Below are 1,089,346 nucleotides of genomic sequence, written 5' to 3' on the forward strand. Positions count from 1 at the left end.
TCCCAGGCTCTACTGGATGGCGATAAAGGAAGAAGACAACAATAAATACAGTGGCTACAGTTTTCTTGAGCAAGTGCCAAATGCTTGAAACCTTACCACTCAGCCTTTGTGGGTTTTCTCTTTCTGTCATCCCTTAAGTCCCAGAAGGCAGGAATTTGTCATCATGGGAGACAGTGGGGCACAGTGATGAAGGTCTCAGTCTCTGGCATCAGAGCCTGAGTTTCATATCCCAGCTCTGCTGTGGTACATGAGGCAAGTTGCTTAACCTCTCTGTGCCTCAGTTTCTTCTTTTTTCCTTTATTTCTTCTTCTTTTTTTTGCCACCTTCGAAAGTTTCTTATAATGTAAAATTTTACTTCTCAGGTTACTATACTGAAGAGTTGCTTCAGGAGAGAAAGAATTTCACCAGAGGCCGGGCGTGGTGGCTCACGTCTGTAATCCCAGCACTTTGGGAGGCCAAGGAGGGCGGATGACCTGAGGTCAGGAGTTCAAGACCAGCCTGGCCAACATGGTGAAACCCTGTCTGTACAAAAGTACAAAAATTAGCCGGGCATGATGGCAGGTGTCTGTAATCCCAGCTACTTACTTAGGAGGCTGAGGCGGGAGAATTGCTTGAACTCAGGAGGCGGAGGTTGCAGTGACCCGAGACTGCACCATTGCACTCCAGCCTGGGCGACAGAGTAAGACTCTGTGTCAAAAAAAAAAAAAAAAAAAAAAAAAAAAAAAAAATTCACTAGGAACAGATAGGAATTTCACAATATTCAATTGATACTGGTTTCTTTCTTTTTTCTCTTTTCCTTCCTTCCTTCCTTCCCTTCCTCCTTCCTCCCTCCCCCTCTCCCTTCCTTCTTCCCTCCTCCCTGTCTCTCTCTCTTCCTCTCTGTCTCCATTTCTTTCTTGTTTTTGAGGTAGGTTCCCGCTCTGTCACCCCAGCTGGACCGCAGTGGTACAAACACAGCTCACTGTAGCTCAAACTCTTGGGCTCAAGCCGTCCTCACACCTCAGCCTCCTGATTAGCTGGGGCCAAAGGCATGTGCCACCACACCTGGCTAATTTTTTTTATTTTGTAGAGACAGGGTCTTGCTCTGTTGCCCAGGCTGCTCTCTAACTCCTGGGCTCCAGTGTCCCTTCCATCTTAGCCTCCAGGGTAGCTGGAATTACAGGCATAACACCTATATTTAATGAAGGTTTCATGCAGTCAAATAAACTAGTGTCTGTGTTCTGAGGGGAGGAGAGTGCCTTCAGGGCTAACTGTAGAAGCTTTGTTCTCTCCTTCAGTCTCTCTGTCTAATGAAGTGAAAATGGAAATGTGTAAAGTTTTACGCAAGGTAACGGTAGCAGGAAAAACCAAGGTGAATATAAGTATGAGAAGAATCCTGACCTCTTAGCGTCAGTGTAAGAATTGAATGAATTAGCGCCCAGAAAGTTCACAGCCCTTGCTTGGGAGGCGGAAGTGGGAGGATCGCTTGAACCTAGGAGTTCAAAACCAGCCTGGGCAATATAGCAAGACCCTGTCTCTAAAACAAAACAAACAAACAAAAAAAAAATTTAAAATTAGCCAGGCATGGTGGTATGTGCCTGTAGTCCCAGCTACTCAGGAGGCTAAGGTGGGAGGATGGCTTGAGCCCAGAAGTTTGAAGCTGTAATGAGCTATGATTGTACCACTGTACCCCAGCCTGGGTAACAGAGTAAGACCTCGTCTCAAGAAAAAGAAAGGCCCAGGCGTGGTGGCTCACGCCTGTCATCCCACCCCAGCCTGGGTAACAGAGTAAGACCCTGTCTCAAGAAAAGGAAAGGCCCAGGCGTGGTGGCTCAAGCCTGTCATCCCAGCACTTTGGGAGGCTGAGGCAGGTGGATCACTTGAGGTCAGGAGTTAGAGACCAGCCTAAGCAACATGGTGAAACCCCATCTCTACTGAAAATACAAAAATTAGCCAGGCATGGTGGTGCATGCCTATAATCCCAGCTACTCAGGAGGCTGAGGCACGAGCGTTGCCTGAGCCCAGGAGGCAGAGGCTGCACTGAGCTGAGATCATGCCACTCTCACTCCAGCCTGGGGTGACAGAGTAAGACAGAGTAAGACTCTGTCTCAAAAAAAAAAGAAAAAAAAAAAAGGAAAAGAAAGAGCTGAGCCCTCAATCAATGTCAGCTATTAACATCCCCATTTTACAGGTTGGCAAACTGAGGCTCAGCAAGTCTGTCCTGTCTCCTCAATTTGGTCACTGGATGCTCAGAGTGGGAAGTCACCTCCTACCGCTGCCTAAGGCTCCAGGAGAGAGTCTCCCAACCAGGCTTCTGCAGTTCCCGCTGGAGAAGGTAGGGTGGGCTGTCAGCAGAGAAAGTGGAGAGTGCAGGGACCAGAGCACTACTGCAGTTCCTCAGTACCCCTCGTGCCCCTCCCAGCCCCTACCTGGGCTCATTAACAGGAGGCCCTTGTTCAGGGGAGTGATGGATGGCGTGGGAGGCCGAGGGCGGGGTGTGTTTACCCACCGGCGGCTGCAGACAGGAGCCCAGGCCAGGGCCGGGCCAGTAGGGGAGGGAGGCTCCCAGGTAGGGAGGAGCCCAGCCCCAATACTGCTGCACGGAAAGGGGCCAGCTGGGCCCCTTCTGGAAACAGAGGCCAAGGGTCAGGGAGGCCATTCTGCTGGGGAAATTGGTGCCGAGAGTTGAACAAGTGAACAGGTGCCAGCAGAGCAGAGCCCCAGGCAGAGGGCACAGCAGGGGCAAAGGCCCAGAGGTGGGTATGTGCTTGATGTGTTGGAGGTTCCGCGAGGCGTCAGGAGTGGCTGCAGCAAGCGGGGAGGGGAAATGGAGGAAATCTTCCGGCTGTGAGCCATGTTTAGGCTCCATGGGCGTGTCCATTCCCACATCTTTCTGCACGCCAGGCCCTTACCTGGGCTGTGACCGCTCCCTGGTGCCCTGTCTGCTTTCACATGGCTCATTCCTCACCCCGGCTGGCTTAGAGGCTCCCGCTGGCCTTCACAGGCCCTTGGTGTGCTCCATCAGAGCTGTGACCATGCTGTATGGGCACTGCCAGGTTACACGGGTCATGGGGCTGCCTCCTCCATCAGACTGAGCTCCACCATCTTGTTCCCCTCTGTGTTCCCTGCATATACACATGATGGAATACTCCAATAATGGATGGACAGATGGATGTATAAGTGGATGGATGGATGAGTGGATGGATGGATGGATAAGTGGATGGATGGATGGATGGATAAATGAGTGGATGGATGGATGGATAAGTGGATGGATGGATGGATGGATGGATAAATGAATGGATGTATGGAGGATGGATGGATAAGTGGATGGATGGATGGATGGATGGATGGATAAGTGCATGGATGGATGGATGGGTAAGTGGATGGATGGATGGGTAAGTGGATGGATGAATGGATGGACAAGTGGATGGATGGATGGATGGATGGATGGATGGATAAATGGATGGATGGATGAATGGATAAGTGGATGGATGGATGGATGGATGGATAGGCAAATGGATAAATAAGTGAATGGATTGATTAATGGATGGATGGATGATGTATAAGTGGATGGATAGATGGATGGATAAGTGGATGGCTGGATAGACAGATGGATAGGTGGATGGGTGCAAAGATAATGAATTGATGAATAGATGGATGAATGATGTATAAGTGAATGGATGGATAGGTAGATGGATGGGTGAATGGATGGATGGATAAGTGAATGGATGGATAAATGAATGGATAAGGAGATATATTGTATGGATGAATGAATAAGTGAATAAATAATGGATAAATGGATACATTTATACATGTGGATGGATAATGTATAAATGGATGGATAAACAGATGAATGGATGCATAAGTGGATGTATAAATGAATGAATGAATGGGTGGATGGATAGATAAGTGGGTATATAGATGAATAAGTGGATGGATGGATGAGTAAGTGGATAAATGGATGGATGGATAGGTGGATAGGCAGCTGAATGGATGGATGATGTAGAAGTGGATGGATGGATGGATGGATGGATGGATGGACAGATAAGTAGATGGATGGATAGATAAGTGGATGGATGGATAAGTGGATGAATGGGTGGATGGATAGATGGATGGATGGATGATGGAGTAAAGAAAAGCTACAAGACCACAAAACAAGGATCCACAGGACTAAGAAATGACAGAATCACATCACTGGTTAATGGAGCAACTGAACTGTGGAGTCCTAGGGCCACGGGACCACAGAGTTAGAGATCCACGCAGTCCAGTCAACAGAAGCACAGAACCGAAGGGTAGTTGGAAGCTATAGGACCCCAGTGGGGGCAGAGACAAGCCATTGGGGCATCCCACATCCACGGTGCCACCAGGATAGAGTCTCAGAGTTGACCCCAACAGAACCACCCTCTGGCCACACCCTCACCTCTCAGCTCTCCAAGGAGCCTCCCAGGGGCCACTGAAGCCACAGGGTGCTTTTTCCCCCAATCTGTGGAGCAGCCTTGGGGGACAGGACCATGCCATCGCCAATGCCTGCAGCCAGTCAGCCTCCAAACACTCAGTGAGTCCCGGCACCAGGGCCAAGTGAGGCTGTCCAAGTACCAGGAAACACTGCCAGCCTCTGGCCAGGCTCCTCTGGACGCCGAGTGCTCTGCAGCCAGGGGCAAAGGAATCAACGGGTAACGTTTACATCCATGTCCCTTCCAAAGCCAGCAGCAACATAGCATGGAGGGGAGGCCGTGCCCCAGCTGCGTCCCCTCCGGGCCACGGTGCACTGACTAGCTGCCCGCTCCATCGCCAGGAGTCACAGCTCAGCTCGAATTTCTCGACACATCCACGTATTAATGAGCTCTCCCAAGACAGCACCCGTTTGCCCAGCAGAACTTGCACCTGATGCCCAGAACAACCAGCCCATTTGAGATGGGGGAAACTGAGGCCCTTGTCTCAGAGGTGAGCCCAGGAACACAGCAGGCTGGAGCTGAGTCTCAATCCCAAGCCTGCAGGATGCTAAACCTGAACTTATCATCACCCAGTTGGGCTGCCTCTCAGGCCCCAGCCCCTTGTCCTGGGACCCCCCCACTTCCCCACCAGGTGTTTGCTTCCAAATGTGGTGCATTGCAGAATGCCAAGAGCACGGGCTGCAGCAGTTTCTTCCCTTCCATGGGCTCAGAATATCTAGCTCACAGGGCTGTGGTGGAGAAAAACTGTGGTCATAGCACAGAAAGGGGACCTGATTGCTGGCCTGATAGGAGCCTTGCCCACACCGTTTCCCCCTCCCTTCTTCTTCTTCTTCTTTTTCTTCTTCTTCTTCTTCTTCTTTTTTTTTTTTTTTTTGAGATGGAGTCTCTCTCTGTTGCCCAAGCTGGAGTGCAGTGGCATGATCTCAGCTCACTGCAACCTCTGCCTCTGGGTTCAAGAGATTCTCCTGCCTCAGCCTCCCAAGTAGCTGGGACTACAGGCATGAGCCACCGTGGCTGGCTAATTTGTGTATTTTTAGTAGAGACATGGTTTTGCCATGTTGGCCAGGCTGGTCTCGAACTCCTGATCTCAGGTAATCCGCCCACCTCAGCCTTCCAAAGTGGTGGGATTACAGGCCTGAGCCACCGCCACTAGCCTTTTTTTTTTTTTTTCCGCTAGGTTTCGCTTGTGTGATTACCTCATTCCATCTTACATATGAAAAAGTAGAAGGCAAGAGAGTGAGGTTCTAATCCTCCCGATACCCACCCTGGCAGCTTCAGGGAGGGTTTCTCGCATCTGCAGTGTAGTAAAAACATGGCATTGCTGGGCACCGTGGCTCACACCTGTAATCCCAGCACTTTGGGAGGCTGAAGCGGGAGGATCTCCTGAGCCCAGCAGTTCCAGACTGGCCTGGGCAACATATTGAGACCTCATCTCTACAAACAAGCAACAACAACAAAAAGGCTGGAGTGCGGTGGCACAATCTCAGCTCACTGCAACCTCCACCTCCCCGCTCAAGTGATTCACTTGCCTCAGCCTCCCTTGTAGCTGGGATTACAGGTTCTTGCCACCACAGCAGGCTAATTTCTGTATTTTTAGTAGAGACGGGGTTTCACCATGTTGCCCAGGCCGGTCTTGAATTTCAGACCTCAGGTGATCCGCCTGCCTCGGCCTCCCAAAGCGCTCGGATTCCAGGCGTGAGCCACTGCCCGGTCTGCCTGCCCTTTCTGAATAGCAAGGATGGACCCCTGAAGTGCCAGGCTGAAATTCCGCCAGCTCACTGAGTGGGGAAACACCCTCTCCCTGACGAACTCAGCAAAGATCTCAAGGCTAACTCTCATAGGCTCAGCCCTGAACCAATCACTGCAGTCGGTGGGTGGAGGGCTTTGATTGGCTGGGCCAGGAGCCTGAGTCCCCTCTGGAGGTTGGAGGGGCAGGGGCCAAAGGAGGATGGTGTCAGTAACTCGTGGTGCAGGCAAACTTGATGGAAACTGAATCCCCACCCAGACTCTTGCCTTAGTGGGTCTCTGGCACCACGGGCTACTCTGAGTGGCTTTTTCTGGGGGTAGGGGGAGGGACGGAATCTCGCTCTGTCCTCCAGGCTGGAGTGCGGTGGCGCAATCTCGGCTCGTTGCAACCTCGGCCTCACGGGTTCAAGCATTCTCCTGCCTCAGCCTCCCAAGTAGCTGGGATTACAGGCGCCCACTACAACACCCTAATTTTTGTATTTTTAGTAGAGATGGGGTTTCACCATGTTGGCCAGGCTGGTCTCAAACTCCTTACTTCAGATGATCCGCCCTCCTCGGCCTCCCAAAATGTTGGGATTACAGGTGTGAGCCACCGTGCCTGGCCTGAGTAGCTTTAACGGGGTGACCCTGGCCATGTGCCAAGCCCCATCCCCTGTCTCTACCTCCGGCTGCTGTATTTGAGGCCCCTTCTTACTGCCCTCTGCTTGCAGGAAGGTGGGTTCTTCCTTACTCTGCTGGCCTCCCGACCTCCCCTGGGTACCAAGCCACCTTAAGCATCACAAGGAAACAGGCATTACCTGGAAGAGTCCCCACCACCAGTTTCTTTCCAAATTGCTGCTGGTGGGCCAAGGTGCGGAGGCTCATGCCTGTAATCCCATCACTTTGGGAGGCCAAGGTGGGTGTATCACCTGAGGTCAGGAGTTCGAGACCAGCCTGGCCAACTTGGTGAAACCCCGTCTCTACTAAAACTACAAAAATTAGCGGGGCGTGGTGGTGCCTGCCTATAATCCCAGCTACTCAGGGGGCTGAGGTGGGAGGATCACCTGAGCCTGGGGAGGCAGAGGTTGCAGTGAGCTATGATCGTGCCACTGTACTCCAGCCTGGGTGGCAGAGTGAGATCCTGTCACAAAAACAACAGCAACAACAACAACAAAAATTAAGGAAGGGAATTCCAGGCAGAGAGGTGAGCTTGTGCAAAGGCCCTGGGGTAGGAAGTAATTTTCTTGTTGGAGGAGGTGAGGAGGCCGATGTGACTGGAGCAGAGTGAGGGAGGAGGGGGGAGATGGGTTAGAGAGATGGGCCAAGGTGGGATCACATGGGGGCCTTGCAAGCTGCAGCAAGGAGGTGGGTTTTATTCTGAGAGCAATAGGGAGCCATGGAGAGTGTGTGAGCAGGGGAGGAACATGATTTATGATTTTAAGCCATCTCTTGTGGCTGCAATGGGGAAGAGGCCAGGCAATGTCAAGGCAAGAGCTGGTGGGGCCAGGGCCAGGGCACGGCCACAGGGTGGGGAGGAGAGGTTAGATTTGTTTGTTTTGAAGCCTGAGAGGACTAGAGCTACTGATGAGCTTGGGAAGGAAGGGAGGGAGGAGTCTCAGACGCGCCCAGATCTTGAACCCATCACAAGGTGGTTGGTAGGGTTGTTGCCCGACACAGGAAGACTTAGCAGAAAACCATGAACCCCACCTTGGCCATGTTGTTGCTGAGGTGTCTGGTCTGGGCTGGCCAGGCTCCAGATGGAACCGTGGACCTTGTGGGCAAAGAGTGGCCTGTGACTTCCAGGCCTGGGCTGTGTGCGTTGCAGGGAGATGGGCAGGGGTCTCTGGCTGCGTCCTTGATCCCCATCCTTTGTGCAAACAGGTGGGGTGGGGCAGGGGGAACCCATGTTTTCCCCATCCCGGGTCCTTTTGTTCCAGTTGGAAGCCACGACCAATTCGAAAAGTCCAGATGTGGAGTTGGACGCAACCCTTGGACCGTGCGGTCTGGGGAGGCCAGTGGCCCGTCATCCAACAGGTCAGGCCTCCATGTGGCCTCGCTGGCTGTGGCCCGGCTGGGGCTGGGGGGCAGAACGGCTTTGATTTCGAGTCTCTGGCTGAATCTGCAAAGGTTAAAAAAATAATCACCAGCACCAAGGCGTTGCCCCTTCAAGACGTCAATCCCAACACCAGGCGGAAAAAACAGGCCCTGGGGCCCCTGCCAGCCCACAGGCCTGAGACCTGCAGAGGGGCCTGATCAGAAGGCCAAAAAGCTGGGTCCCCACATCTCTCCGGGCACAAGGGGAGACTCGGCTTCCCGTCTGGAACACAGGGCATTGCTGTAGAAGCGCATCCACGTTCAAGGTCAAGTGCAGCATCTACCTGCCTGCCAAGCCCTGGCCCAGGCAGTGGGGACCCATGAGGCGAGTCAAGGTTGGCCCCGGTCTGTAGGGCTCCCAGGCCAGAGATGGGGTTTCCCCATGCTGGTCATGCTGGTCTTGAACTCCTGACCTCAAGTGATCCACCCACCTTTGCCTCCCAAGTGCTGGGATTATGGGTGTGAGCCATTGCGCCCAGCCCCTTCCTTCATATTTACATAAAATACCCTTCTGTGACCCAGGACTTGGCTTAAATGTCAACACCTCAGGAGACCTTTCCCAACCCATGGGCAAAAATACCTACACCCAGGTATTTCTTTCAGACACTTCTCACTCTTGGAAATGATCTTCTCGGCTACATTTTCATGAGGTTGGGAACGTGGTTTATCCGCAGTTTGTGCCATTGTACCTGGCATATACTAGGTGAGATTGTCTCCTTGGGGACAAAGGAGGATGCTGGCTATCACAACAAAGTTTCACAAACATATACCCTCTGAGACCCCCAGACCTCCCCCAGCAGTGCCCCAGGATTTACAACCAGAACTTTATTTATTTATTTATTTATGAGCTGGAGTCTCGCTCTGTCGCCCAGGCTGAAGTGCAGTGGTGCAATCCCGGCTCACTGCAGCCTCGACCCCCTGGGCTTGGGTGATCTTTCCACCTCAGCCTCTCAAGTAGCTGGGACCATAGGCACATATCACCCTGTCCAGCTAATTTTTATATTTTGTAGAGACAAGGTCTTGCTGTGTTGCCCAGGCTGGTCTCAAACTCCTGGGCTCAAGTGATCCAACCACCTTGGCCTCTCTAAGTGCTAGGATTACAGGTGTGAGGTACCACACCTGGCCTACAACCCAGAAATTTGCCCTCAATAAATGGCAGAGTGAGGCTGGTCACAGTGGCACACATCTGTAATCCCAGCATTTTGGGAGGCCATGGTGGGAGGATCACTTAAGACCAGAAGTTCAAGACCAGCCTGGGCAACATGGTGAAACCCCCATCTCTACTAAAATACAAAAGAAATTAGCCAGGTGTGGCGGTGTGTGCCTGTAGTACCAGCTACTCGGGAGACTGAGGCAGGAGAATTTCTTGAACCTGGGAGGCAAAGATTGCAGTGAGCTGAGATTGCACCACTGCACTCCAGCCTGGGCGACAGAGCAAGACTCCTTCTCTAAAAAAAAAAAAAAAAAAAAAAAAAAAAAAAAAATAGGGCCGGGCGCGATGGCTCACGCCTGTAATCCCAGCACTTTGGGAGGCCAAGGTGGGCAGATCACAAGGTCAGGAGATCAAGACCCTCCTGGCTAACATGGTGAAACCCCGTCTCTACTAAAAATACAAAAAAATTAGCCGGGCGTGGTGGCAGGTGCCTGTAGTCCCAGCTACTTAGGAGGCTGAGGCAGGAGAATGGCGTGAACCTGGGAGGCGGAGCTTGCAATAAGCAGAGATTGTGCCACTGCACTCCAGCCTGGGCGACAGAGCAAGACTCCATTTCAAAATAAATACATAAATACATAAATAAATAATAGGCAGGCACAGTGACTCATGCCTATAATCCCAGCACTTTGGGAGTGCCGTGGTAGGAGGATCACTTGAGACCAGGAGTTCAAGGCCAGCCTGGATAACATTATGAGACCTCACCTCTTTTTTTTTTTTTTTTTTTTGAGACAAAGTCTCCCTCTGTTGCCCAGGCTGGAATGCAATGGCGTGGTCTTGGCTCATTGCAACCTCTGCCGCCTGGGTTCAATCGATTCTCCTGCCTCAGCCTCCTGAGTAGCTGGGATTACAGGTGCGCACCATGACGCCCAGGTAACTTTTGTATTTTTAGTAGAGACGGGGTTTCACCATGTTAGTCAGGCTGGTCTCGAACTCCTGACTTCATGATCTGCCTGCCTTGGCCTCCCAAAGTGCTGGGATTACAGGCGTGAGCCACAGCACCCGGCCGAGACCTCATCTCTTAAAAAAAAATTAGGCCAGGCATGGTAGCTCATGCTTGTAATCCCAGCACTTTGGGAGGCTGAGGTGGGGCTAAGGTCAGGAGTTCGTGACCAGCCTGGCCAATATGGTGAAACCCCGTTTCGGCTGGGCGCGGTGGCTCATGCCTGTAATCCCAGCACTTGGGAAGACAAAGGTGGGTGGATCACGAGGTCAGGAGATCGAGACCATCCTGCCCAACATGATGAAACCCCGTCTCTACTAAAAATGCAAAAATTAGCTGGGTGTGGTGGCACGTTCCTGTAATCCCAGCTAATCAGGAGGATGAGGCATGAGAATTGCTTGAACCCAGCAAGCGGAGGTTGCAGTGAGCCGAGATCGCGCCACTGCACTCCAGCCTGGTGACAGAGCGAGACTCTGTCTAAAAAAAAAAAGAAAAAAAGAAAAGAAACCCCGTTTCTACTAAGAATACAAAAATTAGCTGGATATGGTAGCAGGCACCTGTAATCCCAGCTACTTGGAAGGCTGAGGTAGGAGAATTGCTTGAACTCAGGAGGCGGAGGTTGCAGTGAGCTGAGATTGCACCATTGCACTACAGCCTGGGTGACAGAGCGAGACTCCGTCTCAAAAATAAATAAATAAAATTAAAAAACAATAATAAATAAAATAAATAAATGGCAGAGTGGTTTGAGTCATGCTGGAGGCGCACAGGCAGCTATGGAGGGTCAGCAGGAGGGACTGCTATGCTGCGACTGAAGGAGAGATGAGAATTGGCCTGGTAAGAGGCCACAGAGGGTGCTCGGGTGGGGGGACCAGCGTGTGTAAAGGCTTGGAGGCGACAGAGAACGATGGAGTGTTTCTGGAACTGTGTGTAGAGGGGCCCAACTCACACAGAGTGAGGGGAGAAAGGGCCATACTGCTGGAAGGGCCCACAAGCCCTGGGACGATGGGACTTGGACTCCATCCCAGGGCAATGGGGAGCCATGGGAGGTATGTGAGCAGAAGGCACATCAGACCTGTACCCCCTCGTCCTGTGCCAGGTACCGAGAGGCTCCCTCCCAGACCTGGGAACCCCATGGGCTCAACATGCATGGTAGACACATCTCAAAGCAGTTTTATGTGAATTCCTGAGGAGAGCTGTCTCCAACAGGCCAGGCCACCCGCTATCCTCACCACCACGGGGCTGGGGAGGTCTGTCGTCCACAGGAGCCTCCCAGACCCAGATAATGCGCTGACAGCTGCCTGGCCCTGCCTGGGCCTCGAGGCCTCCCCCCAGCATGGCTGGGTTCCCCCGAGGCCCGGGTCTGACTACCCCTTCCCGGCCTGACTACCCCTTCCTGGCCCTCGGTGGATGCTGAAGACATTTCTTCTTATTCCGCTGGAATTTTCCTCGTGGACCATGCCAGCGCCTCCAGAAACACATGAAAGGAAAATGTTTCCAGTCTGAGCAGGGCTGTTTTATTGCTCTCCGGGCTGGGAGTCTGACCACAGAGTGGAAAGGGCTCGTCATACCACTGTTCCTCCTGCTGAAGCGGCTCGGACCCGGCCCGCCCTGCCATGCCCTCCTTGGAGGCCCGGGTTCTGCAGGGTTTTTTTTTTTTTCCTTTTTTTTGAGAGAGGGTCTTGCGCTGTCACCCAGGCTGAACAGGCTGGGGTGCAGTGGTGCGATCTCGGCTCACTGCAGCCTCCACCTCCTAGGCTCAAGCGACCCTCCTGCCTCAGCCTCCTGAGTAGCAGGGACTACAGTCTCTTGCCACCATGCCTGGCTAACTTTCCAAAACTTTTTGTAGAGATGGGATCTCCCTATGTTGCCCAGTTTGGTCTTGGACTCCTGGGCTCATGTGATCCTCCTGCCTCGGCCTCCCAAAGTGCTAGGATGACAGGCATGAGGCATTGCTCCTGGCCTCTGCAGGGTTTTTCCAGCTAAGGAAAGTTTCCCCTGCCCTTGTCCCCCTGACCAGGGAGCAACTCCCTCAAAAAATAGAGGTTGGGGGCCGGGCACACTGGCTCATGCCTGTAATCCCAGCACTTTGGGAGGCTGAGGTGAATGGATCACCTAAGGTCAGGAGTTCGAGACCAGGCTGGCCAACATGATGAAACCCCGTCTCTACTAAAAATACAAAAATTAGCCTGGTATGCTGGCACATGCCTATAATCCCAGCTACTCAGGAGGCTGAGGCACAAGAATCTCTTGAACCTGGGAGGCGGAGGTTACAGCGAGCTGAGATCTCACCACTGCACTCCAGCCTGGGTGACAGAGTAAGACTCTGTCTCAAAAAAGAAAAGAAAGAAAATAGAAAAGAAAAGAGGAAAGGAAAAAGAAAAATAGAGGTTGGGAGCTCAACCTTGGAGCTGATGCGTTTTTCCATCGTTTATTCATTCAACAGTCTACTTTTTTCCCAGAGTGTGCCCATTTCTGCATCGGGTGCTGGGGCGCAAATGGGAACAAGGAGGATCTGTCACTATTCTTTGGGAGCTCGTGGAAAGGTGGAAGGGGGGGCTTCATGTGACCCCATTCCCAGAGCTGAACATGGAGGCTTGGGGGGAAGCTGCTTGCCTGAGATGGTGCAAGGGAATAAGTGACAGGGTCAGAACGCAACACACAGAGTGGCTCCAAAACCGGTTTTCTGGTGTGGTGGCCCGTGCCTGTAATCCCAGCCACTCAGGAGGCTGAGGCAGGAGAACTGCTTGACCCCTGGAAGCTGCACTCTAGCCTGGGCAACAGAGTGAGACTCAGTCTCAAAAAATATATAAAATAAAATAAAATAAAGTGCACAATTCCCTGGCATTCAGTGCACACACCATGTTGTGCAATCACTACCTCGATCTACTTCCAGACTATTTCGTCACCCCGTAAAGACGCTCCGTTCCCATCAGCGGTCACTCCCCCTTCCTCTCCCCAGGCCCTGGCAACCACAAATCTGCTTTCTGTCTCTGTGGATTTGCCAGTTCTGGCCATTTCCTACAAATGGAATCACACACTATGTGACATTTCGTGTCTGGCATCTTTCACTTGGCATGTGTTTTTGGGGTTCGTCCATGCTGTAGCAGGGAGCAGTGCATCCTTCCTCTTTTGTTTTGTTTTTGTTTTGTACTTCATTCCTTTTTGTGGCTGAATCATATTCCATTGCATAGATGGACCACATTTTGTTTATCCATTCGTCTGTTGAGGGACATTTGGATCATTTCTACTTTTTGGTTATTTAATTTCCTTTTATTTATTTATTTTATTTTTGAGACAGAGTCTCACTCTGTCGCCCAGGCTGGAGTGCAGTGGCGTGATCTCGGCTCATTGCAACCTCCGCCTCCTGGGTTTCAGAGATTCTTCTGCCTCAGCCTCCTGAGTAGCTGAGACTACAAGTGCGTGCCACCACACCCCAGTAATTTTTGTATTGTTTTGTGTTTTTTTTTTTCCTTTTTGAGATGGAGTCTCACTCTGTCACCCAGGCTGGAGTACAGTGGCACAGTCTCGGCTCACTGCAACCTCCGCCTCCCAGGTTCCAGCGATTATCCTGCCTCAGCCTCCCAAGTAGCTGGGACTACAGGTGCATGCCACCACGCCCGGTTAATTTTTGTATTTTTTAGTAGAGATGGGATTTCACCATATTGGCCAGGCTGGTCTCAATCTCCTGACCTCATGATCCATCTGCCTCAGCCTCCCAAAGTGCTGGGATTACAGGCATGAGCCACCACGTCCGGCCCTAATTTTTGTATTTTTAATAGAGACAGGGCTTCACCATGTTGGCCAGGCTGGTCTCGAACTCCTGACCTCAAGTGATCTGCCAACCTTGGTCTTCCCAAGTGCTGGGATTACAGGCGTGAGCCACCGAGTCCAGCCTTTTTTTAGGGGACAGCAGGGTAACTCTCCGTCACCCAGACTGGAGTGCAGTGGCGTGATCATGGCTCATGGCAGCTTCAACATCCTGAGCTCAAATGATCCTCCTGCCTCGGCCCCCAAAATAGTTGGGACTACAGGTTCATGCCACTATGCCTGGCTTATTTTTTCTTTTTCTTTTTATTATTTATTTATTTTTTGAGATGGAGTTTCGCTCTGTCACCTAGGCTGGAGTGCAATGGTGCGATCTCAGCTCACCAAAATCTCCGCCTCCCGGGTTCAAGTGATTCTCCTGCCTCAGCCTCCCGAGGAGCGGGGATTACAGGCATGTGCCACCATGCCCGGCTAATTTTGTATTTTCAGTAGAGACGGGGTTTCTCCACGTTGGTCAGGCTGGTCTCAAACTCCCAACCTCAGGCGATCTGCCCGCCTCAGCCTCCCAAAGTGTTGGGATTACAGGCGTGAGCCATCACGCCTACTTCCTTTCTCACAATTTTAAACAGTGCTGTTATTGGCCTGGCACCGTGGCTCATGCCTATAATCCCAGCACTTTGGGAGGCCAAGATGGGTGGATCTCTTTGAGCTCAGGAGTTTGAGACCAGCCTGGGCAACACGGTGAAACTCTGTTTCTATAAAACATAACAAACAAACAAACAAACAAACAAAATTAGTCCGGCTTGGTGGCTCATGCCTGTAGTCCCAGCTACTCAGGAGGCTGAGTAGCTCTGTCGCCCAGGCTGGAGTGAAATGGTGTGATCTCAGCTCACCGCAACCTCTGCCTCCCAGATTCAAGCGATTCTCCTGCCTCAGCCTCCTGAGTAGCTGGGATTACAGGGGCCCACCACTACGCCCAGCTAATTTTTTGTATTTTTAGTAGAGACAGCATTTCACCATGTTGGCCAGGGTGACCTTGAACTTCTGACCTCAGGTGATCTGCCAGCCTCAGCCTCCCAAAATACTGGGATTACAAACATGAGCCACTGTGCCTGGCCTAGACCTCATATTTTTAAAAGCAGCTAGTCAGGGTTTTTTAGAGAAATAGAAGCAATTGGATAGGCATGTATTGATAGAAAAAGATTTATTGTGAGGGATTGGCTCACACACTTATGGAGGCTGAGAAGTCCTACTATCTGCTGGCTGCAAACTGTGGACCCAGGAAGCCAGTGATGTCTTTTTTTTTGTTTTTTTGTTTTTGTTTTTCTTTCTTTCTTTTTGAGATGGAGTCTCACTCTGGCCCAGGCTGGAGTACAATGACGCAATCTCAGCTCACTGCAACCTCCACCTCCCAGGTTCAAGTGATTCTCCTGCCTCAGCCTCCTGAGTAGCTGAGATTACAGGTGCGCACCAACCATGCTCCGTTAATTTTTGTATTTTTTAGTAGAGATGGGGTTTCACCATATTGGCCAGGCAGGTCTCGAACTCCTGACCTCATGATGCACCTGCCTCGGCCTCCCAAAGTGCTGGGATTACAGGCGTGAGCCACTGTGCCTGGCCTCGTTGTTTTTCTTGAGATAGAGTCTCACTCTGTCACACTGGCTGGCGTGTAGTAGCACAATCTTGGCTCACCGCAACTTTCACCTCTCGAGTTCAAGCGATTGTCCTGCCTCAGCCTCCCGAGTAGCTGAGATTACAGGCACGCACCACCACATCCCACTAATTTTTGCATTTTTTTGTAGAGATGGGTTTTCGCCATGTTGCCTAGGCAGGTCTTGACCGCCTGGGCTCAAGCGATCCTCCTGCTTCGAACTTGCAAAGAGTTGGGATTACAGGTGAGAGCCAGAACATCTCTCGTTTGATCTTGTCACCTTCTAACACATGACACCAGTTTCTTATTCCTGATGGCTTTGTTATTGTTCTTCTCTCTACTAGAGTCGGCTACATGAGGCCACATGGTCGTCTGTGAATTGGGGACAGTGACACCCACCTCGATGTGTATATAGGGTGGGGGTCCACAGGGCCCACAGGGAAGTGTATTTGGTTTCCCACCATCACACCTTCCAAAACAGCCTCGGTAGCCGGATGTGGTGGCTCATGCCTGTAATCCCAGCACTTTGGGAGACTGAGGCAGGATGATTATTTGAGGCCAGAAGTTTGAGACCAGCCTGAACAACATAACAAGACCCCTGACTCTACAAAAAATTAAAAAATTAGCCAGGTGTGGTGGCCCATGCTTGTAGTCCCATCTACTGAAGAGGCTGAGGTGGAAGGATCACTTTAGCTTGGGAAGTCAAGGCTGCAGTGAGCTATGATCGCGCCACTGCACTTCAGCCTGAGTGACAGAGCGAAACCCCGTCTCAAACAAGCAAACCAACAATAATAAAACAGCCACAGTGAACTTCCATCCAAAATATATCCCAGGCTGGGCGCGGTGGCTCATGCCTGTAATCCCAGCACTTTGGGAGGCCAAGGTGGGCGGATCACTTGGGGCCAGGAGTTTGAGACCAGTCTGGTCAACATGGTAAAACCTCTTCTCTACTAAAAATACAAAAAATTAGCTGGGTGTAGTGGTGCACGCCTGTAATCCAAGCTACTAGAGAGGCTGGGGCAGAAGAATCGCTTGAACCCCGGAGGTGGAGGTTGCAGTGAGCTGAGACCGTGCCACTGCACTCCAGCCTGGGAGACAGAGCACAACTCTGTCTCAAAACAAAAATAAAAACAAAAACAAAAAACAAAATATATCCCAGCCTGAAGCCTGGCTCGGGAATTCCAAGGGGTCTGCAGGGGCTACCTTCCTCTCCAGACACTGTCAGCAACCTTTACCACCCTCAATAGCAGCCTTGAGTCTCTGCAGCAACCAAAGCTTTGAGGCCAAGCCAAAACCCACCTCCCTGACACGCTAGCACATCCCCAAAAAAGCAACCTGTGATCGTAGAATCAAGGTGGCTGCCGGCTTGCCCCCGCCACCTGAGGTTTACACAGACCCACCATCCCCTTCAAAGACACTGTTCAAAGCAAGGAGAGCTCTAACACAGACACACACACACCTATTTTTCTTTTCACTACCAGCATGCCCGGGTGTGCCTGAGGCTTGGCTGTGTATCCAGATCCCACAAGGGGCTCCTTTGAAACAGGAATGGGGCCACAGAGGAGGGGCCCACAGGAACCCGCAAGCACCCACTGTTCCTAGGGAGGAGTGCTGTACATGGAGGGTCCCGGGTCCACCCGAACTGGCCACACTTCTGCAAGGGCAGCCACCGCGAGGGCCACGTCTGTGGAAGCTGGGAGCTCAACAAAAAGGGTTTCTTTTTTTTCCTTTTTTTGAGATGGAGTCTCACTCTGTCACCCAGGCTGGAGTGTAGTGGCGTGATCTCGGCTCACTGCAACCTCCGTCTCCCTGGTTCGAGCGATTCTCCTGCCTCAGCCTCCCGAGTAGCTGGGATTCCAGGCACCCACCACCACGCCTGGCTAATTTTTGTATTTTTTAGTAGAGACGGGATTTCACCATGTTGCCCAGACTGGTTTCGAACTCCTGACCTTCAAGTGATCTGCCCGCCTCAGCCTCCCAAAGTGCTGGGATTATAGGCATGAAACACCGTGCCCTGCCAACAAAGTGGATTTTAAAGAGACCCAAGTCTGGGCTGGGAGAAGCCACTGCAATATCCTAAATATCCTTTTCCCAAAGCCGTGGAATTTCTCTGCAGCGGCCAGGGCCAACGCTTACCCTCGAGGGACCTCTCTTGGTATGAAGGAAAAATTCCATTTTCCTGGACCTGGGGAAGCTGATGTGGAACTCGAGGAGGGGCCAGCCTACGTTGAGAGCAGACACAGGGCACAGGGTAGGTTATAAATTTAGGACTCCAGGCTCAGGGGCGTGACCAGGCTGATTTAGGTCTTCAAGCAGGACAGTGCTAGGGATGGCCTCATTCAATATTTTTTTCTTTTCTTTTTTTTTCTGAGATGGAGTCTTGCTCTGTTGCCCAGGCTGGAGTGCAGTGGTGTGATCTCGGCTCACTGCAACCTCTACCACCCGGGTTCAAGCGATTATCCTACGTCAGCCTCCCGAGTAGCTGGGACTACAGGTGAGCGCCACTAGGTCTGGCTAATTTTTTGTATTTTTAGTAGAGACGGGGTTTTGCTGGGTTGGCCAGGCTGGTCTTGAACTGAACTCAAGTGATCCGCCCACCTGGGCCTCCCAAAATGCTAGGATTACAGGCATGAGCCACGGTGCCCAGCCTCATTCATTTTTTTTTTTTTGAGATGGGATCTTGCTATATTGCCCAGGCTGGTCTAGAATTCCTAGGCTGAAGGGATCCTTTTGCCTCAGCTTCCTGAGAACCTGGGACTACAAGTGCATGCCACCATGCCTGGCAAGGTTGGCCTCATTCTGTCTGGAACCCGGCCTAGACTGGGCGAGAGAGACACTTGTGATAAAGACCCATGGAGACTTCAATTTGTCTGAAACTTTTAAAAAGTTTCAATAATGAGCCGGGTGCAGTGGCTTATGCCTGTAATCCCAGCACTTTGGGAGGCCAAGGCAGGAGGATCACTTGAACCCAGGAGTTTGAGACAAGCCTGGGCAACATGGTGAGACCCTGTCTCTATAAAAAAGTAAAAAAAATTGGCCAAGCACGGTGGCTCACACCTGTAATCCCATCACTTTGGGAGGCCGAGACGGGCTGGATACCTGAGGTCGGGAGTTCAAGACTAGCCTGACCAACATGGAGAAACCCCATCTCTACTAAAAATACAAAATTAGCCGGGCGTGGTGGCGCATGCCTGTAACCCTAGCTACTTGGGAGGCTGAGGCAGGAGAATCGCTTGAACTCAGGAGGAGGAGGTTGCAGTGAGCCAAGATCTCACCATTGCACTCTAGCCTGGACTAGAGTGAAACTCTGTCTCAAAAAAAAAAAAAGTGAAAAATGTAGCCAGGCATGGTGGCCCGTGTCTGTAGTCCCACCTGCTTGAAAGGCTGAGGCAGGAAGATTGCTTGAACCCAAGAGATCAAGGCTGCAATGAGCCATCACGGTGCCACCAGCCTGCACTCCAGCCTGGGCAACAGAGCAAGATCCTGTCTCAAAAAATATATATTCAATAATGAATCGTCACAATTTAGACAAAGAAAAGAACGCAAGCATTCATAAATAGCTCCTGCTCAGTGGCGGCTGGTCAGATACCAGGTGCCACCATATGCCCCTCATGTATCACTCTCTGGGGTGTTGGGGGTGTCACTAGATTCCATTTCTCAGGTGAAACACAGAGAGACCAAGACATTGGAGAGAGGTCACACAGCAAGCAGATGGCTGGGCAGACATGTGAATTCAGACGTGATGTAGTTGACCCAGACTCACTATCTCCATCCCCTGTGGTTTGAACACAGTGATGTGTCATATGTCTGCCAGCACTTTCATCTTGAACTTCCCGGGCTCAAGAACTATAAGCAACACATTTCAGTTTTTCTTTTTTCTTTTTCTTTTTATCTTTTGAGATGGAGTCCTGCTCTGTTGCCCAGACTGGAGTGCAATGGTGCGATCTCAGCTCACTGCAACCTCGGCCTCCCGAGTTCAAGTGATTCGCCTGCCTCAGCCTCCTGTGTAGCTGGGAATCACAGGCACTCACCACCATGCCTGGTTAATTTTCATATTTTTAGTAGAGACGGGGATTTGCCATGTTGGCCAGACTGGTTTCAAACTCCTGACCTCAGGTGATCCGTCTGCCTTGGCTTTCCAAAGTGCTGGGATTACAGGCGTGAGGCCACTATGCCTGGCCCAGTTTTTATTTTTATTTTTGAGACAGGGTCTCGCTCTGTCGCCCAGGCTGCAGTGCAGTGGTGTGATCTCAGCTCACTGCATCCTCGACCTTCTAGGCTCAAGCAATTCTCCCACCTCAGCCTCCTGAGTAGTGGGGACTACAGGCCCACATCACCATGCCCAGCTAATATGTCAAAATTTTTTGTAGAGACAGGGTCTCACTATGTTGCCCAGGCTGTTTTCAAACTCCTGGGCTCAAGCGATCCTCCTGCCTTGGCCTCCCAAAGTGCTGAGATTACAGACGTGAGCCACTACACCTGGCCCCTGCCAAATATTTTTAATCCCCACTTGGTTGCGTCTGAAGGTGCAGGGCCGACTGATAGAGAAGATCACTGTATTGTTTGTTAGGTTTTTAAAAATAGCTAGAAAAAAAAATCTGCACCATAAGACAGGTTGAGAAAAAATAACTAGTAGCCAAGTAAACAAAAGTGGTCATGGGCCCTCCAGTGATGACTAGACCAAGCACTGTTTTTATTCTCAGCCTCTCCATATGACATACTAGAAAATCCCTCTGGAGAGGGGATTACATGCAGATGCCAGCCGGATGCGGTGGCTCATGCCTGTAATCCCAGTACTTTGGGAGGCCGAGGCGGGCAGATCACTTGAGGTCAGGAGTTCCAGACCAGCCTGGCCAACATGGAGAAACCCCTTCTCTACAGAAAATACAAAAAATTGGCCAGGTGTGGTGGTGGGCACCTGTAATCCCAGCTACTTGGGCTGAGGCCCAAGAATTGCTTGAGCCTGTGAGGCGGAGGTTGCAGTGAGCCGAGATCGCGCCATTGCACTCCAGCCTGGGCTACAGAGTGAGACTTTGTCTTTAAAAATATATATATAAAAAATAAAAATAAATAAATGCAAATGACTGGGCCCACCTAGGACTCTCTTAAACTGAGTGCCTGGGTGGAGGTGGAGGGTGATCCTCGGAGACTGTGCCCCTCGAATCCGAGATGTCTGCATCCAGGGGAAGTCTTGGTGCCTTTGAAAGTCCTTTTGTCCCCACTGGGACAAATTATCCCTTTTTTGTTGTTTTTTGAGACATGGTCTCGCTCTGTCACCCAGGCTGGAGTGCAGTGGCTCGATCTCGGCTTACTGCAAACTCCGCCTCCCGGGTTCAAGTGATTCTCCTGCTTCAGCCTCCCAAGTAGCTGGATTACAGGCATGGGCCACAACACCTGGCTAATTTTTGGATTTTCAGTGGAGACGGGATTTCACCATGTTGGCCAGGCTGGTCTCGAACTCCTGTGCTCAAGCGGTCCTCCCTTCTCGGCCTCCCAAAGTGTTGGGATTATAGGCGTGAGCCACTGCGCCCAGCTGACAATTTCTTTTGGGTGATTTTTTAGAGTCTCCAGTTGAATCCCACTTCCCAAGCCCCATGCCAGATTCAAAGACAGCTCACGTCTCTGTCCAAGCCTCAATCTCCCCCTCTGGAAAATGGGTTGATACCACCTGCTCTCAGAATTGCTGGGCACTGCTTGTTAACTGATGGTGTCCTGTTTTTTGTGTCACACTAAGGTTTCGCAACCTCAGCATGTTGACGTTTGGGGCAGGATAGTTCAATTTTTGTGGGGGACTGTCCCGTGCATCATAGATGTTTAGGAGCATCCCTGGCCCCTACCCACTAGACGACAGTAAAGAGTTGCTGGATTCAGCAAATATAAATACAGAAAACCCCGTTAAACGTAAACTGCAGATAAACAAATACTGCTTCTGCCTAAGTATGTCTCAAATGTTGCATGGCACATACTTATACTAAAAAGACATTTGAGCCAGGCGCGTTGGCTCACGCCTGTAATCCCACAACTTTGGGAGGCCAAGGCGGGCGGATCACGAAGTCAGGAGTTCAAAACCAGCCTAACATGGTGAAACCCCTCTCTACTAAAAAATAAAAATTAGCCAGGCGTGGTGGCAGGTGCCTGTAATCCCAGCTACTCAGGAGCCTGAGGCAGGAGAATCGCTTGAACCCGGGAGGTGGAGGTTGCAGTGAGCTGAGATCGTGCCACTGCACTCCAGCCTGGGTGACAGAACGAGACTCCGTCTCAAAATAACAAACAAACAAACACAACTCACAGAATAGGAGGGAACATTTGCAAATCATGTACCTGCTAAGAGATTTGTATCCAGAATAGAAAAATAACTTTTTTTTTTTTTTTTTTTTGAGATGGAGTCTCGTTCTGTTGCCCAGGCTGGAGTGCAGTGGCGTGATCTCGGCTCACTGCAAGCTCCGCCTCCCGGGTTCAGGCCATTCTCCTGCCTCAGCCTCCCGAGTAGCTGGGACTACAGGCGCCTCCACCACGCCCGGCTAATTTTTTGTATTTTTACTAGAGATGGGGTTTCACCGTGTTAGCCAGGATGGTCTCGATCTCCTGATCTCGTGATCCACCCGCCTCGGCCTCCCAAAGTGCTGGGATTACAGACGTGAGCCACCGCGCCCGGCCGAAAAAAACTCTTATAAATCAACAATAAAAAGATAAATAACAGAATGTATTTGTTTAGTTATTTATTTTTCAGAGACAGGATCTCACTGTGTGGCCCAGACTTGAGTGCAATGGCCCCATTCTAGCTCCTAGCTCACTGCAGCCTTGAATTCCCGGGCTCAAGCGATCCTCCCACCTCAGCCTTCCAAGTATCTAGGACTACAGGTGTGTGCCACCATGCCTGACTAAGTTTTTGCTTTTATTTTTGGTAGGGAGACATCTTGCTGTGTTTCCCAGGCTGATTTCAATCTCCTGGCCTCAAGCAATCCTCCCACCTTTGCCTCTCAAAGCACTAGACGGTGTATTTTCTTACAAGGGCAGTGATCCCATCATGCGGTACTCCCCTCATGACCTCATCTAACCGTGATCACCTCCTAGAGGCCCCATCTTCTTTTTCTTTTTTTTTAGGATGGAGTCTTGCTCTGTCACCCAGGCTGGAGTGCAGTGGTGTGATCTCGGCTCACTGCAAGCTCTGCCTCCCGGGTTCATGCCATTCTCCTGCCTCAGCCTCCCGAGTACCTGGGACTACAGGCGCCCGCCACCATGCCCAGCTAATTTTTTTGTATTTTTAGTAGAGATGGGGTTTCACCGTGTTAGCCAGGATTGTCCCGATCTCCTGACCTTGTAATCTGCCCGCCTCAGCCTCCCAAAGTGCTGGGATTACAGGTGTGAGCCACCGCGCCCGGCTGAGGCCCTATCTTCTAATACCATAACAATGGGGGTTTAAAATTTCACAAGATGCATTTTTTTTTTTTGAGATGGAATCTCGCTCTATTGCCCAGGCTGGAGTGCAGTGGTGCAGTCTTGGCTCACTGTAGCCTCTGCCTCCCAGGTTCAAGCAATTCTCCTGCCTGAGCCTCCCGAGTAGCTGGGATTATAGGCATGTGCCACCATACCTGGCTAATTTTTGTATTTGTAGTAGCAATGCGGTTTCACCATGTTGGCCAGGCTGGTCTCGAACTCCCAACCTCAGGTGATCTGCCCGCCTCCTAAGCCTCCTAAAGTGCTGGGATTACAGGTGTGAACCACCGTGCCCAGCCACCATATGCATTTTATGGAGACAAGAACATTCTGTCCTTAACAGGCACCAAGATCATTCAGCAGGGGATAGAAGGGCATCTTCAGCCCGTGGTGCTAGAATGACTTTGCATCCACAGGCAAAGGAATGAAGTTGGATCCCTACCTCCTACCATGCTCAAAAAATGAGCTCAAAATGGATCAAAGCCCTAAAGGCAATAGCTAAAACCATAAAACTTTTTTCTGTTGCCCAGGCTAGAGTGCAGTGGCGCCATCTTGGCTCGCTGCAACCTCCACCTCTTGGGTTCAAGCAATCCTCCTGCCTCAGCCTCCTGAGTAGCTGGGATTACAGGCGTGCACCACCACACCTGGGTAATTTATGGTTTTCTTTTTTTTTTTTTCTTTTTTTTTGAGACGGAGTCTCGCTCTGTTGCCCAGGCTGGAGCACGGTGGCATGATCTCCGCTCACTGCAAGCTCCGCCCCCCTAGGTTCATGCCATTCTCCTGCCTCAGCCTCCCGGGTAGCTGGGACTACAGGTGCCCGCCACCACGCCCGGCTAATTTTTTGTATTTTTAGTACAGATGGGGTTTCACCGTGTTTGCCAGGATGGTCTCGATCTCCTGACCTAGTGATCCACCCGCCTCGGCCTCCCAAAGTGCTGGGATTACAGGGGTGAGCCACCGCGCCTGGCCTAATTTATGTATTTTTGGTAGAGATGGGGTTTTGCCATATTGGCCAGGCTGGTCTCAAACTCCTGACCTCAGGCGATTCGCCCACCTTGGCCTCCCAAAGTGATGGGATTACAGGCATGAAACACAGCGCCTGGTCTTTTTTAAAAAAATGTTTTGAGGCAGGGTCTGGCTCTGTTGCCCAGGCTGGAGTGCAGTGGCATGATCTCAGCTCCCTGCAACCTCCCCCTCCCGGATTCAAGTGATCATCCCACCTCAGTCTCCCAGGTAGCTGAGACTACAGGTGCACGCCACCATGTCCGGCTGATTTTTATATTTTTAGTAGAGACAGGGTTTTGCCATGTTGCCCAGGCTGGTCTCAAACTCCTGGGCTCAAGCGACCCTTCCAAGGTGGCCTCCCAAAGTGTTGGGATTACAGGCATGAGCCACCGTGCCTGGCCCTTGTGATGGCTAATTTTCTGTATCAACTTGACTAAACTAAGGGATGCCCAGATACCTGGTTACACATGATTTCTGGGTGTGTTTGTGAGGTTGTTTCAGGAAGAGGTTAGCATTTGCACTGGTGGGCTGAGCAGGTGGGCCTCCCCAGTGCAGATGAGCATCATCCCACCCTGTGAGGGCCTGAATAGAACAGAAAGGCCCAGGGAAGTTGGATTGACTCATCTTCTGCCCACCCCCCTAAGCTGGGGCTTTGATCTCTTCCTGCCCGTGGTGCTCCTGGTTCTCACTGGAATCAGCCTTGTCTCTCAGGGTTTCCAGTGATACCATAGGACTTTCCTGGGTCTCCAGCTTGCAAATGGCAAGCAGATCACGAGACTTCTCCATGACTGAAAGAGTCAGTTCCTTATAAGAAATCTATTTCTGGCCAGGCGTGGTGTCTCATGCCTGTAATCCCAGCACTTTGGGAGGCCGAGGCAGGCGGATCACCTGAGATAAGGTGTTTGAAACCAGCCTGGCCAACATGGTGAAACCCCGTCTCTACTAAAAATACAAAAATTAGCTGGGCGTGGTTGTGCACACCTGTAATCCGAGCTACTCGGGAGGCTGAGGCGGGAGAATCGCTTGAACCTGGGAGGCAGAGGTTGCCATGAGCCAAGATTGCACCACTGCACTCCAGGCTGGGTGACAGAGCAAGATTCTGTCTCAAAAAGAAAAGAAATCTCTTTCTAGGCTGGGTAGGTAGCTCACGCCTGTAAACCCAGCACTTTTAGAGGCTGAGACAGGAGGATCGCTTGAGGCCAGGAGTTCAAGACCAGCCTGGGCAACATAAGGAGATCCCCGTCTCTATATATATAAAAACAATTTTTTTTAAAGAAAAAAAGTTTAAAAACAAGAAATCTCTTTCTAGTCTTTCCATATATCCTATTGTTTCTGTTTCTCTGCAGAATCCTAATGCAGTCTCTATATGCTCAAAGAGTACAAAGATGTTGATAGGTCTTTAAAAAATTTTTCTTTAATTTATTTTTTATTTTTTGAGACAGGGTCTCACTCTGTCACCCAGGGTGCAGTGCAGTGGCACAATCAAGGCTCACTGCAGCCTCAACCTCCTGGGCTCAAGCAGTCCTCCCCCCTGAGCCTCCTGAGTAGCTGGGACTACAGGCACGTGCCACTGCGCCTGGCTAAGTTTTACATTTTTTGCAGCAACGGGCCCTCAATATGTTGCCCAGGTTGGTGTTGAACTCCTAGGCTCAAGTGATCCTCCTGCCTCAGCCTCCCAAAGTGCTAAGGTTACAGATGTGAGCCACCGAGCCCAGCCCAAGGGTCAACTTTAATTACGTGTCTGGCTATTTCTTCATAAACAAAATGAACAACCATGTGTGCTGCTTAAGTGTCTGCCGGCTGGGGGGATTTCCCTTCACCACTGCCCTTCAAGGATGTCCCACAAAGGGGCTGCAGTGCTGTGGCTGTCCACTTCCAGGTGAAGCGGGAGTGTCACCCAGAATCATCGGTAAACCAGGCCAAGCATTTTCTTTTTTTTTTTTTTTGGTTCATGCTATTCTCCTGCTTCAGCCTCTGGAGTAGCTGGGACTATAGGCACCCGCCATCACGCCTGGCTAATTTTTTGTATTTTTAGTAGAGACGGGGTTTCACCATGTTAGCCAGGATGGTCTCGATCTCCAGGATGGTCTCGATCTTCTGACCTCGTGATCTGCCCGCCTGGGCCTCCCAAAGTGCTGGGATTACAAGTGTGAGCCACCGCGCCCGGCTTTTTTTTTTTTAGATGAAGTCTTGCTCTGTCGCCCAGGCTGGAGCGCAGTGGTGCGATCTTGGCTCACTGCAACCTCCGCCTCCCAAGTTCGAGAGATTCTCCTGCCTCACCCTCCTGAGTAGCTGGGATTACCATGCTACCATGTACCACCATTCCCAGCTAATTTTTGTACTTTCAGTAGAGATGGAGTTTCTCAGTGCTGGCCAGGCTGGTCTCAAACTCTTGACCTCAAATGATCCGCCCACCTTGGCCTCCCAAAGTGCTGAGATTACAGGCGTGAGCCACTGCGCCCAGGCAATAATTTTTTAAAAAATTTGTAGCTGGGCATAGTGGCTCACGCCAAGGTGTGAGGATTGCTTGAGGCCAGGAGTTCTAGACCAGCCTAGGCAACATAATGAGACACGAGGCCAGGCGCGGTGGCTCACGCCTATAATCCCAGCACTTTGGGAGGCTGAGGCGGGTGGATCATGAGGTCAGGAGATCAAGACCATCCTGGCTAATATGGTGAAACCCCATTTCTACTAAAAATACAAAAAATTAGCCAGGCGTGGTGGCGGTGCCTGTAGTCGCAGCTACTCAGGAGGCTGAGGCAGCAGAATGGCCTGAATCCGGGAGGCGGAGCTTGCAGTGAACCAAGATCACGCCACTGCACTCCAGCCTGGGCAATAGAGTGAGACTCCGCCTCAAAAAAAAAAAAAAAAAAAAACAACCATAATGAGACACCAACTCTACAAAAATAAATAAATAAATAAAAATTAAAAAAATTAGCCAGGTATGTAACAAGCATCTGTAGTCCTAGGATGCTGAGGTGGGAGGATGGCTTGAGCCCAGGAGTTGGAGGCTGCAGTGAGCTATGAGCACACCACTGCACTCTAGCCTGGGCAACACAGCAAGACCCTGTCTCAAAAAAAACAAAAAAATTGGTAGAATAAATCAGCAAAACCATCTATTCCTGGGATTTTCTTTGCTGGATTCTTTAATTACTAACTTTACTTGTTGTAGGTCTATGTAGCTTTTGTATTTTTTTTTCTGAGATGGGGTCTTGCTCTGTAGCCCAGGCTGGAGTGCAGTAGTGTGATCTCAGGTCACTGCAACCTCCACCTCCCAGGCATACTCAAGCGATCCTCCTGCCTCAGCCTACTGTGAAGCTGAGACTACAGGTATGCGCCACCACACCCAGCTATTTTGTGTATTTTTTTGTAGAGATGGGGGTCTCACTATGTTGCCCAGGCTTGTCTCTAACTCCTGAGCTAAAAGCAATCTGCCCGCTTCGGCCTCCCAAAGTGCTGGGATTACAGGCATGAGCCACCGCACCCAGCAGTTTTGTATTTATTCTTGAGTCAGTTTTAGTAGTTTTTGTGTTTCTAGAAAATTTTCCATTTCATTTAGCTTATTCAGTATGTGGTCACCCAATTGCTCATACTTTTTATTTTATTTTATTTATTTATTTATTTTTATTTTTTTGAGATGGAGTCTCGCTCTGTCGCCAGGCTGGAGTGCAGTGGCACAATCTCGGCTCCCTGCAACCTCCGTTTCCCGGGTTCAAGCGATTCTCCTGGCTTGGCCTCCCAAGTAGCTGGGAGTACAGGCACACACCACCAGGCCCAGCTATTTTTTTTGTATTTTTAGTAGAGACGGGGTTTCACCATGTTGGCCAGGATAGTCTGGATCACTTGACCTCGTGATCCGCCTGCCTCGGCCTCCCAAAGTGCTGGGATTCCAGGCGTGAGCCACTGCGCCAGGCCTCAACTGCTTATACTTATACTCTTTTCTGTTTCTGTAAAGCCAGTAGTATTGTCTTCCCTTTCATTCCTGATTTTAGTAATCTGAGTCTCTTTCCTGTTTTCCTTGGTCAATCTAGCTAAAGTTTCATCAATTTTCTTTTTTTCTTTTTTTTTGAGATGGAGTTTTTGCTCTTGGTGACCAGGCTGGAGTGCAGTGGCGCAATCTCCACTCACTGCAACCTCCACCTCCCAGGTTCAAGCAATTCTGCCTTAGCCTCCCAAGTAACTGGGATTACAGGCATGCAGCACCATGCCTGGCTAATTTTTTGTATTTTTAGTAGAGACAGGGTTTCTCCATGTTGGTCAGGCTGGTCTCAAAATCCCGACCTCAGGGGATTCGCCCTCCTCAGCCTCCCAAAGAGCTAGGATTACAGGCGTGAGCCACCGCGCCTGGCCGTCAATTTTCTTTTCTTTTTTCTTTTTTCTTTTTTTTTGAGATGGAGTCTTACTCTGTCACTCAGGCTGGAGTGCCGTGGCACGATATTGGCTCACCGTAACCTCCATCTCCCGGGTTCAAGTGATTCTCCTGCCTCAGCCTCCCGAGTAGCTGGGATTACAGGTGCCTGCCACCACACCCAGCTAATTTTTGTATATTTAGTAGAGACGGGGTTTCACCATTTGGGCCAGGCTGGTCTTGAACTACTGACCTTGTGATCCACCCGCCTTGGCCTCCCAAAGTGCTGAGATTACAGGCGTGAGCCACCGCGCCCGGCCAATTTTCTTAGTCTTTTCAGATAATGAACTTTTAGTTTTATTCATTTTCTCTATTGCTTTTCTTTTTCTTTTTCTGTTTTTTTTGTTTGTTTGTTTGTTTGAGAGAGGGTCTCACTTCATCGCACAGGCTGAAGTGCAGTCATAGGTCACTGCAGCCTGGACCTCCCAGGCTCAAGGAATCCTCCTGTCTTGGCCTCCTGAGTGTCTGGAACCACAGGCGCCCACCACCACACCTGAATGATTTATTTTTAGTAGAGACGAGGTCTTGCTATGTTGCCCAGGTTGGTCTTGAACTGAGGTCAAGTGATTCTCCCACTTCAGCCTCCCAAAGTGCCAGTGTCAGGCATCAGCCACTGTGCCCAGCCATGCATTTTATTCCCTTTCTTATTTTTCTCTGTTCTAATCTTCAGTATTTCCTTCCCTCTTTGGGTTTATTTGCTCGTCTTCTAGTTTCTTAATGTAGGAAGCTTAAGTTATTGATTTGAGATCCTCTGTGTTTTGTTTGCTTTTTTTTTAGACGGAGTCCCATTCTGTTGCCCAGGCTGGAATGCAGTGGTGAGATCTCAGCTCACTGAAACCTCTGCCTCCTGGGTTCAAGTGATTCTCCTGCCTCAGCCTCCCTAGAAGATGGGATTACAGGTGTGCGCCACTACACCCAGCTAATTTTTGTATTTTCAGTAGAGATGGGGTTTCACCATGTTGGCCAGGCTGGTCTCGAACTCCTGACCTCAAGTGATCTGCCCGCCTCGGCCTCCCAAATTGCTGGGATTACAGGCATGAGCCACTGTGCCCAGCTGAGAGCCTCTGTTTTGATGTAGACATTTATAGCTATGAATTTCCCTCTGAGCACTGCTTTTGCTCCATCCCATAGTTTCGGTATTTTATATTTGAATTGTTATTCATTTTAAAGTACTTTCTAATTTCCCTTTTAATTTTTTCTTTAACTCCATAATTTAGAAACATATTTTTAATCAGTATGAATCACAAATTCATATTTGTTAATTTTCTAAATCTCCTTCTGTTATTAAATTCTATTTTCATGCCACTGTGGTAAGAAAATATATTTTGTATGATTTCAGTCTTCTTAAATGTATTGATACTTGTGACCTGATATTTGCTGTATTCAAGAAAATGTTCCATGTGCCTTTGGAAGGAACATGTATTCTGTCATTGTTGGGCAGAGAATTCTATAAATGTCTGTTAGGTCTAGTTGGATAATTGTTTTGATGAAATTTTCTGTTTCCTTGATGATCTTCTGTCTAGTTATTTTATCCATTTTTAAAAGTGGGGTGGCTGGGCACGGTGGCTCATACCTGTAATCCTAGCACTTTGGGAGGCCAAGGCGGGTAGATCACTTGAAGTCAGGAGATTAAGACCAGCCTGGCCAACACGGTGAAACCCCATCTCTACTAAACATACAAAAAAATTAGCCGGGCATGGTGTGTGTGCCTGTAATCCCAGCTTACTCTGGAGGCTAAGGTAGGAGAATTGCTTGAACCTGGGAGGTGGAGGTTGAAGTGAGTTGAGATCACACCACTGTACTCCAGCCTGGGCAACAGAGTGAGACTGTCTCAAAAATAAATAAATAAATAATAAAAATAAAAGTGGGGTATAGGCCAGGCACAGTGGCTCATGCCTGTAATCCCAGCACTTTGGGAGGCTGAGGTGGACAGATCACTTGAGCCCAGAAGGTCGAGACCAGCCTGGGCAACATAGCAAGACCCTTTCTCTACAAAAAATAAAAAAAAATTAACCAGGCGTGGTGGCACACACCTGTAGTCTCAGCTACTCTGGAGGCTGAGGCAGGGAGATCACTTGAGCCTGGGAGGTCGAGGTTGCAGTAGGCAGAGATTGCAACATTGTGCTCCAGCACCCACAATAGAGTGAGACCCTGTCTGTACAAAAAAAAAAAACAACACTTTTTTTTTGAGACAGGGTCTCACTCTATTGCCCAGGCTAGTCTCAAACTCCTTTACTCAAACACTCCTCCTCCTACCTTGGCCTCCCAAGCTGCTGGGATTATAGGCGTGATCCACAGTGACCAGCCTTGATTTCTTTTTAAATCCATTCTGACACACTCTGCATTTTAGGTAGAGTTTAATCCATTTACATTTAATGTAATTGCTGATGAGCACTTATTTCTGCCATTTTCTGATGTTTCTTTTTCTTTTTTTTGAGACGGAGTCTCACTCTGTCACCCAGGCTGGAGTGCAGTGGCGTGATCTCGGCTCACTGCAACCTCTGCCTCCCGGGTTCAAGTGATTCTCGTGCCTCAGCCTCCCGAGTAGCCAGGATTACGGGTGTGTGCTACCATGCCTGGCTAATTTTTGTATTTTTCATAGAGATGGGGTTTCACCACGTTGGCTAGGTTAGTCTCAAACTCCTGACCTCAAGGGATCCACCTGCCCACCTGCCTCAGCCTCTCAAAGTGCTGGGATTACAGGTGTGAGGCACCGCACCTGGCCTCCTATTTTTCTATACATCTTATGTCTTTTTTGTTCAATTCCTCCACTACTGACTTCTTTTTTGTTAAATAGATGTGGTTTTTTTTTTTTTTTGGTCTTTTTCTTTAAATAGATGTATTCTAATGTACCATCCCAATGTCACTTTGCAATTGTGAGTGTATACAGGAAATAAGAAGAGATCTTTAGAAATGGAGTAGGTGGGTCAAAGTGGGAGAGGGGCAATTAAAACTCTGAAAGGTGGGCTGGGTGTGGTGGCTCACGCCTGTAATCCCAGCACTTTGGGAGGCTGAGGAGGGAGGATCGCTTGAGCTTAGGAGACTGAGACCAGCCTGAGCAACATAGTAAGACACTGTCTCTACAAATAAACAATTTAAAAGATAGCTGTGTGTGGTGGTGTGTGCCTGTAGTCCCTGCTACTCATGAGGCTGAGGTGGGAGGATCCCTTGAGCCCAGAAGGTTGAGACTGCAGTGAGCTGGGTCACACCACTGCACCCCAGTCTGGGTGACAGAGCAAGACCTTGTCTAAAAATAAATTTTAAAAACTCTGATAGGTGTTACTAAATTGATCTGAAATTTGTCTACAAATTCCACTGGATGTGTTCCAAAGAGAGCTTTGCATGATATTAAAATTATCTGTTGGTCTGTCAGTATTCCCCCTTAAACTGTGCCTTCTTGGAGAGGGAGACCTACTTTTATTCATTGTTTATATTCCTACAGTTTAGTGCATGCTAGGAGCCCCCCTGAAATGTTATTTTTATTTTCTGTAGAGATGGGGGTTTTGCTGTTTCCTAGGCTGGTCTTGTACTCCTGACCTCAAGTAATCGTCCCACCTCAATCTTCCAAAGAGCTGTGATTATAGGTATGAGCCACTATGTCTTGTCCCTGAAAAAGAGTGAAGAAGGCTGTGGCTCACACCTGTAATCCTAGCACTTTGGGAGGCAGAGGCAGGTGGATCACCCGAGGTCAGGAGTTCGAGACCAGCCTGGCCAACATGGTGAAACCCCATTTCTCCTAAAAATACAAAAAAATTAGCCGGGCATGGTGGCAGGTGCCTGTAATCCCAGCTACTTGGGAGGCTGAGACAGGAAAATTGCTTGAACCCAGGAGGTGGAGGTTGCAGTGAGCCAAGATTGTGCCATTGTACTCCAGCCTGGGCGACTGAGTGTAACTCCGTCTCAGGGAAAAAAAAAAAAATGTGAAGAAGGAGAACAGAACCTCTGTCCCTGTGATGATAAACAGGCAAATTGGAAATAAGGAACCACGGCAAACTGGGAACTTTTAGTTCAGCTGTGCAAGCTAGGAGCTCTTTCAGCTGACTTATTTAAAGAGCAGCAGAATCTTGGGACAGAAAGGGAAATGAGGGTGTTTTCCAAGATACTTTACCAGAGAGGAAGCGAACGCCTGGGGTTAGGAAATTAAGGCCCATAAACCAGTAGCTTACCTTGGATTTAAAGTGTCAGAAAACTTTTTATTGAGCACCTACTGTATGAGGCATCATTCTCTCCGTGGGGAAGATCATAATGAACAAGGCCAACACCCTGTCCTTATGGAACTATGCATTAAGAGAGTGACTGGTAGCTCATTTATTCCTCTCATATATATATATATATATATATACACACAGAGAGAGAGAGATAGAGTGTATATATATATACACACACACACTCCCTATCTATATATAATAGAGTGACTAGTAGCTCATTTATTCTTATATATACAGTGTGTATATATATGTATATACACGCACTGTCTATCTCTGTCTCTATATATAATAGAGTGACTAGTAGCTCACTTATTCTTATATATACAGTGTGTATATATATGTATATACGCGCACTCTCTCTATATATATAATAAAGTGACTAGTAGCTCATTTATTCCTCTCATATATACAGTGAGATATATAATATACATCATATATATATATACATATATATATATGTATATATATATATATATATATATATATATATATATATATATATACACTTTTTTTTTGAGACGGAGTCTCGCTCTGTCACCCAGGCTGGAGTGCAGTGGTGCAATGTTGGCTCACTGCAGCCTCCGCCTCCTGGGTTCAAGCAGTTCTCCTGCCTCAGCCTCCCAAGTAGCTAGGATTACAGGCACGCACCATACCCGGCTAATTTTTGTATTTTTAGTAGAGACGGGGTTTCACCACGTTGGCCAGGCTGGTCTCGAACTCCTGACCTTGGGTGATCCACCTGCCTCTGCCTCCCAAAGTGCTGGGATTACAGGTGTGAGCCACAGCCTTCTTCACTCTTTTTCAGGGACAAGACATAGTGGCTCATACCTATAATCACAGCTCTTTGGAAGATTGAGGTGGGACGATTACTTGAGGTCAGGAGTACAAGACCAGCCTAGGAAACAGCAAAACCCCCATCTCTACAAAAAATAAAAAATAAAAATAACATTTCGGGGGGGGCTCCTAGCATGCACTAAACTGTAGGAATATAAACAATGAATAAAAGTAGGTCTCCCTCTCCAAGAAGGCACAGTTTAAGGGGGAATACTGACAGACCAACAGATAATTTTAATATCATGCAAAGCTCTCTTTGGAACACATCCAGTGGAATTTGTAGACAAATTTCAGATCAATTTAGTAACACCTATCAGAGTTTTTAAAATTTATTTTTATACAAGGTCTTGCTCTTTTGGCCTCCGAAAGTGCTGGGATTACAGGCGTGACACACCGCACCGGGCTCCATATATATCAGCAGCAACCATATATCACATGAGAGTATGAGAGGAATAAATGAGCTACTAGTCACTCTATTTATATTAACATAAATAAATATATATTAATATACACACACACACATAGGATCTCTGTCACCCAGGCTGGAGTGCAGTGGCACAATCATAGCTCACCGCAGCCTCAAACTCCTGAGCTCAAGTGATTCTCTTGCCTCTACCTCCTAAAGTGCTGGGATTTCAGGAAAGAGCCACCTTGCCCAGGCTTCCTATGCCACCTTAATGGCAACAGAAACCCTAGGCTCAGAGAGGTTAAGTCACTTGTATAATTTCACACAGCTGGTAAGTGGTCAGGTCTAGAGTCCACCACAGACCATGTGCTTCCAGTTGTTTTGCTGTATACGTCCACTAAATAATAATCATAGCAAAAATAGTAATGGTATAATAACAGTGGCAGAGGCATCAGGAACAGCAGCAACCATCATTTCCAAGTGCCAGGCCCAGTACGTAAGACTATCCCCATTCATTTATTTTTACTTATTTTTGAGACAGGGTCTCGCTCTGTCACCCAGGCTGGAGTGCAGTGGTGCAATCTCGGCTTACTGCAGCCTCAACTTCCCAGGGTCAAGCGATCCTCCCACCTCAGCCTCCCTAGTAGCTGGGACTACAGGTGCGAACCACCACGCTTAGCTAATTTTTTTTTTTTTTTTTGAGACAGAGTCTCACTCTGTTGCCCAGGCTGGTGTGCAGTGGCACAATCTTGGCTCACTGCAACCTCCGCCTCCTGGGTTCAAGCGATTCTCCTGCCTCAGCCTCCTGAGTAGCTGGGACTACAGGCTCGTGCCACCACGCCTGGCTAATTTTTTGTATTTTTAGTGGAGACGGGGTTTCACCATGTTAGCCAGGATGGTCTCGATCTCCTGACGTCATGATCCACCCGCCTCGGCCTCCCAAAGTGCTGGGATTACAGGCGTGAGCCACCGCGCTCGGCCTAATTTTTATATTTTTTGTAGAGATGGAGTCTCACTCTGTCTCCCAGGCTGGTCTCGAACTCCTGAGTTCAAGCAGTTCTCCCGCCTCAGCCTCTGAGTGTTGGGATTACAGGTGTGACCACCGCGCCGAGCCCCACTCCCTTTTTAAACCAATGCACAGGGAGCATCTACTATGTGCGAGGCACCCTCCATTTTACAGATGGGGAAACTGAGTTCCAAGCAGCTTTTGCCAGGAGTGGGAGCGCACCGTCCCTGCCCAGTCTCTCCAGTTGGGCGTTCCGAGACCACCTATGTAGGGTATTCGGCTAGCGCTCAATTAAACCGAAACACCGTCGCAGCGACCACAGGTGCAGACCACCAAGTCCACACCGCCAGCCGCCCGGGCGTCCCCAATTAGCAGTTGGGGCGGGACCAAGTCCTCGAGCTGCCGCCGCAGCGGCGGTTGAAAGCCCCACCCCCTGCGCGTGCGCGGTGCGCGTCCCGTCTTCCTGCTGGGCACCAGGCGCCCGCGAAGAGCGCGCGCGCTTCCGCCGGCGTCGGGCTCGCGCACGCGCACGGCGACGGCGGCGGTGGCGGCAGTTCCTGCTCTAGGCTGCGAGCGGCTGGCGGCTTCGAGGGGAGCTGAGGCGCGGAGGGGCTCGGCGGCAGCGGCGGCGGCTCGGCACTGTTACCTCTCGGTCCGGCTGGCGCCGGGGCGCGCGGTTTGGTCCTTTCCGGGCGCGCGGGGGCGACAGCGGCAGCGACCCGAGGCCTGCGGCCTAGGCCTCAGCGCGGCGGCGGGCTCGAGTGCAGCGCGGAACCGGCCCGAGGGCCCTACCCGGAGGCACCATGAGCGTGGAGGCGTACGGGCCCAGCTCGCAGACTCTCACTTTCCTGGACACGGAGGAGGCCGAGCTGCTTGGCGCCGACACACAGGGCTCCGAGTTCGAGTTCACCGACTTTACTCTTCCTAGCCAGACGCAGACGCCCCCCGGCGGCCCCGGCGGCCCGGGCGGTGGCGGCGCGGGAGGCCCGGGCGGCGCGGGCGCGGGCGCTGCGGCGGGACAGCTCGACGCGCAGGTGAGCGGCACATGGCGGTGCCGGAAGCCCGGGCCCGGCCTCGGCGCCTGAGACCTGCCCCGAACTCGCCTCGGGCCCGGCCTGTGTTTGGCCGGAGTCCCCCATCGCGGCCGGGCCTGGGGCGATCTGCCCCGGGTCCCCTACTCTGGCTCGGCCTGAGCTTACCTGCCCCAGGTCCTGCAATCTGCCCGGGCCTGGCCTGATCTGCCCCGGGTCCCCCGCTCCGGCCGCGACCTGGCTGAGTTCCTTCGGCCCCCAACTCCTGGGCCGGGCAGACTTGCCTCGAGTCCTCCACTTCGTTCGGGACCGAGCTAACCTGACCCTGTTCCTTTACGCCAGCTGGGTTTGCTCCCCCTCCTGGGCCCGGGCTGACCTGCCTTGTGTCCCACAATCAGTCTGGCCTGGAGTAACCTGCCCCCTGACTTATCTGAGTTCTTCCATTCCATCCGGGCTAGGGTGACCTGCCCTGGTCCCTCTTTCGCAGGTCTCGGTATTCTGCCTCGAGTTCTCCTACGACCTGGGCCGGGTCTTGCTCAGGCCGGAGCTTGAGTGACTTCCCTCAGTCCCTTTCCGGGAGTATCCAGGGTGACCTGCCCTAATCCTGTCTCTGGCCTGGTCCGGGGGTCCTGCCCGGTCTCCCCATTGGTGGGTCTGGCCGCCTGTCCCACCTCCCATCTGTGGTCGCAGCCATCTGGGCACCCCACCTTTCACAGTCACGGAGCGTAGGTTCGACTTTCCCCATGCATAGGGGCGCTGGCCAGCGGAAGGTTGAGGCAGAGAAGAATTTTTGCCTCCCATGGAGGAGCACATATTGGCTGGCTATTAAGATCATTCAGGAAGCAGGTTGTATTTTGTTTTTTCTTGCATCGCCTGTTGCTGAAACCGACCTGTTACATAACTTCACAACTCTTGCCTTGGAAAAGTTGGGTTTGAGTTTTGTTCTTCCAATAAGACAGCAATAATGGCTTTACATAAACGAGTCTGCCACGTTGGAAACTTATTTTTAATGATGTGGATGTTTAGAGAAGGTTACTTAGGTATTTTAAATGGGGGCTTGGGTTGGGAGAAGTATCGGGCATGCATTTCCTGGTCCTGGGCGCTGCTTGCCTGGGGTGGGAGAGGGGCTGGGGGGGTGGCGCGTGTTGCACCGGGGTCCTGGGGAATGTCCTCATCACCCTCTGGATTTCAGGTTGCTTTCACCTTAGGCTTGCTTTGTGCCTGACCTCTCGCTCAGGTTTGTTTTCCTGAATGCTCCGACAGGAAGAAGCTCCGAGGCTTACCTTGGCACAGGTGTCCCTTGGCATATGCTGGTGTTTCAGAACTGGGGGAACCACTCCTTGCTCATCCAGAGTGAGCTCAGACCCTGTCCTTGCATGGGGGGCTTACGTGGTAGTCGATTGAGTCACTCTCGTGGGTAGACCACCCACTTGGGCTTTCTTTTAGCCCCTAATGGAAGCAAAAAACATTTGACTCATTCTAACCCCATATTCCTTAAAATAGAAGGTGGGGTGTGAGGAGAACAGGTGTGCACGTATGGGTGTTTTTTTCAGTTTTGTTTACATTTTGCGAAGGGAGGGAGGGAGAGAGGAGAGTTCTCCTGAAGAAGGGAGTCTGAGCTGCGGAGGCCCCACCTCCTTGTAGTTTTCATGCCCTGTAGACCTTTCTGCTTCCGCAGCTGTGAAATGGGGGTGGCAGTTAGATTTTTATTCCTTTTAAACATAAAGGAAACCTAGATCCATGTGTGAGTCGACTGTATACGCTGTCTGTAATCTGACGTCCAGCCTGTCGGGGAGACTCGGTAAAGATCTCTGTGGAGCAGTGAGCCATGAGCGTGACAGCGCGGATCGGGGGGTTGGCTGGGTGTGAAAGGTAATCATTTTCTTGTGAATCCTTTTAACTGTAGCGAGCATAAAACAGCAAACCTGGGGCAGCCTTTAGTTCTGCTTTTGTTTCTGGCATTCCGTTTGGGATTAATTGTGGGGCATGTCCTTCTCTTTCAGTTGAAACAATTGATTTTTTTTCCTGCACCTGAACACACTGGGCTGTACAAAAGGAGAGCATTAAAACGCTCCCCTGGAGGTAAACATTGCAGTTGAGCTCACTAGAATTCTGACGACATCAGAGGGTTTGTCCTGTGCTACTTGTAATTGACCCAGATGCCCCACCCACCTGTTACCTGTAATTTGGATTTGTTTGTGGGGAATGGGAGTGGTACCCCTTTGCATCACAAGGGGAAGAACGGAATTTGGGGGCAAGGAAGTCTATGAATATCATTCAAGGGAAAGCGGAAGAAAGTTATCTCTTGTGTGAATTGAAGGCAGTGTCTGCTAAGATATTTGGGAAGACTTTCCCTGTTTGTCCTCAGGAGTTGGCCGTGTAACCAGCTGTTAAGTTGGGGGCTCCTGGAAACTCTCATTCTGCTTTTTTAATTTTTATTTTACTGGGGAAGTGGCTATCAGCTGTCAAGTGCCCTGCAGTCACTTTTGCTTAGCGGCTTTATTGAAATAGAATTCACTTGCCACAACATACAATTTACCCATATAAAGTGTACAGTTCGGCGGCTTTTATTTAGTATATTCAGAGTTGTGCAGCCATTACCACAGTAAACTTTAGAACATTTTTGTCACCCCAGAGATAAACCCTGCACCCCTTAGCCCATCCGTCCTACCTCCACAGCCCCTGGCAACCACTCACCTGCTTTCTGTCTCAAGATGTGCCTGTTCTGGGCATTTCACATCAACGGAATCATATCATATATGGTGTTTTGTGTCTGGCTCCTTTCACTCTGCGTGATGTGTGAGAAGTAGCTACAAGGTGAGCTTCGTAGCTGTTCCCTGGCCGAGCATTCAGGAAAATGAACCTGATCGAGGTTCATCCACGCTGTGGTATGTGTCATCATTTCATTCCTTTTTTTTTTTTGAGACAGAGTCTCGCTCTGTTGCCCAGGCTGGGGTGCAGTGGCGTGATCTTGGCTCACTGCAACCTGTGCCTCCCAGGTTCAAGCGATTCTCCTGCCTCAGCCTCCCCAGTAGCTGGGATTACAGGTGCACACCACCATGCCCCGGCTAATTTTTGTATTTTTAGTAGAGACGGGGTTTCACCATGTTGGCCAGATGGTCTTGATTTCCTGACCATGTGGTCCACTTGCCTCGGCCTCCCAAAGTGCTGGGATTACAAGCATGAGCCACCGCACCTGGCCAGCATTTCATTCCTTTTTAAGGCTGAGTAATATTCCATGGGTGGAATGGTCCAGATGGATGGACCATGTTTTGTTTATCTCGTCATCTGTTGATGGACATTTGGGTTGTTTCCACCTCTTGGCTTTTGTGAATAGCACTGCTGTGGCCATGAGTGTACAGGTTTCTGCGTGGATGTGTTTATAGACCTGCTGGGCCGCGTAGTAACCTTGGGTTTAATGGTTTCAGTAACTGCAAGACTGTTTTCCAGTGTGTAGCCACTTTCCATACCAACCCTACCTGAACTGGTTTTGCGCAGTTGGTTTTCCCTTAATGTGTGTTGAAAGACAGTGTGTCCCCACCGGGATGGGAAAGTGGCAGCAGGGGTGACTCCCTGCACTCAGAGCTGGTTCAGATAACACTCCTTTTCTTGTTTATGAAATGAAACTGATATTTATCAAAGCCCTTGAGATCCTGGGATGAAAAGCGCTGACACAGTATTGCCAAGTGTCCTTAAGATACAGGGACAGTTTTCGAGCATCTGACCTTTTCCTGGGCCCTTCTCTGCTGCCACTTCTCCTGCTCCCAGGACAGTGAAGGTAATTTCAGAAGTCCTTTGCATAATAGCTGGTGTTACAAGCCTTTTGGTCTGCCTGGTTGGAATATTTCCTCTTGACTGTAGCTTCTGCCCTGGATCCTCCAAACGGGAACTAGAGTGAAACTCTTAAGAGTTGGAAATACTGCTCAGTATTAAGAAGGAACAAACTATTGATACCTGCAACAACATGGATGTGTCTCATAATAATTACTTTTTTGTATGTGTCATTCATCATATGATTTAATTCATAAAAAAATTCTAGAAATTGCCAGCTAGCCTGCAGCAATAGAAAGCAGACCAGTGGTGGCTGGACAGAAAGGTGGGAAAGGGGAGGCAGGTGACAAAGGGCACAGGAAACTTGGGGGTAATGGACGTTTTTATTATCGTGATTGTAGTGATAGTTTTATGGGTGTTTAAGTACATTGATGTATGTCAGTTTCTAAAATGGCACACTAAACATTTGCAGCTTATGGTATGTCAGTTATGCCTCAATGAAACTGGAAAGAAAAGTCAGGGAGATACCACTATCCACCCATTTTTTTTTTTTTTTTTTTTTGGAGACGGAGTCTCGCTCTGTTGCCTAGGCTGGAGTGCAGTGGCACAATCTTGGCTCACTGCAACCTCCACCTCCTGGGTTCAAGCGATTCTCCTGCCCTAGCCTCTCGAGTAGCTGGGACTACAGGTGTGTGCTACCATGCCCGGCTAATTTTTTGTATTTTTATAGAGGCAGGGTTTCACCATGTTAGTCAGGATGGTCTTGATCTCCTGACCTCGTGTTCCGCCCTCCTCTACCTCCTAAAGTGCTGGGATTACAGCCGTGAGCCACTGCGCCCAGCCTGCCATACTTTTTTTAAAAGGCTGAAAGTGCTACTTGGGTTTTTTGTTTTTGTTTTAAGGCAAAGTCTCATTCTGTCACCCAGGCTGTAGTGCAGTGGCGTTATCATGGGTCACTGCAGCCTCGACCTCCTGGGCTCAAGCGATCCTTCCACCTCAGCCTCCCAAGTAGCTGGGACTACAGGTGTGTGCCACCACGTCTGGCTGATTTTTCTTTTTTTGTAGAGATGGGGTTTTGCCATGTTACCCAGGCTGGTCTTGAACTCCTGGGCTCAAGAGATCCTCTCACCTCAGGCCTCCCAAGTGTTGGAATTACAGAGTGAGCCATTGAGCCTGGCAAAAGTGCTGCCTGGAACTCTCATGCCATACACCTACCTGTGACCTAGCAGAGATGAAGGTGTGTGTACGCAGGGCTGCGCCAAATGCTGACAGCATCTCTTCATGAGAACCCCAAACCGGAAGCAGCCCCAGTGGCCATCAGCAGATGAATGGGTAAACAAAGCAGTGTGTACATCCAGTGGGAAAAATGTGTGCCTATTGGTTTGAGTTGCTTTTCTTAGCTCACCTGAAAGTATGAGGTCTGTGGGTAGGTACAGACCTTTTAGGCAGCAACACGCATGTTTTTGTGCAGGTGCTCTGGGTGACCTTGTAGATAGATGCTGCTTGGTACTGGTCCCACTTTGTTCCTTCATCCTCAGGTCAGGTCTGCACTGCCTGTTCCGTCTCCACTCCTGGTAGCCTGTGGGAGTCACAGCTGAATAGTCATCTCGTACTGGGATTTTACTCTGAGTGCATGAGTTGTTTCCCTAGGAAAAACATGCTGTCTTTCTGGATCGTAAGGGACAACTAGCTAAAGCTCCTAGCCGACCTGTCGTCCAGCCCTCACTCTCCTCCTGCCAGACTTCTCTGTATTGCCTCCACTTCTCTGAGTGTGTAAACCTGGGCTCACTTTTCCTTTTGAAGTGGTAAAATACTCAGGATAGAAAGTTGCTACTTTGTCTTCAAAGCCATTGTCCTGACCTATCCTTGACTGTCCAGGTGAACACACCATCTTCTGCTGAGCCCTGAGATTATGACCAAGGCGGGGTGAGTTCCATACAGTCTTGGGTTCCGAAAAGTGGTGAGTTTAAAATCTGCACATGTAGCTGGGCACGATGGCCCATGCCTGTAATCCCAGTACTTTGGGAGGCTGAGGCAGGCAGATCATTTGAGCTCAGGAGTTTGAGACCAGCCTGGGCAAAATGTCCATGATCGCACCACTGCACTCCAGCCTGGGTGACAGAGTGAGACCTTGTCTTAATAAAAAGAAGAAAATCCAGGCCGGGCTTGGTGGCTCACGCCTGTAATCTCAGCACTTTGAGAGGCAGAGGCAGGTGAATCACCGGAGGTCAGGAGTTCCAGACCAGCTTGACCAACATGGAGAAATCCTGTCTCTACTAAAAATACAAAATTAGCTGGGTATAGTGGCACATGCCTGTAATCCCAGTTACTTGGGAGGCTGAGGCAGGAGAATCGCTTGAACCCGGGAGGTGGAGGTTGCGGTGAGCTGAGATTGTGCCATTGCACTCCAGCCTGGGCAACAAGAGCAAAACTCCATCTTAAAAAAAAAAAATGCTCATGACTTCATTTTGGCTTTTTGAATCCTCTGGTAGCCCAGGTGTGGTTTTAGGGTGCCAGAACATTGGAGATAAGATGCCGTTTACCTGGAGGAGTGTTGGCAAGTGTTTGGTCAGCACTTACCCCTTAGTAGACTTACTGAGTGTGTTTTCAAATTGTTAGGAGTTTCCCAGTGATTATGTGAAAGTGACCTGAGCTGACACTTTACAGTTAGTGGTGAATACACGAAACAATTTCTATTTTTATCACAATTAATTACCCGGATTCAGGATGACGGGGTGGGGGATTATGACTAATACTATACCAGGACTAACTAAAAAAAGAGTTCCCTCTCAGCCTAGCTACCACCACCACAAAAGCTTACCACCATCAGCTACCACCACATTTCTCTCATTGCTTGATTGAAGTCTGATGACCTACCAGGGAACCCCCTTCTTTTCTTTTTAGACGGAGTCTCGCACTGTCGCCCAGGCTGGAGTGCAGTGGCGCGATCTTGGCTCACTACAACCTCTGCCTCCCGGGTTTAAGTGATTTTCCTGCCTCAGCCTCCCGAGTAGCTGGGATTACAGGTGCGCACCACCATGCCCAACTAATTTTTTTGTATTTTTAGTAGAGACGGGGTTTCACCATGTTGGCCAGGCTGGTCTGGAGCTCCTGACCTCAGGTGATCTGCCCACCTTGGCCTTCCAAGGTGCTGAGATTACAGGCATGAGCCACCACACCTGGCCCCTTTAAGTATAGAACTTAGTGCTGTTTTAGTAAATTTACGGAATTGGGCAGCCACCACAGCAGTGCCTTGCTGTCTCTGATTTCTCTTTCGCTCCTTTCCGCTCCCTCCCCACCACCCCTTGTCAGACCCTGTGCTCATGCCCAAGGTCACCCGTTAGGGAGGTGTGTCCACCGCCTCAGACTGAGCCCTGCCCTGGGGAGGTCAGAAACATGGCCAAGCCCTGGCCCCATGCTCCCCCGCCTTTAAGCCCCGTGTCTGTTAACTTTTGCACCCTCTGCGAGCTGCTGGGCAACCTCTTCAGCCTGGCCCTGGACTTCAGCCATCCCCTGCTGTTTTCTTACTTCCTGGCCTTGCTGTGCTTGTGGGACTGAGGGCAGTGAGGCCAGCAGAGGGAGAGTGAAGCCTTTGACCCCCGCGGTTGCACTGTTAGAAGACAGCACATGCCGCCTGGCCAGGGTGCTGTGAGGGCCCCAGGAGTAGGAGTGGGCTCCCCTGCTAAGGGAAAGCCTGTGGGAATGGCGCCTCTGGAGTTGTTCAGAAGCTGTACCTGCCAGGCAGAGGGGTGGGCACAGCACTTTGCCTAGAAGGAGGGAGGGTGGATGTGGGGCCAGTGGGGCCAGGGCAGGGGCTGGGCTGTGTCCTGGAGCCTTTAGGAGCTGCTGGGGTGCCTTGACCAAGGCTGGGAGGAGGGCTCTGAGATGGCAGTGGCGGGGGTTAGGGGAGGGGCTGTGGTGTTGGAGGTTGGGCATTGTGGCCCAGGTTGGACCCCGAATGGATGGAGGGGCCACAGGGCAGTGGAGACGGAGGACACCGGGATCAGGGCTGTGTGTGTACATGTGTGTATGCATGAGTAAGTGTGTAAGTGTGTGTGCCTGTGGGAACTGCCAGGGTACCGGCTGCCCCCTCCCAGTCCTCACAGGGAGCCACAGACTTAAAAAGCAGCTCCAGCTCCTGCCTGTGGTCTCATCAGGGTCCATAATTCCCCAGGCTGAGCCGGGGCTCTCTCCGCTGGGGAGGCACCGTCCTGAGGGCCTTGTGAGAGGGAGAGGCCTCCCCAGAGCGGCTGCAAGGAAGCTAAAGGGCACATGCTGGGCAGCAGCTCACAACTGAGGGGCAGTTTGTGCTTGTCATGGTGGTGAGAGTGCTTTCATGGTGGTCGGGATAGTCTAGCTTGGCAGAGAAGGGCCGTGACACCCAGCTGTGCTCTGTGGCATTCAGGGCCGAGGGGCCTGGCTGGAGGGGCTGGTGGGAGGAGTGGGTCCGGGCCCTGGCACCAGTGCTGTTCGGGGCTCCGGAGGGTTCATGGCCTTGAGCTCTCCTTGCTGGAGCACATACCTATGAGAGCAAAGTTCTGCTTTCTCTGATACATGGAGGGCTGCTGGGTCCTGGAGTCTGGTGGCTGGCAGCAGGTCCTTGTGCCTTTTTCTGTGTTGGTCGAATAGCAGCTTAAGAGCCGGGTAACCCAGCCGGGCTTCTCAGGTCCCGTGGGCCTTTGCCAGGATGGTGTCTAGATGTGTAAAGGTGGCTCGTTGGGCTCTAGAGAGCCCTTGTGACAGTGAGCATGGCATCTTCCTGAAGCATCAGCTCCTTGCAGAGCGAGTGCAGGCTCCTGGCGGCCCTGGGAGAGGGGGTTGCAGATCCCAGGCAGAGGTGTTTGGTCAGAGCTGCGCTGCCTGCACCGTCCTCACCTCTTTTTCAGTACGGGGATCCATGCGCATAGCTTGCAGCCCTGCTGCATCCTCCGTGTAGAAACGTCTACGATGAATTCTCTAACATACAAGAGCTGGTGAGCCCTGTGCCTCCGTCTCCCTGATGAGACAGTTGTGAAGGTTTTCTTCTCCCTGTTTTCTTTTTTTTTCTTCACTGGTGTGTGTTTTTAAAGCAAGTCTTTTGTGTCCTTTCACCTTTGTGTCTGAGGTGGAGCCCTGTGAATTGGCGATACTCAGCCATTTTGACCTGCAGTATGTAGTATGCATTTCTAGAAGCAGAAAAGGGCGCCTGTCCTGAATAGCTGCAGCGCCGTTATCACACAAGCAGCGTCAACAATGGCTTTTCACGATTGTCCGATATGTAGGGACAGTTGGCCTCTCTCCACAGCAGATTCTTTACTGGGATCCTGGAGGTCCGCTGTTGAGATGATGGCTGTCTCTGGGCCCTGCGTTCCGAGCGGCCTCTCCCGCTGCTTTTCATCTCGCCAAGCTGCAGTCTGGCCTGGGTTGTTGTCCTGTGAGGTGTGCACCTTCTGGACTGAACCCCTCATTGTCACACTTCAGCTTCTTGCTGAAGGTGTGGAGTGGATTTCATCTCAGGCTGTGGGCTCCAGGGAGAGTGGCTGATCCCCGGGCTGGGAAGGCAGGGGCGGCCTGAGGTGAGCTGGGGATGCCTTGCACACTCGGCCCGTTGAAATGAACCTCACGCGGACTCTAGCACACCTGGCTGGAACAAGGGTCTGCCGGTCCACACAGGTGCCATTGGTGAGAGGGGAGGCGAGAGGCCCTTTCTCTTTGGGAAGAACGAATGTGAGCCTAGGCAACATATTGAAAAATTAAAAAACTTTCTAGGCATTGTGCACACCTGTAGTCTCAGCTACTTGGGACGCTGAGGCAAGAGGATCTCTTTTAAGTTCAGGAGTTTGAGGATGCAGTGAGCTATGATTCTACCACTGCACTCCAGCCTGGGTGGCAGAGCAAGACCCTGTCTCAAAAAAATAAAGGAATGGAGAGCCTGGGGACCGCTGTGTCGGGTGGTGGGACTATGTGAAAGATGGTCAACTCCTAGCAGTTTCACGTGGTTCAAACTAATAGATTAAAGGTGGCTAAAGAGACATCACAAATCACGTGCAGTCATTAACTGGGACTTGGATTCTTAAAAACCTGTAAAAGACGTTATGAAGACATTGGGGTGATGGGTGAATGTGTATTAACCAACAGTGTGGCAGGCTGGGTGCGCTCATGAGCCAGCTGTTTTGTGGGGATGTGGAGAAAGCCCTCCCCTGGGGCCGGCCACTCTGAAATGGGTCAGGAAGAGATAAGTGTGTGAGAGCAAGGGGAGTCGGAGTGCAGGGGGATGTGATGGAGAGTGTCCAGCTGGAGGGGTGTGGGGGTCGGATTTCTGTAGCTTTGGAATTTTTCAAAATAAGAGGAAATATCAGGGCAGAATCCTTCCAGTTTGGGGGCCAGACCTCCTGGCAACCCTCTGCCTTGAGAGGGCTCAGAGACCCTGCAGCTTCTTGGCAGTCATCACTCTGAGGGTGTGGTGAACTTCCTATTCCCTCCCCTTTTTTTCCTTTACAATTTTTTTAATTAAAAAAAATTTGGGGGGGTGCTGGGTGCAGTGGCTCACACCTGTAATCCCAGCATTTTGGGAGGCCAAGGTGGGTGGATCACCTGAGGTTGGGAGTTCGAGACCAGCCAGACCAACATGGAGAAACCCTGTCTCTACTAAAAATAGGCGTGGTGGCGCATGCCTGTAATCCCAGCTACTTGGGAGGCTGAGGCAGGAGAATCGCTTGAACCCGGGAGGCAGAGGTTGCGGTGAGCCGAGATCGCGCCATTGCACTCCAGCGTAGGCAACGAGAGTGAAACTCCGTCTCAAAAAAAAAAAAAATTTAAATAGAGATGGGGCCTCACTATCTTGCCCAGGCTATTCTCAAACCCTGGGCTCAAGATCCTCCTGCCTTGGCCTCCCAGAGTGCTGGGATTACAGGTATGAGCCATCACGCCTGGCCTCCTGCCCTCTCTTTTATTTAAGCCTTGGAATTAGAGAATCAGGAATGAGCTGCTTTGCCTTTTGAGCTTGGCCTTTAGCCAACAATGTTGAGGGCCTCCTGGGGTGCAGGCTCCATCTAGGTGCTGGGCTCATGGCAGGGAGCAGGACAGACAATGCCCCACGGGGGCCTTGAGGTGGGGTCAGAGGATGCCTGCCTGAGAGGCACCCTGTGGACCTCACCCTGAGGCTGAGGGAACAGCAGGTGCAAGGCCTGGGTGCTGGCAAATGCAGACAGTGGTGCAAATGTTGGAGTAGATGTCTGCGGCCTGAGAGTTTATGATGGCACATTTGGGGGGATTTTTGAGTTTTTGAATTTCTGTGGTTTTCGTCTGTGGGAATGAAGTGACTTTCTTTGTTTTTTTTTTTTTTTTTTGAGACAGAGTCTTGCTCTGTGACTCAGGCTGGAGTGCAGTGGTGTGATCTCGGCTCACTGCAACCTCCGCCTCCTGGGTTCAAGCGATTCTCCTGCACGGGGATTACAGGTGCGCATCACCATGCCCAGCTAATCTTTTGTATTTTTAGTAGAGATGGGGTTTTGCCATGTTGGCCAGGCTTGTGTGTGTGTGTGTGTGTGTGTGTGTGTGTGTGTTGTTGTTAAGAGAGACAGGGTCTTGGTCTGTTGCTCAGGCTAAAGTTCAGTGGTACCATCATAGCTCACAGCGGCCTTGACCTGCTGGGGTCAAGCAATCCTCCGGCCTCAACCTCCTGATTAGCTGGGACTACAAGTGTGCGCCACCACACCTGGCTCGTTTGTGTATTTTTTTGTGGAGACAGGATCTTGGCTGTGTTGCCCAGGCTGGTCTTGAGAACTCCCGGGCTCAAGCGATCCTCCCAAAGTGTTGGGATGACAGGTGTGAGCCACCATTCCTAGCCTTGAAGTGACCTACTGTTGTGCTGCCCTGATGCACGGTCTGAGTTCTGGAGCATGTCTCTGGGCAGAAAGCCCCTGTACAGCTCTTAGATGGACTTCCAGGATGTGGTTTTAGTCGTAGCTAGGTTCACATCCAGAACTAAAGGAGTTAGAGACTCCAGCTCTGGGGCCTCGTGTATGACTAGGAAGTGGGAATTCTAGGATACGTCTTTAAATACTGTGTCCAGAGCAGAGGTGATGGGAGGAGCTGCTTTTTTTGGGGGCCGGGGGGGGGTTTGGGTTTTTCTTTTTTCTTTTTTTTTTTGAGATGGAGTTTTGCTCTTGTTGCCCAAGGTGGAGCGTGCAGTGGCACGGTCTCAGCTCACTGCAACCTGCGCCTCCTGGGTTCAAGCAATTCTCCTGTCTCAGCCTCCCAAGTAGCTGAGATTACAGGCACGTGCCACCACGTCCAGCTAATTTTTTTTTTTTTTGCCTTTTTAGTAAAAACGAGGTTTCACCATGTTGGCCAGGCTGGTCTCGAACTCCTGACCTCAGGTGATCCGCCCTGCCGAGGAGCTGCTTCTTGGTGAATGCCTGGGATGGGTACAGGGAGGCCTTGCCCCTCCAGAGCCTCCCTGGTGAGGGGATAAGTTGACAGCCTCAAAGGACTTTATTGGAGTGGCAGCTCTGTGCCAGCTGAAGATGATGACCCTCTTGTCCTTCACCCATCATGTCCCCTGGCGTGGGCTGTGGAACTTCTCTGTGCCAGGCACTGTCCCCTACTGCTGTTTTACCTCATTTCATGATAGTTCCTAGGGTCAAATATATTTTTGAAATTAATGTTTTATCTTGAAACTTTTCAGAGAGTGAAGGGAGAAGTTAACCCAGAAGTCAGCTTGTGTTGTGACCAGATCACTGCAGGGCAGCATTGGGCCCAGTGTGCATCTGTGCGTGCAGGTAGCACGTGCCCATGCACCCCAGCCAGGCGGGCTGGAGGGGCCTCTGTGGGGTGCTGCTCCCCATGAGCACCTGTCCCTAGGCTCGCACAGGTGCTGCATCACACAGCAAGGGCATTAGGCCGAGGGGCTGTCTGGGGTGCTGGGACTGGCAGTGGGAGATTTGGTGCCGTCCCTAGGGGAGCTCCCATCACTCCTCCCTGGCCCTTAATTTTGTGCCACCTTGTGTTCTGCCATGACACAGTGCTCCCGCTGCCTGACCCCGTGGTGGGGTTAGGTGGCCTATGGGGGCCATGCCAGGGACTGTTGGCCATGTCATTTGAGGTGCTGGTACTTGGGAGTGGCATGAGGAGCCCCAGTGGCTGTGTGGTCTCCTTGCAAGTGTCCTGTGCAGTTGTGGCCTGATGACTTAGAGCCATGCGCTGTCTGCCTTTGCTGAACATAGAAGAGGCGCCTTCAGTGAGGGTGTGGCCTCGGTTGCCAAGGGTATCTCAGTGTTCAGTTTCTACTTCATCCTCAGGAGAGGGCTGCCTTGAAGGGATGGGGAGGGTGAGGTGGCAGTGGATGTGGCCAGTGACATTTCCACATCTGCATGGGTGGCAGCTTCGTAGTGTTTGATGAGCCTTACACTGTGGTGGGTCTGGCATCATGAAGCTGTCCTCAGGGCACACTGCTGTCAGTCTGTAAAAGTCACCCTGCTCCTTGTGGTCCTCAGTCATGGGAAAGAAGCATCTTCCTAAGCATCCTGGTTGTGGGCATGGACATGGCTCTGTGGCTAGGCGGGGGTTAGACCAGCTGTGTGGGGGACCGGGGGGTGTAGAAGGCCACCAGTGGCCCTTTTTTGGCCAGGTAGGTTTGCTAGAGAAGAGTGAAATCCAGTCAGAACAAGGGAAACTGTCTCAAAGCAGAGATGAGGCCAGGGTGTCACACCAGAGTCATCGAGGCTGGTTCTTCTGCACTGAGTCCTGGAAGCTGCAGCCTCACTCAGGTGACACTGCGTTCTGCTGCAGGTTGGGCCCGAAGGCATCCTGCAGAACGGGGCTGTGGACGACAGTGTAGCCAAGACCAGCCAGTTGTTGGCTGAGTTGAACTTCGAGGAAGATGAAGAAGACACCTATTACACGAAGGACCTCCCCATACACGCCTGCAGGTGAGCTGAGCTCAGCTGGGCCTGGGCATGTGCTGGACAGGTGGGTGCCTCTGGCATGGGCCTGGGACACTCACCTCCCAGGTACAGGGTGGCGCCCTTGTGCTGTGACTCTGGGTGGCGGTGTCCTCGGGAGTAAGGAAATTGCTCAGGCCATGTGCACAGCCAAGGCCTGTTACCGGTCAGGAGGTGGGCTCAGCAACCTCCGACACCCTGAATTCACCAGCTGGTGGGAAAAGTTTTCCTTCCTTTGGCCTCCTCAGACCCTGGGGGCATTGCCTGGTACCTGCGCACTCACTCATAGAAAGAATTTGTCATGGCATTGGGTGAGCATCTGGGGTGGGAGGGTGAGTGGAGCAGCTGAGATACCCTCACAAAGCAGTTGCTGCAGGGTTCTGGGGCATCCCTGCCTCCCGCTGCCTTGGCCGTGCCTGGAGAATTGGATGTGAAGACAGTAGTTAGTGGATAGACCTGCATGTTGACAAATTTAGAATTCTCATCTCGAGTGGGATCGTCCCTTGTTGAGGCTTATTTCTGTATTTTTGTGACACACAAGTGAGGAAATGTAGATTAGAAGAGGGGAGAAGGTTTTGGCCAGGCACGGTGGCTCACTCCTGTAATCCCAGCACTTTGGGAGGCCGAGGTGGGCAGATCACGAGGTCAGGAGATCGAGACCATCCTGGCTAACACGGTGAAACCCTGTCTCCACTAAAAATACAAAAAATTAGCCAAGCATGGTGGCGGGCGCCTGTAGTCCCAGCTAGCTACTTGGGAGGCTGAGGCAGGAGAATGACATGAACCCGGGAGGCGGAGGTTGTAGTGAGCCGAGATCGCACCACTGCACTCCAGCCTGAGCGACAGTCACGGCAGGTTTGGGCCTGAGCCCTGCCTCTGTCTGTGGGCACCCACTTGGGGCCCTCCCTGCAGCTCCTTGCCCGCGTGCTGCCCAGCGCTCCGGGACTGAGGCTGCTCTTCGCTAGGCTTGGTGGGCAGGCACTCTTTCCTGCATCTCAGCTCTTCACTCATTCTCATTTACAGATGTTTTCGTGTATGTAATTGTGTTCTCTTAACACACAGAGATGGCCATAAGTCCTGGTGCAGCTCTGGGGAGCTAGTATTTTTGGGTTTGGTATGTGGATTTTCAGAAAACCACAGCCAGTGGTGGGGTGAGGCTCTCCCGAGGCTCCTCGCTTGGGCTTCGGGGCCTGAGCTTCAGGGCGCTGCTGCTGCAGGGTCTGTGCCCAGCTCCCTGGGAGCACAGTGCCCTCTGCTGGAGCCCAGAGTTCACCATGACCACTGGGTCTGAGGCTGGATTCCTGAATTTCAGGCCAAAGAACGGGGACTAGAATGGCCCTGGAGGAGTGAGGCCTCCTTCCAGCAGGACTCTCCTTGGAGGTGGCTTTGCTCCTTATCCCCTCGGAGCTTCTGCCACATACCCCTTCCCTGCATTCTTGGATTTGAGAAGCCCTGGTTAACTGGTTTGATTTGGTTACTGGGATTGTTGGGGTTGAGTATGTGTTTAATGAAGAACTTAAAAATGTTGTCAGAGGAAAGAATTTCACATCTTGCCAAATGAAAACCAGAGAGCAAGCTTCCAGCTGTAACTGTCGCTGTTTTGATTTTTTAGTTACTGTGGAATACACGATCCTGCCTGCGTGGTTTACTGTAATACCAGCAAGAAGTGGTTCTGCAACGGACGTGGAAATACTTCTGGCAGGTAGATAATCAGACCATGCATGTGTGTTTAATCAGTGCTGTGCTCAGATTTGTGTGTAAATTATGGAAATGTTGAAGCAAAGCGTAATATAAAATCACGCTAACAAACCTGGGTTTTTTCCTCCTCTGTGACTGGTTTAACTTGAAACAGATGGTGGTGTGTGAATGCCTTAATGTATTTACCCTTGATTTATTCTCTGTGGCTCTTTTTATTATGCAAGTAGGGTTGGCTTAATTCTCCTTCCCAGTTTTTATTTCGATTTTTCTGCAAGATGAGCTCTTGGCACACCCGCTGATCTTCATTAACGGGAGGATGTTCCCAAGGCAGTAACGGGCATCCAGGGGCGCTGGTTCCTGAGCAAGCTTGCTCTGGCCTGAGCTCATCGGAGCTGTCCGGAGGCTAATTCAGGCCAGATCCTGAATCATCGGCTTCAATTAAGTTCACTTGACCGTCGGCGCTGGGCTTGCCTTCCTGATGTTGATCAGCTGCAGCTGGACTGTGTCGCTTGTTCTGTGTTTGGGACAGGACAGTGTTCTCCCAGTGCCCAAATTCCAAGGGGGGAGTTCGATGGTCTTGCCCGAGTGGTGGGACTCTCGTCCTGGTGGGTCCCGTGCTAGCGGCTCCCCTTCCCCTCCAGGTTGCTGTGTACAGGTCACTCCACTGCTGGAGAGGATGGAGCAGAGCCTGGGAGGCAGAGCTCCGAGGTGCTAGCAAGGAAGTGTGGGGTCTTTTTCTGAGGTTCACGTTCTGGAGAAAGAAAATGACCAAAGCCCGGAGGCAGGCTTACTTGTGCTGACACAAGCCCCTCCTGTGCCTTTGACAGCTGTGGGTCTCGGAGGGTTACAGATGGAGCAGTCAGATCTCGTGGCATCTCTGAGTTAGTAACTTGAAATATGGTGTTATGAGCAAGGCCAGAAAGGGGCTGCTGTTTTTAAAAGATTTTAAAGAAGGGTATCTTCTGGATAACCAAAAGACATTCTTGTCCCATTTTCAGAATCTTCTGGGTAATTTAAGTGTTGCTATGTTTGCATTTAGTTCCTCTTGTTCAGGAAAAGCAACTAAATAAAACTTCTCTTAGCTGGCAACCCCAGCTTCCGGTCAGCATAGCCAAGAACAGGGAAGTGAGCAAAAGGGCCTCTGAGAAACAACAGGCTTGAGCCAAGCACCACTGAGCATTCTGTGCGAGGCCCAGGGGAAGGTGAGGAAGCAGCCGCTGGCCCTTAGGGATCTTGGCTGTGACAGGGTGAGGATGCATGAGAAGACACGGAGACAGCTGATTCTGCCCACGTGGCCGGCAGGGCTCCAGAGTGGAGTCGGGCTTTGGAGATGCTCAGAGTGGCCATGGCTGGTTAGAGAATCCTGGGCCTCGTGGCAGGGAGAAGGGTTAGAAGATTAGCTGAGCTGAAGCTTTTGGCAAGAATGGTTTTCCAGAGGGGAAGAGAGAGGGCGCGGTGAGGAAGGCTGGGAGGCCCTGCAGGCGTGTTCAGAGCTGCTGGAGACACCGGAAGAGCCCAAAGGCAGAGCAGCTGGGCATCCTTGTTAGATACGGCAGATAGGTGCTGGAGGGTGGCTGGCTTGGCACAGGGCAGGGTTCAGCCCAGACCGCGGTTTAGGTGAGCAGTGTCCTGGCCACGTCGCAGCAAGGAAGGAGCCGAGCCAGCCAGGGCTTCACACACAGCCCTGGGCTTCTGTAGAACCGCCCCCGCCTCTGCTCAACCTTTTTGCTGCTTTTTGCGGGGGTTTCCAGTCGCCTGCTTATCAGATTTCCCGGCCTGCAGCAAAGCAGGAGGGACTGTTGCTCCTGGAAGTAGGCACAGGGCCTCTGAGGAGTGATTTCAGAAGAAGCCACAGAAGATGGTGGCGGGGGTTGACCTTGGAAAGAAGGGGCTGGGGCCTTGTGGGAAATGTCTCTGACCCCACAGCAGCCCTGGGCCAACAATGGGTTAAATTAGGCCTGATAAGTTGGATTTAAGAAAGCAGGATTTTTAAAAAAGGCAGGAACTATGTGAACCGTGTTAAGGAAGTTTTCCTTAAAGTGGTTCAAGTTGGGATTGATTTTTGTGCTCAGTGGGGAGCTAGTTTGGGGGAGGGCTGGCCCCCAGAGATGCCAGATGGATGAGGTGTGACTGCCTCTGCTAATGGACCGTGAACGGTACCGGAACTTTTAACAGGGGCCCGAAAATTGGAAGTGGTGAAAAGCCAAATTTTGGGTGTTAACCGTTTATCATTTCCTGGTTTCAGCCACATTGTAAATCACCTTGTGAGGGCAAAATGCAAAGAGGTGACCCTGCACAAGGACGGGCCCCTGGGGGAGACAGTCCTGGAGTGCTACAACTGCGGCTGTCGCAACGTCTTCCTCCTCGGCTTCATCCCGGCCAAAGCTGACTCAGTGGTGGTGCTGCTGTGCAGGTGAGTGGTCCCCAGATGTCTCCTGGGGGTGACCTTTAAGCTCCAGCCGTCTCCTCACAAGCCTTGGCCCAGCCCAGCCCAGCCGTGGCTCTAACTCCAGGGAGTTGTCCTCCAAAGATGGTTTTTGCTGAAGGGTGAGGCATGAGAGCGTTTAGGCGCTGAGGCTTGTTAAGGAGTCGGCAGTGCCGTGTAACTCTTTTGGGGCGTTCTGGCTAAGTCATAAAAACAATTCTGTAAAAACAAAGTCTGTTCTGAGTTTTAAGAGTTCAGAGCTCAAGTGCACAGGGAGATGCGATTTATTACTAACAGTTTGAAGGTAATGTGATCACATAATAAAATGCAGGGCATGCCCCTTTGGGTGAAAGGTCAGCATGGGAGGGGGCCCTCCCTGCTCCGGGGCTTCAGGGACGGGAGCTGGTCCTCACGGCCCCCTCCCGCTCTGCAGGCAGCCCTGTGCCAGCCAGAGCAGCCTCAAGGACATCAACTGGGACAGCTCGCAGTGGCAGCCGCTGATCCAGGACCGCTGCTTCCTGTCCTGGCTGGTCAAGATCCCCTCCGAGCAGGAGCAGCTGCGGGCACGCCAGATCACGGCACAGCAGATCAACAAGCTGGAGGAGCTGTGGAAGGTGGGGCTGCCCAGCGGGCCGACCCGTGCCTTCGTGTGGTTTCTGGTTGCGGGGAGGGGAGTGTCTTCAGAGACGGCTTGACCCAGTGAGACCGCTGGAGATTCTCTGAAAGGAATTCAGGCAGACCTCTGCCACCTCTACGTGGAATGACCTCAGGGCACCTTGGTCACCTTCCATCCAGGCAGCCTTACCTGACCGAGAAGATCCTGGCCTTGGGGAAAGGAAAGCTCTGGCTGCTGGAATTTTTCTTGTCTTGCCGGGGTGAGGATGGGTGGTGGGAGGGGAAGAATGGGGCTGGCTGTGGGCAGACTTGTCCTGCAGAGCCTGAACCTGCCCAGACAGGTGGGCTGCGAGAATGTCCTGGGGAAATAGGTTGGTGTCGAGGTCGGCACAGTCAGCTGAGACAGAGGGGAGAGGAGAGGGTGCCGGGTCAAGTAGTGGGTGCCTGGCCCTCCTTCCACAGACAGCCCTCACTTTTCCCCACGGAAGCCTTTCTGTGCTTCCAGCTGTTTAGGATTTTGTGATAAAGTAGTTCTAATAACTAGGCTAGAAGTTTTCATTTGCCTCCCATTCAGTCAGAAATCTCACATAGGAAATGAAGTGCAAGTTAAAATATTTTTTTAAGCATTGTTCAGCCGGGTACCTTTCCACTTGGATTTTCCGGTTGCCAGATGATTTCATGATTCCCGTTTATATCTGAACAGCCCAGAAAATGTCCTGTCCCCACCAGCATGGCACTCACTGAGGGAGCTGGCCCCCAGGGGAAGAGCTGCGGGCCCATGTTGGTCTGGCTCAGGGTTAGCAGACGTGGGAGACAGGCCTCCCGGGCTGTGGACACAGCGAGAGAAACCGGTGGTCTTTGTGGCAGCCTGCGAGGCGGGTTAGCTGCTCTCGTTCACAAGCTGGGCATACTTGGAGGAAGCAGCTGGCTCTGAAGGTGCCCTCTGCTGTGGACAGTGTGTCAGGCTGGTGCCTGGGGCTTTGTAGGCAGGTTCACCCAAGTACCGGAACCCCGCTGGGGTGCGGAGCAGCAGCTGAGGCCCAGGCATGGGCCAGGCCGGTGTGCAGCTCCCTGTGTGGCATGGAGTTCCCGTTCCCAGGGTTCTCCTTGCAGGTGGGGCTGCGCCAGAACCCCTCCATGCCACCCACCGTGGCCCATTCTGAGAAGCGGCATGTGTGCTCCATCCCTCTGGTGCCTCTGCGCCCTCGTTCATTTGCATGTAGGGAAAAACAGGACGAGTGTGGCGCGGTGTTGTTGTCTTCTAGGAAAACCCTTCTGCCACGCTGGAGGACCTGGAGAAGCCGGGGGTGGACGAGGAGCCGCAGCATGTCCTCCTGCGGTACGAGGACGCCTACCAGTACCAGAACATATTCGGGCCCCTGGTCAAGCTGGAGGCCGACTACGACAAGAAGCTGAAGGAGTCCCAGGTGATGTGTGCGAGAGGGCTTGGCCTGGGGTGGGCTCTGGCTCTCACAGCTCTCTCCTCAGGCTTCCAGAGGGAGGTTTTCTCTCCAGGCTGTGGGAGCTGATGTGGGCTGCAGCCGCGACACCTGAGAGTTGGAACTTGCGGATCCGGGCCTGGCAGCCCGGTGGTCTGAGCCCCCGCCCTCAGATCTGACATCAGCCTCAGTGTTTTCTGTTTAAATCCAACACATCTTTCCCAGTGGGGTCCACAGCTTTGCCCACAGTTGCGAGAGTTAGACTCGGGCGTGATCCCTGTGAAGACCACATTTAGGCAACGGGAGCCCTGGAGCGCTGACCTCCCCTCCCTCCCTCCCCTCCTCTTTCTGTCCCTCCCTCCCCTCCTCTTTCTGTCCCTCCCTCCCCTCCTCTCTCTCTTCCTCCCTCCCACAGCAGCTGCTCCCTGGCCACGGAGGCCTCTGGTGTGCGGTGAAGCCTCCAGACGGGATTGGCCTGTGTGTGTTCCGGGGACTCCTAATGGCTTCTCTTTCAGATGTGCCCTTGGTGGCATTTGGGGCTGCAGGTGCCACTCACGGCGCCTGCTCTCACGGCAGAGGCTTGCTGTAGGGCCCGCCTCATGGGGCCTCGGGCATGTGGAGGCCAGGCCCGGGCCTGTGCTGGAGGCTAACCGGGGCTCTTGTTTTTCATGTGCTCAGACTCAAGATAACATCACTGTCAGGTGGGACCTGGGCCTTAACAAGAAGAGAATCGCCTACTTCACTTTGCCCAAGACTGACTCTGGTAATGAGGATTTAGTCATAATTTGGTTAAGAGGTGATTTTAAGTTTTAAAATATTTGTGACCATAAGTAGCATAAATTCCTAGTTCCACCCTTGTAAAGTGCCCCTTAATTTGAACTCTCCCTGGTGGAAGCGACGGCGTGGGTTAAAATGGCCACCTCTCTCACTTTTTTACCTCAAGACATGCGGCTCATGCAGGGGGATGAGATATGCCTGCGGTACAAAGGGGACCTTGCGCCCCTGTGGAAAGGGATCGGCCACGTCATCAAGGTCCCTGATAGTATCCTTCATGTGAAGAGGGTGTGGCCGGCTGGTGGGAGAGGAAAGTGGGGGCATCAGGTGGAGGCCACTGTGGATTTGATGCTCACTGCTGGGCCAGCATCTCATGCTCTGTGGTGGGTGCTGGTTGGCATCGCCCTCCACTGCTCTTAGGAGAATCACAGGGCCTTCACCTTCAGGGGACAGCTGGTTGTATGGTTGCTTCCCCTCTGCCCGAATGGTGATGTTGGTGATGCCACTTGTGTGGCGCGTCCCTGGGCTGACTCTGGAAGTTAATGTATGCCGCTTGTGTGGCACGTCCCTGGACTGACTCTGGAGGTTAATGTGGCTGCAGGAGCGCCTTACCTGGACGCTGACTCTGCACACGGAGGTTCCAGAAGCCAGTGGTCACATGCAGACCCTCTGAGCACACACTTGCTCCCAGGCCATGTTTGGGAATGTGCAGTGACCTCATGGTGATGCAGCCTGCCGGCCAGAGTGGGGCAGCTGTAAGGCACAGGTGCAGTCAGAGGCTTGGGTGGGGAGGAGTCCTGGGAGAAGACACCGCGGGTCAGACTCAGGCTGCCTCTTGGTGACTGGCCAATGCTGCTGGGGCCTGACCATTCAGCGGTGGCCTCCACAGGGGTAGGGAGAGTTGTCTCCCACACCCACCCTGGGCCTGACAAGCTCATCCTGAACACGTGAGACCGGTTTTGGGGCTCGGGGTCGAGGGAAGGGTGTTGCCTACCGGCCACAGCCTCCTGGAGGGCAGTTTGCTTGTGTATGTGGAGCCTTTTGCTTGGCCGTACTGGGAGGGGTGTTGTTTCTGTGGAACTGTGAGAAGAGCTGCTGTGGCCAAAGCTGGGTTCTGCGAGCTCTGCCTGCCCCTGCTGGCCACATGTGCAGGAGCTCCCGGTGAGGTCCTGGGGCCCAGGATGTGGCTGCTCCCTGCTGGTGAGCGCTGCTGGCTTCGCTGCCGCCCTCTGCGTCTCTGAAAGGGGCCTAGATGGGTGGCTGGGAGTGGCAAGGAGGAACTCCAGGCTGGCTGGGGGTGGGACACCGGCTCATGGTGAGGTAGAGTCTTTCTTCAAGGATGCTGTCCTTCTGGTCTCTGGTCTGGTGTTGGCTGCACGTTTTTAGCGTTTGGTGCAGAGCCAGCGGTGTCTTAAGTAACTAAATTTTAAAAACGCTGTTTAAAGAGCGTGTACCAAGGGTGGCCCAGAAAGGTCAGCCCGGCTTTTGACAAGGATGCAAACTTAACTCAGCACACAGATTATGGCGATGAGATCGCCATTGAGCTGCGGAGCAGCGTGGGTGCACCTGTGGAGGTGACTCACAACTTCCAGGTGGATTTTGTGTGGAAGTCGACCTCCTTTGACAGGTACGTCTTCTCCCATCACTGCCCCCTGTTCCCTGGTTGCCACCTGTGGCATCTTTATGAGCCCTCCCCGTCACTGTGGAGTGGGGTTCCCCACCCAGCTCTGCAAACTCAGGATGTCGGAGAGGCGGCCACAGCTGTGCGTGTCGCCAACCCCAAACCCTCCTCACAGGATGCAGAGCGCATTGAAAACGTTTGCCGTGGATGAGACCTCGGTGTCTGGCTACATCTACCACAAGCTGTTGGGCCACGAGGTGGAGGACGTAATCATCAAGTGCCAGCTGCCCAAGCGCTTCACGGCGCAGGGCCTCCCCGACCTCAACCACTCCCAGGTGCGCGCCGTCCTCAGCGCGCGGGGCCTCGCCCATGGGCCGGGACGCAAGCGGAGGCTGCCCCTAACGGCCGCTTGTATTGAAGGTTTATGCCGTGAAGACTGTGCTGCAAAGACCACTGAGCCTGATCCAGGGCCCGCCAGGCACGGGGAAGACGGTGACGTCGGCCACCATCGTCTACCACCTGGCCCGGCAAGGCAACGGGTAGGGCTGACACGGCCCTTGCGGGCAAGACCCGGGAGGGCTTTAGGGTGGCCAGATGGAAGGCCTGGTGCTGGGAGCCTTGGGCTCTGTCACACCGAAGAGAGCACGTGGCGGGTAGTGTCGCCATGGTGCCTACCGCTCTCTATGTGACATTATTCGTGTCAGCTCCAACCTTAGGATTGCATTTTAGTAACCAGGTCTGCTACTGGTTTAGAAAACTGGGGGCAGGGGGGGCATGGCTGCAGCAGCGTGAGTTCCGTGTGCGGCACTTTATAGTGTGGCGGGATGGTGCAAGTTCCAGCCTTGGCATTGCTTGCGGTGGGTAGAGCTGTGAAGCCTGGGCTGTCTGGATCTGAGCTCCTTCGGCATCGTGTCATTACTGCCTGTTAAAAATGTCAGGAGTTTAAGGCCAGCCTGAACAGGGTGAGACGTCTCTACAAAAAAAAAATTCAGAAATTAGCTGGGGGTAGTGGCGTGCACCTGTGGTCCCAGCTACTCAGGAGGCTGAGGTGGGAGGATTGCTTGAGCCCAGGATGTTGAGGCTGCAATTAGCTGAGATCACACCACTGCACTCCAGCCTGGGCAACAGAGCAAGACCCTGTCTCAAAAAACAGAGTCTTGGCTTACTACGTTCACCGAGCTTCCTCTGGGTAAGCACTGAGCTGCCCCAATGGTGTTGCAGGCCGGTGCTGGTGTGTGCTCCGAGCAACATCGCCGTGGACCAGCTAACGGAGAAGATCCACCAGACGGGGCTAAAGGTCGTGCGCCTCTGCGCCAAGAGCCGTGAGGCCATCGACTCCCCGGTGTCTTTTCTGGCCCTGCACAACCAGATCAGGAACATGGACAGGTGTGTGTCGAGTCCATCCCTCCCAGTTGGTCCCTGAGCTTCTGCGGGTGACATGTACAGAACTCAGGCACCCTGCTGACCTGCATGTGCTTCCAGCATGCCTGAGCTGCAGAAGCTGCAGCAGCTGAAAGACGAGACTGGGGAGCTGTCGTCTGCCGACGAGAAGCGGTACCGGGCCTTGAAGCGCACCGCAGAGAGAGAGCTGCTGATGGTGAGTGCCCCTCCTGCCTGCAAAAGGGCCTGTGGGCTGGCGGCCTGATGGTTTTTGTTTGGGCCAAAGCACCTATTTGAATTGTTGCTTTGCTTCTGGAAAGAGAACTTAGATGCTCTCTACTTGGCCTCTCTGCGCTCAGTTGTACAGTAAATTAGGGACATCTCGCTGCCTGGAACACGGTCTTCTAGGGAGTCTCCACTCCCTGCCAGCCTCCACTGGGATCCGGCAGTGGATCTAGAACACTCCTGCTCTTTCATAACCAACCAGCCTGAACTGGAATCAGCCTGAGTGCAGGTTCCAGCAGCTCAGCACTGCCCCTTGGAGGCTGTCGTGAGGCGCAGAGCTCTTGGTGTGGAGAGGTTGCCTTCTGTGAAACATGACCGTTTAAGGATCTTAAAAGTTTGTAATCACCACAGCCTGGACCATGTATCTTGTCTGGGAGGGACAGCTTGTTTTTTATAGTGTCAGGGAGGGTGAGAAACAGGAGAGCTTCTGTGTTCTGTCCCACCTGCCCTCCGGGGTCTGGTGGCGTTTACAGTGCAGGTGCCCTGATGCCTCTGCACCCTTCCCCAGAACGCAGATGTCATCTGCTGCACATGTGTGGGCGCCGGTGACCCGAGGCTGGCCAAGATGCAGTTCCGCTCCATTTTAATCGACGAAAGCACCCAGGCCACCGAGCCGGAGTGCATGGTTCCCGTGGTCCTCGGGGCCAAGCAGGTGGGCTGCCTCCCCTGCCCTCCTGTGTGAAAACTCGTGTGTGTGATTCTTGGTGTTTGTCTTTTAAAACACCTTGTATTGACGTAGGATGCCCAGCAGAGTGTGCGCACACTGGGGGCTCCCTGAGGGGTTTATAGAGGGTGGGTTCTGCCAGCTGCACGTCCAGTGTGCGTGGTGAGCAATGCCCCTGTGGCCAGGTGGTGTCCTGTGCATCCTGGGGCCCCTACTTCCTTGCTAGTGTGTGTTGAGGCTGATTCACACCTGAGCTTCTTGACTTGTGGGGGCCCCTGTTCCTACAGCTGATCCTTGTAGGCGACCACTGCCAGCTGGGCCCAGTGGTGATGTGCAAGAAGGCGGCCAAGGCCGGGCTGTCACAGTCGCTCTTCGAGCGCCTGGTGGTGCTGGGCATCCGGCCCATCCGCCTGCAGGTCCAGTACCGGATGCACCCTGCACTCAGCGCCTTCCCATCCAACATCTTCTACGAGGGCTCCCTCCAGAATGGTGTCACTGCAGGTAACGGGGCTCTGCCCAGGGCAGGGGCTTCTACAGAGAAGCGGCATCAAGGGAATGTGGACTGGGGAGAAGGAACTGGCCCATCAGCTTCCCCTGAGCGGCTTCACATAGCCACTGCTTGAGGTCAGGGCACTTTGTGCCCAAGGTCTTGATGGTATGGTCTTGGATCAAGTGGTGTCTCTGGGGCATGTGGGGAGCCTGTGTCCTCTGTAAAACTCAGTCATTGCCTGAGAATTCATCCAAGCCTCATGTGGCAGCATGCACAGCAGCCAGGACAGGCTGTTAGGGGAGCTGAGCCCGGGCCTTAACGTGGGCTGTGCATTCAGTGCTTCATGAAGAACAGCTGTTCTCAGGGCCTGGGCCCCTGGGGCCCGCAAGACCGTGTCCGGCTTCCCTGGATAACACAGAGGCCTCACCTGCCCTTTTTCACTCTGCTGACGCTCACACTGCTGGTGACCCCCTGGTGCTTCTGCAAGAGTCAGCCCAGAGCAGCCAGACTGTGCCCGGATCACAGTAAGAAACGCCCTGGATGAGGAAGTGAACAGTACATCTTACTAAGCCTCGAGTGTTTCACTGTGACCAGATAAAATTTCTCGTGACACCTTTGGGTATGCCGGCGCTTGAAGGAAGTCCTTGTGGACACACCCTGGGTATTCACCCCAAGGTGTTGGGCAGACTTTTTCCAAAAATGATCGAACCTGTCGCTTCATGGAGAACTAGTGGCAACATCTGTTACAGTAGTAAAATTCAAGTGAAAACCAGAATTTTGGAAAACTTAACGTCGCTTGCCATGAGCTTGGTGTCTTCCCAACACCTAGAGACTTTTCTGGTGAGGTCTGTGGGGGTGACAGATGGAATGTTTCCACCATTGCCAGTGAAATGTGTCAGCCTTTGGAAGACCTACTTGACTCGGTGGGAGATCCTTCCTGAATGACCAGCAGAGTGTCACGAAGTCACATGGGGATGGAGTGGCAAAGAGTTGTCACAGGCCTGCAGAAACCCACCTTTGTCCAGCTTGATGTGGCCTCAGGGCTGGAGACTCCCAGCCATGCAGAAAGGCTGTAAAAACAAACCCATCTCCCTTTCCAGCCTCAGGCATCCATGAGGCCTGGCTTCCCCACAGCGTCCCCAGAGCCCAGGAGGGTGGACTGAGCAGAGGTGGACCCCAGGGCCCAGCTGCCTCCGATTCAGCCAGATAGTAAGGAGATTTGCAGAAATGGGAGACAGGACCACTCTTCTTACTTAGCTTATTTTTGGAGAAATAACTAACACGTAATGGGTTATTTTTAAATGAATTAATATATTTTTTAAATTTCCAAGTTTAGAGAATACAGTTATCCAATAAACAAAAGCTGTTTGGACTCCCTAACTTTTGAGAGTGTAAAGGGTCCTGAAAGCTGCCGACACAGCGCCTCATGAACTCCAAACCTGTGAGGTTGGTATTGTCAGGCCTAGTTACAGGAGAAAGTGAGGCTCAGAGCCCACCCCCCGGGTTGGGCCACACCACTCTTTGCCTAGCGGTAGGTCTTGGGAGTTGATGCCACTATTGACATCGCAGGGACACCGCTGTTCCCAGCGCATGGCAAGGCTGAAAACACAAGGCCACAGAGACCTAGCTTGTGCTCTGGGGTGTCTGAGCACTGGCTGGGAAAGGCGTGGCTCGGCGCAGGCTCAGACCCCTCATGGTCCCCAGGGCATCGGCCCAGAGGGCAGACGCTGGTGCACACTGCTCTCTAATTGATGCACAGCACGTAGTTCACACCCAGGAAGTACATTTTAGGAAATTCTCTATTGAAGTGTAAACATGTGGCCACATTACAAGTGTCTGGCTCAATGAGTGGTTACTAAGTGAGCATATTTGGATAGCCAGCACCTGAACCCAGAACCACCTGACCAGCTGTGAGAAGCCGCCTCATCCCTGCAGGTGGCCACTGTCCAGGGGTGCGCATCCACAGCAGCCCCTGGGCTGAGGGACTTCTGAGCTCATCCGGCGGCCCCTGTGCTCGCTGTAACAGCAGTGATCCACTTGGCCTCATTTTCAGCTCGACGTGGGATCATATGATGTGTCCTGGCGTGTCTGGCTTCCTCTGTCCATGTCAGGCTGGTGCTGTGCAAAAACACCGGTTTTCTCCACTGATGGAAGCTCCCAGTAGAGTGAGGAGGGCACCTGTGAATTGAGAAACTGGTTTTACAGTTTTAAGGAAACGCAACAGGGCCCAGAAAAGCCAAGATGAGCATGAAGAGCCCGAAGAAAGTGGCTGCTCACATGGCAGGACGCCCCGGCCCCCAAGCTGCAGTGTTGGGCCCCGGCCCAGGAGGGAGCCCAGAGGCAGAGCCACCGGTCAACAGGCCCTCAGCAGGAATGGACAAGGCTGCAGGGCAGGGGGACACTGTTGGCTCAACAGTGTCACACACAAGTCAGTTGTAGGGGCTGTGGCGCCTTTAAGGCAAGCTTCTGGAAGGAAGCAGGAGAATATCCTGTATCCTGGGGTTGGCAGAGATCCAGGCTGCAAGAAAGCCCTGGCTGAGACCCTGTTCCCTGTTCAGGGGCTGAGCCAGCTCTGTGCTGGCCATGGTGCTCTCGGTGGCCTCTCCTCAGCCTTGCCCAATCCTGGGCATCTCTGGCCAGGGGACCGGCTCAGGTGACCTCACCAGGGCCTCACAGATCGAAGTCTCCTGCCCCAGGACCTGCAGCACTGTAGCGTAGCAACTACATTGCCCTGTGTCTGAACTCATTTGAGGCGGGCTAGGGCTTTTGAAGTGTTACTTCTTTCCCTCCCCTCACAGCGGATCGTGTGAAGAAGGGATTTGACTTCCAGTGGCCCCAACCCGATAAACCGATGTTCTTCTACGTGACCCAGGGCCAAGAGGAGATTGCCAGCTCGGGCACCTCCTACCTGAACAGGTGAGCAGGGACAGGCCCACCGGCGTCTGCAGGTCTTGGGGACAGCTTGAGAGGTTGTTGACCCATTCTACTTATTTTTAACATGGGACTGAAACTTTTTTTGCCTTCATTTCCTGTTTAGCCTGTTTAGACTCTAAACCGTGTTGTTTCTGCCTCCTTTTCCATTGTACTTGTTTTTTATTGGGCAGATACTTGCTAATCCCACATGGCAGCCGTTTCTGCCCCTCGAGACTCCCCTGGTGAAGGCTGGGGAAGCTCAGCTGTGCAAACGCCAGTGATGGCAGCTGCCTTCCCGCAGGGTGTTGTGTCTGCACCCCTCACGGCCTCCAGCCTCAGGGCTCGGGATCCCACAGGTGGAGCCCAGCACTGACAGCCTGGGTTTCTTAGGACCGAGGCTGCGAACGTGGAGAAGATCACCACGAAGTTGCTGAAGGCAGGCGCCAAGCCGGACCAGATTGGCATCATCACGCCCTACGAGGGCCAGCGCTCCTACCTGGTGCAGTACATGCAGTTCAGCGGCTCCCTGCACACCAAGCTCTACCAGGTGCGCTGCGCCCTCGGGCACACTTGGTCTCCTGGGCCATGCAAGGGTATTGACCCTTGACCTTTAAGTTACCCCCCAAGAGGGGCCCGTCCTGGCTGGAGCTCAGAATGGCCCAGGAAGCACCAGCTGGCCCACCCTCTGGGGAGGGCACAGACAGCACATCCCCACAGACCCTGCGAAATTCCACATGATCAGGACAGAGACTTTGAGAAATACATCACAGGGATCAGAAACATGGGCTGAGATTGGCACATCAAGGTGTTTTCTCGGGATGGTTGAAACAAGTCCAAGGTGGAACGGCAGTGGTCTGTGCCTGCCACACACTGGATGTTGTGCTGTGGAGACCGTGGTGTTCACACCTTTATTGACACCCGGATGAAACACCCACTGCGGGTGTGTGGGGAGGAGGCACAGCTCTGCCTCCATGAGGAAATGAGCCCAAGTGCTGAGTCTGAGTGGCCACATGGCAGTGGTTTCTGTTCTGTTTTTGAGCACGGCTCAGGTTCTCTGGGATGAGCACGTGTGCTCTTAGTGCTGAGAAACAAATCTCCGTGGCTAAAAGAGAACAGGCTAGGTGTCATGGCCCACACCTGGAGTCCCAGCACTTTGGGAGGCTGAGGCAGGGAAGTCGCTTGAGGCTAGGAGTTCCAGACCAACCTGGGCAACGTAGGGAGACCCTGCCTCCACCAAAAAAAAATAATAACTGGGTATGGTGGCATGTGTCTATGGTCCCAGCTACTCAGGAGACTGAGGTGGGATCAGCTGAGCCTGGGAGGTCAAGGCTGCAGCGAGCTGAGATTGTACCACTGTACTCTAGCCTGGGTGACAGAGCAAGATCCTGTCTCTAAAAAAAGAAAACAAAACGAAATGGCAGCAGAGCCAGGACAGCCCCTAGGTGCGGTGAGCAGGCGCCAGGCCCCAAGCTCCCGGGTGGGATTTGAGGGTGGGTCTTGGTGTGTTTCCTGCATTTTGGGGGGACTGGGAAGGCAGCCTGCTGGCTGATAGTGACCACAAAGCTCCCTTCCAGGAGGTGGAGATCGCCAGTGTGGACGCCTTTCAGGGACGCGAGAAGGACTTCATCATCCTGTCCTGTGTGCGGGCCAACGAGCACCAAGGCATTGGCTTTTTAAATGACCCCAGGCGTCTGAACGTGGCCCTGACCAGAGCAAGGTAGGGAGGCTGCCTGCTGCATGCTGCCCAGCCGCTCATCGGTCCTCACTTCCCAGGGAATTTGGGGCTAGGGTTGGGGGTTGCCAGGGCCAGAGGTCAGAGGACTCTGAGCAGCAGTTGAGAAACGATGTCTCACTGGAGAGATCTTTGTTTCCGTGTCCTGGGGGTTTGCTGTGGCCCCTGTGCCTCAGCCCAGCAGGACGTATTTTTCCAGGCCCTTCTGGTCTGATTCAAAATAAATCTTGTGTGTGTCTGTCAAGTTGTTTAATCTGAGAGGCTGTAAGTTTTGGTCCTGTCCACTATTTTTGGTTCTAAAATACAACTTTTGTGAACTGATGATAGCAGAAGGGACCCCGAGAACAAGGTGTCCATTCTGTCATCCCACATAAAACTAGACATCAGGCCAGGCATGGTGTCTCACACATGTAATCCCAGCACTTTGGGAGGCCGAGGCAGGTGGATCACCTGAGGTCAGGTGTTCTCGACCAGCCTAACATGGTGAAACCTCCTCTCTACTAAATACAAAAAAATGAGCCGGGCGTGGTGGCACATGCCTGTAATCTGAGCTACTTGGGAGGCTGAAACAGGAGAATCGCTTGTACCTGGGAGGAGGAGGTTGTGGTGAGCCGAGATTGCGCCATTACACTCCAGCCACTGGGCAACAAGAGCAAAACTCTGTCTCCAAAGGAAAAAAAAAAACACTAGACAGCAAGGACCCATTCACCAGCTGGAAGTTGGGGGGACCTGGCCTGTGGCTCCACCCAGCACAGGGAGAGAGCCTGGTGCTCCTTCCGGCTCATATGCGCGGTGGTTCTCCTCTAGGTCACCATGGCTTTGTCATTGGTTACTCCCTCTTTCTAAGGCGCCCTCTTGTTTGGTGGGCAGTATTGGGTGGGTCCCCCCACAGCTTCGTGAGGTGGGCTAGAGGAGCTGGGCATCGGGTCAGTGCCCCGGCCTGCTGGGGGCCCTGTGGGGCCGCGTGTGCCCCGGTGCCTGGAAGGCCGACTCTCTTGACAGCAGGTCTTCTCTCCAAACGTATCCACCCAGCCAGGTGTCTGCCATGGGGCTGCTTAGAGTCGGCCACAAAATCAACCCGTGTGCAGGGTCAGTGGCTTGGCATTGGGCTTTGGGGCCTGTCCCTGTGGCTGGCAGCCTGCCTGCTGCCCGGTCCACGCCTCTGTTGCCTTGGATTTGGGTTCTGAGTGAATGCAGCCTTGCCTCTTGGACCGTCCTGTGAGACGGGCAGCTCTCCACCTGCGTCCTCAGCACTGCGCCCTTGTTGCAGGTATGGCGTCATCATTGTGGGCAACCCGAAGGCACTATCAAAGCAGCCGCTCTGGAACCACCTGCTGAACTACTATAAGGAGCAGAAGGTGCTGGTGGAGGGGCCGCTCAACAACCTGCGTGAGAGCCTCATGCAGTTCAGCAAGCCACGGAAGCTGGTCAACACTATCAACCCGGTGAGCGCCTGCACAGGACAGCAGGGCAGCACGGAGAAACCCGGGCCCAAAACACTGCTGGGAACGTGCCAGCTTGGCCCGTGTGCCCGTGAGCTGAGGGAGGGCTCTCCTAGGGGAGGGTGGGCTCTCCTAGGGGAGGGTGGGCCAGCCCACTTCTTGTCTCCCGAGCCGTGTGTGGCATTTTTGGCTTGGGGCCGCTAAGTCCTGGGTGGCCTCTGGGAATTGGGCTCAGGGCTGCTGTGCTGCATGCAGCAGCCTGGGACCTTGGACACGGGCAGTTGGAAGCTTTGCAAGCCCGGGGTGATCTGGTAGTGAGGGGGTGTGAAGCTTCCTGAGCTGAGGCCCAAGGGTCAGCATCAGAGCCCAGGTCTGCCGAGGAGGGCAGGCGAGACCCAGAGGCCATGAGACAGCAGCTCCCTCCTGTCTCCAGGGAGAGCCCCTGGCACAGTGTCAACACCTCACAGCTGCATACCTGCCACCTCCCAGGCCACCGGGCCCGTGGGAAGTTGTTCCTTCTGTTGAGATGACAAATTCCTCACCTATCTAAACCTTCGCAGGGAGCCCGCTTCATGACCACAGCCATGTATGATGCCCGGGAGGCCATCATCCCAGGCTCCGTCTATGATCGGAGCAGCCAGGGTGAGTCGCTCAGCAGGGGACCTGGCCGACCCCTTGTCCTCACACCGGGATGCTGGCCGTTCCCATGGCTGCAGCTTTAGGTGCCCCCATCTTTCCTTCCCCTCAAGGGCGGTGCCTGGCTCCCTTGGCCTCCCCGCCCCTAGGGCATCTCTAGCCCCGGAACACTCCTGGGGTGTTTGTCTTTAACCAGAGTTTATTCATTTGTGTTTCCTGGTGATCAAGCTAGTTAGCTTTTTCTTGCCTTTTGGTAGGGCAGGGACTGCATGTAGTACAAATAGAACATTTTCATAAAAAGGATTTTTTTTTTCCTTTGGTAAATGCAGGGTGATTTTCATTTATTTTCTTTTTTTTGTTTAGAGACAGGGTCTCCCTATGTTGTCCAGGCTGGTCTCAAACTCCTGCCTCAAGCAGTCCTTCTGCTCAGCCTCCCAAAGTGCTGGGATTACAGGCGTGAGTCACTGCACCTGGCCAATTTGCAGGTGTTTTTTTTTTTTTTTTTTTTTTTGGAGACCGAGTCTCGCTCTGTTGCCCAAGCTGGAGTACAGTGGTGTGATCTTGGCTCACTGCAACCTCCCCCTCTGGGTTCAAGCGATTCTCCTGCCTTGGCCTCCCGAGTAGCTGGGATTACAAGCACCCACCACCATGCCCGGCTAGTTTTTGTGTTTTTAGTAGAAACGAGGTTTCGCCATGTTGGCCTGGCTGGTCTCAAACTCCTGATCTCAGGTGGTCCACCTCGGCTTCCCAGAGTGCTGGGATTATAGGCTTGAGCCAACACGCCCGGCCCCAATTTTCAGTTTTTAAGATCTGTGTAGGCCAATGATTCCCAGCAGACTCTCCTCGGGGAAGGTGCCTGCCCAAGCACCCAGCCCCAGGCAGGCTGCTGTAGTTAACATGGAGTCCTGCGAATCCGCATCTTCAGCCTGGGCAGAGCCAGGACAGATGTGCAGCTCCGGCTGACTGGCTGGTGGGGTGGGTGGGGTATCGCTGGGGTTTGACCGAGGCAGGTGACACCTGCCGTGTTCCACTGTGATTTGCAGGCCGGCCTTCCAGCATGTACTTCCAGACCCATGACCAGATTGGCATGATCAGTGCCGGCCCTAGCCACGTGGCTGCCATGAACATTCCCATCCCCTTCAACCTGGTCATGCCACCCATGCCACCGCCTGGCTATTTTGGACAAGCCAACGGGCCTGCTGCAGGTGAGCATCTGTGGCTGCGGCTGGGTGTGGCCCTCCTGAGAGCTCTTGAGGGTGTGCTTGTCTGCGAGGCCCTGGCCTCCTTCGGATCACCCTGGACTGCTGTCTTTCAGGGCGAGGCACCCCGAAAGGCAAGACTGGTCGTGGGGGACGCCAGAAGAACCGCTTTGGGCTTCCTGGACCCAGCCAGACTAACCTCCCCAACAGCCAAGCCAGCCAGGATGTGGCGTCACAGCCCTTCTCTCAGGGCGCCCTGACGCAGGGCTACATCTCCATGAGCCAGCCTTCCCAGATGAGCCAGCCCGGCCTCTCCCAGCCGGAGCTGTCCCAGGTGAGCCCGCCCCTGGGACGGGACTTACCTGAGTGAGGGTGGGGCTATGCACCTGAAACATTCCCTCTGAAGAGCCCCAGAGAGCTGGCCTGGCCCATGTCCACTGTCTGAATTACCTGTCCCTGGGCTGGGGTCATCAGAGTGGGTCTCCTGGGTCTTAGTTTGGGGACGGGTTTTCCATTCTTTTCTCTGGGGCTGCTGAGGGCTGGGTGGATGTGAGCACCCTTGGCCTGTGGCTTGCTTACCTCCTGACCTTGTCTTTCAGGACAGTTACCTTGGTGACGAGTTTAAATCACAAATCGACGTGGCGCTCTCACAGGACTCCACGTACCAGGGAGAGCGGGCTTACCAGCATGGCGGGGTGACGGGGCTGTCCCAGTATTAAAAGGCAAGCCCCCCTGGAGCAGGCCTGGCCCCACCCCAGCCTCAAGGAGAAGGATGGGAGGGGGCTCTCCCCAGGGAGCTGCACTGGAGGGGTGGTATCTGGAAATGTGTGCTGTGCCTGGTGGGGGTCATAGGCCCTCAGGGCCAGCTTGGCCTGTGCCCTTCACTGCTAGTCAGGGTGGCTCCTCACCCCACCCTACCCCATCCTGTCTGCTCCGGGGACCACCGCGGGACCTCAGTTTCCTCATCAGAGTCGGGGAGGGCAGCTCGGGCTCTCCCTCACTGTCCTGTGTGCTGGGTACCTGTGGGGCTCAGGTCGCAGCCTCTCACCGCCTCCTGCCCTTCTCCCTCCTGACAGGTGGCGGCGGAAGAGCTAAGCAACGTGGCTTAGTCCATCAGCATCTTATTCTGGGTAATAAAAAATAAAAATAAACGGATACCTGTTTTCCACTGCTAAAACTGAAGCACCACTGTGTGAGCAACAGGAAGGGAGAGCGCACGAGGGAGAGGAGCCGAGGCCGAGCGCCCCCTGCTGGCCCGCGGCGGCGAGGAGCAGAGGGAGCGGAGGAGGGGCCGGCCCGCGGGAGCCGCGGCCACCAGGAGGCCCCGCTCCGTCCCATCGGGGCTGCGGCCAGGGCGGAGGGAGGAAGACCCTCATCTCAGAGTAGCCCTTTCCTCTGTTCTTTTATTTCTTTTTCTCTTTGATTGAAAGGGGACTACGTCTTAGCAGGAAAAAAAACTTCGCATTTCTGTGCCCGAGCAGGCTCCTTGCAAAGACAGCAGCGTGCGGGGCAGAGCCCCGGGAGGGCGCGTCTGTCCACGCCTACCGGACGCGCCGAGGTCGCGCTGCCTGTGTTCTCCGAGGGCCTTCATTTAAAGAAAATAAGGGTGTTTTGGGTTTTTCTCTTTGTTTTTTTCAAGATTCTTTTAAAGGAGTACTGAAGAATACTTTCCTAAGTTTGTCTGTAAAATCTTAGCGGTGGACCTGGGAGATTTGAGAAGCTTCCAGAAACAGTTTAAACAAGCCAGCGCTACTGGAGAAGAGGAGCAACACCTGTGCCGCGGCCGGAGGAGTTTTGTTGTTGGTTTTAGCTTCCAGTGGCTTCTTTCTGCGGGGCATCAGGCTGCTGGGGTAGCCGCCCGCCGAGCCTGGAAGCTGCTCGTTCTCCGCTGGACTCAGAAGCCAAGCTGCTTCCCGCCTAGACTCGGCGCAGGGCCCCGCACCGGTGAGGAAGGTGCTTTTGGCCCCATTGCGAGGGGCCTTGGCCAGGACTGGCCCTGTGGCCAGGAGGCGAGAAGGTGGCTGTTCCCGGATTGACGGCTTTTTCCCGGGGGCCTTTGGAAGATTTGGTGGAAGGACAAGAGGGCCTGTCCCTGTCCCCGTCCCCAGGAGGTACCGACAGTCCCTGTGCTGGTTAGACACGGAGCGCTGCACACCGAAAGCCCAAATTGGGAGCTCTGCCTGCCGGCAACTTTGCTGATGGGGTGATTGCTGCTTCTGGGGGGTAAGGAAACAAGTTACAGAAATTACCGCGTTCTGTGTGAAGGGACTGAGGGTGTGGTGTCATTGGCAGAGGGTCATTTTAGGAGAGCTGCCCCAGCCCCTCGAACGCCTGGCTTGGGGTGTCATTCTGCCTGGCGGCCAGGCCTCCAGCTTCCCCTGCCCCGGGCCTGGGGCTGTCACTGGCCCTGATCCGAACACCTCCAGATTCCGGCTTCTACATGGGACAGACGGGGACGCACAGGCCACCTTCCTTCTGGCAGGGACTCTTATTTATTCCCATTGCTCTAGGGCTTTCGGTTTCCCCTTCTTCCGGTAGGCCGCGTAGAGGCATGCACCGGGTAGGTTTCCGCGGTGACCCCGCGGCGGCCTGAGGGACGCTCCCTGCCCCATCCCGGCTGTTGGGCTGGGCCGCTTTGCCTCTGCTTCGCCCTGTGCTGTGTTCTCCAGCTTTGTAGCAGCAGCCTTGACAAACCCAGGCGCACTGTACCAAGGCAATGTAACTTTTGATTTTCGGTCAATTTAAGTTCTTTTGTCACCAAATATTAATAAACAGTTTTGACTTCACACCAAGGTTGGATAAACTGCAGGGGGTGGAGGGTGCTGGGGTTTTGCCTTGGCTGAGTGACGGGTTGGGGTGTGAAGGAGGCCAGAGGGAGACAGGCAAAGCCCAGAAGGGACAGGTCTGCCTTGCAGGACTGAAGGGCGACCCCTGCCCCTGGGCCCTTCCCGTAGGCAGCACCTGGGCCTGTCCGGGCGGCTCCCCGGAGTGGCGCGTTAGGCCTCTGGCAGGTGGCCTGGAGGTGGAAAGGCCTATCCGATCACCAAGACTGAGGGGCGCCCTCCCCACCACCCAGGCAAGGAGTCCAAGGAGACCAGCGGAGCAGACCACGCGGCATTTATTGTTGGGCCCGCGTCCCTGCCCGCCCCGGGTTAGCGGCAGCCGCACTCGTCCACCACCATGTCCTCATACTGCCGCAGCACCACGTTGTCGCTGTTGTCAAAGAAGAGCACGGAGATGGGCGACAGGCGCGCGGGCACGCAGCAGGGCAGGTCGGCGGCTCCCGGGGCGGCCGCGTGCATGAGCGCGCGCAGCACAGCGTGGTTGAGCGCCGGCGGCCCCCCGGACCCCGACAGCGCGACGGGCAGCGCGCACTGACCCTGGCAGTAGTTGGCCAGGAAGCCGCGCGGCGCGATGACCCAGCGGTGCCAGCCCACCTCGCGGAAGCTCACGTACAGCCGCCGCGCGCGACAAGCGCCCCCGGGGCCGCCGCCCAACACGGGTTCGGCGTCGCGCCGCGGCCGGGCCAGGGGGTGGCACAGGCGCGGGTCGAGGGTCACCAGCAGCAGCGAGGCCTCGGCCAGGCGCGCGCAGGCGGCAGGGGCCCGGGGGCGTAGCGCCAGCGCCAGGCGGAGGCTGCGCGGCCATGAGGCGTTGCGAGCCCAAGCGGCGCCCAGCAGCTCCGCGCGCACTGGCGGCCCCAGGGCGGGCACCAACTGGCGGAGCAGCACCGGCCCGGGGTCCGCGCCCGCGCCCTGGCCCGCTTGCGCCACGCTCAGCTCCCAGCCGCCCTCCGGGGCTGCCGCCGCCGCCGCCGCGAAACGCAGCTCCAGGCGGGCCCGGCTCGGGCGCTCAGCGGGTTCCACAGCCGACAGGTCGAAGACGACTGTCCACTCAGGGCAATGCCCCGCGGCCGAGGCAGGCTCCGAGGCCCGGGTGGGCGCACCTGGGGAGGTAGGAACAGGAACTCGGCTCGCGCTGCGTCCCCGGCCTGCCCATGGGGTCTCGGTTAGGGACAGGGAGGAAGGTGAACGCTGGGGCTCGGGGCGCACCGTCTGTGGGAAGGGTGTGAAGCGGCGGGGTGGGCTGATGGAGTGGGGGCAGGGCATGAGTTCCAAGGAAGGCGCCCTGCGGGGTGCGGCGGGGGGGGTGGGCTGCCCTCGGCGGGGGGCATAGGAGGAGGGGTGGCCGAAGTGGGAGACATGAGCCAGAACCTGGGCCCCTGGGGAAGCCATGCTAGGGTGTGGGGATGGCATCTGCAGGAAGGCATTAGTGTCAAGAGGTGGGGGTGGGCATGGGGTGGGGACAGGGCTTCAGCATCAAGCAGAAGGACTGGTCTTGGGAACCCCCTGACATGTGTCCCCGGCGTGCAGCAGATGACGAGGAAAGGGTGAGGTGCGGTGGCCGAAGTTGCTAGTAGCCTGGACAGGGCGGGTGGGGACCCTCGGAGCTGCTCGGGCATCCCCGGGCCACTCTCGAGGCTCGCCCTGCGAGGTCTGGCCTCCAGGACCAGTGTCCCCAGCGAAAGCCCCACTCACCGCGGTCCGGGATGTGGCGCACGATGTTTCCGGCGACCCCCAGCTCCTCCACGTGGCACGGTTGCAGGGTGACCCCTGGGGACGTCCGCCGCGAGCCAGACCTGGTCTCCTGGGGGTCCCGGCGTCGAAACAGGCGCCACATGACCGGGGGAACCGGCCGGAGCCTGGGGGCACCCTGGGGCTCATCGCGCAGTCCTAGAGCCTGGAGCAGGGCGGCGGCTGGGCCTGGGGGCACGGGGGCGCGGGTCAGGGGCAGCGAGGGCAGCAGCAGGGCCAGGAGGAGGAGGAGGTGGTGGCCGCAGGGACCTTGCTGCGGCGGTGGCATCTTCCTCCCAGGCGATGACCAGAGAGTGCGCAGGGTCCGCGGCGGCCCGGGACCAGTGGGCTGAGGGCGGGGCCGGTGTCCCCGGAGGGGCAGGGGTCCTGGGGGGCGTGGCCGGGAACTGGAGGCAGGATGAGGGGGCGGGGTCCCAGGGGAGGTGGCGGCGGCCCTAGAGGAGCAGAGTTGGAGGGGGTGGAGGGGCGGCCAAGGACGGGGAGCGTGGCCGGGGTATTCGGGGTGGGGCCGGGTCCACGGGGGCGGGGCCGAGGGGTTCAGAAGCGCTTGTCCTTCACCAGGCCGTTCCTCAGTGGCTTCCTGGGGGTCAGAACCGGCGCAGGTTAGCCTGGGAGCCCCACGCGGCCGCCTGGCCCTCTTTCCCGCTTCTTCTCTGGCCGTTTCACACCCCCTGGCTCCTTTTACCCGGCCAGGCCCGGGCCTCGCCTTGTGGCTTCCTCCTCGCCTTCACCCTGCCCCTCCTTGCCTTCACCCTGCCCCTCCTTCAACCTGCCCCGTAGGCACGTATGTCCCCCCTGGCACCCTGGCACTTCCTCCTTGCTTCCCCCTCTCCAATTAAACCTTCCTCTTCCCCTCCTCCCTGCCTCTCCAGGCCGCTGGAGGGCAAAACCCACGTACCGGCCTGGGCCTGACAACTCCACCGCCTCCACAGTGGGACCCTGCACATCCTCCTCTCCTCTGCCACCCACCCCACGAAGGCTAGTCCTTGACTCCAGTGGCCCTGGCTGGCATCTGCTGTCTCCACCTACTTCCCTTCCATGTTCTTTTATTTTCCTTTTTTTTTTTTGGTCTTACTCTGTGGTCCAGGCTAGAGCTGTGGCACAACCTCCAAGGCTCAATGGATCCTCCCACCTCAGCCTCCAGAGTAGCTGGGATTACAGGGGCACGCCACCACTCCCAGCAATTTTTTTTTTTTTTTTTTTTTGAGACAGAATCTTGCTCTGTTGCCTAGTCTGGAGTGTGGTGGCACAATCTCAGCTCACTGGAACCTCTGCCTCCTGAGTTCAAGCGATTCTCCTGCCTCAGCCTCCTGAGTAGTGTGGTGGCACCTGCCACCACACCCAGCTAATTTTTGTATTTTTAGTAGAGACAGGGTTTCACCATATCACCCAAGCTGGTCTTGAACTCCTGACCTCAGGTGATCCGCCCACCTTGGCCTCCCAAAGTGCTGGGATTACAGGCGTGAGCCACCGTGCCTGGCCCCAGCTAACTTTTTTTATTGTTTGTTGAGATGAGGTCGCTATGTTGTAGAGGTGAGGTTGCTATGTTGTCCAGGCTGGTCTCAAACTCCTGGGCTCAAGCAGTCAGCCCTCCTCCGCCTCCCAAAGGGCTTCTGTCACTTTAATTCGCTCTTCTCTTAGGCTGAAGCTCAGCTTCTCTGCATGCATTTCACAGCCAACTGGCTGTCCCCATCCAAGGACTGTTGGTCTTTATCTGAGAGGAGATAAGCCTTGCTTGGACCTCCCATCTGTCACTTGTCTTCTGATTTTGCCTGTGATCCTTGAGACCGTGAGTGGCGTTTCTTCATCCACCCTTGTGGCTTCTCGATTCTTCCCATAAACAAACCTCCGTGACACACTGTCCCCTTTTGGCTCTGGGATGACTCCAGGGATTCCATTTCTGCATCGACACCTTTGGTATAAGGTGGGGGTTTGCCCTAAGGCTTATGGGAAACAAAGACACACCCTCACTGTGTTTTCCAGAGGGTCCCCGTGCTTTCCATTCCTGCCCTCCAGGATGGTCTTTAGTATTTGCTAAAGGTTTTAAGGTCTTAGGTTAGTTTCTCCACTCAGTTCCCACAGAGAGTATAGATTCCTCTAATGGTAAAGTTTAGCATCCTCGGTGATGGGTGCCCCCGCCCTGGGGCTTTTTATCAGAGCTTTCCTGCTGATTCTTGTTTGTTTTTTCTGCAAAAGCTTCAAAGTGTTCTCTACCCACTCAGAAACAGCTGTCAGTATTTGCCTTTTGAGGTGTGGGTGGCGGTGTACCCACCTTGGGGGAGATAGCTTTTCTCTGTTATCTTTTTTTCTTGTTTTGTTTTTTTTTGAGATGGAGTCTCGCTCTGTCGCCCAGGCTGGAGTGCAGTGGCGCAATCTTGGCTCACTGCAACCTCTGCCTCCCAGGTTCACGGGATTCTCCTGCCTCAGCCTCCCCAGTAGCTGGGACTACAGGCATGCAACACCATGCCCGGGGTAATTTTTTTTTTTTTTTTTGAGACGAAGTCTCGCTCTTGTCCCCCAGGCGGGAATGCGGTGGCACGATCTTGGCTCACTGCAACCTCTGCATCCTGGGTTCAAGTGATTCTCCTGCCTCAGCCCCCCAAGTAGCTGGGATTACAGGCGCCTGCCACCACGCCCAGATAATTTTTGTATTTTTAGTAGAGATGCGGTTTTACCATGTTGGCCAGGCTGGTCTAGAACTCCTGACCTCAGGTGATCCACCCGCCTCAGCCTCCAAAGTGCTGGGATTACAGGCGTGAGCGCCGCGCCTGGCTAATTTTTATATTTTTAGTAGAGATGGGATTTCACCACGTTGGCCAGGTTGGTCTCGAACTCCTGACCTCAGGTGATCCATCCGCCTCAGCCTCTCAAAGTGCTGGGATTTATGGGCGTGAGCCACCATGCCGGGCCGAGATGGCCTTACTCTGATGGACACCTTTTGGCTTCTATCCACCACTGTGGTGAAAAGAGCCAGAGCGAGTGTGCAGAGAGAGAAGGATGATGCAGGCACTTTCTAGATGTTTCTTCATAGATGAGGAGGAGAGGGAGACAGAGGAGACAAGACCCCCTGGGCTCTTGCAAGGGTTTTGCCCCAAATTGCTGTCAACACCGATAGACTAGTGTTGACACTAGTCTATCACTAGAGAGGGAGTCTGGGGTGAAATTGGGGGCTGATTTGAGATATTTTAGAAGATGCTGGAAATGTCAAACACGGGAGATGGAGAATGGCACTCAGGGGAGCTGCGTGGCTAGGAGAGAAATGTAGGAGTCGGTGTGGATTAAGTGTGGGTAGAGAAAGGGCCCCAGAAGAGAAGGAGGCCAGCCAGGAGGCCAGAGAGACAGAGCAGGAGTGCAGAGTAAATAAAGGGCTTCAAGGGCCAGGCGCAGTGGCTCACGCCTGTAATCCCAGCACTTTGGGAGGCTGAGTCAGGTGGATCACCTGACCCTAGGAGTTTGAGATCAGCCTGGGCAACACAGTGAGACCCCATCTCTACAAAAATTTTAAAAATTAGCCGGGGCCAAGCATGGTGGCTGATACCTGTAATCCTAGCACTTTGGGAGGCCAAGATGGGTGGATCACCTGAGGTCAGGTGTTCAAGACCAGCCTGGGCCAACATTGTGAAACCTCATCTCTACTAAAAAAAATACAACTATTAGCCAGGTGTGGTGTACACGCCTGTAATCCCAGCTACTCGGGAGGCTGAGGCAGGAGAATCGCTTGAACCTGGAAGGCGGAGGTTGCAGTGAGCCGAGATCTCACCACTGTACTCCAGCCTGGGTGACAGAGCGAGACTCTGTCTCGAAAAAAAAAAAAAAAGAAGAAGAAGGGGAGGGGACTCTCTGGGGTTAGCACCAAGAGAGCCACATGGGAGCTGGACAGGAGTGGTCTTCGGGATGGGGGGAGGAAGATGGGGCACAGCTGGGTTTGAGGAGGACCCAGGAGGATCTAGGAATTCTGCTACAAGGGAGGGAAAACAGGCTGATGAGGCCAGTGGTGGAGAAGAGCAGAGAGCACGTTCTCTCCTGGGTTGAAATGTCCTTGAATAGGCAAGCTGGGTGAACATCCCTAGCCTCAGAGAGAGGGACTGTTGTCCACTGTAGCAGCAGCTGGACATCCTCACCCGGCCACTTCTGCTTTCTTGGGGACATGTTGGCCAGATTATCAGTGCAGGAGATGATGATGATGGGGACAGCTGGTGCCCAGGAACCCTCAGGAGAGAAGATGCTCCTACATGGGCCAGATGTAGGTGCTGAAGTTCACAGTTTTCTATTTTTATTTTTTGAGACAGGGTCTTGCTCTGTTACCGCAGCTGGGGTGCAGTGGTGCAGTCATGGCTCACTGCAGCCTTGACCTCCTGGGCTCAAGCCATCCTCCAGCCTCGGCCTCCCAAAGTGCTGGGATTACAGGTGTGAGTCACCGTGCCCAGCCCAGTTCTTTAGAACTGCTGCAGGGGCAGTGGCAGGTGCAGCAGAGGTGAAAATGGGATTTACGGAGCATTGAGTGCAGGTCACCAGATCCAGAGAGAGGTGAGAGTGTCTCAACGGATGGCCGGTCCCGGCAGCCCCTGAGAGGGCAATGGGGACTTTGGACAGAGGGGCTGAGTCATGACAAGGACATGGGAGTGACCACAAGGAAGCTACGGGCGTCAGTGTAGGAGAGAAGGGTACTGGCTACCCACATCACCAGGGGTCCCCTGAGGGCCATGAGGAGGACAGGGAATTCAGGGGAAGGGGTACAGATGAGGGGACCCTGGAGGTGAGGCTGCTCAAGAAGCAGCAATGGGGTGAGATGGGGTGAGGAAGAGATCAAGCCAATTAATTGCTCTCTGATTTGCTTCACGCCTCCTGAGTTACCTAAAAGTGGTTCTCGGTCTTGGTTTTCTGAAGGGTTCCAATCCTGATTGAATTTTCGGAACCAGGCAAAGTGGCTCATGCCTGTAATGCCAGCACTTTGGGAGGCTGAGGTGGGAGGATTGCTTGAGGCCATGAGTTTGAGACCAAACTGGGTAATATAGTGAGATCTCGTCTCTACAAAAACACTTTAAAATTAGCTGGATATGATGGTGGGTGCCTGTGGTTCCAGCTACTTGGGAGGCTGAGGCGGCAGGATCACTTAAGCCCAGGAGGTTGAGGCTGCAGTGGACTATGATTGAGCCAGTGCGCTCCAGCGTGGGCGACAGAGTGGGACCGTCTCTAAAAAAAAAAAAAAAGAAAGAAAGAAACAGGCTGGGCGCGGTGGCTCACGCCTATAATCCCAACAATTTGGGAGGCTGAGGCAGGAGGAACACTTGAGGTCAGGAGTTCAAGACCAGCCTGGCCAACATGGTGAAACCCCATTTGTAAAAATACAAAAATTAGCTGGGTCTGGTGACACACGCCTGTAGTCCCAGCTACTCAGGAGGCTGAGGCAGGAGAATTACTTGAACCTGGGAGGCGGAGGTTGCAGTGAGCTGAGATCACACCACTGCACTCCAGCCTGGGCGACAGAGCGAGACACTGTCTCAAAAAAAAAAAAAAAAGAAGCTTTTGGATTCAACTGTTAAAACGGTAATCCACCTGGAATCCTCTCTCTGCTGTGGAGAGCTTTCTTTTATTAAACTTTTGCTCCAACCTCGGCCTTTGTGGCCACGTTCCTTAATTTTCTTGGTCATGAGACCACAAGCTCAGACAACACCTTAGACAACAAGACCAGTGACCCTGACCTGCTTCACCATGATAAGTGTCCTTATGAGAGAGAAGAGAGACAGAAAAGAAGAAGAGAAAGCCCTGGGAAGACGGAGACTGAGACTGGAGCAATGCAGCCATAAAACAAGAAATGCCTGGAGCCACCAGAAGCCCAAGAGGCAAGGAGGGGATCCTCGCTTAGAGTTCCCAGAGGGAGCACCGCCCAGCTGACCTTGATTTTGAACATCTGTCATCCAGAAATATTAGAGAATAAGTTCCTGTGGTTTTAAGTCACAAGCTTGTGTTCCTTTTGTTATAGAGTTCCTGGGAAAGTAACATTCAATGCCTTTTTTTCACTGCAACCTCTGCCTCCCGAGTTCAAGCGATTCTCCTGCCTCAGCCTCCTGAGTAGCTGGGATTGCAGGCGTGCGCCATCATGCCTGGATAATTTTTCGTATTTTTAGTAGAGATGGGGTTTCACCATGTTAGCCAGGCTGGTTTCCAACTCCTGACTTCAAGTGATCCACCTGCCTTGGCCTCCCAAAGTGCTGGGATTACAGGCGTGAGCCACCGCGCCTGGTCTTCAATGCCATTTTTGATGGTCTCTCATACCTGTTTTTAAAATAAACTTTTTTGTTTGTTTTGGTTTGTCTTTTTTCTTTGTTTTGAGACAGGGTCTTGCTCTGTTGCTCTGGAGTATAGTGGTGTGATCACGGCTCACTGCAGCTCCCTGGCTTAAGTGATCCTCCCACCTCAGCCTCCTGAGTAGCTGGGACTATAGGTGTGTGCCACAACACATGGCTGTTTTTTGTTTTGTTTTGTTTTGATTGGGTTGTGTGTGTGTGTGTGTGTGTGTGTGTGTGTAGGAACTGCATATCCCTATATTGCCCAGGCTGGTCTTGAACACCTGGCCTCAAGCCATCCTCCTGCCTTGGCCTCCCAAAGTGCTGGGATTACAGACGTGAGCCACCACGCCTGGCCAAACTTTTTTATTTTAGATTAATTTTAGATTTACAGAGATGCTACAAAGGGAGTAGAGGGAGCTCCTGTCACCTCCATCCAGCTCCCCTGACATTACAGCTTACATTTCCATGGCACATGGGTTGCAGCTAAAGAAACCGACATTGGTGCTTTGCTATTAACTAAACTCTCCACATGATTTGAATTCACCAGCTTCTTGGTGAAGGTCCCTTTCCTGGTCCAGGAGCCCATGCTGCAGGTGGCATCTGTCTCCTTGGTCTCCTCTGACCCTGGATTGTTCCTCGGTCTTTCCCTGATTCCCATGATCTTGACAGTTTCTGGGCATCCTGACGGGCTCTTTTGGAAGACGTCTCTCAGCCTGACTGCCTTCGTCCCATCCTGTTTTATACCCAACTGCACTAACTCCGGCTGTCCTTGGAGAATCGAATTCTGCTGGTGGTGCCTATGGGATCAATCATCACAGGGTGTTCCCTGATACTCTCTGGCACTTCTGTACAGGGTGCATGCTTTGCTGTCCTAGAGGACATGCCAGCTCTTACCCTGTGTTCTGATGAGACATCCTCAGCGGGGACAGAGCCAGACACTGGTGGGGCTGGGAGGTCTGGCTTCCTCTTGTTCTGGGTTCTGCACCTCCGAGGATGTCCCCACCATGAGCTCACTGTTCTACAGCAAGAGGACCTTCCTGGTGTCTAGATGTGGCCAAACTGGTGCCCCCTTTAGCCATCGCCACCTTTGGAAGACTCCTTGGAGAGACCTAGCTGATCTCTGGAGAATTCCCGACTCAGGCCGGCTGCAGTGGCTCATGCCTGTAATCCCAGCAGCTTTGGGAGGCTAAGGCATGTGGACCACTTGAGCCCAGGTGTTTGAGACCAGCCTGAGCAACATGAGGAAACCCCAGCTCTACAAAAAATACAAAAGTTAGCACAGCATGGTGGTGCATGCCTGTGGGCCCAGCTACTTGGGAGGCTGAGGCAGGAGGATCACTTCCTGGGCCTGGGAGGCGGCGGTTGCAGCGAGCCGAGATCGTGCCACTGCACACTCCAGCCTGGACGACAGAGTGAGACCCTGTCTCAAAAAAAAAAAAAAAAAAGAATTCTTGACTCATGCTCAAAGGACAGCGCAATCTAACACCCTCAAAAGGAGGCTCCTAACGCCGCATCTGCCAGAACCCATGTGACCCTCTGCCCCAATCCCATCTCAGTCAATACCAGCTCGAGCCAAAAGTCTTGAGTCGTCTTTGATTCTTTTATTTCTGTTTCATCTACACCCAAGGCGAATCTGATGGGTTCTCCCTTCCAAACAGGGTGGGGGGTCTGACGCTCCTCTGCCTGGCTACAGCCCCGGATGTGTTAAATGTCTGCATCTCGCACCTCCCGTTCCAAAAAACGTCACGGAGCTCTGAGCCACTGCTTCCCTGAAACCATCGTTCCCACGTCACCGATGGCCCCCACCGGCCAAATCAGAGGGCCTGGCTGGTCGGCACCTTCCAGGGCCTTCCACAACCTCCTGCCCCGGCTCCTGCTCAAACACTCCTCACGTTGCCTATGAGACACTGCACACCCGACTCTGCTTGTTACCCAGTTTGGCCTCCGTTCATCCCTGGCCCAGACACCCCCTGCCTGCCCCAGGCCTGGGGCTTCGGACACCATCTGGCTGTCACCCAGGGCTGGTGAGGCTCGTGGGCTATCTCCTTCCCCAGGACTCCCACCTGGGCTGGACTGAGTCTGAGCTCCCAGCCCCAGCTCCTGTTTGGCCGGGCAGTGGGCTCCCCTGTCAAACTCAGAGGCCAGGATGTCTCGGCCCAGATGGAGCCTGGGTTCTCTCTGTGGCCCTTGGCGTTCCTTCCTCCCCAGCCCCACTGCCACCAGCTCCAGTGGCGACATGGGTCAGAGGTCGTCATCCAGGCTGGCCAGCAACTACTCCTCACCACCCACAGGGCCCTGGCTCGCCACTCCCGCCACACCAGCCACTAGGCCTGGCCCTCAGTGTCCCTACCGCTGAGACCCTGCCTGTCGCCCTGCCTGCCCCTCCCCAGCCTCTCCCTCCCCTTCCTCACTGTCCTGTCCTTCAGGGTACTGGCCACATCGTCCACGCCTTTATTGCAGTCTCTGTTTTGGAGTAGGCTTGGGGGGCAGCATCCGCGTCGGCCTCATCTGCTGCTGGGTCTTGGGGGCCTGCCCACGAACACGCTTGGACGGGTGACACTAAAGGAGGGAACGCGGGGTGCGGGCCCCTCCACACTCACTCGGCTTTGCTGGGCTTCAGGCTCTGGGCCTCGGCTGTGTCATACTCCCGCAGGTCCTTCAGCTCGTGCACCTGGCCTGTCAACACCTTGGCTGCAAACGCCACGATGTACTGCGAGAGGGGAGGGGAGGTGCCAGTGAGAAGAAAGCCCCCACGCCACTGCCCTGCTGACAGCCATGTGCTCCTGTCCCGGGCCCTCCACACGGGCTGTCTGCCACCTAACGTGCCCCTCCCCGGGACTGCCTGAGGAGGGGACAGGGATTGGGACGAGGACGGGACCGCCACTGTGGAGGAGAGCCGGGGCCGACTCACCAGGAACCAGTAGAGGTTCATAAGGGTGAGCAGCAGCAGGAGCGCATTGAAGAAGAAGTAGAAGGGGATGTCAGGCACCGTGCGCAGACTGCAGTGACTGGTGGCATACAGGACCTTGAGCGGGAACCAGTAGAGGCGGAACCAGAACCTGCGGTGGGAGGAGTCAGGAGGCCGTGGGTGGAGGGGGACGGTGCCCTACCCAGTCCCTGTCCTATCCCGTCCTAGACCCACCCTTGCCCCCTTATCCCATCCTTGCCCACCTCTGCCCACCTGTTTCTACTACTGCTCTGTCCTTCCCCTCCCCTGCCATGCCCCGCCCACCTCGCCAAGGCCCCACATCCTTCCCCGCCTGGCCCCCCACTTCCCTGCCAGGCCTCACCCACCTCGCCAAGGCCCCACCTCCTCCCCTTCCCAGTCCCTCCCCTTCTCTGCTAGGCCCCACCTACCTCACCAAACCCCACCTCCTTCCCTGCCCAGTCCCTCCCCTTTCCTGCCAGGCCCCACCCACCTCACCAAGGCCCCACCTCCTTCCCTGCCCAGTCCCTCCCCTTCTCTGCCAGGCCCCGCCCACCTCACCAAGCCCCCACCTCCTTCCCTGCACAGCGCCTCCCTTTCTCTGCCAGGTCTTCCCCACCACACCAAAGCCCTACCTCTTTCTCTGCCTAGCCCTACCCCAACCCTGCTTGGCCCCACCCCTGGCTTGCTCTGTATTAGTCTAGCTCTTCCCCTTCCATGCCTGGCCCAACCTATCTCACCAGGCCCCTCCCCTTCCTGGATCCACCCACCTCACCTGGCTTATCCTTTTCTGCCCAGCCCCACTCCTAGCTCAGTTGGCCCCACCCTTGTCCTACTCCTTTCCTGTATAGCCCCGCCCCTTCAGTCCCACCCAAATCATGAGGCCCCTCCCCTGTCATGCCACACACCCACCTCACCGGGCCCCGCCTCCTTCCCTGCCTGGTCCCGCCCCTTTTCTGGACACACCCACCTCACCAGGCCACACCTCCCTCCCTGCCCAGCACTCCCTACCACTCACCAGCTGAAGCCGAAGCTGAGGCAGCCCAAGTCTGCTGCCAAGGCATGCAGCCGATGGTAGGAGCCGCCGCGGGACTTGAAGTAAATGTTGAGCTTGGTGAACTCAAGCTGCACGTCACTGATATCGTGCAGGAAGAGCACAAGGATGCCCACATTGTGGTACCTGGGGGAGCAGCAGGCAGAGAGGAGAGGGCAGCTCACATTGGGGGACCTCCACTCTGCACTAAGGCCCCCAGCAGAGTCCCTGGGCTACACCTCAGGCTCCCCGTGGGCCTCTTCAAAGCCACCCTTCCTGCCTCGCCTGCCCTGCCCATCTCCACTTCCCAGGATGCCCTTTCCTCACTGTCCCCCACTTAGCCGTGCACCCCCAACCAGACCCTCATCTTCCCTGCCTCAGTGTCCCCATGTGGCCCAGGGAGCTCCCTGGAAGTTTATTTTTCTTTTGAGACAGGGTCTTGCTCTGTGGCCCAGGCTGGGGTGCAGTGGTGTGATCGGGCCCACTGCAGCCTCAAACTCCTAGGCTCAAGTGATCCTCCCACCTCAGCCCCCGGAGAAGCTGGGACTACAGGAAAGCAACACCACACACGGCTAATTTTTTTAATTTTTAGTAGAGACTGGGTCTTGCTATGTTGCCCAGAATGGCCTCAAACTCCTGGGCTCAAGCGATCTTCTCACCTTGGCCTCCCAAAGTGCTGGGATTACAGGCGCGAGCCACTGTGCCCGGTCTTGGAAGTTCCTTGCTGGCCCCTCCTCATCTTGGTGACCTCTGACCCTCTATGACCCCCGACTCTCACAGGCCTGGGGTACTCTGTGTCCAGATCCTCCATGAGCTTGTCCCTCACTTTGGACACCACCACCATGATGAGACTTCCAGGTCTGTACGTGCAGCCTGGCCATCGCTGCAGGAAAGGCCTCTGCCGCAGCCCATCAGGATCCTTTTTTTTTTTAATTTTTTTTTTTTTTTGAGACAGAGTCTTGCTCTTGTTGCCCAGGCTGGAGCGCAATGGCACGATCTCAGCTCACCGCAACCTCCACCTCCCGGGTTCAAGCAATTCTCCTGCCTCAGCCTTCCCAAGTAGCTGGCATTACAGGTATGTGCCACCACGCCCAGTTAATTTTGTATTTTTAGTAGAGACGGGGTTTCACCATGTTGGTCCCGCTGATCTCGAATTCCCAACCTCATGTGACCCACCCGCCTTGGCCTCCCGAAGTGCTGGGATTACAGGTGTGAGCCACCGTGCCCGGCCCCATTAGGATCTTAATAAGCCCGAAGGCCATCCCCTGTCCTTCCACAGAGTCTCCATCTGACAGATGAGCTGCCCGAGGGTCCTGGATTCACCCTGGACGTGGGGAAGTGTCTCTCACCAAGTCCCTGTTCCTTGCTCTGTCTCCTGACAGCTCCTGGGCTCCTGCCACAGGTCCTTTGCACGTGCTGTCCCCATGACCCAGCATGCCAGTGCCTGGCATTCAGCACCTCCCTTCACTCCTTTCAGTCTCTGCTCATCTGCTCATCTGTCACCCCCAGACCAACTAACACCTAACACCTGCAGCCACAATTTTTTTTTGGAGACACAGCCTCACTCTGTTGCCCAGGCTGGAATGCCTCGGCTCACAGCCACCTCTGCCTCCCGGGTTCAAGCGATTCTCCCACCTCAGCCTCTTGAGTAGCTTGGACTACAGGCACTCATCACCATGCCCAGCTAATTTTTTTATTTTTAGCAGACACAGGGTTTCACCATGTTGGCCAGGCTGTTCTCAAACTCCTGACCTCAGGTGATCCACCCACCTCGGCCTCCCAAAGTGCTGGGATTACAGGCATGAGCCACTGCACCTGGCCTTTTCTCCATAATTCTTATCACCTTCAAATGAACTGTTCCTTCCTTCCTTTTTGGTTCTATCATCTGATTCTGCCCTCTAGAGAGCCTTGAATTATAGAACTTTCTAGAACTATGGGAATGTTCTAAACCTGTACTGTCCAACATGGGAGCCACCAGCCACTTGTGGCCACTGAGCCCTTGAACTGTGGCTTGTGTGGCTGAGGAATGGAATAGGGGCTTTTTAAAATTATTTTTTAAACTAACCAGACGTGGTGGCTCACACCTGTAATCCCAGCACTTTGGGAGGCCGAGGCAGGTGGATCACTTGAGGTCAGGAGTTCGAGTCCAGCCTGGCCAACATGGTGAAACCCCATCTCTACTAAAAATATAATAATTAGCCGGTGTGATGTCATACCCCTGTAATCCCAGCTACTTGGGAGGCTGAGGCGAGGCGGGAGGATTGCTTGAACCTGGGAGCCGGAGGTTGCAGTAAGCCAATGTCATGGCACTGCACTCCAGCCTGGGCGACAGAGCGAGACTCTGTCTCAAAAAAATAAGTAAGTAAATAAATAAGATAAAGTAATTTTAAAAATGTATTTATGTACGTGTTTGTTTATTTTTGAGACGGAGTCTCGCTCTGTCGCCCAGGCTGGAGTGCAGTGGCATGATCTCGGCTCACTGCAACCTCCGCCTCCCGGGTTCATGCCATTCTCCTGTCTCAGCCTCCTGAGTAGCTGGGACTACAGGCGCCCACCACCACGCCCAGCTAATTTTTGTATTTTTAGTAGAGACACGGTTTCACTGTGTTAGCCAGGATGGTCTCGATCTCCTGACCTCATGATCCGCTCGCCTCGGCCTCGCAAAGTGGTGGGATTACAGGCGTGAGCCACCGCACTCAGCCTAAAAATTTATTTATTAGAGACAGGGTCTCCCTACGTTGCCTAGGTTGAACTCAAACTTCTGGGTTCAAGCAATCCTCCTGACTCAGCCTTCTAAGTAGCTGGGGGACTACAGGCATGAGCTACTGCTCCTGGAGTTTTATTTAAGTCTAATTAAAGTTGAAAGGGCCACCTCTTTGTTGCTCTATATTTGTGGGGCGTGGCTACCCTATTATCGCAGCTAGAGCAGCTAGTCCCGTAGGAATAGTATATGAGCAGTGTATTTCATTTTAAAGTTTCTATTGGCCACATTTAACAAGAAAGAGAAAAGAACAGGTAATATTAATTTTAATAATGCATTCTAATTAATTCAGTATATCCAAAATATTGTCATTTCAATATGGAGTCGAGATAACAAGGCCAGGCGTGGTGGCGCACACCTGTAATCCCCACACTTCGGGGAGCTGAGGTGGGAGGATCACTTGAGCCCAGGAGGTCCAGGCTGCAGTGAGCAATGGTCACGCCACTGCACTCCAGCCTGGGTGACAGAGTGAGACCTTGTCTCAAAAAAAAAAGAGAGAGAGAAATAAAAGGGTGGATAAGATATTTTCACTCGTTTGTATGTGAAGGCTTTGAAGCCGGGTGGGTTTTATGCACACAGCATGGTGAGGTTTGGACAGACTCCATCTGAAAGGCTCACTGACGGCTGTGGTTGGCTCTAGAACATCAGGGTGTGTCAGCTGCGTTCACAGCCATGCCCCCATTGCTTGGGCGTGGCAGGTGCTCAGGAACTCCTGGGTGTGTGACCTGGCTGGTCAAGGGCAGCGTCTGAAGAGCTGGGTGGGTGAGTGGGGTGGGGTGGCTATGGCTCTCTGGGCCTGTTTCACCCCATCCCAGCGGAATCTCCCTCAGGAATCTCCGGGCCCACATCCCCTCCTCAGCCTTCCTGCCTCTGGTCTGTCCCCTCGTCGGACCCCTGAGCACTCTGACCTTGGAACCCTGAGCACTCCGACCTGATGTGATCCCCTCCACGGCCTCCTCTGTGCCCCGCCGCAACATCAGCCTCCGCACTCTGTGTGGGCTGTGCCTCGGCCCCCTGCCACCCGATCCTGTCCTTACCGGAAGGCGTAGGAGGAGACGATGAGGATGAGAGTGACCACGTGGTGGAGCAGCATGACCACCGAGTCCTTGCGCCAGGTGTCCATGTATAGCGTAGCGTAGATGGAGTGGCCATAGAAGCTTCCCTGGAGCAGGTAGGCGGCTGCAATGTCCCGTGGCACTGCCATGCCCGGCGTCCAGTCTGGGGAGAGCCAAATCTCACAGTCAGGGCCCTGCGAAGCCTCTAGACGATCGCCTCCATGACCCGGTGACACCCTCCAAGCCACACGTGTCCTCCCAGTACCCAGGTAACCATGCGTGTCTGACTGCTGGCTTTCCATTCCCAATTCTATTTTTTTTTTTTTTTCTTTGAGACGGAGTCTCCCTCTGTCGCCCAGGCTGGAGTGCAGTGGCATGATCTCAGCTCCACATCCTGGGTTCAAACGATTCTCCTGCTTCAGCCTCCTGAGTAGCTAGGACTACAGGTGCATGCCACCAAGCCCGGCTAATTTTTTGTATTTTTAGTAGAGACGGGGTTTCACTGTGTTACCCAGGATGGTCTCGATCTCCTGACCTCATGATTCACCTGCCTCGGCCTCCCAAAGTTCTGGGATTACAGGCGTGAGCCACCCCGCCCAGCCGTCTTTTTTTTTTTTTTTTTTTTTTTGAGACAGAGTCTCGTTCTGTCACCAGACTGGAGTGCAGCGGCACGATCTCAGCTCACTGCAACCTCCACCTCCCAGGTTCAAGCAATTCTCCTGCCTCAGCCTCCAGAGTAGCTGGGATTACAGGCGCTGGACACCATGCCCGGCTAATTTTTTTGTATTTTTAGTAGAGATGGGCTTTTGCCATGTTGGACAGACTGGACTTGAACTCCTGATCTCAGGTGATCCACCTGCCTCGGCCTCCCAAAGTGCTGGGATTACAGGCGTGAGCCACCGTGCCCGGCCAGCAGGGATTTTTATTTTAGGAAGAGTTTTGGGTTTCTAGGAAAATTGAGCAGATAGGACAGAAAGTTCCTTTCTTTCTTCTGCCCCAACATACCCACAGATTTCCATTTCCCTGGCTTTAAGTGGTATATTTGCTACAAATGCTGAACTAATATAGACACATTATTATCATTATATACATTTAAAATGTTTTATATATAGTTTTAGAGTTGGCTTGTTCTGTGGCCCATGCTGGAGTGCAGTGGTGTGATCATAGTTCACTGCAGCCTCGACCTCCTGGGCTCAAGTGATCCTCCCACCTCAGCCTCCTGAGTAGCTGGGACCACAGGCACCCATAACCATGCCTAGATAATTTATTTCTTTTTTAATTTTTGTGTTGCCATGTTGCCCAGGGTGATCTCGAACTCCTGGGCTCAAGCAATCCTCCTGCCTTGGCCTCCCAAAGTGCTGGGGTTACAGGGATGAGCCACCTCACCCAGCCCAGCGCCCCTTCTCGTTTTTTTTTTTTTTTTTTTTTTTTTTGAGATGGAGTCTTGCTCTGTAGCCCAGGCTGGAGTGCAGTGGCGGGATCTCGGCTCACTGCAACCTCCATATCCGGGGTTCAAGTGATTCTCCTGCCTCAGCATGCCAAGTAGCTGGGATTACAGGCACCCACCACCATGCCTGGCTAATTTTTTTTTTTTTCAGTAGAGACAGGGTGTCATCATGTTGGCCAGGCTGGTCTTGAACTCCTGACCTTGTGATCCGCCCGCCTCGGCCTCCCAAAGTGCTGGGATTACGGGCGTGAGCCGCTGCGCCCGGCCTCTTCCTGTCTTTAACAGAGCCCTGCCTTGCGGGTGTCCTGGGCCCACTCCCTGCAAATCCCTGGCCCTGACAGATGCGGCTGCCCACGGAGTCTTGCCATGCCCGGGCACACCATGCCACCAAGCGCAGGGTCTCCCGCCAAGCGGGTCCTGCCTCACCTTCCCCTCCTCCTGCCTCCTGGTGCACCTGACCACCACGCTCAGGTGATGGGTGACACACCAGCCCACCCCACCACGTCCACCTCCTCCTCTCCTCAGCCACATCCCCAGAGGCTGCCAGACACCAAATTCAAGGGCTATGCTCTGGACGGGCACGGTGGCTCATGCCTGTAATCCCAGCATTTTGAGAGGCCGAGGCAGGAGAGTTGCTTGAGTCCAGGAGTTCGAGACCAGCCTGGACAACATGGTGAGACGCTGTCTCTGCAAAAAAATATATAAAAATTAGCTGGGGCCGGGCGCAGTGGCTCACGCCTGTAATCCCAGCACTTTGGGAGGCCGAGGCGGGCGGATCACAAGGTCAGGAGATCAAGACCATCCTGGTTAACACAGTGAAACCCCGTCTCTACTAAAAATACAAAAAATTAGCCGGGTGTGGTGGTGGGCGCCTGTGGTCCCAGCTACTCGGGAGGCTGAGGTGGGAGGATCACTTGAGTCCTGAAGGGAGGCAGAGGTGGTGGCAGGAACTAAGATGTTGCCACTGCACTCCAGCCTGGGAGACACAGCCAGACCCTGTCTCAAAACAAAACAAACAAACAAACAAACAACAAAAAAAGGCGGGAAGCCATGCTGTGCTCTGCCCACACCAACCTGGAACTCTCTGGGTTGCTCCCTGTTCTCTGGCCACTCCCTTTCTGCAGACCCCCAAGACAGACCCTCCAGCCTCCATCTGCGGCTTCCTGGCCCCTGCCTTGGTGACCTGCCCTGCAGCCCAGCTGCCTCCAGATGCCCCATGAACCGCCTCTGCGACAACTTTCATCTCGGCCTGGCCCCTTCTGCAGCCGAGTTACACTAGGACCCCCATCCAGGGTCCCCTCTTTGGCCCATGCCACCCCCACCCCAGTCCAGGCACTGTTGTCTCCTGCCCACATCTCTCCAGCGATCCCTGGCCCCCATGACTGTTTGTCCACTCTCCTCACTCAGCCCTGAAGGCCATGTACACACAAACGGTCACCATGACCCAGCAAGTCCACTAGGGTGTGTGCCTGACAATGGAAAACGGGGACTCAAAGAGATACTCATGTGTCCCTGTCTACAGCAGCACACAACCAAAAGGCAGACACAACCCGAATGTGCATCAGTGGATGGATGAAGAATAGATAGGTTACCTCCACACAGTGGAATACTATGCAGCCATGAAAAAGAATGAAGCACGGATCCATGCTACAATGTGGGTGAACCCCAAAAACATGATGCTGAGTAAGAGAAGCCAAACACAAAAGGTCACACAGTGTGAGACTCCAGTGATCTGAAATGCCCAGAACAGGCAAATCTACAGAGATAGGAAGTAGATTGGTGGCTGCCAGGGGCTGGGGGAGAGGACTGGTGAGTGACTGCTAATGGGACGGGGTTTCCTTTTGTGGGGGATGATAATGTTCCAGACCTAGACAGAGGGGGTGGTTGAACAACACTGTGAATGGACTAAAAGCTGATGAACTGTTCGCTTTAAAATGGTTAATTTTTGGCCAGGAGGTGGAGGCAGGTGGATCACCTGAGGTCAGGAGTTGGAGACCAGCCTGGCCAACATGGCGAAACCCTGTCTGTACTAAAAATACAAAAATTAGCTGGGCATGGTGGCGCATGCCTGTAATCCCACCTACTCGAAGGCTGAGGCAGGAGCATCACTTAAACCCGGGAGGCGGAGGTTGTGGTGAGCCGAGATCACACCACTGCACTCCAGCCTGGGCAGCAAGAGTGAAACTCCATCTCAAAAAAAAAAAAAAAAAATTGTGTTAAGATTTATATGGCAAAAACTTACCATCTAAGCCATTTGTTAAGTACACATTATTGTGCAACCATCACCAGCAGCCATCTCCAGAACATTCTCCTTCTTCCCCAATGGAACAGTCCTCTGTCCCCATTAAACAGTCTCTCCCCATTCCCCTCCCCCAGCCCTGGCACCCCCCATCCCACTTTCTGTCTCTATGAGTGGGATGACTGTAGGAACCTCATATAAGTGGAATCACATAGTATTTGTCTTTTTGTGATTGGCTAAAATGCCTAATTTCAAGCTACATACATTTTACCTCAATAAGAAATGGAGGCCAACTGAGGTGGCTCACGCCTGTAATCCCACCACTTTGGGAGGCCAAGGTGGGTGGATCACTTGAGGTCAGAAGTTCAAGACCAGCCTGGCCAACATGGTGAAACCCCAGCTCTACTAAAATACTAAAATTAGCCAGACATGGTGATACACACCTGTAGTCCCAGCTATTCGGGAGGCTGAGGCAGGAGAATCGCTTGAACCTGGGAGGCAGAGGTTGCAGTGAGCTGAGATGGTGCCACCGCACTCCAGCCTGGGTGACAGAGCGAGACTCCATCTCAAAAAAAAAATTAGCTGGGTGTGGTGGCTCGTGCCTGTAATCCCAGCCACTCATGAGGCTGAGGCAGGAGAATCCCTTGAACCCAGGAGGCAAAGGTTCCAGTGAGCTGAGATCACACCACCACACTCCAGCCTGGGCGACAGAGTGAGACCCTGTCTCTTAAAAAAAAAAAAAAAAAAAAAAAAAAACAGGCTAGGTGCGGTGGCTCATGCCTGTAATCCCAGCACTTTGGGAGGCCAAGGGAGGCAGATCACCTGAAGTCGGGAGTTCAAGACCAGCCTGACCAACATGGTGAAACCCTGTCTCTACTAAAAATACAAAATTAGCCGGGTGTGGTAGTACATGCCTGTGATCCCAGCTACTCCGGAGGCTGAGGCAGGAGAATTGCTTGAACCCAGGAGGCAGAGGCTGTGGTGAGCCAAGATCGTGGCATTGTACTCCAGCCTGGGCAACAAGAGCGAAACTCTGTCTCAAAAAAACAAACAACAAACAAACAAAAAACCCTCCCCTATTCCAGAATTTCTTTCTTTCTTTTTTTTTTTTTTTTTTTTGAGACAGAGTCTTGCTCTGTCGCCTAGGCTGGAGTGCAGTAGCATGATCTCGACTCACTGCAACCTCTACCTCCCAGGTTCAAGCGATTCTCTTGCCTCAGCCTGCCGAGTAACTGGGATTACAGGCATGCATCCCCACGCCTGGCTAATTTTTGTATTTTTAGTAGAGACAGGGTTTCACCATGTTGGCCAGGCTGGTCTGGAACTCCCGGCCTCAAGTGATCCGCCCACCTCAGCCTCCCAAAATGCTAGGATTACAGGTGTGAGCCACTGCACCCGGCCCACTTCAGCCCTCTTCCAGAATTTCAATGAAAATTGTCTGAAACTCTGAAATGCCCTGATCCTCTCCATCCTGACTCTCCAGAAACATGTGAGCCCGAGCTTTTGCCCAGGGCCACCCTGCTGGATCTGTTGCCCACCTTTCCAACAGAGGCCCCCCAACCGTCCTGTAGCTCCTTCCCCACAGGATAGGGGGGAAGTCCTGGCTTAGTTCAGAGGTCTCAAATCTCCTCTCCCTCGTTTTTTGAGAAAGGGCCTCACTCTGTCAACCTGGCTGGAATGTAGTGGTGCAATCTTGGCTCACTGCAGCCTCGACCTCCCGGGCTCAAGCCTCAGCCTCAGCCTCCTGCCCCAGCCTCCCCAGGAGCTGGGACCACAGGCACGCGCCACCATATCCAGCTAATTTTATTTTTTTATTTTTTGTAGAGATGGCGTCTCACTATATTCCCAAGGTTGGTCTCGAACTCCTGGGCTCAAGTGATCCTCCCACCTTGGCCTCCCAAAGTACTGGGATTCCAGGAGTGAGTCACCGCACCTGGCCTGTCCCACCTCTTCATACTCATATCCCACCTGCTGTTGGGACACTCAATGCCACCCCTGCCTTGTCTCCATCCCTGAATCCAGAATCTTGGTCTCCCTGACCAGCCCCCATCTCACAAGACCCTAGCATCATCCTCACCCTCTTCCTTTCACACCACCTCTAGGGTGGCAGCAAATACTATCAGCTCTGCCTTCTAAACATTTCTAAAATTGGCCACTTTGCTCCCATCCCCTCCCCTCAGCTCAATCCTGGTGGGAGTCCCTTCAGGCTCCAGCTCCTGCTGTCAGCCCCCTCCTGGACCCCTGGGGTAGATGCCCAACCCAGGGTGACATCCCTCCTCTGCTCCCAGCCCACAGATAAGTAACAAATCCTGACCGTGGCCTCCGAGGCCTGGATGGCATGGCCCCCACTTGCCTGGACAGCAGTCCCTGCCTCTCCTGCCTGCTCCAGGCACCTCCAGGCCCTCACTCAGTCCCCTTAAGTGGGGCCACCCCTGTCCCTGCTAAAAACTGCCCCTCCCCACCTCCCCAACACAGCACACTGCCTCTTCTCTCCACACAAGTTTTCTCATCCACACTTATTGCTGTTGATAGACTGCGTACTGCACCGTCTGTTGCCCCTGCCACACGGCCAGCTTCATGAGGGCACAGGGCTTTCTCTGACCCGTTACTAGCTGTGTCTCAGCTGTGGCATACAGTAGTCGCTCAATAAATAGACATGGAAATAATCAGCTAACTTGTGAGTGTCATTTACAAAAAGCAACTAAGGCTGGACGAGGTGGCTCATGCCTGTAATCCCACCACTTTGGGAGGCTGAGGTGGGAGGACTGCTTGAGGCCAGGAGTTCAAGACCAGCCTGGCCAACATAGTGAGACCCCATCTCTACCAAAAAACACAAAAAAATTCGCTGGGGGTGGTGGCACACACCTGTGGTCCCAGCTACTCAGAAGGCTGAGGTGGGATGATTGCTTGAGCCCAGGAGGTCCAGGCTGCAGTGAGCTGTGATCGTGCCACTGTACTCCAGCCTGAGCAACAGAGTAAGACCGCGTCTGGGGAAAAAAAAAAAAAAAAAAAAGCAGCTAAAGGCAAGTCCATGCCCAAAATGTTAAGAGAGGCTGGGCGTGGTGGCTCATGCCTGTAATCCTGACACTTTGGGAGGCTGAGGCGGGCGGATCACCTGAGGTCAGGAGTTTGAGACCAGCCTGGCCAACATGGTGAAACCTCGTCTCTACTAAAAATACAAAAATTAGCCGAGGGTGGTGGCGCGTGCCTATAATTCCAGCTACTTAGGAGGCTGAGGCAGGAGAATCGCTTGAACCTGGGAGGTGGAGATTGCAGTGAGCCGAGATCGTGCCATTGCACTCCAGACTGGGTGACAGAGTGAGACTGTCTCAAAAAAAAAAAAAAAAGTTATGAGAGTTCGATCATGGGTCATCCGTCTAGAAGGAAAACTGAGCAACAGCTAACACCTCCCCTCTAGGGGATCAAGGTGTGTTACATGGGAAAACTGGCCCCATGGGTGGCACATCCACTGTACACTCTGGGCTCCGTGCCACCAGGAGCCCTCTAGGCTGTTCCCATCACATGGCAGGAAACAGCTATCATGTGTGTCCCTGGCCCACAGCCCTGGTGGTCCTCGCAGGGCAGAGAAGCCGCAGCCCCCACTGCCCCATCGCAGATGGGGTTTCCTACATCAGCCTGCCCAGTGGCGATGCCGGCCCTGCCCTGCATTCTCTGCCAGGACAGGTCACACAGAGCGCGCTGCAGTCACCTCCCTGCCCAGCCCACCCGGAGCTCAGGCCACATCCACTCCAATCAATTGGACACAGCCACTTCTTATCATCTTCCCCTCCACACCCCCAACCCCCAGGCAGGGTCTCGCTCTGTTGCCCAGGCTGGAGTGCAGTGGCATGACCTCAGCTCACTGCAACCTCCACCTACCGGGTTCAAGCAATTCTCCCACCTCAGCCTCCCAAGTAGCTGGTACTACAGACGTGCCCCACCATACCAGGCTAATTTTTTGTAGAGATGGAGGTCTTACCATGTTGCCCCAGCTGCTCTTGAACTCCTGTGCTCAAGTAATCCTCCCACCTCCGCCTCCCAAAGTGTTAGGATTACAGGTGTGAGCCAGTGAGCCACCACGCCCAGCCCACTTCTCATTCTCATCTTTTTTTTTTTTTTTGGAAATGAAGTCTTGCTCTGTCACCCAGGCTGGAGTGCAGTGGCACCATCTCGGCTCACTGCAACCTCCGCCTCCCGGGTTCAAGTGATTCTCCTGACTCAGCCTCCCAAGTAGCTGAGATTACAGGCACGCGCCACCATGCCTGGCTAATTTATTTTTGTATTTTTAGTACAGACAGGGTTTCACCATGTTGGCCGTGCTAGTCTTGAACTCCTGACCTCAAGTGATCCACCTGCCTCAGCCTCCCAAAGTGCTGGGATAACAGGCGTGAGCCATCGCACCAGGCTTCATCATGTTTATCTCCTCACCAAGATGGTGCAAGCCGAGGGGACCCTCCCACCTCCATAGGGCAGCCAGAGGAAGCATTTTGTCATCCACAAAACCCAATCCTCTCCATGCTGTGCTTAAAAACATCACATTCAGGCTAGGTGCAGTGGCTCACACCTGTAATCCCAGCACTTTGGGAGGCTGAGGCGGGCAGATCATGAGATCAGGAGATTGAGACCATCCTGGCTAACACGGTGAAACCCCGTCTCTACTAAAAATACAAAAAATTAGCCGGGCGTGGTGGCGGGCGCCTGTGGTCCCAGCTACTCAGGAGGCTGAGGCAGGAGAATGGCGTGAACCCAGGAGGCGGAGCTCACAGTGAGCCGAGATCGCGCCACTGCACTCTAGCCTGGGCGACAGAGCGAGACTCCATCTCAAAAAAAGAAAAACAACCACATCCAGAACAGAACTCAAGCTGCTGCCTCAGCTCTCTGCAGCCACCCTCCTCCTGTCCCCATGAAACGTGAGTGCCTCCGGGCCTTTGCACGTGCTGTTACCGACACCTGGAATGCCTGCCTGGACCCACACAGGGGTCCTTCCAGGATGTCTTCCCTGAGCTCCAACACGGCCAGATACCCCCTTTCCTGTCCCCAGGGATCACCTTTGTCTTGGGGCTGGCTTAACTTCTGAGACACCCATAGGAGCTCTGATTCTGATAAGCATCCCCTTACACTGTTCTTTTTTTCTTTTCTTTTTTAATACAGAGTCTCGCTCTGTTGCCCAGGCTGGAGTGCAGTGGCGCGAACTCGGCTCACTGCAACCTCTGCCTCCCAGGTTCAAGCGATTCTCCTGCCTCAGCCTCCCGAGTAGCTGGGATTACAGGCGCCCACCACACCCGGCTAATTTTTTGTATTTTTAGTAGAGACGGGGTTTCACCATGTTAGCCAGGATGGTCTCGATCTCCTAACCTCGTGATCCACTCACCTTGGCCTCCCAAAGTGCTGGGATTACAGGCGTGAGCCACTGCGCCTGGCCCTCTTTTTCTTTTTTGATACAAGACAGGGTCTCACTCTGTCGTCCAGGCTGGAGTGCAGTGGCGTGCTCATAGCTCCCCTTGGCCTCCAACTCCTGGGCTCCAGTGATCCTCCTGCTTCTGCCTCATGAGTAGCTGGGACCACAAGCCTGGCGTCTTTGTGTTTTAAGCAGAGCCCTCCCGGCCATCCCCTCAGGGCCCCTACCGTAGAAGACAGATGGTGGGTCATGGAAGAAGGGGTAGTCGGTGCCAAACAGCAGGTAGGCACTGTAGCTCCAGCTGCCCAGGTAGAAGAGAAACTTCCAAGCGCTCTCGGGCATCTTGGCGGCATCTCTGGGCTGGAGGCAGCACCGCTTCGCCAGGGGCTATGGGGGAGAAGACAGGCGGGCAGCCATTGGTGCTGGGGGCCAGAGACTGCTCCTTTGGGGTGGGGAAACTGAGGCCCAGGGACTCCCCAGGCCGGGCAGCACTGGGAAGGCCTGTCCCCCATGCCCACAGCCACCTGGAGCATAAACAGAGCCCACAGGCGCCTGCCAAGGCTAAACTTAGTGCCCAGCTGTCCGGCCGCCGCGGTGCTGGGAGGGGAGTGAGGGGGGAGGCCCCGAGGGGAGCAGGAGGGCTCTGGGGGCCAGAAGGGGGACACTTGGGCTTACGATGAGGGAGACGGATGGATGCGTCAGCCCAAGGGAGTTGGGCTGGTGGGGGTGACCCTTGAAGGGAACATGGAGGGGGTTATATGGGGGCATCTTGGGAAACACAGAGAGCCCCATGGGACCGACACAGAGGGGAGAGGAAGAACTTGTGAGGAAGCCGCCCCCTCAGTGGGAGATTCTGGAGAGGCTAGAGGGCTGGGAGAGACTAGGGGGAAGGTGTGGCGGGGACATGGGAACCTGGGGGCGATGAAAGGGGAGGAGGGGCTGGAGGCAGAAAAAGGGGACAGGAGGCGGAAAAGGTGTCACAGGCGAGGTGAGACCCTGAGGGGACATTGGGAGTGCAGAGGAAGCTGCTGGCTCCAAGGCAGGGGTTGGGGAGTGCGGTGGGTGGGTGGGTGGCGGGGCGCGGCTCCAGAGCTGCCCGGCCAAGCCCCACCCCTGGACAAGTCCCACCCCCTTCCCAGAGGCTGAGGGGGCCGGAGCCCAGAGCACCCAGCAGTTGTCATGGAGACAGCTGGAGCCGGCTCCGGTAACCCCTGGCAACCAGGCTGCTGCCAAGAAGATCAGCTTTGGAACACCCGGCAGCCCCTCCACCCATTTCTGAGGAAGGGCGAGCCTCGAAATGGGGCGAGCACCCCACCCAAGGGGCTGGGGAGGGCCCCCGGGGCTCGGCCCTGGTAGTCTACCAGCCGCCACATCCTCCTGTCCCGCAGGGGTGGGGGACGGCTTGCCCTCCTGGGTCTCGGGCTTCCCAGCTGGAAACTGGGAAGAAGGCAGGGGCAACAAGCAGGATAAAGACCACTGCGGACCCAGGGAGGGGCCCTGGACAGCCCTGTCTCCCCCTCCCACAGTAGGGGTGTGGCTGGGGTCTCTCCCTCATGTGGGTGATATGGGGACGGGAGTGGGGAGAGTGGCAGTCAGACAACATCCCATCATCGACCTCACAAGGGCCAGCCTCTTCCCGGCCAGCAGAGAAAGGCCCCTTTGTTGGCGCTGGGCACATTGTCCCTGCACCCTCCAGCCAGACGGGCGGGGTGACACCAGCTGGTCCACGGGGGTGTCCAGGCCAAGCTAAAGGCCCAAACACCTTCCAACCAGCTCCTGCCACAGCGACCCCTCCCCAGGGAAGTGAGTGGGGTCAGGCGCCAATGTCACCATCATGGTCACTCTCTCGCAGGGGCGATGGTCTCCGCAGAAACTGGGGAATTCTGCTGTCGCCTCTTGGAGGCAGCACAGTCCAACCCTGAAGCCCCGGGCCATGTCACCTCCAAGGGAGCGACCACTGGCGTGGCCAGAGCACCCAGGCCCTTGCCATCCCTGGTCGGAGGGTGGCGCTGACCCCAGATAGGCACAAGGCAGCGACCGGGCAGCTCCTGCCTCTTCCCGATTACAGCGGGCAAGCCGGCCCCGCCGCCGCACGGACCCAGCAGAAAACGGGCAGCGGACCTCGCTCCGGGCCGGGGCGCAGCCCGCATGGCAGGGAGGCGCATGGCGCAGGCCGCGGTGCGCCGAGCCCTCCCGTTCCCGGTCCTGGGCTTCTCAGTGTCTGGCTCGGCCCTGCCGGAAAGAGCGCGCGGTGGCCGGAGCCATCCACCGCGCGGGGCCCCCTGGTCCCAAACTGACCGGAAAGGGCCGTGCCTCGGTCCCCCACGTCTCAAACATCCCACCTGTCTCGGGCCCCCCATGTCCCAGACTCACCCCAGCCCGGCCACACCCCCGCATCTACCCGGTTCCCCCACGCAGCACTGTCTGAAGGGGGCGCGCGGCGGCCCGAGAGACCTTATCCTGGGGCTCCAACGTCCTGGGCCTCTCCAGCCCGAGGCCCCCACCCACGTTCCGGCGACCCCTTCATCCGCAGCAGCCAGCGCTGGAAGAAAGGAACGCGCCGGCGGCCCCAGGTCCCCGGTCCCGGCTTCCCCCAGTCCGGGGTCCCCTCGTCCCGGCCCCCGGCCACACTGACCCGAAAGAGGCGCGCAGTGGCCGCGGAGCGCAGGGCGGTCCAGCCCAGCGCGCCGAGCGCCAGCAGCAGCAGCTCGGGCGGCGCCAGGTGCGCGTGCTCAGCCAGGCCGCGACGCGCCAGCCCCCAGCCGCAGTCCGTGCAGCCCCGCGCCGCCGCCAGCGCGCTGCCCCAGCCGCGCTGCACTAGCTGCGCGTAGCTCGGCATGGGCTCGGGCCCCGTCGGCCCCGCCGCGGGCCCCGCCGCCGCCATACCGCCCGCTCGCCCGCCGTGCCCGTCGCCTGCGCCCGCCCGCGGTAGCCGACGGAGCCGCGCGCCCCGCGTCACGCGCCGCAGCTGGGCCGGGGGCGCGCGGGCGGGAGAGCGGAGGGCGGAGGGGCGGGACCGGCGCAAGCTCCGCCCCGCTGGGGGCGCGGCTGGGGGGCGGCCAGCGGGGACGCGGGGCGCCCTGGAGGCGGGCCCGCGCCCCTGCCCGTTTCCCAGCAGAGAAACCCAGGCGCGGGGGCCGGAGCTGGGGGCCCGTTGGACCTGGACCCCGAGAGACCCCGCGCACCGCCGTGTCGCGCCCCCATGCCTGCCCCGCGCGCCCCCCGCTCCCCCACCCCACCGCGCCGTGCCCGTGACGGGGGGCACGGGGGACACTAGCAGGCAGTCCCCTCGACTGGCGACCCCCGCTTCTCCCGGCCCTCCAGCACGCCACGCCGCTCCCGCTCCATCGCCCCGGCCCGCTCCGACCTCACCGTTCTTGGAGCCCTCGCTCCTTCTCAAGGACCCGAGGCCTGGCACGCCTTGGCACAGTCTTGGGACCATCCCGTGGCCCTCCCGCATTCAGGAGGCGTAGGCTCAATGAAACATTCTCATTCTTCAAAAGGACACGGCCCACGCCAGGGCGTTGGGAGGCGCACCTAGTGGAGACGCAGCTCTCTGCCCTACACCAGGAGCTTGGCAATGGGGTTCCAGCTTGGACGCGGGTACCCTGGGCACTTCCCAGGCATCTTCTTCTGCAGGTCTGCACAGCGGGCTACTGGGACAAAGGTGTGATGGGGGCTGCTGAGATTAGGGGGTTCTCTGAGGGTCACTTGCTGCTGTGACCCTGGGGAACCCGGGGGGGGGGCTCCCCAACATCAGGTTAATACATGAGTTGCAGAGAGGCTGCAGGAGTGGGTGCCAACGTGGGAGGGACTCCCAATCTGGATCGACTGTGACATCATTGGGACCACCATAAGTGACTTTCCAATGCACTGTTCATTGACAAGGCCCTGTGCCCAAAGCCACTGAAGGCCATCGAGGAAGACACTGGTCACCTCTGTTAGGACCGCCATCTCCCCAGGCACTGCTGCACCCCCCCTCCATCCTAGCCCGCAGGATGTCCCCACACCTGGCCTTCAAGGTGCAGGATGCAGGGATGAGTCCTGCAGCAGCCGCGCTGGCTCCCGAACACCTGCACCTGAACTTCAGGGGCACAGGTGAACACACCTTCCCCTTGCCCCACACCGAGTCCCCCACAACACATCCAGGTGGCCCTGCATCTGGCCACTTCTCTGCATCTGCACAGCCTTGCCCCCCGCTCCCCGCCACCACCACCACTACCACCACTACCCTCTTCCGTCTGGTATCCTGGCTTCCTCCTCACCCCACAGAGGTGAGAAGGTGGCTGCGACGCTGTTGGCCTGTTCCTCGTCTGCTTGCAGCCCTCTATGGCTCCTGTTCCACTCAGGGAAAGCCCAAGTCCTCACTGGCTGCCCTCACAGCGCCCTGTTTCCCTCCGCCTGTGGGCTTTTCTGCTGTTCTTCCAACATGCCAAGCTCTGTCCTGCCTCAGGGCCTTTGCACTAGCTGTTCCCCCCTCCTGAAATGCTGTTCCCCTAGGTACCTGCATGGCTCTTCTGCCACCTGCTCAGGCTGCCCCCGACTCTGAAGTCACACGCCCCTCATGTCTTCATGTCTGCTTGGCACTTGTCACCATCTGCCCCTACATACATACAGCTCATTTTTTTTTTTGAGTTGGAGTCTTGCTCCGTTGCCCAGACTGGAGTGCAGTGGCGCAATCTCAGCTGACCGCAACCTCCGCCTCCCAGGTTCAAGGGATTCTCCTGCCTCAGTCTCCCGAGTAGCTGGGATTACAGGCGCCTGCTATCACACCCAGCTAATCTTTGTATTTTCTGTAGAGACAGGGTTTTGCCATATTGGCCGGGCTGGTCTCGAACTCCTGACCTCAAGTGATCTGCCTGTCTTGGCCTCCCAAAGTGCTGGGATTACAGGCATGAGCCACCGTGCCTGGCCCCACTCTTTATTCTTGAACGTGGACTCCATGTGGACTAGGGGCCTAGTGTAGGGGTGGGGCACGAGGCTTGGCCTGGCCAATAGTTCAGGTCCAGCCGGAGGCCAGAGATGTGACTAACGCCACAACCTGCCTGGCAGGCAGAGGGGGACGAGGGGGATATGCTCTCAAAGGTCCAGCCAGGCCTGTGGGGCAGCCGTGGACAGTCCCAGCCACCTCCCTCCACCCTCTCGGCCAGCACTATCTGGTCACCATGGCGCCCATCGGTCACGGGAGAGGCGCCACCCACCCACCCACTAGCCCCAGCTCAGCCTCGAATTTCTTTTTGGCGGGTCCAGCCAGGAGGCTGCCAACGGGTGGGTGCAGGGCAGGAATGGAAGGCGGCTCTACTGGCAGCTGGGGACCAGGCACCCAAGGCTGGGCGGAGGTCAGTCTTGAGGCCAGTGTCCCCCCACCCACCCCAAGGTCTCCTCCCTCCAGAAAGCTCGGCCTGGACCCCTCCTAATGTCCCTGTCCAGGGAGTCCTCTTTTGCCACTTCCCTCCCCTACCAGGCTGGGGGTGGGGGTCGCTTGCTGTCCTGCCCTGGCAACCAGAGACGGGGTCTGGTTTCAAATGAATAGGCCTGGGTGTGGCTTGGGGAAACCCAGTCTTATCTTTTCCCTGGGAGATAAGCCCAGGCCAGGCTCAGAGGTCAAAGGGCATGCATCCCCATCCAGCGCCCCTTGACCTCACAGCCCTGTGCCACCGAGGGACCTCTGCACCGGTCATGCCCACTGCCAGGGTGCCTGTCCCCCTAGAACCTAGCCTGGCAGCTCCTTTTTGTTGTTCGGGTGGGCACAGCTCAATGGTGACATCTGGGAGGCTCCGGCCAGCCCTGCTGCCACCCACCCACCTCCCTCCCTAAATGGTGCGGCCGCCTCTCATCGCGGCTGGGTGCTTGGCCCCAGGACCCTGCCACAGCAGGACTCTGCCTTGGAGGAGGGTTTGCGGGGCGGCAGGAGCAGCACCTGGGGTTAACGCTGACCCTGCAGGGCCCCTCCGGCTTTGCTGAGCTGAGGCCTGAGTTTTTCCTGCCCTGGCCCCCACTTCCTCCAGGCCACTAGGGGTTCTCATTTTGAATCTTGGTGCCCCTCATGATAGCGGCATGACTTCTCTGTGCCTCAGTTTCCCCCGATGCCAACCAGGGCTGCTCAGTGGCCTCTAGGGGCCAGGGTGAAGCATGGGGACAGGGCTGTGCTGCCTCTGGCCTGCAGGAGCAGGTTGTGGCTGTGTGAGGGGCGGGGTGGGGGTCTGCACACCTGCTGCTCGTCACAGACCCTGGTCTCCAGGAACAGCCCTGGATGCCAGTGCCCCAGGACTCTCCCTGAGCGTCAGCTCCCACACGCCCCCAGCAAAGTGACCAGAGCACATCATCAGGTGGAACACCCTGGAGTTGAGATATTTATTAACAGATGGGGGTGCTGGGGGTGGGCTCCTGCCCCCAGAGGGGATGCAGGTGGATGCCGGGTGGGGAGGGCTGCAGGGCTGGCTCCTGGCCTCTGTCCTGGCTTCATGGTCCTGACAGCTCTGGGCCAGCCTCAGGCGCTGGGAGCGTACTGTAGCACCAGCCTGTCAAAGTCGTTCTCCTTTAGCAAGACACATGGCAACACAGGGTGGGGGCAGGGTGTGGGGAGACAGGTGGAGGGAGAGAGAGAGGGCGCATGTGAGCCCAGGCTGAGCTCCAGGCGCCCCCTGGCCTGGTTCTCGGGGACAGGCCATCCCCACCACTCACCTTGGCCTGGTACTCCTTGATGAAGGGATGGGACCTGTGGGCATCCTTCAGCTGGGACAGGTATCGGTTTGTCACCTGCAGGGGAGGCAGGGAGGCAGGTGAGCCGAACACGGGGACCCCACGGTGGCTCTGACCTGCTGGACAGGGGTGGATTGGGGTGAGAGCCACAGTACCCCAGGGGGCTCCTCACCCTGCCTTGGGACTGGGCTGATCTCGGAGAACCTTCAGGGTGGGGGTGGAGGGATGGGCCTGCCCCCTGGAGAGGCGCTGGCATGGAGCTGGCCTCCGTACATGGTGGGGGATGTATTGTGGTGTTCAGGGGAGCAGGTCGGGCAGGGCCCCAGGTGAGGATGGGTTGGGGGGCACAGGGTTTGTGAGGGAGGTGGGCTGCGGTAGGCATACTGTATACAGAGTTTTCCCAGGGGCCTAGGGATTAGGGCCTGGACCCCAGGCTGGGGTCCCAGGGTCTGGACATTAGGGTTGGCCTGGAGCCCTGGGGGCCGCTTACCTCAGGGGGCTTGCCCAGGTGCTGGGACAGGACGATGAGGTTGACCAGCGTCTCTGGGTAGCCACTATCCTGGAGACACAGGCAGACACGGGGAGGCAGGGTCAGCCACTCCAGCCCCCATGCCTGCCCGTCACCCCCACCTCAGGCAGCACCACACAAGGTCACCTCCTCAGAGGTGGGGTGGGACTGACACCGCCCACCGCTCTGCAAGGTGGAGATCTCAGATGATACGGTGCCAAGGGGCCAGCCGCCTCGCTGAGCCTCAGTTTCCCCATCTGTAGTCCAGCCTGGGGTACGACCCCTTGTTTACAGAGACTTGGGAAGGTTGTATTTGTCCCACACATCTCAAAGCCATGGGGCCCAGACCCAGATGGCCTCAACTCCTGCTGTACAACGAACCCCGAGGCCATGGGCAGACCTGCCACCCCTGCACCAGCTCCCAAGGAGCCTTGAAGGAGACCTCGGCAGGGGACCTTGCCTGACTCACTCACTCTAGGCTCCCAGCACACAGGACCCTAGGAAACATCTAGGCCAGGAGACCCAGCCAGAGCCCTGGTGTCTGCTTGGAGCACAGACACACCAACGAGGATGCGCCCAGAGCCCGACCTGCCCACGGCGGCCCATGGCAGGGCACCTTTTTGCAGACCGGACTTTTCTGAGCCTCAGTCTCCACCATGAAGGGGGACACCAGCTTGCGCTCACAGGAGCAGCCATGAGGTGGCTCCAAAGGGAAGTGGGGGGACCTGAGTGCCTCCCAAAACCCAGCAAGAATGCAGGGTGACCACAGCCACGGGGAGGCCACCAGGGCCAAGGGGCACGGCCAGCCAGCCCCAGGTGGTGTTTCAAGAGACAAGGACAGAAGGGAGTCATCTAACTGGTGAGTCACGGAACGTGTCACCTGAGAGGTGTAACAAAAGCCCCCAGAGGATGCGGCCATGAACACAACATGCATCCAAGTGTTCTCAGGTGGCAGGGAGGGGCAGGGTGGTGGAGGAGGGCGCCAGTCTTGCCCCTGGGGCAGCGAGGGACACACAGCCTGTCTGAGATTGCACATCAGGCTGGGAGTTCCTGACTAGCCCTGACTGCTCAGAGCTAAAGATGGACCCTGCTCAGGAGGAGCAGTACCCGGCCTGTGATGGGGCCAGCCTGATACCCCTTGGCCAGCCCCGCTCTGCAAACAACTTTCTGATGATAACTCAGCCCCTGGAAAGTCAGACAGGGAGGAGGGCTTCACCAGTGTTTGTCACTAGATTAAAACTGTTTCTCAGCTGGGCGCACTGGCGCATGTCTATCATCCCAGCACTTTAGAAGGCCAAGGAGGGTGAGAATTGTTTGAGCCCAGGAGTTCAAGACTAACCTGGACAACACAGTGAGACCCCATTTCTAACAAAAAATACAAAAATTAGCCACGCATGGTGGCATACCGTTTCAAAAAACAAACAAAAAACCCCCCAAAATTCGTTTCTCCAAAATGGAAAAAGCTTTGATGTCCTTTCTGATTATAAAAATAATAATCCAGGCTGGGCACAGTGGCTCACGCCTGTAATCCAGTACTTTGGGAGTCCAAGGTGGGCAGCATCATGAGGTCAGGAGATTGAGACCATCCTGGCTAACACAGCAAAACCCCATCTCTACTAAAAATACAAAAAATTAGCTGGGCATGGTGGTGGGCGCCTGTAGTCCCAGCTACTCGGGAGGCTGAGGCAGGAGAATGGCATGAACCCAGGAGGCAGAGCTTGCAGTGAGCCGAGATCACACCACTGCACTCCAGCCTGGGCGACAGAGCAAGACTCCATCTCAAAAAAAAAAAAAAAAAAAATCCACCAAGCATGGTGGCTCACACCTATAATCCTAATGCTTTGGGAGGCTGAGGTGGGACGATCACTTGAGGCCAGGAGTTCGAGACCAACCTGGGCAACACAGCAAGAACAACCCCGTCTTTACAAAATATATATATATTTTTAATTTAACATAACATAAACTCTTCATAAAGACTGCAGATGGCCAGGCGTGGTGGCTCACGCCTATAATCCCAGCACTTTGGGAGGCTGAGGCGGGTGGATCACCTGAGGTCAGGAGTTTGAGACCAGCCTGACCAACATGGCAAAACCCCGTCTCTACTAAAAATACAAAAATTAGCCAGGCGTGGTGGCAGCCGCCTGTAATCCCAGCTACTTGGGAGGCTGAGGCAAAAGAATCACTTGAACCCAGGAGGCGGAGGTTGCATTGAGCTGAGATCACACCACTGCACTGCAGCCTGGGTGACAGAGTGAGACTCCATCTCAAAAAAAAAAAAAAAGAAGAAAGGAAAGGAAGGAAAGGAAGGAAAGGAAGGAAAGGAAAGGAAGGAAAGGAAGGAAAGGAAGGAAAGGAAGGAAGGAAGGAAGGGAAAGAAGGAAGGAAGGAAGGAAGGAAGGAAGGAAGGAAGGAAGGAAGGAAGGAAGGAAGAAAAGACTGCAGACATCAGGCAGGAGATGACTGCAGCCACCCTGGGCAGGCAGCGCTCTCTCAACGAAGAGCTCCTGTCCACAGCACACTCTCCCCTACATAAGTACGGGGAGTGTCTCTCCAATACTGAGTATGTACTCAGGTGAGGGGTCCCACTTGCAGGTCCCGGGCCAGGCAGCTGAGGTGACAACAAGGACGGCTCAGACCACTGAGGCCCAGGCTGCCCAGATGCCCCATTTCTGTGAGGCCGGAATCTGGATTTCTTTGCAGGTGAGATCCCTGCTTTGTGGATCTCGCTGCTGACTGGGCCTTAGAAGCCCTGTGGGGCCACACGCACACCCAGGGGGTCTCTGCTACACTTGTTTCTGTCCGCCCTGACCCCACCCTCTGGCCGCCTGGCCTTCCCTCCGTCCCCACTCTGGGACAGGCTTGTGCCTACCTTGTCTAGCGCCTCCTGCAGCAGGCCCTCAGCGGCCTCCCAGCGGCCCTGGGCCATGTGGCAGGCCGCCTGCCCATTGAGCAGCAGCAGGGTGGGCGAGCACTTGTCAGCCATCTCCTGGAAGATGTAGTAGGCATCCTGCAGCTTCTCACCACCCTGCAGGGAGGGTCCCGCATCATTGCCTGTGCCCCTGCTGCCCGGCCCTTCCCCCGCCAGCCCCCTCCCCTAGCGGGGGGGACTCCAGCACTGCACAGAGACGAATCTGGTGTGCCCGGTTCAAGGCACAGCCACTCCGCCATGGGGACTACCCGTAACTTGTACTCTGCTGATGGGGCCTAAAGACTCGTGGCCGCCTCCTGCCCCACCTCCCACCCAGCTCCCGGAGTGCTGAGTACACAGAGGTGGAATCTGGGGCTTCCAAGGCCTCAGTGCACAGGTGGCTGGCTCAGGGTCTGAGTGGGGACCACTGGGTCACTGAGCACGTCAGAGGAGGAGGAGTCAGCTCTGTGACCAGCAGCCCTGACCTGTCCACTTGCTCAGAACAGCAGAACACTTGCAGGGGGAGCCTGAGGCCAAGGCAGGCAGTGAAAACAGCCCAAACTACCCGATAGGTCTGCCGGGGCCTGTCCTACCATACTAGACGGTCACTGGAAGTCTGTCTGGGTGAGGCTTCAGCCCCGTGGCGGGCAGGGACGGGGAGCACATTTTTTTTTCTTTCTCAGAGTTTCACTCTTGTTGCTCAGGCAGGAGTGCACTGGCGCGATCTTGGCTCACCGCAACCTCCACCTCCCGGGTTCAAGCGATTCTCCTGCCTCAGCCTCCTGAGTAGCTGGGTTTACAGGTGCATGGCACCAAGCCCAGCTAATTTTGTATTTTTGGTAAAGATGGGGTTTCTCCATGTTGGTCAGGCTGGTCTAGAACTCCCAACCTCACATGATCCACCCGCCTCGGCCTCCCGAAGTGCTGGGATTACAGGCGTGAGCCACTGCGACCAGCCAGGAAGCACATTTTAATAGGCCCACACAAAAGAGTGGCTCAGAAGGGGGCCAAGTCCCAGAAACCAGGAGAGGGGCTGTTGCCGGGCGGAGGTGCCCAGGCCTGGGAGCTGAGGACATCTCCACCGCTGCTATGGGAACACTGAACTCCGTCCCTGGCTGGCGACCAGGACCCTGGAGAGCAAAGCTGAGTCGCAGAAAACCCCAGGAAGCCCTGAGGGGAGGAGGGCCTGCCAGGCCAACCCAGACCCTCGAGTACCCCTGTGCCTCAGGCTCAGGAACCCGTCCCCGCCCCCACCATCTCTTCGCTCTGGCTCTGGCCAAGTCGCTTGGCTGTGAGAAGCCCGGAATGGAGTCAAGGCTGAGTTATGCCAGGCTGGCAGGGGCCACGGCCTGATCCTGGAGCCCCACTGGAGTGGCCAGCAGCCTACGCACAGGTGGGGGTGCCCACAGACCCTGCTCAGCCAGGTGCCCGCAATGCCCACCCACCTCATGGCCTAGGGCTCACCGTGGCCAGGCTGACCCAGGCAGTGGCGAGCTGGGTGAGGGTGGCATCCTCGTCCAGGTCCTGCATTCTCTTCAGCTCCTTCCTGGGGCGGGGACAGATGACAGAGGGGCTGAGTGGCCGAGGGCCCTGGCCTGGCCATCCCTGCCTTGTCCCCACTTGGGGCCCACCGGAGCCTGGGGATGGCCCCTGCTTTGTGCTCCACTGCATGCTCATACCCCACGACTAAGTGCCCGAGCCACCCTGCCCGTCTGACCACGTGCAGGCCCTGGGAAGGTGGGACTGGGGCCAGCTATGGCCCCCCAGGGTGGCCACCACAAGGTAGAGCTCAGGAGAGACTCACTCCATGGAGGATGGAACGCAGGGAAGGGCAACGGAACTACAGTGTGAACAACTCTGAGGCAAGGGCTTTGGAAACGGCAGCAGGGGAGTCCTGGACCCCCAGCCATGGCCTCCGACCTGGTGATGCCACGTGCAGGCCCCGCCAGCCCCACGGCACAGTTACAAGCTGGTCAAGTAACATGTTGCTCCAGGCACAACCTCCACTCTCCCTCCATGAAGCCCACCCTCACCCTGTGGGAGAGGCCTGCCACCCACTGCATAGAGAGAAACTGAGGCACAGAGAGCCATGGCCCTCCTCCCTGGCAACATACTGCAGGGAAGGGCTGAACGACAGCAAGCCACCCCCATGGAAAGGAAAGACAACAAGAGTAATGACAGCACCACAGACGCTCTGGGCTGTGACGCTCTGGGCTGTGACGCTCTGGGCTGTGGCTCAGTGCGGGTGGAGAGGGGCAGGAGGGCTCACCGGGCGAGGTCCAGGCGGTCCAGCTTCAGCAGGATCTGCACTGTCATGGCTGTGCTGCAGGACAGGGCGAGGGGGCGGTCAGCGGGTCGCCACAGACACATTGCATGGCCGCTCCACACCCAGGGCTCACTGTGTGTGTCTGGGATGTTCCTAAGTCCTGTGCTTAGGACCACCAGCCCCGCCCAGCAGAGGAGGACACCCTCACTCCCACATTTCACCGCTCAGCTTCCTCAGGCCCAGGAGCTCTGGGGGAGGTACCCAGGATGGGGTTTCAGGCCCCGGCCCACTCACCGCCCATCTGGAGAAGCAGCCTCCATGGGCTGTGCTTCCAGATGGAGGGCCCTGCCCGGACTCGACACCCTGGAGGCATCAACACTCAGGAACAAGGCCCTAGAGGAGGGCCACGCACCCGCCCCTGCACCTGCACCTGCAGCAGAGCCCTGGGGCCACCCACTCTCTGCAGGCCCCCTCGTCCCCTCATCCCTCTCAGCCCCAGGTGGCTGTGACCACGAATTACTCGTGAGGCCTCTTGTTCTTGTTTTCCTGCCAACAGGAGCCAGCACCTGGACCAGCACCGAGTCGGCCGGCTCGCCGACAGTGTGACATCCCTATTTATTTTCTTTTTTGTGTGTGAGTCAGGGTCTGGCTCTGCCACCCAGGCTGGAGTGCAGTGGCACCATCACGGCTCACTGCAGCCTCCACCTCCCAGACTCAAGGGATACTCCTGCTTCCGCCTCCCAAGTAGCTGGAAACATAGGTGCATGTCACCATGCCTGGCTCGCCCTGCAATTCTAAGCCCTCTGTGGATGGAGGTGGGATGGGAGCAGATCCACAGCGACCATGAAATGCCCAGCTTGCAACTCACAGTGGAAGGCAGGCACTGCAGGGACAGCTCACGGGGAAGAACTGACACACTTTCTGTGACCAGTGCCCTGGACATGGCCCGGAGTCACATCCTAGGGTGGAGGGGGGCACCAACCTTGCAGGGCTTCAGCACCCCAACCCCAGAGGGCCCTGGAGGAGGGCCGGTATGGGGGGCCCGGGGAGGCCTGAGAGACTGGGCCCAGGGCCGAGACACAGAAGGCTTCGTGGGGGGTGGGGACACAGAAACCGAGCAGAGACAAAGCCGCTTTCTGCTCTGCCCTTGGGAACAGAGGGTTGCAGCCTGGGCACCGTGTCCTTGGATCTGCAGCCTGGTGCGCAGATGGGAGTGCCTCCCACACTGGGCAGGGGAGCTGGAGCCTGGACAGCAGGCCAGGGCCTCATTTCAGCACCACCTTTCTCTGCTCCCATGACGACAGCCAGCGAGGCCGTGCGCAGCCTGGAGATGTGGCAGGGGGCACTTGCCTCCCTGGGCTGGCCCCAGAGCAGGGAGGCCACTCACCACTCCAGGCTGTCCCCCTGGTGCAGCGCACGCAGGGCGGCATCCGGGTTCTGGTCGTGGAGATAGATGGAGGCGGCCATGAGCAGGAAGGTGGTGTTGGTCACGTCCACGCTCCTGCTCATCTCTCGGTCCAGCTCGGCCACGATGCTGTCCCTGCAAGACAGAGATGCTCACGACCCACAGCTGGGGTGGCCTCTGTGGGACCTCAGAGGGTCCCCTTCCTTGGAAGCAGACAGGTCCAGAGAGGGTGAGCCAGGCCCTGGGGGTGCAGAGCAGCAGCAGGCCGAGCATCGAGCTGTCCCGACATGTCCTCCCTCCGTTCCTATGAAGCACCTCTCATGCTGGGCCAGGCAAGGACCCGAGGCCGGGAGATGTGGGGTGGGGCGCTCCAAGGGGACATGAGGAGGCACCGTCAGTCTCACACCAACCTCACCCGCCTTCCTGAGGAGGCTGGTGGGCCCAGCTGGGACTCCTGACCATAACCCATCAACCCTGTGGGCTTCAAGGCCACGTCTTCTAGCAGGAGGTCGGCCTGGGTGCCGAGGGGCCGTGCAGAAGGATGGGAGCCCTGGGGCACCCCCACTGCCAGGGCAGCTGCCCTCAGTCCCTGAGAGCCCAGGGTGCTGGCTGCACCCTGAAGATGGCCAGTGTGCTGCGGGCCAGGGCCAGGCTTGAGCCCAGGCAAGGCTGAGGACCGGCTCAGCTCCGAGGGCACAGGTCACCCATGCCTCCATGTCCCTAACTGGACCCAGACCCTCCATTCCCCATGGCTATTGAGCAGCTAAAAAGAGAAGGCAGGTGAGGGGGCCACCCTAGACCAAAGCTGGTGTTCTTCTGGGTTCAAACGTGGCTCTGTGACCCCGTAAGCATCCACGCGCATCTGGGGGCTGTCTGCCCAGGGCCCGTGTCTGAGGTGTCACTGAGGGCATGGCATGTCTGATACCAACCAGGCTCCACTGAGGGCTCGCCACAGTGCCAGGTCCAACAGACAAGTGACTTCAGGTCTGAGTCTGTTTCCCCGTGCTGAGGGACCATGTTACAGGGATCATGCAGGGGAGGAGCAAGGAGCTCCCAAGACCATCTTACAAAGCTTCCTGAGGCTCCAGCACACAAGGGTGTATAAACACTGCCAGTTGTCGTAGCGTTGGTACTGTAATGTTGTCATCCTAAGGTGTTACAATTACCAATGGGGCCGGGTACTGTGGCTCACACCTGTAACCCCAGCGCTTTGGGAGGCCAAGGCAGGATCGCTTAAGCCCAGGAGTTCAAGACCACCCTGGGCAACATAGTAGGACCCCTTTTTCTACAAAAAAGTAAGAAAGTCAGCTGGGCCTGGTGGCGCCTGTAGTCCCAACTACTTGGGAGGCTGAGGCAGGAGGATGGCTTCAGCCCGGGAGGTTGAAGCTGCGGTGAGCTGTGGTCACACCTCTGCACTCCAGCCTGGGTGACAGAGGGAGACCATCTCAAAAACAAGCAACAGCAACAAAATCAATTACTGGGCGGATCGCTTGAGCCCAGGAGTTTGAGACCAGCCTGGGCAACATGGCAAAACCCCATCTCTCTTTTTTTTTTTTTGAGACGGAGTCTCGCACTTTCGCCCAGGCTGGAGTGCAGTGGTGCGATCTTGGCTCACTGCAAGCTCCGCCTCCCGGGTTCATGCCATTCTCCCGCCTCAGCCTCCCGAGTAGCTGGGACTACAGGCACCCGCCACCATGCCCGGCTAATTTTTTTTGTATTTTTAGTAGAGATGGGGTTTCACGTGTTAGCCAGGATGGTCTCCATCTCCTGACCTCGTGATCCGCCCGCCTCGGCCTCCCAAAGTGCTGGGATTACAGGTGTGAGCCACTGCGCCCGGCCAGGCAAAACCCCATCTCTAAAAAATATACAAATTAGCCAGGCATGGTGATGCGTGCCTGTAGTCCCAGCTATTCGGGAGGCTGAGGTGGGATGATCACTTGAGCCTGGGAGATCAAGGCTGCAGTAAGCCAAGATTGTGCCACTGTATGCCAGGCTGAACGACAGAGCAAGACCGTATCTCAAGAAAACAAAATCAAAACCAAAACCAATTACTAATGGATGCTCCTTGTCCCCGGGGCGTCCTGCCAATGAGGTCGCGGCTGTGCAGCCAGATGAACGGACCACAAGCCCCTGCCTGGACCGCCTGCTCTCCGGGGCTGCTTTTCTGTGATGCTCACAGCAGCTGCTGCTCCTGGGGGACCCAGGGTTCCCTGCCTTCACTCCAGCTGGTGAAGTAAGTGCAGGGTGGGAGAAACAGTGGCCCTGGGAGGTCACCTGTCTCAATGTCCTGGAGCTGCTGTGGCAAAGCACCACAGCCCGGGCAGTTAAGGACAACAGGGATTCGTTCCTCACAGCTCTGGAGGCCGTAAGTCTGAAGTCAAGGTGGCGGCAGGGCTGGCTCCAGCTGGAGGCTGGAGGGCAAGGCCGTCCCAGGCCTCTCTCCCAGCTCTGGTGGCTGCTGGCCACTCGTGGTGCTCCTTGGCTAGCAGACATGTCACTCCAGTCTGTTGTCACATGGGCTTAACTCTGTGGGCCTCTTTCCTTTTTTTTTTTTTTTTTTTAAGACAGTCTCCCGCTGTCACCCAGGCTGGAGTGCACTAGTGCGATCTTGGCTCACTGCAACCTCTGCCTGCCAGGTTCAAGCGATTCTCCTGCCTCAGCCTCCCAAGTAGCTGGAATCACAGACATCACATCCTGTTAATTCTGTATTTTTAATAGAAATGGGGTTTCACCACGTTGGCCAGGCTGGTCTTGAAAACTCCTGACCTCAGGTGATCTGCCCACCTCGTCCTCCCAAAGTGCTGGGATTACAAGTATGAGCCACTGCACCCAGCCCTCCTTTTATCTCTTAAAAGGACACAAGTCCTTGGCTTTGGGGCCCACCCTAAATCCAGCATGTCTTCATCTCCTTATCTCTTAATCTGATCGGCAAAGACCCTTTTTCCAAATGATATCATATTCACAAGCATGTGGGATAGGATATGGACGTACCTTTTGGGGGACACCATTCACCCCACCATGCTGCCTCTGCACAGGAGTCAGCTCCCAGGAACCCCAGGTTTCTTTGAGTGAAGGGAGGCGGTAGTTGGGACACTGCCTCCGTGGGCCAAGGAAGAGCAGGATCACAGCAGTCTCCCCATGCCAGACCCTCACTCCGACCCCACAGCAGGAGGGGGCAAGGTTCCTGGGTCCCCACAGCCCAGCCCCCTCTCCCCTTGGCTGCCGCCCATGGGCGTTTGACCAACGCTGGCCTGTGGCTCAGGGGCAGGACAGGCGTGGCCTCACCCACCCTCCCACTGGGCTCCAGGGGAGATACTGGCAGGTTGCAGTCCCCAACTAGCTGGGACTAGAAAACTGATAGGATTTGGGAGGCTGAGGTGGGCAGACCGCCTGAGCTCAGGAGTTCGAGACCACCCTGGGCAACACGGTGAAACCCAGTCTCTGCTAAAATACAAAAATTAGCTGGACGTGGTGGCACGCAGCTATAGTCGTAGCTACTCAGGAGGCTGAGGCACAAGAATCACTTGAACCCAGGAGGCAGAGGTTGCAGTGAGCCGAGATCTCACCACTGCAACTCCAGCCTGGTGACAGAGTGAGACTCCATCTCTAAATAAATAAATAAGAAAACTGATGGGAGGGCCCTGCCCCCGCTGCGCCCTGGGCTGTCTTGGGGCTCTGGGTGTTGCAGAGGGCTGCTCGGTAATTGATATTTTCAGTTCTAGGTTCAGAGAGTGCCTTGTGGTCCATGAGGGCGTGTGCACACACAGCACTGTCTCTGACCCTCCCCTTTGAAGCAGGATCCATCACCAGCCCCCCACTGCTGTGCAGGTGAGGGAAACTGAGGCACAAAGCAGCAGGGGAGCAGAGGGGAGAGGCGCCTAATCTGAGGGATGCTGTGCGCTGCACGCCATGCCCCCACCCACCCAGGTTCATAACCAACAGGCCTTGAAGATGGCCCCGCGCCTCAGGCCAACCCATTCTCTGGGGCCTCACCTCCGACTCTCGTGGGCGAGGTAGTCAGCAAACATGCGCACGGCCTGGAGCTCAGGGGCCGAGGAGGGCTTGATCTCATCCAGGACCACACCGAACTTCCTCTGCAGTAGGGACGAGGCGTCAGCTGCACCCGTCCACCCCAGAGGATTTCCATGTCTTCAGCTTGGCAGGGAGAGCCCCAGACAGGAAGTCCCTGCCCCACCAGGGACCCCTCAGCCCAGCATGGGCCACCTCCACTGCAGTACACTGTGGAGGGTGGCATGGCGTCACCTGTCGTGAGCAGCCAGGTGTGCCCTCATCTGCAGGGCCACACTGCCCATGCCTTGAGCTAGGGACCCTGGTAGGTTACTGTCTATCCCCTGGCAGCTGTCCACCTCTGGTGGTGAGGTGAAGGGCGTGTCACCTGGGGGCAGGGCAGCAGCAGTTATGGGGGTTGTGACATGCGCTTCTATAAAGCAGGACATGCCCCCAGCCAGCCCTGCCCACCTACTGGCCCTCTGAGGATGCCCAGACTGATACCACTGTCACATCTGCAGCTGGGGGCCCGTCCCTCATTGTGTTCCCTCCTAGATGGTTCCTTCCCCATTTTTTTTTTTTTCGAGACGGAGTCTCGCTCTGTCGCCCAGGCTGGAGTGCAGTGGCGTGATCTCGGCTCACTGCAAGCTCCACCTCCCAGGTTCACACCATTCTCCTGCCTCAGCCTCCCGAGTAGCTGAGACTACAGGCGCCCGCCACCACGCCCGGCTAATTTTTTTGTATTTTTAGTAGAGACGGGGTTTCACTGTGTTAGCCAGGATGGTCTCAATCTCCTGACCTTGTGATCCACCCACCTTGGCCTCCCAAAATGCTGGGATTACAGGTGTGAGCCACCACGCCCGGCCTTTTTTTTTTTTTTTTGAGATGGAGTTTCGCTCTTGGTGCCCAGGCTGGAGTGTAATGCTGTGACCTCAGCTCACCGAAACCTCTGCCTCCCAGGTTCAAGTAATTCTCCTGCCTCAGCCTCCCAAGTAGCTGGGATTACAGGCATGCACCACCACACCTGGCTAATTCTGTATTTTTAGTAGAGACAGGGTTTCTCCATGTTGAGGCTGGTCTCGAACTCCTGACCTCAGGTGATCTGCCCGCCTTGGCCTCCCAAAGTGCTGGGATTACAGGCGTGAACCACCGGGCCCAGCCCCCATTCTTATTTTTTTAGAGACAAGGTCTTGCTATGTTGTCCAGGCTGGAGTGCAATGGCGTGATCACGGCTCACTGTAATCTTGACCTCCTGGGCTCAACTGATCCTCCTGCCACAGCCTCCCAATTAGCTGGGACTCCAGGCACATGCCACCATGACTGTCTTATTTTTTAATTTTTTTTTGTAGAGACGGGGGTCTCACTATGTTGCCCAGGCTGGTCTTGAACTCCTGGCTTCAAGTGATCCTCCCACCTCAGCCTCCCAAAGATTACAGGTGTGAGCCACTGTGCCTGGCTCCTACCAATTATTTTAGGAAAAAAAAAAAAATCGGCTGGGCGCGTTGGCTCACGCCTGTAATCTCAGCACTTTGGGAGGCTGAGGCAGGTGGATCATGAAGTCAGGAGTTCAAGACCACCCTGGCTAATGTGGTGAAACCACGTGTTTATTAAAAATATAAAAATTAGCCAGGCGTGGTGGCGCACGCCTGTAGTCCCAGCTACTTGGGAGGCTGAGACAGGAGAATCACTTGAACCCAGGAGACGGAGGTTGCAGTGAGCTGAGATCGAGTACGACAGAGTGAGACTCCGTCTCAAAAAAAAAAAAAAAAAAATCAAGAAGCTGTGACCCAGGCCCCCTGGCCTGGCAGTCTCAGGCCTCCGTGACACAGCCACCTTCACATGCTGGCTGCGCTGGCTGTTCACAGTCACTGAACACTGCAGGCCTGGGTCCCTGCTTTGTTTACTGTCCCCGCCACCCACTCTGTGGTGCCTTCCTGTCCCCAGCCCCACCCTCTACTCTGTTCATCACTCTTGCCCCCGGCCAAGGCCCGCACTCACCTGCGCCAGGTACGCTCTATACAGGAAGACGTCCCTCTCCACGTCTCTCTCTGGGCTTGATAGCTGTGGGAACCAATGTGAGTCAGGACGCACAGTGGGAGGCCCAGCGCAGCCCACACAGGGTGAGCATGACAGACAGGCCCCTGTACACTGGGGACAGGTGGCTTCTCCGGCAGGGTTGGAGGTCTGAGTCCCAGCCCTGATCCTCCGTAGCCCGAGTGGCCTCTGCTGGGGGTACCCTACACGGGGGGTGCCTGATCTCATCCCGCGCTGACACCACCCCAGGAAGGAGGCTTGCTCCCAAGTTCAGTGTCTGCCCCAGTCACACTTAAGAAGCCAGGGTGGCACCCGCACCTCTAACCTCTGGACATGGGGCCACTGTGGCTTGATTCTGTTCTGCTTTTGTCTCAAGACATTTTGAGCTCAGTTTGGCTGCCCCAGTGTGGTGACATCTGTGCCCAGCCCTGGCCAGGGGAGACCCTGGGAATGGCTCTGTACTTGGGCCACACCCCCACAGCCCAGCCATTGCACAGAACTGAGGAGCAAGAGGGAGGTAACCTGTGGCAACATCCATTTTGGGATGATAATGAAGCTGCCCCTGAGCCCAGGCCAGGGAGGGAGGCTGGGACCGCTCTCCAGAACACAGCTTTGCATGCTGCCCCCGGAGGCTGGCTGACTTCCCAGGGTGCCCATGGCAGGTGGGCACAGTGCAGCTCAGCCCATGGCCTGAGGGTGCTCGCCCAGGCCCCTGGGGGCTTCGAGAGGAAAGTACAGTTGGGAAGGGGCCCAGCCACCTTGGCATCGCCACTCCAACAACCTCTAAACAGAGGGGACTGAGAAGGCTGTCAGCAAGAGGGCCTGCCAGCTGTCAAGGCACAGGGTCAAAGGACCCAGTGCCCAAACCAGGGGGAGTCACTCTGCCCTGTCCTCTGAAGCCGAGAACCACAGATTCCAAGCCACATCTCTTCCTTCTCCCCAGCCTGAGGGAGGAGCGTGGATGTCAAACGTGTCCTCATCCCAGGCCGCCGCAGACCTGGCCCCAGCCTGACTCAGGCTGCCATTGCCAAGAGGACCCAGCAGCTTCTGCTCAGGCCCTGGTAGCCAGAGTGGGTATCTGGCTATGATTTGGAACAAGATGCCATCTAAATAAATAACTCCTAGAAGAATGTCAAAGGCATGCGGAGGGTGGTGGCTGCAGAAATCGAGCCCCACCTGCAAATGGGATGGACAGGTGAAATATGTACCTTTTCAAGTATGCAAAGAAACATATTATAGGCCGGGCATGGTAGCTCATGCCTGTAATCCCAGCACTTTGGGAGGCCGAAGTGGGTGGATCATTAGAGGTCAGGAGTTCCAGACCAGCCTGGCCAACATGGTGAAACCCCGCCTCTACTTAAAAATACAAAAATTAGCCAGGTGTGGTGGCGGGCGCCTATAATCCCAGCTACTCAGGAGGCTGAGGCAAGAGAATCACTTGAACCCGGGAGATAGAGGCTGTAGTAAGCCGAGATCACGCCATTGCACTCCAGCCTAGGTGACAGAGCAAGACTCCATCTCAATAAAAAATAAATAAGTAACTCTCAATCAACCTTCTGAGGTGGACTTCAGTTAGGTGACTAGCCCAGGGCCACATGCCACCCTCAGTTAAAAAAGACAGGCCAGGTGTGGTGGCTCACACCTGTAAACCCAGTGCTTTGGGAGGCCAAAGCAGGAGCACTGCTTGAGCCCAGGAGTTTGAGACCAGCATAGGCAACATAGCAAAAAGCATAGTCTTTTTTTTTTTTTTTTTTTTGATGGAGTCTTGCTCTGTCACCCAGGTTGGAGTGCAGTGGCGTGTATCTCGGCTCACTACAACCTCTGCCGCCTGGGTTCAAGAGATTTTTCTGCCTCAGTCTCCCGAGTAGCCGCGACTATATGTATTTTTAGTAGAGATGGGGTTTCACCATATTGGCCAGGCTGGTCTTGAACTCCTGACCTTGTGAACCAGCCGCCTCGGCCTCCCAAAGTGCTGGGATTACAGGCATGAGCCACCGTGCCCGGTCTGAGACCCTGTGTCCATAAAAAAATTATAAATATTAGCCAGGTGTGGTAGCATGCACCTGTAGTCCCAGCGACTCAGGAGGTTCATGAAGGAGGATCGCTTGAGCCTGGGAGGTCGAGGCTACAGTGGACTATGATCATGCCACTGCACTGCACTCTGGCCTGGGTGACAGAGTGAGACCCTGTCTATCTTTAGGGAAAAAAAAGAGACAAAAGCTGGCTGTTGGGCTTTCAAAGTGAGGACACAGTGGGGCGCCATCGGGGGCACCAGGGTGGCCTCAGCCGCCCCTGTGTGAAATGCAGGTGCCCAGGAGACTGTGCGTGCGGAAGTGCTCAGAGGCTGCAGAGTGCACTGGAGAGACAAGAGTGCCGGGAAGCATAACAACAACAAATGTGCAGACCGTGACCCTGACGTGAGGCTCTGGAACCGTTGTGGTTTTCCTCGACTTCCAGGGACGATCCTACCATCAGGACGCATGTGTGTCCCCGGGGTGGGAGAGCATTGCTCTTCAACCCCAAGGGCTCACTACGATCACCTGGGAGCCCAGGAACCACCAAAGCCAGGAGGCCACATCCACCAAGGTCACCTGGCCCTAGGATGGCCCCAGCACTGGCCCCAGGTGGCTTAAGATGTGGCCATGGTTGAGGAATCAGGGTACTGTTTGGGAAGGCGGGTGACAGGATGGGGGCCCTGTAGCCAGAAACCTTGGGGGTAGTAACTCCTCCCTTCTGTCCCTGTAGCCAGTGATCTGACCGCACTGGGCCGTCAGCAACTCAAGGCCTATGAGCTGCTTCAACCCCAACAGCTGGGCGGTGCCTGCCATCTTGTGGGCAAACTGGCAAATGTCAGAAACCCAGAAACGTCATGATGGTAGCCTAGTGCTGGGGGCAGCAAAGGGCAAAGACTGCCAGGTGCTCTCCCTGGGGCCACCTCAGGTGGGGCTGAGGTTGCTCAGGCCACTGTCATGAACTACCACAGACCAGATGGCTTAAAAAATGTATTCCTCAAAAATTAGCCAGGTGTGGTGGCGCACGCCTGTAATCCCACCTACTCGGGAGGCTGAGGCAGGAGAATCGCTTGAACCCAGGAGGCAGAGGTTGTGGTGAGCTGAGATCATGCCACTACACTCCAGCCTGGGCAACAGAGCAAGACTCCATCTCAAAAACAAAAAAACAAAAATTAGCTGGGCGTGGTGGCAGGCACCTGTAATCCCAGCTACTCTGAAGGCTGAGGCAGGAGAATGGTGTGAACCCAGGAGGCGGAGGATGCAGTGAGCTGAGATTGTGCCACTGCACTCCAGCCTGGGTGACAGAGTTAGACTCTGTCTCAAAAAAAAAAAGTATTCCTGGCCAGGCGTGGTGGCTCACACCTGTAATCCCAGCACTGTGGGAGGCTGAGGCGGGCAGATCACTTGAGGTCAAGAGTTCGAGATCAGCCTGACCAACATGATAAAACCCTGTCTCTACTAAAAATACAAAAATTAGGCCAGGAACGGTAACTCATGCCTATAATCCCAGCACTTTGGGAGGCTGAGGCAGGCGGATCATGAGGTCAGGAGTTACAGACGAGCCTGGCCAACACAGTGAAACCCCATCACTAGGAAAAATACAAAAATTAGCTGGGTGTGGTGGCACACGCCTGTAGTCCCAGCTACTAGGGAGGCTGAGGCAGGAGAACTGCTTGAACCCGGGAGGCAGAGGTTGTGGTGAGCTGAGATCGTGCCACTGCACTCCAGCCTGGGCAACAGGGCAAGACTCCATCTCAAAAACAAAAAAACAAAAAAAAAATTAGCTGGGTGTGGTGGTGGGCACCTGTAATCCTAGCCACTTGGGAGGCTGAGGCAGGACAATCGCTTGAACCCAGGAGGAGGAGGATGCCACTGCACTCCAGCCTGGGTGACACAGAGTGAGATCCTGTCTCAAAAAAAAAAAAAAAAAAAAAAAAAGTATTCCTTCACAGTCACAGTCCTGGAGGCCAGAAGTCCCAAATCAAGGTGTCAGCAGGGCCACACTCCTTCCAAAGGCTCTAGGGGAGGATACTTCCCTGCCTCTCCCAGCTTTTGGTGACTGTTACATTCCTCAGTTTGTAGCCACATTACTCCCATCTCTGCTTCCATCATCTCTGTGTCTCAAATCTCCCTCTGCCTTTTTTTTTTTCTTTTTCCAGTGGCGGGTTCTGGTGAAGACAAGAAAGCCTACTAGAAACATTCTTTTTTTCTTTTTTTTTTTTTTTTTTTGAGATAGGGTCTCACTTTTGACATAGTAAGAGCACCAACATCTCAGACAAACACTGCCACTTTAAGTTCCAGCCCCCTTTCTAGCCTCATGAATTTTAAGGAAATTTCTTTTTTCTTTTTTTTTAATAGAGAAGTCTCGCTCTTGTTCCCCAGGCTTGAATGCAATGGCTGGATCTTGGCTCACTGCAACCTCCACCTCCTGGGTTCAAACGATTCTCCTGCCTCTGCCTCCCAAGTAGCTGGGATTAAGGTGCCTGCCACCATGCCCGGCTAATTTTTGTATTTTTTAGTAGAGACGGGGTTTCACCAAGTTGGTCAGGCTGGTCTCGAACTCCTGACCTCAGGTGATCCGCCCGCCTCCCAAAGTGCTGGAATTACAGGTGTGAACCACCGCGCCCGGCCAGGAAATCACTTCTAACTACAAGCAGCCAGAAAGAGGAGACAGTAAAACACAGAAAGACAGCTCGGACAGAGAGAGAGTGGGAAGAAAATTTCTTGGGTAACTGCCAAACTTCACCTTCATACAACGGGCCCCAGTAAAACAGTGGGCCTTAATAAGCACATTCCTTTCCCTTCAGGTGCACTAAAATAGGCAAGCTAAAAGCAGAGTAGGGGGGTATGCCTGCAGCTGCAGAAAGATGTATGGGAGGCTGGGCACGGTGGCTCACACCTGTAATCCCAACACTTTGGTAGGCCAAGGCGGGCAGATCACAAGGTCAAGAGATGGAGACCATCCTGGCCAACATGGTGAAACCCCGTCTCTACTAAAAATACAAAAATTAGCCGGGCCATGGTGGCGCGCGCCTGTAATCCCAGCTACTCGAGAGGCTGAGAAAGGAGAATTGCTTGAACCTGGGGGCGGAGGTTGCAGTGAGCCGAGATCACGCCACTGCACTCCAGCCTGGCAACAGCGCGAGTCTCCATCTCAAAAAAAAAAAAAAAAGAAAAGAAAAGAAAAGAAAAAAGAAAGATGTATGGGAACAGACACACAACTCTCCCTCCCAGATAAGCACAACGAAGAGACACAGAAGCAGTTCAAGCCTCTGATAAACTCTCCGACCCTGAATCCTTAAAAACTCTTAGTCTGTAAAAGAGTGTTACTCTGACCCAACTCCGCCAGAAGGCGCCTCTCAGGTTTGTTTTCTCTAAAATAAACCTGTCTTGACTGGCAAGCCACCTTTCGTGTTTCTTTCCTCTTTAATTCTTACAACTTTGTCACCCAGGCTGGAGTGCAGTGGCGCGATCTCGGTTCACTGCAACCTCGGCCTCCGGGTTGAAGCGATTCTCCTGTCTCAGCCTCCCGGTAGCTGAGATTACAAGTGCCCGCCACCACGCCCGGCTAATTTTTGGTAGACTCATGGTTTCTCCACGTTGCCCAAGCTGGTCTCGAACTCCTGGGCGCATGCGATCTGCCCGCCTCGGCCTCCCAAAGCGCCAGAATTACAGGCGTTTGAGCCACTGCGCTGGGAAACTGTGTTTATCATTCTGAGTCCAGCGGAATACAGTGCCCGTCCAAAAAAGTGCTCAATGAAGAATGAATGAATGAATGGGTAAGCTCTGGGAGAAATAACCAGGCTGGTTGGGCAGGGAAACGTCCTTCTCTGAACTTTAGGGTTCTCATCCGTAAAATGAGGATAAGCAACAGTCTCCATCTCACGGGAACTGAAGGTATGGCTGAACAAAATAGGCTTATTGTCACTACAGTGGCATAAACACCTCCCTTACTCAAAACACTTTCAAGGGCGCAGAGAGAACGCTGTACGAGTGAGCAGTACCGTAAACTGTTACTGCTCTGGGTTCTGTCACGGGACAGTGACTACTCCTCACTGAACTGTGGAAGAGGTGGCCCAAAAAACGCGAGAAGAAAAGAGAAAGTTTTTAGACGCAGAACGCGGCTCGCGGCCACCAGAAAGCGTCCTCCGCCTCCGCCCCCAGCGTCCCCGCGCCCCTGCGCGGCCGCACCTTCACCCGCTGCGCCTCGTTTATGCACTGCTGGTAGCTGCCGATGTAGAAGGCGTTCTTTACGTCGAACAGCTCGTCTACCTCCCCGGAGCCGCCGGAGGCCGGGCCGGGGGCCGGAGGCGCCATTTCGCTGTCTTCTCACCAGCTCCTCTTCCTGAAAGACACGTCAGCCGGAAGCAAGACACGGGCACGCTAGGAAATGTAGTTTACTTTTTCCGAGCGGCGGCGAAGTAAGCCAATGGGAAGCTCCACAATAATATGCAAGGGGGCGGAAGGCGTAAGTGCGTCACGGAGAGCATCTCGGGAATTGTAGTGTGTTTCTGCAAGCCAATGGGATCCGGGGAAACATGATAAGGATGCGGTCGAGGCTGGGAATAGGCTGAGGGAGCTGGAGAGGGTGGGACCACGCAGGAGGCAGATCCAATAAACAGGAAGATTTTTCTCGTGACGTCGTCGGCGCGCGCCGGAAGCGCGGATCACACGGGCCCCTACAAGGGGCCCCTACAAGCGGCCACAAGGATGGCAGGCTTCGCGGAGCTCGGGCTGTCATCGTGGCTCGTGGAACAATGTCGGCAGCTGGGTTTGAAGCAGCCCACGCCCGTGCAGCTCGGCTGCATCCCCGCCATCCTGGAGGGTGAGTATGGCCCAGGGCCTTCCCCAAGAGGCCTCTCCGCTCCTCTCGACTCCTTTCCCTTCTCGCAACCTTTGCTTATTCCGGTCCCACGAGGCGAGGGGCAACCTCGGGCGTTACAGGAGATCCGGGGTTCCGGAGGACGACTGGACAGTGTTGGCATTTAGGTTGCATGACTGACTCGCTTTGTGTTCGTACGCAAGTGATGTAATCTCTGAAATTTTCATAGTCTCAGCACAGGGAGGGTTTGATGGATGACTAGTCCGATAGTATCGCAAAATCCTGCAGACCTGGTACTGCTATCTTTATTTTACAAATAGAAGTTGAGGCTGTCAAAATTGCTGGTAGATCCAGGACTCCTTGGTCCTGTGATTGCTCCTCTAGGAGAAGGTCTTCTCTCTGCTCCTCTAGCCCAACCCAGTTTCGCCATTAAAGAGAGGCCCACAGGAAGCCTAAGATGTGATAAGTCAGGGATTAAATAAACAAATGAAGGGGTCAACAGGGAGCACAAGATGCATATGAGGGAAGGGAATTCTGGATTCCCCAAATTCACGTGCTCCTGGACGGAGTTAGAACGAGGTGGTAGGAAGCTGTGGGCATCTCGGGTCAAATGGATATGGGTTCCAGTCCAGCCTGCCACTCACTGGCAGTGTGTCCTGGGCAAGGTCTCTGAAACCCAGCTGTCCACACATGGAGGGTGTTGATGCTGCTTTGTCCCCAACCCAGGTCGAGACTGCTTGGGCTGTGCTAAGACAGGCAGTGGGAAGACAGCAGCGTTTGTCCTTCCCATCTTGCAGAAGCTGTCTGAGGATCCCTATGGCATCTTCTGCCTCGTCCTGACACCCACCAGGTAAGCCCCCAGCAGGCCTCCTGGGTATGGGTTAACCAGCTGTGCTCTCTTGGGCAAGCACCTTTCCCTCTCTGAGCGCCCTTTTCCCACGTGTGAGATGAGCATGAAAATCTTGCTACCCGCTTCTTAGGGGTCCTGCAGAATTAAACAAGATGGCCCCGGTGCAGTGGCTCACACCTGTAATCCCAGCACTTTGGGAGCTCCAGGTGAGCGGATCACTTGAGGCCAGGAGTTTGAGACCAGCCTGACCAACATGGAGAAACCCCGTCTCTACTAAAAATACAAAAAATTAGCTGGGCATGGTAGCGCATGCCGTAATCCCAGCTACTCGGGAGGCCGAGGCAGGAGAATCGCTTGAACCCAGGAGGCGGAGGTTGCGGTGAGCCAAGATCGTGCCATTGCACTCCAGCCTGGGCAACAAGAGCAAAACTCTGTCTCAAAAAAAAAAAAAAGAAAGAAAGAAAGAGGCAGGCAGCAGAAAGGGTACTGGGACCTGGGCATATTGGAGCCAGTTTGAGAAAGGCCTTGAATGCCAGGCGGAGGGTTAGAATTGATTCTGGGGGTGTGTGAGCAGGAAAGGTCATGAGCCAGGGAGAGGCCAGGACAGAGTTGGTTGGGGGCAGAAAGGAGGCTGATGCTTGAGACCCTCTGGCTGGGGCAACTGGCTGGTGGTGAGGCCATTGCTGAAAGGCGAACTGGGGGAAGGCACAGGTTTGGGATAGGAAGAGATGCTGAGGTCAGCTTGGGTCGGGCTGGTGAAGGAGGGATGTTCCAGGCTGAGCCTGGCGAGGGGGCAGGGGCCACAATGGCCTCCAAGGCTCAGCATCAGAGCCTTTGTGAACAGGACTGGGCAAGTCAGGAGCCTGGGGGCTCAGGGAGGAACCCTGGGGATGGAGAGGGGAATGGGGGGCAGGTCCAGAACCACTACCTGACCCAGCCTGGCCCCTTCACACCCACAGGGAGCTGGCCTACCAGATCGCAGAGCAGTTCCGGGTCCTGGGGAAGCCTCTAGGGCTGAAAGACTGCATCATCGTCGGTGGCATGGGTACGGGAGCTGGGAGGCGGGGGAAGCCCCAGCATGGGACCCTAGCAGCTTTGGACCACCTGCCCAGCCCTGCCTCTCATGCTCTGTCCCCCAGACATGGTGGCCCAGGCGCTGGAGCTCTCTCGGAAACCACACGTGGTCATCGCCACGCCGGGGCGCCTGGCAGATCACCTGCGCAGCTCCAACACTTTTAGTATAAAGAAGATCCGCTTCCTGGTGAGTTCGCCCCGCCCCTGCAGACCTCAGGAGCTGGGCTCGGAGCCTCCAGGCCCAATGTCAGAGCCTGGGGCACCATCTCATCCATTTAGGAAACGTATGTCCGTTAGACTGTCCAGTAAAACGCTAGGAACAGTGACAAGGACCGTTCAAGGACCAACAAGAGGGGGCCCAGTCCTAGCAATGTTATTCGGGGGTAGGGCCTTGCTGAGACTTGGGTGAGGGGCAGGCCTCCCTTGGAAGGAGGGTACTCCAGGGCCTAGGGTCCATGTCCATGCCTCTCAAAGAGGCCTGCTTCAGGGGTGGCCAAGACCCGGGGCCATGGACGGCACCCTCACCCCTGCCCCCATTGGCACGGCAGGTGATGGATGAGGCAGACCGGCTGCTGGAACAGGGCTGCACTGACTTCACCGTGGACCTGGAGGCCATCCTGGCGGCTGTGCCGGCCCGCAGGCAGACACTGCTGTTCAGCGCCACGCTGACCGACACACTCCGGGAGCTGCAGGGTCTGGCCACCAACCAGCCCTTCTTCTGGGAAGCACAGGCCCCGTGAGTCCACAGCCCAGACAGCGTGGGGAGGGCAGCCCCATCCTACAGACAGGGACACTGAGGCGTGGCGGTCTATCTGTCCATCCCCAGGGTGAGCACCGTGGAGCAGCTGGACCAGCGCTACCTGCTGGTGCCTGAGAAGGTCAAGGACGCCTACCTGGTCCACCTGATCCAGCGCTTCCAGGATGAGCACGAGGACTGGTCCATTATCATCTTCACCAACACGTGCAAGTGAGCGGGGCCCGCCTCTCCCCTCCCACCGCCCTTCAAAGGAGGAGGTGGCCCGACGTCTTTGGTCTGGGACACACAGCCAGTCTCAGCACTCCCCAGCCTCTGCTCAGCCTGGAGGTCATGGGGGCTTCCCTCAAGGAGCCAAGGTCCCTCAATCTGAAGGTGCAGCCGGCCTTTGGGGTTCCTCAGCCCAGCCGTTGATGGAAGGGCCAGGAAACCCCTGCAAGCAGCTGTTTGAGCAGCCCATTTGCTGTGTTCTGGGGGTGTCACTGAGCTTTCCTGGGCCTTTAGTCCCATCTCAGAGGAAGTTGTGACAACTAACAGGCCTGGTGTGCGTCTGCACAGACAGAGACCCCTGGGGAGGGCAGTTCATATCTTCATTGAATTGTTTGGGAAGGTCATTGAGAAGCTGGAGGCTCTTCCAGCATGAGCCAGGATAGAAGGGCAGAAATCAAGGCGCTTTAAATGCGTTACCTCCCAGAAGAGAAAAGTTGGGACTGGGTGCAGTGACTCACACCTGTAATCCCAGCACTTTGGGAGGCCGAGGTAGGCGGATCACCTGAGGTCAGGAGTTCGAGACCAGCCTGCCCAACGTGGTGAAACTTCATCTCGACTAAAAATACAAAAATTAGCCAGGCATGGTGGCGAGCACCTGTAGTCCCAGCTACTGGGGAAGGTGAGGCGGGAGAATCACTTGAACCCGGTAGGTGGAGGTTACAGTGAGCCGAGATCACGCCACTGCACTCCATCCTGGGGGACAAAGTGAGACTGTCTCAGGGAAAAAGAGAGAAAAGTTTGGCTGCAGGGTGGCTGTCAGGCGTGGCAGGATCCAGCAGCTTATGTGATGGTCCCCATCCTTTCTCCCTGTGCCCCTCTTTCTCCTCTGTTTTCCTCTGCTGGCTCCTTCTTGGCCTTCTTGGTAACAGTGACCACCCCTAGCAAGTCAGTTTCCAGCCTTCCAGCCCTGCAGTCCCAGGGCCAACTCTTGTCAGTTCCAGCTCCAGGGAGGGATCAGCAGAGAGGACATCAGGCAGGCAAGCCGTCTGTCAACCCTCATCCTGCCTCTTTTTTTTTTTTTTTTTTTTGAGAGTCTCACGCTGTCCCCCAGGCTGGAGTGCAATGGCGCAATCTCGGCTCACTGCAACCTCTGTCTCCTGGGTTCAAACAATTCTCCTGCCTCAGCCTCCTGAGTAGCTGAGGCTACAGTCATACACCATCATGCCCGGCTAATTTTTGTGTTTTTAGTACAGATGGGGTTTTGCCATGTTGGGCAGGCTGGTCTTGAACTCCTGGCCTCAAGTGATCCACCCGCCTCAGTCTCCCAAAGTGCTGGGATTACAGGCATGAGCCACCGTGCCTGGCCTGCTGCCTCTCCTTTCTAAGCTGCATGAGGCCACTGTGCTAGGTGTCTCAGGGGCGGGTGGGGGCAGGAACACCTTCCCAGAACCTGAGAGCTGGAGGGGTTGACAGGCACATCCTTCCCGCCAGGACCTGCCAGATTCTGTGCATGATGCTGCGCAAATTCAGCTTCCCCACCGTGGCTCTGCACTCCATGATGAAGCAGGTGAGGCCACCCTGGGGCCCGCCAGCCTCACCCTGGGATACCTTCCCCGCCTCAGACATTGGCCCCGATCCTTCCTTCTGCCGGGCGCCTTCTTCCTGCCACCTGGTCTCTTCTGGTCCCAGAATATCGCAGCTCAAGAGGCCCTCCCTGACCGCATCTCTTTTAGCCGTCATTCATTTGTCCCGGTCTGACTTCTCATGGCCACCTTCCTCAATGGACGGCTGGGGACTGTCCCGGCCTCCACCCTGTCCCGAGGCCTCACACAGAAAACCCTGCCTTCATGCATTCCCAATTTTCTTCCCAACCCTGTGCAGAAAGAACGCTTTGCCGCCCTAGCCAAGTTCAAGTCCAGCATCTACCGGATCCTGATCGCAACAGACGTGGCCTCCCGGTGAGCAGCCCCCAGTCTCCTGCCAAGGGCACTCCCTCTTTTACTACAAGGCCCCACAGATGAGAAGGCTGGCCTCAGGCATGTCAGGCAGCCCTAGCATCCCTGCTGAGTGACCCTGGGTGAGTCCTTGCCTCGGTTTCCCCACATGGACAGTGGAGCTGACCAGCCACCTCTGCCTCCAGGGGCCTGGACATCCCTACGGTACAGGTGGTCATCAACCACAACACCCCCGGGCTCCCCAAGATCTACATCCACCGAGTCGGCCGGACGGCCCGTGCAGGTGAGCAGTGGAGGGGGAGGCCGAGCCTTGGGCCTCTGTCCCTCCAGCCTGCCCAGCAAATTCAGGTGGTAGGACGTGGGTAGGGTGCAGCCCACAGATGAGAGCTACTCAGGGCCATGTTTGCAAGTTGGGGAGTTGTCCTTTCTAAAGCAAAGGTGAATCCCAGCTACTCGGGAGGCTGAGGCAAGAAGATCACTTGAACCCGGGAGGTTGCGGCAAGCTGAGAATGCACTATTGCACCCCAGCCTGGGCAAAAAGAGCAAAACTCTGTCTCCAAAAAAATAAAATAAAATAGGCCAGGTGCGGTGGCTCACGCCTGTAATCTTAGCACTTTGGGAGGCCGAGGTGGGTGGATCACGAGGTCAGGAGTTCGAGACCAGCCTGGCCAACATAGTGAAACACTGTCTTACTAAAAATACAAAAAAATTAGCCAGGCGTGGTGGAGGGTGCCTGTAATCCCAGCTACTCGGGAGGCTGAGGCAGGAGAATTGCTTGAACCCGGGAAGCGGAGGTTGCAATGAGTGGAGATCGCACAATTGCACTCCAGCCTGAGCAACAGTGTAAGACTCTGTCTCAAAAAATAATAATAAACTAAAATAAGTAAATAAAATAAAATTGTAAAATAAAGCAAATGCAAGTCAGGTGCTGCCTTCACCCAAGCCAGGTGATGAACTGAGCAGTGTGGGGCTGCCCCCTGGGAGGGTGCACACACAGCTCCGGCCCCCACTACTTGCTGCTGCCTCGTCAGGGAGGGGCATGGTGTCCATGAGATGCTGTCAGTTCTGAAGCCAGGAAAGATGTGGTTGCTGGGGTCGGACTGGGCCTGGACCTTCTATCCTGACCCTGTGGTGCTGGGCAGGTCACTTCCACTCCCTAGACCTCACATGGTGGATAATGAGAATGGTGACGTCCTCGTGGGGCTGCCATGAGGGTCACGGACCTTGTCCACCATCAGTGCAGTTTCGGCCCTAGTCAACGTCACAGAAAACAGCAAGCAGAGATCTTGGGCTGAGGCCCGTCAGGGCTAATGGCTGGCATTACTTAGACTGGGTTCCCTGGCAGCCAAGCCAAAAAGGGAAATCGGGCAGTAACTAACTGCTGTGTAAGGCCAGACTGGCAGACCTGCCTCTCCCCAGCGACCCGTCCTCCACACAGTGGTCCTGCTTGGGGTCAAGCCCAGACACTCTGGGCTGATCCCTCCCAAGCCCAAGCCCTTGTTCAGCATCTCCAGGACCCCTGAGCTGTGTAGCTGTCAGGATCTACCTTTATTCGCCCCATGTCCTGACGCCCAGCACATAGCAGATAACCGGCACATCCCCACAGGGCGGCAGGGTCAGGCCATCACGCTGGTGACACAGTACGACATCCACCTGGTGCACGCCATCGAGGAGCAGATCAGTGAGTGGGGTTGGGGTGGGTGGTAGAGAAGGAGGGGTGGGGTGGGCAGAGGTGGGCACCTCGGGGTGAGACCCATTTTCCCGTCAGACACCAGCCGGCCTGCTCCCGTGAGCAGATTTAGGCTGGGGCTTCCTTCCCTAGGCACCCCCAAAAGAAGTTCTTTTGCCCATTTATTGAAACAAACTCCCCATAGTTGTCGCCAGCAGCTGAAAGCCACATCAGTCAGGAGGGGACTTGGGTTTCTTAGACTGAGATGTATGGAAGGTCCCTGAGATGTCAGAGGCCCCATTGACAGGGCCTGGCCTGCTAAAAACCCCTGGGAATGGTTTCATATGCAGCCAAGACAGAGACACTTCCTAAGGTATCTCTGATCACTGCATAGACTGTCCTGAAATTTAGAAACATCTGGACTTGGCCAGGCACAGTGGCTCACACTTGTAATCCTAGCACTTTGAGAGGCCGAGGTGGGCGGATCACTTGAGCCCAGGAGTTCAAGACCAACCTGGGCAACATGGTGAAACCCCGTCTCTACTAAAAATACAAAAATTAGCCAGGTGTGGTGGCGCACGCCTGTAATTGCAGCTACTTGGGAGGGTGAGGCATGAGAATTACTTGAACCCGGGAGGCAAAGGTTGCAGTGAGCCAAGGTCGCGCCATTACGCTCCAGCCTGGGTGACAGTGAGACTCTGTCTCAAAAAAAAAAAAAAAAAAAAAAAGAGAAACATCTGGACTTTAAGGCCGGGCACGGTGGCTCACACCTGTAATCCCAGCACTTTGGGAGGCCAAGGTGGGTGGATCACTTGAGCCCAGGAGTTTGAGATCAGCCTGGGCAATGTGGAGAAACCCTGCCTCTCCAAAAAATATAGAAACTAGCAGCACACGCCCGTAGTTCCAACTACTCAAGAGGCTGAGGTTGGAAGATTGCTTGAGCGGAGGCTACAGTGACCTGATTGAGCCACCACGCTCCAGCATGGGCGACAGAGTAAGACCCTGTCTTCAAAAAAAAAGAAAGAAATATCTGGACTTTAAAGGACACTGTTTGCAAGAAATTAATATTCATGGTTAAACTCATAATGCTGCTAACACCGAAAAAAAATGGCGGGGGGAGGCTGAGGCATGAGAATTACTTGAACCCGGGAGGCGGATGTTGCAGTGAGCCGAGATAGTGCCACTGCACTCCAGCTTGGGTGACCGTGAGACTCTGAAAGACAGCGGTCCATACCTTCCTTACCTCAGAAATCCCTGATCTTGCTCAGCTGACCCTTACCTGATATGGCCCCAGATGGCCTTGCATACCCCACAGCATGGGGAACTCACTACTTGGCTGAACTCCCTCTCCATGTCACGTCTCCTCCCCACCCCCACCCCCGGCTTTGCTGTCCCCACAGAGAAGAAGCTGGAGGAGTTCTCCGTGGAAGAGGCCGAGGTGCTACAGATCCTCACACAGGTCAACGTGGTGCGAAGAGAGTGTGAGATCGTGAGTGTCAGAGGCGGGCAGGAACTAAAGTGCTCTCCAGGGCCGGGGGTGCTCCCTTCCAGGTGGGGCCCCCGTGACCAGCATCTCCTTACCCCACTTCCCTCCACCAGAAACTGGAGGCGGCCCACTTTGACGAAAAGAAGGAGATCAACAAACGGAAGCAGCTGATCCTGGAGGGGAAGGTGAGGGCCGAGCCCGCAGGTAGGGGGTGGGTGGCCAGGTTCCCTGGCGGGGGCCGCCAGCTCAGCCATCCCCTGGTCCTCCCTGTGCCAGGACCCTGACCTGGAGGCCAAGCGCAAGGCTGAGCTGGCCAAGATCAAGCAGAAGAACCGGCGCTTCAAGGAGAAGGTGGAGGAGACGCTGAAGCGACAGAAGGCTGGCAGGGCTGGCCACAAGGGGCGTCCACCCAGGACACCGTCTGGGTCCCACTCAGGCCCAGTCCCCTCCCAGGGCCTGGTCTGAGCCCCACACGGCCATCTGCCCAGTCCTTGACTCGTCCATGGAGCTGAGGGTCGGAGGAACCTTCCTTGGGGGCAGCAGCCCTTCCCGGGGGCCTACCCAGTGCCCCACAGCAGAACCCGTGGGCGCTCGTGTTGTGCGGGCCCTGCTCCTCTGCCCCGAAACCACTGGCTGGTCCCTTCCCTGAGCCCTGGCCAAGATTCAGGCTGCAGGGGAAGAAAGAACATGACCGGGAGGTTGTGACCCCAACCCAAGGTCACCCCCCAGGGGTGCCGCATACAGGAGGTGCTTAATAAACGGGTCTTTTGACTTCCTCAGTCTGACTTTCGAAGAGCAGGGGGACAGGAGAGGTGGGGTGCAGCCGCTGTTGTTTCTCAGGTGTCTGCCCAGAACACCATGTCCATTTCCACCAGGCAGGCCCAAAGTTTTGCAGACACCAGCTGCTCGAATGGCCATGGGATTTTGGGCCCTGAAGCCCCTTCTCTGGGCTTCCAGTTTCCTCATCTGGAGAATGGGCATAGCAACTGCCCTGCTCTCCAGAGGCAGCTGTGAGGCTTTGGTGAGGTCAGTCCTGTGCCGAATGGGTGCAGCTATAAGCTTCCCTGGCCACCCACCTGGCCACATCTGGGGTTTGTGGCCAGAGTGAAGGGGCCATGAAAGTCCAAATTTGGCCAGACAATGTGGGCTAAGCCCAAGGGGACAGGCAGAGAGACACCAGAGCCAGCTTCCTGGCTGTGTGGCCTGGACCCCCCTCGGACTCCAAGCCTCACCCCTCATCTGCAAGCGGCTTATAACTGCTACATGGATTCAGGGGCACCCAAAAAGACGCAGGGAAAGGCGCCGGCGACATGTTAAGTGCCCAGATACCCACATACCACACACACACAGCCACGCTTAGAAATGTAATCGGGGGATCTAGAAATTCTACACAATGAGAAGCTCAAAAACAGCCCCAAAGCTGCCAACAACCAGAGCCGACTGGGGCCCACCCCAGCCCAGCCCGGCCCGGCCCACCCAGGGCTAAGTTGGGACCCCCCAGTCCCTTTCCAGGACGAATGGGCCCAACTATGCCGCCTGCAGCCTGGCCCGCATCCCAGGCCGGAATCGTTCATAGAAAACCAGCCCCGGCTCAGGGCGCAGCCTCAGCCAGGCGGGCCAGGCCCTCACGCAGCTCACTCAGCTCAAACAGGCTGACGTCCAGCAGCTGCGCTGCCCGGCCCACCTCAGCCCGCGCCCGCTCCCGCTCTGCCCGTGCCTCCTCCAGGCTGCGCTCCATCGCCCGCAGCTGGTGCTCCAACTCCGCATTGCGGGTCTCCAGGTCCTGCCAGGAAAGGGTGGGCAGGGTTGGGGGCCCCAACAAATCACCAGTCCTGCCCGAGGCATCCAGAGTCTGACCACCTTCATGTCCCTCTTCTGCCCAGAGCCATCCTAGGGCGCCCAACACACCAGGAATAAAATGCACACCCCACAGGGGCCTAGCTTCTGCCCTCATTTCTTTTGTTTGTTTGTTTGTTTTTGAGAAGGAGTTTCGCTCTTGTCGCCCAGGCTGGAGTGCAATGGCGTGATCTCGGCTCACTACAACCTCCGCCTCCCAGGTTCAAGCAATTCTCCTGCCTCAGCCTCCCAAGTAGCTGGGATTACAGGCATACACCACCACGCCCAGTGATGGCTTACACCTGTAATCCCAGAACTTTGGGAGGCGGAGGCAGGTGGATCCCCTGAGGTCAGGAGTTCAAGACCAGCTTGGCCAACATGGTAAAACTCCATCTCTACTAAAAATACAAAAATTAGCTGGGCATGGTGGTGCACACCTGTAGTCCCAGCTACTCTGGAGGCTGAGGCAGGAGAATCGCTTGAGCTCAGAAGGCGGAGCTTGCAGTGAGCCGAGATCGCGCCACTGCACTCCAGCCTGGGTGACAGAGTGAGACTCCATCTCAAAAAAAAAAAAAAAAGGCTGGGCGCAGTGGTTTACGCCTATAATCCCAGCACTTTGGGAGGCCGAGGCGAGTGGATCATAAGGTCAAGAGATCGAGACTATCCTGGCTAACATGGTGAAACCCCGTCTCTACCAAAAAATACAAAAAATTAGCCGGGCATGGTGGCGAGCACCTGTAGTTCCAGCTACTCGGGAGGCTGAGGCAGGAGAATGGAGTGAACCTGGGAGGCGGAGCTTGCGCCACTGCACTCCAGCCTGGGCAACAGAGTGAGACTCCGTCTCAAAAAAAAAAAAAAGTACCCCCTGAACATTTCTCAGATAAAGCCTTTAGCAAAAGCCAAGCCAAGGCCAGTCGTGGTGACTCAAGCCTATAATCCCAGCACTTTGGGAGGCTGAGGGCAGATTGCTCACGGTCAGGAGTTCGAGACCAGTCTGGCCAACATGAGGAAACCCCATCTCTACTAAAAACACAAAAAATGCCCGGGCACGGTGGCGCATGTCTGTAATCCCAGCACTTTGGGAGGCCGAGGCGGGCAAATCATGAGATCAGGAGTTGAGACCAGCCTGGCCAACATGGTGAAACCCTGTCTCTACTAAAAATACAAAAAATTAGCTGGGTGTAGTGGCGGGCGCCTGTAATCCCAGCTACTCAGGAGGCTGAGGCAGGAGAATTGCTTCAACCCGGGAGGTGGAGGTTGCAGTGAGCTGAGATCGTGCCATTGCACTCCAGCCTGGGCAACAGAGCGAGACTCCATCTCAAAGAATTAAAAAAAAATAAAGCCAAGCCAAGCCAGACCTAGTTCCAATGCAGGCTCTGTGATCTCAGGCTGAGAACAGGAGGAATTGACGGGGTCTGGCATGGGAATACAGCAGGAACTCAAGCATTGCTTGTTGAACCCATAGATGGATATGAAACTGTACCAACAGCCACTGTTCACGCGGCACCTGCTGGGCATCAGGCCTTCCACAGGACTGGGCCTCCCAATACTTTATCATCTTAGGTAGATATTGTCCTGAGTGTCTGTTGAGGTGACTGTCACCCACCGTCACCCCACCTCCTTGTGCCCACACACACCTGCACCTTCTGCTGAGTCTCCTCACGCTCGGCAGCCTCCAGGGCCTCGCGGGGCCCCCCAGTCTGACTCTTCAGGGTCTGAATCTCCTAGAGGAGAAGAGTTCCCAGGGTCTGTTGCGGGGGTCCTGGCTTTCCCACAGGAGGTGAGGGAAGGCGAGGCCCAGGAACCACACTTGGCACTCACCTGGTCCTTGGTTTGCACCAGAGCTTCCAGCTGTTCCAGCGACTGGCCCTGGCCCAGCCCCTCCTTCTCACCGGTGGGGGTCACCTCTGAAGCTGCCTGAGCCTCCAGCTCAGCCACCTGTAGGGCAGGAATAGCAGCCCCTGACGCCCCCGCCTGCACTCTCCCTTGCTCGCCCAACCTCTAGGGAATCTGCCTCCTGTCTGGCCACGCCCAGGACCGAGCACCCATCTCCCTTGGTTGGTGCCACCACCCCCCTCTGCACAGCTTGGACTTTAGTGTCTGATCACCCTCTGAGGCTGGCATTGTCTCAAACCCATTTTACAGAGCAAGAAACTGAGGCTGGGTCAGTGACCTGCTGAGGTCACACAGCTAGTCCATGAACCCAGGGCAGATGGGAACTGCCGAGGCGCGGTCTCCACAGTTGCCCGGGCCAGGTGGGGGTCTCTCGGAGGGAGGGGTGCCCTCACCCGCTGCCGCAGCCGCTCGGCCTCTGCACGCTGAGCCTCCAGCTGCTGCCTCCACTGGGCTGCGGCGGCGTTGGCCTCTCGCAGGGCGCCTGCCAGCTTGTTGTTGCTGTCCTGCAGTGCGAAAAACTCGGCCTCCCACTGTACCTCGCCCACGGAGCTGCAGAGACACGAGGGTCGGCAGTGGGTGACACGGGGCTGGGGGGCGGAGTCGGGCGATGCTGGGCTAGGGGGCGGGGCCAGGGGTGGGATAGCTCTGGGCTTAGGTCAGGGCGAAGGCTGGCGAGGGTGCGGAGTCGTGCGCGAAGTTGGACTAGGGGGCGGGGCAGGGGTGGAGTGGCACTGGGCTGGGGGCGGAGTCAGCGGCAATGCTCGGTTAGGGGGCGGGGCCAGGGTGGGTGGCGCTGGGCTGAGGCGGAGTCACGGGCGATGCTGGGCTAGGGGGCGGGGCCAGAGGAGGGGTGGCTTTGGGCTAGGGCACGGAGTCAGGGCCACGCAGGGCTGGGGATGTGGCGACACTGATTGCTGAGCTTGGGGATGGGGCAGTCCCGCAGAAGCGGGGTCTTGTCGAGGACCGAGTCAAAGAAGGGGGCACGTGGAGTCCGCCCAGTGACACTGTGGGAATGTTGAGGGAGGGATGGGAGGTTGGGGAGAGTCAGCCGATGGGGGCGTGGTCAGGGTGGTTATCCTAAGACCAGAGAGGCATCGACGGGGCGAGGTTAGCAGCGAGAAGAGACAGGGATGGGGTCAAAACAGAGGGGCGTGGCCAACGCAGGGTAGGGGCGGGGTCGGCTCTGGATGGGGCAGCATTCAGATCCTCATCCCCTTCCCCAGGTCTTGAGTCCACAGTTAGATCCCGCCGTCCTGGCACTCCCTTGGCTTCCAAGAACCGCCTCCTCGTCCCCCACCCCTACCCCCGCCCCTGCCACGCCCCCAAGTCCCGCCCCTCACCCCTCAGACAACATCTTCTTTAGCCGCTCGCGCTCTGTGGGGCCGGGGGCATCAGCGCTCTGGCTGCGGAACAGTTTTTCCTCGCCGGGGCCGTTGGCACTGACGAGAGGGCTCGGGGGCACCTAGGCACGGGGAAAAGAATAGGTCACGACCCCACATCAGCTGGGATCAAGGCTGATGTGACTGGGGTCGTCACATCGGGGGTGCAATTGACCTATGCACCCTAAGCAGGTCCTTCACAGCACAGGATCCAAGTGTGTCCCTCCCCACCTCACCCACCCTCCATGGCTCCCTGTGGCCCCTAAGCTGGGAGTTCCATGCCCACGCCCTCGACCTTGCCTTCCTGGGCTTTCACCACCCCCAGGAGCAAGTCTGATGCAGGTTAGTCTAAACCAAGATACTTAGAACCTGTAAGGTAGGGGAGGGGTACAATCGGACACCTCCCTGCTGTTCCCTTCCCTGAGGCCGAACTTCAACATCACGTTTAGGATTTCAGCAGGAAGCCCTGCCCAGGCCGAATTCGTGTTTCGTGAGCAACCCCACTGCCTGGACCACTGGCTCTGAGGGTAGACAAGCTGGCGGGTGCCCTGCGAGAGGCCAGCGCCACCGCAGCCCAGTGCAGGCAGCAGCTGGAGGCTCATGCTTTTTTTCATCTCTCCAACCCCTGTGCACAGCCCTCGGCCTGGTACACAGCAGGTGCTCAATAAATAATGCTGAATAAATTAATGTGGGAAAACACGCAGGGACAGTTCGTTGTTCTGCCTCACACTTAGCCATTTCTTTCTTTCTTTTTTTTTTTGAGACAGAGTCACACTCTGTCACCCAGGCTGGAGTGCAGTGGCACGATCTCGGCTCACTGCAACCTCCATCTCCTGGGTTCAAGCGATTCTCCTGCCTCAGCCTCCCGAGTAGCTGGGACTACAGGCGCATGCCACCACGCCTGGCTAATTTTTGTATTTTTTAGCAGAGGTGGAGTATCACCATGTTGGCCAGGCTGGTCTCGAACTCTTGGCCTCAAGTCATCCTCCCTCCTCAGCCTCCCAAATTGCTGGGATTACAGGCGTGAGCCACCGCACCCGGCCACACTTAGCCATTTCAATTTCTAGTCTTCCATCCTGCCATCTGAGCTGGTTTTGCTACTGGGACCTACTGGGTGTACCCCACCGGCCCCAGGCAAGGTCCAGACCCTCTATGACACACTCCACACCACTCCTCTGTGGTCCCTGCTGTGGGTCTAACCTTAGGTCATCTGGAAGCATTGGGTCTTGACGACCAGCAGAGTGCCCCGGTCTCCCAATATCAAGGTCCCCCAATATCAGTTGAGCGCCTGGCTGACTCACAGGTGCCCAGGCAGGCATAGGGGAGTAGGGAGTGCTGACCTGGTGGGAGGCGAGCCCCAGGGCTGGACTGGTGAGCTCCCCGCCATCCTGAGATTTCTCCCTGGCCAGCCTGGCTGCTTCCTTCACTTCCTGGAACTTCTCGGCAAACTAAGGGAGTGGGGAGGAAAAGACAGTAAAACCCCAGCCCATCCTCCCAAACAGGTCACCATCACTCAGTGACAGCCCCGCCACTTTCGAACCGTACCCATCCCCTTATCACACACCTTGGAAGAAGGAGAGAAACTTTGAAAAATGATGTACCATGGTGGGTGGGCAGGTGGCATCAGATCACAGAGGTGGCATTTAAATACATTGGGCCACATTGAGAAAGGGAAAGGAATTCCCATGTCCTCTTTTTAGGAAAGGGTCTCACTTTGTCACCCAGGCTGCAGTACAGTGGCATGATCTCGGCTCACTGCAGCCTTGACCTCCCTGGCTCAAGTGACCCTTCCACCTTACCCCTCCACCAAGGAGCTGGGACTACAGGTGTGTGCCATCATGCCCGGCTAATTTTTTCTAGAGACGGGGTCTAGCCATGTTCCCCAGAATGGCCCTTTTCCTGTTTTTTGTTTTTTTTTTTTTTGAGATGGAGTCTTGCTCTGTTGCCCAGGCTGGAGTGCAGTGACATGATCTTGGCTCACGGCAGCCTCTGCTTCAGCCTCATGAGTAGCTGGGATTACAGGCATGCACCAGCATGCCTGGCTAATTTTCATATTTTTAGTAGAGATGTGGTTTTACCATGTTGGCCAGGCTGATCTTAAATTCCCGGCTTGAAGTGATCCGCCTGCCTCAGCCTCCCAAAGTGGTGGGATTACAGGCACAGCACCCAGCCTTTTTTTTTTTTTTTTTTGGGGGGGGACAGAATCTCGCTTTGTCACCCTGGCTGGAGTGCAGTGGCACCATCTCAGCTCACTGCAACCTCTGCCTCCCAGGTTCAAGCGAGTCTTCTGCCTCAACCTCCCGAGTAGCTAGGACTACAGGCCCGTGCCACCACGCCCAGCTAATTTTTGTATTTAGTACAGATGGGGTTTCACCATATTGGCCATGCTGGTCTCGAACTCCTGACCCCGTGATCCACCCACCTCGGCCTCCCAAAGTGTGAGAATGACAGGTATGAGCCAACATGTGGGGTCCCTTTTAATCTTTATCAGGGCTATTTCAACAAAGAGAGCCTCAGGTGGGTGCTAATCTGTCTTTAACACCTGTTATTATTCCTTTATAACAAAGAGATTAGGTCTCAGGCTCTGAGAGACATCAGAAGTCAATGAGAAAGTAATCATCTCATTCTTGTTTTTGTTGTATTAAATGTTTACATGTTTACATTTACCACCTATTTATGACAAAGCAATACCAGTTTTCCAGTTAGGATAGGATATGTTTCCCCCCACCACCCCGGTTTTAAAATAAATTTCCTTAGTTTAAAAATAATTTTTTAGGCCGGGTGCGGTGGCTCACACCTGTAATCCCAGCACTTTGGGAGACCAAGGCGGGCGGATCATTTGAGGTCAGGAGTTCGAAACCAGCCTGGCCAACATGGTGAAACCCCATCTCTACTAAAAACACAAAAATTAGCCAGGCATGGTGGTGGGCGCCTGTAATCCTAGTACTTGGGAGGCTGAGGCAGGAGAATTGCTTGAGCCCAGGAGGTGGAGGTTGCAGTGAGCTGAGATTGTGCCATTGCACTCCAGCCTGGGTGACAGAGCAAAACTCTGTCTCAAAATAAATAGATAAGGCCATGTGTGGTGGCTCACGCTTGTAATCCCAGCACTTTGGGAGGCCGAGGCAGGTGGATCATGAGGTCAGGAGTTCAAGAGCAGGCTGACCAACATGGTGAAACCCCATGTCTACTAAAAATACAAAATCAGCCAGGCATGGTGGCACATGACTGTAATCCCAGCTACTTGGGAGGCTGAGGAAGGAGAATTGCTTGAACCGGGGAGGCGGAAGTTGCGGTGAGCCGAGATCGCACCATTGCACTCCAGCCTGGGGGACAAGAGTGAAACTCTGTCTCAAAAAAATAAATAAATAAATAAATAAATAAATGATTTTTTAGGCTGGGTGCAGTGGCTCACACCTGTAATCCCATCACTTTGGGAGCCTGAGGCAGGCGGATTACCTGAAGTCAGGAGTTTGAGACCAGCCTGGCCAACATAGTGAAACCCTGTCTCTGCTAAGAATACAAAAATTAAAAAAACAAAAATTTTGTAAAAATACAAAAATTAGCCAGGTGTGGTGTGTCTGTAATCCCAACTACTTGGGAAGCTGAGGCAGGAGAATTGCTTGAACCTGGAGAGAAGAGGTTGCAGTGAGCCGAGATCGGGCCACTGCACTCCAGCCTGGCAACAGAGCTAGACTCTGTCTCCAAAAAAAAAAAAAAGACCTAAATTAGAAAGGTAAATTGTTGGGGCCGGGCGCGGTGGCTCACACCTGTAATCCCAGCACTTTGGGAGGCCAAGGTGGGTGGATCACGAGGTCAGGAGATCGAGACCATCCTGGCTAACACGGTGAAACCCCCGTCTCTATTAAAAATACAAAAAAAATTAGCAGGGCGTGGTGGCAGGCGCCTGTAGTCCCAGCTACTAGGGAGGCTGAGGCAGAAGAATCAGAAGAATGGTGTGAACCTGGGAGGCAGAGCTTGCAGTGAGCCAAGATCGCGCCACTGCACTCCAGCCTGTGCGACAGAGCGAGACTCCGTCTCAAAAAAAAAAAAAAAAGTAAATTGTCTGGGTGCAGTGGCTCAAGCCTGTAATCCCAGCACTTTAGGAGGCCAAAGTGAGAGGCTCGCTTGAGGCCAGGAGTCAAGAACAGCCTGGACAACATAGTGAGATCCTATCTCTAAAAAAAATAAGATTAAAGATATTAGCTAGGCATGGTGGCATACGCCTATAGTCTCAGCTAGTCAGGAGGCTGAGGTGGGAGGATCCCTTGTGCCCAGGAGTTTGAGGCTGCAGTGAGCCATGATTGCACTGCTTCACTCCAGCCTGGACAGCAGAGCAAGATCTTGTTAAAAAAAAAAAAAAAAAGAAGGGAGGGAGGGAGGGAAAAAAAAAGAAGAAAGGTAAATTCTAAACCTTCTAGAAGAAAACAAAGAAAGCCTGGTGTGGTAGCTCATGCCTGTAATCCCAGCACTTTGGGAGGCCGAGGCAGGTGGATCATCTGAGGTCAGGAGTTCAAGACCACCCTGGCCAACAAAATCCCATCTCCACTAAAAATACAAAAATTAGCTGGGCGAGGTGGTGGGCACCTGTAATCCCAGCTACTCCAGAGGCTGAGGCAGGAGAATCGCTTGAACCCGGGAGGTGGAGGTTGCAGTGAGCCGAGATCGTGCCACTGCACTCCAGCCTGGGGGACAGAGCAAGGCATTATCTCCAAAAAAAAAAAAAAAAAAAGAAGAAGATCTTCGTGAAAGCACTCATCATCAACAAAACCACGGATAAAGATAATAATGGAAGTATAGAGACGGCACAGGGTGCAGGGAGGTGAGGATGAAGGTATTGCTGGGGCATGTGGGAAAGTGCCCAGCCCAGCCCAGCCACCCATTTGATGTCCCAAAGAGGAGCAGGGTGTGTCCAAAATTAGAGCTACAGGCAGTAGAACTAGGACTCAAGAGCAGGTACAGTGGCTCATGCCTGTAATTGCAGCACTTTGGGAGGCCGAGGCAGGCAGATCATTTCAGGTCAGGAGTTCGAGACCAGCCTGGCCAACATGGTGAAACCCTGTCTCTAATAAAATACAAAAAATTAGCTGGGCGTGGTGGCGGACTCCTGTAGTCCCAGCTACTCAGGAGGCTGAGGCAGGAGAATCGCTTGAACCCGGGAGGCGGAGGTTGCGTGAGCCAAGATCACTGCAGCCTATCTCAAAAAAAAAACAGAAAAATGAACTAGGAATCAAACCGGGGAAGCTTAAAGGGGCTTCAGTCTCAACTCATCCTACAATCCCATCCTGCAGATGGGAAGATAGGGGACCTGCCCAAGATCCCAGAGTGAGCCCAGGAGAAGACTTGGGCCCAGTCTCATCGGTTCCCTCCACTCTCCCCCTCACCCGGCCCACCTGTGTCAGATGCTGTTCAGAGGCAAAGCCCAGGCCGTAGACTGTGTTGGCGCGACTGTCGGCCCACTGCCCGAACTTCTGGGAAGTTTTGGTGAAGGTCATGTTGGGAGTGACAGTGCTGTTGATGATGGCCTAGGGTCGGGGAACAAAGTTCAAGGTAGATGGGACAGATACTAACAAACATGAAACCCCCCAGGTATTACCTTGTATTAGGGTCTTGAAGGTCTTTACTCTGAACCCTTTCAGGAGATAGAGACTAGGGCCTGGGAAGGCTTAGGGTTTCCTGTCCCTTGGGCACACAGCAAGCCAGCCACCAGACCCAAGGTTGTCACCAGGACTCCTGGTGCCTCTGCCCCACCCAGACCCCACCCTGACCTTGGCGCCTCCGATGCTGATGATGCGGTACACATTGCGGGTGGCATCGTAGAAATAGGAGACAGTGAGTGCGTGCTTGCCCGCTGGGATCCAGTTTCGCTTGGTGGCTGGGTCAATTTGGAACACGTGCGCCCGTGTGCTGAAGATTGGCTGCTCCCTGCGTGGGGAGAGGGTGTTTGGTGGGGGCCAGGCACCCCCACTTAGAAAGCTCAGGGCCAGGCTGGGGGAGGTGGGAGCTCACCTGGCTGTGGACATTGGTCAGGCTGGGATGGGCAGGCTCTAGGGGGCAGCCAGAGAGGTGGCAGGAGCACTGGTTTGGCCCCTAGGGAGAGAGGAGGGACTATGAGTGTCCCTCAGGCCAGGCTGAGGGAGGCCAAGCAGGTTCCATCTCAGGACCCATCACCAGGTGTGCCCGTCATGGAACTTTCAATCAAAAAGGCAGGAGAGGCCCAAAGTACACCTGGTGCTTTGGGAGGCTGAGTCAGGAGGATCCTTTGAGCCCAGGAGTTCGAGACCATCCTGAGCAACATGGCGAGACCCCATCTCTACCAAAAATTTAAACAATTAGCTGGGTGTGGTGGCATGTGCCTGCCGTCCCAGCTACTGGGGAGGCTGAGGTGGGAGGATCACTTGAGCCCAGGAGGTCAAGGCTGCAGTGCAGTGAGCTATGGTCAGGCCACTGCACTCCAGCCTGGACAAGAGAGTGAGACCCTGTCTCAAAAAAGAAAGAAATTATAAAAAGAAACAAAAAGGTAAGATAATTATTATAGATAACTCAGAGCAAGCAGACCCCATCTTTCTTTGTCTAGGGGAAGCCCCCACAACACCCTGTACAGGAGATGGCCCTCTGAGAGGAGCCTGGTGGCCGCTGACATCCAGATGTAAATTTCTCATTGTCCTGGTTATTGCACCCCCGTGAAGTCCCCTCCATCCCAGGCTGAGCTGTGGAGGCCAAATCTCTGCTGAGTTCTTTCCACCACATTCACCCATGACTGGCCAGAGCGGGGCTCTCCACCAAAAAATGGGGCGTTGAGAGGTGTGTAGTACCAGGAGACCAGTTCCCCACTACACCCTGCAGAGGGACCCCACCCCCAGCAGCTCCCACCCTAGGGCAGAAGCACACCTTGAAGTCCAGAGTCCAAATCCCCAGGGAGCCCCCAGCCAAGTTAAAAAGACAAGATGTAGACAAACAGCCAATCCCAATGCCCACCATGAGGGCAGAGCAGAATCCACACTGGGAGACCAGGGCTCCCCAACCTCCCCATTGGGCCATTCAGCAACCCCGAATCTGCAGGGGACCAAGGAGGAGTTTGGAGGAGGGGGAAGACAGGTGGGGGAGGGGAGGCCCTGGCCCAGCGGCCTCTGTGGTCAAAGGGGGGATGCCCCCCCTATCCTGTCCTGGGCAGCTGCTGTCCTGGTCACAGGGTCTGAAACCGGAGCCCCTGAGTGGGGGTGGGGCGGCAGCTCTGGCCTGGACTGGGGGCGGGTCCTGCGCCGGGTGGGAGTTGGGGAACACAGGGGTCCCCGGAACCCAGGCCCTTCCGGTCCGGCAGCTCCTGCTGCGACTTGCAGCGTTTGGGGAAAGTTACTCACCAACTAGTCATGCGCCTCGGATGCCGCCGGCCACGGGGCTCCCGGAGGGGGGTCCGACACCGCCCGGTGCCCGGGATCCCCAATCTGGCCGGTGGATGAGGCCCCATCCCATGCACCCGAGTGCGGGGGACGGGGGGGTTAATATTAATTCAGGATCCCATCCCCACCCGAGGCAGGACACCCAGTGCACGCCCCAACTCCGGGACGCGGGCTCTGACCCTGGAACTTCCGAGATTCCCGCGACGCCCCCTGTCTCTGGGTCCAGAACTTCGGGGGACACCTCTTCTGCCTCCTCCAACCCCAGGTCGGTAACTCCGGGGACTCCCTTCGTGACTCCTCCTCTAACTGGGTCCGGGACCCCGGTCCTCCGCGTTGTCCTAGACTCCTAAACTTCGAGGACCCCCTGCCACCCCTCCAGTCCCTGGGTCCGGGACGTCCGGACCCCTCCCACCCCAGTACCCCACCCCAGGTCCGCAGCTTTGGGGACCTCTTCGCAGCCTCCTCCAACGCCGGGTCCAGAACTTTGGGAACCTCCCACGCAGTCCCCTCTCAGACCCTGAATCCAGAACTTCGGGACCCCCGCGCTCCCTCCAGCCCTGGAACTTGGGGACCCCTCGCGCCGCTCCCAGTCCCGGGTCCGAAACTTCTGGGGAACCCCCACGCCCTCCCCTTGGCCCTGGGACTTCGAGGCCCCCGCGCTCCCAGCGCAGGCTCGGCAGGCCGGGCTCACCCTGCCAGGTCGGCGCCCCGCGAGTGTCCAGGCGCGAGTCGGGTGCGGCCCCCGCGGCGCTGACTCCGCGCTGCCGGGCGCCCCGCTCGCTCCCTGGCTCCCGGGCCCGCGCCCTCCGCGCCGCCCTCCACGCCGCCCGTGCCTTTGTCTGCGCCGCCGCCGCCCGCGCCGCCTCCGGTCCCATCGCGGCCGGTCCCGACGCGGCCGCCGCCCGCCCCGCCTCCCCGGGCCGCCAAGGCCGCCCCGCTGCGCCCCCTGCCGGCTTTTTGCACTGGGAGAGGGTATGGGGGAGGGGATAAGGGGGAGGGGCGGGGGCCGGGACTGGGGAAGGGACGGAGGATTGAGGGAGGGGGTTAGGGGCGGTGGAGGGGGAGTGGGGGGGGGGGTTGCGTGGGGTCGGGTTGGGAGCAGAGGGTGGGGACAGAGAGACAGACGGAGAGGGACATCTGGGATGAGAAAGAGACCCAGAAACAGAGACACGGGGGAGACAGGCGGAGAGATAGGAAGCAGATGGAGAGAGTTGCACGGACAGCGATGTGACCTCACCCTCCTGTCACCTTCTCAGGAGACAGCTGCCTCTGTCCCCACTACCTGAGGTCATAACTTTGGGCCTGTGAGGGAGGTCAGGTCCCTCCCGGGCTGACATGGGTGGCCCAGTGAGGTTGGGGAGGGGGCAGTGGGTCTCAGGGTCTGCATACAGTAAGTGCTCAATGGGTGTTGCCAGGAAACGGAAGAGATCAACTTCGGGAGGGAACGGGAAGCAAGACAAAGAGAGAGAAGCCTCTGTTCCCCTGCCCGTCCCATCCCTAAGCAGGGACGTCTGTCCACCTCTGTCCCTCCCAAGACGATGGTAAAAATGCCCACAATGGTTGGATTAAGGTTATCTTTGCTGTTGTTTGAGGGTTCCAAAATCCAAAGGCTGAGGAAATGTCTCCAACGCATGGTTGCATCCCCTCAGCCTCCACTGGCCTGCGTTTGTCACCTCTGGTCACAGGGAGCACCCCCTTCCCACACTTGCCAGGAGAGCATCCTTCCGGAGTTGAACTAGGATCCACCTCCCCAGCCCCAAGCCCATGTGTCCCACTTGTCAATCCTGGTGCCGCCCCCTCTCTGGCACCGTCTCCAAAATCACACGGTGCGGCGCCGTTGGTTCGTTTGTGGACAGAGGTCCTGCAGCTCCCTGGAACCAAGGCCTGTGGCGCCCTAAAGCTCTGATCTTACATTTGAGTTTTTCTTTTCTTTTCTTTTCTTTTTTTTGAGACAAAGTCTCACTCTGTTGCCCAGGCTGGAGTGCAGTGGCACAATCTCGGCTTACTGCAGCCTCTGCCTCCCAGATTCAAGCAATTCTCCTGCCTCAGCCTCCCGAGTAGTTGGGACTACAGGTGCATGCCACCACACCTGGCTGATTTTTGTATTTTTAGTAGAGATGGGGTTTCACCATGTTGGCCAGTCTGGTCTCGAACTCCTGACCTCAAGTGATCTGCCCCCCTCGGCTTCCCAAAGTCCTGGGATTACAGACGTGAGCCACCACACCTGGCCGACACTTGAGTGTTTTGACAACTTCAGAGAGGCTTTTGCTTTTCATCTCCAAGACCTCTGCTCCTGTCTCCTTTCCCTGTTCCTTTATTTCTGTTTCCTTCTAAGAAGAATAGTATATCTGAGCTGGCGGTTACATTACATTCAAATTACCTTTAGGTGAATTCCAGGTCAGGTTGTTTTTGGAGATTGACTCCTGCGCCAAGATCTGAGTCTTCCCCCATCCAGGCCTTTGCCCAAACTGTTCCTTCCACCTGGAATGCCCTCGCTGCAGGCATCTCTTCTGCCTTGTCCTTCCAGGCTCAGCGCCACCACCCTGTCTCCTCCTCCAGGAAGCCTCTCTGACTACCCTGGCCTTGGAAGGGATCTTGCCCTCCCCTGTCCCAATCCCTGTGACTCTTTTTTTTTTCTTTTTTAAAGTTTATTTTTAGAGACGAGGTCTCACTATGTTGCCCAGGCTGGTCTCAAACTCCTAAGCTCAAGTGATCCTCCCACCTCGGCCTCCCAAAGTGCTGGGATGACAGGTGTGAGCCCAGACCCTTTCTGTGACTCTTATGTTACCTGTTTATTACATGACCAGGTCTGGGTGCTCCTCTAGGGCTGGCCCATCCATCCTGAAGCCCCAGTCTGACCCAGCACAAGAGCGACTGTTCATCCCACAGGGGAAACTGAGGCACAGACTCGGTTTCCCTGGCTGCTTCTAACTTCACGAGGCATCTGCACAAGGGAAGGATTTGGCTCTGTTCTCAGGCCGGAAGCCACGAAATGCTTGAACATTGTGGGGAGCAAAGAAAATACCGTCTGTTCTGTGCAAAAAATGACTTTTCCTTATTACCAACAAAATAATGGAAAAAATAAAAAAGTATCTGGGAAAGGTGCTGGCATGGCCAAGGCTTCTGGAAGCTGCTTAGAGTTTGCCAAGTGCACAAGTGGGGCCCTGTGGCTATTTTACAGGGGCGGCTGGGCGAGGGGCCCAGGCAGACTTTGCCCTTTGTGTGGGCAGAAAGCAACAGTGAAAGAGACAGTGAAGGGTTGAGTTGCTTTCCTGAACACCCTCTCCGGTCTCTGGGAGGGGCTGGGACAGGGCTGGCCTTGAGCAGCCCCAACCTGAAGCTGGACTAGCCAAGTCTACACTGAGGCACTGGCTTCCTCAGTGTGGGCCTCAGTTTTCTCACCTGGAAAATGGGCCGATGCTTGCAGGGCTTCTAGTAGAGGGAGAAACATGAAGGATTTAGTCAATATCAGCAGCTGTCCTCTGGGGTGCCTGCCATTAGGTTCGTGGGCAAAGGCCCTGCCACTCTTTGCTGCAGCTGGGAAAACAGAGTCTGTGTCTCAGTTTCCCTGCTGGGATGAATAGTCACTCTTATGCTGGGTCAGACTGAGGCTTCAGGATGGATGGGCCAGCCCTAGAGGAGCACCTAGACCTGGTCATATAATAAACAGGTAACATAAGAGTCACAGAAAGGGGCTGGGCTCATGCCTGTCATCCCAGCACTTTGAGAGGCCGAGGCTGGAGGATCGCTTGAGCTCAGGAGTTCGAGACCAGCCTGGGCAACATAGTGAGACCTCGTCTCTAACGAGGGCTGCCCTGAGCTGCTGCCCCCACCCCAGTCTGGGCCCTCTTCTTCCTAGGTCTGGAGGCCTCTCTTCTAAAGAACTGGGCTGGGTGCAGTGGCTCATGCCTGTAATCCTAGCACTTTGAGAGGCTGAGGCAGGCAGATCACCTGAGGTCAGGAGTTTGGGACCAGCCTGGTCAAAACATGGTGAAACCCCGTCTCTACTGAAAATACAAAAATTAGCCGGACGTGATGGTGCACACCTGTAATCCCAGCTACTCGGGAGGCTGAGGCAGGAGAATTGCTTGAACTCAGGAGGCAGAGGTTGCAGTGAACTGAGATCAGGTGACTGTACTCCAGCCTGGGTGACAGAAGGAGACTCTGTCTCAAAAACAAAAACAAAAAAGGGTGGGGGGGAGGGAGGAAGGAAGGAAGGAACAGACTTGAGATGTCCTTGCAGGGCAGGCAGAGGCCACCCCAAGGTGTCTGACTAGGAAAGCAACTTTCCTTTGGGGCTGAAAAATGGTGTGGGAGAATGAGCTTCCCACCTTAAAGGGGAAACCAAGCGGGAGCCTGAACAGCTCATTCAGCACTAAGAAAACTGCATTTGCAGAATGGCTTTTATGGCTCAGGCTCTGGTCTCTGCCTAGTTAGATCTGACCTAGCCTTTGGAGTGAGGCTAAACAGTCTCTCCTCTCCAGAGACTTTCTGTGCCACCAGAGCAGGGACAGTCCACCTGCTCTTCCCGAAAGCTGGGTGCCCACCTCCCAGTGAAGGTCTTGGTGACTACTTCAGGTCTGTTTATTGTTTATGGCATGATTTGGTTACTGTTCACCTCTTACATGGATTTGTCCCTGCACCTAGAACAAGCCTGACCTGTGACAGCTTTCTTTTTTTTTGGAGATGGAGTCTCACTCTGTCGCCAGGCTGGAGTGCAGTGGCACAATCTCGGCTCACTGCAACCTTCAATTCCTGGGTTCAAGCTATTCTTCTGCCTCAGCCTCCCGAGTAGCTGGGATTACAGGCACTCGCCACCACACCCAGCTAATTTTTGTATTTTTTTTTTTAGTAGAGACAGGATTTCACCATGTTGGCCAGGATGGTCTCAATCTCCTGACTTCGTGATCCGCCCGCCTTGGCCTCCCAAAGTGCTGGGATTACAGACGTGAGCCACCGCCCTTGGCCCCTGTGACAGCTTTCTATGAGCACTTTCAGGAGTAGGAGATCCCCAGGTTCCAGCTTTCGACTTGGCTTTCGGAATCACGTGAGCCAGGGAGTGAATCCCAGCCCTGCTGCTTACCAGCAGTGCCACCCTGAAGAAGTCACTTTCCCTTCTTTGTGCCTCAGGTTCCCCATCCATAAAATGGGCATACGAATGGTGTTCACTTCTGAGGTTTACTGTAGGGATCCAATGAGTTCTTTCTTTTTCTTTTCTTTTTTTCTTTTGAGACAGAATCTTGCTCTGTCACCCAGGCTGGAGTGCAGTGGCGCAATCTCGGCTTGCTGCAATCTCTGCCTTCCAGGTTCAAGCAATTCTTCTGCCTCGGCCTCCCTAGTAGCTGGGATTACAGGCGCACGCCACCACAGCCGGCTAAATTTTTGTGTTTTTAGTAGAGACAGGGGTTTCACCATGTTGGCCAGGCTGGTCTCCAACTCCTGGACTCAAGTGATCCACCCGCCTTGGCCTCCCAAACTATTGGGATTACAGATGTGAGCCACCACGCCCACCCTTTTTCTTTCTTTTCTTTTCTTTTCTTTTTTTTTTTTTTTTGAGACAGGGCCTCACTCTGTTGCCCAGGCTGTAGTGCAGTGGCTCAATCATGGCTCACTGCAGCCTCAACTTTCTGGGTTCAAGCAATCCTTCCACCTCAGACTCCTGAGTGGCTGAGACTACAGGTGCACACCACTACGCCTGGCTAATTTTTGTATTTTTTGTAGAGATGGGGTGTCACTATGTTGCCCAGGCTGGTCTCCAACTCCTGGACTCAAGAGATCTGCCTGCCTCAGCCTCTCAAAGGGCTGGGATAACAGATGTAAGCCACTGCATCTGGCCTCCAATGAGTTGTTATGTGAAGAGAACGTGATTGTAGGTGCTTAATAAATGCTTGCTGTTATAAACATCATATTTATTTTTGGTATGTGGTTTTGATCCTGAACCAACCTCTTACTCTTTTCTTTTTCAGAAGTTAGAGGACTCCAACCAGGCCTGAACTCTCAAGGACAGAAATGGGTCCAACCTGGCATGACATCCTCTAAATCTTTAGCTCCTGGCCTCTCAGGTGCCCCCTCCAGCTACCTCCCTCTTCCTTCTCTTCATTCCCCAAGCCATAGCTGGTTGGGCCAACCTCCAGACATTAGCCTCTTTGCAAACTCCTATTCATCCCTCAAAGCCTCACCTTCAATGCTCTCCTCCCCAAGAAGCTCTCTCCTCTACCTCTAGACCTTTTCCAGCCCTCTTCCCTCTTTCTGGCCCAGCCCTGACTCCTGGGAGTGTCTGTGTGCAGCTTTGACTCCCCCAGCCTGAGTGTCTCTCAAGGGCTGAGACCAGGGCCCATGTTTCCCTAGAGTTTGTCATCTTCCAGCATAGTGTGGACGCATGGGGGTCAGGCAAAGGGGGAGTTTGATGACTCAGTACTATTGGTGATTTTGCATCACTTGAAGGAGACCCTGCCTTAAATTCAGAACTTGACTTCTGCCCACGGCTAAAGTTAATTCATTCAACAACCCCCCATGAAGCAATGGAGCCAGGCTCCCTCAGGCCCAGGCAAGAAAGGGTCGTGGAGTTGGGGTCGCCAGCACTGGTTTATGGATTTGAGGACCTAGGACCAGAGTGAGTTGGGGATGGGAGGAGGCAGTGCTTGAGGCCCCTCTGAGCAGCAAACCTGGACCCGAGGTTCAGTTCCCGCAGACCTAATTACCCTAATTTGCCACATGCACTAATTACCTCCTGGGTGCCAGGTGGCTGGGCGGGGCTGCCCCAATTTCCGGAGGTAGGTCGGGGCCCGATTATTTTTGGCTGTGGCGTCCTTGAAGCCTCCGCCATCAGCAGCGCTTGAAGGGCAGAAAGTGGGGCGGAGAAATTGAGGCCACATCAGGGGAGGCACTGCGGGAATTGGGGGTCGGCTGGCCTTGGAGCTCCCTGAACAGGGGGCCTTGGGCCCAAGGCCTGAGAGTCTTTGGCACCTAGCCAGAGGTGGCAAGATCTGGAGGGGCATGGCCAGGCACGATGGCTCACACCTGTAATCCCAGCACTTTGGGAGGCTGAGGCAGGTGGATCACGAGGTCAGGAGTTCAACACCAGCCTGGCCAATGTGGTGAAACCCTGTCTCTATTAAAAATATAAAAAATTAGCCGGGCGTGGTGGTGCATTCCTGTAGTCCCAGCTACTCAGGAGGCTGAGGCAAGAGAATCGCTTGAACTTGGGAGGCAGAGGTTGCAGTGAGCCGAGATCGCGCCACTGTACTCTAGCCTGGGCGGGAGAGCGAGACTCTTGTCTCAAAAAAAAAAAAAAAAAAAAATCTGGAGGGGTTGAGAATCAGCCAGCTCCATGGTGGATTGGTTTGAAGTCTTTTTGTTTTGTTTTGAGACAGAGTCTCGCTGTCATCCAGGCCAGAGTGCAGTGGCACAATCTCGGCTCACTGCAATCTCCCCCTCTCAGGTTCAAGCAATTCTGCTGCCTCAGCCTCCCGAGTAGCTGGGACTACAGGTGCGTGCCGCCACACCCAACTAATTTTTTCATTTTTAGTAGAGATGGAGTTTCACCATGTTGGCCAGGCTGGTCTTGAACACCTAACTTCAAGTGATCCGCCTGCCTGGGCCTCCCAAATTGCTGGGATTACAGGCGTGAGACACCACGCCCGGCCCAGGTCTGTTTTTGATGTGATACCATGGCCGGGAAAGGGGCTGCCAGGGGGTGGGAGTGGGGGTAGTCAGATGGGCCTGGTTTCATATCCCAAGTCCCACCAGCTTGCTGTGTGTTCCTGGGCATATAACCTTTCATGAACTCTTTGCACCTTTCCTGAGGGATGAAACAGGTGTAATTTAAAAAGGGTGCTTTAGGCACTGGGGGTCGGAGCATGGGCAAAGGCCCTGAGGTGGGGCCAGGCAGGACATGTTGCTGGTACATTAGACAGGTGTCTAGAGTGGAGTAAGTGGGAGAAAAGCTTATGGGACTGCTGAGACCTAGGGGGTCACAGGAACTGAGCAGAGCCTTGTGGGTCTTGGTGAGTTGTGTGGGTTTCATTCTGAAGGCACTGGGGAGCCATGGGGAGTTTGGAGCCAGAGAGAGAGGGAGTGGTCACATTGACACTGCAGGCCCTGGGCAGGGTTTCAGCTCTTAGGAAAGAACGAGGTGTCTGTCCATGTGCAGAATGGTCGCAGACCCTACCATTCTCTGAGCCTCAGTTTCCCCACCCTGAGCAGAGTCCTGAGACTAGGGCAGCCCCAGAACACAGTGAGCCCTCTGCCGGGGAAGCCCCACTCTACCCTGGAGCTCCCAAATGCTGGCTGTGCAGCCTACACGGCCTCCTCCCCGCCTGTCCCCCCATCCCACGCTCCTTCTGTGGCCTTGGGGGAGCAGCTGTGGGAACAGAGAGCAGAAGCCCGTGGGGAAGGCAGCTCAGAGGGCCTCTGGGGGCCGTGTTCCTGCTTGGTGACAGCCCACGTGGGGCTGCCGCGCGCCGAATGTTCTCACAGCAGCCAGGTGACTCACATGCTACAGCCTCTTCCCTGGGTCTGCCAGAGGGAGAGTATTCCTAGTCCCCAGGCACAGGCCGGGGTCTCTGGTTTGGCCACCTGTGCCCTGGCTATGCCCTCTAGGATCCCCCCCACCAACACACACCAAGGGACCCCTCTAACTGGCGATGCTGCCCACCTCCTTGCTCCAGCATCTTCCGTGGCTCTCCTGGACACCTCAGAGAGAGGCTCAAGCTCCTCATTGCCCATTGGTCAAGCTGCTCAGCCCCACTTCAGAGCACTTGTACTGGGTCCCACGTATGGCCTGAAATGCCAGCTCTAAGGCCATCTCCTCCAGGAAGCCTTCCAGCCCTCCCCACAACTCTGACAATCCTGACCCCCAGGACGAGGATGCGTCTGTGTCTGGCCCTGCCTCCCTCCCAGACTGGGGGCTAACTGGAGTCCAGGCCCAGGACCCAGGCCTCTCAGGGGCTCCACTGTTATCCAGTATAGGAGTGCACAGCAGGGGCTCTGGGGGAGGAAGGCAAGGTCCAAGTCTGGACCCCATGGGCCTGACATGTAACCAAATTATTTATGTATTTATTTATTTTTATTTATTTATTTTTTTTGAGACAGAGTCTCACTCTGCCACCCAGGCTGGAGTGCAGTGGCGCGATCTCGGCTCACTGCAACCTCCATCTGACAGGTTCAAGCAATTCTCGTGCCTCCGCCTCCTGAGTAGCTGGGACTACAGGCACGTGCCACCACACCCGGCTAAATTTTTTTTGTATTTTTAGTAGAGACGGGGTTTCACTGTGTTAGCCACAATGGTCTCGATTTCCTGACCTCGTGATCCGCCCGCCTCGGCCTTCCAAAGTGCTGAGATTACAGGCATGAGCCACCACGCCCGGCATTAATTTTTATTTTTTGAGAGACAAGGTCTAACTCTGCCGCCCAGGCTGGAGTGCAGTGGTGCGATCTCAGCTCACTGCAGCCTCAGCCTCTTGGGCTCAAGCGATTCTCCTGCCTCAGCCTCCCGAGTCACTGGGATTAGAGGTGTGAGCCACCAAGCCTGGCTAATTTTTTAATATTTTGTAGAGATGGGGTCTTCCTATGTTGTCCAAGCTGCTCTCTAACTCCTGGGCTCAAGCAATCCTCCTGCCTTAGCCTCCCACAGTGCGGAGATTACAGGCATAAGCCACTGCACCTAGCTAACCCATTTCATAGAAGAGAAAACTGAGGCTCAGGGAGCTTGTCAGTTCCCCAAAGTAAAAGTCAGCAGAAGGCTGGAGGTGGTAGCTCATGCCTGTAATCCCAGCTCTTTGGGAGGCGGAGGCAGGCTGCTCACCTGAGGTCAGGAGTTCAAGACCAGCCTGGCCAACATGGTGAAACCCCATCTCTACAAAAATACAAAAAAATGGGCCGGCCATGGTGGCTCATACCTGTAATCCCAGCACTTTGGGAGGCCGAGGTGGGCAGATCACAAGGTCAGGAGATAAAGACCATCCTGGCTAACACGGTGAAACCCCGTCTCTACTAAAAATACAAAAAATTAGCCAGGCATGGTGACAGGCGCCTGTAGCCCCAGCTACTGGGGAGGCTGAGGCAGGAGAATGATGTGAACCCGAGAGGTGGAGCTTGCAGTGAGCCGAGATCGTGCCACTGCACTCCAGCCTGGGTGACAGAGCAAGACTCCGTCTCAAAAAAAAAAAAAAAAAAGAAAAAGAAAAAAATAACCAGGCATGGTAGCTCATGCCTATACTCCCAGCACTTTGGGAGGCCGAGGTGGGTGAATCACCTGAGATCAGGAGTTCAAGACCAGCCTGACCAACATGGTGAAACCCTGTCTATACTAAAAATACAAAAATTAGCTCAGTGTGGTGGCACACGCCTGTAGTCCCAGCTACTCGGGAGGCTGCGGCAGGATAATCACTTGAACCCTTGAACCCGGGAGGCAGAGGTTGCAGTGAGCCAAGATCACGCCATTGCACTCCAGCTTGGGTGACCGAGTGAGACTTCATCTTAAAAAAAAAAAAAAAAAGGCCGGGCATGGCGGCTCACGCCTGTAATCTCAGCACTTTGGGAAGCCGAGGCGGGTGGATCACGAGGTCAGGAGATCGAGGCCATCCTGACTAACACGATGAAACCCCGTTTCTACTAAAAATACAAAAAATTAGCCGAGCGTGGTGGCAGGCGCCTGTAGTCCCAGCTACTTGGGAAGCTGAGGCAGGAGAATGGCGTGAACCTGGGAGGTGGAGCTTGCAGTGAGCCGAGATCACGCCACTGCACTCCAGCCTGGGCAACAGAGCGAGACTCTGTCTCAAAAAAAAAAAAAAAAAAGTCACCAGGAGGCTGGAGGTGGTGGCTCATTCCTGTAATCCCAGCACTTTGGGAGGCCAAACCAGGCAGATCACTTGAGGTCAGGAATTCGAGACCGGCCTGGCCAACATGGCAAAAACCTGCCTCTAGTAAAAACACAAAAAGTAACCCGGGCATGGTGGTGTGCACCTGTAACCCCAGCTACTCAGGAGGCTGAGGTGGGAGAATTGCTTGAACCCAGGAGTCAGAGGTTGCAGTGAGCCCAGATCACACCACTCCACTCCAGCCTGGACGACAGAGTGAGACTTTGTCTCAAAACAACAACAACAAAAAGTCAGCAGAGAGGAAAGGCTGGTCCTGGAACCCCAGTCTGAGAGGCCAAGTCTGCTCCTTGCAACCTCTGGAGCTTTGCTTACCCAGGGAGCAGGTTGGGGGGTTTGCTCATCCACCTGCAGGTGGATTTGGTGCAGCCTGGGCTCAAACTCAAGGGGTCCAACAGCCCTTCCTCCCTGAGCCTCTGTTTCCTCCTCTGTAAAGCAAGGATTATTCATCATTAACTCATGTTTATTAAGCACTTAAGGCATCCAGGTCTGTTAGGACACCCTGCCCTCAGGGACCTCATGTCTGGTAGACAAGGGAACGAGGAAATGACTTCTGACAGGATTTTGCAAAAGAAAGAAAACCAGGCAAAGCACCAGGTCAAGACTGCAGTGGTTGCTGAAGGCTACTTTGTGGAGGTGGTGATTCAGGGCAATAGCACGCCCAAAGGCCCTGAGGCAGGGATGTGTTCAGCCCCTTGGGACAGCATTGAGGAGGCGGCTGTGACTGAAGCAAAGTGAGTTGGGCAGAGTGGGGAGGGCACCATGTAGGCAGGGAGGGCTACAGGCTGGGCATCAGGGACCTGTGGGTCCCCAGGAAGGAATGCAGACTTTATACTTAGAGCACTGGGGAGCCACATAAGGCTTTTGAGCAGGAGAGGGCATGATCTGCTTTTTTTTTTTTTTTTTTTAGACAAGGTCTCACGCTTTCACCCAGGCTGAAGTGCAGTGGCGTGATCATGGCTCACTGCAGCTTCGACCTCCTGGTCTCAGATGATCCTCCCACCTCAGCCTCCCAGGTAGCTGGGACTACAGGTGTGCGCCACTATACCCAGTTGTGATCTTCTTTTGTGTTTAAATATTTGCAGCCGGGTGCGATGGCTCATGTCTGTAATCCCAGCACTTTGGGAGGCCGAGGCAGGAGGATCACTTGAGTCCAGGAGTTCGAGACCAGCCTGGCCAACGTGGTGAAACCCTATCTCTACTAAAAATACAAAAATTAGCCAGGTGTGATGGTGCATGCCTGTGGTCCCAGCTATTCGGGAGGCTGAGGCAGGAAAATCGCTTGAACCTGGGAGGTGGAGGTTGCAGTGAGCCGAGATGGCAGCATTGCACAACAGTCTGGGAAATAGCAAGACTGTCTCAAAAAAAAAAAAAAAAAAAAAGATTTGCAGCCAGGCACAGTGGCTCACACCTGTAATCCCAGGGCCTGAGGGAGGAAACTTGTCTTCATAAACCCTTTCCCATCTTCCTCTGTCTCTCACGAGGTCCTGGATGCTGGCCTCCGGGTCTTATCGCTGAAATCTCAGGCCTCCAACAGCAGGGAAACATCTGCTTTCCGGAGTTCAAGGATCTTCCAGCCCGGACGGAGGTCACAGGGAAGGAGGATCGCTGAAACAAAGAGAAAGGGTCACACGTTGGGCGCTGACTGCATCAACAGGGGAGACACTGGCCAGGTGCGGTGGCTCACTCCTCTAATCCCAGCACTTTGGGAGGCCGAGGTGGGTGGATCATTTGAGGTCAGGAGTTTGAGACAAGCCTGGACAACATGGTGAAACCCTATCTCTACTAAAAATACAAAAAAAAAAAATTAGCCGGGCATTGTGGCACACACCTGTAATCCCAGCTACTCAGGAGGCTGAGTCAAGAGAATCGCTTGAACCTGGGAGGCGGAGGTTTCAGTGAGCCAAGATCACGCCACTGCACTCCAGCCTGGGTGACAGAGTGAGACTCCACCTCAGAAAAATAAAAACACACAAACAAAAATTAGCCGGGCGTGGTGGCACACATCTGTAGTCCTAACTACTGGGGAGGCTGAAACAGGACAACTGCTTGAGCCCAGGAGGTCAAGGCTGCAGTGAGCTCAAATTGCACCGCTGCACTCTAGCGTGGGGGACAGAGCGAGACCTGTCTTGAAAAACAACAAAGAAAAAAAAAAAGAAAAACAACAAAGAAACAAATCCCAAAGTCAATGGGGACCAGAGTCTGGGGAAGGGTGTCAGTACACCCACATCTTGGGGTCCCCCCTAACACCTTGGGGTCCCTCAGGCTTTGGCATCTATCCTGGGACCCAGGAGGGATATAGCTGCTGGTGGCTGGGCCAAGCCCTTGGTGGTAACCCCACTGTTCTGGGGGGTACCATCCAGGGAGGTCATGACCAGTAGCTGAGGGGTTCCTGCAGGGCCCTTCCAGGTGGTAGGTGCTCAGGAGTTGGCTGTTAACAGGTCAGGAGAGTGAGAAACAGAAAGAAACATAGACATACAGACTTGGAGAGCAGTTGCTTGGGGGCTGGCCTCTCGCTTCTAGATGAGACCCTCTCCTGGGGGGCCACTCAGAGTCCATCTGGGACACCACAGCCATGCCCACATGCAAAACAGACATTGTGTAACTGGCCAGTGACCTCCAACTCACATCTGCCAGAGCCCTCCACCTTCTAGCAGTCACAGGGCCCAGGGTGGGTGTTGAGCAGCATCTGGACCTGGCTCGAAGGCAGCTGTCTGGAGTCCTGTGGGAGGAGGGGCTGGCCCTTGAAAAGGCACCTGGGGAGACCAGGTTGGATACAGGGATGCAAGGCACAGGCGCACTAGGGCCACTACCAGTGTGACAGTCTACACTGGGCTCTTCGAAGGGTAGGCGGGGTGCTTAGAGAGTGTTGGGGCTCAAGCTACACCTTTCCACTTCCTCACATGTTCATGCACCCACTCAATGCCTATCCATCCATCCACCCACCCATCCACCCACCCATCCACTCATTCGCCCATCCATCCATCCATCCATCCATCCATCCATCCATCCACCCACCCATCTGCCTGTCCGTCCATCCATCCATCCATCCATCCATCCACCCACCCACCCAGCCATCCATCCATCCATACACCTATCCATCTTCCCATCCATCCAACCATCTATCCGTCCACCCATTCTTCCATTCATCCATCCATCCATCCATCCACCCACCCATCCATCCATCCATACACCTATTCATCTGCCCATCCATCCACTCATCCACCCACCCATCCATCCATCCATACACCCATCCATCTTCCCATCCATCCAACCATCCATCCATCCACCCATTTACCCATCCATCCACATATCCACCTACCCATCCATCCATTCACCTATCCATCTTCCCATCCATCCAACCATCCATCCACCCACCCATCCACCCATCCACCCATCCATCCATCCACCCACCCATCCATCCATCCATACACCTATCCATCTGCCCATCCATCCACCCATCCACCCACCCATCCAGCCATCCATACACCCATCCACCTTCCCAACCATCCATCCATCCATCCACCCATCCACCCATCCATCCATCCACCCATCCACCCATCCATCCATCCACCCGCCCATCCATCCATGCATACACCCATCCATCTCCCCAACCATCCAACCATCCAATCATCTATCCATCCACCCATTCATCCATCCATCCATCCATCCATCCATCCATCCATTCATCCATCCATCCACCCACCCATCCATCCATCCATACACCTATCCATCTGCCCATCCATCCACCCATCCACCCACCCATCCATCCATCCATCCACCCATCCACCCATCCATCCATCTATCCATCCATCCATTCACCCAGCCATCTTCCCATCCATCCAACTATCCATTCATCCATTTACTATTCATTTATCTATCTATACACCCATCCATCCAACCATCCAACCGTGTGTACACTCATCTTCCCATATATTCATCCATTCATCGATCCATTATTTATCCATCCATCTGCCCATCCATCTGCCCAGTCACCCATCCAGTCATTTATCTTCCATCCCCCATCCATCCCCATCCATCCCACCATTCACCAATCCCCCATTCCTATCCCATCCATCCATGCTTCCATCCATCCACCCTCATATGCAGGCATCATCCATGATCCACCCAACTCTACTTCCACTTCTCATACTTCTACTCATTCTTCAAGCCCCAACTCCATGTGCCTTCCTCCTTGCAGCCCTTGGTGTGGCCCAGACCCTCCCTGTCCCTTCCTCTCACCCAGGCCCAACCCATGGAGCGAAGAGTGAATGCACCTGGCTCAGCTTTCAGACTGGAGGCTGCTCGAGAGCAAGGCCTGAGGCCGAGGTTTCTTGGGGGCCCAGCAGCACCAGTGTGAGGGGGCGCCGAGGAGAAGACCAGCAATTTCTGCCTGTGGGCCATTGAGGCATCAGGCCTCCAGGTCAGGGGGGATACCACCCCACCCACCAATAATAAAGCCCCTGTGATTTAAGCCCAATAAAAAGGCCCGGGGAAGGAATTCAGGCTTGGCCTGAGGCCACTCTGGGGTCAGCAAGAGCTCCAGCGACAGATATATCTGGGTTTGTGCTCCACTTTGTCACATGTGCACTGTGTGACACTGAAGAGGTCAGTTTACCTCTCTGAGCCTCAGTTTTCCCATTTGGAAATCAATCTGTCTCATGTTAATTGCACATTTACAAGGAGTTGAGGCCCACATCAGGCCCCATCAGCTGGGATGTATCAGCTCCACTCCAGGGGAGGGGCCAGGAGGAGCTGGGGTGAGGAGAACAGGAAGGGAGGTTGAGAAGGTGGATGGGGCCAGGCGCAGTGGCTTATGCCTATAATCCCAACACTTTTGGAGGCTGAGGCAGAAGGATCATTTGGGGCCAGGAGCTTGAGACCAGCCTGCCAACATAGCGAGACCCCATATCTACAAAATATAAAAAGATTAGCTGGGCATGATAGTGTACACCAGTGGTCCCAGCTACTCGGGAGGTTGAAGTGGGAGGATGGCTTGAGCCTAGGAGGTCGTGGCTGCAGTGAGCCGTGATGGCGCCTCTGTATTCCAGTCTGGATGACAGAGTGAAACCCTATCTCAAAAAAAAAAAAAAAAAAAAAAAAAGGTGGATGGCACTGGTGGGGGGATGGGAGGGGTGTGGGACATAGGTGTATGTTTCCTAATGGATTCAGAGTTCCATATTTTCTTTTTCTTTTCTTCCTTTTTTTTTTTTTTTGAGATGAAGTCTCACTCTGTCACCCAGGCTGGAATGCAATGGGATGACCTCGGCTCATTGCAACCTCCGCCTCTCAGGTTCAAGCAATTCTCCTGCCTCAGCCTCCCGAGTAGCTGGGATTACAGGCACGCGCCATCACGCCCAACTAATTTTTTTTTTTTTTTTTGAGACAGGGTCTTGCTCTGTCGCAGAGCTGGAGTGCAGTGGCATGATCTTGGCTCACTGCAACCTCTGCTTCCTGGGTTCAAGCGTTTCTCCTACCTCAGCCTCCCCAGTAGCTGGGATTACAGGCACTCACTACTATGCCCAGCTATTTTTTTTTTTTTATGTATTTTTAGTAGAGACGGGGTTTCACCATGTTGGTCAGGCTGGTCTTGAACTCCTGACCTCATTTTCTGCCCACCTCGGCCTTCCAAAGTGCTGGGATTACAGGCGTGAGCCACCACACCCAGCCAATTTTTGTATTTTTTAGTAGAGACGGGGTTTCACTATGTTGGCGAGGCTGGTCTCGAACTCCTGACCTCAAATGATCTGTCCGCCTCAGTCTTCTAAAGTGCTGGGATTACAGGCATGAGCCACCGTGCCGGCCTCTTTTCTGATTCTCCAAATAATGTATGCTCATTGTAAAAACAGTTTTAGAAAGCACAGACACGTGTAACGTAAATAATCTAAATAGGTCCCTTGTCATAGCGTTTAATTTCCTTTCTGAATTTTTAATACCTATTTACTTTATGCCTGGTGCTTATTGGTAAATTTTAAAATGCTGGCACAGGAAACAAACTAAGTAAACAAATTCAGATGCCATCCTTGCCCTTGGCCCTAGCTGACACGGACCAGGTGCTCTGTAAATATCTGTTGAGTGAACAAAATTTTAAAAATAAAATCAATGCCCAGAAATAACTGTTACTAACACGATGGTCTATTTCCATCTAGATTTTTTTTCTTTCTTTCTTTTTTTTCTTAGCCCAAATGGAATTACACTATACACATGATTTGTCAGTCAAGGCCAAATTCCAGTGTACATTCTTGAGTTCAGAGACTTCAGCATCACTCACCTTGAAGCTTTTCTATGGTTTGTTAAACAGATCTCCTATGGTTGGACATCTAGGTCACTCTCTGGGGACAGCCTAACAAATAGAATAACACATTTTCTTTTTTTTTTTTTTTTTTCTGAGACAGTCTCACTCTGTCGCCCAGGATGGAGTACAGTGGCGCAATCTCGGCTCACTGCAACCTCCACTTCCTGGGTTCAAGTGATTCTCCTGCCTCAGCCTCCCAAGTAGCTGGGACTACAGGCACCCACCACCACGGCCGGCTAAGTTTTGTGTTTTTAGTAGAGATGGGGTTTTACCATGTTGGCCAGGCTGGTCTCAAATTCCTGACCTCAAGTGATCACCGGCCTCGGCCTCCCAAAGTGTTGAGTTTACAGGCATGAGCCACCGAGCCCAGCCAAACACACGTTTTCAAGTTTTCTCCTTCTCCTTTTCCTTTTTTTTTTTTTTTTTGAGACAGGGGTCTCAGTATGTTGCCCGTCTGGAGTGCAGTGGCTATTCACAGGTGTGATCCCACTACTGATCAGCACAAGAATTTTACCTACTCAGTTTCCAACCTGGGCCGGTTCACCTCTCCTTAGGCAACCTGGTGGTGGTCTCCCGCTCCCTGGGAGGTCACCATATTGACACCAAACTTACTGTAGTCACCCAATTGGCATAGTGCACTACAGCCCAGAACTCCCGGATTCAAGTGATTCTTCCACCTCAGTCTCCTGAGTAGCTGGGACTACAGGCATTCATCCCTGAACCCAGCTTTTCAGCATTTTTGATGAATACTTAAGACCACATCACCTTCCATACAGGGGACCTTACTTGGCTCCCAGCAGTGATGGGTGAGTGTGTCCATTTCTCTGAATGTCTGACATTTGCAAATGAATGTTAGAGATATTTGCTTTGCAAGATGTAGATTAAAATCAGAAGCCATAAACCAGGCATGGCGCCTCGTGCCTATAATCCCAGCACTTTGGGAGGCCCAGGATGGAGGATCGCTTGAGTCCAGGAGTTCGAGACCAGCCTGGGCAACACAGCAAGATCCTGTCTCTACCAAAAAAAAGTTTTTGTTTTTGTTTTTGTTTTTTTGAGACAGAGTCTCACTCTGTCATCTAGGCTGGAGTGCAATGGCACAATCTTGGTTTACTGCAACCTCCGTCTCCCAGGTTCAAGCGATTCTCTCGCCTCTGCCTTATGAGTAGCTGGGACTACAGGCACGCACGACCATGTCCGACTAATTTTTGTATTTTTAGTAGAGACGGGGTTTCACCATGTTGGCCAGGCTGGTCTTGAACTCCCGACCTCAGGTGATTTCGCCCACCTCCTTGGCCTCCCAAAGTGCTGGGATTGATTACACACGTTTCCAAACAGTGGATCCCACAAGAAAAGAAGGTGTCATCGTAGGTGACAGAATGGAGGTCCCTGTCTGAGGGAGGGACCGCTGAGCCTCAAGTGAGTAGGCTACAAGGCTGGCAGGGAGGTCACCCCATCCTATGGCCTAAGATTGTCCCCAAACATAAAGCTTGAACCCTGAGGCCCCTTGATTGGTTTCCTTGGTCCTTGGCCAGCATTTAAACTCTCCTTTTTTTAAATTTCTTGAGACAGTTTCTCACTCCGTCACCCAGGCTAGAGTGCAGGGCACAATCTCGGCTCACTGCAACCTCTGCCTGTTGGGTTCAAGTGATTCTCCTGTCTCAGCCCCCATGAGTAGCTGGGGCTACAGACATGCGCCACCATGCCCTGCTAATTTTTGTATTTTTAGTAGTAACAGGGTTTCACCATGTTGATCAGGCTGGTCTTGAACTCCTGACCTCAAGTGATCCACCTGCCTCGGCCTCTCAAAGGTGCTGGGATTACAAGGGTGAGCCACCGTGCCCAGCCTACACTCTCTTGACAAAGGTTTTTATAAATCCCAATTTGGCTGGGTGCCGTGGCTCATGCTTGTAATCCCAGTACTTTGGGAGGCTGGGGCCAGGGGATCACTTGAGCCCAGGAGATTGAGACCAGTCTGGGGCAACATGGCAAAACCCATCTCTACAAAAAATAAAATAAAATTAGCCAGGCATGGTGGTGCATGCCTGTGGTCCAAGCTTCTTAGGAGGCTGATGTGGGAGGATCGCTTGAGCCCAGGAATTAGAGGCTGCAGTGAGCCATGATTGTGCCACTGTACTCCAGCCTGGGTGACACAGTGAGACCCTGTCTCGGAAAATAAATAAATAAAAGACTGTCTGGGCCAGGTGCCGAGGCTCACGCCTGTAATCCCAGCACTTTGGGAGGCTGAGGCGGGCAGATTGCTTGAGCCTGGTAGTTTGAGACCAGACTGGCCATCATAGTGAAATCCCATCTCTACTAAAAATAAAAAAATTAGTTGGGTGTGGTGGCGCACACCGATAGTCCCAGCTACTTGGGAGACTAAGGTGGGAGAATCACTTGAGCCTGGGATCAAGGCTGCAGTGAGCCGTGATCAACCTCTGCACTCCAGCCTGTGTGACAGAGTGAGGCTCTGTTTCAAAACACCACCAATGACAAGAAAACCCATGACCGTCCGGGCGCGGTGGCTCGTGCCTGTAATCCCAGCACTTTGTGAGGCCGAGGTGGATGGATCCTGAGATCAGGGGTTTGAGACCAGCCTGGCCAACATGGTGAAACCCCATCACCACTAAAGATACAAAAAATTAGTCGGGCGTGGTGGCACGTACCTGAAATCCCAGCTACGTAGGAGGCTGAGGTAGGAGAATCGCTTGAACCCGGGAGGTGGAGGTTGCAGTGAGCCGAGATCGTGCCATTGCACTCTAGTCTGGGCAACAGAGCAAGACTCCGTCTCAAAAAAAAAAAAAAAAAGAAAATCCATGAGCACTCAGACCTGCAGCCAGTGAAGGCAAGGTAGAGATGGGACCCCACCCTTCAGCCTGTGTCTTACATTTTTAGGGGGCTAATTTAATTTAGAATGTCCAGCAGGGAAGTGTGTCTAGCTGTCCAGTGAGGGGAGCCTCAAGCTATCTTCCCACCTCAGCCTCCCAAACCACTGGGATTACAGGCATGAGTCACTGTACCTGGCCTGAAGGTCCCTTTTACAGATAAGAAAACTGAGGTTCAGGGCCGGCTTCTGCCCCTGCCCAACCTGCTGGCTTCTTCCTCAGCCAGCCCTCTCCAACTACTGCCTATTTCTTTTTTTCTTTCTTTCTCTTTTTTTGAGACGGAGTCTCGCTCTGTCAACAAGGCTGGAGTGCAATGGCATGATCTCGGCTTACTGCAACCTCTGCCTCCCAGGTTCAAGTGATTCTCCTGCCTCAGCCTCCTGAGTAGCTGGGATTACAGGCATGCACCACCATGCCCGCATAATTTTTTTTTTTTTTTTTTTTTGAGACGGAGTCTCGCTCTGTCTCCCAAGCTGGAGTGCAGTGGCGCGATCTCGGCTCACTGCAAGCTCCGCCTCCCGGGTTCACGCCATTCTCCTGCCTCAGCCTCCCGAGTAGCTGGGGCTACAGGCGCCCGCCACCACACCGGGCTAATTTTGTTTTTGTATTTTTAGTAGAGACGGGGTTTCACCGTGTTAGCCAGGATGGTCTTGATCTCCTGACCTCGTGATCCGCCCGCCTTGGCCTCCCAAAGTGCTGGGATTACAGGCGTGAGCCACAGCGCCCGGCTCTTTTTTTTTTTTTTTTTGAGACAGAGTCTCACTGTTGCCCAGGCTGGAGTGCAGTTGCGCCATCTCGGCTCACTGCAACCTCCGCCTCCTGAGTTCAAGCGATTCTCCTGCCTTGGCCTCCCTAGTAGGTGGGATTACAGGCGTGCACAACCATGCCCTGTTAATGTTTGTATTTTTAGTAGAGACGGGATTTCACCATGTTGGCCAGGCTGGTCTCGAACTCCTGACCTCAGGTGATCCACCCGCCTCAGCCTCCCAAAGTGTTGGAATTACAAGTGTGAGCCATCATGGCCAGCCACTACTGCCTATTTCTGCATCTCCTGTTCCAGACAAACGGAAGAAACAAGGCCATTTATTGAGCGCCGGTGATATGCTGAGCGCTCAACCTGCATCCTCAAAGATCGTCGATCCAACAGCCTGCTAGGAGTGGATCAATCGAGTCACAGAGGGGGCTCGACCCCCACTCACTGTAGAGAGGGGAAAGCTGAGGTTCAGAGGTGAAACGATACTCCCGGGGTCACACGGCAAGGACATGTAGGGGCAGGTTTTGGGACGAGGCTATTCCTGCATCCACGGTATAGAAAGAAGGCGGGGCGCAAAGGTCAGCCGGTGCTAGGGACCAGACAGCGGCCCATAGGGAGGAGTGGACTTGGGTCCAGGATGCGCCTGATGGGGCGGGGCTATCTTTATTGGGTGGGCAGTGCAGGACCAGGCTGCCCCATCAGGTGGAAGCGGGGCGAAGTGCACCTGTGCAGAGGGTTTGGGGGCGTGGCTAGAGGCTGAGATGCGCCGGGTGGGCTGGGGCTGGGGCTGGGGCTGGGCGGAGCGGGCGGCTCAGCACTGCAGCGGAAGAGCTTTCTTGCTACACGCAGTTGAGGCTAAGCTACCAGCAGGATGAAAGGATCCTGCTGTGGGTGATCGTGCACAAATAAGGCTGCGAGGTCACGTCGTCCATGCACTGAGAGAAACGAGAGGACCCCCGGCCTCAGCTCCTAGTCCAGCAAATGGAGGCACCATCCTTGACTCCTGTCTGTGCCTGTCTGCGCCTCAGCAAGCCTCAGTCTCCATATCTGTCGAATGGGCATGCCATCCCCGAGATGGAAGGGACCTTTTGTGCACCAGAGCTGGTCCCTTCCTTGTGCCCCCACAGCCTCAGAATAAAGCCAAACACCTCACCTGTCCACCCTCAACTCCCTCCACCATCCCCCTTATTCACTGTACTCCAGCCACAGGCTTCCCAGTTGGTCTTTGCACAGGGCAACAACATTACCGCCCCAGAGCCTTTGCATATGCTATCTGAGCCGCCTACTCTCAGTTCTTCCCTATGACTAACTGCTCCTTTAGGAGTCGACTAAATGCTACCATCCTGGCCAAAATAGCCTCCCCTCTCTGCAGTTTCAAATCCATGGAGGGAGTGGATTTTGGGCTAACTGGATACTACTACAAAAAATATACATATATATGCCCGGTGCAGTGGCTCACGCCTGTAATCCCAGCACTTTGGGAGGCCGAAGCAGGCGAATCACCTGAGGTCAGGAGTTCGAGACCCATCTGGCCAACATGGCAAAACCCCATCTCTACTAAAAATACAAATAAATTAGCCGGCTATGGTGGCACACGCCTGTAATCCCAGCTACTTGGGAGGCTGAGGCAGGGGAATCGCTTGAACCGGCGAGGCGGAGGTTGCAATGAGCCAAGATCGCGCCACTGCACTCTCTGGGGGATAGAGCGAGACTCTGTCTCCAAAAAAATAAAATAATAATTCCAAATGGACCTGAGATGTGAATATGCACCCTGCGAACACTAGAAGAGGCTATGTGCAGCCAGGTGTAGTGGCGCATGCCTGTAATCCTAGCATTTTGGGAGACTGAGGCAGGTGGATCACCTGAGGTCAGGAGTTCGAGACCAGCCTGGCCAACATGGTGAAACACTGTCTCTACTAAAAATACAAAAACTTAGCCGGTCATGATGGCAGGTGCCTGTAATCCCAGCTACTCCAGAGGCTGACCCAGAAGAATTGCTTGAACCCGGGAGGCAGAGGTTGCAGTGAGCCGAGGTCGTGCCACTGTACCCCAGCCTGGGCAACAAGAGCAAAACTCCGTCTCAAAAAAGAATAATAATAATAAGAGGGTATGTGTGCATTTCTGTAAGGTCTGGGAAGGGAAAGAGCTTTCATAATGATCAATCAGAGCCCAGGAGCAACAATGGGAAGGACGTGTGTATTCATACATGTATGTGTGTGTGTAAGAGTAAAATAGGCCGGGTGCGGTGGCTCATGCCTGTAATCCCAGCACTTTGGGAGGCCGAGGCAGGCAGATCACTTGAGGTCAGGAGTTCGAGACCAGCCTGGCCAACATGGTAAACCCTGTGTCTACTAAAAATACAAAAATTAGCCAGGCATGATGGTGCGTGCCTGTAATCCCAGGCACTCAGGAGGCTGAGGCATGAGAATCACTTGAACCCAGGAGGCGGAGGTTTCAGTGAGCCGAGATCACGCCATTGCACTCCAGCCTGGGGGTCACAGCGAGACTCTGTCTAAAATACAAAAAACAAAAAAAGAGTAAAATAAAACCTTTGGCCAGGCACAGTGGCTCATGCCTGAAATCCCAAAGCCTTTGAAGGCTGAGGCAAGAGGATCACTTGAGGCCAGGAGTTCGAGATGAACCTGGGCAATATAGCAAGACTCTGTCTCTACAAAAAATAAAAAATTAACTAGGCACATTGGTACGTGCCTGTAGTCCCAGCTATGCGTGAAGCTGAGGTAGGAGGATCACTTGAGCCCAGGAGTTTGAGGTTACAGTGAGCTGTGATTGTGCCACTGCAACTGCACTCCAGCCTGGGAGACAGAGTGAGAACCTGTCTCAAAATAATAATAATAGGCCAGGCCTGGTGGCTCACGACTGTAATCCCAGAACTTTGGGAGGTTGAGGTGGGCGGATCATGAGGTCAGGAGTTCAACACCAGCCTGGCAAACATGGTGAAACCCAGTCTCTACTGAAAATACAAAAATTAGCCAGGCGTGGTGGCGGGTGCCTGTAACCCCATCTACTGGGGAGGCTGAGGCAGGAGAATCGTTTGAACCCGGGAGGCAGAGGTTGCAGTGAGATGACATCACGCCATTGCACTTCAGCCTGGGCGATAAGAGCGAGACTCCGTCTCAAAAAACAAAAAACAACACCAAAACAACAAACAACAACAACAACAACAACAAAATAATAATAATAATAATAATGCATTGAACAATGATCATGAGTTTTAAAAAATGAAAAAAACCAAAACAAAACAATGAGCTGGGGCCAGGTGCTGTGGCTCATACCTATAATCCCAGCACTTTGGGAGGTTGTGGTCGTGATACAGGAGATAGAAATTATTTTGGCAGACAGTGAGGGTAAAAGAGTCCTGGGAATTTCTCTTTTAACAAAAAGCAGCCCCCCAAATCATTTCTTTCTTTTTTTAATTTTTATTTTTTGAGACGGAGTTTCGTTCTTGTCACCCAGGCTGTAGTGCAGTGGCACGATCTTGGCTCACTGCAACCTCTGCCTCCCTGGTTCAAGCAATTCTGTCTCAGCCTCCCGAGTAGCTGGGATTACAGGCGTGTGCCACCATGCCCGGCTAATTTTTGTATTTTTAGTAGAGACGGGGTTTCACCATGTTGGCCAGGCTGGTCTCAAACTACTGACTTCAGGCGATCCACCCACCTCGGCCTCCCAAAGTGCTGGGATTACAGGCGTGAGACACTGTGCCCGGCCTTCTTTTACGAGATGGAGTCTCACTCTGTCGCCCAGGCTGGAGTGGAGTGGTGCAATCTCGGCTCACTGATACCTCTGCCTCCCAGGTTCACGCTACTCTCCTGCCTCAGCCTCCCAAGTAGCTAGGATTACAGGCATGTGCCACCATGCCCAGCTAATTTTGGTATTTTTAGTAGAGATGGGGTTTCACTATGTTGGCCAGGCTGGTCTTCAACTCCTGACCTTGTGATTCACCCACCTCGGCCTCCCAAAGTTTTGGGATTACAGGCGTGAGCCACCGTGCCCAGCCGCAACTCATTTCTTTTTTCTTTTCTTTTTTTCTTTTTTTTTTGAGACAGAGTTTAGCTCTTTTTGCCCAGGCTGGATTGCAACGGCGCGAGCTTGGCTCACCGCAACCTCCGCCTCCCGGCTTCAAGCGATTCTCCTGCCTCAGCCTCCCGAGCAGCTGGGATTACAGGTGCCTGCCACCACACCCGGCTAATTTTTTGTATTTTTAGCAGAGACAGAGTTTCACCATGTTGGCCAGGATGGTCTCGATCTCTTGACCTCGTGATCTGCCCACCTTGGCCTCCCAAAGTGCTGGGATTACAGGAGTGAGCCACAGCGCCCGGCCAACTCATTTCTTTTCTAACAAAAAACAGCCTGAAAAATCGAGCTGCAGACATGGATAAGCAAGTGGGAAGCTTCCAGGGGTGAATACCAGCAGCTGTGTCAATGGAAAAGGGCCACCTGAGGGCCTGGCATGTTCAACATGGGGGCTCCAGCTTCCCTTTTTTTTGGTCACTACGTGTACAGTAAAGAAACAGGTTTTAGTTTGGCTGGGCACGGTGGCTCATGCCTGAAATCCCAGCACTTTGGGAGGCTGAGGCAGGTGGATCACCTGAGGTCAGGAGTTCGAGACCAGCCTGGCCAACATGGCGAAACCCCGTCTCTACTAAAAATACAAAAATTAGCCAGGCATGGTGGTGGGCGCCTATAATCTCAGCTACTCAGGAAGCTGAGGCAGGAGAATCGCGGGAACCCAGGAGGTAGAGGTTGCAGTAAGCCAAGATCGAGCCACTGCACTCCAACCTGGGCGACAAAAAAAAATGAACAGGCAACATGGCGCCAGCCAGCTAGAGAACTCATCTGCATAATAAAAGATTAAGAAGCCAGGCGCAGTGGTTCATGCCTGTAATCACAGCACTTTGGGAGGATGAGGCAGCAGATCATGAGGTCAGAGTTTGAGACCAGCCTGGCCAAGAGACCAGCCTGGCCAACATAGTGAAACCCCATCTCTACTAAAAAAATTAGCCGGGCATGGTTGCAGGCACCTGTAATCCCAGCTACTCAGGAGGTTGAGGCAGGAGAATTGCTTGAACCAGGGAGGCAGAGGTTGCAGTGAGCTGAGATCGCACCATTGCACTCCACCTGGGAGACTCAAAAAAAAAAAAAAAAAAAGAAAGAAAAGAAAGAAAAAAAAGATTAGGATGGGAAGGCCAGCTTTTCACACCCTATGCAAATTACACACATAGCCTTAACCAGGTTTTTACACCCTATGCAAATGAAACACCTGGTCCAACCAATCTTTTGTGCCCTATGGAAATCAGACACCACCTCCTTAAGCTCATCCATAAAACTCACTGCTTTTTACTGAGGAAGTGGAAACCCGTTCAAGATCCCTCTCTCTGCAGCAGAGAGAGCGCTTCTCTTTCTTTCACCGATTAAACTTCCACTCTGAACCTCACTCTTTGTATGTCTGAGTCCTAGTTTTCCGGGCCTGTGAGACAACAAATCTTGGGTATTTACCCCAGACAACAACACTACTCCAGTGGGAGGGAACACTTGAAGCCAGGAGTTTGAGGCCGGCCTGGGCAACTTATTGAGACACCATTTCTATAAAACAAACAAACAATAAGCAGGGGCTAGGCATGGTGGCTCACGCCTGTAATCCCAGCACTTTGGGAGGCTGTGGCGGGCAGATCACCTGAGGTCAGGAGTTCGAGATCAGCCTGGCCAATATGGTGAAACCCTGTCTCTACTAAAAACACAAAAATTAGCCAGGCATGGTGTCAGGTGCCTGTAGTCCCAGCTACTTGGGAGGCTGAGGCAGGAGAATCACTTGAACCCAGGAGGTGGAGGTTGCAGTAAACTGAGATCGCACCACTGCACTCCAGCCTGGGTGACAGGGCGAGACTCCAACTCAAAAAAAAAAAAAAAAAAAAAAAGCTGGGCACGGTGGCTCATGTCTGTAATCCCAGCACTTTGAGAGGCTGAGGTGGGTGGATCACCTGAGGTCAGGAGTTTGAGACCAGCCTGGCCAACATGGTGAAACTCCGTTTCTACTAAAAATACAAAAATTAGCCGGGAGTGGTGGCACACGCCTGTAATCCCAGCTACTAGGGAGGGTGAGACAGGAGAATCACTTGAAAGGAGAATCACTTGAACCTGGGAGGCAAAGGTTGCAGTGAGCCAAGATTGTTCCACTGCACTCCAGTCAGCCTGGGTGACAGAGAGAGACTCTGTCTCAAAAAACAAACAAACAAAACAGTCAGCAGGAACAGGCTCCAGGGAGAGACGTTCTGCTGCCTGGGTTGGGAGGGCTATGAGAAGTTGGCAGAAGGAGGAGCCTAGGGAGGTTCCTAGATTTTTCTGAGTGCTTGAGGACTCTCTCTCTGATTTGGGGAGGCTTAGGGAGCACTGGGCAGCTCTGAGAGTGGCCTGGGAGCCTGGCTGTGCCCCCTGCAATCCTGATGCTTTGGGGTAAGCAGGTGTTTGCCCCACCAGGCCGGAGGGCAGAGCAGTTCCTCTGGAACATCTCCCAATGCACAAAGGTTCTGGATATGGGTATGACTGTGAACTTCCCCTCGGCAAATACCTCCCCGACGGAAATGCACACGCAGCCTTCTCTCTTGGAATAAGGCAGGAAAATAAAAAAATAAAAATAAAAAATAAATGTATAAGAAGGTGAAGTCACAACGGGCAGTAGACAGTTGGGGATATTGCACCATCCCTGCAGGAAGGAAGCACCTTGGAGCTGACCCAGGCCGCCTCACTCTGCTTCCTTTTGAAACGCTCGTGACTTTTCAAATACTGCATTTTGCTGACAGGGCAAAGCATGCTCAGCTGGCCATGACGACAGGCTCTCTGGAGACTTGGAGAATGTTCCAGGTTGACTCAGAGGAATGCAGGTTGGAATCCCTGCTTCATCTCTGGTTACCTCTGTGAGCTTGGGCAAGGATGGGCTTTTTATTTTTATTTTTATTTTATTTTATTTATTATTATTATTTTTTAAGACAGAGTCTTGCTCTGTCACCAGGCAGGAGTGCAGTGGCAGGATCTCGGGTCTTCGCACCCTCCACCTCCTGAGTTCAAGTGATTCTCCAGCCTCAGCCTCCTGGGTAGCTGGGATTAAAGGCACCTACCACTACACCTGGCTAATTTTTGTATTTTTAGTAGAGATGGGGTTTCACCGTGTTGATCAGGCTGGTCTCGAACTCCTGACCTTGTGATCCGCCTGCCGTGGCCTCCCAAAGTGTGAGCCACTGTGCCCAGTCCCAGGCTTTTTAATAAACTCTTCTGGAGTAACTGGGTATCTGTGTGGCACAAAATAAACCTTGATCCCTACCTCACACCCTACACACAAAAATTCACCTTTGGGGAAAGCCCTTTCTCACTCTGAGTCTCTTCTGGGCCATGGTTTCCAACTCATAGAGCTGCTGTGGTACTGGGTCCCAGCAGCCCTGCCTGAACACTTCGCAAAAAGTAACTATCATTGGAGGTGTGGGGGTTCATGCCTAGAATTCCAGTGCTATGGGAGGATGAGGCAGGAGGATCACTTGAGGCCAGGAGTTCTAGACCAGCCTGGGCAACATATGCAGACCTCATCTGTCATATATATATATATATATATATTTTTTTTTTTTTTTTTTTTGAGACAGAGTTTTGTTCGTTCCCCCAGGCTGGAGTGCAGTGGTGCAATCTCAGCTCACTGCAACCTCTGCCTCCCAGGTTCAAGCAATTCTCCTGCCTCAGCCTCCCAAGTAGCTGGTGTGTACCACCATGCTTGACTATTTTTTTGTATTTTTGGTAGAGACGGGGTTTTACCATGTTGGCCAGGCTAGTCTCTAACTCCTGACCTCAAGTGATCCACCCACCTTGGCCTCCCAAAGTGCTGGGGTTACAGGTGTGAACCACAGCGCCTGGCCCCCACCTCTTCATATTGTCACATGGGTCTTAGGCTTCCACATATGAATTCCAGGAGGACACATACATTTGGGCCATAGGAGAGACAACACATCAGACTCTCAGGAAGGACTGAAGGGGTGGGAGTGGGATTCTGTATTCGATGGGACTCTGCAAATTTGAATTGTTCACATAGTATACAGTGATTCCCTTTTATCGGAGGTTTCACTTTCTTTCTTTCTTTCTTTTTTTTTTTGAGATGGAGGCTTGCTCTGTCTCCCAGGCTGGAGTGCAGTGCTACGATCTCGGCTCACTGCAACCTCCACCTCCCAGGTTCAAGTGATTCTCCTGCCTCAGCCTCTGGAGTAGCTGGGATTACAGGCACGCACCACCACACCCAGCTAATTTTTGTATTTTTAGTACAGATGCAGTCTCGCCATACTGGTCAGGCTGGTCTTGAACTCATGACCTCAGGTGATCCACCTGCCTGGGCCTCCCAAAGTGCTGGGATTACAGGCGTGAGCCACCGCACCCGGCCTGAGGTTTCATTTTCTGTGGTGTTGGCTACCTTCCATCAACCTCAATCCAAACATATTAAGTGGAAAATTCCAGAAATAATTCGTAAGTTTTCAGTTGCCTGCCGTTATGAGTAGTGTGATGAAATCAGTCCCCACCCCGCCCCCTCCCACCCTGGATATGAATCATCCCTTTGTTAAGGGTGCCCACGCCATAGACACTACCAGCCGGCTAGTCACTTAGTAATCTTCTGGGTGATCAGATCAACCGTGTCAGTATTACAGTGCTTATGTTCCAGAAATCCAAATTTTATTAATTTTCTATTTTATTATGTTATTGTTGTTAATCTTTTACTGTGTCTCACTGATAAATTAAACTTTATCATAGGTATGTATGTATGCATAGGAAAAAAACAGTGCATACACGTTTGGTATTTTCTGAAGTTTCAGGAATTTACTGGCAATCTTGGAACATATTCCCCACAGGCAAGGGGGAACTATTGTATTATTTTGGTATTCAAAATAAAAGAGGCTGGGCATGGTGGCTCATGCCTGTAATCCCAGCACTTCGGGAGGCCAAGGCAGGAGCAATCGATCCCTTGAGCCCAGGAGTTCGAGACCAGCCTGGGTAACATAGTGACAGCCCGCCTTTACAAAAACTTTGAAAAGTAGCCGGGTGTGGTAGCTCGTGCCTGTAGTATCAGCTACTCTGGAGGCTGAGGTAGAATTGTCTTGGGCCCAGGAGGCTGCAGTGAGTTATGATCACGCCACTGCACTCCAGCCTGGGGGACAGCATGAGAGCCTGTCTCAAAAAATTAAAACAAAATAGCACACAGAAAAAAGTTTTTGAAATTAGCCTCAATAACTTGACAGTTTCATCCATGTCAGGGATCAAGCCTGAACTCTGGATGAATCACATATCTATTTTTTTTTCTTTTTTTGGGGGAGACAGAGTGAGACTGTCTCCCAGGCTGGAGTGCAGTGGCACGATCTCGGCTTGCTGCAACTTGTCTCTTGGCTTCACGCAATTCTCATGCCTCAGCCTCCCAAGTAGCTGGGATTACAGGCATGCGCCACCACGCCTGGCTAATTTTTGTATTTTTAGTAGAAACGGGGTTTCACCATGTCAGCCAAGGCTGGTCTTGAGCTCCTGACCTCAGATGATCTGCCTGCCTTAGCCTCCCAAAGTGCTGGGATTACAGGCGTGAGCCACCGCCCCGGCCTTGAACTTTAATTTGTCTCCTGTTCTGACCTGCCTCAGGTGGAGCTCTGCTGGGTGGGTGGGGCTGATAGCCTTTCCCGTCCTACATGAGTTGTAGATATGTGTGTGTGTGTGTATATATATGTGTGTGTTTATGTGAGTGTGTATGTGTGTGAGAGAGATGAATTCTTTTTTTCTTTTTACTTTTTTCTGTTTTTTTTTTCTAGGCGGAGTTTTGCTCTGTTGCCCAGTCTCAAGTGCAATGGAGCGATCTTGGATCATTGCAACCTCTGCCTCCCGGATTCAAGTGATTCTCCCACCTCAGCCTCCTGAGTAGCTGGGATTACAGGTGCCTGCCACCATGCCTGGTTAATTTTTGTATTTTTAGTAGAGATGGGGTTTCACCATATTGGCCAGGCTGGTCTCGAACTGCTGACCTCAGGTGACCCGCCCTCCTCGGCTTCCCAAAGTGCTGGGATTACAGGTGTGAGCCACTGTGCCTGGCCAAGAGATGTATGTTGTATTTTTTTTTAAGCAGAGGAAAGAAGTATAAACATTAAATTTAAAAACAAAACTTTTGGCCAAGCATGGTGGCTCAGTCCTGTAATCCCAGCACTTTGGGAGGCTGAGGCAGGTGGGTTACCTGAAGTCAGGAGTTCAAGACCAGCCTGCCAACGTGGAGAAACCCTGTCTTTACTAAAAATACAAAAATTAGCTGGGCATGATGGCGCATGCCTGTAATTCTAGGCACATGGGAAGCTGAGGCGGGAGAATCACTTGAACCCGGGAAGTGGAGGTTGCAGCGAGCCAAGGTTGCGCCACTGCACTCCAGCCTGGGTGACAAAAGGAGACTCTTGTCTCCAAAAAAAAAATTTTTTTTAAATTGTTTATTTTTTAGAGACAGGGGTCTTACTATGTTGTCCATGCTGTTAAACTCTCGGGCTCAAGCGATACTCTCCCCTTAGCCTCCCGAGTACCTGAGATTACGGGGCGTTTGCCACCACACCGGGCTAATTTTTTATACTTTTAATAGAGACAGGATTTCACCATGTTGGCCAGAGTGGTCTTGAACTCCTGACCTCAAGTGATCCACCTGCCTCGGCCTCCTAAAGTGCTGGAATTACAGGTGTGAGCCACCATGCCTGGCCGTTTATTATTATTTATTATTATTTTTTTGAGACGTAGTTTCACTCTTGTCACCCAGGCTGGAGTGCAATGGCGCGATCTTGGCTCACTACAACCTTTGCCTCACAAGTTCAAGCAATTCTCCTTCCTCAGCCTCCCATGTACCTAGGATTACAGGCACACGCCACCACGCCTGGCTAATTTTTTTTCACGCCATGTTGACGGGGTTTCACCATGTTGGCCAGGCTGGTTTCAAACTCCTGACCTCGAGTGATCTGCCTGTGTTGGCCTCCCAAAGTGCTGGGATTACAGGCGTGAGCCACGGTGCCCGGCCGAGAGGTATAATTTCTGTTTATTTTTTCTCTCTGCTTATCTTGTTGGCTGTTTCTTCTCCAATACAGTCACATTTCTTGGATAAGAACAAAAATATAATAAGACCGTTTTGAAAATGCAGGCAAAGAAATGCTGGAAAGCGGTCATGAACATGCCAACGGAGATTATCTCTGCGAGCTGAGCGATTAAGGGAGGGGTTGCAGGGTTTTTATTTGTTTTCTTTTCTGCTTCTTTGTTTCTCCATCAGGAAATTGACCAACATTTTTTTAATTAGGGGAAATGACAGTTACCCCGTGTGCACTTTTTGGCAGGACCTGGCCTTCAGCGTGGGTCTTGGGGCCCCCTGGCCAGTCTGAGCTCCTGTGGGGCAGTTTTTCTGGTCATCTGCAGAGGCCCCGGGTGCAGGCAGGGGAGCCCCAGCTCCTACGCGCTGCATTTCCTCAGAGGCTCCAGCACCACGAATTTTTTTTTTTTTTTTTTTTTTTAGACAGGAAATTTCTCTGTCACCCAGGCTGGAGTGCAATGACACAATCATAGCTCACTACAGCCTCGACTCCCAGGGCTCAAGTGATCCTCAGCTACCTCAGCCTCCTGAGTAGCTGGGGCCACAAGCATGTACCAACACCCATGGCTAAATTTTGTATTTTGTGTAGAGACAGGGGTCTCACCATGTTGCCCAGGCTGGTCTTGGACTCCTGGGCTCAAGTGATCCGCCCACTTTGGCCTCCCAAATTGCTGGGGTTACAGGTGTTAGCCACCACACCCAACCGAGGGCTTCATTCTCTCTGACGCTCTGTGAATAGAGTTTAGACTGTCCTCCCACCAGCACTGGGGTGAGGTAATGCAGGAAAGGGCTGGTCCCACTGGCCCAGAAGCAGATAAGAGCACCCTCCATCTACAGCCAAAAGTTAAAATCCAAAATCCAGAACCTTCCTGAGCCACCCTTTCTGTCTTTGGTGCTGGCACGGCACTGGCATGCAGTGGGTGCCATATTATTGCTCTCCAGCGGCATGGCAGGTCTTACCACTGTGGCATCAGGACCCCGGGTTTCTCTAGCTCGGGTGATGTGGATCACTTGAGAGGCCGAGGATCGCTTGAGCCCAGAAGGCTGAGCCTGCAGTGAGCCCTGATGGCACCATTACACTCTAGCCTGGGCAACAAATTGAGAATCTGTCGCAAAATAAAAGAAAAAAAGAGAGAGAGAGAGAGAGAGTTTCTCTTATTTGCAGTCTTGAGTAAGGCGTCCTGCAGGAATTTTTGTTTGTTTGTTTCTGTTTTGAGATGGAGTTTCGCTCTTGTTGCCCAGGCTGGAGTGCAATGGCGTGATCTCGGCTCACCGCAACCTCTGCCTCCCAGGTTCAAGTGATTCTCCTGCCTCAGCCTCCCTAGTAGCTGGGATTACAGGCATGTGCTACCATGCTCGGCTAATTTTGTATTTTTAGTAGAGATGGGGTTTCTCTGTGTTGGTCAGGTTGGTCTCGAACTCCTGACCTCAGGTGATCCGCCCGCCTCAGCCTCCCAAAGTGCTGGGATTACAGGCATGAGCCACCACACCCGGCCATTTATTTTATTTTATTTTATTTTATTTTTTTGAGATGGAGTTTCACTCCTGCTGCCCAGGCTGGAGTGCAATGGCGTGATCTCGGCTCACTACAACCTCTGCCTCCCGGGTTCAAGCGATTCTCCTGCCTCAGCCTCCTCACTAGCTGGGATTACAGGCGCCTGCCACCATGCCAGGCTAATTTTTTTTTTTTTTTTGAGATGGAGTCTTGCTCTGTTGCCCAGGCTGTAGTGCAGTGGCACGATCTCAGCTCACTGCAAGCTCCACCTCCCAGGTTCAGGCCATTCTCCTGCCTCAGCCTCCCAAGTAGCTGGGACTACAGGCGCCCACCAGCGCCTGTATTTTTAGTAGAGACGGGGTTTCACCGTGTTAGCCAGGATTGTCTCGATCTCCTGACCTCGTGATCTGCCTGCCTTGGCCTCCCAAAGTGCTGGGATTACAGGTGTGAGCCACCATGTCCGGCCTAATTTTTGTATTTTTAGTAGAGATGGGGTTTTACCATGTTGGCCAGGCTGGTTTTGAACTCCTGACCTCAGGTGATCCACTTGTCTTGGCCTCCCAGCCTGCTGGGATTACAGGCGTGAGCCACTGCGCCCAGCCAATTTTTGTATTTTTAGTAGAGATGGGGGTTTCACCATGTTGGCCAGGTTGGTCTCAAACTCCTGACCACAAGTGATCCGCCCACTTCAGCCTTCTAAAGTGCTTGGATTATAGGTGTGAGCCACCACACCTGACCTGGAGAATATATCTTTTTCTTTTTTTTTTTTTTTTAGATAGAGTCTTGCTCTGTCACCCAGGCTGGAGTGCTATGGCACAATCTTGGCTCACTGCAACCTCTGACTCCCTGGTTCAAGTGATTCTCCTGCCTCAGCCTCCCGAGTACCTGGGATTACAGGCATGTGCCACCACAGCACAGCTAATTTTTGTATTTTTAGTAGAGACAGGGTTTCACCATGTTGGCCAGGATGGTCTCGATCTGCTCACCTCGTGATCCGCCCACCTCGGCCTCCCAAAGTGCTGGGATTACAGGCGTGAGCCACCGCGCCTGGCCGAATATTTCTCATACCAGGAAAAGTTGGAAGCAGCCCACAGATCTAGCCTGAGAGGCCTGGTTAAATTAGTGTCTGGCCGGGTGTGGTAGCTCATGCCTGTAATCCCAGCACTTTGGGAGGCCAAGGTGGGAGGATTGCTTGAGCCTAGGAGTTTGAGACCAGCCTGGGTGACATAGGGAGCCCCCATCTCTACAAAGAATAAAAATTCAAAAATTAGCCAGGCATGTGGCATGAACCCATGTTCATGCCTATGGTCACAGCTACTTGGAAAGCTGAGGTAGGAGGATTGGTTGGGCCCAGGAGGTTGAGGTTGCAATGAGCCATGATTGCACCACTGCACTCCAGCCTGGGTGACAGAGCAAAGCCTTGTCTGAAAAAAAAAAAAAAAAAAAAAAAAAGATTTGTGTCTGCATGACACACCATGATGTGGACAGGGAAGGGATGGAAAGGACACCATGCATGCAGATAGGAGACCACATACACTGCAGCAACTCCACTTCTGTGAATGTATCCGACAGAAATGGGACCTTCATTCCGCTGGGTGCGGTGGCTCACACCTGTAATCCCAGCATTTTGGGAGGCCGAGGCGGGCAGATCACTTGAGGTCAGGAGTTTGAGAATAGCCTGGCCAACATGGCGAAACCCCATCTCTACTAAAAATACAAAAAATTATCCGGGCGTGGTGGCACATGCCTGTAATCCCAGATACTCGGGAGGCTGAGGCAGGAGAACTGCTTGAACTTCGGAGGTGGAGGTTGCAATGAGCCAAGATTGCGCCACTGCACTCCAGCCTGGGCAACAGAGGAAGACTCCGTCAAAAAAAAAAAATGCCCTGTTGCAGTGGCTCACACTTGTAATTCCAGCACTTTGGGAGGTCAAGGCAGGCAGATCACCTGAGGTCGGGAGTTCGAGACCAGCCTGACCAATGTGAAGAAACCCCATCTCTACTAAAAATACAAAAATTAGCCAGGCGTGGTGGTGCATGCCTGTAGTCCGAGCTACTTGGGAGGCTGAGGCAGGAGAATCGCTTGAACCCGGGAGGTGGAGGTTGTGGTGAGCCGAGATCGTGCCACTGCACTCCAGCCTGGTGACACAGCAAGACTCCATCTCAAGAAAAAAAAAAAAAAAAAAAAAAGAACATTCTCAAGAGGAAATAAATTATCCGTGACAGGGCTCAATGGTTCTCCTTCATTCATGTGAGGTTTTTAATGCTTTTTCATATGCCTTGGGGGAGAGTTGTCAAATCTTAACAAATCAGAGAAGAATTATAACTCGTAGAAGAATGTCAAAGGCATTTGGAGGGTGGAAGCTGCAGAAATTGAGCCCCATCTGCAAATGGGATGGACAGATGAAAGATGTACATTCTCAAGTCTGCGTAGGAACGTATATTAAGCCGAGCATGGTGGCTCACGCATGTAATCCCAGCACTTTGGGAGGCCAAGGCGGGTGGATCACCTGAGGTCAGAAGTTTGAGACCAGCCTGGCCAAAATGGCGAAACCCGTCTCTACTAAATACACAAAAATCAGCCGGGCATGGTGGCACGTGCCTGTGGTCCCAGCTACTCAGAACGTTGAGGCAGGAGAATCGCTTGAACCTGGGAGGCAGTGGTTGCAGTGAGCCGAGATCGCGCCCTTGCACTCCAGTCTGGGTGACAGAGTGAGACTCCGTCTAAAAAAAAAAAAAAAAAATTGATCCATTCCATCTTGCATTTTTTTAATAAAGTTTTTTTTTAATTAAAAAACATTTTTTTTTTGGTGGAGATTGGTGTCTTACTATGTTGCCCAGGCTGATCTTGAACTCCTGGACTCAAGTAATCCTCCCACCTCAGCCTCCCAAAGTGCTGGGATTACAGGCTGAGCCACTGCACCCGGCCTTGCAGATGTGGTTAACACCTCCAATCAACTGACCTGAAGTAAAGGAATTTATCCTCCATGACCTTGATGTTTCTTTTTTTTTTTTTTGAAACCAAGTTTCGCTCTTTTTGCCCAGGCTGGAGTGCAATGGCGTGATCTCGGCTAACTGCAACCTCCACCTCCCGGGTTCAAGACATTCTCCTGCCTCAGCCTCCTGAGTAGCTGGGATTACAGGCATGCACCACCATGCCTGGATAATTTTTGCATTTTTAGTAGAGACGGGGTTTCTCCACGTTGGTCAGGCTGGTCTGAAACTCCTGACCTCAGGTGATCCTCCTGCCTCGGCCTCCCAAAGTGTTGGGGTTACAGGCGTGAGCCACTGCACCCAGCCGATGCTTCTTATCTAATCAGTTGAAGTCCTTCAGAGAGCAAAAACAGCTTCTAGAGGGAAAAAGGAATTCGTAAGCTTGCAACAAATAAAGCCTCCCTGTTTCCAACCTGCTAGAGTGCCCTATGAATTTTGGGTTTATCAGCCCCCACGATTGCATGACCCAATTCCTTAAAATACATCTTTTTTTTTTTTGAGAGAGATAGGATCTCTGCCACCCAGGCTGAAGTGCGGTGGTGGGATCATGGCTCACTGCAGCCTCGACCTCCTGGGCTCAAACGATCCACCCACCTCAGCCTCTGGAGTGGCTGGGATCACAGGCACACACCACCATGCCCAAACTTTTTAAAAACTTTTTTGTAAACATGGGATCTTAAACTCCTGGGCTCAAGCAATCTTTCCATGTCAGCCTCCCAAAGTGCTAGGATTCCAGGCGTAAACCACCACGCCCAGACAAAATAAATCTTAAAAAATTTTTTTTTTTTTTAGAGAAAATCTCTTTCTATATATGTAATATGTATATTTCCTGTTGGTTCTGTTTCTCTTGTGAGCCATTACTGATACAGGCACCCAGAGGCCCGGTGATGGGAAGGAGGCGGGGTTACTTTCCAATACATACTCAGGGAATTTCTTTTTTTTCTTTTTTTGAGATGGAGTTTCGCTCTGTCGCCCAAGCTGGAGTGCAGTGTATGGTCTTGGCTCACTGCAAGCTCTGTCTCCTGGGCTCAAGCGATTCTCCTGCCTCAGCCTCTGGAGTAGCTGGGATTACAGGTGCCCGCCACCATGCCTGGCTAATTTTCGTATTTTTAGTGGAGACAGGGTTTTACCATATTGGCGAAGCTGGTCTTGAACTCCTGGTCTCAAGTGATCTGCCTGCCTCAGCCTCCCAAAGTGCTGGGATTACAGGCGTGAGTTACCGCGCCCGGCCACTCAGGGAATTTCTGAGATAGTGACAGCTTCCGGTGGCAGGACCTCAGCTGATTGCCTTGGCCTTTGTCCGCTGAACCCAGGCCAGCTTCCTAGCCTCGGGCGCCACCCAAGACACCTGCAGACCAAGGACACACATTAGAGGCCTTGGGTTTCACGGTCCTGGGCAGGGCCAGGCCTGAGGTGCTGACCAAGCCTGCTACCCTCAACCAAAATAAACCTAGGGCAGGATGCTGCTTGATCAGCCATCCATAGAACACCACAGCCCGAGCCGGGTCACAGATCTGCTTTGGCTGGCCTGCGGACAGGGAGGTCCTCAGCCGCAAAAGGCCTGAGAGGTGGACACATTGGATTTGAAGACCAAAAATGGCCCCCTTCTGGTTGGGTGCAGTGGCTCACACCTGTAATCCCAGCACTTTGGGAGGCTGAAGTGGGCGGATCACTTGAGGTTGGGAATTTGAGACCAGCCTGGCCAACATGGTGAAACCTCGTTCTCTACTAAAAATACAAAAATTAGCCGGGCTTGGTGGCATGTGCCTTGTAGTCCCAGTTACTCGGAAGGCTGAGGCAGAAGAGTCACTTGAGGCTGCAGTTGCAGTGAGCCGAGATCGCACCACTGCACTTCAGTCTGGGTGACAGAGCAAGACTTTGTCTCAAAAAAAAAAAAAAAAAAGGCCCCCTTCGGAGATGTGGGAGTTGGGGGTGGGGGCAGATTTCAAAGCCTGGGGGATTCGATCTGTCATCTGTGCAACCCAGCTGACTATGTGGCTAAAGTTTAACAAGTTTCACAATAACCATTAGACATTGACTGACACTGCCAGGGAAGTGCTCCAGAGATGGGGAAACCCACGTCCACACAAACACCTGTCCACGCGTGTCCACAGCAGCTCTAGTCATGGTTGGCAGAAAGTGGAAACCTCCCCATGCCCATCAGCTGGTGCATGGATAACAGAGTGTGTTCCATCCACACAGGGGGATATGATACAGCCATGGAAAAGAAGGAAGCACTGATCCATGCTACAGCGTGAATGAACCCCCAAAACACGATGCTGAGTGAGAGAAGCCAGACACAAAAGGCCACACAGTGTGAGATTCCATTGATCTGAAATGCCCAGAACAGGCAAATCCATAGACAGGAAGCAGATTGGTGGTTGCCAGGGACTGGTGGAGGGGAATGGGGAGTGACTGCTGATGGAGACAGGTTTCTTTTTGAGGTGATAACAATGAGCCTGGGTGGCTGGGAGTGGTGGCTCACGCCTGTAATCCCTGCACTTTGGGAGGCTGAAGGGGACAGATCACTTGAAGTCAGGAGTTCAAGACCAGCCTAGGCAACATGGCGAAACCCCATCTCTGCTAAAAATGCAAAAATTATCTGGGCTTGGTGGCATGCGCGCATAGTCCCAGCTACTCGGGAGGCTGAGGCAGGAGGATCACTTGAACCCGGGAGGTGGAGGTTGCAGTGAGCCGAGATGGCACCACTGCACTCCAGCCTGGGCAAAAGAGTAAGACCCTGTCTCAAAAACAAACAAACAAACAATTTATTATCATTATTATAATTTAAGATGGCATCTCAAGCGACAGAATGGGCCTTCGTCTCAAAAAAAAAAGAGCCTGAGCAACATAACAAGACCCCGTCTCTGCAAAAATATAAATAAAATTAGCCAGGCGTGCTGGATACACCTGCGGTCCTAGCTATTCAGGAGGCTGAGGTGGGATCGTTTGAGCCCAGGAGGTCGAGGCTGCAATGAACTATCATTGCACCAATGCATTCCAGCCTGAGCGATAGAGTGAGATCCCACCTAAACCGCATTTATTGAGTATCCACTGTGTGCCAGGCACTGAGCTGGGTGCTAGAACAGAGCCCAGAGTGGGAGAAACAGCTATAAACAGACGATCATAGTGCCAGGGGAATGCTTCTTTTTTTTCTTTTTCTTTTTTTTTTTTTCTGTTTTTTTTGAGATGGAGTCTTGCTCTGTCACCCAGGCTGGAGTGCAGTGGCATGACCTCGGCTCCCCGCAACCTCCACCTCTCAAGTTCAAGTGATTCTCCTGCCTCAGCATCCTGAGTAGCTGGGATGACAGGCGCGCGCCACCACGCCTGGCAAATTTTTTTTTTTTTTTTTTTTTGAGACGGAGTCTCACTGTATCGCCCAGGCCGGAGTGCAGTGGTGTGATCTTGGCTCACTGCAAGCTCTGCCTCCCAGGTTCATGCCATTCTCCTGCCTCAACCTCCTGCGTAGCTGGGACTACAGGCACCTGCCACCATGCCCGGCTAATTTTTTGTATTTTTAGTAGAGATGGGGTTTCACCATGTTAGCCAGGATGGTCTTGATCTCCTGACCTCGTGATCTGCCCACCTCGGCCTCCCAAAGTGCTGGGATTACAGAAGTGAGACACCGCGCCTGGCCATTTCTGTATTTTTAGTAGAGACAGGGTTTCACCATGTTGGTCAGGCTGGTCTCAAACTCCTGACCTCGTGATCCGCCCACCTTGGCCTCCCAAAGTGCTGGTATTACAGGCGTGAGCCACCGTGCCCAGCCTGGATGTTTCTCTTATAGCACAGAGAGGGGAGAGATGTAGCATTTTATGAACCTTTGAAGAATGGAGGAGGGGGTGTGGGTGTTGGGTTTTGGGGGATGAATATGAGTTTGCCAAGTTGAAGGTGGGGGCTGACCATGAACTGAACTTTATGGAATCTAACCAACACAACAAAATAAATCTAATTTTCAAAATGAAAATGAAAATGAGCATATTCTCCTTTGTTGGCGTGAACTGCAGGAATGTTTATATGTGGACACTTCACAGGCCAGCCTGCACCAGGCCTGGCTCATGCCGGCCAGTTCCTTCCTGAAGCTATTCATGTCTGCTGCAAAGATGGGATTAAAAACAGCATGTTGGCCTCTTCATTCATTAGGAGAGTGGAGAAATGGGAAAATTTGGGCTGCCCAAACTCCTCATGATCTATGAGGATAAACAGAAAGTTCAACGCCAGCCCTGACTGAGGACCCCCCACAAGGACTTATCTTCTATGTTTTTCTTTTCTTTTTTTGAGATGGAGTCTAGGTCTGTTGCTCAGACTGGAGTGCAGTGGCATGATCTCAGCTCACTGCAACCTCCACCTCCTGGGTTCAAGTGATTCTCCTGCCTCAGCCTCCTGAGTAGCTGGGATTACAGGCTTGTGCCACCACTCCTGGATAATTTTTGTATTTTAGAGATAGGGTTTCGCCACGTTGGCCAGGCTGGTCTCGAACTCCTGACCTCAAGCAATCCGCCCGCCTCGGCCTCTCAAAGTGCTAGGATTACGGGCGTGACCCACCACGCCCAGCCTCCTTGCTCTCTGAATCTGGATCTCACTTTCTGTAAATCCAATGTGACCTTTGGCTGTTTACTGAGTACAAGACGCTCCTGATGACCCATTTTACAGATGAGGAAATTGGGGCTCAGAGAAGGCGAGAGAGCAGAGACTGGGATTCAGTGAGGAGGGTCCCAGGGGGCCTGATGATGATGATGATTATTATTATTATGGAGACTTGCTCTTTTTGCCCAGGCTAGAGCGCAGGGGCGTGATGTCGGCTCACTGCAACCTCTGCCTCCAGGGTTCAAGTGATTCTCCTGCTTCAGCCTCCTGAGTAGCTGGGATTACAGGTGTGTGCCAGCATGCCCAGTTAATTTTTGGGTAAAGACAGTGTTTCACCATGTTGGCCAGGCTGGTCTTAAACTCCTGACCTCAAATGATCCACCTGCCTCGGCCTCCCAAAGTGCTGGGATTACAGGCATGAGCCACCCGCACCCAGCCAGGCCTGAATTTTTTTAAAGACAGGGTCTTCCTATGTTGTCCAGGCTGAAGTGCAGTGGCACAATCATGGCTCGCTGCAGCTTTGAGCTCCTGGGCTTTAGTGATCCTCTCACCTCAGCTTCTCAAGTAGCTGGAACTACAAGGAATGGGCTACCACACCTGGCTAGATTTTTAAATTTTTTATAGAGACTGGGTCTCCCTATGTTGCCCAGGCTGTTCTCCAACTCCTGGGCTGAAGTGATCCTCCCACTTTGGCCTCCCAAAATGCTGGGATTACAGGTGTGAGCCACTGCACCTGATTGATGGTGAGTTTGAAGTGGAAGGTGTTTGAAGGGGTGAAAGTGTCCATCAGAAAGCAGCTGGCCAGGCGTGGTGGCTCATGCCTGTAATCTCAATCCCAGCACTTTGAGAGGCTGAGGTGGGCGGATCACCTGAGGTCGGGAGTTCAAGACCAGACTGATCAACATGGAGAAACCCCATCTCTACTAAAAACACAAAATTAGCTGGGCATGGTGGCGCATGTCTGTAATCCCAGCTACTCAGGAGGCTGAGGCAGGAGAATCGCTTGAACCCGGGATGCGGAGGTTGTGGTGAGCCGAGATCACGCCATGGCACTCCAGCCTGGGCAACAAGAGCAAAACTCTGTCTCAAAAGAAAAGAAAGCAGCTGAGACCAATATAGCTAAGGAGTGAAGAGCTGGGTTCCGATTCTGATTCTGCCCACTTGCAGGGGCTCTTCCTAGTCCTTCTGTGAACAGCATCTTGTTGTGCTTGGGGTCTTTCCCCCTTCTTAGCCAATGAAGCCCTAGCTATCAGTGTATTGTAGCCCTCTGGCCACTGTGATTGGTTCAGAGACAGGCATATGCCCCGGGCTGGGGCAATAATAGACAATCTTGGTGTCTGTGCCACCCCTATCAGACAACAGAGCTCTTGTGATGTTGCTTAAATGGGTAAGGCTAGGCTCCGAGTTGCTGGCCACCATCTTGCCTGCCTGTAAACAAAGGACAGCAAAGCCAAGAAATAGAGAGAGAGGCTGGTGGTTTTGGTTGAGTGCCTTGATCCAGCTGATCCTGAAGGTGTCCTTTCCAATTCCATCCACCAATTAATTCCCTTTTTGGCTTTATGCAGCCCAAAGAGTTCCCATGTATTCAGCCCTTAGTGCTGCAGAGACAGCACTATAAACATGTCAGTTACTTCATTCATTAGGAGAGCAGAGAAATTGGAAAATTGAGGCTGCCCTCATTGCTGTCTATGAGGATAAACAGAAAGTCAAAGACCAGGCAGGCTGTAGTGGCTCCTGCCTGTAATCTTAGCACTTTAGGAGGCTGAAATAAGCGGATCACTCAAGCCCAACAGTTTGTGACCAGCCTGGGCAACATAGTGGACCCTGTCTCTACAAAAAGAAAAAAAAAAAAAAAATTAGCCAGGCATGGTGGTGCATGCCTGTAGTCCCAGCTACTTGGGAGGCTGAAATGGGAGGATCACCTGAGCTCAGGGAGGTTGAGGCTGCAGTGCCACCGCACTCCAGCCTGGGTGACAGAATGAGACTCTGTCTCAAAAAAAAAAAAACAAAAAAAAAAAACAGCTAAAGACCAGCCCTAAGAACTGAACTTTCTGGAAATGGCTTGGACGTCCCACCTGCCTGCCCCAGAGAGTTGTTAACCAACGTCTCTGGGCCTCAGTTTCCTCGTCTGTAAAGGGAGCTGTGGTTGCCTAAGGTGAAAGGAGCACAGGTGCCAAGCGTTCTTTGCCATGCCTGGCGCTATAAGATATCCAGTGCTATCTAGGGATGCCCCCCGGGTGCCCACCCTGGACTCCTGCTTACTTGGACTTGGATAAAAGAAGGTTTTCTGGCCAGGTGCAGTGGTTCATGCCTGTAATCCCAACACTTTGGGAGGCAGAGGCGGATGGATCATCTGAGGTCAGGAGTTCAAGACCAGCCTGAGCAACATGGTGAAACCCCATCTCTACTAAAAATACAAAAATTAGCCAGGTATGGTGGTGCCTGCCTGTAGTCCTAGCTACTTGGGAGGCTGAGGCAAAATAATTGCTTGAAACTGGGAGGTGGGGGTTACAGGGGGTTGCAGTGAGCCCAGATTGAGCTGCTGTACTCCACCAGCCTGGGCAACAGAGTGAGACTCTGTCTCAAAAAAAAAAAAAAAAAAAAAAAAAAAAAAAAAAGAAGAAGAAGAAGAAGAAGGTTTTCTGCGTTCTGAGGGACTTAGTTGCTCCCAGACATCTCTGCCTCTTGCAACAACCTGCCAAGAACGTGGAGAGCCAGAAAGGAGAGGGTGAACATCTCTGGACTGAAACAGGGAAACTGTCAAAGGCTCTAGAGTAGGCAGGTGGGACGTCCAAGCCAGAAAGGACAGGTTTGCTCTGGGTTCCTTGCAAGTGACCTCCATGGGGTTCGGGGCTGAGACGGAGCCTACAACGTTGTCTAAGGCCACATTTCAGACAACTGCCAGAGAATGGTTGTTTTACCAAATAGCTGGCCAGCACACGGGGTCTATGTCTCTGTGTCTTTTGGCTAGGTTATTCACACCCCACCCTCGTCAGCTGTCAGGGTTACCCTGGGGAATGTCAATTCCAGGCACTTCTGGTTCCAGTGGGCATTCAGGCAAAGGGTGCTCCAGCAGCCCAGGGTAGCCCTGATACCCTGCACAGGTGCCTGCCATTAAATGGGGCTGGAACCGAGGGGTATAGATGGAACAGTTCAGAATTGCTTTCATTCCTGCCCTGCCCTTCCAGACTGCTCTTTTAAAAGGTGTAAATCAGGCCAGGCATGGTGATACATGCCTGTAGTCCCAGCTACTCAGGAGGCTAAGGCTGGAGGATCATTTCAGCCCAGGAGGTCAAGGCTGCAGAGAGCTATGATCATGCCACTGTACTCCAGCCTGGGCTACAGAGTGAGATGCCGTCTTAAAAATAATAATGATAATGATGATAAATTTTTTGTTTGTTTTTGAGACAGAGTCTTACTCTGTCACTCAGGCTGGAGTGCAGTGACGCCATCCCGGCTCGCTGCAACCTCCACTTTCCGGGTTCAAGTGATCTTCTCGCCTCAGCCTCCCGAGTAGCTGGAACTATGTGTGTGTACCACCATGCCTGGCTAATTTTTGTATTTTTAGTACAAACGGAATTTTGCCGTCTTGCCCAGGCTGGTCTCAAACTCCTGACCTCAAGCGATCCGTCTGCCTTGGCCTCCCAAAGTGCTGGGATTACAAGCATGAGCCACCGCACCATGACAAAAGCCCCTCTCTACTAAAAAATACAAAAATTAGCTGGGCATGGTGGCGCGTGCCCATAGTCCCGGCTACTCAGGAGGCTGAGGTGGGAGGATTGCGTGAATCTTGGAGGTGGAGGTTGCAGTAAGCCGAGATGGCACCACTACACTCCAGCCTGGGCGACAGAGTAAGACCCTGTCTCAAAACGAAAACCAACAAATAAAAATGTGTGGTGAATGAATGAATGAATGAATGAGTGAACAGACAAGATGTAAAAAGCCGATCAGAGCCTCTGCCAAGGAGATGTCAGAGGGTTTTTCACAGCAGCCTTTGAACAATGGCCCTGGGAGGAAGCCAGGCTTATTTCCCCATTTGACACAGGAAGAAACTGTCTTGGTTCAAATCTGATCCTTTTTTCTCCTAAGACCACAGCTGCCTCCGAAACAAAGGCCGACAATTGCTGCCAGCAAGTGCTTTGCTGTTTTTACTTCCTCTAAACATTCTTCAGTGGATTTTCCTTTCAAACTGGTTGTAAGGAGGCACATGGCTGGGTGTTGGTGGGGGGTGGCACCCCTGCCCGGACCCCACACGCTTCCCTACCACGTGGCCGGTTTGGAGTAGACCCATCTTTGTGCTGAAACACAGCCCAACATTGCCATATACGGGGGGCTTGTCTACATTTTACAAGATTTTTACAAAAATGATGCTACACTTTGCAAATGGATTTATTTTTTTTGAGACAAGGTCATACTCTGTCACCCAGGCTGGAGTGCAGTGGTACAATCACAGCTCACTGCAGCCTTGACCTCCCGGGCTCAAGTGATCCTTCCTCCTCAGCCTCCCAAGTAGGTGGGACTACAGGCATGTGCCACCATGCCCGGCTAGGGTTTCTTTTTTTTTTAATAGAGATGGGGTCTTGTTACGTTGCCCAGGCTGGCCTTGAATTCCTGGCCTCAAGCAGTGCTCTTTCCTCTCCCTCCTAAAGTGCTGGGATTGCAGGTGTGAGCCACCACGCCCAGCTTGGAACATCTTTATTTTAAGATGAGCATGCTGGGGCCTCAGGGAGTGAAGTGAATTTTCCAAAGTCACTCGTTGTGACCAGGACACTGGAGTCAAGGCCCTTTCATCATGTCATGGGGTCTAGGTAAGGACTCAGGAAACTTCATTTATTTATTTATAGATAGAGTTTTGCTTTTGTAGCCCAGGCTGGAGTACAGTGGTGCGATCTCGGCTCACTGCAACCCCCGCCTCCTGGATTCACGCGATTCTCCTGCTTCGGCCTCCGGAATAGCTGGGATTACAGGCATGCACCACCACACCCAGCTAATTTTTGCATTTTTAGTAGAGACGAGGTTTCACCATGTTGGCCAGGCTGGTCTCGAACTCCTGACCTCAGGTGATCTGCCTGCCTCGGCCTCCCAAAGTGCTGGGATTACAGGCGTGAGCCACCACGCCTGGCCTTTGTTTTAAGGAGGAGGAGTCAGCCAATGGGATGCCTCAAGGACTGGGTCCACTGACACAGAACAATGGAAACAGATCAGCGATGTCTGAGTTCACAGCATGCGGGTGCTGCTCCTAAGAACCCTTCTGTAGATGCTACTGTTCTCCCCATTTGCAAATGAGGAAGCTGACACTCAGAGATGTGGATCACCCGCCCCAGGTTACACAGCACAGAGAGGACATGTTAGGACTGAGGATTCAAATTCTTAAGGTTTGCTTTCCTCCTGGCAAAAGCAAGTCATGAAGGCGTGGAAGCTGAAATCTCGAGGCTAACGCTCCCCTTTTCACACCTGGCCACAAGCTGCAAGAACTGGGAGTTGGTGCTCCCATGAGTCCAACCTGAGGATTCGCTGGAGAAAAATTCAGCCAAGAAAAGCTCAGCTCGTGAGGTCCCCCTCCTGGGCTGTGAAGGAAGCGGATAGTGCCAGTCATTACAGAGCCGCAATTCCTGAGTGTTAAAGTTCTCAGGGCCATGAGTATGGACTTCGTGGGAAATAGAAGCACCGTGTAGACCTATGCATGTGTGTATGTCTGTGTGCATACGTGTGCATGTCTCTGTGTATGTATGTGCATGTGTGCACGCATTCGCACATGGCGTTGCACAGGGTGTGTCCATGTGTACGCAAGTGTGTGTATATAGGGAGCTTCTAAATCAGATGAAACCAACTGGAAATCCGGATACTGATGTTTAGAATTCAAGCTCTGGAGTCAGACTGCCCCAGGCCTCAGTTTTTCCATTGGGAAATGGGCTGATCCTCCCCGGATGAGAGCACTGGAGTCCAGAGAGGCCAATGACGATCAGATTTATCTCAGTATATGGTCTGTGCTGTGGGCCTTGAGGCTGAAATTTTGTGAGCTCCTTTAATTCTCTTTTTTGTGTGTGTTGGGGGTTGGCGGCAGGGTCTTGCTCTGTCGTCCAGGCTGGGCTGCAGTGGTGCATTCATAGCTCACTGCAGCCTCCAGCTCCCTGGCTCAAGCAATCCTTCAACCTCAGCCTCCCGAGGAGCTGGGACTACAGGTGGGACTATCATGCCCTGCTAACAAAAACGTTTCTTTTTGTAGAGGTGGAGCCTCCCTATGTTGCCTAGGCTGCAGCCCCAGCATTCATTAATCATCCCCGGCTCCTACCTCTGCCCAGCCCTTAATCCCCCGAACATATGATGGGGATTAATCCCCCAAACCCTTGGGGGGGATTAATCCCCCAAACATATGGGGATGGGGGGACTTGTGACAACTTACCACTCTTTCCCTGGATAGCTCCTCTATGGAATGTGGTAGAGTTTGGGGGCCACCCAACCCTCAGGCTGGCCAGGGAGGGGTGGGCAAGGGGAGCTGAGAAGGGCTTGGGGATCCTCACGAGGGAAAACTGAGGCCCAAGCGGGTGGGATGTGAAAGGATCAGTCGGTAACAAGACCAGTCCCTCTGAACCCTCTAAGAGAGGTCCTGGGTAACCGTATGTATTTAACCCTGCAAGCTGTTGGCTACATTTCACTGGAGAAAATGCAGGCGTGGAGGGTCCCACCGCTTGACCACCTCGGGGAGGACTGACTGTGAGCAGAGGGTCAGTAATAGCGTCCCTGTTGCTGGCACATCTCTGGCCCTCAAAACACCACCCTCCACCATGGGTGGGCATTGGGGTAGTATGTGGACACAGGGGAGATAGAGGCCTGGCTGGGCCCCTCAGGGAACACGGTGACCCCAAACCACCACAGGCTCCTGCACTGTTGAGGTGGGGCTGGTGACAGGGTGGGGGTGACAGGGACAGAGTTGAGGGACCTGGAGGAGGTAGAGAGAGTCAGCAGTCAGGTCCATATCCCAAGAGGTCAGGGTTTGGGGGGTGAAGCTGGCATTGGAGCCCAGCCTAAGGGCCAGTGCCTGCCAGAGACACCTGCAGGAACCACAGCCCCCACTGTCCCGGAGAGGCAGGGAAACTAGGGAATTGGGACATCAGCAGGGTCACCCCAAAGTTAGATGGCACATGAACTGTGTGGAGGGAGGCAGCAAGGTGAGGAGACCCTCAGGAGGACCCTTTGTTCTCATATGCTATTTCCTGGACTTTGTCCACAAAGAAGCCCATTCTAGGATGTAGGGCCCAAACCCAAATGGCTAGGCGTGGAGAACCTGTTAGCTAAATGACAAGCCATCATACATACATGTGTATATGTAAGTTTATTTCAGGTTTGTATTTTTAGATATAGGGTTGCCCAGGCTGGAGTACTGTGATGCAATCTCAATTCACCACAGCCTCCAATCCTGGGCTCAAGTGATCCTCCCACCTCAGCCTCTCCAGTAGCTGGGATTACAAGCACAGGCTGCCACACATGGCTTCAGAATTTTTTTTTTTTTTTTTTGAGACCAAGGGTCGCTCTTGTTGCCCAGGCTGGAGTGCAGTGGCGCGATCTCGGCTAAACGCAACCTCTGCCTCCAGGGTTCAAGCGATTCTCCTGCCTCAGCCTCCCGAGTAGCTGGGATGACAGGCATGCGCCACCATGCCTGGCTAACTTTTGTATTTTTAGTATAGATGAGGTTTCTCCATGTTGGTCAGGCTGGTCTTGAACTCCCAACCTCAGGTGATCTGCCCACCTCCACCTCCCAAAGTGCTGGGATTACAGGCGTGAGCCACCGCGCCCAGCCTCAGAAATTTTTTAAGTGAAAAAAAGCAGGGAGCAGAATAGAACTTGAAGTATAATTTGCATTTTAAAGGTTCCATCTAAAACACGATTGTGCCTACGATTGTTTACATGTGGAATATCCTCTGAAGCCAACCCAATACCTGCTCTTTTCCCACGGGCCATGGAGACTGCTGAGACAGCCTGTGGGGAGAGGAAGGCAGTCTCCGAGTGGCACCCTTGGAGTGTCCTGTCATTTGTTTTGACTTATGGGAGGAGAAAGCCTCTGTGCTCCATTCCGCATACATCTGGGTTTGGTTTTTCATCTTTTACAAGGAAAACGTCCTCGCGTGCTGCTTGAACATGCATGCGCGCACATCTGTACGTGGGCATGCATGCACAGCAAAGGCCTGGACTGAAGCCACACCTTGCTTTTGCTACTGGGGCTTCTTGGCAGCGCCTTCTGCCTGTCTTGCCCCAAGGAAGCTCCAGGGAGGAGAAAGGCCATGACAGGGATCTTGTGGTTCCACTTAGTCCTAAATTATTAGGTTGGTGGAAAAGTAATTGAAGGTTTTGCCATTACTTTTGCACCAACCTAGTACAAGGCAGCAGGGGAGATTTTACCTTCCAAATGAGATCCTTCCCAGTCTGTAGAGGGGAAACTGAGGCCTGAGATCAAGTGACCTGCCTGGGTCAACGCCAGGACAGGCATCCTGGGCTGGACACCACTCCTCCTGTCCTCCTAAGACACCCTGACCGGCCTTAGGGTGATATTAAGAGGAACTAGGGGAAGAAGGGTTCCACTACTGAAGAGAAATTCCTGGTGGTTCCTCACCCCCTGCAGGTGAGCCCCACATTTTCCCTGCAGGCTCCGGCCTTTCTCAGGGAGTGCCACTGAAGCTAGCGGTTAGACATCGCTAAGATGAAGGCAGGGTGAGGGTCTTGGCTGGCAATAGCTTCCCCCGGGACACGGTAGAAGTGAGGCTGGGGGTCCTGCCTCAGCTTCCTAAGGGCTCTGTCTCAAGGCTCCCGCTAAGCTGCCCACAGGGACCTTTCTACATGAGCATCACCTGCCCTGGGCACAGTGCCTTCCCCCTCCCTGCAGTCTGGCTCCTCCCCTCCTCACCCTGGTCAGGCAGAGGCCCCTGCAGGCCCCCTGGGTGCTGCCTTGGTCTCTGCTGTGCCCTCTGCACGCCCCTCCTCACCTGGAGGGCCAAGGGGCTGTTGACAGAGGAACCATGGGCAGGCTGGCAGCACCCAGGGACAGCAGGGAGTGTGAAGATGACAGAGAGGCAGCTCTGCAGTCAGAGGGTGGCCCAGGCAGGCTCTGGTTTTACTCTGGCAGCTGGAACCCCAGCCCTGGGATGATGGGGCAAAGCCCTGTGGGGACAGGTGAGTCGTAGGCAGCAGGGGCACAGCTCCCACTGCCCTGACACCCCTCAAAGGCAGCTTCTGTACTTGGCGGTACCGATTACCCTCCCCAGCCTCCCCAGAAGGGAATTGCCCTCCCTCTGGTGGGTGCTTGGTCCCTTCCTGCTCTCTGGCATCTTCCAAGCTTTCCTGGTGACAGTGACACAAGGTCCCTCAGGTGGGGCAAGCCAGTGAGGAGGGGCCCGAGGGAGGAGCACCACGCCGGCGGAGGGCACGTCCTGGGAGGCAGCCATCATCTGGTTCTACACTGCACTCCCATCTGCGTGCGCTGGTGTCTGATCTGATTTTAAAAACACAGCCATGGAGACCCCAGCACACTGCATTTCCTCTACATTTATTGCAACGGCTAAATGATTAACAACATTCACAACTTCTTAGATCTTAAAAAACAGAAACAAAAGAAAACTTCCATTTTGTAACATCACAAATGTCTTCTAGGCTTTATCAAGGACCAAAAACACTACAATTCTCTAAGTGATTTCCAGTGATGGAAACAAGCCAGAGACAGTAAAGCACCCAGAGTGGCGAGAGAGCACTTCCAGATGCCTGTTGTCCTCTCGGGGGTGACCCTGGAACTAGAACGACAGAAAAGACACTGTGACTTTGACACGGCTGTGCCACCACACATCACGCGCGACACGAGGATCCTGCAGAGCGGCCTCTGCAGAGAGCAAGGACAGCCTCGGTTAAGAGGGAGGGGCTGGGGGCACGGAGGGCCAGTGGCATCTCCTCTATCCCGGCTGGCCGGCAGCTGGCAGCACGCACCATGCTCTGCTGGCTCCCGACACCTTCACTGCCCCAGCGCTGAATCCACAGGAGAGGTGTCCTCTGAGAGTGTAGGGGGCTTTCTAGGTTCAAGGAGATGTGCCCTTTGACCCCTGCCAAGGACTCACAGAACCATCTCAGCTCAAACTTGGAGGAGCGGCAGGAGGTGGGGGGCGGTCAGTGGCCACACGCCACAGATTCCTAAAGCATTTAACTTTTTAATAAAATGAAGTGGAGAAAGTCAAGAATGAACATGCTAGGACAAAGCACATGGAATGGTCAGGGCGATGCTGGAGAGAGTGCGCTTGATCCACGCTGCAGGTGTGTGCGCCTCGCTCGGGTCAATGGGCTGAGCCCCGCTTGGAGCTCCATCCATTCACCTGACCCATGGCCAACATGGAAGCTGTCGGAGGGGTCAGGAAAGGAGAAGGAGAAAGGAGAAGATGAACCCCCCGCACCTGTGACTCCCCAAAACCAGCTCCACTCCAGGCCCCCACAGGCTGGTTCGTTCGAGGGTTGGGTTATAAACCCAAACTCCATCCTCCATGCTGGCACCTCTACTGCCATAAAGATCTGCCAGTTGCCAAAGCTACAGAAGCCACTGGAAGCAAGCAGAGCCCCTGGGGGTGGTGGCACTGCAAGGTGACAGGGACCAGGCAGACAAGGAGCTGGGACCACAGCCTAGGAAGTCTGTGGCTTAAAGAAAGCCAGGATTTCCTTTTTTTTTTTTGAGACAGAGTCTCGCTCTGTTGCCAGGCTGGAGTGCGGTGGCACAATCTCGGCTCACTGCAACCTCCGCCTCCCGGGTTCAAGTGATTCTCCTGCCTCAGCCTCCTGAGTAGCTGGGACTACAAGCGCCCGCCACCACGCCCAGCTAATTTTTTGCATTTTTAGTAGAGACAGGGTTTCACCATGTTGGCCAGGATGGTCTCGATCTCTTGACCTCGTGATCCACCTGCCTCGGCCTCCCAAAGTGCTGGAATTATAGGCGTGAGTCACCGTGCCGGCCTTTTTTTTTTTTTTTTTTGGAGATGGAGTCTTGCTCTGTCGCCCAGGCTGGAGTGGAGTGGCATGATCTCAGCTCACTGCAACCTCTGCCTCCCCGGTTCAAGTGATTCTCCTGCCTCAGCCTCCTGAGTAGCTGGGATTACAGGTGCCCGCTACCACGCCTGGCTAATTTTTTTGTATTTTTAGTAGAGACGGGGTTACACCATGTTGGCCAGGCTGGTCTCAAACTCCTGACCTCAGGTGATCCATCCGCCTCAACCTCCTAAAGTGCTGGGATTACAGGCTTGAGCCACTGTGCCTGGCCCAAAGCCAGGATTTCTTTACAGCCAATACAAGTGGCATTTCCCGCTCAGTTCTGTGGCTGATGCCCTAGCCACTGCTGTGTCCCCTAATCCTGGGGTGTCAGAGGGATCCTAAGTTTTCCAGATTTTTGCCCATACTTAAAACTTCAACGATCCTGCTTCACAAGGAAGGATGAGTGGAGAATTGAGTGGAGTTACACGCAGCAGAGTGCTGGGGAATCTGGAGAGCGGGGGCGATCACATGCCTGGAAATAGAGCAGCTGCAGAGCCCACCCCAGGAGGAGCCTGCCTCTCCTTACAAAGGCTGTAATAAGACAGCACTTGACGATGCCATACGTGCGAAAAGTGCAGAGTCTCAGAGGGTTTACAACCCCCATCCCTTTGTAACTGTAGTTTGCTTACACTGTGGATTCTAAAGAGACATGTAAATCTGGGGCCGATTTCATCTGTTTAATGATTACTCCCCACCCGATAGAGCTATTCTATACTGTTGCTAAAATTTCATTAAGTCTCTCAAGATGCATTGATGAGATGAGACACCATGAATAACACATTCATCAACTCAAGTATGGCAACTGTTCAGAGAGCTTCAGAGCTTTGGTACCCGAGTGCAGACTTGGTAATTACCGGGAATTTGTCTCCCCCGTATAAATTCTGGCGAACAACGAGAAAACACCATCTGTGATCGTTTCCACATCACGTTTGCTAACAGAGCACTTCTGGAGAGCAATGGCCAGTCCAACTGGAAAATCAGCCAGAGGAGCTGGTTCCTCAGCACTCACAGGCTGAGGTGCCTTTCGGGGGCAGCGCCACCTTCTGAAGGGGAACCAAGACAGATTTGGAGGGGACTTGCTGCTAAAAGCATGTGAACAGAGAGGAGAGGCAAAAGCACATTGAAAATGGTGCATGTTTTTTTCTTTGAGAGAAAGAAAAGCCAGCGAAACCTCCGCCCCAGAGACTGCAGAGACGTTTGTTTTCATGTACACACCAAACCGTACTTGGGCACTGGCTCCAGGCCGATCCAGGGCAGGGATGATGTTTTAAGGGCAATTGCTGCTTCAAGGCTTATCTTTCACATCAGTGGTTTTGATCTATTCAGGAAGAGAACGATTTTGTTCAAAACTGAGGTGGAAATTAGGTGAGGGGGCAACTAAAAAAAAAAAAGAATAGAAAGATGAGGATATTTACAGGCCCAAGGCCCTGCAGAAGGAAAAGGATTTGAAGACCCTCACAAAGGGACACAGCCAACTGCCATCCTCTGTGGCAGTGGCTGTCACAGTCGCCCTTCCACTTGCATGATGGCAAGGCCCTCTGGACTAGGAACAGTCCGTTTGCTGGTCATGTTATGTGGTAGGTGGCTGTCATCTGTGAGAGAAAACTTGAGCAAGAGAAGAGACAGGCGTGGCCTATTTCCACACGCACATCCACGGAGGCTGGCCTGGAGGCCTTGAGGGGCTCACAGCCGGGGCACCAGGCAGGCCATGCGCATCTGCCCTTGGCCAGTGTGAGGTTTGCTCCTTCAGCAAACCTGGAAGGTAAGAATGGGGCATATCCACATCCATAGACCCTTTTGTTTCCCTCACAGAATTTTGTGATTTTTTTTGTGTGTGGCATTTTTGGGGGAGCAGGGAACATCAACTTTGTTGGGGGAAATTTCTCTGCATACCAGCACGCCAGCGAGGGCAGACGGCCTTACACACTGGCCTGTGAACATACCTATTTGTTGGCCCGCTTGTGTCTGTACATCTGCATCATCCTCTGTCGGAACACATCGAATGTGTCTTCTTTGTGCTCCTGCCCGTCAGCACCCAACCCTTCCCCTTCCGAGGGGGTTCCCCTAGGGAGTGAAAAAGAGAGTCAGTTGTGCACCTGAGCCCAGGGCCTGGCATGCCAGGAACTGGGCATGGGCACAAACAGTCCATGAGATGCAGGTGTTTGGGACACACACTGAGACATCAAAGAAAGGGAAAATCAAGACGCGACTCACAGTAGAAACAAGGAGTACTCACCCTCGAAGAGCTGGCTTTTGAGGGGGTGCCCAGAGGGCCCTGGTTACCTCGGAATGCCTTACCCAGCAGGAACTAAGCTCAGTATTAAATGAAATGCCTGCTGGAGGTTATGATCGGGGTTTAATAAACTTTGGGCCTGTGTTCGGGACCCTGGCTGGCCCGGCTATGGGTTCCCGGGAATGGGAAAGCAGTTCCAGACGGAAACTACACAGAAATACCACTTAGCTTTTATGATGGTCACAAATGTGGCCAAAATGACCAGGGCCAACAAGCTGGTTAAAAAATCTACACCAGGACAGAAAGGAGCCCTGTAAACACCTGCACATGTAAATGATCAGCTTCTCATCTGAAGATGCCTTCTGTTTAAAAAACAAAAATCAACTGCCAGCTGTAAGCCATCTTGGCTGTGAAGGAGCCAAGCGGCAGGCTGCAGGTGGAAGGACTGAGGCCCCACCCACTCCCACCCCAGGCTGCCTGCTGCGTACACGCTGACCGGCTCCCTGATGCCCTTTCCGAGGGAGCCCAGGCCATGGCCCTCCTTCCAGCCCATCTTCTGCAGCATCTGGAAGCCCAGGTTCTTATCGGTCAGCTTCTGCTGGGCGAAGTCCAAGTCCTTGGGTTTCTGAGGAGAGAGGAGAGTCCAGGCATGTGGGCCACAGGGAGATGCCTGGATCAAGGGTCTGTCCTAGGCTATGCCTGGAGCCCCTCACCCCCAAATGCCCTCCTGACTCCCCAGATGCTCAGGCTCAAGCTCCAGTCACTTCCCCAGTTCTCTGCAACATCCCTGGGTGGGATGGAACTTCTAAGTCAGAGGTCACTGGCCTGAGGTCAGTCGTGCCTCTCAGCTACCACTATAACCCTGGTGCCAAGACTGTGAGGAAAACTGGGTAAGGGAATGGCCAGTCCCGGGGTCAAGGAGTCAGTAGGAAGGCCCTCAGCGGAACCCTGGATAAAGAAGGGTGGCCCTGTGATGACCACAGGGCGCAGCCCAGGGAAGAGTGGGGGGCACCAGGGCACAGGCCTGCAGGCAGGATGGGGGCCAGACAGTGGGTGAGAACTGGCTGGCAGCACCCTCCCTGAACCACCCCAACATACCCCTCCCCGAGTGCTTCATTCACTCCCTGGCTGCATTGTCTGTCTGTCCTCAGGACTGAGTTCTACTTGGACATTGGGGTCTGTGTCTAGCACAGAGCAGACCTCACTGAGAGCTAGTACAGCTGTTGATTGCTCCTGTGGGTGGTGGGGAAGTGCAGCAATCTCTGGGCCACTAGATGGAGATCTGGAGACAGACAGGGCCCTGGGGCCTCTGGAGGAGGAGCCTGCAGGGCTGTAGCAGAAGGAATTTCTATTCACTCATGAATATTCATGACACACTGCTGTGTGACAGAGCCCAGCTGGGCAGTCCAAGACCTTGCCATGTATTCCTTGGCTCTTCACGAGTCAACTTGTGTGGGTGGGCTGGGCGTGGTGGCTCATGCCTGTAATCTCAGCAGTTTGGGAGGCCGAGGTGGGTGGATCACTGGAGGTCAGGAGTTCCAGACCAGCCTGGCCAACGTGGCAAAACCCCGTCTCTACTAAAATACAAAAATTAGCCAGGCATGGTGGCAGGCACCTGTAATCCCAGCTACTTGTGAGGCGGAGGCATGAGAATCGCCTGAACCTGGGAGGCAGAGGTTGCAGTGAGCGGAGACCGTGCCACTGCATTCCAGCCTGGGCAACACAATGAGACTGTCTAAAAAAAGAAACAAAATACAAAACTTGTGTGTGTTTTTTTTAAATATAGAGTCTTGCTATGTTGCCCAGGCTGGTCTCGGATTCCCGGCTTTAAGTGATCCTCCCACCTCAGTCTCCCCATTAACTGGAACTATAGGTATGTGCCACTGCACCCAGCTTTTGATGTTTTTTTTTTTTTAAGACGGAGTCTTGCTCTGTTGCCCAGGCTGGAGTGCAGTGATGCAATCTCAACTCATTGTAACCTCCGCCTCCTGGGTTCAAGCGATTCTCCTGCTTCAGCCTCCCGAGTAGCTGAGATTACAGGCGTGTGCCACCACGCCCACCTATTTTTGTATTTTTAGTAGAGACGGGGTTTCGCCATGTTAACCATGCTGGTCTTGATCAAACTCCTGACCTCAGCTGATCTGCCCGCCTCAGCCTCACAAAGTGCTGGGATTACAGGCATGAGCCACTGCGCCTGGCTGATGTATTTATTTAAGGCATTTACTGAACGACCTGGGGAGGCTGTGAGGGTTCATGTGCTCTTGAGAGGGAGGGAGGAAGGTGCTGAGGAGGATCACGGGGGCTGGTGCTGGGGGTCTGAGCAGGGGACAGGTGGGAGTGGCTGGGAGAGGGTTAGATGACCCTGGGCATGGGAAGCAGGGTGAGAAGGGCATGCTGAGTGCTGTGAGCTCAGGTCTTTGGGCAGTCAGCCCTCATCAGCTTAGCAACCTGCCCCATGATGTCATGCAGGCCTCACGAGGTATAATTCAACCAAAAGACAAATCCCCCCCTTGCCATCTGCATTGAGGTGCCCAGGAATCAGCTTCCCTAACGTTAGGGGTGCATGTGGGAGGCACTCCAGAGACAAAGGAGCTTGGAGACAAGGCACAAAAGGCTGAGCCTGGGGGAGCCAGGGGCTGGGAGAGGAAAGGGAGAAGGGAGAGAGCAGGGCCTCAGGTCAGGAGGGAGGGAGGGAGGAGAGAGCAAGTGCTCCCATAAGGAAGGCCTGGGCCTCTGGAGCTCCTGGGGCCTCAGTGTTCTCACCCTAGAAAGGGACAAAACAACCTGGAGAGGTGCTGAGAACTCAACATGCAGCAAGATGTAGGGGGTCAGAAACGGATACCCTAAGGCTGGGCGCGGTGGCTCACGCCTGTAGTCCCAGCACTTTGGGAGGCCAAGGTGCGTGGATCACGATGTCAGGAGTTTGAGACCAGCCTGACCAACATGGTGAATCCCCATCTCTACTAAAAATACAAAAATTAGCCAGGTGTGGTGGCACGCCCCTGTAATCCCAGCTACTCTGGAGGCTGAGGCAGGAGAATCCCTTGAACCTGGGAGGCAGAGGTTGCAGTGAGTTGAGATCATGCCATTGCACTCCAGCCTTGGCGACAAAGGGAGACTCCGTCTCAAAAAAAAAAAAAAAAAAAAAGAAAGAAAGAAAGAAAGCGATACCCCGAATTATAGCACTTTGACAGGTGGGACTAAAGTAGCAGCCTCAAGGTCCCTCCCAAAGCACAGGAGGAAGCTGTTTTCTTCAAGTTCCCTATCTACCTAGAAACTGGACTTGCCAAAGAAGAACACAAGGGCCTTGGATCCCTTCCCTGAAATGTCATTAACCAGAGTTGAAAACTCCTATCACACAAGAAGAGATGGAACATTAAACACCACACCTAGAGCCCAGACCACTGGCTGTTCTCTAGTCCCATTCAATTCTCAATGAGGATCATTCACAAGATGATGCCTGCCTCCATTCATCTCTCCTAAAATCATCTGCTTCCCCTCTAAAGTTACCTACAGCCTCCCATCTGCCCTCTCCCCTACAAAGAGGTATTTCAGCTTCAACCACCTGGCCCTTCTTTGAGTTTTCATAATGTTTTATATGGCTCCTGTGCTTATGCACGTGAATAAATATGTATAACTTTTTTGTTTCAAGACAGGATCTTGCTCTGTCACCCAGGCTGGAGTGCAGTGGCTCCATCATGGCTCACTGCAGTCTTGAACTCCCGGGCTCAAGTGATCCCCCTGCCTTGGCCTTCCAAAGTCCCGGGATTACAGGTGTAAGCCACCGCACACCTTTTTTTATCCTGTTAATCTTCTTATTGTCAGTTCATTTCAACAGGCTTAGACTTGGACCTTCAAAGGCGGAGGGAAATTCCCTTTGTTCTCTTCAGAGGCATCTCCGAGGGTATTATATAAAGTAGCTGTGTGTGTGTATGCATGTGTGTGTGCGTGTGTGTATGCATGTGTGTGTGCATATGCGTGCACATGTGTGTATCTTGTGTGTGTGCGTGAGTTACTGGATGCAGGCGGCCCCTCCATAATGGCATGAGGTGGTCTTGGTGAGGCGGTGTGGGCAGAAGTGTCTCTGCAGGGCAGTTAAGGAGGGGAGGTATGAAGGGAGGAGCTATGCTATGGGCTGGGACAGGAAGAGGGGCACAAACAGTGAAGAGACACCCCTGCAAACCAGGGGACACCAGACAGGACCTGCTACACTGGGGGGCCCCTTGCCATGAGAAAGTGGCCTGGAGAAAAGAGGTGACAGAACCCACCGGCTGAGATGAGAAACGGGGCATCCGTCAGGCCCTTCTGGGAGCTGTGCACGACCTGGGCCCTGGGATGACGGGTAGGGAAGGAAGGGGAAAGGCTGGTCATGGCAGGGCACAGGGGTCCCCAGAGGGCAGGTCTGTACTCTTTTCCCTTTCAGGAAGGCTGCTTGGAGGTGCAGTGGGAGGAAGAGGGTTTGGCTCAGCCTGGAAGTTTCTTCGTGAATGTTCAAATCTGTGTTTAACAATCATGATGGTGGTTTCCTGGACAGCTGGAGGAAAGCCAAGCCCTGTGGGCGAGGTGGAGGTTTGCAGAGGAAAGCTGCAGCCACCACGGCCTCCCTTCCACCCACAGTCACTGGCAGACAGGAGGACAGGTGCAGAGCCCCAAGGAGACAGCAGCATGTGCAGGACACCCACCAGGAACCGCGTTCAGTTTAATCCTCACTGTACCTCCTACCTGCTGGGTAAGTGTGGCCATCCCATTTTACAGACAAATCCGTGGCTCAGGGGTTACACGCCAAGGTTACAAAACTACTCGGTGGCAGGGCTGAGCTAGAGTACAGCTGTGCCTGACACCAAGGTCCTGCTGTGCCCTCATCTGGCCGTGCCCTTATCCAGGCCACACCAAGGGGCACCAGATGCCAGCTCAGCCTAAAACCTGGCACATCAGTAAGGACTATGAGCTCTGGACTCGGGAAGGTCCCTCCTTCCTGCCATAATTGGGGTCAGACTGACCTAGGTCACTCGGAAGGGGTTGGAAGCAACATGGCACTGCCTGACACCAGCAGAGCGATCTCGCCTGGCTCCCCGCCCTCCTCCCTGACCATGAAGGACTGGTGAAGTCTCTCCACATGTGTCCCAGGTGACCCTGCTTGCCCCCAGCACTGTGTCCCCCAGGCCATCTGGAGTGTACCTGCCCCCTTTCCATAACCTGGCTCCAGGTCAGTGAATGGCAGTTCTGTCCCTCTTCTGCCCAAGCTGACAACCCTGGGGTCATCTGGACTCCTGGCTTTTGCACACCCAGCCCACAAGCAGGTGTCACCCACTCCATCTTCTCCCCTTCTCATTGCTCCTCATGCCCTGGTCCAACTGTCTTAAGTTTGAGCCTCCTCCTGGTTCCCGCCCACAGGCTGCTCTCCACCCTAGTGGCCACATCCACCACAGGTCCCAGAGGTACCCTCCCTTCCCTGAGAAAGGGCCACAGCGTTAACATCTGTTGAGGTCCTGTGTGACCACCCCCCGGATTCCTCTGCTGCCACAAAGGCCTCTTGCTGCCCCAGCCTCTCTACCGAGGCTGTGCCCTTCTCAGATCTCTACACTGTTTCTCCTCAGCTCCTCCAGGCTTGTGCCAACGTCATCTGCAAGAGAGACCTCCCTTGGCTTTCCCAATTCAGCGGCATCCCCTCGACCCCACCTTATTCTCCCTCTCTTTGACCTGCTTCTCTTTGCCCACAGCATCCCCAGGACTGCCTCATCCATTTCTCTTTCACTGTTGGCCCTGCTTGCTGCTGCCTCCAGGTGGACAGTCGGGACCTGGCACGTAGGAGGTGCTGACCGCACACACCACGCTCTGCTTACTAGCAGATTAGTGAACTCTCTTCACCACCCTTCCAGTCTACTAAGCTTGTAAGTTTTTATGTTTTATTTTTTAAGGAGACCAGGAGGAGACATAGGTCTCACTATGTTGCCCAGGCTGGCCTCAAACTCCTGGGCTCAAGTGATCCCCCTGTCTTGGCCTCCCAAAGCACTGGGATTACAGGCGTGAATCAGTGCACCTGGATAACTTGAACTTTTTTTTTTTTTTTGAGACAGGCTCTCAGTCTGTCGCCCAAGCTGGGGTGCAGTGGTGCAATCAGCTCACTGCAGCCACGACCTCTCAGGCCCAAATGATCCTTCCACCTCAGCCTCCAGAGTAGCTGGGACTACAGGCATGCACCACCATGCCCAACTAATTTTTGTATTTTTTGCAGAGACAGGGTTTTGCCTATTGCCCAGGCTGGTCTTAAACTCTTGGACTCAAGCGATCTGCCCACTTTGGCCTCCTAAACTGCTGGGATCACAAGTGTAAGACACCCAATCGGCCTTAGCTTGAACTTCTTTTTTTTTTTTTTTTGAGACGGAGTCTCACTCTGTCGCCCAGGCTGGAGTGCAGTGGCGCGATCTCGGCTCACTGCAAGCTCTGCCTCCCAGATTCATGCCATTCTCCTGCCTCAGCCTCCTGAGTGGCTGGGACTACAGGCGCCTGCCACCATGCCCGGCTAATTTTTTGTATTTTTAGTAGAGACGGGGTTTCATCGTGTTAGCCAGGATGGTCTCGATCTCCTGACCTTGTGATCCACCCGCCCTCTGCCTCCCAAAGTGCTGGGATTACAGGCGTGAGCCACCACACCTGGCCTAGCTTGAACTTCTTAAGGGCCAAGACATTATCTCGTTTATCTCTCAAATCCCACTGCATCCATTACAGGGATCTCAACTATCCATTACACAGATGAATCACTAGTCTATGCTTTGGACAAAGGCAAAACAGTTTTCAAAAGCCCTCCCAAGAGAAAAGTCTCTGTTGTGTTTTACACATTAATACCTCAGTTTGAAATGTTAGCACAGCTTAATCACAAGCTGCAGCATCCTTTGGAACTCCAACAAATTCTAACCAACTATACTTTGAGTGAGGACTACCAATGATTACGCTCACCTTCTTTTTGGACATGGGACGACCCCGAGGCCTGTCATAGGCAATTCGAACTGGTTCATGGACTAGAAGACAAAAGAAAGAGACACATACACATACATGTGCTTTTCCTAAATTACTTAGAGACTGAAGATCTTGCAGTCTATTTTGGCTAACAGTTCTCTGATGACAGAAGGTGTCTTAGGCTCTGCATGGCAGCTGCTGAGCCCCAGCTCCTCTCAAGAATGAACATGTATGACCCCTGGAGTGAGCAGAGACGGGACACGCTCAGGGTAGGCAGCTTGGGCCATAATGAAGGGTTCACTGAGCGGTGCCTTGCTTTTGGAAAGTCTATTCAAACCTAAGAGTCCCCACATTTATAACAAAAGATCCAATACATGGATTATTTTCCATGACTACAGAAATATATTTTGCTTCAACAAAATATTTGTGATACTGTGCCCTCCTAGTTTATCTGCAGCTAATTCACTGGGAAATAATTAAAGTCTGGCCAGGCGCAGTGGCTCATGCCTGTAATCCCATCACTTTGGGAGGCCGAGATGGGCGGATCACCCGAGGTTAGGAGTTCGAGACCAGCCTGGCCAGCATGGCGAAACCCCGTCTCTACTAAAAGTACAAAAACTAGCCAGGCGTGGTGGCGGGAGCCTGCAATCCCAGCTATTCAGGAGGCTGAGGCAGGAGAATAACTTGAACCCGGGAGGCAGAGGTTGTAGTGAGCCGAGATTGTGCCACTGCACTCCAGCCTGGGCGACAAGAACAAGAGTCCATCTCAAAAAAAAAAAAAGAATTAAAGTCTGCCTAAAACTTTCTAGTGAAAAACAACCATGCTTCTCATATAGAGAACCACATCATATCATTTTATTCTATTTTTTATGAAAGGGAGATTAGCAAGTCTGTTTTTTTTTTTTTTTTTTTTTTTTTGAGACACAGTTTCGCTCTTGTTGCCCAGGCTGGAGTGCAGTGGTGTGATCTCAGCTCACTGCAACCTTCACCTCCCAGGTTCAAGCGATTCTCCAGCCTCAGCCTCCCGAGTAGCTGGGATTTCAGGAATGCGTCACCACGCCTCGCTAATTCTGTATTTTTAGTAGAGATGGGATATCTCCATGTTGGTCAGGCTGGTCTCAAACTCCCGACCAAAGGCGATCCTCCCGCCTTGGCCTCCCAGAGTGCTGGGATTACAGGTGTGAGCCAGCACACCCGGCGCAGGTCTGGTTTTTATCTCATCAACTACCCAAAGAACTGAGAGCTTCTAATGCAGAAATAAAAAACTCCACCTCCCCCCAAGAAGAGCATACATAACAAGCACTCTGATACACTACCTGCCATCCGTGACAAGTTTAATTATTTACTTCATTTTTTTTACATTAATTTTTTTTTCTTGTAAAGATTAGGTCTGGCCATCTTGCCCAGGCTGGTCTCAAGCTCCCGGGCTCAAGCGATCCTCTTGCCTCAGTCCCGCTAAGCTGGGATTACAGGCACGAGCCACTGCGCCTGGCCCCATGAGAAGTTTTGAAGGATGGTAAAGGTTATAGTAGAATGGTTAGCATTTCACTGCAACACCAAATTTTTCAAACACAAAACATGAGGACTATTCCAAAGCAGGAAAAACCATAAGGCCACTGTCACATGTAAATGTGACTGTCTGAATGATGTAGAACACACAGGTGACTGTTTAACACAGTCCCACAATGGGGCACCATTCACTACAACTTCACACATAGGTTTTGCAGCAGAAGTCCCATGTGAAAGCACGGTCCAGGCCTGACTGTGGGGAGACAGCTTGGAGGGCATTGGGGGCACAGGAGTCATCTGGGCCACGGCGTGCCCATCAAAAGGCCACATGCGATGCAATTCTATGTACTGACAGACTAGGAAAGATAGAATACCTGGGGCTTGGAAAACAGTCAGTGGTTGCTGAATCGGGCAGGGGACTGCAATGGGACAAGAGACCCGTTCTGGGAACAGGCTTCAGCTCTGCTGTACTGGTGGGTTCTCGCCTCTGCACAGTCAACAAAATTCAAATGGTCCACTTGAAAAGGGTGCGTTTCACTGCTGGTAAATTATACCTCAAGAACCCGGAACCTCCCCACAGGAGAGCAGGAGATGGCCTCTCATGGCCGAGGCAGGTCCCACTGACCACTGCCTGGGACCACCCCTGCTCTGTTCCCATCTCACTGTCATGACATGAAGCAGCTTATCAGCACCCTGGGCCTTCCAGGGGCTCAGAAGGGCCCCCAGCTGACAAAGTCACAGGCAGGAAAACAGCTGAGATGACCCAGGCCCATCCCCTCCACAGTTGGGGATGCCCCGACCTGAATCCAGGCAATCAGGGAAATGTCCAGCAGCAAGTAGAGTGCCAGAAGCCACAGGGTAGCAAGGAAACATGTCCTTAGAGCAATGCCTTCAGACCACTGGGAAACATGAGTGTCGGCTCACATTTTGGAGTGGTGCACAAAACTCTTTTGGATTAAAATGTCTCCACCTGTCTCTTCTAACTCTCACAGCCCACCAACCAAGAACTGTGCTAGAGGCAACTGTGCCGACAGGCGGGCACTCACCTTTTGGCTCCTGGATGAGACACACTCTCTTGGGAGCTGGAATCATGCCAACCTTCAATGACTTGCTGCTGATCCTCTTCCGAGGGAAGCAGGTACCTGAGGAGGCCTGTGACAAGGCAGGTGCTCCAGCCAGGTCGTCCTCGGCAGCCTCGCCGGGAAGGCCGTCGGCAGGGGTGCTGCCCTCAGACTTGCCCGCCCCTCCAGGAGCGGGGGCCTCCTCTCCCCCATCCTCATCGTCCTCGTCCTCCTCCTCAGGCATCACCTCTGGGCTCTCCAGCTCAGCCTCCCGCGGAGGGGGCTCGTCTTCAAACTCTGCTTCCCCTTCCATGAGGTCCACGGGGCTCTCCTGAGAACCCGTGGTGTCACCACCACCAGTGTGAAGGTTGTGCGGAGATGACGTGAAACAAATTGATGGACATAGTTCAAACACTTTCTTTCGATAGAATTTGAAAGCAGAACTATTTTGGTCATGTAGAAACCTGGGGCACAGAGGAAATACATTGGGTAACCAGATGGAATCTCTCAACATTTTTATTTGCTGAAACTGCTGGGATTGATCCAAGGAAGGTGGAGGTGGGACAAGGGAAAGAATAACCTGACCAGTCTCTACGCGGCTATGGCTTGATGGTGCAGCCTCTCAATGATAGAAAATTTGAGGAGTACTAGTAACTTAATAAGGAGCTAGAATTCAAGAAGCCTAACTGCTTTCCAGGGGACAGAGGCGGACGAACAAGGTATGCAGGGCTTGGGAAAATGCTGGAATAGAGATCTGGCTTGAGACCCATCTCACCCTTTCTGGTTACATCACTGGCCTCTCTGGGCCTCCATGTGCCCATTTTGACTCTGGTTCCTCCCAGGTATGAGAAGCATGGAGCGATGCCAGGAGGAGCTGCACAGTTACTGCTGGAACATGTGCACCATGGAACCGTAAGGTGCCCCCCGAGGAGGCTCCTCACCCCTAGCACTTCCCGCTCTGGGGCCTGCAGTCCACCTACATGGGCGTGGAGATGAGGCCTCTCTGTGCCTCAGGGGTCTGGTGGCCACCTCGACTTGTAACCACAGCTATGAAGCTGTGGCTGGTATGAGAAACTTGAAACACTCCCGAAAGCACCAAAGTCCACTTGGACCAAAGGAAAAATGGCCCTCGTAAGGCAACTCAACCTCATAAATGTGCCAAGTCCCCCCAGTTAGCATATTAATATATCCCAATAAAATCCCATTCTGAATCAGGGCAAGATGGTTCTAAAGTTCATAAAGAAAAATAATATGTAAGAGTATCTGGGAAAACTCTGAACAAGACTCATAAGGGGTTCCAGCCCCACCAAGCACTATAAAATGCCCCAAAGCCTCTAGAGTTAAACAGCATAGTAGTCCATAAGGCAGACCAAAGGAACAGAATAGAAAGACCAGAAACCCAGCATTTGATTAAGGTAACCTCTCAAACTACTACAAAAAAGGGGTGGGTCTTTCAAAGAATGGTATTGGAAAAGCTGGACGGCTTTATAATTATTATTACACATTTTTAGAGATGGGGTCTCACTCTGTCGTCCAGGCTAGAGTGCAGTGGTGTGATCACAGCTCACTGCAGCCTCAAACTCCTGGGCTCAAGAAATCTTCCTACATCAGCCACCCAAGTAGTTAGGACCACAGGCAAATGCCACTATACCAGGCTAACAAACACACACACACACACACACACACACACACACACACACACACACACACCACACACACACACCACACACACATACAACTAAATATCAGCAGAAACAAATGAATCTGGGCCGGGCATGGTGGCTCATGCCTCCCAGCACATTTTGGGAGGCTGAGGCAGGCAGATCACCTGAGGTCAGGAATCCAAGACTAGCCTGGCCAACATGGTGAAACCCCGTCTCTACTAAAAATACAAAAATTAGCTGGGTGACACCTGTAATCCCAGCTACTTGGGAATCTGAGGCAGGAGAATCGCTTGAACCCGAGAGGCGGAGGTTGCAGTGAGCTGAGATCACACCACTGCACTCCAGCTTGGGCGACAGAGTGAAATTCCGTCTCAAAAATAAATAAATAAATAAAACGGATTGTATGACAACTTTATAACATAACCACACCCACAAAATGAATTAACTCAATAAGCTTGAGCACATTAGAATTAAATTTTTTCTAAAGGCAAAAGAAACACAAAGTCATCTTGGCCCATTTACAAGCATGGCTGGATAGCGTCCAACACCTTGCCCAGTATTGTGGTCAGGATCCAGGGCTCTCCTTCCAGGGAAGGACAGGACAGAGTACTCTGAAGGACACTGCTCAGAAAAGGCTGTCACAGATGGGGAGGAATCACCCAAAACCCAACAAGTACTACAGCCCAAGTACCCAGGCTAATGCAAAATTCTCCTTTAAACTGTACTTTTCATTGAAAAAAAAGAAAGTGAAAAAGAAAAAAGGACTCATGGGATGCCCCCAGCTGCCCTGCACTGAGCTGTCCTCCTTATCCAACCCTGCCAGAGGAAATCCCACATACACAGTGGACAGGTCCGACCCCGAGGTCTACAGGGCCCAGCAGCTCCCCAAGGCCACTACTGCCTGTAAAAGGCAAAACCTGACTGTAAGCCTGGTCAGGCTTCCCGTCTGTAGGTGGTCAGTGCCCCACAAGGCAGGTGGTACCTTAGTGCAGGACCCAGTCATAAGCCAAGGCTGCGGAGGGGAGTAGGGCTTGGCTTGTGCAATCAGGTCCCAAGCAAGTTGAAAGAGTATGTTCTGTCACCACTGAATCCCATAAATGCTCTGAGAAATGCACGTTTTCAACTGTAATTTTAACTGGATGAAGGCATGACTGTCCAACAAGCTAGGACCAGCACGAGGAGTTGAGAGCCCCCTCAGTAGGGTTCTGGCTCAGTAATGGGAAGATGGGTGCCTCCTACCGGCAGCCTTTCTCTGGAGGGGACATCTCATGTCACCCCGGGGAAAAACCCCAGGGGCAGTGCTGGCTCCTCACCCAGGTTTTCTTGCCTATGGGCTGTGTGCTTTTGAGCTGAGCTCCACCTATCCAAGGAATGGAGAGGGCAAAGGTACCTGCTCCCAGCATGAGCACGCCACCTTATCCCTGTGTAGAAGTGCCTGCTGTCAGACCTGGGCAAGGGCTGACTATCACTACTATCATGCAGTGAGCAGCAAATCCTCACCTCTCTCCCCTCCCCTGGCCAACTCCTATTTAGCCTTTGGATGCAGATTAAATGTCCCTCTGGGGAGGTTTTTCCTGATGCCCGAGATGAAGGCAGGTCCCCTAGAACAGATTTTTTTTTTTTGAGATGGAGTTTCACTCTTGTTGCCCAGGCTGGAGTGCAATGGCGCGATCTCGGCTCACTGCAACCTCCGCCTCCCAGGTTCAAGCAATTCTCCTGCCTCAGCCTCCCCCGAGTAGCTGGGATTACAGGCACCTGCCACTACACCCGGCTAATTTTTTTTATTTTTAGTATAGAGACGGGGTTTCACTATGTTGGCAAGGCTGGTCTCAAATGCCTGACCTCATGATCCACCCGCCTCAGCCTCCCAAAGTGCGGGGATTACAAGCATGAGCCATTGCACCTAGCCTTTTTTTTTTTTTTTTTTTTTGGAGATGAAGTCTCGCTCTGTTGCCCAGGCTGGAATGCAGTGGCTCAATCTCAGCTCACTGAAACCTCCGCCTCCCGGGTTTAAGCGATTCTCATGCCTCAGCCTCCCAAGCAGCTGGGATTACAGGTGCTTGCCACCATGCCCGGCTAATTTTTGTATTTTTGTAGAGATGGGGTTTTAGCATGGTGGCCAGGCTGGTCTCGAACTCCTGAACTCGGGTGATTAGAACAGATCTTTCTCCCTTAGGCCCCTGGCTCAGCTGAAGTGAAGTCATGACTTACTCCTGGTATAACCCCCATAGTAGGAATGCATTGGCCAGGCTGTGGGCTGGCTCAGGACATGCTTGTGGCGTGAACACACTCAAATCTAAAGGGTGTAATGGCCAGTTGCAGTGGAGCACACCTGTGGTCCCAGCTACTCTGGAGGCTGAAACAGGAGGATCACTTGAGCCCAGGAATTCAAATCCAGCCTAAGCAACATCCTTAGACTTTGTCTCTCTGAGAAAGAAAAAGGTGTGATGAGACCCGGGGGGGTACGTACCACAGGTCAGGGTTATCGGTGCTGTTTTCTATGCTGAATTGTTCGATCTCTGGTCCCACCTGAGCAACAAATCTAGCCAGTTTCTCTGCAGTCTCCATTGTCTTCATGTCAACTACAAAACATAAAGCACCTGTCAGGCATGACTCCTGAGCTGCTGCTCCCCGTGTAAACACTGCAGGGTTGTGGAGGCTGATTATAAAGATGGCCTGCATGTCCCCTCCCTGTAGCCTTGCCCTTCGTCACATGTGGACCCTTTGTCACCAAGAAGTGAACTCTGTGTATCCCCACCTTGAATCAGGGCTGGTCCTGGGACTCACATCAGCTATAGAATGTGGTGGAAAAGCCCATTGCCAGTTCCAAGCCTGGGCCTTGGAGGACTTGAGTACTTCCACTGTCTCTCCTGAAGCCCCAACCCCAATTGCCAGGTGAACAAACATGGGCTGGCTGCTGGGGGGATGACAGGCATGTGGCCCAGCCACACCATCATCTCAGCTGACAGCCTGGACACCTGCCACTGACCGCAGACATGTGTGGGCTAGCTCAGCAGATGACCCAGCCACTGGCAAATTCACAATACCGGACGCCTCCTGGTTGGTTTGTTTGGTTTTTTTTTGAGATGGAGTCTTGCTCTGTCGCCCAGGCTGGAGTGCAGTGGTGAGATCTTGGCTCAATGCAACCTCCGCCTCCCGGGTTCAAGCGATTCTCCTAGCTCAGCCTCCCGAGTAGCTGGGACTACAGGCATGTGCCACCACGCCCAGCTAATTTTTTGTATTTTTAGTAGAGATCGGGTTTCACCATGTTGCCCAGGCTGGTTGCGAACTCCTGAGCTCAGGCAATCCACCCGCCTTGGCCTCCCAAAGTGCTGGGATTACAAGTGTGAGCCACCACGCCCAGCTGATGCCTCCTGTTTTAAGCCACAGTTTGGAACGGCTCACGACACAGCAACACCTAAATAATGCAGCAGTTGTGGACACTTTTTTGCTCTCTCCTTCCCACTTAGTGCTTAGGAAGCACTGGCCAGAGAGCAGGCCTGTGGTACAGAGAGAAAGAAACAGCTAAGGTGACAGAAGAAACAGAAGGGGTGAAGTTAGTCGATTCGGAGGAAGCAGTGCAGGTCAGCGAACCCCAAGAACAGGAACTGTGGAGACCCTGGGGATGAGGAGGCGCAATGAGAACAAGGCAGTCCCGAAGACTATCAAGGGAGGCCAGGATATAGCAGGACATGGGATCCCAAGTTCAGGCAATGCACCGCCCACGGCCCCAGCAGCAGGACCCTGTCGGGGAGCACGAAGGCATGGGGCAGCACCTCATACCAGCTCCGCTCTCAGAAGAGGAGGAGGGAGCTGCAGGACTCGCATGCAGCTCTCTCAAGAAAGCAAGAGAGAAAGCGCCAACATGTACACTTGTCCTGGCCAGGTCCCTAGAGCTTTTATCCACTGCCTTGCCTAGATTGCAGGCCCCCCCAATTCTAAAGAGACCCTGGAGATGGGAGAGTAGGGACTGGGGCCCAGAGGAGGGGGACAGGAGTGAGCACCCACTGTCAGCAGATGGGCAGGGAGAAGAGGTCTGAGGTGCTTCAGAGATGTCCACTCCTGCTGGCTTGGGGGATGGGCCTGAGGCTTCTAAGCTGGGGTCCTGAGGAGAAGGTCCAACTGGGTCTGGCGGGCAGTCCTTGGCAGCATCATTTCTGTCTGGCAGGGATGGTTTTGCCTGTGAGAGGCCTGGAGCCTGCCGGCCGTGGTGTTTCAGCCTGGTGCCTGAGGATAGGAGGGTCTGGGTCCCGGTGGTCGCTCTCCTCGCCTTCCAGCCCCGGAGCCCTTGAGCACGGAGGAGCCCCCGCCGCTGCCACGGAAGGAGTTTCTTCTTGAGGTTGCGGACAGCCCGGGAGTACAGCATGGCCCTCACTGCACAGTCTGCTGAGGTCGGCTTCTGGTCGGCTCCTCGCAAGTTCTCGCTCATCCGCTGCATTTCTGCCAACTTCAGCTTGTAATATTTATACTCCAGACTATTTTCATCAGACAAAAACCTAGATAACAAAACAAGCATAACGGGACATTTATGAAAACACCACCAGGTCCCAAATTGTTCCTTCAAACACAAACCCTTTCTAAGTGGCCAACTCCTCACTGTCCTCTCCTGTCTCAGAGGCTCTGCCTGGCTCTACTGAGGACCCAGAGCTAGGCCCAAGACAGCTGCCCTGCTAAGAGTGACCACAGGGCAATCGGGAGTTTGAACTGAGTTCCTCCTTGATTTCCATCAGCAGCAGCCGTGAGGGAGCTCCCAGCTCTTGATGGCCTGGAAACACAAACCAGTCACCTTGGAGCCATAGCACCCTGGCAGGCAGAATTGACACCTTTTAAATGGCCCAGCCAGGATGAGTGCTCGGTGAGCTTTTGACTGCATCAAGGAAAGTGTGATGTGAACCACAAGAGAACATTAACCAAGGAGCCTGCGGCCCAGGTGTGAAATCTTATGACCCAGTCATCATGATGAGAACAGTAAAGAGAAGGTTGAGCTACATGTACTAACAGAAAAATATTCAGCTGGGCGTGGTGGCTCACACCTGTAATCCCAGCACTTTGAGAGGCTGAGGCGGGAGGATTGCTTGAGCCCAGGAGTTCAAGACCAGCCTGGGCAACAAAACAAGATCCCATTTCCACAAAATAAAAAAATTAGCCAGGGTGGTGGTGCATGCCTATAGTCCCAGCTACTCTGGAGGCTAAGGTGGGAGGATCACTTGAGCCCAGGAAGTCGAGAGGCTGTGGTGAGCTGTGATTGCACCACTGCACTCCAGTCTGGGCAACAGAGCAAGACCCTATCTTTAAAAAAAAAAAAAACCTTCTCCTTCTAGTGTCTTTACTTTTTTCATCATTTTCCTTCTAGCTTCATGAGTTGATTACAGCTCACCGCAGCCTCGACCTTCTGGGTTCAGGTGATCCTCCCACCTCAGCCTCCCCAGTAGCTGGGACTACAGGCGCGCACCACCACGCCTGGCTAATTTTTGTGTTTTTGGTTGAGAGGACATTTCACCATGTTGCCTAGGCTGATCTCAAACTCTTGGGCTCAAGGTAGCCATACGCCTCAGCCTCTCAAAGTGCTGGGATTACAGGTGTGAGCCACTGCACCTGGCCCACTATTTCTAATAAAGTCACCTGAAGTCACTCTTTCTCTTAAGTATTTTTATGACTGCATCTGGTATATAATGTTCTTCTTGCCACTTCCTTCTAAATTGCTTCTAATTTCAGCTATGATTACCCTTCACTCAAAAGTTATTCAGAAACATGTTTTATTTTGGTTGTTGCTGGTTTCTAGTTTGCTGTATTGGCATAATGTGGCCCACGTGAATTTCCTGGGTGTGCTGTGATTTTCTCTGTGATTTCATACATAACGAACTTTTAAGATGGGCGTGGTGGCTCACGCCTGTAATCCCAGCACTTTGGGAGGCGGAAGCAGGTGGGTCGCTTGAGCCCAGGAGTTCAAGACCAGTCTGGGCAACATGGCGAAACCCCATCTCTTTAAAAATAAATAAATAAATAACCACCCCACAACAAACATAACAGACTTTTGTGAATATTTGATTTCAGTTTGTGTTAAAGAAGAATATTGCTTAGTAAGTATGGCAGTATTTCAGGTGGCTTTCAGATTGTTTGATATTAAGTAGCGACATATCAGTTATTAGATGAGGTTCCAGATTACCAGTGACAAGCCAACTAGAAGTAAGGTGGCTGTGTGTTGCACAGCATTGGCAGCACTGTGTGATGTGGCATGTCCCTGGCAGGCAGCTCCATACACAAGCTCCTGCTGACACTGTTAGCCAGTTGAGGTCTGTCTGGACCTGACAAAACGACTGAGTACCGGCTCCACTGCTGCCCTGGCACTCTGTTGGGCTAACGGTGGCATCCTGCAAGATCATGCCCTAATAAGCAATAGCGCTCAATTAAGAGAATGCTGACCAACATGGGCACTCTGGTTCTCAAGTCAAACACAGCCCCAGCAAGGCAACTCCTCATCAAGGGCAGAGCGCAGAATCAGGGCCAGGTGACCTGACTGCCCCAGTCACTCATGGCTCTGATGGCTTTCCTTGTTCCTGGATGGTTCTGATGCCAAGTGCAGTCCGAGGATGTCAGTCCCAAATGCATCTCCCAAGTTCCAGTGGAACATAACATCAAGAACAGAGAACACTCAACAAGCCAGTCTGCTGGCTTCAAATCTCAGCATAGCCACTTATTAGCTGGGAACCTTTCTGTGCCTCAGTTTCTCCATCTGTAAGACAGGGAAGATGATAAGCAGTAGCTACTTCATCATACAGCTGTGAGGCCTGCGTTATAAGCTTTTCACTAGGAGGCAAGTGCTATGAAAACTGCCTAGTAGTCATTAACCGCTCAACAAATATTAGCAGATTGTCTCTGTTTATGCTCATTTCCTGTGTTATAAAATCTTCCACAACCTTATTTGGATTACGTCGTCTACGCATTTCAGAGAAACATTAATGTCTCCTACCATGGTTTTGGATTCATCCAATTCCTCTTATCATGGTTTTGGACTTAAATGATTTTTTTTTTTTTGAGACGGAGTCTCGCTCTGTCACCCAGGCTGGAGTGCAGTGGCGCAATCTCGGATCACTGCAACCTCTGCCTCCTGGATTCAAGTGATTCTCCAGCCTCATCCTCCCGAGTAGCTGGGATTATAGGCACCCGCCACCACACCCAGCTAATTTTCGAATTTTTTTTAGCAGAGATGGGGTTTCACCATGTTGGCCAGGCTGGTCTTGAACTCCTGATCTCAGGTGATCTGCTCACCTTGGCCTCCCAAAGTGCTGGGATTACAGGCATGAGCCACCGCACCCAGCTCTGGACTTAAATGATTTCTAAAGGTTGTTTATTTACATGGCTCAAAGCTATGTAGTGCAGGCACCAAGATTCACAATCTATATGTTCGTGATGACTTTCCCTTTTATCAGGAACTTCTTTTGCTCCTTTTAGTGCTGTTCTCCTTAAAGTCTTTTTTGCCTAAACAATTCTCTACATCCTTTCTTTTTGGTAGCGTTCACCTGCTATGCAATTTCCCATCTCTGTGTTTTCCAATTCCTGTGTTTTTGCTTCTTTCTCTCTATAGTAGTACGGAAGTTATAGACCTCACTTCTGTTCCTTTAATGGCTAATCGACACACATACCTAAACTTTTATTTTGTATCAATATCCAGAATTACCCTTTAGCTCTATCCTCATGTCAAACAAGACAAAGGCCTGCACACCTACCTCCCTCCTTCCCCTTGTGCCTCACATATTTAGATCATCTGGGATTTTAGTTTCTTTTATTTCACCCCAAACATCAATTATTTAGATTTTATGTTAACTTTGGGGTGCTTGGACAATCCTGCTGAGGCTAGACCACAGGGATTCTTAGCCACTTGTTTTCCTGAGTGTGTGAACACGTAGGACCTGGTGGGCTCTCCCTGGAGAGCATGGTCAGGGCTGGCCCACTCCCAGGGGACAATTTAGAAGATGAGAGAAAACAAAGTATGACATATTCCTTCAGCTTTATATCCTGCACTGTTGTTATCATTTTCTAGGCTTGATGCTTTGCACTCTCTCATAGAAAAGGACGGAAGCCTGCCCCTTGGTGTTCCAAACAAGGAAGTAAAGCCATAGTGGATGTGTCTGTCTATACTTCTGATTGATTCATTGATTGATTTGAGACGGTGTTTTGCTCTTGTCGCCCAGGCTGGAGTGCAGTGGTGCGATCTCAGCTCACTGCAACCTCTGCCTCCTGGGTTCAAGTGATTCTCCTGCCTCAGCCTCCTGAGTAGCTGGGAGTATAGGCAGCCACCACCATGCCCAGCTAATTTTTTATTTTTAGTAGAGATGGGGTTTCATCATGTTGGCCAGGCTGGTCTCAAATTCCTGACCTCATGCGGCCCACTCGCCTCGGCTTCCCAAAGTGGTGGGATTACAGGTGTGAGTAACCGCACCTGGCTCTTCTGACATCTTTAGTGCACGACACGAGGCAGGTCACCTCGGCAAAGAGGCAATGGCCAGTTCTGTCCACAAGGCTCCAGTGGGAACAAATCATGCTTGTGGGGTGTGAGGGTGGAAGGTCTCAAATCTCTGCTGGCCCTCAGAGGGTGGAGATAAGAAGCCCTTCTTATATCTGCCTCCTAGAGGTCTGACTTTTTCACTTGCTAACTAATAAAAAGAATTTATTAAGGCTGGACATGATGGCTCATGCCTGTAACCCCAGTGATCTGGGGGATCGCTTGAGCCCAGGAGTTAGACACCAGCCTGGGCAACAGAGCAAAAACCCATTTCTTAAAAAAAGAAAAAAAAAAAAAAGCTGATAGCTGAATGCGGTGGTGTACTCCTGTAGTCTCAGCTACTTGGGAGGCTGAGGCAGGGGGATTTTGTGAGCCCAGGTTGAGGCTGCAGTGAACTATGATCATGCCACTGTGCTCTAGCCTGGGCAACAGAATGAAAACTCATCTCTTTAAACAAAAAAAAAAAAGAACTTATTAATCCACATATATCTTCAGAGAATGTCAATGGTCATGCATAAAACTGTTCAGTCAAGAAAAAGCAACATAGGCTTATTAAGAGATACAGAGGTAAGCCAGGTGCGGTGGCTCATGCCTGTAATTCCAGCGCTTTGGGAGGCCAAGGCAGGAGGATCATGAGGTCAGGAGATTGAGACCATCCTGGCTAACATGGTGAAATCCCGTCTCTACTAAAAATACAAAAAAATTAGCCGGGTGTGGTGGCAGGTGCCTGTAGTCCCAGCTACTAGGGAGGCTGAGGCAGGAGAATGGTGTGAACCCGGGAGGCAGAGCTTGCAGCGAGCCAAGATCCCGCCACTGCACTCCAGCCTGGGGGACAGAGCGAGACTCTGTCTCAAAAAATAAATAAATAAATAAATAAATAAATAAATAATAAAAAGAGATACAGAGGTAGCCGTGAGAAGTAGTTTGAAGAACTAAGTGACTGCCTTCAAGGAGTGGAACATGGAAACAGGTCACAGCAGAAACATTTGGCTTTTCATTATGCGTTCAATTGACTGTTTTGTTAAATACAACATACAAGGAGCATTTTGACTTAAGAATTCAAACATGCACACCAGAAACCTAAGTTTAGCAGTTTCTTTACTTATTGCTGTGCTTTTGTATCACACTCTTTCCTCTTACAGTCTCTTGGTAATTCCTTCTCTTTTTTTTGAGACAGAGTCATGCTCCGTTGTACCCAGGCTGGAGTGCAGTGGTGCGATCTTGGCTCACTGCAACCTCTGCCTCCCGGGTTCAAGTGATTCTTGTGCCTCGGTCTCCCAAGTAGCTGGGATTACAGGCGCCTGTCACCATGCCCAGCTAATTTTTTGTATTTTTATTAGAGACACGGTTTCACTATGTTGGCCAGGCTGGTCTCGAACTCCCAACCTCAAGTCATCTGTCCCCCTCGGTCTCCCAAAGTGTTGGGATTACAGGCGTGAGCCACTGCACCCAGCCAGGTAATTCCTTGTGAAGGAGTTTTTGGATGATAAAGTCTCTGGGACCAACTCCTAAATCTTTCCTTCTTCAGGATCTATTCTATCAGCCAACCGCTGAGATTTTTATTTCAATCTATTTTTCATTTCCAAGATCCTTAATAGAATCGTTTTCATAGCAACCAGTGTCTGTTTCATGGATACAATATACTCTTATTACCTGAGACTATTCATTGCACATACATATTTATAGACTACACCTCCTCTTTCTCATAGTGACTCTGTCTTCTAGGGTGTCAGGAGTTGGTTGAGTTTGGTGATGCTCTTTCATGATACTGGTTTACCTCAAATATCAGTTCTTAGTTTGATGCTTATTTCTGGGACTACAGGCACCCGCCACCAGGCCCGGCTAATTTTTTTTTGTATTTTTAGTAGAGACAGGGTTTCACCGTGTTCGCCAGGATGGTCTCGATCTCCTGATCTCGTGATCCACCCACCTTATAGGTGTGAGCCACCATGCCCGGCCGCTTATTTCTGATTTTGTACCCTGCCCTGCCCCCTATCCAAACATACCCCTGACTCTGGCTTCCGTCTGCTGCCCCTGGTTATCAGTGGTCATGAGACCACTGGGCCATGTGCAGGGGTCATGGGGCAGAGGCACCAGCCCCCAGGCCTCTCAGGGCCTCCTATTCCTCCAGCCTAATCACCTTATCAACCACCTGTAAAGTGCCCCTGGGCCTTCTAAGTCTGGATGCCTTCTTACCAAGAGGGTCGGTATCTGCTTGCATCTGTCAATCTGACAATCCTTCAACATGCACACTGGTTCAGACCACAGACCCTGGATTTGAATCTCAACTCTGCCTCTTACTAGTTGTGGATCCTCAAGGCAAGAGGGCTCTTGGAGCCTCAAAGTTTCTTGTCTGTAAAATAAGCATAGCAAGAGACCTGCCTCCCAACGTTGTTTATGAGGATTCAACCAGCTAGTGCTTAAATCAGTAATGTGCTTAGAACAGTACCAACTGCACAGAAGGCACAAGTGTTTATTAAATAAAAAGTATTCAATAAATGATGCTGGGACAATTAGGTTATTTGGGAATTTTTAACTTTTAAGTTACATGCCTACCTCATTCAATACATGAAAATAATCCAAACTCAAGAATTTTGTAAAAATAAAACCACAATAAGCTCCAACCTTCCCCTTGGTAAATCATGGTGGGTAGGACCAAAGACATGGAAATGTATGCCTTTCAAGCATCTTTAGTAATTACAACAGCAAGCATAGCAAGTCCAGTATGGGTACAATCTGACTACCAAAAAGGGCACACTCAGGAGGTCAAGGCTGCAGTGGGCTGTGATAGCACCCCTGCATTGCAGCCTGGGCAACAGAGTGAGATCCTGTCACTAACAAAAAACAGAAAACAAAAGAGGGCACAGCACACCTACAGAGTAGCAGTGAGAAAGTCAATTAGTACAGATAACCTATGGAGAGTAATCTAATGATAAACATCAATGGTCTCCATCAGGGGCAGCTCTGCCTGCCATGGGACACCAGGCAGTGTCTGGATGTATTCTGGGTTGTTACTAGTGAGACAGAAGGTCCTACTAACATCAAACGGATAGAGGCCACAGATGCTGCTAAACAGCCTGCAATGTCCAGGACAGCTCCAACCCTAATACAGAATGATCCAGCCTCAGTGCTGCAGCTGAGGCTGGGCGCGGTGGCTCACGCCTGTAATCCCAGCACTTTGGGAGGCCAAGGCAGGCGGATCGCATGATTTCAGGAGTTCAAGACCACCCTGGGCAACATGGTAAAACCCCGTCTCTACTAAAATACAAAAAATTAGCTGGGTGTGGTGGCGGGCACCTGTAATCCCAGTTACTTGGGAGGCTGAGGCACAAGAATTGCTTGAACCTGGGAAACAGAGGTTGTAGTGAGCCGAGATCACACCACTATACTCCAGCCTGGCGACAGAGCAAGATTCCGTTAACAAATAATAATAATAAAAATAAAAAGTGCTGCAGCTGAGAAACTGACATAAATCAAAAGCCTCTAACATGAGCTTTAACCCAGCAGTTTCACGCCCAGATATCATAATAAACTGCCAGAAAGGTAGGCAGAAATACAATCAAAGCACTGATCATCACTTTTTTTTTTTTTTTTTAAGAGAAATGGTGTCTCAGCCCAGCACAGTGGCTTACGCCTGTAATCCCAGCACTTTGGGAGGCCAAGGCAGGTGGGTCACCTGAGGTCAGGAGTTCGAGACCAACCTGGCCAACATGGTGAAACCCCATCTCTACTAAAAATACACAGATTTGAGACCTTCCACCCTCACACCCCACAAGCATTATTTGTTGCCACTGGAGCCCTGTGGACAGAACTGGCCATTGCCTCTTTGCTGAGGTGACCTGCCTCATGTCGTGCACCTGTAATCCCAGCTACTTGGGAGGCTGAGGCACGAGAATCGCTTGAACTCAGGAGACGGAGGTTGCAGTAAGCCAAGATTGCGCCACTGTACTCCAGCCTGGGTGACAGAGCAAGACTCTTTCTCTGGCTTGTTCTTTACTTTCTCTAATAAGAAAGTACTATATTTAGGACGCAAACTGTAATTTTAATAAGTTGTTCGGCCGGGCGCGGTGGCTCACGCCTGTAATCCCAGCACTTTGGGAGGCTGAGGCAGGTGGATCATGAGGTCAGGAGATCGAGACCATCCTGGCTAACACTATGAAACCCCATCTCTACTAAAAACACAAAAAATTAGCCAGGCGTGGTGGTGGGCTCCTGTAGTCCCAGCTACTCGGGAGGCTGAGGCAGGACAAAGGCATGAACCCGGGAGGCGGAGGTTGCGGTGAGCCGAGATAGCGCCACTGCACTCCAGCCTGGGCGACAGAGCAAGGCTCCGTCTCAAAAAAAAAAAAAAAAAAAAAAGTTGTTCTATTTACATAAAGAGGCAATTAAGCAAAAGACAGTTTAACAAATATTAGCAATAAATTGCAAACAACTGCAATGATGTATTACTAATCTTACTACCCTTACTCTGTATTCTCTGCATGCACATCTCACTGCATCCTTAAAACAGCCCAGCAGGGACTTGGAGCTGTAGTCACAGGTGAGAGAAGGCCACCCACCCAGCTGGCCTACCACTGGTCTGCAGCAGAGCTGGGGCTTGCTGAACCCACATAAATCTGAGCCACCCTCATGCTCTTCTCACTGGAGAACACCACTTGCTCAAGTATCTCACCCTCTGCTCTCAATACCATCAGAGTGACCCAAATTTTGCCATATACTCCATGAGAGGGATTCACAGCGTGGACATTTAAAGACCTACCAGTAAGCAGGGTCCTCTTTGAGAAGAGTTCTCTCTTTGGGAGACAGGCTGCCTTCGATGACACGTTTCACAAGCTGGTCGATGGTGCCCACTACCCTGTGATCTGCTCGCTGGGGGACAGCTGGAACACACAGAACAGCTTCTCTGAGAAATATGCTGAATGTGGGCTCTGAGAAGACGAGGATAGTTGAGTAGTTGGGGGCTTAGTGCTGAACCCAAGCAGGCATCAACAACCGAAATCCTCATTCACAAGACACCAGCATTGAAAAGAGGAAAACAACCAATATGGAAAATCTCCTCCTAAAAAATGTAACAGTATAACCACTAGGAGAGAAACAGTCACAGCTTTCAATGACTGGACAGAGCAATTTATGTATATGCTCTAGAAAAAGAAAGATATATAGCAATTTGATATCATTTTTCACATATTACTTAATAATTTGAGTGTTCATAACATTAAAGTGGAAAATATAAATATCTAGTATAAAATATACAAAAATGTATCTAGGTTATGGTTCTCAATATAAAGGTGGGAATAAAAAATATAAATATGGATACATAGAAAGAAGACTATAAGGAAATATGTTAGGAAATATGTTAACAGAGGTTATAGGGGGTAGAATTATCAGGAATTTCATTTTCCTTATGCTTTAAGAACTTAAAAAAAAAACTTGTGTTTTGTAATCAGAAAATATATGTATCAATTCACAAAAAATTTTCTCCAATTAAAAAAAAAAAAGAAAAAAAAAAAAGGTCAGCCGGGCACGGTGGCTCACACCTGTAATCCTAGCACTTTGGGAGGCTGAGCGGGGTGGATTGCCTGAGCTCAGGAGTTCAAGACCACACTGGGCAACATGGTGAAACTCCGTCTCTGCTAAAATACAAAAAAAAAAAAAAAAAAAAAAATTAGCCAGGCATGGTGGGATAGAGCGAGACTCCATCACAAAAAAAAATAAATAAATAAATAAATAAAAAGGTCAGTGATCCCAAATTACATGTTCACAGAAAATATCTGCTGAATGTATAAGAAACAAATTTTGGCCAGGCACAGTGGCTCACGCCTGTAATCCCAGCACTTTGGAAGGCCAAGGCAGGCGGATCACGAGGTCAGGAGATCGAGACCAGCCTGGCTAACACGATGAAACTCCATTTCTACTAAAAAAATACAAAAAAATTAGCTGGGCATGGTGGCGGGCGCCTGTAGTCCCAGCTACTTGGGAGGCTGAGGCAGGAGAATAGCGTGAACCCGGGAGGTGGAGCTTGCAGTGAGCCGAGATTGCGCCACTGCACTCCAGCCTGAGCGTCAGAGTGAGACCCTGTCTCAAAAAAAAAAAAAGGCAAATTTTTTTTTTTGAGATGGGGTCTCACTCTGTTGCCCAGGCTGGAGTGCAGTGGTCCCATGACAGCTCACTGCAGCCTCGAACTCCTAGGCTCAAGCAATTCTCAGGCCTCAGCCTCCCAAGTAGCTGGGATTACAGACATGCGCCACCACGTACAGCTTTATTTTTTTGTACAGACGAGGCTTCACCACATTGCTCAGGCTGGTCTCCAATTCTTGGGCTCAAGAGATCCACCCTCCTTTACCTCCCAAAGTGCTGGGATTATAGGCATGAGACACCATGCCCTGCCCAAAATATTTTTTAAAGTGTGAATGTCCTCCAATATGACTTTAAATTTACAATGCTGCCAGCAACACAGAACATGTTTCTTCGAATGGTAAGATTGTTTAGTTTCCTAACAATTGTCTAGTTTTAAAAGTACAGAATGATGGCCGGGCACAATGGCTCATTCCTGTAATCCCAGCACTTTGGGAGGCCGAGGCGGGTGGATCACCTGAGGTCAGGAGTTCGAGACCAGCCTGACCAACATGGAGAAACCCCGTCTCTACTAAAAATATAAAATTAGCCAGGTGTGGTGGCACATGACTGTAATCCCAGCTACTAGGGAGGCTGAGGCAGGAGAATCGCTTGAACCTGGGAGGCTGAGATAGCGGTGAGCCGAGATCATGCCATTGCACTCCAGCCTGGGCAACAAGAGCAAAATTCCATCTCAAAAAAAAAAAAAAAAAAAAAGCAAAGAATGGTCTATTTGTTCAGCCACTCAACTCAATTAAAATCACTGCTGAACTAGCGAGGTTTTCCAGTTTGTTCTGTAAATGATTGCATAGTCCTGTGCCCGTCTGTGTCCATGTTGCAGCTTTCAGCTTATTTTAAACACTAGTGTGAGCTCCTCACACATGATGAGTCAATCCTTCAACTGCCACGTTATTCCAAGTATGTCCCCTATGAAACTGCTTTTTTTTTCATGGCTCTCTTTTTACAGAGCTACTAGTTTTACATGATTTTACAAAAGATGTTGAGGTTTACAGTCAGCAATGAAATTTAGGGACCCCTGCAAATTTGGTCATCTTTAGCTAGGATGACCACGAACAAGGGTCAGAAAGTGGGTCACAGCTTTGGCCCAGCAATCCTACTCCTGAGAATGTACCCTTTCAAGGAGAATTAAAAACAATAAAACTAACAGTAATAACCAAAGCATTCAACCAAAGATGTCATTCCAGCATTTTTTTTTTTTTTCTAGATGGACTTTTGCTCATCACCCAGGCTGGAGTGGAGTGGTGCGCTCTAGGCTCACTGCAACCTCCACTTCCCAAGTTCAAGCATCTCTCCTGCCTCAGCTTCCCAAGTAGCTGGGATTATAGGCATGTGCCACCATGCCAGGCTAATTTTTGATTTTTAGTAGAGACAGGTTTCGTCATGTTGGCCAGGCTGGTCTCGAACTCCTGACCTCAGGTGATCCACCTGCTTCAGCTTCCCAAAGTGTTGGGATTATAGCTGCGAACGACTGCACCCAGCCCATTCCAGCACTTCTTTTTTTCTTTTTTTTCTTTTTTTGGAGACAGAGTCTCGCTCTGTCGCCAGGCTGGAGAGCAGTGGCAAGATCTCGGCTCACTGCAACCTCTGCCTCCTGGGTTCAAGCGATTATCCTGCCTCAGCCTTCCGAGTAGCTGGGACTACAGGCACATGCCACCACGCCCGACTAATTTTTTGTATTTTTAGTAGAGACGGGGTTTCACCGTGTTAGCCAGGATGGTTTCGATCTCCTGACCTCATGATCCACCCGCCTCGGCCTCCCAAAGTGCTGGGATTACAGGCATGAGCCACTGCGCCTGGCCCATTATAGCATTTCTAACAGGAACATAAGCAGCGGTGGGGCAGCCTCATGAGATGTGGGCCCTGCTGCCACCTATCCCGCTATCCAGACAGGGAACTGAGGCTTGCAGATGCTAACTACATGTGAACCCAGGTCTGTCTGGCTTCAGAAACCTCTAGTAAAAGGCAGCATGAGTCCAGCATCAAGGGAAAGGTGAGGTAATTTACATTAGGTCAATATCAGGATGTAGCAAAGGCTGTGGAAACAAAGAGGGCTTTCTGGCAATCATGTAGAAGAGCAGGCGGTAGCATTTTCAGTCCAGCATGCCTGCAGCTGCAGGAAAACAGGGGGAACATCAAAGACTGTGGGAGGGTAAGTGGGTGGGTTATAACCACTTTAGGTTATCGGTGACTTTTCTTCCTTCATACAGTATGCCATCACTTTGTGAGGGATTGGGGAGTAGGGTCCCTTAAGCCCTGAGCCTACTTCTGGAAGGATCCCTCTCTGGGAGTAGGTGTGGCCACCTGTATGTGGTGGGACCTATCTAGTGTCTAGTGCTGTTGGGGCTTCCTGAGGGTGGTGAAAGAGCAAAGAAAGTCAGGAACAAATGAGACTTCGCCACTGGACTGGGGGCAATGGAAGGTGAAAACCACATCGTGGGAAAAGTGCTTTCTCCCTATCACAAGAGTTAAGACAGCATGATTACCATGTGTGCTCGTGACCTCTGGGATGTCTGGGCTGTGAGAGTCCATTCTGGGAGCTTAGGAGGAAGGAAGAGGGAAACCAAACAGCTCATCACTTCTATTTCTCCTCCTTGGCCTTTTCCTCTCCCCAGAAAGCCAATGATAACTGCTAATTAGCAGGTGTACTTAAGTGATTCACCAACTTTAGCCAGTCTACAAAAGTGAGTAGGGCGAAAAGGTGTATCCACTATGTGGAATGACCTGGCTGTTCCCTACACATCCCTCAATACAGCTCAAGCACGACCTCTCCAACTTTCCAGGCTAGACTGGAGCCTCTCCTGTGTCGCTTTAATTCTAGCACAGGGGTGACTGTTTTTTTGTTTTGGTTTATTGAGAGACAGGGTGATTCTAGCCCAGGCTGGAGTGCGGTGGCTATTCACAGATGCAATCATAGGTCACTGCAGCCTTGAACTCCTGGCCTCAAGCAATCCTCCCTCCTCAGCCTCCCAAGTAGCTGGGATTTCAGACATATGCTACCACCCCTGGCTCACAAGTGACTGGTCTTTGTGATTTTCTTCCCTCAGGAGCCTGGGGATTCCTCAGAGACAGTGCTCTGTGTCTTTTCTCCCTTCTAGTAATACCTTGTGGGGACATGTTGGAACAAGGGTTCCAGGCCAGGTGCAGTGACTCACACCTATAATCCCAGCACTTTGGGAGGCTGAGGCAGGTAGATCACTTGAGCTCAGGAGTTCGAGACCAGTCTGGGCAACATGATTCTCTACAAAAAAATACAAAAAAAGTTAGCCAGGCATGGTGGTACATGCCTATAGTCCCAGCTACTCAGGAGGCTGAGGCGGAAGGATCACTTGAGCCTAGGAGGTCGGGGCTGCAGTGAGCCATGGTCATGCCACTGCACTCCAGCCTGGGTGACAGAGCACGACCCTGTCTCAAAAAAACAAAAACAAGGAAAGAAAGTCAACCCTTCTTTTTTTCAAAGGTTAAAAAGAAAAAAAAAGGAACAAGCGTTCTTAACCTTGGCTGCAGAAAGGTACGAATCCCCCGGATGATATAGGTAAAATTGTGCGTGAATAGATGAGCATTTTTTCTGGCAATGGCCACAGCTTTCTACCAAATTCCCAGAGAGGTATTTGACCTAAAAATGTCTAAAAATTTTTATTTTTCTGAGACAGAGTCTTGCTCTGTCACCCAGGTTGGAGTGCAGTGGGGTGATCTCAGCTCACTGAAACCTCCGCCTCCCAGGTCCAAGTGGATTCTCCTAACTCAGCCTCCCGAGTAGCTGGGATTTCAGGTGCGTGCCACCACACCCGGCTAGTTTTTGTATTTTTAGTAGAGATGGGGTTTCACCATGTTGGCCAGGCTGGTCTCAAACTCTTGGTCTTAAGTGATCTGCCGCCTCAGCCTCCCAAAGTGCTGGGATTACAGGCATGTGCCACCACACCCGGCTGTCTAAAGACTTCTATGGTAAACAGCAGATTCCTAATACACATTCACAGAATGAATGGCAGACATATATTGGCCAATGTGCGTTTTCTACTAAAATCCTGATATGTTTCCAATTGGCTAAAGAACTTCTGTGTAAAAAAATCTCGAATAAAAGACATTACCAAAGAAACACGAAAAACAACAAATAGAAACTTTGGCTGATTTCCTTACCATCACTCAGACTACTTGGAGCCTTGGCCTGAATTTCAGGTTTCGTAGGAGGAATCATTTTCTCCTCCTCTCGCATCGGCTCTGGTTCGGCTTTCTTAACCTGGAGGGGACATCCGCTGCTGACTAGCCAGGCCTTCAGGTGGTCTATGTACTCTCGCCCAAACAAAGTGGAGTCTTCGAAGTTTGGAAACGCAGCAGGTGAGGGAGCTATATCTTGCAGGCCGACAGCTTCTAAGATTTTCTCCTGCCGGAAAGAAGAGGCCAAGGAAAATGTCTGTCCCAAAAGGGCCAAAGACTTCCGGCAGAGAGAGTTGGTGGTTTCTAGGGCAAGAGCCAAGTCCAGGGGGTTACTGAGGGTCTTCATCTTGACACTTAGCTCGTAGGCATTGCAGGCCATAAGCAAAGGTGTGACACTCTTCAGAAGCCGGTCTTGAAGTCTCATTATGTACTTGTCAAAAGGCTTTATGATTTCAAAAAAGCAATTTTTGGTCTTCACAGCACCTTTGTCTAAAAGCATGTTTAAAAACTCATTATCAACTCTGGGTGTTTTCAAAGCAGAGTGCTTTAAAAATTTGATAGTAAAAAAGCAAAAATCTCTGTGCTCTGGTTTTAAGGAACATTTGAATGAGGCAAGCATTTTAGCACAGGTTTCTGTTTCAAGTTCAAAGAGAGTCTGGAAAAGTTGGGAAAATTTAATATCATCTTTTATGGTGTGGAATCCTGCCCATTTGATTATTTCTATCCCAAATCTTGAAAAAACATCAGACTTATCTATGATGTCAAAGCTCATCTTTCTTCTGGGGAGCCGAAGATTCTTCAGATCCAGCCCCAGAGGGATCTTCTGAATGGGGAACTGGATATCTTCTGTCCCTGGGTTTGTCCCCAGGGTCACATCAGGACTTGGAGTGTTTTTCTGGATTTGGTTAGTGCCCTGAGTTTTGGGAGTAATACGATTCACGGTGGGTATTTTTTTTGTGCTCACATTTCTCAATGTGACAAGTTTCCCAACACCCCCCTTAGCTGTGAGCAGGCCCTGAGTCTCCCCCTTTCCTAGGAGGGAACCTTCCTGGTCAACGATGTTTAGAGCTCGACCTCTGGCCTGGACTTGACTGCCGCCCCTAAGCACAGAGTCAGCCTCCCCAGGATGGTCCACGTCATAATCCCGACTCTCCTTCTCCAAACACTCTTTCTCAATCAGCCTGGAAGATCCAAAGTCCCCCAAAACTGCAGAGGGACCAAAACTATACTCCTGTGACCAAGAGGACTCTTGAGAAACTGGATGGCCAAAGTCTTGTTCCCAAGAACCACGGAGCGCAAATTTCCAGTCCTGAGAACGGAAATGCCCCAATTTCCGGTGGCCAATGACCTGGTCCCGAGAATCAGAGTGAGAAAATTCCAGATCCCGGCCACATTCTTTGCGAAAGTAGCTGTCATCACTGATGGAAGGGTTGCTTGATCTGAAGGAAGGCCCTGGAAATACGTCACTTCTCAGGCCTTCTCTTCCGGCATCTCTAGAGTGAGCTACAGATCCACTGAGGGAGTATCTGCCATCGCTGTGGACGTCATCATACATCTCTGCTCTGGATCTTGGGACTGCCCTTAAGAGATCTGAAATAAACCATCCAAAAAAAAAAAAGAAGAAGCCAAAAGATACTTTAGACCAGAGAATGCAAACAGTGCAAACAAACAGTCCACGGATCACCAGGCAGCAAAACTGCTTTATACACCTCAGTGCTTTTTGCCAATCTGTATTTGCTGCCAACATTTAAAATGCGTGTGGTGTCACTTAAAAATCTGGATCGACTACTTACTAAAACAGAAGACCTATAAGCACCAAGCCTGAGTTTGCCCTGATGACGTCAACCCAGGCTGGGCAGTAGCAGCCTGACGGGCAAGACACAGACTCTCTAAGTTGGCACCAACAGCCCTCGCTCATTCAGATCCCCCTACTCTCTAGCCATCTGGGTTGACAATCCCTCTTTTAGTCTGAGGAAAGGGTGTTTGGTCCCCAAATAACCTGGATATTTTTACTGCAACTGGAGCACTTCTGTGTTTCTACTTCTATCTCAGAACAGACAGGTTTTATTGAGGCTACCTGCCTTCACTGCCTCTTAGAAGGAAGTCTCAGCCCACAGTGCCACCGTGAGGCTAGAGGAACCATAGCTAACACCACACCCACCACAGCTGACCCAAAGCTGGCTGAACCCATCCCTCGGAAAGGTCGGCCAGGCCAATCAACCCTCTCTCTGGAGCTGAAAAACCACAGACCGAGGCAGGCAGGAGGGAAGGCAGAAGCTTAACAAGATACATCAAGAGAGGCCATGATGGAAACTGAACAGTGCCCAATTCTGTCCTTCTCCATGTAGAAAAGGGGAAATGGGCCAGGCACAGTGGCTCAAACCTATAATCCCTGCACTTTGGGAGGCCGAGGTGGGAGGATCACTTGAGCCCAGGAGTTTGAGACCAGCCTGGGCAACATAGCGAGACCCTATCTCTGTCAAAAATAAAAAAGGGCGGAGGGGAAGATGTACTTGCATTTGCTTAATCACACATGGAGAAACTGTAAGAAGCGAGGAAGAGAAGTGAACTACGGGCATATGAGAACAGTGGGCCTCAGGGAGAGTTTTCATGGAATGCCTTTCTTTCTAGCTTTTCAATCAGAATCGATGACCTAGTTAAAAAAAAAATCAAATGAACAGGGAAGGAGAGGTGCCAGGAGGTAGCAATAGGTTAAGAGGCCACAGGAAGCCAAAGTCGTATATAAATCCTAGTTCACTTGTTCAACAAGTACAAACTGGGCACCTACTGTGCGCAAGCACTGTACTAGGCACTGAAGTTACAGCAAGAAAATGAGAACTCTTCCAAACTTGTCAGTTGAGAGAGCCAGACAATAAACAAAAATATATCAGATGCAAGTTAAGTACCAAGAAGACAAATCAAGCACGTGGGAACCTGAGGAGGCAATGACATTTTGAGACAGGCTAGTCAAGGAGGGTAGCTCTGACACTTTTTTTTTTCTTTTTTTTTTTGAGACAGAGTCTCGCTCTGTTGCCCAGGCTGGAGTGCCGGAGTGCAAGGGTGCGATCTTGGCTCACCGCAACCTCCACCTCCCAGGTTCAAGCGATTCTCCTGCCTCCGCCTCCTGAGTAGCTGGGAATACAGGCACCCGCCACCATGCCCGGCTAACTTTTGTATTTTTAGTAGAGACAGGGTTTCACCACATTGGCCAGGCTGGTCTGGAACTCCTGACCTTGTGATCCGCCCACCTCGGCCTCCCAAAGTGCTGGGATTACAGGCGTGAGCCACCGTGTCACGCTGCATAGCTCTGACACTTTATCTAGCAGCAGTGGCCTGGCATGAGGAGCCAGACCGTACAGTTACAAAGGGAAGCCTTCCAGGCAGAGGGGGAATGAGGACAAGACCCTGAGGTGGGACCAGTAGGGGGCCAATGTAGACAGAAGGGAACACAGGGAATGAAAGGCCAAGTGGTAGGAAGGCAGCTCCCAAACTCTGCTACTGGAGCCCCAGGGACCACCTCCCCAGACATTCTTACTTAATTAAATAAGGGGATGACCTGGGCATCAGGGTTTTTAAAAGGCCCCCAGGTGACGCTAACGTGCTACAAAGTTAGGGAACCACTAATATAAGAGACACAAATGGAGAAGGAGTACCAGATCCAAGTCGGGCCCTCAGTGGTACTCTGGAATTTACTCTGGGAGAGACAGAAGGCTAGTGAAGAGTTCTAAGCAGAGGGATGATCTCACTGGCTGCTGCACAGGGAACAGATTAAAGGAGATGAGCACAGACGTGGATGTTCCTGCAAGAAATCCACTGTGATAACCCAGGTATTGATGATTGGTATTGATGGCATGATTAGGGAGGGAACATTAGTGACAGAGAGTGATGGCTGGATTCTACTCAAGAGAATTTTCTCATACCCTTTATGAGGAGATGAAAAGTTCAGAGTGGAGCAGAGAAACAGAGAAAGGCTAAACGATAGACTGCTTTGCAACACAGAAATGTTCCAGAATCACCTAGCATACTGCTAGGTTTCTAGTCCTCTCCCACCCACGGCCCCCTAATCTGTCTTTTTTTTTTGAGACGGAGTCTCGTTCTGTCACCCACGCTGGAGCGCAGTGGTGCGATCTCGGCTCACTGCAACCTCCACCTCCTGGGTTCAAGCTATTCTTCTGTCTCAGCCTCCTGGGTAGCTGGGATTATAGGGGCCTGCCACATTTTTGTATTTTTAGTAGACACGGGGTTTCACCATGTTGGCCAGACTGGTCTCAAACTCCTGACCTCAGGTGATCTGCCCACCTTGGCCTCCCAAAGTGCTGAGATTACATGTGTAAGCCACTGCACCTGGCCGTCTTTTTTTGAGACAGGGTCTCACTCTTTGGCCCAGGCTGGAGTATAATGGCACAAACACAGCTTACTGCAGCCTCGACTTCCTGGGCACAAGCGAACTTCCTGCCTCAGCCTCCCAAGTAGCCAGGGCCATAGGCGCATGCCACCATGCCCAGATAAATTTTTTTTTTTTTGAGACGGAGTCTTGCTCTGTCACCCAGGCTGGAGTGCAGTGGCACAACCTTGGCTCGCTGCAACCTCCGCCTCCTGGGTTCACGCCATTCTCCTGCCTCAGCCTCCTGAGTAGCTGGGACTACAGGCGCCCGCCACCACGCCCGGCTAATATTTTTAGTAGAGACAGGGTTTCACCGTGTTAGCCAGGATGGTCTCGATCTCCTGACCTTGTGATCCGCCCGCCTCGGCCTCCCAAAGTGCTAGGATTACAGGCTTGAGCCACTGCGCCCGGCCATTTTTTTTCTTTTTTTTTTTTTGAGATGGAGTCTCGCTCTGTCGCCCAGGCTGGAGTGCAGTAGCGCAATCTTGGCTCACTGCAGGCTCCACCTCCCGGGTTCACGGCATTATCCCGCCTCAGCCTCCCAAGTAGCTGGGACCACAGGCACCCACAACCACACCTGGCTAATTTTTTTTTTTTTTTGATTTTTAGTAAAGACGGGGTTTCACCATTCACAGGATGGTCTCGATCTCCTGACCTTGTGATCCTCCCAGCACTCTGGGAGGCCGAGGCGGGCAGATCACAAGGTCAGGAGTTCAAAACCAGCCTGACCAACATAGTGAAACCCCATCTTTACTAAAATAAATACAAAAAAATTAGCCGGGCATGGTGGCAGGCACCTGTAATCTCAGCTACTCGGGAGGCTGAGGCAGGAGAATCGCTTGAATCCAGGAGGCACAGGCCGCAGTGAGCCAAAATCACGTCACTGCACTCCAGCCTGGGCGACAGTACAAGACTCTGTCTCAAATAAAAAAAAAAAAGAACTAGTAGAGCTTAAACCTGGGCAGCGGTGACAGGGATGGAGCCAGGAAATGGATCCAAGAACCTGTCTTGGGGCTGGGAGCAGTGGCTCACGCCTGTAATCGCAACATGCTGAAGGCAGAGGTGGGAGGATCACTTGAGCCCAGGAGTTGCAGACCAGCCTGAAAACATAGCAAGACTCCATATCTATTAAAAAAAACAAAAAACAAAAAAAACAAAAACATAAAAAACACCAAAAAACAAAACTGGGCTGGGCTCGGTGGCTCATGCCTGTAATCCCAGCATCTTGGGAGGCCAAGGCAAGTGGATCACCTGAGGTCGGGAGTTCGAGACCAGCCTGGCCAACATGGTAAAACCTCATCTCTACTACAAATAGAAAAATTAGCTGGGCGTGGTGGTGCATGCCCGTAATCCCAGCTACTCAGGAGGCTGAGGCAGGAGAATCGCTTGAACCCAGGAGGCGGAGGTTGCAGTGAGCCAAGAGGCGGAGGTTGCAGTGAGCCAAGATCCCTCCATTGCCCTCCAGCCTGGGAGACAAGAGTGAAACTCCGTCTCAAAACAAACAAACAAACAAACAAACAATAAACAAAACTGTCTTGAGGTGGGTCGGGGAGGATATCCAGTGAGAAGCTCCAGATAACTACATAATGATGACTGACAGATCAAAACATTATCCCCTGACCAAGTGCAGTGGCTCATGCCTATAATCCCAGCACTCTGGGAGGCAGAGATGGAAGGATGGCTTGAGCCTAGGAGTTCAAGGGTGCAGTGAGCTAAAACTGCGCCACTGCACTTCAGCCTGGGGGAGAGAGTAAGACCCTATCACAAAAAAGAAACCAAACCAAAATAAAAACCTTTACCTCCTCCTAAATAAGGAAACTAAGGATCAGAGGACTGGTATTATTTGCCCAAGGTATTGTAATCTTCCTGCCTTGGCCCTAAGATACACCCCTACCAAAACAACAACTACAACAACAACACTTTATTTTACCTTGAGCTTTAAACTGAAGAGTTTCGCTTACAGCCTCACCACTGGCATCCATGTGATATCGTTTGGCTTTTTCTTGTAATACAGCATCAAAAGTCTCCTGTGTAATTCGTCTGGCTGCCATGTTATTTTGCCCTATGGTGAGAGAGAAAAAAATACACTAAGAGCAACAACTTGGAGCTGGGCGCGGTGGCTCATACCTGTAATCCTGGCACTTTGGGAGGTCGAGGTGGGCGGATCACCTGAGCTCAGGAGTTCGAGACCAGCCTAGGCAACATGATGAAACTAAAATACAAAAAATTCAGGCTGGGTGTGGTGGCTCACACCTGTAATCCCAGGACTTTGGGAGGCTGAGGTGAGCGGATCATTTAAAGTCAGGAGTTGGAGACCAGCCTGGCCAACATGGCAAAACCCTGTCTCTACTAAAAATACAAAAATTAGCCGGGCATGGTGGTGCCTGCCTTTAATCCCAGCTACTTGGGAGGCTGTGGCAAGAGAATTGCTTGAACCCAGGAGGCGGAGGTTGCAGTGGGCCGAGATCATGCCACTGCACTCCAGCATGGGTAACAGAGTGAGACTCCGTCTCAAAAAAAAAAAAAAAAAAATTTCACCAGGCATGGTGGCACGTGCCTGTAATCCCAAATACTCAGGAGGCTGAGGCATGGGAATTGCTTGAACCAGGGAGACAGAGGTTGCAGTGAGCCGAGATCATGCCACTGCCCTCCAGACTGGGGGACAGAGCGAGACTGTCTCAAAGAAAAAAAAAATGCGTGCTCACAGAACCTGCTCTATTTCACTTAATCCTCGAAGTAAGGAGGCAGTAATCCATAATCCTCGCATGGTACTTCAGAGGCAAGCTGGACCCTTTTTATTTATCTTTTTTTTTTTTTTTTTTAAGTAGAGACAGGGTTTTGCTAGGTTGGCCAGGCTGGTCTCGAACTCCTGACCTCAAGCAATCTGCCCACCTTGTCTGGACTCTTTTAAGGGGGTCTCTGCCCTCACGAAGTTCACAGGTGTGTGCTGGCTGAAAAGGAGCAAGACAAACCTTCTCTGGGCCCATCTCCTTGGAATCCATTAAAAGCAGCTCTGTGAAAGCAGTTCTATCTGCTGGAGGAAGGTGTCAACCAACACACATAACTGAGCATAACAGAGTAGGAAGGGTGGGACCACAACCCTCGCAAATCGTGGTTAGGAAAGAAGAGATCAATCTTTTTTTTTTTTTTCTTCCTTTTTTTGAGACTCTCCCTGTTGCCCAGGCTGGAGTGCAGTGGCATGATCTCGGCTAACTGCAACCTCCGCCTCCTGGACTCAAGCAATTCTCCTGCCTCAGCCTCCTGAGTAGCTGGGATTACAGGAGTCCGCCACCGCATCCGACTAATTTTTATATTTTAGGTAGAGATGGAGTTTCACCATGTTGGCCAGGCTGGTCTTGAATTCCTGACCTCAAGTGATTCGCCCGCTTCGGCCTCCCAAAGTGCTGGGATTCCAGGCCGTGAGCCACTGCGCCTGGCCCAGGATCACTCTTTTCCCATTCACAGACTCAGCAGGGCACAGAGGCTCTGAGAACTTCCTTCCCTTCTAAAAGAAGCCTCTTGACAGTGAGTGGCGGGACCCCCAACCAATGACAATGAACTAGTGACAGTTCATTCTGCGCTGGGTCCTTGCGCGATCTCCCAACCACCCACTGAAGAGGCGGGTCCTGTTATGAATGACATTAGGGTGAGGAGGCAAAGGGAGACAGACTCAACGACCCATTCAAGACCAGACAGCCCAGATTTGAACCTGGCAAAAAGGGTATTCGTGCATCCAAAGCCCCGAAGAATGAGTAAAAAGATTAAGCAACATTTTGGGGTCCAGGGGCTGCATCCTTAACCATCAAGATATCCCGCTTCGCAAAACCTCCAACTTCAAGAGACAACCCGTAGGGTCCATTTCCCATCACGATCACCGCCTCCCCCACCCGCCTCCCCCAGTCCCATCCTTCAGCCCTTTTCCCGGGGCGCCCCCTTGTTCTCTGCTGGCAAAGGGCAGGGTTCCCGGGTCAGGTGACCCAGGTTCAAATCACACGATTCTAAGCTTTCTGTGCTTCCGTTTCCCCACCTATGGAATGGGCAGCCAGTAAAGGGGCTGGTGTGGGGGCTGAACCGGTTCTAAAGAGGGCAAGGGCCCGATGCAGCGCTGGGCGCCGTTATCTCCTCCCGAGCGGGGGCCGCTCCGAGTTCGGGAGGAATGAATGAACGACTGAACCAATGAGCCTTTGTGGACGCGGCCCGCCGTCTCCCGGCCTCTGCGGGCGAGGAAATGGGGGCGCCGGGCCCGGGAGGCCGCAGCCGGCCACCCAGGCCAACCCGGCGGGGACGCGGCCGCCGCCGCAGCCAGAGGGCCGAGCCTGCGACGCCATCACGGAGCCCGGGGCGGGCCCCCAAGGCCGAGCCCGAGCTTCCCACCCCGGGAGCCACCCACCGACGACGCCAGGGCCCGGGCCTCACCCCGAGACCACCGCGCGCGGAGCCACCCCCGCCGCCGCCTCAGGCTCCTCACCCGCCGCCGCCGCCGCGCGAGGCGGGGACATGCAAATGAACCAACGGTCTCCGCAGCGCCGCGCCGCGCAGGCGCAAGCCGCCGCCGAGTCCTGGTGCGCAGGCGCGGGCCGCCGCGGCCCGGCTCTCTTGCGCAAGCGCGCTGTCCGCTTCTTCTGGGCGGACGCTCTGGAGGCAAAACATTTCCCTGCTGGGGGCGGCGACCACCGTGAGCGTCCCGGAAGGGGCGGCAAAGACGCCTCCGTCGCGCACGAGGTGGCCTCGTTGGCTTTACCTTGGTTCGCGGTCGTCCTTGGTTATCGTGAGCGTCCGCGAGTCTCTGGGAGGCCAAGCCTAGGGGCGCCACAGCGCCTGCGCGCGTACGGCGGCCGGAAGGGGCTAGAGGCGGCTCCCTGGGTGACAACCGCGCGCCCCACCTTTCCCCACGTGGCCGCGAAGACCGGGTGAGACGCTGCGGCTGCCGAGGCCTGTCCCGCGCGGAGTGGGGAGTGGGGGTGCCGCAGGGTCGGGCTGGCGCGACCCTCGGGTACGTGGTTTGGGGGGAAAAAAAAAATGAAAGAATTTTACAGAAGCCGCCTGGGGACAAAATCCTCGGCTTCCCTGGCATTCGCTTTATTTTCATTCATTTTATTTATTCATTCAGCACCTGTGCACTGAGTGCCTGCTGCGTGTCGGGCCCCGTCCTAGGCAGTGGGGACAAGGAGGCTACAGGGTACAAATAAATGAGTGAACGATGTTGCTCTAGATACAGGTAATGGTGTGCAAATAATAACAGAGTGATGGGACGGGAAAGCAGGGCTGCTCTTTATCTAGAAGTGGTTTTGAAGGCTGTCTCTTGAGTGCTGGGAAGGATGAGAAAGGCGGGGAAGAGGAACTTGGAAGGCTTAGATAGAGAAGGTGCGGATAAGGAGGCTGGGTTTTGTTCTGAGAGGGTTGGGAAGCCACTACCGGGCTTTGAGCACGTGAGTGAGGTGGAGTCTAGGCTCTGGGAGTGGCAGGTGACGCCGCCCTTAGGGGAGGCTGGTGTTTGAACCAGAGTGGGTGTGGCTGGTAGAGGGACATGTGGATGGAGTCTTTTAGAGTCCCCAGCATGTCATGGCACACGTTTAATTTTCTTTTGAGACGGAGTCTTTCTCTGTCGCCCAGGCTAGAGTGTAGTGGCATGATCTTGACTCACTGCAACCTCCACCTCCCGGGTTCAAGGGCTTCCCCTGCCTCAGCCTCCCGAGTAGCTGGGACTACAGGTGCGCAACACCGCACCTGGCTAAATTTTGTATTTTTTTTTTTTTTGAAACGGAGTCAAAAGGAGTTCAAGCGATCTCCTGCCTCAGCCTCCTGAGTAGCTGGGATTACCGGTGTGCACTATCTTGCCTGGCCTTTTTTTTTTTTTTTGAGACGGAGTCTCGTTCTGTCACCCAGGCTGGAGTGCAGTGGCGCAATCTCAGCTCACTGCAAGCTCCGTCTCCTGGGTTCAGGCCATTCTCCTGCCTCAGCCTCCCGAGTAGCTGGAAATACAGGCACCCGCCACCACGCCCGGCTAGTTTTTTTGTATTTTTTTAGTAGAGACGGGGTTTCACCGTGTTAGCCAGGATGGTCTTGATCTCCTGACCTCATGATCCGCCCGCTTCGGCCTCCCAAAGTGCTGGGATTACAGGCGTGAGCCACCGTGCCCGGCCCTGGCTAATTTTTTGTATTTTCAGTAGAGACAGGATTTTGCTATGTTGGCCAGGCTGTTCTCAAACTCCTGACCTCAAGTGATCTACCCGCCTCAGACTCCCAAAGCGCTGGGATTATAGGCCTGAGCCACCGCACCTGGACAGCACAGTTTTCTTGATGAGCAGATTCCTGGCTGAGAGAAGGAAACTGGCTGCCAGTTAGGGGCCTTACTCATCTTCTGTTTTACCCTCAGCATGCCCTGATGGATAATAGGGACTGGTAATGCTGCTTCCCCCTTTTAGCCTAGGCTGTTCTCCAGGTAATTCTTACTTGGCCATCTCCAGGCACCATCTTATGTGTTCCAAATCTGTACTTTCCTCCTCCAACTCAGCCCTGTACCAGATCTAGGGGACCTTGGAGGACTCAGGTCAGGGGTGGTCACAGAGCCAGACCTTCCCAACTCAGTCAGCTCAGGGGTGGGTGGAAGGGAGGGGTTGTGGGTTGGGGAGTGAAGCCAGAGAGTGTGGGCTCTCTGAGTGGCCAGGAAAGGCAGCCACCTGGAAGGGCTGGCAGAAGCTCCACAGAGGACTGAGAATCCGAAGTATTTGAGACAGGTGTCAATCAGTTAGAAAGCTTATTTTGCCAAGGTTAAGGACATGTCTGTGACACAGCCTCAGGAGGTCCTGACAACATGTACCCAAGGTGGTTGGGGCACAGCTTGCTTTTATACATTTTAGGGAGACGTGAGATATAAATGAATATGTGTAAGATGGTCACAGGTAGAGACAAATGATTGCTTTCTTTTGAGTCTTTGGTCAGCCTTTCACAGAATACACGATTTATATGGGGTACAGGGCAGGTAGAGGAATAGTCATTTATGCCTCAGTCCGACTCATGAATCTGAGGTTTTGTTTCTTGTTTTTTGTTTTATTTTTTGAGATAGAGTCTCGCTCTGTCGCCCAGGCTGGAGTGCAATGGCGCAATCTTGGCTCACTGCAACCTCCACCTCCCGGGTTCAAGCAATTCTCTTGCCTCAGCCTCCTGAGTAGCTAGGATTACAGGCGCCCACTACCACGCCCAGTTAATTTTTATATTTTTAGTAGAGACGGGGTTTCGCCATGTTGGTCAGGCTGGTCTCGAATTCCTGACCTCAGGTGATCCACCGGTGTCAGCCTCCCAAAATGCTGGGATTACAGGCATGAGCCACGGAGCCAGGCCAAATCTGCATTTTTACATAAACGTTAGGGCAGAGAGAGCAACTGGATATGCATTTGTCTCAGGTGATGACTTTCTGTCCTGCACTTGTGAAGATCACCTGTCAATTTACATTGCCAGGGTGACATTCAACAAAATTGTTTTCAGGTAAAGATCTTGAGGGCCACAAGGAATTTCCTGGCCTGGCCGGGGTGGTGGGAGTGGAGTCCCCTACTCCTTACTCCCTACTGAGAAACTCTTTATATTACTCTTCCTTCACCTTTAACCTTGGAAATCCATAGCAGCCCTTAAAGAGCTCCCTTTTCTTCTGGGGCAGAAAGGAGAGGGGCCTATCTGCAAAAGAGTGAGATGGGACTCCTGCATAAACTTGCTGAATTGCCTCTTAAGCAACAAAGGAAAGGAACAAATAGCTAATTTATTGAGCCTGTCCATATCCTGTTCTGAGGAAGGTATAGGAGTTGGCTGAATTTTTCACTACTGCCCTATGAAGTAGATTCGTGTTTATCTCTGTTTGACACATGAGGGAATTGAAGAAAAGTGTATCTGGCTGGGCGTGGTGGCTCATGCCTGTAATCCCAGCATGATGGGAGGCCGAGGCAGGTGGGTCACCTGAGGTCAGGAGTTCGAGACTAGCCTGGCCAACATGGTGAAACCCTGTCTCTACTAAAAATACGAAAATTAGCTGGGCGTGGTGGCGTGGGCCTGTAGTCTCAGCTACTTGGAGGCTGAGGCACAAGAATCGCTTGAACCCAGGAGGCAGAGGTTGTGGTGAGCCAAGATCGTGCCACTGCATTCCAACCTGGGCGACAGAGCGAGACTCTGTCTCAAAAAAAAAAGAAAAGGGCATTGAAGTGGAGGGCATGGGAACTGGGTTCTGCAGGCTGGCTGCGAGCCAGTCCTTCTCCCGTCAGGCAGTGTGCAGTCCATGGTGGGCATCTGCAGGAACACAGATGGAATGTGTATATCCCATGCCACTGCCTGAAAAGAGAAGCATGGGCCAGAGTGACCTGTTTCTTTTTCCTTTTTTTTTTTTTTTGAGACAAGGTCTTACTTTGTCACCCAGGCTGGAGTTCAGGGATATGATCTCAGCTCACTGCAGCCTTGACCTCCCTGGGCTCCCACCTCAGCCTCCCAAATAGCTGTAACTACAGGTGCATGCTCCCACACCTGGCTAATTTTGGTATTTTTTATAGAGATGGAGTTTCGCCACGTGTCCAGGCTGGTCTCAAACTCCTGGCCTCATGTGATCCTTCCGCCTCGGCCTCCCAAAGTGCAGGCCACCATGCCTGGCCTGAAGTGGAAACTTGATAATTCCAGAACGGAAACTTGATATTACTGCAATAAGCAAGGTGGATATATTGAAACAATTAAAATTTAAAAAGTTGTTAACCTCTGTTAGGCTCTGGACCTAAGGCCTGTTCCTCCTTTTGTTCCAAAGGGACGGTGGCAAATGTTAGGTTCACTCGTACCCTGTCAAGACCTTCTGGTTAAGATCATCTACAGCAGGGGTCCCCAATTCCTGGGTCACAGACCCATACTGGTCCAGTGGTCCCTGGCCTGTTAGGACCTGGGCTGCACAGCAGGAGGCAAGCGTAGGGTGAGCGAGTGAAGCTTCATCTGTATTTACAGCAACTCCCCATCACTTGCATTATGCCTGAGCTCTACCTCCTGTCAGATCAGCAGCATTAAATTATAGGAGCACGAACCCTACTGTGAACTGCACATGCAAGCGATTTAGGTTGGGCACTCCTTATGAAAATCTAATGCCTGATGATCTGTCACTATCTCCCATCACCCCCAGATGGGACTGTCTAGTTGCCAGACAACAAGCTCAGGGCTCCCACTGATCCTACATTACAGTGAATAGTATAATTATTATATTACAATGTAACAATAATAGAAATAAAGTGCACAATAAATGTAATGAGCTTGAACAATCCTGAAACCATCCCCACCCTAGCCCCACCATATCCATGGAAAAATTGTCTTCCACGAAACTGGTCCCTTAGGCTAAAAAGGTTGGGACTGCTGAGCTACAGGTTTGAAACAGAATTGCAAAGGGATTTGGTGTTTTTACCAAGAGTTTTATCTTACTTAACTCTATGTCTTGTTCCCACCTGTCAGAGTGGAAGGTACTGCCCAAGGTTAGTGGGTCATCTAAGTGTTGATACCTACCCCTGGTTTCCAGGGTATGCCTATACTGGGTTTTACTTGTTTGTTTATTTATTTATTTTTTGAGACGAAGTCTTGCTCTTGTTGCCCAGGCTGGAGTGCGATGGCGTGATCTTGTCTCACTGCAACCTCCACCTCCCTGGTTCAAGCCATTCTCCTGCCTCAGCCTCCCGAGTAGCTGGGATTACAGGCGCCCCACTAATTTTTGTATATTTAGTAGAGACGGGGTTTCGCCATGTTGGTCTTGAACTCCTGACCTCAGGTGATCTGCCTGCCTTGGCCTCCCAAAGTGCTGGTATTACAGGCATGAGCCACCATGCCTGGCCTTACTTGCTTATTTTTATTTTATAAGGTGGGTTTGTGTGTATACACACACACACACACACACACACACACATTTTTTTTAAGAGATATGGTCTCACTGTGTTGCCGCAGGCTGGTCTCAAACTCCTGTGCTTGAGTGATCCCCCCGCCTTAGCCTCCCAAGTTGCTGAGATTACAGGCACAAGTCATTGCTCAGTTCTTTTTGTTTTTAAACAGATTAGCACTTTAAGAAATTGAGCTATAATTTACATACCATAATATTCACTCATTTGATTTAGTAATTTTTTTTTTTCTTCTGGAGACATGGTCTCCCTCTGTCATCCAGACCGGAGTGCAGTGGCCCAGTCACAGCTCACTGCAGCCTTGAACTCCTGGGCTCAAATGATCCTCCTGCTTCAGCCTCCCGAGTAACTTCAACCACACGCAAATGCCACCACACCTGACTATATTTTTAAATTTTTTTGTAGAGACGGGGCCTTACTATGTTGTCCTTGCTGGTCTCAAACTCCAGACTTGAAACAGTCCTCCCACCTTGGCCTCCTAAAGCACTGGGATCACAGGTGTGAGCCACCATGCCTGGCCTGATGTAGTGATTTTACGTTTTCACAGAGTTGTACAACCATCATCACTATAATTCAAGAACGTTTTCATCACCCAGAAGGAAACCCTATACCCATTAGAAGTTACTCCCCATTCCCTCTCCTCCAGTCCCTGGCAACACCCAGTCTGCTTTTTGTGTCTGTGGATTTGCCTGTTCTGGATATTTCATGTCATTGGAATCGTGCAATATGAGGCTTTTCGTGTCTGGCTTCTTTGACGAGACATCATGTTTTTGAGGTCTATCTCCATTGTAGCATGCTTCAGCACCTCATTCCTTTCTCTGGCTGAGTAATATACCACCATGCGCACAGACCATTTTATCCATTCATCTGTTGGTAGACTCCGTCTCCTTTTCTTTGTTCTTGTGATTTATTTGTTGAAAACTCTGGGTGTTTGTCCTCTAGTTGACATTCTCTTCCCTAGTAGGGATTTTGCAGATCACATCCCCATGGTGTTGGTTAAGGTGTCAGAGCTGTGCTGTGCAATACCATAGTCACTCGTCACACATGGCTATTTACATTAACAAATTAAAATGAAATAAAATTACACACTCAGTTCCTCAGCCACACTGCCACACTTCAGCTGTGTGATAGCCACAGAGGCCAATGGCTTCTGTACTAGGCAGTGCAGATAGAGAACGTTTCATCATAGCAGGAAGTGCCCTGAATGCATGATCAGATTCGGGTTTGAGATTTTGGCACGATGACTTCACAGGTGCATTTTGTTCTTGTTCAGGAGGTAGGTGTTGCTGGTTTCTCTTGATGATGTGAGATCAAGCAGTAGACTGAGTTCCTGTCTACCCCTTGTTGGGCTCCCATCAGTTTTACACCTGATGGTTTTGGATCCTGTGGGATCATTATCTGTTTCTCTCCTGTCACAGCTGATCAGCTGGAATCGGAAGCAGAACTTTTCCTCATCCTCTTTTTATAACCTGGGACTCATTTGTACAAGGGAGGCAGGTTAAGTGCTAGGTTTTTTTTAAAAAAATTGTTACTAATTATTGTAGAGACAGTGTCTCGCTACGTTGGCCAGGCTGGTCTTGAACTCCTGGATTCAAGTGATCCTCCCATCTCAGCCTCCTGAGTAGTAGCTGGGAGTACAAGAGCATGCCACCACTCCCTGCCAAGAGCTGGATTCTTGGCCAGTTTTCAGAAGCCTGAGCTGTATTTGTTTTAGTATTATGAAAGCACAGAGTTTGACTTTTTTTTTTTTTTGCAACATCGTCTGACTGTCAGCCAGGCTGGAGTGCAATGGCATGATCTCGGCTCACTGCAACCTCCGCCTCTGTGCTCAAGTGGTTCTCCTACCTCGGTCTCCCTGATTGCTGGGATTACAGACGTGAGCCACCACACCTGGCCCAGATTTTGATTTTGATATGTACTGGATTTTTTTTTAATGCTCACTTGTCTCATCTGTAGCTACCAGGCATCCCTTAGGGTTTGGAAGCTTCCTTGCTTCCTGGTCTCACAAGACCCCAGCGTTACCTGCCCCATGACCTGCTGGGACTTGGAATCAGCCATTCCTCCAGAAGCCCTGGCTCCTTGTTTTTAAAGATTTTATGTAGAGACAGGGCCTCCCCATGTTGTCCAGGCTAGTGTTGAACTCCTGGCCTCAAGCCATCTTCCTGCCTCAGCCTCCCAAAGTGCTGGGATTACAGGAGTGAGCCACCTAGCCCTGGCCCCAGCTCCTTTTCGTGGGAAATGGTAGAAACCATACATGGTGTTAGAGGTATTCAGTGCTCCTGTGCTGTCATTTCTCCTAGGCATTTTTAGTTGCTATGACTAGAAAATTAGATCTTTGTTTACCTAAGAGAAAACACATGATGGGTTTATATGGATATTCCCATTTCATATATAGGAGTTCTGAGATTTTTTTTCTCAACTTTATCGAGGTATAGGATGTACTTTTTTTTGAGACGGAATCTTGCTCTGTTGCCCAGGCTGGTGTGCAGTGGTGCAATCTCGGCTCACTGCAACCTCTGCCTCCTGGGTTCAAATGATTCTCCTGCCTCAGCCTCCCGAGTGGCTGGGATCACAGGTGCCCGCCACCATGCCCGGTTAATTTTTGTATTTTTAGCAGAGATGGGATTTCACCATGCTGGCCAGGCTGGTCTTAAACTCCTGACCTCAGGTCATCCACCTGCCTCGGCCTCCCAAAGTGTTGGGATTACAGGCATGCGCCACTGCACCCAGCGAATTGTATTTAATATAGTGTATATCTTATACTATATATGGTACATAAATGATACAAATATATTGCATATGTTTACATTATACAACTTGACGATTTTATATGCATGCAGATTGTGAAATACTCACCTCAATCAACAGTTACCTTTTTCTTTTTTGTGGTGAGAACACTTAGAATCTACCCTCTTAGCAAATTTCAAGTATACCATACAATATTGTTAATTATAGGGAGTTCCGAGTTTTTAGTTGATAGTACGATGTTAGAATCTTTTTTTTTTCTTTTTGAGTCAGGGGCTTGCTCTGTTGCCCAGGTTGGAGTGCAGTGGCGCAATCTTGGCCTCCCAGGCTCAAGCGATCCTGCTACCTCAGCCTCCTGAGTAGTTGGGACTACAGGCATGTGCCACCACACTCAGCTAATTTTTATTTTTATTTTGGTAGAGACAGACTTTTGCCATGTTGTCCAGGCTGGTCTTGAACTCCTGGGCTCAAGCAATCCTCCTGCCTCAGCTTCCCAAAGTGTTGGGATTATAGGCATTGACCCACTGCGCCCAGCCAGAATCTTTTTTCTTTTATTCTGATTCCTAATAAGATAATCATTATTATTTGCTACATCCGTAATAGTTTCAGAATAACATTACTAGTATCATTATATTAAAGAACCACCTTTCTTAGATAAAATGTAGTAAACTCTGTGTTCTCTCCTACACTTTGTTTTTTTTTCCCAAGACAGGGTCTCACTCTGTGGCCCAGGCTGGAGTGTAGTAGTGTGATCATGGCTCACTGCAGCCTTGACCTCCCAGGCTCAAGTGATCCTCCCACCTCGGCCTCTCAGAGTGCCGGGATTACAGGCTAAGCCATCACACCCGGCCTCTTCTGTATTTGCAGAAGTTCTAGGGAAGTAGGGATATCACCCTTTCCTGTGATAACAGGTGGGAAGAATTTCTCCAGGGTGGTTGTAGGGCTCTGGTCGCTGGTAGATGCTTCCTAAGTGGCGTTTTCAAGGTGGCCAGGCCCTGCCATTGCCTGCTCACCCTTGAGGTAGCTCTCTCTTTGCCCTAACCTCTCAGCTCAGGAGCATCTATCGGCTGCACGCCAACATCAACACAGGCGAAGATGGTCTCCAAGCGCATTGCCCAGGAGACCTTTGATGCAGCTGTGCGCGAGAACATCGAGGAGTTTGCGATGGGGCCAGAGGAGGCAGTGAAAGAGGCCGTGGAGCAGTTTGAATCGCAAGGTAGGGTGGTGTGACTGTCACCTACCATCCTTGGCTCTTAGATGCAAGAGCAGTGGGAGAGCCCTGCTGCCCCGCCCCACTGGGGGTGCCACATGCCTGGCATAGAAACCAGGTGCCATTGGGCCCTGTCCCCTCCAGCTTCTGCCCGAGGCAGGCTGGTTATCCTGCTCCCACCTCTCACCTGCTTCCACCTCGCCCAGATATTTGTGGGCTGGATCCTTCTCATGAGTCTCATTTGATCACTTCCTTGAAGAGACTTTCCCTGACCCTGGCCTGGGAAACAGGGCCCCTGCCTCCCTGCCCTACTCTACCCTACCTCGAGCTTACAGAGGCAGAAGCAGCCTGTGGAAACAGGTGGCATGTTCAGACCAGGTGCAGATGAGTGTGGTTATGAGGGGCTGTTTGCAATGGTGTGGGTGGGGTTAGGAGACCACCCCTAGCACAACTAGCTCCGGCAGAGACCCTGACTGCAGGGAGCAGGAGTCCTGGGCAGGGGCCACATGATGGGTGCTGGGCCCTGGGGCAGAGGCAGGGGGCTGGGAATGAACACCCCACACTCCCCTCCTCCTGCCCCCATCTCAAGTTCACTTCCCCATTGAACAAACCCAGGGTACAGCCTGAGAGGTCAGAGGTCAGCCTCCTAGGCACAGAGTGGGGTATAGAACACTAGACAGGGGCCAGTGGGACAAGCAAAAGCGTCCAGCACTGTAGGGGCTCCCTGTGGGGGTGCCAGCAGGGGCAAGAATGCAGCCAGAGCCAGGAGGGATGGGAGCCCCAAGGGAGAAGGCTGTGGGGTCCCTCCCTCCCCCACCAAGCCCACCAGGCAGCATGTGGCACCTCACTGCACAGACGTGGCCTGTGATGACAGCCTTGTGTGACAACGGCCTCACTACCACTCTGCTCCCTTTGGCCCACGGACCAGTGGCAGAAACACCCAATACCCTCTACACCCCCGTGATGATGTGGCATGGGCGGGAATAGGGAGGTGGGAGGCTTCTGGAGTGGGGTGGTCCCAGCAGAAGGGTCCTGAGGTGTGATTCCAGCAGGCCCACGGGGATGACAGCTGTCACTTTCTTTCTGACCCCTGTGTGCTTGCTTCCCCCACCCCCAACAGGGGTTGATCTGAGCAACATTGTAAAGACGGCACCTAAAGTCTCTGCAGACGGATCCCAGGAGCCCACACATGACATCCTGCAGGTAGGAGTGGGCATCCCACACAGCAGGTCCTGCGTCACCTCTGTCTGGGGGCACCTCTTCCCTGTTTCCTGGATGGCAGAATACAGGCTCTGAAGGTCATGCCCTCCCCAGCATGCATGGGCAAGCTTGAGTTTGCAGCCAGGTCTCCCTGAGTCCATGTCCGAGGGCGGCATGCCTTCCAATGCAGGGGATCCCAGGCTCCTGTGGTGGCATGTATGCTGAAATCAGGTAGATGGCTTGGTTGTCCCTGCTGCTGGGATCCCAGAGTCAGGGACACCATAGAGGTGCCCCTCTGGCTTCCCAGAGACAGATGGTCAGGACTCATAGGACGAGAGAGTGGGCTCACAGTAAGGCTGTCACTTACTGAGCACTGACTGTTTACCAGCACTTTCCAGCCAGTCCGTTAGCACTGAAGCTCACCAGTGAAGTAGGTGGTGTCATTCCTGTCTTAGTGATGGGGAAACAGGCCAGGAGCTGGCACTTAACCTCTCCAGAGACCGAAAGAAGGAAGGTAAAAGAACTTCAATGCTTTCCGTAAGGTCGCCCATCAAACTTTGTAATACAGCAGAAGGCTCCGGTGTTTGAGAACCGACTGTGGGCCTGGTTCTGTGCAGGTACTTTTTTCCTGTCTTCTTGGTCACTGTCCAAACAACACCTGCAAGGCTGGGATTTCCCCATTGTAGAGATGGGGACATTGAGATCCAAAGAGAAGAGAAGTCATTGACATGGGAGCAGGAGGTGCAGTGATAGGAGAGGAAGTTGGAAGAGACGGCTCTGGGTGTAAACCCGGCTTGCCTAAGGCATGACACTTACTTCTCCCTACCTCGGGGTCCTGCCCTCTCCTGCCTTGAGGAGGTCTTGTGAAAATTGCCTCGTTGTTGTTAGTTTGCTTTTTGCCTTTCTTGCCTAATAAGGATGAATTTATTTTATTATATATATATTTATTTATCTATTGAGACAGAGTCTCACTCTGTTGCCCAGGCTGGTGTGCACTGGCGTGATCTCAGCTCACTGCAACTTCCACCTCCCAGATTCAAGTGATTCTCCTGCCTCAGCCTCCCGAGTAACTGGGATTACAGACACACGCCACCACACCTGACTAATTTTTTTGTGTTTGTAGTAGAGACGAAGTTTCACTATGTTGGCCAGGCTGGTCTCGAACTCCTGACCTCAGGTTATCTGCCCGCGTTGGCCTCCCAAAGTGCCGGGATTACAGGCATGGGCCACAGTGCCCAGCCTGGATGAATTTATTTTAAAATGAGTTTGTCTTCTGGCTATCTTTGCATTGGGTGATTCATCTTTTTCCTACTGATTTGTAGATGAAGTTTATATAGGAAGGATCTCAATAACAATATCGTCTATATTGTCTAGCAGTTACTGCTTAAGTACTTCTTAAGTGCTCAGCATTATGCTAAATTCTTTTTTTTTTTGAGACAAGAGTCTCACTCTGTTGCCCAGGCTGGAGTACACTGGCGCAGTCTTGGCTCACTGCAACCTCTGCCTCTTGGGTTCAAGCAATTCTCCTGCCTCAGCCTCACAAGTAGCTGGGATTACAGGTGCACACCACCATGCCCAGCTAATTTTTTTTTTTTTTTGAGACAGAGTCTCGCTCTGTCACCCAGGCTGGAGTGCAGTGGCGTGATCTTGGCTCACTGCAAGCTCTGCCTCCTGGGCTCACGCCATTCTCCTGCCTCAGCCTCCCGAGTAGCTGGGACTACAGGCGCCCGCCACCATGCCTGGCTAATTTTTTGTATTTTTAGTAGAGACGAGGTTTCACCATGTTAGCCAGGATGGTCTCCATCTCCTGACCTCGTGATCCGTCTGCCTCGGACTCTCAAAGTGCTGGGATTACAGGCGTGAGCCACTATGCCCGGCCTATTATGCTAAATTCTTAAAATATGTTCTCTTAATCTGTGCTCAGCCCATCTTGCTGGTGAGGTATCTGAGGCTTCCCAAGGATCAGTGACCACGCCCCTGCACCCCGAAAGGTCAGCTGGTGAGAGGCAGAGCTGGTACCCGGATCCAGGAAGCAAAGCACTGAAAGGCCGTTCTACCAGCAGTACAGGAAACTCCGTGTTTGTTTATAACATTCGCTCCTTTTTTTTTCTTAACTGTTCTTTTATTTATTCATTTATTTATTGAGACAGAGTCTCGCTCTGTCGCCCAGGCTGGAGTGCAGTGGCGTGATCTTGGCTCACTGCAAGCTCCACCTCCCAGGTTCATGCCATTCTCCTGCCTCAGCCTCTGGAGTAGCTGAGACTACAGGCGCCTGCCATGACGCCCGGCTAATTTTTTGTATTTTTTAGTAGAGATGGGGTTTCACTGTGTTAGCCAGGATGATCTCGATCTCCTGACCTTGTGATCCGCCTGCCTCGGCCTCCCAAAGTGCTGGGATTACAGGTGTGAGCCACCACGCCCAGCCTATTTATTTATTTTTTGAGATGGAGTCTCACTCTGTTGGCCAGGCTGGAGTGTAGTGGCCCTTCCTCAGCTCACTGCAGCTTCCTTCTCCCAGGTTCATGCAATTTTCCTGCCTCAGCCTCCCGAGTAGCTGGGATTACAGGCGTGCACCACCACGCCCAGCGGATTTTTGTATTTTTAGTAGAGATGGGATTTCACCACATTGGACAGGCTGGTCTTGAACTCCTGACCTCAAGTGATCTGCCTGCCTCGGCCTCCCAAAGTGTTGGGGTTATAGGCATGAGCCACTATGCCCAGCCTATTTTTTGTTTTGTAGAGATGGGATCTTGCTATATTGCCCAGGATGATCTTGAACACCTGCCCTCAAGTGACCCTCCCACTTTGCCCTGCCAACATGCCAGGATTACAGGTGTGAGCCAACATGCTCACCTGTTTTTTTTTTTTTTTCTTTTTCTATTTCTTTTTTTTTTTTTTTTGACACAAACTCTCACTCTGTCACCCATGCTAGAGTGCAATGGCAGGATCTCGGCTCATTGCAACCTCCACCTCCCAGGTTCAAGTGATGCTCCTGTCTCAGCCTCCTGAGTAGCTGGGATTACAGGTACCTGCCACCATGCCTGGCTAATTTTAAATTTTATTTTTCATTAAGGAAGAGTGGAAATACATTCTTAGCATAAAGGATTCAAGCAATACTCAAGCATTTATAGTAAAATCTGAAAGTCCCTGCCTTGTCCCTCCCACCAGACACTGGGGTTTGCATCTCAGCGGTCAGTTCGCAACTGAACCAACCCCCTTCTCAAATGCCCTGCAGCATAATTGACCTTTGTGCATCTTGGCTTAGATGTGTAAAAAATGCTTATCTGTTGAGGGAGAAAAAAATTCAACATTGTGATGGTCGTTGAAATTAATCTGTTTGTGTCATAAGATTTGTTGCAAACAGGCTTGTAGAAACAGAAGGAAAATAATGTCTGGAGACTGTCCAGGGAAAAACTGAGCCAGCCAGGCCACATTTATATGTGGGAAGTTGTAGAATGAAAGGCATTAGTCACAGAGACTGAATGACTCCAGGAGTCAATGGGTAAAGCCCCCCTCCATGAGCAAGGTGGTGAGCGCCACAGAAAATTGTCATAGGTAGAACACAGCTGGCTCTGCCACCTGCATTTTAGCAACCATCTGTCAATGAAAATACTCTATAAAATATTTCAAGAGATTTATTCGGAACCAAATATGAGTGACCAAAGGCCCATGACACAGCCTCGGGAGCTCCTGAGAACATGTGTCCAAGGTGGTCGGGCTACAGCTTGGTTTTATACGTTTTAGGGAGACATGAGATATCAATCAATACATGTGAGACGTACATTGGTGTGGTCTGGAAAAGTAGGGCAGCTGAAAGCCGGGGCTTCCAGGTCATAGACACATTTAAAGATTTTTCTGGCCAGGTGCTGTGGCTCACGTCTGTAATTTCAGCATTTTGGGAGGCTGAGGTGGTCGGATTGCATCGAGCTGAGGAGTTTGGGACCAGCCTGGCCAACATGGCAAAACCCATCTCTACAAAAAATACAAAAATTAGGCCACGTGTGGTGGCTCACACCTGTAATCCCAGCACTTTGGGAGCCCAGGCAGGTGGATCACCTGAGGTCAGGTGTTCGAGACCAGCCTGGCCAACATGATGAAACCCCGTCTCTACTAAAAATACAAAAATTAACCGGGCATGGTGGCAGGTGCCTGTAACTCCAGCTACTCAGGAGGCTGAGGTAGGAGAATTGCTTGAACCCGGGAGGCAGAGGTTGCAGTGAGCCAAGATTGCACCATTGCACTCCAGCCTTGGTAACAAGAGCGAAATTGCATCTCAAAAAAACAAAAAACAAAAAACAAAAATTAGCTGGGCATGGTAGTGGGTGCTTATAATCCCAGCTACTTGGGAGGCTAAGGCGGGAGAATCACTTGAATCCAGGAGGCGGAGGTTGCAGTAAGCCGAGATCATGCCACTGTACTCCAGCCTGGGCAACAGAATGAGACTCAGAAAAAAAAAAAAAAGATTTTCTGATTGAAAGAGTTATCTAAAGACCTAGAATCAATAGAAAGGAATATTTTGCTTAAGACGGGTTGTGGAGATCAAGGGTTTATCAAGGAAGCCTCCAGGTAGCAGGCTTCAGAGAAAATAGATTGTAAATATTTCTTATCAGACTTAAAAAGGTGCCAGACTCTTAGTTAATTCTCTCCTGAATCAGGGAAAAGACCTGGAAAGGGAATCTCTGTAGAATGTAGCTTTTCCCCACAAGAGATAGCTTTGCAGGGCCATTTCAAAATATGTCAGAGAAATATATTTTAGGGTAAAATACTTTGATTTCTTTCCATACTGTATTAGTTAGGCTGGAACTTGGTGTCTTATTGCTACAAAAAAGTCTTACGATGATCAGTTATGTCTGACTTCCAAAGGCAGGAAGATAAAATGAGACATATTTGACCGCCACTTCCCATCATGACCTGAAGTAGTTTTTCAGGTTACCTTTGGAATACCTTTGGCCAAGAGGAGGGGTCCTTAGTATGGATGAGGACTTAGATTTTTTTTTTTTTTTTTTTTTGAGACAGGGTCTCCCCAGCTAGAGTGCAGTGGTGTGATCTTAGCTCACTGAAACCTCTGCTTCCCGGGCTCAAGCAATTCTTCAGCCTCAGCCTCCCATGTAGCTGACTACATGGTGTGAGCCACCAACATCTGGCTAATTTTTGTATTTTTTTTAGAGACAGGGTTTTACCACGTTGCCCAGGCTGGTCTTGAACTCCTGAGCTCAAAGCGATACACCTGCCTTGGCCTCCCAAAGTGAAGAGATTACAGGCATGAGCCACCATGCCCGGCCAAGAATTTTATTTTTAGTTTACACATCCTTGCTAACTTAGTAATTCCTTGTGAAATCTTGGTAGTTCTAACTCCAATACTGTGCATCCTCAAAGGCATTTCTGTCAGGAGCTTTTCAAGTTTCTTACAGGGTTTCTGCTGAAGTGCTACACCGCTGTTTGTTATGTAAAATGTGCATAAAAACATTTACCATTGTAACCATTTTTAAATGTAGAGTTCAGTGTCATTAAGTACATTCATAATGTTGTGCAACCATCATGACTATCCATGACTTGCGATACTGAAACAAACTCCATGTTCCTCTTCCCCTCAGCCTCTAGCAACCATCATTCTACCTTCTGTTGCTGCAAATTTGACTACTCCAGGACCTCATATAAATGGAATCACAGGCTGGCCACCCTGGCTTATGCCTGTAATCCCAGCATTTTGGGAGGCTGAGGTGGGCAGATCACTTTGAGGTCAGGAGTTAGAGACCAGCCTGGCCAACATGGTGAAACCCTGTCTCCACTAAAAATACAAAAATTATCCGGGCGTGGTGGCACATGCCTGTAGTCCCAGCTGCTCAGGAGGCTGAAGCGGGAGGATTGTTTGAACCCAGGAGGTGGAGGTTGCAGTGAGCTGAGATGGTACCACTCCACTCCAGCCTGGGTGACAGAGGAAGACTCCATCTAAAAAAAAAAATTTTTTTTAAATAAATGGAATCACAGTATTTGTCTTTTGGTGACTGTCTTATTTCACTTAGCGTAATGTCCTCAAGGTATATCCATAGCATACTATGTGCCTGAATTTCTTTGTTGTCATTGTAGTGTTTTTTTGTTTGTTTGTTTTTCTTTTTGGAGACAGAGTCTCTCTCTGTCGCCCAGGCTGGAGTGCAATGGCACGAGCTCAGCTCCCTGCAACCTCCAACCTCTTGGCTCTGATGAATCATGCTGCTATGAACATGGGTGTACAGGTATCTCTTTGAGACTGTGCTTTCAGTTCTCTTGAGTGTATCCCCAGAAGTGGAACTGATGGGTCACACAGTAATTCTGTTTGATTTTCTTTTTTGAGATGAATGCTCCGTATGTTGCCCAGGCGAGTCTTGAACTCCTGGGATCAAGTGATCCTCCTGCCTTGGCCTCCCAAAATGCTGGGATTACAGGCATGAGCCACCACGCCTGGCTTCTCTGTAGGTTTGAATTGCATTTTTCCTAATGATTAGTGACATTGAGCATCTTTTCATGTATTAGTGGCCATTTGTATGTATTCTTTGTAGTAATGTCTATTCTAGTCATGCACACTGGTGTTAACTTAATTTTTGTTGTTTTTTGTTTTTCAGTTCTAATCTCATTTTAGCAAAAACTTACCTTTTTAAATATCCTGTTGCATTGTAACATATACTTAGGTCCACAAATCTGAGCTCAGTGAGGATTATCCCATAGGCTTCTTTGTTTTTCGTGTCAGTCAATGCCAAATCAAAGCCCTTTGGGCTGGTGGTTTCTGTAGAACCACCCTGATTCAGTCTGAGGGCAAATAATCTCCTACACTTCAGGCTCACAGATTCATCTTTGGCTCATGCTAAGACATGTCCCGAGGTCATGTAGTTGAATGGCAGCTAAACTTATCTGAGTTGTTTAAAGTATTTTCTCCCCAGTGGCTTAGAGTTGAATTTGGATAAATCTGCTCTCTGTACAGTGTAACCACATTTGGCAGGTGCTCAATAAATGTTTGTGGAGTGAATGAGAGAGATGAAAGGAGACATCAGGATGGGTATGTCTGGTGAATGTGGCTTTCTCCTTCCTTGGAGAGCTGACCATTGACAGGTGTGCCAGTTTGTTACAGCTGTGTGACAAACAACCCAAACAACAGGCATCTTATTGTTTCTTGTGATTCTGCCTGGTTGGGCTCAACTGGATGGTTCTTCTGCTGGTATCGCTTGGGGCCTCTTGATGGCAGGTAGGGCTGGAATGTTTAATATGTCTGCATTTATGTGTGCAGCCCTTCGGCAGGGACACTGAGTTGTCTGGATCTCTCTCTCTCTCTCTGTGTGTGTGTGTGTGTGTGTGTGTGTGTGTGTGTGTGTGTCAGTCTTCCACGCTATGGCCTCTGAAGCTCAAAGCTCCTAGAATCACAGGTCTGGAAGTTGCCAGAGCTGTAACTTGCCCCACATCACTTCCACTGCAGGCCCAGATCCCAGGGGAGGGAACCTTGCAGGGGTCCAGACACTGTTGCTGTGGCCATGGGTTCCTCTTGCCTGAGCTGATGCTGAGGTTTCTCCCATGTCTCCCAGATGCTCAGTGACCTCCAGGAGTCTGTGGCCAGCTCTCGCCCCCAGGAGGTGTCAGCATACCTCACCCGCTTCTGCGACCAGTGCAAACAGGACAAGGCCTGCCGCTTCCTCGCGGCCCAGAAGGGGGCCTACCCCATCATCTTCACTGCCTGGAAGCTGGCCACTGCAGGTGACCAGGGCCTTCTGCTCCAGTCCCTCAATGCCCTGTCGGTGCTGACTGATGGACAGCCAGACCTCCTGGATGCCCAGGGCCTGCAGCTCCTAGTGGCCACGCTGACCCAGAATGCTGATGAGGCTGACCTGACCTGCTCTGGGATCCGCTGTGTGCGTCACGCTTGCCTGAAACATGAACAGAATCGGCAAGACCTGGTGAAAGCTGGCGTGCTGCCTCTGCTGACTGGTGCCATCACCCATCATGGCCACCACACTGACGTGGTCAGGGAAGCCTGCTGGGCCCTGCGTGTCATGACCTTCGATGACGACATCCGTGTGCCCTTTGGCCATGCCCACAACCATGCCAAGATGATTGTGCAGGAGAACAAAGGCTTGAAGGTGCTCATCGAAGCCACCAAAGGTAAGAGCTGGGGGCCGACACGAGCCAGCGAACAAAGTGGGCGGGTCAGATGTGACCAGAGTGAGGGTCAGGGCTCAGGACTGCTTTAGGCACGGCAGGCTCAAGGCTCCACTCGCCCCTCGGCTTAGACCTGCCTGCATGGCAGCCCTCGTGAAGAGTCTCCCCATGTTTTCTAGTGGCTCCAGGAGAATTCCAGGCCAGCACTCAGGGGCCAGGAGCAGGCCACAATCCCATCTCTGGAGCTGTCTGGGGAAGGGGCTTGCTGTGTCCAACTCCAGGGGCTGAGAGTGGGGAAGGGGGACCTCCCCAGAGGGAAATAAGAGGACTCGGGGGGGCTGGCTGGCATGCACCATGGCAGTCTCAGCTGGATGTGTACACGCTTGATCATATTCAGCCACAAATCCTTAGGCATATTCATGTGTCTGGCTCCAGGGTGACCATGGTGAGCCAGCCCTGGGAGGTCACAGTGCTGACCGTCAGACCCTAAAGCTTCTGTCTTAACCCCTACCCCCATCCCATCCACTGAACCCACCAGAAAAGTCCTGATTGACACACAGAAGGTGTTAGGAGGATGAGTTCCCCTTTCTTGCCTGCCCCGTCACTCTGGTTCTGTGGCCAGGCCTGTGTGGGGGTTCTGGCTCTGTCTGCTGAGGAGATGGGCCCACCTCAGTCTCCCTTCCACACCTCCAGCAAGGCTGAAAATGAGTCCCGACCTTCTGCAAAGTCAGGCTGCTTTTCCAGGAGGTAGCTCACATCTTTCCTGTTTTATTTATAGGAGCTCCAATCAGTTAGGTTTCTGCCAGAGACAGGATATGTATATATGAAGAGACTTTTTGGTAAGGAATGGGATCATGCAATTATGGCAAGTCTGTACTCCATAGGGCAGGCTGGAAACCCCCAGGCAGTCCCCTTTTCGGGGAAACACCTCAGTTTCCTTCTAAGGACTTCAGCTGATGGAATGAGTCCCATTCACATTGTTCAAGGTCATCTCCTCTACTTAAAGGCAACTGGGCTGGGCATGGTGGCTCATGCCTGTAATGTCAGCACTTTGGGAGGCTGAGGTAGAAGGATTGTTTGGGCCCAGGAGTTCAAGACCAGCCTGGGCAACATGATGAAACCCTGTTTCTACTAAAAATACAAAAATTGCTGGGCGTGGTGGTGGGCACCTGTAATCCCAGTTACTTGAGAGGCTGAGGCACAAGGATCTCTTGAGCCTAGGAAGGAGAAATTGTGGTGAGCCAAGATCACGCCACTGCACTCCAGCCTTGGTGACAAAGCGAGACTCTGTCTCAAAAAAATTAATAATAATAATAATAATAATAGATAGCTGATTGTGGATGGTAACCATGTGGACAGAATACCTCCACGGCAACACCTAGATTGGCATTGGGTGGAACTGCAGAGGGCTACAGGTGGTCACAGGAACTGACCGTCGCAGCCCTGTGTAGGTGCAGGATCTTCGCCCTCTTGGCGTGAGTGCCGGCACCTGCTTCCTGGTGCAGCGCCTCTGGGCTCCATCTGCGGCTCCTGTGTTCAGTTTTGGCCACGTCAGCCCAGTCCGTATGTGTCCCTCTATGGTTCTGGAGTTTCCTGTTGCACTTAGAGAAGCCATTCCTACCCCATGATCATAAAAATAGTCTTCAGATGTCTTTTTTTTTTTTTGCACTATTATAGTTTTCTTTTTTTAGGTGAGACCATGAGTTGGTATGGAATTTATTTGGGGCATGATGGAAGGAAGCGGGTTGGGGGGCACATTCTTAAGTCTTCCCAGCAGCCAGCAGGGGGCACTGCAGGCCCAGGTAGCCCCTGGTGTTCCCTGGGGCCTTCCTGGTGCCCGTGGCCACTCCAATAGGCAGAAGGGCTGGACTCTTCCAGTGGAGCAGGATCTCCACCAAAACAGAGGGCCCTGCGGCTGGTTCTTCCCGCCCCCACCACCGTCTCCCTTTCTCCCTGCAGCGTTCCTGGATAACCCTGGCATCCTGAGCGAGCTCTGTGGAACCCTGTCCCGCCTGGCCATTCGCAACGAGTTCTGCCAGGAGGTCGTCGACCTCGGGGGCCTGAGCATTCTGGTGTCCCTGCTAGCCGACTGCAATGACCACCAGATGAGGGACCAGAGCGGCGTTCAGGTATGAAGTCCCCCTGGCCCATTGCGTGCTGTCCTTCTGGGTCCCAGTCAACCGGACGAGCTATAGTCAGAACAAGCCAGCCCTGCCTGCCAGTGTCGGAACCAAAGTGCAGTTTTTCTTTTCACGGACCCAAGGGCAGGAACCAAAGGTCGGGGGGGAAACAAACCCACCTGCTCTCCCTTATTGTCCTTTTGCACCAGGAAAAGGATGGTAGGAAGCATAGGGTTGGGGTGTGTCGGCCAAGGCTGGGATACTTGGGTTAGTTCCCGCACCTCTGCCTCAGTTTCCCTAGCTACAGAATAGAGCAGTGTCCCTACTCATTACTCCGTTTAGCAGCCGATTATTGAGCCCTTCTCCATGTGCCCATCCACAGCAGGGAGCCAATCAACAGGTGCCTCCCTATCCAGCTGCAGCTGCAGGAAAGCCCCCAGGGGTGCCACGGTCCTGCGCCCCCAAGCCCAGCTGTTGACGTCAGCCAGCCTCTTTCTGTGCAAGTGGCCAGGAGCTGAATGGGAACCAACTTCAGCAAATGAAGGGATACATTTTGCCCTGTACTCCTGGGCAGTTGGGGGCAGGGTCCTCAGGTTCTCCATCGGGGGATCAGCAGTCCCAGTAGCACCTCATCCACTGTCCTCAGTGCAGGGCAGTTAGCGCCTACCCTGGGTCTGTGGCCGTGGACAGGGGGACCCTGTGCTCTGAAGGCCGGCCTGAGTCACATGCCCCCGCTGCCCCTGTCGGGGTAGGGGATCAAGTCACCTGGATGGTACCGTTTGGACACAGGCAGCCTGAGCCACAGGCATCTGCCACCCCTTCTCGTTAGTCACACCCTGCAGTCACACCATACCTGTTGGTCAAACAGCAAAACAGCCCCACATTCTCCCTCAGAGCCCTCTCCCACAACCAGCGGCCTGGCTGGAGGTGAGCGGGCCTTTCCCTTGTGCAGGAGCTCGTGAAGCAAGTGCTGAGCACCCTGCGAGCCATCGCAGGCAACGACGACGTGAAAGATGCTATTGTCCGTGCTGGTGGGACGGAGTCCATCGTGGCTGCTATGACCCAGCATCTGACCAGCCCCCAGGTACCCACCTCGGGGGGCACACACAGTAGCAGGGTGGTGGCTGGAGTCCCAGTTCAGTTTCTGTATCTGCATGAAGCTCTATTCCCCTGCAGGGCCAGGGCAGGGCTGGTGAGGGTCGTGGGCATTGGCTCTCAAATGCTGACCTGCGTATGCATGACTTTGGGTGTCCTGGAGTTACCACCAGCACCCTGCAAAGATCTGACCAGGCCTATTGCCCTTGTCACCCCTAAGAGCTGAGCTGATATTTTTGTCACCCTGCCATTATTACACAGGAGTTGCCAGAGACCCACGGAGGGGAGGCCGCAGGGTGTTCACCAGGGGTTGGTGGCCATGGCAGGATGTTGTGGGGGGTCTATCTGCTGCATCTCAGCCTTTCTGTGACTGGCCCCTGCAGGTGTGTGAGCAGAGCTGCGCGGCCCTGTGCTTCCTGGCCCTGCGTAAGCCCGACAACAGCCGCATCATCGTGGAGGGTGGCGGGGCTGTGGCAGCACTGCAGGCCATGAAGGCACACCCGCAGAAGGCCGGCGTGCAGGTGGGCAGGGCAGGGGATGGGGGCAGGCAGGCTGGTGTGGGATGTGCAGGTAGGTGCAGAGAGGGCATGGGAGCAGGTGCGGTGTGCGGGTGGGTGATGGGGCAAAGGCTCAGTCCCTATCCCTATCCCTGTCCCTGTCCCTCCCACAGCCGAGCCCCATAGGGCCAACTTCTTTCTCATCTTGCAAAATGTGCTGAATTCTGCCTTCATTTGCCTCCTTCTCTGCCTTTGTTTTTTCTGCATTTACTCTCCTTTTTTGGGGAGGGGGTAGTTTGGAGGGGCTTTCTGGTGAAACCCTGGAAAGAAAGCTATAACACGTAATCTCCTTCTGTGGGTTTTTTTTTTTTTTTTTTGAGACAGTCTCACTCTGTCGCCCAGGCTGGAGTGCAGTGGCGCCATCTCAGCTCACTGCAACCTCTGCCTCCTGGGTTCAAGCGATTCTCCTGTCTCAGTCTCCCGAGTAGCTGGGATCACAGGCATGGGCCACCACGCCCAGCTAATTTTTGTATTTTTAGTAGAGACAAGGTTTTGCCATGTTAGCCAGGCTGGTCTCGAACTCCTGACTTCAGGTGATCCACCCACCTCCACCTCCCAAAGTGCTGGGATTACAGGTGTGAGCCACCGCACCCTTAATCTCCTTTTTTAAAAGTCCCTATAGAGAGATCTGGGGAGAAAGAAGTTGGGGAAGCGTGGATGGGGATCTGCCTGGGGTTTCAGAAAGGTTTCTGCCCCCTCCTTGGGCTGCTGGTCTGAGTTCTGAGTGTGGGACACCCTGTCCACACCTCCCTGGCTGAACCCAGACTCCTCCGTGCAGCCCCCGGGGCCCTCCTCGCCTCCTCACTCCCAGCATAGGATTCTTGGACACACCAGGCTGGGACCCACAGGGGGCCTTTGCTCTCGCTGGCTCTTACTCTGGGACACTGACCCTTACCTGGTCTGACCCCTTGTCCACTTCTGGCCACCCTGGCCAGCAGTTCCCCACTCTGCATGCGCTTCCCACCTGCTGTCCTGCTGGTGGTGGGAGCCACCCTGGGAAGCTTCCAGGCAGTGCCCCGCGCCCACCCACAGCAGGTGCACAGGGCACAAATGTCCACTGAATGGGTAGGGATGTAATTGACAGGTGCCTGTGCACAACCACTGTCTTCCCGTGGCCTCACTGCCCCCTTGCCCTAGGGCCCCTTCCTTGGCTCTGTGCCAGCCTCGGGGGACCTCAGGCTCACCAACTCTGAGGCTGAGAGTTCCAAAGCCATAGGATAGATCCTGGAGCTTCCCTGAGCCTGTTTCCTTGCCTGGGAGTTAGCCATGCCTTGTGGGGCTGCCAAGAGGGTAAAGTAGAGAGATGGGTCTAGCTTGATACAGTATAGGCAGCTGCTGGATGTCAGCTGTGGTTATGATCACCTCCATCTTGTTATGATGAAGACCCTGAGGTCAGAGTGGACCCCACCCCAAAGCCCCATCTGGCAGCTCACAGCTGCTCTCTCCTACAGAAACAGGCTTGCATGCTGATCCGAAACCTGGTGGCCCACGGCCAGGCCTTCTCGAAGCCCATCCTGGACCTGGGGGCTGAGGCACTCATCATGCAGGCCCGATCTGCCCACCGTGACTGTGAGGACGTGGCCAAGGCCGCCCTGCGGGACCTGGGTTGTCATGTCGAGCTCCGAGAGCTGTGGACAGGCCAGAGGGGCAACCTGGCGCCATGACCCCAGGCCCAGTCTGGGCCGTGACTCTGGGTGAGTCGTGTGACTCAGGAATGGGGGTAGATCCATGTCCTCCACTGTCCCCCATTAGTTCTGTCCCCTTCACAATGAGAAGTGTTTTCTGGCAGGCCCTAGGTAAAGGGTCGGGGGAGGGGGGAGCCTTGTAGGGAGGCCTCTACACAGAAGAAAGCAGCCCCCATGTCCCAGCCACTTCTGGGTCCCAGCCAGCAGCACGGATGTTACTGTCCTGCTCCTTCCCCCAGCCCCACGCCCTACCAGAGGGGGCAAAGGGCACGTCCCATCACTCACTGCCCTGTCTGAAATGTGGCAGCCACTGTGGGCCAGGCTCAGGGCAGGGCAGGCGATTCCAGTGGGGTTGGGCCCCCTGGCGCCTGCTGCTTACTGCAGTTTCATGCAGGCCTCTGCTCCTTGTCTTTCTTACCTGTAAAATGGGTCTCAGATGCTCCGCCCTGCTTGGCCCCAGCTTGTCTGTCTCTGGGTCCTGGGCCAGCCAGGATACCTGATAATAAAAGATCATTGGGTGAACAGCGGAGGGGTCTCTTCCATAGCTTGGCTGAGCATGGGGGGCCACAGTCAGTGGCCTCAGAGTGTGGGGGAGAGACAGACATTTTGGTGGGGGGGGCCATGGAGTCACTGAGGATAGCAAAGGGGTTTTGGGAACAGCCAGGGATCTAGGATCTGCTGTCACCCTCAGACAGGCAGGCGCTGAGGCCATGGTCAGGATCACTGTTTCTGACGTGTACCACCTGCAGGGCCGGAGGGCTCCACGTTCATCCCCTACTCAGCTCTGCGGCCTTGAGCAAGTGAAAGAACCTCTCCGAGCCTCAATATGCTCCTCCTAAAGTGAGGAGTGGGGCAGTGATAGATCGCCCTCTGAGAGGTGTTGGACCAGGCTGAGCACATGGAGGGTGTCCAGTTGTCTTAGGCTGGGTGTCCTAGGTACCCAACCTCTTGTCTCTGAGCCTCGATTTCCCCATCTATAAGATAGACATCGGCGGGCACGGTGGCTCATGCCTGTAATCCCAGCACTTTGGGAGGCTGAGGTGGGTGGGTCACTTGAGGTCAGGAGTTCGAGACCAGCCTTGCCAATATGGTGAAACCCCGTCTCTACTAAAAAAATACAAAAATCAGCCCAGTGTGGTGACGTATGCCTGTAATACCAGTTACCTGGGAGGCTGAGACAGGAGAAGTGCTTGAACCCGGGCAGCAGAGGTTGCAGGGAGCTGAGATCACGCCACTGCACTCCAGCCTGGGCAACAGAGCAAGACTCTGTCTCAAAAAAAAAAAAAAAAGACATCATTGTTGTTGCCCTCAGTGACCACCCCACCCCAAGCATTCTGGGGGTGCCCAGACAGCTGTGGCCCTGCAGACCCCAGCTCTTCTGCTCTGAAGTCACACTCAGAGGTCACACCGTGGTCACTAGGTGGCTTGTGCATCTCTTGTGGCCTCACGGGGGTCCGGGCAGCCTCATGACCACTGGTGTGTGCCCTAGCCTTCCTGCCCACACCTTGGAGGCCTCTCCCCTCTTGGACCCTCGCCCCTGCTTGTCATGTGCCTCCCCGAGCCCCAGGATGGCCTGGGCTCAGTCCTTGACCTCAGGGACACTCCTTTCCCAGCAGGCCCCCAGCTTCCGTGGAATCCAGCCGATGCAAACAGCTGAGGAGCGTCACCCTGGCTGCACCTCTCCGTGGTGTCCCCGTCTCCCCTGCCCCCAGCAGGAAAGGGTGCTCTCAGCTCAGCAGGGCTGGCCCAAACCTCTGACCCAGTCACCCCGCCCTATCCCTCCTCCCTGGAGACTCCCAGGATGTGGGAGAAAGATCTCGAATCTGCCCCAGACTGCCCTGACTTAACTTCTGGGCCAGTGTGACCTTGGGCAGTTCTCAAGCATTTCTTCATCTGTCATGTGGCGGGGTAGGTGCTCCTGAGCTATTTCGAGGACGGCCTGCAGTGCTGGCCCTGTCATTCCTGCTCCAGCCTTGCTCTCAGTCTGCCCATGGCTCCCCTTTGCCTTCTACATAAAACCAAACCTGTCTGTGGTCCCAGCAACTTGGGCTAAGGCGGGAAGATCACTTGAGCCCAGGAGTCAAGGCTGCAGTGAGTTAGGATGGCACCACTGCACTCCAGCCTGGGTGACGGATCAAGAGCTTGTCTCAAAAACAAACAAACAAACAAAAAAATGCACTTCATGCCCTGCAGACCCAGTATGGCCCAGGCCTTGCCCATTTCCCAGTCTTTCCACTGTACTCACTCCCTATTCCCCCACCCCAGGGCCTTTGCACAAGCCCCCATGTGACAAGCCATGCCCTCTGCCTAGAAGTGCCCTTCCCTTGGCCTTCCCCGTGGCCGGCTCCTCCTAGCACATGAGGTTTCAGCTCACGTTGCCTTCTCCAGGAGAGACCCCCATCTCATCACCTCATGTGCTCTGGCTCTGACACTGGGCCCCATCTGAGGTCACCTCATTTGTGAACTCTCCTGTTTGTCTTGCCCCCACCATCGGCTGGCTCCCTGCAGGGAGGCCCCTGTCCCCACTTGCTGTGCCTTCAGCTTCCCGTCAGTGTTTTTGAGTGTTCACCTGAATAAACTGACAAGCACTCGAGGTCCCTGCCAGGTGGCCCCAGCGTCCTCCCCTGGGCCTGGGCCAAGCTGCAGGCTTCTTCAGGAAGGGGTGGTTCTGCCTTATCTGTCCCTCCCACCTTAGCCCAAGGAAGTGGGTGTCTTCAGTAGATGCAGCTAGCATGTTTGGACAGCCTCAGGTTGGGTGGGGGCCCCTCACCAAAGATCTCACATTTCCCTGGGGTTATGGCCTGGCTTTCCATCCCCCCTCGGCCACTTCAGGCATATCACCTCCCGTCTGTGAGCCTCGGCCTTCTCATCTGAACTCAGGCTAGATCTGGCACACTGGAGGGCCACAGCCCCTAGAAAGGCGCGCTTCAGGGGATGTCCAGAACATAACTCCCCCCAGCCCCCATCCCCGTCGCCTTCCCTTTTCTGTCACCCAGGCTGGAGTGCAGTGGCGCCATCTCGGCTCACTGCAAGCTCTGCCTCCCAGGTTCACACCATTCTCCTGCCTCAGCCTCCTGAGTAGCTGGGATTACAGGCGCCTGCCACCACCCCCGGCTAATTTTTTTGTATTTTTAGTAGAGATGGGGTTTCACCTTGTTAGCCAGGATGGTCTTGATCTCCTGACCTCGTGATCCGCCCGCCTCGGCCTCCCAAAGTGCTAGGATTACAGGCGTGAGCCACCGCACCCGGCCCTGGCCTTCTCTTAAGTAGCTTTTGCTGTCCTCCTTGATGACATCGAGACCTGGGCTGAGGTGGAGCCTGCTGCAAGGATGGTGCGAGTGTGTTCAGGCCACGCCTCTGCTACTGTAGGCTCTTGGTGAAGTGGCCTGACTTATCTGAGCCTTGGGAGGTGAATGAGGCCACTCTGACCCCAGCCAGGCTTGGTTGTTGTCACTGCTGTGTTCAGGATGTCTCCCTCCAGCCAGGGATGGGCTTGGGCTCCTGGGAAAGGAACACAGATTTTTTCTGTTGTGAACATACATCTCCCAGAGGCTGGACTAAACCTCATTTTCCAGATAGGAAATAGACTCATGGGCATTTGAGGGGCTGCGGTGGGATGAGACCACAGCTTGGCCTGCCTCCAGGCCCCTCATCTTTTTCCAAAGCTGTTAACCTGACCTTGGGCAAAAGGCCTTTGGGCCTCAGGTGATTAGGCCTGGACGCTGTGCCAGGGCCTGGCTCACAGATGATTCCTGGGATCCCCAAGAGGTAGAGGAGACTGGAGGGCGAAGAGGCAGTGTCCTGTCCAGGGCTGGCCAGCCAAAGCAGAAGAGCCGAGATCCTGGGCACCCTAGCTGGGCTTACATGAGTGCCCATGGTGGGGGTGTCCATTGCTATTGCCAAGGTGCTTTGCCTGCCATTGCTGGAAGGCGGTAGGGAGGTTGGCTGGCGCCAGCCTGCTAAAGAACGAGCAGAAGCTAGAGAGGCAGCCCCAGGCTGGGCCAGAGCCTGACCTTTGCCTTAGTTGGCTCTGTCCCTGGAGGCACTGTGGGACCTTCCAGGAGCTTTGTTACCTCCCCCTCCCAGGGCCTGGCAGGTGGGCACTGGGAGTGGGCGCTCCTCGGCGTAGATATCTCCCTCTTGGTGTGGCAAGCCACGCCCATAGTTGGTCTGTGTCCATGAAGCGCTATTTACAGAGAGGGAAACAGGCCCAGAGAAGAACAATATATCATCACCAGCCTTCCATGAGTGCTTACTGTGGACGAAGCCATTGTAAGTGTTTTGCTTCCATTTCATCAATGCTCACATCAGCCCTAGGAGACAGCCGGGAAACTGAAGTGGGGAGCTTGTGTTATTTGCTGAAGGTCCTGTGGCTGTTACTGGCCATTACTTACGTTAAAAAGAGCAGGGATTCAAACTCAGCCCTGGGTCCTTCCACCAAGGAATATTCTCCACCATAGGCTCAGTTTTCTTATCTGCTAAGTGGGCACTGTCACGTCCACCTGGAAGTGAGGTGGGGAGATGGTATTGGAGAAAGCCCAGTGGGGACCTGGCACCCAATTGATGTTCAACTGACCTCAGCTTCCCCCTCTTCTCTGGAGGGCAGAATGGAGGCCAGATCCTGGAAGTTGCCAGGAAGCAAACCACAGGTGGGAGGTATGGGAGAGGAGGTCCAGGTAGGCATATCGTGAGAATATCAGGAGTTTGATGATGGCCTTGGGCTAGTGATTTCCCGTCACATCCTCCCCATTTGAAACTTGTGGATCACACACTTAGCAGGGGCTTGTGCAGCCCTGAAATGTGAGCCCTTTCTAAGGTTGGTTTCAGCCTTGCTCCCTCCCAGGATTCCCTGGTTCTGAACTTGATCTCCACCAACCCTGGCCAGCACCTAGAGGAAATAAGAGCTGGTATCTGGAAACATTTGTAGCCCTCTCCATCCTGAAGATGAAGGGTGAGTCATAGAACAGAGTGGCTTCGGGGGAGGTGCCGATGACACAGCCATGCCTGGGATGGCAGGTGTCTCCCTAAACTGCCGGCATTTTTCTGCACTTCACAGAGGAGCTGAGGCTCACAGGCCGCACATGACCTGCTCAGGGTCAAATGCTTTCACCAGATAATTAAAATGAGAGCTGAGTTGTAAATTTTCCCAGGGAAGCAACCCCAGAGAGGAAAGATCAAGGCATAGGAATCATTTTCCCCCCTCTTTTCCAAATGAAACAGCTGAGGCTCACAAGGGCTTTTGCCCAAGGTTGTGTGGTGGGCCAGTGATTGGACAAGGATTCAAACCCAGGTCTCTGAGGCCCCCAGTGGCTCTTCTCTGACACACTCTTTCCAAAAAGCAGGCTGCTCTAGATTCATTCTCTGGTTTAGCAACCAGAGAATGCTGTGTAACCTTGGGCAAGGAGCTTGACCTCTCTGTGCTCTGGTTTCTGTAAAAGGAGCCAGTGGTCTCTCTGACCTCATGGGATTGTGGTTAAGATTCAGTTAATTCAAAAAAAGACTTGGCAGGGAGAAGGCCCAACAGGGATGTCACTGGATACCGTGGCGGGGAAAGCTGGGACGCAGAGAGGTCAGACACTCAGAAAACCACGCAGCGCGTTTCAGTAGGATTCCGCCCCTTATTTCCATGTCTTCACACCACCTCGAGATGGAGAGGGCAGTTCAGAGTGACCTCCAGCGAATCTGCCCTCTCCGTGTCGTCTGCAGGGGATTAGTGGGGAGTAAGGGGATAGAGAATTATCCAGGAGTCCTTCAGCCTTGATGGTCCAAGTTCACATCCGCTTCTGTGCTAGGTGGCCAGAGGGCGGGCTCTACACGAGAGCCTCAGGGGACCCTGCGCCAGGCGTCCGAGGCCACGTCGGGTTGCCGCGCTCCGGGTCGGACTGCACCTTGAACGCTCCAGCCCTCCCCTGGGGGCGTACCGCCCACGGCCGCTGCGACTGGCCGCGGGGCCTGCCAGTCTTCGGCTTTGCGGCCAATCCCGGTCTCCCCCCAAGCTACGCCCTCCGTTCCTCTCGCCTCTGCCCCACCGGTAGCGCCAGTTTCTTCGTAGCCCCGCCCCTGGCCCCCAGCGATTGGCCGACAGTTCTGCCTGTTTTCTGCCAAGATTCCAATCCTCGCCTGCCTCCAGGCCCTCGCCTCCCAGCGCCTAGCACCCTGAGGGACCACTCAGGCACCCCAGGCCTCTCCCAATAGCCCCACCTCTGCCAATCAGCGATTGGCTTTAGGGGCTGCCCATCTGCTTCATACTCGCCAATCACTGTCGCTTCCAGCGCTGACTGGCCAGGGAGCAGCCAATCGGGGCGTGGCGTGGACCCCTCCCGTGGCGCGCTCTGGGGGTGCGCGAGGCGGGGCCGTGGCGGCTGGAGGTAGCGGCGGCGGCGACGCGTCCGGGCCGGTGAGGGGGCGCGGGGGGCGCCGGGGGGGCCCAAGCGTCAGCGGCCCGCGCCTGTCGGGCTGAACTGAGGTGAGGCACGGGTCCTGTCATGGATCCCGGGGCGAGGGGCGGATGAGGCGGGGCATGACAGTAGCGTCGCGAGGGCAGGAAGAGGTTAAAGACCCCCCCCAACCCCACACTCCACGTCTACTGCCCCCTGGGGGCTACTGCATCCAGGTTTGAGCCCGTCACCCGCAGTCCACGCACGCCTGACACCACGTCCCTTTTCGTTGACATCCCCCATACACTTTAGACTGTCCTTGCTGACATCTCCCACACCCCTGGGGCCTTGTCCCCGGCGCCCCGCACAGCTGGGTCTGACATCCCCCTCACACACCTGACACCGCGCCCCCACTCACGAACACCCGCCCCCACTCACGAACACCCCCCACATCACCTGAGTCTGTCCTTGTCGATGACACCCCCACACCCACACCTGAGCCTGTGACTCCTAACTCATGGCCTCGCAACTCACACCTGGACCTAGTCCCGTCCCCCACTGCCTTTCCTCATATCCAGGTATCTGCTCGCTACTCTCGTGCCCACTCCCCCAGCAACCTGTGTCTCTCTTCTCAGGGACCTTCCCCCTGGCACCTGCCCTCTGCCCTGGCAGCCCCACACCTCTGTCTCCCCCTTTTCTCTCTCCCACCTTGGGCTTTCTTCCACGTGCACCTGTGTTCGCACACCCTCTGTAATAATCCCCCCGAATCCCCCAGGTCCTCCAATAGTCCCCCAAGCCTTGGTATCTCAGGATCGCTGCACCCTCCCCTCCCCAAACAAAAGCTTACCCCAGTGTTCATTTCTAACAGTGCTTGACAGTCTATAAAGTGATTTCCGGACCTTAGAATAATCCCATCTGTCAGACCAAACCGGAATCATCTCCATTTTACCAGCCACAGACCTAAACCACTTGAATGCTAGAGGCAGAGCCTATTCTACCCTGGGCATCGCTGACCCTCTGCTGTGGACCCACCGCGTTTGGGCCCATCTGTTATGTTTATCTCAGAGGGATTGGCAGGAGTCGTGACTTTGACTGGGTCCGGAAAGGCTTAGCTGGAAGGGACGGCCCCTCTGCCAAGCGTGTGTCTCGGAGTCCTGGGGCAGGCTGGCGGTGGAGACGCTGCCGGAGGAGGGGGGCTCATCATCTTGGGTGCCTCCTGCAGGATGCCGGAGAGGGGGTTGCCGGGGCCGGGGCTCCCAGCTCTTGCAGACCCGGGACCCCTCTCCGACACTCCCTGGGCCCTTGAAGCCGATAAAGAGTAAGGAAACACTCTTTAGAGTGAGGCAAACTAATGTTTCAGCTGTTTAAAGCTAACCTGCAAAACGAGCCTGGGTGGTGCTAGGAATGATTCTTCTGGAATTTTTTAGTTCCCTTGAGTCTGATTTGCAAGCATGCAGCATAGAAGGAGGACAGTGGCTTTGTTGTTGAAAAGCAATAACGTGCCATTTCCTGTAAGGCTCCTGGAGCGTTTCTTACCCCCTCCCACCGCTCCCTGCAAAGACGGTACCAGAATGTTTCAGAGGGTCATGTCACCTTCAGCTTCTCCTGTGGAAACTGAAGCCATTTGGGTTTTCTGTCCAACTTCAATAGGAGTCATTTAAAACATATATGGGCATGTATGTATATATGTATGTATATGTGTGTGTGTTGTACACATATGTACATGTACCTATAATATTCATATGTTTATATACATATTTTATATATACATATTTCGTGTGTGTTATATATGTACATGTGTATAAACTTTGGCAAGATCATTGAGTATATAGTTTTTGGGTTTTTTTTGAGACGGAGTCTTGCTCTGTTGCCCAGGCTGGAGTGCAGTGGTGTGATCTCGGCTCACGGCAACCTCTGCCTCCTGGGTTCATGCAGTTCTCCTACCTCAGCCTCCTGAGTAGCTGGGATTACAGGCATGTGCCACCACACCCAGCTAATTTTTGTATTTTTAATAGAAACGGGGTTTCACCATGTTGGCTAGGCTGGTCTCGCACTCCTGACCCCAAGTGATCTGCTCGCCTCAGCCTCCCAAGATGCTGGGATTACAGGCGTGAGCCACCACACCCGGCCTATTATATAGTTAAAAAGAAAAAATCAAACAGTACAAAAGGTCACATAGTAGAAATCAGTCAGGTCTTCCCCAGCCTGTACCCCGTTCCTCCTCAGATGCACCTGCTGTTGATAATTTCTTATGTTTTCTTCCAGAGGTAGTCTATGACTGGGGTGGCAGAAAGGGGTCGGGGGAGGTATATATCCCCCACCCCTTTTAAACCACTGGTAAATTTGCATTGAGCAGACATATGCATTCTAAGGCCAGTCCCTTACTGATGGCTGTTTAAGCTGCAGCCCATATTTTTTTTTTCTTTCTTTTTTTTTTTTTGAGTTGGATTCTTGCTCTGTCGCCCAGGCTGGAGTGCAGTGGCGCGATCTCGGCTCACTGCAAGCTCCGCCTCCCAAGTTCAAGCCATTCTCCTGCCTCAGCCTCCTGAGTAGCTGGGACTACAGGCACCCACCACTACACCCGGCTAATTTTTTCATATTTTTTTAGTAGAGACGGGGTTTCACTGTGTTAGCCAGGATGGTCTCGATCTCCTGACCTTGTGATCAGCCTGCCTCGGTCTCCCAAAGTGCTGGGATTACAGGCGTGAGCCACTGCGCCCAGCCACTGCAGCCCATATTTAGCTTTTACAAACAGAGCTGCAATGGATAGATGCATGCATCAGCATGTACTAAATACACATTGAACGTATTTGGGCTCCAGCCGTGCTCAGACACTTCAGACCCCCCTGTCTTGCTGGCCATGCCTGTAGTCCACAGTTACTCAGGAGGCTGAGGTGGGAGGATTGCTTGAACCAAGGAGTTCAAGGCTGCAGTGAGCTATAATCATGCCACTGCACTCCTCTCCAGCCTGGACGACAGAGCTAGACCCTGTCTCAAAAAAAAAAAAAAAAAAGGGCCAAGTAAAAGGGCATATTCCTCCTCCTCCTCTCAACTGTGAAGTTGGAAAGCCTGATTCCTCTCCTGTGGCCAGCTCAGTTATCTTACTATCAAGTTTTGTGGTCTGTCCCATCTGATAGGTAAAAAACAGCACAAGAGATCCTTTTGAACATCACTTCCATGCTTCCTACCCCTGTCTTAGGTGTTCTGGCTTGTGGGGTAGGGATTAAACATTAGACTTGTTTCTCTGCCAGTCAGACTAAAGTTCAAGAAATATTTGGGGCTGGATGCAGTGGTTCACACCACCCAACACTTTGGGTGGATGAGGCAGGTGTATTGCTTGAGCCCAGGAGTTTCAGACCAGCTCGGGCAACATGGTGAAACCCTATCTCTATAAAAAAAATTTTAAAATTAGCCGGGCGTGGTGGCGTGCGTAAATAGTCTCAGCTAGTTGGGAGGCTAAGGTGGAGAACTGCTTGAGCCCAGGAGTTCAATGCTGCAGTGAGCTATGATTGCACCATTGCACTCCAGCCTGGGCAACAGAGCAAGACCCTGTTTTTCTGTTAAAAAAAATTTTTTTTGAGTTCCTGCTCTGTGAAGCTTGTCCCTATAGCAGGGAGCAGTGGTGGTGCTGAGATTTTGGCTCAAGGTACCTCAACAAGAACAGTTGCTAGAAGAACCATTTAGCTGTTGCTGATTTTTTTTTTTTTCACTTGGGTCTAGGAAAAGAAAGATGAGGGCATCATGAGAGATTGAGACGAGTCAGATGTTAAATCTGTCTGGGAAGCTGTTTCGAGACTCTCTCCAATTGTCCAATTTCTCACCACTGGTGCCAGATGGAGGGTGTCGTCATACTGAAGTCAGGCCTCTGCCCACGTGTCATACAGTTTTTTTTGTCTGTCTCTTCTATTTTGGCAGTTAGACATTAAGAGGGGATTATTGAGATAATCAGAATCATTCGCTCGTTTGGGTTTTGCAAGACAGAGCTTTTAAAAGTGCATTTGCATTTTTTATTTTAAACATGAAATACTTCTTCATAAAAAGTATATTGGCCGGGCACAGTGGCTCACACCTGTAATCCCAGCACTTTGGGAGGCCGAGGCGGGCAGATCATGAGGTCAGGAGTTCAAGACCAGCATGACCAACATGGTGAAACCCTGTCTCTACCAAAGAATACAAAAATTAGCCAGGCGTAGTGGCATGCGCCTGTAATCCTAGCTACTCAGGAAGCTGAGGCAGGAGAATTGCTTGAACCCGGGAGTTGGAGGTTGCAGTGAGCTGAGATCACACCATCGCACTCCAGCCTGGGCGACAGAGCGAGACTCTGTCTCAAAAAAAAAAAAAAAAAGTATATCATGTCGGGCCAGGCATGGTGGCTCACGCCTTTCATCCTAGCACTTTGGGAGGCCGAGGCAGGTGGATCACTTGATGTCAGGAGTTCAAGACCAGCCTAGCCAACATGGTGAAACCCCGTCTCTACTAAAAATACAAAAATTAGCCGGGCATGTTGGTGGGCGCCTGTATTCCCAGCTACTCTGGAGGCTGAGGCAGGGAGAATTGCTTAAACCCGGGAGGCGGAGGTTGCAGCGAGCCAAGATCGTGCCACTGCACTCCAGCCTGGGCAACAGGGCAAGACTCTGTCTCAAGAAAAAAATAAAAACAAAAATAGCCGGGTGTGGTGGTGCATGCCCATAGTCCCAGCTACTCGGGAGACTGAGGCAGGAGAATCGTTTGAACCCTGGAGGCGGAGGTTGCAGTGAGCTGAGATGGCACCACTGCACTCCAGCCTGGGTGACAGAGCGACACTCAGTCTCAAATAAATAAATAAATAAATAAATAAATAAATAAATAAATTAGCTGGCCTTGTTGGCATGTACCCATAGTCCTAGCTACTCAGGAGGCTGAGGTGGGAGGATCACTTGAGCTCAGGGGGTTGAGGCTGCAGTGAGCCATGGTTTGTGCCACTGCACTCCAGCCTGGGTGACAGTGAGGTTCTGTCTCTTTAAAAAAAAAAAAAAAGTATATAACATGTATGTGAAAAGAAAGAAGATTTAACCAATAATAAAATTAGCACCCAACTCAGGAAGTAGAACGATGTCCCCTGGAGGCCCCACCCTGTTCACAGAGCTATTTTTAAAATATGCTTGTCAACATTTGTTTTCTTCACTGAGCACCTTTTGCTACTACCATCTTGGGCAGAATGCTTGGATTCCAGGGGCTCAACAAAGTTCTCTGCTGGCCAGATTTTCTGCTGAGCTCTCTGCCAGCCCAGCAGCCTGTGAGGTTCTGGCAGGCAAATGGCTGAGGACAAGCCACCAGCTGAGGGGCAGGCCAACACTTGGAGGCTTGGCCTCAGATCCCTGCATATTCGTTTCCCGTGGCTGCCATAATAAATTACCACAAACTGGGGGGCTTCAGACAACAGAAATGTATCCTGTCGTAGTTGTGGAGGCCTAAAGTCCAAAATGAAGGTGTCAACAGGACTGGTTCCTTCTGGAGGCTCTGAGGGAGTCCTTCCCAGGCCTTTCTCCGGGCAAACTTTGAAGTTCTTGGCTCGTGGCTACATCACTCCAGTCTCTGCCTTTGTATTAATGTGGCTTTCTCCCTGTTGTGTGTGTCTTTGTGTCCTCTATTTTTTCTTTCTTTTTAGAGATGGGGTCTCACTATGTTGTTCACGCTGGAGTGCAGTGATATGATCATAGTTCACTGCAACCTCTAACTCTTTGGCTTAAGTGATTCTCCCGCTTCAGCCTGCTGAGTAGCTGGGACTATAGGCGCAGGCCACCACTCCTGGATCTCCTCTTCTTTTTTTTTTTTTTTGAGACAAGCTCTTGCTCTGTTGCCCAGGCTGGACTGCAGTGGTGCGATCTTCGCTCACTGCAACCTCTGCCTCCCAGGTTCAAGCGATTCTCCTGCCTCAGCCTCCCGAGTAGTTGGGATTATAGGCATGCACCACCACATCCAGCTAATTTTATTTTTTATTTTTTTGAGACAGAGTCTTGCTCTATCGCCCAGGCTGGAGTGCAGTGGCATGATCTCGGCTCACTGCAAGCTCCACCTCCCAGGTTCACACCATTCTCCTGCCTCAGCTTCCAGAGTAGCTGGGACTACAGGTGCCCGCCACCACGCCCGGCTAATTTTCTGTATTTTTTTAGTAGAGACAGGGTTTCACTGTGTTAGCCAGGATGGTCTCGATCTCCTGACCTTGTGATCCGCCTGCCTCGGCCTCCCAAAGTGCTGGGATTACAGGTGTGAGCCACCCTGCCTGGCCATTTTTTTTTTTTTTTTTTTTAGACAGAGTTTTGCCCTTGTTGCCCAGGCTGGAGTACAATGGTGTGATCTCGGCTCACCGCAACCTCCACCTCCCAGGTTCAAGCCATTCTCCTGCCTCAGCCTCCCAAGTAGCTAGGATTACAGGTGCGCACCACCGCATCCAGCTAATTTTTGTATTTTCAGTAGAGACACGGTTTTGCCACGTTGGCCAGGCTGGTCTTGAACTGACCTCAAGTGATCTGCCCAACTCGGCCTCCCAAAGTGCTGGGATTACAGATGTGAACCACTCCCGGCCGATCCCCTCTTCTTATAAGGACACTAGTCCTTGGGTTTAGGGCTCACCCTAAATCTCAAGGTGAACTCATCTTAAGATCCTTAACTGATTGCATCTGCAAAGACCCTATTTCCAAAGAAGGCCATGTTCTGAGGTTCCAGGTGGACATGAATTTGGGGGATGTCATTCAACCCTTATACTTGCTGAGCTAGTTATTTCCAACAGGACATTATTAAGGGAAATGCTTGTTCAGGTACCTCTGTTACTTCAGGAAGAATAGGCCAATGGGGTCGGACACATTCCTCAGCCCCTCCAGATGGCTCATGTTGGCAGCTTTGCTTACTCACCTGTCTCCCTCGGAAGGTGGAGGCATCCAGATGCTCTAAGCCACCAAGGACCTGACTAGTGAATGCATACCGTCTTTTTTTTTTTTTTTTTTTAATACAGGGTCTCACTTTCTCACTTTGTTGCTGAGGCTGGAGTGGGAGTGTGGTGGCAAGATCACAGCTCACTGCCACCTCGAATTCCTGGGCTCAAGTGATCCTCCTGCCTCAGCCTCCCAAGTAGCTGGGACTATAGGCATGCACCACCAAGCCCGGCTAACTTTTAAATTTTTTGTAGAGACAGGGTTTCTCCATCCTTCCCAGACTGGTCTCAAACCCCTGGGTTCAAGCCATCCTCCCGCCTCATCCTCCCAAAGTGCTGGAATTAGAGGTGTAAGCCGCCACGCCCAGCTCCAAGTGTGTACATCTTAATTTTGCTTTCTGGGCTGTGAGCTTGGTCCTGTGATTATCTCCTGTTGATACCTGGTCTCAGAAGGATGGGGAGCATGGACACACATCAGACCACCACCAAGTGATTGGAGTTCCATATTGGTCAGTCTTGAGGAGAAGCTGGGGTGCTACGGTCTGATCTTCAGGGGGCCAGGGAGATTTTCAGGAAACTCTGGGAGATCTGAAGCTAATGAGGAATTAACTACATGGCAGAGCCAAGGGCTAGCAGAAAGCAAAATTAGGGCTGGTGCGGTGGCTCACACCTGTAATCCCAGCACTTTGGGAGGCCGAGGTGGGCGGAGCACCTGAGGTCAGGAGTTTGAGACCAGCCTGGCCAACATGGTGAAACCTATCTCTGCTAAAAATATAAAAATTAGCCAGCCATGGTGGCAGGCACCTGTAATCTCAGCTACTCAGGAGACTGAAGCAGGAGAATCACTTGAACCTGGGAGGCAGAGGTTGCACTGAGCCAAGATTGCACCACTGCACTCCAGCCTAGGCAACAAAGCGAGAATCCGTCTCAAAAAAAAAAACAACTAAAAAAATAAAAATAAAGGGATGTTCTTTGATGAGCAGCGGGACAAATCATCTAAGTTTTGTTTCACATTGTAGGGAGATTAACCTGTGGGGGGATGCTCAGACTGGCATGGGGCGACCCAGGATGAATGAGGGTCTTCAGGTGGTGAGATTAGGCAAGTGGGATCTTGCTGTGTTGCCCAGGCTGATCTCCAATTCCTGGGCTCGAGCTGTCCTCCCACCCCAGCCTCCCAAAGTATTGGAATTACAGGCGTGAGCCACTGTGCCTGGCGAATGTGTACATTTCAATCATGGATCATGGGGAAGCCATGTGTCAGTGTCTCAAAAGCATACTCAATAGGCCGGGGCCGTGTTAAATGGGATTTGCCCCAGCCCTGTCTGATTCCTTATTAGGGAGAACGATACTTACCAATACTTGTCACCCACTCGAGTGGCACTATCCTGTGAAGATGGTGACAGATGAGGAAATCAAGGAATGGGGAGGTTTATTTTTTACTTTAAATTTTTTGTTTGTTTTTTCAGAGTCTCACTGTGTTACCCAGGCTGGAGTGCAGTGGCCTGATCTTGGCTCACTGCAGTCTCTGCCTCCTGGGCTCAAGTGATTCTCATGCCTCAGCCTCCTGAGTAGCTAGGATTACAGGCGCCTGCCACCACGCCTGGCTAATTTTTGTATTTAGCCAGGCGTGGAGACAGGGTTTCGCCATGTTGGCCAGGCTGGTCTCAAACTCCTGACCTCAAGTGATCTGCCCGCCTCGGCCTCCCAAAATGCTGGGATTACAGGCATGAGCCACCTCACTCAGCCAAAAAATTTTTTTTAGAGACAGGGTCTTGTTCTGTTGCCCAGGCTAGAGTGCAGTGGTGTAATCACAGCACATGCAGCCTCGACCTCCTGGGTTCAAGTGATCTTCCCACCTCAACCTCCTGAGTAGCTGAGACTATAAGTGTGCGCCACCATACCTGGCTAATTTATTTTGTAGAGACAGGGCCTCACTCTGTCACCCAGGCTGGAGTGCAGTGGTGGGATCATAGCTCACTGAAGCCTTGAACTCCTGGCCTCAAGTGATCCTCCTGCCTCGGCCTCCCAAAGTGCTGGGATTACAGGTGTGACCCACTGTATGTGGCCTATGTGGAGGTTTAGTGACACATCCAAGGTGTCACATGCTAGACCCCATCATCCCACAACACAGTGTGTGGTGGCAGGGAGCCTGTGCATGCTGCTGTGTGGCTATGAGGAAGAGAATGATTGAAGTGGTGCATTCTTGCTGCTGTGGGAGGGATGGCTGAAGAGCAGGAGGACAGGACAGCAACAGGCAAAAGCACCTGTCTGCAGCTGTTATGTTTCTGCTTCCTTGCTGGGCATGGACACTGAGTGTGACATGGACCCTTGCCTTCCAGGGACCCCTGCCTTCCAGGGACCCCCAGCCTGGTTGCAGGGAAGCAAGTGGAGAGTGGCCCCTCAAGTGCAGCAGAGAACCACAGACTGCTCAGTGCAGGGCAGAGCAGTTAACTTTGGGGGCAGTGAGGCCAGGACATTTAGGAGCTTTGAAGGATGCAGAGAAGTTTGCCAGGATCGGAGACTGCGGCCAAAGCAAAACTTGGCATGTCCAGGGAATTAATTCACTTGTCCAGCAAATAGTTGTTGAAGGCCAATCAAATGCGGATTGCTGTGCCAGGTTCCGTGTGGTAAGAACATGGGGCTTTTTTTTTTTTTTGAGTTGAAGTCTTTCACCATCACCCAGGCTGGAGTGCAGTGGCATGATCTTGGCTCACTGCAACCTCCGTCTCCTAGGTTCAAGCAATTCTCCTGCCCCAGCCTCCCGAATAGCTGGGATTACAGGTATGTACCACCATGCTGGCTAATTTTTGTATTTTTAGTAGAGACGGGGTTTAACCATGTTGGCCAGGATAGTCTTGAACTCCCGACCTTAAATGATCCATCTGCCTTGGCCTCCCAAACTGCTGGGATTAAAGGCGTGAGCCACTGTGCCCAGCTAATTTTTGTATTTTTGTAGAGACAGGGTTTTACCATGTTGCCCAGGCTGGTCTTGAACTCGTGGCCTCAAGTGATCTGCCCACCTTGGCCTCCCAAAGTGCTGGGATTACAGGCATGAGCCACCACGCCCAACCAAACATAGGGCTTTTGAGGCGAGGACAGTTACTGAAGTAGACCCTCTTAGTGGAGGAATGTGAGTACCATTCAGTACCTTGGATTGTTTTAGATAACATCTAACGGCCTTTGGTGACAGGTGTGGGCAGCACTGTCTGCAAGGACAGAGGACAGCAATTGATCATAGAATTTCCTGGATCTTTCAGGGTGTTTAACCCATAGAGACCGCAACAAGGGTTGCCTTAACCAAAGATTGTCTGAAAGGCACACAGGAGCAAATGCAGCAGGAAGAAACTCCCCATTTGTGAGGCAGCCTGCGGGGTTGGGGTTAACGGGCAGCAGCCATTATGTAAGATGTGCCCGGATCCCTTAGGCAGAGTTAATGCTTATTAACTAGAAAAGAAAACAGCCTTTATCGGCTGGCAGATAGGATGTTAATTGGCTTCCGTTTACTGAGAGATTACAGGATCCATTTCACGGCTGCTTATAATAAACTCCATCCACAGAGAAACTGTCCCCACCCCCACCCAACATTTGTACAAACATTTCCTGAGTCCCAAGGGGTGGAGCTGGCAGTTGTATGGTGGTCCCCACAAGGTAACAGCATAAACGGTGGGCCTGTCTTATGTCTGGTCGGGAAGCTATGAGACAGGCTCAAGGGAATCAGGCACATGTGCATATGAGTCTGTGTGTGTGTGACAGTGTGTGTGAGAGAGTGTGTGTGTGCGTGCGTGTATGTGTGTGTGTGTGAGTGTATGTGTGAGCGAGTGTGAGTGTGTGTGTATGTGTGAGTGTGTATGTATTAGGATAGCCTGTGTACATGGGGCTTATAGGATGCTTGGGTTTGAAATTGCCTGATTCAGAACAAGAAGCAGCCTTGTGGCTGGGCGCAGTGGTTCACACCTGTAATCCCAACACTTTGGGAGGCAGAGGCAGGTCGACTGCTTGAGGCCAGGAGTTTGAGACCAGCCTGGGCAGCGTAGCAAGACCCCGTCTCTACTAAAAATAATTTTAAAATTAGCTGGGCATGATAGTGTACACCCATAGTCCTAGCTACTCAGAGGCTAAGGTGGAAAGATCACCTGAGCCCAAAAGATGGAGGCTGCAGTGAGCTATGATTTTACCACTGCATTCCAGCCTGGGTGACAGAGTGAGACCCTGTCTCAAAAAAAAAAGAAGTAGCTTGTCCTGCCCTCTCCCAAGCAACTGTCAACTTGCTTGGAACCAGTGTTCCCATTGCTCTGGAGGTTCTATGCTGAGGCTGGTGTGATCATGAGTTATCGAAGATCCCATGCTCCAGGTTCACGTTTCCTGAATAATGCTGCTTAGTAAGTCATTTCCTATGTCATCCTCCCATACCCCGCCGAGCTTTGTTTTTTGTTTGATGAATGGAAAGACTGCATGAACAGAAGCAGCATGGGAAAAGATACACGTATGTTATTTGGGGCTGGCCCCCCTCTGCCTGGCCGCTGGTAGTCACCCTTGTGGGGACACCTGAATCCCAGTTCAGAAAGCACTGGCATCCTAGGTACTCGCGAAAGGTACCTAGAGTGAACGTGGCAAGGCTGGGCCTCGGAGCCACAGGACACTGTCATCTGTGGTTGTAAATACTATGTGGGGCTGGGGGAGTACGAGGTACCTACCCCAGCACAGCATACGAGTCAGGACTCTGGCAGGTGCAAGTGACAGAAACCCATCCTATGCTGACTGAACTGGAAAGGGTGCTTCCTGGGCTCCATGACAGCAAAGTCCGTGTGCTTTTGGCACCACTGGCTGCCAGATCCCCCTAGCCTGCAGGTATCCTCCTTCACCTCCTGGCCTTGCTCTGCCCTCTAACTCTGTGTCAACTCTGCCCTGCAGTCTCACACCCTACTGGCTTCCCCTCCCCTGAAGAAAGAGGACTTCTCCGGCCCGATGGTTCCCTCAAAAGTCCCAGATCTTGGTCTTTGGGGGCAGCACCCTGAACCTAGGGGAGTGTGAAGTCTCATTACCTGACCATGGCCACCTGGGTCACCCTGGAGTCAAGGGGAGGATCAGCCCCACTTTCTTCTCCACAGTGACAGGGAGCAGAGCGAGTGGTTTCCCAGAATGCTGTCCTCAGAAGGGATGGCCACTGTGCGTGTGGACCAACTGTAGAGCTTCAGTGCCTCCTCCAGGCTTTCATCACTGCTAAGATCATCAACAGGTATTCTCGGCCAGGTGTAGTGGCTCATGCCTGTAATCCCAGCATTTTGGGAGGCTGAGGCGGGTGGATACCTTGAGGTCAGGAGTTTGAGACCAGCCTGCCCAACATGGTGAAACCCTATCTCTACTAAAAAAAAAAAATACAAAAATTGGCCAGACCTGGTGGTGTGTGTCTGTAATCCCAGCTACTGGGGAGGCTGAGGCACAAGAATCACTTGAACCTGGGAGGTGGAGGTTGCAGTGAGCCGAGATCATGCCACTGCACTCCAGCCTGGGCAGCACAGTGAGACTCCATCTTAAAAAAACAAAACAAAACAGGTGTTCTCCACAGGTTGGAGGAAAGTGGGAAAGAGCAAGCTGAACACGTCCACTCCCAAAGGCCATCCATTCAAGTCCCCTGGGAATTACAAATGGCTTGCCTGCCCCACTCCCAGGTTTGGCATCCATTGGCCTGGGAGGGGGTGTGGCAGAGGTGTTTTGTTTGCACTGTTTAAACATTTTAAATTGAGATATAGCTTACATAGAATAAAGCACATAAATCCTAAGTGTATATATAGCTCAGTGAATTTTTATGTATATATGCATCCTTGGAACCAGATCAAGACAGTTTTCAAGCCCCCAGCTGGCTCCTTCCTGCCCCCTCCCTGATATACCCCCTAGAGGTAACCAGTATTCTAATCTTTATCACCATAAATGTGTTTTGTACTTACGTTTCTTAAAAATTGTGGTGGGCTGTGTGCAATGGCTCATGTTTGTAATTCCAGCACTTTGGGAGGCAGAGGCTGGAGGACAGCTTGAGCCCAGGAGTTCAAGACCAGCCTGGGCAACATAGTAAGACCCCATCTCTACAAAAAATTTAAAATTTAGCTGCGCATGGTGGCCCACACCTGTAGCCCCAGCTACTCAGGAGGCTGAGGTAGGAGGATCATTTGAGCCGGGGAGTCGGAGGCCGCAGTGAGCCATCATAGTGCCACTGCACTGCAGCCTGGGTGGCAGAGCGAGAGACCCTGTGTCAAAAATAAATAAATAAAAAGTGTGGTAAAATACACAGTACTTAAAAGTGCCATTTTTAAGTGTTCAGTTCAGTGGCATTAAGTACATTCACACTGTTGTGCAACCATCACCACCATCCGTCTCCACAACTCTTCCGTCTTGCAAAACTGAAACTGTTCCCACTAAACAGTAATTCTCTGTTCCCCTGCTCCCAGCCCCTGGCACCTGCCATTCTACTTTCTGTCTCTATGAATGTGATGACTCTAGGGACCTCATATAAGTGGATTCGTATGGTATTTGTCCTTTTGTGACTGGCTCATTTCACTCAGCATGACATCCCCAGGGTCCATCCGTGTGGCAGCAGTTATCGACATTTGGATGTGTATAAAACATTTTGTTTACTGAGCTTGACTGTTATGCAGACAGAATCATTCAGTATGCAGCTGGGCACAGTGGCTCACACGTGTAATCCCAGCGCTTTGGGAGGCCAAGATGGGCAGATCACCTGAGGCCAGGAGTTCGAAACCAGCCTGGCCAACATGGCGAAACCCCATCTTTCCTAAATACAAAAAATTAGCTGGGTGTGGTGGTGCACACCTGTAATCCCAGCTACTCGGGAGGCTGAGGCACAAGAATCACTTGAATCCGGGAGGTGGAAGTTGCAGTGAGCTGAGATCGTGCCATTGCACTCCAGCCTGGGCGACAGAGTGAGACTCCAACTCAAAAAAAAAGAATCGTTCAGTATGCAACCTTTTGTGCCTGGCTTCTGCCTCTTCACTGGTGTGTCTGTGAGATCCATCCGTGTTGTTGTCGCGTGTAGCAGCAGTTTGGTGTGTTACATAGTGTCCCATCGTGGGACATACCACACACGTGTTCCCATTCTCCTATGGGTGGTCTTTGGGGTTGTGTCCATAGAGTGTGCTCATCATTGCCATGATATGCTGCTGGGCAGGTCTTCAAAGCTCCCAGGGCTGTATATGGGGAGGCTGGAGGGAGAGGCCTCTATGGCAGGTGTGGCTTGTAGGAATCTTGGCTGCACTGGGCAGAAGCAGAGGTCTGGAGGTGGGAGACCCAGCCGGCATTGGGCGGTGGGGGTACTTTGTGTCTCCCTACAAGCACAGCCTGCAATGGCCCACTTGCATTCAGCATGAAGGTGCGTATGCCTGACACAGCCTCAGCCTGTTTGTTTCCCTGGTCAGCCTGAGCTCACTCCAGCCTTGGGTTCTTCCTTCTTGCTGTTCTCCCTCCCTGGTGTACTCCTTCCCTTCCAGATCCCAGGACAGACCCCTTTCCCCCACCCCATGTCCCTCCTCCCACATAGACTCTGTGCATATGGTCATCCTTGTGTGGGTCATTTGCAGTACCGATAGAGCCCGTGAAGGTGTGCCTCCGCAGAGCATGTACGCAGCGAGCATGTACGCAGCAAGCATGCAGCAAGCACACAGAGGGAGTGACATACGAATGTCCAGCAGCTAATCTAATTCCAAGTAACCTAGTAGGGAGGGAAGGATCCGTAAGAAAAGGGAGACCCAAGGTCATGAACACTGCCTGAGTCAGCCCAGGGTGTACCCAGGCTCCCACCACCCTGTTATCCTGCCAGAGCAGAGAAGGGCCTCCCAGGGCTGGTGGGAACCTGGGCAGGTTTTTGTATGTGTGTCAAAATGCACATAACTTGAAAGTTACCATTGTGAGCTTTTTTTTTTTGAGATGTAGTCTTGCTCTTGTCCCCCAGGCTGGAGTGCAGTGGCGCGCTCTTGGCTCATTGTGAGCGTTTTAAAGTGAACAATTCAGTGGTATATAGTACAGTCACAGTGTTGTGCAACCACTGCCTTCATCTGATTTCAGAACTTTTATTTTTTTATTTATTTTTATTTTTTAGACAATTTTTTATTTTTTTATTTTTAATTTTTATTTTTTATCTTGCTGTGTCACCCAGGCTGGAGTGCAATGGCGCAATCTCGGCTCACTGCAACCTCCACCTCCCTGGTTCAAGCGATTCTCCTGCCTCAACCTCCTGAGTAGCTGGGATTACAGGTGCATGCCATCATATCCAGCTAATTTTTGTATTTTTAGTAGAGACAGGGTCTCACCATGTTGGCCAGGGTGGTCTTGAACTCATGACTTCAAGTTATCTGACTGACTCAGCCTCCTGAAGTGCTGGAATTATAGGTGTGAGCCACCACACCTGGCCAATTTCAGAACATTTTCATCACCCCCAAAAGGAAATCCCATCCCCATGAGCAGTCACTCCCCATTCCACAGCCCCCAGCCCCTAGCAACCACCAATCTGGTTCCTGTCTCTATGGATTTACCTGTTCTGGGCATTTCATATCAATGGAACCTCACACTATGTGGCCTTTTGTGTCTGGCTTCTCTACTCAGTATCGTGTTTTTGAGGTTCATCTATGTTGTAGCATGGATCAGTGCTTCATTCCTTTTCATGGCTGAGTAGTAGTCTGTCATGCGAACATTTTGTATATCCATTCATCTGTTGATGAGCAGTTGGGTTACTTCCACTTTTTGGCTGTTGTGAATCTTACTGCTAGGAGCATTCATGTACAAGTTTCATTGTTGTTGCTATTGTTTCTATTGTGTTGGGGTCTCACTATGTTGCCCAGGCTGGTCTTGAACTCCTAGCCTCAAGCATCCTCCTGCTTTAGCCTCCCAAAGTGCTGGGATTATGGGTGTGAGCCACCATGACCAACCCCATGCACAAGTTTTGTGTGGACCCTTTGGTTCTGTGCCTGGAAGTGGAATTGCTGGGCCACAATAGTATCTCCCTGTGTAACTTGTGAAGGAACCTCCAGGCTGATTTCCACAATGGCTGCCCCATCTAACATTCCCAGCATACAAGGACACCAGTTTCTCCACTTGCTCGCCTGGCAGGTTTTAGTCAGATGCTTGGCAGGATGGGTGGGAGTCAGGAGGAGAACGGGTGTTCCGCATGTGTAGGCTTGTCAGCCAGCACTGGGGTGGGATGGTGAGACCAACTCTCAGATGAGGAGGCCGAGGTCCTGGGAGCTGGTACACTTGCCTGAGGGTGCTCATCTGGTGAAGAGCAGAGTGGGCTTGAATCTGTGACCCTGCCTTCAAGTTCACAATGGGAAATGCTTCCTCAGCAGGTGACTGAGGGTGAAGGGTCACTGCTTGTGCCCCAGCAGTGACATTTTAGGGATAAGGACAGCCCCACCCCCTACCCATTGGATCCATGAGTAAGGAGACAGAAAAGGAAGGAGGCAAGGGGAGGGGCTCTCACCCAGAAGTACAGCGTCCTCTTCCTTCATTTGGACCAGGCTCAGGGCTCAGGGTTCTGCTGATGAAATAGGTCCCTCCCAAGCCAGGCACAGTGGCTCACACCTGTAATCCCAACACTTTGGGAGGTTCAGGTGGGAGGATCACTTGAGGCCAGGAGTTCGAGACTAGCCTGGGCAACATAGCAAGACCTCATCTCTACAAAAAAATTAAGAAATTAAGGCTGGGCATGGTGGTGGTGCATGCCTGTAATCCCAGCACTTTGGGAGGCCAAGGTGGGCAGATTGCATGAGCTTAGTTTGAGACCAGCCTGGGCAACATGGTGAAACCCCGTCTCTACGAAAAACACAAAAATTAGCTGGGCTTGGTGGTACCTATCTGTGGTCCCAGCTACTTGGGAAGCTAAGGCAGGAGGGTCTCTTGAGCCCAGGAGATCAAAGCTGCAGTGACCTGAGATTGCGCTACTGCACTCCAGCCTGGGCAACAGAGAGAGACCCTATAAAATTTAAAAAAAAAAAAAAAAAAGAGGGAGGGAGAGAGGGAAATTAACCAGGCATGGTGGTACACATGTATAGTCCCAGCTATTCAGGAAACTGAGGCAGGAGTTTGGGGAATCCCTTGAGCCCAGGAGTTTGAAGTTACAATGAGCTGATTGTGCCACTACACTCCTACCTGGGTGACAGAGTGAGACCCTGAAAAAATAAAAAAAAGAAGAAAGAAAGAATAAAGAAAAGAAAGGAGGGAGGAAGGGAGGGAAAGAGAGGAAGGGAAGAAGGAGAAATACCCTCCCCACAGACTTGTCATTGGGGCACATTTCTGCAGGATGTCCCAAGTGGCCCCAGGGTGACTTTCCAGCACTGGACCCATAAGGAACCACAGGGACCACCACTATGACCAGCCTGGCAGGGGGTGATGATGAGAGGAAGTGACACCCCAACAACAGAACCTGGAAAGAAGTGTTTCCAGTGCCAGTTGGCCCGTCTGTTTTTAAATAAACAGAAGCATGTTTCATGTTTTGTCCTCATAGCGTCCCTGGCAGTGTCATGGGACACTCAGGTGGTACCACTAGTTCTGACAACCTCTTCTCGCTTGGGAAGCCGAGGTGGGGGCTGATGGGCGTAGGTAGACTACCTGTCCCTTATAGTGACAAAGAGGAGAATGCCACTGAGGGTGGGGGTCATGGGAACTGGGGCTTCCTCCCCGAACCCATCCAAGCCTCCCTGTCCCAGGAAACGACCTCACCACCTCCAGGTCTCAGGCAGAACCTGGACAGGCTCCTGAGGCGCCCGCCACCTCCCTCCACTGCAGCCTACCGTCCAGGCCCTACGCTGTCACCCGAGTGGTCCCGTGGTGTCCTCTGGCTTCCTTGCCTCACTGTCCTCTTCGCTCCTTTAGCCGAGTGACCTCTGTCCCTGGAGACCCATTCCTTCTCTCACTAGCCCCATGGGCTTTGCATTTTGTGGCTGGAATGTGGCTCTGCCATGCCTTGGACACTGCCCCTCAGGGAGGCCGACCTGATCACCTGGTCACTGGTCGCAAGTCTGGGTACACGTTGTCATGGGAGTGATTGGCCTCCTGGGACCACTCCCACTAGGGCTGGCAGCTCTAGTGTCTGGTTATTTGACGTCAGCCTGACGTCCACCTCCCGTCACTCCCCTGGCCACTGGCCCAGTTGGTCCTCTTCCCTTGTGACAGCCTGTGTCCACTTCCTTTTGCCGCCATAACCACCACAAATGTGGAGGCGTAAAGCAACACATTTGTCATCTTTAGGTTCTGGTCATCAGGAGTCTAAAATGGGAGTGCAGGGCTGGGTTTCTTCTGGAGGCTCAGGAAGAGAATCTGTGTCTTTGCCTTTCCCAGCTTCTATCCCCCAGGGCCTCTCCCTCCACCTCTAAAGCCAGCAGCGGAGGGCACTCACATCTCCAGTTCTCCTGCGTCTATCTTTGTTCGTTCTGGTCCTTTTCCTTTTCCTTTCCTTTCCTGACAGAGTCTTGCTCCATCACCCAGGCTGGAGTGCAGTGGCACAACCTCCACCTCCTGGGTTCAGGCAATTCTTGTGCCTCAGCCACCCAAGTAGCTGGGGCTACAGGAATGTGCCACCACACCCGACTAATTTTTGTATTTTTTGAAAGAGACAGGGTTTTGCCATGTCGACCAGGCTGGTCTCGATGCCTGACCTCAATTGATCCACCTGCCTTGGCCTCCCAAAGGGCTGGAATTACAAGCATGAGCCACTGATCTTGGCCTTTTTTTTTTGTTTTTGAGACAAGGTCTTGCTGTGTCACCCAGGCTGGGGTTCAGTGGTGTGATCACACCTCGTTGCAGCCTCCAACTCCTGGGCTCAAGCCATCCTCCCATCTTGGCCTCCTACAGGTATGTGCCACCAAGCCCAACTAATTTTTTTTTTGTTGTTGTTGTTGAGATGGAGTCTCCCTCTGTCACCCAGGCTAGAGTGTAGTGGGGCGATCTCAGCTCACTGCAACCTCTGCCTCCTGGGTTCAAGTGATTCTCCTGCCTCAGCCTCCCTGAGTAGCTGGGACTACAGGTGCGTGCCACCACACCCAGCTAATTTTTTTTGTATTTTTAGGAGAGGTGAGGTTTCACCATGTTGGCCAGGATGGTCATGAACTCTTGACCTCAGGTGATCCACCTGCCTCAGCCTCCCAAAGTGCTGGTATTACAGGTGTGAGCCACCCAGCTAATTTTTAAAATTTTTGTACAAAATGAGATTTCACTATGTTACCCAGGCTGCTCTCACCTGGCCCTCAAGTGATCTTCCCACCTCCCAAAGTGCTGAGATTACAAGGCGTGAGCCACTGCACCTGGCCTCTCCTGCATCCCCACATCGGGACCCTGGTGATTACATTGGGGCCATCCAGATAATCCAGGACAGTCTCCCCCATCTCAAGACCCTTAACTTCATCACATCTAAAAATTCCCTTTTGTCATGTAAGATCACATATTCATGGTGTCTAGGGTTTAGGATGCAGACATCTTTGAGTGCCATTATTGAGTCTAACGCAGCCCATTATGGTGGTCCTTAAGGTTCCCCTTTCCAGGGAAGTCACCCCAAATGTCAGGACAAGAGGGTTTCAGGATCTCCAGCCTCGGCTCTCTGGCCTCCTGCCCCTGCCCTGCCCAGCAGCGTCATTCAGCCTCTTCTGGGGCTCCTCTTACCTCAAGGGCGAAGGCCTGAATTGGCAAACCCTCAGCACTCACTGCACAGGCACCAGGCCAGGCCAGCACAGTGAACGAGTGTCGTGGAGGGAAGTCACAGGAGCAGTGAGGATGCAGAGCAGAGGTACAGCCTGGGCAAGGGGCAGAGAGCCCCAGAAAAAGTGAAAGGGTACCTCACTCCTGCATACCCCACTGCCCCAGCATGCACCTCCTGGCCCCTGCACACACCATCTGACACCCAACTGCCTCTAAATGCATCTCCAGGGCCCTGCACACACCTGCCCACACCCCACCACCCCAGCATGCCCCTGCAGGCACCTCCTGGGCCCTGCACACACCTGCCCGCACCCCACCACCCCAGCGTGCCCCTGCAGGCACCTTCAGGGCGCTGCACACACCTGCCCACACCCCACCACCCCAGCATGCCCCTGCAGGCACCTCCAGGGCCCTGCACACACCTGACTGCACCCCACCACCCCAGTGTGCCCCTGCAGGCACCTCCAGGGCCCTGCACACACCTGCCCATACCCCACCACCGCAACATGCCTGGACCCTGTACATACCTGCCTGCATCCCACCACCACAGTGTGCCCCGGCAGGCACCTTTGGGGTGTTGCACACACCATCTCCCACCCAGCGTCCACCACAGGCCCCACCTCCCCTCTACATCTGCATAGTCAGGTTTGGGGCCCACAGATGCTCTGACATAGGTATATCCAGTTCAGCTTCTCCAGCCACCTGAGTCTTTGGGGCAACCTCTTCATCGTAGTGAAATCTCCACCCACCTTCCCTCCCCAAACCCGCTTCTTTGTCTATGGCGGTGGATGTATAGCATCACATCCCCAGAGGGTAATGGAGCATTTGGGTTTAATGGACAGTGCAAAGTGAATATCCACAAGGCCACACAGATAGGAATCAATGACTGAAAAAATAAATGGGGGAGGAGAGACAGCCGTCCCTGTGGAATAATTCCAAGTCCTATCCATCGATGCTCCCCTTTCCGGGAGGTGGAGCTTAACCCATCCCCATCCCATCAGACTGGGCTGCTTCCAAAGAGTAGAGTAGGGAATGGGGAATACCCACTTGACAGAGGCCCCTGGCTGAACCCACCTTACCCAAGAGGTCCAGGTGCAGGTCACCTGGGGGAAGTTGCCCTCCTATGCCCCTGGAACTGGCTGTTCCTTTAGGTTAAGCAAAGTCTTGAGTAAGGGCACATGGGCAGGGCAAGGTGGTTCACACCCATAATCCCAGCTACTGGGGAGGTGAGGTAAGGCAGGAGGATCACTTGAGCCCAGGAGTTCCAGATCAGCCTGGGCAACATAGCGAGACCCCATCTCAAAAAAAAAAAAAAAAAGGTGGGGGTACATGGTCCTCTAGAGTGCTTGATGAAATGATGTTGAGACTCACCTCAGTGGCTGTGGGCTGCCTAGGGGCCAGGCTCCATGGAGAAGGACCCGGTTGTGGCTTTCGGATCCTGCACTGGGGCCTGAGTTCCCTCTGTCCTTGGACTTGGCCAAACTTCCCTGAGTTTCATCTGCAGAGTAGGGAAACAGCACCTCACCATGAGGGGTAAAGAGGAACTACGGTGCCCCCAGTCATTAGCGGCAGTGATTGTCACCATTGTCTTCAGCCCAGCTAGGCCCCACCAGCCAGTGGCTGTGGCCTCAGGCAAGCACTCAGACTGCCTCAGCTTCCCCAGCTGTGAAGCTGAACTGAGACTCCTCAGTTAAGGCTGGGAGGATTCCAGAGCACAGGGGCAAAGGGATCTCTGAACAATAGCCACATTTTTTCTTTTTTTTTTTTTTGGAGAAGGAGTCTCGTTCTGTCACCCACGCTGGAGTGCAGTGCCGCGATCTCAGCCCACTGCAACCTCTGCTTCCGAGGTTCAAGCTCTTCTCCTGCCTCAGCCTCCCGAGTAGCTGGGATTACAGGTGCTCACCACATGCCCAGCTAATTTTTGTATTTTTAGTAGAAATGGGCTTTCGCCATTTTGCTCAGGCTGGTCTTGAACTTCAGGTGAGGCCGGCCTTGGCCTCCCAAAGTGTTAGGATTACAGGTGTGAGCCACCACACCCGGCCAATAGCCACTATTGTGTTGTATGGGTGCCTGTGTCTTCACCCCATTCTCACCCCCACATGCAGAGGCAGAAACAGGCCCTGGAGGAAGGAAGGCCTTTGCCTGAGCATGGCCCCAGACACCCTGAGGGGAGGGGAGAGGGGAGAGAGGAGAGGAGGCAAGAGGAGAGGAGGGGAGAGGGGAGGGGAGGGGGCCAGCCAGGGTCAGGGTGCACTCTGCTGAGAAGGGCAATGGGTTCCCTGAAAACCAGGGCTGCCAGCGCCCTTCCCTGCCCCTCAACACTGAGCCCCTGGGTGTAGCCACGCTGGCTTAGAGTCACCCTCCACAGTACGCCTTGGGACCATGTGCCGTGGAGGACCTGGACCAAGAGGAGTCAGATCACCCGGCCAGTCCTTCTATAGCCACAGACACCCAACGTGTGTTTCCTGGACTTGGCATGCCCCAGAAGCTGCTGGTTTTCTCCAGGCTTTCTTTGTTTTAGCACTTTATGAGAGAGAGTCTCGCTCTGTCACACAGGCTGGAGTGCAGTGGCATGATCACTGCAACCTCTGCCTCCCAGGTTCAAGCGTTTCTCCTGCCTCAGCCTCCTGAGTAGCTAGGACTACAGGTGAGCACCACCATACCTGGCTAACTTTTGTATTTTTAGTAGAGACAGGGTTTCACCATGTTGCCCAGGCTGGTCTCGAACTCCTGACCTCAGGTGATCCACCTGCCTCGGCATCCCAAAGTGCTGGGATTACAGGCATGAGCCACTGCACCCAGTCCAGAGAAATTATTAAGTTTCCTGTGGGGAGATGCTCAGAGGCCACGCAAACACCCTATTTCTCATCCTGTTTTCACCCACTCATTGTAGCATCTGCCCATGGTTTTGTTTTATTTAAGGCTAGTCCATTTTTTTTGAAATAACATTTTAAAATTGTTTATATTTAACGTATACAACATGTTGTGTGGTTTTGGGGGGTTTTGCTTTTTTTGTTTTGTTTCGTTTTGAGACATAGTCTTGCTCTCTCACCCAGGCTGGAGTGCAGTGGTGCGATCTCAGCTCACTGTAACCTCAACTTCTTGGTTTCAGATGATCCTCCTGCCTCAGCCTCCTGAGTAGCTGGGACTACAGGTACATGCCACCACACCTGGCTAATTTTTGTATTTTTTGTAGAGATGGGGCTTTTCCATGTTGCCCAGGTTGGACAATGTGATGTTCTGATATATTTACTTTGATATACATATATAGTGAAGTGATTACTGCAGTCAAACAAACTACAAACTAATATAAAAATCATCCCATATAGTTACCATGTGTGTGGGGGGGTGCGCTGGGTGGGGAGGGTGAGGTTACCAGTAATTGATACAATGTTATTAACTATAGTCCTCATGCTGTCCATTAGATCTCTAGCATACTTGCCTTCCGTAACTGTAACTCTGTTCCATTTGACCTACAATCTTCCCATTTCCCCCTGCTCCTGGTAACTGCCATTTTACTCTATTTCTATGTATTTGATTTTTTTTTTCTAATTCCACATATAAATGAGATCATGCAGCATCTGTCTTTCTGTGCCTGGTTTATTCGGTTATTCATGTATCTTCTAAGTTCATCTGAATTGTCACAGATGTCAGGATCTCTTTTTGGTGTGTGTTTGTGACAGAGTCTCGCTCTGTCGCCCAGGCTGGAGTGCAGTGGCACGATCTCAGCTCACAGCAACCTCCACCTCCCAGGTTCAAGCGATTCTCCTGCCTCGGCCTCCCGAGTAGCTGGGATTATAGATGCACACCACCACACCCAGCTGATTTTTGTATTTTTAGTAGAGACGGGGTTTCACCATGTTGGCCAGGCTGGTCTTGAACTCCTGACCTCAAATGATCCACCCACTTCGGCCTCCCAAAGTGCTGGGATTACAGGTGTGAGCCACCGTGCCCAGCTGTCCCCATGGTTCTTGATGGCAACAATTAATACTAGCCTTTGCCTAATGGTGTTTTCTATTTCCATCATTCCATCTGCATTTATTAATTGAAATTCAACTGTAAGGAAGTGCTGTCTCTTCTCCCCCATTTATTGAGCTACTTGGAAAAACAAAGACCATCCAAATGAGAGCAGCACAGGCTGCTTATTCAGAGTTTGCAAGGGAGTCAGCCGAAGCTCCAGGGCAGGCAGGGGAGAGGGAGAGCTGTGGAGTGGAAAAGGGCAGGCTCAAGTGAGCCCACAGGAGGCTGTTGGCCTGGGGAAGCTGGGGGCAGCCAGCTAACAGCAGGTGTCCTGTGGGGTTGCTTAGGGAAGCACAATTGGCTTTCTCTGGTTGGTCCTAAGTTGGAAGGGGGGCCAGTGTTAGAGAAGCTGCAATCACTGACCAGGTCCTGAGCATTGCTGCAGAGGTTGGTGGTTGGTTTCCGGAGCTGGTTGCTGCACAGGTTTTGGGCCACAGTTTTGTTGCCATGTATGGATTGGCCATTGTCCTGCACCTCTTCTGCCTCTTACCAGGAGTTTCTAAGGAACGGTTCCAGACCCCACCCCAGCCCTGCATATAAATCTGATCTTCAATTTTTTTTTTTTTTTTTTTTTGAGACAAAGTCTCACTCTGTCACCCAGGCTGGAGCGTAGTGGTGTGATCACGGCTCACTGCAAGCTCCGCCTTCCGGGTTCACACCATTCTCCTGCCTCAGCCTCCTGAGTAGCTGGGACTACAGGTGCCCGCCACCACGCCTGGCTAATTTTTTTGTATTTTTAGTAGAGACGGGGTTTCAACGTGTTAGCCAGGATGGACTCGATCTCCTGACCTCGTGATCTGCCTGCGTCGGCCTCCCAAAGTGCTGGGATTACAGGTGTGAGCCACCGCGCCTGGCCCGAGACGGAGTTTCACTCTGGTCACCCAGGCTGAAGTGCAATGGCGCAATCTCAGCTCACCGCAACCTCCGCCTCCTGGGTTCAAGCAATTCTCCTGCCTCAGCCTCCTCAGTAGCTGGGATTATAGGCATGTGCTACCACACCCGACTAATTTTTTTTTTTTTTGTATTTTTTAGTAGAGACAGGGTTTCACCATGTTAGCCAAGATGGTCTTGATCTCCTGACCTTGTGATCCCCCCGCTTTGGCCTCTCAAAGTGCTTGGATTACAGGCATGAGCCACTGCGCCCGGCCTTTTTTTTTTCGTTTTCTTTTGTTTTTTGAGACAGCGTCTCTTTCTGACACCCAGGATGGAGTGCAGCGGCACGATCTTGGCTCACTGTAACCTCTGCCTCCTGGGTTCAAGCGATTCTTCTGCCTCGGCCTCTCAAGTAGCTGGGACTACAGGCATGCACCACCACACCTGGCTAATTTTTGTATTTTTAGTAGAAACAGTGGTTTGCCATGTTGCCCAAGCTGCTCTTGAACTCCTGGCCTCAAGCGATCTGCCCTCCTTGGCCCAAAGTGCTGGGATTACAGGCGTGAGCCACTGCGCCTGGCCAGTGATCCTCAACTTTGATTCAAATGGGCACCTGTTCTTTCTGTACTTCCTGAAACAAAGCGTGGTGGCACCCTTTAGAGAGAGCTCAACTTACACTCTGAATTTGACAAATGTGCAGTTGAACTTTAAAACAGATTCCAGGGCTGGGCGCGGGGCCTCACGCCTATAATCCCAGTACTTTGGGAGGCTGAGGCGGGCAGATCATGAGGTCAGGAGTTCAAGACCAACCTGACCAACATGGTGAAACCCCATCTCTAGTAAAAGTACAAAAAAGTTAGCCAGGCATGGTGGTGCGTGCCTGTAATCCCAGCTACTCAGGAGGCTGAGGCAGGAGAATTGCTTGAACCCGGGAGGTGGAGGTTGCAGTGAGCTGAGATCGCAGCAGTGCACTCCAGCCTGGGTGACAGAGCAAGACTCCATCTCAAAAAAAATAATAATAATAATAATAATAAATTATATATATAAAAATCAGATTCCAGGCAGCCAGGTGTGGTAGCTCACACCTGTAATCCCAGCACTTTGGGAGGCCAAGGAGGGTGGATCACCTGAGGTCAGGAGATTGAGACCAGCCTGCCCAACATGGTGAAACCCCGTCTCTACAGAAAAATGCAAAAATTAGCTGCGCATGGCAGCACACGCCTGTAATCCCAGCTACTTATGAGGCCAAGGCAGGAGAATCACTTGAACCTGGGAGGCAGAGGTTACAGTGAGCCGAGATCACACCATTGCACTCCAGCCTGGGTGACAGAGCGAGACTCCGTCTCAAAAAACAAAAACAAAAAACACCTCTAAACTCTAACAAATGAGCTGAGAAGAGTAAGGCATTTCAGCAGGAATGTCTGTTCCACTGGGGGTCCCTGGAGGGAGAGCAGGAGTCTGCCTTCTGAGCTTTCCTTGGGCCCTTTCCAAAGATTGTTTTCTTAGGCAAAAATTTTGACAAGTGGCCAATCTAGTGTCCTGTCCCACCTTGGCCTGCAGATCCTATTTTATAGAAATCATCTTTGAACTTGTGAGTGAGTTACATTTTGAGAAGGCCAAGTTTGGGTTTTGAAGCAAAACCAGCGTGTCTGTCCCCCAACCCCCCAAATGATGTCTAGGAGCTCCCGTGTCAGTTTCACCCCTTCTTGAAAGTCACAGCCAGGTGTCTGCTTGCTCATTAAGGGGCAGAGGTGCCACCCCAAGTGGCCGCCCCATGCAGAAGAGGAAAATATCTTTTTCTCACTCATCTTAGGTTCATGGCTGAGGCCCCTGTAACAAAAGACAGATTAACAAGATAAAAGCAGACAAATTTATTTAAAACAAGTTTTACGTGTCTTGGGAGCCCTTTATAAGGAAACAAAGACCTCCCCCCAAAACAGGTAAACCTGCATATGTTTATGTTAGGTTTGATGAAGATTAGAGTCATGGGCAAATCTGATTAGAGGACAAAAGGATCTGATCTGGCTGGGCACCGTGGCACACACCTGTAATCCCAGCATTTTGGGAGGCTGAGGCGGGAGGATCACTTGAGTTCAAGACCAGCCTGGGTGAGACCCCGTCTCAAAACAACAACAACAACAACAACAACAACAAAAAGCTTCTGATTTAATGATAATAACCTTGGGGGAACTTAGCAAGGCCTGTTTGTTCAGGTTCTTCTTGGCATCTTTGCATCTTCTGTTCCCCTCCTCCAGGTACAGGGGAGGCACCTCCCACCTGAGGGTCTCATGACCTGCTTCTGGGGAGAAGGGAAAAGAAACAGTGCTTCCTGCTTCTGTGTTCTCAAAGGCCAAGGTCATATTTTAGGCTATTATGTCCCGAACCCCATCCCTTGTTCTCACTGTGGTCCCCGGGGTCCGGGATGTCACATGGCTTTTCCCTTTGCCTTCCTGAGCTGCAGCAAACACGGCTCACTCCTGAACACAGGGAGCATCTTTCTGCTGTGACAAAAGACAAAAGCGTGACTCTTGGGCCCGTTTCTGCTGAAATCCTCAGGGACCTCCTCCCCCAGTTCTGCGGTCTGTCCTACCCAGTTCTAGAATTCACTTCATGGGTGTCTTTTCTAATTTAAATTCATGTAAAGGTAGTTTGGGCTGGGCGCGGTGGCTCACGCCTGTAATCCCAGCACTTTAGGAGGCCAACGAGGGCAGATCACCTGAGGTAAGGAGTTTGAGACCAGCCTGGCCAACATGGTGAAACCCTGTCTCTACTAAAAATACAAAAACTTAGCCGGGCATGGTGGTGCGCGCCTATAATCCCAGCTAATCGGGAGGTTGAGGCAGGAGAATCGCTTGAACCCGAGAGGTGGAGGTTGCAGTGAGCCAAGATTGCACCACTGCACTCCAGCCTGGGCAACAAGCATGAAACTCTGTCTCAAAAGTAAAATAAAATAAATAAAAATAAATAAAGGGTAGTTTGTATCACTAATTAAAAATAAATTCAATATTTCTGCAAAATAGGAGGTGATGGGGAAAAAACAAATTAAGTACAGTGGAAACAGAAGAATGTTATGGCCGGGTGCGGTGGCTCCCACCTGGAATCCCAGCGCTTTGGGAGGCTGAGGCAGGAGGACCACTTGAGCCCAGGAGTTCAAGACCAGCCTGGGCAACATAAGGAGACCCTGTCTCTACAGAAAATTAAAAACTTAGCCAGGTCTGGTGGCATGAGCCTATAATCCCAGCTATTCAGGAGGCTGAGGTGGGAGGATCACTTGAGACCAGGAGGTCGAGGCTATAGTGAGCTATGATTATGCCACTGCACCCAAGCCTGGGCAACAGAGCAAGACCCTGACTATAAAACAGCAGCAACAACAAAAAGAATGTCATGAAAACCTGTGTCTCTGATGGTTGCAGGCATTGGTGCCCTGGGGCCCTCTTCCTCTTGAGACAGGGAGGGTGGCGGGTGCTGGTGGTGCTGGGACTCCCTCCTTGGCCTCACCAAGGGATGAGGCAGCTGGAACAGAAGCAGGCCGCTCTTGTGCTGTGGGATCATGCACTGGCTGTGGTGGCCCACCGTGCTCCAGGCCTCATCCTCAACCCTCCCCACTGTGTCTGTGTCTCCTACTCTGTCTCTTACAAGGACACCAGTCATTGCACTTAGGGCCCACCCTAACCCTCATCTAGAGATCTTGCCTTAATCACATCTGCACAGACCCTTTTTCCTAAAAGCGTCACATTCACAGGTTCTGGGGGCAGGGTGTATCTTTCAGGGGCCATCGTTCCACCCCCTCCAGTTACGTCCCCCAGCCCCAGCTGCCCTCAGTGCTCTGTCACCTGCAGGGCCTAGCACACTTGTGTAGTTCCAGCCAGGTTGTGCAGTGACTTTGTCTATGTCTGTGGGTGCCACTCGAGGCTGAGCCCTGGCCCTGGGCAGGTGATCCAGTGAAGGATGGTACCATGGGCACTGCAGGCAGCCCTGTCTGGTGGCTCTTCTTGTTCACAGAGGCTGGGCAGGTGCAGCCAAGGGAGGGTCTGAGGCCACAATGCCCTTCTGGGGAGACTGTTCCTCACAGGACTGTGACCTCCTGAGGAGCTCAGAGCAAGAGCCCACAGGAGGGTGGGAGGGACCCCCTTCGGCCAGGACCCAGGCCTCGGGCACCTCACCCACTGTTGGGGTATAGCAAATGGCTGAATCCTTTCTGGGGAAGGTGACTTTGCAGAACATGTCCAGGCCACCTGACCCAGCACCTCGATTCTAGGAATCAAGGAGTAGAGAGGCTGCGCCGTTCTCACCCAAGCGCCCAAGTGCAAGGACAGCCCCCAGGGTCTGTAGCGGCAGGGGTGGTGCTGGGCAGTAGTCAGACATGGCTGATTGTTGTGGGGGGCGGAGTGAAACAGACGCAGTGCATCCCATGGGCTGATGATGAAAGATGCCGACCCCCAGCAACCGGCTGGGAAAGGTCTTTAGGACCTGGTTTCTGTCTGTTTGCAAGCAGTTTAGTTTATTTTTATTTTTTGAGACCCAGTCTTGCTCTGTCACCTGCGCTGGAGTGTACTGCTGAAATCACGGCTCATTGAAGCCTCAACCTCTTTGGCTCAGGTGACCTTCTCACCTCAGCCTCTCGAGTACCTGGGACCACAGGTGCATGCCATCATATCCAACTAATTTTTTTCTCTAGAGACGGGGTCTCACTATGTTGCCCAGGCTTGTCTCAAACTCCTGGGCTCAAGCGATCCTCCTACCTCAGCCTCTCAAAGTGCTGGGATTCCAGGTGCGTGCCACCACGCCCAGCTGAGAGCAGTTTTAGATTTACAGAAAAATTGCAAAGGCTGTACCAAGTTCCCCGACACCGCACACATCTAGCGTCCCTTACGCATAACCTCTCACAGTGCTGTGCTGCATTTGCCTCACTAATGAACAAGTGCTGAGATGGTATTAATATTAATGGAGCTCCACACTTTATTCACGTTCTTCCATTTTTCCTGAATGTCCTTTCTCTGTCCAAGGATCCCACCTGATCTTTAGTCCTCACATCTCCTTAGACTCCTCTGGGCTGAGACGGTTTCTCAGGCTCTTTGTTTTTGGTGACCGTTACAGTTTTGGGGAGCAGTGGTCAGGGCTGCTGGAGAATGCCCCTCCGGTGGGATGTGTCTGGTGTTTTTTCCTTTCTTTCGAGACAGAGTCTCGCTGTGTCACCCAGGCTGGAATGCAGTGGCGTGATCTCGGCTCACTGCACCCTCCACCTCCTGGGTTCAAGTGATTCTTCTGACTCAGCCTCCTGAGTAGCTGAGATTACAGGTGCCTGCCACCATGCCTGGCCAATTTTTGTATTTTTAGTAGAGACAGGATTTTGCCAGGTTGGCCAGGCTGGTCTTAAACTCCTGAGCTCGTGATCTGCCCGCCTCAGCCTCCCAAAGTGCTGGGATTACAGGCGTGAGCCACTGCGCCCAGCCTGATGTTTTTCTCACGGTCAGATGGGGTGATGGATCTGGGGGAGGAAGACCCTAGTCGTCACACTCCATCAGAGGCACATGCGTCCACCTGACTTATCCCAGCCAGCGTTGTCCTGGATCACCTAGCCCAGCTGGGATCCATCAGGTTTCTGTGCTGCAGTCACTGACAGCCCCCTTTCCAGACTGCACTCTTTGGAAAGAAGCCGCTAAGCGCAGCCACACCTGAGGGCAGGAGGCATGGCCCCTCTTGGAGGTCCGAGCTGCTGTGCTATTTGGGAATCCTTTGCCTGGGAGATTTGTCTCTTCCCTACCATGTACTTACTTACTCTGTCATTTCTTTATATTATATGGACTCATGGTTATTTTATAGTTCAGGCTTTCATCCATGATGCTTTATGTTTTTTTCCATTTCTACTCAAACTGTTCCAGCTTTGGCCATCAAGGGTTCTTTCGGTGGGTGCCCATGACCCCCTCGCCACACCCATCTGCTTTGGTTTCTGTTTCTGAACATGCCCTCCATGACTGGCACCTCCACGTACGTGCTCTAGGCTCTTCCTTTCTCTCTGGCCCCATCTTTGAAGCAGGTGTTTCTCCCAGAGCCAGTGCCCATGGGTCCATGTTCACTAGGAGAGTCAGCAGTGGAGGCTGGTGTAGCAGAATCCCAAGTGCACTTTGTACAGCGTCACTCACCGGCACTGATGCCTGCTCTGGGGCCTCTGCACCCTTTGCTTCACTTTGCAGTAATGCGTTTTCATTTACTGGATGATTTTAAAGCGTGGGAACTAACCAGGCACGGTGGCCATGCCTGGAATCCCAGCATTTTGGGAGGCTGAGGCCAGAGGATCGCTTGAGCCCAGGAGTTCCAGACCAGCCTGGGCAACATAGTGAGTCACTGTCTCTACAAAATATAAAATGAAAAATAAAAATTAGCCAACCCAGTCGGACGCGGTGGCTCATGCTTGTAATCCCAGCACTTTGGGAGGCCACGTTAGGAGGATCACACGAGGCCAGGAATTCAAAACCAGCCTGGCCAACATGGCAAAACCCTAGCTCTACTAAAAATAAAAAAATAAAAAATAGCTGGGTTTGGTAGTAAACGTCTGTAATCCCAGGTACTTGAGAGGCTGAGGCACAAGAATTACTTGAACCTGGAAGGCGGAGGCTGCAGTGAACCGAGATCATGCCACTGCATTCCAGCCTGGGCTACAGAGGGAGATTCTGTCAAAGCAAAAACAAAAACAAAAAAAAACACCCTTAGCTGACCAAGTGGGAGGATCACTTGGGCTCAGGAATTTGAGGCTGCAGTGAGCTATGATTGTTCTACTGCACTTGAGCCTGGGTGGGGGAAAAAAAAAAGGCCAGGTGCGGTGGCTCATGCCTGTAATCCCAGCACTTTGGGAGGCTAAGGCAGGCAGATCACCTGAGGTCAGGAGTTCGAGACTAGCCTGGCCAACATGGTGAAACCCCATCTCTACTAAAAATAAAAAATTAGCTGGGTGTGGTAGCAGGCGCCTGTAGTCCCAGCTACTTGGGAGGCTGAAGCACAAGAATTGCTTAAACCTAGGAGGTGGAGGTTGCAGTGAGCCAAGATCGTGCCACTGCACTCCAGCCTGGGTGACAGAGTGAGACTCCGTCTCAAAAAAATAAATAAATAAAAAATAAAGTATTTTGGTGGACAGAGACCCTCGGGTCCGAGCTGACACAAGCCCACTGGACGTTTGGCCTGACAGTGGTATTGGCACCGAGCACCTCGGTGCCCACTGGATGTTTGGCCTGACAGTGGTGTTGGCACTGAGCACCTCGGCCACGCTGGCCCCACAACCCGCTGGTAGCTGTGTGACCTTGGCTGGCTGCTTAACTTCTCTGAGCCTGTTTGCTCCCTGGGCACCAGATTTGGAAAAAGAACAGACTGTTTGTGAGGATTACATTCCAGTACCAACAAGAAAGGCTTTTGTAAATGATTAAGCAGTACACACAGGACCGTGGCTGCGGAATGCAGTTGAGGGCATCCCTCCCCACGCAGGGAGCCAGAAACTGGGATAGGAAAAGGCTGGTGGAACACCCACCATCTCTCAGGATCTCGCCGTATCTTACCACCTCCCCTTACCCCCCCAGGACCGAGTCTCCTGCCATTCCGAGCAGGCCTGGTATGGGTAATGGTGTGAAGGAAGGCCCGGTGCGATTGCATGAGGATGCTGAGGCTGTCCTGTCCTCGTCCGTCTCATCAAAGGCAAGTACCCCGGCCTCCTGGGATGGGTGTTCTCCTGGGGCCCCAGCCTCCCCACCCCCCCTCCCAGGCTCCCTGCCTCCTCCTCCCAGCCTCTGCACCCCCTCCAAACAGGCTCAGGGATTCCTCTGCTGTGCTCCATGCAGCCCATCACAAATCACCCTGTACCTAGGATGTGCATGTTGGTACCCCTTCCTACCTGGGCTGAGGGTGGAGTGGTGGAGCCTCTCTGCTCCCACGGCCCCAAATACTCCATCATGGGATGGAGGACGCCAGCCACCCTCTATTCCACCAAAAGCCCCACTTGTGATGTGAATCCAACCAGCCCAGCCACCTGGTAAGAGGCCAAAACCTAACCCAGTTCCAGCGTGGGGTGGGAAGCCTGAGGTATCAGACATGTCTTGGAGCCCCCTTTTCTCCCTCAGATTTTGGAACACTAAGGAATTAGCCAAGGCCAGGCATGGTGGCTCATGCCTATAATCCCAGCACTTTGGGATGCTGAGGTGGGAGGATCATATGAGACCAGGAGTTTGAGACCAGCCTGGGCAACATGGTGAAACCCCGTCTCTACTAAAAATATAAAAATTAGCCAGGCGTGGTGGTGCACACCTGTAATCCCAGCTACTTGGGAGGCTGAGGCAGTTGAATCGCTTGAACCTGGAAGGCAGAGGTTGCAGTGAGCCAAGATTGTGCCACTGCACCCCAGCCTGAGCGACAGGGTGAAACCCTGTCTCAAAAACAAAAAAAAAGAGCCAAATGCAGAGAGCCAAAGGGGGTGGGCATGCTTGGTCTTTACTCTGCATTTCCAAGTTCACCTCTTAAGTCCACAATTCCACTGAAGAAAAGATATTCTCTCAAAGCAATTGGGTCAGCCCTGTTGTTCACCATAGAAACCAGAACCCCCACTGGCCCCTAAGTCCTCTCAGCTGAACCTGAAACACAGACCGACCCAGCCCCACGCAGAAATCATCGCACTCCCAGGGCCTGACTCAGGCCGACCGCACAGGCAGTTTTCAAAGTCCATGGGGTCAAAGGCTGAGGTGGCGTCATCTTCCAGGCCTCCCGACCTTTCCCCGGATTCCAGGTGACATCTCAGAGCAGCAGGCGGGCGGGAGGACTCATTCACCGGGGTCACCACCAGGTGACTGAGGCACAGGGCAGGCACGTGCCTTGAAGTTTAGTGAAGGTCCCAACAGAGCTGGAAGAACACCTGGATATGGCTGTTGCTCTGCATGCCGGAGAGGAGGGGGTCTGCAACGTGGATCCCACCACGTGGACAAGCTTGAGGCAGCGGTGGCTGCTGAACCACACGCAGAAATGCGCCAGTGCTGGTCACTTGCCGGGCATCACACACACATGCCCATTCTCCTCTGTACTGGCAGGCCCCAACAACATTGCTCTTGGTCCGCCTGGCCAGCCCCAAGGTGGGAGGGACTCACTCTGCAATGTCTCTTTTCTTTGGTTAAGAAGCTGAGCCTTGGCTGGGATGGTGGCTCACACCTGTAATCCCTGCACTCTGGGAGGCCCAGGTGGGAGGATTGCTTGAGGTCAGGAGTTCGAGACCAGCCTGGCCAACATGGTGAAACCCCATCTCTACTAAAAATACAAAAATCGGCCAGGCGTGGTGGCACGCACCTGTAATCCCAGCTCCGCATGAGGTTGAAGTGGGAGAATCGCTTGAACTCAGGAGGTGGAGGTGGCAGTGAGCTGAGATCACGCCACTGCACTCCAGCCTAGGCGACAGAGTGAGACCCTGTCTCAGAAAAAAAAAAAAAATACTGAGCTTCTTCCCACTGTGTTTATGGCCAACATGCATCCCATCTGGGATTGCCCACTTTCTCTTGTCAGCTGCCTGGCCGACAAATCCTTCTTTCGTAGGATCTCCCCACGTGATGGATCTTGAAACTTCAACCCCTCAGTGATGCCTGCTCCCAGCTCTTTGGATAATAAGGTGTTTGTGTTCATTAGAGAGGAGCTGGAAGTATCAGCCAGAGGCAGCAGCCTCCACTGAGCATGTGAACTGGCCCCAACACACGTCCTCCAGGTGCCACTGGTGGCTACCTGGAGAGGTGCAGTTTATGGACGTGTGTTCCTGATACTAAGATTTGGCATTGGCCAGGCATGGTGACTCACACCAGAGATCCCAGCACTTTAGCAGGCCAAGACGGGAGGATTGCTTGAACCCAGGAGTTTGAGAACAGCCTGGGTAACATAGCAAGACCTTGTCTTTGCAAAAAAATAAAATTAGCTGGGTGTGGTGGCACACATCTGTGGTCTCAGCTACTGAGGAGGCTGAGGTGGGAGGATCACCTGAGCCCAAGAGGTCATGGCTGCAGTGAGCTATGATCATGCACTTGCACTCCAGCCTGGTGGCAGAGTGGGATCCTATCTCAGAAAAACAACACAGAGTTGGCTTTGTAACGTTAAGAGCCTTGGCTGGGCCCGCTGGCTCTCGCCTGTAATCCCAACACTTTGGGATGCCGAGACAGGCGGATCACCTGAGCCTCAGGGGTTCGAGACCAGCCTGGGCAACGTGGAGAAACCCCATCTCTGCTAAAAATACAAAAATTAGCCAGGCAGGGTGGCGCGCAGCTGTAATCCCAGGTACTGGGAAGGCTGAGGCAGGACAAACAACCACTTGAACCCAGGAGGCAGAGGTTGCAGTGAGCCAAAATTGCGCCACCGCACTCCAGCCTGGTGGACAGAGCAAGACTGTCTCAAAAAACAAACAAAACGACAAACTGATAGGAGGTAACCACCGAATGGAGGAGGTGGAAGAACTCTGTCTCCAGCAGGGTGCAGGGAGGCACTCTCCATGGAATATTCCATTTGCACACAGAGGCCCATTCCAGAGGGGAGCAGCTGGTCCGACTGATTCAGAGAAGAAACTGGCCTGAAGCTGGTAAGGCCTTGGACTGCTGCTGGGACCACCAACAAGCGCCCGCAATTCTCAAAGCTCATGGAACCAGACGTCTGCAACCTGGCTGCATGTCCCAGAAAAGGCAGAGGTCCCCAAAGACAGCTTCCGAGAAGCTAGGAGAAGATCAAACTCCATGGCGAAGTTTGGCCTCAGAAACAAAATCGCTGTGCAATCTGTCCCTTTGAGGAAGGGAGGGCTGGGCTGGTGGAGGGGACCCTGGGAGCACTGAGGAAAAGGAGGCTGTGTTCTGTGGAACCAGACTGGGGGTGCAAGGCTGCTGGGTAGCCCAGGACATGTGGGAGAGGGTCTGAGAGCTGGCACCTTGCTGTTGTAAAGATAGGACTGGGAGACCAAAGAGGGCACCCTCTGCCTGAGCTCAGTCGGGCAGAGCTGGGATTCAGGCCAAGTGTGTGGACAGACTCAGGCCCAGCCCTTTACCCCGAGCCACACACTGAGCTGAGCAAACTCCAGAGGTGGGGGCAACCATGCTCAGTCTGACTCCGGTTGCCTGTTACACCTGAGTAGTGCGCCACATCCCTTCCCCATCTCCAGCCTCCACCATATCTATCCTGGGTTTCTGCAGGAGCCGCTTCTACCCTGGTCACATTTTTATTTTTATTTTTTATTTTTTCAGACACTCTGTCACCCTGTCTGGAGAATAGTGGTGCAATCACGGCTCACTGCAACCTTGGTATCCTGGGTTCAAGCGATTCTTCTGCCTCAGTTTTCTGAGTAACTAGGATTACAGGCACCCACCACCATGCCCGGCTAATTTTCGTATTTTTAGTAGAGATGGGGTTTCACCATGTTGGGCACGCTGGTCTCGAACTCCTGACCTCACGTGATCTGCCCGCCTCGGCCTCCCAAAGTGCTGAGATTATAGGCATGAGACACAGTGCCCAGCCCCACTCTGGTCATATTAAAAATAGCCCATTTCGGCCGGGCGCGGTGTCTCATGCTTGTAATCCCAGCACTTCAGAAGGCCGAGGCAGGCAGATCACTTGAGGCCAGGAATTCGAGACCAGCCTGGCCAACATGGCGAAACCTCATTTCTACTAAAAATACAAAAATTAGCCAGGCGTGGTGGTGCTTGCCTGTAATTCCAGCTACTCAGGAGGCTGAGGGAGGAGAATCGCTTGAACCCGAGAGGCAAAGTTTGCAGTGAGCTGAGATCACACCACTGTGTTCCAGCCTGGGCGACAGAGCAAGACTGTGCCTCAGAAAAAAAATAAAAATAACCCATTTATTTGGGCAAAGATCAGCCTCCTTGCCAGGCTTTGTAGGATCTAGCACCCACCTCTCTTTGCCATCTCCTTTCTCTTCTCTGGGCCCCCTCCCTTTCCCTGTGCCAGCAAATCTGCCCTCCTTGTGGTCCCCCAGGGTCCCCTGCTCCTTTTCACCCTAGCCTCTGAGTATTCATTCCTCCCCACCTAATACTATGACACACACCCCAAAGTGACCTGCACCTCATCCTTCAAGCTCAGCCTCTCACCTACCAACCCAGAGTTCTTACAGAACCCTGGGCCACCTCCTCGCGGCACCTTCCCAATGGGTGGCTGTATTTGCTTTCATCTGATGCTTCTGTTGGCATCTGGCTCTCTGTGTGGACCAGTGGCACCACGGGGACAGGAAGGGTCTTGTACACACCCCCACCCTGCACTGTGGGGCTCCAGGCCCTTCAGGATGCCCTTGCCTGGTGGGACTTCGCAGATTCCTGGGAGTCACTGAACAACCTGCCCTTCCACGTTACATTCAGACAGCAAAGCATTGCAGGCTGAGGCAGAAGAATGCTCTCCCCTGCTTCTCAATGAGTCCCATGGCCGAGTCCACTGGGGAAATGGAATCAGAGCACCTCCCATCCAGAACTTTCCAGAATGCTCTCTGCCACTTCTCAGTGAGAGTCCCGTGGCCGAGTCAGCAGGGGAAATGGAAACTCCAACCTGATGGGCAGGTGGTGCCTGTGGGATCCCACAGGGCTCGGACACACTGCTGTGCGGCGTGACCTTCCAGGGAAGGAGGGAGGGCTGTGGGGGAGCAGGGGACTTGGGCAGCTCCAGAGGACTGCAGAAAGCGATGGCTCTCAGGCTGGCATGGGAGCAGTCAACGCAGGTTGGCAGCCATCATCAGTGTCACTGTCACCCCCTCAACTGGGCTGGATGAAGAGTCATAGATGCCTACCTCTGGAGTCCTGATCGGAAGTTGTGGGAAGGGACACGCTGACACAGAGTCAGGGTCTGCTTGCCTGATACCCACTGCCAACCCCCTGACCCCAACGGTCCCTGGTGCCTGTTTTCAGTCCCTGTGTACCTACAATGCCACAGTGCCGTAGTCAGGTGCACACAGGCTGTGGAGGGAACTGAAGTTTGCACGTGGGCCAGTCCTATTGTGAGCCTGTCTCTGAGAATGTGAAACCTGCACACCTCACCTCCAAAGTGGATGGTACCTGTCATCTTGGGAGGTTTTCACTGTGTCCCCAGTAGGCTCTGTGGCCTGTGGACCCACCACAGATCACCCAGAACCAAGCAAGGCCAACATACTCAGGGTGGGGTACATCCCTCGGCCCCGGCCCAGAGGGTGTAAGGAAGGCACTTCTGGGGCAAGGTCCTCTGCGGAGCCGCCCCCCTGCCCTCTGACCTCTGATCACATGTTCTGTTGCAGCGTGACCACAGGCAAGTGCTCAGCTCCCTGCTGTCTGGGGCCCTGGCTGGTGCCCTTGCCAAAACAGCGGTAGCTCCCCTGGACCGAACCAAAATCATCTTCCAAGGTAAGTGTTGGCCATCCCCAGGTGCTAGAGAAGCTGCCAGGCGGTCACCTCCTCCTTCATGGCCCCCAAACCACGCTTCAAATTGGCTTTTATTTTTAGATTTATTTTAGAAATAAGGTTTTTTGTTGTTTTTTTTTTTTGAGACGGAGTCTCGCTCTGTCACCCAGGCTGGAGTGCGGTGGTGCAATCTTGGCTCACCGCAAGCTCTGCCTCCCGGGTTCACGCCATTCTCCTGCCTCAGCCTCCCGAGTAGCTGGTACTACAGGCATGCGCCACCATGCCCGGCCAATTTTTTTGTATTTTTAGTAGAGACAGGGTTTCACTATGTTAGACAGGATGGTCTTGATCTCCTGACCTCGTAATCCGCCCGCCTCGGCCTCCCAAAGTGCTGGGATTACAGACTTGAGCCACCGCCCCCGGCCAGAAATGAGGTTTTTCTCTGTTGCCCAGGCTGGCTTCAAAGTCCTGGGCTCAAGTGATCCTCCTGCCTAAGCCTCCCAAGTAGCTGGGACTATGGGTGTGCTCCACTGCACTCAATTGGGTTTTTTTAATGCCTCTTTAAAATCCACTCAGAGGCCCTGGCGCAGTGGCTCTTGCCTGTAATCCCAGCATTTTGGGAGGCCAAGGCAGGCAGATCACTTGAGGTCAGGAGTTTGAGAGCAGCCTAGCCAACATGGTGAAACCCCGCCTCTACTAAAAATACAAAAATTAGCTGGACATGGTGGCGGGCACCTGCAATCCCAGCTACTCTGGAGGCTGAGTCAGGAGAATCGCTTGAACCTGGGAGGCGGAGGTTGCAGTCAGCCAAGGTCGCGCCATCGCACTCCAGCCTGGGTGACAGAGAGACTCTGTCTCAAAAATAAATAAATAAATAAATAAATAAATAAATAAATAATAAAATCCACTTCGAATCTGTACGAGTTTCCTGGGGCTGCTGTCAGAAAGCACCACAAACCAGGTGGCCTCAAACAACAGGAATTTCTTCTTTCACAGTCCTAGGGCCAGAAGTCTGAAGTGAAGGTGTGGGCAGGGCTGCGTTCCCTCCAGAGGCTCTAGGGGAGGATCCTTCCTTGCTTCTTCCGGCTTCTGGGGGCTCCTGGTTCTCCTTGGCTTGTGGCCGCATGGCTCCAATTTCTGCCTCTGTCATCACGTGGCCTTCTCCCCTGTGTGTCTGTTTTCTCTCTCTCTCTTTTATTTATTTATTTTTGTTTGTTTGTTTGTTTTTGAGATAGAGCCTAGCTCTGTCACCCAGGCTGGAGTTCAGTGGTGTGATCTTGGCTCAGTGCAACCTCCATCTCCCCAGTTCAAGCAATTTTCCTGCCTTAGCCTCCCGAGTAGCTGGGACAACAGGCACGCACCACCACGCCTGGCTAATTTTTTTGTATTTTTAGTAGAGACAGGTTTCGACACGTTGGCCCCGCTGGTCTTGAATTCCTAGCCTCAAGTGATCCACCCGCCTTGGCCTCCCAAAGTGCTGGGATTATGGGCATGAGTCACCGCGCCCGGCCTGTTTTCTCTTCTTATAAGGACACCAATTCGCATTTAGGGCCCACCCTAACCCAGTATGACCTTACCTTAACTCTATTACATCTGCAAAGGCCCTGCTTTCAGATAAGGTCACCTTCTTGGAGACTAGGGGTTAGAACTCAGACATAGCTTTTCAGAGGACAGAAATTAAACCCTCAACAGAAACCCTCGCCCTCCCTCGCTAGGGTTAGTCACAGGGTCCTCTGAAGAGGTGGCCTTTGCCCCCTTCAAACAGTTACCAGTTCCTGCCTAGGGCCCAGAAGCAAGATGGTTACGGCCCGGGCCCTCTGCCCCTCAGCTGTTTGGGAAGAATCTGCAGGCTTGAGCCAGGCCCTTCCCACCACCTTGAGCCGATCCCCTACCCTCTCTGTGTCCCAGTTTCCTCCTCCGTAAAGTGGAGGCATGGATATCCGCTTCCTCCTTGGCTGGCATGGGCATCCAGTGAGCTGGCAGGCCTTCGAAAGGGACAGCCTTATTTATTTATTTATTTATTTATTTATTTATTTATTTAGAGACAGAGTCTCTCTCTGTCCCCCTGGCTGGAGTGCAGTGGTGCGATCTCGGCTCACCACAACCTCCACCTCCTGGATTTAAGCGATACTCCTGCCTTACCCTCCCGAGTAGCTGGGATTGCAGGAGTCTGCCACCATGCCTGGCTAATTTTTTTGTACTTTTTTTTAGTAGAGTCAGCGTTTCACCATGTTGGCCAGGCTGGTCTCGAACTCCTGACCTCAGGTGATCCACCCGCCTCAGCCTCCCAGAGTGCTGGGATTACAGGTTTGAGCCACTGCACCTGGCCAGGGCAGGCCCCTTTAAGTGCGCATGAGCAGGTGCAGGGTGTTGTGTTCTGCAGGGAACTGGGGTTCAACCCTTGAGGCAGCAGGCATGCATGCATGTTGCACACACAAGTGGTGGGTGGTGAGGGGTGAGGGAGGCGGGCTGCCAGACCACGTCAGAGGCTCCTGGTGACCGTTTGTGGCCTGTTTTTCTGGGTCTCTCCCAAGAGTGCTTATGGCCCACCATGGCTCGGGTCCCCCATGCCCAAGGGCAGCACAGAGCCAGAAAGGGAACCTGGCAGCCACAGGGGGTGGGAGAGGCAGGATAGCGGTGCCTGTGCTGGGACCCTGGGAGGGGCATGTCCGGGAGAGAGGGCAGACCCCACATGTAGACCCCTGCAGGCCTTGTTCTGAGAGAGCCAGGGCTTCTCAGCTGAGACCCAAGTGCCTGGAGGCTGGGACACCTTCCCTGCAGGGGTTTGGGTGAATGGTAGTCTAGTCCAGGGGCAGGGTGCTGAGTGTCAACCCATCTCAGACACGTTCTCCTCTCAATGGAGACCCTCACTATTCTGGGGCTTGGGTGTCAGCTCAGCTCCCATTCCTGGGACAAGATTGGGGGGAAAAGGAGGGTGACTCTGCTAGTGGGTGCCAGGGGTGGGGCCACGCAGATGGGAGGTTCTGTCCTTTGCATCTCAGTGGCTTTTGTGCTTTTGTTTTTTCCAGTGTCTTCAAAAAGATTTTCTGCCAAGGTGAGCCACTATGTCACCGCCCCGGCCTGGGGACAGTCACCACTACCCTGATGGGCTGGCAGGAGTTAGGCAGGTGGTCTGAGGAGAGTCTCAGGGGTGGGGACAGGACTACCTGTCTTCCCATTCCCAGCTCTGCCTGGACACAGCCCAGCCTGGGAACTGACGGGACATCCCGAGTGTCCTTCCGGCAGTGGGGTGGGGAGACTCAACAGCTCTAAAACAACCTTTTCATGTTTGATTTATTGTTAAACAGAGAGCAGGTGCTACTTTCTTAATAAAGGAAAAGATAAACTGTAAAAGCTGGGATGCCAAACACCAACAGACATGCCCTTGGGCAGGGCTCCGAGCTGCTTTGCAGCCTGGTTCGCTTTGCAGTCCCCAAGAGAACTTGGTGGGGTGGGAGGCCCAGAAAACATAGGGAGGAAGGACGGGGCTGGGGTTGATAATGTCAGTCTGGACAAATCGGGGTGGGGCCCTCACATGGGGGTGGGGTTATGTGCTGTGCATGGAGATGGGGTCACCCCGGCCCCGCCTCCGCACTTTGGGCGCTCTGCTGGTCACAGAGGCCCGCAGGGAGGGCAGGCAGAGGCAGAGGGATGTTGACCTTCCCGCTTATCTCCAGGAGGCCTTCCGGGTCCTCTACTACACCTACCTCAACGAGGGATTTCTCAGCTTGTGGCGCGGGAACTCGGCCACCATGGTGCGCGTGGTGCCCTACGCCGCCATCCAGTTCAGCGCACACGAGGAGTACAAGCGCATCCTGGGCAGCTACTATGGCTTCCGTGGAGAGTGAGGCCCCGCCCCGCCCTGCCACAGAATCGCCCCGCCCACGCCCGCCCCTCTCTCTTTCTTCTGCACGCCCCGCTCCCTCCTCTTCGTGCCTTGCCCCTAGCCCTGCCTTCCCTCTTCCCACAACGAAACACTGGGAGACTCCTCACCCAGGCCCTCCTGAGGGACCCCCTGACTCTGTCACATGCCCTATTCTGTCTTCAGAGCTCCTCTCCTTTGCCCGTTTGTCTCCAGACGTTTCTCCACCCCCACGCATAAATCCCAGAGGGGCAGGTTACTATGCCCCCAGGGCCGTAGGGAAAATACGCATCATTAATTTATGCCAGCAGGGGGGAAGGGAAGGCAGCCATGTAAACCTCAAAATGAGGCCCACTCCAGAGACCCCATCAGCTTGGCCAGGAGGAAGCCAAACCCGCCTCGTGTTCCTCGGTCCCCACCCCTGTCCCCGCCCCAGCAGAGACGTGCGGGTGCTCCAGGCTGGGCCTCTGTGCATCTGCAACCCCCTCACTGCCGTCTCGCCTTCTCCTCCTGCCCTGTTCAGAGCCCTGCCCCCTTGGCCTCGCCTCTTCGCCGGCGCACTGGCTGGAACGACAGCCGCTTCACTGACCTACCCCCTGGACCTGGTCAGAGCGCGGATGGCCGTAACCCCGAAGGAAATGTGAGTCCTTACATCGGTGATGCGCATCAGCCCCGGGGGCTCTGTGTCTCGGGGGCTCCCAGGTCGGAATCCCTCTCTCTATCGGGCCCCAGGGGTTTGCATCTGGGCCTCCGTGTCCACAGGGCAGGCCTGATGTGTCATTCTGCAGCTGTTCCAGAAAGGCAGCAATTTGTTCTCTTAGCCTGGGGGTCACTTTCTGCTTAGATCAAACCAAGGGTCTTCATTTTGAACTGGGCACAGATGCAGTAAAAATATGTAAGAATACGGCCGGGCACGGTGGCTCACGCCTGTAATCCCAACACTTTGGGAGGCCGAGGTGGGCGGATCACTTGAGGTCAGGAGTTTGAGACCAGCTTGGGCAACATGGTGAAACCCCGTATTTACTAAAAATACAAAAATTAGCCGGGCGTGGTGACACGCACCTGTACTCCCAGCTACCTGGGAGGCTGAGGCAGGAGAATTGCTTGAACCCGGGAGGCGGAGGTTGCAGCGAGCCGAGATCGAGCCACTGCACTCCAGTGTGGGCAATAGAGCCAGACTCTGTCTCTCAAAAAAAAAAAAAAAAAAAAAAAAAAAGTCTGAGACTAGAATGCTTAATTCAAGGAAGATACCATGATCATGAAAAATGTGTAAGAATAGACCGGGCTTGGGCCCAGGTGCGGTGGCCCATGCCTGTAATCCCAGCACTTTGGGAGGCCAAGGCAGGAGGATCGCTTGAGCCCAGGAGTTTGAGACCAGCCTGGGCAACATAGCAAGACCCCATCTCTACAAAAACTGAAATATTAGCCTGATGTGATGGCATACGCCTGTGATCCCAGCTGCTCCAGAAGCTGAGGGAGGAGGATTGCTTGAGTCTCGCAGCTTGAGGCTGCAGTGAGCCATGATCACGTCACTGCACTCCAGCCGGTCCACAGAGTGAGACCCTGTCTCCAAAAAAAAAAAAACAAAAAAAGTGTAAGAATAGAGGCCGAGCATGGTGGCTCACGCCTGTAATTCCAGCACTTTGAGAGGCTGGGGTGGGTGGATCACCTGAGGTCAGGAGTTCAAGACCAGCCTGGTCAACATGGCAAACTCTATTTCTACTAAAAATAAAAAATTAGCCAGGTCTGCTGGCATGTATCTGTAATCCCAGCTACTTGGGAGGCTGAAGCAGGAGAATCACTTGTACCCAGGAGGCAGAGGTTGCAGTGAGCCAAGACTGTGACACTACACTCCAGCCTGGGCAACAGAGGGAGACTGTCTCAAAACAAAAACAAAGAAACAAAAAAAAAGACAAGGGCTGAGCACTTGCTTCCCGTGGCGAAGGTGGAGTCTGGGCTTACGCATGCATTTCCCCTCTAATAACAAAGCTTGAGTGATGGGGTTATATGTCTTGAAGAAGAAGGAAAACATCAACATCCAGACACACCCAGGCCCAGCCGGCTTCGGGAGGAGCCGAGAGCCTCTGTGGCTCCTCCCTGTGCCTGGGAGGCCTGAGTCCCACCTGCTGGGCTGCTCTGTCCTGGCAGGTACAGCAACATCTTTCATGTCTTCATCCGCATCTCGAGAGAAGAGGGGCTGAAGACTCTCTACCATGGATTTATGCCCACCGTGCTGGGGGTCATTCCCTACGCTGGCCTGAGCTTCTTCACCTATGAGACGCTCAAGAGCTTGCACAGAGGTAAGGAGAGCTGGGAGCATGAGGAGGGGACGTTCAGGAAGCATTCCCTGGGGACAGCAGCTCCACCTGGGTCACATAGACCTGGAGACCAGGCGGAGTGGGGTACGACCCCTGGGTGGGGCAGGCTGTAGACCCACATCCAAATCGGGAGAAAACACACTGTGTGCAGCCGCCACTGAGGAACCTGGACTCACTGCCTTAAATGCCTAAGTGAGAGGAACTCTGGCTGGTGCCACGGCTCGTGCCTGTAATCCCAGTGCTTTGGGAGGCCGAGGTGGGCGGATCACTTGAGGTCAGGAGTTGCAGACCAGCCTGGGCAACATGGCGAAACCCCGTCTCTACCAAAGATACAAAAAAATTAGGCATGGTGGCACACACCTGTGGTCCCAGCTACTAGAGAGGCTGCGGTGGGAGGATCACCCAAGCCTGGGAGGTCAAGGCCGCAGTGAGCTGTGATCTCACTGCTGCACACCAGCCTGGGTGTCAAAGTGAGACCCTGTCTCAAGAAAAAAAAAAAAAGTGACTCTGGGAAGCCCAGTGTGTCACCTAGAGCATTGATACCTCACCTCTTCACGAGCACACACGCAAAGCATATGGGTAAAACCCAGATGGAAAGGAAGTACTCTTGCTTGTTTTGGTAGTTGGGAGAAAATCAAAAAGTACAAAGAATGATATAATACTCATACCTGCCACTGCATGTGAACAGGCATTCACATTTTGCTACATTTGCTCCCAGATATTTTGTTTTTTTTCTTTTTTGTAGAGATGGGGTCTCCCTCTGTTGCCCAAGTTGGTCTCAAACTCCTGGGCTCAAGCGATCCTCCTGCCTTGGCCTCCCAAAGTGCTGGGATTAAAGGTGTGAGCCGCTGCACTCAGCCCACTCCCAGACATTTTTTGTCAAAGAAATAAAATGTTAGGGGTAACGCTGAGGGCCCAAGTCTCTCTCCTGAGGCCTCTTATTAGAAGTGAGGGTTGCACCCCTCAAGACTGCTTTGAAAATACTTCTGTATGTATTTATCTGTGGCATGAACAAAACCATGTCACCTTTCACAGGTATAAAAAATGCTCCAAGTGGAGTCAGCTCACCCGGGAGTGCAGCTCCCAGCTCAGCTGGTTTGGGGTGCATCCACCAGCATCTGTGCTCTGTTCCGCCTTTTTAGTGGCTGCACAGTGGGCCTTACCTTCTTGGGGTGCCCTTTGGCTGTTGCCAGGTTTTCTGTGATCAGCCGACATCCAGGAGCTCGTCTCCTTGTGTGACTGTAAAACCCCATTTTCGGTGTTTCTCTCTGGAGTGCTTTCCAGCCCCTTGACCCCACGTTCTCACCCCACGTGATGCCATCAGACCCCTTGTTTTTGCCCACCTGGTGAGCAGATCACAGTGTCTCCTGTCTGGCTGTTTTTTTGAGACGGAGTCTCACTCTGCCGCCCAGGCTGGAGTGCAGTGGAACGATCTCAGCTCACTGCAACCTCCACTTCCTGGGTTCAAGCCATTCTCCTGCCTCAGCCTCCCTAGTAGCTGGGATTACAGGCGCCCACCACCACACCTGGCTAATTTTTGTGTGTTTTTGGTAGAGACAGGGTTTCTCCATGTTGGCCAGGCTGGTCTCCAATTCCTGGGCTCAAGTGATCCGCCTGCCTTGGCCTCCCAAAGTGCTGAGATTACAGGCGTGAGTCACTGCACCCAGCCTTGGCTGTTTTAAATTCCTAGTTCTAAATTTACTATTACAAATGTTTAAAGTACCCCTACTGACCTGTTGCTGCTCCTTCCTCCTCCACACCCACACACCCCGTTTAGACCCGCAAGACAGAGCAGGGTGAAGTTCATGGTCACTTATGTCCACTCTGTGCAACAGCTCGCAGGGGCTCCCCAGGGAGGGCGCAGGTCGGGGACCAGGCACGGGAGCACCTAGAATGTTCCTTTACTAGACGTGGAGTAGAGCTGATTAGATGTGAGCAGTGGCTCTAGGAGTTGGTTCTATGATTCTCTGTGTTTCTGCCTTTTAAGAAATTTTATTTCTCGGCCGGGCTCGGTGGCTCATGTCTGTAATCCCAGCACTTTGGGAGGCCGAGGCAGGCAGATCGCCTGAGGTCAGGAGTTTGAGACCAGCCTGACCAACATGGAGAAACCCTGTCTCTACTAAAAATACAACATTAGCCAGGCGTGGTGGTGCATGCCTGTATTCCCAGCTACTTTGGAGGCTGAGACAGAATTGCTTGAACCCGGGAGGCGGAGGGTGCAGTGAGCCGAGATTGGGCCATTGCCCTCCAGCCTGGGCAACAAGAGTGAAATTACATCTCCAAAAAAAAAATTTTTTTTATTTCTCGAGTTTGAGTGAAAGGAGCGACCCGGAGGTGAGGCAGTGGGGCGTGTGGGTGCGCATGAGTGCGAACACACGTGGGGGTGCAAGTGCATGTGTGTATGTGCACGCAGGTTGCTCCTAGGGGTGCAAAGGCGCGCGCACGGGTGCGGGGTGCGCGCCCCCTCGCGGCGCCTTCACGGCCCTCCCGCCCCTCGCCCTGCAGAGTACAGCGGCCGCCGGCAGCCCTACCCCTTCGAGCGCATGATCTTCGGCGCCTGCGCTGGCCTCATCGGGCAGTCGGCCTCGTACCCGCTGGATGTGGTGCGGCGGCGCATGCAGACGGCCGGCGTCACGGGCTACCCGCGCGCCTCCATCGCCCGCACGCTGCGCACCATCGTGCGGGAGGAGGGCGCCGTGCGCGGCCTCTACAAAGGCTTGAGCATGAACTGGGTCAAGGGTCCCATCGCCGTGGGCATCAGCTTCACCACCTTCGACCTCATGCAGATCCTGCTGCGGCACCTGCAGAGCTAGGGGACCCTGAGCTGCTCTCAGGACGGTGGACCGGTGACCCCTTTGTATTCTGGGCCCATGGAACGGTGGGGGGGTGCGCTTGATTCTACTTCAGGAGGCACATGGGGCGCTTTATGGAACGAGCAGGTGGGCCTGAGGGGCCTGGGCTCAGAGTCCACGTCCAAACGCAAAGCTGGCAGCCCTGGAAGTGCAGTGTTGGGGCGATGGTGTGGGGGGTCCCGCAGCTCCCCTCTTCCTTCCTCTGCAGACGCTGGCGCTGTCTGCCGGAGGTGTTGCCCAAAAGGCCCTAGTGGGGCGTGGTCAGCTCCACCTCCTGATCCTGTGTGTCCTCCGACATGCTGCTGATTCTAGTGACCCCTGTCCCCACCAGGCTCAGAGCCAGACCGCGCCTGGACCTTCTTGTTCTGACTCCACGTGCCTGCCCGGCCTCCAGGGTGCGGGGGCGCCTTTCTTGCAGGCGGACCCTGCCCAGGATGGGGCCAGCCTCGTGCTCAGCTTTGGCCACAAATGCAGCCCCTGGCCCACCCCACCCTGCCGGCCCTGCCTTCTCCAGTATTTCCCACATGGCCACGACTCCTCAGTCACTAGAGCCTCCTGCTGGGAACAGTGTCCCCCAGAGCCTCATGTCTATCCTAGACCCTGCAAGCAGCTGGGTCCCCAAGAGTGCATCTCCCCCTAGAGTTGCCTGCCCATGCCCACCTGCTTTGTAACCTTCCCAGGAGATTCATGCTTGCTCTGCACAGCAGGGCTCGAGGCCCAGGCCATGACACGGAACTGCCTCAGGTTTGGGTCAGACCTGCATCCTGGGGCATCTGCTGAAATGTGAGCACACAAACCACCTCCTTTGGCCCAGAAGCCCCCCAGGCCTAGCATCTCAGTGCCCCAACCCTCTGCCCAGCTGTGGTATCCAGCAGGTCCTTGGGTCCCCACTTGAGCAGGCACTTGGCTGGGATATGGAGCAATTTAAAGCCCACAGGGGTTGTTCAGTTTCTATGAAATGGAGCATGGGGTGCCTGCTAGCCTCAATCCCCCGAAGTGGGAGCCTCATGATAGAGTATAGCTTGGGGGTGGGAGGTGAGGAAAATCTGAGGTACCCAGGGGAACCCCCAGCTAACTGGTCTCTCAGAGGAGTCCCCCAGGGCCCGCCAGCTATCACAGGGACTCAGAAACACCCATTTCCTAATGACATGGTGAGTTTCTTGATTTCTTTTTTTTGTTTGTTTTGTTTTGGTTTTCAACTTGGCTGACCCCGGGTCTATGATCTATTCACATCGAACCCCTGACTGGTCTGCCTGGTGCCAGGGTGAGCGTGACCGTGAGTGTTGCTTTCGACAGCTGGCTCAGCACACGCTGTGTGAAGGGATCTGAGCTTGTTCATCTCCAGTCGTGACTTCATTTCCCTTCCTTCTGTCCTCCTCCTGTTCTTGCCTTGGACCTGCAGGTGTGCAGACCGCTCTCTCTGCCTTCCTTGCATGTGGCCACCAGCCATCCCTGATCTTGTCCCCAGAGGCCCAGGCAGCCTGTGATGGCTGTGAGGGGCTGTCCCACTGTGTGGGTATCCCTTACCCAGCACTTAAACTTGGCAGGAGAGGCAGGGCAACCCTCACAGGGAGATGGGAGGGCACCCAACTCCCACAAGCATGCAACAGCAGTAGGAATTGGGGGTCTGCCCCAGGTGGGTGAGACCAAATGAGTGGATTTGGGGCCACAGGCTAGGCAGGAGAGACAAGGGGTAGGTGGGAGGGTCCCCCAGTCCCTGCTGACCCCAGTGTGTCTCCCCGGAGATGGCTCCTAGCTGAGTGGGACCCGGCAGGAGTTGGGGACAGTGCTGTCCCCCACCCCTGCACACAGCCAGGCCCTCAGGCTCTGCGGTCACTCGCCTCCCTGCTGGTCACTGGTCTTGGTCTGGAGTTATATTTTGATGCCATGAAGACACTGTTTATATCTAATGTTTATATATTTTAAAGATTTGTGCCAAGAGAGTATATTTAATAAAAACTTAAATGACTTCTTCTCCTGCTCCTGGCTCTTCTTTGGCTCTGACCGCCCCCCCATCTTCCCCCATGAACCCCCAAACAGGGTTGAAGTGCTTTTGACACATTTGTGATAAAAGTTCTGAATAAAAGTCTTGAATAAAGAAGTTTTTAAATGCAATTGTTGTTTGAATTAATACATACCACAATTTTCCAGAAAACACCAGCTGTCCACAAGGGTTTACAGTGAAAAGTAGGTGAACAGTTCCCTCTGCAGGGGGCCTCCTGTGACCATTTTCTCTTGTCTCCTCCCACAGAGATTCTGTGCATACACTCATCCCTTTCAGGATATATGTGGCCACCCACAAAGGCAGGAGGGGCCGTCTCTGTGCAGCCAGCACAGCCCAAAGTCTCATGGGCTTGAACATGGCCTTCCTTCCCAAGAGCCCTGCACTCTGGGGCTGGCTGAGGCTTCAGGCCTGAACGTCAGTCACCATCTGCAGGGGCAGCCACCAGAGGGTCTCCAGTGGCAATCCTGGCTCACTTCACCTGCAGCCCATTGGCCAGAGCAACTTGGAGGACCCACCCACTGCCAGGCCAGAAGTGGGAGCCTCTGCGTGCCCAGAGAGGAGGGGCGGCTGGGCCAGCACAGGCCTGGTGCTCTTGTTGGGGTGGGAGTAGGAATAAGTTCCACTGCGCTGACCCCCCACTGCTCTCCAATCTGCTCACGTGCAACAGGATTTCTTTTGAGTTGGTCTCCGTTGTGCACATTGTTCAGCAGCTGTGCGGTTTTCTCCTAGAGGATCCCCAGGATGACATTTACCAGGGTGGGTGTGGTGGCTCATGCCTGTAATCCCAGCACTTTGGAGACTGAGGCAGGTGGCTTGCTTGAGCCCAGGAGTTTGAGACCAGCCTAGGCAACACAGTAAGACCCCCCATCTCTACAAAAAAATAGAAAAATTAGGCCGGATGCAGTGGCTCACGCCTTTAATCCCATCACTTTGGGAGGCCAGGGCAGGTGGATCACTTGAGGTCAGGAGTTCAAGACCAGCCTGGCCAACATGCTGAAACCCCCATCTCTATTAAAAGTACAAAAATCCTAGCTACTCAGGAGGCTGAGGCAGGAGAATTGCTTGAACCTGGGAGGCGGAGGTTGCAGTGAGCCGCTGCACTCCAGCCTGAGTGACTGAGAAGTCTCCGTCTCAAAAAAAAATTTTTTTTTAATTAGCCAGTCTTGGAGGTGCGTGCCTGTAGTCCCAGCCACTCAGAAATTCACGCCTCCCTTATGTTACCAAACCAGGCTCGTTCTGCCCAGCAGTATGCCAACAGAGATGACAGGTTTTGCAGCAAAGAGTTTATTCACGAGGCAGCCGAGTGAGGAGACAGGAGAACAGATCTCAAATCCGCCTCCCTGAAGATGGGATTTTAGGAATATTTAAGGGATAGAGGAGCAAGGTGGTCAGAGACGTGGGGAAAAGTGGGGCAGTCGGGGAACCGTGCGTGCGTAGTCAAGCTTCATGGCTTTTCCATAGGATGTGTGTTCACAAAATGACATTGTTATCATGATCTGAGGGTGGAGTGTTTGGCCCTCTAACGTCAAAGGTCACCACCTAAATATACACAGGCCAAGGTGAAGGTTCGGCTCTCAGCCCATTTGGATTGGACAAGAACTGATCCTGTTCCTGAAGAACAACTTGAGCAACCATTACCATGGTGGCCCATACATAGAGATATTATCTATAAGGAAACTAGTGGGAGTTTTTTTGTTTGGGTTTTTTTGTTTTGTTTTGTTTCTTTGTTTTTGAGACGGAGTGTTGCTCTTTTTGCCCAGGCTGGAGTGCAATGGCATGATCTCGGCTTACTGCAACCTCCACCTCCCGGGTTCAAGCGATTCTCCTGCCTCAGCCTCCTAAGTAGCTGGGACTACAAGCGCCCGCCACCACACCCGGCTAATTTTTTGTATTTTTAGCAGAGACGGGGTTTAACCATGTTGGCCAGGCTGGTCTCAAACTCCTGACCTCAGGTGATTCACTCGCCTTAGCCTCCCAAAGTGCTGGGATTACAGGCTTGAGCCACCGTGCCCAGCCTATTTTTCTGTCTTTCTTTTCTTTTTTTTTTTTTTTTTTTTGAGACAGGGTCTCACTCTATTGCCCAGGCTGGAGTGCAGTGACACTACCATGGCTCACTGCAGCCTCCAACTCCTGGGCTCAAGCCATCCTCCCACCTCAGCCCCCCTAGGAGCTGGGACTACAGGTACATGCCACCACGCCTGGCTACTTTTTGTATTTTTTGTAGAGATGGGGTCTCACCATATTTCTCAGGCTGGTCTCTAACTCCTGGCTCAAGTGATCTGCCTGTCTTGGCCTCCCAAAGTGCTGGGATGACAGGCGTGAGCCACCACACCTGGCCTGGGAGTTTAGCTATACATTGTTTAGCTGAGTGACTTTTAACACTATGGGGTTTATAATCAACTAAAAACAAGTGAGGTAAGTTAAGATTGGTAGGTCTAATCAGGTGAGCCCTCAGTTCCCCTTATGGATGGGCAATTGTTAGGTATTGCCATGACAATGTGATAGCAATTTGGTGGGGGCTGCTGAACTCATCTGCACCCCGCCTCTGACATCCAGCCCAGATTTCTGATCTAAGTTCCACGTTTCACACCAGCCCCTGAACCTTGGTCAACCCCTCCCCTCTCCCACCCACCACTGTGGCATCTCCTAACAGTATAGAGGTGAGCCCGTGGACCTGTCTAGACTAGTGACAGTGAAGAAGATGTTTGCTAGCTGCGTCCAAGAAGAGCTTCAGGAGTCCTTTTTTTTTTGAGACGGAGTCTTGCTCTGTTGCCCAGGCTGGAGTGCAGTGGCGCGATCTCGGCTCACTGCAAGCTCCACCTCCAGGTTCAAGTGATTCTCCTGCCTCAGCCTCACAAGTAGCTGGGATTACAGATGCCCGCCACCACGCCCAGCTAATTTTTATATTTTTAGTAGAGACGGGGTTTCACCATGTTGGCCAGGCTGGTCTTGAACTCCCGACCTCAGATGATCTGAACGCTTCGGCCTCCCAAAGTGCTGGGATTACAGATGTGAGCCACCACACCTGGCCACCAAATGCTTTTTGCTATAAACAATTCCGCGCAGCCTAGGAGTGTCCTGAAGAAACACAACATGGTACCCCAGGTGCAACCGGCGGCTGATGACTGAAGGTAGGTGTGTAAGTAGCTTAACCCATGCCCGGACGTGGGATCATCCTGAGATAATTGCTCTACCCTGCCCCGCTAAGGCCCACAGCAGGACTGAGCCTGGTTGCCCACAGTGTCACCTGCTCATTGGTGCCCCCTGCAGGGCATCTTCCCTCCTCGTCTCAGCTCTCACCCGCCATGGGGGCTGCCTGGGGACACCTCCCAGGTAAACCACTAGCTCTGAGTCCTTTTGGGGTCATCTTTGGGGGAAACCTATCCAAAAAGGAATAGGAATGCCAGGTATTCCTGCAAATAGATCATATAGATTTATACCACATACTCACCCATATTTGATCTTCCATAATCTGACAAGTAAAAAATGGTATCTCAGCCGGGTGCGGTGGCTCATGCCTTTAATCTCAGCACTTTGGGAGGCCGAGGCAGCTGGATCACTTGAGCTCACGAGTTCAAGACCAGCCTGTGCAGCATGGTGAAACCTTGTCTCTACAAAAAATACCGGGCATGGTGGCACGTGCCTGTAATCCCCACTACTCAGGAGGCTGAGGTGGGAGGATGGCTTGAGTCTGGGAGGTGGAGGTTGCAGTGAGTCGAGATGGCACCACTGCATCCCAGCATGGGTGATAGAACCAGACCCTGTCGCAAAACAACAACAACAACAACAAAAACCAGTTAATTTATGGCCAGGCATGGTGGCTCACACCTGTAATCCCAGTTCTTTGGAAAGCTGAGGCAGGAGGATCACTTGAGACCTGGAGTTTGTCTCTATAAATAATTTTTTTTTTTGGTGGGACAGGGTTCTCATTCTGTCACCCAGGCTAGGGTACAGTGGCACAATCACATCTCACCGCAGCCTCAACCTCCCAGGGTCAAGTGATTCTCCCACCTCAGCCTCCCGAGTAGCTGCGACTACAGGCGTGGGCCACTATGCCTGGCTAATTTTTTATATTTTGTAGAGACGGGGTCTTGCTATGTCACCCGAGCTGATGAACTCCTGGGCTCAAGAGATCTGCCCACCTCCACTTCTCAAACTGCTGGGATTACAGGCGTGAGCCACTGCACCCAGCCCTCTACAAATAATTTTAAAAACTATTTTACTATTTTAAAAGTTGAAGGTTATATTTTGTTTTATCTATGAGTTTTATTTCCCCTTTTTATTTTGTTTCGGCTTGTCTGGAAATGGTATATTCCGTTTCTTCACCCATAGGGCTTCACAACATCAGCACTGCTGACATTTGGCGCTGATAATCCTCTGGGGTGAGGCCATCCTGGGCACCACACGGTGTTGAGCAGCATCTCTGGCCTCCATTCTTCAGACACCAAGAGCAACACCTCCACCCCTTGTGGTGACAACTAAAAGATGTCTCCAGACATCAACATGTGTTCCTTTGGAGCAGAACCACCCCGTCCTGTGAGAGGCACGGATATGGTGGTTACAATGGATACATCAACAAGAATTTAAATGTTTGGCCGGGCGCGGTGGGCGCGGTGGCTCAGGCCTGTAATCCCAGCACGTTGGGAGGCCGAGGCAGGTGAATCACTTGAAGCCAGGAGTTCCAGACCAGCCTGGCCAACATGGTGAAACCCATCTCTATTAAAAATACACACACACTGCCGGGTGCGGTGGCTCACGCCTGTAATCCCAGCACGTTGGGAGGCCAAGGAGGGCGGATCACGAGGTCAGGAGATCGAGACCATCCTGGCTAACACGGTGAAACCCCGTCTCTACTAAAAATACAAAAAATTAGCCGGGCGTAGTGGCGGGCGCCTGTAGTCCCAGCTACTCGGGAGGCTGAGGCAGGAGAATGGCGTGCACCCGGGAGGCGGAGCTTACAGTGAGCCGAGATCGCGCCACTGCACTTCAGCCTGGGCGACAGAGCGAGACTCCATCTCAAAAAAAAAAAAAAAAAAAAAACTACACACACACACAAAAATTAAAATATTTATCTTCCCTCTGAGCCACACACAAAGACCTCAACCACCCCCTTCTATCTTTCCTATTTTTATTTATTTATTTATTTTGAGACAGAGTCTCGCTCTGTCACCCACGCTGGAGTGCAATGGCGCGATCTTGGCTCACTGCAACCTCTGCCTCTGGGGTTCAAGCGATTCTCCTGCCTCAGCCTCCTGAGTGGCTGGGATTACAGGCACCTGCCACCGCACCTGGCTGATTTTTGTATTTTTAGTAGGGATGGGGTTTCACCATGTTGGCCAGGGTGGTCTCAAACTCTTGACCTCGTGATCCACCGCCTCGGCCTCCCAAAGTGCTGGGATTACAGATGTGAGCCACCATACCCAGCCTGATGAAAATTTTAAAAAAGAAAATTCTTAAACCGTTCTAAGTCAGGGAACTGTCTGTATACATCTTACTTATACAAAAAGGTTACATATGCACCTTACATTGTTTTTGTTTTTGTTTTGAGATGGAGTCTCACTCTGTCACCCAGACTGGAGTGCAATGGCATGATCTTGGCTCACTGCAACCTCTGCCTCCCGGGTTCAAGCGATTCTCCTGTCTCAGCCTCCCGAGAGGCTGGGATTACAAGTGTGCACCACCACGCTTGGCTAATTTTTTTTGTATTTTAGTAGAGACAGGGTTTCACCATGTTGGCCAGGCTGGTCTTGAACTGCTGACCTCAGGTGATTGGCCTGCCTCGGTCTCCCAAAGTGTTGGGTTACAGGCATGAGCCACGGCACCCAGCCTGCACCTTACATTGTAACACACGTGTGGACACACCCTGGAGTCACAGCTACAGGACAATTTCAGAGTCCATGACGGCCCCACATCCCTTCCCTGGGTCACCAAGGCCTCAATATGCCCCTCCCCCCTCCCTGTGTGTGATATCTATACAAGTCACCTGCATACCTGTAGCAGACGCTGGCATCACTGTGGGCTCCCCGCCCTCCCATTCCTCAAACTGGTTTTCCTCTAAGGTTTCCCTGCCCATCTAACCTTCTCCTGGCACTCCCTCATGGTGCATTTCTCTCACCTGCCCGTCCGTCCCAGGCCACCTGCCCTCTCAGCTGGGACTCCAACTTCCCCTGATTTCTGGTCTCTTCCATCCTGCTTTTGGACTTTTCCTGGGACACTTGCATTTCTTCTTTTTCTTTTTTTTTTTTTTTGAGACAGAGTTTCACTCTGTCACCCAGGCTGGAGTGTGATGCGATCTCGGCTCACTGCAGCCTCCACCTCTCAGGTTCAAGCGACTCTTCTGGCTCATCCTTCTCAGTAGCTGGAACTACATGCATGCGCCACCATGCCTAATTTTTGTTATTTTAGTAAAGACTGGGTTTCACCATGCGTTGACCAGGCTGGTCTCAAACTGCTGGCCTCAAGTGATCTGCCCGCCTTGGCTTCCCAAAGTGCTGGGATTTGGGATTACGGGCGTGAGCCGCCGAGCCTGGCCTCCTTCTTGCTCTCCTTTCTCCTCCCAGACCTTTGCTCCCCTCTCAGTCCTGCTCCTCTCTCCCTCCCGCGCAGCCCCCACCCTGCACCCGGGCAGGTGCCACAGGGACGTGCAAGACAGCTACCACCCTGCACAAGCCCGAGTCCCAAACCACTCAGACCCTGTTTGTAAAAATCGGCATGCTCCTTTATTTGTTCAGAAGAGCAGCCAGCATCACCCTTGCCACTCAAACCTGGCACATACGCTTCGGAGACAATGGCCTCGGGACCCTCATGCTGCTGGGCCCAGGAGAGACAGTTCTGAGGCAGAAACTCGGCGTCCAAGGGGGGCCGCGGGTCAGGCACTGTGGTGAAGGGAACGCCGGGGAGTCCGGCCCCACCTTGCAGCTGGGGACACGGGGGCGCAAACAGAGGGGGCAGGCTAGTGTCCCGCTGCCCCAGGAACAGACCTCAGGGCCCCAGGAGGGTCTGCAGGCAGCTAGGAGCCTGCCAAGTGCTGGTGGAAGTAGAGGCCGAAAAGGCTGGCGAGCAGCTGGCAGGCAGCCGTCCACCAGATGAGGTAGGCCAGGACGCCACGGAGGAAGAGGGGAGTAAGCAGGCCACCCAGAGCCCCGGCAATCCGCGCTGCAGTCTGCTGGACTTCGTCCTCCCCAGAGCCGATGGGGGCAGCGCTGGCTGAGGATGGGTCGGGGGATAGTAGAGGAGCTGGGCCCAGGCCCCAGGAATAGCCTCCTAGGAGAAGAGGATGAAGCGAGGTATGAGTGGAAAAATGGGGGAGGGGGCGAGGGACAGGGCTGGCACGGGGGGCCAGGCCCATTCCTCCAGACACTCCCACCCCTGTCTCAGACTCCATCTCCAGCCCAGTCTCCACCCCCTCAGGCGCTGCCCCCTGTCCAAGGCAAACCCTACCCCAGGCCCCACCTCCTGCTCAGATCCTGCCTCAATACATGCCCTGCCCCCTCCCCAGGCCCCGCCTCCTGCCAAGACGCAACCCCTCCCCAGGCTCCACCTCCTAAGGCAAACGCCATCCCAAACTCCACCTCCTGCTCAGACCCTGCCTCACCACAGTCCCCGCCCCCTACCCAGGCCCCGCCTCCTGCTCAGATTGCACCCATCCCCAGGCTCCACTTCCTGTCCAAGGCAAGCCCCACTCCAGGCTCCGCTTCCTGCTCAGACCCTGCCTTACCACAGTCTCCGCCCCCTGCCTAGGCCCCGCCTCTCCCCCCCCACCGCGGTCCCCGCCAGAGTCCACCTCCACTCTGTTTTATCTTCCAACTCCGCCCCTCCTCCACCCCCACACCGCGGCATCTCACCCAGCGTCTTGAGCAGAAGTGTGCAGTTGAGGGTGAGGATGAGCGGCGTCAGGTACTGCAAGCTCACCACGGTCACATAGCAGTAGACTCGGACCACCTGTGGGCAGGTAGCAGGGGTGGCTGCAGCAGGAGGCCTTCTGGTTTGGGACGACTCCACGCCCAAAGGACCAGGAACCCCACCCTGAGCCCCAGGTTCCCTCTGGCCTAGGTCATCGGGGCGTCCATACCCTCTGCTGGATTTCACGGGCTTCGATGCGGCCAGCCTCCCTTCGCAGCTGCTCCACCCGGGCCTTGGCCAGGCACAGGTAGGCCTGCAGGTGGGGCCGGGTCACCGCCAGCCGCAGCAGGCACAGCACCACCAGCAACCAGAGGCGCCCAGAGTCGAAGGCAGAATCGGACAGCCTGTGCGGAGAGGGCCGGGGGCAAGGGACTAAGAAGGTCGCCCCCGACCCCCCAGGATCTTCCCCAGGCTCCTCCCTGAATCTCAGAGGCTAGGGCACCCAGGGGAGCCCCAGCTACCTCCTAGCCCCACCCAATACGCACAGGGAGAAACGCGTCTCCCCAAACGGCGGCTGGTGCAGGAAGTCCCGTGCAATGGGCTTTGTCCAGAGCCACAGGATGAACAGGGGAGACAGGAAGCTGGTGTGCAGGAGGAACCTGGGGGGTGAGGGCAGGAGGGAGTGAGGCCTGGGTACCCCCTCTCCTCGAGTCTCTCCCTTAAGCTCCCTAGTCCCCCCACCCACCAAGCGACCCACTTAACTGCAGCATGGGTCTGTCCTCCGACATGGTCAGTGCGTCCCGGTGGGTCTGGGCCAGCCGCAGGCCTGGGAAGGTGAGGAAGGCACCCAGCACAGAGCCCACCACTGCCAGTCCCACGCGGATAGCCAGCTTGGCCACAGGAAGCCTAGGAGAACACCAGGTCACGAGCCTGCCTGGGGGACCCTGGGAGGGTCCCAGCCTGCCCTTGCCTCCCTCCCCCATTCCCAGGACTCACGCCCAGTCCCAGCCCTGCTTCTTCAGAAGTGGCTCTAAGTTCTGGGTCATGCTGGCCAGACCTGGGGACGATAAGAAGAGGACCGAGTAGAGTGAATTCCTAGGGTCTCTAAGGCCACTCTGTTCCCTAACCCCCCATCCCTCAGGCATCCGTTTGCTTCCCAAGTAGGAATGAACAAGGGTCTGCCAGGCCCTGAGCCAGGCACAAGGACAATTTTGTGCTCTAGTTACACAGTACTTTTTACAAGAAACAAGATTGGAGTGGTGGTTCACGCCTGTAATCCCAGCACTTTGGGAGGCTGAGGCAGGCGGATCATCTGAGATCAGGAGTTTCAGACCAGCCTGGCCAATGCAGTGAAACCCCCGTCTCTACTAAAAATACAAAAATTAGCCAGGTGTGGTGGCAGGTGCCTGTAATCCCAGCTACTTGAGAGGCTGAGGCAGGAGAATCGCTTGAACATGGGGAGCGGAGGTTGCAGTGAGCTGAGACCGCACCATTGCACTCCAGCCTTGGGGACAAGAGTGAAACTCAGTCTCAAAGAAAACGAAACAGAATGCACCAGGCAGACACTCCTGATTGGGCTGGGAACATTCAGGGGTATCTGTTGAGCCTGAGCTCCCTAGGTTATAGAAGGAATCTAGAGGGGGATGAAGGACTCCTGCAGGAGAAAACCAAAGTCCTCCTGGAGGAAGGAATCCTCAATTCAGGACCCAAGATTTTTCAAAAATTAAGAGCAGGGCTGGGTGCAGTGGCTTGCACCTGTAAGTCTCAGCACTTTGGGAGGCCAAGGCGGGTGGATCGTTTGAGCTCACAAGTTTGAGACCAGCCTGGGCAACATGGCAAAACCCCCATCTCTACAAAAAATACAAAACCAGGGGTGGTGGTGCACGCCTATAGTCCCAGCTACTGTGAAGGCTGAGGTGGGAAGGATGGGTTGAGCCCAGGATGTGGAAGTTGCAGTGAGCTGAGATCATGCCACTGCACTCCAGCACAGAGCAAGACCTTGTCAAAAAAAAAAAAAAAAAGGAGCAAATTCATATGAGCTCACAGGCAAAATCACCAAATGCATAAGGAAACAAATCACCATAAAGGAGAGTTAACAGAAAAACAACAGTCAAGTTTAGGCCTCAAAGACTTCAGAAATTGGTGCTGTCAATTATGTGTCAAATGACTAAGGAAATGAAAGCTGTAATCACAGAACAAGTGACATGAGAATTCCTTCAGATGACTGGGTAGAGTTGCAAAGGAACCAAATTAAACTCTTCCAAAGGAAAACTGTAAGTATTGAAATAATAGGTTGTTAAACAGCACATTAGGAACAGCCAAAGGAGGAAGTGATGAACTGGAAGACAGATCTGAAGAAATCACTCAGATTCCAACTCAGAAAAACAAGTAGGTGAGAAATATGAAGAGAGGCTAAGAGATAAGGAAGACAGAACAGAGAGCCCAACGCAAATCAAATCAGAGCCCCAGAGGGAGGGAAGAGAAGGAATGAAGAATAAAAGGAATTACTGGAAGAGAATGGTTGAGAAGTTTGCAGAATGAAAGACAGACACAAAGTATATCAAACCATGTAAATAAAAAGAAATCCATACCTAGACATAATGGAGTGAAACTGCAGAACACCAAAAACAAAAAAATTACAAAGCAGCCAGGGAGTTAAGACAGATCACCTACAAAGGAACAACAATTAGGCTGACAGCCAATGTCAACTGCAACAACAGAAAAGGAACAAATAGAAAGCAAAAAAGTAAGATGGTAGAAACAAAGTCAAATATGTCAGTAATCACAATAAATGTAAGTAGACTAAACTTTAAAGTTAAATGACAAAGACTGTCAGACTACATTGAAAATATCCAGCTACATGTTTTTTAAAGGATGACATACCTTGACATAAAGTCACTGGAAGACTGAAAGTAAAGGGATGTTAAAAAGATACAGCAAATACTAATCAAAAGAAAGCAAGCTAGAAAGGCTATACTACTACCAGCCAAACTAGACTAAGAAGTAGTATTAGAATAGGCCAGGCGCGGTGGCTCACACCTGTAATCTCAGCACTTTGGGAGGCCAAGACGGGCAGATCACAAAGTCAGGAGTTCGAGACGAGCCTGGCCAACATGGTGAAACCCTGGCTCTACTAAAAATCCAAAAAATAGCTGGGCATGGTGGCGGGTAATACCAGCTACTTGGGAGGCTGAGGCAGGAGAATCGCTTGAACCCAGGAGGTGGAGGTTGCAGTGAGCCGAGATTGCGCCACTGCACTCCAGCCTGGCCAACGAGAGCAAAACTCTGTCTCAAAAAAAAAAAAAGTAGTATTAGAAGACAGAAGGGTTCCATACATCATGATAAAATGGCTGATTCACCAGGAAAATGTAACAGTTCTAAATCTGTGAATAGAACTAATCTGTGAATTGTGAATAGGCTGCAAAATATATAAAGAAAACACTGACAGAATTGATAGGGAAATTGAGAGCTCTCTTGTCCCAGAGGGAGATTAACTTCTGCTGACTGATAAGTCACAGACAAAAGGTTAGGCAAGATGGAGATTTGAATTTATTAAACTCATAGAGCCAGGGAATATGTCCTTCAATTAGAACATGTGAAAAAAGGCAAAACAACAAAAACAGAATATGTCCTTCAAGAAAACAAGGAATAGTCACAAAATGTGATCACATTCCAGGCCATAGGGCAAATCTTACCAAATTTTAAAGAAATTATTTCAAATAGACCATCTGTGCAATTGAGCTAGAAATAAATATGTATTTTTTAAAGATCTATGTTTGAAAAATTTAAAAATATTTAATAATCCATAGGTCAAAGCATAGCAAGACCCCATCTCTACAGAAATCAGAAGGGAAATGTTAAAACACCCCAAACAGAATAATAAAAAATATCAGTCAAAACTTGGGTAAACTGCCAGGTGTGATGGCTCACACCTGTAATCCCAGCACTTTGAGAGGCCGAGGTGGGTGGATCACCTGAGGTTAGGAGTTTGAGACCAGCCTGGCCAACATGGTAAAACCCCGTCTCTACTAAAAATACAAAAATTAGCCAGGCGTGGTGGCGTGCACCTGTAATCCCAGCTACTCAGGAGGCTGAGGCAGAAGAATTGCTTGAACCCAGGAGGCAGAGGTTGTAGTGAGCTGAGATTGCACAGTTGCACTCCAGCCTGGGTGACAAGAGCAAAACTCCATCTCAAAACAAAAACAAAAACAAAAAAAAACTTAGGTGAACAAAAGTGAGACCTGGTAAAATATATATAGCATTAAATGCTATATATGCTATAAAATTAGAAAAGATTGAAAATTTATGAGCCAAGTAGCTAACTGAGAAATTGGAAACAAGAAAAGGAGGTACGCCAGTACTGTTCTCAAATCCAGAGGTCCTAGCCACACCAAAGGGGAAGGATCAGACAGAACAAAAGAAAACCAAAAAGAATCTGCAATTCAATAAAAATATAATTGTTTAGCAAGGTTAGTCCGTGGAGACACTCAAATTTGACCCCTATATGATAACACAAAAATTAATGTCACTGTCCATCAGCAACAGTGAGTAGTTTAGGAGCTTATATGAAATGTAAAAGTTGAAATATTTTATTTATTGATTTTTAAGATGGAGTCTTGCTCTTGTCGCCCAGGCTAGAGTGCAATGGCGTGATTTCGGCTCACTGCAACCTCTGCCTCCGGGGTTCAAGTGATTCTCCTGCCTCAGCCTCCCGAGTAGCTGGGATTACAGGTGCATGCCACCTTGCCCAGCTTTTTTTTTTTTTTTTTTTTTAGACGGAGTCTCGCTCTGTTGCCCAGGCTGGAGTGCAGTGGCGCGATCTTGGCTCACTGCAAGCTCCACCTCCCGGGTTCACGCCATTCTCCTGCCTCAGCCTCCCCAGTAGCTGGGACTACAGGCGCCTGCCACCACGCCTGGCTAATTTTTTGTATTTTTAGTAGAGACGGGGTTTCACGGTGTTAGCCAGGATGGTCTCGATCTGCCGACCTCGTGATGTGCCCATCTCGGCCTCCCAAAGTGCTGGGATTACAGGCATGAGCCACCACCCCTGGCCAGTCATTCTATATTTTCTTCTAAAATATTTCAGCCAGGCGTGGTGGCAAGCGCCTGTAATCCCAGCACTTTGGGAGGCTGAGGCAGGTGGATTGCCTGAGGTCTGGAGTTCAAGACCAGCCTGGTCAACGTGGTGAAACCCCATCTCTAGTAAAAAATACAAAAAGTAGGCCGGGCACGGTGGCTCGCGCCTGTAATCCCAGCACTTTGGGAGGCTGAGGCGGGTGGATTGCCTGAGGTCTGGAGTTCAAGACCAGCCTGGTCAGCATAGTGAAACCCCATCTCTAGTAAAAAATACTAGAGATCGCCCACTGCACTCCAGCCTGGGGGAAAGAGCGAGACTCTGTCTCAAAAAAAAAAAAAAAGACAATGTAGAATGACTTTCTGATTTTAGGGAAGGATATTTTTCAAGACAAATATCAACTAAAATAATCAACTTCCATTCATCAAGACACTAGAGGTGACACTTACAACTACATTTGACGACTCAGCAAAGAAAGTGTGATGCATGTATGCAGACGGAAAATAATGCAAATAGTGGTCAAATGAAAACAAAAGAAGTATTGGCAATGAAGTGGATAAATTTGGAACACTTGTGCACTGCTGCTGGGAATATAAAATATAAAATGGGCTGAGCACAGTGGTGCACACCTGTAATCCCAGCACTTTGGAAGGCCGAGGCTGGCGATTGCTTGAGTTCAAGAGTTCAAGACTAGCCTGGGCAACATGGCAAAATCTGTCTCTATTAAAAACACAAAAATTATCTGGGTGTAGCCAGATGTGGTGGCTCACACCTGTAATCTCAGCACTTTGGGAGGCCAAGATGGGCAGGATCACCTGAGGTCAGGAGTTAAAGACCAGCCTGGCCAACATGGCAAAACCCCATCTCTACTAAAAATGCAAAAATTAGCCAGGTGTGGTGGCGCACACCTGTAATCCCAGCTACTTGGGAGGCTGAGGCAAGAGAATCACTTGAGCCTGGAAGGTGGAGGTTGCAGTGAGCCAAGATCATGCCACTGTACTCTAGCCTGGGTGACAGAGGGAGACTGTCTCAAAAAATAAAAATAAAAATAAAAAAATAAATTAGCTGGGTGTGGTGGTGGGAGCCTGTAGTCCCAGCTACTTGGGAGCCTGAGGCATGAGAATCACTTGAATCCGGGAGGCAAAGGTTGCAGTGAGTGGAGATCACGCCACCACTGCACTCCAGCCAGGGCAACAGAATGAGACTCTGTCTCAAAAATAAAATAAAATGGTTCAGCTGCTGTATAAAACAGTATGGCAGTCCCTCAAAAAATTAAAAGTAGAATTATCATATAATCCAGCAGTTCCACTTCTGGATATATACTCTCCAAAACTGAAAATGGGGTCTCAAAGAGATACCTGTACACTCAGGTTCACAGCGGTATTAGTCAAAAAGCCAAAAGTTGGGAACAACCCAAGCATTCATCTGTGGATGAATAAACAAAATGTGTTCCACCCAGACAATGAAATAGTGTTCAGTCTTTTTTTTTTTTTTTTTTTTTGAGATGGAGTCTTGCTCTTTCACCCAGGCCGGAGTGCAGTGGCACTATCTAAGCTCACTGCAAGCGCCGCCTCCTGGGTTCACACCATTCTCCTCCCTCAGCCTCCCGAGTAGCTGGGACTACAGGTACCCGCCACCACACCCGGCTAATTTTTTGTATTTTTTTTAGTAGAGACGGAGTTTCACCATGTTAGCCAGGATGGTCTCGATCTCCTGACCTCGTGATCCGCCCGCCTTGGCCTCCCAAAATGCTGGGATTACAGGCGTGAGCCACCGTGCCTGGCAGTGTTCAGTCTTAAAAATGGAATTCTGGCTGGGCCCAGTGGCTCACGCCTGTCATCCCAGCACGTTGGGAGGCGGAGGTGAGAGGACTGCTCGAGGCCAGGAGTTTGAGACCAGCCTGAGAAGCATAGCAAGACCCCATCTCTACAGAAAAAAAAAAAAAAATTAAAAATTAGCCAGGTGTGGTGGCATGTGCCTGTGGTCCCAGCTACTTGGAAGGCTGAGGTGGGAGGATCACTTGAGCCCTGGAGATCAAGGCTGCAGTGAGTTGTGATTGCACCACTGCACTCCAGCCTCGGTGACAGAGTGAGATCCTGTCTCAAAAAAAGAAAAAAAAATTCTAACACCTGCTACAACATGGATATGCCTTGAGGACATTGTGCTAACTGAAATGAGCACGTCACAAAAGGACAAATACTGTATGATGCCACTTATATGAGGAACCCAGAGTGGTCACATTCACAGAGACAGGACGTAAAATGGTGGGTGTCAGGGGCTGCAAGAAGGAGGAACAGGGAGTTAGTGTTTGATGGGCTGGAGTTTCAGTTTTGCAAGAGCAAAGAGTTGTGGAGATGGACGGTGGTGATGGTTGCACGACATCTAAATAGACTTTTTTTTTTTTTTTTTTTTTGAGATGGACTCTTGCTCTGTCGCCCAGGCTGGAGTGCAGTGGCGCGATCTCAGCTCACTGCAAGCTCCGCCTACCAGGTTCACGCCATTCTCCTGCCTCAGCCTCCCAAGTAGCTGGGACTATAGGCGTGTGCCATTAGCCTAGCTAATTTTTTGTATTTTTAGTAGAGACAGGGTTTCACCATGTTAGCCAGGATGGTCTTGATCTCCTGACCTTGTGATCCGCCTGCCTTGGCCTCCCAAAGTGCTGGGATTACACATGTGAGCCACCACACCTGGCCTACATTTTTTTTTTTTTTTTTTTTTTGAGACGGAGTTTCACTCTTGTTGCTCAGGCTGGAGCACAATGGCTCGATCTTGGCTCACCACAACCTCCGCTTCCTGGGTTCAAGCAATTCTCCTGCCTCAGCCATCCAAGTAGCTGGGATTACAGGCATGTGTCACCACGCCCGACTAATTTTGTATTTTTAGTAGAGACAGGGTTTCTCCATGTTGATCAGGCTGGTCTTGAACTCCCGACCTCAGGTGATCTGCTTGCCTGAGCCTCCCAAAGTGCTGGGATTACAGGCATGAGCCACCATGCTCGGCCATCTAAATATACTTAATGCCACTGAGCTGCACATTTAAAAATGGTTAAGATGGTGAATTTTATGTTTTGTCTATTTTACCACAATGAAAAAAAATTCAAAGAGAAAAAAGATTCAAAGATGGGCAACAATGTGAACAGGTATTTCACAAAAATTTCACAGAAGAGACATGAATCATGAATAAACAGGAAAAGGTGCTCAACTTCCCTGGTAATCAGAGACATGCATGTTAAGGCCACAGAGGGCATCATTCCATGTGACGAGGGCTAGGTTGGCAAAAATCAAGCCCTATCCATGGATCTTGATTCATTTAAACCTTACTGCCGCCCCCTTGGGAGATTGGTGCAGTCACTACCCCACCTACTTATTATTTGAGGGGTAGGTTTGCAGGTACTCATATGATTATTTTGCTTTATAATTGACATACACATCTTCTTTGTATATATCAAACATATATAATTTTAAAAACTGAAAGGCAGGGAGAATTGGAGAAGGTAAAACTCAAGCAGTCAGCAGGGTCATGTGGGCCATGGTGAGGGCTATGGTCTTTCTCCTAAGACCGGGGGAGTGTGGTGCCGGGCAGAGAAGTGATGAGGTCCAAATTATATGTTAAAAGGATCATTTAAGAGGCCAGGCACGGTGGCTCACACCTGTAATAACAACAATTTGGGAGGCTGAGGCGGGCAGACTGCTTGAGCTCAGGAGTGTGAGACCAGCCTGGGCAACATAGTGAGACCCTGTTTCAATAAAAATAAATAAATAAATAATTTTTTAAAAAAATGAAAAAAGAGGCCACACACAGTGGCTCATACCTGTAATCCCAGCACTTGGGGAGGCTGAGGTGGGTGGATCACCTGAGGTCAGGAGTTTGAGACCAGCCTGGCCAACATGGTGAAACCCCATCTTTACTAAAAATACAAAAATTAGCCAGGCGTGGTGGTGCACACCCATAATCCCAGCTTGGGAGGCTGAGGCAGGAGAATCACTTGAATGCAGGAGGCAGAGGTTGCAGTGAGCCAAGATCATGCCACTGAACTCCTGCCTGGGTGACAAAAGTGAAACTCCATCTCAAAAAAAAAAGAAAAAAAAAGAGCTATAGCCATGAGTGTCCATCAGAGACAGTGAGAGAGGCAATGTCCTGTCTTCCCCAAAGCCCAACAAGGTTCAGGAGCTGAGATGGTCACTAATGGGGACTGCCTTCACCCCAGGAGCCCACTCCTTTGCCTACTCGTGCTGGACACGGAGCCAGTTAAACCATCTTGGTCAGATTACATGAGGGAGTGACAGCTGCGGTGGCCCCACGTTGGGGGCTGCACTTACCAGGCTCCAGGCCCAGCTCGAGGGTCTCCTCCCGCACCACTTGCACCAGCATGGCCAGCAGCAGGAAGAGGAAGGCAAAGGTGAGGCAGACAGAGCGCTCACCCCCCTCCTCGGCGCTGAAGTACAGCCGTGTCACTGTCAGGAACATCTTGCTGGAGGCTGGAGCTAAGGAGGCCTCAGGTGCCACTGCCCCACTCTGCCCATTTCACCACACTCCGTCTGGGACCCCAGAACTCCAGGGAACAAGCACTGCTGCACAAATAGGCCTTGGGGATGACCTAGAGGAGTTCGGTTTTGGGGTGCTGGATCTCAGATCAGGATGTGGGCTGGGGGTTCCCGTTGAGTGGGAGATGGCCTCATCAGGCCACCGTGTCTGTACAGCCTCCCGCCCTGGGTGACCCTGCCTCTTTCACCCACCTCACCTACTTCACATCCCTTGGAAAAGCAATCAGATATAGAAGGGCTTCATCTCCAATCTGCTGTCAAAATGCAGCATGGGGGCCAGACACAGTGGCTCATGCCTGTAATCCCAGCACTTTGGGAGGCCAAGGCAGGAGGATCACTTGAGCCCAGGAGTTCAAGAGCAGCCTGGGTAACATAGTGAGACCCCCATCTCTACAAAAAATAATTTTGTGGTAGCCCCTGTGGTCCCAGCTACTGGGGAGCCTGAGGTGGGAGGATCGCTTGAGCCCAGGAGTTTGAAGCTGCAGTGAGCCCTGATTGCACCACTGCACTCCAGCCTGCACGACAGAGGGATATCTTGTCTCAAACAACAACAACAGGCCAGGCGCAGTGGCTCATGCCTGTAATCCCAGCACTTTGGGAGGCTGAGACAGGTAGATCACCTGAGGTCAGGAGTTTGAGACCAGCCCTGACCAACATGGTGAAACCCAGTCTCTACTAAAAATACAAAAATTAGTCAGGCATGGTGGCGCATGCCTGTAATCCCAGCTACTTGGGAGGCTGAGGCAGGAGAATCACTTGAACCCGGGAGACAGAGGTTGTAGTGAGCCTAAATCATGCCACTGCACTCCAGCCTGGGCAACAAGAGTAAAACTCCATCTCAAAAAACAAAACAAAACAAAAAACAAAAAAGCATGGGAATCTGGGGAACCAGTGGATTTTAAGACAGGTTTCCCACTCCAAAAGTCACAGGAGTAGCATTCTTTCTGTGCTTCCTCAGACTTGGGTCCCCAAAGTCATGTATTTGCTCTCTTTGGGAGGCCAAGGCAGGAGAATCACTTGAAGCCAATCAGGACCAGCCTAGGCAACAAAGCAAGATCCTGTCTCAACAACAACAACAAATATATATACATGTACATACATACACACACACACATATATATATATATACACACACACACACACACACACACAATTTTTTGGGGGGATGTAGTTTCGCTCTTGTCACCCAGGCTGGAGTGCAATAGCATGATCTTGGCTCACTGCAACCTCCACCTCCCGGGTTCAAGCAATTCTCCTGCCTCAGGCTCCTGAGTAGCTGGGATTACAGGTATGCACCACCACCCCCGGCTAATTTTTGTACTTTTAGTAGAGAAGGGGTTTCTCAATGTTGGTCAGGCTGGTCTTGAACTCCTGACCTCAGATGATCCACCTGCCTCGGCCTCCCAAAGTGCTGGGATTACAGGCATGAGCCACCGCGCCTGGCTAATTTTTGTATTTTTAGTAGAGACGGGGTTTCACCATGTTGGCCAGGCTGGTCTTGAACTCCAGACCTCAGGTGATCCGCCTGCCTCAGCTTCCCAAAGTGCTGGGATTACAAGCATGAGCCACCATGCCTGGAGTATATATTTTTTAAAATTTTGCCAAGGGACCATATCTTTCTTGGCCCTGATTGTGGACTGGCCTGGTGATTTCCTTAAACAAGGAGAATGTGGTAGAAAGAATAGGGATGGGGTGGGTGACTTTGGGCAAGGCATTCCCTCCTGCCTCCTGGCATTTCTACTGCCACCAAAGGGCATGACCATGTGGAGTGGAGATGAACCGACCTGCTGAGCCCAGCCCAGTCTGTCCACCCACAGAGCTGGAGCACATAAAATGTCTGCTTCATGTCACTAAGCTTGGGGAAGTTTGTGGCACAGCAGGTGAAAACTGCCACACCAGTTTAGGGGAGCCAGGGAAGCTCAGGTCCTGCTCCCACCCGCCCCACTGGCAGGGAGCAGAGAGGAAGGATACATGGAGAAGGTCACCGTGAGCAGGCACCAGAACACAGCAATGTTAGTCTCCTTGGCTGGTCCCAGCATGTAGTAGTAGGCCTCTGTGAAGAGGTACACGCCGCCCGAGTACACAGCAAAGTCCACAAACCACTGGTACTCCAGGAAGAAGCGCAGGACTGTGGGGGGCACTCTGCTCAGCCCTGGGGCCCAGCTCGCTCCCCTCCTAATAGAACATTCTTCCTTCAAATCCTCCCCACCCCCATGAGGGTGTGGAGACCTTCAGGGCTGAGGGAGTAGAGTTTAGGGATGGGACTGGGCTATTACCCAGGGCATCCACGGTCGTGAGGGGGCAGGTCTCCAGCTGGAACGGGGCATCTCGGGGCACAGACAGTGGCTTCTCCTCACTAAGGCCATTGGCCCACCTGGGAGGATGGTGACAAGCAAGAGGGACGGTGAGCACGCATTCCACTGAGGCCAGCCACCCTCAGAGCTCAGAGCAGCTGGCCTGGAGACCATCTCTTTCCACAACCTTGGCTCCTCTGCACACTGGGATATGGGGATCCCCCCACCCACCCACAGGACTGGCTAGAGCAAACTGCCAGGAAACAGATGCTAACTTGACAGTGACCATCTCCTTGGACTAGGGTCTCCCGGTTCACCTGTGCCCAGATCAGCGCCTGGAAGTATGGGTGGGCCGGTCCTGTGTCCCTGAGCCCAGAGCCCCCTGAGCAGGGGTGAGGCCGTTCCTGGGGAGGAGCCACCCTCCCAAGGCTGGGGCTGGGGCCCAGGTCACTCACCGCTCTTTCCTGCCTCTGGGCCTCGGCTTCCCCGCCAGGGCCCGAAGCTCCTCCTCAGACGGGTGCTTGTATCGGAACAAACTGAGAGCAAGGACGGGCAGTCAGGGAAGCTCAGGCGTGGGGTTGGGAGGTTGAGGCAGTGAACCCCAAATCCAGGGATTCTAGTTAGAGGGTAGCCTAGGCCAGGGGAACACTGGGAGGTAGGTGAGGGTACAGCATGGGGAAATTCTGGGGAAATCGTGAGACCAACAGATCTAGGCTGAGTGGGCTCCGGGGGCTTGGATACCCCTGAATCTGCTGGCTAACTCTCCTGGGGAAGCCAGTGTGTGCAACTTTTCTTTTCTTTTTCATTTTCTTTTTGAGACAGAGTCTCCCTCTGTCACCCAGACTGGAGTGCAGTGGCATGATCTTGGCTCACTGCAACCTCCACTTCCCCGGTTCAAGTGATTCTCCTGCCTCAGCCTCCCGAGGAGCTGGGACTACAGGCATGCGCCACCATGCCCAGCTAATTTTTGTATTTTTACCAGAGACAGGGTTTCACTATGTTGGCCAGGCTGGTCTCAAACTCCTGACCTCAAGTGATCCACCCGCCCCGGCCTCCCAAAGGGCTGGGATTACAGGTGTGAGCCACCTCGCCCGGCCTTTGTTTTTTGTTTTTGAGAGAAGGCCTTGGTCTGTCGCCCAGGCTGGAGTACAGTGGCACCATCTCAGCTCACTGCAGATTTGACTTTCTGGGCTCAAACGATCCTCCTGCCTCAGACTCCTGATTAGCTGGGATCACAGGCGTGAGCCACCATACCTGGCTAATTTTTAAAATATTTTGTAGAGACAGGGTCTTGCCATGTTGCCCAGGCTGGTCAAGTGATCCTCCCACCTTGGCTTCCCCCAGTGTTGGGATTATGGGCCTGAGCTATCATCTCTGACGTGTTTTTTTTTTTTGCCTTTGTTTTTGTCACATACATTTTTCTCAGGAGAGAATTCAGTTGCCACCAGATTCTCAGAAAGCATCACAGACCCACGCAAGGACAAAAACCAGAGCAGGCGAGCTCTAGCAGATGCAGGGGTGGAAGGAAGGCTGGGTTACAGGGAGGCAGGAAGAGTGAGGGACGTGGGGAGTGTGGTGATGGTTCCACACATGTGTACACCTGTCAAAACTAGTCCAACTGTGTACTTCAAATATATACAGTTTGTGTCAGGCATGGGAACTCACGCCTGTAATCCCAGCACTTTGGGAGGCCAAAGTGGTAGGATCGCTTGAGCCTAGGAGTTTGAGACCAGCCTGGGCAACTTAGCAAGACCCCATCTCTATTAAAAATTTAAAAATTGTCTGGGCATGGTGGCGCACACCTGTAGTCCCAGCTACTCAGGAGATTGAGGCAGGAGGGTCACTTGAGCCCAGGAGGTTGAGGTTGCAGTGAGCTATGATCAGGTCACTGCACTCCAGACTGGGTAACAGAGTGAGACCCTGTCTCTAAAAAGAAAAAGAAAAAACAAATATATGCAGTTTGTTGTACTTCAATTACACCTCAACAACGTTTTTCCCCCCACCACCCACCAACCAAAATCAAGGCTTTGCAATTTGTGAGGCGGGGCGTGGGGAGCCAGAAGGGGGCGTGACTCCGCGGGCCCCTCCCACCGCCGGGGCGGGGCTCACCTGCCGTTACAGAGCAGCCAGCGCGCGAAGGAGCAGTGTGGCGCCAGCCTGTGCATGAGGGTGGCAGTGAGCAGGGTCACCACCAGCTGTACTCCGAGGACCGCCTGGGGGGAGGGGACATGACTGGCAGCACCTGCCAGAGGGTCACAAGTTCCCTCCCTCCCTAGGAACCCAGGCTATTTATAGAGAAGTCAGGCTGGATGGGGGAAGGGCGAGCCTCTTAGGCTCTAGCGGCTTCTTAGGGGAGAGTCCTGGGGTGAGTCTGGACTCACCTAGCATGGCCCTGCCCTCCCACGTCAGAGATCAACACCCACCCTCACCACCTAGCGGGAGTGTAGGGCAGTGGAGACCATGGGATTTGCCTCCCGCCTCCGCTATGGATTCAGGTATAATATTAATTTCCCGGAGTCTCAGTTTTCTCATCTGGAAATGGGTGCTTCCTATGTAGTCTCCTGTATTCCTCACCACCACCTTCCAGCCCCTAACCACGAGCCCGCCACACTCAGTGAAAGCGGCTCCCACCGCCTTCTGCACCCCACACTGTCACCTAGGGAGCCACTGCGTCTCGGTTGAGCTTCTAGCTTTCTCCTTCACCTGGTAGCTCCTTCCCCTAAGTGTCTCCCACCTTAAGTGATCCCTGATGGTTCCATCACCCTCCTCCCTCTTCTTCCCTTTGTAATTAACCTCCTTGAAAGGGCGTCTATGCTCCTGGCCACCTCCTGTTTTGGTGTGAAGACCTACATGTCTGAGTGGGGTGAGCTTATTTATTTTTATTTATTTATTTATTTTTTTGGCAAGGGAGTGGTGGGGAGAACAGGGTCTTGCTCTGTCACCCAGGCTGGAGTGCAGTGGCATGCTGGGGTGCTCACTGCAGCCTCAACCTCCCAGGCTCAAGTGATTCTCCCACATCAGCCTCCCTAGTAGCTGGGATTACAGGCACTCGCCACCATACCCAACTAATTTTTGTCTATTTTGTAGAGACAGGGTTTCTCCATGTTGCCAGGCTGGTCTTGAACTCCTAGGCTCAAGCAATCCTCCTGCCTTGGCCTCCCAAACGGTTGGGATTACAGGCGTGAGCCACTGTGTCCGGCCTATTTTTATTTTTATTTTTAGAGATGGGGTCTTGCTATGTTGTCCAGGCTGGTCTCAAACTCCTGGGCTCAAGTGATCCTCCCACCTCAACCTACCGAGTAGTTAGGACTACAGTCATGTGCCAACACACCCAGCTAAGGCTTTTTTTTTTTTTAATTAGGAATTTTCTCACCCAGTTCTTAATTCAGAACACATTTTCATATACTTATTTTTAAACGTTTTAGAAGAATCAGTCTGTGGTGAAGCTGGGTTTTCCTGCTTGAATGCAGTAAATACCCATTTGCTGCCAGTAATTACATAATTATGTAAAATTATGTGCTCAGGAGAGCTGTCTACTAGTGTTCTGGAATTATCATCAAAATGAAATAAAGTTTATTTAATAGTAAAATTAATTATGAAAATAATCCTTTAATCAGGCATAAATAAGCTAAATTTAGTCGGAAAAACCCTAATGTGATGGGTACCGGGCCTAGCACGGTAATTCAAAATGACTGCTGAGGCCAGGTGCGGTGGCTCGTGCCTGTAATCCCAGCATGTTGGGAGGCTGAGGCGGGCTGATCACTTGAGGTCAGGAGTTTGAGACGAGCCTGGCCAACATGATGAAACCTTGTCTCTACTAAAAATACAAAAATTAGCCAGACATGGTGGTGGGCGCCTGTAATCCCAGCTACTTGGGAGGCTGAGGCAGCAGAATTGCTTGAACCTGGGAGGCAGAGGTTGCAGTGAGCCGAGATTGTGCCACTGCACTCCAGCCTGGGCAACAGAGTGGGACTCTGTCTCAAAACAAAATAATAATAATAATAAAATAAAAATACATAAAATAACAGACTAATAGGACATTTTCTCTGTACCTGTGACTTGTAAACTGAGACCAGAAATCTTTTTTCAGTAATGAGGTTGGTGGCGGCATCTTTCTCATCTCTAAGTCCTCATTGCTCGCCCTCCCCGGGACCCTAGTGCAGACTGGCTGGCTGGCACTTAGGGACCATGAGTGCCAGCCCATGGGCCCCTGCAAGCCAGTGGGTCAGGGCTGTTGAAGCCCCACCCTTCCCCTAGGACCCTGCCCTCCCACCCCCCAGTCTGTTTTTCTCCTCTCTCTCCGACCTCTCTCCTGTGACCTGCCAGGGTTTTAACCACCCAATCAGCCAGCCCATCAAAACCTCAGCACGGTGACACCTCCAGCCCAGACCTCTCTGCTGAGCTCAACCAGTAGCCTCCTCCAGGCTCTCCTGGGAGACCCTAGCACTCACCCATCATCCCATACCCTTCCAGGTGGTTCAGGCCCTTCCCAGTCTCACAGTCAGCCCCCAACTTGGTTCTGCACCCTGCAGGCATAGCTAGAGACCATCCCTCCACCTCCCCACAGCTCAGCTCTCTCCTCAGCCCTCCCTGCACCCAACCACTGGAGTCTCAGAGGTCTTCCTGGACCTTTGGGCTCTTCATCAATGACCCCACCACCCCCCAAAACCCCCCAAGGGAAAAGGTGGTGGAGGGGTGCATCTCTCCACCTAAGGCTCCCAGAGGTCTGTCCAGGGATGTTCTGATGGCCCTGCCCTCCACCCAGCCTCCTGTCTCAGGGTCAGGGCTCTGCAGACATCTGCAAGAATTTTCTGGAGTCTTCCATCAGCTCCTTCTTTTCCCTTCACTGGATTTACGATTCTCGAACTCAAGAACCCTGATAAAATCAATGCAGCCTCCCTCCTCATTCCCGGGAGCCTGTGCCTTCATCTCCTACGGCGTCCTGCACCTCCGCCTGGGACGACGCCCCACTTTCAATAATTCCGGCCATCAGTGCCCTTCCTTCAGGGCCATCTCCAGCGCCCCTCCTCGGGGATGGTCCCAGGCAGAGACCCTCCAGTTCCACGTCCCTCTCTCTGCCCAGGCCGGTCCCGTCAGGGTTGTGGGAGTCCCCCATCTCCCTGCACCAGCCTGACCCCCAGGGGCTGGGCTAAGTTTTAAGAACACACTCAATAGGTTGGACCCAGAGCCGCGTGAGACCTGAAGGTTCCAACTTTCCTGTCTCCCACTCTGAGAACCTTGCCCGCCCTGAGGCCAACCAGACCTCCTGAGTCCACCTCCCACGGCCTCCCCTGCCCGTTCCACACACCCCGATATAGCAGGGACCCCCGATGGATCCTGTCGGCGCGGCCCCCACGCTCCTGCAGGACCCCCGTCCCCAGAGTGGACCCCCAACAGGACCCCACACCGCCTTAACCAGGTTCCAAATGTGCTGGGGTCCCCAGTCCCCTCTGTGGGACCACGACCCCTCAAAAGGATCCCAGACCCCTAAAAGGTCTCGAGGGCAGAATCCCCAGAACGCTTAGGGGCTTCTAGTCCCCCTGGGTACAACTCCCGCCGACTCCCTCGGAGGTCCTGTAGCGAGAGCAGGGCTCCCAGAGAGGGACACACGGCCTTCAGCGTGCCCCCGAATCCCTCAGAGCCTCCAATCCCCAAGAAGAAACCCCAATCCATTCCCTCAGTGTCTCCCTGGACCCCTTCGGCTGGACCTCGGCCCTGCAGAACCCCCCACTTCGCGGGACGCTCGCTCACCATGACGCGTGCGAGAACGCGGTGCACTCACCCACCGGCCTAGGGCTCCGGGCACTCTGCGGAAACTCGACCAATTAGAGCCCGACTCTGGTCTGACGAGCATCCCGTCCGACCAATCAGTGTGTCTTGAGCCGGCAAATCACCAGGGACGAGGAGGCCGCTCGCGTTGCATGCCGGAAATTGTAGTTCAGATACGCTGGTTCGGATCGATCAAAGTGAAGATTGTGTCTGGGAGGCCTGCGTGGCCGACCTCTCTTAAGGCTTAGTTTTCTCTTTCCTACACTTATCTCAAAGGTTTGCAGCGAAAGCATTTATTCCCACCTAAGGGACATTTCTGAGAGTAGAATTCCCTCCCCCCATCAAGAACATTCAATGGCTCCCACTTAGTAGACGAAGTACTTAGTACTCCTAAGTACTAAGTAGGCTAAGTACTCAGACTGAATTCAGACCCTTCTGCCTGACTTAAATCTGCTGCTAGCACTATTGTGCACCCTATAGTACAACTTGCACCCACCATGCTGTCTCATACCTCCAGGCCTTTGTAAATATCCTACATCTTGCAATGCCTTCAAGAATGCCTCAATCTTAAAATAAAAACAAAACAAAAGCAAAAAAGAATGCCTCAATCTTTTTCACCTGGCAAGTGCCTTATTCATCTCTATCAGCTAGGACTCTGGCTGTGCTCCACAAAATATCAACTAACATGGGTTCAAGCAAAAAAGGAAAATTTTTGGCTCATGTGACAGAAAATACTAGCCATAGTGTCAGCTTCAGGCGTGGCTGGATCAAGGACCAAATGTCAGCTTCAGGGATCTGATGTTCTTTATTTCACCGCTAGGAGGAAAGGGCTTCTGGTGTTTGTGCCCCGGTTTTGCCATTTGTCTTTCTGTGGATGAGTGTGTCTGCCTGAGTGTAGACATATATTGGGTATGACTGAGTGTCTGAGCATCTTTATGGGGGTGGGTTCCTGTGTGTGGGGCCTGAGTAATTACCTTTTCGTTTTTACATTTTATTATGTATTTGTGTATTAATTTTTTTTTTTCTTGAGACGGAGTTTCGCTCTTGTTGCCCAGGCTGGAGTGAAATGGTGTGATCTTGGCTCACCGCAACTTCCGCCTCTTGGGTTCAAGTGAGTCTCCTGCCTCAGCCTCCCGAGTAGCTGGGATTACAGGCATGCACCACCACGACTGGCTAATTTTGCATTTTTAGTAGAGATGAGGTTTCTCCATGTTGATCAGGTTGGTCTTGAACTCCCGACTTGAGGTGATCCGCCCACGTCGGCCTCCCAGAGTGCTGAGATTACAGGCGTGAGCCACCGGGCCTGGTTTATATTTTATTTTTTTAACTTTCGGCTGGCAAGTGCTGAATCCTAAGCGCACTATCGCACGCCACCTCGTGGTGGAGGGCAAAAGCGCAGTCTCCCTGGGATGGAGAAGTCAAACCAGTCTCACTTGTGGCCCTGGGGGCTCCCAGCCTTAGAAAGCGGCCCATAGTTTTATGGACCTCACACTGGGTGCTTAGCCTGTGGGCACTAACATCAGGGACTGGCCTGACTTCTTGTCCACCGTGAGGGTGAGATCCAAAGGCTGGGAAGGCTCTTTCTCTCTGGCCATGCCTCAGTTTCCCCCAGGGTACCCGCTACCTTGACCCTTTTCCTCTTGCTCAGTCCCTGGCCCTGGTCTGGATGTGCGGGGTTGGGGTGCCAGTGAGTAGGTAGGTCTTCAGCCCATGTGGAAGGAAGGCCAGGATCATTGTCGGGGAGGTCCTCAGAACAGAAGGGTGGGTAACTGGCTGAAGAGTTTGCATCATCTGTGCATGTAGCAGTGGCGCTGCTGGAGGTGGCAGGAGCTGCATGCTCAGCTGGACCTCCACAGCCATTGATCACTGCCATGAGGACCGTGGCTCACCCCTCCTGAGTGGGGAAGGGACAGAAGGGACCAGGTGGGAAGTGTTGAAGACTTGAGTCCAGCCAGGCATGGTGGCTTGGCGTATGCCTGTAGTCCCAGCTACTTGGGAGGCTTAGGCTGGAGGATCGCTTGAACCCAGAATTTTGAGACCAGCCTGGGCAGCACAGCAAAACACCCATCTCTAAAAAAAAATTAAATTAAAAAAAAAGTTAAATTAGCCCAACGTGGTGGCTCAAGCCTGTAAGTCCCAGCTACTCAGGAGCCTGAGGTGGGAAGATTGCTTGAGCCCAGGAATTTGAGGCTGCAGTGAGTCGTGATCATGCCACAGCACTCCAGCCCTGGCAACATGACGAGGAAAAAAAAAGAGGCTGGGTGCAGTGGCTCATGCCTGTCATCCGAGAACTTTGGGAGGCCAAGGTGGGAAGATCACTTAAACCCAGGAGTTCCAGACCAACCTGGGCAACATGGGGAAACCCAGACTATACAAAAAATACAAAAATTAGCTGGGCAGGCTGGGCACAGTGGCTCACGCCTGTAATCCCAGCACTTTGGGAGGCTAAGGGGGGCGGATCACAAGGTCAAGAGATCAAGACCATCCTGACCAATATGGTGAAACCCTATTGGGTTTCTACTAAAAATACAAAAATTAGCTAGGCGTTGTGGCTCACGCCTGTAGTCCCAGTAGTAGTCCCAGCTACTGGGGAGTCTGAGGCAGGAGAATCACTTGAACCCAGGAGGCAGAGGTTGCAGTAAGCTGAGATCTTGCCACTGCACTCCAGCCTAGCTGGGCAAGGTGGTGTGCACCTGTAGTCTCAGTTACTTGGGAGGCTGAGGCAGGATTGCTTGCACCCATGAGATCAAGGCTGCAGAGAGCTATGATTGCACCACCGCAGTACAGCCTGGGCAATAGGGCAAGACACTGCCTCAAAAATAAAAAAATAGGCCAGGCGCAGTGGCTCATGCCTGTAATCCCAACATTTTGGGAGGCTGAGGTGGGAGGATCACTTGAGGTCAGGAGTTTGAAACCAGCCTGGCCAACATGGTGAAACCCCATCTCTACTGAAAATACAAAAATTAGCCGGGTGTGGTGGCAGTCGCCTGTAATCCGAGCTATTTGGGAAGGACGAGAATCGTTTGAACCCGGGAGGCAGAAGCTGCAGTGAGCCGAGATCCCGCCACTGCACTCCAGCCTGGGCAACAGAGTGAGACTTTGTCTCAGAACAAAAAAACAAAAAAAAAAACCCAATAATAATAAAAACAAAATTAGGCCAGGAGCGGTGGCTCACACCTGTAATCCCAGCACTTTGGGAGACCGAGGTGGGTGGATTACCTGAGGTCAGGAGTTTGAGACCAGCCTTGCCAACATAGTGAAACCCCGTCTCCACTAAAGATACAAAAAATTAGCTGAGCATGGTGGCACATGCCTGTAGTCCCAGCTACTCAGGAGGCTGAGGCAGGAGAATCGCTTGAACCTGGGAGGCAGAGGCTGCAGTGAGCCGAGATCGTGCCATTGCACTCCAGCCTGCATGACAGAGCGAGACTCTCTCTCAAAACAAAAAACAAAAACAAAACAAAATAATAAAAATAAGTAAGTAGAAAAGAAAAAGAAAAAAGACCTGAGTCTGGGTTGGGTGAGCGAAATCTCTAGCCGCACTTGGACACTCTGCAGAGGCTTCAAGTTCACCCCATCCAAGTCTCATTCCCTACAAGCTTCCACAGCACAGAGGATGAAATGGGAGCTTCCAGTCACCCACGGCACGCTCTTCCCTTCACCTCCACCTCCGAGCCGTTCTGGAGTCCTGGTGGGTTTGCCTCCACGCACACACAGAGAGTGATCATTCCAGGGGGCACTGCCTCCCCTCAGCTCCCAATGCCCCCTGCCACGGGAGCCTGGGGAGGGGCTTTTACACACTTTGATCATGCCATATCCCTATCCTGGAAACTGGGGCCCCAAAGCCCCCACCTCACTGGGGATGAGGGTGGCGAAGATGACGTAGGACAAACCTTAGCTGGGGTCTGGGGTGCAGATGGCATCCTATACTCCGCCGTATAAACAAGTGCCCCCTCCGGGTTCTGTCACTTATATACTTTGTCCAGTCTCCCTATCCCTTAAAAGGCGTCCCGCCCATCATCTTGTCTAGGACTGTGTGCGCTAAGGGTGAAATGCAAGGTGCTCAGTTTTACTGAAGAAATCTCTCCCTGGGGCGCTGAGTGACAGAAAGGATTTTGAAATTGTCAGTCAACGTACCCCGCCCATTCTGGCTGAGCTGTGCCAACCAGCTCAGCTTTGGATCTTGGCAGAGTGATTGGAAAGCAGGTGAGTTTGTTTGTTTGTTTGGTTTTTGAGATAGAGTCTTGCTCTGTTGCCCAGGCTGGAGTGCAGTGGCGCGATTTCGGCTCACTGCAACCTCCACTTCCCGGGTTCAAGTGATTCTCCTGCCTCAGCCTCCTGAGTATCTGGGACTACAGGCACACACTACCATGCCCGGCTAATTTTCGTATTTTTAATAGAGACGAGGTTTCACCACATTGGTCAGGCTGGTCTCGAACTCCTGACCTCAAGTGATCCACCTGCCTCAGCCTCCCAAAGTGCTGGGATTACAGGTGTGAGCCACCATGCCCGGCCTGTTTTTGTTTTTGTTTTTTTACTCTTTGAGACGGGGTCTTTTGCTCTGTTGCCCAGGCTGGAGTGCAGTGGCTCAATCATGGCTCACTGCAGCCTTGACTTCCCGGGCTCAGGTGATTCTCCCACCTCAGCCTCCTGAGAAGCTGGGACTAGAGGTGTGCACTGCCACGCCTGGCTAATTTTTTTTTTTTTTTAAGAGATGGGATTCACCATGTTGCCCAAGCTAGTCTTGAACTCCTGGGCTTAGGCCATCCTCCCACCTCAGCCTCTCAAAGTATTTGGATTACAGGGGTGAGCCACTGTCCCCGGCCAAGGCGGATCTTGTAAGTCTTGATCTCAACACTCATGTTTTCCGTCTTCCTGTCCAAATCTGTGAACTCCAACTCACAAAGGTGTTTCTCAGCTTGGGACAGTGTAGAAGGCGTCATGGAGGAAGAGAGGCAGAGCTGGGCCTTGGAGGGTGGGAAGGAGTTTAAAAAGGAGACAAGTTGGGGGTTGAGGGAGGCGCTCCAGGAAAGACCAGTAGGGTCACATGTTGGTACTGCAAATATTTCTAAGGTACTGGAGAGGCTGGGACAGGGATAGGAGACCAGGCCAGACTAGGGTAGGGCAGCTGAGGAGCCCAACTTCCTTCTAAGGATGAGGAAAAGCTTCAAAGAGATGAGCAGAACATGGCAGAGGCAGATCTTTTAAATTTTATTACTGTTATTTTTAGAGACAATGTCTTGTTCTGTCACTCAGGCTGGATTGTAGTGGGCTGGTAATAGCCCACTGCAGCCTCCAACTCCTGGGCTCAAGGCATCCTTCCTCCTCAGCCTCCCAAAGGACTGGGATTACAGGCAAGAAGTAATTTTTTTTTTTTTTTTTTTTTTGAGACGGAGTCTTGCTCTGTTGTGCAGGCTGGAATGCAGTGGCACGATCTGGATCTCGGCTAACTGCAACCACCACCTCTTGAGTTCAAGTGATTCTCGTGCCTCGGCCTCCCAAGTAGCTGGGATTACAGGCATGGGCCATGAGGCCCAGCTAATTTTTGTATTTTTAGTAGAGATGGTCTCAAATTTCTGGCCTCAAGTGATCTGCCCGCCTTGGCCCCCCAAAGTGCTAGGATTACAGGTGTGAGCCACCGTGCCCGGCTAGAAGTCAGTTTTTTATGTTGTCGTTGTTTTTGATGTTATTTTTGAGATAGGGTCTCGCTCTGTTGCCCACGGTGGAGTGCAATGGCTCAATCACAGCTTGCTGCAGCCTCGACTTCCTATGCTCAGGCAATTCTCCCACCTCAGCCTCCTGAATAGCTGGGACTACAGGAATGTGCCAGCCATGCCCAGCTAATTTCTTTTTAAATTTTTTGTAGAGATCAGGGTGTCAGTATGTTGCCCAGGCTGGTCTCAAACTGCTGGGCCCAAGCCATCCATCCACTTTGGCTTCCCAAAGTGCTAGGATTACAGGCTTTGGCCACCGCACCCGGCAAGAAGTCAGATGTTAAGTATTATGAAGATCTCACTGAATGCCATGTATGGTGGCTTGCACCTGTAGTCCAGCTACTCTGGAGGCCGAGGTGAGAGGATTGCTTGAGCCCAGGAGTTTGAGAGCAGCCTGGGCAACATAGTGAGGCCCCAACTAAAAAAAAAAAAAAAATCCCACTGAGACCACCTGGGGTGCGTGAGGCCAGATAGACCCTGCTGCACCTCAACTATTTTCTGGGAGCACCCCTGACCTCAGGACACCCAAGTCTGTCTTCACACACAGGACAAGCCAGAGTGGGGGCAGTTTGCAACCCCAGGAGTGGGTATATAAACACCCTGCTCTCTTGTCCCCTGGGTAGAATCAATTGCTGGGTCAAGGGCTCAAGAGATACACCCATTCAAAAGATGAGCAGTCGGCGAGGCTGGGTGGCTCATACCTGTAATCCCAGAACTTTGAGAGGCCCAGGAGGGCGGACCACCTGAGGTCAGGAATTCGAGACCAGCCTGACCAACATGGGGAAACCCGTCTCTACTAAAAATACAAAAATTAGCATGGTGGCAGGTGCTTGTAGTCCCAGGCACTCAGGAGGCTGAGGCGGGAGAATCCCTTGAACCCGGGAGGCGGAGGTTGCAGTGAGCCGAGATCGCACCACTGCAATCCAGCCTGGGTGACACAGGGAGTCTCTGTCTCAAATAAAATAAAATTAAAATAATAAAATAAAAAATAAGAAGATGAACAGTTCAGGGGCGCTTCCAGCGCCCTGGGAGCCCGACATTCAGGATTCCCAGCTGCTGCTTTTGGGAGCCCTACGACCCAGCCCTAGGGCTTGCCCCTGAGCCCATGACCCACAGCGCCGGGAGCAGCCCTGGCCATTGGCCCTGGAGTGGAAAGAGCCGGGGCCCTCACCCCTGGAGTGGGACCATTCTAGGTGCACGCTCACTCTATGCTGTCCCCAGAACCCCCCGCGGGCTAAGCACCCTCTGCTTGTGCGCGTCCCCTGCAGGGCTCCTCCCGCCTTGCCTCCCCAACCCTCCACCTGGCAGCCCTCCCGGACACCCCACGGGCTCTTGAGTCCTCGTCTCAGGGCTTCTGGAGGGGGCACCCCAAGCCAAGACTAGGCAAGAATGAGGCGAGTCACAGTCAGTCTGGTCCACGGACGCCACGCGCGTTTTATTTGTGGATATACACACAAATAGGAAGAAGGAAAGGAGCCCCCCAGGGTGGATTGAGTCCAGCCGCCCACCTCCAAGCCCCCACCGCGGAGGGGGGCGTCACTGTTGGGTCTTCTCTGAAGAGGCCTGGAGGGAGGTGGGGTCCCCACGTGCCCTCGCCGTACCTGGCGAGCGCTCTGGGCTGGTGCCACCGGGTGATCTCCTACCGGGGCCAGCCGTCGGCCAAGGGCAGCCGGCGCAGGGCGGGCCCAGGCCGCAGAGGCTCTGCCAGGGACCGGGCGAGGAGCAAGGGATAGGGGAAGGTCTTAGGAAAGTCGCCGGGGCCCCCGGGGGCCGGAGAGAGGCGCTCAGACTTGATGCTGACTGGGGGGGTCGGCGGGGAGGCGCCGCGGGTTGGGGGACCCTCCTCGCCCAGGCTTCGGCCCCCACTGCAGGGGGAAAGAGAGAGGGAGGCCGTGAGCTCAGCGAGGAAGGGAAGGAAGCCAGGGGATGGCACAGCGTGGGCAAAGGCTTGGCAGGAGGACCCTGGGAAAGGAGGGGGTGGCGGTCCCTCTTGGGGCCTCAAAATAGCTGCCCATCCGTACCGGAAGTGTGCGCAGTACCAGGGATGGCCACCAGGGGTCAGCAGCGGCCGGGGCTTTGGAGGACTGGGACTTGCCGTCGTCTCAGGGCACTTACCTGGGCTGGGAGGACACGGCGGGGGGCCCATCACCCCTCGAGGGCTGCCAGGGGGCCAGGGTGGGGGGCTGCAACAAGCCAGGGGGCGGTGGAGGGTCTCCCAGGCCATATTCTGGTGGGCAGGAATTGGGGGCTGAGGCCTGGACATCTCCTTAAGCCTTCTGCAAACCTAACCACCCCCAGTGACAGTTTTGAGTTCTGGTGGGTGGGAGGGTGTGGAACCCCCAGAGGGCAGGAGTGCGGACGCTTCCCAGGTGGGGCAGGGCAGGTTAGGGGATGTACCTGGGGGGCCTCCGGGGAGGAAGGGGAAGCTCCCCAGTGGGGGTCCGGGAGTTGCAGTGGAGCAGGGGTTCTGCAGGCCACTGTAGAGGCTTCTCTGTGCGGAGAGAGGGTGAAGGGGAAACTGAGGCCCACACCCAGGTCGCCCTGCCTGCCCTCATCAGCCCTGCCACACCCTCCCCTCACTCACGGAGGTGTTTAGTCCCCCTCGGGGCCCAGCCAGGCCACCAGGCAGGTCTGACCTCCGCCCTTCCGTCGGCAGGTACAGTGGGGGTGGTGTCTTGCTGGTGAGGTGGCTTGGTGAGAAGAGAGGGTGCACCAGGCCTGGGGAAGAGGAGACCCCAGAGAGAGAGGACAGGCAGGCCATGTCAACTAATGAAGTCTGAGGTTTAGAGGTGATGCACGCAGCCTGGCAATGCCAGAGCCAAGATGCACCCAAACAGCCCCTCAGGACCTCACCCCTGCCCCACTGTCCCATGCTCACCTGGGGGCCCGGCTTTGGGGGCTGCTGGTCGGAAGGGAGATGGGCGGCTCTGGGCGGGCAGTGCTTCCCCAAGCCCACTGGGGTCACAGCCTGGTGGCGGTAAGGCCCCGTATACCACATCTGGGCTGGGCATAGCAGGAGCTGCAGGCTGTGGGTAGAGAAGGGATGGGTCAGAGGACCCCAGGCCAGATGGGGGTGCCAAGTCCAAGGGAGAAAATCCTGATGAGTTCAGGGGCCCAGCTCTACCTTCAGGAAGCCTTTGCTCCACCTCCCACCAGGCTCCCTACCTGCTCCTCCCCCTGCCCTAACCCTACAGGCTGGGGGAGCTTCTGTCTGGCTCTGCCTGTCCTTGACAGGTAGGTCCAGAGCCAAGACCTCTCACTTAGTGTAGAGTTGGCACTGAGGGGGCTGCACAGAGTGTTTGATGAATCAAAGATGAAATGAAGGAAGGAACTGTTTGCCTGTTGAACTCTTATTCATCCTTCAAAGCCCCAGCTACAGTGCCCACTTCTCAAAGAAGCCTTTCCTGACCAACCAGGTAGAGACCTGCCTCCAAACTCTAGGATCCCTGGCTCTAAGCCCCTCTCTCAGTACCAGCCTCAACGACTTGGGCCTAGGAAGTAGGAGGAATGCCTCATTCACAGGGCCAGGGAGTCACTTACATACAGCCGGGGTCGGGGCAAGGCCGGATCACCCCCTTCGCCTGCCAGCCTCCGAAACTTCTCTCCTGGCTCCTCAGGCCCTTCATCCGGCTCCAGCTCTGGCCCATCGAGGCCAATGCCCCTCCGCTTCAGCGTCTATGGGGACAGGAGACAACAGGGTAGACCCTTACCCCTACCCCACCCAGGGAACCCAGTTCTATGGGAGAGGGGACAGACCATCCCCACCCAGCTCCATGAGTGGGGAGGAATGCAGGCATGGCCTGCTCTAGCCAAACCCCACTGACCAAACCCCGGTGAGTTACCAGCTAGCAGTTTCCTCCCCTGGGACCGAAAAGCCCAAGGACCTGCCCAGATCAACACAGCAGGAGCTGAGATCCATGCAGGCCTGTTGGCGCTGTCCTAATGCTGCTCCTGACATGACTCCAGGACCTCCATTCTGCCCCCACTTGCAGCCTCATAGCCTGGCATCAAAAGCTGCTTAAGAGGCCGGGCGCGGTGGCTCACGCCTACAATCCCGGCACTTTGGGAGGCCGAGGCAGGCAGATCGCTTGAGGTCAGGAGTTTGAGACCAGCCTGGCCAACATGGTAAGACCTCCATCTCTACTGAAAATATAAAAATTAGCCAGGCATGGTGGCGTATGCCTGTGGTCAGAGCTATTTGGGAGGCTGAGGCAGGAGAATCACTTGAATCCGAGAGGCGGAGGTTGCGGTGAGCTGAAATTTTGCCACTGCACTGCAGAGTGGGCGACAAAGCAAGACTCATTCTCAAAAAAAGAAAAAAACTGCTTAAGAAACGCCAGCAGATTTCCTGAGCTGCCTTCTCCTGGGGCCACAGAACCGCATGCTCCCGGACCCCAACCTCTTCTTTGCCAACTTCTGCCCCACACTTCCAAAACACTGCGGACTCCCAGGCCTAGTCCCAGCCCGCTGCTCTCTGCAGCCCTTAGGCTTTAGCTTCCCATCCCAGTGAAGACTCCTCTGTCTTATTTATTTATTTATTTATTTATTTATTTATTTATTTATTTATTTTTTGAGACAGAGTCTTGCTCTGTTGCCCAGGCTGGAGTGCAGTGGCTCGATCTCGGCTCACTGCAACCTCCGCCTCCCGGGTTCAAGCAATTCTCCTACTTCAGCCTCCCAAGTAGCTGGGATTAGAGGCATGAGCCACCACACCTGGCTAATTTGGGTATTTTTAGTAGAGACTGGGTTTTGCCATGTTGGCCAGGCTGGTCTAGAATCCCTGACCTCAAGTGATCTGCCCACTTCGGCCTCCCAAAGTGCTGGGATTGCAGGTGGGAGCCACCGTGCCCTGCCCGATGTGCTTTATTTCTGCTGTCCCCAGAAGGGCTCCCCCACTCCCAAATGTTTGGATGAGTGGAGGGTCCCTTCTAGGGACAGCAGAAATAAAGCACGTCAGCCACAAAGCCAGATGAAGACACTCATCTTTTGTGCAAACCAAGAGTCCCTGGGCTCTGAGAAAGCAGCGTGCACGGGGCCTTGTGGGGCTGGGGAGGAGGACCTGGGGTACCTCGAGGATGTCAGTGTTGGTGCGGCTCTCGTGGGGCTCGCTGTACTCTGTGTACTTCAGCAGCACACGGTCCATGTCCGTGCTGGCATACTGGAAGAGGCGGTTGGCGCTGTTGAAGATGATGAGGGCTATCTCACAGTCACAGAGCACGCTCAGCTCATAGGCCTTCTTCATCAGCCCGAACTTCCGCTTGGTGAACGTCACCTGGACCCAGGACCCACAGGGGCAGGGGAGAGAAGAAGAAGAGATGAATGTGGGGTGGTGTAGGGGAATTGGCAGGGCCTAACCCTTCCTCGAACATGCCTCAGGATTCTTTCTGGCTGAGCTGGTAATTCTCATGTCACAACCTGGCAAACTCCTACTGGAGCTTCAAAACCCAGCCCAAATGTCTGGGAAGTGTGCCTTGGCTTCCCAGGCAGAGTCCACATGCTCTCTCTGGGCTTTCCCAGTTCTGGGCCTCCCTCTGTTCTGGCCCTCTGAGTTAGGTGTGGCTGTGTCAAGCTCCATCTCCCCTATGGCTGGGGTTCCAGTCATCAGGGAGAATAAATGAATAATGATCATGAAAATGAGCAGGCCAGGTGCGGTGGCTCAGCCTGAGGTCCCAGCACTTTGGGAGGCCCAGGCAGGAGGATTGATTGAGGTCAGGAGTTCGAGGCTAGCCTGGGCAACATGGTGAGACCCCTGACTCTACTAAAACTACAAAAATTAGCCTAGCCAGGCGTGGTGGTGGGCGCCTGTAATCCCAGCTGTTCGGAAAGCTGAGGCAGGAGAATCACTTGAACCCAGGAGGCGGAGCTTGCAGTGAGCCGAGATCGCTCCACTGCACTCCAGCCTGGGCAACAAAGTGAACTCCATCTCAAAAAAAAAAAAAAAAAAAAAAAGGAAGGATGGAAGGAGGGATGGAAGGAAGGAGGGAAGGAGGGAGGGAAGGAGGGAGGGAGGGAAGGAGGGAGGGAGGGAAGGAAGGAAGGAAGGAAGGAAGGAGGGAAGGAGGGAGGGAGGGGAAACAAGAAACACTGACAGACCAGGCGCGGTGGCTCACGCCTGTAATCCCAGCACTTTGGGAGGCCGAGGCGGGCAGATCACGAGGTCAGGAGTTCGAGACTAGCCTGGCCCACATGGTGAAACCCCGTCTCTACTAAAACTGCAAAATTAGCTGGGCTTGGTGGTGCGCACCCGTAATCCCAGCTACTCAGGAGGCTGAGGAAGAATCGTTTGAACCCGGGAGGCAGAGGTTGCAGTAAGCTGAGATTGCACCATTGCACTCCAGGCTGGGCAACAGAGTGAGACTTCATCTCAAAAAAAAAAAAAAAAAAAAGAAAGGCTGACATGGCATCAGGACTCCTCATGCCTCCTCATTCCCCTGCAGTTCAATTGGTCAGGTCAGTCCCTTGCCTAGGCCATGCCCCCTGCTAGGAATGTCTTTCCCAGCCACTGTTCCACCCAGTGAACTCACCTGCCGATTCCTTTGGTCCAGGATGCGGGAGATCTGGATTTTTTTCCTCCCCATCGTCCCAGGCTGAGTGGAATGATCTTTGTCTAGGAGGAGAAGAGGGAGAGGACAGAGTGAGTGGGTGGAGAGTGGGGAGGGGTACCCCAGCCTCACACCTCTCCTCTGTCTGCCCCTGCCAGCCACTGAGAGGAAGATGATGGGGAAAATCAAGGCAGGCTGGGTCACTGTCGCAGACCCCGCCCCCGGCCAGCCTTAGGATGCAGTAGAGGCTCAATGAACATGTTTAGACCAAATGGGGCATGGTGGCTCATGCCTGTGATCCCTAGCACTTTGGGAGGCCAAGGCAGGAGGATCACTTGAGCCTGGGAGTTTGAGGCCAGCCTGGGCAACATGTTGAAACCCCGGCTCTACAAAAAATGCAAAAATTAGCCAGGCATGGTGGCACACGTCTATAGTCCCAGGTACTCCGGTGGCTGAAGTAGGATGATCACTTGAGCTGGGGAGGTTGAGGCTGCAGTGAACTATGATCTTGCCACTGCACTCCAGCGTGGGCAACAGAGACCCAGTCTTTAAAGGAAAAAGAAAACAGAATAATAGAAACGCCTCCTGCTCTAGCAGGAGGATGCAGGCACACTCTGGAAAGGCCTCCAGCTCAGAGTCCTTGGGCCAGGGTGTGGGCCTGGCATCCACTTGGTGACTTGGAAGAAATCCTGTACCCCACTCAAGGAGATGTGAGATCGCCCTGGTAGGGGTCCCAGAAGGAGGAGACTGCTGGACTATGCTGGGGTCCAGGCCTTCCCCAGAGACCCCCACTCGAGGTTCCTGGGAACAATCGAATCATGTGGCCTGTCCTGCAGCCGCCGCCCTCTGTACAGACGTCCCCTGACACCACAGGGGACGTCCCCGCTCCGCCAACTGTGTGACCACACTCCACCTCCCAGCCTCTACCATGTCACAGGTGACTGAGGCTTCAGGCAAGGGGCCTCTCCAGGGTCACGCGGACCTACGCTCAGGCCTGGCCTTCCCTCTGACCCTCAGGGCAGCCCTCAGCACAGAAGACCCTTTCCCCAGGCCTCAGTTTGCTCTTCTGTGAATGGGCTGGTAGGAAATGCTGAGCACCCACCACCAGGCTTGGCAACAAGTTATCAAGAAATCCAGATCAGGCCGGTCACGGTGGCTCACGCCTGTAATCCCAGCACTTTGGGAGGCCGAGGCAGGCAGATCACTTGAGATCAGGAGTTCGAGACCAGCCTGGCCAACATGCTAAAACCCCATCTCTATTTTTTTTTTTTTTTTTTTGAGACGAGTTTTCACTCTTGTTGCCCAGGCTGGAGGGCAATGGCGCGATCTCGGCTCACTAAAACCTCCGCCTCCCAGGTTCAAGTGATTCTCCTGCCTCAGCCTCCCAAGTAGCTGAGATTACAGGTGCCCTCCACTATGCCCAGCTAATTTTTGTATTTTTAGTAGAGACGAGGTTTCACCATGTTGGTCAGGCTGGTCTCAAACTCCCGACCTCATGATCCACCCATCTTGGCCTCCCAAAGTGTTGGGATTACCACCGCATCCTACCCACCCCATCTCTATTAAAAATGCAAAAATTAACCAGCTGTCGTGGCGCACACCTGTAGTCCCAGCCACTTGGGAGGCTGAGGCAGGTGTGTCACTGCACTCCAGCCTGGGTGATAGAGCAAGACTCTGTCTCAAAAAAAAAAAAGAAAAAGAAAAAGAAAAAGAAAAAGAAATCTGGCTTGGCGTGGTAGCTCATGCCTGTAATCCCAGTATTTTGGGAGGCTGAGGTGGGTGGATCACGAGGTCAGGCGTTCGAGACCAGCCTGGCCAACATGGCAAAACCCTGTCTCTACTAAAAATACAAAAATTAGCCAGGCATAGTGGTGGGCACCTGTAGACCCAGCTACTCAGGATGCTGAGGCAGGAGAATCCCTTGAACCTGGGAGGCGGAGGTTGCAGTGAGCCGAGATCCCGAGATTTTGACAGGCTGGGCAACAGAGCGAGACTCCGTCTCAAAAACAGAAAGAAAGAAATCCAGATTGTTCTCTGGGAGTGTTCTCAGGGCTTCCCAGACCCCTGCCCAAGCGGTCTGGGCAAGGCCCTCCATTATCCCAGGGCCCAGAAGTGTTAGATACCTCGGCTGGCAGATATGGCATGCTGTGTGACCCCAGGCACACCCTCTGCCCTCTCTGGGCTGGGTCTCTGAGCCCCCACAACTATGTAGAGCCCAAGCTGTCAGTCCCAGACCCTCAGCTCCGGCTTGACTTGCTAAATTTAACCTCCAGGGCTAATTTTAATCCCCAGCCGGAATCGGGCCTGTTCCCACGGCTGGGATATGTTGCCCCCACCCTGATGGGTCCCTGGGGGGTGGACGGGGGCCTTGGTCCGGAGGTCCCAGGGCCAAGATGACTCCGGAAATGCCCCTGATGCCCAGGGTCCCACGAGAGCAGCAGCAGGGCTGGGGCTTAGGCCTGAGTCTCTTAAGCCTGGAAGACCTGACTCAAGCCCCTTCTCACTCTGTCTGTCCCCATTTTAGACACAGACACCATGGCTAGGGCAGAGGTCATGTGATGGGGGAGAACTGGGAAGTCTCTCTCTGCACTGAGACCCTGAGAGCTGAGATAGAAAGTGAGTTCCAGGCAGAAGGAAGAGCAGGTGCCAGGGCCCTGAGGAGGGACAAGAAACAGCGGGAGGGTGGGGATGAGGCCACAGAGGTTGGGCCATTCTAGGACTCCTTCTTTTGGGTTTCCTTCTTTTAATTTAATTTATTATTATTATCATTATTTTGAGACAGAGTCTCACTCTGTCGCCCAGGCTGGAGTACAGTGGCATGATCTTGGCTCACTGCAACCTCTGCCTCCCGGGTTCAAGTGATTCTCCCGTTTCAGCCTCCCAAGTAGCTGCGATTACGGGCATGCACCACCACACCTCGCTAATTTTTGTATTTTTAGTAGAGACGGGGTTTCACCATGTTGGCCAGGCTGGTCTTGAACTCCTGGCCTCAAGTGATCTGCCCGCCTTGGCCTCCTAAAGTGCTGAGATTACAGGCGTGAGCCACCACGCCTGGCCATATTTATTTTTTTGAGACAGTCTTGCTCTGTTGCCCAGGCTGGAGTGCGGTGGTGAGATCTCAGCTCATTGCAGCCTTGACCTCCCAGGCTCCAGTAATCCTCCCACCTCAGCCTCCTGAATAGCTGGGACTACAGGTGAGTGCCACCACGCCCTGCTAGTTTTTATTTTCTTTTTGTAGAGATGGAGTCTCACTATGTTGTCTAGGTTGGTCTCAAACTCCTGGCTGGAAGTGATCCTCCTACCTCACCCTCCCAAAGTGCTGGGATTCCAGGTGTGAGCCACTGTACCTGGCCCACTGTGGGCCTTCTGAGCTGGAGGAGGGCTGTGGATTTTGGTCTAAGAGTGATGTGGAGCTATGAGAGCATATTTTATTTTATTTCCTATTGTATTTTATTTTTTATTTTTAATATATATATATTTTTGAGATGGAGTTTTGCTGTGTCACCCCGGCTGAAGTGCAGTGGCGTGATCGCGGCTTACTGCAACCTCCACCTCCCAGGTTCAAGTGATTCTTCTGCCTCAGCCTCCCAAGTAGTTGGGACAACAGGCATGTGCCACCATGCCCAGCTAATTTTTGTAGTTTTAGTAAAGATGGTGTTTCACCATATTGGTCAGGTTGGTCTCAAACTCCTGACCTCATGATCCGCCCGCCTTGGCCTCCCAAAGTGCTGGGATTACAGGCATGAGCCACCGCGCCCAGCCTTTTATTTTATTTTTTGAGACAGAGGCTTGCTCTGTCATGTAGGCTGGAGTGCAGTGGCACAGTCTTCACCTCCCGGGTTCAAGCGATTCTCCTGCTTCAGCCTCCCAAGTAGCTGAGATTACAGGTGTGCACCACCACACCTGGCTAATTTTTGTATTTTTAGTAGAGACAGGGTTTTGCCAAGTTGGCCAGGCTGATCTTGAACTCCTGACCTCAAGGGATCCGCTGGCCTCAGCCTCCCAAAGTGCTGGGATTCCAGGCGTGAGCCACTATGAGAAGGTTTTAAGCAGAGAAGGGATGGGGCTTGGTTTATTATTTTAAGACTCAGCTCATGGCTTCCATGGGGAGCAGGTCTGTTGGAGGCCAGGGTGGAGATCATGGGCGGCTGGAGAGAAGGCAAGGGCTGTGTCCGTCTTGACAGAGACTGGGGGTAGGGCCCCCTCTGTGCTAGGCCTGTGCCTTGCACTTTAAGTCACTGTACTCCAGGGTGCGTTAGTCCTCCAGAAGCCAGCAGGCCCTACACCAACTCTGGAGGCAGGCCTGACAGGTGCAGATGAACTCACGCAGGAGTTTCACTCTCCTGAACCCCAGTGACATTGGAACCAAAGCCATCCTCCACTCTAGCCCCTGAGGGAATCTACCCAACCAAACACAGCTCTGAGCATGGCCCCCTCCTGCTCATACACTCTCCATGGCTCCCCACTGCCCTTATGAGAAAGTTCTAGCACCTAGCCTGGCATTCAAGTCTTCTTCCCAAATCAGCTCTTGCCTACTTCTCTCTCTTCGATAAATATCTCTGACTAGAAGGACCCTTTCCCCTTTTTCACCAAGCCAACTCCTATCCAAACGTCAAAACCCAGTTCAAAAAACCCATTCCTCTAGGAAGTCCTCCCTGCCATTCTTCTGGTCTCCCAGAGTCACCATCCTCCTCTAGGTCAGATTCCATGGCATTGGGGGTATATATATCCAGATTTGTCTCCTCCAGACTAAAAGCCCCTCTGGATCAGGGCCAGGAATGGACAGTAAGGTTTGGTGAGCAGAGTAGATCAACAGAGATGTCACTGACCCCCTCCACAACCCTACAGCTTCCCTCAACAACTTCCTCTCAGACTGCCCCAGCTGATACCCTGCCCAGAAATACATGCACATGCAAATCCAGCCACTCAGCATTGACCTGTCTCGGGCCCAGGTGTGAAGGGCCAGGCAAAGAATGCGGAGGCGGCAGGCCAGAGTGTGCATGTATATTTGTAGTCACATGCAAATCCCTGCCCAGAGCCGCAGACAGACCCTGGTGGCCCATTCTCCAGATGTTGGTGTGATCGGAACTGCTGGGGGAGGTGGCAGCACAGGCTGAATGTGCCAGGCACGAGGGGGGAAGCTGAGGTTTGGGGAGGCCTCTTCCGCACACACATACCCTCCCTGCTTTGTCCAGCCAGAAATCAGAGAGCTGTGGCATCTGCCCAGCGCAGAAGCACAGAGGTGGACCTATTGACCAAGGAATGGAGCACAGAAGAAAGAACAGGAGAAGAAACCCAGGAGAGCTTCTTGGGGGAGGAGGCATGTAGTTGGATGTAGACGCAGAGGCTGGATGGGAGCCTGAGTAGAAGGGGAGGGAGGTGGGAATTTGAAGCTAAGAGTCCAGTACCTTCCTACTCCTTTCATTGCACCCTCATACTTAGCGTTTATTAAGTATCAACCTGTGCAAGTCACTGAGCCAAGCTGACCTCAGAAGAAGTAGAAAGCTTAAGTAGACCAACAACCATAGAAGATTAGAAAGGTGACTCAGGACCTACCATTAAAAAGGTAATAAAGTGGGCTGGGCATGATGGTTCACACTTGTAATCCCAGCACTTTGGGAGGCCGAGGTGGGAGGATTGCTTGAGCCTAGCGGTTCAAGACCAACCTAGGCAACATAGCGAGACCCCTATCTCTAAAAAAAAAAATTTTTTTTTTAAAGGCAATAAAGTTCAAGGCTGCAGTGAGCTTTGAGCTGCTGCACTCCAGCCAGGGCAACAGAGTGAGACTCTGTCTCTAAAAAAGAATAATAATTTCAAAATTAAAATAATAACTAAAAAACATGTTTAAAGGCCCAGGTGGTTTTACAGCTATTTTCTCAAATCTCACAGAACAGGAAAGTGCAGCATTATTTCAGTGAACTTAGATCTTTGAAATAGACGGGATCTAGCCGAGTCACTTTTTTTGTTTTTGAGATGGGGTCTTCCTCTGTCGCCCAGGCTGGAGTTCAGTGGTGCAATTATAGCTCACTGTAGCCTTGAACTCCTGGGCTCAAGTGATCCTCCAGCCTCAGCATCCCGAGTAGCTGGGATTACAGCTATGTGTCACCACACCCAGCAAATTTTTAAAAACTTTTTATAGAGATGGCGATTTGCTGTGTTGCCCAGGCTGGTCTCAAACTCCTGGCTACTCCCAGATACTTCCAGCTACTTGAGAGGCTGAGGTGGGAGGATTGCTTGAGGCCAGAAATTGGAGACCAGCCTGGGCAACACAGCAAGAACCTGTCTACAAAAAAAGTAAAAATTAGCTGCACGCCGTGGCACACACCTGTAGTCCTGGCTATGTGGGAGCCTGAGACGGGAGGATTCTGTGAGCCCAGGAGTTCAAGGTTACAGTGAGCGATGATGATCTTGTAAGCTCTTCCACTTCCAGCTCTCATGCATTGCTGGTGGCAGAGGAAAAAGGGACAAGCACTTGGATAATCCTCTGGCATCTACTAAATCTGAACAGATGCCTACCCTGTGACCCAGGAATTCCGCTCCTCGATGTTCAATATTCACGCAAGAGAAATGGGTCCAAGTTACACCTGAGGACACAGACAAGAATGTTTTCTACAGCTTCATACATCATTGCCTCAAACTGGAATCAACCTGGAAGCCCTTAATGGGAGAGCTGGTCAACACTTTCTTGTTGATTCTATGATCAGTTATAGCACAGCACAGAAAAAGGGTGCACTCTCGCTGCACACAACCACGTGGATGAATCTCAGAGACCATTGGCCAATTCGACGATCCCAGACTCCATCGAGAAGATGCACTGTGTGATTTTATTTACATGAAGTTTCAGAACAATCAAAACTCACTGATGCAGCTGGGCGCAGGGGCTCAAGCCTGTAATCCCAGCACTTTGGGAGGCCAAGGCGGGCAGATCACTGGAGGTCAGGAGTTTGAGACAAGCCTGGCCAACATAGCGAAAACCCATCTCTACTAAAAATACAAAAATTAGCTGGGCGTGCTGGCATGTGCCTGTAATCCTAGCTACTCGGGAGGCTGAGGCAGGAGAATAGCTTGAACCCAGGAGGCGGAGGTTGCAGTGAGCCAAGATTGTGCCATTGCACTCCAGCCTGGGCGACAGAGCGAGACTCTGTGTCAAAAAAAACAAAAAACAAAAAACCCTCACTGAGGCTGATGGATATCAGACAGCACTTTGGTCACCCTGGGCAGAAGCTGTGATTAGGCAGTGGCCCAAGGGGGAAGTCCCAGGGGCTAGGGAAGTCCTGTTCCTGGATCCAAGGTTTGGGTACACAGATATGTTCAGTTTGTGCAAATGTGTTGAGCTCAACTCTAGTGGTTTGTGCATTTTTCTTCGTGTGATTTATTTCAAAAGGAAGATTTCTTTTTTTTTTTTTGAAGTGGAGTCTCGCTCTGTTACCCAGACTGGAGTGCAGTGGCATGATCTCAGCTCATTGAAACCTCCACTTCCCGAGTTCAAGCGATTCTCCTGTCTCAGCCTCCTAAGTAGCTGGGATTACAGGTGCCTGCCACTGTGCCCGGCTAATTTTTGCATTTTTACTAGAGATGGGTTTTCACCATGTTGGCCAGGCTGGTCTTAAACTCCTGGCCTCAGGTGATCTGCCCACCTCAGGGGCCAAAGTGCTGGGATTACAGGCGTGAGCATGGGCGCCCCCGGCCCAAAAGGAAGATTTCTAAAAAGCTCCAGCCAGAGCAACATAGTGAGACCCTGCCCCTAAAAAAAAAAAAAAAAACAAACTAGGGCCAGGCCAGGCACGGTGGCTCACGCCTGTAATCCCAGTGCTTTGGGAGGCTGAGGTGGGAGGATCACTTGAGCCCAGGAGTTCAAGACCAGCCTGGGCAACATGGCAAAGCCCTGTCTGTAGGAAAAAAAAAAAAAAATTAGCTAAGTGTGGTGGCATGCCTGTGGTCCCAGCTACTCAGGAGGCTGAGGTGGGAGAATCACTTGAGCCCAGGAGGTGGAGGTTGCAGTGAGCCAAGATCACACCACTCCACTCCAGCCTGGGTGACACAGCCAGACGCTGTCTCAGAAAAATAAATAAACAAAAATAAAAAAATTTAGCCAGGCGTGGTGGTGCACCCCTTAGTCCCAGCTACTCAGGAGTCTGAAGTGGGAGGATCACTTGAGCAGGGGGAGGCAGAGGTTGCAGTGAACTGAGATCCTGTCACTGCACTCCAGCCCGGGCAACATTGTGAGACTGACTCGAAAGTTTTTTTTTCTTTTTTTTGAGACAGAGTTTTGCTCTTGTCGCCCAGGCTGGAGTGCAGTGGCGCAATCTCAGCTCACTGCAACCTCCTCCTCCCCAGTTCAAGCAATTCTCCTGCCTCAGCCTCCTGAGTAGCTGGGATTACAGGCACACACCACTACACCCAGCTAATTTCTGTATTTTCAGTAGAGATGGGGTTTCACCATGTTGGCCAGACTGGTCTCGACCTCCTGACCTCAGGTGATCCACCAGTCTCGGCCTCCCAAAGTGCTGGGATTACAGGCGTGAGCCACAGTGCGTGGCCTAAAAAAAAAAAAAAAAAAAAAAAATTAAATCTAGCGGGGCATGGTGGTGCCTGCCTGTAGTCCCAGCTACTTGGGAGGCTGAGGCGGGAGGATCACGTGAGCCCAGGAGATGGAGGCTGCAGTGAGCTATGAGTGGGCCACTGCACTCCAGCCTGGGTGACAGAGTAAGACCCTGTCTCTAAAAATAAAAAAGCTCCTTGCTGCTTATGGCTGCTGTGGGGAGCAGTGTCTGTTCAGGCTAGAGTGAGGTGACAGGAAGAGGCTGGGCCAGTGGGAAATACAGAGTTTGAATGGAGACAGGGGTGGCACCTGGGCAGAAGTGGTGACCAAAGGGTGCAGGATGTGCTGGTGACCTGGGATAGAAGAGGAGCCTGGTGATCCCAGGCCTGAGCGATGTGGGGGTGAGGGGGAATTGGGAGGACAAAAGAAGAGCTCAGGAGTGCGGAAGCATCAGAAACTTTCTGGCAGTATCTGTGGTCACTAAGTCAATCAACAAACATTACCCTGAAGTCCTTCAAGCCATAGATTATCATCTCCCCAGCCTGGCGAGGCCCCTTAGCCCCCCAGTAATGGAGATGGGGTGCTGGAGGGAATCCCACCCTTCCACTGACCCTTCCCCTCTGGCCTCTCTGCGTGGTAGGACTCAGTTCTCTTACCTGTTAATTGGGGGTGAGAATCCTTCTCCCACCAGCTGGGAAGAGGGTAGGGAGCAGGGGTCTACTGAACTTTTTTTTTTTTTTTTTTTGAGATGGAGTCTCGCTCTGTTGCCCAGGCTGGAGTGCAGTGGCGTGATCTCGGCTCCCTGCAACCACTGCTTCCCAGGTTTAAGCGATTGTCCTGCCTCAGACTCCCGAGTAGCTGGGATTACAGGTGCACACCATCACACCCAGCTAATTTTTTATATTTTTGGTAGAGGCGGGGTTTCAGCATGTTGGCCAGGCTGGTCTCGAACTCCTGACCTCAAGTGATCCGCCTGCTTTGGCCTCCCAAAGTGCTGGGATTACAGGTGTGAGCCACCACACGGGGGCCTCTATTGAACTTTTCTTCTGGCTTCTGGGAAACCAAAAGGAAGAAGGTCTGGGCCTTGGAACTGGGGGCGCTGAGTCAGTACAGCATCCTGCAAGACCACCTTGAAATACTGTCATCAGTCACCTGCTTCCTCCCCCATAAAATGGGTCACAGGATCCTAACCTCACAGGCTTTGCAGAGGGGTTTAAGAGAAAAGATTAGGAACAAGTCAAGTTCCCTTTCTTGGCACCCCTGCGGGACTTTACTGGGGGGATGAGCTGCAGAGTCACTTCGCCAGACCCCTGAGCCCGCAGGGAGGCCACGGCTTGGCAGAGGAACCCAGGCCGGGAAAGGAGAAGTGAGAGGCAGGTGGGTTGGGTGGGGGTGGGGGTGAGGGCCCGCGGGAGGCGGTGAAGCGGGGAGGGGGCGCTGCTCCCGGCCCCTGCAGCGAATCAGGCCTGCCGCCCCGCCTCACGCAACCCAGGCTGTGGTTTCATCACCTGCTCCCCAAGTACCTCATTATGGGCGACAGGAAGAGCCCCTTGGAAAGCCAGGACCCCTCCTCCCCTCTCCTGGGGGCTCCAGCGGCTCCGACCCCAGCTGCAGGCGACCCTCCCTCCCCAGCCAGAGCCCTGGGCCCGCCTCCTCCCCGGGGGCCTAGGGAGGTGGTACCCAGGTGGGGGGGCATGTAGGTGACCTGGCGGCCTGGCTCAGTTCACAGCGGTCCCTGGAGCCCCGCACCTGCCCTCAGGGACTCAGGGGAGACGGTGGGCTCGGGCAGTGACTCCCCTGTTGCTGAGCTTCTCTGGAACTCAGTTTCCTCCTCCAGAAAGTCAGGGGGCAGCAGGGGCCACCTCGCTGAACTGGGGGGAGGGGCTTCACAGTAAGGTGCTTTACAGATGCGGGGAGGATTTGTGGTCGATGGGTCCTGATGCCTCTCAGAAGGCCTTGGGGTCACCTCTCCATCCTGGGGGAACCCAGCTCAGATTGCGGGCCCCAAAAAGTCCCTGGTGGAGTGCTGAGGGACAGGGGCGGATGGGGTTGGGGGTCACTCCATCCTTGTATGGGCATAATGGGAGGTAGAAATATTCCCCACACACGGAGACCCCCAAACAGAGCCGCAGAAAATCCACAGATGCCCGAAACAACAGATCCCCCAAATACACAAGTATTCCTCCTGCGAAAGTCCCCAAAATACATGCAGTTCACGATACGCCAAACCCCCCAACCCACACAGCTCTCCAAACACACACATCCCCAAAACACATCCTATTCCCTCTGCATAGACAGACCCCAAAAACACTCAGACATACCCAGATGCCCCAACACATGCCAATCCCCCAAATGCACAGACACATACAGATCTCCCTAAACACATGGCCGTCCCGCAAATACACACAGACCCCTTTCCCCTGAACAATGTGGAGACCCCCGCCAGACGCATGCAGACTCTTCCAAACATATGCAGACTCCCCCCAATCCATGCTGGTCCCCCATTACATAGGTAGGGCCCCCCCATCCCTGCAGTGATACCACCCACACTCTAGCTTTCTTCTTTTTTGTTTTTTTTTTTTGTGAGACAGAGTCTCACTTTGTCACCCAGGCTGGAGTGCAGTGGCGTGTTCTCTGCTCCCTGCAACCCCTGCCTCCTGGGTTCAAGCGATTCTCCTGCCTCAGCCTCCCCAGTAGCTGGGATTACAGCCATGCGCTACCACACCCAGCTAATGTTTGTATTTTTAGTACAGACAGGGTTTCACCATGTTGGCCAGGCTGGTCTTGAACTCCTGGCCTCATGTGATCTGCCTACTTCGGCCTCCCAAAGTGCTGGGATTACAGGCCACCATACCTGGCTGGGTTTCCTCTTTTTAATTATTATTATTTTTTTTTGAGATGGGGTCTCGCTCTGTTGCCCAAGCTGGAGTGCAGTGGTGCCATCATAGCTCACTGCAGCCTCCAATTCCTGGGCTTAAGCATTCCTCCCACCTCAGATTTCCCAGCAGCTGGGGCTACAAGCGCACACCTAATTTTTAACCAGACTATGCCAGGCTAATTTTTTTTATTTTTGTAGAGAAGGGGCTTCATTTTATCACACTGGCTGGTCTTGAACTTCCGGCCTCAAGTTATCCTCCTGCCTCAGCCTCCCTAAGTGCTGGGATTACGGGTGTGAGCCACCACACAGGCCTGGCTGCCTTCCCAAGGCCGGGTGCTCTCCACCCACCAGGGGTGAAATGCAGGCTGGGGGCATCTGAGGCTAGATTTGAATGGGTAGTGTTTGAATCCAGGATTCTTAGAATGTTCCAGCTGGAGAAGGCCCCATGGGGGTCCTTTTTTCCATAGGTCCCTCTGGCACCCATGGGGAAAGTGAGGCCCAGTGGGGAGCCCTCAGACCCTCCTTCCCACCTCTCCCTGGGCCTGCTCCTGGGAGGGACAGCTCCTGTTCGAGGGGCAGGAGTCCACGGTGAGTGGGACCCTCTGTGGGACGCCCCCTCTACTTCACTCCAGGATCCCATTTTGGCCATGCACAGAGAGGCCAGGGCCGGGGCTGTAGGCCAGTCAGTCCAGGATTCAAATCCTAAACCCGCCACTTGCCCACTGCGTGATACTTTCTGAGCCTCGGTTTCCTGTGTTTGCAGGGGTCCCCACAAACTCCCCATGTACCCACCCACCTCTCCCCTCACTTGAAAAGGTGTCATCTACCAGCAGACTCCCAGCCCACCTTCTGCCCCTTTGGGGGCATCTGCAACACCAGCCCCAAACTGATTCCCTACTTGCCCATCACTCTCCCTTTGCCCGGACTGTGTCCAACCCCGGGACACCCTTCTAGGTTTGCCCAAGTCCAGGAGTGTCTCCATGTCCTCTAAAGACCTGCAGAAAACGCTCTTTCTGGAGGCATCAATCTTTTTTAATATTTATTTTAATTTTTTCAGGCAGGGTCTCATTCTGTCACCCGGGCTGGAGTGCAGTGGTGTGGTCTCGACTCACTGCAGCCTGGCCCTCCCGGACTCAAGCGATCATCCCACCTCAGCCTCTGGAGTAGCTGGGAGTAGCACGGCGCCACACCTAGCTAATTTTTGTATTTTTTTAGAGCCGGGGTCTCCCTGTGTTGCCCAGGCTGGTCTCAAACTCCTGGTCTCAAGTGATCCTGCTGCCTCGGTCTTCCATAGTGCTGGGATTACAGGTGTAAGCCACCACGCCCGGCCAAATTCAACTCTTTCTGCAGCACCTCAGCCCTATCAGACTTTTTGGTGTGTGTTTCTTTATTGCTTTCTTTGATGAGCATCTCGCCCTGCCGGCTTCCCAGCGCCTAGTACATAGAAGGCCCTCAATCACCCTTCCTTGAATCAACGACCAAACAACTGCTTCACAGACAGAAGAAACACTGCCAACTTGCTCAGTTTTCTGTTTTTCTTTTTTCTTTTTTTGAGATGGGGCCTTGGTCTGTCACCTAGACTGGAGTGTAATGGCACAATCTGGGCCTACTGCAACCTCCGCCTCCCAGGTTCAAGCCAATCTCTTGCCTCAGCCTCCCGAGTAGCTAGGGCTGCAGGCGCCTGCCCCTCCACATGGCTAATTTTTTGATTTTTTGACATCTTATTTTTTGTAGAGACAGGGTCTCACTAGGTTGCCCAAGCTGGTCTTGAACTCTTGAGCTCAAGCAATCTGCCTGCCTTGGCCTCCCAAAGTTCTGGGATTATAGAGGTGAGCCACCACACCCAGCCCTACTTGTTTTTTCTTGAGATGGGTTTCGCTCTTGTTGCCCAGGCTGAAGTGCAGTGGTGCGATCTCAGCTCACCGCAACCTCTGCCTCCCGGGTTGAAGCGATTCTCCTGCCTCAGCCTCCCTAGTAGCTGGGATCACAGGCTCGCCCCCACCATGCCCAGCTAATTTTTTATTTTTAGTAGAGACAGGGTTTCTCCATGTTGGTCAGAATGGTCTCGAACTCCTGACCTTCAGGTGATCCACCCACCTCAGCCTCCCAAAGTGCTGGGATTACAGCCGTGAGCCCGGCCCTACTTGTTCACTTCTCACTGAAACACCTCATGGTCCACACAACAAATTTAAGGCCCCATCCAGCCCACAGGCTGCCAGTTTGTGGCCCTTCCTCTAAACAACCTTCACAGCAAAACAGCCAATTGGACAGTGCTGATGCTCCTCTCAGGCCAAGGAACTGGCCCTCTGAAGGTCCCACTGCCCAGCTTGGGAGAAAACCACGTCCAGGTGACCATCCATGGCAAACCTGACCTGGCACAGGCACCCTCACCTGCCAAGAAGGCCTGTTCCAGGCCGGGTGCGGTGGCTCACGCCTGTAATCCCACTACTTTGGGAGACCGAGGTGGGCAGATCACTTGAGGTCAGGAGTTTGAGACCAGCCTGGCCAACATAGTGAAACCCCATCTCTACTGAAAATACAAAAATTAGCCGGGCATGATGGCGGGCGCCTGTAATCCCAGCTACTCAGGAGGCTGAGGCAGGAGAATCACTTGAACCCAGGAGTCAGAGGTCACCCAGCCCATGGAGCCAAGACAGACCCCGCAGTCTGAATTTGACCCTGCTGTCCCATGCAGGCTAGAGTCTAAGGCCCTCTCAGGCCCCTAGTGATGTCCCCTAAGCCACAGTAGTGGCTGCAGGGACAGCCCAAGGTTTTCCTCTCTTTGTTCCAGAGAAAGCTCTCCCTGCGGGGCCTCAGAAATGGATCCCCAGATGCCCCAGCCTCCCTGCTTGGGAAATTAGCACATCTGTCAGCGCTGGGCAGAAGGGACCCTGCCCACAGCCCGGCAGCCCGAAGATGCAGCCAGCAGGGACCCCGAGATGGGGCTTTAGGACACTGTCAGTCCCCAATATCTTCCCGCAGAAATGTCTAGGAGCCCCTCAGGTGCTGGGGATGCAGGAGCAGGGGGTGGGCAGAGCAAGGCCTCCCCCCATCACCCAGTCTGATGGGGGAGGCAACAGCAGCCACATAACCGTATCTGGGAAGACGGCCTTCAAGGAAGAAATTCAACAGGGGGAGGCAGTGGAGGGTGGCAGGGAGAGAGCTGCTTTGGACAGAGGATCCAGGAGGGTACCACACCTGTAATCCCGGCTACTCAGGAGGCTGAGGTATGAGAATTGCTTGAACCCGGGAGGCGGAGATTGCAGTGAGCCGAGATCGCACCACTGCACTCCAGCCTGGGTGACAGAGCAAGACCCTGTCTCTGAGGTGTCTCAGGGAGGTGGGAGCCAGGTGGACACAATGGCAGGTGCAAAGGCCCTGAGGTGGGACTGTGCTAAACAGGTGGCTTCCAGGAGCAGGCAAACCCCACACATCTGGGGTGGAGTGAGCCAGGAGTGGCCAGAGACAGAGAAGGTCAGAGAGGCATTGGGGGACAGAGAGAGGGTGGACTGTAGAGCAATAGGGAGCCATGGAAGGTGTGTGAGGAGGGGGAGGACTGTGGTCTGATTTGGAATTTTCAGAAGACCCTGTGGCCTGTTGGAGCAGGAAGCCAGGCCAGCATCCAGCCAGGGATGGTAGGGCTTGGACCAGGCACAGGCCACAGGTTGGAACAGTGGGCAAGGCAGGCCCATGCCCACAGCAGCCATGACTCTTATTACAATCCACCTCCATTTCTCCCTTCCTCAGGCCCCACCTTGACCTTGGGTGAAACTGGGCTTGGAGGGAAACAGCACCTGGCAGAGGGCAGAGAGGAAAGGGGCCTGGATGGGCTCACAAACACCTCCACTTGGTCACAGCCCAGATGGGACCTTCTGTTATTGAGCCCTTACTGTCTGCCCGGGCCCACACCCCGCCTCATTTACATATAAGACCTGCCTGACCCCCAGACACCCCAGGGAAGCAGCGATAGTTGCCCTGTTTTGCACAGGAGTGGGCAGGCTTCTTCCAGGGCCACATGGTGAGACCTCCAGATCCCCACCCAATCCTGGGCTTGTACCCCAGGGCCATCACGTGGCACCTCAATCTCACCACCCCCACCCAGGCTGGGAAGTGGGCCTGGGCTTGTCCAGCCCAGAATCACCGTCACAGGGTCCAAGAAACTCAATCCTGGGCCGCAGGGTATCAGGGTAACCACACAAGTCCCCAAGATACAGCCCCAGAGAGGCCCTTTGGGGGCTGAGAAATGGGATTTAACTTCCTTGCCCACCCCATGGGGAATCATGGGCCAGGGCTGGGGCGAGTTCCCTGACCCCAAAAGGGATCCCAGACACATTTCTAAGTCGTCTCAGAAAAATGGCATCTGGTTGGGCTCATGCCTGTAATCCCAGCACTTTGGGAGGCCGAGGCAGGAGGACCATTTGAGCTCAGGAGTTCAAGACCAGCCTGAGCAACATAGGGAGACCCCCCCATCTCCAATTAAAAAAAAAAAAAAAGCCAGGCAAGGTAGCACTCCCCTACAATCCCAGCTACTCGGGAGACTGAGGTGACAGGATGGCTTGAGCCCAGGAGTTCAAGGTCACAGGGAGCCATGACTGCAACACTCAAGGAAAGACAGAAAGACATCTGTCTCTAGACCACTCTGTGCCTTGAATCTTCCAGAAGGGCAGGGCGTGGTGGCTCATGCCTCTAATCCCAGCACTTTGGAAGGCCGAGGTGGGCTGATGGCTTGAGCCCAGGAGTTCGAGACCAGCTTGGGCAACATAGGGAGACCTTGTCTCTATAAATAAATAAATAAATAAGTGGGCCAGGTGCGGTGGCTCACGCCTATAATCCCAGAACTTTGGGATGCCAAGGTGGGCTGAGTGCTTGAGTACAGGAATTCACGACCAGCCTGGGCAACATGACAAGACCCCATATTTATAATTTTTTTTTTTAATTAGCTGGTCACAGGCTGGCCACAGTGGCTCACGCCTGTAATCCCAGGACTTTGGGAGGCCAAGGCAGGTGGATCACCTGTGATCAGGAGTTTGAGACCAGCTTGGCCAACATGGTGAAACTCTGTCTCTACTAAAAATACAAACATTAGCTGGGAATGGTGGCACGCACCTGTAATTCCAGCTACTCAGGAGGCTAAGGCAGAAGAATCGCTTGAACCTGGGAGGTGGAGGTTGCAGTGAGCCGAGATTGTGCCACTGCACTCCAGCCTGGGCAACAGAGTGAGACTCTGTCTCAAAAAAAAAAAAAAAAAAAAAATTAGCTGGGTGTGCTGGTGTGAGCGCGTATTCCTAGCTCCTCAGGAGGCTGAGGCAGGAGGATCACTTGAGCCCAGGAGGCAGAGGTTGCAGTGAGCTGAGATCACACCACTTTACTCTAGCCTGGGCAACAGAGCAAGATGCTGTCTCAAAAACAAAGAAAGAAAGAAAGAAAGAAAGAAACCTCTTCCAGAAGGCCAAACACCCAACATGTCTACACTCACTGCACCCAAGTTGGGGTGAGCAAATGTTTTAAATTCCCCTTCTCTTCTTAATTTGCATTTTCCAGATGTCCACCTGGTTGGGTCATAGTTTAACCAAATAAATCATTCGTTGGGATGGGAAAGCCAAGAGTGGGTTCAGCTTGCTCCGCTCACAGGAGCTGCCACAAAGTTCAGAGAGGGGCAGCCACCTGTTGGGGGGTCACACAGAGAGGAGGGAGAGGAAGCTGGGCCTCGTGACCCCAGCCTCTGTTCTCTTGGGGGACTGAGGCATGGCCTTGAGCTCCATCCTTTTTTGAGGGGCCTAGTGTTACTACCTGGCCTCAGCCTTCCCTCCTGCAAACCAGCTTCCTGCTCTCTAAGATGACATCCCAAGATCCTAACTGTCCTGAAATTCTGTTTGCTGGAGGCCAAGCTTCCCCCTTTACTGAACAACAGGAAGGGGACATGAGGGAACAAGCCTGCCTTTTTAGAAAGCCCTTTTCATCTCTGGAAATCAGTCCTCACACACTGGTTCTCCGAAGTCGAAATACTTTTTTGTATCCAGTTTCCTTCACTCCAAGAGTCTGAGAGTTCTTGTCCCGAATGCCCAAGGTCCAGGGGCCCTGCCCTTCCCCAGGGATGATTCTTGGCCAGGCTAGCCTGAGGCCTTGATTATTGTTTTGTTTCTTTCTTCTTTTTTTTTTTTTTTTTTTTTTGAGATGGAGTTTCACTCTTGTTGCCCAGGCTGGAGTGCAATGACACGATCTTCGCTCACCACAACCTCCGCCTCCTGGGTTCAAGCGATTCTCCTGCCTCAGCCTCCTGAGTCGCTGGGATTACAAGCATGTACCATCATGGCCGGCTAATTTTGTATTTTTAGTAGAGATGGGGTTTCTCCATGTTGGTCAGGCTGGTCTCGAACTCCTGACCTCAGGTGATCCGCCCGCCTCAGCCTCCCAAAGTGCTTGGATTACAGGTGTGAGCCACCGCGCCTGGCCATTTTTTTGTTTCTTTTCTTTCTTTTTGTTTTTCTTTTAGAGACAGGATCTTGCTCTGTCACCCAGGCTGCAGTGCAGTAGCTCAGTCATAGCTCACTGCAGACTCGAACTCCTCGGATCAAGTGATCCTCCTGCCTCAGCCTCCCGAGTAGCTGGGACTATACACATAAGCCACCACACCTGCCTAATTAAAAAAACAATTTTTTTTGGCCAGATGCGGTGGCTTACTCTTGTAATCCTAGCACTTTGGGAGGCTGAGGCAGGCAGATCACATGAGACCAGCCTGGCAAACATGGTGAAACAACGTCTCTACAAAAAATGCAAAAATTAGCTGGTCATGGTGGCACACGCTTGTAGTCCCAGATACTCGGGAGGCTGAGGCAGAAAATCAATCACTTGAACCTGGGAGGCAGAGGTTGCAGTGAGCCAAGATTGAGCCACTGCGCTCCAGCCTGGGTGACAGAGTGAGACTCTGTCTCAAAAAAAATTTTTTTTTAAAGCCAGGTGCAGGGGCTCACGCCTGTAATCCCAGCACTTTGGGAGGTTGAGGCAGGTGAATCATTTGAGGTCTGGAGTTCAAGACCAGCCTGGCCAACATGGTGAAAGCCCATCTCTACTAAAAATACAAAAACTAGCCAGGCGGTAGTGGCACGCGCCTGTAATCCCAGCTACTTAGAAGGCTGAGGGAGGAGAATTGTTTGAGCCTGGGAGCTGGAGGTTGCAGTGAACAAAGATCACCACTGTACTCCAGCCTGGGCGACAGGATGAGACCCTGTCTCAAAAAAAAAACAAAGAAAGAAAAGAAAAGAAAAAGAAAATGGGGGTCTCACTATGTTGCCCAGGCTGGTCTCAAACTACTGGGCTCAAGTGATCCTCCTGCCTCAGCCTCCAAAGTGCTGGGATTACAGGCATGAGCCACAGTGCCCGGCCAGCTATTTCTGACTAATTGGGTCTGCAACTAGGGGTTAGGGTGGCCAAGGACACAGGTCACCCATATCTGCAGCCCTGGACCCCAAAAGAGATAGGGAGGGAGGACTGTGACCGTGAAAGTAATGCTGCCACCACCTTGTCATGTGCTAACAACCACACGGGGATGTGACTCTTGTTCCTGTACCCATTGAGGCAAAGGGAGGAGAGTTGGCCCCGGCAGCTGTTGCTCCCCCGTTCCAAGGTTTTGTGCCTACCATCCTGCTGTGACAAACGAGTGTACACCCACAGCAAGAAGGCATAGGGTTGTGCACAGGGGATGCGCTAATGCTAAAGGAGTGCACACCAGGAGAGAGGGACATCACATGCCACATCACAGAGCTCACAGACACATAATAGGGCCTCACAGCACCATGATTTTGGACACACAGCTAACTCTCCAACTCCCCAACTCACACCAAATCTCAGACGCAGAGCCCTTGGACACACAACTTCCAGACCCACACCCTTCAGACACACACCCCTTGGAGACACAACCCCCTCCTGCCACAACCTCGGGGACTCACCACCCCACGACACACACCCCTTTAGACACACACCCCACCCTGGGACGCCCAGCAGTACACCCGGACCTCCAAAACCCACCCAGCCCGCAGAAGCCGTTCAGAGGACACCACAGGAGTCTCAACCCGATATGACACGCACCTGCTCGGCCTGGGCCCTGGGACGCTGGGCGCACGGACCCGCGGCGGCTGCACGAAGATCAGGGGCCCGCGGCCGCAGGTGCCTTGGGAGCGGGCGGTCCTGCCCCCGGGAGCTGATTGGGCGGGACGGGCTTATTTGCATACAGGGCGTCACCCTGGAGGCGGCGATGGGCGTGCACTTGGGCGTGGCCCCGACCCGGGAGTTCATGGGCCTGGGACTCAGACGCGAAAGGATGCTGGGGCGCCATGGGTGGGGGCGCGGATAAGGAAGAAGCAGAACGGAGGGAGGGGGCTGGATCAGACTGGCCAGGCTTTCCCCGCCCTCACTGGGCGCCCTTGACCTTACTGCCGACCCCTGACCCTACTGTGACCCTAACCCTAATTCTAAACCTTTTCCTAACTCGGCCCAACTTGCCTGGATTGATTCCATCCTGAGTGAAATAGACTCCGATCCCGGACCCCGTCGCCCCGAGGAACCAAGCCCTTCTCGCAGGCAACGCTGACCCTCGCGCTCGCTAGAATGGAAAGACTGCAAGACGGGGCTCTCGGGTGGCCTGTGTGGCCTCACTCAACTGTGCCTCCTGGGGCCAGATATGTGCTCCCACAGGGAGTGACAGACCCTCCGCAGCTACTGGTCCCTCAAGCCCGCACCGCCTGCCCCTCCACAGTCCAAGACAACCACACTGCTTCCACCAACCACTTCCCTCTCCTTACCTCTCCCCGCTAAAGGCTGTTTTCTAAACTTCAAAGGTCAGCTGTGAGGGGCCTTCCAGGATTGGACCCCAGCCCAGAACTCTAAATCCACCCCTTCCCCTGGGATCCCAGCACAGGCCAGACCCACAGGAAGATCAGAGCAGGGGTTGGTGAATGTATCAATGTGAAAAGAATTACAGGATAAAGATGGCTCTGGGATGGGCACTTCTGGAGAAGCCCCCGGCCCGTCTGGGGCAGGCAGGGGATCCATGCACTCCCCTAACCCTGTGGGGTCAGGCTTGGGCCAGAGGAGGGATGGGAGGCTGGGACAGGCCAGAATTGGGGCAAGGGCTGTGCCAGAGGAGTCAGGGAGGGTTTCTCAGAAGAGAGGGCATTTGTGCTGGGCTTTCAAGTATGTGTAGGAGTTTGCCACTAGGAGAAAGGTTTTTCTTGTTTTTTTCTTCAAGGCAGGATCTCACTGTGTTGCCCAGGCTGGAGTGCAGTGGCATGATCATAGCTCACTGCAGCCTCGACCTCCTAGGCTCAAGCAATCCTCCCAACTTAGCCTCCCCAGCAGCTGGGACTACAGGCAGGCCACCACCAGGTCCAGCTAATTTTGTTTTTTTTAAGAGAGGATGTCTCACTATGTTGCCCAGGCTGGTCCCAAACTCCTGGGCTTAAGAGATCCTTCCTCCTCGGCCTCCCAAGGTGCTGAGATTACAGGTGTGAGCCACTACACAAGACCCGAGAAGGGCTTTTTCAAGAGGGAAAAGCACTTGCAAAAGTGCAGAGGAAGAGCATAGAACATTCTCTGGCCGGGGAAGATGAGGAAGGTGAAGCCAGTATAGCGGGCAGGGGGTGAAGAGGAGGGGCAGATACAGGTGGAGAGCAATGGGGCTGCAAAGCTGCCTGGTGTCCATCTCCTCCAGAGAAGAGAGGGGCTGGTCCCCCAAACTCAGGGGGAGGCATGTGGCAGATGCTGGAGTGTGGGGGACACTGAGACAGGGAACAGGGGGCCTGGGAGGCTTGTGTCTCTCCCCACACCTCAGTTTACCCGTCTGTGACATGGGCAGTGTGGGCCTCTAGTCTGAGCACAACTTTCTCTTTGGACATGAAAACTATAGAGTTCATACTGTGTCATCAGTGGGTCCCTCCTGTCCCCATCCAGTGCCCAGTGCCATACACTGGGGTGCCCCAAGGACATGCCAGGGCCTGGGCCAGGCTGGGGGCTTCTGCCTCCACTCCATGGTGCAGAACAAGGCTTGGGGAGTGTGGAGGTGGCTGGGGAGCCCTGGGCCCCCGGAGGGCTGCTCTGTTTACCGGAGGCCACCCGCCCACCTCTGATGCAACAGGCAGGCTCTGGTTACGTGAGGCCGGCAGCTGGGCCAGCTCTGGGGGAAGGGCTAGCCCAGCAGAGCGAAGCTGGCTGGGGCTGGCCCTTATGCACCCCAACTCCCCAGCCCCCTCCTTCTGGTGGGCACCATCTTGTTATTCATGGTCTGTCCCGTGTCCTTTTGCCTCTGTTCCTATCCTATACCTTCCCCAACCACTAATTGTGTCCCCTAGCAGGGCCACCAAGAGTCTTAACCTCATTCTTCTCAGATGAAGGGACACCCTTAGTTGCTAGAGTAAGAGGTTGGAAGGTAGAAGGGAAGGTTGTGAGGAGGAAGGGATAGAAGGGTCCAGAGTGGGTGGTGAGGGAGAAGAGTGACCTGGGAAGCAGGTCTGGGAGATGGGGGAGGTGGTGGGTGGGGGATGGAGGAGAAGGCTAGGGTGGGAGGCTGGGGGAGGTGGAGAAGCTGCCCCCGCTGTCTCCCTCCTCCAGATTCTCTCCCCTCTCCCAGGAGAAGGCTTTGAAGGACCTTCCATGATAAGGATGTGTGACCCAGTAGGTAGGGAGGGCCCTGAGGTTAAAGAACCCTGAGTCCCCATCCCAGCTGTGCCGCCCACTCACTGTGTGACCTCAGGATGGTCACTGCACCCCTTGGGGCCTCTTTGCTCATATGAGAAGTGTGGATAGGCTGGGCGCGGTGGCTCACGCCTGTAATCCCAGCACTTTGGGAGGCCGAGGTGGGTGGATCCCGAGGTCAGGAGATCGAGACCATCCTCACTAACACGGTGAAACCCCGTCTCTACTGAAAATACAAAAAATTAGCCAGGCGTGGTGGCAGGCGCCTGTAGTCCCAGCTACTCGGGAGGCTGAGGCAGGAGAATGGCGTGAACCTGGGAGGCGGAGCTTGCAGTGAGCCAAGATCGTGCCACTGCACTCCAACCTGGGCGACAGAGCGAGACTCTGTCTCGAAAAAAAAAAGAAAAAAAAAAAAGCCAGGCATGGTGGCACACACCTGTAATCCCAGCTACTCAGGAGGCTGAGGCAGGAGAATTGCTTGAACCCGGGAGGTGGAGGTTGCAGTGAGCCAAGATCACGCCACTGTACTCCAGCCTGGGTGACAAGAGCAAGACTCTGTCTCAAAAAAGAAAAAAAAAAAAAAAAAAAGAAGAAGTGGGGATAATAGGAGCCCTTAAGGCCCACCTCCAATGTTCCCTCCTCCAAAAGCCTTCCTATCCTCTTACCACTTAGGATCCTTCCACCTCCCCACCCTTCCTTCCAGCTTAGCACTGATCCAGGGGGCGGGGTAGAGTATGTGGCTGGTTCTGTGTCCCCCAGCCTGGGGGTTCCTTGGGCCCGGGCCCAGTGCATGGTGGCACCAAAGGGGTGTCTCCACGGGTTTCTTTCTTTTCATTTTTTAGAGACAGAGTTGCTCTGTTGCCCAGGCTGGAGTGCAGTGGTACAATCATGGCTCACTGCAGCCTTGAACTCCTGGGCTCAAGTGATCCTCTCGCTTCCATCTACCAAGTAGCTGGGACTATAGGAATGCACTACCACACCTGGCTAATTTTTAAATTTTTTTTTGAGGTGCACTGGGTGTCTCGCTTGTTGCCCAGGCTGGTCTCGAACTCCTGGGCTTAAGCGATCCTCCTGCCTTGGCCTCCAAAAGAGCTAGGATTATGGATATGAGCCATTGCGCACAGCCTCCATGGGTTTCTTGAAGAACTGGAGAATCTCAAAGAAGGTCTAAGCAGTGAAAGGGAGTGGGGGATAAGCCTGGGGCACCCAGAAGCCTTGTTCAGGGATACTGTAGGGAAAAGAAAAAAAAAAAAAAAGGCTTTCCAGGGGCCTGAGTGTGCAGGACTCTCCGGGAACCCAGAGGAGTAGGTCTGAAATAAAAACCAGGACTCACACCAATGGCTAAGGACAAAAACCCAGCGGAAGTCTGATTCTTGTCCTGACCACTGTGGACGGAGCAGGGGGCAGGTCGCTGCCCTGTATGGGTCTCCTTTTACCCCATCTGCAGATCAGGGTTGGGATCCTTTCTGGGTGATCTCCAGCCTCGTGAGCACTATGCTTCTGTTTGGATGCCCCATGGCACGGAGAGCTCACTGTCTCTCTTCTAGCTGCCTATCTCTGGAGTTCTGCCGGGAGTTAAATTTTTTTTTTTTTTTTTTTTGAGACGGAGTCTGGCTCTGTCGCCAGGCTGGAGTGCAGTGGCGCAATCTCGGCTCACTGCAATCTCCACCTCCCGGGTTCAAGTCATTCTGCTGCCTCAGCCTCCCGAGTAGCTAGGATTACAGGTGCTCACCACAGCCAGCTAATTTTTGTATTTTTAGTAGAGATGGGGTTTCACCATGTTGGCCACGACGGTCTCAATCTCCTGACCTCGTAATCCACCCGCCTCGGGCTCCCAAAGTGCTGGGATTACAGGCGTGACCCACCATGCCCAGCTGGGTGTTTTTTGAAATGGAGTCTACCTCTGTCGCCCACGCTGGAGTGCAGTGGCGTGATCTCGGCTCACTGCAACCTCCACCTCCCGGGCTCAAGCGATTCTCCTGCCTCAGCCTCCAGAGTAGCTGGGGATTACAGGCATGCACCACACCCAGCTAATTTTTGTATTTTCAGTAGAGACGAGGTTTCATCATGTTGGCCAGGCTGGTCTCCAACTCCTGACGTCAAGTGATCCGCCCACCTCGGCCTCCGAAAGCGCTGGGATTACAGGTGTGAGCCCCCGCGCCTGGCCAGTAAATGCTATTGAGTGAGCTCTAGGAGTGCCCTTGCTCTCCACCCTGACAAGGGAGGCTGCGAGCTCTTGTTCTGAGAGCCCTCTGGCCTCTCAGAACCTCAGTTTGCTCTCTGAAAAATGGGAGCGAGGGCATATAGGGTGAAAAAGGGTGGAGGGTCACAGTGTGCCCACCAGGGCCAGCCAGGACTGCAGACAATGACCGCTAGGAGGCTGAACTTCCCGCCAACGCTTTGCCTCTTGCGCCCCCTGGCGGCTAGAGTGGGCGGGGCGCCCTCCAGGCAAAAAGGGCTATCGAGCATTCAAATGAGATGCAAATTAACCAGCGCCCCCACAAGCCCTTGGACTCGGGGTGACGAGGTGTCTGACAACCCAGAGTCTTGATCAGATCCCTTTTATCTATTTATTTATTTATTATTTTTTGAGACAGAGTCTCGCTCTGTCACCCAGGCTAGAGTGTAGTGGCTCCATCTTGGCTCACTGCAACCTCTGCCTCCCGGGTTCAAGCAATTCTCCTGCCTCAGCTTCCCAAGTAGCTGGGATTAGAGGCGCGCACCACCACACCCGGCTAATTTTTTATATTTTTGGTAGAGACAGGGTTTCACCATATTGGTCAGGCTGGTCTTGAACCCCTAACCTCAGGTGATCTGCCCACCTCAGCCTCCCAAAGTGCTGGGATTACAGGCGTGAGCCACCATGCTCAGCTATTTTGTTTTTTTATAGAGACAGGGTCTCTCCATGTTGCCAGGCTGGTCTCCAACTCCTGGACTCAGGGGTTCCTCTAGTCTTGACTTCCCAAAGTGCTGGGATTACAAGCGTGTGCCACCGCACCCGGCCTAGACTCCTTTTAAGAGATGACTGGGCTGGGCACGGTGGCTCACACCTGTAATCTCAGCACTTTGGGAGAACGAGGTCAGGAGTTCAAGACCAGTCTGGCCAAGATGGTGAAACCCCGTCTCTACTAAAACTACAAAAATTAGTTGGGCGCAGTGGCAGGTGCCTATAATCCCAGCTATTCTGGAGGCTGAGGTAGGAGAATGGCTTGAACCCAGGCGGCAGAGGTTATTGTGAGCCGAGATCGCGCCACTGCACTCCAGCCTGGGCGAGAGTGAGGCTCCAGCTCAAAAAAAAAAGAGAGAGAGATGACTGTTAGTCGCTGGTTGAGGTTGCATCCAGGGGCTATGAGTGACTCAGAGCCCTAGAAGGGTCTGGTGGGGCCCCCCACACCTGCCTCCCTCACCCCTAGCTCCTAGCGCCCCAGACATCCTAGGCAGGTCCTGGGAGGCAGGCAATAATCCCATTCTGCTGCCAGTTTGTCCTGAAGGTCTGAGCAAGAGGGCTGGCTCACAAATACCAGTGTTTGCTGGAGAAATGGTCGCACGAAGGACAGATGGACATTGAGAGGTGCCTTCAGAGCAGGTAAGAAGGGAGAAGGACTCTGGAGGCCACACACCAATCAGTGCCCTAAATGGGGTGGCTTTAGGCTCCTCCCCACTCCTAAGCTGAGTAGGACAGTGGAGAGGTGGGATAATGGCACAGAGGCCCCCCAGTGTGACCTAGAAGGAGGAGAGGTAGGGCTGAACCCCCTTTCCAGGCCTTCAGATGCCTTGACAGGCCCGATGTCCTAACAGGATGCCCTCTGTCTCCCCTCGGGACACCCCTGCTCTTCCCATCCGTCTCCATCAACCACCCCACAGTGCCAAGCTGAGGGACCCTCCCAGAGCAGTGACTGGAACCTGCCTCGACCCCAAACAACTCTTATCTGACCTCCCTAATACATTGTACTGGAACAAGGGATTCTGGGGTAACTGCATTGGCACACAGCTGGCCTTGGAGATGCATAACTTGTGGAGGCCTGGTCACCCAGGCTTGGCATTCACAGTGGTCAGTGCAGGCCCTTCTGCAAACAGCAGCAGAAACGGACTCAAAGCCATTTTGGCAAAAATCATAATTTAGGGGTCCATGAAACTGAAGAAATGAAATTGGCTAGTGTCAGGTACAGTTGGATCCAGGGCTCCACACAATGTTCTCAGGTCCCCCCGGAACCCCTCGCCCCGGCCTGGTTCCCATACACCCAGCTCAACCTTCCTGATGCTCCTGGTAGAACTCCCAGGAAAGGTCGCTCATTGGGTCACGTGTCCATCTCAAACCAATCACTAGGAACCTAGGACAAGGGAGCTCTGATTGGCCAGGCCGAGGTGCCACATCCACCACTGGAACTAGGGGTGGCTTCTCCATGTGGCCTGAGCCTGGGGTGGGCGTTGCTGCTTGAGGCAGAATGCAGGTTGGGAGGGTAGATCTGCGAATGTCCAACTCAGCCTGTAGAGAAGGTGCAGTCCAGCCTTCCTTATCCAGATGAAGAAAGGGAGAACCAAGGCTGGGTGCGGTGGCTCACACCTATAATCCCAGCACTTTGGGAGGCTGAGGCGGGAGGATCACGAGCTCAGGAGTTTGAGACCAGCCTAGCCAACATGGTGAAACCCCGTCTCTACAAAAAATACAAAAAATTAGCTGGGGGTAGTGGTGTGCGCCTGTAGTCCCAGCTACTTGGGAGGCTGAGACAGGAGGATCACTTGAGCCCAGGAGGCAGAGGTTGCAGTGAGCCGAGATCGTGCCACTGCACTCCAGCCTGGATGACAGCCAGATCCTGTCAAAAGAAAGAAAGAAAGAAGGAAGGAAGGAAGGAAGGAAGGAAGGAAGGAAGGAAGGAAGGAAGGAAGGAAGAGAAAAGAAAAGAAAAGAAAAGAAAAGAAAAGAAAAGAAAAGAAAAGAAAAGAAAAGAAAGGAAGAAAGAAAGGGAGACCCAGAGAGGGCCAGCACCAGGCCTATGTCACACAGCACATCAGAGGCAGGCAGGGCTGGGACCAAACCAAGCCGGGCTCTGCTCTTCTCTGACTGTGCCCTTTTTTTTTTTGGTTGGGGGGCGGCGGGTGCGAAGTCTCGCTCTGTCGCGCAGGCTGGAGTGCAGTGGCGCCATCTTGGCTCACTGGAACCTCTGCCTCCTGGGTTCAAGCGATTCTCATGCCTCAACCTCCTGAGTAGCTGGGATTACAGGTGCCCGCCATCACACCCGGCAGAGCCTCTTTTTGTCCATATGTATTTGGGGGTGAGACCTGCCTTTTGGGGCTGAGGATGAAATGAGATGACCCCTGTGAAGACTTTAGCCCAGGGCCAGGGACTTGATAGGTGCATAATCAGGATTATTTTGATGGCAGTTATTGGTCCAAGGGTCGATGGGGGGCCAGTGAGAGTCCAGGAGCAGCAAAGCCACTTCTGGACTTCTGGGAACATGGACGGCTGGGCCTGGAGGCTCCGGGCAGGTGCAGGAGGAATGCTGGCCACACTCGTTCAGTCTTCAGTCTCTGCCTGGCCCAGCTTCAGTCAGGCTGGGGAGCAGGGGCAAGGGCCAGGGTGGTCTGAGAGACAGACCCAAGGCATGAGGCAGCACCTGAGGGATGACCCCGGGCCAGACTAAGGTGGAGCTTGGTGGTCAGAGGTCCGGGTGGGAATCCTGGCATTTCTGGGCGTGGGCGATGACCCTGAGCTGGCTGCCTTACCTCTCGGGGCCTCAGTTTCCTCTTCTGTAAAACAGGGCAGTGCTTAAGGTCCTGGGACAGGAGAGGGGGATGACTTGACCCTGCGAAGGTCACTGATGACCCCAAAGAGGCGCAGTTTTGGGGGAAAAGTGGGAATGAAAGCCTCTGAGGCCGGGCGCAGTGGCTCATGCCTATAATCCCAGGACTTTGGGAGGCCGAGGCGGGCAGATCACCTGAGGTCGGGAGTTCGAGACCTGACTGACCAACATGCTGAAATTCCATCTCTACTAAAAATACAAAAATTAGCCGGGCGAGGTGGCAGGCACCTGTAGTCCCACCTACTCGGGAGGCTGAAGCGGGATAATCGCTTGAACCTGACAGGCAGAGGTTACACTGAACCGAGATCGCACCACCGCACTCTAGCCTGGGTGACAGAGTGAGACTCCATCTCAAAAAAAAAAAAAAGAGAGAAAAAAAAAGCCTCTGAGATGCGGCATGAGGCTGGCGGTTCCAGGGAGAGGCGAGGAACTCTGCAGGGACAAACGTGGATGAGACACAGAGCAATCCTGCCGGGCAGCAGCAGCGGAGGGGACAGCAGACGCTGGGAAGTGAGGAGGGCAGCGGGGCAGTGTCCTCGAGGCACAAAGTAGGAGGGACCAGGGTGTGGGGGATGGGACTGGGGAGACAGAGGCTGGGTTGGGGGTGTGGGCAGGGCTGCGTAGGGCACTGGGCTGGGCTGCTGACCCACTCAGGCAGCCCCTCCTGCTTCAGGCCCCCTGGAAAGCTCCCAGGCCACCCCTCAGCCTGTGGGATTCCTCACCACCCCACATCCAGAGCTAAGCCTGCTATGAACAGGTACTCAGGAAGTATGCATCAACTGCCAGAGGTACTCAGTAAATGCTTGCTGCCTGTGGTGTCCAGTAAGCGCTCACTGATTGACTACAGTGCCCACTAAGTGCTCTCTGACTGCACACATGAATTCGGCTGCCTCTGGGCTCTGGGGCTACAGCTTGAAAGGCCTACAGAGGCTCTGTCTCCACCTGCCTCCCCTCGACCTCTGAGAGGGCTTCCATGGCACATGGCACCGAGGACAATCACAGTGCCTGGCCAATAGGCAGGGGCTCGGTAAGTCCCCAGGGCCCCTTTGACCTGCCTGCGTCTGCCCATCACAGATATAGAATGGTGACACATCAGATCTTTCCTGGCACCACACTCTCTAAGCGTGGTCAGCCACACCTCCCACAGCTCACGCTGCACTTGTGCGGTCCTCTCCCATCTGGTCCTGGGCCTGGCCACGTGACTGGCCTCAACGGATGGGCCACCCACAAATGTGAAACCAGCACTCTGCATGGGAGCCGCTCTCCTGGCTCCCAGCCACCAGGAGAAACCCGGGCTGGCCTGCTGGAGAGGCCATGAGGAAAATCTGACCCCTGCTGCCAACAGTCCTGGCCAAGGGACCCCCTGACTATGCAGGTGCAGCTGAGCTCCCATGAGCACCACATGGGTGAGCCCCAGGGACAGCAGCAGAACCACCCAGCTGAGCCCAGCCCAAAGTGCAGAATCATGAGTAGGTTAATTACTGGGGCTGTAAACCACTGTTTTGGGATGCTGTGTTATGCAGCAATAGCCGACTGCTCCAAAGCACATCCGTCACTGTGCCCTGCACCCTCTTGGTCACCTGAGAGCCACCTTTACAGAAAGTAAATGCAGAGACCAGAGAGGGTAGTGAATTTGCTCGGTCACACAGCAGGTAGGCAGTAGATGGGTGGGGAGGTCCCAGAGATAGGTGGGTAATTGCCCATGCCGGGCTCTGCCTGAGAGACTGTGCACGGGTAAAGCAGGCTGCTGGCACGTGGTAGGATAGAGGAAATGTGGGCTCCCTTCTCTGTCTTGGGGGGTGGAAATCTCTGGGACTAGCATGGGGCCTATGGCCTGGAAAAGAGAGAGGAAGGTGGTGGAGAGAGAGTGGGAGAGATGGGCTGACATGGTCCCTGAGCAGCAGGGTGGAACATTCTGGACCTGCAGACACCCCTCCACCTGCCACCTCCGAAATCATCCCACAAGCCCAGTGAGAAACCCCAAGTGGTTAGACAAGCAGGTGCCTGCCTGGCTGCCAAGCGGGCGGGTTGGTTAGTTCAGAGCAGAGAGAGAGGCTCGTGGCTACCCTCGGCACTGACCTGGGTTGGCGGAGGCTGGGGGGCCCCGAGTCTCTTCCAGGATCAGGCTGAGGAGGGCGGGGGTGGTTCCTCCGGGCTGCAACAAAACATGTGCAGCATCCATGAGGCCAAGGTCAGAGGCCACAAGGCTTGCTCAGCTGGCTGGAGTGTATGTTTGGGTGATACTCTGGTCTCAAAGACCTCTGGCTTGAGCTTCTGGGGCATCCTGCTTAAAAGTGGGATGAGTGGGCCAGGAACGGTGGCTCACGCCTGTAATCCCAGCACTTTGGGAGGCTGAGGTGGGTGGATCACCTGAGGTCAGGAGTTCAAGACCAGCCTGGCCAACATGGCGAAACCCCGTCTCTACTAAAAATACAAAAATTAGCCAGGTGTGGTGGCAGGCGCCTGTAATCCCAGCTACTCGAGAGGCTGAGGCACGAGAATCACTTGGAACCCAGAGAGGGAGGCTGGAGTGAGCTAAGATCGCACCAGTGCACTCTAGCCTGGGCGACAAAGTGAGGCTCTGTCTTGAAAAAAAAAAAAAGGGACAAATGGCTGGGCCCAGTGGGTCACACCTGTAATCCCAGCACTTTGGGAGGCTGAGGCGAGAGAATTGCTTGAGCCCAGGGGTTTGAGACCAGCCCAGGGAATGTATCATGACCCCATCTCTATTTAAAGAAATATATATGTATGTTTTTAAAAGTGGGACAAGGCACTCCAGAGGCCACGTCTGCAACTCACTCACACAAGACTGGGCACTTCAAACCCACAGGGCTTACAAAGAGAGGTGTCAGCAGCAACTCAAGCTGCTACTAATATCTTTCAGGAGTGTGTTGCGTTTTTGAAACAGCAGGCACAAACAGGGCATATGAAAGCATTTTTGGAAACCCTGAGTTGACAGTAAGAGCTATGGCTTTTCAGTGAAGTCTAGATCCAACTGCCAATGCCAACCCATGGCAGAGAAGCCAGATGCCGCTCCTCTTCAGATGCAAGAGAGCCCAGATAAACCCTTCATGCTACCGTTTGAGGGAAGATTGCTACACTCCCATTCTTACACATACACTCAAGTCTTGTTTCTGCAATTTTCGCGTCTTAGTTAAGCAACACAGATGCTTTCTTTCTTTTGCCCAGTGGGGGACAGGCCTGCCAGAACCCCAATCTGTGGGAGCCAGACGCATCCCAAGGCGACATTCCTGCTCCTGGCACATGAGTGTGTGTTCATAAGCGTGTTTATTAACTTAGAATGCCAACAAAAACAAAAAGAAGGGCTACTCTTCAAAAATTCTCTTTCCAATGTTCAAGGACTGTGAGTGCTTTTCGTTTTCAGACCCCTGGTCCTGGGCTTAAAGCCTCCCTTGGCTCTGGGTCCTGGGACAGGGAGAGGCCCCTGCCATCTCCCTGGCCCCATCTCCCCCAGCTGGCCGGCTCCAGCCACAGAAGCCTTCTCGGTGCTTCTCGAACACTCCCAGGGATCCCAGCCCCAGAGCGTCTGCCCTCACCACTGCCCCACATGGAACTCCGTCTGCCCCCGGATCGTCTCTGTCTGCATGTAACTCATGCCACCTCCTAGGAGGGGCCCCGCAGTGTTCTTCACAGCGCATCTGACATGCTCTTGTCTGCCATGTTTACCTGGTTGTCGTATGTCTCCTTGTGAGCCTGTCTGTCTCGGTCACTGCTATGTCCCCAGTGCCCAGCCCAGGGCCAGGCACACAGCAGAGCGCAGGACCTCGGTATTAAGTGACTGAACTCAGGTTATAGATGCCACAGGACAAGAGGAGGTCACCAGACACCAGGACAAAAGGAAAGAGACAGTTTTCTAATAAGCGAGAAGCAGCGGTTCCCAGCGCAGCTGAGAGACGGTCCTTGCAGCTGGGAGTGGCAGTGGGGGCGGGCGGTCCCAGGAGCTACCTGTGGCCCTGGGCACTGGCATTCATATGGTCCCGGATGCTGATGGCCTGTTTGAGCAGACCCTCCACGCTGCGGAAGTAGACGCTGCTGTCCACCAGGTTCTTCACGGCGCTGAAACGGGAGGACAGGCCTGGTCAGCGCTCCGGACCTGCAGGTAACTGTCCCACACCCCAGCACTTGAGGTCACCACCAGGGCTCGGTGGGTACCTCAGTGATTCTGCGGGCTTCCCGAAGGACTCACAGTGGGCTTACATTTTAGATTTCCCTGCTATGACTAGATGACATCTGTGCAACACAGCACATTCTCTGCCACTGAAACATCTAATGTTTTGAAGGAGGGATCAGTGTATAAAGATGTCATAAAAAATATCTCGGCCATTACTGCTGATAATGGGGGTGTAAAAAATAGGAAAGAAAAAACACCTGGGCACTGTGGTTCACACCTATAATCCCAGCTACTCAAGAGGCCAAGGCAAGAGGATGGCTTGAGCCCAGGAGGTTGAGACCAGCCTGGGCAACACAGCGAGACCCCATCTCTTAAAAAGAAAAATCTGGGATGGGCGCAGTGGATCATGCCTGTAATCCCAGCACTCTGGGAGGCTGAGGCGGGTGGATCATGAGGTCGGGAGGTCAAGACCATGCTGGCTAACAAGGTGAAACCTCTGTCTCTACTAAAAATACAAAAAAATTAGCCGGGCGTGGTGGCGGCCGCCTGTAGTCCCAGCTACTCGGGAGGCTGAGGCAGGAGAATGGCATGAACCTGGGAGGCAGAGCTTGCAGTGGGCTGAGATCGCGCCACTGCACTCCAGCCTGGGCGACAGAGCGAGACTCCGTCTCAAAAAAAAAAAAAAAATATACATTTCACTACAGACAAATGTTCGCTGGCCTCCCGCCTAGCCCAGTGGTATCTGGGGCAACTTCTGTGGTGATGAAAATGTTCTTTATCCATTGAGATGGCTGAGAGGCACCTGGAATGTGGCTAGCGGGACTTGGGAGCTGAATATTTTTTTTCTTTCTTTTTTTTTTTTTGAGACGGAATTTCGCTCTTGTTGCCCAGGCTGGAGTGCAATGGTGTGATCTCGGCTCACTGCAACCTCCGCCTCCCAGGTTCAAGCAATTCTCCTGCCTCAGCCTCCCAAGTAGCTGGGATTACAGGTGCCCACCACCACACCTGGCTAATTTTTGTACTTTTAGTACATGTTGGTCAGGCTGGTCTCAAACTCCTGACCTCAGGGGATCCTCCTGCCTCGGCCTCCAAAAGTGCTGGGATTACAGGCGTGAGCCACTGCGCTCAGCCTCATTTTGTAATTTTTTTTTAATTTTTAATTTTTTTTTTTGAGACAAAGTCTCACTTTGTTGCCCAGACTGAGCACAATCTCAGCTCACAGCAACCTCCGTCTCCCAGGTTCAAGCGATTCTCCTGCCTCCGCCTCCCAAGTAGCTGGGATTACAGGTGCCCACCACCACACCTGGCTAATTTTTGTATTTTTAGTAGAGATAGGGTTGCACCATGTTGGCCAGGCTGGTCTTAACTCCTGCCGCAAGTGATCTGCCCACCTCGGCCTCCCAAAGTGCTGGGATTACTGGCGTGAGTCACTGCACCCAGTTTCATTTTAACGAGTTAAAATTGAAGTGTGCTTAGCCACCCATGGCGTAGGTTCCTGGATTAGATGGCACAGCTAGAGGAAGCAGAAGAAAGCATAGGTTTTTTGTTGGTTTTTTTTTTTCCTTTCTTTTTTTTTTTTTTTTTTGAGACGGAGTCTCGCTCTGTCGCCCAGGCTGGAGTGCAATGGCGTGATCTCGGCTCACTGCAAGCTCCACCTCCCGGGTTCATGCCATTCTCCTGCCTCAGCCTCCCACGTAGCTGGGACTACAGGTGCCACCACACCTGGCTAATTTTTTTGTATTTTTAGTAAAGACGCGGTTTCACCGTGTTAGCCAGGATGGTCTCGATCTCCTGAGCTCATGATCCGCCTGCCTTGGCCTCCCAAAGTGCTGGGATTACAGGTGTGAGCCACCGCGCCCGGTCTGTTTTTTGTTTTTTTGAGACAGGATCTTGTTCTGTTGCCCAGGCTGGAGTGCAGTGGTGCAATCTCCACTCACTGCAGCCTCAACCTCCCAGGCTTAAGCAATCCTCCCACCTCAGCATCCCGAGTAGCTGGGACTAGAGGTGTGTGCCACCAGGCTCGGCTAGTTTTTGTATTTTTTGTAGGAATAGGGTTTCACCAGGTTGCCCAGACTGGTCTCAAACTCCTGGGCTGAAGTGATCCTCCCACCTCAGACTCCCAAAGCACTGGGAGTACAGGCGTAAGCCCCTGCACCCGGCCGTATTTCTTTCTTCTTTAGAGGAGAGGTCTGGCTATATCACGCAGGCTGACCCTGAACTCCTTTCAAGGCATCCTCCCACCTCAGCCTCCTGAGTAGCTGGAACTATAGGCGTGCATAACCATTCCCAGCTCTAGCAACTCCTATTTCTTTTCTTTTCCTTGAGCTAAGGAAGATACTGTCTGTCTGGTCAACCCTTGTCCCACCAAGGGGGCCAAGGCTGCCAATGGCAGAATACTGCCCCAGCAGCAGGATTTCTTGTCTAGGCACCTTCGCCCACACAACCAAACAGCAACACACCAAGGGAACTGCTGGGAGCATCATTCAGCCGCCAATAAAATGGCCCACAGCCCATGTCAGGTGCAAACAGCATGTCTGTGCAAAGTCGAGGAACTTCCAAGGCCAACTGGGCAACCCGAGGCAACCGGAATAAGGCTTGGGAATACAGTCACGAGGAATGGAACCAAAGCACAGGAGGCAAGGGGTCAGTAACAAAAAGAAACACCGGCCAGGCGTGGTGGCTCGCATCTGTAATCTGAGCACTTTGGGAGGCTGAGGTGGGTAGATCACCTGAGGTCAGAAGTTTGAGACCAGCCTGGCCAACATGGCGAAACCCCATCTCTGCTAAAAATACAAAAATTAGCCGGGCAAGGTGGCGGGCGCCTGTAGTCCCAGCTACTCGGGAGGCTGAAGCGGGAGAACTGCTTGGACTTGAGAGGCGGACGTTGCAGTGAACTGAGATCATGCCACTGCACTCCAGCCTGGGTGACAGAGTAAGATTCTGTCTCAAAAAAAATTTAAAAATAAACAGCCATATCTGTGCTTTGGGCTTCCCCCTGGCTGCCATCCACCCCACTGGCCCATCTGTCCTGGCTGTGGGAGAGAAATGCTGGTCCCCAGAGGCATCTTCCAGAATCCCTATCCCTCTTTCCTGTGGCAGCTGGGGAGGGGCTCAGCACAGGGAAGAGACCCACCTGGGGCCCTGGCCAAGTGAATCGTGGTACAGACCCCATACACCCACTCGGGTAGGCCTGGCAGGGTGGGGCTTACTGGGCAGTTGGCTGGGATGCCCCTGAATGCCCAGGAGGCCAGAGCAGCAAAAGGTGGCCCTGCAGCGGGGAGGCTGTGGCGCTCACCTGCAGGCGTACTCCACAGTGTAGATGGCTCCCTGGCTCTGCTCCTCCCAACGCTGCATGTCTGCCTGTAGGGGGCGCAGGAGATATTTGGCAAGGGAGGCCACCCCCACCTAGAGGGCCTTCCTCCCAGCTCTCTTGGTTGGGGCTCTCCTGAGTCCTCATGGTGGAAGCAGAGACCTTTCCTCCTGCAACTCCCTTCCCTCACAGGTCTGGGCTTTCTGTGAACACCTGGCCACCATGCCTCAGGGCCTTTGCACAGGCTGTTCCCCCTGCCTGGCACATCCTTCCCTTAGATAGTCAGACGGCTGCCTCCTTGCCATGCAGGTCATAACTGTAACAGAATAGTATAGTTTGACTGTGTCCCCACCCAAATCTCACCTTGAATTGTAGTTCCCATAATCCCCATGTGTTGTGAGAGGGACCAGGTGGAGACAACTGAATCATAGAGGTGGTTCCCCTCATCCTGTTCTCCTGATAAGTGAGTTCTCACGAGATCTTGTGGTTTTAATAAGGGGCCTCCCCCTTCACTGGGCACTCATACTTCTCCTTCTTGCTGCCATGTGAGGAAGTACATGTTTGCTTCCCCTTCTGCCATGATTCTAAGTTTCCTGAGGCCTCCCCAGCCCTGTTGAACTGTGAGTCAATTAAACCTCTTTATAAATTACCCAGTCTTGGCTATGTCCTGATAGCAGCATGAGAATGAACTAATACACACATCTTGCCATCTCCTTCAAAATCTATCCCAGATCTGTCCACCACGCCTCTGACCTGGCTTTGCCACCACATGCCTCCTTGCTGGTGTCCCAGCCTTGACTCCTGCCCTGACAGCCCCTGCTCCTCCCAGCAGGCCCCAGCTCACCTTGTGCTGGGCCAGCTCGGGGAGGGAGCGACGCACATGCTCCTGCAGCCGGTACAGGGCCACGGATGGCTCGTTGGCCAGGACGTAGACGCTCTCAGTGAACTTGTCCGTGACTAGATACAGGTGGTAGGGATGGGGCGGGTGTGGGGAGACAAAGCGTCAGCCTCCTCATTGCTCAAGTGTTGAGCCCAGCCAGAGCAAAGGGGGCATCTGGCGTGTCCCTCCGCAGCTAGGTCACTCCTGGCCCATGACAGGCTGGAGGAAGTGGTCACAGCAGGGCTCACTCAAGAGGACATTAATGAGACCGGGTGCGGTGGCTCACGCCTGTAATCCTAGCACTTTGGAGGCTGAGGTGGGCAGATCACCTGAGGTCAGGAATTCAAGACCAGCCAGGCCATCATGGTAAAACCCATCTCTACTAAAAATACAAAAATTAGCCAGGCATGATGGCGGGCGCCTGTAGTCCCAGCTATTCTGGAGGCTGAGGCAGGAGAAATCACTTGAATCTGGGAGGTGGAGGTTGCAGTGAGCTGACGTCATGCCATTGCACTCCAGCCTGGGCAACAAGAGCAAAACTCCATCTCAAAAAAAAAAAAAGAGGACATTAATGAGAGGACATAATGAGTGATGAGTTCATAACGAGTAAACTTCTTTTTTTTTTTTTTGAGACAGAGTCTTGCTCTGTCATCAGGCTGGAGTGCAGTGGTGCAATCTCGGCTCACCACAACCTCCGACTCCCTGGTTCAAGTGATTCTCCTGCCTCAGCCTCCTGAGTAGCTGGGATTACAGGCATGCACCACCACGCCCAGCTAATTTTTGTATTTTTAGTGGAGACAGGGTTTCACCATGTTGGTCAGGATGGTCTCGATCTCCTGACCTCGTGATCCGCTCACCATGGCCTCCCAAAGTGCTGGGATTACAGGCTTGAGCCACCGCGCCTGGCCAGCTTGATTGAACTTTTTTTTTAGAGACAGGGTCTCGCTCTGTTGCCCAGGCTGGAGTGCAGTGGTGTGATCACAGCTCACTGCACCCTCGAAACTCCCAGCCTCAAGGCATCATCACGCCTCAGCCTCCCGAGGAGCTAGAACTACAGGTGCAAACCACCATGCCTGGCTAGTTTTTTCATTTATTTATTTATTTATTTATTATTATTTTGAGATGGAGTCTCACTCTGTCGCCCAGGCTGGAGTGTAGTGGGGCAATCTTGGCTCACTGCAAGCTCCACCTCCTGGGTTCACGTCATTCTCCCGGCTCAGCCTCCCGCGTAGCTGGGACTACAGGCACCCGCCACCACGCCCGGCTAACTTTTTGTATTTTTTAGTAGAGACGGGGTTTCACTGTGTTACCAGGATGGTCTCGATCTCCTGACCTCGTGATCCGCCTGCCTCGGGCTCCAAAGTGCTGGGATTACAGGCATGAGCCACCGCGCCCGGCTCATTTTTTAAAATAGAGACAAGGTCTTGCTATGTGGCCCAGGCTGGTCCTGAACTCTTGGTCTCAAGTGATCCTCCTGCCTCAGCCTCCCAAAGTGCTGGGATTATAGGCATGAGCCACTGTGCCTGGCCCCCAGTGAACTCTTCTCATCTTTCCCTCCCAAACCCACCGGTAGTGGACACTGCTGCCTACTGCACTTCCCGGCATTCTTTTTGCCCCCGTGACCACACTCGGGACTCTTCAGAGCATGCCCACAGGACCTGAAAGTGCCTGGAAGTTCACATCCCAGGAGGGCCTCAGCTGCCACTCACCAGTGAGAGATATGGAAACCTGTGTCCCTCGCTGGGCACTGAACAACCCAGAGCCTAACATCCCCCTGGGCTCCTGTGCAGGCCCAGGATGAGGCCTCCCTCTGCAGATTTTACCTGAGGTGCCCCTCGCTCAGCCTCCTCACCAGCCAGCCCTGCCCTGTTTCCCCTTCTCCCCTGCAGGTGTCTCCTGATGAAATTTTTTTTTTCTTGTTTTTGAGACAGAGTCTTGCTCTGTTGTCCAGGCTGGAGTGCAGTAGTGTAATCTCGGCTCACTGCAACCTCCACCTCCCGGGTTCAGGTGATTCTCCTGCCTCAGCCTCCCGAGTAGCTGGGATTACAGGCACCCGCCACCACGCCTGGCTAATTTTTGTATTTTTATTTGAGATGGGGTTTTACCATGTTGGCCAGGCTGGTCTCGAACTCCTGACCTCAAGTGATCTGCCCACTTCGGCCTCCCAGAGTGCTGGGATTACAGGAGTGAGCCACCGCCCGGCCCTGATAAATTAATTGCACGCAAATCCTCATTACAGGGTCTGTTTCAACAACGGCATTCCCAGCCAGCCAGCAGGGCCCGCCTTTCCTGTCCCATTCTTGGGCAGATCCTGATGGTTCCAGTCTCACCTGTTCTATTATACCACACTGCCCGCACCGGTCCAGGCACAGCGAGGCACGGCCATCTCCTGCCTGGATGCCAGATCCACCTTCTCCCTGGCCTCTCTGCTTCCCCTGCTGCCAACAGTTCAACCTCCATGCAGCACGTGAGGCAAACTCCAAATGAACAAATCATCTATTCCCACCCTTGCTTTAAACTCTTCCATAGCTCCCACCTGCCAGAGAATAAAATCCGCCTTTCTTGCCCTGCATGTTCTGGCTGCTCTTGACCTCCCTGCCTTCCTTGCCCTCCACCCCTGGCTCTTCCTTGGACCTCCCAGCACTGCCCAGAACTTTCTCACTGCCCGAGAGGACAAGGTAGGAGGATCACTTGAGGATAAGAATTTGAGACCAACGCCGGGTGCGGTGGCTCACGCCTGTAATCCCAGCACTTTGGCAGGAGGATGGATTCAGCCTAGGAGTTCAAGACCAGCCTGGGAGACATGGCGAAACCCCACCTCTATAAAAAATTGCAAAAATAAGCTGGTCATGGTGATCTATACCTGTAGTCCCAGCTACTCAGGAGGCTGAGGTGGGAGGACTGCTTGGGTCTGACAAGTGGAGGCTGCAGTGAGCCATGATCATACCACTGCACTCCAGTCTGGGCAAAAGAGTGAGACTCTGTCCCAAAAAAAAAAAAATTAAATGCCCGTATGTGACCAGTTGCTCCTTTATTCATTACAGCAGAGCTCTAAACACTTGGTCACCTCAAGGCCTTTGCACTTGGTATTCCCACCTGGAGACACCATTCCGTCACTGGCTCTCCTTCATCCCTCAGGTCTGCTCAAATGTCACCTCCTGGGCAAGACCCTCCCTGACTACCAAGCTTAAAAGATGACCCCTCCACCTCACGGAGGACCTTGGCAGGCATTTTGTTCCTTTCTCTTAATACCAATTTCAACTGATTAGGTTACATGTTCACAGGAAAAGTTAAAAGCTTGGACTTGGGAGAGCAGAGCTTCTCTGAGCCTCAGCTTCCTCATCCACAAAAAAAGAATAACAGCACCAGCCTCAAAGTTTGCTACAGAGATGAATCCAATGCCATCACCAGGGTGACTGCTCAGGAGAGAGAACCCAGGCGTGTCTGGGAGTCAAAGGAGGCTAACACAAGTCTCTCCATCTCACCACTGTGCCTTGAGTGGCAGAGCCCAGCCTGCCACCTCCAAACTGTGTGACCTCTTACCAGATAGGCCTCCTCGCTTTGAATGTGAGCATAACGGCCAGGGGCGGTGGCCCACGCCTGTAATTCCAGAACTTTGGGAGGCCGAAGCGGGAGGATCACCTGAGGTTGGGAGTTCGACACCAGCCTGACCAACGTGGAGAAACCCCGTTTCTACTGAAAATACAAAATTAGCCAGGCATGGTGGTGCATGCCTGTAATCCCAGCTATTCGGGAGGCTGAGGCAGGAGAAACACTTGAACCCGGGAGGCGGAGGTTGCCGTGAGCCATGATCACGCCATTGCACTCCAGCCTTGGCAACAAGAGCAAAACTCCGTCTCAAATAAAAAAAAAGAAGAAGAAAGGTGAGCATAACAGACAAGGCACGGTGGCTCATGCCTCATACTCATGCCCTCCGTTATCCATGGTTCCCGAATCTGTGGATTCAACCAACCGTGGATGGAAAATAGGAAAAAAAAAATTCCACAAAGTTTCAAAAAGCAAAACTTCAATCTGCCCTACACGAAGCACTTCTTTGAATCCATGTGAATGAAGTGATGTGTAGGCCTGTATTATGTATTCTAGATGTGAGTAATCTAGGGTGATTTAAAGTATAGGGGATTAGCTGGGTGCAGTGGTTCACACCTGTAATCCCAGCACTTTGGGAGGCCAAGGTGGGTGGATCACTCGAGGTCAGGAGTTCGAGACTAGCCTGAGCAACAAGGTGAAACCCCGTCTCTACTAAAAATACAAAAAAATTAGCTGGGCATGGGGGTGTGTGCCTGTAATCCTAGCTACTCAGGGGGCTGAGGTTGCAGTGAGCTGAGATCCCCCCACGGCACTCCAGCCTGGGTGACAGAGCGAGACTCCGTCAAAAAAAAAAAAAATTAAAGAATTAGCCTGATGTGGTGGTGTGCACTTGTAGTCCCAGCTACTGGAGAAGCTGAGGCAAGAGGATCGCCCGCGCCAGAGAGATCGAGGCTACAGTGAGCCATGATCGCGCCACCGCACCCCAGCCTGGGCGACAGTGTGATACCTTGTCTCAAAAAAAAAAAAAAAAAAGGAAACAAGACGCACAGCGATTACTACGCCCCGGGGATTCTTCCAATGCATTACAAATATCAGGTTGTTGAGTTTTTTTTTTTTAGACAGGGTCTCACTTGTCACCCAGGCTGGGGGTGCAGTGGCACGACCGTAGCCCACTGCAGTGCAGCCTTGACCTCCCGGGCTCAAGCAATCCTCCCACCTTAGCCGCCCAAGTAGCTGGGACCACAGGCGTGCGCCACCACGCCCGGCTAATTTTTGTATTTTTTTAGAGACGAGATCTCACTATGTCACCTAGGCTGGTCTCGGGCTCAAGCGATCCTCCCGCCTAGGCCTCCCAAAGTGCTGGGATTACAAAGCCACCACTCCCAGCCTCAGCTACTGAATTCTTGAAACAATCCTGGGGGGACCGGTAATTAAAGCAGACACGGAGCCTTTCTACAGGTTTCAAAACTAGTCAGCGGCAGAGCTGGGATTGGACGGCAGTTCAATCACTGCTCCTCGCACGGTCCCTCCGCGCCCGGCCTTTGTCAGGCCGCCCCTCCACAAGTTACCGGCCCCCTCTGTCCCGCCCGCAGGCCCGCACCACCTTTCTTCCCCTTGAGCTGCATCTCCGGCTCCTCCATAGCGACCGCGGCCGAGCGAACCGGGAAACGGCACCGGAAGCCCGGAGGTTGGGACGCCCGCCTAAGCCTTCCCTGCTGAAACCGGACGCCGCACGGCTCCTGTTCCGGTGTCAGAGGGCCCGCCCTCCCCGCTCCTCAGTCTTTGCGGACAAGAAAGGGGCTGTGTGAGACGCAGGGAAGGAGGCACACCCGGGGGTGGCGCAGTGAGGAGGGGGCGCGACGGCCAGGAGGCTGGTGGAGCGACACCCAGGCAGGAGAGGGGGAAGAACTCTCTCCCTTTCTGAACCCCCTTTTCCTTGAGAGACGAGTTGGGGGAGTCCTCCACGCATTACCCACTCGGGCCGCAAAAACTCCCTTCTTTAGCCCTCTGCCCCCGCCCTTGCTTATAAGCCTTTGAGACCGCAGAAGGGACCTTGTTGTGGAACGGGACGGCCAAGGTACGCTGCCCCTTTAAGTTCCAGACGCCCCGCGTACTTCCCCTACTTCTTCTTCTTGAGATAGCCCCGCCCATCTACCCGAAGCCGGAGCCAATTGGCTCCCTCTGGAAAAATCTGTGGGCAGGGTAAAGGTGAGCGGGCGCAGGCGTAGTGAAATTCTCAGAGCCCTTTAGGCCCCGCCCATTCCCTCCGAGTCGGTGAGGAGGGGAAAAGAAGGCGCAGGCGCAACTGCCCTCCCAGGACCCCAGCGGAACCCACGCCCTCCCCTAAGTCTTAAAGGGCCAGAGGCAGCACTTACTGCCCGGGCCCTTCCTCACTTTTGGGGGGCGGGGGTGCGCAAGCGCAGTGGGGGAGCTCTGGGGTGGGGGTAGCGGTCGAGTATCAAGTTGCTTTCTGTCCCGGCAGAGGAAGCCAGATCGCTGAGGGTCCGGTCTCCAGTTTGCCTCCTGCTATATCCATTGGAAGAGAAAAGTTTGTGACTTGGGCCCCCAAGTTTTGAGAGAACTGGGCTTTCGGCGCGGGGGGACAGAGGAGGCTCGTGGGGAGGTGAGTGGACCTCCTGGATCGATTTAGGAGGCTCGGGTGGGACTGGGACCAATCGCACCTTTGTTGAGCCGTCACTCATTATGGGGAGCCCCTCCCAACAACCATAGCGAATATTTATTGAGCTCCACGCTTAGCAGATCCCCCGATAAGCTATGTACAGACATAATTCGTTGTAGGTCTCATTTCCACATTTTGTCGTGGAGGAAACTGAGGCTCAAAGGTTAAGTCACGTGCCCAAGTTCTCACGGCCTATAAATTGAGGGATTCGAACCCAGACAGCTGACCCCAGAGCCCCGGCTTTTTTTTCCTTTCTTTTTTTTTTTTTTTTTTTTTTTTGAGACAGAGTCTTGCTCTGTCGCCCCAGCTACAGTGCAGTGGTGCGATCTCTGCTCACCGCAACCTCCACCTCCCGAGTTCAAGCAATTCTGCCTCAGCCTCCCGAGTAGCTGGGATCACAGGCGCCCGCCACCGCGCTTGGCTAATTTTTGTATTTTTAGTACAGATGGGGTTTCACCATGGTGGCCAGCCTGGTCTCGAACTCCTGACCTCATGATCCACCCTCCTCGGCCTCCCAAAGTGCTGGGATTACAGCCGTGAGCCACTGTGCCCTGCCAGAGCCCAGGCTCTTAAACATTGCACATTGTAGGTGCTTTGGTGGTGGGGAATGGTAGACCTCGAAAGCAGTTGGACTCTGGTTTTCATTTCCCTGGCTCTGGTAATTAACCTGGACCTCAGTTTACCCACCCTCACAGTGCAAGGCTAGGTATGCAGTCGGTGCCTACTTTATTATAACTGTTGATAATTATTGTCATCTCTCCCCTTCTGACACCTCCGCCAGCTTTCCCCATGGAGCTTACCCAGCCTGCAGAAGACCTCATCCAGACCCAGCAGACCCCTGCCTCAGAACTTGGGGACCCTGAAGACCCCGGAGAGGAGGCTGCAGATGGCTCAGACACTGTGGTCCTCAGTCTCTTTCCCTGCACCCCTGAGCCTGTGAATCCTGAACCGGATGCCAGTGTTTCCTCTCCACAGGGTAGGATACCTCCTCTGGGATTAGCCCTCTGGGATTCCATGATGATGGAATGTCAGGCCTCACATGGAACCTGTGTCTTGCTTTCGTTTTTGTTTTGTTTTGTTTTGTTGTTTTTTGAGATGGAGTTTTGCTCTTGTTGCCCATGCTGGAGTGCAATGGCGTGATCTCAGCTCACTGCAACCTCTGCCTCCTGGGTTCAACTGATTCTCCTGTCTCAGCCTCCTGAGTAGCTGGGATTACAGGCTTCCGCCACTACGCCCAGCTAATTTTTTGGGTATTTTTAGTAGAGACGGGGTTTCACCATGTTGGCCAGGCTGGTCTTGAACTCCTGACCTCAGGTGATCCGCCCACCTCGGCCTCCCAAAGTGCTGGGATTACAGGCATGAGCCACTGTGCCCGGCCTGTTTTTGTTTTTTGATACAGGGTCTCGCTCTGTTACTAAGGCTGGAGTGCAGTGATGCAATCATAGTTCACTGCAGCCTCAACTTCCTGGGCTGAAGCCATCACTCAGCCTCCCTAGGAGCTGGGACTATAGGCATGCAACCACACCTGGCTAATTTTTTTTTTTTTTTTGGGAGGCTGGTCTCCACCTCCTGGGCTCAAGTGATCTGCAGGCCTCCACTTCCGAAAGTGCTGGGATTACAGGTGTGAGCCACAGTGCCCGGCCCTTCACACCTGTTTTTAACTCTTTGAGGGTAGATAGCTAGGAGTGAAATTACTGGGTCAGATGGTCATCCTGTTTTACTTACTGAGGAACTGAGGATTTATTTTTGATTGGAGTCCAAGAATATGCCTAATTTAGTTCCCTCCCACGACCTTTGTTGCTGCCACTCCTGTCTGGAATGCTCTTCCTACACTTCTTCCTATAGCTGACTCCCCTCCCCTCCCTCCCTTCCCGCCTCCGTTTTTTTTTTCTTTCTTTCTTTCTTTTTTTGAGATGGAGTCTCGCTCTGTCGCCCAGGCTGGAGTGCATGGAGTGCAGTGGCGCAATCTTGGCTCACTGCAAGCTCCACCTCCCGTGTTCACGCCATTCTCCTGCTTCAGCCTCCCGAGTAGCTGGGACTACAGTCCGTTTTTTTTTTTTTTTTTAAATGGAGGTTTGCTTTTGTTGCCCAGGCTCCCTCCCCTCCCCTCGCCTCCCCTCCCCTCCTTTCCCCTCTCCCCACTCTCGAGACGCCTCCTGGATCCCCTCTCTTCTTGAGACAGAATCTTGCTCTGTTGTCCAGGGTGGAGTGCAGTGGCACTATCTTGACTCACTGCAACTCCCTCTCCTGGGTTAAGGTGATTCTCCTGCCTCAGCCTCCCAAGTAGCTGGCATGCACCACCACATCCAGCTAATTTTTGTGTTTTTAGTAGAGATGGAGTTTTGCCATGTTGCCCAGGCTGGTCTCGAACTCCTGACCTCAGGTGATTGCCCGCCTCGGCCTCCCAAAGTGCTGGGATTACAGGCGTGAGCCACCGCGCCCAGTCCCTGTAGCGGATTTCTTTGACTTCCTAAGATCTCGGTGGTGTCACCTTGGGGAGGCCCTCCTGTTACCACCTTGTCTAAGAAGGACTTATTCCTTGTGCTCCGTTCTTTTCATCCTCTTCTACCTGCTTTTAAATTTTTTTTTTTTTTTTTTTTTTTGAGATGGAGTCTCACTCTTGTTGCCCAGGCTGGAGTGCAGTGGCGTGATCTCTCTCACTGCAACCTCCACCTCCTGGATTCAAGCGATTCTCCTGCCTCAGCCTCCCGAGTAGCTGGGATTACAGGCATCTGCCACCATGCATGGCTAATTTTGTGTTTTTAGTAGAGGTGGAATTTCACCATGTTAGTCAGGCTGGTCTCAAACTCCTGACCTCAGGTGATCCACCCACCTCAGCCTCCCAAAGTGCTGGGATTACAGGCATGAGCCACTGTGCCCGGCCTTAAGTTCTTTTGAACACTTATTTCAACTTGAAGTTTTTTATTATTTCTCTATGTCTGATGCACCTACTTGACCCCCGACTCCCTAGAGGGCAAAAACTATGTCTTGTTTGCTCAGAACATTGCCAGGCAGGGAGGAGAAAGATGCACCCTGGGTATTCAAGAGAGTAGAGTGAGTGAATGGTGGAGTCCCAGGCACTGCCTTTGGTAGCTCCAAGACCCCAGGGAGATACCGAAGGCAGTAGCATGGTAGCTCATGCCTGTAATCCCAGCACTTTGGGAGGCCACGGCAGGAGAATTGCTTGAGCCCAGGAGTTTGAGACCAGCCTGGGCGACAGAGCAAGACTCCATCTCTACCAATATATATATATTTTTAATTTGCTGGGTATGGTGGCACCTGTAGTTTCAGCTGCTCAGGAGGCTGAGGTGGGAGGTTGGCTTGAGCCCAGGAGGTTGAGGCTGAAGTGAACTGTGATCACACCACCGCACTCCAGCCTGGACAACAGAGCAAGACTCTGTCTCAAAAAAAAAAAAAACCCCAATAGCTGGGTGTGGTGGCTCATGCCTATAATCCCAGCACTTTGGGAGGCTGAGGCAGGTGGATGATTTGAGGTCAGGAGTTTGAAATTAGCCTGGCCAACATAGCGAAACCCCGTCTCTACTTAAAATACAAAAATTAGCCAGGTGTGGTGGTGGGCGCCTATGATCCCAGCTACTCGGGAGGCTGAGGCACAAGAATCGCTTGAACCCAGGAGGCAGAGGTTGCAGTGAGCCGAGATCACGCCACTGTACTCCAGCCTGGGGGACAGACGGAGACTCCATCTCAAACAACAACAGCAACAAAAAAAAACAGATGGGCTTCTGTCCTGAAGCCTCAGAGACATCTACTGAGGGGAAACTGACGCCTGTTGTCTGTTTCCCAGCAGGCAGCTCCCTGAAGCACTCCACCACTCTCACCAACCGGCAGCGAGGGAACGAGGTGTCAGCTCTGCCGGCCACCCTAGACTGTGAGTGGGCCCACGGTCCCCAACAAGGAGAGGAGTAGGAGGGTGGGAGGGCCTGTGAGGAGCAATCGTGGACAGAGGGTAAACTGAGGCACAGAGAAGCAAGGGGATGAGTGAGGACTCTGCCTCTGTCCTGCCCCAGCCCTGTCCATCCACCAGCTCGCAGCACAGGGGGAGCTGGACCAGCTGAAGGAGCATTTGCGGAAAGGTGCGTGTCCACACACATGTGCTGGCATGTCTGCACCTGGCTGGTGTGTGCATATGGGTGTCCATACCCACTCATGACGTGACCTGTGAGTGTCCACGTGTATGATTGTATCTAACTGTGTGTGTGACCGTGTTCATGTATGTCCATCAACATACGCTCCCCCTCATTCCCCTGTCTAACCCCAGCCCCCCACCTCGTCCCCATTTGGCAGCACTGGGGATAGGGGGCAGGGGTGCAGCCTGGTGGTATTGCCCGCCTCCTCCTGCCAGGTGACAACCTCGTCAACAAGCCAGACGAGCGCGGCTTCACCCCCCTCATCTGGGCCTCCGCCTTTGGAGAGATTGAGACCGTTCGCTTCCTGCTGGAGTGGGTGCGTCCCAGCCCAGCTGGGCAGCTGGGGGGTTCCCGGGGGCCTTAGGGTGGGCTGGGGTTTTGGCTGTGTCTGCTGGCGCCTTGTCTTTGAGATGCGGCTGCTGGCTGGGTGCAGTGGCTCATGCCTGTAATCCCAGCACTTTGGGAGGCCGAGGCGGGTGGATCACTTGAGGTCAGGAGTTCAAGACCAGCCCGGCCAACATGGGTGAAACCCTGTCTCTACTAAAAAAATACAAAAATTAGCCAGGCGTCGTGGTGGGTGCCTGTAATCCCAGGTACTCTGGAGGCTGAGGTGGGAGAACTGTGTGAACCTGGGAGGCGGAGGTAGCAGTGAGCCGAGATTGCGCCACTGCACTCCAGCCTGGGCAACAGAGCAAGACTCTATCTCCAAAAAAAAAAAAAAAGATGCGGCTGCTGTGGGTACCCCAGGATTCCTGGTTATGCCCCAATCCATCCTACCACTGTCCCTTCTTCTCCCTGCAGGGTGCCGACCCCCACATCCTGGCAAAAGAGCGAGAGAGCGCCCTGTCGCTGGCCAGCACAGGCGGCTACACAGACATTGTGGGGCTGCTGCTGGAGCGTGACGTGGACATCAACATCTATGATTGGGTGAGGGACTGCCCATCCCCAGGACCTCTCAGCCTCCTGGCCTTCATTCCTGCCTCAAATGTTCACAGAGTACTTGAAAGGTGCAGGCCTGCTCTAGGTGCCGAGAACACGAGACAGCCCCATTCCCAGCCTCACAGAGCAGAGCTCCCCATGCAGGGAAGGCAGACATGGAAACAGGCAGCTGAGATGCAGTGAACTGCGCTGCGATGGCAGATGCACAGGTGGCTACAAGAGCCCCATGTGGGCAAGGGAAATCAGAGAGGTCTTCCTGGAGGAAGGTGTCTAAGCTTGAGACCCCAGAAAGTGAGATGGGCCCAGTGATGAGCAGGAGGAACCACGTTCAACTGGAGGCCAGAGAGTACAAGGCATTTTGAGAATGAGGAAGAGGTAAACCTTTGGTTTCTCCTGCCCCTACCCACGACAGAATGGAGGGACGCCACTGCTGTACGCTGTGCGCGGGAACCACGTGAAATGCGTTGAGGCCTTGCTGGGTGAGTGGGAGTCGGGAGTGGCCCTGGGGGCCCCAGCACTCCAGCGGGCCCTGCGGGAATCCTGAGGGCAGGGAGACGCCCAAGTGTTGCTTGAAGAGTTCTTGGAGCAGGTAGTCCCTGCCTGCTCTTCTCGGAGGATGGATCAGAGGGGAGGAGGTGGTAGGACCACACGGGAGTCGGGGTCTGGGTTTAGGATCTGGCCAAGAGGCTAAGCACCTCCATCCTCCATGGTTCAGAGACCCTTCAGCCACGTTCTTCAGTGGAGACCAAGATAGCAGAGGTTGGACCCTTGTCAAAGGCCACATGGGCAACGGGCAGACCCACGGCTGCATTGTGGGGAATGAGGGGTGCCATGGGATCTCCCAGGTCCCCAGACCCCATTCTGGACTCCCAGGCCCCACCCTCCAGCGCCCTCCCCTCTCCTTTGCAGCCCGAGGCGCTGACCTCACCACCGAAGCCGACTCTGGCTACACCCCGATGGACCTTGCCGTGGCCCTGGGATACCGGAAAGGTCAGCCTGAGACACACAGAGCAGGGGTGGGGTCCCTTCCATAGGCAGGGTGACCATAAAGGGGTACATGGGACACCCCTTCAGTGGTCATACGCCGGCAGCGAGAGTGTGTTGACAGGTGTTGAGCACTGCTGTGTATCCCGCCTGGGAACATCCCAGTCCTGGCTCCTGGGGCTCCACATGTGCTGGGGTAGGGAGGACAATGGGTGTCAGTGGCTGTGGCCATGATGGGGGACACATAGGCATGAGAGGCCGAAAGAGGGGCCTCTCATCAAAGAGCCCCAAAGTGGCCAACAGAAGTCAGAGAGGCTTCCTGGAGGAAGGTGTCTTAAGGTTGAGACCCCGAGAAGTGAGGTGGGCCCAGCCCTGGGATGGGGAGGTCAGGGAAGGATTCTGGGGGACCTGAAGGGAGGGAGAATGGCATCCAGGTGGGAGGAGTGGCCCCTGCGGAGGCCTGGCAGTGAGGACACCAAGGGGTAGGCGACCAGGCCATAGTGCACAGAGCCACAGAGGCCATCCCTCTCCGTGGCGGGCAGTGGGTTTGAACAGGGGCCATAGGCAGACCCCAGTTTGACTCCATTTTCTCTGTCACAATGGGACCCCAACTTCCCCATCCATAAAATGGGGAGATCCCAATTGAACCGACCCCCTGGGGTCATGGTAGAGATGGGGTGCTTAGGAAATATCCCCCTCCTTCCTTCAGAGTTTTACTGTGTTTGGGACAGAAATCATTCCTCTTCCCTCCTCATGTTTTCGGGGGGTTTGTTTTTTTGTTCGAGGCAGAAAGTCTTGCTCTATCACCCAGGCTGGAATGAAGTGGTGCAGGCACAGCTTACTGCAGCCTCGATCTCCCAGGCTCAAGTGATCCTCCCACCACAGCCTCCCGAGTAGCTGGGACCACAGGCATTCGTCACCATGCCTGGCTAATTTTTTGTTGTTGCTTTTTTTTTTTTTTTTTTTGGACATGGAGTCTCGCGCTGTCACCCAGGCTGGAGTGCAATGGCGCCATCTCGGCTCACTGCAACTTCCACCTCCCAGGTTCAAGCGATTCTCCTGCCTCAGCCTCCTGAGTAGCTGGGACCACAGGTGCACACCATGACGCCCGGCTAATTTTTATATTTTTAGTAGAGACGGGGTTTCACCATGTTGGTCAGGCTGGTCTTGAACTCCTGACCTTGTGATCCGCCTGTGTTGGCCTCCCAAAGTGCTGGGATTACAGGTGTGAGCCACCACGCCTGGCTGTGTTGTTGTTTTTTTAGAAGAGACAGGGTCTCGCTATGTTGCCCAGGCTGGTCTCAAACTCCTGGGCTCAAGTGATCCTTCTTCCCCAGCCTCCTGAGTAGCTGGGACTACAGGCATGTACCACTCTACCCAGCTAATTTTTAAAATCTTTTTTATTTATTTTTTGAGACAGAGTCTCGCTCTGTCACCCAGGCTGGAGTGCAGTGGCACAATCTCGGCTCACTGCAACCTCTGCCTCCCAGGCAAACAATTCTCCTGCCTCAGCCTCCTGAATAGCTGGGATTACAAGTGCCTGCCACCACACCTGGCTAATTTTTTTTTTTTTTTTTTTTTTTTTTTGAGATGGAGTTTCGCTCTTGTTGCCCAGGCTGGAGTGCTATGGCGTGATCTCGGCTCACTGCAACTTCCGCCTCCCAGGTTCAAGCAATTCTCCTGCCTCAGCCTCCCAAGTAGCTGGGATTACAGGCATGCACCACCATGCCCAACTAATTTTTTGCATTTTTAGTAGAGTCAGGGTTTCTCCATGTTGGTCAGGTGATCTCAAACTCCCGACCTCAGGTGATCCACCCGCCTCAGCTTCCCAAAGTGCTGGGATTACAGGCATGAGCCACCACACCCGGCTGCACCTGGCTAATTTTTGTAGTTTTAGTAGAGATGGGGTTTCATCATGTTGGTCAGGCTGGCCTTTCCTGACTTCAAGTGATCCACCTACCTTGGCCTCCCAAAGTGCTAGGATTACAGGTGTGAGCCACCAAGCCCAGCCTAATTTTTAAATTTTTTTGGTAGAGACAGCGTTTTGCTCTGTTGCCCAAGCTGGCCTCAAATTCCTGAGCTCAAGCAGTCCTCCCCACTGGACCTCCCAAAGTGCTGGGATTATAGGTGTGAGCCACCATGCCCAGGCTCATCTTTTCATGAAAGTCACAATTCACACATTTTGCTTGGTAGGAAATATTTTTATATTAATTCTGAAAAGCTACAAAAGTGCATTTTTACAAACTTAGGGGAAGTTGAGGTTCCTGGGGTGAGTCCTCGGTTCTCCCAGCTTTGCTCTGTAATGCAGGTCTCTGCAAGGGTCCCTGTTTGTCCCCTAAGGGGAGAGCGCAGGTTGGCCTGTGCCTCCACCCCACTCCCGATTCAAGCTCACAGCCCACCTTTTCCCTGCCCCATCTCAGTGCAACAGGTGATCGAGAACCACATCCTCAAGCTCTTCCAGAGCAACCTGGTGCCCGCTGACCCTGAGTGAAGGCCGCCTGCCGGGGACTCAGACACTCAGGGAACAAAATGGTCAGCCAGAGCTGGGGAAACCCAGAACTGACTTCAAAGGCAGCTTCTGGACAGGTGGTGGGAGGGGACCCTTCCCAAGAGGAACCAATAAACCTTCTGTGCAGAATGAGGGACTTTGCTGTGCTTCCCGGAGGGCTTCCTGGAGGAGACAGCCCCTAGAGGTCTCACACCTTCTCCCCAAGCACCCGCAGGTGGTAGATGACCACACGGCCAAAAAAGTCAGTGGCATCCTCAAACGTCACCTTCAGCCGGTCCACTTCAGCAGCTGGTATGGGGAAAGTGTGAGCGTGGGCAGTCAAGGGAAACTGGTGATTTCTGGTTTCCCACCCGCAGGCCCCCACCCCTTCCAGACCCAGCTCACACTCCACCGATGTGGGCAACCTGGGGAAGCTGCAGGTCCCTCTAAGCCTCTCACACAGAACAGGTGGTCATCAGCACCATTTTACAGAAAAAGTGGAGTCCTAGAGGTCACGTGTTCAAGATCACACATCAGGGTTCCCATTCGGGTTTGGGTGAGTCCAAAGCTTCCAGAGGCACAGACCACCCACCCCAGAAGCAGGGGCAGGATATCTGAAGCGAGTTGTTGTCCTCAGGGTAGAAATCTACAATCTTGTGGAGAGCCTGAGTGCCCTGTGAACCTTCAGCAGAGAAAGGCAATGAGTGTCTGGGGTGACCCCTGGAACCCCTGCCACCCAGGGCCTTCTAGTACCTTCCAGGCAGCCCCGGCGACTGGAGAAGCCACCCTGAAACTGGATCTGCAGCTGGGAGACACGGATGAGCTGGGGAAACTCCAGCGTCACCCACTGGGAGGGGCCCTGGAAGCAGACAGGGAAACTGAGGCGCAAGCTCACTGCAGGCACAGAGCCCTGCTATGCCTGTCTCATTCACATAGTTCTTGGAATGGAGGGGAAGAAGGAAATTCGGCACATGTTCCTTTCCTGGCCACCCATGAGGGCCCCCTGACGTTCTCAAGGCATGAGATCTGAATCTGAATCACCCTAGAGATGGAGGGTCGAGGGAGGCGCCTCACCTGGTCTGAGTTCCAACATGTCTCCTCATCCTGGTCGAAAAGATGTTTTTTTCCAAACTGCCGAGTGTTGCGATTCAGCACTGAACTCACCCTGGAGGCACCAGGATCAAGGCGAAGAGAGGGGCTGAGACCAGCTCTCAGCTCCGCGGAGGGCCTGACCCCCAGATCTGTCCACTGAGGGCTCGACCCCAGGCTTAGGGCCTCGCCACTGCCTGTCCCCACAGACTCTTACCTGCTCACTGTCTCTGGACAAACCAAAGAGTGGGTCATGTCGGTTCCACAAGACCTCGCAGGGCTTAGGATTGGGCACAGCCTTGGTTCGAATCCCGGCGCCTCCTCAAGCTACAGGGCGGCGCGATCTTGGCTACGCCTTGGCCTGAACGTCCTCACCTGTAACTTGGGACGAGAACCGCCACTCCCTCGCCCACCCCAGTCCTAAATGTCGCCTCGATCAATCCCCTGCCGGAAAATTTGGGAGAGAGGATCAGGGAAACCGCCAATGCCCGGAGGCCAGGCCTTTCACAGGAAACAGATTTCCCGCGGGTTTCGGGGGCGGTGGCTTTTTGTGCGAGGCTGTTTCTCTGCGAATAGCTCTTGGAGCCAAATCTTGGGACCCGGAACCGCGTGGGCTTGGCGCATGCGTGTTGTAATTCAGGCGCCGACCGCGGACGCTCCAGAGGTGGGGTTTGGTTCGACCCCGCCCCTTCATGCTCGCTTCTTAAAGGGCCCGGGTTCGATGATTGAATTTACCTTGGTTCCCTTGAAGCTGTAGGGAAAAGGCTGGCTGCGCGCACGGGGCGCTGTCCCTCGGCGCCCGAAGGTGTAGAGCACTGATTTTGACTGATTTTGGAATCCGAAAGACTTCCTTTTTTTTTTTTTTTTTTTGAGGCGGAGTCTCACTGTCGCCCAGGCTGGAGTGCAGTGGCACGATCTCCGCTCACTGCAAGCTCCGCCCCCTGGGTTCACGCCGTTCTCCTGCCTCAGCCTCCCAAGTAGCTGGGAATACAGGCGCCCGCCACCACGCCCGGCTAATTTTTCGTATATTTAGTAGAGACGGGGTTTCACCGTGTTAGCCAGAATGGTCTTGATCTCCTGACCTCGTGATCCAGCCGCCGGGGCTTCCAAAGTGCTGGGATTACAGGCTTGAGCCACCGCGCCCGGCCTTTTTTTTTTTTTTTTTTTGAAGTGGGGTCTCACTGTCACCCAGGCTGGAGTACAATGGTGGGATCGCGGCTCTCTGCGACCTCTGCCTCCCAGGCTCCAGCAATCCTCCTACCCAGCTTCCCGAATAGTTGGAACTAGTAGGCGCGCGCCACCACGGCAGGCTATTTTGTTTGTTTGTTTGTTTGTTTGTTTTTTGGTAGAGATGAGGTTTCGCCATGTTGCCCAGATTGGTCTCGAACTCCTGGGCTCAAGTGATCCGCCCACCTCAGCCTCCCAAAGTGCTGGGATTACAGGCGTAAGCCACCGCGCCCGGCCAGAGAGACTTCCTATGACAATGTCTTTCTTCCTACTCTAACCTACTCTACCCTAACGGCTACCCTAACCTACTCTAACCTACTCTACCCTAACCACTAAATGCAGCCTGGGAATCCCCGAACTTCACTGCCTCCCGGAGGCCAAAGGCAGAGTTGTGGAAAAGGCCACGATGTTGGGAGTATCTGAAGTCCTCATCAACCCTTTTTGTTCTTGTTGGGACAGAGGAGCCCTGGCCTCCAAGTTTGTCTTTCCCAGAAAATGCTGCTGGGACGTCAAGGAAGGCTTCTTGGAGGAGGGAGCATGCGAGGTCGGGTGTTTTTTGTTGTTTCTGTTTTGTTTTGTTTCGAGACGGAGCCTCACTTTGTTGCCCAGGCTGGAGTGCAGTGGTGTGATCTCAGCTCACTGCAACCTCCGCCTCCCAGGTTCAAGTGATTCCCCTGCCTCAGCCTCCTGAGTAGCTGTGACTACAGGTGCGCACCACTATGCCTGGCTAATTTTTGTATTTTTAGTAGAGATGGGGTTTCGCTATCTTGGCCAGGCTGGTCTCGAACTCCTAACCTCGTGATCTGCCCGCCTTGGCCTCCCAAAGTGCTGGGATTACAGGTGTGAGCCACCGCACCCAGGCTGTGAGGTGGGTTTTGAAGCATGAACAGGAGTTTGCCAAACAAAGCCTCAGATACCAAGCTGAAGATTTGGTTCACTGATTCACTAGACACCTCCTGCAAGCTCTACTGTCACACTGTCATGTCCAGCCTTCTGCTGGATGATGCTGGGGACAGCAAGAGGCCTCAGCTCCAGGCCTGTCCCAGAGGAGCCCCTGATCTGGGCAAGACAGAGGTAGACATAGACACTCCTAGCCCCAAGGGAGAGATGGGGCCGGAGGAGCAGGGGCTCTACCTGGAGGAAGGGCTTCCTGGGAAAGGGGATGTTAGAACTGCACCTTAATAGGGGGTCAGGCGCCAGGAATTCACAAGGGTGAGAAAATCTGGAGTGGGGAGGGTGTCCCAGGCAGGGAGCTTAGCATAAGCCAAGGCCTAGTTGGGTGAAAGACCATGAATTTGAATAAAATATGTGGAGCCACATCCTGCTGGGCCCGGAGCAGTCATGGAAGGTGTTGGAGAAAGGGCAGGACACCATCCGTTCTGCATGAATGGAGGGTTCCAAGACAGAGCAGCCACTGGCAAGAGGCTGTTGTTCCTGGCTTTAGCTGAATGGTCTGGCAGCCAGCCCCTTTCTTCAAGGGCTGGAGGAATGGTCCTTCCGGCATCCTACTAGTGTCTGCTCAAACCCACCCCAGGCAGCAGGGGTGGGGGCTGGCGGGGAAACTGGGTCACCAGCAGAAGGCCTGTCTCTTCAGCCCCTGCCTGCCAGGGCTTTCCGCATTTAGACAGAGTCTGGTGCCATCCAAACCCAACTTCGCTGGTCTCAGGGCTGGGGCTGGAGGTGACAGGAAACTGTGCCCCCAACCTCACCCCCGGAAGGAAGTTAGAAAGAGCAAGGACACTGGAGAGCCCAGATCTGGTTCAAATCCTGGCTGGACCACTCATTGGCTGTGTGACCTTAGAAAAGCACCTTGACCTCTCTGAGCCTCAGTTTCTCATCTGTGAAATGGGGGGAATTCTATTAACGGCACTGTTGGAGGACTCTCTGGGTTCTTCAGGTTGACACATAGTAACAGTAGCTGACTTTCACTGAGAGTCCACCGTGTGTCTGACTTGAAGCCATGTTCTGTCGCCACCCATTGGCTCGTTAAACCTGCTGTGGCTGGTCCCTGTCATTCCCATTTTATAGCTGAGGACACATCAACTTAGCCAAGTCCCCCCAGTGAGGATATGCATGGCTCCAGGGCTCTCCACACCACTCCTGGCTTTGGCATGCGGCCTCCTTGCCCACGGGTATGAGGCCAGCTCCATACCCTCTTCCCGCCTCCTCACCCCACTGGCGCCTGGGCATGAAAGAGCCTCCTGTTTCTCCAGGGAATTAGCAGCTCTGGGCTCCCAGCAGGGCAGCCAAAAGTGGTCCATTCATTCGCTTGAGTGAGGAAAGACTAAGAGCTCCCACCCCCACCCCAGGGAATGGGGCAGGGAGGGCTCTAGAAGGTCCAAAAGCAGCTCCTCTGGTTCACTTGGGGAAACTGAGGCACAGAAAAGCAAAGTCATTTGGCCAAGATCACCAAGGGGAACTGGGATGCAAACCCCAGTCTCACTCTGGAGTTCCCCTAACTGGGCTTGGGTTAGCATTTTTCTGGGGAGAAATTGGAGGTTTAGAGAGAGTCAGGGACTTGCTGGCAGTCACACAGCAAGTTTGGGTCAGTGGGGACTCTCTGCCTTGGTGGTGTCTGGGGAGGCAGCCCCACCCATGCAGAAAACAGGTCCTTCTGTCCATGATTTCATTATCCTGGAACAAGGCAGGGAATGGCCCTCAGATAGCTTCAAGCCTCAGTTTCCCCACTGGGAGATGGATGTAACCTTTTCCCTAAGGTCTTAGCCTGGGGCATCTGCAAGGGAGGGTTTGATGGGATTCCCTGAGCCTGGAGACCCCCATCCGGCAGGTCTGGGTCTGATTTATCTACCGGAGCCCATCAGGACCCCTCTCCGAGGAGACAGATGTTCACACAGTAGCAGCTGGGGTTATGAGTCCTGGTGCAGTGCAAGCCTGGGTCCCACTGGAGGTGACAGTGGGAGTGGGAGGGGTGTCTGGGTGTGAAAGGATTCAGGTGGGTGTGTATGGGAGCACCAGGAGCTGCGTGTGTGTGGCTGTTGTAACAGTGGCTGGGAGGGCTACAGATCTCGGGGTTGGTGGCATTGGTGGTGTTGGTGTGAACATGGTTGTGTGCTCACTACCTGTGGGTGTGTCTGTGACTAGAAACCTGGTTGGGTGTGAGCAATGTGGGGCCAACGTAGGCTCTTTGCTGCTGGCAGGAAGGCGAAGGTGTTGTGGGTGTGAGCAGCAGTGGGTGTGTTTGCATGTGGAGGGACACTGGTGCAGCCCAGCTCATAGCTTTGCCTTCGGTTGTGGAGCAAGTGTGACTTGTGTGTGGCCCAGGCCAGGTATGGTTGTGTGTGGCCTGACCAGGTTGATTGTGTATGTGATTGTGTGTGGCCCATTGTGGCTGTGCATGGCTGGGTGTGGTTGTGCATGGCTGGGTGTGGTTGTGTACGGCTGGGTGTAGTTGTGCATGGCTGGATGTCGTTGTACATGGCTGAGTGTGGTTGTGTATGGCTGGGTGTGGTTGTGCATGGCTGGGTGTGGTTGTACATGGCTGAGTGTGGTTGTGTATGGCTGGGTGTGGTTGTGCACGACCAAGTGTGATTGTGTGTGGCTGAGTGTGATTGTATATGGCCAGGTTTGCCTGTGCATGGTTGGTGAAACCTGTGTGTGGCCCGGTGTGGTTGTGCATGACTGGGTGTGGTTGTGTATGGCTGAGTGTGGTTGTATATGGCTGGGTGTGGTTGTGTATGGCTGAGTGTGGTTTTATATGGCTGGGTGTGGTTGTGTATGGCTGGATGTGGTTGTCATTGGCTGGGTGTGGTTGTGCATGGCTGGGTGTAGTTGTGCATGGCTGGGTGTGGCGTGTATGGCTGGGTGTGGTTGTGCATGGCTGGGTGTGGTTGTGTATGGCTGGGTGTGGTGTGTATGGCTGGGTGTGGTTGTACATGACCAGGTATGATTGTGTATGGCTGGGTGTCATTGTGTATGGTCAGGTTTGGTCATGTGTGGTGGGTGAGACCTGTGTGTGGCCAGGTGAGGTTGCATGTGAGCCACCTGTGCTGTTAGTGTGGCTGGGGTGTGGCTGGGGTGTGACTGTGTGTGTCAGTGGTTGTTGGTGGCATTGTGTGTGACTTACCCATGTGTCACCTTGGGCATGTTCAGAGGCACTTTGGAGGCACTGTCCACCCCTGAGACCCAGCTCTCTTGGAGGGTCCAGCCTCCCTCCCCACCTCTGCTCTGGTCTGCCAGTACCATCCCCCACCCCTCCCCCACTGGCAGCAGCCCCTGGCCCAGGGCCCCAGTGGGGTGGTGGGGACAGAGAAGGCACTCAGGGCTGGGGAGGGGTGCCCAATCCCAGCTCAGGCCTATAAATAGCTCTTTGAGCCCAGTAGATTCCCAGGCAAGGTTGCCTCATTCAAGCCCCCGGCAACAGCCCGCCCCTGGGCCCCAGGCCAGCCCCTCTAAGCTCAGCCCTGGCACCAGCGAGGAGCCGGGGGGTGGGGGCAAGGGGTGGGGAGGAGTGGAGAAGCGGGGGAAGCAGAAGGATGAGGATAGGTGGGGTTGGGGCTCAGCTCTGCGCCCACAGACCTTGGCTTCCACCTGGTCTCTACTCACTCTGTACATCCTCGGGCAGGTGATCCTAGCTCCTTAAGCCTCAGTTTCCCCAGCACCTGTAAAATAAACAGCAGTCCCTGCCTGTGTGTTTACTTCCCATTTCATTCTCCAAGCAACCGGTAACGTAGGGACATTCATTATCCCCCATTTTATTTATTTATTTATTTAATTTTTTCCCAAGATGGAATCTCACTCAGTCACCCAGGCTGGAATGCAGTGGTGCCATCTTGGCTCACTGCAACCTCCACCTCCTGGGTTCAAGCGATTGTCCTACCTCAGCCTCCTGAGTAGCTGGGATTACAGGTGTGCACCACCCCACCCAGCTAATTTTGAATTTTAGTAGAGACGGGATTTCACCATGTTGGCCAGGCTGGTCTCAAATTCTGACCTCATGATCCATCTGCCTTGGCCTCCCAAAGTGCTGAGATTACAGCCTTGAGCCACCGCGCCCACCCTCCCCCCATTTTATTTTATTCATTTTTGAAATAGGGTCTCACTGTGTCACCCAGACCAGAGTACAGTGATGCAATCTTGACTCACTGCAGCTTTAATCTCCTGGGCTCCAGCGATCCTTCCCCCTCAGCCTCCCGAGTAGCCGGGACCACAGATGTGTGCCACCATGTCCTGCTAACTTTTAAGTTATTTTTTGTAGAGATGGGGGTCTCACTGTGTTGCTCAGGCTGGTCTTGAACTCCTGGGCTCAAGTGATCCTCCTGCCTCTGACTCCCAAAGTGCTGGGATTACAGGCATGAGCCACCGGCACCTGGACTATCCCCATTTCAGATGGGGAAACTGAGACACAGAAAGATGAGATGGCTCACTCAGAGTCACATTGTTACGAATGGCAGGGAGGGGGTTTGAACCCCAGACTTGTGGAGGCTGAGCTACTCGGTTCTCACGCACGTCACGCAGCTGTTCTCAGCGTCTTTCCCAGTGTGAGCCACAGCCAACCCCCCAGCACGCTCCAGCCTCACCGACTAGTCATTGCATGCTGTTTGGGTGCTGCTGACACAGCTGTCACCTGCAGACACTCACATCAGCTGGGATCCTTGACCTCCATCTCTCCTCTGTGACACAGAGTCAAACAGTCAGTGCAGCTTCCCGCTGTATCATCTTGGACCCCAGGGCTACCCCTTGCTCACCTGGGGTCCCCCCTTATCCCTCATTCATTCCTACCCTTTCTTTGATAATCTTTTTTTTTTTTTTTGAGATGGAATCTTGCTCTGACACCCAGGCTGGAGTGCAGTGGCACAGTCTCGGTTCACTGCACGCTCCGCCTCCCAGGTTCAAGTGATTCTCCTGCCTCAGCCTCCTGAGTATCTGGGATTATAGGTGAACACCACCATGCCTGGCTAATTTTTGTATTTTTAGTACAGACAGGGTTTCACCATGTTGGCTGGGCTGGGCTGGTCTCAAACTCCTGACCTTAGGTGATCTGCCTGCTTCAGCCTCCCAAAGTGTTGGGATTACAGGCATGAGCCACGGTGCTTGGCCTCCTTTCTTCTTCTTTTTTCTTTTTTTGATGGAGTCTCACTCTGTTGCCCAGGCTGGAATGCAGTGGCCCAATTTCGGCTCACTGCAACTTGCGCCTCCAGGGTTCAAGCGATTCTCCTGCCTCAGCCTCCCGAGTAGCTGGGATTACAGGCGTCCGCCACCACACCCTAATTTTGATTTATTAGAGATGGGGTTTCACCATGTTGGCTAGGCTGGTCTCGAACTCCTGACCTCAAATGATCTGTCCTCTTGGCCTCCCAAAGCGCTGGGATTATGGGCGTGAGCCACGGCACCTGGCCAAGGCCTCCTTTCTTTGATAACCTTGTGGAAGCTATCTTGTCCCTCATTTGCCTATCCTCCTACCAGATGGACACGCACCCTCAGAGATGCTAAACACACACTCACAGATATAGGACCCAGGGTGGAGCGCTGCGAGCCCATTCTCAGCACAGAAACACCACGACCATAGGAAGGAAGGCAGGGGCAAAGCCTGCCCTCTCTGGGCACATTTCCCTCCTCATGGCTTTTTTTTTTTTTTTTTTTTTTTTGAGACGGAGTCTCACTCTGTCACTCAGGCTGGAGTGCAATGGCATGGTCTCAGCTCACTGCAACCTCTGCCTCCTGGGTTCAAGCGATTCTCCTGCCTCAGCCTCCTGAGCAGCTGGGATTACAGGTGTCTGCCAACACGCCTGGCTAATTTTTGTATTTTTAATAGGGAAAGGGTTTCACCATGTTGGCCAGGCTGGTCTTAAACTCCTGACCTCAGGTGATCCACCCGCCTTGGCCTCCCAAAGTGCTGGGATTACAGGTGTGAGCCACCGAACCCAGCCCTCATTACCATATTTTTAATGGTGGTCAAATACAGATAACATAAAACTCACCATCTTAAAATGTGTAATTCAAGGCCATGCGCGGTGGCTCATGCCTGTAATCCCAGCATTTTGGGATGCTGAGGCGGGCGGATCATTTGAGGCCAGGAGATCGAGACCAGCCTAGCTGACATGGTGAAACCACATCTCTACTAAAAATACAAAAATTAACTGGGTGTGGTGGCAGGTGCCTGTAATCCCAGCTATTCAGGAGGCTGAGGCAGGAGAATCGCTTGAACCTGGGAGGTGGAGGTTGCAGTGAGCCAACATCGTGCCACTGTACTCCAGCCTGGATGACGGAGCAAGACTCCGTCTGAAAAAAAAAAAAAAAGATTGGGGTCTCATGTCTCATGGCAGGGACATGCCTATGCCTCTGCATAAAGCAAAATTATTCATGTGTCAACAGCAGTACCCAGTCCATAGAGTGTGCTACATAAATGCTGATCAGACAAAGGTGAATGAATGAATGATACAATCTGGCTGTAGTTGCTGGAAACAGCTCGGGGGTGTCACACACCTGGACTCCCACCCTGCGTGCCTCTTACCAGCTGTGTGAACAAGGAGTCTCCCCGTCTCGTCCGTGCCTCAGTTTCCTCTCTGTAAATGGGGTAAACCAGTAATTGTAGCCAAAACTGCTTTGAACGTGAGTCCTGGAGAATCAGGCAGGGCGAGGTTCGAATCCCAGCTCTGCCTCTGTGCGTGACCTTGGGAAGCGACTTTGCCTCCTTGGGGCTCAGTTTCCCCACCTGTAAAATGGGACGGCCTCATCCTGGGGCATAATGGGGACGTTTAACGCGGTTCCTGGGGCAAAGAGAATGGGAGGAGAATCGATGCCATCTTCTCCTGGGTGCGGTGAGTGTCCAAAAAATGGGCGGGGTGGGGATTTTAGGCAGGGGAGCCCCCTCCCTCGCGCAGCCAGAGGCCTCGGGCTGGCGGGGGCGCATGCGCAGAGAGCCCTCGCGGCCCCTTTATAAGCACTGAGGCGGCGCTGGGGCCAGCGGAGCGCAGGGCGCAGGGGCTGGACCCGGCGCGGAGCTGGCTGAGTCGGAGCGCAGCGTCCTTTGTGCCCGGCGGCCGCCCCGGGATGCGTCCGAGCTAGGAGCCAGGTGGGGGATCCGTGAGGGGGCCGTGTTGCGGGAGAAGACTTCGGGATTAGAGACAGAGCTCAGGATTAGGGAGAGGACCTGAGACCAGGGAGAAGTCCCCAGAATGGGGAGGGGGCTGAAGCGGGGGAGGGGAGCCCTAGGTTGAGGAGGGAGCGCGAACTGGGAGGGGGCTTGGGAATGCTAGGTGAACAGACATTTGGGGAGGAAGGTTGTCCGCGGAATCCGGAGACTACCCCCCGGTGGGGAGGGGGCCGGGCTGGGGGTGGGTCTCAGGGTTGAGGAGGGAGCAATGGGAAACAGGGCTAGGGGAGGGGCCCCCCGAGTTTGGAGGGAAGAAGAGGACACCCAGATGCCGAATGGGGGACTCTGGAACAGGGCACCCCCGTATCTCAGCCGAGACACCCCAGGATTTTAAGTAGGGATTCCCAATTTGCGGTTGAATGGAGGATTCCGGGCCGGACTGCAGTGGGGAGGGGGCCCCCAGATCACCCTGTGCCCAATGGAAGGGTATCTGCGCTGAGAGCGAACGGCCATGGGGAAGGGGCTCCCTGCCATCTCCCTGTCCTTTTGGGTCAGGTCCGGTCACCACGTTCTGACTCAGGGAGGAGGTCCTGGGGGTCCCCATCCCAACGTGGTTCCCCGTTATTCCCTTAGACCTTGGGTTGAGGTGTTGTCCCTTATCCCAGGGAACACACTGGGTGTCCCAGGTGAATGTTGGGTGGGGGTCCCCTAGACCCCCCAGCTATGGATCCCCAGGACCTGTGAGGGATACCAGCTCAGAGGGGGGGCTGTCCCCCAGCACCTTCACAGCCTCCCACGTCCTTACAGCATGACACAGACCCCTACCCCCACCCCCTTTAGTTCCACCTGTCCATATGGACACATGTGGAAGCGCTGGCTTGGTTTGGGGGCACAGGGGCTGGGAAGTAAGGGGCTGGGAAGTAAGGGCCCTGTCTGGGCAGGAGAGACCCCCATCCCTACGCGTGGGGCTTTGTTCCTCTCAGGCAGCATCAATGAGAAACAGCCAGGCCAGGGAGAGGGTTGGCTCTGGGCCCCAGCGGGGGACGTGGGGGCAGGGCAGGCAGGAAGGGGTGGGTGCACTGTGGGACCCCAGAACCCAGCCGTCGCAATAGCTGATGGACATTCTGAAATCAAGTTCCCCCTCAAGGATATGGGGGTTTTGTGTGTGTGTCCACCCCAGACAGGCAGGGAGGGGGAGTATGCCCAGGGGTTCTAGGGTCCCCTGTGAGTCTGATGTGACTGTGGTTGTGTCTTTGTCAGAAAACTTGTGCCGAGGGCCACATCACCATGTGGCAAAATGATGGGTGTCCATCGGTCACCAAGGCCACAATTATCCATCTCGGTTTGTGCCAGGGGCTGGCATCGCCGTGTGAGTGAGGAGCTATGTCTGATGCTGTTCCGTTCATCAAGGGGTTTATGTGGGGGGGGGGGGGCCCGAGACTGTGGGTGTGTGTCTTTGTGCAGAAGACACGCCGCCTGTCTTGTAAGTGCCCATATTGTCTCTCTTTGTTAATGTCACTGTGAATCTGTGTGAGTGTGTGTTTCCCCAGGGTCTGTGTCTGGGGTGCGTGGCTGTGTGTGTCCCGCTTGTGTATCTGGAGGGGCCAAGGGTTCTTTCCATGCGGTTGGCAGTGTGCACCCTTGGCACGGGGGTGTGGGACGTGGTCTGTGTTCAGAGTTGGGGCGCTAACAGGGAAAGCTTGAGCAGGGGTTGAAATCCCCAAGGGGAAGCCCGGGATGATGACTGAGCCCATCTCCCTTTCTCCTCCACGGAGTTCCACATTCACACCCATGCACACTAATACACCCTGACTCTCAGGTCAGAAACACACACATGTGCGCACAGCCCCCTGCTGAGGGTCACTCAGACTCACACACATCCACAGATCACACTAGGTCCCATGTGCTCCACCCGGTGCACGGAGCTGCTGCAGGCTCACACACACAACATGCACCCACCACATGGCACAACCGCCTTCACACCCTTGCCAGGACACAACACCCCGGACACACACCCAGTCACAAACACTCACAAATGCCCATTGGCAAACTCACCTTCACTCAGTGCTAACGGAGACTTGAGGTGGGGGTGAAGTGAAGGAGGGGACACACACACACTTACACACACACACTCACACACACTCTCTCACACACACACATTCACATGGATCCGAGCTGCCCCTCCTCCAGCACCCCGCAGGCCCCTGCTTGCATATGCATGAGGCTTGTACATTATTCATGAGGGCACGGGCCCCAGACAGCTGTGTAAATGCTCATCTCTGGCCGCCCTGGGGAGGAGGTATTTTAAGAGAAGGGTGTGGGTGTGTGAGGGTGCGAGTGGAAGGGAGTGGGAGGGTGTGTGTGGGGGGTGTGCACCTGAAACTGTGTCTGTCACCATGTTGGGCAACCTCAGTATATTTTTAGCGTATACATGAGGCTTTGTGTCTAAAGAGCTGTTTTTAAATTTAACATTTCTAGGACTTTGCAAGTCTTAGGTCATTTCATCCTCACAGTAGCTGCAGGTGGTACTTGCTGGATAATCTCCATTTTACAGGTGGGGAAACTGAGGCACAGAGAGATTGAAGCAGCTTGTCCCGGATTAGAAGCAGAGCTATCTGGATGTAGTCTGACCTGTTAACGGGGTGTGTGTGTGTGTGTGTGTGTGTGTGTGTGTGTGTGAGAGAGAGAGAGAAAGAGAATTCTCTGGCCTTGTCCTCTCGTAAGGCCCTGCTGGGGGCAGGTGCAACCCGGAGTCCTGTCTCTCTCTAATACCTGGCCAGGCCTGGAACAGCCATGAGGGGACCCCACACTTGCTCAGGGTTCCAAGGGGAAGAAATGAGAACAGCCTGGTGAAGGCAGAGGTTGCTGAGGTTTACAAGTTGGTAGTTGGGAGCACTGGTCCAGGGTCTGGCTTTGACCTCTACCCTGCTGTGCAGCCTGAGGCAAACCTCTAGCCCTCTCTGGTCCCTGAGGCATCGTGTTAGCAGGCAGGAGGCAGGGGTGGACTAGGTGGGCTTTGCCGCTGCGTTGCCGCCTCAGAGTTCAGCACCACGGACAGGTCCCAGGCCGGCCTCCCAGCAGGGGACTCTGGGAGCTGGGAAGGAGAACTGGGGAAAGGGACAGCTGTCACATACAGCCTCCCCTTCTGGACTCCGTTCACACCCCTTCCTCAGGGATAATTTCTTATGGGGGCGGGGAGCAAGGATTGGGTTTGCAGATGATGTTCTAATTTTCCATCTGCGCCCACCTCCTGAGCCCTGGTGACCGGGGTTCGCAGGAGTGGGAGGTTTTGGGGAGGGACCACCTCCCCAGGATTCCTAGTCTCTGGAACAATGTGAAGTCAGGAAATGCACTGCTGTGTCCCAACGACTGGCATGGGCTTTGCTCACAGTAGGCGCTTAATAATTGTCCACTTTATCCCTATGGGTCCTAGCCCCTATAGGGAAATGGACCCACAACTGAAGTTTCTCTGTGGGCCTAAGAAGTATCTTTGTTGAGCTGTGTGAAGTCAGGAGGAGGATGGGTGGGCAGGGGTGAGCCCCTTCCTCCAGCTGGGAGTTGGCGGCTCCTCCAAAATCCCAGAAACCAAGAATAGAATCTTGGTGACAACCAAATCCTGGAATTGAAGCTGCGAATCGTGTCAGCCAGCAAACCCAGATTAAAGGATGGCTTAGAGGCCAGCCTGCTGCCTGGACTGAGGATGCTGGGAGGACTGGGACAGACTGCTGCCCTCTAGGAGCCGCCAGTCTGATGGAGGAGGCTGACTTGAAAAATGGTATTTCAGTCTTGGCTGTGTTAAGGTCGGTAATAATAATAGCAGCAGCTAAAATGTACCCCTTACTGCATGAGACAGTTCTAAGCATTTTATATGTATTGACTCATCCATTCCTTTCAACTACCTGATGTTATCCCCATCTGACCCACAAAGAAAGTAAGGCACAGAGAAGGTAAGCAACTTGCCCAAGATCACACAAAAGGAACAGTGAGCCAATTCCAGATTTGATTCACTACCAGCACCCAGGCTTCTGACCACAGACTTCATTGCTTGGATTGTTTTTTGTTGTTGTGTTGTGTTTTGTTTTGTTTTCAGTCTCGCGCTGTCACCCAGGCTGGAGTGTGGTGGTGGAATCATAGCTCACTGCAGCCTTGAACTCCTGGGCTCAAGCAATCCTCCCACCTCAGCCTCCTGCATAGCTGGGACCACAGGTGTGCGCCACCAAGCCCAGATAATTTTTTTTTTTTTTGAGACAGAGTCTCACCCTGTCGCCCAGGCTGGAGTGCAGTGGCGTGATCTCGGCTCACTGCAACCTCCACCTCCCGGGTTCAAGTAATTCTCCTGCCTCAGCCTCCTGAGTAGCTGGGATTACAGGCGCCTGCCACCACGCCCAGCTAATTTTTGTATTTTTAGTAGAGACGGGGTTTCACCATGTTGGTAAGGCTGGTCTCGAACCCCTGACCTCGTGATCCACCCTCCTCGGCCTCCCAAAGTGCTAGGATTACAGGCGTGAGCCACCACGCCTGGCTGCTAATTTTTTAAATAGAGGTAAGATCTCACTATGTTGCCCAGGCTGGTCTCAAGCTTCTGGCCTCAAGCAGTCCTCCCACCTCAGCCTCCCAAAGTGCTGGAACTATAGGCGTGAGCCACCGCGTCCAGCCACTGCTATTCTGAGGTCAAGTGGCCCTGGGTTCGAATTCTGGCTCAGCCCTTTGCTGGCTCCTTCTGTGACCTAGAATAACACACTGGTCTCTCTGAGCCCTGGTTTCCTGATCTGTAGAGTGGGGGAGTTTGGTCCTGCAATGCTGAATATCTGGGAGGGTTGGGCTGTGGCTCACCCCTCCCTCCCTCTCCATTTTGTTCCAGATCCAGGATGGGGGCCCCGTTTGTCTGGGCCTTGGGCCTTTTGATGCTGCAGATGCTGCTCTTTGTGGCTGGGGAACAGGGTGAGTTGGTTTGTGGGGAGGGAGAGATTGGGGTCTAGGGGATGGACAAGATGGGGCAGCTTTTGAATTCCAGAGCCTTCTCCTGCTGGTCTCCTGGCATGGGCTAGAGAATAAAATGAGAATAGATTTTAAAAGGTCTTTGAACAGTCAAAAGCGAACAGGATACCTAAGAGGTTATTTTTAGTCATTGTCAGCAGAAGCTGGAGATTCCCGCCTCTCATCGTTTTGCTCAGATGAACTGGAGAGAAAGAAAGAAAGAAATGAGAATAGTGCAGAGATTGATTAGTGATGTCTGCCAAGGGTGGAGCGATGGAAATAAAGGTCTGTGTCCCTCTACTGGTGGTCAAGAGCCCAGGTTTTAGAAATCCCTCACAGATTTGGTCTGTGACCTTAGGCAAGTATAATTATCTCTCTGAACTTCAGTTTCCTCAACTCCCCCCAAAGAGAATGAGACATTGCTACTCTGCAGATGGTTATGAAAATCAAATGAGCTGATTGCTATAAAGTGCCTGTTACAAAGATGGTACTCTGCAAACACCATTTCCTTTTCATTAGCTGTCTTTTGCTTTACCTTTCGGAAAAACTGGGGCTCAGGGAAGGAAAATGCCTCTCCCAGGGCCATACAGTGAATCAGTGGCACTGGAGTGAAATCCCTGTCCTTATAAAAATAAAGTGAGGGGCTAGGCACAGTGGTTTATGCCTATAATTCTAGCACTTTGGGAGGCTGAGGCAGGCAGATCACTTGAGGTCAGGGGTTCCAGGCTAGCCTGCCTAACATGGTGAAACTCCGTCTCTACAGAAAATACAAAAATTAGCCAGGTGTGGTGGCACATGCCTGTAATCCCATCTTCTCGGGAGGCTGAGGCATGAGAATCGCTTGAACCTGGGAGGCGAAGGTTGCAGTGAGCCGAGATCATGCCACTCCACTCCAGCCTGGGTGACAGAGTCAGACTCAAAAAAATAATAATAAGGCTGGGTGTAGTGGCTCACCCCTATAATCCCAGAACTGTGGGAGGCCAAGGTAGGTGGATCAGTTGAGGTCAGGAATTGGAGACCAGCCTGGCCAACATGGTGAAACCCATCTCTACTAAAAATGCAAAAATTAGCCAGGCGTGGTGGCACACACCTGTAATCCCAGCTACTGGGGAGGCTGAGGCAGGAGAATTGCTTGAACTTAGGAGGCAGAGGTTGCAGTGAGCTGAGATCATGCCACTGCACTCCAGCCTGGGAGATGGAGCGAGACTCCATCTCAAAAGTATAAATAAATAAAAGAATAATAATAATAAGGGGCTGGGCACAGTGGCTCATACCTATAATCCCAGCACTTTCGGGAGGCTGAGGTGGGAGGATTGCTTGAGTCTAGGAGCTTGAGGCTGCAGTGAATCATGATCATGTCACTGCATTCTACCCTGGGCGATAGAGTGAGACTCAATCTCTAAAAATAGTTTTTTGTTTTTTTTTTTGAGATGGAGTTTCGCTCTTGTTGCCCAGGCTGGAGTGCAATGGTGCGACCTTGGCTCACCGCAACCTCTGCCTCCCGGGTTCAAGCGATTCTCCTGCCTCAGCCTCCTGAGTAGCTGGGATTACAGGCATGTGCCACCACACCCAGCTAATTTTGTATTTTTAGTAAAGACAGGGTTTCTCCATGTTGGTCAGGCTGGTTTCAAATTCCTGACCTCAGGTGATTTGCCCGCCTTGGTCTCTCAAAGTGCTGGGGTTACAGGCATGAGCTATCGCGTCCAGCCACTGCTTGGATTCTGAGGTCAAGTGGCCCTAGGTTCAAATTCTGGCTCAGCCCTTTTAAAAAATTTTTTAAAAGAGGGAAATAGCAGTCCCTGCTTGGTTCTTGCCTCTGAATCAGGCCCTCTCTCCACCTTCTCCAACCCAGGCACACAGGATATCACCGATGCCAGCGAAAGGGGGCTCCACATGCAGAAGCTGGGGTCTGGGTCAGTGCAGGCTGCGCTGGCGGAGCTGGTGGCCCTGCCCTGTCTCTTTACCCTGCAGCCACGGCCAAGCGCAGCCCGAGATGCCCCTCGGATAAAGTGGACCAAGGTGCGGACTGCGTCGGGCCAGCGACAGGACTTGCCCATCCTGGTGGCCAAGGACAATGTCGTGAGGGTGGCCAAAAGCTGGCAGGGACGAGTGTCACTGCCTTCCTACCCCCGGCGCCGAGCCAACGCCACGCTACTTCTGGGGCCACTGAGGGCCAGTGACTCTGGGCTGTACCGCTGCCAGGTGGTGAGGGGCATCGAGGATGAGCAGGACCTGGTGCCCTTGGAGGTGACAGGTCAGTTGGGGGCAAAGGAGGGGCCGGGGGCCGGGGAGAGGGAGGGCTGAGCCTGGAGCCCACCCACTGAATGTCACCTTAGAAATCACTCCCTGAGACCTGGCCTGGTGTCTCATGCCTGTAATCCCAGCACTTTGGCAGGCCAAGGCGGGTGGATTGCTTGAGCACAGGAGTTCGAGACCAGCCTGGGTAACATGGTGAAACCTCGTCTCCACAGAAAATACAAAAATTAGCCAGGCATGGTGGCACATGCCTGTAGTCCAGCTACTTGGGAGGCATAGGTGGGAGGATCACTTGAGACTGGGAGGTTGAGGCTACTCCACTCCAGCCTGGATGACAGAGGGAGACCCTGTCACAAAAAAAAAAAAAAAAAAAAGGAAAGAAATCACTCTCTGAACCGGGATTCCCTTTGAATTCTTCTGATAAAGTCCTAAAGTCTTTATGGTGCCTATAATCTGAGCACTTTGGGAGGCCGAGGCGTGTGGATCAGTTGAGGTCAGGAGTTTGAGACCAGTGTGGCCAACATGGTGAAACCCCGTCTTTAAAAAAAAAAAAAAAAAATTAGCCAGGCATGGTGATGCATGCCTGTGATCCCAGCTACTTGGGAGGCTGAGGCAGGAGAACTGCTTGAACCCAGAAGGTGGAGGTTGCAGTGAGCTGAGATTGAGCCACTGCACTCCAGCCTGGGCCACACCGCGAGACTCTGTCTCAAAAGAAAAAAAACGTCTGTATCAGTATGGGTACTATCTTGTCTTTAACACCTCTCTTTTTTAGCTATGAGAGAGGAGTCTCCAGCTCAGACTTCTGGGGGCCACAATATCTAGGCAGGATTTTTGTTTGTTTGTTTTGAGATGGAGTCTCACTCTTGTTGCCCAGGCTGGAGTGCAGTGGTGCTATCTAAGCTCACTGCATCCTCCGTCTAGGCAGGATTTTACTTGGAGTCAATTTTATGGTTATCTGATTTTATGTAAGACAAAGGATACTGGCTTTCTATTTAAAATAGAAATAAAAAATTCCTTGTAAAATAAACTTAAGTTTTTTTCTAAGTGAGGCAATTTTTTAAAAGTAAGTTAATTTAAGATGTATATTAAATATTAAGCAAGAACAATTCTCAAATACCTGTTTAGGCAATTCTTTTTTTTTTTTTTTTTTTTTTTTGAGATGGGAGTCTCGCTCTGTCTCCCAGGCTGGAGTGCAGTGGCATGATCTCAACTCATCGCCAGCTCTGCCTCCCGGGTTCACACCATTCTCCTGCCTCAGCCTCCTGAGTAGCTGGGACTACAGGCGCCCGCCACAGCGCCTGGCTAATTTTTTGTATTTTTAGTAGAGACGGGGTTTCACCGTGTTAGCCAGGATGGTCTTGATCTCCTGACCTCGTGATCTGCCCACCTCGGCCTCCCAAAGTGCTAGGATTACCAGGCATGAGCCACCGCACCTGGCAACCAATTCCTTTATTAAATTCTTCTTGTTGAGCTGCGTGTGGTAGTGCACACCTGTAGTTTCAGCACTTTGGGAGGCTGAAGAGGAAGGGTCACTTCAGCCAGGAATTCAAGACCAGCCTGGGAAACATAGCAAGACCCTGTCTCTATTAGAAAAACAAAAACAAACAAACAAACAAAAAACAAAAAACGGGGATGGGGGCCCAGTGGCTCATGTCTGTAATCCCAGCACTTTGGGAGACCAAGGCAGGAGAATCACTTAAGCTCAGGAGTTTGAGACCAGCCTGGGCAACATAGTGAGACCTTGTCTATACAAAATTCCAAATTCCAAAACATTAGCCAGGTATGATGGTGTGTTCCTGTAGTCTTAGCTACTCAGGAGGCTGAGGTGGGAGGATTGCTTGAGTCCCAAGAGATCGAGGCTGCAGCGAGCCTTGATCATGCCACTGCACTCCAGCCTGGGCAACACAGCAAGACCCTGTCTCAAAAATAATAATAATATGGCTGGGCGCAGTGGCTCACGCCTGTAATCCCAGCATTTTGGGAGGTCGAGACGGGTGGATCATGAGGTCAGGAGTTCGAGACCAGCAGATCATGAGGTCAGGAGTTCGAGACCAGCCTGGCCAAGATGGTGAAACCCCTTCTCTACTAAAAATACAAAAATTAGCCAGGCATGGTGGCACATTCCTGTAACCCCAGCTACTCGGGAGGCTGAGGCAGGAGAATCGCTTGAACCCAGGAGGTGGAGGTTGAGGTGAGCCGAGATTGTGCTATTGCACTCCAGCCTGGGCAACAAGAGGGAAACTCCATCTTAAAAATAATAATAATAATAATAATACAACTAAATAAGCCAGATGTGGCGGCTCACACCTCTAATCTCAGCATTTTGAAAGACTAAGGCAGGAGGATTGCTTGAGCCCAGGAGTTCAAGACCAGTCTGAGCAAGATGGTGAGACCTCGTCTCTACAAAATTTTTAAAAAAATATTAGCAGGGCATGCTAGTGTGCGCCTGTAGTCTCAGCTTGTCAGGAGGCTGAGGTGGGAGGATCGCTTAAGTCTGGAAGGTTGGAAGCTGCAGTGAGCTGAGATCGCACCACTGCACTTCAGCCTGGGTGACAGAGGGAGACCCTGACTCAAATAAATAAATAAATAAATAGTCAAAAACTAAAAATAAAGAACAGGGTTTGGCACACAGTAGATGCTCAATAAATGACTCAGTGAATGGATTATTGTACAGCAAACATCCCGTGGACTCCTGCTGGGAAACCTGTTTCCCTTAACTTAAATTGACCTTGGGCAAGTCCCTGATTCCTGTCTTGGGGCTTAACCTGCATGCCCCCAAACTGGGAACTGGGGACACAGTGTCTTACCACATAGTTTATGGAGTCAACCAGTCATCCCCTTTCAGAGGCCTCATTTCTGAAAATTGATAAAAGCTAACAACAACAACAACAACAAACTGATTGGTGGTGAGGCAAGTGAATTCCACATCTAGGTAACTTCAATTTCATTCATTCAGCCAAACTCTTTTTGTTGTTGTTTGAGACAGAGTCTCACTCTGTCACCCAGGCTGGAGTTCAGTGGTGTGATCTTGGCTCACTGCACCTCTGCCTCGTGGGTTCAAGCGATTCTCCTGCTTCAGCCTCTGGAGTAGCTGGGATTACAGGTGCACACAACCACACCTGGCTAATTTTTGTATTTTTAGTAGAGACAGGGTTTCACCACATTGGCCAGGCTGGTTTCCAACTCCTAGCCTCAAGTGATCTGCCTGCCTCGGTCTTCCAAAGTGCTGGGATTACAGGCATGAGCTGCTATGCCCGGACATTCAGCCAAACATTTATTGAGCACCTACACTGTACTGGTCCAATGCTGAGGACACAGAGCTCTCAGTTGGATAAGCCAGAGCAAAGTGTTTCATTTCATTGTCTTGTTCAGCCATTTCTTTCATCCCTAAATCAGAATTTGAATCACAGTGAGCCTGTTACCAGGGCTTCACATCCTGGCTTACATGTCACCTCCTCCAGGAAGCCTTCCAGGACCACATTTCCAGGCCAGGCAAGAACCACATTTGGGCCGGGCGCGGTGGCTCATGCCTGTAATCCCAGCACTTTGGGAGGCTGAGGTGGGCGGATCACGAGGTCAGGAGATCAAGACCATCCTGGCTAACATGGTGAAACCCCATCTCTACTAAAAATAGAAAAAAATTAGCTGGGCGTGATGGCAGGCGCCTGTAGTCCCAGCTACTTGGGAGGCTGAGGCAGGAGAATGGTGTGAACCCGGGAGGCGGAGCTTGCAGTGAGCTGAGATCGCGCCACTGCACTGCAGCCTGGCGACAGAGTGAGATTCTGTCTCAAAAAATAAATAAAATAAAATAAATAAAATAAAAAATAAATAAATAAATAAAAAAGAACCACATTTGGTCTCCCATTGCTGCCTGTGCTTCCCTATTAGCGCATGCACTTAATTCCTAAAAGGCAGAAACTCTCTGTCAGCCTTCTCCACACCTCCTGCCACCTCCAGGGCCTAACCCTGGGCATGAAGAGTGCTATCTTTGGAGTCAGATCTCTCTGAATTTGAATTCTGGTTCTGTTTCTTATTTGCTGCGTGGGCCTGGACCTGTCCCTCAACCTTTCTGACCCTAAGTTTCCTCCTCTAGAACAATCAGATTTGTTGTAAGAGTTCAATAAGATAATGCTTATAAATGCTTTTCTTTTTTTTAATGTTTTAGTTTTTTTGAGATGGAGTCTTGTTCTGTCTCCCAGGCTGGAGTGCAGTGGCTCAATCCCGGCTCACCGCAACCTCTGCCTCCTGGGTTCAAGCGATTCTCCTGCCTCAGCCGCCCTAGTAGCTGGGATTACAGACGCATGCCACCATGCCCAGCTATTTTTTGTATTTTTAGTAGAGACAGGGTTTCACCATGTTAGCCAGGCTGGTCTCGAACTCCTGACCTAAAGTGATCTGCCCACCTTGGCCTCCCAAAGTGCTAGGATTACAGAAGTGAGCCAACATGCCTGAACGGCCGTAAACGCTTTTCACATTGTAAATATTTGCTAACTTGTAACCCTTTATGGCCATTGTTATCAGTTTCCTCATCTGTAAAATGGGGGCATATGGATCTTGCTCCCCACCCTCGACCCACACTGTGCCTGGCGCTAGGTCTATTATTATCAGACAGGGGTGGGGAGTCATTCTGCAAGAGGTAGGTCTGTTCTTGAAGATTCCAGCATAAGTCAACTGTCCCCCCATCCTGGATGTTCCCCCACAGGTGTTGTGTTCCACTACCGATCAGCCCGGGACCGCTATGCACTGACCTTCGCTGAGGCCCAGGAGGCCTGCCGTCTCAGCTCAGCCATCATTGCAGCCCCTCGGCATCTACAGGCTGCCTTTGAGGATGGCTTTGACAACTGTGATGCTGGCTGGCTCTCTGACCGCACTGTTCGGTGAGGGGGATACACAGGGCAGGGAGATGAAGACTAGCTCATGGGGAAGGAGGTTCCTTGGGGGCTCCAGGAGCACACATCTGAGAGGGACCCTCCCCTTGTGTTGTCAGGTATCCTATCACCCAGTCCCGTCCTGGTTGCTATGGCGACCGTAGCAGCCTTCCAGGGGTTCGGAGCTATGGGAGGCGCAACCCACAGGAACTCTACGATGTGTATTGCTTTGCCCGGGAGCTGGGGGGTAAGTCTGGGACTGGCAGGACCCGGCCCCTCCGCCTCTCTTTGAGTATCTATTATTCTCCCCAACTCCCATCCTCCGGGGTCCTTATGCAACTCCCCTGTCTTATACCTCCCTAAACCTGCAACCAAGACATGATTCCACTCATTTTCTGAGCTTTCCATGCCTCCCTGAGTCCCCCTCCCTCCCTTTGCCCCCTTCCTCTCTCTGATCCTCTTTCCCTCTCTAATCCCCTGTCCCCTGCCTGCCTCCCTGTCCCTATCCCCTTCCTCCTCTGTGAGCCCCCTTCACCGAGCCCCTCCCTCTCTCTGAAGCCCGACTTGCCCATGGGCCTGAGTTACTCCATTTGTAAAAAGAGGCTTAGCTCTGCATGAGAGGTAAGGACAAGGATGATCCCGGAGCTGGACGCACAGCTGCGGTTGTCACCGCCTCTTCTAACCACCACCCTAACACGTCCAGGTCGGAACTATTTGGAGTTGGACCCACTTCCTGGGCTCCAGGGGAGGGTTCCCCAGCCCCCCTGACCTCCACCCGCCCCTCCCGCAGGCGAGGTCTTCTACGTGGGCCCGGCCCGCCGCCTGACACTGGCCGGCGCGCGTGCACAGTGCCGCCGCCAGGGTGCCGCGCTGGCCTCGGTGGGACAGCTGCACCTGGCCTGGCATGAGGGCCTGGACCAGTGCGACCCGGGCTGGCTGGCCGACGGCAGCGTGCGCTACCCGATCCAGACGCCGCGCCGGCGCTGCGGGGGCCCAGCCCCGGGCGTGCGCACCGTCTACCGCTTCGCTAACCGGACCGGCTTCCCCTCACCCGCCGAGCGCTTCGACGCCTACTGCTTCCGAGGTGCGTGCGTCCCCTGGTGGCCGCGCCCCCAGGGCTTTCACTTTGGCGAAGGCCACGTCCCTGAAAGCCTCGCCAAGCCAAGGGAGAGACACATGGAAGCTCGCTTTGTGATAAGCCACATCCCTGGGTGAGGGCCACGCCCCCGGGTGAAGGCCACACCCGTTACGACAAGTCTTTCCCTAGGAGCCCCGTCCTGGGTAAAGAACAGGGCTCCAGAGGAGGCCACTCTGGTGGGGAGTCACCTTTGCTGGGTGGGCTGTATCTCCTGAGGTCCGGAGGCCCCATAACCTTGAAAGACAAGCCCCTAGGTGGGGCATACTCTACCTAGAGCCACGCCCATACGCAGAAACACCCCCGTGGAAGAGATAATGCCTCAATTGGCCACCTCTGGGCACCACACCGGATGTGGGAGCAGGGATGACACTCGCCCTTGTTGGGGGGCAGTGGGGACAGCTTTGGAAGCTGCAAGCATCAACCCCAAGGAGCCATGTCCTCTAAGTAAGCTGCCCCAGTCCTGGCATGGGCATACCATGCCCACGGGGCACCACCTGTACCAGGGGAGGATCCGTCACCAAGGTTGAGTTGAACCCCTCAACAGGCAGACCCAAGTTCATGAGAGTTGGACACTACCTGAGCTTTGCCCATGAGCCAAATTGTCTTTTTTTCTTTTTTCTTTTGAGACAGAGTCTCACTCTGTCACCCAGGCTGGAGTGCAGTGGTGTGATCTCGGCTCACTGCAACCTCCACCTCCCTTGTTCAAGCAATTCTCCTGCCTCAGCCTTCGGAGTAGCTGGGACTACAGGAATGTGCCACCATGCCCAGCTAATTTTTGTATTTTTAGTAGAGACGGGGTTTCACCATGTTGGCCAGGCTGGTCTTGAACTCCTGACCTCAAGTGATCCACCCACCTTGGCCTCCCAAAGTGCTGGGATTACGGACGTGAGCCACCGCGCCTGGCCCAAATTCTCTTGAGTCCTCACTGCAGCCAGTTGACTCTGACCCTGACAGTGGCTCAGGTGGTCTCCAGCCTGAACAGTGGAGGTGAAAATTTTGCACTTCCCTCTCCCAGGCTGGGGGAATCTCAGAAACTACTTAGGAGAGACAGAGGTACACAGAAGGCTTATGCTGCAGCATGCTGGAAAGTGGGTAGACTTCAAGCAGAACTTCCCAGGCAACCCCTGGGCCTAACACAACCTCTTCTGCTTTCTCCCACAGCTCATCACCCCACGTCACAACATGGAGACCTAGAGACCCCATCCTCTGGGGATGAGGGGGAGATTCTGTCAGCAGAGGGGCCCCCAGTTAGAGAACTGGAGCCCACCCTGGAGGAGGAAGAGGTGGTCACCCCTGACTTCCAGGAGCCTCTGGTGTCCAGTGGGGAAGAAGAAACCCTGATTTTGGAGGAGAAGCAGGAGTCTCAACAGACCCTCAGCCCTACCCCTGGGGACCCCATGCTGGCCTCATGGCCCACTGGGGAAGTGTGGCTAAGCACGGTGGCCCCCAGCCCTAGCGACATGGGGGCAGGCACTGCAGCAAGTTCACACACGGAGGTGGCCCCAACTGACCCTATGCCTAGGAGAAGGGGGCGCTTCAAAGGGTTGAATGGGCGCTACTTCCAGCAGCAGGAACCGGAGCCGGGGCTGCAAGGGGGGATGGAGGCCAGCGCCCAGCCCCCCACCTCAGAGGCTGCAGTGAACCAAATGGAGCCTCCGTTGGCCATGGCAGTCACAGAGATGTTGGGCAGTGGCCAGAGCCGGAGCCCCTGGGCTGATCTGACCAATGAGGTGGATATGCCTGGAGCTGGTGAGTTGCTCTGGGGGAGGCGGGACCTACCTGGGGATCTGGAGGTGAGGGTAGAGAGGTAGCCATGGCTACACTCAGAATGAGGGAGGAAGCTCCAAATCCCAGCTGGGTCCTCTGGCCCCAGAAGCCCCCTCTCCCTTGGGCCTGGAGTCCAACCAAAGGGGCTGCTGAGAGATCATTGTAATGATTGCCTTGATGTTGTTGCAGGTTCTGCTGGTGGCAAGAGCTCCCCAGAGCCCTGGCTGTGGCCCCCTACCATGGTCCCACCCAGCATCTCAGGCCACAGCAGGGCCCCTGTCCTGGAGCTAGAGAAAGCCGAGGGCCCCAGTGCCAGGCCAGCCACCCCAGACCTGTTTTGGTCCCCCTTGGAGGCCACTGTCTCAGCTCCCAGCCCTGCCCCCTGGGAGGCATTCCCTGTGGCCACCTCCCCAGATCTCCCTATGATGGCCATGCTGCGTGGTCCCAAAGAGTGGATGCTACCACACCCCACCCCCATCTCCACCGAGGCCAATAGAGTTGAGGCACATGGTGAGGCCACCGCCACGGCTCCACCCTCCCCTGCTGCAGAGACCAAGGTGTATTCCCTGCCTCTCTCTTTGACCCCAACAGGACAGGGTGGAGAGGCCATGCCCACAACACCTGAGTCCCCCAGGGCAGACTTCAGAGAAACTGGGGAGACCAGCCCTGCTCAGGTCAACAAAGCTGAGCACTCCAGCTCCAGCCCATGGCCTTCTGTAAACAGGAATGTGGCTGTAGGTTTTGTCCCCACTGAGACTGCCACTGAGCCAACGGGCCTCAGGGGTATCCCGGGGTCTGAGTCTGGGGTCTTCGACACAGCAGAAAGCCCCACTTCTGGCTTGCAGGCCACTGTAGATGAGGTGCAGGACCCCTGGCCCTCAGTGTACAGCAAAGGGCTGGATGCAAGTTCCCCATCTGCCCCCCTGGGGAGCCCTGGAGTCTTCTTGGTACCCAAAGTCACCCCAAATTTGGAGCCTTGGGTTGCTACAGATGAAGGACCCACTGTGAATCCCATGGATTCCACAGTCACGCCGGCCCCCAGTGATGCTAGTGGAATTTGGGAACCTGGATCCCAGGTGTTTGAAGAAGCCGAAAGCACCACCTTGAGCCCTCAGGTGGCCCTGGATACAAGCATTGTGACGCCCCTCACGACCCTGGAGCAGGGGGACAAGGTTGGAGTTCCAGCCATGTCTACACTGGGCTCCTCAAGCTCCCAACCCCACCCAGAGCCAGAGGATCAGGTGGAGACCCAGGGAACATCAGGAGCTTCAGTGCCTCCGCATCAGAGCAGTCCCCTAGGGAAACCGGCTGTTCCTCCTGGGACACCGACTGCAGCCAGTGTGGGCGAGTCTGCCTCAGTTTCCTCAGGGGAGCCTACGGTACCGTGGGACCCCTCCAGCACCCTGCTGCCTGTCACCCTGGGCATAGAGGACTTCGAACTGGAGGTCCTGGCAGGGAGCCCGGGTGTAGAGAGCTTCTGGGAGGAGGTGGCAAGTGGAGAGGAGCCAGCCCTGCCAGGGACCCCTATGAATGCAGGTGCGGAGGAGGGTGAGTACAAAGTCCCGGGGCTCTGTCCAGCTCTCCATGGTCAGGGCTTGGGGAGCAGGGGCTGGGGGATCCCAGAGCAGGGAGGAATGGTTGTCCCTGGGGATCTGGAAGCTTTCTAGTGGGGCATGACGCTGGAGGTAGGAGCTTATCAGGTGGAGTTGAATTTCAGAAAGGACATTCCTGGCAGAGGAACGAGCACTGGCAAAGGCCAGGAGATGAAGTAGCGCTTGATCAATTTCGGGCACAGAGCATACATCCCAATGAACAAAGTGTGAGAGTAGTGAGTGGCCGGGCATGGTGCCTCATGCCTGTAATCCCAGCACTTTGGGAGGCTGAGGCGGGCAGATCACTTGAGGTCAGGAGTTCAAGACCAGCCTGGCCAACATGGCAAAACTCCGTCTCTACTAGAAATATAAAAATTAGCCGGGTGTGGTGGCACACACCTGTAATCCCAGCTACTGGGGAAGCTGAGGCATAAGAATCGCTTGAACCCGGGAGGCGGAGGTTGCAGTGAGCTGAGATTGTACCACTGCACTTCCAGCCTGGGTGACAGAGTGAGACTCTGTCAAAAACAAAAACAAAAACAAAGTGTGGGAGTGGCGAGGCATTGAGTAGAGTCTGATTTGGGGATGAGTTCAGGTACAAGCCATGTCTACATCTGCTTTGAGCTGGACAGTGGTGTGATGGACTGGCTTTCCAGGATTCCCCGAGTCTGAGGAAGACAGAGCAGGACACAGACGCCTCCCAGGCGAGACCAGAGGGAGGAGGCATGGCAGGGAGGGTTTCCTGGACAAATGTGAATGGGAGCTGGAATTCGGTGATTTGACTCGTGGGGGACCTCAAGCCACAGGGAAAGTGGGTGCTGGGGAGCCATGCAAGGGGCGAGAATCACCCCCATTCTACAGATAGCAAACCGGGGCTCAGGGAGGTAAAACGCCGCTTGGCTAATCAGTGGTCACACCTCAACTGGAGCCCAAGTCAGCCTGAGTCTTAGCTACTCTGTGGCCAGCAGCGTCCATAGAAATCGGCTGCCCTGTTCTCCCTGGGGCCAGGTCAGCCTCAGCTCAGCCTGCAAATTCCAGCCCTTCTTAGGTTCTGCCAAATTAAGCTGAGTTTTTTGGCCAAATGAAATTTAGAAACAAACAAACAAAAAAGAGGCTGCGTGTGATGGCTCATGCCTGTCATCCTAGCCCTTTGGGAGGCTGAGGTGGGAGAATCTCTTGAGCTCAAGAGTTAAGACCAGGCTGGCCAACACAGCAAGACCCCATCTCTACTAAAAATAAAAAGAAATTAGCCAGGCTGCAGTGAGCTATGATAGTTCCACCGCGAGACCCTGCATGAAATCAAACTAACAAAACAAAACAAGCAGCTAATTAATAAGTCTTTTTTTCTGAGTTGCACACTTTTTTTTTGTTTGTTTTTTGAGACTGAGTCTCACTCTGTCATCCAGCCTGGAGTGCAGTGGTGTGATCTCGGCGCACTGCAACCTCCGCCTCCCAGGTTCAAGTGATTCTCCTGCCTCAACCTTCTGAGTAGCTGGGATTACAGGCTCCCGCCACCACGCCTGGCTAATTTTTGTATTTTTAGTAGAGACAAGGCTTCACCATGTTGGCCAGGCTGGTCCCGAACTCCTGACCTCAGGTGATCCACCTGCCTTGGCCTCCCAAAGTGCTGGGATTACAACTGTGAGCCATAGCACCCAGTCGAGTTGCACACTTTTATTAACACCATTGATGTTTAACTACCGCACCCCCCACCCCCAAATTTTTTTTTTTTTTTTTTTAGAAAGGGTCTCACTCTGTCACCTAGGCTTGAGTGCAGTGGCAAGATCGTGGCTCACTGCAGCCTTGACCTCCCCAGGCTCAGGTGATCCTTCTGCCTCAGGCTCCCAAGCAGCTGGGACCAGGTGTGCACCAACAGGCCTGGCTAATTTTTGTATTTTTTATAGACAGGGTTTTGCCATGTTGCCCAAGCTAGTGCCCGTTTTTTTGAAGGCAAAGTGTCATGATGATGGAAATAGCTGATGCAGGTTTCATCATCCAGCCTGTCACTTCTGGGCTGTGTTGGGGTGGGATCTTTTTTTTTTTTTTCCTTTTTTTTTTTTTTCCAGACAGGGTCTTGGTCAGTTGTTCAGGCTGGAGTGCAGTGGTGCAATCATAGCTCACTGCACCGAGGCTCAAGTGATCCTCCCACATCAGCTTCTCCAGTAGCTTGGACTACAGGCATGCAACCACCACACCCGGCTGTGTGTGTGTGTGTGTGTGTGTGTGTGTGTGTGTGTGTGTGTGTAGAGATGGGGTCTCCCTATGTTATCCAGGCTGGTCTCAAACTCCTGGGCTCAAGTGATCCTCTTGCCTTGGCCTCCCAAAGTGTTGGGATTACAGACATGAGCCGTAGCGCCGGGCAGTTCTTTTTTTCTTAGATGTCCAGGAGGCAGGCCGACCGCCCCACCCCGTATCGATAAAGGCTGACATTTATGGGTTACTGCCAGTGTGCTTGGCTTATTCAAAGCACTTTACTGGAGTTATCTTGGTTAATCCTTTTAATGTCCTTATGGGAAAAGCTCCAGTGTGATCCTTACTTTGCAGATAGGGAGACAGACACAGAGAGGTGAAGTGCCTTGTGCAGCCATGCAACTAAGGGAGTGTCAAGGCTGGGGTTTGAATCCAGGTCATCTGAACATGGGGTTTCTTTTTTTTTTTTTTTTGAGAGAGAGAGTCTTTCTCCGTCGCCCAGGCTGGAGTACAGTGGTGATCTCAGGTCAGTGCAACCTCCGCCTCCCAGGTTCAAGTGATTTTCATGCCTCAGCCTCCTGAGTAGCTGGGATTGTAGGCGTGCACCACCATGTCTGGCTAATTTTTATACTTTTAGTAGAGATGGTGTTTCACCATGTTGACCAGGTTGGTCTCAAGCTCCTGACTCAAGTGATCTGCCCGCCTCAGCCTCCCGAAGTGCTGGGATTACAGGCGTGAGCCACCGCACCTGGCCGGAAAACAGAGCTTCTGTCTCAGCCACTAGGCTGCGAAATGCTTAGCTCGTTGGCATAAAAAAGTACATGAGGCCGGGCATGATGGCTCACACCTGTAATTCCAGCACTTTGGGAGGCTGAGACGGAGGATCACTTGAGCCCAGGAATTGGAGACCAGCCTTGGCAACATAGTGAGACCCCGTCTCTACAAAACAAATTTTAAAATTAGCCGGGCATGGTGGGTACCTGTGGTCCCAGCTACTCAGGGGTGCTGAGGTGGGAGGACCGCTTGACCCTGGGAGGTTGCAGCTGCAGTGAGCTATGATCATGCAACTGCACTCCAGCCTGGGGGACAGAGCAAGACTCCATCTCAAAAAAAAAAATTAATCTTGGGGTGGTGGTGAGGAGAGAAGAGACGGGCTAGGTGGGGATCAACCCTGGAAAGATGATCAGAGGGGAAGAAGCTCAATGCCCAAAGAAATAGAGAAGGGGCAGTCAGAGAGGTGGGAGGGCGACCACATAGGAACACTAAGGAAACGGGGGTTGGAGCTGCACCTGGGCTGAGGCTGAGTCTGTCTTGGACTTTTCTGGATCCTGGGCTCCACAATGAAGCCAACCACAGCAGGATGGAGATTGGCGGGCAGTGCTGGGGAGACCCAGGCAGCTACCCACCCGCCGCTTGCAGAAGAAATGCTAATGAAGCCAAAAATAAATGCAGTACCAGCGAGTGACTGAGTCACCGCCAGTCCGTGGGCAGGTGTCAGCAGCGCGGGGCACCTGGCGGGGCTCATGTGTCCCGCCGCCTGGCAGCCTTGTGCGTGTGCACACACGTGCAGGGCCGTCGTCCAGCCACAGGCCCTGCCATCCACAAGCCCGTTTGCCATCCATGGGGCCACCCCAGGGACAGGCCTCAGCTACCGCAGGAGGGCCAGCTGCTACCTTCATTCCGTTAGCAAGCAATTACTGAGTGCCTATTCTGTCCCAGACCATATGTTGAAACCAAATCCCCTCTCCTCTGAAAACTGACGTCCTAGAGCAACATTCTAGAACTTTCCCAGGGATGGAAATGTTCTCTATCCACGCTAATTTGAAAAATGGCTAGGACAACTGAGGGACGACGTTTTTACTTTTATTTCACTTTAATTGATTTAAGCGTGAATATCTATATGTGGCTGCCATATGGAACACCAGTGCTCTAGGGAAAGATACAGACAAGAAACGATTGTTCTAATAAAAAAAGTAAAGTAGTGCTCGCTTCAGCAGCACATATGCTATAATTAGAACAATATAGAGAAGATTAGCACAGCCCCTGTGCAAAAAATGAAGCATTTCATTCTTTTTTTTTTTTATGAGATGGAGTCTCACTCTGTCACCCAGGCTGGAGGCGCGATCTCAGCTCACTGCAACCTCCGCCTTCGGCATTCAAGGGATTCTCCTGCCTCAGCCTCCCGAGTAGCTGGGATTACAGGTTCCTGCCACCATACCCAGCTAATTTTTTGTATTTTTAGTAGAGATGGGGTTTCACCATGTTGGCCAGGCTGGTCTCGAACTCCTGACCTCAGGTGATCCACCTGCCTTGGCCTCCCAAAGTGCTAGGATTACAGGCATGAGCCATGGCACCTGGCCTCTTTTTTTTTAATTTAATTTTTCAAAAAATTTAATTCCACTGGGCAGTGGAATGGTCAGATGCTGCCCTGACAGGATCTGGGTTGGCTGGAGCAGGATGAGGATTTTTTTTCAGTCTGTCACCCAGGCTAGAACCTATGTCCACTCCTGTGCCCCAATTCATGAGAAGCACAGTGATGAGCAGGGTGTGCCCAAAGGAGGGGAAGGACACTGAAGTCAGGGAGGACACTGAAGCCCATGTTCTGGGAGAAGACATTCTACGAGGTCCTTCAGGCAGCCCTGGTCTCTGGGAGCCCCATTCCAGTTCAGTCTGAGGAAGGACTTTGCTACAGGCAGGAAAGTCCCCAGATGCTTTGGGGCAGTTTCTGGAAGCAGTAAACTCCTCGTAACAGGGGTCATATGGGAGGGAGTTGGTGACCGCTGGTTGGGGAAGTTATAAAGAGGGCTCCATAGAGAGGGTTTGATTAGAGTGGTTTGGGGGCCTGGGGTCTTGATTCCAGGAAGGCAAAAGATCTGTGGCCTGACTCTTCCCCACACTACCCATCCATCCTGCAGTGCACTCAGATCCCTGTGAGAACAACCCTTGTCTTCATGGAGGGACATGTAATGCCAATGGCACCATGTATGGCTGTAGCTGTGATCAGGGCTTCGCCGGGGAGAACTGTGAGATTGGTGAGTACCCCAGACTCAGGATCTGAATCTGAATTTGTTTGACTCCAGAGCCTTGGGTTGTACTCCAGCAGCCATGCCCTCAGAATTCAGAGATCACAAAAAGCTGGTTTCAGATGCTCCATTCCCAAACCCCACTCCTTGCATTCAGCTAAATCAGCCCAGTTAGTGGAACCAGAATCAAACAGCTGAGCTTTCATCTCTGGTGTGCTGTCTCCCATTACTACCAGTCAGAGGTGGGAAGGAAAAGACAAAGGAATTATATGTCTGAGACTCCTCCCTGCAAAGGCCCTTTGGAGATCCTGCCCTTTCCTGGGTCGGTGGGAGGTATAAGCACTGCCACCAGAACTGTTGGGTGCTAGCTTCAAAGCCCAACACAAGAAATACTACCAATTATGAAATTACAACAACAAATATAAATGACATAATTTTTTGAGCTCTATGTGTCATCTTGACTTCACAACCTTCACAACCACATGACTGATTACAGAATTATAACAATAAATATAAATGATATAATTTCTTGAGCTCTTCTATTGCTTCCCTACTCACAATCATCCTTGAGTAGGAGCCCATTATTATTACCATTTTCAAAAAAAGTAAGCTGAGTTTCAAGGAGGGGAAGTGACTTGCCCAGTGCCATACGTGCCTCAAGCACTGTCTACACATGGACCAGTAGAAGAGGAGCTCAATGAATATCTAGCTTTACCCACAAACAGCTTTGTGACTCTGTGCAAGTCTTTGCAAATGCCTAAAAGAGACTCCAGCTTCAGCATTCTATGAGCCTGTTTTTGAGAGTATAACCTTCACTTCTCTAGAGTCAGGTAGAACAGTCTGCACATCCTGGCTCTCAGCTGCCCCAGTGGCATCTGCTCTCATTAATGCTAATTTATGTTAATTGTATGAGGTTCCACCCCCTTGCCTGCAGAGTCATTGGGCCATCTGTGCAAACTGTGACTGCTGCACTTAGGTCCAGGATGGATGGTAGGACCATGACCCCATCTTCTGCTTAGTTTCCTGTGGGGGCTCAGAGCCAAGGGGAAGCTGACCTCTAACTCAGTCTCTTCCCCTCTCTGCCAGACATTGATGACTGCCTCTGCAGCCCCTGTGAGAATGGAGGCACCTGTATTGATGAGGTCAATGGCTTTGTCTGCCTTTGCCTCCCCAGCTATGGGGGCAGCTTTTGTGAGAAAGGTGAGTTTCTATTGCAACACCAGAAACAGTACCAAGAGTGGGGTTGGGTGCCCAGCCACAGGCTTCCCCACATACTCCAGGTCCCTGCCTCCAGTTCCATGGCTGTGAGCCTGACACAAGATAAATTATTCTTTTAGACAAACTGTGCGTAACATAGAATTAACCATTTTACTTTATTTTATTATTTTTTTGAGATGGAATCTTGCTCTGTCACCCAGGCTGGAGTGCAGTGGCGCCATCTCAGCTCACTGCAACCCCCACCTCCCAGTTTCAAGCAATTTTCCCTGCCTCAGCCTCCCAAGTAGCTGGGATTACAGGCGCCCGCCACCACGCCTGGCTAATTTTTGTATTTTTTAGTAGAGATGGGGTTTTGCTATGTTGGCCGGGCTGGTCTTGAACTCCTGACCTCAGGTGATCCACCCACCTTGGCATCCCAAAGTGCTGGAATTACAGGCATGTGCCACTGCGCCTGCCCTATTTTATTTTATTTTTTTTTTTTGAGACAGAGTCTCGCTCTGTCACCAGGCTGGAATGTAGTGGCACAATCTCAGCTCACTGCAACCTCCAACTCCCTGGTCCAAGTGATTCTCCTACCTCAGCCTCCCGAGTAGCTGGGATTACAGGCACACGCCACCACGCCTAGCTAAATTTATTTTATTTTTTGAGACAGGGTCTCACCCTGGCACCCAGGCTGGATGGAGTGCAGTGGTGCGATCTTGGCTCATTGCAGCTTTGACCTCCCAAGCTCAAGTGATCCTCCCTCCTTAGCCTCCCCAGTAGGCTGGGACTACAGGCACACACCACCATGCCTGGCTAATTTTTGTATTTTTTGTAGAGACAAGGTTTCACCATGTTGCCCAGACTGGTCTTGAACTCCTGAGCTCAAGCAATCTGTCCACATCAGCCTCCCAAACTACTGGGATTACAGCCACTGAGCCCAGCCAAATTAACCATTTTAAAGTGTACATTTCAGTGGCATTCTGTACAATCACAATGTTGTACAGCCATCACCTCTGTCTAGTTCCAGAACTTTTTCAACACCCCAGAAGGAAACTCTGTGCCCACTAGGTGGTCACTCCCTATTCCCATTCCCCAGTCCCTGGCAACCACTAATCTGCTTTCTGTCTCTGTGGATTTGCCTGTTCTAGACATTTCATATGAATGGAATCTCAAAATATGTGTCTTTTGTGTCTGGCTTCTTTCACTTGGCATGTTTTCAAGGTTCACCTGTATTGTAATATGAATCAGTGTTTCATTCCTTTTCATGGCTGAGTAGTATTCCATTGTATGGCTATATCACATTTTGTTTATCCATTCATGGTTTGATGGATATTTGGGTTGTTTCCTCCAGAGGCTAAGGTCAATAGTGCTGCTGTGAATATATTCTTGTATGTGTTTTTGTTTGAATAACTATTTGCCATTCTTTTTTTTCCCTCTACTCTTTTTGGTGTATACTCTCAGGAGTGGAATTGCTGGGTCATATGGTAACTCTAGGTTTAATTTACTTTTTTTTTGTAGAGATGGGGTTTTGCCATGTTGCCCAGGCTGCTCTAAAACTCCTGGGTTCATGTGATCCTCCTGCCTCAGCCTCCCAAAGTGCTGGAATTACAGACATGAGCCACTGTGCTTGGCCTTTTTTTTTTTTTTTTGAAACAGGTTCTCACTCTGTGCCCAGGCTGGAAAGTACAGTGGTACAATCATAGTTCACTGTCACCTTGAACTCCCAGGCTCAAGCGATTCTCTTGCTTCAGCCTACCCAGTAGCTGGAACTACAGGTTTGTGCCACCATGCCTGGCTAATTTTTATTTTTTTAATTTCTTTTTATTTTTATTTTTTGAGACAGGGTCTCACTCTGTCACCTAGGCTGGAGTGAAGTGGTGTGATCTTGGCTCACTACAACCTCCACCTCCCGGTTCAAGTGATTCTTGTGCCTCAATCTCCCCAGTATCTGGGACTATAGGCACCTACCACCACACGTGACTCAATTTTTTTTTTTTTTGAAGTTTAGTAGAGATGGGGCCAGGCTGGTCTTGAACTCCTGGCCTCAAGTGATCCACCAGCCTCGACCTCCCAAAATACTGGGATTACAGGCATGAACCACCATCCTCAGCCTACTTTTCCTTTTAAAAAAAAATTATATGTAATCCCAGCACTTTGGGAGGCCAAGGCAGGCTGATCATGTCAGGAGATCAAGACCATCCTGGCCAACATGGAGAAACCCCATCTCTACTAAAAATACAAAAATTAGCAGGCATGGCGACACGTGCCTGTAATCCCAGGTACTTGGGAGGCTGAGGCAGGAGAATTGCTTGAACCTGGGAGGTGGTGTCTACAGTGAGCCAAGATCGCACCATTACACTCCAGCCTGGGCAACAGAGCCAGACTCCATCTCAAAAAAAAAAAAATTTTATATATATATATCTCCATCCTAGTGGGTGTGAAGTGATATCTCATGGTGGTTTTGACATTGACAATGAGCATCTTTTCATGTGCTTGTTGGCCATTTGTATGTCTTCTGTGGAGAAATGTCTGAGCTCCCATGTCCATACGAAGGGTGTGGCCCCGACATCAGAGAAGGAGCCTTCAGCATTGGAATGAGAGGGGGTGTCAGGGAATGATCTCCCAGTTAAATCTCTTCCAGAAACAAAGAAAAGACATTAAGATTTGGCCAGTGTGGTGGCTCACGTCTGTAATTCCAGCATTTTGGGAGGCTGAGGTGGGCAGATCACTTGAGGCCAGGAGTTTGAGACCAACCTGACCAACATGGTGAAACCCTATCTCTACTAAAAATACAAAATTAGGTGGGCGTGGTGGCGCACGCCTGTAATCCCAGCTACTCAGGAGGCTGAGGTGGGAGGATTGCTTGAGTATGGGAGGCGGAGGTAGCAGTGAGCCGAGATTGTGCCATTGCACGCCAGCCTGGGCGACGGAGTGAGACCCTGTCCAAAAAAAAAAGAAAAAAAAGAAGTCAATATGGGAGGTGAAAGGGTTGGGAGAGCAGAGCCTCAGGAGGAGGGGCCAGGCATGGGGAGAGGGGTGATTTCGCCCCGCAGTGACCTTGGATTGGGCCCTCTCTCTGGTGGGCTGGCTGTGCTCATGGCTGGTAGGCCTTGGGCCAAGGCCAGCCCCCCCTCACGCTCCTATCCCATCTCCCAGACACCGAGGGCTGTGACCGCGGCTGGCATAAGTTCCAGGGCCACTGTTACCGCTATTTTGCCCACCGGAGGGCATGGGAAGATGCCGAGAAGGACTGCCGCCGCCGCTCCGGCCACCTGACCAGCGTCCACTCACCGGAGGAACACAGCTTCATTAATAGTAGGGGCTCTGGGGAGGGGGCCACCTGCCTGGAGGGTGGGCAGGGGTGGCACTTGTAGCCCTTTTGCCAGGGCATCGCATCCCTCCCCTGGTTTTCAAGACGTCATCTTTCCAAAGCTGTGTTCATTAACGCAAGCCCTGACTGCTTCTTAATGCATGAAATCTGTCAATTCACTTGTTAATTCATACATTCACTTCATTCATTCATTCACCAAATATTTACTGAGCACCTGCTATATGCCAGGCACCATTCCAGGAATATTGACACAGCACAGCAGCAATCAAGGCTGACTTTGCTTTGTCCCCAGGGAGTGACCATTTCTTGGGGAGGATATAGACAAACAAGTAAATATCTAAGTAAATAAGTCTATACTGTAATTCAACAGATCCTATGTGTGCTGATAACAAAACAGGGCCAGGAGATGGAGGGTGATGGGAGAAGCACCTGTAATGTGTTCAAAGACCTAGGAGAGAGACAAGTGTTCCATTCATGTAATCCGGGACTTATTGATTTATTCATTATCCCTCTGCCTTCTGCTCATCCATCCATTTATTCTGTTTATTCCGTTTGCCACCATCCCATCCCTCGTGACTCCTTCCTTTCTTCCTTCCCTGATTTGTTTCTTTTTCCTTGATGTATCCCACTGGGCCTCTCCCTCCTGAGCGACTGGCTCGCGCCTTCTCACCTATCTGCCCGTCCAGCGCCCACTGGCGTCTCCTGTCCCCTACTTCTCATTTCTGCAAAGATGCAACAGTGCCCGGGTTTACTCCTGCTTCTCCTGGCCACAAACCCTGGGATAGCCTGGGCCTACTTCCGGTTCTTCCCATGCCTCACCCCCCTAAAAGAGGGTAGCCAGAGTCCCCACTTGTGGAGGGTGGGGTGAGGATGCACCTCCAGCCTACACTGAGGCTGGGAGAGGGGTTCATGCCTGCCCCCTACCCTCCTCCTCCTTCCTTTCCCTCCTACCTCCCCATCTTCCCTCCCACTCCTCCCCCTCCTCCTTCTATACCTCTTCCTCCCTCTTCCCCATCCTCCCTCCCCCTCCTCTCCCTCCTCCTTCCATTCTTTCTCCTCCTCCCTCCTACTCCTCCCCTTCTCCCTCCTCTCCTCCCCTTCCTCCTTCCACTCATCTTCCACCTCCTTTCTCCTCTCCATCCTCCCTCCCCTCCTCCCTCTCCTCCTCCCATTCCTCCTCTTCCTCTCTCCTCTCCTCCCCCTTCCCTCCCCCTCCTCCTTCCACTCATCTTCTTCCTCCTTTCTGCTCCTCATCCTGCCTCTCCCTCCTCCCATTCATCCCCTCCTCCCTCCTGCTCCTCCCCAGGCCTCCTCCCTTCTACTCCTCCTCCTTCTCCTTCCTCTTCCCCTTGCTCTTCCTCCTCCCTTCCACTCCTCCTCTTTTCTCCTCCCCATTCATCTCCCACTCTTCCCCCTCCTCCCTCCAACTCCTCCCCTCCTCCTTCCATTCATCTTTCTCCTCCTTTCTCCTTCCCTTCCTCCTCCCTCTTCTCTCCTTCCTCCCTCCCATTCCTCTGCCTCCTCCTTCCACTCATCTTCCTCCTCCTTTCTCTTCCCCATCCTCCCTCCCACTCCTCCCCCTCCTTCTTCCACTGATCTTTCTCCTCCTTTCTCCTCCCCCTCCTCCTCCCATTCCCCCCTCCTCCCTCCTGCTCCTCATCCTCCCTTCCATTCCTCCTCCCTCCTCCCCATCCTTCTTCCCACTCCTGCCCCTCCTCCCTTTCACTCCTCCTCCTTTTTCCTCCCCCTCATCTCTCTCCTTCTCCCTTCCTTCCCCCTTCCCTTCTCCAGCTCTTACAGAGGTTAGGGAGGGCATCTGTGTACTCCCTCACCTCTGTAAACTTCACTTCTATCTCCTTCCCTCTCCACCTCAACCTCCAGCCCACCTCCAGGCTGGGGAAGGGGCTGAGTCTTCCCCTCCCATACATACCTCACCCGGCCCCCAGCCCACAGAGAGGCTGAGGGAGGGGCTCTGGGTCCTCCTCCATCCCTGTACCTGCTTCTTCCCTCTTCATTTCCACCTTCTAGATCTTTCCCCCCACCCAGCCCACCTCCAGGCTGGGGAAGGTGAGGAATTCTTTCCTCCCACACCCTACCCCACCTCACCTGCAGCCTGTGCCCTGGGCCAGGAGAGGCATGGGTGAACACCCAGACCCACAACCCCCGACCCTGCAGGCTTTGGGCATGAAAACACGTGGATCGGCCTGAACGACAGGATCGTGGAGAGAGATTTCCAGTGGACGGACAACACCGGGCTGGTGAGTGGCAGGGGCTGCGGGCCTAGGCTGCTGAGCCACATCAGCCCTGCCATCTGGCCTCAGTTTACCCTTTTGTGCAAAGTTATCGCAATTGGGTGTCAGAGGTCTCTAGTGGCTCCAAGATGCTGGAGTTGGCAAAGGAGCTTCAAGTGAAGGCTAAACCTTCTCCCCTGACTTCCCCAGCCCAAGTAAACAGACCGCGCCCACGAAGCTGCAGAGGTTACAAACCTGAGACTAGGGTCTGATGCCTCCCCTACTCACTCTGCCTGGTCCCCCAGCCATGGTCTCTCAAATATTCTCATTTCTAGCCTGGGCATGATGGCTCATGCCTGTAATCCCAGCACTTTGGGAGGCCAAGGTGGGCACTTGAGACTAGCCTGGCCAACATGGTGAAACCCCGTCTCTACTAAAAATATAAAAATTAGCTGGGTGTGGTGGCCCACGCCTCTAATCCCAGCTACTCAGGAGGCTGAGGCGTGAGAATCGCTTGAACCTGTGAGGCGGAGGTTGCAGTGAGCCGAGATCACTCCACTGCACTTCAGCCTGGGTGATGATAGAACGAGATCCTGTCTCAAAAAAAAAAAAAAGTATATATATGCCAGGCTGGTGGTCCATGCTTGTAATCCCAGCACTTTGGGAGACTGAGTGAGGAGGATCACTTGAGCCCAGGAGTTCAAGGCTGCAGTGACCTGTGATCACATCACTGCACTCCAGCCTGGGTGACAGAGCGAGACCCTGTCTCTAAAAACATATTAGCTCAGCATCCTCCCTGCTTCAAGCCCTCCCAGACTCTCCATTGTTCTCAAGATAAAAATTCCCCTTCTCCCGCTGTGTAAAAATCTGGCGGTTCCTCACACAGTTAAACATAGAAGCTGGGCACAGTGGTACGAGCCTGTAGTCTCAGCTATCGGGAAGCTGAGGCGGGAGGATCACTTAAGCCTAGGAATTGGAATCCAGCCTGGGCAACACAGTGAGACCCCCGTCTCTAAAAATATAAAAATAAAAATAAAAAGTTAAACATAGAGTTACCACATGACCCAGCGATTCTACTACTAGATACATACCCAGAAGAATTGAAAACAGAGATTCAAAGTGGTACAAAAATGTACATTATTCGGGTCATGGATACACTAAAAGCCAAGACTTTGCCACTAGATGATATATATTTTATTATATGCATATGCATATAATAAAATTGCACTTGTACCCTTTAAATTTATACACAGAGGCCGGGCACAGTGGCTCACGCCTATGATCCCAGCACTTTGGAAGGCCGAGGCAGGCAGATCACTTGAGGTCAGGAGTTCCAGAAGAGCCTGGCCAATGTGGTGAAACCCCATCTCTACTAAAAATACAAAAATTAGCTGGGTGTGGTGGCATGTACCTGGAATCCCAGCTACTTGGGAGGCTGAGGCAGGAGAATCACTTGAACCCGGGAGGCAGAGGTTGCAGTGAGCCAAGATCACACCATTTCACTCCAGCCTGGGCAACAGAGCAGGACTCCATCTCCAAAACAACACAAACAAACAAAAAATTGTACTAAGAAAGAAAAAGAGGCTGGGTGTGGTAGCTCACACCTGTAATCCCAGCACTTTGGGGAGGCCAAAGTAGGAGGATCGCTGGAGCCCAGGAGGTTGAGGCTCCAGTGAGCTATGATTGCACCACTGCACTCCAGCCTGGGTGACAGAGCAAGACCCTGTCTCAAACAAAACAAAACAGGCCAGGCGTGGTGGGTGACTCACGCCTGTAATCCCAGCACTTTGGGAGGTCGAGGCGAGTGGATCACCTGAGGTCGGGAGTTCAAGACCAGCCTGGCCAACATGGTGAAACCCTGTCTCTACTAAAAATAAAAAAATAGCTGGGTGTGATGGCACATGCCTGTAGTCCCAGCTACTTGCGAGGCTGAGGCAGGAGAATCGCTTGAACCTGGAAGGCGTAGGTTGCAGTGAGCCGAGATCGCGTCACTGCACTCCAGCCTGGGTGACAGAGGGAGACTCTGTCTCAAAAAACAAACAAACAAACAAAAACTTGTACATGAATGTTCACAGCCCCACTATTCACAATAGCCAAGGTGGGAACATCCAAAATACCCATCAACAGATGAAGGAAGAGACAAAATGTGGTCCATCCATGCAATGGAATATTGTTCGGCCATAAAGGAGAAGTTGGCCAGGTGCAGTGGTTCATGCCTGCAATCCCAGCACTTTTGGAGGCCAAGGTGGGTGGATTGCTTGAGTTGTGGAGTTTGAGACCAGCCTGGGCAACATGGCGAAACCCCATCTCTACAAAAAATTCAAAAATTGAGACAGAGCGAGACTCCGGCTCAAAAATAAAATAAAATAAAATAATAAACAAAATGTGGAATGAGCCAGGCATAGAAGGCCAGCTGTTGTATGATTTTTTTTTTTCATGAAGCATTCAGAGTAGGCAAATTTAGAGACAGGAAGTAGATTAGTGTTTGCCAGGGGCTGGGGTCGGGAGAAGGGGGAGTCACTAGTGCTCAATGAGTACAGAATTTTGGTGTGTTGTGATGAAAAAGTTCTGGAAATAGGCTGTGCGGGGTGGCTCAGGCCTGTAATCCCAACACTTTGGGAGGCTGAGGTGGATGGATCACAAGGTCAGGAGTTCAAGACCAGCCTGACCAATATGGTAAAACCCTGTGTCTACTAAAAATACAAAAATTAGCCAGGCGTGGTGGCGTGCACGTGTAATCCCAGCTACTCAGGAGGTTGGGGCAGGAGAATCGCTTGAACCTGGGAGGCGGAGGTTGCAGTGAGCCAAGATCATGCCACTGCACTCCAGCCTGGGCGACAGAGAGAGACTCCATCTCAAAAAAAAAAAAAAAAAAAGAAAAAGAAAAAGTTCTGGAAATAACAATGATGGTTATGCAACATTGTGAATGTAATTAGTGCATTAAACTGCACACCGCCTCTTGAACCCGGGAGGCGGAGGTTGCAGCGAGCCAAGGTAGCACCACTGCAATCCAGCCTGGATAATAGAGACTCTGTCTCAACAAAATAAAAATAACAATAAACTGCACACGTAAAAATGGTTAAAATTGGCCAGGTGCGGTGGCTCACGCCTGTAATCCCAGCACTTTGGGAGGCCAAGGTGGGTGGATCGCGAGGTCAGGAGTTCAAGACCAGCCTGGCCAACATGGTGAAACCCCATCTCTACTGAAAATACAAAAATTAGCTGGGCATGGTGGCGCATGCCTGTAATCCCAGCTACTCAGGAGGCTGGGGCAGGAGAATTGCTTGAACCGGGACCTGGGAGGCGGAGGTAGCAGTGAGCGAGATCGCACCACTACACTCCAGCCTGGGCTCTGTCTCAAACAAAACAAAACAAAACAAAACAAAAATGGTTAAAATTAGGAATTATGTGCTATATATATTTTGCGCTATATATATTTTGCCACAATTTTTAAAAATTCACTTCCTTTTCTCTGATGCAAGATCTGGTCCCTCTCTACTCTCTGAGCACACCCCAGCCCCATCACGCAGCTCCAGCCCCACTGGGCTTTGTCTGTTCCTCAAGCAGAACAAGTTCAGTCCTGCCTCTGAGCCTTCACACTGGTGGTTCCCTTTGCTAGGAATGCTGTTCCCTGTCTGAACCCTTACTATCTTTTTTTTTTTTTTTTTGAGATAGAATCTCACTCCATCACCCGGGCTGGAGTTCAGTGATGCAACCCAGCTCACTGCAACCTCTGCCTCCCAGGCTCAAGGGATTCTCCTGCTTCAGCATCCCGAGTATCTTGGGACTACAGGCGCGCACCATCATGCCCGGCTAATTTTTGTATTTTTATGAGAGACAGGGTTTCACCTTGTTGTCCAAGGTGGTCCCAAACTCCTGACCTCAAGTGATCTGACCCCCTTGGCCTCTCAAAGTGCTGGGATTACAGGCATGAGCCACTGAGCCCGGCCTTGAATCCTTACTATCTTTGATTCTTTAACTCTCACATTGCCTCCTCAGGGAAGTCCTCCTGGACTTCGGGCTGAGATCACCATTTGTCCCACCATGTATCTTTTTTCTTTTTCTTTTCCTTTTTTTTTTTTTTTTTGAGGCAGAGTCTCGGTCTTGTCACCCAGGCTGGAGTACAATAGCGCAATCTCGGCTCACTGCAACCTCTGCCTCCCGGGTTCAAACAATTCTCCTGCTGGGATTACAGGCTCCCACTACCATGCCTGGCTAATTTTTTGTATTTTTAGTGGTGATGGGGTTTCACCATATTGACCAGGCTGGTCTTGAACTCCTGACCTCAGGTGATCCGCCCACCTCGGCCTCCCAGAGTGCTGGGATTACAGGCATGAGCCACCAGGCCTGGCCTTGTCCCACCACTTATCTAACACTGATTCATGTTGAAAATGAACTGGGTGCGGCCGGGCACCCAGGGAGGCAGGAGGACCAGGGAGGAGAATGCTGCAGCCTCCAAACCAGAGGAATGGTGTATTGGATTACAGTGGTGGCCCCCGTCAGGATGGGCAGGACAGTGGCCATTGTAGAGATGGGAACACTGAATCCCTGTGAGTTTGAGGGGTCTGGCCAGGGGAGTCCCACAGCAGGAATTGCCAGAACCTGGGCTGGAACAGAGGTCCCCTGAACAACTCCCTGCCCCCTATTCCTGCAGCAATTTGAGAACTGGCGAGAGAACCAGCCGGACAATTTCTTCGCGGGTGGCGAGGACTGTGTGGTGATGGTGGCGCATGAAAGCGGGCGCTGGAACGATGTCCCCTGCAACTACAACCTACCCTATGTCTGCAAGAAGGGCACAGGTATGCTGTGCCCCCTGCTTCTTTTCCTCTCTGTCACTTTTGCTCACTGGTTCTCTGTTGCCCAGGCTGGAGTGCAGTGGCATAATCATGGCTCATCACAGCCTCCACCGCCTGGGTTCAAGCCATCCTCCTGCCTCAGCTTCCCGAGTAGGTGGGACTATAGGCATGCACCAACATGCCCAGCTAATTTTTGTATTTTTTGTAGAGATGGGGTCTTGCCATGTTGCCCAGGCTGGTCCCGAACTCCTGGGCTCAAGCGATCTGCCTGTCTCAGCCTCTCGAAGTGCTGGGATTATATGCATAAGCCATTGTGCCCAGCCTTGATTCATTTTTTTTTTTCATGAAGCATTCAGAGTACACAAATTTAGAGACAAGAAGTAGATTAGTATTTGCCAGGGGCTAGGGTTTGGGAGAAGGGGGAGTCACTAGTGCTTAATGGGTATAGAATTTTGGTGTGTTGTGATGAAAAAGTTCTGGAAATAGGCCGCTCGGGGTGGCTCATGCCTGTAATCCCAACACTTTGGGAGGCCAAGGTGGGTGGGATTATATTTTATTTTTTTAATTTATTCTTATTTTGTTTTTACTTATTTATGTTTTTGGAGACAGTTTCGCTCTTGTTGTCCAGGCTGGAGTGCAAAGGCATGCTCTTGGCTCACTTCAACCTCTGCCTCCCATGTTCAAGTGATTCTCCTGCCTCAGCCTCCTGAGTAGCTGGGATTACAGGCGTATGCCACCACGCCCAGCTGGTTTTTATATTATTAGTAGAGACGGGGTTTCACCATGTTGGCCAGGCTGGTCTCGAACTCCTGACCTCAGGTGATCCACCCACCTCGGCCTCCCAAAGGGCAGGGATTACAAGCATGAGCCACTGCACCTCGCCTTCATCTTTTTAAGTTGGTAAATGTCAGTGCAGCCAGTTCTCACTTTCCACCAGCGTATGAGAGTGCTTGTTTCCTCCCACCCTTGCTAACTCTGCACATTCTTAAACTTTTGTTCTTTGTTCATCTAAGTGGGGAAAAATAGTATCTCATTGTTATCTTAGTTTGCATGCCTTTAAGGATGAGAATAACCAGTTGTTTTTTGTTTGTTTGTTTGAGATGGAGTCTCACTCTGTCATCCAAGCTGGAGTGCAGTATTGCAGTCTCGGCTCACTGCAACCTCCGCCTCTGAGGTTCAAGCGATTCTCCTGCCTCAGCCTCCCGAGTAGCTGGGATTACAGGCACACACCACACCTGGCTAATTTTTTTTTTGTTTTTGTATTTTTAGTGGAGACGGGGTTTCACCATGTTGACCAGGCTGGTCTCAAACTTCTGACCTTAAGTAGTCTGCCTGCCTCAGCCTCCCAAAGTTCTGGGGTTACAGGTGTGAGCCACCGTGTCTGGCCTAACCAACTGTTTATATGTTGACAGCCTGTTGGCATATATTTCTTTCCCTGTGAACTGTCAATTCATCTCTTTTGCCCAGTTTTCTATTGACTTGTTGATCTTACTGATTTTTAAGAGATCTTTATATATGAAAGAAATCATTTGTATACATTTGTACATCCACCTTTATTTTATACTTTGGTTTATTTTTGTTTCCATTTCTTTGTCAATTTTCACATCCTCCCCCCCATTTATTCATGTATTTATTTATTTATTTTTGAAACAGGGTCTTGCAATGTTGCCCAGGCTGGAGTACAGTGGCATTATCACGGCTCACTGCAGATCACTTGAACTCCAGGGCTCAAGTGATACTCCTACCTCAGTCTTACCAGTAGCTGGACTACGGGTGCACACCACCATGCCTGGCTTATTTATTTATTTATTTATTTTGAGACGGCGTCTTGCTCTGTCGCCCAGGCTGGAGTGCAGTGGCGCAATCTCGGCTCACTACAAGCTCCGCCTCCCGGGTTCACGCCATTCTCCTGCCTTGGCCTCCTCAGCAGCTGGGACTACAGGCGCACGCTGCCACACCCAGCTAATTTTTTGTATTTTTAGTAGAGACGATGTTTCACCGTGTTAGCCAGGATGGTCTCGATCTCCTGACCTTGTGATCCGCCTGCCTCGGCCTCCCAAAGTGCTGGAATTACAGGTGTGAGCCACCGCACCCGGCCCTTATTTTAAAATTTTTTTGTAGAGACAGGGTCTTGCTGTGTTGCCCAGGCTGGTCTCAAACTCCCGGACTGAAGCAATCCTTCCACCTCAGCCTCCCAAAGTGCTGGCATTACAGGCCTGAGCTGCCGCACCCGGCCTTTATTTGCTCAGATAATTATTATTGCCGTCTGTCTCCTTCATTCCCATTGTGCCCTATGTTTGGTGTAAGAATTAGAAAGTGAGGTGTGTCCGGGAGGTTGCTGTCCCTAAGGAGCTGCTGATTTGGGTAGAAGAGACAGACAGACACAGTCACTTCCAGCCCTGTGAGATAAGAACTGGGCAGAGGCAGGGACCTGTTGACGAGCTGAGGGGGGTGTCATTCCCAATAAAACTCAGCTTGAGCCCATGAGTTCAAAACTAGCCCGGGCAACATAGTGGGACCCTGTCTTTACAAAAAATCAAAAAATTAGCTAGGCTCGGTGGTGCGCACCTGTAGTCTCAGCTACTTGAGAGGCTGAGGTGGGAAGATCCCTTGAGCCTGGGAGGTTGAGGCTGCAGTGAGTTGTGATTGTGCCACTGCACTCCAGCCTGAGCGACAAAGGAAGACGCTCTTTTAAAAACAACAATAAGAGCCAGGCACGGTGGCTCATGCCTTTAATCCCAGCACTTTGGGAGGACAAGGTGGGCAGCTCATCTGAGGTCAGGAGTTCAAGACCCGCCTGGCCAATATGACGAAACCCGGTCTCTACTATAAATACAAAAATTAGCCAGCCATGGTGGTGCATGTCTGTAATCCCAGCTCCTCGGGAGGTTGAGGCAGGAGAATCACTTGAGTCTGGGAGGCAGGGGTTGCAGTGAGCCGAGATCACGCCACTGCACTCCAGTCTGGGAGACAGAGTGAGACCCTGTCTCAAAAAAGGAACAAAAAAATACAAAAATTAGCCAGGTGTAGATTACAGGCAGGTGCCTGTAATCCCAGCTACTTGGGAGGCTGAGGCAGGAGAATCGCTTGAACCAGAGAGGCGGAGGTTGCAGTGAGGCAAGAGCGCGCCACTGCACTCCAGTCTGGGTGACAGAGCGAAACTCTGTCTCAAACAACAACAACAACAACAACTAGTTTAGCCCCAGATGTGAGCACCTCTCTCACTAGAGATTCCTCTGTCCCAGTGCTCTGTGGTCCCCCTCCGGCAGTGGAGAATGCCTCACTCATCGGTGCCCGCAAGGCCAAGTACAATGTCCATGCCACTGTAAGGTACCAGTGCAATGAAGGATTTGCCCAGCACCATGTGGCCACCATTCGATGCCGGAGCAATGGCAAGTGGGACAGGCCCCAAATTGTCTGCACCAAACGTAAGTAGCTTCTCCCAGAGATCTCAACATAGGTTTTTGGTATTTCTAGTTTCCAAGTAAGACATCCTATTTCTCCACACATTGATCTGGCTTAATGTCTGCCTGATAATACAGCCTTGCAGATAAGTGAGAACTTACCAGCCTGTCTGATGTTTCCTTCATTTGTGTGTGTGTGTGTGTGTGTGTGTGTGTGTGTGTATGTGTATGAGAGAGAGATGGAGTTGTGCTCTGTTGCCCAGGCTGGAGTGCAGTGGCACAATCTCGGCTCACTGCAACCTCCCGGGTTCAAGCGATCCTTGTGTCTCAGCCTCCTGAGTAGCTGGGATCACAGGTGTCCACTGCCATGCCCGGCTAATTTTTGTATTTTTAGTAGAGACAGGGTTTCACTATGTTGGCCAGGCTGATCTCGAACTCCTGAGTTCATGTGATCAGCTCACCTCAGCCTCCCAAAGTGCTGGGATTACAGGCGTGAGCCACCACATCCGGCCTGGTTTTGTTTTTTTTGAAACAGAGCCTCACTCTGTTGCCCAGGCTGGAGTGCGAGGCTCAATCACAGCTCACTATAGCCTCATCCTCCCAGTCTCAAGGGATCCTCCAAACTCAGCCTCCCAAATAGCTGGGACTACAAGCATGTGCCGCCACGCCTGGCTAATTTTTTTATTTTTGTAGAGATAGGTTCTCGCTATGTTGCCCAAGCTGGTCTCAAACTCCTGGCTTCAAGAGATCCTCCCACTTTGGCCTCCCAAAGTGCTGGGATGACAGGGATGAGCCCTCGCGTCTGGCCTCTTTCCTCTACTTTCTCTCCCAAGGACACCCGCTGCATCAGGCCACCTGCCTCTCACCACCTTTTGTCCCTTCCCTGTCCTCCCTCACTTCCCTGCAGCCAGACGTTCACATCGGATGCGGCGACACCACCACCACCACCAACACCACCACCAGCATCACCACCACAAATCCCGCAAGGAGCGCAGAAAACACAAGAAACACCCAACGGAGGACTGGGAGAAGGACGAAGGGAATTTCTGCTGAAGAACCAGAAAAAAGAAAGCACAACACCTTTCCCATGCCTCCTCTGGAGCCTTCGCCTGGGGAGACAGAACCCAGAGAGAAACAAGAGAGTCCAGAAGTCCCTGAACCCCAAACCACATCCCCCACACACATAATCCTTTGTACAAAGCTCCTCTTTTCCCTTTTTTTACATACACAAGATCCTCTTGGCAGGTGGAGCCAGGTGTCTGAAAAGTTCATTCTCGTCTGGCTGAACTCTGGGAGTGTGTCCCAGCTGAGGGAAGCACAAGTAGCAAAGCTCATTGGTCTGGTCTCTTGTTTGCCAGGCTGATTGAAGCAGGCCTTGATGAGGGTGCATGAGTGTATGTTTGCATTCACATGAAGGAATTGCTTTTCACACCAGAAATTCAGACTTAGTCAATGTTGGCTGAATTCCTAAATCCAGGAAGAAGCCTGGACGTAGGGTCATTAGCTTTGGGAATAGAAGGCTACACAGAAGCACACTGTTTTTGAACTTGACAACAGCTCTCCCTTTACCCTGGACTTCAGCCCAAGTTCCGTCTTTGGTCTTGGTGGATAAACACACAGTGTGGAGATCCCACGTACTGCATTTTAGGGATGTTTTTAGGACAACCTCCCTCCATGCCTTCAGAGTTAGGAGTGAGAATGATCAAAGCAATATGTAGGTGATGGAGGGAGAGTGTATTGCTAACCCTTCCAGGTCTAGTCCAGCGCTGAGATTTGGTGGTTCTGCATGTGTGATGAATCTCTTTCACACAAATAGACGAGAGGATATTTAGGGCTAGATGAGCCCAGATTTCTTCCCCCTCCATCTCTCAGGGAGACAAAGAACCTCCTTCCTGGACCAAGGAGGTGCTGCCAAGTTTTCTAGCCCAGTGCACATACCCAGTCCTTAAGCAGACATTGGTAGTGCCCCTGCCCTGGGTCCCACTCCTGCCCCACCCCACCCTTGTCCCTGGCCATTGCCTGGTGGTCTAGAAACACTTAAAACTTGAAGTAGTGACACCTACCTGCGGTCATATTGTAGAGAGATGCTCAGTGTTAAAACTGAAACACACAAACACACACACACACACATTTTTCTCTTGTAGATTTTAATTTTTTAAGTGGGAAAGAACTCACCTTGCCTTCCTCCCCCAAATGTGCAACCTGTAAAAGGTCTCTCCACACCAGGGGCCAGGATCCAGTTCCCTCATCTCTGGCAGGAAAGATCCACAGCTTTTCCTCCATGTCTGTTACTCACTTTCAGCAGTCCGGGTAAAATCTGTGGATCAGGGTTAAAAAAGCACCGTGGAGAATGGCCCTCTTCAGGAAAGAAAAATAAGCAAATGAATGGTCCACCTAGGGGTTCAGTAAAGAAAGAAATGTGTTAACTGAGCCTGAATCCCTTCTGGGAAGTAATAATGACCATTGACAACTAAGAAGTAGACACCATGCTAAAGACTTACATACAATCTCCTTGAATCTTCTCAATAGCCCATTGACTTAGAAACTGTTACTTTCCCATTTTACACACAGTGAAACTGAGGCTCAGATATAAAGGAAAGGTACTGGCTTGAAGTCACAACCACGACAGGAGTAAGGATTTGGAATAAGGATTTGGTCCTGTTTTCTGGACCAAATCCTTACTCTGGCTCTGCTTACACTTTCTCTCCATCACCAAATCCTTACTCCAAATCCAGAAGTCAGAGCCAACTCCCATCTTGGTTCTGACCCAAATCCTGCTCTGGACTCTGGAGAGGAGATTGAAATATAATTGCACCCTCATACACATTTAGGAAATGGTTAAGAAGTGTAAACTGAACCCTTATCCTTGTCTTCAATCTTCCTCCCTGTAGACATCTATCTTATTATGGTTATTATTCAGAAAACCCAGGGATACAGGTTTGTCTTCTTACTTTGATAACTCTTCTTAGTTTAAAATAATAATAATAACACATCTTTGGTCATCTATGTCACACAAAAATTTTCCTTTGTTTGCGGGGGGCTGGGGATGCAGTGTTTTTTGGGGGGTCTTGGTTTATGCTCCCTGCCCTTGAGCCCCTCAGCCGTTTGCCCTGCCCCCACCTCGGCTCCATGGTGGGAGGGGGCTCTGGTCTTTTCTAAAGTGGGCGGTTTGTCTTTTGATCTTTCCCTTTTGGATGTGCGTGTGTGTCTGCGTGTGCCATGTGCGTGGCACGCATATGAGTGTGTGTGCGTGTGAACGGCTTTGGGTCCTGCTGGTTTTGCTGTGAGCTGCAGTGTTCTGTGGGTCTGTGGTATCTGACACTGTGGACATTAATGTACTTCTTGGACATTTTAATAAATTTTTTAACAGTTCAACCTGCCCGTCACCACCTGATACCTTCATTCATTCATTCATTCAGCAAGTATTTACCCGAGCAGCTATTGTGATCCATGTACTGTACTGGGTGCTGGGGAGATAGTGGTGAACAGAGAAGGTTTGGTCTTTAGTGGGTAGTCACAGAAGGCTTCCCCGAGGAGGGGAATGGAATCTAAAGAAGAAGTCGCATTAACTAGATGAGGAGAGAAAGAAAGGAAAGGCATTCCACTCAGAGGAAAGAGTGAAAGCAAAAGTCTTCTTGCAGAAGGGAGCGGGCGCAGTGGCTCATGCCTGTAATCCCAGCACCTTGGGAGGCCGAGCCAGGCGGATCACAGGGTCAAGAGATCGAGACCATCTTGGCCAACATGGTGAAACCCTGTCTCTATTAAAACTACAAAAATCAGCTGGGCATGGTGGCATGCGCCTGTAGCCCCAGCTACTCAGGAAGCTGAGGCAGGAGAATCACTTGAACCCAGGAGGCAGAAGTTGCAGTGAGCTGAGATGGTGCCACTGCACTCTAGCCTGGCAACAGAGAGAGACTCCGTCTCAGAAAAAAAAAAAAAAAAAAAAAAAGAAGGGCTCACTCGAATCAGTAGGAAAAAGACAAATCCATTAGCCAAGCAGGCAAAAGATATAAAAAAAAGTTTACAAAAAAGGAAATAGCAGCTCTAAAACTACAATATAGACTCAATAAAATAATACACATTTTGCAAGAACATCTAGATTCACAAGGAAGGACATAAAAATATAAGAGAATAAACAAATGTATCAAAAGATGGCCAGCATGGTGGTTCACGCCTGTAATCCCAGCAATTTGGGAGGCTAAGGTGAGCAGATCACATGAGGCCAGGAGTTCAAGACCAGCCTGGCTAACATGGTGAAACCCTGTCTCTACTAAACATACAAAAATTAGCCAGGTGCGGTGATGCGCACCTGTAATCCCAGCTACTCAGGAGGCTGAAACAGGAGAATCGCTTGAACCCAGGATGTGGAGGTTGCAGTGAGCCAAGATCACACCATTGCACTCCAGCCTGGGTGATAGAGTGATCTCCATCTAAAAAAAAAAAAAAGATCCTTGCATATATCAAAGATGATAATGTGCTTGAACTGTGAATGATTTACGATTTGCTCGACCGCCTGCACCTAAGGTCAAAGTTGGTGGTGGTGGTTGGAGATGTTCAACCTCACAAATAGAAACGCAAGCAACAACCACATTGAGATACCATTTTTCACCTATCAGATTGACAAAAATAAAAAGTGACAAGACATGAGGCTAATGAGGATGTGTGGAACAGGTGAGTACTTTTTTTTTTTTTTGAGAAGGGGTCTTGCTCTGTTGCCCAGGCTGGAGTGCAGTGGTGCAGTCTCACCTCACTGTAACCTCCGCCTCCTCAGTTCAAGTGATTCTCCTGCCTCAACCTCCCGAGTAGTTGGGATTACAGGTGCCTGCCACCATGCTGGGCTAATTTTTGTATTTTTGGTAGAGATGGGGTTTTGCCATGTTGGCCAGGCTAGTCTCGAACTCCTGACCTCAGGTGATCCACCCGCCTCGGCCTCCCAAACTGTTGGGATTACAGCCGTGAGCCACCATGCCCAGCCAGGTGAGTATATCTATTACCTGTGGAGTATAAATTGGCCCCATCTCTAAGAAAATGTGGAAATCACTATGAAAACGGCGAGTTTTAGTCTGGGCACAGTGGCTCATGCCTGTAATACTAGCACCGTAGGAGGCCAAGGCAGGTGGATCACCTGAGGTCAGGAGTTCGAGACCAACCTGGCCAACATGGTAAAACCCCATCTCTGCTAAAAACAGAAAAATTAGTTGGGCGCAGTGGCAGGCGCCTGTAATCCCAGCTACTTTAGAGGCTTAGGCAGAAGAATCGCTCGAACCCGGGAAGCAGAGGTTGAGGTGAGCCGAGACCGTGACATTGCACTCCAGCCTGGGCAATAGGAGCAAAACTCTGTCTCAAAAAAAAAAAAAAAAAAAAAAAATGGTAAATGGGGAGTTTTGACCCTTTGAACAAACAGCTTCTTTTTTTTTTTTTTTTTTTGAGACGGAGTCTCGCTCTGTCGCCCAGGCTGGAGTGCAGTGGCGCTATCTCAGCTCACTGCAAGCTCCGCATCCCAGGTTAGGCCATTCTCCTGCCTCAGCCTCCTGAGTAGCTGGGACTACAGGTGCCTGCCACCACGCCCAGCTAATTTTTTGTATTTTTAGTAGAGACGGGGTTTCACCATGTTAGCCAGGATGATCTCGATCTCCTGACCTCGTGATTCGCCCACCTCAGCCTTCCAAAGTGCTGGTATTACAGGTGTGAGCTGCCGTGCCCGGCCTGAACAAACAACTTCTGATATCATCCTCCAGTTATACTTGAACTTGTGAGTGATGATGTGGATACTTACTTCTAGCAGAAACATATTGAGAACAATATAAATGTCCACCATTAGGAACCTGACTACAAAATTATGATGCATTCAATCCAAACCATTGATCCTCTTCAGACTGTCAGAAGAATGAGGAAGAGGAGATTTACTTATTTTTATTTTTTGAGACAGGGTCTCACTCCGTCGCCCAAGCTGGAGTGCAGTGGTACAATCATGGCTCACTGCAGCCTCGACCTTCTGGCTCAAGCAATCCTCCCACCTTGGTCTCTTAAAGTGCTGGGATTATAGGCATGATCCACTGTGCACGGTCAGGACCTTACACTATTTTTTCTCTTCATGCTTTGTTGTATCCTAGAAACTTCCAGTGCTTCCTCAGCCCCTGCCCTCAGCCCACATATTCATGTCAGGGAAAGTTTGTAATGTCTCTCCCTTCCTGGTACAGGAACCCCCCTTCCAGTTTCCCGAATTTCATGCCCTGGATCTTGTCAATGACCCAGTCAGGACAGAGTTGACAAGGAGCAGACCCATGGTGGGTGGCTAAAGGGAGACAGTGGGCACAGGATGGGGGAAGAAAGAGGAGCAAGAGATTGGGGAGGTGGGGGAGGAATGAAGGACCCCACTTCCAAAGAGAATAAAAATCAAGCCCGGCCAGGCGCAGTGGCTCACACCTGTAACCCCAACACTTTGGGAGGCCGAGGTGGGTAGATCACCTGAGGTCAGGAGTTCAAGACCAGCCTGGCCAACATGGTGAAACCCTGTCTCTACTAAAAATACAAAAATTAGCCGGGTGTGGTGGCAGGCACCTGTAATCCCAGCTACTCGGGAGGCTGAGGCAGGAGAATCACTTGAACCCGGGAGGCAGAGGTTGCAGTGAGCCAAGATTGCACGACTGCACTCCAGCCTGGGCGACAGGGCAGGACTCCATCTCAAAAAAACAAAACAAAAAAAACCCCAAGCCCCCCAAGCTTGTAACATCTTATCTACCAAAGTGCATTTATACAGGAATTACCCACTGGCTGCCTCATTTTCTCATTCATCAAAAGAAACAAGGATTTATTGAGCCCCTACTGTATGCTTGGCACTCACGGGGACCACAGAACAGCCCTGGTACAGTGGGAGAACACAGGTTCAGAAGGAGTTTGTCACTTGGTCACACAGTGAGCAAGAAGAGGCAGAATTCAAACCCAAACCGACCTGGTCCCAAAACTCAGAGATAGGTTTCCTAGAGATGACGTGACAGTAAAGAGGGCCCCAGGGGGACCCCAGTACTCCTGCAGGCAAGACTTCGGGACTGGGGTCTCCCACGGCCGGGATGGCCTTGTCCATGGATCATGTCCCCCCAGCTGCCTGTCAACGCCGAGGACTTCGGCTGGGTCCTGACCTCTTAGCACAGATCGCCGCTTAGAGCCTGGTGGGTGTTGAATTTTAAAGAACATTCCATCCCTCCTGGATCTCTAAGGAGGGAAATGTGGGTGGGGGTCAGGGAAGGAGAGAGGAACTGGGTGAGAATGGAGATGGGGTCTCAGAGGACAAAAGAGGAGCTCAGTGCTTGCATATCTCAACAGACCAGGGCACGCCATAGGCTCGGTTTCCTCATTTGTAGGACGACGACAAACATGCCCGGGTGTTGCAAGATTGTCTCGTGCACAGCTGCTATCCGGCATAGAGTTAACGTGCAAACGGAGGGTGGCTTAGCAGCTCCAGAAGTCCAGCCCTGTCTGGGGAAGGGGCAGCCATCAGGCCCCTGATGGGGTGCAGTAGGGTAGCCCTAGTAGGAGGCACCCAGGACTTCTGGCCCACAATGAGAAGTTCCTGAGAACTGGAAGTCTGGTTGTCATGAGGACAACGTTGACAGTCTCTATGGCAACAGCTTGGTGAACAGGGCCCCGTTGTCCACAAGGAAAAGCCTAGGGGGACAGGTGTTCTGTTACCTCGGACTCCAGAGTTTGGTCACCATGGCAACAGTGGTGGGGTCCAAACCGCCTGGGGGTGGAGCATGGAGGGTGGTCTGGAACTGGAGTGGGCCTGGGGACAGGGACAGTTTGTTTCCATGGTGAGAGCCGGAGAACTGGATGTTGGGTCACCCTGGCGACAGCTTCGGGGAGGGTGATCTCCATGGCGGTGAGTCAGGGTAGGGACAGCCAGAAGTTGAGGTGGAGGTCTCTGGGGTGGGGGCCAATGAGATGAGAAATGTGTGGTATCCATGGTTACAGCTGGAGGAGGGAGGCACTGTCTTCATGGGTGTGCCTGATGAGGGAAGGGGTGTGTGACTCTAGGTGACAGGTAGCAGCAGGACTGGTTGCCTTGGTGACAGTGGGACCCAAGGCAACTGCTCTGCATAACTAGTGACATGGATCTTACCGGTCCCCAGGCCTGGGAAGATGGTCTGTTTGGTGACAGTTGGGAAAGGGACGTCAGAGGACAGGGTGGGTTTGCTCTCCCTTCAAAGAAATATCTGAGGGGTGGGACGTGGCCCCCAGTAAGTGAGCCAGCTGGCTGTGTGTCAGTCTGAGGTGGCAGATGGGGGTGCTCGCCCATGAAACTAGAGGGGTGTGCCCTGTTACCCAGAAACTGCAGGGGACTCTCAGGGAGAGGGGGAGAATGGGAGTCTCCAGGACTCAGGTCACCATAAGGGAAAATAAGCGCCTCGGCCCACAACCTCCATGTGACCACGGGGAGTGACCCTGAAGTTCCTGTAGTCTCTCCAGGTGAGGAGGAGGGGGAGGAGGAGGCGCCCAGTGTCCCACGTGACCGCAAGGGACTAGTGTTCAGTCTCCAGTGAGATGCAGAAGGTGTACGGCCGGTCTCTAGTCAATCCCGGGGGTCCAGCCACCAGGCGACCACGGGGGCAGTTGGTCTGTTTCCAAGTGGTCTCAGGAGGCGTGGCCAGTCTTCAGGAGCCTGCGGGTTCTGCTGGCCTCCTGAGGTCCTCAGGGGGCGTGACCCTCATGGAGAAAGTTGGGGAGTTGGGGGAATCCTCTATCCAGAAGAGGTGAGGGCTGGCCAGGCTCCAGGGAACTCCAAAGTACTGTTCTGCCAGGACTAGCCAGTCTTCAGGGACCCCAGGGGCACAGTTAGTTTGTAAGGGACCACAGGGAATGTGGCCAGTGTCCAGGGCTTCAAGGGCGTGGCCAGGCTCCAGGGGACCACAGGGCTCTAGACCAGTGGTCAAGCGCCCTGGCTGTCCGCCTACTCCCAGCCTAGACGTGCAGAGGGGTCCAGGCAGCAGGATCGCGCGCGCCCCCTGCCCAGCCGCCGCCGCCCGCCCAGCCCCAGCCCCAGCCGCCAGGTGCCGGGTCCGGTGCTCCTGGAGCGCGGTAGCAGTAGACGCCGAAGAGCCGTCGGGTGGCGTCCGGGAAGCCGAGGCTGCGCACACCAGGCCTGCGGCCTCCGCAGCGCGCTCGCGGGTTCACGATGGGGTAGCGCGCACTGCCATCGGCCAGCCAACCCGCGGTGCAGCGGTCTAGCAGCTGCAGCTTCCACGCGGCGAACAGCTGCCCCACCTTGGCCACGGCCGCGCCACGCGCAGCACACGCGCGCGCAGCTCCGGAGAAGGGTACAGGTCGCAGCGGCTTCAGGAAGAACACGCGCCCTGCGGGGGTGAGGTGGGGGGTGGGTTATTAGTGCGGCTCCTGGGACCCTGCTTCGGTGGGATTCAGGACTGCCCCCCGCATGCAGCCTAGGACTCTGGCCTCGGCCCCGGGATCCAGGAACAGTTCCTCCTTTGCAGCCTGGGACCCCAGCCTAGGCCCAACCAGCGTTGGTACCAGGCGGTGTGTGCTGCGCCTAGGCACTCTTGGGAGAGGGGTCTCCTGTTTCTGATCGCTAAGAGCTGGGTGGGGAAGAAGGCCCCGGGGTTGGGGTAGTGTTGCAGCAGAGGCCAGTCTTGGGGTGAGGCCTACGCACCCGGCAGGTTGGACGTGAAGCAGAAGGCGTCGTAGCGTTCCTCGGCGTTATGGCGATACCCGTAGTTGCGCAGGCCCCCGTTGGCATCACCGCCGCCCCCTGCACTCCCGGTCCCCCCCAGGCCGCCGCAGGGCTCCCGGGGCCGGTTCACGGGGTATTGCACTGAGCCGTCGCGCAACCAGCCCGCGTTGCACCAGTCCAGGCCGTCGCGCCAGGCCGCGTGCAGCTGTTCTGCAGATGCCAGGATGCCGTCCTGCTCGGCGCACGCGCGCTGCGCCTCCGCGAAGGTCAGCTTGTATCGGCCTCCACGGGGGTGGTAGGGAAAGACCACGCCTGGCGGGGGGCGCACGGGATCAGCAGGTACACCCCAGCCCACCCTCATGCACCTGACGTCTGGGGTGCTATGTGACTCTTCAACCGGGACCTTTCAGTCCATTCCTCCTCACTCTGGCCTCAGACCTGACCACGATCCTCCCCAGCTCACACCCCATATAGCTGTCTCCCTTCACTTTAAGCTTGGGATTCACTTGACCCTCCCCCTTAACATACTATTTGTGTCCATCCCCTTCCACCTCTGGAGGACTTTGCTCATGCTCTTTCCACCTTATTCTACCTGTTGAACTCCTATTCATCCTTCAAAATCCAACTCCCAAACCCTCTTCCATTGAGTCCTGTGTGCCTCTGACATTCCGCCAGTACTGGGTCCCTCCCTCTGGTCCAGCCCTGAGCCCACGGAGCCTGCGTTCAGTGCTGACTCTCCTAGACTAGGACCCCCTGGAAGATTGGCCCTAGGTGAAGACCCCTTTGATTCCCCCAGCATTGTCCAAGGGAGTACCCACTGGGTTCCCTTCTACCTTCAGTTCTGATGACTTTGGAACTTGTCCCTCATTGGACTCACAGTCCGTTCAGCTCAAGTATTTTGTGTGTCTGTGTTTGAGGGACGCGGGTTGGGGGTGAGTGGGGTACCCTGGAAAGAGGCAGACAGGGTCCAGGGAGAAGGCCTGGAGCTGACAGACTGGGGATTGAATCCTGTCTCTGCCACCAACTAGCACTGTCCTGGGCAAGGCTCTAACCTCTCTGAGCCTGTTGTCCATCTGCTGGTAATAGCTGTCTCCCTTGGGGTTTTTAGGAAATTAAATTAGAGACTCCTGAGAACTCTTCAACTAAGCACCTGCCACAGAAAATGTCCAGTAAAGGAGAGCTGCTGCTATTATTGTTGTTATTTGTTATTGTTAGGGAGGTCAGCAAGCAAGGGCCCTGAAATCTCACCTAGAATCTTCTAAAGAGAACTGGAAAAGGCCAATCAAATGGGAGGGAATTCTTCAAATAGAAACCCCACCTCCCAGCTCCAGGGTGAGCCAATCAGAGCATCCCATCTTCCAGCTACAGTGATTGGCTCACAGTTGGGCACATGACTCAAGCTGAGCCAGTGAGGGACAACTCTGGGACTCTAGCTGCTGCTCCTAGGAAATCAGTTGCTAAGCAGGGAAGTGAAAGCCTAGGCACTGTGGTCTTGGTTCCAGAAAGAGAAGCCTGTCGGAAGAAAGCCTACCTGGGAAGCAGAGCAGAAGGATGGTTCCTGACACGGTGTGAGTGCCTGGATCTCACTGTGCCTGAATCCTATCCCAGGACTTCTCAGTGTCCTCATTGTGGACATTTTGGACTGGATCACTTTTATTTTATTTTATTTATGTATTTATTTATTTATTTTTGAGATGGAGTCTCGCTCTGTCGCCCAGGCTGGAGTGCAGTGGCACGATCTCCACTCACCGCAACCTCCACCTCCCGGGTTCAAGAGATTTTCCTGCCTCAGCCTCCCAAGTAGCTAGAATTACAGGAATGCACCACCATGCCTGGCTAATTTTTGTATTTTTACTAGAGATGGGGTTTTGGCATGTTGGCCAGGCTGGTCTTGAACTCCTGACCTCAGGTGATCCGCCTGCCTCAACCTCCCAAAGTGCTGGGATTACAGTCGTGAGCCACCATGCCCGGCCTGGATCACTCCTTGTGGGGGACTATCCTGTGCCTGGTAGGATGTATAGCTGCATCCCTGGCCTCTACCCACTAGGGGCTAGTAGCAACTGCCTTCTCCAGATGTGACAACGTAAAATATCTCCAGACATCGCCAATGTCCCTGGGGAGGAAAATCACCCAGAACCAGATATGGGGGCTCTACCCCAACCAACCTTCTAAATGCCTGCAGGCCAACTTGATTTGGTTTATGTCCCTTGCCATCCCCGCCCCCCTCCTTCCTCAGAAGCAAGGTTTATCCTCCCCACCGGCTGATCACCTTCCAGGTCCAGCTTGACCATGCCAGCGTCATCTTCCAGCTCATTGGTGACTTCGCACTCATAGCGCCCGTAGTCTTGCAGCGTGACGTTGCGGAGGACCAGGGAGGCATCCCCAGGCCCGTCGCCCTGCAGCTCAGCCCGCCCACGGTAGCTGCCGAATGCCCGGTGCTGGGGGCCTAGTGCCACGAAGACGTCGGTGAAGGCCAGCGGGTCCACCACCTTTGTCCACTTGAGCCGGACGCCGTCGTGACCGTGGGCGGCTGCCTCATAGTGGTAGCGGCAGGGCAAGACGATGGTGCCACCACGGTGGCTTACCACCTGCCCAGGCGCTGTCTGTACCACTACCGAGCCCGACTCACCCTCTGAGGACAACCAAGCAGGGTTCAGAGGAGGGGCCTAGGGGCAGAAGGGGGCCTCTGGGGAAGGTGTCTCTGGGGAGGGGAACGTGGGAAGACTCGGGTGGGGGTCGGGGAATCAGAAGGGTCCAGGGGCTCAGGGAGAGGGCGAGGGGCTCAGATGGGGAGTGGCTGGGGGAACCGCGGACGTCAGGAACGCCCTACCCGCTACCCCTCTCCGCACTTGGCCACTTCTGCTTTTCGCGGAGAAGACCACTTTTAGCGGCCCTGACTCACCCAGCACGTGCACGACCTTCTTCCGGCCACGCTGCGCCCCCGCAGGGGCTGTGAGCAGCAGGACGCCCCAGGCCGCGGCCCAGAGCGCGCCGGGACCGAGGGCCGCCCGAGCGCACACCTGGGGGGCGGGCACGGGGCGCTCAGTCCAGCCTCCCAGCCTTGGCTTTTCGGAGGCCTGGCTCCCTCCCGGGCCTGCCTTCCCCACAGCGAGGACCTCTCTCACGCCCATGTCCCCACCCTTTCCGGGGTCCTGGAGAACTCCCCCTCCTCCTCTTGGGACCTCACATCCTAGCTTCTGCAAGAACCCACGCCCCTAGACTCCCCCCCGCCCTCAGTCCTGCCCCAGATCCCGCCTCATTCCCCCCCACCCCAAAACCCGAGGCTCGCTGCCCCGCCCCCTTCTGGCCCTGGCCCGGGCCGGGGATAGGGGGGTGGGGAAGAGCTGGAGGAGCGGCGGCAGCAAGGTTATCCGTGCGCCAGGAGACTGCAGCAAACCGGGCCGGGGCGGGCAGGGAGGGGGGAGAGCTGGAGAGAAAGAGGGAGAGACGCGGGGAGAGAACAGGGACAGAGAGAAAGGCAGGGAGAGGCAGAGAAGAGAGTGCGCGACACAGAAAAAGGGGAAGGGAAGAGAGAGAGGCAGAGATGGAGAGGGAGAGACAGATGGAAAAGAAGAGACAGATGTAGAGGGAGAGACAGAGATGGAGAGGGAGAGACAGAGAGGCAGAGGGAGAGACAGAGGGGCAGAGGAAGATACAGAGATGGAGAGGGAAAGACAGAGATGGAAAGGGAGAGACAGAGAGGAAGAGACAGAGAAGCAGAGGGAGAGAGAGAGAGGCAGAGGAAGAGACAGAGATGGAGAGGGAGAGACACAGATGGAGAGGGAGAGACAGAGAGGCAGAGGGAGACAGAGAGGCAGAGGGAGAGACAGAGAGGCAGAGGGAGCGACAGAGAGGGAGAGGGAGAGACAGAAAGGGAGAGGGAGAGACAGGAGAGTGCCAGAGGCAGAGAGACTCAGAGAAGAGGAGGGAGAGATAGGGACAGGGAAAGACAGAAACGGAGAGGAGAGGAAAAAGGCAGAGAGGATGACAGAGATGGAGAGAGGCAGGGAGAAATGGAGAGGGAGAGAACCTAGAGTGCCAAAAAGAGAGATCAAAGAGGGTGAGAGACAGAGAAAAGGAAGAGACAGAAGAAACTCAGAGGGATATAGATTCAGAGGCAGAGAGATATAGAATCCAAGATTGGGGAGACGGGGCACACACCACCCGCGCCCGCAGCCCCACTTACCATCTTGCCCGCGCGGCCCCCGCCGAGCGGCCCCTACGCACCCGGACTGCGCTCCCCGCACACCCGGTTAAGACTGGGCAGGTCCCTGCAGGCGGCGCAATCCCGGCGTCTGCCTGCAAGGGGAGGAGGAAGGCGGGCGAGGCGGGGTGTATTAAAGGGGCCGCGGGGGCCCACGCTCCCCTGGAGCAGTGGCTGGAGCGCGGGCGGAGAAAGAAGCGCTCTGGACTTGGAGTGCAGAGCTAGTTCCCTCACCCTGCTAGCTGAACTTAGGCCAGGGAAGAACCTCTCTGAGCCTCAGTTTAACCATCTTTGAAATGGAGGAGGGGGCTGAGTCTTCTATCTTGGTTACTGTGCTTTGGCAGGGGACCTGGGGGATCTGGTGAAAGAGATCATTTGGCCTGCAGGCCACCTGTCCATTGGGTAGTCATAGTGGAGTCCTGGTCTCCAGCACCCCAAAGGCGCTCCCTGTGCAGGGTGGGGGCCTCACGATAGTCACACTCTGCTGTGGACTGGAGCCACAGGCCCCAATTCAAGTCTGCCCCTCACTGGCTGTGAGACCTTGGAGGAGACAGTTGGCCTCTCTGAGCCTGCTGCTGACTCTTTGGTGAAGATCCAGTAGCTAGACATACAGTAGATCTCCGGTAGGGGTTGGGAGGGGCAAGAAAAAGGGACATCTAGGCCGGGCGCGGTGGCTCACGTCTGTAATCCCAGCACTTTGTGAGGCCAAGATGGGAGGATCACCTGAGGTCAGGAGTGCGAGGCCAACCTGACCAACATGGAGAAACTCTGTCTCTACTAAAAATACAAAATTAGCCAGGTGTGGTGGCACATGCCTGTAATCCCAGCTACTCAGGGGGCTGAGGCAGGAGAATTGCTTGAACCCAGGAGGTGGAGGTTGTGGTGAGCCAAGATCGTGCCATTGCATATCAGCCGGGGCAACAAGAGTGAAAACTCCGTCTCAAAAAAAAAAAAAAAAAAGAAAAAGAAAAAGAAAGAAAGAAAAGGAAAAGGGACATCTGGTCAAGGTCCCTGACTTACTCCAGGCCCAAGTCGCCCCTAAACCTGGCCTTTCACCCAATTTCAAAAAATCAAACAATAGCAAACAGTGAGTCTTTCTCCTAACACCTTGGCTTCCTTCCAGGACTCAGTTTCCCCTAAAATGAGCCCAACCCGACCAGATAGGAGAGGCAGAGTTGTGGTTTCTGTGGTCCAACAGGCTGGGGCTCCATCTCTTAGCTCAGCCATGCCTTGGGGACTGAGCGGGGGAATGATCTCAGACCAGGACCTTCACCTCCTGCAGCCTTGGTTTCCCCATCTGGAATATGGAGTGAGATCCAGCATGTAGCAGTCAAGGTATACAGTAGGTGCTTAATAAATGTATCATGCTATTAGTTATGATTTATTGGTAGAGCAGGAACTTTTCTCTCTGGCCATGACCTTGGGCAGGTCTCTTGTCCATACTGAGCCTCGGTTTTCCCATCTGGAAGATGAGCCGTGCATACCAACCAGAGGCCGCCTTCTGCTATCCCAGCACCTCTCACTCCTGGCAACCACGATGGCAGTGATAGGTGGGCCCTCATGGGGGCCAAGAAGAGGATCCCTTGCCCCTGCACCCTGAAACACTTAGGCAGTGATATTTTGGAAATTGAAAGGGTTTTTACTGAAAGGATCCATGGGGGGATGATGGGTAAGTTCTGGAAGGGGTAGAAGCGTTTGTGTGGGAGTTGGAGCATGGTGACAGCTGTGGGAGGCTCTCCTTGCAGGAACACTTGGTCGTTGGTCTCCATCCCACCCACTGGACTGAAACTACCATAGCCAAGACTAAAGACACCCGGAGATGTCCCTCCTGTCTCTAAAACACCCAACCCCCGCTTCCCCAGGTAGGGCTGACTGGGCACGTAAACAGAGTCCTGGGTCCTGAGTCCACAGCTCTCTCAATGCTGCTTCTTGTGGAGGGCTAGGGGGTCGGAGGGTGGTGGCTGGTGGAAGAATGCGGGCCACTGAAGGCAACGGTAGGCCAGCAGGTGGGGGCCCAGCGCATACAGCAGATTGCACACGAAGAAGCAGCCCCAGGTGTCCTCAGGCACACGGTAGGTGAAGGGTGTGCGCAGGTGCATGGAAGCCCCCATGTGCGAGAACTGTGCCTGGTAGCCAGACAGGGAAGATGGATGTCAGGGGCCAGGAAGGAACTGAAATCCCAGCATCACCGACAGCCCCCCAGGTAGGTCAGGCAGAACCCAGGGGATGCCCATCCCCACCTCTCGGGCTTTGCTCATCTATCTGTTTCCCATCTCCAGTCCATCTATCTGTTTTTTTTTTTTTTTTTTTTTGAGACACAGTCTCATTCTGTTGCCCATGCTGGAGTGCAGTGGTGCAATCTCGGTTCACTGCAACCTCCGCTGCCTCCTGGGTTCAAGTGATTCTCGTGCTTCAGCCTCCTCTGAGTAGCTGGGACTACAGGCGTGCACCTCTATGCCCAGTTAATTTTTTGTATTTTTAGTAGAGATGGGGTATCATCATGTTGCCCAGGCTGGTCTCGAACTCCTGAGGTCAGGCAATCCATCCATCTTGGCCTCCCAAAGTGCTAGGATTACAGGCATAAGCCACCATGCCTGGCCTATTTTTAAAATTTCTATCTATCTATCTATCTATCTATCTATCTATCTATCTATCTATCCATCCATCCATCTATCTATCTATCTATTTAGAGATAGGGTCTTGCTCTGTTGGCCAGGCTGGAGTGCAGTGGCACAATCATGGCTCACTGCAGCCCCAACCTCCTGGGCTCAAGTGATCCTCCAATCTCAGCCTCCCGAGTAGCTAGCACAGCAGGCACGTGCTACCATGCCCAGCTAATTTTTGTACTTTTTGTAGAGACAGGTTTTTGCCATGTTGCCTAGGCTGGTCTCAGACTCCTGGGCTCAAGCAGCCCTCCCACCTCGGCCTCCCAAAATGCTGGGATTACAGGTGTGAGCCACCTCACCTGGCCTTCTGTCTGTAAAGATTCCTGCCCTTACATGTCCTGTCTGTCCCTCCCTGTGCTTGTCCACTTGTCTGTGAGTCCCCCCCAACTTGCCTAACCCCATCTCCTGGGCCCTGCACCCCATCTCTCTCTGACCTGGCTCCAGATCCTCCTCCCAGTCTTCCCCACCCCAGAGGTCTTGGCACAAATCCTGTGGATTCTAAATGTTTTCCTGGTCCCTACTTCCCTGGCCGGGGCCCAGGATTTAGCACTTTTCATCAGGAACCCAGAAAAAGGCTCCTAGCTCTGACTGGGCCCCTCACTGCTCAAACTCCTCCTCAAACGCCCCATCACCCTCAGTACAAGCCCCTAGTCCCAGAGTTCAAAGCCTTCAGCATCCAGCTGCCAATTTCTCTTATCTGCCTTTACCTGGGTTATGGCCCTGCTAAGTCACTCTCTCCCTCTGTGCTTCTCCTTGTGCTGTTCCCATTCCTGGAATGCCCTTCCCTGCCTGGAGAACTCATCCTCGTACATCAAAGCCTAGCTCCTATGCCTTGCTTCTAGGAAACCTTTCCCCTCTGGAATCCTTCACAGCCCCTGTCCCTATTTTCATGGGGCTTGGAGTGTCTGTATCTGGCTTTGTCTCCCCTAGACTAGGGAATCCTGGGATATTGGGCCTGGGGCTGGGGCCTCTTGGGGGCTCATCATTACAGTGCCCAGGGAGGACACCAAAGGCATTGATGAGTAGACAGAAATTCCCTCCCACATGCCTGCTCACCCACCCATCCGCCACCTCACCTGGCCGATGCCTCCAGCAAACACCAAGGCCCAGTCTGGAAGCCAGGAGCAACCAGGGAAGGTGAGAGCATAGGCAGCCAGGCCGCAGAAAGGCAGGACATAAAACATGTACATCAGCATCTGCAGGGGCGGGAGGAGAGGGGCACCAGCCTGTGAGATGAGCAGCTACCCCAGGTGGGTCTCCTGAGACCCCTGAGGTGGAGGCCCTGAGGAAGGATCTGGATGGCCTCAGACCCCACCCAGGCTCTCTGCAAAGTGCTCCTCTATTTCCCTTGGGGATCCTTGCCCCCAACCCCCGAACACATACACCAAACCTACTAACCTTTCTCTGAAAGTGGCATGCGACCCTGGCCTAGCCAGTCGGAGCATTCCAGCCCCCTGTCCATGATGCTCAGTAAGGGATGGGCAAGTGATTCACGCTGGGCCAATCTGAGCCTGCCTAAGACTTGTGCTTAAGCTCGGGGGTAATAAGGGCTCACATTGCTCTGGGGTGGCTGAGTGGGGTGCATGGAAGCCTGAAGCTGCCACAGGCTGTCTCTGCCACCCCATAAAGGGACTGCCTGAGAGTGAAGCCATGCAAAGAAAGCAGAGCTCAGAGGCCGGGCATGGTGGCTCATGCCTGTAATCCCAGCACTTTGGGAGGCCGAGGTGGGTGGATCACTTGAGGTCAGGAGTTCGAGACCAGCCTGACCAACATGGCAAAACCCCGTATCTACTAAAAATACAAAATTAGCTGAGTATGGTGGCTCACGCCTGTAATCCCAGCTACTTGGGAGGCTGAGGCAGGAGAATCACTTGAGCCCAGGAGGTGGAGGTTGCAGTGAGCCGAGATCATGCCATTGCACTCCAGCCTGGGCCACAAGAGCAAAACTCTGTTTAAAAAAAAAAAAAAAAAAGAAAAAGAAAGAAAGAAAAGAAAGGAAAAGAAAAGAAAAGAAGAGCCCAGAGTCTGCACCTTGAGCACCTGGATCCAGCCATACCTGAAGACCACATCTGTCCTTTTTTGGTAGGACAGTAAATTCCATATGGGCTTCTGCCTGTTTGAGTTGTGCTTCTGGCACCTGCTTCAAAGAGGCCCAGTGGACCCCTACCCATGGCAGGGGTGTGGTCTTCTCCCCGCTCCCCTCTCACCTGCACCTTAGGGTAGGCCACAGGGTCCCGCAGGTATGGCTCATACTGGTAGATATAGACAAAGCAGGCATCTGTGGGGCAATCAAGCACCACCTGGAGCAGACAGACATACCAAGAACCCTCAGACATACCTCCCACAGGAAGCCTCCCCCACCCTCCCAGGCCCACACCCCTTGCTCTGGCCTCTCCCAGCCCAGCTCAAGTTGGGCTGGCTGGGAGAAATGGGGCTTTGTCATGGAACACTCAGGTTAGACTTGATGAAGAACTTCCTTGGATGATCAAACAGGAAGGGCAGTGTGGGAGAGGTGGGTCAGGGAAGGGAGACTGGTGGCAGGGGAGGGGGAGACCAACCAGCGCAGACTCACCAGGCCCCGGAACAGAGTGAAGAAGCCAGCAAGGATGAGATATATGACAAGGGCCAGGTCAGCCGGACGCTGCAGGAGTCCCTTTCTTTGTTCCTCTTGCACCTGGCCCAGGGGAGAGAAACAGACAGCATGAGAGGTAGTCAATGACAAGTATTCAGTAGGTACTCAATAAAGGTTCCTAAGGCTCCTCCCTTCTTTCTTTTTTTCTTTTTTTTCTTTTTTCTTTTTTTTTTTTTTTGAGACAGGGTCTCATTCTGTTGCCCAGGCTTGAGTGAAGCAGCACAGTCTCAGCTCACTGCAGCCTTAATCTCCTGGGCTCAAGTGATCCTCCCACCTCAGCCTCCCGAATAGCTGGGACCACAGGCATGCACCACCACATCTGGCTAATTTTTTAACTTTTTGTAGAGTTAAAAAATCTGGCTGTGTTGCCCAGGCTGGTCTCCAATTCCTGGGCTCAAGCGATCCTCATGCCTTGGCCTCCCAAAATGTTGGGATTACAGGCATGAGCCACCGCACCCAGCCCTCCCTTCTTTCTTGTGACAAAGGAGAACCTTCCACAGAAATTAAGTCTTTGACCAAAAGCAACTGACACGGGGAAAGTTCAGGCACATTGGGACAAGGCCTAAGAGGGGTAAGGCACTCACCATGTTGGCGGTGCAGCGGGTTAGCGCCCGGGGCTGGCTGAAGACCTTCATGCCAGCCCAGCATGGCACCAGCAGGTAGGGGATGGTGAGGAAGAAGGCAGGCCTGATCTCGGAGCTGTATTTGCCTTCCATGGTGCAGGAGAGAGGGCATCAGCCATGCCAGAACCCTGCTGGACATCTGTTTGTTTGTTTGTTCTGAGACAGAGTCTTGCTCTGTCACCCAGGCTGGAGTGCAGTGATGCAATCTTGGCTCACTGCAACCTCTGCCTCCCAGGTTCAAGCAATTCTCTTGTCTCAGCCTCCTGAGTAGCTGGGATTATACCTGGCTAATTTTTGTACTTTTAGTATAGGCAGGGTTTCACCATGCTGCCCAGGCTGATCTTGATCTCCACGGCTCAAGTGATTGATGAGGCAGGTGGATTGCTTGAGCCGAGAGTTGGAGACCAGCCTGAGCAACATAAGGATTACAGGCATGAGCCACCACACGTGGCCTCTCTGGCTGGACATCTTGATTCAGAAATACCATCCTCATTCAAGCTCCACCACCTTCCATGGCTCCCTAGTGCCCACAGGATGATGTCCATACTCCTTAGCCTAGCCTGCCTCAATTTACCTTCTGAATATGGATCCTACCTTCCAGTGGGTTCTTTGCTTCCTACAAATACACCTTGAGTGTTCCCTTTGCTGAGGTTTTGCCATGCCAACCTCCCAGACTGCCTTCACTGCTCTACCTCCCAAGACCTACCCCTGAAGCTTTCACCCTGTCCCCAAGATTCACCCTAAAATTCCCTTCCTGTGTCAAGACCATTCTGGGTCAAACCCCTGGGGCTGGGAACCATTGCCTGGGGAGGAAGCAGAGTTGGGTTCTCCCGCCTTCCAAGAGGAAACAGGGACCGGAAAGGGGTGGGCTGCTGACTGAGGCTGTGGACACGCAAAGAGGGAGGTGGGGCCTCTGCAGACATCAGGGAAGGGATGGAGGATCCAATGGGGGTGCTTCTAGGTGCAGGGCAGTGACCAAGCCCAAGAGAACCTGGATTTCCCAAAGCCTTGTCCTTACCAAGAATGTTTCCTGTAAGGAACACCAGGATGCTCATGGCGAAGGAACCCAGCCAGTAGAGTCCAAAATTCCGGTATCTCTTCCTGAGCAGGGGATGGAGGGGTGACCAGCAGGTAGTCACTCCGTAATCTCAGAGCCCCAGCCAGGGCCTGGAGACCACCGTGGGTTTCCCAGCTCCGGGTCCCTTTCAGTTTTGCCCAGGATGGAAGGGACAACAGGGAGTTGAACGGGGAAATAACAGTGAGACCCTCTGTCCAAGAACAGAAGTGGCTGCCCAGGCACAGGGTGGATGTAAGCAATGCTAGGCCACCACCTACACCTGAGACGTTCCCTGGAACCTTCTCCTGGCCACCCCTGGCTGGAGCCCTAGAGAGGCGTCCTGATTTCTCCTACAGACACTTCTGGCTCCACCCTGCCCTGGGACCCCATCTGAGGATGCAACTTCTCTCCCAGGGTCAGGGGCCACCCTCTCCCTGCCTCCTGCACCTTCTGCAGATGGCGCCGGCCATGGCCAGGTAGAGGAGGTAGTGAACAGTGCCATCCCAGTAGCAGATGAAGACTCCGTGCGCTGTGCGCAGGTATGGCTCTCCCTGTGGGGGCAGGTGGGAGACTCAGACGGGCAGTGCGGTAGGGGGCTCCCTGGTCGTCCCCCAAGTACCTCCTTGGTGTAGAACTCCATGAAGCCCACCACATAGCTGTCTTCCTGAAGAGCGATGATGAGGTCCACAACCGAGGTGAAGGCGAAGACAGCGAAGACTGCAGTGAGTGGGCGGGCCGGGTCAGGTGTGGGAGGGGACACGTGTGGGTGGGGCTAGGGCTTAGTGTGGGCGGGGCTTGAAGTTAAGGTCAGGGATGAGATTATTCCAGGCAAGGACTCCAGGCCCAGTCCCTGCCCCAACCCCAAAGGTTGCATGACCACAGTCCTGCCTCATTCTGCATGTCTGATGGAGGAGACACAGCCTGGCTCTCAGAAGTCCCTGGTTTGATTCAGAGGCCCAGTGCCTGCCTTTGGGAGTCCCCAGTCTCATGGGAGAGGCACCGTCCCTGCCCTCAGGAGATCTCAAAGTGATGAGGCAGTATACTCTTTTTCAGGAGCTTCTAATCTGATGCAGGAGATGCAGTCCCTGTTCTTAGGAGCCCCAGCTCTGAAGGGGGAGGCTCTTTGAGGTTCCCCAGTTTAATGGGAGTGTTCAAATCTCTTTGAGGTCTCCAGTCTGATGGGAGCTCTTAAAGGGCCCCCAGTCTGATGGAGGAGGCCCCTTAATGGCCCCCAAGTCTGAGGGTGGAGGCCCTTGCCTGGACAGTCTTCTTCCCCACAGCTTCCCACTGACTCACCAGCATAGAGTGGGTCATAGGAGACCTCGCCATGGGACAAGCTGTAGACCGCCACGAAAAGCAGACCCAGGATTAGGGCGCTCATCAATGCCACCCACAGGGGGCTGTGGAGAGGGAAGCCAAGTCAGGGAGGCCAGGCCCAGTGCTGAGGCATCGCCCCACTCTCCCTGGTGGGGGAAGGGGCAGACTCCTGGAAGCCCCAGGGGAAGAGACTAAAGTGTCTGTTCATCCATCAATGCTGTTCCCTGAAACTGCTCTCACCCTGTGCCAGGCCCTTGCTCAGGCTGTTTCTTCCTTCTGGAAACCGCTTCCAGAAGTCTTTTCCACTTGGCAAACTCCTACTCATCCTTCATGGCCCATCCACATTGTTCTTCCTCCATGAAGCGCTCCCTGACTCCCCAGAAAGGATCACTGTTTAACTCGGGCTAGCTACAGAGGGGATATTCATCAGCCTGTTTCTTTTTCTCTTTTCTTTTCTCTTTCTTTCTTTTTTTCTTTTTCTTTCTTTCTCTCTCTCTCTCTCTTTCTTTTTGAGACAGAGCACTGACACCCAGGCTGGAGTGCAGTGGTGCAATCTTGGCTCACTGCAACCTCTGCCTTCTGGGTTCAGGCGATTATCCTGCCTCAGCCTCCCAAGTAGCTGGGATTACAGGTGCCCACCACCACACCCGGCTAATTTTTGTATTTTTAGTAGAGACGGGGTTTCACCATGTTGGCCAGGCTGGTCTCGAACTCCTGACCTCAGGTGATTTGCCCACCTCGGCCTCCCAAAGTGCTAGGATTACAGGCATGAGCCACCACGCCTGGCCTGCCCCTTCTGACTTTACCATTTATCCCATCATTTGTTATGTGTTTGACTCAGTCTGTTCAGTCATTCGACAACGTCAAGCCCCTCTGTGGCCAGGCCCAGCTCCCAAGCCACAGGGTCTCGAGTGCTCAGTTCTGTAGACTTCATTGTCTGACGCTCCCAGCTCCTCCCAGCTAAAGTCCAAATGCCTCTATTAACTCCACCCTACCCCTGCCCTGATCTGCACCCACAACCTGATAAGACAGGTCAACCAGTTGCATAGATAACAGAAGCCAGGTCTCTGGGCAGCCCTCAACCCAGGTGGGCAAATCCAGGCCCAGAGAGGATGGGAGTACTGTCCAGTTGTCCAGGGTCACACTCAAGACTCTGTCCATCACTCTCCAGGCCCCTATTTTCTCATGATCCCCTCAGAACCCAAGATTTCCATCCTGACCCCATCTAACAATGACATTATAGTACTCAGATGAGACCAAGACAAATCTTTGTACACAGTTTATAATCCTTAACCGTAACTATGAGATGAGATCTAGGATCGTGCCCATTACACTGATGAGGGAACTGAGGCTCCCAGAGGAACTTGGCTCACCCAGGATCCCAGGAGATGGAGATGGGTATTCCCACCCAGGGAGCCAGGCTCATGGTTAAGACTCTCTCCACCCCATGGCTTGGGTTGAGCTGGGTTTAGAAGTACGAGGGGCTTGCAGATGCCCACTATCCGGTGGCTGGACCCACAGGGCTAGGATCTAGGGTTAGGAGACAGGGACCAGGAAAGGGAACCAGTAGGGGGAACTGAGTCTAGGGACATGGTTAGCCAGCCCTGAACAAGAGGAAAGTCACAGGCCTGAGACAGGCAATGGAGTAGGGTGTGTGTGTGTGTGTGTGTGTGTGTGTGTGTGTGTGAGCAGGAGTCAGGTACCCGGGGCCTTATCTGGGACAATACTTTTACCCTTGGTGACTTTGGAACCTAGGCAGGGCGCATCCCTGGGAAAACCCCAGAAACCCTCCAAAGCTCTGGCTTGTGGGGACTCATCATTCCTTCTTCCCAGGCCACAAACATCCCAGGAGCGGCCGCATCCCAGCCTCCAGCCCGGCGGGAAGGGGACTTCCGGTTAGAGGGGGGTGTTCTTCTGGCCCACCCCAATCCTGCCGGGTCGGAGCTGAGCTGGGGCGCAGGGCTCGCAGAAGCCAGGTCCGCGGACCGCGCATCCTCCCTCCAGCCCACCTCCAGTCCTCCCCGCCCCCGCCCGCCCCCACTGTCCCCAAGGCCGCCCTGGCCCCTCTCCGCACGCACTGCGAGAGCGCCGAGACGTGGTTGAGCGCGTAGGACACCGGGAGGGCGCTCAGCGACAGCGCCGCGATCTTGCCGGCCAGCGGCGGGATGTCCATAGCGGCGGCTGCTGGACCCCGGCTCAGCCCCGACGCGTTCTCCAGGGCGCTCGGCTCCTCGTTGGCGGCGAGTCCGGGCCGAGGCTGCCAGGGACCCGCCCCGCACAAAGGTCGACCCCGCTGCGCCCTGGGCAGGCCGCCGTGACCGCCCTGCGTGTTCCCAGGGAGCCTCCAAGGCCCCTCCCCGGCCCTCCCCCTGGCAGCTGCCCCGCCCCTTCGCCCCTCACCATCGACACCCTCGTCTCCAATGGCCGTCCCGCTACTCAGCCTCAGTTTCCCTCACTGTCAAAGGCTGGGACACAACACCTCGGGATGCTTCTGCTCTTAGGCCAAGGGGTGCGCCCTGGAGGTCCTGGCGTGCCCCCTCTTTCCCCTGCCTCCACAACTTCGTTCTAAGGAAATTTTCTCCTGGACTCTGCGCTTCTAAACCTCTGCATTCCCCAGAGTTTCCCATCCCCACCCAAAGATCAAGTCGGCATTCCCTGTGCGCACGGATGGAGCAACCTCCAGCTCTTGGGTGCAAAATGCCTTTCAGTGGGCTTAGATTTGAGTTTTCATAAGGTGGCCACAAATGTAAACGTGTTTCCAGGCAGGTGTGAAGTTTTTTTGTTTGTTTTTTGAGAGGTCTCACTCTGTGGCCCAGACTGGAGTGCAGTGGCCCTCCTCCTTGAACTCCCAGCCTCAAGAGATCCTCCTACCTCAGCCTCCCAAGTAGTTGGGACTACAGGTATGCACCACCACGCGCAGCTAGTTATTTTTTGTAAAGACAGAGGTCTCACTTTTTTGCCCAGACTGGTTTCAAACTCCTGGGCTCAACAGATCCTCCCACATCAGCCTCCCGAGGAGCTGGGATTACAGGCGTGAGCCACTGCGAGGGGTCTTTAAGTGTGAGGCTTTGACTCCGGGGCTGTCCCTTTGCAGGCTAGTCCCGGGTTTAGGGTTCTTCATTTCGGGGAGAGGGTAGAAGGGGTCCTAGCGGGTGGGGGCTGAAGTTAGAATATCGGGATGGAGCCAGTTTGGTGAAGAGTTTGGGAACGGTGTTCCTGGCAGGGAGGAAAGTGGCTCAGGCTTGGAACTGAGCAGTGGAAAGGAGGTCGGTTCTGCTGGGGTGTGATGAGAAGCGAGACAGCTGTGAGAGGCTGTGGGAGGTTTTGAACAGCTGGGAGGGGGCCACAGTATTGGGGGGGAGAATAAGGAGACCATCTGTCTTTGTCACCCCCTCCAACCAGACTCTGGCCCATGTGGAGTACTTGTGGATGCTGCAGACAGCAAGGTGAACCATGCCCACCTGACGCCTGCCCTGCGGGACCCCAGTCTGCAGCTGGCACAAATTCTAACCACTGCCCCTACCTCAGGCCCCATTCTGCACGCAGCCCCTTAGCTTGATGCCAACTGGGTCACAGGTCTTCCTGAACTGGGCCACAAGAGGGTCTTCTGGCCGCAGGTCTGACTCAGCCTCCTTCCCCAGGTGTCCACTGCCCATGGGTGAAGTTCAGGTTCCCCTGGACTTTCCCCAACTCTAGCAGGGTCAACACCCCCCAGGCCTGCTTTCTGTCTGTAAAATGAGCCTTCTTGTAAGCGGGCCCCAGCATCCCCTCCTCCAGGCAGCCCTGCCTGCCACCCCCACCCCACCTTCTCCACACAAGGCCAGGGTGCCTGTGCCCAGCTCAGCCTAGGGGCTTGGCCTTGTCCCGTGTACAGGATGCACCTGCACACGCACACAGCACTTGGAGGCCTCGTCCCCTGGCAAGGGGTAAAGTCCATGCCCTGAGCCTGGTGAGCCTCCAGGTTGCTGAGAACTGAGAAGTGACTTGGATGGCTGAATGCCTGGGACCCAGTGCCAGGATTCCCTGAACCACTGGCTGCAGAGAACTACCCCGCTGTGCTCAGGGTCCTGGCCCACTGCCTTCTGGGCAGCCCTCATTCATGGGCACCCAGGCCAAGCCCACCAATGTTACTCTTTGCTCTGCCTCAGCCACAGCGTCAGGAAAGAACAAAGGGTGGTATATCACCCCAGCCTTGGCTCTGCCACTGCATCTGGCACCTCCCTGGTCTCAGACCCCACTGAGACACTCTGCAGACCGCCCCACCACGGCTCCCTGGTTCCTCTCAGTAGCAGCCTCAGACCTCATCCCCAGCAGCCTGGCTGACTGGAGTAGATCTTGTCCACCTGGTCCCCACACTTGGCACCTAGTGTTTGCTGAATGGCTGTGTGAACACAAGCTGGCCCAGGAGCCCGACTCCATGCCAAGCATGTGAATAGGGAGCCCCTGGTGCCTGCAGGGGCTGGGCAGCACCCACTGGGTGTGTGTGGAGGGGGTGGGGGCAGATGGAAATGCAAATTCCCAGGGCCCTGCCCAACCAGCTGACTCGGCAGCTGCAGCTTAACAAGATCCCCAGGGTGACTTAGGCACAAATGTGGGGCTCTGGCCCTGGGGCAGATGTGGGGGTCTTGGCACACACTGTGGCCTGGGCTACCCTCCTGCCTCAAAACCTCCGGCTCTGAGGCCCTTCCTTCTAGGAGCTGCCTGACATGTTGGCATGGCACATCCATGCATCCATGCGGCTGTCCCCTAACGACACAAGCCCCAGGGACTCGTGTGCCTACCACACTGGTGGGACCTGAAGGGCCACAGCCAACACCTGTGTGCTGGGCCGTGCCAGCACCACCTGCCAGGAGAGCACATGGGTGTGCCCAGAAGCCACCTGCCCCCACAGGTCTGAGGGAAGGTGGGGCCCTGCCTGGAGACCCCTCCCCAACCTCCCTCTGCAGCACAGTGCTAGGCTCGGAGGTTCCTGACATTCCTTTAGCCCAGGTGTGGCCAAGTCTCCAGCTTTATTATTATTATTATTATTTGAGACAGAGTCTTGCTCTCTTGCCCAGGCTGGAGTGCAAAGGCGCAATCTTGGCTCACTGCAACCGCTTCCCAGGTTCAAGCCATTCTCCTGCCTCTGCCTCCCGAGTAGCTGAGACGACAGGTGTGCACCACCATGCCCAGCTAATTTTATATTTTTAGTAGAGACAGGATTTCACCATGTTGGCCAGGCTGGTCTTAAACTCCTGACCTCCAGTGATCCGCCCGCCTTGGCCTCTCAAAGTGCTGGGATGACAGGGGTGAGACACTGCACCTGGCCTTCCAGCTTTACTATGCTGAAAACAACTTTCTTCCTCCCCTCCAGTGCAACCCAGGCTGAGCGGGGATGGAGACTCCACAGGCCAATAAGGAGAGCCCCGAGACAGCATCTTGCATCCCGCTGCTAACAGGAGGGGCTTCCTGCAACAGGACCAGGCATCTGTGGTGGATGAGCACTGGGACTTTATTACACGGCACGGCACTCGTGACAACGGAAGGGGTGGGCAGAAATGCAGGCCGGAACATTCCACAGTCCAGGGACGGTTGGTCATTCAGAAAGTATGTATTTCCAGAACACTCAGTAGTAAGGCCGTCTGGGATTGTTCTGTGGAAGGCAAAACAGATAACAGGAGGAGGGGATTAGCACTAAAGACAGCAGTTCCTCCTGTCTGGAACCTTCCGGAGGCAGCTGAGCCCGCACCCTTGAGGTGGCAGGGCAGGCTTGGGGGACGGGTGGGGGCTTGAATGCAGGTGGGTGGTAGGGGGCTCGCTGGTGAGACCCAGCCTGGCTGGACTGAGGAAGGAAGGGAGCCTTCTGTTCCTACCACCACCCTCTCCTGTCGACTGAGCAAAGGCAGCCCAGGAGGACATGCGTACCAGGGGGTTGGGCCGGAAGCGGTAGGCCAGCATCATCCTCTTGCGGAACGCCTCATACTCGTCGTCCTCCTTGGAGAGCTCCGCCGGCCGGTCAATGCCGAAGCCAGCGCCGTCCACTGTGGTGGTGCCCCTACAGGGAGAAGAGGATGTGAGCAGGGACCTGGGGCCAGAACTCTGGCCGGGGGGCCGGGCACAGCTGGGCTCTCAACAGCACCTCCCGCGGGTGCAGGGCTGGGCTGGGACATATCTGCACAGAGAGAAGCTTGAACCTGAATGGTCAAGGAGGGGAGACCCCCGGGGCGGGCGGGGGGGGGGGGCCTAGGCCCCAGGGTCCCACACAGGAAGGAGGAGCCCACAGTGCAAGTTGTCGCAGCTCTTGGGATGGCAGGATGGTTACTCAAGGACAGCCTTGAAGGGGGCACTCGGGGCCAGGGTCACACCTGGGAGAGCTCCTGCCCATCTCTGGGAGTGGTTTCGCACTCATGGGGAATTCAAATAAGGCCCTTCACAAGGCAGACAAGGCCTGACCCATCTGTACCCTCACCCACCCCATCTGGCCTGGAGATACTCATGAGGGGACGGAAGGAGGCCCTGGGACTGGGGAGGACCCAGCCCGTATGGCCTCCTGCACTGCAGGCCTGTGCCTGACAAGGGGTGTGCAGTGGGGTGCTGTGATCATTTTGCCACAAGGGAAAAGCGATGACATAAAGGGGTGGGAATGGGGAGGCGGCAGGGGACCCACAGACCCCAAGTTCATGGCCATGCCCTCCCACAAGGCCACACTCACTTGTTCACTGGGTTCTTGATGCCCTGGCCCTCTGAGCCCAGCCCCTCGCCCTCCTTCCAGCCCATCTTCATCAGCATCTGGTAGCCGATGTTCTCCACAGTCAGCTTGAACTCCTTGTACTCTGAGTAGTCAGGCTCACGGCCCTCCTGCAAGGTGAGGAGGTAGCTGTCACCCACCAGGGCTGGGGCTGTGGTGGCCCCCAAATCCAACCTTCTGCCTTTGGTTTCAATCAGTGCTGGGACCAGTGGCCCATCTGCCTCCCTCTCACCAGATCAGACTCCTTGAGAACAAACAGACCAAGCTCCTCCTGCTTCTCAGGGTCCCCGGGGCCTTAGTGCCAAACTGTGCACCCCTGGTGGCCAAGTCAAAAGGGCAAGAGGATGAGTTACACAGGCCTTATCCACCTGAGATAAAGCAATGGTTCACTGGCAAAGAGAAGCCCCGTGTTCATGTCCTGAGAGCAATTTGTTGTACAAGGTACTAATAAGAGATGGACAACGAGGTTACCACCTCACTAATGAGGTTATCAGGCCCTGAACAGTTTTATAAAAAAACCTCAAAAAGATAATGGGGGACGTGCCATGTCAGCCCTCTCTCCTCAGGAGCCCAACAGCAGCAGAGGCAGAATGTTAAACTCTGGTTCTGGAGAGGCCAGTCCGTGGGGACTTCTGCCGGAGAAACACTTTGCCTGTAAACTGCACTTAATTGGCTCCACTGGAAGCAAAATTTCCCCCGCAGCCCCAGGAAATGTTTCTGAGGCAGCAGCTGAGCTGCTGTTTGCTAATTCCCTACACAGACGGCGCCTGTCATTAACAGATGCCTCCTGCAGCGAAAAGGCCTGGCTCCTGCTGTGATCGAGAGGGTAGCCAGGCTACTTTGGGCACCTGCAGGGTGAGGCAGCTACAGGAGGGGCTGGCATGTGGCAGAGGCTGGAGCTAGGGCCCCTCCTGGCTCACCTTCAGGGCCTTGAAGGTCTCCATAAACTTTTCCAGCTCGTCTGGAGGCAGGAAGTCTCCGATGAAGTGCTTGCCCCGGCCCATCTTTGTCAGCTGCTCGGCCCATTCTGCTCAGAGAAGCAGAAAGGTGAGAAGAGGGAGAAGCAGGAAGGAGGGGAGCAGGCCTGGTGGCTCCCAGGGCACAGGTATGAGGCTCAGTGGGAGCCTGGGGCCCCCAGGGAAGGAGGCGGCTAGGCCATGACCCCAGCCCGAGCCTCTGCCTGGTGAGGCAGCCCAGCATTTAGTGAACCCTGTGCAGCTCTCCACCCTCACGATGTCAGGACTGCTCCTTTTCACCACGGAGAAAACTAGGCCCCAGAGAGACTGAGCCTCTCACTCCAGGCCTCACAGCCACAGGAAGCAGGCTGGGGGCTAAACCAGGATGGCAGCTCAAGACCACGTGTGGCGCATCCAGGTAACCTTCCAGGGCAGGTGAGGGGGGCCATGCCCAGCCCAGCCCGGCCCACCCCGCTGCCCCACATACCCCTGGTCTTATCCATCTCCATGCGCCGCAGCTGGTGCTCCCAGGTGCCCAGCTCGCTGTCCACCTCCTCATCACTGTCATAGCCGTGCTGGTGCTGTTGGACTGCCTTCTCCCACAGCAGCTGCATGTCCTGCATGGCCCGCTTGTGCTGCATGATCATGTCGTACATCTGCTGCATCTGCAGGGCACACTCGCCAGTGAGCCAGGGCACGGTGCTGTGGCCTGCCGGAGCCCCGCTCCTGCTCCCCGCCTCCAGTGCTGGGCATCCCCCGCCGGAACGTGGCTCATCTGGACCCCTGGGCAGGACTGGAGCAAGGACTCTAGCAAGTACTGAGTACTGCCCTGGGTTCTCTAAATCCCAGTGTGGAGCACGGAGGACCTCTTGGCCACTGAATGAGGGTGACTCAGGGTCCTGACCCCTGGGAGGGTCAAGGGTGATGTGACGGGGCTGCGGGCCTGGAGGAGGGGTCACAGCGAGCTGACCCCAGGGACTGACAGGCAAGCGCCTGCAGCTCCTCAGGGGAGCCAACACCGACACTGCCCAACTACAACTGGGAGGCCTCAAGTCCCTCAGGGTGCCCTGTGCTGACCAGGATGGTCCTGCACTAGACACGACAGAGGACTGCGGACAAAGAACATCAACGTAGACTCTCCCATGGGAACCAGCCCTGGAGCGCGGCGAGAAGCAGCCACAAAGCTCAGGCCAGGATCACAGACCACCGGGGCCGCCCCAAGGGCCAGTGGTCTCCCAGGCAGGCTGAGAGGCCACTCAGGTGCAGTGGGGGGTGGCATGCCACCTACTGGGGCAGGGGGACCTGCCTGCCTGGAAGCCTCCCCGCTGGCCATGGGTTCCACCTGAACACAGGAGCTTGGCGAAGCACATGAACCCCTGTGACCGCTGCACCCGGGGGTAGAGGACAACACTCTATGGGCGCCGACCATGTCCCCGTCCCCTTGTCCCCGCAGTCTTACCTCCTGCTGCTCCTTCAGCTGCTTCTTCTGGGCGTCTGAAAGCTCTGTGACGCCCACTAGACCCACAGGCTTCCCCTTCTCATAGCCGAGCCCCTTGAGGTCCTGAACTGGAAACCAAAGACACAGGGTAGTCAGAGCCTGACAGGTGCACCCCGATCTCGCTCCTGCGCTGGGGTGTGCTGTGAGTCTCACACCTTCATGACACTCCAGGCACACGGGGACCTCATATCATTACTGTCAGTGCCACGTGGTACGTGACGGCCTCGGGGTCCCGCTGTGTGCTGCCACGTGCACCCCCGCATCTTACGTCCTTGTGACCTCTCCAGCCAGGCTCTACGCACCACCACATTGCAGATGTGGACACCAAGAATCAGAGGTTCCGGGACTCACTCAGGGTCACACAGCTAACGAGTGACAGGGCAGGAATTTGCAGAGCCAGAGACAAGAGAGCTGAGACGGCATGTGGGCAGCATGCATGGGCGCACGCACAAACGGGCTCTCAGAAGGCAGCTCCGTTGCTAACAGACACCAGGTGTAAGCGCGCACAGATTCAGAGTCTGGCGTAAGACTCAGCTGTGCGACTCCCTTAGCTCCTTCAGGGGAGGCAGCCAACCATCCTCAGAGCAGCTGACATTTAATTTGGCATCAGCTGTGGAACTTGGCAGGCTCCAGTAACACTGACACATAGAAAGATGCTGCAACAGCCCCATCCGGGTGGCAGAAACCACCACCCCTCGGGCGGTGCGGTGCTTCCCGGGGGAGAAGGTGAGCAAAGGGGTGCAGCGGGCCCTCTGGGAAGGGAAAAGATTTGGGTCCTTCCAGCTCATCAACACTCGGGCTTTGCCGCTAAGAATGGCCCACATTTGCACTCTTAGTCCTTCCTTGGTTTACAGGGCACTGAGGGATGTGGGGGAGCCCTGTTGGGGAGACGCAGGAGCCGAAGTCTGAGCATCTGGTTGATTGCCTTAGAGCATGCCCACAGTCCCTTTCCCCCAGGCCCACTCCACCACATGAGCGGGCGGGTGAGGGCTGCCATGCTCCCTGAGGACATGGATCAGTGGGACTTGAACCTGGGCCTCAGACTTTGGAGCCTGTTCTGTCCAACTAAGCCACAGGGCGACTTCTTCACCTGCTGGGTGTCTCAGAGCTGGGGTGTGTGCGCATTGAAGCACCCGGATCTAAGCACTAGGGTTCGGCACTTGAGTGACAAACCAATCCTAGGTACCCTCCACCCTGGCTGCAGTTGCTGGCTACAGCCCTGGTAAGCATAAGAATCTTCATTCAGTAGCTTTTCTCCTTGACCTAGAATCTCTGAGGCCCTTGGGGCCAGGGAGGCACCGAGAAAGCAATCATCCCTGAATTGGACGAGCAGGTCCAAGAGGCTGGCCACCCGACCTGGGAAGGCTGTCGCCTTCCCTTTTGGGGTCCTGTCCTCATCTTGCAAACACAGGTGATGGCGCCACACAACAGGGCACGTCGGACTCCTCCATGCACCTGTGTGTTGAGCGCCAGTGAAGGTGGAGTGAGGGGGTGATGTTTCTGCTCCACAGTGCAGGCTGCATAGCTGCATAGTGGGGCACCATATGACATGAGATAGTGGGTGTCAGTCACTGATTATCATCTGCAGAATGCAATGACAAGAGACCACCCCCCAACCCTTGTAGGTTTGGTAAGAAAATGAGAGACCAGGCCATAGGCTGGCCCTCCCCGAAATTGCTGCTAAGAAGGGAGAGGTGAAAAGGTGATTGTGTAAAACTGTGGTAATTATTGTGCTTATCGTTGTCTGTCTCTTGAACTTTCTTTCATTTTTCCCGAGATGGAGTCTTGCTCTGTCGCTCAGGCTGGAGTGCAGTGGTGCGATCTTGGCTCACTGCAACCTCCGCCTCCCAGGATCAAGCAATTCTCCTGCCTCAGCCTCCCAAGTAGCTGGGACTACAGGCACGTGGCACCACATCCAGCTAATTTTTGTATTTTTAGTAGAGACGGAGTTTCACCATATTAGTCAGGCTGGTCTTGAACTCCTGACCTCAGGCGATCTGCCCACCTTGGCCTCCCAAAGTGCTGGGATTACAGGCGTGAGCCACCACACCCAGCCTCCTGAACTTTCTGTGACAAGAAAGAATCCAAGTACTGGCCGGGAGTGGTGGCTCATGCCTGTAATCCCAGCACTTTGGGAGACTGAGGTGGGAGGATAGCTTGAGCCCAGGAGTTTGAGACTAGCCTAGGCAACATAGTAAGACCCCATCTCTATTTATGTTAAAAAAAAAAAAAAAGAGACTCAATTCAGACCCAAAGACACAAATACAGTCAGGAATCACTTCATGGAGGGGACCATTCTGGAAATGCATCATTAGGCGCCGTTACCAATGTGTGAGCATCACAGACTGTACCTCCACAAACCTAGATGCTACCGCCTACTGCACACCTACACTAGATATTACAGTTGACCTTGAACTACATGGGTATGAACTATACAGGTCCACTTAATATGCTGATTTCTTTCAATGAATATATTGAAAAAATTTTTGGAGATTTGCAACAATTCGAAAAAAGTCAGATGAACCACGTAGCCTAGAAATACTGAAAAAAAAATCAAGAAAAAGTTAGGTGTGGCCAGGCACGGCGGCTCACGCCTGTAATCCCAGAACTTTGGGAGGCCAAGGTGGGCGGATCACAAGGTCAGAAGATCGAGACCATCCTGGCTAACACGGTGAAACCCCGTCTCTACTAAAAATACAAAAAATTAGCCAGGCGTGGTGGCAGGCGCCTGTCGTCCCAGCTACTTGGGAGGCTGAAGTAGGAGAATGGTGTGAACCCGGGAGGTGGAGATTGCAGTGAGCCAAGATCGTGCTACTACACTCCAGCCTGGGCGACAGAGTGAGACTCCATCTCAAAAAAAAAAAAAAGTTAGGAGTGTCAATGAATGTATAAGATATATGTAGATGCTAGTCTGTTTTATCACTTACTACCATAAAACATATACACATTGCAGAAAGTTAAACTTTATCAAAACTTATGCACACAGACTGTACATAATGTGTTTTGCAGTCAAGAGAAATGTAAACAAATGTAAAGATGGTAGATGAAATCTTTTTTTTTGGATATGGAGTCTTGCTCTGTCACCCACGCTGGAGTGTAATGGTGCAATCTCGGCTCACTGCAACCTCCGCCTCCACCTCCCGGGTTCAAACAAATTCTCCTGCCTCAGCCTCCCGAGTAGTTGGGACTACAGGCACCTGCCACCATGCCCAGCTAGTTTTTTTTTTTCCTTCTTTTTTTTCTGTTTTTGAGACAGAGTCTCACTCTGTCATCCAGGCTGGAATGCAGTGGTACGACTTCGGCTCACTGCAACCTCCGCCTCCTGGGTTCAAGAGATTCTCCTGCCTCAGCCTCCCGAGTAGCCGGGACTACAGGTGGCACGCCACCACACCCAGCTAATTTTTGTATTTTTAGTAGAGACAGGTTTCAGCATACTGGCCAGGCTGGTCTCAAACTCCTGACTTCATTGATCCGCCCGCCTCGGCCTCCCAAAGTGTTGGGATTACAGGCGTGAGCCACCACGTCCGGCCAATTTTGTATTTTTAGTAGAGACAGGGTTTCACCATATTGGCCAGGCTGGTCTCGAACTCCAACCTTGTGATCTGCCCGCCTTGGCCTCCCAAAGTGCTGGGATTACAGGCGTGAGCCACTGCACCTAGCAGATTAAATCTTAACTGCATAACATTAGCTGTAGTGCACACGGTACTACTGTAATCATTTTGTAGCCTCCTGTTGCTATTGTAATGAGCTCAAGTGTTGAGAATATCTGCTTAAAACACCACATGACACTGATCATCTCTGCACAAGCTGTTTGTCCCTTTAGCAAATTGCATATTGCGGTAAAGAGACATCTCTCAGGGTTCTCAAGTATTTTTCAGGTTTAGTGCAATATAGTAAACCTTGAATAACATCATGGGTCCCATAAAAATTGCCACTAGTCAAGTGACTGTAGTCCCAGCTACTCGGGAGGCTGAGGCAGGAGAATCGCTTGAACCCCAGAAATGGAGGTTGCAGTCAGCCTAGAGTGTGCCATTGCACTCCAACCTGGGCAACAGAGCAAGACTCCATCTCAAAAAAAAGTGCCACTAGTGATGGCGGAAGTGCTCCCAAGAAGCAGAGAAAAGTCAAGACATTACAAGAAAAAGCTGAATTGTTTGATATGTGCCATAGATTGAGGTCTGCAACTGCAGTTGCCCACTATTTCAAGATAAATGAATCCAGCATAAGGACCACTGTTAAAAAAAAAAAAAGAAGAAGAGAAATTCACGAAGCTGTTATTGCAGCTATGTCAACAGGTGTGAAAACCTTGCACTTTCTGTGAAGTAACTTTTTATCTCACTTTGAAAATGCAGTTTTTATGTGTATAGGACTGCTATCAGAATGACACACCTACAAGGTTTAATATGATTTAAGAAAAAAGCAAAGTCACTATATGACAATTTAGAACAAAAGCAAGGCGAAGGAGCGAAAGCTGGAGAATATAATGGCAGCAAAGGATGGTTTGACAGGTTTAGAAAGAGGTTTGGCTTTAAGAAGATGTCAGGATAACAGGAACAACAGCTTCTGCCCACCTAGAGGTGGCAGATGAGTTCCCAGATGCCATTAAGAAAATCATTGAGAAGGAAAGATATGCATGTGCTCAAACAGGTTTGTTTTTTTTTTTTTTTTTAGATGGAGTCTCGCTCTTTCGCCCAGGCCGGACTGCAGTGGTGTGATCTCGGCTCACTGCTGCCTCCCGGGTTCATGCCATTCTCCTGCCTCAGCCTCCCGAGTAGCTGGGACTACAGGCGCCCGCCACCGTGCCTGGCTAATTTTTTGTATTTTTAGTAGAGACGGGGTTTCACCGTGTTAGCCAGGATGGTCTCGATCTCCTGACCTCGTGATCCGCCCGCCTCGGCCTCCCAAAGTGCTGGGATTACAGGCGTGAGCTACCGTGCCCAGCCTCAAACAGGTTTATTTTGAAATGGAGTCTTGCTCTGTCACCCAGGATGGAGTGCAGTGGAGCAATCGTGGCTCACTGCAACCTCCGCCTCCTGGGTTCAAGCGATTCTCCTGCCTCAGCCTCCCAAGTATCTGGGATTACAGGAGCCTGCCACTACACACAGCTAATTTTTTGTATTTTTAGTAGAGATGGGGTTTCACCATGTTGGCCAGGCTGGTTTCAAACTCCTGACCTCAAGTGATCCACCCACACTGGCCTCCCAAAGTGCTAGGATCACAGGCATGAGCCACTGTACCCGGCCTCAAATAGGTTTTTTAATGCAGACATAAGTGCCCTATTGGGGTGGGGGAGCCAAAAAAGACATTAGTAAGGAAGAGGAGCAAACACCAGAATTCATTTATTTATTTCTGTTTGCTTGGACACAGGTTCTCACTTTTTTGTCCAGGCTGGAGTGCAATGGCGTGAACATGGCTCACTGCAGCCTCAATCTCCCAGGCTCAAGTGAACCTCTCACCTCAGCCTTCCAAGTAGCTGGGACTACAAGTGAACACCACCACACCCGGCTAATTTTTGTGGTTTTTTGTAGAGACAGGGTTTTCTCATGTTGCCCAGGCTGGTCTCAATTCAGGCCTCAAGCGATCCGCCCACCTCGGCCTCCCAAAGCACTGGGATTACAGGCATGAGCTACCGTACCCGGCCAAGCACCAGAACTTAAGGCAGGATAACGCTACTGTTTTGTGCAAATGCAGTTGGGTTTATGATCGGGGCTGCCCTTATCTATGAAGCTGCTAACCCCTGAGTCTTAAAGGGAAAAGATAAACACCAGCTGCCCGTCTTCTGGTTATACAACAAGAAGGCCAGGGCAGGACAGCCATGGTGGCTCACGCCTGTAATCCTAACACTTTGAGAGGCCAAGGCAGGAGGTAAAAATGCCTGGACAACAAAAATTCTTTTTCTAGATTGGTTTGCTCCTGAAATCAGGAAGTACCTTGCTAGTGACTGCTTGTTAAAGTTCTTTTGATATTGGACAATGCCCCTGGCCACCCAGAACTTCATGAGTTTAACACTGAAGGCATCAAAGTGGTCTACTGCATCCAAACAAGGTCTCTACTTCAGCCTCTAGATTGGGGGGTCGTAAAAACCCTCAAGGCTCATAACACACGTACTCTATGGAGAGGATTATCAAAGCTACGGAAGAGAACCTCAGCAGAGCGAACATTATGAAAGTCTGGAAGGGTTACACTACAGGAAAGGCCATCAAGCCTGAAACAATAAATTCCTGCTAGAGAAAACTGTCTTCAGATGTGCATGACTTCATGGGATTTATAACAGAGTCCATGAAGGAAATCGTGAAAGAGATTGTAGAGACAGCAAAAACGGGTAGAGGGTAAGGGATTTCAAAAGATAGATCTTGGAGAAATTTAAGAACTAAAAAGCTGGACATGGGTGGCTCATGTCTGTGGTCCCAACTGCTTGGGAGGCTGAGGCGGGGAGATCACTTGAGACCAGGAGTTTGAGTCCAGCCCGGGCAACATAACAAATCTCTTGTCTCTATAAAAAAATAAAAATTAAATAAAAATTTAAAAAAATAGGTCTGGCCAGGCGCAGCGGGTCATGCCTACAATCCCAGCACTTCGGAAGCCCGAGGCAGGTGGATCACCTGAGGTCAAGAGTTCGAGAGCAGCCTGGCTAACATGGCGAAACCACATGTCTACTAAAAATACAAAACTAGCTGGCCGTGGTGGCACATGCCTGGGTGACAGTGCGAGACTCTGTCTCCAAAAAAAAAAGCAAAACAACAACAACAACAACAACAACAACAAAATAGGCCGGGCAAAGTGGCTCACGCCTGTAATCCCAGTACTTTGGAAGGCTGAGGCAGATGGATCATTTGAGGTCAGGAGTAAGAGACCAGCCTGAGCAACATGGTGAAACCCTGTCTCTACCAAATACAAAAATTAGCTAGGCATGGGCACACACTTGTAATCCAAGCTGCTCGGAAGACTGAGACGGGAGGATCCCTTGACCCCAGAGCGCAGAGGCTGCAGTGAGCCGAGATCGTGCCAATTCACTCCAGCCTGGGTGACAGAGTGATACCGTGTCTCAAAACATAGGTGAGGCGAGGTGGCTCACACCTGTAATCCCAGCATATTGGGAAGCTGAGGTGGGCGGATCACTTGAAGTCAGGAGTTTGAGATCAGCGTGGGCAACATGGTGAAACCCTATCTCTACAAAAAATACAAAAAATTAGCCGGGCATGGTGGTGCATGCCTGTAATCCCAGCTACTCGGGAGGCTGAGGCATGAGAATCGTTTGAACCAGAGGGGCAGAGGCTGCAGTGAGCTGAGATTGTGCCGCTGGACTCTAGCCTGGGCAACACACAAACACTCCAAATCGAAAAATAATTAATTAATTAAAAATAGAAGAGCTAACAGATACCACACTGGAGAAATTAACAGAAGACAGCTGGATGGAAAGGAGTGCTTCCAAATGAGTGCCAGATGATGAGGAAGAAGCCGGAGAAGCGGCAGCAGCACCAGAAAAGAAAATGACAATCTGGTAGGAGGATTCTCATTATTCGAGACTGTTTCTGACTTCTTTTATGACATGGACCCGAGACATGGGCACTGGAACTAAGTGTAAATGGTAGAAGAAGGAATAATACTGTATATAAACATTTTTAGGGAAATGAAAAAGAAGTCAGGCAGAAATTGTGAGATATTCCCATAAAGTTACAGAGTGCCTGTCTCTCCTTCCACCTCTTCGGCAGCAAGACCAACCCCTACTCTTCTTCCTCCTTAGCTGTTCAACACGACACTGATGAAGATGACCTTTGTGATGATCCATGTCCGCTTCATAAATAGTCAATATATTTTCTCTTCCTCCCTTCTTTTTTTTTAAAAGAGGCAGGGTCTCGGGAGGCAGAGGTTACAGTGAGCCGAGATCATGCCATTGCACTACAGCCTGGGCAATAGAGTGAAACTGTCTCAAAAATAAAGAGGCAGGGTCTGTCTGGTTGCTCTGTTTGGACCCTCTGTCATCTAGGCTGGAGTGCAGTGCCACGATCATAGCTCACTGCAGCCTCAAATTCCTGGACTCGTGTTCCTCCTGCCTCTCAGCCTCTTGAGTAGCTAGAGCTATAGATGCACACCACACAGCCTGGCTAATTTTTCCTATGATTTTCTTAGTAATATTTTCTTTCTTCTAGCTTATTTTATTATAAGAATATAGTACATAATACATATAACATATAAAAAGCATGTTAATCAACTGTTTATGTTACCAATAAGGCTTCCGGTCAACAGTAGGCTATTAGTAGTTAAGTTTTTGGGGAGTCAAAAGTTACATGTAGAGGCTGAGGTGGGCAGACCACTTGAGCTCAGTTTTGAAACCAGCCTGGGCAATGTGGTGAAACCCTGTCTCTACAAAAAATTAAAGAATTAGCCAGGCGTGCTGGTACAGGGCTATAGTCCCAAGCTACTTGGGAGCCTAAGGTGGAAGGATAGCTTGAGCTCAAGAGGTTGAGGCTGCAGTGAGCTGTGATTATACCACTGCACTCCAGCCTGGGAAACAGAGTGAGACCCTGCCTCAAAAAAAAAGTTTATATTCAGATTTTCTCTTTTTTTTTCTTTTTTTGTGAGACGGAGTCTTGCTCTGTTACCTGGGCTGGAGTGCAGTGGCGCGATCTCAGCTCACTGCAACCTCCACCTCCCGAGTTCAAGCGATTCTCCTGCCTCAGCCTCCTGAGTAGCTGGGATTACAGGCATGTGCCACCATGCCCGGCTAATTTTTGTATTTTTAGTAGAGACAGAGTTTCACCATGTTGGTCAGGCTGGTCTCGGACTCCTGACCTTGTGATCTGTCCACCTCAGCCTTCCAAAGTGCTGGGATTACAGGTGTGAGCCACCAAACCCGGCCTATATTCAGATTTTCAACTGCACAGGGCTTGGTGTCCCAACCCCCATGTTGTTCAAGGGACAGCTGTATACCCCGTTGCTCCCAGGCTACAAACCTGTAAAGTAACACAGTAAGTATTTATGTATCTAAACATAAAAAAGGTACAGTAAAAATACTGTACTATAATCTTATAACAATTTTAATAATGACCACTGTCATATATGCAGTCCATCACTGACCAAAATGGTGTCATACAGGGCCGGGCATGGTGGCTCACACCTGTAATCCCAGCACTTTGGGAGGCCGAGGCGGGGAGATTACTTGAGGTCAGGAGTTTGAGACCAGCCTAGCCTGCATGGTGAAATCCCATTTCTACTAAAAATACAAAAATTAGCTGGGCGTGGGCTGGGCATGGTGGCTCACGCCTGTAATCCTAGCACTTTGGGAGGCTGAGGCAGGTGGATCATCTGAGGTCAGGAGTTCAAGATCAGTCTGGCCAACTTGGTGAAACCTCGTCTCTACTAAAACCAAAAAAATTAGCAGGGTGTGGTTGCAGGCGCCTGTAGTCCCAGCTACTCGGGAGACTGAGGCAGGAGGATCGCTTGAACCTGGGAGGTAGAGGTTGCAATGAGCCGAGATAGTGCCACAGCACTCCAGCCTGGGCGACAGAGGGAGACTCTGCCTCAAAAAAAACAAAAAACAAAAAACAATAACAAAAACAAAAAAGAATGAATGAAGAAAGAGGTTCCGGACAGCAGAACTCATGGAGGTTCCTGGAGGGTGGCGTGCCCAGGGAGGGCATGGAAGCTCCACGCCCCTTCCCCCATACGTCGCCCTATGTGACTCTTCATCTGAAAAAATCCCTCAAGTCAAGAATACAAGGAACTAAGAGGGAGTTAGGAAGAATATAAGGGCCATGTACTCGGCCCCCAACCCCTAATCTCGGTGGGTGTGGGTGATAGGAAATTTATGTCTGGAGATCTAAGAGCAACATGAACTTCTGCTCTGCTTCTCTTCTAGAATTTTAAGAAGGTGGTAGACTGGCAGATGTGACCCGCCATCACACAAGAAGAATGGAAGAGATGGTGGCACACTGAGACTAGTTGGAGACCCCTAGGAAATTACCCTTCAGTTTCCTGTGGCTCCCAAGTGATGGAGGAAGGCTGAAAGTTCTTGCGGGCAAGGAGAGAGGGAAGGAGCAGAAACTGGTTATGGTACATAAATCTATACAAGGAGAACTGAGTGTGCTTGTGTTATTATTTTTAATGTTTAGATAATCAATGTACAAACATTCTTGCTAAGTCAGGCACGGTGGCTCACACCTGTAATCCCAGCACTTGGGAGGCGGAAGCAAGTGGATCATCTGAGGCCAGGAGTGCGAGACCAGCCTGGCCAACGTGGCAAAACCCCGTCTCTACTAAAAATATAAAAATTAGCCGGGCATGGTGGTGGGCACCTATAATCCCAGCTACTCGGGAGGCTGAGGCAGGAGAATCACTTGAACCTGGTAGGCAGAGGTTGCAGTAAGCCAAGATTGTGCCACTGCACTCCAGCCCGGATAAAAGAGCAAGACTCTGTCTCAAAGGGAAAAAACAAAAAACAAAAAAAACTCTTTGCTATATATACACAGTTTTGTTATTTTTATTTTTAAGGAAAACTGTATTTCTGAAAGTAGGGTTTGAAGAGAAGTTTATTATAGATTACTGACAAAGCTAATCTATCAGTTAATATATATAACAATCATTTATTTATTTATTTATTTTTAAAAGAAAGAGGCTGGGTGTGGTGGCTCACGCCAGTAATCCCAGCACTTTGGGAGGCTGAGGTGGGCGGATCACAAGGTCAGGAGCTCGAGACCAGCCTGGCCAACATGGTGAAACCCCGTCTCTACTAAAAATACAAAAATTAGCTGGGCGTGGGGGCGCCCACCTGTAATCCCAGCTACTCGGGAGGCTGGGGCAGGAGAATTGCTTGAACCCGGGAGGTAGAGGTTGCAGTGAGACAAGATCATGCCACTGCACTCCAGCCTGGGTGACAGAGTGAGACTCCATCTCAAAAACAAACAAACAAAAAAATAAGAAAGAAAGAAGATCTAAAACCAATAACCTAAGCGTACACCTTAGTGAGCTAGAAAAAGAAGATCAAACTAAATCCAAAGCTAACAGAAGAAAATAGTAAAGTTTAGAGTGGAGATAAGAAAATGAGGACTATAAATACAATGGAGAAAAATCTATGAAACCACAAGTTGGTTCTTTGAAAAGATCAACAAAAGTGACAAACCTTTTAGTTAAACTAAGAAAAAAATGAGAGAAGACTCAATTACTAAAATCAGAAATGAAGGAGGGGCTGTAACTAACGACTGAAAATAAGACATAAGTTAAAAGGACCATAAGAAAATACAATAAACTGTGCCCCAACAAATTAGATAGATGAAGTGAACAAATTCCTAGAAACACAAACCATCAAAACACAAGAAGAAATAGAAAATCTGAATAGACAAGTAAATCAGGATTCGAAAAAACCTTCCAACAAAAAAAGGCCAAGAGGCTGGGCACGGTGGCTCACACCTGTAATCCCAGCAATTTGGGAGGCCGAAGCGGGTGGATCACGAGGTCAGGAGTTCAAGACCATCCTGGCTAACACAGTGAAACCCCGTCTCTACTAAAAAAAAAATACAAAAAATTAGCCAGGCTTGGTGGCGGCGCCTGTAGTCCTAGCTACTCAGGAGGCTGAGGCAGAAGAATGGCGTGAACCTGGGAGGCGGAGCTTGCAGTGAGCCGAGATCACGCCACTGCACTCCAGCCTGGGTGACAGAGTGAGACTCTGTCACACACACACACACACACACACACACACACACACACACACACAAAAGGGCCAAGAATTAGATAGCTTCACTGGTAAAGCAAACATTTAAAAGAAGAAATAAGCCGCGTGCAGTGATTCATGCCTGTAATCCCAGTGCTTTGGGAGGCTGAGGTGGGCAGATCACTTGAGGTCAAGCATTCAAGACCAGCCTGGCCAACATGGCAAAACCCCATCTCTACTAATAATACAAAAATTAGCCAGGTATGGTGGCAGGTGCCTGTAATCCCAGCTACTCGGGAGGCTGACGTAGGAGAATTGCTTGAACCTGGGAGGTGGAGGTTGCAGGGAGCCGAGATTGCACGACTGCACTCCAGCCAGGGTGACAGAGTGAGACTCCGTCTCAAAAAAAAAAAAAAAAAAGAAAGAATACCAATTCTCCTCAAACTCTTCCAAAAACACAAAAGAGAGAACATTTCTAAACTTACTCTATGGGGCTAGGATTAGCCTGATACCCAAGGCAGACAAAGATACTACAAAGAAAGAAAAATAGGCCAGGTGTGGTGGCTCACGCCTGTAATCCCAGAACTTTAGGAGGCCAACATGGGCAGATCACTTGAGGCCAGGAGTTCAAGACCAGCCTGGCCAACATGGTGAAACCCTGTCTCTACTAAAAATACAAAAATTAGCCGGGTGTGGTGGTGGAAGAATTGCTTGAACCCAGGAGGTGGAGATTGCAGTAAGCTGAGATCGCGCTACTGCACTCCAGCCTGGGCAACAAAGAGCAAAACTCCATTTCAAAAAAAAAGAAAAAGAAAGAAAGAAAAATACAATTGAATATTCCTATGAATACAGATGGAGAAATCCTCAATAAAATACTAGGAAACCAAATTCAGCAGCTTATGAAAGGATTATACACCATGACCAAGTGGGATTTATCCCCGCAATGCAAGGATGGCTCAACATTTGAAAATCAATCCATGTAATACACCAAATTAATAGAATGAAGGAAAGTAACCACACGATGATTTTATGTATTTATTTACTTTTTTTTTTTGAGACTCAGTCTCACTCTGTTGCCCAGGCTGGAGTGCAGTTGCTCAATCTCGGCTCACTGCAACCTCTGCCTCCCAGGTTCAAGAGATTCTCCTGCTTCAGCCTCCCAAGTAGCTGGGATTACAGGCGTGTGCCACCACACCCAGCTAATTTTTGAATTTTTTTTGGTAGAGACGGGGTTTCACCATGTTGGCCAGGCTGGTCTTGAATTCCCGGCCTCAAGTAATCTGCCCACCTCAGTCTCCCAAAGTGCTGGGATTACAGGCGTGAGTCACCGTGCCTGGCCTGTTTTAACTGATGCAGAAAAAGCATCTGACAAAAACTAAAACATTTTCATGATAAAAACGCTCAATAAACTAGGAACAGAAGTGAACTTCCAGACAGGCCTGGTGGCTCACGCCTGTAATCCCAGCACTTTGGGAGGCCAAGGCAGGCGGATCACCCGAGGTCAGGAGTTCGAGACCAGCCTGGCCAACATGGTGAAACCCTGTCTCTACCAAAAACACAAAAATTGGCCAGTCGTGGTGGTGGGCACCTGTAGTCCCAGGTACTAGGGAGGCTGAGGCAGGAGAATTGCTTGAACCCGGGAGGCAGAGGTTGCAGTGAGCTGAGATCACACCACTCCAGCCTGCACATCAGAGAAAGACTCTGTCTCAAAAAAAAAAAGAACAAGAAGAAGTGAAGTTCCTCAACACAATAAAGCCCATATATAAAAAACACATAGCTAACATCATACACCCACACATCATACATTTCACAGACTGGTAAAAGGCTGAAAGCTTTCCTCCTAAGATCAGCAACAAGACAAGGATGCACACTTCCACCATTTCCATTCAATACGGTACTAGAAGTCCTAGCCAGAGGAATTAGGCAGAAAAAGAAATAAGAAGTATCCAAGTTGGAAAAGAACCTGTAAAACTATTTCTGTTTGCAGATAACACAAACTTAAATGTGGAAAACCCTGAAGAATCCACAAACAGACCGGGTGCAGTAGCTCATGCCTGTAATCCCAGCACTTTGGGAGGCCAAGGTGGCAAGATTGTTTGAGGCCAGCAGTTTGAGACCAGCCTGGGCAACATAGTGGGACCTCATATCGACACAAAAAATGCAAAGATTAGCCAGGCATGGAAGAGCATGTCTGTAGTCCCAGCTACTTGGGAGACTGGGGCAGGAGAATCAATTGAGCCCGGGAGGTCAAGGCTGCAGTAAGCTGTCATCATGCCACGGCACTCCAGCCTGCGTGACAGAGTGAGACCCTGTCTCAAAAGAAAAAAAAAAAGAATAAAGTTGGAAAAATTAACTCAAAATGGACCAAAAACCCTGGGTGCAATGGCTCATGCCTATAATTCCAACACTTTGGGAGGCCAAGGCAGGAGGATTGCTTGAACTCACGAATTCAAGACCAGCCTGAGCAACATGGTGAAACTCCATCTCTACAAAAAGTACAAAAGTTAGCCAGGTGTGCTGGCATGCACTTGTAGTCCCACCTACTTGGGAGGCTGAGGTGGGAAGACCACTTGAGCTTGGGGAGGTCGAGGCTGCAGTGAGTAGCCACTGCACTCCAGCCTGGGTGACAGAGTGAGACTCAAAAAAAAAAAAAAAAACCCAAAATAGGCTAAAGACCTAAATTTAAGAACTAAAGGTACAAAACTCTCGGTAGGAAACACAGGGGTAAATTTTCATGCCCGGATTTGGCAATTGTTCCTTAAAAATGACACCAAAAGCATAAACCACAGAAGAAAAAATAGATACATTTGACTTCATTAAAATTCCATTTCTAGGGAGGGCTGGATTACAGCAGGCACTGGGAGACCGCACAACTACCTGCCCCCTCCCTGGCACTACCATCCCCTGGAGGGTCTGCCTTCAGTTCAAAAAAAAAAAACTGATACTTTCTGGCCACATTAAAAAAAGAAAGAAAATTTAAAAGTTGTATGCATCAAAAGACGCTATTACTAAAGTGAAAAGACAACCCATAGAATGAGAGAAAGTATTTGCAAATCACATAGCTGACGAGGGGGTTAATATCCAGAATCTATAAAAGAGAACTCGTACAACTCAACAACACAAACAAACCAACTTTAAAATGGGAAAAGGTGGCTGGGTGCAGTGGCCTGTAAACCCAGGACTCTGAGAGGCTGAGGCAAGAAGATGGCTTGAGCCCAGGAGTTCGAGATCAGCCTGGGTAACATACTGAGACCTTGTTTATATAATAACTGGGCAAGGCTGGGCCTGGTGGCTCACTTGAGGTCAGGAGTTCAACACCAGCCTGGTCAACATGGTGAAATCCTGTCTCTACTACAAAAAAAAAAAAAATTAGCTGAGCATGGTGGTGTGTGCCTGTAGTCCCAGATACTCAGGAGGCTAAGGCAGGAGAATTCGCTTGAACCTGGGAGGTGGGCCGGGAGCGGTGGTTCACGCCTATAATCCCAGCACTTTGGGAGGCTAAGGCAGGCGGATCATGAGGTCAGGAGATCGAGATCATCCTGGCTAACATGGTGAAACCCCCTCTCTACTAAAAATACAAAAATTTTGCCAGGCGTGGTGGCACACGCCTGTAGTCCCAGCTACTTGGGAGGCTGAGGCAGGAGAATCACTTGAACCTCGGAGGCAGAGGTTGCAGTGAGCTGAGACTGTGCCACACTGTACTCCAGCCTGGGCAACACAGTGAGACTCCTTCTCAAAAAAAAAAAAAAAAAAAAAAAAGAACCCGACGGCAGAGGTTGCAGTGAGCTGAGATCGTGCCACTTGCACTGCAGCCTGGGCAACAGAGCGAAACTCTGTCTCAAAACAAACAAAAACTGGGCATGGTGGGGCAAGTCTGTGGTCTCAGCTACTCAGGAGGCTGAGGTAGGAGGATTCCTTAAGCCAGGGTGGTAGAGGTTTCAGTGAGCTATGATTGTGCCAGTGTACTCGAACATGGGTGACAGAGACCTCATGTCAAAAACATAAAACGTGGGGAAAAAAGGACTAAAATAGACATTTCTCCAAAGAAGCTATACACATGGTCAATAAGCATATGAAAATAAGCTCAACAGCACTGGTCATTAGGGAAATGCCAACCCAGACGACGAGATATCACTTCATACCTCTTAGGATGGTTATAATAAAAAGATGAGAGTATGACTCTTGCCTATAATCCCGGCACTTTGGGAGGCCGAGGCAGGAGGATCACTTGAGGACAGAAGTTCAAGACCAGCCTCAGCAACATAGTGAGACCCCGTCTCCATAAAACTTTTTTTATTTTAAAAAAAGGTGAGGATACAGAAAAAGTGGAACCCTTGTGCACTGCTGGTGGGAATGTAAAATGGTGCACCTGCAGGTTCCTCAAAGTTAAAAGGAGAATTACAGGCCAGACGTGGTGGCTCATACCTGTAATCACAGCACTTTGGGAGGCTGAGGCGGGTGGATCATCTGAGGTCAGGAGTTCGAAACCAGCCTGGCCAACATGGTGAAACCCCATCTCTACGTCCCAGCACTTTGGGAGGCCGAAGCGGGAGATCACGAGGTCAGGAGATAGAGACCATCCTGGCTAACACAGTAAAACCCCATCTCTATTAAAAAATACAAAAAATTAGGCGGGCATGGTGGCGGGCACCTGTAGTCCCAGCTACTCAGGAGGCTGAGGCAGGAGAATGGTGTGAACCCAGGAGGCAGAGCTTATGGTGAGCTGAAATCGCACCACTGCACTCCAGCCTGGGCAACAGAGCGAGACTCTGTCTCAAAAAAAAAAAGAAAAAAGAAAAAAGAAAAAAAAGGCAGAATTGCAATAGGCCCAGCAATTCCACACCTAGGTATACCGACAAGAGAACTGAAAACGATTCAGATAGTCACAGCAGTATTATTCACAACAGCCAAGCAGTGTAAACAACCTCTGTGAATATAAGAGTTCATTCACAGATGAGTGGGTAAGCCAAATGTGGTATGTACACACAGTGGAAGATATGGCCACAGAAGGAATGAAATTCTGATACAAGCTACACTGTGGATGAACCTTGAAGACATTATGCTCAGTGAAAGAAGTCAGACCCTTCCAACACAGGGAGGGGGAGAGGGTCTGCCCACCTGACAGAGGCGAGGGAGAGGCATCCACGTCCCTCTGCACCAGTTCAGCAGGTGGGAGCTCTACCTTATCCTCTTCAGGCCCCCACCGGCTCTTCCGCTTCCTCTTCACGGTGGCTGCGGAGGCTGGCTTCCCGGGGGCAGCTGGAGCAGGGATGATAGTGGGCGCAGGCGTGGACGAGGCGGGGCAGGTGGTGGCTGGGGGTAAGGACCCTGACAGGGCCTCAGGAGGGGACTTGCGCTTCAGGCCGGGATCAGGTGCTGTGAAGCTGCCTGTGGAGCTGGCCTTGGCTTTCCGGAACTCCTCCAGCTTCTGTCGGTAGTACTTGTACCCTTGGCTATTGGGCTCATACAGAAAGCTGCAAAGGAGAGTTGGGGGGTGCAGTGTCAGCTGGGCCCGAGGCCCTGTCCCTGATTCTGGGCAGGAGCAGTTCTGGCCTTGTGTGCCCACGTTGGCCAGGGTCACTATATGGTCATGTCATAGTCACGGTCTCCACCATGACCTCCTGCCCTGCCAGGCCTCCTGGCAGTGACTGCTGGTTCTGGTGGCCCGATGCCCTTCCTTTGAACTGAGTCACTCCAATCCTCACCCTGTCTTTATCAGGCACCCATCACACTGTCATTGTTCACCCTGCTACAAAGGGAAAGGGCAGGGACCCTCAGACCCTTCCCCAGGGCCTGGGAAAAGTGAGACATTCACACCAAAAAATCTCAGATTGTGGGGAGACACCAGACACGAGACAGGGCAGAGGGACTTGTCTTGATCCCAAGGGCTTCTCAAATGCATCTTTGAGACAATGAACATCAGAACGGACCAAGGAGCTGATTTCTACCCCACGTGGGGGCAGGCAGCCTCAGGGAAGTGTGGCTTCCAGTGAGGCTGGGAGCACAGGTCTTCTCTGTCCCTACCCAGCCTGAGGAGCACAGCAGGTGGCGCTGGGTTCAGAGCCATGTTCCGCACCTACTGGCGCCTCTCGGACCGTACACATCCCCAGTCCACAGGACTGTCTTTGGGGTCTATGCCAAAAGGGAGAGTCTTGGCCCAGCTCCACATGGCAGAACACGGGAGAGAACTGAATGCATGTACAGCCCTGAAAGCATGTTACAGTGCTGAACAAGATGGGGCTGGACCTGCACTTGTGAATCTGGAGGGATGGTCATAGCACCAAGGCGTGCAACTAATGTGAATTAAAGGGTCAAGGATGCTGTGAAGTCCCTTTGTGTTACAGAGGCCGGGCGCGGTGGCTCACGCCTGTAATCCCAGCTCTTTGGGAGGCCGAGGCGGGCAGATCACCTGAGGTCAGGAGTTCGAGACCAGCCTGGCCGACATGGTGAAATCCCGTCTGTACTAAAAATAAAAAAATTAGCTGGGCGTGGTGGTACACGCCTGTAGTCCCAACTGCTCGGGAGGCTGAGGCAGGACAATCACGCGAACCTGGGAGGCGGAGGTTGCAGTGAGCCAAGACTGGGCCACTGCACTCCAGCCTGGACCAGAGTGAGACTCCATCTCAAAAAAATAAGATAAATAGTGAGCGAGCAGCAAGAGACCCCTTAGACAGTTTCTAGGTGAGCCTGTGTGTCTACGGCCCTGCTAACATCCGGTACCTCAAGAGGGTGGGACAGAAGGACAGGAGATGACAGCATCTTCTCTGTAATCCTGGGTCATGGTACACGTGTGACCCAGTGAGGAACATATGCAAAGATTAAGAGGTAAAAGCAACAACTGTTCAGGAGAGAAGGGAACAGTTGGTCAGATTTGGAAAAGACACTTGACAGCCGGGTGAGTTCAGACATGGATTTGAGAGGCCAAGCTGGGGAGGCTCACTTGCTAGGGCGAGCAGGCATCGGGGTGTGGGGGCCCCTTCCTGGTCTCAGCTGGTGCTTCACCCTGAGTGTCCTCCAGGATGGTCCAAGGATGCATCACAGTCCCCTGGAGGGTCTGCCCATCTCGGGGAGGGGGTTACAATGGCACTCAATGGTAGACCCCCATGAGGGGGAGAAAGTGGAGCCCCCCAACACCCCATCTAGAACACGGCTGGGTGCACCACCAAGGTTCCCCTCTGGTGGAACTAATCCCACCCTGAACCCAGGGATAACCACTGTTAAGGTGTTTCCTGCCAGTTTCAGCAAAGATTTATCTTAATAGAGCTGTGATCCTATACATATCCCAGTTTTAAAAAAAATTTCTGCCTCAAGCTGATGACATAAGCCTTTCCTATTAGAACAGTGGAAGCATGTTCACTGACTGGCCTTGCTTCAGTTCCCTCACACTGGGCTGCCAGCTCACATGGGTGCCTTCTGAAGGCGGCATACTCCACTGGGGAGATGTGCTGATGATTTAACCCACAGAGGTTGGACGCTGACTGTGTCACTGACTTTTCTTTTTTTTCTTCCTTTTTTTTTCTGAGACGGAGTCTTGCTCTGTCGCCCAGGCTGGAGTGCAGTGGCACAATCTCAGCTCACTGCAAGCTCCGCCTCCCGGGTTCAGGCAATTCTCCTGCTTCAGCCTCCTGACTAGCTGGGACTACAGACGCCCGCCACCACACCCGGCTAATTTTTTTTTTTTTTTGTATTTTTTAGTAGAGACGGGGTTTCACTGTGTTAGCCAGGATGGTCTCGATCTCCTGACCTCGTGATCCACCCCGCTCAGCCTCCCAAAGTGCTGGGATTACAGGCATGAGCCACCGCACCCGGCCTACTGACTTTTCATTACAGCTGATGCTCTATTGACATGATTTCCAGGATGTATCTCAGAAATGGGAGAATGACTAGTCCAAGGGATGGGCGTTTCCAGCTTTTCATTTTTTTTTTGTTTTGTTTTTCAAGATGGAGTTTCACTCTTGTTGCCCAGGCTGGAGTGCAGTGGTGCAATCTTGGCTCACCGCAACCTCCGCCTGCCGGGTTCAAGCCATTCTCCTGCCTCAGCCTCCCAAGTAGCTGAGATTGCAGGCATGCGCTAATTTTGTATTTTTAGTAGAGACGGGGTTTCTCCACGTTGGTCAGGCTGTTCTTGAACTCTCGACCTCAGGTGATCCACCTGCCTCGGCCTCCCAAAGTGCTGGGATTACAGGTGTGAGCCACCAAGCCCAGCCTCATTTTTTATTTTTTGAGATGGAGTCTTGCTCTGTCACCCAGGCTGAAGTGCAATGGCATCATCTCGGCTCACTGCAACCTTTGCCTCCTGGGTTCAAGTGATTTTCCTGCCTTAGCCTCCCAAGTAGCTGGGATTATAGGCACATGACACCATGCCCAGTTAATTTCTATATTTTTAGTAGAGATGGGGTTTCGCCATGTTGGCCAGGCTGTTCTCGAACTCCTGACCTCAGGTGATCCACTTGCCTTGGCCTCCCAAAGTGCTGGGATTACAGGCGTGAGCCACCGCACCAGGCCTCCAGCTTCTTTATAGCCATGCAGTTGGTTACAAATTGTTTCCCAAAGTGGCTGGGGTATGCCTGGCCCACAGGCGTGACAGGGAAGGGCCAGGAGTGGCCACATGAGGCGGCTGTTAGATTTGGGGGTGAGGGGAGGTCTGCCAACCATGTGGGTCTAACTAGCATTTCTGTGCTTTGGGGCTGCCTCACAGCTGACCCTGCATGGAGATTAAACACAGGAGCAAACCTGCACACCCTGCAGGGGCTTGAATACCTGGTCGTCCCCCCGACCCACCCAGTTCTTTCCTGGTCCGGCTCTGGCTCTGCAGTGAGTGCGGAAATGAGCTCCCTTCAGCCTCGTCTCCTCTGGCTGCCCGGGGTACCCACCCCAGGCGACCTCAACCAGCCTGGCCTCCCCGACAGCCACACCTGACAAGCTGGGCGCCTGTCAGCAACACCCCAGAACAGAAAGGACACACAGGAGGGCCGGGGCCACCTGCACCAATAGCATCTCTCAGTTCTGACATCAGGGGTGAGGCTGGGCTGCAGCGGCTGGGCCCTGGACCCCTCTGACCAAGCAGAGCCACCGGGCTCTGGGCCTTGGACAGAATTCCATATCCTTGCCTGCTTCTCCTTTGAAAGGGTTCCACAGTCAGTGTCTACCTACAATGACAGCAAACTAGGTTTCTTATTTATATAGCCTTAATCAGGCAAATGAAGGAAAGACATGATGACTTGGAGTGGACTAGTGATCCAACCCTGAGGTGTGGTCAACAACTCAATGATCCCCAGGGCCAGTCTGACATTCAGGACACCTGTCGGGGGGGCCTCCAGTCCCAGGCAGATCCATCTCCTGAACTCCAGGCCTAAACAATCCACGGCCCCAACACAGGCTCCTGGACACACAGGTACCAGACTGGGGCACACCTGAATCCCAAGCAGCCCCTCTCCCCGTCCCCATTCACTGGGTCAGCTGAGCCTTGACCCTCCCTGTTCCCAGCCCCCATGTTCCCTCAGTCCCACCTCCCAATGGTGGCCCACTGCCCTCGTCTGCCTGGACCTGGCCTGGCCATGTCTGCCCACCCTCCACGACCTTGGCCAGTGACCACAGAAGCACAGTTGCCCCATCTGTGATGAAGTCTAGGGCTGCTGAATCAACCAGCCCAGACAGCTGCTGCCCCAGGACTGTCATGTGCTGTCACACCTCCTCACTGATTGAGTCGGGGCTTGTGTAACCTGGGGCCAGGCGTGTGCTCACGGGCATGTCACCCTCACATCCCCCAGGCACCCACCCGCCTCCCCGGGCACAGAGCAAGTGCCAAACCCACCCAATGAATGGATGAGCCAGTGAACACAGACCCAGCCACTGGGGCTAGGGTACGACCGCATGGCCGGGGATGGCAGGGAGGCTAGGCTGCTTGTCACACACCCACCCTTCTGTGGAACTCGCACACAGGCTGGGTGTTCCCCCTCCACAGATCCTAAAGTTCCCCATTCCCTGCCATTTCCCTCATCATAAAGGGGAGACCCTGAGAACGTACACAACATAAACTGAACAGTACTGTGAATTTCCACTTGAGAGCCTGACTTGCCCCCGGCCAAGGGCTGCTGTGTGTCCCAAAGGCAACTGGGCAAGTGCTAGAGACTTTCTCCATGAGGCACCTGAAAGACACAAAGGCCCCAAAGGCCCCGTGCACCTGCCTCAGAGACTACCCAGGGGTGCTGGTGTGTGCGTGGGACATGCCTGTGGGGAGGCAGAGCTGGGCTCTGGGGTCAGAGACTCTTGGACCTGCCAGCTTCTCACAGTGGGACCCCAGCAGGTGGCTGGACTATGCTGATCCAGTGTCCTCCCCTGCAGGGGGACTGTGGCCAGGGTGACGGTCACCTCCCTGGCAGGGCCCCCCTTACCTGAATGCCTGGTTCTCACGGTTGTTCTGGAGGGCAATGGTTTCCACCTCGGGACCCCCGTCCGCTATGAACCTGGCCAACTTTTCTGCAAGGTTCTTGACCTCTTCGTCCTCTGGGGGTGAAACTTTAAGCAGGCTGTCAGTACTGGGCTCAACTCACCACACCCAACAGCCTAATTTCTGCTAAGAACCCCAAGGGCAACAAGTGGGGTTTGTTTTAGGAATGATGCAAAGAGAAACAGGCAAATGGGAATCAGATTACTACACTGGGACCAGATGCCAGAATTCATAACACACCTCAAGCCCCCACCCCCGACCCCCGCCCCGTCCCACAAGGGAGGTCAAGAGGGCCTGGGACATGAGCCAGGACAAAGGATCCAAATGTGACTGCGGGTCTGGGTAGGGCAGGAAGGCAGATGGGAGCACCCCAGGTCACATGGTTAGGGGGTGCTGTTGGGCCTCCTCTCCTGGGGAGAGGCTCAGGGCACAGGGCCACAGGGAACACAAGGAACAAACCTCTGCAGCCTGCGCTTGGCCTGAACATCAATTCCACCCCACCAACCCACCAGCACTTGGCTGGGATTTTATGTCATTGCAGTCAAAGACCAGCCAGTATTTCCCCTTCCCCTGAAATTCATCCCATCAGAATTGCACCAGCTGACAGTGTCTGTCCCCCAGGCCCTCGGCCCTACACTACACTTGCCTTGCCCTGTCCTCAGTGCCCAGGAGGAAGCTGGGGCTCATCAACACTTGTTAATGTAACAAAGAACCAACAAGCAAAAGCCCCCTCTACCTAGGGTACTGCCCTGAACCGCTCTCCCAGAAGCGACCTCGACCTCCATGAGCTCCCGTCTACCCCACAATGTGGCCTGACACTCAGGCTTCACCAGGTCCTTGGAGCACTGAGGGGGAAGGTGGTGTCAGACCCATTCCCAGAGTGACCCCAGATGCCTGGGAGAATACAGGCCTCAACCACCGGTGCCACACAGTGCCACTCCAGCACCTCCAGGAACCCCGATTCCGCATTGGGGCACGGTATGTCCACAGGCCTCCCCAGAATCTCCCACCCGCTCCGTCCACCTACCTTTCTGAGAGGCTGCCTGCGACTTCTGTGCTTCCTTTCTTATCTCAGCCACCTTCTTCCTGTAGTAGAGGAATTCCCTGCTATTCTTATCGTGCAAAAATCTGGAGAGGAGGAAGTTTGCAGAAGAGAGGGGAAAATAAGTATCTGTGACAGGCATATCCCTGCAGCTTCTATCGTGCAAAAAAAGGCAGGCTGGCGAGCAGGGACCCGAAAGCAAGTCTCCGTGCCACATGGGAGCCACTTGTCACTTCTGGTGAGAATCAGAAAACGCTTGGAACAGCATCCGGCCCACACTAGCAAGCACCCAGCCCCACACGTGCGACTGTGCAGCAAACGCATTCAACAGCACAGCCTTCCCTTCCCCGGAGATACTCACGCAAATGCTGGGTTATCCTTGTAGTCCTCCATAGCTACTTTTTCTAACTCGGGGCCTCCTTCTGCCACAAAGCGGGCCAATTTCTCTATCACTTTCCGAGTCTCGGCTCCCTCTGGGGGTGAAACTTTAAGGAGGCTGTCAGTACTGGGGTTCAACTCACACACCCCACAGTCAATAGGCACACTCTCTCTATGGACCACAACGACAGAGGGGGTGGGGGGAGAAGAGTGTGAGATGCAGGAGGCTGTCGGGCGTCCCGAGTCCAGGCACAAAACACCATGACGAGGGGGGAGTCGGTCTCACTGTCTTGGTGAGACACACTAGGTGGGAGAGAAGTGTGTGAGGCTGTGGTGAGCTCCAGGCTGGAAGCTAGCAGAAAATATATCCAGCTTCCCCTGGTTTTGGTGGGGGAAATGCTTAATTCTTTTCTTTCTTTACCAGTTTTCAGCATAATACATCGGTTCCCTTTCATCCTTCAAAGATGACACGTTCTTTTTTAAAAAATACCATTATGAGCTCTGATTTAAACACACTGGGTGGGTTTCGATCCATGGCAACTAGTGTCATCATAGAAGCTCTGCGGCCGGTGGAACCTCTTCAAGCTGGCTCCTGAGGGCTCTGGACATGGCCCCAGGAGTCTCTGATGGCCTCCTTGCCATCTGCCAGGACAGGCGCTCCAAGATCATCTCATACACTTCCTGCCCAGACCCAGAGCCAGCCACTTCTCCAAGAAGTCGGTTTCCATGAGAAACTGCATCTCCAGACCAGCATCTGGGAGCTAGGGATGCTCAATGCCACAGGCTTAATCATTATTTCGGGGCCTTTTCAGTGAACAGAGCTATAAAGATATATTTTTATATACGGATTAGCCTCCCCACTGAGCCATGTGGAACTTGCTTTTGCATTTTTCCCTTGGCCTGTTTCTGAGGCTGTGAGTTTGTCAGCTACTACACAGACTGCAGTCCTTGTAGGAGATGCACAAGAGAAATTTCTCGCTGCCAGCAAGTGCCTGGCAACTGGGCAACATGCCAGACCTGTGGCTAATCTTATTCCCCTTGTTGCTTGGGCTGCTGGGAATGGGGGAGAGGTGGGGAGTGTGTAGCCCAACGAGGGCCCCTGTGAGGTCCCGAGAGCATTCCGTGACTGTCTTTCACCCTAGGTCGCCCTCCTGCCATGGGCCCAGCAACAATCCTGACCTGGTTGCTGTTTACAGGAACAGGTGCGTTTCTGAGGCCATGCAGACAGTGGGTCATAATGGGCTTCAAGGGCCCCGAGATGGCCAATACCCCTTGTAATGCAGCAGTTCCCAACAGGGTACCCTTGGAGCTGCTGGGGCACCCCTTTAAGGAAAGGACACACGCCAGCTCCATTCTAATGGCCCGGGGGCCAAGCTGGCCTCTGATCCGCTCGGACACACAGCCAGAAGCAAGGGATCTCAAGGCTGTCATGGCACAACTCCACAGTCGCTTCAGTCTGTGCTGTCAGGGTGATGTGACCTCACCGGCTAGCCCTTCACACAGTTCAGGTGTCACAGGGACTCGTCCTGAATGTGGACAGGGCTGGACTTGCTGGCAATGCTGTCACCACAGCCACCCCCCTTTGCCCTCCTACACTGGGCGGTCTGGACAAGCTCACCCGTGACCAGTGACCGTCCTTTCCCAGGGATAGAAGAGAGCACCCTCCAACCTGCAGCTCATACCTCTGGCCTAAACTCAGGGGACAGGTAACCCATGGTGAGGGGCAGTGCTTTGGGGCCTCAAGGGCTCAGCGGAAGAGCCTTAGAAGCTCCTCCTAGAAGGGATGTGAGGATGCCCTTTTGGAGCAAATGCGAGAAGGGCGTGCGCCCCTGCCTTGGCTGGGATGAGCCGCTGTGTGAGTGGAAGATGGATCCCGCTGCTCCCAAGATGAAGCCCACGCGCTGATGCCCAGCAACACCCCAGCCCCGCCCCTCACCCTCCTTTGCTCTCCTCACCTCAGAGGGCCTGAGGCTCAGCTCAGAGGTCTGGTGGCTGCAACTCAGCCGAAAGCACCCATGCCCCTGGCAGCACTTGCCCTGCCCACCACAGATCCCACCTGCTAGAGCACGGGCACTGGTGGTGGGGGAGCAGCAGCTCCCACAACTTACCTTTGATCTCCAGCCACTGCTCATAGTCCTCCTCCTCGTCCTCGTCAGGGGACTGGAAGACACTCGGGCGGTGCGCCACGGGCAGCTGCTTGGCGTGGGAGTAGCTCTTCACAGGGCCCGGCAGGCTGGCCAGCCCCAGGCCTGTCCGCCTGCTGATGAGCAGGGACCTCTTCCCAGCGCTGGGGGTGGGTGTGCTGGGAGGGGCGCTGGGCGCACTGGTCGGGGCGTCTGGTATAGAAGGAAGGATATGCGCACTCGGGATCTGCAGGGCACCTCTCCCGGCTTCCGACCTAACCTAGGTGCTGTGGGCCCCGGGGGAGCTGGGTCCTTGACTTCCAGAACTCAGGGGCTCAGAGGAGGCCACCCTGATTTTACAGATGGGGACAGTGAGGCAAAGAGCAAAAGGACTCGTTGTGGTCCCCCAGCCAGAAAAGCAGCAGCCTGGGGCTCTGAAGTGGGCCGCTGTGGCTGGAGGCATCTCGGTCGCGCTGCACCCACAGACTGGGGACAGTTCTGGGGACAGAACGTCAGTTCTGCCGGGTAAGACCCGAGTCCCCGAATCCCAGTTTACAACCATTCCCTTGGAGGTCTGTGGCCAGGCTGACTGGCCAGGGGCCAGCCTACTGGGTGTTCTCAGCCTGACACCTGATGGGGAAGGGACTCAAACCAGCCTTCCTCATTCTAGGATGAATTTGGCCTTGGGTTAACTTTTCTTAGCTGTTCCCTGGGAAACCTGACAGAGGTCGAAGACCAGCTGTCTCACCAGCAACAATGGGCTCTGGTCGGTAAACCCCAAAATCAGAGACATGGGCAGAAGCTCCACGGGTGACGATTTACCCACCTGGCATATCACACTGCACACCTGTAGGCGACCAACCTACAGACAGGGGTCCCATTCCTTGCACAGGCATTGCTGCCCACTGGAGAAGGCCGGGAATCCCCTGGGGCACTGACAAGGGGGCCAGGTGAGGACCTGGAGACCAGCCATTCTAGCCCACACTTTGGTGTCCAGAGGACCTACAGTGCAGAAGCACCCACAGCAAGGCAGGGGATGGGGCAAGGCTGGTGTGTGACAGCTTCAGGAAGAGCCCTGAGTCTGGTGGGGAGCAGCATCATGAAATTGGCCAGCTCACCACCCTGAGAGCAGGACTAGGGCCCCCGGATCATGAAAGATGCTGGCTCTGCACTTGGGGACCTCATCTTTTTTTTTTTAGTGACAGGGTCTTGCTCTATCACCCAGGCTGAAGTGCAGTGGTGCAATCATGGTTCACTGCAGCCTCTACCTCCTGAACTCCTGGGCTCAAGCAATCCTCCCAGCTCAGCCTCCAGAGTAGCTGGGACTACAGGTGCACGACACCATGTCTGGCTAATTTTATTTTTATTTTTTGCAGAGATGGGTTCTTGCTAGGCTGTCCAGGCTGGTCTCACACTCTTAGATTCAAGCGATCCTCCCAGCTCAGCCTCTCAAAGGGATTACAGACATGAGCCACCATGCCTGGCAGGGGCTTCATCTTTTTAAGCCTTAGCTTCCTAAATGGAAAGTGTGGAAATGGAGGTAACCAGCTGCTTACAGAACTCAATGAGATTTAGTTGGACCATCTAGACCTAAAAAAAATAACGTCGAGTAAGAGAAAAAAGCTTGGAACAAAACGCACACTATGTCGTCATCTGCATAAAGGGTCAAACATCTGAAACTACGGCACACACTGCTTGACTGAGAGGACAACAGGGGTTGTCAGACACACAATTTCTCGACAGTTACTTCCTGTAAGAAAGGGGGATGGGAGGACTTCAACCTCTGGTATTTTTCTTTTTTTTTTTTCTTTTTGAGACTTAGTCTCGCTCTGTTGCCCAGGCTGGAGTGCAGTGGCGTGAGCTCAGCTCACGTGAGCAGAGCTGGTTGCCTCCCAGGTTCGTGCAATCCTCCCACCTCAGCCTCCCAAGTAGCTGGGATTATAGGGGTGTGCCACCATGCCCAGCTAATTTTTGTATTTTTAGTAGAGACGGGGTTTTACCACATTGGCCAGGCTGGTCTCGAACTCCTGACTTGAGGAGGTCCACCCGCCTCGGCCTCCCAAAGTGCTGGAATTACAGGCGTGAGCCACTGTGCCCAGTGAGTATTTTTCATGATTAACAAAGATCAGAAGTATCAAAGGCAAAATGTTACATCTATGAATTCTTTTTTGTTTTCTTTTTTTGAGATGGAGTCTTGCTCTGTCTCCTAGGCTAGAGTACAGTGACGTGATCTCCACTCACTGCTACCTCCGCCTCCCAGGCCCAAAAGTGATCCACCCATCTCAGCCCCCCCATTAGTTGGGGTTAAAGTTATGCATCACCATGCCTGGCTAATTATTTGTATTTTTTTTGTAGAGAGGAGACTTAGCCATGTTGCCCAGGCTGGTCTTGAATTCCCGAGCTCAAGCGATCCTGTCCCCTTCGGCCTCCCAAAGTGCTGAGATTACAGGCATAAGCCACCGCACCCAGCCGACATCTATGAATTCTGAGTGAAGAGAATACGACGTGTGTTATCAGACGTCTACCAAAGGGAAACAGAGGTAGAGAGAGGTGTCCCTCCAGAGGATTCAGTGAGAGCACAGACGTGGTCTGCTTGCACGGAGCAAGGGACATGGCAGGCACTGAGTCCACATTCCCTGGCACACGGGGTGGTACCCGATGAACACTAGTGCCCTGGTGGTCATTGTTGGGTGCCCCCAGCTGCGTGCCCACCCGGCACCTCAGCCGCAGCAGGCCCCAGAACCTATTGTTCTCTGATGCAGCTCAGGTGTCTCGGGCCAGCCCGGTGTCTCTGAAAACCCTGTATGCAGAAGACCTGCTCACCCCTGCTGGTGGGTTCAAGCTGACCCAGCTTGGGGATGCCTCCCATCTCCCAAAGTGGTCTCACAAGTGTGGGGAAGGCTTCATCATGGCTCCACCTGCCCCAGACTGAAATCTGACTTATCTGTCTCTGCTCCTACAGGGTAAGCACATTGAGTGCAGGGTCTACATTTGCCCCCTTGGTAATTTTTTTTTTTTTTGAGACGAAGTCTCGCTCTTGTCCCCCAGGCTGGAGTGCAATGGCATGATCTTGGCTCACCTCAACCTCCACCTCCTGGGTTCAACCGATTCCCCTGCCTCAGCCTCCCGAGTAGCTGGGATTACAGGCGCCTGCCACCACGCCCGGCTAATTTTTGTATTTTTAGTAGAGACAGGGTTTCACCATGTTGGTCAGGCTGATCTCGAACTCCTGACCTCAGGTGATCCGCCTGTCTCGGCCTCCCAAAGTGCTGGGATTACAGGCGTGAGCCACTGCGCCCAGCCTGCCCCCTTGGTATTAATTTACATATTTATTACTTGGGCTGGGTACAGTGGCTCCTGCCTGTAATGTCAACACTTTGGAAGGCTGAGACAGGTGGATTGCTTGAGCTTAGGAGTCCAAGACCAGCGTGACCAACATGGCGAAATCACAACTCTACAAAAAATAAAAAAATTAGCCAGGTGTGGTGGCATGCCCCTGTAGCCCCAGCTACAGGGAGGCTGAGGTGGAAGGTTTGCTTGAGCCCCGGAGGTTGAGGCTGCAGTGTGCTATGATTGCACTACTGCATTCTAGCCTGAGCAAGAGTGAGGCCCTCTCAAAAAAACAAAAATTACTGGCCGGGCGGAGTGGCTCACGCCTATTACCCCAGCACTTTGGATGGCCAAGGCGGGCAGATCACGAGGTCAGGAGATCAAGATCATCCTGGTAACACAATGAAACCCAGTCCCTACTAAAAAGATACAAAAGGCCGGGCACAGTGGCTCACGCCTGTAATCCCAGCACTTTGGGAGGCTGAGGTGGGCGGATCACAAGGTCAGGAGATCGAGACCATCCTGGATAACATGATGAAACCCCATCTCTACTAAAAATATTTAAAAAATTAGCCGGGCGTGGTGGCGGGCGTCTGTAGTCCCAGGTACTCAGGAGGCTGAGGCAGGAGAATGGGGTGAACCCGGGAGGCGGAGCTTGCAGTGAGCCGAGATCGCGCCACCGCACTCCAGCCTGGGCCACAGAGCGAGACTCCGTCTCAAAAAAAAAATTATTTATGTATTATTTATTTATTTATGCCTTTGGTGCACGCATGGGTGGAATGAGGGCGATCTATGATTACCGGTGAGCAGGAGTCTGAGGTGGGACCCATCACTTCCCATGTGCCCAGCAACCCCAGGGGGAGATGCAAGGACAGCACAAGGAAAGGGGAGGCCTACACTCACCTGTGCTGGTCTGTGCCTTCTGCAACTTCAGAAACTGCTGCAAGAAGCTACCATCGTTGGCAAACTTGTTGGAAATGCAGGAAGAGTTGTGTGCATTTGTGATTCTAGAACCAAGACAGAGGACAGAGAGGGTGAGCTGGCTAGAGATGGAGTGAGGGCACCAGAGGACGAGGATGAGGATGAGGCCATCACCTCGTCCATCATGGCCCCTAACTCACCCCAGCACTCTCACCTACTGGGACCCCAAACTGGCCCCCAGAGATTTCAAGAGACTACTGCGAAGTGCGCACAGCAGGCTTCAGTACGGTAAGCTGGGAACAATCTTGTTCTGATAAAAGCAATACTCCATGTATTATCTCTGCCTGAATATTAACCCTCCAGGTCCAAATGGCCCTCCAACAAGATGGCTCCTGCTCTCTCTGCACAGCACCTGTCCTCCCTTGCTAGTTGATTATCTGGGTTGTTACTGACTCATGTCTGTCCTCCTGCTAGACCTTAGAGTTTTCCAAGGCAGGGCCTACATGTCTCTCTCTCTCTGTCTCTCTCCCTCTCTATCTATCTATCCGAAACAGAGTTTTACTCTGTCGCCCAGGCTGGAGTGCAGTGGGGCAATCTTGGCTCACTGCAACCTCCTCCACCCAGGCTCAAGAGATTGTCATGTCTCAGCCTCCTGAGCAGCTGGGATTACAAGCATGTGCCACCACACCTGGCTAATTTTTGTATTTTTGTAGAGATGGGGTTTCGCTATGTTGGCTGGGCTGTTCTCGAACTTCTAACCTCAAGCCATCCTCCCACCTCATCCTCCCAAGGTGTTGGGATTACAGGTGTGAGCCACCACACCTGACCTATTTATTTAAGAGACAGGGTCTTGCTCTGCTGCCCTGGCTAAAGTGCAGAGTGCAATGGTGCGATAACAGGGACTGCAGGCATGTGCCACTCTGCCTGGCTAATTTTTTAATTTTTTTTTTTTTTTTTGGTAGAGGTAACATCTCACTATGTTGCCTAGGCTGGTCTTGAACTCCTGGCCTCAAGCAATGGTCCCACCTCAGCCTCCCAAGTCACTAGGACTAAAGGCATGTGACACTGTTCCTGGCCAATGCCATTTTTTTGACAGGCATGAAGGGCAGCTCTGACAACAGTATATCAGCTGTGCTCAACTTTGATTTAAATATATTTAGGCCCCTGGGTTTGCCTTTGTGCTAACTTGTTAAAAACATATTTTTTAAAAAGTAAAACATATACTTTGCAAAAAAAAAAAAGAGGGAGAGAGTGAAGATAAAATATAAAATGCCCTGTGATTCTTCCAGCAAGATTGCTTTGGCTGTTTTCTTAGAAATGTTTGATGCCCAGGCTGGGCGCGGTGGCTCACGCCTGTAATCCCAGCACTTTGGGAGGCCGAGGTGGGCGGATCACGAGGTCAGGAGATAGAGACCATCCTGGCTAACACAGTGAAACCCCATCTCTACTAAAAATACAAAGAATTAGCCAGATGTGGTAGCAGGCGCCTGTAGTCCCAGCTACCCGGGAGGCTGAGGCAGAAGAATGGCGTGAACCAAGGAGGCAGAGCTTGCAGTGAGCCAAGATTGCGCCACTGCACTCCAGCCTGGGCGACAGAGCGAGACTCTGTCTCAAAAAAAAAAAAAAAAAAAAAAAGAAATGTATGATGCCCAAAGAAATGCTTGCAGATCCCAGCTCTGAGCTGCAGGCCCACATGGGTAAAGAAACACAGGCTTTGGCTAAGCATGGTGGCTCATCCCTGTAATCCCAGCTACTTGGGAGACTGAGGTAGGAGAATCACTTGAGCCCAGGAGTTTGAGGCTGCAGTGACATATGATCATGCCACTGCACGTCTGCCTGGGCAACAGAGTGAGATCATGTTTCTTAAAACAAAAAAAAGTAACAGAGGCTCATTATGGAACAAATGGAAATGTAGAAAAACTGAAATAAGCCTAGGCAATATGGAGAAAACCCCATCTCTACGAACAAAACAAAAAATTAGCTGGGTGTGGTGGCGTGTGCCTATAATTCCAGCATTCCAGAGGATCACCGGAGCCCAGGAGGTCAAGGCGGAAGTGGGCCGCAATCATGCCACTGCACTCTAGCCTGGGTGACAGAGTAAGATCATTTAAAAAAAAATAAAAAGAAAAACTGAAACAGAAAGGAATGGAAAAACCCAACAATGTCTCCCTACTTTGCAACAGCCACTATTAACACTGGTATATATCTTTATTTTGCTCTCTAAATTAGAAGTCAGAGGAAATAAGGCTGTGATCACAGCACACACTCTACTTCTTCCATTTCCTACTGTAGCACACCATCCTGCTCCAATCTCAAATTCCTCACATACGCTGCTTTTTAAACCCGCATGACGTTCCACCATATGGATGTACCCAATGGTGCAAAAAGCTCATGGAGTCCACAGGGCTAGCCTTTTTCCTTTAAATAGGAGAAAGGAATAATTTTTAGTTCATCAGAACTAAAATAACCTAAATACATCAACAAGGGGCACTGGTTAAATAAATTACGGGCCATCCACAGGGAAGATGGGGCAGCCCTGAAAAGTTGAAATTTTAGACAAGCAATCAAATACAATGTTAAAGGAAAAACAAGGCCAGGCGCGGTGGCTCACGCCTGTAATCCCAGCACTTTGGGAGGCCAAGGCGGGTGGATCACGTGGTCAGGAGATCGAGACCATCCTGGCTAAAACAGTGAAACCCCGTCTCTACTAAAAATTAAAAAAAAAATTAGCCGGGCATGGTGGGGGGCACCTGCAGTCCCAGCTACTCAGGAGGCTGAGGCAGGAGAATGGTGTGAACCCAGGAGGCAGAGCCTGCAGTGAGCCGAGATCGTGCCACTGCACTCCAGCCTGGGCAACAGCGCAAGACTCCATCTCAAAAAAAAAATAAATAAATAAAATAAATAAATAAAAAAAAACAAAAGGACAGGCTATAAAACAGTATCTACAGTGTGGTTCTACTTACATCAAAATACATTTGAATTAAAAATTGTTACAAAGGCCGGGTGCGGGACCTCACACCTGTAATCCCAGCACTTCGGTAGGCCAAAGCAGGCGGATCACCTGAGGTCAGGAGTTCAAGACCAGCCTGGCCAACATGATGAAACCCCGTCTCTACTAAAAATACAAAAAATTAGCCGGGCGTGGTAGCGGGCACCTGTAATCCCAGTCACTGGGGAGGCTGAGACAGAAGAATCACTTGAACCCAGGAAGCGAATGTTGCAGTGGGCCAAGATCGCGCCATTGCACTCCAGCCTGGACAACAGAGTTAGACTTCATCTCAAATATAAAAAAAAATTGTTAGACAAACACATCGGGCCAGGAGCAGTGGCTCACACCTGTAAACCTAATGCTTTGGGAGGCCAAGGTAGGAGGATCACTTGAACCCAGAAGTTCAAAACCAACCTGGGCAACATAGTGAGACCCCATCTACACAAAATTTAAAAATTAGCTAGGCATGGCAGTGGACATCTGTAGTCCCAGCTACTCAAGAGGCTGAGGTGGGAAGATAGCTTGAGTCCAGGAATTCCAGACTGCAGTGAGCTATGATAGTGCCACTGTACTGCAGCCTGGGTGACAGAGTGAGATCCTGCCTCTGAAATAAAACAGGCCCGGCACGGTGGCTCAAGGCTGTAATCCCAGCACTTTGGGAGGCAGAGGCGGGTAGGTCACCTGTGGCCAGGAGTTCAAGACTAGCCTGGTCAACATAGTGAAACCCTGTCTCAACTAAAATACAAAAAAATGGCCGGGCTCAGAGACTTATGCCTGTAATCCTAGCACTTAGGGAGGCCGAGGTGGGAGGAACAACCTGAGGCCAGGAGTTAAAGACCAGCCTGGCCAACATGATGAAACCCCATCTCTACTAAAATACAAAAATTAGCCGGGCACGATGGTGGGTTCCTGTAATCCCAGCTACTCGGGAGGCTGAGCAGGAGAATCACTTGAGCCCAAGAGGCGGAGGTCGCAGTGAGCCAAGATCACACCACTGCACTCCAGCCTGGGCGGCTGAGTGAGACTCTGTCTCAAAAAATAAAATAAATAAATAAATAAATAAATAAATAAATAGCCGGGCATCGTGGCGCACACTGGTAATCCCAGCTACTCGAGAGGCTGAGCAGGAGAATCTCCTGAATCCAACAGGCGGAGGTTGTAGTGAGCCGAGATGGCACCACTACACTCCAGCCTGTGTGACAGAGCAAGACTCGTCTCAAAAATAAATAAATTAATTAATTAAATAAAATTAAAAAAAACAGAAAAACACCTCAACACTCAACCAGTGCTTGTCTCTGTGTTGCAGAGTTATGAGTGACTTTGGTTTTTTGTTTACCCCTCTTCTACTTCCTGGATTTCCTACCATGTACATGAATTACCTTTAAAGTTTAAAAAAAGAAGGAGTAGAAGTAATTTTATATGAAAAAGAAGGTTCAATGTTGACACTAAACAACCAGGACATTCTGGGCACCCCTCAGTTCCTGGGCCTGCCCCCATACTCACACCCTGAGCACTTCACTCAGGAGGGACCAGGAAGAGGTAGGGACAAGGAAAGACAAGAAATCACATTCAGGCTGCAGAGTACAGCGAACGGCTCCCACCTGAAAACCACTGGTAACAAATACTGGGAGATAAAAATGCTGGTTCTTGGCCGGGTGCAGTGGCTCACGCCTGTAATCCCAACACTCTGGGAGACTGAGAGGGGCGGATCACCTGAGGTCAGGAGTTTGAGACCAGCCTGACCAACAAGGAGAAACCCCGCCTCTACTAAAAATACAAAATTGGCTGGGCGTGGCAGCGCATGCCTGTAATCCCAGCTACTTGGGAGGCTGAGGCAGGAGAATCGCTTGAAACTTGGAGGCAGAGGTTGTGGTGAGCTGAGATCGTGCCACTGCACTCTAGCCTAGGCAACAAAAAAAGAAAAAGAAAGAAGAAAAGGCAAACGCTGCTGGGTGCAGTGGCTCACACCTGTAATCCCTTTGGGAGGCCAAGGTGGGAGGATCACTTGAGTCTAGGAGTTCGGGACCAACCTGGGCAACATAACAAGACCTCATCTCTACAAAAATAGAAAAAAATTAGCCAGGCATGGTGGCACGTGCCTGTGGTCCCAGCTACTTGGGAGGCTGAGGCAAGAGAACTGCTAAAGCCCAAGAGCTCAAGGCTTCGGTGAGCCATGATCCCACCACTGCACTCCGGCCTGGGTGACAGAGCAAAACCCTGTCTCAAAGAAAAAAAAAAAGGAAAAGCTGGAGCTGGAACAAGGCCTTGGGGAAGGTTAACACACTCTACACTCCAGACCCCAGAGGAAGGGGCCTGCCTCTCAGATTATCAATCTCCAGCCTGAAAAGCTTGGATCTGGTCACCCTCATCACAACATCACCCCTTGATCAAAACCCTTGGTGCCCTCAGTGTTTCTCAGGACAGGCAAGTGGAAACCCTTGCTGAGCTATCATCCACCTGCCATCCACTAAGGGACAGCCCCTTTGGTACAGCAGCTCAGGCTGGCCCTCCACATATGGGCTCTCTCCCCTTCCTGCCCTCTGCTGGGCAGGCCTTTCTCTGCTTCCTCAGTGGGCCAGCTCCACCTGGGCTTTCAGGATGCAAAGCTCTGTGGCCTTACTGTGGCCACGGGGCCTGGGAACACACTGCCTTTGTTATCTTCCAGGAGCTCTGGGGCGGCACCTGCATCCCTTTGCCAGTAGTTTGTCACCCCATAAGGGCAGAGGTTTTTTTTTGTTTTTTTTTTGAGACAGAGTCTCACTCTATGGCCCAGGGTAGTGTACAGTGGCACGATCTCAACTCACTGCAACCTTTGCCTGCCAGATCCCAGAGATTCTCGTGCCTCAGCCTCCTGAGCAGCTGGGACTACAGGCACGTGCCACAATGCCCAGCTAATTTTTTGTATTTTTTAGTAGAGATGGGGTTTCACTATGTTGGCAAAGCTGGTCTCAAACTCCTGGCCTCTAGTGATCCTCTGTCTCAGCCTCCCAAAGGGCTGAGATTACAGGTGTGAGGCAGCACACCTGAACTCAAGGCAGAGATTTTTACTCTGTTATACCCCTTCCCTCTGCACCACAGCTGGCTGGCAGTAAATAACTGCTGAGTGGATGAGTTGGCAGGCTGTCCTCTGGGCTTCCACATACCCCTCATTTCTCTCTTGCCACAGTGAGCCTCCCAAGGGCATCTGGGTCATTCCTTGGATCATCAGGCTATGGCTGGGTGCAAGCACATGCTGACTGCCCTCACAAGCCAAACCCTGTGCTGGTGACCCTCAAAGACTCACATCCAGGCCCCATCCAGGCCCCAGCAGGCACTTACTCGCCAGGATGTGGGGGCTGAGGGCTGGCCACCTGATTCTGCTTGGCTTTCTGTTCCATTTTGGCTTCAATTTCCCGTTTCTTCTGAGCGATGAGCTCTTCCTGGTGAAGGATGTTCATGTTCATTTTTCCAGATTTAGGGGGAGCAACCCCAAACCACCGGTTAGCCTTTCCTGGGGAGGGAAAAGGAGTACGTCGGAAATCACCCTTACTCCACAAACACCCCAAGAAGCTGTGACAGGCCAGAGAGCAACTGATGTTCAGATTAATTTATATGTCTATTAGTTCATTTATTCAGCAAACACTTACAGAGTGCCTGCTGCATACCATACCCTGTACTTACTACGTGCTATGCAAGAGAACACAGGTCTCTGCCCACGTGGGACTCGCTTCAGGCTGGGAAGACAATAGACCCATAATAAAAAAGTAACTTTCGGGCTGGTGCAGAGGCTCATGCCTGCAATCCCAGCACTTTGGGAGGCAGGGGCAGGCGGATCACTTGAGGTCAGGAGATCGAGACCAGCCTGGCCAACGTGGTGAAACCCTGTCTCTACTAAAAATACAAAAATTAGCTGGGTATGGTGGCATGTGCCTGTAATCCCAGCTACTAGGGAGGCCGAGGCAGGAAAATTGCTTGAACCAGGGAGGTGAAGGTTGCAGTGAGCCGAGATGGTGCCACTGCACTCCAGCCTGGCAACAGAGCAAGACTCTGTCTCAAAAAAAAAAAAAAAAGTAAGTGCACAATGTGGTAAGAGCTCTGCTGAAAACCAAAAAAGGGTGAAAAAGTAACAGGAGAGTACATATGCAGGTAGGACAGGCAGAAAATAAACACTAGAAGAGGAGACATTTAAACCAGAAAAAACAAATAAGAAGCCAGCGTCATGAAAAGCCAAATGGGAGATGATCTGGGCAGAAGAAGGAGCAGATGTGAAAGCTCAAGGCAGGAAGAAGCCTGGTACATCCAAGGAGCAGCAAGTGCCCAGTGTCAGAGGGGCCTGCTCCAGGGACAGGCAGAGGTGAGGCATGTCAGAGCATCTGTGCTTTATTATAAGGGCTTTGGGGAGTGATGGAGAAGCACTAAGATGAAGAATGCAAGATCCATTGGGTCTTTTTTTGAGACAGGGTCTGGCTCTGTTTCTCAGGCTGGAGTGCAGTGGTGTGATCTCAGCTCACTGCAGCCTCCGCCTCCCCGGCTCAAGCAATCCTCCCACCTCAGCCTCCCAAATAGCTTGGATTACAGGCATGCACCACCTCACTTGGCTAATTTTTAAATTTTTTCATAGAGATGAGGTCTTGCTATAGTGCCCAGGCTGGTCTCAAACATTCTTTCCACCTTGGCCTCCCAAAGTGCTGGGATTTACAGGCATGAGGCACCGTGCCCCAGTGGCTTTTTTTTTTTTTTTTTTTTGAGGCGAACTGTTACTCTGTCAGCCAAGATGGAATGCAGTGGCACCACCTCGGCTCATTGCAACCTCCACCTCCCAGGTTCAAGCGATTCTCCTGCCTCAGCCTCCTGAGTAGCTGGGATTACAGGCGTGAGCCACCACACCTGGCTAATTTTTATATTTTTAGTACAGTTAGGATTTCGCCATGTTGTCCAGGCTGGTCTCGAACTCCCGTCCTCAAGGGAACCTCCAATTTACGCCTCTCAAAGCGCTGGAATTACAGGCGTGAGCCACCGAACCCAGCCTTCTTTTTTTTTTTTTTTTTTTTTGAGATGAAGTATTGCTCTTTTCCCCCAGGCTGGAGTGCAATGGCGCGATCTTGGCTCACTGCAATCTCCACCTCCAGAGTTCCAGCGATTCTCCTGCCTCAGCCTCCCGAGTATCTGGGACTACAGGCATCTGCCGCCATGCCTGGCTAATTTTTTCATATTTTTAGTAGAGATGGGGCTTCACCATGTTGGCCAGGCTGGTCTCGAATTCCTGACCTCAAGTGATCCACCCACCTCAGCCTCCCAAAGTGCTGGGATTACAGGCGTGAGCCACCACACCCAGCCGTTTTTTTTGTTTTGTTTTGTTTTTTTGAGACAGGGTCTCGCTGAGTTGCCCAGGCAGGAGTGCAGTTGCATGATCGTAGCTCACTGCATCCTCAAACTCCTGGGCTCTAGAGATTCTCCCACCTCAGCCACCCGAGTGGCTAGGACTACAGGCACACTCTACCAGGCCTAGCTATTTTCTTTTATTTTTTGTAGAGACAGGTTCTTGCTATGTTCCCCAGGCTAATCTTGAACTCCTGTCCTCAAGGGAGCCTCCCATTTAAGCCTCCCAAAATGCTGAGATTTTAGGCATGGATCACCACACCTAGCCAATATCCACAGGGTCGTTTTATTTTCATCCTGGCTACTAGGTAATCATTCTGGCCAGAGAATCCACAGGCAACAAGACCAGGGAGGCTCACTGGCTCCAAGCAACAGACAATGATGTCTTCAGACTAGGGTGATAGTATGGAGACAGGGAAGACACCTCAGAGGTTCCCCATGGGACTCAGAATAAAATCCAAATTTTAAAAGTCTGAGCCGGGCATGGTGACTCACACCTGTAATCCCAGCACCTGGGAGGCTGAAGCAGGCAGATCACTTGAGGTCAGGAGATCGAGACCAGCCTGGCCAACATGGTGATACCCCGTCTCTACTAAAAATACACAAAAACACTGGCCAGGTGCGGTGGCCGGCGCCTGTAATCCCAGCTACTCAGGAGGCTGAGGCAGAAGAATGGCTTGAACCCGGGAGGTAGAGGTTGCAGTCAGCCGACATCGTGCCACTGCACTCCAGCCTGGGCGACAGAGCGAAACTCCGCTTCAACAAAAAGAAAAAAAGAATTCTAAAAGGCCATTTTCAAGGCCCCGCCAGATGGTTCCCCTCCCTTCTGCTTCATCCTTGACATTCTTCAAAAGGACAAGCCCATCCTACCAGGGCCTCTGCATTTACTGGCCCCCCTCTGTGTGGAAGGCTCCACCCTCCAGGGATTCCCATAGCTGGCATTCATTGTCTTAACTCAAATGTCCTCTGCTTGAAAAGGCCTTTCCCTGGGCCAGGTGTGGTGGCTCACACCTTTACGTAACCCCAGCACTTTAAGAGGCTGAGATGGGAGGATCGCTTGAGCCTAGGAATTCCAGACCTGCATGGGAAACGTGGCAACACAAAAAACACACAAATTCGCTGTGTGGTGGCGCGCATCTGTGGTCTCAGCTACTAGGGAGGCTGAGGTGGGAGGATCACCTGAACCCAGGGAGCCACAGTGAGCCACTGCACTACAGCCTGGGCGACAAAGTGAGACCCTGTCTCAAAAAAAAAAAAAAAAAAAAAAAGAAAGAAAGAAAGAAAAGGTCTTTCCTGACTACCCAATATCAGAAGCCTCCACTCTGATCATATCATACGTAACCTCACATCATACGTAAGTTTTTGTAAATATTTTCTCATTAATGCACTGACACCCCAGTAGAAAGCAACCTCCAGGAAGGCAGGGCCCTGTTTCGGTCACCGCTGCATGCGTAGCGCCCAGCACACTGCTTGGCACACAGTGAGCACGCCCTAAGTATCTGCTGATGGGTAAATGCATTCTATTCTGGGGAAGCAGAAAGGCCAAGGCTTGCAGCAAAGTGAGGGTCAAAAGACGCGGGAAAGTGTGTCAAGGGAGCCTCAAAGCACTTCGGAAAAGCAGCTTTTCCAGAAAGCGGGACACAGGCCAGAGGCCAGCTGCGACGAAAAGAGGGGTGCAGGGACAGCCCAAGGTTGTCGCCGTATTGGGGAACGGAGGTTGGAGCAGCCCTGAAGGCGGTTGTTTCGGAAACGGGACGCAGGGCCGAGCCGGGTGGCGGCCTCTACGGAGATCCGTGCGTCCTCAGCAAACCAAGCGGGGGCGGCCAGCAACCTGGGTCTGGGGTCTCGAGAAACCAAGAGGTGCAGAAGCCGACGCTGTGGGCTGCCCCGGGGCTGAAGCGAGGGATCCACGGGTCGCAGCAGGACGGACCCGAGGAGTCAGGGGAGACACCTAGCCCCAGGGACCCAGGCGGCCGCCTGAGAGGAGGCGGGGGCTGTTACCTGCAACATCCCGGTTGTCCATCTTGAGACTCATCCAATCCCACAATGCTCCGGCGCCCCTTAAGGGGCCCTGTTATAGTGTGCATCGCCTGATGGGAGATGTAGTCCGCCTCGGTCAGACTCGCCCTATTACTGCGTGAACGACTGGGTTTTTTTTTTTTTAACCTCCAGAAACGGAAGCCTCAGCCTATCAGCGATGCCTAAGTCCCAGTCACGATAACCAAACGGCGTCGCCCTTTTACACCTTCCCGGAGCGGCAGTCATCCCAAATACAAACTACATGTTCCAGGATGCTTTGGGCGGCAGATCTCGCGGAAGCCGCGAGGAGAGCCCGGCCCCGTCTCGCGCGCCTGCTTCCGCCTCCCTGTGGCGGCGGCTTGTTGTTGTGGAGGCCAAAATGGCGGCTCAGGCGGCGGCAGCGGCCCAGGCGGCGGCGGCCCAGGCTGCGCAGGCCGAGGCGGCCGACTCGTGGTACCTGGCGCTTCTGGGCTTCGCTGAGCACTTCCGCACTTCCAGCCCGCCCAAAATCCGCCTGTGCGTGCACTGCCTGCAGGCCGTGTTCCCCTTCAAGCCGCCGCAGCGCATCGAGGCCCGTACACACCTGCAGCTGGGCTCCGTTCTCTATCACCACACCAAGAACAGCGAGCAGGCGCGCAGCCACCTGGAGAAGGCGGTGAGCGCGGGCCGGGCCGCGAGGGAGGAGTCGCGGGCTCCTTGCAAGATCTGGGCTGACGGGTCGCGACCGCGGCGGGTGGGGGGCCGCTCCTCGGCGACCTGGGGGCGCGACCTCCGTCAAAGCCGCAGGACCCCCACCCGCCTCTGCCGGACCCCAAAGCCACCAGCCTCTCAAGGGACACGAAAGCCTCGCCCCCCACGCCTTATTTCCCGTTTCTGGTGACAGGGCTCCAGGAGCCCCGTCACCGTACTCTGAAAGTTGCCTGTTATTGGGAGCAACAGGATCCGCAAATCGTCTGGTTTTCAGGAGGATCCCACCTGTTGGTGGCGATGGGGACATCACAGGGTCCTGAAGCTATTAGCTCCTCCTGGTTCAGCTTCCGGAGCATCAGCCCCAAACGCTTCCACCTAAAGTGACTTGGGGTAGGGGTTGGCGAAGGCGAGACCCCTGGCATTCTCCCGGGAATCTGAAGTCTGGTCTCTCAGGAACCTGGAAGGGCATGATTCTCCTTGGACACAGAAGTTTGGTAATCGTGGTTTTTGGAGGGTCTTGTGCCCCCATCAATAATGCCTGGTGTCGTACGAGGGAAGCTGAGACCCGGAGTCTGGAGTTGGTCATTTGAGGCCTATGAGGAGGAGAAACAGGGGTTCTGGATTCCAGGCCCCGCTGTTCAGTTTCAGTATTAGGGGAACTAAAAGCAGCTCCTGCTTTTTCTCCATCCACTGGTGACTTCTACCATCCATCAGTCCATCCTCTTCCGTCAGAGTGAGTCCCTCCCCTGACCCAACTTGATTTGTGTCATCTTGGTGCCTCAAAGAATGCGGGAGAGTGGCTGTCATTCTGCCCTTTAGTAAACTTTCTTTTTTTTTTTTTTTTTGAGACGGAGTCTTGCTCTGTCACCCAGGCTGGAGTGCAGTGGTGCCATCTTGGCTCACTGCAAGTTCCGCCTCCCGGGTTCAGGCCATTCTCCTGCCTCAGCCTCCTGAGTAGCTGAGACTACAGGCGCCCGCCACCACGCCTGCCTAATTTTTTGTATTTTTTAGTAGAGATGGGGTTTCACCGTGTTAGCCAGGGTGGTCTCCATCTCCTGACCTCATGATCTGCCCACCTCGGCCTCCCACAGTGCTGGGATTACAGGCTTGAGCCACCGCGCCCGGCCCCTTTAATAAACTTTCTAGGGCCAGGCTCAGTGGCTTATGTCTGTAATCCCAGTATTTTGGGAGGCGGAGGCAGACAGATTACTAGACCCCAGGAGTTTGAGACCAGCCTGGGCAACACAGTGAGATCCCGTCTCTACAAAAAATACAAAAACTAGCTGGGCGTACTGACGCGGGCCTGTAGTCCCATCTACTCCAGAGGCTGAGGTGGGAGGATCAGCTAAGCCCCGGGAGGTCGTGGCTGCAGTGAGCAGTGATCACGCCACTTCACTCCAGCCTTGGTGACAGTGAAACCCTGTCTCAGAAAAAAAAGATAATAAGGAAAAAATAATAAAATTTCAGGCTGTGGAGTCGTTTTTTTCTCACAGCAGCGCTGTGATCCTGTCAGACCCCTGCCTCCCTTTTACCTTTTACCCAGCTCTGTCCTGCTTGAATAGAAAATTATTGAAAAGAATCAACTCAGATTTTAAAAACTCATTAATCTGAGGTAAATCCAAGCCCACCCTCAGCTAGTAACAACTTGCCTTGAGGAATAGATCAAATCTTTGTTTCACAGACTGAAAAGTTGGAAGGAGACTTTATTTTATTTTATTTTATTTATTTGTTTATTTTGAGACGGAGTTTCGCTCTTGTTGCCGGGGCTGTAGCGCAATGGCAGGATCTCAGCCCACTGCAACCTCCGTCTCCCGGGTTCAAGTGATTCTCCTGCCTCAGCCTCCCGAGTAGCTGGGACTACAGGTGTGCGCCACCACACCCAGCTAATTTTTGTATTTTTAGTAGAGACGGGTTCACAGTATTGGCCAGGCTGGTCTTGAACTCCTGACCTTGTGATCCACTCCCCTCGGCCTCCCAAAGTGCTGAGATTACAGGCATGAGCCACTGCGCCCAGCCCCAGATAATTTTTTTTCTTTTTTTTTTGAGACAGATTCTCGCTTTGTCACCAGGCTGGAGTGCAGTGGCGCGGTCTTGGCTCACTGCAACTTCCGTCTCGTGGGTTCAAGCAATTCTCTTGCCTCAGCCTCCCGAGTAGCTGGGATTACAGGCTTGCACCACATCATCTGGCTAATTTTTGTATTTTTAGTAGAGACAGAGTTTCACCATTTGGTCAGGCTGGTTTCGAACTCCTGACCTCAAGTGATCCGCCCATCTTGTCCTCCCAAAGTGCTAGGATTATAGGTGTGAGTCACCACATCTGGCCAGTTTTATTTATTTATTTATTTATTTATTTTGAGACAGGGTCTCGCTCCATCACCCCGGCTGGGGTGCACTGGCGTGATCTCAGCTCACTGCAGCCTTGACCTCCTGGGCTCAAGCAGTCCTCCCATCTCAGCCTCCTGAGTAGTTGGGACCACAGGTACGCACCACCACACCCAGCTAATTTTTGTGTTTTTTGTAAAGACAAGGGCTTGAACTCCTGAGCTCAAGCCATCCACCTGCCTCAGCCTCCCAAAGTGCTGGAACTACAGGCTTGAGCCATTGTGCCCAGCGTGGAAGGCAACTTTAGTCCTCACTTGATCAACTGCCTTGTTTCAAAAGGGAGGCATTATGGGCCCAGAGAGGTAAAGTGATTTGCCCAAGGCTGCACAACAAGTTATTGACAAAACTAGGCTCAAACTCCAGCTCAGTGATAACCAGGTTACATGCCAAGATGATACATCATTATTGTTTTGGTGAAGTTTTTTTTCCTTTGATTCATTCAACAGATACTTGTTCAGCTCATGCAGGATGCCAAGCCCTATTTTTGGTGCCGGGGGATCAGCAATGGCTAAAACAGTTTCTGCCCACGTAAGCCTAGGTTTTCATGAGGAAGACAAATGATAAGCATATAGTAAGAGGTTAGGCAGTGATGGAAGAACCTTGAGAACTGAACCAGGGAGAAGAGATGGAGTTGACTTGGAGCTATTTTTGGCAGAGGTAGTGAGAGAGTCTCTATTTGTGGGAGTGACATTTGAGCAGAGGCCTGAATGGGTGGGGCAGGGAGCCTGGAGAACCACTCGGGGGGTCAGGTTGATGGCAAGGAGTGCCTAAGCTGTCGGGGACTGGCAGATGGTATCAGGGTCTCTCCAGGGTCATGATGAGGCTGAGATCAAATGAGGCACCAGACTTTATTGACTGGGAGGGGTCTGGTGGCCCAGCATCTCCAGTGGATGTGCTGGTTCTAAAACTCTCCTTTCTCTCCATGAACAACTCCCACCACCTGCCTTCCCTTGTCTCCCAGGGCTGTTCAGCCTGTTTCTGGCAGTGGCTAATAGTCACTGTGTGTACTGTCGTATTTTGCCCACTCAGCCCTGTCTAGGAGAAGCAGTCATGCTGCAAATTGCTCGCTTTACCACTTGGCTTTTGGACCCATAATTTAAACCCTTCTCCTTGCGAAGTGCCTTTGCTCTGTCAAATGGAACTTTGAATCTTGAAGGGTCTTCCACTGAGCCACATGGTGCCCTCTGTAGCTCACGCCAACTTTATGCCTGGAAATCCCGTTCTTTTTGTCAGTCGCATCCCAACTGAAAATTTTTCCAGCTTTTAGTTAAAGTAATGTTTTCTATACTGTTTTCCTTCCACCAACGTTTGTGAATTTTTTTTGTGTTACAACATAAGCATGCTTTCTTTCATCTTCATTCTTTATTAATTGTGCATTTTTTCCCAATCAGGGAGCTATCAACTTTTATTCTTTCCTTCCCCAGAGCTACTTAATAAAGAATCGTATGTTCTCCGCTTAGAGGTGGTTTGCTGGTTTCTACTTCTGAAAAGCAAATGGCTGAAGAGATTCCAGTGTCTTCTTGGAGAGCCAACCCAGTGTAACAGTATTTTGCAATAGTTTGTGACATTTCTCCTTGCTCATTCTCTCTGCTGTTCTTTTTATTTTTATTGTTACTTTTATTTTATTTATTTATTTTTTGAGATGTAGTCTTGCTCTGTCACCCAGGCTCTGGAGTGCAATGGCGCAATCTTGGCTCACTGCAACCTCTGCCTCCCGGGTTCAAGCGAGTCTCCTGCCTCAGCCTCCCAAGCAGCTGGGATTACAGGCGCCCACCACCACGCCCAGCTAATTTTTGTATTTTTAGTAAAGAAGGGGTTTCACCACGTTGGTCAGGCTGGCCTTGAACTCCTGACGTCAGGTGATCCACCCGCCTTGGCCTCCCAAAGTGCTGGGATTACAGGTGTGAGCCACCACACCCAGCCTATTTTATTTTTCATTTTTTTGAGAAGGAGTTTCACTCCTATTACCCAGGCTGGAGTGCAGTGGTGCGATTTCAGCTCACTGCATACTCCACCTCCCGGGTTCAAACGATTCTCCTACCACAACCTCCTGAGTAGCTAGGATTACAGGCATGTGCCACCATGCCCAGCTAATTTTGTATTTTTAGTAGAAACAAGGTTTCATCATGTTAGTCAAGCTGGTCTCGAACTCCTGACCTCAGGTGATCTGCCCGCCTCAGCCTCCCAAAATGCCGGGATTACAGGCATGCCACCACACCCGGCATCTCTCTGCTCTTCTTCACTGAACTAATTTTCTCTAACATAAGTGCTTAGGTAAAACCTATTATTGGCCCCTGAACTCAGTGCTACATCCAGCTTTCCTATTGTTTTCACTGTCTTTTGCTTTCTCTCTAAGAGACCCCAGCCTCCTTGGTCATCACATTTTTATTTAAGGTTATTTCTCTTTTATCTGCTTCTGTCAGTTTCTAATGGTCTCCTCAACTGCATTTTTTTTTTTTTTTTTTTGAGACAGAGTCTCACTTTGTTGCCCAGGCTGGAGTGCAATGGCGCAATCTCAAATCATTGTAACCTCCGCCCTCCGGGTTCAAGCGATCCTCCCACCTCAGCCTCCTGAGTAGCTGGGATTATAGGTGTGTGTCACCATGCCTGGCCCTCAACTGCATTTTAAGTCGTCTAGAAAGATATATAACATACTTACTCGTCTACTTCATCAAGTCAACTAACTTTGAAAGAATCATCCATTAAATGTCCCCATCAGGCCAGGTGTGGTGGCTCACACCTGCAATCCCAAGACTTTGTGAGGCCAAAGTGGGCAGATTGCTTAAGCCCAGGAGTTCAAGACCGGCCTTGGCAACATAGCAAAACCCTGTCTCTACCAGAAAAAAAAATATAGCCGGGCGCGGTGGCTCACGCCTGTAATCCCAGCACTTTGGGAGGCCAAGGTGGGCGGATCACGAGGTCAGGAGATCGAGACCATCCTGGCTAACAAGGTGAAACCCTGTCTCTACTAAAAAATACAAAAATTAGCCAGGCGTGGTGGCGGGCGCCTGTAGTCCCAGCTACTCGGGAGGCTGAGGCAGGAGAATGGCGTGAACCCGGGCGGCGGAGCTTGCAGTGAGCTGAGATCGCGCCACTGCACTCCAGACTGGGCGAAAGAGCGAGACTGTCTCAAAAAAAAATATATATATGTATATATATATATATATACATATATATATATATACACAAAAATTAACCAGGCATGGTGGCACATGACTCTGGTCCCAGCTACTCAGGAGGCTAAGGCAAGACAATTCTTGAGCCAGGAAGTTGAGGCTACAGTGAGCTGTGATCGTGCCACTGCACTCCACCCTGGACAACAGACCGAGACCCTGTCTCAAAACTTTAAAAAAAGAATCCCCATCAGAGTCAAAGAGGGTATGTCTTCCTTTCCTCAGCAACTTTTTAAAAATTTGATTGTATTTATTTTTATATTTTCTATAGAGCTAGGGTCTAACTGTGTTGCCCAGGCTGGTCTTAAACTCCGGGCCTCAAGCAATCACCTGCCTTGGCCTCTCAAAGTGCTGGGATTACAGGTGTGAGCCACCACACACAGCCTCCCCAGGAGCTTTTTTTTTTTTTTTTTTTAGATGGACTCTCACTCTGTTGCCCAGGCTGGAGTGCAGTGGCGCAATCTCAGCTCATTAAAACCTCTGCCTCTCAGGTTCAGACTATTCTCCTGCCTCAGCCTCCCAAGCAGCTGGGATTACAGGTGCCTGCCACCATGCCAGGCTAATTTTTTCTACTTGTATTTATTTATTTATTTATTTATTTATTTATTTATTTATTTTGAGACAGAGTCTCGCTCTGTCGCCCAGGCTGGAGTGCAATGGCGCGATCTCGGCTCACTGCAAGCTCCGCCTCCTGGGTTCATGCCATTCTCCTGCCTCAGCCTCCTGAGTAGCTGGAACTACAGGCGCCTGCCACCACGCCCGGCTAATTTTTTATATTTTTAGTAGAGACGGGGTTTCACCGTGTTAGCCAGGATGGTCTTGATCTCCTGACCTCATGATCCACCCGCCTCGACCTGCCAAAGTGCTGGGATTACAGGCGTGAGCCACTGCGCCCGGCCTCTACTTTTATTAGAGATGGGGTTTCACTATGTTGGCCACACTGGTCTCGAACTCCTCAGCAGCTTTTTTGGGGTCACAGTAGTTGGTGTCTCGGTGACTCTTGCCTCTGTAGGGCCTCAGAACACCTGCCGGCCGCCTTGTTCCCTGGGTCTGCTCAGCAGATTCTGGAGCTGTTACAGTGCATGGCAGGACACTTTACCTGAAAGCCTTCCTTCTCTGAGTATGGTTTTGGCAGTGATGTGGGTGTGTTTTGGCTGCTCTGGGACTCCCCTAAGTAAATAGTTGATGACTATAAGCATTGTCACTTTACTTAGACATTTCTTGGCTAGAGAATTCGCAGTGACCAACCTGGGCACTACCCTGTCTCTACAAAAAATTTGAAAATTAGCGGGCCCGTGGTGGCTCACATCTGTAGTCCTAGCTACTTGGGAAGCTGAGGCGTGAGGATCACTTGAGCCCAGGAGGTCGAGGCATCAGTGAGCCGTGTTCCTGCCACTGCAGTCCAATCTGGGTGACAGAGAGAGACCCTGTCTCAAAAAAAAAAAAAAAAAAATTTTGCAATGCCATTTCTGCAGATTCTGACAGGTTGTGTTCTTCTATATTTTGCTTTCCTCTTGTTCTCTCTCTTCTTGCTGTACACCCATCCCTGTAAGTTTTCATTCTTCTCCTCTCTTCCAGGCCCTATGGCTTTTTTCTTATTTTCCCACCTGTCTTTTAAGCAGACAGATCCATCTTGGTCATTTGGACATCTGCTGTTGAATCAAGAGAATGTACCTGCATATCCGTTTCCCCCTTAACTTTTTTTTTTTTTTTTGAGACAGAGTCTCACTCTGTTGCCCAGGTTGGAGTGCAGTGGCGTGATCTCGGCTCCCTGCAAGCTCCGTCTCCCGGGTTCATGCCATTCTCCTGCCTCAGCCTCCCAAGTAGCTGGGACTGCAGGCGCCCACCACCATGCCCGGCTAATTTTTTGTAATTTTAGTAGAGACGGGGTTTCACCATGTTAGCCAGGATGGTTTCGATCTCCTGACCTCGTAATCCGCCCGCCTCAGCCTCCCAAAGTGCTGGGATTACAGGCGTGAGCCACCGCGCCCAGCCACCCCTTTAACTTTCTTACTTCTGATCACAGTCCCTTTTATCCCTTGGCCTGGGAAGTGCACCATCATTCTTAGGTTTTCCTGGTTTGAAAGCCACCCAGGACTAAATGCCGCCTCTCTGGAAGAACTTACTATTTTCTATAATCCAGGCAGTCATTCTTTGAACAGTGGTGTTTTCTGACTGCGTATGCCATGCTTGCTTTCTCTGTGTCAATGCCATGCGTGCTTTCTCTGTGGTTGGAACAGGGCTGCTTTTTAATGGTGGTTTTGCTCATCTGACTTAGAAAGCAGCTCCAGACTGTGCTGGTCAGATACTTAATTCTGCATCCAGGTTTAGCCTGAGCATCTATGGTTCACTTTCTCAGCAAGTGATTAAATGCTTCCTTTTCTCTTAAGACCCAACAGGGCTAGGTTCTGAGCCTCTCCTCATCAGGCCCAGCGTAAGCAGTTCTTTCATTCTTCAGGATCACAACTGTGTCCTGCTAAATTCCGTGTCCCATCTGCAGGGAGCAGAGACTTGTGCAGAGCTGGCCGTTACGCAGTTTCATGAAGTGATCTGTGCTTCCTCCTGTTTTTGTTTCTATTTCCTTCCCTCTCACTCTTGAGTCACCTCTGACTTCAGGATGTGAAATCTGTTTAGGAACCATCACCTCACGGTTCTACCAGCTGGTCCCTTCCTCTCCCACCCCGGTTCTTCTACTTCCTGATTGCCAGTTACTATAGCATCATTGGCACCTACTACATGCCAGGCCCTGCATTGGTGCTTCACAGAGCAAGGTCTCCCTGGATCCTCAACAAATTAACAGGGTAAGGCCCACCTCAGACTCACCTGTGATGACACCCAGCCACTGCAGGAGAATGTGCTTAGCCACAGTCACACAGCAGCAAGAGGCCAGGGAAGCTGCTAAATGCTGTGCTTCCATCCCAGAGGTGTTGCAAGCAATAGGGTAGTTTAAAAAAAAAATGATTTTGAGCCAGGCATGGTGGCTCATGCCTGTTATCCTAGCACTTTGGGAGGCTAAGGCGGGAGGAGTTTGAGACCAGCCTGGGCAACATAGCCAGACCCTGTCTCTTAAAAAAAAAAAAAAATTGAAAAATTAGCCACACATGCCTATAGTCCCAGCTACTTGGGAGGCTGAAGTAGGAGGAGTGCTTGAGCCTGAGAATTCAAGGTTACAGTGAGCCATGATTGCACCACTGCATTCCGGCCTGGGTGACAAAAACCCTGTCTTTTTAATTATTTATTTATTTATTTATTTATTTATTTTTTATTTTTTTGAGATAAAGTCTCACTCTGTCACCCAGGCTGGAGTGCAGTGGCGCAATCTTAGCTCCCTGCCACTTCTGCCTCCTGGGCTCATGTGGTTCTTTTGCCTCAGCTTCCAGAGTAGCTGATGTGACAGGCACACACCACCATGCCCAGCTAATTTTTGTATATTTTGTAGAGATGGGGTTTTGCCATGTTGCCCAGGTTGGTCTCAAACTCCTGAGCTCAAGCAGTCCACCTGTCTTGGCCTCCCAAAGTGCCAGGATTACAGGCGTGAGCCATTGCTCCCAGCCAACCCTGTCTCTTATAAAAACAAAACAACAACAGGCCAGGCATGGTGGCTCACGCCTGTAATCCCGGCACTTTGGGAGGCTGAGGTGGTAGTATCTCCTGAGCCCAGGAGTTTGAGACCAGCCTGGGCAAGATAGCGAGACCCCCATCTCTACAAAAAAGTAAAACAATTAGTTGGGCCTGCCAGGCGCCATGGCTCACGCCTGTAATCCCAGCACTTTGGGAGGCCAAGGCGGGTGCATCACCTGAGGTCAGGAGTTCGAGACCTGCCTGACCAACATAGAGAAACCCCGTCTCTACTGAAAATACAAAATTAGCCAGGCGTGATGGCGCATGCCTGTAATCCCAGCTACTCGGGAGGCTGAGGCAGGAGAATCGCTTGAACCCGGGAGCCGGAGGGTGCCATGAGCCAAGATCACACCATTGCACTCCAGCCTGGGCAGCAAGAGCGAAAATTCATCTCAAAAAACAAAATTAGTAGGACCTGGTGAGATGCACCTGTAGTCCCAGCTACTTGGGAGACCGAGCCAGGAGGATCTCTTGAGCCCAGGAGTTTGAGGTTACAGTGAGGACCACTGCACTCCCCCTGGGTGGCAGAGGGATACCATGTCTAAAAACTACAATCAAAAAAAGCCTTTTTTTTAAAAGTTACTTTGGTTTTAAGGAATAAGAAGCCTTGAAACACTCAGCCCTGGACTGAATCCTCCAGGCACCAGAGCTGTGCTGGTCTGGACCCTTCCACCCCACTTGAAACCTGTTGGCCCTGTTGCAACCCTCTCTTGCTTTCCCTGAGAACCCTAAGGTGACCCCAGGGGCTGCTGATGGAGACAGTCACCTCCTTGCCCTGCTCCCTGCAGCCTCTCACTTTGGCTGCTTTGCTATCATAAGGAAGGAAACATAAAAGCTACTTTTTAGCATTACAAAGTTAAAAAAAAAAAACACCCGGGCACGGTGGCTCACACCTGTAATCCCAGCACTTTGGGAGGCCGAGGCAGGCAGATAACAAGGTCAGGAGACCGAGACCGTCCTGGCTAACATGGTGAAACCCGATTTCTACTGAAAATACAAAGAAAAATTAGCCAGGCGTGGTGGCGGGCGCCTGTAGTCCCAGCTACTCAGGAGGCTGAGGCAGGAGAATGGCGTGAACCTGGGAGGTGGAGCTTGCAGTGAGCTGAGATCGCGCCACTGCACTCCAGCCTGGGCGACAGAGTGCAACTCCGTCTCAAAAAAAAAAAAATCACGTAGATGAGGTAGCAACCTTGGGTAAGGCATTCTACATCCTTTATTTGTGAGATGGATATATTTTTCTGATTTCCAAATATATGCTACAAGTCATACAGAGGGCTGGGTGAGGTGGCTCACAACTGCAATCCCAGTACTTTGGAAGGCTGAAATGGGACGATCACCTGAGCCCAGGAGTTCAAGACCAGCCTGTGCAGCATAGCAAGACCTTCCCTGTCTCTACAAAAAAAAAAGAAAAACAAAACTCTAACAAAGATACAAAAGTGAAGTCATTTAGTAGGTGTCAGATTGATGGCCCTGGGGAATTGACTGGCTCACCCTGACACCAGGCCCATACTGCCCTTCAGGAATGTGTGTCCTCATGCAGAGAGATCCAGGTGTCACTGATGTCCCAGTGAAGAAGCAGTGGCATTTAAAGACAGGGAGAAATCCCATGCCATTTAGGGCTTTGTGTCTGAAAGGCATACGCCTCCGTTCTGTGGCCATTTGCACTTACACAGAAGCCCTCACTTTCCTCTAATGAACTCTACTCATTATCCAAGTGGATAAAGCCATCGTTCGATCAGCAGATGTTTCCCGAGCACCTACTGGATGTCAGCTTGCTGCAGGCATTGCAGCCACAACTTTAAAGTCAAACATCATGGGGCTTTTTTTTGTAAGAGTCAGGGTCTTGCCCTGTTGCCCAGGCTGGAGTGCAACAGCACAATCATAGCTCACTGCAGCCCCAAACTCCTGGGCTCAAGTGATCCTCCCACGTCAGCCTCCCAAGTAACTGGCATTACAGCATGCACCACCATGCCTGGCTGATTTTTTTTTTTTTTTTTTTTTTTTAGAGCGAGAGACAGGGTCTCGCTGTGTTGCCCAGGCCGGTCACAAAAAGAGGGGCTTTATCTAATGTCCTCTGTTTGTATGTATTTGAAGTGGGCGATAAAGCTACATGGGAAACGGATGTTAAAAAGCGCTAGGATGTAATTTCTCCAGTGCCTTAGAGCATCGCTAACTCACAGTGGATCCACACCTTGAACCCAATCCTCTGGCTCCCAGTCAGCGCTCCTGACACCCACTGACGCTAGTGGACGCCTTCCACAAGAGAATGCTTGTATTTGGAGCCTTTGGGCACATTACTTCCCAGCTCACCAGTGCTCACTGAGAGCCTCCCCTTCCTCAGGGGAGATGGGATCCTCTCTGTCTAGCCCACCCGTGGACGGACGGAGCTGGCAGAGAGGCGAGCCCGTTAGCAGCAGGCATATCTGGCTTGTAAAGAAGAGATGTCTTGGCCAGCCGCTGCGGCTCACGCCTGTAATCCCAGCACTTCGGGAGGCTAAGGCGAGCAGATCACCTGAGGTCAGGAGTTTGAGACCAGCCTGACCAACGTAGAGAAACCCCATCTCTACTGAAAATACAAAAATTAGCCAGGCATGGTGGCGCATGCCTGTAATCCCAGCTACTTGGGAGGCTGAGGCAGGAGAATCACTTGAACCTGGGAAGCGGAGGTTGCGGTGAGCTGAGATTATCCCATTGCACTCCAGCCTGGGCAACAAGAGCGAAACTCCATCTCAAAAAAAAAAAAGAAGAGATGTCCATGGGGTCAGGAGAAATGAGGTCCAGTCCAACTGTGTGCTGAATAGATTGATGTTAGCCACATCATGGCCCCAAATGGAGAAGGGACACAAAGCTGTTGCTGGCCAAGCACGATGTCCAACGCCTGTAATCCCAGCACCTTTGAAGCCCAAGACAGGAGAATCACTCAAGCCTAGGAACTCGAGACCAGTCTGGGCGGCGTAGCCAGACCCCATCTCTACAAAAAATAAAAAAAATTAGCCAGACGTGGTGGTTCGCACCAGTAGTCCCGGCTACTCAGGAGGCTGAGGTGGGAGGATCACTTCAGCCCAGGAGGTCAAGGCTGCAGTGAGCTCTGATTGTACTGCTGCACTCCAGCCTGGACAACACAGTGAGACTGTGTCTCAAAAAAAAGGAAAAGCTGTTGCTATGAGGAGACATTGTTGGACCCACATGGGCCTGAGCTCGGTGGCATAGGCCAAAGCTTTGTAGAAGGGGGTGTAGTATTCTGAGGCATGAAGTGACTGGACATGTCCTTTTGAAGTCTACCCGCCACAGACATGCACGTGTGGGCTGTCGTCAGCTCTGGGGAGAGCATCCCATGGCCACAGACTGGAAAGGAAAGCTTCTCCGCCCAAAGGGAGGAGGGGGAATTCACGTGTTGACTGGTCGCCTTGCTTACCTCTGCTGGGATGCAGTGACAGAAATGGGGCCAGCTTTGTCACAGGTGCCAGGCTTAGCTGCAGGTGCCAGGTTTGCACCTTGCTCACCCAGGCTGGGGCTGCTGCTTGTGTGTGGCAGTGCTGTCTACCCTGGACTGTGTCTGAAGAGCTCCCCCTTGCCAGCCCCATGGTGCCCAAATCAGAACCACCAAATCTCAGGGTTCAGGGAGACCTCAGCCCAGCTCTAGTACGGCTCCTCTGTCACAGTCCCCTCTCTCCTGTGTGATTGGGCATCCCTTCCAGTTGGTGGCCTTCCAGAGCTTCTTGTGTTAGACCCGGCTTCTCAGTGGGATGCAGCAGCTTCTGTGGAAAAAAGCCCCCAACTTCTGCTCTTCTGTTGCATCACACACGTTGCCACTGTCCCCACACACAGCCTCTAGCTGAGGAGCCTCACCTCTGGGGCCACACTTCTGACGGCAGGTGCTGGCCCCGCCACTCTGAGGACCCCGAGCCCCTCCTGTCCGTGCCACAAGAGGGGACCACAGGAGGCAGACGCTTGGGCTGGCAGAGGGCCTGTGGTCTGGGCTCCTGCGTGTGGGTGCATGTGTGTCAGGGGCTCGGGCTCTCTCCCACAGCTGTCCTCCTGGCCCCCTGTGTCTTGGCAGTAGCTGCTCTCGATGCAGCTCTGTGCTTTCCCAGTGCCTGTGACATTCCCAGCTGCTGCTCACCCTTGCCCTAGAGATCTCCAGCCCCAAGGCTGCCCCCAGCCGTGGATCTCCAGGCCTCACTGGCTCCTCCGCACTCCCTTCGTGAATACTCTCTGCTGCATCCAGGATGGTCTGAAAACTCCCATCTGGGCAGGTGCTTTCATTTTCCACCCCTGACTGAGTCAGCTTCCAGGGGTGACACCAGGGCATTCTGACCCTCAGCTAGGAGTGGCCGCTGTTGCCGCATGAGTGGCAGAGACCATCGGGCTTCAGCCTCACCTCCCTGGCCCTCTGCCTTTTTTATGGGCTTTTCAGTGCCTGGAGCACCTCCTGCTCCCCCTTTTCCTGGAGAACTGGCCCCTCACTTCCCATACTTGCCACACATGCTGCCCTGCCCCATGCAGTCCTCCCACAGAGTGCGATGAGTTAGGGTCTCCTGCTGTGCTCCGGATCCACCTTCCAGCAACCACCGAGGCTCTTGTCAGGTGCAGGTTGCTCTGAATGTGTGTGGCACATGCGAGTCGCTGGGGACAGCGTTAGGCTTGTGTGCTTGGGACCCTGGGTGGTCTGATGGGCTGTGGTCAGTGGCCTGGACTAGCCTGGGAACTGTTGGAACATGGAACTTTAGGGCACAGTGGTCCCTGAGTTGGAGCCTGTTGTCTGAACTGCCTTCCTGGTGTGCATCTTCAGTGCCATCCCGCAGTTCTGCCTGTGTCAGCCCTTCCTGGAGCCCCCTCCCTCCCCTCTGAGAGACTGACTTTGCTTATAGCCAAGCATCTTTCAAATGCCTCTTGCTCAGAAGGACTAACCTTGCCCCCCAAGACCCATTCTCCAGTTGAAACTGATTTCTCGTGTTATGCTTTGCTGAACGTCCTTCCTCTCTGCCTGACCTCTGACTGCCAGCCCTACTTCCGTGTGACACCTGGGGGCCTTGCTGTGGCCAGGTCACCTCTGAGCTCTGTTCCTTTCTGAAGCAGCTCCCACCCATGGGCCTGTGGGGTCTGACTCCAAGTGCGAGCCCCTCCTCTGATGTCAGAAGGGCATGTCCCCTCCTGCCCAGGCACCCACTGGGGCTCTATAGCTTCCATTCCCCTGGCTGGATTGGAGGGGAGTAAGCCTACCCTCTCAGGCCAAGCGGGCCGCCTTCTTGTTACCTGGATACCTGGCAGCCTCTGTTCTCAGGACAACCTGTGGAAGCCCCAGAGCGAGCCAGTAACCAGGTGCCAGGTGTTTGCCTGAGAATTAATCGTTGTTTTCTTTCTTTTTCAGTGGTTGATATCACAGCAAGTATCCTTTCCGTGTTGGTATGGTTCCCTTTAAGGAATTCTCCACTTAAATAAAAAGAATGTATCAAAGCTTGAATCCCACCTCCCGACATGCCCTGTGAGTTGAGGCTCGGCCCACAGAGCACCTGGAGTGTCCCCCACCTGGCCCTCTGCTGCCCTTGGGCGCTGTGCTCCTCTTTGTGCTTCTCTTCGTACCTTGCATCCAGCTCCAAGCCCTGCCCTGCAGCAAGCTCAAGGTTCACTGGGGGAACAGGAAAACTTGGAATTTCAGGGCAGGCAGGGACGTGTGTGCCCTGCAGACCTTGGCAGGGTAGGAGCCCCAAGCTGTGGCCCTTTCAAACCGACCTTTTTCGCAGTGTCTGTACTTCCTTAACTGGACGTCACTAGATCCCGCAGTTCGAAGATGTTAAATTTGAAGCAGCAAGTCTGTTGTCTGAATTGTACTGTCAAGAGGTAAGAACATATTAAGGTTTCTGAAAGCAAAGTGTCTCTCCGTGTCGCTAAGACATGACAGCACATTGGTAAATTGGGGTTCCGGGAGTTGGAATCCCTCCGGCTTTTTTTGTTTTTTTGGTCGGGGTGGGAGGACAGGGTCTCACTCTGTCGCCCAGGCTGGAGTGCATGGCACAATCATGGCTCACCGCAGCCTTAAACTCCTGAGCTCAAGTGATCCTCCCACCTCAGCCTCCCGAGCAGCTGGGACTATAGGCATGCACCACCATGCCTGGCTAATTTTTTTTATTTGTTCTAGAGATGATCTCGCCCAGGCTGGCCTCAAGCAATCCTGCCTCGACTTCCCAAAGTGCCAAAATTATACACAGGAACCACTGTGCCCAGCCCGGTGGCTTTTAACACTCAGATTACTTTCCTGCCTCTTATGCCCCAGCCCCAGGGCTTTGGTGGGTAGCCACCTGCTAAGGAGGGCCAGCAGCTTCCTTTTCTACATAAGACTGTTGGAAAGATCAGCCTGTTCCTCACCTGACAAGTCTGTACAGTTTCTCTTCTTAATCTGGTTCCTAATTTCAATTGTAGCCGAAATCTGCCTTCCTCCCACCTCAGAATGATGACGGGTAAGGTGGCATTGGCAGCAGGGAATGTGTGTGCTTCACACCCTGATGCCTCTCTCTGGTCTGAGAACATAAAAGAAGGGAACTGGCGTCTGATTTGAGTGTTTAGAATTTTGAACTGAAACTACTTTCAGTCCAGTTGAATGAGAAGTTATTTTAAGAGTGATGCAGAAACTTCCCAGCCAGTGAGTCCAATAAAATATCTTTTTTTACTTTTAATAAAGTAAATTGGCAACCCCAAAAAATCCTTTGGTAAGCATGAACAGGAACTGCCTTCTGGCACCACAGCTGCTGCTAAGGAATCCAGCTTGATTGCCGCCTTGTTTTTTTTTTTTCTTACATTCCCAAACGTGACTATTTCCTTTCAGAATTCCGTTGATGCAGCAAAGCCGCTGCTGCGGAAGGCGATCCAGATCTCACAGCAGACCCCATATTGGCACTGCCGCCTGCTCTTCCAGCTCGCTGTGAGTACCGCGGCCCGGGAACGAGGGTGCCCGGCAGGGACCATGACCCTGGGGCACACCTGCCCCATTTGCAAAGAACAGCAGAGTCCACGATGCGCAGACCCCCTCGGGCTGGCACATGGAGTAGGTGGGGACATGGGAACATTTCCTTAACCTGCACACAAGCCCCTTTCAGCCTCCATCCTTGAGAGCATCTCTGGCTTGAGCCTGGCTCTCGGCAACACCCAGGGGTGAGTGGTGGGAGTGCGGGGCTTCCCCGGGGCCAACACTGACAGCGGGCCTGCTGCTTGTTGGGTGTCTTTGGGTTCCCCTCCCTCCCAGCCGTTCTCATCTCATCTTTGGCCTGCACTCATTGAAATCCCAGGAACATTTCCTGCCAGAGACCCACTGTGGGTTTTTTTTAGGAGCTACACTGAGACTCCAAGGGGCTGCCTATCAGGCCACAAATGGCCATGTCAAGCATTGTGTCCCACATGGGGCCCCTCACGTTGGAGGCTGCTGGGGCACACCCTCATCCTGGGATCCACACAGTTCCTCCTCATGCTCCCTTTGGCCCCCCCAGATATAGGTGAAGCCCTGGTCTCTGAGCTCCACAGTGCTCGGTTGTTGGGGGACTCTGAACTCGGCCTTCCCGGCTGCAGTGGAGGGGCCGGCAGGCTCCACCACGTGGGGCACCTCTCCTGTCCTGGGCTCCACCCATACTTCTGCACTGGGGACCCTCAGGCGGGTGGCCGGCCCCCGGCCTCTCTCTTCCATGACCCAGCCTGCCTTCCGGGCCACCACTTAGCCACCTCCCATGACACCTATGCAGTATGTGGACCCTGGGTTGGGAGTTCCTCCAGCTGAGTCCCTCACCCCAGGAGGGTCTGGCTGAGAAAAGTACGCACAGGGAAGAGCTCCCCCAGCAGCCAGGAGTTCCCGAGGCCCTCCTCCCCCAGGCCTGATGAGAAGCTGCATACACATGCTGTGTCCTTCCATCTCCCCACGCACTCTTGTGCCCATTAGCAGACAAAGGAGCAGGCCAGGCCGTGAGTCACCTCCCCTGGGCCACAGAGTTGGCAGGCACCATGTGCACGCACACCCAAGGGCCGAGCTCTTCACCACAGCCCCATAGGTATTGCCTTGCAGGGTCAAGCCAGGCATGTGCCTCCCTTTCAGCCTGTTCAGACTTTGACACTTGCCTCTGAGGGAGTCCCTCCTTGTCGGCCCTGGAACACACTAGGGACACCCCACTGAAGACAGACCCCACAAAGCACTCAGAACAGCCTTAGGTGCTCACACAGCCTTGGGGGTCTGTGCCGTGAGCCTTGGCTGCTGGTTCTATGCTCCATTAAGTTTAGATAGTGTCCACTGCAGGCACCATTCAGTTTAGATGACATATATACTACAGGCCAACTGGAGCTGTGTACCCAAAGCAATTAGCGTTGATAAGATAATTTGGTTAATTTAGCTCAAAACTGACACAGGCAGTTTCACTGACGTGGGGAGGTTTGGTTGAGTTTGCTAACAGAGCACGAAGGCAGGTACCGTAAAACTGATGGGTTTGGCAGCAAAGGTCACTGCTCTCTTTCCTTTTTAGCAACTGCACACGCTTGAGAAGGACCTGGTGTCGGCCTGTGACCTCCTGGGTGTAGGGGCCGAGTACGCCCGGGTGGTGGGATCTGAATACACACGGTAGGCACCCACTCCCCTCCTTCCCTCCTGCTCTGTTAACAGGAGGGGCTTGGCCATCTTGGTCCAGGACAAATAACAGAAATGGCATTTCAGGTGAAGTACAGTAGCTCACAGTATATTCCCAGCACTTTGGAAGGCCAAGGTAGGAGGATCACTTGAGCCCAGGAGTTCAAGACCAGCCTGGGGAACATAGTGAAACCCCATCTCCACAAAAAATACAAAAATTGGGTCCGGGCACAGTGGCTTACGCCTGTAATCCCAGCACTTTGAGAGGCTAACGTGGGAGGATCACGAGGTCAAGAGATTGAGCCCACCCTGGCCAACATGGTGAAACCTGTTTCTACTAAAAATACAAAAATTAGCTGGGCGTGGTGGTGGGTACCTGTAATCCCAGGTACTCGGGAGGCTGAGGCAGGAGACTAGCTTGAACCCGGGAGGCAGAGGTTGCAGTGAGCCAAGATCATGCCACTGTACTCCAGCCTGGCGACAGAGCGAGACTCCGTCTCAAAAAAAAAAAAATTAGTCACCATGAGGCGCGGGTTTGAGCCTGAGTTCAGGCACCCAAGCCTGCCCACTGGCCCCAACGCTGTGTGTCCACCGCCGCGTTTTTTTTTGTTGTTTTTTTTTTGTAGAGATAGGGTCTCACCATGTTGCCTAGGCTGGTCTCAAACTTCTGACCTCAAGTGATCTGCCCACCTTGGTCTCCCAAAGTGCTGGGATTATAGGCATGAGCCATTGCACCCAACCGCCTTCTGGGCTTTTCACGTGAGTGCGTCTAAGCCATGTAAGAAAAATAAATACAGGCCAGGCACAGTGGCTGACACCTGAAATCCCAGCACTTTGGGAGGCCGAGGCAGGTGGATCACATGAGGTCAGGAGTTTGAGACCAGCCTGGCCAACATGGTGAAACCCCGTCTCTACTAAAAATATAAAAATTAGCCAGGCATGGCCGGGCGCAGTGGCTCACACCTGTAATCCCAGCACTTTGGGAGGCCAAGGTGGGCAGATCACGAGGTCAGGAGATCAAGACCATCCTGTGAATGGTGAAACCCCGTCTCTACTAAAAATACAAAAAATTAGCTGGGCATGGTGGCGGGCGCCTGTAGTCCCAGCTACTCAGGAGGCTGAGGCGGGAGAATGGCATGAACCCAGGACGCGGAGGTTGCAGTGAGCTGAGATCGCGCCACTGCACTCCAGCCTGGGCGACAGAGCGAGACTCCATCTCAAAAAAAAAAAAAAAAAAATTAACCAGGCATGGTGCCAGGTGCCTGTAGTCCCAGGTGCTCAGGAGGCTGAGGCAGGAGAATCGCTTGAACCCGGGAAGCATAGGTTGCAGTGAATCGAGATCACACCATTGCACTCCAGCCTGGGCAACAGAGTGAGACTCTAAGAAAAAAATAATAAAAAAAATAAAAACAGGCCGGGCGCGGTGGCTCACACCTGTAATCCCAGCACTTTGGGAGGCCGAGGCGGGTGGATCACGAGGTCAGGAGATCGAGACCATCCTGGCTAACACGGTGAAATTCTGTCTCTACTAAAAATACAAAAAATTAGCCGGGCGTGGTGGCGGGCGCCTGTAGTCCCAGCTACTCAGGAGGCTGAGGCAGGAGAATGGCGTGAACCTGGGAGGCTGAGCTTGCAGTGAGCTGAGACCGCACCACTGCACTCCAGCCTGGGCGACAGAGCGAGACTCCGTCTCAAAAAAATAAATAAATAAATAAAAATAAAAATAAACACAGACACAATAGGATAAAACAGAGCAGTCTTGTAAGGGGACTGTTCTCTGTTGTCCACTGAACTGTCCCCTGAGGTGGCATATTAGGTCCTGTGAGCCTTGGGGTAATCACAGTCATCCCAGGAGGCTCCTGGGCCTGCTAGGACCTGACCCCTGCCTCTTGTTTTGCAGGGCGCTGTTCCTCCTCAGCAAGGGGATGGTAAGTTGAGGCTGGGCATGGCTGGATGCAGCTGGTGTTGTGGAGGTGAGGCAGGGCCCCCACAGAGTCTGCTCAGACCCCACCCACTCTCCATGGCATGGCCCCTTAGGCGCCCAGACCCTTAGGCACAGTGAGCAGCCTGGAATGTGAGGCCCGGGCCCTGCTGGGTTCAGGAGGGAAACTCAGGCTGCACCCTATGGGATTCATGCTGAGGCAAGAGCCTGGTTAGGAGCTGCCTGGGCTGGGGTTTCAGGCTGGCCTTGCCCTCTGGATTGGTGGCAGCAGTCCCAGGGCAGGTGGGCAGGTGACCCTGTGCTCCCGGTCCTGGGAGGGCCCCTGCAAGCCCTGTACCCTACACCTGCGCCTCTCCCTCCCCAGCTGCTGCTGATGGAGCGAAAGCTGCAGGAGGTGCACCCGCTGCTGACCCTCTGCGGGCAGATCGTGGAGAACTGGCAGGGGAACCCCATCCAGAAGGAGTCGCTGCGTGTCTTCTTCCTGGTGCTCCAGGTCACCCACTATCTGGATGCCGGGCAGGTGTGTGGCGCCTCTCAGGCGAGCTGCTGGTTGTGACCAGTGGGTATGGGTGGTACCCAGGCCAATGGGTCTTGGGCTGTGAGGTCAGCTGTGTCATCGCCTTACCTTGCCACACAACAGGGCTGTCATACCAGTCCCGGACACACACACTCCTGTCCTGCTCTGCCACGAGTGCTGGTATCTGGGAACAGGGTCTGTCCTGGCCACCCCACCTCCCTTTGGGAGTACTATGTGTGACATTGCATACACTCGCTCAGTGTATGGATGCTCAGAGATTCCAATGGCAGTTCAGGGAATCATGAGAATAAACCACAGAGGTGCTGGGATGGCACCTGCACACAGCAGATGCCCAGGTGCTGTCTGTCTGGCCCCCGGCTGTGGGGTTGAGTAGGGACTGATGTGCTCAGCCATGTCCGAGACTGGACTCATGACCCTGCCGTGGGTGGGGAGCGGCTGTGTTTGAGCTCCTTGTCTCTGTGCTTGTGTGACAGTCTCAGCCCTTCGGGGGCTGGGGGCTGCCCTGTGCCACTCAGACCCACCCCTGTCGCAGTGGGCCACAGGCGAGTCTCCACAGGGCTTGGTAAGGGGGTTGCCCAGTTCGTCCATCCATACCCATCGTTGCCCATTGGGTGAAGCACTGCACTCGGCGCATAGGGACACAGAGCAGACTGCAGCCACGCTTCCCTCAGGGTGCAAGGGCTGCAGAGACATCCCTCGGGGCCTCAGGGCGAGATGGACCACAGCGCCTGCCTGATTCCTGGGCCAGGAAGCCACCTCCCACCCCCTCAGAGCACAGCCTCCCCCTGCCGTCTCAGGTCTGGCTGCGTGAAGACCAAGTGCAGCTCCAGCAGGGTCTGGATAGGCCTCTCCTGGGCCTTGGTGTTGGACCCAACACTGGGCAGTGGACAAGCCTCAGTCCCACAGCTGCCCGCCTGGCTGTGCCCCATGCCCCAAAAGCCTGGCTGATTCATGGGAGTGCGGCAGGGGCGGCTTCATCTTGCAGGAGGTGGCCCTGGCAGAAGGGGAAGGCAGATGCTCCCTAGAGGAAGGAGCAGGGGTGGCTGGGCTGGGCCTGGCTTCCTGAGAGGCCAGGCTCAGGTGGATGCTCGGGTGTGGGTGCTGCACAGGTGAAGAGCGTGAAGCCGTGTCTGAAGCAGCTGCAGCAGTGCATCCAGACCATCTCCACACTGCACGATGATGAGATCCTGCCCAGCAACCCCGCTGACCTCTTCCACTGGCTGCCCAAGGAGCACATGTGTGTGCTTGTCTACCTGGTGCGTCCCCACCAGGGCCCGGGCCAGGGCTGGGGGCGGGGGCAGGGAGAGGGAGAGGGCCCTGGTAACCCCTGCTGTCTGGTCTTGTCGCTAGGTGACTGTGATGCACTCCATGCAGGCCGGCTACCTGGAGAAGGCGCAGAAGTACACGGACAAGGCCCTCATGCAGCTGGAGAAGCTCAAGAGTAAGTCAGGTGCTCGGCTGGCCACATGGCCACAGCGACCCCTGGCGGACGGCCTGGCCAGACGCTAGCTGTACCAGGGCCCAGTGACCCTGTGTGACCGCAGCGCCCAGCCACCCTGCCTGGTGGGTCTCGTCACCCCTAGTTGATAAATGCTGGTGTCCAACGTCAGAGCAGAGCAGACAGGCCTGGGGTCGGGGGTACCTCCCTGACTGGTCAGGTCCCTTGTGCCCAGTCATGCTCAGTTGAAACAGGTGGTAGCTGCTTTTCCCAATTATTATCAGTGTTGTGACAGGGACACTCGGGATGAGGCCAGGATCAGAACTCAGCCCTCACTGACCACCAGCATGTCCTTTGGAGGTCGTGAGTTCTTTCCAGATGCTCAAGTGTCTAATCCATCCAGGGACCTTTGACTAGCACAAACCCAGAGCAGACGTCCCTGGCTGGTATAGTGTGCCCATTAGTCGGTCTGTTTGCTCCCTCGTGAGTGCTGCTGGGGGAGAAGGCATCAGAGCCAAGGCAGCCCAAAGCCGGATAGGCCCTGTGCTTCTCTTATTCCCATATGAGGATGGTTGCTTGGGGCTGTTGGGAGGTGGGGCCCAGCCCAGGTCCCCCTACCCGACTGCCTGAGGCTCTGCTGCATGGTGTCATGATCCAGGGTGGTTTCCACATTTCTACATTTCTAGAACCTGCCATGTCCACAAGCTCTTGAGCACGTAGGGTGAGGGTGAGGGTGAGAGCCAACCCTTCTTGGAGCACTGTGGGAACCAACCTCTGGCTCCAGCTCCGTCTCCCCACCTGGACAGCAAGACACACTCCTTCACTCAGAGGGTGCAGTGGGGACTAGGGGAGATGACGGGGTGGGTGCCTAGCCAGTGTGGCAGGAGACAGGAACGAGGTGGGGGCACGGTGGGCTGGGGGTGGCGCCTCCTCTGGCCTCCCCTGCATGCTTACCCCTGACTCTCACCCATAGTGCTGGACTGCAGCCCCATCCTGTCATCCTTCCAAGTGATCCTGCTGGAGCACATCATCATGTGCCGCCTTGTCACGGGTCACAAGGCCACGGCGCTGCAGGAGGTAAGGCTGGAAGCAGGAGGGGCGGGAAGGCCCAGGAGTTTGTTGGGTCTCAGCAGTGTCAGACAAGAGACTGAATTCGCCAAGTGCATACTGGCAGGCCAGCCCATCCTGCTGTCTCGCTGTCGGCCAGCGTTTTACAGCCCTGCATGGGCACCACTGATCAGAGAATCTCATACAAAAACCAGTGGAGGCCGGGCGCAGTGGCTCACGCCTGTCATCCCAGCAGTTTGGGAGGCCGAGGCGGGTGGATCACTTGAGGCCAGGAGTTTGAGACCAGCCTGGCCAACATGGCGAAACCCCGCCTCTACTAAAAATATAAAAATTAGCCAGGTGTGGTGGCAGACACCTGTAATCCCAGTTACTTGAGAGGCTGAGGCAGGAGAATAGCCTGAACCCAGGAGGCAGAGGTTGCAGTGAGCCGAGATCGCACTACTGCACTCCAACCTGGGCAACAGAGTGAGACTCCATCTCAAAAAAAAAAACCCAAAAAACTAATGGGCCATGGCCCAAAAGCTTGCACACCAAGGGGATAGCGCACATGGTCTCTGGGGATTTGGGGGGTCCTTTGACAGTGATTGTTATACCCCACCCTGCCATTAGGAACACTCTACCCCCAGTACCCACCCTCCTGAGAGGGCATGGGGGCCCTCAGTAGGCTGGAGGTCCTTTACAACCCAGACACCTGTTGGACAGAGTGGAAGAGACGAGTAACAGACAAGGGTCCCTGTCCACGATGGGATCTGGGCTGCCCTTTGCCCTCATGGTGGACGTGTCTGCTGGGGCTTTGTACCCCAGTTTGGTCAGACAGGACATGGGCTCACCCACCAGCTATGGGGTCTCTCCATTGCTGCTCAGACGCCAGGTCCCAGGTTGCAGTCCTGTGATGGCAGTACACTCTCTCCCGGCAGATCTCCCAGGTCTGCCAGCTGTGCCAGCAGTCCCCCCGGCTCTTCTCCAACCATGCAGCACAGCTGCACACATTGCTGGTGAGTAACCCTGTGACAACACCCCGGGAGAATCCAGAATGTTCTCAGTAAGTAAGTACCTAACCAGATCCAGAACATTCCCAGTGAAGGACCCCCTGACAGCACCCTAATCAGAATCCGGAATGTTCCCATAGGTAATCATATAACCTTCCCAGGCACGATCCGGAATGCTCCCAGTGAGCATCTTGTCCCACCCCACATTGGCTTGGGTCTGAAAGGTGGGGACAGTGAGCATATTACCTGCCTTGCAGCTGGCTCGGTAGAGCCATTGTCATACTCCTCCAGGGCAGCCGTGCAGGCCCCGGGCACACCACGTGTCTCTGATCTGAGCCCCCTCCCCAGGGGCCGGCCCTGATGACAACACCACCTTCTTCCAGGGCCTGTACTGTGTCTCTGTCAACTGCATGGACAACGCGGAAGCCCAGTTCACCACGGCCCTGCGGGTAAGGTGCCGGCCCTCCTTGCTGCTCGGGGCGGGCCACACTTCTGAGTAAGGAGTCGGGCGTGGTCTGTGATGAGGACAGCAGTCGCGCTAGGTCAGCTATGCAAAGCCGCAGCCCCAGAGGCAATGCACAGTAGTCAGCCCATGCCAGCCTTGGCAGTGACGCGCTGTTTATCTGGATAAGGGACAGCTATGGGGCCAGGGGCTTCCTGAGCTGACCCAAGGGCAGACGTGAGGGAGAGGTGCGACGCGTCCGGGGACACCACTTTCATGCCTGAGTGGGAACTTTTGCGGCACCCACCCCCAAGGCTGGATTGGCTCAAGTGTCAGCTGACAACTCAGAGCCATCCTGGGTTCAGGGCTCCCATGGGGAGTGGTGGAGCTGGGCCATCTCCCAGGTGCTCTTTGGACAGAGGAGGACTCTTGGTCCTGCTGGGCCGGAGAGGGTGAAGCAGCACCCCAGGCTCCTGGCCTTAGACGGGGGCCCCGCCAGGCCCTGGAAGAAGGCTGGTGCCACATCCTCACGGAGCGCCCCAGCCCAGGGCTGGACCATTGTGTCCCCACCTCAGCCTCAACCTCCTCACAGGAAATGGAGGCTGTGGACACCTTTTTCCTGGTGGTGCCAGGAAGGGCCCTGAGGAGAGGTGTCAGGGAGCAGAGGCTGCTCTGTCTGCCACTCGGGCAAGGTCACCAGGGAGTCCTGTGTGCGCCCTGACTGTTGGACAGGGTTCCCATTCCACGGCACCCCGCAGGCCTGTGGGTGCTGCCACCCCCGCCACTGGCCTCAGAGATGCACAGGAGCCCTGACATGCAGACAGCATGCTTGGGAGGGAAGGGCTGACTCAGCACCCACTCCTCTGCCTCCTCACCTCGCTCCCAGGACCCTGGCTCACTCTGACTGCAGCAGGGCCAGGACCCTCCTCGTGGCCCTGCCATCCTGCCATCTCCGTCTCCGTCTCACTCCCCACAAGTGGTTGCTATTGCTGGTTTGGTTCCGCGTCAAAGTTCCCAAGGCCATGTACCCTAAGGAGTCCTCACCCCGAGGCCAAAAGAGAGCCTCTTTTTCATGGCCCACCCAGGAGTGATGGAGCCAGGATGCAACCCCAACACCCCTAACCCCAAACACACACGCCTCCTGTGGCCCTGAAACAAACATCTCCCACCTTGCTACGTCTCAGAGCATCTGTGCTTGATTCGGAAGATCCTCTGGGCCTCCTGGGTGTGTGCCAGGAGGGGATCTGTGCAGGTGGGGTCTGTGCTTCCTGGGCTCACTCCACCTCTTGCCCAGCCCCACTGGGAACCAGGGTCTGAGCAGGGCTTGAGCTACATAGATTGGACCCTCTCTTGACGAACGATCTCATTTGCCAAGAAGAGCCAGGGACCATGGCCCATCCACCACCTGTCATCAGCAGCATTTCTGGTCTCTGACACAGCATCACCTACCTGGAGCGGGGCCTGTGCTGGCCCCCTGTGGGACAACAGCTCCCCTCTTCCCCACTTCCCCCTATGAAGAGTGACCCCCGCCTAGGACCAGCATATGCCTTGATGGCAGTGGACACCTGGGTCCCACAGGTTGCTGGCTGTGGCCTGGAGGAAGGGTCCACCAGGTCTCAGTCCTGAGAGACAGTGGAAAATGGACCAAAACCCGACATGTTCTGAGGGTAGGATTGGGGTGGCTGGTTTTCCTCTTCTGTGTTCTCTAACTGCCCCGTAACGCAGATGATGGTTTTATAATGAGAAGAAGTAATAGCTGTGTTATCCTTGAGCTTAGGAGGCAAAACAAGTGTGTTTGAAATGAAAAGAACAAGTCTTTTCCAAAGTAGTCTCCGTGGAGATTGTGGGTGCTCTGACACTGCCACATGGGTCACAGCACCCGACCCAGCCCCCTAATGTCCCCGCCTCCCATTCCAGCTCACCAACCACCAGGAGCTGTGGGCCTTCATCGTCACCAACCTGGCGAGTGTGTATATACGGGAAGGAAATAGACACCAAGAGGTAGTAGGTGACATGCTTCATGTTCGGTATCCTTTCTCTCTGTTCTCTTCTTTTTGGGGAACCAGGGGGTTGTCCTGGGCACCAGCACATCTCAGCAGACCCCAGGGTGTTCACCTTTTGAGGGATGGGCGGCACCCGACACAGACACACAAGGCGACCCAGAGGTGAATCGGGCTATGGCCGGGGGAGGCCAGGTCTGGGACAAAAACATTCCCATAGCCACAGAACACTTCTCTTTATCACAAACAAACCAAGCTGTATGAATCACACAGACAAGGTCTTATAGCCCAAGCTGTCTGCTCTAGGATGTCGGCCAGGCATTGAGGCTCAGTCCTAAGGGGCAGCAGCCAGAGCACCTTGTCCCCAGGTTGTGCTGATGCCCCTGCAGGATCAGGGGCACTCACTGGCTGCAGTGTTGGGTGGGGATGCCCAGGGTTGCCCTCACGTGGCGCTTCTGAACCAATGCTTGCATAAGAGTTAGGTTCCCTCTTCTGTCCCTTTTAGCCCTGGGATCCCCACTCAGCCCTGGGATCCCCCTCAGCCCCGGGATCCCCTCCTCAGCCCCGGGATCCCCTCCTCAGCCCTGGGATCCCCCTCAGCTCTGGGATTCCCTCCTCAGCCCTGGGATGCCCACTCAGCCCTGGGATCCCCCTCAGCCCTAGGATGTCCCTCAGTTCTAGTATCTCCTTCACCTCTGGGGGTCTACCTCCAAAGTGTATCAGGCCAGGTGCTTGGCTCACACCTGTAATCCCAGCACTTTGGGAAGCAAGGCAGGAGGATCACTTGAGGTCAGGAGTTCAAGACCAGCCTGGGCAACATAGGGAGACCCCCATTTCTACAAAAAAATTTTTTAAAAACTTGGTGGGGTGCAGGCCTGTGGTCCCAACTACTCGGGAGACTGAGGCAGGAGGATTGCTTGAGCTAGGGAGATTGAGGGCTGCAGTGAGCCATGATCCAGCCACTGCACTCCAGCCTGGGCGACAGAGCAAGAACCTGTCTCAAAGGAAAAAGAAAGCCCAGCCCCGGCTTAGTCATCCGATGCCATACGTGGGCTCGCAGTGTTGAGGAGGAGTTTGGCTCCCCTGTGCCTCTGCAGCTAGAGGGCAGCTAAATTATCAGTCAGATCACGCCCCCATCAGAGCCTCCCGGGGTCCCTGCACCTCCAGAGAAATCCCACCCACTCACCCCCACAGCCCACAGGGCTCACGGGCCCCAGCCTGCCAACCTACCCACTGCCAGGCCAGCCCCTCAGCACCACTCTGACCATACAAAGGCCTTCTGGACGCCCAGGCCCCTGTCACCTACTGCAGGACAGGGTGGCACAGGCAGGGCTGGCTGAGGGTGTGGAAATCTTGCCCCCGGCCCTTCTCACCAGAGGCTGCTCTTGCTGGTCAGTCACCAGGCTCAGCCTGGAGGCCACAGTCCCGACGGGGGTGTAGAGAAATTCCCATGCACTGCAGTGTGTCTTGGGGACCTTTCTCCTGTGAAGATGCAGAATGGTGCTGACTGGCTCTTTCCCCCGCAGCTCTACAGTCTGCTGGAGAGGATCAACCCGGACCACAGCTTCCCTGTCAGGTGAGCCGCTCCAGGCACCACTCCACGCACGGCCTAGGCTCCCCGTGCTCTTTGGTTGGGGCCCCTGACTGCCCCTTGCACCCTGACACCCCATACCCCTCCTCACAGACAGTCTGCAGTGGGGGCTCTCAGAAATAGCCCCCAGCTGCCCACTGCCGTTTTGTAAACCTGCTTCTCAAAATCACCACCCCATGTGATACTGCACTCTCCCTGCAGCTCGCACTGCCTCCGAGCAGCCGCCTTCTATGTGCGTGGGCTCTTCTCCTTCTTCCAGGGACGCTACAACGAGGCCAAGTAAGTGTGGGGCAGAGGGTGGCGTGAGGGCCATGCTCAGGGTAGCCCAGGCCCCGTCCTGCAGTTATCAGCGTCCATGTTCTCCTTGTCAGGCGATTTCTGCGGGAAACTCTGAAGATGTCCAATGCTGAGGACCTGAACCGGCTCACAGCCTGCTCCCTCGTGCTTCTGGGCCACATCTTCTATGTGCTGGGAAACCACAGGGTGAGTGCCCTGGCCTGGGCCCCTCGCTTGGGTGCCTGTGGGGCTTGGCTGAGGGACAGGAGCCGGCCAGCACCCTAAGGGTGGCATGGCACTGTTCATCCTATGCCCCTCGAAGAGCACGTCTAGGTGGATGCCCTGACTCCCACAGCCTGGGCAGGCAGGGCCAGAGGAGCTGGGCACCCACAGAGGGTGTGGGGGGAAGGCAGGAGGCCTGATGGGTGTGGCCTCAGACATTGGGCAGGCAGAGCCCCAGGGCTCAGGGGAGCTGAAGCCAGAACCAAAGGAGCTGCCCTGAGCTACTGGGGATGACGCAGCCACCCCATGCTATGTGTTGACACCTGAGGGGCAGAGAGGTGTCTCCTCTCAGCCGGACTTCCAAACATATCATCCTTGGCCAACACAGTGTCCTCTCAGGGTACAAGTGGCCCCTGGGATTGGTCCCCACCCAAGGTCAGCCAGTCTCTGGTGGGACTGGCCGCCTCAGTCCTTCCTGTCAATTCCTCGCCTACTCTCACCCACTGATCTCACGAGGTCTTGAATTTTTTTTTTTTTTTTTTTTTTTTAAGAAGATATTTTGGGCAGGCACAATGGCTCACGCCTGTAATCCCAGCACTTTGGGAGGCCAAGGCGGGCAGATCACCTGAGGTCAGGAGTTCAAGACCAGCCTAGCCAACATAGTGAAACCCTGTCTCTTACTAAAAATACAAAAATTAGTGGGGCGTGGTGGTGGACGCCTGTAATCCAAGCTACTCGGGAGGCTGAGGCATGAGAATCACTTGAACCCAGGAGGCAGAGGTTGCATTGAACGGAGATCATGCCGCTGCACTCCAGCCTGGGCAACAGAGTGAGACTCTGTCTCAGAAAAAAAAAAAAAAGATGTTTTTGGGACAGGCACGGTGGCTCATGCCTGTAATCCCAGCACTTTGGGAGGCTGAGGTGGGCAGATCACTTGAGGTCAAGAGTTCAAGACCAGCCTGGTCAACATGGTGAAACCTCATCTCTACTGAAAATACAAAAATTAGCCAGGTGTGGTGGCACACATCTGTACTCCCAGCTATTCTGGAGGCTGAGACAGGAGAATTGCTTGAACCCAGGAGGCAGAGAGGTTGCAGTAAGCCGAGGTCGTGTCATTGTACTCCATCCAGCCTAGGTGAGAGCAAGACTCCATCTCAAAAAAAAAAAGGCCGGGCATGGTGGCTCACGCCTGTAATCCCAGCACTTTGGGAGGCCAAGGCGGGCAGATCACAAGGTCAGGAGATCGAGACCATCCTGGCTAACACGGTGAAACCCCGTCTCTACTAAAAATACAAAAAATTAGCCGGGCATGGTGGCAGGCGCCTGTAGTCCCAGCTATTTGGGAGGCTGAGGCAGGAGAATGGCATGAACCAGGAAGGCGGAGCTTGCAGTGAGCCGAGATCCCACCACTGCACTCCAGCCTGGGCAACACAGCAAGACTCCATCTCAAAAAAAAAAAAAAAGATATTTTTGGCCAGGCACAGTGGCTCATTGCTTGTATCCCTTTGGGAGGTGGATGGGGGAGAATCCCTTGATCCCAGGAGTTCAAGACCACCAGCCTGGGCAACCTAGTGAGACCCTCTTTTTTTTTAATTTAATTTTATTTTTTGAGGCCGAGTCTCACTCCGTCACCCAAGTTGGAGCGCAGTGGCATGATCTCAGCTCAGCTCGTGGTAACCTTCACCCCCTGTAGGCTCAAGTGATCCTCCCACCTCAGCCTCCCAAGTAGCTGGGGCCACAGGTGTGTGCCACCATGCTCAGCTAATTTTTTTATTTTTGGTAGAGACTGGGTCTCCATGTTACCCAGACTGGTCTTGAACTCCTGAGCTCAAGCGATCCACCCACTTCAGCCTCCCAAAGTGCTAGATTACAGCATGACCCACTGTGCCTGGCCCTAGAGATGCTATCTCTTAAAAAAAAAAAAAAGATATTTTCCAGCCAGACACAGTGGCTCAGGCCTGTAATCCCAACACTTTGGGAGGCAGAGGTGGAAGGATCATTTGAGCGCAGGAATTCAATATCAGCCTGACCAACATAGTAGATCTGAGATCCCATCTCTACAAAAACCAAACAAAAAAATTAGCTGGGTGTGTGGACTCATGCTTGTGGTCCCAGCTAATTGGGAGGCTGAGGTGGGAGGATCACTTGAGCCCAGGAGGTTGAGGCTGCAGTGAGCTGTGATCATGTTACTGCACTCCAGCCTGGACAACACAGTGAGATCCGTCTCAAAAAAAAAAAGTTATTTTTCTAGATTATAAAATATGACATGTTCATAATTAAAAGGCTGAGAAGCAAAACAGAAAAAAATTGCATGTCTCTGTCATCCATCCCTTCCCACTGCCCACGTCTCCCACGTGGAGGTTTTGCTTGTCAGCCTGTTTGGTAATTTTTTTTTTTTTTTTTTTTTTTTTTTTTGAGATGAAGTCTTGCTCTCTTGCCCAGGCTGGAGTGTAGTGGTGTGATCTCGGCTCACTGCAACCTCTACCTCCCAGGTTCCACGGATTCTCCTGCCTCAGCCTCCCGAGTAGCTGGGATTACAGTCGAGCACCATCACACCTGGCTTATTTTTGTATTTTTAGTAGAAATGGGGTTTCGCCATGTTGGCCAGGCTTGTCTCAAACTCCTGACCTCAGGTGATCTGCCTACTTCAGCCTCCCAAAGTGCTGGGATTACAGACGTGAGCCACTGGGTAATTTTATATTTGCCTTTCTCCACACCTCTGTATTGGAAGCTTTTTTTTTTTTCTTAATGGCAATGAGTGTTTTGAAGCCACATCTACTCTGTAGTTTAACCATTCTCACTGTAGCCATTTCCACAGGACAGATAAAGCAAGATGTGTGTCTTGGCCTGTAAAGTTTCACGTGATCTGAGGGCTCCCTCAGCATGGATGCTGTTAACAAACGTGGTGCCCGCCCACCGCAACACACAGACACATAACTGTGTGGTAAGCCTTTGCAGAGGCCAGCGAATGGGCCCTGCAGCTCAGGCCCTGGTGGGCCTTGGCCTCAGCACTGGGGATGCCACTACCCCGTCAAAACCTGTAGCTGGCTCCTTCTAGAATGTGCTATCACCCTGCCCTCAGCCTCTGAGCACAGTGAGGGCTGTATGTCCCCACTGGACAGTGCAAGTGGCCTGGGGGTGTGTCAGATGGGGAGGTTAAAGTCACACAGCCCCAGACCGCAGAATCAGGACTGGAACCCAGACCTCACTGGCTCTGATTTGTGTAGAAACCCCTGGAAGCTGCCTGGAGCAGGGCAAGGAGGGTTGAGCAGCTGGTTCACTGCTGCTCCTGGCCCATGTTTTAGGTGTTGTGGGGGCATCTTACAGAGCTCTTTTGGGAATCCCCCTCTGCTCCCTGTGTCCCTGGGCCCTTGTCGGGTGACAAGCGGCGCCCAAGAACTCTCAGACCAAGGTCCTGGCCTTAAGTGACTCCAGATCTCGGGGAGACACAGCCAGACACAGCCAAGCCAGTCCTGTGAGGTCAGGCTGGGGACATCCAGAAAGGTGGCAGCCTTGGGGGCCGGGATAGTGTTGGTGCAGGCAGGGCAAGGTTGGCTAGGCAGGGGCTGCCACAGAGATGGGCACCACAGCAGTCAGAGCACAAGTGCCGGAGCAGACGGCTGAATGGCCACAATGGGCTCAGGTGAGGGTCCAGGGGCCCAGAAGAGCTTGGGATGCCCTGTCCTGAGCCTGTTAGGCTAGAGTGTCCACAAGAGCGGGACACCCCCCAGGATCACTCAAGTCTTCAAAACCAGATTCTGTGGGGTACCCCAAGCTGGCATTGGGGGAACCTACCCAGGAGCGCTGAAGGAGGACTCTCCTTCCCCAGGCTGCTTTCAGACAGAGGTCCTTGGCTTTCTACAGGGAGCCCAGCCAGGCTCACAATAAGCCAGGCCTAGCGGAAGAGAGCAGTTTTTCTTGCTCTGAGGTTTCAAAAGGGCTTGGTGAATTTTAAAAAGCTCCAAGACCCACCTGGAGCTCACTTTCAAGGTGCAGCTACAGGGCAGTGTAGAGTTGTTGGGCTTTGTGTCTCAGGAGGAGCATCTCTGCACTCTGGAGAAGTATCTGGTGGCGTCAAAGCCAGGTCTCAGGAGTTGGTTTTGGGGATGTGTCCATCTTGGCTTCCCAAGTGCTCCCTGGGCTGCCAGGAGCCATCATCTAGGGAATTTTCCAGGTCTTACCTGAACCCCACATCCAGGCTTACAGGGCTTTGAGTCCTCGGTCCAGACAGGGTCAGTCCAGCACTGCTGGTCGCCTGTGTAGCACAGGCTCCTGTCTGCCGTCTCCAGGCCCTTGCCATAGCAACAGGGATGGGCATTTATGGGCCCTGATGGCTCTTACTGAGCTCTTCCTGCCACATCCTGAGGATGCTAGGGCTGCAACTGGGGTGGCCCTGTGCAGTCACAAAGCAGGGAGTCCGGATTGGAGGATTCTTACATGCTGGTGCCCCCAGAGCCCCTGCGTGTCTGCGGGGGCCTCCCATGAGAGCCAACTCAATTGTGGAAGACAAACCGGAGGGGCTGCTGCCCTTCTCAGAACCTGAAACCTGGAACCCTATATGAATCTGCATTTCTGATCAGCCCCCATTGTGGGTCTAGGGCTAACGGCCATCAGTGCTTTTTCTCTGCTTGAACAGGTAGAAGCCCCCAAAGTTGTCCATTGGCCATGCCCCTGTGAGGGCATGAGCCAGAAGTGAGGGCAGTTTGTTTTTCAGTGATACTTCAGAGAGGGCCATTTGAGATGGGCTCTGAGGTAAGCATAGGAGTTCACCAGACGCAGAAGGAGGTCACAACCTGGGCTGGGTTCAGTAGGTGGGTTCCAGATTATCCCCACCCCAACCTGGGCTGGGTTCGGCAAGTGGGGTCCAGGCTCCTCACTCCCCCTTGCTGCTCTTGGTTGACAGGAGAGTAACAACATGGTGGTGCCTGCCATGCAGCTCGCCAGCAAGATCCCGGACATGTCGGTACAGCTGTGGTCGTCAGCACTGCTGAGAGGTGAGTGCAATGGCCACCCCTCTTCCCCAGCCCCAGCCTGGCCCTCCCCAGAGATCAAGGCTGCTGGGCATGTCCTGCTCAGCCTTAGCTCGGACTAGGCCTCCGTGGGCCGCAGCCCCAGTTCTAGCATGGGTAGGGGGTGCTCCTCAGGAGACCCTGGTTGAGGGCAGTGGGTGCATTTGTGGCATCCGCTTGACTCGGGGTCTGGTTCAGTCTCTATAGGACACAGAGGCTGCGACTTGGTATCTGGTAGACTTGGGCTGTTAGCCGTGGCGCTCTCAGCCTTGCTTCTTCCCGGAAAGGCAGACAGCAGCCATACCTATTGGGTAGGGCTGGCCAGCTAGCTCTGGGAGCAGGGCGGGCACTCAGCGGGTATCATTGCTGTTACCGCAGCTCCCCCATTTCCAGATTACGAAACTAAGGTCCGGAGACTCGCCTGGGGCCCTGGGGAGGTGACAGGAGACGGGGTGCTCCATGTGCAGTGGGCTGCCTGGGGCTGCTGCCTCAGGATGGGCATTGGGCGTCCTGCCCCAATGAGCGCCTGTTTGCCTGAGGGCTGGCCATGGGCTCCCTGGAGGGCTGGCGAGAAGCCTGGCATTGGGCTTTCACTGCCCAGCCAGCCCTGTTCTGCCCTATGAGGGCGGCTGGCGCATGGGCTTTGTGATCCCAAGACAGGGCTCAGGTCCAGTGACGTGCCAGGCACCCAGAGATCCACCAGTGCAGCTGGGACTTGACCTTAGGGCTCCATCTGCACCGAGTGGGAGGGCCTGGGCAGTGACAGGGCAAGGCGGGCCCCCATGCTCATGTCCCACTCTCAGACCTGAATAAAGCCTGTGGGAACGCCATGGATGCCCATGAAGCCGCCCAGATGCACCAGAACTTCTCGCAGCAGCTGCTCCAGGACCACATTGAGGCCTGCAGCCTCCCCGAACACAACCTCATCACGGTACGGGTGTGGGTGTTAGGGGACGGGATCAGGACTAGCGGGCTCCCCACCTGCAAGAGGAAGGGGCACCTTGGCTGTATTTCTCTTTTGTCCAACAAACCCTAACTCAGCCTCAGGTGATCCCTTGATGGGGGAGATGGCCATGGGCACCCCCACCCAAGCAAGGGACCCAGGTGTCTCCTCGGGGCCCATTGGACTGGGGCATGGAGAACAGAGTCCCGGCTGTGTGAGCAGCCCAAGGAAGGCAGCATTCCAACCTCTTCTTCCCTGGGAACGGTCCACAGTGCCTCACTCGCATGTCCTCTCCTCCCCACAGTGGACAGACGGTCCACCCCCCGTGCAGTTCCAAGCTCAGAATGGACCCAACACCAGCCTGGCCAGCCTCCTGTGAGGCCTTGATGGGGCCATCCAGCTCCGCAGGGCCTGCGCGTCTCCGGCTTCCACCCAGACGGCACTCAAGCCTGCCCCCGAGGCGTGCTTCCTTCCTGATTGTCTCTAGAGCTTCCAAGTCCTGGGAATGTGCGGGGCCAGTCCCTGCCCTCCCAGGAGGGGTGGTAGCCGTTCCCACCTCGCAGCAGGACCCCCAGTGCAGAGGCTCACAGGTGGCACACAGGCGCTGTCTCTCCAGAGCCATCCTTCAGAGTGGACCTCAGTGCCAGTCCTGCCTCAGCATCTGGGTCACGTCGGCCAGGAGTAGGGTGCAGGCCTCCAGCAGGTCCTAATCCTGTGTGCCAGGGCAGGCAGTGCCCCAGGGGCACCACGCCTGACTCTCCATCACCCAGGCCTTGATGCCGAGCGGGAGTAGAGTGTTTCCTCTGCTCAAGGCAATTTCCAGAGCCCGGATGCCAGTTTCTGGCCTGAATTTGGAGGGAAGAAGTAATGGCGCTAGTGTGGGACGAAGCACAGATCCCAGCACTTTTCCCAGCTTTCTCTCCAGCATCAGTCCCTGCAGCAGCTGGGGCCTCTGGTCAGGAACCCTCAGGGACCCAGGAACTCAGCTTCCAAACATCTGCACCTTGACCGGACTCGCCATCCCGCCGTGGGGGTGCAGGTGATTGTAAACACGGGTGTGCATGTGGATGCACACGGGTGTGCGGTGAAGATCTGTGGAGATGGAGCTGGGAGCTGAGGCTCCTGTTGCACCAGCCACCTTCCCCCATCTTGTGGCTGCTGAGGGGCAGGAAGCGGGGGAGTGGGCTCGTCTCCTAAATTTAAGATCACCTCCTCAGCTAGCTTAGAGTGCGTGGCACGGGCCCCCCGCCCCCGAGATCTGGAGCCCAGGGACTTTCTTCCTGGCAGATCTGTGGCCTTCCCTGCTCAGCCTCTTGGTCCCCCCACTCCCTCCACCGCCTCACCTTCCCTGCTGGGTCTCTGGGGCACAGTGTGAAACCCGCACCCTAGCCAGGCCCCAGGGAGCCTCCGCTGGGCCCAGACAGCAGCGTTTGGTTTTATCCACTTTTCTTGGATAATCAGGAGGTGCCCCAGTGGTCACAGTGTGGCATTCCGAGTTGGGGCGGGTGGTCGGGTCAAGATAGCAGCAGCAGGTGTCAGGGCTCAAGACACCACCCCCTCCAGCTTCTGGGGCCCAGGAGCCTCTCCCTGCTACAGGGGGTGGGGGTCCTGCTCAGCAGGGTAGGTGGTGGTTTTAGGTCTTGTCACCCTCACTCAGTGGAACTGCCTCTGGGAGCTTTGGCGTCTGTGACTAAAGGGACGCTGGATTGCTCAGGTCAGCTGCTTGGGGCTCCCAGGCTGGGTGTGCCTTAGCCACAGGCAGGGCTGTCAATAACCCCCTTCCTCACTGGCCACCACCTGACATCAGCACCAGTGACAGGCTGGTCAGAGGGCGGGGCTGGTGAGGGTTTGTCCTAAGAGGACCACCGCCATCTCTGGGTCTCCAGGGGGAGAGCCTGGCCCTGTCCTTTGCTACCCAGGGCTGCCCCCAGGCCCATGAAGCCAATAGGAGAGCGTGTGGCACTGGCCCACAAACTGTCCCTGTCCTGTCTTCCTCCCGAGCCATGGCCTCTGCTAGCTCCACCTTGAAGGAGCCCCCCACATCCTCCCCTACATCCCAGAGATGCCACCACTTGTGTCTCCACAATGTGCTCCTGCCCACCCGGGTTCCGCACTGTCCGACCCCTGCACACCACTCATGTCACCACGGCGTGCATCATGTTCATCCCCATCTATTTATTTAAGCCTTTCTTTGCTTGTAGGGCATTTTGTATGTAGAGCAGTTGAAAACAGAACCTCAGAACTTAACATCTGTCCTGATGTTAAAGTGCTTTTCATGACCACCCTGTTATCTATGTATATGTAAAGTTAAGGATGAGATCTTAAGTTTACAATTAAAAACTCAGTACTCAATATTTAATATTCTACTCGAGCTTTATGGAAGCCAAATCATGTGCATGTGTGTGTGTGCGTGTGTGCAAGCTTTGAACCTCCTTCCACAGCCGCATCTTCTCATGACACAAAGCTTTTGATAAGTACTTTCCTGTGGGTCGCTCAGCGCCTCATAGCATCTCATTCAATTGCAAGAATAGAGGCCAGACACGGTGGCGCATGCCTGTAGTCCCAGCTAACTGGGAGGCTGAGGCAGGAGGATCACTTGAGCCCAGGAGATTGAGGCTGCAGTGAGCATGATCGCGACACTGCACTCCAGCCTGGGTGACGGTGAGACTTTGTCTCAAAAAAAAAAAAAAAAACAATGGAAGGCAGACAGCAAGTCCCTGAGGACACATCACACAGTGTCCTGTAGCTAAGTGTCTAGGAAAAAACAAAAACTCCAAACCCTTCAGTGGATGAGGACAAGGTCGCAGAAAGGCATTCTGTTGACAGATGAACAGCCGAAAGCTGGCCAGACCCTCCTGTATGCCTCTGCCCTTGTCCTGTGGGTTGAGGGGGTCTGACCAGGAGGCCACCTACAGCAGGAAGTGAGGCTGCCATGTTTCCTTGAGACACAGCTGCCTCTCCCCAGCTCTGTCCCTGTAGTCACCTGCCGGTGGGCGAGGATCCTCTCCCTGGGATAAGCACTCCCAGCCCCGTTTATCAGAAACACAGGCAAGGAAATTGGAACTGCCACCCAGCCCAGCATGGTGGCTCAATTGGTTGGTTGCGTTGTCAGTTGTCTCTTCGTTTTGTTAAGGTTTTTAATAAGTACGTTTGGCATAATGTCTTTTAATGGGTTTGTAATATTTGTAACGGTTTTAGCAGCCTATAACTTTTCAGCTGGTGCTTTTACTTAGGGAAAAAAACAATTTGTAAATACAGAACATTGTTTAAAAGACATAACCATAGAACATAGCTTCCTGTTTGTGGATTTTGTTTCCTATATATTCAAAGTAAAATGACTTACAGGAGCCACGTGCTGTGTCTTTGTTGTTTCCTCTGTCCGCTTTGTGAGCCATCCCAAAGACGGCTGCCACCCTTGCTGCCATGCCCACAGGGGCCCCCTCTGTGGCGGGGTCTTCAGCATGAGGATGCAGTCCCCAAATCCTGAGCCAGATGACGTGAATGGAAGCCTGAGTCCCCATCTCCTCCACTGATCATTTTCCTCTGGTCTGGCCTCGCCTAGAGAGGAAGGAACCCCATGCTCCATCAGCATATGAGGCCTTCAGCAGCCTGCTCCTGGAATCCTCCCTTCCCAGCCCTCTCAGGGGCAGACTCCCTCATGCACCCAGGTGTCCTGGTCCCTGTGTTTTTTTTTGTTGTTGTTGTTGTTTGAGATGGAGTCTTGCACTGTCGCCCAGGCTGGAGTGCAGAGGCGCGATCTCTGCTCACTGCAACCTCCACCTCCCAGGTTCAAGCGATACTCCTGCCTCAGCCTCCCAAGTAGCTGGGATTACAGGTGCCCGCCACCAAGCCCAGCTAATTTTTTGTATTTTTAGTAGGAACAGCATTTCACTGTGTTGGCCAGGCTGGTCTTGAACTCCTGACCTCGTGATCCACCTGCCTTGGCATCCCAAAGTGCTGGGATTACAGGCCTGAGCCACCGCGCCCAGCCGGTCCCTGCATTCTTAGAGGGGACCAGCCTCCATACACCTGGGAGTGAGGGGAGTTATTTGCCCAGATTTTTTTGTTTGGAGGTGAAATTACCATAACAAATTTAACTTTTTTTGCAGGTTGTGCTGGCTTACGCCTGTAATCCCAGTACTTTGGGAGGCCGAGGCAGGAGGATCCCTTGAGCCCAGGAGTTCAAGAACAGCCTGGGCTACATAGTGAGACCTAGTCTCTACAAAAAATGTATAAAAATTAGCCAGGCAACCAGGTGCCGTGGCTCAAGCCAGTAATCCCAGCACTTTGGGAAGCCGAGGTGGGCGGATCACTTAAGGCCAAGAGTTGAGACCAGCCTGGCCACCATAGTGAAACCCTGTCTCTACTAAAAATACAAAAATTAGCCGGGTGTGGTGGCGTGCACTTGTAGTCCCAGCTACTCAGGAGGCTGAGGCAGGAGATTCACTTGCACCAGGGAGTGGAGGGTTTCAGTGACCCAAGATCCTGATACTGTGCTCCAGCCTGGGTGACAGAGTAAGACTCTCTCTCTCAAAAAATAAATAAATACAAATACAAAATATAAAAATTAGCCGGTATGGTGGCGCACAACTGTAATCCCAGCTACTCGGGAGGCTGAAGCAGGAGAATCGCTTGAACCCGGAGGCAGAGTTTGCAATGAACCAAGATCACACCACTGCCTGGGCGAGAGAGGGAGACTCTACCTCGAAAAAAAAAAATAGCCAGGCATGGTGGTGTGTTCCTGTAGTCCCAGTTACTTAGGAGGCTGAGGCGGGAGGATTACTTGAACCCAGGAGGATATTAGCAGAGACAGAGTCTTGCTCTATTTTATATGTATATAAAATAGTATTATCTGTAAAGTGGACTGCTCAGTGGTATTCAGTACGTTCACAGTGTTGCACAGTTATCATCTCTATCTAGTTCTGGGACATTTTCATTCCCCCAAAAGGAGATTCATTGCCATCAGCAGTCACTCCTCATTCCTCCTCCCTCCCCAAGCCCCTGGCAACTAGTAATCTGCTTCCTGTCTGTGAATTTGCCTGTTCTGGATATTTTATATCAATGGAATCTCATACCCTGTGACCTCTTGTAGCCTGGGATCTCTCAGCACTATGTTTTCAAGGTTCATCTGCACTGTAGCATGGATCATTGCTTTGTTCCTTTTATGAGTGAATAATATCCCATTATATGGATGGACCAAACTGTTGATCTTTTTTTTTTTTTTTTGAGACAGGGTCTTGCTCTGTCACCCAGGCTGGAGTGCAGTGGGTTGATCTCGGCTCACTGCAACCTTTGCTTCCTAGGGTCAAGCAATTCTCCTGCCTCAGTCTCCTGAGTAGCTGGGACTACAGGCGCATACCACCAAGCCCAGATAATTTTTGGATTTTTAGTAGAGATGAGGTTTCACCATATTAGCCAGGCTGGTCTCAGACCCCTGACCTTGTGATCCACCTGCCTCGGCCTCTCAAAGCGCTGGGATTACAAGCATAAGCCACTGCACCCGGCTTTTTTTTTTTTTTCTTGAGACAGGATCTTGCTCTATAGCCCAGTGCAGTGGTATGATCTCAGCTCACTGCAACCTCCACCTCCCAGGCTCAAGGGATCCTCCCACCTCAGCCCCCCAAATAGCTGGAATGACAGGCACCACCATGCCAGGCTAATTTTTCTATATTTTCTAGACATGGGGTTTCACCTTGTTGCCCAGGCTGGTCTTGAACTCCTGGACTCAAGTGATCTGCCCGCCTTGGCCTCCCAAAGTGCTGGGATTACCACCGTGAACCACGGTGCCCGGCCTTATCCATCCTTTTATGGACATTCGGGTTGCTTCCCCCTTGTGGCGACTGTGAATAGTGCTGCTCTGTGAGTTTTGGCTGGACCACGTGTTTTCAATTCTCCTGGGCTTTCCCTGTGTCTTTATTGTGGACAGACAGGGCCGCTCAGCACACACATATGGTGTGAAGGCCCTCATGTCACTCTCAGGTTAGTTCCCCATGAGAGATACACAAGCCATCTTAGCCTCGAGCCCCAAGGGGCTCTGCTGGATGTGCAACGTTTTTGTATTTTGTTTTGCTATGTGTCGTTTAGAGACAGAGTCTCACTCTGTTGCCCGGGCAGGAGTGCAGTGGTGCAATCACTTGAGCCTCACTGCAGCCTCAAACGCCCTGGCCCAAGCGACCCTCCTGCCTCATCCTCCTGTGTAGCTGGGACTATAGATACGTGCCACCACACCCGGTTAATTTTTTTTTTTTTTTTGAGATGGAGTCTTGCACTGTTGCCCGGGCTGGAGTGCAGTGGTGTGATCTCGGCTCACTGCAACCTCTGCCTCCCAGATTCAAGAGATTCTCCTGCCTCAGCCTCCCGAGTAGCTGGGATTACAGGCACCTGCCTCCATTCCCAGCTAATTTTTTTGTATTTTTTAGTAGACACAGGGTTTCACCATGTTGGCCAGGCTGGTCTCCAACTCCTGAGCTCAAGCAATCCTCCCACCTTGGACTCCCAAAGTGCTGGGATTACAGTCGTGAGACACCACACCGGCCCTGTGCGAGTGTTTGAGTCTCAACATGGTGATCACAGCACCCCAACCATCGATGCCTGGGCTCCTTCTGCCCCATCCCCACCAGTTCAGCACCAGGCAGCCTTTTCACTCAAGGTAGACTCTGCTTATCCTTCATCATCAGCTTGGACATCATCTTCTCCAGACAGACAGGCAGGGGCCCATCTGGCCCATCTCATACCTCTCCAGCCCCTGCATGGGATTCACATCTTGAACCTGAGCTGGACCAGAGCACAGCATGACGAGCCTGCCATGGGACCAGCCACCTTTCCAGCAGGTGTGCAGCCCCCAGCTGGGAGGTGTGAACCTGCATGTGGACAGCAGGTCTATCCTGGGTTGACCAATGTTTCACACAAAGCCTACACCCAGGCAGTCACCTTGGCCTGGGCGCCCGGCAGACTAGGGTCACACAGCTCCTCCTGTTGAGTCATTTCCGAGTAGGCTATGCCCTGTGCAGCATCCATGGGACCCTGACTCAGGAAGTGAGTGACCTTCCTTTTCCCACAAGCCATGTCCTCATCCATGTCATCCCTCATCCACTTAGAGGATGAGGCGGGAGGGAGGTTGAGGCAGGAGGATCGCTTGAGCCCAGGAGGTTGAGGCTGCAGCAAGCTATGATCGCCCCACTGCACTCCAGCCTGGGTGACAGAGTGAGACCCGCTCTCTAAACAAAACATAGTGAAACAAAAAACAAATGATAGAAGCCAGATGTGGTGGAGCATACCTGTAGTCCCAGCTCCTTAGGAGGCTGAGATGGGATGATGGTTCAGGTCCAAAAGTTTGAGACTAGCCTGGGCAACGTAGCAAGACCCCGTCTCTATAAAAAATAAAACATCTGCCTGTAATCCCAGTACTTTGGGAGGCCGAGGCAGGCGTATCACTTGAGGCCAGGAGTTTGAGACCAACCTGGGCAACGTAGCAAGACTTTGTCTCTATAAAAAATTTAAAATCAGCTGGACGTGGTGGCTCATGTCTGTAATCCCACCATGTTGGGAGGCCGAGGCAGGTGGATCACCTGAGGTCGCGAGTTCAAGACCAATGTGGCCAACATAGCGAAACACAGTCTCTACTAAAAATACAAAAATCAGCTGGGTGTGGTGCTGCACGCCTCTAATCCCAGCTACTTGGAGGCTGAGGCAGAAGACAGTGACCCCAGGAGGCAGAGGTGGCAGTGAGCCAAGATGGCACCATTGTACTCCAGCCTGGGTGATGGAGTGAGACTCCATCTCAAAAAAAAAAAAAAATTAAAATCAGCCAGGCATGGTGCCTCACGCCTGTAATCCCAGCACTTTGGGAGGCCAAGGCAGGGAGATCATTTGAGGTCAGCAGTTTTTTTTGTTTTGTTTTGTTTTGTTTTTGTTTTGTTTTGTTTTGTTTTTGAGATGGAGTCTCGCTCTGTCGCCCAGGCTGGAGTGCAGTGGCGCGATCTCAGCTCACTGCAAGCTCTGCCTCCTGGGTTCACGCCATTCTCCTGCCTCAGCCTCCTTAGTAGCTGGGACTACAGGCGCCCGCCACCGCGCCCAGCTAATTGTTTGTATTTTTAGTAGAGATGGGGTTTCACCGTGGTCTCCATCTCCTGACCTCGTGATCCGCCCGCCTCGGCCTCCCAAAGTGCTGGGATTACAGGCATGAGCCACTGCGCCCGGCCGAGGTCAGGAGTTTGAGACCAGCCTGACCAACATAGTGAAACCCTGTCTCTACTAAAATATAAAAATTAGCCAGCCGTGGTAGCGGGTGCCTGTAATCTCAGCTACTCGGGAGGCTGGGGCAGGAGAATCGCTTGAACCCAGGAGGCAGAAGTTGCAGTGAGCCAAGATCACGCCACTGCAGTCCAGCCTGGGCAACAGGGCAAGACTCCCTCTCAAAAATAAATAAACCTGGCAGGGCGAGGTGGCTCACACCTGTAATCCCAGCACTTTGGGGGGCCAAGGCAGATGGATCACCTAAGCTCAGGAGTTTGAGACCAGCCTGGCCAACATGGTGAAATCCCATCTCTACTAAAAATACAAAAAAATTAGCCGGGCATGGTGGTGGGCACCTGTAAATCCTAGCTACTCAGGAGACTGAGGCATGAGAATCGCTTGAATCCGGGAGGTTGGAGGTTGTGGTGAGCTGAGATCAGGCCACTGCCCTCCAGCCTGGACCACAGAGTGAGATTCCATCTAAAAAAAAGTAATAATAAAATAAATAAAAATAAAAATAAAATAATGCAAAAATTAGCCAGCCACGGTGGTGCACACCTGTAATCCCAGATACGTGGGAGGCTGAGGCAGGAGAATCACTTGAATCCAGGAGGTGGAGGTTGCAGTAAGCCAAGATCACGCCACTGCAGTCCAGCCTGGTTGACAGAGCTAGACTCCCTCTCGAAAAAACAAAAAAAACACTTTTTTTTTTAAATTTAAAATTGCCAGGCGGCCGGGCATGGTGGCTCATGCCTATAATCCCAGCACTTTGGGAGGCCGAGGCAGGTGGATCACCTGAGGTCAGGAGTTCGAGACCAGCCTGGCCAACATGGTGAAACCCCGTCTCTACTAAAAATACAAAAATTAGCAGGGCTTGGTGGTGGGTGCCTGTAATCCCAGCTACTCAGGAGGCTTGGGCAGGATAATCACTTGAATCTGGGTGGCAGAGCTGAGATCGCGCCGCTGCACTCCAGCCTGGGTGACAGAGCGAGACTCCGTCTCAAAAAACAAAAAAAAAAATTGCTAGGCATAGTGGTGTGTGCCTATAGTCCCAGCTACTCAGGAGTCTGAGGTGGAAGGATTGCTTCAGCCTGGGAGGTCGAGGCTGCAGTGAGCCACGATTGCAGCTCTGCAATCCAGTCTGAGCAACAGAGTGAGAACCGGTCTCTAAAAATAATAATAAAAATAAAAAAGAAAATGGACAACTTTCTTTTGAACACAGCTTCTAGAACCCAGCACCTGAGGAAATATACGCAGGCAGAAATCCTCGCAGTGGCCACCTCACATCCTGTCTCCTCCTATTCCGGCTGCTTTGACAAATTACCATAGACTGAGGGGCTTACAAACAACAAATACTTATTTCTTACTGATCTAGAGGCTGGGAAATTCAAAATCAAGGTGCCAGCAGATTCGGAGTCTGGCGAGGGCCTGCTTCCTGGTTTGCTTCCCGCTCTCTAGCTCCACCCTCATGACATAATCATCTCCCAGAGGCCCCACCTCCAAAATACAATCACAGGCTGGGTGCAGTGGCTCACGACTGTAATCCCAAAACTTTGGGAGGCCAAGACAGGAGAATCACTTGAGCTCAGGAGTTCAAGAGCAGCCTGGGCAACATGGTGACACCCTGTCTGTACAAAAAATACAAAAAAATTAGCCGGGCATGGTGGTGCGCACCCATAGTCCCATCTACTGGGGAAGCTGAGGCAGAGGATCACTTGAGCCCAGGAGTTCAAGGCTGGAGTGAGCCATGATCCCACCACGGCATTCCAGCCTGAGCGACAGATCAAGACCCTGTCTGAAAAATAAATAAAAAACAGAGGACCGAGCGCAATGGCTCACGCCTGTAATCCCAGCACTTTGGGAGGCCAAGGTGGGCAGATCATGACGTCAGGAGATGGAGACCATCCTGGCTAACACGGTGAAACTCCGTCTCTACTAAAAATACAAAAAATTAGCCGGCCCTCGTGGCGGCAGAGCTTGCAGTGAGCCGAGATCATGCCACTGCACTCCAGCCTGGGTGACAGAGTGAGACTCAGTTAAAAAAAAAAAAAAGAAAAAACAGGCCAGGCGCGGTGGCTCACACCTGAGCTGAGATCGTGCTGTTGCACTCCAGCCTGGGTGACAACAGCGAGACTCCGTCTCAAAAAAAAAAAAAAATACAATCACATTTCAACATAAGAATATTGAAAGAGGAGGGACACGGTGGCTCATGCCTGAATCCCAGCACTTTGGGAAGCCAAGGCGGGAAGACTACTTGAGGTCAGGAGTTCAAGACCAGCCTAGCCAACATGGTAAAACTCCATCTCTACTAAAAATACAAAAATTAGCCAGGTGTGGTGACAGGAGCCTGTAATCCCAGCACTTTGGGATGCCTAGGTGGGCGAATCACCTGAGGTCAGGAGTTCCAGATCAGCCTGGTGAACATGGTGAAACCTCATCTCTACTAAAAATACAAAAATTAGCTGGGTGTAGTGGCAGGTGCTTGTATTCCCAGCTACTCGGGAGGCTGAGGCAGGAGAATTGCTTGAACCTGGGAAGCGGAGGTTGCAGTGAGCCGAGATCTCACCATTGCACTCCAACCTGGGTGACAAGAGGGAAACTCCACCTCAAAATAAATAAATAAATAAATAAATAAGATGAAGTTTCTTATTTCGTCCCAAATTTATGCTCACATGGTGAGATTACAATGAAATTGGCTGGGAAAGGAAAGGAAAAGGTTAATTTCCACATGAATTTTATTTTCTTAGTACTCTGATTTTTTTGATTTTTTTTATTTTTATTTTTTTTTTTTGAGATGGAGTTTCGCTGGTTGCCCAGGCTGGAATGCAATGGTGCAATCTCAGCTTACAGCAACCTCTGCTTCCCAGGTTCAAGCGATTCTCCTGCCTCAGCTTCCTGAGTAGCTGGGATTACAGGCGCACACCACCACGCCCAGCTAATTATTTTGTACTTTTAGTGGAGATGTGGTTTCACCATGTTGGCCAGGCTGGTCTGGAACTCCTGACCTCAGGTGATCCACCCGCCTCGGCTTCCCAAAGTGCTGGGATTACAGGTGTGAGTCACTATGCCCGGCCAGGGATAGTCCACTTTGTCAGTGTGTGTTTGTTGTGAACGTCGTCTCTAACCACAGTTCCTTACACTCAGTGTTTCTGCAGCGCAGGGTTCAGGCTCCATCTGCAGTTAGGCACACTCTGTCCAGAGTGAGTCTCTGTGTGGCCTTGGCGCTGTCCTGCTATTCCAGGGTTCTGAGCACAAATCCTCCCCTAAAGGGTTAAGCACAAACTGTTCAGAAGTCCTGTCGTGAACCGGAAGTGTATCTCCCACTCTGTCTTCATCTGCAAGTGTCCTCAGTTGCTACTGGCGGCCCCTGGCCTGCTCTGGCCTTGGCCACCAGGGGGCATGGTGGCCCAGGAGCAGCAAGGGCTGCCCAGGCAATGTCCCCACCAGGTAGGACAGGTGGGAACCTACAATCCAGCTAGAAAGACTGGGCTGGATGTTGCCAGACCCCAGTCTGGCCAGGCTTTGCTCATCTGCAGGGATGTGGGGTGACCTTCACACCACTCCTGTAACTGTTGGAGAAGACAATGGCCAGGGTTCTCCGGGCGTCAGGGTGACACCATTCCCTCCTTTACTTGCCAAACATGTATTAAGCACCTACTGTGCGCTGGATGCTGGGAACACAGCAGAGACCACATCAGACAATGTCTGATGCCCTCAGAGGGTGGACATAGTTCCCCTGATGACGGGTTTCAGAAGGGAGGGAGTGTTGACCATCTGTGAGAAGGGAGTGTCGCACAGTAGGTGGGGGACAACCACAGGGGAGGAGGTGGGGGACGCTGTGACAAGACCAAAAGGAGGGCTGGGAGCGATGGTTCATGCCTATAATTCCAGCACTTTGGGAGGCCGAGGTGGGCAGATCACCTGATGTCAGGAGTTTGAGACCAGCCTGCCCAACATGGTGAAACCCTGTCTCTACTTAAAATACAAAAAATTAGCCAGGCATGGTCGTGGGCGCCTGTAATCCCAGCTACTCAGGAGGCTGAGGCAGGAGAATTGCTTGAACCTGGGAGGTGGAAGTTGCAGTGAGCCAAGGTCACGCCATTGCACACAGCCTGGGCAACAAGAGCAAAACTCCGTCTCAAAAAAAAAAAAAAGGAGGCAAGCAGGCCCCCCTTGGGCCAGCTGATCAGAGCTGGACAACATTCCAGCTTCGGCGATGGGGCCACCAAGACCCAGGCATCTGGGGAATTGTGTCCCCTACTGGCACAGTTGAGTGACTCGGGTGGGGACTGCAGGCTCTGGTCCTGGTCCCCTCCTGTCTGGCCACCCCTCAGGGGACACTGGGAGGGTATCGCGGCTACCAGGCTGCCTGTCGCATTTATGGAGGGCCAGTCCACCACCACCTTGTACTCAGCTGACATCTGGAAGCACATCCAGGAGGACACTGAAGGCTCAGAAAGTGCCTGGGCCCCTGTGTTCAGGTGTGAAATCAAATCTCTGAGGCCCCAGACCAGAGCCATCATCCTTCTGCCCCCACTGGACTGAGACTCACATGCCCAGAACTGCACTTGTGGATGATGGTGGTACATCCAGGGCAGAATACACGGCAGACAGGTCAGCTGATGACAGTGTCTGCTGGCCAGGGTCAGTCCCTGACTCTCTTGTATAATGTGTAACCCAACAGCGCGTGCCCAGGGGGCTGGGGCACTCCAGACACCGGCCCAGGCCCTGGCTTGACTCAGGCCTGACCCTAAAGGAACCCGAGTAAGTGTCTCAGAGCCGGGTCCTGGATCCAAATGCCCCTAATACTTCACACACCGGCCACCATGCTGCTTCCTGAGCAACCTGCTCCCCAGGAAAAGTGACCTAATCACTCCAGGCTGTTCTTCTCCGGAGCATCCTCTGGTACCCACCGAAGGAAGTGACCCCTGAGTCCTACTCAGCTCCTCCACTCACGGGATTTTTTTTTCTTGGCAACTAGTTCTCCCTATACCCAAAACCTATATGACAAGAGGATCCTTTTTATTAAAAAAATTTTTTTGCCAAGTGCGGCAAAAAATCCCAGCACAGGCCGGGCACGGTGGCTCACGCCTATAATCCCAGCACTTTAGGAGGCCGAGGCGGGTGGATCACGAGCTCAGAAGGTCGAGACCATCCTGGCTAACACGGTGACACCCCATCTCTACTAAAAATACAAAAAATTAGCCGGGCGTGGTGGTGGGCACCTGTGGTCCCAGCTACTCAGGAGGCTGAGGCAGGAGAATGGTGTGAACCCGGGAGGCGGAGCTTGCAGTGAGGCAAGGTCACGCCACTGCACTCCAGCCTGGGCGACAGAGCGAGACTCTGTCTCAGAAAAAAAAAAAAAAAATCCCAGCACTTCGGGAGTCTGTAATCCCAGCACTTTGGGAGGCCAAGAGTTTGAGACCAGCATAGCCAACATGGTGAAACCCCGTCTCTACTAAAAATACAAAAATTGGGCACGGTGGCTCACACCTATAATCCCAGCAATTTTCGAGGCCAAGGCGGGTGGATCACCTGAGGTCAGGAGTTCCAGACCAGCCTGGACAACATGGTGAAACCCCATCTCTACAAAAAATACAAAAATTAGCCGGGCATTGGTGGTTTGTGCCTGTAGTTCCAGCTACTTGGGAGACTAAGGCTGGAGAATCACTTAAACCTGGGAGGTGGAAGTTGCAGCAAGCCAAGATTGCACCACTGCACTACAGCCTGGGCGAAGAGTGAGAATCTGTCTCAAAAAAAAAATTTTTTTCTCTTTGGTCATGTGCGGTAGCTCACGCCTGTAATCCCAGCACTTTGGGAGGCCAAGGCAGGTGGATCACTTGAGGTCAGGAGTTCCAGACCAGCCTGGCCAACATGGTGAAACTCCCGTCTCTACTAAAAATACAAAAATCAGCTGGATGTGGTGGTGGGCACCTGTAATCCCAGCTACTTGGGAGACTGAGGCATGAAAATAGTTTGAACCTGGGAGGCAGAGATTGCAGTGAGCTAGGATCATGCCACTGCACTCCAGCCTGGGAGACAGAAAGAAATTCTGTCTTAAAAAAAAAAAAAGGGGGGGGTGGCAGGCGCAGTGGCTTACGCCTGTAATCCCAGCACTTTGGGAGGCTGAGACAGGCGGATCACATGAGGTCAGGAGTTCGAGACCAGCCTGGCCAACATGGTGAAAACCCTGTCTCTACTAAAAACACAAAAAATTAGCCAGGCGTAGTGGTGGGTGCCTATAATTCCAGCTACTCAGGAGGTTGACGCAGGAGAATTGCTTGAACCCGGGAGGTGGAGGTTGCGGTGAGCCGAGATCGCACCATTGCACTCCAGCCTGGGCAACAAGAGCAAAACTCTGTCTCAAAAAAAAAAATTTTTTTTTTTTGGCCAGCGTCAATGGCTCATACCTGTAATCCCATCACTTTGGGAGGCCGAGGCAGGAGGATCACTTGAGCCCAGAAGTTTCAGACCAGCCTGGCAACATGATGGGACCCTATCTCTACATAAAATTTAAAAATTCACCAGGTGCAATTAGGCCTGGTCCCCCTCCTCTCTGGCCACTCCAATCTAAAGTCAAATTGAAAAAAAATGTTGGGGCTGGGTACGGTGGCTCACGTCTATAATCCCAGCACTGTAGGAGGCCGAGGCGGGTGGATCACTTGAGGTTAGGAGTTTGAGACCAGCCTGGCCAACATGGCGAAATCCCATCTCTACTAAAAATGCAAAAATTAGCCAGGTGTGGTGGCGGGTGCCTGTAGTACCAGGTGCTCAGGAGGCTGAGGCACGAGAATCTCTTGAACCTGGAAGGTGGAGATTGCAGTGAGCCAAGATTGTGCCACTGCACTCCAGCCTGGGCAACAGGGCGAGACTCTGTCTCAAAATAAATAAATAAATAGATAAATAAATAAATAAAAATAAAATAATTTTTGTGTGTGGAGACAGGGTCTTACTCTATTTCTCAGGATGAAGTGCAGTGGCATGATGTAGCCAGGAACTGGAGCTTCAAACTCCCAGGCCCAAGCAATCCTCCCTCCTCAACCTCCCAAGTAGCTTGGACCATAGGCAGGTGCCATCACTCCCAGCTAATTTTTTAATTAATTTATTTATTTTTGTTGTTGTTGTTGTTTGTTTGTTTTGAGACGGAGTCTCACTGTCGCCCAGGCTGGAGTGCAGCAGCGCAATCTCAGCTCACTGCAACCTCCACCTCCCAGGTTCAAGTGATTCTCCTGCCTCAGCCTCCTGAGTAGCTGGGACTATAGGCCCTCACCGCCGAGCCCGGCTAATTTTTTTTGTATTTTTAGTAGAGACGGGGTTTCACCATGTGGGCCAGGATGGTCTAGATAGAACTCTTGACCTCGTGATCTACCCGCCTCAGCCTCCCAAAGTGCTGGGATTACAGGTGTGAGCCACCACGCCCAGCCTTATTTTAATTTTTTATTGAGACAGGGTCTCACTATGTTACCCACGCTGGTCCTGAACTCCTGGCTTCAAGCAATCCTGCCTCAGCCTCCAAAAGTGCTGGGATTCCAGCCCTGAGCCACTGTTCCTCGCTGAAGGGGATTCTTTTTCAGGGCATTCTTTGTGACACACTCCTTCCCTGGGTGTGTCCTGGAATGTCCGCTGGCCACACCCAGGCCTGGTCTGGCTGTGGGGACACCCACATGCATTGTCAGCCGGGTACGAGACCGGGGTGGGCTTTGCACACAGATCCCACGACTGTATACACTCAGCCCCGTGACAGGAACTGTAGCCCATGGCCACAGCATCTCTTGCTAGAAACTTTTTCAAGAAACTTACCTCAGTACTCAAAGCCACTGCGGTCAGCAAGTGCTGAACATGCCCCAATCCCTAACCTCAGAAAAGGACACTTTCTCTTAACTCCTGTGTAAAGGGTCAGGACTGGTGTCTGGCTGCCGAAGAAACTAAACATCCAGCTTCGCTTTCCCAGGTAACATTTGCTGTATCATCTGTGATGCAGGAGATGGCAATGGTATTATTATTATTATTATTATTATTATTTTTGGAAATGGAGTCTCGCGCTGTTATACTGTTGCCCAGGCTGGAGTACACAGGTGCGATCTCGGCTCACTGCAACCTCCGCCTCCCACGCTCATGTGATTCTCCTGCCTCAGCCTCCCAAGTAGCTGGGACTACAGGCACCCAGCACCACACCTGGCTAATTTTTGTATTTTTGGTAGAGACAGGGTTTCACCATGTTGGCCAGGCTGGACTCAAACTCCTGACTTCAAGTGATCCTCCTGCCCTGGCCTCCCAAAACGCTGGGATTATAGGCGTGAGCCACTATGCCTGTCCGGCAATGGCATTTTGACCAATACAACATGGGCATCTAACTAGAATTGGGGACACCCACACGGGTCATAATTTGGGGCCAAAGTAGAGTTTTTTTTGTTTTTGTTTTTTTTTTGGTAGCGATGAGGTCTCACTATGTTGCCCAGGCAGTTCTCAAACTCCTGGGCTCAAGCGATCCTCCCACCTCAGCCTCTCAAAAGGCTGGGATTACAGGCATAAGCCACCGTGCCCAGCAACATTTTTAACTCTTTTTTTTTAGAGAAAGGGTTTTGCTCTGTCACCCAGGCTGGAGTGCAGTGGCACAATTGTAGCCTACTGCAGCCTCGGCTTCCTGGGCTCAAGGGATCCTCCAGTCTCAGCCTCCAGAGTAGTTAGGACTGCAAATGCACACCACCACACTTAGACAGTTTTTAATTAATTAATTAATTAATTTTGAGACAGAGTCTCACTCTGTCACCCAGGCTGGAGTGTAGTGGTGTGATCTCTGCTCATTGCAACTCCCCATCCCAGATTCAAGTGATTCTCCTGCCTCAGCCTCCAGAGTATCTGGGATTGCAGACACATGCCACCACGCCTGGCTAATTTTTGTATTAATATTTTTAGTAGAAATGGAGTTTTGCCATGTTGGTCAGGTTGGTCTTAAACTCCTGTCCTCAAATGATCCATCTACCTTAGCCTCCCAAAGTGCTGGGATTACAGGGGTAAGCCACCATGTCCAGCCAATTTTTAAATTATTTTTTGTACAGATGGAGTCTTGCTTTGTTGCCCAGGCTGGTCTCAAACTCCTGGCCTCAAGCGATCCTCCTGCCTCAGCCTCCCAAATTGTTGGGGGGTTACAGGCATGAGCTACTGTGCCTGACCTGGAAGTGGATTTTGAAGTGGATTTTGCAGCCTGTTTGTGTCTCCCAAGCCACAAAAGACTCTGACCTTCGTGTTTGACCAGTTCCTTGGAAGGCACCAGTCTGTGTATTAAGTGGATTATCCAAACCCAGACTGACTCCTGGCACATGGAAGATGCTTTGGGATACACTTATACTAAAAGGGTATTCATTCGTGACTGATCTGAAATCCAAATCTAATGGGGCATCCTATATTTTCACTTGCTAAATGTGGCCACCCTAGATGCTCAATGACATCCTTGAATAAAGGAAGCTGATGAAGTTCAAACAAATAATTTTACCAGCGGGGTAAAAAAAGCTCAAAGCTCAGTGCACTTTGCGAAACAGTCATTTCCTCTTCCGGTCAGAATAAACTCCTGACTCCTCCCAGGCCCAAGTGATCAGCCACTCCCTCCTACCAGCTGGCTGGGCTGCTGTGCTCAGTCCCAACTCAGGAAGGACAAGAGTAGCTCCTGTGACCATAATGCCTGTCCACAAGCTGAGGCCCCACCCCACTCCGCCTCCTTTTCTTTTTCTTTGAAATGGAGTCTTGGTCTTTTTGCCCAGGCTAGAGTGCAGTGGCGTGATCTCGGCTCACTGCAACCTCCACCTCCCAGGCTCAAGCGATTCTCCTGCCTCAGCCTCCCAAACAGCTGGGATTACAGGCATGCACCACCACCCCCAGCTAATTTTTGTATTTTTAGTAGAGACAGGGTTTTCACCATGTTGGTGAGGCTGGTCTCAAACTCCTGACCTCATGATCCACCTGCCTCGGCCTCCCAAAGTGCTGGGATTACAGGCGTGAGCCACCGTGCCTGGCCACCCCCTTGCTTTTTAGACACAAGGTCTTGCTCTGTCACCCAGGCTGGAGTGCAGTGGCATAATCTTGGCTCACTGCAGCCTTAAAACTCCTCAAGTGATCTTCTGTCTCAGCCTCCCAAGTAGTTAGGACTATGGGTGCGTGCCACCAACGCGCCTGGCACTGAGACCTGGATTTTTTTTTTTTTTTTTTTGGTGAGATAGAGTCTTGCTCCGTCGCCCAGGCTGGAGTGCAGTGGGGTGATCTTGGCTCACTGCAACCTCCGCCTTCCAGGTTCAAGCGATTCTCCTGCTTCAGCCTCCCAAGTAGCTGGGACTACAGGCGCCCGCCACCATGCCCAGCTAATTTGTGTATTTTTAGTAGAGACAGGGTTTCGCTATGTTGGCCAGGCCGGTCTTGAACTCCTGACCTCGTAATCTGCCTGCCTCGGCCTCCCAAAGTGCTGGGATTACAGGCGTGAGCCACCACTCCCGGCCTGAGACCTGGATCTTAAAAAGGGCTCAGCTGGGTGTAGTCACACACCTGTAGTTCCAGTGACTTGGGAGGCTGATATAGGAGGCTAGCTTGAAGCCCAGGAGTTCAAAGTGAGACTAGCAACATAATGAGACCTCATCTCTTTTTTTTTTTTTTTTTTTTTTTTTTGAGACGGAGTCTTACTCTGTCGCCCAGGCTGGAGTGCAGTAGTGCCATCTTGGCTCACTGCAAGCTCCGCCTCCTGGGTTCATGCCTTTCTCCTGCCTCAGCCTCCCAAGTAGCTGGGACTACAGGCGCCCTCCACCACGCCCGGCTAATTTTTTGTATTTTTAGTAGAGACAGGGTTTCACCATGTTAGCCAGGATGGTCTCAATCTCCTGATCTCGTGATCTGCCCACCTCGACCTCCCAAAGTGCTGGGATTACAGGCGTGAGCCACCGTGCCTGGCCGAGACCTCATCTCTTTAAAAAATAATAATAATAAAGTTGGCTGAGTGTGGTGGCTCACGCTTGTAATCCCAACATTTTGGGAAGCCGAGGTGAGAGGATTGCTTGGGCCCAGGAGTTCAAGGGCAGCCTGGCGAACATAATAAGACTCCCATCTCTACAAAAAAACTTAAAAATTAGCTAGGCGTGGTGGCCTGCACCTGCAGTCCCAGGTATTCGGGAGGCTGAGGTGGGAGGATCGCTTGAGCTGGGGAGGTTGAGGCTGCAGTGAGCTGTGATCATGCCACTGCACTCCAGCCTCAGCAACAGAGCAAGACCCTGTCTCTAAAATCAGAAAGAAAGGAAGAAAAGGCAAAAAGAGGGGAAAAGAAGCCAAGAGAAAGGCTTGAAATGCATGTGGATGAAAGCCCTGACCTGTATTTTAGGCTCAGTTACACTCAGATGTAACTGTGTGTCTGGGATGCAAAAGAGCTCAGATCCTACAGAATCTCAAGGTGAATTCTTTTCCCTGAGTAGCATAAGGCATCTTTTTCCCATCTAACACTGGGTTGGGCTCCTCCCTTCTGTATGCAAAGTGGCCACAAGTGCCCAAAATGAACTCCCTCCAGTTCAGAAATGCATTCCTTCCTGGTTAGGGAAGTCACTGTTTTGACTTAGAAGTCTTCTATACTTCAGGCGTCTAGTGTCTACCTAATACCTTTTGCCTCAGAAAAGGGTCTAATCCCACTTAATTACAAGAAGATTTGCTGTTAGGTTTTTGACCTAGAGATCTAAAAAGGCCTGGCTGAAAGAGTTCCTGAGCTCCATCTGGACTTAATTCCAGATTTTCTAGCCAACCAACACTAATAAAGCTATACTCTGCTCCCCACCTCTGTATAATTCAGGTGCTACCTGACTTTCTCTGGTGAAGCAGCAGGAGTATTTAGGCCAACCTGTTGGTTTGGCTGTGTCTGTTTCTCTCTGGAAATAGACAATGACTTTTTCTTTTTTTTTTCTTGTTTTTGAGACAGAGTCTCACTCTATCGCCCAGGCTGGAGTGTAATGGCACACTCTTGGCTCACTGCAACCTCTGCCTCCCAGGTTCAAGTGATTCTCCTGCCTCAGCCTCCTGAGTAGCTGGGATTACAGGCGCCTGCCACCGCTCCTGGCTAATTTTTGTTTTATTTATTTATTTATTTATTTATTTATTTATTTATTTACTGAGACGGAGTCTCGCTGTCTCCCAGGCTGGATGCAGTGGCTCAATCTTGGCTCACTGCAAGTTCCACCTTGCCAGGTTCACGCCATTCTCCTGCCTCAGCCTCCCAAGTAGCTGGGACTACAGGCGCCCGTAATTTTTGTATTTTTAGTAGAGACAGGGTTTCGCCATGTTGGCAGGCTGGTCTAGAAATCCTGACCTCAGGTGATGCGCCTGCTTCGGCCTCCCAAAGTGGAGGGATTACAGGCGTGAGCCACTGCTCCCAGAGAGTATCTCATTCTTAACAGTTCTTTAACTGTTATCAAAATATTGGTCTCAAAGTACTTTAAGGCACCGAAATGAGGCACACATAAACATATCATCAACACGCTGAAATGTCATGAAAAAAATTATACTGAGAGACGTATATAAAATAAGATTTTTTTTCTTTTCTTTTTTTTTTTTTGAGACAGAGTCTTGCTCTGTAGCCCAGGCTGGAGTGCAGTGGCGCAATCTCAGCTCACTGCAAGCTCCGCCTCTCCGGTTCGCACCATTCTCCTGCCTCAGCCTCTGGAGTAGCTGGGACTACAGGCCCCCGCCACCACGCTCTGCTAACTCTTTTTTTGTATTTTTAGTAGAGATGGGGTTTCACCGTGTTAGTCAGGATGGTCTCGATCTCCTGACCTCATGATCCGCCCGCCTCAGCCTCCCACAGTGCTGGGATTACAGGCGTGAGCCACCGCTCCCGACCCAAGATTATTTTTTTAAACTGAAAAAATGTATAGTAATTAGCCAATAAACCAGAATCTGTAACATTAGATATATATATATATATATATATATATATATATATATTTTTTTTTTTTTTTTTTTTTTTTTTTTTCCTGAGGCGGAGTTTTGCTCTGTTGCCAGGCTGCAGTGCAGTGGTGCGATCTCGGCTCACGGCAACCTCTGCCTCCTGGTTTCAAGTGATTCTCCTGCCTCAGCCTCCCAAGTAGCTGGGACTACAGGCACGCGCCAAGACCAGCTACTTTTTTTTTTTTTTGAGACGAAGTTTTGCGTTTTGCTCTTGTTGCCCAGGCTAGGAGTGCAATGGCGTGATCTCCGCTCATTGCAACCTCTGCCTCCCGGGTTCAAGCGATTCTCCTGCCTCAGCCTCCCGTGTAGCTGGGATTATAGGCAAGTGCCACCATGCCCGGCTAATTTTATATATATTTTTTTAATAGAGACAGGGTTTCTCCATGTTGGTCAGGCTGATCTTGAACTCCCGACCTCAGGTGATAGGCCCACCTCAGCCTCCCAAAGTGCTGGGATTACAAGCATGAGCCACCGTGCCCGGCCAATTTTTGTATTTTTAGTAGAGACAGTTTTCACTATGTTGGCCAGGATGGTCTCAATCTCTTGACCTAATGATCTGCCGGCCTCAGCCTCTCAAAGTGCTGGGGTTACAGGCGTAAGCCACCGCATCCTGCCTAGACACTGACTTTTTCAACACATTTTCCCTGGAAGAACCAAGACCAATTCTGATGGGCTTCCCAAAGGATGCAGGTTGTAATGGATTAACAGTTAACATATGTGAACCTGAAAGTGCTTGGCAAATCCAAATAAATATGTTTTCTTTTTTGGGGTATGGGGGGACAGGGTCTCACTCTGGCCAGGCTGGAGTGTAGTGGCACTATCATAGCTCACTGCAGCCTCAAATTCCTGGACTCACGTGATCTCCCTGCCTCAGCCTCCTGAATAGCTGAGACTACAGACATGCACCACCACGCCCAGCTAAATTTTTTATTTTTTGTGGAGACAAAGTCTCACCATGTTGCCCAGGCTGGTCTCGAACTCCCAGGCTCAAGCAATTTTAAAGTGCTAGGATTACAGGTGTGAGTAGCTGCACCCAGCCCCAAATGAATTATGCAGTCCAATAATCTTAGGGGGTAATGATGGAGGGCACCTTGCTTTGTGCACCTGAACCGCCACTGTCATTGACACCAGAGTGCTTTAGCTCTTCTGCTTATTACCCTTCCCACTGGTATTAATTAGCCATCATTCCTCATTGCCAGTGGGCACTGCTTCCTTTGTCCAAGGGTACAGCATCAACAGGAGGTCTCACAGGCTAGCACCAGGGAACCCTCACTTTTCTAGCTACCACTGAGGCTCCGCCTCCCTTGTCTCTTGTGGAGTGGCCTGGCTCCGTTCCCATTTCCCTATTTGGATGTGAATGTCACTTAGCCAGTTTGCCCACATGATTTCCCAGAGCCAGGAAGGGAAACGCCTTGGTGCAGAGATGCAATCACGGCTACCACCAAGGAAAAGAAGGCACATCCTTGGCGATTCTGTCACGTGGTATCTCTTTCTTCTTTCTTTCTTTTTTTTTTTTGTTGTTGTTGTTCTTGTAGGTTGTTTGGTCTGTTTGGTTTGTTTTTGAGAAGGAGTTTTGCTCTTGTCGCCCAGGCTGGAGTGCAATGGTGCGATCTCGGCTCACTGCAACCTCCTTCTCCCGGGTTCTAGTGATTCTCCTGCCTCAATCTCCTGAGTAGCTGGGATTACAGGTGCCTGCCACCACGCCCAGCTAATTTTTTGTTTGTTTTGAGACGGAGTCTGGGTCTGTCGCCCAAGCTGGAGTGCAGTGGCGCCATCTCGGCTCACTGCAAGCTCCGCCTCCTGGGTTCACCCCATTCTCCTGCCTCAGCCTCCTGAGTAGCTGGGACTACAGGCGCCCGACACCACGCCCGGCTAATTTTTTGTAGTTTTAGTAAAGACGGGGTTTCACTATGTTAGCCAGGATGGTCTCGATCTCCTGACCTTGTGATCCGCCCGCCTCGGCCTCCCAAAGTGCTAGGATTATAGGCATGAGCCACCGCGCCCGGCAGATGCCTGGCTAATTTTTGTATTTTTAGTGGAGATGGGGTTTCATCATGTTGGCCAGGCTGGTCTTGAGCTCCTGACCTCAGGTGATCCATCTGCCTCGGCCTCTCAAAGTGCTGGGATTACAGGCATGAGGCCCTGCACCCGGCCACTTACAGCTGAATCCTAAACTTGTATTGTCTGAATCTAAAATTGGGCCCATGTGCAGGAATGGTGACATGAAGGGAGGCGAGGTCTAAGCCCTGTTGAGTCCTTGTGCAAAGCGGAACCATATTAAGAACCTAAAACTTAATATGTTAATATGAGTGCAGTGGCTCACGCCTGTAATCCCAGCACTTTGGAAGGCCAAGGCAGGCGGATCACGAGGTCACGAGTTCAAGACTAGCTTGGCCAACATTGGGAAACCCCGTCTCTACTAAAAATACAAAAATTAGGTTCATGCCTGTAATCCCAGCTACTAAGGAGGCTGAGGCAAGAGAATCGTTTTAACCTGGGAAGCAGAGGCTGCAGTGAGCCGAGAGCACATGATTGCACTCCAGCCTGGGTGATAGTGAGAGACTGCGACTCAAAAAAACAAAAAGGTCGGGCGTGGTGGCTCACACCTGTAATCCCAGCACTTTGGGAGGCTGAGGCAGGCAGATCATGAGGTCAGGAGTTCAAGACCAGCCTGGCCAACATGATGAAACCTCATCTCTACTAAAAGTACAAAAAATTATCTGGGTGTGGTGGCGAGTGTCTGTAATCACAGCTACTCGGGAGGCTGAGGCAGAAGAATCGCTTGAACCTGGGAGGCAGAGGTTGCAGTGAGCTGAGATTGCGACATTGTACTCCAGCCTGGGCAACAAGAGCGAAACTCCGTCTCAAAAAAAAAAATAATAATAATAATTAGCCGGGTGTGGTGGCATGTGCCTGTAGTCCCAGCTGCTTGAGAGGCTGAGGCACGAGAATCGCCTGAACCTGGGAGACAGAGAATGCAGTGAGCTGAGACATGACACTGCACTCCAGCCTGGGCAACAGAATGATATTCTGTTTCCAAAAAAAAAAAAAAAAAAACAAATCAGAACATCAGTCTCTAAGGATTGCACTGAGAATTGTGAGCTCAAAGTGTCCACAGTGCCTGGTACACAGTAGAACACAGAAAATTTCAGTTTCATTCCAGTCTCTGGGATTCTTTCTGAGAGCAGGAATTTAACCTTATTCATTTAAGTAATCCCTCAGTGCTCTGCACATGACTTTACTTTATAGTTGTTGAATTGAACCAGGATCAAAGAGCAGCTCATTGTCCAGCCTCTTCACTTCATACATGAGAAACTGAGCAGCACAGAGGGCAACTGTAACTCATCCACATCCCACTTGTTTGTTTTTTTGTTTGTTTGTTTGTTTGTTTTTGATACGGAGTCTCTCTCTGTTGCCCAGGCTGGAGTGCAGGGGTGCGATCTTGGCTCACTGCAACCTCTGCCTCCCAGGTTCAAGCGATTCTCCTGCCTCAGCCTCCGGAGTAGCTGGGACTACAGGCATGTGCCAGGACGCCTGGCTAATTTTTTGTATTTTTAGTAGAGATGGGGTTTCACCATGTTAACCAGGACGGTCTCAATCTCCTAACCTCATGATCCGCCTGCCTCGGGCTCCCAAAGTTCTGAGATTACAGGCGTGAGCCACCACATCCGGCCATCCCACTTGTATTTTATGGCTGGATCTTTTTTTTTCCTGAGATGGAGTTTCACTCTTGTTGCCCACGCTGGAGTGCAATGGCGCGATCTCGGCTCACTAAAACCTCCAGGGTAGCTGGGATTCCCAGCTTCCCGAGTAGGTGGGATTACAGGCACATGCCACCACGTTTGGCTAATTTTGTATTTTTAGCAGAGACAGGGTTTCTCCATGTTAGTCAACCTGGTCTTGAATTCCCAACCTCAGGTGATCCGCCCGCCTCGGCTTCCTAAAGTGTTGGAATTACAGGCATGAGCCACCATGCCCAGCCTTTCTTTTTTTTCCTGAGACATAGTCTTGCTCTGTCGCCCAGAGCTGAAGTGCAATGATACGATATTGGCTCACTGCAACCTCCACCTCCCGGGTTCAAGCAATTCTCCTGCCTCAGCCTCCTGAGTAGCTGGGATTTTAGGTACCTGCACCATCCCCGTCTAATTTTTGTATTTTTAGTAGAGACGGGGTTTCACCTTGTTGGTCAGGCTGGTCTCAAACTCCTGACCTCAGGTGATCTACCCACCTCGGCCTCCCAAAGTGTCAGGATTACCGGTATGAGCCACCGTGCCTGGCCACTAATTTTATTTTATTTTTTTGTAGAGAGGGGGTCCCGGTATGTTGCCCAGGTGAGTCTCAAATTCCTGGGCTCAATTCTCCCACCCTGGCCTCCCAAAGTGGTACAATTGCAGGTATGAGCCCTGATTTCTTATATGGTAAAGACAGTAACTGGCCTCTCTAGGGACTGGCAGGTGTGGGTTCGACCCCAGCTCTGCCAACCACCAAAGTCCAAGTGTTTATTGTCCACCTGGACTGCCTCAGACACTTGCAGGATGTGGTAAGTACTATGACACAGGTGCACAGAAGGTGCTCTGGGAACAGCTTGTCTTCATGTTTACAATGGCTTCTTTCCCTAGCCAAGGACTCTATCAGCCTTGCCACTTGGGGACAGGTTGAGCTCGCTCAGGGAGTCAGGCCCCACAGGGCTCCCTGCCAACCTCCCATCATTGTGATTGAATTTATTCTTTATTTTTCTTCCAGGAACATCAGCGCACTTGTAACAATAATAATCATCTTTTCTACTGGGTATACTGTTTCATGGTTTACAAAGCACTTTCACATCCATTATCTCATTTAATCACTTCCTCCTCTACATTCCTACAACAGTTTCTTGGTACCTCTTCAGTATAATATTCTGCCTGGTATAACAAGCCTATTTCCCTTTACTGCATTTATTTTTACTCACAAGTTCCAGCATATAATTCAGGCATCTTTGCACCTTGGACACTTCTGTGTACAAAGTAAGCACAATAAAAGTTTGACATGCCAGTCACAGCAGCCTTCGACCACAGTACCAGCTACTTGGGAGGTTGAGGCAGGAGGATTGCTTGAGCTCAGGAGTTTGAGTCCAGCCTGGGCAACATAGCAAGACCCTGTCTCTTCGAAAAAGTTTGCCGGCTGGGCCTGCTGGCTCACGCCTGCAATCCGAGCACTTTGGGAGGTCGAGGTGGGCGGATCACTTGAGGTCAGAAGTTCAAGACCAGCCTGGCCAATATGGTGAAACCCCATCTCTACTAAAAATACAAAAAAATTAGCCGGGCATTGTGGTGTGTGCCTGTAATCCCAGCTACTCAGGAGGCTGAGGCAGGAGAATTGCTTGAACCTGGGAGGCGGAGGTTGCAGTGAGCCGAGATCGTGCCACTGCACTCCAGCCTGGGCAACAGAGAAAGACTCCATCTCAAATAAAAAAAAAAAGAAGTTTGCCATATTGAATCATCAGTGTTGCAGGTCTTTCTCATTCATTACTGCCATCTTCACTCCTTTCATTCAATGGGATTGCCTACTAAGGACAAAGCTGGGTTCTTTGGAGGGGAAATGAGGCAAGAAGTTCAGAATCAAGTGAAGGGGGAAGACACAAGTGAAGGCCCTGATCCCTGGTAGGCCACAGTACATGCTTCATGCTTTAGCAGCGGTGCAAACACAGTTGGGGCTGGGCACGGTGACTCACACCTGTAATTCTAGCGCATTGGAAGGTAATTCGGCCACACTGGGAGGCTGAGGCGGGAGAATTGCTTGATGCCAGGAGTTTGAGACCAGCCCAGGCAACAGAAGGAGACCTTCTGTTTTAAATTTTTTTTTTTTAATGTAAAAACTTAGGTTGCCAGGCGCGGCGGCTCACACCTGTAATCCTAGCACTTTGGGAAGCTGAGGGGGGCAGATCACGAGGTCAGGAGTCTGAGACCAGCCTGGCCAACATGGTGGAACCCCATCTCTACTAAAAATACAAAAATTACCCAGGCGTGGTGGCACGCGCCTGTAATCCCAGCTACTCAGGAGGCTGAAGCAGGAGAATCGCTTGAATCTGGGAGGCGGAGGTTGCAGTGAGCCAAGATCACCCCCCTGCACTCCAGCCTGGGCGACAGAGCAAGACTCCATCTCACAAGACAAAACAAAACAAAACAAACAAAAAAACCCCTAGGTCTTGTGGCATGCACTAGCGGTACCAGCTACTCAGGGGCTGAGTCAGGAGGATCACCTAAGCCCAAGGAATGGAGGTTCCATCATGATCTTGCCACTGTACTCCAGCCTGGGTGACAGAGCAAAATCCTGTCTCAAAGAACCAACAAACAAAAAGAAAAAAAAATACTCTTGCTTCCCAGAGTTTGGGGTGACTTTTTTTTTTTAAGACAGGGTCTCACTGTGTCACCTAGGCTGGAGTGCAGTGGTGCGATCATGGCTCACTGCAGCCTTGACCTCCCAGGCTCAGGTGATTCTTCAAGAGTTTGGGGTGACTGATTTTATCTGGGGGTGACTGTGAAGCAGGAATGCTTCTTGGAAGGATCTTACTCAGCAGAGAAGGAAACTGCAGGGCTGAAGAGGCAAACGGGACACATTTGGGAAGGGCCACAAATGTGTCCCTTGGGAAAAAGTGGACAGCTGCATGGAAAAATTCTCCTCAAAAAGAATAGGAGGCTGGGCGCGGTGGCTCACACCTGTAATTCTAGCACTTTGAGAGGCCGAGGCGGGTGGATCACTTGAGGTCAGGAGTTCAAGACCAGCCTGGCCAACATGGTGAAACCCTGTCTCTACTAAAAATACAAAAATTAGCTTGGTGTGGTGGCGCATGCCTGTAATCCGAGCTGCTCTGGAGGCTGAGGCAGGAGAATGGCTTGAACCTGGGAGGCGGAGATGGCAAGATAGTGCCACTGCACAACAGAGTGAGACTGTGTCAAAAAAAAAAAAAAAAAAAGGGAAAGGGGGCAAAATGGGCTGCTTTTCTTTCGTTTTCTTTTTTTTTTGAGAGGGAGTCTCCCTCTGTCGCCCAGGCTGGAGTGCAGTGGCGCCATCTCCGCTCACTGCAAGCTCCGCCTCCCGAGTTCACGCCATTCTCCTGCCTCAGCCTCCTGAGTAGCTTGGACTACAGGCGCCCGCCACCACACCTGGCTAATTTTTTGTATTTTTAGTAGAGACGGGGTTTCACTGTGTTAGCCAGGATGGTCTCGATCTTTTGGCCTCGTGATCCGCCCGCCTCAGCCTCCCAAAATGCTGGGATTACAGGCGTGAACCACCGCGCCCGGCCTGGGTTGCTTTTCTAAAAAGGTCTAACTCACCGCATTGTCCTAGGGCTGAGGCGTCAGAAAGTCGAAGTTTCAGGAAAAGGGGACCCCTTCCTCCCACACTCAGATGCTGCTTAGAAAAGCACATGGAGCACAACTCCCTCGCATTTTTCTTTTTCTTTCTTTCTTTTTGAGACGGAGTCTCACTGTCATCCAGGCTGGAGTGCAGTGGTGGATCTCGGCGCACTGCAACCTGCCTCCCAGGTTCAAGCGGTTCTCCTGCCTCAGCCTCCCGAGTAGCTGGGACTATAGGCGCCCACTACCACGCCCGGCTAATTTTTGTATTTTTAGTAAAGACAGGGTTTCACCATCTTGGCCAGACTGGTCTCGAACTCCTGACCTCAGGTGATCCGCCCACCTCGGCTTCCCAAAGTGCTGGGATACAAGCGTGAGCCACCGCGCCCGATAACTTTCTTTTTTCTTTTTTTTGAGACAGGGTCTCGCTCTGTCGCCCAGGCTGGAGTGCAGTGGCACGATCTTGGCTCACTGCAGCCTCGACCTCTCGGTTCAAACGATCCTCCCACCTCAGCCTCCGGAGTAGCTGGGACTACAGGTGTGCGCCACCACCCCTGCTGATTTTTTCATTTTGATTTTAATTTTTGTAGAGACAGGATTTTGCCATGTTGCCCAGGCTGGTCTGAAACTCCTGGGCTCAATCGACCCTCCAGTCTCAACCTTCCAAAGTGCTGGGATTCCAGGCGTGAGCCACCGCGCCCGGTCGCATTTCCTTAGTAAAGGGGTGAGGGGCGCCCATCTCCTGCCATCCTTCTCTGGAGAGAGGCGAGGTGCTTGAAGTCCCAAATTCCTCGTGTAGTGAGAAAACAGGGGAGGCAGAAAATCCCCAAGATATCTTCAGAAACGAAGGTGGAGGGGGGCGCGCAGCCCTCACTTTCCTCAGATAAAGGAGGGACAGGGAGAGCGGCCCCCAAGAGTGCTTAGAAAAGGAGTGTATGTGCCCCAAATATTCCTCGGAAAAGGCGGTGGACCCTGGATTCTCCAAATGCTCCTTAGGGATCCCGAACTCCCATGTTTTCTTAGGAAACAGAGCTGGGGTCCCGAATCTACAACATAATCGTGATCCCGGCAATTGTCCTCAGAAAACCGGGCAGGGCAAGAAACCCCCAAACTCTCTCAGAAGAGGGGTCGGGGCAAGATTTCCGAAGATCCTCCTCAGAACGGGGGCCAGGGAAAAGAATCCCGAAGCAGAGTCTTCTCAGAACCGGGGCGCGCGCCAGAATCTCCAAGATTCTCCTGGATAGAGAGGGTCGAAGCCACAAGACGAGGCAGAAAGAGCGCGCGGCCACCGGAGCCCCTTAGAAACACTGCCAGGCCACGAAGCGCCCGGGCTCCTCAGAGGCGCCGCTCGCAGCCCGTCGTAGCTGCCCCACGCCCGCCTGGCCAAGGCCGCCTCCGGTGCATTATGGGTGGGGAGCCCCTGCAGAGCACTGCGGGGAACCCCCTGCCCAGCCAGTTGCCGGCCGCCGGGTGGCCCAGGCGATCCGCCCTCCGGGGTCCCAGGGAGCCGGCCACGAATTGACTCGTCCCCCTAGGCCCCGCCCCTCGCGGGGTTCCCGCCCCGAAGTTTAAGTCCCGCCCCCGCATGGCCTTGAGTGGCTCTGCGGCCCGCTCCCATCTACCATTGGCAGGATGCCTGTCAGTCATTCCGTCCCGCCTCCTCGGACCCGCCCCGGCCGGCGGCGCGATCCCGAGAACCAGCCGGCCCGCGCACTCACTGGTCGTCATGCGCTGTCTGTCATGAAGCTGGCCACACCTTCCATGGGGTGCGGGTCCTGGGAGTCCTGGCTGGACCTCATTGGCTTGTGGCGCCTTCACTCGGAGAGACGCGCCTCAACCCGGAAGTGTGCGAGGCGAAATCTGCCTAGCAACCGGGGAAGCCGGGCTGTGAAGCGGGCAATTTCAGTGTGAGACTGAGCCGCGAGACTGAGCTGCGGCTCCGAGCGCTGCGCGGCGGCTCCTCCCGCCCAGGGTCAGCGCCCCGGCGCGCGCACGCGCACCCCCGCCGCCCGAGCGCGCCCCGCGCCGCCCGCGCAGTCGGTCGGTCGGTCGTCTGTCCTGTCGCCGCTGCCGCCGCCGCCACAGCGGCCGCCGCGGGCGCCACCTGAGGGAGTCGCCTCCGCGGGACGCCACAAGACCTGACCGGACTGCGCCGCCCGAGGCCGTCGGCCGCCGTCAGCGAGGGCGCCGAGCAACTTCGGTGAGTAAGGGGCAGGCGCCGCTGGCGGGTCCCCGGTTTCCGGTGCCCCAGGCTCTCTGGGGCTTCCGCTTCTCCCGCACTACCTTGGCCGAGTTTACTCCCTTCTCCACAGCACTTCCCCCTCAGGGGAGCCCCTGCTCTGGGCCCCCCCGCCTCTCCAGGGGACCCCCGCCTCTCTAGGAGACCCCGTCTCTCTTAGGGACCCTCGCCTCTCTTGGGGACACACCCGCCTCTCTAGGGGCCTCCCTCCTCTCCAGGAGACCCTTGCCTCTCTAGGGGACCCCGTCTCTCTTGGGGACCCCGTCTCTCCAGGCAGGGGATCCCATCTTTCTAGCGACCCCCACCTTTCTAGGGGACTTTCTTCCCATCTAGGGGACCCTTGCCTCTCTAGGGGACTCCCATCTCTCCAGGCAGGGGACCCCGCTTCTCTAGGGGAACGCTGCCTCTCTAGAGGATCCGTGCCTTTCTAGAGGATCCCCACCTCTCTAGGGGACCCCGTCTCTCTAGGGGACCTCGTCTCTAGGGAACCCCCGTCTCTCCGAGGGGAGCCCTGTCTCTCTAGGCGACCCTGCTTCTCTGAGGGGACAACCCCTCTTATCAGGGGCTCCCCCGCCTCTCTGAGGACCCCTGCCGGAGGGAACCCCCACCTCTCTGAGGAATCCTGCCTTTGACAGGAACTAACTCCCTTCTTTGGGGATCCCCAACTCTTTGAGAATTCCCGCTTATCTGAGGGGACTCCCTTCTTCACTGAGGGTCCCTCTACTTTTCTCAGGAACCCATCCTTTTGAGGGACCCCTGCCTCCCTAGAGACCCCTTCCTATCTGAGGACCCCCGCCTCTGAGGGGAGTCCCTTTCTCTGAGGGACCCCTGCCTCTTTGAGGGGAATCCCCATCTCTCTGAGAGACCCTCTGCCTCTCTGAGGGTCCCCCGCTTTCTTTGAGGGGCCCTGGCCTCTCTAAGACCCTATCCTCACTCCTCTAAGGAGAGACCCCTGATTCTATCAGGGTGTACTTTCTCTGAGGGATCCCCCACCTTTTGTGGACCCCTGGGGAACCCCTTCTTCCCCGGGGGACCCCTCTTTTCAGAAGACATTGCTGCTTCTCGGAGGAAGCCTTGCCTCTCTGTGGGGATCTCCCCACCCCCACCTCTCTCAGCTGTGGTCCTACTTTTCTGACTTGTCCCCCTTTCTTTTTTTTTTTGAGACAGAGTCTCATTCCGTCTCCCAGGCTGGAGTGCAGTGGTGCGATCTGGGCTCACTGTAACCTCTGCCTCCTGGGTTCAAGCGACTCTTCTGCCTCAGCTTCCTGAGTAGCTGGGACTACAGGCACCCACCACCATGCCTGGCTAATTTTTGTATTTTTGTAGAGAGGGGGTTTCATCATGTTGGCCAGGCTGGTCTCGAACTTCTGAGCTCAGGTGATCCACCCGCCTCGGCCTCCCACAGTGTTGGGATTACAGGTGTGAGCCACCGTGCCTGGCCCCCGCTTTTTGATGAGTGCCTTCACTTTCCTGAGGGGGTCCCCCACTTCTTTGAAATGCCCATCTGACTGGATCGTTAGTTTTCTGAGGTATACCCCTACTTTACCAGTATCCTTCTTTTCTATTTCTTCTGGGCCCCCAAATGCTCTATGGATCCTGCAGTTTTCTGAGGGGTCCCCAGTTTCTCCAGAGGTTTTCCCCTTAACTTGAGATATCCCACTCCTGTAGGCTCCTCACATCTCTGAAGTGTGTCTCCCCTTTTCCAAGATATCCCGTCTCCCGATGGGAGACACTGTGGATCTTCTTCACTTCCCTGAGGGGTCCCTCTGAATTCCGTGGGGTTGCCTCCCACTTGCCCTCTTTCTAGAGGCTTTCCTCTTGATTTTCTAAGGGAGAAACTCTTTATTTATCCTTGGAGCACTCACATCAAGCTTCTCCTCCTTTTTTTTTTTTTTGGAGATGGAGTTTCGCTCTTGTTGCCTAGGCTGGAGTGCAATGGTGTGATCTCTGGCTCACCGCAACCTCCGCCTCCTGGGTTCAAGCAATTCTCCTGCCTCAGCCTCCTGAGCAGCTGGGATTACAGGCATGTGCCACCACACCTGGCTAATTTTGTATTTTTAGTAGAGATGGGGTTTCTCCATGTGGGTCAGGGTGGTCTCGAACTCCCAACCTCAGGTGATCCGCCGGCCTCGGCCTCCCAAAGTGCTGGGATTACAGGCGTGAACCACCGCGCCCGGCCAAGCTTCTCCTCTTTCTGTCTGTGGCACCCACTTTCCCCCAACTGTGGAGGAAGAGAGCAGAAATGTACCCCTCCTTCAGTCTTTGTTGCCACTCTAGGGGTATTCTCTGGACTTTTATTTCGGTTTCCAGGAGCCTGGAGGATTTTGTGGCTGGAGGGGAAAGTCAAAAAGCATGATTTCCTCATGTCCCTCTAAGACCTGCTAGATTTGGGGGAGCAGGAGCTGCTACTAGATGACCACCTTAGTTACTCCATTTTCCAGCCGTGAGGCCATCACAGTGTTGTCAGGCCTTTGTGAAGACAAAAGGGACAAGGGAGAAACATTGTATCCCCATTATCACACTGTCAAGCTGTGGGAGTGACCCACTTCCTGTCCCATCCCTCAGTCCTCCCCCTGCATAGTATAACTTAACCTTCCCTCCCCGTGCTGAAAAAAAATCAAAATAAAAAGGAAAAGAAAACTCTCCTTCATCTCTTCCTGTTGCATTTTCTCTCCCGAGACCCCCTGATTCAATCCTTGATCAAATAGGATCCCTAGTTCGTAGGCCAGTTTGGTTTGAAAGACAGAGCAAGAAGCAGGAAATGGATCACCTTAGATCCAGAAACAGGGGAAGGGAGGCAAGGGACAGGATTTGACGACATTTCTGTAAGTTTTAGGTGACTTTGGCCTGGCCCAAAAGGAACTTTTTACGTGGCGTTTACAAATCTCATATGTACTTTTTTTAATGGCCCACCCTGGATTCCAAGTTCACTCCAGTAGCTAATTTTATCTGCTTTGCCAAATGCAGAGCTCTGTGGAGCCCAAGTAGATGAATGCTGGCATTGAGAGATGGTCCAAAGGACAGGAATGAACTCAGTTTGAAACCTGAGTAACTTGTAACCACTTCGTGTCCACGCACAAGTCTCAAGCTAAAAATGTGGGGAGAGTTTGACTGAAGTAGAGTTCTGAAGTATAGGCTGCGCTAGTGTTTGGTTTAGCATTTCAACAAGTTCTTCCCTCTGACTCCATTGGAACTGCAGTTCACTTTACAGTTTGACTGAGGGCAGTCTCTCTCCTGTTCATTTCCATCTGGGTCTTGCTTAATTTGAGTCCTTTGTGAAGACTCCTGCCGAGGCTATAATTTGAGTTCTAAATCTGTCGGTGGACCATGTGGACACAAGTTTCAACTCGAGCTATTTTCTTCTGGGGAGAAGTGCTTGGAGACTTTCCTGGGCCCTCTGCTGCTGGGCTAAGTCAAGTCCAGGCAGGAGGCTGCTGCAGACTTGGTTGCTCTTCTCCTGCCTCTTCCTGGTCAGCTGTAGGCACTGCCCTCAGGGGAAGGGAAAGTTGGAGGGGAGTTTGGGACTGAGATGAGGGTAGAGAAGTGCCTGAGGTGAGGGTAGAGAAGTGCCTGCACGTATTTACTATTTTATTTTATTTTTTTGAGACAGGGTCTCACTTTGTCACTCAGGCGGGAGTGCAGTGGTGCGATCTCGGCTCACTGCAACCTCTGCCCTACTGGCTCACGTGATCCTCCCACCTCAGCCTCTGAAGTAGCTGGGACCACAGGCGCATGCCACCACGCCCGGCTATATTTTTGTATTTTTGGTAGAGACGAGGTCTCACCATGTTGCCCAGGCTAGTCTCAAACTCCTGAGCTCAAGTGATCTGCCCGCCTCAGCCTCCCAAGGTGTTGGGATTACAGGCGTGAGCCACTGTGACCGACCTATTATTTTAAATAAAACCTATAGGACCAGCAGATGGGATGTTAAAAAGGGAATGGACAACTTTGAAGTCAGAAGGAGCCAGTTCAGATTCTGGTGCTGCCCTTCTTAGTTATGTGGCCTTGGACAAGTGATGGCACAAAATTGGCATGTTATTAAATATTCGAGGGAACACATTGCTGTGAATGTGTGTGTCAAGTTGCTTACTGATGATGGGAGGTGCTTACTAGATGGATGAATGAATGAATCCGAGATGATGAACTGGAGGTGGACAGCACAGCTCCTGGCACACAGTTGGTGTGCAGTAAAGGCTGCTTGTTGTATTCCTGGCCTGGACTCACAGACCAGGAAGCGCTTGATATTCTGCCAAGGCTAAAAATGCCCAAAGAGAAAGAAACTTGGTATGTCTCTTGGAAAACCCACTCCCCTACTGCGTCTCTTAGCAAGAGTTTTCTGTGTTCTGATACCAGATGTGAGATGGGTTTACTGTATGGCAGGGCATTTGTGTTTCTCTTGGCCTTGGTGTCTCCCCCTGTAAAATGGGGTAATTTGTGAATTAAGGGCAAGTAGGGAGATGTATTACTCTAATTAGACCACAGGCAAGATAGAAGATTATAATGGACTTGAAGAATTGTGGGAAGAAGAAAATAGATGAACTATGTACGCCTAAGGGATCACATGCGTATTATGAGACTGCTTGAGTGAGTGAGTCCAGCAGTTACCTGGTGAGTGATCTGTTCTTACACTTTAGAACCTTGAAAGAAGAGCCATTCTTTCATTGTAATAGATCAGATTTGGGGACAAAAGACTGGGAAAGTGATGTACAAAGCCATTTGACGCCACACAATAATAGTACTTTGAGAGGGCCAGTGTGTGGCTTAGTGCCCACGAGGAGATCAGAATGCACCTCAAGCTCCCAAGGCCCAGAGGGCTGTGGAGATGCTAACTCAGCTTAGAGGCTGGGGCAGGGGTCGGGGGGCAGTGGAATAGAGGGGAGTGGACAGGACATTTTACAAAATTTTTTTCTTGAGAGGATTTTTTTCTTAACAATTAGTAAAAGCCATAGAATCATGGCTGGTGAATTAGGCCCAGCCTTCTTCACTTACTAGTATGGGAATAGATGGCATTCTGCCCCTGACGGCTAAAACCCAGGAGGAAATAATGGGTGAAAATCTGAACTAGGCCCCTGGTGGGCTGCTCCTATGTTTGAAGAAAGGGTTGTGGGTTTTTTTGTTTGTTTTCTTCCTGGAAATATACCCTCTCTCTTCCTCCTTCCCTCCTTTCTTTCTCTCTTTCATGCACACATATATAGACACACACTGACTTTGGTATTGAAGCAAAGAAATATGCACCAATCTTAAATTTCTTTCAATTCTTTTAAGGACAGTTATTCCATTACATGGGAAAGGAGCAAAATTTATTATATTTAAAATATAAGAACTAAGGTAAACAACTTTAAAGGGATCACTCTCCCCTTTAAAATTATGCTATGTCTCTTGTGTACCACAGACTTCACTTTGGTGGATGGTGGGGCCACCACCAAGTCTCTATCTAACAGGAAGTTTTTTAAACTTGTTTTTTTTTACTTGAAGGATCCTTACAGCAATAAAAAACCTTGGATAGTTAGAAATGATATTGATCTAGGTACATTTATTAGATGTAATGTAATGTGGTTATCTGTTGGTGGGCAGGTCTAAAAGGCATGTGGGTCCAAACACTGCCCAGCTTCTAACTCTGGACGATAAAAACTGTTGATTTATGGAACTGAAATAGCTAGGGAAGTCAGGGTTTCCTTCCTGTTGGAGACAGCACTGGGGGCATTAAATCCCTGTGGGATCTTGATGATAAGAAATAAGCTGACCTCTTTTGGAATTGGGAAATAACTACTGTGTCAAGTGGTTCCATCCAAATGAATGGATGGTGTTATTTTTGATTTCTAGTTTTAAGTTTGACTTCATCCTCTCAGAAACTTGACTGCCTTTGTTTATACTGGTGTGTCTTTTGAATAAGAGTTTTTCCTTTTTTTTTTTTTTTTTTTTTTTGAGACAGAGTCTTGTGCTCTGTCACCCAGGCTGGAGTGCAGTGGTGCAATCACAGTTCACTGCAGCCTCGACTTCCGGGCTCAAGTGATCCTCCCACCTCAGCCTCTTGAGTAGCTGGGACTACAGGCATGCGCCACCATGCCCGGCTAATTTTGTATTTTTGTAGAGACAGGGTCTCGCTATGTTTCCCAGGCTGGTCTTGAACTCCTGAGTTCAAGTGATTCTCTCACTTTGGCCTCCCAAAGTGTTGGGATTATAGGTGTGTGCCTGGCCCAAGTTTATTGTGTGTGTGTTTTTTTTTTTTTTTCCAGACAGAGTCTCGCTCTGTCACCTAGGCTGGAGTGCAGTGGTGCGATCTTGGCTCACTGCAACCTCCACCTCCTGGGTTCAAGCAATTCTCTGTCTTAGCCACCCGAGTAGCTGGGATTACAGGCACCCACCACCATGCCTGGCTAATTTTTGTATTTTTAGTAGAGACGGGGTTTCACCATCTTGGCCAAGCTGGTCTCGAATCCCTGACCTCGTGATCCACCTGCCTCAGCCTCCCAAAGTGCTGGGATTAGAGGCGTGAGCCACTGCGTCCGGTCAAGTTTTTTTTTTTTTTTTTGAAACAGAGCAGAGTCTTGCTCTGTCACCCAGCCTGGAGTGTAGTGGCACAATCTTGGCTCACTGCAACCTCTGCCTCCTGGGTTCAAGCCATTCTTCTGCCTCAGCCTCCCCAGTAGCTAGGATTACAAGTGTGCACCACTGCGCTCAGCTGATTTTTGTATTTTTAGTAGAGACAGGGTTTCACCATGTTGGCCAGGCTGGTCTTGAACTCCTGACCTTATGAACTGCCTGCCTCGGACTGCCAAAGTGTTGGGATTACAGGCGTGAGCCACCGTGCCTGGCCAGTTTATTCTTTTAAATTGGCTTATAAGGGGCCAGGTGCGGTGGCTTACGCCTGTAACCCTAGCACTTTGGGAGGCTGAGGCAGGGGATCACTTGAGATCAGGAGTTTGAGACCAGCCTGGCCAAAATGGCAAAACCCTGTCTACTAAAAATCCAAAAATTAGCTGGGCGTGGTGGCACATGCCTGTAATCCCAGCTACTCGGGAGGCTGAGGCACAAGAATGGCTTGAACCTGAGTGAGAGGCAGAGTTTGCAGTGAGCTGAGGTCGGGCCACTGCACTCCAGCCTGAGTGACAGAGTGAGATTCCGTGTAAAAAAAAAAAAATTATAAGGGACAAGTGAACACTTAAGAGCTTTACTTGTGTGGCCATAAGATATGGTGTATGTGTGTTTTCTAGTGCAATTTACATTACATTAAAAATTAGAAAGTGTTAAATCTTCTGGCCCATGTAACTTCCTATGCGAACAAATAATTCAGGAACAAACACTTTCATGCCTAAGATAAAACATTTTCATGCTTGGTGATGGGGGTCTGGCAGTGAGCAGGACTGACACAGCTGGCCTTCCAGAAGCTTACATCTTAGTTGCAGACAAATAAACAAGCAAATGAATGAAAGAACATTGTGAGGTTTCTTGAGAATATCCCTAAGTGCTGCAGCTACCCTCATTGGGAGCTTCAGGTGGGGTTTCTTGGAGGTGTAGAAGTGAAACCTCACTACCTCTTTAATTTCCTCACTGGGCTCCTGTTTCCTGTCTCTAAAAGGAGACAGAAATTATGGCATTTTCCTACTTGATTGTTGGCGATAGTTGATTCATGACCACTGTGGCTGTAATCTTGGAGAAACGAGAGAAACTAGAATGGTCACGGCAGGGAGCATTTTCAGGTTTGCCTTTGTTTCTTTTTTTTTTTTTGGAGACAGTCTTGCTCTGTCGCCCAGGCTGGAGTGCAGTGGCGTGATCTTGGCTCACTGCAACCTCCACCTCCTGGGTTCAAGTGATTCTCCTACCTCAGCCTCCCGAGTAGCTGGGATTACAGGCACCTGCCACCACGGCTGGCTAATTTTTTGTGTTTTAGTAGAGATGGGGGTTTCACCATGTTGCCCAGGGTGGTCTCGAACTCCTGAGCTCAAGCAATCCTCCCGCCTAGGCCTCCCAAAGTGCTGGGATTACAGGTGTGAGCCACCATGCCTGGCCAAGTTTGCCTTTCTTGAAGTCAGTGGAGACGTGTTTTTGGAATCCTGTGGCATTTCTTCATGGCAATGCATATTACACTAAGTGATAAACCGCTCTAAAAGCCCTTCCCTTGTTGAAATCTTAAAAACATTCAGACAAGCTGGGGCTGCCTGGGTGTTGGTGGTGGTTTAGGAATAATGAGATTTCCAATAGATGACTGCTTTGTTATGTATTGGTAGACTCTTGGTGCATGGATTTCCCTCTGCCCGGGCTTTCCTCTTTTTTTTTTTTTTTTTTGAGATGGAGTCTCGCTGTGTTGCCCAGGTTGGAGTGCAGTAGTGTGATCTTGGCCCACTGCAACCTCTGCCTCCCAGGTTCAAGCGATTCTCCTGTCTCAGCCTCCTGAGTAGCTGGGATTACAGGCGGCATGCTGCCATGCCTGGCTAATTTTTTGTATTTTAGTAGAGACGGGGTTTCACTGTGTTGCCCAGGCTGGTCTTGAACTGAGCTCAGAAAATTCACCCACCTCGGTCTCCCAAAGTGCTGGGATTACAGGCGTGAGCCACCACTCCCGGCCCAGGCTTTCCTCTTACACTGGGACTGGGAAGGTGCTGTTTAGACTTTTTTATGTTGGGCAAGGCTGGAAGTCTTAGATTTGACAGGTGCTTTTCTTAAGTAAGTGTATCTGTGAGAGGTGGGGCTGGAGAGCAAGGCGGGATATTCATTTTGGGCACAGCCTCGAGGGCAAGAGGGAGGGTGTTAGAAGGAGAGTTTCTGGTTGTCTTTTTTTTTCCCTTCCACCCAAGTTCTGACTCTGGAGGTGGAGAGGCAGGCCCAGGCCGGAAGTGGGCGTGGACAAGTAATGCAACTGTGCATGTGACCAGGCTCCCACCTCTGGGCTCTGCTGCCCTTGGGAAGTGGATGCTTGCTCCCTCCTGACTTCCTGTTCTCCCTCCTTACAGGCTGAGTTCTTGGGCTCCAAGTTGAGCACAGAAAATACGTTCAAGGCCGGGCGCGGTGGCTCACGCCTGTAATCCCAGCACTTTGGGAGGCTGAGGCAGGCGGATCATTTGAGCCCAGGAGTTTGAGACCTGCCTGGCCAACATGGCGAAACCCCGTCCCTACTAAAAATGTAAAAACTAGCTAGGTGTGGTGGTGCACGCCTGTAATCCCAGGTACTCTGGAGGCTGAGGCAGGAGAATCACTTGAACCCAGGAGGCGGGGTTTGCAATGAGCTGAGATCATGCCACTGCACTCCAGCCTGGGCAACAGAGCGAGATTCCGTCTCAAAAAAAAAAAATAGAAAACATGTTCAAGTTACCCCTTTTCCTTGGTAAGCCGCTTTGTCAGAGCTGGAAGCCACCAGTGGACCTGTACTTGCCAGTTTTGGGGTCTCAACTAATACACCCACAAACTCAGAGGCCTATCTGGCAGGGCGGCCAAAAAGATGGTTTCTTGTTATATTATCACAGTGTTCCCCTCGGGAGCTTGTCTGCACCAAGAGCTGCCTGGAGGTGTGTATGGAACTTAAAGAATCCGACAGTAGATAGGTCCTTCAGGAAGAGTGTGTTCTTGAAGAATCGTTTGCAGTTACTTACAGCTTTTTGCTTTATAAAAGTACGGTGGGAGTCCCTGTGCCATAGAAACTTTAGAGCCAAAAAACTTTGGGCTTGATCCTGATTCTACCACTTGCTGGCATGTGACCTTAGAAAAATAGCCTAACTTCAAGTGGCCTACTCTTTCTGAGCCTCAGTTTCCTCAAAATTAAACTCAAATCCTCGTTTGTGGGCTGGTTTGTTTGTAAGCATACAGCAAGCGGCCAGACTGTTGTAGATGCCTAGTAAAGGTAGTTGTTAAAGAATCATATTTAGGAGCCGGGCACGGTGGCTCACACCTGTAAACCCAGCACTTTGGGAGGCTGAGGCGGGTGGATCGCCTGAGGTCAGGAGTTTGAGACCAGCCTGGCCAACATAGTGAAACCCTGTCTGTACTGAAAATACGAATTAGCTGGGTGGTGGGCGCCTCTAATCCCAGTTACTAGGGAGGTTGAGGTAGGAGAATCGCTTGAACCTGGAAGGCGGAGGTTGCAGTGAGCTGAGATCATGCCACTGCACTCCAGCCTGGGCAACAAAAGTGAAACTCCGTCTGAAAAAAAAATCATATTTAGGCTGACCGTTTCTCTTGAGGTTGGCACCTGAGGTTGGACAACAATCTGTGGATGTTAATACTGCCCAAGAACAAACCAGTTGACACTGGGCCAATAGGCTGAGCATGTCTGAAGGCCAGTGATCTGGAAGTTCCTAGTTTGGTTGATTTTTCCCAGTTGAGATCCCTTAGTTCATTGTAGCTTTAACCCCTACAGCCTCACCTTACTGTACTCTCCATATGGACTTGAAGTGCCTCAGGAAACATGATGGGGTAATTGGGAAAAAGGCTCAAACCTTGAGCTCAGGTGATCTGCCTGCCTTGGCCTCTTAAAGTGCTGGGATTTCAGGCATGAGCCACTGTGCGCGACCTGTTTGTTAGGTTTCTTTTTCTTTTCTTTCTTTCTTTCTTTTTTTTGAGACAGTCTCGCTATGTTGCCCAGGCTGGAGTGCAATGGTGCAGTCTCAGCTCATTGCAACCTCCACCTCCTGGGTTCAAGCCATTCTTCTGCGTCAGCCTCCCGAGTAGCTGGGATTACAGGCGCCTGCCACCATGCAGGGCTAATTTTTGTATTTTCGGTAGAGATGAGGTTTCACCATGTTGGCCAGGCTGGTCTCAAACTCCTGACCTCGTAATCTGCCCAACTCAGCATCCCAAAGTGTGGGATTACAGGCGTGAGCCACTGCTCCCAGCCGTTAGGTTTCTTAAGTGGCTAGGTGTTCTGAGAAGAGGCATAGCATGGGCACAGGCAGAGACCTGGAGTTGAAAACAGCCAAGTGAGTTCCCTTGACCTGAGGAGGTTATGCTCTTCTAAAAGTCAGAGTTTGAGCTGATCACATTGGCAAGAAAAGTCCAAAATTGCTTCCAAAGGTAGAAAGTTAAAATGTGCTATAGTAGGATCCAAGATTAAACTCAAAATAGTATTTAAATTGAGCTTTTATTTTTTTTGAGACGGAGTTTCGCTCTTGTTGCCCAGGCTGGAGTGCAATGGCGTGATCTCAGCTTACCGCAACCTCCGCCTCCTGGGTTCAAGCGATTCTCCTGCCTCAGCAGGAGAATGAGTAATGTGTAATGAGGCTAATTATATATTTTTAGTAGAGATGGGGTTTCTCCATGATGGTCAGGCTGGTCTCGAACTCCCGACCTCAGGCGATCTGCCTGCCTTAGCCTACCAAAGTGTTGGGATTACAGGCATGAGCCTCCGTACCGGGCCTTAAATTGAGCTTTCAATAAACATTTTCAATCAGGAAGCAATGATGGCCAGTGAAATCAGCCATCTAGACTCTGTAATGGTATACTGTATATGTAGACTTTAACCTCCAAAGGAGCTTCAAGAGAACAGACTTCAGGGCTGCTTCTGACCTTTTTCCTTTGAGAATTGTTATCATTTAAGCTGGTCTAAAATTCTTAATACATCAGAACAGTTTTTTGTTTTTTTTGAGACAGAGTCGCACTCCGTTGCCCAGGCTGGAGTACACTGGCATTACTGCAGCTTTGAACTCTTAGGCCCAAGCCATCCCCTTGCCTCAGCACCCAGATAACTAGGACTACAGGCGCATGCTATCATGCCAGGCTAATTTTATTTAGTTAGTTAGTTAGTTAATTAGTTGAGACAGAGTTTTGCTCTTGTTGCCCATGCTGGAGTGCAGTGGCGTGATCTCGGCTCACCACAACCTTCGCCTTCTGGGTTCAAGCAATTTTCCTGCCTCAGCTTCCTGAGTAGCTGGGATTACAGGCATGCGCCACCAGGCTCGGCTAATTTTGTATTTTTAGTAGAGATGGGGTTTCTCCATGTTGGTCAGGCTGGTCTCGAACTCCTGACCTCAGGTGATCTGGCTGCTGCAGCCTCCCAAAGTGCAGGGATTACAGGCGTGACCCACTGCTAACCGCCTTATTTATTTATTTATTTGAGATGGAGTCTCGCTCTTGTTGCCCAGGCTGGAGTGCAGTGGTGTGATCTCGGGTCACCGCAACCTCCGCCTCCCGGGTTCAAGCAATTCTCCTGCCTCAGCCTCCCGAGTAGCTGAGATTACAGGCATGCACTACCACGCCCAGCTAATTTTTGCATTTTTAGTAGAGACGGGGTTTCATGTTGGCCAGGCTGGTTTCCAACTCCTGACCTCAGGCGATCCGCTTGCCTCGGCCTCCCAAAGTGCTGGGATTACAGGCGTGAGCCACCATGCCCGGCCAGCTAATTTTATTTTTTAACTTTTGTCTCACTGTGTTGCCCAGGCTGGTCTCAAACTTCTGGGCTCAAGGACTTCTCCCACCTTGGCCTCCCAAAGTGCTGGGATTACAGGCATGAGACACTGTGCCCGGCCTAGAACAATTTAAACTTACTTTCGGCTGGGTGTGGTGGCTCACGCCTGTAATCCCAACATTTTGGGAGGCTGAGGTGGGTGGATCACCTGAGGTCAGGAGTTCACCAACATGGTGAAACCCCGTCTCTACTAAAATACAAAAATTAGGCCAGGCGTGGTGGCTCACGCCTGTAATCCCAGCACTTTGGGAGGCCAAGGCGGGTGGATAACCAGGTCAGGAGTTTAAGACCAGCCTGGCCAACATGGTGAAACCCTGTCTCTACTAAAACTACAAAAATTAGCTGGGCACAGTGGCGGGCGCCTGTAATCCCAGCTACTTGGGAGGCTGAGGCAGGAGAATCGCTTGAACCCGGGCAGCAGGGGTTGCGGTGAGCTGAGATCACGCCACTGCCCTCCAGCCTGGGCGACAGAGTGAGACTCCGTCTCAAAAAAAAAGCAAAAAATTGCCAGGCATGGTGGCCCACGCCTGTAATCTCAGCTACTTGGGAGGCTCAAGCATGAGAATTGCTTGAACCTGAGAGGTGGAGGTTGCAGTGAGCCGAGATCATGCCACCACACTCCAGCCTGGATGACAGAGCCAGGCTCCATCTCAAACAAACAAACAAAAACCTACTTTTTTTTTTTTTTGAGACAGGGTCTCATTCTGTTGCCCACGCTGGAGCGCAGTGGCAGTAGTGACACAGCTCACTACAGCCTTGACCTCCCAGGCTCAAGCCTGCTAATTTTTGTATTCTTTTTTGTAGGGACGGGGTTTTGCCATGTTGCCCAGGCTGGTCTGGAACTCCTGGGCTCAAGTGATCTGCCCGCCTGGGTCTCCCAAAGTGCTGAGCTTACAGGTGTGAGCCACCTCGCCCAGCCAATTTTTAAACTTTCACTGCATTTTCAAACTTTAGCCTTTATATTTAACCTCTCAAATTGTCTCTATTGAAGGTTACCTTTTTGACCTAAATTTGAAATAAATATCTTAGTCTTCCCAAAACAGGAGTTAGTTAGATATAGACCTGATTACGTGGGCATGTGAGAGGGCATGGTTGTTATTATCAAGCTGTGAAAGAGAGAACAAACTAGAAGGGCACTCCACCTGTGTTTTTTAAATAAATTACGGGCATTTCACTATAAATGGGGGGTTTGGGGAGTATACATCCTGTTAGGAAAACATTTGGGAGGAATGTTTTCCTAAGTTGGCAGATCTGCCATTTAACAAATGGGGAGTAGGGTGTGAAATAGATGCCAAGTTTTAAAAATACGTTTTTCTGCATGTCCAACTAAGGATATTTATTAGACCGATCATGTGACTAACACTCCTTCCCTGCTTGGGGGGTTTGAATAGGCTGATTTCCAGACTCGAGGCTGTCATATAGCCTTTTTGTTTTTCCTGGTAGTTTTCTGATTTTTTTTTTTTAATCTTTAATTCATAGAAAACAGTTTACTTCCATCCAAATTAGGTGGGAATTTTTTTAAACCATATGTAGACACAAAAGAGATATTCCTTGCCAACTAGTGACACATGGCAGATGAAGACAGAGTGGGAGATACACTTCCGGTTCACAACAGCACTTCTGAGCAGTTTGTGCTTAACCCTTTAGGGGAGCATTTGTGCTCAGAACCCTGGAATAGCAGGACAGTGCCAGGGCCACACAGAGACTCAGTCTGGAAAGAGCCTGCCTAACTGCAGATGGAGCCTGAACCCTGCGCTGCAGAAACACTGAGTGTAACGAATTGTGGTTAGAGACGACATTCAAAACAAACACACGTTGACAAAGTGGACCATCCCTAGAGAGCTGTTTTTCAGGGAGCTTTTCAGCATAAACGATGGTGATGGGGACAACGGGGGCTACTGACCCATGTCCCACAAACTCTTGATCTAGTGTGAGAATGTTGTGAATGCAAAGATGATTCTTGTAGCAGTGGTGATACATTGGAAGTACTGTATTTTTCATAAAGCATCACTGTAAGAGTCCCTGTAGCTATTTTCTGGTCCCTCCCTGAAGAAAGAATCAGGAGTATCAAAGTATTAAGGAAATCAAAATCACTTAATAATTAATCTTTTCTTTTCTTTTCTTTTCCTTTCCCAGCCAATTGCATTGTAATCTCACCATGTAAACATGGATTTGGGGTGAAATAAGAAACTTTAAAATGATCCTCCCTTAGAGATTGTTGTTATATTGTCCCTAAACTTAATGAAAACAATTTTAAACTTTAGAGTACTAAGAATGCAAAGTACAGAAAGTAGGGCCCGATGTGGTGGCTCCTGCCTGTAATCCCAGCACTTTGGGAGGCAGAGGATTGCTTGAGGCTAGGAGTTTGAGACCAACCTGGCTAACATGGCGAAACCCTGTCTCTACTAAAAATACAAAAATTAGCTGGTGTGGTAGCACGCACCTGTCGTGTCAGCTAGTCCAGAGGCTGCGGCACAAGAATCGCTTGACGCCAGAAGGTGGAGGTTGGAGTGAGCCAAGATGATGCCACTGCACTCCAGCCTAGGGCAACGAGCGAGACTCTGTCTCAAAAAAAAAAAAAAAAAAAAAAGTAGTCAGTGTTCGTTTTTCATAAAGGTGATTAAAAGAAAAAAAACTTGGCTTTTTTTTTTTTTTTTTTTGAGAAGGAGTCTCCTTCTGTCGCACAGGCTGGAGTGCAGTGGCATGTTCTTGGCTCACTGCAAGCTCCGCCTCCCGGGTTCACGCCAATCTCCTGCCTCAGCCTCCCGAGTAGCTGGGACTACAGGCGCGTGCCACCATGCACAGCTAATTTTTTGTATTTTTAGTAGAGACAGGGTTTCACCGTGTTAGCCAGGATGGTCTCGATCTCCTGATCTCGTGATCCACCCTCCTTGGCCTCCCAAAGTGCTGGGATTACAGGTGCGAGCCACTGCGCCCGGCTGATTCTTCAGTCTTTCTTATGAATACATTTTCTGCATTGAAATCATTTTGTGTCTTTCAGTGGCACCAGCCTGTCAGCTTCGGGAGTATGTGCCTGTAGGCTTCTTGGGCTCCAAAATCCTTGGGAGGAGTGGTCTCTCAGTTGTCGATCAGTGTTTATCACATAAGTCATCTTGTATGTTGTCCACCAAGAACTTCAAATAAATTTTCTGATTGAAAAAGTACCAAAAAAAAGGAAAAGAAAAAGGACAGTACCTTGAACATTCAGTAGGTGATGCTACTCTTTTTCAGTAGTTTCATACTAGTTTGGAGCCTTTGGCCAATTTCTGCCATAAAAGCAGACATAAACATGGAATTTGGCCCCAATTTCTTCTCAGTCCCTCAGTTGTATAGGGACAGGCTCAGGTGGTGTTTAGAAGTTTAAGAGTACACTCGAAAGACCATTAGTCTATTTTTGCTGTAGTTAAGGTAGAAGGAGGCCTAGCTATTATTAGTGGGGTTTGGTCTATGAAAGACAATAAAGTTTAAAATGAATTTGGAAGTTTTTTGTTATTGTTGTTGTTTTGAGACAGGGTTGCACTCTGTCACCTAGGCTAGAGTGCAGTGGCACAATCATGGTTCACTGCAGCCTCAAACTCCTGGGCTTGAGTGATCCTTCTGCCCCAGCCTCCTGAGTAGCTGGGGCTACAGGCATGTGCCACCAGGCTGGGCTAATTTTTTCTTTTTTATAGAGATGGGGTCTTACCATGTCGACCCGGCTGGTTTCAAATTCTTGGCCTCAAGCAATCCTCTCACCTTGGCCTCCCAAAGTGCTGGGATTACAGGTATGAGCCACTGTGCCCGGCCTGGAAGAAAATTTTAACTAAATAACAGGTGTTTTGAAAGTACAGTATTGGGCCGGGCACAGTGGCTCACGCCTGTAATCCCAGCACTTTGGGAGGCCGAGGCAGGTGGATCATGAGGTCAAGAGATTGAGACCATCCTGGCCAACATGGTGAAACCTTATCTCTACTAAAAATACAAAACAATTAGCTGGGCATGGTGGCGCATGCCTGTAGTCCCAGCTACTCAAGAGGCTGAGACAGGAGAATCTCTTGAGCCTGGGAGGTGGAGGTTGCAGTGATCCGAGATCGCGCCACTACACTCCAGCCTGGTGACAGAGCAAGACTCTGTCTCATTAAAAAAAAAAAGAAAAAAAGAAAGTACAGTATTAATTAACAACGGCTATCACTAAGGGTTTTTTTTTTTTGTTTTTGTTTTTTTGATTTTTTTTTTTTTTTGAGATGGATTCTGGCTCTGTCGGCCAGGCTGTAGCGTAATAGCGCGATCTTGGCTCACTGCAACCTCCGCCTCTTGGGTTCAGCGATTCTCCTGCCTCAGTCTTCTAAGTAGCTGGGATTACAGGCGTGCACCACCATGTCTGGCTAATTTTTGTATTTTTAGTAGAGATGAGGTTTCACTGTGTTGACCACGATGGTCTGGAACTCCTGACCTCAGGTGATCCACATGCCTCGGCCTCCCAAAGTTCTGGGATTACAGACGTGAGCCACTGTGCCCTGCCAGCACTAAGTATTGACTGTCTTTGTTTTCAGATCAGAGAGAAAACTTTTAGAAAACATGGTTCTAGCCCTAGTTGTTTCTTAATTAGAGTTTCTTCAGCTTTAGTATGGCATCTGAAGGTGATTGCATCATATTTCATAATCACCCAGCTGAACTATTTGCTGTTTAGTCCAGCACTGGGCACTGAGGCTAAAAGATCTTTAATCCAAACAGCCTCAGCATTCACCCAACCTGAGCCTATGGGACCCCAAGCAGATCTGGATTCACTGTCACTTACCATCTACCCATCTGACCCTGTCTTCCTATGACAGACAGAAATAAACCCTGTAGCTATTTCACCCCACCTACATACCCTGCACCCCTCCTACTCCCCGTCCGACTTTCCTGGCTGAGAAGTTGGCACTGCCCTCTGGAGCAGGCCCTGTCACCAGTGCACCCCTCACTCCACAGGGGTGTGTCATTAATGTGTTGCAGTTGATGCCTCCCTCTTAAAAAAAAAAAGGGGTGGTTGTCACCCTGGTGACTCACACAGGGCTTGCTGGCTCAAACTCTGGAATCTGTATATCTGTCTCAAGTGTCAGGTCTCCCACCTGACCACACTTTGCTCTGTTTGTAGTTAATTAAATTGACATTAATCAAGACCCAGGTGAGGAGCAGTGAGGTAATAGTTTGCTTGTATTGCTTTAATATACATCATCTGATTAATGATCGTAGCATGAAGCAGTTCTTAAAATATACAGCCACCATGTTAGGGTGAAAAACCTGGATGGTTGCCCTAAACCAACCTTGCGCTTGGGATCAGGGAGCTCTTTGAATTCCTATACCGAGTCACCTGTTTGAGAATAAGACTGTTTTGTTTGTTTGGTTTCTGAATTTGAACATTTGAATTTCTTTGTAGCAAAGCAAAGCAAATTGGTGACATAACTGGGTCAGGGAAAGTGATTGGGAGTCAACAGTTTGTATTTTGTATCATTTTTAGGTTGAATTCTCTTTTGGCCTAGGGGAGGTTGTGCCAGATGTTGCATTAAGTAGTGGGAAGATTTTGGGGGGCAGGGCGGTGTGTTTGGGGAGGTGTGAGGTGGCGGGGTGGAATAAACTACAAAAAGTTGACAATTGTATGTAGAACTCAACACAGAATTAGGAGCTTTTTTGAACTCTGTTTAAGGGGACATACAGCAGAAAAACAATTTTTTTTTTTTTTAGAAAAACAATTTTGTAAAATTTGTTCTACATGAAGTGTTTTTCAGGTTTGCGGTTGAGACCCAATTATTCTTGGGCGTTACATTGATTTTCTTTTCAAATGAAGTAGAATAGAAATAACAGTACAGGCTGGGTGCAGTGGCTTATGCCTGTAATCCCAGCATTTTGGGAGGCCGATGCGAACAGATCACGACATCAGGAGATGGAGACCATCCTGGCCAAGATGGTGAAACCCCGTCTCTACTAAAATACAAAAAAAAAATTGCCGGGTGTGATGGAACGCGCCTGTAATCCCAGCTACTGGGGAGGCTGAGGCAGGGGAATCCGTGAACCTGGGAAGTGGAGGTTGCAGTGAGCCGAGATAGCGCCACTGCACCACTCCAGCCTGGCGACAGAGCAAGACTCTGTCTCCAAAAAAAAGAAAAAAGAAAACAGTACGTTGCATGTGGTAAATTTATGTTTGGTGAAACTTTTGTTTCAGTTGTACATATAGATTTATTAGGGTATGCGATAAAGCATGTCACCACCACTCTTCAGGAGTCTAGGTGTCTCATCAGGAATCGTTTGTTTTAAAACAACATGAAAAGAGGCGGTTTTGGGGATTCCTCAGAACCTGATTTTGGTATTGAGAGCCTTCTTGTGGTAGATTTTCCATGAACTTGATATTTTCCCTATTGAAATTGTATTTCGCTTTATGTAGTTTAACATCTCCAAAGTCCATTCTCTTTCAGGCTTTCATTCTGTCTCCTGTGTTTCCTCCTTGTTACTGGAGAGGGAGGGGTGCAGATTTGCTTTCTTGAGGGGTTTTCACCTTCTCCCTGAGGCACGAGGGCAGATTGGGAGGTAACTGGAGAGGGAGAGCAGTCGTCCCCAAGTGTCTTGAGGTGGGTGGGTCTGGAGCTTTCTTTGTAGAATTCTGTTCACTGCACTGGAGAAGTGATCGTTCAGCCGATCCACACCCCGCCCTCCCCACAGACACCGGGGCCGAAGTTCCCAGAGAAGAGCTTCCGCGTGACGACCCCGCGGGGGTGACATTCTAACCCGCGTTTCAGAGGCAACCCTGAGTTGCTTGAGGTCGCCCAGCTCAGCTGGCGCGAGGTCAGCAGTGAGCGCGTCGTGAGTCAGCCTTGGGTGCGGCCCGCCCGGCTTTGCCGCCGGTGAGTTGGCCACGACCCTTCGGCCTGCGGAGGGCGCTGGGACTCGGCGGGGAGGGAGCCAGCCGGAGCCCGCGTGGGAAACCAGCGCGCCCAACGAGGTGTCGCGTGGGAGCGCGCCGGAGAGGGGCGGTGCTTCCGGGGCGGTACCGTCCGGCCCCGCCCCCTCAACTCAGGGGCCCGCCTTCTACGCCTGGAACCCCGCCCACGAGCTCCTCCCTTCTCGTCAGGCCCCGCCCCTCGGTCGCCACGCCCCGCCCAGCCGGGCGCGGGCGGGCGGCGTCGCCTTTAAGAGCTCCCCGGTGTTTTGGGGGCCGCGGGCCGGGCGCGCTGACCTGGTGCGCATGTCCCGGGCGGTGACGCCGGCGCCGGGCTCCATGTGTGCGGCCGAGGGGCGCATTATCTGGCCGGCGGCGCGGGCGGGCGGGCGGACCGGCGCAGCGAGCGCCGCGGGCCCGGGCGGCCCCACAGGCGGAACGAGCGCGCGCGGCCCGGCGTCCCCGGCCCCTCCGCCGCCCGGCCCCGCGGGCGACCCCGGACCAGCAGCCCCCGTAACCTGCGCGCTGCCCTAGGGCCCGGCCGACCCGCGGCCCGGTAAGTTCTGGACCAAACTTGGCGGGGGGCGGGGGCTGGGGACGCACGGCTGAGACTGGAGCGGCGCGGGCCGCGCAGGGTCGGGGCCTCGGGGGGCTCTGAAGGACCCCTGCATGAGCGTGGAAAAGTGAGAGCGAGCGAGTTCTACTCCTTGTATTCTGGGAGCGTCTTCTTGCGCTGCCCTGGAAAGTTCCTTGCCCCGAGGCGGCCCGGGCACGTGGGGGCCGGGCGGGGGTCCCGGAAAGTCGCGGCGTCGCCCCGCTTCCGTCCTGCGCTTCCTGCGGGGTCGGGGGAAGGGCTGGGCCGCGAGGCGCCTCTTCCGAGTGGTCGGGACGGGTGGAGGCGGCGGGAAGACGGCACGTGGGCGCGCGGGGCGGGGGTCCCGCTCAGGGGCGGGGGTCCGGGGCGGGTTGGGCAGCAACGCTGAACCCCGCGGCGGCGGCGGCGGCGGCGGCGGCGGATCCCGTGTCAGAATAAGAGTCCCCGCGCGCCCACGCCTGGAGGGCCGGCCCTCCCCCAGCTCGCGCCCTTCCTGCCTAACCCCCGGGAGCCGCGGGACCCTTTCCCCTCTCTGATCTCCGGCCTTTCTCAAGGCCCGACACTTTAAATTTGCCTCCCCATCTAGGCGGTGGCTCCATTGATTTCTTTTTTCCCACCTAGAGTGGGTCGGCATCAGTGACTAGACAGCAGCAGCTGGCCTTTTAAAGGGATTATTGCCAAGAATCGGAATTGATCACTTCAACAAGGAAAGGCTTATGGGCAGGGCCCAGGCTGAGAGCCTGACGGACACTTGGATTGTGCGCACACTGGGACCCAGAAATGAATGGTGACCCCTCCCTTAGGAAGTGAATGACAACCCTTAGGTGCGTGTTTCTGCCCTGAGAATTTTGCACAGGGCAAAATTTTGTAGGTCTGACTTAACGTCTTTAGGTGTATAGTTCATCCTTATCTTAAGAGCTGTGGATTCTTTAGATCAAAGTCCGAGTGAGTCACTTGAGCCTTTAATTTTCTTTCTTCCTACCAGTTTACTTCTTTCAGTTTTCTTGGAGTACATAGTGCTGGTTACATCTCTGGTTCTGTGTGCCCATTCACACAGTGACACCTCCTGGCTGTGGCAGCACAGAAACTGAGAGCCCTCTGTGCGGGTGTCTCAGTCTTGGACTGTAGTCCTGTTGACTGACTTAACTCTTCTGGTAGTCGTTACAAGTTTTCTTTTAAACTAGATTACATGAAATAATGTTTGTTGGCACCAGTTTGTTAACATATGCTAAGCAGTAGTTTGTCAGACCTGACCACAAGCTGTGGAGGGCTGATAGCTCATACTAGCCCTCGGGTTTGAGTGCCTACTGTGTGCTAAGCTCCCCTGCACAGACATATTCAGTGCCTATAACAATCCCGTGGGGAGTAGGGAAGTATTATCTGCGCTTTACAGGTCAGGAAATTGGGGCTGCTGGAGGCCAGGCGGCTTGCTCAAGGCCTCTTAGTAGTGAGGCAGAGCCAGGCAGCCCGTACTTGGTGCTCTAGAGCCCACAAATGCTGCAGTTTGCGAACCCTAGTGAGCATTTCCCTGGCGCTTCTAAAATACAAGGCCATTTTCTTGTCCAGGATCCAGGGCACCTCTGTTTGCGGATGTAGGGGATAATCTGGTGACATGGGGACACCATGCTAGCCCTGCTTTGTTCTAGTGGAGCAGCGTTACCAGCTGGATTTTAAGGAACTGAACTACAGAGTTAGTTGCTACTTTGCATTCGCTTCTTCAGCTTTGGACTCAGAAAAGTTGGCCCTTTTCTAGAGGAAACAGTTTATAGGATGTGGGAAATTTGCAAGGGATTTTCTGTATCCTCTGTCTTCACTTATTCCCTCCCCTCCTTCATCTTTCAGTTCTTATTTGTCTCATAAAATTCCGAAGCTGGTTTTTATGAAGATTGCTTCTCATCTTGGAAGGGCTATAGAGAATGGAAAGATTTGGATGCAGTGTGTTTTGTTTGTTTGTTTGTTTTTTTGAGACGGAGTCTCGCTCTGTCATCCAGTCTGGAGTGGCACGATCTTGGTTCACTGCAACTTCCGCCTCTCAGGTTCAAGCAATTCTCCTGCCTCAGCCTCCCGAGTAGTTGGGACTACCATGCCCGGCTAAGTTTTGTATTTTTAGTAGAGACGGGGTTTCACCATGCTGGCCAGGCTGGTCTCGAACTCCTGACCTCGTGATCTGCCCACCTCAGCCTCCCAAAGTGCTGGGATTACAGGCGTGAGCCACCACGCCTGGCGGATGCATTGTTATTTCCACTCAGATGACATCATTTTTTAAAATGTCAAGTCATCTCTATTAATGCAGTATCATTTGGCAAATCCTATAATCTTATATTTTGATAGTGAGGGAAAAATATAATGCTACTTTCGGTAGGAAAAAATCCTGGAAGGATTTGTACCAGAATGTCAATAAAGGTCTCTACATTAGGATTAGCAATAGTTTTTCTTTTTTAGAAAACTTTTTAGTGTCTCTGTATTTTGCGTGTGTGTGTATGTTTTTAATGAGGAAACATGTTTTAAATACTCTAATTTTCAACTCTTCAGTAGCTCCTCTGACTTGTTTTGCATCATTTATTTTCTGAATTTCTGGCATTGCAGGTAGTGATTTCTAGATTGATATATTCAACAAATATCAGAGTGCATACTGTGCCTTCGACACTGCGAGGAATCCCTCCTCAGTAGAGTTTATAGTGAGATTAGTGGGCCAGGAGTCGTAATTAATCTTATAAACATGGGGAAACTTACAGGGATCAAGGAGAGAAGGACACTGTGACCTGGTGAGCCCGAAAGGACCTTTCTCCTACTGGGGTCAGAGAACAAGAAGGGGGACCCTCTTGAAGGGGATTAAGGCAAGGGCTGGTGCAGTGAGGCTCACAGCCGGGACCTCTTTGGGTCTTAGCAGATGACTAAAGGATGCCTCTGAAGAATGTGGCTGGTAAAGTTGTAAAGCCATTCTTGAAATGTTGGCTTTTTTTTTTTTTTTTTTTGGTGTTTGTTCTCTTGGAAGAAAATTAAGAATGACCAGCAGAGTTTTGGATATATGAATTCCCAACAGAGACAAAAATGTAATGGCCCTTACCACTGAATTTGTTTAAGGACCATCATTAGCATGTACTGACACCTCAAAGCCTGGGCAGCTCAGATGCTTTTCTGGAGAACTACCTGCTTGGACTCGGGGTGTTTCTGTGCCATCAAATGGAACAGGCAGGGCTATTTTCTCTAGACCTTTCCCCCCCATAATTGAGTTAATTTATGCTGGTTGTAGAAAACTAGGAAGATTATGAAATAGGTGAGTGGGTGAAGTCTTCTCGAGCAGCTGTCCTGGGGTAATAGAGCATCCCTGGGATTTCCTCCTAACCCTTGTCTGGTTGGGAAGTGTGGCAGAACCAGAAGAACAAGTTGGCAATGTCATAGTTTGAGGCATACAGAACTATGCTGCCTGCTAAGTGTGGTCGTTTGTTAGAATGGATGCTTTTGAGTTATCTGAGCTGCTTCGGGAGGTAGCTTTCCACAGTCTGGCCTCAGACTGTGGGTCTTCCAGGTTAACAGGACTTAAGTGCTAACTGTGCAAAGGTATGTCTTTGAATGGAATTAGGAAGGCAGTGTATTAAAAATAAGAAGGTTGAGATAAAAAAAGACGGATCTTGAAGTGGTTGGTGGTTGCAGCGAGGTGGAAATAGTGAGACCCGTACTGTCAGAAACAAAGGTACCACTGGGGACAGATCCCGCTCGAGCATGGGTTCCCCAGCATCCCCGCAAACAGGATCTGGGACTTTTTTGTCAAGAGAGTGTCAGACCGTTGGCTTCTTGCCCCTCCCCCACCTTGTGCTTTCCAGACTATATTTGTGACCTCTTTTTGTCTGATGGAAATGTAGGTTAGTCTTTTAGAAGACAAAGGAATTTACCCTAATAGAATACCTTTAGGTAGCCTCAGGAAGTGATTGGGAATCCACGAAACCCTCTAGGTGTGGGAGAGAGGGGCCCTCAGTGAGAATGTCACACGTTTGCACCAGTTTGCACAGTTGCCAGGGCCCCTTGCAGCTCCTCTGTACGCTGTACCCCCTTTGTCTCTCCTCAGCCTCCAGAGGCACCTTCACAGGTGAGTTTGTCAGGGAACTTGCCTTTCTGTCTGATTCCTGATTTTAGGGTTCCTTATATGGAAGGGCTGAAGACCTGCAATTTCCGAGGATGCTGGAGGCTAGCTTCTGAGATAGGATTTGCTGGCAGGAGATGAGCAGTACTCTAAAGGAGGGCTCCCAGCAAGTCAAAGTGGGAGTTCTTGGGGCAGGGGGTGGGGGATGGGGGTGGTGGGTGGAGTGGTCAAGGCTTCAGGGCTTTCCTGCTGCTTGGCCTCAAAGATAGTAGCTATGCCTGTGGGGAGGGGTGTGGCCATGTGGTACAGGATTGGGGAGAAATTCCACTTGTTTGAAGGATTTGTTGAAGAATCCCTCAGCTATTCCTCCTGCAGTTCCGTCTCAGGACCTGGCGCTGCGTGGCCTGCCTTGCCGGTTAGATATTCTGGTTTGAACCTTGAAACGTAGCCTAAATAAGGTGGTGCCTTCGAGCACACACTTTAAAAATACTGCTGCATTATGGTGGCACAGCAGCTCCTCCTGTGCCAAGGAGGCCACTTTGAGTCTAGGGGGCACCTGCTTTTTGCCAAGTGTGGCCGTGTGCCTATTGCTGAGCAGCCTGTCTCTAGTGGCATCCAGGACAGCCCTGGCTTTGCCTCAAGACAGCCTGGTGTGAGCTCTGCCCAGCCACTTCCTAGCGAAAGACCTTGTTGAACATCACCCCTGTTTCCCATTTCTGTCAAGGGGGTACTTACTATCTCCCGTGGAAGGCTGTGTTGGGAGTGAGATAACAAGTGCAAATGATCGACCCCAGTGCCTGTGTGTTCCACATGTTGCAGTTCAGTGAGTACTGTTATGACTGTAACAGATGAGCCAGAGTTCACAAGCATTAACAACTGCCCCACCTCTTCTGTGGGGGATGACACCACCCTCATGGCAAACTGTCACTGTCTGCATGCCCCCTTTGGAGCCACACTGGGGCGCATGCCTCAGCTTTGTGCCCCAGCCTATTCCCCTCTCTCCATGTTCCTGTGAAGAAGGCAAAGTTCCCCACAGGAGGTGATACTTGCCATAGTCACCTTGCTCATTATTCGGCGGCTGGGACCCAACCCAGCCTTTCTGATTTCAGACGTTGTCTATTTTTTCCACTGCCTTGGGGCCTTCTTGACGATACTGAATGCCTGGGTTGGTTGTGCCCCAAGCCAGGAGGCAGCCTCTTTCCTGGCCCAGGGCTTGTGGAAGCCAGCATCCGGACTTCCATCTGTGAGATGGGAAGCTGTTTGCCGGGCAGATCTGTCATGGGAGCCTTCCTTAGAGAACTGAGAGGGGTCCCTGTCACTGAGTGGACTCTGGGTGGAGGCTGGAAGTAGGTGGTTTGATGGTACTTGCAGTGGTGTCTGGGAGCGCCAGGGTGAATCTCATCCTCCTGGACTTGCCTTTCAGACTGACAGCTCTCCAGCCAGCTTGGAGTTGGACAGATCTGGCTTTGTCACTGACGATATGCAGTTTACCACTCTTCAGCGTTGGGTGGGTCACCTGATCACCTGGCCTCAGCTTTCTCTTATGTTGGCGGAGACAGCATCTTTGACCTAACAGGATGCTGTGAGGACAAGTGGAAAGTGTCTACAGGCAGTCAGGGGTATTCCAGCCTTTGCCTCTCCATTTACCTCAGAGCCAAAAAGCTTTCTCCCCCCAGATGTCAACTACACAGTGATTCTTGAACACCTCATATCTCAGTTATCACATATAATGTAACACTCAGATTGAGGAGCTTGGTTTTCTTTATAACAGAATCCTACTGCAAGCTAACAATTTGGAGGCCTAAGAGTCAGGTCAAGGCCGGGCGCGGCAGCTCACGTCTGTAATCCTAGCACTTTGGGAGCCTAAGGCAGGCTGATTGTTTGAGCCCAGTAGTTCGAGACCCGCCTGGGCAATGTAGCAATCCCCCATCTCTCTCTCTCTCTCTCTCTTTTTTTTTTGGTGGGCTGTCTCAGGCCGCTTTTTTTTCTCTCTCTTTTTTTTTAATTTTTAATTTTTTTTTTAATTTTTTTGTTGAGACGGAGTCTTGCTCTGTCAGCCAGGCTGGAGTGCAGTGACGCGATCTCAGCTCACTGCAAGCTCCGCCTCCGGGGTTCATGCCATTCTCCTGCCTCAGCCTCCCAAGTAGCTGGGACTACAGGTGCCCGCCACCACACCCGGCTAATTTTTTGTATATTTAGTAGAGACGGGGTTTCACCATGTTGGCCAGGATGGTCTTGATTTCTTGACCTTGTGATCCACCTGCCTCGGCCTCCCAAAGTGCTGGCATTACAGGCGTGAGCCACCGTGCCCGGCCGATTCCCCATCTCTTAAAAAAAAAAAAATTAGCCAGGTGTGGTGGCATGCATCTGTAGGCCCTGCTACTTGCGAGGCTGAGATGGGAGGATCGGTTGAGCCTGGGAGGTTGAAGCTGCAGTGAGAGGAGATCATGCCATTGCACTCCAGCCTGGGCGACAGAGTGAGACTCTGTCTGCGGGGGGGATAAAAAAGGTCTGATCAGATTATCTGGAAGGGATGTGAAAAACCCTGTGGCCCTAACTCTACAAATAATACCAACTTAACATTTTCTCCAGTCACAGCCATTCTGTGCAATTAACCTTTGAGTCAGTGGCTGTGAATCTATACTCAACACATTCTTACCTTAGAGACGGCTGCTTGCCCTGACCTCGGAGGTGGGCAGGTTTTAGGCCAGTAAAGTAGGCCTCCAATTTACGATGGATTGACTTAAAATTTTTCAACTTTATGTTGGGTTTATCAGAGGTAACCCCATTGTAAGTCGAGGAGCTCCCTTTGATTTGTAACAGTTTCTCCTGAACACAGATCCCTTTCGTACCATGGTAAAGTTGAGAAATTTTAAGTCGAATAATTGTAAAATGGGACCAGTGGCTGTGTTAAATGCATTTGATATTTTCTACTCCCAGTGGGGCTGCATTCTAATAAACCCATCATAAGTTGAGGAGCATCTGTCTTCTTGTTGCTGGGGTTTCAAGTTGGTGGAATTTGGTGGTAGTGACAGCAGATTTTTAGTTCTCTTGTGTGTTTAGCACAGGCTCACTCTGCCAGCAAGTTTTGAAAACTGCTGCTACCACCTTCGTTCACATCCGCAGAGGAACATTTTTCCTTGTTGCTCAAGTGTGGCTGGAGAAAGTAGGAGAGTGGTGAACTGAATTCTTGGTTTGAAGGCATCGATTGAATTGGTTCCGTCACTCTCGAGACCTGTGCTGTTCTCAGGACTTGCGTATCATTGACGGAACACCTGAACTTCATTTTCTGTCTTCTCATGTAGTGTCCCTGGGTTTGCCGAGGGTTCATGCCCACCCCGTTCAGTGGTGGTTCTTTCAGAGGATTCTGTAGTCAGCTCCTTTCCTAGGGTTCTCTTATAGCCACTCTAACCCAGGGAGAGTTTGCTGGTGTGTTTGGTGTTTTTGTTTTTGTTTTTTTGAGATGGAGTCTCACTCTGTCGCTCAGGCTGGAGTGCAGTGGCGCAATCTCGGCTCACTGCTTGAACCTCCGCCTCCTGGGTTCAAGCGATTCTCCTGCCTCAGCCTCCCGAGTAGTTAGGATTACAGACACCCATAACTTTGCCTGGCTAATTTTTGTATTTTTAGTAGAGATGGGGTTTCGTCATGTTGGTCAGGCTGGTCTCGAACTCCTGACCTCAGATGATCCACCCACCTTGGCCTCCCAAAGTACTGGGATTACAGGTGTAAACCACCGTGCCTGGCTGTGTTTGATGTTTTTATTAATACGTTCGTTTGATGAACTGACCTCGGTAGTTTGTATGTGGGCCATCTGTCTCCTGCCTCCCTTCCCCAAACTTTTGGTCAAGTTTTTAGTGTTGAGTCTTTTTGTTGTTGTCTCTTTTCTGACTGTACAAGCAACATTTCCTGATGCCGAAGTCTGGGGAGGGGGTGGGAGCCTCAGATGTTGGTGGTAGGAGTTGCCTGGTCTGCTTTTGAAGTTTTCTTGGGCAAGTATATTAACATATACTGAGTATAGGTTCAAATGTAATTGCAGTCTTATTGTTAGTTTGTATCTGTCAGGTTATAGGATTAGAAATATAACTATTTTTGGGAGTTGGGTAGCAGACAAACTGAGGATTCTACCTGGGACTTTCTTCTGTGTACTGTGCTCTGCTGAACCCAACACTGGGCACAAACAGGAAACTGAGGCTCAAGCGGAGGAGGAGTGGCCTGCCCAAGGTTGACTTGCAGAAGGAATGAGGATATATCCCTGTTTTCTCCTGGAATTAGACTTTCAGATCTCTGTTGTTCTTACTGATGTCTTTGTGGCTTGGTGAATTTTGTTTTAGCTTCCTTCTTACTTTATTTATGTAGGTCCATTGGTCAGTTTCCTTCCTCAGGGCCTTGTCTTTTTTTTTTTTTTTTTTTTTTTTTGAAACAGAGTCTTGCTCCATTGTCCAGTCTGGAGGGCAGTGGTGCAATCTCGGCTCACTGCAACCTCTGCATCACGGTTCAAGCGATTCTTGTGCCTCATCCTCCCAAGTAGCTGGGATTACAGGCGCACGCCACCACGCCCAGCTCTTTTTTTTTTTTTGTAGAGATGGGGTTTTACCATGTTGGCCAAGCTGGTCTTGAACTCCTGGCCTCAAGTGATTTGCCCACCTTGGCCTCCCAAAGTGCTAGGATTACAGGTGTGAGCCACCACACCCTGCCCCCTTTTTTTTTTTTTTTTTTTTTTTGAGTCCTGAGGTCATTTTGGGTGTCTGTAGGGTGAGGATGGGGCAGGACATGGGGAGGGAGAACTTAGGGCTGCCTCTGGTTTCTCAGGGCAGCCTTAAAAAAAAACTATAGTGGCCAAGTGTAGTGGCTCAGGTAACCTTAGCTCTTTGGGAGGCTGAGGTGGGAGGATTGCTTGAGGCTAGGAGTTTGAGATTGGCCTGGACAACATAGTGAGACCTGCCCCCGCCCCCCTCCCCCCAAAAAAACCCCAAAAAACTGTAGTAGTGTTGAGTAGGTGATGTCTTTACTTTTTTTTTTTTTATGTTTTTTAGACGGAGTTTTGCTCTTGTTGCCCAGGCTAGAGTGCAATGGCATGATCTCAGCTCACTGCAACCTCCGCCTCCTGGGTTCAAACAATTCACCTGCCTCAGCTTCCCGAGTAGCTGGGATTACAGGCATGTGTCACCATACCCAGCTAATTTTGTATTTTTAGTAGAGACAGGGTTTCTTCTCCATGTTGGTCAGGCTGGTCTTGAACTCGCGACTTCAGGTGATCTGCCCGCTTTGGCCTCCCAAAGCCCTGGGATTACAGACGTGAGCCACCACGCCCAGCCTTTTTTTTTTTTGGAGATGGAGTCTCACTCTGTTGCCCAGGCTGGAATGCAGTGGCACAATCTTGGCTCACTGTAACCTCCGCTTCCCAGATTCAAGCGATTCTCCTGCCCCAGCCTCCCAAGTAGCTGCGATTACAGGCGTGCGCCACCATGCCGGGCTAATATTTTTTTTTTTTTTTTTTTTGAGACAGTCTCACTTTGTCACCAGGCTGGAGGGCAGTGGCATGTTCTTGGCTCACTGCAACTTCTGCTTCCTCGGTTCAAGCAATTCTCCTGCCTCAGCCTCCCAAGTAGCTGGGACTACAGGCACATGCCACCACGCCTAGCTAATTTTTGTATTTTTGGTAGAGACAGGGTATCACCATGTTGGCCAGGATGGTCTTGATCCCTTGACCTCGTGATCCACCCACCTTGGCCTCCCCCAAAGTTGGAATTGCAGGCATGAGCCACCACGCCCGGCCGACTTTACATTTTAAGAGCATAAAACTACTTTTCCCTGTATGGTTTTTTTTCCCCCCCAAGAGACATGGTTTTGCTCTGTCACCCAGGCTAGAGTGCAGAGGCTCATGATCACAATCACTATAGCCTCGACCTCCTGGACTTAAGCCATCCTCCCACCTTAGTCTCCTAAAGCACTGGGATTACAGGTCCCCATCTATTATAAGATGTAATTGCACTTAATTTGTAGACATCCTTCAAGTGATATGTGGGTGACCATTTAAAGATACAAAAAAGGAGCACATGGAAATGGGAGGAGCCAACTAAATATCAGGTCCTGCACTGGGCTCCAGTGGTTGACTGTGTTAGTCCCGGGCAAGAGCGAGGGCCTTAACACTGCCAAGGATGCTGGATGAGACCTGGTTAAGGAAATTGAACATGTTTTGTTCAGATGAGAGATGATTTGGGGTGGGGGTGGTGGCAGGTTCCGGAAGGCCCCAGGATCTTGGCTCAAGACTGGACTGAAGGCCTTTCCTGATGCTGGCACCAGGCAGGCTTGCTCACTCCCTTGGGAAATACAGAGGGGGTTACTCTTACTTTCCAGAGATGAGATCAGGTGACCCTATTGCAAAAGGCAGCAGAAGTGGACAGTGGCTACCTGGGGAAGGAGCTCAGCATTGAGTGAGCAGCTCAGAATCTTACACTCACCTTCTATGAAGTTTAAGATGAAGGGAGCTGCTCTACTCTGTTGCCTTGGTTTATTGCATTAGGGAAAAGAATACTTAAATTGCTTGGAAAAATTGGAGTAGTTTTGAGCTGTTTAGCCAGTCTTCTGAGTTTGTAAACTACTCTTGGTTGTTTTTTTTTTTAAACTTTTTTTTTGTTTTGAGGCGGAGTTTCGCTCTTGTTGCCCAGGCCAGAGTGCAATGGCTCTATCTTGGCTCACTGCAACCTTGTCTCCAGGGTCCAAGCGATTCTCCTGCCTCAACCTCCCAAGTAGCTGGGATTACAGGCATGCACCACCATGCCTGGCTAATTTTTGTATTTTTAGTAGAGACAGGGTTTCACCATGTTGGCCAGGCTGGTCTCGAACTTCTGACCTCTGGTAATCTGCCTGCCTCGGCCTCCCAAAGTGCTGGGATTACAGGTGTGAGCCACCGTGCCCGGCCTAAAACTTATTTTTTAAAGTTAATCCGTTGACATTTTAGAGCTTAAGCTGCTTCGGCAGATACCCTGTGGAATGAAATGCAGCTGGGCTTTGCATCACCACACAGTGAAGTGACTGGTGTAGGAGATGTGTTGCTGGCTGTAGGATTCTCTAAGCAGAGCTTCTTAGTTGGTGGGCTGGGATGAGTGACAGGGGTGCAGACGTCCTTGTGGGTAAGTGGCCCCTGCCCTTGACCAGCTCCTTAGGCTGAGAATAGCCTCATCTTACTCCAGTGTCTTCCACACTTAGAATTCTTACTACATGGCAGAAGCTGAAAAAGATGGGGCATCTGATTACCCCCCCACCCACTATTCTGAGAAGAGAGATGATTTTTCTTGGCTCTCTCAGTCTCAGGGTATCCACAGCTCCTGTGGAGAAGGGGTTCCTCTGCACGCTGCACTAGAGGAGTGTTGGGTGCGGGGGGTGGAGTTGGCCATTCACCCTCCTGGACCTCAGGATTTATGGAAAGTCATACTGGGAACTAAGGGCGAAAGCACAGGTTGCTGTGGTTATTGTTGATGTCCTGAAACAGGAGACTGTTCATACTTCACTCTCAAAATATGGAGAGCCCTCAGAGGTTTCTGAGCATGACAATATCGACTTGAATTGGGCAGAAGAAAGGCCATTGATAAAAGGCAGGCATGAGCTAATATGGCCTTGGATTTGCCTGACGGAATAAAAAGCAGGGACAGGTGCCAGAGACACTGCAGGAAGATTGGGTAGGGATTAACTGGATACCAAGGGCTGAGGACAGTTCATCTGTTTGACAACTGTTGGAGTGCCTTCCCTGCTCGACCAGTGCTGAGCCCCAGGGGTGTCTGGTTGTGAGGGAGATTCCTGCCTTCCGGGGTCTTAGAGCCTCGTGGGGGAAACAGGGCAGGGTGTCATGATGCAGACATCTGGGGCACTCAGCTAAAGGGCGGGCAGGAGCGGTGTCGTAGCAGTGGCAGCTGAATGACGACTGGAGGGTGACATAGGCCCTCAGATTGTGGATCTTTGGTTTTAGGGGTAGTGAGCTAGGTCCTGGAGGGTGCTCTGGGACAGCTGGGTATTGGCCCTGGGCAGTCATTGTCAGCTGTGATGGCCGAGGATGCAGTGGGTGAGGTGTGGAGGCCCCATGTGACCATCAGGACCTTCATGAATGAAGAGAGCATGGCTCTCTGACCCCATCTGACTGGCCAGCTCCAGGGGCAGGTGTAGAATTTGATCCGTCCTCGTGTGTCCCCCTCTCCAAACTGTAGTGCTTTGTGTTAGGTGAAAGTGTGACAAGTAATAGTTGAAAGAATGAAATATCCAAGGGACCATCTCCATACATTGGAAAAGTTTGTTCTGCTCTGTTCCTATGAATGAAATAGCAGCAGATGGATGGAAGTTCGAGGAACACAGACTTGACTTAGCCTGAGAAAGATCTTTGTAGCAGTTGGAGGTATCGGGAAGAGGCTCAGTGTGAACCCAGAGCCCTGGGAGCTGGTTGGGAACCCACATTTTCTAGATTTCTGAGGATTTTCCAGCTTGAGGTTTTGGACACTTTTCCAGAAAGACCCAGAGCGATTAAGACACGTCTCTGAAACAACCACATGAATTATTCTAACAGCTGCTGCTTGCTGGTTTTAGGAAGTTTCCTTGTTTCATGCACTGCTCAAATGTTTTCAGATTCTAGCTCTTTTGGCAGAGTTTGGGGGAGAAGACAGGTGGGTGTCCCGCTGTGACACTGGTTTTGAGAGTGGGGAGGGGTTGTGGTCGCCGGAAGGAAAAGAGCCCTGGGGATTTGCCACTTGGGTAAAAATGACTTGGTATCTGACTAGTAATCACCAAGACCCAAACAGGGTCATTTTGGGGTGGAAGTGAAGTATCAGATGAGTTAGGTGGGAGTGGGCTGGGATGTACTCTGGCTACTGCCCACTCCAAAAGGCCTCCTAGCTGGGCCTGGGCTGTCTCTCAGGGCCTGTACCCTCCACCATCCTTGAATTCAGTGGCCAGGGAACCCGTCCCCTCCCCCTGGTCTGTGCCTGCTCTGCTCATTGCCTCACATGTGTGAGCACTCGGTGGAAGGAGGAAGGGATGTCTGCACACACTCCCTGTCGAGGGACCCTGGCTTGCTCCTGTGGTGCCCTAAGCATGTAGTTGGCATGCATGTGTGTCACAATGAAAATGAAGATGAGAATTGGTCCTAGTTTATGACCCAGGCCGGGTAGTATTTGTCGATCCTTCCAGCCCCTTCCTGCATCTCGTACACTGGCAGACAGGGACTCAGAGGCCAGGTGGCTGTTCCTGCCCATGGAACTCTGAGGGTTTCCATGCCTTCTACAGCTGGGCTCAGTCCTGGGAGTTTCTAGCAATTCAGTAGAGGGTTAGGTTAACGTGCACTTAGAGGAATAGAGGAATCCTGGGTCTGTAATGATCTCTACATCTTTTTTTTTTTTTTTTTTTTTTTTAAGATGGAGTCTTGTTCTGTCACCCAGGCTGGAGTGCAGTGGTGCAATCTCAGTTCACTGCAGCCTCCGCCTCCCAGGTTCAGGTGATTGTTGTGCCTCAGCTGCTCGAATAGCTGGGATTACAGGCACAAGCCACCATGCCCAGCTAATTTTTGTATTTTAGTAGAGATGGGGTTTTGCCATGTTGGCCAGGCTGGTCTTGAACTCCTGACCTCAGGTGATCCGCCTGCCTTGGCCTCCCAAAGTGCTGAGACAGGTGTAAGTCACCGCCCTGGATGATGCCTACCTACATCTTTGGTAGAGGAAGTTTTCCCAGAGCCTTGGGAAGGATCCAGTCCTAGGACCGTCTCAATCAGATTGTTCTCAATGGTACAGCGGTTCAGGTTTGAGCCTGGGCCTAGGAGGTGGCTGACCTGGGTCTGGATTCCCATCTGACTTATTAAGTGTGTGACCTTGGGCAACCATCTTGACTTTTTTTTTTTTTTTTTTTTTTTGAGACAGAGTCTCACTCTGTCACCCAGGCTGGAGTGCAGTGGTGTGATCTCAGCTCACTGCAACCTCTACTTCCCAGGTTCAAGCGATTCTCCTGTCTCAGCCCCCTGAGTAGCTGGGATTATAGGCACGCACCACTATATCCAGCTAGTTTTTTTTTTTTTTTTTTTTTTTTAAGTAGAGACGGGGTTTCACCATGTTGGCCAGGCTGGTCTCGAACTCCTGACCTCAGGTGATCCGCCCGCCTCGGCCTCCCAAAGTGCTGGGATTACAGGCGAGAGCCGTCGCGCCCAGCCCATCTTGACTTTTTTTTTTTTTTTTTTGATACGGGGTCTCGCTCTGTCACCCAGGCTGGAGTGCAGTGGCGCGATCTCGGCTCACTGGAAGCTCTGCCTCCCAGGTTCCCGCCATTCTCCTGCCTCAGCCTCCCAAGTAGCTGGGACTACAGGCGCCCGCCACCACGCCTGGCCAATTTTTTTTTTTTTTGGTATTTTTAGTAGAGATGGGGTTTCACTGTGTTAGCCAGGCTGATCTCGATCTCCTGACCTCGTGATCCGCCCGCCTTGGCCTCCGAAAGTGCTGGGATTACAGGTGTGAGCCACCGCGACCAGCCCCATCTTGACTTTTTTTAACCTCGGTTTTCTCTTCTGTCAGGTGTGGATATCGGCGGTAGTCCCTTGCATGAAGTGCTGATAACAGTGTGGGTTCCATCGTGTGAAGTGTGGGTACGATGACAGTCCCTCGTGTGAGTGTGGGTATGATGACAGTCCCTCGTATGAGTGTTGGTATGATGACAGTACCTCGTTCTGTGGTTATGAGGATTAAATGAAATCAGGCATGTAACGTGTTGGCACATTGCCTGGCACCAAATAAAGAATTCAGTAATTGTTAGCCACTGTTTCCTCTTTCAGTAACAAAACCTCTTGTCAACATATTAGAGATGATTCTCTTGGTGTCCCCAAAGTTTTCAGAAGTGCGCTTTTCTCTAGCAGTTTGAATCCAGGTGCCTAGCGGTAACTTTCTCCGTTGAGGGTCAGGTCCTCCCCATCCTGCCTCAGCAATGCCCGACGGACAATGGGGGAGGCCTGGACTGTGAGGATGCACGAGCAGTCCCATTCTGGGGACAGAGACAAGCAGGGCCTGGCTTGGCTGCATGTTAGTGCTGGCATAGGGGTTAGGTAGGGTCTGGATCTGCTTGAGGTGGCTTGAGATAGAGGGAGGGAGGGCCAGGGAGGTGAGGGCAGTAGGCCTCCTTGGAGGAAGAGAAGGCTGGCCCAGTGAAAGCCAGTTGAATGGATGAGTGAACTAACGCCCCTGCCCCTATGGCCCTGCCCCTCCTCACCCCTTCTGGCCTGTACTGTCCCTTCGCCTGTCCATACCAGTTTCCCAGGGCATGTCTTGCATGTAGGTTGGGTTGTCTAGGCAGCGCTGTGCTTCAGTGACACTTTGTGGTTGACTTGGGACCCTGACCACACTGAGAGCAGCGCGCTTCTCTGGGTTGGATGGCTGGGTTCTCAAGGACCAACGGCTTAGAATTGTGGAGGGTGGAGTGTGTCCCGGCCCTGTGTTTGTTTGCCTGCCTGCTGACATGAAGCCTGATGTGTGCAGCCACTCTACTGTGTGCGAGGGAAGAAAGACATCCTAGTCCGTGTTGGACATGGGCTCTGTGTGGCAGAGTTCAGCCTCTTGTGGGGCCCCGTCTTACTCTGGGGGTGATGCAGGTAAAGTCTGCTGAGGACCTAGCCTAAGGCTGTGTAGTCTGACAGATTTCTTCAGACCTTCTCTCTCTTTTTTTTTTTTCTTCTTTTTTGAGACAGAGTCTCACTCTGTTGCCCAGGCTGGGAGTGTGCAGTGGTGCAATCTTGGCTCACTGCAACCTCCACCCCCTGGGTTCAAGCAGTTCTCCTGCCCCAGCCTCCCACGTAGCTGGGATTACAGGCTCCCACCACCATGCCCAGCTAATTTTTGTATTTTTGGTAAAGACTAGGGTTTCACCATGTTGGCTAGGCTGATTTCGAACTCCTAACTTCAGGTGATCTGTCCTCCTTGGCCTCCCAAAGTGCTGGGATTACAGGCGTGAGCCACTGCACCCAGCCAGACCTTCTTATTTTTAGGCAGTGATTCTAGTGAAATTTACATTGTTCTTTATAACATATCAGCATTTTCATACTGAAGCCTCTTCCCAGCAAGGAAAACGCCATTTGAGGCAGAAACAGCAAGCATATTTCAAGGCTCTGGGATTGCTTGCTTCCCACCGCAGGAGGCAGGCGGTTTGGCCTTTGCTATCTGGCTCCTCTTGGAGCAGGGTTCCCCAGGTGCCAGCCCCCACCAGCACAGTTTTTCTCTCTGCTTGCTCCCTGGAAGCTGGCTGTTGGGCCACACAAGCAGAACTCCTCCTAGCTGGCAGAGCCCCACGTCCACCTGGCACCTGCTTTCCCCAAGCCTCGGTGTCCCTTCTGTGACATCTAAGACTTCAGGGAGGCATTGCTTCCTCCATCTTGGCCTCAGTTTATCCTGTAAGGGCTGGGGATAGTGGTGAGGACAGTTGACAGTTCTGTGAAACACTCTGAGGAGCCCTTGCTCTTCTTGCATCTTCCAATCATACTTTTATTGTCTGATACTATACATTGTCAAGGAGGTGTGGAGTATGTGTACAGCCTTGCATTTCTCTATTCTTTTTGTTTTTGTTGTTTTTTTTTTTTTGAGATGGAGTCTGGCTCTGTCACCCAGGCTGGAGTGCAGTGACGCGATCTTGGCTCACTGCAAGCTCCGCCTCCCGGGTTCATGCCACTCTTCTGCCTCAGCCTCCCAAGTAGCTGGGACTACAGGCGCCCACCACCACGCCCGGCTAATTTTTTGTATTTTTAGTAGAGACAGGGTTTCACCGTTTTAGCCAGGATGGTCTCGATCTCCTGAACTCATGATCTGCCCGCCTCGGCCTCCTGAAGTGCTGGGATTACAGGCGTGAGCCACTGCGCCCGGCCTTTTGTTTGTTTTTGAGTTAGGATTTCGTTCTGTCATCCAGGCTGGCGTGCAGTGGCACAAAAATGGCTCACTGGAGCCTTGACTTCCTGGACTCAAGTGATCTTCCCACCTCAACCTCCCGAGTGGCTGGGATTGCAGGTGCGCACCACCACTCCCAGCTAATTTGAAAATATTTTGTAGAGACAGAGTCCCATTGTATTGCCTAGGCTGGTCTCAAACGCCTGGGCTCAAAGCAGTCCTCCTGTCTGTCTCCCAAAGTGCTGAGGTTACAGGCATGAGCCACCACACTTGGCCTATTTCTCTCTTAATTGGCGTATGCGGTGGCGGCTGAGATTTGCTGATAGATTTTGCCATTGTTATAGTTTCTTCATTTATACTTTGCAGCATTTCAGTCATCACATGATTTTTGTGATGGCTGTGGTGCGTCATCAGTTTGCCGCAGTGATGAAGCTTCTGGGACTAAGAACCAGCTTGTTGGCCTGGTTCTTGGGCAAGGCCCTGAGAATCCTGGGCTGAATGCCCCCCTGAGCTGACCACGTGGCCTTAGCCAGGGCCATTGGTGCCATGGCGTGGTTAGTGGATGGTTCCAGCCAAGTCTGAGAATTTACCGAATTGACTGTTTGATTTGGCAGCTGATGGTCAGAGAAATTGAATTCTGCCTCTTAGCAAAGGAAGCTTGGTGGATTTCTAGAATTCTTTGTTGTAGAGGGGGTTGGGGATGGCGTGGGCAGAATGAATGCGAAGTGTGGGGGCTTGAGGTCTGCCAGGCCCTCCCACTTGCCCTAAACTGGACTTGGAGGTGTCTGGAAGGTTGTGGGTGGACAGCACTGACCTTGCTGCTTGGCCAGTTGTTCCCCAGCCACTCTGGATTCGGATCTAGGTGGACCCTATGGTATCCTAGAAACTACCTTTATGTTCTTTTCTTTTAAGAAACAGTGTCTTGCTCTGTCATCCTGGCTGGAGTGTAGTTGCATGATCATGGGTCACTGTAACATTTAAACTCCAGGGCTCAAGTGATCCTTCCACCTCAGCCTCCCGAGTAACTTGGGACTACAGGTATGCACCACCACACCCAGCTAGTTTTTAAATTTTTTATAGAAACAGGGTCTCACTGTTTTCTAGGGCTGGTCTTAAACTCTTGGGCTCAAGTGATCCTCCCACCTCAGCGTCCCAAAGGGCTGGGATTACAGGCATGAGCCACTGCATGTGGCTTTGTAAGTTTTTGTTGTTGTTTTTGATACAGGGTCTTGCTCTGTCGTCCAGGCTAGAGTGCAGTGGCGTGATATTGGCTCACTGTATCCTCCACCTCCCAGGCTCAAGTGATTCTCCTGCTTCAGCGTCCTGAGTAGCTGTGACCATAGGCATGAGCCAGCATGCCCAGCTAATTTTTGTATTTTTTGTAAAGACGGAGTTTTGCTATTTTGCCCAGGCTGGTCTTGAACTCCTGAGATCAAGAGGTCTGCCCCCCTCAGCCTCCCAAAGCGCTGGGATTACAGGTGTGAGACACTGCGCCTGACCTCCACTGAGTTTTTAAATTTTTTGTAGAGATGGGGGTCTCTCTCTGTTGCTCAGGCTGGTCTCGAACTCCTGGCCTCAAGTGATCCTCCTGCCTCGGCCTCCCAAAATGCTGGGATTACAGGCATGAGCCATCATGCCTGGCCTGGCGCTTTACTTTTGACCATGTGACACACCTGTGGTTGGGGTCTGGGGCCTCAGAGGCAGCGACTGTGCTGTGCATTGGTGAAGGAAGCATCCTCACCTTTCCAGGAGGTTGCCCATATGACAGGTTAGGTGTTGTTCCTGCTTGAAAAACAAACTTGAGCTGGGTGTGGTGGCTTGTGCCTGTAATCCCAGCACTTTGGGAGGCTGAGGCAGGATGATTACTTGAAGCTAGGAGTTTGAGACCATCCTGGGCAACATAGTGAGATCCCATCTCTACAAAAAATAAAAAAGGTGTGGTGCAGTCATTGACACCTATAATCCCAGCCCTTTTGGAGGCCAAAGTAGGAGGATTGCTTGAGGCCAAGAGTTCAAGACTAGCCTGTGCAACAATAAAAAAAAAAAAAAAACCCAAACTTGAGAAAACTTGCCATAAGAATAGAATAACTGGAGGTTTTATTTCTTGGCATTAAGTGAACAAAACCCAGCCACTGACCGTAAAGGTAATACAATTAGTTGAAATATTGCAGTGTGGGGAGGCTATTTGGGTGGCAATTTGTTGGGGACAAGGCTGGCTGTCATTAGAACCTTCTGTGTGCATTCTCCTATGATGGAGGCAGTGTCTTCTGCCAGATGGAGCCTTTTGGGATCCTCCCAAATTTTTTTATTTTGACTGGTCCTGGCCATTCGGCTGTTCCCTCCCCTCCCCTTTATTAGAGTCATCCCAAGAGGACTCTGTGCTTTGTGGTCACAGGTCACACAGGTGCATGTGCAAAGGAGATGGCCTGTTTAGAGGTGAATGAGGTGGGAGCACCAGATAGTTGTTTACCCCCTTTCCCCTTACTCTATTCAGGAGCACTTGACCAAGCCATAATTAGCATGCTTTGCACATTTCCAATCTGAAATGATTGGCAAAGAAATGCCCGCTCTCTTGTTCCAGTTGGGTACCTCAGGCGGGGTCACTGGGCATTTTGTTTTTCACCCAGCATCTGTGGACTCAGCCACACACCGGCCTGGCAGACAGCTCCCCAGTGCAGCAACTCCCATGGGCCCAAGGGATTATAGGCAGGCTTGGAGCTCAGAACTTGACAGGGGACATAGTGGTTTTCTTTTTCTTTTCTTTTCTTTTTTTTTTTTTAGACAAGGTCTGGCTCTGTCGCCCAGGCTGGACTGCAGTGGCTCAGTGTCTGCTCACTGCATCCTCCACCTCCTGGGCTTAAGGCATCTTCCCATGTCAGCCTCTAGCGTAGCTGGGACTACAGGTGCTCCGCCACGCCTGGCTAATTTTTGTATTTTTTGTAGGGATGGTGTTTTGCTATGTTGTCCAGGCTGGTCTCGAACTTGTAAGCTCACGCAATCCATCCACCTCGGCCTCCCAAAGTGCTGGGATTACAGGCATGAACCACTGCACCTGGCCCCTGCAGACATAGTGGTTTTCTTTTTAATGATGTTAATTAGTAGGGGCACTATGGGTGGGTTGTCTGGAGTTTCCCTTGTCTAGAGTTAGATGTGATGGGAGCTCAGGGCTCATACCCAGCCGTGGGTCCATATAAGTCTTCGTGTGTCTAGCTTGGGTGCTCCAGGAAGTGTATTTGGGATGTCTCTGGCTTCTATTCCACAAACTTAGAGGAGAAGTTTGTACCCAAGATGAGCTAGTCATCTCCATTCACACAACAAGCATTCCTTGGCTTATGGCTGTGAGACAAGGCTAGAGTCCCCGGGAGGTACTGTTCTTCTGCAGCTAAGAGCTGGGATCAGGCCGGCAGACTTGTCCATCTATGACATAATGTGTGGCCGCTGCTGTTACCTCACCATTCCATGTGTTTCCAGTGCTTTTTAATTTAATTTTTATTTTTTTGAGATAGAATCTTGCTCTTTTGCCCAGGCTGGAATACAGAGATGCGATCTTGGCTCACTGCAGCCTCCGCCTCCTGGGTTCCAGTGATTCTTGTGCCTCAGCCTCCCGAGTAGCTGAGACTACAGGCACACACCCCTACCCCTGGCAAATTTTTTTTGTATTTTTAATGGAGATGGGGTTTCACCATGTTGCACAGGCAGGTCTCGAACTTCTGGCCGCAAGCGATCCACCCGCCTCAACCTCCCAAAGTGCTGGGATTACAGGCGTGAGCCACTGCCCCCGGCCTCCAGTGCTTTCTTTATGCGGCTTATTTGAGAAGCGGAGGGAAGGACTAGTTGGTAGTGAAGCATGTCAGTGGCATGGCTGAGCTGGGGAGCAGAGTTTCAGAACCATGCTTTGTTTGGCACCATGGGTATACCAGGCTCATGTGCTTTTTTTCTGTACACGCTTTGGCATGTGATGTGTGTGGCTCTGCCTTGAGGACATTATGCTGAGTAAGAGAAGTCAGGCTCAAAAAGACACACTTATGATTGCACCTATATGAGGTTCCTAGACTCTCAAATTCTTAAAGACAGAAGGAAGAAGGGGGGTTGCCAGGGGTTGGGGGCAGAGAGATGAGAGTGAGTATTTAATGGGGATAGAGTTTCAGCTGGGGAAGATGGTAAGTTCTGGAGATGGATGGATGATGGTTGCACAACAGTGTGACTGCACCTAATGCCACTGAACTGTGAACTCAAAATGGTTAAGATGTAAATTTTGTGTACGTTTTACCACAATAAAAAAATGAACCTTTCTGAATTCAGAAATATTCTATACCTTTATGACAACATGTATTCTGTCCTCTCAGAATTAGCTTGGGGACAAAGGGACAAAGGCACACACACTCATTTCCTAGCTTGTGCTAAGTACTGGGGGTGGGGGTGGGGTTAAAAAAATGCACGTGGTTCTAGAAGGCTCTTAATGACATCATCTTGGGATCACAATGTTAGAGTGCGGATATTCTATGGGTTTTCTTCAGTCCCTGGACAGGTGGGGTCATCCTAGGACCCCTGCAATCTTTAGGGGATTTAGGGAGAAACAGTGTCCAGGAACATCTGAGGTCTCTGTTCCCGTGCATTGCTTGGGGATTGAAGGTATTTCTTTCTTTCTTTCTTTTTTTCTTTTTAGATGGAGTCTTATTCTGTCGCCAGGCTGGAGTGCAGTGGTATGATCTTGGCTCACTGCAGCCTCCGCCTCCCAGGTTCAAGCGATTCTCCTGCCTCAGCCTGCTGAGTAGCTGCGACTACAGGCGTGCGTCACCACACCCAGCTAATTTTTGTATTTTTAATAGGGACATTTTTAGTATTTTTAGGGTTTTACCATGTTGGCCAGGATGGACTCGATCTCCTGACCTCATGATCCACCTGCCTCAGCCTCTCAAAGTGCTGGGACTACAGGTGTGAGCCACCGTACCCAGCCTCGAAGGTATTTTTTATTTTCCTATATCTGTTTGTCAGTGAGTTTCCTTTAATACAGCAGTGTGTTGGTATTTTTATTTTATTTTTATTTCGAGACCAGTTCCTAGATCCTCAGTATTAGAGAAGTCATTTCCTCTTTTGTTCTTGTGACATTTTCTTCTGGTGTCCTTTAATACTGCAATACATCAGGCATCTGAAATACTAAACACTTAAATGTTTCAGACACTTCCTAAGGCCTCAGTGTCATCTGCACGTAGACATTTGGTTTCTGGGCACTTAAGATCTGGGGTCGATAGGCAGTTTAGGACTGCTGCATGCACTGCCCAGGCAGCTGCTGGGAGCCTGGGTGGAAACAATAAGAGGAGCATCCAGATAGAGGTAGCAATGTTTTGAGGAACAACATTAATCATAATAATAAAAGAAAGAAGTAGTTGCTTCTGTTTGAGAAGCTGCCTGGTGCCAGGGCCTGTCACTGGGTTCTCAGGATGGTCTGGAGGCCTGAGGTAGGTTCCACGCAGGCAGGCAGGCTCCCCGGGAGGGCATTGGGCCCACTGTTTAACTGCCAGGTGAGCCAGGCTGGGCAGAATGTGCTAGGAGGAAGCTCGTGAGCATTTGGGATGGTTTGGAGGGAGGCCTGGAGTGCCAGGGAGCGAGAGGGGTGTGGTGCTGGAGTCTGAGCTTACCAGAGGGCAGGGCTCTGGACCCGCATGAGAACTGTGAATGGGGTTTTAGGGTGGGACACAGCCTCTGCCATAAGAAAGGATACGGGGAGTGCAGAGTGTGGGCACCACTGACACTGGGGCAACTCTCAATTCTCAGTGGTGGCCTGAGGGAAGCCCTTCAGACACAGGGTCCCCACAGCTCCCCAAATAGCATGCCAGGGGTGGGGCAGGAGGGGGACATTGGCCGCGCCCCGAAGCTCTGGACTCACCCCAGGGGCTGTGCCGTGCCCATGGCTGTAGTCTTGCCTATCTCCATGTGGCTTCTTCCTGGCACTGATTAACTATTTTAATTAAAGACAGCATTTGTATGTTTTTTTTTTTTTTTTTGCCTCCAGCCGGTGGTAGAAACCTCTTGGTTGGGTCCTGACAACTCGTGGAGGTCCCCATTTTGTAGTCTCCTCCTCCGTGCCCACGTGGGTGTTAGATGAGGTGATGCGCAAGCGCCTTGTGTCCATGGAGCATGGAGCCTTTGGGAAGTGGGATGCTCGATTTCAAGTAGCAAGTTTCAGCAAAAAGTTCCAGCATCGTGGTCCATGGTGAGGGGCTGGGGGGGAGAGCTTGCCTGAGTAACAGGTGCTTGAACCCAAAGGATGGGTGGGAGCTAGGAGGGGCTCTCCTGGCCATGGGAACGGTGCGTGCAAAGGTCTGGCACGGGGAGTAGGCAGGCGTGCTGGGTCTGAGGAATTGAAAGGAGGCCAGGTGGTTGGAGCGGGAGCATGGAACGTGTATGCTCCTTCACATGCACGTAGCGCACTTGCGGCTGAAGTGGGCCGGGCCTTGAAGGCCGTGGTGAGGTGCTCTGACGCTGGGTGGACCTGGGAAATTAAGGAGGGCCGTCTGGTTTATTATGGGGAGTAGAAGATGGTGGAAGTGGAAGACAGCCAGTACATGCCTTAGGCTGCCGGCCTGCCCCTGCCTGTCTCCTCCTTCAAGGAGGCTGTGGTTCCCATGGCTGAGGGAGGAGACAGGCAGGGGCAGACCAGGGGCCTACAACATGTACTGGCTGTCACCCTAATGGGAAGCTCAGTTTGAGAGCAGAGGTGGGAACTCCGGCCTCCAGTGCCAGCTCTGGTTGCCAAGGATGGGCTTGTGTGGCCAACCTCACGATTGGGTCTTGGTCCTCCCGGGGCTGATTCTCCGCATCTCTAGTCTGCCAAGTCATACTCTTCCCCACAGAGGGTTGATGGGGCTCTGTGCCTTGGGGAGAGCGGGGACTGCTCAGGGACCGACCTGAACACCTCCTCAATGTGCCTCTCCCCTGACTTCTTGGCGGCAGCTTGCTGCTGTGGCTAGGGCTACCTCTGTCTTTTTACTGAGTAGCTCATTGGGCAGTTTCCTCCTGATCCCCCTTCAAATCTCAGTATTGGGATTTGGGCCTTATGGTCTCTGTTGTTAAAGGTGGAAACAGCCATAGACAGTGTGTTCTTGAGTACTGACATGGCTGTTTCCCAGAAATACATTATTTACTAAGGTGGCAGGCAGTAGTGTGCTGACCCCAGACTGGAAAACTGGATCTGTGGCCCCTGCTAATTCTTCTCCAGCCAGCCAGCCAGCGCATGGTAGACCAGCCTGACTTCTGGGCTTCCTCAGGATGATCTGCTGTTGCCTTGCTTCAGTTTTTTCTTTCCAGATTGAGCTGGGGACTTCCCCACATTGAAAGTTTGATGGGACCATTAGCAAAGAGGGTCTGGGTGACCCTGTGAAGGGGGCATTCAGTTTGTGCAGGACCTAGGAGAGGGGCGGGAGAAGGTGAACGGTGTTGTTGGGTTTCACCTTGGATGTTGTTGGCCATGTCATGTTCCCAGGATTGGACTGGAGCCAAGCTGTGTTTGGATGCAGAACTAGTTGAAAAATTCTAGAGACAGCACAAGTTTTTGGTGACTACAGATGGTGATAGGTCAGTGGGTCTGGGCCCAGGGAAGGGACAACGGGGCTTCCTAGGGGCACCTGGTAGAGCCCATGCTTCCGGATCAGGTGCTGACAGCTGCAGAGACACCATCACTGTACCAGCCATGGGTGCCGCAACCCCAGCAACCCCATGGAACCGGAGTTCCCCAGGTAGTGGCCAGTGTCAGGCCATGTGTCCTTTCCTCAAATTAAAAGGACCTCGCTAGCCTGAGCTTGAGAGGATAAAATGGCAAGAAAGGACTTCTGTTGCCCAAAGTGCAGTGACTTGATTTCATGTAAATTGCCATAGCTACCTTCTCACCAAGGCTGATCTTCCCTCAGTTTGAGAAGTCCTTGTGTTTGGGTGGGTTGTATGGTAGGGGTGTGTGTGTGTGTGTGTGTGTGTGTGTGTGTGTGTGTGTGTAGTACCCAGGTGCAAGGTCAAAGCCAAACCATAATGATTTATCAAGGGAGCGGAAGAGTCTCTTATGAGCTGGTAATTGTGCACTTAAGGGTTACTTGATACTGCTTTAAATGTATGGGTTGGAGATAAAAACAGTAAAAGCTCTCTGAACTCAGCCAGTACGGGGTGGATGGCAAAACAGTCCAAATGATAGATTAGTGGAAAGCGATTACAGTGTATTTTCAAGAAATGCTGCTAGTTGTGATCATGCTGAGTGGTCTTCTGCTTGGTTTCCTCCTCTGTGAATCTTGCACTGATTGTATTGCAGGGCTCCTGCAGTGGGCTCCTCAGATCGGCCCCTTCTCCTTCAGGGTTAAACTATCCCTGCTCGTCCATTCAATAAATATTTATTAAGCGGCTGGGCGCGGTGGCTCACACCTGTAATCCCAGCACTTCGGGAGGCTGAGGCAGGTGGAACACAACGTAAGGAGTTCAAGACCAGTGTGGCCAGTATGGTGAAACCCCGTCTCTAATAAAAATATAAAAATTAGCTGGGCGTGGTGGTGCGTGCCTGTAGTCCCAGCTGCTCGGGAGGCTGAGGCAGGAGAATTGTTTGAACCCAGGAGGCAGAGGTTGCAGTGAGCCGAGATCGCACCACTGCACTCCAGCCTGAGCAACAGACCAAGACTTGGTCTCAAAAAAAAAAAAAAAAAAATTTACTAAGCACCACTTATGTGTCAGACACTGTTGTAGGTGCTTGAACTAAAATCGGGCATCAGGCAGATACCCCTGCCCTTGTGGTGTGTACGTTATTGCTGGGTGAGAAAGTTCATCGGCAACACAGTAGCTGTGTTGTGTGGAGTGTGGGAGGGGTGGTGCTGTGGAAGAAGAGGAGCAGGGTCGGGATGGTGGGCCTCTGTGAGGAGACATTTGAGCAAAGGCAGGGGTGGTGGGGGATCACACGGAGGGGTTAATTTTTTATTTTTATTTATTTTGAGATGGAGTTTCACTCTTGTTGCTGAGGCTGGAGCGCAATGGTGCGATCTCAGCTCACCACAACCTCCATCTCCCGGGTTCAAGTGATTCTCGTGCCTCAGCCTCCCGAGCAGCTGGGATTACAAGCATGTGCCACCACGGTTGGCTAATTTTGTATTTTTAATAGGGACAGGGTTTCTTCATGGTGTCCAGGCTGGTCTTGAGCTCCTGATCTCAGGTGATCTACCTGCCTCCATTTCCCAAAATGCTGGGATTACAGACGTGAGCCACTGTGCTTGACAGTGGTTTTTGTTTTGTTTTGTTTTTGTTTTTGTTTTTGTTTTTTGAGATGGAGTTTTGCTCTTGTTGCCCAGGCTGGAGTGCAGTGGCTCAATTTCAGCTCACTGCAACCTCTGCCTCCCAGGTTCAAGCGATTCTCCTGCCTCACCCTCCCAAGTGGCTGGGATTACAGGCATATGCCATCATGCCCGGCTAATTTTGTATTTTTAGTAGAGACGAGGTTTCGCCATGTTGGCCAGGATGGTTTCGAACCCCTGACCTCAAGTGATCCACCCCGCCTCAGCCTCCCAAAGTGCTGGGATTACAGGCATGAGCTACCGTGTTCGGCTGACAGTCGTTTTTTAAAGGTCGTTTTCAATTCGGGATGCAGATTGAATAGTTAATTGATAGATGAAATGACAGAACTAGGATTTTGTTTAAAACATAAAAAGACCTCAAAGTGGGGAGGGTCCTAGTGTGTTGGAGGCACGGCCAGGAGGCCAGTATGGCTGGAACAGAGTGAGCAGGCTGAAGTGGGGATGGGATGCTTGGGTCTGCAGGCAGTGTGTGGGCCTCTGGGGTTAGGAGAGGATGGGCTTCACTCTGAGTGAACTTTGAGTCCACGAGTGAAAGCAGAGAATATAGTTTGGAGACCTCCATCCCAGTAGAGGACAGTGTGGCCAGTGGAGGTGTGAGGAGTGGTTGGGCTCCAGATATATTTAATGGCAGAACCAACAGGCTTTCCTGAGTGACTGGGTGGTGGGTGGAGTCTGCCCAAGGGGACAACTCCAAATTTTAATTGCTGGGAGAATGGATTTGCCACAAGCTGGCTTTGAAAGCAGTGGTAGAGTGTGAAAGAAGTTACCTTAAGACTTCTTGCCAGTTGCACTGTAGGTACGATGTACTGTTTGTTGTGATTTGACTTTCCTCCACCACCCCCCTGCCCCAGGAAGATGTGATCTTGTGCATCTTGTGTTCACGCAGAGTAGGGTAGTTGGATCTTTGTCAAGTCTCAGTGATCCACATGCGTGCATCTATTTTGTCAGTCTGCTTGTCTTTGTATCCATGTCATACTGTCTTGATGTAGCTTTATGTTAAGTCTCAAAATCAGTTGTGGTAAGTCCTCCAAATTTGTGCCTGTTTTTCCATGTTGTTTTCGTTATTCTAGGTCCGTTGCACTTCCGTGTAGATTTTGGAATCAGTTTGTCATTTCTTCAAACCATCTGCTGGGAATTTTTGATTGAGATTGCATTGAATCTGTAGATCAGTTTGGGAGAGAATTGATACCTTCTGACCCATGAACAAGACACATGTCTTCATATACTTCAGTTTTCTTTTTTTTTGTTTTGAGATAAAACAGTATTTTACACAAGTGAGGCTATTGTGATTGATTCATGCAAACAACAACTTTAGAAACATCTTTTAAACATGTTCAGAGAGTGTATAACATACAACAGAAATTGATGAAAAGTGTAACACTAAAATAAAATTATTCTCATTTATTACTGCAAGGAGTACCTCCCCATACCCCCCCTTTTTTTGAGACAAGGTCTTGCTCTGTTGCCCAGGCAGGAATGCAGTGGCACAGTCACGGCTCACTGCAGCCTCCTGGGCTCAGGTGATCCTCCCACCTCAACCTGAGAAGTAGCTGGGACCTCAGGTGCACGCCACCACACCCAGCTAATTTTCAAAAATTTTTTTTGTAGAGATGGGGTTTTGCCATATTGGCCAGGCTGGCCTTGAACTCCTGAGCTCAATTGATCTGCCTGCCATGGCCTCCCAAAGTGCTGTAATTAGAGGCATGAGCCACTGTGCCCGGCCTTCTTTCATTTTTCTTGTTGTTTCATTGTAGTTTCTTTATCCTTAAGTATTTCACCTTTTTTGTGCTAATGTAGATGACTTTTTTCAGGTTTTGAGTTCTGATTGGTTTGTGCCTGTGTGTAGAAACACAGCTGATTTTTTATATATAGACCTTGATCCTGCAGCAGAACAGCACAGGACACCTGCTTCTGAGGCTTCCCACCCTCGGGGCAGAGAGGTCTTGGATTGGCAGATACAAAATAGTTAGGACTAATGCTGCCCATTGGGTTTCTCAGCTTGAATGGGGCTAAAAAGAGCGGCAGAAAGGGTTCTTCCTGAGGAGCTAGCCCTGTGCCTCATTTAGGAGGTGCCTAAAGGTCTTTCCATAGAGTTCACTGGTGTTGTCCCCTATCCTTATTTTTGCAAGTTCTCCTGTGGGAGTGTTTCTCGCCATCCATCAGCTGTGAATTGCCGTGAACCTAGTTTAAAAATAAAGGTTTCATATCAGAGCAAGCTCCTGGTAGTCCTGTGGGTGCAAAGAATGACAACAGAGGTGATGTTGACACTATTTGGCAAGCTACAACTGACAGAACTGCTTGGGAATCTGGGATTTGGCTGGTTCCTAAGGTTCAGCCTCTGGCCCATAGCCCTGGACGTCTGATGATACAAACCGGAAGTGGAAGTCCGAGGCATTTTCTCTATGACCTTGGAAGAGAAGTTCCTGAATATTGTAGAGCATTAGTTTTCCTGTCTGTAAGACAGGCAGCCTCTTTCTCTCTGGACAGCATCCCATGGGGATGACCATGACCTTTGGTTTTGGAGGTGAAGCCCTCTCGGTCTGGAGGGTGAAGTCCGCTCATTCCCAGGCACATCATGCCCTCATCTTGAGGGTAAACCTAGCACTGCCTTCACCAGGAATGGTGGCTGGTTTCCCTGGGGTCCATGACAGACAACATGATGGTGAGGAGGTTACATTGGGAGAATGAGCCCTGCGTGCTGCCTGTGTGCTCTGTGACCCTGGGCAAGTTCCTGAAGATCAGACACATCAGATCCCTTATCTGTAAAATGGGCATGATCCAGGAACCTGCCTCTACGGTTGCCTTGGGGATTCAGAGATGCTGTGTGAGCATAGTACCTGGAACATACTCCTAAGTACCTATTAAATGCTAGGTTTCTGGGTTGTTTTTTGAGACAGGGTCTCACTCTGTCGCCCAGGTTGGAGTGCAGTGGTGTGGGATCTTGGCTCACTGCAGCCTTAACCTCCCTGGCTTAGGTGATACTCCCACCTCAGCCTCCCAAGTAGATGGGACCACAGGCACACGCCACCACACCTGGCTAATTTTTGTATTTTTTTGTAGAGACAGAGTTTCACCATGTTGCCCGGGCTTGTCTCAAACTGCTAGGCTCAAGCAGTCCTCCTGCCTTGGCCTCCCAAAGTGTTGGGACTACAGGCGTGAGCCACTGTGCCTGGCCTGTTTCTGTTTTTAATGTCATTACTATTATAATAAAAACCCTGGGCTGGGCACGGTGGCTCATGCCTGTAATCCTAGCACTTTGGGAGGTCGAGGTGGGTGTATCGCCTGAGGTCAGGAGTTTGAGACCAGCCTGGCCAACATGGCAAAACCCCGTCTCTACTAAAAATACAAAAATCAGCCGGGCATAGTGGTGGGTGCCTGTAGTCCCAGCTACTCGAGAGGCTGAGGCAGGAGAATCGTGTGAACCCAGGGGTCAGAGGTTGCAGTGAGCCGAGATCGTGCCACTTCACTCCAGTCTGGGCATAAGATAAAAATAATTGTATTTCATCGTGTGACTGCTTTTTATGTCACCATCTGTATTGGTGAAGACAGTGTCTGGGACGTTGGCGTTCATTGGTTAGCACTGTATTGTTTCATACCTCAGAGATCAGTAGAAATTTGTTTCCTCCGACTGTCCCCATTGTGGAAGGTAGCTGAGGCAAAACTCAGGAAATCTGAAATTTTGCTATGTAATTCCAGGGGTTAGAGACATTTTAGAAATGCCAGTATGTTCCAGAAACCTTGCTTGGAAACACAGTGTTTCTTTCTCTGTCCTTTGCTTTAGGTTGGTCAGCACATTGTCTCAAGTAGCCTTTTGATGTCACTGTGGCCATGGCCAACTGGTAGGACCAGCACCCCATACCCCGAAGCCAGGTGAGTGCTTGGGGTGTAGTGTCTGTGGAAGGAAGGTTCCACGCATCCAGCAGGCTTCGGTCAGCTTCTTGGACACTTTAAAGTGAGTGCTGCTTCAGCCACCTCCTAGAGAAGATGGAGGGAGGCAGGCCCCCTGGGATCGCACACTGTGCAGTCTGTATGGGGCTGCCTGGCCCGTCCCTTCAGGCCTCAGGGAAAAAGAAACCATTCTGATTGGTCATTCATTTGAAAACCCTAGGTCTAAATAAGATGAGCCTGTCCTCTCTGAGGGGCAGGGGCAGAGGATAATCCTGGCCAGTGGCCTTTGCCCTCTGGCCATTCCCATGATTTCCCAGCAGTGATAGATGCCGTTAGACTTTTTCCTTATTCACCGCAAAGCCCAGGGCCCCACACTGGTTCTTGGAGCTGGTTGCCCTTACCTTGCCTCGTGCCTCATGGCAAAGCTAAGCTGCCCCCGCTGCGTGGAGCTCTTAGGCAGAGACTGTCAAGAGCTGTACCAGGGCATTGCTGGGTACCTTGGATTTTCTCTGTTACCATCAAGCCTGGTCAGCGACGTTTTGGCCCAAGGCTACCTACCTGGAGAAGAACGCAGAACTGAAAGATGTCTTAGAACTTGGAGGCAGCCCCTGGGTCAGCTGCTCCGTTTTATAGATGGGGACACACATGGGCCAGAGTTGGCAGGTGACTTGCCTAGGGATTCATGCCCCATCGAACAGGATCTTGCCGGTCACGCAGTGTGAGATGTGGCTGCTCTGCTGACCATGGCACAGAACAAGTGTTGCGGTCAGTTTTGTGAGGTTTCAGCTCTTCATATGGCAAGAAAATATGGGCATAGTCAGGTAATTCTGTTGTCAGGAAAACATTTCCAGAATGTTCTCCAAACAAAATGAAACTTTCGTGGTACTTATATTTTTATTTTTTATGTTTTGAGACAGGGTCTCACTCTGTCACCCAGGCTGGAGTGTAATGGCATGATCATAGCTCACTGCAGCCTCAAACTCCTGGGCTCAAGCGATCCTCCCCGCCTCAGGCTCCTGAATAGCTGGGAATACAGGCGTGTGCAACCACACCCAGCTAATTTTTGTATTTTTTGTAGAGACGGAGTTTGCTGTGTTGCCCAAGCTGGTCTTGAACTCTTGGGCTCAAGCGATTCTCCTGCTTTGGCCTCCCAAAGTGTTGGGCATACAGGCAAATTACACTCAAAAAAATTTTTTGAGATATAATTTGCATACCATACAATTCACCCATTTGAAGTGTGCAATTCAGTTTTTTATATATATTCAAGAGTTCCACAATTACCACCTTTATTTAATTCCAGAACATTTTCATTATCCCAAAAGGAAACAGCATACTCATTAGCAGTCACTCCTCATCTCCCCCTCCCCTTTCTACTGATGACCTCTAATCTACTTTCTGTTGATTTGCCTGTTGTGGACATTTATTGTAAATGGACTCTTATACTTGTGTAAGTGGCCTTTTGCGTCTGCCTTCTGTTAGCGTGGTTCATCCACATTGTAAGCATGAATCAGTGCTTCTTTCCTTTTTATGGCTGAATGATATTCCATTATATGGATGAACCACATTTTGTTTATCCATTCATTCATTGATGGACATTTGAGTTGTTTCTACTTTTTTAGTTATTGTGAATAGTGCTGCTTTTAACATTCGTGTACAAGCTTTTGTTTGAATGCCTGTGTTGCGTTCTTCTTAGTATATACTTAGGGGTGCAGTTACTGGATCATATGGTAACTTTCTGTTAATCTCTTTTCAGGAATTACCAGACTGTTATCCATGGCGCCTGCACTATTTTACATTCCCTGACACTTACACAGGGCTCTCAAACTCTTTGGAGACAAGTTCAGACTCAAAGTCTGTGCCAGTTTCCTACAGAGAGTTGAGACTTGTCAGAGCCTATTACCTGGTGCTGTTGTGCTGTAACTACTATTTGGGGGATGTCAGGCATTGACAGAAACAGAGGGTAGGACTAGGGACTCAGAGTCACAAAGCCACATGGCTCTCATCATGTTGGCTCACCTCCTTTTTGGAGATAGGCTCTCGCTCTGTCACCCAGGCTGGAGTGCAGTGGTGTGTTCATGGCTCACTGCAGCCTCAACATCCTGGGCTCAAGTGATCTACCTCAGTCTCCCAAATAGCTGGGACTGCCAGGTGTGGGCCACTGTGCCCAGCTTGAGCTCACCCCCTTTGTTGAGGGGGAAGCACCCACAGCCAGCCCAGGGAAGTGAGTGACTGCCTCTTGTCCTGCAGCCCAGGGCATTGTTTGAGGGCAGCAGGGCTGGCTGTAGTTTCTCCTAGGCCCCAGGCTGGGTACCCACCCCTCTGCCTGGCCCTTTCTTAACTCAGAAGCACATGGTCTGAGCAGTAGGTACTTGTTCAATGAATAAATGAATGGAGGAAACCTCCCTCTTCTCTGTTGCCAGCCAGCAGGGAAGACCCAGCCATAGCATTCAGGCAGTCAGTTTGGGAGTTCAGAAGGGAATTTCCAGAGGCCACCCCAGGTTTTCCTTTGGCCTGTGCTTGAAGGGACTTGATAGAAAAGGACAGTCTATAAACAGTCGTGGCACATGATACTTAGTGGTCAAATAGGCGGAAGCCACCCCCGAATAATTATTTCTTCAGGACTTATAAATGTGTCAGCTTGTGTGCACTTTTTGTTGTGGGTGTGTAAGACAGCCCAGCATATTGATAGATTTTAGGTTTTCTCCACAAAATGCAAGTTTCACCCACTCTTGGGTGTGTCTCACTCAGCACTAGCCCACACTTGCTTTAAGTGGAAATTATGGACTGTGATTGGCTGGGGTGTCCCCATTCCTGTCACCCAGGACCACATGAGCACAGTGGAGGGAGCAGGGCCGGAGGAGGGCTGGCCCTCAATGTGCCCAGCAGCTCCCTCCCATGTCTGAGGCACACAGTCTACACACAACTCCCACTTGTGTGTACATTTATTCTTATGGGCACAGGGGCAGTCTTGCCTGTTCATGGACTTGGTGTCTGCCCTTGAATTTGGCCTGTCAGGTCCTCTTTGTTAAGCAGGCACGCACTGCCTAGTGCTGGGTGTTAAGGATCAAAAAATGGGTGTGACTGTAGAAAAACAGATTGCATCACAGGACAGGTAATGCACATGGGCCTGGACCAAGGTGTGAATGATGCTCAGTCTTTCTAATATAAGAATCCTGCACGTTGGAGCACCACCAAGACATTTCTGGGTTGGCAAGCACATGGAGTAGACACTGTTCTAGTGATGGGAGTCAGGTAGTGCCGTGGTAGTTGCTTTTGGAATTCACAACTTCTCTCAGGGGTATTTGCAACATCTAGCAAAAGGACAAGTGGTCAGGTGCGGTGGCTCACTCCTGTAATCCCAGCACTTTGGGAGGCTGAAGCGGGTGGGTCATTTGAGGTTAGGAGTTCGAGACCAGCATGGCCAACATGGTGAAACCCCATCTTTACTAAAAGTACAAAATTAGCTGGGTGTGGTGATGCACGCTTGTAATCACAGTTACCCGGGGAGGCTGAGGCAGGAGAATCGCTTGAACCCAGGAGGCGGAGGTTGCAGTGAGCCAAGATCACGCCACTGCACTCCAGCATGGGTGACAAAGTGAGACCGTATCTCAAAAAACAAACAAACAAAAAACACAAAAAAGCAAAAAGACATGTGTTTACTCTTTGCTCCAGCAAATCCACTTCTGGAAATGTATCCGAAACATGGTCAGAAATAAGGAAGGATTACAAGGATTGTGTTCATTACAACACTCCGGAAACAAACAAAGCTGGGAATGACTTAGATGTGTCAGTGTTCAGACTGGGCAACTTGTGGTGGTGGCTCTGCCTACAGGGTGGTGCCTGAGCCCCTGAGTGAAGGGAGGAAGGAGTAGGTGATGTCTTCATTTGTGGTGGTGATGGGATTTCTAGTTGAAATGACAAGCAGAAAAAAGAACAATGTAAAGGAAGAAGAGATGGAGTGTGCTGTCACTTATCTAAGGAAAGGTGGGGGGATTTGCTCATTTTATTTTTATTTTTATTTATTTTTTATTTTTATTTATTTATTTTTTTTGAGATGGAGTCTTGCTCTGTCGCCCAGGCTGGAGTGGAGTGGCGCGATCTCAGCTCATTGCAATCTCCGCCTACCAGGTTCATGCCATTCTTCTGCCTCAGCCTCCCGAGTAGCTGGGACTACAGGCGCCCGCCACCACGCCCTGCTAATTTTTTATATTTTTAGTAGAGATGGGGTTTCACCATGGTCTCGATCTCCTCACCTCGTGGTCTGCCCACCTTGGCCTCCCAAAGTGCTGGGATAACAAGTGTGAGCCACCGTGCCCAGCCACTCATTTTATTTTTATACACCATAAAGGAACCACATTGTCACCTCCAGGAGAAGGGATGGAGAGGGCACTGGGAGACTTTTTCACGTGTCCTTTCTTTGTAGCATCATGTACGTGCTTCACATAATTATAAAACAAAAGCCAAGTGGTGGCAGTGGAAGGGGAAGCAATCCCTTAAAAACCAAAGACAAAAATGAATGAATCTAGGTACATGTCAGTTGTAACACACATTGGTGACTTAACCTCTCAGAACTTATTTCTGATAACTTTAAAACGTAGTTTGACTGTAAATGTTTTAGCGAGATACCCAATAAAGGTAAACAAATTTATTTCCTTCTTTCCTTCCCTTCCTTTCCTTCCTTCCCTTTCCTTCCTTTTCTTCCTTCCCTTTCCTTCCTTTTCTTCCTTCCCTTTCCTTCCTTTCCTTCCTTTCCTTCCCTTCCTTCCCTTCCTTCCCTTCCTTCCCTTCCTTCCCTTCCTTCTTTCCTTCCCTTCCTTCCGTTCCTTCCCTCCCCTCACTCTGTCACCCAGGCTGGAGTGCAGTGGTGCGATCTCGGCTCACTGCAACCTCCGCCTTCACGTTTCAAGTGATTCTCCTGCTTCAGCCTCCCGAGTAGTTGGGATTACAGGCGCCCGCCACCATGCCCGGCTAAAAACAACTTTCTTAAAATCTTCAGCTGTTTTTTGGAATCCTGGTTTTGGTTTCAGGGTAACAATATTAGCATTATTCCTGTTATATATTGTAGGAGAAAATAAGTAAGTAATGTCATTAAGAACCAAAATTTTCCACACAAAAGGAAAATGCAATAAAAACCCAAAGCACTAGCTTTTTTATTTTTATTTTTATTTTTGGGCAGGGTCTTGCTCTGCCACCTAGGCTGGAGTGCAGTGGTGTGATCATAGCTCACTGCAGCCTCCAGCAGTCCTTCCACCTCAGCCTCCCAAGTAGCTGGGACAACAGATGCACCACCATGTCCAGCAAATTTTTAAATTTGGGTTTGTTTTTGTTTTTGTTTTTGTTTTAAGACGGAGTCTCGCTTTGTCACCTAGGCTGAAGTGCAGTGGCGTGATTTCGGCTCCTTGCAAGCTCCGCCTCCCAGGTTCATGCCATTCTCCTGCCTCAGCCTCCCCAACAGTAGCTGGGACTACAGGCGCCTGCCACAACGCCCGGCTAATTTTTTGTATTTTTAGTAGAGACGGGGTTTCACCGTGTTAGCCAGGATGGTCTCTATCTCCTGACCTCGTGATCCACCCGCCTTGGCCTCCCAAAGTGCTGGGATTACAGGCGTGAGCCACCGTGCCTGGCCTGGTTTTTGTTTTTTGAGACAGAGTTTCACTCTTGTTGCGCAGGCTGGAGTGCAATGGCACGATCTCGGCTCACCACAACCTTTGCCTCCTGGGTTCAAGTGATTCTTCTGCCTCAGCCTCCTGAGTGGCTGGGATTACAGGCAAGCATCACCATGCCTGGCTAATTTTGTATTTTTAGTAGAGATGGAGTTTCTCCATGTTGGTCAGGCTGGTCTCAAACTCCAACCTCAGGTGATCCTCCAGCCTCAGCCTCCCAAAGTGCTGGGATTACAGGCGTGAGCCACTGCACCTGGCCAAGACCTGAAGTACTTTAAGTAAAACGCTTAATTCTCATTCTGCATTGGGAACATGGTAATTGTGTAAGACACACTGGGGTTGTATCAGAAGGACCCACAGGGGCCCTGCTGGCACAGATGGGGCAAGCGAGAGTGAACAAGAACAAGGAGCCCCTGAGTTAGATGTGTTAAAAATCCAAGGCTGGCTGGATGCCGTGGCTCACACCTGTAATCCCAGCACTTCGGGAGGCTGAGGCAGGTGGATCATTTGAGGTCAGGAGTTCAAGACCAGCCTGGCCAATATGGTGAAACCCCGTCTCTACTGAAAATATAAAAATTAGCTGGGTGATAGTGACGCACGCCTGTAATCCCAGCTACTCGAGAGGCTGAGGCAGGAGAATTGCTTCAGCCTGGGAGGCGGAAAGTTGCAGTGAGCCAAGATCGCGCCACTGCACTCCAGTCTGGGCAACAGAGTAAGACTGTGTCTCACAAAAAGAAAAACCCAAGGGTTTAAGCTGGCTGTGGTTATACGCACCTGCCATCCTAGCTGTTCCGGAGGCCAAGGCCATAGGATTGCCTGAGCTCAGGAGTTGGAGTCTAGCCTGAGCAATGTAGCAGGACCCCCCAAGCTGAAAAAAAAAAAAAAAAACCCACAGTTTCTTATTGGTGCTTAAAGGACAAGGAAGAAGCTCACTGGTCCCCTTTGGTAGGAGTTAGAGAGCTAGCTACCCATTTAAAAATGGGTAGAGGGAAAGCAACAGGCATTTTTCCTGCATCTTCTCTGTGGGCTGCACACTCCAGGAACGAGAGTGTGGGCGAGGGCAAGGTTCCCTCGCATGGCAGTGCTGGCCCGCAGAACTGCCTAGGGTGACAGGGATGCTCTACACCGTCTGCCCTGCGTGCCGTTTAACATAGCATGACTGAGGACACGGAGTTTAATTTTGTCTATTTAAATAGCCACATGTGGCTAATGGGCAGCACAGCTATTGATGTGTTTTAGCAAATTAATATGAAATGACAGAATTTTAAGTTTATTGCAGTCACCTAGTGAATTGAGGGGTTCCAGACTGTAAGGTCCAGACAGTGATTCTCCCTAGCTGCTAGCCCCCAAGGAGAGTGTCCTGTGCTTCCACAGGGACACGCACTCACCAAGCCTCAAGGTCTAGTTCATGAGAAATTGGGGGTATGTGCACTTACGCCACAGGGACGCCATTTGCAAAACCAACAATGGGAAACAGGGCAAGCATCCTAACTCTTTGAGCATACGATTGTGTCAGTAAGGGGACCTGTGGATTCCAGCCAGATATGACTCCAACAAAGACGGAAGATTGTGAAATTATCAAAGGTGGGATCATAGTGTTGTGGTCATGCTTGTTCTGTAGAGATAAATACTGACCCCTTTAGCACAAATGCATGTTTCATAGGATTTGCTTCGTGGAAGCTAGTGGGAGAGAGAAGGAGAAAGGAGCGGCATGTGGAGGACACGAGGGTGGTCCCCGATGGCCGTGGACCTGGGTGGTAAGCACCTGCAGTTAATCACACCATTATCTACTCTGTGGGTGGATTTGAAATTTTCCTTAAAGAAAAGTGTGAAAATTGGGTTTGGCCCAGGTCTTTTCTCAGGGAGCTTCGTGACTGGATCATCTAGAAGAGGGGAAATGGCCATTTATAAAAGCTGAGGTAGAGGCCACTTGGGGGTAGTTTAGGAGACCACTTGGGAGTAGTTTAAATTCAAGCAGAAAACCATGAGCAGAGACTGGAATTGCCAGAGGGGACCGTGGCCTGTCAGCCCACCAGACAGCCTCTCTTACACACTCTTATTTTCTGTAATTACAACACTCACAGCTACTCTTCGTGGAGCCCTCAGGAAGTGTTAGCAATAAAGTGGGTGCTGTTCCCATTTTACAGGTGAGGAAGCTGAGGCCCTTGTGGGTGAATCAGGCTTTCTGGCTTTGACTGGACAGCTAAGGGCATGAGCTTCTGGGCCTCCTTCCTGTCGCCTCCCTGCTCAGTACCTGGGGCACATCTGACTACCACTCCAGTACCCTGACTCTATGATGAAAACCATTCTCCCCTCCCCATTGGTATTGCCCATCCACAGCAGTCGTAGCCCATCACGAGTGGATAAAGTAGGTGGTTAGCTGGACTTGCACATGACTTGTTTCGTGAACAGTAGTGCTTAGAGTTGTGATCTAGGGACCCAGCGAACAGTGTGTGAGGGACTTCAACCCTGCCTCTCTCCGGTATGTGCTGTGCCTGCTGTGCCCCCCACTCCAGTGTTCTCCTTGGGGCTCCTGAGGCAGCTCCCAGTAGGAGGCCTATCGTTGTTGGCACCCCAAGGGTGTCCCTGATCCCTAAGTAGAAACTTAAGCAGGTATTTGGACAAATAAATGAGTGAAACACCTTGTGACGTTGAGGCCTGTGGCACTTCCCCAATAGTGTGTTAGTGTAAAACCACCGTGTATGATGCCTGTTGGTCCCAGCACTTTGGGAGGCCAAGGCATGTGGATCTCTTGGGCCCAGGAATTTGAGACCACCCTAGGCAACATGGCGAGACCTCGTCTCTACAAAAAGTACAAAAATTAGCCAGGTGTGGTGGTGCGTGCCTTTAGTCCCAGCTACTCAGGAAGTTGAGGTGGGAGGATTGCTTGAGCCCTGGAGGTTGAGGCTGCAGTGAGTCATGATTGTGGCTCTGCACTCCAGCCTGGACAACAGAGTGAGACCTCGTCCCTTAAAAAAAAAAAAAAAAAAGCCACCATGGCAGTTTTGTTTTATTTGGATTTTAGGCAGTGTAGGGCCTGTGATAAGGCCTGGCTGAGGTGGGGCTCTGCTGGTAGTAACTCTTGTGATTCCAGCCCTCTGAGGCCACTTCCTCTTTCTGCCTTGGCTCCTCCTTGGTGAATTCTCCCTTATGTGTCCCACATTCTCATACTCCCAGGCATTGGATCTTTAGCTGGGAGATGGTTCTGAGTTCCCATGTGTACAGTGGGCTTGCTGCAGCCTCCTGCAGTTGTCCTGTAGGACTCGTGGTTGGTGGTGACATAGAGGCTGCCTACCCTGATGGCTGATGGCTGATGGCAGTGTGGTTGTTTGGGGTCTTGTTGTATAAAAGGAGCATGTTTACTGAAGGACCCAGTTCTGTGCTGTTGGGGTCACAGCAAACCTGCTTTTGCCTGTTAGTATTTTAGTAGCTCTAGAGGGGTTCATGGCTATTGGAATTAGTATTTTTGTTTTTGTTTTCTTTTCTCACCTCTTTAAAAAAGCATGTAAAATTCACATGGTAGAATATTCACCAGTTTTAACGTTTTTAAAGTGTGTTGTTTAGTGGCATTTAACCCATTCACAGTATTGTGCAACCATCACCTGTAATTCTAGAACATTTTCATCACCCCCACCCCAAAAGAAACCTTGTCCCCATTAGCAGTCACTGCCTTTTCCTTGACTCTGCTCTCCACCCTCCCAGCAGCCACTTATTCTACTTTCTGTCTCTGGGTTTGCCTCTTCTGGCATTTCATATAAATGGGATCATGCAATATGTGGCCTTTTTGTCTGACTTTTTTTCACTTAGCATGATGTTTTCAAAGTTCAGTCACATTGTGTCAGAGTTTCATTCCTTTTTATGGCCAAATAATATTCCATTGTCTAGATGGACCACATTTTGTTTATCCATTCATCCATTGATGGACATTTGGGTTGTTTTCTGCTTTTTGGCTATTGTGGATAATGTTGCTTTTAACATTCACCTGCACATTTTTTTTTGAATACCTATATTCAGCTCTCTTGGATATACCTACAAGTGGACTTGCAGGACACTCGGGAGCATGGTGATGCCGTGGGCTGGAGGCCCTGCCCAGGCTCATGTGGGAACTCTGCGTTTAACTTTTTGAGGAACTGGCAGACCGTTTTCCACATCACTCTACTGTTTTACTTTCCACTGTTTTCCACGTCACTCTACCGTTTTACTTTCCACCGTTTTCCATGTCACTCTTACCATTTTACTTTGCACTATGCAGTGTATGAGGGTCCCAATTTCTCTACATCCTTACCAATACTTAATTGGCTTTTTTGATTGTAGCCATCCTAGTGGGTGTGAAGCGGTTTCTCATGGTGGTTTTGATTTGCATTTCCCTCATGACTAATGACACTGAGACAGAGTCTTTTTCACATGCTCATTGGTGATTCGTCTCTCTTCTTTGGAGAAATGTCTGTTCAAGTCTTTTGGCTGTTTTTTAATTGGGTTGCTTGTCTTTTTGTTGCTGAGTTGTAAGGATCCTTCATATGTTCTGGACACTAGACCCTTATCAGGTGTATGATTTGCTATAATTTTTTCCCATTCTATGGGTGTTTTTTTTTTTATTCTATAATGCCCTTTGCACAAAAGATTTTAATTTTGATGCAGTCCAAATTATCTTTTTTCTTTTTTTGATATTGTGCTTATATGTAAGACTGTTTGCCAAACACCAAGTCATGACATTTTTCTCCTGTGTTTTTTCTTCTAAGAGTTTTATGGATTTAGCTCCTAATACTTGGGTCTTTCATCCATTTTGAGTTAATTTTCATATATGGGGTGATGTAAAGATTTTGTTTTGTTTTTATTTTTTTGTAGAGACAGTCTCACTATGTTGCCCAGGCCGATCTCAAACTCTTGGCCTCAAGCGATCCTCCCTCCTCGGTCTTCCAAAGTGTTGGGATTACAGGCGTGGGCCACTGCATAGTGCCTGGCCAGGTTTTGTTTGGTTTTGATCATTATCTTTTCTGTCAGGATGAAGACATTTTGGCATTAACCGGGAAGGAGGTTGAAGGGCAGTGGTAGTTGGGAGTTCTGAAAGTACTATTTCAAATCTGTTTAACAAATGCGTATACATTGCTTCTTCTGTGCAAAGCATTGTGCCTGCATGGGCCCTTGGATGGTAGTGCTAGAGAAATAGGTGTCCCTTGATATCCTGGGGGTGGAAGCCCACAAACAGAGAGGTGAATAAATAGCATGTCAAGTGGTGATGAGGCAGGAAAGGGGATAGAGACCCCCTGGGGGGCATGTGTGGAGGGGAAGCGTTTCTCACTTTGCATTATCAGCTGAGACCTGGGGGAGTGGAGATGCAAAGGCCCTGAGGTGGGAGTGAGCCAGGATGTCAGTGTGGCTCCAGCTGAGAGAACAGGAGAGGGGTTGGTTGGACTTGGGGGACGGGCACAGGGGTGGCTGGATTATGGTCAGGCCAGCAGGACCTTCTGGCCAGGGCTTTGCTTCCGTATTATTAAGTATCATGTTTTACCAAAGAAGCACTGATACAGACCCCCCACTCCCCCACTTCATGGCACAGCTGAGCTTAGCTGTTGCCCAGAGGTTGGTGTGGGTGTCTATACACAGACTCCTCCCACCCCTGAGGGGAAGAGTTCCATTTGCAAGGTAGAGGGTAGAAGTAGGATTTCTGTCCCAGCCCTTACAGCTGTGCAGGAACCTGCTGCAAGGATTGTTTGTGGGTAGACCCACGGGCTGGGGCTGCGTTGAGAGCAGATAGTTTGTTTCATCATAGAAGTAGGTTTCCCTGCTGGCTGTGATCCTCCCTGTGGCTCTGTGATGCTGCAGGATGCTTGTAGGGAGGAGCTTGAGGAAGGGCGCCTGGGCAGGGCCTCCAGCCCACAGCGTCACCACGTTGCTGGGTGCCCTGATGAAAATGGCAACAGATGAATTTTTGGTTCCCTCACTTTCCACTTGACATTTCCTTCCAGGAACTGAGAAGGCTTTTCTGGCCCTTGGAATTTTCTGTGCCAGACCTCCCTGCCGTTTCCAGTCTCAGGCCTTGATGGAGCTGGTGGTCAGGGCCACAGCTTCGCCTGGCTCAGCCCTGAGAGACTACAGCCCTGGAAGGGTTAAGGCCTCCCATTTTGTGATGTGACGCCTGATGGGCACGTAGCAGATGGCATGGAAATGGCAGGCGTAACCCTTCGTAGGCCACGTAGGCTCACGGTCCAGGAGGCATCTGGGAGGGGACAGAGAGCCAGGCCCTTCCCACAGAAGGGGAGCATGGCCAGCCCTCACAGTGACGTCCTACAGCTGGGACTCTGGTCCCCATTTACCTGTGGAGGTTTAAGACTGCCCGGACTCCCCCTTCACAGGCGGCACCTTTGTTTCTATGTCGTGTGTTCCTTGGGCAGCGTCTGTTTCTCTCTCTGGGGCCGCAGGGTTGGGCTTGGGCACAGGCCCTGGCCAACAGCGGCGCAGGTGTGGGGCCACTTCAAGCACGGCCTCAAATGAGGGCAGTGTTGGGCACTGAACAGTTCTGAGATGTCACACACAGAAACCAAGTCCTGATCTCCAGTGTGAGCACAGGGAGCTATTGGTAGTTGTGTTGTGTTGTGTTGTGTTTTTGAGACGGAGTCTCTCTCTGTCTCCCAGGCTGGAGTGCAGTGGCACAATCTCGGCCCACTGCAACCTCCGCCTGCCGGGTTCAAGCAATTCTCCTGCCTCAGCTTTCTGGGTACCTGGGATTACAGGCGCCCACCACCATGCTGGCTAATTTTTAAATTTTTTTTGTAGAGATGGGGTTTCACCACGTTGGCCAGGCTGGTCTTGAAGTCCTGATCTCAAATGATCCGCCCGCCTCAGCCTCCTAAAGTGCACCGCCCCTGGCCTAGCAGTAGTTTTAAAGACACTTATTTGCTACCTGTCTTTCTCCTCATAATAAGCCTGTGATCAGTTTAGGTGTGCTTTTTCCTATTGTCTGGTACAACTTGGGGGTGAAGACAGGCTTTCATCTCGTGTTACCCGGAAGGGCCCTCAAGCTGAGACACAGGGCCGATATACAGAAGCAGCTAATTGTGATCCTTGTGGGGCTCTTTCATGGCCAGTGTGTGGACACTATCGTCCCCTGGTTTTGGGAGTTTTCAGGCAATCATCTGTGTCTCTGGAAGATGGCATAATCCCTACACCATCTTCCCTGATTAAGAACTATGCTTCTCCAGTTTTTTTCCCCCAGATGACACCAGAGAGGGAGTTTGGGGTCTGGGGACCTGTCTGTCCCAGGCTGGCCCTGCACAATAGCGTGGTGAGTCTGAGTGGTGGGCACACCATGGGAGGGCTGTTGGCTATTGGGATCAGTGATCTATTTTCTAGAGACAACTTATGCCCAAAACAGCTTTGCTCTGCACAGGGTGCTGGAGTGAGAGGCTACCAGAGCTGCTCTCCACTGTGCAGGCCTAGTGTGAGTTACATTAGGAATTTGCAGACCATCTAGATGTTATTTATTTTTAGAGACAGGGTCCAGGCGGTTTCAAACTCCTGGGCTCAAGCACTCCTCCTGCTTTGGCCTCCCTAGTAGCTGGAACTACATGCACACATGCCACGAGACCTGGAAGGTTTTATTTTTAAAACGTTGATGGTTACTTGGGTATATATTAATATACCTGGGTATGTTTCTGTGATGTTTTGCTCTCCAGGTTTACTTTGTTAAATGTATCAAAAAAAAAAAAAAAAAATCCAGCCTGGGCAACATGGTTGAAACTCTGTCTCTACAAAAATTAGCCCAGTATGGTGGTGCCCACCTGTGACCTCGGGAGGCTAAGGTGGGAGGATTGCTTCAGCCCAGGAGGTCGAAGCTACAGTAAGCTGTAGTCATGCCACTGCACTCCATCCTGAGCAAGAGAGTGAGATCCTGTCTAAAAAACTTAATAAATTGATTTTAAAAAATATTTTGGAGGCATCATTTACAAGTCCTCTACCTGAAACACATGAGATTGTAAGTGCATTTATTTGTAAATGGGAAAGCCAGAGGTGCCTTTTCTTTTTACTTCCTTCATTGTTTTATTTATTTATCTTATATTAAAAGGTTTTTTTGTAGAGTCAGGGTCTTGCTATGTTGCCCAGGCTGGTCTTGAGCTCTTGTCCTCAAGAGATCCTCTTGCCTTGACCTTCCAAAGTGCTGGGATTAACAGGCATGAGCCACTGCACCTGGTCCCTTTCATTTTTAATTACCTGCATTTCTGAGTAGCTCTAGAACCAAGAACTAGAGATGATGGGATGGATGTCCTGGTCGTTGGTCAGATTCCGCCCACTGTTTGGTGATGGGAACCAGCTTATATTCGTGGGTCATTAGCATTTCAGATGAAGTGCTGGCAAGGGACCCTGCCATTCAGCAGCACAGTGCTGGGCACACCTGGGTTGTCACATGTGCCCTGTTAGGAGGCGGTAGATGCCCCTCTCCCTCTGTCAGAGCTGAGCATGGCACTTGTAAATAGCGTCTTCCTGGAAGTGCTGGGTAGGGAACACCTGTGGGGGCTGTTGCTCACCCCCTCTTCAGGGAACGCTGGTGCTCATATTTATGTATTTGGTGGCCTGAGGGGAGGTACTACTTCACTTGAATTGGATGTGTGCTGCTCATGTCTTTTTGGAGTGTGTTCTGTGCCTTTTGACAGCTTTCAGCTTTCTCCTCCTCTTCAGGACCTGTTAAAGGTTTCAGCCCTCCTCTCACAGGCTAGGGGGCGGTCAGGATCCCCGTACCACAAGGTGCTGGGGGGTATGTGGGGGCTTTTTCTTCATCGTGTTCAGGTGAATACAAGTGTGGCCTCTGTACTGGGATGCTTTCTTTCACCAAGCAACCTCATTACATTAAAAAAAAAAAAAAAAAAACTCTTTTTTTTTGTTTGTTTTGTTTGAGACGGAGTTTTGCTCTTGTCTCCCAGGCTGGAGTACAGTGGCATGATCTCGGCTCACTACAACCTCCGCCTCCCGGTTTCAAGCAATTCCCCTGCCTCAGCCTCCCGAGTAGCTGGGATTACAGGCGCCCGCCACTATGCCCAGCTAATTTTTTGTATTTTTAGTAGAGACGGGGTTTCACCATGTTGGCCAGGCTGGTCTTGAACTTCTGACCATGTGATCCGCCTGCCTCAGCCTCCCAAAATGCTGATATTATAGGCGTGAGCCACCGCACCCGGCCGAGATTCAAACTTTTAAAAAGTGGGGTGGGCGTGGTGGCTTACTCCTGTAATCCCAGCACCTTGTGAGTCTGAGGCAGCCGGATCATGAGATCAGGAGATTGAGACCATCCTGGCCAACACGGTGAAACCCCCTCTCTAGTAAAATACAAAAAAAAAAAAAATTAGCCGTTTGTGGTGGTGCGTGCCTGTAATCCCAGCTACTTGGGAGGCTGAGGCAGGGGAATCACTTGAACCCAGGAGGCGGATATTGCAGTGAGCCGAGATCACGCCACTGCACTCCAGCTGGATGACAGCCAGGTGGGCTGTGAATTAGAAGGGGTGTCCCAGGCACTGATCAGGCTCCTCGTGCTGCAGAAGTTTCCTTCTGAGTTCACGCATTGTCCAGATGTGCAGCAGTCAACAAATCAGTTATTGTGGCTTCTCTGGAAGCTGACATTACCATGTTTTTGGCACGAAGTAGAACCAACACGCAAGGTTGCAGTGCCAGTGAGTTGAGGACGTTCTGTGGCTCTATCCAGCTAGGTGAGAAATTGCAGGGCTGAGGAAGTAGTGTGGGTTGAAGTGAAGTAGGCGGGTGGGAATGCGTGTGAGACTCAGCAGGGCTCTGGGCTCCTTCACATGCTCTACAACTTGGTGATTCCGGCCCTTGTGTCTGAAAACCATACTTTGTGGTTTTCCATATTCTTGAGACAAGTAGATCAGTAGCTGTGTGGACGCTGATTGCTCTTGAGAACTACTGTTCTTTTGTTCAGAATTAAATGCAGAAGAAAGACTTTTTTTCTTCTTACTTTTAGAGACAGGGTCTTGCCCCTTTGCCCAGGCTGCAGTGCAGTGGTGCGATCATTGCAGCCTTGAACCCATGGACTCAAGTGAGCCTCCCTCCTTGGCCTCCCAAAGTGCTGGGATTATAGGCGTGAGCCACTGCTCCTGGCCAGAAAGATGTTTTCTGAGACAATTGAGCAAGACTCAGAAGTAGGAGGAGGGGATGAAAACTGTGCATGCGTATGAGTGTGAGTATATACGTGTGTGTTGTTCAGGATTGCTCTGTGTTTAACTAGTGTATACTTTGCAGGGGAAGGAGGTGTCTGTCTGCTGTCCCACTGTTTCCTTTGTCTGTCTTCTGCCTTTCCTACAGGGTCAGATGCTCTTACTTCATGGGCGCCATGTGTTCCTTGTCCCCTTCCCAGTCTTCTTGTTGCCCTTGGCTTCCCTGGATCCCACAGCCCAGGTGGGGCCAAGGAGTCCCTGCTCAGGCACTGAGAGCCTTGCTGTGGCTGTCAGAGGTTGATGGGGAGACTGCCCATCTTGTGGGAAGCCTTTGTAACAGTGACTTGGCACCTTCAACAGGACGGAAGAATGTGTTAGTTCCGTCTCCTGTTTTTGTAAAATGGTTGTCCACCTGTTGAACTGCATCAGCCTCTCAACCAGGCAGAAGGCTTAGAGAATCCATGTCAGCCCCCAAGTCCAGGGAGCCCCAGTGTGAGCTGGACAGGACATAGATTGCCCCCAGGCCTGGGGGGGTGAAGTGACGTGCAGAATTGAAGGACCAAGGCAGGGAGTGGCAGTAGGCAGGACAGGTCCTGGTGGTTCTGCTGAATCCCTGGGCTGGGGCTGGGCTGAGGAGCTAAAGCCACAGGCAAAATGTACCACACGCAGACCTTTAGCCACCCACAGTAACTTTGTTTTCGGACCTTGATTCATTCTGTGGGACAGGACATGATATAGGTTACCTGCCTGTCCAGATCCTGCCCCAGAGTGGGACAGTCGTGTATGGCAGAGCATTAGCTGGGAGAGGTCACACTAGCTGGGTGTGGACCTTGTCCTCCTGTGCGTCCCCTCAAAACCAGGTAATGTGTCCTCAGGATTTCCCTGGCACAAACGACCTCGCTCTCCCTCAGTCCTCAAAGGTGATGGCCAGTCCTGGTTACCCGGGAAGCCCGTGCCCTGTGACTCCCTTCCTGCCACTGGGCATCCCTGTAGCCCCCATTCCTCCAGCAATCAGCCTCAGTGGTGTGTTTGGTTCACACCTTGTGCTTGCACTGTGACTGAAACCTCCCCTCCTCAGCGAGGCTTCTCCTGGGCCCCCAGGCTGGGCTTATGCCCCTCAGGTCCTTCTCAGCCCTGTGCTTTTCCTTAGGGCTTTGGTGTGATTCTCGGGCACCTGTGCTTAGGGAGTGCTTGTTTCTGTAACTGGGTTAAAGTTTCATCCACTGCAGCAATTGAGTTTATAGCATGTAATTTCCTTCTACCAGGGACCTATTTATCTTGAGTGTTCTAAGTGTGGGCTTTTGGGACAGTATAAAATTGACCCTGTAGCAAGCTGTCTTGTCTGCACATAGCACTTTTTGAAACTAAATTTCCTTCTGACTTGTCAAAAGAGTTAACCTTGAGTCCTTGCTCTGGATTTAATTTACACGTTCGAGTCTGTCCGCTGTGCCCCCCACATACAAGGTCTTGCTCCGTTGCCCAGGCTGGAGTGTAGTGGCACAATCACAGCTCACTGCAGCCTTGACCTCCTGGATTCAAGCAGTCCTTCCACCTCAGCTTCCTGCGTAGCTGAGACCACAGGCGTGTACCACCACAACTGGCTATTTTTTAATTTTTTTAAAATTTTTTTTTTTTTTGAGACGGAGTCTTGCTCCGTCGCCCAGGCTGGAGCGCAGTGGAGCAATCTCAGCTCACTGCAACCTCCACCTCCTGGGTTCAAGCAGTTCTCCCGAGTAGCTGGGATTACAGGTGCCCGCCACCACACCTGGCTAATTTTTGTATTTTTAGTAGAGATGGGGTTTCACCATCTTGGCCAGGCTGGTCTCGAGCTCCTGGCCTCGTGATCCACCCGTCTTGGCCTCCCAAAGTGTTGGGATTACAGGCATGAGCCACCACACCTGGCCAAATTTTTTGTGTTTTTTTTTTTTTGTTTATTTTTTGTTTTTGTTTTGCTTTTGAGACAGAGTTTCGTTCTTGTTGCCCAGGCTGGAGTGCAATGGCACAATCTTGGCTCACCGCAACCTCTACTTCCTGGGTTCAAGCAGTTCTCCTGCCTCAGCCCCTGGAGTAGCCGGGAGTATAGGTATGCGCCACCACGCCTGGCTAACTTTGTATTTTTAGTAGAGACAGGGTTTCTCCATGTTGGTCAGCTGGTCTTGAACTCCCGACCTCAGGTGATCTGCCCACCTTGGCCTCCCGAAGTGCTGGGATTACAGGCATGAGCCACCACACCCGGCTTAAAAAATTTTTATCAGAAGGCCAGGTGCAGTGGCTCACTGCCTGTAATCCCAGCACTTTGGGAGGCCGAGGTGGGTGGATCACCTGAGCTCAGGAGTTCGAGACCAGCCTGGGCAACATGGTGAAATCCCATCTGTTCCAAAAATACAAAAAATTAGCTGGGTGTGTTGGCACCCACCTGTGGTCCCAGCTACTCAGGAGGCTGAGGTAGGAAGATCGCTTGAACCTGGGAGGCGGAGGTTGCAGTGAGCTGAGATGGAGACATTGCCCCCAGCCTGGGTGACAGAGTGAGACCCTGTCTCAAAAAAAAAAAAAAATTTATTGGAGACGAAGTCTCCCTTTGTTGCCCAGGCTCATCTTGAATTCCTAGGCTGTAGTGATCCTCCCTCCTTGGCCTCCCAAAGAGTTGGGATTACAGGTGTGAGCCACTGTGCCCCCCCCCACCCCCTTAGGTTTCTGTTTTTGAAACCTACTTTTCTCTGTAGTCCATTCTGCTATAAGGCTTATTTTGGAAAAGCAGATTTGTTCCAACACAATTGATGTGTTAGAGGACCGTCGAGGTGTAACACAAATGTTGCGATGGTTGCGTGTGGTTTTGTTCAGGAGAAACACTAGGCTAGGGATTGGAAAACTATGGCCCACAAGGTGGTGGCCTGTTTTGGTAAATAGAGTTTAATTCGCAGACACGCCCATTCAGGTATGTACAGTTGGGCCTCCATATCCTTGTGTTTTGTGTCTTTGAGTTCTACCAACCGTGGATTGAAAATATTTGGGGTAAGCCAGGCATGGTGGTATGTGCTTGTAATTCTAGCTACTTGGGAGGCTGAGGCAGGAGGATCTCTTGAGCCCAGGAGCTTGAGACCAGCCTGGGCAATACAGTGGGACCCCATCTCTTAAAAAAATTTTTTTGGGGGCTGGGCACGGTGACTCACACCTGTAATCCTAGCACTTTGGGAAGCCGAGGCAGGTGGATTGCCTGAGTTCAGGAGTTCGAGACCAGCCTGGGCAACACAGTGAAACCCCGTCTCTACTAAAATACAAAAAGTTAGCCAGGCGTGGTGGCATGTGCCTGTAGTCCCACTTACTCGGGAGGCCGAGGCAGGAGAATTGCTTGAACCCCAGAGGCAGAGGTTGCAGTGAGCTGAGATTGTGCCGCGCCACTCCACTCCAGCCTGGGTGACAGAGCAAGACTCTGGGTCTTAAAAAAAAAATTTTTTTTGAAGGAAAATAATGGAAAAAACAATACAACATAAAATAATACAAATAAAACTATAGTATAACAGCTGTTTATGTAGCATTTACATTTTATGGAGTATTATAAGTAATCTAGAGGTGACTCACTAAAGCATATGGAAGGATGTACGTAGGTTGTATGCTAATACTACACCATTTTATATCTGGGATTGAGCATCTGGGAATTTTGGCATCCCGGGAGTTCCTGGAAATAATCCTCCAAGGGTCTGGAGGGACAGCTGTCCTGTCAGAACCACAGAGCTGAGCATTCCTGACAGAGACTAAATGGCCCGCAGAGCCAAAATTATTTACTGTGTAGCATTTTAAGAAAAAGTTTACTGGCCAGGCGTGGTGGCTTACGCCTGTAATCCCAGCACTTTGGGAGGCTGAGGCAGGCGGATCACGAGGTCAGGAGATCGAGACCATCCTGGCTAACACGATGAAACACCATCTCTACTAAAAATACAAAAACAAAATTAGCCGGGCATGGTGGTGGGCGCCTGTAGTCCCAGCTACTCGGGAGGCTGAGGCAGGAGAATGGAGTGAACACGGGAGGCAGAGTTTGCAGTGAGCCGAGATCGCGCCACTGCACTCCAGCCTGAGCGACACAGCGAGACTCCATCTCAAAAAAAAAAAAAAAAAAGAGAGAAAAAGTTTGCCAACTCTTGCATTAGGTGAATCTAGAAAACTGTTACCAGTTTAATATAGTAGAGCACCTGTGAGTACATGAAATAAAACTGCCCACACCTCAGACATGCTCCAAGTCCCCTCGGGGTCCCGCATGTTATGGGCCACACCCTATCCCTTTCCGGGGTCAGACAGCCTCCCTCCAGCAGAAATGGCAGCCCACCCATGCTCACGGCAAGCAGTAAGTTTTCCCCGAGGTGAGGGTCAGACTTGCAACATTTGTATATTTCTTAGCCACTGAGCATGTGTGTAGCTGTGCTGCCCATATATCCACATGTGTCATTGCTTGGGCTCCTATCTTACGTCATAGATGAAGTTTTGGAGTACTGTGTCCCTAACCCTTATGTCCATAAGCCCTGTGTTTTTATCACATGGGTTTGCATCCCGCAGTGTTTTTAGGAGTGCTGCCTCTGTTGCGCTACAGCAGAACTTAACCATACTTTGAAGGCAAAGGCAAACACCAAAAGGTTTGCTCTCATTCGTGACAGTAAAGTCGTAATCACTTAATATCTCATCTGGACCTCTTGGTGTGAGAGGGCAAGGTCAAGCCCAAATTGTACAGGTCCAGTGCTCCCCATGTCCTTTGGAATCTTCAGGTCTGACTCTTTGAGTGGTTGATGGGGCCTTCTGATGGCTGACTGGGTACTTTTGTGCCTTGGTTTCCCCACCTGCAAAAAGGCGGCTGATGAGAGTATTTACCTTACAGGTGGTTGTGGGGTAGATGCTCAATCAGTGTTGGGTGTTTTGCACTTAAAAATTAGAAGATCCCCATGCTTCTATTAATTACAAAGGAGCAACAGATTTGGATGAAACCCTGAGGATCCCAGAGCTGAAAGTGAGTTTGAAGTGTCCGATCCAGTCCTTCAACTCAGAGCACTCCTATCTGTGACACCTCTGCCCACGCATCCAGTATGTGCAGCACACCTGCTCTGTGACTGACACTCTTGCAGAAGTGGGGCCACTTCAGGGACATGGACAAGGTGTTGTACCTGCTGTCACAGAGCCTGTTATCTGGTGAGTGATTGGGACATTCTGAGGGCTCATACCTTCTGGCTGCAGGTTCTTCCCAGGGGCCTCCCAGAGCTTCTTCCATAGCCCCAGGCAGGGCAAGTCTAGATTCAGTCTTGCCTGGAGACATCTGAGGATGGCTGTTCCATCCTCCTCCTCACATGTATGCAGCTCTCCTTTGAGCCCCACCTGTGCCTGTCACTTCAGGTGAAAGCAGTGTAAACATGATTAACAAGGCCAGGCTCGGTGGCTCACGCCTGTAATCCTAGCACTTTGGGAGGCCGAGGCGGGCGGATCACGAGGTCAGGAGATCGAGACCATCCTGGCTAACACGGTGAAACCCTGTCTCTACTAAAAAATACAAAAAATTAGCCGGGCGTGGTGATGGGCGCCTGTAGTCCCAGCTGCTGGGGAGGCTGAGGCAGGAGAATGGTGTGAACCCGGGAGGCGGAGCTTGCAGTGAGCCGAGATCATGCCACTGCACTCCAGCCTGGGCAACAGACTGAGACTGTGTCTCAAAAAAAAAAAAAAAGATTAACAAAAGGCCCCTTGCACACTGTGGAAGGCTTATCAGAGTGGCCACCTAGACAGAGGCATGGTAGCCTGAGTTCAGACCTAGCCTGGACTTTCACCCAGCCAGACTTCAGTTGTGCCTGTACCTTGTGGGATGACACATGCCCGTCTCCAACTCATGCAGGCTCTCAGTGAGAGGTAGTTGGCTCCAGCCAGCTTGCACCTCCCCACTGCTGGTCTTATCCTAGGACCACTGCAGGGAGACGATCTCTCAGTTTGGGGTCTTTGAAGGCTCAGGGAGCTCCTAGCCAGCTGACTAGGCTGGGGTCCATCCTGATAACATGAGAGAGAGAAGATGTCTGTATCTCTGGTGTGTCTTTACTTTTCAGGCCACCAAGGGTTAAGAACCCAGCGTCAGCCAGTGAGTAGTAGACATCTGTTCTCCTTTTGAGAAAGCCTGTAGTTCAGGACTCACCACGGCTTTCCCTTCCTTGGCCTGAAACCCTCCCTGCTCAGCTGCTTGGCGCATGCTGTTCCCCTGCCTGGAACGTCTCGCCTAATTCCTTTTCCTGCCCTGGCCTCAGTCTGGGAGACGCCATCTCAGTCCCCATGTCTTGGAGTTTTAAATGAAAGCACTTTACTTGTTTGCTCCTCTTTGCCCTGTAGGGCAACCCTGGGAATCACATGCTTCATGAGTCTAATTTACAGAAACGTAGGCGTAACTCAGCAGTGCATACCAAGCCCATACTGTTTGCTCTACACTGAAAATGAAGATGAATGGTGAAAAAAAGTTTCTGCCATTGAGAGCTTAACATTGAGTTGCAGTGAGAGATGAAGCTCCTGAGTGGCACGGAGATTGTTGCCAGGGCTCTGGTGAGGTACGCTGTGGCCTGGTGGTTGTGGCCACTCAGGGAGGCTTGTGGCCTATATAGAAGGCGGGCTGTGGGAATGAGCTGGGGGGTTTGGGTTGACTGTTTAGAATTTGAGAGTCTCTAGCATATGGCACAGAAGGTAGATGATTTAAGCTGCGTGGACATCTTCGATAAACACTGGAAGAATGGGCAGTGGTATCCTCTCTCGGCCCACTGAAGCTTCTGTGTCCATCTTGTGTCCTTAGTCCTATGCGTTGGAGTATTGGAGGAGCCAGCTTCCCCCTCTCTCCAGAGCTTCTCACCCTAGGGAGCCTCCTTCCTCCTCGCCTGGATGAGGTACTGTCTTTCTTTGTTAGTTTCTTTCTTTCCTTTTTTCTTTAAGAAACATGGCCTCACTATGTTGCCCAGCCTGGACTCATACACCTGGGCTCAAGTGATGCTCCTGCCTTGGTCTCCTGAGTAGCTGGGACTACAGGCATGTGCCACTGTGCCTGGCTTCACACTTGTGCTTTTGATTCTCATCCTTAGCAGGTGGGGCTGTTGTTTTATCTGGTTTTCTTTTTTAATCCTTGCTTTCTTTGAATACAGGACTGATTCATAGTCACTGTTAAAGAATTCAAGCAATACAGAAATGTTTACTATAGTAAGTGAAAGTTTCTTAATAATCTACTCTTCAGAGATTACTACCACTGATTTTGGTCCAGTTCCTTTCAGTTTTGATTTTAGTGAAGTTACTTTCAGTTTTTTCCCTATATACACCTTTTTTTTTTTTTTAAACCATGTAAATGGTACTATGCTATTCTGCAACTTTTCTCCCACAGTTCTTTCCATTTTTCTTCACATAGCATTGTCTGTGAAGTAGGGATGGGAAAACTGAGGCTCAGCTCAAGCATCACTTGAGCCCAGGTGTTTTGAGTCCAGCCTGGGCAACATAGTGAGACCTTGTTCTTAAAGAAAAAAGTTTGGGTTGACTGTTTAGAATTTGAGAGTCTCTATCTAGCATGTGGCACAGAGGGTAGATAATTTAAGCTGCATGGACATCTTTGATAAACACTGTGGAAGAAGGGGCAGTGGCATCCTCTCTTGGCCCACTGAAGCTTCTGTGTCCATCTTGTGTCCTTGGTCCTGTGGTTGATTGACAGACCTCTCCCCTGGCCCATGGCCAGCCAGCGTGTGTGTGATGGAGCTGAGACCAAGTCTCTGTTCCCTGCTGTGTCTAGTTGTAGGAGCTGACTGCTTGGAACACCTTTCTGTCTCTCAAGTTAAGTTGTATCTCTCGTACTTGGCCTTAATGAAGTTTGACATTGAGAAGTCCAGAGCTGCTGTTTCCGGTGTGGCTTCCTTCCGGAATGAGTCCTAGTCACTGTTACTCAGAGATGTGCGTCAGGAAGTGGCTCGGGCCACAGTTCTGAGCAGATGGAGGTGTCTGTTCTGCATGGGAAAGAAGTATGCTTGTCAGGCAGGCTCTGCCAATGCCAAAACTTGGCCCACCTATTCTCTCCTTACCCCCTCAACAGGTCCTTCTGGGCCACAACAAGGTACCCTGGTTTGACTCTTAGGAAGTGGGAGAGCCACTGAAGGGGGTACAGATCCAGGATGTGGCTTTGGGAGCTTCCTCGGGCTATGCTGCCGGGAGGAGAGTAGACAGGGGTTCTGGGTCCAGAGGCCCATCTGTGCTGTGCATCAATCTGTGTGAAGGGCAGGGCCACAGGGGCGCTCTGGAGGTGGGCACCTGGGCGCAGGCTTGCTGCAGCTGTGTGCCTACAGGGTCCTTGTGTCTTGAGTGTTGGGCGCAGCTCACAGCTAGCGAGGCTAGCACCTGGACCCCGTTGTCATCATCTGACTCAGCACTGGTTGCTTCATGGGCCCTTCTTCCTTCCTGATAGGAAGAGGTGCCCTGAGGTGCCCTGTGCCTCCTGAGGACAGTGGCTGCCCCCAGGTTCAGGGCTCTGCTCCTCAGCATCTCCGTGGGGCTCATCGTGGGCCTCGCACTCAGCACATCCGAACTGTAGCCCAACCTTCCTTCCTCAAATCTGCTCCTCCCCATCTCAGAAAAGCCAGCCCCACTGGTCCAGTTGCTCAGGCAAAAACAAGTGAAAGAAAGCAACCCCCTCCGGAGTGCCCCAACTCCCCTCTGCTCTGTCCCCTTCCCCAGTGTAGCTGCACCATAGGAACCGCTCCCCTGCCCTGCAGTCCTCCAGCCAGGTGATCCTTTAGAGCAAGCCAGATTCCTCCCCTCCGGCCTGGGCCAGTGCTTCCCCCAGCACATGTCTCCGCTCAGGCCCTGTCTCCTTCAGGGCTGGCTTCCGGTGCCGCCCGTTCCACCCAGCCCCCGTCCCTCTGTGTGCTCTGACTGCCCCGTGCTCTGCCTCGTGTCCCCACAGCACCGTCACCAACACCCTCTGTCATTTCGCTCGTTTTCCAGCATGGGGGTGGATGGTGTTCCCTCTGTCTTGTTCACCACTGAGTCCCCAGCCCACAGTGGAGGCTCGGTGAGCTGCTGTCGGGTGAGGAGGCAGAAAGACGCCTAAAATCCACCGTTAAGAGCATCAGCCCTGCTGCTCCCGCCAGTGCTTTAACCCACTTACTGCGAAGCCTCACTTTCTTCCTGTCTGAAATAAGGGTGTTACTATGGGTATGTTAGTGATGGGTGCCACAGATGGCATTTTATGGTAGAGTTAGTATTAGCATTGTGATCTCAGGGGTTTGGTTTTATGATTTGTGTCATGTACTTAATTTCTCTTTTAATTATCAAGAGATGCGTACTGGCCTGGTGTGCCAGAAGTGTGCTGGGTGCCTTCTGTTTGTCCCCCAAGTCCTCTTTAAGAGTTCTGGTTCCTGCCACAGCATCAGTCAGCCTTTTGGAATTGTTCTAGAACATGTTTTCTGCCTGAGGCTCTCAGGCCAGTTGGATGGTGGCATTTTACGAAAATAAAGCAGCATTCCTATCTGCCCTAAAGCCCATGGAGGTGCTCCCGGTCAGAGCTGCGCTGTACCTGTGTGGGGTCTCTAGTGTGGCTGGAACCTGTCCTTTTTGGCCCCTAGTTGAGGAAGAGCTGGGCTACGCCCCCACCACCTGCCAGCCCAGTGTGTGCGGGACGTATCAGAGGAGACCGATGCCCACTCAGCCTTGCTGGTGCTGCTCATCTGTGCTGGCTTGCAGTCCGGCCTGGGGTGTTTGGAGAGAGTGAGGAGGAGGGTGAGGCTGACCTTCAACCTTGTGTCTCAGGCAGCCCTGGCAGCCTCAGTGCTCTCCTCTTTCAAATGGGCACACTGCTGTTGGGATCTGTCTGTGCAGGCAGCAGCCGGCAGAGGATCTCAGCCCCCAGGACGGGGCTACTCTCCATGCACTGGCAGCTCCCGCACAACCCTTGCCTGGAACTTCCGCCACCGGAGCTGCCTTCCCCTCACTCTCCCCTGTCACTGGGAATTTTGAAATGAATCCTCATTTGCCAGTCAGGGTGACCTAGCCTCTTCACCTACTTTTAGGAAGTGTTCTAATGTACCCCCCACTGCTCTTTGCAGGAGTCATCTGTCGCGCTTTCTTCTTCCTGACAACTTTGCTCCTGGGTCTGTGCTTGCTGTGCGGTGGCCGCCAGCCCTGTTGTGCTGGGGGCACTAGTCCCGCTTGCTTCGAGGAGGGAGGAGCCACTCCTTACTGGCACCTGCCCTCCCCAGGAGCAAGTGTCCTGTGGTGGCCGAGGATTGGCCAGTAGCAGGCCCTGCGTCATTGGTCTTGGCAGTGGAGGAGGCTCCTGCCAAAGGAGCCCCCTGCACTCGGGGGCTGGCCCCACCCCCTCCAGCTGTGCCTGTCCTTCCTGAGGTGGGGGAGGGGTGCCGCAGGGCCCCGCCCCGCAGTGGCCTGCCTCTGGGAGGCACAGGCATAGGGCAGGCGGGCGCTGTGAGGCCAGCCGTCAGTGCCGGGCCTGGGATTGGCAGAGTTCCAGGCCTTAGGCTTCATAGTGAGCTGCTGTGCACCTTGAGTACACGCCAGCCAGCCCTCTGCTGAGGACCCTGACCTGCTACCACAACAGGGGGCCCAACAAGAGAGGTCTCTGGGGCTGGAGGGAGCAGCTCTGCTGGGCACCTGAGGCCCTGCTCCATCCTGCATCTCTCAGAACCTCTGGGTAGCCTCTGGTCCTATACCAGTGAGAACGAAGTGAGGCCACACAGGCACGGCCCCCCTGATCTGGCTGTCAGTTCCACCTTGTCCATGTGGGCTGGAGCAGCTTCGAGAACTCATTCAGGGTCTTGGGTTCAAATGGGCTTCATGGAACTGAGCCCAGAGCTTACAGGGTGGGAGGCTGTGCTGGGAGGGGCCCTGCCTGGCTGGAACAGGGGCAGAGTGGGGAGCATGGGGGTTTCTTTGAGTCACAGGGAAGGGTGCTATGTCCTGGAGGTGGAGGTGCATTCTCCCTGTCCACCTGGGGACCTCATCCCCAACAGTAGTTATAAGGCCAGACTGGGAAGCTTCATCCGTAGAGTGGGGCCCTTACTTGTCCGAGGTCCTGGCCTCCCCTCATCTCTCACCTAAACAGGCTTTTCCCTGCCCTGGGCCTGGGAGTGCACATACCTGCTGTCTAAGGCAGTGCTTGAAGGAGAAATGTCCCACCCCTCCCACAGTGAGGGAAATGAGAGGAGGGGACCCACACTCTGAGGGCAGTGACTTATCTGTGGTCTCATGGGAGGCAAGACAGACAACCTGTTAGTGAGCAGTTCAGATGGGGTTTATGGGCAAGGCATGTCGGAGGAAGGAAGGACAGAGACCATAGAACTTCAGGGCTGAGAGGGACACCGTAGCATTCCTCACCTCCCCCAGAGAAGTGAGGCCATGACCTCCACATTCGACCTCTACCTGGGCTCCATTCCACGGAGGAGCTGAGGGGCAGCTGAGCAGGAGCGGGGGCGGGGGTGGACAGGGTGGCCGGGGGCAGCGGAGGCCGCACAGTTGGTGTGGGATAGGTGGTAGGTGCAGGCTGGGATGCCAGAGGGGCTGGGGACAGGTGGAGGCAAGTCTGAAAACCTGTGCCCTTGAGATTCGGAGTCTCCCTGCCTCAGCCTGGTCATGTTAAGGGTCAGCCATGGCACCTGGGTGGTGGTGAGACAGGGTAGGGAGCACAGAGCTGCTCTGGGCCTGTGTGAAGCACCAGGGATTTCCTGGCCTTGAGGAGACCCCAGTGTTTCAAGCCGGTGCCCGGGTGCCCTGGCTGGACCACACTGGCACAACACGCATGTAGACGGCCTGCTTTCCCTCTGGCTCCAGGAGCGTGAAGCAGCTGTCTCTTTCTTTCCTTTCAGTTTGAGTGCATGAGGGGGCACATTTGGGCAGGGCCTTGCGCTATTGCTCATTTGTGAAATTGGCTCCTTTAAGGAAGCTGCAGATGAGTCAGCTCTGGAGTGCGTCCCATGGATGGCGACAGGACCCCTGTGTTGCCTTGTGCTGCCCCCAGCTTCCAGACGGTCTGCCTGGCTCTACCTGGGACAGGCTTCCCCAGGGTGTTTGCCAGTGAGGAAACTAAGGCTCTGGCAAGATGAGTGCCCTGCCTGTGAGGACACAGATAGGACCAGAGGGCTTCAGCATAGAGCATGCCACAGGTGTGAATTGGGGTTCTCTGTGGGGCCCAAGTGGGCACCAACTGTCCCATGGAAAACTGTGACACTTCGGGAATTCCACTAGAGCTCAGCTGCTAAATTTCTCTTTTGTCCTCTGGTAAACACTGGGATGCTTTTTTAAGAACCTGACTCTCTCTGTCTCAATTCCTGTGCCCTGTCCTGTTGGGACGTCGAGGCCGGGATTAGAGCAGCCCCTTTAAGAGTGCCAGTGTCCCAGACCCTGCTGTGGAATGCCAGCCGCCTCCCTGCAGACAGACATCGCTGTGCTGTCGTCCTGTCTCCGTGAGGGTTAACAACACTTCAGCCTGTTGTCTGGAACCGGTTCAGACTGGTTTTCTGGAAAGTGCTTTGTCTCTCCGACTGAATCCTGGGAAGGGTCATGTGGAGCCAGTGATGTCATGGGATCAAAAACTGACTCAGCTGTTTTTTTCTTCTTTTTCTTTCTTCTTTAAATCAAGATATGTGTGTGCTGCAGGTACAGGGCAGTGGCACGTTGATGGGCCAGGCCTCACTCTACTCAAAGTGTACCTCACTGGCAACCAAAGGGTTAAATGTGATCCCCAGTCCCCACTCCCCAGAGGTGAGCAGGGAGTGAGGAGACCTCCCTTCCCTGAAGGGGAGAAGCTGGGGTTAACTCGAGTCACCACAGCATAGGGCTAGTCCCAGGCCCCGACCCTGCTCCTGGAACAGTGCAGTCACCGCCCTCCTGGATTCCAGACATTGCAGGTGCTGAAAATCCCAAAGGCAGGTAGTTGAGATCTAGAACAACTTTTCCTCTGTTTGCTGTTGAGCCTTTCCTTGCTGATAAGCAGCCACCTTCCACTGCTCCTGTTCAGCACCCTGCTGCCTCTGGCCCCCAACAGGGCAGGGTGTAGTTTGGCTCCACCAATGTTCAGCCACACAGTGGAGGCTGGGGACACCCCCCTCCTGCCTAGCCTTCCTCAAGGCAGTGATGAAATGTCCTGGGGATGCTTTTCTGGGCCCTGCGTTTGTTGTACATTCTTTTGCCATCCTTCCCATAGGGAGGAAAACACTGAAAGCAACACTGAAAAGTCTCCAAGAAGGTGGCACCTTCATTGCACCCAGTTAAAATGTTGTGTCTTCTCCTCCCTCCCAAGTTCAGAATGACCGAAGAAGCATGCCGAACACGGAGTCAGAAACGAGCGCTTGAACGGGACCCAACAGAGGACGATGTGGAGAGCAAGAAAATAAAAATGGAGAGAGGATTGTTGGCTTCAGATTTAAACACTGACGGAGACATGAGGGTGACACCTGAGCCGGGAGCAGGTCCAACCCAAGGATTGCTGAGGGCAACAGAGGCCACGGCCATGGCCATGGGCAGAGGCGAAGGGCTGGTGGGCGATGGGCCCGTGGACATGCGCACCTCACACAGGTGAGTGGGAGGAGCCAGCGGGAGGGGCTGGAACCTGGAGACAAGCCCAGTGTGCCCAGGTTGGGGCTGGCCACACTCCAGGCCTGTTGGTAACAGCTTGGCGGGGTTGTGGAGAGGGCTGTAGGCTCAGCTCGGGCATCACCCACCACTGGCAGCTGTGCTGTTGTGGCCATTCCAGGGCCCCAGGTCCCAACTGCAAGTGGCACAGAGTGTGGGTCTCACAGGAGAAGGAGTGGCACATTCCATCAGCTCCCCTGCCATCAGTAGGCCTTTGCCACCCACGCACCTGCTGTCTGTCCAACTCGGTGCTTTTGGTTTGTAGGGACACTTGAGTTATTCATTTGGTTATGCTTCCCTGCTTTTCAGATCTAGAGGTCAGAGGGCCAGGAATGCTACACCTACCTTGGTCACTTGGCTAGGGATAGAGTTGGGAGCCCAGCCCAGGGCACCCTCCTCGGAGCGGGTACGGGATGCTCACTCGACTCCATGTTCACTTGGTGCTGGTCTTTGGCTTGCTCTGTTGGTTTGTCCTTAGTCAACACTGATTACTTCAAGAGTGACTTTCCTCATATTCACCTTTTATGAGTCTCTTAAGGTAAAAGCTTGAAATAAAAATAAGACCCAATCTACCACCTATTTCTTGACTTCAAAACCTTCCTTTCTCTCTGTAAAGACAAATTCAGACCCAGCACCTGCTCTTGCATCACCCCTCCCCTTGGAGCTCTCCAGAATGTTCATGCCCAGACACCCACTGAGGGCTGTGGTGTGGCCACAGCTTCCCGGCTGGCCCTCTGACAAACTCCTCTGTGGCCCGTTGCTCTCTCTCCTCACCGCCCACTGGAGTCTTCTCCCTGTGGAGGGCCTGTCTCTCCACGCCTGTTCATAAGGGACAGCTGGTGGCTCCTCACCTTCCCGTGTCAGCTAACCCCACAGGATGACCCCAGCCTGCAGTCTTATGTCAAATTCGTTTTTGGAACCCAAACTGTTGGGATCCTGAGGACTTCAGAGATCATCTGGTGTTCACAGCGTTTAAAATGGGAAGATAAATGGGAAAACCCAAGCCTGCTCCTGTTGACAAAGCCTCCTAGTCTGAGGAAATATACTTTGTAGTCCTGCTGTCCAAAGAGGGCTTTTCTGTCTGACTCTGCTGTCTGCAGTCCCCATTCTAAAACCAAGGTCCTCTTCTAAAGTTCCAGAAATAAAACTATAGGTCCAAGTCTCCTTTTCCTTTCTCTATGTTTTCAGCCAGAGACCAGTCCATGACAGCTCAGCAGGGGTGAGCAGTGAGGGGCTGGTGTGGAGTCAGGGCAGGAAGAGGAGGAGTCCATGTTCATGGGAATCTGCAGTCCATGTGCATGGGGTCCCTTGTGCATTCCTGGGTTGCTGACATGCATTTTCTCCTGTAATCACCATGTTCCCCTGCAGGGTAGGTCAGTGGATTGTGAGGGAGAAGTTAAGTGTTAAAGAAACTCAGAGTTCAGCTGGGCGCGGTGACTCACGCCTGTAATCCCAGCACTTTAGGGGGCCGAGGCGGGTGGATCACAAGGTCAGGAGATTGAGACCATCCTGGCTAACACGGTGAAACCCCATCTCTACTAAAAATACAAAAAAATTAGCTGGGTGTGGTGGCGGGTGCCTGTAGTCCCAGTGACTTGGGAGGCTGAGGCAGGAGAATGGTGTGAACCTGGGAGGCGGAGCTTGCAATGAGCCGAGATCGCGCCACTGTACTTCAGCCTGGGGAAAGAGTGAGACTCTGTCTCAAAAAACAAAAAAATATTGCTAGCACCTCTGAAGCCCCCTCATGCTTGCTTGCTGCCACTGTCTTCCAAGGGTAATCACTTTCTTGACAATATGGATTAGTTTTTCCTGCTTTGGTACTTTAAATAAGTGGGATTATATACTATGTACCTTTTATCTTCCTGCTTTCACTCAGCATTGTGAGATTTACCCATATTGTTGTGCATACCAGTAGTTAATCCATTTTCATTGCTGTATAGTATTTTGTTTATAGAGTTTCTATTTGGGTATTTTTCAAAACTACCTTTTTTTCTTTCATGCTAACTTATTACCATCTTATGACCGAATCTGGGCATATTGAAAGCTAGAGGCAGTTTCTGATGGCTTCTAGGAGAGAGAATTTCCTTTTTCTTTAGTGGCTGGTGAATTGGAATCATCAAGAAATATATATGTTTGCATGTGTGTGTATAGTGTACATATTGCTATGTTGGATGATTTGGAGCATGCAGAGGCAGATACAGTAGTAGAATCAGCTTTCTGCCTCCATCTTTTACTCCGCTCCCTGTCGCTCTTTAACTCAGCAGTTTTTCTCTCTCAGTCTCCCAACTTGTGTGAGTGTTTTATATTCTACATAAATTGAGGGTGGAGGGCAACTTCTGGTTGTGTTGAATGAGGAGATTGGCAGAATTGACAAAAGCAAAATGAAACAATCTCAGCATTCTGGAAAAATTGAGCAGGGGCATACAACAATCTGAGAAGTATTTATGCCTGTAACTGCTGAATTTCAGGTGAGAACAGTGAGACTGTATGGCATTTGGCCTGGAGCTATTCCTATGCCCTCTCCCATCTGTTTGGTAAAGAGGTTCTGTCCAGCCACTGTCAGCTTTGAGGACCAACAGCTTCGCTGTGTGGGTGAAAAGGAGGACTGTTCATTTTAGAGTGGTAGCAACCCTGCCTGTGGTCTTGTAGATGAGAGTGACAGTCTTGGAGATGGGCAAGTGGGGAGACACAGCGGCTCTGTTTTAGCCCAAGGTTGGGGCAAGATAGAAAAACTATTTGAAGAAATAATGGGCAAAAACATACTTGAGGAGAAACTCATCCAGGAATCCCAACAAACCCTAAATAGCATAAGTACAAAGAGATCTTGACCTAGATACATCATAGTCAAACTGTAGAAAGCCAAAGAAAAGAAGAAAATCTTGAAAGTAGCAAAAGAAAAACAACTCAGCACATCTGGGGAGCATTAATAAGATGAACAGCTGACTTCTGACTCGAGACAATGGAAACAAAAAGGAGTTGAATGATGTTAAAAGTATCCAAAGAAGAAAACTGCCAACCCAGAATTCTATACCAGTAAAAACAGTCCTTCAAAAATGAAAGCAAAAAAGACATTGTCAGGTAAACAAGACTGAAGGAATCCATTGCTGGTAGACCTGCCAGTTCTTCAGCCTGAAAATAAATGACACGTTGGCAGCTTGAGTCTATGAGAAGAAATAAAGAACACTGGAAATGGTAAATGCATGGGTTAACTGGAAAGACTTAACTAGTTCTGCAGTCTGGAAGCCAACCAAAGGCTTTGAATGATTTGTTGGGTTTATAATATCCACAGATAAAATATATGTCATATTAGTACAAAAGATGGGGAATTAAATGGAGCAATATTGGAGCAAAATTTCTGTATCTTACTGGAATCAAGTTAGCATCAGTCTTATATAGATTGTGATTAAGATGCTTACTGTAATGCCTAGAGCAGCTCTGAACAAAATAACTTTAAAATATAGTTTTTTAAAAAAATCAGGGCTGGGCACAGTGGCTGACTCCTGTAATTCCAGCACTTTGGGAGGCTGAGGCAGGTGGATCACAAGGTCAGGAGACCAAGACCATCCTGGCTAACGCAGTGAAACCCCGTCTCTACTAAAAATACAAAAAAATTAGCCTGGCATGGTGGTGGGCACCTGTAGTCCCAGCTACTTGGGAGGCTGAGGCAGGAAAATGGTGTGAACCTGGGAGGCGGAGCTTGCAGTGAGCCAAGATCGCGCCACTGCACTCCAACCTGGATGAAAGAACGAGACTCCATCTCAAAAAAAAAGAAAAAAAGATCATCAGAATTAAAGTTATACACTAAAAAATATTTAACACGAAAGAAGGCAGTTTCTTTATTCACTGAGAAATAAAGGAACAAACAAGAGGACATGTAGAAAACAAAATGGCAAATGTCAATCCAGCCATGTCAATAATGCAGTAACTGTGAAGGATCTAAATACCTCAATCAAAAGGCAAGGACTATCAGATAGTGTAAAGAAGCAAGATTCAGGCTGGGCGCAGTGGCTCACGCCTGTAATGCCAGCACTTTGGGAGGCCAAAGTGGGCGGATCACAAGGTCAGGAGTTTGATAGCAGCCCCTGGCCAATATGGTGAAACCCCGTCTCTACTAAAAATACAAAAATTAGCCAGGCGTGGTGGCACGCACCTATAGTCCCAGCTACTTGGGAGGCTGAGGCAGGAGAATCACTTGAATCCGTGAAGCGGAGGTTGCAGTAAGCTGAGATGGTGCCACTGCACTCCAGCCTGGGTGACAGAGCTCCGTCTGTCTCAGAAAAAAAAAAAAAGAAGCAAGATTCAGCTTAATTATATGTTGTTTATAAGTGACGCCCCTTAGATTCAAGGAATAATACAAAAGGATGGAAAAAGAGGTACCATAAGTAACCGCTTGAGAGCTGGAGTAACTGTATTAATAAGAGATAAAAGACACTTTAAGACCAAAAAATTACTAGAGCCAAACTGCGACTTTATTTTTTTTTTTGTTTTTTTTTTTTTGAGACAGAGTCTCACTCTGTCACCCAGGCTGGAGTGCAGTGGCACGATCTCCACCTCGTGGGTTTCAGTGATTCTCCTGCCTCAGCCTCTTGAGTAGCTGAGACTACAGGTGCCCGCCACCACGCCCAGCTAATTTTTTGTATTTTTAGTAGAGGCAGGGTTTCACCATGTTGGCCAGGCTGATCTTGAACTCCTGACCTCGTGATCCGCCCGCCTCACCCTCCCAAATTGCTGGGATTACAGGCGTGAGCCACTGTGCCCAGCTGCGACATTTCATATGATATTTCAGGAAGACATAACAGTCAGCAGAGCCCCCAAATACCTGAAAACATAAACTTGATAGGATTGATGGAAATTAATCAGTTATAGTTAGAGATTTCAATATCCCACTCTCAATAATTGGTAGAACATCTAGACAAAATTGGCAAGGTATGGAGGACTTGAAGAACATTATTAACTCACTTAGCCTGACATCTGTAGAATACCTGGTGAATGCAGAATACATCCTCCCAATTGTAGGTGAACGTTCTCTGTTGATCATACATTGGACCATAAAACAAGGCTCCAGTATAGCTGTAAAAAACAAAAAAAAAAGGAAGTAACAAGTGTTGAGGAGGAAGTGTAGAAACTGGAATTCCTCATACATTGCTGGTAGGAATGTAAAATAGCCCAGATAGTTTCTTACAGAGTTAGTTGTAAACTTACCGTATGACTTAGCAATTTATCCAAGAGAAATGAAAATGTGTCCACACAGACAGGTACACCTGCAGCAGCATGATTCATACTGGTCGAAAAGTAGAAGCAGGGCCAGGCACAGTGGCTCACGCCTGTAATCCCAGCACATTGGGAGGCCGAGGCAGGCGGATCACCTGAGGTCAAGAGTTTGAGACCAGCCTGGCCAACATGGTGAAACCCCGTCTCCACTAAAAATACAGAAATTTGCCTGGTGTGGTGGCGTGCACCTGTAGTCCCAGCTACGTGGGAGGCTGAGGAGGGAGAATTGTTTGAACCTGGGAGGCAGAGGTTACAGTGAGCCGAGATCGTGCCGCTGTACTCCAGCCTGGTGACAGAACAAGACTGTCTCAAAAAAAAAAAAAAAAAAAGTGGAAGCAACCCAGTGTCCCATGGATAAAACAAACCTGCTACCTCTATATACCAGATTACTGTTCAGCTTTATAAACTACTCATGTGTGCCATAACATGGCTGAATCTCAGACTTGCCACGCTAAGGAGGATACAGCAGATGCAGGGACTACTTGTTGTATAGTTTCACTTACAGGGCATGTCCCCCCAAAAAGCAAATTTATTTGAGAGATGGAAAGTGACCAGTGGTTGACTAGGACAGGGCTGGGGGTGGGTGGGAGCAGTGATTAACAACACATGGGCACGTTTTGGGAAGATGGAAATATTTTAAAATTGTATCGTGGTGATGATTGCACAAATTTACTGAAATCATTGAATGGTACTCTTACGGTGGCTGAATTTTGCGGTATGTAAAGTATACCTCAATATGGATGTTAAAAATAAATAATTAAATGAAGGTTAAAATAGTTTGGTTTCTGTTGTGGCATCCATAAATGTGCACACAGAAAAACAAAACCCGCAGAGGTAGAAGTTGTGAGTCTGTTGGTTTTGTGAGGCCAATCCAAAGGTCGTGGGCATGTGCTGCCCCTATGCCGAGTCTGGACTGTCAGATGAGGCTGGAGCTGGCAGGCAGAGGAGGCTGCTTTTGGTTCTCTGTTTTTTGGAGTTGGTCTTGCACTGTCGGCCAGGCAAGAGTGCAGTGGTGCAGTCGTAGCTCACTGCAGCCTTGAACACCTCGGCTCAAGCCACTCAAGTAGGTGGGACCATAGATGCATGCTACTACACCTGGATGGGGTTTTTCTGTTGTTCTTTTTAAAAAATTTTTTGTAGAGATGGGGTTTATTATGTTCCCCAGACTGGTCCTGAACTCCTGATCTCAAGTGATCCTCCTGCCTCAGCCTCCCAAAGTGCTGGGATTATAGATGAGCCACGGCACCAGGCCGGTTCTTTCTGTTTTGTTTTTGTGATAAGTAGCAGATCCAGTCCTGCACTTTCCTGTAGGGGAGAGTCTCTTTCTTTCAAATGGTTGATCTTCAGAAATAACTGGCCACACCCAGATGGAAATAGCTTGATTTGTTTTCTTTTCTTTTTTTTTTTTGAGATGGAGTTTCGTTCTTGTTGCCCAGACTGGAGTGTGGTGGCGTGGTCTCAGCTCACTGCAACCTCTGCCTCTCAGGTTCAAGTGTTTCTCCTGCCTCAGCCTCCTGAGTAGCTGGGATTACAGGTACTTGCCACCACGCCCAGCTAATTTTTGTATTTTTAGTAGAGACAGGGTTTCACCATGTAGGCCAGGCTGGTCTTGAACTCCTGACCTCAGGTAATCCACCCACCTCAACCTCCGAAAGTGCTGGGATTACAAGTGTGAGCCACTGTACCCAGCCTTGATTTGTTTTTTTTTTTGGATGGAAGAGCACGTTGCTCAGTAAAAATGCGGCTCTTCTCCAGGGGTCCTGCAACTGAAAGGTAAGGACTGAGGGTCCCTCAGTCACCTTGGGCCTGCATGGGGTGAGGGAATGAGAACTCTGTGAATGGCCACACCTCACTGAGGATGTGTTTGTATGTGCCTTTTCTGAAGTGTCAACTCTTATTGGATTGTCAGTGGTCCAGGACCAGACCTGCTGTATGCCAGGTACTATGCTGATCTCTGGTAGAGAGGTAATCAAGACAGGATCTGATTTATGCAGCTATTTTTTTGGAAGACCATGTCATGAAGGAAAGCGCAGAGGTCTTGGAAAGAAGGACTTGCCATTGCCGATGTGGCTCACCGTCTCCATTTCCTTACTTCACCTGGGAGGAGACTGGGCTGTGGCTTCCGTGGTCCATGGATTGGGCAGACTTCAACACAGCCTAGGTGGATATCTGGCAAGTTGTCCCCGTTAGTGGTGTGTGGCGTTCAGGCAGCTCTTGTGTCTTGCTCTTCTCTTCCCCACCTCCCCTTGTACCATGAGTGGCTTGTCTGCTGTGGGAGGGGGCAGCACTTGGACCAAAGGCCTGCCCCATGGTCTGGACGGGGCAGGCTGGGATGTGTGTTCCTTGGCCACTTTGGGGCTCAAAGTAGCATCTGTGCTGTTAGATCTGATCTTGGCTTTAGTTTTTTTTGGCCTTCAGCTCCCTGGTCAAGCACTTGTGGCCAGTGACAGACTGTAAAACACACTGGAAATGTAGTCTGTTTACTGGGCCTGCAAAACCAGTCGCAATTGGTGACACTGGTGTCCTTGATGACAATTAGAATCATTGCCGTTGTCTTTCTTTTTAGACTTTTGCAGTCACCAAGAGGGCGGTGGGGTGACACATCTGTGTCACTTCCCTGCCCAGAGAATGCACTGGCTGATCATTTGATATTAAGACAGGTTAGGCCACCCACCACGGTGAGCATGCGTGCCCATCATTAAAATGCAGGTTAGGCCAGGCGCGGTGGCTCACGCCTGTAATCCCAGCACTTTGGGAGGCCGAGGCGGGCAGATCACGAGGTCAGGAGATCGAGACCATCCTGGCTAACATGGTGAAACCCCGTCTCTACTTAAAAAAAAAAAAAAAAAAAAAATTAGCCGGGCGTAGTGGTGGGCACCTGTAGTCCCAGCAACTTGGGTGGCTGAGGCAGGAGAATGGCGTGAACTCGGGAGGTCAGGCTTGCAGTGAGCCCAGATCACACCACTGCACTCCAGCCTGGGCGACAGAGCGAGACTCCGTCTCAAAAAAACAAAAACAACACATATTAACACCCAAGCCTTCCAAAACCAAAAACAAATCAGAAAGTAATGTGATATTGCTTCTTCCTAGACATCCAGCCACCCAGTTGTCCAGAACGTGGGAGTGTGGACGGCTTTGTTTTGTTCTGTGCCAAAATGGGGCCAGCTGGAAAAAAGGTGTGCATCACATAATTTTTGCAAGATGTCTCTGAGGATCACGGATAGAGTGAGTCCTTCCTGTTTGGACAGATGCTTTTTACAGGGAAGGGAGAGGAGGGTGAGGTCGACACTGGAATTGCCCCCAACCCCGACAACCACGTGAGCATGGGGCTCTCCTGGTGTGCCCGAGACAGTGAGTTCTGACTCACGTGTGCACCTGTGAGTCAAACCCTGAATTTAGGTCACAAACTTTATCACGGCCCAGAAACCTTACCATCCCACTCCAGAAGGGCCCTCACGCACTCCCAGCCCTTCCTGTTTTGGTGCTTCCCCTCATGAGACTGGTCTTGCCTCTTTTCCGGTTTTCCAGGGATGCACTCACAGAGTCAGTGCTCTTTGGGGTCCGGCTTCCTTCTGAGTGTTTTGGGATTTGCCCCTGGTGTGTATTGGTGTGCCTCTGAGTGGTGTGCACAGGGCACTTCTCACTTGTCAGTAGACATGTGTGCAGCCTCCAATTTGGGCCTGGTGTGAGCACCCGCTGCTGTGCAAGGTCCCTGCAGATTGTCTGTTTGTGGGTACGAGTCAGCATTTCTCTTGGTAAACACTCAGGTTAAACTGCAGGGTTACAAATTGTGTGTGTGGTTAGTCGTTTTAGAGAAACGACTGGGCTTTTCCCCCAAAATGGTCTGTGCTTTTCACACTCACAGGTGTGGCAGTCCAGCATACCGTCTTCACTTGTTGTTCTCAGTCTTTATAGTTTTAGCCACTGGGTCCCCAGAGAGGTTGAGGTCCAGACTTGGCCTACACGTGTGGCTCTGTCTTAAGCCCGTCACCCTTGTCCCTCTTTGATGGAAGCACGAGGCCAGGCAGAAGAGCCCACTGCCCCTTGTGCTAGTCAGTCACATAGCGGATGCTCGGACAGTTGCTGGTGCCACAGAACCCCTATCATCGTTGTGTTGGCTGCCTGCATACGGGTGGAGGGGTTGTCTTCACAGCGATGTGCAGAGCTGAGCTTCCACCCCCTGCTCTCAGGACTATGCCTCCCCGCAGCTGCTCCCGGCCCGCCGGCCGGCTGTCTACAGGAATGCACGTCCTTGAATGAGATGGACGATGGACTAATGTGGCACAGCTGTCGACGTGAGGGCTCAGGAAAGGGCTGGGTTCTCATAGCCCAGGGACATGGTTTGTGGCCCTCACACTGGCTGCCTCCTACAGCCCTCTTGGCAGGGATTGAACCCCTAAATCCCCCATCGGGGTGCCAGAGCTTTGGAAGTCCCACAGCAAGAAGCCATTTTCCCTTTGTGTGACCACTGGCCTGTCCCAGAGTCAGGGTCCAGACAGGGGGCTCCGGAGCGGGGTACTCTGTGGGCGGCTCTCTGGAGCCCCCCCCCCTCCACTGCCCCAGCCCCTCCCCAGCACCTGTTGAGGGCTGGCTGCTGCCTTTCACTTGCTAATTCTCTGTCTGCTTCTGGGCAACTTCCAGGAGAGGCTGGGTGGCCCCAGGGAGTGCCTTCACCAGCTCCGACTAGAAATCCACAGCCTGCGGGCATTTCTTAGCTCATGGGAACTGAGAGGTATGTTCCCTTGGGAATCTGTTTTGTGCTCCCTTCCCTGCCTTAGCCGCTGCCCCTCCAAACCTCAGTGGCCACCGTCTGTCTCCTCCTTGTTCTCTATGTCACCCCTTTCCTGCAGGCTCCTCATCCAATTTCCCTTTATCTGGGACTCTAATCCCAGAAATCGCTGAAATGTGAGGGGTCCACCTGTACTTCTAAGAATCGTTAGATTATATAGGGGCACCAGGATAACAGACTGCCCTGTTTCTAACTCCCCAAGTCCTCAGCTCACATGAGGGCCGTAGCATGAGCCGGCCCGGTGCCAGGTAAAAGAGCATCACTGCTGGTCTTCCTGAACTTCAGCTTCTCCAAGGTGTTGCCAGCTCCCTGTTGCCTTTAGACGCCCTCCTCTGGTCATGGAGGGGACTCGGATCCCTAACTTTGAAATGGGGCTTCTCTCTTGGACAGTGCAGGCTCTCTGGGGATGTTATTATCCTGTGGTGGCTCTGACAGAAAACCAGAGGCCACACTTTATATGGACATCGAGGTAATCACCAGTAAATGTTTGGCCTTCTCTGTCTGAACTCTTCTCACACATCTGTAAGTTGAGCAGATTTGCAGATTAAGCAGACCTCTTCCTTCTTTTTAAATGACTTGCTTTCTGTTTTGCTGCTGCGGCTTCTGATATCTCCTCCCAGCATGTATTCCTGCTGTTGTCTTATTTGTCACTCACTGACAGGCTTCTCTTCCTGTAACTGATGTCCCAGCTCCTGTAGCGGGTTATTTAAATGTCCCATCCACAGGGACAAGACGGGGAGGGTGTCTGACCAGCACTCCGCTGTGCCCACTGAAACTGGGTTTAGCTATGTTGCTTTTCAGTCTGCAGCCAGCTTCCCTGCCATGCTGCAAGCAGTTGCAGTGAAACCAACCTGGAGGCTACGGGGCGGCTTCTGAGTGCTCCTTAGGCCGAGAGCCAGTCCTGTCCCTCATGGTCCCCTAACCTGGTGAAGGAGTGGAGCGAAGGGCAGTGGGCGCCAGGCCTTGGGGGTCTCTGTGTGCAGAACAGGTAGAAACAGACGGAGTGGATACCTGGGAACCTGCAGGGGCATGTGTGATCCCAGGTGGGACAGGCAGGCGTCACACCCAGGGGGGCAGTGTTTTCCCGGTTAGCAGAATATGCCCCTGGAAGAAAAGAAAAGCCTACCTGGTTAGAAGAGATCTTTCTGAGGTTTTTCTTCTCTCTCTTAAGATGAGCATATGAATTATAATTTGTGAGCCTGAGGGGGCAGCTGGTGGTAGAAAAAAGAACGTGGGTGTCTGACAGCCTGGATCGGCCATGTACTGAATCTCTGTGTGGCCTGGGATAGTCTGCCCCCACTTTGTGAATGCCTCTTGTCTCCTCTGTGAATTGAGGCTCCACCATAGTGTAAAGTCACAGTGCTGAGAGGAAGGCAGGGTAACGCCTGAAGCCAAGCTGGATCTGCTGCCTTTGGAAACACTGAGTTACCTGTGGCTGAGGCTCGGGCAGATGCCACCGTTCTCTCTGGAGGGTGGGAGACAAGGGAGGGGACGTCTGATGGGTGGAAAGATGGGAGACATACCAGATGTTGCTATGTGCCTCCCTTGCTTGGGACCTGTGCCATAGGACTGCGGATTTTTAGAGCTTATATCTTTAAAATAGTTGTGACGTCATCAAATTGAAAAGCTTTGGGGGTTCATGCGACTGAGACTTGATGCCATGCAGAATTCCTCAAGGCAGGGCCCTGATAGCTTTCGTACAAAGAGCATTCTAAAGAGAGCCATCAGTCCAGGCCTCCAGGAGACTTGGCGTGTCTGCAGGCGGTGTGGGAAGAGTGGTCTGAGGGCACTCTCTGGGGGACTGCAGCCCAGAAATCATGGTGCACCGGGTGCAGGGGTCAGAGTCTGAAGGTACACGGTGGTAGGAGCAGAGACCGGAAAGGTGGTCTGGGATAGATTGTTGGATGCAGGAAGGGTGGAACATAGAGTTGGGACTGGGCCTTGGGTTTGGGACCCCCCTCTGGAGAAGGGAGAGTTGATGCTCTGAGCCTAGGTGGAGCCCAGGATCTCTCAGGCATTTGGACGGGAGAGAGGTGGCCAACTTGCTGGAGAAGGAAGGAGATTCCTAGTCCCGGAGACCAGCAGTCTAGGGGCAGTGGGGCACAAGATTCAGAATAGCGTCCTCACACTGAGGTCCTGGGTGACCTGGCCAGCCATGTTCCTGTGTTTGATCCACAGCCATAGGGCGTCGCCCGCTTTCTGTGACTTAGGTAAACATAGAGGCTGTACAGTTGCCACATAAGGCTGTAAGAACCTTAAGGTGACCAAATTTTGTTGGCTGATGATTAAATAGGTTTTATAAGCAATTATAGTGTATCTTTGGGGTGAATCCTATTAAATTTTTAGTACCTCTCACTTTTCAAAATACAACTTTGGCAGCAAAAAGAAAGTTACATGGGCCATGATACATCAGCAGGACAGGACCCAGGATCCCAGCCTCTGTACTACTGTCGAGGCTGCCAGAGATGGGAAATCCTTTTCCTGAAGCACTGGCACCTCCCCTTTTCCATCTGTGGGCCCCAGACAGCAGTTGGATTTGTGGGATATGTCTGTTGACATTTACTGTGTTAGAAAATTTGAAAATACTGGCCAGGCGCAGTGGCTTACGCCTGTAATCCCAGCACTTTGGGAGGCCGAGGTGGGCAGATCACATGAGGCCAGGAGTTCGAGACCAGCCTGAGCAACATGGCAAATCCCCGTTGCTACAAAAAAAGTAGCTGGGTGTGGTGGCGCACTTCTGTAAGCCCAGCTACTTGGGAATCTGAGGCACAAGCACCACTTGAACCCAGGAGACAGAGGTTGCAGTGAGCCGAGATCGCACCACTGCACTCCAGCCTCGGCGACAGAGTGAGACTCTGTCTCAAAAAAAAAAGAAAAAAAATTTCAGCCTGGGCAACATAGCAAAAGTGTCTCTACTAAAAATCCAAAAAAATTGCAGAGTGGTGGCGCACACTTGTAGTCCCAGCTATTCGGGAAGCTAAGGTAGGAGAATCACCTGGGCCTGGGAGGCAGAGGCTGCAGTCAGTTGAGATGGCACCACTGTACTCCAGGCTGGACAACCTGAGTTGAGACCTTGTCTCAAAAAAAAAAAACAAAAAAAAACCTATTATTAATTCATTTAAAGATGACTATAGTAGACCTGTGACATATTAGCATAAATAACTTATTATTAAAAATCTATTTTGCAAATCTCTTTAATACTCAGCTTACTAAGAAGGCAGCTGCTAGGTTCCCGTGGCTATTTCTGTGTCCATCCTCTTGCGTTCTTTGTGAGGGTTTGAAGCATGGTGAAGAAAATGTAACTAGCATGGAGAAGAGGTTGGAGAGTGGAGGAGCGTTTCCATAGGCTTTTTGGATCATTGTGCGTTTCCTCCTCTAATGAGAAACCAAAATCCAGAGTGGCTAGTCTCTACTGGTGAGTTGGCCCTTAGACTCTGAAACCTCATCATTGAGCTTTTTGTACATGGGTTACATTAAAATCCGTGGGACTCTTTTACACTTTGAACAGAAAAATCTGTTTTTAAAACTAACTTTTAATTTTAGAATAGTCTTAGACTCACAGAAAAGTTGCAAAGATCAGTCCTGCAAACCTCATCCCAGTCTCCACATTGTTAACAGACTACAGAACATGTGTCACAAGTAGTGAGCCAGGGTCCATGTATTATTTTAACCGAGTTCATACTTTATTCTGATTTCCTCAGTTTTTTCCAGCTGTCCTTTTTCCCTTACGTTATATTTAATCCTTGCGTCTCCCTAGATTCCTTGGACTATGACAGTTTCTCGTACTTTCTTTGTTTTGGGTTACCTTGTCAGTTTTGAGGAGCAGAGGTCAAGTGTTCTGTAGAATGTCAGTGCATTGGGATTTGTCAGATGCTTTTCTCACAGGCAGGTGATGGATTTGGGGGAGGAAGACCACAGAGGGTGAAGTGCTCTTCTCGTCACATCATATCAAAGGTACTGCTGGTCTTGAATGAACGATCGTTTTGGTGAGGTGCCATTTGTCAGGTTTTTCTACTGTAAAGTTACCCTTCCCTCCTTCCCCTGCTCCACCATTTCCATACTGTCCTCTTTGGAAGGAAGTTACTATGTGTGGCCCACTCTTTTTTTTTTTTTTTTTTTTTTTTGAGATGGAGTCTCACTGCGTTACCTAGGCTGGAGTGCAATGGCATGATCTCGGCTCACTGCAACCTCTGCCTCCCAGGTTCTAGTGATTCTCCTGCCTTAGCCTTGTGAGTAGCTGGGATTACAGGCACTTTAGAGAAGGGGTTGTTCACCAAGTTGGCTAGGCTGGTCTCAAACTTCTGGCCTCCTGTGATCCACCCGCCTCGGCTCCCAAAGTGCTAGGATTCCAGGTGTGAGCCACCGTGCCTGGCGACACAGCCTACTCTTGAGGAATGGGGACTCATGCTCACCTCTTCAAAGGTGAATTGTCTGCATAAATTATTTGGGATTCTTCTGCCTGACAGTTTTATCTTTTCTTCCCCTGAATGACATTTTACTCACGTATGAGTTTGTAATACCATTGAATGTTGGAAAATAGTAGTTTACTGGGTTATAGAGACGTTTCAGATACACATATCATCATTTAGTGTCACAAAATCAGATTTGTCAATGTCACCACCTATCCGTTGGGAAGTTGTTGAGCTCACAGCAAGTAGCAAATATAAGTTTTCCAAAATTCTGATTTTTGATTAATGGAAGCTCGTACTTTATCACTGGTACCAGATACCCTTGGGTGTTTTTCATGAAGCACCAGGCTTTGCATGAATGCTCACGCGAGCGTTTCTCTTCATGGCGCCATTCCACTGCAGTATGCAGCAGGAGGGCTTCTTCCTGTCGTACTTTGTCATGGGATACCACAGAGACACTACTCAGAGGTTGACGTTTAATCGCATTTCATGACTGCCCCCCGAGGTGAGTGGCGTCCCCTTCTGCAGATGAAGAAACTTGGCCTCATTGAGGTTTGGTGAATGGGCCAGTCGCCCCAACACCTGCAGAGGTGCACCCAGCCCCCTCAGTGGTCCTCGTGGGTCACTTGTGGCCATTCTGCACTGAGCAACTGGAGCAGGTCTGATTGGGTTGTGGGTGTACCTAGCTGGCTAGGGGGACAGGTGCAAGTGATGGGGATCCAGCCACTTGTGATGCAGATGTTTAAAAGAGGGGCAGGAGGTTTCCAGGCACAGCGAGCACTTTCCATTCATTGAGAAAGTTTGTGGTCGTTTCAGAAGCAGTGTGTGTTTCATGTTTGTGGCTTTCATGCACACAGGTGACTTCTCTCTCCCTGTGTATTGGCGAGGAAGCTGGCATCTCTCCCAGGAGATGCCTTCAGTTCATTTGCTGTAGGGAGTCCTTCCTCCACCCTGCTTGAGGAGTTCTCACCATGTTTTCTCCCTGGAGGAAAGTGGGCCTAGCATGGGTGTAGGGACCAGCATCAGGAGGGGTGCTGCGATCAGTGGCCAGGGTTTCTCCTCCTCTTTGTCCTTTACTCTCCCCACACCAGGCCCTCAGGAGCCTGGATTCCTGAGCTCCACAACCATCCTACCCCTTCCAGCAGGCTTTGGCCCACTTGCAGTGTGAGTGTCCACCACCTCTGAGGTTTGTTTCTTTCCTTTTTTAAAAGACAGGGTCTTGCTCTGTCTCCCAAACTGGAATGCAGTGGTACAGTCATAGCTCACTGTAGCCTCCAGCTCCTGGGCTCAAGTGATCCTTCTGCCTCAGTCTCTTGAGTAGCTGGGACTACAGGTGCTTGCCACCATGCCCAGCTTTTTAATTTTTTTAGAGACAGGGTCTCACTGTGTTGCCCAGGCTGGTCTTGAACTCCAAAGCTCAGGTCATCCTCTCACCTCAGCCTCCCAAAGCGCTGGGATTGCAGGCATGAACCATCGCACCTGGCCATATTTTGTTTCTGACCATCCCCTGACTTGTCTTGTGATTTGGGTAAGTTATCATTTCTTGATAGAGTCCGAGGGCCACATCTGTGTCCTCACACTGCCTCCTCCTTCACACCTCAGGGACTTAGCTTGTGGATGCTACTGGCTGTCCAGGATCCTTCAGCCATAAATAAAGGTTCACTATTCCAAAAATGACATAGTGGGGCTCAGTGGCTCACGCCTGTTACAGCACTTTGGGAGGCTGAGGTGGAAGGATCACCTGATCCCAAGAAGTTCAAGACCAAGCCTGGGCAATACATAGTAGTTCCCATATCTACCAATAAATAACAAATTAATTCGCTGGGTGTGGTGGCTCGTGCCTGTAGTCCCAGCTACTCAGGAGGCTGAGGTGGGAGGATCGCTTGAGCCCAGGAAGTCGAGGCTGTAGTGAGCTGTGATTGTACCATTGCACTCCAGCCTGGTTTACAGAATGAGACCCTGTCTCAAAAAAAATAAAATATGACCGAGCGCGGTGGCTCATGCCTGTATCTCAGCACTTTGGGAGGCCGAGGTGGGCAGATCACTTGAGCCCAGGAGTTTGAGACCAGCCTGACCAACGTGGTGAAACCCTGTCTCTACTAAAAATACAAAAATTAGCCAGGTGTGGTAGTGGGCGCCTGTAGTCCCAGTTACTGGAGAGACTGAGGCCGGAGAATCACTTGAACCTGGGAGGCAGAGTTTGCAGTGAGCCAAGATCGCGCCACTGCACTCCATCCTGGGCAATAGAGGGAGACGCTTGTCTCCAAATAAAGATATTTGATGACCTGAATTAGCAGCTGCCAGTCACATGGGGCCTATCCTCTCTAACCCCACACCTCCTCTTTAGGGTTCCCCCAGGGTCCTGGCACAGTGAGGGGTCCACACAGGAGCTCAGGTGCTGTAGGAGCCCAGGTTGTCTGCAGGTCCTGGTGTGTGACCTTAGGAAGTCATGTGGCCCTCCCTTAAGATTGTTCCCTGTACTGGGAACTGGGGGTAATGATGGAGCTGTGGAGAGGATTATGTGGAAGGGTGAATTTTGGTGGTTGGCCTAGGAATGGCCATCATAAAGGCTCAGCAGGTGTTTACTGGGTTTTTGAAACCTGAAAAGTTAGCCTTTCATTTCTTCGATTGTAGTCATTTCTAATGCATGTGTCTTCCTGTATTTCTAAGCAGAACGTGCTGGATTTGATGTGGCCTCCCCCATGGTGTCAGCTGCTGACAAGATTGGGCTGCAGTGGCCTCTGTGGGCGGGTAGAGGCTGCTGGCCCACATGAGCATGGTACTAAGGTCTCCTAGGCTTGTCTCTACTACCCTCAGCCAAGCTATTCTGCACGCCCCCGAGACTGGCCCCTGTCACAGTGAGGTCCTCTGGGCCTCCCTGGCTGGGCCCTTTGACTTCAGGGGCTGTTGCGTTCCTAGAAGGCGTTCTGGCAGCGCCGGCTGGCCGCCCCCTGGCTGTGCTGATGCTGGGGGCGGGCACTGCATGGGGCTCCTCTGCTCTAGCTGGGGACCTGGGACTGCTCCCTTCTGTACTGGGGAAAGGAGAGCAGGCAGGGATGGGCTCAGAGGTCTGGGCCAGCCACACAGACTCTCTCTCTTTTTCCTGAGCTCTTTAGCCAGCACTGTGGCAGTGCTCACCATAATGGATTCCCAGAGCGGTCGTTGGACCTGAAGTCTCCAGGAAGAATGATGGCTGAGTTTCAAAAATCCCATCCCAGCTGCTCACCTCCACGGCCTCTGAGGCAGAGAAGCAGAATGTGTTCTGTCTTCCTGGGCCCCACAAAGCAGGCTCTGGGCTTTTCTCTCACATCCCAGCCAAGAGGAGCTCAAGTTACATGGCGGGAGAAGTGTGATGGATGCTAAGAAGGGAGTTGAGGGAACCGCAGAGGGGCTGCGGCTGGCGAGAAGCAGGTGGGCCTCAGGGCATGGGGAGCGGGGTGACTCGGGAGGACACCAGACAACCCCCAGGAGTTCTTCAGTGTTTTTTTTTTGGAGACTGAGTCTCGGTCTGTCATCCAGCATGGAGTGCAGTGGCACAATCTCGGCTCACTGCAAACTCCACCTCCCGGGTTCACGCCATTCTGCTGCCTCAGCCTCCCGAGTAGCTGGGACTACAGGTGCCCGCCACCATACCCGGCTAATTTTTTTTTTTTTTTTTTTTGTATTTTTAGTAGAGATGGGGTTTCACCATGTTAGCCAGGATGGTCTCGATCTCTTGACCTCGTGATCCGCCCGCCTCGGCCTCCCAAAGTGCTGGAATTACAGGTGTTAGCCACCACACCCGGCCTAGTTCCTCAGTTTTGGGGCACAGCCTGTGTCTAGACAACAGAGCTCTCTTTCTATCAGCTGAGTGTCTCTGAGTGAACACCACCCCTTGGGAAAGGAGGGAGGACTGCGTGGGGTCCCAGTGAGCAGCCCCCACGTCCAGGTTGCAGTGAATGCTGCCAGAATTGTATGTCAGCACACCCACTACACAGGGGCCTGACACACAAGATATTGCCCGGACTGGCCTGGGCAACACAGCGAGACCCCACCTGTACAAAAACTTTAAAAATGCAGTGAGCCATGATCGTGCCACTGTGCTCCAGCGTAGGCAACAGAGTGAGAGACCCTGTCTCAATATCAAAAATTGAAAATTGAAAAAAATTAGCCAGGTGTGGTAGTGTTTCCCTGTGGTCCCAGCAGCTTGGGAGGCTAAGATGGGAGGATCACTGGAGCCCAGGAGTTCCAGGCTACATTGAACTATGATCACACCATTGCACTCCAGCCTGACAAGAGTGAGACCCTGTCTCTAAAAAAAGAAGTTGCTCAGTGGTAGGACTAACTTGGGGAACTGATAACTGTGTCCTTTTTCTCTGTCACAGGATTTTTCTTTTTCTTTTTTTTTTTTTCTTTTTTTTTTTTTTTTTTGAGACGGAGTCTGGCTGTCGCCCAGGCTGGAGTGCGCAGTGGCACGATCTCGGCTCCCTGCAGGCTCTGCCCCCCGGGGTTCATGCCATTCTCCTGCCTCAGCCTCCCGAGTAGCTGGGACTACAGGCGCCCGCCACCTCGCCTGGCTAATTTTTTGTATTTTTAGTAGAGACGAGGTTTCACTGTGTTAGCCAGGATGGTCTCTATCTCGTGACCTCGTGATCCGCCCACCTCGGCCTCCCAAAGTGCTGGGATTACAGGCGTGAGCCACCGCGCCCAGCCTGTCATAGGATTTTTCTAGGAGTGTTTCTTGAAGGCAGGTAGAGAGACTGGATGAAGCATGAGGAATTGCTTTCTGGCTTGACTCACTTCACTCCAGGTGCTGCCTGAAGCTGGGGTGCCTCCCAGCCTGCAGACTGCCTCCTCCTTTTCCATGGGACCCTCTTCAGCCCCTTTCATTGTTGGGCAGCTCTGGTCTCCCACATGACCTTCCTAGAGCTGTTCTCATCTTGAGTCTGCACCTGTCTGGGGGGCCTCTGTGCAGGCTGCTGTTGGTCCCTCTGTCAGGGGGTGCTTTAAGGCTCAGTGGGTAGTTACTTGGGTAAACCCTTTCTTTCCCCCTTCTCTTTCCCTGCTTTGTCCCAGGGTAGCATCTGAGGGAGGAAGTGGAGTTACAGTGATATGGGTTAGCTCCCCAGGGGCCAGCCTGGGCCATTGGCTCCATTAGCTTAGTGGTTTAAAGCAGCGAGGTATTGACGTTTTTCAGTCTGTCAGTTCTGCTGGTTGGCTGGTCCCGCCCAGCTGGGCACTGTTGCTGGGGCCCTCTGGTCTTTGCAGTTGCATGTCAGCTGGGCTGGGTGTCCCCAGTGGTTTCATCACTCACATGTGATGGCCAAAACAGCTGGGACTGGCTGGACCAGTCTCTGTGCCTGTCTCCATCTCCCCCACTATAGCGGGGGCTAGTGTGGGCCTCTGATCCCGTGGTGGTTTGGGGCAGTCAGACCTCAGCTCTCCTAGAGCAAGCATTCCGAGGGCTCAGGCAGAAGCTGCAAGGCTTCTGTGACCTCACCTGAAAAGGCTGCCACGTCACTTCCTCTGCATTCTGTAGTTTGGGAATTGAGCCATAAAACCAGCCCAGGTCAAGTACTACGGGGGCTATGAGTAGATGCAGCCAGAGCCTCCGGCCTCCTCAGGACTGCAGAGATGGGCCGGGGGCCTTGCAGAGTTTGGTCTGGTGTACAGGGTTTGTCAGCCATGAGTATTAGGGCTCCTTCTTCATATCCACAAAAGCGCTTGGACTCAAAAAATAGGAATTTGGCTTCCAGGGTCTGTTGCTTTACAAAGACGCACGATGACACACAATTCAGAAATCCTTGTGAGTGAGTTTCCCTTTCCTCCAGCAGCACAACATCTATGTGCACGAGGGAAGCAGCTGCCCACCGTGCAAGGGGGTCCATCAGTCCGTGGCGCTGGTTCCTCCTGAACTCACAGCCCCAACCCTGGAACCTCCATCAAGGCAAGAGGAGGAAGTGGGCGCTCCCCAGCCTTGCCAGGCCCCCAGCAGACCCAGTCTGCCCTTGGGGGGTTTGTGAATGTTCAGGTGTCACATTTCAGGACCTGTTTACTGAGATTGTCTGCTCTGTAATGGGCTCCCACTCTTTCCTCAGAAAGCTGTCAGGTCAGGCAGATGTTTCAGGTTTGCCATTGCTTCCATCTGGGAGCTGCAAGGCGAAGGCACGGGCGGCCTGTTTGCTGCCCTTATCTTCCCAGTGTTGGGGACCCCAGGAAGTACTGTCTTCTAAGGCCCGACAATCCAAAAGAAAATCACTCCTGCATGCTCCTATCCCCTTCAAGGTTGCATCCTGTCAGAGCATCCATCTTGCCTCTGGAGGCCGTGGTGCTGCTGCCATCTGGGTTTTGGGGGCTGCTGGATGTGGGCGGCTGGCTCTGAAGAGGCAGCATGTGATCTGACAGCAGGATGCTCCCGCCCCACCAAATGACAGCCTTGGGGCAGCTCCCGGCAAACAACTCCATTTCCTTCTCCGAGGTGGGAATGGGACCTGGTGCAGGGGACGCAGGCTGTCGGGGCAAACCTCTCTCTCCATTCTAGGGGCATGCAGGGTGGCTATGAGTGCTCTCAGGAAGGTCACTGTTCCCGAGGCCTGAGCTGAGCACTTTCAGATCAGCAGGGCTGCCTGATCCCCCTGCAGCCAGCCGGCTGTCTAAGGTGCCCGAGCCTCCTCAGCACTGAAGTCTCACCTCACCAGGCAGCCCTGAGAGGCTGCGGGACAGGGATTCCTCTGCCCTGCCATGCAGGAGCCATGGAGAGGGAAGTGTCACTTGCAAGAGGCAGAATCAAGTGAGACCCAGGTGTCTTCTAGCTCACTGGGTGAGGGCTCTCTCCACAGCCTGACTTGCCGGCAGTCGTTTGAAGTCCAAGGCTGGGCAAGGGTGGCCAGTGAGCTCCAGGCCTCAGCTTGCTAAAGGAGCTACTCCACAGGAGCATGCGGGCTCAGGGCTCAGCACCCTCACATGACAGGCTCAGCCAGCCTCTCCCCCATCCCCAGCCATCATAGACTTAGGAGGAGATTCCTGGCTCTGAGGACATGGGGGCTTGCCCCCTTCTCTGGGGCTGTGGTATCACCCCAGGGCTGGATACCCCCTTGCCCTTTGTTCATCTGGTCCTGGGAACACCTTGTCCCTTGTTGGGAGCTGAGGCTGTGCCACAGAGTGGGGCCATAGGTCCCTGGGTGCTGTGCCGGTGCCACACCCACCTGAAGGAGGTCGTGATGGCCCCCAGCTCAGGGTGCAGGAACCTGCTTGTCAGACAGGTGCTGACATGTCACCCTGCAAGGCAGGGGGAGGGAGGGCTCATCTTCATAGGGGGGTGGGGTGGGGTGCCGTGCAGGGAGCCAAAGGCACTTAGATGGGCTTGCTGGGCCGAGGGTGGGTGGGCCAGTCACTGGGCTGGGGGTGGCTAAGGAACACAGACCCACCAGCCAGCCCTTCTTGGGAAGCTCTGGGGGGTTTCTGCTCAGACCTGCACTCCCCCGAGTGGAACCCCGAGTTCTGCCATGACCTTCACCCCGAGGCAAGGGGACAGGGCCGGGCAGGCTTCCTGAGGCATGTTGAAGAGGGATGTTCTGCAGGCAGAACATGGCCATGCTGGGCCATGTCTGTGGGCCAGGCCCCAGGAGGGCGGGGGATGTTAACAGCTTGGTTCATGTCAGGTAGGGCCTGGTGAGCCCAAGATGAGTGTTTGCACAAGGGACAAGTGAGCTGGCAGGGCTGGTGTTGGCTCTAGCAGAGCCCTCATCCCACCCTTGCACACAGCCAGCAGCCCACCCTGCTAGGCCTGAAAGAGGTGAGGAGGAAAGGTTCTAGTGGGAAATGGTTCTGTGGCTGGAGAAGGCATTGCTGGGCCCTGCCTGTCTCCCCAAGCCAGCCTGGAGGAGGATTTCTTGTACCGAGGCCTCACGAGCTACAGGTCATGGTCATCCCTAACTTCCCTAGTGTGTGCAAGACTTGGGGGATCTTGCTGAAATACAGACTTTGATCAAGCAGGTCTGGGGCAAGGAGGACACGCTTCATTTATACAAGTTCCGGAGAAGCTGCCCTGCTGCTATGGCGGTGACAGCGGTGGTCAGACATTCACGGGGCCAGCCCCAAGCCCACCTACAGCCTTGCCCCCACCTGCCGCTCCCCTGTTGTGTCTGTCCATCCTGGTAGACTGAACCCTAAGGACAGAAATTCCTTTTATCCAGGGGTTCCTCCCCACTGCCTGCTATAGCACCTGCTTTTTAAATGAGCTCTCAGCAGATGTAAGGAATGAATGAATGAATGAATGAGGGAGAGGGGTATGTCTTTCCTGCATACCAGGCAGGCCTGTTCAGAGAACCACAAAGGTCCCAGCCTCCAAGGACAGCTCCTTCCCGGCACTGGCTGAGGGGACACTAAATATTAACCACGTACTGGCCGCTGGTTGCTGAGCAGCTGAAAGCCATAACCTTTTGCTGTGGAAGTGGGATCGTGTCTCAATTTAAGTTTATAATCCCGGCCTCTCCTCCAGGAAATTCTATGGAAGTTCCTGGCAGGTAACAGAATTTCTGTGCTTGTGAGGTCAGGGCCAGTGCCAGCGGGTCAGGGAGTGGGGGTGGTGCGTGTCAGCGAGCGGGTGAGACCATTTACGCTGATAACAGCCTGGCCTGCTTCCAGGGATTTTTGTAGGTCACATAAAATCTCTTGATCACTACGTTTTACATTAAGGCTTCTCAAGATGGGCAGGACGGGCTTATGGGATTTGTCCTGAACTATCACATCACTTCCAAATAAACTTGGTGCCCGGGACGGCTGCTGTGGAGTGAATGGCAGACGCTGTCCCTGGGCCACGATGCCATCCCTCTCAGCATGTTGGGCTAGATTTCCACTGGTTTTGTTTACTTTAGACAGTTTTTATAATTAAATATTTCCCTGAAATAATGCCTGCAATCATTTTGAGCCACATGCTCTTTTTCCTGAATTAAAGATCTCTTTTAGAAAGTACTGAGACTCTTAAAGCCTCTCTCCTTTAAAAAGTGAGCTTAACAAAGTTTTTCATTTTAGAAACTTAGAGGGGCCAGTGACCCTGCTGTGTGCGGTGTATGTAGAGGTGACTGGAGCCTGTGGTGCAGCAACAGTCCCCTGTGGGCTGGCGCCACACAGGAAGTGCCTGCAGCTCCACAGCCCTGGGGTGAGCCTGGCGCCTCCATTTTCTGACAGTACCTGAACCTTTACCTCCCTTCTCAAAATGAAGGCTGCGTGTCACAAACCGGTTGGAACTGGCCGTTGCCATGGTTTTCACGTTGGAAGGCACAGTTAAAGGGTCATGTGACCAAGGAGGGAAATGCCTTTGTCACATGACTTTTTGGTGGCCTGATTAGCATACAGGAAGTTCACTCCCTGCTGGCTGCTGGGATGCTGAGTGATCATTGATGGGTGGTGACATCATCTCTTGGATGAGTTATTGATTAGTCGCAGGCCAAGATGGGGCCAGGGAGCGCTGTGGGCAGAGCAGCCCTCTCAGGCAGCTTCAGCTGCTAGGTGGTCTGGACCCCTCGCCTACCCTCTTCCTTCAGGCAGGTTTGAATTTTATTAGACATCTCACCTCTGGAAGAAGCACACGCCCTCAATAAGATGATAAGAAGGGTTAAGTCCCTTAGAGCTTGGCTGTCATTTCATTTCAGCTCATGCTAGCCCAGGAATTGTGTCTGTAACTCTATACAAGATGCTGCCTTGGCCCCCTGCTCCCCTGTTCACTTTGGAGGCCACCTGGGTGGAGGCCAGCTGCTGCACCTCTGTGCTGAAGCCTTGGGACTGCCTGCCTCTGAGGTGCTCAGTGTGTGTACACGTCCAGGGAACCTGGAATTAGAGCCCTGAGGTCACCTTGAAAGTCGATCTTGGGCGGCATGGGGCCGGCAGCAAGGAGAGACATGCTGGCGGTTTGCTAAGACCTGAGTGAGGTGTCCTGGGTTACTTTAGAAACAAACTACCCGGTTCTGGGCTTCAGAATGTGGGCTGATAACCCCTTGCCTGGGGGATTGTATACTTCGAAATCGTACCTTTCTGTCCACGCCCAGGTCTCTGGTGAGAAGCTGCTTCATCAGGGCTAGGACCAGCGTTCAGGTACAGCCACCACGTAGCTGTGGTGGGTGGAATTAGGAGGGACCAGAGGAGAGCAAGTAAAGCGGTTCCTGAGTCCAGCATCTGGCGAGTCCAGGGTAGCATTGGTGAAGCCTTAACCTCTGGTGCTCTGTGTCTACCCTTCCCTGAGGACGCAGCTCATGGGTGTGGAGGGGACCTCAGAGGTCCCGAGGGCTGCTAGAGCAGAGTCAGGTTCTTCATCCTAGCGACTCTCCTCAACCCTGCCGGGGTCTAATTATCAACTAGACCCTGGCACAGCAAGAGCCAGGACAACTTTGAGCTGCGGCAACCAGTTAACTTTGTCCGAGTTTGTTCTCTGGGTCACAGTGCCACCTAGAGGACGTGTCTGTCCTTGGCTGGTTTTCCTGCTGACAAAAAAAATGGACTTGATTCACTTCGATGAATGTACAATGAGGCCGAGGCGGGCGGATCATCTGAGGTCAGGAGTTCAAGACCACCCTGGCCAGCATGGTGAAACCCTGTCTGTACAAAAATACAAAAAAAAAATTAGCCCGGCATGATGGTGCATGCCTGTAATCCAGCTACTCAGGAGGCTGAGGCAGGAGAATCACCTGAACCGGGGAGGTGGAGGTTGCAGTGAGCCGAGATTGCACTACGGCACTCCAGCCTGGGCGACAGAGCAAGACTCCATCTCAAAAAAGAAGAAAGAGAATACAATGAACCCAGATCATCAGGGACAGTTTGCCTTGTGCCGTCAGCAAATGGAGCTGCTTGGTTGGGGACAAAGTGCCATCTTTGGGACTTGCGTTGGGTCAGCGACACCACAGCAGGTGTTCAGCCTTGCGCCTTCAGTAGTGTCAGCTGTACACATACATCCTAGAGGATCGTTCACAGGAAAGGGAAAATCAGACTAGTGTGTTCCTGCCTGGGTCAAATGACTTGGGGTGCCTTGAGCACTTGTCTCGGAGCCTGGCCTGCAGTTAGCACAGAATGGATATTCACTGTTTCCCAGTTCTGATGAATAACAGCAGCTCATCAGCCACACTCTTAGACGTTTGTGACCATACTTTGACAAAATAACAAAAGAGGAAAGCCTGCAAGTACTTCCCCGATTGTCCCCTGGTGCTTCCCAACTGGTAGTGAGATGCCGTGGGCCGACGGTGAAAAGGGGAGGAACAGGCCTTAGGTCAAGTTCACAGGTGGAAGTGAGCTCCCCAGACCGTGGCAAATTCATTAGAAAGAAAAAGGTGTGGGGGCTGGAATCATGAGAACTGTCTCATGTTGCAGTTTTGAGCTGGGACTTACGGAGTGGGCAGCAGGGTAACAGGCAGAATGACCTTGGCATCCACGTGGGGCTGGAGGCAGCCAGCCAGAAACCAGTCCATGAGTAGATCAGGCAGGTGAAGAGTCTCTGGTCTTTGAGAGAACTTGTGTCCTAGTCAGTTTCAAAACAGACAGCCACTGCCGCCATGTGGGGCCCAAGAAGGGCCATCTAGCACCTGGTGCCACCTTGTGAGCAAGCTGGCAGCCTGTGGATACACCCCTCGGTCTTCTGGGGACAGGTTGGCTGCCAGGTGTGAGGGCTTTGGCCTGCCTGAGTGGAGAGAAGAAAATCTGGTTCACGCAGGGAGCTGGGCTCCCCTTCAAGGGGTTTCCACCATGGCCAGGGGCTGCGGGCTGGTGGCGAGGCACACACATGCCATCAGACCCAGCATGCTCAAGCCCCCACAATGGCTAACACTGAGCAGGGCCCCAGGATCCCGAGCCGAGTGTTTACCTGATCCGAGGCACACGGTAGAGGGAGCAGCCATGTTTTCCAAAGTCACCATGTCATGCTCAGGGGCATACGCACCCTCAGCCCTGGCGACATGGCGGCAGGCATGAAGTCCCTACCATCAGGGTGCCCACCTGGGCACTGGGATTGGGTGCCCTATGACGTGTGGGTAAGAAGAAGGAGGCAGCCTGGGAGCCATGGGGCAGGGCAGGGGATGTGGAGGATGCAGGGCAGACAGGGAACAGACGGGGAGGTCTCAGCTCCCTGCCATGTGTCCACAGGGGTGGGCACTGGGTCCAGCTGTCAAGGGCGCTCTGGTCACTACTGTCTCCACCCCACAGTGACATGAAGTCCGAGAGGAGACCCCCCTCACCTGACGTGATTGTGCTCTCCGACAACGAGCAGCCCTCGAGCCCGAGAGTGAATGGGCTGACCACGGTGGCCTTGAAGGAGACTAGCACCGAGGCCCTCATGGTGAGCCACGTGTTGGCGCTGCCGCCGGAGCCCCACTGTGCCCTTCCTACTCATGACACCCTCAGGTGGAGCTAGTGATGGCAGGGCCTCTGCTCCTCACCAAGGACGCTCCCTCTCAACCCTGTTCCTCTCGCCCCTGCAGAAAAGCAGTCCTGAAGAACGAGAAAGGATGATCAAGCAGCTGAAGGAAGAATTGAGGTTAGAAGAAGCAAAACTCGTGTTGTTGAAAAAGTTGCGGCAGAGTCAAATACAAAAGGAAGCCACCGCCCAGAAGGTGCGTGCCTGTCTCCCCTCCTTCCTGGGCCAGCAGGAGCGCCTGGCCTTGCCTTGATCCCCTCATCAATGTCAGCGGCCAGAAAGGTGAAAGGGCTTCCTTGAGGGAGTATAGGGCAAGGTCCCACTCCCGCATTTGTGGACTCCAGTGTGCATTTTGGATTCAGCTTACAAGATGTTAAAGTGAATTTCAGTCTAGAGTATTCTGGTTCTGAGGGTCTAAAGCTCACTTTTTTTTTTTTTTTTTTGAGATGGAATCTCACTCTGTCGCCAGGCTGGAGTGCATTGACGCAACCTTGGCTCACTGCAACCTCTGCCTCCTGGGTTCAGGTGATTCTCCCGCCTCAGCCTCCCGAGTAGCTGGGACTACAGGCGCGTGCCACCACACCCAGCTAATTTTTGTGTTTTTAGTGGAGACGGGGTTTCACCACATTGGCCAGGATGGTCTGGATCTCTTGACCTCGTGATCCGCCCACACGGGCCTCCCAAAGTGCTGGGATTACAGGCGTGAGCCACTGTGCCCGCCCTAAAGCTCACTTAGACAACAGGTGTCAAGGAAGTGGAGCACAGATGTCTGGTGCCGCTGGAAGCATGTTTCTGGGTGAAGCACTCTGTGCAGAAAGGCCGCCTGCACTGTGGGCGCAGGGGATGCCCCAGTCTCTACCATCATCCCTCCTGCTGTGTGCGTCTCAGTCCCCTCCCAGCTGCAAGTGTGCTGAGCTCCCGTGGATCTCAGCCCCAACTGTCGGGAGGGTCCTGCTTCTGTTTCTTCTTCCCTGGAGCCCGAAGCTCGCTGTTGCGCTGCTTCTAGATGCAGCTTAATGGGCAGCGAGGTTAAGTTTATTTTGTTAGGCTTTTTGAGTGCTCTGTTCTGGGAAACTCCGACCTTCCAAGTACTTTAGTCATTGCCTCAGTGACCCAGAAAGTAAGTGTGTTCTGGGCAGCAGGAGCTGAAGGAAGGACAGGACTCTCTCTGCTCTGGCTTGGGGTTTGTTTTTTGAAACCCTGCCCCCACTGCCCCCGCGCCCCCTCCCCGCCCCCCACCTTACACCTACCTAGTTAGCAAGTGGATTGGAAAGAGCCTGCTGGTTTCTTTTTTCTATTTCTTTGTCACTTGTCGAAAACTCATGGAGGGACACCAAGTCTGTCACTGGCCCTTCTCTACTGGAACATGCAGCTTTAAAAAGTGCCCAGAGTCACCGTTTTCTCACTGAGATTGAGATCTCCCTGTCTGGGCCATGGGTCCTTTGCCTCAGCAGTGCTGCCACCATCAGCCATTCTGTCCCCTAGAGGGCACAGCGGGTGCCAGGATACTGCGTGGGTGTCAGGGAGCAGCCAAGAAGTGATGCTGAGAGTAGGGGGTGGGGCTGCTGGAAAATCTCTTCTAGGCCCATGTAGAAATTGTCACTTCCCACTGCAGATGGGGTCACTTTCAGCCTTCAAGCAGAACCTCTGAGCGCCTGATGCCGTAGAGGAGGAAGACAGTCAGTCCTCTTCGGCAGCATTAAATCTTGGCAACTCCGTGTGAGGAGAGGGACCGGCCCGGTGGCCCCTCACCTCCTGGTGTCCTGCTCTCTTGCAGCCCACAGGTTCTGTTGGGAGCACCGTGACCACCCCTCCCCCGCTTGTTCGGGGCACTCAGAACATTCCTGCTGGCAAGCCATCACTCCAGGTCAGTGTCCTTTCTGCGTCTCACTGGGTGCCCTGCTGGCACTGCTGCTGTCAAGCACAGGCTCCTCGGGCTCCCAAACAGCCCTGGCCCAGGTTCTGCAAGAGGTTGCGCTTTCCTTCTGAGTAGGCTGGAGTGAGGCCCTCCAGCCCACAGCCTAGGGGAAGAAGCACACGTGCACTTTCCAAGCCCCACGGCCCAAAGTAGGCCACTGTTAATGTCACAGACAGAAATCATGGCCAACACTGGAAGGGGGCTTTCCAGTGAGCGCCCCTAGCAAGCCTGATCTCCCTTCGTGTTGACTCTTCCGGCCAGAGAGCCTCCTTCCAGGGCCTCCAGGTGAGGGGCAGAGGTTTTCTCCCAGCCATATGGCTGAGGTCAGAAGAGGCCCTCCTGCCCCTCCCTCTCAAACAGGCCTGAGCCCTCAGCTTGCTCTAGGGGGTGACCATGCCCATCCTGCCGTGGGCCGGCCAGTGTCACGTGAGAATGAACTGCCACGTTGGTGGGACTCACTCAGGAGTGAGCCCAGGTTTGCACGGCTCTGGGTGGAGTCACTATTCCTTGTTCCAGTATCTAGAATCAGTAGTCATCTTTCTTAATTTTGTGTTATACGTTTGCCTTGTTAGTTTGTTTGAGACAGGGTCTTGCTCTGTTACCCAGGCTGGAGTGCAGTGGCACGATCTCAGCTGACTGTAGCCTCTGCCTTCTAGGCTTAAGCCATCCTCCTGCCTCAGCCTCCCAAGTAGCCAGGATTACAGGCACACACCACCATGCCTGGGTAATTTTTCCATTTTTTGTAGAGATGAGGTTTCACTGTTACCCAGGCTGTTCTCAAACCCCTGGGCTCAAGATATCCACCCGCCTTGGCCTCCCAATGTGTTGGAATTACAGGCGTGAGCCACCACACCCAGCCAGCTTTTTTTTCTTTTTTTCTTTTTTTCTTTTTGAGATGGAGTCTTGCTCTGTCGCCCAGGCTGGAGTGCAGTGGCGCGATCTTGGGTCACTGCAACCTCCGCCTCCCAGGTTCAAGCAATTCTCCTGCCTCAGCCTTCTGAGTAGCTGGGACTACAGGCACGTGCCACCACGCCTGGCTAATTTTTGTATTTTTAGTAGAGATGGGGTTTCACCACGTTGGCCAGGCTGGTCTCAAACTTCTGACCTCATGATCTGCCTACCTCGGCCTCACAAAGTGCTGGGATTACAGGCATGTGCCACTGTGCCCATCCATAATTTTCTTTAACTTCTCTGCTACTTAAAAAAAAAAAAAAAAAAAAACTAGTATGTACTTTCATAAAAGCAGCAAAACTGCTTGCTTTAAAAAAAGTGTGGGGGGGTCCGGTCCATGTAAATCTGGGTCTTGGTATCGTTGGCAGACCTCTTCAGCTCGGATGCCCGGCAGTGTCATACCCCCGCCCCTGGTCCGAGGTGGGCAGCAGGCGTCCTCGAAGCTGGGGCCACAGGCGAGCTCACAGGTCGTCATGCCCCCACTCGTCAGGGGGGCTCAGGTAAGCAGGGCTGTGCACATGGGGGAGACCTGGCAGCCTCAGCAGTCGTCTACCTTGAAAGTAGGGCCCTTCCCAGTCCTTGGGGGCAAGGTGCCCTGTGCCTTCCGGTCCCGCTCCATTGTTGATCTCAGTCAGATTTCTTGTTCTCCCCACCCTACCCCAACAGCAAATCCACAGCATTAGGCAACATTCCAGCACAGGGCCACCGCCCCTCCTCCTGGCCCCCCGGGCGTCGGTGCCCAGTGTGCAGATTCAGGGACAGAGGATCATCCAGCAGGGCCTCATCCGCGTCGCCAATGTTCCCAACACCAGCCTGCTCGTCAACATCCCACAGGTGAGGGCTGCGCCACACTGTGCCAGGGAGAGTGTGTGTCCCACCTGTGACTGCTCCCCTTGGACCCAGGTTCTGGGGCACAGTAGTGTTTCCCTGGGCTGTGTGGCATGACCTGCCTTGCTCTTTCAGAGCCAGGCAGGGGCTTGGACTTGAGCTCCTGGGGGCCACAGGGCTGTCTGGGTCGTGGGCAGAAGTTTTGTGGGCAGACTTGCTATCCAGCACAGGTGGGCAGCTGACGAGAGGGGCGATGCACGGACCTGAGCTGAAGGTGGGGTCTGCTTACCAGCCCCATGGCTGAGGAAACAGCATGTGGCACACAGCAGGTTTAGGGGGATAGTCGAGGCCCAGGAGAGGCCGGTGATGGGCCCGGAGATGCCTTGGGGGGCACCGGAGCCCATGCCGCCCTCCCGGCAGTGGCTTCTTCCGATTGCCTCCTCAGCAAATGTTCTCATGTCACCAGGTGCGCCTATTCTTAGCCGCACGTCCCTTCACCTCTGTACAGAGCCTCTCAGATGGGGAGGGTCTGTCCCCACCCACTGGAAGTAGGATGGGAAGAGCAGAACCAAGGGGCGGGTGGGCTGGAAACAGGCGCCTTGGCTGACAGATAAAATTACCAGGTCTGCAGGGGCTTTTGTTGGTGGGCGTGTTCGCTCTTTCTTCCCTCTTTGGCACAGTTTGTTCTTGCCCACCCTCCTCAGACAAGAGCAAGGCTCTGGGCAGTGTCCCTGCCTGCTTTCGAAGGTCAGGTTCGAGTGCAGAGAAGATGGCTAGTCCTGGACTGACCCAGGCAGGTAGTTTCATACACCTGTTGACTTTTTTTCTTTTTTGGAGACAGTCTTGCTCTGTTGCCCAGGCTGGATGGAGTACAGTGGTGTGATCAAATATCTTTATTTTATTATGAGACAAGAGTCTCCCTCTGTTACCCAGGCTGGAGTGCAGTGGCATGATCTTGGCTCACTGCAACCTCCATCTCCCAGGAGATACTCCTGCGTCAGCCTCCCAAGTAGCTGGGACTACAGGCGCCTGCCACCATGCCCAGCTAGTTATTGTATTTTTAGTCAAGACAGTGTTACACCATGTTGGCCAGGCTGGCCCTGAACTCCTGACCTTAAGTGATCCGCCCGACTTGGCCTCCCAAAGTGCTGGGATTACAGGCGTGAGCCACCACATCCTGCCCACCCGTGAACTTTTATCCAGTCCTTTCTCTTGTCTTTGTTTCCTGAGGGTGGGCACAGGCAGTCAGTGGCAGAGAAGGTGGTCTGCTCCTAGCGTGGCTGGGGGAGGCTCTGAGGGGAAGGAGGAGGGGAACTGGCTGGTCAGAGGTGAGGGAGGCCTGGGTTTGGTCTTGGTTGCTGAGGGGACAACAAACCAGCAGGCCGGTCTCTGGGAACCTTTCTTGGGGGGTGGGACCCTGGGAAGGCATCCTGCACACCCTGTGCCCCACAGTGTGGCATTTGCAAGTCATTGGGTGTGTCCATTTTCTGGGGGTGGGGTGCACAGCTTTCATCATATTTCCAGAGGGGTCCTCAGCCCCTAAAAGCAATAACATTGGCATGTGGGCAGTTCTGGGTTTCAGGGAGAGCCCTATCCAGCAGTTGTGGGGCTGGTGGAGACAGTCAAGGGTCTGCTCCTGGGATCCAGGCAGGACTGTGAGGTGGCACTGGAGCGGTGAGGACTGGGTGGAGGGCAAGGGGAAGAGGTTGGCCTAGGAGCTGCTTCCCCCATCGCCCCATAAGGACTCGGGGACTACCTCAAACATTAGCATCCCAGGGGAGCACATGCAGAGAGGCTCATGGGGGTGCTGCGGTGAGCACCCTCTTACCCTGTGAGAAGGCAGTAGGCCAGGCCACAGCCAGAGGACAGTGGCCCTGCTGGGCAGTGTGGTGACCACCAGAACCTGGTGACAGCCACATGGGTGCCCTCACATTCACATGGCGGAGCACAGCAAACTATAGATTTTAAGTGTGTGCGGTTTATCTGGTAAACCTCGGTGCACATGTGCAGATGAGCAGCCACTACCTAGGGTGGTGTGTTTCTCGCGCCTCTCCCTGCTGCCCTGGCTTCTGAGAGCCTGTTATCATGGCTGGGTTCACTTTTGTTAAGGACGCCATCGTCAAGGGTACTGGTTAGTGCAGTTGACAGGACCTCGGGCTTCGGGGCGCTGGGGAGCCTTCCTCTGGGCAGGCGCACGGAGCGCCCTGACTGAGTTTTTGTCTCCCAAAGCCCACCCCAGCATCACTGAAGGGGACAACAGCCACCTCCGCTCAGGCCAACTCCACCCCCACTAGTGTGGCCTCTGTGGTCACCTCTGCCGAGTCTCCAGCAAGCCGACAGGCGGCCGCCAAGCTGGCGCTGCGCAAACAGCTGGAGAAGACGCTACTCGAGATCCCCCCACCCAAGCCCCCAGCCCCAGAGATGAACTTCCTGCCCAGCGCCGCCAACAACGAGTTCATCTACCTGGTCGGCCTGGAGGAGGTGGTGCAGAACCTACTGGAGACACAAGGTGAGTGGCCTGGACCCAGCCGGGCTGCTTCCGCCTCTGGCCTCCAAGGGTGCTGCCCCGTGGGTTCTTTCCAACACACAGCAGAGGCTGGGGCAGGGCTGCCTAGCCAGGATGGTCCTGGGTGGGCTTGGCAGGGACACCGTCAGTGCCACTGTGGAGTCTGGACACTGTCCTCCGGTTGGGGCCTCTGAGAGCCAGGCCCCGAGAGGCTCAGGGTCCAGGGGGACGGGCAGTAGTGGCCTCCGTGACGTTGGCGTGTGGTGGGGTAGACGTGAGGGTGCACATCTGTGGGAGGCTGACAGGGTTGGCCTCCACGAAGGGCTCTCAGGCCAATGTGGAGTTGTGACACACAGGCAGAACCTTCCAGAGCCTCAAGTGCTCCCAGCTTCTGAGGAGGGAGAGGGACAGCCCACCCCACTGCCCAGGGGCAGGCTCGCATGATCACCCTCTTCAGGCAGCGTGGGAGTGCACTGTGTCCTGGGGGATTTAGGAATAAAAAGACATCTACGGGGTGATCACAGCATTGGAGACGGCTGGGCGGGTGGATCTGAGTGGCCGAGTTGGCCCCCAGGGAGCCCCTGCTCCCCAGACATGGAGACCAAGGACGTTTCTGCCCACAGGTTGAGGTTGGGGTGACACGAGTAGGCCAGGAGGCTGAGTCCTCTCCTGGTGACTGCATCAGACTCTCAGAGCAGAGGAGTCGGCAGGACTGTGAGGGGCCCAGGGCAGGGGCAGGGCCTGGCAGCCTCAGAGCCTTCCCAGCACAGACTTGGGAGCAGCGGGGTGGGTGTGTGCAGAGAAGCACCTCCCGCGCACTGCCCAGGATACAGAGGGAGGAGGGCATGGGGGCCAGGTCGAGCTGTGCCCCCAGCACCTGGGGTTGGGAAGATGCTCTCCCCACTCTCTTAGGGTACTTTGGTGCATCAACTGGTGCCCCCATGTGGTTGCACCCAGGGTCCCCAAGAGGCAGAGCTCTCCACACTTGCGTGGGGCTGGGCCTGGCGCAGCCTCAGAGTGGCCCTCAAATGTAGAGTTGCTTGTAACCCACTCCCTTGCCCCTCAGTCGCTCTCGTAACTCCCGGCCACAGGATGGTACCGAGACTAACTGCAGCGTGCCCCAAGGGCATGGCCTCCAGCTCCCAGCTGCAGGAGGGACCTGGGGGAGCTATGGGGAGGTGAGGCTCTGACACAGCCCGGCTGGTGCCTTTGGTGCCTCCTTTTCGACAAGGTGATGTCGGCAAAAGAGCCACCTGGGGCTGCTGTAGGAAATGAGGATTGGGGGCCGAGTTGGGACCAGTGCCTCTCCTTGCCCCTGCCTGTGCGGGCATCCGCTCTCCCAGACCAGTCTGTCTCTGCCGTTCCCTCATCAGGGCTCAGTCTCCCTCTCCTGTTGCCAAGGATAGGACCTCACTGTGGGAGAGACTTTGAGCCCTGCTGGAGGCATCTCCTGACACCTCCCAGAGCCCCCAGCCTCGCACCATGTCTGGTTCTGGCGCCGCTCACGCTGGCCATGGGTTGGACGTGTGCAAGGAGATGTGCCGTTGTCACCAGAGCATGTAAGCTGCAGGTGGCGGTCTCATGGGTCAGGGGCTTAGAAGGGGCCAGGCCAGTCCAGGCAGGAGAGGGAAGGCCGAGAGTCTCGCCACATCCATCTCCCCACCCCCCAGCCCCTGCAGTCCTCTGACATTGTCTGTGATGACCAAGAGCAATTAAGGCCCCTAAGTGCTGAACACAAAAAAGGTCGGCACAAATACGCCCAGACCTCACGCCCGAGCACATGCTTCATGTACACTTCCCCAGCTACCTCTTGCAGCCCCCAAGGAGACTATGCATTCTGTCCCCCAGACAAGGGGACCAAGCCCTTGCTGCCCCTGTAGCCTGCTGCCCACCTTGTGCAGTGGGTGCAGCCCAAGGCCTGGGGCCTATCCCGGGTGTGAGTCCTGCCCTGCCACTGAGTGACAATGTGATCTACAGGTCACTTGGTCTCTCTTGGCCTCAGTTTCCTCATCAGGACATGGCGCATTTGGGGGTTCCCCGTCCTAAGAATGAACTGAGTACCTCAGCACCCACAAAGCACTTGCTGGGTGACTTGCCTGTCACCCTTATTAACTCGTACACAAGCAAGGGTGCCCACCACACTGAGGCAGGGCTTGGCATGGTCCCTGCTGGTCCTCAGTGGTGTCATGTCCAGCGATGGGTGGGACAGGAGGCCGACGTTTTCTGAAGCTGTTCGGCGTTGGCCGGCCCCATGTCCACATGTCATTGGTGCCCAGTAGGCATTTGCAGAACGGACAGACTGTGGCGACTGAGACTCCAGCATCCTGGGCTGGGGGCGGCCAGGGCCCTGACTGTCGTCCTGGCCCTCTGACGTGAGCCATGTGCTGTCTGCTTGCAGCAGGCAGGATGTCGGCCGCCACTGTGCTGTCCCGGGAGCCCTACATGTGTGCACAGTGCAAGACGGACTTCACGTGCCGCTGGCGGGAGGAGAAGAGCGGCGCCATCATGTGTGAGAACTGCATGACAACCAACCAGAAGAAGGCGCTCAAGGTGGAGCACACCAGCCGGCTGAAGGCCGCCTTTGTGAAGGCGCTGCAGCAGGAACAGGAGATTGAGCAGCGGCTCCTGCAGCAGGGCACGGCCCCTGCACAGGCCAAGGCCGAGCCCACCGCTGCCCCACACCCCGTGCTGAAGCAGGTGAGCCTGGCCTGCTGCCGGCAGTGCCGTCCCTAGGAGGCAGAGGCCGTTCCGCGATCCACCCCACGCCTGCGCTGCACCGCCTGATTGTTAACTGCACGTCTAAATTGCAGTTAATGGTGGTGTTGGGCGGCAAAAACACTAATTTGCAGTTTCTTTAGACTTTGTAGCTCTCACTTGCAGGCTGCCGGCTGACAAGTACTGCTTGTCTTCAAGGTCTTTTCTGAAAGCCACGTTGAGATACCAAAGGGGCGTTTGGAAAAATGTTCTTGCTAAATTTGGAGAGGAACAAGTTTGAAATCAAGTTTTTTGTTCTCGTGTTGTTTTATTTTAATGCTTCTCCTTCCCACCCTCTTGTAGACTCGAAGCTCCCTTTTGGCAATTTTTGTTTTCTTGGAAGTTCTTTGCAATTCACTAAACGCATTTTCTCAAGATCCCCACTTGGCGCCTAAAGTCCCCAGGGGACGGGCCTGTCCTGTGGGGCTCACCCTCGGTCACCCTGGGCCGGCCAGCGGACCGCACTGACTTTGCTTTCAACCCCCGTTTGTGTAGGTCATAAAACCCCGGCGTAAGTTGGCGTTCCGCTCAGGAGAGGCCCGCGACTGGAGTAACGGGGCTGTGCTACAGGTCAGAACCGCACTGGGCGCCGGGAGCCTCGCGCCCCCACCGCAGCCCGTGACCACGTCAGTCGCCGACTGTCACGCTGCCTCTTCTGTCTGTCTCTCCCTGTTTCTGTTTCACTCTCTCCCCTCCCCCACCCCTCTGTGTAACTTACCTGGTCTCCTGATTTTGGACTTTAGGGACCCCATGTGGGTGGGAAGAGGTCAGCCAGAGCAAGGAGAGGCTGCGCTGAGTGTCTCGCCTGCTGCTGTCTTTTCCCTGCATGAGCCGTCACCCCCCTTTCTCCACTGCAGGCCTCCAGCCAGCTGTCCCGGGGTTCGGCCACGACGCCCCGAGGTGTCCTGCACACGTTCAGTCCGTCACCCAAACTGCAGAACTCAGCCTCGGCCACAGCCCTGGTCAGCAGGACCGGCAGACATTCTGAGAGAACCGTGAGCGCCGGCAAGGGCAGCGCCACCTCCAACTGGAAGAAGACGCCCCTCAGCACAGGTGGGTGACCTCCACAGGGCTCCCCAGGGGACCTGCCCATTGTGGGGTTCACCCTTCCTTAACCGAAACAGAGGCACATGTGCAGCGGGTGAACCCCCAGGCCCGCTTCCCAAGCTCAGCCTCCTCGGACTCTGGCTTTCCCTCTTGCCCCTAACCAGGATACCCTGAAGAAGTGACAGCCCCGAGCAGATAGGAAATAGTAACCACCCTCACTCTCTGCACCCAGGCTCAGTCTTTGACCGACAAAACATGGGCCAGGCCTGGCTCAGAGGGTGCCCCCACAGCCATCCATGTGGACTCTTGTCAGCACACACCCCTATCTTGCCCACTCAGGGTCCCCCTTTTCTCTTTGTGCCGCAGCAAACATCTTTTTTCTGTCATTGTGCCATCCATGCTGCGGTCACACTGAGTGGTGCAAAGTAGAACAGTAATGCGGGGCAGGGGGTGTGCCCAGGGCAGCGGCTGGCTCACCCGGGGCAGGTAGTGGAGGCCTTGCCGGAGACGGTGTTTGAAGAACAACCAGTGGGGGTGAAGGTCCTCCAGTGGGCTCTCCGGAGTCAGGTGCGGCCCCACCGTCCCTGGCATGGTCCCGATGGCCTGTTTATTTTTTCATGTATGTGTTAACATTAGAACAAAAGTGTTATATTTCTTGTGTCAAAAATAGGGAAAGAAAAGGTGGTCAGGAAGGGCCAAGTTAAGGAGATGGGCACCCTCTGGGAGAGGAAGCAAAGTGTCCCACATGCACCCTGAAGCCTGTGGCCCTGCAGGTAGGAGAGGACAATCATGAGACAGGCCCCAGGCAGAGTGGTGGGGGGAGCCTGAGAGCCTGCTGAGCCTGCCGCTGTCCTAAGTGAGGGGCGTGCCCAGGTGCCAGGCTCTGCAGGGGCACTTCAGGAAACAGCAGACGTTCGGCTGCAGAGGAATCCAGGCAGCCTGGACAGTTGAGTGTGTTTGTCATCAAACCAGCCAGCCAGACGTTCTGCTCAGCAGGTTTAAGACAGCTGAGGACTCACGGGCTGGTCAGAAATTACTCTTGTGGGAAGTTTGAAAGGATAAGAAAGAAGTAGAAGTCGATAAGTGTGTGCATGTGGGCACGGTGGTGGAAGTCATCTGGAAGCTGTGTGTGTGTGTGTGTGTGTGTGTGTGTTTAAAGTTTGAAAGGGAGCATGAAGGCATCACTAGTTGTGTGTCTGATGGTAGGATTAGAGGGAAAATAAATAGTTGAAAGCACCATTTCCTAAAAGAGTTACCACGGGGGTTTTGAGAGAGCGCCTGGCAGGACCCAGTTGCCAGGTTTCTGGAGTGCTGCCCTTGCACACAGGGTTGGTTCCTAAGAACATTTGACCTGGGAACGCTTTTTCCACAAAATGTATTAGCCACCACTAAAAATACTCTTAGGGCCAGACATGCTGGCTCTCACCTGTAATCCCAGCACTTTGTGAGGCCGAGATGGGAGGATTGCTTGAGCCTAGGAGTTTGAGACCAGCCTGGGCAACATGGTGAGACCTTGTGTCTACAAAAAAATAATTAGCCAAGCACATGGCATGTGTCTGTGGTCCCAGCTACTCAGCCAGGAGGCTGAGGGAGGAGGATCGCTTGAGCATGGGAGGTTGAGGCTGCAGTGAGCACTGATTGTGCCACTGCACTCCAGCCTTGGCAAGAGTGAGACCCCATCTCAAGGGGTCTGGGGCAGCCCTTACCTCCAACTCTGGCCAAAAATTCTGCGTGTGCTGGGTGGGGGCATTTATTTATTTTCCAATTATAAAAATGATATTTGTCCATCATGGAAATTTGGAAAATACAGAGAGAAAAGACTGTGGCAATGGCTTGTATTTTCCTCCCCCAGGTGAACAAATATTACATTTAAGGGTTTTCCCCAGTGTCTCCCCTTCACTTGAGGGTCCTTTGTGGAAATGTGTGTCTTGCGTTGGCTACTTTGTGTGTTAATGAGAGACCCTTACTGGACGCATTAAAATTTGAGCTGGGCACAGTGGCTCGTGCCTATAATCCCAGTGCTTTGACAGGCCGAGGTAGGAGGATTGCTTGAGGCCTGGAGTTTGAGACCAGTAAACAACAACAACAACACTTGAGGGTAGGAGATAGTTTTTTTTTCCTTTTTTTTTTTTTTTTTCTTCTTTTGGAGAAGCTTCTTGCTATGTTGCCCAGGCTGGAATGCAGTAGCGCGATCATAGCTCTCTTGCAGCCTGGATCTCCTAGGCCCAAGCAATCCTCCCACCTCAGCCTCTGGAGTAACTGGGACTACAGGGATGTGCCACCATGTCCAGCTGATATTTTTTTTAGAGATGGGGCCTCACTATGTTGCCCAGGCTGGTCTCTATCTCCTGGCCTCAAGCAGTCTTCCCACCCCCCAGCCTCTCAAAGTGCTGGGATTCTAGGCTGAGCCTCCGTGCCCAGCTAAGATAGTTTTTCATTGCTGCATAGTATTCCATCCTGCATTATTGTCCTGTTGCACACATTTGTTTATGGTTTTCCACTGTTCTAAGCAGCACCGTGGTCAGCACCTTCATTTCTGTAGAACGTAGGTAGCTGCTCACCCTCTGATGATTGCCCCACACTTGGGATTACCTTGGCAGAGCCTGGCAATGTCAAGGCCATTGAGTTGCTGCCTAAATACTCTTCAGCTCTGGGGGGGCCTGGGATTTGAAACGTTGATTGAGGAGTAGTGTGGGTGGGTTTGCAAGGGCTCCTGGGTCCTTAGTCTGTATTGGGGCTGGGGTCTAGGCAGCTATGGCTGGGCTCCTCCCAGGAGCCCTCCTGACGAGGGCCTTCTCAGCTGGTCGCTCTGTTCTGTTGCAGGCGGGACCCTTGCGTTTGTCAGCCCAAGCCTGGCGGTGCACAAGAGCTCCTCGGCCGTGGACCGCCAGCGAGAGTACCTCCTGGACATGATCCCACCCCGCTCCATCCCCCAGTCAGCCACGTGGAAATAGTGCGAGCCAGGCCCCGTGGAAGACGGGCTCCCTCCTCCCCCACCTGGCCCCTGGTCTAGAAGGACCCACTGCACCACCCTCCGCTGGCTCGGGAAGACACCGTGCCCGCCCCAAGAGCAAGCACCGGCCATGCTGCAGAGGCAAGACCTCAATTCTTGGCTGCAAAGTTTCATCAGGGCTAGGGGGCTGGTGCCGCCTCATAGGCAGACGAGGATCATCGCTGGGGGACCTTTCCCGTGGGCTTTCTTCCTTTCTCTCTTTGCCTTTAGTTTGCCCGACACCAGCAGAAAAGTGGACCTTGGGGGCTGGTTCTGCTCCTGGCCCCCTTGTTCAGCCCCTGCCGGCACACGGGCGGCTCACCCTGGACACTGTGATGCGCATGGGCAAGGCCAGCGCCCGGGGCTTCTGAACCGAGCGGGGTGTTTCATTTTTTTGCTTTTCCCTGTCTTAGGCTCCCAGTCTTTGACTGCCTTCCCATGGCGATCTATAAGTTGAAAGATTTTTTTTTTTTTTAATCACCTCATGATGATGGAGTTAAAAGTAAACCGTGCAGACCCTGGGGTCCCTGTTGTACGCTGCATCATCCCGCTGGCCCTGTGCCCTGGAGGGTGGGCGGCTCATGGTGCCACAGCCCCTGGCAGGGACGGCCGGCCCGCCCCCGTGACTGACTGACAGATGCAGGGATGGCCGAGGCAGCCCTCGCTCCAGCTGAACGCCTCCATTGCTGCTTGTTCTGGAGACCCCCGCCCCCGCACCTTCCAGACTTAGCAGAAGAACAAACTGAAGAACAGACCCAGCCAGAGAAGCAGGGATTCCAGAAGCTGCCCATTAAGGGAGAAGGAGAGGATCCGGTCGGCAGCAGCCCTGAGCAGAAAGCTGGAGGGGGGACTGTCGCGGGGTTTTTCTGTTGTGGTTTATTTTATTAAATTTTTTCCTTTTTTCTATTCATTTCGATGGACGCAATCTTAAGCCACCCTGGCCTTGCTCCTGGGAGGTGAGCGTGCACAGGTGTGTGCAGGTCAGGAGGTGCCGTCCAGGTGTGCGGCGAGCCGCTGCGCACAGATGTCAGGATTTCCGTTTGGGTCTAGTTTAGAACCTGTCCTTAAACCTAGGGGTTGCTGTCAGGATTTGCTTTCAGACTTTTTTTTTTTTTGTAATTCCCTTTAGAGTCTACAAAAATGTTTTTAAAAGGATCAGGTCTGCTTTTAGTTTCATTTTTGTTTCTTTCCCGTCCCACTCTTTAAAAACTGGTTCCGTGAGGAAAGGCAGAAGCCGTTCCGTGTCTCTTGCAGGCTGGGCCGGCTTCATGCCAGTGCGAGGGCGTCCCGTGCCCACGTACATACGTATGTCTCCATGAGTTCTGGGCTCCACTGGTTCCAATTGAGCTCCAGCCCTGGTTTTCCTACCCATGCAGTTAGGGACTTTAATTTAATTTTTTTTTTGTAGGGCCACCGCCTTCAAACACAACTGCTACAACATTCTAATAAAGGCTCATTTAACCCCCAGGCTCCTGTCGTGTGAATATCCTCAGTCTGTAGGAAACTTTTTTTGACACAGCATAGAAGACCTAGTTTTGGAAAACATTATCTAATTTTTTGTTGTGCAAATCCCCAAATTTCTCACTAATTTTTGTTTTTTTGTGCATAACTTGGATGGGCTGAAGGAGGTGAGGACAGATTGGGGAAGGGTGGCTTTCATTCCAAGATCCAGGGATTTGGGGAAAAGGAAGGAATTTGATGTTTTTTGGGGTGGGAGGGGAGGGTGTGTTTTTTACACCAAAAAAAAAAAAAAAAATCAAGAGTATGCAAGCATTTCTATTCCTCGCATTTTTCTGTGTGCCTGGCAAATAAATACCTGTCTCCTACGACCCTGAGCTGTTAGCCCTCTCTGTTCCATGACAGGGGCCAGATCTTCCAGCTCCTCCCAGAAGGAGCACCCAGGCTGGCTTCTTCCCACTGAAAGCCCTCCCCAGCGAACCAACCTCAGTTCTATGCAGTGGCTGGGGATCAGGCATCCAGACCGAAGTCACCTCTGCCTGCTCCAGCTTGGGTCAGCTGGGTCTGACCAGGGGGCCAGATCCGAGCCGCACCTGCCGGCCCCCAGCCCCAGCTCCAGCTCCTGACCTCTCCCAGCCTGGCCTGGCTGTTCCTCCAGGGCTGATGGCTGTCAACCCATCCTTGTGAGTTCATATGGACTGCTGCCCCTCGAAAGGGAGAGGGTCGGCCCCATGTCCCCAGGGAGCATTCCATCAGGGACAACGTACATACTGTGATGTAAACTTTTTTTTTTTCCCCCCAGGGGGCAAAAGTGTGAGATGCCTTAATCTTTCCTTCATTTCTGCTGTCTCGAACACTCTAGCCCATTATTTCCTTTCAGTTCCTTGCAGCATAACCTCTACGATAAGCCCCAAGCGGGTTGTTGTATTATGACGTTTATGATGTTCCAGGTGAAGGCATTATTAAGTACCTCTCTGGGTGTGGGGTTTGGACGCACCAGGATAGCTATTGATTAATGTTAAGGGTGTTCTACCCACAGCAAAGCACACCCTCTTAAACCAGGCACTGCCTGGGTCCTGGTCCCGAGAGCCCTACCAGGATCAGGTTCCTGCAAGCCGTCAGAATGTGGGAGCCCCCAGCCCAACTGATTGTAACTGTCCCCTGTTACCTGTGACATGAACCTCCAACAGCACCTGGAAACGGTTCCCTCTGTCAGCTGCTCTGTAGACAGGGCTGGGGAGATCTCAGAGTTCACACCTCGCCTGTTGTAGGGGAGGTTGGGGGTAGGGTTTGGAATGGCCAAGTGCCCTTGGAACCTCCCACAGCTATGGCCGTCCTGACCTCATCCCAGGAACTCTACGGTGACCAGGAACCACCCCTCTGACGAGGTCTGTAGCGGCCCTTCTCAGAGTGGAACAGCCCACAGTGCTAGTTGTGCCTGGTCTTACCTGTACTCCACGGACCTCGGTGAAGCAAAAGCTTCAGGGCAGAGGGAATGAGGCAACCCAGTGGCAGCCCCGCTGGGCCCCGTGGCTCCTGCTCTCCTATTGGACGTAGAGGCAGGGGAGAGACTTCTCTATACAAATATTCTCATCACAGAAGGGATGATCCTTGCTGCTCTGCCGTAGGGTTTTTGATGCTGAGCTATGCTGCACATGACGTTAACCTAAAGAACTTGGACTGAGCTTTTAAAAAAGGACAGCAAACAATTTTATAATCCTTAAAGTGTAATAGACGGTTACACTAGTGCAGGGTATTGGGGAGGCTCTTTGGGTGTGGAGGCTGTCACTTGTATTTATTGTGACTCTAAATCTTTGATAGTAAAACAAATGTAAAAAGAAATGTTTGCCACCAGATGGGAATAGAAGTTCCAATAAGCAGGCTGGAATGGGTGGCTATACGTTGTATCACGAGGAAGTTTTAGACTCTGAAGGATAATAAATGGATGATGTGTCAACTGGACTTTTCTTTTGTCCCTTCTGCCCTGGCTTCTCTGTATTGTTTCGTCCTAGCTTCCCAGGCAGGTTGGAGGGAGATGGAGGATGACCCTTAGTTAATGAGAGAAGCAAAGGGCGGGGTGCATCTGCTGCTGGGGCCTCACTTACTGTGGGGATGGAGTCCCCACGGCCCCTCTCCTCTGGAGCTTTGTGGCAAACTTACCCCATGGGCTGGGAGAGAGGAATGAGAATCTCAGTGGGGGCTGGGTTTGGTGGCTCACATTTGTAATCCCAGCACTTTGAGAGGCTGAGGTGGGTGGATCACCTGAGGTCAGGAGTTCGATACCAGCCTGGCCAACATGGTGAAACCCCATCTCTACTAAAAATACAAAAATTGGCCGGATGTGGTGGTGGGTGCCTGTACCCCAGCTACTTGGGAGGCTGAGGCAGGAGAATCGCATGAACCCGGGAGGCAGAGGTTGCAGTGAGCCAAGATTGCGCCACTGCACTATAGCCTGGGTAAGAGACCGTGACTTTCTCAAAAAAAAAAAAAAATTCTCAGTGGAATTTGCTTGTGTTTGCTGCATCAGCCTTCACGCTAGAGTGGTGGGTTTTCCTGGAGCAATTTTCAGGCTGGGGGCCTCGATGGTGTCTTTGCTGCAGGATGTGATATTACAGATGTGCAATCTAAGCACAGAGTCACCAACCTGGATCCAAAATGAACGACGTCCTGGCAAAAATGTTTTCAAGTGTTGATAGTTTCAAGTTTTATTCTTAAGGTGAGACCTGGGATCATTTTGCTGAATTTTAATGTGCATAAAACATGACCCTGTTTTCCTAGGTGCTATTTATTTGAGGCAGGGTCTCACTCTGTTGCCCAGGCTGGAATGCAGTGGCTTGATCTCAGCTCACTGCAGCCTCAACCTCCCTAGGCTCAGGTGATCCTCACATCTCAGACTCCTCAGTAGCTGGGACTATGGGCATGCACCACCATGCCCAGCTAATTTTCGTATTTTTTGCAAAGACACATTTTTGCCATGTTGCCCATGGCTGGTCTTGAACTCCTGGACTCAAGCAGTCCTCTCACCTTGGCCTCCCAAAGTGCTGGGATTACAGGTGTGAGTCACCACGCTTGGCCGTTTCTTGTCTTTGAAGCATCCTTGCCTCCGGCCTGGGAGCTCATACCTTCCCCACAACTCCCAAGTGCCTGGTCTTATGGGCACAGAGCTGGTAGAGAACATGGTAGAAACTGAACCTCAGCCTGTCCAGTAGCGCGATCTTGGCTCATTGCAACCTCCGCCTCCCAGGTTCTAGCGATTCTTCTGCCTCAGCCTCCCGAGTAGCTGGGATTACAGGTGCCGCCACCAGCACGCCCAGTTAATTTTCAGTAGAGATGGGGTTTCACGTGTTGGCCAGGCTGGTCTCAAACTCCTGATGTGATCCACCGGTCTCAGCCTCCCAAAGTACTGGGATGACAGGCGTGAGCCACTGCACCCAGCCACTTTTTTTTTTTTTTTTTTTTGAGATAGGCTCTCTGTTGCCCAAGCTAGAGTGCCTAGAGGCTCTCTGTTGCCCAGGCTCAGGCGATCCTCCCACCTCAGCCTACCGTGTAGCTGGGGCCAGAGGCTTGCTACAGGCATTTCTTGCTTGGCCTGAGAAACATTCCTATGGGGTGCTGTCTCCTGGGCTTGGCTCTTGGTTCCTCGTGAGGCTCTGCTTCCCTGGATTGGGCACAGGCTTGTCAGTGCAGTTGGGGCAGATTCAAGGGGCGGGTCCTGGGTCATGGTCTCAAATAGCCTCTCCAGCTGAGAAAATGGGACACTCCCCTCGTCCCTGACATCTTGTCCCCGACATCTCATCCTCTCTGAATTGAGCCTTGGGTCTGTGGCCACATGGCAGGCAGAGACCCTGACCCCATCTGCTCCCACAGATTCGTCGGTGGACAGATGGCATGCACTATGCCCTGGGCCCCGGAGATGTGGCAGGAGCTATCCAGACAGAAACATATAGCACCTTGAGAGGAGGGCATGGGGTGACATTTTAGGCAAGGCTTGAAGAGGGGAAAAGTGCCAGGAGTGTGCAAAGGCTTGGAGATAGGAGCCAGCATGGCAGGTCAAGAACAAAAAGGGCAATGTGGTGGGACTGGGTGGGAAGACGGGGCAAGGGCGTGGGTTTTAGCTAAGTGCAGTGGGAGTCTAGGGAAGGTCCTGGGCCCAGTACTCAAGCTACGCCCACTCTGAAGCCATGCCCACTACCCCAAGGATGGGGTTTTGCCCATTTTCCAAGTGGGGAGTCTGAGGCATGGCCCCAGTCAGGAGCAGCACCCTTCGAATAAACCAGAGGGGCTAGGGGCTAGGTTTTATTTTATTTATTTATTTTTTCTTTTGAGGCAGAGTCTTGCTCTGCTGCCCAGGCTGGAGTGCATTGGTGGGATCTTGGCTCACTGCATCCTCCATTTTCCGGGTTCAAGTGATTCTCCTGACTCAGGCTCCCCAGTAGCTAGGACTACAGGTGCAAGCCACCCATGCCCGACTAAATTTTGTATTTTTAGTAGAGATGGGGTTTTACCATGTTAGCCAGGCTGGTCTCAAACGCCTGACCTCAAGTGATCCGCCTCCCAAAGTGCTGGGATTACAGGTGTGAGCCACCATGCCCGGCCCCAGGAGCTGGGTTTTCTACCTCCACTCTGATGTGGTCCAGCCAAGACTGGAGGCTAGGCACTGCCCCTCTTTTAGCCTCGGTTTCCTCATCTGCAAAACTGAAGGGGACAGGGCCATGTATCTATTTGGAGGGATGAAGATAGAGCTGGCACTGCATCACCAGGGCACCAGAAAGCCATTGAGACTGAGTGAGCAGGGGCTGGGCATGGGGAGACCCACCAGAGGAGCAGCTATGTAGGGCTCATATGCAGGTAGGCACGATTAGGATTTCCTAATATACCTAATACATTTCCCCATATACCCCAAATGGGAACCACTCCCAGGCTCTGTGGGGTCCTCTCTCAATTTCCTCCTTACCTTGCCATCTCCTTTCCCTCTCTCCCTCCTTATTCCAGGCAAATAAGCTTACTGGCCTTACTCAAACACGCCAGCTCCCCTCTTCCTGGGGAACAACCTGGACTGTTTCTCTTACCTTCAGAGTCCCTTGACTTTTTTTTTTTTTTTTTTTTTCTGAGACAGGGTCTCACTCTGTGGTCCAGGCTGGAGTGCAGTGGCACGATCATAGCTCACTGCAGCCTTGAACTCCCAGGCCCAAGCGATTCTCCCACCTCACCCTCCCAAGTAACTGAGACACACCACCATGCCTGGCTAATTTTTAAATTTTTTGTACAGATGGCCGTCTCGCTGTGTTGCCCAGATTGGTCTTTAACTCCTGGGCTCAAGCGATCCGCCCACCTCAGCTTCCCAAAGTTCTGGAATTATAGGCGTGAGCTGCCACGCCCTGCCCAGAGTCCCTCCTTGAACACCTCCCAACTCTACCTGGCATTTAGCACAACTTACAATTATTTTATTTCCATGTCATTCTTTTATTTTACTTGACTTTTCAATTGTCTCGTTTTCGGCAGGGATGGGCCCAAGTCTCTTCGCCATGAGCTCTGGGGCCTGGCAGACAGTAGGTGCTCAAGAAATGCATGACTACATGAAGGAACAGAGGAAGGAACGAGCTAGTGAGTCCAGCTGAATCTCGCCCAGCCCCGCCCTGACTCCCCCACCCCCTCTTCCCGAGAGGAAAGGGACCCACAGCAGGGAGGGCTTCCCCCACCCCCGCAACGTCACTGTTGCTAGATCTGGGTTCAAATTACAGCTGTGAGCCGGGTGAAGTGGCTCATGCCTGTAACTCCAGCACTTTGGGGAGGTCGAGGCAGGTGGATCGCCTGAGGTCAGGAGTTCGAGACCAGCCTGGCCAACATGGTGAAACCCTGTCTCCACTAAAAATACAAAAAATTAGCCAGGCGTGGTTGCCTGCGCCTGTAGTCTCAGCTACTCAGGAGGCAGAGGCATGAGAATTGCTTGAACCCGGGTAGAGACTGCAGTGAGCCAAGATCGTGCCACTCCAGCCTGGGCAACAAAGAGAGACCTTGTCCTAAAAAAAAAAAAAAAAAAAAAAAAAAAAAATCACAGCTGTGTCTTTTTTGTTTGTTTTTTGAGACGGAGTTTCGCTCTTGTTGCCCACGGTGGACTGCAGTGACACGATCTCGGCTCACTGCAACCTCCCCCTCCCGGGTTCAAGCGATTCTTCCGCCTCAGCCTCCGAGTAGCTGAGATTACAGGCGCCCGCCCCCGTGCCCAGCTAAATTTTTTTTGTATTTTTAGTAGAGACGGGGTTTCACTATATTGGCCAGGCTGGTCTCGAACTCCTGACCTCAGGTGATCCACCCGCCTTGGCCTCCCGAAGTGCTGGGATTACAGGCGTGAGCACCGCGCCCGGGGTTTTTCTTTTTCTTTCTTTTTTCTTTTCCTTTTTTTTTTTTTTTTTTTTTTTTAAGAGGCAGGGTCCAGGGCGCGTTGGCTCACGCCTGTAATCCCAACACTTTGAGAGGCCGAGGCGGGTGGATCACGAAGTCAGGAGTTCAAGACCAGCCTGGCCAAGATGGTGAAACCCCGTCTCTACTAAAAATACAAAAATTAGCCGGGTGGGGGGACACGCGCCTGTAGTCCCAGCTACTTGGGAGGCTAAGGCGGGAGAATCGCTTGAACCCGGGAGGCGGAGGTTGCAGTGAGCCGAGATCGTGCCACTGCACTCCAGCTTGGGCGACAGAGCGAGACTCTGTCTCAAAAAACAAACAAACAAACAAACAAACAAACAAGAGATGAGGTCTCGGCTGTGATGCCCAGGCTGTTTTCGAACTCCTGACCTCAAGATATCTGCCCGCTTCGGACTCGCAGTGTTGGGGTTACAGGCGTGAGCCACCGCGCCTGGCCCTTGGCTCTGCCTTTTGGCAAGTGACATCCATGTGGGCCTCAGTTTCCTTATCTATAAACTCCTACTTTACGTGGAGACAGGCCACCCTCGCCCCACCCCTGGCTGTTCCATTCTTAAAAGATGTGGACGGCGAGGCGCTGGGGTCCACTTGCTTCCCAGCCCATCATCACAGCGACATCACGACCCGGGGACAACAAAGCTCCTTTGAGTTTGCCCATACTGGGGAGCTCAAAAGGTCCAGGCTCGAATCCTCCCGACTCCCTTTTGAGTCTTGGAGCAATAACCTCAACATGCGTGACTCTAAAATAGGGTACCCGCGCCTGCCTTCCCCGGATGGAGCGATCGCTTCTCCACTAGTCCGCAAATGGGGGCCACCGTTAGAGCCAGGTGCGAGGAACAGCGAGTTTATTGCAGGTTCCAACCGGGAACCTGGCACCCACGGCTGGTTGGGAAGGGACGCCCTCCGCGCAGAGGCTGAGAGTTCCGCGCAGGCGCAATGCTTCCGTCCCCTCTGGTCTCGCCCTCTCGGGGCCTGGTCGCAGGGAATCGCGGATGCGCATGCGCCTCCAGCTCCCGGGATCGCGGGGAACGTGGATTCCGAACAAGGGCAACTGCGGACTCCCCCGTGGGAAGAAAGGGAGGGAAGCGGAAGGGAAAAAGCGCATGTGCAGCAGCACGCGGCAGCTTCGCATATTCCCTCGAAGCGCGCCTCTTGCGCGTGCGCCGCCCTGGCCCAGTGCCCTTGGCTGCAGGAATGGCTGGAACCACCCGGCTTCTAGCCGGAGTCCCCGGCGCGCAGCCAGCAGTTGCGCGCTACCTGGCCCGCGGAGGGCCTGGCGGACGGGCTGAACTGCAGCAGCTCGGCGATCAGGGCCTTGCAGCGCTCGGACAGCTCGAGGCCTTCGGGATAGAGCACGCCGCGTTTCTGGCGCCGGGGCAGGCCGGCGATGTCCGAGTCGTCGAAGGGCATGCACCCGGTGACCATGACGTAGAGCACGACGCCCATGCTCCACACATCGTACTTCTTGGGGTCGTAGGGGATGCCCAGGAGCACCTCGGGTGACGCGTAGGCGGCTGAGCCGCAGTAGGTGGTGCTCAGGTCTGGGTAGCCATGGGCCTGGCGGCCGAAGCCGAAGTCGGTGAGCTTGACGCGGCGCTCGTCCGGGCTCAGCAGCACGTTTTCGCACTTGAGGTCGCGGTGCACCAGGTGATGATCGTGCAGGTAGCGCACGGCGCCGGCGATCTGCGCAAAGAGGTCGCGCGCCTGAACTCCGGGGATGCGCCCGTTGCGCTGCACGGCTTGCAGCAGGTCGGTGGCGGCCGCTTCCATCACGATGTACAGTTTCCCGTTGCACACCTCGATGAACTCGAAGACGTGCACGATGTGCGGGTGTCGCACGCCCCGCAGGATGGACAGCTCTCGCGGCAGGAACTTGTTGACGAAGTCCGGGGGCGCTCGCCGCCGGTCCACCACCTTGATGGCCACGGTACCCTTGTACTTCTTGGATGTGGCCACCTTCACCTTGGAGTAGCTGCCCTCTCCAATTGTGCGGCCCAGCTTATAACCGAGTTCGCTCAGAAGTTTGTCTCCCGACATGGTGGCGCCTAGGGCGCACGGGGGGCAGGAGGCGGCTGCTGTCGGGGGGCGGCCGGACTCCAATCTCGGGTCTAAGCCATGGCGCTTGGCACCTACACCCCCGCACCCCCATGTGCCCACTGCCAGACATTGGCCGCTGTTGTGCCTTTTATTGCCCCGTAACAATTTTTGCCTTGTGAAGTGACTGCGGGCGTCACTCCGCCTTAGGGTGGGGGTCCGGGACCCCGCCCCGGGGCCACCCTAGCCTCCCTGCTTTGTGACTCATAATCATCCTGAATGGTCAGTTTCCGATGAGAGGCCACTAGCAAGGGATACCCATCACCACCAGGGAGCAGAATCCGTTCCAGGGATTGGGGTGAGTCCGACTTCGAGCAGCAGCTGCCCCCCAACATCATGTACCCAGCCCGTGACTACGTGGAGCCCTGGGCTTCGCGTAGAGTCCCTAGACGGGGCGAAAACGGGAAAAGGGGCCTTAACTGGGGCACCTGGCTCCTTTGAGAGCTCGGAGTTTCTGACTGGCCTGCGCAACACCCCAGAGGCAAGGTGAACGCGAGGGCCTATAATGCAAGAACCAAGGCGAGTCACGCCCTGTCTGGGCAAAAGAGGAGTAAAGACCCCTCAGCTGCAGCCCGGCAGCGCATTCCTACCCAGGGTCCGCCGCCAGAGCTTTCCCGCGCGGTCGGATAGTTACACTACTGTCCGGGACTTCCTAGCCGTGCCGCGGACCATCTCAAGTGCTTCCGCCACACTCATCATGGCGGTGGCAGTAAGTCACTTCCGCCCGGGACCGGAAGTGTGGGATACTGCGAGTATGGCGGCGTCAAAGGTGAAGCAGGACATGCCTCCGCCGGGGGGCTATGGGCCCATCGACTACAAACGGAACTTGCCGCGTCGAGGACTGTCGGGTCAGTATCACTCTGCGCCGGGGTCTCAGAGTCTGGGCACTCGGGGCTCGGGGGCGGGGTTCCGGGGACACAGGCGGGCCTCAGTTTTCCCGGCGGTGTGACCGGAGGCGGAGCCCGGGGATCCATCATAGCTTCTGTAATAACGCTAAGTGCTGCAGTTTGTTGAGGTCTTTCCCAGCTCCTCTTCCTTCTCGTAACAGCCCAGGAAATCGGTCCCTCTAGTTATTTACGTTTTACAGTGGGTTAAACTGAGTCATAGCCTGTGCTCTGGCCCTCAGCCACCCTTGGATTTCTAAGATGGGGAAACTGAGGCCCAAAGAAGGCCGCGGCTCCCCAAGGCAAAGCTGAGGCCGCAACCCGGAACCTGGAGGGAATTTACAAGATGTTCTATGCAGTGGTTCCCTGCTGGCAGCCCCCGCCTGCATGGTGTCACAGGAATCCATATTCTTTAAATTTTCAATTTTTTTTTTTTGAGACGGAGTTTTGCTCTTGTTGCCCAGGCTGGAGTGCAATGGCGCCATCTCGGCTCACCGCAACCTCCGCCTCCTGGGTTCAAGCGATTCTCTTGCCTCAGCCTCCTGAGTAGCTGGGATTACAGGCATGTGCCACAACGCCTGGCTAACTTTGTGTTTTTAGTAGAGACGGGGTTTCTCCATGTTGGTCAGGGTGGTCTCGAACTCCCAACCTCGGATGATCCGCCCACCTCGGCCTCCCAAAGTGCTGGGATTACAGGCGTGAGCCACCATGCCCGGCGTAAAGTTTTCAAATGTTTAAGTAACACGTTAAATTTTGTTATCGGGCTCAGCACAGAAAATTGAAAAAGAGAACTTAAAAGGCGCCCATACTCAGTCCCCAGGTTAACAGACAAATAGAAACTTTTAAACGTAATCTAAGAGTGAATACATACATTTCTTTTTTTTTTTTTAAGACGGTATGGTTCTGTTGCCTGGGCTGGAGTGATTTCTTGGCAACCTCCGCCTCCTGGGCTCAAGCCATCCTCCCACCCCAGCCTCCTGAGAAGCTGGGATTACAAGCATGCGCCCAGCTTTCTGTATTTTCTATAGAGATGGGATCTCGCCATCTTGCCCAGGCTGGTCTCGAAGTCCTGGGCTCAAGTGATCCACCCACCTCGGCTTCCCAAAGTGATGGGACTATCGGCATGAGCTACCGTGCTCGGCAGAATGCATGTCTCTTAACAAATCAAACTTTACATTTAAATTACATGTTATGCACATTATTCCTCAATTTTAACACACACACAAAAATGAGCATGGTAATTAAAAACGTAATAATTCAGACAGTAGAAAAATCAGTGTGAGGTGAAAAGTCCTCCCCAGCCCCTTCTTGGTTTTTTTATTTTTTATTTCTACTTTTTGTAGAGACAGGGTGCAGCTATGTTGACCAGGCTGGTCTCAAACTCCTGGGCTCAAGTGATCCTCCAGCCTCAGCCTCCCAAAGTGCTGGAATTACAGGCATGAGCCACCGCGGCCAACCTCCTCTTGTTTTTCTTGTATCCCAGAACTGAGATTGGCAGACTTTTTCTATAAAAGGGACAGATGACAAGTATTTTGGGTTTGGCTGGCCAGAAAGTTTCAGTTACTGAGACAACCATTTACAAATGGAAAGTGTTCTTAGCCTGGGGGCTCTACAAAAACAGATTGCCTGTGAGCCAGGTGGCTCATGCCTGTAATCCCCACACTTTGGGAGGCTGAAGCGGGAGGATGGCTTGAGCCCAGGAGTTTGTGACCAGCCTGGGCAACATAGTGAGACCCCCACCTCTACCAAAAATTAAAAAAAAAAAAAAGAGGCTTCAGGCTAGATCTGGCCCATGAGTGCTGTCCCAGAACACATTGGAGGAATATAATGCATTCTATTTCCTCATTTTTCTTTTTTCTTTTCTTTCTTTCTTTTTTATTTTTTGAGACAGAGTCTCATTCTGTCACCCAGGCTAGAGTGCAGTGGCCCGATCTTGGCTCACTGCAACCTCCACCTCCTGGGTTCAAGCAATTCTCCTGTCTCAGCCTCCCGAGTAGCTGGGAGTACAGTTGGATGCCACCACATCCGGCTAATTTTTGTATTTTTAGTAGAGATGGGGTTTCACCATATTGGTCAGACTGGTCTCGAACTCCTGACCTCAGGTTATCCACCCACCTCGGCCTCCCAAAGTGCTAATATTGCAGGCACGACCCACCACGCCTGGCGTTGTTTGTTTTTTGGTTGTTGTTTTTTGTGTGTGTGTTTTTTTTTTTTAGACCAGGTCTTGCTCTGTCACCCAGGCTGGAGTGCAGTGGCGTGATCTCGGCTCACTGCAACCTGTGCCTCCCAGGTTCAAGCGATTCTCCTCCCTCGGCCTCCCTAGTATCTGGGATTACAGGTGGGCGCCACCATGCCCTGCGATTTTTTTTTTTTTTTTTTTTTTTTTTTTTGAGATGGAGTTTTCACTTTTATTGCCCAGGCTAGAGTGCAATGGTGCAATCTTGGCTCACCGCAACCTCTGCCTCCCAGGTTTAAGCGATTCTCCTGTCTCAGCCTCCCGAATAGCTAGGATTACAGGCATGTGCCACCATGCACAGCTAATTTTTTGTATTTTTAGTAGAGATGGGGTTTCTCCATGTTGGTCAGGCTGGTCTCAAACTCCTGACCTCAGATGATCTGCCCGCCTTGGTCTCCCAAAGTGGTGGGATTACAGGTGTGAGCCACTGGGCCCGGCCTATTTTTTTTTTTTTTTTTGTATTTTTAGTAGTGACAGGGTTTCACCATGTAGGCCAGGCTGGTCTCGAACTCCTGACCTCAGGTGGTCCCCCTGCCTCAGCCGCCCAAAGTGCTGGTATTACAGGCATGAGCCACCACGCCTGGCCGAGTCTCATTCTTCTCCGGTGTAACCTGGGCTACCCCACCCCTTCAGGTGTGCAGCACAAGGTCTGTTTCCAAATATGCACCTGTGTGACCTGCAGCCAGACCAGGCCACAGAAGGACCTCAGGCCTGGAGGCTCCCTGAGCTCCCTGCTTCCAGCATCTCATTTTTGTATAAATACCCTGGTCCTCTCCCAGTTCACCACAGAGCAGTGGCCCCCCCTGTGCCAGACAGTGCCCTAAATACCACTGCCTGGGGTTGTGTCTCCTAATGGTGTGGACTTTTGTTACAGCACATACACACCCACCCCAGCCTTTCCCGGTGGAGGAGTGAGGAGGATACCCCTATGCTGGTGTGCTCTTTGTTTATGGCCCTGCTTTCATTGTTGAGTGAGCACATGGTTCCGGGCCCTGTCCCCAAGCGCTCACAGCTGAGCTGAAGAGATACAACACATCATGCCAGGATTTCTAGTTGTTGGTGAGGCCTGGGATAACCTGGGCCCACTTAAGCCAGGATGTGCCAGGAGGACCTCTGAGAAGAAGCCTGCTCTGCAGAAAAAGAGCAAACACACAGGCCCTGCCTCCTCTCCCTCTGTCCTCCTCTCCTGCCTCTCCTGAGCCATGGTCCACAGTGGCCTTCCCACCAGACCTACCTTCTGTGCTCCTGTCCAAGGCCTGGTGGCCCCAAGCCTGGCACCCACTCCCTTCTGTCTGCCTGGGTCAGCCATTCACTCACTGCCAGCGTCCCAGGACATGATGGGCTGGCTCAGGCTGCTTTTTGTTCTCTTTTTTTTTTTTTTTTTTTTTGAGACAGAGTCTTGTTCTGTCACTCAGGCTGGAGTGCAGTGGCGCGATCTCAGCTCACTGCAAGGATGGTCTCGATCTCCTGACCTCATGATCCACCTACCTCAACCTCCCAAAGTGCTGGGATTACAGGCATGAGCCACTGCGCCCGGCTGGCTCAGGCCCCTTTTAATCCATGCCGCTTCTGAAGTGACTTCACCCCACCTCCTCCACTATCTCCCACACCCAGTTCTCCTGTCCCCACTCCCTCCTGAGCCTAGCAGGCAGCCCTTTCCTTTTCATCTTGTGTCTTTAATATATTTATTGAGGTTCCAATACCATACCACACAACTCACCCATTTAAAGTCTGTCCAATTTAATGGCTGTGAGCGGTGGCTCATGCCTGTAATCTCAGCCCTTTGAGGACAAAGCGGATGGATCACCTGAGCTCAGGAGTTGGAGACCAACCTGGCCAACATGGCAAAACCCTGTCTCTACTAAAAATACAAAAGTTAGTCGGGTATGGTGGTGCACACCTGTAATCCCAGCTACTTGGGAGGCTCAAGCAGGAGAATCGCTTGAACCTGGAAGGCGGAGGTTGCAGTGAGCCAAGATCTTGCCTCTGCACTCCAGCCTGGGCAACAGAGTAAGACTCCATCTCAAAAAAAATAATAATAATATAGTGAAGTGTGTCCAATTTATTGATTTTTTAGTATATTCACAAAGTTGTATGGCCATTGCCATGATCAGAATTTAGACCACTTTCATTACCCAAAAGAAACCCCGTCTTCCCTATTAGCAATCATCCCACCCCTGGCAAACACTAATCTGCTTCCTTCTCTGTGGATTTGCCTGTTCTGGCCATTTCCTATCAGTGAAGTCATAGACCGTGTGGCCTTTTGTTTCTGGCAAATTAATATCCAGCACCAAGTGTTGTGTTTTCATTTTTTGATGGGCACTTGGGTCATCCACCTACTCTTTGGCTGCTGTGAATAATGTGAGTATGGCTGCCATGAAGATTCATGCTGTACAGGTGTTTGTATGGATGTAGATTTTCATTTTTCCCTTGTGAACTTTCCCCTAAGAGAGAAACCACTGGATCATATGGTAACTTCGTGTTTAACATTTTGAGGAACTGCCAAATTGTTTTCCAAATTGGCTGCACCATTTTGTGCTTCCACCTGCAATGTATGAGAGTCCCAATTTCTCCACGTCTCAACAACACTGATTATTTTCCATTTTTTTGATCATAGCCACCATCCTAGCGCATGTGAAGCGGTATTTCATTATGGTGGAGTTTTTTAAAATTCTTTTTGGGTCTTTTTTTGCTCAGTTTTCTGGTCATTGATCGTTGATTTGCATATCACTGCTGGCTGATGATGTCGAACATTTTTTCATGTGTTTTATTATTTTTATTTTTTATTATTTTTTTCAAGAGATGGGGCCTCAGTGTTTCCCAGGCTGGTGTCGAACTCCTGGGCTCAAGCTGTCCTCCCGCCTCAGCCTCTCAAAGTGCTGAGATTCTAGGAGTGAACCACCACCTTTGCATGTGTTTATTGGCCATTTGTATGTCTGTCTGTGAGAAACGTCTATTCAAATCCTTTATATATTTTTAGTAGGGTTTTTTGTTTGTTTGTTCGTTTGTTTGTTTTGAGATGGAGTCTTGCTCTGTCGCCCGGGCTGGAGTGTAGTGGCACGATCTCTGCTCACTGCAAGCTCCGCCTCCCGGGTTCACGCCATTCTCCTGCCTCAGCTTCCCGAGTAGCTGGGACTTCAGGCACCTGCCACTGCGCCCGGCTAATTTTTTGCATTTTTAGTAGAGACGGGGTTTCACTGTGTTAGCCAGGATCGTCTCGATCTCCTGACCTCGTGATCCGCCCGCCTCGGCCTCCCAAAGTGCTGGGATTACAGGTGTGAGCCACTGCGCCCGGCTTAGTAGGGTTTTTTAAATTATTGAATTATTGAGTTGTAAGATTGTGTATACATATGTTGTCTTCTCAGCTAATTGATAGTTTCATTTACAGCACAAAAGTTTTTAATTTCAATAAAGTCCGGGCTGGGCACGGTGGCTCATGCCTGTAATTCCAGCACTTTGGGGGGCAGAGGCAGGTGGATCACTTGAGGTCAGGAGTTTGAGACCAGCCTGGCCAATATGGCAAAACCCCATCTCTACTAAAAATACAAAAATTAGCTGGGCGCGGTGGCGGGCACCTGTAGTCCCAGCTACTCAGGAGGCTGAGGCAGGAGAATGGCGTGAACCCGGGAGGCGGAGCTTGCAGTGAGCCGAGATTGTGCCACTGCACTTCAGCCTGGGCCACAGAGTGAGACTCCATCTCAAAAATACATGTATAATAATAATTTCAATGAAGTCCAATTTCTGTATTTTTCCTTTTGTCACTTGTGCTTCTGGTGTCATATCTAAGAAACCTAGTTTGAGGTCACAGAGAGTGACTTACATTTTCTTCTAAGAGTATTATAGTTTCAGCTCTTACGCTTAGGTCTTTGATCCTTTTTTTTTTTTTTTTTTTGAGATGGAGCCTTGCTCTGTCACACAGGCTGGAGTGCAGTGGCGCGATCTAGGCTCACTGCAAGCTCCGCCTCCCGGGTTCACGCCATTCTCCTGCCTCAGCCTCCTGAGTAGCGGGGACTACAAGTGCCAGCCACCACGCCCGGCTAATTTTTTGTATTTTTAGTAGAGACAGGGTTTCACCGTGTTAGCCAGGATGGTCTCGATCTCCTGACCTCGTGATCCGCCTGCCTTGGCCTCCCAAAGTGCTAGAATTACAGGCGTGAGCCACTGCGCCCGGCAGGTCTTTGATCCTTTTGAGTTAATTTTTGTGGATGGTATAAAGAAGGAACGCATCCTCATTCTTTAGCATGTGGCTGTCTGGTTATCCCATTTGTTGAAAAGACTGTTTTCTCTCCCATTGAATTATCTTGGCACCTTTGTCCAAAATCAATTGACCATAAATGTGAGGGTTTATTTCTGGACTCTCAGTTCTGTTCCATTGATGAACATCTCTGTCCTATGCCAGTGCCACACTGTCTTGTACACACAGCTGTGGGATAAGTTTTGAAATACTGAAGTGTGAGTCTTTCAACTTTGTTCTTTTTCAAAATTGTTTTGGCTGTTCTGGTCCCTTGCATTTCCATATGAATTTCCCAACCTGCTTGTCAGTTTCTGCAACAGGAAAAGAAATGGTTGGGATTCTGATGGGGATTGCGTTTCAAATCTGTATCAGTTTGCACAGCGTTGCCATCTGCACAATGCTAAGTGCTCCAATTCTTGAACACAGGATGGGTTTTTATTTATTTTGGTCTTCTCTTAAGAATGGCCAAGGCCGGGCTCAGTGGCTCATACTGGTAGTCCCAACACTCTGGGAGGCTGAGGTGGGAGGATTGCTTGAGGCCAGGAGTTCAAGACCAGCCTGGGCAACATAGCAAGACCCTGTTTCTATGAAAAATATATTTTTCTTTTTTTTTTGTTTTTGTTTTTGGTTTTGTTTTCTGAAACAAAGTTTTCTCTGTCACCTAGGCTGGAGTACAGTGGTGCCATCTCAGCCCACTGCAACCTTGACTTCTTGGGCTTAAGTGATACTCCCACTTCAGCCACCCAAGTAGGTGGGACCACAGATACGTGCCACCACATCTAGCTAATTTAAAAATATGTATTTTGGGCCGGGCATGGTGGCTCATGCCTGTAATCCTAGCACTTTGGGAGGCCGAGGAAGATGGATTTACCTGAGGTTGGGAGTTCCAGACCAGCCTGGCCAACATGGTGAAACCTCGTCTCTACTAAAAAATACAAAAATTTAGCTGGGCACAGTGGCGTGCACCTGTAATTCCAGCTATTCAGGAAGCTGAGGCAGGAAAATCACTTGAACCTGGGAGGCGGAGGTTGCAGTGGGCTGAGATCGCACCACTGCACTTTAGCCTGGGCTACAGAGCGAGACTTTGTCTCAAAAAATAAAATAAAATACGTATTTTGTAAATGTTTCACTGTGTTGCACAGGCTAGTTGCAAACTCCTAGTCAAGTGATCCTCTCACCTCAGCCTCCCAAAATGCTGGGATTACAAGCGTGAGCCGAAAAAATTTGATCCCACCACTGCACTCCAGCCTGGACAACAGAGAGAGGCCCGGTCTCCAAAACCAAAAACAAAAAGAATGGTCCACACACCCTTTTGTGCGTGCCCCTCACCATGTTCCCCACCAGACTAGCAGTTCCTAAGGCACAGACTCTGAGGCCTGGGGCCTTGGCCCCCCTGTGGTTGGCGAGGAGGAAGAGCCCTGTGCAGGCTGCATGCAAATACAAGAGGCCCTGCATTGTTTCTGTCATCTCATACATCTCTGTTCTATGCCAGTGCCACGCTGTCTTGTACACACAGCTGTGGGATAAGTTTTGGAATTTATTTCTTCTTTGGAATTTATCTTACAGATGGGCCTGCGTATGAGTGCGCAGGTGTGAGGGTGCAGGTTCTCCCCAAGGGCCCATTTTCTGCACCAGAAGGCTGAGGGCAGCCCAGGTCTGTCCCCTGGGTTCTCTGTAGCCGTGGAAAATAATGAGATATGGCCGGGCACGGTGGCTCACGCCTGTAATGCCAGCACTTGCAGGTGGATCATGAGGTCAGGAGGTCGTAACCAGCCTGGCCAATATGGTGAAACCCTGTCTCTACTAAAAATACAAAAATTAGCCTGGCGTGGTGGTGGGCGCCTGTAGTCCCAACTACTCCGGAGGCTGAGGTGGAAGAATCGCTTGAACCCAGGAGGCAGAGGTTGCAGTGAGCCAAGATCTTGCCACTGCACCCCAGCCAGGGCAACAGAGTGAGATTCCGTCTCAAAAATAAATTAATTAAAAAAAAGAAAAGAACGAGATATGACCAGCCTGGGCAATATAGCAAGACCCCATCTGTACAAAAATTAGTTAACTGGACATGGCACACACCTGGGGTCCCAGTTACTCGGGAGGCTAAAGTGGAAGGATCACTTGAACCCAGGAGTTGGAGGCTGCATTGAGCCATGATTGCGCCCCTGCACTCCAGCCTGGGTAGCAGAGTGAGACCTTGTCTCAAAACCAAAAACCAAAAAAGGAAAAAAAAATGAACAAGGCAGCTGATGAAACCTCCCATGTGCTAGACAGGAGGCTGAGAGCTGGGAGCTGGCCCTGAGCACCCTGGGCCTCTCCAGAGATGTGCCTCTGAGCCCGGACCCAGCACACCCTCATTACCTGTAGTATGGAAATGTCTTAGCCCTGACTTGGGCTTCTAACAGGTTAAATAACCAGGTACAAATTTGAGCCAGTTTCTCATTTATCTCCGGGTCTAGCAGAGGTGCCCCCGTGAGCTCCATGCTGGAGCAGAGCTGAAGGCAGAAGAGCATGACAGGTGCAGAGCAGGGCCCGGCAGGCACAGAGTAGCCCCAGCAGGCATAGAGCAGGGCCAGTGCCCTGGAGGCCTGGAGATGGCCTTGCCTTCCACCTGCTGGTCATTTCCTGGGTGTTGACTGGAGCCTGGCCTACCTGAGCTTTTCATTCATCCCACCAAGTGCAAAGCCTGTCCAGAGAAGAGACTGGGGCTGGAAGGATCTGGAGGGTGCAGGGTGAGCCTGGGAGCCAGATCCCAGACAGCCCAGGCCTCTCTGAAGATCCCAGTGGGCCCCCAGCCTGTCAGTCAGGATTAGAGCAAGGCCCCACTGGTGCTCAGTAAATATTCATGATGGCCTAGGTCCTTCCTGGGGTGCAGGGCAGGGGGCTTCACCCTGCAGAGCCAAGAGGTAGCACGGCCACCCCTAGAGTCCGGGGGGTGGCTGGGCAGCCCCCACAGGGCACTGCCTGTCCCTGGCAGCTGTGTGCAGCCCCCGCAGGGCAGCACGCGGAACTGTGGCCCAGGTGGCCGGGAGCCACCATGGACACTGTCAGAACTGCCCTTCCACTTCAGGGCCAGCCTGCCGCCCAGGGTCCAAACAGCCTTCTAGAACACGATGGACCTGGGGCCCCCCTAGCAACCACCATCTAGACCCTCAGGCCTCCTGAGGTTGCTGCCTGGCTTGTACCTTTCAGAAAACCCCTGGCATGGGGGCAGAGGTGTCACAGTCCAAGCAGCCTCACTCCTGAGAAGCCGCCAGTGTCCCCTGATTGCAGAGTGGGCAGCGCCTGGAGCTGTGGAGGAGGGTGTCTGGGGGCGGGCTGGCCCGCTGAGCAGCGCCTCTCTTCACAGGCTACAGCATGCTGGCCATAGGGATTGGAACCCTGATCTACGGGCACTGGAGCATAATGAAGTGGAACCGTGAGCGCAGGTAGGGCCCCTGGTGGGCGTTGTCTGAAAGTGCCCCCCCGGCGAGTTGTCGGGGTCCTGTAGCATTCCGCTGTTGTCTGTGCTGGCGAGGGGTGAACGGGCCCCTTGGACTTGGCTGTGCAATCCCAGGCCCCAGAAAGTGCAGATCCAGACCCAGCACTTCCACTTCTAGGCTCTGTCCTCGAGATGTCTCCATGTCTGCAATCCCAGCACTTTGGGAGGCCAAGGTGGGAGCATTGCTTGAGCCCAGGAGTTCAAGACCAGCCTGGGCAACAGAGGGAAACCCTGTCCTCGCCACCCCAAAAAATGTGTCTAGTGAGGAGGGTTGGGACCCGTGGATCCAGATTAGGACAGGATATGAGTGGGGGGCCTGCCTCGGGCCCTCTAAGCAGGATTTTGTCAGAGGTGACCAGGCTCAAACCAGACCACACCAGGCAGTGGACACACAGGGCCAGATGAACTAGGGCCAGGCGCCCCCCTCTCCCTGTGTCACAGGCTGGGCACTCCTTCCCCACCCCTCCCCCAACCCCAACGCAGGCCAGGCAGGACTGGGAGATGGGGGTCATTGCAGGGAACTTGGAAACTGCCAGAAAGCAGGGAGAAGAAAGGAAAGATTGTGGCCCCGCCTGCCCCAGCCTCACACACTGATTATTTTGAGATGAAGGGGACGTGGTTTTGTGAGGCCCAGAGCCCCGTGATGAAGTCACCCCCTCTTCGTCGCGATCATCAGGCAGAGTTATTTTTAGGATAAAAAAAGTTTTTAATTGAAAAGAAAGTAGAAAGCCAACAGTCTTGTGGGCAGTCACCCGTGCAGCTGCCTGCACCCGCCCTCCTCTCAGGCTCCTGGTGGGCTCTGCCCACAGCCCTTGCCCTTCCCGCGACCCTCGCCCTGCCCCCTGCCTGCCTCCCCGCCCCCCTCCGCCTCTTCCCCCAGCAGCACCCTGGCCCCTGAGGTCTGTGCTGCCTGTGCTCCCCCGACCTAGCCTGGTCTGACCTGAGTGTGGGTTTCGGGCTTTCACAGGCGCCTACAAATCGAGGACTTCGAGGCTCGCATCGCGCTGTTGCCACTGTTACAGGCAGAAACCGACCGGAGGTAGCACCGCAGGGGCCAAGGTTGGGAGGTCACTGGCCGGAAGGCCCCAGGCTGCAGGGCCTGACCTGCATCCCCGAAGGTGGCCAGAATGCACGTGGGGGCCATCGCCCTGTGCCGTCAGCTGCATCCTCAGGCGTGGAGACTTAGTGGAGACCCAAGGGGGCGAACCGGAAGGCTTCCTGGAGGAGGAGGCAGCACTGGGGTTGGGGCAAGAGAAAAGCTAGGAGTTGGCTGGGGGAAAAGGAGACAGGGTCGGAGGGAGGCTTGAAGGGGTGCTACTAGGGGCCCTAGGCAGGGGCCCCTCAGGGCACTGAGGCCCCACCCCCACCATCGGCCCCATCCCCACAGGACCTTGCAGATGCTTCGGGAGAACCTGGAGGAGGAGGCCATCATCATGAAGGACGTGCCCGACTGGAAGGTGGGTCCCGGCTGGGAGGGCAGAGGTGCCAGCCACGGCAGAGACAGGGCCTGGGGTTGGGGAGCTCCCACAGCTTTCTATAGAAACCCCAGGACCAAGGGGGTGGTGGGTGCCAGGTCCCACAAGGGAAGGCTGTAGCGCCTGCCACGCACAGGGGCCACTGATCCTGGGGGATGGGTCCTAGCAGGCTGTATATGGGTGGCTGTGCCTCTACCCATACCCCACTGTCCCCACAGGTGGGGGAGTCTGTGTTCCACACAACCCGCTGGGTGCCCCCCTTGATCGGGGAGCTGTACGGGCTGCGCACCACAGAGGAGGCTCTCCATGCCAGCCACGGCTTCATGTGGTACACGTAGGCCCTGTGCCCTCCGGCCACCTGGATCCCTGCCCCTCCCCACTGGGACGGAATAAATGCTCTGCAGACCTGGCCTGCCTGTTTTCCTGGGGACTGGGGGAAAGAAGGGGGAGAGGGCCCAGCTAGGCACCACCGGATCACATGTAGCATGGGGACGCAGCAGATATGCACAGGGTGACCTCAAAACACACCTAGGGGCTGCCCCTGGATCCACTGGCGGCCTCCTCTCTGCCTCCGATATACCTGGACTCTCCTGCCTCCCTTTTGAAACCATGCCTGTCAGCAGCCCACTTACCTCTCCAGGCTGGGGGCCCCTGGGTCAGCTTTGGGTCAGACCTTCTCCACGGAGGTCTGGAGAGTGGGGGGAGCCTTGACCTCCCGGATACAAGTGATCCTCCCGCCTCAGCCTCCCGTGTCACTGCGATTACAGGATTACAGGCGTGAGCCACCATACCTTGTGCAGCCCTGCCAATTGTAGGCATGGCGAGGGTATTTGTCTGCGGAGGGGCTCCTCGCTCCCTGAGAGGGAAGCTCAGAGACACGGGGATATCTGCAGGGAAAGTAAGTCGGGGGAAGCAACCAAGATTGGCCAGGTGCCTCTGCTGTGGGCTCCTGGCACGAAAGGGTGAAGTCCGTCTGAGTCCACCGACCAATGGTGACGCGCAGCGCCTTCGCGGCGCTTCCTGATTGGCGGGCATGCAGGGTGGGCGGGAGGGAGGAGAAGAGGGGGCGTCCCCTCCCTCCACGGATGCGCTTAAAAGGCGGTGGCGGTGGCGGCAGCGCCCGGCGCCCGGGCTCACCTCGGCCATGAGCAGCGCAGCCGGCCCAGACCCGTCGGAGGCGCCCGAAGAGCGGCATTTCCTCAGGTCAGCTGGGGAGAGGGAAGCTGGAGACGGGCATGGTTCCCATGGGGCCAGGAGCAGCCCGTAGGACCGGAGGCAGGGTCATAGCTGGGACAGAATGGGGTCCGGGGACTGGAGACGGGCACAGCCGGGATGGAGGTTCAACGGCAGAGGCATGACCACGGTGGGGAACCGGAGGCAGGGATATGGCCAAGACGGGCCTGGGAATCCCGGGAATCCGAGACCCTCCTGGCATCTTGCTGGAGACACTAAGCTGCGTTGCTGGGGAAACTGCCTCCGGGGCAGCCCGCCCCTCATGAATGATTCATCAGCAGCGCTGGTCGCTCCCCCACCGAACCCCAACCGTGGCCCACCCCCACTCTCCATCTCTCCCAGGGCCTTGGAGCTGCAGCCCCCACTTGCCGACATGGGAAGAGCGGAGCTTAGCTCAAATGCTACCACCTCCCTTGTCCAGAGGAGGAAACAGGCCTGGGGAAGGCAGTCATGGCTAGAGCAGATTTGGAACGCAGGGCCTGTTTGCCAGAGGTTGGTGAGTTTGGGATCTAGAACTGGCGCCGTGGCTGTGACTCTCACCTCATCCTCCTCAGCCTTTGTGACATGGGACCCCAGGCAAGGCTGTTGACCTCACTGTGAACCAGATGCGTCCAACAGCTCCTGCCCACTGCCCACCTAGCAGGGCACGTGTCCCCTCAGCCGATGTCCAGACTCAGTCTAGGGAAGAGTGTTTTAGGAGCTGTGACTTCACCTTGGGGTGAAGGGGTGAGGTGAGGGGGGCCTCAAATGCTAAGTGAGGGGAGTGAGGGGGCTCTCAGGGGTGGGTAGGAGCTAGAACGTAGTGGGGAACTGGCTGACGAGGCTGGAGACACAGAAGGGCCTCTTAGGCATGGTGAGGAGTTTGGAGTTTGAATGTTCCCAGAGCCCTCGGGAGCCATCAGCAGGTTTGGGACCCGGTGATGCAATCTGGTGTTCGAGTTTTCAAAGCCCCCCCAGGCTCATGTTGAGTTTTGGGGGCAGGAGGCTGCTGTGTGCGGCCAGGTGATCCCCCGTGGTGGTCTGGTGGGCAGAGGTGTGAGGTGGAGAGAAGCAGGTAGGACTGAGAGCAGGGTGAGTGTGGCATGGCCACCCTGGCCTGAGGTTTCACCTCCCAGAAAGCCCCCTCCTGGAAGCATTTGGCGAGTGTCAGGCCCAGTTCCCTTTGGACCCAGGCCACTTCAGGCCTCCTGGGTCTGACAGGGAAATCCTTGGGGCCTTGAAGCTTCTCTCATCTAGGGGCCGAGATTCGGGATAGCAAAAGGCACCACTGAACACCCCCAGAATCCCACAACAGCAGAAGGGACCTGCCCTGCCTGCCACCCTCCTTCACCAGGCTCCAATTCCCACGCAGCCTCCCACCCCCACCCCACAGCTGCTGCTGTGCCCCACCCCCAGGTTCCTAACCTGGACGACCCTCTGCCCACAGAGCCCCCATTATTCTAATGACCAGTTAGACAGGAAGAGAATGTTCCAAGTGGCTGCTAGAGGCCAAAGCTTTGGGACAGAAGAAGAGGAATGCATCGCCCTCCCGCCCTCCACTTCCTCCCTGCACCCTCCTGCGGGGGCAGCAGTCAGAGCTGTCACAAGATGGAGGTGGAGGAATGAGCCATGTTCCCAGCCTGCCAGATTCCTCACCCCGAATGCAAACGCACCTCCTATGTGCTTTCCTGGGAGCTGCGCTGGCCTGCCCCGGGGGGACTCTGTCTGACTTCACCATGAGCTCCTTTTCCTCACCCCGTCCTTCAACTTCATCCTATGTCAGCTGCAGACAGGCTGAGGTTTGAATTTGGCTCTGTTTACTGGGGTGTCCCAGGGCATGTGACTTTCCTGCCCTGAGTCTCTGTCTCCGTCTTTATGTGTGGACCCCCGAAGTGTCCTCTTCACCATGTTCCTCAGTCTGGGATTTGAGGCTCTGCCTGCCCTGTCCGCTTGATCACTCTGCTTCAGCCTCCCTTCTGCCCCTTGAACATACCAGGCTCCTCCCCACCCCAGGGCCTTGGCTTTTGCTATTCTTGCCCCTGCATTACCTGCCACGATGTGCCAGGCCTCCTCCTCCAGGAAGCCCTCGCTGACTCCCATCCCATAGCAGTCCTCCTTCTCCTGCACTCTGCCTACCTGGCCTTATCATGCTGCAAAATTGGCCAGAGGGCAGACATCTCCCACTCAGAGAGTTGAAGGAAAGAGTCTCAGGATTCATCCCCTCAAAACATCCACCATCTGTAGGTCTGGCTCTATGTCTTTGTTCATGTCCTGTGGCTCTGGAGACACCAAGGGGGAAAGACCCAGTTTCCCAACTTGCTTCCTGCATGATCCTGGGCAAGCCACTCGGCTTCTCTGAATCATTAGTTGTTTTTCCAACTTTTCTAGGCCTGGCTCTTTTTATTTATGTTTGTGTTTTTTATTATTATCTTAGAGACAAGGTCTTGTTCTGTCGCCCAGGCTAGAGTGCAGTGGCGTGATCATAGCTCACTGCAGCCTCCACCTCCCAGATTGAAGTGATCCTCCTGCCTCAGCCTCCTGGGTCACCGGGATTACAGGTGTCCACCACCACGCCCAGCCTAGTCTGACCAATTGTGTAGGTCACCCGAATATTCAGTTTTGCTCCGAGAGGTGGAGACGGACCCCAGTCATTCAGTGAAGTGGATGGCAGAGCTTCACCTCCAGCTAAGTAGCCACATTTTCTGGCAACAAATAACCTTTTTTTTTTTTTTTTTTTTTTTTTTTTTTGGAGACGGAGCCTCACTCTGTCACCCGGGCTGGAGTGCAGTGGCACGATCTCGGCTCACTGCAACCTCTGCCACCCGGGTTCAAGCGATTCTCCAGGTTCAAGCCTTAGCCTCCTGAGTAGCTCGTACTGCAGGCACCCACCACCATGCCTGGCTAATTTTTTGTATTTTTAGTAGAAACAGGGTTTCACCATGTTGGGCAGGCTGGTCTGGAACTCCTGACCTCAAGTGATCCACCCGCCTCATCCTCCTGAAGTGCTGGGATTACGGATGTGAGGCACCGCGCCCGGCCTGGCCACAAATAATCTAATTATGTCACTGCCCCTGAAAATCGGTCACCAAAGGGTCTCATAGCCCCAGGCCCCAAGGCCTCCCCGCTGAGTGTGCCATCAAACACTGCAGCCTTAAAAACCCATGGACCCCAGATGCCCCCAGTCCTGTCCACCCCTTTCAGCGTCCTGAAGCTTGTTCCGTGGCTCCCACTGCCTGAAATCAGCCCATCGCCCCCATCGAAGTCCTTCATGCTCCATTCCCCTTTCTTGGTTCCCTCCGCCTTGGGAGCTGGGGACGTCTAGGTCCGGTTCCGTGTCCCACGCTTTGGAGCAGTAGAACCAACGCGCGGCCAGCGCATCTTCTGCCACCAGAGGGCGCCCGCGCCTCGGGCTTTGGCTCCCACACCGCGGCCCGCCAGGCCTCGATTCAACCCGCGCGTCGCACGGTGAAACTGAGGGCATCCCCAGCTCAAGGCTGCAGACGCTACTCGGGGGTACGGGGTGGGAGGGTGGCATTGGGACCGGGTTCAGAAGCTTGGCGGAACATTTCTGGCTCCATCTGAGGCTCTGTCTCTGTGTGTCTCTGAGTGTCCCATCCCACTCTGTCCCCAGCACCGCGGAGGCAGCCGCCCTGGAGCGGGAGCTGCTGGAGGATTATCGCTTTGGGCGGCAGCAGCTCGTGGAGCTGTGCGGTCATGCTAGTGCCGTGGCTGTGACCAAGGTACCTGACCCCTGACCCCCAACCCTGACCCCAACCAGACGGCCAACTCTCCTGAGCTGCATGACTGCTGTGACCAGGGTGGTTCACCCCTCAAGAACTCCCTTTTTGCTTGGGCCTACCCCAGCCTGATGGGTAAACTGAGGCCCAGAGAGGCTCATGGCTGGTGCAGGCCAGATGGGGACCTGAGACCCCTGGTATCAGAGAAGGCCAGGGTGGAGGTTATTGCAGGGACAGTGCCACGACCCTGGAAGTGCAACCCCTCCTGCACATGTGACCCGCCTGCTTCTGCCACCTCCTGGGTCTTGGGCACCAGGGACATCTGCTCCTGCGATCTGAACACCCCTAAACAACCCTGTTCTGCAGGTGGGGAAACTGAAGCTCAGAGGTGGCGAGGGGCCTGCCCTGGGTCAGAGGGGGATGGAAGCAGAGCTGCAACCCAGGTGTGTCTGGCTCTGGAGTAAACCCCCACACCTCGAGGGGCCAGGAGGATGACACAAGGGTGATAGCAATAATCATACTATGGAGTGCTTCACCGTGCAGCCAGCAGTGCTGGGCATCAGTTTCCTCTGCAACAGCATAATAAATGGTACTGACGAGTCAGTCCCTAAACGTGAACGCCTCAGAAAACTGTCCCATACAGTCGAGGCTCTAGCGTGACTGCCTCCTCTTCCTCCCCTGCCCTCCTCATCCCCCTCGCCTTTCTCCTCCTTCCTCCTCCTCCTGCCCCCTCCTCTTACCCTCCTCCTCCTTTCTCTCTCCCTCCTCCTCCCCTTCCGCCCCTTTCTTCTCTCCTTTCTCCTTCCTCTCCCTCCTCCTCCCCCTCCTCCTGTTCTCCTTCCTCCTTCCCACTTACCCTACCTCCTCCCCATCCTCCTCCTCCCCATTCTCTCCCTCCTCACCCCTCCTCCTCTTTTTCTTCTTATTACCACGGTATACTTTTTAAAAACTCAATGTTTTTCTTCATGTGGACTTAAATGTTTGTATTTCCAAATGAAATAGATCCCGGGTGAGGCGCCCAAAGGAGAAGGAAAATCAAAACCCCAGAAAGAAACCCAGTAGTCACTACTCGCCTGGCGCTCAGTGGCCAACTGTCTGGTTTTTGCACTGAAAGCCCCTTGTCTGTCCAGAAGCCCCTCAGTCCCAGTCTTGGGTCTTGGGCTCTGGGCCCGGTGTGGCTGGGATCGCAGGCATGTTCATGGCAGGTCAGGACTGCGCTAAGCCTTTGGGGAGGATACTTGAAAGGGGAGTAATCTGCTGTCTGTGTGGTTGGAGCTTAAAGTACAGCTGGGGCTCAAGAGACACCCAGAGTGCCTGTCAGGCGGTGGCACTGTCATCGCATTTGATAAAGGCCAAACTGAGTCTGGGAGAGAAGGGGCTGGGGCCACGCAGAATCAGGGCAGGGCTGGGGCCAAAATGCCTGGAGAGACAGAGTCTGAGAGATACAGAGATGGCCAGAGACAGATGGAGAGAGACAGATAACAGAGAGATACAGAGACAGCCAGAGACAAATGGAGAGAGAGACAAATGGAGAAAGAGAGCCAGAGACATACAGAAAGACAGAGACACTAGAGTCTGAGAGATACAGACAGACACAGAGACAGCCAGAGACAGATGGAGAGAGACAGAGACACAAAGAGAGCCAGAGACACAGAGAGTCTGAGAGATACAGACAGACACAGAGACGGCCAGAGACGGAGAGAGACAGAGACAGACAGACAGAGACACAGAGAGTCTGAGAGATACAGAAACAGCCAGAGACAGGTGGGGAGAGAGACATGAAGAGAGCCAGAGACATACAGAGAGACAGAGACACACAGAGAGACAGAGACACGGAGAGTCTGAGAGATACAGAGAGACACAGAGACAGCCAGAGAGAGACAGAGAGGCCCCAGGGCATCGTGGCTAAGGTTGGGCTCCCCTACTCCACAGCCTCCAGGAGGGGCTGAGGTCTGGAAACATGGGCGGGGGTGGGCCCGCGGTGAGAAAGGTGGAAGAATGTCTGCAACTCAGGCGGAGAATAAACAAACCGCACTCCGGGCGACGGGCAGTGGCTGGATGCACGTTTTTCCTGCACCGACCTGGCAGAGCCTGAGACCGGGCCTCTGCATCTCCAGCGGGGAAACTGAGGCCCCAAGAGGCCCAACCCCTCATCCAGAACAGCTCACCTCCTGTCCTATCCTGTTGCCTCCAGGCCCAAGCCCCATCCCTTCCCCTACTCCGGGCCTCAGTTTCCTCTCCAGGCAAGGAGGAATCTGGACTGTGCCTGTGCCTTTGCTGTGTCCCCTACCACCAGGCGTTCCCGTTGCCCGCTCTCTCCCGGAAGCAGAGGACGGTGCTGGTCGTGTGTGGCCCGGAGCAGAACGGGGCAGTGGGGCTGGTCTGTGCCCGGCACCTGCGGGTGTTTGTAAGTAGCAAGGACCCCTTCGACCTCCCAAAGTCCCTGCCCCTGCAGAAATCACTGCCTTCTTTTGATAGCTTCCCAGGGGGACATTGACGCAGGGCCAGGTTATAGAATATGCCCAGTGCTTGTCCCAGGCAGGGTCTGGTGCTGGTGACCAGGTCAGGGGAGTCTGACCCCCTCTTCTCCCACCCCCAGGAGTATGAACCCACCATCTTCTACCCCACACGCTCGCTGGACCTGCTGCATCGGGACCTGACCACCCAGTGCGAGAAGATGGACATCCCCTTCCTGAGCTACCTGCCCACTGAGGTCAGCGCTGGGTGGCAAGCAAGGGGGACATGGTGTGCAGTGGCCCTGGGCCACCCTGACCCTGCCTGCCTTCCCCAGGTGCAGCTCATTAACGAAGCCTATGGGCTGGTGGTGGATGCCGTACTGGGCCCCGGCGTGGAGCCGGGCGAGGTCGGGGGCCCCTGCACCCGCGCGCTGGCCACGCTCAAGCTGCTGTCCATCCCCCTCGTGAGCCTGGACATCCCCTCAGGCATGCCAGGCAGAGGGGGGCACATTGGGGCCTGGGGGGCTTGGGTGGAGGCCCCTGTGCCCCAGCTCCTGGTCGCCCCTGCCTGTCTGAACCTCAATCTCCCCAGCTTGGATGGACCCACACTTGGCTGAGGCTAAGGGTCACACCCATCCCTCTGATGGGGAAGATCGAGGCTGCCACCCCAGGTGACCCCAGGTCTCCTCTTTCCTCCACCCCAGTGCCCAGCCCACATGCCCTCTGCCCACCCCTGGCCCAGTTGCCTGGGCAGACGTGAGCTCACTCGGCAAAGGCCGCGCCCGCCCTGGCTGCCGCCCCATGCCTGTTGGAACCATTAGGCGACAGGCAGACGGAACAAACAGCCGCTGGCCAGCCGGACCCTCCGTGGGGGTGGCTGGACTCCGGGGGATGTCCCCTGGCTCTCGGGATCCCAGGGACATCCCAGCAGGTGCCACAGAGCAGGGGCACCAAGGGAGGCGGCGTGCTGTCTGATCTGAGTAGGGAGGCTGCAGGCTCAGCCTAGGACAGAGAGGGTGGCTCTGTCAGGTCAGAGGGGATGGTTAGGAACCTCTAGTCTGAGGGTGGTGGCTAGGGTCAGAGAAGGATTAAAGTCTGAGGGAGGATCCAGTGTCTTCTGGTGAGTGGCCCCAGAATCAAGTCAGAGATAGGAGAGAAGGCAAGGCTCCTAGGCTGAAAGTGGAGGCTCATTCAAGAGGTGACGGAGGCTGGGTGCAGGGGTCACACCTGTAATCCCAGCACTTTGGGAGGTCGAGGTGGGCGGGTCACCTGATGTCAGGAGTTCCAGACCAGCCTGGCCAACATGGCGAAACCCAGTCTCTACAAAATACAAACATTTGCTGGGTGTAGTGGTGCACGCCTGTAGTCCTAGTTACTTGGGAGGCTGAGGCAGGAGAATCGCTTGAACCCGGGAGGCAGAGGTTGCTGTGAGCTGAGATCGTGCCACTGCACTCCAGCCTGGGCAATAGAGAGAGACTGTATCTTAAAAACAAACAGGCTGGGCGCAATGGCTCACACCCATAATCCTAGCACTTTGGGAGGCCGAGGTGGGCAGATCACAAGGTCAGGAGTTCGAGACCAGCCTGGCCAATATGGTGAAACTCCATCTCTACTAAATATACAAAAATTAGCCAGGCATGGTGGCGTGTGCCTGTAGTCCCAGCTACTCGGGAGGCTGAGACAGGAGAATTGCTTGAACCCGTGTGGCAGAGGTTGCAGTGAGCCGAGATTGCACCATTGCACTCCAGCCTGGGTGACTGAAGACAGAGGCTGGGTCAGATGGAGGAGGGCGATTGAATAGTAGGATAGGAGCAGAAGCAGAAAGTCTGAGTGCAGAAGCTCTGGTCTGATTGGGAGGGAAACACCTCCAAGGACTGGGAGAGACTTGTCTGAGGGCGGAGGCAGAGTTCTAGGGGGCGACAAGTCTCACCAGGACCCATGTGCCAGAGAGAAAAGGCTGGGTCTGATGGGGGAGGGGAAGTGGGGGTGGGGCAGCAGGACTCTGGTCTGAGGGCAGAGGCTCAGTGTTGGAGGGGAGAGGAGAGGAGGCAGGGACAGGATGGACTCTAGGCTGAGGGCAGGCCACCCTCCCAGTTCCCAATCCCCCCGGACCCTCCTCCCTCAGGCTGGGACGCAGAGACCGGCAGCGATTCGGAGGACGGGCTGCGGCCTGACGTGCTGGTGTCTCTCGCGGCGCCCAAGCGCTGCGCTGGCCGCTTCTCCGGGCGCCACCACTTCGTGGCCGGCAGGTTCGTGCCCGATGACGTGCGCCGCAAGTTCGCTCTGCGCCTGCCGGGATACACGGGCACCGACTGCGTCGCGGCACTGTGACCGCCACCCGCGGCCACACCGCAGGGACCCTCGCCAATAAACAGCCCTCCCACCACCGCCGCCTCGCCTCCGCCTCCTTTGTGCACCGGGCCCGCTGCGGGGGTGGGCACACTCGAAGAGGGACTTCACACGGTCCCTGGGTGATCCAAGGCGGGGAGCATGAGAAGGGCGGTGGAGTGGGACTTCCCGCTGGCCTAGAAAACTTCAGCTAGGGCTGGGGGCGGTGGCTCCTGCCTGTAATCTCAGCACTTTGGGAGGCTGAGGCTGGAGGATCGCTTAAGGCCAGGAGTTTGGGACCAGCCTGGGCAACATAGCAAGATCCCGACTCTACAAATTAAAAGAAAAAGAAGAAAGAAAACTCGAGCCAGAAGAATGGAGGGTAGATTCAGGGTGGGACTCCCAGACTGTTTGGGGTGGCCTAAAGCCTATAGGATCGAAGTGAGACGCGAGACAGGACTTCCAGCCACCTAAAGCGGGTCCGAGCAGCTTGAGGCTGGATTCCAAGTGACACTTCCCTCAGGCAGCTTGGGATGCAGCTTGGAGGACTGAGTGGGCTCGGGGAGGGAGTTCCAGCAGGCCACGGGGAACCCAGGACAGCCTGAGGACGGAGGCACAGCCAGACGCACCAAGGGGGGCGACCCAGAGGGGTTGCTCGAGCGCCGTCACCCAGGGCCAGGGGGCGTGGCCTGAATGGGGCGTGGCCAGGGCGGGATCTGCGGTCGCATCCCGCCCCCACTCTCAGTCCCAGCGGCCGCCAGACCCGCCGGAGTTGGACCCGAGCACGCCGCGGAGCCCGGACCCTCCCTCGGACGCTCTGCCCCGGCCATGGCGTCGCTGCTGCCACTGCTCTGTCTCTGTGTCGTCGCTGCGCACCTGGCGGGGGCCCGAGGTGAGGCGCCTCCAGCCCCCGCGCCCAGCCCCTGAGGCTCCCGAGGGCCTGGCAGCCGGCCTTGGGTGAAGCCGCACTCGGGGAGAGAACCCAGGGACCCACGCGCTTCCCCGGGGACTGGGTCCCCTTCACCAGTCGGATCCCCGCGACCACCTGGGGCGCGGAGCGGGCCTCATCCATTCTCTTCCTTGGCTAAGCCGGGAGTGTGGATAAGAACCTAGGGTTCCTCCCGGGGTTTGGACTCTGAATCACCGGCCAGGTCTCCCACCCTGGACCGAAGGGGTCGGAACTGGCCCCTCCCACCTAACTCCCACACACGCACTCACTCCAACCGCTGGAGAAAGAAATGCCCATCCCTGGAACACTCAATGGGGCGGGGGACGGGCCCACTTCTCAAGTGAGGAGACTGAGGCACCCAGAAGGAAGGGGCTTGTCTGACCTCATCACTCTGCTGGGAGTATCTTGGACAGCTCCTATCTTGGAGAAGCCAGTCTAGATTCCAAGGACTTCCCGGCAGCTCGGACTGTAGTACAGGGATGGAAGACAGACTAAGGGAGGGGCTTCCAGCAGGCCAAGTGGATGAGGGGGAGCCCAGCCTGAGGGCAGAGGCACAGCCAGCTGAACTTGATTGATCTCGCGGCAGCTGAACATAGTGGGAGGGAGACTCTAGCCTAGGGGAACTGGGTGGTACTTGCACTTCCCCAGCCGGGGGGTTAGGGCTAGGTCAGAGAGAGGTACCTGGCTTTGGGGGCCTGGTGGTGGTCATGGGCAGCGCGCTGGAGGAGAGTGTATGGCAGCCCTTGGGGCTAGAGCTGGGTTCTGGCCTCTCAGAGCCTCAATTTTCCCTCCTGTTAAAATGGGGATCATGGGCCAAGCACGGTGGCTCACGCCTGTAATCCCAGCACTTTGGGAGGCCGAGGCGGGCGGACTACCTGAGGTCAGGAGTTTGAGACCAACCTGGCCAACATGGTGAAACCCCGTCTCTACTAAAAATATAAAAATTAGCTAGGCCTGGTGGAGCGTGCCTGTAATCCCAGCTACTCAGGAGGCTGAGGTGTGAGAATCACTTGAACCCAGGAGGCAGAGGCTGCAGTGAGCCGAGATCGTGCCACTGCACTCCAGCCTGGGTGACAGAGGGAGATTCCGTCTCAAAAAAAAAAAAAAAAAGGGGGGGGATGATCGTGGCTGCACCTTGCCTAAAAGGAGGCTCCCAGCGGTCCCCATCAGTAGCAGCGTGCTTCCTTCTCCCCACTCCTCACCCACAGACGCCACCCCCACCGAGGAGCCAATGGCGACTGCACTGGGCCTGGAAAGACGGTCCGTGTACACCGGCCAGCCCTCACCAGCCCTGGAGGACTGGGAAGGTGAGTTAGCCTGCCTCGGAGTCCCGTCTCTGCTGCGGGCTTGTTGGGGGTGGGGCTTGGGCTACTGGGGTCGTGTGAGGAGAGGGCACACACTAGACGAAGGGCCCGGCGCCGTCCTGGTCCCCGGACATGACAGCCCCTGGAGGTGATGCCCCAAGTTCAAGATCTAAGTGAGAGGCCGGTCAGACAGAGGCAAGAGCTCAGCGCACCGGGATGGACCAGGTCAGGCCCTGGGCGGCAGAACTGGGGTCGCGGGGAACCCAGTCTGCCCTGCACCTGTTTCAGGCCGCTGGCTCGGGTCGTGGGCGCGCTCGGCTAGCCGGTGCCCACCGGGGGAGGGGGCTGAGACAGCAAGTAAGGCCTTTGCACGCATGCATGGGGGCCTACAGGCCGCCGCCCTGGTCCCAGCGCGTGCGGTGCCCGCAGAGGCCAGCGAGTGGACGTCCTGGTTCAACGTGGACCACCCCGGAGGCGACGGCGACTTCGAGAGCCTGGCTGCCATCCGCTTCTACTACGGGCCAGCGCGCGTGTGCCCGCGACCGCTGGCGCTGGAAGCGCGCACCACGGACTGGGCCCTGCCGTCCGCCGTCGGCGAGCGCGTGCACTTGAACCCCACGCGCGGCTTCTGGTGCCTCAACCGCGAGCAACCGCGTGGCCGCCGCTGCTCCAACTACCACGTGCGCTTCCGCTGCCCACTAGGTGAGGGCGGGGCTGGATGACGGGGGCGGGGCTTTGAATGGGCGGGGCTGGCGAACGCCGGGAAGAGTCGTGGTGGGTGGGGCTGGGAGGGGCAGGACCGTGTGGGTGTGGGCGTGGCTGGGAAGAGCCGGGGGACCCTTAGGCGTAGGACGACGTCAGGGGGCGGGGCCAGGCAGGGCGGGGCTTTTGAAGAGAGGCGCTGGGAACAGCGCGGGGCCCAAGTGCACCGTCAGGAGGCCCAGCGGGTCAGGACCCATGTCCGGCCCCCTGGAACGCATCTCCCTCCCGCTGCCCTCATTTGAGCATCTGTAAGAGCTCAGTTCTGTGGAGTGTCTTGAGCCCAAATGCGTGCAGGATGCAGGGAGAAAAGCAGGACTGATCCCCGGGACCTTATGCGGGGGTGGGGAGGTGGGTCGGTACCTAAACTATGTCTTCGACAGGCGCGCCTAGGGGAGCATGGGTGGGGGCGATGGCAGATCTGCTCTCTGGAGTGTCCGCCCTTGGATGCACATATGTGAGGGGGTTGGGGAAGAAGGGTCCTTTAGTCCCAGGTTACCCGGAGGCGCAGTTCCTGGGGAGGGCGGCCACCTGATCTCCGTCCCTGCCTTCCGCAGAAGCCTCGTGGGGCGCGTGGGGCCCGTGGGGTCCCTGCTCGGGGAGCTGTGGGCCAGGCCGTCGCTTGCGCCGCCGCCACTGCCCAAGCCCCGCTGGGGATGCGTGTCCCGGGCGTCCTCTGGAGGCGCAGAAGTGCGTGCGGCCTCGGTGTCCAGGTAGGAGGGGCGGGGTCTGGAGGCTGGGACCTGTACAGAGGGGAGGAAGGGGAGGTTAGGGGCTGAGCCTGGGAGAGAGGGTGGAGTTAGAGGCGGTGCCTGGATGTAGAGAGGCAGTGCTTCTCCTGAGCGATGCCTAGAGGGGAGGAGCTAGTTGGGGGCGGGGCCTCGTGGACGGGGCTGTGAAGGGCGGGGCCTGGTGCGGGGGCGGAGCCTGGAGGACCCAAACTCTGGAGCCAGGTGGAGACCAGCCCTTCCTTCCCTCCTGGGCCCAAGGAGCACTGGTAACTATGCACATCTGGACAGGTGGATGCCAGGGGGCTCTTGTGCAGGCAGACATGGGCAGATAGGAGGGGGTGCTTCCCCTGTGTGCATTCCAGACTGTACAGATGTCTTCGTGGGGAAACAGAATTCAGTTCATGCACTCAGGGTGCACACGTGCATGGCATTTGCAGCCCCCACCCCGGTCCCCCACGCCCACACAGACACCCGCTCACAGCCTGGCAGACATGATGCCTAGGCCCTCCCAGGGCCAGACACCGGGCAAGCCAGGAGGAGACTGGAAATTCCGCTAGCGCCTGGGCTCCACAAACACGGCCTGGAGGCTGCTCCGGGGAGCCCGTCACAGGGTGGGGGCACATGGTGGCCAATGGGGCGTTGGGGTCCCCACCCCATCGCGCCTGGCTCTGCTCTCCCGGTGCCTGTGCCCTGAAGTTTCCAGTGGAATTTTCCATTTTATGGAGAAACCGCAGGATTGGGAAGGGGGGCAGTTGTTCTCAGCCCAAGATCCAGCCCCTTACTGGGCCCCCAGCCCCTGTCCAGACATTTTCTCTTCTGCTGGAAAGGGCAGTGCCATATTTTGAGACTTACCTCTCCTGTCCCCTCCTATAGGACCTCTTCCCTACGTCTCTGGATCCCAGTTCCTATGCCCTGGCCCAGTCCTGACCACTTAGCCCATCTCCCCTTCACACTAGGGACTGCTCCAAGCAGGGCCATGCTGAGGCCTCTGAGAGGCACCTTATGGGGGGGCCCCAGGCATATTTGTTGAGTGACTGATTGAATGGAAAGCCCTCCTCAGGAGGGAGTGTGAAGGTTTCTCTGTCCTGCTTCCTCTCCATATCCCCCCAGGGTGCAGCCTTGACACCTGTGAATGCCCGGACCACATCCTCCTGGGCTCGGTGGTCACCCCATCTGGGCAACCACTGCTAGGAGCCAGGGTCTCCCTGCGAGACCAGCCTGGCACTGTGGCCACCAGCGATGCTCACGGAACCTTCCGGGTGCCTGGTGTCTGTGCTGACAGCCGCGCCAACATCAGGGCCCAGATGGATGGCTTCTCTGCAGGGGAGGCCCAGGCCCAGGCCAACGGATCCATCTCTGTGGTCACCATCATCCTTGATAAGTTGGGTAAGCACCCTTGCAACATGGGGCATGAAGGGGCTGAGGATCTGGGGAGGAAGTTCTAGCACTCGATCAAGAGAGGAAGAAATGAGATGTGACACAGTCATTGGCGAAGGCACAGAGTGAGTCGGCATTTCTGGGAGAAAGGAGAGGATGGGGACGTTGCTCCTAGGAAGGGTGGGTGGGAGAAGCTCTGATCTTTACCACCTTTGACCCCAGAGAAGCCGTACCTGGTGAAACACCCTGAGTCCCGAGTGCGAGAGGCTGGCCAGAATGTGACTTTCTGCTGCAAAGCCTCCGGGACCCCCATGCCCAAGAAATACTCCTGGTGAGCGCCCGCCCCGGGCTCAGGGGCATCTTCTGTGGCTTTGGGGTTAGATTCAATTTCATGTTGTTATGTGGTTTCCCATCTGGAGAGTGGGGAAAGCGTTAACGGGGAATGAATTGGGTGGGAGAGGGACTACCAAGGAGGCTGAATGGGGCCAGTCTTGCTGGGGAGGAGGCTGACTTTGGCAAAGCCTCTCTGCAGCTCCCCAGCCTGCAGACTGGGGGCAACACAGCCCCTCCCACTGAGTCCTATGGTGTCGCTCACCTGCCATCCAGGTTCCACAATGGGACCCTGCTGGACAGGCGAGCTCATGGGTACGGGGCCCACCTGGAGCTGCGGGGACTGCGCCCAGACCAGGCTGGCATCTACCACTGCAAGGCATGGAATGAGGCGGGTGCCGTGCGCTCGGGCACTGCCCGGCTCACTGTACTTGGTGAGTGTCCTTGGCCACAGCCCCGAGCAAGCCTTCACCCAAACGGAACCCGGACTGTAGCTAAGCTCAACCCCAAATGGAGCCCCCACTTCAGACTGATCCAATCCTAGGCCTCCACTGAGCCCCCATACCACTCTGAGCACCAACCTTCAGTCCTTACCCTGGGCAGACCCCTGTCCCTTAGGTGGAGTCCTTGACTGCAGACAGAGTCCCCAGCCTTGGCCTCCATGAAGTCCTCCTCCCTGCCCTGACCTGCATGTTTTCTTTGTCCCCAGCCCCAGGCCAGCCAGCCTGCGACCCCCGGCCCCGAGAGTACCTGATCAAGCTCCCTGAGGACTGTGGTCAGCCAGGTAGTGGCCCTGCCTACCTGGATGTGGGCCTCTGTCCCGACACCCGCTGCCCCAGCCTGGCAGGCTCCAGCCCCCGCTGCGGGGACGCCAGCTCCCGCTGCTGCTCTGTGCGCCGTCTGGAGAGAAGGGAGATTCACTGCCCTGGCTACGTCCTCCCAGTGAAGGTGGTGGCAGAGTGTGGCTGCCAGAAGTGTCTGCCCCCTCGGGGGCTGGTCCGGGGCCGTGTTGTGGCTGCTGACTCCGGGGAGCCGCTACGCTTCGCCAGGATTCTGCTGGGCCAGGAGCCCATCGGCTTCACCGCCTACCAGGGCGACTTTACCATTGAGGTGCCGCCCTCCACCCAGCGGCTGGTGGTGACTTTTGTGGACCCCAGCGGTGAGTTCATGGACGCTGTCCGGGTCTTGCCTTTTGATCCTCGAGGTGCCGGCGTGTACCACGAGGTCAAGGCCATGCGGAAGAAAGCCCCGGTCATTTTACATACCAGCCAGAGCAACACGATCCCCCTGGGCGAGCTGGAAGATGAGGCGCCCCTGGGCGAGCTGGTCCTGCCTTCTGGCGCTTTCCGCAGAGCCGACGGCAAACCCTACTCGGGGCCTGTGGAGGCCCGGGTGACGTTCGTGGACCCCCGAGACCTCACCTCGGCGGCGTCTGCCCCCAGTGACCTGCGCTTCGTGGACAGCGACGGCGAGCTGGCTCCACTGCGCACCTACGGCATGTTCTCCGTGGACCTCCGTGCGCCCGGCTCCGCGGAGCAGCTGCAGGTGGGGCCGGTGGCCGTGCGGGTGGCCGCCAGCCAGATCCACATGCCAGGCCACGTGGAGGCCCTCAAGCTGTGGTCGCTGAACCCCGAGACCGGCTTGTGGGAGGAGGAGAGCGGCTTCCGGCGCGAGGGGTCCTCGGGCCCCCGGGTGCGCCGGGAGGAGCGCGTCTTCCTGGTGGGCAACGTGGAGATCCGGGAGCGGCGCCTGTTCAATCTGGACGTGCCTGAGCGCCGCCGCTGCTTCGTGAAGGTGCGCGCCTACGCCAACGACAAGTTCACCCCCAGCGAGCAGGTGGAGGGCGTGGTGGTCACGCTGGTCAATCTGGAGCCCGCCCCCGGCTTCTCCGCCAACCCCCGTGCCTGGGGCCGCTTTGACAGCGCGGTCACCGGCCCCAATGGCGCCTGCCTCCCCGCCTTCTGCGACGCCGACAGGCCAGACGCCTACACCGCCCTGGTCACCGCCACCCTGGGCGGCGAGGAGCTGGAGCCGGCCCCTTCCTTGCCCCGCCCACTCCCGGCCACCGTGGGCGTCACCCAGCCCTACCTGGACAGGCTGGGGTACCGTCGGACGGACCACGACGATCCCGCCTTCAAGCGTAACGGCTTCCGCATCAACCTCGCCAAGCCCAGGCCAGGTGACCCCGCCGAGGCCAATGGGCCTGTGTACCCGTGGCGCAGCCTGCGGGAATGCCAGGGGGCCCCGGTGACTGCCAGCCACTTCCGCTTCGCCAGGGTGGAGGCGGACAAGTACGAGTACAACGTGGTCCCCTTCCGAGAGGGCACACCTGCCTCCTGGACTGGCGATCTCCTGGCCTGGTGGCCCAACCCGCAGGAGTTCCGGGCCTGCTTCCTCAAGGTGAAGATCCAGGGTCCCCAGGAGTATATGGTCCGCTCCCACAACGCAGGGGGCAGCCACCCACGCACCCGCGGCCAGCTCTACGGACTTCGGGATGCCCGGAGTGTGCGAGACCCCGAGCGTCCGGGCACCTCGGCAGCCTGCGTGGAGTTCAAGTGCAGCGGGATGCTGTTCGACCAGCGGCAGGTGGACAGGACGCTGGTGACCATTATGCCCCAGGGCAGCTGCCGGCGCGTGGCCGTCAACGGACTCCTTCGGGATTACCTGACCCGGCACCCCCCACCGGTGCCCGCGGAGGACCCAGCTGCCTTCTCCATGCTGGCCCCCCTAGACCCTCTGGGCCACAACTATGGCGTCTACACTGTCACTGACCAGAGCCCACGCTTGGCCAAGGAGATCGCCATTGGCCGCTGCTTTGATGGTTCCTCTGACGGCTTCTCCAGAGAGATGAAGGCTGATGCCGGCACAGCCGTCACCTTCCAGTGCCGGGAGCCACCGGCCGGACGACCCAGCCTCTTCCAGAGGCTGCTGGAGTCCCCGGCGACAGCACTTGGTGACATCCGCAGGGAGATGAGCGAGGCGGCGCAGGCACAGGCCCGGGCCTCAGGTCCCCTCCGCACCCGCCGGGGTAGGGTCCGGCAGTGACCTGGGCAGGGGCCTCGCTTTCCCACCTCCCTCCAGACTCCTTTGACCCCAGGAAGTTTTGCCCCTCCTTCTTCTCCAGACAGCCCCCTCCCCAGGTGTCTGGGTCCCCTTTCCCGCCCCTTTCCAGAACTCAGAGTCAGACAAGAACCCAGAGCATCCGATGGTAGAAACACCAGGAAGACAATTGTTGCTGTGTGGTATGGAATGGAGTTTGCGGTGACTCTGGGGCCAGCACCCAGGGGACGACGTTCAACCCTAGCCTGAAGGGACCCGCTCCCAGCTCAGAAGCCGTCTCTGACTTCTCGTGCGTATTTTGACCCTGATTTCAATCTTCTACCCTTGGGAGTTCTGGCGTTTGGCACAAAGTCCCCTCTGCCTGTTTGGAGCTCAGTGCTAGACCAGGTCCCCTGCCCCGAGCTTTGTTTTTGGGGTTATTTATTGAAACAAAGTGTGGGGAGCTGGTTGTGGGTGTGAGTGGGGGTGTGGGGTCCAGGCTGGGCCCAGTGAAAAGGAGGAAGGGGTTCCCATGCGGGGGAGGCTCTGGGGCTGAGGGGAACAATTCTCACGTGTTTGGTGCTTAGAGACCTGCCCGGGGCGTTGGGCAGGCCCTCCGGGGGCTGAATTAAAAATGCTTTATTTCCAACTCATGGTGTCAGGCTCTAGGGAGGAAGGATGGAGGCTGGGGCTGCCCGGCCCAGATACACCTTTCAGGCAGAAACACGCGGAGGCACACGCGGGTGCCGGGGGCAAGAAGCACGGGCGGCTGTGACCGCTGAACACAGTGGCAGCCTGCTGCTCTGGCCTGGACTCCTTGGCTGTGCCTGGCCGTATGCCCCGGGGCTACAGCAGGCAGGGAGGGGCCCTGGCAGGGGAGCCTCTGGGGCAGGCAACAGCAAGCCAGGCCACCCTGGACCTCCTCAGTCGAGTCCACAGCAGCCCCACCCTGGGCCCCACCCACCTGAACCCCGGCCACACCTCGGTCATGTGGCGACGGGGCTGCCCGAGGCCAGGGCTTTCTGACCTTGCCAGGACCCTGGGTCTGGAGGCGGCAGAATCACGGCTGGCTGGCAGTCTGTGTGCACGTGTGTCCTCCTGGCGCTCCACAGGGCCGGCGCTGTCCTGACCACACCCCCACTGTCCAGACAGAAAAACTGAAGTCCTGGGGTCTGGCATGAATCCCAGCAGGTTTGAGCCCCCTATAGCTCTAGGTGTGTGATTCCCCAGGGTCTGGGGATGAAGGCATCAATGTGGCAAGACTGGAGTGGCCTCCAGGGCACCTGGGATGGGAGACTTGTCCCTGGCTGACACCCCCTAGGGAGTGGGGGTATGGAGCGTCCCTTAGCTTAGGGGGCAACCACCCACTTCCTCTTCAATCTCCCACCCATTCACTGGCTCCCCTCTCCAGACCCCCGATCTCATCATTCACCCATCCAGCATTTAGAGGTGTGAGCTCTGCACTAGCAACTTCAGGGGACCTGAGAGAGCCTATCTCTCTAGGGGGAGACAGGCTCACACGTGCATACCCCAATATGCCCTGGGCCAGTGCTCCACCCAGAGGGTCCCTGGCTCTTGTCCACTGGCCACATCCCCCCTTCGGCTGAGGTCTTGGCAAATCCGAACCTCCGCAGCTCTCACCCTTTCAGTCAGGGAAACACTTCCTTTGCCCTAGGGTGGACTTGGGGGCCTGGAGGCATGGGAGAAGCCCAAGATGCGAGGCGTCACCCCTGGTCTCTGAAGGTGGGCCCTAAGGGCTCTGCTGGAGTTTGGGTTTGGGCAGCCCCAGACATTGGCACCCCAGCCTCACCCTCGATAGGCTGTGACAGGCAAGAGAGGCGAGAGGTCCCTGAGGGAGCTGGCAGGGCTTGGGAGAACACACATTTATCCAGAACTTACTGTCTCTATACCCCCAGCTGATAGGCTCAGAGGCACAGGCCCCTCCCAAGGCAACCTAGGTTCCCGGCCTGCCTGCCACAGAACCCTGCTCAGGGCTGCCTGGTGGGGGTCCTGGGGAGGGGTGGGAATGGGGGCGCTCCCACTTGAAGCGGGCAAAGCTGGCTGCAGCTTTCCAGGCGGAGGGTGATGAGGTGTCAGGCTCCACGGCCAAATACCTTTCATTGAGAAAGTGTTGGGGCCTCCGACGCTGCCAGGCTAGGGCGGCCAGCCAGGCATGGAGCGGGCAGCTGGCCCAGCCCTGTCCCCTTCCCTAGGGTGGGGCAGGGGTGGACGGGCATCCTCCAGAAGCCCCCTCCCCAGTCACCACGCCTGGGCCAGGAAGGGCATCTCAGGAGGAGGACATGGCTGAAGCAAAAGCTGGGCAGGGCACGGGGCTAGAGTCCAGCTCCTCCCCATCCCTGCTGATAACTCTGCAAGAGGGCAGCGTTTGGCCACAATTTCCAGATGAGGAAACTGAGGCTCCAAGAGAAGGACGCCATCAACCTGAGTCAACAGCCTTGTGCCTCTTGACACTGCCTGTCTCCCCCAACTGCAGCCCTCAAGCCAGGAATCCCACCCCCTCCCTCCTGGAACCTGGGCTACCGTCCGCCTCCTGGTAAATCCATTGTCTACCCCCCAACCAAATTGGGGCTGCCAGACCACACCCCCTCAGTCTGGGAGGAGTGAGGGGCAGGGGACCCCCTCGAAGAGACCCCCAGCTGCAGCCACCCTGGGTCAGCTCAGGGCACAAACAGGCCCTTGGTCCCGCCCACGGCATTTTAGACTTTTATAATTTTAGAACCAGGGGTTCTTAAAATTCCTAGCACCATGATGGGGAAAAAATCTTGGAACAGTAAAATGTTTAAAACAAGAGTCTTCAAACCACAGAATCCAAGAGGAGGGAGATAAAAATGAACACACATTGAGCGTTGACTGACTGTAAGCCCTCCGAGCCAGCCCCCGCAAAGCCTAACTCACTTTAAGGGCATTTAGTATAAATCTGTTGCCTTGGGATCCCCAAAATATGCTTTTAGGGAGGATGATTTTTACCCCCATTCCACAGCTGGAGGAATCTTCTCAGGGTCACACAGCAAATGGGGTACTGTGGGCTGGGGAAGGGCAATGTTTCCTGGAGAAGGGGACATAAGCACTGGGTCTTGAAGGATGTGTAGGAGTTTGCTGGGTGGCCAAGGCAGGAAGGGCATACCAGGGAGCTGGAAAGGTGAACGTGAAAGCTGGAGGAGGGAGACCCACGGAGGGCGGCAGTAGAAGGGAGACACAAAGTGGAGGTGAGCAGGGGCTCGAATGCTGAGTGAGGAGCCTGAGTTCTCTGGTGAGCAATAGGGAGCTATGGGTTGTGCTGAAGCAGGAGAAGGTTACACAATATCTCGTGACAAAGACTCCCCTGGAGCTGGTGCAGGACTCAGCTTCTTACAACATGCTTCTTTCACGGAACTGGGGTCTGCTCCCTCCTACTTGGGGGCCCTTCCAGGGTCCAAACCCTGCAGCCCAGCGCCCTCTCCCCGCCAGCTGCCTCCTGTCCTGGCTGAACATCCCTGGCTCCTCCATTGGGGCCTCGTGGACCTGGCGTGGCCACCCACCACTTCCCTAGCCCCGTCTGTCTCTCTCATCAGCCCTCAGAGTTGGGTCTGACCCAGCCTCAGACCCCAAAGACTGGAGCCAGCCTGGCGGGGAGACCTGGCTTTGGTCAGGTGGGGGAAGTGCTTGTGCTTTAATGGTGGAAACAAAGGCAGGATGCCACAGGGTGAGAGCAGACCAGGAGAATGCCATGTCCCGATGCCTCAGCCCTCCCAGGGCAGGAGCTAAGTCTAGACCCCTGGGCCGAGGGTGGAGGGGGTCTGGGCAGGCAGGAGGGAGGAGACCCCGGCCATCGGGGAATCAGCAGACCCTGAGGTTTGGAGGTGGATGCAGGGAAACAAACACTACCCTAGGCAGGGCGAGTGTGTCACACAGAGCCAGACACGCCTGTCATCGATCTCGAGGTCACGCTGCCCTCGTCACGCCCCATCCCTGTCCCCTGTAGTCAGGGGCATGACTCCCTCCTTCCCATACTTCCTAGCCAACTTCTCGTCACCTGATTGGTGACACTGTCACCCTCAGGACAGCCACATAGGCAGTTGCACTCGAAAAGAGCATGAGCCCAGACACACCAGACCCATGGGACACGCTGGACACTGTCCCCCCTCATCACAGCAGCACGGGTAGACAGATGCACCCTCAACACAGAGAAAGGCCCACGCTTAGGGTCAGGTAGCGGTGCCTGCAGCTGCGTGCACCTGTGCATACCTGTGCACACCTGTGCGCACCTGTGCCCAGCTCCCCTTTGACTCACCCATCATCACCCCACACATCGGGACACACTTGACCCCCAGACTCCCAGCTGGCCAGTCTCAACCCCCCACGACCCTCCACAACTCAGCCCCACCAGGCACATGAAGCCATGCCGAGCACAGGCAGCACCTCCCACTCTCTCGGGGCCCTGGGGAGCGGGTCGGCCCTGGGGCTGGGGACTGGCGGGAGGCCTCAAGGTCCCAGCCACTTTTCCAGGGAAGTCCTGAATCCCTTCCTGCTGACTCAGCCCTGGGGGCTGGCTAGGCTGGGGGCTGCCAAACCTCAGGTATGTCCTTGAAGGCTGCCTGGCGGGGCCTCTGAGGTGGGGGCGGGGGCTCCCACTCGGGACTCAGTCCTTCCCTGGGCCCCAGCCTCCCTCCTTGCCCCAGATGGAGCTGCAGCTTTAACCGTGGCGTTCAGGGCATGGGGCCAGCACGATGGAGCCTGAGGCCGGCTGCTCCCACCCCAGTTCCTCCCGGCTGAGGGTTGGTGGAAGAATAAGCTCCCAGCCCAGCCAGAGTATCCCAGCCTGACTGTGGCCTCATAAAGACAGCACTGTCTGGTGGGAGGTGGCCTGGCTGCCCATCCTGGGGCCCAGCACAGGGACCCATGCACACACAGTGGGCACACACGTACCCATGTGATGGCTACATGCAGACCTGTGGATACAGATGTGCATCATCAGACACAAACTCAGCACCAGGACTGGCCCCCACAGAACCCCAGTCAGGAGGGGGAGGCAGCACTGGCCACAGATACTCCAGTCTGCAGGGCCAAGGTTGGCCAGCCCAAAGGCCAGGGGCTGGGAAAACCCAGAGGAGGGCCCAGGGAAGGCTTTCTGGAAGAGAGGGCATTTTGACTTGGGCTTTGAAGGGTGAGTAGGAGTTTACCAAACCAAGCTCAGATGTCCAAAAGTCTTAATGCTGGTTTTGAGGTTTACCTTTTGTCTGTGAGGATGTTGGGCAGGGGAGGGAGACAGACAAACCCCAATTCACTACCTCCTTTTGAGGACCCAGCCTCTGCCCTCAGGGAGCTTCCAGTCAGATAGGGGAGGCAGCACTGACTCAGCCAGGAGGGATAGAAGATACTTCAGCTGTGTGAAGCACCTGTCGTGTGTTGGGTTGGATCCTGTCAAAAACCCATAGGGAAAATTCTATTATGATCCCCATTTTACAGCTGAGAAAACTGAGGCTGAGAGCGGGACATACCTTGCTCAGGGCCCACAGGGAAGCAGAGCTGTTCACACACAGCCCTGGTTGCTGACGTGCAATTGTGGCTGCTGACCTGGTCCCAAACCAACTCAAAAGTTTGCGGGCCAGAATGGTGCAGCTCAAAGAAGTCTGCGTTGGCAAAAGTTGCATCTTTGCACCTGGAATCCTGGCCAGGCCGGGAGGCCCCTCCTCCCGGGACATACAAGATCCCCCTGGGACTTCTCAGCGAGATCATCCCCTGTCCTTTGTTATCTGGCTGCTGAGTGGCTTTCACGGGGCAGGGGCTTCTAGGCAGAGGGATGTTGGAGTGAGGGCCTGGGGGTGCTTCGCCAGGACTTCTGGGAGGCCTGGGTCCCCAGCCTCGGCCCCGCTTGCCATCTGGCCCAGCTGAACACAAACACTTGGACATGGCCGACCCAACGGAATCTGGGTTGTGGTCAGGCCGTGGCTGAAAAAGCCACTGGAAAAACACGCAGCCCACGGGGCCAGGCCCAGCTTACGTTTCACCAGGGAGGAGTGGCCTGCTCGGCGCCCAGAGCCGAGGAATGTCCGTTCTCTAACCCTTTGGAACTTGTTGTCTGACTGGGGAATCCAGCAGCTGGGCGGTGCCATCCTTAGTGCCCTCTGGTCAGGCTGTGACTTACCTCCTGCTGTGTTCTTGGAGACTCAGGCCTCTTGGCGTGGCCCCCTGGCCCAGCCCCTGGCCAGCCACTGCTGAAGACCCCTTGTCAGCTTGCACACCCCTGAAGACAGAGGGCTCACTCCCTTCCAGCTGTCATGCCAGGCAGCCGGAAGCCTGTTAACTAGGCTGATTTTTTTTTTTTGAGACAGATTCTTGCTTTGTCGCCCAGGCTGGAGTGCAGTGGCACGATCTCGGCTCACTGCAAGCTCCGAACTAGGCTGATTTTTTATGGGAAATTCGGGCTTCCTTGGCCACACAGATGGGAGGTCAGTGCAGCCTGGGCACTCCCTCCTTTCCCTGGGGTTCCACCTCCTTCTGGATCTCCGGATGTCCCCTCAGGCCCCTAGGATCAGCAGGTCCCAGTGGACCCCAGTATCTCACTGCGAAACGTGTTCCTCACCCTGCAGCCATGTCTCAGGGTTATCCATCTGTCTGTCTGCCCTGCGCCGCGGGCAGGGCTGGTGGCCCACACATCCACTGAGTGCCCACTGGATGCGGAAGCACCTCACTTGCATCTCCTCACTGACCTCTCCCGGGGAGGCTGGTCCCATTAGTGCTCCACTTTGCGGGGGAGGGCCGGGGGGGCGGTGTGGGGAAACAGAAGCTCAGGGGGTTTCTTTTACGTCCTGAAGATGTGGTGGCAGATTCTGGAAGTAGGAGCCAGTTCCCCACTGGCTCCAGGACAAGGGCCTGGGAAACCTCGTTTGTCAGGCCGGGACAACGCCTGGTGGCCAAAGGGGGAGCTGCAGCCTGGGCCATGGGGGTGCCTGCTGCAGTGTCCCTAGCTTAAGGCTGGCTTGGGTTACTTCTCTGCTCAAACACCCTCCATGGCTCCCGTAGTCTCCTCAGCGGGCACAGGGGTGCTAGATGAGCCCCTCCTGGGTCATTACAGAGACTCCTGACTGCAAAATCTTGCCTCTTGGGTCAGACCTAAGCCCTGTCCTCACTCAACCTCACAGCCTGTTTCCCCAGCTGGGGAATAAACCAACAATGGCCTTTGCCTCTTCAGGAACTGGTGACTGCAAGGCTGGCATGGGTTAGGCGCTCTGTAATTGCAATTGTCACCCTCAGTAACGCACAGGAGAGGGGCAGGGACTTGAGCTGGGGTGTCCCAGGCAGCCTCAACCACCCTCCCTCAGCAATCGCTACCCGCCCCCCCGCCCAGGACAAGGCATCTGAATCAGGGCCTCAATTTCCTCCCCAGAGTGTGGGGGCCTCCAAACTTTATCGAGGGTCCTAGTGTGTTAGGTCTTGAAATGCCCCCTGGAGTCGTAGGGGAACAGAAATGTTCACTAGGGAGTGGGTATAGGGCCTTGCCAAGCACTGATGAAGGGGCCCTAGAAACTTCCATCTTTTTTTTTTTGAGACAGAGTCTGGCTCTGTCACCCAGGCTGGAGTGCAGTGGTGCAATCTCGGCTCACTGCAACCTCCACCTCCCGGGTTCAAGTTATTCTCCTGCCTCAGCCTCTCGAGTAGCTGGGATTACAGGTGGGCACCACCATGCCCAGCTATTTTTTGTATTTTAGTAGGGCTTCACCATGATGCCAGGCTGGTCACGAACTCCCGACCTCAATTGATCTGCCCGCCTTGGCCTCCCAAACTGCTAGGATTACAGATGTGAGCCACCACACCCTGCCAAAACTTTCATCTTAAAACTATGAGGGAGACCTTGAAACTCTATGTGGGGGAAATTGAAACTGCATATGGGGGTCTTGAAGGTGCCACTGCACACCTTGCTTGGCCTGAGCAAACCTGCAGGTTACTTCCACCCGTGACCCACGTGGGGAGACTGACGCCAGAGACCTCCTCCCCACACACCACGCCTCTCCTCATCCCTCAACACTCTCCGGGACCCGCTTCCGTCCAAAAAACCCCCATGGGCCAGGCAGGCGTAAGGTTGCGGCCCAGGGAGGGGCAGCCCGTTCCCTAGGGCCACACGGCCCAGCCCCTTACCCCGTTACTTGGGGCAGGGGTCGATTCCGAGCCAAGGGTTGGGGCGACTGACCTAGAGTGACTGGAGCTAGGCCCGCGGCTGCCTGAGTTGCCCCATCTCTATCCCAGGAGAGGGAACCAGTGCCAGGAGGAAGACCAGGCGCCCGCCCCTGCGGACGCTCCTAGCCCCTTAGCTAAGGTCTCAGGACACCGGCTGGCGGTGAGGACGGGGCAGCTCAGGGGAAAAGAAAGCCAGGGAGGGCCGGGGGCTCCGAGGGGTTTTAGGGAGGGGTACAGCAGTTAGCCAGGCGGAGGGAATGCCAGTGCAAAGGCCCTCCCTGCGGTGGGAATGAGCTTACTCAGGGGCAGTGAGGGGTCAGCGAAGAGGGAGATGCCCGGATCCTCTTCTATTGTAAGATCGCCCCCTGGCGGCCCAGTAGAGAAGGGGCAGGGAGATGGGGCCGGTCCAACCTCCCGTCTACCCTCCAGCTCTCCCAGCCTGGCAGATGAGTGGCCCCCTTCTCCCAGCCTGGGTGTCCCCAAAGGCAAGAAGGAAAAACAGAATCCCAGACCTTGCGAGAGCACCCCTGCATGGACACAGCCGTCAGCACCTTTCTGTGCTCATGGGATTGCCACCAAGCCCTTCGAGCAGGAGCACATGTGCCCATTTTATAGAGGGGCAAATGGGCTCAGGGAGAGAGGGGAGCAAGCAGGGTGCAGAGGCAGGACTCAAACCCAAGACTCCGGCCCTGTCTGGGGCTCTGGCAGGTTGGGCTGGACCAGGTTGAGGGTGTCTGTTGGGAGCTGGAGGAGCCACTATGGGCCTGTGAGGGTCCCAGGTAGGTGGTCAAGGTGGGAGGCTGGGGAATCCAGAACGCGGGCGCAGGGGACAGTACACATCACCAGGGTTCCCTCTCTGTGCCTTGGTTTCCCTAGCACTTCGTTGAGGAAGGTGAGAACATCACTGGCTCCCTCCTCAAATGGTCCCCCACTCGTTTTGGGATCTGCTGGGGATTCTTGCTTCAATCCATGTGCCCACGGGCCACTGGGAGTCCCTACAACGCTGCCAGTGGCCCCATTTAACATGCAGGTCCCAGGTCAGGCATGGTGGCTCACACCTGTAATCCTAGCGCTTTGAGAGGCCAAGGCGGGCTTATCACCTGAGGTCAGGAGTTCAAGACCAGCCTGGCCAACATGGCAAAACCCCATCTCTACAAAAATACAAAAGTTAGCCAGGCATGAGGGCGGGCGCCTTAATCCCAGCTACTTGGGAGGCTGAGGTAGGAGAATCGCTTGAACCCGGGAGGCAGAGGTTGCAGTGAGCTGAGATCGCGCCACTGCACTCTAGCCTGGGTGACAAAGCAAGACTCCGTCTCAAAAAATTAAATAAAATGCAGGTCCCCAGTTCCCTCAGCGGAGGCTCCTACAGATTTGGATGTGTCTAGAGATTGAAAGCATTATCCCTCACTTTCCAAATTCTTGCTGTTTCAAAATGAGGAAGGCTGAGAGCTGAAAGCCCACCATCCCGTCCCAGCTGGACCCACAATATGGGTGATGTGTGGTCCAAGGGCGGGCAGAGGCGGTTACCCCAGTCAGGATCACACACTCCAGGTATTTAGCTACCATTTGCAAAACACTCTTGCTAGAGGTAGTGGTGTGTGTCTATAGTTCCAGATACTCAGGAGGCTGAGACAGGAGGATCACTTGAGCCCTGGAGTTCGAGGCTGCAGTGAGCTATGTCACTGTACTCCAGCCTGGGTGACAGAGCAAGACCCTATGTCTAAATAAATAAGTAGGCCAGCATGGTGGCTCAGTCCTGTAATCCTACCACTTTGGGAGGCCGAGGCAGGCGGATCACTTGAGGTCAGGAGTTCAAGACCAGCCTGGCCAACATGACAAAACTCCATCTCTACTAAAAATACAATAATTAGCTGGGCCTGGTGGTGGGTGCCTGTAGTCCCAGCTACTCGGGAAGCTGAGGCAAGAGAACTGGTTGAACCTGGGAGGTGGAGGTTGCAGTGAGCTGAGATTCACGCCACTGCACTCCAGCCCGGGTGACAGAGCGAGACTCTGTCCCCCCTCCCCTCAAAAAAAAATTATTTATTTAATAATAAAAATAAATAGGCTGGGTGCGGTGGCTCATGCCTGTAATTCCAGCACTTTGGGAGGCTGAGGCGGGAAGGTCACCTGAGGTCAGGAGTTCGAGACCAGCCTGGCCAACATGGTGAAACCCTGTCTGTACTAAAAATACAAAAATTAGCCAGGCATGGTGGTACATGCCTGTAATCCCAGCTACTCGGGAGGTTGAAGCAGGAGAATCACTTGAACCTGGGAGGCAGAGGTTGCAGTGAGCTGAGATCGCACCACTGTACTTCAGCCTCGGCAACAGAACAAGATTCTGTCTCAAAATAAATTAATTAAAATAAAATAAAATAAAATAAAATATAAAATAAAATAAAAAGAAACACAAAAATTAGCCAGGAGTGGTGGCACATGGTTATAGTCCCAGCTACTCAGGAGGCTGAGGTGGAAGGATCGCTTGAGCCGAGGAGGTCAAGGCTGCAGTGAGCCATGATTGCACCAATGCACTCCAGCCCAGGTGACAGAGTGAGACCCTGTCTCAAAAAAAAAAAAAAAAAAAAAAAAAAAAAAAAAAAAAAAAGCTGGGTGTGGTGGCTCATGCCTGTAATCCCAGCACTTTGGGAGGCTGAGGCAGGTGGATCACTTAAGGTCAGGAGTTCAAGACCAGCCTGGCCAACATGGTAAAACCTTGTCTCTACAAAAATACAAAAATCAGCCGGACATGGTGGCAGGTGTCTGTAATCCCAGCTACTCGAGAGGCTGGAGCGGGAGAATTGCTTGAACCTGGGAGGCAGAGGTTGCAGTGAGCCAAGATCACGCCATTGCACTCCAGCCTGGGCACCAGAGTAAGACTCTGTCCCCATTCCCCTCAAAAAAAAAAAAAAAAAAAAAATCAGGAGGGGAATTGATGAGACTAAAGGGTACATGCATTCTTATTTTTTATAGAGATGGGTTATCACTCTGTCTCCCAGGCTGGAGTTCAGTGACATGATCACGGCTCACTGCAGCCTTGAACTCCTGGGCTCAAGTGATCCTCCCGCCTCAGCCTCCTGAGTAGCTATGGTGTCCATCACATCTGGCTAATTTTAAAAAATGTTTATGAGACAGCGGTGTCACTATGTTGTCCAGGCTGGTCTTGAACTCCTGGCATCAAGCGATTTTCCCACCTTGGCCTCCCAAAGTGCTGGGATTACAGGCCTGAACCACCATGCCCAGCCTCAACGTGTCCACTTTTAATATGAATAGATTCTAGAAAATTGCCCTCCTGGGCGGCTGTACCAGACTGTACCCACCACCACTGCCTTCAGGCTGGGAGCCCCCCGCCCTGCTGCTTCCTCCTATCTAGGGGCTCGGGGTGCAGGTCACAAAGCCTCTGAGCCTCATTGTCCCCACCTGTTATGTGGAGACGCCTATCAGCACCCACACAGCTAGCAGGCAGTTCAAGTCCCTGGTGACTCCTGTGTCCCTGTAATCACCTTTATGGCTTGGTTACTATCATGCAGCCAACTTTTAGGCACATTTGAATAGTGCAATATAAAATATTAATAAAGTGTGACTTTGTGTGCAGAATTTGACCTGGGTTGGGGGGGTGGGGCGGGTGCAGCAGCTCACACCTGTAATCTCAGCAATTTAGGAAGCCGAGGCGGGCGGATCACTTGAGCCCAGGAGGTTGAGACCAGCCTGGCCAACATGGCAAAGTCCTGTCTCTAATAAAAATACAAAAATTAGCTGGGCATGGTGGCGCATGCCTGTAGTCCCAGCTACTTGGGAGGTTGAGGCAGGAGAATGGCTTGAACCCAGGAGGCAGAGGTTGCAGTGAGCCAGGATCATGCCCCTGCACTCCAGCCTGGGCAACAGAGGGAGACTCTGTGACACACACACACACACACACACACACACGCGCACAACGAATTTGACCGGGGTGGGGATTTCTTTTATCGAAACCCCCCAAGAGGCCTAGCTCTGAATCTCTGAACCGTGATCTGCATTCACGCTACAGGCAGAGGAGGGCGGGCGGGAGCTGGAGGCGTAGCTGCCCACAGGCTCAGCTCCAGCCTCTGGCAGGCACATCCAGTCACCGCTTTGTCCTCAGCACCCAGAGGAGCTGCCCGGCAGGTCCTGCCCTCTCCCTCCCTCAAGGACCTGCCCAGCAGCTCTCCCGGGCTCACAGCCTTAGTTTCCCTCCCACACCGCATGTCCCCCAGTGACCTCTTTGCTCTGAATCCCCCCAAGGGCTGACGAGGCTAGAGCCTCCGATTTTCTAGTAGTTGTGGCCCCATCACTCCACTGAAGCTGTCACACCCGATGCTGGACTTGGAGGTGGCTTCTTGATCCTGGTGGAGCTTCACTTCTGCTCCTGGTGTCTGTCCTTCTTTCTGCTTCTATGACATCCTCTCCTAGTTTCTGTCCCATATTTTGGCCTCCGTTGACTTCCAAATTGCTCTCTGCAGAGCAGGCCTCTCCCATGAGTGCGACTCCCATGTGCAGCTGGGGGACGGACACCCTGGGCCTGACAGCGTGGAGCTGAACCGGTCTCCCCCTCAAAACCATCCCCGTCTATTCCACCGGAGACTTCGGGCACCGTGACTCCTCTTCATCAGCAAGTACTGTGGCGCCACCTTCGCCTCCATCACGAACTCAGCGACACTTGACCATCCACCACCTAGGTCCCAGGACCCTCCTATGCCCCTCACTGCTGTCTGTCCTGGATGCAGCATTGGAGTGGCTGTGAAGATGCTGAGTCTAATGGGCACCCCCGAGGGCTGGCACCTCCTGCCCCTCCTCTGTGTGTGTGGACACCTCGAGGTAGGGTCAGTGCTCTCCGTACGCTCATGCTCACCTCCTGTAGGCCTTGTCTCAGAAGGCACCTTCCCCAGTTGGGATGGGACTGAGCCACAAAGCAGAAGGCGCACTGGCCCGTGCTCCAACGTGGATGAACCTCAAAGACACGATGCTGAGTGAAGGAAGCCAGACATGAAGGCCACACAGTGCACAAGCCCACTGATCTGAAATTTCCAGACCAGGCACATCTGAGACAGGAAGCAGACTGGTGGCCGCCAGAGGCTGGGGAAAGGGAATGAGGAGTGACTGCTCATGGGGACAAGGCTTTTTTTGGGAGATGAGAAAGTTTTGGAAATAGAAGTGATGATGTTGTGAATATATTCACTTCATTGAGTTGTGCACTCAAAAATGGCATACTTGGCAGGGCACAAGGCTGAAGTGGGGAGATCACTTGAGATCAAGAGTTCAAGACCAGCCTGGCCAACATGGCAAAACCTCATCTCTACTAAAAATACAAAAATTAGCCAGGCGTGGTGCATGCCTATAATCCCAACTATTCAGGAAGCTGAGGCACAAGAATTGCTTGAACCCAGGAAGTGGAGGCTGCACTGAGCCGAGATCGTGCCACTGCACTCCAGCCTGGGCGACAGAGCGAGACGGAGTGCAGTGGCACGATCTCAACTCACTGCAAGCTCTGCCTTCTGGGTTCACGCGATTCTCCTGCCTCAGCCTCCCCAGTAGCTGGGACTACAGGCGCCCACCACCATGCCCGTCTAATTTTTTCTATTTTTCAGTAGAGACGGGGTTTCACCGTGTTAGCCAGGATGGTCTCGATCTCCTGACCTCGTGATCTGCCTCAGCCGTCCAAAGTGCTGGGATTACACTTCGTGTGTGAGCCACTGCGCCCGGCCAAAAAAATGTTTTTTAAAGGGGAAGGGGAAGCTTTATGTTATGTATATTTTACCACAATTTAAAAGAGAAAAGATAAAAAAGGCCTTCTCTTGGAAACTGGCCCTGAACCCACCCCCCAACTTTTGCGTGTGTTTCTGATAACTTCTGTCTGGAATGTAGCTCACAAGAGCAGGGACATGCCCTCTGTCTGTGAGTCTTGGGCTGCAGGGGGCCATGAGGCAGGCAGACTGGATGTGACAACAGGAACTTAGGGTGGGGATGGGAGTTGCCTTCATTTCCTGGCTGCAAATGGTAGAAAGCGCAGCCACACCACCGTAGGGAGGGAATCCCATGCCAGGGCTGACTAGGTTATGAGCAGGGGGTGGGCAGAGGTACCACGACTCCAGGCTTCTAGTCCCTGGATGCTCTTCCCACCTAGTCATGCCTTGGGCCCCGCAACACCCGAGGCTGCACAGAGCCCAGGGCCCTGGTTCTTGGTGCCGTCCAGCACCCAAACATGAATTGGGGGATGCCAAGCTCTAAGCCGTGCACAGCAGTGGGCCAACAGGACCTCACGCACAGTATGCAGGAAAAGTGCTTTGGAAGTTTATCGTCTTTAATGACATTTCAACTGAAAACAGAAACCAGCTGGGCGCAGTGGCTCACACCTATAATCCCAGCACTTTGGGAGGCCAGGGCAGGTGGTTCACCTGAGGTCAGGAGTTCGAGACTAGCCTGGCCAACATGGTGAAACCCCGTCTCTACTAATACAAAAAAATTAACTGGGCATGGTGGCGCACGCCTGTAATCTCAGCTACTCAGGAGGCTGAGGCAGGAGAATCGCTTGAACCTGGGAGGTGGAGGTTGCAATGAGCCGAGATGGCGCTATTGCACTCCAGCCTGCGCGACAAGAGCAAAACTCTGTCTCAAAAACAAAACAAAACAAAACAAAACAAAAAAACAGCAAAAGAGCAAATAGAGCAAAACCCGAAAAAAGTGCAAAACTAATTCCCAGTAAAATTGAGCTCCGAACATAAAATAAATATATATAATTGAGACAGGGTCTCACTCTGTCACCCAGGCTGGAGTGCAGTGGCGTGATCTCAGCTCACTGCAGCCTTAACATCCCGAGCTCAGGTGATTCTCCCTCCTCAGCCTGTTGAGTAGCTGGGACTACAGGCATGCGCCACCATGCTCAGCTAATTAAAAAAATTTTGGGGTGGGGGGCGGTCGGGCACGGTGGCTCAAGCCTATAATCCCAGCACTTTGGGAGGCTGAGGCGGGCAGATCACTTGAGCTCAGGAGTTCAAGACCAGCCTGGCTAACATTGTGAAACCCCATCTCTACCAAAAATACAAAAAATTAGCTGGGCATAGCGGCAGGCACCTGTAATCCCAGCTACTTGGGAGGCTAAGGCGGAAGAATCGCTTGAACCTGGGAGGCAGAGGTTGTGGTGAGCCGAGATCACACCACTGCACTCCAGCATGGGTGACAGAGCGAGAATCTGTCCCCCAAAAAAAAAAAAAATCTGAAAGCAGAATTTTTTTGTAGAGACGAGGTCTCACTATGTTGCCCAGACGGGTCTCAAACTCCTAGGCTCAAGCAATCCTCCTACCTCGACCTCTCAATGTGCTGGGATTACAGGCATGAGCCACTGCTCCCAGCCAGGACATTTTAAAATCAGAACAGAATGATACGGTCCCACAGAAGACAGTGTTGGGAGTCTGTGCCTGAGCGGCGCAGGTGAGTGGCAAAATCACAGCACACATGACACTGCAGCTGTGACCGGTGTCAACTACCACCCAAAACAAATCTGGCAAACAGACATCGGAATTAAAATAAGTCAAAAATTTTAATGGGAAAATCTGTGCCCAGTCCTAGAACAGACAATTCAATTCATAGCGTTACCATAAAATTACTGTCAAAAAAACGAACTGAAGTGGGAGAATGAGTGGCGTTTCAGGCCATCTCGAGTCGCAGCAGACACATGAGCCGGCGCCACGGGCCTGGCTGAGGAGCAGGGGCTCATGGGCACCACCACCCATCTGGGTTTTCTGAGGTCGTCGGCGGCACGTTCAGTAACAAAGCAACGGCTGGCGATACATGGCAGCTCACGCAGCGCTCTTTCCTGCTTATCCCCCAAACTTAATTAGATGTACTGGAGTTGATGCTGCCAGGGTCTCCAGCAGGTGAGGCAGTTGCAGGTTGGGGGGTGGCCCCCTGCCAGCTACCCTGGGCCTGAAACGACAGAGACTGAGCATCAGAGTGGGTGGCCGTGAGACTGGTGACTACCCAGCCCACGTGCTGCAGGCGGAGCCTCCAGGGGTCCCTGGGAAGGCTTGGAAAAGATCCACAGATGACCTCCAGCTCAGTGGAGGAGGGAAGGGATGGAGGGGTCGGTCCTGGGTCACAGCTGGCCTTGCCACCTGACATGGGACATGGACGAGCTTCCCCGGCAGGAAAACTGGCCTCTAGTGGCTTCCCTGGGGCTTAGGCAAAGGACTGACTGGCATCGGGTACAACAAGGGCTCCTGCCCGGCGAGGGGCAGGGAGGCAAGGTCAGGCCTGGAGCCCATGATGACGCCCGGAGCGTCATGGTGAGACTCGGTGGGAAAAAGGGGCTCTGAAACCTGGCCCAACACTGGCCTGGCTGGGCAGCAAGGAGGGTGGGAGGCAACCACTTGTCATAAGGGGTGGGGGCTCTGTCTGCAGTGCAGAGACGGCATCACGTCCAACGGCGCTAAGACGTTTGTCCACAGGACCCACCCCCACTATGGTGGGCACGGTACAGGTTAAGGAAGTGGCTGGGACTGCTCTGCCCGTGAGTGTGGGAGCAGCTCAGACGGGTGCACCACCTGGGGGCACTCTGCTCTGAACTGGGGTGGACACACAGCTGCTGGCGCGTAGTCAGGTCCCAGGGGTGCAAAGGGCAAGGTGAGGCCCCTCACGTGTGTCCCTGGCTGGGGGCTGCATGGTGATGGGGGGCAGCTGCCACAGCAGGACAGTGTGGGACGTGTGCTTCCCAGGACCAGGTGGGACCCCACAGACAGCACAGGAGGCATCCGTTCTCTGAACCCCTGGGAGAGAGTGGTGAGTTGGGAGGGGCACCCGGCTCTGCAGTGCCCTGGCACACACCACACACACAGCCTCGTGCCTGTGCTGGGCACATGACACCTGGGCCTCCTCAGTGTCTTCAAGACGGTCCCCACTCGCTGCCTTCCCAGCCAAGCTGCGGCACTGAGGTCTGAGCCCGAGGGAAGGCCCCATCTCTCCTCCGGCCTCCTCTGCTGGCTGCCTGCCCCTCCCTCTCGAGGGAAGGACACCATGTCCTCCCACAGTCCTCTAGGAGGTGCCCTTCCCCTCCACAGCCAAAGCCCTCATCTTGGGGTTCATCCCCACTGACTGTTCCCAGCGGCTGCCGTGGTGACAAGTGGAGGTGGGGGAGGGCACAGTCATTACAGAGTGGGGCCCTGCAGAGCTGTGCCCCAGAGGTGGCCGCGCAGCATGGCCTGTGTGGCTGCTGGGACCTCTGGGGAAGCTGCCCCAAGGCCGAGGGGTGGCTGACAAGACGACCCTTTCTGAGAACCTACCACCCACCTGGGCGCTGTGGGACAGTGCCTGAGACTCACCTGGGACTGCAGGCAGCCTCCCCCAGGAGGAGGCTGGAGAGAGGCCAGAGTCCGCAGGGTGAGGAAGGCGTCCCCAGCGCTGGGCAGCGGGAAGGGTCCAGAGGAGCCTGGAAGAGATGGGAGCCGGGGTGGGCAGAGTCGTGGCGCCTCCTCAGGTGGAACCCACCCAGCCCCTCAGCCGGCAGGAGGCCTCGAATGTGGCTCCTGCCCCTCCTCAGCATCCGGCCTCTGCTCCTCAGCCCCCACCCAGGCAGGCCAGCGGGCCCTCCCCACCACACTACTCATGTCCCCTCATGGCTTGTCTTTTTTTTTTCTTTTTAAGACAGTCTCGCTCTGTCACCCAGGCTTGAGTGCAGTGGCACGATCTTGGCTCACTGCAAGCTCTGCCTCCCAGGTTCACACCATTCTCCTGCCTCAGCCTCCCAAGTAGCTGGGACTACAGGCGCCCACCACCACGCCCAGATAATTTGTTTTTTCTTTCTTTTTTTTTATTATTATTATACTTTAAGTTTTAGGGTACATGTGCACAATGTGCAGGTTTGTTACGTATGTATACATGTGCCATGCTGGTGTGCTGCACCCACTAACTCGTCATCTAGCATTAGGTATATCTCCCAATGCTATCCCTCCCCCCTCCCCCCACCCCACAACAGTCCCCAGAGTGTGATATTCCCCTTCCTGTGTCCATGTGTTCTCATTGTTCAATTCCCACCTATGAGTGAGAATATGCGGTGTTTGGTTTTTTGTTCTTGCGATAGTTTACTGAGAATGATGATTTCCAGTTTCATCCATGTCCCTACAAAGGACATGAACTCATCATTTTTTATGGCTGCATAGTATTCCATGGTGTATATGTGCCACATTTTCTTAATCCAGTCTATCATTGTTGGACATTTGGGTTGGTTCCAAGTCTTTGCTATTGTGAATTGTATTTTTAGTGGAGATGGGGTTTCACTGTGTTAGCCAGGATGGTCTCTATCTCCTGACCTCGTGATCCGCCCGCCTCGGCCTGGGATTACAGGTGTGAGGCACTGCACCCAGCCCATGCCGGGCTAATTTTTTTTGTATTTTCAGTAGAGACAGGGTTTCACCATGTTGGCCAGGCTGGTCTCAAACTCCTGACCTCAGGTGATCCACTCATCTTGGCCTCCCAAAATGCTGGGATTACAGGTGTGAGCCACCGCACCCAGACCTTTCATGTCTTTTCTTATTAGTATCGCCATTCTGTCCCCAAAGCACAGGTATCTGTTGGTTGGGATCATGGCCAAGAGGAACAGAACTCTCACAGTTGAAACAGAAGAAAGAGTTACACAGAGTTGACCACTGGGGGAAGGGAGATGTGGTCCCACTGTGGCCTCCCCAGATGCAGCTCAGTGGCCGTCCACATGGGTACAGATGACTGTCCCTGGGCCAGCCTCACTCACCGGAGCTAGGTGTTGACAGGCAGCTGGCGTGGTTCCCTGGGACCCCAACTTCCGTGGTATCCACAGCCGTTTTACCCGTGTAAATGGTAGCCTCTTCTTGAAACTTCCCCATGTTCTTTTTATACCGGATTCTTTTGTTGCCAAACCAGTTAGAGACCTGCGGACACACAGGAGTCACTGGAGGAGCTGACCCAGCGACTTCTGAGACACGACGCAGTCTGTGGGTTCCCTGGGGTGCCCGTTGCTCCCACTGCCTTAGAAGACAACACTGCACCCTGGGGCTATGAAGAGTCTGGGACTGAGAAGGTGGCGCCCTCTGAACCACGGACCCAGGGAGATGTCCACATGGGTTGAGGACACCCTGGAGCTGGCGTGTCTTAGAACTCTGCTGCCTAAAACTGGATGTTGCTGGAACCTGAACCTGGGAAGGGGCTGGAAGGAAAACAAGACTGTCTGAGGTGGGCCGGGAGGGACAGCGCCTCTGGCTGCCATGCAGCAGGCGGCAGGTTACGTTCCGTGTTCTCTTCAGGAAAAGTGAGAGCCAGGGAGACCTGGGGACCCAGTAACTGCGATCGAATCCCAAACTTATCAAATGAAAACAAGGTGAACTCTGAAGGGGTAGTTGGAATGTACCAGGTGCTAGGATAAGCACTTCTCATATATTCATATATTTTTCTTAATTTTAATTAAAAAAAGGTTTTTTGGCCGGGCGTGGTGGCTCACGCCTGTAATCTCAGCACTTTGGGAGGCTGAGGTGGGGGGATCATCTGAGGTCAGGAGTTCGAGACCAGCCTGGACAACATGGAGAAACCCCATCTCTACTAATAATACAAATATTAGCTGGACACAGTGGCACATGCCTGTAATCCCAGCTACTCGGGAGGCTGAGGCAGGAGAATCACTTGAACCTGGGAGGCAGAGGTTGCAGTGAGCCAAGATCGCACTGCAATTTAGCCTGGGCAACAGAGTGAGACCCTGTCTCAGAAAAAAAAATATATTTTTTCTTTTTTTTTAGAGATAGGGTCTCGCTCTGTTGCCCAGGCTGGTCTCAAACCCCTGGGCTTGAGAGTTCCTCCCGCCCTGGCCTCCCAAAATGCTGGGATTCCAGGCCCAGCCTCATATATCATTCTGCCTCATCCTCATGAGGACCTGGGAGGCAGCTGTTATCGTCCCTGCTGTAAGAAAGCAGAGGCAGGAGAAAAAGGAGCTAGTCCATGGCCAAGGTGGAATCAGCCCAGCTCTGACTGCAAACTGGCACTGGAGTCCCCCAGGGAGGGGCTTGTCACCTTTGGTGGCACTGCTGATGCTTGGGCTCCATCTGCTCTGTGGGGGCTGTCCTGTACACTGCAGGGTGCTGAGCGGTATCCTTGGCACCCACTGGGTGCCAGGAGCACTTCCCTTCTCTAGTCGTGACAACAAAAATGTCCCCTGGGCAGATTCACATGGGTGAGCACCCCAGGGCCAGCGCCTTCCTACAGGCATGGAGACGTCCATCCAGGGCCACATTTCAGTATCCCAAAGCAAGTAAAATAAACGTATAGTATAATAACACACAGAAATGAAACAGCTGAGGGATGGAAGAGGATTGTGGATGACCTTTGCTACTTCAAACATTTTTTTCTCACTCTGTCACCCAGGCTGGAGTGCAGCGGTGCGATCTCAGCTCACTGCAACCTCTGCCTCCCAGATTCAAGTGATTCTCTTGCCTCAGCCTCACCAGTAGCTGGGACTACAGGCACGTGCTACCAAGCCTGGCTAATTTTTGTACTTTTTTTTTTTTTTTTTTTCGGAGACGGAGTCTCACTCTGTCACCCAGGCTGGAGTGTGGAGTGCAGTGGTGCGACCTCAACTCACTGCAACCTCCGCCTCCCTGGTTCAAATGATTCTCCTGCCTCAGCCTCCCCAGTAGCGGGATTGCAGGCATGTGCCACCAAGCCTGGCTAATTTTTGTATTTCCAGTAGCCACGGGGTTTCACCATGTTGGCCAGGCTGGTCTCGAACTCCTGACCTCAGGTGATTCGTCCGCCTTGGCCTCCAAAGTGCTGGGATTTCAGGCATGAGCCACCATGCCTGGCCAACATTTGGTGTACTTACATTATCCTTGCAATGTTAAGTATAAAAAGAAGGATCCCTGTCTGTGTGCTCTCTGTTCCAAACATAGTGTCTGCCTACCCCGGGGGTGTGAGCAGCCTTCTCTTGATCCACATGGGAGGCCCCAGAGGCTCCATCCTGGTTGAAGCAGCCCTGGTTGTCCTCCAGACAATTGTTCCTTGGGGGCCAAATGTCTCACGCTTCTCCAGGGGCCTTGAAGACCCAGAGGCGCAGCCCCTTGCTCCAGCTCTGGCCTTGTTTCTGACACCACAGCAGATCCCGATGAGCAAAGTCATATGTGACTATGACCTCAGGATGTTTTGCTGCCTGCGTGACCCCGAGGGGTTCCAATTGCTCTCTGTCACAGAGACTTGACTGGACTTAGCCTGGGTTGGAGCAGAGCATGGTGGTGAAGGACTAGAAACTCAGCCCCTCCAACTGCAAAGTAGGGAGGGCTGTGGTGACATGCAGCAAGCCATGCTGTGGGTCAGCACCTGCCATTCCTGCTGCCATAGAGGCTGTGGGGCTGTGCCTGCCCAGGTGGGAGGGCGGCACCCAGGCCCTGTTCCACACACTCATGCTGCCACGGGGGTATGGCCTGGACCTGGCTTGCTGCCATAGGCTGCCTGGACTTACTGTTTCCATGTTAAAACCTTCGGAAATATTTCTTAGCCTCTTGGTCTTAGTGTCTCCCTCTTTCACCCCCAGTTCCACAGAGGACACTGGTGGCTGCCTACCAGGCTATAGAGTCAGGGAGCTCACACTCTCTACCACGTCACCTCAGGGGGCTCACACTCCACAGCATCCCCCAGGGAACTCACACTCCATCTCAATCACCTCAGGGAGCTCACACTCCATCTGTATCCCTCAGGGAGCTCACACCCCACCTGTATCCCTCAGGCAGCTCACACTCCATCTGTATCTCTCAGGGAGCTCACACTCCATCTCTGTCCCTCAGGGAGCTCACACTCCACCTCAATCACCTCAGGGAACTCACACTCCATCTTTATCCCTCAGGGAGCTCACATTCCATCAGTATCCCTCAGGGAGCTCACACTCTATCTGTAACCCTCAGGGAGCTCACACTCCATCTGTATCCCTCAGGGAGCTCACACTCCATCTGTAACCCTCAGGGAGCTCACACTCCATCTGTATCCCTCAGGGAGCTCACACTCTACCAGTATCCCTCAGGGAGCTCACACTCCATCTGTATCCCTCAGGGAGCTCACACTCCATCTGTAACCCTCAGGGAGCTCACACTCCATCTGTATCCCTCAGGGAGCTCACACTCTATCAGTATCCCTCAGGGAGCTCACACTCCATCTGTATCCCTCAGGGAGCTCACACTCTATCAGTATCCCTCAGGGAGCTCACACTCCATCTGTATCCCTCAGGGAGCTCACACTCCATCTGTATCCCTCAGGGAGCTCACACTCCACCTCAGTCACCTCAGGGAACTCACACTCCATCTGTATCCCTCAAGGAGCTCACACTCCATCTGTATCCCTCAGGGAACTCACACTCCATCTGTATCCCTCAAGGAGCTCACACTCCATCTGTATCCCTCAGGGAACTCACACTCCATCTGTATCCCTCAAGGAGCTCACACTCCATCTGTATCCCTCAGGAAGCTCACACTCCGTCTGTATCCCTCAGGGAGCTCATACTCTGTCTGTAACCCTCAGGGAGCTCACACTCTGTCTGTATCCCTCAGGGAGCTCACACTCCATCTGTATCCCTCAGGGAGCTCATACTCTGTCTGTATCCCTCAGGGAGTTCACACTCTGTCTGTAACCCTCAGGGAGCTCACACTCCGTCTGTGTCCCTCAGGGAGCTCACACTCCACAGCATCACCTCTGGGACCTCGCATTCCATCTGCATCGCTCAGGAAGTCCTCAGGTCTCTCTGTGGGTACACTTGCACCCCTGCCTCACAGATGAACGGGGAGAGCGCTGGAGTCCCACATTTGTAATGCAGAGCCTGGATCTGAGCTGGCCTGGCTGACTCAGAGCCTGGAGACTTGGCTCCTGTTCCACACTTTTTTTGTTTTTCAGAGATAGGATCTCACTCTGTCACCCAGGCTGGAATGCAGTGGCGCCATCATAGCTCACTGCAGCCTCACCCTCCTGGGCTCAAGTGATCCTTCCACCTCAGCATCCGAAGGAGCTGAGACCACAGGTGCACACCACCAAGCCCAGCTAATTTTTTAAATTTTTTGTAGAGACAGTGTCTCACTATGTTGCCCAGGCTGGTCTCGAACTCCTGGCCTCAAGCGACCCTCCTACCTCATCCTCCCAAAGTGCTGGGATTCCAGCAGCCATGCCTGGCCTCTGCACACATTTAACAAACTTCCCTGGGTGTCCTCATGGGACCTAGTCATCCACTCCTCCCAGGCGTGGCGAGACGTGGCAGGAGAGAACGTCACCTGGGAGATGGTGAGGCCGCCCTTCCTGGCCAGCTCTTCTTTGGCTTCTTCGCTGGGGTAAGGGTTGTTCAGATGGGAGTAAAAATACTCATTCAGCACTTCCGTCGCCTGCTTGCTGAAATTCCGCCGCTTGCGCCTGCAAAAACAGCCGCCTTCGTAGGCATTAATATGCTGGGACTCCAGTACCACCCCCACCTCTAGTTCTGAGTATGATTTTCCAGTAGTTCTGAAAACAGCAATCACTTGAGGTCAGGAGTTCGAGACCAGCGTGGTCAACATAGTGAAACCCCGTTTCTACTAAAAACACAAAAATTAGCTGGGCATGGTGGCGGGAGCCTGTAATCCCAGCTACTCGGGAGGCTGAAGCAGTAGAATCGCTTGAACCTGGGAGGCGGAGGTTGTGGTGAGTGGAGATCGCACCACTGCACTCCAGCCTGGGCACCAGAGTGAGACTCCGTCTCAAATAAATAAATAAATAAATACAAAATAAAATAAAAATGAAAACAGCAATACTTCAGGCCTTCTTCCCAAGAGGCTGTGAGGCCTCCAACCGTGACTGCAGACACAGCCTCCAGGGCTGTCTTCAACCCAAGCCAGCACTATTTCCCTCCAGTCCCTCAGAGCCGGCCCTTGAGGTTTTGGGTACGTACAGGCCCTGACCTGGCATCGAGCAGCCGCGAACGCAGGGTCATCACTGCCTCACAGGTGCTCTGCTTCAACTGCATCTGGATGGCGCTGAACTTGCCGTGAATGGCGCCGACCATGCGCTCAATCTCCTTAGGGGAGACAGGCCTCATCCTGCTCTGCTCCTGGAGGAGGTTGGTGACGTGCGTGGTGAACTCACGACAGGCCTGGGGTGGGAGCACAGACACGCCGGCCTGTGACTAGGCAGCAGGGTGGCACAGGGCAGCAGGTTCCACAGCGGAGCAGCCGCCTGCCACCCCCTGTAGTTCACACACCGGCGGGTGACTGTTAAGTAAATGGAAAGGGCTTTCAGTAACAATGGACCACCTCTGCAGCGACCAACTGCATGGACTCCCTGTTCTGCGCCACGAAAGAAAGGTGGTTAGCGTTCCGTGTTTCGCTTTGACAAATGCGCATTCACATGACAGAAACTCTTCCATGCAGAAAGATCACCTGTTCATATTTCTCTAGCTCAGAGTGGTAAATCTGTCGGATCTGGGACAGCTTGGCCCTGTAGTCAGAGTGCTCAATGCTATTGTCATTTGGACAGCCACCTGGTGTTGCTGTGCCGGCCCTGGCCACCGCTCCTCCTCTTCCTCTCTTCTCGGGCCTGCACACGCCCTCAGCCAGCAGCATGTTATCCAGCCTCAGGAGCTGGGCGTCAGGGGGATCTTCGTCTTGAATGCCACGGATGCTTACCACTAGATAAGAGAGACCGGGACAAGTCACAATTCATTTTCTGGAGAGAAAACAAACCATGAGAAAATGTGAGCACTGGTGTTATGTCTGAAGATTTTTGCATAGAACCCTTCGGGAGAAAGGAATACTCCACTTTATCACCAAATTGGATGATGGACACTGAGCACCCCGCTAAGACATGGGTCCAAGTGCCATCCTTAGAGCGCAGTCTGGGGAGGAACGGGGAGACACAGGTCGCAGTTTGGCATAGCCTGTGAGGGCAAACCTTGGTCACAGCTGTGTGCACGCAGCAGGGCCAGGCAGGCGCCTGTTGCTGGGGTCACCTGAACCCCTGAACCGAGTCTCAAGAAGTGCTGGGGAAGAGGGGGCACCCAAGATGCTGCATACTGATAAAGGCAAGTGGCAGGCTGGCATTGGCAGCGTGGCTGGCCTGGGCCCAGGACTGTGCAGCTGTAGGCCTGTTGTGGCTGGTGGGTGGGGTGTGTGTGTGTTGGGGTGGGGGTGCTGTTATAAAACTGGATAGGAAAAGCCTGATAAAGAAAGTGCCAGAAAAGATGAAATAACCCACTGAAAGATTTTAAGCAGAGAAACAAGATAATGGGCCCTACAATTTGGAAATGCCGTCCCAGCTCTGCAGAGAGGGGACCTGGATAGGGGCAGGGCTGGACTGCAGGGGAAGCAGTCAAAGGGCAGCCACCATCAAGGTATACACAGCTGTGGGGTCTGCAGGTCAGCTACAGGGCAGTCAGAGAACCCCCAGGATTCGTGTCCTGGGACACGGGTGTCAGAGAAGGGAAGACTCCAGGGTCATTCCCAGATTCTGCCATGGGCAGCACAGCCAATGGCATCGCATTCTCCCAAGTAAAAAGCCTGGAGCTGCAGCTTGTGCAGGTGGGGCTGAGTGAAAAGGTGGCTTCACGGCCGGGCACAGTGGCTCACGCCTGTAATCCTAGCACTTTAGAAGGCTGAGGCGGGCGGATCACTTGAGGTCAGGAGTTCGAGATCAGCCTGGCCAACATGGTGAAACCCCGTCTCTACTAAAAATACAAAAATTAGCCAAGCGTGGTGGCGCCTGCCTGTAATCCCAGCTACTAGGGAGGCTGAGGCAGGAGAATCACTTGAACCTGGGAGGCAGAGGATGCAGTGAGCTGAGATCTTGCCACTGCACTCCAGCTGGGGGGATAGAGAGACCCCGTCTCAAAAAAAAAAAAAAAAAAAAGTGTTCTCTTAGAATCAGGCTTTTTTTTTTTTTTTTTTTTTTGAGATGGAATCTCATTCTGTCACCTAGGCTGGGGTGCAATGGCATGGTCTCCACTCACTGCAACCTCTGTCTCCCAGGTTCCAGTGATTCTCCTGCCTCAGCCTCCCGAGTAGCTGGGACTACACATGCGTGCCGCCATGCCTGGCTAATTTTTGTATTTTTAGTAGAGACAAGGTTTCACTATGTTGGCCAGGCTGGTCTCGAACTCCTGACCTCATGATCCGCCTGCCTTGGCCTCTTAAAGTGCTGGGATTACAGGCATGACCCACCGTACCGGGCCAGAATCAGGCTATCTTAATAAGGTCAGCTACTTACCGAATTAGTGCTCAGATGACAATTCCGTTTGATTATATCATATAGTCATTTACAAGTGTCCCTTTCTTATTCCCTACATAACAGATGAACCTTTTCTGTCAAAAACTCACTAGTCAAAACTGAAGGAACTCAAGCGATATCCTTGTAAGAATTTTCCTTAGAGATTTCCACTTCAGGCTGGGCGCAGTGGCTCACGCCTGTAATCCCAGCACTTTGGGAGGCCAAGGTGGGCGGATCACCTGAGGTCGGGAGTTCGAGACCAGCCCAGCCAACGTGGAGAAACGCCATCTCTACTAATTAGCCGGGCATGGTGTCGAGTGTCTGTAATTCCAGCTACTTGGGAGGCTGAGGCAGGAGAATTGCTTGAACCCGGGAGACGGAGGTTGCAGTGAGCCGAGATCACGCCATTGCACTCCAGGCTGGGTGACAAGGGCGAGACTCCGTCTCAAAAAAAAAAAAAAAAAAAAAGAGATTTCCACTTCAACACTTAGTGCTAGTTTATTAAGCACACATGCAACAAATTTTATAAACCAGGATTTTGAACAAGAGACAAAAAAAATTAGCAACCAGATCCAAGGACTGACCACAAACCTGGTGCTTAATACAGGATAGTGTTGGCCAGGCGCAGTGGCTCACGCCTGTAATCCCAGCACTTTGGGAGGCCAAGGTGGGTGGATCACCTGAGGTCAGGGGTTCGAGACCAGCCTGACTAACACAGAGAAACCCCATCTCTACTAAAAATACAAAATTAGCCGGGCATGATGGCACATGCCTGTAATCCTAGCTACTTGGGAGGCTGAGGCAGGAGAATCGCTTGAATCCGGGAGGTGGAGGTTGCGGTGAGCCGAGATCACGCCACTGTACTCCAGCCTGGGCAACAAGAGCGAAACTCCATCTCCAAAAAAAAGAAAAAAAAAAAATATACACACACACACACACACACACACACACACACACACACACATATAGGATAGTGTCCCACCTTCTCCAAAACTGTTTCTTACTCAATTAAAATTGGAAAAAGCAATATGAGAAAAGTGGGAAGATTTCAAGAAGAATCCACACACCCTGTTAAACTTTCAAGGTAGAATAGATGGCGGCACAAAGTTGCAGACATGCAGAGACTTAACCACAAGTCTCCAGTACCCAGGCAGCGAATGTCCATGGCACAAATTAGTCATGCAAATTAGACATAAATTTGTCTAATTTGATAATAAGAACATAAACTATAATAGAAACAGCCAAAATAGCTAATACATGAGATTGGTTAAGTAAATTATGATAGAACCATAAAATAAAGCCGCCAGCAACTCTATTTTCCTTTTTTTGTTTTTTTTTCTGAGATGGAGTCTTGCTCTGTGTCCCAGGCTGGAGTGCAATAGCACAATCTTGGCTCACTGCAACCTCTGCCTCCTGGGTTCAAGCAATTCTTCTGCCTCAGTCTCCTGAGTAGCTGGGATTACAGGCGCTCGCCACCATGCCTGGCTAATTTTTGTATTTTTAGTAGAAACAGGGTTTCACCATGTTGGCCAGGCTAATCTCGAATTCCTGACCTCAAGTGATCCACCCACCTTGGCCTCCCAATGTGCTGGGATTACAGGCGTGAGTCACCACACCCAGCCTCACACCCAGATAATTTTTGTATTTTTAGGAGATACGGGGTTTCACCATGTTGCCCAGGCTAGTCTCGAACTCCTGAGCTCAAGCGATCCACCCGCCTCGGCCTCCCAAAGTGCTGGGATTATAAGCGTGAGCCACCGCACCTGGCCTGTTTCTAAAATTTCTACCACCAAGTCTATGAAAAATCATCACCAGGAATGAGGGCATCAGGATACATCCCCTTGGGAGGCTGAACTATATCAGAGTGGGTATTCCTCAAACTGCTTTTGTGCATATCACTCAAGCTTGGCCCTGTCTCTTCATAGACGCCCTCCTCTGCCTCCACATACTTATTTAAGCAGACACTACAGGCTATACTTGGTGCCAGCTCCCTGCAGCCCGTGGCCACTGTGGCCCTTGGCCTCAGAGCTTCAGAAAACACCCCCTCTCCCTGAGTGCCAGGCTGAACTGAAGGTTCCCACCACCTCACACTCAAGGACCCTCCTCACCGGCTCACTCAGTCTCTTTGGGCTGCACCGAGGCTCTTTCTGAGATGGCTGAAGGAAAAGTGTCCCTTTTATTAGCTGGCAGACAGCCTTCCAGTTTGGTGGCCCAATTTTCCTTTTTTTTTCCTTTTTTTTTTTTAAAGACAGAGTCTCTCTCTGTCGCCCAGGCTCAAGTGCAGTGGTGGGATCTCAGCTCACTGCAGCCTCCACCTTCTGGGTTCAAGCGATTCTCCTACCTCAGCCTCCCGAGTAGCTGGGATTACAAGCATGCGCCACCACGCCTGGCTAATTTTTGTTTTTTGTTTGTTTCAAGAGAATTCAATCGTTTATTGATTACAACGTTTGTATTTTTAGTAGAGACGGGGTTTCACCATGTTGAACAGGCTGGTCTCGAACTCCTAACTTCAGGTGATCCTCCCACCTCGGCCTCCCAAAGTGCTGGGATTACAGGCGTGAGCCACCACGCCCAGCCTGGAGACTCAATTTTCTAACAATCTTACTTTATCTTCAAGAAGCTCCACCATCCTGGCTAACACGGTGAAACCCCGTCTCTAATAAAAATACAAAAAAAATAATTAGCCAGGCGTGGTGGCGGGTGCCTGTAGTCCCAGCTACTCAGGAGGCTGAGGCAGGAGAATGGCGTGCACCCGGGAGGTGGAGCTTGCAGTGAGCCGAGATTGCGCCACTGCACTCCAGCCTGGGCAACAGAGCGAGACTCTGTCTCAAAAAAAAAAAAAAAAAGCTCCAGCTGTCTGTTTTAGTTCCTCCCACTGCCAGCACCCATGAGCGAGGACAGCCCACTTGGAATGATGCTCATGGGGTGCTGTGCCTACAATCTGGGCCTTACAGATCTGGGTGACAGTCACAGCAAGTGGACACCCTTGGACAGCCAGGTAAAGGCCGCTCCCAGAATTAGCCTGTGTTTGCCTATTCCTCGTAATAACCCTCCCCTCTCCTCCTAATCTCTCCTGGCTCAAAACAGACAATGGCTGTCCTCTCTGTAGTCCCTCTGTTTTCAAATCCTATTGATTCTGCCTCAACAATCAACTTTCCACTTATCCCTCCCTAGGTCCCTACTGTGCTAACCCTCTCCTGCCCTTTGTGACCTGCGGAGGAAAGTCTCTCCCCTCCCATCCCTCATGCACACCTGCAGGCCAACCCTTTTCAAACACATCATGCTGCTCTTTTGTTCAAAAGAAACCCAGCCTCTAACATCCTTCTGGACCTGCCTTTGGAACTGTTCCCTCGCGGAGCCTTGCACAGCCTCTGACAAGCACAGATGTCCCACGTGCCCCTGAATCTTGTTCAACAGCTCCTTCCTGAGCACCCATGGAGGTCGCGGCCAGGTGTCATGTGTGGGCGGAGGATACACAGGACTCAGTCCCTCCACACAGGACCCCAGCATGCTCTGACAGCCGGGGTGAGGAAAGCCACCTCCACACCTTCCATTACAGGCCCATTTGAAATAGGGAAAGGAGCATGGTCAATGTTGGCACATGCAGTGTAATGAGAGTGTGTGTGTTCATGTGGGTGTGAAATGCAGGGCTGCCGCAGAATATGTGGCATTCTTTCATTCATTCATTTATGTATTTAGGGGCTGGGCGAGGTGGCTTATATCTATAATCCCAGCACTTTGGGAGGCTGAGGTGGTAGGACTGCTTGACCTCTGGAGTTCAAGACCAGCCTGGGCAACATGGTGAGATCCTGTTTCTAAAAAAATTTTTTTTTTCTTGAGACGAAGTCTCGCTCTGTTGCCAGGCTGGAGTGCAGTGGCACGATCTCGGCTCACTGCAACCTCCGACTCCTTGGTTCAAGCAATTCTCCTGCCTCAGCCTCCCAAGTAGCTGGGATTACAGGCACACGCCACCATGCCCAGCTAATTTTTGTATATTTAGTAGAGACGGGGTTTCACCATGTTGGCCAGGATGATCTCAATCTCCTGACCTCGTGATCCACGCACCTTGACCTCCCAAAGTGCTGGGATTACAGGTGTGAGCCACTGTGCCTGGCCAAAAAAAAAAATTTTTTTTTTAAATCATTTACTTATCCAACAACAAACATCTGAGAGCCCATCACAAGCCAGGTACCACACTAAGTGTTGAGGATTTTTATTGTATTTATTATTTTTGGGGTCTGTCTCTGTTGCCTAGGGTGGAATATAGTAGCATCATCATAGCTTTCTGTAACCTCGACCTCCTGGGGTCAAGCGATCCTCCTGCCTCAGCTTCCTGAGTAGTTGGAACTATACACATGCCACCACACCTGGCTAATTTTTTATTTTTGTAGAGATGGCATCTCACTATGTTGCCCAGGCTGGTCTCAAACTCCTGTCCTCAAGCGAGCCTCCACCTTGGCCTCCCAAAGTGCTTGGGATTATAGTTGTGAGCCACCACACCTGGCCCGAGGATTTTAAAAAAATATACCAAAACCCACAGGACTTACTGTTCTCCAATTAAAACTCTCAAATTACAGTGAGAGGCTGAGGCGGGCGAATCACTTAAGGTCAAAAGTTCAAGACCAGCCTGGCCAACATGGTGAAACACCATCTCTACTAAAAATACAAAATTAGCTGAGCATGGTGGTGCATGCCTGTAATCCCAGCTACTCAGGAGGCTGAGGCTGCAGTGGGCCAAGATTGTGCCACTGCACTCCAACCTGGGAAACAGAGCGAGACTCCATGTCAAAAAAAAAAAAAAAAAACTCTCAAATTAAAGTGAGAACACCTGTGCCTTTCCATTTACTCTTCATGGGGTATGCATTGTACAGCATTTCTGGAGAAGAGTTTTGAGATACTGGTTAACCTTGAAAAAGTGCATAATCTTTAATCTCCAAATTCCCATTCTGTACCTGGAATTTATCCTACAGGGGTACTGACACCTACAAAGATGTATTTACAGGAGGCACAGTGTTTGTAATCGTGGGCGACCAGAAGGGTGCAGATGTGCATGAGTTTGGGCACAGACAGCATACCTGTCACCCTCGGGCCCTGTGGTGTCACCTGTGTCTCTTGAGGGTGCCATTATGAGGCAATCAGATGTGATAAGCCTTATTTCTTTAAGATTACACATTTTTGGCCGGGCTTGGTGGCTCACGCCTATAATCCCAGCACTTTGGGAGGTGGGTGGATCTTGAGGTCAAGAGGTCGAGACCATCCTGGCTGACACGGTGAAACCCCATCTCTACTAAAAATACAAAAATTAGCCAAGCGTGGTGGCGCGTGCCTGTAGTCCCCACTACTTGGGAGGCTGAGGCAGGGGAATCGCTTGGAACTGTGAGGCAGAGGTTGCAGTGAGCTGAGATCGCGCCAGTGCACTCCAGCCTGGCGACAAAGGGAGACTCCATCTAAAAAAATAATAATTAAAAAAAAAAGATTATGCTTTTGAGGCTGGGCAAGGTGGCTCATGCCTATAATTCCAGCACTTTGGGAGGCCGAGGCAGGCAGATCACTTGAGGCCAGGAGTTTGAGACTAGCCTGGCCAACATGGTGAAAACCCATCTCTACTAAAAAAAAAAAAAAAAAAAAAAAAATTAGCTAGGTGTGATGGCACAAGCCTGTAATCTCAGCTACTTGGGAGGCTGAGGCAGGAGATCTGCCTGAACCCAGGAGGTAGAGGTTGCAGTGAGCCAAGATCATGCCACTGCACTCCAGCCTGGGAAACAGCAAGACTCCATCTCAAAAAAAAAAAAAAAAATGCATTTTTGCTATATATGTGTTATAAGCAAAAGCAAAACTTAAAAAGCTAAGTTACCGAGGAGAAACGCTGTGCCTTGGTCACCACCATCAGTCCATGCTGGGGACATCTGCCCTGCCAGCTGCCTCTTGGGTGGTGCCTACAACAGCTTCCTCAGCACCGTGCCTTTGTGCTCCCCGTACACTGATGCTGGCCTAATTATGGTCATTAGACATGCATTACCATCAATTACAGCAAGCTCAGTTCCGGTGACTGTTCCAGAGCTTCTCAGCTGTGCTCCTCAGCTCCCCCAGGGCCCTTGACTGGCAGGCAGGGAGGCTGGAGGTACCAGAAGCTTGGTTCAGGGATACCATCTGTCGGAGGCACTGACATGGGGAAACAGACTTAAAACAAAGGTACCCCCCTCCTCAAACTGCCAGGCTTCCTTCTGTTCCCAACTTACTGTGTGTGGCAGAAACTCCAGTAAATCAAACAATGACATAAAATAAAATCGGGATTATGTTTTTCTAAGAAACAATATGGCAATGCTGTGAGCCGAATGTTTGTGTCACCTCCAAATTCACATGTCGAAGCCCTAACTCCCAACGTGACTATTTGGAGGTGACGCTTTTAGGAGGCAGTTAAGGTTAAATGAGGTCATAAGGATGTGGCCCTGATCTGATAGGATTAATGTCCTGATGGGCAGAGACCTCAGGGAGCTCGCTTTCCCTAAGAGGTCATGTGAGCTCACAGTAAGATGGCGGCCGCCTACAAGCCAAGAGAAAAGGCCTCATAATGAACTACCTGGCCAGCACCTTCGTCTGGGACTTTCTAGGCCCCAGAACTGTGAGAAATAAATTTCTATTTTGTAAACCACCCAGTCTGGGCCGGGCGTGGTGGCTCATACCTGTAATCCCAGCACTTTGGGAGGCCAAGGAGGGTGGATCACAAGGTCAATAGATCGAGACCATCCTGGCCAATATGGTGAAACCCCATCTCTACTAAAAATACAAAAATTAGCCGGGCATGGTGGCGTGTGCCTGTAATCTCAGCTACTCAGGAGGCTGAGGCAGAAGAATCGCTTAAACCTGGGAGGCGGAGGTTGCAGTGAGCCGGGATTAAGCCACTACAGCCTGGCAACAGAGTGAGACTCCGTCTCAAAAAAAAAAAAAATCACCCAGTCTGTGGCATTTTGTTAGGGTGGCCTGAGTAGACTAAGACAGTAACATAACCCCAAGTTGCTTTAATTTTTCTCCCCAGGAACAAAGACGTGGGGAAAAGCAGAAGGCTCAGAGGGAACCCTCCTTTGCCCTGACTTCCCCAAGCTGCTCACCTGCCCCCTCACCCACTCAGCAGTGCTCTCACTTGGCAGCGGGCTGTGCTCCCGCCTCCTTCCCACAGCAAGTGGGAACCATCTCTGGGACCCCAGCCCCATAGGGAGAAGGCTAACCCATGGATTAAATCAGATGCCCTGACTGACCCCTCGGGTCTGCCACTTTCCAGTCATGTGGCTGTCAGTGGTCACTCCGCTGGCCGCAAGCCCCAGTTGTGAACGGAGCTGCCCCAGGCAACTGACTGGATGGAATTACATAGAACCGCAGGCCCGGCCCAGAGCCCATCAGGGTATGGGACTAAGCAAAACACTCACCTCACGCTCTCCCTGCTGTCTCAAATCAGCAAGAAGCTGGCCCCTCAAAAGCAGAGGCAGGGCCTCCTGTGCCAATCAATCGATCGTGGAGGCTGAGCCTCCTCCCCATCTCCCCCCACCATCCACAGCCGGAATGAGCGTTGGAGACGGATTAAACTGTGGAATCTGGGACAGAGGGTTGACGCCTGGTGAGAGGCGGCCAAATCTCTCTTTGAGGAGTCCTTTGGTGACAGAGAGCCAAAGCCTAGTGCGCCGACCTGAGTTGCAATGAGTACCTATAGTCACAGCTTGCTCTGATCACACAGGCGCAGGCGCAGACAAGCATGTCCGCCTGCCCTCGGGCCCACCCACCGTGTCTGGAACTGACAGTGCCGGTGACTCTGCACAGGTGAGAATCGACATGAAGGAGAAAACATGGGGACTTCCTGCTTTCTAGAAACCTTTTGAGGCTTTTTCAGTCACTTACTGAGCACCTACTGAGTGCTGGGCCTGAGCTTTGAGGATGACAAGTGGCTGCTGCTTGCCCTGGGGGGATAAGAACCAGGGTCTTGCTGCTGCTACCGGGGTCTCCTATGCTACTGGCCTCCTGACCAGTGACCCTTAGAAAGAACGGGGCCACTGGCCACAGTTCTGCCGGTGGGACCCAGCGTGGTAACTGGGACCTGGGCTGAGGTTAACTTTCCTGTTCCAGTTTTCAGAAGGAGAGCTCAACTTCCATCAGCTCCAGCTTATCTTGTAGTCAAAGAGCCAAAGGTAATAAGGAAATGAGTTCTACAAGGCATTCTGGCAAGGTGCTCACCAGGAGCCACTTTCATTTGTAGTGAGAGTGTTTCCTCCCTAAACAAGGCCTCTGATATTGGAGGACAGGGATAGGGGAGGCAGGTGGTAAATAACCTTCTGTACTTAGACCTCAACTGCTTAAAAGAAAAAACACCAGCTACTGGGGAGGTCACTCAGGCAGGAGTGCAGTGGCACGCTGCAGCCTTGACTTCCTGGGCTCAAGTGATCCTCCCGCCTCAGCCTCCTGAGTAGCTGGGACTACAGGCATGCGCCACCCTGCCCAGCTAATTTTTATATTTTTTGTAGAGACGAGGTTTTGCCATGTTGCCCAGGCTGGTCTTGAACCCCTGGATTCAAGTGATCCTCCTGCCTTGGCCTCCCAAAGTGCTAGGATTACAGGCATGAACCACTACGCCCGACCAGATTTTACCTTGTTTAGAGTAGGACTCCTAGAAAGGTGATCTGTCCTCTGGGCCAGCCCACACCTGTCACCTGCCTACAGCGAGGCCAGCACAGACACCAGCATCCGCACATGGAAATGTATTGCAATTTGACAGAGTAATTTGATGTCTATTGAATTTAACACAACTTTTGGCCTTACTGACTTGTATGTCTGTTTTATTTTTCCTTTCTTTTCCCCAGTAGTTCATCTTGCTTCTGTTTTACATGGCCACCATGCTGGGGTGGCCAAAACCGTGCCTGAGGCTGGAGGGGCCTGAAGGCTGAGCCTGAGCTGCTGCTGGAAGCTCTGATGAGCCTCTGAACCACCCCAGTCCCAGATCCAAACTCTCAGGGCCCGTAAGAGCTGGGGTGGAACAGTCCAGAATTGAGAGTAAACCTATTTCCTCGCACGCATCTGTAGGATGCCTGCTTCCCCTCTGCGTCATTACTGTCTTGCGGGTGGCGGTGGCACTGCCACTTGGAAGGAGCCGGCATTCCACGTTCCTGTGTCAGGGAGGTGATGACACAGGGCAGAGCGCCTGCTCCAGCACTTCCAGTGGAGAAAACACCAGGACACCAAACAAGGAAGGGGAGACAAAGGCCACGCTGCAGGAGGAGCGACCTACTCACTTTGGGAGACCTGTTTGGTGGGAAGCAGGCCTGTCCAACCCCAAGAATGCCAGCCCAGGGGTGTCAGGAAGGCTGCGGGAACCCAGGTCATGCGGTGCTGCCATTGGCTTTGGGAGCTGAGGGACTGGATAAGGTTATTGGCCAAGGAAGGTGTTCCTGCCACGATGCAAGGTGACAGTGTGAGAATAGGTGGGGGCTTCCAAGTGGCTGGGTGGTGCTCTGAGCAGCAGGAGACGAGACTGGCTGTGAGAGGCCTATGGAGGAAGTGGTACCGCCTGATTCCCCAGGAGAGTGCCCTGGGATGTGAAGGACATCGTGGGGTGGCCCCAGCAGGAGGCTGGGGAGCCCAACACAGTGAAGGCAGAAGGCCAGCAGGACTCTTCCATGAGAACCCAAGGCCCCCTACCTTTGGGATCTGGCCTCATTTGCTCCTGGCACCTCCTCCCACCCCCCAAATCCTGCTGCTGCACACTCCTCTCACCTCTCAGCTCCAATCTAGCTTCCCAGTGATACGGGAGTGGGGCAAGGAAGTGCTGGGTAGAGAAGGGCGGGGTCCCTGGCGAGGGCTCCACCCTCGGCCCTGTGCCCTCGGACCTAAGTGAGAACAAGCATTTCTGTTTTTGTGGCCAAAAGGTTGCCTTTTGGCCTGCCACGCCCCACATCTTGTGCCCAAATAAGCCTGAGACCTTAAGCAGACACACACAAGCAGCTGGAAGTCGAGAGGAACACACCAGCAGAAGAACACACCAATAGACACTGGCGGGCCATTGATGGTGGAACAATGCAGACACCAAGGGAAATCCAGGAGAGCCCAGTCACTGAGCGGCCCAACTCCAGGGCAAAACCACCTTCCCAATCCAACCCCCTTTGGGCCCCCCATCCATCTGCTGAGAGCTACCTACACCACTCAGTAAAACCCTGTACTCATTCTCCATGCCCACATGTGATCCGATTTTTCCAGTACACTAAGGCAAGAACCCCAGAATATAGAAAGCCCTTTGTCCTTGAGATAGGGCAGAGGGTCTAACTGAGCTGATTAACACAAGAAGCCTGCTTCTCTTTCAGCTAAGCTGAAAGAGCACACTGTAACGCATGCCCACTGGGGCTTTGGGAGCTATAAACACAACCCTAAGACGCTGCGCTGCTGCTGTGGGGTTGGAGACCACGTTCCCCCCACCTGTCTGACTGCATGCTCCCCCTTAGGGGTTTGAGCTGTGGGGCACCGAAGAAGTGAGCCACATCCGTCACACACCCTGCAAGGGGGAAAAGGGAACACTCCTGTTTCACCCGGGCTCCGGGAACACCAAGCTCAGGCCTGCGTCATGAACTCTTTCCCAGCAAGAGAGCGGAGGTGGCCAGGCGCGGTGGCTCATGCCTGTAATCCCAGCACTTTGGGAGGCTGAGGTAGGTGGATCACCTGAGGTCAGGAGTTCAAGACCAACCTGACCAACATGGCGAAACCCCGTCTTTACTGTGATCCCAGCTACTTGGGAGGCTGAGACATGAGAATAGCTTGAACCTGGGAGGTGGAGCTTGCAGTGGGCCGAGATCGTGCCATTGCACTCCAGCCTGGGCAACAAAGCGAGACTCCGTCTCAAAAAAACAAAACAAAACAAAACAAAACAAAACAAAACAAAGATGCAGAAAGGCCAGGTTCAGTGGCTCACCCTGTAATCCCAGCACTTTGGGAGGCTGAGGTGGGAAGATCACTTCAGCTCAGGAGTTTGAGAGCAGCCTGGGCAACATAGCAAGACCCCATCTCTACAAAAAATTTTAAAAAATGAGTCAGGTTTGGTGGCACACACCTGTAATCCCAGCTACTCGAGAAGCTGAGACAGGAAGATCGCTTGAGCCCCGGAGTTTGAGGCTGCAGTGAGCTGACTGCGCCACTGCACTCCAGCCAGTTCGACAAAGTAAGACCCCCTCTCCCACCAAAAAAAGATACAGAAAATTAACAAAATCAATTAAAACCCTTGGGCAAACCTGGTCAGGCACGGTAGCTCATGCCCTAATCCCAGCACTTTAGGAGGCTGGGGTTGGGGGGAATCACCTGAGGTCAGGAGTTCCAGACCAGCCTGGCCAACATAGTGAAACCCCATCTCTACTAAAAATAGAAAAAGCTCACGCCTGTAAACCCAGCACTTTGGGAGGTTGAGGCGGGAAGATCACCTCAGATCAGGAGTTGGAGACCAGCCTGACCAACATGGAGAAATCCCATCTCTACTAAAAATACAAAATTAGCTGGGCATGGTGGCACATGCCTGTAATCCCAGCTACTCGGGAGGCTGAGGCAGGAGAATTGCTTGAACCCACGAGGCGGAGGTTGTGGTGAGCCGAGATCATGCCATTGCACTACAGCCTGGGCAACAAGAGCGAAACTTCATCTCAAGAAGAAAGAAAGAAAAATTAGCTGGGTGTAGTGGTGCACACCTGTAATCCCAGCTACTCAGGAGGTGGAGGCTCGAGAACCGCTTGCACCCAGGAGGCGGAGGTAGCAGTGAGCCAAGATCGTGCCACTGCACTCCAGCCTGGGTGACAGAGCGAGACTCTGATTCAAAAAAATAAAAAACCCACAGGCAAATCAAAGAATAGAAAGAACCTTCCTTAACCTGATAATGGGCATGTCCTCAAGCCCCACAGCAAACCCCAGTCTTCCTGGAGATATTTTAAAGCCACTGATTCAAATCAGACACAGGTAGACAGGGAGGTCCCTCCTCGGCTCAGACCAGCAGGGTCCAGTCAAGGAGACCAGAAACTCGGGAGGGGGACAGACCAGCAGGCAGCAAGGCATGACGAAGAAGATGTGACCCACTCACAGGCTGAAGGGTGTCCCTACAGCTGGAGTAACCCAGAGAGTCATGGATGTAATGGACAACTTCCCCTCCCCTCCACACTGCCCCCAACAGACCTCAAGGTGTGGTCTGACATGACCAAGGGCTGGTTTTTTTTTTTTTTTTTTTTGAGATGAAGTCTCACTCTGTTGCCTAAACTGGAGTGCAGTGGCACAATCTCGGCTCACGGCAACCTCCACCTCCAGGGTTCAAGCGATTCTCCTGCCTCAGCCTCCTGAGTAGATGGGACTATAGGCATGCACCACCATGCCTGGCTAATTTTTGTATTTTTAGTAGAGATGGGGTTTCACTATGTTGGCCAGGCTGGTCTCGAGCTCCTGACCTCGTGATCACCCCCTTGGCCTCCCAAAGGGCTGGGATTACAGGCGCGAGCCACCTCCTGGCCCAAGGGCTGTTTTATCTTATGGTTTCCTGGGCATCATGGGCACTGAGTTTACTCCTTAACTCTAAACAAGGAGACTTCTGGAGCCCAGCCTGTTTGTATTAAGAACTGCCTGGCTTTACCTTTTAGGCCACATCCCACAGGTTAGTTCATTTAAGTAACATTCTAGGACAGGCGCTAGAACAGGCTTTGTTCTGTTCTCTGAGGCAGACCAGCCTGGCCAACATGGTGAAACCCCATCTCTATTAAAAATATAAAATTAGCTGGGCGTGGTAGTGCACACCTGTAATTCCAGCTACTTGGGGGGCTGAGGCAGGAGAATCTCTTGAACCCGGGAGGCAGAGGTTGAGGTGAGTCCAGATTGCGCCACTATACTCCAGCCTGGGTGACAGTGTGAGACTCCATCTCAAAAAAAAAAAGTAACATTCTAGATAAATCCTTATCTTAAGTCATGGAAGTTTCTCAGATCCACAGGACTTTAAAAAGAATAACCCTTAAAAAACACTCATCAGTTTCTGAAATAGTGGCTGCCACACACTAGATATTCACCCAACTGAGGGATTATCACACTAGGCAAATCTCCGTCATCTCTAATTAAAATACATCACAACCAGTCACAACTGAAGTGTGTCAGGCCTCTGAGCCCAAGCTAAGCCATCATATCCCTTGTGACCTGCACGTATACATCCAGATGGCCTGAAGCCACTGAAGATCCACAAAAGAAGTGAAAATAGCCTTAACTGATGACATTCCACCATTGTAATTTGTTTCTGCCCCACCCTAACTGATCAATGTACTTTGTAATCTCCCCCACCCTTAAGAAGGTTCTTTGTAATTCTTTCCACCCTTGAGAATGTACTTTGTGAGATCCACCCCCTGCCCAAAAAACACATTACTCCTAACTTCACCGCCTATCCCAAAACCTATAAGAACTAATGATAATCCCACCACCCTTTGCTGACTCTCTTTTTGGACTCAGCCCACCTGCACCCAGGTGAAATAAACAGCCATGTTGCTCACAGAAAGCCTGTTTGGTGGTCTCTTCACACGGACGCGTGAGAAATGAAGATGCTGGAACCACAATCAAATATGCAAATTAATTTCATTTCCATATGTTTACATGTTTGTTAATTAAAACACTGCAGTTCTGAAATAAACTAGTATGTGATTTTTAAAAAAATGCCTACTGTTCTGTACATTTAAAAAATAAATAGGCTGAGCATGTGGTGGCTTATGCCTGTAATCCTAGCACTTTGAGGGGCTGAGACGGGAGGATCACTTAAGCCCAGGAGTCCCAGACCAGCCTGGGCAACACAGCAAGACCCCCATCTATAAAAAGTACAAAAATTAGCCGGATATGGTGGCTTCTATCTGTAGTCTCAGCTACTTGAGAGGCTGAGGTGGGAGGATCACCTGAACCTGGGAAGTCAAGAATGCATTGAGCCATGATCATGCCACTGTACTCCAGCCTGTCTCTTTGAGACAGAGCAAGACCCTGTCTCAAAAAATAAACAAACAATTATATGAGCTGCTAATGCTGAGTAAAAATGATATGCGGTTTAGGCTTGTTTTTCTGTGCTACTGTCCTTGCATGTGGTAACAGGGCAAAAGGAAGACAGCAAAACACTGTAATATATAGTGCTGTAATATATATTTTTCCAGATGTGCCAGGCAGCACATCTGGAAAAACAAGCCCCTGTGAGGAGTTGCAAACATTTAAGAGCCACAGCTAAGAAAAACAGCACTTGGCCGGGCATGATGGCTCCTGCCTGTAATCCCAGCACTTTGGGAGGCCACGAAGTCAGGAGATCAGGATTATCATGGCTAACACGGTAAAACCCCATCTTTACTAAAAATACAAAAAATTAGCCAGGCGTGGTGGCATGCACCTGTAGTCCCAGCTACTCAGGAGGCTGAGGCAGGAGAATCGTTTGAACCCAGGAGGTGAAGGTTACAGTGAGCCGAGATCGCGCCACTGTACTCCAGCATGGGCGACAGAGTGAGATTCCGTCTCAAAAAAAGAAAAAGAAAAAGAAAAAGAAAAACAGCACTCACTGATGGCTTCTATCTACCATAAACAATTTTCTTTTTCTTTTTAATTTTTTTGAGACGCAGTCTCACTCTATTGCCCAGGCTGGAGTGCAGTGGCACAATCTTGGCTCACTGCAACCTCTGCCTCTCAGGTTCAAGTGATTCTCCTGCCTCACCCTCACAAGTAGCTGGGATTACAGGCACCCGCCACCCCACCCAGCTAATTTTTGTTTTTTTGTTTTGTTTTTGTTTTTTGACTACCAGAAAATAAACACGAACTTTATTAATAGCAATAGAAAGGGTTTCCAATTTCTCAGAATGAAAATAACATGACACCAGTACAAGTGTTAAAACAGTAGGCCGGGAGCAGTGGCTCACGCCTGTAATACCAGCACTTTGGAAGGCCAAGGCGGGCATATCACCTGAGGTCGGGAGTTTGAGACCAGCCTGGCCAACGTGGTGAAACCCCATCTCTACTAAAAATACAAAAATTAGCCGGGCGTGGTGGCGGACTCCTGTAATCCCAGCTACTTGGGCAGCTGAGGCAGGAGAACTGCTTGACCCCGGGAGGCAGAGGTTGTGGTGAGCCAAGATCGAGCCATTGCACTCCAGCCTGGGTGACAGAGCAAGACTCCGTCTCAAATTAAAAAAAAAAAAAAAAAAAAAGAGTAAATGCCTACATTTCTTGTTCTGATAGCTTCCCACCACACACCAAAGGTTCCTCAAGGACAGCTGCCACAGAGCTGCTGCAAGAACATGTTTTCCACTGAGCGTAGTTTCACAGTCAACTACTCAAGCAGAAGACTAAAATATTATTTCTTTTTAGAAGATCTTGGTTGAGGGAGCACATATCAATATGGAGAACAGATCTTTGCTTCTCGAATTCAAGAAAAAACATTAATTAATCTATCAGTTTTTCTCCGATACAGTGTCCCAGAGTGCTCTGTGAAGAATCCTTTTACATCCCTACTACATGCCTGGGTGAAGGGAGAGGAGGGGGTGGCAAGCTGCCAGTACACCAGCAGGCACTCCTGGTGATGCTCTGGGCTCTGCTCCCTTTCTGCTGGTAATAGTAGGCATCTTTTCTGAAAGCTGCAGCAGCTTGATGTGGGGCGGTGGGGAGGAAGGGGCCACTTACCAATCACCTCTTCTTGAAGCCGTATTTTTTGCGTTCATAGAAGAGGTCTTAGAGCTCCCCAAATAGACAATCTTCAGGCAGCCATCCCTATTCTTCTCCTGGATGGTGCACTCCTTACAATAATAGGCATCAGAGACCCCAGGGCCTCCACAGATCACACAGAGCCCCGGTAAGATCCATAGTTACATTCATCACATATGCACACCAGAGTGCAGGGACGCACATAGGAGTCACAGATAACACATTTGCCATCACATTTTTCACACAGTCATCTGATGGCAACACCAGCCTGCTTGCGGCAAAAGATCAAATCAGGATGATGTTTAGCCATAGTTCCCAACTAAGCTGGCCACCACACAATTTTTGTATTTTTAGTAGAGACAGGGTTTCACCATGTTGGCCAGGCTGGTCTCGAACTCCTGACCTCGTGATCTACCCGCCTCACCCTCCGAAAGTGCTGGCATTACAGGTGTGAGCCACCGTGTGGCCCAATTTTTTCATCTGAAGAAATGCTCTAATTTCAAACAACAACAAATGAGAGCCATGGGGGAAAGGTCTAGAAGCTTCAGGAGCTGGGCTACAGTCACCATGAGGTGTGGTGCCTCTTTGGCTGAGTCTCACACAGGGAGGTAACCAGCCTAGCAACATGCACACTAACCATGACCAACCAATTCCCAGCCTGCGAATCAAAGAGTTTTAGGTCATCCAATGCCCTGACTACTCTAAAAAGAATTTCCCAAGGAACTGATCTATCAATAAGTTCACCAGGGCTGGACAGGTTGGCTCATCCCTGTAATCCCAGCACTTTTAGAGGCTGAGAAGGGAGGATTGCTTGAGGACAAGAGTTTAAGACCAGCCTGGGCAACACAGCAAGATCCCATCTCCACAAAAAAATATCCAGGCATGGTGGTGCCCACTTGTAGTCCCAGCTACTCCAGAGGCTGAGGCAGGAGGATCACTTGAGCCCGGGAATTCAAGGGAGCAGTGAGCTATGATCACACCAGTGCCTCCAACCCGCATGACAGAGCGAGATCTTGACTCAAAAAAAGAACGTAAAAAGAGGCTGGGTGCGGTGGCTCACACCTATAGTCCCAGCACGTTGAGAGGTCGAGGCCGGCGGATCACGAGGTCAGGAGATCGAGACCATCCTGGCTAACACGATGAAACCCCATCTCTACTAAAAATACAAAAAATTAGAGGAGTGTGGTGGTGGGCGCCTGTAGTCCCAACTACTCAGGAGGCGGAGGCAGGAGAATGGCATGAACCCGAACCCAGGAGGTGGAGCTTGCAGCGAGCCGAGATTGCACCACTGCACTCCAGCCTGGGCAACTGAGCGAGACTCTGTCTAAAATAAATAAATAAATAACTAAAGACAAAGAAAAAGAAAGAAAAAAAAGTTCTGGTCAGGCACGGTGGCTCATGCCTGTAAATCCCAGCACTTTGGGAGGCCGAGGCGGGTGGATTACCTGAGGTCAGGAGTTCGAAACCAGCCTGGCCAACGCGGTGAAATCCCATCTCTACTAAAAATACAAAAATTAGTTGGGCATGGTGGCGGGCACCTGTAATCCCAGCTACTTGGGAGGCTGAGGCAGGAGACCCGCTTGAACCCGGGAAGTGGAGGTTGCAGTGAGCCGAGATCGCACGATTGCACTCCAGCCTGGGTGACAGAGCGAGACTCCATCTCAAAAGAAAAAAAGAAGCTCCCTAGTATCTACGGTGTGCCAATCCCACAACAGGGCAGAGATGAACCACAGATCTGCCTTGTGCTTTCTTGATGCTGGTCTTCCAGGAAAGGAGTCAGAGGTCAGAAGACAAACCAGAAAAGTGCAAGCACACAAGACAGTTTCCGTCAGTGGTTAAGCCCTAAGAGGCAGCAAAGAAGTGCTAATTCATAAGAATGTGTATGTGCACTAAGGCCTTAAGCTACAGGCACACTGTTTTAGATACGGCCCCTACCAAAGACCCTCAATCCTTGAGGTAAGCTTTATTGAGATATAATTCACATGCCATATAATTCATCTGCTTAAAGTGAATACTTCAGTGGTTTTTAGTTTATTTCCAAGGTTGTGCGACCACCACCACTAGCTAACATTCTCATCCTCCCTAAAGATACCCCGTCTCTATGAGCAGTCACTCTTTACGCCCCCTCCCTAGCCCCGGGACAACCACGAGTCTTCCTGTCTCTATGGATTTGCCTGATCTGGACTCTTCATATTGATGGAATCACACAGCATGTGATGTGACACTTCACATCTGGCTTCTCCTACCCAGCATCATGTTTTCAAGGTGCACCCATGTTGCAGCCTGTGCCAATACTTCATTCCTCTTTATGGCTGAATAATACTCCATTGCATGGATGGACCACGTTTTGTTTTGTTTTCTTTCTTTTTTTTTTTTTTTTGAGAGAGAGTCTTGCTCTGTCACCTAGGCTGGAGTACAGTGGCGTGATCTCCGCTCACTGCAACCTCCGCCTCCCAGGTGCAAGTGATTCTCGCGCCTCAGCCTCCCGATTAGCTGGGATTACAGGCATATGCCACCACGCCCAGCTAATTTTTATATTTTTAGTAGAGACGGGGTTTCACCATGTTGGCCAGGCTGGTCTCGAACCCCTGACCTCAAATGATCCCCCCACCTTGGCCTCCCAAAGTGCTGGAATTACAGGTGTGAGCCATGGCGCCTGGACACACATTTTGTTTTTCTAGTTATCATGGACATCAGGTTGTTTTCAGATTCCTTAATCTGTATATTTATATACAATGATCCACTTCTCTGTCCAACAGACACTTTGGCAATGATAGGATGTTCTAGACCTTTCTATTATAGGAGGCACCAGCCCTGTGTGGCTGCTGAGACTTGAAATGTGGCTGGTGTGGCTGAGGAATGCACTGGTTAATTGCATTTGGTTTTAATTAATTCAAATGTAAACAGCCCTGCGTTGAGTATCTGGAGCCACCCAGCTGATGAGACTCAGGGGCTCAATTTGTGAGTTACCCTGAGACTGAGGGGAGGAAAGGATACTCCAATCAACCTGGAGAATAAGTCCCCCAGCTGCCGGGGTCTACTCCCACAAGAACCCTAAAGAAATGTACATGGGACTCAGCCCCAGGGTACAGCTAATTAGAAAAAGGATCTCAGTTCCAGAGAGGTGACTCATAGGCCTCAGGGTGACTGCTAGGACCCAGGAAAGCCCCATGAGCACCATGACACCCCAGCTTCCTGGCTGAATTTACAGAACCCGATTCTGTAATTGCAACAGATCCGACCAGCTGACGAGGAAGGGAAAGAATGAGAATGGCTTATGCCTGCCAACTACTAGCAAGGCCAATCATTAGTCAGGAAGACAAAAAGGCATTCCCTGATGTTATGCATTATTTACATTTACTCCTCTGAATGGGGCTCTGTGCGTTCCTACAGCACAGCAAGGGTTCCTGCAGCACAACAGCCCTGGCTGAGAAACTTCTTGTTCCCCAGAGACACAGTCACAGGGTGGAGAAGGCAAAGCAGGCCCCTTCTCAAGAACGGCCCAGGATGGGATGGCCGAGTGGGTCTGCAAGGGGCCTCTGGGGCTCAGCACACCGCCTCGGAGCTGCCTACCCACTCGAGATCTGAGATCCGAAGCTTTTCACACAAGCTGTCACTCATGCTCATGTGGAGGTAAAGCCTGACACATTCCAACGTGCCAGGCTGTCCCTGCTCTGGTGCCAAACACCACTGTGTGAATTCAGGCCACGCCTCAGTCCTCACTGGGAACATCAATGTGACAAACCTTATTTTTTATTTTTATATTTTTTTAGAGGCAGAGTCTCACTTTGTCGCCCAAGCTGGGGTGCAGTGGTGTGATCTCAGCTCACTGCAAACCTCACATCCCAGGTTCAAGTGATTCTTCTGCCTCAGCCTCCCGTGTAGCTAGGATTATAGGCACCCGCCACCATGCCCAGCTAGTTTTTGTATTTTTAGTAGAGATGGGTGGGTGAGGGAGGTGGGGGGGTGGTTCACCATATTGGCCAGGCTGGTCTCGAACTCCTGACCTCAGGTGATCCGTCTGCCTCAGCCTCCCAAAGTGCTGGGATTATAGGCGTGAGCCACTGTACCTGGCCAACGTGACACATCTTAAATCCAACGCTTTCGAATTCTGCAACATACCTAGTCCCAGGGTCTCAGCAAAGGGACTGTGGCCCGTATCTGGTTCTCCCAGCTAAATTCAAAGCTCTGCAACTAATCAGGGTTTATTTTGTTCTCAGAACAGCTCCTCTAGACACCGAGGAGGACAGCTGTTTCTGGGAAGGAGGGTTTGGGAGGAAATGCATACGCTGAGGGTGTCCTTGGCCTTCAGAGACCACCGCAGGGCAGGAACACCCAGACACTGTGGTGTGGTGAAGCTGACCCCAGGAGACAAGCTTTGAGGGACCTGCCTGCATACCTCCGACAGGCCATTCCTGGGGTTCACCAGGGACTGCTGGCAGTGCATCCGGTGATGCCAGGTTTACATGGAGGACCACGTTCTTTTCAGGCTGCTGTGAGTGATAAGCCCTGTGTTCTAAGTCAGGCCCCCAGACACTGAATCTTCTGAACCTCATAAGGGGAACTGGATGAAAGGGATTTCAGTTAGTATGTATCAGTCACCAGAAACAGTTTTTCAATCAACAAAAACAGAAAGGCACCGGGACAGACCCTGAGAACATAGCGCATCCTAGACCCTGCGCTGGCCAGGAATGGTCATTGTTCAGATGACACAGGTGGGTGTGTGGGGCCCATGAGTGCCGGCCATGAGGGACAGGCCCTGGGTCCCTTTCATGAGTGAGGACAGTGTACGGGGTGGGGCGGCATGCAGCCTGGCTGTGGGTGACTGGTGTGCCCTGGGGAGGCCCCTGTCTCTTAGAGCTTCCCACTGCCCATCTGTAAAACGGGAGAAAAGGGTCTGCCCGAGGCTGTGCAGGGCTCTGGGGAACAACTCGAGGAAGCCCCGAGCTGCCTGCCCAGGCTCCATCAATACCCACCAGACTTAATCTTTGCCGTTGTTGTTGTTGTAGAGACAGGGTCTTACTGTGTTGCCCAGGTTGGTCTCATACTCTTGGGCTCAAGCGATTCCAAAGTACTGGGATTATAAGTGTGAGCCACCATGTCCTGCCCCACCAGGCTTTAAATGCTCTGTGGAAGTTTGGTCTTTACCATAAGGCCTGCTGCAGACTTCAGCCAGAGGGAAATGTGAGAACTGTGGGTTAAATCGAGAAGCACGCCAGGACCCCGGCTCATGGGATTGCCCTTCAAGAGGCGGCCCGTGGGTACCACAGGGTGCAGGATCAGGACCATGAACAGTTTCCTCTGGGCTGAGACTTGGCCATTCCTAGTCACGGGATGAGGACAGATGGAGCAGAATCGAAATCCTGTTTACTTTCCTGCCACTGGCTGGTTTGTCTCCGAGACTAGAAGGCTGAGGTGTTCCTGACATCAAGGCAGGTGGCCCACAGGTGGGACCCACAGCACTCACTGACTGCACTTCCTGATATAAAAAGATACCTGGACACTCCAGGTGACACTCAGGAACAGGCATCCCTCAGCTCCAGGCTTGTGCATTTCAGGGAGGAGCAGTTGCTGTCTCATCCCTGTCCTACTGTACCCCAAAACATACCCTGTACCCAGATGTTTGAGCCAGTCAGTGGGAAGAAAGCATTAGCTTCCAAGGAAATGCCCAGGTGGCCGGTGCTCTGAGCCCTGCAGCGGCCTTGGGACTCAGCTTGGAGGAATCAAAAGTCCTGAGTGGCCAGGCACAGTGGCGCCTGCCTGTAACCCCACACCTTGGGAGGCTGAGGCAGGAGGATCACTTGAGCTCAGGAGTTCAAGGCCAACCTGGGCAACATACTAAGACCTCATCCCCCCAAAAATAGTCCTCAGCGACCCCTAGACATGGTGGTGTGTGCGGAAGCTGAGGTGTGAGGATCACTTGAGCCCAGGAGTTTGAAGCCAATCTGGGCAACACAGTGAGACTCTGTGTCTTAATTAAAAAAAAAAAAAAATAAAAAATAAAAAATTAAAAATGTCGCCGGGCATGGTGGCACATGGCTGTAATCCCAGCACTTTGGGAGGCCGAGGCGGGCGGATCACCTGAGGTCAAGAGTTCAAGACCAGCCTGACCAACAGGGTGAAACCCTGTCTCTACTAAATACAAAAAATTAGCCGGGTGTGGTGGCAGATGCCTGTAATCCCAACTACTCGGGAGGCTGAGGCAGGAAAATTGCTTGAACCTGGGAGGCAGTGAGCCGAGATTGCGCCATTGCACTCCAGCCTAGGCAACAAGAGTGAAACTCTGTCTAAAAAAAAAAAAAAAAGAGTCCTGAGCATGGCCCTCAAAGCCTAGGCAGATGGGGGTAGGGAGGTGGGGCGACACCAGCGGTTGAAATGGACAGACATCTCAGCTGCACTGGCAACAGTTGGTATCAACTCTTGTTTTCCCTCCTGAAACTGCTGAATTTGAGACTAACAGACTCATGCAGTAACATCCACACAGGGGCAGATGGAATTATGAAGAGGCGTGCCCAGGCTGAACACCCACACTCTCAAAAATTGGTTTCTCGTTCAGCCCCAGCAGCTCACTGGTAGGAAGGTCAAGAATGACAGCTTCCTGAGACTACAGTTGATTAAAGTACTTTTTTTTTTTAGACAGGGTCTCACTCTGTCACCCAGGCTGGAGTGCAGTGGCGCAATGTCATCTCACTGCAACCTCTGCCTCCTGGGTTCAAGTGATACTCCTGCCTCAGCCTCCTGAGTAACTGGGATTACAGGCGCATGCCACCACGCCCAGCTAATTTTTGTATTTTTAGTAGAGACGGGGTTTCATCATGTTGGTCAGGCTGGTCTCGAACTCCTGATCTCAGGTGGTCCAACTGCCTCGGCCTCCCAAAGTGCTGGGATTACAGGCGTGAGCCACCGCACCCAGCCTTTAAAAAGTACTTTTTAAAATAGTTTTTTATTATTACTAAATTCCAGATGTTGCATTGCTAAACATCCGCTGTGGGCAGTGGGGAGCCCCCAAAGGCTGCTTCCTGGGGTCAGGGTCAGGGGTGAGCAAGGGACAACTTGGGCTGCCTGTGCCTATTGGTACACATGCCTCAGCAAGTGGTCCTGACACTGGCTTATTTTTATTAGGTGAAAAGTGAAAGGGACCAACATTACACAATTCCACAATACTAAGAAACACGTGACCACAGCCAGTGTCTCCAGGGGGTGGATACACATTGGCTGTGTCCTTCTGAGCGGCTTCCCTCAGCCTGCAGTACTTGGGGCTCATTCGGGTACAGGGCCCCCGCTTGTCCAGCTTACCACACGAATGCTGAAGCACCATCAGGGAGTGCTGCCAGGGAGTTGAGGGCAAATTTGCTTAAAACCAGTTCACCGCTAACAAGAAACTTGTGTGTCTGGTTCCCCAGGAAAGCCTAACCTTTGTGTTTCCATTTCCATGGCATCTGCTCCCCACAATTTAAATAAGGAACAGATAAGACAGGTCATCAGATATTTACATACCCATGAGAGGCATATGAGGTGGGCAGGAAGCCAGGGGCATCACAGCCCAGCATCTGGCCCCGTCGGGAGGATGACCTGGCACTGGGTGTTGGAGACCAACAGGGGGCATATCATGTGGGGGCTGTCAGCAGCAGCAGTCTGCTGGGGGGTGGGGACAAGGAGGGGTCTGCTTGGCTGGGGGATTAAGTATACTTGGGGGTGAAGGAGGTGGGAGATTGATTACACAAGCAAAAGTACTGAGGACAACAGGAGCAGGCTCTCACTGTTGGAGGAAGGAGTCACAAACCTGGGAAGAGAGAAAAATAGTGGGAACCCTGTGGTGAACTAGAATTAAAGATATTGGAGTGGGCCAGGTACAGTGGCTCATGCATGTAATCCCAGCACTTTGGGAGGCCAAGGTGGGAGTATTGCTTGAGCCCAGGAGGTTGAGGCTGCAATGAGCTGTGACTTCACCACTGCATTCCAGCCTGGTGACAGAGTGAGACCCTGTCTCAAAAATAAAAATAAGCTGGGTGCGGTGGATCACATCTCTAATCCCAGCACTTTGGGAGGCTGAGGCGGGCAGGTCACTTGAGGTCAGGAGTTTGAGACGAGTCTGGCCAACATGATGAAACCCTGTCTCTACTAAAAATACAAAATTAGCCAGGCGTGGTGGTGCACACCATAATCCCAGCTACTCAGAGGCTGAGGCAGGAGAAATGCTTGAACCTGGGAGGCTGAGATTGCACCACTGCACTCCAGGCTGGGCAACAGAGTGAGAATAAATAAATAAATAAATAAATAAACAAACAAAAATAAAGATATCATAATGAACTCATGGTTTTTAATATATAAAAACATAGGAAAACAGATGTGAATGTGTGCGCACGTGTGTGTGTGTACACACGCATCTGTAATAACCCACAAATATTCCTTAGCTCTGTGTCCTAAGAGTGTCCAAGAGCAGCAACACCCCAACAGCAATGAGCACATCAAAGGCCAAGATTTACTCTGAAAGGAATCAGGGCTCCTTAGAGAATTGGGTGAAGCAGGCAGAGGCAGAACAGAATATGAGCCTGGTTGGGCACAGTGGCTCACACACATAATCCCAGCATTTTGGGAGGCCAGGAGTTTGAGACCAGCCTGGGCAACATGACAAAACCCTCTCTCTACAAAAAATACAAAAATTAGCTGGGCAACGTGGCTCGTGCCTGTAGTCCCAGCTACTTGGGAGGATGGGGTGTGAGGATCACCCACCCAGGAGGCTGAAGTGAGCCAAGATTATGTCACTGCCCTCCAGCCTGGGTGACAGAGTGAGACCCTGTCTCCAAAAAAAAAAAAAAAAGGCCAGGTGTGATGGCTCACGCCTGTAATCCCAGCACTTTGGGAGGCAGACAGGCAGGCGGATCACCTGAGGTCAGGAGTTCAAGACCAGCCTGGCCAACATGGTGAAACCCCATCTTTAATAAAAAATACAAAAAATTAGCTGGGTGTGGTGGCAGGCGCCTGTAATCCCGGCTACTCAGAGGCTGAGGCAGGAGAATTGCTTGAACCTGGAAGGCGGAGATTGCAGTGAGCCAAGATCGTGCCATTGCACTCCAGCCTGGGCAATAAGAGTGAAACTCCATCTCCAAAAAATAAAAATAAAAATAAATTTACACTGGGGAGGGTTAGGGACATCATGTCCTCATAGCATTTAGGCGAAACTTAAATGTAGATTTAAACTTGAATTTCTCCTTTAGTCACCAGATCTCTTCTGAAGGCTGGGCACCATGCCCACAGCCTTACATATATGAATTCACACAGCCCTCAACAGTCCTCAGTAACCATGAGCTAAGTATTATTATTGCCCCACAAATCAGAGGAGGACCAGGAACAGAGAAAGGTTCAGCCAAGGACCAGGGTCATGCAGCCAGAGGTGGAGGCAGAATTCAGACCCTCTTGCTGTTCTCAACTACTATATATGTCAAGTACACATCAATCTTGCACCAAAACAGTGTTCAGAAAGAAGCACACTTTTGTACAACATATACACACACTTTCCACAAGCCTCAGCAAATATGAAGTGCTATGCTCCAAAGTGACACACAAAATTCAAATAATTGACCTCAAGAGACCAACTCACTCTAAGAAATCAAGTGACACGTTGTGCAGATGACCCTTGGTTTAAATATCTTCATCTTATTTGGTGGCCCCACTTATAAGCTACTTTCAAATTGTTATTAACCTTGACCAAGTGATCAAGGTCAATGGTAGCAGTGACAGGACATATTGACAGCATGTTTTCCCTGACACAATGTGCTGAGGACACACACATTGCCTCTGTGGGACTCTGGCCACAGATGCACAACTTCAGTCCAATCTAGAGGAAACATCAGACAAACCGCACTGAGGGATGTTCTACAAAATGACTGAGCGCTTCTTAAAATGGTCAGCGTCATTCATGGATGACAAGGTCACAGATCACAGGAGACCAAAGAGACATGATGACTAAATACAACGTGGGATTCAGGGCAGAAAAGGGCATTAGGGCAAAAACTGGGGAACTCCAAATGAGGTCTGTAGTTCAGTTAAAGATCATTGTACTCAGCGTAATTTCCTGGTTTCCATATTTGTACTATGGCTCTGAAGGTGTTGACGAGACAGGAAGCCCGGAGAAGGAGATACGAGAACTCTCTGTACTATTTTTTCAACTTTTCTTTTTCTTTTCTTTCCTTTTTTTTTTTTTTTTTGAGACGGAGTCTTACTCTTCTTGCCCAGGCTGGAGTGCAATGGCGCGATCTCGGCTCACTGCAACCTCCACCTCCTGGGTTCAAGTGATTCTCCTGCCTCAGCCTCCCAAGTAGCTGGGATTACAGGCATGTGCCACCATGCCTGGCTAATTTTGTATTTTTAGTAGAGATGGGGGTTTCACCATCTTGGCCAGGCTGGTCTTGAACACCTGACCTCGTGATCCACCTGCCTCGGCCTCCCAAAGTACTGGGACTACAGGTATGAGCCACTGTGCCCAGCCGACAAAACTGTTCTTATTCAATTTCCCTAAGTCTGTCATTTTTCCTTTTTCTATATGACTGAATGCTAAGCACCTCTTAGGTCTTCGACCTAGAATGCAGCTGCTTGTTACTGATTTGCAACAGTATTTCTCAGTTATAAACTACAAAATAAATCAGTGTGCATACTGGAAACCAGGGCAATGATAAGGCAGAAAGAAAACATCCTAGCCGTCTTCTGCGAGACAGAAGGGATGAGCAAAACGGCCCACCATGCACATAAGGGCTGAGACAAGATCAGAGGTGTGCTGCCGCAGCTCTAGTCACACACAGGAAGTGCCTTTTTTTTTTTTTTTTTTTTTGAGACAGAATTTCACTCTTGTTGCCCAGGCTGGAGTGCAATGGCGTGATCTTGGCTCACCGCACACTCTTGTTGCCCAGGCTGGAGTGCAATGGCGCGATCTTGGCTCACCGCAACCTCCACCTCCCAGGTTCAAGCGATTCTCCTACCTTAGCCCCCCGAGTAGCTGGGATTACCGGCATGCGTCACCACGCCTGGCTAATTTTTGTATTTTTAATAGAGACAGGGTTTCTCCATGTTGGTCAGGCTGGTCTGGAATCCAGCCTCAGGTGATCTGCCCGCCTCCGCCTCCCAATGTGCTGGGATTACAGGCATGAGCCACCACGCTCGGCCAGAAAGTGTCTTCTAAACAGCCTACCTGTCTTTTCCTTGATCTCACAGAGCACGCTGAACAGAGCAGGCTTCATCCGATGGCAATTCAGAGCATGCTTTCTGAAAGGGAGGTGACAGAGGAGGGTGTGAGAAAAGAATAGTCATCATCTTGTCCCCAAGAGTAAAGATCTTCCATACTGAGAAATCAAACCAAACGAGATCTGCCACTCTGACTGTAGATAAGTCGCCTTATGAAAATGCAGTACAATCATATTTCATGTGAATTTGATTTGCACAAAATCAATATAAAGGCCAGCCGTGGTGGCTCACGCCTGTAATCCCAGCACTTTGGGAGGTCGAGGCAGGTGGATCACTTGAGGTCAGGAGTTTGAGACCAGCCTGGCCAGCATGGTGAAACCCTATCTCTATTAAAAATACAAAACTTGGCCAGGCACAGTGGCTCATGCCTATAATCCCAGAACTTTGGGAGGCCAAGGCAGGCGGATTGCCTGAGGTCAGGAGTTCGAGACCAGCCTGGCCAGCATGGTGAAACCCTGTCTCTACTAAAAATACAAAAATTAGTTGGGCATGGTGGTGCCCACCTGTAATCCCAGTTACTCAGGAGGCTGAGGCAGGAGAATTGCTTAGACCCGGGAGGCAGAGGTTGCAGTGAGCCGAGATCAGGCCACTGCACTCCAGCCTAAGTGACAGAGTGAGACTCCATCTCAAAAAAAAAAAAAAAAAAAATTCGCCAGGAACAGTGTCATGCACCTGTAATCCCAGCTACTCAGGTGGGTGAGGCAGGAGAAATGCTTAAACCTTGGAGGCAGAGGTTGCAGTGAGCCAAGATTGTGCCACTGTACTCCAGCCCAGGCAATAGAGTGAGACTCTGTCTCAATAATAATAATAATAATAATGTAAAGCAATATACAAATATTCAAAACATTTCCCACTATATGCAAAAGTTTAAACAATGCAAATAACTCATCAAAAACTATGGTAAGGCATTAGTGGCTCATGTCTGTAATCTCAACGCTTTGGGAGGCCAAGGCAGGAGGACCACTTGAGCCCAGAAATTTAAGATCGGCCTGGGCAACATGGTGAGACCCATTCTCTTCAAAAATTTAAAAATTAGCTGGGCATGGTGGTATGCCTGTAGTCCCAATCCCTCAGGAGGCTGAGACAGGAGGATGGCTTGAGACCATGAGTTAGAGGCTGTAGTGAGCTATGAACATGCCACTGTACTCCAGCCAGCATAACAGAGGCCTTGTCATTAAGAAAAAAAAAAAAAGGCCAGAGGCAGTGGCTCATGCCTGTAATCCCAGCACTTTGGGCGGCCGAGGCGGATGGATCGCCTGAGGTCAGGAATTTGAGACCAGCCTGGCCAACATGGTGAAACCCCGTCTCTACTAAAAGTACAAAAAAGCTGGGCGTGGTGGTGCACACCTGTAATCCCAGCTACTCGGGAGGCTGACACAGGAGAATTGCTTGAACCAGGGAGGCAGAGGTTGCAGTGAGCTGAGATCGCACCAGTGAACTCCAGCCTGGGCAACAGAGAGAGACTCCATCTCAAAAAAAAAAAAAAAAAAGAAAGAAAAAAAAAGAACTATGAAATATCAAGGTCCAACAACTTGAAATCTGTGTTCACACTATGGTCCTGCAGTGGTGTATCCTGGTGCCTAAGCAGAAGCACCAATCATCCTCTTCCAGTGTCACTTGGCAGGTGTTTACTGAGTACCTACTATGTGCCACACACCATTCTGGCATCAGAGACACAGACAGGTAAGGTTTTTACACATGTGGCAGTTAAGAGGGAGGGAGTGAGACACCAAAAATACACACCAACAAGAAACCCATCAGCCGTGGCAGTTGCTCTGGGGCAACTGGGGTCACATGACAGTGATGGTTAGAAGGCTTTTTGGAATTTCCATGTCTCTGAGGTGACATCAAAGCTGAGATCAGAATGAGAAGGAGAAATCAACCAAGAAAAGGACTGGAGAGAGGTATGGTTTAGGCAGAAGAAACAGCCAAGCACAAAGGCCCTGTGAGAACACACTGGGTTCAGTACTGGCTGTTTGAGACCAGGCTGCTGAGTGTTAGGGGTGAGGGAGAGAGCTACGAGAAGTTAGACTGGCAAGTGGAGATTGACTCTAAGGGCCTTGAAAGTCATGGGGACAACTCTGGCTTTTGCTTGCTTGGGTTGGGAACTATGGTTGGCAGGATAATGGCTCCCAAAAGGGTCCACATGCTTATCCTCAGAACCCTAAATATGGTACTTTACAAAAAATGGGAAAAATAATTCTGCCAATGTAATTAAGTTTAAGGACCTTGAGATGGAGAGATTAACCCGGATTATCTGGGGGGGCCTACTGTCATCACATGACCCTTAAAGGTAGAGAACCTTTCCCAGATGTGGGCAGAGAAAGTCATGATGATGTAAGGGTTGGAGAGATACTATGTTGCTGGCCTTGATCATGGAGGAAGGGACCATGAGCAAGGAATGCAGGTGGCCTCAACAGGCTGGAAAAGGCAAGGAACCAGCCCATGGGCTCACTGGGCAACACCTTGATTTTAGCCCACTGTGCCCATGTGGGCTTTCTGACCTACCGAAATGTAAAATCGGTGGCTCATGCCTGTAATTCTAGCATTTTGGGAGGCCGAGGCAGGCAGATCGCTGGAGCTCAGGAGTTTGAGACCAGCCTGGGCAACATGGCGAGACAATGAGCTGGGACAAGAGGCACGCACCAACACACCTGGCTAAATTCTGTATTTGTTGTAGAGACAGGGTCTCGTTATGTTGCCCAGGCTGCGCTCAGCCAAGAGAAGAATTTCATGGAGAGAAGAGTAATCTGTGAGAAATGCTGCTGAGAGATCAAGCAGAATAAGAACCCAGAAGAGAATCTGAGGCTGGGCACGGTAGCTCACGCCTGTAATCTCAGCACTATGGGAGGCTGAGGTGGGAGGACCAGTCTAGGCAACATAGCAAGAACCTGTCTCTAATAAATAAATAAATAAATGAATAAAGAGAATTCGGATTTAGCAACATGAAGGTCATAGGTGACTCAGCGGAGAGGGAACAAGGTTGGGAGAGAATGTGGAGGTGAGGAGGAAGCGGAAGCAGCAATCACAAAGTCTTTGATGTTTATCATAAGGGAGATCAAACAAACATAACAGGTGCTAAAAGACAGGGTGTGTGTTAATCATGTTTTTTTTCTTTTTCTTTTTGAGACAGGGTCTTACTCTGTTGCCCAGGCTGGACTGCAGTGGCCATGCTGTGCCCGAACTCAAGCAATCCTCCCGCCTCAGCTCCTGAGTAGCTGGGACTACGGGTGGTGCTACCATGCCTGGCTAATTTTTAAAAAATGTTTTTGCAGAGCTTAAGTCTCACTATATTGCCCAGGCTGTTCTTGAACTCCTAGACTCAAGAGATCCCCCCGCCTTGGCCCCTCAAAGTATTGGGATTATAGGCATGAGCCTGGACTATTAATTATGTTTTTTTTTTATCTTGCTTTGACATTGTGGGGCTTGGAGTGACTGCCCTTCCCAGGGCTAGCTTATTACTACAGACAGCAAACAACTTGCCAAAGAACATGCCATTCATATGCAAATCAACCAATCAAAAGCCCACATTCCCAATCATCTTCTTCATTTAATGCTCACACACAAAGCCAATAATTTCCCAGCCCTAAATCACCCCAGGGCCAGGTACTGACCAACTAGAGACCACTCCTCTAGCACAGAGCCTGCCAAAATTATTTAAACTATCTAACCTAAGCTTGCTCAAACTTGCCTGCCATGCCATGCCATGCCCATTCCTTCCTGAGGAAATCACTATAAAAGTTCTGGGCCGTGCTTTCCCTCTCTCCACTGTCGCCCACTGACCCAGGTGCTTCCCCATGTGGCCCTGCCTGGCATGGTGTGCCCCCTCCTCTGGAGCTGTAAGTAATAAACTTCCCTTTCAACAGGGCAGTTGTCTCCATGTGTGTCATCTTACCATACCTGATTAAAACAAATCCCGGGTACAAAGCAAGGCCAAAGGGTAAGTCAAAGGGGTTTTTTTTCTTTTTTTCTTTTTTTTCTTTTTGAGACAGAGTCTTACTCTATTGCTCAGGCTGGAGTGCAGTGGTGCAATCATGGCTCACTGCAACCTCCACCTCATGGGTTCAGGTGATTCTCCTGCGGCCTCCAGAGTAGCTGGCATTACAGGTGCCCACCACTACACACAGCTAATTTTTGTATTTTTAGTAGAGATGGGGTTTTGGCATGTTGGTCAGCCTCAGCCTCCCAAAGTGCCAGGCTTATAGGCATGAGCCACGGTGCCCAGCCTGTTGTCTTTGACTGTTCTTAAAGATAGGAGGTACTAGCACATGTTTATATGCCAAAAAGCCAGTCTAGAGAGAGAATTTGATGATGCAAGGATAGAGTAAATGGCCAGGCGCAGTGGCTCACGCCTGTAATCCCAGTACTTTGGGAGACTGATGTGGGCAGATCACTTGAAGTCAGGAGTTCGAGACCAGCCTGGCCAACATAGTGAGACAATGTCTCTGCTAAAAATACAAAAATTAGCCGGGCATGATGGCATGTGCCTGTAATCCCAGCTACTCAGGAGGATGAGGCAGGATAATTTAATTGCTTGAACCCAGGGGGTGGAGGTTGCAGTGAGCCGAGAACACGCCACTGCATCCCAGCGAGCGAGACTCCATCTCAAAAAAAAAAAAAAAAAAGAATAGGGTAGCTGGTATGTGCATGTAGCAGAACTTCTGTGAACAACTTTGATGAGTACTATGCTATTAACATTTACTATTATGATGATTTTAAATCCTATAACTCTGTCATCCAAGCGTCCATTATTAAAAGATCCATTATTAAAAGCCACAGCTGAATAATGTATCTGAAAATCAATAACTTCACAACAGAAATCAGATTTGATTAACACCATGAGAGGTTGGGCATGGTGGCTCATGCCTGTAATCCCAGCACTTTGGGAGGCTGAGATGGGGGGATCACTTGAGGTCAGGAGTTTGAGACCAGCCTGGCCAACATGGCAAAATCCTGTCTCTCCTAAAAATGCCAAAAATTTGATGGGCATGGTGGTGTACACCTGTAATCCCAACTACTTGCTGAGGCACAAGAATTACATAAATTCAGGAGGTGGAGGTTGCAGCGAGACAAGATCACATCACTGCACTCCCGTCTGGGCAACAGAGCGAGATTCCATCTCAAAAAAAAAAAAGGAATACAACTGGGGTGCAGAACTAAGATCTTTGTCTCTGAACTTCAAATATAAAATGTTTGTGGGGGATGAGATGACATATGAACTTCCCAAAATCTAACCTGAACATTAGTCTTTCTTTATTTTTAATTTTTATTTTTGAGATGGAGTCTCGCTCTGTCACCCAGGCTGGAGTGCAGTAGCGCGATCTTGGCTTACTGCAACCTCCACCTCCCAGGTTCAAGTGATTCTCCTGCCTCAGCCTCCTGAGTAGCTGGAACTATAGGCGCGTGCCACCACACTCAGCTAATTTTTTATGTTTTTAGTATAGACAGGGTTTCATGGTATTAGCCAGGATGGTCTCGATCTCCTGACCTCATGATCCACTTGCCTCGGCCTCCCAAAGTGCTGGGATCACAGGTGTGAGCCACCATGCCCGGCCATGTTAGTCTTTCTTATAAGGTATACAGTCATTGATCACACGAGATATTCAGCTTAAAATATTAAACATTTTCTTTCCATAGAAGTGGTATTAACATTAATTTAAATGGACTCTGATTATAGCTCATCTTCTGGAAATTTAACTTTTTCTCTTTAAAAAAAATATATTTTAATATAAAAATAGAAGAAACCTGGGGAACATGGTGAAACCCCAGCTCTATAAGAAATACAAAAAACTGTCAGACACAGTGGCTCACGCCTGGAATCCCAGCACTTTGAGAAGCCAAGGCAGGTGGATCACGAGGCCAAAAGATAGAGACCATCCTGGCCAACGTGGTGAAACCCCGTCTCTACTAAAAATACAAAATTCAGCTGGGCATGGTGGCGCGCACCTGTAGTCCCAGCTACTCAGGAGGCTGAGGCAGGAGAATCACTTGAGCCTGGGAGGTGGAGGCTACAGTGAGCTGAGATTGCGCCACAGCACTCCAGCCTGGTGACAGAACAAGACTCTGTCTCAAAATAATAATAATAATAATAATAATAATAATAACAATAATAATAATAATACAAAAAGTAAATTATCTGGGTTTGGTGGCACATGCCTGTAGTCCCAGCTACTAGGGAGGCTGAGGTGGGAGGATCGCTTGAACTCAGGAGATCAAGGCTGCAGTGAGCTGTGATCACACCACTGTACTCCAGCCTGGGCGACAGAGTGAGACCCTGTCTCATAAATAAATAAATAAATAAATAAAACAGAGACGGGTTCTCCCTATGTTGTCCAGACTGGTCTCAAACTCTTGGGCTCAAGTAATCCTCCCACTTTGGCCTCACAAAGTGTTAGGATTACAGGCGTGAGCCTTGTTTCTGGCCTGGAAACTTAATTTTAACAATAAGAGGAAAGAAAATGAAGTTGGCTCTTCTGCTTCTGTAAAGGCTCTAGGATTTTTTTTTTTTTTTTTTTTTTTACCAGTTTTCTCCTTATAAAATATTTTACTTTAGATACAGTAGAAAGCACTTTTTAATGCATACAAAGTAATTTCATAGTTTCTGTGGCTTACTATGAAAAGAAAACAAGTTCCCAAGCTTTGAGCATGTCTTTGAGCTAGCAGTGATCAAGCAGCTGCTGCAAATCAGTGAGGAAAAGGGGACTGACTAGTGAGACCTTCCCCAAGGGGATGAAATCACTTACTTGGCAGACACACCCTAAGGTAACCCCCAGTGAGTCATGTCCTTATATAATCCTTTTTCCTTGAGTTCAGGAAGTACCTGTGACTTGCAATGTGCCAAAGGTGATGGTATCATCTCTGCCATGGTTATGTTGTTATCTAAGACTCCACCTTAGATGACTAGAGAGTCACCCACTGGCACCAGCTGCCATGTCATGACAGCTGGTGGCAGGAACTGCAGGCAGCCTCTAAAGCTGAGAGCAGCCTCAACTGACAGCCAGGAAGAAAGCAGGGACCTTTGTGCTTCAACTGCAGGAAGTGAATTCTTCCATCAACCATGCGACACTGGGAGAGAACCCCATGCTCTGGATAGGAACATAGCCCAGCCAACACCTTGACTGCAGCCCTGTGAGACCCTAAGCAGAGGACCTAGCTAAGCTGTGCCCAGAATCCTGACCCAAGGAAACTGTGAGATAATAAATATCTGCTGTTTTAAGCTGCTAGGCTTGCGGTGATTTCTTATAAAGCAATAGAGAGTTGATAATGAGATAGACTGGAAGCCAGAGAATGGGGACCGTTGGGAGAAAAATGGGGTTGGTGCTGGTATGTCTAACAAGTATATGACACGTTATGGCTGGGTGCCGTGGCTCATGCCCGTAATCCCAGCACTTTGGGAGGCTGAAGCGGGCGGATCACCTGAGGTCAGGAGTTCAAAACCAGCCTGGCCACCAGCCTGGCCATCATGGTGAAACCCCGTCTGTACTAAAAATACAAAAATTAGCCAGGCATGGTGGCACATGCTTGTAATTCCAGCTACCTGGGAGGCTGAGGCATGACAATCACTTGAAACCAGGAGGTGAAGGTTGCAGTGAGCCAAGATCGCGCCACTGAACTCCAGGCTGGGTGACACAGCAAGACTCTGTCTCAAAACAAACAAACAAACAAAAAACACAAGTATATGACATATTCTACCAAATCCACATATCTGAATTTTTTTGTTTGTTTTTGAGACAGAGTCTTGCTCTGTTGCCCAGGCTGGAATGCAGTGGCATGATCTCAGCTCACTGCAACCTCTGTCTCCTAGGTTCAAGCGATTCTTGTGCCTCAGCCTCCCAAGTAGCTGGGATTACAGGTATACGCCACCACTCCTGGCTAATTTTTATATTTTTAGTAAAGGCGGGGTTTCATCACGTTGGCCAGACTGGTCTAGAACTCCTGACTTCAAGTGATCCACCCACCTCGGCCTCCCAAAGTGCTGGGATTATAGGCGTCAGCCACTGCGCCTGGCCACATATCTGAGTTTTTTAAAATGCTAATGTTTATGAGAAAAATTCGAAAAAAAGGAAGAACAGTAAATCTTTTAAATTGACTTCCAAGGAGTCTTCTAACCTAAACAAAAACAAAAAAAGCCCAAAACCAAAATTCTGAATATCATTTTTAAACCAATATTCAAAATCTATAGCAAAACAATTGAGAGTCATATAGAAAATGCCAGAAAGTGAAAGCATAGAGCTTTATCCCCCTTCAACCTCATTTATTCAATATTTATGGGACAAACATTTATTGTGGAAGTACCATATGCTGGTCCTTGTATAAGGGCTAAGGAACATGAAAATGAATAAAAACATAATCCACATTCTGGTATCTACCAACAGTATGTTTTAGCTGATAATTTTAGCTATAATTTACTTTCCCAAATTATAGAACAATCTGTTTTCCTCATCAAGGTATCATTTTAAATTACTTGGGAATTTCATTTAAAGATATATTCAGAGATTTCAGTCCCTATGGAATAGAATACTACTTGAAAAAGTCTTCCTGAAAGCAACAATGATTCTAACACCTTAACCAAGGATAGATCGATTATCCTTGATTATTCTCAGTTCTAGAAGGATTATTTTAGCTGACAAAAGCAGTCAGCAATATTATACATCTCCTGGAGACAAACCTAGGTACAAACAAAAATTTAGAACTTATGTTCCCTGCTCTTAAGAAGTAAAACTGCAGGCCGGGCGCGGTGGCTCACGCCTGTAATCCCAGCACTTTGGGAAGCCGAGGCGGGCAGATCACTTGAGGTCAGGAGATTGAGGCCAGCCTGACCAATATGGTGAAACCTCGTCTCTACCAAAAATGCAAAAATGAGCCAGGCTGTGGTGACCAGCGCCTGTAATCCCAGCTACTCAGGAGGCTATGACAGGAGAATCGCTTGAGCCTGGGAGGCGGAGGTTGTGGTGAGCCAAGATCGTGCCACTGCACTCCAGTCTAGGCAAGTGAGACCCTGTCTCAAAAAAAAAAAAAAGGAAAGAAAACTGAACTCCCACCTGGGCAACAGAGTGAGACTCCGTCTCAAAAACAAAACAAAACAAAACAGAACAAAACAAACCAGGACAAATACCTTAGAAAGGTCAGAATACTTTGCAAAGTACTTACACTGTACAAGTCTGGAACAAACCGCGTGCTCACTCCTTACCTGGCAAGGAGTTCAAGGCCATGCTTGGTCGGACAGCAGCTGAGGCAGGCAGTCACCCCCGAGTCTCCCTTCCAAGGTCACGCCCACCACTCATGCCCGATGGGACCACAATGCATGCCTTCATGCTCCACGCCTGCCTTGCATGCATGCTTGCACCAAGCCTACAATGCCGCATCCACTTTCTTTGCCTAGGCAAAGCCTCAAGTCCAGATCTTGGCCATCTCCTCAAGGCTCCTTGTCCCCCGCCTGACTTCACCTAGACTCCAGAGTCATGCACTCTGATTGCCCATGCTCTACAAGCTCTAGTCTTGCTGAAGGGCTAACTCCTCATTGCCCTCTCTGGTCCCCGTGTCACCGCACTCTCCAATGTCTGCCTCTCCAAATAATGAATCTCCTTTCAGAACTCACTGCTGCATTCCCAAGCCCAGCACCAGACCTGGCACAAAATACATGTTTATTGAGTAGATGACATTTAATTTGCGAGAATGTACTTTTAAAAGTGTCCTGTAAAGCCCGAGCCTGACTGTCTGATCTCCCACGGCACCCAATCAGCTGGGCTCCTCTGAGCAGGAAGCGATGTCAGATTTAAGTGAGTTTTGTAGGATCCCTGGGAAAAGCAGAGACAGGTGGCAGGCAGTACAGCCTCAGAGTTCAATAGAGCATGCCCAAATCTCCATCCAACTACCCTCCAGTTATCTGGCCACTTGATTCCTTATCTAGAAACACAGTGAAGAGCCAGGCGCAGTAGCTCACACCTGTAATCCCAGCACTTTGGGAGGCTGAGGCGGGTGGATCACCTGAGGTCAGGAGTTGGAGACCAGCCTGACCAACATGGAGAAACCCCGTCTCTACTAAAAATACAAAATTAGCCAGGCGTGGTGGTGCATGCCTGTAATCCCAGCTACTTGGGAGGCTGAGGCAGGAGAATCGCTTGAACCCGGGAGGCGGAAGTTGTGGTGAGCCGAAATCGCGCCATTGCACTCCAGCCTGGGCAACAAGAGCAAAAATCCATATGAAAAAAAAAAAAAAAAAAGAGCCAGGCGCAGTGATTCACGCCTGTAATCCCAGCACTTTGGCAGGCCGAGGAGGGCAGATCACGAGCTCAGGAGATCGAGACCATCCTGGCTCACACGGTGAAACCCGGTCTCTACTAAAAATACAAAAAAATTAGCCGGGCGTGGTGGCGGGTGCCTGTATTCCCAGCTACTCGGGAGGCTGAGGCAGGAGAATGGCGTGAACCCGGGGGGCGGAGCTTGCAGTGAGCCGAGATTGCGCCACCACACTCCAGCCTGGGCGACACAGCGAGACTCCGTCTCAAAAAAACTAAAGAAAGAAAGAAAAACAAACAGTGAAAAACCACCCACTTCCTAGGGTTCTGGGGAGGGGTAAATGAGGGAAATCCTTATTGTCATCATCATCAACCACTGTGTTCTGATAGAGGCACTCGGTAGCTGTCATTTAAATGAGTGAGTGGTACTTGCTCCTTTGTGAAATTCTACACATGGCTTTACTTTTCATTAATAAAGCTATTTCAAAGGGGATTTTGCCAAAAGACTTTTAGATAGCTTCAGGGAATTGTTTTAAAACTAACACAATTTGCCAGGCACGGTGGCTCACGTCTGTAATCCCACCACTTTGGGAGGCTGAGACGGGCGGATCACCTGAGGTTGGGAGTTCGAGACCAGCCTGAACAACATGGAGAAACCTCGTCTCTACTGAAAATACAAAATTAGCTGGGTGTGGTGGCACGTGCCTGGAATCCCAGCTACTCGGAAGGCTGAGGCAGGAGAATTGTTTGAACCCGGGAGGTGGAGGTTGCGGTGAGCAGAGATTGTGCCATTGCACTCCAGCCTGGGTAACAAGAGTGAAACTCCATCTCGAAAACAATAAAAAATTTAAAAAACTTACAAAAAAATAAAAACAACACAATTCAAGCTGGGCAAAGTGGCTCACACCTGTAATCTCAGCACTTTGGGGAATCCGAGGCGGGATAATCATTTGAGGTCAGGAGTTCAAGACCAGCCTGCCCAACATGGTGAAACCTCGTTTCAACTAAAAATATGAAAATTAGCCGGGTGTGGTGGCTGGCGCATGCATGTAATCCTAGCTAATCAGGAGGCTGAGGCATGAGAATCACTTGAACTTGGGAGGTGGAGGTTGCAGTGAGCCGAGATTACGCCACTGCACTCCAGCCTGGGTGATAGAGCAAGACTCTGTGTCAAACAACAAAAACCAACACAATTCAACTCTTAGGAAAAGTACACCAAAGACAGCAAGACTCCTCTGGCACTAGACCAAGTCAAGCTAAGCCTGCAAGCAAGCTAAGAAGAAAGACTACAAGGCACGAAGTCAACTGGCATCTAATTAATCTCTTTAGGGATACTGAAAAAGAAAATTTTAAATATGAAATCCTACTTCCCAGGTTTGGACTGATAGATCCTCTCATGCTAATGCTATCTGGCTCTGGGAAATTCCACATCATAAATTCCCCCTAGAACCCTTGCATTCTTTGAATGGGTGTGCGGAAGGCTGAATGCTCACTGACATGCTTTATAACTATGTATGAATATAAGGTCAGAACATACATAAGTATACATACTTTATAAGTATATGTGTTCTGACCTTATATTCACTATTGCAAAAGTACCAAGCCTAGGGGAACACATTTCAGGTATCAGTTCACACCTTGCCTCTTCAGTAAGTTTAAAGGATAGTCAAAATCACTTCATTATCTCCCCTTCATAATAGGAATTTAATCCATATCTAGGCAAAGTCAATCTGCAGAAATATTGGAGGGACTAAGAAAGTTATGCAAATCTCTACTAGTTGAGGTCATAATAGTAAAAATCAAATTAAAAAGAGAAGGCCGGGCATGGTGGCTCACACCTGTAATCCCAGCACTTTGGGAGGCCGAGGCGGGCAGATCATGAGGTCAGGAGTTCAAGACCAGCCTGGCCAAGATGGTGAAACCCCGTCTCTACTAAAAATACAAAAAATAGCCTGGTGCAATGGCAGGTGCCTGTAATCCCAGCTACTTGGGAGGCTGAGGCAGGAGAATCACTTGAACCCAGGGGGCAGAGGTTGCAGTGAGCCGAGATCATGCCACTGCATTCCAGCCTGGGTGACAGGGTGAGATTCTGTCTCAAAAAAAAAAAAAAAAAAAGAAAGAAAAGTTCAGAGATATGTTTTCTTCCTAAGAAAACCTATGCAGGCATTGCTGGGTTGCCTAAAACCAACTTCCAAATACATTTTTGGTTTTAGGTATGCCATCTCACACACCACACTGCTTGCTCCTAAAACATTATAACAGTGAGCATTTAGAATGGGTGGGATGGCTCATGACTGTAGTCCCAGCATTTTGGGAGGCTGAGGCAGGAGGACAGCTTGAGCCCAGGAGTTCAAAACCAGCCTGGGCAACATAGTGAGACTCTGTATCTACAAAAAAATGTTAAGGCCAGGCACAGTGGCTCATGCCTGTAATCCCTGCACTTTGGGAGGCTGAGGCAGGCAGATCACCTGAAGCCAGGAGTTCTAGACCAGCTTGGCCAACATGGTGAAACTGTGTCTCTACTAAAAATACAAAAATTAAGCCGGGCATGGTGGTGCATACCTGTACACACCTGTAATCCCAACTACTCGGGAGGCTGAGGCAGAATTGCTTGAACCCATGAGACGAGGGTTGCAGTGAACTGAGATCGCACCACTGTATCCCAGCGAGGGCAACAGAGTGAGACTCTGTCTCAAGAAAAAAACAAAACAAAACAAAAAACCCAGGTTTGAAGAGAGAGCTATATTTTCCTTCTGAAAACAAACTTACGGCAACAAAACATGTTCAGAGGGCCTCACGACTGAGATGAAAAATTCCTTCTTGCTAAACAGTTGAGTTCAACTGACTGCTGGGGTGATAAAAGGGGTGACTGGCACATTGAGAGTGGGCAGGATCAGAAAGATTTTCAAAAGCCTCACAGGATCAGTTGATCAGAAGAGACAATCTGCTTCCCAGCCCAGGTTGGTAATCTACCAGGCTGCAGGGTTTACTGTGAGGAGCTGTATTTCCTCCAGAGGGGTGGAAATAGCCCATTTGAGGATGGATGATTTTTGTCTGGACTTGAGTGAACTTTAGGGCTTTGAGTTCATCTAAAGGCTAGGTCCAAAGAAATGAGGGAGATTTGAAGCTTCAAAGTCTCGAAATAAAAGCCCCGGGGGTCATCCCAATTCAGAAAGAGGCCAGAAACCAGGAACCAGCTACCTAACACCTGTGTTATCAAGCATGAATAACGCCCCCCACCACACCATTTAATTTCTTTTTTTTTTTTCTCTGTCATCCAGGCTGGAGTGCAGTGGCACGATCTCGGCTCACTGCAACCTCCGTCTCCAGGGTTCAATCGGTTCTCCTGCCTCAGCCTCCTCAGTAGCTGACACATACTACAGGTGGGCATCATCATGCCCAGCTAATTTTTGTATTTTTAGTAGAGGTGGGGTTTCTCCACGTTGCACAGGCTGGTCTCGAAGTCCTGAGCTCAGGTGATCCTCCTGCCTCGGCCTCCCAAAGTGCTGGGATTACAGGCGTGAGCCACTGCACCCAGCCTAATTTCTTAGCCTTAAAACAAAAAGAGCTATCTTTGAAAATGGTAAAGAAGTAACTGGCTGGCAGGGCGTGGTGGTTTATGCCTGTAATCCCAGCACTTTGGGAGGCCGAGGTGGGAGGATCACCTGAGGTCAGGAGTTTGAGAGCAGCCTGGCCAACATGGCAAAACCCCGTCTCTACTAAAAAAATACCAAAATTAGCCGGGCGTGGTGGCAGGCGCCTGTAATCTTAGCTACTCGGGAGGCTGAGGCAGGAGAATCTCTTGAACCCAGGAGGCAGAAGTTGCAGTGAGCCAAGAACACGCCAGAGCGAGACTCTGTCTCAAAAAAAAAAAAAAAAAAAAAAAAAAAAGTAACTGGCTGCATTCCATTCTAAATCTAAAGCCTGTCTAGGGAAACTAGAATCTCAGGAGATTGCTGCAAGGAAAATGCAGCAGCCCTGGGGCTGTGCTGGGCCTGAGGAAGGCCACATCTGAGCAGAGCTCACCCCTTAAGCAGCAATATCCCGGTCTGGAAAGTACAAAAGTAGCTTCCAGGACACACCCAAAGCTCTGCCTCTGCGGTGACATTCCTGGGTGTGTCAAAACCATCTTCCCCCTTTCCCAACTCCTACTAATCCCTCTAGAATCTCCTCAGTGTCATGAAACTACTGAATGCAAGGTGCTAGGCATTGATCCTGGCTCTGGGAACACAAAGTATAATAAAGCCACTGCTCTCCGACTAGCCTAACAGACATCACGGAAGGCACCCTCTCCTGGCACAGCTCTTCTGTGCTAGGAATTACCTCTACACAGCACATTCCTGTTATAACAATTATTTACAAGTTGGTCTCCCACACACCCTACTTCTCAGTGGGCTCCAAGAAGGCAGAGAACATCTTAGCCATCTTGGTTTCTCTAGCACCTGGTACAATGCTCCAAAAAGAATAAAAACACTGGTTCACGTCTGTCATCCCAGCACTCTGGGAGGCCAAGATGGGTGAATCACTTGAGCTCAGGAGTTCAAGACCAGCCTGGACAACATGGTGAAACCCCATCTCCACAAAAAATACAAAAATTAGCCAGCCATTCATTGGTGGTTTGAGGCTGTAGTCCCAGCTACTTGGGAGACTGAGGCTGGAGAATCACTTGAACCTGGGAAGCAGAGGTTGTAGTGAGTTGAGATCATACCACAGCACTCCAGCCTGGGTGACAGAATAAGACCCTGTCTCAAAAACAAACAAACAAACATGGCCCGGCGCAGTGGCTCACGCCTGTAATCCCAACACTTTGAGAGGCCAAGGCGGGTAGATCATCTGAGGTCGGGAGTTTGAGACCAGCCTGGCCAACATGGTGAAACCCCATCTCTATTAAAAATACAAAAAACTAGCCAGGTGTGGTGGTGCACACCTGTAATCCCAGCTACTTGGGAAACTGAGATGGGAGAATCACTTGAACCCGGGAGGCGGAGGTTGCTCACTAGCCGAGATCGCGCCACTGCACTCCAGCCTGATCGCGCCACTGCACTCCAGCCTGGACAACAGAGTATGAGACTCCGTCTCAAAAAAACCCAAACCAAACCAAAAAACAGCCAAACAAACAAACAAAAACAAACAAACAAACAAAAAACCACAATGAAAACAGTTGGAGGAGCCAGGCTCAGTGGCTCATGTTTGAAATCCTCGACCTTTGGAAGGCTGAGGCGGGAGGATTTCTTAACTCAGGAGTTTGAGACCAGCCTGGCCAACATAGGGAGACCTAAAAAAATAGAAAGATTAGTCCAGGTGTGGTGGCTCAGGGCTGTAATCCCAGCACTTTGGGAGGCCGAGGTGGGTGGATCATTTGAGGTCAGGAGTTCAACACCAGCCTAGCCAATACGGTGAAACCCTGTCTCTACTAAAAATACAAAAAAAAATTAGCCAGGCGGTAGTGGCACACGCCTGTAATCCCAGCTACTCAGGAGGCTGAGGCAGGAGAATTGCTTGAGCCTGGGAGGCAGAGGTTGCAGTGAGCTGAGACTGCACCACTGCACTCCAGTCTGGGTGACAGAGTGAGACCCTGTCTCCAAAAAAAAAAAAAAAAAAAAAAAAAAGAAAGATTAGCCAGGCGTGGTGGCACAGGCCTGTGGTCCTAGCTACTCAAGAAGCTGAGGTGTGAAGATTGCTTGGGCCCAGAAGGTTGAGGCTGCAGTGAGTCATGATGACACTACTGCACTCTAGCCTGGGTGACAGAGCGCGGCCTTATATAAAAAAAAAAAAGCCAAAGAAATAGTTGTATGGTGACAAGGACTCTAATTTCTCAAACAGAGCATCTGAAACTACAAAAAGTGTCAACATTCCCTGAGAAGCAAAGGAAAGAAAGTTTGAAGAACAAATTTACTTTCTCTCCCCAAACCATGAACTTGAGAGCAGGAAGAACTTGAGAGCTATGCCAGAACCCAGTTCAGTACCCAGATATTGTAAAGGTCCGATAAATATCGGCCAAATTTGTTAAAAATTCATTGAAGAACAGGCCAGGCACAGTAGTTCACGCCTGTAATCCCAGCACTTTGGGAGGCTGAGGTAGGCAGATCACCTAAGGTCAGGAATTTGTGACCAGCCTGGCCAACACGGTGAAACCCCATCTCTACTAAAAATACAAAACTAGCCACGCATGGGGCGTATGCCTGTAGTCCCGGCTACTCAGGAAGCTGAGGCAGGAGAATCGCTTGAACCCGGGAGGCAGAGGTTGCAGTGAGCCGAGATAGCGCCACTGCACTCCAGCCTGGGCAACAGAGTGAGAGTCCGTCACACACACACACACACAATTCATTGAAGAACAAATGCATGCATTATCCACCTTTTTATCTGCCTCTTCCTTCCTAGGACTGCTGTTTACCTGGCTTTGTAACCCCTCCCCACTACAGGGCTCTAGTGGGTACACAGTCCACACCACCAGACCCTAGTCCCATACCCAGAGACCGTCCCTCACCTTACAACAGTCCCCATTCAACAAGGCCTCATCCTCCAAAAGGACTTCAGTCCTTTCCTTTCCTTTTCTGTAATAATCACTGCAGGACCCAGACACAGTGGGCTGCCTTGTGAAGCAGATTCTACGGATCCTGGCTGGCTGACAAGTGGTGAGTGGAGGTAAACGGGATGGGAGGTCTAAAAACTCCTTTATTTTTCCCCATTGCAACTGGAATAAATAGTCCGAACTCCCTATTGATTGTTATCCAGATGACAAAAACAAAACTATTTTTTTATGGAGACAGAGTCTCACTCTGTCGCCCAGGTTGGAATGCAGTGGCGCTTGAACCCAGGCACCTCCTGGATTCAAGTGTTTCTCCTGCCTCAGCCTCCCAAGTAGCTGGGACCATAGACATGCACCACCACGCCCAGCTAATTTTCGTATTTTTAGTAGAGATGGGGTTTTGCCATGTTGGCCAGGCTGGTCTCGAACTCTTGACCTCAGGTGATCTGCCCACCTTGGCCTCCCAAAGTGCAGGGATTACAGGTGTCAGCCACTGTGCCTGGCTGAACAAACAAAACTCTTTACTGAGATTCGTAGGCCCCATGTAATTGGGTTCCAGTCTCCCTTTATTATTATTATTATTTTTTGTTCAGACGGAATCTCGCTCTGTCGCCCAGGCTGGAGTGCAGTGGTGTGATCTCGGCTCACTGCAGCCTCCGCCTCCCAGGTTCCAGTGATTCTCCTGCCTCAGCCTCCCAAGTAGTTGGGATTATAGGTGTGCACCACTACACCCAGCTAATTTTTGTATTTTTGGTAGAGACTGGGTTTCACCATGTTGGCCAGGCTGGTATTGAACTCCTGACCTCGTGATTCACCTGCCTTGGCCTCCCAAAGTGCTGGGATTACAGGCGTGAGCCACCGCACCTGGCCCCAGCCTTCCTTTAAACTCAACTCTTTCCCTCCCTGGCTAGGAACTTTCTCTTCCCAGCCAGACTCCGCTTTTTACATCCTCTTTCCCACCTCAGGGCCTCTGAAGGTGCTGTCCTCTCCAAAGATGTTCTTCTCCACCTGGCTTCCTATAGCATGCAACCCCTATCCCTACAGCTTTTATTGCCATTTATTTTATTTTTTTCTTTTCTCAGATTGGTACAGGATGGTCTCACTATGTTGCCCAGGCTGGTCTCAAACTGCTGGACTCAAGTGATCCTCCCACTGGGAGGCAGCTGGGATTACCTACCCATGCTACCATGCCTGGCTTATACTTTTTTGCTTTTGTTTGAGACAGGGTCTAGCTCTGTCACCCAGGCTGGAGTGCAATGGCTTGATTCGGCTCACTGCAGCCTCAGCCTCCTAAGTAGCTGGGACTACAGGCTTGCATCATCACACCTAACTAATTTTTTAATTTTATTTTTAGTAGAGACGAGGTCTTACTACATTGTCCAGGTTGGTCTCGAACTCCTGAGCTCAAGCAATCCTCCTGCCTCAGCCTCCTAAAGTGCTGTGATTAGAGATGTGAGCCACTCCACCCAGTCCTTATTTTTTGCTATTTACATTCCCTCCCCTAAATCATGTACTCGAGAGCAGGGACTATGTCAGCACCCGGTTCCCTATCCAGTTATTGTAAGGATTCAATAAAAATTTGCTGAATTCATTAAAAAGAAAATAGGTCTTCCATCTCCACCCACTCCTCTACTAACCCTTTTCCCAAAAGTTCTCGATGGTTCCCACACCAAGTTACCCCAGTTCAGTTCTTCAGTCTCCTGCAGACATTCCTGAGTCCCATTCCCAGCCACTCACTCTCCATCATCTGCCCTGGAAACTTCCCACCCACAGGCCGGGCTCGGTGGCTCGCGCCTGTAATCCCAGCACTTAGGGAGGCCGAGACGGAATGAGTGCTTGAACCCAGGAGTTTAAGCAACTATAGCGAGACCCCTGTCTCTACAAAATATACAAAAAAATCAGCCGGGCGTGGTTGCACGTGCGCCTGTGGTCCCAGCTACTCGGGAGGCTGAGGCAGGAGAATCAACTGAGCCGGGGAGGTGGATGCTGCAGTGAGCCATGATCACGCCACTGCACTCCAGCCTGGGCGACAGAGCAAGACCGTGTCAAACAACAACAAAAAAACTTCCAGCCGCAGGAGTCCCATTAACGTACCCATTTAGTCATTCACTCGTCAAAAGTCCCGTACGTGCCCATTTCTCAGCCCTACTCCCTAAACCCCTAAACCCAACCTTCTCGCCCCAAGATGAGCTGCTGAAAATCCTTCACGCCACTGCTCGGCCCCATAAGGCCTATCCAGCCCGTTCCGTTTGAACCCCATACATCCCTTCGTCCTCGGGACCCCCCTCCAGCCCTCCTCAAGCGCCCCTCGTCAGTCTGGCCTCCACGCCCCGTCCCCTCAGCCCGCCAACCTCACTGCCACGACCCTGCGTGGCCCCTGCCGAGCCCGCGGGCAGCACCTGGCCTGTGCCTCGTCCAGGCTCTGGTCGGTGATGGCCATGATCTGCTGCAGGACGTCGCTCGTGTCGAGGCGCCGCGGGGCGGGGGGCGATGGCGCGGGGCGCGGCGGGGCGGCCATGAGCGGCAGGGCCGGGCGGGCGCTGTGAGGGTGCCGTCGAGCCTGGAGCACTACCACTGGCGCCGCAGCCAACCGCCGCTGCCTGAGCGCCGCGCCCGCTCTCGCTCGCGCCTAAGCCACGCCCACCGCCGCTATCGCCAGCCAACCCGTGTATTGCACCGCCTACAGACACGCCCCTTCATCTCCGTCAGCCAACCGGCGCCACGCACCGCCCCCGGGACTCGCCCCGAACTTCCCCCTCTCCGGGCTTGGACTGGGTTTGGGGTTGCCGAGGCAACGGCACTTCTCATAAGCGCCCTCCTTCCCCTTGAGAGAGGGCAGCGCTGGCTCCGCTCCAGCCAGAGGCCCCCATCCCTCACATCTCGCGCGGTGCACGCCTCCTTCAGCCCCACTCGCATCTCCTCAGAGTTCCTGCTCCTCCTCAGGGCCCCCTTCTCCTCAAAGCCCTCGGTCCTCAGAGACCCTCACTCCCCAGAGCACCCCAACTCTTCCTCCAAGCCACCCCCTCCTCCTCAGAACCCCACACCTCTTATAGCTTGATCGACAGCCCCCATTCATTTCCAGAAGCCCCAAGCCCCAGACCCCTGCTCAGTCCCCCTAATGCTCCCTGCATCCTCAGCCCCATCAGGTGGGCCACTGGGGCCCCTGGCTCTTCCTCTAGAGCTTTCCACGCCCCGTTCACCTGGCTAAGGCGGGGCGCAGGCGTGCGTGGTTGATGGCAACGAGGAGGTCAGAACGCAGCGCTTTTCTCCACTGCAGAAATCAATTCCAGTCACCTTTCAAGGTCCAGCTGAAGAGTGACCTCGCTTGTTTATTCATCTTCGCAGATTACAGTTCTGGGCATAGAAAATGCTACCACGTGGTTACCGAATGAAGGAAGGATGTTTACTGAGAGACTCCCCTGCAGTGTACCCCAAATCAGAGCGAATCCTCACATCTTTGTTTCTAGTCCTTAGGACACAGCATCGAAGGCTCCTAGTGCACAAGAAAAGGAACTGGGCGGTGGCTCATGCCTGTAATCCTAGCACTTTGGGCGGCAGAGGCGGGAGGATCACTTGAGCACGGGAGTTTGAGACCAGCTTGGGCAACATAGTGAGACCCCGTGGTGGTGCACGCCTGTGGTCCCAGCTATTTGGGACTTGAGAGGCTGAAGTGGGAGGATCACTTGGGCCTGGGAATTTGAGGCTGCAGTGAGCCATGATTGCACCACTGCACTGCAGCCTGGTTGACGGAGACCAGGTCTCAAAAAAAAAAAAAAAAAAAAAAAGTAATGGCCTGGACATGAATCTCTTCTCCAAAGTCACAGAACCTCCTGGAGCCTATTTGCTATGAGGACAGTCTCCAGATGTGGGCTCAGTAAAAGGTCCTCAGCCTGCTGGCTGGGAGCCCTTCCAGGGTGGGGCCCACGTTCTCTCCATTGCTGCTGGGGAGGAAATTCAAACACCATCTGGTATGGCTGGATTGGAGAGCGTCGGGAGACTCCAAAGGGGACGGCAGGGAGTGAAAAATGAAAGACATTGACCGAGTGTCTGGACAATAGGGAAAGCTCTCTGATGAAGGAAACCGACACTTGGCTCCAATGACAGAAAGTAATAGATTGCATGGGAGCCACGGAGACCAGTGCCTGTTCAAAAGGTCACCCACAAGCACAGCACTGCCCAGGAGGCCTGAACAGTAGTGGCCTTCAGGCTGGGTGCAGTGGCTGACACCTATGATCCCAACACTTTGGGAGTCTGAGGTGGGAGATTACTTGAGCCCAGGAGTTCAAGACCAGTCTGGGGAACATAGTGAGACCCCATCTCTACAAAAATAAAAATTAAAAAAATAGCTAAATTAGCTGGTCATGGTCCCAGCTACTTGGGAGGCTGAGGCGGGAGGATAAGTTGGGCTCAGGAGGTCGAGGCTACAGTGAGCTGTGTTTGTGCCACTGCACTCCAGCCTGGGTGAGAGAGCAAAACCTGCCCCCAACCCCAACAAAGTAGTATCCTTCAGAGAACTTGGAGGGGTGGGCACTGAAAGCTTCAGGGACCAGCAGAGACAAAAATTTGAAGCCACTTGGTGGAGACGGGAGATCGACAAGAGGAAATGGTCTCGAAGGAGACCCACGGGGTGCAGGTTAAAACCTGGAGGAGCTGATGTGAACAGCCAGCTCAGAGCGCCTGAGACAGAGTTGCCTTTTTTTTTTTTTTTTTTTTTTAGACAGAAATCTTACTCTGTTGCCCAGGCTGGAGTGTAGTGGCGTGACCTTGGCTCACTGCAACCTCCACCTCCTGGGTTCAAGCACTTCTCCTGCCTTAGCCTCCTCCTGAGTAGCTTACAGGCACCCACCACCACGCCCGGCTAATTTTTGCATTTTTAGTAGAAATGAGGTTTCACCATGTTGGCCAGGCTAGTTTCAAACTTCTGACCTCAGGTGATCTGCCTGCCTCGGCCGCCCAAAGTGCTGGGATTACAGGTATGAGCCACCTCACCCGTCCCACTGTTGCCATTTGGAGGTCATCAGGGGTCTCTACTGCATAGAAATTAGTTGGCAGCCTTGGCACTCAAAGTGCTCGGCCAGGGCCATTTAATATAGAAGGACCTGGGAGTTTTGGGTTCTTTGACAATGCATATTTCAGTGGTTTAAGAATTTGGCACAGGTGGCTGGGCATGGCGGCTCACATCTCTGAGTGACCTGGGTTCAAATTCTAGCTGTTATTCAGCATGGGATTCAAAAGTAGGGACATAACCCCACCTCCTCACTGGTGAGGTGGGAGCAGAGAATGACATCCTGGCACACACTGTGCCTTGGAGGGGGCCTCCCTGAGCATCTCAGAGGGGGCTCATGATGGATCTGGCACTCATGGGTTGGGTGCTGTGGGGTGAGGTAGGGAAAGCCCAGCTGAGCTTGGGACCAACCCTGGGCTTCGTGGGAATCTGAAGTCCCTTTCCTAGGGGCCTCTCTGGTCCCTCGGGGCCTGTATGTGCCATCTCCAAGCTGTGTTTACCATGGGCCAGATCACAACCTGTCTGAATCAGTGTTCTCACATAAAAATCAGAAAGACTGATCCCAGCACTTTGGGAGGCCAAAGCAGGCGGATCATGAGGTCAGGAGTTCAAGACCAGCCTGGCCAATATGGTGAAATCCCATCTCTATTAAAATACAAAAAATTAGCCAGACATGGTGGTGCATGCCTGTAGTCCCAGCTACTTGGGAGGCTGAGGCAGAAGAATCGCTTGAACCTGGAGGGGGCGGAGGTTGCAGTGAGCTGAGATCATGTGAGACTCTGTCTCAAAAAAAAAAAAAAAAAAAAAAGGCCAGGCATGGCGGCTCACGCCTATAGTCCCAGCACTTTGAGAGGCTGAGGCGGGCGGCTCACCTGAGGTCAGGAGTTCGAGACCAGCCTGGCCAACATGGTGAAACCCCATCTCTACTAAAAATAAAAAATTTAGCTGGGTGTGGTGGCATATCCCTGTAATCCCAGCTACCCGGGAGGCTGATGCAGGAGAATCACTTGAACCTGGGAGGCAGAGGTTGCAGTGAGCTGAGATCACGTCATTGCAGTCCAGCCTGGGAAACAGAGCAAGACTCCGTCTCAAAAAAAAAAAAAAAAAAAAGCCCAGCACAGTGGCTCATGCCTGTAATCCCAGCACTTTGAGAGGCCGAGGCGGGTGGATCACAAGGTCGGGAGTTCAAGATAAGCCTGGCCAAGATGGTGAAACCCCATCTCTAACAAAAATACAAAAATTAGCCGGGCACGGTGGCAGGTGCCTGTAATCGCAACTACTTGGGAGGCTGAGGCAGGAGAATCGCTTGAAACCCGGGGGCGGAGGTTGCAGCGAGCCGAGATTGCACCACTACACTCCAGCCTGGAGGACAGAGTGACACTCCATCACAAAAAAATAAAAAATTTAAAAAAAAAAGCACCTAAAGTGTTTACCAGTATGCCAGGCACATCAGAAGAGCTTGAGAAATGGTCATGCTCAAATCCTGCATCCCACTACCTGAACCCCACAACCTGTGGCTGGAAGTATGAATACAGGTGGTGGGGAATGGGATAGAAACGGCTGGGCACGTGACCTTGAACCATCAGGGCTCAAACAAAAGGGCAGTGGGGAGGGAGGGGGCTCATAGGGTCCAGACACTACTCTGAGCTGCAGAGAAAGACAGGGAGACAGGCAGTGAGATGGAGGCAGAGCAACAGATGGGGGAAACAAAGAACAGAAGCAGAGAGAAACAGATTCAAGACCCCAGTAAGAGAGAGGGGCCAGGCGTGGTGGCTCATGCCTATAATCCCAGCACTTTGGGAGGCCAAGGTGGGTAGGTGGATCGCTTGAGGTCAAGAGTTCGAGACCAGCCTGACTAACATGGTGGGACCCCATCTCTACTAAAAATATAAAGATTAGTCAGGCACGCGGTAGCTCACACCTGTAATCCCAGTACTTTGGGAAGCTGAGGTGGGTGGATCATTCAAGGTCAGGAGTTTGAGACGAGCCTGGCCAACATTGGTGAAACCTCATCTCTACTATAATACAAAAATTAGCCGAGTGTAGTGGCAGATGCCTATAACCCAGCTATTCGGGAAGCTGAGGCAGGAGAATCGCTTGAACCCAGGAGGCAGAAGTTGCAGTAACCTGAGATCAAGCCACTGCACTCCAGCCTGGGTGACAGAGCGAGACTCCCTCTCAAAGATAAACAAACAAATAAATAAATAATAAAAATAAAAATACAGAGATTAGCTGGACGTGGTGGCACGCGCCTGTAATCCCAGCTTCTCCTGAGGCACAAGAATCTGGAACCTGGGAGGTAGAAGTTGCAGCGAGCTGAGATTGTGCTACTGCTCTCCAGCCTGGGCTACAAAGTGAGACTCTGTCTAAAAAAAAAAAAAAAAAAAAAGAGAGAGATGGAATAACAGCCAGCCAGACTGAAGAAGAGCGAGCACAGGGCCAAGGAGATACCATGTTGAAAGATCCTTTCTGGACTTGGGCCAAGGTAGACAATTCCGGGACACAGGGACAGAAACACTGAATTGATAACAACAAATGTTTTGGAGACCTCAGAGTGTAAAGAAAGGTTTACTCCTTGTATCATCCCCTCCCCGTGGACTGCTTCAATTCTATCGGGGACAGGCCAGTCCCTGGAGGCTGCAAGGAGCCACAAACCTTTCCCAGCTCACACTCTGCACCCCTCAGTCTCTGCTGCTAAAGAATCAGACTCAGGTAGATGGGGTGTCCACAGTCTGTCCTCATTACCCAGTCATACCGGGTAGCATGGCCCGAGAGAGCCCTTATCTCTCCCCACCTTAAAACCCTCAGCATCACACAGCAGGAACCAGTCCACAGGGCTTACCAAGGATACGCAGTGAAAACAGAATAATGTCTGTTACAAACCCCCTAAACCTGAGATGGCTGAAGAGCCAGATTCCTGCACCCCATCTGACTCCCCCAGGCAGTGGGAGATGACCCAAAGCCCCCATTCCCTGGGCAGAGTGGTGTGCCTGGGGAGGCCTGGCAGTGGTGCTGTGCCATGCCAGACCTTGTCCTGCCAGTCAGTCAGTCCTGTTGGTTGGGTTGAGCCAGGAGCACCCACAAGTCATCAGGGGCTGTGGATTTGTTGCTTGCCGCGTACCGCTGAAGTTCAAGGTAGCTAAAGGGTGGAGTCCATCAGTGGGTGGCCGTTCTCGGGAAGCATGATGCGAGTGCTGGCACCTCCCTGGGCAGAGGATGTATAGTGGACAGACTCGCGGGTGGACTGGCGGAGGCACGCGCAGCAGAGAAGGCGGCGGAAGGTGCGGCGCATCTCAGCATCTCGGCAAGAGTACACAGCAGCATTGACCAGGGAGTTGGCCTCGGCCAACAGTAGGAAGTACTTTTCTACAGCCAGGACATTGCAGGACTCACAGCCTAAACCATCCAGGAGCAGTACCACCTGGCCTGGTGTCCAGCAGACCACGAACGCCCCTGTGGGACAGAGGCGGAAGTGAGCAGGGCAAGCTGTCAGAGGCCCGGCACCTACAGCTCTCAGTTTGGGGTTGGAGTGGTCTCCAGAGCTCGAGCAATAGTGGTGAAGTTTGCAGTGCAAGAGCTGCTTGTTTCCCTGATTCTGCAGTGTGACAGGAAGGCCTGCTAAGATGGGACATCTATGCTAATTGGTACACAGTGGCCAAGGCACTGGACATTTTGTGTGTGTGTGTGTGTGTGTGTGTGTGTGTGTGTGTGTGTGTGAGATGGAGTCTCGCTCTGTCGCCAGGCTAGAGTGCAGTGGTACAATCTTGGCTTGCTGCAACCTCTGCCTCCCAGGTTCAAGCAATTCCCCCACCTCAGCCTCCCAAGTAGCTGGGACTACAGGTGTGTGCCACCATGCCCGGCTATATTTTTTTTTTTTTGTATTTTAGTAGAGATGGGGTTTCACCATGTTGGCCAGGATGGTCTCGATCTCCTGACCTCGTGATCCGCCCGCCTCAGCCTCCCGAAGTGTTGGGATTACAGGCATGAGCCACTGCGCCTGGCCTGTGTGTTTTTTTTTGAGACAGGGTCTCCTTCTGTCACCTAGGCTGGAGTGCAGTGGCACGATCACACCTCACTGAAGCGGCACGATCACACCTCACTGCAGCATTTGACAGGCTGAGGCAGGACAATCACTTGAGGCCAGGAGTTTAAGACCAGCCTAGGCAATATAGTGAGACCTCGTTTCTACAAAAAATAAAAAATTAGCCAGGTATGGTGGCACATGCCTGTAGTCCCAGCTACTCAGGAAACTGAGGCGGGAGGATCACCTGAGCCCGGAAGGTTGAGGCTGCAGTGAGCTATGATGGAGCCATTGTAATCCAGCCTAGGCAAGAGTAAGATCCTGTATCTTAAAAACAAAAATAAATTTTGAAATTTAAAAATATGGGCCGGGCGTGGTGGCTCATGCTTGTAATCCCAGCACTTTGGGAGGCCAAGGCGGGTGGATCACGAGGTCAAGACATCGAGACCATCCTGGCCAACATAGTGAAACCTGGTCTCTACTAAAAATAGAAAAATTAGCCAGGCATAGTGGCACGCACCTGTAGTCCCAGCTACTCAGGAGGCTGAGGCAGGAGAACCACTTGAACCTGGGAGGCAGAAGTTGCAGTGAGCCGAGATTGCGCCACTGCACTCCAGCCTGGGTGACAGAGCGAGACTCTGTCTCAAAAAAAAAAAAAAAAAATTAAAAATACATATAGATTAAAAAACAATTTAAAGGCTTTTTGTTAAAACAGGCTTAGCACTGCTAAAAACTCCTTTTTTTTTTTTTTTTCTGAGACAGAGTTCTGGAGTTTCGCTCTTGTTGCCCAGGCTGGAGTGCAATGGTGTGATCTCGGCTCACCACAACCTCCGCCTCCTGGGTTCAAGCAATTCTCCTGCCTCAGGCTCCCGAGTAGCTGGGATTACAGGCACACACCACCATACCTGGCTAATTTTGCATTTTTAGTAGAGATGGGGTTTCTCCATGTTGGTCAGGCTGGTCGTGAACTCCCAACCTCAGCTGATCTGCCCGCCTCGGCCTCCCAAAGTGCTGGGATTACAGGCGTGAGCCACTGTGCCCGGCTAGCACTGCTAAAAACTCTTAAGGGGTTCCCATGAAACTCAAAATAAGACTCCTGTCCGTGCCCCTTAAGGCCTTGCTGATCTCTCCTCCTCACAAGCCCACTTTCCTCTTTAGAGGCTCTGGCCTCGTACTGCCTTGAGGTTTTTACTTTCCGTTTCCTCTGCCTGGAAGGCTCTCTGTTCCTATCCTCAGCATTCAGGCCTCTGCTCACATACATTATCACCTCCTTGGAGGACATTCCCCACCTAAATCATCCCCCATCACCCTCTATCAGGTAGCTTGTTTTGTTCATTGCTTCGCAGTGTCTTGTGGGAGATAGGGGGAAGCAGGGTCCCTGTTGCCCCCTGGGGGCCCCACTTACCCAGGATGATGACAACAGTCTTGACCAGGCTGAGCGTGGTCTCTCGGTAGCGGGGGTGGCAGCTGACATGCTCTGCCATGCGCTGCACTCGCCGCCGCACGTAGAAGAAAATGCGGGTGTACACAGCCACCATGAGCAGGAAGACAAGCAGGCTCGACAGAGCCCAGACGGCCAAATAGGAGCGGCTGAGCAGGGGTGCCATGCGTGAGCAGCGGTCCAGGGCACAGAGGCAGTGCCAGGAGTGGGCAGGCAGCAGCCCCAGGCCCAGGGCAGCCACCCACACGCCCACAATGAGCATGACCACGCGGCCACGGGGCAGGCGGCTGTGCAGCTGCACGGCCATCACACTGCGGTGCCGCTCCACGGCGATGGCCAGCAGTGTGGCCACCGACGCAGTGAGGCTTGTGTCCAGCAAGCCCTGCCGCAGGAACCAGCCCTCAAGTGAAAGTCGGGCTGTGCGGGGACCAGTGTGGAACATGAGGAAGAGGTAGGCCACGCCCGCGAAGAGGTCAGCCGCGGCCAGATTGCCGAGCAGGTAGTAGATGGGCTGGTGGAAGCGGCGGTTGGAGGCGATGGCTGCTATGACCAGCAGATTGGTCAGCAGCACCAGCACGCTGACGGTCAGCCCCAGTGCCACCACGACCACATCCTTGGGCCGCCAGTGGGAGCTGAGCTCTTTGCCACTGTTGTTATAGAAGAAGCCGATGGTCTCGTTGTAGTAGCACTGGCCCATGATGACCATCTGGGGACACAAGAGATCAGTGCATGTGGCACTTCTTGGAAGGACACAGGGAGGGGCGGCAGCTGCAGAGGAGGGTCAGCGCAGGAAGGACAAGGGTCTCAAATTCAGATACCTCGAAGCAAAGTGGCAGTGGTGAGGACTACGGTGGCCTGGAAAAAGCAAGCTCCATGGGGCTGGGGTGGAGGTGGAGGAGCAGCTGTTTCTTACCTACTAATAAGACCTGTGTGCAAGACATCACCCAAGTCAATAGGTTTTTGAACCAGAAGTGAAACAAAACCCATCTATGGTCGAATCCCAGCCCACCTGCCGCCAATGTGTGACCCGGTTTGGGTTGTGGGGAGAGGAGGGTTAGGGAAAGACAAAGGGGTGTGAGCTGCGGGAAGAGATGAGGGAGGATCACTTTGGTGCCGGAGTCAGTGTAGGGAGCAGAGACCCGGGAGCGTGTGCACACAAGGGTGAGGTCACTTGCTAGAACCCTGCGAGGGGGCGGTGCCGAGGCGTGGAGGTGATCGGAGTGGACAGAGAGGCGGCCCCAGAAGTTAGTCGGCGGGATTTGGGCGCGAGTGCTTCCCAAGCGGGCGGGGCAATAGGCTGTTCCGGGTGGGACGGAGGACACTGGCGGTCTCCGGGACAAAGACAGCGGTTGGGGAAGGGATGGATGGCCGGGCCTCCAGGCGTCTCCAGACTGGGGAAGGGGTAGGGGGTTAAGGGATCAGAGGGCGGCGTCCTGGCCCCGCAGGCACGTGCCGCGCCCTTCCCCCGGGCCCAGGCCCGCACCCGCCCGCCTCCCGTCCGTGCAGGCCTCACCTGGGCCTCCAGTCACGCCGCAGACAAGGCGGGCTCGCGGGGGTTCGGGGCGGGCTCGAGGCCCATGGCCCGGCGACTGCGGCGGGAGCGGTAGAGCGTCCGGGTGCGCCCTGTGCGGGTTGCTGAGAGGGCGCGGGAGGCGGGGTCTCCCCGGCGCCCCGCCCCCACCACCTGGGGGAGCCCTGCCCCGCCCCGCCACCTGGGGGAGCCCCGCCTCCACGGCCGCGTCGGGGGCGGTGTCGCCCGGAACCGCAGCCCCCCTGTTTCCTCCCCGCCTCGCGGCCCCTCAGTCGCCCCTATTTCCGGCGCGGGACCCCCACCCCGGTACCTGCACACCTCATGCGCCCGCAGTTTCGAGCCTGCGGGGCTGAGTCACTCGGCGACCCGAAAATTCCCGCCGTGACCCCGCGCTGCCCGGGCGGAGCTCCAGGTGGTCTTGGGTCCGCGCCCCCGCTCCGGACCCCCAACCCTCCCAGCCCCACCCCGCTCTCTTCTTCGTGTCCAATCGGCCGCCGAGTTACAAGCCACTCCCTGATCCGACTTGGCTCCCACCGCCCGGACCCCCGCCCAGCTTCGGCTTTGCCAGCTCGCAGTATCAGCGAGCCGCGGCCTCCTGTGCGAGGCCCACCTCTGCGGCCCCAGCTGATCATCGGGCGCACGCTAGGGTTTTGCAATCCCGCCCCCGTACCCCTCACCCTGGGACAGCGCTGCCCCCTGCAAAGCCCGGCCCTGCCCTGCCCTGCCCTGTGGCTTCCTCCCTCGGCCTCCCTGCGGCGGCCCCGGGCTCCCACGGTCCGGAGCACACAGCCCCATTGTCCCGGTTATCGGTACTTTGTTATACTGTATTTGATTATGCAGGACCGGATCGGGGACGCAGAGCTCCGGGAGGGCCGGGCTGGCGTGACTCAGCCGGGTGCTGCGACCCAGCTCCAACTGCCTTTACGTAGGTGCTGCAGGGTGTTTGATGATGCAAGAAGGAGGCCTTGAGGCCGGGCGCAGTGGCTCACGCCTGTAATCCCTGCATTTTGGGAGGCCGATGCGGGACGATCACGAGATCAGGAGATCGAGACCATCCTGGCCAACATGCTGAAACCCCGTCTCTACTAAAAATACAAAAAAATTAGCCGGGCATGGTGGCAGGCGCCTGTAGTCCCAGCTACTCGGGAGGCTGAGGCAGGAGAATCGCTTGAACCCGGGAGGTGGAGGTTGCAGTGAGCGGAGATCGTGCCACTGCACTCCAACCTGGAGACAGAGCAAAACTCCGTCTCAAAAAAAAAAAAAAAAAAAAAAAAAAAAGAGGCCTTGATTCCCCTAATCTGTAAAATGGGGGCAAGGAGTGCTACCCATGCTGGCCTCTCCCCTAGCAGAGATGCACCCAAGGGCATATAGGACACAGTTTATTAGAGGCCATCAGACCTCAGGCACCACCAGCATGTGGAGTCTGAGCTGCCCACCTCCTCCAGGAAGGTCACTTCGAGTCCGTGAAGGAGGCAGGCAGGTGTGGGGGAGTGACCACAACCAAAGTAGCAAAAGCACCCCTGTCCCAGGTGTCAGAGACTAGGGTGGACCCCAAGGATCTCATAACCTGCACTGACCCTGAGTATTGACCCTGAGTGACCTCTGAGCCCGAGTGGCCCTGATGCTTGGCAGTGACCTGTGTCTAGTGGGGGGACTCTGGGACATTATCCCCAAAAGGGTTTTAGGCCTCCCCTAGGTCATGTATTAAATAGTTTTTCCTTATAGGAACCCTCTGGACCTCTCCCAGCATTGAACTCCTGGCGGGGTGTTTGGCCACTAGGTGGTGGGAGGTAGGGATATATGGGTCCGTCTTCACAATCTGGGCCTCTTCCTTATTTAAGGTGCCAGGGTGGTCAGAGATGGTCCTCGGCTTCCTCAGGCTGGACGTCCGGGCAGCAGGTGGCCCTGGGCACAGCCTCGCTGTCCAATTTCGAGAGTAGCCGGGCTGTCTCCTGGGTAATCTCAAAATGCTTGGGCAGCGGGGTGCGGCGCAGGGGGCTGCCCTCAGGGGAGGCAGCTGCAGGGCTGGGCCCCCGCCCCCGCAAACTCCCTCTGGGCACTGATGTGATGGGGGTCTCCTCGCACAGCTTGGAAGCCACCAGGGCCAGACTGGACAGCTGGTGGGTTACAGGCCTCACACCGCCCCGGGGATACTTCACTGGCTGGCGGCTGAAGTGGCCACGAGACTGTGTCCCCAGGAGTGAGTCCTCTGGGCCTTGGCTGGACACTGTGTACGGGGTGGGTGGTCAGTGCAGAGCACCTCCAAGTTCTCTGTATATCCCCCCAGGAGTCATCTTTTAGCAAGCCACCCTGGGGCCAGGGCACCCCCAGAACTCCTGAGCCTCTCTCTAACATACTCACCTTCCCCTCCCCCATCTTTGGTGTCTTCAGCCACGTCCTCTCTCTGGTCACTCTGTGGAGTTGGAATCTGCAGGGAGAAACCCAAGAATGAGACCCCAACACTAAAATCCCAGTTCTTTGAGATTCCTGGAGAGCCAAGGGCTTGTTCCTGGACATGCAAAAGGAATAGCCAGTGCAAAGGCCCTGAGGTAGGAGCATGCCTGGTATGTTAGGACGCAGCCCCACCCTGTAATGAATGAGGGAAAGGTGGTAGGAAGTGAGACCAAAGAGGAGTGGGCCCAGGTGGCTCTGCCAGCCACCCCTGACTTTGCACCTACTCTGCACTGGGTGTGGACTACCATTGAACTCCTCCTATGCACAGGGCATGGACCACCACTGACTGTGCACCTGTCATCCTTTGCAGTTTTGGTGTTTGGGGATAGACGATGCCCTTATAAGTGTACTGCTTGGCCAGGCATGGTGGTGCATGCCTGTAATCCCAGCACTTTGGGAGGCTGAGGTTGGTGGATTATCTGAGGTCAGGAGTTCGGGACCAGCCTGGCCAACATGGTGAAACTCCGTCTCTACTAGAAATACAAAATTTAGCCGGGCGTGGTGGTGCATGCCTGTAATCCCAGCTACTAGGGAGGCTGAGGCAGGAGAATCGCTTGGACCTGGGAGGTGGAGATTGCAGTGAGCTCAGATCATGCCCCTGCACTCCAGTCTGGGTGACAGAATGAGACTCCGTCTCAAAAATAATAATAAGTGTACTGCTTGCCCTTCCAGCATAGAGCAGTGTCATTCATTGAGTCTGGACCGTGGGCTCCATGAGGGTGGGAAAATCCTTGTTTAGCAAATGGCCAGCCCAGGGAGTGGCTCAGCCCTCTCCACATTAGGACCAGGTGGTGCCTCTGAACTACTATCCTGGGCTGCTCTCTGCAACCTTACCAACTTTACTGTTCCATCCTTAGCTAAATGGTTGGCAGTGTCTACACATCAGACACTGTCCCGAGCACTTTATGAGGCATTCCAGCTCTCAGAGACCCACAGTTCACCAGCAGCCGCTTCCCAGCTCTGGGCTGCTGCAGGAGAGATCCTTGCTCTCAGGAATGGCAGATGCAGCAAGATACCAGCAGCACAGGCCTTGGGCATGGACTGTTCTAGCAATCCGGAGCAGCGGGTGCTGCTATCTTCCTGGTTCACAGCTGAGCTCTGGATCCAGACTGGTGACCTTTGTTAAAGATTCTACGCCAGGCGGCCGGGTGCAGTGGCTCCAGCCTGTAATCCCAGCACTTTGGGAGGCCGAGGCGGGTGGATCACAAGGTCAGGAGATCGAGACCATCCTGGCTAACACGGTGAAACCCCGTCTCTACTAAAAATACAAAAAAATTAGCCGGGTGTGGTGGCGGGTGCCTGTAGTCCCAGCTACTTGGGAGGCTGAGGCAGGAGAATGACGTGAACCTGGGAGGCAGAGCTTGCAGTGAGCCAAGATGGCACCACTGCACTCTAGCCTGGGTGACAGAGCGAGACTCCATCTCAAAAAAAAAAAAAAGATTCTAGGCCGGGTGCAGTGGCTCATGCCTGTAATCCCAGCACTTTGGGAGGCTGAGGAGGGCGGATCGCCTGAGGTCAGGAGTTTGAGACCAGCCTGACCAACATGGAGAAACCCCTACTCTACTAAAAATACAAAAAAAATTAGCTGGGTGTGGTGGTGCATGCCTGTAATCCCAACTACTCTGGAGGCTGAGGCAGGAGAATCGCTTGAATCCAGGAGGTGGAGGTTACGGTGAACAGAGATCACGCCATCGCACTCCAACCTGGGCAACAAGAATGAAACTCCGTCTAAAAAAATAAAGGATTCCAACTGCGGCCGGGTGTGGTGGCTCACGCCTATAATCCCAGCACTTTGGGAGGCTGAGGTGGGTGGGTTACTTGAGGTAGGGGGTTGGAGACCAGCCTGGCTAACATGGCGAAACCTTGTCTCTGAGGCATTAGAATTGCTTGAACCCGGGAGGCGGAGGTTGTGGTGAGCCGAGATCGCACCACTGCACTCCAGTTGGGCAACACAGTGAGATTCTGTCTCCAAAAAAAAATAAAAGATTCCAACTGCTTACAGTCCCCTTTTAGGGCCATTAACTGCTCAGAGCCTTCATTGTTTAATCTGTAAATGATTTTCATTAACACTGTCTACCTCTCAGGACTGTGGAGAGGACAACAGGAAGCCTCTATAGTGTCCCCTGCACAGCAGGTGCACATTCAGTGGTGGTCTGTGCCTGTGAATAGCAGATGCAAGGTCAGGATAGCTGGCAGAGCCACCTGGGCCCACTCCTCTTTGGTATCACTTCATACCACCTTCCTGTCATTCATTACAGGATGGGGCTGCGTCCTAACACACCAGGCACGATCCTACCTCAGGGCCTTTGCACTGGCTGTTCCCTTTGCCTGGAACACCCTTCACCTGATCTCCATGTTGCCAGCTCACTCCTTCATGTCCTTCCAGTCTTTGCTCAAGTCCGTCTGCTCTCTAAGACGTGCCCCCACCATCCTACTTAGTGATACAAACTCCACCTCCCACCGTGCTGCTCCCTGGTGTCATGTGTCTTACTCCACTTTTTTTTTTTTTTTTTGAAACAAAGTCTTGCTCTATTGTCCAGGCTGGAGTGCAGTGGCATGCTCTCGGCTCACTAAAACCTCTGCTTCCTGGGCTCAAGCGATTCTCCTGCCTCAGCCTCCTGAGTAGCTGGGATTACAGGTACACACCACCACACCTGGCTAATTTTTGTATTTTTAGTAGAGACAGGTTTCTCCTTATTGGTTGGATTAGTCTCGAACTCCTGACCTCAGGTGATTTGCCTGCCCCAGCATCCCAAAGTGCTGGGATTACAGGCGTGTGCCACCGCGCCCAGCCATTACTCTACCTTTTCATGATCCATTACCCTTATCATCATCACCTCATCACATTCCAGATAACTGACTTTGTGTCATGTATATGGTTGTTCTTTCCCCACTAAAACACAGGCACTGAGAGGGCAGGGTCTTTGGATATTTAGCTCCTGGATGTATCTGCAATGCCTACGACAATGCTTGGCCCAAAATACATGTTCAATAAATATTCTGTTGGAGGAATGAATGATCACCCATGTTAGTACCTCTGCAGGGCTGTCCCCTTTTGTTACATCATCACTGCCCACTGCTCATTCCTCACTATTCCTTCCAGAATGAACATAAGTTAAATGAGGAAGGGAGGAAGAGAATGAAGGAAATTTTAAAAAGGAAGGAAGGTGAAAGAGAAGGTAAGAGAATTGAACAGAGATAAGGCCCTCTCCATAGCTGTGGGCCCAGTGGGTTCTTACCTCGGTAGGTGTGGCCGTGGGATGCTGCTCCAGGGTACTGTGGTGCTGGGGGTCTGGGCCGGGGTCTGAGGCTAGGACTGGGGGCTGGGAGTCTGGGTCAAGGTGCGGGGGTGGCGGTTGGGAGCTGGTTGTGAGGGGCCCAGGGGCTGGGCTGGAGTCTTGGGGCGGGGGCTCAGTGGCCTGGGGGAGCTCATCCATCCCAAAGATCTGCTCGTAGTGCACGATGAGGAACTCCACAAGCTGGGCCTGATGCCCAGAGTCCAGCAGGCAGGTGACAGGGATGGCGCTGGCTGCCCGCGGGCCGTCCGGCGGCCGCAGCAGTGTCGGCCCAAACACAATGCCCAGGTTGTTGGCAGACATCTTGTTTTCCATAAATCGTGCAGCCACCCTGGGGATGGTGTGAAGAGAAAGGTCAGGGTACAGGATGCAAGCTCATTGGTCTGAGGGTAAGGGTGGGACACGCAGGCCAGCCTAGAGGTGACTTGCCCATGTCACAGGTGTAAGTCGTCTGAGACCAGCAGCCACATATCCAGAACTGGAGGTCAGGGGTCAGTACCCAAAGTTATGAATCATGGATTAAGGTTCAGAGTTCAGAAAACACAGGTCAAAGGTCAGAGGTCAGTGTCAGGGGTCAGCCAGGGAAGTTAGTAGTCGCATGTCCAGGGAAAAGGGTCGCGTTTCAAGGCTCAGGGACCCATGCACACCTGAACAGATGGGCCACCAGGTGCCGCAGGGTGTTGTAGTTAGAGTCAGGCAGCTGTACCAAGAGGGTCTTCAGCGAGCGGATAACCTCAGGGCTGGGGCTGGGGGTCCCAGGGTCGTCCCCAGGGTCTGCATGCAAGGTCTTAGCCAGAGAGATGAAGGCGTCGTAGAGGTGGAAGGGGATCACGGGCTCGGTGAGCTGGGGGTGGAACGGAGGGCGCAACACGAGTGTGGGTGGGCTGTGGAGGGCTCCTGCCCGCGTCCCCCTCAGTGTCCTGAGCACCAACCTCCTGAAGAAATCGCTTGAGGACACTCGAGACGTCATGAGGCGAGTTCCCCGACAGCTCCACCAACGCTCGGCCATTCTCGAAAGCCTGGCACAGCCGCTCCACACGGACCCGGGACCCGCTGACCCGGTAAATGCCCTGCAGGGTGAGGGTGAAAAACAGACACCTGGTTCGTGATAGGCCATCGATTCGGTCAGGTCACTTCTGGGGATGATGAAGGGTCAGGGCAGCACCTGCACATCCAGGGCACGGTGTTCTATCTCAGCCGTGCACTTCGTGACCACAAAGGGTACCTCCTCCGGGAAGTCCCTGGGTAGCTGCAGGAAGTCAACCCCAAAAAGGGGTGTCCGGGCTGGGAGCCGCCTGTGTCCACAGAGGATCAGGAGAGTCTCCAGGCAGCGCTTGTGGCAGGTCAGAAAGCACTGTGGGGAAGGTCACAGGGACAGGGAGGTCATTAGGGACCAGTAGGGGAAGAGAAGGTTACAAGGATCCTCAAGGAATGGGGGCTCATGGGAGACATCAGGTTAGGGTGGGTCCCAGGGGCAGAAAGGCTGTAGGAATCTCAGGTCAGGGAGATGATCAAGGGTCAGCAAAGGTCATTTGGTCATTAACCCAGGCCACACCTCCTCACACTCCGTCCCGCTGACCATGAAGGCTTCGCACTCGCGGCACTTGGCTGGGCCCCGCAGTCGCCGCAGCTGGTGGGTCTGAGCCGCGCTGGACAGTGTCCACTTCCCGAAGGGGCTGCCCAGCCCATTCTCCAGCCCGTCTCCCAGGTCTGCAGGGAGACAGGGTCAGGAGTGCCTGGTGCCCTGCCCTGTCCCATCCTGACCTACCCTGCTTCAGCCTCACCAGGGTCTCGCTCCTCAAAGTCATCTGAGGACTCAGTGCCTGTGGACGAAGCCTTCACCAGCTGCCTCGTGCCAGCGCCTGGGGTCAGAGGAATCATGGGAGATTCCTGGGCTATGGGAGGCACTCCTGGTTTTTAGGGCTTCCAGAACCACCCACTAATTCCCAAGGGGTCAGAGGTCAGGAGGGGGATTGGACAGGTCAGTGGTTAAGGGTTGGAGAATTGGGTCAGCAACCTGAGGGGGGTGGTTCATAAGCTGGATCAAGAGGTTGAGGAAATAGGCCGGGCGCAGTGGCTCACACCTGTAATCCCAGCACTTTGGGAAGCTGAGGCAGGAGGATCACATGAGGCAAGGAGTTTGACACCAGCCTGGCCAACATGGCAAAACCTTGTCTCTACTAAAAATACAAACATTAACCAGGCATGGTGGCAGGCACCTGTAGTCCCAGCTACTCGGGAGGCTGAGGCACGAGAATCGCTTGAACCTGGGAGGCGGAGGTTGCAGTGAGCCAAGATCGTACCACTGCGCTCCAGCCTGGGCAACAGAGCAAGACTCTGTCTCAAAAAAAAAAAAAAGAAAGAAAGAAAAGAAAAGAAAAGGCCGGGCGTGGTGGCACACACCTGTAATCCCTGCACTTTGGGAGACCGAGGCAGGTGGATCACCTGAGGTCAGGAGTTCGAGATCAGCCTGGCCAACATGGTGAAACCCCGTCTCTACTAAAAAATACAAAAATCAGCCGGCGTGGTAGTGCACACCTGTAATCCCAGCTACTCCAGAGGCTGAGACAGGAGAATCGCTTGAATCTGGGAGGTGGAGGTTGCAGTGAGCCGAGATCACGCCACTGCACTCCAGGCTGGGCGACAGAATGAGACTGTCTCAAATAAACAAACAAATAAATAAATAAATAATTTTTAAAAAGGTAAAAAAAGAGGTTGAGGAAATAGGTCAGGGGTGTGGGGTAGGTCAGAGGTCAAAGATAGTTAAAGATTGAGGGTCAGAGCTTGGCCAGGGGCTGGAGGATGGTCACAGGTGGAGTGTGGGTCAGGACCAGGTCCTATCCCTACCTGGGCTGGAAGTGGGTGAGTCCAGGGACCGAGACTCGCTGCCGCCACCCACGCTGTCCACATCGCTGCCCGGAGTGGGGCCTGGAGTCCCTAGGTGGCACAGGTCAATAAGGATGGTCCCCTGCTCACAAACCCCACTCCTGCAGCCCACCTATGTGTTGGTGGAACGAACTCCTGGCACCACTCCCACCTGGCCCTCATTGCACTCACCTTGCCAGCGCCAGCCTGTGCCCGGATCCTCCCAAGGGCCTGGCTCAGCTGAATTCTCATCCAGCCTTGGAGGAAGAGGCCCAGAGAGCTTCTTTCTGATGTCCAGAGGGGAGCTGAGAAGACAGAAGTTTGAAGGTTTGAATCCCAGGAAACTGGCCTGGGGTGATGGCACCCAGGCATCATGTCTAGGTACCAACTCCAAGCACTTGGGTCTGCAAACCCTGACACCCAGGGCATTGTGGCCCCTGAAATACAGTAGCCCCACATTCCTGCCCCTGCCCCTAGGACTGGGACAACCCATTCACCCTCCTATGGCCCCCGAGAGCCTGGAGTACTAAATTCCACTAAGGCTTTGCGTTCTCTAACCTCGAGTAACCAGCCTGCGGTGCCAACAGCCTGGCATCGCGATTCCGGGGCTCGTTCCCGACTCCCTGCTCCAGTGACCCACCTGTTCAAGGAGGGAAGGAACTCCTGGAAGGAGAAGGCGGGCGGCGGGGGCGGCGGGGCCTCGGGCCGCAGCGCCCGTACAAACTCCTGGTAGCGCTGGCCCGGCTCAAAGGGCGCACAGCACTCGGCCAGGGCGGCGAAGGCGCGGGGGCCACGCTCTGCCTGCGCCCCCCGCAGCCCGAAGAGACTCAGCGTCACCTGCCGGGTGGAGACAGCAGGTTGGGGAGGGGCGGAGCCTGGGAGCCTGGGGGCAGGGCCAGAGCTGGGGCGGGGCTTGAGAGACGCGAACGTGGTCAGGGTTTGGGACGCACCTGGGCGGCTTAGGAACTAGGGCAGTCGGCCAGGGGACCCAGGCATGGTCAGAGCAGGGGCTGGTCATCCAGGGGACAGGACCTCATGGGGCGGAGCCGAGACAGTGGGTCTGGGGGCGGGAACTGGCTGTCGAGGGAAATGGCCTAGTCCTGGTGTCTCCAGGGTGGCTTAGGGGCGAGGAGTGGGGCACTCAGTCGGGGCCCCAACGGGGTGAGGGGAGGATGGCCTTGGGGATGGGCCTCACCCGCCTCAGCACTTCATCCCCCTGAAACACCAGCTTGCGCACGTGCGACACGATTCGCTGCTTGGCGATCTCCAGGTCCTGCTGCCGCGCGTTGGCCTCGCGGACACAGGCCTGGTACAGCGCCTCGGCCTCCTGCGCCTGGGGAAACGGGAGGCCAGGAGCGGGGTGGGGCGCGTGTGGGCGAGAGTGGAGGGCAGGGGGCGCCACAGCGCTACAGGGGCTCGGGGCCGGGTGCCCACCTTGGCCTGGGCCTCCTCTCGCGAGCGCCGCCGCCGCTCCTGCTGCTTGCTAGGTCCCGGCGAGGCCTGGGGGGCCGAGTCCTCAGGGGACCCCTGGGAGCGTGCCCGCAGGTCCTCGCTGCGTTGCACATACTGCAGCTGGGCGCGCCGCAGTGCCTGCACCGCCTCATTCTGGGGGATGATGAGAAGGTCAGCGTCCCGGCCTCTCTCTCACCCTACCCTTCCACCAATTCCAAGCCTCACCATCCGCTTCTGCTCCTTCATCCACTGCTCCTTGAACTCCTTCCGCCACTTCTCAATCTCAGTCCGTTTGGCGGCGAGGGGCTGGCAAGGGTTGGGGATGGGGATGGAGACGCTGCCTTAGGGCCAACCCAGAAGCAGCCACCCAGTCCTTCCATTCCTGCGCCATGTGCTTTGCCACCTCTGGACTCTATTTTTTTTTTTTTCGAGACGGAGTTTTGCTCTTGTTGCCCAGGTTGGAGTGCAAGTGGGCAATCATGGCTCACTGCAGCATTGAACTTGAACTCTTGAGTTCAAGCAATCCTCCAGCCTCAGCCTCTCAGTAGCTAGGACTACAGGCATGTGCACTAGGCCTAGTTAATTTAAAAAACAATTTCTTCTTTTTTTTTTTTTTTTTGGTTGGCCAGGTGTAGTGGCTCATGCCTTTAATCCCAGCACTTGGGAGGCCAAAGTGGGCAGATCACCTGAGGCCAGGAGTTCAAGACCAGCCTGACCAACATGGTGAAACCCCGTCTCTACAAAAATACAAAAATTATAAAGATGTGATGGCACACTCCTATAGTCCCACCTACTCGGGAGGCTGAGGCAGGAGAATCACTTGAACCCGGGAGGCAGAGGTTGCAGTGAGCTGAGATCATGCCACTGCACTCCAGCCTGGATGATAAAGTGAGACTCTGTCTCAAAAAAAAAAATAAATAAATAAATTTTTTTTGGTAGATAAAGACAGGGATCTCACTATGTTGCCCAGGTTAGTCTCGAACTCCTGGCCTCAAGCAATCCTCCACCCTCAGCCTCCTAGTAGCTAGCACTGCAGACATGTGCACCAGGCCCAGCTAATTAAAAAACTTTTTTTTTTTTTTTGTAGAGACAGGGGGTCTCACTATGTTGCCCAGGTTGGTCTCAAACTCCTGGGCTCAAGCAATCCTCCCTCCTTGGCCCCCAGAAGTGCTGGGATTACAGGCATGAGCCACCGTGCCAGGCTGGACCCTTTTCTGAGTCAGTATTCTCCTCCTGGGGTCTTCTCCAGACCTGCTCTCCCCGACCCCTGAGTCCAGAAGTCTCATGTAGTCACCCCATCCTTTCTGCTTGGAAGCAGAGACACCAAGGCTTTCCTCCTGAGAACACTCAGCACCTCGTTCCCCTCCCCACAAACAAAAACGAAGTTTTTGGCTGGGCGTGGTGGCTCACGCCTGTAATCCCACCACTTTGGGAAGCTGAGGTAGGTGGATTACCTGAGGTCAGGAGTTGGAGACCAGCCTGGCCAACATGGTGAAACCCCATCTGTACTAAAAATACAAAAATTAGCCGGGCGTGGTGGCAGGCGCCTGTAATCCCAGCTACTCAGGAGGCTGAGGCAAGTGAATTGCTTGAACCCAAGAAGCGGAGGTTGCAGTGAGCTGAGATCGCACCATTGCACCCCAGCCTGGGCAAAAGAGCAAGATATTCTGTCTCAAGAAAAAAAGTAAAGTGAAGTTTTGCAATTGCACAGGAAGCCCAGCTTGAATCTTTGCTGGGTAACCTTGGGCAAGTTCCCAAGCATCCCCGGGCCTCAGCTTCCTCATCAATGAAATGGCGACGTTGGTAGTGGTGCCTTCCTCCCAGCTTGCTGGGAAACGAGGGGATCAGGCCTGAAGGACAGCAGGATAGCAGGGTGACCTCTGTAACATTCCACCCTGCCCCCCTCACCTGGTAGTAGTCTCTTTTCTGCTGGGCCACTGTCTCCATGGCCAGGGTTCCCAGGCTGAGATCGTGCTCCAGAAACAGGGTGTAGATGTACTGCAGAGGCATGTGGCTCTGGGGAAGACAGAGTGGTGTAGGAGGATACTGAAGATCTGTGGGGGACAAAGGTGGGGTTCTAGGGGGCTTGGGCTCTCCGGGGGGGTCTGGTCATGACTACCTGCTGTTGAATGGACACCTTGCCAGCTTCAGCGATCTTCATGGTGCTCTTAGCAAACTCCAGCTCTGGGGGAAGAGAGAGCCGGGCTCTGGGTCTAGCTGGGGTCTGGGGACTGCCTGGTAACTGGGGCTGGGCGGAAGAGGTCCTCACCATAGCTGGCTCTCTTTTCAGTCCAGGCAAGCAGTTCCTTGGCATAGCGGCTCCAGGTCTTGGCATATTCCAGGGCTGCGTCCACACCCCCCTTTGTCCGAATGAGCCGCAAGTCCAGTTCCTCCCCTGGGGAAGATGGATGGACCTCTGACCTTTGCACCCTAGTCTGCTATGGATGTCTTCCCTAAGCCCCCAGACCAGCCCAGTGGCACCTGTCCTACAGCCTCACAGCTCCCCAAACACTACTTTGGGATCACTTGTCCTGGTTGCAATTTTACAGATTCACTGTTTTTTGTTTTTTATTTTTTATTATTTTATTATTTATTTATTTATTTTTGAGACTGTGTTTCGCTCTTGTTGCCCAGGCTAGAGTGCAATGGCGCGATTTTGGCTCACCAAAACCTCTGCCTCCCGGGTTCAAGCGATTCTCCTGCCTCAGCCTCCTGAGTAGCTGGGATTACAGGCATGCGCCACCATGCCCGGCTAATTTTTTGTATTTTTAGTAGAGACGAGGTTTCTCTATGTTGGTCAGGCTGGTCTCGAACTCCCAATCTCAGGTGATCTGCCCGCCTCGGCCTCCCAAAGTGCTGGGATTACAGGCATGAGCCACCGTGCCCGGCCTGTGTTTGATGGGTTTTTTTATTTTTATTTTTGAGGCGGAGTCTCGCTCTGTCGCTCAGGCTGGAGTGCAATGGCCCTATTTTGCCTCACTGCAAGCTCCGCCTCCTGGGTTCCCGCCATTCTCCTGCCTCAGCCTCCCGAGTATCTGGGACTACAGGCACTCGCCACTGCGCCCGGCTAAATTTTTTTGTATTTTTAGTAGAGATGGGGTTTCACCATGTTAGCCAGGATGGTCTCGATCTCCTGACCTCGTGGTCCACCCGCCTCAGCCTCCAAAGTGCTGGGATTACAGGCGTGAGCCACTGCGTCCGGCCTTGTGTTTGATTTTTTTGGACATGGTCTTGCTCTGTCATCCAGGCTGGAGTGCAGTGGCACAATCGTATCTCACTGCAGCCTCAAAGTCCTGGGCTTAATCAGTCCTCCAGCCTCAGCTTCCAAAGTAGCTGGGACTACAGGCACACACCACCACACCCAGCTAATTAAAAAAATATTTTTTCTTTTGGTAGGGATGGTGTCTTACTGTTGCCCAGCATGGTCACGAATTCCTGGCTTCAAGTGATCCTCCTACCTCAGCCTCCACCCTGCCTGGGGTCTCCCTGAGGGCTGGGACTGAGATCTGTTGTGTGTACTGCCATATTCCCAAAACCTAAACGATGCCTTGCATGGAACAGGGGATCAGTGGTGATTTGTTGAAGGAAAGACTCCTGTCTGTCCCCACTGTCCTGGCCTCCAGACCCCCCTACCTGTGAGGGGTACAGGACCCTCTGGGGAGGGGCCGCTCCAACAGCTGGCTTCGTTGGTCTGTGCGGGAGGGAGACAGTATTCAGAAGCAAACAGGGCAGGGGCCTGGCCTTCCTAAGGCCCCCTCTGCTTGAGGTCTTCCTCCCTGTTCCCCTACTCCCCACTCACAACAGTGGCTGTAGGGGTCTTGTCAGGTTCTGGGTCTTCTGAGAGTAGAGGGTCTCCAGCCAGCATCTCAAGGGTCCTGGGGGATAAAGGTGTGTCAGGATGCCACCTTACACCCAGTCTGTCCTGCCAAGGGGTGCTGGGGACCTTAGGGTTGTTTGTGGCAAACATCACCTCTGTGGCATCTCTTGTGTCTGGGAGGTCTGAAGAATGGTGTTTTGGGGGAATCAGGTGAGTTTTTTTTAAATAGGACTTGAAAAAGCATCTGAAGGGCCCCAGATAACTTTGAGGTTCATAGAGTGGGATTATAGGGATCGCAAATATTTTAAGGGGTTACAAGGATATGTAGGGGTTCTAGGACCACTTTGGGGATTTCCAGTCTATTTAGGGGGACACTTTTAGGATACCGAGGCATTTTGGAGGGTCCCATCCTAGACTTCTCTGGTTATTAGGTATGTAGGTCCAGATGTTACAGGTTCCAAATGGGACTGCAAGGCACCTAAATGGTTAGGGGCTTGGGGCATCTTGGCAGGATTTGGGGGTGATCCAGGCTCAGACTCACACGTTCCCCAGTGAGATTTCGAGGTTGTCCAGGCTCCGGAAGATGTCACTGTACCTCTTCCTGCCCTCAGGACCTGGGGGGAGTCCTAGGGGAGGGGAGTGTAATACATGGGCTAACCACTGCCTCCCTCCACCCACGGCACCTCAACCAGTCTCATTTGGAGGGGGTGGAAGAGAAAGGGAAGAGTGAGAGAGAGAAAGAGAGGGCTGGGGGGGGCTTGGTTGGGGCCAACTCGAGGCAGGCAGATGGACTCACACACCACCAGAGACCAGAGACAGCTGCTCGGGGAACAGAGACACCCACTCCCTGGGTCTGCCTGCACCCAGAAGCAAACCAACAAAACAGATGCCCCAGATGCAACCAGGCTGTCCCGAGAAGAAAGCCGGTCTGACAATGGAACCACGGGCTAGACAGATGGAAATACACAAGGGACAGCCAGGCAGAGCCTGGGGCAGAAACACACATGGAGAGACTGAAGCCGTGAGGGACATAAAGACCGAATGACACTCCACATACACAACACAGACACAAAGACGGCCGGAAACACCAAGTCGGACCCCGCCACATTTCTACTGCTGCCCCCCTGCCCCCTCTCCTAAGGGGCCTAGACCAGCACTGCCGACTCCCCAGGGCTACAGAGGGGCCCTGTGGGGATCCTACCGCGTTGCCCTCTCCCTCAGCAGTCGTGGCACCCTGCCCCCATCACAAAAATCAGAAGCAGAAGCAGTCACTTCCCCTTCCTGGGCCCCCTCCCCCAGGCGTCTGGGGTGAGGGATCAAAAGGGGGAGGGGGAGTGAAGGGCTGGGGTCCTGAACCCATCCGGGCACAGGGCTCCCCACAATGGAGGATCCCTGGGTCCTTCCCATTCAGGAACTCCTCTCCTGGCTCTCAGGACGGAGCGGGACAAGTGTGTGCCCTCAATGTAGGAAGCAGGGGATGGTCGGGGGAGGCCCCTCCCGGATCCCCGACCCCCTACCCGGCTCTGCTGCGTCCATATCTGGGCCCGGGGATCGCTCTGCAGGGACCGGGATGGGGATGGGGTCGCGCGCCGGCGGGGCCGAGCCCCGATTTCCTGCCGCCGCAGCCGCCGCCGCCGCCTCGGTTCCGCGTCGCCCTGCCCAGCGGAGGCCACGCCCCCGCATCAGACCACGCCCCCGTAGCCCGGAAGCCTTGATAGTGCCCTTCTCTACCTGAGCCGCTTGAAACTGGGTCGGGCCAGGGCCCCCTGAGCGACCACTCGAGGCTGCAGTGCCCCTGACCTGGGCATCCTAAGACTTCATCTGGGCCATAGGTTCCCTCTCAGATCTTTGTGCTACCCCAAATCCCACGGAGCCCCAGCCCCCTCCTCCCTGAATGGTTGCAGAGTCCACCTGTCCCGGGGGGCCTCTCCCAGGAGCTCCCACAACCCGCGACCCTGGTGATCCCCTTGCCCAGGTTGTCTCTCGGAGCCCTGAAACCACCTGGGCCTCGCTGGAGCCATGGCGCCCCCTGGTGGAGGCCTGATATTCTGTCCGATTCCAACCAAAATTCTAATACTCGGGCTGGAGAACCCCTGGCCTGGGGGACGCCCCTTCCGTGACCCTCAAAGCTGGATCAGGCTCAAGGCCCCAATTACAGCACACCAGGGAGCAGCCCTTTTAGGTAGGGAGTGGAGGTTTGTCCAAAAGCACCAGCTCTGGGGTTGCCACAAGCCGCCTGTTATAAAAATGCTCCCACCCCCAGCACAGTGGAATTTTGGGGCTGGAAATAGACTTTAAAGTATGTTTATAACTTTGTGTCCAAAGGCTTTGGCTGTTAAGGAGGCAAGGATTCTCTGACTGGCTCCGTGCTGCCTACTCTGCAGTTCTTGAGTTGTGATGAGTGAGTCCATTGAAAGGAATAACACTATCAACCTAAGAGCCAAGCCAGGTTTCCAGGTCACATCCTGGCTGATGCTCAGCCAGAGCTCCCTGACTGTGACATGAGATGGTAGAGCAGCGCAGGCCCCCAAAGAGCATGACAGAGTCAGTACTTGTTTGTTTTTCTTTTGAGTTGGAGTCTCGCTCTGTTGCCCAGGCTGGAGTGCAGTGGCGTTATCTCGGCTCACTGCAAGCTCCACCTCCTGGGTTCACGCCATTCTCCTGCCTCAGCCTCCCGAGTAACTGGGACTACAGGCACTCGCCACCATGCCTGGCTAATTTTTTGTATTTTTAGTAGAGATGGGGTTTCACTGTGTTAGCCAGGATGGTCTCGATCTCCTGACCTTGTGATGGGCCCGCCTTGGCCTCCCAAAGTGCTGGGATTACAGGCTTGAGCCACCGGACAGAGTCAATACTTGTAATGATGCAGATCATATTCCTCAAGTCTCAGACACCACCCGAGAGAAAGGCATGCTGTTATGTATTATGGGAAAGAAAAAAATATCACACATCCTAAGGCTTCTCTCAGCACCTGAGTTGTTAAAATGTGAAAGAGACCTCAGAAATATGGGGGTGCTTGTTAAACTAGAAAATATGCACTGAATTCTCTGGGCAGGGACAAGTCCATGTTCAAGTGCTGAAAGTGCCAGAGGGTTTCACCAACATCACACGCCTGTGGGGAGGGTGCTGGGACCTTCCTCAGTGACCCTCTGTCCCCGAGCCCCCAGCAAACACCGTGTGGCACAGACGAGGTGGAGGCAGGGCTTTTTAAAATCTCAGATGCTGCTTTATTTACCAAAGGTGCTGGCTTGGGGCTGGTTCTGCTGGCCAAGCCAGCGGATGGCTGTGGGGGTCCCAGCTCAGTCTTCCAAGGGCGAGACTGTACAGCCTTGCTGTGGGGGGTTGGGGGCAGGGTTCCCTCCCGGGGCCCTGTTGGGGTTCCCGCCCAGCGGCAGCCAGGGTGGGCAGTGGGTACCAGCACTGCCATCTCAGGAAGGCACTTTCAGCTTCGGGGTCCCCAGGAAGAACTGCAGGACGCGGTCGGCCAGGAGCGCCAGGCAGAAGTCCAGGAGCAGGACCTGGGCAATGACCAGCTTGAACTGTCGGGGCAGGGAGGGATGGTGAGCTGGAGACCTGCAGCCCAGCTCAGGGTCACTGCCATAGGAGGGACCCATCAAGCTGAGCCCCAGGGTCACCTCCACAGGGCCACTGACCTCCACAGGGATGTCCACGAGGCCAAACTGGCTGTTGAAGTCGGGCGAGGAGCCGAGGAGCAGGCCAATGATGGCCAGGAGTGAAACTGCCAGACTCCACACCAGGGGCTTGTTCTCGGGCAGGCTCTCCATGAAGGGCGGGCCCTGTGGGGATGAGGGACAGATGGCTTCATGGGGTGGGGCTGGGTGGGCAGACAGTGAATGTTTGGGCAGGGCCCAGGCCTTACTTTGTAATTGATGGCGAAGGTGGCCATCTGCATGGCCATGGCCATGATGTAGACGGTGCTGTTGACCAGGCTTGGCTCAAACTCCTTGTACAAGTCCACGAACTGCTCCTGCCTGCAAGGACACATGGGAGTCAGGGCCCCCTCTCCTGCTCCGGCTCACACACACTGTGTGGCTTCCTGCTGCCCTGGCACAGAGCTAGGGCTCTGCCTGGCCTAGTGCCCCTCCCTGGACACCCTGGACAACCCCCAGCCTCTCCTGCTGAAGTCTGTGGAGTCATCCTCCTGCTATTCTCAGCTGCAGGGACATCACCTCCTCCAAGGCAGCACTTACTTCTCGGGGCTCCGGGCCTGGGCCTCACGGTACAGGTAGACAAGGCTCAGGAAGTGCACAAAGAACTGGAGCATGACGGTGAGGATGGTGTACAGGTTGAAGATGTTGGGCAGGGGCCGTTCTCGGGAGAGGGTCTTGAGGGGCTGCAGCAGCAAGGCGGGTGGGGGAGTCAGGATCTGGCTCACTTGGGGCCACCCTGCCCACACAGCAGGCAGTAACATCCCCTGCCTCCCGGGAGACCTTGTGTACAGCCACCACCAAATCCTGGGGGATTCCATGGGTCAGCACCAGTCCCTGGATCCCTGCCTGCCTCTCACCCCTGAGCCCAGGGCTGCCTCCCTGGCCCCGGCTCCGCCATCCAGGCTCCCCATGGCAGCCACAGGGGCCTGAGAATCATGAAGCAGATCCTGCCCTCCCTGGAGCCCACGGGACAGGCACAGTCCCGCCCAGCCAATCTCCCACCCCCTCCAGCCACCGGGGACTCCCTGCGTCAGCCCATGCCTGTTTGGGGCCTTTGTGTCCAGTTCCTGGCCGCTGGCCCCCCTGGTTCTTTACGCCTTGGCCTGAGTGTCGGTGTCGCACAGGCCTCCCCAGCTGTCCACCAGCCTGTCCTGTGTAGCCTATGACCCACTTAGTTGTTTTTTTACCCTCTTGATGATTGTTCCTTGCTTGTGGGGCTCTGTGGGGCCCACCCCTGGGACCCCTACCTGTGGACAGGTGTGGACGCCAAGCTGTACCACCTGGAGGGGTCTGGGAGCCTCAGTCCACACCTGCCCTGCCAGCATTTCCTGAGCCATCCCAGCTACAGCCCCCATCTCTGGGGCCCTGGGTCCTGTAACTTGGGGATGACAATTCCCGTGCCTATATCAGCCTGGCCCTGGCAGGCCCATGCATCCCTGGCCTTCCAGCACCTCTGGGGCCCACCTTGGAACGGGAGATGAAGAGGAAGCAGCCGGCCAGCAGCAGCCCCTGTAGGGTGGCCTGGAAGTCACTGAACTTGACTCCCTCCAGGTAGAGGACGCTCTGGCTGTAGGCCAGGATGAGGGCATTGAGCGCCAGGATCTTGAACATCTGTAGCGTGGTCACCAGCGTGCAGCGGCCCTGCTTGATCACGTGGCAGACTGCAGGGTGGTGGGGAGGCAGGTGTGGGTGTGGGTAGGGGTGCCAAGGGGGGAATGAAGGGAGGGGGAGCGGGGGCAGGCAACTCACTGCACTGGATGGATGAGAGCTTGGAGGTGAAGGGTGCTGCGATGCTGGCATCCCCCAGTTTCACAATGGGCGTACTCTCGTCCTCGAGGTCTCGCAGCACCTGGCTCAGGCGGTCCTGCAGGGTAGACAGCAGGCTGTCAGCCCTGGCCAGGATGGGGTGCAGCACCTCCCCTCTTGGGACTCACCCTCTGGGAGGTTGGCTGCTCCTCGGAGGGAGGGAGCCCCGACCGCTGCTTGGCTGTCCTGGAGGTGGCTCTGATGCCACTGTTGCTCAGGGTTGGGCTGTCCCGGGGCCGCCGTCGCCGCTCGACAACCCGCTCAGGGGCATTGGCCAAGAGCGCCACACCTGGGGGGCAGGAGGGTGTCAGACCCGGAGGAGCAGGCTCCACGGAGGGGAAGATTGCTGGCTTCAGAGCCACTGGTCCTGAAGTCCCCCAGCTGGCTCCCGTGAGGACAGTTCCCAGACTTCCCCATTTCACCTGACACCCTAAGGAGACCTCAGAGAGTGCCCGTGTTGCTTTCTACAAACTACTTTAAGAAAACAAACCACCAACAATAAACCCCCACAACAAATGCAATGAAAAAACACACAACACGAGATAGGTCAAAACTAAACTGATTTTGGCCGAGCGCAGTGGCTCACACCTGTTATCTCAGCACTTTGGAAGGCTGAGGTGGGCGGATCACCTGAGGTCAGGAGTTTGAGACCAGCCTGGCTGATACGGCGAAACCCCGTCTCTACTAAAAATACAAAAATTAGCCAGGGGTGGTGGCATGTGCCTGTAATTCCAGCTACTCGGGAGGCTGAGGCAGGAGAATCGCTTGAACCCGGGAGGCGGAGGTTGCAGTGAGATGAGATCACACCACCGCACTCCAGCCTGGGCGACAGAGCGAGACAGTCTCAAAATAAAACAAAACAAAACAACCTAAACTGATTTCAAAAGAAATAGCCAAGGAGCATGATTCTAGGAGGCAAACAACACTCAATAAATGCTTTAGTAGATAAAAGCAGATAAATATTGGAAAAGCAAAAAAACCAACGTAAGATTGATCTTTAAAATTCAATTTAACACCTGAGTTCTTGCAAAAAAAAAAAAAGAAAAAAGAAAAAAAGGCCAGGTGAGGTGGCTCACACCTGTAATCCCAGCACTTTGGGAGGCCAACACAGGCGCATCATCTGAAGTCAGGAGTTGGAGACCAGCCTGGCCAACATGGTGAAACCCCATCTCTACTAAAAATACAAAAATTAGATGGGCATGGTGGCTGGCGCCTGTAATCCTAGCTACTTGGGAGGCTGAAGAAGGAGAATTGCTTGAACCCGGGAAGTAGAGGTTGCAGTGAGCTGAGACCGTGCTATTGCACTCCAGCCTGGGCAACAAGAGAGAAACTGTCTCAAAAAAAAAAAAAAAAAAAAAAGGCAGGGTTCGGTGGGATGCAGTGGTTCACACCTGTAATCCTAGCACTTTGGGAGGCCAAGGCGGGTGGATCACTTGAGGTCAGGAATTGGAGACCATCCTGGCCAACATGGTGAAACCCCATCTCTACTAAAAATACAAAAATTAGCCAGGCATGGTGGCACGTGCCTGTAATCCCAGCTATTTGGGAGGCTGAGGCAGGAGAATCGCTTGAACCCGGGAGATGGAGGTTGCAGTGAGCCCAGATCGTGCCATTGTACTCCAGCCTGGGTGACAGAGCAAGGCTCCGTCAAAAAAAAAAAAGACAGGGTCTTGCACTGTCACTTAGGTTAGAGTGGATCACACCACTGCCTTGAACTCCCAGACTCAAGTGATCCTCCCGCCTCAGCCTCCCAAAGCACTGGGATTCCAGGCAGGAGCCACAGTGCTCAGCCATCTGTGTGCTTTTGACAGAGATCTGGGGCTATGAACCATCTTCATGGCTTCAGCTCTGGGTTTTCTGAGTCACTCTCCCAACTTGTTGCCTCTCTCCTGGCCTCTGGCCTCCGCCCTGCTCTGTTCCTGGGATATTCGCATCCCTTCCTGCCCTCAAAGCCCCTGACCTTGCCACCCCCTCCCATCCTCACAGGAATTAGTGCCCCCGTGGCTGTCACCAAGGGCCAGGTCTGTCTTTCTAGCTCAGTGACATGTCCTCAACACCTCGTCCACAAACGAAATACCCTAGCCCACAGCACTCACCCACGTCAGCATGCTTCAGGGCGCCCACGTCGTTGGTGCCATCCCCACACATGAGGGTCACGTAGCCCAGCTCCTTCAGGCTGGTGATGACAAACTCCTGTATGGGCGGAGACAGGCTGAGCAGGGGCTGCGTGCCTACCGCTGTGCCCCTGACCCCTAGGGCTGTGCACATACCTTCTGCTTGGGAGCCACACGGGCGAACACCTGCACATGGGGGATGAGGCGGAGCAGCTGCTGGGGGTCGGTGGCCTGCAGGTGGGCCAAGCCGTCGCCTGTGAGGCACAGTGCGTACTCCAGGGCCAGTGCCTTTGGGGAGCCCCGGGCCAGGGGCAGCACGATGCTGCCGTCAATGGAGCGCCACTCGCACTGCCGGCCTGCGGGCAGCACCTAGGGTTAGGGCTGGGGGCTTGGCTGACCGGGCTCAGAAGCACCCTCCCTCCACTCGGACCCCAGCACCAGCCAGTCTCTCCTCTCTGGAGCCCGCACCTCCCTACCCACCCAGGTGACCCCCAGCCCTTCTCTGGGGACTCCACAAAGAATGTCCCTCAGGTGCACAGGGTGGAACCAAGAGCCTGGGGCCTGAGCTACTTGCCTGAGAGCCCGGGACACAGCCAGATTAGAACCTGGGCAGTCTGACCCCAGCTAAGCCATGCCCCCACCTCATGCAAGGCCCCCTAACCTGAAACACACAGAAGGGGGCTATTGCGCTCTCCTTGGGAAACCCCACACCAGGCCCTCACCTCATTTATCCCTGCGCCCGTGGCCTCTCTGAAATCCTGTTTTCTCGGGGCTGGGCCCCCTCCCAACTCTGACAGGGCCCCTGAGTTCTCAACATCTTCTTGCTCCACTTCCCCTTTCTTGCTGGCTGGCCCTGGCTTGGATGCTGGGCGCTGAGGATGGCCAAGGGCGGCCCGCCAGCCCTCCTGGCACTGCCTGCTCACCCTGGACCATCTCAAGCTGAAGGGCAGCACACTTCCACCTGGCTTGTGCTGCAGCTGTTGCTAGACCAGCTTCGCTTGTCAATCAACAGTTCTGCTCATCCGCTCCATGCCACCTGCCCACAATCCCCAGGCCCTGGAAGACCCCGGTAGCTGGGGCTGGGACAGGGGGAGGCCTGCGACCAATAGAACAGAGGGAGGGCAGGGACCGAGTCCTCTGAGAGGTGGCCTGGAGGTTCCGGAAGCTGCTCTGGCCCAGACCTGTGAATGTTTGCTGCCAGCAGCCCTGTGGCAACACTGCTCCATGTGGTTCTTCTTAGGGCCCTGTCAACACTCATGCAGGTCCTGAACTGCGTGCGCCCACAGGGGCTTCACCTCTAGCTCTGGGGCAGGTATCTGGTAAGCCCCACACCTCTAGCTGGGAGGGGCTGGGTCTCTATGTCTGCCTCTTCATCAATCTGAATCCAGGGCATTGCTCAAAGAGGTCACTGGGGAGAGGTTGGAGCCTTGAGCTCTGGAATCAGGCTGTCTGGATTCCAATCCTTAGCCATGGATTGGAAGTGACCTGGGCAAGTGGGTTCACTTCTGAGCCTCTGTCCCTTCTCTACAAAGCAGGGCCCCGAGAGCTGACCCAGCCAGCTTCCTCCTCTGTGGTGTGGGGAAGGCAAGCCACCCCGTGTGGTGCAGGATGGGGTGGAGGGACCAACGCAGTAACACGCACGGAGCGCTCCGCCTGGGGTCTGGTCAGGCTGAGCACTGGGCAAACTGCCATCAACTGTGGCTGAGGATGCCAGCAGTCCCTGTGCTCGGGAAGGGAGCACTCGGTACATGGGCAGCTTGCCGGGCCAAAGAGGGTGTGAAATGAGGATGACACTGAGGATGGGGAGTAAGCGTGGTAGGAGCAGTATCTGCCCATGAGTGCACAGGAAACCCGAGCTGGCAGTCAGACTATCGCCTCATTATGGTAAATAAACACCTACATGCCGCACATCCTGGGACCTGCGACCCAGTGAACGCTCACATGCTGTCCGAGGTGCCCAGTGGGCCAGGGCTGTGATTAGTGGTGCCAGGCATTTGAAGACACTGTGCTGCTGAGGCCTGGTACACAGGTGGGCTGTTGCGATGGGAGCTGTTCTTGGACTCAGGGTCCCCCTTCCCCACTGTGGGCCAGGCTAGGGCCTCACCTTTCTCGGAGGGAGGCTGCAGGATCAGCGTGTGGGCCTTTTCAATGAAGTGCAGCTCCTGGGCCACGTGGCATGCAGTGAGCGGGTTGTCTCCCGTGATCATGACCACCTTGGGTAAAGAGGGGCAGAGGCTCAGCATGGCACCCTGGGGCCAAGCTCTAGGCCAGAGACAAGGCTGCCAAGTCTCCTTCTAAGGTAGGCCACAGTGGGAGATCCTGGGCCTCTAACCGAGATGCTGAATGGGCTTCCAAGGGCCACAACCCACCCCCACCCAGGTCATTTTACACAAATGACACGTGTATGTGCGTCCTTCTGAAGACACCCTTAGCTTGGATTTGCAATACAAATGAACAACCTGCCCCTGAGGTGGACCCTTTTGGCTTGGTAGCTGCCCATGGGGGTAATATTTCAGCAAAGAGGAGGATGGGACCATGACCTCTGGGCTTGGTGGGGACTAATCACATCACCCATGTGACCCAGAGCCATCATCCTCTGAGACGGCTCACTCACCCCTTACACCCTAAAAGACACCCTAAGTCCCAAAATAGAAAACACAAGCCACCAGAAGCCACCAGGACAGGCAGACAGTGCCCCCCACCCAACTCCCCAGCCTCAGCTTCCTTCTCTCCAGGACGGCGGTGGAACGGGGAAGTGGAGAGAAGTGCCCCCATCTTCCCATGATGCGGGGAGTGAAGGGAGTGGTCTGTGGAGGAGAGAGGAGCCAGCACAGGCGGGTCCCAGAGTGTCCTTGGGCCAGTGGCAATGTTAGCACCTGAGCTATGATCTTGCTCAGCTAAAACATGCAGCCTGTGAGACTTGGGTGCCCACCCCTACCACGAAGCTGTAATTGTCATCTCCTCGCCTCTATTTCCCATGCAGAGGGTGGAGCCGAGCACCGTCCCATACCCGGTGGGACGCATTCTGGATCTCCCGGATCACGGCCTTGGAGTCAGCCTTGAGCGGGCAGGAGACCACAATGAAGCCGACGAACTTGAGGCTGCACTCCAGGGCCTCCCGCTTGACCTCCCGGGCCTGCGGACAGACAGGGGCACCCTCACCATCTGTCCCTCCCTCTGCCCACACTCTGCATTTCCTGAGCTCTGACCATGCGCTGGGAGCCAAGGGGACAATGGAAGGCCCTGTTCCCGTAGTGGGCACATGCGAGGGTTGGGAGGGGAGAAATGCCAGGAGGGTACCAGGCACGCTTGAGGGGTGGGATCTGGCAGTGACTGGGGGGTCTGGGTCCCCCGAATGTGGCTCTATGTCCTGCTTGCGGACATGGGCACATCACAGAGTCCCTTGTGGCTCAGCTTCCAAGTCAATGAAGTAGGGACTCTCCCAATAATGTTGGAGTTTAGCCAGGAACTCTTACTCACTGGGGCTCCACCACATACCACAGACTGGGCACAGACCCCTGGCCTTAGGGAGCTCACACTGCACCAGGGGAGACGCATGATCAAGAAAGTCACAGAAATCGGAGTGCTGAGTGCCATGAGAGAGGAGGTGAGAATGGAATCCAGAGAGGGTGGAAAGGCCTCAGAAGTGGCCACTATGAAGGCGATGAGGACCTGTGTCACTGGGAAGGGGGCTCCAGGTGCAGGAACGGGGCAGAGCATGCAGGCTGTGAGCTGTGGCCTGGGCTCTGCACACAGTACTGCAACCTGAGGCTAAATTCTGGAAGGATCCGCAGCTGTAGGGTGCAAGCAGAAAGAACGAGAGCCCAGGAAGAAGCCAAGCGGCAGATGTGCCGGTGGTGGAGGCGGAGGGTGGGCTTTGTGGAGGATGGATGGGTGAGAGGGCTGAGGATGCCACCTAGCCCTGCCCAAGACCAGGGCAAAAGAGTAGAGCTAGGGACACACCAGGACTGGGGCAGGTAAGCCCTGCGTGTGCTCTGCGTGAGCCAGGACTGGGTGGGTCCCCACAGCAGTGGACAGACTGAGTGCCATTTGGAGTCTCCAAAGGTAGAAGCTGGAGGCGGGGCAAGGAGGACAAAATCACAACCATTCAACCTGGCACTGTGGGACACAGGAGGTGACTCAGGGAGGAGCTGACGGGCCAGGCACATGGTGAAGGCAGGGGGAGCCTGGGCCCGTACCTGCTGGTGAGTGAGGTGTCCCAGCTCCTTGTACCCCAGCGCCAGGACGCGGGCTCCTTCCCGGGAGATCTCGGTGTGGATGTGGTGGTAGTCGGGCGGGCACTGGGAGAACTGCAGGGAATGCAGGGGGATGTCACGGGCTGCCCCGCGCCCCCACCCCTTGCCCCAGGCTGGGGCCAGCTCACCATGGAGTGCAGAGTTTCGGGGGCCCCCTTCACGGCCGCGATGTAGCAGAGGTCGGTGGAGCCCAGCTTCTCATACGAGGCAAGCACGGACATTCGCTTCAGGGCACTGGCAAAATGAAAGCGCTGGTGAATTTTCAGCCCCTGAGTTTTAATACTTCGGGGGAATACTTTCTCATCTGGAAACAAATAAGTACGAGTCCTGAGGGGCTTTGCTCCAAAGAGGCAGCCAAGCCCCTACCTCTCACCCCGGCCTCCCCCACCTCCCTCCTGCCTCCCCCAGGGCCTGATCGGGGCTCTGGGCTAGAGCAGGTGTTGGTCCAGAGCTGGAAGACCTGGGCTTGGAGGACCCTGGCACTGTGGCTTCGGCCAGGGCAGGGCAGATTCCAACCCAGAGGGACACCCAAGGACGTGGCCTATCCTGGGTCTAAAGTGAGCCTCTGGCCACCCACCTCGGGGAGCATCAGAGCTGTAGGCCTGCCTGTCCCCAAGATGCTCTGAGGGGTGCAGCCCACCTGCCTAGGGCTGTGAGAGCCAGTGGCTCCCCCTTGCTGGGCCTGAGGCCCCAGCCCCTCACCTTTGGTCAGCGTCCAGTCCACGGCCGTCAGCATGGCCTTCTCTAGAGGGTCACCCACGAGGGTGCCGTCGTCCAGCTGCATGAGCGAGTGGCACGAGGCCAGGGCCCGGTGTGTTTCTACAGGGATGCTGGACACTGGGGTCACCTCCTTCCCGTCTCTGCAAGGTCGGGGAACAGCTGGTTACAGAGTGCAGGCGGGTAGGGCGAAGCTGCATCCCCACCAGCAGAAGGACCCCCAAGGCCATTCATTCCGTGCTTGTCACTGGGGTGGCTTGGGCGCCAACTGGGTCTTTATGAGACCTGCACCTGCTTCACAGATGCCCCCAGAAGCCAGGCATTGTGCCTGGGGGTCATGTGGTGCATGGCTGGTGTGGGATGTTCCAGGCCTGAGCTGAGCCCCCGTGCCGCTACCATGGCTGACACCCAGGACTTTGTGGGGAGCCCCTGGAAATGAACCCGAGGCAGGGCCTCTGACGGGCCCTCACTGCAAGGGCTTGGGGTGGATGGGCCACCTGTCTCTCGACTTCCCAGAAACCCCATCTGGGTGACCTTTGCTGCAGGGCCCCTGATGCTTACCTCAGCCCGGCCACACCGCGCACCACCAGGCTGTCACTGGTCAACGTCCCCGTCTTGTCAAAGCAGCACACCTCGACCTTGCCAGCAAAGGGGATCCGGAAGGGCTCTGTGCAGTACATGTCTAGGGGCGGGAGTGAGGTCAGGGGTCCTGCTTGGCCCCAGCCCACTCGGCACCCCATCCCATTTGACACACTCACAGAGCTTGGCCAGGGCGATGAGGGAGGTGTTGACGGCCAGGGACAGCTCGATGGGCAGCTCAGGAGGCACGACCGAGGTGAGGATCAGGGTGCACTCCAGAAACAGCTTGTAGCGGTTCCGGCTGGGGTCCTTGGTACCTGTGGAGACAGGGCCTGCCAACCTGGAGCCTCGGAGGGTGGGCGCAGGGGACCACAGAGGCCGTGGCGCTTACCTTCAATCCATACATAGGCAGCTGCAGCGATGGCAAACACCAGGAGGAAGAGGATGAAGATGAAGGTCTCCAGGTTGTTCGCAGTCACCCTCTTGACCCCGAAGAGGATGGTGCGCAGCAGCTTGCCCTGGAGGAATGGAGGAACAGCCTTTCTGCTGTCTGGACTCCCTCCAGCAGCTCAGGCCTGGAAGCGTGGGCCTGGTCTTGGGGTGGCCTCTGCACCCTGGCCCAGGTCCAGGGCCGTGCTGCCAGAGTCAGCCCGTGGGGCAGATGTTCTGGGGTCGGAAAGGGCTGATACCTTGGCTGTCCAACTGCCCTGGGGCCCGCCCTCCCCAGACCTGGCCCCGCACCTGGGATGTGTTGAATCCGGTCCGCAGGACGTAGGCCACGCACCCGCTGTCAACCGCTGGGGAGAGAAGCAGAGTCACCGTCATGCCTGTCTCCTCGTCCTGACTCCCTCATGATCAAGCAGACGGGCAAAGGGGGTGGAAGCCCAGATACCCCCAGACGCCCATGAGGCACCTACGCTTCAGGCCCGTGGTGGCTTTCTGTGGGGGGATGTGCTGCACCACCTTGGTGCCCCCGAAGATGACGTGCAGCCGGGAATCAGCCTGGAGGTCCAGCACCCGGTCTGGGCTGAGGTCTTCGATGGGCTCCTGGGGAGGAAGATCGTGAATCTGGATGGCCAGGCCTACCTTGCTTCCTTCTCCATCTGAGTTCCTGGACAGCTGGACCTTGAGGCTGGAATGAGCCAGGGGGATCCCCACCCGACCAATACATCCCACCCAGCTCCCAGATCCTCACCCTCACCCCGTCCTGTCTTCTCCCCATTGCACTCACAGTGCCTGCTCTCTGGGGCCTGCACTTGGCCTCGTCTGGGACTCACCCCTCTGGACTGCTCCCAGCCCACCTTGGTCTGACATCCCAGGGCACCAATGTACCCTGGATGCCCTTGGCTCTCTCACCTCCTTCCTCGCCCCCACCACCCGGCTCCCCAGTCCACAGAGCTCATCTGTGCCCACACTGCCTCCTCCGCCTGTGCCTGAGGGGGATCCCCGCCACCCCCTGGGCCTCCACCTCCTGGCCTGTTTCCTCCTGAACAGCTTGAGGATCCCCATCCTCCACCAAGTACCTTCATCTGTGGCACGGACTCCCCCGTGAGCATGGCCTCGTCTACGATGCAGCGGCCTCGCAGCAGAAGCACGTCACATGGCACCAGGTTCTCCTGTGGGGAGCGGCCTGCAGGGCAGAGGCAGGAGGGTTGGCCAGAGGCCCTGAGGCTGGGGCTCCCACTGGGACTGAGCGGAACCCGGCCTCACCGATGGAGACGATGTCCCCTGGTACGATCTCATCACTGGCAATGGGCCTCCACTTGCGGCTTCGGTAGACCTGGGCGGGGCATGGGTGTCAGCACAGAAGCCGCACCTGTGCTGCACCCCCAACCTGGGTCTCCCTGGCAGCCACACCTGGATCATGTGGGGCTTGTTGCCCATCTTCCGGATCTCCGACATGTTCCGCATCTGCTGCTGCACCAGCGAGGCCTCGAACGCCACCAGCATGGATAGCGTAAAGACGCTGTAGTACCAGTACTCATCCAGGCACCAGAGCCCCACACAGAACACCTGTGGGATACCAGCCTGTCTGTCCTTGCCCTACCCGCCCTGTTCCCATGAGCCCCTTCCACCCACCGGATCTGATATGTGAGGGTGGGGAGAGGCTTCCAGGTTTAGAAGTGGTGGGCAGGCTTGATCCGGTTAGGAAAGCCCCAAGGGAGGAAATGGGGAGATGGGCCAGAGCTGCTGCTTTACCTGAAATACAAAGAAGGGGGCTGTGGCTCTCTCCTTGAAAAGCTCCGAGAAGTCAGGCACCACCATCTCGGCCCTGCAAGAGACCAGGCCCCATCCTGTTCCCAGGGCAAGGCCTCTGGGGTATGGAGTCTCCACCCTGACCCCTCCAACCTGAGCATGGCAGGCCGCTCTCAAGAAACCAAGAGCCATATGTGGGCGTCGGGAGCCCTGGCGAGCTTCCAGATAGGAGGATCCATTTGGCAGTGGCTCTCCCTCATCCTGGCTGAGCCTGGGGTAGACATGCTGCCCGCCCACAGCCCTCGGCTCTGCATAAAACAGATGAAGCTCCTTAATCTGCAATATGCTCTTCCTGGCAGCCTGGGGCTGGTGTCAGACGAGAGCCCGTCATCTGGTCGAGTGACACAGCAAGTAGAGAAGGAACCTCTGATTGAAAGATGGAGGCCCTGAAGCTACAGACAGCAGAAGACACTGAGACCCAGCCCCACCAAAGCTGAGATTTTCTATGATTCCTGAATTAAAGCCCCAGAATGGGTCGAGTAGGGTGGTTCACGCCTGTAATCCCAAGCACTTTGGGAGGCCGAGGCAGGAGGAGTGCTTGAGCCCAGGAGTCAGAGACTAGCCTGGGCAACACAGCAAGACCTTCTATTTACAAAAAATTTAAAAATTAGCTGGGGGTGGTGGTGTGTGCCTGTGGTCCCAGCTATTTGGGAGGCTGAGGCAGGATGAATGCTTGAGCCCAGGAGTTCAAGGCTACAGTGAGCCATGATCACACCACTGCACTCCAGCCTGGGTAACAGAGTAAGACCCTGTCTCCAAAAAAAAAAAAAAAAAAAAAAAAGGCTCGAGAATGCAAGGACTTGGGCCTAAGGGTGTGTTCTGCAGTACTCTGTGCCATAGTCCAATCTGATCAGGGCACCAGTCATGTCAACGAGGGTCATTCTCGCTCTGCCCTTTAACTGCATGGACGTCTTATGTATGGGATGTGAGAAGAGGAAACCAAAGAGCAACCCCACTGCTATCAAACAATAAGCCCTTCCCTTGTATCTTGCTGGGTACCTTTGCGTTGAGTAAGAACAGCATGAAAGGGAACGTAGTTGCCACAGGCCATTAATGTGACTGGCCAACCTTGGGGTAGGGGAAGTTGCTAAATGTTTCTTATAAATCCTTGTATTAGATTGATAGTTGTAGTCAACATATTTGTAATCTCTGAACAGTGATTAAGTCAGGAAAGAGCTCCCTAGGTGTTCTGTGGGTTTCTGGGTTGAGGACCATCGTAACAAGGCCATGATGGGGTTTGGAGCCCAGTTCTCCGGCTCCCAGCCACGTGTCAGCATTTGCAGTTTTGGTGAAGATGAAGGGAGAGGGTGTGCACCGCACATTGGCCATTGTACTCAGTACAAAAGGGCAGACATGGTCACGGTCTTCCATCACCATTCTGAAGCGCTGAGATGCGTAGACTCGAAACAGTGAGGACTGAAATGTTTAGGTTGGGTGCAGTGACTCATGCCTGTAATCCCAGCACTTTGGGATGTTGATTTAGGAGGACTGCTTGAGGCCAGGAGTTTGAGACAAGCCTGGGCAACACGGCGAGACCCCATCTCTACACAAATAAACATTTTAAAAGAATTTAAAATAAAGCTGTTGCTGAGGAGGGGCCACAGGCTAGACTCCTGTGAAGAACCTTACACTCAAGGTCTCACACCCCAGGGCACGGGCTTCCAGCTGCAGACCCTCTGGGGTTCCTGCCAGCAGGCAAGTTCAGGGGAGACTGGACTTAGAGCATGTTGCTCAAGCGGCATCACAGTCACCTGGGACATTTGGCTAAAAGGGCAGATTTGGCCGGGTGCAGTGGCTCACGCCTGTAATCCCAGCACTTTGGGAGGCCAACATGGGAGGATCACCTGAGGTCAGGAGTTCAAGACCAGCCTGGCCAACATGGTGAAACCCCCATCTCTACTAAAAATACAAAAATTAGCCAGGCGTGGTGGGGGGAGCCTGTATTCCCAGCTGCTTGGCAGGTTGAGGCAGGAGAATCACTTGAACCGGGGAGGCGGAGGTTGGGGTGAGCTGAGATCGCGTCACTGCACTCCAGCCTGGGTGACAGAGCGAGACTCAGTCTCAAAAATAAAAAATAAAATAAAAATAAAATAATAGTAAATAAATAAATAAAAGGGCAGATGCCTCTGTCCCGCTTCCTAGGCACCCTGAATCAGGAGGGGAGCAGGACAGAAAGGCAAAGGTGCTACAGGCAAATCAAGGACTCACTTGTTGCTCCCAAATTTCTTCTCAGCTGCTCGGATCTCTGAGTCTTCCTGGAAGCCTCTGTTGCTCTGATAGTATGAGAAGGCGTTTCCCACAGGAAAGGCCACGGGGAGAAACTGCTTCTTCTCCAGGGCATCGTAGGAATACTTGATCTTCTGGAATTCGAAGGACAGCACCTCAAGCCCGTCTTCGCCCTGCGGTAGAAGGTGTGTTTGCCACAGAGGCCCCTGACCTTGGGGTGTCAGCGCCTGGGAATCCTACTCAAGCCCCTCCTCCAGGAGCCCAGCAGGCAGTCCCTACCTCATTGCGGTGCAGGGCCACGAGCTCCGTGGAGCCATTGTTGGGGGTTGGCACCACCTTCACAAAGGTCGCTTTGCTGGGGTCGTACTCCTGACAGAGACAAAGAAAGCATTGTGGCTTAGCTCTTCTCAACCTACAGTTCCAAGACCCCCCCGGGAGGTTTTGGGTGCAGCAGCTCTATGGGTATATTCTGAAATGCCACTGGGCTCTGGTGCTGCCTCTGTCACTCCCTCGTCTGTCATCAGGACAAACGAGACCATCTTGCTGTGCCTCTGGTGCCACACTTAAAGCTGGGAGCACAAGGCTGGGCACGGTGACTCACACCCATAATCCCAGCACTTTGGGAGGCCAAGGTGGGCGGATCACTTGAGATCAGGAGTTTGAGATCAGCCTCGCCAATGTGGCGAAACCCTGTCTCAACTAAAAATACACAAATGAGCCGGACACGGTGGTGCACACCTGTAATACCAGCTACTTAGGAGGCTGAGGCAGGAGAATCCCTTGAACTGGGAGGCGGAGGTTGCAGTGAACTGAGATTGCAACACTGCACTCCAGCCTGGGTGGCAGAGTGAGATCCTATCTCAATTAAAAAAAAAAAAACAAAAAACCAGCCAGGCACAGTGGCTCGCACCTGTAATCCCAGCACTTTGGGAGGCCGAGGTGGGCAGATCACGACGTCAGGAGATTGAGACCATCCTGGCTAACACGGTGAAACCCCATCTCTACTAAAAACACAAAAAATTAGCTGGGCGTGGTGGCAGGCATCTGTAGTCCCAGCTACTTGGGAGGCTGAGGCAGGAGAATGGCGTGCACCCAGGAGGCAGAGCTTGCAGTGAGCCGAGATTGCACCACTGCACTCCAGCCTGGGCGACAGAGCAGGACTCTGTCTCAAAATAAAAAGGCTGGGTGCAGTGGCTCACACCTGTAATCCCAGCACTTTGGGAGGCTGAGGCAGGGGGGATCACGAGGTCAGGAGTTTGAGACCAGCCTGGCCAATATGGTGAAACCCCGTCTCTACTAAAAATATAAAAATTAGCTGGGCATAGTGGCAGGCACCTGTAGTCTCAGCTACTCGGGAGGCTGAGGCAGAACAATCACTTGAACCTGGGAGGCGGAGGTTGCAGTGAGCCGAGATTGTGCCACTGCACTCCAGCCTGGGCAACAGAGCCAGACTCCATCTCAAAAACAAACAAACAAACAAACAAAAAAACCCCAAAAAACAAAACAAAAACAAAAACAACAACAAAAAAAGCTGGGAAGCTGGGTGCACAGACAGCACCTAATGCCCAGGGCTCTGCTCTGCTGAAGGTGACATGAACTCAAATAGGAAGAACGCTGCCAGGCACCCACCCAGTACGTCCTCAATTCACGTGAGCCAAGCCCCCGCCCCATCACAGGCCCCCGGCCTCCTGCTCAGCTCTGCCTCTTCCACCAACCCTGCTCACTACACTCCACAGCTCCACACGCACATGGGGCTCGATCGTGCCTCAGCAAAGGGCCTTGGCATGTGCTGTTTTCTCTGCCCGGAATACACAGTCACACAGCTCCCTTGCTGCCTCAGGCTTTTGCTGAAACATCACCTTCTCAGGAGCCCCTCCCTGGCTGCCCCATCTAAAGTTCCCGGCAATGTCCCATCCTGTCCTGATGTTAGATGTCATCTCTGTTTGGCATCAACTGCTGACTATGAGTTCTCCCTCCCAGTAACACCACAAAGGCAGGGGGATTTGCCTGTTTTGTTCACTGCTGTTTCCCCAGCACCTAAGACACAGAAATGTTGAATGGAACTCGTTCAGTGCTCCCTGGACCCCGTGAACCGCCATCCATTCCTCTGCTGCTCTGCTAGACCGAGCTGCATGGAGACGAGCTGCATGGAGATGGGGGGAGCACAATGATGACCCGCAGAAACAAAGCGCCACCGCACGGGTGGTTCATGGGCCTCCAAAGCAGGCAGCAAATAACAACAATCACATAACTACAAACGTGACGTCACGGAAGAAAGGTACAAGAGGCTATACGCTGTGATGGCCCCAGGGCGGGCACTCTGCAGATATCATCTCCGCTTCTCAAGATGGCACCCAGTAGTTGTTAGTTACGGTTCTCAGTTTACAGAAGGGGGAAACTGAAACTCAGAGAGCAGAAGCGGCCCTTTCTGAGATCTGAATCAAACCCAGATCCACCTCTCCTGGCTGATGGCTGTTCAGCTCCTCCCACTTCTCCATCCCTGGAGAGGAAGTTAAGAGCTAAGCTGCTTAGCTGCAGGTCAAAAGGCAGCTGAAGTTTGAGCGGTGCCACAGTCCCCTTAACCCCTCCTTTATTTTGTCCCTCATTGGTGTCTTTCATTGTACTACCTCAAAGCTACCACGTTGAGCTCCTCCCCTGGGATAGATAAGTCTTTTTGAAGGACAGAACAGGTTGTCTCTCAGGAGAGGAGAATGAGGATTCTACCCACATTCAGAGCCAGCCAGGGTGGGGGGCTTCTGTCTTTCTGTAGCCCTTGATGCTGTTCCCTTTTCCTCTTCTTGAGGCAAACACACTCCTGGAATCAGAGGGGAAGCTTCCTGATATACCTCAGTGTCCATGGCTCCAAACCTGCTGGTGTCACCTGAGGCAGGCCCAGAGAGAGACGACACAGTCACTGCTTCAGGCCCAGGGAAGCTCACAGTCACCAACTCCTCCGACGACACTTGGTCACTCAGAACTCTAAACTGTGGGTCAGGAGCGCGACCTTGCTTGCTGTTGTATCCCCGACAGAACTCAGTATCACCACCCTCATTTTGCGGAAAGACATCATGTAAATGACTCGCTCATAAACACCTCTGCCTCTCTTCAACACTGTAATTAACTGCATTTCATGCTCCTTTCCATCACAGTATGGAAGACCACTAAGCACTGGACAGCAAGACTTGGTTCAGTCTAAGAACCAACTAAGCTTCATAGATGGGGGAAACCTATCCCAGTGATCTCGCCTTACACTTTGAAAACCAAGGTAGGAGACAGATGAGATGGAAGGTAGGGCCGTTTCCAGAACAAGAGTAGTCGCTAATATGGGAACTAGTATAAACAACTCCTACCTGACCTGGGCGACGTATGCTGGGCCCTGCGCTAAGCCTTTTACAAGTATTACATCACTGAATCTAAATGACCATAACAGGGAGGACTTCAGAAAAAGGAAATAACCCGCACCAGGCATGCACAGCAAGTCAGCAGTGGGGTCATGATTAAGCCTGCGCCAAAGTGTAGAGGGTGCCCCTGGGAATCCAGGCCAGGCAGATGAGTGGCCCAGGTCGCGATGGTGACCGACAGGAAGGCCGCAGCTGGGACCCACGGCGAGGCTCGACCGTGCTGGGGGTCGGGCTCGCGTGTACACACTTACCGGGGTGCAGGTGAGCGCGCAATGCGCGTGCACAGACCAATGCCCCGAGAGGACAGTGAGCGCGTGCGCGAGGCAGATGGTGGCAAGCACGAGCAGCGCAGCTTCGGGGATCTGCACCCAACTGCTGCCCCAGCCCCAGCAGCCAGCGGCTGCGGCACCCAACCAGGCCGGGTAAAGCAGCCCGGCGAATGGCAGCACCGTGAGGCGCCGCAACAGCGCCAACCGCCGGTACGGCCACACGGCAGCCACCAGCTCGTCACCGTTCGCTATGAGCGCCGGCCCGGCGGCAAGGAGCGCGCGCGGCTGCGGCCCGGGCTTGGGCTGCCCGTCAGGCCGGACCCCGCAAGGCCGGGCCCCGCAGGGCACCGCGTTGCCCACCGCCGCCGCTGCCGCCATCTTTCCTAGCGCCGCGCTCACTTCCGGGCAGAGGAACGCCTCACTTCCGAAGTTTTACTTCCGGTAAGCCCTGAGCGCCGCCATGGCAGCCTGGACTAGGAAGAGCCAGGGCAACAGAACAGGCTGGCCCCGGCAGGGACTACTTCGGGTGCCGCCATGACAGGCTGTGGCCGGAAGAAGAGGCTGGGCGTCGCCATGACAGAGAGGGACTGGAAGACCTAACGGTGCCTGCCTCCGCTGCCACGCCGGACTGAGACCGGAAAAGACAAGGCCGGCAAGGCGGGCTTGGGCGCCACCATGACAACCTGAACCAAAAAAAGCGAGCCCTCCTCCTTGACTACACCAGCACCACCTGTCACCAGGGGCGAAGCCTGGACCCTGCGGAGGCGGGGTCGGGAGCTTCGGAGTTCAGGAGGCGGGGCCCGGTGCGGGGGGCGGGGCTTGTGAGGGGCGGGGTCGGGGACCGCCCCGGAACACAACCACACCGGACAAGAGCCTTAATGTGATAGATAAGAATTACAAATACTAGCCGGGCGCGGTGGCTCACGCCTGTAATCCCAACACTTTGGGAGGCGAGGCGGGTGGATCACCTGAGATCAGGAGTTCAAGACCCAACATGGTGAAACCACGTCTCTACTAAAAATACAAAAATTAGCCGGGCGTGGTGGCACATGCCTGTAATCCCAGCTACTCGGGAGGATGAGGCAGGAGAATTGCTTGAGCCCGGGAGACGGAGGTTGCAGTGAGCCAAGATTGCTCCACTGCACTTCAGCCTGGCCAACAGAGCAAGACTGTCTCAAAAAAAAAAAAAAGAAAAATGAATTACAAAAACCACTTTAGGCCGGGCGCGGTGGCTCACGCCTGTAATCCCAGCACTTTGGGAGGCCGAGGTCAGGAGATCGAGACCATCCTGGCTAACGCGGTGAAACCCCGTCTCCACTAAAAATACAAAAAAAAAAAAAAAATTCTCCGGGCGTGGTGGCGGGCGCCTGTAGTCCCAGCTACTCCGGAGCCTGAGGCAGAATGGCGCGAACTGGAGAGGCAGAGCTTGCAGTGAGCGGAGATTGTGCCACTGCCCTCCAGCCTGGGCGACAGAGCGAGACTCTGTCTCCAAAAAAAAAAAAAAAAAAAAAAAGAAATTACCACTTTAACATAAAAAATGAAAAACTGGTGTTTACTTGAAATTATATACTTCTAGGCCGGGCGCGGTGGCTCACCCCTGTAATTCCAGCACTTTGGGAGGCCGAGGCGGGCGGATCACGAGTTCAGGAGATCGAGACCGTCCTGGCTAACACAGTGAAACCCCGTCTCTACTAAAAATACAAAAAATTAGCCGGGCGTGGTTGCAGGCGCCTGTAGTCCCAGCTACTCGGGAGGCTGAGGCAGGAGAATGGCCTGAACCTGGGAGGCGGAGCTTGCAGTGAGCCGAGATCGCGCCACTGCACTCCAGCCTGGGCGACAGAGCGAGACTCTGTCTGAAAAAAAAAAAAAAAAGAAATTATATAGTTCTATATTATTAACTGTACTGTTGCATAAATGCTATTTGAACAAAACCACAATAGGACTACTTAACAGTACCAATTAGTAGGATTAAACAGTATGTGTGACAAACAGTAACTATTTTATGTTTCTTTTTGTCCTCTGATACAGCAAATTTATTTAAACTTAAAATTTATTGGATATTTAAATTTTGTAGCTTATATTGTTGCATATTCTTTTTTTAATTTTTCGAGATGAAGTCTCACTCTGTCGCCCAGGCTGGAGTGCAGTGGCGCGATGTCCGCTCACTGCAAACTCCACTTTCCGAGTTCAATCGATTCTCCCATTTCAGCCTCCCAAGTAACTGGGATTACAGGCGCATGCCACCGCTCCGGCTAATTTTTGTACTTTTTTTTTTAGACGGAGTCTCACTCTGTTGCCCAGGCTGGAGTGCGGTGGTGCGATCTCAGCTCACTGCAACCTACGCCTCCTGGGTTCCAGCGGTTCTCCTGCCTCAGCCTCCCGGGTAGCTGGGACTACAGGCGCGTGCCACCATGCCTGGCTAATTTTTTGTATTTTCAGTAGAGATGGGGTTTCACTATGTTGGCCAGGTTGGTCTCGAACTCCTGACCTTGTGATCCGCCCACTTTGGTCTCCCAAAGTGCTAGGATTACAGGTGTGAGCCAGCGCTCCCAGTCTAATGTTTTGTGTTTTTAGTAGAGACGGGTTTCGCCATGTTGGCCAGTCTGGTCTCAAACTCATGGCCTCTAATGATCTGGCCGCCTCAGTCTCCCAAAGTGCTAGGATTACAGGTGTGAGCCACGGTGCCCAGTCCTAGTCTTGTTTTGTTTTCTTGGGACGGAGTCTCACTCTTGCCCAAGCTGGAGTGCAGTGTTGCAATCTAGGCTCACTGCAACCTCTGCCTCTTGGGTTCAAATGATTCTCCTGCCTCAGCCTCCTTAGTAGCTGGAATTACAGGCATGAACCACCATGCCTGCTAATTTTTGTATTTTTAGGAGAGACAGGGTTTCACCATGTTGGCCAGGCTGGTCTGGAACTCCTGTCCTGGCCTCAAGAGATCTGCCTGCCTCGACTTCCCAAAGTGCTACAGGTGTGACCCGCTGCGGCCACCCACTGCATATTCTGGTTTTTTTTTTTTTTTTTTTTTTTGAGACGGAGTCTCACTCTGTTGTCAGGCTGGAGGCTGGAGTGCAGTGGCGTGATCTCAGCTCACTGCAACCTCTGCCCTCGGAGTTCAAGCGATTCTCCTGCCTCAGCCTCCCGAGTAGCTGGGATTACAGGCGCCTGCCACTGCACCCAGCTAATTTTTTGTATTTTTAGTAGAGACGGGGTTTCACCTTCTTGGCCAGGCTGAGTCTTGAACTCCTGACCTCGTAATCCACCCGCCTCGGACTCCCAAAGTGCTGGGATTACAGGCGTGAGCCACCGGGCCCGGCTCTGGTTTTTTTTTTTTTTTTTTTTTTTTTTTTTTTTTTTTTTTTTTTGAGATGGAGTCATGCTCTGTCGCCCAGGCGCAATGCTGTGATCTCGGCTCACTGCAACCTCCTCCTCCTGGGTTCAAGCAGTTCTCCTGCCTCAGCCTTCTTAGTAGCTAGGATTACAGGCATGCGCCACCACACCTGGCTAATTTTTGTAATTTTAGTAGAGACGGTGTTTCACCATGTTGGGCAGGCTGGTCTCCTACTCCTGACCTCATGATCCGCCTGCCTGGGCCTCCCAGAGTGCTGGGATTACAGGCTGAGCCACCGTGCCCGGCTGCATATTATTAAGATACATGACTTCGTAAAAGGAGAAAGGAAATGTAATAGGACTTAATAATCACATAGTATCAAATAAGATAATCTTCAGTAAAAATAGGAATGACATGTTTCTGTCCCATGATACAGTTCGATATACTTACTTTTTCAGTTTTTTCTCCAATATTAATTCTTTCCCATACAAGGTCCAAGCTTCTGCTCTTGGAGTCTGGGACTGGACCCCTTTCTGGTAGCAATACCTTTATAGAATGTTTACTCCAGGCCGGGCACGGTGGCTCATGCCTGTAATCCCAGCACTTTGGGAGGCCAAGGCGGGCAGATCACGAGTTCAGGAGATCGAGACCATCCTGGCTAACACGGTGAAACCCCGTCTCTACTAAAAATACAAAAAAAAAAAAAAAAAAAAAAAATTGGCCGGGCATGGTGGCACATGCCTGTAGTTCCAGCTACTCGGACTCGGGAGGCTGAGGCAAGAGAATCTCTTGAACCTGGGAGGCAGAGGTTGCAATGAGCTGAGATCGTGCCACTGCACTCCAGCCTGGGCGACAGAGCCAGACTCCGTCTCAAAAAAAAAGAAAAAAAAAGTGGTTTACTCCAGTTTTTCCCTGCATTTAATAATTTTGTTCCCTTTAAGGCATGTTTTTATTTTCTTGGCTGAAAAGGAGTAGCCTGAGAAGAAGTAACGTGTAGGAAGCCTTGGCCATGGGACCAATAGCCTCATAAATTCCTGATCTCTGGAGGACATCAGGGCCTCCTACCTGTTCCATTGTGACCTGGGAGTCTCTCCAGCTCCAAGGTGGAGGGATGGCTTCACTGAACACGGAGTCTGGAATTCCGTGCACACTCATGTGACCGGTGTTCCGGAAAAAGAAGCAGGAGGCGGCTGGGCGCGGTGGCTCACGCCTGTAATCCCAGCACTTTGAGAGGCCGAGGCCGGCGGATCACGAGATCAGGAGTTCGAGACCAGCCTGGCCAACATGGTGAAACCCCATTTCTACTAAAAATACAAAAATTAGCCGGGAGTGGTGGTGGGCGCCTGTAATCGCAGCTACCCGGGAGGCTGAGGCAGGAGAATCGCTTGAAACCGGAAAGCGGAGGTTGCAGTTAGCTGAGATCGTGCCATTGCATTCCAGCCTGGGCAACAAGAGCGAAACTCCGTCTCAAAAAAAAAAAAAAAAAGCAGCAGGAAGGACCCACTGAGTACAGGAAGCCGACAGGGCCTGCTCCGGAAAACCAGGAGCTGTAAGGTCAGCCGAAAGGACGAAGAGACCTGAAGTCAGTCAAGTAAGTTTTATTAACCTGCTGGGCTGCTCCCCCACAGTTAGAGGAGGCAGCCCCGCTTACAGACTACAGCAGGGCTTTATAGGGCGAGGAACTGGGCTGGGGTGTGAGAACTGAGTCGGGGGTGCAGGTGTCCTGACCGCATCCTGGAGATGTTTTTGCCAGCTTTGTTATGCAAGGTGGGCAGGTGTTGTGACCGCATCCTGGAACTGTCTGCCGGTTCAGCTGAAGTCTTTTGAACAAACAGTTACTGGAAGGGTCAGTGGGGAGGAGGTCTACTTCTAGCCCGGGGGGAGTTGTGTGGCGGTCACAAAGGACTGTATTGTAAGACTGATGGGGGAAGGAGGGGAACAGTCTGGTTGGGTTGACCCTAACGGGAGCAAGTTCTGCTTCCATGCAAGTCCAGGTCCAAGGTCCCAGCGAGGGGCTGTGGGTAGCACCTGTCAGTCACACCCCACACAGCGAGCGGATTATTTGAGGATTCCGATCACCTCTCCTGTCGCTCAAGCCCCAGGGGCGGGACCTGGGGCACCAGCCAGTCAGAGGCGCTGTGCGGCAAACTGTCCAATCAGGTGCGCCGGGAGGAGGGGCAACTTCCAAAGCCCGAAGCGGTCTCATTTCCCGCCGGCCCCCCATTCGGGTCCGGGTTTTAGTTCCTCGGGGAGCCCCTGGTGCCCCGGATACGGCTGATTTTGTCGTGTGGGACCTGTTCTGGCTGCTCCAGCCCCAGGAAGGACCCAGGACACCCGGAAGCCGGAAATGGTGAGCGTGCGGAGCCGGGCGTCCGGAGACCTGAGGAGGAGCTGGTCGGAACCGGCAGTGGCTGGACCTGGGCCTCCCCGCGGCGACTGTGGGGGTCTGGGACCCGAGTCCCCCAGGCGCAGCTCGACCCTTGGTCCCCTCGGTCGCCGGGTGGAGCTGGACCAGCCGCCGGGACCCCGGGTGTCCTGTCCCGGCCCCGGAGCCCTCTCAGGGCAGCTCCGCGCCCGCAGCCCCGCGTCTCCCCAGATCGTGCGGGGGCCTCAGGAGGGTCTTAGGGGGAATCCCGCCTCGGGTGTGGGGTTCGTGCGGGAGGAGCCGTGGCCTGTGGGGTCCCCAGTTCCTCCTCCCTTAGGCGGTCCCCGTTTCCTTCGGAGTCTTCCAAAGGTGTGGGAAGCTGGGTTTCAAACCCACGACCCCGTCCCCCAGCTTCGCTCCTCCCAGGGCTGCAGTAAATCCCTAAATTTCCCCGCATTCCCCAACCCTAAGTTCTCCCTCCAGTACATCCACTTCACATTATTATTATTATCATTATTTCTATTATTTTTGAGACGGAGTCTCACTCTGTCGCCCAGGCTGGAGTGCAGTGGCACTGTCTGGGCTCACTGCAGCCTCCGTCTTCCGGGTTCAAGTGATTCTCCTGCCTCAGCCTCCTGAGTAGCTGGAATTACAGGTGCCCGCCACCACGTCCGGCTAACTTGTATTTTCAGTAGAGACAGGTTCACCATGTTGGCCGTGCTGAAGTCCTGATCTCAGGTATCTGCCTGCCTCGGTCTCCCAAAGTGCTGGGATTACAGGCTTGAGCCACTGCGCCTGGCAAGACCCAGTGTTTTAACTGTCATCTTTTCCAAGGAGCCCTAGATGGCACTTCTTAAAAAGTTCATTTTCCGTTTGTGAACATTTCACATGCGAGCAAAGCAGAAAATAACCCCCTGACACTCCGATGTTAAAAAAAAAAAATCACTGTGCCTGCCCTCTTTTTACCTTCCCTAGGCGCGGCCACCTTATCAGACAGTCTTTGGGTGGAGGCTTCTCTTGGGAACTTCACAGGGTATTGGGTCCTCAGCCCACCCTCCTATCTTTCTGGTCCTGGGTTTCAGGACCGTCCAGGGACTTCTTCCAGCTGCCCTCGGAAGAACGGGTGAAAAGTCTGTCCTGGCGTGGTTAATCTTTCCTGGTTGTTTGATGAGCCTCCTAGGGAGGAGTTCTTGTCTTTTGAAAAGAAGTTTCCTTAGGAAATTCCAGAGGGATTCCCTGCTGGCCCTTGGGGGTGGGGTGGGGCCAGAAACAGTAGAAAGAAACTTCTCCCTTCTGAGGCAGCTCAGGGTGGCATGCAGTGGCACAGTCATGGCTTACTACGGCCTCAACCTCTGGGGCCCAAGCAATCCTCCTGCCTCAGTCTTCCAAGAAGCTGGGACCACAGGCATGCGCCACGCCCGGCTAGTTTTTATTTTTTGTAGAGACAAGGTCTCACTATGTTGCCCAGTCTGCTCTGGAAGTCAAAAGCGATTCTCCTGCCCAGGTGGCTCACGCCTGTAATTCCAGCACTTTGGGAGGCTGGGGCGGGAAGATCTCTTGAGCCCAGAAGTTTGAGACCATCCTGGGCAAAGTGGCGAGACCCCATTTCTACAACAAATACAAAAATTAGCCGGGTATGGTGGCGCATGCCTGTAGTCTCAGCTACTCAGGAGACTGAGGTGGGAGAGCCACCTGAACCCGGGGAGGTTGAGACTGCCGTTAGCTGTGATTGCGCCACTGCACTGAACGACAGAGTGAGACCCTGTCTTTAAAAAAAAAAAAGGAAATCTTCCATTATGGCTGCAGAATATGAATACATTCCCACAAAAAAAAGGCATGGTAGGTCGGGCGCGATGGCTCACGCCTGTAATCCCAACACTTTGGGAGGCAGAGGCAGGCAGATCACGAGGTCAGGAGATCGAGACCATCCTGGCTAACACGGGGAAACCCCGTCTCTACTAAAAATACAAAAAAATTAGCCAGGCGTGGTGGCGAGCGCCTGTAGTCCCAGATATTCTGGAGGCTGAGGCAGGAGAATGGCGTGAATCCGGGAGGCGGAGCTTGCAGTGAGCTGGAGATCGCGCCACTGCACTCCAGCCTGCGCGACAGAGCGAGACTCCATCTCAAAAAATACATAATAAAAAAAGGCATGGTAGATAAGCAGAAATTAGTGATTTACAAAGATTCACCAGCACATCAGCTCCTCTCCTTTGCAGGTTGGGGAATTTGTGATGGTGGATAACTCTGTTCTGTTTTGTGTTATCTGGATTTGACAGATTAACGCTGAATCCTTTGGGATAAGTTTGGCAACATCTAGAAGTAGTCAGATATGATCTTTTGTTTACTGAATAGTTTATTATGGAAAAAATACTGAATGACATCTGAAAGTGATAGATACTCATCTCTTTTCCTAAGGATACTAATCTGTACTCCTAGGTCTCTCTCATGATCTCATGTAATCCCAGTTATTTCCCAGAGTTGCTGCCCGTAATATTAATACCATCACCTTAGGTGTTAGGATTTTTTTTTTTTTTTTGAGACAGAGTCTTGCTCTGTCGCCCAGGCTGGAGTGCAGTGGCGCGATCTCGGCTCACTGCAAGCTCCGCCTCCCGGGTTCACGCCATTCTCCTGCCTCTGCCTCCCGAGTAGCTGGGACTACAGGTGCCCGCCATTACGCCCGGCTAATTTTTTGTATTTTTAGTAGAGACGGGGTTTCACCGTGTTAGCCAGGATGGTCTCGATCTCCTGACCTCGTGATCCGCCCGCCTCGGCCTCCCAAAGTGCTGGGATTACAGGCGTGAGCCCCCGTGCCCGGCAGATATTTTTCAACGTATGCTTTTTACATCATAATCATTTTATTCACGAGACATTTTCAGACTTCAAGAAAAATTTCAGTAGGCTTTGTTCTTTTCTAAAAATTGACTTCAACGGCTTGTAACAGCAATTCAAGATGAACTGAGGGCAGGAACACTGGCAAACACCTGTAATTCTAGGTACTTGAGAGGCTGAGGCGGGAGAATCGATTTAGCCCAGGAGTTCAAGTCCAGCCTGGGCAATATAGTGAGACCCCCATCTTAAAAAATGTGTGTGTGTATATATATATATATATAAATTATATGTATGATTATATATATATTTATAAGTTGTATGATTATATATATTTATAAATTTTATGTATGATTATATATATATTTATAAATTTATTTATTTTATTTTTTTACTTTCGAGACAAAGTCTTGCCCTGTTGCCCAGGCTGGAGTGCAATGGTACAATCTTGGCTCACTACAACCTCCGCTAAAGTGATTCTCCTGCCTCAGCCCTCCCCCACGCCCGGTAGCTGAACCCGGTAGCTGAATCCTGAGTAGCTGGGATTACAGGTGCCCTCCACCACACCTAGCTAATTTTTTTTAGCTTTAGTAGAGACAGGGTTTCGCCATGTTGGCCAGGCTGGTCTCGAACTCCTGACCTCATGGTCCTCCTGCGTCGGCCTCCCATAGTGTTGGGATTACAGGCGTGAACCATCACATTCAGCCCTATATGCATTTTAGAACGGGCTTTTTTTTTGGCGGGGGGGGTCTCTGTTGCCCAGGCTGGAGTGCGGTGGCACGATCTCAGCTCATTGCAACCTCTGCCTCCCAGGTTCAAACGATTTTCCTGCCTCAGCCTCCCAAGTACCTGGGATTACAGGCACCTGCCACCACGCCCAGCCAATTTTTTGTATTTTTAGTAGACACGGGGTTTCAACATGTTGGCTAGGCCAGTCTGAAACTCCTGAGCTCAGGCAATCCTCCCACTTCGACCTCCCAAAGTGTTGGGATTATAGGCATGAGCCACTGTGACTGGCTGGTATTTTTATTTCTGAAAAAAGAAAACAAAACAAAAAAAACCAGACATGGGATTTTGATAGGGATTGTATTGAATTTGCAGATCATTTTGGGTAGTAGTACCTTCCAAATAATGTAAAGTCTTTTTTTTTTCTTTGACACAGAGTCTTGCTCTATCACCCAGACTGGAATGCAGTGGCACGGTCTTGACTCACTGCAACCTCCACTTCCTGGTTTCAAGCCATTCTCCTGCCTCAGCCTTCTGAGTAGCTGGGACTACAAGCGCATGCCACCACGCCTGGCTAATTTTTTTTTTTGTATTCTTAGTAGAGATGGGATTTTACCATGTTGGCCAGGCTGGTCTCAAACTCCTGACCTCAGGTGATTTGCCTGCCTTGGCCTCCCAAAGTGGTGGGATTACAGATATGAGCCAATGTGCTGGCTTTTTTTTTTTTTTTTTTTGAATTGGAGTCTTGCTCTGTCGCCGAGGCTGGGGTTCAGTGGCATGATCTCGGCTCACTGCAACCTCCACCTTCTGGGTTCAAGCAGTTCTTCTGTCTCAGTCTCCGGAGTAGCTGGGATTACAGGCACGTGCCACCACACCTGGCTAATTTTTGTATTTTCAGTAGAGACAGGGTTTCATCATGTTAGCCAGGCTGGTCTTGAACTCCTGACCTTGTAATCCACCCACCTCGGCCTCCCAAAGTGCTAGGGTTGCAGGCATGAGCCACCGCACCTGGCCAAATAATGTAAAGTCTTCGAACACATGAACACAAGATATTTTTCAATTTGTCTTTAATTTCATTCAGCAACATTTTGTTGTTTTTAGTGTACAAGTAGTCTTTCGACTTCTTGGTTTTGTAATTTCTAAGCGTTCAATTCTTTTTTTTTTTTTTTTTTTTTTTGAGACAGAGTCTCACTCTGTCGCCCAGTCTGGGCTATTTGGTGTCCTGGGTTTTATATTTGTTGAGGCTTTTTAAATTATTATTATTATTATTATTATTTTGAGATGGAGTCTTGCTTTGTTGCCCAGGATGGAGTGCAGTGGTGCGATCTCAGCTCACTGCAACCTCTGTCTCCTGAGTTCAAGCGATTCTCCTGCCTCAGCCTCCCAAGTAGTTGGGATTACAGGTGCCTGCCACCGCGCCCGACTAATTTTTGTATTTTTAGTAGAGACGGGGTTTCACCATCTTGGCCAGGCTGGTCTTGAACTCCTAACCTTTTGATCCACCTGCCTTTGCCTCCCAAAGTGCTGGGATTACAGATGTGAGTCACCGCGCCTGGCCTATTCAATTCTTTTTGGTGCTATTGTTTGTGGTATTGTTTTCTTAATTTCTTTTTCACATTATTCAGTTTTGGTGCATATAAATGTAGCTGACTTTTTTGGTCTTGAGACAGTCTACCTCTGTTGCCCAGACTGGAGTACAATGGTGTGATCTCAGCTCACTGCAACCTCTGCCTCCTGGGTTCAAGTGATTCTCCTGCCTTAGCCTCTCGAGTAGCTGGGACTACAGGTGTGGGCTACCACACCTGGCTGATTGTGTATTTTTAGTAGAGATGGGGTTTCACCATGCTGGTCAGGCTGGTCTTGAACTTCTCACCTCAAGTGATCTACTCGCCTCGACCTCCCGAAGTGCTGGGATTACAGGCGTGAGCCACCGCACCCAGCCCCATTGTTTTTCATATTTGAACCATCCTTGCATTTTGCGGATAAATCTCTCTTGATGATGTCATATAATCCTTTAAATATGCTGTCAGGTATGATTTGCTAGCATTTATTTGAGGATTTTTTGCATTGATATTCATAAAGGGCATTTGTAGTTTTGTTTTTTGTAGTGTCTGTCTTTGGTGTCAGCATAATTTTGACCTCATAGAGGGAGTTTGGAAATGTCCCCTCTTCAGTTTTGGAAGAGTTTGAGGAGGATTGATAGCAATTCTTTTTTAAATTTTTGGTGGATTTCAGCAGTGAAACTATTTGGTGTCCTGGGTTTTGTATTCGTTGAGGTTTTTAAAATTATTATTATTATTATTTTGAGATGGAGTCTCGTTTTGTCGCCCAGGATGGAGTGCAGTGGCGCCATCTCGGCTCACTGCAACCTCTGCCTCCCAGGTTCATGCCATTGTCCTGCCTCAACCTCCCCAGTAGCTGGGACTACAGGTGCCTGCCTCCATGCCAGCCTACTTTTTTGCGTTTTTAGTAGAGACGGGGTTTCACCGTGTTAGCCAGGATGGTCTCAATTTCCTGACCTTGTGATCCACCCTCCTCTGCCTCCCAAAGTGCTGAGGTTACAGGCATGAGCCACCGCGCCCAGCCAATTTATTATTTTTCTTAATTTATTTTATTTTTTTGAGATGGAGTTTCACTCTTGTTGCCCAGGCTGGAGTGTAATGGCATGATCTCGGCTCACTGCAACCTCCGCCTCCCGGGTTCATGGGATTCTCCTGCCTCTGCCTCCCAAGTAGCTGGGATTACCGGCGTCCACCACCATGCCCAGGTAATTTTTTGTATTTTTAGTAGAGACGGAGTTTCACCATGTTGGCTAGCCTGTCTCGAACTCCTGACTTAAGGGGATCCACCCACCTTGGCCTCCCAAAGTGCTGGGATTACAGGCATGAGCCACCGTGCCTGGCTATTTTTTTTTTATTACTATGCCAATCTCCTGCTACTACAGCTCTGTTCAGATTTTTTGTTTTTTCATGACTCAGTCTTGGTATATTGTGTATGTGTAGACATTTGTCCACGTAATCAGTTATATAATTTACTGAAGTATTCTAAAGGACTTCTGAAATTAAGCCTGAGTTGTACAGTTTTTTGTCCTCTGCTGTATGTATGTATTCTGCTGCTGTTGCTGTGAGTGTAAGGGGTGAGGTGAGGGGAATCATTCTATTGACCTATGACTTAGCCTCATTTAAAGATAATAGGCCGGGCACAGTGGCTTATGCGTGTAGTCCCAGCACTTTCAGAGGCGAAGGTGGGCAGATCGCTTTAGCCCAGGAGTTTGAGAGGAGCCTGGGCAACACAGGGAGAGCCTATCTCTACAAAAAATACAAAAATTAGCTGGGTGTGGTGGTGCCCACCTGTAGTAGGGAACAAGGTGGGATGATCACTTGAGCCTGGGAGGTTAAGACTGCAGGGGCCATGATTGTACCACTGCACTCTAGTCTGGACAACAGAGTGAGATCCTATCTCAAAAAATATTATATCAATCTTTATTTATTTATTTATTTGGAGACAAAGTGTCACTCTGTCACCCAGGCTGGAGTGCAGTAACACAATCCTAGCTCACTGCAACCTTGAATTCCTGGGCTCAAGCAATCCTCCTGCCTTAACTTCCCAAGTAGCTAGGACCACAGACACCTGCTAACATACCCTGCTAATGTTTTTAAAAAATTTTTCTAGAGGTGGCTATAACTTTTAATTTTTTTGTTTTTTGAGGTGGAGTCTTGCTCTGTTGCCCAGGCCCACCATGCCAGGCTAATTTTTCTATTTTTAATAGAGACCAGTTTTCACTATGTAGGCCAGGCTGGTCTTTAACTCCTGACCTCAAGTGGTCCACCCTACTACTCTACATGCCTGCTCTGTTATTAACCAAGTTTTCATATGAATACTGGCCCATTGAAGACTCTTCTTTTTCCTTGATCTATTTGTTTATCTCTCTGCTAATAGTATGCTGTCCTGAATGTGATGGTTTGGAAATCTTTGGTGTTAGGTAAGCCATCCACCTGCTATTCAGAAGGCTTTGACAATTATTAGATGTTAATTCCTGCACACCAGGTGGTGGGAGGTTTGGAAAAGTAGCTTTTGTTTACCTAAAATGTCTGTTTTGGGGATTTTTTTTTTTTTTTGAGACGGCGTCTCGCTCTGTTGCCCAGGCTGGAGTGCAGTGGCATGATCTCAGCTGACTGTAATCTCCGCTTCCTGGGTTCAAGTGATTCTTCTGTCTCAGCCTCCCAAATAGCTGGGACTACAGGCATGCGCCATCACGCCTGGCTAATTTTTTGTATTTTTAGTAGAGATGGGGTTTCACCATGTTGGCCAGGCTGGTCTCAAACTCCTGTCCTCAAGTGATCCACCTGCCTCGGCCTCCCAAAGTGCTGGGATTACAGGTGTGAGTCACCACACCCAGCTGTATTGGGTATTTATGAAATTTTGTAAGGATATCATTTGGAAGAAGGGACATCTTATTGAGTTTTTTCTAGGAACACATGTTATCTTTCCACTTACTCCATACTGCTTTGACATTACCTGACAGAAATTTTAAAATTCTTCCATTAGGACAATTAAATATTGATCATGAATCTTATTTACTACTTGATTAAATTTGGTCTAGAGTAAACTGCTTGCAAGCTTCAGGATATTCTCTCTTGGTATAACCACATGGGATGAGCTCAGTTCCCCAGGGGACAAGTTGTGACAACACGTGTGACATATTGTCTCCCAGGAAAGCTCATTAAAGACTCTGTGCCCAGAGTGTTTTTCTGGGGCTAGTGCCCTAGGCACCACTTCTAGTTTGGAACAAAAGAGTAGGCTTTCAGAAGGAAAACAGTTCAGTCAGTACCATCCTGTTTGTCAATACCATAAACCGTTTAGCCACAGTAAGCCACTTTGTCACTTAAGTTGATGGGATCCCTCTCGTAGTCTAAGTTGACCCCGATAGTAGCAAAGGTCGAACTTGGTAAACAGGCCTTTCTAAGGATACCCAGACTCAGGACTGCTGAAATGAGCGCTGTCTGCACACCAGGTGGTGGGAGTTTGTTGTGACAGGTACTAGAGATTCACTCTGCAAAGAGCATTTGGGGCAACGCAGCAGCACAACTGACTCCCTGGACCCACCACAGAGAGGGTGGTCCTCCTCTGTGGCTGGCTCTCTGAGTAGGTCAGTTCTCACACTGGAACTGCTGCGAGGGAGGAAGTGCGTGTAGATAGGAGGAGGCCGATGACTCAATCATGGAGTGAGTGTTTGGAGAGCCCGGCGTCATGGGATCACTCATGTATTGAGTAGAGATCCCCAGTGCTGAGTCTCACCCCTCCTCCTCCACACCTGTGGGATGTTTCAGGACTCAGTGGCCTTTGAGGATGTGGCTGTGAACTTCACCCAGGAGGAGTGGGCTTTGCTGAGTCCTTCCCAGAAGAATCTCTACAGAGATGTGACGCTGGAAACCTTCAGGAACCTGGCCTCGGTCGGTAAGAAGGACATTTCCTTCCTTAGTCAATTAGAAGACAAGTGTGTTTTGGTCACCAGTGTGGTTGCACAGTTTGGAATGTGGAAAGAGAATACGTTGGTGAATAAATGGGGCATCGTGGGCCAGGTACAGTGGCTTACCCTTGTAATCCTAGTGCTTTGGGAAGCCACGGTGGGAAGATTGCTTGCGTCCAGGAGTTTGAGACCAGCCTGGGCAACATGATGAGACCCTGTCTCTTTAAAAAAAAAAAAAAAAAGTGGGGGGTGGGCAATTGTGGCAGCTCATGCCTATAATCCCAGCACTTTGGGATAATGTTGAGATAATGTTGAGAAATGCAGAAGTATTGCTGGGTGTGATGGCTCCTGCCTGTAATCCCAGCACTTTGGGAGGCTGAGGCAGGTGGATCACCTGAGGTCAAGAGTTTGAGACCAGCCTGGTCAACATGGCGAAACCTCATCTCTACTAAAAATACAAAATTAGCTGGGTGTGGTAGTGCATACCTGTAATCCCAGCTACTCGGGAGGCTGAGGCAGGAGAATCACTAGAACTCAGGAGGCGGAGGCTGCAGTGAGCAGAGATTGCATCACTGCACTCCAGCCTGGGTGGCAGAGTGAGACTTTGTCTCCAAAAAAAAAAAAAAATCAGGCATTGTGGCAGTGTTTAATGAACTTAGAACCTAGTGATTTTTCTGTAATTTTAAATAATTCATAATAATTTCTCTGGGTCTACATTTTAGGAATCCAATGGAAAGACCAGGACATTGAGAATCTGTACCAAAACCTGGGGATTAAGCTAAGGTAATCTCCACTCACAAGAGGAAGCAGTGTCTCTTGAGGGAATCTTAGTAGGTCAGGAAAATTTTTAAAAAAATACAAGACAAATAAGTACAATGTTAGGTTTTTAACTGATTATTAGAAGATTGCTACCAAAAATCTATCCTTCAATGTAATGTAGATGTTGAGTGTCTGGACAGGGTACTAAGAATCTGTGACATGGATGTCACTGTTTGGATAACTGCTATGGGGAGCTGGGTAGCAGAATCATCAATACACTTCCTTTCTAATAATTCTGACCCAGGAGAAAACCTCCACTTTTCCTGATTTTGGTAGCAGCATAAGTCTTAAGACATGTCAATTAGTAGAAAAGCATTAATAAACCAAGCATTGATAATGCGTTTGTCATTTTTCATAGAAGTCTGGTGGAGAGACTCTGTGGACGTAAAGAAGGGAATGAACACAGAGAAACTTTCAGCCAGATTCCTGATTGTCACCTGAACAAGAAAAGTCAAACTGGAGTGAAACCATGCAAATGCAGCGTGTGTGGGAAAGTCTTCCTCCGTCATTCATTCCTGGACAGGCACATGAGAGCTCATGCTGGACACAAACGATCTGAGTGTGGTGGGGAATGGAGAGAGACGCCCCGTAAACAGAAACAACATGGGAAAGCCTCCATTTCCCCCAGTAGTGGTGCACGGCGCACAGTAACACCAACTCGAAAGAGACCTTATGAATGCAAGGTGTGCGGGAAAGCCTTTAATTCTCCCAATTTATTTCAAATCCATCAAAGAACTCACACTGGAAAGAGGTCCTATAAATGTAGGGAAATAGTGAGAGCCTTCACAGTTTCCAGTTTCTTTCGAAAACATGGAAAAATGCATACTGGAGAAAAACGCTATGAATGTAAATACTGTGGAAAACCTATCGATTATCCCAGTTTATTTCAAATTCATGTTAGAACTCACACTGGAGAAAAACCTTACAAATGTAAACAATGTGGTAAAGCCTTCATTTCCGCAGGTTACCTTCGGACACATGAAATCAGATCTCACGCGCTGGAGAAATCCCACCAATGTCAGGAATGTGGGAAAAAACTCAGTTGTTCCAGTTCCCTTCACAGACATGAAAGAACTCATAGTGGAGGAAAACTCTACGAATGTCAAAAATGTGCCAAAGTCTTTAGATGTCCCACGTCCCTTCAAGCACATGAAAGAGCTCACACTGGAGAAAGACCTTATGAATGTAATAAATGTGGTAAAACCTTCAATTATCCCAGTTGTTTTCGAAGACATAAAAAAACTCATAGTGGAGAAAAGCCATATGAATGTACAAGGTGTGGTAAAGCCTTTGGGTGGTGCAGTTCCCTCCGAAGACATGAAATGACTCACACTGGAGAAAAACCCTTTGATTGTAAACAGTGTGGTAAAGTCTTTACTTTTTCAAATTACCTTAGACTTCATGAAAGAACTCATTTGGCCGGGCGTAGCCAGTGCTTTGGCAGGAGGCAGGGGGATCACCTGAGCCCAGGAGTTTGAGACCAGCCTGGGCAACATAAGAAGGCCCCATATCGGCTGGGTACGGTGGCTCACGCTTGTAATCCCAGCACTTTGGGAGGCTGAGGCGGGTGGATCACCTGAGGTCAGGAGTTCAAGACTAGCCTGGCCAACATGGTGAAACCCCGTCTCTACTAAAAATACAAAAAAATTAACTGGGCATGGTGGTGGGCACCTGTAATCTCAGCTACTCGGGAGGCCGAGGCAGGAGAATCGCTTGAACCTGGGAGGTGGAGGTTGCAGTGAGCCGAGATCACGCCATTGCACTCCAGCCTGGGCGACAAAAGTGAGACTCCATCACACACACACACAAAAAAGCCCCATATCACGTGGTGGCTCATGCCTGTAAAACCAGCACTTTGGGAAGCCGAGGTGGGTGGATCACGAGGTCCAGAGATGGAGACTATCTTGGCCAACATGGTGAAACCCCGTCTCTACTAAAAATACAAAAATTAGCCAGGCGTGGTGGTGTGTGCCTGTAGTCCCAGCTACTCGGGAGGCTGAGGCAGGAGAATTGCTTGAACCAGGGACTTGGAGGTTGCAGTGAGCCGAGATCGCGCCGCTGCACTCCAGCCTGGTGACAGAGCGAGACTTCGTCTCAAAACAAACAAAAAAAAGAAGGCCCCATATCTCCAAAGAAAAAAAAAATTAACTGGGTGAGGTGGTGCATCCCTGTAGTTCTAGCTGCTCAGAAAGCTGAGGTGGGAGGAACCCTTGAGCCTGGGAGGTTGAGGCTGCAGTGAGCTGAGATCGTGCCACTACACTCCAGCCTGGATGACGGTGACACTCTGTCTCAGAAAAAAAGGGAAAGAAATAATTCTCATTTATACAGGAGAGAAATCCTATGAATGTAAGGAATATGGGAATACATTCAGTTTCCAAAGATATGAAAAGACTAACTGGAAAAAAATCCAAAGACCTCAGATATTCCAGTTCTATTCAGAGCCATAAAAGGACTCATACTGGAGAAAAATTGTAGAAATGTACAGAATATGGGGAAACTCTCATTGCTCTCATCTCCATTCAAAGACACGTGTCAGTGCACACTGGAGATGGATGGTATGAATCGAAGAATACACACTGGATGGAAACGTTAGTAGTTTGGAAAATACAGGAAACTTCCATTTTAACAATAATTAAAATTCACATGGGCTGTGCACAGTGGCTCTCCCCTGTAATCCCAGCATTTTGGGAGGCTGGGGTGGGTAGATTGCTTGAGGCCAGGTATTCAAGACCAGCCTGGCAACCTGGAGAAATCCCATGTATACAAAAAATAGAAAAGTTAGCCAGGGATGATGGTGTTCGCCTGTAGTCCCAGCTACTCAGGAAGCTGAGGTGGGAGGATTGCTTGAGTTTGGGAGGTCGAGGTTGCAGTGAGTGGAGATTGCGCCACTGGACTCCAGCCTGGGCAACAGTGAGACCCTGTCTAAAAAAATTAATCATGTGAGAACATCCACTCGAAAGAAATCCTATAAACGTAAGTAATTTTGAAAGCCTGATGCAAATTAATTATTATATAATGCTCAAAAACTTAATCATGAATGAGTTATTACACAAAGTTATAAATATATAGCATTTATCAGTGGCTCATTCTTTTTTCTTTCTTTTTTTTTTTTTTTTTTGAGATGGAGTTTTGCCCTGTCGCCCAGGCTGGAGTGCAGTGGCACAATCTCGGCTCACTGCAACCTCCGCCTCCTGGGTGTGAGCAATTTTCCTGCCTCAGCCTCCTGAGTAACTGGGATTATAAGCACATGCCACCACGCCTGGCTAATTTTTTTGTATTTTTAGTAGAGACGGGGCTTCACCATGTGGTTCAGGCTGGTCTCAGACTCCTGACCTTGTGATCCGCCCTCCTTGGCCTCCCAAAGTGCTGAGATTACAGGTGTGAGCCACCGCGCCTGGCCTTTTTTTTTTTTCCCGAGACACAGTCTCACTCTGTTGCCCAGGCTAGAGTGCAGTGGCGCGATCTTGACTCACTGTAACCTCTGACTTCTGGGTTCAAGCAATTCTCCTGCTTCAGTCTCCGAAGCATCTGGGATTACAGGCGCACGCCACCATGCCCAGCTAAATTTTTGGTATTTTTGTAGAAACAGGGTTTTTCCACATTGGCCAGGCTGGTCTTGAACTCCTGACCTCAAGGAATCCATCCTCTTCAGCCTCGCAAAGTGCTGAGATTATAGGCATGAGACACCTTGCCCGGCCCCTGTGACTCATTCTTAAAAAGGATCTTTGGATTATGGGTTTCCACTTTTGCAAGGAAATGTGAGAATGATACTCTTTAAGCAGTGGTACCTGAGGTTTAATAGGAAGTGTTTTTATCCTAAGTTAGTTAATAAAATTTTTTTCTATCCATTTTGGTTTTCATTTTTTTCTATCCATTTTAAAGTGTTGGATCTGTGGGTGAAGTGAAATTTATTTCTAATATGTAAGCAGGTTTAATTTTTATGTAGTGTTTAATTGTTCTGTGATGAATGGGCCATTACAAAATGAGTCTATTTTTGTTTGTTTTCTTTTGTTTTTGAGACTGAGTCTTGCTCTGTCGCCAGGCTGAAGTGTAGTGGCGCGATCTTGGCTCACTGCAACCTCCACCTCCCGGGTTCAAGTAATCCCCCTGCCTTAGCCTCCTACAGGCGCGTGCCGACATGCCTGGCTAATTTTTTGTATTTTAGTAGAGACGGGGTTTCATTGTACTGGCCAGGATGGTCTTGATTTCCTGACCTTGTGATCCACCCCACCTTGGCCTCCCAAAGTGCTGAGATTACAGGAGTGAGCCACTGCGACCGGCCCATGAGTCTTTATTAATAGAGATTTCTTACTGGTGTTATGTGGCAGATTCTGCATATTCCTCACCCATCATATGTATTCCACTTTCCTTTATTATGGGGAAAACTACTCTTTTTGGCATGATACAATGTTGACTCCATTTTCTTTGCTAATAAGGACTTGGTATCAATTTATCAGTATGTAAAGTTTACCATAGAGTATTGTCTCATGTGAATCATTCCCATTTTTTGCTCTTTACTCTTTGTCGTTATTTCTGAGTATTATTTGGATGGTTCATTTTGACTTAAGGATAGCCCTGTGATATGACAATATTTTTATCTAATCTGATGGAGAAAGCATTTAGTCTCCTGATCAAGTATGATGTTAGCTGCAGGTTTTTAATAAATGCCTTAATTCAGTTTGAAGAAGTTCCCTTCTGTTCATTATTTATTGAGTGTTTCATCAAGTTGTATTGAACTTTTTTGCATCTATTGGGATGATCCCCTTTTTTTTTTTTTGGAAACAAAGTTTCACACTTCTTGCCCAGGCTGGAGTGCAGTGGCACAATCTTGGCTCACTGCAACCTCCGCCTCCCAGGTTCAAGTGATTCTCCTGCCTCAGCCTCCCAAGTAGCTGGGATTACAGGTGCCCTCCACCACGACTGGCTAATTTTTTGTATTTTTAGTACAGGTCAGGTTTCACCATGTTGGCCAGGCTGGTCTCGAACTCCTGACCTCAGGTGATCTGCCCGCCTCAGCCTCCCAAAGATCCTGTGGTGTTTAGTCAGTTTTGCATTGCTGTAAAGCAATGCCTGACACTGGGTAATTTGTAAAGTAGAGATTTCATTGGCTCACGATTCTGCAGGTTATAGAGGAAGCATGGTATCACATCTGCTGGGTTTCTGGTGAGGCCTCAGAGCTCTTACTCTTGGCAGAAGGTGAAGTGGGAGTAGGTATGTCACAAGGCAAGAGTAGGAGCAAGGGAGAGAGAGGGGGAGGTCTCAGACTCTCTTGAGTGAGCATTCACTCATCCCTAAGGGATGGTGCTAGGCCATTCATGACGGATCAGCCCCAATGGTATGATACTTCCCACTAGGCCCAACAGCCAACACTGGGGATCACATTTCTTTTTTTTTTTTTTTTTTTTTTTTTTTTTGAGATGGAGGTTTGCTCTGTCGCCGATGCTGGAGTACAATGGCGCGATCTTGGCTCACTGCAACCTCCACCTCCTGGGTTCAAGTGAGTCTCCTGTCTCAGCCTCCCAAGTAGCTGGGATTACAGGCACACCACTACGCCCAGCTAATTTTTGTATTTTTAGTAGAGATAGGTTTTCACCATGTTGGTCAGCCTGGTCTCGATCTCCTGACCTCGTGATCCGCCCGCCTTGGCCTTCCAAAGTGTTGGGATTACAGGTGTGAGCCACTGTGCCCAGCCTGGGGACCACATTTCAACAAGAGATTTGGAGAGGACACATCTAAGTCATATAATTCCACCCCTATCCCTCCAAATCTCATATTCTCATATTGCAGAATACAATAATCCCTTCTCAATAGTCACCCAGAGTCTTAACTCATTCCAGCATTAACTCAAAAGTCAAAAGTCTCACATGAGACTCATGAAATGAAATGTCCATATTGTGGGGGTGGGGGGGCGGGACGGAGTAAAACTGCCGGGCCTTTGTATGCAATCAGTTAAGTTGTTATTAGCTTAAAATAGACTTCGAGAGCTAAGATTCTTTATGTAACCCTCATGGTAGCCCAGAAGAGAAAACCTATAGCAGATACGCAAAAGAGAAAGGAATCAAAGCAGAAAATCATTAACTCTCAAAGAGAGACAGAAAGAGGAAGAAAGGAACAAAGGATCTATAAAACAGTGAGAAAACAGTTAAAATGGGAATAGTAAGTCTTAACCTATCAACAATTACTTTATTTTTTATTTTATTTTATTTTATTATTTTTTGAGACAGAGTCTCACTCTGTTGCCTAGGTTGGAGTGCAGTGGCTGGCGCGATCTCAGCTCACTGCAACCTCCGCCTCCTTGGTTCACGCCATTCTCCTGCCTCAGCCTCCTGAGTAGCTGGGATTACAGGTGCCTACCACCACACTGAGCTAATTTTTGTATTTTTAGTAGAGACGGGGTTTCACCTTGTTGGCCAGGCTGATCTCGAACTCCTGACCTCAGGTGATCTGCCTGCTTCTGCCTCCCAAAATGCTGGGATTACAAGCGTGAGCCACCATGCCTGGCCTCTATTTATTTAGAGACAAGTTCTCGCTCTGTCGCCCAGGCTGGAGTGCAGTGGCATGATCTCACCTCACTGCAACCTCTGCCTCCCAGGTTCAAGCGATTCTCCTGTCTCAGCCTCCTGAGTAGCCGGGGTTACAAGCACATGCCACCACACCTGGCTAATTTTTGTATTTTTAGTAGAGACAGGGTTTTACCATGTTGGCCAGGCTGGTCTTGTGACCTCAAGTGATCTGCCTGCCTCAACCTCCCAAAGTGCTGAGATTACAGGTGTGAGCCACCATGCTTGGCCAACAATTACTTTAAATGTAAATGGATTAAATTTCCAATCAAAATATATAGAGTGGCTGAATAGATTTTTAAAACACATGAAAAACACTACTGAACTATAAGCTACCTACAAGAGACTCCCTTCATTATTATTATTACTATTCTTTGACACAGAGTCTTGCTGTGTCGCCCAGGCTGGAGTACACTGGCACGATCTTGGCTAACTGTAACCTCTGCTTCCTGGGTTCAAGTGATTCTTCTGCCTCAGCCTCCTGAGTAGCTGGAACTACAGGCATGCACCACCACGCCCAGCTAATTTTTGTATTTTTAGTAGAGACAGTGTTTCACCATGTTGGCTAGGCTGGTCTCGAACTCCTGACCTCATGATCTGCCTGCCTCAGCATCCCAAAGTGCTAGGATTACAGGTGTGAGCCACGACTCCCTTCATTTTTATTTTTTATTTTTTGAGACAGAGTCTTGCTCTGTCGCTCAGGCTGGAGTGCAATGGTGCGATCTTGGCTCACTGCAAACTCTGCCTCCTGGGTTCAAGGGATTCTCCTGCCTTAGGCTCCAGAGTAGCTGGGATTACAGGCGTGCTCCATCACACCCGGCTAATTTTTTGTATTTTTAGTAGAAACGGGGTTTCACCATGTTGGCCAGGCTGGTTTCTAACTCCTGACCTTGTGATCCACCCGCCTCGGCCTCCGAAAGTGCTGGGATCATAGGCGTGAGCCACTGCGCTCGGCCACGACTCCCTTCATTTTTAAGGATATACTGGTCGGGCGCAGTGGCTTACACTTTGGGAAGCCAAGACAGGCAGATCACTTGACCCCAGGAGGTCGAGGCTGCAGTGAGCTGTGATTGTGCCACTGCGCTCGAGCCTGGGCAATGGAGACCCTGCCTCAAAAAAAAAAAAATTGTATATGCAAACAATGTAATATTCCTTAGCCTTATAAAAGGACATCCTTTTACATGCTACAACATGGATGAACTTTGAGGACATTATGCAGAAATAAGCCACTCGCGAAAAGACAAATACTGTGTGATCCTACACAGATGATCCATGGAAAATTGTCAAATTCATAAAATCAGAAAGTGAATGTTAGCTGCTAGCAGGTAAGGAGGAGAGGGGGAAGTGAGGAGCTGTTATTCAGTGGGTACAGAGTTTCAGTTTTGCAAGATGAAAACTTTCTGGAGATTGGTTGCAACCCCAGGTTAGTATAGTTGGTATTACTGATCTGTACGCTTAAAAATCATTAAGGACTGGGCATGGTGGCTCACACCTGCAATTCCAGCACTTTGGGAGGCTGAGGCGGCCAGATCACTTGAGGTCAGGAGTTCGAGACCAGCCTGGCAAGCATGGCGAAACCCTGTCTCTACTAAAAATACAAAAATTAGCCAGGCGTCGTGACACATACCTGTAATCCCAGCTACTAGGGAGGCTGAGGCACGAGAATCGCTTGAACCCAGGAGATGAAGTTGGAGTGAGCCGAGATCGTGCCACTGCACTCCAGCCTGGGACACAGCAAGACTATGTCTCCAAAATAAAACAAAATAATAAAAAATATATAAAATGGACATACACACATAGCCCTTCAGACAAACAAAATCACGACCTTGTCACTGCACATACAGCTGCAGACACAACCAACTCACAAGCCCTCCAGAGTAATGTCCCAGTGACACCAACGGATTCCCCCAGGCAGGCAGAGCCCAGGCCCTTGGCACTCCATCCCTACCGGCACTCCATCCCTACTGCTTTCCCTCCCTCCTGGGGACTAAGGCCCACCTGATACATTTTTAAATATATATATATATAATATATTTTATTTATATTAAATATTAATATATTTTTATTTATATTAATATATAAATAAATTATATATTTATCTATTACATTAATATTTATCTATTACATTAATATATATTTATCTATTACATTAATATATATTTATATATTACATTAATATATATTTATATATTACATTAATATATATTTATATATAAGTTATATATTTATATATTAATATATTTATATATGTTATATATTTATATATTAATATATTTATATATAAATATATAAAAATTATATATAATATAATATATAAATATATTAATATATTTTTATATCTAAATATATATTTATATATATAAATAAATTAATATATTTATATACAAATAAATTATATATTTATATACAAATAAATTATATATATATACAAATAAATTATATATATACAAATAAATTATATATTTATATTATATATTTATATACAAATAAATTATATATTTATATACAAATAAATTATATATATACATATTTATATACAAATAAATTATATATATACAAATAAATTATATATTTATATATACATAAATTATATATTTATATATAAATATATTATTTATATATAAATTTATATTTTTATATATAAATAATATATTTATATTTATATATAAATAAACTATATTATATATTTATATATAAATAAATTATATATTTATTATATATTTATATATAAACTATATATTATATATTTATATATAAACTATATATTTATTATATATTTATATATAAACTATATATTTATTATATATTTATATATAAACTATATATTTATTATATATTTATATATAAACTATATATTTATTATATATTTATATATAAACTATATATTTATGTTATATATTTATATATAAACTATATATTTATGTTATATATTTATATATAAACTATATATTTATGTTATACATTTATATATAAACTATATATTTATGTTATATATTTTTATATAAACTATATATTTATGTTATATATTTTTATATAAATTATATATTTATGTTATATATTTATATATAAATTATATATTTATGTTATATATTTATATATAAATTATATATTTATGTTATATATTTTTATATAAATTATATATTTATGTTATATATTTTTATATAAATTATATATTTATGTTATATATTTTTATATAAATTATATATTTATGTTATATATTTTTATATAAATTATATATTTATGTTATATATTTATATATAAATTATATATTTATGTTATATATTTATATATAAATAAATTATATATTTATGTTATATATTTATATATAAATAAATTATATATTTATGTTATATATTTATATATAAATTATATATTTATGTTATATATAAATAAATTATTTATTTATAAATATATAAAATTATTTATATATTTATATATATAAATTATTTATATATTTATATATATAAATAATTTATATATTTATATATATAAATAATTTATATATTTGTTATATATTTATATATAAATAAATTATATATTTGTTATATATTTATATATATTTATACAGAAATATAATTTAAAATATATATATTTATATATAAATATATTTTAAATTATATTTATATATTTATATATAAATATAATTTAAAATATATTTATATATAAATATAATTTAAAATATGTATTTATATATATATATTTTTTGAGATGGAGTCTCGCTCTGTCACCCAGGCTGGGGTGCAATGGCGCGATCTCGGCTCACTGCAATCTCTGCCTCCCGAGTTCAAGCGATTCTCCTGCCTCAGCCTCCAGAGTAGCTGGGGCTACAGCTACTCATAAAGTTATGAGACCTCATATCTTTTTTTTTTTTTTTTTTTTTTTAGATGGAGTCTCACTCTGTCGCCCAGGCTGGAGTGCAATGGCATGATCTCGGCTCACTGCAACTTCCACCTCCCGGGTTCAAGCAATTCTTGTGCCTCAGCTTCCTGAGTAGTTGGAATTACAGGCCCCTCCCACCACGCCCAGTTAATTTATGTATTTTTAGTAGAGATGGGGTTTTGCCCTGTTGGTCAGGCTGGTCTCAAACTCCTGACCTCAGGTGATCTGCCTGCCTCGGCCTCCCAAAGTGCTGGGATTACAGGCATAAGCCACTGCGCCTGTCCCAGAGACCCCCATATCTTAAAAAATTAAATTAGCTGGGTGTGGTGGCGTGTGCCTGTGGCCTCTGAGGCAGGAGGATAACTTGAGGCCTGAATTTGTGACTAGCCTGGGCAATATAGTGAGACCTGGTCTCTTAAAAAAATACTAAATCTTTATCATTTACAAAGAAATGGGAACTCTGAGACCCCACCAGTTTAAATAAGTTTACGTGGCCCAATGTAAGTTAAACAGGGTGTTCCAGGATTGGAATTTATTTTTAATTTTAGAGATGGTCTCACTCTATCTGGAGTGTGGTGGCGTGATGATGGCTCACTGTAGCCTTAAACTGGGCTCAAGCGATCCTCCAGCCTCAGACTTCCAAGTAACTGGGACCACAGGCTCTATCAACCACACTTGGCTATCTATCTATCTATCATCTGTCTATCTGTCTGTCTGTCTGTCTATCTATCTGTCTTATCTATACAGAGTTTCGCTCTTGTTGCCCAGGCTGGAGTGCAATGGTGTGCTCTCAGCTCACTGCAATCTCTACCTCCTGGGTTCAAGCAATTCTCATGCCTCAGCCTCCCGAGCAGCTGGGGTTATAGGCTTGAGCCACCACTGCCTGCTAATTTTTTGTATTTTTAGTACAGATGGGGTTTGATATATGGGTTAGGTTGGTCTCGAACTCCTGTCCTTAAGTGATCCACCTGCCTTGGCCTCCTAAAGTGTTTGGATTACAGGTGGAGCCATTGCACCTGGCCAGATAAAAGTTTATACTGCTCTTTTTCTCTCTAGTTTTTTTTTTTTTTTTTTTTTTTTCTAGACAGAGTTTCACTCTTTTTGCCCAGGCTGGAGTGCAATGGCGTGATCTCGGCTCACCACAACCTCCACCTCCCGGGTTCAAGTGATTCTCCTGCCTCAGCCTCCTGAGTAGCTGGGATTACAGGCATGTGCCACCACGCCCGGCTAATTTTGTATTTTTAGTAGAGACGGGGGTTTCTCCATGTTGGTCAGGCTGGTCTCGAACTCCTGACTTCAGGTGATCCGCCTGTCTTGGCCTCCCGAAGGACCGAGATTACAGGCATGAGCCACCACGCCCGGCTTTCTTTTTTTTTTTTTTGAGATGGAGTCTCGCCCTGTTGCCCAGGCTGGAGTGCAGTGGTGCAATCTCGGCTCACTGCAACCGCTGCCTCCTGGGTTCAAGTGGTTCTCTGCCCCAGCCTCCCGAGTAGCTAGGATTACAGGCACCCGCCACCACGCCTGGCTAATTTTTGTATTTTTAGTAGAGACGGGGTTTCACCATGTTGGTCTGGCTGGTCTCTAACTCTTGACCTTGTGATCTGCCTGCCTCAGCCTCTCAAAGTGCTGGGATTACAGGCGTGAGCCACCACGCCCGCCCGGCCCTCTCTAGTTTCTTAAGGTGGAAGATTACATTATTATTATTATTTTTTGAAACGGAGTCTTGGTCTGTCACCCAGGCTGGAGTGCAGTGGTGCGATCTCGGCTCACTGCAAGCTGCGCTTCTCAGGTTCACGCCATTCTCCTGCTTCAGCCTCCCGAGTAGCTGGGACTACAGGTGCCAGCCACCACGCCCGGCTAATTTTTTGTATTTTTAGTAGAGACGGGGTTTCTCCGTGTTAGCCAGGACGGTCTCGATCTCCTGACCTCGTGATCGCCCGCCTCGGCCTCCCAAAGTGCTGGGATTACAGGCGTGAGCCACTGCGCCAGCCCAAGATTACATTACTGATTTAAATATTTCTTTTCTGATGTATATATCCAATGCTCTAAATGTAGCTCTAAGCACTGTTTTTGCTATATCCTCCCCACCCCCGCTTTTTTTTTTTTTTTTTTTTTTTGAGATGCAGTCTTGCTCTGTTGCCCAGGCTGGAGTACAGTGGTGTGATCTCGGCTCACTGCCACCTCTGCCTCCCGGGTTCAAGCGATTCTTCTGCCTCAGCCTCCTGAGTAGCTGGGATTACCGGCGTGCGCCTCCACACCTGGTTAATTTTTTTTTTTTTGTATTTTTAGTAGAGATGGGGTTTCACCATGTTGGCCAGGCTGGTCTCGAACCCCTGCCCTCAAGTGGTCCACCCACCTCAGCCTCCTAAAGTGCTGGGATTACAGGCGTGAGCCACCTCGTCCAGCATATCCCACAATTTTTTTTTTGAGACAGAGTCTTGCTTAAAGTTCAAAATCAGTAAACTGGACACACTTAACTACTATTATTATTTTCAAGACGGAGTATCGCTGCTCTGTTGCCCAGGCTGGAGTGCAGTGGCTCGATCTCGGCTCACTGCAACCTCTGACCCCCAAGTTCAAGTGATTCTCGTGCCTCAGCCTCCTGTAATCTCAGCTGCGATTACAGGCGTGTAATCTGTGCCTGGCCTCATTCAAATCATGACCTACCGCGCCTGGCCCAGCTAAATTTTTTTTTGTTTATTTTTTTGTAGAGATGGTCTCCTTTGCCCAGGCTGGTCTCCAACTCCTGGATGCAGGCCATCTTCCTGCCTTGACCTCGCAAAGTGCTGGGATTGCAGGTGTGCACCTGGCATGGTTATGGTTTAACATTATGAATATAATTCATGCCACAGAATGGTGCACTTAAAATGGATAAAATAAAATTTTGTATGAAAAACCCTTTAGCTCTATGAAACACCCAGTTAGGCTGGGCACGGTGGCTCATGCCTGTAATCTCAGCACTTTGGGAGGCCGAGGTGGGAGGATTATTTGAGGTCAGGAGTTCGAGACCAGCCTGGCCAACATGGTGAAACCCCATCTCTACTAAAAATACAAAAATTAGCCGGGTGTGGTGGCGGGCGACTGTAATCCCAGCTACTTGGGAGGCTGAGGCAGGAGAATTGCTTCAACCCAGGAGGTGGAGGTTGCAATGAGCTGAGATTGCGCCTCTGCACTCCAGCCTGGGAAACAGAGTGAGACTCTGTCTCAAAAAAAAAAAAAAAAAAAAAAGGAGAAAAGAAACAACCAGTTAAGATGATGAAATAAGCTCCTGAGTGGGAAACTATTTTCAAACTACACATACAGCAAAGAACTACTATCTTGAATATATAAAAAAACTGTCACCCTTGTTTAGAAACACAGACATCTAACAGTGATGTCACCGTATATAATAAAGGGATTCTAGGTTTGAGCCACCACTCCTGACTCTTAAGAGAATTTTGAAATGTAAAAAGCCATGATATCTCCAAGGCAATCAAATTCCTATTCTCACTGGTATATTTAAGAAAAACAGGTCACACGCATTTGCTCACATCTGTGATCCCAGCACTTTGGGAGGCCAATCGCTTGAGCCCAGGAGTTCAAGACCAGCCTGGGAAACATAGTGAAATCCCATCTGTATTAAAAATAAAAAAATTAGCAGGGTGTGGTCACCTGCTTCTGTAGTCTCACCTACTCAGGAGGCTAAGGTGACAGGATTGCTTGAGCCAGGAGGTGAAGGCTGCAGTGGGCTATGATTGAGCCATTGCACTCCAGCCTTGGTGACAGAGTGAGACTGTCACCAAAAAAAAAAAAAAAAAAAAAAAAGGCTGGGTGTGGTGGCTCATGCCTGTAATCCCAGTACTTTGGGAGGCCGAGGTGGGCGGATCACTTGTGATCGGGAGTTTGAGACCAGCCTGGCCGATATATTTGGTGAAACCCTGCTTCTACTAAAAATACAAAAGTTAGCCGGGCGTGGTGGTGCGCGCCTGTAATCCCAGCTACTCAGGAGGCTGAGGCAGGAGAATCGCTTGAACCCGGGAGGTGGAGATTGCAGTGAGCCGAGATTGTGCCACTACACTCCAGCCTGGGCGACACAGCAAGACTCTGTCTCAAAAGAAAAAAAAGAAAAAAAGAAAAGAAAAAAGAAAAACAAAAAAGGGGTACGTAAATTTGGCATAAACCTGGAAACTCAATACTGTTAAATTGGACCAAAACTCCTAATGAATTTACTTATTTCAACCACTTTATTCAAATATACATATCCTACACAATACACCCAGTTAAAGTGCATAATTCATAGGTATAGTATATTCACAGATACATGCAATCATCACCACAGTGGATTTGCATCACCTCAAAGAGAAACCCCTGTACCCTTTAGGTATCCACTCCCCCAATCCTCCCATTTTTTTTACTCAACACCCAGCCCTAGGCAGTCAGCAATTGACTTTCTTTCTCAGCAGATTTCTCTGCTCTGGACTTTCATGTGAATGAAATCATACCATACGGGGAATTTTTAACTGGGTTTCATTTACTATAGTTTTTTGAAGGGATATCCATGTTGTAGTATGGTCCTGTACATCATTTAGATTTATGATGGAATTATTAATATTTTCCATTGTCTGGCTATTACATATTTTATCCATGCATTCAATGATGGATTATTTGGTTTCCACCTTTTGGCTGTCATGAATAACACTGCTATAAACATTCATGCCCAAGGTCTTGTGTGGACATATGTTTCTATTTATTTCTACCTACAACAAAAACTGATGTCACATGGAAATTCTGTTTAGTAGTTTCTTTTAAATTTAAAAGGTTTGAAGATTTATTATTTTTTTCTTGTGGCAAAAACTCTTAAGATTAAATATAACGGCTGGGCATGGTGGCTCACGTCTATCCCAGCACTTTGGGAGGCTGAGGCAGGTGGGTCACCTGAGGTCAGGAGTTCGAGACCAGCCTGGTCAACATGGCGAAACCCCATCTCTACTAAAAATACAAAAATTAGTTGGGCATGGCGGTGTGTGCCTGTAATTCCAGCTACTTGGGAGGCTGAGGCATGAGAATTGCTTGAATCTGGGAGGCGGAGTTTGTAGTGAGCCAAGATCATGCCACTGCACTCCAGCCTGAGCAACAAGAGCAAAACTCTGTCTGAAAAAAAAATTAAATATACCAAGTTAACCCCAAGTGTATAGGTCAGCAGTGTTAAATCTATTCACACTGTTGGGCAACAGATCTTCAGACCTTTTCAATCTTGCAAAACCTAAAATCTATATCCATTAAACACTACTTCCAACTGCCCACCACCCCAGCCCCATTCTACAGCCCCCATTCTCAGCAACAACCTTGCTGCACTGTTTCTGCATTTTGACTACTTCAGCTAGTCCATATGAATGGAATCCTACAGTATTTATTGTTTGATGACTGCCTCATTTCACTCAGCCTAATGTCCTCAGGGTTCATCGGTGTCGTACCAACTGACAAAGTTTCTTTCTCTTCTCTTTGAGATCTTGTTGTGAAATCTCTGGGATATACACCCAGAAGTGGAATTACTGGATCATATGGTCATACCATTTTTCTTTTTTTTATTTATTTTTAGATGGAGTCTCACTCTGTCTCCAGGCTGGAGTGCAGTGGCATGATCTCGGCTCACTGCAACCTCCATCTCCTGGGTTCAAGCCATTCTCCTGCCTCAGCCTCCTGAGTAGCTGGAATTATAGGTGCGCACCACCACGCCCAGCTAATTTTTGTATTTTTAGTAGAGATGGGGTTTCACCATGTTGGCCAGGATGGTCTCGATTTCCTGACCTCGTGATCCACCCGCCTTGGCCTCCTAAAGTGCTGGGATTACAGGTGTGAGCCACCATGCCTGGCCTTCATTTTTTTACAACCTGTTCTTCACAATGCTGTTTTTCATAATGGCTACACCACTTTACAATCCCACCATCAATGCATAAGCACCCCAATATCTCTATGTCTTCACCAAAACTTTTTATTTATTTATGTATTATTTATTGAGATGGAGTCTTGCTCTGTTGCCCAGGCTGGAGTGCAGTGGCATGATCGCAGCTCACTGCAACTGCCGCCTCCTGGGTTCAAGTGATTCTCCTGCCTCAGTCCCCGGAGTAGCTGGGATTACAGGCATGTGCCACCATGCCCAGCTAATTTTTGTTTCACCATGTTGGTCAAGCTGGTCTCGAACTCCTGACCTCGTGATCCGCCTGCCTCGGCCTCCCAAAGTGCTGGGATTACAGGCATGAGCCACCGCACCTGGCCGGCTATTCTTTTTTTAAATTATTATTATTATTATTATTATTATTATTATTATTATTATAGTTCTGGCCTGCTATTCTGATGTTCGCCATTCTAATTGGTGTGAGGAAATATCTCATTATGTGCTTTTTTTTTTTTTTTAAGACAGAGTTTCTTGTTGCCCAGGCTGGAGTGCAGTGGCGTGATCTCAGCTCACTGCAACCTACGCCTCCTGGTTCAAGCGATTCTCCTGCCTCAGCCTCCCCAGCAGCTAGGATTACAAGCATGTACTACCATGCCCAGCTAATTTTGTATTTTTAGTAGAGACAGGGTTTCACCATGTTGGCCAGGCTGGTTTCAAACTGCTGACCTCGGATGACCCACCTGCCTCGGCCTTCCAAAGTGCTGAGATTACAGGCGTCAGCCACCATGCCCGACCTCATTATGCTTTTAATTTGCACTTCTCTTATGATCTCTGATGGTGAGTGTGTGTGTACAGATATTTCAATGGCATCCTTTTGTATTTTGCAAAAACAGGGAGTATATATATACTATTTTTGCAAAATAGCAGTTGAAATTTTGGTGCAGATTGTATTAAATCTGTAGACCACTTTGGGTAGTGGAGACATCTTAACAATATTAAGTCATCTGGGCTGGATGCAGTGGCTCACGCCTGTAATCCCAGCACTTTGGGAGGCCAAGGCCAGTAGATCACTTGAGGCCAGTTTGAGACTAGCCTGGCCAACATGGCAAAACCCTGTCTCTATTAAAAATACAAAAATTAGCCAGATGTGGTGGTGCATGCCTGTAATCCCAGCTACTCAGGAGGCTGAGGCAGGAGAATTGGTTGAACCCAGGAGGCTGAGGTTGCAGTGAGCCGAGATCGTGCCACTGCACTCTAGCCTGGGAGACACAGTGAGACTGTCTCAAAAAACAAAAAAACAATATAAAGTCATCTGATCTATGAGCATGGAATTCTCTGAGAATACAGAAAAACACAATAGTTCTTTTTCTTATTCTCAAACAATAACATGCAACACTTCTGCGACCAGATGTGGGGGCTCTTTCCACACACACCAAGCAAGCAAGTCTGCAGAGCATTCCTCTCCAGCAGACACCAGGAGGCTGCCCCCTAACTGAACTAAATTCTGATGCTACTTGGAGATAGCATCAGATTCCACAGGTTCAGGTCCCAGTGCCATAAGACTGCCCTCACCTCACGTGCCAGTTAATTAATTAATTAATTTTTTTGAGATGGAGTCTTGCTCTGTCACCAGGCTGGAGTGCAGTGGTGCGATCTTGGCTCACTGCAACCTCCACCTCCCACGTTCAAGCCATTCTCCTGCCTCAGCCTCCCGAGTGGCTGAGACTACAGGTGCCTGCCACCACGCCTGGCTAATTTTTGTATTTTTAGTAGGGTCAGGGTTTCACTGTGTTGGCCAGGATGGTCTCGATCTCTTGACCTTCTGATACACCTGCCTCGGCTGCCCAAAGTGCTGGGATTACAGGCGTGAGCCACCGCGCCCAGCCTGGAATTCTTAACAGGACCATTAGGATTAAATAAATTTTACTGGGGGTCTGAAGAAATGATGTAATCAAGCGCCCGGCTTGATTACATCATTGGATATTGGTGATAGACTTAAACTTCAGCACCTCTCTCCTCCAGGTGAGGCAGGGAACTTAAGGCCAATTTGTGCTGACTTCCTAAAGCTGGGTCAAAGGAAAACACCAAGGTCTTGGGGCAGAGAATCTAAGGCCAATTAACGCCAACTGCCTAAAGCTAAACCAAAAGAAAAAACCCCATCTCCCCAAGCCTGGAGCAGCAAAGGATGGAAGGCTACTTTCCCTCCAGCCCTCCCACTTCCACCAACATCTCAGATGGAAAGTGCCCTGGATTGGCTGCGGGCCAAGCATGGCCCATCCCTTCATCTTCAGAGGGCACCAATTCACCTCAGCCTTTAATTAGCCACCAGCCAAATCCTTCATCCAGATAAGGGGTAACTGATGGGGACCTTGAAAGGAGTACTTAAAACCCAGAAAACTTTGTAACTGGTCCCTTGAGCTGCTTGCTCGGGCTCACTTCCACCCTGTAATGTGCTTTCTCCCTTTAATAAATCCTTGCATTTGCGGCTTCGGTCCTGGGTTTCGTTCCTTTGTGTGTTTTCTTCAGTTCTTTGTTCAAAAACTCCAAGGACCTGGACAACTCACACTCATGGCCTTCCTTCCAGTAACACAGGGGAGTCAGGGGTGAAGCAGAGTATCCTAACCATCTAATCACATGGTTGTTTCCCCTGGCAACCACCCCATCCTGAGGCTATGCACGGCCCGCAGTCACTAGTCACCTCAACATCACTTTGATTCCAAGGCTTTTAGGAGCTGTAGGCCAAGGAAACAGGAACAAACCAAAATAAATATTTCATAATATCACAGATGTCTTTCTAGGTATTTGTATCTTTCTTTCTTTTTTTTTTTTTTGAGATGGAGTTTCCCTCTTGTCGTCCAGGCTGGAGTGCAGTGGTGTGGTCTTGTCTCACTGCAACCTCTTCCTCCTGGGTTGAAGTGATTCTCCTGCCTCAGCCTCCTGAGTAGCTGGGACTACATGCACGCACCACCACGCCCGGCTGATTTTTGTATTTTTGGTAGAGACGGGGTTTCACCATTATTGGCCAGGCTGGTCTCAAACTCCTGACCTCAGGTGATCCACCTGCCTCGGCCTCCCAAAGTGCTGAGATTACAGGTGTGAGCCACTGCGCCCAGCCTCTTTAGTTTCTTTTAGCAATGCTTTGTAGCTTTCAGTGTAGAAGTCTTTTATTTTCTTGGTTACATTTATTCTCAAGTATTTGTTTTTGTGCCATTGTAAATGGGATTGTTTTCTTAATTTTCTTTTCTGCCTGGTCACCACTAGTGTGTAGAAACACAATTCATTATTATTTTTCTTGCTGATTTTGTTTTTTTCGCCTTTGCTGAAATCCCATAGAGTCAGCCCTCCATATTCCTGGGTTCTGCATCTATGGATTCAACCAGCTACGAATTGAAAATATTCAGAAAAAAATTGGATGGCTGTGTCTGTAATGAATATGTGCTTTTTTCCCCCTTATTATCTCCTAAATGACTTATTATAAAAACTATTTACACAGCAGTTGCATTGTATTAGGTATTATAAATAACCTACAGATGATTTAAAGTATATAGGAAGATGAGTGTAGGTTATGAGAAAAGAACTTTTATCTGAAGAATGTGAGACTGTGGCAGGCCAGGTCTCACTAACGCAGGCCTCCATAACAACTGTTTCAGTACTGACTGAGTGGTTAAGTTAAATATTAAAAGCCAGCGCCCTTACATAAGGGCTGGGATGTAACAAAAGCCCACCAAAAAGTTTCTCCTAGGCCTGCCTTTCTTGGGCTTTAATGCATGACAACAATAATGAAGGAATTTTTTTTTTTGAGATGGAGTCTCACTCTGTTGCCCAGCTGCGATCTCGGCTCACTGCAACCTCTGCCTCCCAGGTTCAAGCAATTCTCCCGCCTCAGCCTCCTGAGTAGCTGAGACTACAGGTGCCCGCCACCCCACCCGGCTAATTTTTTGTATTTTTAGTAGAGATGGGGTTTCACCGTGTTAGCCAGGATAGTCTCGATCTCCTGACCTCGTGATCCGCCCGCCTCGGCCTCCCAAAGTGCTGAGATTACAGGGGTTAGCCACCATGCCTGGCCAAGAAGTTGTTTTATCTTGTTTACTGCTGAAGGTGTCAGGGTAAGGGGGGCCCAGGTGGGCTGAAGTTTCCTCTTGCTCACAGCGCAGACAGTTGCCCGGACTAAGGAAGCCGACATCTTTGCTGTCCTGGCGCTCCGGTACCTCCAGCCAGAGCTCGGCCGCCTCAGCCTCTCTCCATGGACATGGCGGGCGCATCCAGTTCAAAGAATTTTTAAATTTCCATCTTGATTTCATCCAACGCTCATCCAGAAACAGGTTGATCTTTAATTTTTAATTTAATTTCCATGTATTTAATTTCTAAAATTTATTTAATTTCCATGTATTTGCATGGTTTTGATGGTTCATTTGGAGTTGATTTTCACTTTTATTCCACTGTAGTCTGAGAAAATAGTTGATATAATTTTGATTGTCTTAAATTTATTGAGACTTGTGGCCTATCATATGTCTATCTTGGAAAATGTTTCAAGTGCTGATGAATAAAATGTATATTCTGCAGTTCTTAGGTAGAATTTCTGTAAATATTTTTTAACTCCATTTGTTCTAGGATATAGTTCTAAGTCCATTTTTTGTTGTTGTTGTTGTTATTATTGACTTTCTGTCCTGATGACTTGTCTATTGCTGTCAGTAGAGTATTGAAGTCCCTCATTATTATTGTGTTGTCATCTATTTCATTTCTTAGGTCTAGTAGTAATTATTTTATAAATTTGGGAGCTCCAGTGTTAGGTGCATGTATATTTAGGATTGTGATATTTCCCTGTTGGACTAGTCCTCTTATCATTATATAATGTCCCTCGTTGTCTTTTTTTTTTTTTAACTGTTTTTGTTTTAAAGTCTGTTTTGTCTGATGTAAGAATGGCTACTACTGCTAGCTTTTGGGGTACATTTGCATGGAATACCTTTTTCCAACCCTTTGCCTTAAGTTTAAGTGAGTCCTTATGTGTTGGGTGAGTCTCTTGAAGACAGCAGATATTTGGCTTGTAAAATCTTTTTTTTGAGTTGGAGTTTAGTTCTAGTCCAGGTTGGAGTGCAATGGCGTGATCTCCGCTCACTGCAACCTCCGCCTCCCGGGTTCAAGCGATTCTGTTACCTCAGCCTCCTGAGTAGCTGGGATTACAGGCATTCACCACCATGTCTGGCTAATTTTTTTGTATTTTTAGTAGAGACAGGGTTTCCCCATGTTGGTCAGGCCGGTCTCAAACTCCCAACCTCAGGTGATCCGCCCACCTCAGCCTCCCAAAGTGCTGGGATTACAGGCATGAGCCACTGCACCTGGTCTGGTAAACTCTTATCCATTCTGCCATTTTGTGTCTTTTAAGTGGAGCATTTAGGCCACTAGATTAGTAGCATTTAGGCCAATAATCACTATCAATTACACCACCATACATTACAATGCCTGTCATTGAAAGGCTTGAACACGTTGTAATCCATTCATCTGTATTCAAGTTTGCAGTTATGGTGGAAACTTTGGCCTATTGATCATCCTGCTGATTAAATAGTCTGTCAAGAGAAAGCAGAGATGCATGAGCATCAACATGGAAAACAGTGATAATGGTAGTGTGTGCCAGGATTCAGATATCTTCCCAGTATTGTTTTCCCCAAACCTCTTTATTCCCAACTAACCATTTGTTTTGTTACCACTGGGGTTTCCAGGTAGTAAGACCATTTGCTACTGACCAAGAGTTGGTATACAAGTGACAAATCCTTCTGGCCTCCTCTTGAATAGCTCGGAGGATGGCTACTAGTTCAGCTAACTGGCTGTTCCCACCCCTTTCTTCATCAGAAATGTTTATGTTTTTAACAGGATTATAAGCCATGGCCTTCTAGTATCTGGTCCCACCAATGTATTTGGTGGATCCATCCATAAACCAAGCATGTTTCTGATCCTCTGGGCATAGTTCTTTGAAGGATCTGCCCCATTGGGCAGGGGAGGTTTCCTTCCCTATCTGCAGGACTTGCTCGGTGATTTCCTGAGCTGGGAAGTTTCGTACATCCTCATGTAAAAGTGATACCCTCTTTGGTTTTGGTTTAGATGGGGGACTTGTATATCACAAGTAGCTGTAAATTAACCGCTAATGCTGCACCAGACACTATAACCCATGTCCTATAGCTTAACAATGGATAGCCAATTACTAATCAATGTCATTTCTGTAAGCCAATGAGAATTCCTGACGACTTTATACCAGCCACTCCCTGTACCCCATTTTGCCTTTAAAAACCTGCTTGTGGCCAGGTGTGGTGGCTCATGCCTGTAATCCCAGCACTTTGGGAGGCAGAGGCATGCAGATCACTTGAGGTCAGAAGTTTGAGACCAGCCTAGCCAACACGGTGAAACCCTGTCTTTACTAAAAATACAAAAATTACCCGGGTGTGGTGGCAGGTGCCTGAAATCCCAGCTACTCAGGAGGCTGAGGTGGGGGAATCGCTTATACCCAGGAGGTGGAGGTTGCAGTGAGCCATGATTGCACCACTGCACTCCAGTCTGGGTGATAGAGTAAGACTCTGTCGCAAAAAAAAACCAAAAACCAAAAAACAAAAAACAAAACACACGCCTGCTTGTGACAAAGGCGGAACGGAGTTCATATCCAAGGTCACTTGGGTCCGAGTCTCCCAGGAAGCTGTTCTCTCTTTGGCTCCAGTAAACTTGTTAAATTATACTTGTGCCTCAGCCTCTTTCTTTTAGGTTGGAATTTTTTTTTTTTTTTTGAGACGGAGTCTTGCTCTGTCACCCAGGCTGGAGTGCAGTAGCATGATCTCAGCTAACTGCAACCTCTGCCTCCTGGGTTCAAGTGATTCTCTTGCCTTAGCCTTCTGAGTAGCTGGGATTACAGGCACATGCCACCACACCTGGCTAATGTTTCTATTTTTAGTAGAGATGGGGTTTCACCATGTTGGTCATGCTGATCTCAAACTCCTGACCTCATGAACCGCCCGCCTCGGCCTCCCAAAGTGTTGGGATTACAGGTGTGAGCCACCACGCCTGGCCTTAGGTTGACATTTCTATAAAAATACTGTGCCATTTTATATAAGGGCCTTGAGTTTCCATAAATTTTGGTACCAAGGGGCACAATGGAGCCAGTTCCCCAGGGATACTGAAGAACTACATTAATTTTAAGTTTTAAAAATGGAATCTTTCTTTTTTCTTTAGACAGGGTGTCGCTCTGTCACCCAGGCTGGAGTGCAGTGGAGCAATCTTGGCCCACTGCAACCTCTGCCTCTGGGCCTCAAGCGATCCTCCTGCCTCAGCCTCCCAAGTAGCTGGGACTACAGGTGTGAGCCACGACACTTGGTTGATTTTTGTATTTGTGTGTGTGTGTGTGTGTGTGTGTGTGTGTATATGTATAGTTTTTTTTTTTTTTGTAACTGTCTCTGTTGGCCAGGCTGGAGTACAGTGGTACAATCTCGGTTCACTGCAACCTCTGCCTCCCGGGTTCATGCAATTCTCATGTCTCAGCTTTCCTGAGTAGCTGGGACTATAGGTGCGTGCCACCACGCCCAGCTAATTTTTGTATTATTAGTAGAGGTGGGGTTTCAGCATGTGGGCCAGGCTAGTCTCAAACTCCTGACCTCAAGTGATCTACCCACCTCGGCCTCCCAAAGTGCTGGGATTACAGGTGTGAGCCACTGTGCTTGGCCAAGTTTTGTATTTTTTGTAGAGATAGGGTTTCACCATGTTGCCCAGGCTGGTCTTGAACTCCTAAACTCAAGCAATTTGCCCTCCTCGGCCTCCCAAAGTGCTGGGATTATAGGCATGAGCCACCATGACTGGCCTAAAAATGGAATCTTTAGGGATTTCTTCACAGGGATCTTGCCATTAACAAAAAGAGATAATTTTACGTATTCCTGTCCAATATGGATGCCTTTTTTTTTTTTAATCATCTAATTGGTCTGCGAGGGCCGGTGGTATGTCCAACAGGAGTGTCCTTTTAAAGTTTTGTCTTTTACTGCTGAGTATGGTGTTAGCTGTGTTTTCAAATACGGCTTTTATTATGTTGAGTATTTTTCTTCTATTCCTAGTTTGTTAGGTTGTTCTTTTTTTAATCAAGAAAGGGGTGTTGAATTTTGTCAGACGCTTTTAGTATACATTCAGTTTCCAAATGGCTCAAATTATGGACTTTTGTTTCAGGTTTTTTTGTTGGAATAAAGAAAACAAAAATCTATCTTCCTTCCTTCACTGTGGTTTTTTTTTTTTTTTTTGAGATGGAGTTTCGCCCTTGTTGCCCAGGCTGGAGTGCAATGGTGCGATCTTGGCTCACTGCAACCTCTGCCTCCCAGGTTCAAGCGATTCTCCTGGCTCAGCCTCCCTAGCAGCTGGGATTATAGGCACCCGCCACCAGGCCCAGCTAATTTTTTTGTATTTTCAGTAGAGACGGTGTTTCGGTATGTTGGCCAGGCTGATCTCGAACTCCTGACCTCAGACGATCCACCCACCTCAGCCTCCCAAAGTGCTGGGATTACAGGCGTGTTGCACCGCGCCCGGCTCTCCTTCACTTTTTGTTTTCTGCTCACTGGAAATACTCTGGGGAGGGGAGGGCCCTCTCTACTACAGCATGTGTTATTTTTTTTCCTCCAGAGATCTTCAAATAACTACTATCAGTTAGGGGCCTCCTGCATGGTGAGAGATGCTTTGTGTGGTTTAAGGACACAAGGCTTTATTTAGGTCTGAACTAACATCTTTGCTGAACTAAAGGATGCCATGAGGGTTATTTCTGACAACCTTGGAGGATCTGGGTCTTTGTTGCGTTAGAGGCGTGAGCAGCAACAGCAGCAGCAGAGGTATTTAAGGGTCCTGGAGAGTGTGGACCTCAAGACACCATCTAATAGCAGCTTCCCAGTCCCCACTCTTTTTGTTCTTTCTGTTTTTCAGATGACTACTTTTTCAGGAATGACTACTTGATGGGCCCACAACTTGCACAGAAGAAAAAAAATCTCCCCACCAGCCTGCACCCTAGATGAAGGCCAATACCCAGCATTAGTCACAGCTTCATTCTAAAATACACAGCCACAGCTAGGCCGGGTGCAGTGGCTCACACCTATAATCCCAGAATTCTGGGAGGCCGAGGCGGATGGATCACTTCAGGTCATAAGTTCGAGACCAGCCTGGCCAACATGATGAAACCCCATCTCTACTAAAAATACAAAAATTAGCTGGGTGTGGTGGCATGCTCCTGTAATCCCTGCTATTTGGGAGGCTGAGGCAGGAGAATCACTTGAACCTGGGAGGCAGAGGTTGCAGTAAGCCAAGAACCCGCCACTGCACTCCAGCCTGGGCGACACAGTGAGACTCTGTCTAGAAAAACAAAAACTAAAACAAAAACAAAAAAACCACAGCTAGGTCCCAGCCAAAACATATGACCCAGGACTGTGTAAGAGGGGCTGCAATCAGCTGGGTGCAGTGGCTCACACCTGTAATCCCAGCACTTTGGGAGGCCAAGGCAGGTGGATCACCTGAGGTTGGGAGTTCGAGATCAGCCTGACCAACATGGAGAAACCCCGTCTCTACTAAAAATACAAAAAATTAGCCAGGCATGGTGGCACTTGCCTGTAATTCCAGCTACTTGAGAGGCTGAGGCAGGAGAATCGCTTGAACCCGGGAGGCGGAGGTTGTGGTGAGCGGAGATCGTGCCATTGCACTCCAGCCTGGGCAACAAGAGCGAAACTCCATCTCAAAAAAAAAAAAAGGGGTGGGGGGTGCTGCAATCCCATACTTCTGCTCCTCAATGTAAAGGAATTATGCAAACTGCTGACTTACCTCAGCTGAATCCGGAACTGAGGCTGGCTAGGCCTCAGCAATGCAACACAGGGCAGCAAGCAGCAGCTCAAAGTACACACTGGCTGCTGGGCAGCAGAGCAGGTTAGCAACCTGGACGAGAGAACAGACCTGTGGCGTGGTGACCAGCATCCAGACATCTTGTTCATGGTGACAACTGCCAGTGTCACCTGAAAACGTGGTTCTGATGTTGACACGCAGAACATGTGGTTCTATGTGGCAGAAACATAGTGAGTGAGTATAAAAAGGCTTATTACATAATTGAGGTCTCAGGGCAGGACTCACAAGCAGCTGTGAAATGGCTTGACAGCAAGGAAGATTGCATTAATTCCTACTGTGAATGGTGATGCAGGAATCCTGAAATAAACACCAGCAAACCATAGGAAGCAACATATTAAAAGCATTACATAACATAGCCAAGTGAGATTTATTCTTGGAACATAAAAATGGTTGAAAATATGAACACTGATCATTGTCATATACCACATTAGCAAAATGATGGAAAATGACAATTATCTCAATTGATGCCATATATGAAAAACCCACATCATTTTGATGGTGAAAAACTGGATCAGGAAAAAAAGGATGTATGCACTAACAGGTTGTTGTTGTTGCTGTTGTTTTTTGAGACGGAGTTCTCACTCTGTTGTCCAGGCTGGAGTGCAGTGTCACCATCTCAGTTCACTGCAGCCTCCACCTCCCAGAGGTTCAGGTGATTCTCCTGTCCCAGCCTCCCAAGTAGCTGGGACTACAGGCAGATGCCACCGCACCCAGCTAATTTTTGTATTTTTAGTAGAGACGGGGTTTCACCATGTTGGTCAGGCTGGTCTCAAACTCCTGGACTCAAGTGGTCTGCCCGCTTGGCCGCCCAAAGTGCTGAGATTACAGGCGTGAGCTACTGCGCCCGGCCCTAACTAGTTTTACTCTATGTGTTAAGGGAGATGCTGTCAGGGAAATCAGGCAAGAAAATGAAGTGAAAGCAATCTAGATTAAAAAATATACACACACAGCCCCCACAGCCTCCCAGACCAACAAGAGATCATAACCATTTTCACTGTACACACAGGTGGACACACCCAGAGACAGACACATAAACTCACAAACTCACAGATAAAAATGGCCCAGAGATACCAACAGATGCTTGCAGAGACACACAGACCCCAGGCCTGCCCCCTCTACTCCAGGTTTCTCTCCTTCCTGAGGAATAACCACTATGATCTACTGTATATTTTTGCTTATTCTCATGTTCTCTTCTAGAATGTCAGGTTGGAGGAGACAGGGATATTAGTGTAGATTTGTTCATTACACCAACTAGAGAACCTGTTATATCAAGGAGATTAATACTTATTGAATCGGCCAGGTGTGGTGGCTCATGCCTGTAATCCCAGCACTTTGGGAGGTGGGCGGATCACCTGAGGTCAGGAGTTTGAGACCAGCCTGGCCAACATGGTGAAACCCCATCTCTACGAAAAATATAAAAATTAGTCGGGCATGGTGGTGCAATCCCAGCACTTTGGGAGGTGGGTGGATCACCTGAGGTCAGGAGTTTGAGACCAGCCTGGCCAACATGATGAAACCCCATCTCTACTAAAAATATAAAAATTAGTCAGGCGTGGTGGAGTAGTAATCCCAGCTACTCCAGAGGCTGAGGCAGAAGAATTGCTTGAACCCGGGAGGCAGAGGTTGCAGTGAGCCAAGACCATGCCATTGCATTCCAGCCTGGGCAACAAGAGCGAAACTCTGTCTCAAAAAAACAAAACAAAACAAAAAAACACTTATTGAATTGTAGGACTCAAACAGACACACAAACAGGTTTTACACAAACCTCGCCATAAGCTCACATACACTTAATCTTCAAAGACTGAATTGTTCTCACCCACATCCCATGTGGCAGAGAGGTGCTTCCGGCCCCCAAGCCTCTCACAAAAAGTGGCTCCTTAGCCCATGCTGATGGGGAAGACATTTTACAATACTTGAGCATATAGACTCTAAGAAGTGCTTTTCTGTAAAAGTAGAAAATGGGAGTTCAAGGATGCAAAAGGGCTGGAAATGGATTGATGCTGCTGCTCCAGCCCTTCAACTGTTATAAATTGTAGATGATTCCAGAAACATCCCTCATGACTTGACCGTGTGTCAGTTTGCTTTTCCACTGAGAGCACAATGAGGGCAGCAAAGGCGTGGATCTCATGGCTCAGCTGCATGCCCTCCTCTGAGCTCTTCCTGGTAGCTCTCACCTTCACTAAGGGCTCATCTGCCAGCAGACCTCGCCCCAGATGGCCTCACGGGACCCCACCATGCTCAAGCCTTGCAAGGCTGCCCCCTGACCCACATCTGCTGTTGGGGTAGGATGGAGGCCTACAAAACTCAGACTAAACATCTTGAATTGACAGAAATATCACTTCTGGTATCCAGGGAGAGACAGGAAGTTGTTGTGAGGTTGGATGGTGAGCTGGCTTCCCTCATTCCTGCCACATCCCTGGCAGGACACTCTGACTTGCTATCCAGGTAACAGTGGGCACTGCCTCCACCAAAGGAAGGGCCTGACACCTACCATGGCTGCACAGCTCAGCAAAGGAGGAACTCTTCGGTGCTGTCAGGACAGTTTCTTGGGAGTTCAGTACACCTTGCATTCTGGGAGTGACATGAAGCGAGTCGGCTCCATGGCCGGTGCCGCCTCTCTGATATAGCGGCTTCCCGTATACCACAAGGCTGGAGTTCTGCAGGGTGGGTTCTGTTCCACGAAGCACTAAGTGCTGGCCTTGGAGGCAAGGCTACGAAACCAGCCCTGCAGCAGCACACGTGACACGCACTGAGGAGAAACCTTGTCATTGTCAGTGCCTAAGCCAGGTGGAATGTGCCAGAAAATCTGGGGTGGGCAAATTAGGGAAGGTAAGAAGTTGATCGTGTCCTGCAGTCTATGGCCATACTACCCTGAACGTGCCTGATCTCGTCTGACTGTGTTCTGTAGCTGGGACATGGTAGGGCATGTCTCTATGATGCCACAGTTGGTTTTGAGACTTCTGTGGTGGTTGGTGCAGAGCTGGTGGTTATGGGACAGTGGATCTTGTATGGTCAAGGGGCATGACACACATTCTGCCACAGCTTCTTCAGCCCTCACTTTAGAGCTACCTGGGTTGTCACAGAAAAATGGTCTAGTGTGAACTTTTATTTATTTATTTATTTTTTTTCTCTTTTTCTTTTTTTTTTGAGACAGGGTCTGTCTCTGTCACCCAGGCTGGAGTGCAGAGGTGTGATCTTGGCTCACTGCAGCCTCCGCCTCCTGGGTTCAAGTGATTCTTCTGCCTCAGCCTCATGAGTAGCTGGGATAACAGGCACGTGCCATCACACCTCGCTAGTTTTTTGTATTTTTAGCAGAGATGGAGTTTCACCGCATTAGCCAGGATGGTCTCAATCTCCCGACCTCATGAGCTGCCCACCTCGACCTCCCAAAGTGCTGGGATTACAGGTATGAGCCACCGTGCCCGGCCTTAGTGTGAACTTTTAAATGCATTTACCAACAAGAATCCACAGTGTGGGTTTGGATGGGAAACGGAGCTGGACATGACCTCCAGACGGCCTTGGAATAACATGATGTTGACAGCCATGAATTAGGGTGTCCACAGGCAGATCCCACTGGAGAACTGTGGGATGTACCTTTGTTTTCAGAACCACAGCATCCCCAAAGATCTGACCCAAGGACACTGATGAAAAGTTCAAAGGCAGATTGTGGGAGCCCTCTCAATTCTGTGCAGTCACGTACGTAAGCTAAGGGCTGGGAGTGTTTCTTAACTTCAGACGGGGTTCCAAGAAAGGCCTGTTGGGACCCAAGTCCTTTCTCCTCAGTCCTTCAATTTGTCCTAAGGCAGTGGAAAGGGTTGCATATGTACTTGAAGACATTTCCATATTGCTTACATTCAAGAAGCTGCTCTTAAATGTGTGCATGGTTTCATGGTCTCAAAATGAACTAGGATGCACAAGAAACTCAGAAATGACAGAAAAGTTAAATGAATATGAAACTGAAGAGTTTAGATTCCACGGATATTTAAAAACCAGTCAACTTGAAATGGATATTCAGATTAAAAAGATAAAACATAAGACTGATAATCTTATAGCAGAACTGGAAGGTGCATCTTCAAAATGTCTGTATCTGGCTGAAAACAATCAAGTTCTTCAACAGGAATTATTATCTATGAAAACGATACAACAGAAATGTAAAGAATTTGAGAAGAATAAAAAGGTGTTGGAACAAGAAGTGAGAGGAGTTAGCTAGCTTGCCTCAGGTAAACAGCAAGGGAAGGGTTTTTGGAGAGCCCCCGACCCACTGGTTAGTGCCTTATTCCCACATATAACAAGGTCTCTGATTGGATTAAAAAATAATAATAATTAGCACAGGGAGTCATGCCTAGAGATATGCCCACAGCTGCACAGATAGAACTTTTAGCCCACTCAGATAAGGAAACTTGCACAAACCTTTAGCCCACTTAAATAAAGGAACAAGGCCCAACATAGAAATGCCTTAGTCCTTTGTATAATTAGTGGGCTTCCAGGAAATAGCCTCTACTCCTTTTATGGGCATATACCTGGTGGGCTCTGGTGGGTTCTGGTGGGCACTTCCTTTTTTTAAACATTCTTTAGCCTCTATGAATCATCACTTCAGCCTCTGATTGGTCCCAGGCCAAGGTCCTGGGCCAGGCTGAATCATGCTTTGCCAAGACAGCCTTCAGACTAGTCAGCACATTTCTTCCCCTTTCCAGTCTATAAAAATCCCAGACCCAGCCTCATAGTGGGCAACCCATTTGGGCTCCACTCTCTGCTGCACAGAGCTTTCTTTTTTTGCTTATTAAACTTTTGCTCCAATCTCACCCTTGTGTCTGCATTCCTTAATCTTCTTGGAAGTAAGACAAATAACTCCACATAGTACCTCAGAAAACAAAAAACTGCTACACTGTGGTGCATTGGCAAGCCTGTAACAGAAGTAGTAAATCTAAAAAGTCATATGGAAATGAACGTGCTATAGAATATGTAGAGAAGTTTAAATGAGAGATTGAAGAAAGAGCAAGACAAGAAAGAGAAAAATTAGAAGTCCATCTACAGAACGAATGAGATACCAGCAGCAGTGTGCACCAAGCTTCTACAGACAAAGTGCGTCAAATGTTTACTCTCCATTTTTACTACAAGGCCAGTCCAAGAGTTACCTTGTGTTGAAAATCTTAATAGTGTAGGTCTCAACAGAGGACATATTATGAGAGAAAACTTAAGGATCCCTACCTCATACCCAGAGACCTCAAATAGCAGCATGAACTACTCAACCAAGACTCAGCCAGATTGGATAGAAAAAAATAACTACAGAAGTAAAAAATGCTGTTGCTGAATTGGAAATTAGCTCTCATATGGTTTCTTCTGTAGAATCCACTGAAGAATGAGTCACATCTAAATCAATATGTCCTTTGGAAAGCATAATGAGAATATGTTCCAGTTTTAAAGAAAAATGTTATAATTTATAAGATTGTAAAATTTTATTACTGGGCTGTTTACATGATACTTTCTTTCTTATTAAATATAACCTGACAATCTTTATTAAATGAAAATATTTTTGTATCATCAACAACAACAAAAGAACTAGGATGAAGAATTTCCCACATTCTTAATATTTATAGGGTTTCTCTCCAGTATACATTCTCATGTGTGCTCAAAAGGCTGTGTGAAGGCTTTCCCAAATGTCTTACATTTATAGACTTTCACCCCACTCTGACTCCTTTCATATATTCACACTCTAGAGGACAGTTGGAAGATTTTCCCACTTTTATTTTTTCTTGAGACAGTGTCTCATTCTGTCGCACAGGCTGGAATGCAGTGGCGTGATCTCAGCTCACTGCAACCTCTGTCTCCAGGTTCAAGTGATTCTCCTGCCTTAGCCTCCTGAGTAGCTGGGATTAGAGGCATGCACTACCATGCCTGGTTCATTTTTTGGTAATTTTTAGTAGAGATGGGGTTACACCATGTTGACCACGCTGGTCTCGAATTTCTGACCTCAAATGATCTGCCTGCCTTGCACCTTGGCCTCCCAAAGTGCTGGGACTATAGGCATGAGCCAACAAGCTTGGCCTTTTTTAAAAAAACAAAAAACAAAAAACAAAACAGATTTCACTGCAGCACGAGTCCTGTCTTTGAAATGAATTAGGTCAACTGAAGGCTTAATCACAATGTTTACATTCATACTGTTTCTCACCAGTGGGAATTCTTTCGTGCTCAAAAGAAACTGGAACAATTAAGGGCTTTAGAACAATGTTTGTATTCACACAGCTTCTGTCCAGTATGAACTCTTTTGTGTATTCAGAAGGAGCTGGAACAACCGAAGGCTTCAGAATGTTGCTTATATTCTTAGACTTTCTCTCCCATATGAGTCCTTTCATGCAGTCGAAAGTGACTGGAAGAAATGAAGGCTTTTCCACATTGTTTGCATTCATAAGGTTTCTCTCCAGTGTGAGACCTTTCATGAATTCGAACAGAACTTGAAAATCTGAAGGCTTTCCCACATTGTTTACATCGATAGGGTTTCTCTCCCGTGTGAGTTCTCTCATGCATTCGAAATTTACTGGAAGAAATGAAGGCTTTTCCACATTGTTTACATTGATACGGTTTCTCTCCAGTGTGAGTCCTTTCATGCAATCGAATTTGACTGGAACGAAGGAAGGCCTTACCACATTGCTTACACTCAAAAGGCTTATTTCCAGTGTGAATTTTTTCATGTTCTCGAAGGGAACTTGAAAAACTGAAGGTTTTACCGCATAGTTTACATTCATAGGGTTTCTCTCCAGTGTGTGTTCTTTCATGCAGTCGAAAGGAACTGGAACGAATGAAAACTTTTCCACACTGTTTACATTCATAGGGTTTCTCTCCAGTGTGTGACCTTTCATGAATTCGAAAATAACTTGAACACCTGAAGGCTTTCCCACACTGTTTACATTCATAGGGTTTCTCTGCATTGTGAGTCCTTTCATGTCTTTGAAGGGAACTTGAAAAACTGAAGGTTTTACCACATTGTTTACATTCATAGGGTTTCTCTCCAGTGTGAGTTGTTTCGTGTTCTCGAAGGGAACTTGAAAAACTGAAGGTTTTATGACACTGTTTACACTCATAAGGTTTCTCTCCAGTATGAGTTCTTTCATGCAATCGAAGAGAAATGGACCAACTGAATGATTTGCCACATCGTTTACATTCATATGGTTTTTCTCCAATATGAGTTCTTTCATGCACTCGACAGGAATTAGAAGAGTTGAAGGCTTTCCCACATTCTTTACATTTATAAGGTCGAGCCCCAGTGTGTATTATTACATGTGCTCGAAAGCTTGCAGAATAAAAGAAGGCTTTTCCACATTCTTTACATTCATAGGGTTTCTCTCCACTATGAGTCCTTTTATGCCTTCGAAAAGAACTGAGAAAACTGAAGGCTTTACCACATTCTTTACATTTGTAGGGTTTTTCTCCAGTGTGAGTTCTTTCATGAGTTCGAAAGTATGTGGGACAACTGAAAGCCTTACCACATTGCTTACATTCATAGGGTTTCTCTCCAGTGTGAGTCCTTTTGTGTCTTTGAAAAGATTGGTAACATATAAAGGCTTTCCCACACTGTTTACATTCATAGGGTTTCTTTCCAGTATGAGCATGTTTTTGAAAAGACTGGTAATATATAAAGGTTTTTCCACATTGCTTACATTCATAGGGTTTCTGTCCAGCATGAGTCCTTTCATGTCTTTGAAATGGCTGGTAATATATAAAGGCTTTCCCACACTGTTTACATTCATAGGGCTTCACTCCAGTGTGAGTTCTTTCATGTTTGCGAAAGCAGTGGTGATAACTGAAGGTTTTCCCAACTGCTTTACATTTACATGGTTGCTTTTCATATTCCTGATACTCATTTGGTTTCTGTCCAGTGTGAGATCTCATGTGCCTATTAAGGGACGAATGATGAATGAAGTCTCTTCCACAAAAGCTGCATTCATGTGGTTTTGCTCCAGTAAAAGTTTCCTTGTTGATATTAACATTTGGCATCTGGCTAGTGGTTTCTCCACATTTGCTACCTCTTCTACTTTCACAGAGTCTCTCAACCATATGACATCTGTAAAAAATGAATAGCACATTATTAGTGGCTTTTTAATTATTTTGTATTTATTAGTAGGTATGAGAATTACATTTTAACCATTTTCAGAAAAAGTATAGGATATCTGCCCTGTCTGAATTGTTTTAAAGTTAATATATTCAATGCTCTGGAAGAAGACTCAACCATAGTTATGATCAAAACAGTCAATTTTTTTGTTGTTGTTGTTTAAATAAGAGATGGAGTCTCATTCTCTCACCCAGGCTGGAGTACAGTGGCATGATCACAGCTCACTGAAGCCTTGAATTCCTGGGCTCAACCAATCCTCCCATCTCAGCCTCCTGAGCAGGTGGGACTAGAGAGTGCCACCATGCCTGGCTAATTTTTTTTTTTTTTCCAAGATGGAGTCTTGCTCTGTTGCCCAGGCTGGAGTACAGTGGCACGATCTAGGCTCACTGCAGCTTCTGCCTCCTGGGTTCCAGCAATTTTCCTGCCTCAGCCTCCTGGGTAGCTGGGATTATAGGAGCACACCACCACAGCTGGCTAATTTTTGTATTTTTAGTAGAGATGGGGTTTTGCCATGTTGGCCAGGCTGGTCTTGAACTCCTGACCTCAGATGATCTGCCTGCCTTGGCCTCCCAAAGTGCTAGGATTACAGGCATGAGCCACTGTGCCAGGCCTTTTTTTTTTTTTTTCCCCAGATGAGGTCTTGCTATATTACCCAGGCTGGTCTTGAATTCCAGGCCTCAAGTGATCCTCCTACCTCAGCCTCCCAAACTGCTGGGATTACCTACATGAACTATTGTGCCTGGCCAAAATAATAATATTTATAAAAGGGGTTTCTAAATGCTATTTCGAAGTGATTTATTTTTCACATCCTGAACATCTATGATGTTTTTAAGAAAACATTTTCAGTGAAAGTTTTCTAGGAATAAATAAATTTGAAGCTGTGCTTAATTGTTTTGCTTGCTTTCTTTTGAAATTCCCCCACGGGCCACTATTTTTCTGTGGATGCAACTCACCTTCGATTTTTCCCCTGGTTTCTGTGGTCATCTTCAATGTCCTGGTCTTCCCACTTTTTTCCTAAAATGCATACCCAGAAAGACCATTAAAAATTATTAGAAATTATAGAAAATTGTTACAGTCTAGTTTCATGATTAGCTGTGACTGTCTGATTCAATCACTGAAAGATTCCCTTTCCACATTTCAAATCTTGGAACACAGCTGTTGAGCAAGAAACACTTGTTCTGTGTTCTATATTTAACTGAGGAAAGAAATGTTGATATCCTTACCTAGACAAACCAGGTTTTTGAAGGTCTCCTGCATCACATCTTCATAGAGCTTTTTCTGTGAAGAATCCAGCAAAGCCCACTCCTCCAGGGTGAAGTTCACGGCCACATCCTCAAAGGAGACTGAGTCCTGAAACATTCCACATATGTTTACAGAGGATGGGTAAGACTGGCAGTACTGGGGATCTATACTTGATTTGTAAGAAGTTCCCATACAATTCTGTGTTCTCCAAACATTTGGTGTATGACTCAGCTGTCAGAACTACGACTGTCCACACTGACTTCCTCATAAAATTCATGCTGTCATGAACACACAGAAATTACTTCTATTTTTTTCTTTTTCCTTTTTCTTTTTCTTTTTTTTTTTTTTTTGAGACAGAGTCTTGCTTTATTGCCCAGGCTGGAGTTCAGTGGTGCGATCTTGGCTCACTGCAACCTCTGCCTCTGGAGCTCAAATGATTCTCGTGCCCCAGCCTCCTAAGTAGCTGGGACTACAGGTGTGTACCATACCTATCTAATTTTTTGTATTTTTAGTAGAGACGGGGTTTCACCATGTTGGCCAGGCTGGTCTCGAACTCCTGAGCTCAGGCAATTTGCCCGCCTCGGCCTCCCAAAGTGCTAGGATTACAGGCGTGAGCCACTGTGCCTGGTCAATTACTTCTAAATTTTTACTGTGATCATGTGAAACCTTATTGTTCTCTAAAGGTGGACTCAAGCTCACACTGGAAAAGTAAGAGAAATGCTATACAAATGAAACAAATTTTAAGACCATTAATCCCTTGTGAGAAAAACTCATTTCCTACCTTATTACGTACCATATCACTCAGCATTTCATTACGCATGGAATCAATCTGGATAAGGTTTTAATAAATAAATACACCTTCAAGAACTGTAGGCTTTTCTTTTATTCCCATCAACAAACGAGAGGCCAGGAGGCCTGTGGAAAGCTAAATTGTCACAAGGAGCTGCTGGCCATGTCCTGAAGGACTCCAGGCCACTACTGCAGTGGAGTAATTAAGGAATCAGAGAGATTGAGGGGTTGAGGAGGAATTATTTAATTATTTAGGTGCACCCACCCAGTTGGATTAACATCCAAAGAACTGAGCCCCAAACAGAGTCAAGCTACCTTTTAACCATTTCGTGGGGTGGGGAGGAGATTTGTGCAGGGGGAAGTGTATTACAGAAGCGAGAAACAAAGACAGTTATTCAATTAAAACACGCATTACATTACTTCTTACTTTTCAAGGAACGACAACATGTTTTACGACTTGAGATTATCTGTTTAGTGACCTTGCAGCTGCACAGCTAGAGAAACAGTCTTCACAATGCCTGGGAAAGGGAGAGATAAGGCTCACTAGCTACAGAAAAATAGGCAGTCAATTTTTAAAGGACTTCAGATCTTTCTCTTCCTCAGGGGGAACTGGTTTTTCTTACATACAACTGAGTTTTTGCTTATACATTTTTAAAATTTCTTTTAATTCCTGTTCCACTATAAGTACTCAAATCCAGCTGGCTGAATGAAAATATTTCTTTGCAGAAGTATTAATTTCAACTTGTTTGTGTAATATTTATCACAGGCTCAGTTCTTCCTTTTTCTCTCTCTCACATTTCATGGATCTAGGAGATTACTAGGAAGTTAGAGCTCAGGCCTGAGGAGGAACGTATGGCAACTTACACCTCTACAAAATTTGTATACCAGGAGAGGGTTTATTACGCGTTTACTTGAGACTTTGGGAAGACTCGGGTAGGCTGGCTAGGGGTTTTCACTGAGGTTAGGGAGTGGGCTAGTGTGGGAGTTCAAGCATACAAGCAGGGGCTAATGTGGATTGAATGTCTCACCAGCACCAAATGAGGGTGACCCAGGCTTTCTTCCTACCACATCTGGATGTAGGGTACATAGTAGAAAAGGAGGAATGAGATTTTATTTTATTTATTTTATTTCATTTGTTTTGAGACCGAGTTTCGCTGTTGCCCAGGTTGGAGTGCTGTAGCGTGATCTCGGCTCACTGCAACCTTCGCCTCCCAGGTTCAAGCGATTCTTGTGCCTCAGCCTCCTGAATAGCTGGGATTACAGATGTGCACCACCACACCCGTCTAATTTTTGTGTTTTTAGTAGAGACAGGGTTTTGCCATGTTGGCCAGGCTGGGCTTGAACTCCTGGGCTCAAGCGATCTGCCTGCCTCCGCCTCCCAAAGTGCTGGGATTATAGGTGTGAGTCCCCATGCCTGGCAATAATGAGATTTTAAAGCTATCATCCATCAAACATCACAAAAAAATGAAGTCAGAGACTTCCAATTTCTGGTCTCACAAGTAAGGAACGTAGAAATTGTCAATCCCAGCCGTGCAAGTAAAAAATAAACATCAAATCAATTACCCTTCTTGGATCCATTAAAGAATTGAGGGTCATAAGGCAAAGTTTTCTCTCTAAAATTTGAGAGATGAATAGGAAAAGTAACAGTTTTGTAATATTCCCAGAACATAATGTTCTTCTTAAGAAGACCTGTTCTCAAAAAATTCCATTTCAACAAAAGCCCAACCTACTATGATTTTACCAAAGCCTATGTGACCTGGGGGCAGGGACACAGAAGCATGTGTGAAGGTGAACCGTTTTTTGTCTTCCCAACACCAATACAAGGTGTCTTTTCCAACGCCATTCTCCAAATCTCTGACATCGACTGTGCCCTAAAATTTAATTCAATTCTAAGTACCCAGAATTAGTCAGACTCCACAGGTTAAGGACTCAGTCCCACAAGACTGCCCCCATGTCAGATGCAAGCCACACGGTAGGGTGCCCAGGCCACCCATGCTTCTACACGCCAACTACAAATCTGGAGTTCCCACACCACCCTTTATAGTTCAGTAATTCACTAGGGCCTCCCTCAGAAGTCAGGAGAGTGATATACTTAGCATCACCGGTTTAATTACAAAACATACAACTCAGGAACAGCCAAGTGGAAGAGGCCCATTGGTCGGTATGCAGAGCAGGTGGGATGTTTCCATGCATTCCCTGGGTGTGCCATCCTCACAGCACCTCAATATGTTCACCAACATGGAAGTTCTCAGAACCCCAATATTTATGAAGGTCCCAACACACAGATATGATTGATTAAATCATTACACACTAATGATTAATTCAATCTCCAGCTCCTCTTTTCTCTTGTGAGGCTGGGGGCTAGGGCTGAAAGTTCAAGGGCAGGTCTTTCTGGTCACCAATCCTAATCCTAAAGTCATCTAGGATCTCCTAAGAGTGCTGCTTTGCAAACAAGGAGGATCCTTTCACCCTTCTCACTTGTGAAATTCAAGGGATTTAGGAGCTCTGTGCTAGGAATCACACACAAAGACTAAGTATCTTTCTTATCATATCACAAAACATCACAGCTCGGGCACAGGCTCACTAAAAGACTGAGATCAAATCATAGGACTATAACATGTTTCCCTTCCACCTACACCTTACCACTATTGTCATTAGGGTTTCTGTTTAAAAACAGGTGACTGCAATGAAAGAATATTGCACTGTTTCTTTCTGCATGTTTCAGACTTTATTTAACAAGTGTCTAGAGAAGCCCAAAGATGACAGGAGAGAGAAAAGCAAGGACATCAAAGGAAATTTTAACCTCTGACATCTACGGCTACTGAAAACAGTAAACAGAGACAAAACCCAGTAGGATAAACCTAAAACCTCACACTCAAGGCCTATTTACCTCAGTTTCTTTTTCCCAGTACATCTTGTCGAGTTTTCAACAAAAATTATACGAAATACAAAAAGGTTTTAAGAACAGAATTAGAAGACAGAGGTCAAGCACCAGAACCAGATTAGGTATAGAAGAGATGTTGGAATTGTCAGATCAGAAATTTAAACCAAATATGATTAATATACTAAGGGTTCTCATGGAAATGTTGAACAATATGAAAGAAAAAATAGACAATTTAAGCATATATATAGAAATTCTAACAAAGAATCAAAAGGTAACGAAGGACATAAAATACACTGCAACAGAAATGAAGAACAGCCTTACAGGTTCATCAATACAGTGGAAATGTCTGAAGAGATGATGAGTGATCTTGAAGAACTGTCAGTATAACCCGTCAAACTGAAAAGGAGAAACAAGACATCAGAAGATCCAAAAACTGTCAGAAAATTACAAAAAGTGGAACATACACATAATAGTACTAACTAAAGACAAGAAAGAAACAGAAGAAATAACTGAAGCAATAATGACTGATAATTTCCCAAAATTAATGTTATACATGAAAGGAAATATCCAGGAATGCCAAGCAACATAAATACCCCCAAATCCACACCTGGGTGTATCATATTCAAGGAGAAAATTAAAAGACAAAGAAAAACTTTGAAAGAAGTTACAGGGGGAACAAACAACATCTTTGTTATAAAAACATAAAAGAATTAAGTCAGACTCTTTTTTTTGAGACATTGTCACACTCTGTTGCCCAGGCTGGAGTGCAGTGGGACGATCCTGGCCCACTGCAACCTCCACTTCCTGGGTTCAAGCAATTCTCCTGCCTCAGCCTCCGAGTAGCTGAGATTACAGGTACGCACCACCATGTCCAGCTAATTTTTTGTATTTTCAGTAGAGATGGGGTTTTGCCATGTTGGCCAGGTGGGTGTCAAACTCCTGGCCCCAAGTGATCTGCCCACCTCGACCTCCCAAAGGGCTGGGATTACAGACGTGAGCCACCAGGACCAGCCCAAGACTCTTTACAGAAAGTGAAAGCAAGAAGAGACTGGAGTGAAATGTTTAAAACATTATAAGACAAAACCCCCAACCACATAGAATTCTGTATAGAGCAAGAATATCCCTCAAAATGGAAGAGAAATGAAAGCTTTATGAGATAAGAAAAGATAATCTGTCACTAGCGTACCTGCCTTGAAAGAACTGTTAAAAAATTCCCTACAAAAAAGAAAAACGATAAAGAAGGGTATTAGAGAAAAAATAAATACAAGTAAAATACAATCTCTTTTTTGTAATCTGACAGATGAGTTTGTCCAAAACACTAACAGGAACAATATATTTGGTAAGTCCAGCTTATGGATAAATGATACGTATGGTAGCAATGTTACAAAGGACAGGAAAGGAGGAATTGGGAATACTTTTTCATGAGGTACTTGCACAACCAGTGAGGTAGTACAGTGTTCTTTACAAGAGGACTTGGGTTACTTGTAAGCATGTACTACAAACTCAAAGGCAATGAGTAAAACTTAAAAAACAACAAAAAACTATAATTGATGTGCTAAGTGGGGAGAAAAATGGCATCAAGTAAAATGCTTAATGAAAGCAGATAAGGTAGAAAAAGAATAGAAGATGGGAAAGGAAGAACAACAACAAATAGAAAAACATAAAAAGAAAAAGGGAGACATTAATACAACTAAATCAATAACATGTTAAACATCAATGGTCTAAATACAACAAATGGTGGACAGATACTGTCAATAATGGATCAAATATACGGTGTTGAAAAGAAACACATTTTAAATATACAGTTATAGATACATTAAAAATAAAGGAATGAAGAAAGATATGCCATGCTAACACTAAGAAAAAGAAAAGTAACACAGCTATGTTCATTTCAGACAAAGCTGACTTCACATCCTGGAAATCTCAGTGACACAGGGGCATTATGTAATAACAAAGTGATCAATTCACCAAGAAGACAAGGCAATCCTTAGTGTGTATGTGCATAAAAACAGAGTGGCAAAATAATGAGGCAAAACTGATGGAACGGCAGGGAGAACTGCATGGAGCCATGAAGTATAGCTGGAGACTTCAATACCTGTCTATCAGCAATAGCAGATCCAGCAGGCAGAAAATGAGGAAGGACATTGTTGAACTGAACAGTACCATCAAACAACTGGACTGAACGGAAAATCAAAACACTTAGACCAGCAATAGCAGGATATACATTCTTCTCAAGTTCACATGGAACATTCACCAAGGTAGCCCACATTCTGGAACATAAAACATATCTTTTTTTTTTTTTTTTGAGATGGAGTCTCGCTCTTGTTGCCCAGGCTGGAGTGCAATGACACAACCTCGGGTCACTGCAACCTCTGCTTCCTGGGTTCAAGTAATTCTCCTGCCTCAGCTTTCCGAGTAACTTAAATAACAGGCGCCTGCCACCATGCCTGGCTAATTTTTTTGTATTTTTAGTAGAGACGGGGTTTCGCCATGTTGGCCAGGCTGGTCTCAAGGTCCTGACCTCAAGTGATCTGTCCGCCTCGGCCTCCCAAAGTGCTGGGATTACAGGCATGAGCCACCATGCCCTGCCAGGAAATTGGGCAGCTCAATTTTCTAAGAGCTCCTAAAATAATTGGAAGCCCCTAAAATTAAAAATAATCAGGGAACTCATTTTACATCAAGGACTACACAAGTGACATCAGATCAATGAGATACACAATGGAATTTCCACCTACCCTATAATCCCACAGCAGCAAGATGTATATAGAAATTAACCAGGCTACTAAAAAGAGAATTGAAAACCCTAGACAAAGTGAGCACATCCCAAGAAGCTCTTAACCCGGCATGTTTTAATTTAAATAAAAGAGAAAGCATTCATAAGAACAACCTCCTACTCTTACTTTATTTATTTATTGATTTTTTTGAGACAGAGTCTTGCTCTGTCACTCAGGTTGGAGCGCAGTGGCGCGATCTTGGCTCACTGCAACCTCCACCTCCCGGGTTCAAGTGATCCTCCTGCCTCAGTCTCTCAAGTAGCTAGGACTATAGGCACGCACCACCATGCCCGGCTAATTTTTGTATTTTTAGTAGAGACGGGGTTTCACCATGTTAGTCAGGCTGGTCTTGAACTCCTGACCTCATGATCTGCCCGCCTTGGCCTCCCAAAGTGCTAGGATTACAGGCATGAGCCACCACCCCCGGCCCTTCCTACTCTTACTTTAATCAACCAACCTTAATAGTCACAAAGGATAAGGAAGACAATGATACAAAGATTATACCTTACAAGGGGAGCATTTGACTAAATGCCAACTCTATCTCCCAGCAGGACATCTTGGCCCATGGATATGAAAATACTTATTGACTACAGGTAAAAGAGGAGACTTAGAATTATGCAAAATCTCCAACTTTTCTCCAAATTCTCACTAGACCTAGATTTGTTACACCTTTTACAACAGTGGCACTACACTGTTTTCTTCAAGTCACTGATTGCATCAATATTTCCATAAGAATAATTGAAGGTATACTTCAATCCAGTTTTACTTGCCACTCACCTCGTATTTTTAACTTCAACATCACCTGTAGCCATCACTGGAATAACTCGTTTACTTGCTTAAGAACAACAACCTGGGCTTGGTGTGGTGGCTCATGCCTGTAATCCTAGCACTTTGGGAGGCCGAGGTGGGTGGATCACCTGAGGTCAGGAGTTCAAGACCAGCCTGATCAACATGGTGAAACCCTGTCTCTACTAAAAAATACAAAAATTAGCCAGGTATGGTGGCAGCCACCTGTAATCCCACCTACTAGGGAGGTAGAGGCAGGAGAATTGCTTGAACCCAGGAGGCAGAGTATGCAGTGAGCCAACATTGCGCCATTGCACTCCAGCCTGGGTGACAGAGCAAGACTCAGTCTCAAAAAAAAAAAAAAAAAAGAACAACCTGGCTACAAATTTGTGTAGCTTCTCAGTTGGTCTTACCGCCTTTCTCATTCACCTCTGCTAGTCATCAGAGTGACTTTACTGTCTTGTTATTACTTAAATTCCAACCACATAAACCAGGGTAACACAAGCATACACACCACTGCAGACAAATGACAAATTACACCATCTGCTTGCCAAGCACAGTATCTGATTAATAATTTGCAGACTGACAGCAACAGTGCACTCCCAGCATGGAGACTTAGTTTCTCCAAGATCACCTTTAGCCTTTCTAAGATCTCCTATGTCTCACCTTATTCTACATATGGCTAGCCAGTTTTCCCAACACCATTTATTAAACAGGGAATCCTTTCCCCATTTCTTGTTTTTGTCAGGTTTGTCAAAGATCAGGGTCGTAGATGTGTGGTATTATTTCTGAGTGCTCCGTTCTGTTCCACTGGTCTGTATCTCTGTTTTGGTACCAGTACCATGCTGTTTTGGTTGCTGTAGCCTTGTAGTATAGTTTGAAGTCAGGTAGCGTGATGCCTCCAGCTTTGTTCTTTTGGCTTAGGATTGTCTTTGCTATATGGGCTCTTTTTTGGTTCCATATGAACTTTAAAGTAGTTTTTTCCAATTCTGTGAAGAAAGTCATTGGTAGCTTGATGGGGATGGCATTGAATCTATAAATTACCTTCGGCAGTATGGCCATTTTCACTATATTGATTCTTCCTATCCATGAGCATGGAATGTTCTTCCATTTGTTTGTGTCCCCTTTTATTTCATTGAGCAGTGGTTTGTAGTTCTCCTTGAATAGTTCTCCTTGAAGAGGTCCTTCACATCCCTTGTAAGTTGGATTCCTAGGTATTTTATTCTCTTTGTAGCAATTGTGAATGGGAGTTCACTCATGATTTGGCTCTCTTTTGCCTGATATTGGTATATAGGAATGCTTGTGATTTTTGCACATTGATTTTGTATCCTGAGACTTTGCTGAAGTTGCTTATCAGCTTAAGGAGATTTTGGGCTGAGACGATGGGTTTTCTAAACATAAAATCTGCAAACAGGGACAATTTGACTTCCTCTTTTCCTAATTGAATACCCTTTATTTCTTTCTCCTGCCTGATTGCCCTGGCCAGAACTTCCAACACTATATTGAATAGGAGTGGTGAGAGAGGGCATCCCTGTCTTGTGCCAGTTTTCAAAGGGAATGCTTCCAGTTTATGCCCATTCAGTATGATATTGGCTGTGGGTTTGTCATAGATAGCTCTTATTATTTTGAGATACATCCAATCAATACCTAGTTTATTGGGAGTTTTTAGCATGAAGGAAGGGCTGTTGAATTTTGTTGAAGGCCTTTTCTGCATCTATTGAGATAATCATGTGGTTTTTGTCTTTGGTTCTGTTTATATGATGGATTACATTTATTGATTTGTGTATGTTGAACCAGCCTTGCATCCCAGGGATGAAGCCAACTTGATCATGGTGGATAAGCTTTTTGATGTGCTGCTGGATTCAGTTTGCCAGTATTTTATTTAGGATTTTTGATTCAATATTCGTCAGGGATATTGGTCTAAAATTCTCTTTTTTTTGTTGTGTTTCTGCCAGGCTTTGGTATCAGGATGATGCTGGCCTCATAAAATGAGTTAGGGAGGATTCCCTCTTTTTCTATTAATTGGAATAGTTTCAGAAGGAATGGTACCAGCTACTCTTTGTACCTCTGGTAGAATCTGGCTGTGAATCCATCTGGTCCTGGGCTTTTTTTGGTTGGTACGCTACTAACTGTTGCTTCAATTTCAGAGCCTGTTATTGGTCTATTCAGGGATTCAACTTCTTCCTGGTTTAGTCTTGGGAGGGTGTATGTCCAGGAATTTATCCATTTCTTCTAGATTTTCTAGTTTATTTGCGTAGAGGTGTTTATACTATTCTCTGATGGTAGTTTGTATTTCTGTGGGATCAGTGGTGATATCCCCTTTATCATTTTTTATTGCATCTATTTGATTCTTCTCTCTTTTATTCTTTATTAGTCTTGCTAGCAGTCTATCAATTTTGTTGATCTTTTTGAAAAACCAGCTCCTGGATTCATTGATTTTTTGAAGAGTTTTTTGTGTCTCTATCTCCTTCAGTTCTGCTCTGATCTTAGTTATTTCTTGCTTTCTGCTAGCTTTTGAATGTGTTTGCTCTTGCTTCTCTAGTTCTTTTAATTGTGATGTTAGGGTGTCAATTTTAGATCTTTCCTGCTTTCTCTTGTGGGCATTTCGTGCTATAAATTTCCCTCTACACGCTGCTTTAAATGTGTCCCAGAGATTCTGGTATGTTTTGTCTTTGTTCTCACTGGTTTCAAAGAACATGTTTATTTCTGCCTTCATTTCGTTATGCACCCAATAGTCATTCAGGAGCAGGTTGTTCAGTTTCGATGCAGTTGAGTGGTTTTGAGTTAGTTTCTTAATCCTGAGTTCTAGTTTGATTGCACTGTGGTCTGAGAGACAGTTTGTTATAATTTCTGTTCTTTTACATTTGCTGAGGAGTGCTTTACTTCCAACTATGTGGTCAATTTTGGAATAAGTGCGATGTGATGCTGAGAAGAATGTACATTCTGTTGATTTGGGGTGGAGAGTTCTGTAGATGTCTATTAGGTCTGCTTGGTGCAGAGCTGAGTTCAATTCCTAGATATCTTGTTAACTTTCTGTCTTGTTGATCTGTCTAATGTTGACAGTGGGGTGTTAAAGTCTCCCATTATTATTGTGTGGGAGTCTAAGTCTCTTTGTAGGTCTCTAAGGGCTTGCTTTATGAATCTGGGTGCTCCTGTATTGGGTGCATATATATTTAGGATAGTTAGCTCTTCTTGTTGAATTGATCCCTTTACCATTATGTAATGGCCTTCTTTGTCTCTTTTGATCTTTGTTGGTTTAAAGTCTGTTTTATCAGAGACTAGGATTGCAACCCCTACTTTTGTTTGTTTTCCATTTGGTTGGTAGATCTTCCTTTGTCCCTTTATCTTGAGCCTATGTGTGTCTCTGCACGTGAGATGGGTCTCCTGAATACAGCACACTGATGGGTGTTGACTCTTTATCCAATTTGCCAGTCTGTGTCTTTTAATTGGAGCATTTACCCCACTTACATTTAAGGTTAATATTATGTGTGAATTTGATCCTGTCATTATGATGTTAGCTAGTTATTTTGCTTGTTAGTTGATGCAGTTTCTTCCTAGCATCAACGGTCTTTACAATTTGGCATGTTTTTGCAGTGGCTGGTACCAGTTGTTCCCTTCCATGTTTAGTGCTTCCCTCAGGAGCTCTTTTAGGGCAGGCCTGGTGGTGACAAAATCTCTCAGCATTTGTTTGTCTGTAAAGGATTTTATTTCTCCTTCACTTATGAAGCTTAGTTTGGCTGGATATGAAATTCTGGGTTGAAAATTCTTTTCTTTAAGAATGTTGAATATTGGCCCCCACTCTCTTCTGGCTTGTAGTTTCTGCCGAGAGATTTGCTGTTAGTCTGATGGGCTTCCCTCTGTGGGGAACAAGACCTTTCTCTCTGGCTGCCCTTAACATTTTTCCCTTCATTTCAACTTTGGTGAATCTGACAATTATGTATCTTGGAGTTGCTCTTCTCGAGGAGTATCTTTGTGGCATTCTCTGTATTTCCTGAATTTGAATGTTGGCCTGCCTTGCTAGGTTGGGGAAGTTCTCCTGGATAATATCCTGAAGAGTGTTTTCCAACTTGGTTCCATTCTCCCCGTCACTTTCAGGTATACCAATCAGATGTAGATTTGTATTTTCACATAGTCCCAAATTTCTTGGAGGCTTTGTTAATTTCTTTTTACTCTTTTTTTCTCTAAAGTTCTCTTCTCACTTCATTTCATTCATTTGATCTTCAATCACTGATACCCTTTCTCCCACTTGATGAAATCAGCTACTGAAGCTTGTGCATGCATCAAGTAGTTCTCGTGCCACGGTTTTCAGCTCCATCAGGTCATTTAAGGTCTTCTCCACACTGTTTATTCTAGTTAGCCATTCGTCTAATCTTTTTTCAAGGTTTTTAGCTTCTTTGCGATGGGTCTGAACATCCTCCTTTAGCTCAGAGAAGTTTGTTATTACCAGTCATCTGAAGCCTTCTTCTCTCAACTCATCAAAGTAATTCTCTCCGTCCAGCTTTGTTCCATTGCTGGCAAAGAGCTGCATTCCTTTGGAGGAGAAGAGGTGCTCTGATTTTTAGAATTTTCAGCTTTTCTGCTCTGGTTTCTTCCCATCTTTGTGGTTTTATCTACCTCTGGTCTTTGATGATGGTGACGTACAAATGGGGTTTTGGTGTGGATGTCCTTTCTGTTTGTTAGTTTTCCTCCTAACAGTCAGGACCCTCAGCTGCAGGTTGGTTGGAGTTTGCTGGAGGTCCACTCCAGACCATTTGCCTGGATATCACCAGCGGAGGCTGCAGAACAGCAAATATTGCAGAACGGCAAATGTTGCTGCCTGATCCTTCCTCTTGAAGCTTCGTCTCAGAGGGGCACCCGGCTGTATGAGGTGTCAGTTGGCCCCTATTGGGAGGTGTCTCCCAGTTAGGCTACTCAGGGGTCAGGGACCCATTTGAGGAGGCAGTCTGTCCGTTCTCAGATCTCAAAATCCATGCTGGGAGAACCACTACTCTCTTCAAAGCTGTCAGACAGGGACATTTAAGTCTGCAGAAGTTTCTGCTGCCTTTTGTTCAGCTATGCCCTGCCCCCAGAGGTGGAGTCTACAGAGGCAGGCAGGCCTCCTTGAGCTGTGGTGAGCTCCACCCAGTTCGAGCTTCCCAGCCGCTTTGTTTACCTACTCAAGCCTCAGCAATGACGGACGCCCCTTCCCCAGCCTTGCTGCCGACTTGCAGTTTGATCTCAGACTGCTGTGCTAGCAGTGAAAGAGGCTCCGTGGGTGTGGGACCCTCCGAGCCAGGCATGGGATATAATCTCCTGGTGTGTCATTTGCTAAGACTGTTGGAAAAGTGCAGTATTAGGGTGGAAGTGTCCCGATTTTCCAGATACCATCTTTCACGGCTTCCCTTGACTAGGAAAGGGAATTCCCCGACCCCTTGCACTTCCCAAGTGAGGCAATGCCCCGCCCTGCTCCATGGGCTGCACCCACTGTCTGCCAAGCCCCAGTGAGATGAACCTGGTACCTCAGTTGGAAATGCAGAAATCACCCATCTTCTGCATTGCTCATGCAGGGAGCTGTAGACTGGAGCTGTTCCTATTTGGCCATCTTGGAGCCTCAAGGCCGAGTACTGTTATATCTTAGTTGTTACAGTGTTATGTTTAATCAGATACATATTACATATCCAATAATTAATATAAAACATAGGATTGACACAAATAGACTAAAATAGTTAATTTTTTTCTTTTTTTGTAGTGATGGGGTCTCCCTATGTTGCTGGTCTCAAGTCATCCTCCCGCCTTGACCTTCCGAAGTGCTGGGATTATAGGTGTGAGGCAATGCACGCAGCCTAAAATATTTTAGAATATAAAAGGGATATAACAGATACAACAACTACTACTACTACTACTTCTGTTCCTACCACTCCTACTAAAGCCACCGTAAAAATTCCTGAGCCTCGAATACATAGATATCCAACAATGCCAACTCATACCTAAAATCACACGATTACCAGAACACACTCCACATGTACTTGATGAAAATATATTCTTTTTTGAACAACTGCCAGAAAAATCAAGGGACTAATAATATGTAGTCTCAGACCATTTGAAATGAATGCCTAAAGAGTTTCTACACACACATCCAATCAATGCATCTTTATAGACGCTTGGCATGTATTCCCAAACACCCCTTAGAAGACCACATAAATGCGACTCAACCAATGTATGTAGCTATAATCAAGCATTCAATAACATCTCAAACCAATGGACAGCACACATAATAATAGAAAAATGCTACCAGAAACAGACATGCCAATCCAAACAGATCATTACCCAGCCTGGCCATCATGGTGAAACTCCGTCTCTACTAAAAATACAAAAATTAGCTGGCATGGTGGCTCATGCCTATAATCCCAGCCACTCGGGAGGCTGAGGCAGGAGAATCGCTTGAACCTGGGATGTGGAGGTTGCAGTGAGCCAAGATCGCACCATTGCACTCCAGCCTGGGCAACACAGTGAGACTCTTGTCTCAAACAAAACAAAACAAAACAAACAAAAAAACACAACAACAAAACAAAACAGATCATTAGATAAAAGCAATCTGTCAGACCAAACACCAATCCCAGTACCACAGTCAAACCATATACTGGGGCCAGGTGCAGAGGCTCATGCCTGTAATCCCAGCACTTTGAGAGGCCGTGGTGGGTGGATCACAAGGTCAGGAGTTCAAGACCAGCCTGGCCAACATGGTGAAATCCCGACTCTAATAAAAATACAAAAAGTAGCCAGGCATGGTGGCAGGCACCTGTAATCCCAGCTACTCAGGAGGCTGAGGCAGGAGAATCACTTGAAACTGGAAGGCAGAGGTTGCAGTGAGCCAAGATCGAGCCACTGCACTCCAGACTGTGCGAAAGTGCGAAACTCCGTCTCAAAAAAAAAAAAAAAAAAAAACATATACTGGAAGAACTAACATGACAAGCTTAAATATGATATATACTCCTATGAGTCATTTGTTGATACTTGATGTGAATTCTGGTACCAATCTGAACTCGAAGGAAGTAAAGATTATGATTACAAAGCAGATCTAAAAGATGGTACAACACCAGACACAGCTATCACACCAATCATTCATATTACATATACCCAACTTTCAGACCTCCACGGGAAAAAATACCAATGCCACTGGGATACCCATTGGACTGTGATATATAATAGAAGAGGATAAGACATACTATAATGATTCTCTAACTTTCCACTTTTGAGAAATTTTGCCTTCCAACCTTGTTATAATTATGCCAAAAGTCAAACTTATTTGACAGAACCACAATTCTTTGACAGAACTAAAAAAATCCTCATAGTAGAATTAGATTGGAAACAAAGATTACACCCAGTAATCTTTTCCCCCCGACAAGACGGAGTCTTGCTCTGTTGCCCAGGCTGGAGTACAGTGGCGTGATCTCAGCTCGCCGCAACCTCCGCCTCCCAGGTTCAAGCGATTCTCCTGCCTCAGCCTCCCAAGTAGCTGGGATTAAAGGCACCCACCACCACACCCAGCTAATTTTTGTATTTTTTAGTAGAGACAGTGTTTTACCATGTTGGCCAGGCTGGTCTGGAACTCCTAACCTCGTGATCCACCCACCTTGGCCTCCCAAAGTGCTGGGATTACAGGTGTGAGCCATTGTGCCTGGCCCACCCAATAATCTTAACTGATCCTCATCACTTTACACACACAACTTTTTTTTTTTTTTTTGAGGCAGTCTTCCTCTGTCATCCAGGCTGGAGTGCAATGGCGCAATCTCAGCTCGCTGCAACCTCAGCCTCCTGGGTTCAAGCAATTCTCCTGCCTCAGCCTCCCGAGTAGCTGGAATTATAGGCGCCAGCCCCCACATCCAGCTAATTTTTTGTATTTTCAGGAGAGACAAAGTTTCACCACGTTGGCCAGGCTGGTCTCGAACTCCTGACTCAGGTGATTCACTCATCTCGGTTTCTCAAAGTGCTGGGATTACAGGCATGAGCCACCACACCTGGGCCTACACACACGACTTCTGAAACACATGCTAAAACAACAGAAGATTATGTAGACAGAGTTGTCCTAAATATACTTGTTTTCAAGGGTACCAATTAAACACCACAACTGAGAAACTTATAAAAAAAAATGTACAGAATCACCCAATGAGACACATATTTTAAGGGATGACCAACATTAATATGCTTCCACCTTAACATATATTAGAGCTGTATTTCATCATCCTACAGGTGAAAAACCTTACCCTCACCCATTTTTCAATATAATTTACTAAAATGGCTACATATACCTAGACCGATAAGCTTTACAAATCAAACTGAATGAACAGACACAGCACCATTCAGAATGTGACATAATTCAACACATACTAAATTCACATTCGTGGCAAGCTTGGCTACAATATATGCAAACTACCTTTATTTATTTAGTTAGTTTTTTTTGAGACAGAGTCTCAAGGCTGGAGTGCAGTGGCATTAGCTCACTGCAACCTCTGCCTCCTGGGTTCAAGCAATTCTAATTCTCCTGCCTCAACCTCCTGAGTAGCTGAGATTACAGGTGTGTGCCACCAGGCTCGGCTAATTTTTTTTTGTATTTTTAGTAGAGATGGATTTCACTATGTTGGTCAGGGTGGTCTTGAACTCCTTACCTCAGGTGATCCGCCCGCCTCGGCCTCCCAAAGTGCTGGGATTACAGGCGTGACCCACCGTGCCCAGCCCGCAGTTTTATTTAAGGGCAGGGTTTGATTTTAAACACAAACTTAACTCCCACATGTCAACTACCACTTTCATACTCTCCTCTATCTCACAGACAATGAAATACAATCAATGATGACTCATATAAATGACCTCACAGAATATCAAAAGGTGTTTAATTACAGTATCAATTACAAGGTAGGCATCTTAAAAACCAATCTATTTACATTAATAAACTTGACGGTGAAAGACTGACTGCAAACCCAATGTACTAAGCGAAGTACTTATACTAACTCAGACTTGGAATAACATAAGAAATCCAATACAGGCCGGGCGCAGTGGCTCATGCCTGTAATCCCAGCACTTTGGGAAGCTGAGGCGGGCGGATCACCTGAGGTTGGGAGTTCGAGACCAGCTTGATTAACATGGAGAAACCCTGTCTCTACTAAAAATACAAAATTAGCTGGGCGTGGTGGCGCATGCCTGTAATCCCAGCTACTAGGGAGGCTGAGGAAGGAGAATCGCTTGAACCTGGAAGGCGGAGGTTGCGGTGAGCCGAGATCACCCCATTGCACTCCAGCCTGGGCAACAAGAGTGAAACTCCATCTCAAAAGAAGAAAGAAAATATAAAAAAAGAAACCCAATACAATCAGGAAAATTATTTACAAAACACTGGCATAAAGCAGCTGTAGTTCAACTGGATACATCCAAACCATCAGGATGTGAAGATTCAAGGTCACGTATATTAAGCCTACTTGAATTAAGATGAGGAGACTCACAACTAGCTTTTGACCCAAGTACACAGACAGATAAAAGATATAATCTACAAATAACCACCTTAGAAAAACCATTATTTATTGATTATTTTATACAAAAATAATTAGTATTCCAATTCTGAAAAACTATATACTACACCTTTCAGGATAGGGTACCCAAACTAGATATGGTACCCAAACTGACATATCAGCATCAAAAGAATACCCACAATCAGCCAGGCGCGGTGGCTCATGCCTGTAATCCCAGCACTTTGGGAGGTTGAGGCAGGCAGACCACCTGAGGTCAGGAGTTCAAGACCAGCCTGGCCAACATGGTGAAACCCCATCTCTGCTAAAAAATAAAAGAATTAGCCGGGTGTGGTGGTGGGTGCCTGTAATCCCAGCTATGCAGGAGGCTGAAGCAGGAGAACTGCTTGAACCAGGGAGGCAGAGGTTGCAGTGAGCTGTGATCATGCCGTTGCACTCCAGCCTGGGCGACAGAGTGAGATTCCATCTCAAAAAAAAGAAAAAAAACAACAACAAAACTACCCACAATGACTCTAGACTTAGGAACCTTCCACTGGTTAATTGCTCAGAGAAAAACACACTGACCTATTACAACCACACGAGGAAAGAAAAAATCACAACATACACTTACAATCAGAATGTATCAAAGTGGTGTGTGTCATAAACATCACTCTCACAAACACCTCAAAGCTTACCACTTAGCCGGGCGCGGTGGCTCACGCCTGTAATCCCAGCACTTTGGGAGGCCAAGGCGGGCAGATCACAAGGTCAGGAGATCGAGACCATCCTGGCTAACACGGTGAAACCCCGTCTCTACTAAAAATACAAAAAAATTAGCTGGGCGTGGTGGCGGGCGCCTGTAGTCCCAGCTACTGGGAAGGCTGAGGCAGAATGGCTTGAACCTGGGAGGCGGAGCTTGCAGTGAGCTGGAGATCGCGCCACTGCACTCCATCCCGGGCGACAGAGCGAGACTCCGTCACACACAAAAAAAAATGCTTACCACTTATATACGGAACAAATGACATACAGAGATTTTGCATCATCATGGCACTCCAACATAGGCGAAATCTCTTGGGTAGAAACCACACAGATAAACACACACAAACAAGAAAATTTAAAAGAACCTGAACAAGCTCACAATTAATTCCATCCAGAAACCAAAGAAACTAAAAATCGCACACATTCACGCAAGGGAACAAAATTACCCAGAGCGAAGGGAAACTGGAATTAAGGGTGGCTAGAATTAATATTTGATCAAGGAGTCCAAAGGGAAGAAACACAAACTTTCTGATCAGTTAAGATAAGGAGTCCCCTTCCCCGCAGTTCGAAAAGAAAGCCCACATTCAGAAGGTCAAAAACACCCCCAGACTTGAGTGCTGGGAGCACTAGAGGGGGTCAGTCCCTGGTGATGAGGGCAGGGGCGTTTGAACAGCCACAGGAACCTGACCCCGGCAGCAAGGACCTAGCCAGGCTTCGGTTCTCACAAGTGAGGAAACGCACCCGTGGATTCATCGTAAGGTTTCCAACCAAGTGGTTTCTTAAACGCACAAACCCCACAGACCGAGATGGGATCTCCCCAGGACCCTCCCGCTGTCACCGAACAATCCGGGGAGACGCGGGGCTGCGGGCGCAGAGCTGCCCATAGAGGGCTCCAGGACCGGGGGCCGAGGTCGCCCCGCGGGGACGGGACAGGACGCTGGGGCTCCCGGCTGCGGGTCCAGCTCCCACAGAGAGGACCGAGGGCCGAACTGCGCCCGCGGTGGCCCCCGGGTCTGCAAACCCCGGAGTTGACTGCAAGGAGGTCCCCGGCCTCGGCCACAGACGGTTCCAACCAGAAACCTCCCCTCGGACACTGGCCCCGCACACTCACCATTTCCCAGCGTCCGGGAAGTCACGGTGTCCTCCCTACGGATCTGTCAGTACCTGCAGGTCACGGCGCGACAAAGGATGCGCTAGAGCCACCTTCGGCCTTCAGGAGCAGGTGAAACGCAATCTTCCCATGGGCCAGGAATGGCGACGTCCGCACTGCGCAGGCCCAGCGTGGCGCCGCTCACATCTTTTCAGCTGAGGTCCTGATTGGACAGATCCAATGGCCCCGCCTCTTTATCACTGAGTGACAGCGGAGCAGGAAGGGGCGTGGTTGAGCTGGCCTGGCTTCAGTCCGGCTTGTCCCCGCCAGGACGTTTGCGTTTAAACCGAATGTGTTCTTTGCCTCCCATCCATTTTAAGTGTTCTCTTCAGTACTGTTAAATACATTCACATTGTGAAGCCAATTTCCAGAATTGTTTTCATCTTGCAACACTGAAATCTGTCTCGTTGCACAACTCCCCGTGCACCTCCTTCCCTCAGGGTCTTTTGCAACCTCCATTCCATTGTCTGAGTTCGTGAATTTGACTGTGGGAATCTCATGTAAATGGCGTCATAAAGTATTTGTCCTTTCCTGACGTGCTTATTTCACTTAGCATAATGTCCTCGAGCTTCACCTTGTAGTATGTGTTAGGATTTATTTCTTCTTTTTTTTTTTTTTTTTGAGACGGAGTCTCGCTCTGTCGCCCAGGCTGGAGTGCAGTGGCGCATCTCGGCTCACTGCAAGCTCCGCCTCCCGGGTTCACGCCATTCTCCTGCCTCAGCCTCACGAGTAGCTGGGAATACAGGCGCCCGCCACCACGCCCGGCTAATTTTTTGTATTTTTTTAGTAGAGACGGGGTTTCACTGTGTTAGTCAGGATGGTCTCGATCTCCTGACCTCGTGATCTGCCGGCCTCGGCCTCCCAAAGCGTTGGGATTACAGGCGTGAGCCACCACGCCCGGCCTCTTCTTCTTTTTTTTTTTTTTAAGAGACAGGGTTTTGCTCTGTAGCCCAGGCTGAAGTGCAGTGGTGTGATCATTGCTCACTGCAGGCTTCAACTCCTGGATTCAAGCAAGCCTCCAACCTGAGCCTCCTAAGTATCTGGGACTACACGCACGCACTACCAGGCCTGGCTAATTGTTTTAATTTTAATTTTAATTTTTGGTAGAGATGTGTGTCTCCTTCTGTTGCCCAGGCTGGTCTCGAACTCCTAGGTTCAAGCAATCCTCCTGCCTCGACCTCTCAAAGTGCTGGGATTACAGGTGTGAGCCACTGCCACCGGCCAATTTACTTCTTTTTTTTTCCTTTGGAGATGGAGTCTCGCTCTCGTTGCCCAGGCTGGAGTGCAGTGGCGCTCAGCCACCGCAACCTCTGCCTCCCAGGTTCAAGTGATTCTCCTGACTCAGCTTCCTGAGTAGCCAGGATTACAGGCGCCCACCACTACTCCCGGCTGATTTTTGTATTGTAGTAGAGATAGAGTTTCACCATGTTGGCCAGGCTGGTCTCGAACGCCTGACCTCAGGTGATCTGCCCTCTTTGGCCTCCCAAAGTGCTGGGGGTGTGAGCCACCTCGCCTGTCCCCAATTTACTTCTTTTTAATGCTTTATTTAAACATTTTTTAAAGAGTTCCTAAATTAGTCAGTTCCTAAATCTACATACAATAGAATAGAATTGTATTCTATTGTATGTAGATATCAAATTTCTGGATTTTTCTGGATCTATTTATCTTTCTTTCTTTTTTTTTTTTTGAGACAGTCTTGCTCTGTTGCTCAGACTGGAGTGCAATGGCGTGATCTCGGCTCACTGCACTCCACCTCCTGGGCTCAAGCAATCCTTGTGCCTCAGCCTCCTGAGTAGCTGGGGTTACAGGCATGTGCCACTATGCCCAGCTAATTTTTGTAATTTTAGCAGAGATGGGGTTTCGCCATGTTGCCCAGGCTGGTCTCAAACTCCTGGGGTCAAGAGATCTGCCCACCTTGGCCTCCCAAAGTGCTGGGATTACCGCATGAGCCACCTCGCCCGGCCTTATTTATCCTTTCCTGGACACCTAGGTTGCTTCTGCCTTTGGCTATGGTAAATAATATGTCTATGAACATGGGTGAACAAATATGTGGGTTGCTGCTTTCAGTTTTTTAGGGTATGCTCAGAAGCAGACTTCCTGGATCATATGATTACTTTGTATTTATTATTTATTTAAGGAATGGCCATACTCTTTTTCCTAGCAGCCATAGCATTTTCCATTCCCAACAACAGTGCACAAGGATCCCAAAAGGTGTTCTCACTTTTTTGGTGGTGTCCTTTGAAATACAAAAGTTATCAATTTTGCTGGGCATGGTGGTTCATGCTTGTAATCCCAGTACTTTGGGAGGCTGAGGCACGAGGATCGCTTGAGGCCAGAAGTTTGAGACCAGCCCAGGCCAACATTCCAAGACCCTGTCTCTACAAAAAATAAAACAATTAGTTGAGTGTGGTGGTGCACACCTGTAGTCCCAGCTACTCAGGAGGCAGAGGCAGGAGAATCACTGGGGGCTGGGAGGTTGAGGCTGCAGTGAGCCATGATTGTGCCACTGCACTCCAGCCTGCGTGACAGAGCAAGACCCTGTCTCACACACACACACAAAAGATTCATTCTATACTAGGCATTGATATGTTATTTATTGTTTTATTGTTTTATTTTTTGAGAAGGGTCACACTCTGAGATCACGCCTGAGCTGAAACTTAGAGTGAGGTTAGCCAACTCTTAGAGTGAGGTAAGGCTAGCTCTCCAACTTTAGCCCTTTTCCCTGTTTGCCTTTCTCTCTGCCATTACTGAACTGCTGGTCATGCCCTCCTCACCAATTTCTCTCTCTCCCTTTTTTTTTTTTTTCTTTTTTGACAGAGTCTCGCTCTGTTGCCCAGGCTGGAGTGCAGTGGTGCGATCTTGGCTCACTGCAACCTCCACCTCCCGGGTTTAAGCAATTCTCCTGCCTCAGCTTCCCGAGTAGCTGGGATCACAGGCACGCGCCACCACGCCTAGCTTATTTTTGTATTTTTAGTAGAGACGGGGTTTCCCTCTGTTGGCCAGGCTGGTCTCGAACTCCTGACCTCAAGTGATCCTCCCGCCAAGGCCTCCCAAAGTGCTGGGATTACAGGCACGAGCCATCGCGCCTGGCTGATTTAGGAACTCTTTAAAAAATGTTTAAATAAAACATTTTTGTATTGTCTTTTTTTTTTTTTTCTTGAGGCAGAGTCTTGCTCTGTTGCCCAGGCTGGAGAGCAGTGGTGCGATCTCGGCTCACTGCAACCTCTGCCTCCCAGGTTCAAGCGATTCTCCTGCCTCAGCCTCCCGAGTAGCTGGGATTACAGGCATGCACCACCACGCCTGTAATTTTTGTATTTTTAGTAGAGATGGAGTTTCACCATGTTGCCTAGGCTGGTCTTGAACTCCTGGCCTCAAGTGATCCACGCGCCTCAGCCTCCCAAAGTGCTGGGATACAGTACAGGTGTGAGCCACCATACTCAGCCAATTTAGGAACTCTTTCTAAATGTGGTAATACAGATACCTCAAAGCTAAAATAATATTCCCAAGCCTTTAACTTTTTACGTGATGGAATATTGTGTCTCAGCAGAATATTGAGTTGCCTTTCTTTTTTTTTGAGACGGAATCTCACTCTGTTGCCCAGGCTGGAGTGTAGTGCTGCAATCTCAGCTCACTGCAACCTCCACCTCCCCGGTTCAAGTGATTCTCCTGCCTCAGCCTCCCTAATAGCTGGGATTACAGCCACGCACCACCATGCCCAGCTAATTTTTGTATTTTTAGTAGAGACGAGGTTTCACCATGTGGGCCAGGCTGGTCTCGAACCCCTGACCTCAGATGATCCGCCCGCTTCGGCCTCCCAAAGTGTTGGGATTATAGGTGTGAGCCACCGCGCCCGGCTGAGTTGCCTTTCTTCTCAACTAAAAATAGGCCTGTTTGTATCACCTTGGCCATGCCTGTCTACTCTGTATTTTGATTCAAATCAAACTATCATAATAGTTATGCTAATAACACATAAGGTAAAGACAGGGTTTAATAAATTTGTTTATTATATCAGTTATGTGATCTATATAATTTCTCTTGTCTCTACTTCATTTTATATTCTCAGCCAAATGCCCAGTAGTGGTTTTATCTTTTTGAAGTGTGAGATTATCTCCCCACTTCTTCCAATTCTTCTTTCTTCTTTCACTCTTTTTTTATTTTATTGTTTTTTTTTTTTTTTTAGAAAGGGTCTCCCTCTGTCACCCGGGCTGGAGTGCAGCATTGTGATCGTTGCTCATCGCAACCTCGCCTCAAGCGGTCCTCCTCCCTCAGCCTCCTGAGTAGCTGGGGCCACAGGCCGATGCTCCCACGCCTGGCTAATTTTTTCATTTTTGTAGAGATGGGGTCTTGCTATGTTGGCCAGGCTAGTCTCAAACTCCTGGCCTCAAGTGATCCCCCCGCCTCCGCCTCCCAAAGTTCTGGGATTATAGGCATGAGCCACTTTACCTGGCCCCAAATGATGGCTTTCTTATTCTTTCATTTCTTCAACGTGGATAAAGAACTAAAACAAAACAAAACCAACAAAGAGGGGAGAAGGGAAGGAAAGCATGTTAATTTGCTGCTCAAATGCCCCCCGATGTGGTGGTCATGTCAAGCTGACTTAATGTTTTTTTGATTTGTCACTGGTTTCCTTTGAGCACTTCCCTACTTTCTGGCCTAACATAAGATGATGAACATGAGATGTTCCAAGCTTATCTTGTATTTTCTCTGCTCCAGCCCTGGAACTAGCCATTTTTCTTAGAAGCAGGGGTGGAGAGCACCCTCCCCCCACGCACCTTCACTAGGCCCCAGTGGGAAGAACTGCTGCCCATCTGCTCAGGTGTGGTGAAACTAGCAAAGAGTCTCCTGGCTGCCTGTGGAGAGTCTCTGTATGTGGTCCTCAGCCCAGCCTGGGGGCTCCTGGGCTGGCTACCATGCTGCCTCTACTGTGTCTCTAGATCCAGGCTCTGCTGGAAGAGCCCTGGAAGGCCCAGCAGAAGGGGGAGCCTGTCCTGACAAACATCCCTCTGTTCCTCTGGCTCCAAGGCTCAGGAATAGGGCCAGATGACATGTCCAGGTGGTGCCAGGACCCCTCACTGTCCCCTTGGAGATGGGCCCAGAGAGCCTTGTGGGGGCACCTGGAGCCTGAGGCTGACCGTCCCTCCCTGTGTCCTGGATGAGGAGCCCTGTCCTGAGAAGACCCCCAGGGGCTGGCCTGCGGGCGCAGCCACAGGAAGGGGAGGGTCTGTGGGCTGAGTTTGGGCGGGGGGCATTAGTAGAGGACTTTGGGCACTACGTGTCAGTGGTCTGATCAGCGGGGGCCTTGTCATTAGGAACCTGGTCAGGGGATGGGTGTGGTGGCTCATGCCTGTAATCCCAGCACTTTGGGAGGCCTAAGCGGGAGGATCGCTTGAGCTCAGGAGTTCTATACCACCCTGGGCAACACAGTGAAACCCCCTCTCTACTAAAAATACAAAAAGTAGCTGGGGGTGGTGGTGTGCACCTATAGTCCCAGCTACTCAGGAGGTGGAGGTGGGAGAATTGCTTGAGCCCAGGAGATCAACTCTGCAGTGAGCCAAGATTGTGCCACTGCACTCCAGCCTGGGCGACAGAGTGAGCCCTGCCTCAAAAAAAAAAAAAAAAAAAAAAGTAAAGTCCAAAAACAAACAAACAAAAAAATAGGAACCTGGTCTGGGAGGATTGGTTAACAGGGACTTGGTCATCCAAGGCCTGGTCAGTGGGGGCCTTGTCATTGGGGAACTGGTCAGTGGTACCTGGTCAGCAGGGACTGGGTCAGTGGGAACTGGTCAGCTGGCTGCTGGGTGACCTCAGGTAAACAGTTTGTCCCTGATGCCTCCTTGCCTCCATCCCTGAGTCACAGACCCCCAGAGGTCTACTGGGAGGAGGAGGTGAGAAGGTGAGTTGAATCCAGGCCTGCCCCTTAGACCTAGCACTTTACATACTACCTGAGTCCCCCAAGGGAGGGGCCAGCTCTCTGCCCTCTGCCTTCAGCCCTCTGCCCTCAGCCCTCTGCCCTCAGCTCTCTGCCCTCAGCTCTCTGCCCTCTGCCTTCAGCCCTCTGCCCCTACTCTGTCTGCATCCCCAGGACAGACCCATATGGAGAGGGCAGAGACTGAGGAGCACCCATGGATGCTCTGATGCTGACCATGGGCCCTAGGGTGACAGTGATGAGGACGTGGGTGTGCACGTGAGTGTGACACACACACTCACACAGATGTTCACCCACACGGGATGCTCACATGCACAGACACATCACACATACTCAGGTTGACAGTGCAGGGGGTGGAGGACGCTGACTCTCGGCCCTTTGTGGGTGCTGTGACCCCAAAATATCACCATGCCAAATGCCCACCTGCCTGCCTCTGTGTCACGGAGCAGTCAGAGGCACGCCAGTGTCTGTGAGTGCTGGGCACGTAGGGCTCTTTTCTAGGCAAGAGGCACATCTCCGAACAGCTGCCAGATCAGACTCAAGAGCATGACCTGCTCTCTTCCTTCCCTGCTGACTTGGGGACAGTCACTGCCTGGTGGGTGATGCTGGTCTCTGGGCAGCTGCCAAAGAGGGTCATTCCTGGGCACTCACCAGTGCTTGTTCTGTGCTGACCATGTACACGGTTGTCTTGTTCATCCTCGTGGTGACTCCAGGGGGTGGGTGCTGTCCCCAAGTATACCCATTCGACAGGTGAGACATCTGAGGTTATAAGGGCGGTCACTGGTCCAGGAACCCAGACGTGACCCTGGGCCATGCTCTCACCCCTGCCCTGTGCTGTGTGGGACTCACTCCCTTACGCGGTGCCCCTTATGCCCTCGATCCCAAATCTTTCCAAAATTTTTGACAGCAATAGGACAGAGCCTGGCCTTGGAAGAGCCCCTGTGGGTGGGGTGGAGGGTGGTCTTCCATCCAGGTCTGTGTCCTAAGGTGGGTCCCTGCAAGAGAAGATCTCATCAACCCAGACTTTGGGTGCAGTCAGTGGGGGTCGCTGTGGGACCCACTGGACATATGGGATCTCTTGTCTGGGAGTGGGGTGGGGAGCCCTCTGTCCTTGGGCAGTTGTGGAAAATGATGGCGCCCCGGAGGGTTGGTTGGAGGGTGATGATCGTTCCTCCTCTTCACCGGGAACTGGGGCTCTTCCGCACAAGGCCCTTTCTCTGTTCCTTTACGGGCCTCGCCCTTTCTTTGTTCCGAATGTTCATGGGAAGGGACCCTCTGGAGTTCTCCAGGACCAAGTCATCAGAGTTCTCATTCTTTCTCAGTGACCCCGGAACACGAGGGTCCTTCCTGTATTGACAGCTCAGAACTTGGGATCCACTGTCCCTTCACCTGAGACATCTTCATGAGCAGAGAGGCTGCATTGACCCCAAACCAAGCACCCTCCCGTTTGGCTGATGTTATTCTTGAAGCGGCTTCACTGGCCAGAGGGAGTGGAGATGGGGGTGAAACGGAGCAGTCACGAGGTGTCTTGTTCCCTGTAAGAAACTGGGCATCTTCATGGTCCCTGCGTGATCCCAGGAGGCTGAGCATATGGAGCTCTCTGATCCCTGACCCCAGTCTACCTGCAGGTGTCTGAAATAGCGCACCACAGGCCCCTCACCCTCAGCAGATGGACACCGTTCCTCCCTTATGTGCCTGATTTAGGGCATTTGGGGACAATGGGCCTCTGTGTCCAGGTCCCCCTGTTCTCAAATCCTCAGGAAGAAGCCCACCTCTGGCTGGGGCAGGGACTCCAGAGACCCCAGCAGGCATGGGGACCCTAGATCTGGCCCCTTTTCACCCGGAGCGGTGGTGGCATGGGGTTCACCTGGCCGGCGGCGTCTCAGAGTTGGGTGGAAGCGGTTTGGGTGTTCTCTGTAGCACCCAGGTGCAGTGTGGCCTTTGGACAATGTTGTCTCGCAGGATGGACATGGAAAAGGATTACAGCTGCCCTGCCCGCGCAGGAGCGGGACATCATTGACAAGTGTGAGCAGGTCCGGGTCGGGCTGTTCCCTCGAGGGAGGCGAGGCCACCCATCTCCAGCTGTATCCTGGTCGGAGTGTCCTGGGCTCCCTCCGGATGCAGGGCCAGGACCAGCTGCTGGGAACTTCATGCCCCCACACCCCTCACCTCGGCCCCCTCACCCTGAATCCCCTCTGGGTCACAGGGATGCTGAGCAGAGGCACCTGCAGACGTGGGGCCTGAGGATATTGACAGCTACAAAGTCACCGATCACCTCGGGATTCGGCAGTGAGTCCTCTGTTCCCACCCTCACCACCCAGGGATGGGTTTTTTTTTTTTTTAGAAAGGCCTCACTGAGGCAGGACACATCTCCCCAGCTCGTGCCAATCTCCTTTCTAGCGTAGAAACTCCTCCCCTGTCAAAGTCCTTTAAATGCTCAAACTGCCTGCTTTGGATTCTTATTGAACTTATACTCCACCCTGTGGTACAGGGGCTAATATGCTGGGCCTTTACCACTTCAGCCCAGGTTCGATTCCTGGTCAGGGAACCAGTGCCACTTGTCTTAATTTGCATGACTCTTTACCCTTTGAGAGGTGAACCCAGAAAATCCGTGACAGGTCTCAGTTAATTTAGAAAGTTTATTTTGCCAAGGTTGAGGATGCACCCGTGATGGTCTCAGGAAGTCCTGACGACATGTGCCCAAGGTGGTTGGGACACAGCTTGCTTTTTTTTTTTTTTTTTTGAGACGGCGTCTCACACTATCACCCGGGCTGGAGTGCAGTGGCGCGATCTCAGTTCACTGCAACCTCTGCCTCCCAGACTCAAGCAATTCTCATGCCTCAGCCTCCTGAAAGGCTGGGATTACAGGCACCCACCACCATGCCCAGATAATTTTTTTTTTTTTTTGAGACGGCATCTCGCTCTGTCGCCCAGGCTGGAGTGCAGTGGTGCGATCTCGGCTCACTGCAAGCTCCACCTCCCGGGTTCACACCATTGTCCTGCCTCAGCCTCCCAGGTAGCTGGGACTACAGGCGCCCGCCACCACGCCTGGCTAATTTTTTGTACTTTTTAGTAGAGATGGAGTTTCTATGTGTTAGCCAGGATGGTCTCGATCTCCTGACCTCGTGATCCACCAGCCTCGGCCTCCCACAGTGCTGGGATTACAGGCGTGAGCCACTGCGCCTGGCCCACAGCTTGCTTTTATACATTTTAAGGAGACATGAGACATCAATCAATATATGTAAGAAGTACATTAGTTCTATCCAGAAAGGTGGGGACAGCTCAAAGCAAGCCCCCACCCCCCGGGGGAGGTAGATGGAGGCTGAGAGATCAGACCTTGCGGGGCACTTGGGGACATCAGGTGGGACAGGCCCCAGGTGCACCCTCAGTGCACTGGGCAGGTCTCAGGATCCTGGCCTGGTAATGTGGTCACTCCCTCGAGGACTGCTTTTGGGGCCCAGTCACCCACCCTGGGCCATACACGTCCTTTCTCAGGACTGGACTTTCTCAGCTCCTGCAGAGGGCACTGCCTCTAGCCCAGGAGGGGCAGCCCTGTTGTGTAGCCCAAGCCCATGCTCTACAGGGCCCTAGTGGTCCCTGCCCCACCCACACACCCCTCTTCTCCCAGGTCCTGTCCCTTCACAGGCGTCAGCCCACAGGGAGACCCTCTTCCTACCTTCCCTGTGTGTCTCCTGGGCTAAGACCAGGGGTGGGGTGGGGAGAGACACGGCTGGTCCTTCCCTAGGACTGCTAGGGAAGGAGGAGGACAGCTCCCGGCCCAGCACAGGCCCTCAGCTCTGTCTGGGTTGCCTTACAGTGAGACAAAGCTGCCATCGATCAGTGCCCTGGAGGCAAAGGTAAGACCTGCTGCCTGAGAGGCTGGTCCAGGGACAGGAGGACTTGGCAGGTGGTCAGCAGCCCGTGGGCACCAGCGATGGTGAGTGGGAGAGACAGGCTGTCCCTGGGAGGGGTGGCAGTTCCTGCTGGACCTGACCCCAAGACTCTGTCCCCATTGGTTGTTTGACCAAACTCCAAACTGAGAACCGCAGTCACGGCTCGGGGGTTGCTGTCTGCTTGCACCAGGACCCCACCTGGAGGCTAGTACTTGACCAAAGTCCAGTGTCTGTGGCCTGAGGATGGCATGTCCCAGGTCGTGAGGCCAGGTCACAGACGCCTGTTCAGTCAGAGGGTCTCAGTCCCCGGGGCCTGCCCTTTCCTGGTTCTTTTTGTGGTTCAGTCCCGTCAGGGCCTCGGAGCCCAGGATACAGCATCCAAAGGCTGCTTCAGGAAGCCTTGGTAGCTCCGCTAACTTCTGGTCATAGTTGACAGCAAAGACGTCAGGAGATGAGAGGCACAGAGAAATGGCTCCAGATGCTTCAAGACGGGCAGGGATATAGGAGTGGCAAGGAGGTGACATGGGGAGGGAGGGCCCCCGTGACCGCTCTCTACAGAGTCAGGGGGATGGGCTCCCATGGCTGGGTCCTGGCACTGCCTGCCTCTCAGAGGGTGGGTGACACACTGTCCTCACCCTGGACAGCAGGTCTGGTCACCAGCTTTCCTGTTTGTCCCTGCAAACCTCAACTTGCTGGAGACAGTGTGATGCCAGGGCATGAGCCAGGACTATCTCAGGGATAGGGACACCCCCTGGCAAACCGAAGGAAGGAATAGGTCAAGATGAGAATTCATAACTCTGAATCGTGGGAGGGAGGCCTGGTCCTAGGTAAACTGCACATCCCCTGAAAAACCAACAAGTCAGAGACTGGAGACTTCCAGAATCCTCAGGCTCCGATCCTCCCTGGGGCTGCCCCAGACCCTGTTTCTTCAGAGTGTTCTGTCCCAAGTTGATAGACAGCGTGTATAAAGGCATTCTCCATAGATGTGGGGCCAAGTGTGGTCACACTTCCTGGATGTCGAGAAGGTGAAGGCCGAGAACTGGTGGAAATACGAGGTATGACCCTTCCGAAGTCAGCCAGAGGAGGACAAACAGGCCAGGCTGTGTTGAGAGCCCAAGCCTCCAGCTGGAGGGAACGCAGAGCCTGGGTTGAAGGTGGAGGGGGCATGGTCAGGCGGACATCCTGGGCAGAGACGGTGATGCCAGCACCAAAGGTGAGCTGAGCTCCAGGACTAGTTGGATTGTAAGGAACCAAGCCAGAGGAGGAGCTTTCTGCAGAAGGAAACCAACCTTCCTTCCTTCCTTCCTTCCTCCTGTCCTTTCCTTTCCTTTTTCCTTTCCTTTTTCCTTTCCTTTCCTTTCCTTTTTCCTTTCCTTTCCTTTCCTTTCCTTTCCTTTCCTTTCCTTTCCTTTCCTTTCCTTTCCTTTCCTTTCCTTTCCTTTCCTTTCCTTTCCTTTCCTTTCCTTCTTTCCTTCCTTCCTTCCGGGCTGCCTGTGGACGACTGCCGTGTGGGGCAGCCAGTCTTCTCTCTGTTCAGAGGCTGCTTCCTCTTCCTGGCCCTGCCCTGGAGGTCATGAAGATGAAGGGAAAGAGGTCCCCCCTGGAACTTCCACCAGATCAACCTGGATGTCAGCCATACACTAAGAAACCACATGATGTTTTGGCCACAATGCAGTGTCAATTAAGGCTTGCAGGGCTGGAGAGCCCTGGGGAGATGGCGTGAACCAGAGGGATGGGAGCTTCACCAGAGCAGAGGCAGGGGTCACCCAGGAGGGGTGACAGAGCTACCAAAAGCTTTCCAGGCCCAGGGAGCAGCTAGCACAATAGACTGAGTGCCTTCCTGGTTGCAAGCCCTGGGCCTGGCTGGGATATGTGGGGCCGGAGCCCAGGTGGCTCCCGAGGAGACAGAGAGCAATGAACAAAATCATGAGAAATGGTGGAAAGTTCAGTAACCTACGGGAGGGCGGCAGGATGAGGGGCTCGGGAGCCTTCCCAAGCCACACTGACGACACCAAATGCCGAGACGATGTGCGGTCCCGGGGACCTTTGTCCCTGCCAGGTGGGAATGCGACAGGGCACAGCCCCTTTGGGAACCCGTTGGGCGGCTCTGCACGAAACTCGGTGGACTCGTGCCACATGTCCCAGAAGATTCTCAGAGACTGATCCCACTGATTTGAAAACTGATGGCCATGTAAAACCTGCATGCCACGTCCACAGCTTGATTCACCGTCACTCACAGTTGAAGGCCACCAAGACAATCTTCAACCCGGGAATAGTAAAATCCACTTTCACCAAAACATTTCATAAAACTCAGTGGCCCTGAAGAGCTCACTGCTTATTCTGCGCATCATCTGGACCTGGAATTGGATTCCTTGTTGGAACACGATAGAGAGAACAAAACAGCATCCGTGTGAACCCAAACCCTCTTTTCTCTCTTTCCTAGGCTGCAGCATGTCTTTCTTGTCCTGGTGGCATATTGCACCTAATCCCATGAGTATTCCAAGGCAACAATATTCGCGGGTCACATTCCCATATTCATAGGCACGGGTGTCTTGGGTAGGGGGTGTCATTGCTTCTTTAAAATTCAGTATCTGACACCTACCAAGACGCAGCCGGTAGGACTCAAGCTCGCTGTTGGCTTGAACATTCAAGCGAGGCAGGGAGGGAGGGTCTCAGAGGGGTCATGCTGAGATGGAGAGGGCTCAGGCACAGACTCCTGGTCTGACCTGAGCCTGACCCCCAATCTCAGAACAAGAAATGACACCCTCCTCCTGGGCTTGCCCCAAGGTCCAGGAGCTGGTCAGTGTCCCAAAGTGGTCCTCCCAGGAGGCATTTTTGACAAGTTGCCAAAGTACCCGATGGACGTCGCTCTTGTCACGAAATGAGTGTGGATCCCGCGGAAGCTGTTCCTTCATTGGAAAACTGGCAGGGATCCAATGTCCCCTCCGCCCGAACCCCACTGGAGCGCAGCAGACAGGGAGGGGGTTCCTGAAGTGCCTGCTCCCACTGTGCCCCCAGTTTCCAGATCACTCCTGGAGGGACAGCCACTGAGCTGGCTCCATGGGCTGCACACACAGGGTCTGGACCCAGCCTCCCTCTCATACCTGGCAGGCAGCCCCTGGGTCTTCCCAGGACCCTGTATGCGGTGGGCCCCCAGCCCGCCCTGTTGGCCAGCCTAGCTCACAGATGCTGTCCCAAGCCTGGCACGGTGGCCTCCCTGGCCTGGCATCTGAGGGGGAGGGACATCCACGGTCCTCTCCTATGTCCTCTCGGGCCATGTGGGCTTGGACACTCGCTACAGGAATCTCTCTGGACTCCTTGTCAACTGAGACGTGCGTGACTTGCTCAGTCCTGACACCCAGTGTCAGGAGAGGGGTGAACAGGCTGCACCCCAAATCCCACAGGGCCTGTGGCAGGCCTCCTCAATGACATCAGTCCTCTCAGGTGACCTCAGCCCTCCCAGGTGACATCCTTCCATGGTGACTCTGACTCTTGCAGGAGCTGGGCTACTGCAGGGCCATGAGCTGCATTGCTGCCACTCTCCTCTATCTGCCCAGAAAAGATACCTTCTGAGTGGTGGCCCAGCTGCTGGCTGGTGAGAGGCACTCCTTGCAGGGTAGGTGGACAGCTGCCCATGGGGACTCACACAGCCAGGCCTGGGGATGGTCACCCTGGCTAGGTGATCTCAGCTTCCAGGCAAGGAGCCTTCCTTGTGTCCCCAGCTCGTTTGGAGCCTCTAGGATGTTGCCTGCTGTGGGTCATGCAGGAGCCTGGGACTGGATAGGGACCCCCACACCCTGAGTTAGATGCCTCTCATCCCCATCAGCAGAGGGCATCACAGCCTCCCTGTGGCTACCTTCTGTATCCCGGAGGCTTGGTCCTCCAACCCCGACTTTGCGCAGGCAACGCTCACCTCCCTGAGGGTCCTCCTGCCTCCTGGTGGCTGACTGTGCTCCTAGCCGTCCTCGTCACCCTCAGACAGGCAGATGAAACCCAGACAGTAATGCTTCCTCATCGCATGTCCCCTAGCCTGACCCTATGAATGTCCAGAAGACAGTAATGCACCCCCAGCACCCACCCCGCTCACCCTGCTGGCCCCTGCCTGCCACGTTCCTCCCTCTTGGCCTCCACGGCAGGCCTCTCCTCCTAATACCTCAGCTCAGGGCCCCCACTGGGCAGCTCCTCCCGCCAGGATCCCGGGGACATTCCTGCCCCTCCTCCCCTGGGCCAAGGCTGCATGCTGGAGGGGCCAGATGGGAGGGTGGGAGACCTGGGGGTCTGAGGACCCCTGCCAGTGCCAGCTCTTCCAGCTGACGGCTCCACGTCTTGGGAGCAGGCTTTGATTTTGTGATAGGTTGTGGGCTCTCAGGATTCTGCAGTTCAAATTGTGCCAGGCTCCAGAGACTCTAAGCCCACCCGGGACACGTGTTATGGACATCATCCCCGAAGCTTATGAGGACTTGGTGAGGAGACGGTCCCCTTGGCTCTTCCCCAGAGGCTTGGGGATCAGGGGTAGAGGGAGGTTCTGGCTCCTCCTCATAGGGGGTGAGAGGTTGAGTCCCAGCAGGGGCCAGACCTGGGATGTGGGGTTCTCCATGGGATTGTAGTTGGGTTTCCTTTTTCTGCTCTGGAGCAGGCAGAGGCTCTGGGACGGGGACTGGGCTCTGGCTGAGCTGGGCTAAGGGAAGTGTGTCCACCGAAGGTCCATGCGGGGGGCAGGTGTGGCGGGGTGCCCTGGGGACCGCCCAGTGTTCTGTCCCTCAGGGAAGGGCTGCAGAGGGGCCTGAAATAGGGATGTTTTGGGGGCAGCCCAAGGGGCCCTGAGCACCTCTGCTCCTCCCATCAGGACAAGGATGAGCTGCATGCCCAGAATTCCACGTTTACACTGGCTCCTCTGGTGCTTTAAATGGGGGTAATGAGGCACTGGAAGCTCCCAGTCCAGGGACCCTCCTGCCCCGCACTGCTTGGCTCCCCCAGCCCAGGGGTCCGGCTTCCCCAGGAGGACCTGGCTCACCCCCACCCAGCAGGAGGCACAGGCGGGTCCCCACAGGGCACACAAGCCAGGCAACACCTGAGAGGGGGCATCCCACAGCAGAGGCCAGGGCAGAACGGGCCAGGTCTCCACTTGGAAGAGCCCGGGGAAGTCCAAGGCCCTGGGGAGCCCCTCCCTCCAGGAGCTACATCCCTGCTGAGATGAGTCCCCTCCATGAGGAGCTGCAAGACCTCTTCTGACCCAGCCTCATGGTGGCAGCTCATCCCATGGGGACGGGTCCCTGGCACTCCAGGGGACTGAAACCACAGTGGGCCCTGCTTGGGCCACCAGCTCCCAGCCTGGAAGGGCCAGGTCCTCTCACACCTGCTGTCCCCACAGATCCCCTTCGGGTTCAGCCTGAAGATGAAGCATGCAATAATGGCAATGGCGCCCACGGCCTTCGAGGTTCACAGAAGCAAGTCCCCCTGTGTCTGAGGTTTCCTGGGGAACTCATGGGACACAGCCTGGCTGGCCTGAGGCCTCTGTCCCCATGACCTTCTGCTCTCATCAGAAGGGATGGCCAGGGATGGCCAGGCCTGGCCTGTAGGGCTGGGCAGGGCATAGTGGGTTCTCCCAGACCCTGAGCCCACCCTTGAAATGAGTGATCCATGTGAAAGGTGGGAGTGTGGTGGGAACCTCCCTGCCCGGGCCTCCCCCGGCCATGGCCTCCTGTGCACAGCTGGACCCCAGGGTTGGCCACAGAAGGACCCAGTGCTGCTCAGTGGGAGGTGGCAGTGTTGGAAACGGGGTGTGGGCACCAACCCCTTCCAGGAACCCCTCCCGGCCTGATGCCCTTCCTGTCCCTTGAGCGACCATGAACCTGTCCCAGTCCACCCTGTGGGAGGGAGTTCTTTCAGGACCGGTGCTCCCAGGCCTGGGCCCTGGAGGATGCCACAGTGCTCAGGCACTTTGAGGCCTTTGTGGGGGAACTGATGAGCCAGTGCTGGGATCTGCCACCCCCTCGTGGGCTCCAGCACCAGGTCCCCTCTCCTAAGTCATCCTCTGGAGCATTCGATAGTGGAGAGGGCCCCGGCCCCACCAGCCCTACTACCTGGCCCTTCCTCCTGCACCTCTTTTTCTGTCTTTTCCTCCTCTACACTAAGCAGCTTCTGGGCAGGTGCTGAGCGCATATGTACTGGACATGCTGCTCAGACAGGCAGGGACTGGAGAAAGAACCCTCAACGCCCCCTATGCTTTTTACATCCTCTCTCCTCTGTGCGAGCTCCCTAACCACCATCCCAACATCGACAGATGCTGAGAGGAGCAGGGGCCGCTCACTCCAGAATCCCCCTCCAAGGACGTCAGGGCAATAAGCCTTGAGCCAGGGGAAAAAGAGAATCAGTGTCACTGACCCAGAGGACTTGGGGAGAGGACACGGATAGGAGCCCTGGCCAGAGCCAGATCCAAGAGTTCAGCCAGGTGCAGGTGTGGGAATGGTCCCGTCCAGGCATGGAGTGGACGGTCCTGGAGGGCAAAGGGGGCCCCGTGCCTGGGACCATCTCACCCACTGTGGAGATAGTGTCTTGTGTGAGGTGGCAAGGGGGCTAGGTGACAGCCAAGGCCTCTCCCACCTGGTTCTGAATTAGGGCTGCTACCCAGGCCACACAGCCCTGGGATGAGGAGGTGAAGGAGGAAGTCTGGAGCCAGCCTGAATCCTAAGCCACAGCCCCAGGAGTGACGTGAGGTGCCCCAACAGCTCCCCGTGCCCTGAGGGATCCACACACCTCTTGCTCTGTGATCAGCAGCCTGCAGGGGTGTCCTCAGAGTCAGACTCAAGAAGCCACACAGGGATGCTGAGGACACCAGAGACCCAGGTCTGTGGGGCCCAGCCTTGTGAGGACTTAATGGACTTGGAGGAGAAGCTGACCGCTCGCATCTGCTATTTTTTCAGCCAAACCCAATCGAGGGTCCTTGGCACCCAGGCCTCTGTGAGCATACCCTGGCATTGAGCCCCTCTGCAAGGGAGATGGGCTGGCCCGCCCCTGCCTACCAGCTTAGCTCCAGGGGTCCATGCAGCCAGCCCCCTACCCCGGAATGCAACCCTGGTCCTCTCCCACCCTGACCTGGCTGGCAGTCTCCAAGACTGAGGCCCAGGGGCACGAAGGAGCTTCCAGAAAGCTCAGGGCAGCAGGTTGCTCTCTGGGGATCCTGAGGGTTCAGAATGGACCCATGCATTTTCTGAACTCCCTCCCGAAGCTGCCCAGAGACTTGGCTGTCAGAGGCCCGTGGTTCCCATTGTGCAATTTTGAACAGGGATGCTGTGCTCCGTCCCTTCCACATCCACCCTACACAGCCCCAGGACCATCAGTGGGGCCCAGCCCTGCAACCCCATCTTGGCCACAACACCAGGCCCTGCTGGGCCCCGTGAGAACTGAGAGGCAGGTCCAGAGATAAGTCCCTTGCATGGGGGCACTTGCATCGGACCCCTCTTGGTGGGCAATGACTAGCATGGCATGGAAGGAGCCAGGGCAGCTCCCAGCCAGTTGCTCTGCAGCCCCAGATGGCTCCTGGGCCTTATGAAGTCCCTCTCAACAGGGAAGCTGGTCCCTTTCAGGCTGCCAGAGGGAGGGGTGAACGTGGTGTCCTCCCAGCCCTGGCCAGCCAGGAGCATGCCCTGTGGCCTCTGATTTGACTTGTTGGACAGAGTCCCCTCCCAGGGCACAAGTCCTAGGTCCAGAGGGGCCCGGCCTCAACCCCAGCCCTGCTTGGTAGGGGAGGGCACCGGGGTGCCATGGGCCTTTAGCTGCAGCACCGATGGCCACGCAGGGGACATGGCACACCTCACCCGGTTGTTGTACCATTTCAGGTCAGAGAACCCCGGCAAGAACTTGCTGCAGGAACACGAGGTGCTGAGCCTGTGCGGGAGCAGGACATCAAGGGCTGCTCAAGAGCGTCCATGGCTACAGTGACTGTGGCCTCTTCCCAGCCTCATCTGTGCCGTGCAGGTGATCTATGACTCCAAGCTGGGACTGGCAGGTGATGGTGGCCCCAGCATCTCAGCCACGCTGCCAACATGCTGTCAGGAGGCTTCGAGGCCATGCCCGGTATGCTGCCCACCTCCTTGAGACCCCTTCCTGACACTTTCCAGCCGGTGCTACAGCCGCAGCACGTGCCACCACTGAATACCTTTCAGCAGCCGGTGCAGGCTTCAGACGGCAGGCGTGCCCGACAGCCGTGGCCTCAGCAGCTCTTTCGTGGCAACCAGGACAGTCAGGGCAGTGATGAAGTGATGATGCCTAGGACGACAAGTGGGATGGCAGCTCCGTGATGGTGGATGAGCCTAGTGGCGGTTCACACCTGGTCCTCAGTGGCTCCCTGAGCCCCCGTGGTGGCAACAGCTTGGCCACCATGAGGCGCAGTCTCAACCGCTTCCCCACCTGTCAAGTCAGGCAGGGAGGCCTTGTGCTTGGCGAGGCGTTGGGCTCTGTGAAGGACGGGGACAAGCTGTGCGTGGCTCTGTGGCTCTATGGCCTCAAGTGGCAGGAGAACCCCTACTCCTTCCAGTGCACTACCAGCGACACCGCTCAGTAGAACAAGTTCAAGGGCATGAATAGCGTCCTCTCCTGCAAGCTGGTGACCACGCACAGGCAGGTCCCAGTGCACGGCGCAACAAGCACTTGGACTGGCTGGATGCGTGTCTGGTGACATTCCTGGCTATGTCTGTGCCCCACCTACCTGAGAAGTGGGCCACGAGCTGCTTCCAGGAGGACTTCATCTCCAAGCACAGGTAGAGCACGATCTGCGGGATGAGCTACACGGCCGGCCGCCCAGTGCTGGCGCAGTGCCACGTCCTCCAGCACTTCCTGATGTGCCTCAGCAGCACCGAGAGAAGGCCTGGAAACAAGGCAAGAGGAAGGCCTTCTGTATGGCACAGCACCTCTTGAGGAAAGAAAATAAGAAAACTGCCTCCGATCCAAGCAGAGCAGGTCAGCGAGAAGGTGGGCATCACTTGGGGGAGTGGATGTGGGTATCGAAGACGAACACTGGATACGTGGCCTGGTCATGGGAGGTGGGTGGTGCGAGAAAGGTGACATGGTGGGTGCCAGCTCGTTCCTGACCCTGAGCACTGCACCACCACTGCCCTCGACCTGCAGGAGGTGGAGAGCATGATTGACAGCTTCATATGCTTTCTCAAGAAGGTGGATGACGGCGCTGCTGCTCAGCCACAGGGCATGGAGTTCACGGCAAGCAGGTGAGGGGCTTTGAGAAGGAGCATCGGCAGGGGGCCAGCCCTCCCGCGGCCTCAGCCAGGCTTTGGAGTGGGCCCAGCAGGCCTTCTGGGTGGGCCTGAACCAGCCCATCAACCTTCACCGGAGGTGCCTACAATACCATCGTCAAGCTCTTCCCAGATTGGCCCAGACAGGACCTGGATTCTGTCTCGGACCTGTTACTGCTGTCCAAGCAGCAACGCATCAAATTCCCAGACATCCTCCACGTTCACAGAGGAGCTCTTACCAAAGTCACGGGGAGCAGGAGACTCGTGGGAGGAGGAATGATGGAGGTGCGGGGGCTGATGGCGTTCAGGAGCGTGGGACACGAGTTCTTTGGCCACTTTGGCTGAAATTCACCATCTCCATCCAATTCGAGGGAGAGGTTTGAGATCATAGATGCAGCACTTTTTACCAGAGCAATACATATTTTTCCAAAAATCGATGTAGAATTTGAAAGCAGCTCTTTATAAAGATGAGAGTGTTGAGTGACTGGATGTTGGATTGGGGACTTTTTCCAGTTCAAGGATAATTTCCACAGCAGAATAAAAACTGCTATCAAAGAGCCATGGCCAACTATTTGTGGTAGTACAAGGATGGTTTTGTGCTCAACTGAGGCCAGTTTAGAATAGAGAATTATGTGGGAAATAAACAGAGAACATGGCGATGGAACCACGTGTTGTAACTTCGTAGGCATCCATACTATGGAAGTTCCTTCCTTCTCTCCTTCCTGCTGTCTGTGCCTCCTCCCAGCATCGGGCATCTCCATGTCCTGGGCCTGTGCCGGGAGAGATATAAAGGACACCATTGGCTATAGGCTGGAGGACTGGCACGGTCAGGGGAGCCCGTGAAGTCAGAGTGGCCCCTGAGGACCAGTCCTGGGATGACTGGGTCCAACTGACCAGGCCCCTGCTGACCAGGGCCCCATGCACTGGGCCTCTGCCATGACCTGGCCCTCACTGAATGGGCCCTGATGACCAGGACCCCACTGAAAAGTCCCCCCCTGATGAGGCCCCACTGACCAGGCCTTACTGACTGGGCTCCCCGTGACTAGGCCCCGGCTGACTAGGCAGCTGCTCCACCCCCCAGCCAAGCCAGGCCCCCACTGATTGGGTCCAATCATCAGTCAGCCAGTGGCCAGAGCTGCACCGACCAGGTCCCCGCTGATGAGTTACTTACTAACCAAGCTCCTGGAAACCAGGTTCGCACTGACCAGGCACAAGACCCCACTGACTAGGTCTTCATGACAAGGCCCTCGCTGCCCGGACTCCACTAACTAGGCCTCATGAATGAGACTTTGACTGGTAATGTCTTTGCTGGTTATGCCTCCACTGTCCAGGCTTCCAGTCATCATGTCCCCTTGGGCCACGTCCCTCCTGACTGAACAGTCCCCCAGTGTCTATTCCCCGCACTGACTAGGCCCTCACATCCAAGTCCCACTGACCAGATATTCTGGCCAGGTTTTCACCGACTAGGTCCCACTGCCAGACTCTAAGAACTAGGCCCTACTGGCCAGGCACCCTCTGACCAGGTTTCTGCTGACAAGAACCTGCTGAAAGGTGTTCGCTGAGTAGGTCAGTCCTAACCAGATCATCCATGATCAGGTCCCCACTGATCATGTTTCCACTGACCAGGCCCAAAAGGACTAGGCCCCAGTGACCAGGCCCATCACTGAGCAGGCGCTGCTGACATAGAACAGGCCCCCACTGTCAGGCCCCCACTGACTAGGCCACAATGACTATGTCTCAGCTGACCAGGCCCTGATGATTAGGTTTAATGGACAAAACCCTCGTTGACCAGGTCCCACTGGCCAGGTCCCCACTGACCAGGTCCCCATAGATGAGACTCTGAGTTACCAGGACCCCACTGACCAGACATCTACAGACTAGGCCCCAATAACCAAGACCCACTGACCAGGCCCTCACTCACTGGGCTCCAACTGATGAGATTCTGACTGACCAGGTCCTTAGTGACCAGACTAGGTCACTTATTGACTAGGCCCCACTACCCAGGACCCCAATTACCAAGCCCCCACTAACCAGGTCCCAAGTCACCAGACCCCCACTAACTGTCCCAACTGACAAGGCCCCCACTGCCGAGGCTTCCACTGACCAGGTCCACACTGACCAGGCCTCGAGAGATGAGGCCCGACTTACCAAGAACCCACTGACCAGAGAGACCTCCACTGACTGGGCCCAACTGACAAGGGCCCCACCGACAGGGACCAACTAACAGGGTTCCAACTGACCATGTTTTTACTGACCAGACTTTACTGACCAGGCCCCACAGCTCAGTATCCAGTGACCAGACCCTCACTGACTAGGTCTCACTGTAAGGCCTCAAGTGACCAGGCCTCACTATCCAGGACACACTCATGAGGCTTCTACTGCCAGGCCCCCACTGATTGGGCCCAACTGAGGAGGCCCTCACTGACCAGGTCCTTAACTGATGAGATTCCAACTGACCAGGTCCTTAGTGACCAGACCTTTACTGACCAGCCCCTACTAACCAGGACCCCACTGAACAGGTCCTCACTGACAAGATCCCAGTTGATCATGTCCCCAGTGTCCAGGTTTCACTGACTAGGCCCCACCAACCTGGTCCCCTGACAAGCCTCCAACTGACCAGGTCTCCACTGACTGGGACCCAACTTACGAGGCCCATTAGCCAGGCCTCACTGACCAGGACTCCACTGACTGGGCCCCATCTGATGAGGTTCTGATTGACCAGGTCCTTAATGACCAGGCCTTTACTGACCAGGCCCCACTACCCATGAGCCCAGTGACCAGACCCTCACTGACCAGGTTCCACGGCCAGGCCTCCAGTGACCAGGCCTCACTATCCAGAACCCACGGATGAGGCTTTTGCTGCCAGGCTGACTGCGCCCAACTGACAAGATTCCAACTGACCACTTCCTTCACTGATGAGGTCCCAACTGACCATGTCCTTAACTGACAAGGTTCCACCTGCCCAGGTCCCAACTGACCAGGTCCTTAACTGATGAAGTTCTGACTGGCCAGGTCTTTAATAACCAGACCTTTACTGACCCATTAACCGGGACCCCAATGACCCAGAACTTTACTGACCAGGCCCCACTAGCCAGGACCCCAATGATCAGGCCCCACTGACCAGGCCTCAATTGATGAGGCCTCAACTTACCAGGACCCCAGACCACCACTGACTAGACCCCACTAGCCAGGACCCCCTGATGAGGCCTCCACTTCTAGGCCGCCACTGACTGGGCTATACTCACAAAACCCCCAATCAGACCTCCAGTGACCAGTCCTCACTGTCCAGGACCCACGGATGAGGCTTCCACTGCCAGGCCTCCACTGACTGGGCCCAACTGACAAGGCCCCCTCTGTCAACGTCTCCACTGACTGGGCCTTAAATGACGAGGTTCTGACTGACCAGGTCCTTACTGAACAGACCTTTACTGACCAGGCCCCACTAATGAGGACTCCAAAGACCAGGCCCCCACAGACAAGACCACAGTTGATTATGCTCCTGGTGGCCACGTTTCGCTGACTAGGCCCCACTGACAAGTCCCTCACTCCCTAGGTCCCCATTGACCAGGCCCCAAATGATGAGGCCTCAGCTTACTAGGACCCCACTGACCAGACCTCCACTGAGTAGGCCCCACTAGCCAGGCCCCACTGATAGGCCCCCCAATTCCAGACCCCACTGACCAGGTCCCTCCACTGACTGATGAGGTTCCCACTGACCAGGTCCTTAATGATCAGACCTTTACTGGCTAGGCCCCACTACCCAGGACCCCAGTAGCCAGGTCCCCACTGACCAGGTCCCTACTGAACAGACCTCCACTGACTGGGCCCCCATTGCCAGATTTCCACTGACCGGGCCTCATTGACCAGGTTTCCACTGACCAGGACCCCAATAACCAGGTCACACTCACCAGGCCCCCACTGACCACATTTCAGCTGACCAGGCCCATGCTGACCAGGACACACTGGTGTAGCCCCAAGTGACCAGGCCCTCTGACCAGTCCTCTCTGACCAGGTCCCCGCAGACCGGGTCCTCACTGACCAGGCACCTGCTCACCAGGCTTCCTCTGACTAGGTCTCCAATGATTGTGTCCCCATTGACCAGGCCCCCACTGACCAGGTGCTATTGACCAGGCTGCTGCTGACCAGGTCAGCACTGACCAGACCCCCACTCACAAGGACCTATTCGCCAGGCCCTGCTGACCAGGTCCCACATGACTCCACTGAATAGGTTCCACTGATGTGGCCCCAATAACTCAGCTATATTAGTGTGTTCTTGCATTGCCATAAAAAAACACCTGAGACTGGGAAATTTATAAAGAAAAGAGGTTTAATTGGCTCATGGTTCTAAAGGCTGTACAGGAAGCATGATGCTGGTATCTATTCGGCTTCTGGAGAGGCCTTAGGAAACTTTCAATGATGGTGGAAGGTGAAAGCGTAGCAGGCACGTCTTTGCTTTTTTTTTTTTTTTTTTTTGAGATGGAGTCTCGCTCTTTCGCCCAGGCGGAAGTGCAGTGGCGCGATCTTGGCTCACCGCAAGCTCCGCCTCCCAGGTTCACGCCATTCTCCTGCCTCAGCCTCCCGAGTAGCTGGGACTACAGGCGCCCGCCACCGTGCCTGGCTAATTTTTTGTATTTTTAGTAGAGACGGGGTTTCACCGTGTTAGCCACGATGGTCTCGATCTCCTGACCTCGTGATCCGCCCACCTCAGCCTCCCAAAGTGCTGGGATTACAGGCGTGAGCCACCGCGCCCGGCCACAGGCATGTCTTACGTGGCTGGAGCAGGAGGAAGTGTGGGGGGAGGTGCCACACACTTTTAAACAACCAGATGTCATGCAAACTCTCTCACAAGAACAGCGCTAAGGGGATAGTGCTAAACCATTAATGAGAAACCGCCCCATGATCCAATCACTTTCCACCAGGTCCTACCTCCAACACTGGGGATTCCAATTCAACATGAGATTTGGGCGGGGACACAGATTCAAACCATATTGTTCCACCTCTGGTCTCTCCCAAATCTCATGTCCTTCTCATATTTCAAAATACTACCGGCTGCGTGCAGTGGTTCACGCCTGTAATCCCAGCACTTTGGGTGGCCGAGGCAGGCAGATCAGAAGGTCAGGAGATCGAGACCATCCTGGCCAACAAGGTGAAACCTCATCTCTACAAAAATACAAAAAATTAGCCAGGCATGGTGATGGAGGCCTGTAGTCCCAGCTACTGGGGAGGCTGAGGCAGGGGAATCATCTGAACCCAGGAGGCAGAGATTGCAGTGAGCTGCGATCGCACCACTGCACTCCAGCCTGGTGACAGAGGGAGACTCTGTCTCAAAAAACAAACAAACAAACAAACAAACAAACAAACAAACAAACTACCATGCCTTCTCAACAGTCCTGCAAATATTTAACTCATTCCAGCATTAACTCAAAAGTCCACAGTCCAAAGTCTTATCTGAGACAAGGCTAGTCCCTTCTGCCTATGACCCTGTAAAATAAGAAACAAGTTTGTTACTTCCAAGATACAATGGGGGTATAGGCATTGGATCAACATTCCCATTCTAAAAGGAAGAAATTGGCCAAAAGAAAGGGGCTACAAGCCTACACAAGTCCAAAACCAAGCAGAGCAGTCATTAAATCTTAAAGCTCCAAAATAACTTCCTTTGACCTCCTATCCCACATCAAGGGCGTGCTGGTACAAGGGGTGGGCTCCCAAAGCCTTGGGCAGCACCACACTTGTGGCTTTCCAGGGTTTAGCACCTGTAGATGCTCTCAAGGGCTGGCCTTGAGTACTTGTAGCTTTTTCAGGCTGAGAGTGCAAGCTGCCAGTGGATCTACCATTATGATGTCAGGAGGACAGTGGTTCTCTTCTCATAGCTCCACTAGGAAGTCCTCCAGTGGGACTCTGTGTGGGGGCTCCAACCCCACATTTCCCCTCCACACTGCCCTGGTAGAGATTCTCCATGAGGGTTCCACTCGTGCAGCAGGCTTCTGCGTGGACATCCAGACTTTTCCATGAATCTTCCTAAATCTAGGTGAAGGTTTCCAAGCTTCAACTCTTGCACTTTGCACTGCAATGGTAGTGCAGGTCCACTGAACCATCAAAGACCAGGTACATGCCTCTGCCTGGTGTTCTCAACTCATCCACCAGTGTGGAGCTGTCATCCCACTTTTCATTACGGTCATCATCGCTGCCCTGGCTGGCCTGGCTGCCACCAGAATTGCTGAGGTGATGACTGCAGGTTCCCCAGTCCCCGGCTCTGGAAAGCCTGCACTGGCAGCTGGAAGGCCCCTGGTGGTGGCACTTGTTGTGGCTGCAGCAGCAGCTAGAGGGCTTTGGGAGGCAGCTTCGAGGAGGTGGGTACCATGGTGAGAAGGGCCTTGAAGCCTCTGGGTGACACATTGCCCTAGCAGGCTGGGGCACCAGGGCTGCTGTCACTCACCAGGCCTGGCCTAGGGGCAATGGAGTGAGGCCTTGTCTCTAAGAAGCATCTGCATGACAGAAAACATTTCTATACTATACGTCTGATAATGCATTAATATCACAAATGTATAAAAACTCAAACAGTCCAACAGCAAGAAAACAAATACTATAAAATATTAGCAAAGGACTTGATATAGACATTTCTCAAAGAAGACATGCATATGAGCAAAAAGTACATGAACAAAAGCCCAAGTTCAATAATCATCAGAGAAATGCAAATTAAAACCAGAATGAGATGTCACCTCACATCTGTTAGAATAGCTATTTCAAAAAGTTTGAAGTGCACTGAGTCTGGATCTTTAGTATCTTTATTTCACTACTTCTTCTAATGTAAGGATTTGGTTTGTTAGTCTTTGATGTGTCTTTTTTTTTGAGATGGAGTCTCACTCTGTTGCCCAGGCTGGAGTGCAGTGGCGCGATCTTGGCTCACTGCAACCTCCAACTCCTGGGTTCAAGCGATTCTCCTGCCTCAACCTCCCGAGTAGCTAGGACTACAGACACGCACCACCACGCCCAGCTAACTTTTGTATTTTTACTAGAGATGGGGTTTCACCATGCTGGCCAGGATGGTCTGAATCTCTTGACCTCATGATCTGCCCACCTTGGCCTCCCAAAGTGTTGGGATTACAGGTGTGAGCCACCACGCCCGGCCTCAATGTGTCTTTTTATGGTTTTCAGTAAAGTTTTATGGTTTCACATAGGCCTGGGAATGTCTTCTAAGTCGATTTCATGGCACGTTTGCTAATGTGGATGGAGGCTGACTCTTTGTTATTGTTACTGTATGTTTATTATTAGTATGAAAGATTCAAGATTTATTATATATACAATGTGCATTTGCTCAATTTCCTGAATGTTGTTAAACAGTTTTTGTTCTGAAAGTTGAAATCGATTACCCTGCTTTTCTATTTGTACTCATGGCCTCTGTGGATAACTACAGTTCAAATTCTTTGACTTACATTCTTTCCTGTTTCCTCCTCTTCTCTCTTCTGGTCCAGACTCAGGCATCCCTCACAGTGATAAATGGGAGAGGCCTTGCCGGCCCTTGTCTTAGACTTTTCTTTATTGAAACACTTCTGATGTTTGCTGTTGATTATGATGTTTGCACAAATATCTTTGCTTAATAAGAATTTTATTTTTGCCTTTTCCCTTCCTTCCCTCCCTTCCTTCCTTCCTTCCTTCCTTCCTTCCTTCCTTCCTTCCTTCCTTCCTTTCAAAGCATGATCTCTGATGTTTCTTAGGCTGGAGTGCAGTAGCTAGTCACAGATGGAATCATAGCTCACTGCAGCCTCAAACTCCTGGGCTCAAGCAATTCTCTCACCTCAGCCTCCTGAGTAGCTGGAACTGCAGTCATGTGCCACCATTCCCAGCCAGAAGTTTCTATTATCCTATTTGGTATTCTTAATCATCACATATTTTATTCAAGGATATACTAAAGTGATTACATATTTTTTCTACTGTAGTCTTTTGATCAAATAAAGAACCTAAATAATTTATTTTTTGAGACAGAGTCTTGCTCTGTCACCCAGGCCGCAGTGCAGTGGTGCCATCACAGCTCACTGCAACCTCTGCCTCCTGGGTTCAAGCAATTATCCTGCCTTAGCCTCCTGAGTAGCTGGGACTACAGGCGTGTGCCACCACACCTTGCTAATTTTTGTCTTTTTAGTAGAGACGGGGTTTCACCATGTTGGTCAGGTTGGTCTCAAACTCCCGACCTCAGGTGATCTGCCCACCTTGGCCTCCCAAAGCATTGGGATTATAGGCGTGAGCCACTGTGCCCAGCCTTGATTTTATTTTTAATAGTAAAATGTACTTGAATAGTTTTTGGCGTAATCTGGTAGTAGAAATACACAAGATATCACCATTAGATACTGCTAATCAAACACTTAAAAGGTGCAAGTATCCAGGTGATTTTGTATACAATCTGGGTCTTTTTGTCAGACTAACGAGTATAATGAGATTTGATATTTGCTTCTGATGTTGCTGGACAAACTGGGTAAAGAAAAGGATTAAGTCAGGGATTCCAAGTTTTTAATACAAGTACTGCATTAATATCCTAAAAATTTATATGTAGCCCTGAAGAAGATACTTAACTCCTGCAGCTTCAGGGCTCAAAATGCTGAAAAGAAATCATAGCATCTCATCCCATAACTGGCTGAATTACAACAAAAATTAAATTCCCAGGCTTGCAGGATGCCTACTTTTAAAGTGGGGGTATTCATTCAGAAAACATTGGATATTAAAAAGTTAAAATGAGGGCCAGGTGCGGTGGCTCACACCTGTAATCCCAGCATTTTGGGAGGCTGAGGTGGGAGGATCACCTGAGGTTGGGAGTTCGAGACCAGCCTGGCCAACATGGAGAAACCCCTTCTCTACTAAAAATACAAAATTAGCTGGGTGTAGTGGTGCATGTCTGTAATCCCAGCTACTCAGGAGGCTGAGGCAGGAGAATCACTTGAAGCCGGGAGGTGGAGGTTTCGGTGAGCCGAGATCGCACCATTGCACTCCAGCCCCTGGGCAACAAGAGTGAAACTCTGTCTCAAAAAAAAAAAAAAAAGAAAAAAGAAAAGAAAGAATGAAATGCTGGATCTTCATTGGTTTGCTATAAAGTGATTCAAAAGCTTTGAAAGATTTGAATGATAAAGTGTATTTTTCCTTTAAAACATACTCAACTGAGGAAGATCCAGGAGATACACCATTCATCATAACTGTGAGACATACATTTGTGAGAGGAGTCCCAGTATCTCCAAAGAGCTTGATCACCACACTTCTCTGTAGGACAGAACTTACAATGAAGATTGTTGCCACCGAAATGAAAAATCTAAATGCATTGGTTATAACCGGATCTCGGGACTGCAGGATTTAAGTGGCAGCACTCAACTGCAGCTGTGAAAAAAATGGTGGGAATGGTTATTTAACAGACTGCAAAGTCAAAGCAAGCAATAAGAATAGTTTGACTCATGGGCTTCCTAGAATTAGAATAGAGGGCGCAGTGGCTCATGCCTGTAATCCCAGCACTTTGGGAGGCCGAGGCGGGAGGATCACCTGAGTTCAGGAGTTTGAGACCAGCCTGACCAACATTGAGAAACCCCATCTCTACTAAAAATACAAAATTAGCTGGGTGTGGTGGCGCATGCCTGTAATCCCAGCTACTCAGGAGGCTGAGGCAGGAGAATCGCTTGAACCCGGAAGGCAGAGGTTGCGGTGAGCTGAGATTGCACTGAGCTGAGATCATACCATTGCACTCCAGCCTGGGCAATAAGAGCGAATCTCTGTCTCAAAAAAAAAAAAAAAAAAAGAATTAGAATAGACAGGAAGACTACTAAGTTTTTACTTGATCTATATAAGTAGAAAAGTTCAAGTCAAACAAAGCCAAACCTGAATTATGAAACAAAAAACAAAACCAAAGATTTATGGCTTCTCAATTTTTTTTTTTTTTGAGATGGAGTGTCACTCTGTCACCCAGGCTGGAGTGCAGTGGCGCAACCTCGGCTCAATGCAACCTCCACCTCCTGGGTTCAAACACTTCTCCTGCCTTGGCCTCCCGAGTAGCTGGGATTACAGGTGCGTGCCACCACGCTGGCTACTTTTTGTATTTTTTTTAGTAGAGATGGGGTTTCACCATGTTGGTCAGTCTGGTCTTGAACTCCTGACCTTGTGATCCACCTGCCTCGGCCTCCCAAAGTGCTGGGATTACAGGTGTGAGCCACCACACCTGGCTTGGCTTCTCAATTAATTTCCAGTCTCGAATTAGTTTATAGACCCAGAACTCCTTGAATCAATGAGATGCTGGGTCCCTATGAGGAAGAAATCCAGTATACTATTACAAATATATACTGTTAATTTGTCCCCCTCTTTTCCCCAAAGAAAACTATGGCCTTTTACCGGAGAACCTTTGCATTGGGAAAAAAGAAATAATCAGACCTTTGAGGAATTACTGAATACAGTTTCTGAACTGATACTAATTCCAGGAGAACTGAAATGACATTGCAGGGCATTTACCAGAGTAGGAGCTTATGGAGGTCAGGCGATCAATGGAGTTTTGAATCAATTCTAATTCCCAGTTGGCCTGGTGGGTTTCTCAAACCACCCTTCGGTTATCTTCCCCGTTCTGGAATACATAATTAGATTAGACATACTCAGCAACTGGTAGAATGCCAAACTGGTTCCCTGACCAGTGGAGCGAGAGCTATTTTGGTAAAAAAAGGTCAAGATGAAGTCATCAGAACTGCGTATTCCTAGGAAAAAGTCAACCAAAAGCAACAGCACATTCGTACAGGGATTTCAGAGACTGAGGCCACCAGGAAGGTCTTAAAAGATCCAAGGGTAGGCTGGGAGAGGTGGCACTTTGGGAGTGCTGAGTTCAGATTTGGGAGCCCGCCGAGGTGGGCGGATCATGAGGTCAGGAGTTGGAGACCAACATGGTGAAACCCCACCTCTACTAAAAATACAAAAAAAGTTAGCCGGGCGTGGTGGCATGCACCTATAATCCCAGCTACTCGGGAGGCTGAGGTAGGTGAATCGCTTGAACCCAGGAGGCAGAGGTTGCAGCGAGCTGAGATCGTGCCACTGCACTCCAGCCTGGGTGACAGAGCTAGACTTGGTCTCAAAAAAAAAAAAAAAAGGAACCATCCAAGGGTCATGGCTCTCATTTCATCCTATGTAAGTCACTGAATAAACATAAGAGATCTTGGAGAATTATACTGGATAAACGTAAGCTTAAATCATATGGAGACTCCCATTGCAGTTGTTGTACCAGATGTTGTTTTATTACTTGAGCAAATATACACATCCCTGGTACCTAGTGTACAGCTATTCATCTGCCTAATACTTTTTTTTCTCTATCATTGTTAATAAATACCACCAGAAGCAGTTCGCTTTCAGGTGGCAAAGACAGAAACACACCGTCACTGTCCTACCTCACACACTAGTAATTGGCTCGGGCTTCTGTAACAGCATGCCGACTGAGTGACTTAATCAATGTATTTTCTTCTCACAGTTGCAGAAGGTAGAAGTTATAATCAAGATCATCAGAACTGGCATCTGGTGAGATCTCTCTCCTTGGGTTGTAAGTGACCACCTTCTCTATGTCCTTCCATGGACTTTCCTCTGTGCTTTTGTGGTAAGGGAGATCTCTAATGTCTCTTTCTCTTCTTATAATGACTTTTTTTTTTATAGAACCCTAGCCTTATAACCTCATTTAACCTTTTTTTGTTTGTTTGTTTGTTTTGTTTTGTTTTGAGACAGAGTCTCGCTCTTGTTGCCCAGGCTGGAGTGCAACGGCACAATCTCGGCTCACTGCAACCTCCACCTCCTGGGTTCAAGTGATTCTCCTGCCTCAGCCTCCCTAGTGGCTGGGATTACAGGCGCCCGCCACCACGCCTGGCTAATTTTTTTTATTTTTCATAGAGATGGGGTTTCACTATATTGGCCAGGCTGGTCTCGAACTCCTGACCTCAGGTGATCCACCCGCCTCAGCCTCCCAAAGTGCTGGGATTACAGGCGTGAGCCACCGCGCCCGGCTCTCATTTAATCTTAATTACCTCCGTAAAGGCCTATCTCCAATTACAGTCACATTGAGGGTTAGAGCTTCAACATATATATTTTAGAGGGACATAGTTCAGTCAATAATAGTGATATATCAACTCTTCAGCCTTATGTTACAGCTTAGTTTGCTGGGATCTTGGTCACCTTTTCCTTCCACAAACTATCACACTGGTTCTTTACATTGATGGTATTATGCTCATTGAATATAGTGAGCAAGAAACTCACTAGACTTATTGGTATGAGAAGCTCACTCTAGACTTACTGGTATGAAATTTATGTCAGGATGTAGGACATTAATCCAACAAAATTTCAGAAGCCTTCTATCTTTGTGAGATTTATAGGGTCCCAATGGTTTGGGACATGCCAACGTATCCCCTGGAAGCAGAGGAGTAAGTTGTTATATTTGGCTTCTACTACAACAAAAAAGAGGCACAACTCTAGTGGGCCTTTTGATTTTGAAGGTAACATATTTCTCATTTGGTAAGTTACTCTGGCCCATTTACCCTGTGACCCAAAAAGCTGCTAGCTTTTCTTTACTCAGCAGAAAAGAATATTCTACATCAGATCCAGGCTGTCGTGTCACTTGGGTCATGTCTTCCAATAGAGTCAAAGGTGCTGAAATTGTTGATGGCAGATACAGATGATCTTTGGAGCTTCTGGAAAGCTCCTGTGTTAATCACAGGAAAGATTTTGGAGGAAAATCATGCCATCCTATGTAGATAATTGCTCTTTTTCTTTTCTTTTCCCTTCTCCCCTCCCCTCCCCTTCCTTCCTTTCTTTTCTTTTTTTCTTTCTTTTTTTTTTTTGAAACAGCTTTTGGCCTGTTCCTGGGGCACAGAAAATACACTGGAAAAATTTATATTGTTAAAATGTCCATGCTGGCCAGGCATGGTGGCTCATGCTTATAACCCCAGCAGTTTGGGAGGCCAAGGCAGGTGGATTGCTTGAGCTCAGGAGTTCAAGACCAGCCTGGGCAACATGGTGAAACCTTGTCTCTACAGAAAATACAAAAATTAGCCCGGCATAGTTTTGCATGCCTGTGATTCCAGCTACTTGGAGGCTGAGGTGAGAGGATTGATTTAGCCCAGGAGGTTGAAGCTGCAGTGAGCCATGATTGTGCCACTGCACTTCAGCCTGGGTGATACAGCAAGACCCTGTCTCAAAATAAAATAATAAAATAAAATAAAATAAAATAAAAGTCCATGCTTCCCAAAGTGATATAGAAAGTAAATGCAAGCCCTATCCAAACCCCAATGGCATTTATTATTAAACTAGACAAAAATAATTACAGATTTACTTGGAACCAAAAGAGACCTTAAACAGTCAAAGCAGTATTGAGCAAGATGAACAAAGCTGACGATATTATACTCTCTGATTTCAAAACATTAGAAAGCAATGCCATCAAAACAAGATAGTACTGGCATAAAAACAGACATAAAGAACAATGGAACAGAATGGAGAGTCCCAGAATAAATCTAATATATGCATACAATCAACTGATCTTCAACAAGGGTGCCAAAAATACACAACAGAGAAATGAGAGTCTTTTAAGTAAATAGTGCTGGAAAAATTGGATCTCTATATGCAAAAGGATAAATGTGGACTCTTACTTCATACCATATTAAAAATTAACTTAAAATGGATTAAATATTTAAACATAAGACCTGAAAACATAAAATGGCTAGAAAAAAAATATGGAAAAATTTTCAGAACTTTGGACATTGAGATGCTTTTTTTTAAATTAGACTTCAAAAGAACAGGCAACAGGCCGGGTGTGGTGGCTCACACCTATAATCCCAGCATTTTGGGAGGCTGAGGCAGGCGGATCACCTGAGGTCAGGAGTTGGAGACCAGTCTGGCCAACATGGCAAAACCCCATCTCTACTAAATCTATTTTAAAGATTATTTGGGTGTGGTGGTGCACTCCTGTAGTTCTGGCTACTCAGGAGGCTGAGGCAGAACTGCTTGAACCTGGGAGGCAGAGGTTGCAGTGAGCCAAAATTGCATCACTGCACTCTAGCCTGGGCAACAGAATGAGACCCTGTCTCAAAAAAACAAAATAGTAAGACAAAGAACAGGCAATAAAATCAGGACAGACAAGTGGGACTACCTCGAATAGAAAAACTTCTGAACAAAGGACAAATTCAACAAATGAAAAGGCAACTTAAGGAATGAGAAAAAAATAGTTGCCAATAATATATCTGATAAAGGGTTAATATCCAAAAATACAAGGAATTTCTACAACTCAATAGCAAACCCCAAATAACAAGATTAATAAATGAGTAATGACCTAAATAAACATTTCTCCAAAGAAGACATAAGAATGGCCACAGGTATATTTTAAAAAATGCTCCGTGTCATTAAATGTCAGTCAAATGCAAATTTAAGTCACAGTGAGGCATCACCTCACTCTTGTGAGGACAGGTATATTAAAAACAAACAAGCGTGCTAAAGTTATGAAGATACTGGAACTTTTGTACACAGCTGGCAGGAATTAAAATTGGCAGCAACAATGGAAAACAACATACAGTTGTCTCAAAAAGTTAAAAACAGAATTATAGGTCGGGTGTGGTGGCTCATGCCTGTAATCCCAGCACTTTGGGAGGCCGAGGTGGGAGGATCACTTGAGGTCAGGAGTTCAAAACCAGCCTGGCCAACATGGTGAAACCCTGTCTCTACTAAAAATACAAAAAAAAAGTAGCTGTGAGTGGTGGTGCGCACCTGTAATCCCAGCTACTCGGGAGGCTGAGACAGGAGAATTGCTTGAACCCGGGAGGCAGAGGTTGCAGTGAGCTGAGATCGCACCACTGCACTAAAGCCTGAGTGACAGAGTGAGACTCCGTCTCGAAAAAAAAAAAAATTACAGTTTGATTCATTAAACTCAATTCTGGGGATACATCCAAAGGGAATATAATTTGGATCTTGAAGAGCTACATAGTTCTGTGTCTATTACAGCATTATTCACAATAGCCAAGATATGGAAGCCACCTAAATGTCCATGAAGGATACATGAATGTGTCAAGTAAAGGTAGTATATACATGCAATAGAATATTAGCCTTAAAAAGGGAGTAAATCTTTTCTTTTCTTTTTTTTTTGAGATGGAGTCTCTGTCACCCAGGCTGGAGTGCAGTGGCGCGATCCTGGCTTACTGCAACCTCTGCCTCCTGGGTTCACACCATTCTCCTGCCTCAGCCTCCCGAGTAGCTGGGACTACAGGCGCCCACCACCATGCCTGGCTAATCTTTTGTATTTTTAGTAGAGACGGGGTTTCACCGTGTTAGCCAGAATGGTCTCGATCTCCCAAACTCAGCTGATCAGCCTGCCTCGGCCTCCCAAAGTGCTGGGATTACAGGCGTGAGCCACCGCGCCCGGCCAGTAAATCTTTTCATTTGTGACAACATGAATGTACCTGAAGGATACTAAGGTACACATTAAGGCACGATTGAAAGAAGCCAGACATAGAAAGACAAATACATCATGATCTCACATACATGTGAAATATGAAGTAATTATACGTGTAGAGGCAGAGAGTAGAATGGTGTTTTCCAGAAGCTGAGCTGAAAGAAAAACGGGGGTTGGGGGGATACAAAGTTTCAGTTACCCAAAATGAACAAACTGGTCTGGATAGTGGTTTTTTTTTTTTTTTTTTTTAGTAAAACCATAAAAGCTCAGGCAACGAAAACAAAAACAAATGGGGTTATATCAACCCAAAATGCTTCTGCATAGCAAAAAAAAAAAAAAAAAAAAAAAAAAAATTAACAAGGTAAAGAGAAAAGCTACAGAATGGCAGAAAGTATTTTCAAAATACCCACCCAATAAGGTATTAATAACCAGAATATACAAAGAACTCAAATGACTTAATAGCAAAAAACAAACAAAAAAAGAATCTAAATTTAAAATGGGAAAGGATCTAACCAGATACTTCTCAGCCAGGTGCAGTGGCTCACGCCTATAATCCCAACACTCTGGGAAGCTGAGGCGGGTGGATCACTGGAGCTCAGGAGGTCAAGACCAGCCTGGGCATCATTTTTTGTAGAGGTGAAATACCACCTCTACAAAAAATTCGCTGGGTATGGTGGTGCACACCTATAGTCCCAGCAACTTGGGAGTCTGGGATGGGAGGATGGCTTGAGCCTGGGGAGGTTGAGGCTGCAGTGAGCTGTGATTATGCCACTGCACTCTAGCGTTGGTGACAGAGAGACACTGTCTCAAAAAAACCCCAAAAAACAAAAAGCAAACCCAACAACAGACTCCTGTCTTCAGCCAAAAAGACCAGGAAAGACACCTTATCAAACAAAACTTTTATCCAATGTGCCTTCTATGCTGGGATAAAATGAGGGTAGATACAATAGGCTTTCTTTCCCTTTTGTGTTTTATAAATTGTATTTGAATATCAAGGAACAATTGAAACATTGTTAACTACGATAATTTCTGAATATAATGTAATACGTTGATCTAACACTAAAAAAGCTATACTCAAAAACACTACAAATAAATGAAATTTTAAAACATGTTCAAATTATCTACATGAAGAAAGTAAAAATCACACAGAGGAACAAAACAGAGAGAACAAACAGAAAACAACGTATCAGGCTAGTTTTAACAAAATTAACTTAACTGTTAAATGTTCTGAATTAACCAAGTAGATCTCCGCTGACACACAACAAAAACATGCTGGCCAAAGTGGATGAGGTGAAGTTCACAATCAACACCCAAATGAAGAAGGTGCTATGTCTGGCTGTGGCTGTCAGCCACGTGAAGATGACAGACGATGTTACACACAGACGATGTGTGTAACATTCACCTGGCTGTAAACTTCCTGATGTCACTGCTCACGGAAAACCGGCAGAATGTCCGGCCCTTATATAACAAGAGCACCACCGGCAAGCCCTAGCACCTGTATTAAGGCACATTTGAATAAATTCTACTGCCACCAGTCAAAAATAAATAAATAAAATAAAATAATCAATTAGAGACAAAGATTGAAAACATTGATTTTTTTTTTTTTTTTGAGACGGAATCTCCTCTGTCGCCCAGGCTGGAGTGCAGTGGCGAGATCTTGGCTTACTGCAAGCTCCGCCTCCCAGGTTCACGCCATTCTCCTGCCTCAGCCTCCCGAGTAGCTGGCACTACAGGTGCCCGCCACCACGCCCGGCTATTTTTTATGTATTTTTAGTAGAGACGGGGTTTCACCGTGTTAGCCAGGATGGTCTCGATCTTCTGACTTCGTGATCCGCACGCCTCAGCCTCCCAAAGTGCTGGGATTACAGGCGTGAGCCACTGTTCCCGGCCTGACAACACTGATTAATAAATATGACCATGCATATTCTCTTTAGAAGAAACTCACTTCCAATATAAAAAGGTAAATTTAGAATAAGCCCTCTCCCTCTCCCCCTCCCCCTCCCTCTCCCCTTTGCACGGTCCTCGTCTCCCCTTTGCACAGTCTCCCTCTGATGCGGAGCCGAGGCTGGACGGTACTGCCGCCATCTCGGCTCACTGCAGCCTCCCTGCCTGATTCTCCTGCCTCAGCCTGCCGAGTGCCTGCGATTGCAGGCGCGCGCCGCCACACCTGATGGTTTTCGTATTTTTTGGTGGAGACGGGGTTTCGCCGTGTTGGCCGGGCTGGTCTCCAGCTCCTGACTGCGAGTGGTCTGCCACCCTCGGCCTCCCGAGGTGCCGGGATTGCAGACGGGGTCTCGCTCACTCAGTGCTCAATGTTGCCCAGGCTGGAGTGCAGTGGCGTGATCTCGGATCGCTACAACCTCCACCTCCCAACTGCCTGCCTTGGCCTCCCAAAGTGCCGAGATTGCAGCCTCTGCCCGGCCGCCACCCCGTCTAGGAAGTGAGGAGCGTCTCTGCCTGGCCGCCCATCGTCTGGGATGTGAGGAGCCCCTCTGCCCGGCCGCCCAGTCTGGGAAGTGAGGAGTGCCTCTTCCCGGCCATCATCCCGTCTAGGAAGTGAGGAGCGTCTCTGTCTGGCCGCCCATCATCTGGGATGTGGGGAGCACCTCTGCCCTGCCGCCCCATCTGAGATGTGAAGAGTGCCTCTGCCCGGCCGCGACCCCGTCTGGGAACTGAGGAGTGTCTCTGCCCCGCCGCCACCCCATCTGGGAGGTGAGGAGCGTCCCTGCCCGGCCGCCCCGTCTGAGAAGTGAGGAGCCCCTCCGCCCGGCAGCCGCCCCATCTGGGAAGTGGGGGGCAGCTCCCGTCCGGCCAGCCGCCCCGTCCGGGAGGTGTACCCAACAGCTCATTGAGAACGGGCCATGATGACAATGGCGGTTTTGTCGAATAGAAAAGGGGGAAATGTGGGGAAAAGAAAGAGAGATCAGATTGTTATTGTGTTTGTGTAGAAAGAAGTAGACATAGGAGACTCCATTTTGTTCTGTACTAGGAAAAATTCTTCTGCCTTGGGATGCTGTTAATCTATAACCTTACCCCCAACCCCGTGCTCTCTGAAACAGGTGCTGTGTCCACTAAGGGTTAAATGGATTAAGGGCGGTGCAAGTTGTGCTTTGTTAAACAGATGCTTGAAGGCAGCATGCTCTAAGAATCATCACCACTCCCTAATCTCAACTACCCAGGGACACAAACACTGTGGAAGGCGGCAGGGCCCTCTGCCTAGGAAAACCAGAGACCTTTGTTCACTTGTTTATCTGCTGACCTTCCCTCCACTATTGTCCTATGACCCTGCCAAATCCCCCTCTCCGAGAAACACTCAAGAATGATCAATAAATACTAAAAAAAAAAAAAAAAAAAAAAAAAAAAAGCAGAATAAAATCAGAAAAAAAAAGGTAAATTTAAAGTATAAGAAGCTGGGCAAGGCGTGGTGGCTCACTCACGCCTGTAATCCCAGCACTTTGGGAGGCTGGGGTGGGCGAATCACTTGAGGTCAGGAGTTCAAGACCAGCCTGGCCAACATAGTGAAACCCTGGCTCTACTAAAAATACAAAAATTAGCCAGGTGTGGTGGCTGGTGCCTATAATCCCAGCTACTTGGGAGGCTGAGGCAGGAGAATCGCTTGAACTGGGGAGGCAGAAGTTGCAGTGAGCCGAGATCACGCCACTGTACTCCAGCCTGGGCAACAGAGTGAGACTCCATATCAAAAATAAATTTAAAATAAATAAATAAAGTATAAGAAGCTGGAAAAAGATACAAGTAATCAAGGAAAGCATGAGTAGTTACAATAATATCGGATAAAGTAGATTTCAGAGAAAAAAATTGAGACATGGAGAGAAATTACATAATGATAAAAAGCTTAATCCACCCAGAAGACCCAGCAGTCCTAAATGTGTAGGCATAAATCAACAGACATGAAAAATGTGAAACAAAAACTGGAACAAACAGAGGAGAAACAGACAATAAGACAAATACACAATTATCGTTGGAGATATTGACATTTTTCTCTAAACAATAGAACAGAGAAAATTTCAGCAGCAAATCTAAAAAAAAGACAACAGTTCAACACCATCATTCATCAACAGGATCTGGTTGACATTTGTAGAGTAATTTAATCAACAGCAGCAGCATATGCATTCTCTTCAAGGGCTCATGGAACATAAAGTAAGATAGACCATCTCCTAGGCCATGAAACAAACTTCAACAAATTTTAAAAATCAGATTACACGGAGTGTGTTCTCGGATCATAATGGAGTCAGACTAGAAATCAATAATGTGAAGACAATGCAAACATCTCCAACTCTTGCAAGCTTGAAGGGGAAGTCCCTGGGAAAACAAAAAATACATTGACCACAAAGATGATGAAAAGACAATGGATCAAAATTTGTAAGACACAACTAAAGCAGTGTACTGAAGAAACTGATGGCACTAAACTCATATATTAGAAAAGGCTGGTCGGGCGCGGTGGTTCAAGCCTGTAATCCCAGCACTTTGGGAGGCCGAGGCCAGGAGATCCAGACTATCCTGGCTAACACGGTGAAACCCGGTCTCTACTAAAAATACAAAAAAAAAAAAAAAAAAAAAAAAAAAATTAGCCGGGCGTGGCAGCAGGTGCCTGTAGTCCCAGGCTGAGGCAGGAGAATGGCATGAACCCAGGAGGCGGAGCTTGCAGTAAGCCGAGATGGCGCCACTGCACCCCAGCCTGGGCGACAGAGCAAGACTGTCTCAAAAAAAAAGAAGAAAAAAAAGAAAAAAACTAAGTCTCCAGATAATCTAATTTTCCACATCGATAACCTGGGAAAAGGTCAAACTTAATAAACTAAACCCAAACAAAAGAAGTATTAAGAAAGAAATAATAAAGATAGGAAGAGAAATAAAGTTGAGACTCAGAAAGTAATAGAGAAAAACCAATAAAACAGACAGCTGATTTTTTTTGAAAAGATCAATTAAATAGACAAACCTCAAGCAAGACTAAGTGGGGGAAAGGACAAGACACAAATTACCCTGTCAGGAATGAAACAAGGGATATCGGCCAGGCGCGGTGGCTCACGCCTGTAATCCTAGTACTTTGGGAGGCTGAGTCAGGTGGATCACAAGGTCAGGAGTTCGAGACCAGCCTGGCCAATATGGTGAAACCCTGTCTCTACTAAAAATACAAAAAATAAAAATTAGCTGGGCGTGGTGGTGGGTGCCTGTAGTCCCAGCTACTCGGGAGGCTGACGCAGGAGAATTGCTTGAACCCAGGAGGTGGAGATTACAGTGAGCCAAGGTCGGGCCACTGCACTCCAGTCTGGCTACAAAGCGAGACTCCATCTCAAAAAAAAAAAAAAAAAAAAAGAAACAAAGGATATCATTACATACCCTGCAGACATAAAAAGAATAATAAAGTGTATTAGTCGTCTAGGGCTGCCATAAGAAAATACCAGAGTCTGGGTGAGTTAAAATAAATCATCTCACAGTTCTGGAGGCTGGAAGTCTAAGATCAAGGTCCCAGGACAGCTGGTTTCTCCTGAGCCCTCTGCGTATGGCGCCACCTTCCTCTGTATCCTCACATGGCCCTTTTCTTTTTTTCTTTTCTTTTCTTTTTTTTTTGAGATGGAGTCTCACTCTGTCACCGAGGCTGGAGTGCAGTGGCACGATCTCGGCTCACTGCGACCTCCGCCCCCCAAGTTCAAGCGATTCTCCTGCCTCAGCCTCCTGAGTAATTGGGATTACAGGCGCCTGCCACCGCGCCCGGCTAATTTTTTTGTATTTTTAGTAGAGACGGGGTTTCACCATCTTGGCCAGGCTGGTCTTAAACTCCTGACCTCGTGATCCACCCGCCTCAGCCTCCCAAAGTGCTGGGATTACAGCCGTGAGCCACCGCACCCGGCAGGGCTTTTTCTTCTAATTGGCCCGTTCTAGTGTTTCTCTGTCCCTTCTCCTTTATTTTATTTATTTATTCATTTATTTATTTATTGAGACAGAGTCTCGCTCTATCTCCCAGGCTGGAGTGCAGTGGCACAATCTCGGCTCACTGCAACCTCCGCCTCCTGGGTTCAAGTGATTCTCTTGCCTTAGTGACCTGAATACAGGTGTGGGATTACAGGTGTGCGCCACCATGCCCAGCTAATGTTTTATTTTTAGTAGAGCCAGGGTTTTGCCATGTTGGCCAGGCTGGTCTCAAACTCCTGGCCTCAAGTGATCCGCCTGCCTTGGCCTCCCAAAGTGCTGCAATTACAGGCGTGAGCCACAGTGCCTGGCCTCTATCTCTTCTTATCATGATGATAGTCATACTGGATTATGGCCTCACTCTGATGACCTCATTTAACCTCAATTACCTCTTAAAAATCTCCCTCTCCATACCCAGTCCCAATGAGGGTTGGGACTTCAATATGAATAACTCTATACACATAAAATTTAACAGCTTAGATGAAATGATTTAATCACTCAAAACATAAATTATTATAATTACCCAATTAAAAAACTGATATTTTTGAATTGCCCTACACTAGGAAGAAACTGAAATCATAATTTTATTTTTTATTTATTTATTTATTTATTTTTTTTGAGATGAAGTCTCGCTCTTGTACCCCAGGCTGGAGTGCAATGGTGTGATCTCGGCTCACTGCAACCTTTGGAATAATGTTCATGAGCCCAAAGACAAGACAACCTTTGGAATAATGTCCATGAGCCCAAAGACAAAATTCCCAGCTTAATAAATGGCCCAACAGCATCAGAATTAGAAGATTTAGAAGTAACTAGAATTCTTCCTAGCTCCACTGGAAAGGATGAACATGGGGGCTCCCGCAAGATAAGTACAGGGCCAGTGGACAGTGACTGGTCTAGTGAGAATAGAATCCCAAAGATCCTGGGAAATAAAATTACACAACAAGCTTCCAGGAAACAAGTGGAACAAACGAGGCAACCTCGCAGATACTACCAGGAATGGATAAGCAGAAGAGGGTCAGAGCCACAAAATCTAAACAAAAGACACCAAACCACAAGAAGCACCCAGCCCTGTGAACACCAGCTGTGGCTACATCTGTACCAATCTTTTCAGACAGCTGCCGTGGGACTGCTGAGAGCAGCCACACACCAAACAGCAGTGCATCTGAACACAAGTCCCAAGACACTCCTCTCTATTAATCCTCATTTTGAGAAGATGGATATGGTTATGTTACAACATCCCCATACAACACTTGTGGGCGAGGGTAATCAGACACCCTCACCTAAAGAGGGCACAGGAAGGAGGAGGATGAAAACAGAGGGCTAGGGAAGGGATGTGTGCTCTGGATCACATAGACTTTCCCCACAGGCACTATTTAAAACAAAAGAAGAGCCCTAGAAATGTGCTGTGGTCTCCCTATACTTCCTCATCTTGCCACATGCATAGGTGCCACGTGGTTTTGTTTTGTTTTGTTTTTTGAGATGGAGTTTCGCCCTTTCGCCCAGGCTGGAATGAAGTGGCTTGACCTAGACTCACTGCAACCTCCGCCCCCCGGGTTCAAGCGATTCTCCTGTCTCAGCCTCCCGAGTAGTTGGGATTATAGCGCCTACCACCACGACCGGCAAATTTTTGTATTTTTAGTAGAGATGGGGTTTCGCCATGTTGACTAGGCTGGTCTTGAACTCCTGACCTCAGGTAATCTACCTGCCTCGGCCTCCCAAAGTGCTGGGATTACAGGCTTGAGCCACTGCGCCTGGCAGATGCCACAATTTTTTTTTCTTTCTTTACACAGGTGCTGATGAACTCAGGTGTAATTAACCCTAAGGGGTAAATTATTCACTAAGTGCAGTAATAGGGTCCAATTTTTATGACCAGGTTTTCAGTTCTTTGATATTGTCCTACATTCAGAAATCACAAATGAAAAATACTGGAATGTGTGACGTGAACAATGTCTTGGAGGTTAACATCCAGGTTTTTACATATTAGATGTAACAACATGAAAGCTGGTACCATCTGGGAACCAAAGGAACTGTCCCTGAGAACACAGAATTTTAGGGACATCAATTATTAAGAGTTTACATGGAAGCAGAAGTGCTCCTAGATGTTTCCATTATCTAGATAGAAAAATTCAACAGATGAGCCCCAGTGAGTCAAGGAACATCTCTGACAGCTGTGGGTGATGGGCTTTCTATCCAAAGCAGAGATGTGAAACCTGACGGGTTTCAATTGACCCCGAAGTGCTCCATATCTCAAAAGTCAATCCCACAAAGCTGGAACGCTATCTGTTCCTGAGGGATCAGGTCCCACCTGTGTCTCTAAGACACTGCCTTGAGATGAGGCCGATGATTTCAAACGTAAATTGCCTAAATTATCATCAGCTTCATGTTGTGTTTTGGAGCTTGTCCACTTAAGTGGGTTGATAAAAAATGGCTCACAAGACACATGCCTGGGAAATGGGGTTTTCTTCTTTGCTCTTGGCAGATCCTGGGCAACCCTATAATTAACCTTCTTGATTTCTCAATTTTCACATTCGCGAAAAAGGTGCCAGTGCGCGTGACATTTCCCTGAAGCCACAGCCCTTGTCACCCCCTGCAAAGCTCTGAAGTTGTGCACAGGTAGGCCAGGTGGCAGATTTCTCTCAAAAGCGGCTGAGCTCGCGCTCTGGCTAGGGAAGGCAGAGGCCTGCGGCACAAAGTACATTGTCTTAGACATCAGGACAGTGTCTATAGCAGTTTAGGAAAGAAGGCGGCTCCCTGGGCTGGAGACGACGCAATGCTCTGGGAAGACCCCTGGGTGCGGGTGAGAGAGGAATCCGAGCTGCACAAGGCCAATGAGGGGAGGACGACCCGCCCGATTTAGATAAAGGTAAGGCATACTTCCTAGCTTAATACCCTCCTCAATGCCCAGCCCAGACCTGCCTTTCACGTCCCTAGCTGTATTCACTCTCCCTGGCGACCGGGCGGCGTAGAATCGGCGGCCAGCAGTGCTTTAGACACAGGTTAAGTGTCTGCCCCTCCCTCCAGGGTTACGCACCACCCCGATGCATACTGGGATTGTAGTTCTGAAGCTACCTACCCATGGGCTGAGAGCAGTAAAGAGACTACAACTCCCAGCATACCAGGCGCGGCGCGCACCGCCCTGCCCCTTCCTCTGGGGTTGCGAACCGCCCCCGAGCCTGGTACAGGCTGGGATTGTAGTCCTGCAGCCTTGTGGCCGAAGGGCTGGGACTGGCCATGAGATTACATGTCCTAGCATGCTCAGCCAGGCGCGCGCAGCTCTGCCCCTTCCTCCAGTGATGCGCACAGTCCCTGATCCCTGTGCACGCTGGGATTGTAGTCCTGCAGCCCTGCGATCACTTGCAGGTAACAAGAAATTTCAGCTTCCGGCATGATGGGCGAAGGCCCCCACCTTCAGCCTCGCTCCTCCATGCCTTCAGAGCTGTTCCGCCATGCAGACGGGGAGCCTGCCTGTTCTTTAACCTCTCCTACCTGATGGGAGAGGACAAGCTACCAGGACAGCTTGTCTCACCAAGAAATTGTGATACCGCATCCCCCAACGTGCTGGCTTCCTGACTTCCAAAGTTGCGGTAAGTTTGATTTCTCACAGAACTGCAAGAGTCCGGGATCGTTTCCCAGCCTGCCCAAAGTTGCCATGGTTCTCACCCTCTGGGAGGTTGGCACACCCAGTGACACCTTGTGTCCCTTGAAACTAATCTGTGTCACCTTTTAGGCTTTTGAGACCACTTGAACTCTGACTTTGTGGCATTTATTACCAAATCTACTAAAATGGGTCAACTGTCAGATTTTAACTCCTTTTCCACACATGTTGGTTAGGTAATCTGTTGATTAGACATGGTTTTCTCCAAAAGGGGATTATCTCTTCCTGATTGCCTCCAAGAGAAGGATGAAACGATTGGGCGCTCTAAGGATCTATTTCCCAAATTTGAGATTCCACACTGATCATTCCTGGGCAAAATGTGTCTTTCTGTTCCATAACCACAATCTTAGGCCAGCCTGAGTGCCATCCCAGCCCAATGGGGGTTATGGAACTCCAACTTAGTTCTGTTTAAGTTTTATGTAAATATCCTTGTCTCTGTTTCACCTGGCTCTGTTAGATAAAATGTCTAGGAGAAAGTAGGAGGTGACAAGAATACAGGTGAAATCATAGGTACTGGAATGGGGCACACTGATTCTGTGGAAGCAGAGGGAGAACAACAACCTAAAACCCAGGGAATGAACAACTTAGACCTCAGGAGCTGTGGGGAATGGAGGGGCATTAATAACTTTTTGTCTTTCTGAATTACCCCTGGTGCAACCCAGAAAAGAGTCTGGGAATCTTGTTGGGCCAGGACAAAAGTAGTTTTAGTTAGACCAGAAGGTAAGGCACAAGCTGTGAATTCATCTCCTCCTTTGGCTCCCCACATTAACCTTAAGAATCCTTTGAGACTGTTCTGTCTCTCTGTGATGTAGGTGTGGAATTCTAGGGGGCAGCGTGCACTCTCAGTGCCCAGCTGTCTGAGACCACAGTTCCCTCAGATGATGAATGATATGGTTTGGCTGTATCCCCACCCAAATCTCATCTTGAATTGTAGCTCCCATAATTCCCGTGTGATATGAGAGGGACCTGGAGGGAGGTAATCGAATCACGGGTGTGCATCTTTCCCAAGCTGTTCTCGTGGTAGTGAATATATGTCACAAGATCTGATGATTTTATAGAGGGCAGTTCCCCTGCACATGCTCTCTTGCCTGCCACCGTGTAAGACATGACTTCGCTCATCCTTGCCTTCCTCCATGATTGTGAACCCCACTGCCCTGACCTACAGCCATGTGGAATTGTGAGTCAATTAAACCTCTTTCCTTTATAAATTACCCACTCTTGGGTATGTCTTTATTAGCAGCATGAGAACAGACTAATACAATGGAGAACCATCGCTTTTTTCTGAAGAGACTCAGTCCCCCATGGGTAAGCTTAAGCTGGACGCTAGGCAGCACTGATTATATTTTCTCCTTCTGTGAACTGGAGCTCCTCCTTCCATTTTCCTACCACCACTAATCTTTTTGGTCAATATTTGGATAAATTAGAGACATAGATAAGGGAATGTTAGCCCCAGCATAGCTAGACTCTTGCTTATTTCTCTTCCCGGTTTATGAAATCAATTATGTTGGCACAGAGAGATACCCTTAGATGGGGTCACTCAGGAGCAATTAGAGCAGTGTACTTCTAGAGAAGCTGATAGGACAGGGCAGATGTGCCAGTGAGGATCACAGCTTCTGTCTAAATTTTTGAGTCTATCTGTGTGTGGCAGATGAATTCAGGAAAGATCCCAGATCCCTGGAAAGGGACCATTAAGAGAGGATTCATGTAGATCAGAACACTAGGGCATGTGTTCATCAGTGACCTTCTAAGTCAGATTGACAGGGTTAAGTCTGTGGTAGGGCTACAGAGCAATGCTTGCCCATGAAAGCCTCTGATCATGTGTAAAATATGTGGTTCTGGCACGGGGAGACATCTTTATCTGACAGAACATTGTACTTCTGTGGATGTGGGATTCTTTGCTCTTCCTTAACAGTGCACCACTGACTGATTGTTTGAGAATCACGCATACATAGGCCTGTTTATTTTGAATTTCTTAAATATTGGAACAGGAAAAAACATTTTTATCCACTTTTTTTCTTTTTTTTGAGATGGAGTCTTGGTTTGTCTCCCAGGCTGGAGTCCAGTGGCGCAATCTCGGCTCACTGCAACCTCTGCCTCCCAGATTCAAGCGATTCTCCTGTCTCAGCCTCCCAAGTAGCTGGGATTACAGATGCGTGCCTCCATGCCCAGCTAATTTTTAGTAGAGACGGGGTTTCATGATGTTGGCCAGGCTGGTCTTGAACTCCTGACCTTGTGATCCACCTGCCTCGGCCTCCCAAAGTGCTGAGATTACAGGCGTGAGCCACCACGCCTGGCCTTTATTCACTTTCAAATTGAATAAGAGCATGAGCAACTTCAGGGAAAATGTCACGGGAGGAAACTCTGGGGCCCTGCCCATCCCCAGAAACCTCAGAAATCCTGATACAACCTGTAGAATTCACCTTATCAACACTGATTCATTTTTTTGTATAGATTTATCTTTCATTGGGCCTTTATTTTGTTCTATGTCATGAAGAACATGAAGAATAAGTCATTTCTTTCCTTTGTGGTAGGAACATCAATTTTTCACATGTCAAGTATTAATGATGCCATCCTCCACATAGTTTTTCTTGTTTATTAAATTTTTGGTTTGGTCTAAATATTTGTGTCCCCCTCCAAATTCATATGTGGATAGTATTAGGCATGCGACCTTTCGGGAAGTGACTAAGCCAAGAGAGCGCCATCTTCCTGAATGGAATAAGTGCCCTTTTTAATAACATTGAAGGGAGTGTCCTTGTCTTTCGCCATGTGAGGACACACCAAGAAGGTATCATCTATGAGGATCAGGGCTGTCATCAAACACCAAATTTGTTGGTGTCTTGATCTAGCACTTTCCAGCCTCCAGAATTGTGAGCAATAAATTTCTGTTGTTTTTACATTACCCAGCCTAAGGTATTTTGTTACAGCAGCCTGAATGGACTAAGACACTTTCTTAGGCACTTTAGTCTATTTCTGAATTTTTAGTTCCAATTATCTATTAGCTTTTATTTATTTATTTTTAGACAGAGTCTTGCTCTGTCACCCAGGCTGGAGTGCAGTGGCACAATCTCAGCTCACTGCAAGCTCCATCTCCCAGGTTTGCGCCATTCTCCTGCCTCATCCTCCCAAGTAGCTGGGACTACAGGTGCCCATCATCACGCCCAGCTAATTTTTTTTGTATTTTAGTAGAGATGGGGTTTCACCGTGTTAGCCAGGCTGGTCTCGATCTCCTGACCTCGTGATCCACCCACCTTGGCCTCCCAAAGTGCTGGGATTACAGGCCTGAGCCACCACGCCCAGCTGATCTATTAGCTTTTTTAATCAAGATTTTTCACAGGGCTGGACAATATTATCTGTTTTTTTTTTTTTTGTTTCCCCAGAGTTTTCTTGGCTCTTCTTGTCTTTTCATCTATATGCTGTTTTATTTTATGTATGTATGTATGTATGTATGTATGTATTTATTTTTGAGACAGAGTCTTGCTCTGTCGCCCAGGCTGGAGTGCGGTGGCACCAGCTTGGCTCACTGCAACCTCCACCTCACAGGTTCAAGCAATTCTCCTGCCTCAGCCTCCTGAATAGCTGGGATTACAGGCACCTGCCATCATGTCTGGCTAATTTTTGTATTTTCATAGAGACAGGGTTTCACCACGTTGGCCAGCCTGGTCTCAAACTCCTGACCTGAAGTGATCTGCCCACTTCAGCCTCCCAAAGTGCTGGGATTACAGGTGTGAGCCACCGCAGCCAGCCTATATGCTATTTTATAGTAAAATGCCTACCTCCAATATCTAATGGTATCTATATTAGAACAAAATTTATTTTATAAACTACCTTGAGGACAATTTATATTGATAGTATATTGTTTTTCGGTCTAAGAACATGTAATTTTTCTATTTGCTTATGTCTACATTCATATATTTTATGAATGTCGTATGTCTTTTCTCATTCTGTAAACCTTTGTGTAATATGGATTCCTAGTTTATTTTATTCCTCTAAAAAGTAATCTGAGACACAATAAAATTGTAAAGAGTTTATTTGAGTAACAGCAATTGATTAATTATAGGACACCAGTCTAAAAGAGGTTTAGGTTTCACTGACAGTGTAAGAGGCAACTATTTATTGGAAAAATGTAGAAACAAATTATTTGATTAGTGGTAGTTACAAACTTGTTTCTTCTTGGTTTTTTGTTTGTTTACCTTGTTGAAAAGTCCCTAGTTATATAAGGTTGTTGGCTACTTCTGATTGGTTGAGCTTCATTTCTGTTTTTCTTTAAAATAGGCAGCTATAAGAAATAATTCAAGTTAAGTTTAGCCAGGCATGGTGGCTTACGCCTGTAATCCCAACACCTTGGGAGGCGGAGGCAGGTAGATCACCTGAGGTCAGGAGTTCGAGACCAGCATGGCCAACATGGGGAAACCCTCATCTCTACTAAAAATACAAAAAAATTAGCTGAGCATGGTGGCAGGCGCCTGTAATCCCAGCTACTTAGGAGGCCCACAGTCTGGTTAAAACTCCAACTGCCATTTTTTCTCTTTCTGACACATAAAGTGTAAAGGGTTTTGTCAGGTCAGGTAGCCCCAGGGCTGGCGCCGACATGAGTTTTTCTTTTAACTCACGAAAAGCTCGTTGCTGTTGGTTGTAATAGATGTAGTTTATCCAATTTACATTTTTATTAACTGTCACCCACCAAAATATTGACTCGAATCCTGCAGCTATTTGATTTCAAGCTTTAAATTGATTTGGTATTCCCCATGGGACTCCAGTTGCATCTAAATAGACGTGAGAGTTGAAAGACCCATAAGGGGCTTCTCTCGCTTTACGATGTCTTATTTTTCTTCCCTCTGGTTGATGAAATGCCAGGGTGAAAGGGATAGCCAATTGGACTAAAGTACAAGTGCCACTCCAGTTATTGGCAGAATGCCCAGTAAAGGTCTACCACAATATCACCACACATTAGCTCGGGGATGAACAAGGGCTGATTGATAAGCTCTTGAAAATTCTTAAGCTCACTGCATCCCTTCAGGTCTCCAAGGAACGCTAAGTTTTTCTCCCTATCATGAGAGACACAAAGTGAACTTAGTGTTGGGAGATGGAGGCTGGATGGCCCTCGGGGACTGACCTGCAGGGTGCCGGACTTTGGGATATAGCAGGGAGAGCTTGGCACGACTTATTACTCCAGGCTGTAGAATCCTGAAAAAGAGCTACCATGCAGCCCATGCCTGGTCAACTGGAGGACTACCTTAGTGGAAAGGGGACAATCTGGGCCTCTGGCCTGCCATGTGCACAAGCATAACAATTGCTTTTGTTTAACGTGGGATGGAATATTTGATCCATTCCAACCAGGCATTTGCATGTTGGTATCCTGTCTTAATTGCCAAAGTTCGTTTTAAGTCTTTAACTTATATGATCCTCTAGTAAAATGAATGCATGATTTTAGGGAATTACAAAAACCATTTGGGGCAGTCCACACTTGCTCTTTAGTGGTCCACAGAATGTTGGACCAACTACAGCATAAAAGCTCTACGTTGGGGAGCAAGACTCCTGGTTGACACTGGAGTCTTTATCAAAATTTCCCCAGATTAAATAGTCCTAATTTACTAATGCCCAGTCTGAGGAGAGTCAGGGGGGACAGAGGTACTTTTCTGAAGTGGAGAGCTGTCTTTCACTTGAGAGTCCCCACAGGGTATAACAAGGCAAGCATTAAATGCAATAGTTTGAGGCAAAATTGACTTGGTTATGTTAATAACTAGATGGTCAGCAATAGAATGAGGAAAGAAGAAAGAGTAATAGAACAGATTTTGAAAGAGTTAAAAGTTTTCTTAGCTTTAGTTTGGTAGGGTTTTCCCCTGGGACTATGGCCCAAGACTCTGGAGGGGGCGGTGCTTTCTTGACTCAGTTGTGATGAGTCCATCCTTTTTCCATTGTACGAACAGCAGTCTCAGTGGTTAGCAGCACAAGGTAGGGGCCTTCCTAGCCTGGCTCCTTTCTTTTCACCTTTTGATGAGAATGTGATCTTTAGGCTGGTGCTGGTTTGCTGGAAATTCTAGGGGTGGTACATGTGCTAAAAGACTTGTAGTTTTGAGGTAAAGGAAAGTGGAAGATAAACCAAGTATATAATTTCTAAGAAACTGACCTTTTGTTTTAAATGTGGGGACATCAGCAGTGGACTTTATAGTCTTTGGTGCCTTTCTACTGAGAAATTTCTTTTAGCACCTGCTTTTATTAGTTTTTAGACCAAAGAAAGCCAAACACCATTATATATTTAATAATGCTTCTTGTATGATTTTTATACCAGATAAGCTAAATTTCACCATTATATTAGTGTGTTATTAATGTGAAACTTAATTTTAATAAAACCTTGTAGATATATTTATCCAATTTTTAATGTCAGACCATAAGGTAAGATTTTTATAGACTCTTTTTAACCTTTTATAATTTTTGTTAAAGAGTACGTTAGTGCTTTAAGAAAAACCCGTTGTGTTTTTATTTTAATGTCCAGTTCACAAAAAAACTGGATGATACCCCTTTAACTTTAGCTAATATGTTTACACACAGAATTTTCTTTAAAATTAATGTTTAAAAACTTGCTTAAACCTTCAAAACAATAATTTTTTTAACCTTTTAATGTAGGTAAAAATTTACATTCTTATGCCTCCTTATAATCCTTTTACCAAAGGTATATTTTACTTTCCTTATACACCTTGCACATAAACTGTTTTTTTCAATAGTTTTACATTCAGGAGGCCTAGCTACTTTTAAATTATACAACATTTCTTGCATAAATTCTTTTTTTATAACATTTTTCTCTTTCATGACTTTTGCAGACAATTCTTTGACGTGCCTCAACTTTCTGACTTATTACAAACCTTTCTTTCTTTAAACAACCAGTTTCTTTATTTCAGGACAAGAATTTACCATATAACACTCTTTTTACATAAATTCTTCCCCCACTTTTTTCCCTTTTTTTTCAAAGATGATAACCATTCTTTTCCAAAGTGAACTTCCTTTATGTCTGTGGACGAGACTGTCTAAGGCCACAAGATTAGAAGTTACTATAATACATGTTACACTGTTAACTTTTAGCAAACTTTACTTTTGTTGAAAACCTTGTAAGTTTGGGATTTTAATTATCCTTTGCCATTAATAAGACCTTGTTTTGTCCAAATTAATTTAGAATTGGTATAGATGGCTTTTTTTTTTTCCTTCAATTACCTGGGAGGAACGATTGATCCTCCTGTCCTGAAGGGAGTTCCTCCTAGGTCTGGTCGGACCTTTGTATGGTAATTAAGATTTAGATGCCCTGTTAGGAAAACTTCTGGGTTAAGGGAATTTTCAGTGGTTAATGTTAAATCACACTTTTTTTTTTTTTTCCTTAGGATACTTCTGAACTGGTGAGGTGTGCTCACAATGAGGTTTCCTCACAATGAGGTTTCCTCTAAAAGTTATTTTTTTACTTTCTTCTGTTAGCAAAGCAGTTGCCGCTACAGATTGAATGCATCTGGGCCATCTGCGGGTTACTGGGTTAAGGATTTTTGATAGGAAGGCTACGGGTTATCAGTGGCCTCAGTGCTTTCAGAATACGCCCTTGTTTACACTGACAACAAAGTGGTATTGGAGTCTTATAGGGTTATGGAGAATACCTTCAATTATCAATTATAGGTTTTAAATTTACCCTGGCTTTTAAAGGAATAGGGTACACTTTTTTCTTAACTACTTGTATATCTCTCTTTCTTTCTCTGATTTTCTTTTTCTCTTTGACTTTCCTTTTGCCTCTGTCTCTTTCTCTTTCTCTGCCTCTCTCTCTCTTTCCTTGACTCCCTCTTTATCTCTCTGTCTCTTCCTCTTTCTCTCTCTGCTGGTCTTTCCTTGCCTCTGCAAGCTTGCTTATGCTGCTGTTCTCTCAACCATTGTGGGGTGGGGGTCTAAAACCAGCTATAACCAAGTGTCCATGTACAGGAACTGGTCTGGGTGCCCTGGCTTACAGGTTACCTTGTGCCGTACCTTTGAAACAAGGGACCTGTCCAATCTTCCTTCTGATGGCCAACCCACCTCTAATGCTGGCCAGTCTATTTCACACAAAGTTCTAAGTTTTCCTGGTATCACAGTAACACTGTAATCTCCCTTAAATCCTTTCTTGAAAATTTTCAACATAGCTCCTACTGGGGCAGGCTTACTTTGTGCCTGACCCATGCTTCTTCAAGACAAAACACCACGCTCGCACCACACGCACACCACAAAACAAATAACGGGTAAAAAGGGCACACACATACTTTTACAGTTTACACCAAACCAGAATCAATACCAAAATCGGGGTATCTAGAAATCCAAGCAAGGTCAAAACCAAAACCAAAGTATCAAGCAATCCAAGTCAAGTCAAAAACAAAAACCAAAGTGCCGGTACAGGCACGCCATAGGTGATCAGGCCACACTTCCACTCAAATGGAGTGGGCAAGTTCCAAAGACTAGTCTTACCAAGTTTCAGATGTCCAGACTCCAAGTGCCAGTTCCTTCCCGGTGTTCAGTCACTGCATTGATCCTCCGCGGGGGCTGCCACACGCTGCTCTGGTGAGGCGTTCCACCAGGGAATTTGCTTACCCGGGAGCGCTCTCAGGATCCGCATCGCTCAAGCTGGCCGGAGTCCCCCGCAGGGATGCTCCACAGGGCAGGCCTAAGCCGCCTAACAGGCTGCCTCAACTGTCCGTTAATCACCTCGCTTCCCAGTCAGGGAACCAAGAAATGTAGCAGGACGAGCCGTAGACAAAACCCCTCAGACACCGAGTTAAAGAAGGAAGGGCTTTATTCGGCCGGGAGCATTGGCAAGACTCACGTCTCAAAAACTGAGCTCCCTGAGTGAGCAATTCCTATCCCTCTTAAGGGCTTACAACTCTAAGGGGGTTTGCATGAGAGGGTCGTGATCGATTGAGCAAGCAGGGAGTAAGTGACTGAAGGCTGCATGCACCAGTAATTAGAATGGAACAGAACAGGACAGGGATTTTCAAAGTGCTTTTCTATACAATGTCTGTAATCTGTAGATAACATAACCGATTAGGTCAGGGCTCGATCTTTAACTACCAGGCCCATGGTGTGGCGCTGGGCTGTCTGCCTGTGGATTTCATTTCTGCCTTTTAGTTTTTACTTCTTCTTTCTTTGGAAGCAGAAATTGGGCATAAGACAATATGAGGAGTGGTCTCCTCCCTTAGTGGCGCATGCCTGTAATCCCAGTTACTTGAGAGGCTGAGGCAGAAGAATCACTTGAACCTGGGAGGCGGAGGTTGCAGTGAGCCGAGATTGTACCATTGCACTCCAGCCTGGGCAACAAGTGCGAAACCCCATCACACACGCAAAAAAAGGAGGACACTATGGTAGGCTGCTTGGGAGTTAGGAGCTGTATCTGACATGAGGCCAGGAGAAGCCTTGGCAAAGCTCACATGACCTTCAAGCTCCTTTCACTCCAAAACATGAGCAAGGACTGTGCCGTTGCTTTCCATTCCTCAGGTGGGGACAAGAAGTGGAAACCTATGCAGACACTAGATAGGTTTTGTTTTACAGGCAAGGTAAGAAGAACTACAGAGGAAGAACCTAATGCAGACGTTTCCCAGGAGACTTTAACTGAAGTATCAGCAAACTGAAAGGTAACGAGAGAATCTTGTGCCTCTGAGGGTGTCTTTCCCATGGATCCCTGCTCAGTTGCCTTTCACGGGCCCCCTGATTTGCGTGAACTCCTGACCTCAGATGATCCGCCTGCCTTGGCCCTCCAAAGTGCTGGAATTATAGGCATGAGCCACCGTGCCTGGCCTGTTCCATGCATTAAAAAAAAATAAAAAAATTAAAAAAAATCAGTGAGAACAAGAAGAAATGTAAATGCTGGGCTTTTCATATAAATCCAGGGAATTATGGGACAGTTAGTACCCACCTCCCAGGGTATTATAAGGATAAATTCATGTCATCTTCCCAGCTCCGTAGCGTGCTTCTGAGCACACAGAGCATGCTCCATAAACATTGCATTAACGCATGTGTGCATGTTGTTTTCCAAATGCAGACTTACTCAGACATGAGCTGCCTTCTCCAGCCTCTGTAAAGTTTAAAGGACCAGCAGAGTGTGCCATGTTTTAGGATAGTGATTGGTGGTTTTTATTTTGGACTGAAAGCATTTATGTTGTGAGAAGAGTATAGGTTTAAGGAACTGTGTGCTGTGGCACTTTGTCTAGTTGAGTGCTGCTATAAGTGATCTAGGGCAAGTAGGGTCAGCATTAGCTGTGAATGAAGCCAATCCATGGACCCCTTTCAAACCTGCAGAATTGGCCAGGCATGGTGGCTCATGCCTGTAATCCCAGCACTTTGGGAGGCCGAGGCGGGTGGATCACTTGAGGTCAGGAGGTCGAGACCAGGCTGACCAACATGGAGAAACCCCGTCTCTACTAAAAAATACAAAATTAGCCGGATGTGGTGGCACATGCCTGTAATACCAGCTACTCGGGAGGCTGAGGAAGGAGAATTGCTTGAACCTGGGAGGTGGAGCTTGTGGTGAGCTGAGATTGCGTGCCATTGCACTCCAGCTTGGGCAAGAAGAGCGAAACTCCATCTCAAAAAAAAAAAAAAAAGAAAAAAAGAAAAAAAGGGAAAAAAGAAAACATTAAATGCAGCAAGATGCAGGTCAGAGCATACCTCCATTTGTGTGCTCTTGTGGACAAAATTTAAATGGCAAATAAGATTTTGCATTTATTGACGTTTTTCTTTACATTGCTGTAAGTACAAATACCCATTTATCCTTTGACCTCCTATATCTTTATTCTGTATGCATATGAAAAAAAATGCTAGATCTGTATCTAGATTATACATGGGTAAACACAACATATAGAATTATATGACTTTGCCTATGTAGATATTTATGTATACAATAGATATTAATCAACATTTTAAATTCCCCAGCCTACACTGCGGATGCAGATATAAACTTACTCTCACCTATATGGATCCATACCATCTCAGACTGGAAAACAGCCATACAAGGTTATGTTTAAACATCAATAAAGCTTCACATATAGGTGCATGGCCTGGGAAGTATGTTTTTGGTAAAGCCATCTTAGACTCTAGTTCCAGCTTAGCATTTCAGGGCCCTGCTTCCTTTCTCACTGTATGCCTGTGTGATTCACATTTGCCATTTGGGTCGATTGACTTATATCCATCTAAGCTGATCTAAGTGGTTTATTAAACTCATCTGGGCTGCAGAAGTTGAGAAGGAAAGCAACCTCTGACCTACTTATTCTGAGGCTTGTCTACAGGACATATGCAATAATGGGAATTACATTGACATACCTATGTTACCCATTTTCTGTTTTTTTTTTTGAGATGGAGTTTCACTCTTGTTGGCCAGGCTGGAGTGCAATGGTGCAATATCAGCTCACTGCAACCTCTGCCTCCTGGGTACAAGCGATTCTCCTACCTCAGCCTCCCGAATAGCTGGGATTACAGGCACCTGCCACCACACCTGGCTAATTTTTTGTATTTTTACTAGAGATGGGGTTTCACCATGTTGGCCAGGCTGGTCTCGAACTCCTGACCACAGGTGATCCACCCACCTCGGCCTCCCAAAGTGCTGGGATTACAGGCATGAGCCACCGTGCCTGGCCTTTCTGTGTATATGTTTATCTAGCCACCGATATCATATCTATATGTATAAAAAAGACCACCAAAGTGCTCAGAGGTGATTTTTATTTTCCATTCAGGCCAAGTAAATCCAATCAGCCATTAGCTCAGTGAAGATTTGTCAAATCCAAGCCACACACCAAATCACGTTATGCTAAATGTGAAAATGTCCTCATTACTGGGCACCAAGGTGTTTTAAATTCAGAGTCTAATCAAAACAGCTCATGGGGTTCTGTCCATCCAGCTAGGACGCTTCAGACATACCAGTGGGCCTAACCTTTTTCACAAGGAGCTCTGGCCTGGCCAACAAGAATCACCTTTGGTGCTTCAGTGCAGTGTCACCATCACCTGTTTGAAATGCAGCCAGGTAACATGTACCATTTTATTTGCTTTCAGTATCACAGTCTATCTTCTAATAAGAAACCTAGGCCTCTGGCTGGGTGTGGTGGCTTACACCTGTAACCCAGCACTTTGAGAGGCTGAGGTGGGTGGATCACTTGAGGTCAGGAGTTCGAGACCACCCTGGCCAACATGGTGAAACTCCCATCTCTACTAAAAATATTAAAATTAGCTGGGCATGGTGGCATGTGCCCTCTAATCCCAGGTACTAGGGAGGCTGAGGCAGGAGAATCACTTAAAACCGGGAGGCGGAGGTTGCAGTGAGCTGAGATGATGCCACTGCACTCCAGCCTGGGCAACAAGAGTGAAACTCCATCTCAAAAAAAAAAAAAAAAAGGATTTTTTTTTTTTTTTTTTTCTGTGCTGGGTTTACTTAGCATACCTTTCAGATTCATGAATGTTGCAAATAACAAGACTTTATTTTTAAGGGCTGAATGGCATTTCATTGTGTACATATACCACATTTTCTTTCTCCATTCACCTACTGATGAACACTCAGGTTGATTCCATACCTTAGTTATTATCAGTAATCCACTTCCTTCCCTTTCATTTGTGTTTGTTTTGTTTTGTTTGAGATGGAGTCTCATTCTGTCACCCAAGCTGGAGTGCAGTGGCGCGGTCTTGGCTAACAGCAACCTCCGCCTCCCAGGTTCAAGCAATTCTCCTGCCTCAGCCTCTCGAGTAGCTGGTATTACAGGCACGCACCACCACGCCCAGGTAATTTTGTATTTTTAGTAGACATGGGGTTTCTCCATGTTGGTAAGGCTGATCTCCAACTCCCGACCTCAGGTGATCCACCTGCCTCTGCCTCTCAAAGTGCTGGAATTACAGGCTTAAGCTACCATGCCTGGCCAAAAGCCTAGGTTTCTTTCTATGTAAGCCTAGGTTTATTTCTATGTGAAGTGTAAAAGAAATTTAAACTCATAGAAGCAGAGAGTACAATAATGAAAAAAAAAAAAAATCTCCTATGGGGTTTTTTGTCTGATTGAGAGCTTCTTCATGATCTTTCAGGGATTGTATTTTCTTTCATCTTCTGCATCCTCCTGTTTTTTAGCCAATGGATGAAAAAAAATACAGAGAAGACACATTTGCTTTTATCCACTGCACTTCCACTCACTATTAGTCATTGTGGATACAGCTGAGAATAGCAGTTTTCTGGCAGGACAGCCACTTCTCAGTAATAAACAACTGAAAAAGTATAAATGTGTCATAAAAAGCTAATAGATTTTAAGAAAAACAAGCATAGGCATCAATAATGTTTGTGGTAAATAAAGATTCATATTGTTGATTTCTATTGAGCTCCCGTAATATTTGATAAAAGCTTGCAAATATACAGCAGAAAAGGAGTATTATTCTAAATCAGAATATTGTTATGGCTATTTTGTCAATAGAAGTCAATATCCAATATACAGAATGGTTATTTTGTCAATGTAAGTAAAAATATGACTTCACACTAATAGTCTCACCAATAGTTGTAATCAAATGCTATTTTTTATTTAAAATTTTATTTCATATAAGTAATCCCAGGCGGGCGGATCATGAGGTCAAGAGATCGAGACCATCCTTGCCAACATGGTGACAGCCCATCCCTACTAAAAATACAAAAATTAGCTAAGCATGGTGGCACATGCCTGTAGTCCCAGCTATTCGGGAGGCTGAGGTAGGAGAACCACTCGATCCCGGGAGCTGAGATCACGCCACTGCACTCCAGCCTGGGGACAGAGCAAGACTCCATCTCAAAAAAAAAAAAAAAAAAGGTCTATATGTTTGCAGACAGACCAGATGTTCAAAGAAAACTATATAATAAACATTTACTAATAATTTTTCAGGATTCAGAAATACATGGATTCTATTTCTATTTCTTTGTTTTTTTTTGAAATAGAGTCTTGCTCTGTTGCCCAGACTGGAATGCAGTGGCGTGATCTCAGCTCACTGCAACCTCCACCTCCGGGGTTCAAGCGATTCTCTCCTGCCTCAGCCTCCAGGTGTGTGCCACCATGTCTGGCTAATTTTTGTGTTTTTAGTAGAGCTGGGTGTTGGGGTTCAATCAGGCTGGTGGGAAAAATATTTAAAAGAGTAACAGTCAAAAGCTGTCCTAAAAGGCCTGAGAGTTTGCATAGCTTGATTGCTTGGCTGAAGGCAGCCAGGGTCTCTTTGCAGGAGGCCAGGAAGATTAGGGTGCAAGTGAAAAGGAATGTAGGAAGTTTATCTTACTAACCTGTTTAGTTATATGGGCTTAAGACTAACTTTTGTCCTGCTGAGGGTACTTTACTGCCGCCTACTCGGGGGTCCGCAGTTTATTACCCACAAATGGTGTTTGCTTTAGGCCTGGGAACCTGGCCTTTAATTTTACCCTCTAGTGGTGTTTACTCACAACTTTTGTTAATTAGTCTTACTGAATAAATGCAAGCCTCACTATCTGATCAGAGCCAAGTTGCAACTGTTTACAGAACTCACCTTGGAGCCTGTAAGCGGCTCGGACCCTCAGCTGGACTGGCAGAGCAGAATGTGTGTCAGTGTACTTTATTCATCCACAGCGAGTGCCCCCGCGAAAGGAGCGCTTCCTCAGACGGGGTTTCACTATGTTGGCCAGGATGGTCTTGAACTCCTGACCTCAGACAATCCACCTGCCTTGGAAAGTGCTGGGATTACAGGCCTGAGCCACTGCACCTGGCCATATTTTATTTATTTTTCTGTATAATTTTTATTATGACCATAAAAATAAACCTGTAGTCAGTAACAATTTAATTGTACATTTTAAAATAATTAAAAATGTATAATTACACTGTAATTCAAAGGATAAATGCTAGAGGTGATGGATACTTTACCCTAATGTAATTACTACATATTGTAGGCCTGAATCAAAATATGCCATATAAGGCATAAAGATATACACATACTGTATACCCACAAATACTAGTAATAGATTTCAATAAGAAAAAAAATTTAAGCTATGGGAACAATTCAACTCATTTGCAGTTTAAAGCCACTGGCAAAGTGACAAGTAGAGATGTTATTCCACTACGTACCAAACAGTATATTGTTACCATCTTTTAAGTACACCCTTGATTAAGGTGGGATAGGTTAAAGTTAGTGGCATAATGGCCAGGTGCGGTGGCTCACGCCTGTAATCCCAGCACTTTGGGAGGCCGAGGTGGGCGGATCACAAGGTCAGGAGATTGACCATCCCGGCTAACACAGTGAAACCCCATCTCTACTAAAAATACAAAAAAATTAGCCGGGCATGGTGGCGGGTGCCTGTAGTCCCAGCTACTCAGGAAGCTGAGGCAGGAGAATGGTGTGAACCTGGGAGGTGGAGGTTGCAGTGAGCCGAGATCGTGCCACAGCACTCCAGCCTGGGTGAAAGACCGAGACTCCATCTCAAAAAAAAAGAAAAAAAGTTAGTGGCATAATAATGCTTCATTAAACGCAGAATAGTCTTAACATGGTATAAAAAATGAAATTAAGTTCACACATCATCTAACAATTTTTAAATATACTGCATTCGATTACATAAAAGTACAGTTAGTAAAATAATATTCTCATTTAATACTTTTAACTGTAATTTTTCTCACTATAATGTAGAAAACTATTACTCTGAACCCCCACTTTTTAAAAATCTTTATTAATAAAGTAATTCATTATAATTTTTGAAAAAAAAAGTTTTAAAATGGTCTGCCAACATGTTAATGTAGGTTAGGCCATCCAAAAGACAAAGCAAAACATCAACATTAAGTCATAGGCTAGGATTATACAAATGAGAACCCCCACCTTATACATTACTTAATATAAGTTAACTACAAAGAGCCTCTCCACTTACATTTTTATCATGCATCTTACATTTTAATGTCCTTATTCTTTTATAGAAAAGGTCATAATACCCAATAAAAAAGAATCTGTAATATCCCTGATGCAGCAACAATTGATCACATGCTTTCACATGTGACCACAATAGGAATAAAATAACAGCGTAAAGAAATTTGAAAGTTGTATTACATCATTATTCACTGTTCAAAAATTTTTTTCAAGAAACAAGTACACTTTCAATGAAATTACAATGCTTCAGAAAATCTCCCTTTTAAAGTTATATACAAAAACAGCTTTAGTTGTGGATTCATTTTTATACTCAATACTCTGATTTAGTGTAATGTCTGAAGTGTCAGTGCCTTATTCTAGTGTAAATTCTCATATTTACGTAAAATCAATTTTGAATTAAATATTTTTTTCATATTTACATCTGCAAAAATATACTTTAGTATAAACTCTCTGATGTTTTCTAAGCTATAGATTTTGAAAAAAAAAGTCTTTCCAAATTCATTATATTTGCAGGACTCTTCTCCAATATAAATTCCATGTTGTTGAATAAAGCTGGAGCAACTGCTTCAGGTTTTCCTCTAGTACACAATGTGTGCAACAAGATCTGTGATACAAGTAAAGGTACTACAACCCCCCCTTATATTTGTAATAGCTGATTTCAGAATAAATATTCTTCTTTAAAGGCTTATATTTTCTGAAAGATTTTTTGACAGTAATTGCACTTTTATTGCTTTTATTAACTATGAACCTTCTGTTGAGATGTGAGTGGGCGTTAATGGCGTTTCCATATTCTTTATATCTGTACGATTTTTCTCAAGGATAAAAGCTTTCCTGTGAAATAAGGTGTAAGCACTCAAAAGTTTTGCCACATTCTTCACACTTGTAGGAGTTTTGGCAGCATTAATTCTCTTACCTACAATCAAGTGTGGCAACCATATAAACGCTTTGTCTCATTTCATACATTTCCAGGGTTTCACATTAGTATAATTTATTTTTATGTATACAAAAGTTGGAGGTGGTGGTAAAAGCACTGTTGCATCTTTCAGGTTTGTAGAGTTCCTCTTCAGCATGAATTATCGCCATGTCTCTTAAGAATTGAGAACTTGTGGCTGGGCGTCGTGGCTCATGCCTGTCATCTCAGCACTTTAGGATGCCGAGGTGGGTGGACCATCTGAGGTCAGGAGTTGGAGACCAGTCTGGCAAACATGATGAAACCCCATCTCTACTAAAAATACAAAAATTAGCTGGGCATGGTGGTGGGCACCAGTAATCCCAGCTACTCGGGAGGCTGAGGCAGGAGAATGGCTTGATACCAGGAGGCAGAAGTTGCAGTGAGCTGAGATCGTGCCATTGCACTCCAGCCTGGGTGACAAGAGTGAAACTCCATCTCAAAAAACAAAAAGAGTTGACAGGTTGTTATAGGCTTTGCCATATTCTTCACACTTGTAGGGTTTCTGTCCAGTATAAATTATGTGTAATAAGGGTTGAGAACTTCCTTAAAAAGCTTTGTCACATTCTTTATATTTGTAGGGTTTATGTTCCATATAAATTCTCATATTTAGTCAGAGTCCAGGGCTAGTTAAAGGCTTTCCCACATTCATCACATTCATACGGTTTCTCTCCAGTATGAATTATCTTATGCTTATTAAGGGTTGAGGAACATTTAAAAGATTTTCCACATTCTTCACTATGCAGGGTTTCTGTCTAATATGAATTTTCTTATGTTTATTAAGGGCTGAGGACCAGTTAAAAGCTTTGCCACATTCTTCACATTTGTACGGTTTCTCTCCAGTATGAATTATCTTATGTTCAGTTAGAGTTGAGAATGCAGTAAAGGCTTTGCCACATTCTTCACACTTGTAGGGTTTCTCTCCAGTATGAGCTCTCTTATGTTTAGAGAGGCTTGAGTACCAGGTAAAGGTTTTGCCACATTCGTCACATTTGTAGGGTACATCTCCAGTATGAATTCTCTTATGTTTAGTAAGGTTTGAGGAACGGTTAAAAGCTTTGCCACATTCCTCACATTTGTAGGGTTTCTCTCCAGTATGAATTATCTCATGTTTAGTAAGGGTTGAGGATGAAATAAAGGCTTTGCCACATTTATCACACTTGTATGGTTTCTCTCCAGTATGAATTTTCTTATGTGAAAAAAGGGTTGCAGGGTGGTTAAAAGCTTTGCCACATTCTCTACATCTGTAGGGTTTCTCTCCAGTATGAATTATCTTATGTGTAGTAAGGTTACAGGACTGCTTATAGGCTTTGCCACATTCTTCACATTTGTAGGGTTTCTCTCCAGTATGAATTTTCTTATGTGTAGTAAGGTGTGAGGACTGCTTATAGGCTTTACCACATTCTTCACATTTATAGCGTTTCTCTCCAGCATCAATTTTCTTATATGTAGTACGGGTTGAAGACTGGTTAAAAGTTTTCCCATATTCTATACATTTAAAAGATTTTTTTCCAGTATCTCTTATCTTATGTTTGTTTGAATTTGAAAATTTATGCAAGAATTTCACATATTCATCACATTGAAATATTTTTCTCTGGGTAGTTGCCAAACATTGTTTAAGTCCATTATAACCTCTTTTGTGCACTGGACACTCATCTACACTTTCACAGCCTTTTTTTAACTGTAAATTGTCATGTCTACATTTTTCATATCTTCTTAGTATCACTTTTTGGAAAGAATCTTTTATGCTCTGCTCTGACCAAAGGTCTTGGGCAAAATGAGAATACATAACTGAAAGAAACAATAAAAACACATGACTTCAATTGCTAGACTCAGATAAATATACTTCACAAATCTAACCTATAAAATTATACAAACTACGTAAGCAAGATGACACAGCAAAATACCACAAGCTGTAATTTCTTCCTGGATATATAACTGTAACAAAAACATACTGACCAAAATACATTTGTAAAAAATTTATAAATTAGTTAAGTGTGTAAAGGGCTCCAGGTGAGCACAATGCAAAGAGCCACATAGAAAAATAGAAAAAAAGAAAAGTCTGTTACTTATACCCAACACAGCTCTTCCTGCTCTCCAGTATAACATTGTGCCTTTAAAAGTAAATTGCGGGCCCGGTGTGGTAGCTCACACCCGTGACCCCAGCACTCCGGGAGGCTGAGGCAGGTGGATCATGAGGTCAACAGTTCAAGACCAGCCTGGCAAAGATGGTGAAACCCCGTCTCTACAAAACTACAAAACGTTAGCCAGGTGTGGTAACAGATACCTGTAATCCAGTTACTTGGGAGGCTGAGGGAGGAGAATTGCTTGAACTGTGGAGGCAGAGATTGTAGTGAGCCAAGATCATGCCATTGTACTCCAGCCTAGGTAACAGAGTGAGACTCTGTCTCACACATGCACACAAATATGTAAATTGCCAACCCCTGGTTTCTTTTTTAAAAAACAAGAAAAGTATTGGCACATACATCTTTATTTCTGGATTCTAGGGGCTTTTTTATTTTTATTTTTTATTTTATTTATTTATTTATTTTGAGGTAGAGTCTCGCTCTGTCTCCCAGGCTGGAGTGCAGTGGCGCAATCTCGGCTCACTGCAAGCTCCGCCTCCCGGGTTCACGCCATTCTCCTGCCACAGCCTCCCAACTAGATGGGACTACAGGTGCCCGCCACCATGCCCGGCTAATTTTTTGTATTTTTAGTAGAGATGGAGTTTCACCGTGTTAGCCAGGATAGTCTCAATCTCCTGACCTCGTGATCCGCCCGCCTCGGCCTACCAAAGTGCTGGGATTACAGGCATGAACCACCGTGCCCGGCCTCTAGGGGCTTTTTAAAATACTGGTTAATGTCTCCCACGACATGAAATGGTAATATACGTTGGAATGACACTTTGAGTCTAAAGGTAAATGTTTCAGAAGCAAAGAAACTGCAGTATCCCAAACACGGAATGGGTGTAGCAAGTGATTACTGATTTATTAAGAAGAAATAAGAATAAGCCGATTTAACTAAACAACACAAAATTTTAGACAAGACACATCCTAAAAATATGTTTGAGAAATTCCAAGAATCGCTATCCAAGACGATTGATTTTCAGACTATGCGAGGACAGAGCTATATTATAAAAATCATAACAGGTAGCTTTTTGTTCATGTCCAAATCTCAAAGATTACAATGTATACAAAATATTAGGGCAACATGGCCCCATCAAAAAAATTATAAAATTTTCAAAAGCAACAATAAAAAGTGTATAATTTTTAAAATTCCAAATAAATTGAACAGGCCAGGCTTGGTGGCTCATTCCTGTAATCCCAACACACTGGGAGGCCAAGGTGGGGAAATCAGATGAGGTCAGGAGTTTGAGACCAGCCTGGCCAACATGGTGAAACCCTGTCTCTACTAAAAATACAAAAAATTAGCTAGCCGTGTTGACAGGCACCTGTAATCCCAGCTATTCAGGGGGCTGAGGCAGGAGTATTGCTTGAATGTGGGAGGCGGAGGTTGCAGTGAGCTGAGATTACGCCACTGCACTCCAGGGCGAGACTCCGTCTCAGGAAAAAAAAAAAAAAAAAAACAAATAAAATAAATTTAATTTTCACAAAGTGAAACAGGAACACAGACAACTACTGAAGATTAGAAAAACGAGGATAACAACGAAAAAATATTAAAATAGAAAACAAAAATTGTGGGTGTAAAAAATACAAAAACTAAGTGAAAAATTTCTTAAAAGAAAAAATTGTGTAAATAGGGCAAAGCTGAAAAGCTGAACAAACAAACTAGGATATACCCAAACATCTATTTATAACAAACACATATATAAACAAAATTCCAAAAATCACAGATAAGAAGAGAATTTTGGGAGCTGCAAGATAAAAATGATGGTCATTTATAAGCATAGTCTTATGAGATAACCAATAAATTGATCAAAAACATTTTTGTAGGTCAAAAGGAAACTGTGATATTGTTATTAAAGTTATAATAAAAAAAGATGTCAAGTGGGAATAGTACCATCACCAAAATTGTACTACCAAATAAAAAGAAGTCCTTCCAAAATAACCAAATCCTGAGAAAGTATATTGGCACTGCATATGCCCTACATATCAAGGATGCTGAAAGGAGTTTTTTTCCACAGAAAATAACATAATGCAAGAAAACAACACATAATCATCTGAAGATATGTAAGTTTCTGGAAAAGATAGGCACATTCATAAAAATGGAATTTCTTACTTAACTAATGTTAATTAGTTATGTTAATCATAATGGTACAGTTTAAAAGATAAAAGTATGGAAATTATGAACATCTGTTAATGAATAGACAACATAAAAAATATAATTAGTAAAATCAATAACAAATGTGAAGGTAGATGTAATAATGAGGAATTTCTGTATGCAACTGAAGTTAATTTTTTACTACATTAAAATATATTGTTGGATCTTTTAGAGGTTTTAGATAATCCCCCAAGGTACTACTAAGAAAATATCCGAGGCCAGGCACGGTGGCTCACGCCTGTAATCCCAGCACTTTGGGAGGCCGAGGCGGGCGGATCACAAGGTCAGGAGATGGAGACCATCCTGGCTAACACGGTGAAACCCCGTCTCTATTAAAAATACAAAAAAAAAAAAATTAGCCGGGTGTAGAGGTGGGCGCCGGTAGTTCCAGCTACTCGAGAGGCTGAGGCAGAAGAATGGTGTGAACCCGGGAGGCGGAGCTTACAGTGAGCCAAGATCGCGCCAGGGCACTCCAGCCTGGGCGACAGAGCGAGACTCCGTCTCAAAAAAAAAAAAAAAAAAAAAAGAAAATATCCGTATAGATACACAAAAGAAAATAAGAAAAAAGCTCAAAGCATGTCAACACAAAAATAAAAAAAACTTAAAAAGGAGAAATTAAGACACAAAGATACAAGAATCAAAACAATTATTTTATTAACAGTAAGTTTTTCTCTTTCAGAAAACTATTTAAATATAATTATCTTTCCAATCAAGAGACATACTTCTAAAAAGGCTCATTAAAAAATTTTAAAAATCAAGACTCAACTTGCCTTTTTACAAGAGTCAGCTGAGATCTAATGATAAGAAAAGACTGAAAGTGGCAAGACCAAGTAGAAATTTCATGTAAATACTAACAAAATGAGAGCAGAAGAGGTCAAAATAATATTACACAAGCTACATTGTTAAAGTCAAAAGCTGTCATATTTTATAAAATGTACTTTAAGTTAAAACTTCAAAAAAGAAGGACATTAAACAATATATAGATTAATTCATGGAAACCTATGACAAATTTGTTTATCCATGTGTGTATTTGTGCGTGTGTGTGTCTCAAATTGGGGTTTCAAATATATAAAGCAAATACTAACAAAGTTGAATAGAGCAATATAATTATAGTAGGATATTTCAATACCCCACTTTCTGTAATAATAATAAAACAAGACAGTATATTAGTAAGGGAACAGAGGACTAGAAGGCAGTAAAAAACAATTATTTCTAATGAAGGTATAGAGAACACTCCTCAACATCATCAGGATACATAGCCTTCTCAATAGCTCATAAAACATTCCTCTTTATAGACCACCTGTTAGGTCAAAAACAAAGTCTTAACACATTTTTTTAAACTAAAATTTCATAGATTACTTTCTATGACAAAAATGGAATTAGAGTATAAGACAATAATATAAATAATTGATAAATTTTCAAATATATAGAAATGATACAATACACTCTTGAGCATGCACTTGTTGAAATAAACTTGGCTGGGTGCGGTGGCTCATGCCTGTTACCCCAGCACTTTGGGAGGCCGAGGCGGGTGAATTTAACTCCATCTCAAAAACAATCAAAAAGGAAATAATTAATATTGTGAAGATGTCTATACCGCTCAATTTAACCTATAGATTTAATGCAATATTTTTCAAATTTCTCATTGTATTTTTGAAGAAATAAAAACAGCAAATCCAAAACTATATGGAATCTAAAAAGACAAAGTACCCAACAGTCTTCAAAAAAAAAAAAAAATGTTGGAGGCATTACAATTTCTGATTTCAAAACACATCAAAAAGCTACAGAATTAAAACAATTTGGTATGAGCATAAAGATGAAAAAGTAGACTAATAAAACAGAATGCAGCACATGTATTATATCACCTTTCACATAATTACTGCAGCATTGCTACCGAAAGCCAACAGGTAAAAGCAATGCAAATTTCTGTCACCAAATCAGTAGATATAAAAATACTGGCATATCACTCAGTTTTCAAAAAGAAAATATTCTAACAACTATTAAGATAAATATTGATGACATTATGCAAAATAAAACGAGCCAGCCACAAAAAGACAGAGACTGTATGAGATATATAAAGCAGTTATATGCTTAGAAACCGAAGAGTGGTGTTTTAAAAGTGCTAGGAAATGTGAAGAATTGGTAGTTGTTTAATGTGTATTGAGATTTAGCTTTGCAAGATAAAAATATTCTAGTGATATGTTGCATAATATGTCAACATAATTAATATAACTAAACAGAATATATATATATATATATATATTTATATATATTATTTTTTTTCGAGATGGAGTCTCACTCTGTCTCCGAGGCCGGAGTACAGTGGCAAGATATCGGCTCACTGCAATCTCCGCCTCCCAGGTTCAAGCAATTCCCCTGCGTCACCCTCCTGAGTAGCTGGGACTACAGGCATGCGCCACCATACCTGGCTAATTTTTTGTATTTTAGTAGAGACAGGGTTTCCCCATGTTGGCCAGGATAGTCTCCATCTCCTGACCTCATGATCCGCCTGCCTTGGCCTCCCGAAGTGCTGGGACTACAGGTGTGAGCCACTGCGCCTGGCCTAGAAATATTTTATTATAAATTTTCTTATGTGTTTTTGACAGATAACACATTTTGTTATGTGTTTCCCCCACACAAAAATAATATAGATTCATAAATAAATAGATGTTGAAATTAGGAGAATTTTTATGACTACTCACGTAGACAGGATTAAAAACCTGTTTCAGGCTGGGAGCGGTGGCTCGCACCTGTAATCCCAACACTAGGGGAGGCCGAGGCAGGCGGATCACCTGAGGTCAGGAGTTTGAGACCAGCCTGACCAACATGGTAAAACCCCGTCTCTACTAAAAATAGAAAATTAGCCAGGTATGGTGGCGCATGCCTATAGTCCCAGCTACTCAGGAGGGTGAGGCAGGAGAATCACTTGAACCCGGAAGGTGGAGGTTGCAGTAAGCTAAGATTATGCCATTGTACTCCAGCCTGGGCAACAAGAGCAAAACTCCCTTTTAAAAAAAATAAAAAAAGAAAAGAAAACAAAACAAAACAAAAAAAACCTGGCCGGGTGCCGTGGCTCACGCCCATAATCCCAGCCCTTTGGGAGGCCAAGGCGGGTGGATTGCCTGAGGTCAGGAGTTCAAGATCAGCCTGACAAACAAACATGGTGAAAACTCACCTCTACTAAAAATACAAAAATTAGCCAGGCATGGTGGTGCACACCTGTAGTTCCAGCTACTCAGAAAGCTAAGGCAGAAGAATCGCTTGAACCCAGGAGGTGGAGGTTGCAGTGAGCCAAAATCATGCCACTGCACTCCAACATGGGCAACAGAACGAGAATCCATCTCAAAAAAAAAAAAAGACGGGCATGGAGGCTTGAGCCTGTTTAATCCCAGCACTTTGGGAGGCTCAGGAGGGTAGATCACCTGAGGTCAAGAGTTTGAGATCAGCATGGCCAACATGGTGAAACCCCATCTCGACTAAAAATACACAAATTAGCCGGCTGTGGTGGCGGGTGCTTGTAGTCCCAGCTACTCGGGAGGCTGTGGCAGAAGAATCTCTTGTACCCAGGAGGCGGAGGTTGCAGTGAGCCGAGATCGCACCACTGCAATCCAGCCTGGGTGACAGAGTGAGACTCTGTCTCAAAAAAAAAAGAGAAACCTACTCTGAAAAAGCACACTAATGTGGAACTTCAAAACAATAATAAGAGAAATGTTTACTCATAAAATCTGGTATGCAACATTGATGTATCATTTAAACAAACATTGTTAGGCCAGCCAGGCGCAGTGGCTCACATCTGTAATCTCAGCACTATGGGAGGCCGAGGCGGGCAGATCACCTGAGGTCAGGAGTTCAAAGACCAGCCTGACCAACATGGTGAAACCCCATCTCTACTAAAAACAGAAAAATTAGCCGCGCATGGTGACACATGCCTGTAATTGCAGCTACTTGGGAGGCTGAGGCATGAGAACTGCTTGAAGCCAGGAGGTGGAGGTTGAGGTGAGCCAAGATCGCACCACTGCACTCCAGTCTGGGTGACAGAGAGTGACTCTATCTCAAAAAAAAAAAAAAAAAAAATTGTCTACGTAACTGCAATATTTAGCTGTTACTGTGTACTCATTAAATGCAGGTATTTTGAATCACTGGCATGCACTGTGTGGCAGTAAAATTTCAGAGAATATATGCAGTGTAATTATACACAGAAGATTCTGAGAAATTTTTAATAAATAACCATTTAAAAGAAACTAGTTACTTTTTATGTTTTAAATATCTTCTTACACAAAATGAAATTGCTATAATCCAACTTTAGAAGAAAAGAATAGACATATTGTTAAATAAAAAATATATATATTTTGCAGAATAGGGTTAGACCCTCTGATATGTAAAACAAGTATTAGGAAATAAACTACATTATTATTTAGATATAGGCTGAAGAAAGTTGATGAAAATTCTGTAATTCCCTTTTGCCTGCAGCAAACTTGAATTTACAAGTAACTATTTTAGTAAATATGGAGTACCTACTAATTATCCAATTTACTTCAGGCATACCATGCAAATTCTAGCACACTGTCCTAAATTTCTGAATCTAAAATTATGACAAATTTGAAATAGAAAACAGAAAGTAAAAATGTATAGGGAGAGTGACCTCACTAAGATGAAAAGATTAAAAGTCCCCTATTTTCATATCCTCTTACAGCAAAAAAAGGTTAGCTATCCCTGACAAAAATGCCTTTATGAGAAAACCAGGCATTATGGCTCACACCTGTAATGACAGCTTCATGGTACATTAAGGTAGGAGAACTGCTTCAGGCCAGGATTTTGAGACCAGTCTGCGTTATGTAGCAAGACCCCATCTCCAAAATAAGTGCCTGTAAGATTTGAGATCCAGGGAGGGAGTTGTGAAATGCTGTTAAAGCTTAAGATTGAGAAGTGTTCTATTCAGAAGGCAGGCCCTCATTCAGGTGGGAAACTACAAGACCCCTGGTTCTTGGCTACAGACCAGGATAGGGTTCACCCAACTTGGTCCCACTGAGAATTCTGAACTTACTCTCTAACTATCCGAAACTCCTCCCGGCCACAGTCTGGCAGAGGTCCTGCCATTCCAGAGACCTGGAGGAAGGTGCCCATTTACAGCCACGTAGGCAGGCCTGCAGACCTTGGCCTTTACTGTGGTCCCTGGAACAGTTCAATGACTCAGTTTCATTTACCTGTGCCACAGTTTATGGTCAGTTCTGCCTACATAGAAACCCACCCAGTTACCTGAGGAAATGCTCTCTGGTACACAGTGAAAGCCACACTCATCCACATCCTGATACAACGCCCACCATATGCAGAACCGTGTGCAAAAACATGTCCTAATGTCTGCCCTATGGAGCAAAGTCCTGAAGGATATGCAGTCTGTCCAAAAATAAAATGGGAATTACAACTACCCAAGTCCCTGTATCAAGCCAACTAAAGGTGAACCCTAGTGCAGACCCAGCAGCCTTGTGACCAAGCTACAACCCCTCTTCACTACAAATTCAGAGGGAATCTCATCACACTAAGGGCCCAATAAAAGATTTTTTACTTTCTAAAATTAGTTTATGAAAACTTGAAGAGGTGTTTTGTTTTCTCCATCAAATTCAGACACCAATACAAAACTATATTGCGCCCATTGTCAGTGCTTCTATTTTAATCTAGGACTGGAAGTATGTGGCAGAAGAATTAATGAAATAAATATATAAATCCATTGAAATAGAAAAATAAGTAAAATGCTGTTTGTAGATCATACAATCTTATTTTTAAAAAAACCAAACACAGTACTTTTACATTTGCTGAGGTGTGGTTTACTTCCAACTATATTGTCAATTTTGTCAATTTTGTCCATTCAGGACATAGGCATGGGCAAGGACTTCATGACTAAAACACCAAAAGCAACAAAAGCCAAAATAGACAAATGGGATCTAATAAAACTAAAGAGCTTCTGCACAGCAAAAGAAACAACCATCAGAATGAACAGGCAACCTACAGAATGGGAGAAAATTTTTGCAATCTACCCATCTGACAAAGGGCTAATATCCAGAATCTACAAAGAACTTAAACAAATTTACAAGAAAAAAAACAACCCCACCAAAAAGTGGGCAAAGGATATGAACAGACATTTCTCAAAAGAAGACATTTATGCAGCCAACAGACACATGAAAAAATGTTCATCATCACTGGTCATCAGAGAAATGCAAATCAAAACCACAATGAGATACCATCTCACATCAGTTAGAATGGCAATCATTAAAAAGTCAGGAAACAACAGATGCTAGAGAGGATGTGGAGAAACAGGAACGCTTTTACACTGTTGGCGGGAGTGTAAACTAGTTCAACCATTGTGGAAGACAGTGTGGCGATTCTTCAAGGATCTAGAACTAGAAATACCATTTGATCCAGTGATCCCATTACTGGGTATATACCCAAAGGATTATAAGTCATGCTACTATAAAGACACATGCACACGTATGTTTATTGCGGCACTACTCACAATAGCAAAGACTTGGAACCAACCCAAATGTCCATCAATGACAGACTGGATTAAGAAAATGTGGCACATATTCACCATGGAATACTATGCAGCCACAAAAAAGGATGAGTTCATGTCCTTTGCAGGGACATGGATGAAGCTGGAAACCATCATTCTGAGCAAACTATCACAAGGACAGAAAACCAAACACCCCATGTTCTCACTCATAGGTGGGAATTGAACAATGAGAACACCTGGACACAGGGCAGGGAACATCACACACCGGGGCCTGTCATGGGGTGGGGGGATGGGGGAGGGATAGCATTAGGAGAGATACCTAATGTAAATGACGAGTTAATGGGTGCAGCAAACCAACATGGCACATGTATACCTATGTAACAAACATGCATGATGTGCACATGTACCCTAGAACTTAAAAGTGTAATTAAAAAAACCCATACACAGTACATTAAAACCTGTCTAAACCAATAAATACACTAATTAAATTAGGAAAATATAAAATTAACATAAAAGTATATCTATGGTTTCATACAGTTTAACTATCTGATAAAATAAAGAAAAAATCTTATTTACTATAACATTAAATAATAAATTTCTGAGGAAAAAATTAACCAAGGAGGTAATACAAAAAAAAAGAATGAAACAATTGGAGAAGATCCAAGTAAATTTTAAAATAGTTTATGTCTATGGATTGAAAGATTAAATATTACTGAAGTGCCATATTATCCAAAGTGATCTACAGATTCAATGAACTTCCTATTAAAATTGCAGTGTTTTTTTTTCACAGTAATCAAAAATACAATTCTAAAATTTACATGAAACTAAAATAAACTTTGACTAGCCAAAGCAATCATGAGGAAAAAGAACAAAGCAGAAGGATATCATACTTAAAATTTCAAACTATACATTTCAAGACTATATAGTAATAAAACAGAAAAATGAACAAAAAAATGGAACAGAAACTAATACTTTCACACACACATTTAAGACCTGATGCAAAAAGAGAACTTAAAGAGTTTTAGTTTCTCAAAATCATGCAGATACTTGTGTGTCCCCAAAACAATGGAAAAACAGCCAGATTGTGCAGTCTCTTATCTGTCATGAAGAGGACTTTGGCTCTCAGTGTGAACTTGAAGGAAGCTCACCGAAAGAAAAATAGAATTCTTAGAGAATTGAAAAGCATAAGACAGAAGATGCCTCTTTGTGAGAGCAAAATTAAAAGAAAAAAGAAAAGAAAAGAAAAAAAAAGCTGCCCAGGAACTATTTCCTTGGGAACACAGCTTCCCAAATCACATTTTAAGGACTCGCTTTCTCTTTGACCTTGGGACCTCTATCTGTGTTGTCTGTCCTATTCATTTTCACTCGCACCTACCTGGGGGTTTGGCAATCATCTCATGCCTCTTCATAGTTAAAGGTTTTTTTCCTTGCTCCAGACAGGTGATCAGGTTTGGTTTAGAGACAACAATACCTGTTTTATTAAGAATAAATAATATGAATCTTGCTCATATTCTCCAATTACAAGCTAGTACTGTGCTCAGCAGAGAGGATGTGATAAAGTATTCTAGTAAATTAATACTAAAATACTAAGTTATAACAGAAATTTTTTTTCTTTTTTGAGGCAGAGTTTCACTCTTGTTGCCCAGGCTGGAGTGCAATGGCTCGATCTTGGCTCACCACAAGCTCCAACTCCAGGATTCAAGCGGTTCTCCTGTCTCAGCCTCCTGAGTAGCTGGGATTACAGGCATGTGCCACCACGCCCGACTAATTTTTGCGTTTTTAGTACAGACAGGGTTTCACCATGTTGGTCAGGCTGGTCTCGAACTCCTGACCTCAGGTGATCCACCCGCCCGGACTCCCAAAGTGCTGGGATTATAGGTGTGAGCCACCAAGCCTGGCCTATAACAGAAATTTCTAAATATTTAGAAAATACTTTCAATTTGTAGGTTTCTTAATTTTACTACTGGGTTCTACTAAATCAAAAATTGGTGGTGGCAATTAGATTTTCAGGTGGGGGCAACAATATTTTATGCCACTAAATTTTTGGAATTACCACTAATTTGGAGTGAAGAACACAGCTCAACTCAGGAATGTGGAAAGTTTGGATTAAGATGAAACATCATGAAGAAATTCTTTTCTAAATGAAAAAATTCTGAAGATTTTTCTGGAAAAAGGAGATCTGAAACTCTTGTATGCAAAGAATAAATTACTAAAAAACATTCTACAAAAAAGAGAAATAAAACCTTTAGAGTAATATTATGAATTATGTACTCAAGTTATCCTCACCAAGGAAGATCAGGTTTCTGTAGTTCTCTAACATCACATCCCTATATAGATTCCGCTGTGCAGCGTCCAGGCAATGCCACTCCTCCAGAGAGAATTCTATGGCCACATCTCTAAATTGCAATGGTCCCTGAAAAAAACACACACACTTATTTTTACCAAGTGGCCATGGGTGGAATTTTTAATTTGACTTCAGGTGAAATGAGAGAGTAAAGAGAAGTGGTTCTGACTTATAGGACTAAAATTATCCAATAAAATGATTTTCAACACAGAAATATTCTCTAATGTATTCTCTAACTCTGAGAAGAAAGAGCAGCACAAGATCCACAACATCAGTTCACATATGATATTTTTCTAGATAATAAAGTATAAAATTACGGCCATGAACACGAACATGTACATTTTTGAGTGGTATATTTACATCATACGGAATGAGCAGTGAATATTTTTCAGATAGAAAAGAAATGTTGGGTTAGAAGGCACCTCTCAAATTTTAATATGTACAATAAGCTGACGACCTTGTTATGCAGGTTTTTTTTTCCAGAAGATCTGAAATAAAGTCTTTCTTATTTATTTATTTATTTATAGATGGAGTTTCGCTCTTGTTGCCCAGGCTGGAGTGCAATGGCGCCATCTTGGCTTACTGGAAACACCGCCTCCTGGGTACAAGCAATTCTCCTGCCTCAGCCTCCCGAGTAGCTGGGATTAGTCATGCGCCACCATGCCCAGCTAATTTTTTTTTGTATTTTTAGTAGAGATGGGGTTTCTCCATGTTGGTCAGGCTGCTCTTGAACTCCCAACCTCAGGTGATCCGCTGCTTCAGCCTCCCAAAGTGCTGGGATTATAGGCGTGAGCCACCGCGCCCGGTCAATTTTTTGAATTTCTAACAAGCTCACCAGTAATGCCAATGTTTTTGGCCCCAAAAGGATATTTTTTCAAACATTTAGTAAGTGGAAGAGCCTGTGTTTTCCCCCACATTTTCTAGCCTATAAACAAAGAGCCCTCATTTATCAAAGAAAATATGTAGGAAAAAAATAAGAAAGGACAGCTGCCAGATTAAATGTGATGGTTTATGCACATCAGCTGCATAAAGATACTTAATAATAAAAATAACTCTATAGTGAAAAAAATCTCTCAGGGAGCTACTTAACCAAGTGAATCATTAACCACTTTTTTTTTTTTTTTTTTTTTTTTTTTTTTTTTGAGACGGAGTCTCGCTAGGTCGCCCAGGCCGGAGTGCAGTGGCGCGATCTCGGCTCACTGCAAGCTCCGCCTCCCGGGTTCACACCATTCTCCTGCCTCAGCCTCCCGAGTAGCTGGGACTACAGGCACCCGCCACCAGGCCCGGCTAATTTTTTATATTTTTAGTAGAGACGGGGTTTCACCATGTTAGCCAGGATGGTCTCGATTTCCTGACCTCGTGATCCGCCCGCCTCGGCCTCCCAAAGTGCTGGGATTACAGGCGTGAGCCACTCTGCCCAGCCAATCATTAACCATTAACTGCACTAGGACAAATTTTTATGATATGCTAATGCTCACAGAAGAACACAGCATCACTGTTGAAATACTCCCCCCAAAAAAGTAAATTATAGTCTGAATTTAACCATAAAGAAACATCAGTTTTAGGCCAGGCGCAGTGACTCACGCCTGTAATCCCAGCACTTTGGGAGGCACGAGGTGGGCGGATCACGAGGTCATGAGTTCGAGACCAGCCTGACTAACAGGGTGAAACCTCATCTCTACAAAATACAAAAATTAGCCGGGCGTGGTGGCGGGCACCTGTAATCCCAGCTACTTGGGAGGCTAAGGCAGGAGAATTGTTTGACCCCGGGAGGTGAAGTTTGCACTGAGCCAAGATCGCGCTACTATACCCCTGGCCTTGGTGACACAGCGAGACTCTGTCTCAAAAAAAAAAAAAAAAAAAAGAAACATGTTTTATGCAAACTTTAAAATACAGATTACTCCTCTGTTCTGTAATTTTTAGTAGTAATTTTAAGTAGGCTTCACTTAGCTCCCTAGAGAGCAGGTATCTCTTAATAATTTTTTTCAGAACTTTCTGGGTAATAAATGCCATCTCATTTAAATAAGCATTTTCTTAATCTCGTTCTGCATAGAGCTAATAGAACACACAGATGGAGCCTCAACATTACATGTTCTCCATCTTTACTAAGGACCAGAGTTTTACCCAATAGAAATCTTGAGTATCCACATCTTTCCATGTTCAACAGCCACAAAGGAAACATTTTTAATATTGCAGATTATAAATTATTGCTGAGAATCCTGCATAGCATATAAGAAGCTATGATGCAGAGAATAAAGAGAAGGCTCTGAGATACAGGAAAGAAATATTTTTCAGAGACCCTTGACTATCATAAGAATTTTAACAAGTAGTTAAACCAAACTTATTAGGGCAGAAAAACACAAGTAGAGAAGTAAAGTTTTGTAAGTACTAAACACAAGGCAGTCCAGGAAGCAGAGTGGACACAGCTCTTCATCTGATGCATGTTTACCTGAAGGGGAAGTTATTTTTTTTCTTCCTCCTTCTTCTCTGGAATTCATTCTCAGATGAGACTCTCTGAATAAATTACATCTGCATCTTGAGAATATGCTTTAAAGGTGTCAGTATTACATGTTTACCTGATAGCATGACATCAATTGGCAGAAAAACAAAAGGTTAACCCATTTCTGTCCTTTAAAACAGAAGAGATTCAGGAACAATGAGCTGCTCCATGAAAATAAGAATGTTTCTCCTTTCCTGTCCCCAGGTGCCCTCCCCTGCCACAGACACCAGCAATTTCTGCTACAGTAATGGAAATATGTGCCACACTGACCTGTCCCTACCAAGTCAAAACAGAATAGGCCCTGTGACCATCCTTTAGTGCAAAGGTGGAACTTAACTCTCATGAATGTATTTTGAAGCCCTCATACCTGATTCTGGCCTCACCTTAGAGTCATATGAGGCACTTCATTAAACAACATGGATGCTTCCACACACAACAATAAACAGAAGCTGTGGGGAGGGCACAAGAGATTTCTGCAAATTGGCCATGAGATCCTAATGAGAAGCCTGGGCTGATAACCACTAAGCTAAGCATTGCCTCTCAAGCTTTAACGAGCTTATAAATCACTTGGTAATTTTGGCCCCACTTTATGTAGTGTGATTTTGCAGGTTTGAAAAGGGTCCATGAATGGGTGTTTTAAACAAGTTCCCTGTCAATGCGGATGTTGCTCCCCCTTAGCTCATTATTAGCATTAGTTACAGAAGCAGGAACAACACAGGGTCCCTTACACTCAGCACTCTTGTCACAACCAAATACTTCTGGTACAGATAAGGACAACCCATCTCCATCCTAAAGTTTTATATTCTTTGCTGGTTCTTTACAGACAAAACAGAAGGCAGCAATGTCTGAGTAAGTCTTGATTTAAAAAGCAACATGTACACATTTACTAATGCAATGTTTATTAAGCAGGTACTATGTGCTCAAGAGTATGATACAGAGCACTATGCTGGGTATTCTCATAACATCCTGGGAGCTGGCACTAAGGGTTTAATAATTTCCAGGATGTAGTTAAAGGTCCCAGCATTTTTATTTCTTCTATTTATCGGTCATCAAAATTTTTTTAAAAATTGTATAGAATAAAAGCTAAATATAGACAGATGGAAGAGATATAGAAGGAAGAGTTTAATGTATTATAGAGATAATTTTATTCTATTCATATTTACTTTTTTGTGACTTATGGAGCAACTACTGGATCTGCAGGAATAGAAAACAAGTTGCTAATTAGAATGTTTCTGCAAGCATTGGTTTTAATACAACATTTAAAAACTAAGACCCTAAAATACATACTTTATTTTTCTCATTTATATGCTTTTGGGTTTCAGAAAATTGTGAGCACCAGCTCTAGAAATGCAGTAGGATTTACCAGCCAAAACTCTGATCTCTTCTAATCAGTTCTGTGAGGCAAGACTCCATGGTAGGGTCAGAACTAAATAGTCTCCAAAAAGGGTGAATCTGAATAGGTCTGGGGCAGGGTGAAGACACTATGTAGAATTCTGTTCTCTATGCCACTGGGGTACTTCCAGTTTTGTTTTTCCTAAGCTTACCTAAAAGAAATGTAAATCCAGAGTTTCTGCAATTTTAATCTTTTCTAGCCACTGCCCTGTCAACTTTATACTATATACTAATATGCAATTTAAACAAATCCCTTAAGGTCTTCTAGAGTAACTTTTTTTGTTTTGAGATGCAGTCTCACTCTGTCACCTAGGCTGGAGTGCACTGGTGCGATCTCGGCTCACTGCAACCTCTGCCTCCCAGATTCAAGTGAATCTTCTGCCTCAGCCTCCCAAGTAGCTAGAACTACAGGTGTGCATCACCATGCCTGGCTAATTTTGGTATTATTAGTAGAGATGGCATTTCACCATATTGGCCAGGCTAGTCTCAAACTCCTGACCTCATGATTCGCCTGCCTTGACCTCTCAAGTGCTGGGAATACAGGCATGAGCCACTGTGCCTGGCCTTTCTAGGGTAATTTTATTAGAAAATAAATACGTACACTTAAAGAAAAAGAAATAGAAATTATACTGCTGGGTGTAGTGTCTCACGCATGTAATCCCAGCACTTTGGTAGGCCGAGGTGGGTGGATCGCGAGGTCAGGAGTTCAAGACCAGCCTGACCAAGATGGTGAAACCCCATCTCTGCTAAAAATACAAAAATTAGCCGGATGCGATGGCAGGCACATGTAATCCCAGCTACTCAGGAGGCTGAGGCAGTAGGCTCACTTGAATCAGGGTGGCAGAGGTTGCAGTGAGCTGAGATTACACCATTGCACTCCCTCTCAAAAATATAAAAAAAAGGAAATTATAATAACGGTTCTTCTCTTCATAAATATGCCTTCAGATGTAGACATCAGAAGCCACAACAATATAAAGTGGCCTAAATAAAGCCCAAGATTTTAGACACATTGTATTTGTTGTACCAACCATATGATGCACAATTCAATTATTTATCCAGCTGCTAGTCTAGACTAAAAGTTTCTGGATTGTAGGAACCATGACTGCTTCATGTTTTTTTTTTTTTAAATGGCTATATGAAATGGAAGCTACTAGTTTATCTATTTGGGTCTCCAGATCTCCTCCTTGTTTATCATCCAAGTACCAGGAAACTGGAGAAACTCTCATCTGGGTACCAACCAAAGACATCTCTTGTATGAGGGGATGAACAAACACAGATGACTCATTTCTCTTACACTGAGACAGAAGCAGAATTAACTCCTGTCAGCCTGACACAATTCTGCATGGGACATCTCAAATGCCTCAAAGACACCTAGGTGATTTTGAAGGAATTCCCAGTCACCCTGGGCCGCTGGCCCAATGATAAGCCAGGCTGGAGAGACTCAGGCTGATTCTAAATAGAAAATGGAACTTCCCTGGTGGAACTCCACAACCTGGATCACCCATTCTGATTTACTAGCTCTTGGGTAAGAGAAAGAACAAAAATACTCTACTCCAGTATCACATTTTACAGGTGAATATAGTTGTGGTTGTGATCATGGCTCTGGATACTTTGCAGCCTTGATCTCTCACTACAGATTATGCCATCACATTCTATTTCCTCCTGGAGCCTCTGACCTCACTGTAGCAGGTCAATGAACAAGATGTGAAACATCTCAAAGAGCCACACTCCCAATGCAGAAAATGCCTTTTGTTAGTTTTCTGTACATTCTCTATCCAAAGTCTGGCCCTTTTTTATCTGCAGATTCTAGGTAGGATCAACTTGGCTCTGTATCCTTTGGTGTTACAGTAAGTGGAGTACAATTAAAGGAGAAATCTTAAGAAAAAGCTCAGATTAGATATGAGATTGATCAAGTCAGCCAGAAAATATTCCCCTAAAAGCAATTTCTCTCTCAACACCCAAAGTACACAGCTACTCTCAGCATGAGAAACATGAACATTATGGAGAAAGGGGGCAGATTTTCAGAATACTTTTATAAAGTTTCTTTTCCATCTCTGCTGCTCTCTCATCTCCTAGCCATTGAATAGGGGTTCTATATTTAAATACATCTGACAACTTCCAACAACACTTTTTGATGAAGAAATAGAATCTGACTGTGTTCATATAGTGGAATACATTAGAGCTTGCAATATAACTAACTAAAGAGCTATGTTGGTGGTGTTTGGGTGGCCACATCACCTGTCTTTATTTGTCCTGTAATAGCAGCATTCCAATTTAGTGAAATAAAAGATACTAAAATTGTGTTTACTCATAATTATCCCTATTGAATAAAGTAATAAACATGTCAGACTAATATCTACTATAACAATTTGGTAGTAAATTTTCTTTGGATATTAGATATAAATATCTAAGCATTAATAATTTTAATGAACTAGTCATAATGTATGTAGCATTTTTAAAAATTGCAACTATATTTCAATTAAAACTTTTACACTTTCAAAAGTGTAAATAATATTAAAATAACCATTTAAGTGAAAAGGAATGCTTATACTCTGCTGGTAGGAGTGTAAATTAGTTCAACAACTATAAAAAGCAGTGTGGTGATTCCTCAGAGAACTAAAAACAATTATCATTTGACCCAGGAACCTCATAATTGGGTATATACCCAAAGAAATATAAATTATATTATAAAGACACATCCACATGCATGTTCATTGCAGCACTATTCACAATAGCAAAGACACGCACAGGCTGTAAATGCCTATCAATGGTAGACTGGATAAAGAAAATATGGTATGGTCAGATGCAGTGGCTCATGCCTGTAATCCCAGCACTTTGGGAGGACAAGGCATGTAGACTGCCTGAGCTTAGAAGTTTGAGACCAGCCTGGCAACATGGCAAAATCTTGTCTCCACAGAAAATACAAAGAGAAAAACTGGCCAGGTGTGGTAACGCCCGCATGTAGTCCCAGCTACTTGGGAGGATGAGATAGGAGAGATTTGCTTGAGCCTGGGAAGTTGAGGCTAAAGTAATCCAATATCATGCCATGGCACTTTAGTCTGGGCAATAAGTGAGACCCTGTCTCCAAAAATAAAATAAAATAAAATAAAAGATTTAGTAAAAACAAAATATGGTACATCATGGAGTACTCTGTGGCCACTAAAAAAAAAGATCATGTCCTTTGCAATAACACTGATGAAGCTGGAGACCATTATTCTTAGAAAACAAATGCAGAGGCTGCGTGTGATTGCTTATACCTGTAATCCCAGCACTGTGGGAGGCCAAGGGGGGTGGATCACATGAGGTGCGGAGTTTGAGACCAGCCTGACCAACATGGAGAAACCCCGTATCTACTAAAGATACAAAATTATCCGGGGTTGGTGGCACGTGCCTGTAATTCCAGCTACTCGGGAGACTGAGGCAGGAGAATTGCTTGAACCCAGGAGGTGGAGGTTGCAGTGAGCCGAGATCACACCATTGCACACCACCCTGGGCAGCAAGTGCAAAACTCCATCTCAAAATAATAATAATAATAATAATAATAATGCAGAAACAGAAAACCAAATGCATGTTATTATTTATAAGTAAGAGCTAAATAATAACAACACATGAACACAAAGAGGAGAACAAAAGACACTGAGGCCTAGTTGAGGGTGGAGGATGGAAGGACTAAGAGGTTCAGAAAACATACCTGTTTGGTGCTATGGGTAGTATCTCAGTGACAAAGTAATCTGCACACCAAACCTCCATGACATAATTTTAGCTGTGTAACAAACCTACATGTGTACCCTGAACCAAAAATAAAGGTAAAAGAAAAAAAAAAATCCCTGGGTGGGAGAGAGTGCAATGTAGGTGAGAGGACTGATTTTTGGTACAGATAGTGGTCCCAGTGGGGCTGTACTCTATTTATTTCCGTGTGCATGCAGGCAGGTGAGATTATGAACAGCTGGTCCAAAATGCTAGGATGGTGGAGAAAACAGGTTGCTGCTGCAGATTCAGTGTCTGTGAGTGGGAATATGCTAGGAGACTTGTAGAGACTTGTGGATTCTTGGCAAGAAACACTAGGATCAAAAATGCCATTGTGGGCCGGGCGCTGTGGCTCATGCCTGTAATCCCAGCACTTTGGAAGGCTGAGGCAGGAGGATCACGAGGTCAGGAGATCGAGACCATCCTGGCTAACATGGTGAAACCCCATCTCTACTAAAAATACAAAAAAAAATTAGCCAGGCGTGGTGGCGGGCACCTGTAGTCCCAGCTACTCAGGAGGCTGAGACAGGAGAATGGCGTGAACCCGGGAGGCGGAGCCTGCAGTGAGCCGAGATCGCGCCACTGCACTCCAGCCTGGGCAACACAGCGAGACTCCATCTCAAAAACAAAACAAAACAAAAACAAAAACAAAAAATACCATTGTGAGGTTCCTGAGGGTGGTGCCGAGTCCCGGGAGGAGTGTGGACATGTCAATGTCTAGTGTGTGTGTTCGTGAGTGGGTGGGAATCCTGTGGTGGCAGCTGTGGGAAAAGGGGGTCTGTCATCAGAGCTTCTTTCCTCTACATTTTCAGTCCTCTGTCACCCTGAGAGAAGACCTGGGATCACAGGACAACGGGCAGTGTGACAGCCTGTGTACGACAGAGCAGAGCCTCCCATTCCCAATCACCCAAAGTTTTATTCCAGGCCAGGCCTCCGTGGTATCTTTTTTCTGGCACCATATCTGTAGAGTCTGCTGAACATCAAACAATTCTCCAACACTAACTTATTGTCTCACATTTGAATTCTGACAGCACCCAGAGTCATCGTAGACCCTGATTCAGGGCTCAGTCCCGCAACATTGTCCTCATGGCAGATGCCAGTCACAAACCCCAAGGGCCCATCTATGCTTCTGAGCTACTGTTTAAAACCTGGGGAGTCCCATAACCTCTCTGAAGTTCAATAATTTGGTAGAGCTACTCACAGAATCATCAAAATACTGTAGTTATCTTTACTGGTTTAATATATAAGATGCAGCCCTGGAAAAGCCAAATGGAAGAAATGCACAGAACAAAGAAAAGAGATGGGGAAAGATGAAACACATAGATAATCCTGGAAAATTTTTCTGATTAATAAAATTCTCCATCCTTTGTGTGCTCCAGGAACAGTTTATGGAAAGAAACACCCTTCCCATTATGAGTTAGATGGTGCTCTCTTTTCTTACCTATCACACAGCCAGACACACACTCTGCACATTTTCTCTTTCTCATTAAAAAAAAATCAGCTGAATTTGTTTTCAGTGGTCATAATGAAATATTTCTTTTCTTTTCTTTTCTTTTTTTTTTTGAGCCAGAGTCTCACTCTGTCGCCCAGGCTGGAGTGCAGTGGCACTATCCTGGCTCACTGCAACCGCTGCCTCCCAGGTTCAAGCCATTCTCCTCCCTCAGCTTCCCGAGTCGCTGGGATTACAGGTGCCCACCACCACACCCAGCTAATTTTTGTTTTTTCGGTGGTGTTTTTGAGATGGAGTCTTGCTCTGCTGCCCAGGCTGAAGTGCAGTGGTGCGATCTCAGCTCACTGCAAGCTCCATCTCCCGGGTTCACACCATTCTCCTGCCTCAGCCTCCCCAGTAGCTGGGACTACAGGCACCTGCCACCACGCCTGGCTAATTTTTTTGTATTTGTAGTAGAGACAGGGTTTCACCCTGTTAGCCAGGATGGTCTCGATCTCCTGACCTCGTGATTCACCCGCCTTGGCCTCCCAAAGTGCTGGGATTACAGGCTTGAGCCACTGCGCCTGACTTGTGTTTTTTAAAATAGAGACAGGGTTTCTCCATGTTGCTCAGGCTGGTCGCGTACTCCCAACCTCAGGTGATCTGCTCAACTCGGCCTCCACAGGCTGAGTGCTGGGATTACAGGCGTGAGCCACCAGCCTGGCCTAAAATAAAATATTTCCTTTTTTTTTTTTTTTTTTTTTTTTTTTGAGGGGAGTTTTGCTCTTGTTGCCCAGGCTGGAGTGCAACGGCGCCGTCTTGGCTCACTGCAACCTCCACCTCCCAGTGGGATTACAGGCATGTAAGCCTGCAACAGGCAGCACCACGCCTGCCTAATTTTTTTTGTATTTTTAGTAGAGACAGGGTTTCTTCATATTGGTCAGGCTGGTCTGAAACCCCTGACCTCAGGTGATCCACCTGCCTCGGCTTCCCAACTTGCTGGGATTACATGTGTGAGCCACCACGCCCAGCCAAATAAAATATTTCTTAATCAAACTTAAGTTTATCTCCCTCCCTTGGGCTCCTGAACTTTGAGCTACCCTCAGTCTGAGTCAACATACAACCCCATTTTATGTCCCTCCTAAGAACATGCTGATTTCAGTGTAAAACATTCTCTGATCTAAGATCTGACTTTTTCACCCTCCATTTGCCATTCCCCTCCCACCTCCTTTCTAATCTTGTTTGCACCTCCCTAGGAAAGAAAGTGTTTTTCTGCCTACACCTTTGCAAGCCATAAAGATCTTATAGTTAGTTGGTATTTCCTCTCGTTGCAATACTTTTTTAGAATTTTTTTTACGTAAATCTGATTTTTTTTTTTTTTACAAAGTCTAGAAAGTACCTCAAAACAATAACAACTTCATCATCAGTAAGACTCTCTCAGTTTCCTTTCATCTTAACCTCAACTGCATCTGCCTGTGGATCCCCAGCTTTCCAGGGCTCTGTGGCTTCTCTCAGAATAAAGGCTTCTTCTATGGCTGGGGTGAGCAGGCTGAGACAGCTGCAGGGGTGGCTCCTCAGAAAGAACTAACTGGGCCTTTAATAACTTCCTCTCGCATGCTTAACATTAGCCTTAGCTTGGAGTCACTAGGTTCAAGCTTTAATTTCCATGTCAGAGTTATTCACTTGGTTTTTGAAACTGTTTCAATAGTCCTGTGAAATTACTCAAACACAGTGTTTACGTAAGGGAAGGAAATTTTAAGGTGCTTTTTTTTTTTTTTTTTGAGACGGTCTTGCTCTGTCACCAGGCTGCAATGCAATGGCCCGATCTCAGGTCACTGCAACCTCTGCCTCCCGGGTTCAAGCCACTCTCCTGCCTCAGCCTCCCAAGTAGCTGGGACTACAGGCATGTGCCACCACACCTGGCTAATTTTTGTATTTTTAGCAGAGACAGGGTTTCACCATGTTGAGCAGGCTGGTCTTGAACTCCTGACCTCAAGTGATCAACCCCCCTCGGCCTCCCAAAGTGCTGGGATTACAGGCATGAGCCACCACACCTGGCTAAGGTGCTTGCATTTTATACCTTCATAAGAAAAGCAAATATATCTACTTCTTTCAGACAACGTATTATTTTATTATTTATATTAAAAACAATGTAGTAAAAAATTAGTCATATGGGAACACTTCTAGAAGGTACCACATTTCATCACATATAATTTAGCATTAAACTCAGAAATCAAGACAACAGGAAATAGAACCAAGATATTCACTGTCACAAATTTACCCTGCAAAAAGAGGAACTGATGTTTTGACGATCTATATAACTCATCAATTATCTACCAGATTTTCCTGTGGAAACATTTTCATTGTCTACAGACAAAATGGAAGAGAGATTTTCTCTACTTTTTTCCTTGGTAGCTAGCATTCTTAAAGCTAAGGCTTAGAATTCTGTTTGAAATCACTCAGCCATAAAAAACACATCTGAGAAAATTCCTGAACTCACTCTGGGAAAGAAAAAGGTAAATGAGAATTATTAACAAATAGAATGATTAGAAACTAATTTTTTAAAACTCATCTCTTTTATGTGCTTTGTAAATATTTTTTTACCTTTCAAGCCCTACTAATAAAATGCAAATTACAGTTAAAACACTGATGCAGCTGAGTGCAGTGGCTCATGTCTGTAATCCCAGCACTTCGGGAGGCCAAAGCAGGTGGATCGCTTAAGAACAGAAGTTTGAAGCCAGCCTGGTCCATCTCTACTAAAAACACAAAAACTAGCCGGGCGCAGTGGCGGGCACCTATAGTCCTAGCTATTGGGGAGGCCGAGGCATGAGAATCACTTGAACCCAGGAGCCAGGGGTTGCAGTGAGCTGAGATCGAGCCACTGCATTCCAGCCTGTGCAACAGAGACTGTTTCAAAACAAAACAAAAACAACAACAGCACAAACACCTGAGGTTAAAATAAGTGAACAAATCTTTTCAAGGTACAGATCCTATCACCCACCCCATCCTGTTCAGGTACATGCTCAATAACTACCCTCCCAGGAGACACCGCGCCATGCCCCAGTGAGTGCCCCACGTGCATTTTACTTTGTTAAGTTTTTACGCCCTCTCACTGGGGTCAGTTTTTTTTGTCTTTTGAAGTGTTTTTTCACTACTTTTCTGCTCCCCACCCAAGAGAATCCAGGGGTCAGAAATTATTTGTTTTCCCCTCAATACCAGCATCTGATTGTCTGACCAGCAATGTGTCTCCAAGAAATGGAAGCTAGGTTGGGTGAAGAAAATCTTCATGTCTCAAGGGGTTAGCTTTTCAAAAAAAAAAAAGAAAAAAGTGCACCAGGATCTGCCTTTCAACCCCAAGGCTGCCACCTGCTCCCTTAAGAGGCTACACTCCATACTTCAGGTAGTCCTATGGGAGAAAATGACCCAAGAGCTAACAGTCACTAGACACTCTAGCAGACATAGCCATGGTGGGTATCTTGGTTTATCCCCAGAAAGTACTAAAACCCAGGACCAGAAAAAAACTGAAGGTTGGCTGAGGACACATCACCCTATTAAGTTTCCAGAGGGTAATCTTGACCCAAAAACATTCGGTAAGTTCTCTGGAAAAATAAAAGACAAAGAGGCACAGATATTTTTTACAATACAGTGTCAGGGGATTATTCTTTGCTTTCTTCTCATGGGAAATATTTACAAACAGAAAACAAATCTTTTCAATAGTGTTATGCAATACTTTTTAAAAAATGACTATTGGTCAGGCGCAGTGGCTCACGCCTGTAATCCCAGCACTTTGGAAGGCTGAGACGGGCGGATCACGAGGTCAAGAGATAGAGACCACCCTGGCAAACAAGGTGAAACCCTGTCTCTACTAAAAATACAAAAATTAGCTGGGCGTGGTGGCACGCGCCTGTACTCCCAGCTACTCAGGAGGCTGAGGCAGGAGAATCGCTTGAATCCAAGAGGCGGACGTTGCAGTGAGGTGAGATCGCCCCACTGCACTCCAGCATGGCGACAGAGTGAGACTCCATCTCAAAAAAAAAAAAAAGATTGAGGAACATGGGGTACACCTGAGGCCCTGCTTGGGACACATGTGAAAAACGCCAGGGAAAATCAGTCCCCTGTGGGATGTGAAAATAATTAAGTGGCAGGCAATTAGAATGAGGAAGCTCTAGTCCCCAGATTCCCACTTCTAAGGAAAAAAAACAAAACTCAAGTGTATTCTTTGGTAAATTACTACATTAGGGGAAACAAAATTCAGGCTTAAGCAACTATAAACTGCCAATTAAACTCTGATTACATAACCAGGAAATTTCCATCTCGATTGTACAAATTTAAAAACTACCTAACTAGGCTGGGCGCGGTGGCTCACGCCTGTAATCCCAGCAATTTGGGAGGCTGAGGCGGGTGGATCACAAGGTCAGGAGATCGAGACCATCCTGGCTAACACGGTGAAACCCATCTCTACTAAAAATACAAAAAATTAGGCGGGCGTAGTGGCGGGCGCCTGTAGTCCCAGCTACTGGGGAGGCTGAGGCAGGAGAATGGCGTGAACCCAGGAGGCGGAGCTTGCGGTGAGCGGAGATCGCGAGACTGCACGCCAACCTGGCGACAGAGCGAGACTCAAATAAATAAATAAATAAATAAAATAAAATAACAACTACGTAACTATACCTAATCAATTATTGAATTTGGTTTTCTTCATCATGCATTTCATAAATGTCTTTTCTTCAAGCCCCTCCCATGGACTACAAACAACAAACTGTAGCTGGGTGCTCTACAATTCTTGAATCACACTTTCATTAAATTATTTGATATTTTTGCGGTGACTCCCCCCTCCCCGTTTGTGTTTTTTTAAGGCAGAGTCTTGCTCTGTCGCCCAGGCTGGAGTTCAGTGGCGCGATCTCAGCTCACGGCAACCTCCGCCTACTGGGTTCAACAGATTCTCCCACCTCTGCCTCCCCAGTAGCTGGGACTACAGACATTTGCCATCACACACAGCTAACTTTTGTATTTTTAGTAGACATGGGGTTTCCCCATTTTGGCCAGGCTTGTCTTGAACTCCTGACCTCAACTGATCAGCCCGCCTCGCCTCCCAACGTGCTGGGATTACAGGGGTGACCCACCACGCCCGGCCCAATAAATTTTTAATAGGAGAAAAGAGAAACTGTGAACCCCACGAACCAAAGCTCTTCCCATTCATGAACCCGCACCCCGAGTCAGGATTCTCCCCTGACGACCTTCCCGTGGCCCCTGAACAATCTGGGAAAGACCTGTGGGTGCAGAGCTGCCCGGAGAGGGTTCCACGCCAGGGCACAGTCACTGCGCAGGGAAAAGACAGGACACCCCGGGGACCCGCTGTCAACGCAGCCGCCATGTTATGGCTGGGGCGGAGCTGGGCAATGAGAACTTGGAGCGCAGATTGTGGAGCTGACTGCCGGGAGGCCTGAGTTCTGCCACTGCCACAGCCACAGCCACTTCCTCCCCAGTTCCAACCAGCCCCTCTCCCTCTCTCGGGATGTCGAACTGGCACTCTCACCATTTCTAGGCTTCCAGGGGGTCCCGGCGTCCTAGCTGTGACCCTCCTAATACCTGCAGGTCACAGGGCCACAGAGGCTGGGCCTCTAGGAGCTGACGGCACAGAGCAGTGAAGACGATAGCTGGATCTCTGGCGTCAGCGAGAGACAATGGGCCCGCCAAAGCCGGAAGCCGGAAACCGTCCTGTTCGCTACAGCTGCGTGGCTGATTGGACGGTTTCCAGCCCAGCGTCCCTGATTGGATAATGCTTGAGGCCCCGCCCCCTCAGGTCCTGAGTTACAGAAGACGTGATCCGATGCTGGACTGAGTGAAGAAAGAGAGACAGTCTAAGCTGCAGCCTTTTCTTTTTTTAAAAAAATTTTATTTATTTATTTTTTTGAGACGGAGTTTCACTCTTGTTGCCCAGGCTGGATTGCAATGGCGTCATCTTGACTCAGTGCAACCTCTGCCTCCTGGGTTCGAGCGATTCTCCTGCCTCAGCCTCCCGGGTATCTGAGATTACAGGCGCCTGCTACCATGCCCGGCTAATTTTTTTTTGTAGTTTTAATAGAGACGGGGTTTCACCATATTGGCCAGCCTGGTCTCAAACTCCTGTCCTCAAGTTATCCGCCTGCCTCGGCCTCCCGAAGTGCTGGGATTACAAGCTTGAGCCACCAAGCCTGGCCAGCTGCAGCCTTTTCAAACAGGACTTCCTCCCTGAGCTGAGCCAGGCCCACCCCAGAGCATGGGAAAATTCTCTCTCTTTTTGACTCTCTCTCTTTTTGAATATATTCAAAAGGTGAACGGAAGTATTCTGCTGTCATATTAATAATACGTAAAATTTTTGTTCAAGAGAAAATCAACTTTTACTTTGGTAATAGTGTATTATCAATTAAAGCTAATTTTAATAAAACCTTAGAAATAAATTTGTCATTTTGAACACTCCAGATTTACATATATATTTTGTAATCTCTTGTAAGTTTTTTAACTTTTTATATTTTATTTTTATCCACATTCTTTTTATTTTTCCATTTGAAACAACCTTTAAGTAATTTCAAACTGCTATAGGGGGTAGAAAGAAATCATTTAGGGCCAGGCGCGGTGGGTCAAGCCTGTAATCCCAGCACTTTGGGAGGCCAAGGTGGGCAGATCACTTGAGGTCAGGAGTTCAAGACTAGCCTGGCCAACATGGTGAAACCCCATCTCTACTAAAAATACAAAAAATTAGCAGGGTGTGCTGGTGCACACATATAGTCCCCGCTACTCTGGAGGCTGAGGCAGGAGAATCACTTGAACCCAGGAAGTGGAGGTTGTGTAACGGCCCAAGGGGTTCACCTTGCCCTTTGCCTAGACAGAGCCAATTCATCAAGACAGGGGAATTTGTGGAGGAAAACTTAAATATTAAATTTGAACTTATTGAACGTGGACACAAACAATGGTCACCAAGTCTTGGAACAGGTTATGTGAACCCCTTGAGGTGTTCATCCTGCGCTGTTTTGGAGAAATCTCTATTTCAATCTATTCCAATACATTGGTTATTGAAAAACAATAGACAATCACACACACACAAAAAAAGTTGACCTTTTTGTGTTCTTTGAGCCCAATCGCGAAGGGCCCTCATGACTGGGCCTCATGCCAAAGAACTCATTACAAAAAGAGCTAGGGTCCCAGATCACGCGGAACCTTCATGAGACCTCTCCTTGTCTGTGCAGAGATGGGTGGCTGACTCTGGAGCCCAGGCTGTTGCTTTCCAGTCTGGTGGTGAATCCTCCTAGTCTGATGAGTGCGGTATCCGACTCTGGAGCCCAGCCTGTTGCTTCCTGGTCTGGTGGTGAATCCTCCATAGTCTGGTGTGGAGGAAAAGTTAAATATTAAATTTGAACTCAATTGAACATGGCTACAAACAATGGTCACCAAGTCCTGGAACAAGTTGTGTGAGCTGCTTGAGGCATTCATCCAGCGCTGTATTGGAGAAATCTCTATTTCAATCTATTCCTATACATTAGTTGTTGAAAAACAATAGACAATCGCAAAAGCCAGTTGACTTTTGTGTTCCTTGGGTCCAGTCACGAATGGCCCTCATGAATGGGCCTTATGCCAAATAATTCGTTACAAAAGAGCTAGGGTCCCAGACCGTGCCAAAGCTCCATGAGAGACCTCTCCTCCTCTGTGCATGGGCGAGTGTCCAACTCTGGAGCCCAGGCTGTTGCTTCCCACTCTGGTGGTAAATCCTCCATAGTCTGGTGAGTGTAAATATATATATGTCTCTTTTCTCCTCTCCTTTTCCTATTGCAATTTGCTTATTATATGAATCTTCTTCTTATATCAATCTGCTTATTGTATTTATTTGCTTATTATATCATTTGCTTATTATATCTGCATTGCCATTTACGTGGGATAAAGCTTGTTTACCCTTAAAGGTATTGTGTGTGTGTCTTTTCTTCTCACCTTGAGCCTTTCCCTCACAGAACATTTTTGGCATTACAAACAGGATTTGAAACCAAAAGTGTGCCTCTTTTTGGCCACAAGGACAGGGCTGGAGGCTCGGGGACTTCCCATACCCTGGGATGGGAACTCCCCCAGTTCTCCCCCTTGGTGATTGAATGGTCCAGGGGAACTGGACTTTGTGAGAATTGAGAATCTAAATTAGTGCAATTTAAACCTTTGTGCATGAAGTGCTGCAGGAGATTCCAGTCAGCAAAAAAGATGCTGAGGGATCTCCCAGAGTGGATGGTGTTTCCTTACTGCTTATAAGTTTATGTGTCAAGATACGGGCTGGTTGCAAGAAGAGAAATGTAAGTTGGAAAACGAATATGCTAATCTGACTTCCAGACTGGCCCTGGCCCAATGCCAGGCCTATGTCTTGATTGATCAGGCTCAAAGCTATCAGCCTATTGCTGAAAAAAGCAGCTGTCCAAGTGGCCCGGTCAGGGTGAAACTGAAGAACTAGTCAGTTGGGGCTTGGAACAGGTAAAAACCCAGCTCCTATCTCAGAAATGGGAAATTAACCTAGTAAAATTCAAGGACCCGCACAAACTGTAAAATTCCATGGCGTTCTATGGAATGCAGAGATGTAGTCCATCTTACCAAAGACTAAGGCTAAAATACTAGAATTTACAACCCCTACCACTAAAAAGGAGGCCCAGAAATTTATTGGCTTTGTTTGGATTCTGGAGACATCATATTCCCCACTTGGGTAACATTTTACAACCTCTGCATGCAGACTTTCACTGGGGAGAGACAGAGAGCATGGCTTCTTAACAAGCTAAACAAGCAGTGCAACTGGCCCTGGATCTATGGCCCATACGGGATGGGCCAGCAGAACTCCAAGTGACTGTCCTAGATCAACATGCTAATTGAAGCGGTAGGCAGAAACAAGATGGGAAGAGGGTACCTTTCAGGTTTTGGACCCAGAAACTGCCAGAGGCCAGAAAAGCTTATACCCCTTTCAAGAAGCAATTGTTAGCTTGCTATTGGGCTTTGCTGGAAACGGAACACCTCTGTTTCAACCATGAGGTCTTTATGAGGCCTGAAATTTCTATTATGACTTGGGTCATGAGTTCCCTCAAAGCTCACCAGATAGAGCACTCTCAAGAAAGTAGCATCATAAAATGGAAATAGTACATACAAGTCCATTTAAGCCAAAACCAAACGGGGTATCACTTTTACATGAGGACGTACAAAACTTCCCAGCTCAGGAAATCACCAAGCAAGCCTTGCTGTTAGGGAAGGAAACCTCCCCTGCCCAATGGGGCAAATCCTTTAAAGAACTAAGCCCAGAGGATCAGAAATATGCTTGGTTTACTGATGGATCCACCAAATACATTGGTGGGACCCGATGCTTGAAGGCCGTGGCTTATAATCCTGTTAAAAACATAAGTATTTATGATGAAGGAAGGGGTGGGAGCAGCCAGTTAGCTGAACTAGTAGCCATCCTCTGAGCTATTCAAGAGGAGGCCAGAGGGATTTGTCACTTGTATACCAACTCTTGGTCTGTAGCAAATGATCTTACTACCTGGATACCCCAATGGTAACAAAACAAATGGTTAATTGGGAATAAAGAGGTTTGGGGAAAACAATACTGGGGAGATATCTGAATCCTTTCGCACACTACCATTATCACCGTTTTCCACGTTGATGCCCGTGCATCTCTGCTTTCTCTTGACAGACTATTTAATCAGCAAGTTATCAATAACGCCAAAATTTCCACCATAACTGCAAACTTGAATGGATTACGTGTCCAAGCCTTTCAATGACAGGCATTGTAATGTATGGTGGTATAATTGATAGTGATTATTGGCCTAAATGCTACTAATTTAGTGGCCTAAATGCTCCACTTAAAAGACACAAAATGGCAGAATGGATAAGAGTTTACCAGGCTGGGTGCAGTGGCTCCTGCCTGTAATCCCAGCAGTTTGGGAGGCTGAGGTGGGTGAATCACCTGAGGTCGGGAGTTTGAGACCAGCCTGACCAACATGGAGAAACCCTGTCTCTACTAAAAATACAAAATTTAGCCAGACGTGGTCGTGCATGCCTGTAATCCCAGCTACTCAGGAGGCTGAGGTAGCAGAATAGCTTGAACCCAGGAGGCAGAGGTTGCGGTGAGCCGAGATCATGCCATTGAACTCCAGCCTGGACAATGAGAATTAAACTCCAACTCAAAAAAGAAAAAAAAAAAAGATTTTACAGGCCAAATATCTGCTATCTTCAAGAGACTCACCCAACACATAAGGACTCACTTAAACTTAAGGGAAAGGGTTGGAAAAAGATATTCCATGCAAATGTACCCCAAAAGCTAGCAGTAGTAGCCATTCTTACATCAGACAAAACAGATATTAAAGCAAAAACAGTTAAAAAAAAAAAAGAAAAGACAAAGAGGGACATTATATAATGATAAAAGGACTAGTCCAACAGGAAAACATCACACCTCTAAATATATATGCACCTTACACTGGAGCTCCCAAATTTATAAAACAATTACTACTAGACCTAAGAAATGAAATAGATGACAACACAATAATAATGAGGGACTTCAATACTCTACTGACAGCAGTAGACAAGTCATCAAGACGGAAAGTCAACAACAACAACAAACAATGGACTTAAACTATATCCTAGAACAAATGGACTTAAAATATATTTACAAACATTCTATCCAAGAACTGCAGAATATACATTTTATTCATCAGCACTTGAAACATTTTCCAAGATAGACATATGATAGGCCACAAGTCTCAATAAATTTAAGACAATCAAAATTATATCAACTACTCTCTCAGACTGCAGTGGAATAAAAGTGAAAATCAACTCCAAATGAACCATCAAAACCATGCAAATACACGGAAATTAAATTTAAAAATTAAAGATCAACCTGTTTCTGAATGAGTGTTGGATGAAATCAAGATGGAAATTTAAAAATTCTTTGAACTGAATGCACTCGCCATGTCCATGGAGAGAGGCTGAGGCGGCCGAGCTCCGGCTGGAGGTACCGGAGCGCCAGGACAGCAAAGATGTCGGCTGCCTTAGTCCGGGCAAATGTCTGGGCTGTGAGCAAGAGGAAACTTCAGCCCACCTGGGCCGCCCTCACCCTGACACCTTCAGCAGTAAACAAGATAAAACAACTTCTTAAAGATAAGCCTGAGCATGTAGGTGTAAAAGTTGGTGTGCGAGCCAGGAGGCTGTAATGGCCTTTCTTATATTCTAGAATATACAAAGACAAAAGGAGATTCTGGTGAAGTTATTCAAGATGGAGTCAGAGTATTCATTGAAAAGAAAGCAAAGCTAACACTTTTAGGAACAGAGATGGACTATGTTGAAGAAAAATTATCCAGTGAGTTTGTGTTCAATAACCCAAACATCAAAGGAACTTGTGGCTGTGGAGAAAGCTTTAATATTTGAAATCTCAGGACTCTTCTGGCCGTAGGTTCCAGGAAAGCTGGTGGAAGCCTTGGGGCTCACTGCAGAAATCATGTGACTGTCACGTGTTTAATATGCTGCTGCCTTGTAAGGAAAATAAAGTGATGCATTTTGAAAATGAAGCCAGTGTGTTAGATTCCAGAAGAAATGATATTTGTATTCCCTGTAGGGGACAGAAAATGAGAAGCCATCACTCTCTTTGGATCATTTAGGTCTCTTACATCCTTTGTTTTAGAAACAGTTTCATTAAAGTTGCCTTCCTGGGCACCTGTTTATCCATTTCCTGGACCGTGTGCACTCCTTAGCTCTCTACTGAATGGCTTGAACATGCATCCCCCTCAGCATTTCTCCCAACCAGATCGGCAACTCCTAAAATCTGAGATAGGACGTCCTGACTGCTGGTAGTAACATGGTGGTGCATTGTTTTTTCCAACCAAACTTAACATAGCCTTTTAGTACATTTGTATGAAAATTTTTATTTTCAGATGCCTCATTGCGTACCCTTTAATAGTACCGGGCAAAGATTTTCTTCAACTATAGTACAGATTAGTTCTGAGTGATGGTATCAAAAGGTGAGAAAGATGTCATCCACCTGTTTTTTAATCCATTTCTTTTGCCACCCTATATGTCTGCTCAGAGATGGGATCTCAAGGTGACTTTGATTCTTTTAGTTGTGGGGTCTCTTAAAGCCATCTAGCCCACCTCCCTCAATTCCCTATGTGAGGAAGCAAATCCCCAGGGAAGCCAAAGTGCTCCTGTCCACCCCCACTCCACAGGCCAAGGGAGAATGGGGACTCTACCCCCATCTCCCCTTCCTTGTAGGTGACACATGCTCTGCCCTCTGAGGCAATCAGTGAAGGCAAATGGTCTGATTTCTTTATTTGGTTGACATTTTGATAGAATTTCTTTATAATTTGATGGAGATCATAGTATTTTATTTTGAGTGGGAAGAATTTTAAAACCATTTTATGTGAATTACCATCTTGTTTCTTTCACCTTTGAAACAATGGTTTGTAGCAGAGAAGACATTGTAGCAACCCAGAATTATGCTTTTGGAATGTGGTCCTCATTGTGCAGGAGAACATGGGGATCTTTTCTTAAAATTCTGTGTGCATACACTTTCTGATTCCTCGGTCCAGTTGCTAAAGTTTTTAATATTTTAGCCTAATATTTTTATCATCAACCTTTCTTTAAAAGTGTTCCTTTTGTCACGTAGTTACTGATTTTCCCGGGTTTGACATGTTAAGTATTCTATGAAATGACATATATGCTTTTTTTGAAAGCTGATTCTCATGAATTCAAGTAGCTGAGGTCCTTTATGTTTCTTTCATTCCCTAAAGTAGCTGGCACAAAACACACCAAAACCTAGAGCAGTAGTTTTATGTAAATGCTCATGAGTTTGTATCAATAATATAATTGTTGATCCACTTATAATTCATTCAATACTGTATGTATCTAGAGATTGAGTTGTCAATTAAAAAAAAAATGAGGCCTCAGGCTGGGTGTGGTGGCTCATGCCTGTAATTCCAGCACTTAGGGAGGCCGAGGTGGGTGGATCACCTGAGGTCAGAAGTTCGAGACCAGCCTGGCCAACATGGTGAAACCCTGTCTACTAAAAATAAAAAAAAATTAGCTGGGCATGATAGCAGGTACCTGTAATCCCAGCTACTTGGGAGGCTGAGGTAGGAGAATTGCTTGAACCTGGGAGGTGGAGGTTGCAGTGAGCCGAGATCTTGCCATTGCACTCCAGCCTGGGAAACAATGTGAGACTCTATCAAAAGAAAAAAAATGTGGCCTCTTTGTGATCATAAAAAAAAAATTATTTGAACCGAACAATAATAATGACACAAGCTATCAAAATATCTGGTATATGGCAAAAGCGGTGCTAAAAGGAATGTTCATAGCATTAAATGCCTACATCAAAAAGTCTGAAAGAGCTTAAGTAGACAATGTAAGATAACACCTCAAGGAACTAGAGAAACAAGAACAAGCCAAACCCAAACCCAGTAGAAGAAAAGAAATAACAAAGATGAGAGCAGAACTAAATGAAACTGAAACAACAACAACAATAAAACAGAAGATAAATGAAATGAAAAGCTGGCTCTTAGAAAAGATAAACAAAATTGATAGACCATTAACAGCATTAACCAAGAAGAGAGAAGATCCAAACAAGCTCAGTTAGACCTGAAATGGAAGATATTGCAACTGATGCCACAGAAATACAAAAGATCATTGAGGGCTACTGTGAACACCTTTACATGCACAAATTAGAAAACCTACAGAAGATGACTAAATTCCTGGAAATGTACAACCCTCCTAGATTAAAAAACAAAAACAACTCTGAACAGACTAATAACAAGCAGTGAGATTGAAATAATAATTAAAAAAAATTGCCAACCAAAAAAGAAGTTCAGAACCAGGTGGATTCACAGCTGAATTCTATCAGACATTCAGAGAAAAACTGATGGGGATGGGGCCAAGATGGCTGACTAGAAGCAGCATCCCTTAGAAAAGAATCATAATAGCATGTGAAACCTGCACCGTCACCTGAGGTATCCAGGTTCTGTCATCAGAACTGACTAGGTGGCTGGCATGAACCATGGAGAAGAAGGAAGAGCAGTGTGGGGCAACAGCCCACCTGACACCCACATGGGCCTGGGGAGCCCCCACCCCCCAGCCAAGGGAGGCAGTGAGTGAGCATCCTACCCAGCCTGGGAAACTGTGCTTTTTCCATGGAACAGTGCAACCCATGGATCAGAAGATTCCACTCGTGAACCCACGCCACCGGAGCCTAAGGTACCAACTGTTGGAAACAAGAGCTCAGAGTCACAAAGAAAACAAGCACTCAAACAAGGAATTTCTCAGCAAGGCAAATTTACTTCTACAGAAGGGTGCTGCTCACATCTCTGGTTGTTGTGAGAGCACACTGTACTAGAGAGGGAAGGGGTTATTATTGCTAACATAGTCCCTACTTCTGTGTCCTGTCCCCATTGGCTGGAGTCAGACCACATAATATAAGCTAACTCGATTGGTTATTTTAAATCGAGACTGGCAGGAAGGTTGTTTACAGAGCAGGTAACTAGGAGTGAGGAGGACTTCTTCCAAATAAAGAAGAGATGTGGGTTACAGATTGGGACTGGTGGGAAGGGTTGTTTACAGAGCAGGTAGCTTGGAGCAGGAACATACAAGGAAGTTGATTTGGAGAACAAAGAACAAGGAAGTTATCCTTTGAAGAGAAACTTATTATGCCTGACACAACCCTGGAGCTAAGCAGATCCTCAACAGCCTCTCAGCTAGAATCTGCGTAAGCCTGCCAAGTTCCCAGGGGAGGGGCGACCAGTACCACAGCTGTGTCTGGCTGCTGTCTAAGCCCTTTGAGCTCCTTGGGGGAGGGACAGCAGCCAGCAATGGGACTCACAACTGCCTGACAGGCTAAGCTCCCTGGGCTCAGGAAGGGCAGCAGCCATCTCTATAGCTCCTGGCCACACTTTTCCCCTGCTAGAGCCAGGGAGGCTGGACAGCTTGGTCTCAAGAGATGTCCCCTACAACCCAACACTCTGGCTGTTGCAGACTGCAGCCAGAGTGTCTCTTCAGGCCTGACCCTGACCATCCCTCCTCACTGGGCAGGGCCTCCCAGCAGGAACTCCAACAGCTCCAGCCAGGGGCTCAGAGGCAGAACTCTGATCTCCCTGGGCCTGAGCCCCTAGGGGGAGGGGTGACTGCAGTCTCTGTGGACCAGCAGACTTAGCCTTTCCTCCTGCTAGTTCTGAGGAATTCAGGCAGCCCAGATGAGTGGGCTTCCCCTCAGGAATCACCCCACCCCTCCACCGAAGGATAGTCAAAGTGCTTCATTAAATGGGTTAGGCTCCCTGTGCCACCCAAATGGGTGAGACCCTTCAACAGGGGTTGTCAGACACCCTATACAGGAGCGATCCTATGGGCATCAGGTTGGTGCCTCTTGAGGTCAAAGATTCCAGAGGAAAGAGTAGGCACCTGTCTTTGCTGTTCTCCAACCTCCTTGAGTGACATCTCCAGGCACGGGAGTAAACCAGATGAATAGGGCCGGAAGTGATCCCCCAGCAAACTGCAGCAGCCCTACAGAAGAGGGACCTGACCATTGAAAGAAAAACAAGCAAACGGAAAGCAACAACAACAGCATCAACAACAAAAAAGTACCCACAAAAACCGTATCCGAGGCCGGGCATGGTGGCTTTCACCTGTGACCCCAAGACTTTGGGAGGCTGAGGTGGGCAGATCGCTTGAGGCCAGAGTTCAAGACTAGCCTGGCCAACATGGCGAAACCCTGTCTCTACTAAAAAATGCAAAAATTAGCCAGGCGTGGTGGTGCATGACTGTAGTGCCAGCTACTTGGGAGTCTGAGACATGAGAATCACCTGAACCTGGGAGGTGGAGGTTGCAGTGAGCCGAGATCATGCCACTGCACTCCAGCCTGGGTAATAGAGCAAGACTCTGTCTAAAAAATAAAAATAAAAATAAAATAAAAATAAAAATAAAAAACCATCCAAGGATCAGCAGCCTCAAAGATCAAAACTAGACAAACTCATGAAGATGAGAAAGAATCAACAAAAAAATGCTGAAAGGCCAGAGTGCCTTTTCTCCTCCAAATGATCAAAATGTCTCTTCAGCAACGTGCAGAACTGGACAGAGGATGAGATGGATGAATTAACAGAAGTAGGCAGATAATAACAAAGTCTGCTGAGCTAAAAGAACATGTTCTAACCCAATTCAAAGAAGCTAAGAACCTTGATAAAAGGTTAGAGGAAATGCTAACTAGAATAACCAGTTTGGAGAAGAACATAAATGACCTGATGGAGCTGAAAAACACAGCATGAGAACTTCATGAAGCATACAAAAGTATCAATAGCCGAATAGACCAAGCAGAAGAAAGGATATCAGAGTTTGAAGACCACCTTGCCGAAATAAGGCTTGCAGAGAAGATTAAAGAAAAAAGAATAAAAAGGAACAAACAAAGCCTCTGAGAAATATGGTGTTCTGTGTGGAAAATGCACAGGGGGAGAAGAAAAGACACACACACAGTACCTTTAAGGGTAAACAAGCTTTATCCCATGTAAATGGCAATGCAGATACAATAAGCGAATTGATATCATAAGCAAATTGCAGTGGGAAGGGGAGAAGGGAAAAGAGATGTGTATATATATATATATTTACACTCACGAGACTATGGAGGATTCATCACCAGATCAGGAAGCAACAGCCTGGGCTCCAGGGTCAGACACCAGACTCACCAGACTATGGAGGATTCACCAACACACTGGGAAGCAACAGCCTGGGCTCTAGAGTTGGCCACCCATTCATGCACAGACAAGCAGAGGTCTCTTGAAGCTTTGGTGCAGTCTGGGACCCTAGCTCTTTTTGTAACAAGTTGTTTGGCATGAGGCCCAGTCACGAGGGCCCTTCGTGACTGGGCTCAAGGAACACAAAAAGGTCAACTTGTTTTTGCGATTGTCTATTATTTTTCAATAACTAACATATAGAATAGATGGCAATAGAGATTTTTCTGAAACAGTGCTGGATGAACGCCTCGAGGGGCTCACACAACCTGTTCTGGGACTTGATGACCATTGTTTGTGTCCACGTTCAACGGAGTTCAAATTTAATATTTAACTATTCCACCGCATTCACAACTCCTTCTGTATATTGTAAATATAGCACTCAAAAATGTGCATGTTCGTATTCATGACTTTAAATTTCTACTTTATTATCTAGAAAAATATCATAAATAAACTGATGTAGTGGATCTCATGCTGCTCTTTCTTCTCGGAGTTAGAGAATACATTAGAGAATATTTCTATGTTGAAAATTATTTTATTGGATAATTTTAGTCAGTCCTATAAGCCAGAACCAATTGTCTTTACTCTCTAATTTCACCTTAAGTCAAATTAAAAGTCTCGCCCATGGCCACTTGGTAAAAACGTGTGTGTGTGTGTGTTTTCCAGGGACCATTGCAATTTAGAGACGTGGCCATAGAATTCTCTCTGGAGGAGTGGCATTGCCTGGACACTGCACAGTGGAATTTATATAGGGATGTGATGTTAGAGAACTACAGACACCTGGTCTTCCTTGGTGAGGATAACTTGAATGTATAATTCATAATGTACCCTAAAGGTTTTATTTCTCCTTTTTGTGAAATGTTTTTTAGTAATTTATTTTTTGCGTAAAAGAGTTTCAGATGCCCTTTTTCCAGAAAATTTTTAGAATTTGTTCATTTAGAAAAGAATTTCAAGATGTTTAATCTTTTTTTTTTTTGAGACAGAGTCTCGCTTTGTCACCCAGGCTGGAGTGTAGTGGCACGATCTCAGCTCACTGCAACCTCCGCCTCCCGGGTTCACGCTATTCTCCTGCCTCAGCCTCCCGAGTAGCTGGGACTGTTGGCGTACGCCGCCACGCCTGGCTAATTTTTTTTTTTTTTTGTATTTTTAGTAGAGATGAGGTTTCACCGTGTTGTCCAGGATGGTCTCGATCTCCTGACCTCGTGATCTGCCCGCCTCAGCCTCTCAAAGTGCTGGGATTACATGCGTGAGCCACTGCGCTCAGCCAAGATGTTTAATCTTAATCCAAAATCTCCACATGCCTGAGTTGAGCTGTGTTCTTCACTCTAAATTAGCGGTAAGCCCAGAAATTTAGTGGCATAAAATATTGTTGTCCGCACCTGAAAATCTAATTGCCACCATCAATTTTTGATTCAGTCACACCAGGTAGTAAAATTTAAAAATCTACAAGCAAAACCGGGTGCGGTGGCTCAAGCCTGTAATCCCAGCACTTTGGGAGGCCGAGGCGGACGGATCACCTGAGGTCGGGAGTTTGAGACCTGCCTGACCAACATGGAGAAACCACATCTCTACTAAAAATACAAAATTAGCAGGGCATGGTGGCGCACACCTGTAATCCCAGCTACTCCAGAGGCTGAGAGAGGAGAATCCTTTGAACCCAGGAGGCAGAGCTTGCAGTGAGCCAAGATCGCACCACTGCACTCCAGCCTGGGCAACAGAGCAAGACTCCATCTCAAAAAATAAATAAATAAATAAAAGCACAATATTATACTGGACAGCAGGAAGAGCTGTGTTGGGTATAACAGAGCTTTCTTTTTCTTCTATGTGGCTATTTCATTCTGCTCACGTGGGGAACTTCACACATTTAACTCATTTATACATTTTTTTACACATGTATTTTGGTCAGTACGTTTTTGTTACATTTATGTGTCCAGGAAGAAATTAGAGCTGGTGGTATTTTGCTATGTCATCTTGCTTATGTAGTTTGTATAATTTTATAGGTTAGATTTGTAAAGTATATTTATTTATCTGAGTCTAGCAATTGAAGTAATGTGATTTTACTGTTTCTTTCTGTTATGTGTTCTCATTTTGCCCAAGACCTTTGGCCAGAGCAGAGCATAAAAGATTCTTTCCAAAAAGTGATACTTAGAAGATATGAAAAATGTGGATATGACAATTTACAGTTAAAAAAAGGCTGTGAAAGTGTGGATGAGCATGAGCTGCTCAAAAGAGGTAATAATGGTCTTCACCACAGTCTGACAACTACCCAGAGAAAAATATTTCAATGTGATAAATATGGGACAGTCTTTCAGAAATTTTCAAATTGAAACAGACCTAAGATACGACATACTGGAAAAAAATCTTTCAAATGTATAGTATGCGGCAAAGCTTTTAACTCGTCCTCAAACCTTACTACACATAAGAAAATTCATACTGGAGAGAAACCCTACAGATGTGAAGAATGTGGCAAAGCCTTCAAAAGGTCCTCACACCTTACTGTACATAAGATAGTTCATACTGGAGAGAAATCCTACAAATGTGAAGAATGCGGGAAAGCCTTTAAGCACCCCTCACATGTTACTGCACATAAGAAAATTCATACTGGAGGGAAACCCTACAAATGTGAAGAATGTGGCAAAGACTTTAAGTACACTTCTACCCTTATTGCACATAAGAGAATTCATACTGGAGAGAAGCCCTACAAATGTGAAGAATGTGGCAAAGACTTTTAAGTGCACTTCTAACCTTACTACACATAAGAGAATTCATACTGGAGAGAAGCCCTACAAATGTAAAGAATGTGGCAAAGCTTTTCACCTATCCTCACACCTTACTACACATAAGATACTTCATACTGGAGAGAAGCCCTACAGGTGTAAAGAATGTGGCAAAGCTTTTAACCATTCCACAATCCTTTTTTCACACAAAAAAATTCATACTGGAGAGAAATTCTACAAATGTGATGAATGTGGCAAAACCTTTACCTGGCCCTCACTACTCTCTAAACACAGGAGAACTCATACTGGAGAGAAACCCTACAAATGTGAAGTGTGTGGCAAAGCCTTTACTGCATCCTTAACTCTAACTGAACATCAGAGAATTCATACTGGAGAGAAACCTTACAAATGTGAAGAATGTGGCAAAGCTTTTAACTGGTCCTCATACCTTCATAAACATAAGAGAATTCATATTGCACAGAAACCCTACATAGTGAAGAATGTGGCAAACATTTTAAATATTCCTCCACTTTTAATAAGCATAAGATAATTCATACTGGAGAGAAACTGGATGAATGTGGGAAAGCCTTTAACCAGCCCTCGACTCTTACTAACTATGAGAATTTATATGGAACATAAACTCATACAAATATAACAAATATAAAAAATGTGACAAAGCTTTTTTTAAAATTTTTTTATTTATTTTTTTATTATACTTTAAGTTTTAGGGTACATGTGCACATTGTGCAGGTTAGTTACATATGTATACATGTGCCATGCTGGTGCGCTGCACCCACTAACTCGTCATCTAGCATTAGGTATATCTCCCAATGCTATCCCTCCCCCCTCCCCCCACCCCACCACAGTCCCCAGAGTGTGATATTCCCCTTCCTGTGTCCATGTGATCTCATTGTTCAATTCCCACCTATGAGAATATGCGGTGTTTGGTTTTTTGTTCTTGCGATAGTTTACTGAGAATGATGATTTCCAGTTTCATCCATGTCCCTACAAAGGACATGAACTCATCATTTTTTATGGCTGCATAGTATTCCATGGTGTATATGTGCCACATTTTCTTAATCCAGTCTATCATTGTTGGACATTTGGGTGACAAAGCTTTTAAAGGAAGTTCTCAACCTTTATTACACGTAATTCATACTGGACAGAAACCCTACAAGTGTGAAGAATGTGGCATGGCCTATAAGAAGTTCTCAATTCCATTTTTTTTTTTTTTTTTGAGATGAAATTTCAGTCTTGTCACCCAGGCTGGAGTACAATGGCATGATCTTGGCTCACTGCAACCTCTACCTCCTGGGTTCAAGCCATTCTCCTGTCTTAGCCTCCCAAGTAGCTGGGATTACAGTTGCCCACCACCACGTCTGGCTAATTTTTTGTATTTCTAGTAGAGACGGGGTTTCACAATGTTGGCCAGTCTGGTCTCGAACTCTTGACCTCAGGTGATCCACCCACCTTGGCCTCCCAAAGTCCTAGGGTTACAGGCATGAGCCACCATGCCTGGCTACAGGTTTTCAATTCTTAAGAGACATGGTGATAATTCATGCTGGAGAGGAAATCTACAAACCTGAAAGATGTGACAGTGCTTTTTACCAACACCTCCAAATTTCCTATACATAAAAATAAATTACACTAATGTGAAACCCTAGAAATGTATAAAATGTGACAAAGCCTTTATATGGTTGTGACACTGATTGTAGGTAAGATAATTCATACTGGCAAAACTCCTACAAGTGTGAAGAATGTGGTAAAACTTTTAATCAGTGCTTACACCGTATTTCACAGGAAAGCTATTATCCTTGAGAAAAATTGTACAAATATAAAGAATATGGAAAAGCCATTAATGCCCATCACATCTTACTCAACAGAAGAAAGCTCGTAGTTAATAAAAGCATGAAAAGGGCAATTACTGTCAAAAAATCTTTCAGAAAATATAAGCCTTTAGAGTGAAGAATATTTATTTTGAAGACAGCCATTACAAATATAAAGTGGGTTGTAGTGCCTTTACTTGTGTCACAGATCTTATTGAACACATTTGTACTAGAAGAAAACCCTGAAGCAGTTGCTCAAGCTTTGCTCAACATTGGAATTTATATTGGAGAAGAGTCCTGCTAATGAATTTGGAAAGCCCTTTTTTTTTTTTTCAAAAACTGCAGCTTAGAAAACACCAGAGAGCTTATACTAAAATATATTTTTGCAGATGCAGTAAATATAAAAAAATTTAATTCAAAATTGATTCTATGTAAATATCAGATAATTTACAGCAAAATAACTAAGGCACTGACACTTCAGACATTACACTAAATCAGAGTGTTGAGTATAAAAACTAATCCACAGCTACAGCTGTTAAATTATTTGTATATAACTTTAAAAGTAGTAGATTTTTTTTTTTTTTTTTGAGACGGAGTCTCGCTCTGTCGCCCAGGCTGGAGTGCAGTGGCGGGATCTCGGCTCACTGCAAGCTCCGCCTCCCGGGTTCACGCCATTCTCCTGCCTCAGCCTCCCAAGTAGCTGGGACTACAGGCGCCCGCCACTACGCCCGGCTAATTTTTCGTATTTTTAGTAGAGACGGGGTTTCACCGTTTTAGCCGGGATGGTCTCGATCTCCTGACCTCGTGATCCGCCCGCCTCGGCCTCCCAAAGTGCTGGGATTACAGGCGTGAGCCGCCGCGCCCGGCCTAAAAGTAGTAGATTTTTTTGAAGCATTGTAGTTACATTGAAAGTATAGTTGTTTCCTTGAAAAAACAATTTTGAAAAGTGAATAAATATGTAATATGGTTTTCATATTACTTTATGCTGTTATTTCTATTGTGCTCACATGTGAAAGCATGTGATCAATTGTTGCTGCATCAGATATATTAGAGATTGTTTACTAATTGGGCATTACTTAGAACCTTTTCTATAAAAGAGTAAGAACATCAAAATCTATGATGGATGATGAAAATGTAAGTGGAGCGCCTTTTTGTAGTTAACTTATACTAAGTAATGTATAAGGTGGGGGTTCATGTTCTCATTTGTATTATCGTACCCTATAACTTAATGTTGACACTTTGCTTTGTCTTTTGGATGGCCTAACCTACATTAACATGTATGCAGAACATCTTAAAACTTTTTTTTCAAAAGTTATAATGAATTACTTTATTAGTAACAAAGATTAAAAAAGGTGGGGGTTCAGAGTAATATTTTTCTACATTATAGTGAGATAAAAATTATTATAGTTAAAAGTATTAAATTAGTATATTATTTTACTAGTTGTACTTTTATGTAATAAAATGCAGTACACTTCAAAATTGTTAGATTTTGAACTTAATTTTATTTTTTTACCATGTTAAGACTATTGTGCATTTAATGAAGCATTATTATGCCACTTAACTTTAACCTATTTAACCTTACTCAACAGTGTAGGTAAAAGATGGTAGCAATATACTATTTGGTTCATAGTGGAATAACATCTCTAGTAATCCCTTTGCCAGTGGCTTTAAACTGTAAATCAGCTGAAGAATATTTTCCCACTGGTTAAATTTTTATTCTTTTTTCTTATTGAAATTAATTATTAGTATTTTGGGGTATATAGTATGTGTATATATTTATTCCTTATATGGCATATTTTGATTCAGGCATACAATATGTAGTAATTACATTAGGGTAAATAAGGTATCCATCACCTCTAGCATTTATCTTTTCTGTTACAAAGAGTGTAATTAACACTTTTAGTGTATAATTTAGTGAGGCAGGTGGATTGCCTGAGGTCAGGAGTTCAAGAGCAGCCTGGCCAACATGCTGAAAGCCCGTGTCTATTAAAAATTCAGAAATTAACCAGGCATGGTAGTGCAAGCCTGGAGGCTGAGGCAGGAGAGTCGCTTGAATCCCTTAGGTGGAGGTTGCAGTGAGCTGAGATCATGCCACTGCACTCCGGACTGGGGAATAGAGCGAGACTCCCTCTCAAAAAAAAGTGAAAGAAATATAAATAAAATTCTTACATTCTTAGTCCTGAAAAATTATTAATAAACAATTGTTATTTAATTGTTTTTGAACATGTGGTCTCTCTGCCTGCAAACATATACACTTTTAGTTTTAATTTACATATAGTTAAATATACACATATTACTCTGAAGATAACTTTAGGTGTAAGAAAATTATTCAGTGAGTAAGTGTGTTTGTGTGAGTATGAGTTTGTACATATTTTCAGAAGAAAAGAGCAATTATTGGAACAAAATGAATTATTTTAATAGGGTAACTAATAAAAAACTAAACACCTTGAAAATGCTGAAAGCAAATCCACACTTTCTGCTTTGTCTTGAATTTATTAATGTAAAATTTTATGGCTTATGTCTCAGATTCTCCCCAGAATCTGCCTATTAAAGCACAGGCAATTTTGTCTCCAGAAATAACACTCTTGACTACAACAATAAAAGCCCTCTTCAAACAAAAAATCATTTTTAACACTTATTTTAATGAAAATTTAACCACAATTGAATAATTGGTATATTTTTATTGTTCTGTGTGTGAATGTATAAAACAGTACATAAAGAAGCCAGAAAAAAAGATGTTAATATTTGTAATGAATTAAACTGGAAAGTTATTAATTATTATTTGCAGGTGATATCTTTGATTATGTAGATAAGAAAAGCAGCAGAAAGACTTTTAAAAGTTTATTCAGGTGGGTAAGCAATATTCTAAGATAATACCCTGGATTCCCAGTCTGTTGCACACCTGCGGTGGAATACTCTCGAGTGTAAAAATGTGACTGTGGTGGGACATCACTCATGAAATTAGGTTACCCATGTGTTGACTTTGTGTTTATCAAAATGGAGATTATCCTGACTGTGCTAAACTTAATCAGAGGTGTTTTTAAGAGAAAAAGACACATTATAGGAAAACACCCCTGCTGGCCTGAAAGTGACTTCTATAGGTGGAACATGTTGTAAGCTGCTTATGGTGGCCACATGGCAGGAAACATGCTTGTATATTGTCATCATTTCTGCCTCTTGCATGTTGTTCCCAGTAGGGAGAATAAGAGGTTCCTATGGCAGATGGAAAAAAGGGGAATCTCATTCATGCAAGAAATAATCACCTCTCATCTGGGATAGCTTAAGAGAAACAGGAGACCACAAAAAGACTACATTAATGGGAGGAAAAGGGTAACCTGGCTAAAAGTGCTCACTGGCATTAAGGAACAACATTTAGTAAGCTGTAGTGAACGATCAGCCTCTGGGATACTGATAGTCTACCAATAAGGTTGAACTTATTCTAATTCAGTCAACATCTCTGCACCATTCTGGTGACCCAGGTTTACACTATTCATTACAGAAATGCCATGAAAACCAGTGGGTAATGTCCTAGAATTGAACTTACTTCAAAAGGCATACCTTTTTGTTTTCACATTTGAAAAACCTCAAAAACAGTGAATTTATAATTAACTTCTAATTATAGAGGATTCTACTATACTGTAATAGATTAAACTGTAAAGAACTTAATATGAATATTTCTTGAATACATAATTAGTTGTGTAGATAGTTTCTTTTAGATTAACATGAAAAAACTATTAGAGAAAACATTTGAAATGAGATAAAATTAATCAAGACCACAACTTTTCAGTGGGTTGGCCTAATTGCCATGCTTTTGGAGATGGCCAGACGACTAACAAGAAACAGACAAGATTTGGCTTTGCTCAATGATTGTTTTGCACCTTTTGAAATCTAACATCCTGGCTAAAGTATTCAAAGGGAATATTTTATAGATGGCTTCTCAGGGTTTCCAAGGCAATGAAAGAAAAATTTTGATAGGCAGGAAAATGCACACTGTCTACACACATTGCTCTTCTCTGATTTGCTTTAATACTGAAAAATTGAAGATTGTAAATGTCATCTCAATTTAGAGTAAATTAACAAAAGATTTGTTTTTGAAAAAAGCAAATGTATAAAATTAATGGGTAACGGATGCCATTAGCTTCTAAAAACTAGTATGACTAAATTCAGTAAGTATCTAGCCATGCAAATATCAGCCCAATTAAATGAAGACCCTCATAGGTGCATGTGGAAAGCATTGCTGTGCAGTGTGGTGCCTCCACTCAGCATTTTCTTCTGCCTCTTCATAGAGAAACCAGTTTCCCCTGAGTGACTCACGGTGCATACTGGGGACTGAGAATGCTGTGTTCAGAGTGATTACTGAAAACGTGGTTAATACACTTCTTCTATACGATAATAAAATGTTATAAATCTTACTCTGCCTCAGAAAAGCTTTTAGTAAAAGTTTATAGTACTCAATTTGGGTTAATGGAAAATTTCAGTATTCCAGATAATTCAGACACTTAAATGTCAGTGAAATCCCATAAAACATATTTGAATAAGATAAAGTCTTCTTTGCTGAGAATTTTATATTACTGGTAAATTTAGAAAACCAGTACTTTAAGCCAATTAGCAGTGTTTGACATGTGAGTCGCACCCAGACAAGTGCTCTTCATGATCATTGTTAAAGCAGCAATAGCACCACGTGCTTTCCTGGGACCTGCTGTCCTGTTTTCCACGATATAAAGTGGAGAAGGCATTGAAATGGCAAAGGAGTGTGATATAAATTGAATACTTATATGAAACAAAATTTTAAATAAAAAATAGCACTTGAAGTTGTACAACTATAGGTGAGACTATTAGTGTGAGGTCATATTTTTACTTATACTGACAAAATAACCACAATATTCTTATTTAGAATAATATTCCTTTTCTGCTATATATTTGCTAGTTTTTGATAAAATACTATGGGAGCTCAATAGAAATCAACAAAATGAATCTTAATTTTACCAGAAGCATTATTGATGCATATGCTTGTTTTTTCTTAAGATCCATTAGCTTTCTATGAAAGATTTATACTTTTTTTTCAGTGTCTTATTTATTGCTTAGAAGTGGCTCTCCTGCCAGAAAACTGTTATTCTCAGCTGTACCCATGTTGACTAGTAGTGAGTAGAAGCGAAGTGGATAAAAAGTAAATGTATCTTCTCTGTATCTTTTTTCATCCATTGGCTGAAGAACAGAAGGATGAAGAAGATGAAAGCAAATATAATCTCTGAAAGATCATGAAGCTCTGTTAACCAGACAAAAATCCCCATAGTGGATGTGTGTTAATTTTATTTATTTATTTTTATTGTACTGCCTACTTCTATGAGTTGAATTTTTTTTTTTTTTTGAGATGGAGTCTTGCTCTGTTGCCCAGGCTGGAGGGGAGGAATGGCACGATCTTGGCTCACTGCAACCTCCAAATCCCAGGTTCAAGCGGATCTCCTGCCTCAGTCTGTTGAGTAGCTGGGATTACAGGCACGCACCACCACCCCCAGCTAATTTCTGTATTTTTAGAGTAGACACAGGGTTTCACCAGGTTGGTCAGGCCGGTCTTGAACTTCTCATTTAGTGATTTGCCTGCCTCGGCCTCCCAAAGTTCTGGGATTATAGGTGTGAGCCACTGCGCTGGGCAAGTTTAAATTTTTTTTTTTTACACTTTATATGGAAATAGGATTATGTGGGCTGGGCCCGGTGGCTCATGCCTGTAATCCCACCAATTTGGGAGGCCGAGATGGGTGGATCACTTGAGGTCAGGAGTTCAAGATCAGCCTGGCCAACATGGTGAAACCCCATCTCTACTAAAAATATGAAAATTAGTTGGACGTGGTGGTAGGAGCCTGTAATTTCAGGTACTGAGGCGGCTGAGGCAGAAGAATCACATGAACCCAGGAGGCGGAGGTTTAAGTGAGCTGAGATGGTGTTACTGCACCATCGCCTGGGCAATGAGCTAAACTCCGTCTCCAAAAAAATAAATAGGATTTTTGTGTGTGTGTTTTTCTGTGCTGGCTTATTTTACTTAGCATAATATTTTTTAGGTTCATGAATGTTGTAGCAAATAACAAGACTTTCTTATTTCTAAGGGCTGAATAGCATTTAATTGTGTACATATACCACATTTTCTTTCTCCACCTATTGATGGACACTTAGGTTGGTTCCATACCTTAGCTATTGTGAGTAATCCACTTCCTTCCTTCTCTTTTGTTTTGTTTTTGATTTGTTTTGAGACGAGTCTCATCTGTGGCCCAAGCTGGAGTTCAGTGTCGCGATCTTGGCTCACTGCAACCTCTGCCTCGCAGGTTCAAGCCATTTTAGTGCCTCAGCCTTTGCGCCTGGCCAAAAATATATTTTAAATAAGGTACTTATGACCGAGCGTGGTGGCTCACACCTGTAATCCCAGCACTTTGGGAGGCCAAGGTGGGCAGATCATCTGAGGTCACGAGTTCGAGACCAGCCTGGCCAATGTGGTGAAACCCCGTCTCTACTAAAAAATACAAAAAAAATTAGCTGGGTATGGTGGCAGGTGCCTTAATCCTAAGTACTTGGGAGGCAGAGGCAGGAGAATCGTTTGAACCCCGGAGGCAGAGGTTGCAGTGAGCTGAGATAAAGCCATTGCACTCAAACCTGGGGGACAAGAGTGAGACTTCTTTCAATAAATAAATACTTAGATATAAACTAACAAATCTTGTAGAAAAAAACGAGAAAAAGACATGGCATTGGTCTTGGCACCATTTCCCTAGATACCACATTAAATGCATGAACAACAAATAAAAGTTTAACTACACTAGACTTTAAAATTTCTGCACATCCAAACAAAATTGAAGAGTGACAACGTCACTTAGAAAATGGGTGAAAACATTGGCAAATTACATGTGAAAAAAGTGAATATTCAAAATATATAAACAACTCTTAAAACTAAACAATAAAGTTAAATAACTTGATTTAAAAATGGAGGAACAAAATTTTCATCAAAAAGATACCCAAAAGGACACACAAATTGGGCACATGGGCTCACGCCTGTAATCTCAGCACTCTGGGAGGCCGAGGCGGGTGGATCACCTGAGGTCGGGTGTTCTAGACCAGCCCGACCAACATGGAGAAATGCCGACTATACTAAACACAAAATTAGCCGGGCGTGGTGGCACATGCCTGTAATCTCAGCTATTCAGGAGGCTGAGGCACGAGAATCACTTGAACCCGGGAGGTGCAGGTTGCAGTGAGCCAAGATCGCACCACTGCACTTCCAGCCTGGGTGACAGAGTGTGAATTCATCTCAAAAAAAAAAAAAATTTGTTAGATAATTGCAATATTTAACTGTTACTGTATACTCATCAAATGCAGATATTTTGAATCATTGCCATGAACTGTGTGGCAGTAAGATTTCAGAGAATATGCAGTATAATTATAAATAATATTCTAATGAGAAACTTTTAATAAATAAGCATTTAAAAGAAACTAGAGTTACTTTTTATGTTTTAAATATATGCTATTCTTACACAAAATGGAACTGCTGTAATCCAACTTAAGAAGCAAAGAACAGCCTTACATTGTTAAATACAGAAAATACATACATATATATATTTGGCAGAATAGGGTTAGACCCTCTGATATGCAAAACAAATATTAGGAAATAAACTATGGTATTATTTAGATACAGGCTGAAGAAAGTAGAAGAAAATCCTATAATTCCTTTTTGCTTGCAGCAAACTTAAATATATAAGTAACTATTTTGGTAAGTGTGGAGTGCCTCCTAATTATGTAATTTACTGTAGGCATATCATACAAATTCTAGGATATTGTCCTAAATATCTGAATCTAAAATTACAAATTTGAAATAGAAAATAGAAAGTAAAAATATATAGGGAGAAGGACATCAGTAAGATGAAAAGATTAAAAGTGCCCTGTTTTCATATCCCATTACAGCAAAAAAAAGTCAGCTATTTCTGACAAAAATGCCTATATTGGCCAGCCGGGGTGGCTGATGCCTTTAATCCCAGAAATTTGGAGGGTCGAGGCTGGAAGATCACGAGGTCAGGAGTTTGAGACCAGCCCAGCCAACATGGTGAAGACCCATTTCTAATAAAATACAAAAAAATTAGCCGGTTATGGTGATGCACGCCTGTAATCCTAGCTATGCAGAAGGCTGAGGCAGGAGAATTGCTTGAACCCAGAAGGTGGAGGTTGCAGTGAGCTGAGATGGCCCCACTGCACTCCAGCCTGGGTGGCAGAGTGAGACTCCATCTCAGAGAGAGAAAAAAAAAAGCCTTTATTCGAGAACCAGGCATTATGGCTCACACCTGTAATGACAGCTACATGGTACATTAAGGTTGGAGAACTGCTTCAGGCCAGGATTTCGAGACCAGCCTGGGTTATGTAGCAACATGACATCTCCAAAATAAGTGTCTGTAAGAGAGATTTGAGATCCAGGGAGGGAGTTCTGAAACACTGTTAAAGCTTAAGATTGAGAAGAGTTCTATTCAGAAGGCAGGCCCTCATTCAAGTGGGAAACTACAGGTCCTGCAGATCTTGGCCTTTACTGGGGTCCCCAAAGCAGTTCAATGACTCAGCTTCAGTTACCTGAGCCACAGTTTATGGCCAGTTCTGCCTACATAGAAATCCACACAGTTACCTGAGGAAATGGTCTCTGGTACTCAGTGAAAGCCATACTTACCCACATCCTGATACAAGGCCCACCGTATGCAGACCCGACTGCAAAAACCTGCCCTAGGGTCTGCCCTACTGAGCAAAGTCCTGAAGGATATGCAGTCTGTCCAAAAATAAAACGGGAATTACAACAACCCAAGTCCCTGTAACAAGCCGACTAAAGGTGGACCCTAGTGCAGGCCCAGCAGCCTTGTCACCAAGTTACACCCCCTCTCCACTACCAATTCAGAGGGCATCTCCTCACCCTAAGGGCCCAACAAAAGAACAACTTTACCTTCTGAAATCAATTTATGAAAACTTGAAGGGGTGTTTACTCCATCAAATTCAGACACCAAGACAAAACTAGATTTTGCCCATTGTCAATGGCTCTATTTTAATGTAGCACTGGAAGTATGTGGCAGAAGAATTAGTCAGAGAAATTTAAAAATGCATTTAAATTCAAGAAAAATAAGTAAAAGTTGCTGTTTGTAGATCATACAACTATATATATATATATATATATATATATATTTTTTTTTTTTTTTTTTTTTTTTTTTTGAGATGGAGTTTTGCTCTTGTAGCTCAGGCTGGAGTGAAATGGCACGATGTCAACTCACCACAACCTCTGCCTACCGGGATTAAGTGACTGTCTGGCCTCAGCCTCTCGAGTAGCTGGGATTACAGGCATGTGCCACCATACCCAGCTAATTTTTGTATTTTTAGTAGAGATGGGGGTTTTCTCCATGTTGGTCAGGCTGGCCTTGAACTCCCGACCTCAGGTGATTCACCCACCTCGGCCTCCCAAAGTGCTGGGATTACAGGTGTGAGCCACTGCACCCGGCCCATACAACTTTATATTTGAAAAAGCATAAACAGTATATTAAAACCTGTCTAAACTAATAAATATACTCAGTAAATTAGCCAAATATAAAATTAACATAAAAGTATATGTATGGTTTCATACACTTAAACTATCTGGTAAAATAGAAGAAGAGGCTGGGCAGGGTGACTCATGCCTGCAATTCCAGCACTTTGGGAGGCCGAGGCGGGTGGATCATGTGAGGTCAGGAGTTTGAGACCAGCCTGGCCAACATGCTGAAACCTTGTCTCTACTAAAAATTAGCTGGGTGTGGTGGCAGGCACCTGCAATCTCAGCTAGTCAGGAGGCTGAGGCAAGAGAATTGCTTGAACCCAGGAGGTGGAGGTTGAAGTGAGCAACAGTGCAAGACATCATCTCAAAAGAAAAAAAAAAAGAAAAAATAGAGGAAAAAAAATCTTATTTACTATGGCATTAAATAATAAATTTGTGAGAAAAAATTAAGGAGGTAAAAAAATCCATACAATAAAAAAAGAAAAAAATTAGAGAAGATCACAATAAATTTTAAATTATTTTATGTGTATTAATTGAAAGAATAAGTATTGTTAAAGTGCTATGTTATCCAAAGTGATTTATAGATTCATTAAACTTCCTATAAAAATTGCAGTGGTATTTTTTTCACAATAATGGAAAATACGATTCTAAAATTTACATGAAACTAAAATAAACTTTGAATAGCCAAAGCAAACTTGAGGTAAAAGAACAAAGCAGGATATCATATTTACAATTTCAAACTATATTTCAAGACTATATAGTAATAAAAACAGAATGGACTGTGCAGAAAAATGTACAAAAAAAATGCAACGGGATCTACTACTCTCACACATTTCAGTCCCGATGCAAAAAGAGAACTTAAAAAATAGTTTTAATTTCTCGAAATCATGCAGATATTTGTGTGTCCCAAAAACAATGAATAATAAGCCAGTGCAGTCTTTTACATGCCATTAAGAGGACTTTGGCTTTCAGTGTAAATTGAAGGAAGCTCACGTAAAGAAAAGTAGAATCCTTAAGAGAATTTAAAAGTATAAGACAGGGCTGGGCGCAGTGGCGCATGCCTGTAATTCCAGCACTTTGGGAGGCCAAGGCGGGCCGATTGCCTGAGGTCAGGAGTCCGAGGCCAGCCTGAGCAACATGGAGAAACCCCTTCTGTAATAAAAATACAAAATTAGCCGGGCGTGGGGGCGCAGGCCTGTAATCCCAGCTACTCGGAAGGCTGAGGCAGGAGAATCACTTGAACCCAGGAAAGGGAGGTTGCGGTGATCTGAGATCGTACCATTGCACTCCTGCCTGGGCAACAAGAGTGAAACTCTGCCTTAAAAAAGAAAAAGCATAGTCGGGCGCGGTGGCTCACGCCTGTAGTCCCAGAACTTTGGGAGGCGGAGGTGGGCGGATCACACCGTCTGGAGTTGGAGACCAGCCTGGACAATATGGTGAAACCCCATCTCTACTAAAACTACAAAAATTAGCGGGGCATGGGGCGGTCTCCTGTACTCCCAGCTACTCGGGAGGCTGAGGCAGGTAAATTGCTTGAACCCGGGAGGTGGAGGTTGCAGTGAGCAGAGATTCAGAGATTGCGCCACTGCACTCCAGCCTGGGCGACAGAGCGAGACTCGGTCTCAAAAAAAAAAAAAAAAAAAAAAAAGGCATAAGACAGAAGATGCCCTGTGTGAGAGCAAAATTTAAGAAAAGAAAAAAGAAAAACTGCCCAGAAACTATTTCCTTTGGAGCACAGCTTCCCAAATCACATTTTAAGGACTGGCTTTCTCTTTGACCTTGGCACCTCTTATCTGTGTTGTCTGTTGTATTCATTTTCACTCGCACCTACCTGGGGGTTTGGCAATCATCTCATGTCTCTTCACAGTGAAAGGTTTTTTTCCCTGCTCCAGACAGGTGATCAGGTCTGGCTTAGAGACAACAATACCTCTTTTATTAAAAATAAATAACAATAATCTTGCTCATATTCTCCAATTACAAGCTAGTACTGTGCTCAGCAGAGAGGATGTGATAAAATATTCTAGTAAATTAATACCAAAATACTAAGTTATAACAGAAATTTCTAAATATTTAGAAAATACTTTCAATTTGTAGGTTTCTTAATTTTACTACCTGGTACTGCTGAATCAAAAATTGATGGTGGCAATGAGATTTTCAGGTGAGGCAACAATATTTTATGTCGCTAAATTTCTGGAATTACCACTAATTTAGAGTGAAGAATACAGCTCATCTCAGGACTGTGGAAAGTTTAGATTAAGATAAAACCTCTTGAAAAAACTATTTTCTAAATTACCAAATTCTGAAAATTTTCTAAAAAAAGAGGATCTGAAACTCTTTTTTTTTTTTTGAGATGGAGTTTTGCTTTGTTGCCCAGGCTGGAGTGCAGTGGCACGATCACGACTCACTGCAACTTCCGTCTCCTGGGTTCAAGCAATTATTTGCCTCAGCTTTTTGAGTAGCTGGAATTACAGGCACCCGCCACCACACTTAGTTAGTTTTTTTATTTTTAGTAGAGACATGGTTTCACCATCTTGGCCAGGTTGGTCTTGAACTCCTGATCTCGTGATTCACTTGCCTTTGCTTCTCAAAGTATTGGGATTACAGGTGTGAGCCACCACACCTGGCCCTGAAACTCTTTTATGCAAAGAATAAATTACTAAAAACATTCTACAAAAAAAGAGAATGAATTATGTATTCAAGTTATCCTCACCAAAGAAGACCAGGTTTCTGTAGTTCTTTAACATGACATCCATATAAAAATTCTGCTGTGCAGTGTCCCGGCAATGCCACTCCTCCAGAGAGAATTCTATGGCCACATCTCTAAATTGCAATGGTCCCGAAAAGACACACATACACACATTTTCACCAAGTGGCCATAGGCAGAATTTTTAATTTGACTTAAGGTGAAATGAGAGAGTAAGGAGAACTGGTTCTGACTTATAGGACTGACTAAAATTATCCAGTAAAATAATTTTTCAACACAGAAACATACATTCTCTGATGTATTCTCTAACTCTGAGAAAATAGATCCACAACATCAGTTCATCTATTTTTCCATATAATAAAGTATAAAATTAAGGCCATAAACACGAACATGCATTTTTGAGTGCTGTATTTTTATCATACAGAATGAGTTGTGAACATTTTTCAGATGGAAAAGACATGTTGAGTTAGAAGGCACATCTCAAGTTTTGTTTTGTTTTGTTTTGAGACGGAGTTTCAATCTAGTTGCCCAGGCTGAAGTGCAGTGATGTGATCTCAGCTCACTGCAACCTCTGCCTCCCAGGTTCAAGTGATTCTCCTGCCTCAGCCTTCTAAGTAGCTGGGATTATAGGCATGCACCACCACACCTGGATAATTTTGTATTTTCAGTAGGATGGGGTTTTCTCTATTTTGGCCAGGCTGGTCTCGAACTCCTGACCTTGGATGATCTGCCCGCCTCGGCCTCCCAAAGTGCTGGGATTACAGGCATGAGCCACCGGGCCAGGCCAATTTTTTGAATTTCTAACAAGCTCACCAGTAATGCCAATATTTTGACCCAAGAAGGATATTTTGTCAAACATGCAGTAAGTGGAAGAGCTTGTGTTTTTCCCAGTTTTTCTAGCCTGTAAACAAAGATAGGAGCCTTCATTTTCCAAAGAGAAATATGTAGAAAAAAATAAGAAAAAAGGACAGCCACCAGATTAAATGTGATGCTTTATGCACATCAGCTGCGTAAAGATACTTAATATGAAGAGAAAAATAATTACAGTGAAAAAAATCCATCAGAGAGCTATTTCACCAAGTGAATCATTAACCATTAACTGCACTAGGACAAATTTTTATGATGTGCTAATGCACACAGAAGAACACAGCATCACTGTTGAAATATTCCTCCCCAAAAAAGTAAATTATAGTCTGAATTTAACCATAAAGAAACATCAGTTTTATGCAAACTTCAAACCACAGATAACTCCTATGTTCTGTAATTTTAAGTAGGCTTAATTTAGCACCCTAGAAAACAGGTATCTCCTAATTATTTATTTCAGAATTTTCTGGGTAATAAATGCCATCCCGTTTTAATAAGCATTTATTTATTTTTTTTGAGACGGAGTCTCACTCTGTCGCCCAGGCTGGAGTACAGTGGCGCGATGTCCGCTCACTGCAACCTCTGCCTCCCGGGTTCAAGAAATTCTCTGCCTCAGCCTTCCAAGTAGTTGGGATTACACATGCCCGCCACCACACTCGGATAATTTTTGTATTTTTAATAGAGATGGAGTTTCATCATCTTGGCAAGGCTGGTCTTGAACTCCTGACCTTGTGATCCACCCGCCTCAGCCTTTCAAAGTGCTGGGAATATAGGTGTGAGCCACCGCACCAGGCCTAAATAAGCATTTTCTTAATCCTGTTCTTCATAGAGCTAATGGAACACACTGTTGGAACCTCAACATTACATGTTCTCCATCTTTACTAAGGACCACAGTTTTCCCCAATAGAAATCTTGAGTATCCACATCTTTCCATGTTCAACAGCCACAAGGGAGCATTTTTAATATTGCAGATCATAAATCCTTACTGATAATTCTGCATGGCATATAAGAAGTTATGATGTAGAGAATGTAGAGAAGGCTCTGGGATATAGGAAAGAAATATTTTTCAGAGACCCTTGACTATCATAAGAATTTTAAGAAGTAGTTAAACCAAACTCATTAGGGAGAAAAACAGAAGTAGAGAAGCAAAGTTTTCTAAGTACTAAACACATGGCAGTCCAGGAGGCAGAGTGGACACAGCTCTTCATCTGACACATGTTTACCTGAAGAAAAGCCATTTTTTTCTTTCTCCTGCTTCTATGGAATTCATTCTCAGATGAGATTCTCCACACAAATTACACCTGCATATGGAGAATATGCCTTTAAAGGTGTCAGTACCACATGTTTACCTGCTAGCATGACATCAAATGGCAGAAAAAAGAATTTCATTCATTTCTGTCCTTTAAAACAGAAGAGATTCAGGAACAATGAGCTGCTCCGTGAAGTTAAAAATATAAGTTCCTCCTTTCCTGTCCTGAGGTGCCCTCCCCTGCCACAGACACCAGCAATTTCTGCTACAGTAACGGAAATATGCACCACACTGACCTGTTCCTACCAAACCCAAACAGAACAGGCCCTGTGACCACCCTTTAGTGCAAAGGTGGAACTTAACTCTCATGAATGTATTTGGAAGTCCTCATACCTGATTCTGGCCTTACCTTAGAGTCACATGAGGCCCTTCATTAAAACAACATGGATCCTTCCACCCAGGACAATAAACAGAAGCTGTGGGGAGGGCACAGGACATTTCCGCTAATTGGCCATGTGATCCTAATGAGAAGCCTGGGCTGATAACCACTAAGCTAAGCATTGCCTCTCAAGCTTTAATGAGCTTATATATCACTTGGTAATTTTGGCCCTGCTTTATGTAGTGTGATTCTGGAGGACTGAAAAGGGTCCATGAATGGGTGTTTTAAACAAGTTCCCTGTCAATGCTGATGTTGTTCCCCCTGGGCTCATTGTTAGCATTAGTTAGAGAAGCAGGAACAGCACAGGGTTGCTTACACTCAGCACTCTTGTCACAACCTAATATTTCTGGTACAAATAAGGACAATGCATGTCCATCCTAAAGTTTTATATTCTTTGCTGGCTCTTTAAAGTTTACAGAGAAAACAGAAGGCAGCAATGTCTCAATAATTCTGTATTTAAAGAACAACATGGGTCGGGCTCTGTGGCTCACACCTGTAATTTCAGCACTTTGGGAGGCCAAGGCGGGTAGATCACAAAGTCAAGAGATCGAGCCCATCCTGGCCAACATGGTGAAACCCCGTCTCTACTAAAAATACAAAAATTAGCTGGGCATGGTGGCGCGTGCCTGTAATCCAGCCACTCGGGAGGCTGAGGCAGAATTGCTTGAACTCAGGAGGCGGAGGTTGCAGTGAGCTGAGATTGCACCACTGCACTGCAGCCTAGGGTGACAGAGTGAGACTCCATCTCCAAAAAAAAAAACAAAAAAACAACATGTACACATGTACTAATGCACTATTTATTAGGCAGGTACTATGTGCTCAAGAGCATGATAGAAAGCACTGTGCTGGGCCTAACACGTTATGTGATTTAATCCTCGAAACACCTTGGGAGCTGGCACTAAGTGTTTAATAATTTCCAGGATTTAGATAAAGGGCCCAGCATTTTTTCTTCTTCTGTTTCTCTGTCATCAAAATTTTTAAAAAACTGTAAAGAGTAAAAGCTAAATATAGGCAGATGAAGGAGACATAGAAAGGAAGAGTTTAACATAGTTTAAATTTTATTCTGTTTACGTTTACTTTTTTGTGACTTGTGGAATAACTACTGGATCTGCAGGAAGAGAAAACAAGTTGCTAAATGACTCTGCACGCACTGGTTTTAATAGAGAATTTATAAAATATGACCCTAAAATACACACTTTGTTTTTCCTGTTTATGTTTTTGTGTTCCAGGAAATTGTGAACACCACTTCTAGAAAGGCAGCAGGATTCACCAGCCAAAACTCTGATCTCTTCTAATCAGTTCTGTGAGGCCAGACTCCAAGGTAGAGTCAGACCTAAATAAGGCCTCCAAAAAGGATAAATCTGAACAGGTCTGGGGCAGGGCAAGGCCCCTATGTAGAATTCTGTTCTCTATACCATTAGGGTACTTCCAGTTTTGTTTTTTCTAAGCTAACCTAAAAGAAACTTAAATCCCAGAGTTTCTCTAATTTTAATATTTTCTAGCCACTGTCCTGTCAACTTTATACTATATACTAATATGCAATTTAAACAAATCCCTTATGGTTTCCTAGGGTAATTTTATTAAAAAATAAATACGTACACTTAACAAAGTAAAATAAATAGAAATTATATGGCCGGCACTGTGGCTCATACCTGTAATCCCAGCACTTTGGGTGGCCAAGGTTGGTGGAACACGAGGTCAGGAGTTCAAGACCAGCCTGACCAAGATGGTGAACCCTTGTCTCTACTAAAAATATAAAAATTAGTTGGGCGTGGTGGCAGGCATCTGTAATCCCAGCTACTCAGGAGGCTGAGACAGGAGTATCACTTGAATCTGAATGGCAGAGCTTGCGGTGAGTCGAGATTGTGCCACTGCACTCCAGAATGGGTGACAGAGTGAGACTTTATCTCAAAAATTAAAAAGTAATTAGAATAACAATTCCTCTGTTCATAAATATCCCTTATGTGTAGATGTCAGAAATCACAACAATATAAAGGAAGTGGCCCAAATAAAGCTTAAGATTTTGGACACATCTATTTATTGTACCAACCATATGATGCATAATCCAATTATTTATCTGGTTGCTAGTCTAGACTAAAAGCTTCTGGGTTGTAGGAACCATGACTACTTCATGGTTTTTTTTTTAATGGCCATATGAGATGGAAGCAACTAGTTTATCTATTCGGGTCTCCAGATCTCCTCCTTGTTTATCATCCAAGTACCAGGAAACTGGATAAACTCTCATCTGGGTACCAACCAAAGACACCTCTTGTATGAGGGGAGGAACAAACACAGATGACTCATTTCTCTTACACTGAGACAGAAGCAGAATTAACCATTTTTGTCAACCTGACACAATTCTGTTCTGGACATCCTCAAATGCCTCAAAGACACCTAGGTTATTGTGAGATTATTAGATATCATTGGGCTGATGGCCCAATGATAAGCCAGGCTGCAGACTCGGGCTGTTTCTAAATAGAAAATGGAACTGCACTGGTGGAGCTCCAGAACTTGGATCACCCGTTCTGATTTGCTAGCTCTTGGGTAAAAGAAAGAACAAAAATACTCTACTCCAGTATCACATTTTACAGGTAAATATAGTTGTGGTCATGGCTCTGGATACTTTGTGGCCTTGATCTCTCACTCCAAAGATGCTTATTTACACTTACAGATTCTGCCATCAGATTCTATTTCCTCCTGGAACCTCTCACATCACTGTAGCAGGTCAATGAACAAGATGTGAAACATCTCACAGAGCCACATTCCCAAATGGGGGCTGTAAGCTGTCTTTGCTGACATCTCACAAGGCAGAAAATGCCATTTGTTAGTTCTCTGTACATTCACAATCCAAAGACCAGCCCTTTTTTGTAAATCCCAGGCAGAGGCCAGACCTTATCTGCAGATTCTAGGTAGGATCCACCTGGCTCTGCATCCTTTGGTGTTACAGCAAGTGGAGTACAATCCGAGGAGAGATCCCCTCATAGAGGCTCCTCTAGCACATTCTAAATGATAAGTCTACATGAAATAAAAAAAAAAAGCTGACACAACATCAATATAAGTAGACAGTTTATTTGGGTCAAGCTGAAGGATTATAATCTGGGAGCAAAGATTCAAGTTGTCTGGAATCTACACTTTGATTGGCATCAGTTACAAGAGGATTTGTAAAGATAACAAGAGAAGAACAGAGTAGGTAGACACAAAGTTGTTTGTCAGAAATTTTTATGTATTTAGAGAAATAGCATTTATTATTGATTAGATATATATAGTTATGGTTTAGGATATGGGATATAGTGTCCAACGTGTCATTATTAGTTTAATTTATAGCTACTTTTGGCAATCGTGAACAGTTTCAAGAGATGAATACATAGTTCAAAGGAGGGAGAAATAACTGCACTTTCATTTTCATGTCTCTGAGTTTGATAACCAAAGGACTTGCATTTTTTAGATAAAAGTTTTTTATTTCCCAAATCTCAAGACCTAAATTCAAAATTTGGAGCTGCAGATTTAGGGGCTGAAGGACTGGAGCAGCAGCAGATGTTACCTGAACATTTGTGAGCACTTTAGCAAGAGGAGAAAGGGGAACGTGGAGATTCTCATGTCTCTATGTCTACTAATGCACATGTTACTGTGATTGGGTTTCTGGGCTAAATAGTTTTTGTATCAGTTTCAGGCCTGAAGATACAAGAGTCATTGATAGAGGTAAAATGATTGATTGTTGCCCTGTGAAGTTTGTAGAAATGTGGTCTAGCCTCTCTAGAAGTGACTCTAGAGGACTATAGATACCAAATAGGAAGAGACACAATTCTGCCTCCATATTTAGGGGACAGCATGCATTTTGAAGTGCAAATGTGAGTTGACTGGAAGCCTGAGAGGAAAAGTCCCCTCTAGAGTAAATTCTGGTTGGCACCTTATGTGTTTTTATCATGTCTGGTAATTCTAGACAGTGTTTGGAAATGATTAAAAGAAAAATTTTCTCCAGCCCCAGAGAAACTCCACAAAAGTAGCACAGAAAGAAAATGGTTTTATTACACAATTGAACTTAATTGTGACATGCATCATCATCAGTCTGCTTAAGGGATCGCAAAGACAGAAAGATGGTCACCATAATTAGTTCACAAATAGAAGAATTTCCAGCGCCATGTCATACATAGTTCATCCTATGAACAGATTGAAGAGGCCATCTGTGTATGCTAATTGCTTATATTCAATGACAAACTTTTCACATCTTCATAACAGGAAGTAGTTTAGTAGCTTTAATCCAGGTGCCTTCTGAAGGTAGGCTTTCATTGTGCTACAAAAATGGTTGAATAGGGTTCTATCTTTTTGGCTATTTACATTTTAGAGCAGTGGCTCTGTACTCCCTGGCATTGGGTTACAGCACTCCTGCTTGCTTTCTCCTGGTTACTAGTGGCCTCTTTTTTTTTTTTTTTTTGAGACGGAGTCTTCCTCTGTCGCCCAGGCTGGAGTGCAGTGGCGCAATCTCAGCTCACTCCAAGCTCCGCCTCCTGGGTTCATGCCATTCTCCTGCCTCAGCCTCCCGAGTAGCTGGGACTACAGGTGCCTGCCACCATGCCTGGCCTGGCTAATTTTTTGTATTTTTAGTAGAGACGGGGTTTCACCATATTAGCCAGGATGGTCTCCATCTCCTGACCTCGTGATCCGCCCGTCTTGGCCTCCCAAAGTGCTGGGATTACAGGCGTGAGCCACCGCGCCCAGCCTAGTGTCCTCTCTTGACCTATAACATCTGCCACTGAGGCACAGCCTGGAGCACAGCTCACATTTTATATGAACCCCATTTGCCACAGCAGCACTCTAGTGTCACATCAGAGAGTGAGGCCTGAGCTGCAGGAGGAGAGCCTGCAGGCCTCCTGGGTAGAATTACACCTTCACAATCATGAGAATGTGATTAGTGTTTCAGCCTCAGTTTCTACCTATAGTAGGGACATGGAAAAAATACTGCTGAATTTCCAGCATAAGTCCAGATAGAAATAGCTCTAAAAGTTCTCGCTATGAAAGTCCACCTCATGTAGACACCATCGGATATGAATAGGGCTTTTGAAACAGACACCCAAAGCATTGGAGAGAAAAACAGATCTCCATCTGAGCCAGATTATTTTGAGAGAAAAAAGTTCAAAAGATCTTAAGAAAAAGCTCATATTAGATATAAGATTGATCAGCCAGAAGATATTCCCCTAAAAGCAATTTCTCTGTAAACACTCAAAGTGCACAGCTACTCTCAGCATGAGAAACATGAGCCTTATGAAAAAAAAGTGCAGTTTTTCAGAAGAATTTTATAGCCTTTTTCCCATCTTTGCTGGTCTGTCATCTCCTAGCCATTAAATTGGGGTTCTATATTGAAATACATCTGACAACTTTCAACAACACTTTTTGATGAAGAAATAGAAACTGACTGTGTTCATATAGTGGAACATATTAGAACTGGCAACATCGTTAACTGCAGAGCTATTATGGTTTTTGGGTGGCCACATCACCTGTCTCCTGTAATAACAGCATTCCAATTTAGTAAAATAAAAGATACACAAATTGTGTTTACTCACAATTTTCCCTATTGAATAAAGCAATAAACTTGTCACTAATATCTACTGTAAAAATTTGGTAGTAAATTTTCTTTGGATATTAGATATAAAGATCTAAGTATGAATAATTTTAATGAACCGGTCATAATGTATTCAGTATTTTTAAAAATTGCAACTACATAGCTGGGCATGGTGGCTCATGCCCGTAATCCCAGCACTTTGGGAGTCTGAGGCAGGCGGATCACCGGAGGTCGTGAGTTTGAGACCAGCATGACCGACATGGAGAAACCCTGTCTCTACTAAAAATACAAAATTAGCTAGGCCAGGTGTGGCACATGCCTGCAATCCCAGCTACTCAGGAGGTTGAGGCAGGAGAATCCCTTGAACCTGGGAGGCGGAGGTTGCAGTGAGCCGAGATCGCGCCATTGCACTCCAGCCTGGGCAACAAGAGCGAAACTCTGTTTCAAAAAAAAAAAAATTGCCACTACAGTTAGGTGCAGTGTCTCACACCTGTAGTCCCAGCACTCTGTTAGGCCGAAGCATGTGGATCACCAGGTCAGGAGTTCAACACCAGCCTGGCAAATATGGTGAAACCCCGTCTCTACTAAAAATACAAAAAAAATTACCTTGGCGTGGTGCAGCGCGCCTCTCATCCCAGCTACCCGGGAGGCTGAAGCAGAAGAATCGCTTGAAGCCAGGAGGCAGAGGTTGCTGTGAGCCAAGATCAAGCCACTGCACTCCAGCCTGGCTGAAAAAGCAAGACTCCGTCTCAAAAAAAAAAAAAAAGAAAAAGAAAAAAAATTGCAACTATACTTCAGTTAAAACACTTTATATTTCAAAAGTATAAATAAAATAACCATTTAAGCGATTAATTCAAAGTAAGTATTGTGGCTTAATATTCATAGGATTGTAGAATACAGTGTTTATGGCTCATGCCTGTAATCCCAGTACTTTGGAAGAGTGAGGCAGGTGGATCACCTGAGGTCAAGATCAAGCTGGCCAACATGGTGAGACCCCATCTCTACTAAAAATACAAAAACCTACCCAGGCTTGGTGTTGCATGCTTGTAATCCCAGCTGCACGGGAGGCTGAGGCAGGAGAATCACTTGAACCCAGGAGGTAGAGGTTGCAGTGAGCTGAGATCAAGCCACTGCATTCCAGCCTATGCAACAGAGGGAGACTGTCTAAAAAAAAACTGAGGTCAAAATAAGTAAACAAATCTTTTCAAGGTACAGATCCAATCACCCACCCCATCCTGTTCACTTACATGCGCAATAACCACCCTCCCAGGAGACACTGCACTATGCCCCAGTGAGTGCCCCAGGTGCATTTTACTTTGTAAGTTATTTATGCCATCTCACTGGGGTCAGTTTTTTGTCTTTTGGAGTGTTTTTTCACTATTTTTCTGCCCCTCCCACAAGATAATCCAGAAGACAGAAATTATTTGTTTTCCCCTCAATACCAGCATCTGATTGACTGACCAGCAATGTGTCTCCTAGAAATGAAAGCCAGGTTGAGTGAAGACAATCTTCATGTCTCAAGGGGTTAGCTTTTCAAAAAAAAAAAAGTGCACCAGAAGATGCCTTTCAGCCCCAAGGCTGCCACCTGCTCCCTTGAAAGTCTACACTCCATGCTTCAGGTGGTCCTATGGGAGAAAATGACCCAAGAGATAATAGTCACTAGACACTCTAGCAGACATAGCCATAGTGGGTATGTTGGTTTATTCCCAGAAAGTACTAAAACCCAGGACCAGAAAAAAACTGAAGGTTGGCTGAGGACACATCATCCTACAAAGTTTCCAAAGGGTAATCTTGACCCAAAAACATTCCGGTAAGTTCTCTGGAAAAATAAAAGAAAAAGAGGCGCCAGACACGGTGGCTCACACCTGTAATCCCAGCACTTTGGAACGCAGAGGCGGGCGGATCACGAGGTCAAGAGATCCAGGCCATCCTGGCCAACATGGTGAAACCTCTCTAGCTGGGCATGGTGGCACATGACTGTAGTTCCAGCTACTCAGGAGGCTGAGGCAGGATAATTGCTTGAACCCGGGAGGTGGAGGTTGCAGTGAGCCCAGATCGCGCGGCTGCACAACTGTAGGACCTCACTCCAGTCTGGCAACAGAGCGAAAACTCTGTCTCAAAAAGCAAAACAAAAAAAAGAAAAAAGAAAAAGACACAAATATTTTTTACAATACAGTGTCAGGGGATTATTCTTTGCTTTCTTCTCCTGGGAAATATTTACAAACAGAAAACAAATATTTTCAATAGTGTTATGCCATGCTTTTTAAAGAATGATTAATTGAGGAACATGGGGTACACTTGAGGCCCTGCTTGGGACACATGTGAAAAATGCCAGGGAAAAATCAGTTCCCTGTGAGGTGTGAAAATAATTAATTGCACTTTTTGTTAAATTACTATATTAAGGGAAATAAAATTCAAGCTTACACAACTATAAACTGCCAATTAAGCTCTGAATCATAACTAGGACATTTCCACCTCGATTGTACAAAATAAGAAACTACGTAACTATACCTAACCAACGATTGAATATGGTTTTCTTCATCATGCACCTTATAAATGTCTTTCCTTCAAGCCCCTACCATGGACCATAAAGTACAAACTATAGCTGGGTGCTCAACAATTCTTGAATCACTCTTTAATTAAATTATTTGATATTTTTGCGGCGACTCTCATATTTTTTTTTTTTAGACAGAGTTTTGCTCTGTCGCCCAGGCTGGAGTGCAGTGGTAAGATATCAGCCCCTGCAACCTCTGCCTCTTGGGTTCAAGCGATTCTGTCACCTCTGCCTTCCAAGTAGCTGGGATTACAGACATTCGCCATCACACCCAGCTAATTTTTGTATTTTTAGTAGAGATGGGGTTTCCTCATTTTGACCAGGCTCGTCTTCAACTCCTGACCTCAAGTGATCCGCCCGCCTCGGCCTCCCAAAGTGCTAGGATTCCAGGCGTGAGCCACCGCGCAAGGGCCCATACATTTTTAATAGGAGAAAAGGGAAACTGTGAAGACCAAGCACCAAAGCTCTTCCCATTCATGAACTTGCATCCTGAGTCAGGATTCTCCCCTGAGGACCCTCCCGTGGTCCCTGCACGATCTGGGAGACACGTGGCGCTGTGGGTGCAGAGCTGCCCGGAGAGGGCTCCAGGCCAGGGCACAGTCACTGCGAGGGGAAGAGACAGGACGCCGGGGGGCCCGGGTGTGAGCGCAGCCTCCATCTTACGGCTGAAAGGGACTGAGGCCGAGCTGGGCAAGGAGAACTTGGGGCGCAGATTGCGGAGCTGACTGCGGGGAGGCCTGAGTCCCGCCACAGCCACTTCCCACCGGTTCCAACCAGTTCCTCCCCTGCTCTCGTGATGTCCGACGGCACTCACCATTTCTAGGCTTCCAGGAGGTCCTGGCGTCTTAGCTGTGGATCTCCCAAAACCGTCAGGTCACAGGGCTGGGCCTCCAGCAGCAGAGGACACAGAGTAGTGAAGATGAGACCTGGAGCTCCAGGTGCAGTGAGAGACAAAGGCCCCGCCAAACTCGGAAGTCGACCTGTTCGCTCCAGCTGGGTGTCTGATTGGACGGTTTCCAGCCCAGTGTCCCTGATTGGATAATGCTTAAGGCCTCGCCCCTTCAGGACCTAGTGAGAGAAGATGTGATAAGATGCTGCGCTGAGCAATGAAAGAGTCACAGCCTAAGCTGCATCTTTTTCAGGCAGGGCTTTCTCCCAGAGCTGAGCCAGGCCCACCCCAGAGCATGGGAAAATTCTATCTCTTTTTTGCTCTCTCTTTTTGAATGTATTCGAAAGGTGAACGGAAGTACTTTGCTGTTATATTAATAATACGTAAAATTTTTGTTCAAGAGAAAATCAACTTTTACTTTGGTAATAGTGTATTATCAATACTAAAGCTAATTTTAATAAAACCTTATAAACAAATCAAATTTGTCATTTTTGACCTTTCGAGATTTGCATATATATTTTGTAATCTCTTGTAATTTTTAAACTATTTATATTTTACTTATATCTACATTCCTTTTATTTTTTCAATTTGAAACAACCTTTAAGTAATTTCAAACTGCTATAGGAGATAGAAAGCATTTAGGGACAGGGACTGTGGCTCACGCCTCTAATCCCAGCACTTTGAGAGGCCAAGGTGGGCAGACTACTTGAGGTCAGGAGTTAAAGACCAGCCTGGCCAATATGGTGAAACCCCATCTCTACTAAAAATACAAAAATTTAGCCGGGCATGCTGGTGCACACCTGTGGTCCCAGCTACTACAGAGGCCGAGGCAGAAGAATCGCTTGAACCCAGGAGGCAGAGGTTGTGTAAGGCCCAAGGGGTTCACCTTGCCCTTTGCCTAGACAGAGCTGATTCATCAAGACAGGGGAATTTGTGGAGGAAAAGTTAAATATTAAATTTGAACTCAATTGAACGTGGACACAAACAATGATCACCAAGTCCAGGAAGAGGTTGTGTGAGACCTTTGATGCATTCATCCAGTGCTGTTTTGGAGAAATCTCTATTTCCATCTATTCCTATACTTTACTTATTGAAAAACGATAGACAATCACAAAAACAAGTTGACCTTTTTGTGTTCCTTGAGCCCAGTCACTAAGGGCCCTCGTGACTGGGCTTTATGCCAAATAAAAGAGCTGGGATCCCAGATGGCGCCGAAGTTTCATGAGACCTCTCCTCGTCTGTGCGTGGACGAGTGGCCGACTCTGAAGCCCAGGCTGTGGCTTCCTGGTCTGGTGGTGAATCCTCCACAGTCTGGGGAGTGTGGTGTCTGACTCTGGATCCCAGGGCTGGAAACTCAAGGACTTCCTATATCCCAGTTCTCCCCCTTGTCATGCCCCATCTGGTGAGTTTTGGGGGAACTCATGACCCAAGTCATAATAGGAATTTCAGGCCTCATAAAGACATCATGGTTGAAGCAGAGGTGTTCTGTTTCCAGCAAAGCCCTATAGGAAGCTAACAATTGCTTCTAGAAAGAGGTATAAGCTTTGCCGGCCTATGACAGTTTCTGGGTCCAAAACCTGAAATGTACCTCTTCCCATCTTGTTTCTGCCTAACGCTCCAATTAGCATGTTGATCTAGGACAGTTACTTGCAGTTCTACTGGCCCATCCCGTATGGAGCATAGATCCAGGGCCAGCAGCACCACTTGTTTAGCTTGTTCAGAAGCCATGCTCTCCTTCTTTCCCCAGTGAAAGTCATAGTGTTTTCTAGTGGCTGCATGCAGAGGTTGTAAAATGTTACCCAAGTGGGGAATATGATGTCTCCAGAATCCAAACAAGACAATACATTTCTGAGCCTCCTTTTTAGCAGCAGGGATTTCAAATTCTAGTATTTTAGCCTTAGCCTTTGATAAAATGGACTATTTCCTCCCATTCCATAGGATGCAACCAGCTCCTATCTTGACACATTAACCTATAAGCAGTAAGCAAACACCATCCACTCTGGGAGATCCCTCAGCATCTGCTTTGCTGACTGGAATCCCCTGCAGCCCTTCATGCACAGTCAAAAGTTTAAATTGCACTAATTTAGATTCCCAATTCTCACAAAGGCCAGTTCCCCTGGACCATTCAACTGCCAAGGGGGAGAAGTGGGGGATTTCCCATCTCTGGATATGGGAAGTCCACGAGCCTCTAGCCCCGTCCTTGTGGCCAAAAAGTGGCACACTTTGGTTTTCGAATCCTGTTTGTGACACCAAAAATATTCGGGTGGGAAACACATGAGGGGAGAAGGAAAGACACACACACAACACCTTTAATGGTAAACAAGTTTATTCCACGTAAGTGGCAATGCAGATATAATAAGCAAATGATATAATAAACAGATCAATATAACAAGCATATTGATATAAGAACCACATTGATATAATAAGCAAATTGCAATGGGAAGAGGAGAAAGGAAAAGATATATATATATATATATATATATATATTTACACTCACTAGAGTATGGAGGTTTCACCACCAAGGTGGTAAGCAACAGCCTGGGTTCCAGAGTCGGCCACTCATTTCTGCACAGATGAGGACAGGTCTCATGAAGCTTTGGCGCAGTCTGGTACCCTCAGTTTTTTGTAACGAGTTGTTTGGCAGGAGGTCCAGTCACGAGGGCCTTCCGCAACTGGGCACAAGGAACACAAAAAGGTCAACTTGCTTTTGTGATTGTCTATTGTTTTTCAATAACTAATGTATAGAAATAGATTGAAATAGAGATATCACTGAAACAGCTCTGAATGAACAACTCAGAAGGCTCACACAACCTGTTCCAGGACTTCGTGACAATTGTTTGTGTCCACGTTTAATTGAGTTCAAATTTAATATTTAACTTTTCCTCCACAAATTCCCCTGTCTTGATGAATCATCTCTGTCTAGGCAAAGGGCCAGGTGAACCCCTTGGGCCTTACACAACCTCCGCCTCCTGGGTTCAAGCGATTCTCCTGCCTCAGCCTCCGTGGTAGCTGGGACTACAGATGTGCACCAGCACGCCAGGCTAATTTTTTTTTTTTTTTTTTTTTTTTGAGACGGAGCCTCGCTCTATCGCCCAGGCTGGACTGCAGTGGCGCAATCTCGGCTCACTGCAAGCTCCACCTCCCGGGTTCACGCCATTCTCCTGCCTCAGCCTCCCGAGTAGCTGGGACTACAGGCGCCCGCCACCGCGCCCGCCACCGCGCCCGCCTAATTTTTTGTATTTTTAGTAGAGATGGGGTTTCACTGTGTTGGCCAGGCTGGTCTTTAACTCCTGACCTCAAGTATTCCACTCACCTTGGCTTCCCAAAGTGCTGGGATTACAGGCGTGAGCCAACGCACCTGTCCCTAAATGATTTCTTTCTATCTCCTATAACAGTTTGAAATTACTTAAAGGTTGTTTCAAACTGAAAAAATAAAAAGAATGTAGATATAAATAAAATATAGTTAAAAAATTACAGGAGATTACAAATTATATATGTAAATCTCGAGAGGTCAAAAATGACAAATTTTGTTTATTTACAAGGTTTTATTTATGTATTTATTCATTTTTGGAGACGCAGTCTCACTTTGTCACCCAGGCTTGAGTGCAGTGGTGCGATCTTGGCTCACCGCAACCTCTGCCTCCTGGGTTCAAGCCATTCTCCTGCCTCAGCCTCCTGAGTAGCTGGGACCACAGGTGCATGCCACCACGCCCGGGTAATTTTTTGTATTTTTAGTAGAGACAGAGTTTCACCGTGTTAGCCAGGATGGTCTCGATTTCCTGACCCAGTGATCTGCCCTCCTCAGCCTCCCAAAGTACTGGGATTACAGGCCTGAGCCACCGCACCTGGCTTTACAAGGTCTTATTAAAATTAGCTTTAGTATTGATAATACACTATTACCAAAGTAAAAGTTGACTTTCTCTTGAACAAACATTTCATGTATTATTAATATGACAGCAAAGTACTTCTGTTCACCTTTTGAATACATTCAAAAAGAGAGAGAATATGAGATAGAATTTTCCCATGCTCTGGGATGGGATGCTCAGCTCAGGGAGGAAGCCGTTTGAAAAGGCTCCAGCTAGGCTAGGCGCGGTGGCTCACGCTTGTAATCCCAGCACTTTGGGAGGCCGAGGCGGGCGGATCACCTGAGATCGGGAGCTCGAGACCAGCCTGACCAACACGGAGAAACCCTGTCTCTACTAAAAGTACAAAAAATTAGACGGGCGTGGTGAGGCATGCCTGTAATCCCAGCTACATGGGAGGCTGAGGTAGGAGAATCGCTTGAACCCGGGAGGTGCAGGTTGCGGTGAGCCAACATCGTGCCATTGCACTCTAGCCTGGGCAACAAGAGGGAAACTCCGTCTCGGTGGGGGGAAAAAAGAAAGAAAAGAAAGAAAGAAAGAAAGAAAGAAAAAGAAAGAAAGAAAGAAAGGAAAGAAAGAAAGAAAGAAAGAAAGAAAGAAAGAAAGAAAGAAAGAAAGAAAGAAAGAAAGAAAGAAAGAAAGAAAGAAAGAAAGAAAGAAAGAAAGAAAGAAAGAAAGAAAAGGCTGCAGCCTAGGCTGTCACTCTTTCTTCACTCAGCCCAGTATCTGATCACATCTGTCACTCAGCGGCTGGGGAGGCGGGGCCTTAGGCATTATCCAATGAGGGACGCTGGGCCGGAAACCGTCCAATCAGGCACGCAGCTGGAGCGAACCACATGGTTTCTGGGGGCCTTTGTTTCTCGCTGCAGCGGGAGCTCCAGGTTTATCCTCAGTGTTCTGTGTCCTGTGCTTATAGAGGCCCGTCCTCTGTGGCCGTGTGACCTGCAAGTATTGGGAGAGCCACAGCTAAACCCCGGGACCCCTGGAAGCCTAGAAATGGTGAGTGCCGGGTCCAACGTCCCGAGAGAGGGGAGAGGCTGTTTGGAACGGTGGGAAGTGGCTCTGGCGGGACTCTGCTTCCTCACAGTCAGCTCCACAATCTGCCGCCGGAGTTCTCCCTGCCCAGCTCGGCCTCAGTCCCCTTCAGCCATAAGATGGCGGCTGCGGTGACATCCGGGGCCCGGCACAGTGATTGTGCCCTGGCCTGGAGCCCTCTTTCAGCAGCTCTGCACCCGCAGCACCGCGTCTCTCCCAGATCATGCAAGGACCACGGGAGGGTCGTCAGGGGAGAATCCTGACTCGGTTCCCTGCGGGTTCATGAATGGGAAGAGCTTTGGTCCGTGAGGTTGTTAGAAACAAGCGCTTGGTGCCGCAAAACAACACAAAACAAAAAACTACCCAGCACTTAGAAAATTTCACAGGAAGGCATATTTACTTCTGAAGAAGAGTGCTGCTCGCGTCCGACCTGATCGCAAGAGCACACAGAAGAAAGGAAGGAAGGTTTTTTTTTTTTTTGAGGCGGAGTTTTGCTCTTGTGGCCCAGGCTAAAGTACAATGGCGCGATCTCGGCTCACTGCAACCTCCGTCTCCCGGGTTCAAGTGATTCTCCTGCCTCAGCCTCCCGAGTAGCTGGGGTTACAGGCATGCGTCACCACACCCGGCTGATTTTGTATTTTTAGTAGACATGCCGTTTCACCATGTTGGTCAGGCTGGTTTTGAACTCCCGAACTCAGTTGATCCGCCCGCCTCGGCCTCCCAGTTTGAAAGGGGTTTTTAACCCTAAACGCCGTTATTGCCTCTGTGTCCTTCCCCCATTGGCCGGGGTCTGACCTCACAATCTAGGCTGACCCGATTGGCTACTTTCCAAATAAGGAAGGGGTTCGGGTCGCAGATTGGAACAGGCGGTTTGGGTTGTTTACGGAGCGGGTGTCTAGGTACAAAGAGGTACAAAAAAGTTGGTCCTAAGAACAAGGAACAAGAAAGTTAGGCCCTTGAAGAGGAATCTATTATATCTGTCAGGGTTCACAGTTTCCCTTTTCTCCTATTAAAAATTTATGGGGCCGGGCGCGGTGGCTCACGCCTGTAATAACAACACTTCAGGAGGTCGAGGTGGATGGATCACTTGAGGTCAGGAGTTGAAGACCAGCCTGGCCAAAATGGGGAAACCCCATCTCTACTAAAAGTACAAAAATTAGCTGGGTGTGATGGCGAATGTCTGGTTTTCTGTTTCTGCATTAGTTTTCTGAAATAATGGTCTACAGCTTTATTGATGTTATTGCAAAGGACATGATCATTTATTTTTAAATGGCCAGAGAGTATTCCATGATATTTATGTACCATATTTTGTTTTTACTAAATCTTTTATTTTATTTTATTTTTGGAGACAGAGTGTCACTTATTGCCCAGGCTAGAGTGCTGTGGAGTGATGCAGCCTTATTTAGCCTCAACCTCCCTGGCTCAAGCAATTCTCTCCTACCTCATCCTTTCACGTAGCTTGATCTACACGCTGGTGTTACCACGCCTGGCCAATTTTTCTCTTTGTATTTTCTGTGGAGACAGGATTTTGCAATGTTGCCCAGGTTGGTCTTAAACTTCTAAGCTCAGGCAATCCACCTGCCTCAGCCTCCCAGAGTGCTGGGATTACAGGCATGAGCCACCGCATCTGACCATACCGTGTTTTCTTTATCCAGTCTACCACTGATAGGGCCTGTCCATGTCTTTGCTATTGTGAATAGTGCTGCAATGAACATACATATGAATGTATCTTTATAATACAATAATTTATATTTCTTTGGGTATATACCCAATTATGAGGTAGAGTATAAGCATTCCCTTTTCTCTGCAACCTTGCCAGCATCTGTTATTTTTTGACTTTTTAAAAATAGCCATTCTGACTGGTGTGATGTGGTATCTCATTGTGGTTTCTCTTAATTTCTCTAATGATTAGTGATGAGCTTTTTTTTTTTCATATGCTTGCTAGCCACATGTATATGTTCTTTTGAAAAGCATCTATTCATGTTTTTTTGGCCTATTTTTTAATGAGATTTTTTTTTTCTTGTAAACTTGTTTAAGTTCTTAATAAATTCTGGATATTAGACTTTTGTCAGAGGCAAAGTTTGCAAATTTTTTTTATTCTGTAGGTTGTCTGTTTACTCTGTTAATAGTTTCCTTTGCTGTGAAGAAGCTCTTTAGTTCAAATAGGTCCCATTGTCAATTTTTGCTTTTGTTGCAATTGCTTTTGGTAGCTTCATCATGAAGTGTTTGCCAGTTTCTGTGTCTAGAATGGTACTTCCTAGGTTATCTTGCAAGGTTTCTTACAATTTTAAGTTTTTCATTTAAGTCTTTAATTAATCTTGAGTTGATTTTGTATATTGTGTAATGAAGGGGTCCACTTTCAGTCTTCTACATAGTGCTAGCTAGTTATTCCAGCACCATTTATTAAATGGAGAATTCTTTCCACATTTCTCTTATCAGCTTTGCCAAAAATCTGATGATGGTAGGAGGGTGGCATTATTTCTGGGCTCTCTATTCTGTTGCATTGGTCTTGTGCACTCATGAACTTTTTTTTATAATATCTTTCTCTCTTCTGCTTTTTCCCCCATAAGCATTTTTTCAAGTGCATACAGTGTGTAAAATTCTGATGTCCAAGAGTTCAAAAACTCTTTAAAAAGTTCCAAAAAAGGGGATTGGGGGGCTAGGGGAGGGACAGCATTAGGAGAAATACCTAGTGTAAATAATGGTTTGATGGGTGCAGCAAACCTTCATGGCACGTGTATACCTATGTAACAAACCTGCACGTTATGCACATGTACCCCAGAACTTTAAAGTATAATAAATAAATAAAAAGCTTAAAAAATATTTTGATATTCTCTCTTTTCTTAAGGAATTTAGGTTATATGTAGATGCTTTTCTCTGCTTTTTTTGAAATACATGTAAATCATATGAACAGCTAAATAAACCCTTTGTCATTTTCTCGGGTCCAGATTATCTTTATGTAGTACTTCAGAATTATTGCTTTATTTTTGCTTCTGAAAAGTTTATTTTTTTCATTTTTAGTCCTTTAAATTAGACACAGATTTGTTTAGATAAAAGCTCATTTTAAGAGCACACAGAAGCTTAGCAGAAAGATAGGATTAAATTTAGCAATGCAGAATGCTAAAGACTAAAAGGTATTAAGTTTCTTTTACAGAAACCTGATTATCCAAGGTAATTATCCAATATTTGCAGGCTGAAGTACTTATACTGCAAAAGCAAGAACAGTGCATAAACAGTGGAGTCTGTAGTTGTATCTTGCTTTCTATTTATTACTTCAGAACAATTAGGATAGTTATGTGTAGGGTTTGTAGGCAAACTGCATTAATATAAATTAAACATTTTTTTTTTCGAGGTGTTTTGCTCTTGTTGTCCAGGATGGTGTGCAATGGTTTGATCTCGGCTCAGGCAAACTCTGCCTCCCAGGTTCAAGCAATTTTCCTGTCTCAGCTCCCAGTAGCTGGGATTACAGGCATGCACCACCAGGCCCAGCTCATTTTGTATTTTTAATAGAGATGCGGTTTTTCCATGTTGATCAGGCTGGTCTTGAACTCCTGACCTCAGGTGATCTGCCTGCCTCAGCCTCCCGAAGTGATGGGATTACAGGCATGAGCCACCATGCCTGGCCTTTTTTTTTTTTTTTTTTTTTTTTTTTAAAAAACAGTCTTACTCTGTTGCCCAGGCTGGAGTGCAGTGGTGTAATCTTGGCTCACTGCAATCACTGCCTTCTGGTTTCAAGTAATTCTCCTGCCTCAGCCTCCCGAGTGGCTGGGAATACAGGCATGCACCACCATGTCCGGCTACTTTTTTGTATTTTTAGTAGAGACAGGATTTCACCATGTTGGTCAGACTGGTCTCGAACTCCTGACCTCAGGTGATGCACCTGCTTCAGCCTCCAAAAGTGCTGGTATTACCGGTGTGAGCCAAAAACAATATTTTCTACAATAGTATGAACATAAAGCCACAATACTTACTTTGAATGATTCACTTAAATGGTTATTTTAATATTGTTATTTATACTTTTGAAATATAAAGTGTTTTAACTGAAGTATAGTTGCAGTTTTTAAAAATACTACATACATTGCCGAGTGCAGTGGCTCACACCTGTAATTCCAACACTTTGAGAGGCTGAGGCAGGTTAATTACCTGAGGTCAGGAGTTCGACACCAGCCTGACATGGTGTAACCCCATCTCTACTAAAAATAAAAAATTAGCTGGGTGTGGTGGCACGCGCCTGTAATCCCAGCTACTTGGCAGGCTGAGGCAGGAGAATCGCTTGTTCCTGGGAGGCAGAAGTTGCAGTGAGCTGAGATTGCACCATTTCACTCCAGCCTGGGTGACAGAATGAGATTGTGTCTCAAAAAAAAAAAAAAAAGCTACATATATTATGACCTGTTCATTAAAATTATTCATAGTTAGATATTTATATCTAATGTCCAAAGAAAATTTACTACCAAATTGTTAGAGTAGATATTAGTCTGACATGTTTATTACTTTACTCAATAGGAATAATTATGAGTAAACACAATTTTATTATCTTTTATTTCACTAAGTTGGAATGCTGCTATTACAGGAAAAATAAAGACAGGTGATGTGGCCACCCAAACACCATAATAGCTATTCAGTTAGCTGTGTTGCAAGTTGTAACATATTCCACTATATGAACACAGTCAAATTCTATTTCTTCATCTTAAAGTGTTGTTGGAAGTTGTCAGATGTATTTCAATATAGAACCCCCATTCAGTGGCTAGGAGATGAGAGAGCAGCAGAGATGGAAAAGAAACTTTATAAAATTCTTCTGAAAATCTGCCCTCTTTCTTCGTAATGCTCATGTTTCTCATGATGAGAGCAGCTGTGTACTTTGGGTGGTTAGAGAGAAATTGCTTTTAGGGGAACATTTTCTGGCTCATTTGATCAATCTGATATCTAACCTGAGCTTTTTTAAAAGATCTTTTTTACATTTTTCTCTCAAAATAATCTGGCTCAGATGGAGATCTGTTTTTCTCTCCAATGCTTTGGATGTCTGTTTCAGAAGCCCTATTACTATCCTATGGTGTCCAAATGAGGTGGACTCTCACAGTGAGAACTTTTGGAGCTATCTCTATCTGGACTCATGCTGGAAATTCAGCAGTATTTTTTCCTTGTCACCATTACAAGTAGAAACTGAGGCTGAAACACTGCTCACATTCCCATGATTGTGAAGGTGCAATTCTACCCATGAGGCCTGCAGGCTCTCCTCCTGCAGCTCAGGCCTCACTCTGATGTGACACTGGAGTGCTGCTGTGGCAAATGGGGTTCATATAAAATGTGAGCTGTGCTCTGAACTGTGCCTCAGTGGCAGATGGTAGAGGTCAAGAGAGGAAGGACACTAGCATTCAGGAGAAAGCAAGCAGGAGTGCTGTAGCCCAGTGCCAGGGAGTACAGAGCCACTGCTTTAAAATGTAAATAGCCAAAAAGATAGAATGCTACTCAGCCATTTTTGTAGCAGAGTGAAATCCTGCCTTCAGCAGACACCTGGCTTCAAGCTGCTAAACTACATCCTGTTATGAAGATGTGAAAAGTTTGTCATTGAATATAAGCAATTAACATACACAGATGGCCTCTTCAATCTCCAGGTGAATTTAGGATGAACTATGTATGACATGGTGCTGGAAATTCTTCTAATTGTAGACTAATTATGGTGACCATCTTTCTGTCTTTGGAGCCTCTTAAGCAGATTGACGATGATGCATATCACATTCAAGTTCAATTGTGTAATAAAACCATTTTCTTTCTTTTGTCTTATTGTGAAGATTTTCTGGGGCTGGAGGAAATTTTTCTTTTAATTATTGTTTCCAAACACTGTCTAGAATTACCAGACATGATACAAACACATAAAGTGCCATCCAAAATTTACTCTAGAGGGGACTTTCCCTCTCTGGCTTCCAGTCAGCTCAGAGTTGTGCAGCAAAGTGCATGCTGTCCCCTAAATATGCAGGCAGAATTGTGTCTCTGCCTTTTTGGCATCTATAGTCCTCTACAGTCACTTCTAGAGAGGCTAGATCACATTTCTACCAACTTCACTGGGCAGTGATCAATCGTTTTATCTCTCTTAGAATGACTCTTGCATCTTCAGACCTGAAACTGATTCAGACATCATGGAGCTCACAGACCGAATCAGAGTAACGTGTGCATTGAATAGATGTGTAGACAAGAATCTCCACTTTCCCCTTTGTCTTTTTGCTAAAATCCTTACAAATGTGCAGGTAACACCTGCTGCTACTCCAGCCATTCAGGTCCTAAATCTGCAGCTCCACATTTTGAATCCAAGTTTTTGAGATTTGGGAAATAAAAAACTTTTATCTGACAAATGTAAGTCCTTTTGATTATCAAACTCAGAGAGACGTTGAAAATAAAGTGCAGTTATGTATTTCTCCTCCCTTTGAACTATGTATTCATCTCTTGAAACTGTTCACTATTGTCACAGGTAGCTATAAATTAAGCTAATAGTGCCACATTGGACACTATATCCCATACCCTAAACCATAACTATATATATATATATATATTATTATATATATATATATATAATCAAGTTTATTTCTGTTAATAAATAAAAATATCTGACAACTTTGTATCAGCCCACTGTGTCCCTGTTTTGTTGTCTTTACCAATCCTCTTATAACTGCTGCTAATCAAAGTGTAGATTCCAGGCAACTTGAATCTTTGCTCCCAGGTTATAATCCTTAAGCTTGACCCAAATAAACTGTCTACTTATATTCATGTTGTGTCAGCTTTTTTTTCTTTCATGTAGACTTACCATTTAGAATGTGCTAGAGCAGCCTCTATGAGGGGATCTTTTCTTTGATTGTATTCCACTTGCTGTAACACCAAAGGATGCAGAGCCAGGTGGATCCTACCTAGAATCTGCAGATAAGTTCTGGCCTCTACCACAGATTTACAAAAAAGGGCCGGACTTTGGATTGTGAACGTACAGAAAACTAACAAAAGGCATTTTCTGTATTGTGAGATGTCAGCATAGACATCCTACAGCCCCCATTTGGGAATGTGGCTCTGTGAGATTTTTCACATCTTGTTCATTGACCTGCTACAGTTATGTCAGAGGCTCTAGGAAGAAATAGAATCTGATGGCAGAATCTGTAAGTGTAAATAAGCATCTTAGGAGTGAGAGATCAAGGCCACAAAGTATCCAGAGCCATGACCACAACTATATTTACCTGTAAAATGGGATACTGGAGTAGAGTATTTTTGTTCTTTCTCTTACCCAAAGAGCTAGCAAATCAGAACAGGTGATCCAGGTTCTGGAGCTCCACCAGTGCAGTTCTGTTTTTTATTTAGAATCAGCCCGAGTCTCTCCAGCCTGGCTTATCATTGGGCCATCAGCCCTGGGACACTGGGAATTCTCTCACAGTCTCCTAGGTGTATTTGAGGTATTTGAGGATGTCCAGAGCAGAATTGTGTCAGGCTGAAAAGTGTGGTTAATTCTGCTTCTGTCTCAGTGTAAGAGAAATGAGTCATCCTGTGTTTGTTCATCCTCTCATACAAGAGGTTTCTTTGGTTGGTACCAAGATGAGAGTTTCTCCAGTTTCTGGTGCTTGAATGAAACAAGGATGAGATCTGGAGACCCAAATAGATAAAGTATTTCCTTACATCTCATATAACCATTAAAAAAAATGAAGCAGTCATGGTTCCTACAATCCAGAAACTTTTAGTCTAGATTAGCTACTGGATAAATAATTGAATTATGTGTCATATGGTTGGTGCAATAAATAGATGTGTCCAAAATCTTGGGCTTTATTTAGACCACTTTCTTTATATTGTTGTGACTTGTGATGTCTACACCTGTAGGGATATTCATGAACAGAAGAATTGTTATTATAATTAATTTTTGGTTTTTTGAGATAGAGTCTCTGTCGCCCAGGATGGAGTGCAATGGCGGGATCTCAGCTAACTGAAACCTCGGCCTCCCGGGTTCAAGTGATACTCCTGTCTCAGCCTCCAGAGTGTCCGGGATTACAGGTGCCCACCACCATGCCCAGCTAATTTTTTGTATTTTTAGTAGAGATAGGGTTTCACCATGATGGTCAGGCTGGTCTTTAACTCCTGACCTCAGGTGGTCTGCCCGCCTCGGCCTCCCAAAGTGCTGGGATTACAGGCAGGAGCCACCGCGCCCAGCCACATATTTATTTTCTAATAAAATTAGCCTAGGAAGGCCTGGTGCAGTGCCTCACACCTGTAATTTTAGCACTTTGGGAGGCCGAAGCGGGCAGATCACAAGGTCAGGCGTTCCAAACCAGACTGGCCATTATGGTGAAACGCTGTCTTTACTAAAAATACAAAAATTAGCTAGGCATGGCGGCACACGCTTGTAGTTTCAGCTACTCGGGAGGATGAGTCAAAAGAACAGCTTGAACCTAGGAGGCGGAGGTTGCAGTGAGCCAAGATCATGCCAGTGCGCTCCAGCCTGGGCGACAGAGCTCCAAAAAGAAAATAAAAATTACCCTAGAAAACCTTTGGGGATTTGTTTAAATTGCATAGTAGTGTATAGTATAAAGTTGACAGGGCGGTGGCTAGAAAATATAAAAATTACAGAAACAGGCCGGGCGCAGTGGCTCACGCCTGTAATCCCAGCACTTTGGGAGGCCGAGGCAGGTGGATCACGAGGTCAGGAGATCGAGACCATCCTGGCTAACACGGTGAAACCCCGTCTCTACTAAAAATACAAAAAAATTAGCCGGGCGTGGTGGTGGGCGCCTGTAGTCCCAGCTACTTGGGAGGCTGAGGCAGGAGAATGGCGTGAACCCGGGAGGCGGAGTTTGCAGTTAGCCGAGATCGCGCCACTGCACTCCAGCCTGGGCGACAGAGAGACTCCATCTCAAACAAACAAACAAACAAATTACAGAAACTCTGAGATTTAAGTTTCTTTTAGATAAGCTTAGAAAAAACAAAACTGGAAGTACCCTAGTGGCATAGAGAACAGAATTCTACATAGGGTTCTCACCCTATCCTAGGTCTGTTAAGATTCACCCTTTTTGGAGGCCTTATTTAGGTCTGCCTCTATCCTGGAGTCTTGCCTCACAGAACTGATCAGAAGAGATCAGAGTTTTGGCTGGTGAATCCTGCTGCCTTTCTAGAGCTGGTGCTTAGAATTTACTGAAACTCAAAAGCAGATAAATCAGAAAAACAAAGTATGTATTAGAGGGTGTTAGTTTTTAAGTTTTCTATGAATCCAGTGCTAACAGAGACATTCTATTTAGCAACTTGGTTTCTATTCCTGCAGATCCAGTAGTTGCTCCTCAAGTCACAAAAAAAGAAGTAAATATAAACAGAATAAAATTTTCTCTAAACTACATTAAACTCTTTCTTTCTTTCTTTCTTTTTTGAGATGGAGTGTCTCTCTGTCGCCCAGGCTGGAGTGCAGTGGTGGATCTCGGCTCACTGCAAGCTCTGCCTCCTGGGTTCACGCCATTCTCCTGCCTCAGCCTCCCAAGTAGCTGGAACTACGGGCACCCACCACCACGCCCGGCTAATTTTTTGTATTTTTAGTAGAGACGGGGTTTCACCGTGTTAGCCAGGATGGTCTCGATCTCCTGACCTCGTGATCCGCCCGCCTCGGCCTCCCAAAGTGCTGGAATTACAGGCGTGAGCCACCGCGCCCAGCCATTAAACTCTTTCTTTCTTTATCTTGAAATCTGTCTACATTTAGCTTTTATTCTATGTAATTTTTTTAAAAAGTTGATGATGGAGAAACAGAGGAAGAAATAAAAATGCTGGGCCCTTTATCTAAATCCTGGAAATTATTAAACCCTTAGTACCAGCTTCCAGGGTATTATGAGAACTAAATCACATAATGTGTTATGCCCAGCACAGTGCTCTGTATCATATTCTTGAGCACATTGTACCTCATTAATAAACATTGCATTAGTACATGTGTACATGTTGTTTTTTAAATATAGACTTATTCAGACATTGCTGCTTTCTGTTTCTTCTGTAAACTTTAAAGAGCCAGCAAAGAATATAAAACTTTAGGATGGAGTTGGGTTGTCTTTATTTGTACCAGAAGTATTTGGTTGTGACAAGAGTGCTGAGTGTAAGCGACCCTGTGCTGTGCCTGCTTCTCTAACTAATGCTAACAATGAGCCCAGGGGGAGCAACATCAGCATTGACAGAGAACTTGTTTAAAACACCCATTTATGGACCCTTTTCAAACCTGCAGAATCATATTACATAAAGTGGAGTCAAAATTATCAAGTGATTTATAAGCTCATTAAAACTTTACAGGCAGTGCTCTCATTCATGAGAGTTAAGTTCCACCTTTGCACTAAAGGGTGGTCACAGGGCCTGTTCTGTTTGGGTTTGGTAGGGATAGGTCAGTGTGGCACATATTTCCATTACTGTAGCAAAAATTGCTGGTGTCTGTGGCAGGGGAGGGCACCTGAGGACAGGAAAGGAGAAACTTATATTTTTATCTTCATGAAGCAGCTCATTGTTCCTGAATCTCTTCTGTTTTAAAGGACAGAAAAGGGTGGACTTTTTCTGTGTTTTTTTTCTTTCTGCCATTTGATGTCATGCTAGCAGGTAAACAGGTGGTGCTGACACTTTTAAGGGCATATTATCAAGATACGGGTGTAATTTGTACAGAGAATCTCGTCTGAGAAGGAATTCCAGAGAAGCAAGAGAGGGAAAAGTGGCTTTTCTGTTTCAGATCAAGAGCTGTATTCACTCTGCCTCCTCGAATGCTATGCATTTAGTACTCACAAACTTTTACTTCTCTACTTTTGCTTTTTTTTTAATGAGTTTGGTTTAAGTACTTCTTAAAATTCTTATGATAGTCAAGAGTCTCTGTAAAATATTTATTTTCTATACCTTAGAGCCTTCTCTACATTTGCTGCATCATAGCTTCTTATATGCCATGCAGGATTCTCAGCAAGACTTTATAATCTGCAATATTAAAAATGTTCCCTTCGTGGCTGTTGAACATGGAAAGACGTGGATACTCAAGATTTCTATTGGGGAAAACTGTGGTCCTTAGTAAAGATGGAGAACATGTAATGTTGAGGCTCCATCTGTGTGTTCCATTAGCTCTATGCAGAATAGGATTAGGGAAATGCTTATTTAAAAGGGATGGCAGTTATTACCCAGAAAGTTCTGAAAGAAAATTAAGGTACCTGCTCTCTAGGGAGCTAAATGAAGCCTACTTAAAATTCCTACTAAAAGTTACAGAACATAGGAGTTATCTATATTTTGAAGTTAGCATAAAACATGTTTCTTTATGGTTAAATTCAGATTTTATTTACTTTCTTTGGGAGGAATATTTCAACAGTGATGCTGTGTTCTTCTTCTTCTTCTTTTTTTTTTTTTAAGAAGAGTTTCACTCTCATTGCCCAGGCTGGAGTGCAATGGTGCAATCTTGGCTCACTGCAACATCTGCCTCCCAGGTTCAAGCAATTCTCTTGCCTCAGCCTCCTGAGTAGCTGGGATTACAGGCATGTGCCACAACGCCCAGCTAATTTTGTATTATCAATAGAGACGGGGTTTCTCCATGTTGGTCAGGCTGGTCTCGAACTCCCGACCTCAGGTGACCCACCCATCTCGGCCTCCCAAAGTGCTGAAATTACAGGCGTGAGCCACCATGCCTGGCCGATGCTGTGTTCTTCTGTGTGAATTAGCACATCATAAAAATTTGTCCTAGTGCAGTTAAGGGTTAATGATTCACTTGGTGACATAGCTCTCTGACAGATTTTTTTTTACAATAGAGTTAATTATTTCTCTCTTCATTAAGTATTTTTATGCAGCTGATGTGCATAAACCATCACACTTAATCTGGCGTCTATCCTTTCTTCTCTTTTTTGCTACATATTTTTCTTTGGAAAATGAAGGCTCTTATCTTTGTTTACAGGCCAGAAAAACTGGGAAAAACACAGGCTCTTCCATTTACTCAATGTTTGACAAAATACCGTTCTTGGGCCAAAAACATTCGCATTAGAGATGAGCTTGTCAGAAATTCAAAAAGTCAGACTTTATGCCAGATCTTCCGGAATAAAAAAAAACCCTGCACAACAAGGTCTTCAGCTTATTGTGTATATTAAAATTTGAGAGGTGCCTTCTAACTCAACACATCTTTTGCATCTGAAAAATATTCACAACTCATTCCATATGATGCAAATATAGCACTAAAAAATGTTCATGTTCATGCCCTTAATTTTATGCTCTATTATCTAAAAAATATCATATATAAACTGATGTTATGGATCTTGTGCCGCTCTTTTTTCTCAGAGTTAGAGGATACATTAGAGAATATTTTTGGGTTGAAAAATATTTTATTGGATAATTTTAGGCAGTCCTTTGAGTCAGAACCAGTTCTCTTTACTCTCTAATTTCACCTTAAGTCAAATTAAAAATTCCTCTCATGCCATTTAGTAATTATGTGTGTGTGTGTGTTTTCCAGGGACCATTGCAATTTAGAGATGTGGCCATAGAATTCTCTCTGGAGGAGTGGCATTGCCTGGACACTGCACAGCGGAATTTATATAGGGATGTGATGTTAGAGAACTACAGAAACTTGGTCTTCCTTGGTGAGGACAACTTGAATATATAATTCATAATATACCCTGAAGATTTTATTTCTCTTTTTTGTAGAATGTTTGTTAGTAATTTATTCTTTGCAAAGTGGTAGAATTACAGGCATAAGCCACTGCGCCTGGCCATATTTTATTTATATTTCTGTATAATTTTTATTATGACCACAAAGATAACCCTGTAATCAATAACAATTTAATTGTACATTCACAATAACTAAAAGTGTATAATTACACTGTTTGTACTACAAAGGATAAACGCTAGAGGTGATGGATACCCTATTTACCCTGATGTAATTACTACATATTGTAGGCCTGAATCAAAATATTCCATATAAGGCATAAATATATACATATACTGTATGCCCACAAATACTAGAATAAATTTCAGTAAGAACAAAGAATAAAAATTTAACCGATGGGAAAAATGTTCTTCAACTCATTTGCAGTTTAAAGTCACTGGCAAAGTGATTACTAGACATGATATTCCACTATGTACCAAATAGTATATTGCTACCATGTTTTACCTACATGCTTGAGTAAGGTGGGATATGTCAAAGTTGGTAGCATAATAATGCTTCATTAAGCAAACAATAGTCTTAACATGGTAAAAAAAAATTAAATAAAATTAAGTTCACACATAATCTAATAATATTTAAATGTACTGCATTTTATTACATAAAAATGCAATTAGTATAATATACAAATTTGATACTTTTAACTATAATTTTTCTCTTTAATGTAGAAAAGTATTTCTCTGAACCCCCACCTTATTTTTTATCATTGTTTATTAATAAAGTAATTCATTATGTTTTTGAAAAAAAGTTTTAAAATGTTCTGCGTACATGTTAATGTAGGCTAGGCCATCCAAAAGACAAAGCAAAGCATCAACATTAAGTTTGAGAAATGAGAACATGAACCCCTACCTCATACATTACTTAGTATAAGTTAACTACAAAGAGCCTCTCCACTTACATTTTCATCATGCATCTTACATTTTAATGTCCTTACTCTTTTATAGAAAAAGTCACAAATAACGCCCAATAAAAAAGAATCTGTAGTATCTCTGATGCAGCAACAATTGATCACATGCTTTCACTTGTGAATACAATAGGAATAAAATAACAGCATAAAGTAATCTGAAAACTGTATTCACTCTAAATTAGTGGTAACTCCAGAAATTTAGTGGCATAAAATATTGTTGCCCCACCTGAAAATCTAATTGCTACCACTAATTTTTGATTCAGTAGTATCAGATAGTAAAATAAGAAACCTACAAATTGAAAGTATTTTCTAAATATTTAGAAATTTCTGTTATAAATTATTATTTTGGTATTGATTTACTGGAATATTTTATCACATCCTCTCTGCTGAGCACAGTACTAGCTTGTAATGGGAGTATATGAGCAAGATTCATGTTATTTATTTTTAATAAAACAGGTATTGTTGTCTCTAAGCCAGACCTGGTTACCTGTCTGGAGCAAGGAAAAAAACCTTTAACTATGGAAAGACATGAGATGATTGCCAAACCCCCAGGTAGGTACGAGTGAAAACGAATACAACAGATGACACAGATAAAAGGTCCCAATGTCAAAGAGAAAACCAGTCTTTAAAATGTGATTCTGGAAGCTGTGTTCCAAAGGAAATAGGTCCTGGGCAGCTGTTTTTTTTTTTTTTTTTTTCTCCCACAAAGGGGCATCTTCTGTCTTATGCTTTTAAATTCTCTAAGAATTCTACTTCTCCTTTGGTGAGCTTCCTTCAGGTTCACAGTGAGAGCCAAAGTCCTCTTCATGGCATGTAAAAGGCTGCGCGGGCTAGGAGTGGTGGCTCACCCCTGTACTCCCAGAACAGTGGGAGGCCAAGGCAGGTGGATCACGGGAGGTCAGAAGTTCGTGATTAGCCTGACCAACATGGTGAAACTCCGTTTCTACTAAAAATACAAAAATTAGCTGGGCGTGGTGGTGGGCACCTGTAATCCCAGCTACTTGGGAGGCTGAGTCAGGAGAATCATTTGAACCTAGGAGGTGGAGGTTGCAGTGAGCCGAGATCATGCCATCGCACTCCAGCCTGGGCAACAGAGCGAGACTCCATCTCACAAAAAAAAAAAAAAGAGAGAATGAGAGGCTGCACAGTCTGGCTGCTTTTCCATTGTTTTGGGGACACACAAATATCTGCATAATTTTGAGAAACTAAAACTATTTTTTTAAGTCCTCTTTTTGCATCAGGTCTGAAATGCGTGAGAGTATTAGTTTATCTTGCATTTTTTTTGTTTATTTTTCTGCACAGTCCATTCTGTTTTTATTTCTATAAAGTCTTCAAATATAGATTGAAATTGTAAGTATGATATTCTTCTGCTTTGTTCCTTTTCCTCAAGACTGTTTTGGCTATTCAAAGTTTATTTTAGTTTCATGTAAATTTTAGAATTGAATTTCCATTACTGTGAAAAAAATACTGCAATTTTGATAGGAAGTGTATTGAATCTATAGATCACTTTGGATAATATGGCACTTTATTAATATTTATTCTTTCAATCCAAAGACATAAAATATTTTAAAATTTATTTGGATCTTCCTTTTTTATTTATTTTTTATTGTAAAGGTTTTTTACATCCCTGGTTAATTTTTTTCTCAGAAATTTATTATGTAATGCTATAGTAAATAAGATTTTTTTCTCTATTTTATCAGATAGTTTGTTTTAAGTGTATGAAACTGTAGCTGGGCGCAGTTTAAGTGTATGGAACCATAGCTGGGGGTGGTCTCCCAAAGTACTAGATCACGCCTGTAATCCTAGCACTTTGGGAGACCAAAGTGCATGGATCACCTGAGATCAGGAGTTCGAGACCAGCCTGACCAACATAGAGAAACCCTGTCTCTGCTGAAATTACAAAAATTCACTGGGCATGGTGGCGCATGCCTGTAATCCCAGCAACTCGTTAGGCTGAGATGGGAGAATCGCTTAAACCTGGAAGGCAGAGGTTTCAGTGAGCCGAGATCACCCCATTGCACTTCAGGCTGGGCAAAAGAGCTAGACTCCTACTCAAAAAAAAAAAAAAAAAAGTGTATGAAACCATACATATACTTATGTATGTTAATTTTATGTTTTGCTAATTTACTGACTGTATTTATTAGTTTAGACAGGGTTTAATATACTGTTTATGGTTTTTTAAATATGTGATTGTATGATCTACAGACAGCAACTTTTTACTTACTGTTTTTCAATTTCAATGGATTTTTTTTTATTTCTTTGACTAATTCTTCTGCCACATACTTCCAGTGCTACATTAAAATAGAAGCATCGGCTGGGCTCCCTGGCTCACACCTGTAATCCCAACATGTTGAAAGGGCAAGGCAGGTGGATCACCTGAGGTCAGGAGTTCGAGACAAGCCTGACCAATATGATGAAACCTCGTCTTTACTAAAAATACAAAAGTTAGCCGGGTGTGGTGACATGCACCTGTAATCCCAGCTCCTTAGGAGGCTGAGACAGGAGAATCGCTTGAATCAGGGAGGCGGAGGTTGCAGTGAGCCAAGATCACACCATTGCACTCCAGCCTGGGCAACAAGAGCGAAACTCCGTCTCAATAAAAAAAAAAAAAAGAAGAAGAAGAAGCATTGACAATGGGCACAATATAGTTTTGTATTGGTATCTAAATTTGATGGAGCAAACACCTCTTCAAGTTTTCATAAACTGATTTTAGAAGGTAAAGATCTTCTTTTATTGGGCCCTTAGGGTGATGAGATATTCTGTGAATTTTTAGTGAAGAGGGGTTGTAGCTTGGTCACAAGGCTGCTGGGTCTACCTTTGGGTCCACCTTTAGTTGGCTTGCTACAGGGGCTTGGGTAGTTGTAATTCCATTTTATTTTTAGACAGACCGAATATCCTTACAGGTTCAAGCAGTTCTCATGTCTCAGCTTTGCAAGGAGCTGGGATTACAGATGTGAGTCACGGTGTCCGGCCTTAGTGTAGGTTTCTTAACATCAGTTTATTGTGTCTTGGTTTTAATTTGTATTACAATTTTAGACAATTTGCAATTCTGTTTGTACACTTTAAGTCAATTTGAGGTTTAATTAAGAGATAAATTGCTGGATGCGGTGGCTCACGCCTGTAATCCCAACACTTTGGGAGGCTGAGGTGGGTGGATCAAGAGGTCAGGAGTTGAGACCAGCCTGGCCAACATAGTGAAACCCTGTTTCCACTAAAAATACAAAAAATTAGCTGGGCATGGTGGCGGGCACCTGTAATCCCAGCTACTTGGGAGGCTGAGGTAGGAAAATTGCTTGAACCTGGGAAGCAGAGGTTGCAATGAGCCGAGATTGCACCATTGCACTCCAGCCCAGGCAACAGTGCGAGACTCCGTCTCAAAAAAAAAAAAAAAGATAAATTATGCATGTTTATTACAATCAGATTACATATGTATGTGTGTTTATCTATAAATATGACCCCAATTTTAGTTATGGCTTATCTTATATTCTTTCTTAGCTGATTTTCCATGGTAGTTTTATCTTAAGTGAGCAGTCATTGAGATAGTTTTATTTTTTCCATGTGTTTAATGATGAATATATATTTCCTTTTGTGAGAAAAGCACTTTTGTGATTTGAAGGTAATTTTCAAAAGGATTTATAATTCTGTATTTTTTTCTGTTTTTCTTTAAAACTTGTTTTAAAAACACATAACATAAAATTTAATGTCTTAAATCTATTGAAGTGTACATTTCAGGGCCAAGTGTGGTTGTGGCTCTCATCTGTAATCCCAGGATTTTGCGAGGCCAAGGCAGGAGGATCCCTGGAGCCTAAAAGTTTGAGAGCCGCCTGGGGAATATATGGAGACCTCTCTCTATAAAAAAAATTTAATAATAGCCAAGCATGGTGGTGTGCACCTGTGGTCCCAGCTACTTGGGAGATTGAGAGGGATTCAAAATTGTGCCACTACATTGCAGGTTGGGGGACAGAGTGAGACCCTGTCTCAAAAAAAAGTTGTTCATTTCAGGCATGTTAAGTATATTCACACTGTTATGCAAAAGACTTCTAGAAACTTTACATCTTATAAAGCTAAAACTTAATTCCCATTAAGTAACAACTGCTCATTTTACCCTCTCTCCAGCCCTGACAGACAAACCTTCAACTTTCTGTTTTATGATTTTTGACTACTTATGATACCTCATATAGCTGGGTGTGGTGGCTTACACCTGTAATCCCATCACTTTGGGAGGCTGAGGCAGGCAGATCACCTGAGATCGGGAGTTTGAGACCAGCCTGACCAACATGGAAAAACCCTGTCTGTACTAAAATACAAAAAAATTAGCCAGGCATGGTGGCGCATGCCTATAATCCCAGCTCCTCGGGAGGCTGAGATAGGAAAATCGCTTGAACCTGGGAGGTGGAGGTTGCAGTGAGCCAAGATCGGGCCATTGCACTCCAGCCTGGTCAACAAGAGTGAAACTCCATCTCAAAAAAAAAAAAAAAAAAGATACCTCATATAAGTGGAATCATATAGTATCCATAATTTTGTTACTGGTTTAATTCAGGTGACATAATATTCTCAATCTTCATCTTAAAATGTGACAAGATGGTTATTTTTAAGGTGGAATAATATTCCATCATATGTATATGTTACATTTTTTGATATGTTTATAAATCAAGGGACATCTGGGTTGCTTCAGCCTTTTGACTTTTGTGAATACTGGTACAATAAACATATATTTTCAAATATGTCTTCCAGGTCCTGTGTTACATATTTTGTTTCTTTTGTTGTTTGTTATTTTTATTTTTATTTTTTTTTTGAGATCGAGTCTCCCGCTGTCACCCAGGCTGGAGTGTAGTCGTGTGATCTCAGCTCACTGCAACCTCTGCCTTTGGGGTTCAAGCGATTCTCCTACCTCAGCCTCCCAAGTTCCTGGGATTACAGGTGCACGTAACATCACCCATCTAGTTTTTGTATTTTTAGTAGACATGGTGTTTCACCATGGTGGCCAGGCTGGTTTTGAACTTCTGACCTCAGGTGATCTGCCCACCTTGGCCTCCCAGTGTGCTATGATTACAGGCTTGAGCCACTACACTTCGCCTGTGTTATGTATTTTAGATATAGATTTATAAATAAGGAACATTTCTAACATTTTAAAATAATGGCTGCATCATTATTTTCCACCAGCAGTCAACATGGGTTTCATTTTTATTGCATCATCAACAGATTTGGTGTATCAAAAAAAAATTATAGTGGCCATTCTAATGGGTATGAGGTGATTTTGTTTGTTATGTTTCTTTTTTCATTTCTCTACAAATTAGTAATTTTGTGTGTGCTTTCAAATGCATTTTCCAATTTTGTGTATTTTTTTGAGAAAAATTTGTCCATTTCTAAATCAAGTTATTCAAATTTACTGTTAGTTTTAAGAGTCATTTATATATTTTGAATATTAACTCTTTTAACAAGTAATATGTAAATGTTTTCAACTATTTTCTAAGGGACGTTGTCACTCCTGAAATTTTTTTCTTTCAGAAATTTTGAAGTATAGTGTAGTTAAACTTTTTTGTTCTTTTATTTGTTGCTCATACATTTAATGTCGTACCTAAAAAAATGGTGCCAAGACCAATGTCATGTCTTTTTTTTGTATTCTTTCTTTCTTTCTTTCTTTCTTTCTTTCTTTCTTTCTTTCTTTCTTTCTTTCTTTCTTTCTTTCTTTCTTTCTCTTTCTTTTCTTTCTTTCTTTCTTTCTTTCTTTCTTTCTTTCTTTCTTTCTTTCTTTCTTTCTTCCTTTCTTTTCTTTCTTTTCTTTCTTTTCTTTCTTTTCTTTCTTTCTTTTCTTAGATGGAGTCTTGCTCTGTCCCCCAGGCTGGAGTTCAGTAGCGCAATCTCAGCTCACTGCAAGCTCTGCCTTCTGGGTTCACGCCATTCTCCTGCCTCAGCCTCCCAAGTAGCTGGGACTATGGGCGCCCGCCACCATGCCCGGCTAAGTTTTTTGTATTTTTAATAGAGACGGGGTTTCACCATGTTAGCCAGGATGGTCTCGATCTCCTGACCTCA

General features: G+C 51.0%; 33 protein-coding genes, 6 long non-coding RNA genes, 1 other non-coding gene and 8 pseudogenes across 227 annotated transcripts in view, besides 183 other annotated features; 20 read left to right on the plus strand and 28 right to left on the minus strand.

Moving 5' to 3' along the window:
- Window positions 9,899-10,193: a silencer, noted in NCBI's record as "tiled region #2922; K562 Repressive non-DNase unmatched - State 22:ReprW". NCBI's record gives its function as "represses a minimal TATA promoter and a strong SV40 promoter by Sharpr-MPRA in K562 cells {active_cell/tissue: K562}" and the evidence as "EXISTENCE:reporter gene assay evidence [ECO:0000049][PMID:27701403]".
- Window positions 35,482-35,741: a silencer, noted in NCBI's record as "silent region_10418". NCBI's record gives its function as "represses an Ori minimal core promoter by ATAC-STARR-seq in GM12878 lymphoblastoid cells {active_cell/tissue: GM12878}" and the evidence as "EXISTENCE:reporter gene assay evidence [ECO:0000049][PMID:35858748]".
- On the plus strand, window positions 35,678-71,949 carry UPF1 (UPF1 RNA helicase and ATPase). 5 transcript variants are annotated; one of them, XM_017027105.3, is made up of 24 exons: window positions 35,678-36,159; window positions 49,699-49,838; window positions 51,463-51,552; window positions 53,794-53,961; window positions 54,407-54,587; window positions 55,854-56,015; window positions 56,706-56,823; window positions 56,971-57,069; window positions 58,296-58,428; window positions 58,598-58,757; window positions 58,843-58,961; window positions 59,644-59,808; window positions 59,905-60,019; window positions 60,596-60,739; window positions 61,039-61,252; window positions 64,040-64,157; window positions 64,545-64,701; window positions 65,729-65,871; window positions 67,157-67,331; window positions 67,889-67,970; window positions 69,008-69,169; window positions 69,280-69,497; window positions 69,763-69,885; window positions 70,240-71,949. In XM_017027105.3, exons 1-23 carry the CDS (start codon window positions 35,929-35,931, stop codon window positions 69,880-69,882), a joined length of 3,414 nt encoding a protein of 1,137 aa, XP_016882594.1. In that variant the 5' UTR covers window positions 35,678-35,928; the 3' UTR covers window positions 69,883-69,885; window positions 70,240-71,949. The 5 variants fall into 5 exon arrangements, with proteins under 5 accessions (XP_016882594.1, NP_001284478.1, XP_016882595.1 ...); NM_001297549.2 differs by having other exon boundaries at window positions 58,320-58,428; XM_017027106.3 differs by having other exon boundaries at window positions 56,706-56,790.
- Window positions 35,862-35,961: a silencer, noted in NCBI's record as "silent region_10419". NCBI's record gives its function as "represses an Ori minimal core promoter by ATAC-STARR-seq in GM12878 lymphoblastoid cells {active_cell/tissue: GM12878}" and the evidence as "EXISTENCE:reporter gene assay evidence [ECO:0000049][PMID:35858748]".
- Window positions 36,112-36,201: a silencer, noted in NCBI's record as "silent region_10420". NCBI's record gives its function as "represses an Ori minimal core promoter by ATAC-STARR-seq in GM12878 lymphoblastoid cells {active_cell/tissue: GM12878}" and the evidence as "EXISTENCE:reporter gene assay evidence [ECO:0000049][PMID:35858748]".
- Window positions 36,212-36,291: a silencer, noted in NCBI's record as "silent region_10421". NCBI's record gives its function as "represses an Ori minimal core promoter by ATAC-STARR-seq in GM12878 lymphoblastoid cells {active_cell/tissue: GM12878}" and the evidence as "EXISTENCE:reporter gene assay evidence [ECO:0000049][PMID:35858748]".
- Window positions 37,873-38,425: an enhancer, noted in NCBI's record as "NANOG hESC enhancer chr19:18944963-18945515 (GRCh37/hg19 assembly coordinates)". NCBI's record gives its function as "activates a minimal SCP1, AML or CMV promoter by ChIP-STARR-seq in naive H9 embryonic stem cells {active_cell/tissue: H9 hESC(naive)}" and the evidence as "EXISTENCE:reporter gene assay evidence [ECO:0000049][PMID:30033119]".
- Window positions 51,159-51,218: an enhancer, noted in NCBI's record as "active region_14332". NCBI's record gives its function as "activates an Ori minimal core promoter by ATAC-STARR-seq in GM12878 lymphoblastoid cells {active_cell/tissue: GM12878}" and the evidence as "EXISTENCE:reporter gene assay evidence [ECO:0000049][PMID:35858748]".
- Window positions 52,678-52,797: an enhancer, noted in NCBI's record as "active region_14333". NCBI's record gives its function as "activates an Ori minimal core promoter by ATAC-STARR-seq in GM12878 lymphoblastoid cells {active_cell/tissue: GM12878}" and the evidence as "EXISTENCE:reporter gene assay evidence [ECO:0000049][PMID:35858748]".
- Window positions 53,345-53,569: a silencer, noted in NCBI's record as "fragment chr19:18960435-18960659 (GRCh37/hg19 assembly coordinates)". NCBI's record gives its function as "represses an EF-1alpha promoter that drives an FKBP-Casp9 reporter gene in an ReSE screen in K562 erythroleukemia cells {active_cell/tissue: K562}" and the evidence as "EXISTENCE:reporter gene assay evidence [ECO:0000049][PMID:32094911]".
- Window positions 70,335-70,534: a silencer, noted in NCBI's record as "silent region_10422". NCBI's record gives its function as "represses an Ori minimal core promoter by ATAC-STARR-seq in GM12878 lymphoblastoid cells {active_cell/tissue: GM12878}" and the evidence as "EXISTENCE:reporter gene assay evidence [ECO:0000049][PMID:35858748]".
- GDF1 (growth differentiation factor 1) lies at window positions 72,264-99,877 on the minus strand. 2 transcript variants are annotated; one of them, NM_001492.6, is made up of 8 exons: window positions 99,543-99,877; window positions 97,135-97,294; window positions 87,806-87,986; window positions 83,993-84,154; window positions 82,960-83,107; window positions 82,649-82,758; window positions 73,702-74,338; window positions 72,264-73,109 (listed from the first exon to the last, which is right to left on the minus strand). In NM_001492.6, exons 7-8 carry the CDS (start codon window positions 74,024-74,026, stop codon window positions 72,316-72,318), a joined length of 1,119 nt encoding a protein of 372 aa, NP_001483.3. In that variant the 5' UTR covers window positions 74,027-74,338; window positions 82,649-82,758; window positions 82,960-83,107; window positions 83,993-84,154; window positions 87,806-87,986; window positions 97,135-97,294; window positions 99,543-99,877; the 3' UTR covers window positions 72,264-72,315. The 2 variants fall into 2 exon arrangements, with proteins under 2 accessions (NP_001483.3, NP_001374367.1); NM_001387438.1 differs by lacking the exons at window positions 82,649-82,758; window positions 82,960-83,107; window positions 83,993-84,154.
- CERS1 (ceramide synthase 1) lies at window positions 72,264-100,701 on the minus strand. Of its 10 annotated transcripts, NM_021267.5 has the most exons (8): window positions 99,543-99,877; window positions 97,135-97,294; window positions 87,806-87,986; window positions 83,993-84,154; window positions 82,960-83,107; window positions 82,649-82,758; window positions 73,702-74,338; window positions 72,264-73,109 (listed from the first exon to the last, which is right to left on the minus strand). In NM_021267.5, exons 1-7 carry the CDS (start codon window positions 99,789-99,791, stop codon window positions 74,296-74,298), a joined length of 1,053 nt encoding a protein of 350 aa, NP_067090.1. In that variant the 5' UTR covers window positions 99,792-99,877; the 3' UTR covers window positions 72,264-73,109; window positions 73,702-74,295. The 10 variants fall into 10 exon arrangements, with proteins under 10 accessions (NP_067090.1, NP_001374369.1, NP_001374372.1 ...); NM_001387440.1 differs by having other exon boundaries at window positions 72,264-74,338; NM_001387443.1 differs by lacking the exons at window positions 72,264-73,109; window positions 73,702-74,338; window positions 99,543-99,877 and adding exons at window positions 81,630-81,817; window positions 100,445-100,701.
- Window positions 83,921-83,970: a silencer, noted in NCBI's record as "silent region_10423". NCBI's record gives its function as "represses an Ori minimal core promoter by ATAC-STARR-seq in GM12878 lymphoblastoid cells {active_cell/tissue: GM12878}" and the evidence as "EXISTENCE:reporter gene assay evidence [ECO:0000049][PMID:35858748]".
- Window positions 87,777-88,277: an enhancer, noted in NCBI's record as "H3K4me1 hESC enhancer chr19:18994867-18995367 (GRCh37/hg19 assembly coordinates)". NCBI's record gives its function as "activates a minimal SCP1, AML or CMV promoter by ChIP-STARR-seq in primed H9 embryonic stem cells {active_cell/tissue: H9 hESC(primed)}" and the evidence as "EXISTENCE:reporter gene assay evidence [ECO:0000049][PMID:30033119]".
- Window positions 98,878-98,927: a silencer, noted in NCBI's record as "silent region_10424". NCBI's record gives its function as "represses an Ori minimal core promoter by ATAC-STARR-seq in GM12878 lymphoblastoid cells {active_cell/tissue: GM12878}" and the evidence as "EXISTENCE:reporter gene assay evidence [ECO:0000049][PMID:35858748]".
- On the minus strand, window positions 103,233-123,106 carry COPE (coat protein complex I subunit epsilon). Of its 6 annotated transcripts, NM_001330469.2 has the most exons (11): window positions 122,942-123,106; window positions 116,703-116,765; window positions 114,690-114,790; window positions 110,679-110,831; window positions 109,586-109,654; window positions 109,295-109,348; window positions 108,490-108,571; window positions 106,987-107,142; window positions 104,100-104,168; window positions 103,592-103,666; window positions 103,233-103,445 (listed from the first exon to the last, which is right to left on the minus strand). In NM_001330469.2, the coding sequence occupies exons 1-11, from the start codon at window positions 123,065-123,067 to the stop codon at window positions 103,398-103,400; spliced, it is 996 nt and encodes a 331-aa protein (NP_001317398.1). In that variant the 5' UTR covers window positions 123,068-123,106; the 3' UTR covers window positions 103,233-103,397. The 6 variants fall into 6 exon arrangements, with proteins under 6 accessions (NP_001317398.1, NP_009194.2, XP_011525958.1 ...); NM_007263.4 differs by lacking the exon at window positions 109,586-109,654; XM_011527656.2 differs by lacking the exon at window positions 106,987-107,142.
- Window positions 121,316-122,206: an enhancer, noted in NCBI's record as "H3K4me1 hESC enhancer chr19:19028406-19029296 (GRCh37/hg19 assembly coordinates)". NCBI's record gives its function as "activates a minimal SCP1, AML or CMV promoter by ChIP-STARR-seq in naive H9 embryonic stem cells {active_cell/tissue: H9 hESC(naive)}" and the evidence as "EXISTENCE:reporter gene assay evidence [ECO:0000049][PMID:30033119]".
- Window positions 122,839-123,028: a silencer, noted in NCBI's record as "silent region_10425". NCBI's record gives its function as "represses an Ori minimal core promoter by ATAC-STARR-seq in GM12878 lymphoblastoid cells {active_cell/tissue: GM12878}" and the evidence as "EXISTENCE:reporter gene assay evidence [ECO:0000049][PMID:35858748]".
- Window positions 123,109-123,708: an enhancer, noted in NCBI's record as "active region_14334". NCBI's record gives its function as "activates an Ori minimal core promoter by ATAC-STARR-seq in GM12878 lymphoblastoid cells {active_cell/tissue: GM12878}" and the evidence as "EXISTENCE:reporter gene assay evidence [ECO:0000049][PMID:35858748]".
- Window positions 123,434-132,349, plus strand: DDX49 (DEAD-box helicase 49). Of its 3 annotated transcripts, XM_011528084.4 has the most exons (14): window positions 123,434-123,575; window positions 124,370-124,422; window positions 124,553-124,628; window positions 125,382-125,467; window positions 125,562-125,683; window positions 126,045-126,232; window positions 126,323-126,463; window positions 127,952-128,027; window positions 128,342-128,418; window positions 128,601-128,698; window positions 130,022-130,096; window positions 131,485-131,573; window positions 131,684-131,755; window positions 131,847-132,349. In XM_011528084.4, the coding sequence occupies exons 4-14, from the start codon at window positions 125,464-125,466 to the stop codon at window positions 132,033-132,035; spliced, it is 1,131 nt and encodes a 376-aa protein (XP_011526386.1). In that variant the 5' UTR covers window positions 123,434-123,575; window positions 124,370-124,422; window positions 124,553-124,628; window positions 125,382-125,463; the 3' UTR covers window positions 132,036-132,349. The 3 variants fall into 3 exon arrangements, 2 of the variants coding, with proteins under 2 accessions (XP_011526386.1, NP_061943.2); NR_033677.2 differs by lacking the exon at window positions 124,553-124,628; NM_019070.5 differs by lacking the exon at window positions 124,553-124,628 and having other exon boundaries at window positions 124,299-124,422.
- HOMER3 (homer scaffold protein 3) lies at window positions 132,920-144,936 on the minus strand. 6 transcript variants are annotated; one of them, XM_047439733.1, is made up of 11 exons: window positions 144,770-144,936; window positions 144,040-144,123; window positions 142,688-142,768; window positions 142,447-142,603; window positions 142,072-142,203; window positions 138,022-138,129; window positions 136,643-136,764; window positions 135,695-135,851; window positions 135,228-135,344; window positions 135,044-135,130; window positions 132,922-133,353 (listed from the first exon to the last, which is right to left on the minus strand). In XM_047439733.1, the coding sequence occupies exons 3-11, from the start codon at window positions 142,699-142,701 to the stop codon at window positions 133,162-133,164; spliced, it is 1,086 nt and encodes a 361-aa protein (XP_047295689.1). In that variant the 5' UTR covers window positions 142,702-142,768; window positions 144,040-144,123; window positions 144,770-144,936; the 3' UTR covers window positions 132,922-133,161. The 6 variants fall into 6 exon arrangements, 5 of the variants coding, with proteins under 5 accessions (NP_001139193.1, NP_001139196.1, XP_047295689.1 ...); NM_001145721.1 differs by lacking the exon at window positions 144,770-144,936 and having other exon boundaries at window positions 132,920-133,344; window positions 144,040-144,071; NM_004838.4 differs by lacking the exon at window positions 144,040-144,123.
- Window positions 135,198-135,709: an enhancer, noted in NCBI's record as "H3K27ac-H3K4me1 hESC enhancer chr19:19042288-19042799 (GRCh37/hg19 assembly coordinates)". NCBI's record gives its function as "activates a minimal SCP1, AML or CMV promoter by ChIP-STARR-seq in naive H9 embryonic stem cells {active_cell/tissue: H9 hESC(naive)}" and the evidence as "EXISTENCE:reporter gene assay evidence [ECO:0000049][PMID:30033119]".
- Window positions 135,710-136,220: an enhancer, noted in NCBI's record as "H3K27ac-H3K4me1 hESC enhancer chr19:19042800-19043310 (GRCh37/hg19 assembly coordinates)". NCBI's record gives its function as "activates a minimal SCP1, AML or CMV promoter by ChIP-STARR-seq in naive H9 embryonic stem cells {active_cell/tissue: H9 hESC(naive)}" and the evidence as "EXISTENCE:reporter gene assay evidence [ECO:0000049][PMID:30033119]".
- Window positions 136,907-137,525: an enhancer, noted in NCBI's record as "H3K4me1 hESC enhancer chr19:19043997-19044615 (GRCh37/hg19 assembly coordinates)". NCBI's record gives its function as "activates a minimal SCP1, AML or CMV promoter by ChIP-STARR-seq in naive H9 embryonic stem cells {active_cell/tissue: H9 hESC(naive)}" and the evidence as "EXISTENCE:reporter gene assay evidence [ECO:0000049][PMID:30033119]".
- HOMER3-AS1 (HOMER3 antisense RNA 1) lies at window positions 143,973-150,550 on the plus strand. Of its 2 annotated transcripts, none has more exons than NR_134912.1 (3): window positions 143,973-144,343; window positions 149,800-149,951; window positions 150,045-150,550. It is a non-coding gene; the product is annotated as an HOMER3 antisense RNA 1 (long non-coding RNA). The 2 variants fall into 2 exon arrangements; NR_134913.1 differs by having other exon boundaries at window positions 149,800-149,947.
- Window positions 144,900-145,099: a silencer, noted in NCBI's record as "silent region_10426". NCBI's record gives its function as "represses an Ori minimal core promoter by ATAC-STARR-seq in GM12878 lymphoblastoid cells {active_cell/tissue: GM12878}" and the evidence as "EXISTENCE:reporter gene assay evidence [ECO:0000049][PMID:35858748]".
- Window positions 161,676-161,977, minus strand: RN7SL70P (RNA, 7SL, cytoplasmic 70, pseudogene; annotated as a pseudogene).
- Window positions 181,809-182,453: an enhancer, noted in NCBI's record as "H3K27ac-H3K4me1 hESC enhancer chr19:19088899-19089543 (GRCh37/hg19 assembly coordinates)". NCBI's record gives its function as "activates a minimal SCP1, AML or CMV promoter by ChIP-STARR-seq in naive H9 embryonic stem cells {active_cell/tissue: H9 hESC(naive)}" and the evidence as "EXISTENCE:reporter gene assay evidence [ECO:0000049][PMID:30033119]".
- Window positions 193,606-194,106: an enhancer, noted in NCBI's record as "H3K4me1 hESC enhancer chr19:19100696-19101196 (GRCh37/hg19 assembly coordinates)". NCBI's record gives its function as "activates a minimal SCP1, AML or CMV promoter by ChIP-STARR-seq in naive H9 embryonic stem cells {active_cell/tissue: H9 hESC(naive)}" and the evidence as "EXISTENCE:reporter gene assay evidence [ECO:0000049][PMID:30033119]".
- Window positions 194,606-237,563, minus strand: SUGP2 (SURP and G-patch domain containing 2). Of its 40 annotated transcripts, none has more exons than XR_001753576.3 (13): window positions 237,208-237,290; window positions 234,670-234,801; window positions 228,338-229,945; window positions 222,828-222,948; window positions 213,574-214,061; window positions 212,036-212,147; window positions 207,887-208,365; window positions 205,332-205,393; window positions 198,863-198,999; window positions 198,085-198,205; window positions 197,367-197,459; window positions 195,059-195,259; window positions 194,606-194,868 (listed from the first exon to the last, which is right to left on the minus strand). XR_001753576.3 is itself a non-coding variant. In NM_001321698.1 (11 exons), the coding sequence occupies exons 1-10, from the start codon at window positions 237,236-237,238 to the stop codon at window positions 198,085-198,087; spliced, it is 3,291 nt and encodes a 1,096-aa protein (NP_001308627.1). In that variant the 5' UTR covers window positions 237,239-237,290; the 3' UTR covers window positions 194,606-194,868. The 40 variants fall into 40 exon arrangements, 13 of the variants coding, with proteins under 13 accessions (NP_001308627.1, NP_001308628.1, NP_001308626.1 ...); XR_007066515.1 differs by having other exon boundaries at window positions 195,059-195,461; XR_002958236.2 differs by having other exon boundaries at window positions 197,357-197,459.
- Window positions 228,954-230,153: an enhancer, noted in NCBI's record as "BRD4-independent group 4 enhancer chr19:19136044-19137243 (GRCh37/hg19 assembly coordinates)". NCBI's record gives its function as "activates an origin of replication core promoter dependent on BRD2, P300/CBP, MED14 and CDK7 cofactors, and independent of BRD4, by STARR-seq in HCT116 cells {active_cell/tissue: HCT116}" and the evidence as "EXISTENCE:reporter gene assay evidence [ECO:0000049][PMID:35650434]".
- Window positions 235,968-236,469: an enhancer, noted in NCBI's record as "NANOG hESC enhancer chr19:19143058-19143559 (GRCh37/hg19 assembly coordinates)". NCBI's record gives its function as "activates a minimal SCP1, AML or CMV promoter by ChIP-STARR-seq in naive H9 embryonic stem cells {active_cell/tissue: H9 hESC(naive)}" and the evidence as "EXISTENCE:reporter gene assay evidence [ECO:0000049][PMID:30033119]".
- Window positions 235,968-236,475: a biological region, named in NCBI's record as "NANOG hESC enhancer GRCh37_chr19:19143058-19143559".
- Window positions 236,396-236,475: a silencer, noted in NCBI's record as "silent region_10427". NCBI's record gives its function as "represses an Ori minimal core promoter by ATAC-STARR-seq in GM12878 lymphoblastoid cells {active_cell/tissue: GM12878}" and the evidence as "EXISTENCE:reporter gene assay evidence [ECO:0000049][PMID:35858748]".
- Window positions 236,896-237,325: a silencer, noted in NCBI's record as "silent region_10428". NCBI's record gives its function as "represses an Ori minimal core promoter by ATAC-STARR-seq in GM12878 lymphoblastoid cells {active_cell/tissue: GM12878}" and the evidence as "EXISTENCE:reporter gene assay evidence [ECO:0000049][PMID:35858748]".
- On the plus strand, window positions 237,322-261,895 carry ARMC6 (armadillo repeat containing 6). 9 transcript variants are annotated; one of them, NM_001439254.1, is made up of 9 exons: window positions 237,322-237,732; window positions 237,850-237,957; window positions 246,430-246,596; window positions 247,711-247,793; window positions 255,341-255,914; window positions 257,871-258,040; window positions 258,984-259,115; window positions 259,510-259,647; window positions 261,112-261,895. In NM_001439254.1, exons 2-9 carry the CDS (start codon window positions 237,929-237,931, stop codon window positions 261,151-261,153), a joined length of 1,335 nt encoding a protein of 444 aa, NP_001426183.1. In that variant the 5' UTR covers window positions 237,322-237,732; window positions 237,850-237,928; the 3' UTR covers window positions 261,154-261,895. The 9 variants fall into 9 exon arrangements, with proteins under 9 accessions (NP_001426183.1, NP_001426181.1, NP_001186125.1 ...); NM_001439252.1 differs by having other exon boundaries at window positions 261,135-261,895; NM_001199196.2 differs by having other exon boundaries at window positions 237,322-237,649; window positions 261,135-261,895.
- Window positions 255,475-255,975: an enhancer, noted in NCBI's record as "H3K4me1 hESC enhancer chr19:19162565-19163065 (GRCh37/hg19 assembly coordinates)". NCBI's record gives its function as "activates a minimal SCP1, AML or CMV promoter by ChIP-STARR-seq in primed H9 embryonic stem cells {active_cell/tissue: H9 hESC(primed)}" and the evidence as "EXISTENCE:reporter gene assay evidence [ECO:0000049][PMID:30033119]".
- Window positions 257,739-257,798: an enhancer, noted in NCBI's record as "active region_14335". NCBI's record gives its function as "activates an Ori minimal core promoter by ATAC-STARR-seq in GM12878 lymphoblastoid cells {active_cell/tissue: GM12878}" and the evidence as "EXISTENCE:reporter gene assay evidence [ECO:0000049][PMID:35858748]".
- On the minus strand, window positions 264,545-267,244 carry LOC124904655 (uncharacterized). The gene is made up of 3 exons (XR_007067160.1): window positions 266,909-267,244; window positions 265,763-265,870; window positions 264,545-264,869 (listed from the first exon to the last, which is right to left on the minus strand). It is a non-coding gene; the product is annotated as an uncharacterized LOC124904655 (long non-coding RNA).
- Window positions 267,185-267,354: a silencer, noted in NCBI's record as "silent region_10429". NCBI's record gives its function as "represses an Ori minimal core promoter by ATAC-STARR-seq in GM12878 lymphoblastoid cells {active_cell/tissue: GM12878}" and the evidence as "EXISTENCE:reporter gene assay evidence [ECO:0000049][PMID:35858748]".
- Window positions 267,615-267,884: a silencer, noted in NCBI's record as "silent region_10430". NCBI's record gives its function as "represses an Ori minimal core promoter by ATAC-STARR-seq in GM12878 lymphoblastoid cells {active_cell/tissue: GM12878}" and the evidence as "EXISTENCE:reporter gene assay evidence [ECO:0000049][PMID:35858748]".
- Window positions 267,713-316,749, plus strand: SLC25A42 (solute carrier family 25 member 42). 2 transcript variants are annotated; one of them, NM_178526.5, is made up of 8 exons: window positions 267,713-267,834; window positions 299,810-299,924; window positions 305,500-305,605; window positions 308,632-308,657; window positions 309,280-309,446; window positions 309,988-310,104; window positions 311,613-311,764; window positions 314,288-316,749. In NM_178526.5, the coding sequence occupies exons 2-8, from the start codon at window positions 299,844-299,846 to the stop codon at window positions 314,593-314,595; spliced, it is 957 nt and encodes a 318-aa protein (NP_848621.2). In that variant the 5' UTR covers window positions 267,713-267,834; window positions 299,810-299,843; the 3' UTR covers window positions 314,596-316,749. The 2 variants fall into 2 exon arrangements, with proteins under 2 accessions (NP_848621.2, NP_001308473.1); NM_001321544.2 differs by having other exon boundaries at window positions 267,713-267,765.
- Window positions 291,679-292,179: an enhancer, noted in NCBI's record as "H3K27ac hESC enhancer chr19:19198769-19199269 (GRCh37/hg19 assembly coordinates)". NCBI's record gives its function as "activates a minimal SCP1, AML or CMV promoter by ChIP-STARR-seq in naive H9 embryonic stem cells {active_cell/tissue: H9 hESC(naive)}" and the evidence as "EXISTENCE:reporter gene assay evidence [ECO:0000049][PMID:30033119]".
- Window positions 298,497-298,996: an enhancer, noted in NCBI's record as "H3K4me1 hESC enhancer chr19:19205587-19206086 (GRCh37/hg19 assembly coordinates)". NCBI's record gives its function as "activates a minimal SCP1, AML or CMV promoter by ChIP-STARR-seq in primed H9 embryonic stem cells {active_cell/tissue: H9 hESC(primed)}" and the evidence as "EXISTENCE:reporter gene assay evidence [ECO:0000049][PMID:30033119]".
- Window positions 300,310-301,509: an enhancer, noted in NCBI's record as "CDK7 strongly-dependent group 2 enhancer chr19:19207400-19208599 (GRCh37/hg19 assembly coordinates)". NCBI's record gives its function as "activates an origin of replication core promoter dependent on BRD2, BRD4, P300/CBP, MED14 and CDK7 cofactors, with strong dependence on CDK7, by STARR-seq in HCT116 cells {active_cell/tissue: HCT116}" and the evidence as "EXISTENCE:reporter gene assay evidence [ECO:0000049][PMID:35650434]".
- Window positions 314,150-314,339: a silencer, noted in NCBI's record as "silent region_10431". NCBI's record gives its function as "represses an Ori minimal core promoter by ATAC-STARR-seq in GM12878 lymphoblastoid cells {active_cell/tissue: GM12878}" and the evidence as "EXISTENCE:reporter gene assay evidence [ECO:0000049][PMID:35858748]".
- Window positions 316,679-316,973: an enhancer, noted in NCBI's record as "tiled region #5014; K562 Activating DNase matched - State 8:EnhW". NCBI's record gives its function as "activates a minimal TATA promoter and a strong SV40 promoter by Sharpr-MPRA in K562 cells {active_cell/tissue: K562}" and the evidence as "EXISTENCE:reporter gene assay evidence [ECO:0000049][PMID:27701403]".
- On the minus strand, window positions 322,888-342,197 carry TMEM161A (transmembrane protein 161A). Of its 4 annotated transcripts, none has more exons than NM_017814.3 (12): window positions 342,145-342,197; window positions 338,503-338,606; window positions 336,849-336,929; window positions 336,376-336,473; window positions 336,071-336,227; window positions 333,875-334,026; window positions 325,478-325,538; window positions 325,244-325,387; window positions 325,027-325,140; window positions 324,711-324,885; window positions 324,484-324,580; window positions 322,888-323,902 (listed from the first exon to the last, which is right to left on the minus strand). In NM_017814.3, the coding sequence occupies exons 1-12, from the start codon at window positions 342,145-342,147 to the stop codon at window positions 323,649-323,651; spliced, it is 1,440 nt and encodes a 479-aa protein (NP_060284.1). In that variant the 5' UTR covers window positions 342,148-342,197; the 3' UTR covers window positions 322,888-323,648. The 4 variants fall into 4 exon arrangements, with proteins under 4 accessions (NP_060284.1, XP_047294979.1, NP_001398060.1 ...); XM_047439023.1 differs by having other exon boundaries at window positions 338,503-338,635; NM_001411131.1 differs by having other exon boundaries at window positions 323,336-323,902; window positions 336,071-336,152.
- Window positions 322,936-323,122: a silencer, noted in NCBI's record as "fragment chr19:19230026-19230212 (GRCh37/hg19 assembly coordinates)". NCBI's record gives its function as "represses an EF-1alpha promoter that drives an FKBP-Casp9 reporter gene in an ReSE screen in phorbol 12-myristate 13-acetate-treated (for megakaryocytic differentiation) K562 erythroleukemia cells {active_cell/tissue: K562(+PMA)}" and the evidence as "EXISTENCE:reporter gene assay evidence [ECO:0000049][PMID:32094911]".
- Window positions 323,090-323,669: an enhancer, noted in NCBI's record as "H3K27ac-H3K4me1 hESC enhancer chr19:19230180-19230759 (GRCh37/hg19 assembly coordinates)". NCBI's record gives its function as "activates a minimal SCP1, AML or CMV promoter by ChIP-STARR-seq in naive H9 embryonic stem cells {active_cell/tissue: H9 hESC(naive)}" and the evidence as "EXISTENCE:reporter gene assay evidence [ECO:0000049][PMID:30033119]".
- Window positions 323,670-324,248: an enhancer, noted in NCBI's record as "H3K27ac-H3K4me1 hESC enhancer chr19:19230760-19231338 (GRCh37/hg19 assembly coordinates)". NCBI's record gives its function as "activates a minimal SCP1, AML or CMV promoter by ChIP-STARR-seq in primed H9 embryonic stem cells {active_cell/tissue: H9 hESC(primed)}" and the evidence as "EXISTENCE:reporter gene assay evidence [ECO:0000049][PMID:30033119]".
- Window positions 324,249-324,827: an enhancer, noted in NCBI's record as "H3K27ac-H3K4me1 hESC enhancer chr19:19231339-19231917 (GRCh37/hg19 assembly coordinates)". NCBI's record gives its function as "activates a minimal SCP1, AML or CMV promoter by ChIP-STARR-seq in primed H9 embryonic stem cells {active_cell/tissue: H9 hESC(primed)}" and the evidence as "EXISTENCE:reporter gene assay evidence [ECO:0000049][PMID:30033119]".
- Window positions 341,579-342,440: an enhancer, noted in NCBI's record as "H3K27ac-H3K4me1 hESC enhancer chr19:19248669-19249530 (GRCh37/hg19 assembly coordinates)". NCBI's record gives its function as "activates a minimal SCP1, AML or CMV promoter by ChIP-STARR-seq in primed H9 embryonic stem cells {active_cell/tissue: H9 hESC(primed)}" and the evidence as "EXISTENCE:reporter gene assay evidence [ECO:0000049][PMID:30033119]".
- Window positions 341,925-342,134: an enhancer, noted in NCBI's record as "active region_14336". NCBI's record gives its function as "activates an Ori minimal core promoter by ATAC-STARR-seq in GM12878 lymphoblastoid cells {active_cell/tissue: GM12878}" and the evidence as "EXISTENCE:reporter gene assay evidence [ECO:0000049][PMID:35858748]".
- Window positions 342,195-342,274: a silencer, noted in NCBI's record as "silent region_10432". NCBI's record gives its function as "represses an Ori minimal core promoter by ATAC-STARR-seq in GM12878 lymphoblastoid cells {active_cell/tissue: GM12878}" and the evidence as "EXISTENCE:reporter gene assay evidence [ECO:0000049][PMID:35858748]".
- Window positions 342,415-342,604: an enhancer, noted in NCBI's record as "active region_14337". NCBI's record gives its function as "activates an Ori minimal core promoter by ATAC-STARR-seq in GM12878 lymphoblastoid cells {active_cell/tissue: GM12878}" and the evidence as "EXISTENCE:reporter gene assay evidence [ECO:0000049][PMID:35858748]".
- MEF2B (myocyte enhancer factor 2B) lies at window positions 349,286-373,982 on the minus strand. 2 transcript variants are annotated; one of them, NM_001145785.2, is made up of 9 exons: window positions 373,924-373,982; window positions 354,401-354,483; window positions 352,945-353,148; window positions 351,417-351,551; window positions 350,755-350,902; window positions 350,461-350,594; window positions 350,274-350,367; window positions 349,992-350,103; window positions 349,286-349,741 (listed from the first exon to the last, which is right to left on the minus strand). In NM_001145785.2, the coding sequence occupies exons 2-9, from the start codon at window positions 354,452-354,454 to the stop codon at window positions 349,516-349,518; spliced, it is 1,107 nt and encodes a 368-aa protein (NP_001139257.1). In that variant the 5' UTR covers window positions 354,455-354,483; window positions 373,924-373,982; the 3' UTR covers window positions 349,286-349,515. The 2 variants fall into 2 exon arrangements, with proteins under 2 accessions (NP_001139257.1, NP_001354211.1); NM_001367282.1 differs by lacking the exon at window positions 349,992-350,103.
- On the minus strand, window positions 349,286-395,871 carry BORCS8-MEF2B (BORCS8-MEF2B readthrough). 3 transcript variants are annotated; one of them, NR_027307.2, is made up of 13 exons: window positions 395,800-395,871; window positions 390,612-390,724; window positions 389,753-389,817; window positions 386,292-386,402; window positions 384,405-384,480; window positions 354,401-354,483; window positions 352,945-353,148; window positions 351,417-351,551; window positions 350,755-350,902; window positions 350,461-350,594; window positions 350,274-350,367; window positions 349,992-350,103; window positions 349,286-349,741 (listed from the first exon to the last, which is right to left on the minus strand). NR_027307.2 is itself a non-coding variant. In NM_005919.4 (10 exons), the coding sequence occupies exons 4-10, from the start codon at window positions 354,452-354,454 to the stop codon at window positions 349,413-349,415; spliced, it is 1,098 nt and encodes a 365-aa protein (NP_005910.1). In that variant the 5' UTR covers window positions 354,455-354,483; window positions 384,405-384,480; window positions 386,292-386,402; window positions 395,800-395,871; the 3' UTR covers window positions 349,286-349,412. The 3 variants fall into 3 exon arrangements, 1 of the variants encoding a protein (NP_005910.1); NR_027308.2 differs by lacking the exon at window positions 349,992-350,103; NM_005919.4 differs by lacking the exons at window positions 349,992-350,103; window positions 389,753-389,817; window positions 390,612-390,724.
- Window positions 355,426-355,485: an enhancer, noted in NCBI's record as "active region_14338". NCBI's record gives its function as "activates an Ori minimal core promoter by ATAC-STARR-seq in GM12878 lymphoblastoid cells {active_cell/tissue: GM12878}" and the evidence as "EXISTENCE:reporter gene assay evidence [ECO:0000049][PMID:35858748]".
- Window positions 359,310-359,379: a silencer, noted in NCBI's record as "silent region_10433". NCBI's record gives its function as "represses an Ori minimal core promoter by ATAC-STARR-seq in GM12878 lymphoblastoid cells {active_cell/tissue: GM12878}" and the evidence as "EXISTENCE:reporter gene assay evidence [ECO:0000049][PMID:35858748]".
- Window positions 359,600-359,779: an enhancer, noted in NCBI's record as "active region_14339". NCBI's record gives its function as "activates an Ori minimal core promoter by ATAC-STARR-seq in GM12878 lymphoblastoid cells {active_cell/tissue: GM12878}" and the evidence as "EXISTENCE:reporter gene assay evidence [ECO:0000049][PMID:35858748]".
- Window positions 364,117-365,092: an enhancer, noted in NCBI's record as "H3K27ac-H3K4me1 hESC enhancer chr19:19271207-19272182 (GRCh37/hg19 assembly coordinates)". NCBI's record gives its function as "activates a minimal SCP1, AML or CMV promoter by ChIP-STARR-seq in naive H9 embryonic stem cells {active_cell/tissue: H9 hESC(naive)}" and the evidence as "EXISTENCE:reporter gene assay evidence [ECO:0000049][PMID:30033119]".
- Window positions 364,338-364,667: a silencer, noted in NCBI's record as "silent region_10434". NCBI's record gives its function as "represses an Ori minimal core promoter by ATAC-STARR-seq in GM12878 lymphoblastoid cells {active_cell/tissue: GM12878}" and the evidence as "EXISTENCE:reporter gene assay evidence [ECO:0000049][PMID:35858748]".
- Window positions 373,612-373,661: an enhancer, noted in NCBI's record as "active region_14340". NCBI's record gives its function as "activates an Ori minimal core promoter by ATAC-STARR-seq in GM12878 lymphoblastoid cells {active_cell/tissue: GM12878}" and the evidence as "EXISTENCE:reporter gene assay evidence [ECO:0000049][PMID:35858748]".
- Window positions 373,882-374,141: a silencer, noted in NCBI's record as "silent region_10435". NCBI's record gives its function as "represses an Ori minimal core promoter by ATAC-STARR-seq in GM12878 lymphoblastoid cells {active_cell/tissue: GM12878}" and the evidence as "EXISTENCE:reporter gene assay evidence [ECO:0000049][PMID:35858748]".
- Window positions 374,142-374,905: an enhancer, noted in NCBI's record as "H3K4me1 hESC enhancer chr19:19281232-19281995 (GRCh37/hg19 assembly coordinates)". NCBI's record gives its function as "activates a minimal SCP1, AML or CMV promoter by ChIP-STARR-seq in primed H9 embryonic stem cells {active_cell/tissue: H9 hESC(primed)}" and the evidence as "EXISTENCE:reporter gene assay evidence [ECO:0000049][PMID:30033119]".
- Window positions 375,688-375,907: an enhancer, noted in NCBI's record as "active region_14341". NCBI's record gives its function as "activates an Ori minimal core promoter by ATAC-STARR-seq in GM12878 lymphoblastoid cells {active_cell/tissue: GM12878}" and the evidence as "EXISTENCE:reporter gene assay evidence [ECO:0000049][PMID:35858748]".
- Window positions 375,688-376,455: a biological region, named in NCBI's record as "H3K27ac-H3K4me1 hESC enhancer GRCh37_chr19:19282939-19283545".
- Window positions 375,849-376,455: an enhancer, noted in NCBI's record as "H3K27ac-H3K4me1 hESC enhancer chr19:19282939-19283545 (GRCh37/hg19 assembly coordinates)". NCBI's record gives its function as "activates a minimal SCP1, AML or CMV promoter by ChIP-STARR-seq in primed H9 embryonic stem cells {active_cell/tissue: H9 hESC(primed)}" and the evidence as "EXISTENCE:reporter gene assay evidence [ECO:0000049][PMID:30033119]".
- Window positions 378,099-378,600: an enhancer, noted in NCBI's record as "H3K4me1 hESC enhancer chr19:19285189-19285690 (GRCh37/hg19 assembly coordinates)". NCBI's record gives its function as "activates a minimal SCP1, AML or CMV promoter by ChIP-STARR-seq in naive H9 embryonic stem cells {active_cell/tissue: H9 hESC(naive)}" and the evidence as "EXISTENCE:reporter gene assay evidence [ECO:0000049][PMID:30033119]".
- Window positions 380,625-395,871, minus strand: BORCS8 (BLOC-1 related complex subunit 8). 2 transcript variants are annotated; one of them, NM_001145784.2, is made up of 6 exons: window positions 395,800-395,871; window positions 390,612-390,724; window positions 389,753-389,817; window positions 386,292-386,402; window positions 384,405-384,480; window positions 380,625-381,179 (listed from the first exon to the last, which is right to left on the minus strand). In NM_001145784.2, the coding sequence occupies exons 1-5, from the start codon at window positions 395,834-395,836 to the stop codon at window positions 384,447-384,449; spliced, it is 360 nt and encodes a 119-aa protein (NP_001139256.1). In that variant the 5' UTR covers window positions 395,837-395,871; the 3' UTR covers window positions 380,625-381,179; window positions 384,405-384,446. The 2 variants fall into 2 exon arrangements, with proteins under 2 accessions (NP_001139256.1, NP_001139255.1); NM_001145783.2 differs by lacking the exons at window positions 380,625-381,179; window positions 384,405-384,480 and having other exon boundaries at window positions 385,595-386,402.
- Window positions 389,191-389,692: an enhancer, noted in NCBI's record as "H3K4me1 hESC enhancer chr19:19296281-19296782 (GRCh37/hg19 assembly coordinates)". NCBI's record gives its function as "activates a minimal SCP1, AML or CMV promoter by ChIP-STARR-seq in primed H9 embryonic stem cells {active_cell/tissue: H9 hESC(primed)}" and the evidence as "EXISTENCE:reporter gene assay evidence [ECO:0000049][PMID:30033119]".
- RFXANK (regulatory factor X associated ankyrin containing protein) lies at window positions 395,977-405,585 on the plus strand. Of its 21 annotated transcripts, none has more exons than XM_047439590.1 (11): window positions 395,977-396,404; window positions 396,679-396,819; window positions 397,658-397,852; window positions 400,685-400,765; window positions 400,905-400,970; window positions 401,240-401,340; window positions 401,826-401,951; window positions 402,376-402,442; window positions 402,873-402,953; window positions 404,538-404,612; window positions 405,368-405,585. In XM_047439590.1, the coding sequence occupies exons 3-11, from the start codon at window positions 397,666-397,668 to the stop codon at window positions 405,436-405,438; spliced, it is 855 nt and encodes a 284-aa protein (XP_047295546.1). In that variant the 5' UTR covers window positions 395,977-396,404; window positions 396,679-396,819; window positions 397,658-397,665; the 3' UTR covers window positions 405,439-405,585. The 21 variants fall into 21 exon arrangements, with proteins under 21 accessions (XP_047295546.1, XP_047295542.1, XP_047295545.1 ...); XM_047439586.1 differs by having other exon boundaries at window positions 395,977-396,273; window positions 400,682-400,765; XM_047439589.1 differs by having other exon boundaries at window positions 395,977-396,273.
- Window positions 396,754-396,843: an enhancer, noted in NCBI's record as "active region_14342". NCBI's record gives its function as "activates an Ori minimal core promoter by ATAC-STARR-seq in GM12878 lymphoblastoid cells {active_cell/tissue: GM12878}" and the evidence as "EXISTENCE:reporter gene assay evidence [ECO:0000049][PMID:35858748]".
- Window positions 398,815-398,966: a silencer, noted in NCBI's record as "fragment chr19:19305905-19306056 (GRCh37/hg19 assembly coordinates)". NCBI's record gives its function as "represses an EF-1alpha promoter that drives an FKBP-Casp9 reporter gene in an ReSE screen in K562 erythroleukemia cells {active_cell/tissue: K562}" and the evidence as "EXISTENCE:reporter gene assay evidence [ECO:0000049][PMID:32094911]".
- On the minus strand, window positions 405,128-407,133 carry NR2C2AP (nuclear receptor 2C2 associated protein). Of its 2 annotated transcripts, NM_001300945.2 has the most exons (6): window positions 406,742-407,133; window positions 406,510-406,600; window positions 406,189-406,294; window positions 406,050-406,117; window positions 405,650-405,760; window positions 405,128-405,282 (listed from the first exon to the last, which is right to left on the minus strand). In NM_001300945.2, the coding sequence occupies exons 1-6, from the start codon at window positions 406,777-406,779 to the stop codon at window positions 405,193-405,195; spliced, it is 504 nt and encodes a 167-aa protein (NP_001287874.1). In that variant the 5' UTR covers window positions 406,780-407,133; the 3' UTR covers window positions 405,128-405,192. The 2 variants fall into 2 exon arrangements, with proteins under 2 accessions (NP_001287874.1, NP_795361.1); NM_176880.6 differs by having other exon boundaries at window positions 405,128-405,760.
- Window positions 406,109-406,375: a silencer, noted in NCBI's record as "fragment chr19:19313199-19313465 (GRCh37/hg19 assembly coordinates)". NCBI's record gives its function as "represses an EF-1alpha promoter that drives an FKBP-Casp9 reporter gene in an ReSE screen in phorbol 12-myristate 13-acetate-treated (for megakaryocytic differentiation) K562 erythroleukemia cells {active_cell/tissue: K562(+PMA)}" and the evidence as "EXISTENCE:reporter gene assay evidence [ECO:0000049][PMID:32094911]".
- Window positions 407,039-407,333: an enhancer, noted in NCBI's record as "tiled region #11890; HepG2 Activating DNase unmatched - State 1:Tss, and K562 Activating DNase matched - State 1:Tss". NCBI's record gives its function as "activates a minimal TATA promoter and a strong SV40 promoter by Sharpr-MPRA in HepG2 and K562 cells {active_cell/tissue: HepG2 | K562}" and the evidence as "EXISTENCE:reporter gene assay evidence [ECO:0000049][PMID:27701403]".
- Window positions 415,479-415,773: an enhancer, noted in NCBI's record as "tiled region #3423; HepG2 Activating DNase matched - State 10:DNaseD, and K562 Activating non-DNase unmatched - State 20:ReprD". NCBI's record gives its function as "activates a minimal TATA promoter and a strong SV40 promoter by Sharpr-MPRA in HepG2 and K562 cells {active_cell/tissue: HepG2 | K562}" and the evidence as "EXISTENCE:reporter gene assay evidence [ECO:0000049][PMID:27701403]".
- On the plus strand, window positions 415,677-455,952 carry NCAN (neurocan). Its single transcript, NM_004386.3, has 15 exons — window positions 415,677-415,783; window positions 420,666-420,745; window positions 422,634-423,035; window positions 427,740-427,914; window positions 428,025-428,152; window positions 428,696-428,989; window positions 430,205-430,792; window positions 431,000-432,358; window positions 437,508-437,624; window positions 438,702-438,815; window positions 441,972-442,130; window positions 444,322-444,404; window positions 449,032-449,176; window positions 452,419-452,601; window positions 453,485-455,952. Exons 2-15 carry the CDS (start codon window positions 420,673-420,675, stop codon window positions 453,628-453,630), a joined length of 3,966 nt encoding a protein of 1,321 aa, NP_004377.2. The 5' UTR covers window positions 415,677-415,783; window positions 420,666-420,672; the 3' UTR covers window positions 453,631-455,952.
- Window positions 417,326-417,826: an enhancer, noted in NCBI's record as "OCT4-H3K4me1 hESC enhancer chr19:19324416-19324916 (GRCh37/hg19 assembly coordinates)". NCBI's record gives its function as "activates a minimal SCP1, AML or CMV promoter by ChIP-STARR-seq in naive H9 embryonic stem cells {active_cell/tissue: H9 hESC(naive)}" and the evidence as "EXISTENCE:reporter gene assay evidence [ECO:0000049][PMID:30033119]".
- Window positions 417,827-418,327: an enhancer, noted in NCBI's record as "OCT4-H3K4me1 hESC enhancer chr19:19324917-19325417 (GRCh37/hg19 assembly coordinates)". NCBI's record gives its function as "activates a minimal SCP1, AML or CMV promoter by ChIP-STARR-seq in naive H9 embryonic stem cells {active_cell/tissue: H9 hESC(naive)}" and the evidence as "EXISTENCE:reporter gene assay evidence [ECO:0000049][PMID:30033119]".
- Window positions 428,681-428,830: a silencer, noted in NCBI's record as "silent region_10436". NCBI's record gives its function as "represses an Ori minimal core promoter by ATAC-STARR-seq in GM12878 lymphoblastoid cells {active_cell/tissue: GM12878}" and the evidence as "EXISTENCE:reporter gene assay evidence [ECO:0000049][PMID:35858748]".
- Window positions 429,121-429,380: an enhancer, noted in NCBI's record as "active region_14343". NCBI's record gives its function as "activates an Ori minimal core promoter by ATAC-STARR-seq in GM12878 lymphoblastoid cells {active_cell/tissue: GM12878}" and the evidence as "EXISTENCE:reporter gene assay evidence [ECO:0000049][PMID:35858748]".
- Window positions 436,574-436,666, plus strand: RNU6-1028P (RNA, U6 small nuclear 1028, pseudogene; annotated as a pseudogene).
- Window positions 455,953-458,474: 2,522 nt separating the features above from the next.
- On the minus strand, window positions 458,475-466,523 carry HAPLN4 (hyaluronan and proteoglycan link protein 4). Its single transcript, NM_023002.3, has 5 exons — window positions 466,449-466,523; window positions 465,165-465,282; window positions 464,532-464,894; window positions 462,242-462,574; window positions 458,475-461,927 (listed from the first exon to the last, which is right to left on the minus strand). The coding sequence occupies exons 1-5, from the start codon at window positions 466,449-466,451 to the stop codon at window positions 461,536-461,538; spliced, it is 1,209 nt and encodes a 402-aa protein (NP_075378.1). The 5' UTR covers window positions 466,452-466,523; the 3' UTR covers window positions 458,475-461,535.
- A 1,561-nt stretch (window positions 466,524-468,084) lies between these two features.
- Window positions 468,085-477,020, minus strand: TM6SF2 (transmembrane 6 superfamily member 2). The gene is made up of 10 exons (NM_001001524.3): window positions 476,840-477,020; window positions 474,741-474,844; window positions 474,064-474,161; window positions 473,892-473,995; window positions 473,406-473,488; window positions 472,349-472,473; window positions 471,705-471,806; window positions 471,340-471,432; window positions 470,209-470,328; window positions 468,085-468,592 (listed from the first exon to the last, which is right to left on the minus strand). The coding sequence occupies exons 1-10, from the start codon at window positions 476,932-476,934 to the stop codon at window positions 468,383-468,385; spliced, it is 1,134 nt and encodes a 377-aa protein (NP_001001524.2). The 5' UTR covers window positions 476,935-477,020; the 3' UTR covers window positions 468,085-468,382.
- Window positions 473,465-473,966: an enhancer, noted in NCBI's record as "H3K4me1 hESC enhancer chr19:19380555-19381056 (GRCh37/hg19 assembly coordinates)". NCBI's record gives its function as "activates a minimal SCP1, AML or CMV promoter by ChIP-STARR-seq in naive H9 embryonic stem cells {active_cell/tissue: H9 hESC(naive)}" and the evidence as "EXISTENCE:reporter gene assay evidence [ECO:0000049][PMID:30033119]".
- Window positions 477,021-479,751: 2,731 nt separating the features above from the next.
- On the minus strand, window positions 479,752-524,228 carry SUGP1 (SURP and G-patch domain containing 1). Of its 2 annotated transcripts, NM_172231.4 has the most exons (14): window positions 524,182-524,228; window positions 520,141-520,312; window positions 513,816-513,919; window positions 509,568-509,795; window positions 507,443-507,566; window positions 507,067-507,167; window positions 505,984-506,107; window positions 500,708-501,063; window positions 483,904-484,010; window positions 482,932-483,109; window positions 482,409-482,515; window positions 481,453-481,598; window positions 480,666-480,795; window positions 479,752-480,393 (listed from the first exon to the last, which is right to left on the minus strand). In NM_172231.4, the coding sequence occupies exons 1-14, from the start codon at window positions 524,213-524,215 to the stop codon at window positions 480,367-480,369; spliced, it is 1,938 nt and encodes a 645-aa protein (NP_757386.2). In that variant the 5' UTR covers window positions 524,216-524,228; the 3' UTR covers window positions 479,752-480,366. The 2 variants fall into 2 exon arrangements, with proteins under 2 accessions (NP_757386.2, XP_047295098.1); XM_047439142.1 differs by lacking the exons at window positions 513,816-513,919; window positions 524,182-524,228 and having other exon boundaries at window positions 520,141-520,231.
- Window positions 524,096-524,145: an enhancer, noted in NCBI's record as "active region_14344". NCBI's record gives its function as "activates an Ori minimal core promoter by ATAC-STARR-seq in GM12878 lymphoblastoid cells {active_cell/tissue: GM12878}" and the evidence as "EXISTENCE:reporter gene assay evidence [ECO:0000049][PMID:35858748]".
- Window positions 524,166-524,655: an enhancer, noted in NCBI's record as "active region_14345". NCBI's record gives its function as "activates an Ori minimal core promoter by ATAC-STARR-seq in GM12878 lymphoblastoid cells {active_cell/tissue: GM12878}" and the evidence as "EXISTENCE:reporter gene assay evidence [ECO:0000049][PMID:35858748]".
- Window positions 524,166-525,335: a biological region, named in NCBI's record as "H3K27ac hESC enhancer GRCh37_chr19:19431454-19432425".
- Window positions 524,364-525,335: an enhancer, noted in NCBI's record as "H3K27ac hESC enhancer chr19:19431454-19432425 (GRCh37/hg19 assembly coordinates)". NCBI's record gives its function as "activates a minimal SCP1, AML or CMV promoter by ChIP-STARR-seq in naive H9 embryonic stem cells {active_cell/tissue: H9 hESC(naive)}" and the evidence as "EXISTENCE:reporter gene assay evidence [ECO:0000049][PMID:30033119]".
- MAU2 (MAU2 sister chromatid cohesion factor) lies at window positions 524,548-562,473 on the plus strand. Of its 6 annotated transcripts, none has more exons than NM_015329.4 (19): window positions 524,548-524,854; window positions 539,437-539,454; window positions 539,841-539,906; window positions 540,889-540,984; window positions 542,564-542,658; window positions 544,565-544,592; window positions 544,971-545,126; window positions 546,254-546,400; window positions 546,495-546,585; window positions 547,556-547,659; window positions 548,568-548,645; window positions 549,023-549,088; window positions 550,999-551,085; window positions 552,608-552,657; window positions 552,874-552,951; window positions 553,044-553,155; window positions 558,074-558,164; window positions 558,983-559,110; window positions 559,427-562,473. In NM_015329.4, exons 1-19 carry the CDS (start codon window positions 524,579-524,581, stop codon window positions 559,499-559,501), a joined length of 1,842 nt encoding a protein of 613 aa, NP_056144.3. In that variant the 5' UTR covers window positions 524,548-524,578; the 3' UTR covers window positions 559,502-562,473. The 6 variants fall into 6 exon arrangements, with proteins under 6 accessions (NP_056144.3, XP_005259894.2, XP_005259895.4 ...); XM_005259837.4 differs by having other exon boundaries at window positions 550,999-551,082; XM_011527844.3 differs by lacking the exon at window positions 524,548-524,854 and adding an exon at window positions 524,887-525,622.
- Window positions 524,707-524,928: a silencer, noted in NCBI's record as "fragment chr19:19431797-19432018 (GRCh37/hg19 assembly coordinates)". NCBI's record gives its function as "represses an EF-1alpha promoter that drives an FKBP-Casp9 reporter gene in an ReSE screen in K562 erythroleukemia cells {active_cell/tissue: K562}" and the evidence as "EXISTENCE:reporter gene assay evidence [ECO:0000049][PMID:32094911]".
- Window positions 539,402-540,601: an enhancer, noted in NCBI's record as "BRD4-independent group 4 enhancer chr19:19446492-19447691 (GRCh37/hg19 assembly coordinates)". NCBI's record gives its function as "activates an origin of replication core promoter dependent on BRD2, P300/CBP, MED14 and CDK7 cofactors, and independent of BRD4, by STARR-seq in HCT116 cells {active_cell/tissue: HCT116}" and the evidence as "EXISTENCE:reporter gene assay evidence [ECO:0000049][PMID:35650434]".
- Window positions 540,627-541,128: an enhancer, noted in NCBI's record as "H3K4me1 hESC enhancer chr19:19447717-19448218 (GRCh37/hg19 assembly coordinates)". NCBI's record gives its function as "activates a minimal SCP1, AML or CMV promoter by ChIP-STARR-seq in naive and primed H9 embryonic stem cells {active_cell/tissue: H9 hESC(naive and primed)}" and the evidence as "EXISTENCE:reporter gene assay evidence [ECO:0000049][PMID:30033119]".
- Window positions 545,756-546,264: an enhancer, noted in NCBI's record as "H3K4me1 hESC enhancer chr19:19452846-19453354 (GRCh37/hg19 assembly coordinates)". NCBI's record gives its function as "activates a minimal SCP1, AML or CMV promoter by ChIP-STARR-seq in primed H9 embryonic stem cells {active_cell/tissue: H9 hESC(primed)}" and the evidence as "EXISTENCE:reporter gene assay evidence [ECO:0000049][PMID:30033119]".
- Window positions 546,374-546,463: a silencer, noted in NCBI's record as "silent region_10437". NCBI's record gives its function as "represses an Ori minimal core promoter by ATAC-STARR-seq in GM12878 lymphoblastoid cells {active_cell/tissue: GM12878}" and the evidence as "EXISTENCE:reporter gene assay evidence [ECO:0000049][PMID:35858748]".
- Window positions 546,504-546,643: a silencer, noted in NCBI's record as "silent region_10438". NCBI's record gives its function as "represses an Ori minimal core promoter by ATAC-STARR-seq in GM12878 lymphoblastoid cells {active_cell/tissue: GM12878}" and the evidence as "EXISTENCE:reporter gene assay evidence [ECO:0000049][PMID:35858748]".
- Window positions 552,651-553,151: an enhancer, noted in NCBI's record as "H3K4me1 hESC enhancer chr19:19459741-19460241 (GRCh37/hg19 assembly coordinates)". NCBI's record gives its function as "activates a minimal SCP1, AML or CMV promoter by ChIP-STARR-seq in naive H9 embryonic stem cells {active_cell/tissue: H9 hESC(naive)}" and the evidence as "EXISTENCE:reporter gene assay evidence [ECO:0000049][PMID:30033119]".
- Window positions 562,430-589,856, minus strand: LOC124904656 (uncharacterized). Of its 3 annotated transcripts, none has more exons than XR_007067163.1 (2): window positions 589,376-589,856; window positions 562,430-562,680 (listed from the first exon to the last, which is right to left on the minus strand). It is a non-coding gene; the product is annotated as an uncharacterized LOC124904656 (long non-coding RNA). The 3 variants fall into 3 exon arrangements; XR_007067161.1 differs by lacking the exon at window positions 589,376-589,856 and adding an exon at window positions 570,496-570,613; XR_007067162.1 differs by lacking the exon at window positions 589,376-589,856 and adding an exon at window positions 566,400-566,492.
- Window positions 568,675-568,774: an enhancer, noted in NCBI's record as "active region_14346". NCBI's record gives its function as "activates an Ori minimal core promoter by ATAC-STARR-seq in GM12878 lymphoblastoid cells {active_cell/tissue: GM12878}" and the evidence as "EXISTENCE:reporter gene assay evidence [ECO:0000049][PMID:35858748]".
- Window positions 568,795-568,904: an enhancer, noted in NCBI's record as "active region_14347". NCBI's record gives its function as "activates an Ori minimal core promoter by ATAC-STARR-seq in GM12878 lymphoblastoid cells {active_cell/tissue: GM12878}" and the evidence as "EXISTENCE:reporter gene assay evidence [ECO:0000049][PMID:35858748]".
- Window positions 570,652-570,701: an enhancer, noted in NCBI's record as "active region_14348". NCBI's record gives its function as "activates an Ori minimal core promoter by ATAC-STARR-seq in GM12878 lymphoblastoid cells {active_cell/tissue: GM12878}" and the evidence as "EXISTENCE:reporter gene assay evidence [ECO:0000049][PMID:35858748]".
- Window positions 570,852-570,901: an enhancer, noted in NCBI's record as "active region_14349". NCBI's record gives its function as "activates an Ori minimal core promoter by ATAC-STARR-seq in GM12878 lymphoblastoid cells {active_cell/tissue: GM12878}" and the evidence as "EXISTENCE:reporter gene assay evidence [ECO:0000049][PMID:35858748]".
- Window positions 574,583-575,782: an enhancer, noted in NCBI's record as "MED14-independent group 3 enhancer chr19:19481673-19482872 (GRCh37/hg19 assembly coordinates)". NCBI's record gives its function as "activates an origin of replication core promoter dependent on BRD2, BRD4, P300/CBP and CDK7 cofactors, and independent of MED14, by STARR-seq in HCT116 cells {active_cell/tissue: HCT116}" and the evidence as "EXISTENCE:reporter gene assay evidence [ECO:0000049][PMID:35650434]".
- Window positions 582,081-582,726: an enhancer, noted in NCBI's record as "H3K27ac-H3K4me1 hESC enhancer chr19:19489171-19489816 (GRCh37/hg19 assembly coordinates)". NCBI's record gives its function as "activates a minimal SCP1, AML or CMV promoter by ChIP-STARR-seq in naive H9 embryonic stem cells {active_cell/tissue: H9 hESC(naive)}" and the evidence as "EXISTENCE:reporter gene assay evidence [ECO:0000049][PMID:30033119]".
- Window positions 588,966-589,305: a silencer, noted in NCBI's record as "silent region_10439". NCBI's record gives its function as "represses an Ori minimal core promoter by ATAC-STARR-seq in GM12878 lymphoblastoid cells {active_cell/tissue: GM12878}" and the evidence as "EXISTENCE:reporter gene assay evidence [ECO:0000049][PMID:35858748]".
- GATAD2A (GATA zinc finger domain containing 2A) lies at window positions 589,562-712,651 on the plus strand. 47 transcript variants are annotated; one of them, NM_001384514.1, is made up of 15 exons: window positions 589,562-589,857; window positions 631,415-631,711; window positions 639,850-639,938; window positions 660,726-660,948; window positions 669,059-669,333; window positions 696,025-696,157; window positions 696,300-696,431; window positions 698,013-698,102; window positions 699,473-699,604; window positions 699,771-699,938; window positions 702,162-702,441; window positions 704,837-705,135; window positions 705,688-705,762; window positions 706,050-706,245; window positions 709,063-712,651. In NM_001384514.1, exons 5-15 carry the CDS (start codon window positions 669,065-669,067, stop codon window positions 709,191-709,193), a joined length of 1,905 nt encoding a protein of 634 aa, NP_001371443.1. In that variant the 5' UTR covers window positions 589,562-589,857; window positions 631,415-631,711; window positions 639,850-639,938; window positions 660,726-660,948; window positions 669,059-669,064; the 3' UTR covers window positions 709,194-712,651. The 47 variants fall into 47 exon arrangements, 46 of the variants coding, with proteins under 46 accessions (NP_001371443.1, NP_001371441.1, NP_001371452.1 ...); NM_001384512.1 differs by lacking the exon at window positions 660,726-660,948; NM_001384523.1 differs by lacking the exon at window positions 660,726-660,948 and having other exon boundaries at window positions 669,064-669,333.
- Window positions 589,646-589,785: a silencer, noted in NCBI's record as "silent region_10440". NCBI's record gives its function as "represses an Ori minimal core promoter by ATAC-STARR-seq in GM12878 lymphoblastoid cells {active_cell/tissue: GM12878}" and the evidence as "EXISTENCE:reporter gene assay evidence [ECO:0000049][PMID:35858748]".
- Window positions 598,597-598,686: an enhancer, noted in NCBI's record as "active region_14350". NCBI's record gives its function as "activates an Ori minimal core promoter by ATAC-STARR-seq in GM12878 lymphoblastoid cells {active_cell/tissue: GM12878}" and the evidence as "EXISTENCE:reporter gene assay evidence [ECO:0000049][PMID:35858748]".
- Window positions 598,708-599,561: an enhancer, noted in NCBI's record as "H3K27ac-H3K4me1 hESC enhancer chr19:19505798-19506651 (GRCh37/hg19 assembly coordinates)". NCBI's record gives its function as "activates a minimal SCP1, AML or CMV promoter by ChIP-STARR-seq in naive H9 embryonic stem cells {active_cell/tissue: H9 hESC(naive)}" and the evidence as "EXISTENCE:reporter gene assay evidence [ECO:0000049][PMID:30033119]".
- Window positions 608,550-609,458: an enhancer, noted in NCBI's record as "H3K27ac-H3K4me1 hESC enhancer chr19:19515640-19516548 (GRCh37/hg19 assembly coordinates)". NCBI's record gives its function as "activates a minimal SCP1, AML or CMV promoter by ChIP-STARR-seq in primed H9 embryonic stem cells {active_cell/tissue: H9 hESC(primed)}" and the evidence as "EXISTENCE:reporter gene assay evidence [ECO:0000049][PMID:30033119]".
- Window positions 608,550-610,365: a biological region, named in NCBI's record as "H3K27ac-H3K4me1 hESC enhancers GRCh37_chr19:19515640-19516548 and GRCh37_chr19:19516549-19517455".
- Window positions 608,896-608,955: an enhancer, noted in NCBI's record as "active region_14351". NCBI's record gives its function as "activates an Ori minimal core promoter by ATAC-STARR-seq in GM12878 lymphoblastoid cells {active_cell/tissue: GM12878}" and the evidence as "EXISTENCE:reporter gene assay evidence [ECO:0000049][PMID:35858748]".
- Window positions 609,076-609,625: a silencer, noted in NCBI's record as "silent region_10441". NCBI's record gives its function as "represses an Ori minimal core promoter by ATAC-STARR-seq in GM12878 lymphoblastoid cells {active_cell/tissue: GM12878}" and the evidence as "EXISTENCE:reporter gene assay evidence [ECO:0000049][PMID:35858748]".
- Window positions 609,459-610,365: an enhancer, noted in NCBI's record as "H3K27ac-H3K4me1 hESC enhancer chr19:19516549-19517455 (GRCh37/hg19 assembly coordinates)". NCBI's record gives its function as "activates a minimal SCP1, AML or CMV promoter by ChIP-STARR-seq in naive H9 embryonic stem cells {active_cell/tissue: H9 hESC(naive)}" and the evidence as "EXISTENCE:reporter gene assay evidence [ECO:0000049][PMID:30033119]".
- Window positions 610,186-610,265: a silencer, noted in NCBI's record as "silent region_10442". NCBI's record gives its function as "represses an Ori minimal core promoter by ATAC-STARR-seq in GM12878 lymphoblastoid cells {active_cell/tissue: GM12878}" and the evidence as "EXISTENCE:reporter gene assay evidence [ECO:0000049][PMID:35858748]".
- Window positions 614,514-614,623: an enhancer, noted in NCBI's record as "active region_14352". NCBI's record gives its function as "activates an Ori minimal core promoter by ATAC-STARR-seq in GM12878 lymphoblastoid cells {active_cell/tissue: GM12878}" and the evidence as "EXISTENCE:reporter gene assay evidence [ECO:0000049][PMID:35858748]".
- Window positions 614,734-614,823: a silencer, noted in NCBI's record as "silent region_10443". NCBI's record gives its function as "represses an Ori minimal core promoter by ATAC-STARR-seq in GM12878 lymphoblastoid cells {active_cell/tissue: GM12878}" and the evidence as "EXISTENCE:reporter gene assay evidence [ECO:0000049][PMID:35858748]".
- Window positions 624,581-624,640: an enhancer, noted in NCBI's record as "active region_14353". NCBI's record gives its function as "activates an Ori minimal core promoter by ATAC-STARR-seq in GM12878 lymphoblastoid cells {active_cell/tissue: GM12878}" and the evidence as "EXISTENCE:reporter gene assay evidence [ECO:0000049][PMID:35858748]".
- Window positions 631,791-632,294: an enhancer, noted in NCBI's record as "H3K4me1 hESC enhancer chr19:19538881-19539384 (GRCh37/hg19 assembly coordinates)". NCBI's record gives its function as "activates a minimal SCP1, AML or CMV promoter by ChIP-STARR-seq in naive H9 embryonic stem cells {active_cell/tissue: H9 hESC(naive)}" and the evidence as "EXISTENCE:reporter gene assay evidence [ECO:0000049][PMID:30033119]".
- On the plus strand, window positions 638,782-638,877 carry MIR640 (microRNA 640). The gene has a single exon (NR_030370.1). It is a non-coding gene; the product is annotated as a microRNA 640 (primary transcript).
- Window positions 639,749-640,354: an enhancer, noted in NCBI's record as "H3K4me1 hESC enhancer chr19:19546839-19547444 (GRCh37/hg19 assembly coordinates)". NCBI's record gives its function as "activates a minimal SCP1, AML or CMV promoter by ChIP-STARR-seq in primed H9 embryonic stem cells {active_cell/tissue: H9 hESC(primed)}" and the evidence as "EXISTENCE:reporter gene assay evidence [ECO:0000049][PMID:30033119]".
- Window positions 649,720-649,839: an enhancer, noted in NCBI's record as "active region_14354". NCBI's record gives its function as "activates an Ori minimal core promoter by ATAC-STARR-seq in GM12878 lymphoblastoid cells {active_cell/tissue: GM12878}" and the evidence as "EXISTENCE:reporter gene assay evidence [ECO:0000049][PMID:35858748]".
- Window positions 656,253-656,753: an enhancer, noted in NCBI's record as "H3K4me1 hESC enhancer chr19:19563343-19563843 (GRCh37/hg19 assembly coordinates)". NCBI's record gives its function as "activates a minimal SCP1, AML or CMV promoter by ChIP-STARR-seq in naive H9 embryonic stem cells {active_cell/tissue: H9 hESC(naive)}" and the evidence as "EXISTENCE:reporter gene assay evidence [ECO:0000049][PMID:30033119]".
- Window positions 663,559-663,853: an enhancer, noted in NCBI's record as "tiled region #5941; HepG2 Activating non-DNase unmatched - State 19:H4K20, and K562 Activating non-DNase unmatched - State 14:Gen5'". NCBI's record gives its function as "activates a minimal TATA promoter and a strong SV40 promoter by Sharpr-MPRA in HepG2 and K562 cells {active_cell/tissue: HepG2 | K562}" and the evidence as "EXISTENCE:reporter gene assay evidence [ECO:0000049][PMID:27701403]".
- Window positions 663,559-663,969: a biological region, named in NCBI's record as "Sharpr-MPRA regulatory region 5941".
- Window positions 663,750-663,969: an enhancer, noted in NCBI's record as "active region_14355". NCBI's record gives its function as "activates an Ori minimal core promoter by ATAC-STARR-seq in GM12878 lymphoblastoid cells {active_cell/tissue: GM12878}" and the evidence as "EXISTENCE:reporter gene assay evidence [ECO:0000049][PMID:35858748]".
- Window positions 664,280-664,399: an enhancer, noted in NCBI's record as "active region_14356". NCBI's record gives its function as "activates an Ori minimal core promoter by ATAC-STARR-seq in GM12878 lymphoblastoid cells {active_cell/tissue: GM12878}" and the evidence as "EXISTENCE:reporter gene assay evidence [ECO:0000049][PMID:35858748]".
- Window positions 664,730-664,869: an enhancer, noted in NCBI's record as "active region_14357". NCBI's record gives its function as "activates an Ori minimal core promoter by ATAC-STARR-seq in GM12878 lymphoblastoid cells {active_cell/tissue: GM12878}" and the evidence as "EXISTENCE:reporter gene assay evidence [ECO:0000049][PMID:35858748]".
- Window positions 665,993-666,774: an enhancer, noted in NCBI's record as "H3K27ac-H3K4me1 hESC enhancer chr19:19573083-19573864 (GRCh37/hg19 assembly coordinates)". NCBI's record gives its function as "activates a minimal SCP1, AML or CMV promoter by ChIP-STARR-seq in naive and primed H9 embryonic stem cells {active_cell/tissue: H9 hESC(naive and primed)}" and the evidence as "EXISTENCE:reporter gene assay evidence [ECO:0000049][PMID:30033119]".
- Window positions 676,384-677,076: an enhancer, noted in NCBI's record as "H3K4me1 hESC enhancer chr19:19583474-19584166 (GRCh37/hg19 assembly coordinates)". NCBI's record gives its function as "activates a minimal SCP1, AML or CMV promoter by ChIP-STARR-seq in naive H9 embryonic stem cells {active_cell/tissue: H9 hESC(naive)}" and the evidence as "EXISTENCE:reporter gene assay evidence [ECO:0000049][PMID:30033119]".
- Window positions 677,077-677,768: an enhancer, noted in NCBI's record as "H3K4me1 hESC enhancer chr19:19584167-19584858 (GRCh37/hg19 assembly coordinates)". NCBI's record gives its function as "activates a minimal SCP1, AML or CMV promoter by ChIP-STARR-seq in naive H9 embryonic stem cells {active_cell/tissue: H9 hESC(naive)}" and the evidence as "EXISTENCE:reporter gene assay evidence [ECO:0000049][PMID:30033119]".
- Window positions 677,911-677,980: a silencer, noted in NCBI's record as "silent region_10444". NCBI's record gives its function as "represses an Ori minimal core promoter by ATAC-STARR-seq in GM12878 lymphoblastoid cells {active_cell/tissue: GM12878}" and the evidence as "EXISTENCE:reporter gene assay evidence [ECO:0000049][PMID:35858748]".
- Window positions 678,462-679,153: an enhancer, noted in NCBI's record as "H3K27ac-H3K4me1 hESC enhancer chr19:19585552-19586243 (GRCh37/hg19 assembly coordinates)". NCBI's record gives its function as "activates a minimal SCP1, AML or CMV promoter by ChIP-STARR-seq in naive H9 embryonic stem cells {active_cell/tissue: H9 hESC(naive)}" and the evidence as "EXISTENCE:reporter gene assay evidence [ECO:0000049][PMID:30033119]".
- Window positions 686,259-686,866: an enhancer, noted in NCBI's record as "H3K4me1 hESC enhancer chr19:19593349-19593956 (GRCh37/hg19 assembly coordinates)". NCBI's record gives its function as "activates a minimal SCP1, AML or CMV promoter by ChIP-STARR-seq in naive H9 embryonic stem cells {active_cell/tissue: H9 hESC(naive)}" and the evidence as "EXISTENCE:reporter gene assay evidence [ECO:0000049][PMID:30033119]".
- Window positions 687,973-688,757: an enhancer, noted in NCBI's record as "H3K27ac-H3K4me1 hESC enhancer chr19:19595063-19595847 (GRCh37/hg19 assembly coordinates)". NCBI's record gives its function as "activates a minimal SCP1, AML or CMV promoter by ChIP-STARR-seq in primed H9 embryonic stem cells {active_cell/tissue: H9 hESC(primed)}" and the evidence as "EXISTENCE:reporter gene assay evidence [ECO:0000049][PMID:30033119]".
- Window positions 691,895-692,678: an enhancer, noted in NCBI's record as "H3K27ac-H3K4me1 hESC enhancer chr19:19598985-19599768 (GRCh37/hg19 assembly coordinates)". NCBI's record gives its function as "activates a minimal SCP1, AML or CMV promoter by ChIP-STARR-seq in primed H9 embryonic stem cells {active_cell/tissue: H9 hESC(primed)}" and the evidence as "EXISTENCE:reporter gene assay evidence [ECO:0000049][PMID:30033119]".
- Window positions 691,895-693,744: a biological region, named in NCBI's record as "BRD4-independent group 4 enhancer GRCh37_chr19:19599635-19600834".
- Window positions 692,545-693,744: an enhancer, noted in NCBI's record as "BRD4-independent group 4 enhancer chr19:19599635-19600834 (GRCh37/hg19 assembly coordinates)". NCBI's record gives its function as "activates an origin of replication core promoter dependent on BRD2, P300/CBP, MED14 and CDK7 cofactors, and independent of BRD4, by STARR-seq in HCT116 cells {active_cell/tissue: HCT116}" and the evidence as "EXISTENCE:reporter gene assay evidence [ECO:0000049][PMID:35650434]".
- Window positions 692,679-693,462: an enhancer, noted in NCBI's record as "OCT4-NANOG-H3K27ac-H3K4me1 hESC enhancer chr19:19599769-19600552 (GRCh37/hg19 assembly coordinates)". NCBI's record gives its function as "activates a minimal SCP1, AML or CMV promoter by ChIP-STARR-seq in primed H9 embryonic stem cells {active_cell/tissue: H9 hESC(primed)}" and the evidence as "EXISTENCE:reporter gene assay evidence [ECO:0000049][PMID:30033119]".
- Window positions 692,982-693,261: an enhancer, noted in NCBI's record as "active region_14358". NCBI's record gives its function as "activates an Ori minimal core promoter by ATAC-STARR-seq in GM12878 lymphoblastoid cells {active_cell/tissue: GM12878}" and the evidence as "EXISTENCE:reporter gene assay evidence [ECO:0000049][PMID:35858748]".
- Window positions 694,020-694,269: an enhancer, noted in NCBI's record as "active region_14359". NCBI's record gives its function as "activates an Ori minimal core promoter by ATAC-STARR-seq in GM12878 lymphoblastoid cells {active_cell/tissue: GM12878}" and the evidence as "EXISTENCE:reporter gene assay evidence [ECO:0000049][PMID:35858748]".
- Window positions 694,020-694,413: a biological region, named in NCBI's record as "Sharpr-MPRA regulatory region 10818/8147".
- Window positions 694,119-694,413: an enhancer, noted in NCBI's record as "identical tiled regions #10818 and #8147; HepG2 Activating DNase matched - State 8:EnhW". NCBI's record gives its function as "activates a minimal TATA promoter and a strong SV40 promoter by Sharpr-MPRA in HepG2 cells {active_cell/tissue: HepG2}" and the evidence as "EXISTENCE:reporter gene assay evidence [ECO:0000049][PMID:27701403]".
- Window positions 695,330-696,529: an enhancer, noted in NCBI's record as "CDK7 strongly-dependent group 2 enhancer chr19:19602420-19603619 (GRCh37/hg19 assembly coordinates)". NCBI's record gives its function as "activates an origin of replication core promoter dependent on BRD2, BRD4, P300/CBP, MED14 and CDK7 cofactors, with strong dependence on CDK7, by STARR-seq in HCT116 cells {active_cell/tissue: HCT116}" and the evidence as "EXISTENCE:reporter gene assay evidence [ECO:0000049][PMID:35650434]".
- Window positions 708,712-709,212: an enhancer, noted in NCBI's record as "H3K4me1 hESC enhancer chr19:19615802-19616302 (GRCh37/hg19 assembly coordinates)". NCBI's record gives its function as "activates a minimal SCP1, AML or CMV promoter by ChIP-STARR-seq in primed H9 embryonic stem cells {active_cell/tissue: H9 hESC(primed)}" and the evidence as "EXISTENCE:reporter gene assay evidence [ECO:0000049][PMID:30033119]".
- On the minus strand, window positions 717,938-719,267 carry TSSK6 (testis specific serine kinase 6). The gene has a single exon (NM_032037.4). It carries the CDS (start codon window positions 719,144-719,146, stop codon window positions 718,325-718,327), a length of 822 nt encoding a protein of 273 aa, NP_114426.1. The 5' UTR covers window positions 719,147-719,267; the 3' UTR covers window positions 717,938-718,324.
- Window positions 719,513-719,632: a silencer, noted in NCBI's record as "silent region_10445". NCBI's record gives its function as "represses an Ori minimal core promoter by ATAC-STARR-seq in GM12878 lymphoblastoid cells {active_cell/tissue: GM12878}" and the evidence as "EXISTENCE:reporter gene assay evidence [ECO:0000049][PMID:35858748]".
- Window positions 719,843-720,122: an enhancer, noted in NCBI's record as "active region_14360". NCBI's record gives its function as "activates an Ori minimal core promoter by ATAC-STARR-seq in GM12878 lymphoblastoid cells {active_cell/tissue: GM12878}" and the evidence as "EXISTENCE:reporter gene assay evidence [ECO:0000049][PMID:35858748]".
- Window positions 719,944-731,917, plus strand: NDUFA13 (NADH:ubiquinone oxidoreductase subunit A13). The gene is made up of 5 exons (NM_015965.7): window positions 719,944-720,051; window positions 729,901-729,979; window positions 731,000-731,071; window positions 731,420-731,489; window positions 731,726-731,917. Exons 1-5 carry the CDS (start codon window positions 719,958-719,960, stop codon window positions 731,843-731,845), a joined length of 435 nt encoding a protein of 144 aa, NP_057049.5. The 5' UTR covers window positions 719,944-719,957; the 3' UTR covers window positions 731,846-731,917.
- Window positions 728,572-729,547: an enhancer, noted in NCBI's record as "H3K27ac-H3K4me1 hESC enhancer chr19:19635662-19636637 (GRCh37/hg19 assembly coordinates)". NCBI's record gives its function as "activates a minimal SCP1, AML or CMV promoter by ChIP-STARR-seq in primed H9 embryonic stem cells {active_cell/tissue: H9 hESC(primed)}" and the evidence as "EXISTENCE:reporter gene assay evidence [ECO:0000049][PMID:30033119]".
- Window positions 729,799-730,093: a silencer, noted in NCBI's record as "tiled region #9511; HepG2 Repressive non-DNase unmatched - State 17:Gen3'". NCBI's record gives its function as "represses a minimal TATA promoter and a strong SV40 promoter by Sharpr-MPRA in HepG2 cells {active_cell/tissue: HepG2}" and the evidence as "EXISTENCE:reporter gene assay evidence [ECO:0000049][PMID:27701403]".
- Window positions 731,889-732,389: an enhancer, noted in NCBI's record as "H3K4me1 hESC enhancer chr19:19638979-19639479 (GRCh37/hg19 assembly coordinates)". NCBI's record gives its function as "activates a minimal SCP1, AML or CMV promoter by ChIP-STARR-seq in naive H9 embryonic stem cells {active_cell/tissue: H9 hESC(naive)}" and the evidence as "EXISTENCE:reporter gene assay evidence [ECO:0000049][PMID:30033119]".
- On the plus strand, window positions 732,630-741,300 carry YJEFN3 (YjeF N-terminal domain containing 3). 7 transcript variants are annotated; one of them, NM_198537.4, is made up of 7 exons: window positions 732,630-732,710; window positions 733,083-733,232; window positions 736,351-736,459; window positions 738,753-738,863; window positions 739,056-739,169; window positions 739,248-739,398; window positions 741,038-741,300. In NM_198537.4, the coding sequence occupies exons 1-7, from the start codon at window positions 732,652-732,654 to the stop codon at window positions 741,241-741,243; spliced, it is 900 nt and encodes a 299-aa protein (NP_940939.2). In that variant the 5' UTR covers window positions 732,630-732,651; the 3' UTR covers window positions 741,244-741,300. The 7 variants fall into 7 exon arrangements, with proteins under 7 accessions (NP_940939.2, XP_005259960.1, NP_001177257.1 ...); XM_011527997.2 differs by lacking the exon at window positions 732,630-732,710 and adding an exon at window positions 736,823-737,045 and having other exon boundaries at window positions 733,104-733,466; XM_011527998.4 differs by lacking the exons at window positions 732,630-732,710; window positions 733,083-733,232 and adding exons at window positions 735,226-736,232; window positions 736,823-737,045.
- Window positions 733,365-734,296: an enhancer, noted in NCBI's record as "H3K4me1 hESC enhancer chr19:19640455-19641386 (GRCh37/hg19 assembly coordinates)". NCBI's record gives its function as "activates a minimal SCP1, AML or CMV promoter by ChIP-STARR-seq in naive H9 embryonic stem cells {active_cell/tissue: H9 hESC(naive)}" and the evidence as "EXISTENCE:reporter gene assay evidence [ECO:0000049][PMID:30033119]".
- Window positions 736,078-736,187: a silencer, noted in NCBI's record as "silent region_10446". NCBI's record gives its function as "represses an Ori minimal core promoter by ATAC-STARR-seq in GM12878 lymphoblastoid cells {active_cell/tissue: GM12878}" and the evidence as "EXISTENCE:reporter gene assay evidence [ECO:0000049][PMID:35858748]".
- Window positions 741,860-742,229: a silencer, noted in NCBI's record as "silent region_10447". NCBI's record gives its function as "represses an Ori minimal core promoter by ATAC-STARR-seq in GM12878 lymphoblastoid cells {active_cell/tissue: GM12878}" and the evidence as "EXISTENCE:reporter gene assay evidence [ECO:0000049][PMID:35858748]".
- On the plus strand, window positions 741,984-750,378 carry CILP2 (cartilage intermediate layer protein 2). The gene is made up of 8 exons (NM_153221.2): window positions 741,984-742,132; window positions 743,398-743,496; window positions 743,923-744,195; window positions 744,810-744,965; window positions 746,094-746,369; window positions 746,583-746,691; window positions 746,967-747,124; window positions 747,400-750,378. The coding sequence occupies exons 1-8, from the start codon at window positions 742,069-742,071 to the stop codon at window positions 749,733-749,735; spliced, it is 3,471 nt and encodes a 1,156-aa protein (NP_694953.2). The 5' UTR covers window positions 741,984-742,068; the 3' UTR covers window positions 749,736-750,378.
- Window positions 743,322-743,984: an enhancer, noted in NCBI's record as "H3K27ac-H3K4me1 hESC enhancer chr19:19650412-19651074 (GRCh37/hg19 assembly coordinates)". NCBI's record gives its function as "activates a minimal SCP1, AML or CMV promoter by ChIP-STARR-seq in naive and primed H9 embryonic stem cells {active_cell/tissue: H9 hESC(naive and primed)}" and the evidence as "EXISTENCE:reporter gene assay evidence [ECO:0000049][PMID:30033119]".
- Window positions 744,798-745,067: a silencer, noted in NCBI's record as "silent region_10448". NCBI's record gives its function as "represses an Ori minimal core promoter by ATAC-STARR-seq in GM12878 lymphoblastoid cells {active_cell/tissue: GM12878}" and the evidence as "EXISTENCE:reporter gene assay evidence [ECO:0000049][PMID:35858748]".
- Window positions 744,798-745,193: a biological region, named in NCBI's record as "Sharpr-MPRA regulatory region 4095".
- Window positions 744,899-745,193: an enhancer, noted in NCBI's record as "tiled region #4095; K562 Activating DNase matched - State 4:PromP, and HepG2 Activating DNase unmatched - State 10:DNaseD". NCBI's record gives its function as "activates a minimal TATA promoter and a strong SV40 promoter by Sharpr-MPRA in K562 cells, with weaker activation in HepG2 cells {active_cell/tissue: HepG2 | K562}" and the evidence as "EXISTENCE:reporter gene assay evidence [ECO:0000049][PMID:27701403]".
- Window positions 749,101-749,784: an enhancer, noted in NCBI's record as "H3K27ac-H3K4me1 hESC enhancer chr19:19656191-19656874 (GRCh37/hg19 assembly coordinates)". NCBI's record gives its function as "activates a minimal SCP1, AML or CMV promoter by ChIP-STARR-seq in primed H9 embryonic stem cells {active_cell/tissue: H9 hESC(primed)}" and the evidence as "EXISTENCE:reporter gene assay evidence [ECO:0000049][PMID:30033119]".
- Window positions 755,730-756,289: an enhancer, noted in NCBI's record as "H3K4me1 hESC enhancer chr19:19662820-19663379 (GRCh37/hg19 assembly coordinates)". NCBI's record gives its function as "activates a minimal SCP1, AML or CMV promoter by ChIP-STARR-seq in naive H9 embryonic stem cells {active_cell/tissue: H9 hESC(naive)}" and the evidence as "EXISTENCE:reporter gene assay evidence [ECO:0000049][PMID:30033119]".
- Window positions 764,011-764,510: an enhancer, noted in NCBI's record as "H3K4me1 hESC enhancer chr19:19671101-19671600 (GRCh37/hg19 assembly coordinates)". NCBI's record gives its function as "activates a minimal SCP1, AML or CMV promoter by ChIP-STARR-seq in naive H9 embryonic stem cells {active_cell/tissue: H9 hESC(naive)}" and the evidence as "EXISTENCE:reporter gene assay evidence [ECO:0000049][PMID:30033119]".
- Window positions 765,432-822,406, minus strand: PBX4 (PBX homeobox 4). 8 transcript variants are annotated; one of them, XM_011528320.4, is made up of 9 exons: window positions 822,230-822,406; window positions 803,011-803,084; window positions 789,656-789,706; window positions 774,305-774,552; window positions 773,828-774,018; window positions 773,168-773,303; window positions 768,652-768,808; window positions 767,228-767,334; window positions 765,432-765,836 (listed from the first exon to the last, which is right to left on the minus strand). In XM_011528320.4, the coding sequence occupies exons 1-9, from the start codon at window positions 822,346-822,348 to the stop codon at window positions 765,744-765,746; spliced, it is 1,176 nt and encodes a 391-aa protein (XP_011526622.1). In that variant the 5' UTR covers window positions 822,349-822,406; the 3' UTR covers window positions 765,432-765,743. The 8 variants fall into 8 exon arrangements, 7 of the variants coding, with proteins under 7 accessions (XP_011526622.1, NP_079521.1, XP_047295427.1 ...); NR_038198.2 differs by lacking the exon at window positions 789,656-789,706 and having other exon boundaries at window positions 774,406-774,552; NM_025245.3 differs by lacking the exon at window positions 789,656-789,706.
- Window positions 779,025-779,526: an enhancer, noted in NCBI's record as "NANOG-H3K4me1 hESC enhancer chr19:19686115-19686616 (GRCh37/hg19 assembly coordinates)". NCBI's record gives its function as "activates a minimal SCP1, AML or CMV promoter by ChIP-STARR-seq in naive H9 embryonic stem cells {active_cell/tissue: H9 hESC(naive)}" and the evidence as "EXISTENCE:reporter gene assay evidence [ECO:0000049][PMID:30033119]".
- Window positions 779,527-780,026: an enhancer, noted in NCBI's record as "NANOG-H3K4me1 hESC enhancer chr19:19686617-19687116 (GRCh37/hg19 assembly coordinates)". NCBI's record gives its function as "activates a minimal SCP1, AML or CMV promoter by ChIP-STARR-seq in naive H9 embryonic stem cells {active_cell/tissue: H9 hESC(naive)}" and the evidence as "EXISTENCE:reporter gene assay evidence [ECO:0000049][PMID:30033119]".
- Window positions 783,575-784,074: an enhancer, noted in NCBI's record as "H3K4me1 hESC enhancer chr19:19690665-19691164 (GRCh37/hg19 assembly coordinates)". NCBI's record gives its function as "activates a minimal SCP1, AML or CMV promoter by ChIP-STARR-seq in naive H9 embryonic stem cells {active_cell/tissue: H9 hESC(naive)}" and the evidence as "EXISTENCE:reporter gene assay evidence [ECO:0000049][PMID:30033119]".
- On the minus strand, window positions 791,325-792,158 carry PHF5AP1 (PHF5A pseudogene 1; annotated as a pseudogene).
- Window positions 794,852-795,011: an enhancer, noted in NCBI's record as "active region_14361". NCBI's record gives its function as "activates an Ori minimal core promoter by ATAC-STARR-seq in GM12878 lymphoblastoid cells {active_cell/tissue: GM12878}" and the evidence as "EXISTENCE:reporter gene assay evidence [ECO:0000049][PMID:35858748]".
- Window positions 795,172-795,221: an enhancer, noted in NCBI's record as "active region_14362". NCBI's record gives its function as "activates an Ori minimal core promoter by ATAC-STARR-seq in GM12878 lymphoblastoid cells {active_cell/tissue: GM12878}" and the evidence as "EXISTENCE:reporter gene assay evidence [ECO:0000049][PMID:35858748]".
- Window positions 796,335-796,959: an enhancer, noted in NCBI's record as "H3K27ac-H3K4me1 hESC enhancer chr19:19703425-19704049 (GRCh37/hg19 assembly coordinates)". NCBI's record gives its function as "activates a minimal SCP1, AML or CMV promoter by ChIP-STARR-seq in primed H9 embryonic stem cells {active_cell/tissue: H9 hESC(primed)}" and the evidence as "EXISTENCE:reporter gene assay evidence [ECO:0000049][PMID:30033119]".
- Window positions 801,647-801,856: an enhancer, noted in NCBI's record as "active region_14363". NCBI's record gives its function as "activates an Ori minimal core promoter by ATAC-STARR-seq in GM12878 lymphoblastoid cells {active_cell/tissue: GM12878}" and the evidence as "EXISTENCE:reporter gene assay evidence [ECO:0000049][PMID:35858748]".
- Window positions 802,487-802,596: an enhancer, noted in NCBI's record as "active region_14364". NCBI's record gives its function as "activates an Ori minimal core promoter by ATAC-STARR-seq in GM12878 lymphoblastoid cells {active_cell/tissue: GM12878}" and the evidence as "EXISTENCE:reporter gene assay evidence [ECO:0000049][PMID:35858748]".
- Window positions 802,897-803,026: an enhancer, noted in NCBI's record as "active region_14365". NCBI's record gives its function as "activates an Ori minimal core promoter by ATAC-STARR-seq in GM12878 lymphoblastoid cells {active_cell/tissue: GM12878}" and the evidence as "EXISTENCE:reporter gene assay evidence [ECO:0000049][PMID:35858748]".
- Window positions 804,727-804,776: a silencer, noted in NCBI's record as "silent region_10449". NCBI's record gives its function as "represses an Ori minimal core promoter by ATAC-STARR-seq in GM12878 lymphoblastoid cells {active_cell/tissue: GM12878}" and the evidence as "EXISTENCE:reporter gene assay evidence [ECO:0000049][PMID:35858748]".
- Window positions 815,558-816,122: an enhancer, noted in NCBI's record as "H3K27ac hESC enhancer chr19:19722648-19723212 (GRCh37/hg19 assembly coordinates)". NCBI's record gives its function as "activates a minimal SCP1, AML or CMV promoter by ChIP-STARR-seq in primed H9 embryonic stem cells {active_cell/tissue: H9 hESC(primed)}" and the evidence as "EXISTENCE:reporter gene assay evidence [ECO:0000049][PMID:30033119]".
- Window positions 822,188-822,397: a silencer, noted in NCBI's record as "silent region_10450". NCBI's record gives its function as "represses an Ori minimal core promoter by ATAC-STARR-seq in GM12878 lymphoblastoid cells {active_cell/tissue: GM12878}" and the evidence as "EXISTENCE:reporter gene assay evidence [ECO:0000049][PMID:35858748]".
- On the minus strand, window positions 827,374-831,939 carry LPAR2 (lysophosphatidic acid receptor 2). Its single transcript, NM_001395660.1, has 3 exons — window positions 831,811-831,939; window positions 830,262-831,003; window positions 827,374-828,288 (listed from the first exon to the last, which is right to left on the minus strand). Exons 2-3 carry the CDS (start codon window positions 830,992-830,994, stop codon window positions 827,975-827,977), a joined length of 1,047 nt encoding a protein of 348 aa, NP_001382589.1. The 5' UTR covers window positions 830,995-831,003; window positions 831,811-831,939; the 3' UTR covers window positions 827,374-827,974.
- Window positions 827,419-827,713: a silencer, noted in NCBI's record as "tiled region #12805; HepG2 Repressive non-DNase unmatched - State 23:Low, and K562 Repressive DNase matched - State 8:EnhW". NCBI's record gives its function as "represses a minimal TATA promoter and a strong SV40 promoter by Sharpr-MPRA in HepG2 and K562 cells {active_cell/tissue: HepG2 | K562}" and the evidence as "EXISTENCE:reporter gene assay evidence [ECO:0000049][PMID:27701403]".
- Window positions 831,690-832,189: a silencer, noted in NCBI's record as "silent region_10451". NCBI's record gives its function as "represses an Ori minimal core promoter by ATAC-STARR-seq in GM12878 lymphoblastoid cells {active_cell/tissue: GM12878}" and the evidence as "EXISTENCE:reporter gene assay evidence [ECO:0000049][PMID:35858748]".
- Window positions 832,327-833,249: an enhancer, noted in NCBI's record as "NANOG-H3K27ac-H3K4me1 hESC enhancer chr19:19739417-19740339 (GRCh37/hg19 assembly coordinates)". NCBI's record gives its function as "activates a minimal SCP1, AML or CMV promoter by ChIP-STARR-seq in primed H9 embryonic stem cells {active_cell/tissue: H9 hESC(primed)}" and the evidence as "EXISTENCE:reporter gene assay evidence [ECO:0000049][PMID:30033119]".
- Window positions 832,560-832,689: a silencer, noted in NCBI's record as "silent region_10452". NCBI's record gives its function as "represses an Ori minimal core promoter by ATAC-STARR-seq in GM12878 lymphoblastoid cells {active_cell/tissue: GM12878}" and the evidence as "EXISTENCE:reporter gene assay evidence [ECO:0000049][PMID:35858748]".
- On the minus strand, window positions 833,195-847,376 carry GMIP (GEM interacting protein). 9 transcript variants are annotated; one of them, XM_005259927.3, is made up of 21 exons: window positions 847,230-847,376; window positions 846,254-846,338; window positions 845,695-845,770; window positions 845,529-845,586; window positions 844,165-844,290; window positions 844,015-844,079; window positions 843,804-843,911; window positions 842,121-842,201; window positions 841,878-842,048; window positions 841,639-841,776; window positions 841,084-841,280; window positions 840,636-840,748; window positions 840,426-840,506; window positions 839,363-839,440; window positions 839,134-839,288; window positions 838,744-838,932; window positions 838,511-838,648; window positions 838,226-838,422; window positions 837,522-837,909; window positions 834,190-834,256; window positions 833,195-834,055 (listed from the first exon to the last, which is right to left on the minus strand). In XM_005259927.3, exons 1-21 carry the CDS (start codon window positions 847,246-847,248, stop codon window positions 833,682-833,684), a joined length of 2,904 nt encoding a protein of 967 aa, XP_005259984.1. In that variant the 5' UTR covers window positions 847,249-847,376; the 3' UTR covers window positions 833,195-833,681. The 9 variants fall into 9 exon arrangements, with proteins under 9 accessions (XP_005259984.1, NP_057657.2, NP_001275927.1 ...); NM_016573.4 differs by having other exon boundaries at window positions 840,426-840,515; NM_001288998.2 differs by lacking the exon at window positions 839,363-839,440.
- Window positions 846,253-847,208: an enhancer, noted in NCBI's record as "H3K27ac-H3K4me1 hESC enhancer chr19:19753343-19754298 (GRCh37/hg19 assembly coordinates)". NCBI's record gives its function as "activates a minimal SCP1, AML or CMV promoter by ChIP-STARR-seq in primed H9 embryonic stem cells {active_cell/tissue: H9 hESC(primed)}" and the evidence as "EXISTENCE:reporter gene assay evidence [ECO:0000049][PMID:30033119]".
- Window positions 846,430-846,589: an enhancer, noted in NCBI's record as "active region_14366". NCBI's record gives its function as "activates an Ori minimal core promoter by ATAC-STARR-seq in GM12878 lymphoblastoid cells {active_cell/tissue: GM12878}" and the evidence as "EXISTENCE:reporter gene assay evidence [ECO:0000049][PMID:35858748]".
- Window positions 847,220-847,469: a silencer, noted in NCBI's record as "silent region_10453". NCBI's record gives its function as "represses an Ori minimal core promoter by ATAC-STARR-seq in GM12878 lymphoblastoid cells {active_cell/tissue: GM12878}" and the evidence as "EXISTENCE:reporter gene assay evidence [ECO:0000049][PMID:35858748]".
- ATP13A1 (ATPase 13A1) lies at window positions 848,917-867,395 on the minus strand. Its single transcript, NM_020410.3, has 26 exons — window positions 866,990-867,395; window positions 863,617-863,706; window positions 863,320-863,510; window positions 861,055-861,127; window positions 860,713-860,868; window positions 860,566-860,635; window positions 860,379-860,485; window positions 859,773-859,902; window positions 859,597-859,652; window positions 859,247-859,373; window positions 859,035-859,172; window positions 858,838-858,958; window positions 858,262-858,419; window positions 857,688-857,863; window positions 857,503-857,613; window positions 856,314-856,439; window positions 855,408-855,516; window positions 853,460-853,659; window positions 853,286-853,382; window positions 851,318-851,478; window positions 851,133-851,247; window positions 850,848-851,044; window positions 849,924-850,066; window positions 849,593-849,704; window positions 849,366-849,509; window positions 848,917-849,251 (listed from the first exon to the last, which is right to left on the minus strand). Exons 1-26 carry the CDS (start codon window positions 867,383-867,385, stop codon window positions 849,141-849,143), a joined length of 3,615 nt encoding a protein of 1,204 aa, NP_065143.2. The 5' UTR covers window positions 867,386-867,395; the 3' UTR covers window positions 848,917-849,140.
- Window positions 865,141-865,788: an enhancer, noted in NCBI's record as "H3K4me1 hESC enhancer chr19:19772231-19772878 (GRCh37/hg19 assembly coordinates)". NCBI's record gives its function as "activates a minimal SCP1, AML or CMV promoter by ChIP-STARR-seq in primed H9 embryonic stem cells {active_cell/tissue: H9 hESC(primed)}" and the evidence as "EXISTENCE:reporter gene assay evidence [ECO:0000049][PMID:30033119]".
- Window positions 865,141-865,861: a biological region, named in NCBI's record as "H3K4me1 hESC enhancer GRCh37_chr19:19772231-19772878".
- Window positions 865,382-865,861: an enhancer, noted in NCBI's record as "active region_14367". NCBI's record gives its function as "activates an Ori minimal core promoter by ATAC-STARR-seq in GM12878 lymphoblastoid cells {active_cell/tissue: GM12878}" and the evidence as "EXISTENCE:reporter gene assay evidence [ECO:0000049][PMID:35858748]".
- Window positions 866,562-866,611: an enhancer, noted in NCBI's record as "active region_14368". NCBI's record gives its function as "activates an Ori minimal core promoter by ATAC-STARR-seq in GM12878 lymphoblastoid cells {active_cell/tissue: GM12878}" and the evidence as "EXISTENCE:reporter gene assay evidence [ECO:0000049][PMID:35858748]".
- Window positions 866,743-867,725: an enhancer, noted in NCBI's record as "H3K27ac hESC enhancer chr19:19773833-19774815 (GRCh37/hg19 assembly coordinates)". NCBI's record gives its function as "activates a minimal SCP1, AML or CMV promoter by ChIP-STARR-seq in primed H9 embryonic stem cells {active_cell/tissue: H9 hESC(primed)}" and the evidence as "EXISTENCE:reporter gene assay evidence [ECO:0000049][PMID:30033119]".
- Window positions 866,743-867,731: a biological region, named in NCBI's record as "H3K27ac hESC enhancer GRCh37_chr19:19773833-19774815".
- Window positions 866,997-867,098: an enhancer, noted in NCBI's record as "conserved acetylation island sequence C14". NCBI's record gives its function as "activates a minimal heat-shock promoter by reporter assays in Jurkat T cells {active_cell/tissue: Jurkat}" and the evidence as "EXISTENCE:reporter gene assay evidence [ECO:0000049][PMID:17135569]".
- Window positions 867,132-867,391: a silencer, noted in NCBI's record as "silent region_10454". NCBI's record gives its function as "represses an Ori minimal core promoter by ATAC-STARR-seq in GM12878 lymphoblastoid cells {active_cell/tissue: GM12878}" and the evidence as "EXISTENCE:reporter gene assay evidence [ECO:0000049][PMID:35858748]".
- Window positions 867,442-867,731: an enhancer, noted in NCBI's record as "active region_14369". NCBI's record gives its function as "activates an Ori minimal core promoter by ATAC-STARR-seq in GM12878 lymphoblastoid cells {active_cell/tissue: GM12878}" and the evidence as "EXISTENCE:reporter gene assay evidence [ECO:0000049][PMID:35858748]".
- Window positions 867,832-867,881: a silencer, noted in NCBI's record as "silent region_10455". NCBI's record gives its function as "represses an Ori minimal core promoter by ATAC-STARR-seq in GM12878 lymphoblastoid cells {active_cell/tissue: GM12878}" and the evidence as "EXISTENCE:reporter gene assay evidence [ECO:0000049][PMID:35858748]".
- ZNF101 (zinc finger protein 101) lies at window positions 871,872-887,225 on the plus strand. 5 transcript variants are annotated; one of them, XM_047439722.1, is made up of 5 exons: window positions 872,558-872,685; window positions 878,902-879,019; window positions 881,583-881,709; window positions 882,445-882,505; window positions 882,900-887,225. In XM_047439722.1, the coding sequence occupies exons 2-5, from the start codon at window positions 878,918-878,920 to the stop codon at window positions 884,017-884,019; spliced, it is 1,410 nt and encodes a 469-aa protein (XP_047295678.1). In that variant the 5' UTR covers window positions 872,558-872,685; window positions 878,902-878,917; the 3' UTR covers window positions 884,020-887,225. The 5 variants fall into 5 exon arrangements, with proteins under 5 accessions (XP_047295679.1, NP_001287878.1, XP_047295678.1 ...); XM_047439723.1 differs by lacking the exons at window positions 872,558-872,685; window positions 878,902-879,019 and adding an exon at window positions 871,872-871,926; NM_001300949.2 differs by lacking the exons at window positions 872,558-872,685; window positions 878,902-879,019 and adding an exon at window positions 871,872-871,926 and having other exon boundaries at window positions 881,583-881,705.
- Window positions 872,247-872,813: an enhancer, noted in NCBI's record as "OCT4-NANOG-H3K27ac-H3K4me1 hESC enhancer chr19:19779337-19779903 (GRCh37/hg19 assembly coordinates)". NCBI's record gives its function as "activates a minimal SCP1, AML or CMV promoter by ChIP-STARR-seq in naive H9 embryonic stem cells {active_cell/tissue: H9 hESC(naive)}" and the evidence as "EXISTENCE:reporter gene assay evidence [ECO:0000049][PMID:30033119]".
- Window positions 872,768-872,967: a silencer, noted in NCBI's record as "silent region_10456". NCBI's record gives its function as "represses an Ori minimal core promoter by ATAC-STARR-seq in GM12878 lymphoblastoid cells {active_cell/tissue: GM12878}" and the evidence as "EXISTENCE:reporter gene assay evidence [ECO:0000049][PMID:35858748]".
- Window positions 872,768-873,379: a biological region, named in NCBI's record as "NANOG-H3K27ac-H3K4me1 hESC enhancer GRCh37_chr19:19779904-19780469".
- Window positions 872,814-873,379: an enhancer, noted in NCBI's record as "NANOG-H3K27ac-H3K4me1 hESC enhancer chr19:19779904-19780469 (GRCh37/hg19 assembly coordinates)". NCBI's record gives its function as "activates a minimal SCP1, AML or CMV promoter by ChIP-STARR-seq in naive H9 embryonic stem cells {active_cell/tissue: H9 hESC(naive)}" and the evidence as "EXISTENCE:reporter gene assay evidence [ECO:0000049][PMID:30033119]".
- A 26,965-nt stretch (window positions 887,226-914,190) lies between the features above and the next one.
- Window positions 914,191-936,831, minus strand: ZNF14 (zinc finger protein 14). Its single transcript, NM_021030.3, has 4 exons — window positions 936,675-936,831; window positions 918,080-918,206; window positions 917,810-917,870; window positions 914,191-916,808 (listed from the first exon to the last, which is right to left on the minus strand). Exons 1-4 carry the CDS (start codon window positions 936,675-936,677, stop codon window positions 915,071-915,073), a joined length of 1,929 nt encoding a protein of 642 aa, NP_066358.2. The 5' UTR covers window positions 936,678-936,831; the 3' UTR covers window positions 914,191-915,070.
- Window positions 936,337-936,486: a silencer, noted in NCBI's record as "silent region_10457". NCBI's record gives its function as "represses an Ori minimal core promoter by ATAC-STARR-seq in GM12878 lymphoblastoid cells {active_cell/tissue: GM12878}" and the evidence as "EXISTENCE:reporter gene assay evidence [ECO:0000049][PMID:35858748]".
- A 12,116-nt stretch (window positions 936,832-948,947) lies between the features above and the next one.
- Window positions 948,948-957,370, minus strand: LOC101060187 (uncharacterized). The gene is made up of 3 exons (XR_007067367.1): window positions 957,322-957,370; window positions 956,020-956,379; window positions 948,948-955,398 (listed from the first exon to the last, which is right to left on the minus strand). It is a non-coding gene; the product is annotated as an uncharacterized LOC101060187 (long non-coding RNA).
- Window positions 951,319-951,820: an enhancer, noted in NCBI's record as "H3K4me1 hESC enhancer chr19:19858409-19858910 (GRCh37/hg19 assembly coordinates)". NCBI's record gives its function as "activates a minimal SCP1, AML or CMV promoter by ChIP-STARR-seq in naive H9 embryonic stem cells {active_cell/tissue: H9 hESC(naive)}" and the evidence as "EXISTENCE:reporter gene assay evidence [ECO:0000049][PMID:30033119]".
- Window positions 954,898-955,423, plus strand: LOC100533625 (sorting nexin 18 pseudogene; annotated as a pseudogene).
- Window positions 957,371-960,089: 2,719 nt separating the features above from the next.
- On the minus strand, window positions 960,090-980,132 carry LINC00663 (long intergenic non-protein coding RNA 663). Its single transcript, NR_026956.1, has 3 exons — window positions 980,046-980,132; window positions 966,257-966,365; window positions 960,090-962,265 (listed from the first exon to the last, which is right to left on the minus strand). It is a non-coding gene; the product is annotated as a long intergenic non-protein coding RNA 663 (long non-coding RNA).
- Window positions 979,990-980,049: an enhancer, noted in NCBI's record as "active region_14370". NCBI's record gives its function as "activates an Ori minimal core promoter by ATAC-STARR-seq in GM12878 lymphoblastoid cells {active_cell/tissue: GM12878}" and the evidence as "EXISTENCE:reporter gene assay evidence [ECO:0000049][PMID:35858748]".
- Window positions 980,276-981,167: an enhancer, noted in NCBI's record as "H3K27ac hESC enhancer chr19:19887366-19888257 (GRCh37/hg19 assembly coordinates)". NCBI's record gives its function as "activates a minimal SCP1, AML or CMV promoter by ChIP-STARR-seq in naive and primed H9 embryonic stem cells {active_cell/tissue: H9 hESC(naive and primed)}" and the evidence as "EXISTENCE:reporter gene assay evidence [ECO:0000049][PMID:30033119]".
- Window positions 980,280-980,649: an enhancer, noted in NCBI's record as "active region_14371". NCBI's record gives its function as "activates an Ori minimal core promoter by ATAC-STARR-seq in GM12878 lymphoblastoid cells {active_cell/tissue: GM12878}" and the evidence as "EXISTENCE:reporter gene assay evidence [ECO:0000049][PMID:35858748]".
- On the plus strand, window positions 980,293-1,039,901 carry ZNF56P (zinc finger protein 56, pseudogene; annotated as a pseudogene). Its single transcript, NR_171023.1, has 3 exons — window positions 980,293-980,713; window positions 1,037,192-1,037,318; window positions 1,038,623-1,039,901. The product of NR_171023.1 is annotated as a zinc finger protein 56, pseudogene (transcript).
- On the minus strand, window positions 996,430-1,025,469 carry ZNF506 (zinc finger protein 506). 2 transcript variants are annotated; one of them, NM_001099269.3, is made up of 4 exons: window positions 1,025,320-1,025,469; window positions 1,010,661-1,010,787; window positions 1,009,750-1,009,845; window positions 996,430-999,379 (listed from the first exon to the last, which is right to left on the minus strand). In NM_001099269.3, the coding sequence occupies exons 1-4, from the start codon at window positions 1,025,320-1,025,322 to the stop codon at window positions 998,271-998,273; spliced, it is 1,335 nt and encodes a 444-aa protein (NP_001092739.1). In that variant the 5' UTR covers window positions 1,025,323-1,025,469; the 3' UTR covers window positions 996,430-998,270. The 2 variants fall into 2 exon arrangements, with proteins under 2 accessions (NP_001092739.1, NP_001138876.1); NM_001145404.2 differs by lacking the exon at window positions 1,009,750-1,009,845.
- Window positions 1,024,618-1,024,797: an enhancer, noted in NCBI's record as "active region_14372". NCBI's record gives its function as "activates an Ori minimal core promoter by ATAC-STARR-seq in GM12878 lymphoblastoid cells {active_cell/tissue: GM12878}" and the evidence as "EXISTENCE:reporter gene assay evidence [ECO:0000049][PMID:35858748]".
- Window positions 1,024,828-1,025,227: an enhancer, noted in NCBI's record as "active region_14373". NCBI's record gives its function as "activates an Ori minimal core promoter by ATAC-STARR-seq in GM12878 lymphoblastoid cells {active_cell/tissue: GM12878}" and the evidence as "EXISTENCE:reporter gene assay evidence [ECO:0000049][PMID:35858748]".
- Window positions 1,024,828-1,025,689: a biological region, named in NCBI's record as "H3K27ac hESC enhancer GRCh37_chr19:19932265-19932779".
- Window positions 1,025,175-1,025,689: an enhancer, noted in NCBI's record as "H3K27ac hESC enhancer chr19:19932265-19932779 (GRCh37/hg19 assembly coordinates)". NCBI's record gives its function as "activates a minimal SCP1, AML or CMV promoter by ChIP-STARR-seq in naive H9 embryonic stem cells {active_cell/tissue: H9 hESC(naive)}" and the evidence as "EXISTENCE:reporter gene assay evidence [ECO:0000049][PMID:30033119]".
- Window positions 1,025,258-1,025,417: an enhancer, noted in NCBI's record as "active region_14374". NCBI's record gives its function as "activates an Ori minimal core promoter by ATAC-STARR-seq in GM12878 lymphoblastoid cells {active_cell/tissue: GM12878}" and the evidence as "EXISTENCE:reporter gene assay evidence [ECO:0000049][PMID:35858748]".
- Window positions 1,030,728-1,031,381, plus strand: ISCA1P5 (iron-sulfur cluster assembly 1 pseudogene 5; annotated as a pseudogene).
- BNIP3P9 (BCL2 interacting protein 3 pseudogene 9) lies at window positions 1,060,694-1,061,246 on the plus strand (annotated as a pseudogene).
- On the minus strand, window positions 1,062,539-1,074,196 carry LOC124904664 (uncharacterized). Of its 2 annotated transcripts, none has more exons than XR_007067169.1 (4): window positions 1,070,155-1,074,196; window positions 1,067,354-1,067,528; window positions 1,064,782-1,065,035; window positions 1,062,539-1,063,038 (listed from the first exon to the last, which is right to left on the minus strand). It is a non-coding gene; the product is annotated as an uncharacterized LOC124904664 (long non-coding RNA). The 2 variants fall into 2 exon arrangements; XR_007067168.1 differs by lacking the exon at window positions 1,062,539-1,063,038 and adding an exon at window positions 1,063,398-1,063,528.
- Window positions 1,064,608-1,065,158: an enhancer, noted in NCBI's record as "H3K27ac-H3K4me1 hESC enhancer chr19:19971698-19972248 (GRCh37/hg19 assembly coordinates)". NCBI's record gives its function as "activates a minimal SCP1, AML or CMV promoter by ChIP-STARR-seq in naive H9 embryonic stem cells {active_cell/tissue: H9 hESC(naive)}" and the evidence as "EXISTENCE:reporter gene assay evidence [ECO:0000049][PMID:30033119]".
- The window catches only part of ZNF253 (zinc finger protein 253), a 28,845-nt gene continuing 9,047 nt past the window's right edge, over window positions 1,069,549-1,089,346 (plus strand). Inside the window, exons 1-3 of one of the 3 annotated variants that reach the window (NM_021047.3) lie at window positions 1,069,601-1,069,718; window positions 1,082,200-1,082,326; window positions 1,083,770-1,083,865. In NM_021047.3, the coding sequence (NP_066385.2) occupies window positions 1,069,716-1,069,718; window positions 1,082,200-1,082,326; window positions 1,083,770-1,083,865 (226 nt within the window). In that variant the 5' untranslated portion in view covers window positions 1,069,601-1,069,715. Of the gene's footprint in view, window positions 1,069,719-1,082,199; window positions 1,082,327-1,083,769; window positions 1,083,866-1,089,346 lie in introns of all 3 variants that reach the window. The other 2 variants (NM_001331133.1, NM_001331134.1) reach the window with 2 other exon arrangements.
- Window positions 1,069,632-1,070,061: an enhancer, noted in NCBI's record as "active region_14375". NCBI's record gives its function as "activates an Ori minimal core promoter by ATAC-STARR-seq in GM12878 lymphoblastoid cells {active_cell/tissue: GM12878}" and the evidence as "EXISTENCE:reporter gene assay evidence [ECO:0000049][PMID:35858748]".
- BNIP3P10 (BCL2 interacting protein 3 pseudogene 10) lies at window positions 1,074,443-1,075,002 on the minus strand (annotated as a pseudogene).

This window comes from Homo sapiens, chromosome 19 (genome assembly GCF_000001405.40).
Source record: "Homo sapiens chromosome 19, GRCh38.p14 Primary Assembly".
Classification (NCBI taxonomy): domain Eukaryota; kingdom Metazoa; phylum Chordata; class Mammalia; order Primates; family Hominidae; genus Homo; species Homo sapiens.

Excerpts from the sequence above, each read along its gene's own strand:
- NCAN (NM_004386.3), top strand. The coding sequence starts at position 420,673 with ATGGGGGCCCCGTTTGTCTGGGCCTTGGGCCTTTTGATGCTGCAGATG. Across the intron at positions 442,131-444,321 it reads GGAACACAGCTTCATTAATA|GCTTTGGGCATGAAAACACG; the intron begins GTAGGGGCTCTG and ends CCGACCCTGCAG. Across the intron at positions 452,602-453,484 it reads CCAAATTGTCTGCACCAAAC|CCAGACGTTCACATCGGATG; the intron begins GTAAGTAGCTTC and ends ACTTCCCTGCAG.
- MAU2 (NM_015329.4), top strand. The coding sequence starts at position 524,579 with ATGGCGGCTCAGGCGGCGGCAGCGGCCCAGGCGGCGGCGGCCCAGGCT. Across the intron at positions 544,593-544,970 it reads TCCTCCTCAGCAAGGGGATG|CTGCTGCTGATGGAGCGAAA; the intron begins GTAAGTTGAGGC and ends CTCCCTCCCCAG. Across the intron at positions 552,952-553,043 it reads GGACGCTACAACGAGGCCAA|GCGATTTCTGCGGGAAACTC; the intron begins GTAAGTGTGGGG and ends TCTCCTTGTCAG.
- PBX4 (XM_011528320.4), bottom strand. The coding sequence starts at position 822,348 with ATGGCCGCCCCGCCGCGCCCCGCGCCATCGCCCCCCGCCCCGCGGCGC. Across the intron at positions 803,085-822,229 it reads CTGGACGAGGCACAGGCCAG|AAAGCATGCTCTGAATTGCC; the intron begins GTGCTGCCCGCG and ends CCTCCCTTTCAG. Across the intron at positions 774,553-789,655 it reads GACCACCAAACAGGCTTTCT|TGGTAAGCATCCGTGGCATT; the intron begins GTGAGCAACATG and ends TCTCTTATCTAG.
- ZNF14 (NM_021030.3), bottom strand. Across the intron at positions 917,871-918,079 it reads CAAAAACCTGGTTTGTCTAG|GAAAAAAGTGGGAAGACCAG; the intron begins GTAAGGATATCA and ends TATGCATTTTAG. Across the intron at positions 916,809-917,809 it reads AACCAGGGGAAAAATCGAAG|ATGTCATATGGTTGAGAGAC; the intron begins GTGAGTTGCATC and ends CATTTTTTACAG.
- ZNF101 (XM_047439722.1), top strand. The coding sequence starts at position 878,918 with ATGATCTCGGCTCACTGCAACCTCCGCCTCCCGGGTTCATGGGATTCT. Across the intron at positions 879,020-881,582 it reads GCGTCCACCACCATGCCCAG|GACTCAGTGGCCTTTGAGGA; the intron begins GTAATTTTTTGT and ends GGGATGTTTCAG. Across the intron at positions 881,710-882,444 it reads CAGGAACCTGGCCTCGGTCG|GAATCCAATGGAAAGACCAG; the intron begins GTAAGAAGGACA and ends TCTACATTTTAG.
- SLC25A42 (NM_178526.5), top strand. The coding sequence starts at position 299,844 with ATGGGTAATGGTGTGAAGGAAGGCCCGGTGCGATTGCATGAGGATGCT. Across the intron at positions 299,925-305,499 it reads CCTCGTCCGTCTCATCAAAG|CGTGACCACAGGCAAGTGCT; the intron begins GCAAGTACCCCG and ends GTTCTGTTGCAG. Across the intron at positions 309,447-309,987 it reads TACTATGGCTTCCGTGGAGA|AGCCCTGCCCCCTTGGCCTC; the intron begins GTGAGGCCCCGC and ends TGCCCTGTTCAG.
- GATAD2A (NM_001384537.1), top strand. The coding sequence starts at position 669,065 with ATGACCGAAGAAGCATGCCGAACACGGAGTCAGAAACGAGCGCTTGAA. Across the intron at positions 698,103-699,472 it reads CTGGCAAGCCATCACTCCAG|ACCTCTTCAGCTCGGATGCC; the intron begins GTCAGTGTCCTT and ends TATCGTTGGCAG. Across the intron at positions 699,939-702,161 it reads TGCTCGTCAACATCCCACAG|CCCACCCCAGCATCACTGAA; the intron begins GTGAGGGCTGCG and ends TGTCTCCCAAAG.
- NDUFA13 (NM_015965.7), top strand. The coding sequence starts at position 719,958 with ATGGCGGCGTCAAAGGTGAAGCAGGACATGCCTCCGCCGGGGGGCTAT. Across the intron at positions 729,980-730,999 it reads AAGTGGAACCGTGAGCGCAG|GCGCCTACAAATCGAGGACT; the intron begins GTAGGGCCCCTG and ends GGGCTTTCACAG. Across the intron at positions 731,490-731,725 it reads AGGACGTGCCCGACTGGAAG|GTGGGGGAGTCTGTGTTCCA; the intron begins GTGGGTCCCGGC and ends CTGTCCCCACAG.
- RFXANK (XM_047439586.1), top strand. The coding sequence starts at position 397,666 with ATGGAGCTTACCCAGCCTGCAGAAGACCTCATCCAGACCCAGCAGACC. Across the intron at positions 397,853-400,681 it reads CAGTGTTTCCTCTCCACAGG|CAGGCAGCTCCCTGAAGCAC; the intron begins GTAGGATACCTC and ends TCTGTTTCCCAG. Across the intron at positions 402,443-402,872 it reads ATGCGTTGAGGCCTTGCTGG|CCCGAGGCGCTGACCTCACC; the intron begins GTGAGTGGGAGT and ends TCTCCTTTGCAG.
- BORCS8 (NM_001145784.2), bottom strand. The coding sequence starts at position 395,836 with ATGGAGGAGCCGGAGATGCAGCTCAAGGGGAAGAAAG. Across the intron at positions 389,818-390,611 it reads CCGAGCTGGCCCAGCACAAG|GCAGACATGCAGCGTTGGGA; the intron begins GTGAGCTGGGGC and ends CGCCCCCTACAG. Across the intron at positions 384,481-386,291 it reads GCCAGTGCCCAGGGCCACAG|CCCGGAGGAACCACCCCCGC; the intron begins GTAGCTCCTGGG and ends GTTTTGTTGCAG.
- NR2C2AP (NM_001300945.2), bottom strand. The coding sequence starts at position 406,779 with ATGACCCACTCTTTGGTTTGTCCAGAGACAGTGAGCAG. Across the intron at positions 406,295-406,509 it reads CATGTTGGAACTCAGACCAG|GGCCCCTCCCAGTGGGTGAC; the intron begins GTGAGGCGCCTC and ends GTCTGCTTCCAG. Across the intron at positions 405,283-405,649 it reads TGCGGGTGCTTGGGGAGAAG|GGGACAAACAGGGACCCTTG; the intron begins GTGTGAGACCTC and ends CTCTCCCCTTAG.
- GMIP (NM_016573.4), bottom strand. Across the intron at positions 839,289-839,362 it reads CTTTGAGGAGCGAGACCCTG|ACCTGGGAGACGGGCTGGAG; the intron begins GTGAGGCTGAAG and ends GTCTCCCTGCAG. Across the intron at positions 834,056-834,189 it reads CAAAGATGGGGGAGGGGAAG|TGTCCAGCCAAGGCCCAGAG; the intron begins GTGAGTATGTTA and ends CCCCGTACACAG.
- ZNF506 (NM_001099269.3), bottom strand. Across the intron at positions 1,009,846-1,010,660 it reads CAGAAACCTGATCTTCCTTG|GTATTGTTGTCTCTAAACCA; the intron begins GTGAGGATAACT and ends TTAATAAAACAG. Across the intron at positions 999,380-1,009,749 it reads GATGATTGCCAAACCCCCAG|TTATGTATTCTCATTTTGCC; the intron begins GTAGGTGCGAGT and ends TGTTTCTTTCAG.
- TSSK6 (NM_032037.4), bottom strand. The coding sequence starts at position 719,146 with ATGTCGGGAGACAAACTTCTGAGCGAACTCGGTTATAAGCTGGGCCGC.
- LPAR2 (NM_001395660.1), bottom strand. The coding sequence starts at position 830,994 with ATGGGCCAGTGCTACTACAACGAGACCATCGGCTTCTTCTATAACAAC. Across the intron at positions 828,289-830,261 it reads GACTGTTGTCATCATCCTGG|GGGCGTTCGTGGTCTGCTGG; the intron begins GTAAGTGGGGCC and ends TCTGTCCCACAG.
- TM6SF2 (NM_001001524.3), bottom strand. The coding sequence starts at position 476,934 with ATGGACATCCCGCCGCTGGCCGGCAAGATCGCGGCGCTGTCGCTGAGC. Across the intron at positions 473,996-474,063 it reads TGGAGTTCTACACCAAGGAG|GGAGAGCCATACCTGCGCAC; the intron begins GTACTTGGGGGA and ends CTGCCCCCACAG. Across the intron at positions 470,329-471,339 it reads TGGCCTACCCTAAGGTGCAG|ATGCTGATGTACATGTTTTA; the intron begins GTGAGAGGGGAG and ends CCGCCCCTGCAG.
- CILP2 (NM_153221.2), top strand. The coding sequence starts at position 742,069 with ATGGCGTCGCTGCTGCCACTGCTCTGTCTCTGTGTCGTCGCTGCGCAC. Across the intron at positions 746,370-746,582 it reads CATCATCCTTGATAAGTTGG|AGAAGCCGTACCTGGTGAAA; the intron begins GTAAGCACCCTT and ends CTTTGACCCCAG. Across the intron at positions 747,125-747,399 it reads TGCCCGGCTCACTGTACTTG|CCCCAGGCCAGCCAGCCTGC; the intron begins GTGAGTGTCCTT and ends CTTTGTCCCCAG.
- MEF2B (NM_001145785.2), bottom strand. The coding sequence starts at position 354,454 with ATGGGGAGGAAAAAAATCCAGATCTCCCGCATCCTGGACCAAAGGAAT. Across the intron at positions 353,149-354,400 it reads TGGACCAAAGGAATCGGCAG|GTGACGTTCACCAAGCGGAA; the intron begins GTGAGTTCACTG and ends TCCTGGGTCCAG. Across the intron at positions 350,595-350,754 it reads CCCCAAAGCCGGGCCCCCAG|GCCTGGTGCACCCTCTCTTC; the intron begins GTGAGCATGGGA and ends CCTCTTCCCCAG.
- BORCS8-MEF2B (NM_005919.4), bottom strand. The coding sequence starts at position 354,454 with ATGGGGAGGAAAAAAATCCAGATCTCCCGCATCCTGGACCAAAGGAAT. Across the intron at positions 350,903-351,416 it reads TGCCCCGACCCCGGCTGTAT|CCTGCAGCTCCTGCTATGCC; the intron begins GTAAGTGACTCC and ends CTCTACCCACAG. Across the intron at positions 350,368-350,460 it reads GAGGGGGACTAAACACCTCC|AGAAGCCTCTACAGTGGCCT; the intron begins GTGAGTGAGGGG and ends CTCTCCGCACAG.
- SUGP2 (XM_024451307.2), bottom strand. The coding sequence starts at position 237,238 with ATGTCCCCGCCTCGCGCGGCGGCGGCGGCGG. Across the intron at positions 212,148-213,573 it reads TCCCTGCCCATCTGCTGACA|TTGACATGAAGACAATGGAG; the intron begins GTGGGTGCTCAC and ends TATGTTTTGTAG. Across the intron at positions 205,394-207,886 it reads TCTCATCCAGGAGCCAAAAG|TCCATGAACCAGTTCGAATT; the intron begins GTGAGTGCCCGC and ends TTTGTCTTCTAG.
- ARMC6 (NM_001439252.1), top strand. The coding sequence starts at position 237,929 with ATGAGTGAACGATGTTGCTCTAGATACAG. Across the intron at positions 247,794-255,340 it reads CCACACATGACATCCTGCAG|ATGCTCAGTGACCTCCAGGA; the intron begins GTAGGAGTGGGC and ends CATGTCTCCCAG. Across the intron at positions 258,041-258,983 it reads GGGACCAGAGCGGCGTTCAG|GAGCTCGTGAAGCAAGTGCT; the intron begins GTATGAAGTCCC and ends TCCCTTGTGCAG.
- TMEM161A (NM_017814.3), bottom strand. Across the intron at positions 334,027-336,070 it reads CTCACGGTGACCTTCTCCAT|CAAGATGTTCCTGACAGTGA; the intron begins GTATCCTTCCTC and ends TCCAGCCTCCAG. Across the intron at positions 325,539-333,874 it reads CGAGCTGGGCCTGGAGCCTG|GTCTGGCCAGCATGACCCAG; the intron begins GTAAGTGCAGCC and ends TATCGTCCCCAG.
- HAPLN4 (NM_023002.3), bottom strand. Across the intron at positions 462,575-464,531 it reads GGTCAAGCTGGACCTGGAAG|GCGTGGTCTTTCCCTACCAC; the intron begins GTGATCAGCCGG and ends GCCCCCCGCCAG. Across the intron at positions 461,928-462,241 it reads CTTCACGTCCAACCTGCCGG|GGCGCGTGTTCTTCCTGAAG; the intron begins GTGCGTAGGCCT and ends TCACCCCCGCAG.
- DDX49 (NM_019070.5), top strand. The coding sequence starts at position 123,461 with ATGGCAGGCTTCGCGGAGCTCGGGCTGTCATCGTGGCTCGTGGAACAA. Across the intron at positions 124,423-125,381 it reads CTCGTCCTGACACCCACCAG|GGAGCTGGCCTACCAGATCG; the intron begins GTAAGCCCCCAG and ends TCACACCCACAG. Across the intron at positions 125,468-125,561 it reads CATCATCGTCGGTGGCATGG|ACATGGTGGCCCAGGCGCTG; the intron begins GTACGGGAGCTG and ends TCTGTCCCCCAG.
- ATP13A1 (NM_020410.3), bottom strand. The coding sequence starts at position 867,385 with ATGGCGGCAGCGGCGGCGGTGGGCAACGCGGTGCCCTGCGGGGCCCGG. Across the intron at positions 863,707-866,989 it reads GCGCGCTCACCTGCACCCCG|GAGTACGACCCCAGCAAAGC; the intron begins GTAAGTGTGTAC and ends TGTCTCTGTCAG. Across the intron at positions 857,864-858,261 it reads GGACTGGACGCTGACCAAAG|ATGAGAAAGTATTCCCCCGA; the intron begins GTGAGGGGCTGG and ends ATTTGTTTCCAG.
- UPF1 (XM_017027105.3), top strand. The coding sequence starts at position 35,929 with ATGAGCGTGGAGGCGTACGGGCCCAGCTCGCAGACTCTCACTTTCCTG. Across the intron at positions 49,839-51,462 it reads CTCCCCATACACGCCTGCAG|TTACTGTGGAATACACGATC; the intron begins GTGAGCTGAGCT and ends TTGATTTTTTAG. Across the intron at positions 54,588-55,853 it reads AGCTGGAGGAGCTGTGGAAG|GAAAACCCTTCTGCCACGCT; the intron begins GTGGGGCTGCCC and ends GTTGTCTTCTAG.
- COPE (NM_001330469.2), bottom strand. The coding sequence starts at position 123,067 with ATGGCGCCTCCGGCCCCCGGCCCGGCCTCCGGCGGCTCCGGGGAGGTA. Across the intron at positions 116,766-122,941 it reads ACGAGGCGCAGCGGGTGAAG|CTATCAAGCCCAGAGAGAGA; the intron begins GTGCGGCCGCGC and ends TGGTTCCCACAG. Across the intron at positions 107,143-108,489 it reads CCTGGGTCAGCCTGGCCACG|GGTGGTGAGAAGCTGCAGGA; the intron begins GTGAGCCCTAGG and ends CCCTCCCTGCAG.
- SUGP1 (NM_172231.4), bottom strand. The coding sequence starts at position 524,215 with ATGAGTCTCAAGATGGACAACCGGGATGTTGCAG. Across the intron at positions 507,168-507,442 it reads AAGGATAACCCAGCATTTGC|ATTTTTGCACGATAAGAATA; the intron begins GTGAGTATCTCC and ends CCTCCTCTCCAG. Across the intron at positions 480,796-481,452 it reads ATCAAGAACCCAGTGAACAA|GGGCACCACCACAGTGGACG; the intron begins GTGAGTGTGGCC and ends TTCTCCCTGTAG.
- YJEFN3 (XM_005259903.5), top strand. The coding sequence starts at position 732,805 with ATGGGGTCCGGGGACTGGAGACGGGCACAGCCGGGATGGAGGTTCAAC. Across the intron at positions 736,460-738,752 it reads GTGCCGTGGCTGTGACCAAG|GCGTTCCCGTTGCCCGCTCT; the intron begins GTACCTGACCCC and ends CCCTACCACCAG. Across the intron at positions 739,170-739,247 it reads TGAGCTACCTGCCCACTGAG|GTGCAGCTCATTAACGAAGC; the intron begins GTCAGCGCTGGG and ends TGCCTTCCCCAG.
- HOMER3 (NM_004838.4), bottom strand. Across the intron at positions 142,204-142,446 it reads TCAGCATCGGAGGCGCCAAG|GCCATCATCAACAGCACTGT; the intron begins GTCAGGGTGGGG and ends CCCCGACCCTAG. Across the intron at positions 136,765-138,021 it reads TGGGGCTCGCCTCCCACCAG|GTGCCCCCGAGCCCTCTCGT; the intron begins GTCAGCACTCCC and ends CCCCGTGCCTAG.